General features: G+C 43.5%; 2 protein-coding genes and 1 long non-coding RNA gene across 3 annotated transcripts; 1 reads left to right on the top strand and 2 right to left on the bottom strand.

The window, feature by feature from the left end:
* Positions 1 to 223,708: 223,708 nt before the first annotated feature.
* On the bottom strand, positions 223,709 to 349,821 carry CHCHD3 (coiled-coil-helix-coiled-coil-helix domain containing 3). The gene is made up of 8 exons (XM_044279995.1): positions 349,653 to 349,821; positions 345,880 to 345,997; positions 332,270 to 332,348; positions 317,370 to 317,514; positions 286,694 to 286,777; positions 249,209 to 249,279; positions 227,013 to 227,148; positions 223,709 to 224,091 (listed from the first exon to the last, which is right to left on the bottom strand). Exons 1-8 carry the CDS (start codon positions 349,731 to 349,733, stop codon positions 224,068 to 224,070), a joined length of 738 nt encoding a protein of 245 aa, XP_044135930.1. The 5' UTR covers positions 349,734 to 349,821; the 3' UTR covers positions 223,709 to 224,067.
* Positions 349,822 to 524,350: 174,529 nt separating this feature from the next.
* EXOC4 (exocyst complex component 4) lies at positions 524,351 to 1,023,671 on the top strand. The gene is made up of 18 exons (XM_044279994.1): positions 524,351 to 524,467; positions 539,532 to 539,721; positions 541,942 to 542,136; positions 585,545 to 585,729; positions 596,325 to 596,431; positions 597,073 to 597,316; positions 614,565 to 614,739; positions 656,065 to 656,210; positions 662,341 to 662,429; positions 745,192 to 745,282; positions 848,330 to 848,549; positions 885,822 to 885,958; positions 899,317 to 899,472; positions 924,779 to 924,957; positions 957,664 to 957,805; positions 964,491 to 964,669; positions 974,781 to 974,940; positions 1,023,178 to 1,023,671. Exons 1-18 carry the CDS (start codon positions 524,400 to 524,402, stop codon positions 1,023,413 to 1,023,415), a joined length of 2,901 nt encoding a protein of 966 aa, XP_044135929.1. The 5' UTR covers positions 524,351 to 524,399; the 3' UTR covers positions 1,023,416 to 1,023,671.
* On the bottom strand, positions 634,390 to 634,730 carry LOC122927790. Its single transcript, XR_006387819.1, has 3 exons — positions 634,686 to 634,730; positions 634,537 to 634,603; positions 634,390 to 634,447 (listed from the first exon to the last, which is right to left on the bottom strand). It is a non-coding gene; the product is annotated as an uncharacterized LOC122927790 (long non-coding RNA).
* Positions 1,023,672 to 1,029,359: the final 5,688 nt, after the last annotated feature.

Genomic DNA, 1,029,359 nt, shown 5'->3' with positions numbered 1-1,029,359 from the left:
ATTGTCATGGTCTTACCTTCTTGCTGTTCTCCTTCGTTTGACATGTGCTGGCGGCCATCTTGGTTTCTGGGTTTCTTGTAGCCTCCCACCCTGTGGCTTCTCCTTCCCACTGGGAGGAGCTGGATGCCTAGCTCATATATATAGGAGGTCTGTGGCTTCAGTTCCTTGCTTGGTCCTCCTGTGTGCACATGCTTCTAAGACTGCTGCTGCTTCTGGTTCCTGATCCTGGCCTCGTCTGACTACCCCGCTGGTTCCTGATCCTGGCTTCGTCTGACTACCCTTCTGGTTCCTGATCCTGGCTTCGTCTGACTACCCTTCTGGTTCCTGACCTCTGGCTTCGCAAGACCCTGCTCCGGTTTAGCCATCCGTTTGGACTTTTGCTTACAGCTTGATTTGCAATAAAGCCTTCTTATTTCCACGTATCTCTTGTTGTACGTCTGGTTCATGGTTCCTTGACATTAGGACCAAGCCATGAATTCTGACGGTACAGGGCCATCCTCGCTACCTACGCTGGTTGCCAGACTTGATCAGCAGGATCACCTGTTGGGTCGGTTCGCTGTGGCGTTGCAAACCCTGCTTGAACGCACGGCTCATTTCGCTTCCGTTGCCGATGGGTCGGTTGTCGCTCCTGGGCCCGCTCCTACTGCCGCTCCGGTTGTTGCGCCAGAGTCTACCCCGACACCTGTTGCTGCGCCTGCGGTGTCTCGGGGTATGACCGGTTCTGCCCCCCTTCCACAGCGCTTTGGGGGAGAGCCAACTCAGTGCCGAGGTTTCCTTAACCAGGTGGGCATTTATTTAGAGTTGCTGCCACATGCCTTTCCTACTGAGAGATCAAAGGTGGGCTTCTTGATCTCGCTGCTCTCGGACAAGGCCTTGGCCTGGGCCAGCCCTTTATGGGAGAACAACAATCCGGTGGTTGCCGAGTTTTCCGGTTTTGTTGCTTCTCTTCGGAAGGTATTCGATGTGCCGGCTCGTGCTGCCTCTGCTGCGAAGCTCCTTATGTCCATCAGACAGGGTTCACGATCCGTAGCTGAATACGCCATTGAGTTTCGTACCCTGGCAGCAGAGGTGGGCTGGAATAATGAGGCTCTGGTCGCTGCTTTCTCTTATGGTCTCTCGGATGCCTTGAAGGATGAGGTTGCAGCTAAGGACCTACCAGTGGAGCTCGAGTCTCTTATTTCTTTCCTGATTTTGATTGACACCAGACTCAGGGAGAGACCTTCCTTTAAGGAGAGCCTGCGGAGGTCTTCTAACAGATTGGCGCCTACGTTTGCTGTCCCACCCGTGCCTCCCTCTCCTCCCACGCCTCCTGGGGATGACTTGTCTGGGGGTGAACCCATGCAGCTGGGGTTTGCTCGCCTGTCCGAGGGGGAGAGGGTACTCCGGAGACGCGAGGGCCGATGCATGTACTGTGGTCTCGGTGGGCATTTTCGGTTGGCATGTCCGAACCGTCCGGGAAACGCTCGCACCTGAGATCCTGTCGGGGGCAGATCTTGGGTGGAGTCTCCTCGTCCCCGGTTTCCCGTGTTGACAAACCACTGATCACTGTTGTCCTCTCCTGGGTCGGGGGCTCGGTGACGACCCAGGCGTTGGTGGACTCTGGTGCTGGTGGTTTGTTCATTGATAGTGTGTTCGCTGCCGCCAATTCCATTCCTCTGCAGCCTCGAGGTTCCCCACTGGCTCTTGAGGCGATAGACGGCAGACCCCTTCTGCCGCCACACGTGACTCATGAGACCCTTCCAGTGGGGATAGCCATTGGTGCCGATCACAGAGAGTCGGTCTGTCTCCAGGTTATTTCGTCTCCACACTACTCGGTGGTCTTGGGGTACCCCTGGCTCCAGAAGCATAATCCGACTTTCGATTGGAGATCGGCCGAGATCCTCTCGTGGTCACCGCAGTGTGGGGCTAGTTGCATCCATGGGCCTGTCAAGTTGCTGTGTACTTCCTCGGACTCTCTGTTGCCTCCTGAATACGAAGAGTACCGGGATGTATTCGATAAGGTGCGCGCGGTTGCCCTACCTCCGCACCGCCCATACGATTGTGCCATAGAGTTACAATCTGGTGCCGTTCCTCCTCGTGGCAAGGTCTATCCACTGTCGGTAGCGGAGAATGAGGCCATGGAGGAGTACGTGAGGGAGGCGCTTTCACGCGGACACATCCGCAAATCCTCGTCCCCGGCAGGGGCTGGATTTTTCTTTGTGAAAAAGAAGGGCGGTGAGTTGAGGCCTTGCATCGATTACAGGGGTCTCAATCGCATCACGATCAAGAACGCTTACCCGATACCCTTGATTTCCGAGCTGTTCGATCGCCTCAAAGGGGCCACGGTCTTTACCAAACTCGACCTGAGGGCGGCATATAACCTGGTAAGGATCAAGGCGGGCGATGAGTGGAAGACCGCGTTTAACACCAGGACCGGTCATTATGAATCCTTGGTTATGCCCTTTGGGTTGTGCAATGCGCCCGCAGTCTTCCAGGAATTCATCAACGATGTTTTCCGTGACCTGTTGCAGCAGTGTGTGGTGGTCTATTTGGATGACATCTTGGTATATTCTGAATCCATGGAGGCCCACATTATGGATGTCAGACGAGTGTTGCAACGGTTACGAGAGAACAGGCTGTTCGGTAAGTTTGAGAAATGCGAATTTCACCGATCCCAGGTAACCTTCTTAGGTTACATCATTTCCGCTGAGGGGTTCTCCATGGATCCTGAGAAGGTTTCGGCTGTCTTACAGTGGCCCCAGCCCAGTGGTCTTCGTGCCCTGCAGCGCTTTTTGGGCTTCGCCAATTATTATCGGAAGTTCATCAGGGACTTTTCTATGCTAGCCAAGCCTCTCACGGATCTGACCAGGAAGGGCAGTAATTTCCAGGTCTGGCCGCTCGAGGCCATCCGAGCTTTTGAGGCTCTAAAGTCCGCCTTTGTGTCGGCTCCGATTCTGTTGCATCCCAACCCTGGGTTGCCCTTTGTCCTCGAGGTGGACGCGTCTGAGACGGGAGTAGGCGCCCTTCTGTCTCAGCGTAGAACACCAGAGGGTCCTCTGCTTCCTTGTGGGTTTTACTCCCGGAAACTGTCTTCCGCGGAGTGCAACTATCAGATTGGTGACAGGGAGTTATTGGCCATCGTGCAGGCCCTTAAAGAATGGAGGCACTTGCTCGAGGGTTCGGTGGTTCCGGTTCTCATCCTGACGGACCACAAGAATCTGACCTACCTTTCTGAGGCCAAGAGATTGACACCACGTCAGGCCAGATGGGCTCTGTTCTTGTCACGTTTTAATTACGTGGTCTCCTACCTACCCGGTTCCAAGAACATCAGAGCGGATGCCTTATCACGGCAGTACTCCGAGCTGTCCGGGGAGGAGTCGATTCCGACTTCGGTCATACCTCCGAATCAGATCCTGGCCGCCATTCGCACCAGCCTGACCTCTCCCCTGGGTGAGCAGATTTTGGCGGCTCAATCTGGTGCTCCCTCTGGGAGACCCAACGGCAGATGTTTTGTGCCTGAGGAGTTGCGCACTCGGTTGTTGCGAACCTACCATAACTCCAAGGCCGCGGGGCATCCTGGAAAGAATCAGCTGTCCTGGGCTGTTTCACGTCTGTTCTGGTGGCCTTCTCTACGTTCCGACATCGCCGCATATGTAGCGGCATGCTCCGTTTGTGCCCAGAGTAAGTCCCCTCGGCACCTTCCGTTGGGCCTTTTGCAACCCATAGCCACCGGGGAGCGCCCATGGTCACACCTGGGGATGGATTTCATTGTGGACCTCCCTGCATCCCGAGGCCATACGGTCATTCTCATGATTGTGGATCGGTTTTCCAAAATGTGCCACTGTGTTCCTCTCAAGAAGTTACCCTCTGCACAAGAGTTGGCCACGATTTTCGCCAGGGAGGTCTTCCGGTTGCACGGTTTGCCCAAGGAGATTGTGTCGGATCGGGGGAGTCAGTTTGTGTCCAGGTTCTGGCGCGCCTTTTGCTCCCAGTTGGGGATTCATCTCTCTTTCTCCTCGGCCTACCACCCTCAGTCCAATGGGGCCGCAGAACGATCCAATCAGGCCTTGGAGCAATTCCTTCGTTGCTATGTCTCCGATCACCAAGACAATTGGGTTGACCTCCTGCCTTGGGCTGAGTTTGCCAGGAACACGGCGGTGAACTCTTCCTCTGGGACGTCTCCCTTCATGGCCAATTATGGGTTCCAACCTGCCGTGTTACCGGAGGTATTCTCTCCCCAGGATATTCCGGCTGTGGAGGATCACCTTTCCATCCTACGTGCTTCTTGGGTACAGATCCAGAGGTCCCTTGAGGTCTCTGCGCAGCGCCAGAGACTCCAGGCTGATCGCAGACGAGCGCCCGCTCCTTCCTACCAGGTCGGAGACCGTGTATGGTTGTCCACCCGCAACCTCAACCTTCGAGTGCCCACTCCCAAGCTGGCGCCTCGCTTTGTTGGTCCCTTCCGAGTGCTTCGCAGGGTAAACCCGGTAGCCTATGCCCTTGCGCTTCCTCCTGGCATGCGGATCTCCAACGTGTTTCATGTCTCCCTGTTGAAGCCATTGGTGTGTAATCGTTTCACTTCCTCGGTTCCTCGGCCTCGTCCGGTCCAAGTGGGCAATCGTGAGGAGTATGAGGTGAGCAATATCCTGGACTCACGCCTGGTCCGCGGTCGGTTGCAGTTTTTGGTCCATTGGCGTGGTTATGGTCCAGAGGAGCGTTCCTGGGTTCCCTCCGCAGATGTCCATGCTCCTGCCTTGCTCCGAGCCTTCCACGCACGCTTCCCTCAGAAACCGTTCCTTACTCCGCGGAGGAGGGGCCCTTGAGGGGGAGGTACTGTCATGGTCTTACCTTCTTGCTGTTCTCCTTCGTTTGACATGTGCTGGCGGCCATCTTGGTTTCTGGGTTTCTTGTAGCCTCCCACCCTGTGGCTTCTCCTTCCCACTGGGAGGAGCTGGATGCCTAGCTCATATATATAGGAGGTCTGTGGCTTCAGTTCCTTGCTTGGTCCTCCTGTGTGCACATGCTTCTAAGACTGCTGCTGCTTCTGGTTCCTGATCCTGGCCTCGTCTGACTACCCCGCTGGTTCCTGATCCTGGCTTCGTCTGACTACCCTTCTGGTTCCTGATCCTGGCTTCGTCTGACTACCCTTCTGGTTCCTGACCTCTGGCTTCGCAAGACCCTGCTCCGGTTTAGCCATCCGTTTGGACTTTTGCTTACAGCTTGATTTGCAATAAAGCCTTCTTATTTCCACGTATCTCTTGTTGTACGTCTGGTTCATGGTTCCTTGACAACAATTTGAACAATTTTTGATGTGATAAGCATAGCTCGATCTTTTGCTTTGATTTGGAAGGCATATTTGTCTTGAAGTCACAGACATGTGCCCCTATTGCTTATTCTTGCACTGCATAGCAAGTTATTTTAGTGGTTATTTCACCTTTAATTCCTTGTAATGTAGTTGGTTAGTGGTACCAGATACCTTGCCACATTCCTAAGGTCTGAAGTAACGGTACATGCATACTGCACACTGAAAATTGTTATCCACTGACCGTCTAATATACCTCCAGCCACATAATCACTTGTTCTTTTCTGTCAGGTGAATGCCTAATTCACCTGACAGAAAAGCTACTAGTGATTGACGAACATTGCCCGGGACATTTCTCGAACGTGCGTTTGCGATCTAATGTTCGCAAACCGCGTGTTCATGAACATTTGATCGCTAACGCGCATTCGAGAAATGTTCCGGCCAATGTTCGTCAATCACTAGTAGCTAGATGTTTTCTAGCTTTCTAACCTCTCCTAAAGGTCTTCATTGTGATGTATACACAATGTACACATAAAACTCAGATATAAAAACAGAGTATAATACAGTAGAATACAATTGATATAAGATAGGGAAAGTGGCACAATGGGAGAGTGTTCTCTAAAAGGCAGTAAATGATGGGAAGGGAATCAAATGTTCGCAAACCGCGTGTTTGTGGCGGGCCCTATTCACTTTAATGGCAGGCGAACCTGAAAAACCTTCAGGTCATATTTGCAGCCACCAAATGACAACATGGACAGTAACATACCAGAGGGGGATCAATGGCAAACATTCCCACAAAAAATATGTATTTTAACCAGGGCCATTTTTATGCATGTTAAAGGGAAACTCTCAAAAATGTGCCCTGCTGGAGCCTATAAAAATGTACTTTAGGCAAGGGGAGTACGGGCCCCGAAAATTAGGCATTCATCTGACAGAAAAGAACAAGTGATTATGTGTCTGGAAGTATATTAGACGGTCAGTGCATAACAATTTTACTGTAAGCCCGTGGAGTACGGGCCCCAAAAATAAAGCATTCACCTGACAGAAAAGAACAAGTGATTATGTGGCTGGAGGTATATTAGGCTACTTTCACACCTGCGTTTAGGTGCGGATCCGTCTGGTATCTGCACAGACGGATCCGCACCTATAATGCAAACGCTTAGATCCGTTCAGAACGGATCCGTTTGCATTTTTTTTTTGTTCATGATAGTGCAAACGGATCCGTTTTGACTTTACATTGAAAGTCAATGGGGGACGGATCCGTTTGAAAATTGAGCCATACTGTGTCAACTTCCAACGGATCCGTCCCCATTGACTTACATTGTAAGTCTGGACGGATCCGTTTGCCTCCGCACAGCCAGGCGGACACCCGAACGCTGCAAGCAGCGTTCAGGTGTCCGCCTGCTGAGCGGAGCGGAGGACAAACGCTGCCAGACTGATGCATTCTGAGCGGATCCGCATCCACTCAGAATGCATTAGGGCTGGACGGATCCGTTCGGCGCCGCTTGTGAGAGCCTTCAAACGGAACTCACAAGCAGAGCCCCGAACGCAAGTGTGAAAGTAGCCTTAGACGGTCAGTGGATAACAATTTTACTGTAGGCAAGTGGAGTACAGGCCCCAAAAATTATGCATTCACCTGACAGAAAACAACAAGTGATTATGTGGCTGGAGGTATATTAGGCGGTCAGTGGTTAACTATTTTACTGTAGGCCAGTGGAGTGCAGGCCCCAAAAAGTATGCATTCACCTGACAGAAAAGAACAAGTGATTATGCGGCTGGCGGTATATTATGCATTCTGCCAGCCCTCTGTAATGCTGTTAACATGTCCGCCATTTAGTGTTTGTACCGGGAGTCTAAGTACGTTGCCACCCAGTACTAGTCCTTGCCCTATATGCTTTTTATACGGGGTCCCTCTTCAAACACTGAAGCATGAAGGCCCGCTTTTGCACTAAATTGGAAGCGGTGCAGCGCCCTGGCTCCTGCTCATCGTCCAGGAGAATCTCGTCCTCAGAAAAGATTAAAGCCTGCTCTTCTTGCTCCTCCTCCCCCCAGGCACCATTCTCCTTTGACTCCTCTTCAGACTCCTGCTGACTTGCCTCAGACGGAGAAGCCCCCCCGGGAATTTATTCAGCATTGCGACTTCCTCATCTTCCAGCTCCTGCTTCTCGACGGCTTGAGCAATGATATGATGCAATGCACGCTCCAGAAAGTAGGCGTAAGGTATGAAGTCACTGATAGTGCCCTGGCTGCGACTGACTAGTTTGGTGATCTCGTCAAATGGCCGCAGAAGTCTGCATATGTCGCGCATGAGCAGCCACTGGCACGGTGAAAAGAAATCGAGCTCCCAGAACCTGTCCTGCTGCAGATTTCATACAGGTAGTCGTTAACGGCACGTTGCTGTGGAGCACCCTATCAAGCATATACAAGGTGAAGTTCCAGCGCGTCGGGCTGTTACAAATCAGACGTCTGACGGGCAGGTGGTGTCGCCTCTGAACGTAAGCAAAGCAAGCCATGGCCATGTAAGAACTAAAATGGCAAGAGATTTTCCTTTCCTGCCGCAAGACGTCTTGGACCCGGGGTATTTGGCAATGAATCGCTGCACCACTAAGTGCAGGACGTGTGCCATGCACGGCACGTGTGTCATTGTGCTCTGTTTCAGCGCGCTCAGCAGATTGGCACGATTGTCGCACACCACTTTACCAACTGTCAAATTGAGTGAGGTTAGCCACTGATCGGCCTGTGGCCGCAGAGCTGAAATCAGTGAAGGACCGGTGTGGCTCTTGGCTTCCAGGCACAACAGCCACGGCACAGCATGGCAACGTCTCACCTGGCGCGTCAAATAGGTTCTGGGGAGCTTAGGGGGTGCAGCGGAAGAGGCGGTAGCAGTGGAAAAGGAGGAGTCAGCAGAGAAGGAGACGGAGTAGGAGGAGGAGAAGAAGAGGCAGGCCTGCATGCAATCCGTGGCGGTAACATCAAATCCACACGGGTGCCACGGGTTGCATTCTTGACAGCGATCATAAGGTTCACCCAGAAAAAGTTATGTACCTTCCCTGCCTGTGTTTGCTAGACCATGCTGAACATGGCCATATAGCTCTGGGATGCCCTTCTGGGAGAAATATTTCCATTGCAGTGTGCCAATGGCCATAAATTTTCTAAAGGCCTCCGAGTCCACCAGTTTATATGGCAGTAGTTGGCGGGCTAGCAGTTCTGACAAGCCAGCGCCCAGCCGTTGGGTAAGAGAGTTATCCGACGTCATCAACATTTTACGCCCGAACATTTGAGCCACGGAAGCACAGTGGAAGGTAGAGAGGAGGACAAATTGGAGGAGAGAGGAGAAGAGGCAGGACATGGAGCGCTGGGAGTGTGGCTTTGTGGGTTCTGATGGTTTTGCTCCCACTGGGCTCGGTGATGGGAGGCCAGGTGCCTTCTTACGGTGGTCGTCCCTAGGTGAGTGTTGGGCTTACCGCGACTTATGTTTTGACAGCACAGGCTGCAAATGGCAACACTATTGTCAGCAGCTGACACGTTAAAAAAAGCCCACACTGCTGAGCCATGTGGCGCCCTGGATGGGCAAGATGTGGCCGTGCATGGTTAATGGCTCGTTCCAGATACATTTGCAGTCTGCTTTTTGCCTCCTGTGCACTGCGAGTTCTGCCTGATTCTCCTCCATCTCTTCCCTATCTGCTGCTCCGTCTCAATCAATAAATATTTTGTGGAAGCAGGTATATTGCACCCCTCAATTAGTATTTTGTGGAAGCAGGTATATAGAACCCCTTAATCAGTATTTTGTAGAAGCAGGTATATTGCACCCCTCAATCAGTATTTTGTGGAGACAGGTATATAGAACCACTAAATCAATATTTGGTGGAAGCAATTATATCGCAACTCTCAATCAGTATTTGGTGGAAGCAGGTACATAAAACCCCTTAATCAGTATTTTGTGGAAGCCGATATATCGCAGGCCTCAATCAATATTTGGTGGAAGCAGTTATATCGCACCCCTCAATCAGTATTTTGTGGAAGCAGGTATATAGAACCCCTTAATCAGTATTTTGTAGAAGCAGGTATATCGCACCCCTCAATCAGTATTTTGTTGAAACAGCTATATAGAACCCCTGAATCAATATTTGGTGGAACCAGGTTTATCGCACCCCGTAATAAGTATTTTGAGGAATAATTTTTTGGGGGGGGGCAACAGGTATATCGCACCCGTTGCACATAGTTGTTCCAATAACGCTTGTCCCTCTATATACCTGCGGTATCGCAGCAGAACTGCGCACAACTGCTGCACAATACAAATGCACTATAATATACTTTCTATGTTAGAAAGTATATTATAGGTATATCACACCCCTCAATCAGTTTTTTGGGGGGCAACAGGTATATCACACCAGTTACAATTAGTTGTTCCAATGGCGTTTGTCTCTCTATATAGCTGCGGTATCGCAGCAAAACCGCACACAACTGCTGCACAATAGTGTTGAGCACGAAAATTCGTATTACAAATTTTTATCGCGAATATCGGCACTTCGAGAATTCGTGAATATTTAGAATATAGTGCTATATATTCGTAATGACGAATATTCTTTTTTTCTTTTTCTTTTTACTCAATACACATCAGGTGATCATCCCTACTTTCTTCTAGGTTGTGGACCAATGAGAAGGCTTTGTCACAGCTTAGCAACATCCCTAGCAACCAATAGAAAAGTTGCCTACCCCTTCACTATATAAATTGAGACACTCCCCAGCAGGCATTTTGTGGAGTTTCATGTGTGAGAGAGAAGCTTGAATACTGTGCTGTGCTTTTTCAAATCACATTCCAAATCGCATATAAATATTCCAGATAGCTAGTGTTAGGCTACTTTCACACTAGCGTTCGGGCGGATCCGTTCTGAACGGATCCGCCCATAATAATGCAGACGGAGGCTCCGTTCAGAACGGATCCGTCTGCATTATATTAGCTAAAAAAAGCTAAGTGTGAAAATAGCCTGGGACGGATCCGTCCAGACTTTCAATGTAAAGTCAATGGGGGACGGATCCGCTTGAAGATTGAGCCACATTGTGGCATCTTCAAACGGATCCGTCCCCATTGACTTACATTGTAAGTCTGGACGGATCCGCACGCCTCCGCACGGCCAGGCGGACACCCGAACGCTGCAAGCAGCGTTCAGCTGTCCGCCTGTCCGTGCGGAGGCGAGCGGAGCGGAGGCTGAACGCCGCCAGACTGATGCAGTCTGAGCGGATCCGCCTCCATTCAGACTGCATCAGGGCTGGACGGCTGCGTTCGGGTCCGCTCGTGAGCTCCTTCAAACGGAGCTCACGAACGGAAACCCGAACGCTAGTGTGAAAGCAGCCTTAGATAGTAATAGGGAATTGTGTATCTGAATAGCTGATAGGGTCCAGTGCAGGGTGTAGTGTAGGTTATAGAGACAGTTATATGAAATATATAATCCATATAGTCAGTGGTGTACACACAATCCATGGGCTGCTAGATTGCTGCTAGCACATCCGCAGTATCCATTCCCCATAGCTCTCTGTGCTTTTATTGTGTCCCAAAAACTATTTTATATATATGTCAATTTGGCTACTAATGTTTATGGAGCCCAGCAACAGCCAACGTGAAGGAGCCCAGCACCACCTCGCATCCTCCGAATCTCCTCCTTGCTCCCCGACGTCACAAAGCTAGAGTGTCGTAATCTAGCGATGCGCTAGCTAGCGCATGCGCAGTTTGGGCATAGTGTTTTGTTCCCTGAAGCTGATGCCAGCACAGGGAACGAACTGCGCATGTGCTAGCTCACGCATAGCAATATTACGACGCTCTAGCTTTGTGACGTCGGGGAACCTGGAGGAGATTTGGAGGATGCGGGGCGGTGCTGAGCTCCTTCACAGTGGGCGTGGCTGGGCTCGAAGTCAGAGAACACTGGACTCATCTCTCAAGCATGGAGGAGACAGGACTCATCTAAGGTTCCTTTAGATATCTATAAATAAAAAAATTGACACAATAAAAGTACACACACCCCAATGTATGCTTTTGGTCATTGCTGAAACACTATGTCCCCCTTTTCATACCCATAGTATTTGAGTGTGCAAAGTAACTTGTCTTCTAGGATAATCACATATAGCTTAGAATTGAGATCAGCATCGATCCTGGTCAAGTATCCAATGCCTTTGGCTGCGAAACAATCCCATATCATCAGGCTTCCTCCACCGGACTTGACAGTTCCTTCAATTTCTTAATCCATTAGTCGCCTTTTCCCTTGTTTCTTCCATACCCATTTGCACTCATCAGTGCCCAGTCTATTGACTTTTGTCTCATCACTCCAAATCACACGTTTCCAATCTTCTACTGTCCACTGTTAGTACTGTTTTGCAAACTTGAGCCATTCCAGACATACGAGCCACCTCCACTGCCGCATTTGTAGCGCCAGAACTGATAGATGATAGGTGATGAGCTGACTTGTTGACTCCGAAATTTTGCCTGGACGTCCTACTCTTGGCTTTTGAATGGATAGACGGACTTCATTTTGTATTCTTCCAACTGTCATGGCACACACATAATGGAGTTTAGCAATATTCTCTACCGAGATTTAGCTGTAGATGGGCTGGATGATGCTATTTCTTTTTTCTTGTGAAATCTTCCTTATGGCTGCTCCTGGATTTGAACCAGTGACCTTTCGCTAGGGAATCAACCTAATAACACACTGAGCTATTAAAAAATGCTAGAACAGGTTGAAATTTGTAGTATACAAGTAGAAAATTATGTTTCCACCACCAGGACCAAAACAATAACAATGCAGTTAATTGAAAAGAATCTGCATCACTAATCATATGCTAAATAGTTCCAAGTCCAATGTATGTATGAGATAGCCAAGGTGATTGTGTATAAAATGATGGTAGTCTCACATTCGAAGCTGCAGTGGATGGTGCGATATGAAGTCTGAAAGTAAAAAGTTCAAAGCATTGTTATCCTTTTGCTCGTCAGTGTATAATAATTTTGTAATTCTACATAGTTTAGTCTCTGTTCACATCTGCATTTATGTCAGTTTTACATTGTTTTTAAACAGCAAGAATAATGTAATGTGCAGTTCTCTTATTACCATAAGATAAAGAACAACAGAAACCCAACAGAAATGTGATGGATTCAATTTTAAGTCAATGGGATCCATCAGGAATTCAGTAGAATATAGCAGAAGCCGTGACATTAATATGAACAGAGCTTTACTGGCTCTTAGGTTCCTGAGCAAAAAACGAATTAATAGGCACATATAGCAATGATCATGTAATGCTCCTACAGCTGTGAACATTCTATGGAATGGACTTTGACTGCAACTCTAGTAGTTCTAATGTAGAACTAATAAAAGTGCATTTTTATCATCACAGATTTCTAAAGTAATTTCATAATTGGGTTAAACAGTATCTACAATTGCTTTAATGATATCTAAATCAAGTAAAAAACCCTCCTTATATATAGTTTGTGCCATTTCCCTCATGATGGCATTGTAGAAAGATCAGCTTTAATATTCTTGTCAGGTCTCTACTGAGAGCATCCATATGCTAGAACATAATTTAAAGAACACATTACTCTTTCCAGAATGTGCAGTGCTCCAGCACAGCAAAATATAACTTTGCAAATTAACCCTTTATATGTATGCTATTGGTTGGTAAGGAATGTATTGAGCGGATTCATTGGCTGATCCTGCTCAATCTGTTTAACCCTCAGATTCCACAGTCAATAGCAACCATGACATCTGAATTGTTAGACATCAGGATTGCAGTCCTTCTCTCTTCCAAGCTGCGTTCCAGCAACATGATTGTGCCGATCAGTTGCTATAGCAATCAGGTGGTCTTCTGAAAGCCCCCAGGCCTATCACATAAAAGCTTCTATTTCACCCTGTGAGTAAGGCCGCATGCACATGACCGTGGTGTATTTTGCAGTCTGCAAATCGCGCATCTACAAAACACGGATGGCGTTCGTGCGCGTTTTGCAATTTGCTTAACGGCACGGACAGCCTTCAATATAAATGCCTATTCTTGTCCACATAGCGCGGACAAGAATAGGACAAGTTATTTTTTTTAGTGGGAACACGGAGTGCTGTCTGCATCTTTTGCGGCCCCATTGAAGTGAATGGGTCCGCATCCGAGCCGCCAAAACGGCGGCTCGGATGCGGACCCAATCAACGGCCGTGTGCATGAGGCCTTAATAGAATGCCAGTAACATTTATATTCATAGCAATGCAGAAGTATTGCTGTAAATAGTACAAGTGATTGAATGATCATAGGTTCAACTGTTTTAAGGGGACTAACGCTGGGTTCACACCTGAGCGTTCTGAAAGGAGCACTCTGTATGCGCGATTGTACCGGCGTTTGCAATCGCACATACAGAGACAAGCGAACGCCCATTGTCACGCGTTCCCGAAAGTCTATGTACGGGAACGCGCGACAAGACGCCCCAAATAAGCTCATGTACTTCTTGGGGCGTCGGGCGTTTTACAGCGCGATCGTACGCGCTGTAAAACGCTCAGGTGAGAACCATTCCCATAGGGAATCATTGGTTTCTCCTTGTTGAGCGTTTTACAGCGCGTAGGAACGCGCTGTAAAACGCTCAGGTGTGAACCCAGCCTTAAAGAGAATTTAAAATCAGCTGAATAACATATTTTTTAATTAAAGTGTCAAATTTATAAAAACGAATTTTAAAAAATTTCTATTTCTCATATCTTAAAAATAAAAAACAATAAAAGTAAACCTATTTGTTATTGCCGCAGTAGAAAATATCTCAAATATTAGCATATTAATCAAACGTAGTGAATATCATAAGAAAAAAAAATCCCCAGTGCCCGAATAACTGTTTTTCAGTCCCATGGTATTAATAAAGACTACAGCTTGCCCTGAAAAAAAATAGCTCTTAAACAGCTCCAACAGTAGAAAAATGTTAAAAAAAAGTTATGGTTACCAGAATATGTTGACAACAAAGCATTTTTTCTTAAAAAAATATTTTTTTCAAATCTTTTTAAAATAGTAAAACATATCAAAACCTATATAAATTTAGTAAATCACCATAATCGCATTGAACTAAGAAAAACTGTTTCTCAATACATTATGAAATATAAAGCATTAAATGGTTCCAATAAAAAGTACAATTAACCCTGTAAAAAACAAGCTTTGTTCATTTGTTGAGAAATAAAAGGAGGAGAGGGGAAAAAACAAAAACCGCATCCAAAATTTGCTTGGTCCTTATGGGATTAAAGGATACTCTAACACAGGGATGCTCAACCTGCGGCCCTCCAGATGTTTCAAAACTACAACTCCCAGAATGTCCTAGTAGATGTAGACTACACAGGTATGCTGGGAATTGTAGATTTGCAACAGCTGGAGGGCTGCAGGTTGGGCATCTCTGCTTTAACACAATAAAAATGTTTTCAGGGGTTGCAGAGGTAAAAAAAAAAAAATGAGAACTTCTACTCACCGATCCCCCATCACTGTTGTTCTTATAGTGACAGGGTTCCGCTGTGCTCTTCTTCCTGCTCTTGTCTTGACATTACACAAAATGGCTGCGATTGCCACAAGGTGCTGTATTAATTGTTCACCAAAATCTTGAAAAGCTCCATCCCATGCAGTATTACAGGTAGTATTCTCTTGTAGAAGTGCTACGTCTACAGGGAATATACTGTTACACATAGATGCATGATTGAGCCACAAGAAGCCAAATAGACTACAATTTGGGTTCAAGTGCACGCTAATATACAGATAGAATGCACACTCTAAGGCTCCATTCACACGTCCGTGGTATGTTGCGGACCCGCAAATTGGGGATCCGCAACACACTCACCAGGCACTCCTATAGAAATGCCTATTCTTGTCCGCAAGCTGCGGACAAGAATAGGACATGCTCTATCTTTTGCAGAGCTGCAGACCCGAAGGTCGGGGCCACGCTCCGCAAATGTGGATGCGGACAGCACACTGTGTGCTGTCCACATCCATTCCATCCCCATAGAAAATGAATGGGTCTGCGTAGGTGCTGGGGATCGCCATTAGCAACGGGCCACAAGTGCAGGATTTGCTCCCCTGTATATATGCACGACTGCATGTGGGTTTGAGCACCGCCTGCTAATGCCACCCTGTCTTCTTAGTTTGTATATATAGATTCCTGGAGGTGTATAAACTCCAATTTAAATGTGCCTGTTTTCCATCTACAGGCCACATTTAGGTGCACCTGTGAGGGTGCATATCAGCCAGTCTTGAGTGGGACTCGCAGACTCCTCCCTCCTCCCATTGCAAGCATGGCTACATGCTGGAGGTAACTGGTGAGCTGTTTGTGAGTCGGCCTCATGCTCCTGTAATTTGCCCACTGGCTCCTGGTATCGCCCATACGGCTCAGGTAGGAGAGTGTTAGGTCTCGGGCTACTTGGGAAACCTTGGCGTGGTGCCCGGGCTTAGACATGTTCTACACTGTAGGACATGTTGACTAATCTCTCAATTTTACAATCAGTTTGAGGGTTTAGTGAGACTGCAGAGTGCACCTGTATTTGTTATTGTTTTGTTATATTGTTTATGACATACGCACTTGTTACCTTGTGTGAGATGTCTATTGTGGTACTTGTGGTTCGCCGTGGGCATCCTCCACCGTATGCATTTTGCTGGGGATCGCCATTAGCAACGGGCCACAAGTGCAGGATTTGCTCCCCTGTATATATGCACGACTGCATGTGGGTTTGAGCACCTCCTGCTAATGCCACCCTGTCTTTTTAGTTTGTATATATAGATTCCTGGAGGTGTATAAACTCCAATTTAAATGTGCCTGTTTTCCATCTACAGGCCACATTTAGGTGCACCTGTGAGGCCTGGGCCATATCAGTCAGTCTTGAGTGGGACACGCAGACTCCTCCCTCCTCCCATTGCAAGCATGGTTACATGCTGGAGGTAACTGGTGAGCTGTTTGTGAGTCGGCCTCATGCTCCTGTAATTTGCCTACTGGCTCCTGGTATCGCCCATACGGCTCAGGTAGGAGAGTGTTAGGTCTCGGGCTACTTGAGAAACCTTGACGTGGTGCCCGGGCTTAGACATGTTCTACACCGTAGGACATGTTGACTAATCTCTCAATTTTACAATCAGTTTGAGGGTTTAGTGAGACTGCAGAGTGAACCTGTATTTGTTATTGTTTTGTTACGTGTGAATGGAGCCTAAATGTATATAATTGGTTTAAAGAGCAAAAAAGAAAGAGGAACCTGACTCACAAATCGGATCTTGCCCTGCTATAGAAATAAACTTGGGAAACATGGATTTCTTCAATAAAAGAACAGGTAAAGGGTGCATCGCAAAAACAATATAATATTTAAAAAAAGGTGCACAATTCTGAGTAAAATAGAGGTCACTATGATATGCCATCAATGTTAGATATAAGCCGGACCCAAAGGTGAGACCTAGCTCGAGTACGGGACCCCCAGTGTGAAGAATAGCACACTGCATTTGTGGCATGCCCTACATTCATCGCTACAGGAGTTCCAAAAATATAGTCCCATAGCTGTGAATGGAGAACGCATTGCGCAAGTGTGGCCACCTCTCCATTCGCCTCTATGAGATGGCTGGAAATTGCCAAGCCAATGCTCAGCTATTTTCAGAACTCACATGGCAGTGAACAGAGGGTGGCCATGGATGTTCAGCTGCTCTTTGTTCACATTGTGGGTCCTTTCTGGAGGTACAGTAGGAACAGACCCAGAGGTGCGACCTGTACCCATCTGACATTTATGGCATATCTTGGCATATACCATCAATGCCCCCAGATGGGCCAAGCCCTTAAACAACTACAGAAGCACTGTAGTCTGACAACAATTCAGATGTCATTGAATCGCCATAGGCATGTGACCCCAAATGTGTTCTCTCAGTACTGCACCCTACAATCTATAACATAGTAGTCTCTGAATGAGTCTTTCTCATCCCACAGAAAGTAGGACAGCAGCCGTAGACATATATAAAACAAGATGAAAATAAATGGTGGGCTGTCTCTTATAAGGTGAAAATGATGTCCCACTTGTGTAAAAAGCAAGCCTCCATAGATCATCCTCTTGGCTCCTTCCTGTAGATAATATCTACTTAGTCCTGTGATGTATCAATAGCTGCTAATGGGAGCTGGGAAATTGCAGAACTATTCTATTATTCTGGTTTAGGGATGAGCAGTTTAATATTATGTAGAGATACAGCCAGCCCAGTCAATATGCTCTGCAATATCAAAGATAGTATAACGGATGCAGAACTAAATGAACACTGACATTGTTATTACATCCAAGGAATATCACTCCTTCCCAACACATAGATTTCATGTTTCAAGCTGGAGAGAGATGAAATTGCCCCATGGATAATCCAGTTATGCAGCTGCCTTGGGTCCTAAACTGATCTACATTTGCTAAGTTTGGGTTTCTTTAGCAGAAAACTGTCGAGCTGTGGTTATTTAAGGACTCGGAATCTGGTACCTGGCTTACTTAATGTTAATGATTCTGCAATAACATCATTTTCATGGTGCTTGCACATTATAAAGCATAACCCATTACAGATATGGATTACTTTGTCACTTAAATTCAAACATCGGTGGAGTGATTCACAACAGATTTGAAAGTAAAATTTTAACCCTTCCGGTGTTGGAAATTTTTGATTAAAAAAGCTTGTGTAGAGAGCAATCACGGCATTCACCGGTACTGTAAAACCGCAATCTTTATTGGTTCCATTGGAGGTTTAACAAAATAGTTAAAAAACACATCAGGTGGCCAACGGCTGTTTCTCATGCACATACGCTTTCTCAAGGCCCTGAGAAAGTATCTGTGCAAGTGAAATAGCCTGATGTGTATTTTTAATACTGTGTTAAACCTGCTATGGAACTGGGTGTCTGCTGCTTAAAGCAGCAGACCCCCTACGGCTATGGTGCCCACTGCACGCATCAGCAGGCGCCATTTTTTTATGTCTGGCCGCTAATGTAAATTTACATTAGGCGGTCTGGAAAAGGATAAAGGGAACCTGTCATCAACTTTATGCTGACTGTACTGAGGGCAGTATAATGTAGTGACAGAAATGCTGATCTCAGCAGTGTGTCCCTCATGAGCTAAAAGTAATTGTTTGCCGAGAACCAGCATCTTAATCATTGCAGCCCAGCCCTTGAAAAGAGTCATATCTACCTGAGAAGAGTCCTGGTTATTCATGAATTCCTGCTCTTCCGTCCACCTGCTGATGTCTGACAGTCTTCTACCTAGTTTTCTCTCTTTCTCTCTAGGAGAGAACTGCCAATCATCAGCAGGTGGGCAGGAGAGGAGGAGATTATGAATAACCAGGACTTTTCTCAGGGAGTTTTCACTCTTTTCAAGTCCTGGGCTGCAATGATTATGATGCTGGTTCTCGGCAACCACTTACTATTAGCTGATGTGTGACACACCGCTGAAATCAGCATTTCTGTCACTACTTTATACTGCGCTCAGTGAGGTCAGCATAAAGTGGATGACAGGTTCCCTTTAAAGCAGTTATGAATACATATGACCTTTTTCTGTTAGAGCACTTAAAGCATAACAAATGCTTCAGTTTTTGAAGTTATGCTACCCCCTGTTGGTAGTTTATGTCCCAACTTGAAAGTCCACCTAATGTGGTAAGTGCTGCTGGTCGCACATGTTTAGTAGATTATTCTCATCAGTCAGATCAAAGTGATTATTGCTATTGTGCAGGCCAGAAGAATAAGAATTGGTGCAGTAGAAGCAGCTTCTCACCAAAACTGGACACCTTAGGTGGATGTTCTGAGAGGGATTCAGAAGAACACCATGTGTGAAGTATTATTCGCAGACAAATCTTTAGGGAACATTCATATGAGATGTAAATTGACAGAAAAATTTGCCAAATCTTTTGCAAAACTGGCATTTGGATATTCTCTGTCAGGAACTTACCCAGCCATTTTCCTTGTACGGCTGTTCCAGGAGGATTGCTGTTGACCAGCCAAGCCCCGGAAGGACAAACTATAAGCAAGTTATTCAGGTCTTTTTATCAGCATCCTAATCCCAGAGCTAGGTAGGGGACTTAAGTCTGGCACTTACTGCTTCTGAATGCCTGTGATTCTGTTTCCCTGGCTCCTGTTAGTTCAGTGTTGACCTTAGCTTGTTTCAGGATTAACCTGTTGTCTACTAATTAGGTTTCTACTGATTCTCCTGACTTTGGCTCATTGGTTTGATTTTAGATTAACCTCTTGTATACTGATTAGGTTTCTACTGATTCTCCTGGCTTTGACTCCTCAGCTTGTTTCTGGATAAGATTCTTCTTTTCTTCTGTTTTAGCTTCTACTGCTTCTCCTGGCTTAGACTCATGTTTGTTGTACTCACCTGCTACTCCTTTAGCATCTGAAAGGTCTGTTACCTGTGGTGAGCTTACACCTCTTTTCTGCCACCTTACCCCACAGACATAACCTGAGTCCCAAGGAACAAGCCCAATTGACCAAGCAGTAGGTTCTGGTGAACACCTAGTGGTAGCCTTAGATCTATTAACTGCAGTAGTGAATAAAGATAGGTAGCAAAGTTAGAGTTTGCAGCACAACTGTTTCTTACAATCTCATCCACTTTGCTGGTACTGCAGGTTTTGCGTTCACAAATCCGGACATAAAAATCTAGAGTGTATACATTCAATTTATATCTCAAGTTACACCTAATGCTTTTTTGGGGTATGTACACCAAAGAGTTATATTATTCTCATAAATTTAATTGGCCTATTACTATTTTACTTTATATAGTCATAGAGCTCCTCAGTGACTGCTAATATAACCATCAGGGAGCAACATTATACCATATATTATATCCTTTGAACATATAACCATTTACTTTACCAAGTCAGAAAAAGACCAGTTATAGCAGCAAAAAGCAAATATAAAAATAGGGTGTATGCCTCAGAAGTCTAGGCTCCAAAAGCCTTTGATTCAATGTATTCAAATAAGGAAGCAGCATTCCAAAGGTCTTCTCAAAAAGTGATTTATTTACCCAATGAACAGTGAGGCCTTAGTCCCTCTATGGAACTATTGGAACTATTATTAAGTATGGCTTAAAAATGGTTCTAGGAAGGAATGAAACTTTTGGAGTGCTGATTCCTTATTGGGATACGTAATCACTTACACTTGTTCAGTAACACAATTAGATGACATTTAAAATAATGTGCATATTGTCTATTATTCCTTCACCATTGTTCTCAGTGAAGAAGAATATGGGTATTAATGACAAAAATGAACAGGAATATTAAACTTCAGCAGGAGCAGGAGAAAAACCTCTCAAAGAAATGCATTATAGGGGAACAATTCATTAATTAAATGTCATCCTATTGGAGTCAAAGGGAGCAGTGCTGTAGTAGTGACTGTGAGCCCCCTCCTCTCCAGTGTTGATGGTGCAGTGTAGCTCCAGCACCAACTTCAAGCAGGTCGCTGATCTGCGGGGGTGGGAGCTGCCAGACCCCCACCGATCAGCTAGGGATGGCCTATCCTGTGGATAAGCCATCACTTACTAGAGGCCGGACAACCCTTTTAAAGATAGAAACTGAATCAGGGAACTTTATATTATAAGTACCTATTCAAATCCAACATAAATAGTATGATTACATGTTTATATAAAGCTTTCATTAAAAAAATACTTCAGATGGAACAGCCAATTTATTAGTAAATTAACTAATAATGCCCACAGATACTTTGTATCATGACATTCTGTACAACAGAACACTTATGTTATATTTAATTATATACATTATGTGCATACACTTGGGTTTTCCATCTGCACTAAAGAGTTGTGGAGTCTTTTGTAAGTGGAGTAGAGGGGGGGCATTTTTGGTATTGTATTTCTTTTGTGTTTGTGGTCGTGGCAACCAAGAGAATGCACCGCGTCCCACCTGAGACTATCCTGCCCCTAAGCGGTTAGAGTTATGCTGCAACTGCGCCGTAGTAGGGACACCTGAAAGAGGGCATCCCCTTTAAGAGTAGTGGATAGTAAGGGTGGGTGGGTGGGGAAAACGCTGTAACGACGTACAGAGTGAGAGGGACGCTGGCTGTTGAAGTAGGCAGCCATGCCCCTCCCACAAATACAGGCCAATAAATCGGCCTTACACTTGTGGTCGTGGCAACCAAGAGAATGCACCCCGTCCCACCTGAGACTACCCTGCCCCTAAGCGGTTAGAGTTATGCCGCAACCGCGCCGTAGTAGGGACACCTGAAAGAGGGCAAAAGACATACTGAGTAGCAGGAGTAATTATTACAGCATAGATCACAAAACCAGACTTTGGAAAGCCATTGACATCTTAGTTTTGGGGTAAGGTATATAGCGGCTAAAAACACGAGGGACGCCAACGACCCAACTTCTGGATGGCATGCGCTGGTACCTGATTCTTGTAGGCTGTGGATGCTGCACCTATACGAATAGATGTCCTGAGATCGTAGCTGGGTCGCCGCCCAAACTGGAAACTGAGGAGCGTATGTGAGACATGAACTGGTGAGAAGCGAGCGGTACCACCCCGAATGGCAATAGTGGACTATCTGGCCTGAACCTGCAGCTGATGAAGAACTCTGACAGGGCACCATCGATGAGACATAGGGAACTAGGACGTTGGGACTGGGGGACCTGTCTGCGAGGTCTTGGATGTCCTCAGCAGCAGCACGTAACCCTCGGGATCTGGACCAACTGGCTGACTGTGAGAAACTTGCTACTATCCCCAGGCCTCAAGAAACCATAGAAGGCTAAATAAACAGCGGATTTAAGCACCAGGCTGGGAAAAACCCCGAAAGGTTCCTATCCAGAATGTCAGATAGGTTACGAAAAGCAGTCCAGTAACAGCTTGTATGCGTACTTGGCCTCCTGGTCCATATCTGCTCAAACCCCTCAACGTAGCTTTGACAGCATGCACAGAGAACGCCGATGCCCGTTCAGGATGACTGACAGAGAGGAAATGCTGCACCCCCGACAAGTACGACTTCACCGTGTTGTGGGACAGCTTGAGCTCCGAGTGGCTGTAGCCAATGAAGGCAAGGATGTATTCAACAAAACTGGACTTTTTGGAAGACAAGGAGCGGGGACATGCTGTCCCCTGTACTTTTACGCAATGGCCTCACGGGGAGCTTGCGCTGCTCCATGGCAGAATGCAAGACGTGCGGGCAGCATTATTATCTTTATTTTTTTTAATGAAATCAACCCTTTGCAAATTAAAATAAATCACTTGCATGGACTCATAACACCCTGTATCTAAATAACCCCCTGGGAAACCTTATGTAAGACTGGCAGAAGCAAGGCAGCCACCATCTATAACGTGCTCACCCTGACCAAGCTTAGTTCTCCCACCCCTGAAACCTGCCTAACTAACGGCATGGCGGCCCGTGCCAGACTTTATTGAAAACCAAGCTTGTGACTTCTCTCCTCGCCCCCCCCCCCCCCGACATGTACCCCTAGTACCTTGCTGATAAGCCACAAATCAGGGTGTAGCCGAGACAAGTTAGGACCTAGAAGCAAAACAATCAAGACATTAACCCTGGATTGTGCATTTGTCGTAATAAATGATGCAAACAAGTAAAAATAAAAATAATTTTTTTTCGTTTTTTTCTGGGGGGTTTTGGGATTTTTTTTTTTTTTCCTTTTTTTATTTAAACATTTTTTTTTTTTTTTTTTACCATTAACCCTTGCCAATAAGACTTGCCTAACCTGGGGGGGAAGCTACCACCGCAAGCTGCGCCTACTAAGCCCCTGTACTGGCTTGACACTGAGATGAGTGAACCTCGGCTCCTGACCAGCAAGGATTTACTACGGTGGACCAGGTCTGTAGACCGTGCAGTACTCTGTAACACACCCCTCCCCGGAGACCTAGTACTCACCTGTATGGACTAATTAATCCCCCGTGCCTAAATGACCCTCTTGGCGACCTTGTGTGCAGCCGGCAGAAGGAAGCTAGCCACCGGCTATGACCTGCTCCCCCTGAACGGCCTGGTTCTCTCATCCCTGATCCCTGCCTCACTAACGGCACGGCGGCCCATGCCAGACTTTAACGAAGATAAGGAGCGGGGCCACGGTGTCCCCTGTGTCCCTACATGATAACCGCGTGGGGAGCCGCGCAGCTCCCTGGCAGAGTGCACCAGTGCGGGGGAACCCCCATCAGCCAGGGGCCGACCCACCGCCGGCTGGACACCCGTACCGCGTGGGGAGCCGCACAACTCCCTGGCACCATGAACCGGGCCAGGGGGAGCCCTTTATACACAGTGGCCCCCGCCCCCCATCAGCAAAATTTGTGTGCCGCGTGGGGAGCTCATGCTGCTCCCTGGCAGAGTGCACCAGTGCGGGGGTGACCCCCATCAGCCAGGGGCCGACCCACCACCGGCTGGTCACTTCTGCCGCGTGGGGAGTAGTGCAGCTCCCTGGCATTATGAACCGGGGCAGGGGGAGCCCTACTTCCATCAGGGGCTCAGCCCCCCACCGGTTTTGAAGTCGATGCCGCGTGGGGAGCCACGAAGCTCCCTGGCAGAGTGCACCAGTGCGGGGGTGCCCCTCATCAGCCCACCGCCGGCTGGTCACTCCTGCCGCATGGGGAGCAGCGCAGCTCCCTGGCATTATGAACCCTGGCATTTTAAAGTCGATGCCGCGTGGGGAGCCACGAAGCTCCCTGGCAGAGTGCACCAGTGCGGGGGAGCCCCCATCAGTCAGGGGCCCACCCACCGCCGGCTGGACACCCGTACCGCGTGGGGAGCCGCGCAACTCCCTGGCATTATGCTCCGGTGCGGGGGAGCCCCCCCTCACCTAGGGGAACGAGCCCCCCGCCGGCCGGACCCTAACACTGTGCGCTGCAGAGAAGCAGCTTCTCACCCTCACCGACGTCAGGATATCCAGGTATGCTGAACTCCTCTCACTGGGAAGCCAGGTGTGGCTCATCAAACGCTGTAACGAGGTACAGAGTGAGAGGGACGCTGGCTGTTGAAGTAGGCAGCCATGCCCCTCCCACAAATACAGGCCAATAAATCGGCCTTACACTTGTATTATTTTATACATATAAAAGGTAATAAAAATTATCTAATTAACAATGGGAACTGAGGACTGATTATCAGCAATGTAAAAACTGAACAAAAAAGATCATTGTGCTATCTTAGGGTATGTTCACATTAGCGGCAGGGGAGTCCAGCAGGCTGTTACGGCGTGTGAAGAGACTTATGGATCCCATGAAAAATATCATTGATTTTCAGTAAAAGTTATTTCTCAAACATAGTGGCACATTTATTAAGACCGGCATTTTAGACACGTGTCTTAGGCTACTTTTACGCTGGTGTTTTGGCTTTCCGTTTGTGAGATCCGTTCAGGGCTCCCACAAGCGGTACAAAGCAGATTAGTTTTGTCCTAATGCATTCTGAAAGAAAAAGGATCCGCTCAGAATTCATCAGTTTGCCTCCGTTCCGTCTCCATTCCGCTTTGGAGGCTTGCAGCGTTTTGTTTTCCGTCTGACGAAACAGAGCCAAACTGATCCGTTCTGACACACAGTGTAAGTCAATATGGACGGATCCATTTTCTATGACACAATCTGGCACAATAGAAAACGGATCCGTCCTCTATTGACTTTCAATGGTGCTCAAGACGGATCCATCTTGGCTATGTTTAATATAATACAAAAGGATCCGTTCTGAACGGATGCAGACAGTTGTATTATCTGAAAGGATCCGCACCAAACGCGAGTGTGGAAGTAGCCTTAATAAGCCCCATAGCCGGCATTGGATCTGCAGCAGTTTTACAGAAGTGCCGGCCTCTTCATAACTTCGGCAGGTCTTCTTCCAGTACTAAATGTAAGACAGCTTCCGAGCTGTCTTACATTTATACCTGCTGGCCCGTCCCCTTCCTCGTCCACAATTTTAGACATGTCGTGAGTGAGGAGAAGTCGCAGATTGTGGTGCAACTAGATGTTGAACCGCAATCTGCATCTGAAATACGCATAATATAGGCATATTTCAGCATCATAAATGACCCCCATAGTATCAAAATGCAATGAATGATGAGCTTTGATCTGTACATTACACTTTACATGGTTTACAGTTGAAATTTGATAGAGATCCAAAGCCTAAAAAAGTAGAACTTACATTTTATTTCTGTAACTTTTAGGGCAAGGCATGCTACGAACAACAAACTTTCAAATATTAAAGAATGATATAAATGGACTTATGTTTGTTGGTCAGTTTGAACAATTAGGCAAAATAACAGGTCTAAAGGTGAAACTTGTATTAACCTATTCTGACTCAATTATTAGGCAGTGATTGTTGAGGTTCATGAAACTACAGTTATCTGTATTGACCTGTGGTACTTACTCCTTAATCATCTATCAGACAATATCAACTTCACGGAAATACATGTATGAAGAATATAAATCAGGTTTATTTCCATGCTGAATCCTTGAAATTACACACAAGCGGTAGGGGGGAAATTATATTTTTGCCATAGTTCAACAGTAGATGTTAAAGAGAGCTCCCAACTAGAGAGGTGGACCCGCCTCCACCTAACAAATGTATCTAAGGGGGAATACTTAACCCCATATACATAGCCATCAGGGTAAAAGTTTATAAAAACAACCACTGGAAAAAATAATAAAGCAGACATACAATGCTGCAGATTTTAAACCCATTTGCAGTGATCCACCTGGTCACTGCAGATGTTCTCATCACACAGAGTGTAAGAAAAATCCATCAAAAAGGGCAGTCATGCATGCACGGTTGCTCTCCATTCACAGCCTTGTTCCATTCTCCAGAAGTGGGACCCACACCTATATTGAACTTTAATGTTCTATATGTTTCTAGAAGAAAAAAAGGAGCACAATTAGTTTTAATACATATTTAGTCTAAAATAAGACCTTCATTTTGGTGCAGAATGGAGCCTGTACTTAGGTATAAAGTTTTTATGTATCACTGTGCTAAAATAAGAAATAAAACCAAAATGGCACCATCTTGTTACAAACAAAGCAAGTGCAAAGTAAAGAAATAAGAAATATGGAATGACAATCCCCCCCAATGTTGTCGGTTTGTGATGAGTTGTTTTAGTATAGCAAGATACAAAAAAGCTATATAAGGAAAGAAATTATTTAAAATAATCACATATATATATACAGTACAGACCAAAAGTTTGGACACACCTTCTCATTCAAAGAGTTTTCTTTATTTTCATGACTATGAAAATTGTAGATTCACACTGAAGGCATCAAAACTATGAATTAACACATGTCGAATTATATACATAACAAAAAAGTGTGAAACAACTGAAAATATGTCATATTCTAGGTTCTTCAAAGTAGCCACCTTTTGCTTTGATTACTGCTTTGCACACTCTTGGCATTCTCTTAATGAGCTTCAAGAGGTAGTCCCCTGAATTGGTCTTCCAACAGTCTTGAAGGAGTTCCCAGAGATGCTTAGCACTTGTTGGCCCTTTTGCCTTCACTCTGCGAGTCCAGCTCACCCCAAACCATCTCGATTTGGTTCAGGTTCGGTGACTGTGGAGGCCAGGTCATCTGGCGCAGCACCCCATCACTCTCCTTCATGGTCAAATAGCCCTTACTTTCAAAGTTTTCAAAAATTTTCGGCTGACTCACTGACCTTCATTTCTTAAAGTAATGATGGCCACTCGTTTTTCTTTACTTAGCTGCTTTTTTCTTGCCATAATAAAAATTCTAACAGTCTATTCCGTAGGACTATCAGCTGTGTATCCACCTGACTTTTCCTCAACGCAACTGATGGTCCCAACCCCATTTTATTTTCATGACTATGAAAATTGTAGATTCACACTGAAGGCATCAAAACTATGAATTAACACATGTGGAATTATATACATAACAAAAAAGTGTGAAACAACTGAAAATATGTCATATTCTAGGTTCTTCAAAGTAGCCACCTTTTGCTTTGATTACTGCTTTGCACACTCTTGGCATTCTCTTGATGAACTTCAAGTGGTAGTCACCTGAAATGGTTTTCACTTCACAGGTGTGCCCTGTCAGGTTTAATAAGTGGGATTTCTTGCCTTATAAATGGGGTTGGGACCATCAGTTGCGTTGTGGAGAAGTCAGGTGGATACACAGCTGATAGTCCTACTGAATAGACTGTTAGAATTTGTATTATGGCAAGAAAAAAGCAGCTAAGTAAAGAAAAAACGAGTGGCCATCCTTACTTTAAGAAATGAAGGTCAGCCAGTCCGAAAAATTGGGAAAACTTTGAAAGTGTCCACAAGTGAAGTCACAAAAACCATTAAGCGCTACAAAGAAACTGGCTCACATGCGGACCGCCCCAGGAAAGGAAGACCAAGAGTCACCTCTGCTGCGGAGGATAAGTTCATCCGAGTCACCAGCCTCAGAAATCGTAGGTTAACAGCAGCTCAGATTAGAGACCAGGTCAATGCCACACAGAGTTCTAGCAGCAGACACATCTCTAGAACAACTGTTAAGAGGAGACTGTGTGAATCAGGTCTTCATGGTAGAATATCTGCTAGGAAACCACTGCTAAGGACAGGCAACAAGCAGAAGAGACTTGTTTGGGCTAAAGAACACAAGGAATTGACATTAGACCAGTGGAAATCTGTGCTTTGGTCTGATGAGTTCAAATTTGAGATCTTTGGTTCCAACCACCGTGTCTTTGTGTGACGCAGAAAAGGTGAACGGATGGACTCTACAAAATTCAAAATTGAAGGCATACTGAACCAGCATGGCTACCACAGCATCTTGCAGCGGCATGCTATTCCATCCGGTTTGTGTTTAGTTGGACCATCATTTTTTTTTCAACAGGACAATGACCCCAAACACACCTCCAGGCTGTATAAGGGCTATTTGATCATGAAGAAGAGTGATGGGGTGCAGCGCCAGATGACCTGGCCTCCACAGTCACTGGACCTGAACCCAATCGAGATGGTTTGGAGTGAGCTGGACCGCAGAGTGAAGGCAAAAGGGCCAAGAAGTGCTAAGCATCTTTGGGAACGCCTTCAAGACTGTTGGAAGACCATTTCAGGTGACTACCTCTTGAAGCTCATCAAGAGTGTGCAAAGCAGTAATCAAAGCAAAAGGTGGCTACTTTGAAGAACCTAGAATATTACATATTTTCAGTTGTTTCACACTTTTTTGTTATGTATATAATTCCACATGTGTTAATTCATAGTTTTGATGCCTTCAGTGTGAATCTACAATTTTCATAGTCATGAAAATAAAGAAAACTCTTTGAATGAGAAGGTGTGTCCAAACTTTTGGTCTGTACTGTATATATATATATATATATATATATATATACACACACTCACCTAAAGAATTATTAGGAACACCATACTAATACGGTGTTGGACCCCCTTTTGCCTTCAGAACTGCTTTAATTCTACGTGGCATTGATTCAACAAGGTGCTGATAGCATTCTTTAGAAATGTTGGCCCATATTGATAGGATAGCATCTTGCAGTTGATGGAGATTTAAGGGATGCACATCCAGGGCACGAAGCTCCCGTTCCACCACATCCAAAAGATGCTCTATTGGGTTGAGATCTGGTGACTGTGGGGGCCATTTTAGTACACTGAACTCATTGTCATGTTTAAGAAACCAATTTGAAATGATTCGAGCTTTGTGACATGGTGCATTATCCTGCTGGAAGTAGCCATCAGAGGATGGGTACATGGTGGTCATGAAGTGATGGACATGGTCAGAAACAATGCTCAGGTAGCCCGTGGCATTTAAACGATGGCCAATTGGCACTAAGGGGCCTAAAGTGTGCCCAGAAAACATCCCCCACACCATTACACCACCACCACTAGCCTGCACAGTGGTAACAAGGCATGATGGATACATGGTCTCATTCTGTTTACGCCAAATTCGGACTCTACCATTTGAATGTATCAACAGAAATCGAGACTCATCAGACCAGGCAACATTTTTCCAGTCTTCAACAGTCAAATTTTGGTGAGCTCGTGCAAATTGTAGCCTCTTTTTTCTATTTGTAGTGGAGATGAGTGGTACCCGGTGGGGTCTTCTGCTGTTGTAGACCACCTTTCTTTCCCATTCTGACATTCAGTTTGGAGTTCAGGAGATTGTCTTGACCAGGACCACAACCCTACATGCATTGAAGCAACTGCCATGTGATTGGTTGACTAGATAATCGCATTAATGAGAAATAGAACAGGTGTTCCTAATAATTCTTTAGGTGAGTGTATATTTGCACTGATGCTTTGCTCCTAGTGATCTTTTTCTTTTTTGTCTGGCAACAGGCAAATGAAAAACCCTGCCTCTGTAATTATAAACCCTCACAAACAATAGAAAATCCAATTTGCACATATTTTAACACAATTCTAATTATAGCCAGGCCATTTCCTTTCATTGTAATTAAAGATTATTTATTAGAAATGATCATAGCATATACTATTTTATTTTGAAGTGGATTGCTTTGTCACTGTAATAATTTTTTGCTTTAACTGTAATAATAACTGCTTTGCACCTTCAAAGAACATACTACACAGTGCACACACCATAGTGTGAAAAATAGTCAAAGCTTTATTGAACAACTAATAAAAACAGATATAAAAGGCAGCAATCACAGCCAATGATAGATGAGGGCCTAAATATGTCACTATTTTTTATACATATATACTGTGAAAGATGGATAGATGTACCAAAGTGTACACAACAATTACAATGTCATGATAGTAGGGGAAAACATATGTAAGGCATAATAGTAGTGTCACCAGGTAACATTATTCTATAGGGGCAAAAGCATCAGTGCAATCATATAAAGAGATAATTCACAATGAGCATATTACAACTATCCAGACCAAAGAGGCCCTCACACCTGTCACGAGGGTGTCAAGAGCCACGTCTGACTCCGTTATACCCGGGGTCAGGAAGTCGCAGCGGGTGGCTGCGCGCTCTATGTCTAAAGATCACGGTGTTTCTTAGTGTTTGTTTTCTGTGTTTGCATTGCTATCCTTTTTGTCTCACTCAGGGATCCGTAGCTTCTCCTCCTCAGCTGTTTCTTGTCTGCCACTCCCAAACTCCTTATATTCTCCTCTCACACTTCTCTTGTTGCCAGTTATAGAGCTTCCTGCCTGGACATCTATGCTGACCCACTGGAGCTGAGAATCTGGTTGTTGTTCCAGAGTGCTACCCTCCGGATCCCTGTTGGGCTTTTGTTGTCTCCTGTTGTTGCCCTCCTGGGATTATATGTTTAGTTTGTATTGTCTGTCCTCCCCTTGGTGTTTTCCTTTAGAGCTAGTGGTGCGGACTAGTGTTCCCACCGCCCTGTTCACTATCTAGGGCTCATCCTAGGGAAAGCCAGGGTTTTAGGCACGTGATCGGCGTACGGGTGAGGAACCCGTCTAGGGACGACAGGGCAGCCAGGCGCCAGTCGCAAGGTGAGTCAGGGGTCACCACCTTCCCTCTCACTAGGGCAGGGCCTCCCTCTTTTCCTCCCTCCGTGTCACGTATGTGACAGTTACGCCGATCGTGATATTATAACTGGCCCTTATTTTTTTTTTGAGAAAAAAAAATTTAAAAAAAAATATATACGTTTTTTTTTTTCTCTACTTAGAATCCAATATGGATCCTATTGCTGCTTTGGCAAAACAGCTTCAAGGCCTGTCTTTGGAGGTGGCGGGATTGAAGGCGTCTGTCCTCCAACAGCAGCAGCAAATGCAGCAGACCGTAAGCCCAGCGGTTGCTATGGGTAACCAGGTTGTTACAGAACCCAAGGTTGTTCTTCCTGACAGATTCTCTGGGGGAAGGGACAAATTTGTGTTGTTCCGTGAGGCCTGCAAATTATATTTTAAGCTGCGCCCTTACTCCTCAGGTAATGAAGAACAGCGGGTGGGGATTGTTATTTCCCTGCTTCAGGGGGACCCGCAATCCTGGGCGTTCTCGTTACCCCCTGGTTCCCAGGCTCTCCGGTCAGTGGAGGGATTTTTTGGGGCTTTGGGTCTCATATATGATGACCCTGACCGTGTCGCCCTGGCTGAGTCGAAGTTACGGAGACTCCTACAGGGAGATCGGCCAGCAGAGGAATATTGCTCAGAGTTCCGCAGGTGGGCTACGGATACTCAGTGGAACGACCCGGCTCTCAGGAGTCAGTTCTGCTCTGGGTTATCTGAAAGGGTTAAGGATGCGCTGGCGCTGTATGAGACCCCCCTTTCCCTTGATGTTGTTATGTCCCTCTCTATCAGGATAGATAGACGTCTTAGGGAGAGATCGAAAATTCCTGAGCAATCGGTAACCTCTCCCAAGCAGCAGTTAGTCTGTACTGACTTGGATGAGCCTATGCAGCTAGGAGGAACTTCTCGTCAGGTCCGTCCTCCTGAGGTTCGCCGTAGGTGGGGGGCTTGTTTTTTCTGTGGGGGGAAGGGTCATTTCATTAATGTCTGTCCCTCCTTTTCCCAAAAACAAAAGACCGCCGGAAAACTACTAACCCCAGGCTGTGCGGAGGATGTCAGCCGGGGGGTATACGTTTCCTCCATACGAACATCTCAATTTGTGTTGCCAGCGGTTATTGTTTTTGGTGTTAAGACGGAGTCTATTTCTTTTTTTCTAGACAGTGGTGCAGGGGTAAATTTGATAGATGCCCATTTTGCCCGCACTATGGGTTTGTCTCTCTGTACGCTGCAGAGACCCATTCCCATATTCGCTATTGACTCTGCTCCTCTGTCTCAGAGAAACCTCACTCACGTTGTCCATAACTTACATCTTCGGGTAGGGGACCACCATAAGGAGCGTCTTTCATGTTACGTTCTGGAGGGCCTTCCCTCTCCTGTGGTATTGGGTCTTCCCTGGTTGGTAGCGCACAATCCAGTGGTGGATTGGCAGGCCAGGGAGATATTGGAGTGGAGTGAGCATTGCAGAGAGAATTGCTTAAATAACAATTGCTTAATCGCCTCCATAGCTTCCCTACCTACATTTATTTCAGACTTTGAGGAAGTTTTTTCTGAAAAGGGTTGTCAGAAGCTACCACCTCATCGTCCTTATGATTGCCCGGTTAACCTGATTCCCGGTGCAAAATTACCCAAGTCCAGGTTGTATAATCTTTCGGGTCCCGAGAGACAAGCCATGAAAGATTATATCTCCGAGAGTCTGGCCAAGGGACACATCAGACCCTCTTCTTCACCCGTGGCTGCAGGGTTTTTCTTTGTTAAAAAGAAAGATGGGGGCCTGCGTCCTTGCCTAGATTTCCGTGAGCTAAACCGGATAACCGTCCGAGACCCATACTCTCTTCCTCTCATTCCTGACCTTTTTAATCAGATTGCGGGTGCTAGGTGGTTCTCCAAACTTGATCTTAGGGGGGCCTACAATCTGATTCGTATCAAGGAAGGGGATGAGTGGAAGACAGCTTTTAACACCCCTGAGGGGCATTACGAAAATTTAGTCATGCCTTTCGGTCTGACCAATGCCCCTGCTGTCTTCCAACATTTCGTTAATGATATTTTTAGTCATCTCATCGGCAGGTTTGTAGTCATATACCTAGATGATATCTTAATTTATTCGGCTGATCTGAAAACACATGAAGTACATGTCAGGCAAGTACTGCAGGTCCTACGGACGAATAAATTATATGCGAAAATTGAAAAATGTGTCTTCGCCGTTCAGGAAATACAATTCCTGGGATATCTATTATCTGCTTCAGGTTTCCGTATGGATCCTGGGAAGGTCCAGGCAATTTTAGATTGGGATCTTCCTGAGAACCTTAAAGCTCTACAACGGTTTTTGGGTTTCGCAAATTTCTACAGAAAGTTTATTAAAAATTATTCAGTGATCGTTAAACCCCTTACTGACATGACTAGGAAGGGGACTGATTTTTCTAAATGGTCTGACGCCGCTAAAATTGCATTTTCCTCTCTAAAAGAGAGATTTACCTCGGCACCTGTCCTAATTCAACCTGATGTCTCCCAGCCTTTTATTGTTGAAGTTGATGCGTCGGAGGTGGGAGTGGGGGCTGTATTGTCTCAGGGTCTGTCTCCTGGCAAATGGCGTCCTTGCGCTTTCTTTTCCAAAAAATTATCTGCAGCAGAAAAGAACTATGATATTGGAAATAGGGAACTGTTGGCGATTAAACTGGCGTTTGAAGAGTGGCGTCACTTCTTAGAGGGAGCAATCCACCCCGTCACGGTAATTACGGATCACAAAAACCTTCTGTACCTAGAATCGGCTAAGCGTCTCACCCCTAGACAAGCTAGGTGGTCGCTATTCTTTACCAGATTTAACTTTGTAATCACCTATCGTCCTGGGGCAAAAAATACCAAGGCAGACGCATTGTCTCGTAGTTTCCCTGGAGGGGGTAATGTTAGTGATCCGGTACCTATTTTACAAAGAGGAGTGGTTGTCTCTGCTGTACACTCTGTTCTAGAGGGAAAGGTGTTAGAGGCCCAGGGGGACGCCCCGGCCTCTTGCCCCTCAGAGAAATTGTTTGTACCGTTAAACCTGCGTCTTGAGTTATTGAAGGAACATCATAATTCGGCACTTGCTGGGCACCCGGGTAGTAAAGCAACCTTGGAGCTATTGTCTCGTCGTTTTTGGTGGCCAAGGTTGCGTCAGGATTAGGGATGAGCGAACTCGAACTGTATAGTTCGGGTTCGTACCGAATTTTGGGGTGTCCGTGACACGGACCCGAACCCGGACATTTTCGTAAAAGTCCGGGTTCGGGTTCGGTGTTCGTCGCTTTCTTCGCGCTTTTGTGACGCTTTCTTGGCGCTTTTTGAAAGGCTGCAAAGCAGCCAATCAACAAGCGTCATACTACTTGCCCCAAGAGGCCATCACAGCCATGCCTACTATTGGCATGGCTGTGATTGGCCAGAGCACCATGTGACCCAGCCTCTATTTAAGCTGGAGTCACATAGCGCCGCCCGTCACTCTGCTCTGATTAGCGTAGGGAGAGGTTTCGGCTGCGACAGTAGGGCGAGATTAGGCAGATTAACTCCTCCAAAGGACTTGATTAACTGATCGATCTGCAGCTGTGGATCATTGAGCTGCTGATCCTCAATTGCTCACTGTTTTTAGGCTGCACAGACCGTTTGTCAGTCTCATTTTTCTGGGGTGATCGGCGGCCATTTTGTGTCTTGTGGTGCGCCAGCACAAGCTGCGACCAAGTGCATTTAACCCTCAATGGTGTGGTTGTTTTTTGGCTAAAGCCTACATCAGGGTGAAGCTGTGACACCAAGTGCATTTAACCAGCAATAGTCTGTTCATTTTTTGGCCATATACAAAATCAGGGGCAAGCTGCGCCTGTCACCAAGTGCATTTAACCCTCAATGGTGTGGTTGTTTTTTGGCTAAAGCCTACATCAGGGTGAAGCTGTCACACCAAGTGCATTTAACCAGCAATAGTCTGTTCATTTTTTGGCCATATACAAAATCAGGGGCAAGCTGCGCCTGTCACCAAGTGCATTTAACCCTCAATGGTGTGGTTGTTTTTTGGCTAAAGCCTACATCAGGGTGAAGCTGTCACACCAAGTGCATTTAACCAGCAATAGTCTGTTCATTTTTTGGCCATATACAAAATCAGGGGCAAGCTGCGCCTGTCACCAAGTGCATTTAACCCTCAATGGTGTGGTTGTTTTTTGGCTAAAGCCTACATCAGGGTGAAGCTGTCACACCAAGTGCATTTAACCAGCAATAGTCTGTTCATTTTTTGGCCATATCCCAGTCTAATTCTGTCACTAAATCCATACCGGTCACCCAGCGCCTAAATACTAGGCCTCAAATTTATATCCAGCTAAATCTGTCCCTAGTGCTGTAGCTGGGCGAGTTATTTAGTGTCCGTTCAAGCACATTTCTTGTTCTGGGTTGAAATACAATTCCCAATTTAGCAATTTCATAATTTAGTGGTTCCTGCTATATCAGAGCTCTTTGAAATCTATCCCAAAAAGGGTATATAATATTGAAGGTGCACATAGGGTCATTCAGAGTAACTTCACACACACCCGCTACTGTGTATTTCCAAGTCTAATTCTGTCACTAAATCCATACCGGTGACCCAGCGCCTAAATACTAGGCCTCAAATTTAATTCCCTCTAAATCTCTCGTTACCCACCGCTGTACTGTTGTTGCTGGGCAAGATATTTAGTGTCCGTCAAAGCACATTTTTTGTTCTGGGTTGAAGTACAATTCCCAATTTAGCAATTTCATAATTTAGTGGTTTCTGCTATATCAGAGCTATTTGAAATCTATCCCAAAAAGGGTATATAATATTGAAGGTGCACATAGGGTCATTCAGAATAACTTCACACACACCCGCTACTGTGTATTTCCAAGTCTAATTCTGTCACTAAACCCATACCTGTCACCCAGCGCCTAAATACTAGGCCTCAAATTTAAATCCCTCTAAATCTCTCGTTACCGTTGTCCTGTTGTAGCTGGGAAAGTTATTTAGTGCCCGTCAAAGCACATTTTTTGTTCTGGGTTGAAGTACAATTCCCAATTTAGCAATTTCATAATTTAGTGGTTCCTGCTATATCAGAGCTATTTGAAATCTATCCCTAAAAGGGTATATAATATTGAAGGTGCACATAGGGTCATTCAGAATAACTTCACACACACCCGCTACTGTGTATTTCCAAGTCTAATTCTGTCACTAAACCCATACCTGTCACCCAGCGCCTAAATACTAGGCCTCAAATTTAAATCCCTCTAAATCTCTCGTTACCGTTGTCCTGTTGTAGCTGGGAAAGTTATTTAGTGCCCGTCAAAGCACATTTTTTGTTCTGGGTTGAAGTACAATTCCCAATTTAGCAATTTCATAATTTAGTGGTTCCTGCTATATCAGAGCTATTTGAAATCTATCCCAAAAAGGGTATATAATATTGAAGGTGCACATTGGGTCATTCAGAATAACTTCACACACACGCTTCTGTGCATTTCCAAGTCTAATTCTGTCACTAAATCCATACCGGTGACCCAGCGCCTAAATACTAGGCCTCAAATTTAATTCCCTCTAAATCTCTCGTTACCCACCGCTGTACTGTTGTTGCTGGGCAAGATATTTAGTGTCCGTCAAAGCACATTTTTTGTTCTGGGTTGAAGTACAATTCCCAATTTAGCAATTTCATAATTTAGTGGTTTCTGCTATATCAGAGCTATTTGAAATCTATCCCTAAAAGGGTATATAATATTGAAGGTGCACATAGGGTCATTCAGAATAACTTCACACACACCCGCTACTGTGTATTTCCAAGTCTAATTCTGTCACTAAATCCATACCGGTGACCCAGCGCCTAAATACTAGGCCTCAAATTTAATTCCCTCTAAATCTCTCGTTACCCACCGTTGTACTGTTGTTGCTGGGCAAGATATTTAGTGTCCGTCAAAGCACATTTTTTGTTCTGGGTTGAAGTACAATTCCCAATTTAGCAATTTCATAATTTAGTGGTTTCTGCTATATCAGAGCTATTTGAAATCTATCCCTAAAAGGGTATATAATATTCAAGGTGCACATTGGGTCATTCAGAATAACTTCACACACACACGCTTCTGTGCATTTCCAAGTCTAATTCTGTCACTAAATCCATACCGGTCACCCAGCGCCTAAATACTAGGCCTCAAATTTATATCCCGCTGAATTTGAATACAATACATTGGGCCAAATAATATATTTGTTGTTGTGGTGAACCATAACAATGAGAAAAACATCTAGTAAGGGACGCGGACGTGGACATGGTCGTGGTGGTGTTAGTGGACCCTCTGGTGCTGGGAGAGGACGTGGCCGTTCTGCCACATCCACACGTCCTAGTGTACCAACTACCTCAGGTCCCAGTAGCCGCCAGAATTTACAGCGATATATGGTGGGGCCCAATGCCGTTCTAAGGATGGTAAGGCCTGAGCAGGTACAGGCATTAGTCAATTGGGTGGCCGACAGTGGATCCAGCACGTTCACATTATCTCCCACCCAGTCTTCTGCAGAAAGCGCACAGATGGCGCCTGAAAACCAACCCCATCAGTCTGTCACATCACCCCCATGCATACCAGGGAAACTGTCTCAGCCTCAAGTTATGCAGCAGTCTCTTATGCTGTTTGAAGACTCCGCTGGCAGGGTTTCCCAAGGGCATCCACCTAGCCCTTCCCCAGCGGTGAAAGACATAGAATGCACTGACGCACAACCACTTATGTTTCCTGATGATGAGGACATGGGAATACCACCTCAGCATGTCTCTGATGATGACGAAACACAGGTGCCAACTGCTGCGTCTTTCTGCAGTGTGCAGACTGAACAGGAGGTCAGGGATCAAGACTGGGTGGAAGACGATGCAGGGGACGATGAGGTCCTAGACCCCACATGGAATGAAGGTCGTGCCACTGACTTTCACAGTTCGGAGGAAGAGGCAGTGGTGAGACCGAGCCAACAGCGTAGCAAAAGAGGGAGCAGTGGGCAAAAGCAGAACACCCGCCGCCAAGAGACTCCGCCTGCTACTGACCGCCGCCATCTGGGACCGAGCACCCCAAAGGCAGCTTCAAGGAGTTCCCTGGCATGGCACTTCTTCAAACAATGTGCTGACGACAAGACCCGAGTGGTTTGCACGCTGTGCCATCAGAGCCTGAAGCGAGGCATTAACGTTCTGAACCTGAGCACAACCTGCATGACCAGGCACCTGCATGCAAAGCATGAACTGCAGTGGAGTAAACACCTTAAAACCAAGGAAGTCACTCAGGCTCCCCCTGCTACCTCTTCTGCTGCTGCCGCCTCGGCCTATTCTGCTGCTGCCGCCTCGGCCTCTTCCTCCGCCTCTGGAGGAACGTTGGCACCTGCCGCCCAGCAAACAGGGGATGTACCACCAACACCACCACCACCACCTCCGTCACCAAGCGTCTCAACCATGTCACACGCCAGCGTTCAGCTCTCCATCTCACAAACATTTGATAGAAAGCGTAAATTCCCACCTAGCCACCCTCGATCCCTGGCCCTGAATGCCAGCATTTCTAAACTACTGGCCTATGAAATGCTGTCATTTAGGCTGGTGGACACAGACAGCTTCAAACAGCTCATGTCGCTTGCTGTCCCACAGTATGTTGTTCCCAGCCGGCACTACTTCTCCAAGAGAGCCGTGCCTTCCCTGCACAACCAAGTATCCGATAAAATCAAGTGTGCACTGCGCAACGCCATCTGTAGCAAGGTCCACCTAACCACAGATACGTGGACCAGTAAGCACGGCCAGGGACGCTATATCTCCCTAACTGCACACTGGGTAAATGTAGTGGCAGCTGGGCCCCAGGCGGAGAGCTGTTTGGCGCACGTCCTTCCGACGCCAAGGATCGCAGGGCAACATTCTTTGCCTCCTGTTGCCACCTCCTCCTTCTCGGCTTCCTCCTCCTCTTCTTCCACCTGCTCATCCAGTCAGCCACACACCTTCACCACCAACTTCAGCACAGCCCGGGGTAAACGTCAGCAGGCCATTCTGAAACTCATATGTTTGGGGGACAGGCCCCACACCGCACAGGAGTTGTGGCGGGGTATAGAACAACAGACCGACGAGTGGTTGCTGCCGGTGAGCCTCAAGCCCGGCCTGGTGGTGTGTGATAATGGGCGAAATCTCGTTGCAGCTCTGGGACTAGCCAATTTGACGCACATCCCTTGCTTGGCGCATGTGCTGAATTTGGTGGTGCAGAAGTTCATTCACAACTACCCCGACATGTCAGAGCTGCTGCATAAAGTGCGGGCCGTCTGTTCGCGCTTCCGGCGTTCACATCCTGCTGCTGCTCGCCTGTCTGCGCTACAGCGTAACTTCGGCCTTCCCGCTCACCGCCTCATATGCGACGTGCCCACCAGGTGGAACTCCACCTTGCACATGCTGGACAGACTGTGCGAGCAGCAGCAGGCCATAGTGGAGTTTCAGCTGCAGCACGCACGGGTCAGTCGCACTACAGAACAGCACCACTTCACCACCAATGACTGGGCCTCCATGCGAGACCTGTGTGCCCTGTTGCGCTGTTTCGAGTACTCCACCAACATGGCCAGTGGCGATGACACCGTTATCAGCGTTACAATACCACTTCTATGTCTCCTTGAGAAAACACTTAGGGCGATGATGGAACAGGAGGTGGCCCAGGAGGAGGAGGAGGAGGATGAGGAAGAGGGGTCATTTTTAGCACTTTCAGGCCAGTCTCTTCGAAGTGACTCAGAGGGAGGTTTTTTGCAACAGCAGAGGCCAGGTACAAATGTGGCCAGCCAGGGCCCACTACTGGAGGACGAGGAGGACGAGGATGAGGAGGAGGTGGAGGAGGATGAGGATGAAGCATGGTCACAGCGGGGTGGCACCCAACGCAGCTCGGGTCCATCACTGGTGCGTGGCTGGGGGGAAAGGCAGGACGATGACGATACGCCTCCCACAGAGGACAGCTTGTCCTTACCCCTGGGCAGCCTGGCACACATGAGCGACTACATGCTGCAGTGCCTGCGCAACGACAGCAGAGTTGCCCACATTTTAACCTGTGCGGACTACTGGGTTGCCACCCTGCTGGATCCACGCTACAAAGACAATGTGCCCACCTTACTTCCTGCACTGGAGCGTGATAGGAAGATGCGCGAGTACAAGCGCACGTTGGTAGACGCGCTACTGAGAGCATTCCCAAATGTCACAGGGGAACAAGTGGAAGCCCAAGGCCAAGGCAGAGGAGGAGCAAGAGGTCGCCAAGGCAGCTGTGTCACGGCCAGCTCCTCTGAGGGCAGGGTTAGCATGGCAGAGATGTGGAAAACTTTTGTCAACACGCCACAGCTAACTGCACCACCACCTGATACGCAACGTGTTAGCAGGAGGCAACATTTTACTAACATGGTGGAACAGTACGTGTGCACACCCCTCCACGTACTGACTGATGGTTCGGCCCCATTCAACTTCTGGGTCTCTAAATTGTCCACGTGGCCAGAGCTAGCCTTTTATGCCTTGGAGGTGCTGGCCTGCCCGGCAGCCAGCGTTTTGTCTGAACGTGTATTCAGCACGGCAGGGGGCGTCATTACAGACAAACGCAGCCGCCTGTCTACAGCCAATGTGGACAAGCTGACGTTCATAAAAATGAACCAGGCATGGATCCCACAGGACCTGTCCGTCCCTTGTCCAGATTAGACATTAACTACCTCCCCATAACCATATATTATTGGACTCCAGGGCACTTCCTCATTCAATCCTATTTTTATTTTCATTTTACCATTATATTGCGATGCTACCCAAAGTTGAATGAACCTCTCCTCTGCCTGTGTGCTAGGCCTAAATATATGCCAATGGACTGTTGCAGTGGTGGCTGACATGAAGCCTGATTCTCTGCTATGACATGCAGACTAATTCTCTGCTGACATGAAGCCAGATTGTCTGTTACGGGACCTCTCTCCTCTGCCTGGGTGCTGGGCCTAAATTTATGACAATGGACTGTTGCAGTGGTGGCTGACGTGAAGCCTGATTCTCTGCTATGACATGCAGACTGATTCTCTGCTGTCATGAAGCCAGATTGTCTGTTACGGGACCTTTCTCCTCTACCTGGGTTCTGGGCCTAAATTTATGAAAATTGACTCTTACAGTGGTGGGTGACGTGAAGCCTGATTCTCTGCTATGATATGAAGACTGATTCTCTGCTGACATGAAGCCAGATTGTCTGTTACGGGACCTTTCTCCTCTGCCTGGGTTCTGGGCCTAAATTTATGAAAATTGACTCTTACAGTGGTGGGTGACGTGAAGCCTGATTCTCTGCTATGATATGAAGACTGATTCTCTGCTGACATGAAGCCAGATTGTCTGTTACGGGACCTTTCTCCTCTGCCTGGGTTCTGGGCCTAAATTTATGAAAATTGACTCTTACAGTGGTGGGTGACGTGAAGCCTGATTCTCTGCTATGATATGAAGACTGATTCTCTGCTGACATGAAGCCAGATTGTCTGTTACGGGACCTTTCTCCTCTGCCTGGGTTCTGGGCCTAAATTTATGAAAATTGACTCTTACAGTGGTGGGTGACGTGAAGCCTGATTCTCTGCTATGATATGAAGACTGATTCTCTGCTGACATGAAGCCAGATTGTCTGTTACGGGACCTTTCTCCTCTGCCTGGGTTCTGGGCCTAAATTTATGAAAATTGACTCTTACAGTGGTGGGTGACGTGAAGCCTGATTCTCTGCTATGATATGAAGACTGATTCTCTGCTGACATGAAGCCAGATTGTCTGTTACGGGACCTCTCTCCTCTGCCTGGGTGCTGGGCCTAAATATATGCCAATGGACTGTTGCAGTGGTGGCTGACGTGAAGCCTCATTCTCTGCTATGACATGCAGACTAATTCTCTGCTGACATGAAGACAGATTCTCTGTTACGGGACCTCCCTCCTCTGCCTGGGTGCTGGGCCTAAATATATGCCAATGGACTGTTGCAGTGGTGGCTGACGTGAAGCCTCATTCTCTGCTATGACATGCAGACTAATTCTCTGCTGACATGAAGACAGATTCTCTGTTACGGGACCTCTCTCCTCTGCCTGGGTGCCGGGGCCTAAATATCTGAGAATGGACTGTTCCAGTGGTGGGTGACGGGAAGCCAGATTCTCTGCTATGGAACCTCTCTCCAATTGATTTTGGTTAATTTTTATTTATTTAATTTTTATTTTAATTCATTTCCCTATCCACATTTGTTTGCAGGGGATTTACCTACATGTTGCTGCCTTTTGCAGCCCTCTAGCTCTTTCCTGGGCTGTTTTACAGCCTTTTTAGTGCCGAAAAGTTCGGGTCCCCATTGACTTCAATGGGGTTCGGGTTCGGGACGAAGTTCGGATCGGGTTCGGATCCCGAACCCGAACATTTCCGGGATGTTCGGCCGAACTTCTCGAACCCGAACATCCAGGTGTTCGCTCAACTCTAGTCAGGATGTAATAGATTTCGTGTCTACTTGTTCTACTTGTGCACGCGCGAAAGTCTCTCATACACGTCCAGCAGGGTCTTTATTGCCACTTTTCATCCCCAATAGACCATGGACACATCTATCAATGGATTTCATCACTGACTTACCTTTGTCTGCGGGTAAAACAGTTATCTTGGTAGTAGTAGACAGGTTTAGCAAAATGGTACACTTTATTGCGCTACCCGCACTTCCTAATGCTAAGACTCTTGCTCAGGTGTTTATCAGTGAAATCGTGAAGCTTCACGGGGTCCCTTCCGATGTGGTTTCGGATCGGGGAACCCAGTTTATTTCTAAGTTTTGGAAAGCTTTTTGTACCCGTTTAGGGGTACACTTATCCTTTTCCTCAGCTTTCCATCCTCAGTCGAATGGACAGACTGAGCGTACCAACCAAAACCTAGAAACATATTTAAGGTGTTTTGCGTCTGAAAACCAAGAGGTGTGGTCATCATATTTACCGTTAGCCGAGTTTGCCATAAATAATCGCCGTCAGGAATCCACTGGCAAGTCACCATTTCTTGGTGCATACGGTTTTCATCCCCAATTTTGTACTTTCAAAGAGGGGGGGTCTTCTGGGGTTCCCGAAGAGGAACGGTTTTCTTCATCTCTTTCATCGGTATGGCAGAAGGTGCAAGCTAACTTGAAAAATATGAGTGGTAAATACAAATGCATGGCCGATAAGAAACGGTCGCCAGGTCCGGACCTAGGAGTGAATGACTATGTGTGGTTGTCTACTAGGAATATTAAGTTGAAGGTTCCCTCTTGGAAACTGGGTCCTAGGTTCATTGGTCCTTATAAAATTGTAGCCGTCATTAACCCTGTGGCTTTTCGCCTGGAGCTACCTCAGACTTTTAAGATCCATAACGTCTTCCATAAGTCGCTGCTCAAGAAGTATGTTCCACCTCTAGAACCATCACCGCTGCCACCTCCTCCTGTTGTTGTGGATGGTAATCTGGAGTTTCAAATATCCAGAATTGTTGATTCTCGTCGGGTCCGCCGCTCTCTTCAGTATCTGGTGCATTGGAGGGGTTACGGTCCCGAGGAAAGAATGTGGGTTCCAGCGTCAGAGGTAAACGCCAACAGGTTGATTCAGGCTTTCCATGTCTCTCATCCGGAGAGACCTGGTCCTGAGTGTCCGGAGGCCCCTCGTGAAAGGGGGGGTACTGTCACGAGGGTGTCAAGAGCCACGTCTGACTCCGTTATACCCGGGGTCAGGAAGTCGCAGCGGGTGGCTGCGCGCTCTATGTCTAAAGATCACGGTGTTTCTTAGTGTTTGTTTTCTGTGTTTGCATTGCTATCCTTTTTGTCTCACTCAGGGATCCGTAGCTTCTCCTCCTCAGCTGTTTCTTGTCTGCCACTCCCAAACTCCTTATATTCTCCTCTCACACTTCTCTTGTTGCCAGTTATAGAGCTTCCTGCCTGGACATCTATGCTGACCCACTGGAGCTGAGAATCTGGTTGTTGTTCCAGAGTGCTACCCTCCGGATCCCTGTTGGGCTTTTGTTGTCTCCTGTTGTTGCCCTCCTGGGATTATATGTTTAGTTTGTATTGTCTGTCCTCCCCTTGGTGTTTTCCTTTAGAGCTAGTGGTGCGGACTAGTGTTCCCACCGCCCTGTTCACTATCTAGGGCTCATCCTAGGGAAAGCCAGGGTTTTAGGCACGTGATCGGCGTACGGGTGAGGAACCCGTCTAGGGACGACAGGGCAGCCAGGCGCCAGTCGCAAGGTGAGTCAGGGGTCACCACCTTCCCTCTCACTAGGGCAGGGCCTCCCTCTTTTCCTCCCTCCGTGTCACGTATGTGACAGTTACGCCGATCGTGATAACACCTCAACACATGTTTCCATGTGGCTACTTTCAAGGTTAAACGACAGGGTGCTGACTGATTAATTATACAAATTACACTAATTCTTGCAGCTGTAGAATATCAAACAGGAATAATAGCGGTGGGAAATCATAATAGCTTACATAAGAGATGCCCCCTCCCAATCTTCAGTGCACTTGGAGAGCAGGGAAGGACCAGATGTAGTCATTATACATATATGGGAAGCCTGTGATGCGTTCCACAGTGGAACACAACAAGCACTTGATAAAAGGGTGCAGCGAAGAAGACATTTTAATTTTTCCGAGCTCCGTTGGAAAATAAATGGATCGATTTGATTAGTTGCTAGGGTCAACTAAGTACCGTATTTTTCGGACTATAAGACGCACTGGACTATAAGACGCACCTTGGATTTGGTGTAGGGAAATAAATAAAACATATTATACATCAGAACTCAGAATAAACCCTCATCAGACCCCAAAATCAGATCCCCATTCATCAGCCTCAGTCAGACCCCTCAACCTCGATCAGCCTCAGATCAGAATCCCCAGCCTCCATCAGCCTCCTGTCAGACCCACAGCCTCAATTACCTTCAGATCAGCCTCCCATCAGACCCCTGCAGTCTCCATAAGCCTCAGATCAGACATCTCCAGCCTCCATTAGCCTCAGATCAGCCCCCCATCAGACTCAGATCACACCCCTAATTAGCCTCAGATTGGACCCCTGAGCTCTAATCAGCCCCCATCAGACCCCCAGTCCTCATCAGACTCAAATCAGACCCCCAATCAGACCATATGAGCCTCAGATCAGACCACCTAGCCCACTCAGCCTCAGATCAGAACTCCCCAGTCCGACTCAACCTCGGAGCTGTGCGCGTTCAGGACACCACAGAGGGATCCGGAAGAAGACTAGGGGAGGTGAGTACAGCCAGCGCAGCTCTACCGTCCCTGTGCCTCTCCAATGCTAATGACCGTTTCCATAATAGAAGTGGTTAGTAGAATTCAGACTATTATTTCTCCCATAGTATATAGAAATGAGCAAATTAGTTTGGGTTCAATTTAGGTCTAAATCGATTCTACCTGAATCGAAAGTGCACCAGTTGACCTGAAAATTTCTAAGGCCTCCTTCACACGGGCGTCATGTTTTTTGCCCGGAAAAGATGCGGGTGCGTTGCGGGAAAATGCGCGATTTTTCCGCGCGAGTGCAAAACATTGTAATGCGTTTTGCACACGCATGAGAAAAATCGGCATGTTTGGTACTCAAACCCGAACTTCTTCACAGAAGTTCGGGTTTGGGTTAGGTGCTCTGTAGATTTTATTATTTTCCCTTATAACATGGTTATAAGGGAAAATAATAGCATTCTGAATACAGAATGCATAGTACAATAGGGCTGGAGTGGTTAAAATAAAATAAAAATAAATTTAACTGATCTTAATCCTGAGGGTTATGGAACAAAAAAGTCAAGTGGAAGACCCAAATAAATTTAATCAACCCTGAGCCAGAGGATCCAATTAGCTGTCCGTCAAGACACTGGACGATCCTCGACCCAAATTAAGTCCCTTACTGGTGCTGACTGCAGCCTCATAATCAGGGCCGGTGCAAGGATTTTTGCCAACACAAGCAAAGCTACATTTTGGCCCCCCCCTCGCAGCTCACCTGGCCTTGGTCCTGTCTGCAGCAGCTGGCTTCTCCTCTGAGTGGTCCTGGTATCTTCTCTCTGCTTCAGACAATAGCTGGTTTGAGGACCGGCCCATAAGACGCACCTAAGTTTTAGAGGAGGATAAAAAGAAAAATATATTTTCCATTGCACCTCAGGTCAGACCAGCAATCAGACCCCCAATGTTACTCAGACCTCAGATTAGCCCCCAGTGTCAGCCATCAGTCCCCCAGTGTCAGCCATCAGTCCCCCAGTGTCAGCCATCATGCCCGCCATCAATCATGCCCCCCATGTCAGCCATCAGCGCAAATAAATTAAAAAATAACTTACCTCTCCTGCTCCTGGAGGTCGCTGCTCCTCACCACCAGCGCTCTCTCTCTCTTCTTCCTGGTTCTCGGCTGTCAGCTGTGAAGGCTGCGCACAGTGAGGTCACATGGTGTGCAGCCCTGCACAGCAGACAGCCGAGCGGAGGATCAGGAAGTGGTGAGTACAGATCCTACAACCCTTCCGAGTCCTCCGGTACTAATGAAGCGCTTCCAAAATGGAAGCGCTTCATTAGAATTCCCCCCATAAGAACCAGGGGTGAAAAATACAGGGTATTTAAAAAAATATATGTTTCATTCCTCCACCCCCCCCACCCCCCGTCTCTGCGTCCTAAGGCAGCCGCTTGGTCTGCCTTATTATAGCACCGGCCCTGCCCATAACCATCAGACAGCATCTGAGACTGAAGGGTTTCAAAAACAAAAAACGTCTTCAAAGACCTTGTCTCCTTGAACGCCACAGAACTGCTCGTTTGGACTTTGCAAGAGAGCACCAAACATTGGAAATTCAAAGGTGGAAGAAAGTTTTATTCTCTGATGAGAATTTTTTTTACCTTGATGGTCCTGATGGTTTCCAATGTTACTGGCATGACAAGCAGATCCCACCTGAGATGTTTTCTACGCGCCACAGTGGAGGGGCGCCATAATGGTCTGGGGTGCTTCAGTGGAACAATTGAGCTTCAGGAAGTGCAGGGGTATCAAACGGCCACTGGCTATGTCCAGATGTTGCAGAGAGCATTCCTCATGACTGAGGGCCCTCGTCTGTGTGGTAACGACTGGGTTTTTCAACAGGACAACGCTACAGCACACAATGTCTGCAGGAAGTTTACAAAAATGGACAACAGTTCCAGACAGTAGATGGCCTTCGTGCGGCCGTTTTCACCACTTGGAGAAATGTTCCCACTCACCTCATGGAAACGCTTGTATCAAGCATGCCGAAACTAATTTTTGAAGTGATAAACAATAACGGTGGAGCTACTCATTACTGGGTTCATGTTTGGAAGTTGGATTTCTGTTTTGGGGGGGGGTTTAGTTTTGTTTTTTTGGAGATGTGGTCCTAAACTTTTGATCAGCTGAAAAATAGCCTGTTTCAGTTTATTCGTTGTTTTCATTAAATTGAATGCTCAAAAAATGTTTTGTCTCACTCCCATTTCTTCTTGTTGCATGTTGAAGCTCTACTTGGAACCTTGTTGAGATCCAGCCATGCTAAATATGATTTTTTGCCATTTTTCAAGTGGTCTTAAACTTTTGATCAGGACTGTACCACATTTCAAGACAAAGTATAAGTCTTTTTTCCATTTTGTTTTTCATTACAATGTAAATAGTAAAAAACTTGTATTGTTTTTTATACAGTGTATGATTACCCCATTGTGCAATGGAAGAGGAGAAGAAGAAAAAAAAAGGTTCCCTCATTCCAGGACAGCAGTACAGAGGGGGAGGGATCTGCCAAGGGGTAGGTGTTCCGCAGTCTGGCGCTTTTTTGAGGAAAGTGCGGACGATAAAAGACTTGTCATTTGCAACCTGTGCCGTACCAAAATGAGCAGGGGCGTGAACACTAGCAACCTCACCACCACCAGCATGATCCACCACATGGCATCAAAGCACCCTAATAGGTGGGCCAAACACCTGGGTCCACACTCAGTGTCTGCGAGTCACACCACTGCCTCCTCTTCCCCTGTGTTACGTGCTGGCCAATCCCCTGTCGAAGATGCAGGCCCGGATGCCTACCGCCATGCACCTGGACCTTCGCAAGCACCATCAGCTAGCACATCCACTTCTGTGTCCCAGTGCAGTGTACAAATGTCTATACCCCAGGCCTTTGAACGAAAGCGCAAATACCCAGAGGGTAGTACCCATGGCTTTGGAGCTCATCAAGCTCACACACATACCATGCCTAGCCCACGTGTTCAACCTAGTAGTTCAGCGGTTTCTCAAAACCTACCCCAATTTGCCTGAGCTACTTATGAAGGTGCGCTGTGTATGTGCCCAATTCCACAAGTCATCGACAGCTTCCACTGGTCTGGCAACGCTGCAGCAGCGCTTGCAATTGCCAGCTCACCGACTGTTGTGTGACGTGAGCACCCATTGGCCAGGCTTTGTGAGCAGCAGAGGGCAGTAGTGGAATACCAGCTGCAACATGGTCGTCGCCATTCCAGTCAGCTTCCGCTCTTCACAAGCGACGAGTGGGCAATGATGTCTGACCTCTGTGAGGTTTTAAGCAACTTTGAGGAATCAACACAGATGGTGAATGGCGATAACACTATTATCAGCTTAACCATCCCACTTCTGTGTCTACTCAAATGCTCGCTGCTCACAATAAAGGCGGATGATTTGCATGTGGAAGAGGTGGAAATGGGGGAAGAAAGTACACAGGGTGATAGCCAGTAGTGTTGATCACGAATATTCGAATTTCGAATTTTTATCACGAATATAGGTACTTCGAAAATTTGCGAATATTTCGAATATAGTTATATATATTCGTAATTTAGAATATAAAAAAAAAAATTCCCTTTTTTTTATATATTTTTTTATTAGTACACATGATCCCTCCATGCTTCTAGCTTGTGGGCCAATAAGAAGGCTGCAATATACTTGACTTTAGGAGTAGTAGTGTTTGCGAATTTTGCTCTTTATATTTTTTTTCGAATATTCGCTATATTGCTATATATTCTTGTTTTAGAATATTACGAATATTCGAAATAATGAAGTCATAGCAATATAGCGAATATTCGAAAAAAAAACGAATATAGAGCAATTTAGCTAATACAGTGCTATAATCATTTTTTTATAGTTGTAATTTTTTTCCAATCTGAACTTCAGATGAGAAAAAAATTACAACTATTAGACAAAGAAGATTATAGCACTATATTAGCTAAATTACTCTATATTAGTTTTTTCGAATATTCGCTATATTGCTATATATTCTTGGTTTAGAATATTACGAATATTCGAAAAAACTAAGTTATAGCAATATAGAGAATATTAGAAAAAAATCGAATATAGAGCAATTTAGCTAATATAGTGCTATAATCTTCTTTGTCTAATAGTTGTAAGTTGAAAAATTCGCAATAAAAAATTAGAATTACGAAAATTTGCATATTACACAATCATTACTTTTCCGATTTTTTTAGTAAAAAATAAATCGTGAATTTTCAAATTTGCGAATATTCGACGAATATTCTACAAAATATGACTTTGAATTTGAATATGACCCCTGCCGCTCATCACTAGCCAGACCACCCTCAGTTCGTCTTCTCAGTGCGAATTGGATGATGAGGAGTAGGAGGAGGAGCAGGAGATGGTTGCGTCCACTACAGAGGGTAGTACCCATGGAAGTTTTATTCCATCTGGGCAGAAGAGGAGGAAGAGGATGAGGAGATTGGGAGTCATCCTCCTGATGAGAACAGCGAATTCTTGTCTGTTGGGACTCTGGCACACATGGCTGACATTATGTTAGGCTGCCTTTCCCGTGACCCTCGTGTTGTACACATTATGGCCAACACCGATTACTGGTTGTTCACCCTTCTCAACCCCCCCTACAAAGAGAACTTCTCATCTATCATTCCTGTGGTGGAGAGGACGAGCAAAATGGTGCAATACCAGAAGTTCCTTGTGGAAAAATTGCTTCAAAAATTTCCAGCTGACAACGCTGGCTTCAGAGTACATAGCTCCTTGGCCAACCGAGTAGGGGAGACGAGGGGAACACACAGCAGTTCCAACAGAGGCAGGGCAACACTCTCCAAGGCCTGGGACAGTTGTATGACTCCCCGACAGCACCCTCAACCTGATACGCGGCCTAGTGTCACAAGGAGGGAAACATTTTGGAAGATAGTGAAAAGTACGTAGCAGATCGTGTCAGCGTCCTCAGTGATCCATGTGTGCCTTACAACTATTGGGTGTCCAAGCTGGATACGTGGCACGAACTCCTTGGAGGTGCTGGCCTGCCCCGCCTCCAGCGTTTTGTCAGAGCGTGTATTTAGTGCTCCTGGGGGCATAATAACTGATAAGCGCATCCACCTGTCACCTTAAAATGCTGACCGGTTGACTCTTATAAAAATGAACAAGGCCTTGATTTCCCCTGACTTCTCTACTCCACCAGAGGAAAGCGGCTGAACATAAAGGCACTCTAAATGTGGCTTTTATGGTGAATTGAATACACTGTATTCCCATGCACCCCCTCAACCACTAAAAAGGGTATATGGTTCAATCTCCCTTTTCTCGTCCTCCTCCTCCACCATATCAACATGCTTATTAGGCTGCCTTTGCTCCTAATGTTTTAGAGGGTCACCAGCAGGCCCTCACCCATAATGTTTTTGAGGGTCACTAGCAGGCCCTCAACCATAGTGTTTTAGAGGGTCAGCTCAGCAGCAGGCCCTCGTCCACAAAATGTTTTAGATGGTGAGCTCGGCAGCAGGCCCTCGCCCACAAAATTTTTTAGATGGTCAGCTCAACAGCAGACCCTCGCCCATAATGTTTTAGATGGTCATCTCGGCAGCAGACACTCGCCCACAACATTTTTTAGATGGTCAGCTCGCAGCAGGCCCTCGCCCATAATGTTTTAGATATTCAGCTCGGCAGTAGGCCCTCGCCCACAATATTTTTTTGATGGTCAGCTCGGCAGCAGGCCCTCGTCCACAATTTTTTTTAGATGGTCCGCTCAGCAGCAGACCCTCACCCCTAATGTTTTAGATGATAAGATCAGCAGCAGGCCCTCACCCCTAATGTTTTAGAGGGTCACCAGCAGACCCTTGCTCCTAATGTTTTTGAGGGTCATCAGCAGGCCATCGATCATAATTTTTCAAGGGTGTGTGTGATGCCCTCCTTTATAAGCAATAAAGTTTGTATTGAATTGCCGGTTCCTTGTAATTTTTGGCATCCCTTTCCCTTAGTGCATAGGCTTTATGAGTGTAGGAGTCCTACTACCTGTACAATTGTACCACAATGTGAATTAGGCCCTCCTTTATGTGATATACAGGTTGTATCGGAGTGCCTCTTCCTTGTAATTTTTTGCAGCACTCACACTTTATATACAAGTAAATATACAGGAAAGAATGTTTCCTAACAATTTTTCCACTAAAATTGATTTTATCTTTGATTGGTGCGGTCTTTTTTTCAAGCTATGAGCTAAAACGTTGCGACTAGTGTTGAGTGAACTTGTGTTTCAAGTTCGGCGTTCAAGGTTCAGGTTATGTAAGAATTCCGTTATGGATTCCGCTGCCACCGACCATAAGGGTCCATTCACACATCCGCAGATGTTTTTTTGCGGTCCACTAATTGCGTATCCTAATAACACGGACACCGGCCATGTGCGTTCCACATTTTGCGGACCGCACATGGCCGTCACTTTGATAGAAATGCTTATTCTTGTCCGTGGCTGTGGACAGGAATAGGACATGCTCTATTTTTTGGGAGGGGCCGCGGAACGTAATTGCGGATGCGGCCAGCACATGGTGGAACGCACATGGCCGGTGTTATGAGGATACGCAATTAGCATGGTGCTGTCCTCATCTTTTGCGGCCCCATTGAAAATTAATCGGTCCGCACCCCTCCCGCAAAATTGCAGAACGGATGCGGACCCATTATGCGGACATGTGAATGGACCCTTAGTTATGGTCCGTGGTAGCAGAATCCATAACGGAATTCTTACATATTGGGGCTAATCAGAGGCACTTTAAATGATGGCAGGTGTATGCTGACTCCTATTTAACATGATTTTGAATGTGATTGCTTAATTCTGAACACAGCTACATCCCCAGTTATAAGAGGGTGTGCACACTTATGTAACCACTTTATTTTAGTTGTTTTTGTTTTCTTCCCTCTACCTAAAAGATTTCAGTTTGTTTTTAAATTGAGTGGTACAGTTTATAGGTCACATTAAAGGTGGAAAAAGTTTGGAAATGATTTATCTTTGTCTACGTTTTTTACATCACAGAAACCTGACATTTTACCAGGGGTGTGTAGACTTTTTATATCCACTGTGTGTGTACATATATATATATATATATATATATATATATATACATATACACACACATATATGCACAATAGAAAAAGTAAGGTAGCACCAACCTATAAACAATACTGCGGGTGCAAGCTTAAAAGGGCAAGCTTACCCAAAAATCCAGTCCAAAAAATAGAGCAGCACTCCAGGATAATGTGGAAAATAGTGGTTTATTCACCCATTGGTGACGCAAAGTTTCGGCTCCAACATGAAGCCTTTCTCAAGCAATGTGAACAGGACATTCAAAAGATTATATAGCCAAAGGAAATGACATCACAGTGTCATGTGATCACACATCTCAAGGAAAACATTAACCCTGGCTGTGATAAATTGCAGAATCAATATACACTGTCATTTCCTTTGGCTCTATAATATTTTGAATGTCCTGGTCACATTGCTTGAGAAAGGCTTCATGTTGGAGCCGAAATGTTGCGTCACCAATGGGTGAATAAACCACTATTTTCCACATTATCCTGGAGTGCTGCTCTATTTTTTGGACTATATATATATATATATATATATATATATATTTGTGGTCGAGGCTACGGAAAAAAGGATATGTTAGCTGAGGGGGGGAAGAAGCTTAGTAAGGAAACTAACTGATGGCTGGTGGTGTGCCCTATAAGGGGGCAAAAAAACAAACGTAGGAGAATATATATATATATATATATATATATATCGAAGCCTAGGCTAAGGACCGTACGTGGGAAATGAACTGGGAAAAGGTTAAAGGACCTTTCTTAAAAGGAAGCAGGGGACTGTCGGCCAGAGCGTCGCCCAATACCGTAAGAAGTTTTCTGAGGACTTGGACTGGGCACCAAGCGTTGAGAGTTTTCAAATACTTAATGATCATTGGAGGACCTGTTTGGGAGGTTTTTGAAAATGGGAGACGGAAGATAAAGTGGTTGTGCTTCCATTCTAGCTGGCTCTTTGACGGTCCCCTGTTTCTAGAGGAGGTGCTGGTAAACTCTCCTGGTCTCAGGAAGCCGTAAAAACTTAAATATATGGCGGCTTTGATGATGATGCTACGGTATGGCCCAAAAGGATTCCCGCCTAGTGAGGCGGACAGTTTCCTGAAAAGGTCACCTGATACCAGCTGCCTGATGGGGGCGGTCTCCTTACTAGATTTCTGAATACCCCTGAGGGTAGCTTTAACTGCGTGGGAAGAGAAGATTGACACGCTACCAGGGCACTCGAGCATGGAATAATGCTGTACTCCCGACAGGTACAATCTAATGGTGCTATAGGAAAGCTTGAGTTCCGTGTGACAACAAGCCAGAAATGCCAGAGTGTAGGAGATTTTGTCGGTGTTGTTCCCGGGATAAGAAAGCGAGAATTTGGTGAAAACTTTCCATGCGGTTCTGTAATTTCTGGCTGTATTGGCCAACAGGGATTTGTGGATGAGGGCCTTGGCGGCTGCGAAGTGCATGCTCAGTCAATTGTCAGTGTGTGGAAGGCTGGCAGTGTTGATCCTATTCTGTCTGCTTCTGGCACTACCTGAAAGAAAGAGGGGAAGTTGAATCGTGACAGAGCATTGGCTGCTAGATTCTTGGAACCCTGAATATGTTGGCAGAGGAAATGAAAGTTGTGACACCCGGACTAGTTTGCGTACAAAGGACATAACTCTGGGGGATTTGGACCTACCTTTGGCGAGGATTTCTACTAGGGACTGATTATCTGTCACAAAAACAACTGGGGAATTAGCCCAGCAACTGCCCCAAAGCTGAGCGGCTGCTACTATGGGGTAAATTTCCAAAAGGGGCAAAGATCTAAGGGCTTCCTTGTCTGACAGGATTTCGGACGGCCATGGACCTGCAAACCAATGTTTGTTGAAAATTGCGGCGAAACCGCGGGAGGCTGCGGCGTCCGAAAAGACAGTAGGAAAGGTGGGATTCCATTGTGGCACAAACAGGGAAACACCGTTCCATTGGGACAAGAATTCGCCCCACATGGACAGGTCGGCTAGGGCCTGGGAGTCCAAGTGCACTGGGGAGTCCTGAACTACAGCCATGGGCAATAGCTGAAGCAACCTAGAGATGAAGGCCCTACGTTGGGGCATAACTCATAAGGGCCACAGCCTACCAGAGGCCGGTGCAGGCGGCGCGATGACGTAATTGCGCCGCCTGAGCCGTATAGTACGGGACACAGGTCGGGAGAGGCCTGTATCGCATCACTGCCATGGAGGTAAGTATAAGTGTTTTTTATTTTTTTTACGGGACAATACTTGTGGCATATGATTTGAGGGTGGGGGGCATGGAGAGGCACTTGTTACTGGCACATGATTGGGGGGGAATGGAGAGGTACTTGTTACTGGCACATGATTGGGGGGCATGGAGAGGCACTTGTTACTGGCACATGATGGAGGGGGGCCTAGAGAGGTACTTGTTACTTGCACATGATTGGGGAGCATGGAGAGGCACCTCTTACTGGCACATTATTGGGGAATCTAGGGGGGCACTTCTTACTGGCTTATTATTGAGGGGCATCTATGGGGGCACTTCTTACTGGCACATTATTGGGGGGCACTTATTACTGGTACATTATTAGGGGGCACTATGGGGGCATCTACTGAGGCAATAAAGAAGGGGTATTTTATATGGGGGAAGGGGGGAGAGGAACACTATGGGGGCTTCTACTGAGGCCACAAAGAAGGGGTAATTTATATGGGGGGCTCTGTGTGGTACTAGTATTATCAGGGGGTTTATCGGTTCCTACAGTATAATATTGGGGAGCACAGCAGCACAGTATTCGGAGTAGTAGGATGATTTGTCCAGAAGATGGGAGGATGATGGAAAAGTAGTAAACTAAGATTTTTTTTTGTCAAACTGCAGAGACGAAAAATGGCTGAAAATTGATGGTCTGGTCTGAAGGTCTTAAAGGAGAAGATGAGGAAAAAGAACATCTACATCAAAGAGATGTCACTGGATGTAAGAGGTATGTGGGGCTGCCATTGTGTGCTGGGAAGGCTGTTACTGGAAATGCAGTGGTAGATTAAAAGGAAAATATTACTGATAGCAGCCAAAGGCTGTGTATGATACTGCTGACTGAACCACTGTATCTTAGCTTATCGTGTGCAATACTGATATAAGATAAATGCAACTTACTGAAGTGAGACAACCACTTTTGTGTAAATTATTTTTATTTTTTTACAAAGGTGTCCATATCCTTTAAGCACACTGGGTGTGTCACATTACATAGCAGTGTATTAGTGTTGGGTGCGAATATTCGAATCGCGAATATCGGCACTTCGAGAAATCGTGAATATTTAGAATACAGTGATATATATTCTTAATTTCGAATATTCTAGATTTTTTTCATCAGTGGGCCAATGAGAAGGCTGCAATGTCTTTGTCTGAGCTTAGCAACATCCCTAGCAACCAATAGGAAAGTTGCCTACCCCTTACTATATAGGAAACTCCCCAGCAGCCATTTTCTACAGTTTTTTTTAAAGTTCTGAGAGAGACAGCAGTGTCATTGCTGTGCTCTGTACTTTCCACATTACATTAGATAGATAGTTAGTTAGCTTATATATATAATACAGATAGTTAGTGGGAGATAGTCAGTGTAGGTTATACCCTGATATAGTGTAGCTGATCCAGTGCAGGGTGTTAGGTAGTGTGATTGTCACGGATGGTGTAACAGAAAACAAGAAGTTACAAATAACGATCCGACTGGCTTGATCCAAAACTAAGGAACAAAAGGGTGACCCCTATTTAAGCCCTGAAACTCTCCTTGTCTTCTCAGCCCATGCAAAGATCTCTATGATAGAAAATTGCATGCCCTCGTGCCTCGACTGTATGACACCTGAACACCCTATAATAGTGAGGGGACACAACCACCGGCTCCCTACACGTAATACGGAGGGAATCAGGGTCACCTAGGATCAAGCAAACAGGAAAACACAAATAAATGAACAGACTTATCTGTAGAAGCATCAGTTGTAGCATCCAGCATGTACACACTCCAGGAAGTTGTATAAACCGCAAAGTGATGCAGTATGGGAGAGGATTTAAAGGGATGCAATCAGTGCAACTAGATGACAGCTGAGAGAGGGAAACGAGATGACAAAATGAAAGCAAAACAAAAGAACCTCAAGCAGGAGGTTCTGAAGAACGTCTGTCAGAGCTTCTCAGATGTCTGGCGGTGACAGTGATAGGTTCTGCTGTCCATACATACATGCTACAGACATAGTGCTGTGATGTCACAACAATACTTAGTGCACCAATCAGTAATATGTAGTCAGACCTGCTAAAATGTGAAGTTCCACGTATTGCGCCAAAATATTCGCATCATTAGTGTTGATTAGTGCAAACTGCATATAAAGCCATTTTAAATGTTCTGCCATCCCAACCATTTTCTCAAGTCTCAGGAAACTTCTAGCAGCTTGGAAAATGTAGCAAAAGTGACCCACGCCTGTATTTCGCGCGCATTCCGCGAATATTACATTGCCGATTTTTCGCAATCAAGAAAATAATCGCAAATTTGCGAATATATGATGAATATTCGCCCAAATATTCGTGAAATATTGCGAATTCGAATCTAGCCCCTGTCGCTCATCACTACAGTGTATAATATAACATTACAGTACAGAACATTACCAAACAATTGCAGATACCCCTTTCCACTGGAGTACTGCAAAAATGAGGGAACACAAAAGGAAGCAGAAATTACATGTACGCATCACAGGCTTCAGGTATACCATTAGAAATTACTATGGCACTCATGCATCAGTAAGCTTGCTTTTATTGTACACAATCCAGAGTGGTCCAGAACATTTCATATATTTATAGTATACGGCCACTCATGGAAAAGGACATTTTGGTTGTTTATTGACCATCTCAGCAATACGAAACCAATATTTAGTATGTGCAAGTGCCAGAGCGCAATGTATAGTGAGGTCGCACCCCCTCACCACCCTACACAGATCTGCAAGTGGTTGCACCCAGTCCTGCTCACATTCTAGGACAGGTGGCTGGTGGCCTTTTTAAATCATTCCTGGAGAACCCCTTATATTTGTTTAGTAGAAATTTTGGTTTGGTCATTAACACAAGTAAACTGTCGGAATATAGTGCCCGAAATCGTGTAAGATTAGACAGACTTGGTCTGGATTCTACATATTTTTTTATTTTTTGAAAAGGTGAAAGCTACAAGTTAAACACAATCCACTGGGCTTTTGCCCTGATTGCATTAAGAATTCAAAGAACATCACAGCTATAATCACATAAGGTATTTGCATATCCAAACTGCAGAAAAGCTAGGAACTCAAAAATGTGAATTAGACCTATTGCACACAATGATATATGAAAATCTAGGAAAGCTGGGATCCTCAGCAGAGTAGTTTGCTGGGCTTTTCGGAAGTGATTTATTGGGTTGGATTTTTATATGGAATGGTGGGAGGATTGATGTGGGCCTGTCATTCCCATTCCCTAAAGTACAGGGTTTGTGTAAGGTTCTCATCAAGTGAAGCTGCTGGGCTCATGACTGGGGGCTAAGGCTGGGGCTATACAGTGACATGATCACAATGCTGCATTACACCATGATATCTAATGATTGTCAATGGAGTTCCAACATGCTGCAACTGCAACATGACAAGGAAAATATAACGCCTTGATTTTTGGTTGTAAGTCACATGCAACTTTGCTATTGCAGACCATAGTGTAACTTGCCTGTGACTTTTGTGCAATTTAGGCCTCATGCACACGACCATTCCGTTTTTTGCGATCCGCAAAAAATATAAGCCGACCGTGTTGCCTTCCGCAATTTGAAGAACGGGCGCCGGCAATATAAATGCCTATTTTTGTCCGCAAAGCGCAGACAAGAATAGGACTTGTTATATTTTTTTAGCTGGGCCGCGGAACGAAGCCACGGATGCGGACAGCACACGGAGTGCTGTCTGCATCTTTTGCGGCCCCATTGAAGTGATAACGGCGGCTCGGATGCGGACCCAAACAACGGCCGTGTGCATGAGGCCTTAGTTGTATTTCTCCAGCCAAATCACAGCTCTAATATACCGTATTTCGGGGACTATAAGACATTTTTTAGGAATAAAAAATCTTGCTAAAATGTGCCTGCATCTTATAGTCCGCATTCCGGATGGTCCAGCAGTGCCAGACCCTCTGCAAGGGGTTGTTTCACTTCAGCAAATAGCATTTATCATGTAGAGAAAGGTAATACAAGGCACTTACTAATGCATTGTTATTATCCATTTTGCCGGCATGATTCATTTTTCTATCGCATTATACACTGCTCGTTTCCATGGTTATGACCACCTTGCAATAGTATGCAAGCACAGCCACCACTGCTGGATTGCATTGTGGTCGTAACCATGGAAACAGGAAGTTTATAATGTGATGGAAAAATGTATCCAGCCAGTAAAGGAAGCAATATGGACAATCACAGAACTTTAGTAAGTGGCTTGTATTACCTTTCTCTACATGATGAATACCATTAGCTCAAGTGAGATCATCTCTTTAATGATCTAGCAGATCCGATGGTATATTCTAACCCACAGGTGTTGCCATGGTGACGGGGACGCTTGTCAGGGAGGAGTATGCGAACAACTGTACAGATTTTTTTTTTTAAAGTGAATATTCTAAATAACGAATATATTCGCCATATTGCTATAACTTTATTCTCATATTCTAAAACACGAAGTTATAGCAATATAGCGAATATTCGTGAAATACACATATAGACTGCAATTTAGCTAATATAGTGCTATAGTATTTTTTTTAATAGTGTACTTTTTTTCCAAATCTGAACTTCAGAAGAGACAAAAAAAAAATTAGACTATAAAAAAATACTATAGCACTATATTAGCTAAACACAAAAAAGTATGTTGTAGACAAATAGCTCACCCCTCTGGCAAACCTGGAGTGGGTGCTCTAGTCTTAGTTTAATCACTCAGTCAAACAAAGCAGGTATATAGTATGAGACTGGCACTCCCACGTAGGAGTCTCTGGGTTATTAACAATATTAGCAATATTTATTACATAAGACAGGAAATGTAAGTGATGCTGCAGCAAATATATAAACGATTAAAATATTTAAAAAATTCTATAAAATGTCCAATAAAATGTCCAAAAGATATCCAAAAAAAAGGAGAGGAGGGAAAATAGATCTTTAGATAAAATGGAATACACAATTGTGAGCGAGTCGCCCACACTAAGATGCGATGTTCTCAATCTAGATGTTCCATATATCTATGTCAGTCTCTTAATTGTATAGCAACCTCCTTCCTTTAGTATGAGCAACACATATCCGATATATCTGCTGTATTGATCTCTTGAGCACACTTGTTCCTTTAGTATAAGTGACACGTATCTGGTGTTTCATTACATCAAATGCCACTGAATTATTAAACTTCAGTGAGAATAGAAGAGAAAGGTCCAGTTTTACTTAGTGTCCTTACACCGTCTATGGTTTGGATGTTTCAGCGTCTCACCTCGTTCAAATGCTGCCGCTCTTCCTCGGTCGATGTGTCGTAATCTCGGATCTGATCACGTGACCTTAGCTGGCGCTCGCGAGAGGTGGACTTATGCTCATCCGATCTAAATAGTCGCAAAGGCAGACTTTGTTATTTCTTCAGGAGCGCTCAAAATTCTCACGGTCGAGCAGACGATCCACCCGCTCACTCACACCCAGCAGGTGAAAGTAATTAGTGCTCTCCTTGCCTAGGCTGTCAGTTTAGGTGGGCGGCCATGACTTGGTAGGTTTGTAGTTGTGCCACACTCCTTCCACTTTTAAATGATGGATTGAACAGTGCGCCGTGAGATGTTCAGAGCTTGATTTTTGTATAACCTAACCCTGATTTACACTTTATCCCTGACCTGTATGGTGTGTTCCTTGGTTCTCATGATACTGTTTGATCACAAATTTTGTCCACTTTCATATGAGTGAGTGTCAAGCTCCGGACTCTCAGCACAGCACCCGTCCTGAACTTCCAGCACTGCCGGGTCGCATAACATTATATTGATTTATTCCAGTTCTGGAATGTATTGGATAACACTGACAGTATTATGTCAGTGTTATCCAATACATTTCAGACCTCTAAGGGTTACACAGCATTATCAATCAATATAATGCTATGCAACCCTGGCAGTGCTGGAAGTTCAGGGACGGGGGCTGCGCTGTGAGTTTGGAGTGTTACACTCGCTCGTCTGAAAGCGGCCTTTTTCTAACAACCCTCTGAGGCCTTCACAGCACAGTTCTAGTTATACTGAGAATAAATTACACACAGGTGGACTCTATTTAACAATTAGGTGACTTCTTTGGTCACACTGGATTTTATTTAGGGGTATCAGAGTACATGAGGCTGAATACAAATGCATGCCACACTTGTATTTATTAAGAATTTTGAAAACAATGTATCATTTTCTTTTCACTTCACAAATACGTGCTACTTTGTGTTGGTCTATCACATAAAAATAAAATACAAAATACATTTAAGTTTGTGGGTGTGATAATGAAAAATATGGGAAAGTTCAAGATTAATACTTTTTCAAGGCACTGTATTAGTATATTGTATTATATATAATATTAGGCTACTTCTGCTTCCACTTAGGTTTCTCATTATTTTATCCAGTTTGTTTTGTCTTGTATAAGATGTGATTAGAAAGTCTCTTTCTGTTATGCCAAGCTACCTAATATTTTTAAATTTTTATATCCAATTACTTGCTAACCCTGTTGTTGTTTTCCCCATCTATAGTTGCTTATTTTACCTATGATATATCCTCTATAGACTTCTTTCCCTTATGTATTATCTATCTTTGATATTCATTTTTCTGTCTCTTATTCCAACAGTCTCTCATGAGATTAAGGTCCAGGAGCAACGAAGTGTCCCAGGGTATACAAGCCACATATATTTATTTACATTTACATTTTCCATGTTAGATCTTATGTGAATTCGTCTGCACTAGTAAAACATTTTGTTCACTTGTCATCCAAATTCGAAAAGTTTTGGACTTTTCGTTTGTACTACTGTTGCGCTAAGGTACCCTCTCCAAGCATCTCCCCTACTCAGCCCTTAATGCTGTATTACACAGCTCGATGTGGCTATTCCCTCCTGAGTAGAGGAGACTACTGCTATTACATGTAGTGATCTCCTCTTCAGCATGGGGTGGAGCGATCACTAATGCCATCGCTCGTCCCCATGCTGTACAGCAGATCATTATTAAACACCATGATCTGCCGCCTGCAAACGATATTTTTTTTTAACATGTCAAAATATTTGGATTGCCTGATGATCAAGCGCTTGCTAGTTCATTGGGCAATCGGCAGTAGTATTACACTGCCATATAATCGCTAAAGAGCGTTCATGCAAATGGTCATTAGGGATTATTTGCCGAAAAATGGGGCAGTGTAATACAGGGTTTAAAGTGAATCTGTCACCCCGATTTTGGACCATTATCTGCACTAATAATGCAGATAAGGAGTCCAGATCACTATTTTTTTTATTTTCCTACTGCCTCTCATTCCCCCACTGTCAGTCTCAGCGCTGCACTGAAATACATTGTCAGGACTGCCGTTCATGCGCACAAGAGGCCTCTCTATTATGTTAGAACAGCGCAGCAGTCCGGACTGTGTATTTTAGAGCAGCTTTGATTGCTCACAGCAAGGGATGGGGGGATATGGGAGAGGGGGTTATCTGGACTTCTTATCTTCTGTACTACTCGTGTATTACTGTAGATAATAGTCCAAAAGAGGGTGACAGAATCTCTTTAAAGGGAACCTGTCAGCAGCAAAAACCATCCCAAACTGCAAGCGGTACCTTAAAGTATCCAGCAGTGTGTTTCTAATGATCATTTTCTTCCTGCAGTCAGATGCGGTAAAAGCATGAAAAAACGTTCTTTTATCCCCTGCATCTGCTATTTTCTATTCGCACTTGAAGCCAAGGGGGCAGCGGCCTGCTTGCTTCGAGTCAAGGTAACCGTGCCCCATTCCCTGCCCGTTCGCTGTGACTGACAGCTTTTATGCACAAGAGTTCGGCTGGCTTTGCCAAACACCCTGCTGTCAGTCACAGGTGAAGGGGCAGGGAAGGAGGGGAGGTTACCTTGACTTGAAGCAAGGAGGTCGCTGTCCCCTTGACTTCAAGCACGACTGGAAAATAGCGCGCGCAGGGGATAAAATAACATTTTTTTTGCTTTTACCGCATTTGACTGCAGGAAGAAAATGATCATTAGAAACACACTGCTGGCTACTTTAAAGGGCTTCTGTCACCCCACTAAAGTGTTTTTTTTTTTTTGGGCTAGTGAAATTAGTTATATTGCGATATATGACAATATAATTGTGTTACTTTGATCCAGCAGTTTCTGCAAAAAACGAAGTTTTATAATATGTAAATTCGGTCTCTACCAGCAAGTAGGGTGGCTACTTGCTGGTAGCTGCTGCAGAAATCCGCCCCCTCGTCGTGTTGATTGACAGGGCCAGCCGGGATCTCCTCCTCCGGCCAGCCCTGTCGGCATTTCAAAAATCGCGCGCCTGTGTTGATTCGGCGCAGGCGCTCTGAGATGAGGAGGCTCGTCTCCTCAGAACTCCCTCAGTGCGCCTGCGCCGATGACGTCTTCTATTTCAGTGATGTCATCGGCGCAGGCGCACTGAGGGAGTGCTGAGGAGACGAGCCTCCTCATCTCAGAGAGCCTGCGCCGAATCAACACAGGCGCGCGATTTTTGAAATGCCGACAGGGCTGGCCGGAGGAGGAGATCCCGGCTGGCCCTGTCAATCAACACGACGAGGGGGCAGATTTCTGCAGCAGCTACCAGCAAGTAGCCGCCCTACTTGCTGGTAGAGACCGAATTTACATATTATAAAACTTCGTTTTTTGCAGAAACTGCTGGATCAAAGTAAGGCTACTTTCACACTTGCGCTTGATCGGATCCGTTCTGAACGGATCCGATCATATTAATGCAGACGGAGGCTCCGTTCAGTACGGATCCGTCTGCATTAATAACTTTAAAAAATTTCGCAAGTGCGCAAGTAGCCTGCGCGGATCCGTTCAGACTTTCAATGTAAAGTCAATGGGGGACGGATCCGCTTGAAGATTGAGCCATATGGTGACATCTTTAAGCGGATCCGTTCCCATTGACTTACATTGTAAGTCTGAACGGATCCGCACGCCTCCGCACGGCCAGGCGGACACCCGAACGCTGCAAGCAGCGTTCAGCTGTCCGCCTGTCCATGCGGAGGCGAGCGGAGCGGAGGCTGAACGCCGCCAGACTGATGCAGTCTGAGCGGATCCGCATCCATTCAGACTGCATCAGGGCTGGACGGAGGCGTTCGGGTCCGCTCGTGAGCTCCTTCAAACGGAGCTCACGAGCGGACCGACGAACGCTAGTGTGAAAGTAGCCTTAGTAACACAATTATATTGTCATATATCGCAATATAACAAATTTCACTAGCCCAAAAAAAAAAATCACTTTAGTGGGGTGACAGAAGCCCTTTAAGGTACTGCTTGCGGTTTTGGATGTTTTTTGCCACTGACAGGTTCCCTTTAAGTGTGACATTTACCTACTTATCTAAAACTCTTTGTGACTTGTTGGTGTGTGAAGCGTCACCGTGTAGCCCCAGCCTAAATGGTTTGCAATCTTACAGAACATGTCAGAGGATGCCACATTTGGGTCACTCGTGAATTAGGGTCAAATGTGAAAACTCTAGAATAAGGGCTCACGCACACGACCGTATGTATTTTGCAGTCCGCAAAAAAAAGAATCCACAAAAAATACGGATGACGTCCTTGTGCATTCCATATTTTGCGGAACGGAACAGCTGGTCCCTAATAGAACAGTACTATCCTTGTCTGTAATGCAGACAATGATAGGAAATGTTCTATTTTTTAGGGGAACGGAAATACGGACATATGGAAACGGAATGCACACGGAATAACTTCAGTTTTTTTTTTGCGGACCCATTGAAATGAATAATTCCACATAAGGTCAGCAAAAAAAACAGAACGGACACGGAAAGAAAATACGTTTGTGTGCATGAGCCCTTAGTGCAAGTGTTTTTTGCCACCTGCTTTTTGTGGGGGGGGTTTCTGCACACAGTGTGGCTTACCACTGGCTATGTCTATAGGGGCAAAACACCTGAAAGAATGCCAAACGCTACAGCTTGCTGCATTTTCTGTTTTCCAAAAACACCACTTAATGTCCTGTGTTTTAGAAGGTCTATAGGAAATATATTAACATCTGGAGCTGGTGTTTTTGCAGCAAAGAACGCACCAAAAATGCAGGAGCAAAAAATGCTGCAAAAAAGCTAAAGTGCATAAAAGCTCCTCTAGAAAAGGACATGTGAATGCGCCCTATGTCTGACATAAGTGGACTGACCAAATGGACCATGTTCTTTACTGAATTTATGAGTGAGGTGAGGAAATCTGCGTTTAGTTTTTCCTATTGCTTGTGCGATGTGGTAAAAGTGCTGCACCGCTATGCTGCCACGCTTTATTTTGGGCCTGTAAAGCCTGCAAAGCAACATTCACACAGCCGTTGTGTGCCCGTGGCCGTATTGCGGCCTGCATATGGCAGGTCTGCAATACACGGACACCAGCTTGTGTGCACTCTGCCTCACAGATGCGGACCCGTTCACTTGAATGGGTCCACAATCACTGAGATGCACGGATCGGAACACCACAGAAGCACTACGGAGGGCTTCTGTGGTCTTTCTGTCTGTGTCTCCGCACTGCAAAAAAATAGAACGTGTTCTATTTTTTTGCGGTGCGGACGGATCACCACCCATTCAAGTTGAATGGGTCTGGATCCGACCCAGGCCGCCGCACTGATGTGGCCCGTGCATTGGGGACCGCAAATTGCGGTCCCCAATGCACGGAACGGCCGCACAATGGCCGTGTGAAAAAACCCTTATACGCAGATCCCAACAGTATATATGGAGAAATTTAGCAAGATGTATATCACTTTATACAAGGAATACAAATTGACATCTCCTGTAGTCACTGGTCAGAAATGACCCTCCGACACCCAGCTCAATAATTTTTATGTATTTCCAGTGGTACTATTCTCTTCACAGCCAGTACGCCACTTAGTGTACACGAGCCTTCATGCTAGAAACCTCAAGCCAGCAAATTAATAATACATTTATTTTCATTATAATGTTGGTGGTTATTAATGCAGCCGCAAAGTAATGTTTTAAAACAATTCTTTGTGTTTCAAAATTTGCATCTCACTCTCTATCAGCATTTCATGAAAAGTGCTTGTTAGCATTTCATATCCATCCCCACAGAATGCTGATAAAGTCCAGCTCTTCTGCCAATAGCAGATCCATCTATCTCTGCAAGCCTTTCCTAAGAATGCATGCTTAGTATAATAAATCTACTATAGTACTTTTATTATATAGAACTAAGTTTAGAAGTTTTATTTTCTACATTCATATATAAAAAAAAGTCATTATTGTATTCTTGCTTCCAGTTTCTAATGCATTTCATTGAAAGATCTCTATTTATTCAGAAGTATCAGGCTGGCAACTTAAAGGGGTTGCCCACTTATTCTATGTTAGGGACCTATCCTCAGGATAGAATTAATTAAAAATCACAGCAGATGATCTTCAATTGGAATGCTTTTATTTGCTGAGTACATTAGGTAGACATGTGGCAGTTTGTGTTAACGTTTTCGGCGCGTAGGCCTTCATCAGACATAGAACAACGAAAAAGAAATAACTGTTACATCCTATACAAGACGGGAGTAACATTAAAAAAATAGCCATCTACTTCGGAGCAGGTATTGTCCATCTCATCAACAGTCACATATCATTAAGTTTTCAAAATGATAACATATTCATTTGTGGGTAATAGTTGATATCTCTAGCCAACTACATATCCAGCAGGCTATACTACATCAGACAAAAAAAACACACATGACAGTGAAAAGACACAACTACAAGTTTTGATGCTCAATACATCATATATGGTAAAAAACAGAATGCTGAATATATAGTACATGATTCCAATAAAGTGCTGAGTGCATAATATAGGATACAGAGCGTTGAGTTATACAATAGAATGCTGAGTACATATTGCATGCAAAGGTCAGAACGCTAGGTCCATACTATACTGTAGGACTAAAATATTTTGGTCCTAAATTCAGACTAGAATATATCTGCCGGGGTGTTGCCTGAGTAATTTAAGGTGCCATGACTACATTGACTGTCCGGTGGTCGTCCCATCTACTTTTCAGGTATTTAATCCGCCGTAATGGTGGTAGCTGGATCAATATTCGATGGAAGATCATTAAGGAAGAGGACACTTCTCCTACTTCAATCTTGTATATAGGACAACAGAGACTAACAGTACACCTAAATGTCACTATTAACATAGCCGACAATTGCAGTGGAGTAATCAATAGAGGTCACAGCCAAATTGGATATGGCGTATCCTGTTGTCCCTGTTTGTTAACTTAGAACCTCATATGCAGGCCATGATCCCCATTAGTGAGACTTACCTATGCCGCAGTCGGTAGCCAGGATAGAGAGGGTGTTCACACCTAGTAGAATGGTGCATATAGCACCTGGAAGGAAGAGGTGTACCTGAAGACTGCATTGTACCTGCTTTAAATACTATGGGTAATTATCTATCGCTCAGGTGGTAATGTCTTCCTGAGTGCATGTTGGATGCGATGAACGCGATGAGTTCCACCTACCGGAAGTGAATCGGGCGGTGGAACGAATCAAAACCAGACGTGCGTTCCATACAAACCGGAAGTGCGTTATTTTTTTAATGTTATATCAGTCTTGTATAGGATGTAACAGTTATTTTTTTTTTTCCGTTGTTCTATGTCTTGATTAATTTTGTTCTATTATAATGGCAGTGTCTGATGAAGGCCTACGCGCCGAAAACGTTAACACAAACTGCCACATGTCTACCTAATGTACTCAGCAAATAAAATGTTATTAATTGTAAACTGGGGTGGGAACCCTTTGCACAGCAATACCTGCACAGTGTGCGACAAAGCTCTTATAATCCTATCCTCAGGATAGGTCATCAGATCAGTAGGGGGTCCCGGATCCCAGCTGTATGAAGAGAACACAGCGCTCTTCTCACTTTTTACCTGCTTGCTGTCAACACCGCAGTGGTGAGCACGTGTAATTGCAGCTCCTTCATCCCATTCACTTTGTTTTAATTACACTGCACCACCGCTGAAAAGGAGACGGTATGCAGGTGACCTTTGAAGAGCACATCATATAATGATAACAGCTATGAGCTACAATTTGGAAGAAAATCACAGCATACACTGCAAATAAACCCAAAGCTACAATGCACCCCAATAGACAGATAAGTAATAGGTTCATATGAGTTATGGCTGGGTAATTCTAACCATTCATTTGATGGACATCCATTAGACAGGAATGCAGAACCAATTGCATATGTACTTAATCTGAAAAATGGATGGCCTCTTTTAGGAGAACCTGCTGCTTCACGGATGGCTGTTTTACTAGTTTTTGATGTGTACAACACTATTATATTTGTGTACTTTTTTGTGGGCGGTACTATCTCTCCTTGGGAAGAGAGCACCTTAATCGGCGTGAGGAGACTTATAGGCCATTCATGCTCCTCTGGAATTCTGTGAAGAAAGGGATGCAAATCGCCTTTAACTGTCCTATAAGTCTCCTCACGCTGATTAAGGCGCTCTCTCACCAAGGAGAGATGGTACCCACCAAATCTTGACTTAGGTCTCTCACCCAGTCAAGCCAGTACTCGATGCTCTGCACTGATGAGGGGCAGTCACCCCGAAACAGCTGTCTGCAGATGAGGTGCTGGCTTATTTATTATCCGAGTCATGTATCAAGGCCTATTTAAAGAGCTGAACATTGACTTATAGGATCGCTGCCTTACATCTGGTGGCATTAGAGGTAAAGCTTGTTAAGAGGTCATTTGTATTCATTTGTATTAAGTCTAACAACCTGGTAGCATGATTCAATATATTTTATTTTGTATATTAGAGGGTATACTTCCCTTTTTCCCTTATCTCATTGGTTTTAAAGGGATTTACCTATTACTTATCTGCCTTTTGGGGTGCATTATAGCTTTGAGTTTCTTTATGGTGTATTCTGTGATTTGCTTCCAAAATGCAGCTCATACAGTAGCTGGTATCCATCCTATGAGAGACATGTTGGATCAAATTAAAGAATATTTAATATTTAATATATGTATTATTGTATACAGATTTGGTTCAGTGACATGTAAACTTTGAAGAGGAAACACTGCAACCCATTCAAACGTCTGATTGTTGGGAGTGTCAGGAGTCAGACCCTTGCTGATCTAATTGATTACCTATCCTGAGGACAATTTATTATTACTCCACTGCAAAGTATTACTCCACTGCACAATATTACTCCACTGCACAACCTTTATATATATGGTAATATGTTTATTGAAATACCAGATGACTATGGGGAAAATTGTTAAAGGAGACTATGCCAGCATTCAGCACAGATGCCATATATTTTAAGCCTATGCCAGTTTTTCGACACAAAGAAAATGTTAGCATGTAAACTACATAAGAGAGAATCTTCTACTAATATTTAAACTACAATAAGTAATGCTTGTTGCTGTTGTTCTGCAGCTGCATTGTATTCCCCAACATGCATGCAATTATATCTATATACAGACTTTCATAAGTATCTGCCCCCTTGGTGTTTTTCATATTTTCTTGTATTATAACCTGGAGTTAAAACAGATTTTAATTTGGATTGGCTATAATGGACCTCACAAAACAGTCCAAATTGTTACAATGGAATGAAAAAAAGGCCTTGTTTAATTCCTTAATAACCACCAATACGTATTTTACAGCAGCATAGAATAAGCACTTCAGGGGTCTCCCATGCAGTGGAGAGTAGACGCACAGCTCTCATATGACAGCCGGGCTCCTGCTCTAACAGCATGAATTAGTAGATACACTGACCCGAGCCATTTAACCTCTTAGAAGGCACGCTCAATAGCGACTGTGGCATCTAAGTGTTATACAGGGAGGGGGCTCCTTTTGTCAGGCATCAGCACCCCGCAATTGAGATTGCAGGGTGCCAATGTCTTCACATGGCAGCCAAGGGTCTAATGAACGCCCCTTGGTCTGCCTACAGTGTATGCCTATCAGGCTGTGCCAACAGTGTAATAATGTACTGACAGTATAAAACAAATTAAAAAAAAATAATAATTTATTGTGTAAAAGTAGTAAAACACAAAATAATATATATTCATATTTGTTATTGATGTAATCGTACTGACCCAGAGAAGTTATCATGTTATTTATGCAGCAAAGTAAATGTCACAAAATTTAGCAAAAACTCACTGGAAGTATTGCTGTTTTTTTCCATCCCATCCAGAAAAAGTTAGAGACCCTGTCAAGTTAAACGTGGTATCTGAGCTGCAGGCAGCATGTTGTAGAATAGGAAGAGCTGAGCAGATTGATGTATAACTTGCAAGGAGGCGGTCCTATCAGTGATTGACAGCTACCTCTGTATATACAGCCATAGCGGGAAGGATGTCAGTCACTGATAGGACCGTCTCCTTGTCTTCAAAGCCCAGAATGAGCAGGAATTTAATTGAATAAATATGCTGAATCTTTTCCCATAAAACTATATATCAATCTGCTCAGCTCCTTCGGCTCTACAACATGCTGCCTGTAGCTTATATTGCATTTTCATGGTGACAGGTTCCTTTTAATAAAAGGTAACTAGTAAATTGTAGTAAATATGTACCCCAAAATTTGCCATAAATTTTTTTAACTCAAATGGTTACATCAATGGAAAAATAAAAAGTTGCATTTAGTGGGAAGAGAATAAAAATAAAGGTGTAAATAAAGTATTAAAAGATGTAGGCACATTGTCTACCGAACAAGCTACTACTTTGGAGGCGCCTTTTTCAGAAGGGGAATTAAAGGAGGTGATCGCTTCTCTTCCGGGTGGTAAGAGCCCGGGCCCCGATGGGTTCACCGCTGGCTTCTTTAAATCATTCTCTACCATCCTTGTTCCTTTTCTGGTAAAGGTCTTCAATGCGGTATCTCCCCAAGTCCCCTTTCCCCCCCAGGCCACTATGGCCCACATCGCGGTTATCCCTAAGCCCGACAAAGACCCCCATGTGTGTGCTAGTTACCGTCCCATATCTTTGTTAAACGTAGATTTGAAAATATACGCCAAATTATTAGCTAATAGACTAAACGCTTTTTTGCCCTCCCTAATACACAATGACCAGGTGGGTTTTGTCCCGAGAAGGGAAGCTCGCGACAACACTCTCTGGACTTTGGACATTATACATCATGCAAAAGTTTCCAACACCCCCTTATGATTTTGTCCCTAGATGCGGAGAAAGCCTTCGATCGCATATCTTGGCATTCCCTTCGATCTGTTCTGTCTAAACTGGGTCTTGGCCAAGGCTTTATGGGAAAAATACTTAGTCTTTATCACCTGCCCTCGGCCAGGATTAGAATTAATGGCACCCTTTCTCCACCCTTTCTCATCCGCAACGGCACGCGCCAGGGATGTCCCCTGTCTCCTCTCCTGTACGTTCTGGTAATGGAGCACCTCCTTTCTGCGATCCGTGCCAACCCGGACATCTCAGGGGTCACGATTGGCGATGTGGAACATAAGTGCGCGGCCTTTGCGGATGACCTTTTGCTGTATGTCACCAACCCCCATGTTGCCCTCCCGTCCCTCCTGCGAGAGATTGCACTCTTTGGTAGATGGACAAATTTCAAGATCAATATGTCTAAGTCAGAGGCGCTGAATGTATCCTTACCCCTAACAGTAGCCACATCGCTTAGGTCTACGTTTCCATTTAAGTGGCCATCGGCGGGGATTAAATACCTGGGGGTTAAAATCTCGGCGGAGCTGCCCGCCCTTTTTAAGTTGAATTTTGCCCCACTTTTGCGAGGTTTTCAGAAGGATCTAGATGCTTGGCACCGCCGAGACTTTTCTTGGTTCGGCAGGGTCAGCGTTTTAAAAATGAACCTACTCCCCAAACTGCTTTACCTCTTGCAAACCATACCCATCCGATTACCGCTAAATTTTTGGTCACAACTCAGACGCTGTTTCACGCGTTTTGTGTGGGCCCCGGGTAAGCCGCGGATTAAATGGGAGGTTCTGACCCGGTCTAAAGAACTTGGGGGTGTTGGTTTGCCAGACTGTAAGTTATATCACTTTTCCGCGGTGTACGCTAGACTTTTGGATATGCTACGTTCAGATTCCAGTAAAATGTGGGTCCATATTGCACGCTCCTCTTCCCCGAGTGCGCTCGCGGTCCTTCCCTGGTTAGCCGGCAAATCGGGTTTTAAACTCCCCCCGTTGTCCTTCACGGCCCATCATACTCTCGCGTCCATTGCATCCATTAACCGACGCACACTGTTCATTGATGCGTCGGGGCCCCTAACGCCAATAACTGATAACCCGGCATTTCGCCCCGGCCTATCCTCGAGACCCTTCCTTACTGGTACTAAATTACGCCCCCTTTGGTTTTGCGACGTCCTCACTACCTCGGGATTGAAACATTTAAACCAATTGATGGAGCCCTCTCTATTACGCCCTAGGCACAACTTTGAGTATGTACAACTCCAACACTTTTACTCCTCTATACGTGCCACCCACACCCTACGCAGGAGCCTTACGGTGTTTGAACAAATGTGTCTTGCCCCCTCTGCTGTCTTCAGGGATATTTCCACAATATATAACTTGCTTACTCTCCAGTCCTCTGATCAGCTCCCCTCCTTCTGCCAGGCCTGGAATCGTGACCTGGGGAGTGACCTCACCCCATCTCAATGGAAACTGGCTTTTCTTCTTTCTCATAAAGCGGTAATTTCCACTAAGGCGCAGGAGACGAACTATAAAGTCCTCTCCAGGTGGTATAGAGTGCCGTCTGTGCTTCACAGATGGTTCCCATCGGTTTCGGATCGCTGCTGGAGGTGCGGCACCGACGAAGGCACCCTCCTGCACATTTGGTGGCATTGCACCGTCCTGCGGCCTTACTGGAACTTTGTACATCGCATTGTGCGGGTAGTGTCGGGAATACCCATTCCCAACGTTCCTGAAGCACTTTTGCTGTTTATTTTTGATCTGACTATCCCTGCTTTCAAGGTTTCGCTCCTTAAGTATATGTTACAGGCCGCAAAAACTGTCATCCCTCGCCACTGGAAATCACCTACGCCTCCCTCCCCGGAGGAATGGTTCGAAGAAATTGCCCTACATCAGCGAATGGAGGATCTCATCTGCGTCTCTCCTCAGGACACCACTCGATTCGTTCAGACCTGGGGCCCTTGGGAAACTTTTCGTGGATCAGATGAGTTTCGTAATACCCGTCTATAATCCTGCACTCCCCCATCCTCCCCTTCCCCTATTCCTTTCCTCTTTGTCCGTTACCTGCTGTTTTGTTCCCCCCCTGTCTGTTTTTCTTTTTCTTTTCTCTTATGTCCTGTACATGTTTTACCAGGCTTAGTTTCTTATAGCCTTTTTTGCTTTATGCAAACGCTGTATTCTTATTGTTTACGTGATGCTACATGCTCCTGCTGCCTTTATATGTGGAAAGTTGTACATTGTTACCTCCGTTGTCCGGAGCTTACTCTATAATGTCTACGGCATTGTATGTCATTATGATGTGTTACCTTGCATTCTTATATACTTATTTGAAAATCTCAATAAATTCTTGAATGAGAAAAGATGTAGGCACACATCTATTCACCTCTGTTTTGCTATGAAACCCCTCAATAATGTCAGGTCTAACCAATTAATTTCTGATGTCACATAATTACTTGAATAAGGTCTCATTGTTTGCAATCAAAATGTCACATTATCTGTCACATGATGTGAGTATATATATACCTGCGTCTGCAACACTACTAAGCATGCAACATGAAGACCAAGGTGCTGCAAACAGCTCAGAGACAAAGTTCTGGAGAAGTATAACTCATGGTTGGGTTATAAAAAAAGAATATGAAAAAAACATATACTTATGTGCAAATTAAAACCATAGAAGTGGAGATTTTTTTTTTAAGAACCCTTAAAAGGCTAATGGGCCAAAAATCCAAAAATAAGAGTATGCTAAAAATCTAACTTTTATTAGTGTATAACATAAAAGAGTGAGGCGTGCCTCTATTCAGGAAAACACAAAAATAATTAAAAATACTCTCATAATATATATAGAACCCAATGTGAGTGTTCTATTATTGCAATGTCTATTACTGTGGTGCATTCATGGTATCTGTGGTGCATATGGTTATTCCAGACTTGTATCACAGGCAGGTTTGGGTCTCTTGGTTGACAAAAAGTGAGGATAGCTAGCCCTTTTACACCCTAAGATGACATGTTAGGCGGGCTAAAGAGCCTAACCACAGAGAAACCCAGATAAAAGCCACCCTTTCCGTAGACCTTGCCCTAAAATATGAACCTGTGCCCTATTGTATCCCTAGCTGCTACCGACATTCCATGTTTTTGTCATAACAATTAACGTATCACAGGAACTGGTAGCCAAAGAGTAATAGCAAAGTAAAATATTAGATACAGACAACTTAATACTCAAAAACTACTAAAAAAATGTTAGGTACTATGTAATGGTAAAGTGTGTAGCCAGGTATAATGTAGCCTGGATGCTGCAAGACTTACAGTCAGTGGACCATACCTGCTCCATTTGCTTGCTACTGACCGGCTGCTACAATCTTGCTCGAAGATCTGGCGTGAAATCTTGCGCGGCCTTAGATGATGTCATCGCACACAGGATTTCGGCCAAGATCTTCAAGCAAGATAAGCAGTTAAGTATGTTTTTTGTTTTTTTGCACTATTTCAGGTTAAATCGCTTCTCTACCATGAAGCAAAAGAAAATTCGGCTTTGCTGCAAATTGAATTTTTCCTGAAATTCGGATCAAAGTCCAATTCGCTCAACAGTATTATTAATCAAAGGTTCCACAATAGTACTAACGATAACACTGAGGGAGCACCAAAGATCAACAGCCGAGATGGAAATATCTTTCCATAGGAGCACAATAAGTGCACACTACAGCGGGAGCAGAAAAAAAAGCCACTGCTTAAAGAACAACATAAGAAAACACATTTGAGTTAAGCAAACAGCATGAAGAAGACAATCCAAGTACACATAAGAAGATGTTCTGGTCAAACGGTATTAAAATAGAACCTTTTGATAAGCTATCACACCCCAAGAACACCATTCCCATGGGGAAGCATGGTAGTGGCAGCATCATGCTTTGGAAATGCTTTTCATCAGCAAGTACTGGAAAACTGGACAAAATTTAAGGAAAGATGGGTGGCAGACTGTTTCAAGGTGTAACTATAGGAGAAACAGCGGTAGCAGTTGTGCCCAGCCCTGATGTCTATGGGGGCCCAAATGTCCTTCTGCCACATACAAAGACACAAATATTACATGCTAGATAAAGGCAGTAGGTTGTATACTTATAGAGGCATACTAATGCAAAGGTATGGAAAATAATGTGAACCTGAACCAATGACATTACATAGCTGCTGAATTAGTAGGATAGTAATTGTAGTAGTACTGCTACTTAATTTATAAATCCAGTTTCCCAGTGCCATGGAATGCAGTTTAGGAAGCTCACAACCTTTGTAACCTTGTCACTTATGTCAGCAAAATTAAAGATAGCTCTTAAGGTCCATTCACACATCCATAGTGTATTTCGCATCCACAAATTGCGGATCCGCAATACACCCAGCTGGCACCCCCATAGAACTGCCTATTCTTGCCCCCAATTGCGGCCAAGAATAGAACATGTTCTATTTTTTTCGGGAGCCGCGGACCGGAAGATCGGTGGCCGCTCTACGGAAATGTGGATGCATTTGTCCGCTTCTCTTCCACCCCCATCGAGAATGAATGGGTCCGGATTTGTTCCGCAACGTTGCGGAACGGATCCGGACCCATTCTACTGACGTGTGAATGGACCCTTAATGTGCCTCTTATGAAATTTTCCTCAACGTTTGTCAGCCAAATTCTAAAGAAATTGATCACAAGTGAACTGTTGCCAGACATTATGGCAAATGTGGTTGCTGAAAGGCAACAACCACTTGGGATTGTGCAAGGGTGACTGTAGGGGTTGCTGGAACAGCTGCAATAAGTTCAATGGAGACTTTTTTTATTTCAGTCTACTAGTCAGAAGTTGACTAAACAAAGCAAATCAAATAGATTTGACTGGCTAAGCAGTTTGAAAACTTAACAGAAGAATAGAGATGAATGAGAAACTTCAAATTGTATTGCTATTTAATATGACATATGGGGAGATTTATCAAAACTGGTGTGAAAGGAAAAATGATTTAGTTTCCCATAGCAACCAATCCACCTTATTTGCACCAGTTTTGCTAAATCTCCCCCATAGTATTTGAGTATTATTATTTTTTATAATTTTTTGCATAGTTTTGGTTACTTTTAAAGATTATGGTGCTATAAGAGTATCTGCTAGTGTTCCAAACAACAATTAATATTCTGTATGTTGGATGACTGCCTACAGAACAGATGAGGGATGATTGCATCTTTGATCATGAGCTGAGAGCATGTTTGGGACGTGTTATCTTTACGTTGTTCAGGGTAACATGAGGCAGACAATGTTGGATGCCCTCGGCTGCACGACTGAGCACATAAAGGATTTAGAAGCACCGGAGACTTCAGCCACATGAACAATGGTGCTCCACTTCATCAGATTCATTACATGAAACATTTCCTTTAGGACATTAGAGCTGGGTGACATCAGCTTGGATATGAATCGATGAAACTTTTGAACAGTTCTAAAGTCAAAGATAAAGAAAATGGCAATGAGAAAACAAGCAGCAACTGACTGATGAGTTCATTTCAGCCTGAGTACATAATGCCTGAAAGATTTAGCATTGCCATAAACTTGTTTATTCAATGCCTGAACTAGTTAAATCCTTGAATACGGCCATAAACAAAATATTTATCGTACCAAACGTTCTTTGAGAACATATTTCTTGCATAAAACAAAGCGTATTGCATGTGCTTTTATATGCTTGTATTGCGTTTCATTGCAAAACACTACAAATGCAGATTTTCCAAAAAGTTGCATTAATTTGCCCAACATGATATATACTAAAAAGCCTTTGAATTGATAGCATGATGACACATAGATCTTCATCACCTAACAGATGTCCCTTATTAATGCATGTTTATCAAACAAATGTTTTTTTCTTTTTTTAAGAAATATAATATTACACAATGAAAAGCTGAGTACACTTTTTTAACAATTTTGAATTATTGCTGCATGTACCTTAGGAAATGGCACATCCATCACCCTATTATCACATGGAAATTATACTGTCCCTTCCAGCTTATTAATGTGTTGTAATGACTCAAGTAGCAATGATTCCAACAAAATACTTTCTAAAATGTGCACTTCCTGCTTCATATCAATGTTGAAGAATATTAGGAAGAATGGCCTAGTATTCTATGCAAAAGTGATGTGATTCAGAGACATCAGCCACATGTTGTGCATGAACTGTTTCAGCACCTCTACTAGATTCAAGTGAGGGCTGTGCTGAACCCAATAGTTTGTCTTCAGCCACATTGACCTCCATAGTAGTACACTATGCCTGACCATCGCTCATCGCTTCATTGTTGATCCATGTTTTCAGTATAAGCTGTGCAGATTGTGTTCTGGATTGTCCTTCATAAAAATTCATAAAAAAAATGCTCAGCACTCCTCTCTTTTCTGATGAAGAATTTGTATTTATGCAATCCACATATATAGATGACATTCCAGTCCTGTAATGGACCTTCCTCAGTCAAATTGTGGGAGGTTTAGCAACATAAAGTGAGCATCTACTAAGATGTTTAGTGTTAGCTAATGTAATGTAATCTCTTAAAGGCGTTTTTTCAGGTTCTAGATATGGATCCTTTATCCCCAGAACAGGTCATCAATATTATATCTGTGGTGGCATCCCACCAATTAATTGCTAATGCTGGAAAAAACACAATGGATGGAGCTGGAGCCAGACAGCTCCGTCCACTTTGTAGTGCCCATGCCAGATTACTACAGCGTTAGTTCCATTCTCTGTGTAGTGGTTGTACCAGGTTACTACAGCTCAGCTCCTATTTAGTACCCCAGCATAGCGACTACACAGTGGACAGAGCTTTCTGCTTCTAGCTCCATCTACTTTTTGTGGCTGATGAGAACAGCTGTTCAGTAGGGGTGCAGGGTATCCAATCCCCACTAATCTGATGGTTATCAACATCCAAAACCTGGAAATCCCTTCAAGGCCGTTTAAATGCCATGTATATTTTTACAACATGCTGTTAGATTTTTTTTATCTGATCTTCTAAAAGTGTGCTTCATCAATGGCCAGTGCACCCAATTATTTCAGGTGCAGCCAATATCAGAGGAAATTTGCCTAAAACCAAGGGTTAAAATGAAAATATCTTGTCAAAAGGTAATGACAACGAAGGCAGCATTTCTTATTTGTAGCAAGGAAGCTTTTTTGTAGTAATTTGAAGTCAATTGAATGAAAAGTAATAAATGAGTGGATATTGCAGTTTATGGATGGCTGAGTCAAACCCACAGTCAGTGATTAGAAGCCCTGAGTCCCTTTATACCAAGAGCTAGAAAATGACTCAAATTTGTTCCACTTTGGTTGCAAAGAGAAGGCAAAGTTATAGAGGGCTGCATGTAATTATGCTAGCTGTAATATACAACTGAAAAGAAACACAAGTTTCAGGTATTTCATTTGTAAATGTAAGTAAGCCTGAATGTAAAAAAAATAAAACTAGAGGCTTGGAGAGGCAAGCACACAAAAAGTGGATTTTACCTGCCTTGTGAATAGAGGCCTTCTCACTGCATACATTGTGACCAAGCTGTATTATGTAGAATTATAATATGCACTATATGAGTAATAGTACAAATTACTTTCTTTGTACACTTTTTTGTAAATCCTGGTACTATAAACTGTAGTCTTCAAGAGCAAAGAGGAAAGACATTGTCAATTATTAGCCATATACATTAGTATTAGGCTTATATTTTACAGCCTGCTAATCTCAAACCCCTTTCACATTGAAGTACTTTAACAGCTGGAGCCCTCTGCCTCTAAATGTTTCATAAAACATTACCTGGATTAAAACTCTGGTTGGTTGAGATTTTCTGAAAATGACATTTCTTTTGTCCCTTAATTAGACAACCAGAAAGATAGACAGAAAGACAACAAGACAGACTGATAGAATTTTTACAAAATAGTTTTTGTCAAATGTGGCCCATCCATGCCCAATTGATACCAAGTGAGCTCTTATTGTTACACAATTAGATAAAAGATTAATAAAACATCTTATATATTATCTCATATTTCTACTCTTATTATACATGGTTTTAGTTTGGCAAGTTTCACATTGCAAACATTTTTCTATATTCTTTAACAAAATATACAAGGACAGATGTCTGTCAATTTCTGACATCTGCAGGAAATGAATTTAGTTTTTTACAGTTTTAGGAATCTTCTGCTCCTGCACCGGGATGCATAATAAAGTGTTCTCAAAGCTGGAAGGCCCAGGTCACATCTGTATTTACAGACACTGTATCTATCACATTGGGAAGTAAGCTATAAAATCTATACACTGGAGGCAGACGGAGGTATTTCAGATCTCTAATAATTATCCACTTATCCCCCAAGGTGCTTAATCAAGCCAGTAACTATGATGAAGAGTTGTGTGCAGACACTTTGCCCTGGCGGACCCAGATTGCTTGCTGCTAACATACTCATAATCAGCTCTTATCATCGCATCCATCTGTTTAGCCCTTCTCTGAATTACTCAGCATTTCCCTCTTAAGGTGCCATTTTTTTTAACTAAAATTATTCCTATTTTAAAGCCTGAGTTTACTTAAACACTGGATGAAACATTGTTCTCAGTTCTCCCATGCTAAGGTCATAAACCAGGAGATGCATTTAAAATATCTACAGGAGATGTAGAAGGGCCACAACACGTTGTTGAATACAATGAGCAGAACATGACTATACAGTTCTAGACTGAGGCCAAATGTAGCTCCTGTTGTAGGTGAAAATTTGCTGAAGGAGTGATGAGATAGTCTGTCATTGTTTCACATTAGTGTCTACAATGCTATTGTATCAAAGACACATCCTTAAATGTCAAAATGTTTTCTCCAATGTTTTTTCCATATAAAGGGAATAGTGTGAGAACAAGGTAGCTTCAAATCAGCTAATAATGTAACTAGCATGTGTGTTTTCAACTAAAGTACATACTATATACTGTATATGTGCTTTCTAAATGCACTAAAGTTATCACTGATCAAACATCACAATGTTGTTGCATTGACACCCACTTACTATATTTGTAGGATGCACCAGATTCTGATATGCCTTCTCAAAAATATCTCCAGTTGTTTGGCTAAAGCTAGTAGACATGATAACAAGTTATGATGAGAGGGGTGATAAATCTTTGAAGGGCTAGAAAATAAAAAACCTTCTATTGTTATAGGGAAGTCTAAGCATACATTTACACCAACAGATTTTCTAACCAATCATTGGTCAGATATCTATTTACACACACAGATCTTTTGTTATACACACCAACTAATGGTCTGATTGGACCGAAATTGGTCAAATGATCTGTTGGTGTAAATGTAGATTCCCATTTGTCACAGATAGAATTATATGACTCTCCAAAAAGAGGACCGCTCGAGACAGAACCACAAAATATATCATAGAGAGCCTACATGAGTTTTACACTTCCAGTATAATAACATAAGCAGAGGTGGTGAAGTAGCTCAAGGGTTCTATACAACCTACACAATAGTTTACTAGTGTTTTATAGAAGTGAAATACATCTAGAGAAGCCATGTGAGTAGGTTAGGATACACTTGATATCTGATACTTATTTATCGAGCGCTTGTGCCTGATGGTGCGCGCCGAGGACATCATGGAGACGCCCCATATGTATCGGAAATTGTATGATGCAAATGGAGAGGAAGATATCAACGGGAAGAAACATTATGATCCCTCTATTTATTTCGGCGTGGGTGGTTCCACAGTTATTTGATAAGGAATAGGCTATGATATATGGGCTAGACTATTGGTGAATAAATTTGTGTGGAGTAAAATTGGAATGTGATGTTGTTTCAGAACTTTATGTACATCATTAGGTGATGTTGTGCCCGATCAGGCTGGTACAACCATGACTGATGGTACCCAGTTGTTTTTGGACACACCCTCACCCTTTAATATGAATAGTCAACCTTATGAATATCTATTATTGAGAATTTTGGAATTCCTACTCATTTAGCTAATATTCTCTGCACAGATAGGTTGTTGGGGGGTGTAATATAGTCTGTGCTGGGAGACATCATTGACCAGCACAGCCTTCCTACACAAGTTCACAATGTCCGTTTTGGACAATTAATTATGCACATGATGGGTGTTGGATGATGCTATTGACCAGCACGGTCTCTTTACATTAATTCATAATTTTGGGTCCAGGGTAAATGACTGTGTATATTTTGGGGTGTTGGGGGTGTGGCGATGGGCCTGACTGCACTGAGCCCACTTGGTTAAGGTGGGGTCGGTGACACTCTGGTCCATCGATCATCCCCCGCAATACTTCATAACAATTATAAATGAAAACATTTTATTCTTCCCCCTTCTAAAAATGCGGGTGGAATTTGCTTACGATATGTGTGAATTGAATGGATTACTGGTTTCACTTTGGAAGTATTTAAGCGGTAGTATAATTTCACAGGGCCTATGTAGCCTTATTTTGAACGGGCTAGATAGGACGGGACCTCTACTGGGTAGGTCCCATACCTATATAATCATTGTTGCACGGGTCACTTTTAGTTATTATTTTTTGATAATATGGGTGAGAACATAGCATTGGTATTTGTTCTTCTGAAACACATTGCTCCTTTCTGTACATATACATAATTGATATATATGCATCATGTCTTAGAGGAAATATATATCAATTATTATTCTATACAATCATGTTCATAAAGTCTGCTTATTATAAATTTTTGTAATTATATATGGAATCATGATGTCATGGATATGTAAATTTATTGATAAATCATGATGTCATGGATACGCAAATTTGTTGTTAAAAATCATGGGACCTAATTCATTATAAAAAATTATGCTACTCGTGATATATAAATTTATAAAATTTGTGTGTATCTGTCTTCATAAAATCATGGGGTATAATTCATAAGAAATCATGCTATATTCTATATATTTAACCATGGTGTGAAATTTATGAATATTTGTATAAAAAGATGAAATTATGGAATCATGTTTACAGCATCCTCTGTATTTATCTTCCTCTCTTTATATATTTTTTGTTGATTTATTGTTATTCATTTGTTCTCTCCTCAACTTCTTTTTCACCTTTATTTTTCTTTCCCCCCCCCCCTGTATGTATCCCAATCATCAGCCATGCATACTCAGCGGCCTTATGGCATTTCCGGACTTTATAGACCTTATGCAAATCCCACTAAGGGTTAAGACTGTTCGCCACATGTTCGGACGGGCTCTGGTATTTTCTGAGCCGTTTTGGTAGGCTCGTTGTAGAGGCTGATATAGCGCTTGGCCAGGATGCGCTGCGCGCCGGGTCACGTGGTGACGCGGCTACGTTTCCTTGGGAGGCGGGCTGGAACGCACGTTTGCGTTCCACCCCTCCTCCTGATGAATGCGGCGTCTCCATGATGTCCTCGGCGCGCACCATCAGGCACAAGCGCTCGATAAATAAGTATCAGCTGAAGCATATTAATTGAAGGTGTAGCTGCATGAGGGGTATAAAGGGGGAGCCATGGCCACATTTACATTAACCTCCTGACGAAGCTGAGGCAAAACGCGCGTCGGGGTTCCTTCCAGCCCTGTGTTCGGTGCCTCCACCCTCCATCATGTCTGTGGGTATGTTCACGTCCCCAGTGGATACTTTTTTGTGGGAGTTTGATTGTACAGCCTGATATCTTGGACTTACTATATATGGGCAGACTGCATCTAGATGTATTTGATGGATGTTATGTAACCTTGTGCTCCATTATATTATTATTATTTTTCTGCTGTATTCACACAATAATCTCTCCCTGGGTTGTGCAGCGAGTTGGATATCACAGACACTTGTAGTGGATGTTTACTGACACTCTCTACTGGTGAATCACCTCACTGCACATCACACTGACATGTTGTTCATCTGTTTGGTGGGTGTTTGAGGCACCGACGGGGGGGACTATTGTCTCCAGTCTGTTTTGCTGACTATTCTCCATAGCATATCTGTGTATAAAACATATTTTATGAATTTTTTGTGATCCATTGATGATCTAATAAAGTATTTATATTTCTACTGGGCATTCTATGGTTGTTTTTATAGCAGCATTTATAGGTTTATATGATTGGTTCTCTGGTTGCCCTTACCTACGGTATTATAGTGAGGCCCTTTTTTCTTTTTTCGGTTCTATGTTAATATATTGTCTGTTTTTACAGATAGTGCCTCTAAATATATGGACTTCAGAAAACGAGATAAGACCTGGGCAACACAACTCGGGTCCATCTTTGGAGAATCAGCGGCGGCTGGGGCGGAGTCCAGTAATATAAAGGATTTGAAACTCAAAATTAAAGATCTGTTGCAAAAACGGATTAAAGTCTGGTGGAACAAGGCCTCACTTGAGCAGTACCTCCAGAGAGAAATTATCCCGCGGGGTTTAAGATTACAGCTATTTCCTGCCTTTGAGGTGGAGGACCCATCCTTTGTAGGGAAGTGGGAGGATACACTAACTCGGTGTTCCCGCACCCTAATTGAGCTCCTGATTGGGGCAGATAGAAAAACATTGGAGGTTGTGGAGAGGGAGATTGATAGTTTACGGGAACAGATACAACGGACGGTACCAGCTGAAGCTTGTGCATCATTTGATGGTGAACTGGAGGAAGATCTGGTGAAATGGGAAAAAGAAATCCAGGCCCTTAAAGTGAAAAAATTCCAGAGAGATCTGGTTGATTTTCAGAGTAACAAAGTATATCGGTGGCACATGACAAGAAGCCGTACACGAAATTCATCACTCTCTTTATCCACAACTTCCACTAATAGTCAAGGATGTGGAGAGCATTTTTTAGAGGAGCGCCGGGGATCCGGCGAGGGAGGCGGCGAGGAAAATTGGACCTCCCGTTTAAGAACAGCATCTACAAAGCGAAAGACAAGGCAGAATTATGCCCTGGGGAAACGAGCAAAGAGATATTAAAGGTAATAAATTTGTCAGATACTGTTCTTACACAGCCCCAACTAATTGTCTTGCGGAGGGGTCTGACTTTTTCACCGACGGGAAAATTTGATTTTTTCCTGTCGGTGAAGGACTTGGAACTCTTCGCAAGAAAACTGTGTTTTAAAAAATACTTCAATAGGGGTGGAGACCAATCTGATCTCTCCCCTATTGAGATACAAACTTTGAATGATTTACAATCTTTATTGGAGGAACAGGAACCAGATGTGTCCAAATTTCCCGTGCACCTGCACCGCCGATCACAGCATTGGCCCCCTACAGCCTCTTGTCCAGCAGTTGACATATTTGTTAAATTAGTTAAACAAGATCTTGAAAAACTATGCGATAATAGATCGCATGATAATCTCAACAGAGAGCTACGACAGGCTATGAAGGAGCTTAAAAATATGAAAAATATTGTTATAAAACCTGCGGATAAGGGGGGTAATGTTGTGGTCTGGCCGGTGCGGATGTACGAGAAAGAGGCCTTTAGACAACTGGGGGACACATCCTGTTACCAGAAATTAAAATCTAATCCCATGATACAATATAAAAATGAGTTGGATGGTATCCTGAGACATGCATATGATAAGGGCATTATAGGCATGAAAATGTGGGAAGGTTTGACAACCGAATTTCCGGTACTTCCCACATTTTACTTATTGCCGAAAGTACACAAAGACCCCAAAACACCTCCAGGCAGACCGATAGTGTCTGGGATTGGGAGCCTGTGTGAGACTATCTGCCGCTTTGTGGATTACTACTTACAAAAATGTGTTGAGACCCTACCCTCTTTCGTACGGGACACCACTGATGTCCTTCATAGACTCAGTGGTGTGCATTTGGATAAAAATATGGTTCTGGTCACGTGCGACGTCGAGTCCCTGTATACTTCCATCTGCCATGACCACGGGCTGCGAGCGTCACGATTCTTTCTCAATACAACCAAACTAGACAGCGATCTGATTGACTTAATCATGACGCTGTTGGAGTTTGCATTGAAACACAATGCTTTTACATTTAGGGATCGCTACTACCTACAGCTCCGGGGAACTGCGATGGGGGCGACTTGTGCGCCCTCATACGCAAATCTTTTCCTGGGGCTGTGGGAGAGAGAGATTGTCTTGAATTTGGAAGGTCATGACGCCGTAGTCTCGTGGTCAAGGTACATTGATGATGTGCTGTTCATCTGGCAGGGCTCGACGTCGCACTTGAAGAAGTTTATGGATGATCTTAACTCCAATGACCAAAATATAAAATTAACGTGGGTTTTTAGTGGCGAGCGTGTTGATTTCTTGGATCTTGCTATTACTGTGGAGAACGATGGCCTGTTGGGCTTCGACATACATCGGAAGCCCACGGCCACAAACTCACTACTGTTCTCCTCCTCTTCGCATCATCCACAGGTCGCTCGCGCTATACCCATTGGACAATTTTGTCGAGCTAGGAGAATTTGTTCTAGCGAAGTAAGCTTTGAGCGAGAGGCAGCGGATCTCTCTAGGAGACTCCGAGAGAGAGGGTATAGCCAAAAAGTAATTAAAAAAGGCTATGATAGGGCCAAAAACTCCTCGCGGGACAGTTTACTTAAACAATCCTCACGCAAAAAAGAAAAAGAAAAAGATTTTGGTTTTCCTAGGTTTATCACCAACTTCAATGCCCAATGGAGACAAATACAAGATATTCTCCATAAACACTGGCAGGTTCTTCGCACAGATAGAGATCTGAAAAAAGTCATCTCGGATAGGCCTCTAGTCACTTGGAAGAGAGCTAAAAACTTGAGAGATATTGTGACCAGGAGCCACTATGTGGCCCCCACTACGGGAGGGATATTTGGAGATAGGGGCCCACAGTGGGGTTTCTTCCCCTGTGGTGACTGTACAGCATGCAAATATATGATTCGGTCAGACAAATTTACTAACACCAACAGGGAGAAGGAGTACAAAATTGTGCATCACATCTCCTGTAAAACGGAGGCGGTGATCTATCGTGCTGAGTGCCCCTGTGGCCTGGTCTATATAGGCATGACCACGAGGGCACTCAGAACGAGAGTCCTGGAACACATTCGTGACATTAAGGCTGCCGCCGAGATTACAGAGTGCGAGAAACTTAGAAAGTTGAAACCAGTGGCAAAACATTTTAGGGAGATGCATGGTTGTAATCCCAGGGGTATTCTATTTAAAGGGATAGACCGGGTACGGTTGGGGATTAGAGGGGGCAATATTAAACGCTGCCTCCTCCAAAAGGAGACAAAATGGATGGTTCTGCTCAATACAGTAACTCCTCATGGATTAAATGAGGCTTTGAGTTTCAAATCCTTTATTTAGGGTAGCGTTGTTACTGAATTTTTTCAGTGATTTTAACTGTTTTTTATTCTATTTAGTTCTTGTGTGGACATGGTACGATGAGTGGAGGTGTTCGAGTTGAGGAGCAGTTCCCATATGTATCGGAAATTGTATGATGCAAATGGAGAGGAAGATATCAACGGGAAGAAACATTATGATCCCTCTATTTATTTCGGCGTGGGTGGTTCCACAGTTATTTGATAAGGAATAGGCTATGATATATGGGCTAGACTATTGGTGAATAAATTTGTGTGGAGTAAAATTGGAATGTGATGTTGTTTCAGAACTTTATGTACATCATTAGGTGATGTTGTGCCCGATCAGGCTGGTACAACCATGACTGATGGTACCCAGTTGTTTTTGGACACACCCTCACCCTTTAATATGAATAGTCAACCTTATGAATATCTATTATTGAGAATTTTGGAATTCCTACTCATTTAGCTAATATTCTCTGCACAGATAGGTTGTTGGGGGGTGTAATATAGTCTGTGCTGGGAGACATCATTGACCAGCACAGCCTTCCTACACAAGTTCACAATGTCCGTTTTGGACAATTAATTATGCACATGATGGGTGTTGGATGATGCTATTGACCAGCACGGTCTCTTTACATTAATTCATAATTTTGGGTCCAGGGTAAATGACTGTGTATATTTTGGGGTGTTGGGGGTGTGGCGATGGGCCTGACTGCACTGAGCCCACTTGGTTAAGGTGGGGTCGGTGACACTCTGGTCCATCGATCATCCCCCGCAATACTTCATAACAATTATAAATGAAAACATTTTATTCTTCCCCCTTCTAAAAATGCGGGTGGAATTTGCTTACGATATGTGTGAATTGAATGGATTACTGGTTTCACTTTGGAAGTATTTAAGCGGTAGTATAATTTCACAGGGCCTATGTAGCCTTATTTTGAACGGGCTAGATAGGACGGGACCTCTACTGGGTAGGTCCCATACCTATATAATCATTGTTGCACGGGTCACTTTTAGTTATTATTTTTTGATAATATGGGTGAGAACATAGCATTGGTATTTGTTCTTCTGAAACACATTGCTCCTTTCTGTACATATACATAATTGATATATATGCATCATGTCTTAGAGGAAATATATATCAATTATTATTCTATACAATCATGTTCATAAAGTCTGCTTATTATAAATTTTTGTAATTATATATGGAATCATGATGTCATGGATATGTAAATTTATTGATAAATCATGATGTCATGGATACGCAAATTTGTTGTTAAAAATCATGGGACCTAATTCATTATAAAAAATTATGCTACTCGTGATATATAAATTTATAAAATTTGTGTGTATCTGTCTTCATAAAATCATGGGGTATAATTCATAAGAAATCATGCTATATTCTATATATTTAACCATGGTGTGAAATTTATGAATATTTGTATAAAAAGATGAAATTATGGAATCATGTTTACAGCATCCTCTGTATTTATCTTCCTCTCTTTATATATTTTTTGTTGATTTATTGTTATTCATTTGTTCTCTCCTCAACTTCTTTTTCACCTTTATTTTTCTTTCCCCCCCCCCCCTGTATGTATCCCAATCATCAGCCATGCATACTCAGCGGCCTTATGGCATTTCCGGACTTTATAGACCTTATGCAAATCCCACTAAGGGTTAAGACTGTTCGCCACATGTTCGGACGGGCTCTGGTATTTTCTGAGCCGTTTTGGTAGGCTCGTTGTAGAGGCTGATATAGCGCTTGGCCAGGATGCGCTGCGCGCCGGGTCACGTGGTGACGCGGCTACGTTTCCTTGGGAGGCGGGCTGGAACGCACGTTTGCGTTCCACCCCTCCTCCTGATGAATGCGGCGTCTCCATGATGTCCTCGGCGCGCACCATCAGGCACAAGCGCTCGATAAATAAGTATCAGCTGAAGCATATTAATTGAAGGTGTAGCTGCATGAGGGGTATAAAGGGGGAGCCATGGCCACATTTACATTAACCTCCTGACGAAGCTGAGGCGAAACGCGCGTCGGGGTTCCTTCCAGCCCTGTGTTCGGTGCCTCCACCCTCCATCATGTCTGTGGGTATGTTCACGTCCCCAGTGGATACTTTTTTGTGGGAGTTTGATTGTACAGCCTGATATCTTGGACTTACTATATATGGGCAGACTGCATCTAGATGTATTTGATGGATGTTATGTAACCTTGTGCTCCATTATATTATTATTATTTTTCTGCTGTATTCACACAATAATCTCTCCCTGGGTTGTGCAACGAGTTGGATATCACAGACACTTGTAGTGGATGTTTACTGACACTCTCTACTGGTGAATCACCTCACTGCACATCACACTGACATGTTGTTCATCTGTTTGGTGGGTGTTTGAGGCACCGACGGGGGGGACTATTGTCTCCAGTCTGTTTTGCTGACTATTCTCCATAGCATATCTGTGTATAAAACATATTTTATGAATTTTTTGTGATCCATTGATGATCTAATAAAGTATTTATATTTCTACTGGGCATTCTATGGTTGTTTTTATAGCAGCATTTATAGGTTTATATGATTGGTTCTCTGGTTGCCCTTACCTACGGTATTATAGTGAGGCCCTTTTTTCTTTTTTCGGTTCTATACACTTGATATCTGTCTCAGAAAAAGTTATTTGAAACTCTTATTACAAAGCGAACTATACAGTTCTAGACTATAAAGTTCTAGACTGTACAGTCTAGAACAGACTATACAGTTCTAGAACTATACAGTTCTAGACAGTTCTAGACTTTCAAACTTCCCCTCCCTTCATTCAAGAATCATTGAACAAACTTCTACAGGTTTATTGTCTTGAAGAATTATCTGGGCGTTCTCAACTCCCAGCACCTAGCCACCCAGTCTGCCAAATTACAAATATTTGTGGAGGAATGGTTTGTGCTAATGAGCTCAGTGAATTCAAGCATGGTGCTGTAATAGTATGCTTCCTCCTAGATATTCCAAGACCAACTGTGAGTGTCATTATTGAAAAGTGAAAGCGTTTAGGAACCACAGCAACTCCGCCACGAAAAGGAGAACACATGAAGTTACAGAACAGAGTCACAGAGTGCTGAGGCGCATAGGGCATAAAAGTTGCCAATGGTCTGCTGACTGACTGTAGAGCTCCAAACCTTCTCTGGTGTTAACATCAGCAAAAAACTGTGTGCCAGGAGCTTCATGACATGGGTTTCCATGGCTCAGCAGCTACATACAAGTCATACATCACCAAGCACAATGCCATGCGTCAGCTGGAGTGGTGCAAAGCACGCTGCCACAGGACTTTGGAGTGACAAATCACACTTCTCTATCTGGCAATCTGATGGATGCGTCTGGGTTTGGCAAATACCAGGGGAATATTACCTGTCTGACTGCATTGTGCTAACTGAAGTTTGGTGTTGGAGGGATAATGCTATAGGGTTGTTCTTCAAAGTTTGGCCTTGGCCCCTTAGTTCCAGTGAAGAGAACTCTTAATGCTTCAGTATGCCAAGACATTTTGGACAATTGTATACTTTAAACTTTGTGGGAACAGTTTTGGGATGCCCCTTTTCTGTTCCAAAATGACTGTGACTGAGTGCACAAAGATAAGTCCATGGTTGGATGAGTTTGGTATGGAATACCTTGACTCAACAACCCTGACACGTTCCTTTTACAAAATTTTCACTTTAAAACAGTGGATAAGTTATTTTCATTAAAAAAAAAAGAAAAAAAACTATTACATTTCTCAATGATTCTCAACATGCCAGTATATGTGAATAGCATATACAGTAGACTAATTTATAAGGTCTATTATTTAGAACAAGGCATTGAAGGGATTTAAAAGCCAAGTTCCCCCAGTAGTGTAGATAAAAATGGCTAAACATTGATCCTACATAATAATATTTGATATCTCATTTTGAAAAGAAGTGAAAGCCCTCAAGAAAGTTAGATAAAATATCTTTACCAAAGGAAATATTACAGACGACACTGCAAACTACTGATCATGTTAGAGATATTTGGTGTGGTATCATTGCAAGCAGAGTATAAAGGTTTATAAAGAATCAGATAGAAAGAATGATATTGAGCAGAGTGCTCTGTAGGTGGTGTCTGCTTTATGAGAGTGATAAGTGCAGATAAGAAAAGAGCATATTTATACAATTATTTGTTCTAAAGAGAACAAATGAGCTGAAATATTTCTGACCATTATCTGAGCTGTGGAGAAAAACAAATCTATCCTGCTAATACCAGTATAAAACAACCTCTGGTTTGTCTCTCTTTTAGAAGAAGTGCTTCTGAGGGACTGGATGGAAACTTTTAACAGAATATATATTTTTTCCATTATCAAATTCTAGGTATATCATGAGAATACAAATGTAAAAAATGAATATATGATTGTGATTACTGCATACTATCATAGCATTTAGATTTCCAGATAGATATATACTTACATAGACAGACAGATTGAAGTCCCTAAGAAGATTCTTAGAAGTAGGTTTCAGTCAAAGCTTTGACAACAGGACATGGCAAGACATTGTAAAATAGTGTTAGCATTTCTAGTTTATAATTCCTATCTCTCTGTGGGAATCTTCCCACCTACTAGCTCCAGAGTAGCTCCATACCATTTTTCTACTAGGCTTGACAGATGTCAATAATTTTAGCAATGCTCCCAACACCTCACAGCAGCTAAGGCTACTTTCACACTTGCGTTAGGTGGGGATCTGTCTGGTATCTGCACAGACAGATCCGCACCTATAATGCAAACGATTGTATCCGTTCAGAACTGATCCGTTTGCATTATGAAGAACTAAGTCAAAACGGATCTGTCCTGACTTACACTGAAAGTCAATGCACCATATTGTGTCAGTGAAAACGGATCCGCTCCCATTGACTTACATTGTAAGTCAGGACAGTTCCGTTTGGCTCTGCATCGCCAGGTGAACACCAAAATGCTGCAAGCAGCGTTTTGGTGTCCGCATCCAGAGCAGAATGGTGACTGAACGGAGCCAAACTGATGCATTCTGAACGGATCCTTATCCATTCAGAATGCATTGGGGCTGAACTGATCCATTTTGAACCGTTTGGGAGATCCCTGAAACGGATCTCACAAACGGAATTCAAAACCGCAGTGTGAAAGTAGCCTTAGTCAGAACAGCTGAGATGTTGGGCAGTTCGTCAAAGTGACCATCCTGATTCTCTTTGTCCAATGATGAGCCCCCTCTCAAAGTTTGTCATCTGTATACTAACCAAAAGTAGCAGAGTGGAGACTGAGGCAGAAGTGCAGCTGCAGCAGAGAACACAAGTAAGAAGAAAGATCCAGCTCTCTTCTGGTCCCTACTGATTAGTCTTCAGTCGTCTGCTTCTTCTGCAATTGTCTGTATACACACTGTGCCCCATTCTCTGATGTAATGTCACGGACGTTCCCGTGGCAGGTACCAGGAGATCGGAGAGACTGGCAACTCGTGGGTTAAATTGACAAGTTCACTATGGATATTATTGTGTCTGTGTTTTGGTGAATGCCACACCCCTTGCTTCAGGTGTTGTTTGTTGGTAATTTACTTTTCCTATAAGTAGCTGCTTCTCACTCTTGGAGTTGCGGTTTATAGATTTTCTTCCTGTCTTCTAGATAGCTGGTCGGTTGTACTCTGTGGTGTTACTGGAGTTGCCCGTTTTCTACTTTCAGATAAGTCTTGTCTTTTCTTATTGTTTTGTATTTGTTATATTCCCTGTTGTTTGTATCTGGGCCTGAGACAGAGACTTCCATTCATCCGTCTGGCGAGGTATGGGTTGTCTCTAACCTCATTCCAGGGCCTTATAGGAATATAAGGGCCTAGATATACAGCATATGAATAGTCCTACCTTCAAGGTCTATTCATATTGATAGGTAGTTAGGGCCCGGATTCGGGTTGTTTAGGAGGTGACTTGTTCCTTCCCTAGTTTCCAGGACCAGTCACTGTTCCCCTTCCCTCCTGTGTTCAGTGTGGAGTTTTCCTATCACACTGATCATGACATTATAAACTGCCTAATAACCGTCATTTTGTTGTCTGTATCAGTTCAGCCATGGATGTTATCGCTGCACTGACCGGACAGCTATAGGTGATGTCTCTGGAGGTGGATGACCTCCGCACGACTGTCACACAGATGCAGAGACCACTGTTGGCTGATCCTAGTAGTGGTTACCTGACCTGTCCTGAACCTAAAGTTCCTCTCCCGGATAGATTCTCAGGGGAGGTTTGATAATTTTATTTGTTTCAGGGAACCGTGCAAATGGTACTTTAAGTTGTGTCCACACTCATCTTGGGACGAGAGTGGGTGTGATTATTTTGTTGCTTAAAGGGGACGTCCAGTCTTGGGTTTTTTCTCTGCTGATCGGATCACAGTCTCTCTGATGCATTTTTCTGAGCTTAAGGTCTCATCTATGATGACCTGGACCAAACCTTCCTGGCCGAGACTAAATTACACGGCCTGTGTCAGGGAGAGCATTCAGCGGAGATCTATTGTTCCGAATTTAGGAGGTGAGCTACGGATACTGAGTGGATCGATCCAGCTCTCCGTAGCCAGTTTTGTCAGGGATTATCTGAGAGACTGAAGGACGCTTTAGCCTTTCATGAGAATCCTAAGTCTTTGGAAGCCGCTATGTCTTTGGATGTCTGTATTGATAGACGCCTGATAGAGAGATCTAAGGGCCCACTCTCTCAGGAAGTTCTATTACATAACGCACTGTATTTGACTCTTTGGGTGAAGAGACTCCTGAGCTTATACCTGGGAATGATCCCATGCAATTAGGGGGAGCGGAGTCTGGGATCTGCTTGCAAAAGTAGGAGTCGCAAGCAAGGAGTATGTTTTTTCTGCGGTCAAAGGAGACATTTTGTCAATATATGTCCAAGCATTCAGCGGCAAAAAGAGAAACAAAAAGGGGTGTCTAAATCCCATCTGACTATCAGAGGTGTGAGTGTGGAGTCAGAGAATGTGCATTTGTCCTTTGCTGGTAGTACCCAATTTCTCCTGACTGCCGGGGTGGCGCTAGAGTGTGGGAAATTAAGTATGTATCGACAGGGGGGCTGGGGTGAACCTGATTGATGCCCGCATGCACTGGTAATCACCAAGTACATAAAAAAAGACATGAATTGAAGACGGCTTTTAATACTCCTGAGAGGCACTTTGAGAACCTGGACATGCCTTTCGGGTTGACCAATGCCCCGGCGGTCTTCCAACATTTTGTTAATGACATCTTTCTTCACCCGGTGGGGAGGTTTGTGATTGTGTATTTGGATGACATTCTTATTTATTCTCCTGACATGGAAACACATCAGAATCATGTGAGACAGGTGTTACAGATTCAAAGGGTTAATAAATTGTTCGCAAAATTAGAGAAATGTGTTTTTGCGGTACATGAGGTGCAATTCTTGGGCTGCCTGCTGTCATTTTTGGGTTTTCGAATGAATCCTGAGAAAGTTTGTGCTGTATTGGAATGGGATCGACCCGAAAATCTGAAAGCACTTATGCGGTTTTTGGGATTCACCAACTACTACTGTAAATTCATCTTGAACTATTCAACTGTGGTTAAACCTTTAACAGATATGACTAGGAAGGGGGTTGATTTCTCTGTTTGGTCTGAGGCGGCATTGCAAGCCTTTTCTGCTGTGAAGGAATGTTTTGCTTCAGCCTCTATTCCAGTGCAACCGGACTTGTCTCAGCTATTCATTGTAGAGGTTGACGCATCCGAGGTAGGGGTGGGAGCAGTTTTGTCGCAAGATCCTTAACCTAGTAAATGGCGCCCATGTGCTTTTTATTTTAAAATACTTTTGACTGCCGAAATAAATTATGATGTTGGTAATAGGGAATTGCTGGCCATTAAGTTGGCTTTTGAAGAATGGCACCATTGGTTGAAAGGAGCAATTCATCCTATTACGGTAATTACTGATCACAAAAATCTGGCTTACCTTGAGTCGGCTAAACGACTAAATCCAAGGCAGGCCAGATGGTCGCTGTTTTTCTCCAGATTTAACTTCATTGTCACCTATGGTTAAGAACATCAAGGTGGATGCTTTGTCGCGCACTTTTCCTGGGGGGGGGGGGATTCTAAAGATCCTAGTCCTATTTTGTCTGAAGGAGTAGTCATATCTGCCCTATATCCTGATCTTGAGGCTAAGGTGTTGAAGGCCCAAGAGGATGCTTCGGACGCATTTGTCCATAGACTTTATCATGGATTTACCGAATTCCTCTGGAAAACCTGTGATCCTGGTGCTCCTACTGTCATACACCATACTCAGCTGGTAGTGGTTTTGCCCTCACCTACCCACTCTGTCACTGGGCCACTCTGTGGTCTCCTCACGCTGCTGCCGCCTCACCACTCTGTGGTCTCCACATGTTGCTGCCACCTCACCAAACTGTGGTCTCCTCATGCTACTGCCACATCACTACTCTGTGGTCTCTTCATGCTGTTGCCATCTCAACACTATGTCTTTGAGCCACTCTGTGTACTCCTCATGCTGCTGCCACCTCAACACTGTCTCTGGGCCACTCTGTGGTCTCCTCATGCTGCTGCCACATCACCACTTTGTGGTCTACTCATGCTGCTGCCACATCACCCCTATGTCACTGGGCCACTCTGTGGTTTTTCTCATGCTTCTGCCACATCATCACTATGTCTCTCGGCCACTCTGTGGTCTCCTCATGCTGCTGCCACATCACCACTCTGTGGTCTCCTCATGCTGCTGCCACATCACTACTCTGTGGTCTCCTCATGCTGCTGCCACCTCAACACTATGTTTCTGAGCCACTCTGTGGTCTCCTCATGCTGCTGTCACCTCACCACTATGTCATTGGGCCTCTCTGTGGATTTCTCATGCTGTTCCCACCCTCCCCACTTCATGACTGGGCCACTATTTTGCCTTTTTGGCCTGGTTGTGACCCTTCTTTTGATCGGTCAGAAGGAAGGAAAAATGAGATGCACAATGGATCCTTTTTATGTAGCAGGCCTGTATGGTCTGTATGGTCCCATCAGAATTGGCATATGATTTAGTAGCCAAAAGCAGGAGTGGGTACAAAACACAGAAGACATGAAAATATTCTATTCACGTGTCATCTCTGTTTTGGATCCACTCCTGTTTTTGGGGCTTTAGCAATACTGATGGATTACTGACAAAGTGCTGACCGAGTGAAGGTGGATGCTCGACAGACGGGATCAGTTTTTTTGGGGTTATTGTTCTGACGGATCAGAGGATGGGCAAAATTATTAGTGACGTCAACACAAACTTACTGCTGACACCCTCTCCACTCTGTTGGGGGGCTCTACTTGTATAAGTGTTTAATAGAACAGGTTCTGTAGACATCTATGTGGAATCAGCTGACAACGGTGTAAAAGGAGTGGGCTTCTTCTTGATGCTAACATCAACCTGTAAGGCTGAGTTCACACGAGTTATTTAGTCAGTTTTGGCACCATAACTGCCCAAATAAATTAAGTGTGCAGTGATTCTAAGAGTGACGCCTGTCATGTGTGTGTCATACTGACTCACAGTATTGTTTCACTACCACAGCAGACTCCCTATGCATGTTACTGCAATGCACAGTGTTCTACACCACTATACAGTCTCTCTGCAGCCATGAAATAGCTGTTTAACGCGATTTGCCGCAAATAGATTCGTATTGAATCAAATATTTTTGAAAAATTCGGCTAACCGACCCAATCAAATTTTTGTGGCATTCGGTCATCTCTAATGACCATCCTCATCTTTTTCTGGCTTTACTTGCTAGAAAAGTCAGCAAGATACAGAGAGAAGAGTAGCTTAATGTTCCTGATGAGATATTCTCACTGGTATTAGATGATGTGGAAAAGGAGGAAAAGCAGAAGGGTTCCCACCTGTAGGGCAGGAGAGCGCTGGGGTTGGAGAAGTGGGTATGCCAGCATATTGTGCCCCCATCTAACCAGCCAAACCCAATACCAGCAACAGCCCCTGTTTAAAGGTGCCGCACAGCCATTAACAGTGAAGACTGACTATACAGTGCGGTCTTCATTATTAAATAAAAGGCATCTGCAAGCTAATTGGCCGTGCAGTTATTTACCGCAGCATGGCCGCCCCATGGCCGTACCCTAAGGAGGAGTGGCCTGGGTATACCTGATTTATAGCGATTAGTGACAAATTAATTGATAACAAATCAAATTTCTTGGCAAACTTTGTCAAAGCTGTGAATGTAATTTTTTTATATCTAATTGTGTTGATTAGCTGACTAATGTTTTGAGATACTAATTTACTAATCTGTAAGCCATAATCATCAACACTAAAAGAAATAAATGTTTGAACTAGATCACTCTGTGTATAATGAATCTATATGAGTTTCACTTTTAGAATTGAATTACTGAAATAAATAAACTTTTTGATGATTCAAATTTATTGAGATGCACTTGTGTGTGTGTGTATATGTGTATATATATATATATATATATATATATATATATATATATATATATAGATGTAGCAAAGCTAAAATTGACTCTGAGGAAACCTTTTCTTGTCATTAACCATAAGGCGTTAACCATCAAGTTTAGCTCTGCTGCATCTGTGTGTGTGTATATATATATATATATATATATATATATATACACATACACTGTACACACACATAGGATACAGGCAGGGAACATGAGCCACACCACACATGCACAAACCACACACAAAGGCTATTTGCTGTACAATCCCCACAAGAAGTTTGTGCGATTCCCCCTCCATTCAATTCAAAATATAATAGCATAATATAAAGGTTTTTCCAGATGTTTGGAATATTAATGGGCTATCCTCAGGTTAGGCCAACAATACCAGACCTGTTGAAGTCCAAATCTTGGCAAGTATCTAGTTTTTTAGCAAGCTTATAACATATTGGTAATGTCCCTGAAAATGGGTTACAAAAACGAAGTGAGGAGGCATCACTTGTGTAAAGTAATTTGTGTATTCATAACTGTCTTTATTCCAATGAAGAATAAAGGCTTATTCACAAACCAAATGACATTAACTCAACTTTTTATCTCTACTTACTTCATTTCCACTCTTCCTGACAACTAACACAATGTTTCTTGATACTGACACAGTAAACATGCCATGTCTGTTTTCATGTAATGACGTACACAAAGTTCTTGATTAGAAATTACCCTAATCAGACTCTTGTGAGTATTCGTGAGATGTTTGTGTCACTGACTCCTCTCTGTATCCTAATAGAGGCAAATTACCCCATGTATTTCATTCCGTAAGACTTATCGTCAGAATACAGTGATCATGACACCTGAAAATATACTGGACACAGAAACATCTGAGAATAATCAAACTCTTTAATTGTATGAGTCTTTTCAAACCAAGTCATTTTAGACTTTATGGTCCAAGGGATACTGTCACGGACGTTCCCGTGACAGGTGCCAGGAGATCAGTGAGACTGGCAACACGTGGTTTGATCTGACAGGTTCCTTGTGGATCAATTCGTGTCTGTGTTGTTTCTGGTAATGGCCACACCTCTTGCCTCAGTTGTTGCTTATGTGGTCATCTAACCTTCCCTATTTATTATGGCTTCTCCCACCATGCTGTGTGGTTTATAGCTTCAGTCTTGTTTTGGAGTGCTGGTGTTTGGATCTCAGCGGAGTTCCTGTGCTTCCATAGCCATTTGAAGTTAAGTGTATCCTACCCCTGTTTATTGTTGGGCTTTTCTTGTGTTGTTCTTTTCCCTGCCATTTGTGTTTAGGCCTGAGGGAGACTCCTGTTCGTCTTACCGTTTGGAGGAAAAGGTTGTATCTTGTCCTGACATTAGTACCAGGGTCCTACAGGGTGAGTTAGGACTTTAGGTTTCTGTGTATGAACTCACCTAGCTCTGGGTTCAGTTCATACTTGCAGTCAGTCAGGACTTTGATTAGGGTTTCTCTAGGAGATGACCTGCTCCTTTCCCCAGTTACCAGGCCTTTTACGCTCACCCATTTCCCTCCTACATTTGGTGTGGGTTTCCCTCCCACACCGAAGCGTGACAGATACAAAGAATGGAAAAAAAAACTTAGGGGAGAAGATCTGAGACATGCAATGGTATATTGTGAAGCATGTTGGATTTACGGTTTAAAGGTATAGATGTAACTTTATGTATTATTTTTGCTTGCATAAGAAATGGCCTCATTGCTTCTACAATAGTATTTAATTGTATTCTATCCTAATGTTCTATCTACATTACATTTGTATATTTGTCCAGAGTTAGAGCTCATTCACACTTTCCTATTATTTATCCATATTAATTGTGTATGAATTCTATTATTGGCATTTTGTTTCATAAATATAGAATGTTCTAATGAACCTGTATAGGTAATATTATCATTCTACAGAAGTCAAAGTTAAAAACACATTCCAGAGTTCACATCTGAGTATTTTGTTCCATTTTCTCATTTGCATTCCTAAACATTACAAAAACAGCAAAAAAGCGTATGATTAATGGTTAATTTCTACTAGTGTTGAGTGAAGTGAAGCATTTGAAGCAGAATTCGGTCCGAAGATTAGGTAAATTTTGATTCACAACGATCCAAATTTCCTCGCGCTTCGTGGTAACCAATCAGGTTTTCCTAAAATGGCGGCTGCATGTGTTACAAAGCAAAACTAAGTATAGAAGAGACAAGCCCGGGAACGCAAGATCACCCATAATGCTGTGCTGTCACGTTTCAGGTATGGGAGGTAAACACCACACTGAACATAGGAGGGAAAGGGGTGAGGGAATAAGGCCTGGAAACTAGGGAAAGGAGATGGACACCTCCTAGTAAAACTCTAATCAAAGTCCTGACTAACTACCAGTATAAACAGACCCCTGATGTAGGTGAGTTAATACACCATAATGCCAGGACTGAGACAACCTGTTCCTCCAAAAGGAAGGACGAACAAGAGTCTCCCTCAGGCCTTAATACAAATGACAGGGAAATGCAACACACAAAATAACCCAAACAAAATATACAAGGGAAAGAAAACACTTAACTTCAAGTGGCTATGGCAGCACCAGAAACTCAGCCGAGATCCACACACCAGCTATCCACAACTCTAACAGAAGCTATAAACCACATAGCATAGTGGGAGAAACAACAATAAATAGAGAAGGTTAAATGACCATAATAGCCACACCTGTGGAAAGATGATGTGGCAAGCACCAGAAACAACACATACGTCATTTGATCCAAAGGGAAAACATGTGAGATCAAACCATGTTCCCAAGAAGCGGGTATTGCAGATCTGATTAATATTCTCTGTTTACAGTCAAATAACCTGCAGGAGATTGCAGGCCAGGACAGCAATATTATGTATATTGTGCCCCCACCTAACCAGCCAAAACCCATATTAGCAATAGACCCTGTTTATGGGTGCATTAAAAGTGCCGGACGGCCATTAACAATGAAGAAGAACTATACAGTGTGGTCTTCATTATCAAATGAAAGGCAGCTTCTAATTGGCCTCATGGTTCTTCACCGCAGCATGGCCACAACCCGCCTGTGGCCATGTTGCCATACCCTAAGGCAGAGTGGTATATCTGATTTATAGCAATGTGTGACTAATTCTTTTATAAAGAATCATATTTCTTGGCGAACGTCAGTGAAATTGCTGAATCAAATTTTACAAAAATCTAAACTTCGTTCATCTCGAGTTTTTACTATTAGCAACTCTTAATGACATTTCTTAAAATCCTGGGCAACCCCTTTAATAAATTGGTCATGAATTCTTTCCTGTCTTATATGGTTTCCTGAACTATGAGCAAGTTCCTAGCATTACACCACACTGCATAGTAACAAAATGCCTTCAAAAAGCAGAATTAAGTAGCTAGCCCATGCACTCTCATGAGAAATGTATTGTTCTCATATACCACTGTGGGATGGATTGTCTTAATTGACCATATGTCCCTTCACTAACTGTGTTAGAGAGGCTAAATTGCTGAGCTAGTGGTTTTGAAGTCAATCGGCCTTAGGCAATCCATTAGGAGCCTCACCCAAAGCAATACAGAGATGTTTATTGTTTTATGATTATAGCATTATACACATATCTAGCAATGCGTGGAGTTGCCAAATCCTCTGTACCTGCAGGCTTCCATTAGGGAGACTCGGGAACTCACTGTCCTGCCTTGACCCTGTTTAGGAACCTTATTCCTAAGTTGCCTAGGGTCTGCCACATACAACGTTTTAGCTTCCAACTTGCATACATTTTAGTAGCCACAATTATTAGAAAGATTATACATTCCTTTATCGCTAAAATAACTTGTGGCAATCAGCTATGCTAATATGTGCAAATGAACAGGATTTTCTCCGATTCCAAATGCATCATTTTTATCGAGCAAAAGCACCACATGTTTTTGAACATTTGCTGAAAATATTAAAATATTATTTCAGTTTTTAAATGGTATGTACCTCTTTTGTAATGCTTCAAGCTGTGACCATCAAAGGCAATCTGTTATTGTGATGAAGCAGATCCTCAGATACATGTCATAGATAAAAAGTATGACTGTACAGGGACACACGTTCGTTTTAGCACAGGACAGGAAATATACAGTTGGGCTTTGCATTGTTGTATAGAATAAACTTCCCTGTTAATCACAAACTTTAGAGTTGCAAACTTTTTGTCTACTGCGGATTTCAGCTGCATGATATCAGCATAGATAATTCACCAACATCCGCAGAAACACCATTATGGACTATAGAAAAAAGTCCTGGTGTCTGTGCACTGTCCGGAGCTCTATAATGAATGTCTCCATGATGTCAGAGAGCCAGGTAAATGGGGGAAGGAGGTCAGCTCCAACCATCACAGTGTATTCAGGGCTAATTGAATTACTAGATTAGCTAATGCATGATCCATTAGGAGTGGAATACAGCCATTCTCCCAGGACCATATGTGTTGCCACAAAGGGGATGAAGACCGTATAATGGAAATCCTGGGAATTGTACATTAAACATATCAGAATTATTTCATTTCATAAGAGTATAGCCAGAATAGTATCTCTTCTTATGAAAGCTTTTATGATGAACCATTATTTAAACTCCATTCCACAATACTAATCTTGACTTATAATAATAGCAAAATGGATTCAGAACACTTTACTTTGAAGTCAGTGTTCATCACATTCATGTTACCCATGCTTGTGATTATGTGAATATTCTTTAAGGGTCACATATGAACTTGTGTCTTGCATATATTTTTTTTTACCTGTAAAAACACTAAAATAACTGCTGACATTTTTGTAGCAGTTTTGTTTCGGGTTGTTTATTTTTTTCTTTTTGCCACCTTAGTTTTTGTGATGTTTTTCTGGCATTTTTTGCACATTGTAGGGGAGATTTATCAAAACTGGTGCTACAGTAGAAACCAATTAGATTACATATTTCATTTATCAACGCTCCTCTCTTACCACTAGTGTTTTCTTCATGCCGTTTTTCCCCTATAAAAAGGGAGTTCTACAAAGACAAAAACACCCTCTAAAAAAACACAGCAGAAGCAAAAAAAATTAAAAGGTCGGTGTCCTGTAATTCATATTTCCCACAGACTTTTAGCCAAAAACTGCAGCAAAAAAAAAAACACCAATAAAAATGCAGAAAAACTCCACCAAAAACTTGTGTGTAAGCACCCTATATACACTACTAAAAAAGTTAGTGATATTTGGCTATCAAAAGTTCACACTACAGTCATATTAGATCATGAAAATAGGGCACTTATGCAGAATAATGCAATGGTGATTTCCTCATCTCAAACAATTTATTGAAACAAAAGCCAACAAAAGTGGTGGGTATACCCCCATAAAAATGTCAGTGTCTCAATAACTTGTCATGTGGCCCTTAGCATCAATTAAAGCTTGACAACGACGTCTCATGCTGTTCAAAAGTTGACAGAGTTACAAGCCTCTACACTGTGAATTAGCTGATCCCATAGGTTTTCAATGGGATTCAGGTCTGGAGAAAGTGCAGTCCACTCCATTTGAGGTACCCCAGTCTCCAGAAGCTATTCCCTAATGAGGTCACCTCGATGATGTGGTGCATTGACTTCAGTAAAGATCAAATATGGCCTGTTTTGTTCATGCAGAGGCACAATGACTGGATTAATGACGTTATTCAAGTAGTATGGGCTTGTCACTATACCATTCACAAAGTGTAGGACAGTTCTGTATTGACTAGACACACCTGCCCACACTGTAACACCACCACCACCACCAAAGGCTCGTATGGTGACAACAGTGGCTGATGCATAGCGCTCTCCTTGATGTCTCCAATATTGTTGGTGGCAATCATTTCTGCTCAGTCTGAATCGACTTTCATCATTGAACAGCACTGAGGCCTACTGGTCCCTTGTCCAGCGTAGATACTCCCTGGCCCATGAAAAATTATTGTGTGGCATTCATCATCCGGTTCCGCAGAGCATTGTAAATAATGAAGCGGTCATCATTGTTGTATGTGGTCAAAGAACGTTCACTGTATTGACTAGACACACCTGCCCACACTGTAATACCACCACCACCAAAGACTCGTCTGGTGACAAATTAAGTTCACCTGTAAAGGTTAGAGTGGATTTTCATCCTGACATTTCACCCACAAGCCAAATATCCCTAACTTTCTGTGAGTAGTGTATATCCTGTTGAAATACAATTTCTCCAATCTAAAATCCCCTGCTGCATTTCAACATTTCATCAGCAATTCATGAAAAGGGATTGAATGTTCTGTGTATCTTCTTCATTGAATTTGCAGTGTAGTCCGCTATACTGTATGTGATTGAGAATCCAAAGTTGAAAGACAAGTATTGTTGAGAGTTACTGCACTGGTCAGTATCCATTCTGATCTTTACACAGCAAGTGTATGGCCACACATAACAGACCCATTGTGGACTTTATTTTGCAGTGGCCCCGGGCCCCGAATGCACTGCCTGCCAAGTACATACACAACTGTATTGCAGTCCTCAGGACGGCAATACAATTGCATCTAATGCACTGGAAAAGCTGAAGGACCTGTGATGACATCACAGGTCATGTAACCAGTAAAACAGGCAGTGGTTGAGGACCTGCAATAATGTCACCATCATGTGACCAGTGCAGGAGAGGAGGGCAGTGAAAAGGAGAACTCCTGGGGAAGAAGCAGTGGTGAGGTCTGCTACATGAGGAGAGGTAAGTGCAGGGGTGGATTAAGTGCATTATAGGACCATGGCTGTCTACCCAACTTGGGCCCCTACCTCCATTATAGCTTAGTTTTTTTATGCATGAAGAGGCTGCGGTGCTTCGTGAGCGCCAGTCACTTCCTAGGCCATATGACATCTTCAGACTAAAAAAAATACCCCAAATTACCCCAAATTGGGTCCTAAACTGAAAAATTTGGTCACCAAATTTAAAATACATATAATAATAAAAAAGACATGGAGGAGAATACAGCACAGCATACCTCTTACATCCAGTGACATCTCCTGTCATGTAGACCTTCTCTTTCCCCTTCTCCATTTGACCTAGACCGCCATGGAAAATTGTTTCAGCCACATCTCATCTCTACAGAGTTTGTAACACGGACACGTTAGATTTCTCAATTTTTTCATCAACCTCCCCATCCTGGTGTCCCCACAGTGTCATCCTGCTGCCACTCACAAATACTGTGCACCACAAAAATAATAGAATAAAATACAGATGGAAGCGCTTATTGCTTTTCCCTTTATAAGATGCAGTCTGACTGGGGGGGTCTGGAGGTCTGACTGGGGGGGTCTGGAGGTCTGACTGGGGGGGTCTGGAGGTCTGACGGGGGGGGTCTGGAGGTCTGACTGGAGTAGTCTAATGGGGGGTCTGGAGTAGTGTAATGGGGTCTGGAGTAGTGTAATGGTGGGTCTAGAGGTCTAATGGGGGTCAGATATGGGGGTCTGGAGGTCTAGTTGGAGTCTGGAGATCTGATATGGGGGTCTGGTCTGATATGTGGGTCTGGAGGTCTGATATGGGGGTCTGGAGGTCTGATGGGGTCTTATATGGGGGTCTTAACTGAGGTCTAATATTGGAGGTATAATCGGGGTCTGATCTAAGGTTTAAAACTGGGGTCTTATTAAATGGTAAAACACTGGGTAACACTGACATGGAAAAGGACCTAGGAATTTTAATAAACAGCAAACTAAGCTGCAAAAACCAGTGTCAGGCAGCTGCTGCCAAGACCAATAAGATAATGGGTTGCATCAAAAGGGGCATAGATGCCCGTGATGAGAACATAGTCCTACCACTTTACAAATCATTAGTCAGACCACTCATGGAGTACTGTGTACAGTTCTGGGCTCCAGTGAACAAAGCAGACATAGCAGAGCTGGAGAGGGTCCAGAGGAGGGCAACTAAAGTAATAACTGGAATGGGGCAACTACAGTACCCTGAAAGATTATCAAAATTAGGGTTATTCACTTTAGAAAAAAGACGACTGAGGGGAGATCTAATTAATATGTATAAATATATCAGGGGTCAGTACAGAGATCTATCCCATCATCTATTTATTCCCCGAACTGTGACTGTGACGAGGGGACATCCTCTGCGTCTGGAGGAAAGAAGGTTTGTACACAAGCATAGAAGAGGTTTCTTTACGGTAAGAGCAGTGAGACTATGGAACTCTCTGCCTAAGGAGGTGGTGATGGCGAGTACAATAAAGGAATTCAAGAGGGGCCTGGATGTATTTCTGGAGCGTAATAATATTACAGACTATAGCTACTAGAGAGGGGTCGTTGATCCAGGGAGTTATTCTGATTGCCTGATTGGAGTCGGGAAGGAATTTTTATTCCCCTAAAGGGAGGAAAATTGGCTTCTACCTCACAGGTTTTTTTTTTGCCTTCCTCTGGATCAACTTGCAGGATGACAGGCCGAACTGGATGGACAAATGTCTTTTTTCGGCCTTATGTACTATGTTATATAGGTTTTGACATAGTAGTCTAAAGGGGTTTGGTCTGAGATGGGGGGATCTCATTTAGGGTTTTATATGGGTGTCTGATCTGAAAGGAAGGGGGGTGTATTAGCGCACAATATTAAAGGGTGTTTTTGTACTGACGCACTATTTGTGTGGTACCAGTATTTTCAGGGGGACTGTTTCTGCAGGAAAGTATTGGGGAGCACAGTGGACACAGTATTGGGGGTGGCAGGATGGGGTTTTGAGAACGTGGGAGGATGATGGAAAAGTAGGAAAATAAGATGTCTGTTTGTTAAACTCTGCAGAGACGAGGCGCGACTGAAAGAAGTCACAATGGTGGTCTGGTCTAACAGGAGAAGAAGAGGAAAGAGAATATCTACATCAGAGAAGAGAAGTCACTGGATGTAAGAGGTATGTGTCACAGTATTACCCTGTTTGTTCTGTAGCTCTGTATGTAATGTTTTCCAAGTATGTCTTTAAAGGGGTTGCTTTTTTTTTTTTTGCATGAGCACCGCCTTCTCTGCTCTGTTTACCTGCTCATCGCTGCAAATGCTACAGCGAGTAGGTGAACAGAACAGAGAAAGCAGCTCTCATATGAGTGCTGTCCTCTCTTCAAACAGCTGGGGGCACAGAGGGCATTACTACAATGAAAGAGGCACAGTGGGCATTATTACTGTGAAGGGGGCACAATGGGCATTATTACTGTGAAGGGGCACAATGGGAATTTCTACTATGGAGGGGGCACAGAGGTCATTACTAGCACAGTGGGCATTACTACTATTAAGGGGGCACAATGGGCATTATTACTGTGATGGGGAAAAATGGGCAATATTACTATGCAGGGGCACCAGAGGCGGACCGACCATTCGGGCACTCGGTCATGGACTGAGGGCCTGCGGCCATCAGGGGGCCCAGCAGCGGTGACAGAAGCAAGGAGAGATGAGCGCTTCCATTGTGGAAGCTCTCATGTCTATATTCATCTGTATCGCCGTTCTCTGAAAGGCGATACAGATGAACAGTGGGGGGCAGGGGAGAGGAGTCTCGCCTGTTCCTCTGATAGGCTACAGGTACTGACGTAATCGCGCTGCCTGAGCTGTACAGGGCGGGACACAGGCTGGAAGAGGCCTGCATCGCATCACTGAGAGTGTCATGGAGGTAAGTATGTGTTTATTGTTTAATTATTTTTAGTATAGTATGGCAAGAAGGGAGGTGGGGCCCTATGGAGAAAGGGGGGGAGCACTATGGGCACATCTATTGGGGCCCCTATATACTGGCACATTATGGGGGGCACTATGGGGGAATCTATTGGGGCCCCTATAAACTGGCACATTATGGGGGGCACTATGGAGAAGGGGGAAAGGAGCACTATGGGGGATCTATTGGGGGCTTCTATATACTGACACATTATGGGGGGCACTATGGAGAAGGGGGGAAAGGAGCACTATGGAGGCATCTAATGAAGGCCCTATATAGTGGCACATTATGGGGGGGCACTATGGAGAAGGGGAGGAGCACTATGGGGGCATCTAATGAGGGCCCTATATACTGGCACATTATCGGGGGCACTATGGAGAAGGGGGAGCCCTATGGGGGCATCTATTGGGGGTCCTTATATACTGGCACATTATGGGGGTGCACTATGGAGAAGGGGGAACGAGCACTATGTGGGCATCTATTGGGGGCCCCTATATACTGGCACATTATGGGGGGCACTATGGAGAAGGGGAGAAGAGGACTATGAGGGCATCTAATGAGGGCTCTATATACTGGCACATTATGGGGGGCACAATGGAGAAGGGGGGAAGGATCACAATGGGGTCATCTACTGGGGGCCCTATATATTGGCACACATTATAGGGGGCACTATGGAGAAGTTTTGTGGGAAAGGAGCACTATGGGAGCATCTACTGGGGGCCCTATATACTGGCATGCATTATGGGGGGGGCACTATGGAGAAGTGGGGGAGAAGAGCACTATGGGGCATTATATAGGGGCATTTAATACTGGCACCCATTTTGGTGCCACTATGGGGAAGGGGGAGAGAAGCATTATGGGGGCATCTTCTGGAGGCACTATATAGGAGTATTTTACACTGGCACAAATTATAGGGGGACTATGGGTACCTTAGCTCAACTGGGGGCACTAAGTGTTTTTGGTAGTGGCACACAGTACGGGTCATTTGATCACATGAGGGCACTCTGGTGCATTGGCTTTACTGGGGGCACAAATTTTTTTTTACTGCCACACAACAGGGCATTTTTTGTACTGGCGCACATTATAAGGGGCTTTATTACAACTGAGGGACTATGGGAGCATTATTACTTCTGGGACACAATTACTGTTGGGGGCACTGTAGGAGCACTATTACTACTAAGTCCACTCTGGCACAGAATTATTACTATTGCTGGAATTTTGGGGAGCACTATTACTGTGGGGGCACCCTGGCACAGTTTCAGCTTAGCACAGTTATTTTTGGGGGACATTATGGTTACAGTATTAGTGTCAGGGGCACTATTTGCTGGGCGCAGTTATTTTTTAGAGCATTGTGTTCCAATCATTATTTAATGGGGCGCTATCTGCGTGTAACTAGTATTTTCAGGGGGTTTATCTGTTTCTGCAGTATAGTTTTGGGGGTTACAGAGTCTCAGTATTGGGGTGCATAATGGGTTGTTGGGAAGGTTGGAGAAAAAGTAGAAAACTGAGATGTCTGTCTGTCAAACTGCAGAGATGAGAGATGGCTGAAAAAAATCATCATGGCGGTCTGGTCTGAATGGAGAAGATGAAGAAAGAGAACATCTACATCAGAGGAGACGTCACTGGATGTAAGAGGTATGTGGTGCTGTATTAGGCTGCCTTCACATATGCGTTAGTGATTCTGGCAGGCTGTTCCAGATGCAGACAGAATGCCCGCTGGCCCCATTAACTATAATTAACTTTTATTTTTAACATAGTGAAGATAAATTTTGTACCAAGTGTAGGAAATGTGGGCGGCCCAATATGTGGGTGGGGCTGTGTGCGGGTGTGGCTTGAGGGTGGGTGGGGACACAGGAGCCCCATAATCTCCTATCGCCCCGGGGCCCCATGAGTTGTCAGTCTGCCCCTGGGGGGCACAGTGGGCATTCTTACAATACAGGGGGCACAATGGGGATTATTACTATGAAGGGGACACAATTGGGATTATTACTGTGAAGGGGGCACAGAGAGGGCATAACTACTGTGAGAGGGCACAATGTGGGCATAACTACTGTGAGGAGGCAAACTACTGTGAAGGTTGTACAATGAGGGCAATACTACTGTGAGTATATATTCAAGTTTATGGGACGCTAAAATTGAAAACAAAAATTCTTTATTCAAATCATTAATTATAGGTTAGGAGGAGTTAGACACAACACACACAAAAAGGGAAAAGATGAACCTTAAATCAGTGGTGATGGTGAAAACTGCGGGTAATAGGTAGCAGAACACCCACAGCAAACCATATATAGCACCGGCGTCCCTAATTTCAGGACACGCAACTATCATCACCCATAATGGTTCTAGCTCACTGTAGGGTCTATCTTGTACCCCTCAGCACTTAAAAAGTGCCTTTGATAACCCTGATTCTCTGACTGTATAACCCTCTTCTGGTAATGGGATCCTCAGCCAACAAACACTCCGCTCTTGCTGTGTATTGTAGCAGCTGGTGTGTGGCTGGGATCCATACACATAATCAGTCAGGGGTTAACATAACACTCCCTGCCGCTAACTGCTGGTAGCATCATCAGGAGCACTACAAAGAAACATAGCGTTCTAAGATTGTAGTTCAGAGCAGCAGCGCACAACCCTTACCCCAACCCCAAATGCCCCCCCCCCCCCATACACTTGGAGGCAACGAAACTAAGCCAAACGGATCAATTTTCACTGACACAATCTGGCACAATAAAAAAAATGGATCTGTCCTCCTTTGACTTTCAATGGTGTTCATGACTGATCCGTCTTGGCTATCAGATAATACAAACGGATCCGTTCTGAACGAATGCAGACGGTTGTATTATCTGAACGGATCCGTCTGTGCAGATCGATGACAGGTCCGCACCAAACGTGAGTCTGAAAGTAGCCTTAATGGGCAACATGTATAGGTAGCGAGGGCGTATAGTGACACCTATTCCGGCACCCACATAAACCTAACATGGGTTAACCATGCAGGCTGCATTAGGGTGTTCAAAGTAAAGCAGAGGATGACATCTATTGCGGCCCAAAGATTAAAAAACACGCGCAATGACACCCACATAGCGTAGTAAAATTATACAGCCTGCACCTCCCATGTCCTTCTACCAATACACACTGTTGTAGCAATCATTTTACAGAAAACAAGTAAATGATATATGTTCAATTAGTCCACTGGGACGTGGGGTCTGTAGCCTAAAGATCCATTGTGCTTCCTTCTTCAGCAGATTTCGGTCCAGATCGCCACCTCTAGGGGAAGGTTTAATGACCTCAATGCCTTGAAACTTAATGGATTGCGGGTCACCATTGTGGCATTCGGTAACATGTCTGGCAACTGACGTATCGGCATCATTCCTGACATCAGATGTTCACCTCCTAAATTGTGTCAAAGTTGCTGCTCTGAACTCCAATCTTAGGCTTCATTCACACGTCAGTATTTTTCTATATCCTGAATTTCGGTCTGTTTTTTGCGGATCCGTTGTTCCTGAAAATGTTTCCGTATGTCATCCGTTTTTTGCGGATCTATTGACTTTGTATTGTACCAGGATCCGATTTTGCGGATAATAATAGGACAAGTTTTATATTTTTTCGGACATGCGGAACAGAACAACGGAAACGGACAGCACACATTGTGCTGTCCGATTTTTTTTTTTTCAAGACCCATTGAAAATGAATGGGTACACAACTGGTCCAGATCTGTTCCGCAAAAAACGGAACAGATCAGGAAATAAACAACGGACGTCTATGTTTCTATGTAGGCTCCTGATGATTGCTGCAGAGAACCGCGTAGAGCCAGTACAATAGCAGCATAGTGTAGCACTTAATGCTACCAGCAGTTAGCGGCAGGGAGTGTTATGTTAACCCCTGACTGATTATGTGTATGGATCCCAGCCACACACCAGCTGCTACAATACACAGCAAGAGCGGAGTGTTTGTTGGCTGAGGATCACATTACCAGAAGAGGGTTATACAGTCAGAGAATCAGGGTTATCAAAGGCACTTTTTAAGTGCTGAGGGGTACAAGATAGACCCTACAGTGAGCTAGAACCAATATCGGTGGTGATAGTTGCGTGCACTGAAATTAGGAACGCCGGTGCTATATATGGTTTGCTGTGGGTTTTCTGCTACCTATTACCCGCAGTTTTCACCATCACCACTGATTTAAGGTTCATCTTTTCCCTTTTTGTGTGTGTTGTGTCTAACTCCTCCTAACCTATAATTAATGATTTGAATAAAGATTTTTTGTTTCCAATTTTAGCGTCCCATAAATCTGAATATATAGTTTAAAATAAGGTGACGCAAACTTGAATTGGCTATAACAGCCTCTGCAAGCCTGAATACCACTGTGAGAGGGTACCATTTTTTTTTAAGTATTGGGGGGGTGCCAGAGAAAGGACCTGCCCTGGGCGCCAAACACCCTAGGCACGCCACTGCTTTGAGGAGCACTACTACTATGGGGGGTAGAATTATTTCTTCAAGATAGTATTTGGGGGTATTGGGGGGCACAGCGAGCAGCAGGATAACACTGTGGAGACTCCAGGTTGGGGGATGATGATAGAAAAGTGAGGAAGCTAAGATGTCTATGTGTCACACTCTGCAGAGACAAGGTGCAGTTGAAAGAAGTTGTCTGGAGCAAGTGGAGAAGATGATGACAGAGAAGATCTACATTGGAGGAGACATCACCTGGAGGCACTGGATGTGACAGGTATGTGCTGCTGTATAGCGAGTACAGAAAAATGCAGCGTGCGCTGGGGAGGGTCGACTTAGAGAATTGGGCCATATGCATTGGGGCTTGGGCCGTGGATCTTTTGAGACCCTAGCAACGCCCCTGGCTGGGGCATTGCTGCTGGAATCACAACAACATTGCAAAGGGTGAAATCTGCAGGGGAAAAAACTACACTTCTCTGCAGCACGTGGATAAGATTTCTAAACTCCATCCTCTTTGTTTGTGCTGTAAATGCAGCAGAGAACCAACTGGGAACCCAAGCATATACACCATGTGGGCCCATACCTCAAAAGGTCAGAGTGCCTACCGGATTGCTACAAGGCAGTAGCCAGAGATCAAACAAAAACACCTACATAATACACAACATAGCAATGAACAGAACCATACAGAGCCGGCCCATTGATGTTACAGCAGAATGTGAACACTGAGGACCTCTAAAACATTATAGGGGTAGTTTTCTGTGACTTTTGAAATGTTGTTGCGTCTAAATAAAAAGGGGGCATGACGTGGACGATGCAGTCACAGAGCCCCTAAAAATTGTTTGTCACTGTGCACCTTTCTAGCAATCATCCCCAATAACGCACTGTTACCACAATGCTACCACAAGTGCTTTCATACAGTAACATGAAGAATGCTACCATTAGTGTTGAGCGAATTGAAGTTCACAAACTGGACTTCGATCCGAATTTCAGGAAAAAACTAATTTCCGCGTGCTTCATGGTAACAAATCGATTTTCCTGAAATGGCGGTAAAAAAATAATAAATCATAGTTACCTCATCCATTTAAGCACAAAGAGGCCTCAGTGGCCATCTTGCTTGAAGATCCTGTGCGAAATCTCATGTGTGGTGACGTATGACGTCTCCACTCCGGCCGACATAATGATGTCATCACACGCCGCATGAGATCCGCGCGGGATCTTCAAGCAAGATGGCCGTATTGGCCTCTTTGCACTTACATGGATGGAGAGTATGATTTAAAAAAATGTTTTGTTGATCAACCCCTGAAAGGACTTAATATTCATCTCAGATGCCGCGATCAGCGATGAATGCGGCATCTGAGAGGGTTCAATAATGGGGAGCAGCCCAATCGCCGTTCTCTGTTATTGAACTTGCTATTTACAAAGAAATGTGCTTCATTACGAATTAATTAATGGTCACAAAGCCTATTCTTTGTAAAATTCTGCGAAGCAGACAAATCTAATTTTTAAAAACTTCACTTATCTCTAGCTACCATGATGGTGTCAGCCCCAAGCCCCCCATAACAGTGGCAGGACACAGTTCTGTATGTCCGTTTTACTTCAGCTGTGGGATATCAGTATAAGGAAATTCAACAAAACTGCATCTCACTTATCTCTTATTATTAGGTTTGCTATAAACTGTGATCACGTACAGTGTTCCAGCAGGATCATCAGGAGAAAAGTGCCTGTTGATGGCTTGAAATGTCCATTATATTACCAAGCATGACAATTAATTTATGGATGTAATAGTCACATTTACATTGCATCCACTTGGATCGATGAATTAGGAGCCTGATAATCACATTTAGCTCTCATTCATCAGAAGTATAATTGTTCAGCAGTCTGTCGTATGCTTGGTCTGTGCAGCCTCATGCTAGGACTTTCTATTTTTTGATGGGTTGAACACTTGAACCTTTCTGATGGACCTGATAAATGAACCAGCACAATTACCATTCTGGTAAATCAATTATAAATGAACAAATGAATATATGGAAATGTTGAGTTTGCATTCAATGCAATAGACCTTAAAGGGTTTCTGTCCCCCCCCAAACAGCAATTTTCAGTATTGGACTTAATATTATTGCTAATGTACGCAGAGTCCATATATACCCCTCTTACCTCTGGCTGTGGTTTAAATTCTTTAAAAATAGTACTTTTGTGATATGCAAATTTCTTCACTACCAGCAAGTTGGGCGGTTACTTGCTGGTAGCCGCCCCATCCTCGGTCAAAAAAAAAAGCCCCCTCCTCCACTTGATTGACAGGGCCAGCGAGCGCTCTCCTCCTCTCGCTGGCCCTCTCTGGCCATAAAATCCCACGCCTGCGCCGCACTGATCCTCATTCGGCGCAGGTACTCAGAGAAGGACACTCGCTTGCCCGCTCCTTCCTCAGTGCGCCTGCGCCGATGACATCAGCCTACACCCGGAAAAGAAGCATTGGGTGTAGTACTATTTTTAAAGAATTTAAAGCACAGCCAGAGGTAAGAGGGGCAATATATAGACTCTGCGTACATTAGCAATCATATTAAGTCCAATACTGAAAATTGCTGTTTGGGGAGTGAGAGAAGCCCTTTAACCACTTCAGCCCCCCTAGCTTAAACACCCTTAATGACCAGACCACTTTTTACAATTCTGCACTACACTATTTTCACCGTTTATTGCTCGGTCATGCAACTTACCACCCAAATGAATCTTACCTCATTTTCTTCTCACTAATAGAGCTTTCATTTGGTGGTATTTCATTGCTGCTGACATTTTTTACTTTTCTTGTTATTAATCGAAATTTAACGAAATTTTTGCAAAAAAATGAAATTTTTCACTTTCAGTTGTATTTTTTTTTTTAAAACTATGTCTATATATACATTTTTCTCTAAATTTATTGTTCTACATGTCTTTGATAAAAAAAAAATGTTTGGCTAAAAAAAAGGGTTTGGATAAAAGCTATAGCGTTTACAAACTATGGTACAAAAATTTGAATTTCCGCTTTTTGAAGCAGCTCTGACTTTCTGAGCACCTGTCATGTTTCCTGAGGTTCTACAATGCCCAGACAGTAGAAAACCCCCACAAATAACCCCATTTCAGAAAGTAGACACCCTAAGGCAGTGGTCGGCAAAGTGCGGCTCGCGAGCCACAAGCAGCTCTTTTTATCCTTGAATGCGGCTCTTTGGTGCGGGCTGGCGGGTGGGTGGCCGCGCAGCCATATCGCGCCGCTCAAGCTTGCAAAATGTCCGTCATGCGCCTCCTGCCCGGTCTGTCTGCTCCTTCCACTTTATGAATGAAGCAGGCAGGCGGGGCAGGAGGCGCATGACGGAGGATGTGATGTCACGCTGCGCACAGCAGCAGAAGGGCGGGCAGCCGCGGACTTTCAGCAGAACACCGGCCATGTGAGGAGTGGTGAAGAGGCCGCCGCTCAGGTCCAGGAGGAGCGAAATGTCCTGCAGCAGAAAGGTAGGAGCAGCCCACAGTGTGTGCACAGCGCCGGGCACTGCACCGGCCTCGCCGCAAGTGTGCCTGCCTCCTCCCTTCCCCCCACTAATACATTACTTTACTTACTGGAGGGCACTTATGGGGGATATCTGTGGAGGGCACTTATGGGGGATATCTGTGGAGGGCACTTATATAGCATCTTATGCTATATATGTGTCATCCAAAGAGATCCCCCATAAGTGCCCTCCCCAGATATCCCCCATAGGTGCCCTCCCCAGATATCCCCCATAGGTGCCCTCCCCAGATATCCCCCATAAGTGCCCTCCACAGATATCCCCCATAAGTGCCCTCCACAGATATCCTCCATAGGTACCCTCCACAGATATCCCCCATAGGTGCCCTCCACAGATATCCCCTGTGAGGAATATGGATTAATATTTACTGTCAGCCATGTCCTCACACCCCCCATTTGCTGACAGACAGCAGAGGTAGGGAAATCTACAGGATTTCCCTGCTTCAAAGCCCCCAGCCCTGATTGTAATTTGATGCACTTCTTGGCATGATTCAGTGTACATGCAAAATAAGTTTACACCCCCCATGTGCTGACAGATTGCAGAGGTAAGGAACTCCACAGGAGGGCCCTGCTTCAAGGAAAAGTTCACACCTCCATGCACCAGTTTGAAGCCAGCTGAATCTTGCAGGAAAACCCCCAGCAGGGGGTATCTGCTCTCGCCCGGATCAATGAGATTTCCTAGACATATTGGCACCTACCTCTCATAAGGAATTATGAATCACCTGGCCATCGCAGGCGCAAACCGGATACATATTTGTGTCCCGGTGGCCACGAGGTACGGTCCCACGGTCTTTGTTTACTCGTACCCAGTCGGGGTAGGGAGATACCCATATCTCCCCATAGAAACCACCTACCGGTACCAGGTTTGGGCTCTACTTGTAGCCGGAACCCAGGCAGGTCCATTAGTCCCAGAACCATCTCCCTGTGACCCTCTGGTCTGGAGCTATGAACCCTAAAGGGTTTTGTGGGTCATTCACCGTCAGCCCAGAAGAGGGGGAGTTGACCCCTCCCTGAGGCAGGGAGGGGATGGGCCGGCTACAGGTTAAAAGCCTGGTGCCAGCAAGTAGGCGTGTCTTTCTCTGAAGAGGGGTCACATCCTACACATATGTTTAGAGGGACCCAGGAAATAGCAGGAGATCACAGCCCCTCGTGTGGACTCCAGCTCAGGACATCACAAGGAACTTTCATCATACTTGGTAACTTACTTTTACACTGCTTAACCCAGTTGTACCCATATAATCTGTATCTGTAATCTCAGACCACTGTATATAGTGTCTGTGTATATTGTGTCATATCTAGTGTGCTCTTACAGCGATTAAATCTATAATTTAATCTTGTGCTATCTTGTATCTCGATCACGAATCCCCACGTCCGTGTTTTGGCCTAGTTATAAGCTACCGCGGGTTGGTTTCTGACCCTATATAATCCCGTTAGCGGACCAGGCTTATATCAAACGAGAAACTGGTGGCAGTTACCCGAGCTGAGTGTGGGCTGTTTTAACTGTGGCAGTGAAAAGGCTCTCCCAGCTTGTTGCCTCTCTGTGCCCACGTGGACAGGAGGTGTGTGTAAACTATACCAGCCTGACCTTACGTGCTCCTCTGAAGTTTTTGGTAAACCCTGTGATCATACCGGGTCTCGTGAGCTCGACGTGGTTGACGTCAGCGGGCACGAGGGGTGGTATTCATCACATATTGGTGGCAGCAAAGTGGGATCGAGATACTAGTGTGTGTGAGTGTGAGACCCATACTTCCAGACACTAAAGACGACCAGCAGTAGCTCTTGCTGCTGGAGTCTTAAGATCAGCTCAACACTAGACAGTCTGAGTGCAGATACAAATAAGGTGTGTGTGCATCAGGTTGCAGTGGTGTCAATGACCATCCGTTGCCATGACGGCCAGTATCACAAGGAGCAAATCGAAGGAGATGGCCGATGCTTTAAATGGGGGCGGAGAGGAGGTGGAAGGCGAGGGGGAGCACAGCCAAAGCTCCCCAAGGAGCCAGTCGCCAGAGGTGAGGTCCGCAGCAGGCCTCAATCCACCTGCCCATCCCCCCAGCCAAGTTGGCTCAGCTGCTCTCCTACAAGCTGCCATGGACCGTCTCCAGGCTGGAGACCAGGCAGCCTCTGAGCTCCTACTGGCGGCGGCAGAGCGTCGCAAGCAAGCAGAGGCTGCAAAGCGCCGTGAGCAGGCTGCAGAACGTCGCGAGCAAGCCCAGGCCGAGCGTGAGCACCAGCTACAAATGCTCCAGCTGAAGCTTAAATTCCAGCAACCCTCCCCAGCCCAATGTGAGTCTCCAGAGGTCCGGATTCCCAAACTGCGGGCGGAGGACTTTCCCCTACCGGACAAAGATGGGGACCTGGACACCTTTTTGTTGGCATTTGAGACAGCCTGCCATCAATACCAGCTGCCAGAGGACCAGTGGGTCAGATTCCTCGCGCCACGGCTCAGGGGAAAAGCCCTTGAAATCTTCGGGTACCTGCCCAGCGAGACCATCCTTAGCTATGAGGACATCAAACAGGCTCTGGTCAGGCAGTATAACTTAACCCCTGAGTCGTACCGGAAAAGGCTCAGGAATTTGCACCGGGGTTCTACCCAGAGCTGGGCCGATCACATGCGGGCCTTGCTGAGAGCGGTCGACCAATGGACCACAGGATTGGAGCTCAGCACCGTCCAGCAGCTGAAGGAGCTAATCGCCACAGAACAGTTCTTGTGGAACTGCCCAGAGGATCTCCAGCAGTACCTCCGTGACCGGAAGCCAAAGGGGGCCTCCGCAACAGCAGCCCTGGCCGATGAATACACCAACAACAGGACTTCAGAGGCCCGGAAACCTGTCGGCTGGAGAGGGAGTAAGACGCACGCTGCACCTGCTACCCCTGCCCCTAGGCCCAAGTGGGCACCGGCCCCTGCTGCACTTTCCACGTTGGTGGGGGAACCCCGACTTTGTCACCTGTGTAAGCAGCCAGGACACTTCCAAGCCATGTGTCCCCAGCGCCCGAGGGATCCGTCCCAGTCATCAACCCGGAAACCGTCCACTGTGTTATGTGTGGGTGGGGGTGGTGGGAGGTCCCTTGACAATGTTCAACGGTCACTGTGGGCCAGGCCGTGGCCATGGGACTTAGAGACACCGGCGCTGAAATGACACTGGTACGGCCTGAACTGGTGACCCCCCATGATTTACTGCCCGGGAGATCCCTCACTGTCTCCGGGATTGGAGGAGTGGAACCGGCGCTGCCCATCGCCAAGGTCTATCTGGACTGGGGCGCCGGTCGAGGAGTAAGGGAGGTGGGGGTATCCGCAAATATCCCCACCAGTGTTTTGCTGGGGACGGACCTGGGGCGGCTTGTGTCTAAGTATGTGGCCGCTGACGCCCCAAGATCCGATTCCCCAGAATGTGATGTAATGTCCCCCCCTGATAATACTGTGAATGTACCTATTATGCATGTTGATGGGGATGTGGGGGATGTAATGTGTGCCTCTCCCCTCAGTGGGGAGGGGGTCATTCCTGTCAGCTGGGCTGAAGCCCCAGGGTGTAGCCAGCAAGCATGCTGGGACCTGTTGTCCTCCAGTGTGGTGACTGGGGGGACAAGCAGGGGGCAGACAGCTGCGGGGGAGGAGGATGCAAATGAGGTCAGGGCTGTCCCAGGAGAAGTAGGGCTCCCAGGTAAAGCCTCAGTGCAGTGTTCCTCCACCACTGGGATGTCAGAGGGCCAGGTTAGTCCGTCTGGACTGGCGACTTGGTCGGGAGCTGAGGGGAAGCAGGCACTACCAGCGGTGGCAGCGGCTGTCACGCGCAGTGGGAGTGCTGGGGCCCTAGGGGCCTCTCAGGGGTCTGATGGCTTTCCCCCTTCCGACCAAGTGGCTGCCAAGTCAGATGGAGGCCCAGAGACAGGTCCCAGGGACCTGACAGAGGACGTGGCAGTCTCATCTATTCTGACCACGTCCAGTCAGGGGTTTCAGGTGGCGTTAGTGGCTGACGCCAGCCTGAACGCTCTCAGGGAGCAAGCGGCGCTGCCTCCCTCGGACTCAGACCTCAAGCAGGTGGTCTGGGACCAAGGAAGGCTGTGCCGGGTCACGGTCCAGCAGGGCTCACCGGTGGAGTGGCCTAGGGACCAGCAGTTAGTAGAACTGACAGGGGACGTGGCAGTCTCATCCATTCTGACCACGTCCCACCAGGGGTTTCAGGTGGCGTTAGGGGCTAGCGCCAGCTTGAACGCTCTCACAGCGCATGTGGCACGGCCTCCCTTGGATTCAGACCTCCAGAGGGAGGTCTGGGACCAAGGTCGGTTGTTCCAGGAAACGGTCCAACAGGGCTCACCAGGGGCGTGGCCTAGGGACCGACAATTTGTGGTATCCTATCCGTACAGGGTAGAATTTCTGTGGGCTGTGCATGAGATTCCGGTAACCAGATACCCAGGGGCCGCTAAGGCAGAGGCTTGGAGTGGAGACCTAGCCACCCCTGGGGCATCGGTCATCGAGTGTGTCGTGCGCTTCCAGGAAAAAGCGCCGGCCTTGTCGCGGTTGGTGCACGACAGTATGGGGCAGGCCCAGACCGTCCAGAAGCAGGGGTACGACCAGTTAGCTTGTGAGAGGACCCATCACGTGGGTCCGCAAGCATGGATACTGGTTCCAGTACCTCAGACTAAGCTTCAGGCGGCCTGGGAGGGACCGTACCTCGCGCACCAGCAGCTCAATGCCAGGATGTACCTGGTCACCCTGGACCACGCCCGGGGAAGGCAGAAGGCACGGGAGGCAGGTGCCCTCCCAGAAGGCCACCCCTTCCGTGAAATGTTAGCAAACACGCATGGAAGGACTGCGTCCACCAAGATGCCCTTGGGAAAGAAGTATGCCCCTGCCACTTCTAAGCGGATGGTCAAGCTGCTTAAGGGACTTGAAGGGTACGCGGCTGCGTACCTGGAGGTCATTGCCGTCTTCAGTCCTACATGAGAGGATCCCCGAGAGCATCTGTCGCAGATGCTCGGGCAGATCTTCCAGGCAGGCGTGACCCTTACGCCAGGAAAGTGCCAGCTGGGCATAAGCAAGGGGCCCCGGGCAGGCAGGGAAGCCTCGGAACCAGAACCTGGGAGAGGGGATGCCAGCTCATCCTGGATCACCCTCCGGGACAAGCCCCAGGTGATGTCCTTCCTGGGCTCCGCCGGGTACTATAGGGAGTTCGCACCCCACTATAGTAGCCTGGCAAGGCCCCTGACGGACCGCACCAGGAAGAAGCTGCCCTCCGCAGTCGATTTGACCAACGACTGCGAGACGGCCTTCCAGGCGTGGGAGCATGCCCTTTCTAGCTTCCCGGTACTACAGGCAGCCGACTGCACGCAGCCGTTTATAGTACCGTCTGATGCCAGCCATTGTGGCCTCAGGGTCAGGCTCAATCCAGGTGACTCCCTGGGTCAGGAACGAATGGGAGGTTGGTACGCGGGAGCCTGGCTCTCCGGCCGTACCACTTTGCCATTAGCCACCAGGGAGGGGGCGGATGGGCGCACGGGGGAGCACAGGAATGTGCTGCCCCCTGGCGCCCTCTAAAAGGGGGAGGTGTGAGGAATATGGATTAATATTTACTGTCAGCCATGTCCTCACACCCCCCATTTGCTGACAGACAGCAGAGGTAGGGAAATCTACAGGATTTCCCTGCTTCAAAGCCCCCAGCCCTGATTGTAATTTGATGCACCTCTTGGCATGATTCAGTGTACATGCAAAATAAGTTTACACCCCCCATGTGCTGACAGATTGCAGAGGTAAGGAACTCCACAGGAGGGCCCTGCTTCAAGGAAAAGTTCACACCTCCATGCACCAGTTTGGAGCCAGCTGAATCTTGCAGGAAAACCCCCAGCAGGGGGTATCTGCTCTCGCCCAGATCAATGAGATTTCCTAGACATATTGGCAGCTACCTCTCGTAAGGAATTATGAATCACCTGGCCATCGCAGGCGCAAACCGGATACATATTTGTGTCCCGGTGGCCACGAGGTACGGTCCCACGGTCTTTGTTTACTCGTACCCGGTCGGGGTAGGGAGATACCCATATCTCCCCATAGAAACCACCTACCGGTACCAGGTTTGGGCTCTACTTGTAGCCGGAACCCAGGCAGGTCCATTAGTCCCAGAACCATCTCCCTGTGACCCTCTGGTCTGGAGCTATGAACCCTAAAGGGTTTTGTGGGTCATTCACCATCAGCCCAGAAGAGGGGGAGTTGACCCCTCCCTGAGGCAGGGAGGGGATGGGCCGGCTACAGGTTAAAAGCCTGGTGCCAGCAAGTAGGCGTGTCTTTCTCTGAAGAGGGGTCACATCCTACACATGTGTTTAGAGGGACCCAGGAAATAGCAGGAGATCACAGCCCCTCGTGTGGACTCCAGCTCAGGACATCACAAGAAACTTTCATCATACTTGGTAACTTACTTTTACACTGCTTAACCCAGTTGTACCCATATAATCTGTATCTGTAATCTCAGACCACTGTATATAGTGTCTGTGTATATTGTGTCATATCTAGTGTGCTCTTACAGCGATTAAATCTATAATTTAATCTTGTGCTATCTTGTATCTCGATCACGAATCCCCACGTCCGTGTTTTGGCCTAGTTATAAGCTACCGCAGGTTGGTTTCTGACCCTATATAATCCCGTTAGCGGACCTGGCTTATATCAAACGAGAAACTGGTGGCAGTTACCCGAGCTGAGTGTGGGCTGTTTTCACTGTGGCAGTGAAAAGGCTCTCCCAGCTTGTTGCCTCTCTGTGCCCGCGTGGACAGGAGGTGTGTGTAAACTATACCAGCCTGACCTTACGTGCTCCTCTGGAGGGTGTAACTTCACGTTTTTGGTAAACCCTGTGATCATACCGGGTCTCGTGAGCTCGACGTGGTTGACGTCAGCTGGCACGAGGGGTGGTATTCATCACATCCCCCATAAGTGCGTCATCCACAGATATCCCCCATAAGTGCGTCATCCACATTACATCCCCCATAAGTGCATCATCCACATTACATCCCCCATAAGTGCGTCATCCACATTACATCCCCATAAGTGCGTCATCCACATTACATCCACATCTGCACACAAGTTTAATAAAAGTAAAAAATGATAAAGATAAAATGAAATAATAATAAAGATCCAAATAAAAAAAAGTACATATAAAAGTATGTAAAAACACACTCTGGGCTCATGCCCATGAATGTAAGGGCACCGTGCCTGTGCTGCGGACCGCAAATAGCAGTCCGCAATGCACGGACACAGACCATGGGGCAGCTGCATGAGGATCGCGGACCCATTCACTTGAATGGGGTTCGCAATCCACATCCGACTGCCCGCACCGCAAAAAAGTAGCACATGCTGAAGTGAATGGGTCCATGATGCGGGCTGCATACGGCCGTGTGCAGCCCGCATCATGGACCCATGATCCGGGATATGAGTGCTACAGTGTGCTTCCATGGTGCTTCTGGCTGTGCCTCCGCACCGCAAAAAGGTAGTGCATGCGCTACTTTTTTGCGGTACGGAGGCACAGCCAGAAGCACCACGGAAGCAGTCTGTAGCACTCATATCCCGGATCCTGGACCCATTGAAGTGAATGGGCCCTTGATGCAGGCTGCACACGGCCAGTGCCCGTGTATTGCGGACCCGCCGTATGCAGCCTGCAATATGGCAACGGCAGGCACACGGTTGTGTGCATGAGCCCTAATAGTCCTCACTGGTACTGTTGACGCAATATTTTAGGTTTTAAAAATGTGTCTCTCGAAAGAAATTTCAGTCGTGGTTTTGGCGATATTTGGCTCAGTTGACAAAGTTTGCCCACCACTGCCCTAAGGTATTCGCTGATGGGCATAGTGAGTTCATAGAACTTTTTTATTTTTTGTCACAAGTTAGCGAAAAATAATGAATTTTTATTTTTTATTTTTTTCCTTACAAGGTCTCATATTCCACTAACTTGTGACAAAAAATAAAAACTTCCATGAACTCACTATGCCCATCATGAAATACCTTGGGGTGTCTTCTTTCCAAAATGGGGTCACTTGTGGGGTAGTTATACTGCCCTGGCATTTTAGGGGCCCTAATGCGTGAGAAGTAGTTTGAAATCAAAATCTGTAAAAAATGGCCTGTGAAATCCGAAAGGTGCTCTTTGGAATGTGGGCCCATTTGCCCACCTAGGCTGCAAAAAAGTGTCACACATCTGGTATCGCCGTACTCAGAAGAAGTAGGGCAAAAGACAACTTTCCCTTTTTTTATACAAAGTTGGCATTTGACCAAGATATTTATCTCACCCAGCATGGGTTTATGTAAAATGACACCCCAAAACACATTCCCCAACTTCTCCTGAGTACGGCGATACCACATGTGTGACACTTTTTTGCAGCCTAGGTGGGCAAAGGGGCCCACATTCCAAAGAGCACCTTTCGGATTTCATATGCCATTTTTTGCAGATTTTGATTTCAAACTACTTCTCACGCATTTGGGCCCCTAAAATGCCAGGGCAGTATAACTACCCCACTCACAAGTGACCCCATTTTGGAAAGCAGACACCCCAAGGTATTTCGTGGTGGGCATAGTGAGTTCATGGAAGTTTTTATTTTTTGTCACAAGTTAGTGGAATATGAGACTTTGTAAGAAAAAGAAAATCATAATTTTCCGCTAACTTGTGACAAAATAAAATTCTAGGAACGCGCCATGCCCCTCACAGAATACCTAGGGGTGTCTTCTTTCCAAAATGGGGTCACTTGTAAGGTAGTTATACTGCCCTGGCATTTTAGGGGCCCTAATGCGTGAGAAGTAGTTTGAAATCAAAATCTGTAAAAAATGGCCTGTGAAATCCGAAAGGTGCTCTTTGGAATGTGGGCCCATTTGCCCACCTAGGCTGCAAAAAAGTGTCACACATCTGGTATCGCTGTACTCAGAAGAAGTAGGGCAATGTGTTTTGGGGTGCCATTTTACATATACCCATGCTGGGTGAGAGAAATATCTCGGCAAAAGACAACTTTTCCCATTTTTTTTATACAAAGTTGGCATTTGACCAAGATATTTATCTCACCCAGCATGGGTATATGTAAAATGACACCCCAAAACACATTCCCCAACTTCTCCTGAGTACGGCGATACCAAGTGTGACACTTTTTTGCAGCCTAGGTGGGCAAGGGGGCCCACATTCCAAAGAGCACCTTTCGGATTTCACAGATTTTGATTTCAAACTACTTTGCACGCATTTGGGCCCCTAAAATGCCAGGGCAGTATAACTACCCCACAAGTGACACCATTTTGGAAAGAAGACACCCCAATATATTTCGTGATGGGCATAGTGAGTTAATGGAAGTTTTTCTTTTTTGTCACAAGTTAGTGGAATATGAGACTTTGCAAGGAAAAAAAAAAAAGAAGAAAAAATCATAATTTTCTGCTAACTTGTGACAAAAAATAAAACACATTCCCCAACTTCTCCTGAGTACGGTGATACCACATGTGTGACACTTTTTTGCAGCCTAGATGCGCAAAGGGGCCCAAATTCCTTTTAGGAGGGCATTTTTAGACATTTGGATCCCAGACTTCTATTCACGCTTTAGGGCCCCTAAAATGCTAGGGCAGTATAAATACCCCACATGTGACCCCATTTTGGAAAGAAGACACCCCAAGGTATTCAATGAGGGGCATGGTTAGTTCATAGAATTTTTATTTTTTTGGCACAAGTTAGCGGAAATTGATTTTTTTTTTTTTCTCACAAAGTCTCCCTTTACGCTAACTTGGGACAAAAATGTAAATCTTTCATGGACTCAATATGCCCCTCAGCAAATACCTTGGGGTGTCTTCTTTCCAAAATGGGGTCATTTGTGGGGTGTTTGTACTGCCCTGGCATTTGAGGGTCTCCGCAATCATTACATGTATGGCCAGCATTAGGAGTTTCTGCTATTCTCCTTATATTGAGCATACAGGTAATGAGATTTATTTTTTTCCGTTCAGCCTCTGGGCTGAAAGAAAAGATGAACGGCACAGATTTCTTCATTCGCATCGATCAATGTGGCCAAAAAAAAAGAGGGGAAAGGCGTCTGCCAGGACATAGGAGCTCCACCCAACATCCATACCCACTTAGCTCGTATGCCTGGCAAACCCGATTTCTCCATTCACATCAATCGATGTGGATGAATAAATCATTGCCGGGATTATTATTTTTTTTTATATATACAAAGTGTTTGCCAAAGCATATGAACACCGCCGCCTCCTCAGCTCATATGCCAAACGTATCTTTTACTGCAGAGGAGAAATCTCGTCTTGCAGCGCCGCATACACCGACTTTTGTGTAATCTAACAGCAGCGCAATGCTTCTGTCAGAATGCACATCAGTGCTGCAGCTGGTTGATCGGTTGGTCCACCTAGAAGGTAAAAAAAAAAAAAAATGAAAAAAACAGGCCGCAACGCAATACATTTATTAACTTTATAATAACATTTGAACGGAACATATAAACTTTCTTTAACTTTTTGAACAGAAAGTAAACTTTTTTGCTTACCGGTGATTTTTTATTTTTTTTTACCTTTATAGGACAAACCTCTCCTTCCCCATGGGACAATGTGCAAAGCGCAAATCATCCAAAGATGTGGCAAAGTACATTTGTACCAGGTGAAAGGAGAGGTTTGCAGCAGCTGTGAGTGAAAGGGCCCTAATAGCCCTGTGTGCCTGTCCTGTGAAAAGCAATCCCTATGCTAAGTGTACCTGTGTGTGGTACTTCCGGAAACACTCCCTAAAGCAAAGGGCAGAGTGGTCAGGGCAGTCAGGACAGAAATAGCGGGTGTCACACCTTATTCCACTCCTGCTACAGACACAACATTTTTTTCGGGGTGGCGGTCGGTTTAAGGTACCAGCAACGACACTGGGGAAATGTTGCTCGTGTAGACGGCTCACTACACTGGTGGATGGGGCCACGGAACCTCCTGGATACAGGAGGTTCTCGATGATCTCTTCCTGAAATTTGAGGAAGGATCCTGTTCTCCCAGCCTTACTGTAGAGAACAAAACTATTATATACAGCCAATTGAATCAAATATACAGACACCTTCTTATACCAGCATCTGGTGCGTCAGGAAAGTAAATAAGGAGCCAACATCTGGTCATTGAAGTCCACCCCTCCCATGTGAAGGTTATAGTCATGGACTGAGAGGGGCTTTTCAATGACACTGGTTGATCGTTCAATTTGGATTGTCGTGTCTGCGTGAATGGAGGAGAGCATGTAAATGTCACGCTTGTCTCTCCATTTCGCCGCGAGCAGTTCTTGGTTACACAAGGCAGCCCTCTCCCCCCGTGCAAGACGGGTGGTAACGAGCCGTTGGGGGAAGCCCCGGCGACTAGGTTCTAGGAACAAATGCCTGAAGAGGGGCACACTTGTGTAGAAATTGTCCACATAAAGATGGTACCCCTTGCCAAATAAGGGTGACACCAAGTCCCAGACTGTCTTCCCACTGCTCCCCAGGTAGTCAGGGCAACCGACCGGCTCCAGGGTCTGATATTTACCCTCATAGAACCAAAATTTGTGGGTATAGCCTGTGGCCCTTTCACAGAGCTTATACAATTTGACCCTATACCGGGCGCGCTTGCTTGGAATGTATTGTTTGAAGCCAAGGCGCCCTGTAAAATGTATAAGGGACTTGTCTACGCAGATGTTTTGCTCAGGGGTATACAAATCTGCAAATTTGGTGTTGAAGTGGTCTATGAGGGGCCGAATTTTGTAGAGCCGGTCAAAAGCTGGATGGCCTCTGGGACGAGAGGTGCTGTTGTCGCTAAAGTGCAGGAAACGCAGGATGGTCTCAAATCGTGTCCTGGACATGGCAGCAGAGAACATGGGCATGTGATGAATTGGGTTCGTGGACCAATATGACCGCAATTCATGCTTTTTGGTTAAGCCCATGTTGAGGAGAAGGCCCAGAAAAACTTTAAATTCGGAAACTTGGACGGGTTTCCACCGGAAAGACTGGGCATAAGAGCTATAAATTCAGTGGCATATCGGTTTTTTTTCTGCCACAACTAAGTCCAAGAGCTCCGCAGTCAAGAACAGCTAAAAAAAAACTGTTCCGAACCGATCTGAGCTGTCTCAACCTGAACTCCAGACTGGGCGGTGAAAGGGGGAACTACAGGTGCGGCTGAAGTTGGGGCCTGCCAATCAGGGTTTGCCAGCACCTCAGGGACTCTAGGGGCTCTACGGGCCTGTCTGTGCGGTGGCTGCGACGGGGGAACTAATGCATGCACCACCGTACCAGCTTCAACTGCCCTTCTGGTGCTCGCTACTTCACCATGTTGTACGGCAGTGCTGGTACTAGGTCCAGGATGGGCTGCACTGCTGGTGTATGCCTCACCACGTAATCCGACAGCGCCAGACCCACTCTGCTGCCCTTGAAGCGGATCCTGCGCAACCTGTGGTGTAGCAACACGGTTGGGTACGCCTGGTGGTATCAGGGACCTCAACCTCCTCGTCCGAACTTTGGGTCAGACTGCCACTGCTTTCTACAGGTTCATATTCTGACCCGCTGGATTCGTCAGATGAGGGTTCCCATTCCTCATCCGACTGGGTCAGAAGCCTGTAGGCCTCTTCAGAAGAATACCCCTTGTTTGCCATTTGGTCAACTAAATTTAGGGGTATTCCCTGAGACTACCCAAGAAAAAAAGCAATCCTGTCTTACAAATGGGAGGCTAGCGAAGTACCGGAGGCCGCTGCGATTGATAAAAAATATCAAAACTGATTTTTTTTTTATCGCCGCAGTGCTTGTAAGGTGATTGTGCAGTGATCAAAAAATTAATAATTTTGTCACTGCGGCGGGGCGGGCGTGGGTGAACGCACGTATGGGCGACCGATCAGGCCTGATCGGGCAAACACTGCATTTTGGGTGGAGGGTGAACTAAGGTGACACTAATACTATTATAGATCTGACTGATCAGTTTTGATCACTTACAGATACTATAAAAGTACAAATGCTGATTAGCGATATGCTAATCAGCGAATCAGTGACTGCGGTGCGGTGGGCTGGGCGCCAAACGATCGCTAACTACCTAACCAAGGGGCCTAACCTATCCTAAAACCTAACAGTCAATACCAGTGAAAAAAAAAAGTGACAGTTTACACTGATCACTTTTTTCCCTTTCACTAGGTGATTGACAGAGGCGATCAAGGGGTTAATTGGGGTGATGGAGGGTGATCCGGGGCTAAGTGTGGTGTTGGTGGGTACTCACTGTGATGTGTGCTCCTCTGCTGGGACCAACCGACGAAAAGGACCAGCAGAGGAGCACAGAAGCCATTTAACACATTATATTTATAAATATAAAGTGTTAACTGGCTTCTGATTCGATTTTTTTTTTTAATCATCAGCCTGCCAGTGACGATCATTGGCTGGCTGGCTGATGACGAACTTGTCTTTTAAATTTTGCCGGCCCATTCTTTTTTTTTTTTGCATTGCGGACAGATCATAGACCCATTCAAGTTGAATCCATCTGTGGCAAACGTTCATGTGCATGAGGCCTAACTCTTTCACTATTCAAGATCATCAGTGATACTGACATTAATTCTTCCACTGCCCTAGACCAAATGCGCACAAATGATTTTGATCAAAATATATTTGCAAAGTACATCATATTTATTTTGTATAATGAATTTAGCATCAGTTCATATATTCAGTGTTTGCAGAGCGCTGTTGCATTATGGTTGGTTTTATATTTTCAGACACAGCGACACATATTTGTGTAGTTACTTAATTTTATAAGATGTGCTGACTAGATTTGTTTTGTTTTTTTAGTTTTTTACAGTTTTGCCAGATTTCACAAAGAAATTCACTTCATAATGAGCTACCTAGTCACGAAGTGCGTTTCTTTGCAAATAGCAAGTGCAATGATGGGGAACTGTGACTGCGCAGCTCCCTGTCATTGAACCTCTTAGATGCCGCGTTCATTGCTGATCGCAGTATCTCAGATAAAAAATTAGGGGTTATTTGGTAAAAAAAAAATACCTTATCCATTTGAGCGCAAAGAGGCCGCCACGGTCATCTTGATTGAAGATCCCATGTGAAACTTAGCATGGTGCATAATGACGTCTTATGTCACCATGCACATCTATGCCAGGCTTTAGAGCAGAGCTGGCAAAAGCAGGAGCAGCAATGTGTGCTTCTGCTGTACAGTGCTCACTGCAGCCCCAGTGGAATCCATATACCAGTACATGCTAGCAGTGTGCGAGTGTACAGATTCCAAGGTTCAATAGACACCTGAACTTCGGGGGTTGTCTCACTTCATCAAATAACATTTATTATGTAGAGAAAGTTAATACAAGGCCCTGACTAATGTATTGTGATTGTCCATATTGCCTCCTCTGCTGGCTGGATTCATCTTTTCATTACATTATACACGGCTCGTTTCCAGGGATTACGACCACTGCTGCAGTGCAGATATGAGGCGGCCGGGACGGAAGCTGCTGCACATGTGTGTCTATGTGCCCTCCCATGGCCACAGCCACTAGCGTCCAGCGCTTTTTCCTATAGTGTACAAGCACGGCCACCACTGCTGGATTGCTGGGTGGTCATAACCTCTGGAAACGAACAGTGTATAATATGATGGAACAAGAGTTTTATGAGCTGCATGGTAGACTCGATCACCTGACCAAGTGTTTGCCCTTTTGTTAGATGATCAGTGGCACCTTTACACGTGGCAATTATCAGGAATGAGCGTTTGTAGAAATGCTCATCCGCAATAATTGTCCTGTACAAGTACAAGCAGCAGCCTGTTCGGCACAGGTGACAGAAAATGACACCCACAACAAAACCCATAAAAAATATTCATGATGCCTACAGTCTGAATATTCTTCAATCCATTTATGACCCTTCGATGAATGACTTACCTCTGATGTTGTAAACAGTGGATGCTTTATTCCTTGGATTTGTGCTAAACCCTTGTAATGAGTGTAATTAATGTTGTTAATCTAACATGATTGAATTATTGTGATCAAGCAACGTTCTCGGTAACAAATCCCTTAGTCAATTATTTTGCTGGATCTCCCAGGGTTTAGGAATACCCACCAGGCAAGTCTGCTGCATGTGATGGGCATAAGGTGGATGCAGAAATCCCAGACATTTAGTTTGATGGCAGTGTACCATGAAATGCAATAGTGGTTTCATATACTAGATAGACGCTGGCTGGGGACCTTGCCTGGCCTTCTACATTTAGATTAATGACATTGAAAACACAAGGTCACGGGTGTTTTAGCCATGAGTCGGCTTAGGGAGGAGACACGGGGTAAAAATGAGCTTTCTGTGTTGTAACCAAACAAATGGCAACAATAAAATAATTAATCTACATTTCTTCTTGACAAGACAGCACAAGGCAAGGGAATTTTGAATCTATAAGTCAATACTGCTATACTTAAATGAGAATTATAAATTCATTTGTAGAGCAAAGTACACACAGTGATGAATGCTGGAGAAGTCTGTGCAAAACAAGATTATATTTTAATGAGAACTTCCCTTTGTTTCATTTATTTTTCAAGATATATCTACTGCGCCAGTGTTTGTGCGTGTTTTCAGGTAAATGATTAAACAAAGGGGAACAGATGGCTAACATAGCAGCATAAAACATCACATTATCATGATAATTGCCCTAGTGCCATATTTTTTGTGCCATTGAATGTATAATTTCATGATTAATAAAATGGGGAAAATGTATCAAAATAACACATTCAGTTAAGATGGTTTCAAAAATTCTGCATTTCTTGTTGTTGTTTTTTTTTTTTTTTAGCAAAGATCCTCCATCATGCCCAGATGTTACATGGTGACCAATAGAAACACTGTTTTTCATGGAGGCGTTCTAACACAATTTCCTAGTGTTTTCATTTTTGCCCCTTTGTCTTTTTTTCCAAATCACAGCATGCTCCGAGTGTGGCTTTTACGAGTGTGGCTCGTATCTTGCTTTTTCCCCTTTACATTGCTTTAGGTGGAAAAAAATGTATGAAAAAAATGGAAGCAAAATGTGAGACTAAAAACTGCCGCCACTGACAACACCCCCACCCCACCCCCCCAAAAAATATGTAAAAATGCTTGAATTTGTGTACGAGCCAAAAAATAAAACCAAAGAAAAATGTACTGTGTAGCAGCACCCTGAAACCCTTTTCTAGATTTTTGCAAAACTATCAAAAGAGGTATATAGGGCATTTGGAGAGTCTTCAGACCCTTTCACTTTTTTTCACATTTTAAAAAATCACGTTTTCCCCATCATTTGGCCTTTAACATCCCATAATGAGTAAATTAAAACTGAATGTTCTAAATGTTTTGTAACTTATTGAAAAATAAAAAATAAAATCTTGCATTGACATCAGTATTCAGACCCTTTACTCAAGATCAAGAAGCCAAATCCAGAGAGTTGTAAAATCCCAATTTTCTTTATTTCATCTTTTGTTTAAAATATGTTGTACAGTAGTTCATTCATAACCTACACATTTCAGACTGTTTACAGAGCCCTTGTTCACTGTATATTTGTCTGTGTATGAACTATTTAAACGCAATACTAAACTACATTCCGTGATAAAGCCCTCCCCTTAAGGGTGCATAGAAAAACTGGCTAGGATTCCACATTAATGATAGAGATAAGAGCTTGCATGATGAAAGGTGGCAATGGGGGTGCTAATATAGCTCAATATATATGGAAAATCAATTTTGTAGTTTAATCCTATAGAAAAGACCCTTGTACCACATGAGAAGACACCTGTTTTATAGAAGGTGCATGCTGGTCAAGTTACACCTCTGGCTGGAGGGAAGGGTTAGGTCAAGAATTTGGCATGGTGGGGGGTTCAGTTAAAATTTCTGCCTCAGGCAGCAGGAAGCCAATGTGCTTCCCTGCCCCTGGCCACAAAGCAATGAGGGATGGGGGGGCCCAAGCTAAACTCTTGCACCAGGGCCCATGAGCCTTTAGCTATGCCCCTGGTTCCTATGTACACCTGGCTGTCTCCCTCAGTCTCATTTCTATGAATATAGGGGCTCCGTTTCAGTGCTGTGGACTGCAAATAGCGGTCCGCAATGCATGGGCACTGGCCGTGTTGCACTCCATGCTGCGGATGCAGACCTACTGACTTGAATGGTTCCATCCGCAATTCGCAAGATAAGCACTTTGTAGCCAATCTGCACCGCAAAAGATCGGATATGTTCTATCTTTGGCCGTATCTTGCGGCTCACGGACCCATTTGAGTCAATGGTTTGCAGTCGGCAGTATGGGCACAAAGGCAGGCATGAGTCCTTTGCCTGATCAATCAGGTTATGTTTGAGTCTGTTCTGTTAGACCTTGCAAACACAGTAAGTTTGATTACTGTGTACCAACTTCTGGGCTGTATTTCAGATTTTGGACAAATTTTGCCTGTCCATAACCGCAGCCTATGCCTTGACTATGAGTAGAGCCCGACTCCCTGTGCCTCGCTCTGGTGTCTCTGGCCTTTGGTTCAACAGCCAACCACCATGGTTGGTTGCCACAGTAGATGCACCTCCACAAATTGTAACATTGTCCATGAGGGGAGAGGATTTGGAAGTCAAAATGAATACAAATAATGTTTTTATAAGGTCTCAAAGATTCTTTGGATTGCAACACCATAGTGCAGAAAAAAATACAATCCCAGCAGAACCGAATACCACAGTGCAGCATAGACTACTGCCCCAGTAGAACCAGACTACGCTGAGAGCATCAGATCTTTATGTACCTAGCTGGGGGCCAAGAGGAGGGCTTGGGTGGTCTATGATCAGTCTGCCTATGCCTAAAAATATAGACCCATAAATAAAAACAGGTTCCTCCAAGCACCCTAAACTAATAAAGACCCCCTGTTTAACAGACCCCAGATACTACTGCAGTATAATTTTATATACCACTGCAGTATAGCAGATGTATTTGACTGTATGGCATACACAATTACTGGTATATATTGTAAGTCTTCCTAGTGGATATGCTGTAAGTATACACCAAACAGAGCCTAATCTACATGTGAAACTCCCTCTGCAGCCTTGCAAAATATTCAGATCACTTATGTATGCTAGCTAACGGTCGGGATTCCACTACAAATAGTATACCAGAGAGGCCCTCATATCCTGCACTGTAGGTCTACACATAACCTTCACTTTAAGGATTTCTTTGACAGTGCTGTTATCAGGTCACCTTTTTGTCATTGCTTTCCTGCCTACACCTCAACAATGATGTCTTTTTTTGTTTAAATGACTATCGACTTCCTTTTCTTTATTGACTGTGGGTCAATGCAGGATTTTTCTATTAAGTCCCAACCCAGAAAAGGAAGCCAAATCAGTATGTTGGGAGACTGACATGGGCAGCTGTAATCACTGCTGAGCCATTTGTTATCATTATCACTTGTGAACAGACAAGGACATCATTGATTTCTCATGTCCTATTACTGAGCTTGTTCTCCCTGAAATAAGGGGGCCACTATTAGCACAGCGTATAACGTCTCTTTGAGACACCAGGGCGAGACAGACAGGAGACAGTGGCTGGACCCATAATGTGGTTATTAATTCATTCATTAATAAACTCTTTTACAACACAGTGGAGCATCTTGCTATTGATTTCATATTCATCACAAAGCATTTAGGTCCAACAGCGCATGTGGCATTTCAATTGTTGGCTTGATTTGGCTAAAAAATCTAATAGTAGGGTAGTAATAACAGCAATAGACATGAATGCAGGAAAAATATTCCTTGAAAGTAGCTCTTGAGCGCTTTGAATTTATTTCTATAGCACCACAGAGGATACACAAGACGTAAGCTATGGACTTCAGTTCAATTAAGTTGCATTTCCGACTATTGGGTACACTTAGGTAATCGATTTCAGTTCATAATAGCCTAGAACGTAATATAGTCTAGATATTCATAATGGACAGTGAGGCAGATTTATTTACTGTACAGTGTCATTTATTTCAAATACATCTGAGACATATTTATTAAAAAGTCTCTAATATCACCACTGTTATCAAACAGCCACAAGTTCTCCACCATTTTCTTGTAAGACCAAATTCTGTTTCTAGACAGTGATACATGTGTCTTATGGCTAGAGGCATAAGGAGAAGCTCCTGGATTGCAATAGAAAATCTACCCATGCACCCCTTATAACAGAATGGCCACCCTGCGGCTCTCCAGCTGTTGCAAAACTGCAACTAGTGATGAACATCTGCTGGGACGGTTCGCAAACGCGATCAAATGTTCGCGAACCACAGCGCAGGTCCCATTCATTTTATTGGCAGGCGAACCTGAAAAACCTCCAGGTCATATTTGCAGCCACAAAATACTTACTAGATGTGCACACATCGTCCCACAACATCGACACTGACATACCAGAAGTATTAAGCGAATCTGCGATCTACAAGCATTGTTTTTTTAAATGCGAAATTTCAGCAAAGTATTAATCGCAAGAGCACATGCCTAAGGAAGTCGTGGCCTACAGCAACTGGTTTGCAGCGACAAGAAATTACATGGATGCGATGGTTGGAACCAAGTTTAGAGACGAAGAGGAAGAACTCCTGGTGACTGTAAGTAATCTTACATAAAAAGTAGTGTATTTGATTACATTTCACCTGCATGTCTAAACAATCGCTTTATATGCATAAAGAGTGCTAGAAAAAAATTGCCAGGGCGAATTTCTGCGATTCTAATTTTTCTTAAGTGCACTCAACTTCACATTTTATAAGGTCTCACTAGATATTAGTGATTATTGCACCAAGTTTTCCTGTGACATCACACCCACTATGTTAGTAGTATATGTGTATGGAAAGCAGAGAAATATATTTCACATGCACATTGTACATCCATTGTCATGCCGCACACTATATACCGCACACACACACACAGTTTATAGATTATAATTTGTGTACTATTGGTCAGGACTTAGGAGAAGCTTTCTTTGTCATTTAGAGTTACCGAGGGTGCACCACGGGGAGGCAAACCAGCTGTACACCCCATACCGTACCGTCACTTCACTAGACAGGTACATCTCTGCTTAGCTGGACAATATCTGATAGCTCAGACCCCACCAACATACAGTCGTAATACAATCCCATCTTCTAACCGTAACAGTAAGGCTGCATGCACACGCGCGTGTTTTTAACTACAGACCGTAAAAACCTGGGCTGCTGTCCTGCAGAGTGGACGATCGCACGGCGTCATTGGTTGCTAACTTGCTATGATGCCGTACGCTTCTTGCCGCCACCGCTGTACAGTAATACACTTGTATAGATTATACAAGTGTATCACAGTACAGCGGTGGTGGCCGGAAGCGCACGGCATCATAGCAACTAATGACGCTGTGCGCTCGTCCACTCTGCAGGACGGCAGGCCATGTTTGTACGGTCCGTAGTTATGAAAAAAAAACGCCTGTGTGCAGGCAGCCTAAATCTAATATTTCCACTTCAAAGACTTAAATACTTTTTGCAGTTCACTTGAGTAAATTATTTTCAAAACTATTATTGTTAAAAATTGGGATTATATGCGTGCATTTTTATTTGCAAGGGGTTGTTGGGGCGGGGACACGACCGCAACCGGTCCCACGCCGAGAAGCAGCGGATTGTGCGGGAGCTAGCATTTGAGATCTGGCGCAAAACGGGTCTCAAACACTGATGTCTGGCCATCATTTAAAAATGGTCAGACATGAAGCCCAGACACCCCCGGTTTATAAAAAGAATCCGGGACGAAAAATGCCCAGGTAGATGCGTAAATACCTTTTGTATGTTTTGCCAACACTTAAGCAAATGTATTCACCCCCGACTCTTTTTTTTGTTGTCTCACATCCTGGAATTAACATGGATTGTTTGAGGATTTGCATCATTTAATTTGTAGAACATGCCCACAACTTAGAACTTTTTTTAAAATTGTTTAATTGTAAAGCATACAACAAATAGGACAAAATAACAGAAAAGGTCAATGTGCATAACTATTCACCCCCCTAAAGTCAATACTATGTAGAGCCACCTTTTGCGGCAATCACAGCTCCAAGTCGCTTTGGATAAGTCTCTATGAGCTTTCCACATCCTACCACTGGGATTTTTGCCCATTCCTCCTAGCAAAACTGATCCAGCTCCTTCCAGTTGGATGGTTTGCGCTTGTGAACAGCAATATTTAAGTCTGACCACAGATTTTTTTATTGGATTGAGATCTGGGCTTTGACTAGGCCATTCCAACACATTTACATGTTTACCCTTAAACCACTCAAGTGTTGCTTTGGCAGTGTGTTTGGGGGCATTGTCCTGCTGGAAGGTGAACCTTGTCCTAGCCTCAAATGACACACAGAGTGGGACAGGTTTTGCTCAAGAATATCCCTGTCCATCTTTCCCTCAACTCTGACCAGTTTCCCAGTGCCGGCTTCTGAAAAACATCCCCACAGCATGATGCTGCCACCACCATGTTTTATTGTGGGGATGGTGTTCTTTGAGTGATGTGATGTGTTGGCTTTGTGCCAGACAAGTGATGGACTGAACCATCACTGGGTCGTCAGTAGAAGCTAGAGTAGCCGCAAGATGTCCTGGACCCCGCGGTATTTGGCAACGAATCGCTGCACGACTAAGTTCAGGACGTGTGCCATGCACGTCACGTGTGCCATTTTGCCCTGTTTCAGCGCGCTCAGCAGATTGGCACTGTTGTCGCACACCACTTTACCAATTGTCAAATTGAGCAGGGTTAGCCACTGATCGGCCTGTGAACGCAAAGCTGAAAGGAGTGCAGGACCGGTGTTGCTCTTGGCTTCCAGACACAACAGACGCAGCACAGCATGGCAACGTCTCACCTGGCATGTCGAATAGGTTCTGGGGATCTTAGGGGGCACCGCGGAAGAGATGGTAGCAGCGGAAAAAGAGGAGTCAGCCGAGGAGGAGAGGGAGGATGGAGTAGGAAGAGGAGAAGAAGAGGCAGGCCTGCATGCAATCCGTGACGGTAACACCAAATCTACATGGGTGCCACGGGTTGCATGCTTGATGGCCGCCAGAAGGTTCACCCAGTGGGCAGTAAAAGTTATGTACCTTTCCTGCCCGTGTTTGCTAGGCCACGTGTCTGTGGTCAGATGTATCTTGGCACTGAAACTGTGTGCCAGAGATACATTCACTTGCCGCTGAACATGGCCATATAGCTCTGGGATGCCCTTCTGGGAGAAATATTTCCTTCCTGGAACCTTCCATTGCGGTGTTCCAATGGCCACAAATTTTCTAAAGGTCTCCGAGTCCACCAGTTTATATGGCAGTAGTTTGCGGGCAAGCAGTTCCGACAAGCCAGCGGTCAACCATTGGGAAAGAGGGTTATCCGGCGTCATCATCTTTTTACACTCGAACATTTGGGCCACAGAAGCCTGCCTTTTGCCACATAAACGTGAGGACGGCACGATGGAAGGTGGAGTGGAGGACAATTGGGAGGAGAGAGGAGAAGGAGAAAAGGCTGGACGGTGAGCGCCTGGAGTGTGGCTTTGCGGGTTCTGATGGCATTGCTCCCACTGTGCTCGGTGATGGGAGGCCAGGTGCCTTCTTAAGGCGGTCGTCCTTAGGTGAGTGTTGGGCTTACCGCGACTTATGCGTTGACAGCAAAGGCTGCAGATGGCAACACTATTGTTAGCAGTGGACATGTTAAAAAAAAAAAGCCCACACTGCGGAGCCATGTTCCGGCATCCTGGGAGCACCAGATGTGACCGTGCATGTTAGATGGCTCGCTCCTGATACATTAGCAGTCTGCTTTTTGCCTCCTGTGCAATGTAAGTTCTGCCTGCTTCTCCTTACTATCTGCTGGTCAATCTCTCCCTCTGAACTCCGCTCCTCTTCCTCTCTTGTGGGCATCCATGTGACGTCCATAGACACGTCATCATAGACGTCACCTTCCCCACCACTAACATTAGAGATCTCGGAGTAGGCAGCAACAGCGGGGACCAACCTCCTTGGGCTGATCTGGGTACTGTCGTCAGACTGCTGAGTGGCGGCCGTTGCTACCTCCTCTTTCTGATCCAATGCCAAGAATGGCTGCGCATCGTAAATGTCTTGTAATGGATCGTAAAATAATTCCTGTGACTCAGGCAGAGGGTATATGGTGGTGGTGGTGTTGGTGGTGGTGTCTTTGGGAGTTCACACAGCAGAGAGTGAAGAGAGTGCAGATAGAGAGGATGAGGAGGGTGCAGAAGCGGAAGGCTGAGTGAGCCACTCAACCAAGTCTGGTGCGTCCTTTGACGTAATCACACGCACCTTCTGAAACTTCCCACTTAGGCTTCAGCCTGGTGCTCCTGCCCGACCCCTACCACCCCTGCGGAAGAGCCTGCCTCTTCCCCTGACTGTCATTTTTTAAATGACCCTGTGACAAAAGTCTCAAGAGAAGCGCAGTGTTTGTGGAAGAAGGTATATAACACCCTGCTTCAATCTGTCATTTTGGGGGGCGACTGGTATATCACACCAGTTATAATAATTTTTTCCAGTACCGTTTGTCACTGTGTGTAGCAGAGGGAAGGCAGCAAAACAGCAAACAAATGCTGCTGTACCCAAATACACTATAAAGAAAGTATATTGGTATATAACACCCCGCTTTTTGGGGGCGACTGGTATATCACAACAATTATAATAATTTTTTCTAATTGCATTTGTCACTCTTTGTAGTTGTAGTATCGCTGCAGAACCGCTCACCAGTCACAATGCTGCACTATACAAATCCATTATAATATGCTTTCTATGTTAGAAAGTATATTATAAGTGTATTACATCCCTCTGTACTGCACACCTTTCAATAGTACACCAATACCAGTCCTTAAAAGGACTTTTGTGGACCTATTAGCAAGTGTTTGGTGTCCCTAACAGCCTGTCCCTGCTCCACACAGCAACCTCTCCCTACACTGACAAAAGACAGAATGTAAAATGGATCAGGTCTATTTATAAGGTAGGGGGTATGTCCATGTGCTGAAACTTTTCAATTGGCTGTTCTGTACCACCTGATGGATGTGTTATGGGTCAAAGTTCTTCACAATGTAAAAGAATGTGGCGGGCACGAATATCGCCATATGTTCGCATGTTCGGCGAATCGCAAAGTTCACCGCAAACCGACCGCCGGGTGAACCGCATGGCCATCTCTAACTACAACTTTCAGCATGCCCAGGCTGTCTACAACTATCATACAACCTACTGGAATGTTCCCAAAAAGAACAAAAGAACCATGCCCAAAAATATATCATAAAATTATTATTAATTTATTACACAGATGAGGCCAGATAATAATACACATAGTCTATATAGCCCAGCCAATATCCCATTACATAATCATTCACAGAAGGGATGTCCTATAGTGGATACAGGCTATCAAGTAATCACTCATCTCCAATATTTTCACACACTGGGCTCATCTGTAGACACGATCAGGGGAAGAGAGCTCAAAAATGGCCAGAAAAACGCCTCAACGTGCATTTTGCTCTCCCAACTTTGTCAGGAGGGCAAAGGTGCTTTAACAATGGCGTCATTATATTCCGGACACACCTAAACATAGTAACAGACAAAAACAAATTGGTAGGTGTGGACCAATGGACAGTCAGCTGCGGTGCCCTTAATAGGACAGGTTCAAAGTCCTTAATACAAAGTAAAAAAGGGGTTAACGGGTGCCGCGCTAATTTGTGAAGCAGTATACGGAATCAAGAACCAGAATACAACGTGCCAAATTCGTATGATGCACAAGCGAAAAATTCCAAATCCATAAACAATAATATACAGGCGGATCTCACACTTCCATATATACCATGCGAAGATTTTCAGCAACCTATTACTCAGCTGCACATATATGAAGACGGCTGTCTTACGTCTTCCAGTTCACATGTGAAAGAATGGATGTCCGCCTGCAGTATGCGATGAAATCTCCCTTTGGAGTAACAATCACACGAAAAGCTTGATCCGAAACAGCCCGGATTACCCTAGTAAAGGACAGAAAAAGATTGCGCAATACCCTCGGGATTTAAAAGTAGGAATACTTTAATCTACTTACAAAAGGCAAGTTTTCACAAGCATGTAAAATACATTGTGCATCATACGAATTTGGCACGTTGTATTCTGGTTCTTGATTCCGTATACTGCTTCACAAATTAGCGCGGCACCCGTTAACCCCTTTTTTACACCTAAACATAGATGGTAAGTATATGGCGCGTAATCCCCGGGTGATGCGTGCCACGTCACATCAGCAGCGCTGATAGCATCAGAGGGAGGAGTGGACCGCAAGTCACATAACTATCGGTGATCCAGCCCAGCCTCCAAGGCCAAAACTGGTGCTTCCTCGTGACGCATCCACGTAGTGCACCCTGGTGAAGCGCACAACCAACCTATCAGGCACACAAGATCCAATTGCCACAGAGACAGGTAAACGCAAAATATACAACCCACATGATTTCAGATGTAAATAGAAATGCGAGACCGGAGACTCCAGTCCCTTAATAAAAACAAGACGCTTCTGATCTTACTATAATGAAACAAAACAAAAAAGGGGGAAATACGCTATTTTACATGAAACCATAACCTAAGAATGAATTAAAGTGACAGTTGCATCAATAAATATACAATTTAAAAAAATCACATGATCATTAATACAATTTATATAAAAATACAGATCTTGGTTTTGTCTACAACTATCAGCCTACAGCAGGGCATGGTGGGAATTGTAGTTTTACAACAGCTGGAGAGCCTGCCCTATAGCTAAGGGTGGCATGCAATACCCATCCCCACCATGCCTTTGGAACTGCCTCTTAAGACCAATTTCAAAACAAAAAAAAATCTTTTCAGCAGCTTGATAAATATGAAGGACCTCAACGCTTTGCATGTTGGATGAGTGATCATGAAATGTGTATACAGAGCCTACATATGAGCATACCATAAATTTCCTCCTAGCCTCCAAATGAAGTTCCAGTATTCATGCATTTTATATTATATAGAAAGAGCCTTGGAGAAAAGCAAAGATGACTTGCAAGGTTTTCATCACTCATATGTGACATAAAACACATAGATATCCATGCATTGTACTATAGATAGGAGATTGGACAGATTCATCCAGAAGGAGTATTGCGGTTTTAGGAATAAACATTACATATTGCATAAAGAAAGCTATGTATAGTTTCTGTGCCAGTGCCTCAAGATCTCTGCTTGCAGTTATTTACACATCTATTACAATCTGTCCAGTCCAGTGATGTCATGTGATGGACACAGGGGACAGGGCTCCTTACAAGACATAGCTGTGATAACTGGACTAGAATCAGAATCAGTCCTGCACTGGAATTAAACAATGAAGAATCCTATTGAATGTGAAAACAGTGGGGAACTGAACACACAATGTCATTTTTTATTATACAAAGATTAACATTTAATTGCCAAATTTATAAAACCTCTTTAAATGCAGGACTTTATGTGTCAGATGTTTTAACATATACAACAACGGTCGTGGAAGGGCGTCATGGTCAAGTGTTAGGCTACTTTCACACCAGCATTTTTGCTGGATCCGTCATGGATCAGCAAAAACTCTGTCTGTTCTGTTTTTCTCTTTTTGTGGCTCGTACGCGGAACTATTCACTTCAATTGGGCTGCAAAAACGAAAATGACTCCGTGTGCATTCTGTGTCTGTATGTCCGTTCTGCAAAAAGATAGAACATGTCCTATTATTGTCCGCATTATGAACAAGGATAGGACTGTTCTATTAGGGGCTGGGCGCTCTGTTCCGCAAAATGTAGAATGCATATTGCCAGTATCAGTTTTTTGCGCAGACTCAAGCAAAACCGACTTTGAATATTCCCCCCTGATAAATTCTGATTCATTTTCTTTTGTTTTAGGACAAAACTAAATATGAAACATGTGAAAGGGTCTGAAGACTTTCCAAATGCATTCTACCTTACCAGGGGAGTAGAGTCTTAAATGTTTACTTTGCAAAAATCTATATTACAAGCTAGTATAAGAAACTTTGGGGCACATTTATTAAGACCGGCGTTTTAGATGCCAGTCTTATGAAAGCACTAAGCTGTGAGTGTATCCACCGAAGTTCTAAATGTAAGACAGCTTCCGACAGCTTCACAGGCAACTCGGAATCAGAGATATAGAGGAGCATTAAAAAGTAAAAAATTATGGGGCACGCCAAATTTGTGCTATATTTGTGACCTTAAGGCCCCTTTCTCACGGGCGAGTTTTCCGTGCGGGTGCGATCCGTGCGGCGAACGTATGGCACCCGCACTAAATCCTGACCCAATCATTTCTATGGGGCTGTGCATATGAGCGATGTTTTTAACGCATCACTTGTGCGTTCAGTTGAAATCGCAGCATGCTCTATATTTTCCGATTTTGACGTGACGCAGGCCCCATAGAAGTGAATGGGGTGTGTGAAAATCGGATGGCATCCGCAAGCAAGTACGGATGCCGTGCGATTTGCACGCATGGTTGCTAGGAGACCATCGGGATGGAGACACGATCATTATTATTTTCCCTTATAACATGGTTATAAGGGAAAATAATAGCATTCTGAATACAGAATGCATAGTAAACCAGCGCTAGAGGGGTTTAAAAAAAAAAAAATAATAATTTAACTCACCTTAGTCCACTTGCTCGCGAAGCTGGCATCTCCTTGTGTCTCCGCTGCTGATGAACAGGACCTGGGGTGAGCTACTCCATTAAATAGAGCTTAAGGACCTTCGATGACGTCACTCCGGTTATCACATGATCTTTTACCATGGTGAATCACCATGGTAAAAGATCATGTGACGTACCATGTGATGACCGGAGTGACGTCATCAAAGGTCCTTAACCTCTATTTAATGCTCACCCCAGGTCCTGTTCAGCAGAGGAGACACAAGGAGATGCCGGGCTTCGCGAGCAAGTGGACTAAGGTGAGTTAAATTATTTTTAATTTTTTTTTAACCCCTCTAGCGCTGGTTTACTATGCATTCTGTATTCAGAATGCTATTATTTTCCCTTATAACCATGTTATAAGGGAAAATAATACAATCTTCAGAACATCAATCCCAAGCCCGAACTTCTATGAAGAAGTTCGGGTTTGGGTACCAAACATGCGCGATTTTTCTCACGCGAGTGCAACGCATGACAATGTTTTGCACTTGCGCAGAAAAAATCGCGCATTTTCCCGCAACGCACCCGGCTCTTATCCGGGCAAAAAAACTCACGCCCGTGTGAAAGAGGCCTAAGAGCTGCTTCTTTTGTAAAGGGGCAATAAAAAAGGGCAGGGCTTAGTGGGAGGGATAGGGCCTACGCCACTTACGCCAGAAGTGGCGCAGATTTGAGTTTCTGGCACGCAGAGTACCAGAGATGCACCTCTTAATCAATTAGGCGTGTCGTACTTCAGGGGATCAGGACTGGCGTATAGGAACCCCAGTCTTGAATGTCCCCATGTTCTTCAGAGGGACATACTGCTAAAAATGACCAAGAAGTAATATAATGGTCAGATCTAGTGCTCCTATTACTCATGTATACACACAACAGCTGGTTCTGATGAAGTATCTGACCATGTAGGTACTCTGACAGATTCTGACTACTGGGACCACATACATCCCTTTTGTGAGGGCTTTCTCTAAGATTGAAGACATTTGAAGCCTTGTATATTTGAGATTTAGTAGTAAGATTCAGATTTAACCCCTTCCTGACCACATCACGTAAAAATATAGCAGTATGTAGAAGGCCATTCTGAAAAACTGCCATATATTTCTGATCCATTTCCCCAACAATTGCAGGGTTTCTCAGACAGGGAGAGATCAAGTATGGCTATAACTAACACCCACTCATCCAGGTGCCAACACTGGGCACCAGGACCAGTGGCTCCTATTAACCCCTTCCAGACCACACTATGTAAATAAATGGCTAATGGCATGGTCCATTAACTTCCATTGTGAGTCTGATGACACTACGTGCTCCTGCCATTGGCAGAATGGGCTGTCACTCTTATACTGTGACACGGAACAAAAATAATCAGTTTTGTGTCACAGGAAACCACTCAACGCAGCTGTCATATTGAGTGTTGTGCTCTCAAATGCAGAAAAGCTGCTTCTTCATTCAGCTAGGGAACCTAGTGATCGCCATCTTCTCTGCATGTCTGTCCTATACAGATTGCTGGTGATCTATGGGCTGAGCTGTTACCATTAGTGATCTGTATATGGTGATTGCAGGGAACACATAGATAATGTGTTCCCTACTGACCTGTGTCCCGTAGTAAAAAAATAAATAATAATAATTAATTACATGATAAAGCAAATTCTAAAAATAAATAAAATAAAAAGTTAAGCTAAGGGTGATTCATATAAAGCTAAAATGGAGTTTTGGCGCTATAGCAACATTGTATGTTCCACTATGTACACATATTTGACATGACTATGCACGGGAGAAATAGAGGACTCATTTTTTACGGTATGGAACAAACTATGTTAAATACATAGCATAAAAAAAGATTTTTTTTCTCCTATGTCTGACCTTTTGTCCCATAAATAAGACCTACAAGATTACTTCATTAACAAATAAACAAAAACATTTTGAGATGAACTGAGAAACAAAATAAAAAGTTTTGATTATGAAGCCCCAAATATCCCCAGGTATGAAAGGGTTGAAGACTATGGACACATTTAAATGTTTTAATGATTTTATTATCGCACTGTCCTTATTTTGGATAAACAGCATTTTTCCAATTGATCATTATTACAAATTCTTAGCAATTTGATAAGAGTTCTGCCAAAACAAGTGTTTATGAGTTGTCAGGAGAGACTAGGCTACAGATGGGGCCATCAGAGCGGCTTCCTGACTGATTTCAGTGAGAAGTGTATAGAGCAGTCTGCAGAGATGAGATAACCTGAAACAGCTACAAAAATGAATATAGGCCAATTGGGAAATGCATTTAGCCCCAAATAAGTATGCTGCAATATTAAAAAATATCCCAAAGGTATCCATAGCCTTTAAATAAGTAATTAACAGACAGTGCCAAAGGGAAATTGGGCAGTGTTGTAAATTAATTCTCCTCCTGTCCTGTTTTATAAATATGCAAATTATATTTTGGTGGAATTTACAATAAGATTTAGAACCAGTTTCATCCACCAACCTTCTAATTGTGATTAGATAAGAAGGCTCACACAAGCCTCTTGGTCTTGACCTTTGTTCCATGCTATATACCCATCCCTCAGGGCAAACATCAGCACCACTCATAGAAAATTATTTTCTAACACAGACATCTCAGAAAAGCTGATTGGTCCTCTTCGAAGCCATGGGAGATTCTATGCACCGAGATGAATATTTCTATAAACTATTAATAATCAGATAAATAGAATTCAATGTTATTTCAACTGATCAAGGTGAGACATAGTTCTTCCGATATTACCTTAATCACCAGTCTTTCAGAATTTTCTATTCACTTATAAGAAGTATTTCATTTAACCCTTTTCTGATATCCACTGTGTACATGTACAACAGGTGGCAGGTCTTTAAGGATGGCACCAACTTAGAATCTGAGTAGGTGTCATAGCTGGCAGGTGTCTGCTGACTTACACAGCTTAGGCTACTTTCACACTAGCGTTCGGGTGTCCGCTCGTGAGCTCCGTTTGAAGGGGCTCACGAGCAGACCCGAACGCAGCCGTCCAGCCCTGATGCAGTCTGAATGGAGCGGATCCGCTCAGACTGCATCAGTCTGGCGGCGTTCAGCCTCCGCTCCGCTCGCCTCCGCACGGACAGGCGGACAGCTGAACGCTGCTTGCAGCGTTCGGGTGTCCGCCTGGCCGTGCGGAGGCGTGCGGATCCGTGCGGATCCGTCCAGACTTACAATGTAAGTCAATGGGGACGGATCCGTTTGAAGATGCCACAATGTGGCTCAATCTTCAAGCGGATCCGTCCCCCATTGACTTTACATTGAAAGTCTGGACGGATCCGTCCGAGGCTATTTTCACACTTAGCTTTTTTTTTGCCATTTTAATGCAGACGGATCCGTTCTGAACGGAGCCTCCGTCTGCATTATTATGAGCGGATCCGTTCAGAACGGATCCGCCCGAACGCTAGTGTGAAAGTAGCCTTACACCTGCAGGCACAGAACTTTAATCTCTCAGATACAGCGGTCATAATCTGATCAGTCATTTACTGAGTGGGCTTCTCACTCAGAGTAATTTTACCACAGACTGCAATGGTAAACCATTGCAATCTAAGCTATGAGTAATCTAATGATAGCATGTTGAAAACCCCTATTGGGAGGGGGGCGAGCTTAAAGGGAACCTGTCATGTGGATATTTGATTATAATCTAACTAATTATATACAATCATTGACTACTAAAAAGTACCTTGGATGTATTCACTTACTGGTGTGACAGATGGTTACCTCATAATATACACACAAAGATGCCGCATGCTAAAGAGCTGATTTAAATCCAGCGTGATGTCATTTAGTCCAGCGTATATTTAATTCAGGGCTATAGCCACTCCCCTGCCCACCTGCTGCTGATTCATATGGAAAAAAAACTGTCATTCAGCAGCAGGTGGGCGGGGAGAGTCAGGAGCTCATGAATATTCAGGACTCATCATTATGAGCTGGAGCTTTTCAATACAAGATGTTGGCAGATTGACTGGTTCAATTAAAGAAAGTGACCCAGCATTTTGCTAAGAGAATCAGTCACCTATTTATGTTCCCCTTAGTTAGGACACCATAAAAATGGTGACAGGTTCCCTTTAAAGGCTATACCTTCATAGGCAATTTTTGTTTATGATTCCATTCTTCTCATTTTGGGCTAAAAAATTTCAATTGGCCTATATTAAAAAATATTGAGCAGTTCTGTCACAAAGGGTTAACTGTTTTTCTGACTGTGTGACTGGTACTTTCACTTTTGTGCTGGTCATCTAATAACCCTAAGCTATAAACTACTAAGAGGTCATAAACACTTATTTAAGCCACATTCTTATAAGTAAGATAAGAACTGAGCTATAATGAGTGTTTATAATGTCAGAGAGCAGGGATAGGGAGCCCATTAGCTCCTGAAATGATGGAAAAGACAGAAAACTCACAGACTGTTACTAGAGCATCTCAGCTCTGTACAGAAAGAAGGGCTCCATATTTCTAATAAATACCAATTTAAATTAGTTCAATGCAATGGTAAAAAAAAATGCCGGCGAAGGTTTCCATAGCCTTTAAAAAAAAAAGTAAAAAAAGATAATCAACCGCTTTTCCCAATTTGCAGATAAAAATAAACAATAGAAAATAATATAATTGGTATTGCCACACCGAAAAACGCCCAAACTATTAAAATATAAAAGTATTTATCCAGCATGGTAAATGGCATGGATAAAAAGAAAATCTAAATGGTCAAATCACTATTGTTTGGTCACTTTACCCCCAAAAGAATTGGAACAAAAAGTGATCAAAAGGTCAAACATAGTCTATATGGTATCAATAGCAACTACAGATTGTCCCCCAAAAAAAAACCTTACACAGCTCTGTAGATGGAAATATAAAAAGGTATGGGTTTCAGATTATGGTAATGCAAAGAGAAAAACATTTCAAAGTTGTTCTTATTTTATAAGGGACAATTAAAACAACAGAAAAAATGATGGCTGTGTGAATAGATTCTGCAAAACTTAAGGTAAAAAATGGGAAATTGCTGCATCAGGAAGGGGTTAATACTGGTGGAAGCAGGGGTTGCATAATATGAAATATCGTATATATAAAAGGTGAAAGATCAAATTTTCCGATTATAGAGATCTTTCCACTGTATACAGAAATATTAGTTCAAAAGGTTAGAGATGAATAATGGTGGTGATTTACATGGACAGACTCATTTAGTCACTTAGTACATAAATAATTGATTTCTCAGTTCTAAAAAAAAATATTTCCAGTTCCACAATGGTTTCTGCTAATTACCATTAGTGGCTAATTAGCTCTTACCTTGTACAGTATGTGGCACAGGCTGCTGCCGTACTGACGTTGATGTCAGTGAGACCTTACATGTCATGTTAGTGATTTAGTGTCAGATGTAAAAGCTGTTATTCTACTTTACTATTTTTCTAGAAACCAAACATGTTACATAATTGATAGGGTCTAAAGCTGTAGACTTTGTCTTGGCCAGAGGTGTCTGGACTGGAAGTCTCTCACCCAAGGGAGCAGCCATAGAGGGAGCAGAGGTAGCATTTTCTGTTGTCTCCAGACCCAAAGGCAAAGAAGTCACCAGTATCATAAGGCCCCTTTCACACGGGCGAGTTTTCCGTGCGGGTGCGATGCGTGCGGTGAACGCATTGCACCCGCACTGAATCCTGACCCATTCATTTCTATGGGGCTGTGCACACGAGCGGTGATTTTCACGCATCACTTGTGCGTTGCGTGAAAATCGCAGCATGCTCCTCTTTGTGCGTTTTTCACGTAACGCAGGCCCTATAGAAATGAATGGGGTTGCGTGAAAATCGCATGCATCCGCAAGCAAGTGCGGATGCGGTGCGATTTTCACGCATGGGTTCGAGGTGACAGTCTATTCACTGTATTATTTTCCCTTATAACATGGTTATAAGGGAAAATAATAGCATTCTGACTACAGAATGCATAGTATAATAGTGCTGGAAGGGTTAAAAATAATAAAAAAGTTAACTCACCTTCTCCTCTTGTTAGCGTAGATCCCGGTCTGTTCTTTAGCTGTGGCTAAAGGACCTTTGATGACGTCAGATCACATGCTCCATCACCACGGTGATGGACCATGTGATTGGAGCATGTGATCTGACGTCACCTCAGGTCATTCAGTCCACAGCTAAAGAACAGACCGGGATCTACGCTAACAAGAGGAGAAGGTGAGTTAACTTTTTTATTATTTTTAACCCTTCCAGCACTATTATACTATGCATTCTGTAGTCAGAATGCTATTATTTTCCCTTATAACCATGTTATAAGGGAAAATAATACAATCTACAGAACATCAATCCCAAGCTCGAACTTCTGTGAAGAAGTTCGGGTCTGGGTACCAAACATGCGCGACTTTTCTCACGCGAGTGCAAAACGCATGACAATGTTTTGCACTCGCACGGAAAAATCGTGCATTTTCCCGCAACGCACCCGCCTCTTATCCGGGCAAAAAACATGACGCCCGTGTGAAAGAGGCCTAAGAAGCACATTGTTGACGAGGCCCTGTTACAGATTTTGAATTAGGACCCATGAGCTTTAAAGTGTAAATGTCATATTTTGTTTGCTAGTTTATTAGAGCTAGGCATGTATACCTGAATTAGTCTGTCAATGATTGTCAAAAGGTCTGTAATTAGCCTATAATAACCGCTTTCATTAATGTCCCCTGTCCCTTTCCACTGGTCTCTTAAAAGAACGTTACTAGGGCTTGTCTGTCTTCCTTTTAGTATAAACAGAAGACAGAGGGGCGTTCCTTCACACTGCATGCCTGCATTAGGCTTCAGAGTGAGGAGGCGTGTCTCTAAGTAATCCAATCTGATTGGCTGGCAGGGAGCTGCTGGCTACAGCAAATGTGTATGGGAAGTGAGGGAAGGCAGTTTTGGTCTCAGAGAACTGGCAGGAGTCATCTTGAGTAGACCCTCATATTGTAGAGGTTAAAACAGCCATAACTAAGGGAAAAACTCAAAGAAAACAGTGGTTTGTGAAGAAACTAAAGATTGTTTCATGCATAATGCTTCACCAGCAGTAACATATGCTGCATTTAATTTTTATTTTTTATGAAAACATGACAGTTACACTGTCTAAGTTAACTAATAATGGGTTAAAGGGGATAGCCAGTTTGTAAAAATAATTGCAAATAGGTCATCATCTATTTATTGTGTGACAAACAATAAATTACCCCCGCCACCCTAAGTCTGCATCTGTGTGCTGTACACTCATACCCGTTGTGCCTATAGGGTGCAATATGGCGGCAATGATTTACTTATGTCACTACTGTCTGTACTGCCTGATGGATCCTTCTTTCCTCACCTGCGCATGAGCTGAACAGTAAATGAACCGCAAAAATCCACAGAAAAGGAAAGAGGATTCGTCCTGGGGCAGCACAGAGAGGGGTGACGTGGGTGAATCACTTTATTGCTGCCATATTGTACCCTATAAACACAACAGCAGACAAGTGGTGTTTGTTTACACAGCACTATGCAGACTCAGGGGTCTTGTAATGTGCAGCAGGGGTAATTTCTAGGAGTTTTACAAACTGGCTATCCTCTTTAATGATCTCTTGTTTATCTGCAGTAGATAGTTATCTGGCGTACCTTTCCCTGTTTACATATATGGTACATGCATTATCCCTATTCATATTCATACAATAGTATAAAGAAGAAGCATAATATACTATAGAAATTTAATATATTAAAATAATTTGAGTTAGGATACATTTTTTCTGTATATTTAAAAGACAGCTGTTGATTATCAGCCAATGTGTACGGAGTATGGGCTGTAGACACTTTATGAATGGGGTAGCAGCAGTGCATACAGGCAGAAGAGCATATTGCTGCTCCTGCCCGTGCTCCCTGGATTATTACAAACACCTGGCATAGCACATGGGTACCCTGTACCCATGTACTATGCCAGGTTTAGCTGAGCGGAGCGGGTCCCTGCTTCTGCCTGCTCCCCGAAGCTAGGAGCTGACATCCAGTTCTCTCAGCTTAGCGGAGCAGTCAGAAGCAGCTCTGCTCAGATAATCTTGGCATAGTACATGGGAACAGAGTACCCATGTGCTATGCCATGAGTTAGTAAGCCTCCAGAAGGCACGGGCAGGAAACGAATTGATAAAGTGTCTACAGCCCGTACTCTGTACACTGCTGAGCTGTCAGTGGTGTACAGAAATATCAGTTTAAAGCGCACAGGAAATGGTGCGCTTTAGATAGGGAAAAGACTAATAAAAATAGAAAACCCATTCATAGAGTATATTAGAAAAACTTATTAGGGCTAGAGATGGCCTTGCAGTTCGCCCGGCGGTCGTTTTGCGGCGAACTTTGCGCGTTCGCTATTCGCCGAACATGTGGCGATGTCCACCAGCGCCATATTCTTTTGCATTGCGCCGAACTTTGACCTGGCAGACATTTTACATTCTGTGTTTTGCCAGTGTAGGGAGAGGTTGCTTTGTGGAGCCGGGACAAACTGTTAAGACCCCAAACTCTAGCTAATAGGGCCACAAAAGTCCTTTTAAGGACTGGTATAGGGTGTGCTATCAATAAGTGTGATATACTGAGGGGTGGGATGCTGTGATATACTTATAATATACTTTCAAACATAGAAAGTATATTATAGTGCATTTGTATCGTGCAGCAGTTGTGTGCGGTTCTGCTGCGATAGCGCAGCTATATAGAGGGACAAGCACTATTGAAACAACTATTTGCAACGGGTGTGCTATACCTGTTACCCCCCAAAAAAACTGAGAGGTGTAATATACATGCTTCCACCAAATACTGATTAAGGGGATTGATATACCTGCTTCCACCAAATACTGATTGAGCCCTGCAATACAACTGATTCCACAAAATACTGAGAAAGGGGTTTGATATACCTGCTTCCACCAAATACTGAGAATAGGGTTTTATATATCTGCTTTAATCAAATATTGATTAAGGGGTTTAAAATACCTGCTTCCACCAAATACTGATTAAGGGGTTTGATATACCTGCTTCTACCAAATACTGATTAAGGGGTTTGATATACCTGCTTCCACCAAATACTGATTAAGGGGTTTGATATACCTGCTTCCACCAAATACTGATTAATAGTGATGAGCGGCAGGGGTCATATTCGAATTCGCGATATTTCACGAATATTTTTTAGAATATTTGAAAATTCGAAAATTCACGATTTTTTTTTCTTGAAAAAAAATCGGCAAGGTAATGATTGTGTAATATGCGAATTTTCGGATTCAAATTTTTATTGCGAATTTTTCAACTTACAACTATTAGACAAAGAAGATCATAGCACTATATTCGCTATATTGCTATAACAGTTTTTTCGAATATTCGTAATATATAGCAATATAGCGAATATTCAAAAAAAACGAATATACAGCAATTTAGCTAATATAGCGCTATAATCTCCTTGTCTAAAAGTTTAAAAATTCGCAATAAAAATTAGAATCCGAAAATCTGAATTACGAAAATTTGCATATTACACAATCATTACCTTGCCGATTTTTTCAAGAAAAAAAAATTGCGCATTTTCGAATATGACCCCTGCTGCTTATCACTACTCCTAAAGTATATTGCAGCCTTCTTATTGGCCCACAAGCTAGAAGCAGGAAGGGATCATGTGTACTGATTTAAAAAAATCGGAAGAAAATCGGAAAACAAATCGGAAAAAAATCGAATATTCGAAATTACGAATATATATAACTATATTCAAAATATTCGCGAATTTTCGAAGTACCTATATTCGCGATAAAAATTTGAAATTCGAATAGTCGTGATCAACACTACTGATTAAGGGGTTTGATATACCTGCTTCTACCAAATACTGATTAAGGGGTTTGATATACCTGCTTTCACCAAATACTGATTGAGGCCTGCGATACACCTGCTTCCACAAAATATTAAATAAGAGGATAGATAAACCTGCTTCCACCAAATATTGATTGACGCCTGCGATACACCTGCTATCACAAAATACTGAGTAAGAGGCTTGATATACCTTCTTCTACCAAATACTGATTAAGGGGTTTGATATACCTGCTTCCTTCAAATGCTGATTAAGGGGATTGATATACCTGCTTCCAACAAATGCTAATTAAGGGGTTTGATATACCTGCTTCTACCAAATACTGATTAAGGGGTTTGATATACCTGCTTCCACCAAATGCTGATTAAGGGGTTTGATATACCTGCTTCCACTAAATACTGAGTAAGGGGTTTGATATACCTGCTTCCACTAAATACTGAGTAAGGGGTTTGATATACCTGCTTCAACAAAATACTGATTAAGGGATTTGATATACCAGCTTCCATTAAATACTGATTAAGGGGTTTGATATACCAGCTTCCATTAAATACTGATTAAGGGGTTTGATATACCTGCTTCAACAAAATACTGATAAAGGAGTTTGATATACCTGCTTCTACCGAATACTGATTAAGGGGTTTGATATAACTGCTTTAACCATATATTGACTGAGGCCTGGGATACACCTGCTTCCACAAAATACTGATTAAGGGGATTAATATACCTGCTTCCACCAAATATTAATTAACACCTGCGATACAACTGATTCCACAAAAGAGTGAGTGAGAGGTTTGATATACCTGCTTCCACCAAATTCTGATTAAGGGGTTTTATATACATGCTTCCTCCAAAAACTGATTAAGGGGTTTGATATACCTGCTTCCACCAAATATTGACTGAGGCCTGGGATATACCTGCTTCCACAAAATACTGATTAAGAGTTGTATTAAAAAAATGAGTGATTATATGCTTGCATGTTTATCCTTCAGCGCGTGTTGGAGCCGGGTCCAGGATAAAAAACAGCAGATCGTGAGGGACCTAAGGAAGGAGCTTAGGAGGGAGTATAAGGGAAAGCATAGTGCAATGGCCATCATGAAACATTTGTCAGATTTGAAGAGCTGGCGCATTGGCTGGATCACAGAGACCTGTGACATAAAAAATGCCCAGGTACAATGCTTACATAATCTCGCCTACACTCTGTAATGTATATATACAGTTATGCAAATAAGTATTTCATCCCTGTACAAATGATCACTTAGTACCTGGTGTGACACATAGCAAATCAGCCGTTTACATCATACATCTTTACTTCGCTGTGAGTGTATATATATGTGTATATATATATATATATATATATATATATAATTAGAAAACCATTGGCAGCACCACCAAAAATAGTGGTGTAAAAGGAAAAAATGGGTGCAATGTCCAAGTATGGTAACTGGTGCTTACCCACTTATAGACAGCAAGAAAATCTGACTCTTTAGTAAAACAGTATGTTTTTATTCACCCATATGGTGGCAGTAAGCGACGTTTCGGCTCGTACATGAGCCTTATACAAACAACTAGGTAGAAATGTATGATGTAACCAGCTGATTTTTTACGTTTCACACACACATAAATATATATACGTGTGTGTGTGAGTGTGTGTATATACATAAACTGCGATCATAATTCTGTATTCCAGTAAAAGGCCTTGTCCTTTACATTAGATACAGCCCCCACTTAAAGGGGTTGTCCGGGTTCAGAGCTGAACCCGGACATACCCTTATTTTCACCCCGGCAGCCCCCCTGAGCCTAGCATCGGAGCATCTCATGCTCCGACGCGCTCCAGTGCCCTGCACTAGATCGCGCAGGGCACAGGCTCTTGTGTTTTCAATAACACACTGCCGGGCGGTAACCTCCGCCTAGCGGTGTGTTCGGTGACGTCACCGGCTCTGAGGGGTGGGCTTTAGCTCTGCCCTAGCCGTTTTACTGGCTAGGGCAGAGCCAAATCCCGCCCATCAGTGCCGGTGACGTCACCGGGGCTTCCTGTCAGCCCCATAGAGAGCCCCGGTACGTCACCGGATCTCAGAAAAATGCCTTTGCCCTGTGCAATTTAGCGCAGGGCAAAGGAGAGCATCGGAGCATGAACTGCTCCGCTGCTCATGTCAGGGGGGCTGCCGGGGTGAAAATGGAGGGCTGTCCAGGTTCAGCTCTGAACCTGGACAACCCCTTTAATTTGCATTCGTTATGAGTTCTGAGTGGTTTGTTAAAATAATAAATATTGTGTTATTACAGGGGTTTCCGTTGCCTCAGTCCGACGCAGGCATTCCACGGAGGATTTGGAGGTGGTGGAGGTCTCCGTAGGGGAGGAGGGAGAGCAGATGGGACCCTCCCAGAATGTGGATTCCCTTCCCCCACCTGATGTTGGTGAAGTAGTGGAGGCGGCAGCGGAAGAGACAGGACCCTCCCATCAGCTGGATTTCCGCTCCTAGCTCATGATGAGGAGGATGTCACCAGCCCACGCAAGGAGGGTAAATATGTGCACAGAGCAACATAATTCTGTATACATAACATATTCAGAAACATAAACCCTTTCTACCCCAAGCCAGTTTTCAACTTCCTGCCCAGGCTATTTTTTACAAATCTGACATGTCACTTTATGTGGCAATAACTTTAAAAAGCTTCTACTTATCCAGGCCATTGTGAGATTTTCTCGTCACATATTGTACTTCATAATAGTGGTAAAATTGATTAAATGATTACATTTGTATTCATAAAAAAAAAAAAATACCAAAAATTTACAAATTTTCTCTTCTTTTATAATAGATAGTAATACCTCCAAAAATAGTTATTACTTTACATTCTCACATGCCTAATTCATGTTTGGATCTTTTTGAATTTTTTTTTTGGGGGGGGACGTTAGAAGGCTTAGAAGTTTAGAATCAAATCTTAAAGTTTTTAAGAACTGTTCCAAACCCAATTTTTCTCAGGACCAGTTCAGTTATGAAGTCACTTTCTGGGGCTTACATTGTAGAAACCACCCATAAATCCCCCCATTTTAGAAACTACACCCCTCAAGCTAATCAGAAACTGATTCCACATACTTTATTAACCCTTAAGGTTGCCACACGAGAGTGAAACGACAATGGGAATGAAATTTCAAAAAAATCACTTATTTTAGCAGATTTTAAATTTTAATAGATTTTTCTGAAACACAAGGGTTTGAAACACATGGGAATGAAATTTCAAAAAAATCACTTATTTTAGCAGATTTTAAATTTTAATAGATTTTTCTGAAACACAAGGGTTAACAGCCAAACAAAACTCAAAATCTATTACCCTGAATCTGGAGTTTACAAAAACACTGCATGTGTGCTCAAAAACTGATGTGTGGCTGCACAGCAGGCTTCAGAATGGAAGGAGCACCATATGGCGTTAGGAGAGAGGATTTAGCTTGAATGGTAACCCTGGGTTCACACATGAGCGTTCTGAAACGAGCGCTCTGTATGCGCGATTGTACCGGCGTTTACAATCGCGCATACAGAGACAAGCGAACGCCCATTGTAGCGCGTTCCCGAAAGTTTATGTACGGGAACGCGCAACAAAACGCCCCAAAGAAACTCAAGAACTTTTTTGAGCGTAGGCCGTTTTTCAGCGCGTTCAAACGTGCTGTAAAACGCTCAAGTGTGAACCAGGGCCATAGGGAAGCATTGGTTTTCATGTGTTCAGCGTTTTACAGCGCGTTTGAACGCGCTGTAAAATGCTCAGGTGTGAACCCAGTGGAATTGGAAGATTTGTTGCATGTGAAGACACCCTGAGGTGGCCCCACAGTGGCAAACCCCAAAAAGTGACTCCATTCTGGAAACTACAACCTTCAAGAAATATACTGAGCACTTTTTACCCATCAGGCATTTCACAGAATTAGAAAAAGCTTGGCTGTGAAAAATAGAAATTAAAATTTTTCCAGAAAAAGTTGCTTTACAAAAAGCTTCCCACATTTAGCTCCCCATTTTCCCCCGAATACACCAACAACCCATATGTGCTCAAGAAATGATATATGGGTGCATGGTAGGGCTCTAGAGTAAAACTGCCAAATATGAATTTTGATGACAGGCCTGAATTGGCAGACATGTATTTTAGGTGCCATGTCGCATTAAATAAATTCCTGAGGTCCTTAGAAATGAAAAACCCCAATAAGTGACCCCATTTCAGAAAGAGCACCCCCGTACGAACATTTTAAGGAGTGGAAAGGGCACTTTTGACCTAAGAGCTGTCTCACATGAAAAATTATGTAATCTCGCGCATGCACCCTAAATCCACTGGTCAGGGCCCACGAGCGAAGTGCGCAGACAGCTGGTGCATGCGCACTTCGTTCGCTGAGGCTGCTGCCAGGACAGCCCGCTGGCGCTGACCAGTGGGTTTAGGGCGCATGCGCGAGATTACGGCGCACCATCGGCAATGAGAGTAGTGCATAATTAGCAGTGGGGCGGCGCTGGGCTACGAGATAAGGTGCACGGCTGGGCACAAACGGCCGGAGGGACAGCCCCTTGGGCACGTTAGTAAGGTAATTAGCATATTAATAAAACCGATTTTGGGGGTAAAACTAGTATATTTTTCATGAGATAATGGAGACTGAGAGGATGATATGAACAGCTCCATATCGAAAATCTTGCTGACAGAATCCCTTTAAGCTCTGTGAGGGGAATTTAGCAATCTATTTGCAGAAGTTTTCTAGCATCCAAAAATCCACAATTGCGCAAAATGTGCAATTTTTGGGTTATTTTGCACTTCTTTCCTCACTTTTCAAAAGTGATAAGAAAAGTGAGCCAGTCTCCCACAGACTGGCACATTTATTATCATTTAGTTCAGACATTGGTGTAAATTACAACGCAAACGGCATAAATTATAATGCTAATTTAAAAGTGCTATGGGCAGGAATAGATTTCAATTTCTGCCGCATAGACAGGCAAAGATGAGCCAAATTTGTTAACAGGCATGCACTTCTTAATAAATTTGACATATTTTACTCCAGCATCATTTTAATTAAGACTGGCATGTGAAATGCCTTTCTTAATAAACCTCCCCCTTTGTCTCCAAATAACTGTGCCATATTTGAGAAGTAAATATTTAATAAGACTTGGTTCACACAGGTCATTTTTTTATCCTTCTACAGCAGTGACTAGATTTTTAATATTAGTGATATGGAATGAATACAGTCACATTGTGTATTTTTTCTTCTGTGTATTTTAGTTGTTTTATAGCATGCTACATTTTATTTGACTTTTAGGGGACTGTCTTAAGCTACTTTGGCTTCAGGTATGGTGTGTGGAATTGGTCCTTATTGATAATATTGTGTAGTGATTAGAGATGAGCAAAGTATAAAAAAATTCGATTTGACTGCTTCGTCGAATTTAAAAAATAAATAAAAAATCGCTCCGTGAAGAATTACTTAGGATGGGTTCACACTAGCGTTAGGGATTTCGTTATGGCTTTCCGTGATAACATGGTTATAACGGAAAATAACGGAATCCATAAGACAGAAGGATGGATCCGTTCTTCTGCCCATAGACTTGTATTATGACGGAATGCAAAACGGAAGCCTTTAAAGGCATTCCATTTGCTCTCCGTCCTAATAGAAGTCAATGGGAATCAAAACGGATCCGTCTGGGTCCCGTTATGCAATACGGAAAACAAAGTCCTGTCGACAACGGATCCGTAATGCATACCCATAGACTTCTATTAGGACGGAAAGCAAACGCTCTGCATTCTGTCTGGGCATTCCGTTATTTTCCGTTATAAGCATGTTATAACGGAAAGCCATAACGGAATCCCTAACACTAGTTTGATCCCACCCTTAGTCGCGCATATCTCTTGTAAGTAGTGGGTGCAATGACTGGGAGCAGCAATTGTACCTCCCGCCGTCGTTGTACCCCTCAGATATTGCGTTCAGTGTCGGACTGGGGTGCCTAGGGCCCACCAGTGGAATTGTTTCTGGAGGCCCACCTTACAGCTACCATAAACAGCAATATTACTTGTTCATTTTTCAGGCACATGCACATGAATGTTTGCATTTTAGCACACAATAGAGTGTGCAAAACAGAACGGTATTGTGCACTGCACTATATCAAATTGTTTCTCATTAAGCAGCTCATTGTAAGTGCTCATACACATGAACGTATTTTCTTTCCTTGTCCGTTCCATTTTTTTGCAGACCATATGGGGAATTATTCATTTCAATGGGTCCGCAAAAAAAACTGACGTTACTTCATGTTCATTCCATTTCCGTATGACCGTGTTTCCGTTCCACAAATAAATAGAACATGTCCTATTATTGTCCACATTAGGGACAAGGATAGTACTGATCTATTAGAGACAGCTGTTCCGTTTTGCAAAATACAGAATGCACACGGACGCCATCTGTATTTTTCGCGGACCGCAAAATACATACTGTTGTGTGTATGAGCCCTAATTGATAGCACTTACAATTGCTTGTCCTAGACGACTCACACAGTCCCTTAGCCAGCCTAAACAATACCCAAAGTGAGGCAAATGTTTGCCGGCATATTAAAATGGGAACGTTTATTGGAGTGAATATGGCATACACCACCATGTATCACCACTATAGGGTCTTTCTCAAGTTTATTGAACACTTGAGAAAGACCCTGTATGTGATTGTGAATGGCATATTCACAACAGTAAACTTTTTGGAAGATCCTGGGAAACATTTGCTTCACTTTAATCTGACATTTATTTTTTTCTGTCTTTGCTATCATAGTGGTATCCATAACCAGGGCCGGCTGCAGGTTCATGTGGGCCCTTGGGCGATAAAGTCTCAGTGGGCCCCCTTACACAGTGATAACTCTGCAGTCCTATGTAAAAGCACAGATAACACAGTCATGGCTATCTGAGTACAGAAAAGGTAGTAGTGTTACCTGCAGTCCTATTTAAAACCACAGATAACACTGGTGCTAATAATGTGGTAGTGTTACCTGCAGTCCTTAGTGTGCCTCCCTATGTCTCTGCCACAGACTCCATGCTGGCGGCGCTGCCTCCTCCTTTTCTTCTTGCCCCGTACAGAACGTCCTGATGCAGCTGCGTCAAGAGAAAGGAACACTGTGGGCATGGTGATGATGACACGCACACAGAGGGAGAGACACAGACACACAGGGAGAGACACACACACACAGAGGGAGAGAGACATACACAGAGGGAAAGACACATATACACAAGGACACAGATTGGGACAGTCAAATACACACAGGAACTGATACACATACATACACACACACACACACAGGGACGGACACACACACACACACACAGGGACGGACACACGCACACACACAGGGACAGACACACGCACACACACAGGGACAGACACACGCACACACACAGGGACAGACACACGCACACACACAGGGACAGACACACGCACACACACAGGGACAGACACAGGGACAGACACACGCACACACACAGGGACGGACACACGCACACAAGGACAGACACACACACAGACATACATATGGACAGACACCTGTTCAATCGTCAACCAACTTCTATCTAATGTGTGGCCACCTTTAGGGGACATTAAAAGGGAATTCCACCTTTTGTTACCGTCTAATATGACTCCCACTGATTCCCAGTACTGAGGGGACATGGACTAGGGTTTAAAAGGGAATTATCAACATGTACCAGAAGGTGGTCTAAACTGTAACCCATTAGGCACTGGCTAGACTGTGGGATGGAGTCTAAGCAATGCCTTAGGCCTCATGCACACTGCCGTTATGCATCCGTTCTGTGCATTGGAGACCGCAATTTGTGGTCCCCAATGCATGGGCAATATCCGTGCAGCTGCCGGGACGGATTGGGACCTATTTAACTTCAATGGGTACGTGATCCGTCCCACCCGCAAAAAATAGAACATATTCATATTTTTTTTGCGGTGCAAAGGCACGCCCAGAAACACCAAGGAAGCGCTCCATAGTGCTTCCGCGGGGTTCCGATCCATGCTTTCGTTACGCATATCTGTGATTGCGGACCCATTCAAGTGAATGGGTCCGCATCTGTGATGTAGAGTGCACATGGGCTGTGTGGCTATGGGCACACAATGGCCGTATGCATGAGGCCTAAAACATAAACTCCTATAAGAAAATAATAATCAATAATACACTTTATTGGCAAAAATTCATAAGCGGAAAATTTCCTCTTCTACATTTTTGCCAATAAACTGTATAATTGATTTCATGTGTTCTGGCATTTTCTTATAGGAGTTTATTGTTTTGCAGGCATGTGTGCTGCTGAGCAAGTTGCAATACATGGTAATGTTCATCTATTCAATTATTGGCTTGGCTTGCTCTTTTATTTTTGGGTTTTACACATATTGCCCCACATTACTTTGTAGACTGTAGTTCATCTGACCTGAATTCTAAAAGAACAACTCCAGCTGCTGCTCCAGCCTCCAGGTTTCCTCTTGGGCTCCGCTCGGCTATCGGCTATGCTGTCCTGAATCTTCTTCTGCAGGCTGCAGCTGCGCCTGCTGATCAGCTCCGCCCCCTGTGCCCTCCGAGACGAGTCCTGGCTGGGAAGCTGAGAGTCTGTGCGCTGTAGTGCGGCGTACCCAACTGTACTCACGCGCCGCACAGAAGCTCAGCCTGGAGAGACCGCGAGGGGGCAGCAGCGCTGCACAAGTCAGTATGTTAAAATTTTAAAGGAGCCGCGCCGGGGAAACGAGTGGGCCCCCTAACTTACAGTGGGCCCCGGCACTTGCCCGGGTTTGCCGGGTTCTGACGCCGGCCCTGTCAGGACCATAACAGCAATATAATATATGGTGGCCTTATTTGGTATGATACAGATACAAAATAAAGTTGTGCGCATGAATGTTCGCAAACAAAAGGTATGTTTTTACAGTGTTCGTTATGTGGTAAAAATGGTGCTTATCATGTTTCACTACTTATTTATTTTTTATTGCATTAGCATATTCGAACAGTCATAACTTTTTTATATTTCTATCTACAGGCCTTGAGAGGACTTATTTCAGGGTGAGATGTAGTTTTTATTGGTTTTATTTGGGTAACACACAACTTTTTGTTCATTTATTCATTTTTGGGGGGAGGTAAGGTGGACAAAAATTAATTCTAGAACAGTTTTTTATTTTTATGTTGTTCTCTGTGCAGTATAAATACAAAGTGGACATTCATGCAGGACTTTTCCTCCTAAAAGGGTGGGCTATTTTAGGTCTTAAGGATATACTGGGGATATATGTCTAAACTGGTGTAAAGGAAAACCAATGGCAACCAATCAGATTCCATCTTTCATTTTCCAAAGGAGCTCTGAAAGATAAAAGGTGGAATCTGATTGGTTTCTAATAGCAACTTAAAGGGGTTATCCCATGAATAATGTAAAACATGAAAATCATACACTATACATGGCAATACCTTTGTAATAAAGCTAGAACTAGCCCTGTAGCTCACATGTATCCAGAGATCTCCCTATTCATTGGTCTACTAAATTTATAGCAAGCTGACAGCTCAAGGGGAGAGTCTTTTCTGCTGCAGCTCAGGAGGCGTGTCCATGCTCTCCCTATCACAGCTCAGGAGGCCGCTGAATGGTGAAACTGAGCATGTGCGGCCATCTCGGTGAGCAGGACAAAGAAATATGAAATTAAGTGGCGCTATACGGATACATTTTATTGAATAACTCAGTGGCTATACAACATTTCTAATTACACGCAATTACAAAAGTAATCAGATCCAGGTGCTGGTTTGAAAACTGTAGAATATTTTTCATGGGACAACCCCTTTAAGATAGTTATCCTTTACACCAATGTTTTTAAGAACCATTAACTTGTTACATTCCATGTTGGCAGATGTAGATATAATTTTTTTCCCCACCAGCACCATTACGGAAATACAAGTTATTTATTGATTAACCTTTTCCTCAAAGATTTTAAACATCCAGACAGTCAGCATTGCCTCTGCAAAGACATTTCTGAACAGCCTTGTAGGGATTGTAAATGTACGTTAAGGGCTTGTTCACACGAATGTTGCCCCTCCGTGCCCATGCTGTGTACCGCAAAATGCGGTCCGCAATGCACGGGCACCGACCGTGGGCCAGCCACTTGAATGGGGTCCGCGATCCGCCCATTCCGCAAAAATATAGAGCAATTTTTATCTTTTTGCAGTGCGGAGGCACGGAACAGAACCCCAGGAAGCACTCCGTAGTGCTTCCGTGGGGTTTCATTTAAGTGAATTAGTCCACATCCGTGGTGCGGAATGCACACGGTCGGTGCCCCATGTATTGTGGACCCGCCATATCCGGGCAGCAATACGGCAACGGCTGTGTGAATAAGCCCTAATTGTGCAGTTGCTAAAGCGGGGATCTCACTGTTAGGGCTCATTCACACAGCCCTTCCATTGCCATATTGTGGCCTGCATTCACTTGAGTGGGTCCTCAAATCCGGAGATGCTTCCTGGAGTTCCGTTCCGTGCCTCCGCACGGCAAAAAGATAGAAATTGCTAGGGCTTCCTGCCACTGACATCATGTGTAACTAAGCAAGGGCCCACCAAGGATTTCACCGGCTCCCTGGTGGGCCAGTCCCAGCCTGGTCGCGCTCATACATGATCACGGCATCTGATATACATACCATGGTGTAAATATATATATTTTTTAAATCATACTTACCAGATGCATTTGCTTGATTACATCATCACGCCGGCCGAGATCTTCAAGCAAGATGTCGGCAGTTGGCCCGTCGCAAGCAAATGCAACAGGCAAGTATGATTTTTTTGTTGGTTTTTTTTTGCACTATTTCAGGTTAAATTGATTTGCTACTATGAAGCACGAGGAAATTCAGCTCCACTGCAAATCAAATTTATCCTGAAATTCGGATCGAAGTCCACTTTGTGGACTTAGATTCTCTCAACGCTAGCAGTGATGTGTCGGCCAAGAACAGGAAGCAATTGGTGCCACGGTCAGATTATATCACTACAGATGCCACCTGTTGAAGCACCAGAGGAATGATGGGTAACCTAGACAATAGCAGTGGTAAAATGGTAGAAAACTGTCAAGATAAGTGTCATAACATGAAAGCCTACTATTATGTAGGTCCACTAATGCTACCAAAATAGCTCTATCGAAGAATGGATTTCACAAGACCCCTGTAGGTGTCCTGTGGTAACTTGCATCAAGATGTTAGCAGCAGATCCTGAAAATAGAGAGGTGGGGTCTTCCCTAGGTAAGCACTCACATGCATCCAGCCGTTCACATGATTATAAAGCAAAAGTAATTTGGAAACCAATAAGAACTTCATATCATACAAACAATATACTGGGGATGTAGTCAGACAACACTAAAACCTACAAAGAAATGCTACTATCCCCATACAACATATAACATACACGGTGCATGTAAAAAATATCAATGTTTATTAGGAACATAAGGACAAATAACAGACAGGTGATAATGAGGGGCCAGATGTAAAAACCCCACTATACTGCTGCAGACTAGGAAGCAACCAAGTGGACAATTCAGATCAAAAATGAATTACTGACGCCCATAGCCCTATATAGACACATGGCACGTATATGTTAATGTGAAAAAATGAAATACATACAGGTAGGTAAATACAGTGGTACAAAAGGGCATAAATGCCACTAGAGAGAACAACATGTACTATAATATCTGCAAGAGGTATCATTTGCTCAAAAAGGACCACCATAAATATTAGTTAACGGGGGTGGATCAAAAGTCTAAATGTAAATAAGCACAGCAATGCTAAAAATGCAAAATGTACACACTAGGCCTAAATAAGGCAATAAATCACATGAAAAAATAGTCACCCAAAAAGAACAGACCACATACGTGCCTTAAAGTCATATCACATCATAGGCAAGTATAAAATAACATATGTAAAGAGTGAGAGTGAATCTGGCCCGCACATCCTCAATACTATGCTTTTGATATAACAACTGTTATTCAGCATAATAAAACATTGCTTCTCAGCACACTATTAATAAATATAACCTTATGCTATGCACTAAAAGGAGGCATTGGTGTACAGTTTGATCAAAGATCATAGGCCCACTTACCGCGACAAGGTTGCCTCTTCAAGTGGAGACCTACTCTAACTTTAGCACGGCACTGCGCAGCGACCTCCGCCACCTCCACACTCTGCCAGTAGGCGACGGGACCCAGTAGCCACACAGCACCCTCACTCTGCGGCAAAGCCACCTTGGCCCTGGGTCCCACCGCTCCACCAGCACAGCACAAGAGCAGCAATTGCCACCGCTCAGCACCGCATAATATGAACAGGTGCGAAAGGCTAAGGGCCATTTCACACGAGCGGATGCCGTGCGTGGCATCCGCTCCGTGAAAGAGTGCCAAGACCCGCTGCAGACTGCAGAGGCACGGAGCAGTAACATGACTGTTAATGCTCCGTGCCTCTCTGTGATCTCTTTACTACGAAATCACAGTTGTCACTGTGATTTCGTAGTAAACAGATCACAGAGAGGCACGGAGCATTAACAGTCATGTTACTGCTCCGTGCCTCTGCAGTCTGCAGCGGGTCTTGGCACTCTTTCACGGAGCGGATGCCACGCACGGCATCCGCTCGTGTGAAACGGCCCTAACCTGTTCACAGACTCTCAGGAACTTCAACTGAGAGATGGTAGGAATTTATAGACCCTTAGCAGACTCCTGCCGATTAAAAACACCTGGGCCCAAATGGGGAGGAGTGCTGATCCAGAATAAATATGACTGTGAGGAATATGGATTAATATTTACTGTCAGCCATGTCCTCACACCCCCCATTTGCTGACAGGATTTCCCTGCTTCAAAGCCCCCAGCCCTGATTGTAATTTATGCATCTCTTGGCATGACTCAGGGTACATGCAAAATAAGTTTACACCCCCCATGTGCTGACAGATTGCAGAGGTAAGGAACTCCACAGGAGGGCCCTGCTTCAAGGAAAAGTTCACACCTCCATGCACCAGTTTGGAGCCAGCTGAATCTTGCAGGAAACCCCCCCCAGCAGGGGGTATCTGCTTTTGCCTGGTTCAATGAGATTTCCTAGACATATTGGCACCTACCTCTCATAAGGAATTATGAATCACCTGGCCACCGCAGACGCAAACCGGATACATATTTGTGTCCCGGTGGCCACGAGGTACGGTCCCATGGTCTTTGTTTACTCGTACCCAGTCGGGGTAGGGAGATACCCATATCTCCCCATAGAAGCCACCTACCGGTACCAGGTTTGGGCTCTAATTGTAGCCGGAACCCAGGCAGGTCCATTAGTCCCAGAACCATCTCCCTGTGACCCTCTGGTCTGGAGCTATGACCCCTAAAGGGTTTTGTGGGTCATTCACCGTCAGCCCAGAAGAGGGGGAGTTGACCCCTCCCTGAGGCAGGGAGGGGATGGACCAGCTACAGGTTAAAAGCCTGGTGCCAGCAAGTAGGGGGCGTCTTTTCTCTGAAGAGGGGTCACATGCTACACATGTGTTTAGAGGGACCCAGGAAATAGCAGGAGATCACAGCCCCTCGTGTGGCCTCCGGTTCAGGACATCGCCAAGGAACTTTCATCATACTTGGTAACTTACTTTCACACTGCTTAATCCTATTGTAACCATATACCCTGTAATCTGTAACCTCAGACCACTGTATATATATTGTCTGTGTATAGTGTGTTATATCTAGTGTGCTCTTATAGCGATTAAATCTATAATTTAATCTTGTGCTATCTTGTATCTCGATCACGAATCCCCACGTCCGTGTTTTGGCCTAGTTATAAGCTACCGCGGGTTGGTTTCTGACCCTATATAATCCCGTTAGCGGACCGGGCTTATATCAAACGAGAAACTGGTGGCAGTTACCCGGGCTGAGTGTGGGCTGTTTTCACTGCGGCAGTGAAAAGGCCCTTCCAGCTTGTTGCCTCTCTGTGCCCGCGTGGACAGGAGGTGTGTGTGTAAACTATACCAGCCTGACCTTACGTGCTCCTCTGGAGGGCGTAACTTCACGTTTTTGGTAAACCCCGTGATCATACCAGGTCTCGTGAGCTCGACGTGGTTGACGTCAGCGGACACGAGGGGTGGTATTCATCACATATTGGTGGCAGCAAAGTGGGATCGAGATACTAGTGTGTGTGAGTGTGAGACCCATACTTCCAGACACTAAAGACGACCAGCAGTAGCTCTTGCTGCTGGAGTCTTAAGATCAGTTCAACACTAGACTGTCTGAGGGCAGATACAATAAGGTGTGTGTGCATCAGGTTGCAGTGGTGTCAGTGACCATCCGTTGCAATGACGGCCAGTATCACAAGGAGCAAATCGAAGGAGATGGCCGATGCTTTAAATGGGGGCGGAGAGGAGGTGGAAGGCGAGGGGGAGCACAACCAAAGCTCCCCAAGGAGCCAGTCGCCAGAGGTGAGGTCCGCGGCGGGCCTCGCTCCACCTGCCCCTCCCCCCAGCCAAGCTGGCTCAGCTGCTCTCCTACAAGCTGCCATGGACCGTCTCCAGGCTGGAGACCAGGCAGCCTCTGAGCTCCTACTGGCGGCTGCAGAGCGTCGCGAGCAAGCAGAGGCTGCAGAGCGTCGCGAGCGAGCAGAGGCTGCAGAGCGTCGCGAGCGGGCCGAGCGTGAGCACCAGCTACAAATGCTCCAGCTGAAGCTTCAATTCCAGCAGCCCTCCCCAGCCCAATGTGAGTCTCCAGAGGTCCGGATTCCCAAACTGCGGGCGGAGGACTTTCCCCTACTGGACAAAGATGGGGACCTGGACACCTTTTTGTTGGCATTTGAGACAGCCTGCCATCAATACCAACTGCCAGAGGACCAGTGGGTCAGATTCCTCACGCCACGGCTCAGGGGAAAAGCCCTTGAAATCTTCGGGTACCTGCCCAGCGAGACCATCCTGAGCTATGAGGACATCAAACAGGCTCTGGTCAGGCAGTATAACTTAACCCCTGAGTCGTACCGGAAAAGGCTCAGGAATTTGCACCGGGGTTCTACCCAGAGCTGGGCCGATCACATGCGGGCCTTGCTGAGAGCGGTCGACCAATGGACCACAGGATTGGAGCTCTCCACCGTCCAGCAGCTGAAGGAGCTCATCGCCACAGAACAGTTCTTGTGGAACTGCCCAGAGGATCTCCAGCAGTACCTCCGTGACCGGAAGCCAAAGGGGGCCTCCGCAACAGCAGCCCTGGCCGATGAATACACCAACAACAGGACTTCAGAGGCCCGGAAACCTGTCGGCTGGAGAGGGGGTAAGACGCACGCTGCACCTGCTACCCCTGCCCCTAGGCCCAAGTGGGCACCGGCCCCTGCTGCACTTTCCACGTCGGTGGGGGAACCCCGACTTTGTCACCTGTGTAAGCAGCCAGGACACTTCCAAGCCATGTGTCCCCAGCGCCCGAGGGATCCGTCCCAGTCATCAACCCGGAAACCGTCCACTGTGTTGTGTGTGGGTGGGGGTGGTGGGAGGTCCCTTGACAATGTTCAACCGGTCACCGTGGGCCAGGCCGTGGCCATGGGACTTAGAGACACCGGCGCTGAAATGACACTGGTACGGCCTGAACTGGTGACCCCCCATGATTTACTGCCCGGGAGATCCCTCACTGTCTCCGGGATTGGAGGAGTGGACCCGGCGCTGCCCGTCGCCAAGGTTTATCTGGACTGGGGCGCCGGTCGAGGAGTAAGGGAGGTGGGGGTATCCGCAAATATCCCTGCCAGTGTTTTGCTGGGGACGGACCTGGGGCGGCTTGTGTCTAAGTATGTGGCCGCTGACGCCCCAGGGTCCGATTCCCCAGAATGTGATGCAATGTCCCCCCCTGATAATACTGTGAATGTACCTATTATGCATGTTGATGGGGATGTGGGGGATGTAATGTGTACCTCTCCCCTCAGTGGGGAGGGGGTCATTCCTGTCAGCTGGGCTGAAGCCCCAGGATGTAGCCAGCAAGCATGCTGGGACCTGTTGTCCTCCAGTGTGGTGACTGGGGGGACAAGCAGGGGGCAGACAGCTGCAGGGGGGGAGGATGCAAATGAGGTCAGGGCTGTCCCAGGAGAAGTGGGACTGCCAGGTGAAGCCTCAGTGCAGTGTTCCTCCACCACTGGGATGTCAGAGGGCCAGGTTAGTCCGCCTGGACTGGCGACTTGGTCGGGAGTTGAGGGGAAGCAGGCACTACCAGCGGTGGCAGCGGCTGTCACGCGCAGTGGGAGTGCTGGGGCCCTAGGGGCCCCTCAGGGGTCTGATGGCTTTCCCCCTTCCGACCAAGTGTCTGCCAAGTCAGATGGAGGCCCAGAGACAGGTCCCAGGGACCTGACAGAGGACGTGGCAGTCTCATCTATTCTGACCACGTCCAGTCAGGGGTTTCAGGTGGCGTTAGTGGCTGACGCCAGCCTGAACGCTCTCAGGGAGCAAGCGGCGCTGCCTCCCTCGGACTCAGACCTCAAGCAGGTGGTCTGGGACCAAGGAAGGCTGTGCCGGGTCACGGTCCAGCAGGGCTCACCGGAGGAGTGGCCTAGGGACCAGCAGTTAGTAGAACTGACAGGGGACGTGGCAGTCTCATCCATTCTGACCACGTCCCACCAGGGGTTTCAGGGGGCGTTAGGGGCTAGCGCCAGCTTGAAAGCTCTCACAGAGCATATGGCACGGCCTCCCTTGGATTCAGACCTCCAGAGGGCGGTCTGGGACCAAGGTCGGTTGTGCCAGGAAACGGTCCCACAGGGCTCACCAGGGGCGTGGCCTAGGGACCGACCATTTGTGGTATCCTATCCGTACAGGGCAGAATTTCTGTGGGCTGTGCATGAGACTCCGGTAACCAGATACCCAGGGGCCGCTAAGGCAGAGGCTTGGAGTGGAGACCTAGCCACCCCTGGGGCATCGGTCATCGAGTGTGTCGTGCGCTTCCAGGAAAAAGCGCCGGCCTTGTCGCGGTTGGTGCACGACAGTATGGGGCAGGCCCAGACCGTCCAGAAGCAGGGGTACGACCAGTTAGCTTGTGAGAGGACCCATCACGTGGGTCCGCAAGCATGGATACTGGTTTCGGTACCTCAGACTAAGCTTCAGGCGGCCTGGGAGGGACCGTACCTCGCACACCAGCAGCTCAATGCCAGGATGCACCTGGTCACCCTGGACCACGCCCGGGGAAGGCAGAAGGCACGGGAGGCAGGTGCCCTCCCAGAAGGCCACCCCTTCCGGGAAATGTTAGCAAACAAGCATGGAAGGACTGCGTCCACCAAGATGCCCTTGGGCATGGAGTATGCCCCTGCCACTTCTCAGCGGATGGTCAAGCTGCTTAAGGGACTTGAAGGGTACGCGGCTGCGTACCTGGAGGTCATTGCCGTCTTCGGTCCTACATGGGAGGATCCCCGAGAGCATCTGGCGCAGATGCTCGGGCAGATCTGCCAGGCAGGCTTGACCCTTACGCCAGGAAAGTGCCAGCTGGGCATAAGTGAGGGGCCCCGGGTAGGCAGGGAAGCCTCGGAACCGGAACCTGGGAGAGGGGATGCCAGCTCATCCTGGATCACCCTCCGGGACAAGCACCAGGCGATATCCTTCCTGGGCTCCGCCGGGTACTATAGGGAGTTCGCACCCCACTATAGTAGCCTGGCGAGGCCCCTGACGGACCGCACCAGGAAGAAGCTGCCCTCCGCAGTCGATTTGACCAACGACTGTGAGACGGCCTTCCAGGCGCTGGAGCATGCCCTTTCTAGCTTCCCGGTACTACAGGCAGCCGACTGCACGCGGCCGTTTATGGTACCGTCTGATGCCAGCCATTGTGGCCTCAGGGTCAGGCTCAATCCAGGTGACCACCTGGGTCAGGAACGAATGGGAGGTTGGTACGCAGGAGCCTGGCTCTCCGGCCGTACCACTTTGCCATTAACCACCAGGGAGGGCGCGGATGGGCGCACGGGGGAACACAGGAATGTGCTGCCCCCTGGCGCCCTCTAAAAGGGGGAGGTGTGAGGAATATGGATTAATATTTACTGTCAGCCATGTCCTCACACCCCCCATTTGCTGACAGGATTTCCCTGCTTCAAAGCCCCCAGCCCTGATTGTAATTATGCATCTCTTGGCATGACTCAGGGTACATGCAAAATAAGTTTACACCCCCCATGTGCTGACAGATTGCAGAGGTAAGGAACTCCACAGGAGGGCCCTGCTTCAAGGAAAAGTTCACACCTCCATGCACCAGTTTGGAGCCAGCTGAATCTTGCAGGAAACCCCCCCCAGCAGGGGGTATCTGCTTTTGCCTGGTTCAATGAGATTTCCTAGACATATTGGCACCTACCTCTCATAAGGAATTATGAATCACCTGGCCACCGCAGACGCAAACCGGATACATATTTGTGTCCCGGTGGCCACGAGGTACGGTCCCATGGTCTTTGTTTACTCGTACCCAGTCGGGGTAGGGAGATACCCATATCTCCCCATAGAAGCCACCTACCGGTACCAGGTTTGGGCTCTACTTGTAGCCGGAACCCAGGCAGGTCCATTAGTCCCAGAATCATCTCCCTGTGACCCTCTGGTCTGGAGCTATGACCCCTAAAGGGTTTTGTGGGTCATTCACCGTCAGCCCAGAAGAGGGGGAGTTGACCCCTCCCTGAGGCAGGGAGGGGATGGACCAGCTACAGGTTAAAAGCCTGGTGCCAGCAAGTAGGGGGCGTCTTTTCTCTGAAGAGGGGTCACATTCTACACATGTGTTTAGAGGGACCCAGGAAATAGCAGGAGATCACAGCCCCTCGTGTGGCCTCCGGCTCAGGACATCGCCAAGGAACTTTCATCATACTTGGTAACTTACTTTCACACTGCTTAATCCTATTGTAACCATATACCCTGTAATCTGTAACCTCAGACCACTGTATATATATTGTCTGTGTATAGTGTGTTATATCTAGTGTGCTCTTATAGCGATTAAATCTATAATTTAATCTTGTGCTATCTTGTATCTCGATCACGAATCCCCACGTCCGTGTTTTGGCCTAGTTATAAGCTACCGCGGGTTGGTTTCTGACCCTATATAATCCCGTTAGCGGACCGGGCTTATATCAAACGAGAAACTGGTGGCAGTTACCCGGGCTGAGTGTGGGCTGTTTTCACTGCGGCAGTGAAAAGGCCCTTCCAGCTTGTTGCCTCTCTGTGCCCGCGTGGACAGGAGGTGTGTGTGTAAACTATACCAGCCTGACCTTACGTGCTCCTCTGGAGGGCGTAACTTCACGTTTTTGGTAAACCCCGTGATCATACCAGGTCTCGTGAGCTCGACGTGGTTGACGTCAGCGGACACGAGGGGTGGTATTCATCACAATGACCTTATGCTATGCACTAAAAGGAGGCATTAGTATACAGTTTGATCAAAGAGCATAGGCCCACTTACCACGACAAGGTTGCCTCTTCAAGTGGGCAGTGTCGTGCTAAAGTTAGAGTAGGTCCCCACTTGAAGAGGCAACCTTGTCGCGGTAAGTGGGCCTATGCGCTTTGATCAAACTGTATACCAATGCCTCCTTTTAGTGCATAGCATAAGGTTATATTTATTAATATTGTGCTGAAAAGCCATGTTTTATTATGCTGAAAAACAGTTGTTATATCAAAAGCATAGTATTGAGGATGTGTGGCCAAGATTCACTCTCACTCGTACCAATATATGAATCATTGAATCAAATGTACAGTACAAACGTCCTCAAGCACCAAGTAAAAGAGGTACTAATAGCAGCTAGTAGCAAAAGATGAAAGAAATAAGGGCAGAGTAAACAGATAACAAATAATTACGCATGTTGGGAGCGGTCTGGACCACCTTGGAGAAAAACAAGACCCTCGACGCGCGTTTCACCACTGAGCTGGCTTTATCAGGATGCAGTAGTATGATGCAGTGTGGGGTATTATATAGGGGTTGCCATAAAGCACATGTGTGACCAACAGAGGTTGCCCACCTGAGATGTTACAAGCCGCCGTATCACCACTGCGCTCAGACTTGCCCCCCGGTCACGTGAGGCAAAGCACGTCCCACAGAACGACGCAGCCATGCTGCCAAAAGCACTCATTATGCATCATCACAGTATGATGCTGGATCACAGCGCATGCGCAGGGAACGTCCGGCCATAACTGTGGAGGCATGTCAAAATCCCAAACCAAGGAGAAGAATAAAAAATAATATGCCTGGTGACAAATATAGCAGGGCCACAGTATCTATACCCAGAAAGAACTGTCTATATACCATGGCAGTATCATGGAGTTTTTACATCTGGCCCCTAAATTATCACCTGTCTATTATTTGTCTTTATATTCCTAATAAACATTGATATTTTTACATACACTGTGTATGTTATATTTTGTATGGGGTTAGTAGCATTTCTTTGTAGGTTTTAAGCAAAAGCAATTCACCAGAGCAGGTCACCTTCTCTCATTGCTTCATGCCATTATAACATTGAGTGCGCCCCCCCAGTATAATAAACATTGAGAGCGCCCCCCAGTATAATAAATATTGAGAGCACCCCCCCAGTATAATAAACATTGAGAGCGCCCCCCAGTATAATAAACATTGAGAGCGCCCCCCAGTATAACATTGAGTGCGCCCCCAGTATAATAAATATTGAGAGCGCCCCCCAGTATATCAAACATTGAGAGCGCCCCCCCAGTATATCAAACATTGAGAGCGCCCCCCCAGTATATCAAACATTGAGAGCGCCCCCCCAGTATATCAAACATTAAGAGCGCCCCCCCAGTATAATAAACATTGAAAGCGCCCCCCCAGTATAATAAACATTGAGAGCGCCCCCCAGTATAATAAACATTGAGAGCGCCCCCCAGTATAACATTGAGTGCGCCCCAGTATAATAAACATTGAGTGCGCCCCCAGTATAATAAATATTGAGAGCGCCCCCCCAGTATATCAAACATTGAGAGCGCCCCCCCAGTATATCAAACATTGAGAGCGCCCCCCCAGTATATCAAACATTGAGAGCGCCCCCCCAGTATATCAAACATTGAGAGCGCCCCCCCAGTATAATAAACATTGAAAGCGCCCCCCCGTATATCAAACATTGAGAGCGCCCCCCCCCGTATATCAAACATTGAGAGCGCCCCCCCAGTATAATAAATATTGAGAGCGCCCCCCCAGTATATCAAACATTGAGAGCGCCCCCCCAGTATATCAAACATTGAGAGCGCCCCCCCAGTATATCAAACATTGAGAGCGCCCCCCCAGTATATCAAACATTGAGAGCGCCCCCCAGTATATCAAACATTGAGAGCGCCCCCCAGTATAATAAACATTGAAAGCGCCCCCCCAGTATAATAAACATTAAAAGCGCCCCCCCCCCCAGTATAATAAACATTGGTGGCGCAGTGGGCAGTGCCAATGAGGGTTAAAAAAATAAATAAAAATTAACTCACCTCCTCCAGTTGATCGTGTAGCTGCCGGTCTCCTGTTCTTTCTTCAGGACCTGTCAAAGGACCTGTGGTGACATCACTGTAGTCATCACATGGTACATCATATGATCCATCACCATGGTAATGGACCATGTGATTAGCTCAGTGACATCACCACAGGTCCTGAAGCAAGAACAGGAGACCGGCAGCTGCGCGATCAATTGGTGGAGGTGAGTTAATTTTTTATTTTATTTTTTAACCCTCATTGGCACTTCCCACTGCGCCACCAATGTTTATTATACTGGGAGGGGGGGGTGTGCACTCAATGTTTATTATACTGGGGGGGGGGCGCACTCAATGTTAATACAAATGCAGGAGGCGGGTGCCGGAATGAAATAGCCGGCACCCGACCTCTATGATAGGGGGCTGCGATCAGCGGCAGTTAACCCCTCAGGTGCCGCTCCCTGTCATAGAGGTCGGGTGCCGGCTATTTGATTCCGGCACCCGCCTCCTGTATTTGTATTACAGGTCAGTTTTCTTCATTGGTGGCGCAGTGGCCACAGCCCCTCCCCTCCTCCTCCCATCCCTCTTCTCATTGGCGGAGGCAGCCAGCAGCAGCACAGGGGGAGGGAGAGAGCCCTCCTTGCCTCTATGGAAGCGCCGGCCCTGCCTAAAGTTAGTTAGTCAAGGAGAACTCTGGCGGGTGACACCCCATCAGACTGGTGTCACCCGGTGCGGCCCGCACCCCCCTCGCAACGCCACTGCTTCATGGTCCAGTTCCTATGCTCACACATGCCCACTGTAGGTGCTTTGGGCAGTGGACTGGAGTTTGCATACACACAGTGACCAGTCAATGGGTACACTAATGACTCGCCAACTTCACCTGTTGTCCTTCCCTGGACCACTTTTGGTAGGTACTATCTGCTGCTTACCAGGAATACCCCACAAGACCCACCCTTTTGAAGATTCCCAGACCCAGCTTCAAGAACTGGCTGTTCTCTTGCTATATAAAATATCCTGCCCATTGACACGTGCCATTGTAACAAGATGATCAGTGTTATTCTCTTTTAATGTAATGGCTGGATGGTGAATTTGTTACCGAATGGCAATTGAGAGTAGATATTAGGAACGATCATCCAGTCTGACTGGATGCTGAACATACATTGAAGTCTATACACGTAGCTCATTCTGACAAACTCTGAAGGAGATTTGGCAGAGTAGATAAAACATTATGGGAAAATGTTGTAAAATCAATGACAATGACAGTTACCTGGTGTAATAAGAATTTCCTCTGCTCTTAAACAGTGCTCTGTAACTTCGTTTCATATCATATTCCAAATCTCAAAACCACATGAAGAATGCTCAGGAGTTATAGTTTTTTATTCACACCAGTAATAGGAGACATTGGAAAATAAAGACATATAAACTTCTCATCAATGCAGCAAACAAACTTGTTCACAACTGAAAAATGCAATTCAAAGATTGGTAATGTGATTTCCATTGAACAGGGTGACATTTTTCCCTTCCCTTTGTATTCCAGATTAACAGGCTCACCTGAGTAACCAAGGAGGCATAAGCAGGTGTTGGAGTCTTCTACATCACCAGATTGGTAAAAATGGGCTTTCTGGTAATAATTACTTTTAATTTAATGCCCACCTGTCTTTTGAAACAGAAGATTTATACGTACCTGTTTCCCATTGCTCCAGTCCTCCATGCTGCCTCTACTGTCTCCAGCTCCCGGTCCCCATCCAGCACTGCATGGGAATGGTCACATGCTCCACTGCAGCCAATGACTGGCTTCAGCGGTCCTGGGCTGCTTGTGGCTACGTCACTGCTAAAGCCAGTTATTGGATGCAGCAGAGCATGTGACCATGCCCACACACCGCCTGATGTAAAAACTCTGGGGAATAGAACATGGACACAGCAGAGGCAGTGTGGAGGACTGGAGAGGCAGGGAACAGGTAAGTATGAATATTCTTTTTCTAGAAGCAGGCTGTGGGCATTAGAATCAAAATAATAAAAGTGGTTATCCCAAGAAAAGCTTTTATCACCGATCCCTTTGGTAGGACCGCGGTGGTCCAAAATGTATCACGTATCCTGCAGATAGGGGATAAGCCATCAATACAAAATCTTGGACAGCCTCATTAAGGAAGCTCTGGTGAGAACTGCCGCTGACCGCTGGTGGGATCCTGTTTTCCTGACTGGGATAAGAAAAAGCAGTGACCCTCCCTAGTCGTGAATGCAGCAATATCTTGCATATAGAAACCACGTCAAACTTCCAGTCAAGTGGGCCAGAAGTGGAGATGCAGAAAGCTTAGCACTAGAACTGAAGAGCCACTGACAGGTGAGTCTTTTAAAAATAAAAAATCTGTGAACCATGCCTGGCAATATGAAAAGGGTTCCCGATCTAAGAGCTCCCCTTTAATTATTTCCATACCAGAGCACACAGCATAGAGGGAACATGGCTACACCAATGAAAACAACATTATTTATGAAATAATCCTGTTTCTATGTTATGACAAAATATTTGAGTTTGCGCCAGACCTGTACATGGGCATCTAAACTGCAGCGCCATCAAATATATTAAAATGCATCCATCATAAAGTTGCATCCATTTTTCACCACATCTGATAAATGAGTTACCATTAGATATAGCTCACTGTAAATAATATTTTCATCTCCGTGTCAACCTCATTTCCCCCCCCAGAAAAACATATCTCAAGACTTTTTACAGTAAGATCTAAGAACAGTGATTTATGGAAAATAAAACATTCACTTTTTCTGCTACTTTTGACCCTTTGAAAACATAGGAGAAAAATATCTCTGCCGCTATCTAATTCTAAGCCCTTAGCCAGCAGTCATAATGTGAATTAATGATGTTTGGAAAGAGATGTACAATGTGTATTATATTCATTTTTATATTATTAATGGCTCTATCTGTGCTCCACTAACTGGAAATTCCTTCTTCAAGACCCCACTTATCATAAACAGATCTTATTACTCAAAAGCTTTTTCTCTGTGCATTGATGGTCACTGTTCCCTGCTCCCAGGATTATATTTGTACTAAGTCCATTATGTCAAAAAAAATTCAACAGGCTCCAAACAACTCTGCCCATTAATCACTTTGCTACCTGGATGCCAACACTCTGTCCCCCGTGTATACCACCACTGTCCACTGTGTGTCAATACTCTGCCCCCTGGATGCAAATTGTGCAAAAAATACTATGGACTCTATAAAACTCGTCAGTCATATATTTCATTTTTCATGAAATATTAAAATACATGTGGAAGATCCCAGGGCAGTAGACAGGGACCATGTTCCCAGTGTAGCTTCATAGTTTTTTGGTCCCCCATATATTTTATATTGACTATATCCACACACTGACCTATAGATTGTGATAGACTCCCTACTCATGACTACTTAAAGAAGGAGGCACAAGGCAGCCCACTCTTCACCCGCACCAAGATACACTGTTCCATACCCACCTACTGGAACAATGTAACCTGCTCTACACCCATGCTGGCAGAGTCCACTATTCAATACACTTCTTTCTGTAGCAGAGGAGTAGAAGGACAAGAGGAGTATTAAGTAGTGGACACCTGTCTAAAAGAAACTTGTTTGCAACTAATTATTTCTTAAACTGCTCTGGTAACATGAAAGTTGTATGATGACTGCACAGTGAGTATTGTGTAAAATTTTGGGCACCTGTGGACATAGCAGAGCTGGAGAGAGTTCAAAGGAGGGCAACTAAAGTAATAACTGGAATGGGTGGACTACAGTACCCTGAAAGATTATCAAGATTAGGATTATTCACTTTTAAAAAAAAGATGACTGAGGGGAGATTTAATATGTATAAATATATCAGGGGACAGTACAGAGATCTCTCCCATCATCTATTTATCCCCAGGACTGTGACGAGGGGACATCCTCTGCATCTGGGGGAAAGAAGGTTTGTACACAAACATAGAAAATGATTCTTTACGGTAAGAGCAGTGAGACTATTGAGCTATTGAATGGAGGAGGTTGTGATGGTGAACTAACTAAAGGAGTTTAAAAGAGACCTGGATGTATTTCTGGAGTGTATTGACCCAGGGAGTAATTCTGATTGGATTCGGAAAGTCTTTTTTCCCCCTAAAAATTGGTTACCAACTCATGGGGTTTTTCTGCTTTCTCTCGATCAACTTTTCAGGATAACAGGCTGAACTGGAAGGGCAGATGACTTTTTTCAGCCTTACAAACTATTGGGGTAATTTATCAAACTGGTGTAAAGTAGAACTAGCTTAGTTGCCCATAGCAACCAATCAGATTCCAGCTTTCATTTTCCAAAGGAACTGTCCAAAATGAAAGATGGAATCTGGTTGGTTGCTATGGGCAACTAAGCCAGTTCTATATTACACCAGTTTGATAAATGACCTCATAAAGTAACAGTTTGCAAGGCTGAAAAAACGCCTCTGTCCATTCAGTTCAGCCTGTTATCCTGCAAGTTGATCCAGAGGAATATGTTACTATGATTAGTTGCTATAGACTAAATACAGTTTACATGTGAAACAGCACTATTATTATAAAAGTCCATGCAGGGTGATGAGAGGCAGGCTGAGAAACCGTGCCTCAGCAGTTAAAGTTAGCAATATGTATGTATGCTTCAACCTGCCATTGAGTCGTTTGCAGCCCAACTTGCCTTTTATATACAGGTCCTTCTCAAAAAATTAGCATATTGTGATAAAGTTCATTATTTTCTGTAATGTACTGATAAACATTAGACTTTCATTGATTTTAGATTCGTTACACACCAACTGAAGTAGTTCAAGCCTTTTATTGTTTTAATATTGATGATTTTGGCATACAGCTCATAAAAAATTCCAGATTCCCAAAATTTCTATCTAAAAAAATTAGCATATCATGAAAAGTTTCTCTAAACGAGCTATTAACCTAATCATCTGAATCAACTAATTAACTCTAAACACCTGCAAAAGATTCCTGAGGCTTTTAAAAACTCCCAGCCTGGTTCATTACTCCAAACCGCAATCATGGGTAAGACTGCCGACCTGACTGCTGTCCAGAAGGCCATCATTGACACCCTCAAGCAAGAGGGTAAGACACAGAAAGAAATTTCTGAAGGAATAGGCTGTTCCCAGAGTGCTGTATCAAGGCACCTCAGTGGGAAGTCTGTGGGAAGGAAAAAGTGTGGCAGAAAACGCTGCACAACGAGAAGAGGTGACCGGACCCTGAGGAAGATTGTGGAGAAGGACCGATTCCAGACCTTGGGGGACCTGCGGAAGCAGTGGACTGAGTCTGGAGTAGAATTTTTGCATGTCATTCGGAAATCAAGGTGCCAGAGTCTGGAGGAAGACTGGGGAGAGGGAAATGCCAAAATGCCTGAAGTCCAGTGTCAAGAACCCACAGTCAGTGATGGTCTGGGGTGCCATGTCAGCTGCTGGTGTTGGTCCACTGTGTTTTATCAAGGGCAGGGTCAATGCAGCTAGCTATCAGGAGATTTTGGAGCACTTCATGCTTCCATCTGCTGAAAAGCTTTATGGAGATGAAGATTTCATTTTTCAGCACGACCTGGCACCTGCTCACAGTGCCAAAACCACTGGTAAATGGTTTACTGACCATGGTATTACTGTGCTCAATTGGCCTGCCAACTCTCCTGACCTGAACCCCATAGAGAATCTGTGGGATATTGGGAAGAGAAAGTTGAGAGACGCAAGACCCAACACTCTGGATGAGCTTAAGGCCGCTATCGAAGCATCCTGGGCCTCCATAACACCTCAGCAGTGCCACAGGCTGATTGCCTCCATGCCACGCCGCATTGAAGCAGTCATTTCTGCAAAAGGATTCCCCACCAAGTATTGAGTGCATAACTGAAGATAATTATTTGAAGGTTGACTTTTTTTGTATTAAAAACACTTTTCTTTTATTGGTCAGATGAAATATGCTAATTTTTTGAGATAGGAAATTTGGGTTTTCATGAGCTGTATGCCAAAATCATCAATATTAAAACAATAAAAGGCTTGAACTACTTCAGTTGGTGTGTAATGAATCTAAAATATATGAAAGTCTAATGTTTATCAGTACATTACCGAAAATAATGAACTTTATCACAATATGCTAATTTTTTGAGATAGGAAATTTGGGTTTTCATGAGCTGTATGCCAAAATCATCAATATTTTAACAATAAAAGGCTTGAACTACTTCAGTTGGTGTGTAATGAATCTAAAATATATGAAAGTCTAATGTTTATCAGTACATTACCGAAAATAATGAACTTCATCACAATATGCTAATTTTTTTAGAAGGACCTGTATTAGTATGATGAAAGCAAGTATAGACATTTAAGTTCAAATCCTGAAGATCTGACACTTCTTAGGACATTAAAAGCCAGCAATAACTATATAACTATACTGCTATGAGTAGATAATTGATTCTGGATCGCTACTGAAATAAATATTGCAGATTACTGACATTGCAGAGATGAGTCCATATCTGACAGCCACAAAATATCATCCACATTTGCAGTATAAAGGGTGTCAGTTACTGGGGAGAGGGGGGGGGGGGTGTTTGCTGTTTTTGGAGCTTTCTGTGGTGTTCAAATGGCTCTTTGAACATTTTTTGTGCATCACAGAAAAAAACTATATGAATGCAGATTCCAGATAAAAAATTCCTATTGGAATTAATGGAATGCTTAAAAACCCACACGCCTAAGGCTCCTATCACACTCGCGTTTGGTGCAGATCCATCATGGATCTTCACAGACGGATCCGTTCAGATAATAAAACCGTCTGCATCTGTTCAGAACGGATCTGTTTCTATTTTCTTTAACATAGCCAAACGGATCAGTCTTGAACACCATTGAAAGTCAATGGAGGACAGATCCGTTTTCTATTGTGCCAGATTGTGTCATAGAAAACGGATCCGTCCCCATTGACTTACATTGTGTGCCAGGACAGATCCGTTTGGCTCAGTTTCGTCAGAAGGACACCAAAACGCTGCAAGCAGCGTATTGGTGTCCGCCTCCAAAGCGGAATGGAGACGGAACGGAGGCAAACTGATGCATTCTGAGCAGATCCTTTTCCATTCAGAATGCATTAGGTCAAAACTGATCCGTTTTGGACCGCTTGTGAGAGCCCTGAACGGATCACAAACGGAAATCCAAACCGCGAGTGTGAAAGTAAAGCCTAAAATACATAAGAAAAGCAGCCTAGAAAATGCATCTAATTTTTGATGCGGATTCTATGACTAAATTTTCAGCATGCCAATATGTCTGTGTGAACATACATTAAAGGGGATGAGGAAGTCATGCAATAGACAAAAAAAAATATGCAGCAACTTGCATATACATAAACACAAAGCTGCAAAAACCATTCAGCCAGCCGCCGCATGTGCCAGCCCAGATATACAGTGCAGTAATGCTAAGGGGGCAAATTAAAGAGGTATTCCCATAACTGACATATATCACCTATCCACAAGAATGTGGAGGAGCTTGAACGCAGAGGTGGCCAATAATCCTTTCATTGTCTATGGGACCGCCAAACAGAAGCTGAGTACAGTGGTGGGATCCCTAGTGATAAGACATTTGCCACCTATCCTGTAGATAATAGTGGAATTAAGAGGTATATGGTAAATTGATTTTCAAGGCATGCATAAAACTATGAATGATGGGAGCTAGGTTGATGGTGCAAGGTACTAAGTTTCACAATGTGGTTGCTCACCATATGCCCACTGTTAGCCCAGCGGCCCGTGTCGGCGCCGCTGCCCCTATCCGCAGGCACGGGCGTCGGGCTCCCTCTTTTCCCTCCTGCCACCCAGCTGACAAACACAGGCAGCAACTAACTTAACTCTGCTACTTGTGATCCATACCAGTGTTTCCTTGCTGCTGGAGACTTGCACTGGTGCTTAAGATTGCGTGGGTGTATCTCTCCTTCCTATGTGGCAACACAAACATGCCCTCTGTCTCAGCAGCCAATGGCCGGATTTCAGCAGGTATTTAAAGGCACTTCCTACTACAGGCAGTTGCCTGAGAAACCTCAGTGTCTAGTCCCTGTGCAAAGGTGTTGATCTTGTCTGCCTTACTGTGTACCGAATCCTGCTATTGTACTCCTGGACTTTGCTTTCTGCCGCCTGCCTCTGACCTCGGATCTTGTTTGCTGACTTTGCTTGATTGCCGCCTGTCCTGACCCGTACCTCCTGGCAGTGGCGACACTAGGTCAAAACATCTGGGGCTTGAGCCCCGGATGTTATGCTGCCTGCCTGGTAGCATTCCAGGGCGGCAGCCGGCAGAGCTCTTAATTGATTGGTCCCTAGCCTGGGCAGCCAGTGGCGAATCCTGCAAACAACCTAACCCCCCCTGACCAGTACTGCGGAGCGCCCGCACTTACCTGCAAGCTACTGGCACCGAGCGGAGGTTTACTCATTCAGGACTCAGCAGCGTACAGGCTGGTGGCAGAGTTGAAGACTCGCGTCACGCTGCGTGCCTGGCTGCTGGACCTGGTAGCAAGGTGAGGGCGGGAGAGCGGCATTCTTCAAGAGTGTGTCAGCCAGAGCCATTGGCGGATCCAAGGAGGGGGGGGGAGCAATGGGGCAATTGCCAGCCCCCCCTCCCCCCCCGAGAGTCTCTCCTCCCCCGCCGGGTTTCTTCTTCACTGTACTGTCATGGGAGCCTGTCTGTACTAACTACTCACAACTGACTCGGACTCACTCTCACTCATTCATTTCAGTAGTACTAGCCCAGCAGGCAGGTCTGACTCTGGCCGTTGTTTCTTTCCTGATCTGTTCCGTTTTTTGCTGAACAGATCTGGACCAGATCTGGACCCATTCATTTTCAATGGGTCCTGAAAAAAAATCTGACATTGTGCTGTCCGTTTTTTTTCAGGACCCATTGAAAATGAATGGGTCCAGATCTGGTCCAGATCTGTTCCGCAAAAAACGGAACAGATCAGGAAAGAAACAACGGACGTGTGAATGGAGCCTAAGAGTAACCTACCTACGTCACTCACTTCGTCACGTAAGCACCTCCTGCATTAATAAAGTGTGAGGAGCAGGGAGTGAGTGACGTCACATGCCTGCTACGCGGCAACGGCAGCCAGTCTATACTAGATGATAGATGAGTTGTAGTGACTCGTGAGTCAGTTGAAGTTACTTGAAAGAGTCAGTTCAGACTGTGAGTAGACAGTGACAGTCAGTCAGTAGTATCGGTCCGGCAGTATTAGTAAGTGATGAGTACTATATGTGTGTCAAAATTTTTATAATTAATTATTCAAAAGGGTCAATCTCAAATCAAATGCCTTACTTACCCTTCAGTGGGCACTGCAGTGTGTGACAAATGGCACTGACCATTGCCCGGAAAGGAGTTAGGAGACAGGAGGAGTTGGCAGTATATGGGGGGCTCTTACCACTGGCACATTGGGGGGCTCTTATTACTGGCACGTGATGGGGGGCTCTTGTTACTGGCACATAATGGGGGGCTTTTGTTACTGGCACATGATGGGGGGGCTTTTATTACTGGCACATGATGGGGGGGCTCTTGTTACTGGCAAGTGATGGGGGGGCTCTTGTTACTGGCAAGTGATGGGGGGGCTCTTGTTACTGGCAAGTGATGGGGGGGCTCTTGTTACTGGCAAGTGATGGGGGGGCTCTTGTTACTGGCACGTGATGGGAGGCTTTTATTGGGGGCACTTATTACTGGCACATTATTGGGGGCACTAATTACTGGCACATTATTGGTGGGCACTATAGGGGCATCTACTGAGGCCACAAAGAAGGGGTATTTTATATGGGGGGCTCTGTACAGTAGCATTTTAAACTGGGACACATTATGGTGGGTACTATGCGGAAGGGGGGAGAGGAGTACTATGGGGTCATCTACGGGGGGGCACTATATATGGGGCATTTTATACTTGCATATTATGGGGGCACTATGGGGACATTAGCTCAACTGGGGGCATTACAAGGGGGTATTTTTTGCACTGTCACATTATAAGGAGAATTATTTCTACTGGGCGGGGGCATTATGGTGGGCTTTATTACTCCCCCATTGTATGAACCCCTAGTAGTAGCACCGGCCTCTCCCTGCTCTGCTATCGCTCTGCCCCTTCTCCAAATCCTTTTTTATGAAATCTTTCTCATTAGGATAAAACACAACATCAGCTCCGCCGAGCTCCCGGCCAAAGTGTTGAAGTGGCGTCCGAGATCCCCAAGGGCCAAGCCAAGTAATTGTAAGTTTTCATGTAGAATATGTTTGTTATACACATATAGCATACACTGTGCCACACAATATACAATATACCGCTACACTGTGTAGTCTGTTCTAGAAGCACCATTGTTTTGTGGCGGCGGACAGAAAATAATCAGGACCTGCCCCTCCCGAGACCAAGCTCTGGATCCGCCACTGGCCAAAGCCTGGTCGACTAGTTAGAATACTGTGCAAGAAGAACTGTGCCCTCTCCCTCACTCTGGCCCCAGTGCCCTGCTGAGCCTGTGACTGGAATAAAAAAGTATGTACCTTACCCAGCGGGGGATCTGTGGATGGCACTGTTATGGGGAGGGGGATCTGTGGATGGAACAGTTATGGGGAGGGGGATCTGTGGATGGCATTGTTATGGGGAGGGGGATCTGTGGATGGCATTGTTATGGGGAGGGGGATCTGTGGATGGCACTGTTACGGGGAAGGGGATCTGTGAATGGCACTGTTATGGGGAGGGGGATCTGTGGAAGGCACTGTTATGGAGAGGGGGATCTGTGGGGTTGCCCAGACGGCTAGGCCCTTCACTGTAGTTATTTACCCCATTTAGCAGTCCCCCATTCACTGAATAACTACTGTGAAGGCCCCCCCCCCCCCCCCCCCGTGGTGATGAGGACATGGCTTCATGTGGGCTCGTGCCCCGGATGTCTTCAGACCCTAGCAACGCCCCTGCCTCCTGGTCTCGTAAGTCCCCTTGGTCCCCCCTGGTCAGCTGCCACTGACTTAGCGACTACTCTGGAGTGGCACCTGGCAGCTACCCTATGGCCCAAGCCTATCCCCACCATCAGGGGCTCTAGTGAATACCAGGTAGCTGCTTAGTTATGCCCCTCCAGAGTATACCCAGTCAGTGGCGCAGTGGGTCCACACACGCTTGCTTAACACCCACCATTCTGCATAGCTCTTGGATAATCTGCCATTTTAACAATGTACCATCCAAAAAAGTGAATTGAATTCAATTGCTCTTGAAAAAAAAGTTGGTGTTGCACCTACCTACACCTAACTACTGTACATTGGAATAGTCTGATATTATACCACTTAGGGACATATGATATAAATCAAATGCGAGTATATGCTTTGATATGCCAAATAGAAGATCTATAACCAACGGAGCCGTCAAAATGAGTTTGCAGCTCACTTAGAAAACAAACAAAAAAAGCTTTGGGTTATAGAGTAGCGTATTAAGAGCTCACATGGGTTTTCTGCATACAATCTATTGGATTATCACAGAGGATGGAAAGTGAGATAATTTGTTTAGTAAAGTATTGAGTTAAGAGTGAATGAAATTAAAATTGAATGTTAGTAATGGGCTGGGAGAGTTTACTGTTCACACTAAAATCAAGTGGTGAAGTAGGTAATTTGATAGTGCTGATGTATGTATTTACCCCATACAAATACAAAAAATGTGTTTCAGTGAGAAGCAAAGTATTTTCTGCATCTAGTCACTAAATCATGTTTTTTTCTATTCATTGAAACAACAGAGAGTTCGCTTATGTCAACTGCTGTCTCTTTCAAGACAGCTGACACTCAGCTAAAGTGACAAGGATCGAAGATAACGCCAATGCTAGTAATTTAACATCTCAGATGGCATCTGAATGGTTAGACAGAAGAAGGGGATTCATTCTAAAATTGCAGGGGGCCTTCTGAAAGCTCCCAGGCCTGTCTTTGTAAACTCAGTAGGTAGTCCCCACAATCCCCATCTTCCCTCTAGTGTTAAATCTACAGGTCAGGTGCCGCTTGGGGACACACATCTCACTGCTGCATTGGCAAACGTGACTACCATCTATTCCGCAAGGAGCAGGTAAGTATGCTTCCCTCCACAGGTCTGGTGGGATGGAGGCTGCCCACCCAAAAGTGTTTTAAAGTTGGACAATCACTTTAAGCCATTTTAGGGCTTGTATAAGATTTTTTTATTATTTAAGACAATCCCTTTAATTTTTGTTCTCTTCTCTAATGTTTGTATGTTACTGAGCAAGCAGAGAGCATCACACAGCTACAACGCTTCCTCATGTGGATTTTATTAAGTATTTCATGACTTATAATGTGGTCATAGGTGCAATACTGAGCTTGAACAAAAACACCTAGGTCCCCAATCAAACCAATATTTATCAGTAGTTATATGTCTGCAAATGATTAATGCTGCCCTGTACCTAATGCCATGCTCCCCATTATAAAGTTATTATGTGAAGTAAAGGTTATATAGCTTTCCTGGCCTGAATTGGAAAGACTATTACCAGAATATCCATAAACTACATGGCACAGAACACAATACACAGTATATGATATACACACCGACCAGCCATAACAACTGACAGGTCACATGAATAACATTCATTATCTCATGACAATGTCACCTGTGAAGGGGTGGGATTTATTAGGCAGCAAGTGAATAGTTAGATCCTGTGTCGGAAGAAGGGAAAATGAGCAAGCATGAGCAACTTTGACTAGGGTCAAATTGTGATGGCTAGAGGATTGAGTCAGAGCATCCGCAAACAGTAGCAGGTCTTGTGGGCATGACATTGACTAAGATGGAAAGGTATCAGAAGTGCTTCTCAACTGGATTCTTATTAGACTGTGTCGCTGTGGACCAATCGAAGTATGCATGATGACACCAAACCCCTTATCAAAACTAGTCAATGGAGCCAACTAAAAGAAGTTGGCCTGATTTGATGAATAACATTTTCCTTTACATTATGTGGATCTTGGGAGAGGTGGGTGGCCTTCTGGATGGATACTTTCCAGTTATGACTCTGTATATAGGGTCCCTACTAATTTGACATGCAGTGACATTCATAGACCACCTTATTCATGGTGCTCCAGGAAATTCTTCATCGGTGTACCAATGTACCAGTAACTGTGGAACAGGGAGGGTAATGAGAACAACCCCTTACCAGTGTGATGTGTCAACTGACTTGCAGTTCGCTGCATTTAAACATATTTGTGGTGTCACAAAGAGGGATAGTTGTTATCTTGACTGAAATCCACTTGTGATGTCACAGAAACTTATCAGACATAAACACAGGTGTGATGTCACAATGAGTCCCCATTGTACAAGCACAGCAAGCCATCTGAATGAAATCCACTTGTGATGTCACAGCAACTTGTCAGACAAAATCACTGTTATGATGATGTCACCTTTCCCCCAACACCAGAGATAGACATCAATGACATATTGTTGAGCTATGGCACCAGTGTCTAACTGATGGGGGTCCAACCTCTGCAATAACAGATACAAAAGTCCAAATGATTCCTGAGGTGAAAAAAAGAAACAAAAAAAAGTCCATGAGGCAACGAGGACACTGCAGGTGGAGAGTCTGACATCAACACACACACATCGTAGCTACTGTGTTCTCATTTCCACATGAACTGAACTTTATTGAATTATTTTTCCACCTCGGAAATCATTGGACTTTATTTGGACTACATTGGCATTTATACATATCCATATAAAAAAGAAGCACTTCAAAAATCTTCTCCAATGCACAGCAACATTTTTAGCCCCTCCATGGAACTATTCTCAAAGTTTTTATGCATTTATTCTTGCTATATTGGTGTTATACTAGTTGAAATTTGCATCTGAACAGAAGTGTCCACTTATCGCTATATCTTTGGTCCAACCTCTGTGATCATAGCTGAACTCTAAAAAGAAGTGACAATGGTACTGGAACACCACTGTACCACTTTTTCTCATACTGGATATCCTCTCCTTTCTATGAGGTGACATACTTTAGTCTGCTAATTATAGTCTAGCCAAGTAGAGCCGACAGTAGATGAAGGGGCATTTGGTCCTTTCCTTCTGCAGTTTCCTTTATATTCTGGTGATTATTGAGGGTCACCACTTTTAAGAGCAGAGACATCTACACTATACAAAATGAGAAAGCTGTTATTATTCCATTGTTTTATCATTGCATACTATAACACAGTTTCATATTAGCCATACTAGTTAATAAGGTCAAAGGGCTGCGTTGAAAAAAATAATTCAGAACTAGGTTGTCATGAAAAATGTCCTGTGACCTCAAAACATAAAATAACCAAGATAACTTGAAGCTTGGCAAGCCCCCTCAATGACTGGATCCCCTTGCGTCATAAGACCATTTGTCATGACGTAAGAGGAGCCAGTCACCGCCGAGGCCAGTGGTTGTCTGCAGCCATGTCAAACCAGATGTTTTCAGTGAAGGAGCTTGGCAGAGCATCACAGGCTGGGAGGAGAAGGAGCAGGGAGCCAGTGCCATGAAGCAGGTAAGTAAACTTCCCTTTACAGCTCTGGCCAAGGTTGGGGAAGGGGGGGATTTGCCAAAACCGCTCCATTCTTGCACAACCCCTTTAAGACAGTAAATGCCTCTCATGGGGCCCAATGGCAAAATCTGGAATGGGGTTCCAATTAAATATGCCCACCTCCAGCAGCTACGGGTTTCAGGTGACAATAGTCAATACTGAACTACAACCATCAACCTAATGCCAGGGTGGATAGATTCTTTATGACCTTACGAAGTAGTACTCCCTATGTACCTAGGCGGGAACAGCTACATTCAAACACCTACAGTATGCTAGCTGGGAGGAGTGCTGGTCCAAAATCCTTTGGTGTAGACCACATGGTTTTGTATTTTGCCTTCTTGAATTGACATTTTTTGCAAGACTCTTTGGGAGCTGTGCTCATAAATCTTCCTAAATATATAACGTGAAGAAAAAAACTAAAATTATCTGACTATTGTTTTAAACATGATATAACACTGTTAATTTAAAATTCCTAATAGCTGGACGCTTGGAAGCTAAATATGGTATCTAGAACTTATCAAGGAGGCATTTTAGCACTTGACTGTTTCATTTACCTTTCACTTGCACAAAACACACAAATGGTTCAGGTTAATCTTATCTTCCCTTCTTTATCCTATTGTTAATGTTTCCTGTATCTGCAGCAAGTAATTCAGTTTCCGCAGGTCAAAGGTTTATCCGTCAGCAGAAAGGTACATGTTGAACGCTATTTTTTAAAGGACAGTTTAGGGCACGTTTACGCATATAATAAAGTTTCTCCCTCATTTATTCAAACAATGCCTAAACAAGAATAGACAATGGAGCATTAAATTGTTACTGTCCAAACCCTAAATTACAATTAATATTGATCCATCCATATCTGTTTACTAATCATATTCCTTCAGCTTCAGTGACTGATGCAGCTATATGAACCATGCAAATAAACCAGTGGATTAAAGGAGTTGTCCAGGACTAGAAAAAGATGGTTGCTTTTGAATTACTCAGCTATTTGAAAGTGTAGGGGATGTGGGATGAAGTATAAGTCTTTTTTTCATCCTCTTTCCAAGTCCTGTGAAGGTTAGACCAGTCTGCGGATGAAAGAATTATGGGTCCCAGGGAAGGTGCTTACATCCTTATCAGAACACATTTACAGCATAACTTTTTATATATACCTCTCTTTCTTTTGCTCGGATACCGAATTTGATAAATAGCTTCAATGGCCATTTTCCATCTCTGCCACTACCCTGATCTTCTCCTGTAAATTATGGAGAGGTCAGTGAAAGCGCCAAGACTAGATGACAGTCAAATGCAAACAATACTTATTCTTCGTCCTCTCCTTGTAAATTTACTGTAAGTGAACCAAGCACTTGACTTTTTATCACCAGTACATCATTTTAATAGCCTTTCATAATATCAGTGTGTAGGGAAATTAAAAAGCCATGTACATAATGTAATTTTTAACACTTGATTCCAGTTATAGTAAAGAACAAAAAAGTCCTTAAAGAAAACTAAACTGTGTATTTGTTTGCACATGTAGGACTAAAAGAAGGCTTAGGAGTATAGCAAATTAAGTTATTTTATAAATTTAAAACATTTAAATCAAATTAGGGCAACATAAATTTATTTTAAAAATTACCTAAATTAATAGTAATAAAAACTAAAAATGAAAGCAACATTCATAGGCAAAATTCGTTAGCGATCATCTTGCAGTGTAATACTGCTGCCAATTGTCCAATGAACAAGCAAACGCTCGTTCATCGGGCAATCCAAATCTTTTGACAGGTTAAAAAAATCATTGTTTGCGGGCAGCAGATTGTGGTGTCTAATTACGATCTGCCGCCAGCAAACCACTACACAGCACAGGGACAAGCGTTTGCATAGCGAAAGCTTCTCCACATGCTGGGAGGAAATCGCTGCATGTAATAACAGTGGTCTTCTCCTCTAGCTAGTAGTCGACTGTTCGGAGGGACCGCGTCCCTCTTGACAATGAACAGCCAAGGATTTAAATTGTAAGGTGACACAGCCAGAGACTAGCAGGTGACTTTGCAGTGGGGATATGGACAACAACTCTTTGCAGATATAAGCTTTACATAACATTACATGAGAAGGGGTTGCATGCCTGGAGCATTGCAATACACAGTCGAGTCACATTATTATGATCACCAGCTGATATCCAGAGTAACCTTCATGTGCAGCATGGACAGCAGACAGGGTACCAATGAGCAATAAAACACAAAACCGAAATACTGTTGTACAGCATGAATAGAATGCAAGTGTCAAAAGTGAAAAGCTCCTAAATGGGACAAACCCAGACGCTCAGCATATACAAAAATATATATCCAAAAATATATCTTTATTGAAATCGGTAAAACAAATAATTAGATGCATAAATTGGCAAAGACACACACAACCACATGGAGAGTGCACAAAACACGGACAGGACATCGAGTTAGAACATTGCAAGTAGTGGAAAAGGTGGGATGGAACAACAAGTATAAATAAATACAAAATCAAACCATGTGGCTCCCCCACTTAGATAAAAAAAACATGATTCACAACAAATACAAAATACAGACCCGGCTAGTGGCACCTCTAAGAGAATGCGACACGTGTTTTGCGTCAGCTTCCTCAGGGGGAAACACGCAAAACACGTGTCAGGGTCTCTTTTAGTTGGCACGATCCGGGTCTGTATTGTGTATATGTTGTGGATCATGGTTTTTTATCTAGGTGGGGGAGCCACACGGTTTGATTTGATATTTATTTATACTTTCCATCCCACCTTTTCCACTGCTTGCAATGTTATAACTTGATGTCCCGACGTGTTTTGTGCACTCTCCATGTGGTTGTGTGTGTCTTTGTGAATTTATGCATCTATTTATTTGTTTTATCAATTTTAACTCCTTAAGGAAACAGCCTTATTTCACCTTAAGGACCAGGCCATTTTTTGCAAATCTGACCAGTGTCACTTTAAGAGGTGATAACTTTAAAATGCTTTGACTTATCCAGGCCATTCTGAGATTGTTTTTTCGTCACATATTGTACTATATGACACTGGTGAAATGGAGTAAAAAAAAATCATTTTTATTTATAAAAATATACCAAATTGGCCAAACATTTGGAAAAATTAGCAAATTTCCAAGTTTTAATTTCTCTACTTCTATAATACATAGTAATACCTACAAAAATAGTTATTACTTTACATTCCCCATATGTCTACTTCATGTTAGGATCATTTTGGGAATTACATTTTATTTTTGGGGGATATTACAAGGCTTAGAAGTTTAGAAGAAAATACAACTTTTTAAGGACCAGTTCAGGTCTGAAGTCACGTTGTGAGGCTTACATAATAGAAACCACCCAAAAATGACCCCATTCTAGAAACTACACCCCTCAAGGTATTCAAAACTGATTTTACAAATGGCAGGGCGCAGAAGGAAAGGAATGCCATACGGTTTTTGGAAGGCAGATTTTGCTAGACTGTTTTTTTGACACCATGTCCCATTTGAAGCCCCCCTGATGCACCCCTAGAGTAGAAACTCCAAAAAAGTGACCCCATTTTTGAAACTACAGGATTGGGTTTGAAGTTTTGTTGGTACTCGTTTAGGGTACATATGATTTTTGGTTGCTCTGTTTTGCACTTTTTGTGAGGCAAGGTAACAAGAAATAGCTGTTTTGGCACCGTTTTTTTTATTTACAACATTCATCTGACAGGTTATATCATGTGGTATTTTTATAGGGCAGGTTGTCATGGTCGCGGCGATACCTAATATGTATACAATTTTTTAATTTATGTAAGTTTTACACAATGATTTCATTTTTGAAACCCAAAAAATCATGTTTTAGTGTTTCCATTGTAAGGGATTAGGTAGCGGGGCTGTCGTCTCCTGGGTAGACAGGCACAGTTTAGCAGGCACACCGAAGAAGTTGCAGTCCACACAGCAGGAACTTCGTCTAACTGACCTCAGCCAGTTTTATTGTCAGGTTGAGGTACAGAACATAAAACATAACAAACAAAAATCCTAAGCCTGTCCGGCTCTAACTATACAGCATGAACCCTCCCTGACCAAGTGCCGGCCTAATACCAAGCACCTACACAAAATAGCAAAGTCCATACCTCTTGAAGTGCTCTCACAGGCTCCATGCAGGTAACCTGTTCCCAGGCTGAGATAGCTGTGTCTGCATTCTCAGCCTTATATCAAGCCAGCACACCTGAGGAGTAATTACCTGACAGCCCAAAACCCAGACTGTCCGGATGGAGTGGGGCCCACCCTTCTCTCCCCACTCCAGCAACACAGGCCCTAAGAACAGGTTTTATGCAAACCTGAGTTGCAGAGACCTCTCCTGAACATTTCCCTGGTTGCTTTTAAATGACAGAAGTGAGAAATCTTGGGCACACATAGACCCCATCCACTACTTCTCCAGACACTCTGTCACACCATATTCTGAGAGCCATAGTTTATTCAGTTTTTGGGCGATTATCTTAGCTAGGGTATGATTTTTGCAGGATGAGATGACTGTTTGGCACTATTTTGGGGTGCATATGACTTTTTGATCGCTTGCTATTACACTTTTTGTCATGTAAGGTGACAAAAAATGGTTTATTTAGCACAATTTTTATATTTTATTTTTTACAGTGTTCATCTGAGGGGTTAGGTCATGTGATATTTTTATATAGCTGGTCGATACGGACGTGGCGATACCTAATATGTGTACTTTTTTTATTTATGTAAGTTTTACACAATAACAGCTTTTTTAAAACAAAAAAATGATGTTTTAGTGTCTCCATATTCTGAGCCATAGTTTTTTTTATTTTTTGGGCGATTGTCTGAGGTAGGGGCTCATTTTTTGCGGGATGAGGTGACAGTTAGATTGGTACTATTTTGGTGGGCGTATGCCTTTTTGATCGCTTGCTGTTGTACTTTTTGTGATGTAAGGTGAAAAATAAATGGTTTATTTAGCACAGTTTTTATTTTTTATGGTGATCATCTGAGGGGTTAGGTCATGTGATATGTTTATAGAGCTGGTCAATACGCACGCGGCGATACCTAATATGTCTATTTTTTCCCCCCTATTTTTTACCAATTTTTTTAGCTTTATTTGGGGAAAATTACATTTTTGTTTATTTTTACTTGAAACTTTTTAATTTGGGGGGGGGGGGACTTTATTTTTTTCAATTTTTTTTAACTTTATTTTTTGTCCCACTTTGGGAACTTTTGGGGGTCTGATCCTTTACAATGCATTCCAATACTTCTGTAATGAGTCTATCTCATATATTAGTTTCACCTTATAAGTTGCATTACCGAAATAAATAAACTTTTGCACGATATTCTAATTTTTCGAGCTTCACCTGTATATGCTGAGTGCCTGGGTTTGTCCCATTTAGGAGCTAGGGACAGCAGCTAGTCAAGCTGGGAGCGGCTCAGTAAGGTCCTGGGAAGTTTTAGCCATGTTGACTACAGTATATCACAGCTGCTAGTGGTGGGTGGGGGAGAATTCATATAGTAAACATGATGATTGAGGTGTTCCCACAGATGCTGAAGTTTGGGGTATAAGGGTGCCAGGGTAGTACTCGGAAGTCTTGATCATGATCTTCCAACTTATGTTGGACATCTCTAGGTGTTTGAAATGTCACATTGTCTTCCCCAGGGAAGACAATCAGCATATATGGGTGTACGTGATCTGCAAGGATGGATTCATACCCAAATCGGTTTAGAGTGCCTTCCACATGGATGAGTGGGCCCAGAGAATGTCACGAAAACATTCTCCAGACCATAATGCTGCCACCACCAGCTTCTGTTCTTTCAAAAATGATTGCAGGGTGTTTGTTCTCTGATGTTTCTCGCCTGACATAACATACATCTGTTCAATAAAGCAGAAAACGAGACTGATTGGCAACTCTTTGCTAATCAGTGGAGGTCCAATTCTGATACTGCCATAAAAATTGAAGCCTTTACTTCCGATGCAACTTCAATAGCAGAGGTGCAGTGACCATCCATCTCCTTCAGAGCCTCATATGCAGTAGGGTCCACTGAACAGTTTTTTAGACACACGTCTGGTAGCCCCCCTGCTTCATTTTGGCATTGAGCTGCTTCACTGTAGCATGTTGGTCCAACCTTGTGCACCTTCATAGTTGACGTTCACCTCTTACACCAATGGCACATGGTATTCCACAGTTTCCATGTCACTTAATCACAATGGTGCCATTTGTCCACTCATGATACACTTTCACCACACCAGCATGTGAACAGTTCAGAAACTGCACGGTTTCAGAAACACGGCAAACCTTGGCACGAAAGCCATTAATCATCCCTTACAACAACATACATCATATATACCCACCAAGCCAGCTCTCAACACATGACCTTCTTCATGAGCTACACACTGCCGACATCAAAAGTAGGATATTGTCAAAATAATGTAACTCGAACGTGTAGAATTTCCATTGACACCTGGCCACAAGAAGAGCCTGTGTATCCTGGTGCATAGAATAAAATGTTTGGATGCTGAAAGAGTAGGGCTGTGTACCATGTAGTTTTTATCTGGATAACCGGAGAGAAAGCAGTTTAATAACATCCCTAAGGAAACCATTGTGGAGGTGGTGGTCTCAAGGTGCGTGTTGGGGGGCAGGGGGGGGGGGGGGTAGGGCACACCATATTGAATTCACAACGTGCAACCATGTATTTGAATAAGGACCCCTAACAGCCCAGAAATGGAGATTTAAAGGGGTTGTTTCAGCAAATGGCATTTATTATGTAGACAAAGTTAATACAAGGCACTTGCTAATGTAGTGTGATTCTCCATATTGATTTCTTTGCAGGCTTGATTCATATTTCCATTATACATGGCTGGTATCCAGGGGCTACGACTACCATGCAATCCAGCAGCTTTCACACTATAGGGAAATGCACCAGCCTCTCTGGTGGCTGGGACTGCCTGCCGAATCCTTAAAAACGTATGTAAACTGATGGCATTTGTCAGACGGATCAGGATCCTGATCCGTATGACAAATGCATTGAAATGCCGGATCCGTCTCTCCAGTGTTATCCGGAAAAAACGGATTCAGCATTTATTTATTTTTTCAAATTGTTTGCAGTCTGAGCATGCACAGACCGAAATGCCGGATCAGTTTTGTCAGAACATTCGGGGCGCATTAATGCATTTCAATGGGAAAAAATGACGGCATTCCGGCAAGTGTTCCAGAGTTTTGGACGGAGATAAAACCGCAGCATGCTGCGGTATTATCTACGTCCTGAAAAGCAAAAAGACTAAACTGAAGACATCCTGATGCATCCTGAACGGATTGCTCTCCATTCAGAATGCATTAGGATAAAACTGGTCAGTTCTTTTCCGGTATTGAGCCCCTAGGACGGAACTTAGACCCGTGGTTCAGACAGAGTTGGAGAGTTTCAAATCACATGATCCTTAAAGGAATATTCTGCTTCTAAACAGTTAAAAAAAAAAAATCACTTATCCACTAGATAGGTGATTACTGCTAAATGATGGGAGTCCAAATAATGCACATCACCATTGCAGACTTTGAATGGAGCAGGAGAGCACAACTTGACCATCATTCCATTCAAACATGGGACACAGTAACCTCTGTTCCAGCAGTTTGTGAAGTCCCAACAGATAGATCTCCACCTATCTAGCAATTATCACCTATCCAGTTAAGTGGAAATTAATTATTACTGTTTATAACTGTAATAGCACTTTCCTTTTTGAGAGCTAGAGTTCACGGAAAATAAGCATCTTGATTTCTGTTAAAGTGGTTATCCCATGAAAAGTATTACTAAATAATAAATAGGGCATTTCAAATGAAGTAGTAACAAAAAGTAGTAGTGGATTCTTTAACACCATAATAGATTAAAAAATTATCACACCTTAGGCTACTTTCACACTAGCGTTTCTATTTTCCGGTATTGAGATCAGTCATAGGAATCTCAATACCGAAGAAGAACGCTTCAGTTTTGTCCCCATTCATTGTCAATGGGGACAAAACGTAACTGAACAGAACGGAATGCTCCAAAATGCATTCCGTTCCGTTTGGTTGCATTCCTATACCAGAGAGCAAACCGCAGCAAAGTAAGGTTTTCTTTCCGTCATGTAAGCGTTTTCTCTGGCACAATAGAAAACTGATGCATCCCCCACTGACTTTCAATGGAGTTCATGACGGAACCATCCTTGCTATGTTAAAGATAATACCAGTAATGATTAGTAATGGAAGCGTTTTTGCCGATCCCTGCCGGATCAGGCAAAAACGCAAGTGTGAAAGTAGCCTAAACTGTATGCTCATCGGTAAATATTGCTATAGGAAAAATACAGACTAGAAATGATCACCCCTGAACTGTTTTTGTTGGATCATTAATTTATAAATCTAGCACTTTTGATAAAACCTTAAAGGTTTATCAAATATGCCGGGATTCAGAAGCACAAAAATGCTGCATTCCGGAAACATCCGGCAATGCCGGACCCAGAGAACTCGGCAGGCCATTCTTGCAGATAACTACTAATGGCAGTATAAAACTAGCCTCAGACTACACACAGGTTTTGGAAGCAATCTTTATTAAAGGGGTTTTCCTATGATTAATGTTAAAAATAAAAATCAGACATCATATAGTATATGACTATCTAACAAAGATAGAACCAGCTCCTGTACCTCACATGGGTTCGGAGATATCCACAGTGATTGCTCTGCTAGATTTATATCAAGCCGAGAGCTGAAGGGGAGTGTCCGTTCTGCTGCAGCTCAGGAAGGCGTGTCTTTTCTTCTGGAGCTCTCCCCATCAAAGCTCAGGAGACAGTTGAAGGATGAGCAGGACAAAGAAATTAGGAAAAGAACCAAGAGCAGGTGGTGCTATACAGATTTTATTGAATAACCCAGTGGCTAAATTTTTAATTACATGCAATTACAAAGGTATTTAAATTGGGGTGCTGGTTTGAAAACTGTAAAATATTTTTCATGGGAAAACCCCTTTAAGGCTGCATTGGAGCTGGTTACATAAACAGTAGGCTAATTTAAACTCTTTTAGGAGCATTGGAACAATAAAAACATAAAACACTGCATTTAGGGATGAGAAAATCGAGCTTCGGATCCAAGACCCGAAGTCGATTTGTTCCCCAACTTTGTTTTAATGCTGTACGGAGACCACGCTTCTTACAGCATTAAAATGTACGTGCTTCGCAGAGGCAAAATTCGTTAAGTCCAAAATCGCGTGAGACTTCAGTGAATAACTTCAGTCTTCGATTCTATGACTTTCAAAATATTTTAAAACAGGAATCCGAAGTTGGCTTCGCTACCGGCTGGTACCGAAGTTGGGGAAGGAATTGAGTTCGGATCTTGGATCCAAAGCTCGATTTGCTCACCCCTAATTGCATTAAATGGTTGCAAAAGACACGACTTTCACAATATAAAGAGTTAAGAAGACAAGGATGGTTACACTGGCTGATCTTCATTATCAAGAGTTCGGAAGTAACCAAACAGCAGAGAAACAATTACATAGCGCAATGTTCTTAATGATTAAACGCATGGCTGCATTCTATATTCATAAAACAAAAAAACAAAAAACAGCGGATGCAAACAAATGGCATCTAATTGTAAACTGAATTTCCTTTGTGTAGAGGGTATAAAACCACAAAGAATATAACTCAGTTTTGGACCATTTATCCTAATACCATCAATAAACTATCCAGGAGGCAGTTATTGATTTTGAGGAAAAGATAACAGTATTTTAGTAAGTAAGAACCACAAAATATAATAGAAGAGCTAGAAATGACCAAAGAGCAGGGCCATAAAATAACCACAAAGACAGGCAATAAAGCTTAGCTGTCCTTACCAGAAATGTCAAGAGCAATGCAACACCAGGAAACATTCAAGCAATGTCCTATAATAGAGGCTGCTTTTATGTATTTTATACATTTGGAATGCAGACGATAATACCATCAATAGTTCTTACTAGTAAAATTGGCTCCCTTCCAAGAATGATCCTAGAATACAACTATATTTTTGGATTGGTGAAACCATAAGAATATTTGCTAAACTACTATTTATATAAAATCACCACCATCAGCACATTTAAAGAGGATCAGAAAAATGTACCTGCTTTCTTCCATAATTAAATAATGCAAAGTCAGTTGGCCTATTCTACCCAGTGTAAAAAAAAACAAAAAAACAACCGATTCTATAATAAAATGGGATTAGGCTGTTTTTTTTTGTCCTGGATCCTTAGAGGGCATCTGTCAGTAGATTTGTACCTATGAACCTGGCAGACCTGTTACATGTGCGCTTGGCAGCTGAAAGGCATCTGTGTTATTCCCATGTACATATGTGCCACATTGCTGAGAAAAATTATGTTTTACTATATGCAAATCTAGGAGCAATGGGGGCGTTGTCATTACACCTAGAGGCTCTGCTCTCTCTGCAACTGCAGCATCCTCTGCACTTTGACAGAGCCAGGCAATGTAAACGTGATCATGCCTATATTGATGAACTGTTCTCTACCAGTGACTGCAGCCACTCATCTAAATGGGACTGAGCTGTGCCTAGGCCATGTGATCAATGAATGTGACATCACTGGTCTAGGATGAGGCTGCAGCTTTCAGCGGGGTGCCAGAGACTTTTCAAACAGCAGATAAGTGGGGGTGCCAGGTTTCAGACCCCCACAGATCAGATATTGATGACCTATCCTAATATTGATAAGTCACCAATATTAAAAACCCCAGAAAACTCATTTAAGGCATCCATATATATTAAGGTATTATTGGCCAAACCCACTGAGAATGGCGGGTTTGGCTAACAATATAATTTGTATGGGAAGCTCCCAACTCTCTCCAGACATGTTGGGGGACAGAAAGAATGAACAAACTGAATATTTTTGCACATGTTACATTATCAGTCAACGTCCATTGTGGCCCCGCTATTTCTATTAGGAACATTATTCACTTAACAGCCACTCCCCTCCTCGCTCTGTATTCTGCTCCCTGATTGTTTCAAATGACTGATTAGCTCTTGCTATTTATGCAGTGCCGGCATCTCACTCCTCAGTAATTAAGGTTCCTAGTGTTCTAGCTCCTTGTTAGGCCTCTTTCACACGACCGTATGGCTTTTTTTAGTGTTTTGCGGTCCGTTTTTCACGGATCTGTTTTTCCGCATGGCATATACAGTATACAGTAATTACATAGAAAAAATTGAGCTGGGCATAAAATGTTTAATAGATGGTTCCGCAAAAACGGAATGGATACGGAAGACATACAGATGCATTTCCGTATGTGTTCAGTTTTTTTTGCAGAAACAATGGACTTGAATAGAGCCACAGAACGTGATTTACGGGCAATAATAGGACATGTTCTATCTTTCAACGGAACGGAATTACGGAAACGGAATGCATACGGAGTACATTCCATTTTTTTTTTGCAGAACCATTGAAATGAATGGTTCCGTATACGGAACGCAAAAAACGGCCCATAAATGGGAAAAAACTGTCATGTGAAAGAGGCCTTAAGGTGTTGTTCCCTGTTGTCTGGCCATGTACCAACCTTGCCTGCTTACTGTTGTGACCCACTGCTGCAAGCCCAGACCTCAGGCCAGTTTCACGGATTTGCATGAACTCTGCATGCCCTGATCTCGGTATGTTATTGAGTGTTTTTCCTGTTCCTTCGGTGCCTTGCACTGGTGTTTCTGACCCTGTGGGTCAGCTGTCGACCACACCAGGATTACTCCAGAAGGTAGCAGTCTGGTGGTTCCATGCAGTGTAATCCAGAACCCTGTATAGAGATTAAAGATTGCATAGCAGGGGACCACGAGGATAAAACCCTTAGGTTGGTTGACACAGTGGTTCCACACCTACTACCATGGCAGCCTCCTTTCAGGAGATAAGCCACCAACAGAGGTGTCTTCCTACAGCTTTCTCCTCTGTAGACAATTAACACACATACATGTTTGGATGAACCGAACAAGTATGTGGACTGCAATACTCCCATCTTAGACAAAACTCTTCAATATGATGTTCTGCTACAAGCTAAGTAGACATTGCTTTGCTAAAACTAATGTGCAAGAATACAAGATACTGTAGACTTGTGCACATAACTGTGATGACAAAATGGTTTATCTTGTAATAGTAGATTCATCTGGACTTTCTTGAAAATGTAACATTTCTTGAAAATGTAAACTTCTCAGTGTTAACCTGCTCTCCGTCAACAGAAAGCAGGTGTAATTACAGCTCTGCTGTCCCCTTTCACTTCAATGGAATGGCTCCTTCCTATTCACTTAAGAATAGGTCATCATTTATTCACCTGAGGATAGGTCCTCAATATAACAAAGCAAACAATCCCTTTTAGAATGAGCAAATCCATTTTACCATATTGAGATTAATTTCATATGAACCAGAGAAACACCACCAAAGTAATATTTAACTGAAAGGGAGACAAGAGAACTAGAACATCCCAACCAAGCTTACACTTCTCTCAATAAGACATGCAAGCTAGCTTTCTTTCTAGAAGGACAAGAGAACCAGAATATCTCATGAGAAATTAGCCTTGCTTGGTTGACTCGCCTTGAGGGTGCTTTTTATCATTAGAGACCAAAAAATATGCATGATGAGTATTGTAAACCAAGCAACACTGCTGTTGGTTTCTAGAAAGAATATACGCAAATTCACATATCTTAATTCGGCTTGCATGAGATAAGATTAGAATTCTTTTCTGTTTTGGAAGAAAAGCTAATTTAAATCTATTTCCCAGAAACCCAAAGGGTATGCAAATCAGCTTGCCTGACAAAAACCAAAAGAGGAGATATCCTGTCTACAGCCAGCAGAATAAAGATATGCAAATTTGCATCTATTCTTCCACGAAAGCGAGAGCAGTGCTGCTTGGCGTACAATACTCATCATGAATATTTTCTGTTTCCCTAATGATAAAGAGCACCACAATTTCCCACTAATATTTCCCAAGGCCAGGGATGGGGTAGCTCTGTCTTCTAGACTCATGTTTATTTGGTGTGTGAGTCCAATGGTACATTCAACATCACAGTTTAGCTTTCCGTTCTTCCGATCAGTCAGAAGAACAGAAAATGTATAAGCATCTACTTTTCCTTCCAAAACAACTAGAATATTCCACGCAGAATTACACTTCTCTCAATAAGACACAGTTGAATTAATTTCACTTCTGTTCTGGTATATACGAAGGCATGCTGAGAAATTCCTGGCTTTGCCCCTTCCAGTTGGAATTGAAAAATGTAATTGGTACCATATGAAAGCTTGATATATCAGATGTTTACGATTGTTATAACTATTTTTTTCATGTAGAACCTGAGATGGCAGAGGCACAAGAAACTTTCACGTCTGTGGAGTTACTGGCCGTCATGCAGTTTTTGTTTCTCCAGGGAAAGGACATTCACACTAAAGACACTTCTCCCCTAGTATTTGTGACATCTCATGGTAAATGTCCTTTGCAGAATTTCCCTGGAGAAACAAAAACTTCATGACAGCCCATAACTCCACAGACGTGAAACTTCTTCAGCATCCCCTTTAATATATATATATATATATATGTGTGTGTATATAATATATAAAGCTGAGTGTATGTATGCATGTCTGCTAAAGGAATCTACATCGTCGCATTTAGGGTCTATTCACACGTCAGTATTTTTCCTTTCCAGATTAACATTCAGTTTTTTGCGGATCCTTGTTTACGCAAAAACCTTCCATTTTTTTAAATCAAATGTGCATCCATATCTGTTCCGTGTTTCCACAAAAAAAAACGGAAGGAGTAATATATGGTGCTAGGGTAGCAAAAAAATATATAAGATGTTAAAATAAGGCCTAAGGCCTCTAGCACATGGTCCGCAATGCACGGGCACTGACTGTGGGGCAGCCGTATGCGGATCACAGACCCATTTACTTGAATGGGTTCTACGATCCGCATCCGATGGTCCATTTCGCAAAAAAATTTAATTGATTAAAATTAAAATTTGCTTAGTTTAGTTAGATCCCCTGTTAGTTTAGATTAGGGACTCGCAAGAGAATGAGAACCCTTGACGTGGGCTTGCGGGCTGAGGTATTTTGTAAAATCCCAATTTTTATAATAATTCTGGTGTAAATACCTTCTAATACCTCATTTCTAATTACGTCTTAAAAAAATGATTTAATCATTTTAAACTGTTAGGGACATATGAAGTACCGGTACGGCATGATGTCCCGGTACTTAAGGACACATGACGTATGACGTACCGGTACTTCATGTGTAGTTCCAATAAGTGCGGTGCGTGGAGCGGGAGATAGTGGAGCTCCGGCTTTGCTGCCCCAAAAAAGGTTTTTGTACCATCAGGCACTGTAGTCTGTAGGGACAGGTAGGGATAGGCGATTTCGGCAGGGATAGTAAGGGATAGATAGGGGGGAAAAGTTTTTTTTTTTTTCTAAAGCACTTTTAACACATTGATGAGGTGTCTGAGGTCCACAGAACTTAGCTGTGTGACCCTAGACCCCCCCCCAGGGGTGCTGCCCCGCACTGAATAAAGATTTACACGCACACACACACTCCCCTATGGCCCGCCGGACGTTCTCGGCCGAGGAGGCATACGCCCTGCTTGCCTCCGAGTCCGAGAGCCCTAGTGAGGACGATGAGGACCCAACCTTCCTGTTGTCATGTGCGTCCTCCTCATCTAGCGATGATGAGCCCCCAATGCGGCGGAGACGCCGCCAGGCGGATCAAGGGGACCTCCATGCCAGGGACCCTGTGGCCCACGCTAGTATGACCAGCTCTGGGGCTCGTACTAGTTTTCCGGCCCACCAGATCAGTCCACCTGAGCCCCCTGCCGGTGAACTTGTCTGGTGTACCCCAGAGTATTTTGAGCCTGCGATTCCTGATTTTGAAGGCCAACCAGGAATCCAGATTTCCACAGTGGGCTTCACTGAATACGACTACTTTAGTCTTTTTTTCAGTGACCACTTTGTAAATCTGATGGTGGAGCAAACGAACCTGTACGTCCAACAGCTCAACACCCGGCTCCCTTTTGGCTACGGACGGTGGCTGGACTCCGGTCAGTGCAGCCGAGATGAGGACATTTTGGGGCCTCGTGCTGCACATGGTCGCGGTTGATGAGTCTCTCATTGCTTTCAAGGGGAGACTCATATGTTCCCTCTAAGCGGGCGAGGTATGGTGTGAAGCTGTACAAACTTTGCGATTGTACCTCAGGGTAGACTTACAAGTTTCGTGTGTACGAGGGGCGAGATTCCCGTATTCAACCCCCAGAATGTCCCCCCACTGTAGGTGTTAGCGGGAAACTTGTGTGGGACCTTATGCACCCACTGCTAGATAAGGGTTACCACCTATACGTGGATAACTTTTATATTAGTATCCCCTTGTTCCAGTCCCTCGCCGCTACATCCACGTCCGCTTGTGGGAGAATTCAGCGTGGCCTCCCTACCTACCCCCTCCAGGTACCTGTCCCCAGGGGTGAGACCCGTTCCCTTACCAGTGGAAACCTGCTGCTGGTCAGATATAAGGACAAGAGGGATGTCCTTGTACTGTCCACAATTCACGGAAACAGCATTACCCCTGTCCCTGTGCGAGGTACCGCGGCAACGGTCCTCAAGCCCGATTGTATCGTCGACTACAATCGGTATATGGGAGGAGTTGATCTCTCTGATCAAGTCCTCCAGCCATATAATGCCATGTGCAAAACCCGGCCATGGTACAAAAAAGTTGCGGTCTACTTGGTGCAGGTTGCCTTGTACAACTCTTTTGTACTGTCCCAGAGCGCTGGCAACACAGGGAAATTCCTTCAGTTCTATGAGGCAGTCCTCAAGGCCCTGATCTTTTCTGACCGGGAAAGAGCAGACGGGAGTACCTCAGGAACTGGAGGCGAACAGACCGTCCCTGGCCAACACTTTCCAGGTGTGGTCCCCCATACTGGAAGGAAGGGACGGACCCAAAAAAGGTGCAGTGTGTCACAGGAGGGGGATACAGAAAGGACACCACCATTCAGTGTGACCGATCATCCGGGCCTCTGCATTATTGGTTGCTTCAGTCAGTATCACACTTCCATGGAGTACTAAATTTATAATCCCCTTCCCACATTTAGCCACTGACTATCGAAAAAAAAATTATGGTTCTCAGATATTTAGTAAAACTAAAATAAATAAATAAATAAATAAAAAGACATATTAGGTATCGCCGCATCTGTAAGAATCTCCTCTATAAAAATACCCCATGACCTAACCCCCCAGATTAACACGGTCAAAAACCAACAAAATAAAAAAAAGGTGCAAAAAAAGGTATTTTTGTCACCTTACATAACAAAAAGTGTAATAGCAAGCGATCAAAAAGTCATATAGCCCCCAAAATAGTGCCAATAAAACCGTCCCCTCATCCCGCAAAAAAATGAGCCCCTACCTAAGATAATCGGCTAAAAACGTTTAAAAAAACTGACTCAGTTTATGGAGGTACTAAAATTTAATTTTTTTTGTTTATAAAAGGATAATAGTGTACAACCTAAATAAATGTAAAAAAGTAGACATATTAGGTATCGTCGCGTCCGTAAGAATCTACTCTATAAAAAATACCCCATGACCTAACCCCACAGATTAACACGGTCCAAAAAAATTATATTTAATACAGTGCCAAAACAGCTATTTTCTGCACATTTTCCATTTTAATCAATTTTTTCCAGTAACAAAGCAAGGGTTAACAGCCAAACAAAACGTAATATTTATTACCCTGAGTCTGCAGTTTACAGAAACGCCCCATATGTGGTCGTAAACTGCTGTATGACGTAAACGGGAGGGTGCAAAATGAAAGGAACGACATATGGTTTCTGGAAGGCAGATTTTGATGACCTTTTTTTTTCTGACACCATGTCCCATTTGAAGAACCCCTGATGCACCCCTAGAGTAGAAACTCCATAAAAGTGACCCCATCTAAGAAACTACACCCCTCAAGGTATGCAAAACTGATTTTACAAACTTTATTAACCCTTTAGGTGTTCCTCAACAGTTTATGGCAAATTTCTGAATTTCTGAATTTCTGGATGGAATTTCTGAATTTCTATTTTTGGTAACCTTACCTCACAAAAATGTAATATAGAGCAACTAAAAATCATATGTACCCTTAAAATAGTCCCAACAAAACCACCACCTTATCCCGTAGTTTCCAAAATGGGGTCACTTTTAGGGAGTTTCTACTGTAGGGGTGCATCAGGGGGGCTTCAAATGGGACATGGTAAATTAACCAGTTCATCAAAATCTGCCTTCTAAAAACCACACAGCGCTCCTTTCCCTCTACGCCCTGCTGTGTGGCCATACAGTAGTGTACGACCATATATGGGGTGTTTCTGTAAACCGCAGAATCAGGGCAATAAATATAGGAGTTTAGTTTGGCTGTTAACCCTTGCTTTGTTAGTGGAAAAAATAGATTAAAATGGAAAATTTGGCAAACATTTTTAATTCTGAAATGTCATCTCCATTTGCCAATAACTCTTGTGGAGCACCTAAAGGGTTAATATAGTTTGTAAGATCAGTTTTGAATACCTTTAGCGGTGTAGTTTCCTAAATGGGGTCACTTTTAGGGAGTTTCTACTGTAGGGGGGCTTCAAATGGGACATGGTGTAAATAAACCAGTCCAGCAAAATCTGCCTTCCAAAAACAGTAGTGTACGACCACATATGGGGTGTTTCTATTATGTAAGCCTCACAAAGTGACTTCAGACCTGAACTGGTCCCTAAAAAAATTGGGTTTTTTAAAATTTCTGAAAATTTGCTTCTAAACTTCTAAGCCTTGTAACGTCCCCAAAAACTAAAATGGCATTCCCAAAATGATCCAAACGTGAAGTAGACATATGGGGAATGTAAAGTAATAACTATTTTTGGAGGTATTACTATGTATTATAAAAATAGAGAAATTGAAACTTGGAAATTTGCAAATGTTTCCCAAATTTTGGTAAATTTGGTATTTTTTTTATAAATAAAAATTATTATTTTTTTAACTTCATTTTACCAGTGTCATCGAGTACAATATGTGACCAAAAAAATCTCAGAATGGCCTGGATAAGTAAAAGCGTTTTAAAGTTATCACCACATAAAGTGACACTGGTCAGATTTTCAAAAAATGGCCTGGTCCTTAAGGTGAAATATTGCAGTGTCCTTAAGGGGTTAATGTTAATTAAAATTGGTGTCTGTGTTTACAGCTAAACACAAAGAAGTCCCATTTTTTAAACAAAAAATGGGATATGTCTGGGTTCAGCTTTGAACAAGGACAACACCAGACGTAATCAGGCCCGCAATCCACAAATAATAAACTTCTTTGCAGACAAGGTAAGTATATAACATCAGCATAACCAGCCGTTTTGCGGCAGTTCGGTGCATTGGGGAATGCAATTTGTGGTCCCCAATGCACAGGGAACAGCCATGCGGCAGCTGGGACAGATAGCGACCCATTCAACTTGAATGGGTCCATGATCCGTCTGCACCGTTAAAAAATAGAACTAGTTCAAAATTTTTGCGGTGCGGAGACACTGACAGAAACACCATGAAAGCACTTGTTCCTCTCTCTACTGTGGGGAGCTGGAGGAGATTGATGCAATGTAAATGCACCTGTGATCAGCAGATTTTTGGTAAGGAATGCTACCTTCCCGATCATCTGCTTTGTTTTAAAAATAATATAAATATATATATATATATATATATATATATATATATATAAAATACATTGACATAGAAATATATAACAGTTTACTTTAATTTTTTTATATGAAATAAGAACAATTTACAAATCACATAATTCCCTGGTAAATGGGCCAGGGGAGCTGGGTCTTTGACCAACGGTTTGACTGGGGCCACAATATTCACTGGAATAACGTTGGACAATGGGTGGGTCGTGTGAAGCAAAACGAGTCGGAGGAGGATATGGCACCCAATTTAACATCTGATGTCATGCTCTATCTATACTATGCACAACCTCTTGAGCCTCTTCAGGCCCAGCAAATAAATCAATCAGTGCTGCCACAGTTGATATGCATCTAGCTTGTCGTTCCACAGGCACATGGTGCCAAGCTTTTTAAAGCAGTTTCCTCCCTACTTAAAGCTTGATTTTGATTTAAATATTCGAGCACACGACTATGTGTGTTTGGAAATCTATATCGGAATCTGACGGCAACTCCTTAGTGTGCCTGAAGAACATATCTCTGGTGCAACAGAAACAGGGGCGCACTCAGCAGATCTTTCTGGATGTTCCTCCTCAATTGTCTGCAATCCTATATCCTCCTGGGTCTGATCTGAAGGCTCTTGAGGTTGTGATGCCTCAGAAACTTGCTCCGATATAGGAACTTCTGGATTTTGCGATTTAGTTCTGGTGGTCTTGATTTAGAATCGCCAATTTCTGAGAGATTGTCCAATGAGCTGTAAATACAAATTAAAATATTAAAATGATATATAATATATATGATTATAAAATATTAAAATATTTATCCATACTAATTTTGACTTTTTAGATCTATTTTTATACTATTTTAAATGTAAGATGGGAAAATTTGCAATTACATAATGACTATGAAAATTGTAGAGTAACACTGAAGTTATCAAAAGTATGAATTAACACATGTGGAATTATATACATAACAAAAAAGTGTGAAACAACTGAAAATATGTCATATTCTAGGTTCTTTAAAGTAGCCACCTTTTGCTTTGATAACTGCTTTGCACACTCTTGGCATTCTCTTGATGAGCTTCAATAGGTAGTCACCTGAAATGCTCTTCCAACAGTCTTGAAGGAGTTCCCAGAGATGCTTAGCACTTGTTGGCCCTTTTGCTTTCACTCTGCGGTCCAGCTCACCCCAAACCATCTTGATTGGGTTCAGGTCCGGTGACTGTGGAGGCCAGGTCATCTGGCGCAGCACCCCATCACTCTCCGTCATGGTCAAATAGCCCTTACACAGCCTGGAGGTGTGTTTGGGGTCATTGTCCTGTTGAAAAAAAAATTATCGTCCAACTAAACGCAAACCGGATGGAATAGCATGCTGCTGCAAGATGCTGTGGTAGCCATGCTGGTTCAGTATGTCTTCAATTTTGAATAAATCCCCAACAGTGTCACCAGCAAAGCAGCCCCACACCATCACACCTCCTCCTCCATGCTTCACGGTGGGAACCAGGCATGTAAAGTCCATCCGTTCACCTTTTCTGCGTCGCACAAAGACACGGTGGTTGGAACCAAAGATCTCAAATTTGGACTCATCAGACCAAAGCACAGATTTCTACTGGTCTAATGTCTATTCCTTGTGTTCTTTAGCCCAAACAAGTCTCTTCTGCTTGTTGCCTGTCCTTAGCAGTGGTTTCCTAGAAGATATTCTACCATGAAGGCCTGATTCACACAGTCTCCTCTTAACATTTGTTCTAGAGATTTGTCTGCTGCTAGAACTCTGTGTGGCATTGACCTGGTCTCTAATCTGAGCTGCTGTTAACCTGCGATTTCTGAGGCTGGTGCCTCGGATGAACTTATCCTCCGCAGCAGAGGTGACTCTTGGTCTTCCTTTCCTGGGGCGGTCCGCATGTGAGCCAGTTTCTTTCTAGCGCTTGATGGTTTTTGTGACTGCACTTGGGGACACTTTCAAAGTTTTCCCAATTTTTCGGACTGACTGACCTTCATTTCTTAAAGTAATGATGGCCACTTGTTTTTTTCTTTACTTAGCTGCTTTTTTCTTGCCATAATACAAATTCTAACAGTCTATTCAGTAGGACTATCAGCTGTGTATCCACCTGACTTCTCCACAACGCAACTGATGGTCCCAACCCCATTTATAAGGCAAGAAATCCCACTTATTAAACCTGACAGGGCATACCTGTGAAGTGAAGACCATTTCAGGTGACTACCTCTTGAAGCTCATCAAGAGAATGCCAAGAGTGTGCCAAGCAGTAATCAAAGCAAAAGGTGGCTACTTTGAAGAACCTAGAATATGACATATTTTCAGTTGTTTAACACTTCTTTGTTATGTATATAATTCCACATGTGTTAATTCATAGTTTTGATGCCTTCAGTGTGAATCTACAATTTTCATAGTCATGAAAATAAAGAAAACTCTTTGAATGAGAAGGTGTGTCCAAACTTTTGGTCTGTACTGTATATATATATATATATATATATATATATATATATGTGTATATATATATATACACACACACACACTCACCTAAAGAATTATTAGGAACACCATACTAATACGGTGTTGGACCCCCTTTTGCCTTCAGAACTGCCTTAATTCTACGTGGCATTGATTCAACAAGGTGCTGATAGCATTCTTTAGAAATGTTGGCTTATATTGATAGGATAGCATCTTGCAGTTGATAGAGATTTGAGGGATGCACATCCAGGGCACGAAGCTCCCATTCCACCACGTCCCAAAGATGCTCTATTGTGTTGAGATCTGGTGACTGTGGGGGCCATTTTAGTACAGTGAACTCATTGTCATGTTCAAGAATCCAATTTGAAATGATTCGAGCTTTGTGACATGGTGCATTATCCTGTTGGAAGTAGCCATCAGATGATGGATACATGTTCTCATTCTGTTTATGCCAAATTCAGACTCTACCATTTGAATGTCTCAACAGAAATAGAGACTCATCAGACCAGGCAACATTTTTTCATTCTTCAACAGTCCAATTTTGGTGAGCTTGTGCAAATTGTAGCCTCTTTTTCCTGTTTGTAGTGGGGGTGAGTGGTACCCAGTGGGGTCTTCTTCTGTTGTAGCCCATCCGCCTCACGGTTGTGCGTGTTGTGGCTTCACAAATGCTTTGCTGCATACCTCGGTTGTAACGAGTGGTTATTTCAGTCAACGTCGCTCTTCTATCAGCTTGAATCAGTCGGCCCATTCTCCTCTGACCTATAGCAACAACAAGGCATTTTCGCCCACAGGACTGCCGCATACTGGATGTTTTTCCCTTTTCACACCATTCTTTGTAAACCCTAAAAATGGTTGTGCATGAAAATACCAGTAATTGAGCAGATTGTGAAATACTTAGACCGCCACCGTCTGGCACCAACAACCATGCCACGCTCAAAATTGCTTAAATCACCTTTCTTTCCCATTCTGACATTCAGTTTGGAGTTCAGGAGATTGTCTTGACCAGGACCGAAACCCTATATGCATTGAAGCAACTGCCATGTGATTGGTTGACTAGATAATCGCATTAATGAGAAATAGAACAGGTGTTCCTAATAATTCTTTAGGTGAGAGTATATCTAAGGGGTTAAACGGCCGATATCTGTGCCAGCAACGATATCAGCCGTTTCAAGCAGAGCGCCAGCTGTATGTTACAGCTGACACTCAGCACCGCTCGGCCATCCTCTTGCAGAGGGGGAGTGGAGGGCTGTAGTGGGGAATGCTGCCGCCGCCGGACATCCTGAATAGGAAGGGTGTAGGGGTTAATATATATATTATTATTTTTTACAGTTTACAAGGTTCTGATCACCACTGTCACGAACTTGGCTTAAGGGCTCTTTCACACGAGCAGATGCCGTGCGGGTAATCGGCTGCGTTAAAGAGTGCCAAGACCTGTTCCGGACAGCAGAGACATGGAGCATTAACATGACTGATAATGCTCTTTGCCTCTCTGTGAGTTTTTAACTATAAAATCACGGTGACAACTTTATCTCACTGTGATTTTGTAGTAAAAAGATCACAGAGAGACACGGAGCATTATTAATCATGTTAATGCTCCGTGTCTCTGCTGTCCAGAACAGGGCTTGGCGCTCTTTCACACAGCGGATTACCCGCACGGCATCCGCTCGTGTGAAAGAGCCCTAAGGGGTTTAATATGAATAAAGTATGTTCACCACTCCGTTGTCATTGGTTGAGCTCTCTCCCAAACTAGTCCCAACATGAATACCATCGCTTTTTAATAGCTTTTACTGTAAAAATAAATAAATAATAAATATATATTTACTACATATAAGATTTTGGATATACAAACAGAAATGTACATATAATTTCACAAGAGCATGTCCCTAGTGGGAATAACGCTCCGTGTGAGAGAGGGATAGTGCATTCAGGAATGGGCAGAACAGGATTGATAATGTAAGGTAAAAAGTACATACAGATGCACTGAGCTCCGTTGCTATGCAACAGGTAGCAAAATGCATTGCAGGAAGGGATTCATTTAAAGTACACAATGCAAAAAGTGTATACAGATGCACTGAGCAGTAAATTCTATTATTTGCAAAGAGGGGTTGATTTAAGTTAGGAATAAAGTTAGCATATATTGTGTGCTGTGCACATTGGGCTACCCGCGGTACTTCTACCCTGTACTCATATGATCATATTAGTAAAAAAACAGTAGTACTGCGGATGGTCCAACATGCTCCAGGACATATAGGCCCGCTTACAGTCCATATTTCTTGGGAGGCATACGTGAGGATTTGTGGGTAAAAATATTATTTAAATGTCATTACTCACTGATATTTTCTCTTTTCTTTGAGGCACCTGATGCCCATGCAGTAGGGCACAGCTCCTTCCCAATCTCTCCCCATTACCGATCCTTCTGGACACGGTCCAGGTAACTTTCACTTCTTGTGTCCCATAGGGATGGGCGCTCCTGGATTAAAATGATCAGTTTTTCTACTTCAAAAGACATACTGATGCCTGATTACTGATTCTACTGGTCTTGCAAACACTACTGCTCTCCTGCAAACACTACTTTCCAAGGAGCAGACTCATATGTCACAGGGGGCTAGCCTTAATTTTTTTCTATTTCCTGTAAACGGATCCGCAATTGAGGATGACATATTCATGCATTCCACATGCCATCCGCATTTTTGAGGACCCATTGACAACAATGAGACGACGGACCGCATTTTGCGGACAAAAGTAGGACAAGCTCTATCTTTTTTGCGGATCCGCATAACGGAACGACAGATGTGGAAAGCACACAGAGTGCTTTGCGCATTTTCTGCAGGGCCATTGAAATGATTGAGTCCGCATTCTGTTCCGCAATTTGCGGAACGGATGCGGATTAAAACATCCAGATGTGTGAATGGACCCTATAATCACAAAATTTGGCATACAGGTGTTAAAGACGTGTGAATTTTATTCTATATTTTGTATCTCTAGGACTGTAATGAGTTAACTTCTTCTTCTTCAAGTGCCTCCCACCCCCCTCTTTATTACAAGACTATAGGCGACGATAACCAGATGTTTACATTAGTTCACATTCCAAAGTAGTGCCCAGTGCGCAGAAGCCAGGGTGCTATCTTCTCTCTCTTATCTCTTCTTCCTTTTGAGCCAATGAAATAATGCCTGGGCCTCAGAAAGTACTGCCCTTTTCTGAAGATACATATACCACTTACTCTGTGTAATAAAAGTTAGAGATTGCTTTGACCAACTTCTGTGTCAGTGTCCAGTCTCTCAACCACGCGTTGATATTAACCCCTTGGGGGTACATTGATTTGGAGCACCAGAGTGCATCTCAAATGCTCTAATTTAGGGCTACTTTAACAAATGGCGACCACGAAGGGACCCCAAGGTGAAGGGAGCATCAACAGCCGACACACAAGAGGCCCCAGGACTTGACGAATGGCAGAGAGGAGATGGCCGGCTTAATAGAATGGTAAGAATACTCTTACCCGCCTTTCTGCCATTTAGTTTGTCACTTCATGTTGGCTTAGTCTGCTGTGAGGTGGTACCCATGTAAGTATAGTAGTCAGCTAATATGCTGAAAGCCTGGGGTCCATGGAACCATAATCTGAATTGATAGCTCACTCTGGTGTGTATATGTTTTGCGTGTGTCTGTGATTTATCTGAGGAGTGAGTTGAGCACAGACGGTAAAACCACAGACAAAGGGAGGGGACAGTAACCTACTGGTTTGGAAGGGGGCGCTGTAGCGCCAAGGTGTGGGACAAAGTAAACTCCGGCTGACCTGGCCAGGAAGACGCGTGGACCCGTATGACCCTTAGAAGGGAAGACTGCGGAGATATTCTCCACCTGACCTGACCTCAGGGAGACGCGTTGATCCGTATGAGCCTTAGAAGGGAAGACTGCGGAGATATTCTCCACCTGACCTGACCCCCAGGAAGATGCGTGCGGAGCCCGCCTGACCCCTGGAGAGGGGAAGACGTGCGGGGAGTCCCAGCTGACTAGTCAGATGTGATAGTCAGATTTGAGCCAACCAGAGGGGAGGGTGAATCCTTTGTCTGTGGAGGAAAGGGTTAAAGGTGCCTCTTTACTCCTCTGTTTTGTGTGTGTCAGTCGGAAATACTGCTGTTTAAATGGGTCAGTCCCAGTATTATGAAGAAGGAGAAAATACAGCCCCTAGCTAGTAGCGAGGGAAGAGGGAGATTATAGGATGTGATATTAATGGAGAATTGAAAGTTAAAATGTGAAAAAGAATGTTAGAGAAAGTGTGGCCCCGGACAGAGGTCGCCCGGCTGGCAACAGGGATGAAAATCTGTAAGAACCTGTGAAGTTAGAGCTTACAGACTGTGGGCATCAGAACTCCTGTGATGTTGAGGGGGGGAGTTCTAATGAGTGAGAAAACAGAGCAGTGTCAGGATGTTAATTAACGGCACTAACAAGAAAGAAAGTGCCCCAGTGTCTACAATCAGAAAGGCGCTTGTGTTAAACATTCAGAAATGAACTGGTTAAGTTTTGTTACCCTAATGATATGTGTGTGTTTAAATAGGGAAGATCCTAGCACTAGCATTAGAGATTACAGCAGTAAAAGATGGTCAGTTAATGGATAAGTGTTGTATCTAGTGTGAGCTACAGAGATTCACTTTCCGCTGCCTTCACACAGAAACATTCCTGAGATAAGAGAAATGGGCAAAGAGAAAGGGGGGAGGGAATCATGCAGACAAAGTGATGTGTAATATATTATACAAGACGAAGAATTGGTCAATAATTTTTTTTTTTCTTTCCCAAGCAGTGTAATGTGGGAATCCAGCTTTTAACTAAATAACTGTATGATTATAACATGTATATTGTCTTCTTATATGATTTGATAAATCACAGAAGACATTGAGTGAAGACCAGAAGACATTGGAAAAAACAGCACAACAGAGAACATCAGCAATTCTGGGTGTGGTGTGGTTATCTGTTTTCAGGAAAGCGGTGTTTGTCTGTGCTGCAAGTTTTGGGATGAAACAATGTGGGTTGGGAGACATAAATGATTCAGTGGACTGTGAATGGGTGTGGCTTTGAGTTGTAGTTGAGTCAAAAATGTGTGAAGACTGATGGATGTTTTTAGCAGAGCTGTGAATGCAATTCATATTTTATGTATAAGGGCGTGGTTATGAGCCGTTTGTGAAAATGAGTACATGAAAATGTGAATGCGTATGGTGTACGATATTTGTTTTTAAATAATATGCGCTATGAGAATTTTATTTTATTTTTCTTGGAAGATTTTTGGTTTTTTATTGGTGCCAACAGTGTTGATTGAGCTGTACATTTTTTTTTTTTTTTTATTGAAGTCAATGAAAAGTTTCTTATGGGCCCTTTGTGTGTTCATGTCTGTATTGTCAGATCTGTTTGTTTCAATGTTTGAAGTTACGTGTTACATGTTAAGTGTTGTGCTTCACATCAGAGCTCTGTCAGCTGGCACACTACTGACGGACAAAAGGAGGACCACAGCGTCCGACTGAAAGGGGTGGACTTAGATGACTCAGAGCGGAGGGAGGAGGATAGGGGTGGACGTTACAGACAACGACAGCCCTTGTGACCATCCCCTAGTTTTAAGACACTCCCATGGAAGATGATAAGTCCTGTTTTCCAGTCTATTAATTCCGCGATAGGAAAAGTTGGATACTTCTGTAAGCCAAAATGCAGAGTAACATCAAGCAGCATTGGGTGGTTCAGTGGTGCCAACCATAGATAGTGTTCCTTTGGCATTGCTTCAGCCCTGATGTCAAACGCCTCATTGAAGTGAGGAAAAAGTATGTCTGCCACCCTATGATGGGCCTGCAGAGTCTATGGAACCCAGATCCCAGAAGAGAGAGTGTTGTGCTGTGTTTGGTACTCCTCGTCCACACCACACGAGAGGATTGTATTCTATGTTGACCATGCCTGGATCACTGTCCGTCCCCACAGACACCCATGTTTTTTTGTCATAAGGAGAACACAAAGACAGGTAAGGGGGGGGGGGGGGGGGGTTAGATCAAGATTAGGAAACAGGAAATCCAGTATCGGCTCTACTTTTAAACATTTTTAGCAGATTCAGTCTGGCCCAATGATATCCCTCATTCTGGGTGATAAAAGAAGTAGTCCCGTTATTGATTGATACTGGAGCAGACAAAACAGTTGTGCACAGCAAACACGGCCTCCCCTGATTTACTCTCCAAGGACACCAGTCTTTGGGTAGAAGTGGATGGGAAAGTAGTACGCTCCCCTTTTCAACAGAAACCATCCATATTAGATTTGCCCCTAACCAAGATACGCTTGCCAGTTTGCTGGTCAGTGGTAATGTCCCTTGTTGCCTCCTGGGTGCAGATTTGCTTGCAAAAGTACATGCTAGTATCTCATATCAGGAGGATGGCACTGTGAAGCTTACAGGTGCCCTCAACGACCAGGAACTTTGTTTGTTGGCCATTAGTGATACAAACATGGACCAGGGAATTTTATCAGTACTCCCAGAAGCTGAGAAAAGCAAACCACTCACCATTGAATGGTACATGACCTACATGCCGTTAATGAAGCCACAGGTTCTAACACCCACATCGTGCCCAATACACACACACACACACACACACACACAAACACACACACACACCTTGACGGCTCAGGTTCCCATTCCCCCTACTCACTCCACTGTGATTTGTCCTTTAGTCCCTAACGCCTCACAGATGAGGTGGTAGATGCTTTTTATGCCTAGAACTGGCAATTTTGTGTTCCCCCACACTGAGCCTATCAGATTATTACATTTAGATTGTATTGTTATGAAGTGAGTGGCCATGACAACTGCATGGCCAGCAATAACGCCCGTAGCATATTATTCAGTCAGACTTGATCCCGTGGCCAGAGGTGTCCCTTTCTGCATCAGAGCTGTAGTAGTTGTACTAGCTATGCCTGATGAAAACTCTGAGATAGTTCTGGACCACAAAGTGATGGTGATATTACATCTATCCTCATGAACGTACAATCCAAATGATTGTTTTGTTGCCCGTTATTTGAAAATGCAGTGTTCCATTTTGTTGCCTGACAATGTTGCTCTCCAAAGGTGTAATACTTTGGGCCCAGCCACCCTGTTGCCTCTGGACCAAGTGGGGGAGGGAAGAGTTAGGACATCGCACTTTAAACTTTTCTTCCAGATTCAAAGGAAGAGGCTCCTGACTGTTTGCAGATGATGTCACAAGAGGTAGTGGGATTTGGTAAATCAGCCATTAGGTAATCTAGATCATGTGCTCTTTGTGGATGGATCGAGGTATGGCCAGGATGGCAGGTACTACACAGGTTGGGCAGTGGTGATTAAACATGAACTACCACACATGTCTGCTCAAGAAGTGGAGATAAAAGGCTCTGAAGATGGCTTGCAAATATGCAGATGAAAAAAACAGCCAACATTTACACTGATTCCAGGTGTGCTTTTGGGATAGCCCATGACTATGGGCCCATATGGAAAGCCAGAGACTCCCTGATCGCTTCAGATAAACCCATCGAAAATGGGGAAGCAGTGAGGTCTCTGATGGAAGCCCTCTTGTCACTAACATGAGAGGTGGTGATAGTAACGAAAGGCCACTGTAAACGGATGCAGAAGAGGCAAAGGGGAAAGCCACGGCAGATCAGGCGGCAAAAATGGCTGCCAAATTGCCTAAGTAGACCCCTGTCTTAAAGTGGCCACAGTTCAGGTCCCTGAAATAACTCCTCCTGTCTCCAGAAAGTTCTTAAGACCTTACAGAACCAGATGGGGAAGGAGGAAAGGGACTGGTGGATGGAAAAGGGGGGACCACAAATAAGAAGGGAAACTTCGCCTTCCCAGGTCCCTCTACTCTACGATGGCACAGGCAACCCATGGAGTGATGCACCAGACAAAAACTGCTGTGTGATTTAGTACGTAGCATATGGTACGCCCCAGGGTTCAGCACTGTAACAGTCAGATATACTCAAGGATAAATGATTTGTGCCCAGAACAACGTGGGCAAGGTGGTTAAGGTACCCAAGAAACACGTCTTGCTTTTTGTATCTGTTTCAACGTTTGCAGACTACCTTCAACTACCCAAGGTGGGCATGTATGAGTATGTATTGATATGTGATGACTTGTTTTCAGGATGGCCAAAACCATACCCAAAGAAGTAAAGAAAATTATGGCCGAAGTTGTGTGCAGTTATGGGGTACCTTAGATCATTGAAAGTGACACAGGTGTTCACTTCACAGGTGAAGTGATGCAGGTGATGATGAAGGTTTTGGGTGTAGGACAGGCCGTACATGCTTCGTACCATCCACAAAGCAGCAGTAGATTAGGAAAAAGGAACTGAACGGGACGCTAAGTTAAAGATTCAAAAAGCCTTAATAGAGTGCCTGCTGGTAGCCCTCTTTTAGTAAGGTATCGCCTAACCGTGAGACAGGCCTTTGTTCCTATAAGGTCCTTTTTGGGTCAGCCCCTAGGATAGGATTTTATTTCCCACAGCAGCTTCAGATGCAACATGGTTGTCTGACAGATTATGTGATCAGTTTTGTACAAGCATTTTCGAGCTTTTGCTTCATTCCAGGTTTTGATAAAGTACCAGGAACCCACCCACTTGTGTCTGGAGATTGGGTGGTAGTAAAAGACACGTTAGAAAAGTCCTAAAACCCTGGGTTGATGGTCCATTCCGAGTGTTGTTGACCACAAGCACAGTGAAGCTCAAAGAAAAGCATAATTGGATTGATTTCAAGGAAGTGTTGGGACTGGTTTTCCCTTCTGTGACTGTTGATCATGACTCAAAAGAATATGGTAAAATTGTATGAAAACTTTGATCCAGAAATTCAGGAGCACTGATGACCTCCAGTATCCCCCATATAATGTCAACGCCAGTTAGGGAAAGATCATCTGACTTCCCCATGCTCAAATCCAGTGTCACCGGAGGCTGTTCGCTAGGAATGGCTTGTCGTGGAAGCTGGTGAAGAGGAGGCGGAGCATTGGGACAGATGTTCAGGTTTAGGGAGAGAATTAAAATTCAAGGGGGGACTGTTAAAGATGTGTGAATTTTATTCTATATTTTGTATCTCTCGGACTGTAATAAGTTAACTTCTTCTTCAAGTGCCTCCCACCCCCCTCTTTGTTACAAGACTGGAGAAGAGAGGGGGGGGGGGGGGGGGGGGAGGGGCAAAGGGCTGTGCTGTGAGAAGTGTCTGTTTTCTCATCTTTGTACATTCCAAAGTAGTGCTCAGTGCGCAGAAGCCAGGGTGCTATCTTCTCTCTCTTATCTCTTCTTCCTTTTGAGCCAATGAAATAATGCCTGGGCCTCAGAAAGTACTGCCCTTTTCTGAAGATACATATACCACTTACTCTGTGTAATAAAAGTTAGAGATTGCTTTGACCAACTTCTGTGTCAGTGTCCAGTCTCTCAACCACGCGATATTAACCCTTTGGGGGTACATTGATTTGGAGCACCAGAGTGCATCTCAAATGCTCTAATTTAGGGCTACTTTAACACAGGTACATCAGGTGTCCAGGAAGGTTTTAGACCGTGCCCCAGCTCTCTGGCACGTACCGTTCCTGAGCTATAAAAAAAATAAAATGCAAATATGGGACCATCAGAGGACCTACAAAGCCTGCCGGTCTTTCTCCTCATATCCCAACTGTCATACGCACGGTCACATGACCCTTATCAGCCAATAGAAGCTCGCAGGCCCTTTGTCTCCACATACAAAGTTTTACACCAGGTTCCATAACAACCCAGCCTTTAAAGGGGCAGGGCGCTGTGGATGACACTGTTAAGGGAGCGGAGTGCTGTGGAGGTCACAGTTAAGGGGACGGTCCGCTATGGAGGTCTGTGTTAAGGACAGATTGTTGTAGAGGTCACTCTTAAGGGGACAGTGTGTTGTGGAAATCACTGTTAAGAAGAGAGGGTACTGTGGAGGTCACTAATAAAGGGGTGGCCGCTGTGGAGGTCACTGTTAAAGTAGGCGGGGTGTTGTGGAGATCACATTTTAAGGGAACAGAGCTCTGTGAAGGTCAGTGTTAAGGGGGCGAGGTATTGTGGAAATCGCTGTTAACAAGACGGGGTACTGTGGATGTTACTGTTAAGGAGGCAGGCTGCTGTGGAGGTCACTGATAAAGAGGCGGGCACTGTGGAGGTCACTGATAAAGAGGCGGGCACTGTGGAGGTCACTGATAAAGAGGCGGGCACTGTGGAGGTCACTGATAAAGAGGCGGGCACTGTGGAGGTCACTGATAAAGAGGCAGGCACTGTGGAGGTCACTGTTAAGGGAGGAGGGGACTGTGGAGGCCACTATTAAAGGGGCAGCAGGGTACTGTGAGGTCACTGTTAAGGCAGCGGGTACTATGAGTTCACTGTTAAGGGAGCGGGGTACAGTGGAACTCACTGTTAAATGGGCAGGCTGCTGTGAAGGTCAAAGTTAAAGGGGTGGGCTGCTGTTGAGGTCCCATTTTAAGGAGGCTTGGCACTGTGGGGGGGGGGGGGGGAGGGTCCGCTTAAGGGGTGGGGGCTGTGGAGGTCACTGTTATGAATGTCACTGAATATTTCTAATCAATTAGGTGCATTCATTGGATTCTTATAAATAAGTATATAGACATATATTAGTTTTACAGTTAGCCACTAAGATAATTTAGCTATAATTAATATTTCTGAGACGTATTAGTTATAACTAGTCATACATCTGGAGGGTTCCACATTTTCATCCATTTGTAATACAGTGATGCCTCAAGATACAATGGCCTCAGGATACAATATTTACAACTTACAATGGTCTTTTCTGGGTACTGTATGTTGAAACTAGGCTCAACATACAAGGTCTCAGACTCAGATTCAATTCACTGATAATAACTGGTCTGGGGTATACGTTCCACCTATCGAAAATTATATCACTGTTGTTCGGAACGCTATAAATACTGCTAATACTAATACTTTATTAATTCACAAAAAGGGGAAAGGGGAGGGGGATTACATCTATATAAAATTCTAGGGCACAACCTAACCAACAATGAGTCAGTGTAAGATGACGCATGAGGCCGCAGTTAGCGGTAACACTCCAATGTGGATGGGGTCCCTAGAAGGTCCGCTACTAGTGCGTTACTAGAGGCTGAATCGTTAGGCCATGCGGTCGTATTGGATCCAATCAACCTGAAGTATGCACCATGTTGCGGACAAAGTGCTCTGTACCATTGCCAGCTGATAGTGCCCTAGACTAAAATTAATTGGCTAATCCATTGATAAACATCTGCCCACAGAAGCCGACCTCAATAGAAACCATCCGTTCAATGATGAATCAGATGTCTGAGTGTCGGCCCTGCAGGCACGAATCAAGGGACACTGATCTAAGCTGGATGGAGCAGACAGGCTTGATTGCAATTGCTCATCAACTGCAGAGGGCTGCGAACACACAGACCTCAACTGCAGTGTGGGCGCAATACAAGTCACATGTGGCAAACATACGTTCGTCCCCACTCAACGCTCGCCGCGTTTCACCACTATGTGGCTCGTCAGGAGCATAAGTATGTGGGTATGGGACAAACAGACTAAGCTGCTAAACCTCCGTAACAGAGGCTGCAGCTGTCAGCACGGAGTGGCCGTACGCGGCCGCTCGGACACACGATATATAAGGAGAGTCCTCCTCCCCTATCTGAGTCACGCCTCTAGGGCGGCCAATGAGGAAACAGGAGGCGCGGCACCGCCCCCATTAACCCGCCCCCCTCTGTAAGACGAGCCCAGATGAATGTCACAACATTGATATGCTAAGAATAGAGATGATACAAACGGCGACTATACATAGAGCGGCAGCAAGGTATAACAAACATCGGGATAAGGGGTATAAGATGGTATGGGGTACAGTGTGCTGAGGACAATTTTCAATTACAATTAGGATAACGCGGCAGGATCAAAAAGAGGAGCCCCTGCGACATATCACATAACAGATGGTGTTTATGGCGGCTAGGCGAATGTTAGTAATGGCCCCTTAGTAACTGCAAGGAATAGGGTGTCTGGTTCACTTGTAGTATCACTGGGCGGAGATTTACCATTAGATCATTTGTCAACTGTAAGACTAGAGGGTTGGTATACTTGGCCACCTGTATTTGTGGAAAACAGTATGTGGGTAAAACCACTAGGGAATTCCGCAGAAGAGTAGCAGAACATCTAAATGACATCCGCAAAGGGGCTGATACCCCTATTGCTAGACACATATCCACTTTACATGATGGTGATGCGGATGTGATTACATTTCAGGCTGTCGAGGTGGTGAGAAGATCGCCAAGAGGAGGCGACTTTGATAGGCGACTACTACAAAAAGAGACATAGTGGATCTACCGCTTGTATGCACTCCAACCTCAGGGATTGAATGAGTATAACTCCTTTGCTTGCTTTCTCTAAATTTTACCATATGGAGTGCAACGGGTGGAGTATTAGGGTTGATTATTTATAATTCTCCCCGATCCCTGTGTTTCAATAGTATGGACCAAATGACATCTGTTGTCAATTGGCCATCAGAATTCTGATCCCCCTGGCTTTCTGCTAGGGACATGAAGGGGTGTACTTATCAGTTGTGGCTTGTGTATGCTACTTTATACCAGACACCCTATTCCTTGCACTTACTAAGGGGCCATTACTAACATTCGCCTAGCCGCCATAAACACCATCTGTTATGTGATATGTCGCAGGGGCTCCTCTTTTTGATCCTGCCGCGTTATCCTAATTGTAATTGAAAATTGTCCTCAGCACACTGTACCCCATACCATCTTAGACCCCTTATCCCGATTATTGTTATACCTTGCTGCCGCTCTATGTATAGTTGCCGTTTGTATCATCTCTATTCTTAGCATATGAATGTTGTGACATTCATCTGGGCTCGTCTTACAGAGGGGGCGGGTTAATGGGGGCGGTGCCGCGCCTCCTGTTTCCTCATTGGCCGCCCTAGAGGCGTGACTCAGAGATAGGGGAGGAGGACTCTCCTTATATATCGTGTGTCCGAGCGGCCGCGTACGGCCACTCCATGCTGACAGCTGCAGCCTCTGTTACGGAGGTTTAGCAGCTTAGTCTGTTTGTCCCATACCCACATACTTATGGTCCTGACGAGCCACATAGTGGCGAAACGCGTCGAGTGGGGACGAACGTATGTTTGCCACATGTGACTTGTATTGCGCCCACACTGCAGTTGAGGTCTGTGGGTTCGCAGCCCTCTGCAGTTGATGAGCAATTGCAATCAAGCCTGTCTGCTCCATCCAGCTTAGATCAGTGTCCCTTGATTCGTGCCTGCAGGGCCGACACTCAGACATCTGATTCATCATTGAACGGATGGTTTCTATTGAGGTCGGCTTCTGTGGGCAGATGTTTATCAATGGATTAGCCAATTAATTTTAGTCTAGGGCGCTATCAGCTGGCAATGGTACAGAGCACTTTGTCCGCAACACGGTGCATACTTCAGGTTGATTGGATCCAATACGACCGCATGGCCTAACGATTCAGCCTCTAGTAACGCACTAGTAGCGGACCTTCTAGGGACCCCATCCACATTGGAGTGTTACCGCTAACTGCGGCCTCATGCGTCATCTTACACTGACTCATTGTTGGTTAGGTTGTGCCCTAGAATTTTATATAGATTTAATCCCCCTCCCCTTTCCCCTTTTTGTGAATTAATAAAGTATTAGTTTTAGCAGTATTTATAGCGTTCCGAACAACAGTGATATAATCTCAGACTCAGATTCAACCAATCAGCATGGTCATTTCACTGGTAAAACACTTCTATTGGTTGTCTAGTAGCTCCTCTGTGGACAAATATGTAAAAATATACCCCTGGCATGTATATTTCAGTCTGCAATGTTAGGGGATTTGTAAGATTTTACTGCATAGGGTTATTGCAAAGACAACATGCTGGTATCTAATGGACTATGAGAAAAAATGCCACTTTAAAGCAAAAATGTACACCTTTACTTCTGGACAGTGGGTTAAATACACAAGTGGGGTATCTTCTTAGTCAGCATTGCTTACTGCTTTGGTATTGGTGTGCTTTTTCTCAATAGTTTGCAGTGTGTCTGCTGTTATTTCAGTTACATGAACAGCAACGTAAAAAAAATGCTATTTCTTTTTTTTTTTTTTTTTTTTTTTTTTTTTACATCTTACAACAAAAGGAAGAAATAATGGAATGTGCCACTATTAAAATGTAACCAGCATTGAATACCTTGGGATGTCTATTTTGTATAAAAGTGTACTAACTAACTTTTTTTTTAGACCTTGCGACAGTGGGGAAAATATAGGTGTATTTCAGGTTAATAAATGACCCCCTATAAGTCTTTAAAAAACAATAGTTATGACATGAAATGCAGTTGTAAAGATATTATCATTCAAAAGACAGGAGCATCAACGACCCTTGGTCATGAAAGGGCTGAACTGTAAAGTAAATTGCTGAATGCTTTCATCGCTTTATACACTCACCTAAAGAATTATTAGGAACACCTGTTCTATTTCTCATTAATGCGATTATCTAGTCAACCAATCACATGGCAGTTGCTTCAATGCATGTAGGGTTGTGGTCCTGGTCAAGACAATCTCCTGAACTCCAAACTGAATGTCAGAATGGGAAAGAAAGGTGGGCTACAACAGAAGAAGACCCCACCGGGTACCACTCATCTCCACTACAAATAGGAAAAAGAGGCTACAATTTGCTCGAGTTTACGAAAATTGGACTGTTGAAGACTGGAAAAATGTTGCCTGGTCTGATGAGTCTCGATTTCTGTTGAGACATTCAAATGGTAGAGTCCGAATTTGGCGTAAACAGAATGAGAACATGTATCCATCATGCCTTGTTACCACTGTGCAGGCTGGTGGTGGTGGTGTAATGGTGTGGGGGATGTTTTCTGGGCACACTTTAGGCCCCTTAGTGCCAATTGGCCATCGTTTAAATGCCACGGGCTACCTGAGCATTGTTTCTGACCATGTCCATCCCTTCATGACCACCATGTACCCATCCTCTGATGGCTACTTCCAGCAGGATAATGCACCATGTCACAAAGCGCAAATCATTTAAAATTGGTTTCTTGAACATGACAATGAGTTCACTGTACTAAAATGGCCCCCACAGTCACCAGATCTCAACCCAATAGAGCATCTTTGGGATGTGGTGGAACGGGAGCTTCGTGCCCTGGATGTGCATCCCTCAAATCTCCATCAACTGCAAAATGCTATATCCTATCAATATGGGCCAACATTTCTAAAGAATGCTATCAGCACCTTGTTCGAACACCGTATTAGTATGGTGTTCCTAATAATTCTTTAGGTGAGTGTATATGTCACTTGATCAGTGCACGTATTGAAAACAAGATAAAAGTTCTAAAAACAAACAAAAATATATCTATATGTATAATAAAACATGGATTTCAATGATATGTCATTGTCTGAACACCTTAAAAATGTAGCTTCATTTGTATATAGAACATATGTAAAACAAAAAACAGAAAAAAAAAACTGTCCTACCCATATGGGTAACAATGCGTGTTGCCAGCTATCAGCAGAAGAACGCAGAGCACAGGTGGCTTATGTGCGCTGATTTTTATTTATTAATTTTTAAAAAAATGTAATGTGCAAGTCTAACCCACAAAAAGAATCGTATCAGAACAGGACCTGCAGTGATTTTTTTTCTGATCTGGGACATGGATGTGCGAATTGCCCCAGTGACTTATACGGTCAGTGTGTTATCCGGTTTAAAATGGATAGCACAGTGAAAAAAAAAAAATGTGGTTCAGACTATGGTCTATTACAATAAATGTACCAGATGTGAAAGTGGCAGATGCTTTATGTGGTCGTTGGTGCAGTATAAAGTACAGATTTAGTGCAATCCATAAAACCCATTTCACCAAACACTGTTTCAGATTATATATAAAAAGGTCGGTGTTACAAAACATAACTTGGAAAATATATATACTTTATTAGGAATCTGGACATAAAACAGAGATGAGATGTCAACAGGCGAGTGTCCAGTATAACAAGTGGTGATAATATAGCTGCAATTTATGAAATAAAAGAGGCATCAGAAAAACTATTTAAATAAAGAGGTGAACCAATGTTAACTTGCTCGATCATACTTTTTTTTTTTTTTGAACTGTGGTTTGGGAAAATTATAGAAAATAAAGAAAAGAACAGTGTCCCAAGGCAGAGAATATGTACTGTGGTGGGTGGGACGCTTCTACTCTTCATCTTAGACAGCATTCTGATGCTCTTCCAGCACAAACTGCAGCTGGAGTAGGTTGAAATGCTGAGGCTCTACCCACCTCTTCCAAGCATGCTCTATGCAGGGGGGAAAAACAGAAGAGAGTCAAGAGAAATAACCAGACCAGATGCATTTAATTTTTTTTACTTACATGTAGAAATATTTTGAATATCAATTATCATAATTAAATCAATCTTTATGTTCTACAAAAACATTTCTGACATGTTTCTAATACTGGATGGCTGAATCATCCCATACTCCACTGACTGCAGTCTAGTTGTGCAATAGAGAATCTGATAATTACAGTATATAACCCAATACGTAGGACCCCAGCAAGGACTAAACTAAAAATAATTAAAATGTACCCCAACCTTCCAAAGCCTCTTTTACCCATGCCAGCAATGAGGGATACGTGTACAGTTTATTGCACACCGTATATACCCACCAAGCCAGCTGATAAATTCAAAAGTAAGGAGTGGTCATAATAATGTGACTCGACTATGTAATTAGCTAAATAATGGTGCAATTAGATGCTGCGAAGAGCCACCGATTGTTGCAATTAACTGCCTGTTAAGTGGAGGCGAAGCTCTGCATTTACATGCAGCAATCACCTCCATAGTATCTCCACAGAGGACGAGTAATGGTTGCTGCTATTGCTTGTGCCCATACAAAATCATTTCTGTTTAGACCGCACGATTTGATGCCCGGGAACGATCATTGAGGTATCCATACCTCAGACAATTTCACCGGATACATTGCATGATCTGCGGCACCTAGAGATGGGCAGATTATTGGGAATGAGTGTTTGTTGGAACGTTTATTGCAGACAACTGGCCCAAACACTGGGCCGTGTAAATCCAGTTTAAGAAGAGTTTGTACGCATGTCAAGGTCATCCTTGTGATGTCACACCCAGGCAATCATCATCCATGGGATCTTGCCCTGTACATGTAGGTTTTGTGGTTCAGTATACATTCTATATTTATATATTGCTTCTTTTCTTAACAGCTGCTCATTTTTTAAGAGGAAAATGGACGACAGGAGAAGTATTGAACCAGGGGTGGACTGGTTCTAGACCTTACTGGGAAGATTCCAATTGGGCTAATGCCCAGAGGGCTGAACAAGCCCTACTTCATTGCCAGACAGTAGTGTGCTATTTGAAGTGGACTATAGGTGGCACCACGAAGGCATTAGGGGCATTAATGTTAATATTGTGGGCACTATATTGAGCATTACTGAGGGTATTTATAATAATGTGGATACTATAGGGGCATTTTAATACTTGGGACCCTATAGCAGGCATTACTGTGGCATTCCTAATACTGGGACACTATGGGGGCATTACTAGGGACATTTTTAATACTGGGATCATTATAATGGCCATCACAGGGAGAATTTTTAATATTTGAGATCTTTTAGTGGGCATTATATAGCTTGCAGCATTCTCTAAGTGCAGCATTCTCTAAGTGCAGCATTCTCTAAGTGCAGCATTCTCTAAGTGCATCTGAGATATTCAGGAGACTAACTTAGAGCTTTTCCACTGTAGCAGAACTTCAGCTGTGTTTTTGGTGGCTACTCAGACACTGTGCTTCAAAACAGGTAAGGAATTTGTTAGACAGATTATCACTATTGTCTGATTGCAAATGAGCATAGGGTGATTAAGGTGTTAAATTTGTTGTTGGGGAGGAGCTTTTGTGGGAGTGTGTGGATACAATAAGTAAGATTTGTTTGTTTAAAATCTTTCCCCTCTTTAAAATGGCTTTTAAATGGTTTTATTTCAGGTTCCACTCTTCAGAGGTTTGGATGCTGTCTGATCTGTAGACAGCTCTCCATAATGCAGCAGGAAATCGTATTTTTGAAATCTTAAATTTGTAAATTATCTGTTAAACTCAGGCTGGGAATGTTGCAATGCTACTACCACAGAGGCCCTCTAAAAATGGAAGATGGGTTACTACAGGTTCTGGTAGACTTAGAGTTGTGGATAGAAGACATGTCCCACAGTCTGTGGCTCTCCATAATTCATTTGCAGCACTTTTAGAGCGCAAGAGCAACATGGAAGATGGCTCAGGCACAGTAGGTGAGGAACAATCATCTCCTATTCCTAAAGTATGCAAAACTGCAGCCGTGTGAATTGGAAGTCAACCTGGTGTTCTGGTCCAATGGAGGTGATGAAAGAGAACATCTACACCAGAAGAGATATCGTTGAAAGAATTTGTCGTGGCTTTCTAGTTTGACTGGTGATGAGGAAAATCGCTGGATTTAATAGGTAGGTAGTTCTGTAAGATCCTGTATGTTTGGTAGCATTGAAAGATCAGGCAAGATGCTGAAGGAAGGCCTGGCTCAGTGCTGTGGCCTGCGTCTCACCTCCCCAGCCTCTTCCTCCATATCTTAGAGACAACTGTAGGAGGACAAAAAGTGGCAGGTGGCGGGGGGTAGAGAGGTTCCCTGCTCTGGGAATGCTCTGCTTTCCAGCTTTTCTAAAAACGAGCATCCTATAATCACTACAGAATGAGCGCAGAGTGCAATCTACAGTGTGATACCACTGCTGTGTCACATAGTGCAGAGAGCGGATACGTGTCAGTGCTGGTGTCATCTGTAGTACCAGCTCATCTGAGCTATGGAGCAGCAGGGTGGATTACTTCTACACTTTCTTCCTTGCCCATTTCTGTGTCTATCAATGAATAAAACAGTGTGTCTAGATTTGCAGTCATTAGGATTTCAGTATGTGCAAAACAGCTTATTTACAGTCTTTTTGGAACTCTTTAGGCAAGCGTACACATTATGCATATTCAGAGATTATTTGGGGAAGCAAACAAGTAAATCCAACAAGACCAAACAAAGCTTTAAGATATAAATCCTACAGATGACAGAATACTCACGAACCTAACAGTATATATCACTAAGAAAAACTAAGGAAATGCACTTCCAGCACTGAAAAAAGGTGTTTCATATAGTAATGGAGGCATAGACATAGTATCCAATAAATGCACATGTTCTCACCTGTTTGGCGCTGGTGACGCACTGCAGGTATTGTCTCGCCAAAGTAGAGCAGGTCAGCGTCTGTTGTGGGTTCTGCTGGTAGCATTGGAGAATTTGTGTCTGCAGGTCAGCACATACTGGGTGTGACTCATATCTCCTGGAGAAGGTAAAACCAGTGTTAATATGTGAAGCATATATTTTATAGTTTGGAAATACAAGCAGGAAAGTCAATTTCCCCTGACGACACAAGCCTACTGCCCTTCCACACTGTGTGCTCCTCCGCTAACCTTGTAACGCTTCCTCCCATCTCCCCTGACGTCACAAGCCCTCTGCCCTTCCAAGATGTGTACTACTCCGCTAACCTTGTAACGCTTCTCCCATCAACCCTGACGTCACAAGCCCACTACCCTTCACTGCTGTGTGCTCCTCCGCTAATCTTGCAAAGCTTCCTCCCATCATCCCTGACGTCACAAGCCTGCTGCCCCTCCCTGTTTGCTCCTCCCCTAATATTGCAACGCTTCCTCCCATCTCCCCTGATGTTACAAGCCCACTGCCCTTTCCCGCTGTGTGCTCCTCCGCTAACCTTGTAACGCTTCTCCCATCAAGCCTGACGTCAAAAGCCCACTGCCCTTCCCCGCTGTGTGCTCCTCTGCTAATCTTGTAACGCTTCCTACCATCTCCCCTGACGTCACAAGCCTGCTGCCCTTTCCTGCTGTGTGCTCCTACCCTAACCTTGTAACGGTTCCTCCCATCTCCGCTGACGTCACAAGCCTGGTGCACTTCCCTGCTGTGTGCTCCTCCCCTAACCTTGTAACGCTTCCTCCCATTTCCCCTGACGTCACAAGCCTGCTGCCCTTCCCTGCTGTGTGCTTCTCCCCTAACCTTGTAACGCTTCCTCCCATCTCCCCTGACGTCACAAGCCTGCTGCCCTTCCCTGGTGTGTGCTCCTCCTCTAACCTTGTAACGCTTCCTCCCATCTCCCCTGACGTCACAAGCCTGCTGCCCTTCCCTGGTGTGTGCTCCTCCTCTAACCTTGTAACGCTTCCTCCCATCTCCCTGACGTCATGAGGATTCAGCTTTTCCCCGCTTTGTGGAGGAAGCCTTGGGAGCTTAGCAGAGTAGCACACTGTGGGGAGAGGAGGAAGCGGGCTTGGGAGCAGTTTTTCCATAGGATTTAGGGCCCATGCACACTACCAATTCTGTTTTGCAGTCTGCAGATACGCAAAATATGGATGTTTAGCAAAATAAGGTAAGTTTGGCATTTACCATAAACAGTTACAGTGTTTACAAGGACAAACACATTTTTCTACACCTGCAGTGACCAATAGGGAAAACCCAGGCTCTTATAGCATACTGCTTTATTATGGGGGTCAATGTATACGGCGTATGCAATATGCTGCTAAGTTCTCCCTAATGGAGGTTGCAGCCAGAATTATTTAACACTATGAATATGCAGGGAATGTGGAGCTCATAATCACTTTAGATCCATATGATAACATGTACACTACATATAAAGGAAAAGATTTATCAAGCGCTGAAATTTTAAAGTCAATTTTACAGGAGCCTGTACTGTAATTCGCGCCAAACTTATCTCGCATGATGTTAGATAAATCTGGATCATCTTTAAGTCTTAGACCTAGTTTACAGGTCTGTGTTAGGTCAGTGATCAGCGAGACCAAAACAAGGAGTGGAGCCTACAGAGATAAGGTATCAAGGAAAGATTTGTACCTGTTCTGTATTGTTGACCTGCACCTGGTTTTGGTCACAGTCACTAAAGACATGTGAATTAACTCTTTTTGAGATGTTACTCCACTTTCTACCCTATTCAATTACTGGATAAGATTGCAACAGATTTTGAGGGGAGCACTGTAGTTGGTTGTTTGGCAAATACTTACATTATCTTTCATGGATACCGTGCTACTCCATATTAATAATTCATTACCATACCTAGCTGACACTAGAATTCTACTGTCTCCAGAGGTTATATCTCCCAATACATCTTCATCTATACAGACCATGTTCTGCTAACATCTTTTATGTATTATGTAGTCTTCATACAGGGGAGGGGAATGCGCAAAAGAAAAGAAGATAAAGAAAACCTCCCAGAATGCAGTGTATTGGACTGTGGGGTATCGGGACAGATGTGTTCACCAGACTCGTAGAAGGAGACTCTCCACTCCACATAACACACTTGCACCAGGCCAAAGTTGAATGCAATAGAGGTTTACAAAATTTCTGCTAACTTTTGGTATTGTTCATAGTTACGCGTGGCGGAATTGTTGTTTCACCTCAATATTACCGGTCTACAATAGCAGGATTTTTACAGGGCATCACATACTCCTATATATAGTTCCTCAAGAGTCCTTCAAACATTTTCCCACAACAGAAGTTAGGAATACCGGTCTATAATTACCTGTTGAGGACAGTTAAAAATAAATAAACAGTGTGTAACTGCCGGGGTATAGAGTGTTACCACTGATCTCCCCGTTATAATTTTTTATTTTTTTTAAAAAGACGGTATGGAGTGGCCTAATGGGCAACCTTGGAACAAATCCAATAAACACATAAACAGACCAACACTTCATACTCTGGCAGCGAAGGGTACATTTTCTAGGATATATATGTATAGTATCAATCTGCTCCGCTCTTCCTGCTCTATAACATGCTGCGTGCATAGTATTTCAGGTTCTTTTTAACAATGAACAATGCTAAACTAGCTAAATCTTTCAACTCAAAGGGAAAACCACATATCATCATGTAGTTTACATATTCAGAGTTGTTGTTGTAAACTGCAAAAGGGGCTTACCGGAAACTGGGGTAGTCTATCAAAACTGTCCATCGCATTTGACAAGTGAAACCTGGAATACACTGCTTGATCCTGCTACTGTTCTTCAAATGCTCCCATGTCTGTTGCACATGGAAAGGCTAGTCTATTAATCCCACAAGGTAACAAAGTTCTAGACGCCATGTAAGGCAAGCAGCAGAACATTATTATAAAGAAAGCCAGAGGTGATATTAGCAGAGATCCACACATATCAACACTTTTGACATGTAATAAATCAAATGAGCTTTCTCATTCCACAGTCAATACCCATTTCAGTCCCTTGACATCCCGTCTGCTTATGGCTAGAGCTCATTGTATTTTCATACGCTCTCATATCCACTTCCTATCTCTTTAGGCACTCAAACGTGATATTGATGAGCATCAACAAAAATGGCTCCAGCAACTCTGGCAGAGCCAAAGATTTTTACTGGATTAGCATACAAGGCAGAAGTGGTGGCCTTTTATTGATTCAGGGTATTTGCTATGCTGCTTAATGCACCGTTTACACTTTTGGGAAAACCTTAAATGAGATTACTGTCAGACATCATACAGCCATAAAACACAGGGCAAGACACCACTCCATGCATGCAGAGACGCCCTGCAAGCCTCGTTAGTAATGAATACAGCATTATCTTAAAAAGGGGGGGGGGGAACGTAATAACTCACCCTACGTAAATCATATAGGCATCTTATACATGTCTCTTTTAAAGGTCTGCACCAAGACAAACCTATTCCCAGGTTTCCTACCAATCACATGCATAGTTTATTCATGAGAGGGCATCTCACATGAAGCAGGAAAAGACCCTAAATTATGTCCCGATTCTAACAATGCAATGGTTACTACCTACTGTATACTGTACAACTAATTTTATGGGCAAGCAGGAGGAAAACATTAAAGGGTAATGCCCACCTCTTAACACCATTTTACAATTTACATATACAGTACAATTCTATATAAAATACTATGCAAATGCACTGCATTACTTGTCTTGCATTGTCCCTGGGTTATAGCCAATAAAATAGCACAAGGCAGCAGTCTACATTGTGCTTGCTCTGGAGATTTGCATGTCACGAACGGGATTCTCTGTTTTATAACTGCATACCTAATGATATCACTATTTTCACTGGATGTCTGCAGTCTTTCAGAGATAAAGTTCACGTTCGGCCCTGTGCATATGACAATAAGTATTTTGCAAGAAGCTGCAGAAGTGCAAAATACAGAAGCGGTCCGTGTGCCATCCTCATTTTTTGCAGACCCATTGAGGTTTACATTTTGCAGACAACTATACCGTAGGACATGTTCTCTCTCTTGTGGAACGAACATACGGATGCGGAAAGCATGGGGGCAGCTTCCGTATTTTGCGGATCCAGGAGTTTATGGACCAAAAAAGGATGCCTCTTACAACTACTGAAGAAGAGGGAATGGATTTGAGGACCACATCTATTATTTAAAGCCAACTTCTAGTAACTAATCCATGAAAACACTAGAATGCTGTGTGCCACAGTATATAATAAAACTTCTAAGTTCCTAGGATTTTTACCCTTTAGATGTTGTGATCACACTTGACCACAGCATCTAAAGGCCGTAATGACTGTGATTATCATTATTGCCTGTCAAGGACATTACGCATGGACGCCAAGCTTAAAGGTTGCTCCAGCGCCGTACATGTACAACGCTGGTAGCGCATGGGTTAAACCCAATATACCCCAAAAATAAATTTTTCGAGTTTTGCTTCTTTTTCATTTCGTCAGTAGTATACCATTCATTAAATAGTGTCCTTCTGTAGCAGTCATCAAAGAGAAAAAACTCCATACTCCACTACACAGACAGGTAAACTACTGTCAGTTTTACTGCTGCTGTGAGAGGGAAGCTATTATCTGCAGGTTAATCCTCATCATTAATAGTATTTGTAGAAATATATGACAGCTCTATTGTTCTCTTGATTGGTCTAGATAAATAAAAAAACAGCCACATAAGAGCACTGCTCTAATTGACTTACTCATCCCCTTTCCTCTCTGGTTGCAGTGAATAGTTGGACCTAAGGCCCTTTTACACTTTAGACAGATGAGGCCGATGATTGTAGGGAAGGAAGTGTTCCTTCCTGACAACCCCCTGCTCGTCAGTGGAAGCAAAAGCTGCATTTACATGCAGCGATCTCCTCCTCGGTATGGGGAGGAGCGATCGTTAACATCATCATTCGTCCCTATACAGAATTATTATTGCAGAGTGCTGTTTAGCCAGTATGATCTGCGGCCGGTAAACGATGATTTAGGTCAGTGTTTCCCAACCAGTGTGCCTCCAGCTGTTACAAAACTACAACTCCCAGCATGCCCGCACAGCCAAATGCTCTCCGGGCATGCTGGGAGTTGTAGTTTTGCAACAGCTGGAGGCACACTGGTTGGGAAACACTGATTTAGGTGACCAAACAAACGATCCTATTACAAAATGAACGAGCACTTTGTTTATCAGGTAATCGGCAGCATCTTTACACCTGTAGATTATTGCCAACAGCATTCGTGATGGGCATTTAAGAGTTACACGAGACTGTCTGCAGTGCTAAAAGTCCAAATAAAAAAAAGAGGTTAAAGAGACAGGAAGTAGAATACATGGAGTAACCTAAAATGTATTAATATGGTATGCATCAATAAGACGTTTTCTAAGTCAGATAAAGTATATACCATATATGTTTTGCTCTATAAGATGCACTTTTCCCCCCCAAAAGTTGGGGGGAAAAGTCAGTGTGTCTTAGAGCGAATATACCGACTCTCGATGGCAGCAACAAGGCCAGAACATCACAGGCCGTGCTGGATAGCAGTGGCAGCCATTTGCAGTTCGGCATACAGTGTGTAGCTGCGGGGTGGCTATGTAGAGGAGGAGAGCTGACCTTCTGCAGACGCCAACTGGAGCAGACCAAAAGATGTCGAGAAGCGCAGGAGCACAGCTGGAAGCTTGGGGCTGTCGTGCCTGTAGCTGGAGACAGCAACTGTACACTTGAGTAAGGGTCCAGAAGGAGCAGCCTGAACTGAAGAAGGGGAAAGTGCACAAGGACAGAAGTGTCTCAGCCGAAGTATTACAGAGCGGTGTGGTAAGATTGGACTACAACAAGGTATTTCAGCCTGGTGATTAATGCTGAACCTTCCAGGGCTTGATTAGTCTCTGAAGGATTGAGGCAGCTCTAGTTAACCCTATCTGCAAGATACAAGCTGCGGTGCCACATTTATGCTGTTCTGTTCAGGGGCCGAGTATGGGCCCTAGTACATCTGCAGATGAAGCAGGTGATTGTCAGGAAGGAAGTCTTCCTGCCCAGCAATCGTCTGCTGGCTAGTAGAGGAGACTGCTGCTGAATACTGGTTGTCGGTGGCAGATCATGCTGTCTATTCACAATCTGCTGCCGCCAAACACGGATTTTTATACCTGCTAAAAGATTCCGATTACCTGATAAATGAGCGTTTGTTCTTTTCTTGGGTTATTGGTGGCAAGAACGAACGCTCGTTAGAGATCATCTTTGGGTGTAAAAGAGCATTTAGTAATGCCTGCCTGTTAACTAGCTTTTACTGGCCTCTTGTGTTTAGGGGATGTGACAGAGTGCAGTGCTGCTGTACTGCTCTAAGGATAAAGGAACTAACCCGAATTAACAACAATCAACAAGAACTAAACAGAACCATAAAAGTATTAATAAGTGCTAAAACCCACTGCCAACTAGTGTTGTACTAATCATTAATACCAACTACTTATAATTACTGTCGAACTGTAAGATTGTGAGACTCGCTTATCTGATACATGAATAACTGTGGGCCTGCCTGCTGCTTTCTCATCAGCTACACTAATACATTGGCACCGGATTAACGGATTGCCTAAGTCTTGGACATGCAATGTACCGGTACACACGTGTGTTGTACACTTCCTCCGTCCCCCACTCACCATGCTAGCGAGCATGTCAGAAGCCCCAAAACAGTGTGCCCCCTAACAGCGTGTCCTGCTCAGATCCCCTATTAAAGTGTCAGCAGCAGATCTGACCATTTGCTGACAGTTTATTCATTACTCAATCTTGTTGCAGAAAAATACGTAGTCTTCTGCTGTATATGGACCACTTTTAAGATGACAAAGCAGAAAAGGCTATCCAATAAAATTCCTTTTAAACTGGAGTTGGTAAAATATTTTAGCACACCATTTAATTCAAAATATTTTACTCTAATTTTCCTCCTCCAAATCCTAGGTGCGCCTTATGGTCAGGTAAGTCTTATAGAGTGAAAAAAAAAAAAGGTAATCATTTGATATGAATGCAAACAAAAGTGCTAATTTGAAGACTTACAATCATTGTAAAATGACATTAAAATCCTGGTAAATTTTCCCAGTGAGCAATAGGTGAAGGATACTGACCTATCCTAAATGCCAGGCTTGCCGTGTTCATTTACTGCTACTCTCCAAAGCCTTTTCTTTTGACTGGCAATCGGCAATAGGATCTGTTCCAACAACGTCCTATTACTACAAGCTTCATTGGCAGGAAGCTCTCATTTCTCCTCCATTACAAGTCCAAATGTTGAATAAATGAGGTAACTCGGGATTAATGGTTTCTATGTTGTGACCCTGCATAAAACTCATCCTATAAACTGTCAAATGAACCAACCGTAACCACGGATAATTTCCAGTGCTGTCACGCAAAGGATATTTATATTTTCGGAATGTGGGAACTTACTATAAACTTAATATTTGGGTGACCGATCAAAACAGCAATTTCTTCATAAAGGGAAAACATAACTTTAAGGCCACCTGTACACTTTGCGGACCGCATGCGGTTTTTCTGTGCGGATTCCGGTGCAGACAATATGCATCATATTACAGTACCAGCAAAGTCTACACAAATCTCATGTACACTTTGCTGAATTTTTCCATGCGGAAATTGACCTGCATTATACATTTAAAATTCTGTAGCATTTCAATTTAGTTTGCGGTTTTAGCTGCAGATTTCATCCTTTCAATGGAAGGTTGAGATCTGCGGCAAAAACAGCATCAAATCTGCACCAAAAAAACGCTGTTACACAATATTTTGGTGTGGAATTGCTGCAGAAACGCACATAAATTTATTAGGATCTTATGTGTATTCACCCACACAATGGCCTGAGAATATAATACAATCACGGTCAAAGTCTTCAGTTTAATAGTGACTACTAGGGATGAGCGAATCGACTTCGGATGGAACATCCGAAGTCAATTCGCCTAAAACATTGTTTCAATACTGTACGGAGCTCACTCCATACAGTATTAGAATGCATTGGCTCCGATAAGCTAAAGTTATTACGTCACGAAGTCTAGTGAGACTTCGTATAATAACTTCAGAAATTGATTTATACTGTAAAAAAACATTTCCTAAACTCAGTTCCAAGTGGTACCAGCCAGCAAAGGAGGCAATATGGACAATCACAATACATTAGTAACTGTCTTGTATTAAAGGGGTTGTCCGGTTTCAGAGCTGAACCCGGACAACCCCTTTAACTCTGTCTACATGAAAAATACCATTTGCAGAAAGCGAGACTACCCCTTTAATATCATATTAAACCCTAATATAACCCTATGATTCTTCCTCAAACACAGTTCCATGGTTTGCATGCCTGGTGTCATCAGTAGGAAAACAGGACAGGTTCAAAAAAAACTAAATATGCCGGAGCCAGGATATGGTAATTTCATTATTTCTTTAATGTACGGTGTATTTTTATGTGTTTACTCACAATAATAAATGTATAATGAATGAAAACTTGCTTCAGATCTTTGAGGTATTTTGAGTACAGGGGACACAGCTCCATCAACAGCACAATTACTGATTATTTTGTATTTTTACCTTTTGATCTCTTTTCTATTGTTTTATGTATTACTTTGTTACTGACATTAGCGTTCATGCTCTCTGAAAGTGAAGTAACACTTCACACCTCGTACTGCATTCTCCAAAGGCAGTAACAGGACAGACAACTACTTGCATTGTCATTGATCTTTTAATATAATGCTTTGAAGGAAAGAAAATGAAATGCAGGCTGTTTGGTGCCATCAGAAGAGGAGTGTGCTGATCTTGGAAAATCCCTAAATGTAACAAATAATCCTCTCAAGTAGGAGAATAACAAATATTAACAATTTCTGTGAGGTCAGCGCTCTCCATTCTGCACTGCTACCACTATGACACAGTAAATATTTCTGAAAGGGAACCATCAAGTATACAGGGAGCTTTAGGCTCTGTAATGAGAAGAACTGCTGCTTGCTATTCTTGAAGCTGAGCTGCATACAGCTAATGCCACCTTTGTCTACAGGATGTGATATCTTCTTTTATACTGCAACCTTTTCATAAATCAAAGGAAAAGCCAATACAAAGCCGTCTCCTCCTCCGGTCTGTGTGACAACTGAAGTTAACGGTGAAGCCTGTCTGCGATCAATCTTTCCAAATGTGTCCATGATATGGCATGCCTTCTCCTCCATTACTGTGCCGGTAATGCATGCACGTAAGAGCTCCCTTCGCAGTGACCAAAAGACATTAATTGCAGGAAGTCAGGAGACAGTAAGTGCTTGGCCCTTTTATCATAAAGAGGGTTAAATGAATATGGATCCTAAGATGAAGACAGACCATATATTGACCTAGTTATATGGTGAAGTGTTAGGCAAGAATTGAATAACGAAGTAGACACAATATGTAGGAAAGGTAGAAAATAAGCATAAACAAAAAAAAAAAACTGGTTTCTGAAAATCAGATGGAGAAAAATTGTTGTTGTTGCATTTAAGGAAATATTTCAACATGGCCAAATACTCTAAAACCAAAATGTCCACCTGTTAACACCAGGGGAGAGATTTATGAAGCCTTTTACGTCACTTTTGTGGCATAAAAAGGTCACAAATTACAGTAGAAACCATATATTGGATTTTTTTTTGCACTTCTGCTAGCTATCATAGATCTGACTTTCTGGAGCACGGAGGGCCAGAGATGTACCAATTCATTAACAGGCCTGAGCCTCTTAATAAATAAGGTGTATCTCACTCCAGGACATTGATAACCCCCCATGTCATTTCTAGGTCCAACATCCGATTAATTTCTCAATATACTGTTACATTCTATTTTCTTCTATTTATACTGAATCTATTACTCTGCACAGAACAATAAAAGGATTTTCCCATGAAAACCACAGGATAAGTGATAAATGTCACATCATTGGGGTCTCCATCTCTTAATGGAGAAGTAGTGTGCATGTTGGCGCATTCATTTCTATGGAACTCTGATCCATTCAGAGAGGAGTCAGACCTAAAGCCATCCAATATTTATCACCTATCCTGTCCTAACCGCAGTATCTCAGTCCTAAACTCAGTATCTGAGCAAGGGGATTTAGGGCTTATTATTTCAGAAGACTTAAAGGTAGGCAGACAATGTCATAGAGCAGCAGGAAATGCTAGCAGAATGCTTGGGTGTATAGGGAGAGGCATTACCAGTAGAAAGAGGGAGGTGCTCATGCCGCTCTACAGACCACTAGTGAGACCTCATTTGGAGTATTGTGCTCAGTACTGGAGACCATATCTCCAGAAGGATATTGATACTTTGGAGAGAGTTCAGAGAAGAGCTACTAAACTAGTACATGGATTGCAGGATAAAACTTACCAGGAAAGATTAAAGGACCTTAACATGTATAGCTTGGAAGAAAGACGAGACAGATGGGATATGATAGAAACTTTTAAATACATAAAGGGAATCAACAAGGTAAAAGAGGAGAGAATATTTAAAAGAAGAAAAACTGCTACAAGAGGACATAGTTTTAAATTAGAGGGGCAAAGGTTTAAAAGTAATATCAGGAAGTATTACTTTACTGAGAGAGTAGTGGATGCATGGAATAGCCTTCCTGCAGAAGTGGTAGCGGCAAATACAGTGAAGGAGTTTAAGCATGCATGGGATAGGCATAAGGCCATCCTTCATATAATATAGGGCCAGGGGCTATTCATAGTATTCAGTATATTGGGCAGACTAGATGGGCCAAATGGTTCTTATCTGCCGACACATTCTATGTTTCTGTGCACAGGTCAAACACTTTTTACAAAATAACCTCTTCTAAAGCTTGCCTCAGCCACTATCCTCTGAGTCAGTGGTAGAACTGCTAGCAAACAGCTGTTCTCACCCTAGTGACAAGCAGGAAGGGAGGATCAGGAATGCTAGGAGTGAAGCTTTGGTGCGACGACAGCAACAGTGATACACTCATTGCACCAAACAGCTCATTTACATATTAGGAAAACCTTGATATTGCAGGAACAGAGCTTCAGATCAGAAAGGGGATCAGAAAGAGCAAAGGCTACCTAACAGTGCTCTGTGTTTAAGGGCTCATGCACACAAACTTATTTTTTCTCAGCATCTGATATGCATTTTGCGCAGGTTGGATGTGGACCCATTTACTTCAATGGGGCTGCAAAAGATGCAGACAGCTCAAGTATGTCCGTTCTGTGGCACCCGCAAAAAGATAGAACATGTCCTATACTTGTCTGTTTTACGGACAAGGATAGGACTGTATACAGAGGCCAGGACGTTCCTTTCTGCAAAATGTGAAACACATACGGCCAGTATCCGTGTTTTGCTGACTGCAAAACATGCTACAATCGCATGCAAGAACCCCGATAGGGAGGTCTGTGCTGACAAACTCCCTCTTAAGAGCCTCTGTTAGCATGATCAACCCTACTAAACTTGGCATATTGCCTGGTAGGGTTGTTCATGCTGATTATAACTATGCTTTTCTTTATACCTCTCTGGAGATATGTGGAGTTTCATATTTATGCAAATTAGGCAGTTTGAGCACCACGGGTCCAGCAATGCTTGATTATACTAATGCACTGTGAGTATGTATGTATATATATGTAGGCATTCAGGGTGGCAGTGGAGCCTCTGCAGAGTGAGCGAGCGCTGTGCGGGGAGGATCGAATACTTACTGAACTTTACATCCTCGTAGCTGCTGCGCTCCTCTGCTGCCTGCACCTCCACTTCTGGGTGGACTGAAGTATATAAAGCTTAGGCAGGCTATATATACAAAGAAGATGACACAAAGCTTTTCGTGGTGTGTCACAGCATTGCGCGATACAGTATCTGGGCCTAGTTGACCCAGCGGACATAACAGTCTTCTAATTTAATGGACTGTAATACCAGCCCTAAATAGAGTGCACAACACATGTTAGGGCTACAAGACCTAAACAGGACTCGTAAGTGAGCTAATATACCTATTTTGTAATTCTCCGTCCTTATTTGTGTCATATCCCATTACAGCCAGTAGGTGGCTGTGGAGAGCTTTTTGCAAGTAATTACAGTACATACATTTTTCATAACTAATTCAAAGTAAAATAAATTGATTGATGATGATTAATGATAATTGATGGTAATTACAGCACAAGCACTGCAGTAAGCTGCGCTGAATATTAAATACTGCCTATGTTCCCATATACCTGCACTTACCTTACAGCATCATCCCGCCACACAGAAGAAGGGTCATTTCGGTTTAATTGCATTTGGAACAAATATCTGATAACTGGCTGGGCATTTACATCATTAGGCACGAACATGTGCTTCTGAAAAACTGGATGATTTTAGGGAATTGTTTAATAGATGAGCTATAACATAAGGCTACTGCTACATCTGCGTTTTGCTGTACGGTTTGGAGATCCGTCACAGGATCTCAAAGCTAGGGATCGACCGATTATCGGTTTTACCGATATTATCGGCCGATATTCAGGATTTTGAACGTTATCGGTATCAGCATCTATTTTGCAGATATTCCGATAACGTATTGGGAACACAGATCGCTGTCAGCGCTCTCCGTGTTCCCTCAGCAGCACAGGGGAGAAGGAGCAGTGTCTCCCTCCCCCTGTGCTGCTGCTGCCACCAATGAGAGGAGGGAGGACAAGAGGAGGGGAGGGGCTATGGCCACTGCACCACCAGTGAAGAGAAATCTCTCATTCCTTCATATACAGGAGGCGGGAGCTGCAGAATCACATAGCCGACTCCCAACCTCTATGACAAGTAGCTGCTATCAGCGGTAGTTAACCCCTCAGGTACAGCTATCAGGGTGAATAGGACAAGGGTTCTAGTCCCTAAGGGAAATAATAGTAAGTATAAAAAATAAATATTTAAAAAAAATATAATAATAATAATAATAATAATATTATAATATTAATTACAAGAGGAGGGGAGGGGTTATGGCCACTGCACCACCAGTGAAGAGAAATCTCTCATTCCTTCATATACAGGAGGCGGGAGCTGCAGAATCACATAGCCGACTCCCAACCTCTATGACAAGTAGCTGCTATCAGCGGTAGTTAACCCCTCAGGTACAGCTATCAGGGTGAATAGGACAAGGGTTCTAGTCCCTAAGGGAAATAATAGTAAGTATAAAAAATAAATATTTAAAAAAAATATAATAATAATAATAATAATAATATTATAATATTAATTATAAATGAAAAAGAAAGACTTACAAAAAAAAACAAAAAAAAAAACATGTTAACAATAACCATTAATTTTCAGCAGATTTGTGTAGGAATCAGTTTCAATGGGGACAAAACTAAACAAACTTGAACGGAGGGCATCAGAATGCATTATGTTATGTTTCGTTGCGTTCCAATGCTGCACAAAAATACGTTGCAAGCAGCGCTTTAGTGTACGGCATGGGATACTGAGCAAGACGGATCCAGCGTGAAACACACATGTAAGTCAATGGTGCCGGATCTGTTTTTTCAGACACAATTGTTTTGTTGCCGGATCTATCTTGTTCATTTTGGAGACAATACAACCGGATCTGTTCTGAATGGATGCAGACAGTTGTATTATTGAATGGACTCGTTTTGGCTGATCTCCTGGCGGGATCCACCCAAAATGCAGATATGAAAACAGCCTAAGAGATCGTCTGCTGAAACTGATGGTAACATTTGTATAAAAGCACATACCGCATTTACAGAGGTGTGACAGATCACATAAACGCCAATGTCCTCTTAATTTAACTAAAAATCAAGGGAGTCAGATCTATCCGTATTAAGCAGATTACTTGTTCTGCTTGGGAAAAAAAAACTGCATGTATCGATTTACCAAAAGGTTTCTAGGTCATTAATGACGCCAAGCATGGAATTTCTACAAATTATTCCTAAAGTTACCCTAGTAATAAACATCAGAGAGATTTACAGATATGCACATAACAAGCAGGACACGGTGGACTATTTAGGACAATACAGCCTCTTGCCGAACTAGAATAATATAGAAAAAAAGAGCCCACAGTTTGCAGAAGCCGCCTGGCGACCTCGTGCTAACGCTTCGGAGAGCGGATCTATGATATAATCTCTTTGTTATGGATCTGGGCTGTACAACATCACCAGTGAGAGATGAATCTGCATTTATCTAGCCTAAATGCATGCAATTAATATTTCATGTGCCGGGTTTGTTACACTGCATTCTTAATGGGCTGTATTGATCACAACACAAGAGCTAAATGTCTGGACCGCTGTAGGGTAAAATGAAACTATTTTAGTTTGGAGAGAATTGTGTTGATATTGGCCTTTGCCTCTCGGGATTTTTTATTTTTTTTGCATATCTGAATAAGGCATAAACAAAACTGACAATTAACCCCCCACACACCCGGCTTCTAGAAGATGGATGTGTTTCTTCAAGACTAGATTACAGTGTGTTGTCTGTTTCCACACATATAATACTAGAGACATTTGCTAGAAGCCTTAATCAGGATAGAAGGGATTTCATTATGTCATTTACGTGCAGCTAAAAGTTGGTCTCCATCCGATATAACAGGGACCATGGAGGTGGAAATGCTCATGTCTACCCAAGCCTCTATAGACATGGGGCAGATTTAATAAGACGCGTTGCATATGCCAGTCTTAACCTGAAGATTGTTGGAGTCAAATGCAGCAAATTTATTAAGACACCGTTCTTAAAGGGTTTCTGTCATCAGGAAAATCGTTATGCAGCTGGCTGACATTAGCGATGTGCTAATGTCAGCAGAACGTAACTGTATGGCTTATATCTCCCTGCCTGCCACCGTTCACGCTAAATAATGACTTTTATAATATGCAAATGAGCCTCTAGGTGCTAGTGGGGCGTTGCTGTAGCACCTGTAGGCTCTGTCCTCTCACCGCTTGGCACGCCCTTGTAAAGGTGATTGACATCCTCGGTGCCTCGCAAATTCCACGCCTGCACTGTCCATTTTAGTATTAGGCGCAGGGAGTAAAAGACGCTCGCCTGCTGCCGCCCTTCACTCACTGCGCCTAATACTAAAATGGACGGCGCAGGCGCGGGATTTGCGGGGCACGGATGTCAATCACCTTTAGGGCGTGCCAAACGGCGAGAGGACGGAGCCTCTAGGTGCTGCAGCAACACCCCACTAGCACCTAGAGGCTAATTTGCATATTATTAAAGTCATTATTTAGCGTGAACGGCGGCAGGCAGGGAGATCTAAGTCATACAGTTATGTTCTGCTGACATTAGCACATCGCTAATGTCAGACAGCTACATAACGATTTTTCTGATGACAGAAACCCTTTAATAAATTTGGCACATGTCAGAAAATGAAATCTACACCTGCTGGAATAGACATCAGTGCTGCTGTTAATGGAGGGCATTCCGAGCAGAGACTATTCTTTGCCTGTTTGCCGATGACACAAAAGTGTGCAATCAGGTGGATATTCCTGGAAGGATTTGTAAAATGGGAGTAGATCCAGCTGCTCTAGATAAATGGTCCAACCAATGGAAAATGCACTTAACCAAGTCTCCAAATGTAAAATAATGCACTGGGGGGAGAAGTCCTGTTTCTATCATACTGGCAGTCATTTGTTAGCCTGGACTTCAGAAGAGAAGGATCTAGGGGTCCTGATCTCAGGCAGCTTCCAAATGAGTGCACAGTGTGGGCAGCTGGGAAAGCAAGTAGGATGCATGGATGTATAGCTAGAGGTTAGAGAGGAGTGAAGTCGCTTTGTTCATAACTTCAGATTATTACTGTAGGGAGATCCGTCTCCGTAAAGTATTAGAATGCATGGGCTCAATTATTTGCAAAGTCGCGCGTGACTTTGAATAACTTTGGTTATTGATTTTTAAAGTGGAAAACCAGTTTAAAACTTTAAACGATCTTGGGTTCGTTTCCAACTGGTACCTCGGAACCGAACCAGAGCTCGGTTTCAAGTTTTAAAGAGACCACCACTGCTGGGTGGTCATAACCATGGAAACGAGCAGTATATAATGTAATGAAAAATGAATGAAGTCAGCGAATGAAGCAATATGGATAATCACAGTACATAGAAGCTAGTACAGACAGGAGAACAGAATAGAGATACGGATGGAAGCATACAAAATAGGGGTTAGCACGGCTACTATCTAGCACTGTGGGCCTGACTGATGTGCATGGAGTTTATATATTCTCCCTGTGCTTCTGTGGCATTTCATTCACAACTGGAAAAATACTAATAGGTCAATTGTCTTTCTATAAAATCGGCTCAAGTGTTGTGTGTGAGATAGGAAATGACAGAATAATGTGCATTGCAGAATATCCTGGTGCTATATAGCCACCACATGATGTGGTTATATCTCATTACATGCAAATGACCCTGGAGCCAAAATGGTGGCCAAACGTTGATGGTATCAACATTTTGATAGCCTATTGGCTGTTTAAAGGGTCCTGATGCAAGCTTTGCAGCCTCTTCACTGCAGTCCCATGTAAACAATCAGGAGGCCCCAGCATTCACACCAGTATTGCGGCTCCCTCAAACAGCCGATAGGCGGGGGTGCCAAGAGCCTGACCCCCACCGATCTGATATTGCTGGTCTGTCCTGAGGAAAAAGCCCCTTTAGGTGATGACCACAATATATAATGGGAAGTCCATAAAAAGAGCATTAAATGTCTGCACTCGGTGCCTTTCAGGAAGCAGAAGGCATAATAGCACTAACAAAGAAGCTGCTGGTACTGTATACCTTGTAACTCATCAGCAGCAGAAGACAGAATAAGGCTTGTGAGCTTGCACCCACATTACACAGAAATATTGGGACTTAATGACTTGTATTACAAAAGGGAGAACCACTGTATTCCCGTTAAATCAATTTTAAAATGAGCAAAACAATTTCTCGAGAATTTAAATTTTTATTAAAGCTGAACTAAATTCCTCACGTCTTGGAGGTGGAGGCATTAAATGGCTGGAGTAGAAGATGTATTATTCATCGGGTAGAAGGCTTCATTGCTGTCAGATGAAGGGACAAATATTTAAACATGTACAGGTGTCTGTCTTGGCAAGCACTGAGCGTGTGGCACATTAGACTAATCCGCAATCCAATACAGTTGCACATGAATTAAGAGCTCTTGAAATAGACTTGCCTCATTTTCTCGCACGCCGATTCTTTAACCATCATAATCAATAATGGGTTGAGCTCCGGCGTGGCTAAGAGGAGCAGATGAATGCATGTGCACAGCTGCTGGATACACCACTCTGAAGGGGCCATGACGCTCTCACTGGCGGTATTTCAGCCAGGAGACACAAATGCGCACATTTAGACATTATATATTAGGGTGCCAAAAGAGAATGTGGAAAAGCTAAATCTCCCATTCCATCAAAAGTAATATGATTTTGGGAGAAAAGAAATAGAGGCTGGTCATAGAAACATCAATTCTCATCTAAGCCAATGCTGGCCTTTAAAGGCATTCTCCAGTCCTATAAAAAATGAGCCGAAAATGACAGAGCGCTAGACGTGCTCAAAATGCCTAATGTCACTCCAAGTGCTGGCCTCAGGTCCCATGGCTGCAATATGCATTTACCACTAGCATCTCAAAGGCCCCTTTCACACGGCGCAAGGTGAACGCATTGCACCCGCACTGAATCCGGACCCATTCACTTCAATGGGGCTCTTCATATGAGCGGCGATTTTCACGCATCACTTGTGCGTTGCGTGACAATCGCAGCATGTTCTATATTCAGCGTTTTTCACGCAACGCAGGCCCCATAGAAATGAATAGGTCTGCGTGAAAATCGCAAGCATCCGCAAGCAAGTGCGGATGCGGTGCAATTTTCACGCATGGTTGCTAGGAGATTATGTAAGTAAATTGATTAAAGTAAAGTTACTATATTATTTTCCCTTATAACATGGTTATAAGGGAAAATAGCATTTTTAATATAGAATGCTTACTAAAATGTGGGTTTAGGGGTTAAAAAATTAAATTGTTCGAGCAGCCGGGATCATCTTCTTTCAGGACCTGCAAAAGGACCCTTGACGTAATTGAGCGCGGTATCTTCAAGTGGTGAGCGCGATTACATTATAAAAAGGTCCTTTGGCAGCTCCTGAAAGAAGAAGAAAGACGACGATGCTGGCCAAAGCCACATTTTACTAAGCATTCTGCATTAAAAATGCTATTATTTTCCCTTATAACCATGTTATAAGGGAAAATAATAAAATACACAGAACACCCAACCCGAACGTCAGTGAAGAAGTCTGGGTACCACAGTCAGTTTTTTATCACATGCGTGCAAAACGCATTGCACCCGCGCAACAAAAACTGAACATCGGAACGCAATCGCAGTCAAAACTGACTGCAATTGCGTACCTACTTGCACGATTTTCCCTGATCGCAGACACAACGCATCCAGACACGCTCGTCTGCAAGGGGCCTAAAACTTTCTTCTTAAACTCTTCCTTGGATCTCATTCAGAAGACTAAGGGGGGTAATTTATGAATGGATTTCTGTCACAGATTCGGTCGCAAAGGGGATTTGCGGCCGAATCTGCGACTTCTTTGCAGGCCCATCTCATTTATCCTTTTCTATGCCTGCTTTAGGCATAGAAAATTATCTAAATCTATGCCAGCAAGGGAGCTGGTCTAGATTCGGGCCGGCAGTGGATGCGCCCGAGTTATGTAGAGGGTGGCACCGCTACATAACTTAGGCGCATCAGGTACCAGCAAGGGGTTATTAAGACTTAATAAATGACCTCATAAGTCCCTCACTCTCGAGGAAGGTCACTCTGTTGATTGCATTCATACTACAGCCTTCTATGGAATCTATCAATTGCACTACTTATCTACAGACTACCACCTACATGTGATCTATCTTCCACCCCATGAATCACCAGTCACATCAACTGCTTTGAATACAATTTAAAGGACTCTGATTCAAGCTCTTGGTTATGGTCAATAATTCCCTCTGTCCCCCAATGCAATTACAGGGTGCCTATTGAATAGCCCCAGGCCCCCCCCCCCCCCCCAAAGACTCCCTGTGGGAACTGCAACCACCTATCATAGTGTTGAGCTGAGCGAAAAAGCAGCCAATAGGCAAGAGCTAAATAAGAAATAGCAGGTTATCTTCCTGTGCAGATACTGACTAAGGCCCCTTTACACTGCCGAAATGAGCAATTGAGCAGACGATTATCGGGCAGGAAGCATTCTTTCCTGACAATCGCCTGCTCGTCAGTGGAGGAGACTGGAGCATTTACATGCTGCGATCTCCTTCACAGTATGGGGAGGAGGGATCGCTAATGCCATTGCTCGTCACCATACAGATTCCTTATTTGTCGGCAGCAGAGTCCTGTTTATATGGCACGATAGATGATTTAAAAAAAAAAAGAAAAGAAATGAATCGCACATCCAGCTGCTATGCTCTAATCTCATCCCTGCTACTAATGCAGAAGACAGCACTAAATAGCGCATGAGTACCGCCTCCTATGCTACATGCTAAATGAGGCATTAGTGTAAATATTGATCAAAAGGCATAAGCTCACTCACCACGCCAAGGTTGCCTCTATGAGTGGGTCCTACTCTAAAATTGCACTGCACGGCGACCACCAACGCTGTGGCGCCAATCGAACAGGTGGTGGGACCCAGCAGCCAAACAGCACCCCTGATGCCTGACTATGCCATACCTAGCACTGGGCCCCGCCAGAAAAACAGCACAGTGGCACCCGTGCAGTACTGCACCATGTGCGGTACTGCACTGGGGCCACTTAGCTGTTTTTCTGGCTGGTTGGTGGGGCCCAGTGCTAGGTATGGCATAGTCAGGCAGCAGGGGTGCTAGCAGGATATAAATAATCTGCCCGCCCATCAGGCAGTGTAACTCACTCATCTGCTTTCACACAATCAGTACTTGAGCAGTGATTTCCATCAGTGATTGTGAGCCAAAACCAGGAGTGACGGCTATACAGAGAAGGTATAAAGGAAAGACCCGCACCTAGTTTGGCTCACAAGCACTGATGGAAATCACTGCAGCCTTTATTATCATTTCTGAGAACCTGACTGGACAGTTGCAGTAGTAATATGCCAGGAGGCCATTCAGATGGGAGAGCCCTATTGTGCGGTATTATAGGAAATCATTCACTGCTCCCACTTTATAAATAGCGTATCAATGATACTCTCTAGAAGTTAACAAACTTATTACAGTCCTGCAATTAAAACACAATTCTACTTCATTTTTAACAGGGCAAAGAGCATAAACTAACAAAGCAGGTAAAAAACATTAGGGACACCATATCGGATTCTTAATTACTGTGATTATAGTGGAATAATAAAGCCGTTATACTTTGACTCAGATAGCCATAGGGAATACAATGTTACTGAGGCATCTGCTGTGTTTCCTGCTACCATCCCTTTAATTACAAAGGGGAGGAAAGCTAATACAAATGTAGAAATGTAATTACTTTGCAAAAGCCCAAATCCTAGCCCAAAGCCATGTTCTTCCTGTAATATCACATTCTTCTCTTCTTGTGTAAACTTTTCATTACAAAGAAGACATCTTCATAATCTAATCAAAATGGTTATAATGCAACTCCTGGAAATATTATTCTTGCATTAGAAACAGTCGCATGTTTTAGTAATGTTCTTTTAATGCAATTTGCGCTGTGCAGGAGCCCATTGAACTTGATCATTTAGAATGTGATCAATGTGAATTAGTGCCTCAAAGAGATAAAGCATTTGATCATTGGGAATTTGATCAATGCTTCTTGAGGCCGAGCACAGATAAGGCATTTATCAAGAGTGTGCATAATTGTTAGCTCATTTGCACTAAGAGAAAGAGGTAATAAGCTTCTTTCAATGCATTATGGACAATCCAATCATCTGTTACACACTTGATTCAGGAGGTATTCCGTTATTTTTTGTGGCACCACTGCATTAACGTCTTCGTACCAGTGACAAAGCGTCAGATTGTTACACACTGCACATACATTGTTATGAACCATATAATAGGAATTAGATTGTAGTTTTTGATAAAAAATAAATAAATAATGGTCCCTCTTCTCCAGCTGCTTGCAGCCGCCATTAAGAGGAGTTCCTAGCTACCGCGTTAGCTCCCCCTAGTGGTGACGGGAGGCAGACCTACTTATTTAACAACAGGTCATAGAGAGGACCTGTTTCCTTTTTTGCACATGAAATCCAAGGACATGCTGTATTAGATGGTATTCACCTTTACATTTCACCTTGAAATCAAAAAGGACTACAAAAATAAGCACGTCAATGAAAAACGGGGAGAAGGGGAAAAAACGGTCACATTCGCTTTGGCTTTCATTGAAATTCATGTGCAAATTGTGAATGAGAATAAACCATTGTCTGAGCTAGCTTTGACTATGGATGCCTGTTGATAGTTAACTATACTGGTAAAAATCCCACTAAAAACGCGTACCGTAAAGAATGGGACAACGTCTTTATTGATACACGCATTTACCTTATGTTCACTGTGCTACCACTATAGGTCCCTTTACACACGATTTGACGATTTAGCAGATTTGTGGGAAGGAAGCGTTCCTTCTCGACAATCTGCTGATCGCTAGCTTAAGAAACCAGTGCATTTACATGCACCGAGCTCCTCCAGAGTATGGGGAGGAGCGATCACTAATGAAATCACTCTTCTCCATAGACTCGTTGTTTCCCGGCAGCAGATCGTGTTTACACAGCACGTTCTGCCACTGGGAAGCGATGATCTTTTCTGCTGCACAAAAGATACAATTACCTGATGAATTAGCTTTTTGCTCGTTTATCAGCTAATCAACAATGCTTTTACGCCACCAGATCATTGCTAACCAGCGTTATTAGTAACGCTGGCTAGCCATGATCTGTTCAATTGTTGCCCCGTGTAAAGGACCATTATGTTGAATGAGGGCAGACGGAGGAGCAGGAGTGTGATAACTCAGAAAATAAATTAATAAATAATTCAACGAATTCAGTTCCCCTTTGTATGTCAGGGCAGGTCTGCCAGAACATACGTACCATATATTACACTACTGGCAGATTCCAAGGATTACATCCGAGTCTGCAGAGATAATTTTTATTTGCATGGTTACAGATATGTATGCTTTAGCCTTCCATTGACGCTATTAAATGCACATACAAGTCTTATTCTATCACTTAGAATTTAGCAAAAGAAAAAAAAAGCCTTACTTAAATCTTGCCTCCACAGTATTTGCAGCTGACCGGTACTGTTCAGTGGTGACTTTATAAAACTGAGCACTCTGCAAACAAAACAGATGAGAAGGATTAGTTCACATTTCTGTCTCAAAATGGAAAAAGGGGGCGGTAGAGAGAGGGGATGTGGATGGAAGAGGGAAAGACTAATTGCCTACTTGAATCAGTGCAGATTCTGCTGTAATCTCAGGTCTTCGTAAAAGTGCCCATAATGCACAAAAACAAACAAAATAAATTTCACTATCCATGGTATAGCATGAGAAAACCCCCTCAGAATAAAAAAAAACAATATACAAAAAGAGAGGCTTATTAAAACTGCACATTTTCTAGAATAGCCTAAAAATCAAACACCATGTCAGTAAATTGAAAATGTGTGTACCAAAAATCACAGTGCAGAGAGGGGCACCTGCAGGTAAAACAGAAAATTACATCTACACCCTGTGGCACTACTCATGCTACTGATGAAAATGCTAAAACACAATAACCACCTTTAGGAACTGAAAGAGTAAGCAGGATGTTCTTACCCACCAGGCGTTCTAGTAGTTCAGTCTAGGGTTGTAGCGGGTATCAAATTAGCGATACCAAATTTATACTTTTGTACCGGTATCGATTCGATACCGGGATTTGACATTAACCGATACTAGGCTAACCGATACTAGGCTGCGCCTATAGTCGGCGGCAAAATCACATAGCCGGCACCCGAACTCTATGACAGGGCGCTGCGATCCGCGGCAATTAACCCCTCAGTGGTTAACTGCCGCAGATCGAAGAGCCCTGTCAGAGGTTGGGTGTCGGCTATGTGATTCTGCCGCCGGCACCTGCCTCCTGTATTTGTATTAAAAGGTTACTTATCTTCATTGGTGGCGCATTGGGCCCCCCCTTCCCCCAGTACTAAAAACATTGGTGGCGCAGTGCGTCTCCCCCCCCCCCCCAACTTCCACAGTATTATAATCATTGGTAGCAGTGGCCACAGGGTCCCCTCCCCTCCTCCTCATTGGTGGCAGTGGCAGCTTCTGATCGGAGCCCCAGCAGTGTAATCCTAGGGCTCCGATCGGTTACCATGGCAGCCAGGACGCTACTGAAGCCCTGGCTGCCATGGTAATTTCCCTGCTGCTGTGTGTACTATGCACAGGGCAGCAGGGAGAGTGTGAGATTCTATTCACCCTGATCTATAAGGGTGAATAGGACAAGGGAAGAAAATATCCCAGTAAGTTTAAATCACCCCCTTTACCAATTTTACATATAAAACTATATAAATCAATAAATAAACATATTACATATCGCCACACCCCAAAAAAAAGTGTGAACTATTAAAATATAAAAAAAATATATCTCTCCTATGCGGTGAACGCCGTAACAGAAATAAAATAAAAACCGCACGATTCGCCATTTTTTTTGTCACCTTGTCCCCCTAAAAAATAGGATCGGACTGTTCGATCATGGGCCGGACGCTCCATAAAATGCAGAATGCACGCTGCTTTTTGAGGTTTAAATTTTTTCGCATGGTATTGAGTATCGCAATACTTTTTTATGGTATTGAAATCTAATAAAAATTTTGGCATCGCAAGAACCCTAGTTCAGTCTCTCTGAATGTATTACCTGGCGGCACAATGTCAGCTCTTTAGGGGATGGATAGATAGGGACATGACAGGTCAAATATTAAAACATGTATTGGGGGTAAGGAGTTATTGTGGATATTGGAGGGATCAGGAACACCCTTTGTAGATAATCGCTCACATTTGGTGTGCCTGATGAGGAAGGTTTGGGAGCAGGTCAAGCAGTTGAGGGGTGCAGTTGGAGTCACGGAACTTACACCTTTATGGAACAATCGCAATGTACCTGAATTTTTACATCTCAGAGGATTTATCAAACAATGGCAGTATAGTGGAGTGACCAAATTTGGAGATATAATGGAGAAATGGGTACTCAAAACATTTATTAAACTACAGGAGGAGTACTGTATACCCAAAAACTGCTTTTACTAGTTTTTACAAATAAGGCATGCATTTAATGAGATGTGTAAAAATGACAATATCAAGGTACATAAAGATGCGTCTTTACGTTTAATAGTGGAGAAAGGGGATAAAAAAGGGGTCATTTCAATGATATATCAAATGTTACTAGATAAATATCTGGAAGCGTTTCCCCTGTCCAGAATGAAGGGCTGGGAGAAAGATATAGGGGAAATATCTCAGGAACAGTGGGAAGCTATATTAGAAGCCATACCGACAGTATCATTGAGCGAAGGTGGGAAGTTGTCTCAACTTTTCATCGTACACAGAGTCTACAAAACTCCGGTCTTTTTACACCGCATTGGCATCAGAGCGGATGCAAAGTGTCCACGATGCCAAGCAGAATCGGCGGATTTAGTGCATATGTTGTGGCAATGTTCACAATTAGATGGCTTCTGGTCGGATGTGTTGGCAATGATTCAAAATATCGTTTCACTGCAGATACCTCGGGAACCAAAAGTATGTATCTTGGGATATGTGTCAGATATTAGGAAAGAGGAGACAGATAGGATTGTAGCTAGCAGACTATTATATGTGGCAAGCAGGGTGGATAAAAATCAATGATTTAAAAAAAAAAAAAAGGAATTTTTTTATTTAAATCGGATTTTCTAATATAAAATGCTTTTTGAGGAAAATATATTACCAGCCAAAGGTTATTTCATTATGAAATAAAGATAACTTTTTTAATTAATTATGTAGAATAAAGGCTGTATAGGTTTAATTTTTTGGTAAATTCCATTAATCCATTCACAATGTCATGCTCTTCCAGAGGTTTTTGTAAGATTACTGGGTAGTTTTTATGCCTACAAGATATTATCACAGATTCTTGGTTTAATTTTGGAGTTCTCAAAACTGAATTTATAACATGAAAAGATCTTAATCCTAACTTCTACAAACCTATAAATACAGAATCAACCCCTTCAGTGCTAAGTTTAAAGTTCAGTGAATAGAATATAAACAATATTTTTCTGATTGTTTGGAGTGGAATAGATCTGCACAAGAAGAAAGTGAAACTAAGTGTAAGGAGGAAACGGCAAGCAGACAAGGAGTACTACAAAATGAAAGTGAAACTTTCTGAGCACAGTACTGCACAGCCACAGACAGACAAGTTTTTGGATCTTTTTGTGTGTATGACCTGAGGTTTATCACATTCTTTCCTTGGAGGAAAAAAACTATAATGGCAGCAGGCCGTAAAAGAGACTCAGTTTGGCAATATTTTAATGAAGTTCCTTTACCTATCGGTAAGGCAGGCATGCGTGCAAAATGCAAACACTGCAACAAAGAAATGCAAGGCCTGGTGGCCCGAATGAGGCAACCTCATGAGATGCGCTGTGATGAAGATGACCAAAGAAACACATTTTTCTCCTTCCTAAGTACAACAGAAAAATTGTCCAAATATGAATCTTTATGTAAAAAAAAACTATGATTTAAATCAAGCCTTACTGACTAGTGATTTAAATCATGATTTAAATCGTGATTTAAAATCGGTTTGATTTAAATCAAATCCACCCTGGGGGCAAGGAAGTTGATCGCCCTACATTGGATTCAGTCATGCCCTCCAGTCATTGAAGAATTTAGTAGGAAAGTAAACACGATGTCAGTTTATGAGAAAATAATGTTTAAGAAGAGAGGATGCCCACAAAATATGAAAAATTGTGGGGGTCGCTGGAGGTTTAGTACCGAATAAAAATCAGAGAAGTCCATAAAGTGCTGAAGTGGGAGTTGGGGGGGGTATGTTGCGGTAGTATTATAATTTATATAGATACCTGTTGTATCATACTCACCAGTGGAATTGACTTTGTATATCAAACTATGGGATACAATATGCTTGTATTTGTAATACTGTTTTATCAACGTACACTTTCACAATAACAATAAAAATGATCTGATTTATAAAAAAAAAAAAACGGGTGACCTCTTCTTGACATCATCTGCTTGCAATGTAAATACGTGGCGGTCCAATGTTCAAAATTTCTGATGGATGCAGAGTCGGTACTGTATGGTAAGATGACATCCGTGTGCATTCCGTATTTTTCGGAACGGAACAGCTGGCCCTTCATTGAACAGTACTATCCTTGTCTGTAATGCGAACAATAATAGGACATGTTCTGTTTTTTTGCGGAACGGAAATATGGACATACGGAAACGGAATGCACACGGAGTAACTTCAGTTTTATTGCTGAACCATTGAAGTGAATGGTTCCGCATACGGTCCGCAAAAAAATAAAAATAAAAAAAGGAACGGACAGAAAGAAAATACATTTGTGTGCATGAGCCCCAACCTCAACCTCAGCAGCTACACAGTCGCCCTGATCAGTGTAATTAATGAGACAGAAACATTGCACGTCAGAAGATGCTGGGGGTAACATTGGGAATGGGACCATAACAAGGGTGAGGTTCCAAAAGGGTTGCCCTTGTCAGGGTATTTGCTCTGTGATAAGGCATTTAGGGTTTAATAGCCCCTATACTCTTCATCCCGTAGGGTAAGTTAGGGCTAACAATCTGTCTAAGGCTACTTTCACACAAGCGTTAATATTTTTCGGTATTGAGATCAGTCATAGGGTCTCTATACCGGAAAAAATTGCTTCCGTTTTGTCCCCATTCATTGTCAATGGGGACAAAACGTAACTGAACAGAATGGAATGCTCCAAAATGCATTACGTTCCGTACTCATACCAGAGAGAAAACCGCAGCATGCTGCTGTTTGCTTTCCGTCCTGAGATGCGGAGCAAGACGGATCAGTCATAACCCATAATGCAAGTCAATGGGGACGGATCAGTTTTCTCTGACACAATATAAAACGGATCAGTCTCCCATTGACTTTTAGTGGAGTTCATGACGGATCTGTTTTGGATAAGTTAAAGATAATACAACCGGATCCGTTCATAACGGATGCAGATGGTTATATTTTCTGTAACAAAAGTTTTTTTTTTTTTTTTTGCTGAACCCTGCCGGATCCAGCAAAAACACTAGTATGAAAGTAGTCTTACCACACACGCGTCTCGGCTCTGCATCCATCTTAGATTTTTACCATTGGACCGCCATGGGTTTATATTAAAAGTATGCGATGTCAAGAACAGATGCACCCACCGGGCATAGACATTACATTCAAACAGATTGAACTAGTAGAACGCCTGGTGGGTAAGAACATCCTGCTTACTCCTAAAAGGTAGTTATTAGGTTTTGGTATTTTCATCAGTGGCATGAGTAGCGCCGCAGGGTGTAGACGATATTTTGTGTTTTACCCGCAGGTGCTCCTCACTGCACTGTGATTTTAGTACAGACACATTTTCAATTTACCTACATGGTGTATGTTTGATTTGTAGGCTATATTAGAAAAAGTTTTAATACTCCTAGTTTTTGGGATATTGTGGTAAAAGTACCCATACACAGTCATCTTCTAATAAAGTTGATCAAAAAGGATGAATTCAGCAAACATGAAAAACGCTACAAATTAAACTGGCCATACACATTAGCTAAATTTCTGCTGGCAGGACTGGCCAAACATCTAATGTATATGGGGCCTCCCAACTCTTCTCTGACAGCTGATGTAGGGGAGCTAAGGATGGGTATTGGAATTTCAATAGCTTGATCCTTTTTTGCTTGGGAAGATAAGCAGCTGTCATAGTTGGCTGGCAGTAGCCTTCCCCCAATCCTGAATCGAAAGAGCATGCATATAGATGTATCCTTTAAAAAGCATAGGTAAGCCTGCACAACCCTATTAAACCTGGTAGGGTTGATCATGCTGATGAAAACAATAACTCACTGTGGCCTTATTACAGACAAAACAGCATTTTTATTAATATGCAAAAAACCTAACTGGAGAACAGAGGGTCGGGCCAGAGCCCTCGGAGCACCGGTACGCTACACTCGCTTCATACTGTGCTTTAGAATAGGGCTTGAAAAATCTCAGGAGCCAGTGCGCCTAAAAACTGTCAACGGGCACCACATTTTTTCTTCTATTGTTTTTTTTATTAAGGTTCTTGTAGCTTGGGGTGCATTGAACAGGTTAAAGTCACATAGATACTATACTAATTTTAGGATTCTGAACTGTTTTCTCACCACTGGGGTTCCCAGTCACATCTTTGTATACATGACAGTCATAGTCATGTAGATTGTAAGCCCTCACGGGCAGGGTCCTTTCTCCTTCTGTACCAGTTTTTATTATTATAAATAATAGTAATAATAATAATACCAACATTTTACGAGTAGAGCTGGCAAACACCTCTGACTGCCTGCTGTGGTACGGTCACAATGGATGATACTACAGCTTTTTGTACGTTGACGCATACCAGCAGGGCAGAACTTTTCCTAAAGCTGGTACACTTGCAAAGGGCAGCCTGAAGCAAAAAAAAACTTCTGTTTGAGATGGTGAATGGACATATATCAGCAGACCCTTCTATTAATTTACTTTAATTTAATTTAGCTTTCCTCAAAATGACATCTCTGAAAAAGGTGAATTCATTATTTCTTTTTAATAACCATTTTCATAAAGTTTAAGCTCGATGCCAATATTTAGTCAGGATTCAATTTTAAATTTATAAAACATAGTATGAACCTTCACTCGTTTGTTCCTCTCTTCCACCCACCCCCCTTCCTCACTATTAGGGTCCATTCACACGTCCTGTTTTTTTTCATCCTGAAAAACGGTCCGTTTTTTGCGGATCCGTTGTTCCTGAAAATGTTTCCGTATGTCATCCGTTTTTTGCGGATCCGCAAAAAACGGAAACATGTATACATTTCAATAATCAAATAAAGTTGTTTGGATTTCTTTGAAAAAAAAATTGAAAAAAAAAAAAAAAAAAAAAAAAAAAAAATTTGTTATGTGTTTCCAGGAACGGAATCCGCAAAAAACAGATGACATACGGAATGACATCCGAATGTCATCCGTTTTTTGCGGATCCATTGACTTTGTATTGTACCAGGATCCGATTTTTCAGGACAAGAATAGGACATGTTTTATATTTAAACGGACATGCGGAACGGAACAACGGAAACGGACAGCACACATTGTGCTGTCCGATTTTTTCCAGGACCCATTGAAAATGAATGGGTCCAGATCTGGTCCTGATCTGTTCCTGAAAAAACGGAACAGATCAGGAAAGAAAAAACGGACGTGTGAATGGACCCTTAATTGTAGGTTATCAAAAAGAGGGACAAATGGAAGACAGTAACATTGCCGGATGATGCACTGCAGGATCAGACTACACAGGGTCTATTTGTAGCCTGTGGTCATGGAGACACTTCTGTTTGTATATGGGTTAAATACACCAAAAAAGGTAGACACCCACAAAGATACATTGGAGGAGAAAAAAATTGTTAAAAAATAAATACATAGCCTTTACCTCTGTAATATTAAACCATAAAAGTTATCTTTAGGCTACATTCACACGTCAGTATTTTTCTATAATCCGAATTTCGGTCCGTTTTTTGCGGATCCGTTGTTCCTGAAAATGTTTCCGTATGTCATCCGTTTTTTGCGGATTCGCAAAAAACGGAAACATGTATGCATTCAATAATCAAATAAAGTTGTTTGGATTTCTTTGAAAAAAAAATGAAAAATAAAAATAAAAAAAAATTTGCTATGTGTTTCCAGGAACGGATTCCGCAAAAAAACGGAAGACATACGAAATGACATCCGAATGTCTTCTGTTTTTTGCGGATCCATTGACTTTGTATTGTACCAGGATCCGAATTTTGCGGAAAAGAATAGGACATGTTTTATATTTAAACGGACATGCGGAACGGAACAACGGAAACGGACAACACACATTGTGCTGTCCGATTTTTTCCAGGACCCATTGAAAATGAATGGGTCCAGATCTGGTCCTGATCTGTTTCGCAAAAAACGGAACAGATCAGGAAAGAAAAAACGGATGTGTGAATGGACCCTAAAAGTGCAATTAAAAGTGAAAATCTAAATAGTCTAAATACACTAATTATTTTTTGTCTAGAAGATAAACACACTGAATTTAAGCTTTTTGAAATCCAAGTTTCATAAGCCATGTATTTCATGCTCATCAAGGAAGCAATCAACTACCGGAAAGGTCGTTATTCAGATAATCACAAATTAGCACACCACCGGTAGTGAGAAGCAAGTCCAAATTAAATGGTTTTTGGGTTAAATCCTATTATTTTTATTACCAAAAAGGTACCAAAACCACAATTTCCAAAATGTAAAAATAAGGCTGTTGGCAAAAACGTAGGCACCTGTAACGGTGGTTGTTCACAACACCATAGAACTTCACCTATAGCAGTCACCTTTCCCATGTACTAACAGTCACTCTTGGTACTCAGATACTCCCCAGGACTTACAGCAGGGCTAAACTGCACAACTACTGAAACAACCAGAAATATATATGCAACATTTATCAACACTGGCAGAAAACAAGCTACTGAAATAAGCTCAGGACCTGAATGATGATAGCCACAGACGCAGACACAAGTTCTGCAATGGAGCACATGTGATATGGTAATGACACACAGGAAAGAGAGTGGACGAATGACAGGGTACTGAAATAAAAGATACTCTGAACTGACCCCGGTCTGAAATACAAACCAGCAGGACAGACAAACTTCAATGCTGACAACAATGGATGGACACAGGTCCCAGGAAACACTGAAAAAACACAACATAGTGAAGATACTGAACTTTTAAAAAAGTGCACAGGGCATAGGCTATCCCTGGCAACCAGAGTAGCAAAAGTCCTGGACACATAAAGGCTAAGCAATCAGCAACAACCAGGCCAAGCTACATGATAACCTATCCCAAACACAGATGCAAGACAGTGAATGGGAGCTAACTGCAGTAAGCTGGCACGGCCACTACACTTTGAATGAAACAAGAAGCACTGCTCCATTCAAAGCCCTAGTTTCACCTCCGGAGGTTATAAGAAACAGCTGATCGGGGTACAGGGTGTCAGACACTCACCAATGGCATATTAATGACCTATCTTTAGATTCTGTCAGAAGCCTGGAACAACCCTTTAATGTAAAGAGGGGCCAGGAAGCAGAGACCAGCAAGTACCCAGTAAGTTCTGGAATAGGATCAGCAGATGATTGATGAGGCAAGTATCCATCTTTTAATGAAATTCCTACATAAAAACACACAAAATATTGGCCGCACAAAATCAATAAATAAATTATATAAGCCCTTTTTCCCACTGGAAATAGAAACAATCAGGGGTAAACATAAAACACATCAATCCCTTTGTCAATTACAGAAGGATTAGGTACATCAAACAGCTAAAATATTTATTTTGCAGCAGTATTTAATATTAAAAGATTATAGCATTATTCACATGCCTTGATTGAGCCAGCAATAACTGCAATCCTGAAGTTTAGCTATCCAATTACCCATCGTCAATTGCACATATACTGCCTATATGTAACATTTTTCTAGTGACTTATGCAAGCATAATACATTGACATATTATACATTTCTTACATACATAAAAAAAATTTTTTTATTATTCTGTATGTACACTTACTGTCAAAATAATTAACACAATGTAACCAGATAAAAATGTCAGATTGCTGCAAAACAGAAGGCGTAAAAGTGCTTCCACAACTGTCCTATAAAAAGGCTCTCAGAGGCTACTTTAGACAGTGTGCCTTTTGTTGCTAGACATGGCTCTAAGGCCTTATGCACACGGACATGCCCATAATTTCACCTAGGCAGCTCCCCTGATGTTAGCATCAGAGCATTTCATGCTCCAATGCGCACCCTTGCCCTGCGCTGGATCGCACAGTACAAAGGCTCTTTTATTTACAATAACACACTTCCCGGCGGAGGCTTCCGCCCAGCAGTGTGTTCAGTGACGTCACCGGCTCTGATGGGAGGGCTTCAGCTCTGCCCTAGCAGTTTTACGGGCTACTGCAGTGCTAAAGCCCGCCCACCAGTGCCGGTGACGTCATCAGGCTCACTGCTGGGCGGAAGCCTTCGTCTGGCAGCCCTTAGGACAGCCCGGTTTGTCACTGGAAATCCAGAAAATGCCTCTGCCCTGCACGATTCAGCGCAGGGCAAAGGAGAACTGCTCAGATGCTCAAGTCAGGGGGGCTGCCTGGGTGAAAATGGGGATATGTCCGGGTTCAGCTCTGAACCCGGACAACCCCTTTAAAGACAAAGGTTATCCCATGAAATTGATTAATAAGTCTAAAAAAAGAATCCTCACAGAAAACCAGAAAGATAGTCTTAAAAGCAAAAGTAGAAAACATGATAACTCCAAACATTCACAATTTAGCCTCATAACACAGTATTATATAAAACACACGGAAATAAGGAAAATTGTAATGAAACATTGGATTGTCCTACAGAAAGACCCCATTAGGGTGCATTCACACGTCAGTATTTTTACCTTTCCAGATAAACGTTCCTGTTTTTTGCGGATCCGAAAATCTGGATGACATGAGGATGCTTTTAGCATGTCTTCCAGATTTTCGACGGATCCATTGACTAGAATGGGATGACGGAACGCAAAATCGGACAAATAGTAGGACAGGGTATATTTTTTTTCCAGGATTCGAATAACGGAACCCACGGAACGGAACGGAATCACGGAATCGGAGAGCACCATGAGTGCTGTCCGATTATTTGCTGATTCCATTGAAAATGAATGGATCCACATAACGTTCCGTTTTTAATCGGAACGGATGCGGAACAGCAAAACGGACATGTGAATGGACCCTTACAGGACAAAACATCCCGAAATTCCCTATTCTTACTTTCCGTAAGGCTCAAACCCTCAAAAACATGTTAGTTCCGTCTTGCCCTAAATTTAAAAACGATTTTAACAGTCAGGTGTCCCCCTTCAAGAAAAAGAGTCAAAGTAGAATATGTTCTTTTAGGTGTGGTGTAAGGAGGTATAAATGCTGTGACATTATCACTAATGGCGCAAAAGAAGTGAAATTACCGACATTGAAAGATCCGATTTTATTGAAACATGACTTGAATTGTAACACTTCAAATGTCATTTATTTATTACAATGCCCTTGTAACTTGTTTTGTCAGCCGCACAACCCAAACCCTTCGTGAGCGCATGAACATAGCTCTAATATCAGACGAAAAATAAGCACCCATAGTGTATCCTGCCATTTTGCAACACATCACGAGGGTGATTCCACTGCACTCAAAGTAACCCCCCTAGAATAGATCCCCCAATCTTACCAGACCTTTTGTAGAAAGGAAATGTTCTGGATATACCAACTAAATACCCTGACACCATTTAGATTAAATTAATCAATATATATACACACACACACACACACAGGCGTATATATATATATCGGCGTATAAGACGACTTTCTAACACTATAAATTATTTTCAAAAGTCAGGGGTCGTCTTATACGCCGGGTATAAAGGTATAAACTCAGATCCGATGGTATATTCTAACCCCCCAGGCGTTCACATGCTGACGGGGACGCTTGCCTGGGGGTTAGAATATACCATCGTATCTGAGTTTTCACGGGGACGCTTGCCTGTCCCTCCCCCCCTCTGCCCCCTGTGCTGCCGCGCCCCGAATCCTGGATCCCAGCGCCGCCCCTCTCTTAATTTATTCATTGTAGGGCTGCTACAGCTTCACAGCTCAGCAGTACAATATCTAAAGACTATTCCTTAACCGGCAGTAACTTGAACTTTAAATTAGTGCTGTGATCTTTATTACCTTACAATGAAGCTCCGGTAACAGGCAGCGTGGTCGGCGGCGTAACGTCACTCACTCATCTGACGCGTCCACTTTATGAATGGAGCAGGCGCGTCACGTGAGTGACGTTACGCCGCCGCCCTGCCTGCTACTGGAGCTTCATTGTAAGGTAATAAAGATCATAGCTCTGATTTAAAATGTAAGTTACTGTCGGTTAAGGAATAATCTTTAGATATTATACTGCTGTGAGCGGCGGGGCTGGTGGGGGACACTTATGGGGGAGATCTGTGGATGACACATATAGCATAAGATACTATATAGTGTCATCCACAGATCCCCCTCCCTATAACAGTGCCATCCACAGATCCCATCCATAACAATGCCATCCACAGATCCCCCATGGCAACGGACCCACCATCTTTTCCCAGCCCTTAGTAGTTCCTATGTCGGAAAATGGTAATGTGAAAAGAAAAAGATAGGTTACCATGGCAGCCAGGACGCTACTGAAGCCCTGGCTGCCATGGTCAGCTCACTGGACTGGAGAAGATAGTCTTGGAGACAAGGAGGGCTGGACAGGCAGGGGTAGTCTTAGGCTACTTTCACACTAGCGTTCGGAGCGGGTCCGCCTGATGTTTCATCAGACGGATCCGCTCATATTAATGCAGACGTTTGCATCCGTTCAGAACGGATCCGTCTGCATTATAACTTAGAAAAATTTCTAAGTGTGAAAGTAGCCTGAGCGGATCCGTTCAGACTTTACATTGAAAGTCAATGAGGGAAGGAACCGCTTGAAGATTGAGCCATATGGTGTCATCTTCAAGCGGATCCGTCCCCATTGACTTCCATTATAAGTCGGAACGGATCCGCTCGCCTCCGCACGGCCAGGCGGACACCCGAACGCTGCTTGCAGCGTTCAGGTGTCCGCTCACTGAGGGGAGCGGAGGCTGAGCGCTGGCAGGCGGATGCATTCTCAGTGGATAAGCCTCCACTGAGAATGCATTAGGGCCAGGCGGCTGCGTTCAGGGTCGCTTGTGAGCCCCTTCAAACGGAGCTCACGAGTGGACACCTGAACGCAGGTGTGAAAGGAGCCTTATACGGCGAGTATAGACCAAACCCTATATTTTAAATAGAAAAGTTGGGGGGTCGCCTTATGCACCGGAAAATACGGTATATATATAATATTTTTATTTTTTTGTGGGCCAGTCCAAACCTGATTATCTGCATGTATATGGTAACTAAGAGAGAAGTAAAGTTCGGTGCTTAAAATGTATTCACCTGCCCTTATTATGCTGCTAACCAAAGCAGGTTATTGCAGGCACTTAGTTCCCACAGATTACTGTGAGGTCTTCTATAAAGTAATTAGACGCCAATGGTCTGTCATAATCACATGTTCTTCCTTGATTACAGTGCATTTTCTGGATTAAAACATATTTTATAGCTAAAATGTTTTCATTGAGGTATTTATTGTTTAGTTTTTACATTTATTCCAGATCTTTATTAATAATATATATTTTTACTTTTTTTTTTCCTCCCAATGATCTATTTTCCAGCCAACTCCTTAATGATCCATTTATCCACTTAGGCTACTTTCACACTAGTGTTTTTCTTTTCCGGTGTTGAGTTCCGTCACAGGGGCTCTATACCGGAAAATAACTGATCAGTTTTATTCTAATGCATTCCGAATAGCGAGCAATCCGTTCAGGATGCATCAGTTCAGTCACTCTTACGTTTTTTTGGCCAGAGAAAATACTGCAGCATGCTGCCGTTTTCTCTCCGGCCAAAATGCCTGAACACTTGCCGGAATGCCGGATTCGAAATTCATTTCCACTGAAATGTATTAATGCTGGATCCGGTACTAAGTGTTCTGGAAAACCGGATCCGGTTTCCTGATGCGCGCATGCGCAGACCTTTAAAAATGAGAAAAAAATAAAAATAAATACCGGATCCAGTTTCACAAATGCATCCGTTTGCGTCCGGAACTGCCTGCCGGAATCCTCTGCAGCAAGTGTGAAAGTACCCTTACTCGTCTATAGATATCAACTTATATTCAAATGATGAACTGATCTAGTGATTAATTGATTTATTCATTCACTTACTTATTATCATACGAATACAGTAGTTACTGATGTCTTTATTGTATACCTATTTGTTTTTTTGATTGCTATTTATTTCTACTATATACCATTTTATGGAGATGTTGACATTTTTATCGCATACCATTCATTGACATTATATTTTTGGTGCTTCCCCTACATACCTGTATTTTTAGGAAACTTTAATTTTGATAAACAAATAGCATAGAAGATCGCGCTGCTTTCAAACACCACCACCTTTCTCAGCAATGGGTTACAATGGAAATCACCAGATTTAACACAATAGTATCCCTCCTATGGTCGACACTCCTGTAGATAATTAAACAGGTGCAGCCATAGTGAAGTACTGACTACCACCATATATTCAAAGGGTTTATTGTACTTACAAGCGCAAACTTGTTAAAAGCATAAAAGTTACAGACGTGCCATGCAGAGAAATCACCCCAACCCGGGTTTCGCTTACGCGCTTCTTCAGGAGCGATCCTGAAGAAGAGCGTAATCGAAACCCGGGTCGGGCTATTTCTGTGCAGACTTTTATGCTTTTAACAAGTTTACGCATTAAGCCACATATTATTCTGAATAAAAAGATTGACGAGAAGCCGGTGAGAAGTGTGCTGCCATCAATCTTCGTCATACTACATGCGATCCTGGCCAGGGGGGTTTAAAGTCTCAGGTGTATTGAGTTTATCCTGTAAAGCGAAATGAGTGCATACCTAATATTTTTATTATTTTTTTTACGGATTTATATTGGATCTCTATTACACTGAGCTGGAATACATTATATGTCAATTGAGTGAGGTCTTCACTTTTTAGTTTCATCCAATTGGTACTGGGGACATTTGCTCAATCTACTTTACTCATTCCAATTATTACTCTCTATCCATCTATTTGTACCCATCTACTGAGGGCCACTTACTCTTTTTTCCATCTATCCAATAATAGAAATATTGAAAGTGAAAATCAACACCTTCTGTCTTCCAAGAAAGCCAAGTATATTTATTCCCCTAAAAAATTTACAGGGAGTGGCGCTTTATCCTTGCACTTTTGTGGCCTTTTTTCCAGATAGTCAAATATTATACATCTGGTGTAGTGTCTAATCACTGCACCACCGTTATTTGTCTATTTCCATTTTTCTCTATAATCAGGTGTTTGGTCTCACCAACACTCTACTAAAGCTGCCTTCCTTCTATATTGCACACACTACATACAATAATACAGTCGTGGTCAAAAGTTTTGAGAATTACATAAATATTGGAAATTGGAAAAGTTTTTATAATAGCAATTTGCATATACTCCAGAATGTTATGAAGAGTGATTAGATGAATTGCATAGTCCTTCTTTGCCATGAAAATGATGATTACACTTACCGGTAATCGGATTTTCCTGACCCCACGACAGCACCACTGAGAGATGGCTCCTCCTCCATGGACAGGAAACCTGTAGCATAAAAAGGTGGAGCCACTCTCCCACCTCAGTGGGTTTACAGAGCATGAGAGGCACTCCCCTTTTGATTAATACCATACATATATACACTTTTTTTTTGCATCACCACGTGAATTTTTTCACCCACCACCACCACCTTAGGGAGGGAATTAGACGGGTGCTGTCGTGGGGTCAGGAAAATCCGATTACCGGTAAGTGTAATCATCATTTTTCCCCTCCCCCACGACAGCACCACTGAGAGAGATTACATAGAATTCAAGGGAGGGTGACCACTTCTAACACCTTAGTACCAAAAAGGAGGTCAGAAACAGAGTCGTGTTGAAGCCTATAGTGCTTATAGAAGGTAGAAGGAGAAGCCCATGTGGCTGCCCTGCAGATCTGGTCAATAGAGACATTAGACCTTTCTGCCCAGGAGGTAGACATTGCCCTGGTAGAGTGAGCCTTCAGGGACAGTGGCGGAGAAAGACCAGAACACGAGTAGGCTAGGGAAATAAGTTCTCGTATCCACCTAGCAATAGTACTCTTGGAGGCCGTATTACCTTTTCGAGCCCCAGCGTATAATACAAACAAGGAAGAGGTCTTCCTCCAATCTTTTGATTTCTCCAGATAATGGATCAGGCATCTTTTCACATCCAGTAAGTGCCATCTATCTTCTTCCTCATTTTTAGGGTCTGAAAAAAAGACTGGCAAGACAATCTCCTGCAACCTGTTAGTCTTGGAAGGTACCTTGGGAATGAACTTTGGATCTGGCCTAAGAACCACTCTATCCTCACGTATGGACATAAATGGGGAGTTGATGGACAGTGCCTGAAGCTCGCTAACTCTACGGGCTGACGTTAATGCTATTAGCATGACTAACTTTAAAGTAAGATTTTTAATAGAACTTTCCATCATAGGCTCAAAGGGGGGACTGGTCAAGGCTTTTAAGACTAAGTTCAAATCCCAGGGGGGAAACCTAGGACCCCTGACAGGCGCAACCCTATCAACTGCCTTAAAGAACCTGACTATCCAGGGATCCATAGCCAGACTTCTACCACATAGGCCCGAGAGGGCCGAAACCTGCACCTTCAAAGTGCTCTTGGCCAAACCTAATGACAGACCTCTTTGTAGAAATTCTAAGACCTGTTTTGTGGAAACCTTCTCAGGCCAAACATCAGTGTCCCGACCTGAAAAGGAAAGAAATCTTTTCCATATCCTTGCATAAATGGTATTTGTTACCCTCTTCCTACTACTAAGAATGGTGGAGGTCAAGGCCTCAGAGAAGCCTTTCTTAATCAGGTGCACCCTCTCAATCTCCATGCCGTAAGGTGCAGGGACCTTACCTCTGGATGTATCACTGGGCCCTGCCTCAGGAGATCCGGAATGTCGGGAAGAACCCATGGCTCCGCTATTGACATGGATCTGAGTAGAGAGAACCAGGCTCTCCTTGGCCAAAAGGGGGCGATGACTATTAGGTTCGACCTCTCTTCCCTTATCTTCCTGAGAACTCTGGGTAGGAGCTGAAGGGGGGGGGGGGGGGGAAGCATATCCCAGATGGAATCTCCAATCCAGGAGGAAGGCATCTATCCCATAAGGGGATTCGTAGGGACTGAGGGAGCAAAACCTTTCTACCTGTCTGTTCTCCCTGGTAGCAAATAGATCTATATCTGGTACTCCCCATAGATCCACAATCTTTGCAAATATGGCTGGATTCAGGGACCACTCCCCCTGCTTTAAACGATGACAGCTCAGGAAGTCGGCCTGGACATTCTCTACCCCCCTTATATGTAGGGCAGATATATGGGTTAGTTCCTCCTGAAATTCTGAGAATATCATCCCTGTCTCCCTCATCAAAGATAGGGATATGGTACCTCCCTGGCGGTTCAGATACGAAACTACTGTTCTTTTGTCTGACATTACTCTGACATGTTGGTGCTGGAGTCCTGGCCGAGCTGCTCGTAAAGCCAACAACACCGCCGTTAATTCCTTCCTGTTGGACGAGAACTGTCTCTGTAACGGGGACCAGATTCCCTGCCTCACTTGACCCTGGAAATGAGCCCCCCATCCCCAAGGGCTGGCATCCGTAGTGATCACCACTGGATTGGGGTAACTCCATGGAATACCCTGGTCTAAATTCCGTAACTCCAGCCACCAATTGAGGGAGATCAGAGTCCTCTGGCTGAGACATATCTGGGAGTCTAACGTTATCTCCTTTCGTTTTGTCCAATTCAATATTTCCCATTGCAATATCCTTGAATGAAACTGGGCCCAACGGACTGCTGGAATACAGGCTGTCATTAATCCTAACAAAGACATTGCTTTCCGGACTGACATTTCTGGGTTCTGCCGAGCCCTCCCGGCTTCGTTCTGGATCTTCTCTATCTTCTCTGCTGGAAGAAAAGTCCTTTGCTGCAGAGAATCTAACCGAAGTCCCAGAAATATCTGACTTGTGCTGGGTTCCAACCTGGATTTTTTGGAATTGATCATCCATCCCAGCTGTTCCAGGATCCGAATCATTGTCCGTATTGACTTCTGACATGTCTCCCATGATTCTGCAATGATCAAGAAGTCGTCCAGGTAAGGGAGGAATAAAACATCCTCCTTTCGAATGAAGGACGCTACTTCCGCCATCACCTTGGTAAAGGTTCTCGGGGCCGTACATAGGCCAAAGGGCATGGCCTGGAACTGAAGGTGTCTGATACTGGTACCCTCCGTAACCGCCACTCTCAGGAACTTCTGAAAAAAGGGATGCATCGGGATATGAAGATATGCATCCTTTAGATCTACTACCGCCATAAAACAACCCCGGAAAACTAAATGAATCGCTGATTTTATGGTCTCCATCTTGAACTTTTTTATCTTTAGGTATCTGTTCAAATGTTTCAAATTTATAATTGTTCGGAAGGAACCGTCTGTTTTTTTGACCAAGAACAGCGTGGAGTAGAAACCCACTCCCTGCTCTGCACTTGGTACCGGGGCTAACACCCTTTTCTCCATTAGTAGATCTACCTCTTTTGATAACTGTCTGGACTCTTTTGCTACCACAAACCTCTGTGGACAATGACCCTGAAACTGCAACTTTAAGCCCTCTGTAACAATGTCGTACACCCACCTTCCTGCGACTTCTCTCCAGGCAGAGGGAAAGAACCTTAGTCTTCCCCCTACCTGTAACCTGGCGTCACTTTTTGGAAGATTTATCTTTCTGAGAGGAAGAGGAACCTCCAAACATAAAGCCTCTACCTCCGGAGCCCTTTGGCCTGGGAAACTGATCTCTATCTCCCGGCTGTCTTCTTCCCTGAGATCTAGGGGCGTTCTGAAAGGGACGTCTATAAGGCCTGAACTGCGAAAAGGAAGACTCCTGAGGCATTGTCTTCTTCCTATCAGCCGCCTTCTCTAGAAGAGCATCTAACTCAGGACCGAATAAAAACTGTCCCTGACAGGGAAGGCTACATAAGCGTTGTTTAGAGGCTATATCGCCCCCTCTCCAGTTCTTAAGCCAGAGGGCCCTACGGGCGGAATTAGAGGTGGAAGCTGACCTGGCTGCTAGACGAACTGCCTCTACCGAGGCGTCTGATAGGAAGTCCACAGCTTTCTGTAGGGTCGGAAGTGAATTCAATATCTGGTCTCTAGGGCATTTATCCCTTAACTGACCTTCTAACCTCTCCAGCCATAATGCTAGGGACCTAGCAGTAACGGTTGCTGCAATGTTGGGCCTAAAGGAGGCAGTGGATGCTTCCCAGGTATTCCTCAGGCAAGAATCTATCTTCTTATCCAGCGGATCCTTCAAAAAACCCATGTCGTCAAACGGCAATGAAGATCTTCTGGATACTTTTGAAATGGCTACGTCCAACTTTGGCGCTTTATCCCACGAAGTAGAAGCTTCTTCCTCGAACTGGTATTTTCTTTTAAAATTTTTACTAATAAAGGCCTTCTTATCAGGTTTTTTCCACTCTTTTTCTATCAGTGCGGATACGCTCTTAAGCAAGGGGAAACATCTTCTCTTTTTTTCCCGTAATCCTTCAAAGACTACATCTGCAACCGACCTATCTTCTTTGGCGTCTTCCAGCTCTAATGTCGCTCTAATTGTTTTTAACAATTTTTCAGTATCAGATACTGGGAACAGGAATTTCTTCTCCTGCTCCTCCTCCGCGAATGATGAATCTTCCGATCTGTCATCCCCCTCATTTTCGCTAACCGACTCTGGCTCTGAGTCTGTTTTATCTACCGGCTTTGACTTTTTCGCTGTCTTAAGGGATTCCTTAACCTCTGTTTTAATGAGATTCTTAATGTCCCGCATCAGATTGGGGGATTCCTCCGCCAAGGTTCTTTCAATACAGTCCTGACATAACTTCTTATTATAGGACGTTGACAAAGGGCATCTACACAGAGCACACTCTTTGTTTTTTCTCTTAGATGCGGCTTTTTTAGCTGCCATCTATAACCAACAAGGGGACACAGATCAGTGATTTAACAAAACTCATTGTCTTACCCCATCCAGAGTCCGTCTTATACCGGCTGCTTCTCTGGTTCCGTTTCCTCAGGTCTCTTTTCCTCCTCCATACTTATCCTGGAGGTATAGAGAATACTGAAATCAATATGCTGCAGGGAACAGCACCTCTCCTCCGAGAGTTCCGCATGTTCCCTGGGAGCGCCTTTAAGATGCCGCCAACCTCTCAGTCTGCTGCAGGCAACAAACAACTGGCAGAAGCTCTGGTAATCAGGTGAGAGCACAGCTATCCCTTCCACTCCTCCTCCGTCCTGCTGTGTTCCGATCTGCTGGAACGCATGGGTACTTACATATCCGGCCTGGAACCGGAAGTCGTCAGTGGAACGCACGTCAAAGCTGACGTCACTCCTGCGACTTCCGGTTTGGCGCTCCGACACGCTCCACTGCCCGGCCTTCGCCCGCAGTCCCCGCTGGGTGCGCATCCAGGGAAAACAGCCCTTTGGCTAGTTCCCTCTCGCCGCCTGTCTTGCGGCAGCACTTGGGCCTCTCCTTTGAGGGACCGGTGCCCTCAGCCCCAGGATCAGCAGCCGGCCCGGACCAACTCCCGTCCCTCAGTGAACCACCGGTAAGGGCTGGCGTGACCCATGGCTCTCTAGGCTCTCCTAGGATTTCCAAGCCATGGGTCCCTGAAAAGAAAACACTACAAGTCTCCTGCTCCAGGGACAGGAAACCTCACTGAGGTGGGAGAGTGGCTCCACCTTTTTATGCTACAGGTTTCCTGTCCATGGAGGAGGAGCCATCTCTCAGTGGTGCTGTCGTGGGGGAGGGGAAAAATTAACTTAATCCCAAAAAAACCTTTCCACTGCATTTCATTGCTGTCATTAAAGGACCTGCTGAGATCATTTCAGTAATCGTCTTGTTAACTCAGGTGAGAATGTTGACAAGCACAAGGCTGGAGATCATTATGTCAGGCTGATTGGGTTAAAATGGCAGACTTGACCTGTTAAAAGGAGGGTGATGCTTGAAATCATTGTTCTTCCATTGTTAACCATGGCGACTTGCAAAGAAACGTGTGCAGCCATCATTGTGTTGAATAAAAATGGCTTCACAGGCAAGGATATTGTGGCTACTAAGATTGCACCTCAATCAACAATATATAGGATCATCAAGAACTTCAAGGAAAGAGGTTCAATTCTTGTTAAGAAGGCTTCAGGGCATCCAAGAAAATCCAGCAAGCCTCAGGATCGTCTCCTAAAGAGGATTCAGCTGCGGGATCGGAGTGCCACCAGTGCAGAGCTTGCTCAGGAATGGCAGCAGGCAGGTGTGAGCGCATCTGCATGCACAGTGAGGCGAAGACTTTTGGAAGATGGCCTGGTGTCAAGAAGCCACTTCTCTCCAAAAAAAAACATCAGGGACAGATTGATCTTCTGCAGAAAATATGGTGAATGGACTGCTGAGGACTGGGGCAAAGTCATATTCTCCGATGAAGCCTCTTTCCGATTGTTTGGGGCATCAGGAAAAAGGCTTGTCCGGAGAAGAAAAGGTGAGCGCTACCGTCAGTCCTGTGTCATGCCAACAGTAAAGCATCCTGAGACCATTCATGTGTGGAGTTGCTTCTCATCCAAGGGAGTGGGCTCACTCACAATTTTGCCCAAAAACACAGCCATGAATAAAGAATGGTAAGAAAACACCCTCCAACAGCAACTTCTTCCAACAATCCAACAACAGTTTGGTGAAGAACAATGCATTTTCCAGCACGATGGAGCACCATGCCATAAGGCAAAAGTGATAACTATGTGGCTTGGGGACCAAAACGTTGACATTTTGGGTCCATGGCCTGGAAACTCCCCAGATCTTAATCCCATTGAGAACTTGTGGTCAATCCTCAAGAGGCGGGTGGACAAACAAAAACCCACTAATTCTGACAAACTCCAAGAAGTGATTATGAAAGAATGGGTTGCTATCAGTCAGGAATTGGCCCAGAAGTTGATTGAGAGCATGCCCAGTCGAATTGCAGAGGCCCTGAAAAAGAAGGGCCAACACTGCAAATACTGACTCTTTGCATAAATGTCATGTAATTGTCGATAAAAGCCTTTCAAACGTATGAAGTGCGTGTAATTATATTTCACTACATCACAGAAACAACTGAAACTAAGATCTAAAAGCAGTTTAGCAGCAAACTTTGTGAAAACTAATATTTCTGTCATTCTCAAAACTTTTGGCCACGACTGTACATTGTTTTCTTAACTATTTGACGACCTAGATCTCAGCCACTGTTGGCGTCAACGGTTCTTAATTTTTTCAAGGGATCTGCCATCCCTGGAGACTTTATTAACCTCCTCCTTTTTTTTTTTTATTCCTCAACTGCTCCCACGACATGTGTAGCAGCCAGGATAGCAGAGTAGAGGTGAAAGAAATGAATGTCATCGCTGCGCGAGTTGCAAAAAATCCAGCACTGCTGGATTGGCTTATAATATGTTAAGCAAATTAAAAATGAATAGCACATGTAAAAAACATTTAGAAGAAGGTGAAAGCTCACAAATAAAAGGAAAACTGCAAGATACTTTCTACATGGGAAGTGTAATATTCTTGGTTGCAAATCACCCGGTCAGTTGACAGGTGGAGATATGGCATCTTAAAATTGGCAGGAAATTTTCTAATCTCAAAGAGTCAAGACGGCAACCTCCTCATCAAACTGTCACATTCGGAGAAGTGGAGAAGCAAGCAGATAGATGGAATATCAAACTGCAAATATTTCGGTGATGTCCACAAGACTCGAGATACAAAGAATCACACTCAAGGTTGCAACAAAACATAGCACAAATATATATATACACACACACACACACATTATATATATATATACATACACACACACACACACACACACACACACACACACCATATATACACACTGTACAGTTCTTCAGTTACAACTCAAAGAAAATAGACATGGCATTTATTTGACTGGACACAAAGACAGAAAATCCAAAAGGTGCTTCTAGTGCATGTCAGCTCTGTACAGAAAAAAGGATGCCATATTTTTAATAAAGACCAATTTAAAAAAATATTTTTAGCTCAAAATGAGTACAGTGCAGTAATAAAAACAATGTACTCACAGGTGCATATATAGCCTTTAAATTCCACAGCACACAGTCAAATCCACTCTCTATTACTTCAGATTTCTTTTGCTTTCTGCCTTTTTCTTTAGTAAAAAATACATAATTTTACAGGCATTTCCTTCCATGCTCATAATTTTTTGGCTGCAGGAGGAAATGATAGATTATGGTTAGGTAGGCTACACTGTAAACCCTACACCACATGTGTTCATGTAAGTGATCCTATGTTTCACGGTTTATTAGTGCGTCTTCCAGAACTCACTACTAGTAGTGTTGAGCGAACTTGTGTTTTAAGTTCTGCATCTAAAAGTTCGGGTTATCGAAGAATCGCGTTATGGATTCTAAATTCCGTTATGGTTCGTGGTAGCGGAATCCATAACGCGATTCTTTGATAACCCGAACTTTAGAGGCCGAACTTAAAACACAAGTTCGCTCAACACTACTAGTAGTGAGTTCTGGAAGACGCACTAATAAACCGTGAAACATAGGATCACTTACATGAACACATGTGGTGTAGGGTTTACAGTGTAGCCTACCTAACCATAATCTATCATTTCCTCCTGCAGCCAAAAAATTATGAGCATGGAAGGAAATGCCTGTAAAATTATGTATTTTTTACTAAAGAAAAAGGCAGAAAGCAAAAGAAATCTGGAGTAATAGAGAGTGGATTTGACTGTGTGCTGTGGAATTTAAAGGCTATATATGCACCTGTGAGTACATTGTTTTTATTACTGCACTGTACTCATTTTGAGCTAAAAATATTTTTTTAAATTGGTCTTTATTAAAAATATGGCATCCTTTTTTCTGTACAGAGCTGACATGCACTAGAAGCACCTTTTGGATTTTCTGTCTTTTCCATCACACCAGGGGCAGACAGAGTCCTTGTCTCTGCTCTATGACCTCCTAAACACTCATTACAGCTCAGTTCTTATCTTACTGATAAGGATGTTTCTTAAAGGGGTTGTCTCATCTCAGACAATGGGGGCCTATATGCAGATTATGTCACACGCCATGTGACTTCTTCCCCGCTGGTGTGGGCGGGGAAGGGCCGGCAGGGCTGTCTCATTTATCATTTTCCACTCCTGGTAAAGGCATAGAAAATGTTCTATATGTAAGACAGCAAGTAAGCTGGCTTACATTTAGAATTGGTGCTGGATACAGCCAATTCATAACTCCGGCGGATCTACCTCCAGCACAGGGGCATATTATGACTGGTCATCTTAATAAATATGCCCTTTAATCTTTTCTAATGTGCAGCAAAGCCATGGCAGAAAATGTTATTCTGGAGACGTTAGTCTGTAACTTTAAGGAAACTAGGAAAGAAACCAGTTAGTAAAAAGGATCTGTCAGCACTACTGTCTGTTTCTAGAAGCACTTTCTTTCCCCGTGAATAAAGCTAAAGCACCTTTACTTAGAACTCTGCATTGTCTTGTTCCTCTGTTATTCCACCTCTCTTCACAGTCTGGCACTAGAAAAACTGTCACAATGTGTAGTGATCCGGTGTTGGTGTGTGTACAGACATTCGCAGAGTTTGTCGGGGGACACACCAACTGGTAACACAGAGTTGTCAATTTATTTATACATTTTAGGAGGAATAGCAAAATGCAGAGATCCATGAAATTATGCCTCAGAACTGTACTTTTGTGAAGAATAATGTCACACTCCCTGTGTGCCATGTCGGTTGCCGCAGATCACATCTCTCTCAGTATCTCCTGGTTTGCTATGCAAATATATCTCTGGCTTTCTGGGTCATTCAACTCTAGAGTTCGGTGAGGCTGTCTGTGCTTCCCAACCACACCCAGCTACTGCAACCAAGGCATGTTCTGGGGCTATGCAACACTATGCTACATCCTATGATGATGTCATCTAGATCTGTTATTTATTGACCACTCCCCCATTCCTCCAGTGCATGAGCAATAGGTTCCAACAAGCGCACTGTGAAATGATTTCTCCTGCTGTGTTCCTTAGTATAGAGTTGACTTGTCCTAGCTTTGTACTCATGTCTGCCATACCTTCTGCCCGATTATTGTGTTGCAAGAACAATGCCTGCTCTGAGCAACCACGTTTCTATTTTCCGATTTGGTGCTGTGAACTGGTGTTCAATCCAACCCTAACTGAGACTCCTCAAATGCTGCAACTTAGGGATTCACTGAGGAAAATTCTATACCTATGGACGTTAAGGGTGAAAAATGCATAATCCTTTAGATTGTACTCCCTGGTTTTGCCAAAAGACAAATCCATAGCAACCAGGAGGATCTATCTTTTCCCTTATGTCAAGTACAAGTATTTACTAAAATAGAAATACAGGAGAGCTGACTGGTCTTCTTTAACCTGTAGAATCCCAGCACCGAACATGTAAGAGGGCTGCAAGACGTGATTTAAGTCCCAGAGCCATACATGTGCAGCGCTCTGATAGAGAGGGTTCAGGAGCTGCGCCTCCTCGATCAGCAGTATGGGTCCGGCTATTCCCGACAGCCGAGCCCATAATTTATATGCCAGAATTGGTGCATACACCAAAAGCGGCGTATTAACCCCTAGTAAGCCACGGTCAGCACTGACCATGGCATACACAGGGTTTGCGGAGGGTACGGTCCTTGCGCTGCGGTGACCCGATGCCTTAGGGTGCCTTCACATTGGGCAGATAATTCTGCGACTGAAAATCTGTTCCATTCATTTAAATCGGGCAGTAAAAAATAAAATAAAAATTCCCATAATAAACACAAAGGGTAAAAAAAAAAATATATATTTAAAAAAAGAAAAAACAGTCATATTGGGTATCACTGCATCCATTAAGCTCGGCTCTATACAAATAAAACATGATCCAACCAGTCAGGTGAATGCCGTGTAAAAAAAAGGTCTGACATTTTTTTGGTCACCTTGCCACACTGTGGCTTACAGTCTTGCTTTGTTCACATTGCATTAGTTGTCCTGCTATGCGGTTGTGTGGAAGCTTGGCTGTGAGCTGGATTTCATCACCTTCAGACCTTGTTCACACCAAAAAGAGGTAGCGTAGTGGTAGGACCCCTTGCCATGCTGAGTGACCGTGACGTGGTGCATGATGGGCTCCGCTATCTTCCTGACAGGAATATGTTGGCAAAAGTCTCAGCTGTTAATATCTACTTGTATGACTAGCTAGTATAGTCAGTGATATATCCGTTTGGTGCAATGTTTTTGTGATATTTAAGTTCTAAGTAGCCTGATTACTTACAAGATGGTCAGAGAAAGCCTGATGTTACCAGTTTACTACTGTAAATTTGTTATCCCTATATTATTGGCCATTTATGAAGGAGTCGAGAGTGTGATAAAATGCAGGAGTCAGAGCTTAGGCTTACCGACTCCACAGCCCTGATACTAAAAAGGGCCTTTCATAGAACACTTGTTGAATAGCTATTATCCATACCTGTATGTCACAATTAATTGTAACCGAATAAATGTCCATTTCATAAAAACTAAGGATTAACAAACACGTCATTTAATATCTAATGCCTATTTTTTTTTTAGCTCATTTGTGAATACTTTAAATGTGGATAGACAGAACCTTGGAATAAATGATGGAATTTGGTCTAAAACTTTATTCTAGGTAGATATATGTGCTTTGACTGCTCATCTTATTATGCCCACACACAAAAAAAAGACTTCTGTCTATAAACCTGAATTTTTTATTATATAGTTTCTGCTGTCTAGAGCCCACAGGCTATTATTGAAAAGCGCAGTGACACTTGGCTAAGCCCTGAATAGAGAGAAAGAAGAGATCATTACATTATCATGCCACTGGTACGAGTGTATCCTACCAAACAGATTAGTGTGAAAGAGTTACAGAATAAAGCCGCTCTGCTGTGGAGATGGACATTTAGTGTCTCATAAATTTCATTTTGCGGAAAATCCTGACACATCATAATGGTGAAATCCTATTTACTGCACAAGGCAGGGTTGATAATACTATTTAATACCTGGTGTATGGGGTAGGATGAGCTTTAAATACTTTCTTATAATTCTTCAGGCATAAACAAATGGACTGCATGGTAAAGAGTTTTTCCAGTTTTATGCAAATAAAGCATAATTGCTGCATAATGATACATTCTACAACATGATAGGAAAAGGCGTATAAGAGGAGAGAACTACAGCTCCCAGCATGACCAGACATCATAGGGCATCGGTGGCCATTACATAGAGAGGGGTACAAGTGGAGAGAACTGTAGCTCCCAGCACGTTCAGACTTCTTATGGGCATCAGTAGATATTACATACAACTCCCTGCATGTCCAGACTGTTAGGGCCATTAACACGTCGGCATCCGTTCCGCATTTTTGCAGAACAGGTGCGGACCCATTCATTTTTAATGAGGCCGGAATGTGCTGTTCGCCTCTGCATTTGCGGATCCGCACTTCCACTCCGCAAAAAAATAGAACATGTCCTATTTTTGTCTGCAATTGCGGACAAGAAAAAGCATTTTCTATGAGAGTGCCGGCGATGTGCGGTCCGCAAAATGCAAAACGCACATTGCCGGTGTCCATGTTGTGCGGATCTGCAAAACACATACGGACGTGTATATGGACCCTTATTATGGGGCATCAGTATCCAATACATGGAGAGGGAATTACAATCTGCAGCATTTCTAGGAAGTTATTATGGGCTATAAGAGCATATTATAGGGAGTGGGTATAAGGAAAGAGCTGCAACTCCTAGTATTTGACTCACAGGAGGAAACCCTACCCTATCACATACATAGCAGAGGATCTCCACCCATAGTGTCCCATCATACAGGTCCTTACCGGTACTTCAACACTTCTCTGCACTCCTGAGCTGTTTCAATGGGTAAAAGGGGTAAAGTGAAATTGGCTGTAGTGGAAACAGCAAGCTGAAAAAGGTTGGGAGGCAGATGCTAGGTCTCAGGAGAGTGGTAAAGAAAGTGGCTGTGAGGACCAAGGGCAGGAACTCCTATAGTACTGCAGGCACATTGATCTGGTGGCAGTTTGGTGTAGCTGGTTAAGCACAGCCCCTCTCCTGAACGTCTTGATCAGTGTGTGTGTGATGACATCAGGCACGTTCAGCTAGCCATTCTCTAGTCAAAGATGGACCACAGTGGGGAAAAGAATAAGCTCTTTGTCTCCAAGATCACTCCTAAACTGCTTAGATACAGCGGAAGTGTTCACATTATGATGGTGAAATGTGGGAAAACCATTCCTACTAGTCAATATTGGGGGTGGTATTTAGTAAAGTAATTTTTAAAAAGAAAATTGATGATAGACCGGGTTGCAAGGAATTAATGATCAACAAGCAGAAAGCAGGCCTGTAGTTCAGTAATGAACTCCAGAGTACAGACAGTAACAACGCTCAAGTCTCCTGATGATCTGAGGAAGCTGGATCTTTGGGTGAAGAGAAGGATGTGGATAAAAATAAGGTCATGCACTTGGGTACAGCAAACATTCTACAATTATTACAGTAAAACACTGGTTAAAACTGACACTAAAAGACTTGAAGATATTGGTGGACTGCAAACTCAACCTTCATGACCCAGTGCCAGGCTACTGTCAAAGCAAATAAAATCATGGGATGCATCCAAAGACGTATAGATGTACTATCTTAGCTATGTCTATCCACATGGAATACTGTGCATAATTTTGGGCTGTCATGATTGACTTTGAGTGCGGAGAAGGGCATCAAAGGTAATTAAGGGAATGGGTACCAAGACAGGTTCTCAAACTTCGGGGTTGAGTTTGAAAAAAAAGACTCCTTACAAGAGATCTAATTACAATGTACGATTATATAAATGGACTACAAAGATCTATCTGATATTTTTGTACCTGAAGCTGCAACGATGACAAGAGGACGCCCTCTACATCTAAAAGAAAGAAGGTTTCACAACCATCAAAGATGAGGATTCTTTAGTGGACACACATTGACACTATGGAGCTATCTGCCACACAATGTTGCGCTAACTTTTTACGCACTTTGCTTAACTAAATAGTAGAAGCGGCCATAAGAAATATATCTTATCAGAGTGAACTGTCTAGTTCTCCTGTTATCAGCCATTTACCTCTCTCTACCCATCCAATTCTTACTAAATACTTTTTTTAAATTTGTCTTGAAACCATCCAGCTCACTGAAGTGTACTGGTGTATGCACAGTCGCTGCTCCGGTAGCTGGAGCAGAGCTGCTCTCCTAGCGCAGCTACACGGGGTTGTCAGAGCCAGGTGAGATGTCTGTTCCAGTCAATCAAGCAGCAGGGACAGCCCCTCTTAGGTGAAGAACTCGTGAAGATGAGACAAATCTAGTTATTGGTACTAGATTTCCAAAACTAGGATCGTAATCCAGGGATTTCTTCCGATTTCCATATTTTTTGTTGGAAAGGAATATACCTTCTTATATAGAGTAATTGGCATCCCACTCATAGGGGTTTTTGCCTTACTCAGGATCAAAAGTAGAATTAGGTTGGACTTGATGCACTTCTGCCTTTTTTTCAATGTAGACATTGTTGTTATAAGGTTGCAGAGATGAGAAGGAGGCTCTTCTTTAATACTACTGATTTAAAAAAAAAAAAACATCTTACTCACCTTTAGTAGCCGAGTCTATGTTCCCAAGATGGTTTTAGGCAGCTTCTACACTGGAGCATGGCTCCTACAGTCCCCAACAGATTGTTTAAATATCTGTTTATCTGTGCGATCACTTCCTGCCGCACTGCACTGTGGGTCCCAGTGCAGGGCGGCATCTCCTGGTTTCTACTGTCTAACATTGCGTCCCTGCACCCTCCCCCCTCATACATATTCATGCCTCCTGCACATTGTTCACTCCTCCATCGATCCGCCCCCTTCATACATATTCATCCTCCTGCCTCCATTCATTATAAAGCTCCATGCCGTCACCAAACTGGAGGGGCAGGGCTTAGCGTGATGTCGGCCGGCCTAGTTACCGCCCAGTGACGCCACTGGGCTTCCTGAGCAGCGGAAGAGGAGGCTTTGCTCGCCTGCCAGGGACCCGGCACGTCACTGAAGACAAGAAAACACTCACTTCCGGCCACGAATTGAAAGGAGGAAAACAGAGCTTGAGCAATATGTTATAAAAGGTAGTACATGCATGTTTGTAATGTGTATGTCAGTAGATTACGATTAGACCAATGTCCCCAATCTCAGACAACCCCTTCAATATTGTTGAATTGTCAGCAATCAAATCCAGGAAATAAAGTATCGGACGAAAATTACAAAACATTTATTTTCCAACTGATTCCAAACTTAGAAATGGATTATCTGATTATTTAACAGTCAATAAGAAGTGTGTCAAGACCACTTATCCTTCAGTAAATGTCATGGAAATCTTCACATCATGAGCAAATTAAAAGACGCTTTCTAATACCTTGCCATCCAGCTAGCAATGTGTTCTTGGTGATTGCATCACTAAGTGTCACAGCTCATCTATATGATTAATTGACTTTTTGATTACTTTGGTTTTTCCAATTAGACGCTTCCTATATTGTGCTAAGAAGAGAAAAAGCAGAAGCAATAATAATAAAGGGAGATGACAAGAGAACAGATTAGTGTCAGCTCAGCCAGTTCCTTATGAGAAGAAATTATTATACATGTTCACAGGCAGATGATGGCTGTCACGTTTAAAATATCAAGCAGCCTTCAGTGAAGACATGTCAACCTATCTGGGGAAGAGGAAACAAAAAAATAACACAAGTTGGATGGGGGAGGGGGTGAATAGTGGTCATTGGGGCTGGAGCGGCTGTGATTACAAATTAGAGAGTGGGCTGGATGTACACGCTACGTTCGTGACCGCAGACTGCATATGGCAATAATAACGGTGCCTAAAAGACCAAAGGTGTCATGTTCTACAGGCGATAAGCGTTGTCATTGTAAGTGCAATTTATTTGGCATTAAAAATTTGGCTGAATTGTCGTGATCAACACATGTGAAAAGCAGCCTTTTTCAAATGTCAACATAGAATGATGGCCCCTTAACAATGGCCGATGTTTGGGCAGATTATCGCTAATGCGCACACGCTCATTGATGATAATCTGCCAGTGTAAAAGGGGCGCCAATTACCTGATTAACAAGAAAAACCCTCGTTCATCGGGTAATATGTTGTTGTTTTTTGGAAACCTCAATCATCATTTGACAGCAGCAGGTTGTTCCCTCTATACACTGCTCCCCATGTACATGCAGTGATCTCCTCCACAGACGAGCAGGTGATTGTCAGAAAAGAAGGCTTCCTTCACAAAGATAGTCTACCCCTTCGGGACAGGTAAAGGGGCCTAAAGCCATATACAGACCCTGCAGGATCACACCTAGGGAATTGATTACCAGTTCTGGGGGGCAGCATAAACTGGTAACTGACATCCTGAGCAAATCGCTAGGTCACTTATGCAAACTCACTGAGCCTGTATAGCATCTGCGTTTAACAGCTCCGGTGCGCTGAGCACAAACTGTTAAATACCCAGTGTGGGTCAGAGATTCCTCATATTCATGAGCTCCAACTCTCTCAGCTCCGAGCCCTTTCTGCAATAAGGAAAAAGCTGTCAATTAGTGGCGAGGGGGATGGGGGAGGAGCAGAGGTATATATGAGGACTACCCGACACGCTCTGGGTGAGTTCAACACAGTTAATGCAAATAAGTAACCCTGTGCTTTGCTCTGGGTATCTGGCACACCTTTATGCTGCCCTAGGTTAGGGCATAATAAAACTGGTGACAGATTGCCTGGTAATGATCTATACTAAACTATATTTATGGCCTATGCTGCTTCTGTGAGGCACCATTTCTCCCCTGAAAGCTTAATACCTCGATCATATTAATAATCAGAGGTTTTATACAAGGATTAATACAGCTGTGTTCATGAGGCTGAATGCTTGGATCACAACTAGGATTACTGCAAAATGCAAGACCAGACTAAAGACTCATGGACATTACATCAGCCTTGTGTGGGCTAAAAACTGTAGCCGTTTGGTGAATAAACCTCACTCTATGTTCTAAGAGTGAATGCTACGATTGTTTTCACCATTAGTATTTGAACCTGAACTACTGGATGTGCTGCTGCTCTGTCCCTGTATTCTGTATCTGCATTACACAGGTACTGAAAGCTGTATGCATACTGTATATTGCACCATACTCACCTCTGTAGAATTAGTCCAGTGCCCCAAGCGGGGGATAGGCACACAATGCCTAGTCACGGGGTTCGTGAAACAGTTCGTCTGCCATGATTTCAGATTCACTTTCTATACAGATACATTTTTATACAAATTCTACTGCTCGTCCTTGGAGAAAACAAATGCCTTAGCTCAGCTGTGCTCTCTGGAAACAGGACACTGGTACAATTTTAGCTATAGAGATTATGGAGAGCAAATATGGCATGGTACCTCAGGATCGTAAATTTTAACCCCTATGGTCCGACCATCCATAATAAAAACCTCAGTTTAACAGCTTTAGTTTATCTTAAAAGGTGTATTCCGGTTGTTAAAAGATATCTATTAGATTAGTGGGGATCCTACTGCTGGGAGAACGTATACCCCTTAGAGCATGCAAATGGCAAGCTGCTGCTACATTCATCTGAATGGGAGCTCCAGAGACAGCCGAGTTGACTTCCAATTGTATATTCCACATACAGCTGTTTGAAGAGGCCTCAGCGCTCCACGGGCACTTAGGCATCTTCATACGCCATTGATTGCAATGTTGTAAAAAACTGCAGCACTCCAATGTCGTAGAAAAACGTCACCTTTTATTCACACCGAATTATGCGACGTTTCGACCTTTTGGGTCTTTATCAAGCTCAAACAAACATACTAGTAGTGAACGTATATAATCACAAAATCTCTACAATTGGTCAGTGTTGACTCCACCTTAATTGAATATAAACACCTCCCCCTTCAAATTAAAAATAACTTATCCTTTGTCAGCCTCATCACTGTATAGTCTCATATACAACCATTAAACTAATCCATTACTCCATTTCTTACCCTTGTCACAGGCTATGGGATTCATCCATGGGGGGTGTACTGTGTATTCGATTAACTCACGTCTTTCACACCTCACAAGGTGTGTATGGTGTCCCCATATTCCCTCTGTGCATGCGCTGCTACGTCATCTGTGACATCTATCACATCGGTCAGCTATCGCCATCATAAGCGGTCCTTCTCTGGTTCCACCCTTCTCGGTCACGTGTGTCTTCATATGTTGCTCCACATGACCTAACCACATGACTTTGTCTGTAATTACTTATCACTGAACATTTTCTCTTAATAACGGGCATCCTTCAAGTATTTGATGATTACCACTCTCTCTATATACTATCTGATTAAAGGTATCCCCTTTAAGAGGCGTATATATATATTCTTTTTATATTTGCAGAAAAAAATAGTACCGGTCCCGACATATGCAAATATATACAGTACAGACCAAAAGTTTGGACACACCTTCTCATTCAAAGAGTTTTCTTTATTTTCATGACTATGAAAATTGTAGATTCACACTGAAGGCATCAAAAACTATGACTTAACACATATGGAATTATATACATAACAAAAAGTGTGAAACAACTGAAAATATGTCATATTCTAGGTTCTTCAAAGTAGCCACCTTTTGCTTTGATTACTGCTTTGCACACTCTTGGCATTCTCTTGATGAGCTTCAAGAGGTAGTCACCTGAAATGATTTTCACTTCGCAGGTGTGCCCTGTCAGGTTTAATAAGTGGGATTTCTTGCCTTATAAATGGTGTTGGGACCATCAGTTGTGTTGTGGAGAAGTCAGGTGGATACACAGCTGATAGTCCTACTGAATAGACTGTTAGAATTTGTATTATGGCAAGAAAAAAGCAGCTCAGTAAAGAAAAATGAGTGGCCATCATTACTTTAAGAAATGAAGGCCAGTCAGTCCGAAAAATTGGGAAAACTTTGAAAGTCTCCCCAAGTGCAGTCACAAAAACCATCAAGCACTACAAAGAAACTGGCTCACATGCGGACCACCCCAGGAAAGGAAGACCAAGAGTCACCTCTGCTGCGGAGGATAAGCTCATCCGAGTCACCAGCCTCAGAAATCGCAGGTTAACAGCAGCTCAGATTAGAGACCAGGTCAATGCCACACAGAGTTCTAGCAGCAGACACATCTCTAGAACAACTGTTAAGAGGAGACTGTGTGAATCCGGCCTTCATGGTAGAATATCTGCTAGGAAACCACTGCTAAGGACAGGCAACAAGCAGAAGAGACTGGTTTGGGCTAAAGAACACAAGTAATGGACATTAGACCAGTGGAAATCTGTGCTTTGGTCTGATGAGTCCAAATTTGAGATCTTTGGTTCCAACCACCGTGTCTTTGTGCGACGCAGAAAAGGTGAACGGATGGCCTCTACATGCCTGGTTCCCACCGTGAAGCATGGAGGAGGAGGTGTGATGGTGTGGGGGTGCTTTGCTGGTGACACTGTTGTGGATTTATTCAAAATTGAAGGCATACTGAACCAGCATGGCTACCACAGCATCTTGCAGCGGCATGCTATTCCATCCGGTTTGCGTTTAGTTGGACCATCATTTATTTTTCAACAGGACAATGACCCCAAACACACCTTCAGGCTGTGTAAGGGCTATTTGACCATGAAGGAGAGTGATGGGGTGCTGCGCCAGATGACCTGGCCTCCACAGTCACCGGATCTGAACCCAATCGAGATGGTTTGGGGTGAGCTGGACTGCAGAGTGAAGGCAAAAGGGCCAACAAGTGCTAATCATCTCTGGGAACTCCTTCAAGACTGTTGGAAGACCATTTCAGGTGACTACCTCTTGAAGCTCATCAAGAGAATACCAAGAGTGTGCAAAGCAGTATTCAAAGCAAAAGGTGGCTACTTAGAAGAACCTAGAATATGACATATTTTCAGTTGTTTCACACTTTTTTGTTATGTATATAATTCCACATGTGTCAATTCATAGTTTTTATGCCTTCAGTGTGAATCTACAATTTTCATAGTCATGAAAATAAAGAAAACTCTTTGAATGAGAAGGTGTGTCCAAACTTTTGGTCTGTACTATATATATATATATATATATATATATATATATATATATATATATATATATATATCACATTTTGAGGAATATATATCCCCAACTACCTTCTATGCATTTGCGCGAGGGTAGTTGAGGTATATAGATGATGTGTTTTTGATCTGGAAGGGGTCAATAGCGGACCTACATATTTTTCATGAACAGATTAACCAGATACGCGTTCAGTGGAAATTCACTAAAGTGTTCTCTAGGGAATCCCTACAGTTTCTAGGCACATTAGTGTATGTTTAAAAATTGGAAATTGGAGACAGATCTATTTATAAAATCAACAGATCGCAATAATTTATTACAGTTTGACAGTGCACATCCAAGAAGGATGATAGAGTCATACCATATAGCCAGTTTTTGCGAACTAAACGGATAGCATCAGACAAAGAAATGGTAGACAATCGACTAAAAATTATGGGAAAGAAATTTAGAGATAGAAGATAACCTCAGAAATTAATAGATCGACATCTAACAAAAGCAAAACAGTGTGAATGAGAACAGTTATTGGTGTCAACAAATAAAGAGAAAAGGGTGGAAGTGAAAAGATAACAGGAATATTGAGACAGATTTGGCGAATTCTGTCCCAGTCATTCCCACAATTGGAGGAATTCCAGTTGCCCCCACTGATGTCGTAAAAAAGGGCCAGAAATTGAGTTGATGAATTGGTAAGAACAGATATGAGGGAGAAAGAGAGGCAGGAGGGAAAGAAGGGATGTTACCCATGCTTGGGCTGCTGCAATTGCTACTACTCCTTCAGTCACCCAAGAACAGGAAAGAAATATAGAGAGTGAATGATCATTTCACCTGTAATTCACAACATGTTATCTATGTCTTGCAGTGCCCATGTGGCCTACTTTATGTGGGAAAGACCACACAGAATAATCAACTAGATACACAATCTGGAAATTGTTAGCGAAGAGGCAGGAACAGGAAAATAGGGAGGAGATCCAATTACCAGGTTCAGAACATTTTGTGAGAGATATAGACAATATCTCACAGTTGAGATTTAGAATTATAGATGGTATTCGCCATTAAGGAGAGGAGGAGAGAGAGAGAAATTGTTGAAGAAGAAAGAACCAAGATAGATATTTGAATTGGATACAATGGAACCAAGGGGCTTGAATAGAGAATTTAAAGTGGGTTCTCTCTTTTAACCCTGTAGAGATGTGTGTATTACATTGAAGTATAAGTGCCCGGCAATTATCCGTGTTTGTTTTTAAATTCTTATATTCTTTGTCTTTTATCTACATTACAGGAAACTGTACAGGCTGTGGGAATAACATCCATGGAGGAAGGATTGTGTTCTCTTTATACTGGACGTTATTTGAAGATATGGACAGAGGTAATCATCAAAGATGAGTAATGTTGAAATAGTGGTGGAGTTGGGTACACAAAGATGGGCTAGCTGGATGAGCACACCGCTCATCTCCGATGGGGAGGTTATGTGGACCTTGTGTCATATCCCTGGGCGCACAGTAGATTTAAATAACAGAGGTGGTAAATTGGGGGCATGGCAAGACATTAGATGCCTAATGAGAAAGATGAATGTGAATAGAGTGGAATGAAGTGCGGGCAGTGGAGTCACAAAATCAGAAGGTGACCGAACCCTAAAAGGGAATATGGAATATAAATCCCCTCCTTAGAAAAGGAGGTAGGGGTCACTCAGGTGGAATGGTTTTGACTTAATACATGGGCGGATGCCTATGGCCGGTGGAGAATGACTGGCATAGGGCAACCAGCCTGAATATAACGTGAATAAAGGATTAGAGAAAATAACGGAGCCCGGAGTGAGTGATATGCTTTCTCAATAAAAGAGCCCCGAAGGTTATCAAATTGTGTTTGATACATTCGTATATATGTGTATGTACACGTGGAGGATGGATGAAATGGTGTCTGTCTGTCCCTGGGTGTATGCATATGTGTAGGGGATGGATATATGTACTGATGCGCCCTTGGGTTGGGATGGGTTGTCTGGGTCTCGGCACCGCTGGAGAATGAGGGATGTGCGAGCCTGCGACCCATCGAGGAGATCAAACGGCACCGGCACTATTTTTCATGCAAATATAAAAAGAAAATATATATACGCCTCTTAAAGGGGATACCTTTAATGAGATAGTATATAGAGAGAGTGGTAATCATCAAAAACTTAAAGGATGCCCGTTATTAAGAGAAAATGTTCAGTGATAAGTAATTACAGACAAAGTGCCGCTACGCAGTGAGGTCTATGCCGGTCATGTGGTTAGGTCATGTGGAGCAACATGTGAAGACGCACATGACCGAGAAGGGCGGAACCAGAGAGGGACCGCTCATGATGATGATAATTTTCTGAGGCGTTCCGGAGGCCAGTACTCAACACTGGGGGCATGGCCACAAAACGGAAGAGCTGAAAGGATTCAGTGAGTAGTGCTGTCTTACTCATATTCTTTGAAGTATCCAATGCCAGTGATGTCACCGTACTTTGGTCAGTGCGGCACTGTGCTTGGTGAGCTGTGACGAAAACGCAAAACAATCACTGGAATTCTAGTGAGCACAGAGGCCTCTTCGGCTCCCGGGACCTCGCTAATCCGATATTGATGACCTATCCTGAGGATAGGCCATCCAGATCAAATTCCTTTAACACTACAGAAAATTCTATCTTAGCAAGATGTTATTAGAAGTATATAGCACTTTATAAGTTTATTTCCTTCACATCCACACTTACTCTCTCTTCCAGTCTGGCCAGCTGCTCCTTATAATATTCATCCTGCCTTTTGAGCTCTCTTTCCTTTTCTTCCAGCTTCTTAGCCTAGAATGAAATAAGGATGAGAATGTAAAACAAATCTTGCACACACTTACAAAGATTGTCTCAAGAAAAATACTTTACATTTTTCAAACCAGCACCTGGATCTGAATATTTTTGTAATTACATGTAAATAAAAATTCAGTACAACCACTCAATAAAACTATGTGTATAGCACCACCTGCTGTTTTTTCTTTTCCTCATTTCTCTCTCCTCCTTGCTGAAGTGGTCGCACATGCTCAGTTCCATTCTTCAACTGTCACAAGTCATATATTCTGTTAAAAGCTGTGACTACTACAGACAGAGAAGGACATGCCCCATCAGCTGCCAGTAGGGTGGCCACTGGTTTCATCCAAAAAAGCCAGATCTCACCGACCACACCCCCAAATGGATAAGCCATGCCCCTCATGAAACCACACCCCCATCGCAGGCAGGGAAGAAAACAGGGGGAGGACAGCGAAGATGTTTCCGAGGGGGAAGGTAAGCTGGGGGCAGCCGGGGGTGCTTCTCTCCCCCTCAGTCAGCCACACAGGGAGCCATGTCTACAGGCTCTAGTGAATGACTGGGGGTGAGAGAAGCCTCAGTCAGTTGCTGCAGCTCACACTCAGACAGCGCAGTGCTGCTGTCTGAGCGTGAGCTACTGAAAGGGTGGACAGTCCGCCCAGACCCTGCGCCGGACAGAGGACAGGGAGCCAGAAAACCAGACTGTCCAGACTAAAACCGGATGTCTGGCCACCCTAGCCGTCAGCCTGAATTAAATTCAGCAAAGCGATTGGGGCAATAAAGGGACAGATCTCTGGGTCCAGGGGAGGTACAGGGCTGCCTCTAGCTTTGTTGGAAAGAGCCTGACATGTATTAAGAGGAGGTCTGATTTTTATTTTTTACCTTAATCATGTGATAACCCCTTAAAGAAAAATATAGTAAGATCAAATATCTACCAAATGAAGAGAAAATTAGGACCCCCCCCCCCCCCCCCTCAAAAAAACAAACAAAAAAAAAATGTAAAAGTGCTGAGGCTTCATTCACATCTTTGTAACAGACTACTGAGCTGCACTGTATCCAGATACCGGCAAATCCCCATCCTCTATACACAGTACACTATACCCGGCATGTACCAGTATTTCCCAGGCAGAAAGCCGGCACTTATGCCGGAAAAGACTACTACCATGAACCTAGCCTAGCTGGCACATTACCATTACAAACTAGACACAATTTGGTCTCACAAAATCAAAAAAGGACTAATAAATATCTACTTACTTGACCATTTAGTTCCTTATGCACATGCATGGGAAACAAGAAAATACAGGCAACATGAACAGAAAGACTTTTTATATGTACTTTACATTCTCTTTTGTGAAAAATAAATCAAATCGTGACATTAGGTAAGACATTAACAGAACCATTTTTGTAAGGAAATGCAATTAGATACCAGTTTGATCTTTTGAGAAAATAATGTCGATCAAAAATACATAACTTTTATTAGATATACATAGAGAAGCACCTCTAGGCAAATAATAAAACACATTTGGGTGTGCACAAAGATGTACAGGACACTGACACACCCTTAGCGTCACCCTAACCTTAATATACTTTTTGTTCAAAATTCATAAGCCCACTCATCACATCGCTGTGGCCTCTTTCAAGTGGGTCCCTAAGCTAAATTGGAGCAGCACGACAAGGCGACCAGTCGAAAAAGGTCACCTTGATTTAGTGAGTGGGCTTATGCATTTTGGTCAAAGGGTATACAAAGTGGCTTGTGTACAGTTGATTATTCATGCTGACAGGCAAAAGAGAAACGCATAGCATGTGGCTGTGAGATCCATGCTTTTTCTCAGATTCCTCTCTTTTGACACGTGTGTTTTTATTTAGCAGAAGACTGCATAAGTGTCACGGTGCAGTTCACGGTGACATGTGTTGCCGTGTACGCTGGCTGCAGGTTTCTGTATAGGCTGGTTACTAGGGGCTGCGGTGTCTAGTGTGTACGTGTGTACCCCTTTGACTGTATCTGCATTTCTGTTCCTGTATTCTGGTTCAGTGTTCCTGGTTGCCATAGGCAGCGCTCCGTACTGCAGGGTTCTGTTTCTACCTGACCTGGAAGGGTTAATCTCCCTGTGTTTTTTCCAGGGGTGTGTCCTCCCAGGTGCCCTCATTAGGCAACCTTATATTCCTGTGAGCTGGCTGCTGGGGGGTCAGTGTTTGTGCTTTTGTCTGTAGGTCAGTTCTCTGCTCGGTTCTGTCTGTATTCAGTCTATGTGTTACCCCCTTGCTGCTGATCCTAGGGGTCATTCTCTCCGCGCTTCGGTAAATTTTTGCATTTATGTCGTTTGTCACGTTTTCTGTTACCTGTTCAGTATGTGTAAGCCTAGCAGTGCTTAACTGCATCTGATTCTGTTCTGTTCCGTATCCTGTCTGGCAGTTGTTTTCTGCTTCTGATGTTTTGTTCATGTCAGTACGACAGTTCCTCCGGAAGGGGGTTCCTAGTTTCCCCGGAGGGGGAATTCCTGTGTTTGTGTATGCCCTTTCGCCTTCCGTCTGCAGCTCTGCCTGGGGCCGCTTGCTCCCGTTGCTTGCAGTGCAGGTAACTGCTTCCGTCTCTGCTCTACCTGTTTCTGGTATGTCTCTGGCTCTGCCTGTCTGTCTGTGGAGTCTAGTACTATTGGTACCTTCGTAGGCATCTCCGTGCCCGCCTGTTCCTGCTGCCAATGACTTGGTTTACTCTCTGGAGTAGCCCAAGTATATCCTCATCACCAGAGGCGCTAGTGAAGACCTGGTGTTGCTTAGTTACACCCCTCCAGAGTATTGCCAGTGGCACAGTGGGTTCACACCCGCTGATCCTTGCACTACATTTTGGTTTCCTGGTTCTGTCATTTGCTTTTATTACTTGTGTATTAAAGTCCTGTTTGACCTTGGTCTGTTTCGTCTGTGCCCGTTTTCCAGACAGCCAGGAGGCTTACCCAGGATCCCCGGCACATGACAATAAGAATACATACTTGGTCTCAGTTTACTTTCTGAGACAACATGGTAGGATAAGCTTTTTTTTTAGATCTGTTCACATGGTGCAGTGCAGCATGGCGGCTGTTGCTGCTGTGAGGCTCAATGCCAAAGGGGGCTTAGCCTGACAGCTGGGGTGTTGTTTGGCTGCCGGGTCGCGCCGCCTGCGAATGCAGTTCTGTATTGGCAGCGGCTGCCATGCATTTTGGTCCAAAAGTACACTAAGTGCCTGATGCACAGTTAATTCTGCTGAGAAGCAAAAGATCACTGCATAGTATGTGGATGTGCGATCCAAGGTTTTTTATTGTTTACAATATCTTAAAAACTGACCAGCATCACCGAATAAAGGACAGCAAACAGCACACATACTAGCTTACATTGTGCTATATCCATGCTTTTATTTCTATACAGCCCTAGTAACAGTAATACATGTATTATTCTTCATGATTTCTTGTTGTTTCTTATTAAAAGCCACTTGCAAAGAAAGAAAAAGGTCACGCAACATGAAAAACATACGGACCCTCTGACTGGTACATACAAAAGAGAAGGTCAAGACCATGAAAGGTCAAAAGACGAGCAGCTGTTACATTTGTGACCTTCAACATTGGGACTCAAAAGACACTAATAAAAAGGATACCCATAGGATACCCAGTAAATATTAATACTGTAAGCCAATATTACCAGAAAATTAAAAAATAGTTTCTCATCATAAGCGTATTTTAAGGCAGAAAAACATAGAACACGTGAAAGATAAACAGGATTATCACACAAAAAAAAGAACAATAAAGAATACACTCCCCTGGCAGGAGACTGCACGTTCCTTGAACAGTTGGAAGCAATAGCCTTCAAGCTCTACATATATAAAATTCAATTTAAATTCACAGTTGGACAAACAGGAGGTAAAAGAAAAGAAACATTTGGCCACAATACATACTGCAGGATTATTTTGCTTTCAGTATAAAAGGTTCAACAAGAGTGGTCCAATAGGCGACGGGTAAGGCTACTTTCACACTCACGTTTTGGCTTCCCGTTTGTGAGATCCGTTCAGGGTTCTCACAAGCGGTCCAAAGCGGATCAGTTTTGCCCTAATGCATTCTGAATGGAAAAGGATCCGCTCAGAATGCATCGGTTTGCTTCCGATCAGTCACCATTCCACTCTAGAGGCGGACACCAAAACGCTGCAGACGAAGCTGAGCCAAACAGATCAGTCCTGGCACACAATGCAAGTCAATGGGGATCAGTTTTCTCTGACACAATCTGGCACAATAGAAACTAATCCACCCCCCTATTGACTTTCAATGGTGTTCATGCCGGATCCGTCTTGGCTATAAAATACATAATACAACTGGATCCGTTCATGACGGATGCATGCGGTTGTATTATTGTAACGGAAGTGTTTTTGCAGATCCATGACGGATCCGCAAAAACCGCTAGTGTGAAAGTAGCCTAAAATACTTTATTTTATTTTGCACAATTTCCCATTTTTGAACAGCAGCAGCAAACAGTGGCATAATATTCTTGCATAACATCCACAAAGACTATTTTCAAATACTATCAATAAATTTGCACTTGTTTTAATTGTGTTCTTTAAAAATACTAGAATAACCACACACTTATTTGTGGTCATCTGCATTTTCTGTGGCATCTTTTTGGTACTTTTGGGGAGGGAAAGAGTCTTAGAGGGGGAAAAATACTGTACATACACAACAGGCTGGAGATGACTATGGATATGGAGATGGAATCTATGATACAACAATATCAGTACAATTGAAGCCACAAGTATCATGCCCCTCACCGTCTTGTAGACCACAGGCAACGTCTTCAGCCTATAGAACTTGAATACTATGCACCAGTGCAATGAGGCATTTACATTACATGCCTGTGCCAGGACCCCTAACTATGCAGGCAAGAAGATGCCTTCATGCCCTGATCGAGAGAACACAGTAAGGAGAGTATGAGCTTTATTTTTTAACCTGGGGAAAAAAAATTATACCCGTTTGCGGCACTTTGGTGGCACATAAGGTGTTATTTCTTTTTTAAGAGAGCACTCGTGGCATTATTACTATTTAAAGAGGTACTCAGAAGGTATTCATTTTTAAGAGGAAATTTAGGAGGACATTACTTTTTAAAGGCCACATTACTTTTTAGTGGGCATTCTGAGGACCTTATTACATTCAAAAGGGGCACACGTGGCAGTGTTACTTCGTACAGGGCATACTTAGGGCAATATCGCGTTCTCAGCAAGTATTTATCAGCAAGATGGGAATATTCAATAGGTTGGAAAAAAATAAAATACAGAGGGTGCTAGAACAGCATGTCCCCCAATACTGGCCAAGAAACTCCTCAGGATGGGGGAGGCTGAACTGGAGTGTGAGGAGAATGATGTGCGCTGCAAAAGAGCATCTGCGGGATACCCGGCACAGAAATGAGAGGAGTACAGAGCAGTGAGGAACTGTCGCACAGGCCTTGGCACCGTCTGGGTGGAATCATACTGTGAGGCAGATACTTGCAAGGAGGTTCTGCAGCAGCTGTTTTTCCATTTCTTAGAGGTGTCACATCTGAGCCAGGAAAGGGCAGTATAAACGCTGGCTGTGGCACCTGGCACCAAATAATGCCCAGCTATGGGCTGAATCACCATCATACTGCATAGTGCAAACCTGTTCATGCTGTGCTCTCCTCCACAGACAGGGGCAGATTGGCAAATTACCTTTCTGTTCCCTGTGGCCTGATTGTCTTTTAATGCAGTGGGTCTATGTTCTCGTTTACATCATATCCACTCTAACACAACAAGGTGACCCTGCTATTCTCTTAGAGTCCTATTTCATCGTTGAGGGGTATCCTCAAACTAGGGCTGCAAAGAGTCATACAATATAATCGATGCAAAAAAAATCCTCGAGCAGGGATTTGTTTACTCTCACTCACTGCTCCGTGGCCTCCCGTCCGCACCGCGCTGCCAGGGCCTTACGTGCACACATAGTCAGCGCGCTGGCTGGCGCTGTGTGTGACGTCAGGTCCCGCAAAGTGCATGCCGGGTAGTGGGAAGAAGATGTGGTCCGTCTCCTGCGGACTCCATGTAAGCGCACTGCCAGGAAAGGTAAGTATAAGTTAGCAGGGGCCCGAATCTGCCAGGGGGAAGGGGGTTGGGGGCACCTGTGATTTGAAGGGGCTGATGGTGCTGGGGAACATGGATGGAAATGGCATGGAGGTGCTGATGGCGCTGGGGAACATGGATGGAAATGGCATGGAGGTGCTGATGGCGCTGGGGGACATGGATGGAAATGGCATGGAGGTGCTGATGGCGCTGGGGGACATGGATGGAAGTGGCATGGAGGAGCTGATGGCGCTGGGGGACATGGATGGAAATGGCATGGAGGAGCTGATGGCGCTGGGGGACATGGATGGAAATGGCATGGAGGAGCTGATGGAAATGGCATGGAGGAGCTGATGGCGCTGGGGGACATGGATGGAAATGGCATGGAGGAGCTGATGGCGCTGGGGGACATGGATGGAAATGGCATAGAAGGGCTGATGGCGCTGGGGGACATGGCACGGAAGGGCTGATCTGATGGCACTGGGGGAGGGGGACAGATGGCAATGGAGGCACTGGGGGGGCATGGTAACGGATGGCATGGAGGCACTGGGGGAGGAGGACATGGCAATAGATGACATGAAGGGGCAGATGGCACTGGGGGGGAATGAAGCTGATGGCACGGGGGGGAACTCATGCACTTGGGCTGATCGCACAGCGGAGAATGAAGGGTGTTGGGGACTGATGGCAGGGGTTCTGATGAGTTTTTATAAAGGAAAACAGTCTAATTAATGTATTTTTTTCTTATTAGAGTACTCGATTATTTTAGCAATCGAGTATTCTACTGATTATTTTTACAAATAATCGTTTGCTGCAGCCCTACCCCAAACACATCATTTTGACAGGGTATGGGGATACCCCTGTATACTTAAAATGTTTAGTCTCTACTTTCAATATGTTACGAGGGGGGGGTTGAACTCACAACCTACTGTTTGGGAGACATAACCCTTACCATTGTGCTCCACAGCACAGTACTGTTTACAGAACAAACTTCTCTAAATAAAAAACATTAGTATTTATGAACAATTCACTGGTATCTACAGATACAGCAAAAGCTTAATTCAGTACTCACAAAAATGCAAGTAAGCAAAATAAATTACAATATGCACATTTTAGCTCTCTCTCTAACAAAATTAAAAGGGTTTTCCCATTATATACAATAGGGGCTGTCTGATAGGTGTGGGACCCCTACCTACAACGAGAATGGAGCAGGGAAATTAATGGAGGTTGCACTGCGCCCCTTCATTGATTTCAATGGGACCGCCCAAAAAATAATTCCGTCTGCCCCATAGAAATGAATGGGAGCAGGGGGTGCGCGTGTGCAGTGCACTCCCATTCACTTGTATGGGAGCAGCGGTTGGCGGTGGATGGACCCTGGGAAACCCGGGCTCCTCCAGCCACAGCTATACCTGCTCCATTCTCCTTGTAGGTGCGGGTCCCAGAGGTGGGACCCGCACCTATCAGACAATGGGGGCATATCCTAGCGATATGCCCCCATTGTATGTGATGGGAATACCCCTTTAGATATTTATGTGATAGACCAACACAAAGTAGCAAGTGTGAAGTGAAAAGAAGGTAATACATGGTTTTCAAAATGTTTAATGAATAAAAATCTGAATTATAGCGTGTATTCAGCCCCCTGTACTCTGATGACCCTAAATAAAATCCAGTGTGACCAACTGCCTTCAGAAGTCACCTAATTAATAAATAGAGTCCACCAGTGTGTATTTTATTCGCAGTATAACTACAGTTGTTCTATGAAGGCCTCAGCGGTTTGTTAGAAAACATTACTGACGAAACGAGATCATGAAAACCAAGGAACACACCAGGCAGGTCATGGATAAAGTTATGAAGAAGTGTAAAGCAAGGTTAGTTTATAAAAAAAAAATATCCCAAGCACTGAAGATCTTATGGAGCACTGCCAAATCCATTGTCATCCGATAATGAAGGGAGTATGGCACAACTGCAAACCTACCAAGACATGGCAGTTCACCTAAACTGACAACCTAGGCAAGGAGAGCACCAATTAGAGAATCAGCCAAGAGGCAAATGGTCACTCTGAAGCTACAGAGATCCACAGCTCAGGTGGGAGACTCTGTCCAAATGACAACTATTAGTCATGTACTCCACTAATAGGGGGACTTAAGTGAAAAAGGTTTTAAAACTATATAAAAAAAAAAAACTTTCCCCATATTAATAACAAACATAAACATACCTTCTGCCAGTTTGGCTCCGACTACAACTTATACATTTTTTTCCCAGGGCCACTTTGAGTTCCCAATCTGCCCCTGTACACAGAGGCAGCACTGTACTGTAGTCTGCAGCTGACACCTGAGAGTTGGTCACTGGTCTGCTGCACCTTGCTGATACTGTCAGCACAGTGTACGTGTACGGGATGGCATGACTGGGAACTAATAAACCAGCATTATGGACTGTGGCAGAAAACAGGAACTATTAACCTGCACTGCCGTCCATGGAGTGTGGAGGCATCAGCCAGTGTTTGTTAACTGCAGCACCAATGCAGCCCCCTCAAAGACACTGTAAACTGCCCTGTGATCATGACAAAAGCTGCCCTGGCAGCAAGTACAGCAGCCTGTGATGTGACTTAGGATACTTTCACACTAGCATTTTTCATTTCCGGCATAGAGTTCCGTCACAGGTGCTCTATACCGGAAAATAACTGATCCGGCATATCCCCATGCATTCTGAATGGAGAGTAATCTGTTCAGGATGCATCAGGATGTCTTCAGTTCAGTCATTTTGACTGATCAGGCGAAAGAGAAATCTGTAGCATGCTACGGTTTTATCTCCGGCGAAAAAAAACTGAAGACTTGCCTGAATGACGGATCCGGCTTTTTTTCCATAGGAATGCATTAGTGCCGGATCCGGCATTCAAATTACCGGATCCGTCCTTCCGATCTGCGCATGCGCAGACCTTTAAAAAGGAGAGAAAAAAAATACCTGATCCGTTTTTCCTGATGACACCGGAAAAAACAGATCCGGTATTGCAATGCATTTTTCTGCCAGATCAGGTATTTTTCAGACTGATCAGGATCCTGATCAGTCTGAAAAATGCCTGATCAGTCGGAAAAAATGACATGCGTTTGCATAGAGTTTGCCTGATCTGGCAGGCAGTTCAGGCAACGGAACTGCCTGCCGGAATCAAACAACGCAAGTCTGAAAGTACCCTTAGGGTCCATTCACACGTCCGTTGTTTCTTTCCTGATCTGTTCCGTTTTTTTGCTGAACAGATCTGGACCCATTCATTTTCAATGGGTCCTGAAAAAAAACGGACAGCACAATGTCAATTTTTTTTCCAGGGCCCATTGAAAATGAATGGGTCCAGATCTGTTCAGCAAAAAACAGAACAGATCAGGAAAGAAACAACGGACGTGTGAATGGACCCTAAGACTATGATTTCAAAGTGCTGTCATTATGATACACAGTGTATGATAATGACAGAACAGCAGGGCCAGCGCCCTGCGATGTGTATTAAAGAGAGGGTCCCTCTGGGTGGATTTGATTTAAATCACTAGTCAGTAAGGCTTGATTTAAATCATAGTTTTCTACATAAAGACTAATTCTTGCTGGTATAACTTATAATATCCAAGTAGATGAAGATTTTTAGAACAACAACTTTTCATATTAGTTTGATTCTGTATTCATAGGTTTGTAGAAGTTAGGATTAAGGTCTTTTTCTCAACTCTGTTCATGTTATTACATTGTTGCTGTGAAGAAGAGGCATGTGATCTCTGCTGAGTCAAATTCAGTTTTGAGAACTGCAAAAGTAAACCAAGCATCTGTGATAATATCTTGTAGGCAGAGAAACTGCCCAATAATCTTACAAAAACCTCTGGAAGAGCATGACATTGTGAATGGATTAATGGCATTTATTTACCCCAAAAATTAAACATATACAGCCTTATTCTACATAATTAAAAAACGAATCTTTATTTCATGATGGAATAACCTTTTGATGGTAATATGTTCTCCTCAAAAAGCATTTTATAAAAAAAAACAAATAAATCAGATTTAAAATAAAAAAGATGTTTTTTTTTAATAAAAAAAATTATAAAATTATTGGGGTCCCTGGTAGGTTACAATGCCAATCTGCCCCTGGTAATTACCTATACAGTCTGCAGAGCACCTGTGTAACACTCACATCCACCACTATATGGTCATTGTATGGTGGTGGTGGTGTTATTGATAATACTAGTCTCTTTATAGTATGTGTTCTTCAGCAATAGTATTTTAAAATTGCCCAGTCACTATTTAGTACTGGTGGTGGTCATGTCGTGGCATTACCTGGACTGGAGCCCCATTCAGGCCCCCCTTTTTGAACCCCTTGCTACACACTTCTGAAAGGATGCCAGCATTCTGAACACTGTAAACTGTAAACCTAGGCGGGCCCCTAGGATTGGTAGAAGGGCTGCGGTGGCAAGTCTGTTGAATAGGACATGTCTAATTAAAAATACAAGGGTTTATCTTTGGTAAAATCCTGCAAATTTTTATGTTTCTTAAAAGGATCCTTTTTTTAAAACCAAAAAATAGACTTTTTCTTTGAAGAACTTGGGTGCACCACCGCAAAGGCTCCCATCTTAACATGAAATACCACTATTTTATAAGACTACGCATTTTGCCGTCTACATGTAGATAGTCAATGAAAAATGTTAATTAAAGGAGGTTTATAAGCTTGTCTACTAAGCAGTTGAAGGTTAAAGTGAGTCTGTCACCACATTTTGACATTATAGACCGCTTACATAGCGCTGTAGCATAACTGTAGATGATTCAAATGGTACCTTTGTTGTGTTCTTGTGAAGTTCACCCGAGGCAAAAACAGACTTTAATTTGTATGTAAATGAGGGCTCGCAAGTGCCCAGGGGCGGCGTTCACTTCGTTAGAGCCCAGGCTGCTCTGCCTCTTTTGCTCATATCCCCGCCCTTCTCTTCCCTTGCGTCCTCCTCTCTCCCCCAGCGGGATCCTCACTGGGCCGGGGCATGCGCATGGCGATGCCCACTGTGGGCACAGCATCACTGTAGCTACTGCGCATGCACCGGCCAACACCACAAAACCAGCGGCAAGGAGGCGGACCAGAGGCGTAGTAGCTACAGTGATGCCGTGCCCACAATGGGCATCGCAGTGTGCATGCCCCAGCAAGGGAGAACGCAGGCGCGGGATCTCGCTAGGAGAGAAAGGAGGACGCAAGGGAAGAGAAGGGCGGGGATATGAGCAAAAGAGGCAGAGCAGCCTGGGCTCCAACGAAGTGAACGCCGCCCCTGGGCACTTGCGAGCCCTCATTTACATACAAATTAAAGTCTGTTTTTGCCTCGGGTGAACTTCACAAGAACACAACAAAGGTACCATTTGAATCATCTACAGTTATGCTACAGCGCTATGTAAGCGGTCTATAAAGTCAAAATGCGGTGACAGACTCCCTTTAAGGCTAGGTCTACACGACGACATTTGTCACGCGACAGATAGGGCGCAACAGTTGTCACGCGACATTTTGTTGTACCAATGTCGCGCAACAATTTTTATAATGGCAGTCTATGGTGTCGCACTGCAACATGCGACATGTTGCGACTGCGACGCGACAGTCGCAGAAAAATCCATCTTGAATGGATTTTCTGCGACTGTCGCGTCGCAGTCGCGGCATGTTGCAGTGCGACACCATAGACTGCCATTATAAAAATTGTTGCGCGACATTGGTGCAACAAAATGTCGTCGTGTAGACCTAGCCTAAAGCAACTGACAAATCCAACAGTAACATCACCGAAGTCAGTGGTATAATGTTCTTTGTATTATTAACGCTCTGAAAATTCCCAATGTCTCCACTCATATTAGCGCATGTACATTGTTTTTGTATAACCTTTATGTAATATGTTTGACCGTTATGGTCTTTAGAAACCATAAAAGCTTCATAATAAAAAGCAACATAATAAAAAGCAGGTCTGCACAAAGACATTACACAGCAGATGTTAACATTCAGCTGGAGATCTGTGAATAAAGCCCTCTAGTGACACTACTGCAGAGTGCAAAGAGCAGGTCCCCCGTAAGTTATCTGCGGCAATCAGATTTGCCATGTGCAGAGCCTTACATAAATCAGATTATCGCTTTTGATGTGGGAGGCCCATCTATCAAGATGGCACTCATATAGACACCGAAAGGAATTTGTCTGCTGTTACATTTATCACGTAAAGAGGTGATAAAGTGATTCCCAACTTCAGAAACGGCAGCACAGTTTTACTGAAGAAAAGCTTAGGATTACGGTAACTAGTACATACCAGGGCGGAAAAAAACAACAACAGGAGACACTAAAAAAAAAAAAAAAAAAAAAAAAAAGGCTGTGATGTATCAGCTGGAGGGGGAGGGAGGAGTGGCCGGTGTCATGCAAATGCAGCAGAACCGATGCGGTCACTGTACTCCGGCCCCGCCGCTCACTCACTGCTTTATTGCCTAAACCTTTTATAATAATAACTTTAATTGACGTTCCAATCCCCAGCCCCATCTGTACTACCGTACTTACTAAATGTCCTGTAGCAGGCAGAGCAAGGCGGGCGGCCGTAACTCACTGACGTCACGTGCCTGCGCCGCCTACTTCATTCATAAAGTAGGCGGTGCAGGAAAGTGACGTCAGTGAGTTACGGCCTGCCGCCCTTCTCTGCCTGCTACAGGACATTTAGTAAGTAGTACAGATGGGGCTGGGGATCGGAACTTCAATTAAAGTTATTATTATAAAAGGTTTAGGCAATAAAGCAGTGAGTGAGCGGTGGGGCCGGAGTACAGTGACCGCACCGGCCCCGCCGCATTTGCATGCCACCGGCCCCTCCTCCCTCCCACAGGTTCAGCTCCGGTATATTAGGGCATCTGTGGATGCCACTATTATGGGGTGGGGGATCTGTGGGTGACACATATATAGCAGTGCAATCCAAAGATCCCCTCCACCCCCCCATAACAGTGCCATCCACAGATCGATCCCCCACCCCCCCATAACAGTGCCATCCACAGATCCCCCCCCCCATAAGATCCCCCCACAACAGTGCCATCCACAGATCCCCCCCATAAGATCCCCCACAACAGTGCCATCCACAGATCCCCCCCCCCATAACAGTGCCATCCACAGATCCCCCCCCATAACAGTGCCATCCACACAGTGCCATCCACAGATTTCCCCCCTCCCCCCCCCCCCCATAGTAGTGTCATGCACAGACCATTTTTCTTATTTTCCTCCTCAAAAACCTATACGGCATACTGTGACCTGAAAGGAAACTGAGGCTAGGTCATCACCCTGTCCATCAGCTGCTTAAGGCTACACGCACACGACCGTATGTGTTTTGCGGTATGCAAATTGCGGATCCACAAAAAAAAAATATATATATATATATATATATAAATAACTAACTGATGACATCCGTTTTTTATTTTATTTTTTTGCGGATCCATTGTAACAATGCCTAAAACAAACAAGAATAGGACATGTTATATTTTTTTTTTACGGGGCTATGGAAAGGACATACACACGATGTGCTGTCCATATTTTATTTTTTTGTCATTGAAATGACTGGGTTTGCATCCTATCGCCCCCCCCCCCCCCCCCCCAAAAAAAAACAAAAAAACGGAAAGGACGCTAAAACAAACAATGTTCATGTGCACGTAGCCTAAAGGTGTTGTTCAAAGTCCTATTTTCTTCATAAATAAATGTACTGGTAATTATTAAAACCTGAAACGTCTAACTTTTAATAAATATGGGTAAAAATAACAAAGAAGAGGCCCAAAAATAAATAAAAAGTAAACAACCAAAGTGGTAGTAAAAACCTACAAGGGAGAGGCCAAACAGGGAACAAGGGACTGAGGGATGAGGGGATACTGTTCCCAGTTGCACCTGTAGAGAGACAGAGTTCCTCTTTACATTTTAGAGCAAGCAGTAAGGGAGGAGATCAAATGACCAGGTTCCCATTATGAAAAGCTTCAAAATGTATGGATACAACTGAGCTTACACTGCTAGAATACGGGGGGGTTAGTAATATATGTAAAATTAGAAAAAATAAAAAATTAAAGTGCTTCTATAATGTCAGAAACAGACAGTAACAAGTGAAAGGGAAAAATAAAAGTCTCATGACAATACGCTCAGTTGTTGGAAAAATCCATGTTAAATGCACAAGTCATTACAGAAAGAGACAGTTTGCCTCTCCAACGAGATTTTAAGGTCAAAGGCTAAGTCCCTTCTGACCATTGCTCTGATCTTACACAAATGGTAGGGGCATCAAGTCAAACGCTCTAAATGGCGATCTATCATAACTACATCAGCATACAATATACAGAAGGCAATTGCATCAAGCCATCTTCTGGAGACAAGTACAAAAATGCTGTATCACATTGCATACAAATTAACAAGCAGCATCCACTTTAAGGGGGTATTCCGGTAGGTACAAGGCTATTGGCTACTCTGCTATCTCTGGAACTCCCATAGAAATTAATGGAATGGTCGGCTGCTCCAGTCATTTTAGGGGAGCAGCAAGGGTCCTGCAAGGGGTATAGGGCACCCATTCTCGTGAACTGGGGAGTTCAAGCGGTAGGACCCCCACTGATCTGCTATCCTCTATCCTGTGGAAAGGGGATAACTTGTGCATACTGGAATACTCCTTTTAGAATGAGCATTTCTGATGACTAAAAATTCACTGATACATAATTTTATTGTAAAAAAAAAACAAAAAACAAACAAACACTCATACAGGTAATGAAAGTGAGAGTAGAAAGATGCCTCTGTCCCAAACTTACTGTAGTACCAGAAAATATGTGAATCTTTAGCCCACCCCTCTTACTGGACTGACATTTTCAAGTTTTAGAGTAGCTTGTGCCATTTTATCTGAAAAAAATGCCGGCTCCAGATGTTAGCTAAACATCTATGGGAAATATGACATGTGGGGCACCATAAACATTTTTTGCCTGGTGGCGTTTTCTTCCCATTTGGTGGCATATTTAGTGTTTGGTATTTCTGTGCTTCATCTAAAAAACTAATTTTTAAAAGAAAAAAAAAAAAAAAGGCCATAAAAACATGCAGTACTGAAAAATTGCTGTTTCTATTGCAATTTTTAGGAGGTCAAAAACTCCCAAAAAAATTCTTGTGCACAGGAGCCCTGAGAAAATAACAAAATCACGTGGTCATAAAAAGGCAAAAGATGCTCAAAACCCCATATGCTGTTGCGCATATACACTGAACAAAAATCTAAAAACGCAACACTGGTGCAATACAATGGAAAATGCAATTGACAATATATGGCTAGACCCTCGCACTGATATTAAATTGAGACTTTCAACAATATATTCTTATATCAAGAACATACCAGAGCCCGCGCACCCAGTGCAGCCTGCAAAACATGAGTCAGCGATAGGTGGGACTCAGCCTCCTCCTATTGTATGCGTGATTTCACGCTGGAGGCAACTGGGAGTTGTTGGCTGTGTGTCAGACTCTATGCCCCTATCTGTAATTGCTCATATGGCATAGATACGTTAGTGTTAAGTCCTGTGCCACATTGAGAGAACTTGACGGGGTGCGTGGGCTCCGGTATGTTCTTAATATAAGAATATATTGGCGAAAGTCTCATTTTAATATCAGTGTGAGGGTTTAGCCATATATTGTCAATTGCATTTTCTATTGTAGTGCACCATTTTTATTTTTTTTGTAAATGTTTGCACAGGAGCCCCGAGCCAAATTAATAGCAAATTGTTGATCTATTCCTCTGTTAATCTAGATTTATTTGGTCTTGTTTTTCATATATAGGGTTTCCATACTGTGCAATAAAATAAGCGATTATATATATCTCAATATTGTAGGTCAGCCTTTTTTAAATAAATTGCCACAAAACTGCAAAGAACACACATTATTTGTCTACAGACTTGCATCTAATTAAGGTTACTTTCACATCAGCGTTATGCTGTCCGATTTTGAGATCGGCATAGGGTCTCAAAACAGCAGCACAATGCTTCAGTTTTGTCCCCTTTCATTGTCAATGGGGACAAAACTGAACAAACCAGAACAGAATGCATTCAGTTCCGATTTGCTGCGTTCCCATGCCGGTTTTTCATGTCCGACGCCAATTGATTTACAATGGTTTTAGTGCCTGATCCGGTATCTTCATTTTCAATATAATACAGCCTGATCCATTCTGAACACATGCAGCCAGATGTATTACTATAACAGCTTTTTGCTGTGGTTTTAAGATCCCCTGTCGGATATAAAAAAAAAAAAAAAAAATGGACCGCAAAAACGCAGATGTGAAAGTAGCCTAATGAAACTAAAAACGAAAATCATAAGACATTCCCTTTAAACAGGGTGTCCAGGAGTTTGATGGCTAATCCTCGGAATTGCCTTTCAATATTGGGGGGGTCTGACAATCCATACTCCTGTTGTTCAAATGTAGATCCAGCGCTGAAAGTGAACAGCAACTTCCATTGTTTATAGGCAGAGCTGGTAATCACCCTGTTGCTCCCATTCACATCAATGGTAGTAACACCCCAATTACCAGTGACATCTACTACACAATGGAAGGAGCTGTGCAAGTTTAACCACCAAAGCTATAACTAAACAGCTGATCTGCAGGGTTCTGTGTGTCGGACCCCTGCCAATGTGATACTGATGGCCTATCCTGAGGATAACCCCTTTTAAAAGGTCACATACAATCACAAACAAGTTCAGGTGCCAGTGTCACCTAGACAGAGATCATTAAACGGCTCAACACAACGATTCATAGACTGCTCATTTATTTATTCTATTTCCCTACTCAACTATTTTTCAACACTACCGCAGCCGCAACGCATTTCATAACTCATTTCATAGTGTACGTGTAATGCATTAACAGTCACACAAATGTTAGAAGTTATCAGCCTGTATAATAAATGTGGCGACAGCTGAAACATTGTGATTGAGGCCTGCAGCAAACCTGATGGTTATTTTCCTTCTGGCAATTAGATGCTTTGGTTAATGTAATCCAACATTATTTTACATTCAGCAATCTAGCTAATATATAAAGTCATTCCAGTAATTAATGTAACATTGCTACTGATTAAGCTTTAATATGGCGGGTGGCTGTGATACACTGTCCCACACAATGAAAAAGAATGATCTTTAATTTGTCAAAGGACAAGTCTTACATGGGGCGTACTGCACTGCAGTTAGAATTTAATGCCCTATTAATTTTCTGCAGTTACAGGGAAAGAAAAAAAAACACATTTTAATATACCCACAGAACAGTTACTCAAGCATTCCCTCTAATGTCGGTTCTACCAGCTGTCCATTTTACCCATACCAGCTGACAACCCTGCTGATGACAGTACGGGAGTAAAGGATCACAGCAGCATCACCAGAAATTGAGGAGAAAGCTACAGTCCATAGTGCCGAGATAAAATACAGTGGCATGCAAAAGTTTAGGCACCCCTGATCAAAATCCCCGTTACTGTGAATAGTTAAGCAAGTTGAAGATGAAATGATCTCCAAAGGGCGTAAAGTTAAAGATGAACATACACTTTTCAACATTTAAATAAGTGTATTATTTTGTTTTTGTACAATTTTAGAATAAAAAAAAAAAAAAAAAAAAAAAAAAAAAAAAGGAAAAGAGTAGTGCATGCAAGAGTATGGGAACACAAGGAGATTTAAGCACTCATAACTTTGACCGAGGTCTCAGACCTTAAATAGTTTGTTAGGGCTTGATCACAATTGTTAGTCAAGACCAGGTGATGCAAATTTCAAAGCTTTACAAATACCCAGATTCCTTTAGTCTTGCTACAAAAAATAGTGACCATGGGTTCTTCTAAGAAACACTTTGAAAATGAAAATGGTTGAGGCCCAGAAAGCAGGAGAAGGCTATACGAAGGTAGCAAAACTTATTCAGATTACCATTTCCTCAGTTCCAAATATAATTAAGAAATAGCAGTTAAGAGGAACGTAGAGGGCAAAAGATGTTCTGGAAGACCAAGAAAAATTTCAGAGGCAGCTGCTTGTAGGATTGTTAGAAAGGCAAATTAGAACCCCCACTTTACTGCAAAAGACCTTCAGGAAGATTTAGCAGATTCTACAGTTGTGATACATTGCCCTAGCAACACCTGCACAAATATGGCCTTCATGCAAGTGTTATAAGAAGAAAACCTCTCCTGCATCTTCACTACAAAATTTTGCATCAGAAGTTTGCAAAAGAACATCTAAACAAGCCTGATGCACTTTGTAAACAAGTCCTGTGGACTGATGAGGTTAAAATACATCTCTTTGGCCACAATGAGCAAAGGTATGTTTTGAAAAAAAAAAGGGCACCAAATTTCATGACAAGAACACCACTCCAACCATTAAGCATGGGGATGGATTAGTCATGCTTTAGGGTTGTGTTGCACCCAATGGCACAGGGAACATTTCATTGGTACAGAAAAGAATTAGTTCAATGAAATTCTAGAAAATTCTGGAAGCAAACATAACACCAACTGTAAAATGCAGAAGTTGAAAATATGATGGCTGCCACAATGGTTAATGATCCTAAACACACCTCAAAAGCCACAATAGACAACCTCAAAAGGTGCACGCTGAAGGTTTAACCATGGTCCACACAGTCCCGACCTGAACATCATTGAATCTGTGGATAGATCTCAACAAGAGCAGTGCATGCAAAGCTGTCACGGATTATGTTGCAGATAGCTGGAAGTTATGAATAAACATCCAACTGGCTTGATCCCAAACTAAGGAGCATGTAGATGAGCCCTATAAATCCCTAAGGCCTAGTTCACACTTCAGTGTTTGGTCAGTGATTTCCATCAGTGATTTGTGAGCCAAAACCAGAAGTGGAGCCTCCACAGACATGAGGTAGACGGGAAAGATCTGCTCCCGTTCTGTGTTTAGAGTTGCACCTGGTTTTGGCTCACAAATCACTGATGGAAATCACTGACTAAACACTGAAGTGTGAACGCGGCCTAAGAGCTCTCCCTGACTGCTAAGCACATACAAGGGTCTTGAAGGTAGACGACTGTATGCCCCCGTACCTAGACTGAGTGACACCTGAAAACCCTATAATAGTGAGGGGACACGACCACCAGCTCCCTGCTCTAAATACGGAAGGAGTCAGGGTCACCTAGAATCAAGCCAGCAAGGAAACACAATACCTCTGCCTCCAGCAGACCACTCCAATCCAGGAAGCAGTATAAACCGCAAAGTGATGCAGTATGGGAGGGGATTTAAAGGGATGCAATCAGTGCAACTAGATGACAGCTGAGAGAGGGAAACGAGATGACAAAACGAAAGCAAAACAAAAGAACCTCAAGCAAGAGGTTCTGAAGGACGTCTGTCAGAGCTTCTCAGATATCTGGCAGTGACAAAAGCGTCTCAGGAATCTCACAGAACAGGAAGACTTTTGCAAGGAAGGATGGATGAAAATCAGCCTCTTGGCTGGCTACAAAATGCATTTAAAAGCTGCAATACTTGTCAAAAGGGGTGGTACTATTAACCATGCAGGGAGCCCAAAGTTTTGCTTCTGGCCCTTTTCCTTTTTTGTTATTTTGAAAATGTAAAAGATGAAAATAAAAAAATATTTTTGCTTAAAATACAAAGGGGATCTGTCATCTTTAACTTCAAGCCTTTTGGAGATCATTTCATCTTCAATTTGGTCAACTGTTCACAGTAATTTTGACCAGGAGTGGCTAAATTTTTGCATGCCATTGTACCTGGGGATTTAATAATCTGACTTCCACTTATATTGTACTAAATTCCACTTATACTGTTCCTACTGTGCATAATGCAATTCATGGCTATAATGTAATAAGCCATCAATAATTTTTCATAGGAAAAATATAATTGGAAAAGTCCAGCTTCTCCCAAAGTGATATTCTTTATTCAAATGAAAAATGTGCAGATAAAATCCATACTTTGCATACAGCGTCATGATGCTGTATGGAGAGTATGGATTCTATCTGCACATTTTTCATTTGAATAAAGAATATCACTTTTGGAGAAGCTGGACTTTGCTACTTATATTTTTCCAGTTTTCTTCTACGGAGTTCTTGTTTCCAACTCCAGTCCATGCCTTCCTGGGTGTTTTCTATTCAGGTCAGCACAGCCTAATAACATTTGGATTTGTTGTTAATAAGGTTTCATAGTATTGCACCTTGTGTTACATCCTACCCGAGAAAATCTTCACGAAGCACAAAATCAGTTTAATGGCAAAATTCACATTCATTATAGTTTTATTATGCGCCAATTATGCAAGTGAGGCACTTACAATGTCTTAATGGTACTGCTGTTACCTACCTTCAACTCAAAAATATACTTACATATATAATGGGATCTATACTGCCTTGTTTGTATTCTCTTTTGTTCATATTTATAATAATCACTTTAACCCTTTAACAACAGACCTGTTTATCAAACGCCTATCCACAGGATAGGTCATCAATATCAGACTGGTGGAGGCTCAACACCCAGCTTCCCCACCGATCAACTGGTTTTGGCAGCTTCCAGTGCAGAAAGTAAACTGTGGAAGAAGTCGGAAGCAGAAGCTGTAGTACACTGGGACAGCCACTACACAGTGGACGGGCCATCTGTTTTCAGCTCTGTCAACTGTTTCTGAGCGTGCCAAAATCAGCTGGTGCTGCTGGGTATTGGACGCACACAAGACACTGACACTTATCATATATCTGGAGGAAGGGACATCAATATCAAGAGACTGGAAAACCCCTTTAATAACCAAGAACTACAGTTTGTACTTTCATCATCGCATTCATGGACACAATATTGTTCACTATTTCATCAGTGTAGCGGAATTGTGTGTGTGGACAGGTTAAAGTTTTCAAGGGAACCATTCTATGGTACATATAAGGCTACTTTCACACTAGCGTTCGGGGCTCTCACAAGTGGCCCCGAACGGATCCGTACTGCCCTAATGCATTCTGAGTGGATGCGGATCCGCTCAGAATGCATCAGTCTGGCAGCGTTTGGGCTCCGCTCCGCTCAGCAGGCGGACACCTGAACGCTGCTTGCAGCGTTCGGGTGTCCGCCTGGCCGTGCGGAGGCAAACGGATCCGTCCAGACTTACAATGGAAGTCAATGGGGGCGGATCCGTTTGAATTTGACACAATATGGCTCAATTTTCAAACGGATCCGTCCCCCATTGACTTTCAATGTAAAGTCTGGACGGATCCGTCTGCGGCTACTTTCACACTTAGAATTTATTTTACAATATAATGCAGACGGATCCGTTCTGAACGGATCCATCGTCTGCATTATATGAGCGGATCCGTCTCAGACGGATCCGCTCTGAACGCAAGTGTGAAAGTAGCCTAATTTAAATGGTTAAGACTAGGGCTATGCCTAGACTTTTTATAGTACTTTTAAATTTATGTAAACTATTGAGCTACAGCTGTAGTGAAAATCACTTGTAGTCAATCTTGTGCACTGCAGCTGTCACTCAACAGTTAAAGGGGTTGTCGCACTTCAGTAAGTGGCATTTATCATGTAGAGAAAGTTAATACAAGGCACTTACTAATGTATTGTGTGCAATAACGACCACCACTGATGGATAACAGGGTGGTCTGTAATCATGGAAACGAGCAGTGTATAATGTGACGGAAAAATGAATCCAACCAGCAAAGGAAGCAATATGGATAATGACAATACATCAGTAAGTGGCTTGTATTAACTTTCTCTACATTTTAGATGCCACTTACTGAAGTGAGGCAACCCCTTTAAGCCTATGGACACCTTTGTGGGCATGTTTTATGATTGCATTTCACTCGTTTTAGGCTACAAATATTTTTTTTCTTCAATAGGTGTTTATTAAAAGTGCACAGCTGTTTCTGAGATACAAGAGTTAAAATTCAGTCTGCTTGCAATATGTTACTTTGCGTTTTCTTTGAATCCCATCAACTGAGGGCTCGTGTAGTTCTCATCTCTGATCTCCTGACCCTATAACCACTTATTTAAGCCATGTTCTTATCAGTTTGATAGTGTCTATGAGGTCAGGAGATCAGAGACTGCTTTCACACAGCATTTGATTTCCATCAGTGATTGTGAACTAAGGCCAGATGCAGGTGAAAAACACAGAACAGGTGCAAATATTTCTATTACACCTTACATATGTGTAGGCTTCTTCCACTTCTGGTTTTGGCTCAAAATCACTGAAGGAAATCAATGAAGTGTGAACAAATGCGACACTTTACTTCTGTAGAGATGGAAGAACAGGAACACCAAAGAGGATCTCACACCAGCTCAGCCAAACCCAAATGAAGCTATCAATCGCATAGTCAGAATGGTGGGTCAGTTCTCCTTGAATCCCTCACATCAGTCACCTGCCAGTAAGGTCATCTCCTTTGTTGAGGTGGCACAGTCTAAAGTGAATGGGACGAGCAGTTGTAATCACACTGAGATGCCACTGCGCAGGTAGATTTGAAGAGAAAGCAGCAGATAGCCAAGCACAACTACCTCTTCAAACAGCTGATCGGTGGAGGTACTAAGAGTTGGACACCTGCCAATCTAATATGACATCATAAAAATAGGTCATCAATATTGTAGCACTGCACAACCACTTAAGGTCTTTCCATTTCAAAATAAGGTTGATTATCAAGTTATAATATTGTTCTAGTCATAGACTTAAGCGCACAAATAAAAAAAATTCCAGGTCTTGCAAACAACCTTTGCTTACCAATATGAGCTATTAGGATAGACGCCATTATTCCTCTATGATTAAGTAGCCCCTCATTCATTTATTGATGTACTCTACACATCATGGGTGAAATTATTCTTAAAAGAAACCATAAAAGGTATGCTAATGACTATGAATTGTGACAGATGCTGAGGATTCAGGCCTGTTGGCTCAGGCACAGCACATTAACTATCTATCATAAAGTGCTCTGAACTTGCTCATTTATCACCACCACGCAGCCTACAGGGAAGAAACAGTGAGGGGTGCAAACTCCATAAAGCAATATCATACTGAACTCACTCATCCTAATGTTCAGATCCCCACTGTTTATCTGCATGAAAATCACAGAAAAATTGGCCTATAACTGAGGCTTGATTCAAATGATTTTTTTTTTTTTTTTTTTAGAATATGTCATAATTAGAACAAGCTTATACTTTGTAGAATAATTTATTTTCATGTGCTAATTTCATATTGGAGCCACAGCTTAACCTCTTAGGCCAAACACACAAATGCGATTTCAATGAGAGAAACTCACAGCGCATGTCATTGCGAGTTCCCATTCTGACCCTGAGAGTCCTGCCATCTATTGTACTACACTGACAGAATTATGTCAGTGTAATTCAGTAGATACCACGACGCTAAGGGTTACACAGAATTAGGCTACTTTCACATCTGCGTTTTCAATTCCGCTATTGAGATCCGTCATAGGATCTCAATAGCGGAGGAAAACGCTTCAGTTTTATCCCCATTCATTGTCAATGGGGACAAAACTGAATTGAACAAAACGGAGTGCACCAGAACGTATTTTGTTTCGTTTGGTTGCGCTCCCATTGTGGACAGAATAACACTGCAAGCAGCATTTTACTGTCTGCGGTGTGGTGCAGAGCAATATGGATCTGTCCTGACACACAATGTAAGTCAATGGGAAAGGATCCATTTTCTCTGACACAATAGAAAACTGATCCGTGCCCCATTGACTTTCAATGGTGTTCATGACGGTTCAGTCATGGCTATAGAAGACCTAATACAACCGGATCTGGTTCATGACGGATGCATGCAGTTGTATTGTTGTAACGAAAGCGTTTTTGCAGATCCATGACAGATCTGTAAAAAACACTAGTGTGAAAGTAGCCTTAGCGTTAGCAGGGTCCCGCAGGCTGTTATGGCAGGCGAATAGCTTGCCAGATGCATACTAACGCTAGCCAGTGTGTGCTGCCGGAATTCAGCTCAGACCCCATTCACTATAATAGGGACGGGTCGGAGGTCAGGCCGCAGCGCGGCAAACATGCCGAGAGGCAGCCGGAAAAAAACTTCAGCATGCTGTCGTTTTTTTTTTTTGTCCAGCCACTTCTCAACATGTTTGCCGTGCTGTGGCCGCATCTCCCGCCCATCCCCATTATAGTGAATGGGGCTGAAGCGGACTTCCGGCGGCACACATGGGCTAGCGTTCCCCTGCCATAACAGCCTGCCAGACCCTACTAACGCTAATGTGGAAGTAGCCTTATAAATCAGCATAATGTTGTGTGATCAGAAGAGTGACGTTCAGAACCGGACCCCACACTGACACATTTTGCTAGTTTCTCGCTTTTAACTCAATCCTGTGTCTCCGGCCTTAAGAGTTATGTTTCACTCCTTGCCTTCCCAGAGCCATAACCTTTTTAATTCTTCCATTCACCTAGCCGTGTGTGGGCTTGTTTTTTGAGGGACAAGTTGTATTTTCTAATGGCAATACTTTATATTTCATAAAATGTAGCAGAAAGCTGGATAAAAAAAAATCCAAATGGAAAAAAAAAAAAATGCAATTCAGCCATAGTAGGGTTTCACTTTTACACCGTTCCCTAAGCAGTAAAACTGACCTGTTACCTTTGTTCTGTGGATCAGTAGGATTACACACAATGTTCATAGTTTTTCATCTGTTTAAACTTTGCATCACCATATTTTGACCCCATAACTAACTTTTATACTCCTGTTTTGCAGAGTGATCTGTACACTCAAGAATATTGCTAAGGGGACTCTTTAAATCCTGGGTGGGGAACCTTTTTGCTGCCGAAGGCCATTTGGATATTTGTAACATCGTTCGGGGGTCCATAACAAAATTATCAACTTAAAAATTTGACTGCTTTATTTGATCAAACATATAATTGACTTAGGGGCAAGTTACAGGAATTGTGTTTCTATAAAAAAAAAATAATCCAGGGGGCTGTTTTCTTGAATCACAAAATGGTGTTATGTATAGTACAGGTGCCATTTTGACCAAATATAGCAGTCTAATTTTTAAGTTGAGAATAATATATATTTAGTTCTTTATTTCCTTATTTGCCATTAATGGCAGCCAAACTCATCCCAGGAGTGCAGAGAGGGGTTCACCCAGCTTTCACTATCCCTGCCACTATCCCAGCCTCAGATCAGCCCCCCCAACCACCACTACCTCCCAAGCATACATCAGCCTACGATCACACCTCCATCAGACCCCCAAGCCTCAGATCACAACCCCATCAGACCCTTTCTAGCCTCCATTAACCTCAGATCAGCCCCGTCAGGCCCAAAGTCTCCATCAAACTCAGATCAGACCCCTATCAGACCCTCCCCAACCTACATTAGCTTCAGATCAGCCTCCCATCAGACTGCCCTGCCTACATGAGCCTCAGATCACACCCCCATCAGACCCTCCCTAGCCTCCAATCAGCCCCATCAGACCCTCCCCATCCTCAAATCAGCCTCCCATCTGAGCCCCCCCAGCCTCAGATCAGACCCCCCCCCCCATCAGACCCTCTCCAGCCTTCAATATCCTCAGCTCAGACCCCCCCCCCCCCCCCCATCAGACTCTCCATTAGCCTCACACTAGCCCCCATCAGATCACCCGGCCTCAGACTAGCTCCCCAGCATCCAATCAGACCCCCCAGTCTGCACTTCTTCAGATCGGACCCTCAATCAAACCAGAGATCATACGTTTAAAAATAAATTCCGGGTGGCGATGCCACCCTCCCTGGTCTTCTTCCCGTCGAGCTGTACTATGACCTGACAGCGCACAGCGTCAGGTCATAGTGTGCATCTACGTGCATTACGTCTTGACTCTGTACATGTCAGGACACAGAGCAGTCCCGGAAGAAGACCAGGGAAGGTGAGTATAGCTGGCGCAGTGCTGTTCTCACCTTCCTGTGCCTCCTGCATGCTAATGACCGCTTTTATAATGGAAGTGGTCATTAGCATTTGCAGTATATGCTCTGGCAGGGAGCCGGGGTGACATCAAATCATCCAGCTGGCCGTATGTGGCCCCTGAGCCAGCGGCTCCCCACCCCCGCTTTAAATGCCGATTTCTAGTGAAAATCAGCATATTACAAAAATTATCATCGCTGTCCAGGCACAATGTTCAAAACAAACTGACTAGACAGTTACACTTAATGCTTTATTTACAAAAAACTAGAAACCCTTTAGGGTAAATGCACACGTTGAGGATTTATGTGCGGACAATCCGCACTGAAATCTGCAGGTGTTCGCAGGGAAATCCGAACGGTCAATCCGCATCAATTGGTGCGGATTTGCATGCAGATTCGGTGCACATTTTCCTGTCCCCATTGAAGTGAATGGAGAAAATCTGCAGATGTTAAAAATCAGCACCGTAGGTCAAAATTCGCATGGAAAAAAAAATCTGTATCGTGCGCATGAGAATTTCAAATTCTCATAGAATACAATGTACATGACCTACGGTGTGGATTTTCCGCACGCAAATCCGCGCCAAAAAATCCACACGCAATCCTGATCGTGTGCATTTAGCCTTGAAGTCCGATCAGGGGGAGTCTAACCGCTTTGGTGGCTGGTAACCTGTTATCTGCAAAGAGAAGCCAGTGCATTTTTATCTTCTGATCAGGTTGACAATATGAATAGACAACCCCTTGAACATATGGCTAGCTGATATGAAGTTGTGCAAACTTGAAGGACATCAAATGCAGATATTAGGATTCTGTATATACAGTTCATATTCCCTAATGGGGATCATTTACTTGGCACAGGCACCAATCTAAAGGGCATCCTACCTCAAACACGTTATCTTTAGAATATACACTCTGTGCAGTCACAATAGGCAAACATATACGACGTGAATGACTTAACTACTTAACAATACACACTGCAATACACCAATAGATCAACTTAAAAAAAAAAAATGGTTTAAAATGTCCCCAAGACGGCTGCGAGATAACGGGGTCCTTTCTTGTGTTACAATGAGAGGCTTGTCATGGGAAACATCTTTTAAACCAATGCATACATCTGTCATATGCCATTTACAAGGACAAAACCTGACAACTTTGTGATTCCTCTTTTGTTGTCGCTTGTCATGCACGCTTTGCGTACTTCAAAAGACCAGAAGCAATCAAGAGAGGGAGTGAGCCGAATACTGTATACTTACCCGCTATTGAAAGGAAAATTATTTCAGTTTTTTTTTTTTTTCTAGTCTTTTATGGGCTTAAATATGAATATATTACAGCTATCTTATAAATTATTCAGACCAGAGGGAGAATTTGTAGAAATACGTGCGTGTCAAATCATAATAGAATTTGTCAAATAAAAATAAAATTATATATGTAGTGCAACCAATATATGGTTGGGCCAGCCACACGTTGCAGTTTGAAGGTTAAGTGTTGCTTAACCAAAAACATACAGGGGACAGTTATCAATAATGGTTTAATTTGCCCCCCAAAAATACTAACATTACAAAGCAGAAGTGGTGATTTTCTCTGACCTCATATCAAAAACTTTAATTTTTTATTTTATTTTTTTAAATATGAACTTGATTATCCACCTATTTCTCTAGATTTGTGACATTTTACCACCAATAGCACTGAAATGTGACTTTTGTATACTGAAATGCACCATTTAAGACCCCCTGACAGACCACACTTGCGACTTTTAAAATAAATATATTTGCGACTTTTGAAGCACATTTGTGAGATTTCCACTGGTGAATTGCGACTTTTTTCTCAGACCCGGGACGTTTTAGTTACTGTTTTGTTGAATGTCACTTTACTGACAAAACCCAGTTTTTTTTTATAATATTAGATAAAAATAAATGCAGCCTGTTTTACTATTTATCACTTCTTCCTACCACGAGTTGGTTTTCTTTTCATAAATGTGACTTTTTGACAAAAAGTCGCATCTTTATGCCATAAATGCGACTTCTTACACAAAACACCACCTCATGAGCTGACGTAATTGTCAGCGACAATTTGAGCCATTTTGGCTAATAAGAGGATGATAAATGAGACTTAATATGCTCCAATGTGATAGCCCAGCAAACTTTTCAAAGGGTTGTAACAGAACACAAAATAAGAAGCGATACTCGCCTGGCCGATCCAACACTGCAGCCTTTCCAACAATTCCTGGTCCAGTGCAGGAAACCCCTAATCGCTGGTCACAGCGGCTACCCACCTCAGTCACCGATTGGCTGGGCATCTACAGTATGTGCTATATGTCTTTTGTAACCATTTTTAATCGTTTTACTAACGATCAGAAAAATACCCTTTTAAGTCAGATTTTTGGGTCTGTTCTATACATAAACCAGAATTTGCAAGGTCAGACCCAGCATCAGCAGAGGTTCGGTGGAGTACAGTGGATGGTATTTTCCAGTGATTACAAAACATATTCAACATCAAAATAGTTATATAATCAGGAATAATTCTGTAATATCCCAAACAGGTACAATTCCATTCACTGCGTATTCAGGAGAATTTGAGAGAGTCTTGTGTATGAGGCCTTGACTGCAAACAAAATCCCCCCCACCCCTACCAATGCGATACAGCACCGGTGCTCACAGACTTGAGAATAGTGCTTTTAGGGGGGGCTCCAAAGGGACTGCTTATTGCACCTTTCCCTTCAGGCTCGGGAGTCATCATCTACTAATCTTGTTAGTGCTACTTATTACTGCAGCAGGTTGGTAATTACATAATTGATCCATCATTTCATACTGATAACTATATTACAGAGATTGTCCCCATGCAGGTTTTTAGGAGAAGACTCTACAAAGTGCTGCCTGCACCTGCGGCACTTTCTTGCCAGTTGGAACTGACCCAGATATTTAGATTTATACCTGGGAAGCAGCCTCATACAATCTAATCACGTCTATGTAACAACACTGTAGATTAGGTTATTCACCTTCAACATGGGAAACATTCAATTGTGGGGAAAAATAAACACAGTTTCATGCAGTGTGCCAAGCACTAAGGGCGACAAGGAATTATTTTTTCAATGCAATTTTTAAGGCATATCCGCCACAATATACTATATTTGGTTCCATTCTGTTTCTGTTCAGCAATCCACATTTTTGTTTTTTTTCGGACAAAAAGGTGCCGCACGTAGGACTTTTTTTGTCTGCTCTTTTTGGCGGAAAAAAAACCTAATACCTTCTAAAGCTTCTAATGACACATTGTTGTGGCTGCAGCAATGAGATCTGTATACCACTGGAGCCAATCACTAGCCTCAGCAGTTTATGGCATGAGACCACTGAAGCCAGTGATTGGCTGCAGTATAGTAATACTGGATGTCACCACTGCAGTCACAACAAAAAGAAAGAGCAGCAGCAGCGTTAGATCAGAGGGGATTCGGGAAGGTAAGGAAAGTTTCTCCCACCACTTTAACAGGCAGGTTAAATTTATAACGAAAAAAAAATACCTTTAAAATCAATCAGTAATGTTATCGGTCTCAGTGCAGCACTAGCCTTAAAGGGGACGTTGAACAAGGTGTCAGAGATGCACGCAGCATGCAAGAACAGATAAGCACTCCAAACTTGCTGCAAACACTTAGCAGCGTTTCGGACCAATGGTCCTTCCTGAGGCAAGGCTATGGTGTAAGGAGTATTAGAAAACTAAGTCCGAGGGGGCTCTTATACTGCTAGAAGTGCAGTAAAGATGACGTCCTGGAAGTGAAAGCAGCTTTCTCCTTAAAGCTTCAGTCTTTAGACCGCATATATAATGCTGTGGCATACTCCCAAAGCATTACAGCCCGTCAGTGTCATACTGACAGACAACCTATAAGGATACCCTTCTGGCATGGCTTAAAGGGGTTGTCCGGGATCAAGATATTTTTTTTTTAAAACCAGTTAAATCACTATTAATAGCGGTTTGAAGGTCCGCCCAGATGTTTTTAGGTATTTTTTCACTTCAGCAGGGCTCCTACAGTCCCCCACTGATTGTTTACCTTTCTGTTTATGTGTGCGGTAACTTCCTGCCTCAATGCTTTCTGGGTCCCAGCGCAGCTAAACGCCTCCTTCCTTACTAAGAATGCGCCCAGCTCGGCGAGGGGTGTGGCTTAGCGCTGCTATGGGCGTGGCTTCGCGCCATGAGGGGGCGTGGCTTAGCGCTTCTGTTGCCACATAGTTACTGCCCCTCCATGCGCTTGGAATAATTAGAGGCTGATGGTGACGTCACCGGGCTCCTTGTGAAGCGGAAGGAGAGGCTTCGCTATGCAGAAAGGGACCCGGTACATCACTGACTGTGATAGAAACTGCACTTCCCGCTGAAAATTTGTGAAGTGAAAAAGGGCCATCAGAAAATGTCTGGTAAGGGAAGGACAGGCATGAATGTAATATTTAGGGGACCATTGTACATGTAGACCCATGTCCCCAATCCCGGACAACCCCTTTAATAGTCCAATACCTATGTAGACCAAGGGGACCCTCTGTTGGGCTGTCGATTGCCAGTTTTTGTCAGTAAAGCATAGAAATTTGCAACCAGGGAGTTTGTTGGTATTTCATGCATTCCCTGGTTCATGTACCATAAAGCTCCTGACAGGTTCTCTTTAAAGAAGCCCTGCCTTATAGGAACTGTTAGACTTAAGACACTAAAAGTGAAACACTTACAAAACTTCTTGCCTTCAGCCGTTCTTCCTCAGTGGTAGCTTTCTCACGGAGTACTGCCCTTGTAAGCTGTTCAGTAGAGGACGCTCGTTCCCTCTCCAGAGCTTTTCCGATTTCATCCTGCATTAACAGTTGACTGTGTTCTAGTCTGAAAAAGGCAAATGTAAAACTTCCAATGAGATTCTCACTAATAATTTTGTGATTTCCCTTATAAAGTACAAAGAACAAACATTTAAATCGGTGAAGCTTATTGAAAAATTGTCCTAGTTTCTTGCTCTTAAAACTCATTGGGCACAAGTTCCCAAAGACACACAAGGGAATGAAAGAGATGTTCTACTAGTTTACATTGGTGTGATGGTCACCTGTCCACATACTTGTGGCCATATAGCGTATATGGTGATCGATAGAATCACCTGCCTCAGCCATTTCATTTTTCTGCATGCTGTAGAGAGTACATAAAGCAGAAAGCTACTTTCCCATCTTCCGCAGCTTTTATACATGTGTCCACCAATTTCCATACTCAAGACCATACAACCACTCTGTCTATATTGTGTGGTAGTAAAAGGAGTTATAGTCTAAATCAGTGTTCCTCAAGGTCAGTCCGAGGGGCCACCCGTGGTCGTGTTTTCAGAATTTCCTTAGTATTGAGCAGGTAATATAATTAGTGTCCATGCATCAGGACCTACCACAGGTATTCATTCTGTGGGATATTCTGAAATCATGACCAGTGCTCGGGGCCCAGATGCCGGAGTGGAGGAACACTGGTCTAAATCAAAACGAAAGCCGCTTCCATTGTCTATTATTTTCACGAATTAAAGAACAGTGCACAATGACAAAAAATATTTAAAAAGGGTAATCTTTAATATAGAAACATTAAAAAGGAGTTTAGATGTTATATTTGCGAGGAGGGGACAGTCGTATCAAAGGAAGATATGAGATATAAATCATGGAAAAAAGTGAAGAAAAAATGTTAGTGCTTCTTATAGGGCGAATAGTAATGAGCGCTTCCATTATGGAAGTGCTCATTAGTACAGGAGGACTGGGAAGCTCCCTGGTCTTCTCCTGCAGACTCCTCACGCTGTGCTGTACCTGTGCACAGTGTGATGACATCGGCACTCTGTGCACAGCTTGGCAGGAAGACCAAGAAGAGCGCTGGATGTTAGGAGCGGCGTCTAGGGCAGTTACCTAAGGCTAGTTTCCCACTAGCAGCAGAGGAGTCTGGCAGACTGTTCCGGCGAGTGAACAGCCTGTCAGATCCGTCATGACGCTAGTGACCGTGTGGCCCCAGACTGCGGCTCCGTCCCCATTGACTATAATGAGGGCGGGGCGGAGTTCCGGCTACAGCACAGCAAGAGGCAGCCGGACTAAAACTACAACATGCAGTACTTTTAGTCCGGCTGCCTCTCGCCGTGCGCTGCCGGAGTGGCAGTCCGGTGGCACAAGTGAACTAGCGGCAGGACAGATCGACAGGCTGTTCACCCGCCGGAACAGCCTGCCGGAGTCCCCTGCCGCTAATGTGAAAGTACCCTTACACGTGACACAAGTGTAAGAGTCACCAGTGAGGCCAGGTATTGGCTCCAACGGTCACGATGTTTGAATACTGAAAAAAATAAAAATAAAAAAAGAGAATGGGTAGACCTACAGTTAAAGGCTGCACAGTCCTCTCGCCTTCATTCATCTCTCTAATTTCTTGTAATTAATTCCTGACTGCCCTGGGCCACCAGGAATCCTACCATTAACGCCTTCACTGCCCTAGATCACTAGGGAGACTGAAATTAACCCTCTCACTGCCCTAGACCACCAGGTATGCCAGCATTAATCCCTACACTTCCAAGGATACAGACATTTAATCCTTCATTGCCCTAGGTTAAATGGAATTTAGACATTAACCCCCTTCATTGCAGTACACCAACAGGACCCTTTTAATGCCCGAGACCAGTAGGTATACTGACATTAACTATTTCACTGTCTTCGATTACCAAGGATTCTGAAACTAACACATTTACTGCCAAACAAAACCAAGGATGCTGTTAATAACCTTCAATGCATTAGAATTACAATATTATTTGCTTGGATGCCATATAGCCCTACAAAGCTAATTACTGTATTTCTCGCTCCTTAAGGGTACTTTCACACTAGCGTTAGTGTGATCCGGCAGGCAGTTCCGTCGTCGGAGCTGCCTGCTGGATCCACCGATCAGTGTGACAACTGACAGCATTTGTAGACAGATCCGGGTGCGGATCAGTCTACAAATGCATTGCAAGAACGGATCTGTCTCTCCGCTTGTCATGCGGATAGACGGATCCATCTTGCAGTCTTTTTCACAGTCTTCCCGGTCTGCGCATGCCATATCCGGCACTAATGCAAGTCAATGGGAATTAATTCTGGTATTCCGGCGACTGATCAGGCATTTTGGACAGACATAATACTGCAGCATGCTGTGGCATTATGACCGGCCAAAACGCCTGACAGTGACTGAACGGAAGGCTTACTGATGCAAACTGAACGGATTTCTATCCATTCAGAATGCAGGGGAATATGCCTGATCAGTTCTTTTCCGGGATAGAGCCCTTTTGATGGAACTCTATGCCGGAAAAGAATAACGCTAGTGTGAAAGTACCCTAAGACACATTTTTCCCCCAAGGAAGGAGGGGTTTCAGTGTATCTTATGAAGCAAATACTAGTGAGCGCTTCAAATATGGAAGGGTTCACTACAACATAGTAGGACCGGGAATACTGCTCCCTACATTGTGCTGGCTGTATTCGCCACTGCCACGGTCTTCTTCTGCCACTGCCACATGCCGTGATCAGACATTGCACAAGGTAAACACATACTATGACCAAAAGATGTGCCAAGTCAGGTCTCAGGTGGCAGAAGGCAACCAGGGAGCGGTGAGTGCAGGAAGAGTGCGCAGGATCAGCAAGTGGCAGCACCGTCCAGAGCAGAAGAGGCAAGTTTATTTATTTATTTTATGTCTCATTTCAGGTCTGATGAGGAATGGGAGTCTAATTGGGTGGTCCAATGAGCAATGGGGGTCTGATTTGGGATCTGATAAAGAATGGGGGTCTAATTTGAGGTCCAATTTGAGGTCTGATAAGGAATGGGGGTCTAATCTCTCTCTCTCTCTCTCTAAAACTTAGGTGCGTCTTATAGTCAGGTGCATCTTGTGGTGTGAGGGGAAAAAAGGTATTAGCATGCTGTACGTTAATATTTATCCGATTCCACAAGGCTTAGAGGGAACACTGCTACCAGTATAGTGAACAGAGAACAAACTACCACATCATGGTGAAATCTAAATGCAACCAACTGTGGTCAGCAACTAGTAGTTTTAATTATGCTGTGCAGAAACAAACACTAAACTTGTCACTATTTGAAACAGAAGCTCCCACAGTATTAACATGAATAATTTCGCTCAACGTTAGTTCAACTTCATTATAGTGCCAGCTATTTATCCAGAGCTATCAGACTGTGCCATGAGTGTATGCATATACAAATGGCAATAACTGCAAAGAAGGTAAATCAGTCAATTCAGAAGAAAAGGTATAATGAAGCACGTTCCCACAGGATTCAATTACTTCCACAATCACAAAGAAAGTCAATATTGTAATTAAAAAGTTTAGTCTTCCTATTCTACACCACGGGAAATCAGGAAATTCACCGGCAGACGTCAAGCTGACCACATGTACATAACTGCCATTACAGCTTCAGAAGCTGATGATTAAGCATTGATTATACAGACATTTTACAGTACATTTTCAGCACGGTTCAGTGCGTCTTTGCCCAGAACACAATATAACAATAGCAAAAGTTTCTAGAAAACAAGATGTTTCTATAATGATTCTCTAACAATCAAGGATTGGAGCTCAGTGCCCAGAAAAGAGGTATTGGGGTGAGGAAAGGGGGGGAATGAAAACACAAAATTCTAATCTCATCTCTACCTAGGCAACTTCTACTGTAGAAATGGGTTACTGCAAAATACTAAATTACTAAACCCAAATAGGCATTAAGCCTGCAGCGGAAATGTCTGCTGAATATAGGTTTGGTTTTTGAAGATTTGTTAAAATCTCAAATTTCTGCCACATCAGTAACAACACACCATGCAATGTTTTAGCATTTACTCTACAGGAGAGTTAAAAAAAATTAAAAAAATATAATAATAAAAATGCACATAAAAACATAACTGCATTCTAGGAATCTTTTCATTATATTTGCCAAAAAAAATAAAAAATCATTGACACAGTAGCACCCTTCATATGTGAGAATCTAACAAAATAGAGAAGAAAACTACTCGTCAATGGAAAAACCACATGCACCAACAGGCATAACACATGTTGGCATGGTTGTCAGCCATACTGCAGCTACAGTTTGGCCGAACAGTTGCCTATACAACCATATCTGGCAAGTGTCATGTATTAATGGGAATGTTACTACAAGAAAATTTAGACTAGCACATTCATATACATAGTCATCAAGCAAACATGGTTGATAAAAAAAATGGCTGCACAACTTTACACATACAAACAATAGAGCTGAGAAATGGGGCTCTTTCGAAATTAAAGTGGTATTATACCTAGTATAAATGGAAAAATATAAGCTCTTTCGCCCATTTTTGATCAAACGTGTGTCAGGCCCATCTACGAGGCGTCAAGGTGGCTTCCGCAGACGGATACCCAACAGTAATATACCGCCACCTTGACGCCTGGTAGATGGGCCCGCCACATATTTGATCAAAAATGTGTGCAAAGGAAACCCTATTTTTTGCCAGAAAGACCGTCGCCCTGAGATGGATGGATGACAGGGCGCCTACACTGGGTCAATGGAAGGCGCTGGTCAATCAGGCGGTAGGCATGGAAAAGGTTGTCTATATTCACAGGAAGTGTCCGCAAAAGTTTGACAAAGTGTGGGGTGAATGGTGTGCGTCTCCTTTGACTGTGCACAACGCTTGTATGTTTTCAGCTGCTGATGTGTGATATATTGTTTCTATCTATTGAGGTGCTAGCCTCTTCTATCTCATGGTCTATAAACGTCACCTGACTTGTACGCTTCCTTGCTGTACTGGATCTAATGCAATACCATCTTGTACTACTGTGCTTGTACTGTATCCCCTGCGCGGGATTGAACCTGGATTTGCTACCTCTATGCTTGTGATATTGTAGCATGCCTTTCTTGTTAAACTTCAATAAAACGAGTTTAAAAAAAAAAAAATGTGTGCAAAGAGCTTCTATTTTTCCATTTATAGTAGGTATAATACCACTTTAATTTAGAATGAGCCCCATTTCTCGGCGCTATTGTTTGTATGCAAAATGTTGTGCAGCCATTTTAATGGGAATGTCACCAAAAAATGTTTCTGCCAGTTAAAAATAGATATTGACAAGTGTCAGCTTTTTTTTCCCGATTCAAGATTTATTTATTCTCTTTCCTGAACACGATTATGAGGGCGACCATCTTGTCTGAGGTGTTCTTAACAGCATTTAGGGATACGTTTTACAAAAGCCACCATGGGCCGTGGACACAATGGACGGGCAGAGATTTCACCTGTGCAGAGGGAGTAGATAAGCCTTGAAAATCACTTATTGTGAATCCAGTGTTATGGATACAGAGGTGATACATGTCATTGTAATCCTGCCAGTGGGGATAAGCAGATAACTGCAGTAGAGTGATCATTACAGATAAAAAAGAAGTGGAACCATTAGCTGTGTTTAAAACCTGCTATTTTTAATATAGATATTGACATGGAAAATTGAACATCCTGAAAAATTCTTTAAAAATGTTCAACATAAAAACATGATTTAAACAAAAGGTCATCTCCTGATGGCACATCAATCACATTGGTCTTAAAGAGTTATCTGGGTAGCCTTTTTTCCCTTACCCTGTGCTTCCTCTGCCAGGCCCTGTAACTTACTAAGGTACTTGCACAACTACAAGTTATCATCTACACCCACAACCCAGAGGGTCTGGTTGAAAACAACATAGCGCAGCGGGAGCATGGAGGCTGAAGTGAAGACTCAGGAAAAGTTGACGGGTTCACCATTATGCTCTGTAGGGGACTAGACGAGGTTTACACAATTAAATGACATTTTTTACAATCCCACAAAACCGCTTCAATCTCTCCCCTGCTTGCTTTGGAAGCCCTACAATCTGCATGCAGAAGTTGTGCTGCATTTGTTTCCGGAAGAGTAAAAATCCTCCTCTTACCATTTTTGAGGAGTATTTTTACCCGAGGAGGCGTACAAAAGTTGCAGTAATTTTAAATACATAATACATAGGCCTACACTTGTTCACATCTGTGTTGGAGGCTCTGTTTGGCAGCCCACCCAAACCAGCCAACAGCAAAGTTCACTGCTGTATGGAGCTTTCATATTGGTTATTTCAGGCACATAATAGAAAAAGTGAGGGGCACTCCGTATAAGGGAACAGGAAACGGTAGTAAGGGGTACAAATTTAATATAGCATCAGATCATCATACATAAAAACATTGTATCAGTACAATAAAATATATGACTATGTCGGTCGGGGTGATCTGCATAGCCAGTCTCGCATTGAGGTGGTGTTTGTCAAGCTCTACGGAAATACGCCACAACAACTCCAGCTGATGAGTCACGTGAGACGTCACGTTTAGACTCTATACCACGTGGGACGCCGCTTCAGCTGTGATCGGCTGCTACCTCGATTCTCCATAGTGAGCTGAGTGGAAGCATATGGTAAGAGATCTCTGTTGCTATTTTGCTACTATATCCGAAGAGTGACTCTTTTCATGACTTGACACAAGTGTCGATTCTTCTATCCTGGAGGCTTGAAACTGGACAGTGTTTGGTATCCTTACCTCCATTTGATACACTTGAACCATACACCTTGGGAACATCATTCAGGTCATTCTAACCTGCTGAGACTGAGTCTATAGTGGACAGTGTCTCATGAACCCTGAACTATTATTTTCAACAGGTTTTTTCAGGACCCTGCCTTCATTTATATATTTTATTGTACTGATACAATGTTTTTATGTATGATGATCTGATGCTATATTAAATTTGTACCCCTTACTACCGTTTCCTGTTCCCTTATACGGAGTGCCCCTCACTTTTTCTATTATTACTTTTTACCTACCGTGCGGTCTGGGTGGACCGAGAGGTGAGCACCCTCTCCATTCAGTCTATAGGGTGAGCCGCTGATCTGTTATAATCGTTATTTCAGGCACATGTAGCATCGCTCAGTGCCTGTGCCGTTCACAGCGCGCCCTACGCTGATGAATGATGAATGGCAGGGAAAAGTCTAAGGCCTCATTCACACAGTCAGGGTTTTGGTCAGTGATTTCCATCAGTGATTGTGAGCCGAAACCAGGACTGGAGCCTCCACAGACATGAGGTATAAGGGAAAGATCTGCCCCTGTTCTGTGTTTAGAGACGCACCTGGTTTTGGCTCACAATTACTGATGGAAATCACTGACCAAAACACTGACGTGTGAATGAGGCATAAGGTGTATTGGTACACCCAACTTTTTCAGGGAGCAAAACAGCCTGAACAGGGGTCTATGACACTGATACAGGCGTTACTGCAACCTCTGGATAGATGCCTCTTTATATTTGTGGCCCATCTTTACGGCAAAGTAAAGAATCCTCTTTATGCTGATGGTGAAGCCATCTGTCATCTCAAGACACAATACACCCCTGTGTCCTAGTACAGGTATAAAAAGATCATTAGGAAGATCTCTGTCCATTGTAATTAGATCTCCTCTAGAATGGTATTACACAGGCCGATGCACACTGAATGCGGGAGGGCCGATTGGTTCCTCCCTTATTCAGTTCTATTCATTAGCGACAGCACATCCCTGATTACACATAATCATCGAGCACGTTTCATAAGGATGAAGAATGCCCAATAGCCGATTGACTGCTAGCTTAGGCTACTTTCACACTAGTGTTTTTGTTTTCCGGTTTTGCGTTCCGTCACAGGGGCTTTATACCGGAAAAGAACCGATCAGTTTTATCCTAATGCATTCTGAATAGCGAGCAATCCGTTCAGGATGCATCAGTTCAGTCCCCCTTACGTTTTTTGGATGGAGAAAATACCGCAGCATGCTGGAACTCCGATCGGAACTGCTCACTGCCACCAATGATTGGGGGGGGGGGGGAACCCCTGTGGCCACTGCCACCAATGATTAATACTAAGGGGGGGGGGGGGGGTTGAGTTACCAGAGGGGGCTGGGGGGAGAGGCTGATCAGAGGCTGGGGGGGGGCTGTTTTTTGGACTTTTGGTTGGTCAGTGGTCACAAAATAAATGTGTTATTTTTTTAATTGTTATAATTGGTACTTAAATAAAAGTATCGGTACTCGGTCAAAAAAATAATAATATGGTGTCAGGACTTCCCTACTATAAAGTTTAAACCACTCGTTCTGGTACAGAATTAACCCTGTAATGTTTTTGTTGTTACTAGAAGTCAATTGACTAGTTACAGATACCCGAAATGGTGAAAAATGACATATAAAAGTATAACAATTAACGTCTCCTTGTGGCTGCCCCCATTACAGTGCAACGTCTCCTTGTGGCTGCCCCCATTACAGTGTAACGTCTCCTTGTGGCCCCAAGTGTTTTTTTCTTCTAAATGGGCATTTATCGCGATATATATCGTTATTGCGATAAATTTCTTAATATCGTTATCGTGGGAATATTTTGATATCGTCCAACCCTACATCAAAGATACCCCTCAGCCCATGAATGAGCAAATGACTATGAACCAATTATCAGGAACGAGCATTCCTATGAACGCTTGTTTCTGAAATTTGACCGATTATCAGGCAGTCTAATAGGGGCTTAAGCTGTGTGCTCTAACAACAGTATTACTTAACAAATAGCCCTGGGGTCTTTTTCTGGGTCCCAAGGTCTGACTGCAGTAGGGACCTCCAGTGTCTGATCCTTTGATTGTCTTGGTCCTTCAGCGCGGTATGATCAGGCGACGGGTTTACCAGGGACCTGATCAAAGGGGATGTTGCCTTTGATCATGCCACCCTCACAGACCATGACAATCAAAGGGTTAAACAGCTGGGATTGGAGCTACGTTCAATCATGTAGGTGCCTGCTACATGAAAACCAGCTCGTTCACAAAAAAGAAAAAAATTGCTGTAAACTCTGTACCTGCACCACATGCTGTCAAAAGACAACAAGCTGTTGTTAAGGAGTTAAAGGGGTTGGCCCATCTCACCCTTTGGTGGAATATCGTTAGGATATGCCACCAGCCTCTATGTCTAGAATGGGGTCTCCAAAGTGAAGGGGAGCGAACCACACAAGAGCAGCCACCCCCCATTCATTTCTATGAGGGTGCTGAAAATAGCCGAGCACCAGCTCCATAGAGGTGAATGGAGCGGTGGCAGCACTTGTGCTCCACCTGCTCCGCCCATGTTTGGTTCAAATGCTGAGGCTCCATACAGAGATGCTTCTGGTTCGGGCTGGTACGCCTCTGTGGTCACGTCTCCCTGAGCGGCACATGAGACCCAATCTGGAAGTTTACGCATTGCTGACTGAAGCCGATGCGCTAATTTGGGGCACATTAAGGGGTATAGGTAGTGATAGGTAGTGATTAAAGCTGCCTACTCCCATTCTGTACATAGAGATATATCACCAAACTTGAAAGGGATAAATCTTGCTGAGAAATGCGCTGTTCTTTTTCATTTTTGACCCCCAGCAACCAGTTATGGCTGCACTAAAGAGACACGGTATATGTAATGCACTAAAGAGACACGGTATATGTAATGGTACAATGTGATTTTAGTGACACATCTCTACCTCCTATGACCACTGCAAAAATACGGCTAAAAACACAGATAGGTCTTGCTGCATTTCTATTTTCTCCTCACTCAGTAATACAGACGCCAGCTATAAATGCTCATTTATTGTAACTTCACGCCATACAGACATGAGCTGCAACCGGGAATACCATAGCCAAGCCCAAGTCGGTGTGATAACACAGAATTTAATCTGCTACTCTCTCAAGGCCCGGCCAAGGAAACTAGAATAAACATGTTATTAAAACAGAGATCAATAAGAATAAAGCCTTCGTGTGTACAACCCACAAAAGGTTAGACCCAACTATTGATTTCAATATAACACTTCGCGCTTGGCTTCCCAAAGGGTTCCTTTTTAATATTACTCTTCATTTTTCTTTCACTTTGTATCAGGACTGGGAAATGTGTTATTTTGCGAGGAAAAAAGGGAAACAGACTATTGATAGGAAAAAATAAATAAATGAAATACATCGATAAAACTCAATGGTATGGGAATGTGCAGTAACAAAAGACTGCAATTATTTAGAAAATGTAGTAATAAGCCAAATGAAAGGGGTACTGCCATATGCCATGAAGGCTGGATAGGTGTGGGTCCCAGCTCTAGGCCTAGAAGACGTGTGGAGCTCTCTCTTTACATTTCTATAGCTAAAGAAAGAGTTAAAGTCCCCACCCCCCATACGGCCAAAACTGTGGAGGGAAGAATACTAAGGGCTCATGCACACAAACTTATATTTTTTTTCCCTGTGTCCATTCCATTTTTTTCGCGGTCCGTATGTGGAACCATTCACTTCAATGGGGCCAAAAAAGAAACGACTGTTTCCATTTTTTGCAGACCGCAAAAAATCCAAAAGCCGTGCGCATGAGCCATAAGGGAGAGTTCCCATCACCGTTTGCTTTTCTATTCTTCTGACCCGTCGGATAAACAGAAAATACTTCAGCCATTTCTGTCTGAGATACATTTTTTTTTGACGAAAATATTTTTTTTTATAGTACACACGGGACTTTTTTCCGTTAAAAAAATCTCTGATGGAAACAGCTCAAATAGATGCCAAATGTGCATAACTGATGGACAGGATCCGTTTTTTTTTCTTTATCTTCTGTTTTTCTGGTTTCAGCTTCCCTACCAATTCAGTGCTCGGATTCCAACGTATCAACATACAGTTGGTACGCTGCTGAAGCCAATCACTGGCTTCAGCAGCAACAAATCCCGCAATGATGGCTCACATGACAAGAGAAATGCGTCATCACTGAGGCCACTGATAGGTTGCAGTGGTAGTCAAAATGCATGTCTGGGTCTAAAGGAGCAGGAAACCCAGCAGTGGGAGACAGCCCAGCCATATGGTGGATGGGGAGGGGGCGTCTGGCCAAAACACCCCGAAGATGAAAACTTTTTTAAGCTTGCTTGCACTGTCATTTCCGTAAGTTCTTAAAGGGAGTCCGTCACCTCCATATGGCCATATACAGTGCTTACATGGCTCTGTAGCACACCTATACAGGAGTGTAACGGTACCTTTGTCTTTAGACTTGCACCAGCAGGAAAAACAAAGTTTAATTCATATGCAAATGAGCACCCGCAAGTGCCCAGGGGCGGCGTTCAGTGTGTAGGTGCCCAGGCTGCTCTGCCTTCTTTTCACTTTACTTCTCCCCAGTCTCTGCCTTTGCCCGCCCTCCAAGTCCGGACCTATCGATGAGGCAAGAGACTTGGAGGGCGGGCAAAGCCAGAGACAGGAGAGGAATAAAGTGAAAAGAAGGCAGAGCAGCCTGGGCACCTACACACTGAACACCGCCCCTGGGCACTTGCGGGGATCATTTGCATATGAATTACACTTCGTTTTTCCTGCTGGTGCAAGTAGAAAGAAAAGAACAAAAGGTACCGTTACAATCCTGTATAGGTGTGCTACAGACCCATGTAAGCACTGTATATGGCCATATGGAGGTGACAGACTCCCTTTAACTGCTACAGAAATTATAAAATGCTAAGTAAAAGGCAGTTAATGTATGAAAAAGGTAACCTAAATGGCCATTCTCTCATGCTGTAAATGTCTGATAGGTGCTAGTGCCACACTTGCTCTGCTGCTTCTGCAACTCCCACAGAACCAAAGCCACCTCCTAACTCATTTCTTAAGATACAATGGCTACTGGCTGCCTAAATGTTGTGAAGATAAGTTCAGGATCCAAAGGTGGGACTAATACCAGACATTTATAGTATAACCTGTGGATATACTGACAGTATGTGACACTGCAGACTACGAGAGAGGGGTAGTCCTGCATGTGGCACCTGGGTCAGTGAGCGGCGGATGAGAGGGCATTTTTTTTTAGAACATGTGCTGGGAAAGCAATCTTATTCTTTAATATTAAGAAAAAATACTAAAAGCAAGTAAAAACACTTTAAAAGGGAAACTCCACAGTTTCATGCTGCACTCATACCTGCCTGGGTTGGCTGGATTGACAGGTAGCCATGTTGCTTCTATACAGATAACCTATGGAATTCTATTTCCTACATGTACTGAGACACTGCGCACTTTAAACACAAATTTACAACCCTTCTGTTATAAAAATATATTTCCGCTTCACATAGACATGCACGCCATAGCTGGTTAATCTCTTTTCCAGCAGACGTTAATGGAGCAGCTGAACCCAGCTGACCAGATGTACATTCCCATTCCAAAAGTTCATGATGCATGGCACCATCTGCCTCCGCCAAGTCATTCACTGCATCAACCAAGACACAATTTGCCAATCTTTATGAAGCCATTGGGTGTTAAACCTCTGGCACATCTGGACACTGAACCGTCACTTATGACTAGTACACCATGGACATTAAACCTATAAAATGCCAGAGCATAGCCGCAAAGACTGACTAGAAGGCCTCACGACAGTATGTATTTTGTGGTCCACAAACATTGGTCCTATAAAACATAGATACCAGCCTGGTGCACCCCACAGTTTCCTCGGCCCCTATTATAGGAATGGCTAGTGTTGTCCCCAAACGTGCAAGAATAGGGCATGTTCTATAATCTGCAGACAGCACATGGGTGACATTCATGTGCTGTTGGCATTTATAAGTTTGGTAATATTTTCTATGAATATTTTCTATGAATAGGGGTTGTCAAGTTATTTTTTTATTCTATGTTCCTAACTGGGAAAATGTAACAGCTTTCCAATTCACTCACTTTATCTCCAGTGGCTGGTTTCTCAGATTTCACTGAGGGTCACATGACCTGTGATGTCAGCTTCTCTCTCTGCTCTGATAAAGGTCATTAGTCACTGTGCTGGCCATGTTCCCCTTCACTGTCTACTCTCTGCTAGGATTCTTAACCCCTTCAGCTGCACACACTGGGTATCTGCAGCAGTGACAATTCTGGGCACAGGAGCTGAATGACTAGAGAGCATTGCACAAGAAGGTAGGGGGAAGATCCTGTGTGTATTAGCAGTGTCATTATACAGCTGGGACTTGTAGTCCTACACATACAACATGCTGCTGAGTCTCCCAGCAGGCAGACATGTCACTCAGGGCAGCTCTTGTATTCACTCCCTTAGCAGTGTCATTATACAGCTGGGACTTGTAGTCCTACACATACAACATGCTGCAGAGTCTCCCAGCAGGCAGACATGTCACTCAGGGAAGCTCTTGTACCCACTCCCTTAGCAGTGCAGGAGGAGGGGCAGAGGTTGTTTTTATTGCATGTAAACAAAGGGCCAGAAAAGAACCAGGGAAATGAGGAAATATATATTTTTTATTTTTTTTTGCATAAAACTTGCTTAGCTTTGTTATATATTGCTGCCCATCAGATTTTTAGTGCTATATATATATATATATATATTTTTTTTTTTTTCATAACTCAGACAACCCCTTTAAATCACTTCCTAACTACACCCCTAAATGTCTTCCACCTAAAATAAGAAATCAACTCATGTGCTCCCTGCCACCCAGTGTCGGCACCCAGGCTCCATTCAGAGATCCTTCCAATCCCGTCTGTAAGCTTTCACTCTGGGTCACATGCGCCACTGCAGTCATCACCGGCCTCCAAGAACACTTCTGTCTACAGTTGTTACTCCACTTTCTACGCCCCCACCCCTTTATTGAGCAAGGGCCCTGTGCGGCAGATTGCAAATAGCGGTCCACAATGCACGGGCGTCGAGCACTGGCCATGTGTACTCCGTTTGTCGATGCAGACTCAGACTTGAATGGGTCCGCGATCCTCAACATACGTTCAAAGATAGAACACATTTTTACCCTTTTATGGTGCGGAGGCATGGACCATAAAGCCCACGGAAGCACATCGTAGTGCTTCCATGGGCATTCAATCCGTGCCCCTGCGCAGGTCGTATCTTGAGGATTGCGGATCCATTCATATCAACGGGTCCGCATCCGCACCACGGAATGCACATGGCCAGTCCCCATATAACGCGCACGAGCCCTAAGACTGCAACAATTTTGGGACTTAGAGGACCTTTCACCGGTCCCAAATTTAACATTACAATCTAAATACCTGGCAGTGTAGGGCATATTAATGAGATGTAATACCAGTTTAGTTTGTTTTTCCCGATGGTCTGCTCCGCTCCCCCCCTCTTACACTATTCCATATCATTGGTACAGAGAGGAGGAGATGGCTGTGATTCTCATGGAGAAGGTTAACTTTTTTTCTCTCCTTGGCTGTGACGTGCTCCGCTGCGATTGGCCAGGGAGAAGGAGACATAAAAAACACGTTCCTCTCCTCCTCCCTGTACCGATAGTATGTATTAGCGTATAGGCGGGCAACCAGAACAGGGAGGCACTGCACGGGAACGGAGCAGCCCATCGGAAAAAAAAAATAAGCGATATCACTCAATATGCCCTACACTGCCAGGTACTTATATTGTAATGTCTGGACCTGTGAAAGGTCCTTTAACAAATTTGGCTTAAATCGGCTTGACAGTCTTTCCTTTATACTTGTCCTCCATTTAATTTGTTCCCACCTATGGCTTCATGACCTGCATCAAAAAACCTGAATGTGGAAACCCAGCTGTAGCAGTGTCTGGACTGCTTCTAGTTCTAGGGCTCAGTGCCTGGTATAATCACTCAAGACCCTGCAAAATAAGGCCCACTACCCATCATAGCCATTATAAGTCAAAGGGGAACAAACCTTTGATTCTCGGACTTTCTCCTTGCTTGCTCGAAAGCCAGTTCCTCAGCAATTTTCCTCCTAAGTTCTTCTTCATTAACTAAGAGGAACAAGAGAGTCTAGAATTATACCTGTGTTTTCATGAAAATCATACCAATAAAATATAATGCTAACCGTTCACAAATCCTGGAAAGTTAACATTTAATATGGAACATAATTTGTCATTATGTGTAATCTCTGTATATACCATACATACATACATACCGGTATGCGTACACCATTGTATTGTTAAAATGTAATTTGTCATGTAGAGAAAGTTAATACAAGGCACTTACTAATGTATCGCGATTGTCCATATTGCCTGGCTGGATTCATTGTTTCTTTATATTTTACACGGCTCGTTACGGCCACCACTGCAGCGCAGATATGATGTGGCCAGGACTAAAGCTGCTGCTCATGTGTGTCTATGTGCAGTCCCACAGTCCTGGCCACCAGGGAGTCCAGGAAGCACAACCACCGTGGCTGGATTACAGGGTGGTCGTAGCCATGGAAACTAGAAGTATATAATGTGATTGAAAAAAATTAAGCCAGCCAGCATAGGACCCAATATGGACAATCTCAATACATTAGCAAGTTGCTTGTATTAACTTTCTCTACATGATAAATGCCATAAGCTGAAGTGAGACAACCCTTTAATGCAGTGTTGGCGTTACAAGGCTATTACACTTAATGTACTTCCCCAATATATTGTATTACTATTAGTTCTAAGAGGGATTTCTATGAAGTCTCCAAAAATTAATTCCTGGAGCTGCAGACCTTGGAGAAAATGAGCTGAAAACAGCTAAGCGCATAATCCCATTAATTCTAGCTGCAGAAATTTAACGTTTTCTGTTTGCACAGTAAAATAAAGGCACGTTTCAGCCATTTATCAAGAAAACAGATTCTTCCATTAGATGACAGCCCTGCATGACAGAAGGTTCCCATCACGTTACAAAAGTGCAAACACAAGATTGCATATCTCAGCCTAAATAAACCTTAAAGGCATGGAAACCCTTGATAACCCACACATACAGGTACCAATCCATCAGATCTCTTCCAATGGACAAAAATTTCCTGTTTCAGGTATTCATACAGACCTGAAACTGGAAAACTACTGCATGTATTCAGGCTATTCAGTAGCATCATGTTTATATCATAGTCCCACATGGATATCACCTATCCCCTACTGATCACTAGAGTAGAAGTCCCAAGCTTTCACCCCCCTGGTTCCTCCAGAATGCGCAACAGCAGTGAGAGCTTTGAATGGTGTCTCAATCAAGCATGCCACCTAATGTAAAGACTATGGGACCAACGTAGAGAGCAGAGTACACCATGTGGCGGTTTTCGTCAACCCTGCGGATAATGAATAGAGCAGCAAGGAGCGTGCTCTACTCTCCTCCACAATGCAGTAAGGAGGAACCCCTGTTCTAGTGATTAGTGGGGTTTCCAGCAGCGGACCCCCCCCCCCCCCCCCCCCCCCCCCCGAGTCAGACATTCATCACCTACCCCGTGGACAAGCAATAAACATCCAATGTGGAGAAACCTCTTAGATATCATGCTCACCATTGCTCTGTATGCCTGCTTGAGGTCAGCAAATTTAAAAGGGTTGGCCACTTTTTAGATACAGTTGCCGATGTGTATGTAAGATGACTATGAAGCATTTACTAATATAGTCTTTGTTGATATTCTGTACCATTTTCTATATTTCATGAGGTCTGCCCCTTATCAGCCAAATCTTTTGTGCTGTCCACACAGGGGTCTTGTCTATAAAATGGCTGCTGATGGAGGGTCATGTGACCAGGCAAATCACTCAGCCTCCTCCATTCAATGCTGTCGGTAAAAAGGTGACGCAGATTACCCACTGAACAAGCAAACTGCTGGTTCATCGGGTAACTGAATTGTTTGTGTAGGCACCTAAATCAACATTGGCTGGCAGCAGATCGTGCAATCTAAGCTAGCGGCAAATGAGTCTGTATGGCGACAAGCCATGGCATTAGCGAGCGCTCCTCCTCATACTGTGGAGAAGATCGCTGCATGTAAATGCACTGGTGTCCTTCACTGACAAGCAAGCGATTGCCAGGGAGGAAATCGCATGCAGAATTGTCCCGCATGAAAGATGTGATTACCTGATGAACAAGCGTTTTGCTCGTTCATCGGGTAATAGGTGACACCTTTACACTGCCAGATAACGAACGCTTTTTAGCGATTATCTGACCGAGAATCAGCTCGTGTGAAGCGACATTAACACAAGATGCTAAGGATCTGGCATCATAGCTTTTATTCATAAGTGATGCCAACAAATCCCGATTGATGCTACTAAAGATCCTTTTACATGGACCATTTGTCAGGCAATTATCAAAAAAGAACTAGACATTCCCGATAATTGTCTGCTAGTCTGCACAGATGAGGGATGCATTTACACACAGCGATCACCTCCATTGTATGGGGACAAGCAAATGATACAGCAATCACTTGTCACCATAGAAAATCAGTATTTATGGGCAGCAGACCACTGTTTAGACAGTACAATCTGCAGCACAGGAGCGGCAGAACAATAGGATCACCCGATAGACGAGTGTCTGCGCCTTTTACACAGGCCAATTATTGGGAACAAGCGCTTGTAAAAATGTTCATCCCCAATAATCTGCCAGATTATCGGTCTGTGTAAAAGGAATTTAAGGCCCATTTCAGATGAGCGAGTGTCATGCTCCGGACTCGCATAGCAGCACCCGTTCTGAACTCCGAGCACTGCCTTAGTCGCATAGCATTATATATTGATGTATGATGCTATGTAACCCATAATGCTGTCAGTGTTATCCAATACATTCCAGAACTGTAAGGGTTACATAGCGTCATAAATCAATATACAATGCTATGCGACCAAGTCAGTGCTCGGAGTTCAGGACGGGAGCTGCGTTACGAGTCCGGAGCGTGACACTCGCTTGTCTGAAAGGGGCCTTACTCATAAATGGGGTGTCAAACTTCCATCAGGGTTCTGCACAACAGCACTGCAGACTGTGCTAATGTTGCCATCAAAAGTATTGGAACAACTGTCATAAAGAGCATAGCACAAGTGTGAACAGGGCCTATCTGCAGTGGGTACTGCAATGTACCAACACAAAGGAAATTCATTAAAATACGGATCACATCTGGATGCAACTTTCATGTGTCTATTAGACATTTCACGTTTTTAATAGTAAAAAAAAAAAAAAAAAAAAAAAAGGCTGATTATTTACAGCTGAGATTTGCACTGAATTTATACATTCATGAGGTCCCCAATAAAAGGACGGCGGTCCTAAAGCCTTTTTATGAGCGCACCATCTGCCTGAATACTGTAGCTGGTAGGGCGGCGGCAGCTCTGCAGACATAAAAGTTAATGAAGATGTCAGAAAGAAAACACACTAATAATAATAAATATTAAGTCAGAAAGCAGAGAGTTACAAAGAGTATGGTGACCTGCAGCAAGGCGAGAGTTTATTATCTGCTTTTATTGCTCCTTCAGGATTAATCTGCTTCTTTATTTCATTCCAATTTGAAACGCATAATATGCAAATAATCTTCATTTTATTGCGCGCCACCTAATAAGGACTGCAGGATGTGTCACGCCACATGAAGACAAAGCACATTTATGAATGCCACAACAGTGAAGAGAAATATATGAGCTTTTGGATCTTGATAAGCAATATCAGTGACAGCTATGTCATTCGTCTATTCCAGGAAGACGCAGCCAAACGACAATGCAGAGAAATCAAAATAAAAATGTTCAGTATTAAAATGTACTAAACATACAGGGAACAGCGAACTTTAATAAGTAGCTTTTTGGTGTGCATTTTTTGCCCAAAAAAAGGCTTCCAAAAATGCTTGACTTGTTTTTCAAGTGTTTTTATTTATATAGAAACGTATTTACCCCCTTTTAAGGTCACTTTCTTTGTAGCGTAGTATGAAGAAAAAAAAAAAAACACCATGCTAAAATGCTTCATACATTTGCAAAAAAAAAGAAAACAATGGACATCTATGGCATAGATGCCAGAGCACGCTGCAATTTCAGAAAACACTACTGACCCAAAATATATACTTCATGTCTATGGAGGCTCCAACGCTGGTTTTGGCTTAAGATCACTGATGGAAATCACTGACCAAATAACTGAAGTGTGAATGAGGCTTAAGGCATAAGGGTTTGTGCACATGCCCGGGATGCACAAGTTACAGTGGAAATAGGGCAAAATACCAAAAAAAATCCTCCCAGAGGTCTTTCAATGACCTCTTGAATGACACTTTATGGCAAAAAAAAAAATATAATATTATATTATATATAAAAAAAAAAGTTTAAGTTATGATAAAATGCAAATAAAGTTATCAAATATTTAAACACTAGGTGATGCCGAGAAGTTCCTGGCTTTGCCCCCTTCCAGTTGACGTTTATGATTGTTAATTTCAGGTAGAACCGGAGATGGCAAAGGAAGTCTCACGTCTGGAGGTACGGGCCGTCATGCAGTTTTTCGTCTCTCCAGGACATTCACACTGAGGACACTACCCCCTAGTGTTTGTGACATCTGTGTGAATGTCCCTTGCAGACTTTCCCTGGAGAAACAAAAACTGCATGACTGCCCGTAACTCCACAGACGTGAATCTTCCTTGTGCCTCTGCCATCTTAGCTTCTACATGAAATTAAAAATAGTTATAACAATCGTAAACCTCTAATATTTGCAGTTACATAAGATATCAAGCTTTCATATGGTACCAAACTGATATGGTAAAAAGAGGTATTCCGGTTAGTACAAGTTATATACAAGTTACAGGATAGGGGATAACTTTTTAAGTCCCAGCAGTAAAACCCCCACCGATCACAAGAACGGCCCCATACCGCCTGCAGGCCCCTTACAGCTATCCTGAAATGACTGGAGCAGCCGGGCACACATGTGCACCCCCATTCCATTCACATGGGAGTAGAAATAGAAATGAATGGCGTGGCCTTGTGCATGTGTGACCGGCCACTCCCGTCATTTCAGGTGAGCTTGCAGGGGGCCTGCAGGAAGTACAGGGCCCGCGTTCTTGTGATTGGTGGGGGTCCAAGAGCCAGGACCCCACGATCTTAAAAGGTATCCCCAATCCTGTGGATAGGGGAAAACTTGTACCAACCAGAATACCCCTTATCCACAGGATAGGAGATAAGTGTCTGATCGTTGGGGTCAGACTGCTAGGATCTTCAGTGATCACAAAAATGGAGGTCCACAAATGCCGCTGAACATGTGAATGGAGCGGTAGTGCTCCATTTACTTTTACTGGACTGCCGAATACAGTGCTTGCAGCAGTCCTATAGAAGTGACAGGAGCAGAGCCCCAGTTCAGTGGTACTTGCGGACCATCATCCTGTGGAAAGGGAATAAGTGTTAGTAGTTGCGCAATCCCTTTAAATCCATTGCTCTCACACATACTCTAATATAACACAAAACTGCTAAAATGAATTATTTTTGTAATATACTGGTGATAATAAAGAGAATAAGAAAGAGAAAGCATGCCGATAAGCCATAAACTTTGCCAAAACTGCAAAAGGTCACATTTTCATAAATGCTGTAAATAAAGCTCTACAGAAGGAGATCAAACTAATTACACATTCAGCATGGAAAGTACAGATGCCTCTTGGATATTCTGAGTGCTTGCCTTCTGTGTGGTTACACAGAGGAACATATGGGAAATAAAAAGCAGTGGAAAGCATTACATTGTGTGCCTGATGTGAGAGTCAGTCGAGAAGGCAGCAGCTGCAGAGCCCAAATATTAAGGAGACACTTCTCTGGAACAAGGAGTAGTCCGGCAAACAATTCTTCACAAGGTCCTCCAAATCCCGAGTCTCTGCTCACTTGTGGAAAGCGAGAGGCTATGGCATTCATACACAAAGTAAGCACTTCAGCAGCCTCTCCAATCAGACAGCGCTTCTCGTTTCATGGGCTCACTAATGACATCCATGCCAATTTCATGCATTTAAGCAGACACTTTGTAGAACATGTGGTGCTCAAACCCATAAAAACGTAACCAGGGTAGACATTAAATAGATGTGGCACCATTCACAGGAAAACTGGAGCAGTAGTCAGGAACACAAAATCCGGCCTGATATAGGCCACTACTCCACTACAGTATACACTATATACCAGCATTCTTCATGCACCATCTAGAGAACCTCAGGAGGTGCTTTAGCCCCAGCGAGCAAAACTTGCTCTACAGGCCCAAATCATTCATAATACAGTCTACCCGCAGCAAGAAACTCCAACAGCTCAACAGAACATCCTTTAATACCACCTGCAACTCCCATCATCCCAAGAACAGGGGGTCACATGTAAAGAGAGTAGTTGCTATGGTAGCCCTGCAGTATCTATATCTCCCATAGACTATAACAAGAGAATGAATGTTCATAACCGGCCAATTCTGCAAACAAAGGAAAGCCCTCAGACGGAGTGAAAAGTTGGCTACCATGGATTTATTTGGGAAATTATTATTTGATTTGTGCTCGCTTCCTGCCGTAAAAAAAAAAAAGTTGCAAAAGCTGGCACACATATGTAACACTTTTTGTGTGTTTACACCACGAAACTGTGAGTGACATTGTAACAGTGACTGTACTTTGCAAAAAAATAAAAAAGTAAAAAAAACTTCATATGTCATAGCAACATATCAAACGTTTTGATTGCTGGGGGTTCGAGTGCTGGGACTAGGGCAGCAGCTACCGATTATTTAGGTAATCAAGTAACCTACCGATGAATCCAACGAGAGTACTCTAATAAGAAAAAGCTAACTAAAGGAACGTTTTCTATAAAAACGCATCAGCTCCCCTGTCATCAGCCCCCCCCCTTCCCCAGTGCCATTAGTTCCTCCCCAATGCAATTAGTTCCTCCAACAGTACCATCAGATCCCCCCGGTGACATAGCCGCATAGCCAACACCCCCCCCCCCCCCAAGTTCCATCAGCTCCCCCTTCAATGCCACCAGCTCCGCCCAGTGCGATGAACTCCCCCCAGTGCCACCAGCTGACGCAACTGCCATCAGTTCCCCCACTCCCCCTCCTAGCCATCAGTGCCCAGCCGCAGCGCCAGTGAACTAAAAAAAAAAAAAAAAAAAAAAGCTCAGTGCAGATGATTGTGAGGATGTGGTAGTTCTCTTGGTGTCTACTATGGTTAGTGCTCAAGATGCATTGATTCAATGTAAATTCCTATACAATGCTTGCTACACTCCTGTTAGGCGCTCTGTGCGCTTCTTTCTCGCAATTGGTGGGGTTCCCAGCTAGGGCTGAAACGATTACTCAAATTAAACAGATGAAATCGCCCAAAAAATAAAAATAAAAATAAATCCTCTATGCAAATTTTTGGCATCGATAATTCGTTTGTGTCATGTGACCACAGTGTGAGGGAAGAGCTTGCTATTACTGATGCTCTGTGGTCACCTGCCTGCCCGTACAGCACTGCACTGTATCCTGACACATCGTGACCTGATGCTGTGTGATATCAGGTCCCAGTGCAACGCGTAAGGAGGAGGATGGAAGATCTCTGGAGTGGCGGCAGTGCCCCTACAGGAAAGGCAAGTATTTTAAATCATAAATTTGAATGACTTTTTCTTCCCTTTCTGTGGGTGGACAGCAGCTCATCAAGTACCTGCAAGTCTCAGGATGCATTTCAATTAGCTCTGTTTAACTCCTTCCTCCTCTGCATATTAATAATCATTATTTATTTATTTGAAAGCACAATTATTCCATGGCCCTGTACATCTAAGAGAGGTATACATAGAGAATACAAAAACACAAAACCAATAAACTTGAAACTATTAACAGACTGGCACAGAGAGGGAGAGGACCCTACCGACGAGAGATTACAATCTACAAGGAATGGGGAAAGACACAGTAAGTGCATAGAAAATAGTCCCACACACATATTGTAGTCCCATAGATACATATGGTATTAAATGGCTTCTCCCAAGTTACATGTCTACTGTCTAGTGAGGTATACAGCCCCTTAAACGTTTCCATATTTTTTCACGTTACACCCACAAATTTAAAATGTATTGGGATTTTATATGGTAGACTAACACAAAGTAGCAAGTATGTGTGAAGAAAAAAGAAAATGATATACAGTTTTCTAAATTTTTATAAATACAAATCTGAAAAGTGTGGCATGCATTTGTATTAGGGATCGACCGATATTGATTTTTTAGGGCCGATACCGATAATTTGTGAACTTTCAGGCCGATAGCTTATACCGATATTCTGGGAATTTTCATTTTTGAAAAAAAAATTAAAATTCCCACAAATCTGCTGAAAATTAATGTTTATTGTTAATGTGTATTTTTATTTTTTTGTAAATCTTTCTTTTTCATTTATATTTAATATTTTGGTGTTTATTATTTTTTTGTAACTTTTTTTTTTAACTAACTTTTAGCCCCCTTAGGGACTAGAACCCTTGTCCTATTCACCCTGATAGAGATCTATCAGGGTGAATAGAAGCTCACACTGTCCCTGCTGCTGTGTGCTTTGTGCACACAGCAGCATGGAGCTTATCATGGCAGCCAGGGCTTCAATAGCGTCCTGGCTGTCATGGTAACCGATCGGAGCCCCAGCATTACACTGCTGGGGCCCCGATCGGAGGAGCAAGGGAGAGGGGATCCTGTGGAGGGGCGCACTGCGACTGGGGTGGGGGGGGGCGCACTGCGCCACCACTGCTTAATACTGGGGGGGGAGGGGGGCGCACTGCGCCACCAATGCTTAATACTGGGGGGGCTTGGGGGGGGGAGGCGCACTGTGCCACCAATGTCTGATACTGGGGGGCTTGGGGGGGGCGCACTGCGCCACCAATGAAGCTTAATCTCTAATTTATTCATATACAGGAGGCGGGAGCTGGCTGCAGGATCACATAGCCGGCTCCCGACCTCTATGAGCAGTAGCTGCGATCCGCGGCACCTGAGGAGGTAACTACCGCAGATCGCAGCTACCGCTCATAGAGGCCGGGAGCCGGCTATGTGATTCTGCAGCTCCCGCCTCCTGTATATGAATGAATGATAGATTAATCTTCATTGGTGGAGCAGTGGCCATAGCTCCTCCCTTCCTCCTGTCCCCTGTCCTTACATTGGCGGCAGGAGCAGCACAGGGGGAGGAGACACTGCTCCTTCTCCCCTGTGCTGCTAAGGGGAACACGGAGAGCGCTGTCAGCAGCGCGATCTGTGTTCCCCATACACTATCGGAATATCGGCAAAACAGATGCCGATACCGATAGTGTTCAAAATCCTGAACTATCGGCCGATAATATCGGTAAATCCGATAATCGGTCGATCCCTAATTTGTATTCAGCCTTCTGTACTCGGATTCCCTTAAATTTAATTTAGTGTGACCAATTGCCTTCAAAAGTCACCTAATTAGTAAATAGAGTCCACCCGTGTGTAAATGTATTCTCAGTATAACTAGAGCTGTGCTGCGAAGCCTTCAGAGGTTTGTTAGAAAACATTAGTGATCTAATAGCATGATGAAAACCAAGGAACAGACCAGACAGGTCAGGGATAAAGATGTGGAGAAGTGTAATGTAAGGTTAGGTTATAAAAATAAAAAATTATTGCAAGCTCTGAACATCATCCGAAAATGGAAGGAGTATGGCACAACTGCAAATCAACCAAAACATGGCCGTCCACCTAAACTGACAGCCCAGGCAATGGGAGCACTAATTATTGAAGCAGCCAAGAGGCCCATGTTCATTCTGGAGGAGCTGCAGAGATCCACAGCTCTAGTAGGAGAATCTGTCCACAGGACAACTATTAGTCGTGTAGTCCACAAATGTGGACTTTTTGGAAGAGTGGCAAGAAGAAATCAGTTTTTGAAAAGCCGTAAGAAGTCCCATTTGCAACAAACCATGAAGGGGACACAGCAAACGTGGTAGAAGGGGCTCTGTTTAAATGAGACCAAAAATTTGGAGCCTAAACGCAAATCACTATGTGGGGCGGAAAACTAACACTGCACGTCACCCTGAACACACCATACCGACAGTGAAACATGTTGGTGGCAGCATCAAGCTGTAGGGATGCTTTTCTTCAGCAGGGACAGGGAAGCTGGACAGAGTTGATCGAAAGATGGATGCAGCTAAATACGGGGCAATCCTTGAGGAAAACCTGGTAGAGGCTGCAAAAGACTTGAGACTGGAACGACCCTAAACATACAGCCACAGCTATAATGGAATGGTTTAGATCAAAGCATATTCATGTGTTAGAAAGTCCAGACCTAAATCCCATTGAGAATCTGTTTCAAGACTTGAAAATTGCTGTTCACAGACACTCTCCATCCAATCTGACTGAGCTTGAGTTTTTTGCAAAGAAGAATAGGCAAAAATGTCAGCCTCTAGATGTGCAAAGCTGGTAGAGACATACTCCAAAAGACTTGCAGCTGTAACTGCAGTGAAAGGTGGTCCTACAAAGTATTGACTCTGGGGGGCTAGATACAAATGTACTCCACACTTTCCAGATTTTTAATTCACACACACACTTGTTACTTTGTGTTGGTCTATCACATAAAATACATTTAAAAGGGATTCTGTCATCAGATTTTACCCCTATAACCTAAAGATATCCTCATGTCCGGACTAAGAAGAAGAATCCTAAACTGGCCTTATTAAACCTCACTGAGGCTCTCTTTGTCCAAAAAACAGGTTTTTATAACCTGCCAATCAGTTACTTAAGGTGCCCAAGGGGAGGTCCATTTATACAGGGTGCCCGTCCACACCCCTCGCCGTCCGGTGCCCAGCGCCGCCTTCATTGCCGCCTTCCCTGTCTTCAGTGCCGCATTCTACAGCTCAGCACCGCCTCCGCAATCCTCCCCGTCCCTCTGCCAGATCCCGCGCCTGCGCACTAAGCTCAGACAATCTGCAGGTCTTATTAGGGTTGAGCGAAGTGCGCATCACGCCGTCGCATGCGCACTTCGCTCAATGAAGCCGCTGCCAGGAGTCCGCACGGGCGCATCAGGCCGAGCCTAGTGCACAGGCGCGGGATCTGGCAAAGGGACGGGAGGATTGCAGAGGCGGCGCTATGCTGTAGAAGGTGGCGATGATGACGGAAGGCGGCGCTGGGCACCGGACAGCGAGGGGTGTGGATGGGCACCCTGTATTAACGGACCTCCCCTTGGGCACCTTAAGTAAGTGATTGGCAGGTTATAAAAACCTGTTTTTTGGACAAATAGAGCCTCAGTGAGGTTTAATAAGGCCAGTTTAGGATTCTTCTTCTTAGTCCGGACATGAGGATATCTTTAGGTTATATAGGGGTAAAATCTGATGACAGAATCCCTTTAAGTTTCTGGCCGTAATGTGAAAAAATGTGGAAACAATCAAGGGGTTTGAATACTTTTTCAGGGCACAGTAACTATATTGTACGAGTATAGACGCAGTGATGAATGAATATCTATTAAGACTTCACTGTAGCATTATTGCAATTTATAGGCAATAAAAAAAAAAAAAAAAAATATTGTAACATCAAATTTTCCATGACGCTAATCCTTCTGAATAAGACATGCTCCGTAGCTTCTCTGCTCTCTTCCTCCTCTCAGTGCCAGTAGAGGGGTTTCACAGTAAAGCGGTCCACAGAAACCTTACATTTTTCACCTCTTAAAAGGGGTTGTCCGAGTTATGAAAAAAAAATATATAGCACTATAAATCTGATGGGCAGCAATATATAGCTAAGCTAAGCAAGTTTTAGGCAAAAAATAAATAAATCTATATTTCCTCATTTCCCTGGTTCTCTTCTGGCCCTTTGTTTACCTGTAATAACAGTCTCTGCCCCTCCCCCCTGCTCTGCAAAGGGAGTGAATATAAGTGCTGCCCTGAGTGACAGGTCTGCCTGCTGGGAGACTCAGCAGCATGTTGTATGTGTAGGACTACAAGTCCCATCTGTACAATGACACTGCTGATGCACACAGGATCTTCCCCCTATCTGTTCTTGTGCAATGCTCTGCAGAACTCCTCTGTCAGCTTCTGTGCCCAGCATTTGTCTCCTCACTGCCTGCAGCTACTGAGTAAAGCCTTAAGTCTGTGCAGCTGAAGGGGTTAATGCTTTTCCTCAAGAATCCAGGGAGAGAGCAATAGGCAGCAGCCAGCAGTGCAGGGGGGGCGTGGCCAGCACAGTGACTTCTCTGTACAGACACATATCTGCTCTCAGGCTTGTGCACCAAACATCATCAGAGCAGGGAGAGAAGCTGACATCACAGGCCATGTGACCCTCAGTGAAATCTGAGAAACCAGCCACTGGAGATAAAGTGAGTCAATTGTAAAGTCCTTACATTTGCCTAGTTAGAAACATACAAAGAACAAAAAAATAACTCAGACAACCCCTTTAAGCATGTACCGTTTTGCACTCACAAGTACTCTCTTAGAGGGCAAGAGACTTGTATCTAAACAAAGTCTGATAGCTCCTCATAATAACCGAGCAAAGCACCATAAAGTGATGTGGCTGCACTGATAAACCCATAATTCCAACCACAAAAAGCTGTACTCTTACTGAAAGAGGCTCAGTCACCAGGATCAACCCTATTAAACCAGACATACTGCCTGATAGGGCTCATCATGCTGATTAAAACAATATCTTTGTTTTGTCTGTATTATAAATAGCTACAGAGAAATATTTGTTTTCTTATTCACATGCAAATGAGCAACTGGAGCACTAGGAGGTGGGGTTGAATCATCTGAGCACTGCTTGGTAACACCCCCTGTGCTCTGCACACTGCCCCCTCCTCCTGATTGACAGGGCTACACGTGCGGAGGGCAGAGCTGTGTCCTAGCATCTACATATCATATACTCTATGTCAGTGATGGCAAACCTATGGCACGGGTGCCAGAGGCGGCACTCGGAGCCCTCTTTGTGGGCACCCGCACTCTGGAAAAAGTCTATGGTGTACCAATAAGCCTTAGACTTTTCCTGCCATTCATCAGCGAAGGGCGTGCTATGAACGGCACAGTCAGAGCACTGAATGTAGGCAGTTATTATAGCTAAATGATGGTACATGGAAGATATACTATATTGGTATTTCAGGTTAAATTGCCATGTTGGCACTTTGTGATAAATAAGTGGGTTTAGGTTGCAGTTTGGGCACTCGGTCTCTAAAAGGTTCGCCATCACTGCTCTATGTACTATAGCTGAGATCTGCTCAGAAAGCTAAGGCTACTTTCACACTTGCAGCAGCAGGGTTCGGCAGGCTGTTCTGGCGAGAGGCGGCCGGCATGCTGTAGTTTGCCGCGCTGCGGCCAGACGTCCGGCCTGCCCCCATTATAGTGATAGGGGTCGGAGCAGGCTTCCAGCGGCCCAGTGGGATAGCGTTAGCAAGGATCTGTCAGGCTGTTCCCCCACCGGAACAGCCTGTCGGACCCGGCTGCCGCAAGGGTGAAAGCAGCCTAATATACACATTACTGCTTTATTGTGATAGGCGTTTGCTCCCAAGCATAGAAAAGACATGCATCTGTATGTGGTGATCCTATAGCTTAGCTATGGTATATTTGTTTACCATGCATGTAGAGATCGTAGGTTCAAATCCAGAAGAGATTGAACCCCTCTCAGAGAATTACATTAGCATGGACAATACTAGCGGTATACATACCTGCATAACTACTAGAGATGGGTTGCTCAGCGGGAAGCTTTGGCTGTGCTGGAGGTGGCTGTGGTCTGGAGGAAGGAGAAGCGGGTTCTCTCATACGATTGATAACATTGTCAGACAGCTATTAAAAGAAAAAAAGCAATACATTTAAGTAACATCACATCAAATCATGGCTGACCACAGCTTCACATGTGATCATTCAGAATTTACTAAATCCTGAACAAAATGATGTGATTCCACTTGCAGTGGGCTTTACTAGTGCAGCAGAATACTGGCTGAAAACAGGTTGATTTTGGTAGAGGTTTAGATGAGTTTTTACAGGGGCATTAGAAGAGTATTTGGTTCTCTGCTTCCCCGGTGACTTCTATAAAAAATCTACTTCCGAGAAGTAACATACCGCTTCTCAAGTGTTTTTCAAATCAGCTACTGAAAAAAAAAACTCTAATATTTTACACTCTGTGCACTCAGTCAATGAGAAACCTGTTGGGGGGTTTTGGTTGTGAACGCCTGTTTTTCGCTGCTGAATCAGTGGCAGATTTTAGCCGCAAGGTCCCTGCAATTGAGCGGCCACAACCACATATTCTAGCAATATGCCATGACTTACCAATGATGGCAGACGGCTTTAAAGGGGTTGGCAACTGTATAGTAATTATCTAAAATGCTATGTGTGTATGTTATGCTGTGACACAACAAAAGTAAGTGTCCTTATGCCTTAAAAGGATTCCGTCAGCTCCGAACCCCCCCCCCCCCCCTCCGAAACCAAAGTAATCAGTGGTATGGAGTCTGATGATAACATTTTTATCTCGCTTCCTTTCTGACGCTGTGCTCCCACAAACCAGGAGTAAACTGCACTGAGAGGACACATGATGGAGGAGTCCGCTCAATGCATTTGAGGCTGAGCTCACACTTCAGTTAGTAACATGGTAGAGCAGGAGGAGCTGAGCAGGTTGCTAGATTCTATTATGGGCACAGATTCAGTACACTACTGTGCTTAGGGGAGGAGGGAGACACAGACTTCCTTTACAGGTACTTTATGTCATGACCTCATGGTGACACCACTTCTCTATTTATGGAGGACTTATATTTTGGCATTGATACCGTTTATTATCTCCTGTGTGGCAATTTCTTTGCCTCATGTGTAATTGCACCACCAATGCATTTTCATTGCGTTTTTATATAAATATGTATGAATAAAGATCATTTATTATTTCCTATCCGGACTGGCCGTTTTTGGTGTTCGTAATTGGGGTTATATCCAGATGATATATTGGTGTTTATCTGTGCTTAGGAGTCCAGTGAGAGGTCTCACCCATTGACTGGAAGCCCTTCCATCAGTCCCTGGATAGGACTGCTAAGCATAGAAAGATCAGGTATTTTAATCGTTAAGAGGAAGTCTATTCACCTAGCAGCATATTAAAGAGCAGAAGGAGCTGAGCAGATTGATATTAAAGGGAACCTTTCACCGGGATTTTGGGTATAGAGCTGAGGACATGGGTTGCTAGATGGCCACTAGCACATCCGCAATACCCAGTCCCCATAGCTCTGTGTGCTTTTATTGTGTAAAAAAAATCTATTTGATACATATGCAAATTAACCTGAGATGAGTCAGGGACAGGACTCATCTCAGGTTAATTTGCATATGTATTGAATCAGTTTTTTTACACAATAAAAGCACACAGAGCTATGGGGACTGGATACTGCGGATGTGCTAGCGGCCATCTAGCAACCCATGTCCTCAGCTCTGCACCCAAAATCCAGGTGACAGGTTCCCTTTAAGTTTTACGGGAAAAGATGCAATATAAGGCTTCTTTCACACTAGCGTTAATATTTTCCGGTATTGAGATCCGTCATACGACAAACGGATCCATTCTTGCAATGATCAGTCTTAGGGTCCATTCACACGTCAGTATTTTTCTATATCCCGAATTTTGGTCCGTTTTTTGCGGATCCGTTGTTCCTGAAAATGTTTCCGTATGTCATCCGTTTTTTTCGGATCCATTGACTTTGTATTGTACCAGGAACCGATTTTTGCGGATACTAATAGGACAAGTTTTATATTTTATCGGACATGCGGAACGGAACAACGGAAACGGACAGTACACATTGTGCTGTCCGATTTTTTTTTTCAGGACCCATTGAAAATTAATGGATACGCAACTGGTCTGCATCCGTTCCGCAAAAAACTAAACCAGAACTACACTGTCAGTGCTGCTCCCAGTCACTTCAGTAGGAGCAGGGCAGTGCCAACACTACACAGAACAGCTGATCGGCAGGGTGTCGGACCCCCGAGCACTAGCGAGTGATGGCCTGTCCTGAGAATAGGCAATCACTTAAAGAGGTTGTGTCACTTCAAAAAGTGGCATTTATCATGTAGAGAAAGTTATTACAAGGCACCTTACTAAGGTACTGCGATTGTCCATATTGCCTCCTTTGCTGGATGGATTCATTTTTCCATCACATTATACACTGCTCGTTTCCATGGTTGCGACCACCCTCCAATCTAGCAGCAGTGGTCGTGCTTGCACACTATAGGAGAAAGGGCTGGCCGGGACCATGGTACCACACACGGACTAGTGCTGTTTTCTATAGTGCGCATGCGCGGCCACTGCTGCTGTATTGCAGGGTGGTCTGTAACCATGGAAACGAGAAGTGTATAATGTGATGGAGAAATGAATCAGGCCAGCAAAGGAAGCAATATGGACAATCACAATACATTAGTAAGTGGCTTGTAGTAACTTTCTCTACATGATAAATCCCATTTGCTCAAGTGACACAACCCCTTTAAGAGACTGGAAAACACCTTTAGGGTCCATTCACACGTCCGTAGTGTGTTGCAACACACGCGGCCGGCACCCCCTATAGAAATGCCTATTCTCGTCCGCAGCTGCGGACAAGAATAGGACATGTTCTATCTTTTGCGGAGCCGCAGATTGGAAGCGCAGGGCTGCGCTCTGCAAATGCGAAAGCGGAGAGCACATCCGGGCACAGAGCATGAATAGGTACGCACACCCATTCCGCAAAATTGCGGAACAGGTGCGGACGTGTGAATGGGGCCTAAAAGGGGTTGTCTGGGCTTTTTCTATTGATGACTTATCCTCAGGATAGGTCATCAATATCAGGTTTTGGGATGGTCCGGCCACCTGCGCAGTGCTGTCCCATAGACATACAGCAGAGAACAGAGAGAGAGAAGGGAGACAGCACATGCACACTGCGCACCGTCTCCTCATACAGACTACCCCTTTAACACTGTCAGCCATGGATGTCACTGTCAGTATGACATTTCTAATGCTGCCAGGTGTATAGGGGCGCGGGTCGGATGACCACTGATGCGGACCACCCAGGACCAGCGGCACATGAGAAGGAGCAATTTGGGGGGGAAGGGGGGTTAAAAAGTAGGACAAGGGTGGAAACCCCCTTTAAGCACCATTAAAGGGGTTTTCCAGGAGCACAATCATAATCGCAGTGTAACGCAGAGCGATGGAGGCCATTTGGTGACTCAACCTTGAGAAAGGTCACCTTTGGGAAAGTCACCAGGCACTTCACTTCAGGGACAGCAGGAAGGATGCTCCATTAGACACATACACACACAGGCAGGTAGAAGCAGCGGTTTATTCATGACAGCGACACATGCAGCGCGCCATGTCAATGCCCGGCAGGCACACTGGTGACACTGGCTCACAGGTAAATATGGCTGGGGCAGCCGGTGCCATGTCCTACTATCTACTCAGCCCCCTGCCATGTGGGACGCCCTTGTCACGTCCTCCGCCATCACTCACCCGGATCCCTTTCACCACCGTGATGTTATCGTTCTCGTCCGCCTCGAAGGAGACCCTCCTGGTGCTGCCGCTGCCTCCCATGTCACTCAGTCCGGGGACAGCAGCCAGGTCAAACCGTGCAGGCCGCAGCAAGAGGACACCAGCCGGCAGCGGCTCATCAACTACAGCGCTGCCGATTGGTCACTGGCGGCGAAGCCACGCCCACAAGTGATGATACTGGCCGCTCATTGGTGGGAGGATGGCCGGACAACTCAGAAGCGGAAAGTTTTTCAGGTTGAAAAGTGGATTGAGTGTCATTCCTCAGTTTGCAGTGCTGTGGGCTGTGGAGGGGACTGATTGTGTGCCCAGTGCAGCACTGGCCATCCTGCAGGGAGCTTCATAACCTGGGGTACTCCCCGAGCCCGTCACCCAATGATTGCAATATCTACCATTTAGATATTTTTAGGCGTTACTACTTTTGCACAATCATTTATATAATGTTGCTCAGTTAAAAAGAATTATTTTCTGTCACCCCATTCTAAGAGGGTTACAGAGGACCGGTCCCCTCTCCTGACATGCCAGTTTAGTAACTGCATGCATTCCCCATGTAATATCAGTCCCGGAGCATCCATTCTTGTGCCGTTCTCCTCTTATTCCTGCGAGAAGTTTATGGATAATGGCAGTGGCGTAGCGTGGGTTGACAGCACCCGGGGCAAGCCAAGTATTGCGCTCCCCCCCCCCCCCCCCAACCTGTGAACACGGCCCTTTTTACAAATAATGCAGTACATGTCACCTACAGTCCTATGAAACGCCACAGATAACAAAGTGATAACTGAGTACAGATAATGTAGCAGATGTCACCTGCAGTCCTATGTAATACCACAGATAACACAGTGGTAACTCTGAGTACAGATAATGTAGTAGATGGGTGTGAGGCCCCAGAATTCAGAACACGTACAGTGTGACCTGAAGTCTGGGGGCAGGCTTCGGCAGTGTGGGCCAAATCCTATAGCCTCCCCCCCTAAACAGATATGTGGATGGGCATTACATATAATGGTACACACTATACAGTAGAGTACAGCAGCACATACCTGTTACCTCCAGTGACATCTCCTGTGATGTAGACCTTCCTCAACGTCTTGATTCGGACATAAGACCGCCATGATACCTTCTTTCAGCCGCGACTCTGCAGAGTTTCACAGAAAAATGGTTAGATTTCTCACTTTACTATCATCCTCAGATAACAGACCTCCCCTCCACCCGTAGTGCCCAGAAGTATAATGCCCTCTGTGTAATTATAATATATACTGGCCCCTCTGTGTTATTATTATTCTTAAAGGGAACCTGTCACCAGGATTTTGCGCATAGAGCTGGGGACATGGGCTGCTAGATGGCCGCTAGCACATCCGCAATATCCAGTCCCCACATCTGCAAACCCCAGTCCCCTGACGTCACAGAGCTGGAGCGCCGAAATCGCATGATGCAGGAGCTAGCGCATGCGCAGTGTCGGCATCATGTTCATTCCCTGTACTGGCATCAGCACAGGGAACGAACTACGCATGCGCTAGCCCGCGCATCGCGAGATTTCGGCGCTCCAGCTCTGTGACGTCAGCCAGCAAGGAGGAGATTCGGAGGACGCGGGGCGGTGCTGGGCTCCTTTCCGCTTGACTCATCTCCGGATACAGGACTCATATCCGGTCATTTGCATATGGATCAAAACTGTTTTTTAACACAATAAAAGCGCAGAGAGCTCTGGGGACTGGGTATTGCGGATGTGCTAGCGGCCATCTAGCAACCCATGTCCTCAGCTCTATACACAAAATCCTGGTGACAGGTTCCCTTTAATATTATAATGGCCCCCTCTGTATTAGGCTCCATTCACACGTCCGCAAAATGTGTCTGCATCCATTCCGCAATTGTGTGGAATGGGTGCGGGCCCATGCATTCTCTATGGGGACGGAATGGATGCGGAAAGCACACAGTGTGCTCTTCGCATCCGCATTTCCGGAGTGGCCTGCTGAACTTCCGGTCCGTGGCTCTGGAAAAAAATAGAACATGTGCTATTCTTGTCCGCAGCTGTGGACAAAAATAGGCTGTTCTATGGGGGTGCCGGCCGGGTGTATTGCGGATCCGCAAAACACTACGGACGTGTGAATGGACCCGAATAGTAATAATTATGGCGCTCTTCAGCCCCTCCAGCATACAGTCCCATGTAAAATACATCACTCCTTGCCTTCAGCCCCTCCAACATACAGTCCCATGTAAATAATATCACCCTTCCTCTCTTCGCTGCCTGCCTAGAGCTCCTTCAGCATACAGTCCCATGTAAAATACATCACGCCCCGCCTTCAGCCCCTCCAAAATACAGTCCCATGTAAAATACAAACCTTCCCCGGCCTTCAGCCCTTCCAGCATACAGTCCCCATGTAAAATAATATCACCTCTCCTGCCTTTAGCCTCTCCAGCATACAGTCCCATGTAAATAATATCACTTCACCCCCCTCTCTTCAGACCCCTCTAACAGTCTCCAGTGTACAATGATTATTCCTCCTCCCTTCAGCCCCTACAAAAAGCCCCCCAAGTCCATATAACAGACTCCGACTGGCTCCCGCGCTCCGCACTGTGTTTCCCGCCTGGAAAGTGGGCGGAGCCGGAGGGAGCCAGGCCAGCGGCCAGCCTAATGATTGCCAATGCCACTAGCACTAGGAGAAGGAGGCGGCGAGGAGAAGGAGGCGGCGCCAGCCGCCAATCATGATGTATGTTAATTAGTCTAGCTAGTGAACTGTTCAGTTAACCAGTAGTGCGCCCGCCCGCCGCGACCGCACAAATGAATCATCTGCATCAGGGCCGGGCGGGCGCACGCACTAAACAGCTGAGCTCTTTGCCTCAGACTCTGGCCGGCCGTTGCGCCAGCATGCCGCAACGTGAAAAAAACTTACAATATAAAATCTTTCAGCCGGAGCGCCCCCCTGCAGTTTGGCGCCCGGGGCAACGGCCCCCCTGCCCCCCCCCCCACGCTACGCCCCTGGATAATGGTACACATGGGTGTAACCAGCTGCTGTGTCCCTACACAGTCTGACACTGACAGCACTGATTGGTCGGACTGTGCAGGGACACCCCCCCTTCTGGTAACAGCCATCTGTACCATCATCCATAAGCGTCTTGTAAGAATGATAAAAGAATGGCGCAAGAGTCCTAAGAACAGATTCTCCACAGTTGTAGCAATACGTTTACTAAAGCAGGTATGTCAGGAGTGGTGACAGGTCCTCTGTAAAGCGTCACTAACCTTTCTTCAAACTCTGCATCACCCCTTTCTACCCTGGGTGCTTTTCCATTTTTGCATTTCTGTTTTTTACACCCTTCCCAGTGTCGTAAGCTTTTTTTATTTTCCATTCATATAGCCAAATGAAGGCTTGTTTTTTTGCAGGGCAAGTTGTACTTTGTAATGGCACCATTTACTGTGGCATACAATATATTAGGAAGCTGAAAAAAACCTTCCAAATAGGGTGGAATTGGGAAAAAAAGGTAATTCCACCATAGTTTTTTGCGTTTTGTTTTATGGCATTCCCTATATGGTAAAACTGACCTGTTAAAGGGGTTGTCAGAGTTATGTAAAAAAAAATTATAGCACTGTAAATCTGCTCGTCAGCAATATATAAGTGAGCTAAGCAAGTCCTCGGCAAAAAAATTATATTTCCTCATTACCCTAGTTCTCTTCTGGCCTCTGTTTACCTGCAATAACAACAATCTCAGAGTTTTTTTTTTTCCATTAATTATTTGTGCCCCCCCCCCCCCCTGCTCTGAAAAGGGAGTGAATACAAGTGCTGCCCTGAGTGACTTGTCTGAAAACTCAGCAGCATTTTGTATGTGTAGGACTACAATTCCCAGCTGTACAATAGCACTGCTGATACACACCTGTCCTTGTGCAATGCTCTGCAGAACGCCTCCAGTCTGTCAGCTCCTGTGCCCCGAATTTGTCTCTTTATTGCCTACAGATGCTCTGCAAAGCCTCCAGCCCCTGAGTCTGTGCTGTAGAAGGGGTTAATCTTTCCTGAAGAATCCAGTGGAAGGGAGACAGAGGGCAGAGAGCAGCAGCCGGCAGTGCAGAGGGTGTCTCCAGCATAGTTGGGTCTGGTGTACAGATCTCTCAGGCTTGTGCACGAAACATGATCAGAGCAGGGCCAGGGTGAGAAGCTGACATCACAGGTCAGTGAACTCTGAGTAAGTAGCCACTGCAGACGAAGGATGTAATGTACAGTCGTGGCCAAAAGTTTTGAGAATTACATAAATATTGGAAATTGGAAAAGTTGCTGCTTAAGTTTTTAGAATATCAATTTGCATATACTCCAGAATGTTATGAAGAGTGATCAGATAAATTGCATAGTCCTTCTTTGCCATAAAAATTAACTTAATCCCCAAAAAAACTTTCCACTGTATTTCATTGCTGTCATTAAAGGACCTGATGAGATCATTTGATCATTTCAGTAATCGTCTTGTTAACTCAGGTGAGAATGTTGACGAGCACAAGGCTGGAGATCATTATGTCAGGCTGATTGGGTTAAAATGGCAGATTTGACCTGTTAAAAGGAGGGTGATGCTTGAAATCATTGTTCTTCCATTGTTAACCATGGTGACCTGCAAAGAAACACGTGCAGCCATCATTGCGTTGCATACAAAATGGCTTCACAGGCAAGGATATTGTGGCTACTAAGATTGCACCTCAATCAACAATTTATAGGATCATCAAGAACTTCAAGGAAAGAGGTTCAATTCTTGTTAAGAAGGCTTCAGGGCGTCCAAGAAAGTCCAGCAAGCGCCAGGATAGTCTCCTAAAGAGGATTCAGCTGCGGGATCGGAGTGCCACCAGTGCAGAGCTTGCTCAGGAATGGCAGCAGGCAGGTGTGAGCGCATCTGCACGCACAGTGAGGCGAAGACTTTTGGAAAATGGCCTGGTGTCAAGAAGGGCAGCAAGGAAGCCACTTCTCTCCAAAAAAAACATCAGGGACAGATTGATCTTCTGCAGAAAATATGGTAAATGGACTGCTGAGGACTGGGGCAAAGTCATATTCTCCGATGAAGACTCTTTCCGATTGTTTGGGGCATCAGGAAAAAGGCTTGTCCGGAGAAGAAAAGGTGAGCGCTACCATCAGTCCTGTGTCATGCCAACAGTAAAGCATCCTGAGACCATTCATGTGTGGGGTTGCTTCTCATCCAAGGGAGTGGGCTCACTCACAATTTTGCCCAAAAACACAGCCATGAATAAAGAATGGTACCAAAACACCCTCCAATAGCAACTTCTTCCAACAATCCAACAACAGTTTGGTGAAGAACAATGCATTTTCCAGCACGATGGAGCACCGTGCCATAAGGCAAAAGTGATAACTAGGTGGCTCGGGGACCAAAACGTTGACATTTTGGGTCCATGGCCTGGAAACTCCCCAGATCTTAATCCCATTGAGAACTTGTGGTCAATTCTCAAGAGGCGGGTGGACAAACAAAAACCCACTAATTCTGACAAACTCCAAGAAGTGATTATGAAAGAATGGGTTGCTATCAGTCAGGAATTGGCCCAGAAGTTGATTGAGAGCATGCCCAGTCGAATTGCAGAGGCCCTGAAAAAGAAGGGCCAACACTGCAAATACTGTCTCTTTGCATAAATGTCATGTAATTGTCGATAAAAGCCTTTGAAACGTATGAAGTGTGTGTAATTATATTTCACCACATCACAGAAACAACAGAAAAAAAGATCTAAAAGCAGTTTAGCAGCAAACTTTGTGAAAACTAATATTTGTGTCATTCTCAAAACTTTTGGCCATGACTGTACATATGATTAGTTAGAAACCTACAAAGTACTAAAAAATATGCAGACAACCCCTTTAACTTTATTCTACAGGTCAGAACCATTATGATGATGCCGCATTTGTATAGTTTTTGTTATGTTTTGAAACTTAAAAAAAAAAAAATTGGGGAAATAACAATTTTTTTTTTATTTGCATCACCATAATCTGACCCCCATAACTTTTTTTTATTTTCAAATCTGTAAAAACGGAATACATTTAGTATTACAAAACCCAAGCCAAAACTCATAATCTTAGGTTCACATGGAGTATTTTCAGCAAGGGAAAAAAAAACTTATGCAGACTCCCCATCCGAGTTTTCTTTCCATGTGTTTTGTAACACAGTTTTGGCGAGGATTTTCATTCCTGGCCATTTTCGGTGAAATTCTGGACTTGAATTTTGTGCAGAAACCGCATCAAGAATTTACAGAGCACTTCTTTTTTCCACAGTGGGGTTTGTCTTTATGTTCCATATAACACAGTCTAATCAGTAAGCTGACTGAATTGAAATAACATGTTAATGACAGCCCTGTGTGAGGGCTCATTTTTTTAGGGCAAGTTGTATACAATAATACAATTTTGGGGTGTGTATGACTTTTGATCACTTTTTATTCAATCTTTGGTGGGAGTTGTAGCGATGAAGAAATTGGCATTTTTTTATTTTTTTTTACATTACGCCATATAGGATAAATATTTTTATATTTTAACAGCGTGGGCATTTTAGGAAGCAGTAATTACTATGGTGTTTATTTTTTCTTGGTTATTTTTATTTGGGGGAAAGTTTAAAAAAATTTTTTTTTTCTTTTTACACTTTTTAAAAGTTGCTATGGGAAATAGATTGCAATCAATTAGCTGTGGGTTTATTTTGTGTAAAACTGCACCCATCCATTGGCTATGGTGCCCTCTTCGCTTCCAAGCTGTCACCATGTAGGTGTTAATCAATAGTACAGTGTGTGTACAAGAGGAATAACACTATTTCTGGCCATTATATCACTTGTATCTGGCAGCCAGACATAGTGAGTGGAGACTAGCTGCCATCCACTGCACCGGGAAAGTAAAGGAAAATCTGCTTCCTTAAGTTCTCTTAGGCCCCTTTCACACAAGGGAGTATTCCACTCAGGTGCAATGCGTGATGTGAACGCATTGCGCCCGCACGGAATCCGGACCCATTCATTTCAATGGGTCTGTGTACATGAGCGATGATTTTCACGCATCACTTTTGCGTTGCGTGAAAATCGCAGCATGTTCTATATTCTGCAATTTTCACGCAACGCTGGCCCCATAGATGTCACCGTCTCTCATGTGACTGGTGTCAGGAGATCAGGGAGACTGGCTGAGCATGGAGTAATCTAACAGCCTCCTTGATCTCTCTTGATTCAGTGTTGATAGGGTTAATGACCACTTCCTTTTTCTCAGCTGTTACTGTGGTCATCACTTCTACCCTTTATAGTCTGACCCCACCCTTCTGACTATGCGGTAAATAGCTTCATTTGGGTTTGGCTGAGCTGGTGTGAGGTTGTCTCTTGTGTTCCTGTTCATCCATCTCTACAGAAGTTAAGTGTCGCGTTTGTGTTATATTCCCTGTTATATCTGGGCCTGAGACAGAGACTTCCATTCGTCCATCTGGGCAGGAATCGGTTGTCTCTGGTCCTAACCTTATTCCGGGCCTTATAGGGAAATCAGGGCCTAGGTTTCCTGCATATGAATATTCCTACCTTCAAGGTCTATTCATATTGATAGGTAGTTAGGGCCCAGATTAGGGTTGTCTAGAAGGTGACCTGTTTCTTCCCTAGTTTCCAGGCCCAGTTACTGTTACCCTTCCCTCCTGTGTTCAGTGTGGAGTTTCTCCCCCACACTGATCGTGACAATAGAAATGAATGGGGCTGCGTGAAAATCACATCCGCAAGCAAATGCGGATGCGATTTTCACGGATGGTTGCTAAGAGATGTTGTTTGTAAACATTCAGTTTTTTATCATGTGCGTGCAAAACGCAATAAATCGCATTGCACCCGCAAAATAAAAACTGAACTGAACGCGATAGCAAAAAAAAAACTGAATGTACTTGCTTGCAAAATTGCTAATTTTTAACTGAATCTGCACCTAATCTGCTTACACTTGTCTGCAAGGGGCCTTACTCAACAGCATCCATAGGATCATGGAGGATATTACAGAAAAGTACTCACCTGTATGGTTGTGAGTAACGCACTTGTGCTGAGATACAAGCTTCCTATTTAGCTGCAGCAGTCTTTTTGTGTGTGTGCGTGTCACTCTGCCTTTGCTCAGTCCTCCCCCTTACTCTCTTCATAGACAGGGTTTGCTATGTGTAATACATACACATTAGACAAAAATTGTTTGAAAAGAATGATTTCAACCAACATGAACAACATCGGGTATTGCAAAGCCAATGGACGATAACTTTAAACAACCGGCCCCCCCACCATGGTCATCTGGTACAAAGTTGGCTGTAGGTAATATTTTAGGCTGATAGACGCCTGTGGTTGACTGTGTATGGGGCAAAAGAATATTTAACGCTTGGAAGTTACAATCCCCAGGCGGAGTTAATAATATGATTGCTTAGATATGACCTTTTTTAAATGGAATGGCCATTTTTTGGGTGTTCTAAGCACTGCTCCAATGACTGGCTGCATCGGCAACCCGAACCTCTGCACTGGTGGGCCACCACTGTGATTGTTTACACCAGGGGACCCAAAGTAGCTGGGACACAGGTAAGTATACTTTCCTTTTACAGGTCTGGTCCCGAGAAGGGTTTGCCAAAAACACTCTAAAAGCTGGCCAACCAGCACTACGGAATGCTTTTGTGGGGTTCCGTTCCGCAAAAAGATAGAACTTGTCCTATCTTTTTGTGGAACGGATGGATCGCAGACCCCATTCAAGTGAATGGGGTCACGTCCACATGCAGCTGGCCCATGGTCGGTGCCCGTGCATTGCGGACCATTCGTGTGCAAGAGGCCTAACTGTAGACTTCAGTGATTAACTTCGGGATTTGATTTTTGAACTTGAAAACCATTTTAAAACTTGGCTCAGGAGTCTCCTCGCCGGAGCACATACATTTTAATGTTGTATGGAGACGGACCTCCGTCCAGCATTAAAACAAAGTTTGGAGCAAAGCGACTATGAATCTTGGATCTGAAGCTCGCGTCACTCATCCCTAAACACCATAGAAAGCGATCATCTTTTTTTCCCATACCACATGCATTTTTTTTTTTTTTTTTCGAAACACCTGTGTGAACCACGTTCTAATCCACCTCCCCCAGAACTTAGCTTAGTAACTGAAATTGCCCCGCTTTATACAGCGGTCACATGACCCTTCCAGTGCAGTTTTGGGCTGACTAGCGTGTAAAGCATAGATTGTGAAGCATATGTAAATCTAGTTACTATTCCACGGATGCGATTACACATAGCTAATGACAGGGAGACAGCAGAGGGCCCAGATGCAAGAATAGGATATTGTCTTGTTGATTTGCATCCGCTAATTTGAAGGCAAATACATTATGCTATGTCCAACCCTGAGCTTGAACTAATTGAAACTAGTTGTGATATCATAAGCACATTTATGATACCAGTGCAGATTACCTGACTGAAACCCATCTATGATGTCACAGCAACTCTTTTGGAAGAGAGTTGTTATGTAACAGTTCTTGTCTGAAACCCATTTGTGATACCACAGATACTTACCTGACTGAAACTCTCATTTGATATCATAGTTGATCACCTGACTAAATCTAGCTGTGATGTCACAACATACCTGAGTGATAAACATTTGTAATGCCACAGAATGTTGCCTGTGGTGATGTCACAACTGTTTACCTTTTTTAACACACTTGTGCTGTCACAGAAGCTGACAGCAGTTCTGAATGTAACCCACTTGTGATGTCACAACAGCTTATGGAAATTGGAGATTTATGTCTATCTCTGTTTTACGTCCCTTCTATTCTATTTCTAGACTGTTGCCCTTGTTTCCCATATAACCCGATTATTATGTGTATTATTACACCTCTTCCAGTCCTTCATATACCCCAGGAGTAACATACAGCCCTCGCAGATACTTATTTATAAAAATAGTTTACTGATAACATAGAGATGACAAAGCGATGGCCATTATACATAAAGATAACACAATACATAGAGGACACCACCACACACAGCCACCTCAGTTCCTGTCCACCCTGGATGCTAAGCAAATGTGGCTAATAATTTGTATGTATATAAAATATATTCACAGTCCACCAATATACAGTCTACTGGATCTACAGTACACTTCTACATCCAGTACCTGACCATTAGTACATATAGAGAGAGACTCATGCATAAACAGCATATATAATCTAACTGGTAATACAATTGAACACAAATATCTATATGTACACATATAAAGTCTACTGGGATATTATACTTATATACATACCAACATAAGCACACATATAACTTAGCTTGCTCCTGAAGTGTTGTTGGTCCAGGAAGAGAAGAGAGAGCCTGACTCCCAAGTTTCACCTATATGTTCCTGTGACCACCCAAATATCTTCCCCCATCTCTTGGCCAAGAGAATGTTGTTCAACTGCTTTTACAATGTGCCCTTCCTGCCTTAGATATGCTAACAGGGGACACAATGCTACTAGCCATACTGAATGGGTGAATACCACTTTGTCCAATTATTAGGCATATTTGTGTGGTCATCAGGATGAGTTTCTGGCTGAAAGCCGTATTTCCTGTAACAATAAGACAAGATCCACCATTCACAATAGGCGATTGTCAGAGCTTATCTATTCTTCCCCTGTACAATGACCTCTGCACAGGTCACAGAGCATGCCAAGAAAACTCTCCCATAGAAGTCAGTGAGGTTCCCTTCTGACCATTGTGTCTATGGACCATAGGGCTGCTGTAAAGCAATCTTTTTAATGCTGTGTAAATGCTTTTAAGAACAGTTTAGGCCGCCCCTATAATCATGTTCAGGAAATAGAATTTAAAAAAATCTACAATCAGAAAATAAAAACAGATTAGAAAAAAAGGAGATGTGCCCCTATCTGGTTTATGGTGACACATTTCCTTTAATAAATATGGTGCACTTCCAGGTAGTCCATACGACCCTCCCGCTAAGCCCAGACCACTTTTCTCCCACTTTTAAAAAGTGACAAGACTGGTTTGGAAACATTAGGGCCTTGATCACCACCTCTTGAAAATAAAGGAATGTTCCCATCTGGCCTGTAGATCGAAATAATGTAAGCCTTATGCACTGACATATGTACAATGTGCACCTCCAGCTTTTTGTACACACCACACCTTCAGCATGGGACTGTATGGCTTCAGAACTTGATCTGGAAGATCATCCCGTCCAATGTTCATATTGTACTCATACCTCCCAACTTTTGAAAAGCCCAAAGAGGGACACTATAAACATACCACCCAACTTTTTGGCCAGTCAAAGAGGAAACGTATGGCCCATTGTGTAAAAGATCCAATCACTAGCTAAGACAGGTCATGGCTGCAGCTAGTCATTGTCTAAGCAGTATTCCCAGCCATGTCAAGACAGTAGCAAGAAGTGGAGTGCATCATGGACCCATTACTATCATAAAGGCAGCATTGGAGAATCGATAAGGTGGTATAACTTCTGCAATTTTTTTACAACATGTGCAGCCCCAGTGCTGAAATAACCCCTTAAATAGCAGCAAAACCATCTAATATAAACATTGTAGTATCCAAATTTGCGCAAATAATAAAAATATATATACAGTTCAAAGCAAAAGTATGTGAAACCTTTAGAATGATATGGATTTCTGCACCAATTGGTCATAAAATGTGATCTGATCTTCATCTAAGTCACAACAATAGACAATCACAGTCTGCTTAAACTAATAACACACAAAGAATTAAATGTTGCCATGTGTTTAATGAACACACCATGTAAACATTCACAGTGCAGATGGAAAAAGTATGTGAACCCTTAAATTTAATAACTGGTTGAACCTCCTTTGGCAGCAATAACTTCAACCAAACATTCCCTGTAGTTGCAGATCAGACGTGCACAGCGGTCAGGAGTAATTCTTGACCATTCCTCTTTACAGAACTGTTTCAGTTCAGCAATAGTCTTGGGATGTCTGGTGTGAATCGCTTTCTTGAGGTCATGCCTCAGCATCTCAATCGGGTTGAGGTCAGGACTCTGACTGGGCCACTCCAGAAGGGGTATTTTCTTCTGTTTAAGACATTCTGTTGTTGATTTACTTCTATGCTTTGGGTCGTTGTCCTGTTGCAACACCCATCTTCTGTTGAGCTTCAGCTGGTGGACAGATAGCCTTAAGTTCTCATGCAAAATGTCTTGATAAATTTGGGAATTCATTTTTCCTTTGATGATAGCAATCCGTCTAGGCCCTGACGCAGCAAAGCAGCCCCAAACCATGATGCCCCCACCACCATACTTCACAGTTGGGATGAGGTTTTGATGTTGGTGTGCTGTGCCTCTTTTTCTCCACACATAGTGTTGTGTGTTTCTTCCAAACAACTCAACTTTGGTTTCACCTGTCCATAGAATATTTTGCCAGTACTGCTGTGGAACATCCAGGTGCTCTTGTGCAAACTGTAAACGTGCAGCAATGTTTTTTGGAGAAAGCAGTGGCTTCCTCTGTGGTATCCTCCCATGAAATCCATTCTGTTGTGTTTTACGTATCGTAGATTCGCTAACAGGGATGTTAGCATATGCCAGAGACTTTTGTAAGACTTTAGCTGACACTCTAGGATTCTTCTTCACCTCATTGAGCAGTCTGCGCTGTGCTCTTGCAGTCATCTTTACAGGACAGCCACTCTTAGGGAGAGTAGCAGCAGTGCTGAACTTTCTCCATTTATAGACAGTTTGTATTACCGGGGACTGTTGAACAGCAAGGCTTTTGGAGATACTTTTATAACCCTTTCTAGCTTTATGCAAGTCAACAATTCTTAATCGTAGGTCTTCTGAGAGCTCTTTTGTGCGAGGCATCGTTCACATCAGGCAATGCTTCTTGTGAAAAGCAAACCCAGAACTGGTGTGTGTTTTTTATAGGGCAGGGCAGCTGTAACCAACACCTCCAATCTCATCTCATTGATTGGACTCCAGTTGGCTGACACCTCACTCCAATTAGCTCTTGGAGATGTCATTAGTCTAGGGGTTCACATTCCTTTTCCACCTGCACTGTGAATGTTTACATGGTGTATTCAATACAAACATGGTAACATTTAATTCTTTGTGTGTTATTAGTTTAAGCAGACTGTGATTGTCTATTGTTGTGACTTAGATGAAGATCAGATCACATTTTATGACCAATTTGTGCAGAAATCCGTACAATTCCAAAGGGTTCACATACTTGTTCTTGCAACTGTATATGTTGAGGTGTAATCTAAAGGTAGGAACCAGACAGGTGGTTTCTGGATCAGTTTAGTAAGTTGATTATTGTATATTATTACCTTCCTAGGTAAAAAAAGAGGGACACATGTATCAAGGTTAAAAAGAGGGACACTTGGGAAAAATGTACTCCAGGATGCAATCTGACTTGAGGATAGTGGTAGTAGTACTTCATACAGGGGCAGGTGAGGTGCTATTATCAACTGTGGTCAGTACAAGGACATCCCTCTTGACCTTGTATTTAACCAACATGTTGGAGGACAGCCTAGTTGTCACCCTTTCTGAGTGTTTGCTCAGCTATCTCCAGTACTCCCATCCAATAGAATGGAGCCGTGGCGTGCTTTTCCGACCAGCCTCACCATCCATTTCCAGACAACCAGCCTCACTGTCCACAGGGTACGGGACCCCCATTCTCATGATTGGTGGGTGGTTCCAGTGGTAGTACCCCCACCAATCCGATAGCTATCCCCTACAGTAGATCACAGCGCAGGTGCACCATAATTCCCAGCAGGCCACAGGAGAGGGGCACATAACCTCTCAGCATGCAGTCACCAATTGAATTGGTGGCACGCAGAGAGGCTTTTACTATTCTATATGCTTCTCTTGTTCTACGATTGACTGGTATATACTAATTACCTCAGTCTAAGACCACCTACAGTCCCCTCCCTGGCTTTTACAGTGTGAGAGCTTCGACTGGCTGGTCAGCATTGACCAGCCAATCTCAGCATTGATCGGTCAGCATTGACCAGCCAATGTCAGCATTGACCAGCCAATCTCAGGATTGATCGGTCAGCATTGACCAGCCAATTGCAATGATTATGGTGACAGGGGTTAGTAAGGTATTTAGCTAAGATGGCTGGCTGTCAGGGACAGGGACACCAGCCATCTGAACTTAGTCACCATGTCATTATACATAGTGACCGGCTAACTTTGTACCGTACATGTTTAGCACAATGCGGGAACTCATATCCTACTACACTGTACATCTATGGCAGACATTAAGATGGGGTTAAAGAAGACCTCAATAAAGAACTGATGCAATGTTTGGAAGTGGATTGTTGTATTTATCATGGACTACATGGACATGCATTTAGGGGCCTCATAAACTATGATGCCATAAGGTAATCCAGTGGCTGTTTTTTATGTATTGGTGACTACTTCAATATGGTATCAATAAAAACTACAGCTTGCCCTTACTTAGCTCTGCAGAGAGAAAAAAAAAAGTATGGAATCAGAATATCGCAATGCAAAAAAAAGTAGTTATTTTTTTATTTATTAAAACATTACTGGTATTAAAACATAACTATATAAATCTATTATTGCTGTAATGGTACTGACATGCAGAATAAAAGTAACTTGTCATTTTTGCTGCAAAGTGAATGCCGTAAAAACACAACCCATAAAATCATGGTTCAATTGTTTCTTTATCCAAACTCATCCAATTTTTATATTGTATGGTATATAAGATGTTGCCATTAGAAAGTACTACTTTTCCCATAAAAATACAAGCCCTCATATGTCTATGTGAAGGGAAAAAGAAAAAGGTTACGGCTTTTGAATAGCGGGAAGTAAAAAAATGAAAACACAAGAACAGAAAATGGCTGCAATCGAGAATTAGAGATGGTTTTAGGAATGTAAAGTTTAACATGCTTTGACATTTTATAGACTGTTTTATGGGTAATTTAGCTTTTGTTTTCCTCTAAGATTTTACATTTACTAATTACCCATACTAATTTAACGCCGCAGCATGGCATTTACTGACAGACTGTCATGATGACCAATATAAATAACAATCACAATTTCCCATCATTGTCTTTCTGCCACTGATAACATTTACTTTTTGAGTGCTGTCAGCCAAGGGTTACACAGTGAGCATGTTATTAATGGCAAAAACTGTCTGATACACATCTAATGAGGCAGTGCTCTGTATCTACTAATGCTGCTTAAAAGCTGTGTATTACAGATAAATGGACATCACTAGAATGGATCCACTTACAGTCCAATGTTATTGACGGTCACCTTCTTGGAAGATTTTACCTACTGTCATTTTATAGTGTTTTTGACATTTATATTAAGCAGAATATGCATAATGTAAATGTGAAGACTATGCAGAGATTAACATATCACTTTTCTACCTGTGGGTTATTCTTGACAGTATTCTATATCAGCAATTATTCATTCCCTGTGGATAATTCATTTAGAGATATAGTATTTATTCTCTTATGGTGTAAATTGGAACTATATTGTGTTCAGTGCTTTTAGGGGCTACCAACGCTTCTAACTGTCACTGAAAATAACTACCTAAAAAGTAACTTTTAATGGAATAATCTAAAATACACGATCCCTATCAGAGGGATACACAATAGTGCAAAAACAAATACAACAAGACACAAAACAGACTACACAAAGAAGAGCAGGTCTGGATCAGACGGGCGGCTAAGCGTGAGGAAAAGGGGGGAAAGCATCGGGGCAGCACGTGCCAAATCAGTGTCTGTCCCTGTGATGTCCCTTGTAGAATCCTCAGCCCGGAGATGTGCCTTAATGGTAGGCACACTCCGTCCACATGCACACGACCGTATGTATTTTTCCGCAAAAAATACAGATGACGTCCATGTGCATTCCGTATTTTGCAGAACAGCTGGCCCCTAATAAAACAGTCCTATCCTTGTCCGTAATGCAGTACGGACATACGAACATACAGAAACGGAATGCACAGAATGTAACTTCCATTTTTTTGAGGACCGATTGAAATTAAGGGTCCCGCATATGGTCCGCAAAATAAAACAGAATGGACACGGAAAGAAAATACGTTCGTGTGCATGAGCCCTCATGCTATTTCAAAGGAATGTGTATTAAGAATCAGAAAAAGACCTCATGTTTAAGTCACATTTTTATGTTAAACATTAGGGATGAGCGGATCCTAGATCCGAAGTTCCTTTGCTCAAAACTTTGTATTAATGCTGTATGGAGATGTATGAGCTCTGGAAAATTAGAGACTCCGGTGAATAACTTCGGGATTAGATTTTTTAACTTGAAAGCAATTTTAAAACTTGGTTGCAAAGTCAGCATCGGTACAGAGGTACCAGTCGGTACCGAAACCAACTTCTGATACCTGTTTTAAAATGGTTTTCAAGTTTTATAATCAAATGTTGAAGTTATTCACCGAGCGTATTACGCCTCGCCGGAGCCCATACAATTTAATGCTCTATGGAGACATATTTTTTAAGAATTTTGGTGTTACTTTTAATTTTCCACATCACTAACTAAATCCTGCAGTTTTGCACTGGCCACCAAGCCTAGTAACTGGCTTCACTTCATGATGTGTACAGATCACTTTACTGAAGTTATCTGCTTCTCATTACAGGCAGGATTACAATGACAGATAATTAAGTGTAAAAGCTTATTTACTCCTTCCTGACCTCTGCACAGGTCACAGAGCATGCCTACAAAACTCTCCCACAGAGGTCAGTGAGGTGCCCTCCTGTCCATTGTGTCTATGGCCCATGGGGCTGCCGTAAAGCATATCTCTAAATGCTATTAAGAACAGCTCAGCTGGATGGATGCCTCCATAATCCTTTTCAGGAAACAGAATAAAAAATATGCAAATCAGAAAATAAAAACATTATAGAAAAAAAATAATGTGCCATTATCTGTTTTTTGACTAGCAGAAAAAAATGTTGGTGACACTTTCCCTTTAACATCTTCCTCCTGGTTTCTTTTTGGGCTTTAAAGGGGTTATCCCATCTTAGACAATGGGGGCATATTGCAAGGATATGCCCCCATTGTCTGATAGGTGCGGGTCCCACCGCTGGGACCCGCACCTACAAGGAGAACGGAGCAGAGAAAGTGGAGGAGGGCGCACTGCGCATGCGCAGCCGCCCTCCGTTCATTTCTATGGAGTCGCCGAAAATAGCCGAGCGCTGGCTCGGCTATTTCCGTCAGCCCCATAGAAATTAATGGGAGCGTTGGCCGCGCATGCGCAGTGCGCTCCCATTCACTTCAATACGAGAGGCGGGGAGCTGTGCCTGGTGGTGGTCAGACCCTGGGAAACCCGGGGTCCTCCAGCCACAACTCTCCCCGGCTCCGTTCTCGTTGTAGGTGCGGGTCCCAGAGGTGGGACCCGCACCTATCAGACAATGGGGGCATATCCTTGCGATATGCCCCCATTGTCTAAGATGGGATAACCCCTTTAAAGCCCAGATAACTAGCCCCAAACTTGTGGCAGGGTTTAATTGTGAGTCTTGTTAACTTGCTGCACACATTCTCTGGCAAGTTGTACACTTGCAGAGCACTTGCAGCACAAATTCTAGTTGACACTTTTTCAACTTGCAGCAAATTTGCTTGGCAAGTCTCTAGCAAGAGCATAATAACGAGAACTTGCTGCAAGTTTGCAACATACTTGTGAAGCTTGGCAAGTCTGCAATAGCTTAGCAAGTCATTTTCAAAATTGCAGCACAATGACTTGCTATCTGGGAGGGAACCTGTCACATTAAAAATGCAGTAAAATCTGCAGGCAGCATATCATAGAGCAGGAGGAGCTGGGCAGATTGATATATAGTTTGTGGGAAAAGATTCAGTAAAGTTCCTGCTCATCCTGGGCTTTGAAGACAAGGAGACGGTCCTATCAGTAACTGACATCCTCCCCTCTATGACTGTGTATACAGAGATAGCTGTCAGTCACTGATAGGACCGTCTCCTGGACTTCAAACCCAGAATGAGCAGAGATATAAGTCTATAAAATACAATATATCAATCTGCTCAGCTCCTCCTGCTCTATAACATCCCGCTAGCAGATGAATCTGCATTTTCATGGTGACAGGTTCCCTTTAATGAACCAGCAATTTCATTCTTGCATTCAAAGAATATTTTTCTGTAAACACAGCTATATGGAGAATTTTTTTTTTCATGACAAGTAGTTGTAACTGCACCTTTTCAAGATGCATGTAATATATTGTTTAAAGGGGTTGTCCAGATTTAAAGCTTAAAGGAGTTATCCCACTTTGAGTTTTTATACTTACCTGCTGCCACCGCGCGTTCACTTCCTGGATTCTGGCTGGGATGGGCTTCATCTTGATTGAAGTCTTCTCCCGGCCGGGCCGCGCGCTGGACTGAACGCGCACGCCCCGCGCATGCACCATGGTGACTTTTTTTTGGCCAGTATAGTACAGAGCCGGCGTGCGCATTCGCAGCTCTGTACTATTCTGGCCGGATTTTGGCAGGATTTTGGAGAAGAGCGGTGGTCGTAACCAGGGGAGACCGAGTCACAACAATAAGGTAAGTGGGGATGAATTTTATCCTAATCGGTGGGAATTTGTTAATAAAGTATATTTACAAAAATGATCACTGTCAAATCATTAACAGATTTAACAGTGATCATTATGATGGGATAACCCCTTTAAGGCCTCCTGCACACGACCGTATGGCTTTTTCAGTGTTTTGCAGTCCGTTTTTCACGGATCTGTTGTTCTGGTTTTAGTTTCCATTTCTGTTCCGTTTTTCCATATGGCATATACAGTATACAGTAATTACATAGAAAAAATTGGGCTGGGCATAACATTTTCAATAGATGCTTCCGCAAAAATAGAACGGATATGGAAGACATATGGATTCATTTCCGTATGTGTTCAGTTTTTTTTTGTGGACCCATTGACTTGAATAGAGCCACGGAACGTGATTTGCGGGCAATAATAGGACATGTTCTATCTTTCAACGGAAATACGGAAACGGAATGCATACGGAGTACATTCTGTTTTTTTTTTTGCGGAACCATTAAAATGAATGGTTCCGTATATGGAACGCAAAAAACGGCCCGTAAACAGAAAAAAAAAAACGGTTGTGTGAAAGAGGCCTTACACACGGAGTGTATTTCCCACAATGGAATTGTAGCAATATATTTTATATTACTGTGTTGCTTGCCCTTTAAAAGTATTTTATATAAAAAAATATAAAATGTACTGCATGGAGTTGCTTACACTTTAATTCACACAGATATTACATGCAGCAACAATAAAGTGCCTGTTTTCTTAAAAGTGTAATACCTGTACTAAGGACCAGGCGCAAAAACTGTTAGCACGTCTTGTTAGACCTGCTGCTGTTGGTATAACACGCCCACTATTGACTAGAGCAATAGAAAACAGACATATGTAGTACAATCTTCAACAACAGGGTCCTTTTAAAGAACTTTATCATATCCACATGAGTGTTTTCTGTTGTACTGTATGTACTGTATATCAGTACACAGTAAAAAGCACATGGTAGCCTGCAATCACCCAACGTTTGTTTCCCAGCATCAGCTTCCAGGGTATACCACCAGTTTTCCTGGAAGGGTATACATACGCAAGTCCAATTAAAACATGATTGATATAATTATACAAAAACATTCTGGTAACAATACAAAATCCTAAAACACAAATAAAAATACAAAAATTATCTTTTTTTTTACTAGATAGGCATAAAGTTATCAAATGAAAAAATGAAAAAGCAAGCATGCATAGGAAAAAAACAAATTGCTTTAATTTCATTTTGAAATACGCAAACCATAATCATAAAAATAGCTCCAGTATGTACTATAGGCAATGTTTTCATATTTTTTTTTTTTAAGTATGTATATCTTATATTGGGGATAGATGACATTATAACATTTCTTACAACCACATAACCAGATTGTCCAATCACAGACACATCTAAAAACATATTGCAACCCCTTTAATAAGATAACCCCTTTAAAAATCCAATGCATTTATTTCTTGCTAATATCATTTTTTTTATTGGCTCTTCAACAAGGGATTTACATTAGTTCCTGTCCCCAAAACGGTATATTCTTGGGTGAGGATCCATTGCTTGTTTTCAAAAAGTAAAAAGACTATGAGGGGAAATCATCTTTTGCCTATTTTCCATTGGTCACACCACTTTTCTAAAAAGCAGGTGGGGTCATGGGCAGTTTTGCCCCTCCGTTGCTGTATTGCGGCCCACATACGGCACTTTCGCAATACACGGGGCAACCGTGTGCATTCCGCATCGTGGATGCGGACCCATTCACTTGAATGGGTCTGCAAATCAGATGATGCAGTGCGGAACGGAACAGAAGCACGAACGGAAGCACTACAGAGTGCTTCCGTGGGATTTCTTTCCGTGCCTTCGCACCGCAAAAAGATAGAACTTGCTCTATCTTTTTGCGGAACGGACGAATCGTTACCCGTGTTAGCGGTGTTGGATTTCATTTCTGTGTGATCACCGCTGCTCAGCGATCCTGGCTGTGACCAGTTTTGCCGTGTAGCCCTTGCCTTAGGGATGACCGAACTTGTGTTTTACAAGTTTGGGTTCGGGTTTTAGAAGAATTCCAATATGTATTCCGTTACCACGGGCCATAATGAAATTCTATGACGGAATGCATAATGGAAGGTTTTTAAGAGGCATTCCGTTTTGCATTCCGTCATAATAGAAGTCTGTGGGCCGCATAACAGATCCATCTGGTTTCCGTTATGCATACAAGGCTCTGAAAAAACTAAAGCTGAGCTCTGATTAGTTTCTATGGACAACTCAACTAAGACAGATCTATTACTAGGCAGTTGGATTTGGAGATATTGGAGGCGGGCTACTTTTTCATGGGCCACCCTGTATATAGTAAGGTAATAAAAGTTTACAGTTTCATCTGTAACTTTTGTGGCCTGAGAAAACCTCCACTCACTAAGTAGGAGCTTATATTCCAAAATAAAATAACAGATTAACTGGTAGCTTGCCAGCTGATCTATGGATTACATAGTAAGATTTCTGGGACAGCTTTGTGTTTCACCTTCTGCTCTGTGCTGCTGATTTAATAGTATTGGTATGTTATAAAAAAGATTTATACTATGCAACCCATATTTTTCATCAATTCAGAATTGTTTGAAACGGTTGGCACCCTGTACTGGCCCAGATGACCTGCCGCTTAGGTAACGCATGGAACAACTTGTCTAGTTAGGGGTATAATCATTTCTAACCAGACCCTGTATTGTTGGTTCTATAAAAAGATGTTCTAACCGCAAGTAAAAAAATGAAAATGACATTTTTGCCATTTCAAAACTGAACATTTTTACTTTGGGAATGACTTAGAGAACTAAATGTGTCATGTAAAATTCAGCTTTTAGAGTGTTGCCATCCATGTTCTGTCAGTGGTCTCAATTTAGTTTTTTAGCTAAGGAGTGCACATGGTAAACCGATGACACAAGAAGGGCAAAAAATAGAGACATGGACCCTTAATGGACATTTTTAAGGATGGAAAACTGATATTTTTTTTCTTTCTTTGTCAATGACACCAACTCAGGAATAATGCCTTAAAGGGCATCTGTCAGCAGATTTGTACCTATGACACTGGCTGACCTGTTACATGTACATTTGACAGCTGAAGACATCTATGTTGGTCCCATGTTCGTATGTGTCCGCATTGCTGAGAAAAATGATGTTTTACTATATGCAAATTAGCCTTTAGGAGCAACGGGGGCGTTGTCATTACACCTAGAGGCTCAGCTCTCTCTGCAACTGCAACGCCCTCAGCATTTTGATTGACAGTTATGAGGTTTTCACTGCCTAGCCCTGTTAATTAACCTTTGCAGCCCTGGAGATTTTTTTTCATTTTTGCATTTTCATTTTTCACTCTCTGCCTTTCTGCGGCCATAATATTTTTTATATCTTTTGTTTGTATAGCCATATGAGGGCTTTTGTTTTGTGGGACAAGATGCGCTTTCTAATTCCACCATTTAATATTGCATATTATGTGGTGGGGAGCTGGAAAAACATTTTTGGCATTGAAAATTATCTTTATCTACACCAGCAAGGGAGCTGGCTTAGATTAAAGCATGGCGCACGGCAGGCAGCAGCAATCGCCAATGTTATGTGGAGGCGTCGCTGCAACATAACTTTGGCGCATCCACTGGCAGCGCAAAGGGATTAAGATCATGGATTTTGCTTTTTCAATAAAGAAATTAACACCCAGGATTAGCTGAGTGCCTGCCTGTGCCTGCACCACTCAGCTTTTAGATTAGCTGAGTGCAGTGGGCACAGGCAGTGGCCTGCTCCTCTTAGTTAATCCTGGTATAGCACATTGTTACATGGTACCCATGTGTTATGCCAGCCTTTAGCTCAGCGGGCACAGACAGGAGCAGCGATGTGTGATCCTGCCCATAAACTGTTCGCTGCTACCCCATTGCTACAATGCAGAGTCACCGCTGAGAAATCAGTGATAAGCAAAAATATTGAATTTAAAACACTATAGAAAACAGGACTTTGGGAACAATTTCTTTTTTGAAAAAGCAAAATTCATTCACAAAGTATATTATACAAAATATTTTAGAGCATTTGGAACATTTTTAAATAAAGTTGCATAAAAGTTTATTTACTCTCTAAGTATGTCATGTCAGTGAATCAGGGGTGCGTGCTGTCCATGATCCTATGTCTCCATTCATTTGACTGTGTTTATCCACATGCCCTTTCAATGGAAAAGCACTACTCTGGTCCATGTTGCAGACCAAACACATCCTTTGAAGTCTATGGGTCTGTAAAAAAACACTGACAGAACATGGATGACATCCTTAGGGCTTGTCCACACAACCGTGCCGTTTTTTTTGCGGTCCGCAAATTGCAGATCCGCAAAAAATGGATGCCGCCCGTGTGCCTTCCGCAATTTGCAGAACGGAACAGGAGGCCATTATAGAAATGCCTATTCTTGTCCGCAAAATAATAATTTTTGCGGGTCACGGAACGGAGCAATGGATGCAGACAGCACACAAAGTGCTGTCCGCATCTTTTGCAGACCCATTGAAATTAATGGTTCCGTATACAGAGCGTGCGCGGAATGGAGAAAACGGCCCGTATACCGAACGCAACATGTGAACGAGCCCTTATTCTGTCAGTGGTTTTCACTGACGATTGGTAGGAAATGCTTTAAAAAAAACTTTTTTAAGCTGCAAGTGCACGTGGAATATGGATGATGAAGGACACAAAGCGGAGATATGGACCCGTCACAGACAAAACGGAGATATGGACTAGTCACAGACATCTTCATGAATAGATGAAAAAATGGTCTTTTTCCACAGACATCAGACATGGACATGTGAAAAAAACCTTAACAGGTGGTGCAAGAAAATCATGTTACAGTGACAGTGTAACCCCTGCGGCACCTGAGGGGTTAACTGCCGCTGATCTGCCAATACCCACCTCCTGTATTAAGGGGTAATTATCATTGGTGGCGCAGTGCGCCCCCCCTCAACCCCCCACCCTATTAAAATCATTGGTGCCCCCACGCCCCAGTATTAAAATCATTGGTGGCAGTGGCCACAGGGTCCTCTCCCCTCCCCCTCATTGGTGGTTCAGTGGCAGCTTCTGATCGGAGCCCCAGCAGTGTAAGCCTGGGGCTCTGATCGGTTACCATGGCAGCCAGGACGCTACTGAAGCCTTGGCTGCCATGGTAACATCCTTGATGCTGTGTGCACAGAGCAGCAGAGACAGTGTGAAGTCCTATTCACCCTAATAGAGCTCTATTAGGCTGAATAGGACAAGGGATGAAAAAAAATCCCAGGTTCTAGCCCCTAAAGGGGGAAATAGTTATTAAATCAAAAGTGTAAAAAATTAAAATAAAGGGAAAAAAACCCCACCAGAATATTATCACCCCTTTCCCAATTTCCCATATAAAATGTATAAACAATAAATAAACATATCGCCACGCCAGAAAAGTCCAAATTATTCAAATCTAAAAAAAATCTATGCGGTGAACGGCGGAACAGAAAAAATAGAAATGCGCGATTCGCCATTTTTTAAAATGCGGAATGCACGTGGCTTTTTTGGTTTATTTTTTTTTTGCGTGGTATCGAGTATCGCAATACTTTTTAATGGTATCGAAACCGAATCAAAAATTTGGTATCGCAACAACTCTAGGCAGGAGGATCACATCAGCGCTTAGAAAACAGTGCTGGAGAAGGGGCTTGAGTGTAAGATATTTTGTTTTTGTTTTTTTTACTTTAGGATGCTATTAAAGGGCTTGTCTGAGTTATTCAACTCTCGGACAACCCCTTTAAGGATCATCATCTTCTTTGCTGAAGGTAAGCTTTAAATGTTATGGACACTGTGACATGGAACAAATGATATGTACATATAGTATGTTAGTGATAACATTGAGTTAAAACGTTTCACTAAGTTTCAGCCTGCAGTTCTTATTCCTACATCTATGTCAGATTCAGAAGCACCAGCAGCTAGGAAAAAGACTTACACACACCCTGCAGAAGCAAAGCATTAATTTTATTGTAAATTTGTTTTCCCTTAGTCCTAACAGCAGCACAAGTGGGGAGTTCTCTCCTGTGAAACTGGTAGGACAGGTGGAATTTTTATTGATAAAAATTCACTACCAAGCTAATTAAACAATTAACCCACCCCTATAAAGGGACGCCCACCCTTCTGCCAGTGCTTTATCACCAAGTACACAAACAAAAACTGGGTGGGAAATTTGTGTGCTGCTGTTAGGACTAAGAGGAAACCTAATGCTTAATAAAGGTGCTGTGAGAGCTCCAAGAAGCTGCAGCACAGATTTGTTCTATCTAGCGGAACCAAACTTTTCTCCGCATACGAAGTAGATAATGCCCTTGTAGAGTGGGCAGTGACAAAGGATGGAGGAGCCAACCCCTGAGCTAGAAAGGCTTAATGGATTGCCTCTTTTACCCATCTACTCAAAGAGCGTTTAGAGGCTTTTAGTCCGTTGCTTTTCCCTGAAAAGGACAGCAGGAGGTGTTCGGATCTTCTGAAGTCCGCAGTTCTTTTCAGGTAGATTCTGAGATTTCTTGAAATGTCCAAGGAATGGAGGGAGAGGGACATAAAACCGGTAAGATGATGGTCTGGTTAGTATTCCTGAATGATGGCACCTTGGGGACAAAGGTCGGTAAAAAACTCAACAGGACTCTGTCCTGGAGGAAGAGGGTATAAGGCTCAGCGGCTGCCAAGGCCTGAAGTTTTCCAATCCCCTTGGCCGAAGTTATAGCCAATAGGAATGTGACCTTTAAAGATAAAAATCTAAGGTCTACATTTTCCAAGGGTTCAAAGGGGGGAGAGGATATTCCATTCAGAACAGATAAATCCCATTCAGGAATAGGTCTCAGGAGTCTAGGTTTTAATCTTTCGGCTCCTTTGAGGAACCTCCTGAGTAGGGGGTCTTGAGCTAAAGGTCTGCCTAAAAAGGCAGAAAGAGCACTGGTATGAACTCTGAGCATTGATGGGCTTAGACCCTTGTCCAGGCCGTCCTGCAGAAACTGTAAAATAGCTGAAAGAGAAGGATATGAGGGTACTACCTATTTAACAACACACCACTGGTGGAAGATCTTGTATATCCTAGAGTAGGCTTTGTAGACTCTGCCCTGGAGTGTGAAATGGTTCTCAAGGCCTCCGCAGAAAGTCCTTTTGCTTCTAGTAGGGACCTGTCAATCTCCAGGCTGTCAGATTGAATCTCCTCAGATCTAGGCAGGGACCTGTGTCCTGATACACTAGGTCCTGCGTTAGGGGAAGTCTCCAATATATGACCGGACTCATCTTCATGAGCTGGGTGAACCAAGACCTCTTCGGCCAGAATGGTATTATTGCAATGACCTGGGTCTGGTCTTGTTTGATTTTCGTCAATACCCTTGGTATCATAGAAATTGGAGGGAATATGTAAGCCAGCCTGAACCTCCATGTTATGGACAGAGCGTCTATTGCCAGAGGATTGTCCTACTTGTAGAGGGAGCAGAATCTGTTCACCTTGGCTATCAATCGGGTCGCCATCAAGTCGATCTCTGGAGTACCCCACCGGAGAGTGATTTGGGTGAAGACGTCTCTGTTCAGTGACCATTCGTCTGGAGCTGGCAGACCCTGGCTCAGACGATCTGCAACTATGTTGAGATTCCCTCTGATGTAAACAGCCGAAAGGTGGGATAGACTGGTTTCTGCCCAAGAAAGAATTAGACCAACTTCCTAAGGGGGAGAGGTTGAGATCTTGTGCCTCCCTGTCTGTTGATGTAAGCGACTACGGTCATACTGTCCGAGCGGACTCTCATCGCTTTCCCGCGGATAAGAAGAGCAAAACGATAGAGAGCAAGACGCACTGCTCTCAATTCTCTCAGATTGGATGAGAGAAGCCTCTCCTGCGGACTCCATTTACCTTGTACTGGATTCTCTTCCAGATGGGCTCCCCAACCTAGAAGGGAAGCGTCTGTGGTCAACCTGATCCAACAAGATTGAATCAAGGACCTCCCATCTGATAGGTTCCTCACCATCTGAGGGAGGAACGGACTTCGTCTGACAGGGAGTGAGTCTTGTTCAACCCCTTGGGGTTGCGATTCCAGACTGCTAACCATTTTTCCTGAAGTGGACGTAGATTTCATAGGGCCCAAGGAACTGCTTCCACAGATGCTGACATGTGGCCTAACATCTTCATGAGAGTTCTGATGGACACCCGCCGAGGTACCGTGAGGAACTGCGCAGCTCTTATCACTCGATCCTTCCTCTCTGGAGAGAGAGAGAGAGAGAGAGAGAGAGAGTCATCCGTTCAGAGTCCACAATAAAACCCAGTAACATCCTGGAGGTAGACGGAAGGATCTCTGATTTTTCCCAATTCATGAACCAGCCCAAGCGCTGGAGAGATTGAAAAGCCAGCTAAAGATGAGATAAAAGAACGTCTAGAGTAGTGGCTTTTAGAAGCCAGTCGTCTAGGTATGGCCCGATCTCTAGCCCTTGAACGCTGAGTTTGGCGACAACCGGAGCCACAACCTTGGTGAAGGTGTGGGGAGCAGAAGAAATGCCAAAGGGCAGCACAGCTTACCTGTAATGTTTTACCACCCCTCTTATGGAGACCGCAACTCTTAGAAACCTCCTGTGAGCTGGATGAATGGACATATGAAGGTATGCATCCTTCAGATCTATGGTGATCATTAGATCCCCTGGATTTAGGATACTGATTAGTGATCGCGTGGTCTCCATTCTGAAGCGCTTTGGTCTCCAACCGGAGGAGAACTTAAACTTTGAGCATCGCACAGATGGCCTGGAGGGGATAGGGGAGGGTAAGCGGGAGAGTCATAGGTCCACTTTACGGTCTTTCCCACGACCGCAAAATAGAAAATTTGTGGCACACCAGAATCAATTGATGCTTTTTAATTAGTAAACGTATTACATCATATCATATATCTAGAGTATAGTACATCCGGATTGGAGCATATGAGTTAAAGTCGTATAGTTTGTCCCAACGTTTCAACCAATTGATTGCATAAGTCACAGATCCCTTGAAAAAGGTCAATCAATTGGCTGAAACGTTGGGACAAACTATACGACTTTAACTCATATGCTCCAATCCGGATGTACTATATGCTAGATATATGATATGATGTAATACGTTTACTAATTAAAAAGCATCAATTGATTCTGGTGTGCCACGAATTTTCTATTTTGACACGAGACGACCTAACGTCCTCCGTGAGCACCCAACCCCATAGGGTGTGCAGATCTCATCATCCCTTTACTTTCCCACGACCACGACCCCGTCCGCGTCTGGACGATTCTTGGCATCTCTGGGATCTGGAGGAGCCCTGGGTTCTTAAACTTACGGCCCTACTCCAGCCACGAAAGGATTGTTGCGGGAGGGACTTCCCATTTTGTCTGCAAGGCTCTCTATTAATTTATCCAACTCAGAACCAAAGAGTCTTCCTGGTTCATATGGTAAGCCACAAAGATCAACTTGGAGACGTTATCGGCAACCCAGGGACGCAGCCATAGGGGCCAACGACTGGCAGAAGAGAGAGCCATGCCTTTAGCGGCTAACTTAAGGTGCTGTGTGGAGGCGTCACACAGAAAATCCATTCCCAGGAGTAAAGTTTTGAACTGGTCTAGCACATCAGTTCTGGAAATTCCAGATTCCAGGTCCAACTAGATTCTGAGAATGCGGGACTGAACGAAATCTGCGACCTCTGAGGAAGCAAATGCAACCCAAGCAGAGGCTGCAGCTGCAGAATAGCTGCGTCTCAGAGTACATTCAGCCCTGCGATCTAATGGATTCTGAAGGTTGCTTCCATCATCAGAAGGAACTAAGATCCTTTTAGATAACTTGGAGATCGCCATATCGACCTTCGTAGGAGGTACCCAAAGTTCTGACTGACTTCTGGAGGGGAAACATCAACTTAAATGTCTTAGTGAGGACAGAACCTGTCACGGATTAGAGTGGGGGTAACTCTAATCCGTGTGATGGTACTGTACGTGGAAGCTGCTAGGCCATAAACAATGGCAGAATTAGGGAGCAGGTCACCTCCTAGCGCATCCCTAATCTGACCCTGACTCCTAGCTGCATGAGCCGACCTTGATGGTAGGAGGGCTCATGCTCCGGAACCTCGGATCCCTACTGACCCTCCGCAGGTCCCTGAGCTAGGAGCTGGGTAGACCACCTGTTCCTCCTGGATACGGAGAAACAGGAGTCTAAAGTGGCCAAGCTGCAAGGGGATAGGAACATAAACAGCCTATGGATATGGCAGGAGGGTGAAACGCACTTCCACACCTACCTGCCCCAGACACACTGACTGGATCCTGTGCTCAAGCTGGTGTCCACACCCAAACATAAAAGGACACAGCACACACACATAAAAACACAGGAAGCCAGATCCATAGCCGCAGTAATCGTAAACACCACATAAACATAAAATGACATCACGTAAAAACTTATGACCACAAGGGTGGCCCTCACTGGCAGATGGTAATAACCAGGAGGATGACTCCAGCTTACAAACAAGGCTGGAGTACTCCTCAGACTACAGGTCTTTACTGAGGCTTTATAGCCCAAAGTGGCCACACCCACACACAGATACACCCAGTGTTCACACACAAAGAAGGAAGTTAACCCTTCCTACACCAGGCACTGAAAGACTGCCACTTAAAAGGGGAAATGTCCAAACAAACCTTACACTGCAGCTGTTACCGCAGGCAACGACATGCGTGGCAACTATGTCTTGGGAAACAGCCAGAAGGCCGAGACACTGCCACCACATGTACAACACCACACATTGCCATGGACAGCCACCAGTGAAGGGAAATGACACAGGGCACAGCAAACAAGGCGAGTGCACACAAACACACACACAAAGCCAGAGGCAACCACATGCATACCTGTTGTCCGCGGCAACCGCACTTGAGGCAAACAACTAAGTGCCCCCAGCTGCGGTTGACACAACACCCAGACCGCGGGCAACTGCATTCGGCTCCCAAGGAGTCACGACCATAACCATGGGCGTGACAGAACCCCTTTCAGAATGCTTCCATTCTGTTAGCATTAGTTTCCTTAAGTTTTTGTCCACTTTAAAGGCCCTTGGCCCCCTAGAGGTGGACGGTGGAGCTTCCCCTTGCTCAACATCGTGATACCTTGATCGGATGGAGCATAAAAGTCTTTGCGTCTTCTCGGCAGGAAAAGGTAAGCGGCATCCTCATCCAAAGAGGAGGAACGGTCTTCCACTGAAATGATGTCTTCCGTCATTGGTGCAGGACCTGGCGAGGATACTCTGGCCCTTTTAGAAGAAAGGGCACTTTTGATTTCCATAACGGAATTCCCCATAAATTTCTTTATCCATCCGAACATGTCACCCATCTTACGTTGCGTCTGGGGAGGACGGCATAAAGGATACCTATTATATGCATAGGAGTCCGGCATCAGCATCTCACAGCTGGCACAAGTTAGGTGCTTCTGTTTATGGGAGGATTTCCCATGCTGATCGTCATTCGGAGACGCCATCTGAAAGAAAGAGACTTAAAGTGTGAGCAAGCACAGAACAAGCTAGGTTCTAACTCAAAGCAGGGCAGAGAGGGAGAGACTGGCTTCTGACAGCGCTTTTATAGCTGACAGACCTCGCCTAGCATGGCTTCGCCCCCCCTCGCCGGAAGTGACCAACGGTGACTACCTTATAATTTAATTAAAACTAAAATGGTCTTCCCATATATTCTATACCCGCTAGGTTTAAGAACCTGGAAAAGGGGTACGCGCAGCAGAAGCTATGCCTTTGAATACACCTTGCGCCAATGGGACGGTTAGGTGTAATTACATCTGCTCACCGCTGCAGATGCAACGGCGAGAAGGTAAACAGTGAAGATGAGGCAGCGCTGGCACGGCGCGCTCCTCCGCTTCAAACAGCTGATCAGCGGGGGTGCTGGGTGTCGGACCCCCGCTGATCTGATATTGATGACTTATCCTGAGGATAGGTCATCAATAAATATAACTCGGACAGCCCCTTTAACAGGTGAATAGCAGTTTATTGAGAAGCAGAACATATACAGTATTACAGCCTGCAGCAGCAGCTCATCGTGTCTGTCAGTGTCTCTGTATAGAAGCATATCTGTCATTATTCTCCCTGTATGTGTTGTGCTAGTCATTTTTTTTACAGTTTACTTTATTACCAACATGATATCACCTAGAGACATGCAGCCATTTAAAAATTAATCTGGAAAGGAGCAGCCATGTAAACACACACACACACAGTGAAGCCGTTATAATAGCCACAATGACCACCATTAATCCTATCTATGTAGTTATTCCATGGAAGTGTCCTGTGTGCTGACCCAGCACATACATGTCATGTAACACTGTTGTTTAATGAATGTCAGTGGGGTGTCACATGATTGATGCCATGTTTTAGTTAAGCCATGATAGGGATCAATAACCTGATATAAGAGAGATATGTAAGCAAGAATTTTAATATATATATATATATATATATATATATATAGCACAGAAAATCCGCAGCACTCCATGAAGTAAAAAAATTTGCAATTTATTCACACATGTCAGAAAAGACAACGTTTCGGTTCTCTCACAGAACCTTTTTCAAGTCAGGTCTGACCTGACTTGAAAAAGGTTCTGTGAGAGAACCGAAACGTTGTCTTTTCTGACATGTGTGAATAAATTGCACATTTTTTTACTTCAAGGAGTGCTGCGGTTTTTCTGTGCTATTTACCCTGTCCTGCATCGAGGGACTACTGCGGGCACCTACACAGCTACAGCTGCATATTGAGGAGTGCTGCCTGACCTTTTTCATGGATATATATATATATATACAGTACAGACCAAAAATTTGGACACACCTTCTCATTCAAAGAGTTTTCTTTATTTTCATGACTATGAAAATTGTAGATTCACACTGAAGGCATTAAAACTATGAATTAACACATGTGGAATTATATACATAACAAAAAAGTGTGAAACAAATGAAAATATGTCATATTCTAGGTTCTTCAAAGTAGCCACCTTTTGCTTTGATTACTGCTTTGCACACTCTTGGCATTCTCTTGATGAGCTTCAAGAGGTAGTCACCTGAAATGGTCTTCGAACAGTCTTGAAGGAGTTTCCAGAGATGCTTAGCACTTGTTGGCCCTTTTGCCTTCACTCTGCTGTCCAGCTCACCCCAAACCATCTCGATTGGGTTCAGGTCCGGTGACTGCGGAGACCAGGTCATCTGGCGCAGCACCCCATTACTCTCCTTCATCGTCAAATAGCCCTTACACAGCCTGGAGGTGTGTTTGGGGTCATTGTCCTGTTGAAAAATAAATGATGGTCCAACTAAACGCAAACCGGATGGAATAGCATGCCGCTGCAAGATGCTGTGGTAGCCATGCTGGTTCAGTATGCCTTCAATTTTGAATAAATTCCCAACAGTATCACCAGCAAAGTACCCTTACACCATCACACCTCCTCCTCCGTGCTTCACAGTGGGAACCAGGCATGTAGAGTGCATCCGTTCACCTTTTCTGCATCGCACAAAGACACGGTGGTTGGAACCAAAGATCTCAAATTTGGACTCATCAGACCAAAGCACAGATTTCCACTGGTCTAATGTCCATTCCTTGTGTTCTTTAGCCCAAACAAGTCTCTTCTGCTTGTTACCTGTCCTTAGCAGTGGTTTCCTAGCAGATATTCTACCATGAAGGCCTGATTCACACAGTCTCCTCTTAACAGTTGTTCTAGAGATGTGTCTGCTGCTAGAACTCTGCGTGGCATTGACCTAGTCTCTAATCTGAGCTGCTGTTAAGCTGAGATTTCTGAGGCTGGTGACTCGGATGAACTTATCCTCCGCAGCAGAGGGGACTCTTGGTCTTCCTTTCCTGGGGCGGTCCGCATGTGAGCCAGTTTCTTTGTGCGACACAGAAAAGGTGAACGGATGGACTCTACATGCCTGGTTCCCACCGTGAAGCATGGAGGAGGAGGTGTGATGGTGTGGGGGTGCTTTGCTGGTGACACTGTTGGGGATTTATTCAAAATTGAAGGCATACTGAACCAGCATGGCTACCACAGCATCTTGCAGCGGCATGCTATTCCATCCGGTTTGCGTTTAGTTGGACCATCATTTATTTTTCAACAGGACAATGACCCCAAACACACCTCCAGGCTGTGTAAGGGCTATTTGACCATAAAGGAGAGTGATGGGGTGCTGCGCCAGATGACCTGGCCTCCACAGTCACAGGACCTGAACCCAATCGAGATGGTTTGGGGTGAGCTGGACCGCAGAGTGAAGGCAAAAGTGCCAACGAGTGCTAAGCATTTCTGGGAACTCCTTCAAGACTGTTGGAAGACCATTTCAGGTGACTACCTCTTGAAGCTCATCAAGAGAATGCCAAGAGTGTGCAAAGCAGTAATCAAAGCAAAAGGTGGCTACTTGAAGAACCTAGAATATGACATATTTTCAGTTGTTTCACACTTTTTTTGTTATGTATATAATTCCACATGTGTTAAATCATAGTTTTGATGCCTTCAGTGTGAATCTACAATTTTCATAGTCATGAAAATAAAGAAAACTCTTTGAATGAGAAGGTGTGTCCAAACTTTCTGTCTGTACTGTATATATATTTATTTTTAGAATTTCCTATTATATAACACTTGACACCTGAAGAAATTGTGATCTGGACTCCTTAGGTGCAGCACTACCCACATATTAATGCAGATTATTGTCCAAGTTTGTGGTCACGGATTCCCTTTAAGGCTAGATTCACACAACCGTATGTGTTTTGCGGTCCGTATGGCATCCGTTCTTTTTGTGGATCCATTGTAACAATGTCTGTCCTTGTCCACAAAACGTACAAGAATAGGACATGTTCTATTTTTTTTTTTGCGGGGCTACGAAACAGACATACGGATGCAGTTAGCACACGGTGTGCTGTCAGCATTTTTTGCAGACCCATTGAAATGAAAAGGTCCTCATCCAATCCATAAAAAATGGAACGGACACAAAAAAAAGTTCTGTTAATGTAGCCTAAAACATAGCCTTTTTTTACAGCAGACAAAGTGCAATAAAAACTGTACAGACATGCTAGTATTTATTCTGCTCTGCTAGGGTTATATGTCACACCATCACAATGACAGATATGTAATATTTCTTGTTATGTATATATTACTTACATATTGACCATGCAAGGGACAATACTACATCTCTCTGTACTACTGGAGTTGCAATGCATCATGTTAGCACTGTAGAAGATTTTAGGTCACATGTTTCCACCTGTTGGTCAACAGTAGAACTACACTTTTGTTCCATCTTGTAGCTGCATGACATCCACTTTATTCAGACCGATTGTATATCAGAATGTATATTCATAAACCATCATTATAAAAATGGTAAGATATAAAGCCAATATGAACTTATCAAAATGATAAAATATAAATCCATTGTCAGTGCACAAATGAGCTAGAGGTTCCTGCCGCAACTGGATTTGGGATAACCAGAGCCTGTCTAGAAATAAAACTATCCCTGGCAGGCAAATCACAGCAGGCCACACATACAGTATATTTAACTATATACACTCGCTATGTACAAGCACATACATATATACACTACCTATGAGCTTACAGTGCATTCTATATACACAATAGCAAACTTATATGAGCACAAATATTGTACATCCACGTATTCACTAAGTATTGTACACAAAAATCATTGGGCTCCAACATTTTTAATGTTTTTTTGCTACACCTAGTGCATGCTGCTTTTTTGGAAAAAATAATGACACAAAAATGCACAAAAAGTGAAGAAAAATAACTAAAAAACATTTGTAGTGCATTTAGTTATAGGGACAGCCCACGCCCAGCATCACTACACACTCCTGCCCCCTCTTTTCTGCTGGTCTTCTACTCTTCCTTCTTTACTGGTACTGCCTCTCGCTGCCCATAGGGGGCAGATATGCATAATCTCTCTGGCATTTTCTACGCCTGTTTTAGGTGTAGAAAATGGTCCAAATTTAAGCCAGCAAGGTAGCTGGCTTACATTTAGACCGGCGGAGGATGCGTTGAAGTTATGTAGAGGCCAGCTCCTCTAAATAACTTCAGCAGATCCAGCGCACAGGGTTATTTAGACCAGGGTCTAAAACAACGGTCTTAATAAATGACCTATGTATCTTAAAGGCAACTTAAGAGCAAAAGATACCGGATTAATAATAGAGGTGATCTTATATAAGCCAATAAACGTAGGAGCTAATTTACCAGAAGGAACCCTCAGACAAAATTCATACCATTTCTCCCAGAACAAAATTCGCACCTATGGAATGTTTTGTATTTCCTTGTTCATACTGGATGCTTTCAGCTTTTTCCAGGCTCTTGTGAGCCTGGGCGCAAACTGTGCACAGATTATTCAAGATTGCATCCACCACAGGACAAAATTTAAATCAGACATATAAGAAAACCACGTATTAAACCCATAATTGCAACAGAAAGGTGAAATGCTACTAGAGGAGCTGACATGGTTGTTGACAGCAAACTCTGAAACAAAAACCTTTTCCATTTGTTTTGACAATCAGACATAAAACACCTAAAAAAAAAATGATCCAAAACCTGGTTGACTCTTTCAGTTTCTCCATTGGTCTCAGGATGGAAGGCAGAGGAGAATGACAGTTTAATCCCCAACCTTTTACAAAAATGTTTACAGAATCTTGAGACAAACTGCACTCCTCTATCTGAGACAATGGACTCGGGTAACCCATGTAATTTAAGAATATTGTCTATGAACAAATTGACACATTTTTTAGTCTCAGGGAGTTTCTTTAACGGAATAAGAGAACTCATTAGAAAACCTGTCAATGATCACCCAGAAGACTGTACTCCCCTGGGAGAGAAGAAGGTCAATTATGAAATTCATTGAAATATGGGTACAATGTCTCCTTCGTACCTTGCAAACATCATATGCAGAGACAAAGGCAACCACATCTCGTGACCAAGTAGGCCACCAGTATACTCTGGAAACCGAATGTTTAGTACCAGTAATACCAGGATGACCCGCAAGTACAGAGCAATGTGAATCCTCAGAAACTTTAAGACTCAGATTTGGAGGAACAAACATTTTACCAGGAGGAAGGTTGCAAGGAGCCAAATCCTGACCAGATTGTATTTCAGAAGCCAAATTAGGACCATCGGCGGATATGACAACACCAGGAGGGAGAATGTTAACAGACCAGATGCTCCTTCAAATGGTGAAGCCATCTCAGTGATGGGAAGACCATGACCGAACCTCGATGGCTTCTGTTAACCACCGATGCATCCCAACTAAGTTGAGAACCGCATCTTGACCAAATTCCTGTGCAAAGCACTTGAAGTCCTCAGGGGAACTTAATGTCCTCCGATCTGAGAGAAGTCTTAGCTATTCATCAAGCCCTCTTGTACTTTGCCTCTCTGATCCAAGAGAAAGCAGTTAAGATCAGTCTTGCAAGCACAATGAAAAAGGCAGATTCACAGCCCACCTACTCAAACAGTTCAGAGCTGCACTGACTCCCAGATGCAGTACATCCAACAGTTGCACAGGACAAGTATCCAGTAGCCGTAAGTAGTAGTAAAATCATGTAAGCTTTATTTCTTCAATAGTTTAAATCCAGATGTGCACATCATTAAATATTGATGCATTTCAGACTATAGCAGAGTCCTTAATTGTAGCATATGTGTTGGGGCAGGGAAGAAGTTAGAGAACTGGCAGAATGTTAAACAGAACACAGACATGAGGGAAGTTATATGATTTCACAGCCTGCTGTATGATATATGTTGATTTGCTTCTGTGTTTCATCTAACACCCTGCTGGTTCTCTAACTCCTTCCCTGCTGTGGCATCAGGTGCAATTATGATTATTCAGTATTCCTTGCGTGCTGTCACAGGTGAGGAGTCAAACAAGTGATGTGGTTTACCATTTATCTTATGAGCATTGCCCCAACATATATGCTACGATTAAGGACTGCGCTATAGTCCGAAACGTGTCAGTATTAAACTATGTGCACATCTGGATTTTAACTATTGAAGAGATACTTTGCCAGTGCGACCAATGAATAGAGTTGAGCTGACACCTGGATGTTCAGGTTCGGCCGAACTTCACAAAAAAGTTCAAGTTCAGGACCCAAACTGGACCCCGAACCCCATTGAAGTCAATGGGGACCCGAATTTTTGAGCACCAAAATGGCTCAAAAAAAGTCATGGAAAGGTCTAGAGGGCTTCAAATGGCAGCAAAATGTGGTTAAGAGCATGGCAAGTGCTCTGCAAACAAAGGTGGATAGGGAAATTGCTTCAAATAACAAAATACGTAAAAATAAAAAATAATAATCTTGAGCTAGGAGGACGAGGTCCATATGGAGTAGGAGGTTGAGGAGGCGGTGGATGTGGCAGTGTAGGTGGAAGCGGCGGTGGAGGATGAGGAGGTAGCCTACACTGCTTTTTGGTTTTATTTTTTATTTTATTTTTGTTTAAATTAGGGTACACCCCAAAACATTGGGAAATATAACCTGTGATAACCCCCTCCAGTCATGCTAAACACACGTTCAGACAATTTACTGGCTGCAGGGCAGGCCAGCACCTCCAAGGCGTAAAGGGCAAGCTCAGGCCATGTGCCCAATTTGGAGACCTAGAAGTTGAAGGGGGAAGACTCATCAGTCGGTATGTATAGGCGTGTGCACACATACTGCCCCACCATGTCGCTCGTCCCCGTAATGTTCACGATCCATTTGGATAACTTCTTTATCAACTTTCGATGTTCTTTTCTGCGCCTACCATGTTGATCACAGTTATCGGCGAATCAGGGTTCCACGCCGGAGAGGGAGCATGAGAAAGGGAGACCACATCCAAGGGAGGTTAATTGTTTCACATTAAATATGATAGAGCGGAAATGTAGGACAAACTATTGAAGCGCAAATGTGGGACAACTTGTTAAAGTTTAAACATTGAATGAAAGGAGGTGGCGCGCATCAATTAAAGAAGAATTTTTGAAATGTAATTCCCTTTCACCTAGGCAGAGCATGGGTTTCTATACTTCAAAATTGGTAAAATGTCACCTGACAATGTAACAGAAGAATTTTTGAAATTTATGTCCCTGTCACCTATCCAGAGGTGCCCCCGTGACATCCATCATTCATTTGGATATCTTCTCTATCAACTTTCGAAGTTCTTTTCTGCGCCTACCATGTTGATCACAGTTCTCGCGAATCAGGGTTCCATGCCGGTGAGGGAGCTTGACAAAAGGGAGACCACATCCAAGGGAGGTCAATGGCTGCAATGGGATATAGCGGAAATGTGGGACAAGTTATTGAAGCAGAAGGATCTAATAATATGGCCAACTAAAGACGAATTTTAGAAATTTAAGTCCCTGTCACCTATGCAGAGCAGAGGTTTTTTAACGCCAGAAATGGGTTAATGTCTCCTATGTGGGTATTCGCTCTGGTAGGCAGGGTAAGCGGATTTAATACAGAGGCAAAAACAAAGTTGTAAATCAAAGTTCAGTGTTTATTCACATAGAAAAAATACAAGCCAAAAGTAAGTGTTCAGTTTTGGTGCCTGTTCACACTACACAAAGTCCACAGTGCAAAAAGAATTCACCTGGTCAGCAGATGGTTTTCACCTGCAGTCCGCAGCAGGCTTTAGAGGCCTGTTTCCCCAGCCTGCGGCTCTCACAAATAGATAGCCTCAGTGTCTCCTCAGCTCCTCTGTCATGGAGGATAATCCACACCAGCTGAACGTGCTAGCTATATCCCAGCCCAAAACCCAGCCTGGAACTGTGGGGAACAGCCACTCACCCTGCTCTTTGGCTGCTCCCAATAAGAACCGGCCCGGATCGGCTTTACAGCCATACTAACAGCTGAAGTGTCAGACTTAAAACTGACACTTCATAGAAATATCCGGTTCTTACCTTACCGAGGCCAGGAACCTTGGTGACACGTATCTTCCGTCAATGACGGCCCCTTGTTCCTTCTTAAACCCACCAATGGAACAGATGATTTTTAAAAATTTCGGGCCCTGTTACCAGAGCAGGGGTTTATTCACGGCAAAAATGGTAAAATGTCACCCGAGAATGTAACAGAATTTTTTTTGAAATTTATTAACCTGTCTACTAAGTAGAGCAGGGGTCTATCACAGCCAAAAATGGATGAATGTCACCCAACAAAGTAACAGAAAAATGTGTGAAATTTATTAACCTGTCTACTAGGTAGAGCAGGGGTATATTACAGCCCAAAATTTGTGAATTTCACCCGAATATGTAACAGACAAATTAGTGAAATGACAAAATAAAATACAATACGTAAAAAAAAATATATATATATAATAATATTGATTTATGAGTTGGAGGTCCATATGGAGTAGGAGGTTGAGGAGGCAGTGGACACTACGTGGTGTAGGTGGAAGCGGCGGTGGAGGAGGACGAGGTAGCCAACACTGTTTTTTTTAAAAATTAAGGTACACCCTAAAAGAGTGGGAAATATCAAAAATACAACGAGTAATTGCTCTGTAGTATAACAATGGCTGGGTAAGGCCTGTATACATGTCTATTCTGCACAAGGTACAGACAAGTCTTGTGGGATCCAAGCCTAGTGGGATCCAAGCCCCCTGCCGTGCTAAATACACGCTCAGACTATACATTGGCTGCAGGGCGGGCCAGTACCTCCAAGGCATAAATGGCAAGCTCAGGCCATGTGGTCAATTTGGAGACCCAGAAGTTGAATGGAGCAGAACCATCAGTCAGTACGTGTAGTCGTGTGCACAGGTACTGTTCCACCATGTTGTTCAAATGCTGCCTCCTGCTAAGACGTTCCATATCAGCTGGTGGTGCCGATTGTTGTGGCGAGGTGACAAAGCTTTTCCACATTTCAGCCATGCTAACACTGCCTTCTGAGGTGCTGGCGGTGACCCAGCTGTGTTGGCGACCTCTTCCTCCTCTGCCTTCGCCTTATGCTTCCACTTGTCCCCCGGTGTAAGTTGGGAATGCTCTTAGGAGCGCGTCTACCAGCGTGCGCCTGTAGTCGCGCATCTTCCTATCACGTTCCAGTGAGGGAATTAAGGACGGCACATTGTCTTTGTAACGGGGATCCAGCAGGGTGGCCACCTAGTAGTCTGCACACGTTAAAATGTGGGCAACTCTGCATGTAGTCGCTCATGTGTGCCAGGCTGCACAGAGGTAAGGACAAGCTGTCCTCTGTGGGAGGTTTATCGTCTGTGTTCTCAGTATCCCCCCAGCCATGCTCCAGTAATGGGCACGAGCTGCGATGGGTGCCACCCTGCTGTGAACATGGTTCCTCCTCATCCTCCAGAACTGTGCCATGGCTGGCCAAATGTGTACCTGGCCTCTGCTGGCGGAGGAACTCACCCTCTGAGCCACTTCTAAATGACTGGCCTGAAACCCTTTGAAATGACCCCTCTTCCTCCTGTGCCACATCTTCTTCCATCCTCGCCCTAAGTGTTTTCTCAAGGAGACATAGAAGTGGTATTGTAACGCTGATAACTGCGTCATCGCCACTGGCCATGTTGGTGGATTACTCTAAATAGCGCAACATGGCACACAGGTCTCGCATAGAGGCCCACTCATTGGTGGTGAAGTGGTGCTGTTCCGCAGAGCGACTGACCCATGCGTGCTGCAGCTGAAACTCCACTATCACCTGCTGCTGCTCACACAGCCTCTCTCTAGCATATGCAAGGCGGTGAGCGGGAAGGCGGAAGTTACGCTGCAGTGCAGAAACGCGAGCAGCAGCAGGATGAGAACGCCGAAAGCGTGCACAGACTGCCCATACTTTATGCAGCAGCTCTGACATGTCGGGGTAGTTGTTAATGAATTTCTGCACCACCAAATTCAGCACATGCGCCAGGCAAGGGATGTGCGTCAAACCGGCTAGTCCCAGAGCTGCAACGAGATTTCGCCCATTATCGCACACCACCAGGCCGGGCCTGAGGCTCACTGGCAGCAACCACTCATTGGTCTGTTCTTCTATACCCCTCCACAGCGGGTTTGTCCCCCAAACACATCAGTTTTAGAACCGTCTGCTGACGTTTAACCCTGGCTGTGCTGAAGTTGGTGGTAAAGGTCTTTCGCTGACCGGATGAGGAGGTGGTAGAAGAGGAGGAGGAGGCAAAGAATGCCCTGCGATCCTTGGTGGTGGAAGGACATGCGCCAAACCGCCAGCCGCCACTACATTTACCCAGTATGCAGTTAGGGAGATATAGCATCCCTGCCCGTGCTTACTGGTCCACGTATGTGTGGTTAGGTGGACTTTGCCACAGATGATGGTGCACAGGGCACACTTTATTTATGCGCCACTTGGTTGTGCAGGGAAGGGACGGCTCGCCTGTAGAAGTAGTGGCGGCTGGGAACAACGTACTGTGGACAGCAACCGCCATCAGCTGTCTGAAACAGTCCGTCTCCACCAGACGGAATGACAGCATTTCAAAGGCCAGTAGTTTAGAAATGCTGGCATTCAGGGCCAGGGATCGAGTGTAGGTAGGTGGGTACTTCCGCTTTCTCTCCAGGGTTTGGGAGATGGAGAGCTGAACGCTTCCGTCTGACAGGGTGGAGAGACTTGGTGACGGAGGTGGTGGTGTTGGTGGCACATCCTATGTGGTGGCAGGTGACAATGTTACTCCAGAGGTGGAGGAAGAGGCCGATACAGCAGCAGAAGAGGGAGCAGGAGGGGCCTGAGCCCTTTCTTGGTTTTTAAGGTGCTTACTCGACTGCAGCTTGTGTTTCGCATATAGATGCCTGGTCATGCAGGTTGTGCTCAGGTTCAGAATGTTATTGCCTCACTTCAGGCTCTGATGGCACAGCATGCAAACCGCTCGGGTCTTGTCATCAGCACATTGTGTGAAGAACTGCCATGCCAGGGAACTCCTTAGAGCTGGCTTTGGTGTGCTCGGTCCCTGGGTGCGGTGGGCAGTAGCAGGCATACTGTCTTCAAGACAGCCGCTCTGCTTTTGCACCCTGCTCCCTCTTTTGCTGTGCTGTTGGCTTGGTGTGACCACTGCCTCTTCCGCCGAACTATGAAAGTCACTGGCATGACCTTCCTTCCATGTGGGGTCTAGGATCTCATCGTCCTCCACATCATCTTCCACCCAGTCTTCCCCCCTGCCCTCCTTGTCGGTCTGCACACTGCAGAAAGCTGCAGCAGTTGGCACCTGTGTTTCGTCCTCATCAGAGACGTGCTGCGGTGGTATTCCCATGTCTTCATCCTGAAACATAAGTGGTTGGGCATCAGTGCATTTAATGTCTTCCACTTCTGGGGCAGGGCTATGTGGATGGCCCTGGGAAACCCTGCCAGCAGTCATCAAAAAGCATAAGATACTGCTGCATGACTTGGGGCTCAGACTGCTTGGCTGATTTGCGAGGGGGTGAGGTGAAAGACTGATGGGCATGGGCTGAAGGTGCCAACTTTGAGCTTTCTGCAGAGAACTGGGTGGGAGATAACGTGAAGGAACTTGATCCAATGTCAGCCACCCAATCTACTAGCACCTGTACTTGTTCTGGTCTCCCCATCCATAGAGCGGCATTGGGGCCTAAAAAATAACGCTGCAGGTTCTGGCGCCTACTCGCACCTGAGGAAGGTGTTTCACTTGGACGTGTAGCTGGTGCAGAACGGTTATGTCCAACAGGAGCTCCACTAACACCACCACGACCATGTCCACGTCCCTTATTTGATGCTCTCCTGTCAATTAAACTGCCAATAGTCAACAATAATTCCTTAACAGCAATGCAGTGCCTGTGTCATAAATAGAATACATTTCTTTAGGTCACACAACAGTGTAACAGAGCAATTGAATACAACATAGAAACATAGAAATATAGAATGTGTCGGCAGATAAGAACCATTTGGCCCATCTAGTCTGCGCAATATACTAAATACTATGGATAGCCCCTGGCCCTATCTTATATGAAGGATGGCCTTATGCCTATCCCATGCATGCTTAAACTCCTTCACTGTATTTGCAGCTGCCACTTCTGCAGGAAGGCTATTCCATGCATCCACTACTCTCTCAGTAAAGTAATACTTCCTGATATTACTTTTAAACCTTTGCCCCTCTAATTAAAAACGATGTCCTCTTGTAGCAGTTTTTCTTCTTTTAAATATTCTCTCCTCTTTTACCTTGTTGATTCGCTTTATGTATTTAAAAGTTTCTATCATATCCCCTCTGTCTCATCTTTCTTCCAAGCTATACATGTTAAGTTCCTTTAATCTTTCCTGGTAAGTTTTATCCTGCAATCCATGTACCAGTTTAGTAGCTCTTCTCTGAACTCTCTCCAAAGTATCAATATCCTTCTGGAGATATGGTCTCCAGTACTGAGCACAATACTCCAAATGGGGTCTCACTAGTGCTCTGTAGAGCGGCATGAGCACATCCCTCTTTCTACTGGTAATTCCTCTTGCTATACACCCAAGCATTCTGCTAGCATTTCCTGCTGCTCTGTGACATTGTCTGCCTACCTTTAAGTCTTCTGAAATAATGATCCCTAAATCCCTTTCCTCAGATACTGAGGTTAGGACGGTATCACTGATTTTATATTCTGCTCTTGGGTTTTTACGTCCCAGGTGCATTATCTTGCACTTATCAACATTAAATTTTAGTTGCCAGATTTTTGACCATTCCTCTAGTTTTCCTAAGTCCTTTTCCATTTGGTGTATTCCTCCAGGAACATCAACCCTGTTACAAATCTTTGTATCATCAGCAAAAAGACACACCTTACCATTGAGGCCTTCTGCAATTTTGCTGATAAAGATATTAAACAATATGGGTCCCAGAACAGATCCCTGAGGTACCCCACTGGTAACAAGACCTTGGTCTGAATATACTCCATTGACTACAACCCTCTGTTGTCTGTCCCTCAGCCACTGCCTAATCCATTCAACAATATGGGAGTCCAAGCCCAATGACTGCACTTTATTGATAAGCCTTCTATGTGGGACAGTATCAAAAGCCTTACTAAAGTCTAGATAAGCGATGTCTATTGCACCTCCTCCATCTATTATTTTAGTCACCCAATAAAAAAATAAAAAAAGATTAGTTTGACATGATCTCCCTGAAGTAAACCCATGCTGTTTTTCATCTTTCAATCCATGGGATTTTAGATGGTCCACAATCCTCTCCTTAAGTATGGTTTCCATTAATTTCCCCACTATTGATGTCAGGCTTACTGGCCTATAGTTGCCCGATTCCTCCTTACTACCTTTCTTGTGAATGGGCACAACATTTGCTAATTTCCAATCTTCTGGGACGACTCCTGTTGCCAGTGATTGGTTAAATAAATCTGTTAATGGTTTTGCTAGTTCACTGCTGAGCTCTTTTAATAGCTTTGGGTGTATCCCATCAGGCCCCTGTGAATTTGTATTAATTTTAGACAGTTGACTTAGAACCTCTTCCTCTGTAAAGACACATGCGTTAAAAGATTCATTAGTCTTCTTCTCCTTCATTTTCCTTTGTAAAAACTGAACAGAAGTATTCATTGAGGCAGTCAGCTAGTTCTTTATCTTCTTCCATATACCTTCCTTCTTTAGTTTTTAATTTGGTAATTCCTTGTTTTAGTTTCCTTTTTTCATTTATGTATCTGAAGAATGCCTTATCGCCTTTTTTCCCTGACTGAGCTAATTTCTCTTCTGCCTGTGCTTTAGAAGCTCTTATAACTTGTTTGGCCTCTCTCTGCCTAATCTTATAAATTTGTCTGTCATCCTCATTTTGTTTTTGTTTTTATAATTCCTAAATGCTATCTTTTTGTTTTTAATGATTTTGGCCACTTCTGCTGAGTACCACAGTGGTCTCTTCCTTTTTTTGCTTTTACTGACAAGCCTAATGCAATTTTCTGTTGCCTTCAATAGTGCCACTTTTAAGTAGTCCCATTTCTCCTGGACTCCAATGAAACTGTTCCAGTCTGATAGGGACTCGAGTACCACTAATCTAATTTTAGAAAAGTTAGTTTTTCTAAAATCTAAAGCTTTTGTTTTTGTGTGGTGTGACTCAGTCACTGTACTTATAGTAAACCACACTGACTGGTGATCACTAGATCCCAAGCTTTCCCCTACAGTAATATCAGATACCAAATTCCCATTTGTGAATACTAAATCTAAAATGGCCTCCTTCGGGGTTGGCTCCTCCACTACTTGCTGTAGAGATAATCCCAGTAGGGAATTTAGAATATCTGTACTCCTGGCAGAACTAGCTATTTTGGTTTTCCAGTTTACATCTGGAAGATTGAAGTCTCCCATAATGATAACTTCCCCCTTCAATGTCATTTTAGCTATTTCCTCAACTAGTAGATCATCTAATTCTTTGACTTGGCTAGGTGGTCTATATATCACACCTACACGAGTTACCTTATGATTATCAAGCTGCAAGGTAACCCAAACTGACTCCAAATTGTTCTCGCTAACTTGTATCAAATTAGATTTTATGCTATCTTTCACATACAGGGCCACCACTCCCCCTTCTTGCCTACTCTGTCTTTCCTGTATAGAGAGAACCTTGGTATTGATATATCCCAGTCATTACTCCCCTTGAACCACGTCTCAGTAACAGCTACTACATCTATATTCTCAGATGCCATTATAGCCTCAAGTTCATTGATCTTATTCCCTAGACTGCGAGCATTTTAGACAAGACTCTGAGCTTGTCATTTCTTAACCTTTGTGCTACTGGCCTCTTCTGGCATTGTTCCGGGGGGCAGTCGGACTGCTGGATTATCACTCTTTTGCCCCCCTTTCCCAGTTTAAATGCTTCTTAGCAAATACTTGGAACTGTTCACCGAGGACATTCGTTCCCTTGAGAGAAAGATGCAAACAATCTTTCTTGTACAGTTCTTTTCCATTCCAACAAGAGCTAACATGAGACACAAAGCCAAACCCTTGGTTCAGACACCATTCACCAAGCCATACATTGAATTCCTTAATGCGCATCTTCCTGTCATGCTGAAGGTTCTGCACAGGCAAAACTGCAGAGAATGAAACAGTTGATGCAACCTCCCGTATATCCTTCACTATTACTTCACTATCACCAAAAGTGTGAATTTTCAAACCAATAATTTAACTGCAGAAGATAACGGTTTAAGTTGACTGTCAGAAACGCAGCGTACACCGAAAATTTGCAATCTAGCACAAAACCAGTGTTTATTGCAAACAAATGTAGAAATGCAGTATTTCACAGGTAATTCTAAAATAGCTAATGCTGTGTTGTACGCAAAAATGCTCTGGGGCAATAGTACAGTGTTTTTTTTGCAACCAACTGTGTAAATGCGGAGTTCCACTGGTTACTTCACATGAAAGAAATACAGGGTAGGCCTCACATCAGCTATATGGGCCAAAACCAGTGTTTATTGCAAACAACTGTAGAAATGCAGTTTTTCACTGCTTAATTATCAAATAGGTAATACTGCGTTGTACGCAAAAGTGCTCTGGGGCACTAAAACCCTTTTTATGGCAACCAACTATAGAAATGCAGTATTTCACTGCTTAATTATGAAATAGGTAATACTGCGCTGTACGCAAAAGTGCTATCTAGCACAAAAATTTTGCTTTTTTACAGCAGCAAGGTAACGGTACTAAAATAAAATTTTAAAAAATCGCTTTAGGTCACAAAAATGTCTGACAGTCTGACAGACTAATGTAATGGAATAATTTTCAATGCCAGGTATGCACTGCCGGCTGTAGGTGTACTTGACCTACCAAAAAAGGGACTGTCCTCTCCACTGAGCTACCAGAACAGAAGTAGACTAATGTAGACTAATGTCTCTGGCACACAAGCAGTTAACATGCAGTTTCAAGGTGACTAACCCCTAGGTTAGTTTCAAGGTGGGTTAACAAAATGGCCGCCAACCTCACTAACAGATGGATTAAAAATTATTTTGGAGTATCACTGGGCTCAGGGCTGGGTACAACACCAGAATTCTGCCCTAATCTGTCCCTCACAGCAGCAGCAGCAGCTTTCCATACACTGACAAGAGCAGAGTGACGTGCTGCGCTATGTGACTCCAGCTTATAAAAGGCTGGGTCACATGCTGCACTTGGCCAATCACAGCCATGCCATTAGTAGGTATGGCTGTGATGGCCTCTTAGGGCAAAGTAGTTAAACGCTTGTTGATTGGCTGCCCTGCAGCCTTTCAAAAAGCGCCAAGAGATCACCAAACCCGAACCTTTACGCAAATGTTCGGGTCCGGGTGCCAAAAATCGTAAAGTTCGGTAAGAACTTGAACTTTACAGTTCAGGTTCGCTCAACCCTACTAATGAAGATCAGGTCAGACAACATGACCTCCGTTTTACACATAAACAAACAGAGTCACGCAATATCAATCCCTTCTTACGGAAGTCTGAATGATCTTGTCATGGGAAAAAGAATAAGAGCCTTCCCCACCTTTTTGTAGTCCACAACTGAGGATCTCTCAATGTTGGGCCGAACACCAGAGTCGAGATCCCACAGTCCTGGGAGAATGGTTTATGTGCCCAGAGATCTTCCAGCAGATCACTATATCAGTCAGGAGCACAGTCTGTTGGTAGTGGCTGCTTATTCCATAGAAGTGCAGACTGGCCTATATATTCACTCCTGTTTCCATGATACTGTGAGTATTAATGAAAATCAGGCAAGACCAGACCATCAAACCCTTCAGGCAAGGTAAGAGTCATCAAACCCTTCTGGCCAATGTAAATACTGGAGATTTATTCCAGTGCAGAACCTGGTATCTCGGGGTACCCAGCTCAGCCCAGATCTGAAAGGGGCTCAACTTAACATCACCAGCCCTACTCTAGAGAGCTTTATGAAGCAGTCGTAAGGATATAGGGTCACTCTAGAGATGAATCTACTAAGAGGAGCTATGTAGGAGTGAAGCAGATCTTTATATCCTGATATGCCCAGAAGAAAGTAGACAGCTGTAATTCATATCTATGCAATATTCTGGACTTTATTCGTGACAGCCAAGACAAATGCCTTATTAGACAGACCCTTATCCAGGGCCCTCTTCTCAACAGGTTCCTAACAGAGAACCTGTTACTACAAAATGCAGCATGTTATAGAACAGAAGGAGCTGAGCACATTGATATGTAGTTTTGTGGGGAAAAATTCAGCAAAACTTTTAATTTTATCCATCAAAGCTTTTCCTGTGTTTAGTTGTTCAAGAGGGCTCTCTTATCAGTGACTGACAACTATTTCTATATACACACACACACACACACACACACGTAAAGAATGCTATTAATCATGATAAGATAGTCCAGTGTGCAAATAAGCTCAGAATGATTTTAAAAAAGTGTTTTAAAAGTGATTCTGAATAGTTTCCTGCAAAAATATATATTAATCTTCTCAGCTTCTCCTGCTCTATAACATGCTGCCTGTAGATTGTGCTGTATTTTGTGGTGACGTGATCTTTTAATGGTTGAACTAGATTGAGAACTACTGTCCTCAAGCGAGTTCCTTAAGGAACAGTATGGCTTGTGTGCTCTCTCATTTAAGCTCTTAGAGGAGGTTGACCACAAGTTTATTTCCCTCAAGATACATTTCTTATTAGCTATTACAGGGAAAGGGAACTTCAAGCCCTTTCTGCTTCTGATCCCTTATCCCTATATCACCTTCCAGCATGACAAAGTATTGGTAAAGTCTCTTCCAAACATCTCTCCAACCATTCTATCCTTTTTTAACATTAATCAGGATATCCCTTTTCCTATGTTTTATCCCGCTCCTTCCTTTGAGTAGTAGAAAAAAACTCAATTTCCTTGACCTTTATAGGCAGGCGTTTGAGGATTTATCTGGATAGGACTCTATTATCTGGATTTTCATCAAGGCAGAGAATCTTTTGATTCTCTTTTCAGGCAGGGATAAAGGGTGTTAGGCTTCTAAACCTATTTTGAGTAGATGGATTCAGAAAGCTATTAAGCTTTCCTTTGTGTCCCAGGATTTGGATCCACACATGTTTGTTGAATGGAGTATTCCAGTTTTATTTTATTTTTTATTTGTTTATATAAGAGGAAAACAATTTTCTAATATGCAGGTATAAGAAATGTATGTATGAAGAATTTTAAATATCAGGCAGTTAACCCATATATGGAGTAGAATGGTATGGCCCATGTATCAGTCCTACCATGTAATGTATCTATGATTTAACTGAAAAATGGCCTCTGTCATGTGACACTCTTCATATATAATCATTAATATTCAGTAAGCAAGTTACGGTACATGACATGAAATGTGCTGGGTCAGGACACATTCATGTGATAAGTAAATAGGACTAGTTTGGAATATTGTGACTATATTACTGTTTTTATTTACATGGCTGCCTTTCTGTAGTTGTTTTATTTTTATTTTAATGGCCACCTGAATCTATGTGATGTTGTAAAATGGCTAACTGTATGTAGGTGATGTCATGTTGTCAATAAAGTTTAGTGTTAAAAAAAACAAACACAACACATACAGATCTGTTAATACACAAACACTGACAGACATGTGCTGCTACAAGTAGTAATACTGTATATACTGTATATGTTCTGCTTCTCAATGCACTGCTATTCACCTGTTAGATACCTGGGCAGTTACCAAAAGCCGGGTCACATGACAGCTCATGTCTTAAAGTCTTACCCAGCTCTCCAACAGATGCATTTTACAAGACTAAAATGGGCAGTACCATTTTATTTTTCTTTAATGAGAGGATAATGTATGGATATAGTAAAGGTCTGTAAGCAAAATTTTAAATAGATGTATATTAGAAAATTGTTCAACATCCTATTCTTAAAAAAAAAAATCTCTACCATTCTAGCTAGTCTGTGTCAACCTCCTGGGCAGAGAGGAGTCTAATCCCTCAGATCAGATTTGCAGTGTAGCCTCTTGGAGCTTATGTTTGACAAAGTATGGCCTTCGTGCGGTCCATTCTGAATTCTGTCTTACAAGAGAATCTTCCCCATGTGGATACTTTTTGTTAACTCCCCATTATTGAGCTGCTGGTAGGATGTAAGGAAATCATTTACTTCTAACAATAATCTGCTTTCCCTTAGTCCTAATAGCATCACAAGCTTCCCTTGGTTTCATTTCTTTTTTGTCCTTTATATCACATCAGGGGGTGGAACCTTCAGCCTTTATAGTTAAGTGTTCTAATTGATTTTATTAAGATTTCCATATTTTCTACAGTACAAAAGGGCAGAAATACCCCATTATTCTGCTGCTGTTAGGGTCCATTCACACGTCCGTAGTGTATTGCGTATCCGCAATACACCCGGCCGGCATCCCCCATAGAACTGCCTATTCTTGTCCGCAATTGCGGACAAGAATAGGACATGTTCTATTTTTTTGTGGAGCCGCGGCCCGGAAGTTCGGGGCCACGCTTCGGAAATGCGAATGCGAAGAGCACATAGTGTGCTCTCCGCATCCCGTCCTGCCCTATTGAGAATGAATGGGTCCGCACCCGTTCCCGATATTGCAGAATGGATGCGGACCCATTTGCGGATGTGTGAATGGACCCTTAGGGTCAGAGGAAAAGAGATAAACATAAAAAATTGACCCATTGTTAAAAATTGATCAGGAGACGTCCGGTTCCGGCGCTGCCATGTGAGGACGTCATGAAAAGAGCTCCTCCGCTACACTGATCATATGAGCGACGTTTATATGAGCCTGCATAGCATTCTCTCCCCCGTTACCTGGGTATACAAATGGTAGATCTCGCCCGCTTCACATGGAACGGCACCTGCTGCGCAGTGGCCAGAAATCCATGAGATCACAACGTCCTGATTCCCCCCTCGGTTCACAGCCTACTAAAATGGTGGTGTCCTCACCCCTGCTGCTCCAGGAGGAATGCTCTCAGGATCCTCTGCCTCTAACCGGAGACCCAGACGTACGGGATTACAAGCGCTTAGTCATCGAAGTGGCTTTATGCATAACCCCTAACATCCGAAGTACCCTGAAAGTAGCCATCCAGTCCTCCCTAACCGCATCACAGGAGGAGGTAGGCAAAACTAACCACAAGGTGGGAGAGCTGGAACAAGAGGTACATGACCAAAGTGACTGCCACCATACAAGCCCAGCAGTGGGTCATCGACCAAATGCGCAGTAAGATGGAGGACCTTGAAAATAGGTCCCGTTGAAATAAGCGGCAGGTGGTGGGATTGCCAGAATCGATTCAACCTTCAGAACTGCTGGCTATATGTGAAAAGGAACTGCCAGAGTCTCTAGGCCTAAATTTTCTCTGTCGGGTGGAAAGAGCACACAGAGTGGGTCCGGATACCATGGCGAAACATAACCCACGCTCTGCCCTGATCCCCCCCCCCTCCCTCCATGAGAGACCTTGCCAAGTGATAATGCGTCTGCTAGACTTTAATGATAAAGCGGCCATGATGCGCGCCTTCAGGAGAAGACACTGCCCAATCTCTATCCGAGGATAGACACGCTTTTAGAAGATTTCCCGGCTGAGGTGGCGAAAAAGCGCAAAACTTTCAGTCCCATCTGCACTAAGCTTTTCCACGGAAACATCAAATTTCAGCTCATTTACCCGTCTGTTTTAAAGGTTTTCCATCAGGAAGAGGTTCTTACCTATGAGACCGCTGCAGAAGCAGAGACAGCCCTGGATCTCATCATCTCCAGGTGCGCTTCCACCCCAACATCCTCCCGGCCATGCTCCCACGGGTATCCACAAGGGAAGGTCAATGGCCGACAACGCAGGGGACGATCAGAGAGGCAGGAAGATCAAGGAGCTCCCGACGACTGACCCCAAAGTTGCTGGAGAGGTCGGACAGACGCTGATCATCCAATCCTATGGAAAGAATGCTGAGACCTTAACCCTGCCGAGGCCATGAGAGTAGGACCTTCGCAGATAAGGACTTTCATGTTCCCTCAGTTTACATATTGTGATACTAGCTAGGTTTCTGAAAATTCAGTGAGAGGTAATGAGGGATGAGAAATGCAAAAATGTTTGCAGATTAGAACTATCAATCAATGTGTTGCAGATTAGAACTATCTCTGGCAGAAAAAAAGAGAAGTCTCTAGTTTAACACCTGGGAAGTTCATTTACCATTCTGATTTCCACATACGGTGTAGCATCGGGTTTAACTCAGTTATTACATAAGAGTTGAGTTTGTTGCCTATTGACCTTCTTCTCGCCTTACTCCTCTCTCCCCCCTCTTCCTTTTCCTTCTTTCCATACTTTCTTGACCCTCTCACTTTGATTCGCTAGATGCAGCCAAACCAGATGTCACAACCAGACAGCTGAGAAGCTCTGACAGAAGCCTTTCAGAACCTCCTCCTTGAGTTTTATTTGTTGTGGTATTCAGTTCTTCATCTCGTTAGCCTCTCTCAGCGGTCATGTAGTTGGACTGATTGCAACCCTTTAAATTCCGCCCCATAATGCATTACTGGGCGGCTTATACTACTTCCTGGAGTGTGTGTGCATGCTGATCTTGTTTTCCAGTCTGCTACAAAGTTAAGTGCTGAACATTTATCTGTTATTTTCTGTTTGCTGGATCCCAGGTGACCCTGACTCCCTCCGTGTCTGGTGTAGGGAGCCTGTGGTAGTGTCCCCTCACTATTGTAGGGTGTTCAGGGGTTATATAGTCGAGGTACATGGATATGCAACCATCCACCTCTGGGATCTTTGCATAGGCTGAGCAGCCAGGGAAAGTCTCAGGTCTTGTGCAGGGGTCTCCCTTTTGGTTCCTTAGCTTTGGATCCAGTGACTCTTATATGCATGTTGCTTTGTCTTGTTTCCTGTACACCGTCCGTGACATTATAAGCCTCCCAAAACCGTCTCAAGCATGGATCCGGTTTCACTTTTGGCTGAACGCCTTCAGGGTCTTTCATTGGAGGTAGCTGATCTCCGCAGGACTTTTTCTCCGCTTCAAGTGACCGGTTCAGCTGGTGTTCATGGAGTTTGTTCTGAGTCTAAGATCTCGCTCCCGGATACGTTTTCCAGGGGTAGTGAGAATTTTGTGCGTTTTAGAGAGGCTTGCAAACTCCATTTTCGCCTTCTTCCCCATTCCTCTGGTGATGAGGAACGGAGGGTGGGGATCATTATATCGCTGCTCAGGGGTAACGCTCAGTCCTGGGCCTTTTCGCTGCCGGAGGGGGCACGGCCCCTCCGTTCAGTCGATTAATTCTTTTTAGCCCTGGGTCAGATATATGATGATCCGGATCGTATTGCTCTGGCTGAGTCTAGACTACGTCTATTATGCCAAGGTAAACAATCCGCAGAGATATACTGCTCAGAATTTCGGAGATGGGCAGCTGATACTGGTTGGAATGATGCTGCACTCCGAAGTCAATTTTGCCATGGTCTTTCAGAGGGATTGAAAGATGCATTTTCCTTTCATGAAAGGCCTATTTCCTTGGACTGTGCTATGTCTCAGGCCATTCGTATTGACAGGCGTCTTAGAGAGAGAGGAGAGATCTCTCCTTCCTGTCATACTCAGTCCCAGGACAGTGCAGCGGTCCCATTCTGTGCGCAGGGGTCTCAGTCGCTGTCAGCCCCTTCTGAGCAGGAGCCCATGCAGCTGGGGTTGATTGCTTCTGACAATAGAAGATTCAGCCCGCATGGGAGGGTTTGTTTTTGTTGTGGAGGTATAAATCATTTGGCAAATATTTGTCCCTCTAGGAGATTCAGGCAGTTCTCTGGGAGTAATAAAGAAACAAAGAGGAAAAAATCTTTTAAAAATGTTCCGTCTGTTACTATTGGCAGGGTTGAGGCGGAAATTGAAGGTTTTCCGTTTGCTTGTAGTTCCCGTTTTGTCCTGCCTGCTAGGGTGGCGCTAGAGAGCAAGAGCATTTTTTGTGAGATTTTTGTGGATAGTGGAGCAGCTGTCAATCTCATTGATAATCAATTTGCGATAACTCATGGTTTCCAGGTGCGCACTATGGGAAAGGATATTCCTGTTTTTGCTATTGATTCCGCTCCACTTTCTCAGAAATCATTAAAGGGCATAGTTCACAATATCCATTTAATTGTGAGTGATGCTCATGTTGAGGATGTGTCATGTTTCGTCCTTAGCGGTTTGCCTACTCCTCTAGTGTTGGGGCTACCCTGGCTCACTAAACATAACCCCACCATTGATTGGCAAGCGAGGCAAATAAATGGTTGGAGTGACTTTTGCAGAGAGAATTGCCTCACGACATCTGTTTCTGAGGTTGCTACTAAGACTGTACCATCTTTTCTCTCTGAATTTTCGGATGTCTTCTCTGAGAGTGGAGTTCAGGATTTGCCTCCGCACAGGGAGTATGATTGTCCTATTAATCTCATCCCAGGCGCCAAGCTGCCTAAATCTCGTTTATACAATCTTTCCCAAGCTGAAAGGATTGCTATGCGTGCTTATATCTCTGAGAGTCTGAGAAAGGACACATACGACCCTCGAAGTCACCTGTTGCCGCTGTTTTTTTCTTTATTAAGAAAAAAGATGGTTCTTTAAGACCTTGTCTCGATTTCAGGAGCTGAACAGTATCACTATTCGTGACCCTTATCCGCTTCCTCTGATCCCGGACCTGTTTAACCAGGTTGTTGGGGCTAAAGTCTTTTCCAAATTAGATCTAAGAGGGGCATACAACCTGGTCAGGGTCAGAGAAGGAGACAAATGGAAGATGGCTTTCAATACCCCTGAGGGCCATTTTGAAAATTTGGTTATGCCTTTTGGTTTGATGAATGCCCCAGCCGTTTTTCAGCATTTCGTGAACAGCATTTTTTATCATTTGATGGGAAAATTTGTATTAGTGTATTTGGATGACATTTTGATTTTTTCTCCTGATTTCAAAACTCATAAGGAACATTTACGTCAGGTCTTGCTCATCCTGCGGGAGAATAAATTATATGCGAAACTGGAAAAATGTGTGTTTGCGGTTCCAGAAATTCAATTTCTGGGGTTTCTTCTCTCCGCTTCTGGTTTTCGCATGGACCCCGAGAAGGTCCGCGCTGTGCTTGAGTGGGAGCTTCCTGAGAATCAGAAGGCGCTGATGCGTTTTTTGGGCTTTGCCAATTATTACAGGAAGTTTATTTTGATTTATTCCTCTATTGTTAAACCACTCACTGATATGACCAGAAAGGGGGTAGATTTTTCTTCTTGGTCGGTAGAGGCGCGTAAGGCTTTTTCTAATATCAAGGAGAGTTTTGCTTCCGCTCCCATCTTGGTGCAACCTGATATTTATTTACCCTTCATAGTTGAGGTTGATGCTTCTGAGGTGGGTGTGGGTGTGGTCTTGTCTCAGGGTTCCTCTCCTGCCAAATGGCGACTGTGTGCCTTTTTCTCGAAAAAACTCTCCTCCGCAGAGAGAAATTACGATGTGGGAGATAGGGAATTGTTGGCCATCAAGTTGGCTTTTGAGGAATGGCGCCATTGGCTAGAGGGAGCCAGACACCCTATTACTGTGTTTACTGACCATAAAAATCTGGCCTACTTGGAGTCAGCCAAGCGTCTGAACCCGAGACAGGCCAGATGGTCTTTGTTCTTTTCAAGATTTAATTTTGTTGTCACGTTCCGCCCTGGGGTTAAGAATGTGAAGGCAGATGCCCTGTCACGTTGTTTTCCGGGAGGCGGGAATTTTGAAGACCCGGGTCCCATTTTGGCCGAAGATGTGGTGGTCTCTGCTTTTTTTTCTGAATTGGAGGCAGAGGTGCAGGCAGCCCAGTCAGAGGCTCCTGATCTTTGTCCTCCTGGGAGGTTGTTTGTGCCTCTCGCTTTAAGATTTTTAAGGAACACCACGATACGGTCCTTGCTGGGCACCCGGGGGCAAGAGCCACTCTGGATCTCATCGCTCGGAGATTCGTAAGTCGGTTGAGGGTTTTGTGGCAGCCTGCAAGACTTGCGCTCGTGCCAAAGTCCCTCATTCACGGCCATCAGGTCCTCTCCTTCCCTTACCCATTCCTTCCCGTCCTTGGACACATCTGTCCATGGACTTCATAACGGACCTGCCTCGTTCCTCGGGGAAGACTGTGATTCTGGTGGTGGTGGACCGTTTTAGCAAAATGGTGCATTTCATCCCTTTTCCTGGTTTGCCCAATGCTAAGACGCTGGCGCAGGCATTTATTGATCACATTGTCAAATTGCACGGTATTCCTTCAGACATAGTCTCTGATAGGGGCACGCAGTTTATTTCCAGATTCTGGAAGGCTTTCTGTTCTCGCTTGGGGGTTCGGTTGTCATTCTCTTCTGCTTTCCACCCGCAGTCGAATGGCCAGACGGAGCGCGTCAATCAGAATCTGGACACATATCTGAGCTGTTTTGTGGCGGAGAATCAGGAGGATTGGTGTTCTTTTTTGTCCCTTGCTGAGTTTGCTTTAAATAACCGTCGTCAGGAGTCCTCTGATAAGTCACCATTTTTTGGTGCATATGGGTTTCATCCGCAGTTTGGGACTTTCTCGGGAGAGGGGTCTTCTGGTTTACCTGATGAGGACAGATTCTCCTCGTCTTTGTCATCTATTTGGCAAAAGATTCAGGATAATCTAAAGAGCATGAGTGAGAGATATAAGCGTGTGGCAGATAAGAGACGTGTGCTTGGTCCGGACCTGAATGTTGGTGATCTGGTGTGGTTGTCTACCAAGAATATCAAATTGAAGGTTCCCTCCTGGAAGTTCGGTCCTAGGTTTATTGGGCCTTACAAAATCCTGTCTGTCATCAATCCTGTTGCCTACCGTCTTGGTCTTCCTCAGACTTGGAAGATTCATAATGTTTTTCATAAGTCCTTATTGAAACCTTATGTTCAACCCATTGTACCCTCGCCTTTGCCTCCTCCTCCGATTATGGTTGATGGGAATCTTGAATTTCAGGTCTCTAAGATTGTGGATTCTCGTCTTGTCCGCGGTTCTCTCCAGTACCTTGTTCATTGGGAGGGTTATGGTCCTGAGGAGAGGATGTGGGTCCCAGTGACGGACATTAAGGCCTCTCGTCTCATCAGGGCTTTCCATAGGTCCCATCCTGAGAAGGTGGGCTCTGAGTGTCCGGAGTCCACTCATAGAGGGAGGGGTACTGTCACAACCAGACAGCTGAGAAGCTCTGACAGAAGCCTTTCAGAACCTCCTCCTTGAGTTTTATTTGTTGTGGTATTCAGTTCCTCATCTCGTTAGCCTCTCTCAGCTGTCATGTAGTTGGACTGATTGCATCCCTTTAAATTCCGCCCCATAATGCATTACTGGGCGGCTTTTACTACTTCCTGGAGTGTGTGTGCATGCTGATCTTGTTTTCCAGTCTGCTACAAAGTTAAGTGCTGAACATTTATCTGTTATTTTCTGTTTGCTGGATCCCAGGTGACCCTGACTCCCTCCGTGTCTGGTGTAGGGAGCCGGTGGTTGTGTCCCCTCACTATTGTAGGGTGTTCAGGGGTTATATAGTCGAGGTACGTGGATATGCAACCATCCACCTCTGGGATCTTTGCATAGGCTGAGCAGCCAGGGAAAGTCTCAGGTCTTGTGCAGGGGTCTCCCTTTTGGTTCCTTAGCTTTGGATCCAGTGACTCTTATATGCATGTTGCTTTGTCTTGTTTCCTGTACACCGTCCGTGACACCAGAACAGTGGTGCACATATTTTCCTGGAATGTGAAAGGGCTACGTTCCCCATTAAAGCGCTCTAAAATCCTGCACCATTTGAAGCGCTTACGCCCTGACATCGTCCTCCTCCAGGAAACTCACTTAGCAAAAGATGACTTTTTTCGGATGCAGAAGTTCTGGGTTGGGCGAGTCTATGAACCTCCGGCCATAGGCCGCAAGGCAGGAGTGATGATCCTACTCCACAAAACCTTCCCAGAAGTGGTTCTCTGAGACACACGACAAGGAGGGCAGATGGCTTAGATTAAACCTAGAATTTGAAGGTGTCAAGTATAGCATAATACGCACCCAATGAGGAAAACAAAACCTTTTTTAATGGGTTACTCTCAGATGAAATCCCCAACAAAATTGTAGGAGGGGATTTTAATACGGTTGTTTCGGTGCACGAGGACCGTCTGAGAGCAGATAGGCTAGTACCCCATCCACGTCCCACTGACATGGTTCTACAGCCCTTTATGTCTTCCTCTGGTATTACCGACATATGGAGATCACATCACCCAGATAATAGAGAATACACGCGTTTTTCCCATGCACACAAGGCATGGTCTCGCATTGATTATTTGTTTACTAGCACAAACATGGGAGGCAGAGTCACCAGCACGTAGATCCATGATTTGGTAATTTCACAGCATTCACCTGTCTCTATTTACTTGCAGAATGCGCATCCTAGAGGAACTAACTTCATCTGGCGTTTTTTCTTCCTTCCTGGCCAAAGACGACAACTTCGGCGATATCCTAAAAGGTCGGTGGTTGGAGTTTCAAAATGACAATCCCCCACATGCATCAGATGTCTCGACTCATTGGGAAGCAGCAAAAGCGGTTTTAAGGGGCAGGATAATAGGGTATATCAGTAATCTGCACAAAACGATATCCAAACAATATTTGGTGGCTAGTAAGTCCCTGAGAGAAGCTTATACAACATTCCTACAGACAGCCTCGCTTAAAGATAAAGACAACTGGGTCAAGGCTAGAAGTGACTATGAATGGTGGGTGGATAGGGGAGAGGCAATGTATAGGTCAGTATTTCAAACTGATCTTTTCCGTTTGCCAATGTCAGGACGTATGTTAGCCAACTTAGCTAAGCGCACATTTGCCCCTACAAATATCACGTCCTTGCGGGATGCCAAGGGAATGACACATATAAACCCCAAGACTATAAACAGACTCCTAGGGGAATTTTATGCTAAACTATACAATCACACTCCAGGAGATATTGAGGCAGGCAAAGTCTCCTTGTCATCCATTAGCATGCCGTCCTTAACCCCAGACCAACAGGATAGTCTGTGCTGAAAAATAACAGAGGGAGAAATTCTGGCCACCATTAAGTCGTTACACAATGGGATGGTCCCAGGACCAGACGGATATTCTGGACGGGTTATTTCCCTAGACATACAAATGTAGCTCACATAAAACTTATACTTAAACCTCTGAAGGATCCATTAGACCCTAGCTCCTACCGTCCCATATGTTTGATTAACCAAGACCTGAAAATCCAAACAAAAATATTGGCTGATAGATCGGGGGCCCTGATGCCAGAATTGGTGGGACCTTCCCAGGTAGATTTTATTAAAGGACGATCCGCAGTGGCAAACATTAGGAAGGTACTGGCTACCCTGGACTGGGTCCAGCAACGCTCTTACCCAGGGGAGACCCCCATACTGCTAGCGCTAGATGCGGACAAAGCCTTCGACTCGATTAGATGGGATTGCCTGGAGGTGGTGCTGGACAGGTTTCAGGTCACAGGGCACTTTCGTACCTTCCTAAACGGATTATACACAAATCCATTAGCTAGAATACATTCGGGGGGCTTCCTTTCCCCCACCTTATCTCTACACAAAGGCACACAACAAGGGTGCCCTTTATCCCTGCTATTTTTCGACTTAGCCCTAGAGCCTTTGGCTCGCTTTTTAGAGGGGTCGGGAGTGTACTCTGGCATTAAATTGGCAAGAAGGAAGTCAAATTGGCCTTATATGCGGATGACTGTTCATGTCAAATCCGGCAGAACATATGCACCCTTTGATAGCCTTACTGCAAAAATTTGGCTCCCTTTAGGATACCGTATTAACTCCTCTAAAAGCGAAATTCTTGTACTACAAGCCAAAAATCCTTCTCAACTATGGTAGACAAATGGGTTTGCCCCTACTTTGGTTAAACAGCACATAACATATTTGGGACTGAAGATTGGCAAACTTCCAAGCTCTCTATACCATTTAAACTACCCGCCTCTTATCAACAACATAGTGGCCGACTTGAACAGATGGCATTCACTCCCCCTGTCGTTTATGGGACATTGTCATCTGGTCAAGATGATGAGCTGCTCCAAATTGCTTTACCCTCTCCAAACCCTCCCAATCTTGATGAAACATATGGATGTGAACACCCTCAACAAGGCCTTCACAAAATTCATATGGGCAGGAAAGCACCCCCAATTTCCTTACATAAGTTGATGTTTGTGGAAGCCTGAAGGAGACAAAAAATTCCCAAACATCAGGGGCTACAACATTATTTGCCTTATGAGACATATCTTGGATTGGTTACATGAGACAGATCACTTTTCCAATAGAGATTTAGAACAGAATTCACTAGCTCATTGGGGTCTAATGTCATGTCTTCACTCCAATTTAGCTACTCTACCTCCAGGAGTGAAAATGAAGATTACTCTTACCGGCAATTGGATTTTCCTGAACCCACGACAGCACCACAAGAGAGGATCCGCCCCCAAAGACAGGAAACCTGAAGTACAAAAAGGTGGAGACACCCCTCCAACTTCAGTATGTCCTTTCCAAGGATTTGAGGAACTCCACCCTATATGGTTAGTATCACTTAATTTTTTTTTTTTTTATGCAACACCCATGTGTAATATCTTCCTCCTGAGGAGAAGAAAGTATGCACAGGGAACTTCTTTTTGGCGGCGGGTTTTTCCAATAATTCATCCAATGATAAACCAAACAAGTACTCCCCTTCACAGGGCACTGCGCACAACCTTTTCTTTGACTGAATGTCTCCGCTCCAATTTTTCAACCATAAGGCTCTGCGTGCAGAATTAGTTAGGCCGGAAGAACCTGCTGCTAATTTTATTGAATCTGCTGATGCGTCAGCGAGGAAATCTACAGCTTTTTTAATAGTCGGCAATCCTGCCAACATATCCTCCCTGGGACACTTATTTTTTAACTGGTCTAGTTCTGATAACCATATTATTAGTGATCTAGCTGTGCAAGTTGCAGCAATGGATGGTCTAAAGGAAGAAGTTGAAGCTTCTCAAGCCCCTTTCAGGAAACCCTCTGCTTTCTTATCATCTTTAAAAAAAATTGAGATAAAAACAGTTTTAGGTTTTCGCCATTCTTCCTTAATTAATGCCGATACAGTTTTATGGACAGGAAAATATCTGGTATGTTTAGTCTCTAGACCGCCAAACATAATATCTTGTACCGATTTAAGCTCTTTGGTCTCTTCTATTCCCATAGTCGATTCGACTGCTTTAAGTAATTTATCTACCGCATTTTTCGCCATATAAGACGCACCGCCCCATAAGACGCACCTAGGTTTTTGAGGAGGAAAATAAATAAAAAATGTTTTACCAAAAGGTGTGCTTTTGGTGGGTTTTGAACTAATGGTGGTCTGTGCATGACACTACTATGGGGGATCTGTGGGTGGCACTGTTATGGGGGGGAGGATCTGTAGGTGGCACTGTTATGGGGGGAAGGATCTGTGGGTGGCACTGTTATGGGGGGGAAGGATCTGTAGGTGGCACTGTTATGGGGGGGAAGGATCTGTGGGTGGCACTGTTATGGGGGGAAGGATCTGTGGATGGCACTGTTATGGGGGAAGGATCTGTGGATGGCACTGTTATGGTGGGTTGATCTGTGGATGGCACTGTTATGGGGGGGTTGATCTGTGGATGGCACTGTTATGGGGGGTTGATCTGTGGATGGCACTGTTATGGGGGGTTGATCTGTGGATGGCACTGTTATGGGGGGTTGATCTGTGGATGGCACTGTTATGGGGGGTTGATCTGTGGATGGCACTGTTATGGGGGGTTGATCTGTGGATGGCACTGTTATGGAGGGGGATCTGTGGATGGCACTGTTATGGAGGGGGATCTGTGGATGGCACTGTTATGGAGGGGGATCTGTGGATGGCACTGCTATATATGTGCATATCCATGAAGCGAACATAATTACAAAAAACAAAATGGCTGCACACCGTTATATATACAAACAATAGAGCTAAGAAATGGGGGTCATTCTAGATAAAAGTGGTACAATACCGACTATAAATGAATAATGGAAGCTCTTAGCGCACATACCATACAGGCCAAAAGTTTAGACACACCTTATCATTCAAAGAGTTTTCTTTATTTTCATCACTATAAAAATTGTAGATTCACACTGAAGGTATCAAAAATATGAATTAACACATGTGGAATTATATACATAACAAAAAAGTGTGAAACAACTGAAAATATGTCATATTCTAGGTTCTTCAAAGTAGCCACCTTTTGCTTTGATTACTGCTTTGCACACTCTTGGTATGCTCTTAATGAGCTTCAAGAGGTAGTCACCTGAAATGGTCTTCCAACAGTCTTGAAGGAGTTCCCAGAGATGCTTAGCACTTGTTGGCCCTTTTGCCTTCACTCTGCGGTCCAGCTCACCCCAAACCATCTCAATTGGGTTCAGGTCCGGTGACTGTGGAGGCCAGGTCATCTGGCGCAGCACCCCATCACTCTCCTTCATGATCAAATAGCCCTTACACAGCCTGGAGGTGTGTTTGGGGTCATTGTCCTGTTGAAAAATAAATGATGGTCCAACTAAATGCAAACCGGATGGAATAGCATGCCGCTGCAAGATGCTGTGGTAGCCATTCTGGTTCAGTATGCCTTCAATTTTGAATAAATCCCCAACAGTGTCACCAGCAAAGCACCCCCACACCATCACACCTCCTCCTCCATGCTTCACGGTGGGAACCAGGCATGTAGAGTCCATCCGTTCAGGTTTTCTGCGTCGCACAAAGACACGGTGGTTGGAACCAAAGATCTCAAATTTGGACTCATCAGACCAAAGCACAGATTTCCACTGGTCTAATGTCCATTCCTTGTGTTCTTTAGCCCAAACAAGTCTCTTCTGCTTGTTGCCTGTCCTCAGCAGTGGTTTCCTAGCAGATATTCTACCATGAAGGCCTGATTCACACAGTCTCCTCTTAACAGTTGTTCTAGAGATGTGTCTGCTGCTAGAACTCTGTGTGGCATTGACCTGGTCTCTAATCTGAGCTGCTGTTAACCTGCGATTTCTGAGGCTGGTGACTCGGATGAACTTATCCTCCGCAGCAGAGATGACTCTTGGTCTTCCTTTCCTGGGGCGGTCCGCATGTGAGCCAGTTTCTTTGTAGCGCTTGATGATTTTTGTGACTGCACTTGGGGACACTTTCAAAGTTTTCCCAATTTTTCGGACTGACTGACCTTCATTTCTTAAAGTAATGATGGCCACTCGTTTTTATTTACTTAGCTGCTTTTTTCTTGCCATAAAACAAATTCTAACAGTCTATTCAGTAGGACTATCAGCTGTGTATCCACCTGACTTCTCCACAACGCAACTGATGGTCCCAACCCCATTTATAAGGCAAGAAATCCCACTTATTAAACCTGACAGGGCACACCTGTGAAGTGAAAACCATTTCAGGTGACTGCCTCTTGAAGCTCATCAAGAGAATGCCAAGAGTGTGCAAAACAGTAATCAAAGCAAAAGGTGTCTACTTTGAAGAACCTAGAATATGACATATTTTCAGTTGTTTCACATTTTTTTGTTATGTATATAATTCCACATGTGTTAATTCATAGTTTTGATGCCTTCAGTGTAAATCTAAAAATGAAAATAAAGAAAACTCTTGGAATGAGAAGGTGTGTCCAAACTTTTGGTCTGTACTGTACGTGTCAGGACCATATACCAGGCCGCCTGCCCTGCTCTGCCTGCTACAGGACATTTAGTAAGTAGTACAGATGGGGCTGGGGATCAGAACTTCAAGTAAAGTTATTATTATAAAAGGTTTAGTAAGGGGCCAGAGTACAGTGACCGCACCGGCCCCGCCGCATTTGCATGCCACCGGCCCTTCCTCCCTCCCCCCTCCAGCTGATACATCGCAGTCTGCAATGCTGCAGCATCGCAGACTGCGATGTAAAATGGCAGCATTCGCCCCATAAGATGCAGGGGCATTTTTCGCCCCATTTTTTTTGGGGGGGGGTGCGTCTTATGGAGCGAAAAATACGGTATGTCATCAGTTGGAAAGAAGGGTTTCCCTATTTTGCCTTCTCCATTTTCAGAAGAACAGGAGGACATATCCGAAAGGGGGTTTTCTACCGACTGGACATCCTCCCCCTCTTCTGACTCTGAGGAAACCATTTCACACACCGTATGTTTTCTCTCAATTTTAGGCACACTTTTCCTTGAGGCCAAAGATGAATCAATTTTAGACCTAACCAAAGACTGTAAACTCTTATAAAACGATGGTGATTCCTCCGCCACTGTCCGATCAACACATGTAGGGCTGCAGCTAACGATTATTTGACTAATCGATTAGTTGTTGATAATTTCATTGATTAATTGGAAAAAAAAAAACTAAATGACAAAAAAAAGGGGTTTATATGATTTTACTTGAAAAATTATGTTCAAAGGCCATATTAAAACAAATTGTGGATGGCACTGTTATGGAGGGGATCTGTGGATGGCACTGTTATGGAGGGGATCTGTGGTTGGCACTGTTATGGAGGGGATCTGTGGATGGCACTGTTATGGAGGGGATCTGTAGATGGCACTGTTATGGAGGGGATCTGTAGATGGCACTGTTATGGAGGGGATCTGTGGATGGCACTGTTATTGGGGATCTGTGGATGGCACTGTTATGGGGATCTGTGGCTGGCACTGTTATGGGGGATCTGTAGATGGCACTGTTATGGGAGATCTGTGGATGGCACTGTTATGGGGGATCTGTGGATGGCACTGTTATGGGGGATCTGTGGATGGCACTGTTATGGGGGATCTGTGGATGGCACTGTTATGGGGGAACTGTGGATGGCACTGTTATGGGGGATCTGTGGATGGCACTATTATGGGGGATCTGTGAATGGCACTGTTATGGGGAGGGGGATCTGTGCACTGTTATGGGGAGAGGGATCTGTGGATGACTATGCTATGAGGGGGATCTATGGATGACACTATATAGCATCTTATGCTATATGTGTCATCCACAGATCTCCCCCATAGCAGTATCATCCACAGATCCCCCTCCCCATAAAAGTTCCATACACAGATCCCCTCCATAACAGTCCCATACGCATCTTCTTTTACCTTACAATGAAGCTCCAGTAACAGGCAGAGCGGGCGGCGGCGTAACGTCACTCACGTGATGCGCCTGCTCCGCCTACTTTATGAATGAAGTAGGCGGAGCATGCGCGCCACGTGAGTAAGTGACGTTACGCCACCGTCCACTCTGTTACTGGAGCTTCATTGTAAGGTAATAAAGATGCAGTGATCTAAAGTTCAAGGATCCGCAGACATAGCGCCTGACCGCCGCTCCCGCCCGCATAGCAAAGAATCGGCCGATTATTCGATAACGGGATTAGTTGACAACAAATCCTGTTATCGAATATTATCGATAACGTCGATTAATCGTTGCAGCCCTAAATACATGGCTGACATAAATTTTTCTCATAATCGGAGGCTAAGGCACATCTGCAGATGGCACACTCTTTATGGCGTCTTTTAGTTAGGGCCTTTTGGGGCTTTCCCTGCAAAACATGTACAGTTGCAAGAAAAAGTATGTGAACCCTTTGGAATGATATGGATTTCTGCACAAATTGGTCATAAAATGTGATTTTCTCTTCATCTAAGTCCCAACAATAGACAAACACAATCTGCTTAAACTAATAACACACAAATAATTAAATGTTACCATGTTTTTATTGAACACACCATGTAAATATTCACAGTGCAGGTAGAAAAAGTATGTGAACCCCTAAACTAATGACATCTCCAAGAGCTAATTGGAATGAGGTGTCAGCTCACTGGAGTCCAATCAATGAGATGAGATTGGAGGTGTTGGTTACAGCTGCCCTGCCCCATAAAAAACACACACCAGTTCTGGGTTTGCTTTTCACAAAAAGCATTGCCTGATGTGAATGATGCCTCGCACAAAAGAGCTCTCAGAAGATCTACGATTAAGAAATGTTGACTTACATAAATCTGGAAAGGGTTATAAAAGTATCTCCAAAAGCCTTGCTGTTTATCAGTCCACGGTAAGACAAATGGTCTATAAATAGAGAAAGTTCAGCACTGCTGCTACTCTCCCTAGGAGTGGCCGTCCTGTAAAGATGACTGCAAGAGCACAGCGCAGACTGCTCAATGAGGTGAAGAAGAATCCTAGAGTGTCAGCTAAAGACTTTCAAAAGTCTCTGGCATATGCTAACATCCCTGTTAGCGAATTTACGATACGTAAAACACTAAACAAGAATGGATTTCATGGGAGGATACCACAGAGGAAGCCATTGCTGTCCAAAAAAAACATTGCTGCACGTTTACAGTTTGCACAAGAGCACCTGGATGTTCCACAGCAGTACTGGCAAAATATTCTGTGGACAGATGAAACCAAAGTTGAGTTGTTTGGAAGAAACACACAACACTATGTGTGGAGAAAAAGAGGCACAGCACACCAACATCAAAACCTCATCCCAACTGTGAAGTATGGTGGTGGGGGCATCATGATTTGGGGCTGCTTTGCTGCGTCAGGGCCTTGACGGATTGCTATCATCGAAGGAAAAATGAATTCCCAAGGTTATCAAGACATTTTGCAGGGGAATTTAAGGCCATCTGTCCACCAGCTGAAGCTCAACAGAAGATGGGTGTTGCAACAGGACAACGACCCAAAGCATAGAAGTAAATCAACAAAAGAATGGCTTAAACAGAAGAAAATATGCCTTCTGGAGTGGCCCAGTCAGAGTCCTGACCTCAACCAGATTGAGATGCTGTGGCATGACCTCAAGAAAGCGATTCACACCAGACATCACAAGAATATTGCTGAACTGAAACAGTTCTGTAAAGAGGAATGGTCAAGAATTACTCCTGACCATTGTGCACATCTGATCTGCAACTACAGGAAACGTTTGGTTGACGTTATTGCTGCCAAAAGAGGTTCAACCAGTTATTAAATCCATAGAAACATAGAATGTGTCGGCAGATAAGAACCATTTGGCCCATCTAGTCTGCCCAATATACTAAATACTGTGGATAGCCCCTGGCCCTATCTTATATGAAGGATGGCCTTATGCCTATCCCATGCATGCTTAAACTCCTTCACTGTATTTGCAGCTGCCACTTCTGCAGGAAGGTTATTCCATGCATCCACTACTCTCTCAGTAAAGTAATACTTCCTGATATTACTTTTAAACCTTTGCCCCTCTAATTTAAAACGATGTCCTCTTGTAGCAGTTTTTCTTCTTTTAAATATTCTTTCCTCTTTTACCTTGTTGATTCCCTTTATGTATTTAAAAGTTTCTATCATATCCCCTCTGTCTCATCTTTCTTCCAAGCTATACATGTTAAGTTCCTTTAATCTTTCCTGGTAAGTTTTATCCTGCAATCCATGTACCAGTTTAGTAGCTCTTCTCTGAACTCTCTCCAAAGTATTCATATCCTTCTGGAGATATGGTCTCCAGTACTGAGCACAATACTCCAAATGAGGTCTCACTAGTGCTCTGTAGAGCGGCATGAGCACCTCCCTCTTTCTACTGGTAATTCCTCTTGCTATACACCCAAGCATTCTGCTAGCATTTCCTGCTGCTCTGTGACATTGTCTGCCTACCTTTAAGTCTTCTGAAATAATGATCCCTAAATCCCTTTCCTCAGATACTGAGGGTTCATATACTTTTTCCACCTGCACTGTGAATGTTTACATGGTCTGTTCAATAAAAACATGGTAACATTTAATTCTTTGTGTGTTTTTAGTTTAAGCAGACTGTGATTGTCTATTGTTGTGACTTAGATGAAGAGCAAATCACATTTTATGACCAATTTGTGCAGAAATCCATATCATTCCAAAGGGTTTACATACTTTTTCTTGCAACTGTATATACATACAGTATATACCAGTCAGGAATAAAAATATGTGGCTATAAGCCTCTCACCCCTCCAATATGTACCAAGGCTGGGTTGGACACTGGTTCTTCAGTATTGTCCCTCTTTTCTTTCTCCATAGTGATCACCGGAGCAACCACTTCTGTCTTACAGCAAGCACGTGCAAAGGAGGATGCCGGCAAATCATTTCCGGGTTCCTGTGCATATAAAGAACCTCCCCCGAAGCACGTGATGAGTCGCCGCTCATACGTGCGCTCCAAGCCTCTTTCTGGATTCAGAAAACCATCCAGAGAACAGAGCCTACGATGCTCCCCCCCTCCCCCTCCCCCCCAGCTTCAAACAAGTCTTCCTTCCAGCGTGCAATACTTACTAGTACTTTGAATCGCACTAAAGTATCATGCCCCCAGCGCTCAGGAACACAGCCATCACACCTCTGCCAGTCCACCGCGCACCGCTGTGCCGCAAAAGTTACTGGGACTGCAGGTAACAATAAGAGCCACCATGGGGAGAGAAGGGTGTACCACAGGCTTCCCCTCCAAAGACAGGAAACCATACTGAAGTTGGAGGGGAGTCTCCGCCTTTTTGTACTTCAGGTTTCCTGTCTTTGGGGACGGATCCTCTCTTGTGGTGCTGTCGTGGGTGAGGCAAAAAATGTTGGTGCTAGTAAGGGACAAAGTGATTAGGAAAGCATTTGGGCTCCCTTACTCAATATCCAAATGGATGCCACTTTGGGACCACCCGGAGTTTCCTCAGGGCAGGCATAACGTGTTCTCAGAGAACTGGAAATCGAAAGGGATTATTAGGGCGGAGCATCTGATGCATGTGGGGGAAAGGAGATGAGGGAAAAATTCCAACTGCCAAGTTCCCATTTTCTGCATATCATGCAAGTAACGAGATTCTGTGGATCTAGGATCCGCAACCTCTCTAAAGAAGTCATTAAGCACACATTTGATGACATAGTAGGGAACACCCCACACATGGTTTCACTCTCTGGACTCTACAGAGCCACGTCTGGGATCTTCACGAAGGCTTTTCCATCTAAGCTTTTTCATAAATGGGAAAACATAACGTGTGATACCGACATCAGGGAAAAAATCTTAGATGCCTGGGCTAAAGTTCGCTCCTATTTCATCTATGAAAGATGGTGGGAATCCTATTTTAGGATGATGCATAACGCAATCTATGGCTTCAATTTACCAGCCTCACCTAGCTTCCCTGACCGCATCACCCATTGCCCTAAATGTAAAGAATCTTCTATGGATTTTTGGCATGGAATATAGACCTGTTCGCAGGTGTCAGGATTCTGGAAAGATCTGATAGCAGACTTGTGACGCAGATGAGATGTCAGCTATCAGTGACTATGTCAGAAAGTATTTGATTGTTCTCCTCTTTCCCCTTTTGTTTTCCTTCTGTTCCATATTATTTGAAATTACTTCAATAAAAATATTTTTTTTTAAATGATCAGGAAAGGTTCATTATTGTAGAGACATTTATATCAATCTTCATTAGTTTGGTCAGTTGGTTCCCATTTAAATCATTGAGCTATGGATTCAAAAGCTGATACAAATTGATGACAGGTTCAAAGCAAAGAACATAATGCAAAAAACATGTGAATATGCCCTTACATACACTATTTATTAGTCATAGAAACAGATAACGATCGAAGGATTGTCTGTCTCAAGGCACCACAGGGTGCTCTGCTTCAGAGGATTTTACACACAAGTTTCTTGGAAATGTTTTATTTTACACTTTGTTTCTGTTCCACACACTGAATAACTGTATTATATCAATACCTTAGTGTCACTATGAATTCTCCCTCAGGAAATATTGGCTTTCTGTAAGAAGGCTGCTGGCAATTCAGAATGCAGGATACTCAATAGTCAAACAAATCGCTATTTCACAACAGCATGACTATATGTTCTGAAAGTGTAAAACTGTGGCTTAGGTTATTTTAGCCATGCCTCTGTCATCGGCATAAATACTAATGTGAGCTAATTTAAAAGCTATGGACACCTTTGCATTATCTTATTTACTTTTTATTTGTTTTAATTAAAAAAAAATCGGACAGAGTGTGTAAAACTCCAAGTAGCTGCAGGTGCTACTGAATCTGACCTAAATCAATCAGAGTACTGCTCCTTCCTTTTTAGGCTACTTTCACATTAGCGTTCGGGGCTCCGCTTGTGAGTTCCGTTTGAAGGCTCTCACAGGTGGCCCCGAACGGATCCGTCCAGCCCTAATGCATTCTGAGTGGATCCGCTCAGAATGCATCAGTCTGGCACCGTTTGTCCTCCGCTCCGCTCAGCAGGCGGACAGCTTACAGCGTTCGGGTGTCCGCCTGGCCGTGCGGAGGCAAACAGATCCGTCCAGACTTACAATGTAAGTCAATGGGGACGGATCCGTTTGAAGTTGACACAATATGGCTCAATTTTCAAACGGATCCGTCCCCCATTGACTTTCAATGTAAAGTCTGGACGGATCCGTCTGAGCTACTTTCACACTTAGAATTTTTTCTAAAATATAATGCAGACGGATCCGTTCTGAACGGATCCCATCATCTGCATTATATGAGCGGATCTGTCTGTGCAGACACCAGACGGATCCGCTCCGAACGCAAGTGTGAAAGTAGCCTTACAGTCATAGAGATAGTAGCAGGGAGGAGAAGAAAATTGTACAAGACAGATCAAAGAGTGGAGAGGGGGGAAAGAATCAATGGTACGCAGCTCACAAAGACTGTAGACAAGAAGGAAAATATCCACAAAGCATTTTGCAGGGGTAAGCCATCAACATCCTGGACACATAAACCTCACATCCAGCATATATTATTGGGAGCATGCCCATATGAGAAGAGTCTGAAAGCAGGAGCAGGTTTCATCTGAATATGGTTTCATCTGAGTTTGGAAAATGAATGATATATCTATAGCAAATTTTTGGATTTACAAAAGTATTCATATCCTTTAAGCAAAGTTCCCCCTTTTACAGTTAAGATAAAGATAGAAGTCTGCATAAAAGATTGAAAATAGATTAGGCCAGAAGATTCATCATTAAAATATGCAACTTTTGTGGCGTGGAATAATCGCCAACATCACATTTGCAACTTTTTAAACGCCACTTGCACAAAAATGTTAGGGCAAGTGGCGTTTCTCCACAGGCCTTGCCACTTTCCCAAAAAGGGGCATGATGAAGGCAGGGAGGAGGTGGGGCCAGCGGCCAGTGGCAGGCGTAGATATCAGTATAGGCGCATGGACTACTGGATTCTACGCCTAATTTATGATGAGGCATCCAGCAGTGCGCCTGGTTATCATAGCCCAGTGTATGTAGCCGGGCTATGAGAAAGCTCCCCTATTGTATTGTATTTATTTCAGCTTTTCAAAGATCTCCCATGCCATCGTTTTCACCAATTACCAGCACCCAGTACCTGATTTACAATTCAAGAGCTTGCCTGTCATCTTAGTTCATACCGAAAATATGCCCCGTTTGCAAGCAAACACTTATAAGTAATATCTATTAGTTATAATATTTATATTATATTGTTGAGTACTCACAGTACTCACGTGGGCCCACACAAGTGTGTTACTTAAAAGAAAATAAGGAAATCTAAGGAAAACCGTGAAACTTTAAAGTTTATTAACATATAATCAAATGTTTTAATATTTAATAATATTTAACATGATTGTTATGAATTACATTTCTTTTACCATCTCAGACATTTAAACGGGGGCTGTAATCATAATATGGCCTACGTAACTATATCATGCTGCTGCTGGTTACATAACAGTTAATCACATTTTTTTTTTTAAGTTAAAGTTTCCTCAACGCATAAAAATAAAATAAAAATCACATGCAGGGAGACTCCCTCTCTGCATTTAGCTCATGTCAGGTACAATTTAAAAATGTTATTTCTTGTAAACAACGTTGAGAAGACGCATTGGTTACAATGTTATGTGACCGGCAGCAGCATGTCATTAGTTAGGCAGGCTAAAGGGGAACTCAAACATTATCCACAGGATATGTCATAAATGTCTGATAGAAGTGGGTTTGTACATATTGTAACGGATCGTCTCTTTTCAGGGGGGTCACACTCACAGATATTTTACCAGACAACGGATTTTCATGTCCAAACTGTGCATTTATTTTGACACTCTTCTTATAAAGGATAGTCCAGTTATACATCACTGGGTGGGGTGAGGTTCCCGCACCGCCAACACTTAAAACACAAATAAACTCCTGCCCGTCTAGGCGCTACCTAAACAAAACACGTCCCTATCTCACTCATAGAGCTCAGTTCACACATGGACAACATATGCGGCTTTCCTCAGCCAACATCAATACTGCAGACTCAAGGCTGTGGCAACTCCAGTACCTTTTGGGGAAGTGTGGCCCAGTAGTCCTCCAGACGCTGGGCGTGCAACCCACGTTCTCTAGGTGTCGCTAGGTCCTCCAAACCTCAGGCTATTCAAAGCCTCGTGGCCCCTCAGTCCTCCTGACTGAGACCACACACAGAGCCTCTGCTTCACAAAACAGTCTCGCTCTCCCTCCTCAGACTGACCTACTCTGAGGCGCTTTATGCAAGCCTGATTACAGCAGGCCTCACCTGCGATCACCTCAGGTAGAAAGGAAAACCCGTACTGGAAGGGTGTGGACTGGGAACTCCCTCTACCAAGCCTAGCCAAGTAAAATCCAGCCCAGAAAATGTATACAAAAACATCTCAGCAAACTATGCTTTGCTGAGACTACTGCCACTCTCTGGATTTTATCTGTCTCACATATCTGAGATACCTGAAGTGGGACAACACACCTTCCAGCACTGTTCACATTACCACAATATGCACAGCCACATCTATTATCCTGATCAAGTGGAGCAGGGGTTTGGGAACCCCCATTCTTAACATAGGTACTTGTTCCAGATGTGGAACATGCCTCAGACATTTTTTGCATATGCTATAAAAATCTTATAAGCTCCTTAGTTATTTTCTTTTCCCTGCAGAGTAACCGAGGGGAAAATGAATATTCACATGTTACCAACTTAAATCTATGGAATATGGTTGTAACATGCAGATATTCTGGGTTGCAGAGGCATAATTAATTAATTCATTTTTAGCCACTCTAAAATTCAGCTATTTATTGTCGATCCCATTTATGATGTCATGGCAGCTTACCTGACTGAAACATCCTTTGATGTCACGGCTCCTTCCCTGAATAAAACACTCTTATAAAATCACAGTAGCTTATGTGACTAAAAGTAGTTGTGACGTCTGAGGAACTTACCACAGTGGTACACATTTGTGATGTCAAAATTTGAGATGCCCGCTTACCTGACAGAAATAATTTGTGATGTCACAGCTGAGTATCTAACAAAAAAGTACAGTATATGATTTTACAATAGCTTTTGATACTATAAGGCCCCTTTCACACGGGTGAGTATAATGCGTGAAGTAAACGCATTGCATCCGCACTGAATCCGGACCCATTCATTTCTATGAGGCTGGACACATGAGCGGTGATTTTCACGCATCACTTGTGCGTTGCGTGAAAATCGCAGCATGCTCTATATTGTGCGTTTTTCACGCAACGCAGTCCCCATAGAAGTGAATGGGGCTGCATGAAAATCGCAAGCAAGTGCAGATGCGGTGCAATTTTCACACATGGTTGCTAGGATGAAAGTCTATTCACTGTATTATTTTCCCTTATAACATGGTTGTAAGGGAAAATAATAGCATTCTTTAATACAGAATGCTTAGTAGAAGGTCAATTGAGGGTTAAAAAATAATAAATAAAAATAAACTCACCTCCTCCAATTGATCGCGTAGCTGACGGTCTCCTGTTCTTTCTTCAGAACCTGTCAAAGGACCTGTGGTGATGTCACTGAGCTCATCACATGGTCCATCACTATGGTGATGGATCATGTGATGTATCATGTGATGAGCACAGTGATGTCACCACAGGTCCTTTGACAGGTCCTGAAGAAAGAACAGGAGACCGTCAGCTACGCGATCAATTGGAGGAGGTGAGTGCATTTTTTTATTTATTTTTTTCAACCCTCAATTGACCTTCTACTAAGCATTCTGTATTAAAGAATGCTATTATTTTCCCTTATAAGGACCTGTGGTGACATTACTGTGCTCATCACATGATCCATCAACATGGTGATGGACCATGTGATGAGCTCAGTGACGTCACCACAGGTCCTTTGACAGGTCCTGAAGAAAGAACAGGAGACCGGCAGCTATGCGATCAATTGGAGGAGGTGAGTTTATTTTTTTTATTTTTTTTTAACCCTCAATTGACCTTCTACTAAGCATTCTGTATTAAAGAATGCTATTATTTTCCCTTATAACCATGTTATAAGGGAAAATAATAAAATTTACAGAATACTGAACCCAAACCCTAACTTCTGTGAAGAAGTCCAGGTTCGGGTCTGGGTACCAAACATGCCGATTTTTCTCTTGCGCATGCAAAACGTATTAAAACGCTTTGCCCTCGCGGGGAAAAAATTGTGCATGTTCCCTCAACGCACCCGCATCTTTTCCCGCAACACACCCGCAACTCCCGTGTGAAACCAGCCTAACTAGTTGTAATATTATAGTAACTTACCTGAATGAAACAGTGTTACCTGACTGAAATCTATTTGTGATTTCACAGCAAGTCATCTAACTGAAACCTATGTCCACACCTACAGCTGAGTGAAGGACATTAAGGATTCTTCCATCCAAGTTATAATATTGCATAAGGTCAAAAGCAACCACCCTTTCCCTCATGGCTACTGCTAGTCATGGAAGCACCCCCTTGCCATGATTCTCAAAAAACTGTACAGTACCTGCAACAATGTCAATCTTCTACAAGAGGTGAAAAGGGGACTTAGTTCCAGAAATGCAAAAGCATGCTGGAAGTATGCCCATCTTTATCAAATCAATTATATATTTACCGCCATTGCTATAAAGGAAAGTAAAAACAGAAAACTTCAGTTCCAAAACTATACAAAGCAATAGTATTAAATGCATCCACATGAATTCTGTACTTAATACAAATTAGCTGTCCTTGAAAGGAAAGAAAGCCATCTTAAACTAGCCAACCCAGAGACTCCTCCAAAAGGAGGTGGAACCCATCTGCAAAGAGCTATTTCTAGTTATTTCCTTTCATCAGTACAAAACAAGGTACTTATTGACTTGGTGAGGTACTTTAGATGTTGTGCGATACAGTTATGGTGTGTATATTTGGTGTATGGAGACTTGGTAGTGATGAGGGGCAAGAACCCTGAAACAGATGTCTACAGAGGAGTTCCTCTTCCTTTGGGAAGAGTCTTCAGTTTGGCTGGTATCAGATAGTTTTGTTTCTTTATAAAGGGAGCTAGTTTATATGTTTTTTTTTTTCCATGGAGCATTGCCTAGAAATAAGTTTCCATATAGCAGTTGTGTGTAATGCAGCAGATGTGGACTCACTGTGTCACTGAATAGATTTGGTTTAGGGCTACTTTAGAGTGGCAATGGTCAATGCATCCAGATGGGCTAAAATAGTGTTGAAGTAACATAGAAGTTGCTCCTGGCAATCATGCTGACTAGTCAACTCCTTATAAACTTTGGACAGACCAATCTTGGGTGGACCAGTGGGTTCCATGGCTTGAGAAAACTGTTACAGAAGCGGGTGTGAAACCACTGTCACTTAGGGCTGCTTCTAAGCACCTGTTGAGCAGTATAGTGGTTCAGTGGTGGTTTAGTGGTTAGCACTGGTGCCTTGTACTGCCAGGGTCCTAGGTTCAAATCTAACCAAGTACAGCATCTGCATAGAGTTTGTATGTTCTCCCTGTGTTTGTGTCGGTTTGCTCCAGGTACTCTGGTTTCCTCCCATACTCCAAAGCATACTGATAGGGAACTTAGATTGTGAGCTGCATTGGGGGACAGCATGATGCTAATGTCTGTGAACTGCTGAAAATATGTCAATGCTATATAAGTATGTAAAATAAATAAAGGCATTATCCTGGTAGTCCCCTGGTCTTTACCATTTCATCCCTATACAGCGATCTGGTGTCCACTGACAGATGACCCAGATGGATCAAAAGACACTGGTTTGGGGTACAAAGGTGACAGTCAGAATCAAAGTCAGTGGACAAGCCAAGATCAGGACAGGTAGAGTTTATTCACACTGGTAACCAGGCCAAGGGGCAGGCAGTGCAGGATCAGTACAATAAACATGCAGGGTCAGGGCAGGCAGAACAGGAACAATATTTTAAATGGGCAGAAGTTGGGCACAGAAGATCGGATAGTAACAAACGACTATGCAAGGTCTAGCAAGCTATGGAATTGGATTGCTCAGGCACCCTCCCACAGGGGAAGGAGCCTAATATACCCTGGGAACACTAGCCAGATTAGAACATGCACTCCCAGAGGGGAGCTTATAGGCAGAGAGAGAAGTTGCAGGCAAAAAGAGAGAAGCGGCAGCCCCAGCATGGTGTAGAAAGACCAAACAGTACTATGGAGGATGTGCCTGCCAGGAAGAGGCAGATAGATACCAGCAGGCCTGGACCACTGGAGTTCCCAAAAGGAAGAACTGGTAAGCACTTCATAAATTCTGCCCACCCGGAGGAGTGAGATACCAGCGGTCATTTAACGCCGGAGTTACACTTTGTTACTTCAGTGATATGCAGAACTGCCCTCTGAGCTCCTATAACCCAATAATGTTAGGGGAAGGTACATTTTATTGCTCATTGACAAGAATTTCATAAAACACAGGACTCGAAGAGGAAATGAACATATCACCCTGAATATTAGAGTACAGTTAAAGGGAACCTGTCATCAACTTTATGCTGCCCATACTAAAGGCAGCATAAAGTACAGACAGGTGAGTTGATTTCAGCGGTCTGGCATTTGTAAATTAAAAGTAAGTGGTTGCCGAGAACCAACATCACAATTATTGCAGACTGGGCCTGGAAAAGAGTCCCGGCCTCCTGAGAAGAGTCCTGGTTATTCATGAATTCCTGCTCTCCTGCCCACCTGCTGATGACTGACAGTCTTCTACCTAGTTTTCTCCCTTTCTCTCTAGAAGAGAACTGACAGTCATCAGCAGGTGGGCAGGAGAGCAGGAGATTATGAATAACCAGGACTCTTCTCAAGTAGATTTGAATCTTTTCAAGGCCTGAGCTGTAATGATTATGATGCTGGTTCTCGGCAACCACTTACTATTAGCTCATGAGGGACACACTGCTGAAGTCAGAATTTCTGTCACTACTTTATGCTATCCTCAGCGAGGTCAGCATAAAGTTGATGGCAGGTTCCCTTTAAAGGAGTTGTCTCACCTCAGCAAATAGCATTTACTATGTAGAGGAAGTTAATACAAGCCACTTACTAATGTATTGTTATTATCCATATTGCTTTGCTTTGCTGGCTGGCTGCGAGGACGGCCACCACTGATGGATTGCACGGTGGCCATTACCATGGAAACTAGCAGTGCATAATGTAATGAAAAAATCAAAGAAGCCAGCAAAGGAAGCAATATGGATAATTATAATACATTAGTAAGTGGCTTGTATTAAAGGGATTGTCCGGGCACCCCCGCCAATCAGCTGTATGAGGAAAAGGTGTGTGCAGTGCGCACGTGCGGTCTCCCTTCTCTCTTCCTTGTCACCGCTGCTGTTTATGGCAAAGAAGCAGCGAGCAGGAAGAGGGCACATTCACACTGCGCGCGCCGCGTCCTCACACAGCTGACTGGCGGGGGTGCTGGGTGTCGGACCCCTGACGATCTGATATTGAGGATACAGTAGATCATCAATCTGAAAAGCCCGGACAACCCCTTTAACTTCCTGTACCGAATAAATGCTATTTGCTTATATACAGATAAGTTAAATGCTAGTAAGTGTTTGTGGCATAATGTAATATTTTATGTTCGTTTAGAATGGAATGTCTTCAAAGAGCCTCTAATAGGCTATGCAGAAGCATCTCGGATAAAAGTACAGGCTTGCACTGTGGCTGGATATAGAATTATGTGAGCAAAACAAGACATAACATTTAAATTCAGATTTGCCAGAAGGTTAATGTCTTGAAAGATGGCCATATGGCTATTTCTATAAAACATATGACCATTTTCACGTTCCTGGGGCACAGAAAATTTCACTGCTTTGTGCTTCAACAAATTAATGTACAAATGAGTTAAATATTCATATATGCCCATTAACTAATTCATTAAGTCACACAGTGCTGTAAAGCTATTAGCAGCATAAATAGTGAAATTATGTCTGGCAGCTTTCAGGCATTATGTTTGGCATTATCCAAAGCATATACGGTATAAATATGGGTAGACTGATCAGGGAAAGTGTCTTATGTAAATTGCTGGAGAACTACAAATACTACAAGTATATACATTATAAGTAGTGTAAGGGATCGCTCTCTCTCAGGGGGTCGGAGTCACAGACTTCTTTGCAGACAACCTGATTTAATGTCCAAACTGGTGCTTTAGTGTGGCACTTCAGCACCCACACAAACATAAGCATCAAAATGAAATAAACACCTGCCCGTCTGGGCTCTAACTAATACACAATAGTTTTCCCTGACTCACCTCTAAGCACAGGTTACACCCAGGGTCTCAGGCTCCAACCCTCTCTGTAGGCTCACTTCCTCTCCCCTGTCATACACAGAGGGTTGTCTTATCCCTGGTTGATTATAGCCCACCTGACCTCACCTGTGATCTCCTCAGCTAAAGGGAATACCAGTAGTGGATAAGGGGTGTGGACTGAGAGACTCCCACTACCAACCTGTCTCCGTCGCAATGCTCCCCCAAAAATTTAAAATTCTGCAAGGAGAGAAACCACCCGGACCTGTGCTGTATGGAAAAGTTGCAGTTTTTTAACGACATGACCCACCTGTACAGTGTTCATTTTAGGACATGGTCAGATATCATAGTCAAGTATCAAAATAATGCCAATGTGACACCTGACCCTGACACCTGACTCTGACACCTGACCCTGACACCTGACTCTCACACCTGACTCTGACACCTGACTCTGACGCCTGACCCTGACACCTGACCCTGACACCTGACCCTGACACCTGACCCTGACGCCTGACCCTGACGCCTGACCCCTGACCCTGACGCCTGACCCTTGACCCTGACGCCTGACCCTTGACCCTGACGCCTGACCCTTGACCCTGACGCCTGACCCCTGACCCTGACGCCTGACCCTTGACCCTGTAGTTTTATATGCTACATCACATAGATGAACAAAATTCACAAGCTTATGTAAGGCAAGCTGGTAGCTCAGTGGTAATGCTGCTGCCCCATGTCCAGGCTTTCTGAGTTCAAAGCCCCTTTCAGCCTCTCAGAAATGTTTACATTTTATTATGCCCTAGATAAGAGGCAAATTTAAATGATGTGTGACGCTGATATCTCACGTCCTTCACTTCTCAGTGTCACAAAAGATTTTAGTTTTACTGTGGTTTTGTATGCTACATCACATAGATGAACAAAATTCACAAGCTTATACAAGGCAAGCTGGTATCTCAGTGGTAATGTCATTGCCTTGTGTCCAGGTTTTCTGAGTTCAAAACCCCTTTCAGCCTCTAAAAATATTTTACATTTTATTATGCCCTAGATATGAGGCAAATTTAAATGATGTGTGACGCTGATGTGTGACGCTGATATCTCACGTCCTTCACTTCTCAGTGTCACAAAGGATCTTAGGTTTAATGTGTTTTTTGATATACTACATCTCATAGATCAAAAAAATCACTAGCTTTGGTGTCTAGAGCTATAGCTCAGTGGTAAGACACTTGCTTTGCATGTAGTGTTCATGGGTTCAAAACCCCATTCAGGCTTTTATTAATATTTAAAATTTTATAGAGCTCTATATCAGAGACAAATTCAAGTGCTGTGTGATGTAAGTAGTCCTTTTTTATTTTATTAGCACTATAGTAAAGGGGGCACTAATTTACTGTATCTTCATCTATTTCAAGTTGACAGTTTTTTTTGTTTTGTTTTTTTGTTGTCTTGAAACAGTCACTGTACAATATAATAATGTATATTCTGGAGTAGCTGATGAGGAGACTTGCCAGATTCATTACCTCTTCACAGCAAACCGAATTATCTTACTGTAAGTCTGCTCTCCTCCACTATCTTACATGGCTTATACATTGATTCACCTCTCTCAAGTGTGTATGCAGTTCCATATTAGCTAGAATCACTGTATTTCTGGTATTTTTAAAAACTATCTAGTCATGCTGTTTTTACTGTATAGCTTCCTCTGATTTGTTGTTCAGTTTCAATAATAGGCATTTTATGCATCATATAAGCCACTTTTTTTTTACCACTTAGGAGATATAGCATGCCTACCTACTGTCCCTCTTTTCAACCAAAGTTCCTCTATCACTTTTTGCAACGTAAAAAAGTTGTCCGGATTCAGCTCTGGGCCCCTGTATTCACTCATATACTATAAGTGGAGCATCAGAGCTCCCCCTTGCACTTCACTGCATAGTGCAGGATAAGGGCTTATTCTTTACTACCGGTGACGTACTAACAGTGAGCCCAGTGAGGTCACTGTCACAAATGGGCGATCTTCAGCGCTGCCCTAGGCTGTTTTAGAGCCTAGGGCAGTACTGTAGAATTCCCATTTGTGCCAACGACATCACCGGGCTCACTGCTAGTTGGAAGTCTCTACCTAGCATACTCAAGGGAAGCCCTTTAAAGGTAATCTGTCACCTGCTTTTACCATTTTAAGCTGGCACCATCGCTATGTTGACTAAAGTACCTTATTTCTTTTTACTTTATTTTGTTTTGTAGTCTTGATATATAAGAGCTTTTTATGTTATGCTAATTAGGGTCCAAGGTGCCCAGACAGGAAGAAGGACGGGGCATTTCTATAAGGTAGATTATGACGTGGGGAGGGGGCAGAACCGTTTGCCGGGCTGTGGGAGGTTATTTGATGATCAGGAGGCGTTCTTGGGCACTAGTACGTCACCGGTAGTAAAGAATAAGCCCTTATCCTGCACTATGCAGTGAAGTGCAAGGGGGAGCTCTGATGCTCCACTTATAGTATATGAGTGAATACAGGGGCCCAGAGCTGAATCCGGACAACTTTTTTACGTTGCAAAAAGTGATAGAGGAACTTTGGTCGAAAAGAGGGACAGTAGGTAGGCATGCTATATCTCCTAAGTGGTAAAAAAAAAAAAGTGGCTTATATGATGCATAAAATGCCTATTATTGAAACTGAACAACAAATCAGAGGAAGCTATACAGTAAAAACAGCATGACTACACCGTTTTTAAAAATACCAGAAATACAGTGATTCTAGCTAATATGGAACTGCATACACACTTGAGAGAGGTGAATCAATGTATAAGCCATGTAAGATAGTGGAGGAGAGCAGACTTACAGTAAGATAATTCGGTTTGCTGTGAAGAGGTAATGAATCTGGCAAGTCTCCTCATCAGCTACTCCAGAATATACATTATTATATTGTACAGTGACTGTTTCAAGACAACAAAAAACAAAACAAAAAAAACTGTCAACTTGAAATAGATGAAGATACAGTAAATTAGTGCCCCCTTTACTATAGTGCTAATAAAATAAAAAAGGACTACTTACATCACACAGCACTTGAATTTGTCTCTGATATAGAGCTCTATAAAATTTAAAATATTAATAAAAGCCTGAACGGGGTTTTGAACCGATGAACACTACATGCAAAGCAAGTGTCTTACCACTGAACTATAGCTCTAGACACCAAAGCTAGTGATTTTTTTGATCTATGAGATGTAGTATATCAAAAAACACATTAAACCTAAGATCCTTTGTGACACTGAGAAGTGAAGGACGTGAGATATCAGCGTCACACATCAGCGTCACACATCATTTAAATTTGCCTCATATCTAGGGCATAATAAAATGTAAAATATTTTTTGAGGCTGAAAGGGGTTTTGAACTCAGAAAGCCTGGACACAAGGCAATGACATTACCACTGAGATACCAGCTTGCCTTGTATAAGCTTGTGAATTTTGTTCATCTATGTGATGTAGCATACAAAACCACAGTAAAACTAAAATCTTTTGTGACACTGAGAAGTGAAGGACGTGAGATATCAGCGTCACACATCATTTAAATTTCTGAGAGGCTGAAAGGGGCTTTGAACTCAGAAAGCCTGGACATGGGGCAGCAGCATTACCACTGAGCTACCAGCTTGCCTTATATAAGATTGTGAATTTTGTTCATCTATGTGATGTAGCATATAAAACTACAGTATCAGATGTGAGAGTCAGGGTCAGGCGTCAGGGTCAAGGGTCAGGCATCAGGGTCAAGGGTCAGGCGTCAGGGTCAGGCGTCAGAGTCAGGCGTCAGGGTCAGGCGTCAGGGTCAGGCGTCAGGGTCAGGTGTCAGGGTCAGGTGTCAGGGTCAGGCATCAGAGTCAGGTGTCAGAGTCAGGTGTGAGGGTCAGGTGTCAGAGTCAGGTGTCAGGGTCAGGTGTCAGGGGTCAGAGTCAGGTGTCAGGGTCAGGTGTCACATTGGCATTATTTTGATACTTGACTATGATATCTGACCATGTCCTAAAATGAACACTGTACACCTGGCCACCTTCCTATTTCTCTTTGTTCCTCCACATCCAGTCCAGCAGAACCTGATTTGTCACCACTGTAAACTTTTTACCCCCCAACCAGTATTTTATGGATTCCACTGCCCACTTAATGGCTAAACATTCTTGTTCCGTGACGCTGTACCTTTTTTCTACAGGAGTCAGCCTTCTACTCAGGTACACTGCTCTCAGTCCCTTATCAGACACACCTACCTGTACCCAAAATTCTTTCCTAGAATCTGGGGTCCCAGGCGCTAGCTTACCAATACCACCTGGTTTATTCTCTGTATTAATATGTGTCTTACCAACATTATTGCAAGACATTTGCAAATCACCTACATTTTTATTATGCATTTTAATTACCTTAACATATTCATTCTGCATCTCACCTGCACCATTATTTAAAGGGACAGGTACAGGTTTTGCAGGAGTTTTGTCACTTGCTGCAGAAGTGCCTCCTCTTCCCCACAACTCACAAAAGTCACAGCCCAATATTATATCTAATGGGAAGTCTCTTGTCTACCCCGACATGACAGGTCACAGTTCCAGCCTGAGTCACCAATTGACATGGGCCATGGGGTAAACCTTGGTATCTCCATGAACACACTGCACATTTATATGTTTGTCCATCACCTAGTCCCCCACCACTAATCTTTCATGAACCAAAGTTACCAGACTTACCAGACTTACCAGAGTCCAAAATGGCATTGACGGAATAGTCATTTACCGCCACAGGACGTATCTGCAGCTCAGTCTCTGGCTCTGGTATAGTCGCACAAAAAGATTCTGCAAACAATGACTGTCGCCGACTAGTGTTACACTCCATGGCCTCTGAGGTAAGATGGCAATAAGCAGCCACAAATGCGGGAAGACCTTTCTAGGACCAGATTACCCCTGGGATTCACGATTAGTCTTTTGCCCACGCCCAACCTCCAGAGCCTTGCTCCCTCTTGTATTTTCCCACGCACTTTTACCAGCTAGAACTCTCTTACCCACAGGAGTCACGGATCTGGCACTTCTGGGATTTGTTGGCACAGTAGGAACATCACGGAGGTAATCCTAAGTGGTTAGGAACCTTTCCACCAGGTTGACCAGCTGGTCAGCAGACTTGGGATCTCTATGTCTAACCCAGCGTTGCAGCTCCGCAGGGAGGGCCCTGAAGTAATGGTCGACCACCACCTTCTCTATGATCTCCGTTGGTGTTGATGACTTTGGCTCCAGCCATTTTCTCACCAAATTGACCAGATCAAAACATCTGGGACCTGGTAAGCTTTTCCAGACTGTAGTTCCAGTCATGGACCCTCTGAGCACTTACTGCTGGGGTTACTCTTCGGGGGCGAGCAAGGATCTCCAACTTTAACTGGCTATAGTCCCGGACAGCCTGCTCCCTGAGGTCATAGTAGGCTTCTTGGGGTTCCCTTGTTAAAAATGGCACAATAACCTTTGCCCACTCTACAGCTGGGAGTTTCTCTCTTTCCGCCACTCTCTCAAACACGATGAGGTAGGCCTCAATGTCTTGATCAGGTGTCATATTTTGCAAGGTCCGCTGCACAACCATCCTCCCATTATCAGTGCCTGGGGGGCACCCCTCCGCTCATTGGGTTTGAGTAATAGCAGTCTCTCTAACTGTGGCAATCTGCTCTATCAACAAACAATTAGTTTCCTGCTGCTGTGCCATGGCCTGTTGTTGCTGCGCATTAGCCTGTTGTTGGACACGTAAGGCTTCTTCATCTCTCTTTTTATCCTCTGCATGCAACGTTTTATGCTGCTCCATGGCCTGTTGTTGCTGCACCATGGCCTGTTCATGCCTTAGGTTAGCCTGCACCAGCTGCTTCATCATCTCCTCCATGGCATTTGATGCTCTTTGCATTGTAGTTGTAGCTTTTACCCAGGACTTAAGAGTTACAACCCAAAAGGGAGAAAAAAATTAGCTCTCAATAGTCTCTTTACTTGGGCTTCCGGCTCACTTCCTCTTCCAGTCATACACAGAGGGTTGTCTTATCCCGTCTTGATTATAGCCCACCTGACCTCACTTTTGATCTGTTCAGCTAAAGGGAATACCTGTAGTGGACTAGGGGTGTGGACTGAGAGACTCCCACTACCAACCTGTCTCCCAGTCCAAATAAATCCAGCCCATATAACTTTAAACAAAACAATCTCCAGCAAGCTATGCCTTGCTGAAGCAGCACTATTTCTGGATTTCAGTTATCTCACCCAGCTAAACTGAACCACCAGGTGAAATACACACCCCACCATACCTTTACCGTTCACAGTGAGTTTGATCATTCATTTGGGTGGAAACATTCAAAGAATGACTCCAAAGAAATGCCTTGGATGTATGCAAATATGAGAGAAATCTATCAAAACCAATACACCAGTTTTCTGGAGTACAAAAGTCACACACTTGAGCAAGATGCATTTTGCTAAAAAAAAAATTAAGTGTGGTTTACCAAGAGAGGTTTAGCCCCTCATGGTTCAAAAGATGCACCATAACTCACATTAGGAACTGTTGCAAGCTATAGTGCAAATCTAGATTTGGCTTCTGGTGCACAGACTCCTAGAAGATGTGCCACATTTATTGAGGTGTACAACTATCAATACACTTAGCAAATTTTTCTCCAGCGCATTACTCCATAGCATTTCTTATGCCACTCTTAATACATTTCTCTCTATGTGCCTGTACAGTGAAATGCACCTACAATAAACCCCCAATGTATTAGTGTAGGCAAAATGTTCAGCCTGTTTATCTTAGGGATGGTTCATACATGCATAAAATTTACTATTTTTCTCTCCTGCGCATGCTCAGAAGTAGATGTTTATGACCAGCAGCCTCTAGTGACTTACATGACTGCTCACAGACACAATTGCAGCACTACCTGAGGAAGATAGAGGCTAACTAAATGGTGCAACAAGTTTAAAGTCAGGGTTTCCTGTAGTTTTAGATATCATTTAGGTTCAAAATTGGATTTTTGTGTAACTGTATGTAGTGGGCTACAAGCTTCTTCTTCTTGTGGGCTACAGGTGTGGTTCAACGTCTATATGTGTGCATTTTTGAGATAGTAGAGCGCTGGTGACTTTTAAGGACTATGCCGCATCAGCATGCCCCTGCCCTGTAAATTTACGTGGTCTCCACTTCATGGCTGAATTGCTGCAGTTCCTAAATGCTTCCAGTTTTAAATAATACCACTTCAGACTGCATGGCTAGAGGGTAGCTGTTATACACCTGTGGTAATATCAGACTGCATGGCTACAGGCTGGATGTTATACACCTGTTGTAATTTCAGACTGCATGGATAGAGGCTAGATGTTATACAACTGTGATCATTTCAGACTGCATGGCTAGAGGCTGGATGTTATACACCTGTGATAATTTCAGATTGCATGGCTAGAGCCTGGATGTTATACACCTGTGGTAATTTCAGACTGCATGGATAGATGCTAGATGATATACAACTGTGATAATTTCAGACTGTATGGCTAGAAGCTGGATGTTATACACCTGTGGTAATTTCATTCTAAATGGCTACAGACTGGATGTTATATACTTTTGGTAATTTCAGACTGCATGGCTAGATGCTGGATGTTATACACCTGTGGTAATTTCAGACTGCATGGCTAGGGGCTATGTGTTATACACCTGTGGAAATTTCAGACTGCATGACTGGAGGCTGGATGTTATATACCTGTGGTAATTTCAGACTGCATGGCTAGGGGCTGGGTGTTATACACCTGTGGTAATTTCAGACTGCATGACTAGAGGCTGGATGTTATACACCTGTTGTAATGGCAGACTGCATGGCTAGATGCTGCAGCCTTTTTTTAATATGATTTTCAAAGATGAATTATTTTATGCACAAGACATGCAGGATTTACATTGTATCTACTAGGCAAGTTAGGAAATATTTTTAGATTACAATTAATTGTGCTCATTCAACACCACAAGTCTACCTCTTTTTATTGCGACTTTAATTTATAATAATTACTCATCTTTCCTATTTGATATATCATGGTGGGAAAATATGTTTCCTATGTCATTGTTTATTGGTCATTACACAATGTCAATGATGGAAAAATGGTGGTCCAATGGTGGCCTGGTCCAATTGCTGCTTGTCTTTTCAAATCTTTCCCATCCAAAGTAATTTTTCTTATTTTCTCTCTTCTACATGACATTAAAGAGATTGTGCTGTTAATAACACGTAACCCCTAAATCTAAATGGTGCAGGAGAACTGTTTGAATGCACATTAACACAGACCCTGAAGCATGAGTGAGTGCCCCATGAGAATAGATCATTGGTGTGAATGTGTGTGCAAAGCTTGATTCACTTCTATAAGATTAGTGCAAGCACTATACTCATCATTGCCATATAAGTGAATGGAGCAGTGAGTCCTATTCAAAGTTTACCAGCACTCCATCTCCATTGCACGACTGTTACAAAGATTATTAGTTGCATGTACACTGTCAATTTTGTTTGTTAAAATCTTCGCTTCTGTTTGTTAAAATCTTGTTGTTTGTTGTCGCTAACAATTTTTTTTTTTTTCCTAGCAGAACTATTACTAGCACTCAGGAGCCCCAAGTCCCTCTTGAAATTGTCTAAGAAGAAGATGCCACAGAGGGCACTTCTATCCGTCATGCAACTGCTCAGGACACTGAAGATCCCCTACCCGACATGGATGCATTTTCCTCACGAGCACGTGTATATACAGCAAAATTTCAGGGAGTAATAAGGAGGCATAGATTGGGCAGGAAAAACCAAATGGATTATGAGGATCTTGTAAGAGTCATGCGTGACTGCTTACTGAGCTTAGATGAGAATATGGAGCATTTAAGTCAGGATATGATACGGCAAAAGTAGGGGGTAGTGCTGTTAGGTCACCTTTCAACAGGCCGTAGTTCTTTTCCGGGCACCTCTCGGCATGTTTGCCGTGCTGCCGCCTAAACTACGGCCCGCCCCCATTATAGTCAATGAAGCCAGAGCAGTAGTTCGGGGGCACGCATGCACTAGCAGCAGCACCGATTCGACAGGCTGTTCACCCGCCGGAACAGCCCGCCGGAGTTCCTTGCCGCTAGTGTGAAACTAGCCAAACTCTGCTCCCTTTGGTGCAGAAGATGATGCCTAAGCAGTTTCATAATGCCAAAATAGTACTGAAAAACGCTGTTTGGGAAATACTTTAATCCCAACATCCTAACCTGTTATAACCTTCCACCCCATCCCAGTCCTTTCCACCAACCCATTCCTACACTCCATCGTTCTCCCATTGTACTCATTCTTTTTCTTCAACTCATTTTTCTTCTCTTTATCTATCTGTCCTCACTTCTTTTCCCACACCATTAACACCCTGTATCCATGAATGACCTTCTCTATCAGAATCCTATTCCTTTCACATCTCCACCCTAAATATTCCTGCAGTATTTCCCAGACAAAGGGAGTAGTGATGGACAAACATCGGCCGGGACGATTCACGAATGCGATCAAATGTTCGCGAACCGCAAGTTCGCAGCGGGCCCCATTCACTTTAATAGCAGGCGAACCTGAAAAACCTTCAGTTCATATTTGCAGCCACCAAATACTTACTAGAAGTGCACAAATCGTCCTACAACATGGACAATGACATACCAGAGGGGGATCAATGGCAAAAATTCCCACAAAAAACATGTATTTTAATTAGGGGCCATTTTTATGCATTTTAAAGAGAAACTCTTAAAAATGTGCCATGCTGGAGCCAAGATAAAATTTATTTTAGCCACGGGAGAACAGGCCCCAAACATTAGTCAGTCACCGGGCAGAAAACATCAAGTGATTATGTGGCTTGAGGTATATTAGACGGTCATTGGATATCAATTTTACTGCAGGCCAGTGGAGTACAGGCCCCAAAAATTATTCATTTAATGTACAGAAAAGAACAAGTGATTATGTGGCTGGAGGTATATTAGACAGTTATTAGATGTCAATTTTACTGCAGGCCAGTACAAATACATGTCAAATACATTTGTTTAAAAGAACTCAAAATATAAAATTTGATTAATAACATGGCTAATGAAATCCCCCTCTTGAATTAACCCCAAATGATAATAGGTTGCATTTGATAACACGTGGTCGTCACAGGTGTTGAATTCCTCCGAGGCTCCAACAATTAGGCATTCACCGTACAGAAAAGATCAAATGATTATGTGGCTGGAGGTATATTAGATGGTCAATGGATATCAATTTTACTGCAGGCCAGTGGACTACCGGCCCCAAAAATTATTCATTCACCGTTGAGAAAAGAATAATTGATAATGTGGCTGGATGTACATTAGGCGGTCACCGTATAACAATTTTACTGTTGGCCAGTTAGATTACAGGCCCCAAAAATTATGCATTCACCGTACGTAAAAGATCAAGTTATTATGTGGCTGGAGGTATATTAGGCGGTCAATGGATATCAATTTTAATGCAGGCCAGTGGACTACAGGCCCCAAAAATTATTCATTCACCGTACAGAAAAGAATAATTGATAATGTGTCTGGAGGTAAATTACGCATTCACCGTATAACAATTTTACTGTTGGCCAGTTAGATTACAAGCCCCAAAAATGATGCATTCACCGTACATAAAAGATCAAGTGATTATGTGGCCGGAGGTATATTAGACGGTCATTGGATATCAATTTTACTGCAGGCCAGTACAAATACATGTCAAATACATATGTTTAAAAGAACAAAACAAAAAATTGGATTAAAAACATGGCTAATGAAATCCCCCCTCTTGAAAAAACAAAACAAATGATAATAGTTGAAATTCGATAACACGTGGTTGTCACAAGTGTTGAATTCCTCCGAGGTCCCAAACATTAGGCATTCACTGGACAGAAAAGGCCTTTTATGCCGCTGTATTTACATAAGACAGGGACCATTATTTGTTCTGGGTAGTGGCGGATATGCGTGGGCTGGCATGAGGAAATTCAATTAAACGTGGTCGTCACAGGTGTTAAATTCCTCAGAGATCCATGCCTCATTCATTTTTATAAATGTGAGGTAGTCCACACTGTCGTGACCTAGGCGAATACGCTTATCGGTCACGATCCCCCTCCTGCTGGGCTGAACGTCCTTTCTGACAAGACACTCGATGAGGGGCAAGCCAATAGTTCCATGGCAAATTGTGCCAGCTCTGGCCACAGATCAAACCTGCACACCCAGTAGTCAAGGGGTTCCTCGCTTCTCAGAGCGTCCACATCGGCTATTAACCTGATGTAGTCGGACACCTGTCGGTCTAGGTGTTCCCTGAGGCTGGATCCGGAAGGCGGCTGTTGATGGGTTGTTTGTAAGAATGATCTCATATCCAAATAGACCAACACATCTTCAAACCGCTTTCTTCTTGCATGCACTGTAGGATTGGTACTTGCAACTGTTTCTCTGTGGGTGGAAATTCCTCTGCCAACGCCCGCAACAGCAGAATGCAGCGTCTCTCAAAGCAAGGCCTGGAAATTCTGCATTCTGACAGCCCTCTGTGATGTTGGTAACATGTCCACCATTTTGTGTTTGTACCGGGGGTCTAAATACGTTGCCACCCAGTACTGGTCCTTGCCCTTTATGCTTTTTATATGGGGGTCCCTCTTCAAACACTGGAGCATTAAGGCCCTCATTTGCACTAAATTGGAAGTGGTGGAGCGGCATGGCTCCTGCTCATCGCCCAGGAGAATGTCTTCCTCGGTCTACTCCCCCCATCCATGGACAACACCAGGGATCCCAGCAAAGTTTAAAGCCTGCTTTTCTTGCTCCTCCCCCATCCCTTAGGCACCATCCTCCTCTGACTCCTTTTCAGACTCCTGCTGACTTGTAGCACTCCCCCCCCCCCCTGCCAACCTGATATTGATGACCTATCCTGAGGATAGTGATAAATAGTAGGTAGAAGCAGCACTATGCGGTCTTTCGTCGATTCGTATATTCAATGCAACAGCCTCGCCGTTGGACCTTGATCCATCAGGCCATATGATGAACAAAGAAATAAAGATGGCTCCGGTAGCATCTCACATCATCCAGTATTTTTATTGCGACCTCAAGACAAATATAACAGCAATGTTTCGGCTGAAACTCAGCCTTGACAAAGGCTGAGTTTCAGCCGAAACGTTGCTGTTATATTTGTCTTGAGGTCGCAATAAAAATACTGGATGATGTGAGATGCTGCCGGAGCCATCTTTATTTCTTTGTTCTATCCTGAGGATAGGTCATCAATATTACACACCTGGAAAAACCCTTTTACACCCTAAATGCTATACTATTGTGTCTGGTTCTAGCAAGCACAGGATCCCATGGCTATTCAGACTATTTGCAATTGTATAATATAAAGTACAGTGGCTCTACCAGTCTGAGAAATCGTGGTTTGGTGCTCTCCCCACAACACACCCAATGTCGATTGGAAAAGAGTAAAATAAAATATTTGGGGGGCACTCTACTATTTAGTACTGTATGAAAATGAATACCCTATTACAGTTAAATTGATATAAAACCTATAGTTTATTGTAAACTTCAATACAACATAAAATATTGCTCAAAAATGTGAACATGTGACCATTCAGATTTTTGCACAATATTTTATGTTGTATTGAAGTTTACAATAAACTATAGGTTTTATATTAATTAAATGTAATAAGGTATTCATTTCCATACAGTACTGAATAGCAGAGTGCCCCCCAAATATTTTATTTTATTTGTAATTGTAATGATCAACTTTTCTACTTGAAATAATTTCTAAAGAACCTTGAAGTATCTCCTGCTAAGGCAATGCCCTGTGCCATTGAGAGATTGGATAACTGCTTTATAAACGCAATTATAAGAGCAGTTTGACGTCTGCAGAATCCGGTATAAATAGAGCATAAGCAGCTTTGTAAGATAAATCTTTTGATTTTATCAGTGTAATAAGTTCCATACTTTCTGAACTTGGGAATGATTACACTCAAAGTCACAATGTTTAAAGTTCAAATCAGTAAAATATATATATATAACAACTGAAAATTATAACTTATGTAGGTTTTCAGTATAGGATATCTCTATGAAATGATTCACCAGTAACTTGAGGAGAATGTGATTAAAGCGTGTACAGCCATTTCCATTTCATTTGATCACAGAAAGTAGAAGTTGAATTGTGGAATTAGAAAATAAAATTGTTGCTCCAAATTTAACAATCCTATCTTACTTAGAACGCCAGCCATACACTTGAGATAGTTTGGCTGACAGCCATGGTATTTCCCCTACTCATCATAAACATGCATGGTCAGCTCGCACATGTGTTACTTCAATGGAGAGAGGGGAGTAAGTGGAAGCCCATTTGGCAGCAACTTATCTACCACAGGAACAAAGGAACATGTATGTTCAGATCCAACAAGCTTGAAGGCTTTTTACTCCAACATCTGCTGTTGGTGCACAGTTGGGAGGCCCCATACACATTAGACCACTGCCTGAAATTAGCTAGTGTGATCAACTTTAATCTGACGTGCATAGCTATCTTTAGGTGGGCCAACAATTTTAAGCAGTTGTCCCAGTAATGAGCAGCCTATGTATCTGTGTCAATACATACCCTTTTTCCCCCTGCTGCTCCCTGCACTGTGCTCCGGTTCTCCCCTGCTGCTCCCTGCACTGTGCTCCGGTTCTCCTCTGCTGCTCCCTGCACTGTGCTCTGGTTCTCCCCTTCTTCTTCCTGCACTGTGCTCTGGTTCTCCCTGCTGCTTCCTGCATTATGCCTTAGTTCTCCCCTGCTTCTTCCAGCACTGTGCTCTGGTTCTCCCTGCTGCTTCCTGCACTATGCCTTAGTTCTCCCTGCTGCTTCTTGCACTGTGCTCCGGTTCTCCTCTGCTGCTTCCTGCACTGTGCTCTGGTTCTCCCCTGCTGCTTCCTGTACTGTGCTCCGGTTCTCCCCTGCTGCTTCCTGCACTATGCCCTAGTTCTCCCTGCTGCTTCCTGCACTGTGCTCTGGTTCTCCCCTGCTGCTTCCTGCACTGTGCTCTGGTTCTCTCCTGCTGCTTCCTGCACTATGCCCTAGTTCTCCCTGCTGCTTCCTGCACTATGCTCTAGTTCTCCCTGCTTCTTCCTGCACTGTGCTCTGGTTCTGCATTGCTGCTTTCTGCACTGCGCTTCAGTTCTCCCCTTCTGCTTTCTGCACTGCGCTCCAGTTCTCTCCTGCTGCTTCATGCACTGTGCTTTGCTCCTCACCTACTGCTTTCTGCACTGTGCTCTGGTGCTCCTCTGCTGCTTCCGGCCCTGTGCTCTGGTTCTCCCCTGCTGCTTCCTGCACTGTGCTCTGGTCCTCATCTGCTACTTTCTGCACATTGCTCTGGTTCTCCCCTGCTGCTTTCTGCACTGTGCTCTGGTGCTCCCCTGCTGCTTCCGGCACTGTGCTCTGGTGCTCCCCTGCTGCTTCCGGCACTGTGCTCTGGTTCTCCCCTGCTGCTTCCTGCACTGTGCTCTGGTCCTTACCTGCTGCTTCCTGCACTGTGCTCTGGTCCTCCCCTGCTGATTCCTGCACTGTGCTCTGGTCCTCACCTGCTACTTCCTGCACTGTGCTCTGGTTCTCCCTGCTGCTTCCTGCACTGTGCTCCGGTTCTCCCCTGCTGCTTCTTGCACTGTGCTCTGGTCCTCACCTGCTGCTTCCTGCACTGTGCTCTGGTCCTCACCTGCTGCTTCCTGCACTGTGCTCTGGTTCTCTCCTGCTGCTTCCTGCACTATGCCCTAGTTCTCCCTGCTGCTTCCTGCACTATGCTCTAGTTCTCCCTGCTTCTTCCTGCACTGTGCTCTGGTTCTGCATTGCTGCTTTCTGCACTGCGCTCCAGTTCTCCCCTGCTGCTTCCTGCACTGTGCTCCGGTTCTTCCCTGCTGCTTTCTGCACTGCGCTCCAGTTCTCCCCTGCTGCTTATTGCACTGTGCTCCGTTTCTCCCCTGCTGCTTCCTGCACTGTGCTCTGGTCCTCACCTGCTGCTTCCTGCACTGTGCTCTGGTCCTCACCTGCTGCTTCCTGCACTGTGCTCTGGTTCTCTCCTGCTGCTTCCTGCACTATGCCCTAGTTCTCCCTGCTGCTTCCTGCACTATGCTCTAGTTCTCCCTGCTTCTTCCTGAACTGTGCTCTGGTTCTGCATTGCTGCTTTCTGCACTGCGCTCCAGTTCTCCCCTGCTGCATCCTACATTGTTCTCCGGTTCTCCCCTGCTGCTTCCTGCACTGTGCTCCGGTTTTCCCCTGCTGCTTCATGCACTGTGCTTTGCTCCTCACCTGCTGCTTTCTGCACTGTGCTCCGGTTTTCCCCTGCTGCTTATTGCACTGTGCTCCGTTTCTTCCCTGCTGCTTCCTGCACTGTGCTCTGGTCCTCATCTGCTACTTTCTGCACATTGCTCTGGTTCTCCCCTGCTGCTTTCTGCACTGTGCTCTGGTGCTCCTCTGCTGCTTCCGGCCCTGTGCTCTGGTTCTCCCCTTCTGCTTCCTGCACTGTGCTCTGGTCCTCATCTGCTGCTTTCTGCACATTGCTCTGGTTCTCCCCTGCTGCTTTCTGCACTGTGCTCTGGTGCTCCCCTGCTTCTTCCGGCACTGTACTCTGGTTCTCCCCTGCTGCTTCCTGCACTGTGCTCTGGTCCTTACCTGCTGCTTCCTGCACTGTGCTCTGGTCCTCCCCTGCTGCTTCCTGCACTGTGCTCTGGTCCTCTCCTGCTACTTCCTGCACTGTGCTCTGGTCCTCACCTGCTGCTTCCTGCACTGTGCTCTGGTCCTCACCTGCTGCTTCCTGCACTGTGCTCTGGTCCTCACCTGCTGCTTCCTGCACTGTGCTCTGGTTCTCTCCTGCTGCTTCCTGCACTATGCCCTAGTTCTCCCTGCTGCTTCCTGCACTATGCTCTAGTTCTCCCTGCTTCTTCCTGCACTGTGCTCTGGTTCTGCATTGCTGCTTTCTGCACTGCGCTTTAGTTCTCCCCTGCTGCTTCCTGCACTGTGCTCCGGTTCTTCCCTGCTACTTTCTGCACTGCGCTCCAGTTCTCCCCTGCTGCTTCATGCACTGTGCTTTGCTCCTCACCTACTGCTTTCTGCACTGTGCTCTCGTTCACCCCTGCTGCTTCCTGTAATGTGCTCTGGTTCTCCCTGCTGCTTCCTGCATGGTGCTCTGGTTCTCCCCTGCTGCTTCCTGCACGGTGCTCCTGATCTCCCCTGCTGCTTTCTACACTGCATCCTGCATTGTGCTCCGTTTCTCCCCTGCTGCTTCCTGCAATGTGTTCCGGTTCTCCCCTGCTGCTTAGTGCACTGTGCTCCATTTCTCCCTGTCTGCTTCCTGCACTGTGCTCTGGTCCTCATCTGCTACTTTCTGCACTGTGCTCTGGTTCTACCTTGCTGATTCCTGCACTATGCTCTAGTTCTCCCCTGCTGCTTCCTGTACTGTGCTCTGGTGCTCCCCTGCTGCTTCCTGTACTGTGCTCTGGTTCTCCCCTGCTGCTTCCTGCACTGTGCTCTGGTCCTCACCTGCTGCTTCCTGCACTGTGCTCTGGTCCTCACCTGTTGCTTCCTGCACTGTGCTCTGGTTCTTCCTTCTGCTTCCTGCACTGTGCTGCGGTTGTCCCCTGATGCTTCCTGCACTGTGCTCCGGTTCTCCCCTGCTACTTCCTACACTGCTTCCTGCACTGTGCTCTGGTTCTCCCTGCTGCTTCCTGCACTGTGCTCCGTTTCTCCCCTGCTGATTCCTGCACTGCGCTCTCGTTCTCCCCTGCTGCTTCCTGCACTGTGCTCTGGTCCTCACCTGCTGCTTCCTGCACTGTGCTCTGGTCCTCACCTGCTGCTTCCTGCACTGTGGTTTGGTTCTCCCGTGCTGATTCCTGCACTGTGCTCTGGTTCTCTCCTGCTGCTTCCTGCACTGTGCCCTAGTTCTCCCTGCTGCTTCCTGCACTATGCCCTAGTTCTCCCTGCTGCTTCCTGCACTATGCTCTAGTTCTCCCTGCTGCTTCCTGCACTGTGCTCTGGTCCTTACCTGCTGCTTCCTGCACTGTGCTGTGGTCCTCCCCTGCTGCTTCCTGCACTGTGCTCTGGTCCTCTCCTGCTACCTCCTGCACTGTGCTCTGGTCCTCACCTGCTGCTTCCTGCACTGTGCTCTGGTCCTCACCTGCTGCTTCCTGCACTGTGCTCTGGTCCTCACCTGCTGCTTCCTGCACTGTGCTCTGGTCCTCACCTGCTGCTTCCTGCACTGTGCTCTGGTTCTCTCCTGCTGCTTCCTGCACTATGCCCTAGTTCTCCCTGCTGCTTCCTGCACTATGCTCTAGTTCTCCCTGCTTCTTCCTGCACTGTGCTCTGGTTCTGCATTGCTGCTTTCTGCACTGCGCTCCAGTTCTCCCCTGCTGCTTCCTGCACTGTGCTCCGGTTCTTCCCTGCTACTTTCTGCACTGCGCTCCAGTTCTCCCCTGCTGCTTCATGCACTGTGCTTTGCTCCTCACCTACTGCTTTCTGCACTGTGCTCTCGTTCACCCCTGCTGCTTCCTGTAATGTGCTCTGGTTCTCCCTGCTGCTTCCTGCATGGTGCTCTGGTTCTCCCCTGCTGCTTCCTGCACGGTGCTCCTGATCTCCCCTGCTGCTTTCTACACTGCATCCTGCATTGTGCTCCGTTTCTCCCCTGCTGCTTCCTGCAATGTGTTCCGGTTCTCCCCTGCTGCTTAGTGCACTGTGCTCCATTTCTCCCTGTCTGCTTCCTGCACTGTGCTCTGGTCCTCATCTGCTACTTTCTGCACTGTGCTCTGGTTCTACCTTGCTGATTCCTGCACTATGCTCTAGTTCTCCCCTGCTGCTTCCTGTACTGTGCTCTGGTGCTCCCCTGCTGCTTTCTGTACTGTGCTCTGGTTCTCCCCTGCTGCTTCCTGCACTGTGCTCTGGTCCTCACCTGCTGCTTCCTGCACTGTGCTCTGGTCCTCACCTGTTGCTTCCTGCACTGTGCTCTGGTTCTTCCTGCTGCTTCCTGCACTGTGCTGCGGTTGTCCCCTGATGCTTCCTGCACTGTGCTCCGGTTTTCCCCTGCTACTTCCTACACTGCTTCCTGCACTGTGCTCTGGTTCTCCCTGCTGCTTCCTGCACTGTGCTCCGTTTCTCCCCTGCTGATTCCTGCACTGCGCTCTCGTTCTCCCCTGCTGCTTCCTGCACTGTGCTCTGGTCCTCACCTGCTGCTTCCTGCACTGTGCTCTGGTCCTCACCTGCTGCTTCCTGCACTGTGCTTTGGTTCTCCCGTGCTGATTCCTGCACTGTGCTCTGGTTCTCTCCTGCTGCTTCCTGCACTGTGCCCTAGTTCTCCCTGCTGCTTCCTGCACTATGCCCTAGTTCTCCCTGCTGCTTCCTGCACTATGCTCTAGTTCTCCCTGCTGCTTCCTGCACTGTGCTCTGGTCCTTACCTGCTGCTTCCTGCACTGTGCTGTGGTCCTCCCCTGCTGCTTCCTGCACTGTGCTCTGGTCCTCTCCTGCTACTTCCTGCACTGTGCTCTGGTCCTCACCTGCTGCTTCCTGCACTGTGCTCTGGTCCTCACCTGCTGCTTCCTGCACTGTGCTCTGGTCCTCACCTGCTGCTTCCTGCACTGTGCTCTGGTCCTTACCTGCTGCTTCCTGCACTGTGCTCTGGTCCTCACCTGCTGCTTCCTGCACTGTGCTCTGGTTCTCTCCTGCTGCTTCCTGCACTGTGCCCTAGTTCTCCCTGCTGCTTCCTGCACTATGCTCTAGTTCTCCCTGCTTCTTCCTGCACTGTGCTCTGGTTCTGCATTGCTGCTTTCTGCACTGCGCTCCAGTTCTCCCCTGCTGCTTCCTGCACTGTGCTCCGGTTCTTCCCTGCTACTTTCTGCACTGCGCTCCAGTTCTCCCCTGCTGCTTCATGCACTGTGCTTTGCTCCTCACCTACTGCTTTCTGCACTGTGCTCTCGTTCACCCCTGCTGCTTCCTGTAATGTGCTCTGGTTCTCCCTGCTGCTTCCTGCATGGTGCTCTGGTTCTCCCCTGCTGCTTCCTGCACGGTGCTCCTGATCTCCCCTGCTGCTTTCTACACTGCATCCTGCATTGTGCTCCGTTTCTCCCCTGCTGCTTCCTGCAATGTGTTCCGGTTCTCCCCTGCTGCTTAGTGCACTGTGCTCTATTTCTCCCTGTCTGCTTCCTGCACTGTGCTCTGGTCCTCATCTGCTACTTTCTGCACTGTGCTCTGGTTCTACCTTGCTGATTCCTGCACTATGCTCTAGTTCTCCCCTGCTGCTTCCTGTACTGTGCTCTGGTGCTCCCCTGCTGCTTTCTGTACTGTGCTCTGGTTCTCCCCTGCTGCTTCCTGCACTGTGCTCTGGTCCTCACCTGCTGCTTCCTGCACTGTGCTCTGGTCCTCACCTGTTGCTTCCTGCACTGTGCTCTGGTTCTTCCTGCTGCTTCCTGCACTGTGCTCCGGTTTTCCCCTGCTACTTCCTACACTGCTTCCTGCACTGTGCTCTGGTTCTCCCTGCTGCTTCCTGCACTGTGCTCCGTTTCTCCCCTGCTGATTCCTGCACTGCGCTCTCGTTCTCCCCTGCTGCTTCCTGCACTGTGCTCTGGTCCTCACCTGCTGCTTCCTGCACTGTGCTCTGGTCCTCACCTGCTGCTTCCTGCACTGTGCTCTGGTTCTCCCGTGCTGATTCCTGCACTGTGCTCTGGTTCTCTCCTACTGCTTCCTGCACTGTGCCCTAGTTCTCCCTGCTGCTTCCTGCACTATGCTCTAGTTCTCCCTGCTTCTTCCTGCACTGTGCTCTGGTTCTGCATTGCTGCTTTCTGCACTGCGCTTTAGTTCTCCCCTGCTGCTTCCTGCACTGTGCTCCGGTTCTTCCCTGCTGCTTTCTGCACTGCGCTCCAGTTCTCTCCTGCTGCTTCATGCACTGTGCTTTGCTCCTCACCTACTGCTTTCTGCACTGTGCTTTCGTTCACCCCTGCTGCTTCCTGTAATGTGCTCTGGTTCTCCCTGCTGCTTCCTGCACTGTGCTTCTGATCTCCCCTGCTGCTTTCTACACTGCATCCTGCATTGTGCTCCGTTTCTCCCCTGCTGCTTCCTGCACTGTGTTCCGGTTCTCCCCTGCTGCTTAGTGCACTGTGCTCCATTTCTCCCTGTCTGCTTCCTGCACTGTTCACTGGTCCTCATCTGCTACTTTCTGCACTGTGCTCTGGTTCTACCTTGCTGATTCCTGCACTATGCTCTAGTTCTCCCCTGCTGCTTCCTGTACTGTGCTCGGGTGCTCCTCTGCTGCTTCCTGCACTGTGCTCTGGTTCTCCCCTGCTGCTTCCTGCACTGTGCTCTGGTCATCACCTGCTGCTTCCTGCACTGTGCTCTGGTCCTCACCTGTTGCTTCCTGCACTGTGATCTGGTTCTTCCTGCTGCTTCCTGCACTGTGCTGCGGTTGTCCCCTGATGCTTTCTGCACTGTGCTCCGGTTCTCCCCTGCTACTTCCTACACTGCTTCCTGCACTGTGCTCCGGTTCTCCCTGCTGCTTCCTGCACTGTTCTCCATTTCTCCCCTGCTGATTCCTGCACTGCGCTCTCGTTCTCCCCTGCTGCTTCCTGCACTGTGCTCTGGTCCTCACCTGCTGCTTCCTGCACTGTGCTCTGGTCCTCACCTGCTGCTTCCTGCACTGTGCTCTGGTTCTCTACTGCTGCTTCCTGCACTATGCCCTAGTTCTCCCTGCTGCTTCCTGCACTATGCTCTAGTTCTCCCTGCTTCTTCCTGCACTGTGCTCTGGTTCTGCATTGCTGCTTTCTGCACTGCGCTCCAGTTCTCCCCTGCTGCTTCCTGCACTGTGCTCCGGTTCTTCCCTGCTGCTTTCTGCACTGCGCTCCAGTTCTCCCCTGCTGCTTCATGCACTGTGCTTTGCTCCTCACCTACTGCTTTCTGCACTGTGCTCTCGTTCACCCCTGCTGCTTCCTGTAATGTGCTCTGGTTCTCCCTGCTGCTTCCTGCACGGTGCTCTGGTTCTCCCCTGCTGCTTCCTGCACGGTGCTCCTGATCTCCCCTGCTGCTTTCTACACTGCATCCTGCATTGTGCTCCGTTTCTCCCCTGCTGCTTCCTGCACTGTGTTCCGGTTCTCCCCTGCTGCTTAGTGCACTGTGCTCCATTTCTCCCTGTCTGCTTCTTGCACTGTGCTCTGGTCCTCATCTGCTACTTTCTGCACTGTGCTCTGGTTCTACCTTGCTGATTCCTGCACTATGCTCTAGTTCTCCCCTGCTTCTTCCTGTACTGTGCTCTGGTGCTCCCCTGCTGCTTCCTGCACTGTGCTCTGGTTCTCCCCTGCTGCTTCCTGCACTGTGCTCTGGTCCTCACTTGTTGCTTCCTGCACTGTGCTCTGGTTCTTCCTGCTGCTTCCTGCACTGTGTTGCGGTTGTCCCCTGATGCTTCCTGCACTGTGCTCCGGTTCTCCCCTGCTACTTCCTACACTGCTTCCTGCACTGTGCTCCGGTTCTCCCTGCTGCTTCCTGCACTGTGCTCCGTTTCTCCCCTGCTGATTCCTGCACTGCGCTCTCGTTCTCCCCTGCTGCTTCCTGCACTGTGCTCTGGTCCTCCCCTGCTGCTTCCTGCACTGTGCTCTGGTCCTCACCTGCTGCTTCCTGCACTGTGCTCTGGTTCTCTACTGCTGCTTCCTGCACTATGCCCTAGTTCTCCCTGCTGCTTCCTGCACTATGCTCTAGTTCTCCCTGCTTCTTCCTGCACTGTGCTCTGGTTCTGCATTGCTGCTTTCTGCACTGCGCTCCAGTTCTCCCCTGCTGCTTCCTGCACTGTGCTCCGGTTCTTCCCTGCTGCTTTCTGCACTGCGCTCCAGTTCTCCCCTGCTGCTTCATGCACTGTGCTTTGCTCCTCACCTACTGCTTTCTGCACTGTGCTCTCGTTCACCCCTGCTGCTTCCTGTAATGTGCTCTGGTTCTCCCTGCTGCTTCCTGCACGGTGCTCTGGTTCTCCCCTGCTGCTTCCTGCACGGTGCTCCTGATCTCCCCTGCTGCTTTCTACACTGCATCCTGCATTGTGCTCCGTTTCTCCCCTGCTGCTTCCTGCACTGTGTTCCGGTTCTCCCCTGCTGCTTAGTGCACTGTGCTCCATTTCTCCCTGTCTGCTTCTTGCACTGTGCTCTGGTCCTCATCTGCTACTTTCTGCACTGTGCTCTGGTTCTACCTTGCTGATTCCTGCACTATGCTCTAGTTCTCCCCTGCTTCTTCCTGTACTGTGCTCTGGTGCTCCCCTGCTGCTTCCTGCACTGTGCTCTGGTTCTCCCCTGCTGCTTCCTGCACTGTGCTCTGGTCCTCACTTGTTGCTTCCTGCACTGTGCTCTGGTTCTTCCTGCTGCTTCCTGCACTGTGTTGCGGTTGTCCCCTGATGCTTCCTGCACTGTGCTCCGGTTCTCCCCTGCTACTTCCTACACTGCTTCCTGCACTGTGCTCCGGTTCTCCCTGCTGCTTCCTGCACTGTGCTCCGTTTCTCCCCTGCTGATTCCTGCACTGCGCTCTCGTTCTCCCCTGCTGCTTCCTGCACTGTGCTCTGGTCCTCCCCTGCTGCTTCCTGCACTGTGCTCTGGTCCTCACCTGCTGCTTCCTGCACTGTGCTCTGGTTCTCCCCTGCTGCTTCCTGCACTGTGTTCCGGTTCTCCCCTGCTGCTTAGTGCACTGTGCTCCATTTCTCCCTGTCTCCTTCCTGCACTGTTCTCTGGTCCTCATCTGCTACTTTCTGCACTGTGCTCTGGTTCTACCTTGCTGATTCCTGCACTATGCTCTAGTTCTCCCCTGCTGCTTCCTGTACTGTGCTCTGGTGCTTTCCTGCTGCTTCCTGCACTGTGCTCTGGTTCTCCCATGCTGCTTCCTGCACTGTGCTCTGGTCCTCACCTGTTGCTTCCTGCACTGTGCTCTAGTTCTTCCTGCTGCTTCCTGCACTGTGCTCCGGTTCTCCCCTGCTTCTTCCTACACTGCTTCCTGCACTGTGCTCCGGTTCTCCCTGCTGCTTCCTGCACTGTTCTCCGTTTCTCCCCTGCTGATTCCTGCACTGCGCTCTCGTTCTCCCCTGCTGCTTCCTGCACTGTGCTCTGGTCCTCACCTGCTACTTTATGCACTGTGATCTGGTTCTACCCTACTGCTTCCTGCACTGTGTTCTGGTTCTCTCCTGCTGCTTTCTACACTGCTTCGTGCACTGTGCTCTGGGTTTCCCTTGCTGCTTCCTGCACTGTGCTCTGATACTCACCTGCTACTTTCTGCACTGTACTCCAGTTCTCCCATGTTACTTCCTACGCTGTGCTCTGGTCCTCACTAGCGCAAATTTTCAAATCGTGGATTTTAATCGCGAATATCACCACTTTGAGAATTTGCAAATATTTAGAATATAGTGCCATATATTCGTATTCGTGAATAGTGTTGAATATTCTAATCACGTTTATCGCGAATTTATCGTGAATATATTACATTGCCGATTTTCGCAATCAAGTAAACAATGACTGGAGATCACGAATTCTTGAATTTGCTAATTTATGGTGAATATTCGCCCAAAAATTTACGAAATATCGCGAATTTGAATATTGCCTATGCCGCTCATCACTAATCCTCGCCTGCTGCTTTCTGCTGCTGCTTCATGCACTGTGCTCTGGTTCTCCCCTGCTGCTTCCTGTAACATAGTAACATAGTACATAAGGCCGAAAAAAAGACATTTGTCCATCCACTTCGGCCTGTCATCCTGCAAGTTGATCCAGAGGAAGGCAAAATGAAAACTGTGAGGTAGAAGCCAATTTACCCTACTTTAGGGGAATAAAACATTCCTTCCCGACTCCAATCAGGCAATCAGAATAACTCCCTGGATTAACGACCCCTCTCTAGTAGCTATAGCCTGTAATATTATTACACTCCAGAAATACATCCAGGCCCCTCTTGAATTCCTTTATTGTACTAGCCATCACCACCTCCTCAGGCAGAGAGTTCCATAGTCTCACTGCTCTTACCGTAAAGAATCCTCTTCTATGTTTGTGTACAAACCTTCTTTCCTCCAGATACAGAGGATGTCCCCTCGTCACAGTCACAGTCCTGGGGATATATAGATAATGGGATAGATCTCTGTACTGACCACTGATATATTTATACATAGTAATTATATCTCCTCTCAGTTCTCTTTTTTCTAAAGTGAATAACCCTAATTTTGATAATCTTTCAGGGTACTGTAGTTGCCCCATTCCAGTTATTACTTTAGTTGCCCTCCTCTGGACCCTCTCCAGCTCTGCTATGTCTGCCTTGTTCACAGGAGCCCAGAACTGTACACAGTACTCCATGTGTGGTCTGAATAGCGATTTGTAAAGTGGTAGGACTATGTTCTCATCACGGGCATCTATGCCCCTTTTGATGCAAACATTATCTTATTGGCCTTGGCAGCAGCTGCCTGACACTGGTTTTTGCAGCTTAGTTTGCTGTTTATTAAAATTCCTAGATCCTTTTCCATGTCAGTGTTACCAAGTGTTTTATCATTTAGTATGTATGGGTGACTTGCATTATTCCTTCCCATGTGCATAACTTTACATTTGTCAGTGTTAAACCTCATCTGCCACTTATCTGCCCAAGCCTCCAGTCTATCCAGATCGCTCTGTAGTAGTATACTGTCCTCTTCAGTGTTAATTACTTTACACAGTTTAGTGTCATCTGCTAATTTTTTTATTTTATTATGCAAGCCTTCTACAAGATCATTAATAAATATATTGAAGAGAATAGGGCCCAATACTGACCCCTGGGGTACCCCACTAGTGACAGTGACCCAATCTGAGTGTGTACCATTAATAACCACCCTCTGTTTTTTATCACTGAGCCAGTTACTTACCCACATACAGACATTTTCTCCCAGTCTGAGCATTCTCATTTTATATACTAACCTTTTATGCGGTCCATTGTCAAATGCTTTGGAGAAGTCCAGATATACGACATCCATTGATTCGCCGCTGTCAAGTCTAGAACTTACCTCCTCATAGAAACTGATTAAATTAGTTTGGCATGACCGGTCCCTCATGAAGCCATGCTGATATGGCGTTATTTGCTTATTTCCGTTGAGATGCTCTAAGTTAGCATCTCTCTGAAAACCTTCAAACAGTTTACCCACAACAGATGTTAAACTTACCGGCCTATAGTTTCCAGGCTCTGTTTTTGGACCCTTTTTGAATATTGGCACATTTGCTATGCGCCAATCCTCTGGGACATTCCCTGTCAGTATAGAGTCCGCAAATATCAGAAATAAGGGTCTGGCTATGACATTACTTAATTCCCTTAGTATACGGGGGTGTATGCCATCCGGTCCTGGCGATTTTTAAGTCGCTGTTGTACTTCTTCCTGGGTCAGACAGGACACTTTTAATCGGGAATTTATTTTTACATTCAGCATTTCATCTAACAGTTTATTTTCCTCAGTGAATACATTGGAGAAAAAAATATTTACCAGCTTTGCTTTCTCCTCGTCGCTCTCTGCGACTCCCCCCTCAATACTCTTTAAAGGGCCGACACCTTCAGATTTATACTTTTTAACATTTATATAATTGAAGAACATTTTAGGGTTAGTTTTACTCTCTTTAACAATTAATCTCTCGGTCTCTAGTTTGGCTGCTTTAATTTGTTTTTTACATGTTCTATTTTTTTCCTTATAGTTTTTCAGTGCTTCCGTGCTACCCTCCTGTTTTAGTGATTTATATGCTTTCTTTTTGTCATTTATTGCTTTCTTTACAGTTCTATTTATCCACATTGGTTTCTTTTTGTTCCTTTAACCTTTTATTCCCATACGGTATGTACCTCTCACATTGAGATTTTAGGATGCTTTTAAAGACATCCCATTTTGTGGCTGTATTTTAATTTTTGAGGACTTTGTCCCAGTTAGTTAGGCCTATGGCCTCTCTTAGTTTGCTAAATTTAGCTTTTTTGAAGTTTGGTATTTTTGTTCCTCCCTGTAAAACGCTCTTTAAAATGATAATTGGAAGGTTATTACTTTATGGTCACTATTTCCCAGGTGTCCCCCAACCTGCACAACTGTTGTTCTGTCAGGCCTATTGGTTAATACTAAGTCCAGTATGGCCATCCCTCTAGTCGGGTCCTGAACCAGTTGGTAGAGGTAATTGTCTTTTTTTTTATATTTAAATACTTTTAGTTTATTTTTTCCTTCATCATATATAAAAAGTTCAGAAACAAGACATAACATTAGGCAATAATACAGCAGGGCATAAACAATGCTAATTCCTGTATATACACATACATTTGTTACTCGCTTATCCTTAGACATCAGGAATATGTCCCTGTCCTGTTTCTTTCCTCATATCATGTACAAAACGAGGAAACAAAAGAAAAACAATATAACCCCTCCCCTTCCCCCCCCCCCCCCATGGTTGTCTTGATGGATACCACAGATTTTCATTCTCTCTTCCACATCCTCCATTTATTTATGGGTACCGACATATTCATATCTACATACCCTCCCACATAAGTTCTTCCATGCTTCGATGTTTGGTGGTGTGTCCGCCCCCCACTCCCTAGCCACTACTACCCGCGCCAGCATTAATCCTTTGGCCCATTTCCTTTCTATTTCTATATCGAGACCTATTTTCCTGATATATCCAAGCACCGCTGTAGCGATCTCCATTGGGACTGAGCACCCAGTTGATCTGGTCAGCTCCCGATAAACCTGAGACCAGTAATCCTGCATTAGGGGGCAGTGCCAGATCAAGTGGGTGAAATCCGCATTATCCATCCTGCACTTCCAGCATCTAGCATCCCTTGTTTTATACATCCTACTCAACACCCATGGGGTGATATAGGTACGATGGACAATAAAGAACTGTATCAGTCGGAAATTACTCGATACCGTACTTCTTTTTATACTTTTATAGATACATCTCCAATCTAGCGTGTTGGGGTCAACTTCTAGTGCCCATTTTTGTTCACTAATAAACTTTATCACTCCCCTAAACCCCTTTTAATTATTTTATATATCTGTGATATTGATATTTTGGTCCCCTTATTGAGACAGCAAAATTCTACAAATTCTGAATATTTAGTGGTTAAGTACGATTTATTCTCAGTGCTGTCGAATGCGTGTTTTAACCGAAAATATCTAAAGCGTGTAAGGGTATCTAATTTTATACTAAGTCCTAATTCTTCTAGTGTCCTAAGCTTTCCTTTTATCTCAATCTGTGAAATAAACTTAATACCATTTTTTCCCCAAAATACATAATCCTCTAACTTCTGAAACTCGCCTAAGTTTATATTCCCCCATAGTGGGGTAATCTTTAGTGAGTAATTTATCCCCAATAATTTTTTAACATTCACCCATATCAAGTGCATCATATTACTAATAGGGCACTTCTTACCCTTTATTTTTAATATCCCGGCTTCCAAGATACTAAAAATATTATATTGGAGACCTACAAACTCGCCCACTAGGTACTGGCGTAATCTGTCATCCTCTATCATTAACCATTGTAGCTGGGATGCGTAATAGTAGCCTCTGAAGCAGGGCACGGACAAGCCACCATCTTCTTCATCAAGCCATAAGTATTTTTGTTTGAGCCTGACCCTTTTTTTCCCCCATATAAGATCATTTATCAATCCCTCCAATACATTGAAATGGTGGTCACCTATCCAGACAGGGCATGAGGATATTACATAGAGGACCTGCGGCAACAAAATCATTTTTATAATAGCTATACGGTCTACCTGTCTTATCAGTATTTTTTGCCAAATGCTTATTTTATTTTTAACCCTTTTAAGCAAGGGGCAAGATTCAGTTCTGTATATTCCTGGATCCTCGCACTAATTTTGATTCCAAGGTATTCCAGTGCATCTGTGGGTTTCAATACTTTAACATTAAGATCCGTTCTCCTGGTTTCGTAGCCAATTGGGAGTAACACTGATTTCATCCAATTCACCCTGAAGCCGGAGATTTGACCAAATTGATTTACAGTTCGCATCAGGTATGGGACCGCCGACGCCCCCCCTTTCAAGAAAAACAGGACATCATCCGCGTATAGACACATTTTATCTGAGGCGCCCCTACTCCCAAATCCCCTGATGTTATCATCTGATCGTACCTTGCATGCTAACGGTTCGACAAAGATGGCAAACAGTAATGGTGAAAGGGGGCACCCCTGCCTGGTTCCCCTTTGCAACACCATCGATTCAGATATCTCTCCGTTGATTTTAATCCTTACTTTCGGGTGTTGGTACAGTAGTTGCACCCAGCCAATATAATTGTCCCCCAAATTTAGCTCACGCATTATGTTCCAGAGGTATGCCCACTCCACCCTGTCAAACGCTTTTTCTGCGTCCAATGACAGGAGGGAGTGGGCACCCTCCCCGCCCATCTGGATATTAAGGAGGGCCCGGCGGATATTCATTTGAGCCTGACGTTTCGGTATAAACCCCGATTGATCTGGATGTATTATCTTACCTATCACTTTTTTTAGGCGGTTTGCCAGCAATTTGGCACATATTTTATAGTCCGTGTTGAGAAGAGAGACGGGGCGATACGAATCCACCTTACTCTCGTCTTTCCCCTTTTTCCCTATCAGGGTTATTACAGCCTCTGACAGGGAGGCCGGAAGTTCACCCCCGTCCATAGATTCCTTAAGGACCCGCAGGAGTACTGGGAGGATAACCTCCCCGTATCTTCTATATATCTCGAAGGGGAGACCATCCGGCCAGAGGTAATTGTCTTTGGTTATTGCCAAGAACCTGTTTCCTTTATGAGATATGCAAGTTTCAGTTTCACAGTCTATATCTGGCTAGTTGAAGTCTCCCATAATAACCACCTCATTATCATTTACCGCCTTGTCTATCTGTAGTGTACTCTGGTTCTCCCCTGCTGCTTCCTGCACTGTGCTCTTGTTGTCACCTGCTGCTTTTTGCTCTGTGCTCTGGTTCTACCCTGCTGCTTCCTGTAATGTGCTTCAGTTCTCCCCTGCTGCTTTCTGTAATGTGCTCCAGTTCTCCCCTTCCTACACTGCTTACTGCACTGTGCTCTGGTTCTCCACTGCTGCTTCCTGCACTGTGTTCTTGTTCTTTCCTGCTGCTTCCTGCACTGTACTCCGGTTTTCCCCTGTTACTTCCTGCTCTGTGCTCCGGTTCTCCCTTGCTGCTTTCTGCACTGTGCTCAGGTTCTCCCTTGCTGCTTCCTGCACTGTGGTCTGGATCTCCCTGCTGCTTTCTGCACTGTGCTGTGGTTCTCCCCTGCTTCTTCCTGCACTGTGCTCTGATTCTGCCCTGCTGCTTCCTACACTGTGCTCCGGTTGTCCCTTGCTGCTTCCTGCACTGTGGTCTGGTTCTTCCCTGCTGCTTCATGCACTGTGCTCTGGTTCTCCCCTGCTGCTTCCTGCACTGTGCTCTTGTTGTCACCTGCTGCTTTCTGCACTGTGCTCTGGTTCTACCCTGCTGCTTCCTGGAATGTGCTTCAGTTCTCCCCTGCTGCTTCCTGTAAGGTGCTCCAGTTCTCCGCTGCTGCTTTCTACACTGCTGTCACGACCATGGTTATGGTCGTGACTCCTTGAACCGCATGCAGTTGCCTGCGGTTTTGTTCTTGTTGTCAATCACAGGTGAGGGCTGAAGTAGGTTGCAGTATTGGCAGTATAGCAGCCTGAGCTGTGGCTAGGCAGCTTGCTGTCAAGTGCATGCGGTTGCACCTGCAACGTGTGTTTATATGTGTGCACTTTCTGTTCTGGTGTGCACAGGGTTTATTGTGTGTGTATTCCCCTTTAAGTTGCTGTTTTCCCTTTGTCAGGTTTAAGAAGGGTTAATTCCCTTCTGTGTGTGTGAACAATGGGTGTGTCTGTGTGGGTGTGGCTACTTGGGCCTATATAGCTTCTGTTGTGATTCAGAAGCTGAGGGGTACTCCAGCCTTGTAGTAAGCTGGAGGCACCCTTCTTGTCTCTAATACCATCTGCCAGTGAGGTCCACCCTTGTGGTCATAAATGTTATGTGATGTTAAGTTTATGTCTATGTGGTGTCTGTTATTATTGCAGCTATGGTTCTGGGTTCCTGTGTGTTTATGTGTGCTGTGTCCTTTTATGTCTGTGTGTGGACTTCAGCACTTGTGTCCAGGGAGCCCTCCTACCTTCAAGGTCGGCTCATGCAGCTAGGAGTCAGGGTCTGATTAGGGATGCGTTAGGAGGTGACCTGCTCCCTTATTCTGTTGTCCTGGCCAAGCAGCGACTAACATCTCATGGCATCGCACGGCTGAGGGTATTCCCCATCCTCAGCCGTGACAGTATGACCACAGTAGGCTCCTCACATGGTAACCTTCGGAAGATGGTGCAGCATACATCGCCATACGTTGTTGTGCTTTTTTGTGCGGTGCATGCGCGTTCTCCGGAGGGAGAGCGTTTTGGGGATCACCGTTAACGGCGCAGTTGGTGGCTTATTCCCCGCCACCTTACCGTCCGTGTTGGTGATCTCTCGTTCCTCTCCATGTTCCTATCTCTGGTCGTCTGCTGGCAGAATTCTGTTAGTGTTCCGGCTGTGTGCTGGTGTAGGAGTGTCTACTGGCAGCGACTGGAGTGGGAACGTAAGTGGAGAGTTTTTCTCAGTGTCAGTGCGGTCTCCCCGGGCTGTTTCTTTGCTGGTCTCTGGTTCCTGTGTGTTGCTCCAGAGGCTGGCAGTTGGATCCTGGTTCCTGTGTGTTGCTCCAGGGTCCGGCAGCAGTCCGGGGGTGACTCGCATGTATGATGCTGATTCCCCTACTTTTCCCTTCTCCTATTCCCTTGTTAGGTCCCTCACTAGTTTTCCCTTTTTTTTGGTGGGGGGGCTTTGAGGGGTGGGAGTGTCACGACAGTTGCCTGCGGTCTTGTTCTTGTTGTCAATCACAGGTGAGGGCTGAAGTATGTTGCCTCACCTGTGGTTGCCGCTGGCAACATTATGTATTGGCAGTATAGCAGCCTGGGCTGTGGCTAGGCAGCTTGCTGTCAAGTGCATGCGGTTGCACCTGCAACGTGTGTTTATATGTGTGCACTTTCCGTTCTGGTGTGCACGGGGTTTATTGTGTGTGTATTCCCCTTTAAGTTGCTGTTTTCCCTTTGTCAGGTTTAAGAAGGGTTAATTCCCTTCTGTGTGTGTGTGTGTGAACACTGGGTGTGGGTGTGGCTACTTGGGCCTATATAGCTTCTGTTGTGATTCAAAAGCTGAGGGGTACTCCAGCCTTGTAGTAAGCTGGAGGCACCCTTCTGGTCTCTAATACCATCTGCCAGTGAGGGCCACCCTTGTGGTCATAAATGTTGTTATGTGATGTTAAGTTTATGTCTATGTGGTATCTGTTATTATTGCAGCTATGGTTCTGGGTTCCTGTGTGTTTATGTGTGCTGTGTCCTTTTATGTCTGTGTGTGGACTTCAGCACTTGTGTCCAGGGATCCAGTCAGTGTGTCTGTGGCAGGTAGAGGTGGAAGTCTTTCACTCTCCTGCCATATCCATAGTCTGTTTATATCCCATTGCAGCTCGGCCAGTTTAGACTCCTGTTTCTCCGCATCCAGGAGGAACAGGTGGTCTACCCACTCCTAGTTCAGGGATCGGCGAAGGGTGAGTAGGGATCCGAGGTTCCTGAGCATGAGCCCTTCTACCTTCAAGGTCGGCTCATGCAGCTAGGAGTCAGGGTCGGATTAGGGATGCGTTAGGAGGTGACCTGCTCCCTTATTCTGTTGTCCTGGCTGAGCAGTGACTAACATCTCATGGTATCGCACGGCTGAGGGTATTCCCCATCCTCAGCCGTGACAACTGCTTCCTGCACTGTGCTCTGGTTTTCCCCTGCTTCTTCCTGCACTGTGCTCTCGTTCTCCTCTGCTGTTTTCTGCACTGTACTTTGTTTCTCCCCTGCTTCTGCAGCACGCCAGACCTGCAGGGTATTGCGATAGTGGGGTCACGGTTATGGGCAATCGAGGGTTACTCACTTTTTGTAGGGGAACCCTGGGCAGGCATGCGGCAGTGAAGGAGAGGTCGACACAAGTTCCTCTGGGGCACACTCTTTATGTAGGGACCAGGCCTGATGGTGGATGAGGTGCCCTGGATGTTGCAGGTATTTTGAGTGCCTGGGGCAAGGTCCCTTTAAGGATCATGATGCCAGTGCCTGTAACGGTGGCACACCGATTGATAGCAATAGTAATTGAGGTACACAGATGGTATGGTGAACAAAACGTTGCTTTTACTTGGAAAACAGTCCAACTTTGTACAGACAGTTGATTATGCAGTCCCCTGAATCATATAATTCACAAGCAGGCTTATTTCAATAATGGCAGGTATTAATCTTGCAAGATACTTGTAGGGTAAACAGTTAATGCTTCACAGACTAGGCTGCAATATCCCCACAGCTATTCTGGCTGGCTGGATCCCAAGGCCCGGATGCCTAAATGCTGGCTTTAATCCTTGGTAATAAATCTTCCTCCCGTATTGACCCTTGCTTCTATTTTGTAGTACCTCTGCCCATCAGCTTACTTCTCTGAGCTGGTTGTACTGGCTCTGCTGTGTGGGTAACTGCAGGTCTCTCCAAGGAGGTCCATCCCTACTACTGTGGTTGCTTCTTCTGTGGTTGCTGGATTAATGGTCTCCAGGCAGGCTGTACTCCTTCATTAACCTCCTGGTGGCAACTAGAAGCCTGGACTATCTAGCTGCATGTCAGGAGGAGGCCCTCAGCATATCTCTGGCTGGTGCCTTCTAACTTCTGTCTCCACAGACTCCTGACTATGACCTAACCCCTCCCTGTCTGGACCTGGACATTTATACTAGGGGCTCCCTATCTCCCTCTAGTGTCTGGGATGCCTAACTACACCCAAATAGGCCTGCTGAGCATATAACAGGGGAAACAACACATGTAATAACACATTAAATGCATATATAAATATAACATCACTGTCCCTTGTGAGCAGGAGTACCACGTGACCCAATTGACCCTTTTGTAGTGCCCACTCCTACCTAGTGGGACACTACACTTCTTCCTGCACTGTGCTCTGGTTCTCCCCTGCTGCTTCCTGCACTGAGCTCTATTTCTCCCTGCAGGAGAGAAAGGGGTAAGTGTTGCTTCTTTAGTTATTTTAGCACATATACAGGGCTTAGCAAATTTTTTTTAACTTGGCAAACCTGTTTAATAATCTAAAATATATATGGTTAGCCCATCTATTTTCAAAATGCTTGATGCAATATTGGGAAGTGCTGGGGAGCAATTAAAAAGTTAGAGAGGGAGAAAACCATTATTTTAAAATTATACAGTCAACAATTGTGAGCCTGCCCTGCAACCAGTCACCATTATTCATTAATGGTCAGTAAAAAAATAATGATGTGAGAAAAAAACTATCTGCAGAAAATGCGGACAGTGAAAAACAAAAGGGTAAGTTACAATTGTGGAGGAGCAGTAGTAAAGTGAGGAGCATGGATGGGATAGAATGGAACCAGGTGCAGAAGACAGGCCAGGATTGGATACCAGGTGTAGAACCACAGTAGTCAGGCAAAAAATCTTATGCACAAGACAGGCTGAGGTCAAGAAAATAGTCAGGATCATAGTCAGGAACAGAGTCAATAATAATGTCAGCAAAAAACAAAAACAAGGCAAAGATATACCTTAATCTGCAGGCCAAGGCCTCGTTTAAAAACTGTAAGCCATCTGGGTGATGTCAGAAGGAAGCATAGGTTGTCATTACAGCTAAGTCCTCCTATAATGAAGAGCAGGAGAACAGAGGCTGTGGCTGACAGAACCCAGTGCAACCACTTGCCAGTATACCCTTGCTCAGTCCCCAAAGAAGCCAGTAGAACTACCCTCTCACCACACATCATACAAATGAAGTTGACTTATATCCTGTATGTTGAAGGCCACTGTAGGCTACCAATATGTCACAGCAGTGTACGTCCATCTGTATATACACCAGCAGCAGGGGCAGGGCCGGCCTTTGGGGTGTGCGGGCTGTGCGGCCGCACAGGGCGCCATAGCAACAGGGGCGCCGGGCGGCCGACAGCCCGCAATGTAATATGGGCAGGCGAGGCGGCACTTATGTTTTCCCACGGGGCGGGCGGGCCCCCGCCCCCTCCATCTCCGCCTCCCCTGTATTCAGCAGGGGGCGCACGTTGCGGTTTAAAAAAAAAAAACTTCGGGCGGCGGGCGGCTGGCGGCGCCCCTCATTCTGCGCCGCCTGAGTGGCTGAGCCTGCCTGCGCCTGCTGTGTGCTGTTAGTGTAGCGTGGCCGAGCTCTGTTCGATCCGCGGTACAGGAGCTTTTGTTTCCTGTACCCGGCCGGACTGACAGGAAGTGCTCACTTAGTGTGCACTTCCTGTCAGTCCGGCCGGGTACAGGAAACAAATGCTCCTGTACCGCGGATCGAACAGAGCTCGGCCACGCTACACTAGAGGTGGAAATGAGAGTGATGGGGGGGGGGGAGAAATAATGAGAGAGGGGGGGGGGAGAGAAATAATGAGAGTGATGGGGGGGGGAGAGAAATAATGAGAGTGATGGGGGGGGGGGGAGAGAAATAATGAGAGTGATGGGGGGGGGGAGAGAAATAATGAGAGTGATGGGGGGGGGAGAGAAATAATGAGAGTGATGGGGGGGGGAGAGAAATAATGAGAGTGATGGGGGGGGGAGAGAAATAATGAGAGTGATGGGGGGGGGAGAGAAATAATGAGAGTGATGGGGGGGGGAGAAATAATGAGAGTGATGGGGGGGAGAAATAATGAGAGTGATGGGGGGGGGAGAAATAATGAGAGTGATGGGGGGGGGGAGAAATAATGAGAGTGATGGGGGGGGGGAGAGAAATAATGAGAGTGATGGGGGGGGGGGAGAGAAATAATGAGAGTGATGGGGGGGGGGAGAGAAATAATGAGAGTGATGGGGGGGGGGAGAGAAATAATGAGAGTGATGGGGGGGGGGAGAGAAATAATGAGAGTGATGGGGGGGGGAGAGAAATAATGAGAGTGATGGGGGGGGAGAGAAATAATGAGAGTGATGGGGGGGGAGAAATAATGAGAGTGATGGGGGGGGAGAAATAATGAGAGTGATGGGGGGGGGGAGAAATAATGAGAGTGATGGGGGGGGGGAGAAATAATGAGAGTGATGGGGGGGGGAGAAATAATGAGAGTGATGGGGGGGGGAGAAATAATGAGAGTGATGGGGGGGGGGGGAGAGAAATAATGAGAGTGATGGGGGGGGGAGAGAAATAATGAGAGTGATGGGGGGGGGGAGAAATAATGAGAGTGATGGGGGGGAGAAATAATGAGAGTGAGGGGAGGGAGAATAATGAGAGTGAGGGGGGGGGAGAATAATGAGAGTGAGGGGGGGGGAGAATAATGAGAGTGATGGGGGGGGGAGAATAATGAGAGTGATGGGGGGGGAGAATAATGAGAGTGATGGGGGGGAGAATAATGAGAGTGATGGGGGGGAGAATAATGAGAGTGATGGGGGGGGAGAATAATGAGAGTGATGGGGGGAGAATAATGAGAGTGATGGGGGGGGGAATAATGAGAGTGATGGGGGGGAATAATGAGAGTGAGGGGGGGGGAGAATAATGAGAGTGAGGGGGGGGGGAGAATAATGAGAGTGAGGGGGGGGGGAGAATAATGAGAGTGAGGGGGGGGGGAGAATAATGAGAGTGATGGGGGGGGAGAATAATGAGAGTGATGGGGGGGGAGAATAATGAGAGTGATGGGGGGGAAAATAATGGGGGGAGTGATGGGGGGAGAATAATGAGAGTAATGGGGGGGGGGGGAATAATGAGAGTGACAATGGAGTCCCCAGAGCCAGACTGCAGCCAGAGTCCAGATCATCTTATTGTCCTGGTGGTAAGTAGACAATGCAATATGTTTATTATTTAATTGTTTAGTTATTAATACTACATTGGAAACTAATTTTCTCAGCTGGACACCGGCCGACATGCGCTGGGAGCCTCACCAGCGGTTAGGGTAGGGAAAAAGCACTGGCCCGTACGTAAATTTTTCCCTTCCCTAACCGCTGGTGAGGCTCCCGGTGCATGCGCAGTGTCGGCCGGTGTTCAGCTGAAAACATCCATCCGATCACTGCGCATTGGCCCATAGTTTTTCCCTACCCTAACCGCCGGCGAGGCTCCTGGCGCATGCGCTGCTGTGAAATTTCCCTAACCTGTCGTTGTGCGCCTGCGCGATGCTGCACACCTCCTCACGTCATGTCCGGTGCGACCGGAAGTGACGAGGGTAGGGAAATCTCACGAACTAGGGAAGTATAACATTACACCGGCCTTTGGGGTGTGAGGGCTGGTAACTACTTGGTTGGATAGTCAGCCAGCCTATGCCATGATGCCAGCAACAAGCATTTTATTTTTTTTTATTTTTTGGGGGGGGGGGCGCCACAAGGTTAGCTCGCACAGGGCGCCTGAACACCTAAGGCCGGCCCTGAGCAGGGGTGCACCATCAATGAGGCCAGGTGAGGCAATTGCCTCAGGCAGCACTAAGTAGGGGCAAGAGGGGGGCAGCAGAAGGGCCATGGCCTTAAGGGAAGGGGTTAGGTTAAGAAATTGGCATTGGGGGGGAGGGGCGCTGTTTCAGTCTTTGCCTCACACAGCCGAAAGGCTAGGTGCACCCCTGACCAGCAGTAATACCAGAGTGTAGACCTTCTCACTTCGCTTGCCCAAACCTTCCCTGTCTTTTCTCCTTATTCACCCCCTAATATTCTATCAGTTGAACCTCCTCACAATTCCTGGTCCCTGTCTCTTTGTGATTGAAAGCAGACAGTCTCCACCTCAGGGCTGAGCCGGGACAGTTTGTGCTGGGCACATCATGTATTGGCGCATGTGCCATGCAATGATGCATTTAAAAAAAAAAAGGAATTCTGGCATTTGTAGAGTGTCTATAAATTTACAGACAGTTGCCAAACCTTTACCTGACAGAAATTACAATGGGACATGTTGTCAAGTGAATTGAAACCATGTTAGAGTAGGAATAGATGGTATATATAGTATTTCGTAATTAAGGCCAGAAAGAATAAAAAATAAAAATGACATAAATTTGAAACAGGTCCATTTACTCCCACCTCATCTACACTAGTTTCAGTTTAAATGAAATAATATGGGTTACATGCATTGATTCTCCCTAGGGCACAGATCAATAAGACTGCATAAGCAGTGAATACGGTAGATTGATTAAAGATATGTGCTGCCTGGAAGTCAGATCGTAAAAGCAGCTTGTTTAAGCTTATGAGCTATTAGCTGAATACTAGCAAGATTAAAGGGTCCCAAAGCTTATATTATTATACATACTTGCGTCTCAAGGACATAATAGGGAACATACAGAGAACACAGTGTCTTTGAACAAGTGAGATCTTTCCTGTCTGCTAGATGCCCTTTCTATTTCTAAAGATCTGTTACCTAAATTATAGAAACTATCCACATTTCTTTCCTTTAAAGAGGCTCGGCATAACGCCTCATGCACACGACAGTATTTTTTAGCGGTACGCAAAATGGGGTTCCGTTGTTCCGTTTCCGTTTTTGGTTCAGTTGTGTTTCCGTATGTCTTCCTTTTTTTTGCGGATATGACCCCCCCCCCCCCCCAAAAAAAAGAGCCAATCAATGTCATTTTAATATCCACACCCAGTAATATAGGTATATATCCTGGGCATCTGAGTTTTTGTTTGGTGGCCATTTTCTGTAGTCTCTACAGGGTACAGAGTTTCTGTTGGCTGCTTGGCTTTGCTGTTGTTGTATTCTCCCTTTTTTTCGTCTTGGGCCTCACCATGGCGGATGATTCAGAGTAAGAAGTTGTACTGCACTGGCTTGTTTCTCGTCGCTGGGGCCAGCGTTCCCTTTTGGATGAGGAACTGACTAGAAGGCAGCGTTTTTGGGTCCATCCCATTGTGTCTCAACGCTACCGGAAAGGACACTTCCATAGCTTCGTCTGCATCCTGAGAAGTTCTTTGCGTTCTGTCGGATGTCAGTGGGTACCTTTGATTGTTTGCTGGCGTCTCTACGTACTGTCCTTACCTTCATGGACACCAATATGAGGCACAGCATTACTCCAGAGGAAAGGCTCATCGTCACATTGAGGTAAGCAAGATTTTATTAATGTTGACCACATTTTTAATGTGCAGGACTTTGGTGCTCAGTGAATTTTTTACCTAAATGTATGTTGTAAGATATGTGGCTGTATTATTGGAAGATACCTTTTTTGGGCTTTAATATGTTAGTACCATTCTAAATTCAGTTGGTTATTTGGTATCCAGGACATATAACATGTGAAGTTTATAGCTTTTTTTGTGTCTTCTAATCCGCTTTCATTGCAAATTTGGCCTAATGTCAGCATCATGCAGAGTGTCCCCCATCAGCCTCCCTTTAATATACATAGTGAATGTAAATGGTGTCCACACAGGAGGTGTATCATTTCTTATTGGAGTTGTGGCTACATCACCATTGGTGGCAGTGTTTATAGTATCCACGCTAATGTAATTTTTGTGCTGATATTCGTTCACAATAACCATAGACAGTTTTAACACATGGCATATCAAGCATTAGAGGAGTGTTAGGGAACCTCTGGCTGTTTTTACACTGAAACTCCCAGCATGGATACTTTATGATGCTGTTACCCCCAAAAAAATAAACATGTTGGAAATTGTACTTTCACAGCAGTAAAAGGAACTGTGTTTATGCTGTCCCCTTTCTTGGGCTACGTTAATGATATATTTTTTTTATTTCCCCACAGATTCCTTGCTACAAGGAACTCTTTTGCATCCCTGCATTTTGAGTTTCTTTTGGGAACCTCAACGATTTCTCAGATTGTGCGTCACACTTGCCAGGTCATCTGGCAGCAACTTCAAGAGACGGTGATGCCACAGCCCAAGGTGGACGATTGGTTTCGGATTTCCGAGGGCTTCAATGTTTGCCTGGGGGCAATGGATGGCAAGCACATTCGTGTGAAGAAGCATCCTCACTCTGGGTCCCGATTCTTCAATTATAAGCATTATTTTTCTATAGTGCTGATGGTTGTTGCGGACAGTAACTATAAGTTGATAATGGTTGATATCGGGGCCTATGGAAGCACAGCGGATGCTCGCATCTTTAGTGCTTCTAGAATGGGTGAGCGGCTTCGTGCCACCCAGCTTGCCCTTCACTAGTCCAGAAGACTGCCCGGATCTGATTGTCCGCCGGCTCCATTTGTCTTTGTGGCGGATGAAGGGTTTGCATTGATTCACCATGTTATGTGGCCCTTCCCAAAGCGTGGTTTGGATGTCAGGAGGCGTATTTTAAACTACCGATTGACTCGTGCAAGTGGAGGGTGTTTTTGACAACCATACAAATGGATCTGGAGAATGCTACCCTGGAGATTCAAGCTTGAGTAGTTCTACACAACTTCACCCGGATTCACAAGGCTTCCTCCTCTTCTTCTGTTGACATGGACGAATTTCCTACGTCAACAGTTTTTGGCTTGGATCGGACCCTGCATAGACGATCTGCTACTGCAGGTATTGCAGTTCGGGAACTCTTTGCAGACTACTTTTTGAGCCCAGAGGGGTCCTTGTCATGGCAGAGGGACGCTATTCGTGGCAGTGTTTGATATCTTCTGTTCTCGTTAGTTTATTTTTGTTTTGAGGTAGACTATCTAAGTTTATTGGTTTCCATTGAGTGTAGGGACTCGCAAGAGAATGAGGACCCTTGAAATGGGCTTGCGAGCTGAGGTTTTTGGGACAGAATATCTTTCTAAGTAAATCCAAAGAGCATAAAAATTGATTCACCAATATTGTGTGGTGACTACAATCTCTTTTTTGTGAAGGATATGGTCCCCAAAATCTTCTAATACCTCATGTTCACTGGACTCTAAACACAGAATAATTTCCAAAATAAATTGTTGCCATGTAAGTCATGTGTGTGTCTCTGTTTCTATATGGTGAATGTGTTTTAAATGTAAATGTGTGTGATGGGTGATAAGAACAAGAATAGCAGTCAATGGACACTTTAAGACACAATTTTAGTCAACAAAATCAAACAGAAAATGAACAACTCCACTGAATTTAAACACAAATATCATAAAATAACATAAAAAATTAAGTGGATATGAAAAAAACTAAATTACAGGTCATAAAGCTCACGGGTAAAAGAGCCAGGGCCATATGAACTTGAAGATGGCACATGGCCTGAATCATGTGCCCCGCTTGCAAAAGTGGCCCCATGACTTTGCTGGCCGGGAGGGGGGGTGTGCTCATGGGACCCGTAATACGGTGCTGGATGGTGGAAAGAGGGGCCATGAGTGGGTGGAGAAGCCGGCTGACAGGGTTGAACATGTGTTGCCGGTGGTGGCCTCATGACCCTCCTGCGCATATCATTAATTTCAGACAGTATGTCTCCCTGATAGGAGGAGGCATACATGTCTAAAACCAGTGATATAGCGGCCATACACTGGTTGTATTTCTCCAGGGGAACCCGCCTTAGTAGAAGAGCAAAACCCATCAGCATGGCCTCTTCTTGCCCTTCACTCCTCCTCTGGGCAAGAAACTCAATAACTCGGGAATCTATAATTTCCAGAGTTTGTTGCCCAGAGGAAGAGGGTTGGGCCTGACGCCTCCGCCTGGGCTGAGCTTGGGTCCCCAGTTCTGGCCTGTGCTGGGATGTGATGTCTGCTTCGGGTGGAGCTGGTTGAGACTCCTCTGCACTGCAAGGGTTGTTGCTGGGCTGGTGGCTGGGGAAAAGACAGCCGGTGTCTCGCTGCCCCCGACATCAGAGTCCTCCGGATCATCCAAACTATCCACGGTACTGTATAAAAAAGGAAAAAAACAATACATTACATTCTGAGACTATTCTCCAGGTTATTATATTTTAAAAAAATAAATGGAATCCAGCGGTATGTCTATTACATAAGCAACAGGCCCCACATAATGAATTATCCGGTTCTAATGAATGTTAAAAGTTTGGCTTGAATTAACGCCACAAAAATGCCAGGAAAATACGTTAGGAATTCGTGCCAAATGTCAAATTGACAAACACTTTATAGGAACATTACTTAGTGTTTGGAGCTGTCCAGCACAAAAGTATCTCTACAAATTCAAGGAGCTAACCAAATGCTGATGTTAGATCCGTCATTTCCCAGGGCAGTTTCACAACCAACCAAACATCACACTCCACAAATTCTTTGAGAACAAGAACAGTGTCATTTTTGGTCACACAACAAAACCAGGTAGGAGCCAGCACATGCACATGCCAGGAGAAGTAGTTATTATACAGGGACAGGGTGGAGGCAGGCAATTTGACATTAGGACAAGGAGAAGAAGTAGATTGGAGCACAACATTTAAAGTATGAACATGTACAGTATGCCAAAAAGAAAAAGCTGACTGCTAGAAAGAAAAGAACAAACCATTGGAGAAAACAAGATGCCAGCGGAAAAAAAAAAAAAAGGCCTGGTGCCCACCAACAACAAAAGGGGACCCCTTTAGAAGATTGTTCACCTATTAGCATGATAGGTGACCAAGATGGGATTGTAAGGGGAACAAAACCGTGCACCCCAGAAGATCAACTGTATGAAGAGATGAGACATGCAGGTCAGGCTACTTTCACACTTGCGGCAGTGTGATCCGGCGGGCAGTTCCGTCGTCGGAACTGGCCGCCGGATCCGCCGATCTGCTGCTGCCTGAAAGCATTTGTGAGACGGATCCGGATGCGGATCCGTCTCACAAATGCATTGCAAGGACGGATCCGTCTCTCCGCTTGTCATGCGGACCGACGGATCCGTCTTGTACATTTTTCTCATTTTTACCGATCTGCGCATGCGCATGCCGAAACTACGGATCCGGCATTCCAGTATTCTGAATGCCGGATCCGGCGCTAATACATTCCTATGGGAAGAAAATGCCGGATCCGGCGTTCAGGCATGTCTTCAGTTTTTTGGGCCGGAGAGAAAACCGTAGCATGCTACGGTTTTCTCTTTTGCCTGATCAGTCAAAACGACTGAACTGAAGACATCCTGATGCAAACTGAACGGATTACTCTCCATTCAGAATGCATGGGGATATGCCTGATCAGTTCTTTTCCGGTATAGAGCCCCTGTGACGGAACTCTATGCCGGAAAAGAAAAACGCTAGTGTGAAAGTACCCTCACACGTGTCAGCCACCCGCTCTCTTCCGGCTCTGCTTGTAGATAGCACAGGTCTGTGGCATAGAAGGGAGGGCCCCACATGAAGAGAGAATGTAGCCGGCATATTCGCAAAGCACGCCCCATCACATCAGACAGCTAATCAGATAGCAGGGCCAAACAGCCAAAAAGGCTAAGTTTAGAGTAGGAAATGGACTACATGACATATAACGTGAAATGTGTACGTCAACAAAAGGTGGGGTGGAAGGAGTACTTACGGCCTCAGATCCATGACAGGCCTAAGAAATTGCAGTTGGGCGGTATATATATAGGGCCTCTTCATGGAGCCGCCACTTTGCCCCCGCTCGTTGAGCTCTCGACGAAACTGATCTCGGCAGCTATTCCATCGGGTTTTGGTTTGTTTCACTGTGGAAAAAAACCCACAGAATTTATAAAATACACACCAGAAAAGACGCCAAAAAACCCCCACAAAAATAAGGAATAACCATAAAAACCAAATCTTACAGCCAAACCAACTCTCCACGTTTAAAAAAAAGCAAAAAAAAACTAAAACACTGCATTTTGCATGGTACAGTAGGATAAAGAGTGGCGAGAGGAATGTCCAAGCATGGCAGGAAGAAGGTGAATATTTGAGGAGGCCTGTTTAGAAAACACACACTTTTCACCATAGAGGATGGGGACAACTATTGCATGCACTATTATTACAGGCACACAGATGTCACCTAATTAAACAGCCAATATTCTAGTGGAGACATATATCATATATGCTATATACTCAAAAGGCAGGAACATCCATATTTCGATGTAAATGAGGGTGTATGTTATAAATTTGGGAAAAAACACCCAAAAAAATATAGGCCTGAAGAAAACTACAAGGCGAACAACAAATGAGACAGTAGCATGGCCTACTTGACGTTGGAGATAAAGAAAAGTGACAATACAAGGGCAGGACAGAAAAAATACATAGCTGGCACTTACCTAATTCTGCACGAGATCGTCTGTCGCCTTTCTCCCATTCGGCACGCCGCATGCGATGTGCCACCTGCTCCCAGGCTACCTCCTTGCGAACATGGTCCTGGTAGCCACTACTCCTGCTGTCCCATAGTTCTGGGCGCTCCTGGACCAAGGTAATCAACTTATCCACATTCCACCTTGGCATCCTGACAAAATTTTCTCAGCACACAGACAGACAACTTGCCACACGGTGGAGAGGGATCTGCAATCTATTTGCAAAGCCTGGTGGCTCTCCACTTCCTGACATTTTTTTAAAATATTGCCAAAAGACAGGCTGACAAGTTGCCAACTGCCAGCCAAGGGATCCGCAAAAAATGCAGACGCGAATGACAAACGTATGGGCATCTGCATTTTTTGCGGACCCATTTGACTTGAATGGGGCCGCAAACCATTTTCCGCGAAAATAATAAGACAGGTTATATTTTTTGGACGGACTGGAACCACGGATCACGGACGCGGATGGCAAATGGTGCATTAGCCGAGTTTTAAACGGACCCATTGAAAATCAATGGGTCTGCAGAAAATCACGAAAAATGGCGCAACGGACATGGAATAAAACAACGGTCGTGTGCATGAGGCCTAATGCAGTCACAGAGGTCTACCTTTTTTAAATGTACTTTACATATATATATATATATATATAAAATTTAATTTATGTACATATATAAAGAGAGAGTACATATGATGTATGATGCATTGAAAAATGTTATTCATTTCGTTCTGAATTGTAATTACGCAACTGTTTTTTTTTTTATGGCATTCACTAGTATTCACTAGAGTACAATTATGGTGACAACAAACTGATAGTTTTTTTATATTTTCTACTTTTACACAAAAAAGTGTAAAAAAAAAGTGTTTTTTGTGTTGAAAGCCATAACATTTTTGTATTTTACAATTTTTCCATCAACGGAGCTGTGTCAGTGCTTTTTTCAGTATGAACTGTTTTCATTGTAGCATTTTGGGAAACAGCAATGCTTTTATTTTTTGTTTTTTTATTAATTTCATCCTGTGGGTTAAATAACGTGATCAATTTATGTTGTTACAGACACAGTACCAATACCAATTATTTATTGATTATTTTTATACATAATTTATAATAGGGAAAAAGTGATTTTACTTTTTTCTTCTTTTAATATTTATAATATGTCTTTTCCTTTTTCCTTTAATGTTTTTTTAAATTTCAACTTTTTTCTTCCATGTTTTAGACTTACTAGTGGACTTGACAATGCAATCTCTTCATTACTTCACCACAATGCTTCTGATGCTGACAGGCATTCTGTTAGGACAAGGTTTACTAAAATGTCAGAACTGGTGCAAACAGGGGCAGATTGGCCATAGACCTTACAGGGAAAGTTCCCGGTGGGCCGATGCCCAGGGGGCCGCCTGAGCCCCCCTCACGGCTGGCCAGTGGAAGTTTTTGAGGATGTATTTTGTGCTGCTGACAGTATTTTGTGCTGGACTGTGGTATTTGGCGCTGTTGGGGTGGTATAATGTGCCACAATATGGTATTGCCGGCCGTGTCTTCCATCAATTTGGACCCAACTATAATTTTTTGTATTTTTTCTAGGGCCACTTTAAGTTCCCAGTCCGCCCCTGGGTGCAAGTCAGGAGCAACTCATGTTGCAGGCAGACCTGAAGGGTGCTTGATTTTGTGCCAAGGGAGACCACTATCTTTATCTAACCACTTAGATGTCATAGTCAGTATTGGCTACAGTATCTAAGGGGTTATGGCCTGGACTGGAGCTATCTCCACCAAGGTAATATAATGCTGTAATATTTAGCAGACACTCACTGTTGACAGCACTGACCCAGCTTCTGAGCCCTCAGGATCATAGCACCATACGTTTAAAATAGCTGAATATTACCAAAGAAGGATAACAGGTAGGGACCACATATTAGCTATCAATATATGTTATCAGGATCACAGCAAATAAAAGGCAAGACTCATGAGCATATACATATCTTTTAGAAATAAAATGTGTAGATAGAGCCACAAAGGGGTCATTTATCAAACTGGTGTAAAGTAGAACAGGCTTAGTTGCCCATAGCAGCCAATCAGATTCCACCTTTCATTTTCCAAAGGAGCTGTGAAAAATGAAAGGTGGAATCTGATTGGTTTCTATGGGAATATATACGAATGGCACTTCCAGACATGGTCAGGATGTGTAGTGTAGGAGACAGCCTGAGTCAAGTGATTCCAGAGATGGCAGAGCACAGAGCCTGTCTGCAGAGTGGTGTGGGGGTGGCCTGCAGTGTGAGTGAAGCTGGATCCTACACAGTGTGTTGAGGTATGAAGTTGAGGTATGAGGTTGAGGTGTGAAATGGTACTGTAGGAAGTGTAAGGAGACCCAAGCTAAACTCTTACACCAGGGTCCATGAACCTTTAGCTATGCCCCTGATCTACAGCTTTGTAAACGGTTTATTATTGCGGCAGCAATATGAAAATGTGGATTGAAAATACAAGCTACTACAATGAAATTAATCCAGTGAACAGACGGGTCAGAGGCAGCAATGAGAGGGAATAAACTAAACAAACAGCCAATCAATGTCTTACAGCAATTTCTAGGAAACAAGACCAAGCACAAATCCCTATTCCATGTGGAGCATGGAAACACAAGGCTGGCAATTTATCACTAAATGTTTCATAATATACTGTCAGCCTGTTTTGGAAGGATATAATAATGGGCAGGTGCTAAAAACAAATATTTATCAATGTATTTTAATATAGAAATGAGAAACTAAAAAATAAAATAACAATTTAAAAAAATCCACATAAGTATATAACGGCAGGGCCCGCAGTTTGATAGATGAACTAGTATGTTTTTATGAAATTTCCCCTATTGGGTTTTATATATCTATGTATCTATTCAAATAATATTTTTTATTTTATTTTTTTATTTTTATTTTCTCATTTCAATATTATTAAAAATACATTGGCAAATATTTGTTTTGAACACCTACCCATTATTATATACTAAAAAATTTCTCTGTATCTGTAGGCACCAGATAGGTGCTCAACAATATCGTGCTGATATATTAAAGGGTTTTTCCAGGTTTAGAGCTGATCCCAGACATATCCATAATTTCACCCAGGCAGCCCCCCTGATGTTAGCATCGGAGCATTTCATGGATCGCGCAGGGCAAGGGCTCTTTTATTTACAATAACACACTGCCGAGTGGAGGCTTCCGCCCAGCAGTGTGTTCGGTGACATCACCGGCTCTGATTGATGGGCTTTAGTGCTGCCCTAGCCTTTTTACCGGTACTTCACCGGAGCTCAAGTCAGGGGGGCTGCCTGGGTGAAAATGGGGATATATCTGAGCTAAGAGTGTATTAATTTATTTTATTTTTTTAATCTATATCCATTTATTGATTTAAATGTGCCACCTATTTTTTGTTTGTTTTGGAAGGATGCCAGAGCACAGGGTTGAAGAACTTTTGATGATGTTATGTTTTATTTTTCCATGTCACTATCTATAAAAAATAAAAATTAGCAGTTTTCGCACTGGCCACTATATCTAATAATATCTAACACTTCTGTACAGATCACTTTTCATCATTATCATTACAGGCAGGATTAGAATGACAGATATCACCTATATATAGATAACACAGGATGTACCATTCACAATAGATGATATCTAAGCTTATCTACTCCCTCTTGACCTCTGCACAGGTCACAGAACATGCCTAGAAAACTCACCCACAGAAGTCAATGAGGTCCCCTCCTGTCCATAGTGTCTATGGACCATGGTGTCTGCTGTAAAGCATATCTCTAAATACATTTTCAAATTGTCATGTACATGATGCAGATATTTCTGTGCACAAATTGACCCGTTGTGCGGATCTTCATAAAAGATCTGCCAAAATCTGCATGCTGAAGTTTGGATGTGGATTTTAATGAAAAAAAAAAAAAACTTTTTTCATTAAAAAAAATACAACACAATATACTTTTTATGTTTGGATTCTGGGTTTAGTGGCCCTTGATAGATCCAGAGCCCCTATGAGGCCTCATGCACACAGCCGTTGCCCGACCATGCCTGTATTGCGGGCCGCAAACAGCAGGTCTGCAATATACGGGCCCCGGCTGTTGGTGTACTGCATCACGGATGTGGACCAATTCACTTGAATGGGTCCGCAATTCGGAAGGTGCAGAACAGAGGCATGGAACCCCCCGGCTCTCTGTGCCTCAAGTTGAATGGGTCTGGATCCGTTTGGGGCAACCGCACGGATGGTGCCTGTGCATGAGGCCTAATAGTGATTGATTCATCACTAGCATAACATTATCTGCTCTACTTTTCCACCTTTTCTCCTCTATCAGGCAGACAAGAACATTTTTGGGGATAAGATGAGAAATGTTAAATCATTGTCCTGTCACCTCCCAGGGTGAGGACATATTCAGGTTTCATCCTGCCAATAGTGATGGTCAGCGGTTACTGATTACTATGCCTACCTTCAATCTTTATGAAGAGTGGTCTGATAGCTAATAATAAAGTGGAAAATCCTAATGTTGGTCCTATTTAATAACTTACCTAGAGCATAAAAACAATCTACGGGTGCCTTCACATGAGGCAGATTTTGTTTCAGAAATCTCTGGCCCATAATATGCTGTGTGTGAAGCAGGGGCATAGCTAAACACTCATGGGCCCTGGTGTAAGAGTTTAGCTTGGGCCCCCTTTCCTCTTTTTGGCCAGAAGCAGGAAAGCACATAGCCCTCGTGCTGCCTGAGGTAAAAATTTAAATGGCCCCCACCCCCTCATGCCAAATTCTTGACCTAACTCCTTCCATCCAGCCAGAGGTAGGGGTGCACCTAGCTTTTTTGCTGTCTGAGGCGAAAACTTAAACAACGCCCCCTCCCCAATGCCAATTTCTTAACCTAACCCCTTCTCTTCTGACCATGGCCCTTCGGCTGCCCCTCTATTGCCCCTACCTGGTTCTGCCTAAGGTGATCGCCTCACCTGGCCTCATTGGTGGTGCACCCCTGGCCAGAGGTGTAACTTGACATGCATGCACTTTCTATAGGTGTCTTCCTACTTGGGCCCCCTCAGGTTCCTGGGCCCGGTAGTGACTGCTACCACCTATAGCTACGCCCCTGATGTGAAGGCACCCTAAATAGGAATAACCACCATGTATGTTAGCAGCATTCTTGTTTTTTTAAGTACATACATATATGTTACAGCTGGGATCCACTTAAGGATGCTGTGATAGACCAAGCCGTTGTCCACTATCATGCAGTATGCCAATGATATACTATGGTTCACCCAGGCATTCTAGCTCAAATGCCTACTGAAAATGGATAATATAGGAGTCTAGTAAGTAAAGTGTGTTTTCAGCACCAAATACAGAATCTGTTTTCCTGACGCTGCTTTATTGTACCCGTATAGAACTTGTCTTTACAAGTCAAAGCAGCCGCTGTAAAAATGTGCTTTCAGCAGTTACTTCAGTCTCCGCAAATCAAATTCATTAAAAACACATTTGTTTCCAGCAATGTGAGTTATTTACTGGCATGGCTTTCACTGCCGCCCTGCATTACCTGCCGGGTGGCTGATTGATGGAGCCCAGTGCAGCCCGCTGCTTGCATTACTCTGCACGTGACAAGTGGCAATTACGTTCTTCTGGATAAACAAAATAGATACTGCACTCAATATTATGATAGCACGAAAAAACCACAGGGATACAGTGTAAGCTGATAAAATAGGAAGTATCAATACGTTAGTGATCAGTATTAACATTTTAATTATATTGAGGGGTTTGCCGAGAAGATTATGGTTTTAACAGCTATTGTAATGTGGTTGTTTACCGCATGTGCATCTACCCCATGCTTTTTTTCAATTTGGACTCTCCTGACCTGTGTTTACCATTTAAGCAAATCACTCTGGTCTGCTTCCATCGTGTACGTAGCACTTCCTGCTGTCTCCAACCGAACCCATGACGCACTTCTCCTTTCTCTACCAGAGCCCCCAACAACACCCAGCTACTTTATAGCTCCTCCCACCAGCTAGTTACATAGACACTTCCCTATCACTGCCCCTAACAACACCCAGCTAGTTTATAGCTCCTCCCACCAGCTAGTTACATAGACACTCCCCTATCACTGCCCCTAACATCACCTAGCTAGTTTATAGCTCCTCCCACCAGCTAGTTACATAGACACTCCCCTATCACTGCCCCTAACAACACCCAGCTAGTTTATAGCTCCTCCCACCCAGATGGTTACATAGATACTCACTTGTTACTGCCCCTAAAAACACCCAGCTACTTTATAGCTCCTCCCACCAGCTAGTTACATAGACACTCCCCTATCACTGCCCCTAACATCACCCGGCTAGTTTATAGCTCCTCCCACCCAGATGGTTACATAGATACTCACTTCTTACTTCCCCCTAACAACACCCACCTAGTTTATAGCTCCTCCCACCAGCTAGTTACATAGACACTCCCCTATCACTGCCCCTAATAACACCCAGCTAGTTTATGGCTCCTCCCACCAGCTAGTTACATAGACACTCCCCTATCACTGCCCCTAACATCACCCAGCAAGTTTATAGTGCCTCCCACCCAGATGGTTACATAGACACTCCCCTATTACTGCCCCTAACAACACCCAGCTAGTTTATAGCTCCTCCCACCAGCTAGTTATATAGACACTCCCATAGACATGACATCATAAGAACGATCTGCATGGACACGGTCATGTGACCACAACCCAGAATGGAAGATAGGAGCAATAAAAGTAAAAGAAATACATAACAAAATTACAGCGACCTTCATAGATGATCATTTTAAAGGATGTTGCTGCAAAATGGAAAACCCCTTTGAATGTATGGCATAAGGACAAATACAAATGTTTCAACAAAATAAAGCTCCAAGGCACAACCCTCACTATAGCAATTTACGATTCCAGTAGCAATAAGAAAGCGTTCAAATAATTTAAATATTAAGAGTCACATGAGATGTATACGCAGCAGTGTTGCGCGTGGCAAATCCGCTGTTGCTTATAGTACCAGCAAAGTGAACAAGATTTCTCATCCACACACGGCAAAAAAAAAATCCACAGTGTAAACTGACCTATAGTGCAAATTTTAAAACCACGGCATGACAATTTATGCTGCAGACATTCAGTGTGGATTTCACTCTTTTAAAGCAAATACGCAGCAAAATCAATCACAAAATTTGCAACAGAATTTCTATTGTGGAAAATCCACCCTGTGTGATCATACCCTAAGGGTTAATTGTCAGAAGCTTAAAAATTATGCTGTGAGGTCCTGCTGGGAGAAGAGGCTGACATACCGCATGTGCGGCCGGTTCGGTTGCACAGGCGCTCAGAGTAGGAGGAGGCCCTTTCTTACCGGCGGCAGGGGGAGATGAGCACTTCCATTATAGAAGTGCTCGTTTCTATTCATCTGTATCGCTGTCCTTAGGACGGCGATACAGATGGATGCTGTAGCGGGGCAGGGGAGAGGTGTCTCGCTTCCCCAGTCCTCTCATAGGTTGCAGGCCTAGTGCCTATAGCCTATCAGAGGCCGGCGCAGGCAGCGCAATGACATAATCGTGCTGTCTGAGCCGTACAGCGCAGGACACAGGTCGGAAGAGGCCTGCATCGCATCGCTAAAAGCAGCAAGGAGGTAAGTAATAAGTATACAGCCAGGTCCATAAATATTTGGACATCGACACAATTCTAACATTTTTGGCTCTATACACCACCACAATGGATTTGAAATGAAACAAACAAGATGTGCTTTAACTGCAGACTGTCAGCTTTAATTTGAGGGTATTTACATCCAAATCAGGTGAACGGATAATAATAATAATAATCATAAATCAAACTTTTACTTTTTAATACTTGGTTGCAAATCCTTTGCAGTCAATTACAGTCTGAAGTCTGGAACATATAGACATCACCAGATGCTGGATTTCATCCCTGGAGATGCTCTGCCAGGTCTCTACTGCAACTGTCTTCAGTTTCTGCTTGTTCTTGGGGCATTTTCCCTTCAGTTTTGTCTTCAGCAAGTGAAATGCATGCTCAATCGGATTCAGGTCAGGTGATTGACTTGGCCATTGCATAACATTCCACTTCTTACCCTTAAAAATCTCTTTGGTTGCTTTTGCAGTATGCTTTGAGTCATTGTCCATCTGCACTGTTAAGCGCCGTCCAATGAGTTCTGAAGCAGTTGGATGAATATGAGCAGATAATATTGCCTGAAACACTTCAGAATTAATCCTGCTGCTTTTGTCAGCAGTCACATCATCAATAAATACAAGAAACCCAGTTCCATTGGCAGCCATACATGCCCACGCCATGACACTACCACCACCATGCTTCACTGATGAGGTGGCATGCTTAGGATCATGAGCAGTTCCTTTCCTTCTTCATACTCTTCTCTTCCCATCACTCTGGTACAAGTTGATCTTGGTCTTATCTGTCCATAGGATGTTTTCCAGAACTGTGAAGACTTTTTTAGATGTCGTTTGGCAAACTCTAATCTGGCCTTCCTGTTTTTGAGTCTCACCAATGGCTTACATCTTGTGGTGAACCCTCTGTATTCACTCTGGTGAAGTCTTCTCTTGATTGTTGACTTTGACACACATACACCTACCTCCTGGAGAGTGTTATTGATCTGGCCAACTGTTGTGAAGGGTGTTTTCTTCACCAGGGGAAAAAATCTTCGGTTATCCGCCACAGTTGTTTTCCGTGGTCTTCCGGGTCTTTTGGTGTTGCTGAGCTTCTTTTTAAGAATGTTCCAAACAGTTGTTTTGGCCACGCCTAATGTTTTTGCTATCTCTCTGATGGGTTTGTTTTGTTTTTTCAGCCTAATGATGGCTTGCTTCACTGATAGTGACAGCTCTTTGGATCTCATCTTGAGAGTTGACAGCAACAGATTCCAAATGCAAATAGCACACTTGAAATGAACTCTGGACCTTTTATCTGCTCATTGTATTTGGGATAATGAGGGAATAACACACACCTGGCCATGAAACAGCCGAGAAGCCAATTGTCCCATTACTTTTGGTCCCTTAACAAGTGGGAGGTACATATGCAAACTGTTGTACTTCCTACACCGTTCGCCTGATTTGGATGTAAATACCCTCAAATTAAAGCTGACAGTCTCCAGTTAAAGCACATCTTGTTCGTTTCATTTCCAATCCATTGTGGTGGTGTATAGAGTCAAAATTGTTAGAATTGTGTCAATGTCCCAATATTTATGGACCGGACTGTATGTGTTGTTTTTTTTTTTTATTTACACTTTGCTAGGGGCCCTATCTGGCACTCATGGGGGCATCTACTGAGGCCCTATCTTATGTACTGGCACACATGGGGGACACTATGGAGAAGGAGGAGCACTATGGGGTCCCTATTTTAAATAGTGGCACACATGGGGGGCACCATGGATGGGGAGTACTATTGGGGTCCTATTTTATATACTGGCACACATGGGGGCACTATGGAGGGGAAGGAGCACTATGGAGGTCCCTATCTTAGTTACTGGCACACATGGCACTATGGAGGAGGAGGAGCACTATGGGGAGCCCTATCTCATATACTGGCACAAATGGGGGGACACTATGGAGAGGGATGAACAATATGGGGGCTCTTTCTTATATACTGGCACACATGGGGCACTATGGAGGGCCCTATCTTAGTTACTGGCACACATAAGGGGAACTATGGAGGGGGAGGAGCACTATGGGGAGCCCTATCTTATATACTGGCACACATGGGGGCACTATGGAGGGGGGAGCACTATGGGGGGCCCTGTCTTATATACTGACACAAATGGGGGGCACTATGGAGAGGGAGGAACAATATGGGGGCCCTATCTTATATTTAGGGGCATTATACTGGCACAAATTATGGGAGCATTTTATACTGGCACATTGTCAGTCACCATAGGGACAAGGAGAGGTGCACTTTTGGTGCACGATATAAGAGTATTTTATAATGGCGCAAATTATAGGGCACTATGGGGACATTGGCTCTACACTAAGAGGGCACTAATAGGAGGTATTTTTTATACTGCCACACAACAGGGCACTTTTATGTACTGGTGCAAATTATAAGGGGGCATTTTTCTACTGTTACACAAAGAGTTATAAAGAGAATTGTTACTGTAGGGGTACTATTACTACTATGTGTTGTCCACAGTACTGCTGTGGAACATCCAGGTGCTCTTGTGCAAACTGTAAACGTGCAGCAATGTTTTTTTTGGACAGCAGTGGCTTCCTCTGTGGTATCCTCCCATGAAATCCATTCTTGTTTAGTGTTTTACATATCGTAGATTCGCTAACAGGGATGTTAGCATATGTCAGAGTCTTTTGTAAGTCTTTAGCTGACACGCTAGGATTCTTCTTCACCTCATTGAGCAGTCTGCGCTGTGCTCTTGCAGTCATCTTTACAGGACGGCCACTCCTAGGGAGAGTAGCAGCAGTGCTGAACTTTCTCCATTTATAGACAATTTGTGTTACCGTGGACTGATGAACAGCAAGGCTTTTGGAGATACTTTTATAACCCTTTCCAGCTTTATGCAAGTCAACAATTCTTAATCGTAGGTCTTCTGAAAGCTCTTTTGTGCGAGGCATCATTCACATCAGGCAATGCTTCTTGTGAAAAGCAAACCCAGAACTGGTGTGTGTTTTTTATAGGGCAGGGCAGCTGCAACCAACACCTCCAATCTCATCTCATTGATTAGACTCCAGTTGGCTGACACCTCACTCCAATTAGCTCTTGGAGATGTCATTAGTCTAGGGGTTCACATAATTTTTCCACCTGCACTGTGAATGTTTACATGGTGTGCTCAATAAAAACATGGTAACATTTAATTTTTTGTGTGTTATTAGTTTAAGCAGACTGTGATTGTCTATTGTTGTGACTTAGATGAAGATCAGATCACATTTTATGACCAATTTGTGCAGAAATACATAACATTTCAAAGGGTTCAAATACTTTTTCTTGCAACTGTATTTAGTCTTCAGAAGAAGTGTCTAAAGAGGACATTGTTAATTCATATTAGTTCAAAAAAATATAGTGAAAAGCTGTTCATGTAAACCCACTCAGAAGACAAGAGGCAACTTCCTCCTTCTGGAGAAACCAGAGGTCCGTCTCCAGAGGGGAGACAGCTTCTTCACTATAAGAACTTTGAATCTGTGGAATAGTCTACCTCAGGAGCTGGTCACAGTAGGAACAGATGATGGCTTCAAGATCAGTCTTAGATCATACCTTAGAACATAATAACATTAATTATTATGCAAAATTATCAGCTTGGTTCTGGTGATGTATATATGTACTGAGATCAGTTCAGGTACTATATTTATGTATGACCTTGGTTTAGTAGAATTAAACTTAAATCTGATGCTGTATTTATACTTGAAACTGTTGTGGCTGCCAGTACTGTATGCCAAGCCATGTTCCCTCTAAGCCTTTGTAGCATCTGAGTGGGCCAGTTTGGGATCTGGGCACTGTTACCTCTAAACTGGACAAATAAGAACCACAGCATATAGATATTAAGCTACAGCACCCTAATAACTAGCCATAAAGCAGACAGATATACAGAGGGGTTAATGTCTATATGCTGGGTGGTCTGTATGCTGCCCTAGTGATCTAGGACAGTGAAAGGGTTAATATCAATGTTCATATGGTCTAGAGAAGCAAAATAATAAATAGTCATCTTTATTTATATAGCACCAACTAGGGGTGGGCGATATAGGCGATATGCGATATAAATTTGTGCCACGATATGGATTTTGTGCATATCGCCCATATCGCCGGACCGCGATATGATCATGCTTTCGGCACGCACCATGTTCTTCTGAGCCGGCACAGTGGAGAAGGCGAGAGTCCCTCCCTCCCCACTGTGTGCGGCTGCCGCTGGCCACCAATAGGAACAGAGTAGGAGGAGGAAGGGAGGGACTGTAGCCACTGCGCCACCAATGAATGTACCGGCCATAACCCGGCCCCTATAACTGCACGCTGCGGGGCAGTTCTCTCATGTGGCTCCTTCTCAATCAGCTCCATGGAGATGGTGGCGGGACGTCCACCGAGATATTACAGAGCAAGACCGCCGTGATACCACGATAGATTGAGGCGGAGTCCAGCACAGCGAAGGCCTTCACAACGATGTCTGGCAGTGGGTAGTTCCGATCGGAGTCCCAGCAGTGTAATGCTGGGGCTCCGATCGGTTAACATGGCAGCCAGGAGTCACGCTACTGAAGTCCTGGCTGCCATGGTATGTTAGTGAGCAGCATTATACTCACGTGCACCGTGGCCACCGGTCGCTCCTTCTTCTGTCTGTGCGGCGCACAGACCTATGAGAAGAAGGAGCGTCCCGCAGCCACGGCACACGTGAGTATAATGCTGCTCACTAACATACCATGGCAGCCAGGAATTCAGTAGCGTGACTCCTGGCTGCCATGGTAACCGATCGGAGCCCCAGCATTACACTGCTGGGACTCCGATCGGAACTGCCCAATGCCACCAATGATGGGGGGGGCGAACCTGTGGCCACTGCCACCAATGATTAATACTGGGGAGGAAGGGGTGGGTTTGAGTTACCAGAGGGGGCTGATAAGAGGGAGAGGCTGGGGGGCTGATCAAAGGCTGGGGGGCACATGAGAGGCTGGGGGGCACATGAAAGGCTGGGGGGCACATAAAAAGGCTGGGGGCACATGAAAGGCTGGGGGTCACATGAAAGGCTGGGGGTCACATGAAAGGCTGGGGGCACATGAAAGGCTGGGGGGCACATGAGAGGCTGGGGGGGCACATGAGAGGCTGGGGGCGGATCAGAAGCTGGGGGGCACATGAGAGCCTGGGGGCGGATCAGGGGCTGGGGGGGACATAAGAGGCTGGGGGGCTGATCAGAGGCTGGGGGGCTGATCAGAGACTGGGGGGCACATCAGAGGCTGGAGGGTGGATCAGAGGCTGGGGGGCACATGAGGCTGGGGGGCTGATCAGAGGCTGGGGGGCACATGAGAGGCTGGCTGCCATGGTCAGCTCCCTGCTGTTGTGTGCACAAAGCACAGGGCAGCAGGGAGAGTGTAAAGTCCTATTCACCCTAATAGAGCTCTATTAGGGTGAATATGACAAGGGTTCTATCCCTTAAGGAGGCTAATAGTTATTAAATAAAAAGTAAAACAAAAAAAAGTTTAAAACCCCCCCAATATAGAAAACAATATATTGCGATATATATCGCAATATAGATTTTAGGCTATATCGCCCACCCCTAGCACCAACATATTCTGCAGCGCTTTACAATCGAGAGGTTCATGTACAAACAGTCATAAATAACATAGTAACGGACAAGCCAATAATTAGAATAAGAGGAGTGAGGGCCCTGCTTGCTTACAATCTATGAGGCGAAAGGGGTGACACAAAATGTAAAAGTGCTTGTTACGTCAGTCTCCCTGGAGATCTAGGGCAGTGAAGGAGTTCATATCGGTATAACTGGTGGTCTAGAACAGTGAAGGAGCTAATTTCAGTATCTCTGGTGGTCTTGAAGAGGGAAACGTAAAAAGCCTGTGTGCTCTAGAGCACTGAATATGTTAATTTCAGTATACCTGTTGGTCGAAATCAGTGAGGTGGTTAATTACAGTATCCATGGTGGTGCGAGAGGAAGTGGTTAAAGTAAGAATCCATGGTGGTCTATAGCAGCAAAATGGTTAAATTATTTTTAAAATTCCTGGTGGATAGCAGTGGAGAGGTTAGACCATCAAAATAAAATCAGTAGGGGTTTGATTCTCGGCACCCCACTTAGAAGGGGCTGGGGAGCTCATGAAAGCACTGCAGCCTCTTCGATATTTACTTCCCTTAGCTGACCTTTCTGCAGCCTACTTCACTTCATTGAGACGAAGCTACAAAAACCTGAACTGCTGCTACTATATCTAGGTTAAGATTGAAAAGGCACCACTGACCTGATATGGATGGCCATCTTCCCACTGCCTACTTCACTTCACTTCCGTTTCCTTCCCTGAACTGATCACAGAGATGAGTGCAGAGGGAGATAGAGAGAACTGTGAAGCTGTAACTGTTCTCTCTATGAGCTGCACAGCTTCAGGAGTGGTGCATTTTGTTTTTGAACCAGTGAAATCTTTATGCAGCCACACATTTATTTCTCCAGCAGCTCTCCTGACTAAGGGCTCATGCACATGACCATGTGTATTTGGTGGTCCACAAAACATGAATCCACAAAAAAAATGGATTACATCCGTGTGACGTCCGTGTTGAAACCTTTTTTTTTATGGATCCATTGTAACAATGCCTGTTGCAAAAATAGGACATGTTTTATTTTATTTATTTATTTTGCAGAATAGACATGCGGACATATGGAAACAGAATGCACACAGAGTCATTTCATTTTATTTTTTTTCAAGCCCCATTGAAATAAAAGGTTCCGTGTACAGAACTGTAAAAAAAAAAAAACGGACGGAAATGGAAGAAAAATATGTTTGTGTGCATGAGCCCTAACAGTGAGGGATCTGAAGCAGGGGACCTTTCATGATATCTGTTTGGCCAAATAGGACATATAGAAAGGACATGTCCTGAATGCCCTAAGTGAACATTTCCAAAGACTAGCAAGAATAAGGAACTAACAACAATAAAAGTTGTAATGTAAGATAACTGTCTGCCAAGAAAAGAAATAATCTATCAAGAAGTAGGTAATTAATCAGCCTTGCAACGAATGTCTGTAATGTCTATTGTTTTTTCTTAAGAAATACAAAGGTTATTGATACAATTCTCAATATTAGTCATATCGTTTAAATCATTTGCATCTCCACCTACAATGAACAGGTAGAAAATATTTCATACATAATTCATTTCCAACAATATTTAGCTTATTCACTAACATGTACTGTTATGATTTTCTGAGACAACACAACAGTTAATGTAGTCTGCTGAAAGCTAATCTAAGCATGGGAATGAAATGCCCACTAGCAAATAAATCAAGTGTTGCTACACTGATTATGTTGTTTATGGGGAGATCAGAACACACAATGTAATAAGCATTGAAATTCATCCAGTGCCCTTTTGTACTAGCAATTAAAAGGGCTATGCTTAAAATGTAAATCACATCAACAACACATTTGTTCTGGGGCCTGTGTACAGGAAGTATGAAAATGCCTTCATTTCATTTCCATTATTGTCTTTAGAAGATAAAACACTCCTTGTGCAACTTCTGCCGCAGGAAAAAGACCAAATGTGATTGTTCTGTAACAAAAGCGAGACAGATTACAAACAGAGCGGAATAAGAGGAAAACAAGATTATTACATTCAGGGAAGATGGTATGGAAAATGCTGCCGTTCTGTCACAGACGGAAAAGAATTCTGGTGCTGGGAATAAAGTGTCCAATGTAATGTGCAGTTTATAAAGCATTGGGTGTATTTGTAGTTTTTTTTTTTTATATTTACAGTCTACGGCTTTTGTCTAACTAAAAAGAATATTTAGGTTAGGTTCACATCTCCAGTGTATTTTCCGTTTTCATTCTTCACCTCTAGGAATAGAATCTGCGAGGGAGGCACCTAACAGAACCTTCACTGCAGATGTAAAACTAGTTTTAATTGGGGAAATTAAATTTTTTGCTGTGCAAAAAAAAAAAAGGTGCAAAACTGTCATTTAAAGAGGTCCACCTGCTATTAACCATTGAGAGCTGAGCCAGCCATTGTAAAGTATAAAGTATTCCAAGCCATTCAGATCATCTGCAAGAATCTAGTTACAGGAGGGTCAAATACTGCACCTCCGGTTTTGGACTGGGGTGCCTAGGGCACACTAGTAAAATTAATTCTTGGGGGCCTACTGTAAAGCTACCTTAAATATTAGCTGCCCGCACAGAGGCAGACAGCAGCAAGAATATACAAGATTATTTATGGGGCTCCCTGCAGACAGACAGAAAAGTCTAGAAGTCATCTCAGCCACCCAATAAAGTGGGTAGTTTGTTAAATAATCCACCCAGTGTTTCATATTGACATAAACAACTTACAGCTTCTCAACCAGCCTATCTGTATGTAGTACAGTCACTCTACGGTGCCTTGTGCCACTTGTGCATAGGGTGAGGGACTTGGGCCTACCTTGCTCATGGGCCCACCGGGGGATTCACCTTGGCCATATAAAATCTTAGAAGTGAGGGTTACTTGCAGTCTTTCTTGGTTTAGGGCCACAAACATCGCAAGCAGTTCACCAGGGCTTCTGTGACACGATATTCAACCTTGCCTTTCAGATGACTAATTGTCAGTAAGCATAAATTTTACCGTACAAACCAGAAAAATACGCTGCCTGTCGGAAAAAAAGTCGCCACCAAAAAAAAAAAAAAAGCCTTTAGCTTTGATTACGGCATGCATTCGCTGTGGCATTGTTTCGATAATTGTTAGATTTATTTCCATCCTGTGTTGCATTAATTTTTCACCAAGATCTTGCATTGATGATGGTAGAGTCTGACTGCTGCACAAAGCCTTCTCCAGCACATCCCAAAGATTCTCAATGGGGTTAAGGTCTGGACTCTGTGGTGGCCAATCCATGTGTGAAAATGATGTCTCATGCTCCCTGAATCACTCTTTCACAATTTGAGCCCGATGAATCCTGGCATTGTCATCTTGGAATATGCCTGCGCCATCAGGGAAGAAAAAATCCATTCATGAATAACCTGGTCATTCAGTATGTTCAGGTAGTCAGCTGACCTCATTCTTGGAGCACATACTGTTGCTGAACCTAGACCTGACCAACTGCAGCAACCCCAGATCATATAACTGCCCCCACAGGCTTGTACAGTAGGCACTAGGCATGATGGGTGCATTACTTCATCTGCCTCTCTTCTTACCCTGATGCGCCCATCACTCTAGAACAGGGTTAATCTGGACTCATCAGACCACATGACCTTCTTCCATTGCTCCAGAGTCCAATCTTTATGCTACCTAGCAAATTGAAGCCTTTTTTTTCTGGTTTGCCTCACAGATTAGTGGTTTTCTTACGGCTACACAGCTGTTCAGTCCCAATCCCTTGAGTTCCGTTCGCATTGTGCGTGTGGAAATGCTCTTACTTTCACTATTAAACATAGCCCAGAGTTCTACTGTTGTTTTTCTTCGGTTTAATTTCACCAAACGTTTAAGTGATTGCCGATTCAAGATTTTTTTCCCGCCACATTTCTTCCTTGAATACGATGGGTCCCCACTATCCTTCCAGTTTTTAATAATGCATTGGACAGTTATTAACCCAATTTTAGTAGTTTCTGCAATCTCCTTAGATGTTTTCTCTGCTTGATGCGTGCCAATGATTTGAACCTTCTCAAACAGACTAACATCATTTCCACGACCACGAGATGTGTCTTTCGACATAGTTGTTTAAGAAATGACAAGCAACTCATTGCACCAGTTGGGGTTGAATAACTTGTTGCCAGCTGAAAGATAATCGCCCATGCAGTAATTATCCAATAGGAGGCTCATAACTATTTGCTTAGTTAAATCCAGGTGGCAACTTTTTTTTGGGACAGGCAGTGTATCTTATAATTAACAATAAGGATTACTGTGACTTATATCTTGAAACATCTATAATTCTGCACACAATTGTAGCAACATTTATATTTCCCCAATTACTGGCTCCCTTCAGAAGTAGAAATGTAGAAATGTATTGCCAAAGAGTACCTAGAAATTTCACCTGTGCAGGTCCTGGAGATATACTGGGAAAGCCACTGAAATGTTTGTCAGCATCACCATGCCACCTGAATACATTGTCAAAACCATGCAAATCTATTTGTTAGTGGTTAATACACAGTGAACAGTGGAAAAGGTGTTTTTTTTTGTCTACAGAGCCATTCACCAATATATATATATTTGTATTACAGCAAATAAAAAAGAACAGATTACTTTTTGCTTTTCTGTTTTTATACTCCCTCCCTCTACCTACCTCCTCCCACCCCCTCGTGACTCTTCCCATTTATTCTTCTATATTCTTTTGTCTAAATAAGTCAACCATAATTGATAAAAACACAAATTAGTAAAAAAAGAACACAAATAACCTGCTCAAATGGGTCTTGCTTCTCTCTGCAAACAGAACATACATTAATAATCAAGTAAGGACCTGGAGCGCAGCTGGTGAACCGCCAAAAAAACAGCACACTACTGATTAGTTTAAAGAGTGCCTCTACATTGGTAGTAATAGTCAGCTGTGCAATCAGTATCAGAGCACCTGCTTTACTCCAAAGGAGCGATCTTCTCACCAACAATGCAGGTACTGTCCCCTTACCAATATCCTTATGGCATTCTTGTTGATGTTTCATCATGTAGACTTGTATGGATCACCAAAAGTTGCTGTAGATAGCCCCATTGCAGCCACCTCAAACTTTCAAATCACTATTTGCCAGCTGGAGCTGCGTATCTTGGATCACAATGCTCCAACAGTCTGCATTAATATGAGCGGATCCGTTCAGAACGGATCCGCCCGAACGCTAGTGTGAAAGTAGCCTTAGGCAAGTGACAAAACAGGCAGTCATAATCAAACAAAAAGTCACCTTGCGGTGTTGGTGGTAATTCACACCATGCGACAATTCTGCCTCAAAGAGTCCTTGATCATAGCAACACCAATCTCTTTTCACGCCAAACAGGTAGCAAGCCTTCATCCATACAGAAGGCTCCCAGATCCCAACACAGAGAAATGGCTTCTGAGTCCAGCTGCCTATTTAAAGACAGCCAGGTTCTGCCAAAACCCGCATCGGCATTTAAAATAAGGTCCGATATTTGACCTCACCTGGCTTGTAAATGAGCCCAGCAGCACATGCTGGGAGGAAAATACCTGTTTTCCCAGACGAAACCTCTCACTGTGTCACAATATATACAGGTAACACTTGAAAATTAGAATATTGTGCAAAGTTCATGTATTTCAGTAATGCAACTTAAAAGGTGAAACTAACATATGAGGTAGACTCATTACATGCAAAGCGAGATATTTCAAGCCTTTATTTGTTATAATTTGGATGATTATGGCTTAAAGCTTATGAAACCCCAAAGTCACAATTTTGAGGTACCCTTTGCTCAGGGGGTATGGATTAATTAGCTAGAGTGTGACACTTTGAGTCTAGAATATTGAACCTTTTCACAAAAAATTAATTTTAAGCTGCATTAATGCAATTCCTTGTAATTTGCATTACTGAAATAAATGGACTTTTGCACGATATTAAAATTTTTCGAGTTTCACCTGTATGTGTTTTTTTTTCATGCATACTATGTAAGTATTTATAAGGCAGTTACTTAATCTTCATCTACTCCGGTTGTACTGGAAATGTATACATTGACTTTCTTGTGAGCCTGTGAAGCCAGTTTGAAGATGCAGAGCTATAGCTGGGAGGAAGAGAACAGCAGCTTGAACCATTGGTGGCCTCAGACTACTTTAGACCCCCGATATTTACTGACTCACAAAGTTTGAAAAGTCAGTTTACTTGACAAAATAATATAACAGCACATCTTGGCCTTGAAGTGATGAAATTAAGCAACATATTCTGTGTGTTTGTACATATGATGACACTGGGTGAGTAGCTATTTGGCATACCTTAAATATATATTGATTTAGGCTATACTCTTTTATTACCATATCACTCTAGTTGTTCTGATAGAAGATGCTGAGGTTACCCATCACAAAAAGGTTATTGTGATTGCAAACAAGCCGAGGGCAAGAAACATAATTCAAGAATATAGTACAGTATTACACAACCAAAGAGGCATAAAACCCTGGTGTTCCTTCGAACCTGGTTAAAGAGAACCTGTCACCGGGATTTTGTGTATAGAGCTGAGGACATGGGTTGCTAGATGGCCGCTAGCACACCCGCAATACCCAGTCCCCATAGCTCTGTGTGCTTTTATTGTGTAAAAAAAAAAGATTTGATACATATGCAAATTAACCTGAGATGAGTCCTGTCCCTGACTCATCTCACGTACAGGACTCATCTCAGGTTAATTAGCATATGTATCAAATCGTTTTTTCCCCACAATAAAAGCACACAGAGCTATGGGGACTGGGTATTGCGGATGTGCTAGCGTCCATCTAGCAACCCATGTCCTCAGCTCTATACACAAAATCCGACAGGTTCCCTTTAAGGGTTACCAGGAAGACAAATGGTAAATGGACCCTCTAAGCTGAAATCTAAATTGGGGGGTAGAGTCCAAGGGATTTCCTGGAGTTCCACCCTTAACTCCTATACAGAGATCTGGTTTGCGCTGTTGACAGTTGGCAACAGGTGGTCAGAAGAAGGAGTAAGGGGCAAAAAGAGTAAGCGTAGTCTAGAACTAGTCAAGGTCAAGGCTGTTTAGAACAGCAAGAATAAGGTAGAAGTTCAGAGGGGAACACAAGAGGAACGTCAGTAGTAAGGTAAGTCATGTGTAAACAGTCAGCAAGACAATGAAGAACCTGCTAAGAGAATGCCTATCAACATATGGCATCCAGAGAGAAGATCAAGCAGAACAGAAAGTGGAGAGGTGGGGGCTACAGGTTGCCTGAGATGGCCAGTAGTGAGGACTGTGGGGGGTGGGGGGGGGGGGATTATGGGCTATGTGTTTGTTTCTGTTAGTATATGCTAAAAACACATTATATATTGTTGGAAGGGACACCACATTGAACATCGCTGAATATTTCTCCAGATAACAGGATAACCGATGATTGATTCCTATTGTCCCATGTAACTTGAGATGACATATACCAAGTTACTCATGTTCAATTATTCAGATTTGATACAAAAATGTACAGCACTGTAATCTGTAACCTCAATGGGTGTTCCATGTAAGTCAAAAAGGTTTCGTCAACTATATAACAAGCAAATAGGAGGTTCTCCGCTGAATGTTCAGGCATGACCCTTATTGCTGAAGAGATTAACTCTGACAATGAAAAAATAAGATCGTCAAGTCTGACATCAGGATATGAATTGTGAGAATGCGATTCTGACAAGGCACCTCGATGTCCCGATAAAGTACGTGTTGGCAGGCAGATGGAAAGATAGTTTTTGATTGAAGTAGTTTCTTAACCTCCAAGGTATTCCTGTGTGCTGCATTAAAGGCCCTGAAAGAAAGCTCAATGTTCAAATAGCCTTATAGCATTCAGTAAAAGAAACTTCAAAATTCAAGATTTCTGCTAAAAAAAAGTACGTTTTCTAATATCGAAAGGAACAGTTTTTTTTTTAGTCCTTTGTTTGTCAGAATGATCAGACTACTGGAGAGAAGAAGCGTAATTGTTATGGAGGTTTGACGAAGGAAAGAAAGTGAGTAATACCATGCCTGTCTGCACTGTAATTGAAAGAGCAAACAGCCTCATGTTCTTTAGTTCAGGAACAGATGCCTGTCCACAATGAAATCTTCATACACCTGTATTTATTCTGTTCCACTCGTCTCCAGCTGCCAGTCACTGCCAAGGGCCAATCAGAGCCTGTCAGCTCAATGGCAGGGAGAGAGAAGGAATCTCATCTTCAGAGAGAGAAAACTGACATGAAATACTGATACTTTGTCACAGAGAAATTTAATTTAAACGTATGCATTTCACAAGTGATGAGCGTAAGAATTGAATTATTTTTAACCCCATCAGGAATGGACAAATTTTTTGTTTTCGCTTTTTCCTCCCCCTCCTTCCTAGAGCTATGACTATTTCACAATTCCTTTCACATTTTAAGTATAGTGGCTTGTTTTTTTGCAAGTACCATTTCATTTACCATACCTTGTACTAGACGATGGGGAAAAAAATCTTTGTGGGTTGAAATTGAAAAGAAAAAAACCAATTCTGCCATGATTCTTTGGATTTTATTTTTACAGCATTCAAATTGACATGGCAACCCTTTTATGTGTGTCAGTAGGATTATAGAGATACAAAAATGTTTATATTTTTCATTATGTTTTACTACTTAAAAAATAAAAGCTTTCATCTACGCCTGTAGATGGGCCTGACACAATTTGATCCAAAATGTGCGCAAAGAGCTTCCATTTTTCATGTATAGTAGGTATTGTACCACTTTAATCCAGAATAATCCCTAATCCTTTGTTCTATTTGTAGCTGGCCAGCTAAGACCTGTCCTAGGTTGCTAACATAGCTTGTGTGTTTATACAGCTAGACCTGCCAATAACCTAATACAGGTCCTATGTTTGTGTGTTATATAATGTTCATTATATAATGTAAGGTAAGCTCAATGACACAGCAGAAACAACAGAAAGCATAGAGTTAAACTGTTGTTGCTGGGCAGGAGTCTTGACCAATCACAGCCAGCATCACACACAGCAAGAGTTTTGACCAATCACAGCCAGCCTCACACACAGCCTGTGTGTGAAACTCCCCTAGCAGGAGCTGCTAGAATCATTACACCAGAAGAGAGGAGCTGAAAAGACATTCACTCCACTAAGAGCTGTGTTTTGAACGCCGGAAGATGGGCCCGACACACTTTGATCAAAAATATGTGCAATGACCTTCCATTTCTTAATAAGAGCTGCATAAACCTGCTGCTCTCACTCCCAACCTGACTTCTAAAAGCTATGGGGAAATTTATCATTCCCCACTACGCAATTTTTCTGGGGAAAAAAAGCCACAAACTTTGTAATTGTGACTTTTATTGCCATTGCAGGCTTTTCTATGCTGCTCTTGTCACTTTCCTGAAAAATGGGGTGTGACAATGGAGGGGAGGGGGCAGGGCTAACGGGCCTGGTGAATTTATCTTCTGTTATGCCAGTTTTCTGGCAAAGAAGACTGAAATCTATGGCAGCTTGGTATGGGTGCACGGACTGTTGGAGGTTGCACCTTATTTATGACGAAGTACATGCCTTATCATAAATTAGCCATATTCTCTGTAAGCACAGGGGATATGTTAGACTGGCGTAAAATGACAGTCTATGATAAATCTCCTCCTATATCTGTTTTAATGCAGCTAACACTGCAATGGTCGTACAGCTTAGATTGTCAGCTTTCAAACAAGATGAAGCCCACATCTTTAGTTGCTACAAAGCCAGAGATATTAATGGTTCAAACAGTCCCCCCTTTTGCTGGCTGTGATCTCAGCCAGCATGGAGGAGGTGGAGGGGAATATTGACATGCTGCAGGGGGAGAGAAGAGAAACAGATACTCCTCCTTCGCTGTCTAACCGTACATGACCCCGGGGAAAGGGGGAAGGTAACATAGACTGTGTATGCTATCCCCCCTCTTCCCCATCAATCACAAGACATACTTGCTCCCTGATTGTCGCATATGGTGGTCTTTTTTTCCAGGAATGGTGTAAGAAGATGAGTTCTTGCTCATCTAATCACCCCTCTCCTCCTAATTTATTGCCCCCATGACCCAGATATTTACTAAATGGTATCACATGGATTCAAATATTTCCCCATTAATTGCTCCAATTGTTCTGCTCCATTTACCTCAAGCTGGCAGCTCAGGGGGCATGTCCTTTTTTAGGGTGTGTGTCATTTCTGCTGCAGCTCTCTCCCTGTAACTGTCACAGCTTCTATCAGTAAAGCCTCATTCACACGTCCATGCTCAAATCCATGAGGAGGTGGTAGGCGATGCATCCGTGAAGCTGTCCGTGAAGGATCCGTGTTGGGTCCGTTTGTCTATTTTTAGCTGTCCGTGTTGCATCCATGTTTCACTGACACTGAACAGCTGAAAAATAATTTTCAAAGCATTTCTTCTTCAAGATCCGTGAAACACGGATGCAGCACGGATGGCATCCATGTTGCATCCGTGGTTTTCGCGGACCCATAAACTATAATGGACGTGATGGATCCGTGAACACGGACAAAATAGAGCATGCATCCATGCTAAAAACACTGACCCACGGACCGTGCTAAAACACTGTTGTCTGAATACGCACATTAAAATGAATAGGGACGTGTGCTGTCCGTGGAGAACACATACAGCACACGTCCGTGAAACACTGACGTGTGAATGAGGCTTTAATAGGGCTGGTGGCATTGAAGGATGAAATTGAGCATGTGTACCCAGTATACCCTATTACTCTGAACTTTGTTTTGCCTTTGTTTCAAGTGACTTTTTTCTACCTTCTGCCAGTAAAGATCATCTGTTCCATTACTCTGCCTTTGTTGGACTCTGTACACACTGCTGCAGTTAGCTGCTTTCTGGGTGACTGGTATAAACACCAGGGCTCTGCCTCTGGGAGGCTGCAGTCAGCAATATTGGGCTAATTCCTAGTCCACTATCAACTGACCCACAGGATCCCCATCCTCTGGTCGTGAGATAAGTTCATGTGAATGCCCCCTTATTGATACATTTCTAGGAGCAATAACAGAGGAACACAGTACACAGTGTTCTTAGACAGGATTTAACAGAATTGTTATATTATGGCGAATACAATCATTTACTAAAACAGACATCTAAGGAGAGTGAGGCTCTGTAAAAAAAAAAAAAAAAAAAAAAGGAAAGATCATGGCAACAATCGATGCTGGCACATCACAGAGCAGGGCAAGAGCGATCTTGGTATATCGGAATGGGGAAACAACTAAATTGTATCCATTTATGTGAGGGGGTTGTCATGTTTCACTAATAAAGAAATAGACTGCAATAAAGAACCGATCGGTACTTACCTAGCGGTCCCAGTGCCACCACTCCAGCTCTTCTGGCCGAGTTCTGGTTACCTGGCTGCAGCAGTGACGTCTCGTTGACAACATATGACGGCGGCAGCCTATTCTGTGGTGTTGTCCCATTTCTTACTGAAACCAGACAAACCCTTTAAAAATGTATATATTATACAATAATTCTGTAGCTGCATATACTTGTGATTGTCAGCCCAGGCCAGGGGTGCACTCTCCCTTCAGTCAGAGCAGTGCTCAGAAGTCCACCCCCCCATAATCGGAGATATTATGTTAAGCAAGCTAAAATGTATTATAAATATGTTGGCAAGCAGTGGCGTACATAGAGAAGTAAGGGCCCCATAGCAGGGATCAAACCAGACCCCCCACACAGGACAGAAGGGTTTCTGCCTAAACCCCTTTCAATGACCCTGCCTCATTTGCTTAAAGTTGTTCCTTTAAAAGGTAGAGTCCTGACCAACATTTCACTTCCAGTAGAAGAGAAGATAACCCTAACTGGGCCCCCTTTTGCCCTGGGCCCCATAGCAGTCACATGGTATGGTAGTTACGACCCTGGTAGCAAGCAAGCGTCCCGTGGTGCAGGTTCTGTTTCCTAGAACCCTATACTAAGTACTGGAGTTCTTGCTCTTCAGTTCTTATAGTTACTATTCTCAAAAAGATACATTATTATTTTAGGATCATTTTTGACTCTCTGACCACTCTTCTCCATTGTGCACCAGCCTGACCAGCTGTCATGTTAGCACAAGCAACAATCAAACATTTTAGTTGTATTTTTATATGTAGGACACATTTTATACGTAGAGTATCAGGGCAGAGCCATCATATCACATCTAGAAGGTAACATGTAGCCATGTTTATTTACCAACTATTTTTGTTGTTTGAATGGTCTTTCATTAGATTGTTCAATTTGTGCACTACTTTGGAGAAATGTCTTTCTTTGAAGGTATTATTTGTATCACTGTAGCACAATCTAACCAAGACCATAATGGAAAAACAAGGGCAGCAGGTAAATGACCCAAATAATTCTAAGATGATTTGTTGATCCCAAACTATATTGACCCAATGCAAGTAATTACCAGAGTCAGTGAAGAACATAATTGACCCACACATTTGAGCCCGTATTCATTGTCCAAGGAAGCAGTTGTTAAAAAAGTCACAGTATTAAGGAAGCGATGAGGAGAGGAACAAGTGACCCAGATCAGATTGTGCAGCAAAGATGATGTGATGGATATTGGCTGAAGGCACTTTGTAATTAAATCCTCAGGACAGAAACAGGAAGCAATAGAATGAGCAACCCATAGGATTTCACCAACAAAAAATAATGAAAGGAAAACTTTCAATTCACTTAATCCCTTCCTTGTCGTAGAGATAAAGTATTATTATTAATAAGAGAATGACTGAAAAGCCAGGGGAATTGACTAACTTACCAGTAAAGTAGTGCTGGTGCAGCGACCCGGAGGGGAGGAGGATGGGAGTGGTGTCAGTAATGGTGGTTATTACCATACTGGCTGTCTCGTTGGGCCATACAGGGCTGTTGTTTTCTTCTCTGGGGCACCTAACTGATGGAAGGTTGGGTGCCCTTAGCAGGCCCGGTGCTATAATAAGGCACCACTTAGGGCCTTATGAGCGCCAAGAAGGGGGGGGGAATTTAACTTTTTTTCACTTGCATGCCGCCGGCCTCCTGCGGCTGTTCTCCTCTGTGTGGTGGTCCTCATATCTTCTCTCTGGGCTCCCGAATTCTGACAAGTTGTTTGAAGACCTTTCCCACTCTGCCAATCAGTGGCCGCAGCTGTGTCACGTGTCAGGGCAGTGATTTCTTGCTGAGCCAATCACTGTTCTGACACATGACACAGCTGCAGCCACTGATTGGCTGAGTGGGAAAGGTCCTCAAAGTCTTGTCGGGAGCACAGAGAGAAGATACCAGGACAGAGGAGAAGGGGAGCTGCTGCAGACGGGAACAGAACAGGCCCAGGTGAGGAGCATAATTTTTTACACAACATTAATAGAGGGGGGGAAATGTGCCATTTTTTTGGGGGGGGGGGGGGGGGTGATGTGACATGGGGGGGATAAATGTGCCATGGAGGGGGGGAATGTGACATGGGGGAGAAATGTGACACAAAGGGGGTGATGTGACATGGAGGGGGAGAAATGTGACATTTCTCCCCCTCCATGTCACATCCCCCCCCTATGTCACATTTCTCCCCCTCCATGTCACATCACCCCCCTATGTCACATTTCTCCCCCCTCCATGTCACATTTCAACCCCCTCCATGTCAGATCACGCCCTCCTTTTTACATCACCCCCACCGAGTTGGGGGGGGGGGCACCGAAATGTAGCTTCGCTTGTGTGTGCAAAACCGGCCCTGGCCCTTAGTGTTGGCAATTGAGCGGTGCAAAGACAGGAAACTCATACAAATGTGGAAACAGTTGAACTCAAAGTCTTTACTGAGTTGAATAGTGCAGATCTCTTTCACATGTAAATGGAGGTACACTAAGGCTATTTTCACACTTGCGGCAGTGTGATCCGGCAAGCAGTTCCGTCGTCGGAACTGCCTGCCGGATCCGCCGATCTGGATGTGACTGAAAGCATTTGTGAGAAGCATCCGGATGCGGATCCGTCTCACAAATGCATTGCAAGAACGGATCCGTCTCTCCGCTTGTCATGCGAACAGACGAATCGTCTTGTATCTTTTTTTACATTTTTACCGATCTGCACATGCCCGAACCGGAAGGACGGTATTTTGAATGTCGGATCCGGCACTAATACATTCCTATGGGGAAAAATGCCGGATCCGGCATTCAGGCAAGTCTTCAGTTTTTTTCGCCGGAGATAAAACCGTAGCATGCTACTGTTTTATCTTTTGCCTGATCAGTCAAAATGACTGAACTGAAGACATCCTGATGCATCCTGAACAGATTACTCTCCATTCAGAATGCATGGGGATAAGCCTGATCAGTTATTTTCTGGTATAGAGCACCTGTGACGAAACTCTATGCCGGATATGAAAAACACTAGTGTGAAAGGACCCTAAAGCCTCTTTCACACTAACATATGGCTATTTCAGTGTTTTGCGGTCCGTTTTTCACGGATCCGTTGTTCAGTTTTTTTGTTTCCGTTGAGTTTCTGTTTCCGTTCCGTTTTTCCGTATGGCATATACAATATACAGTAATTACATAGAAAAAATTGGGCTGGGCATAACATTTTCAATAGATGGTTCCGCAAAAACGGAACAAATATGGAAGACATACGGATGCATTTCCGTATGTGTTCCATTTTTTTTCCGCGAACCCATTGACTTGAATGGAACGTGATTTGCGGGCAATAATAGGACATGTTCTATCTTTCAACGGAACGGAAAAACGGAAATACGGAAACAGAAGGCATACAGAGTACATTCATTTTTTTTTTTTTTGGCGGAACCATTGAAATAAATGGTTCCGTATACGGAACGCAAAAAAAGGACCGCAAAACTGAAAGAGGCCAAAGGCTGTATTACACTGGCAGATTTTCTGCCAGATGATCACTAACAAACGTTCGTAGTAACGGTCGTTAGCGATTATCTGGCAGTGTAATACTGACGCCCATTACCCGCTCAACGATGAATCGGGCAAATGTGATCTTTCAGCATGCTGAAAGATCACAATTTGCTGGAGGCAGATCGTGCTGTCTAATCATGATCTGCTGCTGGCAAATAACTAGAATGCAAGTTAGCGATGATTTGGCAGTGTAATACTGCCGCCGATTATCCAAGCTCGTTCATTGGGTAACTGGAATTTTTTACCAGGTTTAAAAATTTGTCGGGGCAGTGTAATCAAATCTGCTGCCCGGCAAAAAGTTTTTTAATATGGGGACGAGTGATGGCGTAATGATCGCTGCTCCCCATGCTGTGGAGGAGATTGCTGCATGTCATAGCAGCGGTCTCCTCCGCTAGCGAGCAGGCAATTGCTGAGAAGGAAAGCTTATTTACCGACAATCGTTGGCAGTATCGGGCTGTCTAATACAACCTTTAGAGAAAACACCGCTCTAACAACGTTCTTGCTGACATATGTCTCCCAGGTACGCATGAGCGACCTTGTGTTTTACAAGTATGAGTTCGGGTTTTATTACAGTTCCGTTATGGATTCTGATACCACGGGCCATAATGGAATTCTATCACGGAATGCATAACAGAATGCCTTTAAGAGCTATTCCGTTTTACATTCCATCATAATAGAAGTCTATGGGCCGCATAACGGATCCGTCTGGTTTCCGTTATGCAGGAGTCCTTTAGACTTCTATTATGATGGAATGCAAAATGGAATGCCTATTGAAGGCATTCCGTTATGGGCCGTGATATGGTAATCCATAATGGAACTGTAATAAAACCCGGAACCCTGAACTCGAAAAACACAAGTTCGCTCATCCCTACTCCCAGGTCCTATGAGGTGTCTCAATATAAACTCATTAAGCAGAAAACTTCTTACAGTTCAATATGAAGGGTGCATCACAAATCCAAGACTTTGTGTTCCCTTTTGCAGAATCGCTCTCAAGGAATCACCAATCATTCACCAACGCACATATAATGTAATGACATTTTATTAATAGAAATAAGTACAACATAAATCAAACATCATATTAAAATATAGCAGCAAATGCATAAAGTGCTATGACAGAAAAGAACTCCCATGCAGGTAACCTAGGTCAGATATCCTGACTCTGCTATGGATATGAATATGCAAAATAAATAACCCAAGCCAAACTTGCCAATAATATTTAATCCACAGCCTACTTCTACAATAATATACAATCTCCTTATTGGATGCCCAAACTTGGTGTAAATAAATCACATGAACAAGGAGGAAAACATATTCCAATCCATAAAGCATCCACTAGTTAGCCACCAGACACACATAGGCAAAACATTAGTGTGTATCCATGTAGAAGGGAGATCAGAAACTCACTAAAATCCTGCAGGGAGCAACCACCTCCACTCACTCTCAAGCAGCAGGGATATAAACTGGGACCAGAAGCCTTTACATCTGGACAAGTGATGCAAATCTGCCTGACTAGGGACCAAGGCCTTGACACATTGACAACTGCTCTGAGGTCTACAGTTAAAGCATTTCTATTAATTACTATACAGTCGTGGCCAAAAGTTTTGAGAATGACACAAATATTAGTTTTCACAAAGTTTGCTGCTAAACTGCTTTTAGATCTTTGTTTCAGTTGTTTCCGTGATGTAGTGAAATATAATTACACGCACTTCATACGTTTCAAAGGCTTTTATCGACAATTACATGACATTTATGCAAAGAGTCAGTATTTGCAGTGTTGGCTCTTCTTTTTCAGGACCTCTGCAATTCGACTGGGCATGCTCTCAATCAACTTCTGGGCCAATTCCTAACTGATAGCAACCCATTCTTTCATAATCACTTCTTGGAGTTTGTCAGAATTAGTGGGTTTTTGTTTGTCCACCCGCCTCTTGAGGATCGACCACAAGTTCTCAATGGGATTAAGATCTGGGGAGTTTCCAGGCCATGGACCCAAAATGTCAACGTTTTGGTCCCCACTTAGTTATCACTTTTGCCTTATGGCATGGTGCTCCATCGTGCTGGAAAATGCATTGTTCTTCACCAAACTGTTGTTGGATTGTTGGAAGAAGTTGCTGTTGGAGGGTGTTTTGGTACCATTCTTTATTCATGGCTGTGTTTTTGGGCAAAATTGTTAGTGAACTTGGAAAGAGTAAACGGATGGCTCACTGTGAGTGATCACGCTAGGTTCTCTGGACGAAAAGAGCCACCCCTTGCTCTGGTTGGGTAAATTGATAAGTGATTTGGACCGGCACTCAAAACACCCAAAATTGTGAGTGAGCCCACTCCCTTGGATGAGAAGCAACCCCACAAATGAATGGTCTTAGGATGCTTTACTGTTGGCATGACACAGGACTGATGGTAGCGCTCACCTTTTCTTCTCCGGACAAGCCTTTTTCCTGATGCCCCAAGCAATCGGAAAGAGGCTTCATCGGAGAATATGACTGATCAATCTGTCCCTGGTGTTTTTTTTGGAGAGGAGTGGCTTCTTTGCTGCCCTTCTTGACACCAGGCTATCTTCCAAAAGTCTTCACCTCACTGTGTGTGCAGATGCGCTCACACCTGCCTGCTGCCATTCCTGAGGAAGCTCTGCACTGGTGGCACTCCGATCCCGCAGCTGAATCCTCTTTAGGAGACGATCCTCGCGCTTTCTGGACTTTCTTGGACACCCTGAAGCCTTCTTAACAAGAATTGAACCTCTTTCCTTGAAGTTCTTGAGGATCCTATAAATTGTTGATTGAGGTGCAATCTTAGTAGCCACAATATCATCTGATCACTCTTCATAACATTCTGGAGTATATGCAAATTGCTATTATAAAAACTTAAGCAGCCACTTTTCCAATTTCCAATATTTATGTAATTCTCAAAACTTTTGGCCACGACTGTAAACTGCTATTGTGTTGGCACCACAATGGCTTGTCGTCCCTATGTATTTAAGGTGCCCTCCTCAGTGAGAGGGTGGCTGAGATTTAGGCTTTGGTCTCTAGTTTACCAGTGAAGGTGTTATCTTCTGTCTGACTGCCCGTGTACCAAACTCTTGCCTGACAACTAATTCTAATTCCCTACCGTCTGTCCTGACCTTTGCTTCTTTCCCATATTGCTCCATTGCCACCTGCCCTGACCTCAGACCATAAGATTTGTTTGAACGCCACATACCCCTTTCTCCTGACACTGTATATATTTCCTGACCCCTTGGAGCTTTGCATCTGTCTCTCTGACCCCACTGAATTGCTACACCACTAGCAGCCTGGTGGCTTCCCCTGCAGCGAAGACCAGAACCCTGTATACGGGTTAAGGAGTGTAAACCGGGGGAGATAACGCCCTTAGAGCCAGCCAAAGCCAAACCGGTTAGTTGGTACATTGCGTCTACACCTACCACCCTTTACAAGTACACCTCTTCCAAAGCTGTATCCTGGTGAAAGGAGTACATTGGAGCCTCCAAGGCTGATTGGACTTACTGGCAGGACTGAGAAACAGGTCTTACTCTATCAACAGTCTGCTCTAAACTGAACCTCTCACTAGAAGGCAAAGCAGGAGAAGGCCTAAGTTGTAGCCCTGTCCTCCTTCAAGGACACTATCAGAGGAACTTGGGAAGTCTAGGCAGTCTAGTAAGTCTAAGCTGCAGTACAACATTATTATACTAGTAATAGCAAAACAGTGTGGAACAAATAGAAAAATTGATCAGCTCCCCTCCCGTAAGGGCCAGAAACCTATGGATCCAGACATCTCACAATTTCTTGCTCCAATTGCTCTGCTAGATTTATTTCAAGCTGGTAGCTCAGGAGAAATGCCCTTTCTTCTGCAGCTAGTGGCAGTTGACAGATGGAACTGAGCATTTGCTTCCATCTCAAGGAGCCGGACAATGAATTTACAAAAAGAACAAACAGCAGGTGGCGATATATAGATGGATTTCAGTGAATAACCCAGTGGCTATACAAAATTTTCAATTACATGCAATTACAAAAGTATTCAGATCCAGGCGCTAATTTGAAAAATGTTAAATGATTTTTGAGGGGCAACAGCTTTAATGCAGTAATCTGAATGAAGGTTATAAGATTTTTTGTAGACAACATACAGTATATGCCGTAATGTTAGGTTCTAAATGAGATAAGGAACAAAAAGATATAACAATATAGTTGTTAGTTTATTACAGCTTTTTGGTCATTTATATTTTAATGCATTTTGCATATTCTGTATTATCCAGGATCATATTTTCAGATCTAACCAAAGTTTTCCCTTTTGTGGATACATTAGGGAAATAAATTGTATGGTCAGTGAACAGAGTCATAAAAACTCCCTGAATGGACACCTTACACTTCCCCTGCCAACCATATAACATAAAACACATAGGCCCGTGACTATGACTAATGACCCAGATATTGTTTGCTACGGCCCATTTATTGCGTGCTCTTTACTGAAGCATATAGGTTACATCTAAAGCTTACTTTTGGGTATAACAGAACATGCTCTGCATTTTTATTTTGCGAATTCCTTACAAATGAAGAGAAAAATAAAGAGCATGCTTTACAAAAGCACCTGCATTGTGTACTTCAAGGGTCCTGAGAGGGACATGCTGAACATGCATCCTCTAATTATAAGAACATTGCTGTCGTCTTTGTTAAATCAAGGTTATTCTGACTTTATATCATATTAGAAAGTGGAATATAAAGCTACTGGATGTTGAAGAAATGCTTTCTTTGTAGAAAAGCTGGATTTTAGTACATTGTCATGTTCTGCTGAATCCTTATTTTATATAGTACATTAATACAACCCCAATAATTATCAATCATTTGTAAAATTACAAACAAAGCAAAAAGAGTATGTGGGCAGCCTGGCAGCACAGGGCCCATTAAGACCAACGATCTTTATAAATGAGCCACCAATGCTTTTTTAATACTGGGGAGGGGGGTCTGGCCCCTGCTGCCTGGCAGCACCCGATCAGGGGGCCGAGATCCGCACAATTAACCCCTCAGGTGCCGCATTGTACTTTATGTTAGTGATACATTTTTAGAAGATCGATTTTGTTTTTATTGATTAAAAATCAAAAATTTTAATGAAAATTGAACATTTTTCCAAATTTGAATTTCTCTGCTTTTAAGATATAACATATTACACCCCTTGAAGTATTCAAAATGGCACTTGGACAGTTTTTCACAAAAAATTTATGCAAAATTGAAGTGAAATTAAAAATGGAATATTTTTTCACATTTTTAATTTAATCCATTGTTTTGGAACACAGCAGGTGATAGAACTAATACTCAAAATCTATTACCCTGATTCTGCTTTTTCCTTTAATATCCCATTTGTGGCCCTTGGCTCAAATACAGGCTTTTTAAGGACCCATTTTGGGTCTGCAGAGGCCTTGAGGTACAAAAACATAAGAAACAAATTCCCCATTTTGGAACTACACTTCTCAAGGACTTAACATAGGGATGCAGTAAGCGTTTTGACCCCACAGATGTTTCACTGAATTTATTAGAATTGGGGAATGAAAATAGGAAATGGCATGTTAACAATGATATTTAGTTTTAGCTCAAATTTTTTCATTTTTACAAGGGTTAAAGGAAATTTGTCACCCCAAAAATTATTTTCTAATTAAAATCAGATACTAATCTGTTTTTATTTTCTGAATGTAAATTTATTTTCTGAGCTGTTCTTAACAGCATTTAGAAAGCATTAAAGAGGACCTTTCACTATTTTAAAAACTAAAAACTAACTATATCTGTGGGCAGAGCGGCGCCCAGGGGTCCCCCTGCACTTACTAGTATGTCTGGGCGCCGCTCCGTTCGCCCGGTATAGGCTCCGGTGTCTGCAGCTCCTTCTTTTGTACTGGGCGGAGTTTTTGTATTAGGGTTGTCCCTTGCTACAGCGCTGTCCAATCGTAACGCACAGCTCATAGCCTCGGAGTAAGAGAAAGGTAGACATTTATTTCTTAAATATAAAAAACTATATAAATTGAAATTACTTCCTTTCCCCAAAATTAAATAAAACAATAACAAAACAATTTAAAAAAATCACACAAAACATCACAGACATCGCCAATTTTGAAAATGCCCATACTATTAAAATATAAAAATTTTCTCATACAGTGAAAGGTGTAATGGAAAAAAGAATAAAAAGAGACAATTGGACTTTTTTTTTATTACTTCACCTCCGCCCTCATAAATGGAATAAAAAGTGATCAAAAAGTCATACACAACACACAATGGTATCAATAAAAACGACAGCTCGTCCTGCAAAATATTAGCTCACACAGCTCCATAGACATATACTGTATCTATAAAAAAGTCAGAATATGGCTATAAAAAGATAAAAAGTATATTTTTTTGTGTTAAAACATAAGAAAAACTATATAAATGTGATATTGTTGTAATCATACTGACCCAGGGAATAACATTAACCTGTTCCGGACACATGACGTACTGGTACGGCATGTTGTCCAGGCACCTTGGCTCAATGCGCTGTGGGGTTCTGTGACCCCCCCCCCCCCATGTCGGCGATCGCAGCAAACTGCAGGTCAATTCAGACCTGCGGTTTTCTGCGTATCCGGGTTATTCGGGTCTCTGGGGACCCGATAACACCGGAACAGGATGGTGATCGGTGGTGTGATAATACACCACCAATCGCCATCCTGCGATCCTGAGAGGTGATAGTGACATCACCTCTCAGGATCGCTCCCATTGGCCGGCTGGTCGGGCGGGTCATTCAAATTACTGCAGCGTTCCTCTCCTCCTCCTTTTGTGTCCGGGAGCCAAGGAGAGAGGAGCGCTGCACGTCGGATTGCCGGAGCTGCACGGATCTCCAGCCAGCACCCCAGCACCCCCATCTGTGCCCCAGCACCCAGGTTATTAGGGAAAGTTTAGGTTAGGCAGAGATATTTTAGGGAAAGTTAGTGAGAAGAAGAAAAAAAACTATTTTTGATTGCATCACCCTAAATCGGGTGTCTGGGGTCCACAGCACAGCTGTGTGACCCTAGATCCCCCAGGGGTGCTGCAGCTTGCCCCCCTGCACCACACAACTTTTTTTGGGCGCAAGCAGTTTATTTTTATTTTTTTGTGCGTACGCTGACTGTGGCCGGCACTGTTAGCGTCTGGCCACTGTTAGCGCATCGCACACCCCACCGCTGATCAACTTCGGACGGTTGATCAGCAATTTGGAATTTTTTAAAAGAAATTTTTCACATTTTTTACCCTTTTTTTAGTTAGTCTTTTTTTTGTCTGTTAGGTTTAGGGTGAGTTTGCGAACACCCGTGCCCCCACACACACGCACACTAAATAAAGTTTTCCACGCACACACACACACACTCCCCTATGGCCCACCGGATGTTCTCGGCCAAGGAGGCATACGCCCAGCTTGCCTCCAAGTCCGAGAGTCCCAGTGAGGACGAGGATGACCCCACTTTCCTTTTGTTATCCGCGTCCACCTCATCATCTAGCCATGATGATGAGCCCCCAAGGCGGAGCAAGGGGACCACCATGCTAGGGACCCTGTGGCCTATCCCAGTACGAGCAGCTCTGGGGCTCGTACTAGTTTTCCGGCCCACCAGTTAAATCCACCGGAGCCCCCTGCCAGTGAACTTGTCTGGTATACCCCAGAGCGTTATGAGCCCGTGATTCCTGATTTTGTAGGCCAACCAGGAATCCAGATTTCCACAGTGGGCTTCACTGAATATGACTATTTTAGTCTTTTTTTCAGTGACCACTTTGTAAATCTGATGGTGGAGCAGACGAACCTGTACTCCCAACAGTTCATTGCTCAACACCCGGGCTCCTTTTTTGCTAGGCCCGGTGGCTGGAATCCGGTCAGTGCAGCCGAGATGAGGACGTTTTGGGGCCTCGTGCTGCACATAAGCCTAGTCAAGAAACCTAGTGTCAGGCATTACTGGAGTGGGGACGTCCTCTACCAGACCCCACTTTACAGTACGGCCATGACACGCTCCCGGTTTGAGGCCATCCGGAAATTCAGATAATGCAGCATGTCCCCCCCAAGGTGATCCTGCCTATGACCGCCTGTACAAAATCAGGCCGGTCATCGATCACTTGTACAGGCCTATGTACCTGGAAGGGAGTCTCTCATTGCTTTCAAGGGGAGACTCCTTTTCCGCCAGTATGTTCCCTCTAAGCGGGCGAGGTATGGCATGAAGCTGTACAAACCTCAGGGTACACTTACAAGTTTTGTGTGTACGAGGAGCAAGATTCCCGTATTCAACCCCCAGAATGTCCCCCCACTCTGGGTGTTAGCAGAAAACTTGTGTGGGACCTTATGCGCCCACTGCTAGATAAGGGTTACCACCTGTACGTGGATAACTTTTATACTAGTATCCCCTTGTTCCAGTCCCTCGCTGCCAGATCCACGTCCGCTTGTGGGACCGTGCGGAAAAATCAACGCGGACTCCCTACCCACCCCCTCCAGGTACCTATCCCCAGGGGTGAGACCCGTGCCCTTATCAGTGAAAACCTGTTGCTGGTCAGATATAAGGACAAGAGGGATGTCCTTGTACTGTCCACAATTTATGGTAACGGCATCACCCCTGTCCCTGTGCGAGGCACCGCGGCAACGGTCCTCAAGCCCGATTGTATCGTCGACTACAATCGGTATATGGGAGGAGTTGATCTATCTGATCAAGTCCTCAAGTCATATAATGCCATGCGCAAAACCTGGCCACGGTACAAAAAAGTTGCGGTCTACTTGGTGCAGGTTGCCTTGTACAACTCTTTTGTGCTGTCCCGGAGTGCTGGCAACACAGGGACATTCCTTCAGTTCTATGAGGCAGTCCTCAAGGACCTGATCTTTTCTGACCGGGAAAGAGCAGGCCGGAGTACCTCGGGAACTGGAGGCGCCCGGATCGTCCCTGGCCAACACTTTCCAGGTGTAGTCCCTCATACTGGAAATAAGGGACGGACCCAAAAAAGGTGCAGTGTGTCACAGGAGGGGGATACGGAAGGACACCACTACTCAGTTTGACACGTGCCCCGATCATCCCGGCCTCTGCATTATTGGGTACTTCAGGGAGTACCACACTTCCATGGAGTACTAAATTTATATCCCAATTTAGCCACTGACAATCGGATAAAAAACTATGGTTCTCAGACTTGAGACACTAAAACAAAAAAAAAAAAATCCGAAAATATTATTTTGTAAAACTAAAATAAATTTAAAAAGTAGACATATTAGATATCGCCGCATCTGTAAGAATCTGCTCTATAAAAATACCCCCCTAACCCCGCAGATGAACACGGTCAAAAAAATTAAATAAAAACGGTGCAAAAGACCTTACATCACAAAAATTGTAATAGCAAGCAATCAAAAAGTCATATGCACCCCCGAAATAGTGCCAATAAAACCATCCTCTCATCGCCCAAAAAATTAGCCCCTACCTAAGATAATCAGCTAAAAACAAAAAAAAATGACTCTTAGAATATGGAGATACTATGGAGATTTTTTTGTTATAAAAAGATAATATAGTGTAAAACATAAATAAATTAGAAAAAAGTAGACATATTAGGTATCGCCACGTCCGTAAGAATCTTCTCTATAAAAATACCCCATGACCTAACCCCTCAGATGAACACAGTCAAAAAAAAAAAAAAAAAAACAGTGCCAAAACAGCAATTTTTGGGCAAATTTTCTATTTTAATCCGTTTTTTTCCCATAACAAAGCAAGGGTTAACAGCCAAACAAAATGCTATATTTATTGCCCCAATTCTGTAGTTTGCAGAAACACCCCATATGTGGCCGTAAACTACTGTACAGGCACACAGTAGGGTGTAGAGGCAAAGGTGCGCCGTGTGGTTTTTGGAAGGCAGATTTTGCTGGACTGGTTTATTTACACCATGTCCCATTTGAAGCCCCCCTGATGCACCCCATAAAAGCGACCCCATCTAAGAAACTACACTCCTTAAGGTATTCAAAACTGATTTTACAAACTTTATTAACCCTTTAGGTGATCCTCAACAGTTTATGGCAAATGGAGATGACATTTCTATTTTTGGTAACCTTGCCTCATAAAAATGTAATATAGATAAAACAAAAATCATATGCACCCTAAAAATAGTCCCAACAAAACTGCCACCTTATCCCGTAGTTTTCAAAATGGGGTCACTTTCATGGAGTTTCCACTCTAAGGGTGCATCAGGGGGGCTTTAACACCTTAACGCCCCAGGATGAGATGGCTCGTCCTCAAACGCCAGCACTTAGCACTTGAGGACGAGTTCTCTCGTCCTGGAGTCGTTCCTCCCCCTGCAGCAGAGATAAAGCCGATGCCGGTGGATTAACCCCTCATATGCCGCGGTCAGCGCTGACCACAGCATATGGGAGGTTTGCGCTCCCTCACCTGATGCATCGGGTCCCCGCTGTGCTGTGGCGGGGACTCGATCGTTGCCATGGCAGCCCCAAGCCATTCCGAGGCTTGGGGCCTGTTATCTACGGAAGGCTAGGAGGCCCAGCCCCCAGGTTGGGTCTCTTAGGCAACTGTTAGCGTCTTACAGTGTAAGACACTAACAGTTCAATACAGCACAATACAGATGTATTGTGCTGTATTGAAACAAGGATCAAACCCTGTCCCATAGTGGGACAAAAAATAAAGTAAAAAAAATAAGTTAACAAAATTAAAGTTTTACAAAAAAAATTAAAGTTTCAAGTAAAAAAAAAAGCGTCATTTTCCAAAAATAAAGTTAAAAAAAAAATAGGGAAAAGACAAATAGACATATTAGGTATCATTGCGTCCGTATCTATTAACATATCACATGACCTAACCCCTCAGATGAACACCGTAAAAAATAAAAAATAAAAACTGTGCTAAATAAACAATTTTTTTGTCACCTTACATCACAAAATATACAACAGCAAGCGATCAAAAAGGCGTACGCCCATCATAATAGTACCAATCTAACCATCACTTCATCCTGCAAAAAATGAGCCCCTACTTGAGACAATTGCCCAAAAAATAAAAAAAACTATGTCTCAGAATATGGAGACACTAAAACCATTTTTTTTTGTTTTAAGAAAGCTGTTATTGTATAAAACTTACATAAATAAAAAAAGTATACATATTAGGTATCGCCACGTCCGTATCGACCGTCTCTATAAAAATATCACATGACCTAACCCCTCAGGTGAACACATAAAAAATAAAAAATAAAAACTGTGCTAAATAAACCATTTTTGGTCACCTTACATCACAAAAAGTGCAATAGCAAGCGATCAAAAAGTCATATGCACCCTGAAGCAGTGCCAATCAAACCATCATCTCATCCCGCAAAAAATGAGACCCTACCTAAGATAATCGCCCAAAAACTGAAAAAACTATGGCTCTCAGAATATGGAGACACTAAAACATGATTTTTTTTTTGTTTCAAAAATGATATTATTGTGTAAAACTTACATAAATAAAAAAAAGTATACATATTCAGGATCGCCGCGTCCGTATCAACCGGCTCTATAAAAATATCACATTACCTAACCCCTCAGATGAACACCGTAAAAAATAAAAAATAAAAACTGTGCTAAATAAACCATTTTTGGTCACCTTACATCACAAAAAGTGTAATAGCAAGCGATCAAATAGTCATATGCACCCCAAAATAGTGTCAATTAAACCATCATCTCATCCCACAAAAATCATACCCTACCCAAGATAATCACCCAAAAACTGAAAAAGCTATGGCTCTTAGACTATGGAAACATTAAAACATGATTTTTTTTGTTTCAAAAATGATATTATTGTGTAAAACTTACAGAAATTTAAAAAAAACGGACATATTAGGTATCGCCGCGTCCGTATCGACCGGCTTTATAAAAATATCACATGACCTAACCCCTCAGATGAACACCATAAAAAATAAAAAATAAAAACTGTAATAAAAGGCATTTTTTGTCATCTTACATCACAAAAAGTGTAATAGCAAGCGATCAAAAAGTCATATGCACCCCAAAATAGTGCCAATCAAACCGTCATCTCATCCCACAAAAAATGAGACCCTACCTTAGATAATTTCCCAAAAACTGAAAAAACTATGGCTCTCAAACATGATTTTTTTGTTTCAAAAATTAAATCATTGTGTAAAACTTACATAAATAAAAAAGTATACATATTAGGTATCGCCGCGTCCGTGACAACCTGCTCTATAAAAATACCACATGATCTAACCTGTCAGATGAATGTTGTAAATAATAAAACAAAAAAAGGTGCCAAAAAAGCGATTTCTTGTTACCTTGCCTCACAAAAAGTGAAATATAGAGCAACCAAAAATCATATGTACCCTAAACTAGTACCAACAAAACTTCCACCTTATCTCGTAGTTTCTAAAATGGGGTCACTTTTTTGGAGTTTCTACTCTGGGGGTGCTTCAAATGGTACATGGTGTCAAAAACAACACTCGTATGTTTACGACCACATATGGGGTGTTTCTGTAAACTACAGAATCAGGGCCATAAATATTGAGTTTTCTTTGACTGTTAACCCTTGCTTTGTTACTGTAAAAAATTGATAAAAATAGAAAATTTGCCCAAAAATTTAAATTCTGAAATGTCATCTCTATTTGCCAATAACTCTTGTGGAACACCTAAAGGGTTAACGATGTTTGTAAAATCAGTTTTGAATACCTTTAGGGGTGTAGTTTCTTAGGTGGGGTCAATTTTATGGAGTTTCTACTCTAGGGGTGCATCAGGGGGGCTTCAAATGGGACATGGTGTAAAAAAAAAACTGTCTAGCAAAATCTGCCTTCCAAAAAACGTATGGCATTCCTTTCCTTCTGCTCCCTGCCGTGTGCCCGTACAGCAGTTTACTACCACATATGGGGTGTTTCTAAAAACTACAGAATCAGGCCCATAAATAATGAGTTTTGTTTGGCTGTTAACCCTTGATTTTTAACTGGAAAAAAATATTAAGATGGAAAATCTGCCAAAAAAGTGAAATTTTGAAATTGAATCTCTATTTTCCATTAATTCTTGTGGGACACCTAAAGGGTTAACGACATTTGTAAAATAAGTTTTGAATACCTTGAGGGGTGTAGTTTCTTAGGGTGTAGTTTCTTAGATGGGGTCACTTTTATGGAGTTTCTACTCTAGGGGTGCATCAGGGGGGCTTCAAATGGGACATGGTGCCCAAAAAAACAGTCTAGCAAAATCTGCCTTCCAAAAACTGTATGGCATTCCTTTCCTTCTGCACCCTGCCGTGTGCCAGTACAGCAGTTTACGACCACATATGGGGTGTTTCTGTAAACTACAGAATCAGGGCCATAAATAGTAAGTTTTGTTTGGCTGTTAACCCTTGTTTTTAACTGGAAAAAAAGTATTAAAATGGGAAATCTACCAAAAAAGTGAAATTTTGAAATTGTATCTCTATTTTCCATTAATTCTTGTGGAACACCTAAAGGGTTAACAATGTTTGGAAAATAAGTTTTAAATACCTTGAGGGGTGTAGTTTCTAGAATGGGGTCATTTTTGGGTGGTTTCTATCATGTAAGCTTCACAAAGTGACTTCAGACCTGAACTGGTCCTTAAAAAGTTGGTTTTTGAAAATTTCTGAGAAATTTCAAGATTTACTTCTAAACTTCTAAGCCTTGCAACATCCGCAAAAAATAAAATATCATTCCAAAAATGATCCAAACATGAAGTAGACATATGGGGAATGTAAAGTAATAACCATTTTTGGAGGTATTACTATGTATTATAGAAGTAGAGAAATTGAAACTTAAAAATTTGCCAATTTTTCAAAAATTTTGGTAAATTTGGCTTTTTTTTATAAATAAAAATGATTTTTTTTTTACTCCATTTTACCAGTGTCATGAAGTACAATATGTGACGAAAAAACAATCTTAGAATGGCCTGGATAAGTCAAAGCATTTTAAAATTATCACCACATAAAATGACACTGGTCAGATTTGCAAAAAAATGGCTTGGTCCTTAGGGTGAAAATGAGCCCGGTCCTTAAGGGGTTAAATGGGACACGGTGTAAATAAACCAGTCCAGCAAAATCTGCCTTTCAAAAACCACACGGCGCACCTTTCCCTCTACACCCTACTGTGTTCCCTTACAGTAGTTTACGGCCACATATGGGGTGTTTCTGCAAACTACAGAATCGGGGCAATAAATATAGCATTTTGTTTGTCTGTTAACCCTTGTTTTGTTACTGGAAAAATGGATTAAAATGAAATTTGAGAATTTAAATTTTTTGTCAAATTTTCCATCTCCATTTGCCACATACATTATAAGGGGGCATTTTTTGTACTGGCACACATTAGAAAGTGGGATCTTTTGTGATTGTGCACATAATAAGGGGTATTTTGTACTGGTGAACACTGTATTGGCACAAATTATAAGGGGGACATTTTTCTAGTGCCACACATTATAAGGAGAATTATTACTACTAGGGGACTACAGGAACCAAATTTATAGTATACGCACTATGGGGGACATTATTACTTTCTGGGTACTGAGGGAACTGTTAACACTGAGTGCACTCTGGCAGATAATTATTTCTCTTGGCGGGAAATTAGGGAGCACTATTACTATGGGGGCACCCTGACACAGTTTCAATTTAGCACAATTATTTTTGGGGGAGTATATGTTTGCACTATTTGTGTCAGGGACACTATTTGCTGGGCACAGTTATTTATAAGGGCACTGTGTGCCAATAATTATTGAAGGGGGCACTATCCAAGTGGTGCTAGTATTTTCAGGGGAAATAACAAATATTGTTCATTTATACTTTAAACTCTCTATTGTGTAGTTCCTTTGTTATTCCTTCTAAAAGTGCATGAAAAATGTATACTTGTTTTTTTATGTTTCTGTTACACTGTTCACAATACAGAATAACTACTTTTATATTTTAATAGTTCTGGCCTTTTTGGATGTGGCAATATTATTTAGTAAATTGGGGGTGATTTGCATTTGTATTTATTTATATTTTTACATTTTAAAAACTTATTAGAAATGTTTAGCCCTGCCCAGGGACCACTTTCAGCATATTTTGTGACTTGTGGGAAATTAAATAAACAATCCACTTGCTCGTTCTTCGTGTCATACTATCGCTGGAGGTGGGCTACTTTTTCATGGGTGTCACGAACCGGCAGGACAGGTAGTGGATCCTCTGGACCAGAGAGGCGATGGCGCGGGTTGTACTAAAGGACCGGTTCTAAGCAGTTACTGGTCTTCACCAGAGCCCGCCGCAAGGCGGGATGGATTTGCTGCGGCGGTAACTACCAGGTCGTGTCCCCTAGTAACAACTCGACCTCTCTGGCAGCTGATAAGGCGTGGTACACAGGGAGAAGGCAAGAGCGTAGTCGGACGTAGCAGAGGTCAGGGCAGGCGGCAAAGGTTCTAAGGCGAGTAGACGGTAGCAACGGGTTCGGCAACAGGCAAGGCAAACAAACACTGTGGAACGCTTTCTCTGAGGCACAAGGCACAAAGATCCGGCAGGAAGCTGTGGGAGGAGAAGGTATAAATGGGCAGTGCACAGGTGCAGCCTAATTAAGTCAGCACTGCCTCTCACAAACCTTAACCCTTAATATCCCTTTTGGACCAGGCACCAATCACTGGTGCACTGGCCCTTTGAATCTAAGAGTCCCGGCGCACGCGCGCCCTAGAGAGCGAGGACGCACACGCCGAGACACTGGAGTGCTGCCTGGGGGCATACGCTGTGAGCGCTCCGCGGCCAGCAGGGGACCCGGAGCGCTCAGCGTAACAATGGGCCAGCCTATAGTTCAGGTCATTATGGACATGTGAAGTTATATTCATTGATTACATTTTTTTTATTATAAAGCAGGAAAGATGTTTTTTATATTTTAACATTCTACTAAACTTTCTTGTACATTGTTTTTAGTCCCACTATGGGACTTGAACAACAGTATTGCAGTGTATTATTGTCCTCCAGCTTTAGTCCTTGTTACGTCCATGTCCTTTGACGTTTGTTAAAAAACAATGAACCAAATTTCCTAAGCCTGTAGATGATGTAGACTAATACTGGCTGCTTAGACCTGCAGCAAATTTATCACAGGGGCTCAAGCTGGATGATAAATGTGGTGCAAGGATACAGGGGGGTAGAGAGGGGGGCAGGAGGGGCATGTGCCCCGGGCGCAGAGGCTGGGGGGGGCAGTTCTTTTCATTGCCAGTCAGTTCATTTTCATAGTGAATCAGGGAGCTGTCCGCTTCGTACTTCACTGTTCTGCCGATGCTCCCCCCTCAGGCCGCACATTGCACTGCTGGCTGTGGGAGGAGAGTGAGAGTCTGGGAATCAGCCTCCGGCACAGCCAGCGGTGCGATGTGTGTGTGGGAGTGCCTCATCAGAGAAGAAGGTAAGTATGTTTTTTTTTCATGTAGCTGCGAGGAGAGGGCAGGACATAACTAGAGTAAGGGGGCACATAATCTGGCATAACTACTGTGAGGGGGTAGCTAATGTGGCATAACTACTGTGAGGGGCACATTTCTGGGCATAACTACAGTGAGGGGTACATATCTGGGCATAACTACAGTGAGGGGGCACAAAAGTGGGCATAACTACAGTGAGGGGATACAAACTGGGCATACATATTGTGAGGTGCACAAAGATGGGCATACCTACTGAGAGGGGCATAAAGATGGGGATAGCTACTATGACGGGCACAAAGGTCGGCATAACTGCTGGGGCGGGCACAAAGGTGGGCAAAACTACAGTAAGGGGCCCCAAGGAGGACATAACTACTGTGAAGGGGCACAAAAGTGAGCCTAACTACTGTGACGGGCACAAAGGTGGGCATAACTACTGTGATGGGCACAAAGGTGGGCATAACTACTGTGATGGGCACAAAGGTGGGCATAACTGAATCCTTGCCCCGGGAAAGCTTAAGTACACCTCTGCAGGGAACAACAATTCTCTGAATCTATACCAACTATTGGTTGGCTTACCTTGAGACAGATTTTTATCCTAGAATTGTTGCACAATATCGAAAGTCTTAGAGATGTGGCAGGGTTAGCACTCCAGCTCTTAACTCAAATTTCTTAACTCATCGTGTTATCTTGAGACAAAAGCCATTGAAAAGCAATTGAAGGTGTTTGCTTAGATTAGATAACACAAGTCAGAAATCTCAGAAAACAGGAGAGTTAACTCTACTCCATCCCCTTTTCCATGAAGCTCTGTCCTTATCTGCTGAGACTAACTCCCTTGTTGAGCAAGTCTTAAAAAAAGTGTAAAAACACTAGTTGCGCCAAACTGTTACTTTTTAGTTAGATTTTTAGGCAACGACAGATCAATGGAGTTCAATAGGTGTGTCTGCTCCTCATCAAGGACCAAAGTAGTGCATGTCTCTGTTGTTTTTCAACTGACCCCTGGTCATTTATATCTATATATTTTTTTTTACAATGGTAGCCTAAAGATGGGTTTACATGGGGTGATGTAGCAGCAGATGTCGGGAAGGAAGCGTTCCTAACAGTTTACTGCTCGTTCAGTGAAGAAGACCGCGCATTTACATGCATGAATCTCCTTCACTGTATGAGGACGAAGGTTGCAATCCCTCGTCCTCATACAGAATGATGGTTTCTGAGCAGCAGATCACAGTTTAGACCACACAATCTGTTGCCCAGAAGGCATGTTCAGTGGTGCCTGCATGAACGACAGGATCACCCGATGAACAAGCGTTTTGCACATTCGGCAGTACATTCAGATGGGCACATTGTCAGGAACAACCATTTGCAGGAACGGACGTTCCCGATAATCTACCCCCGATAATTGGAGCGTCTAAATGCCTAAAGGATGCTATTCTATGCCTATACAGTGGCATCTGCTGAAGATATATGTATGGAATTCCTTTTTGTGAATAAATTACCATTAATTGCACAACTAAATTTGTTGAGCACTGGCTCTGCTTCCTATTGTATAGTGTATCCTCAAAGTCTTCAGACCTTTTCACTTTTTTCCCATTTTGTTATGTTGCAGCCCTGTGCTAGTATAAAAAAAAATCAAGTTTTCCCTGTCACTCAGTACTACCCCACAATGAGAAAGTAAAAGCACAATTTTAAAAATGTTTTTCAAATTTATAAAAAAATAAATAAATCACATGAACATAAGTATTCAGACCTTTTGCTATGACACTTGAAATTTAGCTTTGAGGGTCACTCGTTTCTCTTGATCATCAGATGTTTCTACACCTTGATTGGCGTCCACCTGTGGTAAATTCAGATGATTGGAAACGATGTAGAAATACACACCCCTATATATATATATATATATATAAGTAGGGATGAGCGAACCCGTGGAAGTTCGGGTTCGCCAGGTTCGGCTGAACTTCAGGTCAAAGTTTGGGTTTCGGAACCCAAACTTGACCCCGAACCCGGACCCTATTAAAGTCAATGGGGACCCGAACTTCATTTTATTATTCATGTTATAACGGAAAATAATAGCATTCTTAAGACAGAATGCTAAATAAAATGGCTATTGAGGGGTTAAAAATAATAAAAAAAAACTTTTCTCATCCATTTGATCACGCATCTGGTATTCGCTTCTTTCAGCAGGACCTGCGATGACATCACCGCGCATACCACGATTTAATTTCATCGTCACCTATCGACCTGGGGTTAAGAACGTCAAGGCTGATGCTTTGTCACGTAGCTTTCCTGGGAAGGGGGGGGGGGGGAAGTGATTCGGAAGATCTTGGTCCAATATTGTCTGAAGGGGTAGTTATATCCACCCTATATCTCGACCTGGAGGCAGAGGTGTTGGAGGCCCAGGGTGATGCACCGGAGTACTGTCCTCCGGAGAAGTTGTTTCTTCCTTCTGAATTACGTCACAAGGTGTTCGAAGAACATCACTGTACAGTTCTCACAGGACACCATGGGAGTAGATCCACTGTAGATCTCATCTCTCGTAGATTCTGGTGGCCAGGGTTGCGTAACTGTGTTGAGGACTATGTGTCTGCTTGCAGTACTTGTGCATGTGCTAAGGTGACACATAATCGGCCTTCCGGATCTTTACTTCTGTTGCCCATCCCGTCCCAACCTTGGACTCACTTATCCATGGATTTTATCATAGATTTACCTAATTCTTCAGGAAAAACTGTGATTTTGGTGGTTGTTGATGGTTTCAGTAAGATGGCGCACTTTATAGCATTGCCAGGTCTACCTAATGTTAAAACTCTGGCACAAATGTTTGTCGATAACATTGTGAAATTACTAGTGTTGAGCGCGACTATTCGAATTACGAATATTTATCTCGAATAGCGCAACTTCGAGAATTTGCTAATATTTCGAATATAGTGCTATATATTCGCTATATCGAATATTCGTCATTTTTTTACATCTGAATACATGATTCCTTCCTGCTTCTTGCTTGTGGGCCAATGAGTCATTGGCCCACAAGCAACTTAAGCAGGGAGCAATCATGACTTTAGATGGAAAAAATTACGAATATTCTAAAAAACAAATATATTCGATATAGTGCTATATATTTGTTTTTTTAGAATATTCTAAAACAAAAATTTATAGCAATAAATATTCGAAAAAACGAATGTAGAGCAATTTATCTAATATAGTGCTATAATCTTCTTTGTCTAAGTTCAGATTGGAAAAAAATTTCAACTATTTAAAAAAATGATTATAGCACTATATTAGCTAAATTGCTCTATATTCGTTTTTTTTAATATTCGCTATATTGCTGTATATTCTTGTTTTAGAATATTACGAATATTCTGAAAAACTAATATAGCACTATATCAGCTATATTGCTCTATATTTTTGTTTTTTAGAATATTCGTCATTTTTTTCCATCTGAAGTCATGATTCTTCCCTGCTTAAGTAAAGGAATCATGACTTCAGATGGAAAAAATGACGAATATTCTAAAAAGCGAATATATAGCACTAAATTCTATAGTGTTATATATTCGTTTTTGACCCATGCCTGTATTGATCACGTAATATTTGCATATTAAGCGATCATTACCTTGCCGATTTATCGAGTAAAAAGAAAGTTGAATATAACAAATATTCGAATTTGCGAATATTCGACGAACATTCGACGAAATATTCACGACATATCGCAAATTCGAATATGACCCCTGCCGCTCATCACTAGAAATTACATGGTATTCCTTCTGATGTGGTGTCTGATAGGGGGACTCAGTTTGTTTCCAAATTCTGGAAGGCGTTCTGTACTCATCTGGGGGTACAATTGTCCTTCTCTTTGGCCCTTCATCCTCAGTCGAACGGATAGACTGAACACACTAATCAGAATCTGGAGACTTATTTGAGATGTTTTGTCTCAGAGAACCAGCAGGAGTGGTCTTCATTTTTGTCTTTAGCCACGTTTGCCATAAATAACCGTAGACAGGAGTCCACTGATAAGTCGCAGTTTTTTGGGGCATATGGGATCTGACAGCCTCTTTGTTTTCACTTGTTACAGTGCAGAGCTGTGTGTGTGTAAGGGATACAGTGCAGAGCTGTGTGTGTGTATGGGGTACAGTGCAGAGCTGTGCGTGTGTAAAGGATACGGCGCAGTGCTATGTGTGTGTAAAGGATACGGCGCTGTGCTATGTGTGTGTAAAGGATACAGTACAGAGCTGTGTGTGTGTAAGGGATACAGTGCAGAGCTGTGCGTGTGTAAAGGATACGGCGCAGTGCTATGTGTGTGTAAAGGATACACTACAGAGCTGTGTGTGTAAAGGATACAGTTTCTGTGTTGTTGCTGAGTATGACCACATCTCTTGTCTCAGGTGTGGCTTAAGTGGTCATTCCAACTCCTCTATTTAATCTGGTCTCACCCATCATGCTAAGCAGTTGATAACGCCTTTTGGTTGTGGAAGTGCTGGTGTTGGTTCTCCTCTGAGTTCCTGCTCATCTGCATACTTCAGAGTAAAGTGTCTTTTCTTTATTTCTCGTTGTATTCCCCTATCATTTGGTATTAGACCTGAGGGAGTCTCCTGTTCCTTCAGCTGGGAAGGAACAGGACCTCTTTGTCCTGACACTATCTCCAGGGCCATTTAGGGTCAGATAGGGCTCTAGGTTCCTGCGTATGAACATTTTCTATCATCGAGGTCTGTTCATACTGATAGTAGTCAGGGCTCGGTTTAGGGATTCACTAGGTAGGACCTTTCCCCCTTCCCGCTTCCAGGCCTAGTACCTTTTCCCTTCCTTCTTGTGTTCGTGTGGAGTTTATTACCCAAAATGCGTTGTGACAGTGCGCATTGTAAGAAGGTACAAGGAATCATCGTGGATGATAGGTATGTGTCACCGAGGTTCCTGGCCTCGGTGGAGTAAGAGACATTTTTTATGTGTCAGCAGCAGTTGCTGTTTGACACCTTGGTACGGGACGGCTCTTACTGGGAGTAGTCAAAGTGCTGGGTGGGTGACTACTGCTCACGTTCCAGGCTGGGTTTTGCCAGGAATAAAACCAGCCAGCACTGCCACGTGGAGAGGATTACCTTCGTCTGACAGTGGAGCTCAGGAGGTCTGTGTGCTAGGATCTGAGGCCTGTGCTGGGCTGGATAGCGGAGACCCGTGTGTCAGGGGAACAGGCCGTCTAAAGCCTGTATTTGAACTTTCAGAGGCAGAACTGCCACCAAGGTGACTTTTGTTATATTAACTTGCCATTGGGTGTGAAGTAACACCAACACTGCAAAAGTGACGTTTTGTTTTTGGCATCATGTGTGAATAAACACTGAAGTTTGAATTACGAACTTGTATTTTGCCTCTGTACTGCGCCCGCTTATCCTAACTACCAGAGCGAATCCCCACAGCGTGCAAAGCAAATAGTGCCGGGATCTGATGTGCATAATGTATACCATGAACAACTGTACAGTCGTGGCCAAAAGTTTTGAGAATTACATAAATATTGAAAATTTGAAAAGTTGCTGCTTAAGTTTTTATAATAGCAATTTGCATATACTCCAGAATGTTATGAAGAGTGATCACATGAATTGCATAGTCCTTCTTTGCCATGAAAATTAACTTAATCCCCAAAAAACCTTTCCACTGCATTTCATTACTGTCATTAAAGGACCTGCTGAGATCATTTTAGTAATCGTCTTGTTAACTCAGGTGAGAATTGTGGCGGAACCCGCCTCGCCACTGGGCATTGGAGAGGACTGGCTACCAGCGTCCTACCTGCTGACTATGGCCCCTGGTAAATTTGTACGTTTGAATGCAATTTGGGCATATGGTATTTTATATTGCTGCTACTGGCCCTTTAAGGACCATCTGTGAACATGTGACTTTTGGGAACAATGGCCTTTGAGACTGTGTAGCAGATTGCATTTGGACTGTCTTGAATATTGTGTATGTTGTTATGGGTTCGGTTGGATTGTATTGCGATGTATTGTGGGCTGTCTGTATCTTGCTCTTGCTGTGATGTTAAAGGCATTGCTGTTCTGTGCCTCTTCTCCTCCCCCTTTTCCTGTCCCTCCTCCATCTCCCATCAGCCCTTGCTATTGTCGGGCCCCACCCTTCCTTGTACCATAGACCTCCATGTGCCCCATTGTATGCAAATGAGGCTGTTGGGGGGGTTTAAAGTAGGTGTGCTATGTCTAAATAAAGTCAGTTCCTGTTTTAAACCTCAAGGTGAAGTGTCGTCTCATTCTTGGGGGAGGATTTATTGCATGCTGTCCCAGTTTGACTGCTAGGAGTGAAAACCTATTTGTATGGTTCCTATTCAACTGCCTACAGCATTCATTGCTGGGAGAGGATTTATATGCTGGTTTGGTGATTGTGGTGTCTGCCAGAGTGCTTGGAAGCCTCAGGAAAACGCTAGGCGCATCCGTAAACGGAGGTACTCAGTCGGGGTGCCAGGTGATCCGTTACAAGAATGTTGACGAGCACAAGGCTGGAGATCATTATGTCAGGCTGATTGGGTTAAAATGGCAGACTTAACCTGTTAAAAGGAGGGTGATGCTTGAAATCATTGTTCTTCCATTGTTAACCATGGTGACCTGCAAAGGAACGCGTGCAGCCATCATTGCGTTGCATAAAAATGGCTTCACAAGCAAGGATATTGGGGCTACTAAGATTGCACCTTATAGGATCATCAAGAACTTCAAGGAAAGAGGTTCAATTCTTGTTAAGAAGGCTTCAGGGCTTCCAAGAAAGTCCAGCAAGCGCCAGGATCGTCTCCTAAAGAGGATTCAGCTGCGGGATATGAGTGCCACCAGTGCAGAGCTTGCTCAGGAATGGCAGCAGGCAGGTGTGAGCGCATCTGCACGCACAGTGAGGCGAAGACTTTTGGAAGATGGCCTGGTGTCAAGAAGGGCAGCAAAGAAGCCACTTCTCTCCCAAAAAACCCCATCAGGGACAGATTGATCTTCTGCAGAAAATATGGTGAATGGACTGCTGAGGACTGGGGCAAAGTCATATTCTCAGATGAAGCCTCTTTCCGATTGTTTGGGGCATCAGGAAAAAGGCTTGTCCGGAGAAGAAAAGGTGAGCGCTACCATCAGTCCTGTGTCATGCCAACAGTAAAGCATCCTGAGACCATTCATGTGTGGGGTTGCTTCTCATCCAAGGGAGTGGGCTCACTCACAATTTTGACCAAAAACACAGCCATGAATAAAGAATGGTACCAAAACACCCTCCAACAGCTACTTCTTCCAACAATCCAACAACAGTTTGGTGAAGAACAATGCATTTTCCAGCACGGTGGAGCACCGTGCCATAAGGCAAAAGTGATAACTAAGTGGCTCGGGGACCAAAACGTTGACATTTTGGGTCCATGTCCTGGAAACTCCCCAGATCTTAATCCCATTGAGAACTTGTGGTCAATCCTCAAGAGGCGGGTGGACAAACAAAAACCCACTAATTCTGACAAACTCCAAGAAGTGATTATGAAAGAATGGGTTGCTATCAGTCAGGAATTGGCCCAGAAGTTGATTGAGAGCATGCCCAGTCGAATTGCAGAGGTCCTGAAAAAGAAGGGCCAACACTGCAAATACTGACTCTTTGCATAAATGTCATGTAATTGTCGATAAAAGCCTTTGAAACGTATGAAGTGCGTGTAATTATATTTCACCACATCACAGAAACAACTGAGACAAAGATCTAAAAGCAGTTTAGCAGCAAACTTTGTGAAAACTAATAATATTTGTGTCATTCTCAAAACTTTTGGCCACGACTGTATGTGTGTGTGCAAACGTTACAGTGCAGTGCTGTCTGTGTAAGGGATACAGTGCAGAACGGTGCGTGCAAAGCATATAGTGCAGAGCTGTGCGTGTAAGGGATACTGTGCAGAGCTGCGCCGTATCCTTTACACATGCACAGCTCTGCACTACTGTATATCCCTTACACACACATAGCTCTGCACTGTATCCCTTACACGCACAGCTCTGCACTGTATCCTTTACACACACATAGCACTGTGCCGTATCCTTTACACACACAGCACTGCACTGTATCCCTTACACATAGCTCTGCACTGTATCCTTTACACGCACATCTCTGCACCGTATCCTTTACACACACATAGCACTGCGCTGTTTCCTTTACAAACGCACAGCTCTGCACTGTATCCTTTACACACAGCTATGCTCTGTATCCTTTGCACGCACAGCTCTGCACTGTATCCTTTACACACACAGCTCTGCTCTGTATCCTTTACACACAGCTATGCTCTGTATCCTTTGCACGCACAGCTCTGCACTGTATCCTTTACACACACAGCTCTGCACTGTATCCTTTACACACACAGCTCTGCTCTGTATCCTTTACACACAGCTATGCTCTGTATCCTTTGCACGCACAGCTCTGCACTGTATCCTTTACACACACAGCTCTGCACTGTATCCTTTACACACAGCTATGCTCTGTATCCTTTACACACAGCTATGCTCTGTATCCTTTACACACACAGCTCTGCACTGTATCCTTTACACACAGCTATGCTCTGTATCCCTTACACACACAGCTTTGCACTGAATCCCTTACACACAGTTCTGAACTGTATCCTTTACATGCACAGCTCTGCACTGTATCCTTTACACACAGCTATGCTCTGTATCCTTTACACACACAGCTCTGCACTGTATCCTTTACACACAGCTATGCTCTGTATCCCTTACACACACAGCTTTGCACTGAATCCCTTACACACAGTTCTGAACTGTATCCTTTACATGCACAGCTCTGCACTGTATCCTTTACACACGCACAGCCTGCACTGTATCCCTTACATACACATAGCTCTGCACTGTATCTCTTACACACACAACTCTGCAATGTATTCCTTACACGAACAGCTCTGTACTGTATCCTTTACACATGCACAGCTGTGCACTGTATCCCTTACACACAGCTCTGCACTGTATTCTTTACCCTCCAGTACTAGCTCCTGTGCCCGCCTGATCAGCAACAGGGGTCCGGCAGTTACTGATAGGCGACCCCTGCTGTATGCACCGCCATCAGTAAAAACACAGATGCCGGCGCATTAACCCTAGATATGCCGCAGCGCGCGCAATGTCTGTGGATGGAGGAAGGTGCCATTGGGTCCCCGCACTACTGTGACGGGAACCCGATAGCTTGGATGGCAGCCCGATGGCTTCCTTAGGCATTGTGACTGCCATCAGTACAAAGCTGTGCGTGTAAGGGATACAGTGCAGAGCGTGTAAAGGATACAGTGCAGAGCGTGTAAAGGATACAGTGCAGAGCGTGTAAAGGATACAGTGCAGAGCGTGTAAAGGATACAGTGCAGAGCTGTGTGTAAAGGATACAGTGCAGAGCTGTGTGTGTAAAGGATACAGTGCAGTGATGTGTGTGTAGGGGATACAGTGCAGAGCTGTGTGTTGGTGATGTGTCAGTACAACAGCTGTACAAGCATAGCACACCTCATGCAGCAGTCCGCAGACTCCGCAGCACAGTCTAGAATCTCCTCCCACACACGTGACTGGTCACATGCTCATGACATCATCAAAGGTCCTTGCGCCTGCTAGAGGTTTAGGATGAACACTGATCACGGGGCTGCACGCAGTGTACTCGTCGGCTGACGTAGTTGTTGCGCATGCGCAGTAGTACAGTGTGACTGTTTTGGTGTGAGAGGAGGAAGCAGGAACGTGAAGATGTCCGGATACAGGGGCCAGATGAGCAAAAGCAAAGACCCTTCTGGGTTACTTATCTCTGTCATTAGGTGCGTGATGTGCTTCTGCCCGTCAGTGTGCTGCGCCCGTCATCTGTCATACTGACGGCTGTAGTGTGAATAGTACATAGCGGAAGACGTGTGCTGAATGGGAGAGCGCATCCAGTATATGGTATCGGATACAGCGGGTCTGCGACAAGATACAGGACTGTGTCCCTTCTCTTGGGGTCTTGATGGCTGCTGTGCAGTGTGCCAGACCATGGCTGTGCCAGCTGTGCAGTGTGCCAGACCATGGCTGTGCCAGCTGTGCAGTGTGCCAGACCATGGCTGTGCCAGCTGTGCAGTGTGCCAGACCATGGCTGTGCCAGCTGTGCAGTGTGCCAGACCATGGCTGTGCCAGGCTGTGCAGTGTGCCAGACCATGGCTGTGCCGGCTGTGCAGTGTGCCAGACCATGGCTGTGCCGTGTGCCAGACCATGGCTGTGCCGTGTGCCAGACCATGGCTGTGCCGTGTGCCAGACCATGGCTGTGCCGTGTGCCAGACCATGGCTGGGACTGCTGTGCAGTGTGCCAGGCCAGTGAAGACTGTGCAGTGTACCGGTAATGGCTGTGCAGTGTGGCTGGCTGTGCAGTGCTCCAGTTCGTGCCGGTGGTGGGCTGGTGACGAGTGTGGCGGGCCATGTAGGTGATGGCTGTACAGTGTGATAGGCCGTGGCGGTGATGACTGTGCAGTGTGGCTTGCCGTGCCAGTTATGGCTGTGCAGTGCTCTAGGCCGTGCCTGTGCCAGCTGTGCAGTGTGTCTGTCCAGTGATGGCTTGTCTTCTCCCCTATGATCTGGGCCCGTCGGCCTGGCAGCTCGTTTGTGTTTTGACCATTTGCATGCCATGTTCACAGTGTGCTGCCACCATTCCTGTGTCAGGCTACTTTCACACTTGCGTTTAACTTTTCCGCTATTCAGTTCCTTCATAGGATCTTAATACCGGAGGAAAACGCTTCAGTTTTGTCCCCATTCATTGTCAATAGGGACAAAACTGAACTGAACGGAGTGCTCCAAAATGTATTCCGTTCCGTTTGGCTGCGTTCCCATACCGGAGAGCAAAGTGCAGGAAGCTGCAGTTTTCTTTCCGTCCTTGGATGCGGAGCAAAACAGATCCCCAATGTAAGTCAATGGTGCCGGATCCGTTTTCTCAGACACAATAGAAAACTGTTCCGTCCCCCATTGACTTTAAATGGAGTTAATGACGGATCCGTCTTGGCCATGTTAAAGATAATACAACCGGATCCGTTCATAACGGATGCAGATGGTTGTATTTAGGGATCAACCGATTATCGGTTTTACCGATATTATCGGCTGATATTCAGTATTTTGACCGTTATCGGTATCGGCATGTATTTTGCAGATATTCCGATAACTTATGGGGAACACAGATCGCGCTGCTGTCAGCGCTCTCTGTGTTCCCTCAGCAGCACAGGGGAGAAGGAAGCAGTGACTCCCTCCCCCTGTGCCGCTGCTGCCGCCAATGAGAGGAAGGAGGACAAGAGGAGGGGTGGGGCTATGGCCACTGCTCCACCAATGAAGAGAAATCTCTCATTCATTCATATACAGGAGGCGGGAGCTGCAGAATGACATAGCCGGCTCCCGACCTCTATTAGCGGTAGCTGCGATCTGCGGTAGTTAACCCCTCAGGTGCCGCAGATCGCAGCTACCGCTCATAGAGGTCGGGAGCCGGCTATATGATTCTGCAGCCAGCTCCCGCCTCATGTATATGAATTAATGAGAGATTTATCTTCATTGGTGGCGCAGTGCGCCCCCCCCCCCCAAGCCCTCCAGTATTAATCATTGGTGGCGCAGTGCGCCCCCCACCCCCACCCCAGTATTAAAAACATTGGTGGCGCAGTGTGGCCCCCCCCCCAGTATTAATCATTGGTGGCAGGGGCCACAGGATCCCCTCTCCCCTGCTCCTCCGATCGGAGCCCCAGCAGTGTAATCCTGGGTCTCCGATCGGTTACAATGGCAGCCAGGACGTTACTGAAGCCATGGCTGCCATGATAAGCTCCATGCTGCTGTGTGTACTATGCACAGGGCAGCAGGGACAGTGTGAGCTCCTATTCACTCTGATAGATCTCTATCAGGGTGAATAGGACAAGGGTTCTAGTCCCTAAGGGGGCTAAAAGTTTGTAAAAATAAAACACCAAAATATTAAAGGGGTTCTGCACTTTCAATTAACTGATGATCTATCCTCTGGCGTCACGACTTGTATCAACTACAGTGGGCGCGGCTAAGCTCCGTTCAAGTGAACAGAGCTTAGCTGCGCCCACTGTAGTTGATACAAGTCGTGACGTCAGTGGGCGGGCGGCCTGGCGGTAAACAGTGAGAAGGCCGCGGCGCTGCTGGAGTGCCGCTGCCTTCTCAAACAGCTGATCGGCGGGGGTCCCGGGTGTCGGACCCCCGCCGATCAGAAGCTGATGATCTATCCAGAGGATAGATCATCAGTTAATTGAAAGTGCAGAACCCCTTTAAGTATAAATGAAAAAGAAAGATTTACAAAAAAAATAACTACACGTTAACAATAAACATTAATTTTCAGCAGATTTGTGTAGGAATTTTTTTTTTTTCAAAAATGAAAATTCCCAGAATATCGGTATAAATTATCGGCCTGAAAGTTCACAAATTATCGGCCCTAAAAAAATCATTATCGGTCGATCCCTAGTTGTATTATCAGTAATGGAAGTGTTTTTGCTGAACCCTGCCGGATCCAGTAGAAACACTAGGGTGAGCGTAGCCCCAGCCTCGCCTTGTACTGTCATTTCTCCTTCACTACATGCCGCAGTTCTCCACACATGATAGATTTGTTCAGAAATGTCAGAAATCTCTGACTACTGTTAGCATAAGTCATGCCCATTCACATGTATGGAGCGTATTTTCCATTGTAGACCTTTCTGCCACAAACCTACCCTGTGTGAACATATCCATGGTGAGTCCCATTTGTGAATGTGAGCAGCACCATTCCAGTCCCATTGGCCGATCTCCAGGACATCTACATCTCAACCATGTGATTGGTTGTACCTGGTAGTGCAGCTCATCCCATTCAAGAAGCTGCCACAGCCACTGGTAAGGATGAAGCCCCTGATTGAGCTGATGGACAGGGGTCCTGGTGGCTTACCACCATGATGAAACATTGAAGGCCTGTCGGACCTTCAGTGCTATATTCCTGGAAGAAGGGATTTCCAGAGTCCCCATGGCCTAGCATGGTGCACTGCTTCTGTTTGGCAGTCCCGTAGATTGGACTGGGAGCAATTTGCGGAACGGGCGGCCCATTGTAGAAATCCCTATTCTTGTCTGCCAAACGGACAAGAATAGGACATGCTATATATTTTTAGCGGGGCTACGGAACGGAGCAACGGATGCGGACAGCACACGGAGTGCTGTCTGTATCTTTTGTGGCCCCAATGAAGTGAATGAGTCCGCACCTGAGCCGCAAAAACTGCGGCTTGGATGCGGACCCGAAAAACGGTCGTGAGCATGAGGCCTTAAAGGGATTATCCATTCCTTTTACTATTGAAGGCGTATCTTCAGGATTGACAATCAGTATTGGAGCAGCAGGAGTCTGACACTCCGCACCCCTGCCGGTCAGCTGTTTCGGAGTAGCTCTGGCTTGGTCCATTGTGCACCGAACACAGCTAGTTACTGCAGCACTGCTGCCACTGAAGTGAATGGGAGCAGTGCTGGAGTCACCATCTCCATCCACTGCAAATAGACGGAGCTACTCTGAAACAGCTGATGGGGGGTTGTCAGATATTGTTGTCCTATCCTGAGAATAGGCTATCAGTAGTACAGGGTTGGAGTACTCCTTTAAGGGCTAATGGACATAGCCATGTCACAGCTAGCTTTCAATTACAAGGACTAGTAGTATGGCACAGTAGATATTTTCTTATCTGATTTGTACTTAATCCAACAGAAATATATAGTATAAGGGTATCCCCTAGCATTGCTTCTAGGGGGTGTTCCCTCCATGTTACGGCACCATTCAGATAGAATGTATTTCATTTTGATGATCAGGCTTTGGGTTGCCCACACGTCATGTGACGTACAATTGTCTGCGACTTGGTGACTCTTGGCACTCTGATTTGGCTGATGAAGCTGGGGCCACGTGGTGACTTTGGCCACACCACACATTGCGTGGCCAAAGAGTTCAGCATCGCAACTCATGAAAGTGAACGGGGTCGCGCTGCGACCTGCAGGTTGCCACAATCTGAAAGCCTGCTTCACTAGGTTCTGCGCTGCACAGAGAGCTACTCTCTGGTGTTTGGCCAAAAAATAAAAAAACCACAGGCATATTGCTAGTGAGCTGGAGTCGTACATGTATTACATTGAAGGGGTAGGTCCGTCCCGCACGTTGGTGGTATATCACGACCACGCTCCATTCACTTCTATGGGAGCGCCCAAGATAGCCAAGCACTGGACCCCCATGGAGGTGAATAGAGAGGTGGAACCCACACCTGTCTGACATAACCTAGTGGTATGCCACCAACGTGTGAGATGGGCCAACCACTTTAAGAGCTGTGCCTTCAGTCATGTCTATCAGGTCGTGTCATTAGATGTGATGTTGCCACGTGACTAAAGTTACTGGGGCCCCTTTACTAAAGTCTCCTTTCCTGTCCGGCCGTGTAACACAATTTTGTCACACGCTGGTTTTGCGCCTTGTACGCCAGTTGGGTGTGACAGGGGCTAGGCCTCCAGCCCCGGCATATTTACTTCTATTTATGCCTGGGAACAGGAGCAAATGTAAGCTAAAAACGACACCACCCGGGGGCAGGCGCAAGGACCCCCATAGATGCGCCGAATTTATAACAAGACTCACGCCTCATGATAAGTTAGGCATATCTTACAGCAGCGCAGAGGGGGAATAGTAAATGTAGCCCTGACCCTTATACACTGTACGGATCATGTCAGCCCTGGCCATTTACTGTGTCTGCCATACATTCCTGGCATCCCTCAGGCAGGAAGAGAGGTCTAAATGTCCAGAAGTCACGGGCGACACAGGAAGGAGCTGGATTTTGCCTCTTGTTTTCTGTGAAACGTATAGTGACCGCAGTTCTGACGCGTCCTCGGGGAGAGCTGAACTTTTAAATGGACATTCAGGCCTGGGCCTTTCTTAGCACTGCTGATTGAGTCTTAGAGGGACGTTTGTGACATTTTTACACCACTTTTGTTTCAGCAAAGAGTTGCACATTATGGCGGACATCATAATTTCTGACCTTTCACTTCTCGCGCAACTGGTGAAAGACCTCATTTACGATCATTGCGTCAGAAACTGGCATACATCATAGTTTATCGCTGGTGTAGATTTCAATATCTGGCACACAGACTGTCTGAAGATGTGTCAAATGTATTAAACCTGTCACCGCAAAATGCAGTGCAATCTGCAAACAGGAGGAGCTGAGCAGCTTGAGATATCCCTTTGTGGGAAAAGATTCAGTAAGGCTGGGTTCACACCTGAGCGTATTCGATAAGCACTGTCTACAGGCGTTTTTATCGGGCCTTTTTGAGGCGTATTTTGGGGCGTTTTTGTATTTTGGAAACGCGCGTCATACGCGGGTTCTTGCGATTGACCACAGAGGAGTACAATGAAAAACAGAGGTGTTGCGCGTGACAATACGCCCCAAAGAAGCACATGTACTTCTTGGGGCGTAACGCTCAGGTGAGAACCATGCCCATAGGGAAACATAGTTTTTTTGCCAGTTGAGCGTTACCAGCGCGTAGGAACGCGCTGTAAAGCGCTCAGGTGTGAACCTAGCCTAAGGGTTCATTCACACGTCCGTAGTGTATTGCGGATCCACAATACACCTGGCCAGCACACCCATGGAACTGCCTATTCTTGTCCGCAATTGCCGGAAGATTGGGGCGCATTCCTGAAATGCGGATGCGGACAGTAGGGGTGGGTGATATGGGTGATTGTCAATATATGTGCCACGATATGGATTTTGTGTATATCGCCTATATCGCCGCCCCACGATATGACCACGGAGCTTCTGGCTCACGGCTCCTTGGCCTCCCGCCGCCGCACTGCTCCGTACTGGCCAGGGCCGGAATGCACACAGTGTCAGCCCGCTTTGCTGACGCTGTATTTGATGTCAGTCAGGTCCCGCCCAGTGCTTGAAGAAGACGCCACATCTGCGGACTCAATTAGCCGGCCGCTGCCGAACACCCTGCAGGAAAGGTAAGTATAATAACAGCGACTCTTGTGGGGGGGACGGGGACTCTTGCTGGAGGATCGGGGTTGGGTGGGGGAAGGGGGGGGGAGTGGATAAGGAAAGGACCTTTTTGCAAAGGATGGCCAGAACCTAGTCATCTTCTGATGGCACTGAGACCGGCTACTCTGTCTGAATATATAGCAGGGGGGACACATGGAATCTGATGATGGCAAATGCCACATGGGGCTGATCTGATGGCACTGGGTCACTGCTGGGGGACACATGTCTGATGATGGCAAATGCCATGGGGCGCTGATCTGATCTCACTGGGGGACACATGTCTTATTCAGACATGTGTCCACCCGTGAGCCAGTGCCATCAGATCAGCGCCCCATAGCATTTTCCATTATCAGACAGTCTGATAGATGATGGCAAATGCCATGGGGCTGATGGCACTGGCTCTGGGGGACATGTCCCCAATGCCATGGGGCTGACACTGACTGATGGCAAATAGCATGGGGCTGATGATCTGCTATACCACAGGCACATAAAAATATTGTTTTTAGAAAGCAATTAGCAATACGTTAGTAATAGTTTAAGACTTAAGAGAAGGTTTGTCTTATTAGAGACGAGTACTCGATTGCTGAAATAATCGTTTCCTGCAGGCGCCCTAGATGTCATAAAGCTGTGCCTGTTTTGGTCAACTTCATGGAGGAGCTTACATGTGGGGAGGAAGAGGAGGAGGTGCTCATAAAGAAGACGGGTACGACGTCGGTCATATGGACCTGGTTTAGGTTTAAGGGGTCGGATGTGGAACAGAAAAATATAATCTGCAAACTATGCCGGGCGACAATAATGGCAAAGAGAGGGAATACAACCAATTTGTTTCATCACCTCAAAGTGAAGCAATGTTTTGGAATACGAAGATAGCCAAAAACTGCGCCCTCTAAAAATTTCTTGCAAAGTTTATTAATTTGTATTTTTTTTGTGTACATACAGAAGAAAATAATATATTGCAATATATATCGCATATGCTTTAAATTATATTGCAATAAAGATTTTAGGCCATATCGCCCACCCCTAGCGGACAGCACACTGTGTGCTGTCCGCATCCATTCCTGCCCCATAGAGAATGAATGGTTCCGCAATTTGTTTTAGACTCCTGTGCCCTCATTACAATGTTACCTTTATTTGTTCTGTCCCTCGCTGAGATCTAAAAAAAAAAAAAAAAAATACTTTTTAAACTTATGCTAATGAGGTTCGACAGGTGCCCAGGGGCAGTGTTACTGCAGCAAGTGCCCAGGCCCCTCAATGATGTGCCCAGAAAACCACACCTCTTTCACCCATCTGGCCCGCCCTTGTTTTCTATTATTACCTCCTCCTCTCCCTCCCAGATCTCGAGCCTAGAGAATAGCCAGGATGTCCTCCGCTGATACGTGGTGGAGTGTGCCCACAGAGTCCCTGCAAGACCACCCCCGGCAGGGGCCCCACCTCGCCCCATGTTGGCAAGATTCCTCAACTGCAAAGACAGGGACAAGATCCTGGCTCTAGCTAGAAGGAGGCAAGAAATCAAATTTGATAGTACTAGAATCTCGATCCTTCCGGATTTCTCCATGGAACTGCAGAAACAACGCACCATTTTTATGGATGTCAAGAGACGACTGATAGAGGCCAACATCCCTTACTCCATGGGCTATCCTGCAAGACTCAAGAGTAGTGGACGGAGACAGAGTGGTCTTCTTCAACTCACAGGGAGAGGCCTCTGAGTGGATGAATCTACGACAGAGATCTCCAAGACGCTGAAGAGACCGGCAAATTTCAGGGACTGATCATCTGAGTACTAGACTGGTTTGGCTTAGTTGAAATGTGATAGAATTATCCAGTTGCAGCTTCTTGTTAACGCATAGATTCATTTTAGATATTGATATAAGGGGTTTTAATATTGGCATGAATGCACTAAAATGGCTACATCGTAACTGTGGTCGCGGCCTGCATGGTTCTGCCAACCTTCACCGCAGGCAGAGGCATCCAGGTACAACTGGCCTTTACTCTGGATTAAGACACTGGTCCAGACATATTTTTACAGTTGCCAACACGCAAAGCTAAGATTAGGGCTGCACGATATATCACAAAATTAATTGTATCGCGATAATCGGCAAATGCGATATGGCGATTTGTCCGACCCGAAAATGCTGCGATTACATATGAAGGGGCCCCACGCACATAACTGGCTCTGTGTGTAAAGTATTTTACTAGTGTGTGAAACAATCTCTCTCCTATTGATAACATGGCCAGCCTCTGTACACACTGTCACGATGAATGCACTGCAGTGAGCTGGCCGGCCGGCACTTAGTAACGCTCCTGCTTCCTGACGTGGGAGGAGCGTGACTAAGTGCCCGCTGGCTAGCTCGCTGCAGTGCATTCATCGTGACAGTGAGTACAGAGGCTGGCCATGTTATCAATAGGAGAGAGTTTGTTTTACACACTAGTCAAATACTTTACACACAAAACCAGTTATGGGCGCAGTTTAGGACACATAGGGCCATGAGGGGGACCAGCATAAGATGCTATACAGGGAGTGCAGAATTATTAGGCAAGTTGTATTTTTGAGGATTAATTTTATTATTGAACAACAACCATGTTCTCAATGAACCCAAAAAACTAATTAATATCAAAGCTGAATATTTTTGGAAGTAGTTTTTAGTTTGTTTTTAGTTTTAGCTATTTTAGGGGGATATCTGTGTGTGCAGGTGACTATTACTGTGCATAATTATTAGGCAACGTAACAAAAAACAAATATATACCCATTTCAATTATTTATTTTTACCAGTGAAACCAATATAACATCTCAACATTCACAAATATACATTTCTGACATTCAAAAACAAATCGGTGACCAATATAGCCACCTTTCTTTGCAAGGACACTCAAAAGCCTGCCATCCATGGATTCTGTCAGTGTTTTGATCTGTTCACCATCAACATTGCGTGCAGCAGCAACCACAGCCTCCCAGACACTGTTCAGAGAGGTGTACTGTTTTCCCTCCTTGTAAATCTCACATTTGATGATGGACCACAGGTTCTCAATGGGGTTCAGATCAGGTGAACAAGGAGGCCATGTCATTAGTTTTTCTTCTTTTATACCCTTTCTTGCCAGCCACACTGTGGAGTACTTGGACGCGTGTGATGGAGCATTGTCCTGCATGAAAATCATGTTTTTCTTGAAGGATGCAGACTTCTTCCTGTACCACTGCTTGAAGAAGGTGTCTTCCAGAAACTGGCAGTAGGACTGGGAGTTGAGCTTGACTCCATCCTCAACCCGAAAAGGCCCCACAAGCTCATCTTTGATGATACCAGCCCAAACCAGTATTCCACCTCCACCTTGCTGGCGTCTGAGTCTGACTGGAGCTCTCTGCCCTTTACCAATCCAGCCACAGGCCCATCCATCTGGCCCATCAAGACTCACTCTCATTTCATCAGTCCATAAAACCTTAGAAAAATCAGTCTTGAGATATTTCTTGGCCCAGTCTTGACGTTTCAGCTTGTGTGTCTTGTTCAGTGGTGGTCGTCTTTCAGCCTTTCTTACCTTGGCCATGTCTCTGAGTATTGCACACCTTGTGCTTTTGGGCACTCCAGTGATGTTGCAGCTCTGAAATATGGCCAAACTGGTGGCAAGTGGCATCTTGGCAGCTGCACGCTTGACTTTTCTCAGTTCATGGGCAGTTATTTTGCGCCTTGGTTTTTCCACACGCTTCTTGCGACCCTGTTGACTATTTTGAATGAAACGCTTGATTGTTCGATGATCACGCTTCAGAAGCTTTGCAATTTTAAGAGTGCTGCATCCCTCTGCAAGATATCTCACTATTTTTGACTTTTCTGAGCCTGTCAAGTCCTTCTTTTGACCCATTTTGCCAAAGGAAAGGAAGTTGCCTAATAATTATGCACACCTGATATAGGGTGTTGATGTCATTAGACCACACCCCTTCTCATTACAGAGATGCACATCACCTAATATGCTTAATTGGTAGTAGGCTTTCGAGCCTATACAGCTTGGAGTAAGACAACATGCATAAAGAGGATGATGTGGTCAAAATACTCATTTGCCTAATAATTCTGCACTCCCTGTATGTCTTATGCTGGCCCCCCTCATGGCCCTATAACAGCGTCCTCCACAGATCCCCCCCCCCCCCCCCATAACGGCGTCCTCCACAGATTCCCTCCCCCCCCCCCCCATAACGGCGTCCTCCACAGATTCCCCCCCCCATAACGGCGTCCTCCACAGATCCCCCCCCCCCATGACGGCGTCCTCCACAGATCCCCCCCCCCCCCATGACGGCGTCCTCCACAGATCCCCCCCCCCCCATAGCGGCGTCCTCCACAGATTCCACCCCCCCCCCCCCATAGCGGCGTCTTCCACAGATCCCCCCCCCCACACACGGCATCCTCCACAGATCCCCCACAGCACGGCGTCCTCCACAGATCCCCCACAGCACGGCGTCCTCCACAGATCCCCCACAACAGTGTCATACCCAGCCGTGTCAGCGGCTCATATGGGAAAATCCAAGCAAATAGACCTCTAGCACAATTCCCTTAAAATATTGCATCGCATATTGTTATCGCAATTTTTAGGGCCCTAATCGCAATCGCACAAAATTCCCATCTCGTGCAGCCCTAGTTAAGATAGTTTTATAGGTTTACTAGGTTGGATAACTATTATGATAGCTCCGTTAGCTACAGTTTTTATGTTTCACTACTGTTCTATTATATACCAACTACATCATATTTCACTCCTGAGGCTATATTTACACCCAGGATTCCATGGCTGAATAAAAAAATCTTATCATGGAATGTTAGGGGATTGGGTACACCTCAAAAAAGATCCATGGTTCTAGCTTTTATTAGGAATCACAGCCCACAAATCCTGTGCCTCCAAGAGACGCATCTTACAACCAGCAATCTTTTACAAAGTCTGACCATCTCCTTGTCCAGTTTCAAGGAGAAAATAAAAGTCTAGGAGCCTCTAATAGCCCGGTGGATAAAACTGACCATCATCCTTTGCTATAAAGAAAAGGTTTCTCCTCCCTTGGGGTTGAAGGCCTATTCTACGAGAGCTTTGTCCACCTTTTGGGCTGAAAGAGAGGCTGCCTCTGTGGATCAGATATGTAAGGCAGCCACATGGTTTAACCCCATGACTTTCTTTAGGCATTATAAACTTGATGTTATAGCTAGCCAGGATCTGGAATTTGGTCGTAAAGAAAAATTCTACTCTGAAAATCTCCTATCAGTGCCGGTGTAGAGGCGTTAGGCAAAGATGATAATTACTCTTACCGGTAATATGATTTCCTGTAGCCTCCACAACGGCACTGGGTCCCCCCCCCCTCCTAAAAAACAAAACAAAAAATACATATAGAATATTTGTTTGTTCTAAGTCACAGATTGTATTTGTTCATATGATGTTGGTATGTTTATGAAATATCTTCGGTTCTCTGTTATTAACTGGAGTAGGTAGGAGAAGGTGTCTTATTATTTGGGCTTCCGCTGTTTCCCGTACCTGGGAGGCGGGATCAAGCTCCTATCAGTGCCATTGTGGAGGCTACAGGAAATCAAATTACCGGTAATTGTCATCTTTTTGCGAAGATCTCAGCGGAGGACAGAACAAATAAAGGTACCATTGTGATGATGGCACAGGAGTCTATAACCTGATCTGAGCGGTCTAAAATACCTTCTTTTTCTAAACTCGCTTGTACACAGGGGCAATCTTATCGGTGATAGCATTCACTATTTAAGGCCCCAAGCACATGACCAAATTTTTAATCTGTGTCCGATCCGCCTTTTTTGTGAATTGCACATGGACCCGTTCATCCTTTTATGGGATAAATACTTAACGTATTTTTCGCTTTATAAGATGCAAAAAAGTGGGGGGAAGGGAAGTCAGTGCGTCTTATAAAGTGAAGGTGCCTCAAATCAAGATATCTGGCACTATTGCAGGACAGCAGGAGCTGTTGCTAAGCCTGCTTCTGAGCGTGCTTATTAAGTGATGCTGAATGCCGCCAGCCTGCACGTCCTTACCACAGATCTGCTGTCCGGGTCCGCTCCATACCAGAGGAGAAGAGAGGAGAGCAGTTCTTCAACTCTACATTGGCCCCCGCACGCTGATTAGTGGTGTGTGCTGGTGGGAACTACTGCTGCTCCCCTGTCTCCACCAATCGGCTTACTTCCTCCCATTGCCGTACCACGAGCGCCGCTGTTACAAAGCTCTGTCACTCCTACTGTGATAGAGAAAGCAACAGAGTTTACTGGCCCTCTGTTGCCCTGTGCTATTCCCTGCCCTGTCACCTAAAGTTCTGGGTGAGTGACAGCTCAGGGCATGGCCTAAAAATGAAATGTGTGTTAAATATGACTAGAACTCCCCTCATCTATAGTAATACACTGATGTACTGCAGTACATGGGTGCATTCCTATGGATAAGGGAGGTTCTAGTCATACTTAATATAAACACAGGCCAATAATTCCCCCATAACAGGGCGTCCTCCACAGATTCCCCCATAACAGGGCGTCCTCCACAGATTCCCCCATAACAGGGCGTCCTCCACAGATTCCCCCATAACAGGGCGTCCTCCACAGATTCCCCCATAACAGGGCGTCCTCCACAGATTCCCCCATAACAGGGCGTCCTCCACAGATTCCCCCATAACAGGGCGTCCTCCACAGATTCCCCCATAACAGGGCGTCCTCCACAGATTCCCCCATAACAGGGCGTCCTCCACAGATTCCCCCATAACAAACGGCTCATGTGTTCTCAGCATGGGGGATCTGTTCCACCCCAGTGAGCAGAAAAGACTTCTCAGATGAGCATCTGAGGGCTTAATAGTCTGTGATTGGCATTATCACCGATCACTGACTTTGCCACTGGATGTCTGCTGTGTAAAACAGGCACCTGGCAGCTATGGTACCCACTCCAGTCCTGAGTGGGAGCCATCTTTAAAGACCCAACATCGACTGTACGTGTACGACGGATGTCGTGGCAGGTGCTTCACAGCATGGACATTTTAGTTATCAAGATGACTAGTTAAATTGCAAGAACATAGGGGCAGATTTACCGATTATGACTAACCTCTACATTGTAAGATTAGACCTAGTAGTCTATGTGGCTCGGGCTGGATGATACATCTGGTGCAGGGCTAGACACTCTTGTCTAGCTCTTTACCAACTATTGGTTGCTTTACTTTTACTCCTAAGTTTTGGAGCTATTTTGGCACAAATTGTTAGCTCTTAAGCCGTGTTCCTTGTTAAGTGAGGTGCAGTGCATTATTCTTTTAAAACTTGATGCAAAGTAACATGTCAAACTCTAGATGCAGCCACTAGTAGATGCTGGCCATTGTTCTTGGTAGGAAATCAAGCTGTGATCTGCCTCCAGTATGTGTGATGTTTCCCATCACTCGATTGCTGCTGTTTGAGGCTACTTTCACACTAGCGTTCGGGCGGATCCGTTCTGAACGGATCCGCTCATAATAATGCAGACGGAGGCTCCGTTCAGAACGGATCCGTCTGCATTATTTTTAGCATAGAACAGCTAAGTGTGAAAATAGCCTCGTACGGATCCGTCCAGACTTTCAATGTAAAGTCAATGGGGGACGGATCCGCTTGAAGATTGAGCCACATTGTGGCATCTTCAAACGGATCCGTCCCCATTGACTTGCATTGAAAGTCTGGACAGATCCGCACGCCTCCGCACGGCCAGGCGGACACCCGAACGCTGCAAGCAGCGTTCAGCTGTCCGTCTGTCCGTGCGGAGGCGAGCGGAGCGGATGCTGAACGCCGCCAGACTGATGCAGTCTGAGCGGATCCGCCTCCATTCAGACTGCATCAGGGCTGGACGGCTGCGTTCGGGTCCGCTCGTGAGCTCCTTCAAACGGAGCTCACGAGCGGAAACCCGAACGCTAGTGTGAAAGTAGCCTTAGTTCGTTACATCCCTGCTGCATCAGCAAATAGAGAAAGAAATGGATCACTGGAAAAATTTGTAATTTTATTTAAAAAGTGTACATCTGAAGAGGGTTGTGTATCTGCAAGATCCATGTGCATAAAATGCAATGTAAAAGTGGGCGACAGCCATTCTTCCCAATTCCCTCATACACATTCATGCTCGACACAAATACACATTATTATGACTACTTTCGGTGCTGGCAGCACGTAGTTAAAGAAGGAAGTCACGTGTGGTGAGCTGGCTTGGTGGTACCCACCAGGGGTGATTTATCGTATTTGCAAAAAGAGATGATTATTGACTTTGGGGCCAAGAGTGGCACTATTTCTGAAACTGCGCAGTTTGTGAACTGTTCTTGTGCTGCCGTGATGGAAGTGAATCATGAGTGGACAAATGGCACCATTGCGAATAAGCTTGTGGAAACTGTGGAGCTTCACATGCCATTGGTGTAAACTTCAGCTATGGTGAGCCTAAACGCTACAGCAGAGGAGCTCACCTCCAACATGAACCAGGGGGCTACCAGACGTGTGTCTAAACCAGACGATGGTCACTGCACTTCTGCTAGCAAAGTTTTTTGTGGGAGCGAGTCAGCATGGCTCCAGATACTTGTGACAACCTACCAGGACCTTATTGAGCCACTCTTGTCTATCTGTCTATCTAGCATGGCGGTTACTCTGTATATTAGCTGGTGGTCTTAATTATGTGACTCCAGTGTGTCAATTATCAGGGATGTTCAATTCCAACACGCTGATCCTTCTTTCTCTCAAGATCAGCATTTGAGAGAGGGAGAGATTAGGGTAACCCTCATATACTTTAGACAGTTGGACGTTCCCAACAAGATCTGGTAGTTTGGCCAACTTGCTTGTGTATGTTCACCATGACTTTAAAAATAAATCTATAGTGTTTGTGACCGAGAATGTAATTTTTGTTTTTGTTCCAGGACCCTTTCCAGTAGTGATGATGTGCAAGACAGAGAGACCGAAAGAGGACGTTTGGAGGCAGCTTATGAGAGCTGCGATAAAGACTTGGATAAGAAGATTGAAGAGCACTTTACAGAACTCACTACTGCCATACGCACGTACCAGAACATAACCGAACGTATTACCAACTCCCGCAATAAGATCAAGCAGGTCAGCTAACCTTCTCCTGATTGTGTCTGTCCTCTAGCAAAATGTTTGGTGCTAAAATAACTGTTAACTGCCTATAAAAAGTCCATAATGGCACAATAAGGTTATGTCAAAATCCGCAACACAGATTTATTTTCCCTTATATGCGGATAGGGCCATTGCTTTCTTTAAAGGGGTTATGCAATACTGAAAAGCCTTGACGCCTTTAGCAGAAGTCTAATCAGCACCATGGACAGCCTCTGATCATTACCATGGACAGCTGCACGCCTGTGCAGGCGTCTGGTTGCCATGGTAACCATCACTCGCTGTCACAGCAGAGCAGTGGGTGATGGGGAGGGAGGGGGGCCCCCTCCCTCTCCCTTCGGGGGCTGAAAAGGCACAGCAGCCCCCGATGGGGGAGGGAGGGAGCTCCCTCCCTCTTAACCTTTTCCATACAGCGGTCCCTATGGACCGCGGCATGGAAGGGGTTAAACGCAGTACAGATGTCAGGCGTTTCAAGCAGAGTGTCAGCAATGTGCTGACACTCTGAATACCGTTCGGCTATCCTCCACGCCGTACTCCCCGCATCCCCTTCGCTGCGCCCGCCGGCAGATAACAAAGAGGGCAGCAGGGGGGGTTAAACATTAAAATGAAGGTTAGGCCTCATGCACGCGACCGTTGTTGTGTTCCGTTCCGCAAAATGGGCTTCCGTTGTTCCGTGATCCGTTTCCGTTTTTGTTTCCGTGTATCTTCCTTTATTTTTGGAGGATCACCAGACATAAAGGAAAGTAAAAAAAAATATCTAAGACAGGTTTGCCATGCAAATGATAGGAAAAAAACGGACGCGCGGATGACAATCTGTGTGCCTCCATGTTTTTTAGCGATCTCATTGACGCAAACCGTTTTCCGCTAAAATAATAGGACGGGTTATATTGTTTTGACGGATCACGGACGCGGATGACAAAGGGTGCATTAGCCGAGTTTTCAACGGACCCATTGAAAGTCAATGGGTCCGCAGAAAATCATAAAAAACGGAACAACGGACACGGAATAAAACAACGGTCGTGTGCATGAGGCCTTATTCGAAGTTTCTGATCCCCGCGGTCAAAGACCACGGGGATCAGAAACTTCGAAAACCACTGGTCTGAATTGACCTGTGGTTTGCTGCGATCGACGACATAGAGGGGTCACAGGACCCCCCGGCGCATTTAGCCAAGGTGCCTGCTCAATGATTTGAGCAGGCACCGGGTTCCGATCACCGCCCGCCAGGCGACAGTGATCAGAACTATACATGATGTACTGGTACGTCATGTGTCCTTAAGTTCCAGGACAACATGCCGTACCGGTACGTCATGTGTCCTGAAGACAAAACCCTGATTTCAGTCCTATTGAAGGTTTATGGGCAAAGCTGAAAAGGCAGGTGCGAGAAAAACGACCGACAAACATGGCTCAGTTACACCAGTTTTGTCAAGAGGAATGGGCCCAAATTCCTACCCAATAATTGTGAGAAGCTTATGGAAGGATAGTCAAAATGTTTCACCCAAGTCATACAGTTTAAGGGCAATGGTACCAAATATTAATGAAATGTATGTAAACTTTTGACTTTGCAGAAAGTAATAAAAATGCCTTAAAACATTCTCTCTCTCATTATTTTGGCATTTGGCAAATAATATTAATTATAGTAATCCTAACTGATCAAAAACAGGAAAGGTTTATTCTGATTTCATGTCAGATATTGAGAAACGCATGCATATGTGTCTTTTTATATAGTGTATGTAAACTTCTGGTTTCAACTGTAGATCGCTGTCAGTCACGGATAGCTGTACACAGGGGAGGTGTTATCAGTGATTGATAGTATTCCCTGAGTAAGTGTGTATACAGAGATAGCTGTTGGGCACTGATAGCTGTACACAGGGGAGGTGTTATCAGTGATATTCTCTGTGTAAGTGTGTATACAGAGATAGCTGTTGGGACTGGTAGCTGTACACAGGGGAGGTGTTATCAGTGATATTCTCTGTGTAAGTGTGTATACAGAGATAGCTGTTGGGACTGGTAGCTGTACACAGGGGAGGTGTTATCAGTGATATTCTCTGTGTAAGTGTGTATGCAGAGATAGCTGTTGGGCACTGATAGCTGTACACAGGGGAGGTGTTATCAGTGATTGATAGTATTCTCTGTGTAAATGTGTATACACTATCTGCAGTGGTATTTCTACTTATGGAAATTTTCCTGTTTTCCTGTTAGGTTAAAGAGAACCTTTTGTCCTGTAAGATGCTTCTCCATTGCAAGCGTGATGAGCTAAGAAAGCTGTGGATTGAGGGAATTGAACACAAGCATGTCTTGAACCTATTGGATGAAATAGAGAATATCAAGCAAGTGCCTCAGAAACTGGAGCAATCCATGGCTAGTAAACACTACTTGAATGCCACTGACATGCTGGTAAGGGGATGTGATCCACTAATGCATTTTATCATTACAATGCTGTTCATCTGAGGTTGTTCATATAAGGTGTATTTCTACATAGGGGAAGTTGTTAAAGACCTCAGAGAGTGGCTGACCCGCGGTGGGATTCTTACTTAGCTGGTCCCCACTGCTGGGTTCCTGCTCCACAGCTCCACAATGCTCTGACATTAGCATCCTGTTGAAAGGCGCCAAGTGACCGCTGCAGCCAATCATTGGTTGCAATGATGACCTGTCACACGTATGACACGTGACCTAGTGGCGGCAGCAGTCACGTTGCACCTCTTGGCCACTTTTTGAGGTATTTTTAAGTCTAAATTATATGAAAAGGCATGTCATCATAAGGTGTGAACTTTAAGGGATGGAATAGAGTAGTGAGAGTTATGGCCCCCAAACTTTTTAGTGCATAGTCAGCCAAACCCGTTCAGAACATGGGAAAGCCGTATTGGAAGCTACCAACTCCCCCCAATCAGACGATGTAGAGGAAGAGAAGAATGAGGTGAAATGATTTTTTTTTTCTGGCCCTATTCTGTGTTCTCGCTTGTGGTAACCTACTGTCAGGGGTGTCTGGCAGCAGTTTTTTGCTGACACCTTTTGAATGTGTATGGCTTATTTACAGTTCCGAATGACAGTGATTGTTTAAGTGAGCATTGGGGAATTTTCACCAAGTCACTGATCATAAAACTAAGATGGTTGTTAATTCATAGAGTATTGTAAAGCATGTTTGCATAAATCAGTGGTATATGTGAATTCCCGAACTGTTGTAACATATGTACAATTAGCGGCAGTCACATCTTACCAGTCTACCAGCAGCCTGTGTTCTGTTTACATGGGGTGTCCAGAAACCTCATTTCCCCTGTCCCTCCATTCCATGAAAATCTTTATAGGGCAAAAGAATAAAGAAAAAGATGAGAAGGAATAGTTGGTGCAAAGGTGAGGAGATTATCTGAGAGTGCTGAACATGATAAATGAGTGACTACCCCCACAGCTGACATTTTCAAGAGACTTGTTGAAAGAAGGAAATGGATTCAAAAACACAGGTTACATGCTATTTTTGTAACAATAGCCATCCTACAAAGAAATGCTGGGCTTTACGTAAAGGGCATCTGTCAGCAGATTTGTAGCTATGACACTGGCAGACCTGTTAGATGTGCACTCGGCAGCAGAAGACATCGGTGTTGGTCCCATGTACAAACCGGATTCCAAAAAAGTTGGGACACTATACAAATTGTGAATAAAAACTGAATGCAATGATGTGGAGGTGCCAACTTCTAATATTTTATTCAGAATAGAACATAAATCGCGGAACAAAAGATTAAACCGAGAAAATGTACAATTTTAAGGGAAAAATATGTTGAATCAGAATTTCATGGTGTCAACAAATCCCCAAAAAGTTGGGACAAGGCCATTTTCACCACTGTGTGGCATCTCCCCTTCTTCTTACAACACTCAACAGACGTCTGGGGACCGAGGAGACCAGTTTCTCAAGTTTAGAAATAGGAATGCTCTCCCATTCTTGTCTAATACAGGCCTCTAACTGTTCAATCGTCTTGGGCCTTCTTTGTTGCACCTTCCTCTTTATGATGCGCCAAATGTTCTCTATAGGTGAAAGATCTGGACTGCAGACTGGCCATTTCAGTACCCGGATCCTTCTCCTACGCAGCCATGATGTTGTGATTGATGCAGAATGTGGTCTGGCATTATCTTGTTGAAAAATGCAGGGTCTTCCCTGAAAGAGATGATGTCTGGATGGGAGCATATGTTGTTCTAGAACCTGAATATATTTTTCTGCATTGATGGTGCCTTTCCAGACATGCAAGCTGCCCATGCCACACGCACTCATGCAACCCCATACCATCAGAGATGCAGGCTTCTGAACTGAGCGTTGATAACAACATGGGTTGTCCTTGTCCTCTTTTGTCCGGATGACATGGCGTCCCAGATTTCCAAAAAGAACTTCGAATCGTGACTCGTCTGACCACAGAACAGTCTTCCATTTTGCCACACTCCATTTTAAATGATCCCCGGCCCAGTGAAAACGCCTGAGCTTGTGGATCTTGCTTAGAAATGGCTTCTTCTTTGCACTGTAGAGTTTCAGCTGGCAACGGCGGATGGCACGGTGGATTGTGTTCACTGACAATGGTTTCTGGAAGTATTCCTGAGCCCATTCTGTGATTTCCTTTACAGTAGCATTCCTGTTTGTGGTGCAGTGTTGTTTAAGGGCCCGGAGATCACGGGCATCCAGTATGGTTTTACGGCCTTGACCCTTACGCACAGAGATTGTTCCAGATTCTCTGAATCTTCGGATGATGTTATGCAAAGTTGATGATGATAGATGCAAAGTCTTTGCAATTTTTCGCTGGGTAACACCTTTCTGATATTGCTCCACTATCTTTCTGCGCAACATTGTGGGAATTGGTGATCCTCTACCCATCTTGGCTTCTGAGAGACAATCATGTTGCCAATTGACCTAATTAGTGTTAATTGGTCTTCCAGCTCTTCGTTATGCTCAAATTTACTTTTTCCAGCCTCTTATTGCTACTTGTCCCAACTTTTTGGGGATTTGTTGACACCGTGAAAATTTGATTCAACGTATTTTTCCTTTAAAATGGTACATTTACTCGGATTAAACGTTTGATCTGTCATCTACGTTCTATTGCAAATAAAATATTGACATTTGCCATCTCCACATCATTGCATTCAGTTTTTATTCACGATTTGTTTAGTGTCCCAACTTTTTTGGAATCCGGTTTGTACATATGTGCCTGCATTGCTGAAAAAAACAACAACAAATTTTTTGAATATATGCAAATGAGCCTCTAGGAGCAATAAAGGGCTTGCCCTTACACCTAGACGCTCTGCTGTCTGCCACTGCCACGCCCCCTCCACTTTGATAGGACCAGGCAAAGTAAACATCACCACACCTGGCCCTGTCAATCAAAGGGCCGAGGGCCCGGCAGTTGCAGAGAGAGCAGAGCCTCTAGGTGTAATGGCAATGCCCCCGTTGTTCCTGGATGCTCATTTGCATATAGTAAAACATCATTTTTCTCAGCAATGCGGGCACATATGAACATGGGACCAACACAGATGTCTTCAGCTGCCAAGGGCAAATGTAACAGGTCAGACAGTGTCAATCTGGTGTATTTAAGAAGTGCTGAAATGTGTCTGGGAGTAATATGTAGAGTTTGGGACTTGTGGGAGGTTGTGAGGTATATTTTGGAAGGATACATACATACATACAAAGGTTTTAGAAGTTACTGTCCCAGCATGCTTTACTAATCAAAAGGGAAAATATCAGCACACATCAACTCGGCAGAGTTATTAAGAAGTGGTGGAGTACCAGCCCCTGATATGCTGCTTGCAGGAGACACATTTAATGTAGGATCAGACCCAGCTACTTGAACCTCAATGGGCTAATCATTACTTTCACGCCACTTATTCCACCAATGCGAAGGGGGCTAGCATACTCATCTATAGGAGTGTAGCTTTCCAATATATATCTGATAAGATAGACGATAACGGGTGCTACGTCTGTATATATGGCACAATTCTCAATACACCTTGTCCTATAGTTGGGGTCTATATACCACCACCATACTCGCCATTGACCATTAGGAAAGTGCTGTCATTTCTTGTGGACATACCCGCTTTTCCAGCGGTAATTATGGGGGATTTTAATAATGTGATTAGCGTGGCATTGGACAAAATGGGTACATTCACCCATTTGACGTCAGAGGAGACCTGTTAGATTATTGGAGGCTGAGGAATCCATACACAAAACAATACTCACTTATGTTACTCCAGTAAATACGAATCGTTATCCAGAAAAGATTGAGGATATACAATACTTACCTAGACGACTCTCTGATCACTCCCCAGTTTTAGTGACTGTTAATTTTCTTCTCCCAACATTAAATTATGGAAATTCAATCCGCACTGGCTCTCTATTCTACCTGACCTGTCGGGAGTGGGAGAAAGGCTGAGGGAGTTTTTCCGTTATGATCTACCTACAGCATCTAGGTTAGTAGTGTGGGATACCATGAAGGCATACTTGAGAGGGCTGCTCATAGCAGAAGTTAACGCGAAACGTAATGAAACTAGAGCGACCGTACAGAAACTACTGAAGGGGGTGGAAAATGCAAAGGCAGAGTATGTGGAGCACCCTTCTCTGGAGAACGCAACACTATGGAAGGAAACACCGCAAGCTCTAAATGCTCCGTAACGCGACGAATAAACGCTTTTTTAAAAAGCCGTCTTATTACGAGGAGGGGGACAGAATGGGAAGGTTATTGGCACTCGTATCTAGGGCCCAACTACCATCGGCATACATACCTGCTCTGCGTAATTTAGCTGGGATCTTGTGCACGGCAACAGATCAGATCCTAGAGGTCATGCACGAGTTTTATTCTTTATTATATAAATCAAAAGTGGATGTTGCAGACGCAGAGATTGCAGGCTTCCTAGACAAATCGCAACTCCCTACTCTAAATGAGGAGCAGCGAAACTTCCTGGATGCTTCTATAAATATAAAGGAAATGGAAGATGCCTTGGGGACTATGTCAAATAATAAGTGGTGGAGAAGATATTGTACACTTCAGGACTGTCTTCTATAACCCCCAGTAATCGGCTGTTCTCACCAGAGAAAGCCATGGCCCTCCACATATTTTCTTTCAGGGGAAATGTAGCATTAGATCCTAGCCTTTCTAATGAATGACTGTCCATGTAAATTATGAATGTGGCAGATTTGCAAGAAAATATACGCAGTCTGTCTTTGCAGTTTGAGAAGGCATCGGTGCTCACAGTAGCACCACAGCCTTGTCTCTGCTTTTCTTAGGCCAAGTGGCGACACTTTGGGCTAAGGGACGGCACTGTGCAAGCTGCAAGAAGGCTGTGGTGCTCGCGGGCGTTCCAGTGCCTTCTCAAACAGCTGACTGGCGGGTGTCCCAGGGGTCAGACACCTCCTCCCCCGGTCAGACACTGATTACCTAGGTCAGACGATAGGTCATCAGTATTAAAACCTTGGAAAACCCTTTTAAAGGAAGTCTGCAGATGGGAAACATGTTCAAAATTACATGTGACAATGTTATTATATATTATATTATTCTAGTACATCATAGTAAATAATATGCTGGGGATAATATATATATATAAAAAATATATTTTCATGTTAAGCTGTTTAAAGAGGACCTGTCACCTCTCCTAACATGTCTGTTTTATTAACAACTTGCATCCCTCAAGTAAAAACAATATAAGAGCATAATTTTTTATATCTACCGGTATATGTTGTACCATTCCTCTATTATTATTACTAGATGGCAGCAGTAGATCCAACTGTGTGACACCATCAGATCTGCCATTGGCAGACTACGCACACCCCCAGTTTATAATACCCACTTGGACCTCTACTGCAGACTGTTGGCAAATTATTAATAAACTTCTTGAATATAGGAATAATAAAAGAATGGCACAACACAGAGTGAAAAGAAATGATGATCCACAATAGTTATTTAGTTAAAATACTAAAGCAGAAATGTCAGGAGAGGTTCAGGTCATCTTTAAATGCTGCCAAGACTCCTAGAGAAAGCCTTAAAGGGGTTTGCGGGGAAAGAAAAAATAAATAAAAGAAAATACTGAAAAAACATGTTATTTTAAATAAACTTGTGAATGCCTTTATTTATAATGGATAATTTTCTCTAGGTGGCAATCGGTGAAGGAATTAAAATGGCTCCTGTCACAAGGAATCTGTCCTCCTAATGACCCTGCAGGACGGCCTGTGTGGGAAAGCAGAGCACAGAGCCCTATGTAAACTCTGCTCTCTGCCTGCATCAGCACTGTGAAGCTGTATATTATGTGCAGATGACAGCTGAGATAACTGCTCCGCTGTGTCCGTGTGCTTCGGTACACTTCACAAGCTGAAGAGCAGGAATGAGGACCAGACGCACGCTGCTGTGGGGGAACAATGCCATTACAAAAAACTTCAGCCTGTGTGTTTGAGGTGAGGTGACTTCAGCTCTCTCCCAGACAGATGAGCGCTTCACAGTGCTGAGACCGGCAGACTTTACATAGGGCTCTGTGCTCTGCTTTCTCACACAGGCCGTCCTGCAGTGTCATTAGAAGGATGGATTCCTTGTCCAGGAATCTGACAGGAGCCATTTTAATTCTTCCAGTGGATGAAAGAAGCTATTATAAATAATTAAAGGCATTTAACAGTCTATTTAGAACAAAATGTTTATCAGTATTTTTTATTTTTTTTCCTTTCCCGGAGAACCCTTTTAAGCAGATATAGATCTGTCACTAATATGGAAAGTCACCCAGGTGTCACAGATTCTCCTTCCCTCTCCTTTGTCTGATATATATAGGGACCTGGGCTATAAAAGTAAGAGATAAGTATTTTTCCTATCAGTGTTCTATGACAATAGACATCCCCTCCTGAGGCTTCATATTTTTACTAGCTACAGATATTATTGGCACTTAGGCACATGACCCAGGGGCATAACTGTCATAGCGGCAGACCATGCGACTGCTATGGGGCCAAGGGTGAGAGGGGGCCCAGTCTTAGTTTTCTTAGTTATCTCCTCTTCCACTGGAGGTGAAAACTTGGTCAGGACTTTACCCTCTAAAGCAGGGATGCTCAACCTATGGCCCTCCAGCTGTTGTGAAACTACAACTCCCACCATGCCCTCCTGCAGGCTGATAGCTGTAGACTGTCTGGGAATGCTGGGAGTTGTAGTCTTGCAACAGCTGGAGGGCCGCAGGTTGAGCATACCTGCTCTAAAGGAACAACTTTTAGCAAATGAGGCAGTGGGAAAAATGGCCCACGGGCCATTAAAAAGGGTTTAGGCAGAAATCCTTCTGTCCTGTGTGGGGGCCTGGTTTGATCCTTGCTATGGGGCCCTTGCTTCTCTATGTACGCCACTGACCTGACCAGATGTATTTTGTGGTTTACCGCAGATTCGCAGGAATAGTAGAAATGCCTATTCTTGTCTGCAAAACAGACAAGAATAAGACACGTTCTATAACTTGCGGGACGGACTCGCTTATGTGAACAGCACACAGAGGACATCTGTGTCCTGTCTGGAATTTTTTGAGGTCCCACAAAAATAAACTGGTCCGCATCTGAGCCCCAAAACATGCTGATCTGAGGCGGACCAAAAATACAGTCGCGGCCATGAGGCCTTTTGGAAACGGTGATGCCCATAGAAATGTCAAACTTTTCTTTTTGTATGATTCTGATTATTTTTAATTAGCTCCCAAGTAAATTTAGCTGTGAGTGTTAATAGGGGATTCAAACCAAACAGGACAGACTGGTGACATCATGCCTCCCTGTATTCATGTTAAACATATATTGTATTGATCTCCCTTACGTCCACGTTCCAGCTCGAGGTCGTGGATGCTGGTACTTGACTGTGTATGGGTTAATGGTCGGTTTGCGTAGCAGAAATGAAATCCTTTGGTATAGACTCCCGGCAGCCGCCACTCTGTGGCTTAGCAGCGGGTTCATTAATTGACACAACTCTTAAGTTTGCTGCATCACCTTTGGCGCAGTCATCTCTTTTTATATTCCGTTCACATTAATTGAAGTAATTTTGCCACTGAAGCGTGTTTCAGACCTCTGCATTTAAATTGAAATTTTAATTCCCTTATTGTCTGCGAGAGACGGCTGAAGATGGCTTGTTGCAGGTTTCATTATCACTCGGAACACTCCAGCTGCTGCTTCTAATGTACAATGACTGATTAATGCCAGCAAGAATTACTAAAAGAAGAATGGCAGCCTTTTCCCAGTAGGATGGGGTAAACATCAGGTAGTATTTTGACAGCTTTATGGAGCGGGTTTTACCCTCCGTCTGCTGCTGTTCAGTGGAATTATTGCAGGCGTTCACTTTTATGTGTTTGTGTAGTATTATGAGAGACAGGCAAACGAGGTAAATCTTTTGTCATGACTGCTATTGTCAGGATCCACCACGGTTTGAAGCGTGATAAGTGGCCCCTTTCACATGAGCGAGTTTTCTGCGTGATGTGAACGCATAGCACCCGCACTGAATCCTGACCCATTAATTTCAGTGTGTCTGTGTACACATCAGTTCTGCGTTGCGTGAAAATCGCAGCATGTTCTATATTCTGAGTTTTTTATGCAGCCCTGGCCCCATAGAAGTGAATGGGCTTCAGTGAAAAACGCATTGCATCCGGAAGCAAGTGCGGGTGCGATGCGTTTTTCACTGATGATTGCTAGGAGATGTTGTTTGCAAACCTTCTGTTTTTTATCACGTGCGTGAAAAACGCATCAAAACGCATTGCTCTCGCGCAGAAAAGACTGAACAACTGAACACAATTGCAGACAAAACTGCCTGAACTTGCTTGCAAAATGGTGCGAGTTTCGCTGAACGCATCCGGACGTAATCCGTCACACTCGTGTGAAAGAGGCCTAAAGGGGTTGTTTCACATTGGACATTCATCACCTATCCACATGATGAGTGATAATTGTCTGACCGTTGGGAACCTCTCTGCTGGGACCCTCACCGATCATTAGAATGGGGAGCCAGAGCACCTGGATCATGCTCGCTACAGGACCACAGTGAGGGTTAGCTTGATTGGAGCTGTGGTCAGGCATGTGCCCTGCTGCTCTCTTCAGTGTCTCTTGTGCTGAGTGATGTGCTCGGCTGTGTTCGCCAGTCACATAAACTTTGAATGGAGCAGCTTTGTGTACGGTAGGCCACCGCTTCAGACAAAGGGCCCTTTCCTGTGTGTAGCTTTCTGTTCTTCCGATCCCTCAGAAGAACAGAAATAAAGACCGAGCCGTTATTTTGAGCATCAGTTGTACTCTGTTAGTATCAGTTTGCACCGAAAATAATGATACTTTTTTTGTTGTTTTTTTTAATGAAAACTCTTATTTTTATTATTTTGAAAACTATACAACAATAGAAAATGAGTCAATATGAGTGAAATAAGAGCCAATGTATATTGTTTTTTTTAAAATAAATAATCAGTTATGATCAGTTTGTGTCAGGCTACTTTCACACCAGTTTTTACTGGATCCGTCATGGATCAGCAAAAACGCTTTCGTCATAATAATACAACCGTCTGCATCCGTTCTGAACGTATCCGGTTGTATTATCTCTAAGATAGCCAAGACTGATCCGTCTCTAAAACCAATGTAAGTCAATGGGGGAAGGATACATTTTCTTTCGTGTCTGACAAAACTGATCCGCCACCATGGACTTACGTTGTATGTCATGATGTATCCGTCTTGCTCCACATCGCATCGCGGACAGAAAAACGCTGCTTGCAGATTTATTCTGTCTGCGATGGGGACGCAGCCAAACGGAATGGAATGCATTCTGGTGCATTCTGTTTTGTCCCCATTTATTGTCAATGGGGACAAAACTGAACTAAACAGAAGTGTTTCCCCCCACTATTGAGATCCTATGACGGAAGGCACAGGTGTGAAAGTCGCCTCACTTGGCAGAGATCCGTTATTTTTGGCTGGAGAAGAAATACTGCATGCAAAAAAAAAATCTCCCATTAAAAATAACTGATCTCTGATGGAAGTGATGCAAACTGACCATAACTCATGTTAAAAAAAAAAAAAAAAAAAATGGACCAGTTATGTTGTGTGCAACGGTTTTTGTCCAGCCGAAACTCTGTATTTATGCTGGAAAGTGGGCGGATTACTGCCAGACCTCATTACAGTCAATGGCGATCCGGTGGTGAACTATAGATTCTGGCAGGCTGCTCTCTGCCAAAACAGGCTGCCAGATCAGCTGCTGAAGATGTAAATACAGCCGTATTTTGTATTTCTCTGTTCTCCAGATGGATCAGCTAAATGCTGATGTGAATGCGCTCCTATCCTCACTGCGTTCCTACAGCGAGGAGGAGCTCAGGACGTTCTAGTGATGACCATTAAACATTTAGAGCTAAGCTGCTAGAGTTATATGGCTGTATCTTGAGGTTCAGCGTGTCGGTTTCCAAAACCAACCAGCAGAATTTGGAGCTCTGGATATGAATAAAAGACCTCAGGAAATGGGAACAAAATTAGCTCAAGCCGAGTTACTCAGATGTTCATTTACATTTAAAACATGTTTAAATTACAAGTGGAATTACTTTTAAAGGGACAGTCCGGTGGGATAAATTTTTTTAGAAATGGCCAGAATGGCTTTAAAATAAAATTTGCCTTAGTCACCTCATTGCCGCTGTTCTCCTTCCTGGTCCTGTTTTGGGATACAGTGGTAATCTGCCTCACTGATTGGCTGAGTATGCATTTCCTGTGTGTCAAGACTGGACATGGAAGTGGAGACCATCTGGTACCCCGATAAGCTTTGAAATGGCAGCAGTTGGAGATTTGTGAGAAGAGTATTGCTTCTTTAATTTTTTTATTCACTATTCTACCCCTTTTCTAAAAGGAATTATGTTGCTGGACACCCCCTTTAAGCAACTTTTACCAGTACTCTTTTAAGAGTTGTACTTTAAAATACAACACTTTTACACAATGCTTTTACACAAACATTTGAATTTCTTTTTAGCATACCAAATCTGTTTGCTATACATCTTATTTGACACGTCCTTTTTGACACATAAATATGTAATGCGGATATTAGGCATTTTATGATAACTAGGGATGAGCGAACTTCATATTTTGAAGTTGGGGTATATGTGTTATGGATTTCGTTACTACGGACCATAACGCAATTCCATGACTGAATGCATAACGGAATACCTTTAGAGGCATTCCGTTATTTATTACGTCATACTAGAAGTCTATAGCCTGCATAATACCACAACCCGAACTTTAAAGTTCGCTCATCCCTAATGATAACCCTTGTTTTCCGATAAATTAATGAGCTAAATAGTGAGGGTGTTCAGGTGTTAAAGTGGTTGATCCAGAACTTTGATATTGATATAGTCTGCAGTGCATATTCAAAACAGTACACCCTTGTGCCCCGAGGGTACTAAATGGAATAATTATAACGAAGGGTCCGTTCACACAACAACTTTTGCAGAGAGAATTTGACAAGGAGAATTTCTTTACTGCAGTGTAATACCTGTAAGGGGATGCTGTCCTGGACACAGCATCAGTGTTCTAGATCTGCACCAGATACCGTATAGCTCAACATAATATTGCACAGAACAATGGTGCCATTATTATCCAAGTCAAGTGATCTGACAAGACTGCTGTGAAAATGCTAAAGCATCCCAATCATTTAGCAAAAACCATGTACAGCAGAGTGGGTATGGAGGAGCCAAGCAACTTTAGAGCGTGTGCACATCTATAAATGACAATGCCAATAAACTACATTTTATTAGTTGAGAAATCCTGTAACGCTAGTGGCTAGTTTCACACTAGCTCTTGCTATCTCCGGCAGGCTGTCCCGGCAGGGAGCAGCCTGCTGGAGATGTCTGGATCCGGCACTGCTGGAAGCTACCTGAAAGCGCGCTGGCCTCATTAACTATAATGGGGACTGGCGGAGATCTGGTCGCAACCCCAATCCAGCCGCAATGCCGAGAGTCAACCCAACTAAAACTCTGAGATTCTCTGAGAATTTGCAGGGTTGCAGACGGATCTCCAGAGAATGAACGTAGCAGTCAGTCGGGTATATGTGCGACTACTCCCTTCATTTTTATGGAAATTCCGGAGATAACCGAGTGCTCTACTCGACTACCTCCTGAACTCCCATAGAAATAAAGTGAACGGCCACACACGTCAGACTGACCACTTCGTTGATTTAAGGGGGCTGCTGGGGTTATGGGGCCCCCATTCTTTTGATAGGTGGGCACCCAGTGGTAGGACCGCCATTAGTCTAATTTAGTTATCCCCTATCTCGTGGATTAAGAATAACTTCATGTAACAGATTGAAATTGGTATGATTAGGCAGAAATTGGTCAGATATGTGTACCTGTAGGGTCACGGCCATACGGTTAGGTTTCCTGACGCAGTTTTGGAAGCCAAAATCGGGAGTGGATTCTAAATGGAGATAAAGTGTAAAGGACAGATACGACCCCTCTTTTCTTTCTTTTTTTTTCTTTTCTCAATTTATTCATTTCCGGTTTTGGATTGGAAAACTGCATAAAACGTGCAAGAAACTCGTAATTTATCTAAAAAAACAGTCCACAGAAAAGCATCCGTAGTGTCATACCAAAACCAAATGGGGGCTTGCTCAGGGTGGATTTGATTTAAATAAAACTGATTTAATCACTAGTCAGTCACCTAGTTTTCTTGTAAATTCTTTTTTTATTAAGATTTTTTAAGATTACATAATTTATTTAAGATTACAAACATGAGAGTAAAGTCACCCTCAGTAAATAATACTAATCACATCATTCTGAAAAGAGGGGAAAAAGAAGAAACTAAGGTAAGAGGTGGGACAGTGGAAGGATGGAGAAAGGGAAGTCACCTAGTTTTCTACATAAAGGCTGATTCTTGCTGGTATATAACTTATAATATCCAAGTAGATGAAGATTTTTAGAACAACAACTTTTCATATTAGTTTGATTAGGTTGATTCTGTATTCATAGGTTTGTAGAAGTTAGGATTAAGGTCTTTTTCTCCACTCTGTTCATGTTATTACATTGTTGCTGTGAAGAAGAGGCATGTGATCTCTGCTGAGTCAAATTCAGTTTTGAGAACTGCAAAAGTAAACCAAGCATCTGTGATCATATCTTGTAGGCAGAGAAACTGCCCAATAATCTTACAAAAACCTCTGGAAGAGCCTTACATTGTGAATGGATTAATGGAATTTATTTACCCAAAAAATTAAATATATACAGCCTTATTCTACATAATTAAAAAACTAATCTTTATTTCATGATGGAATAAACTTTGGATGGTAATATGTTTTCCTCAAAAAGCATTTTATATAAAACATTTTTTATTTTTTTTAATTATTATTATTATTTTTTTAATCATTGATTTTTATCCACCCTGGGCTTGCTGCTGTTCTGATTTCAGTTGTTACTTTGGCATTAGTTCATCACAGAGGTGGATGGAGTGTGTGACAAACCACCTGCAATGTTTCTAGAGTCTGAGTGTTCACTTCTATACCAGACTTAATTAGTAAATGGTTCACACTTGAGTTATTTCCGTCAGTTATTGTCAGCCAAAAACAGTAGTGAAACCTACACATCCTGGTCTGTGTTTTTGACACGCACCTGGTATTGGCTCACAATAACTGATGGAAATAACGGACCAAATAACTGAAGTGTGAACTCCGCCTTAAAATGTCACATTACCACATAATTATTCATAAACAAAGGGCAGGCACATGCAGACTTACATTGACCTATAGGGGAAATTTCCCGGTGGACTGATGCCCAGGGGTCTACCTGAGCCCTCTTTATGGCCTCTGGCCAGGTACATAACAGTCTGATGCTCTTAGCATCTATTAATACTAGGAGCATCAGGTACTTATGCACTTGGCCCGTGGCCGCAGTTGCCCTCCTGAACTCCACTGTATCACCGTCCTGCGGTGAGGACAGCAGTATTATGTGCTGCACTGTGATATTTGATTCTGCTGAGGCATCATTTTGTGCTGTACTGTCGTATTTGGTTCTGCAGGGGCGGTATCTTGTGCTGCACTATGGTATTGCTACTCCTACTTTTGTTATCTCTTCCTACTTCTGTTGGCCCGCCCTTCGGTCAGTTTGAACCTTCCTACAACATTGGGGCCACTTATTTTTTATTTTTTCCAGGGCCTATTTAAGTTCCCAGTCCACCCCTGGGCACATGCGAAGAACGTGATCTTAAATACAGATAAAATACAAACACATGTAGAAACACATTTATATCTATATGGACCGCCATACAGCTATTTAATGAGAGCAAGGCGGATGAGGAGGATTTGTCAGGAAAGAAATATAGTGAAACCACTGTAGCACCACATTTTAGGGAGCCATGGAGTTGATGATCTGAAGTGGTGCATTTTGGAGAAGACAGTAGGATCAGATGTTTATTAGGTTCAAGTAAAGCTGAATGGAAAGAGTATACTATGCAGTTTCAGCTCTTTTCTGTATTGCAGTTAAGTAGATCAGGGCCTGTTTGATAGCGTGCCCATTGTTATTGGAGCTTATAATTAATAAACGGGTTTTAAAATAAATGTTTAAAATAAAGGGTAGTGATGGCCTTGCGGTTCGCGGCAAACTTTGCTCGTTCGCGATTTGCCGAACATGCGAACATATGGCGATATTCGTGCCCGCCATATTCTTTTACATTGCGAAGAACTTTGACCATGACACATGCATCGGGTGGTACAGGACAGCCAATTGAGACATTTCAGAACATGGAGATACCCCCTACCCTATAAATAAACCCAATCTGGCCGCCATTTTACATTCTGTTTTATGCCAGTTTAGGGAGAGGTTACTGTGTGGAGCAGGGACAGGCTGTTATGGACACCAAATGCTAGCAAATAGGTCCACAAAAGTCCTTTTAAAGACTGGTATAGGTGTACTATTGATAGGTGTGCCGTACGTAGGGGTGTAATACACTTATAATATATTTTCTAACATAGAAAGCCTATTATAGTGGATTTGTATTGTGAAGCAGTGGTGAGCGGTTCTGCTGCGATACTGCAGCTACACAGAGTGACAAACGCAACTAGAAAAAATAATTATAACTGGTGTGATATACCAGTCACCCCTCAAAAAAACTGATAGAAGCGGGGTGTTATATACCAATAATATACTTTACGTATAGTGCATTTGGGTATAGCAGCATTTGTTTGCGGTTTTGCTGCGTTACCGCATCTACACACAGTGACAAACGGTATTGGAAAAAATAATTATAACTGGTGTGATATAACAGTCGCCCCTCAAAAAAACTGATAGAAGCGGGGTGTTCTATACCAATAATATACTTTCTTTATAGTGCATTTGGGTACAGCAGCATTTCTTTGCGGTTTTGCACCCAGTGACAAACGGTATTGGAAAAAATAATTATAACTGGTGTGCACATGCGCGTACGCAAAAATTATATTGCCGATATTTCGCATTTAAAAAAAATTATGAATGGAGATTGCAAATTCGAATAATACATCTGGTATGTCACTGTCTATGTTGTAGGACTATTTGTGCACTTCTAGTAATTATTTCTTGGCTGCAAATATGAGCTGAAGCTTTTTCACGTTTGCCTGCCTTTAAAATGAATAGGACCCGCCGCGAACTTGCGGTTCGCGAACATTTGATCGCTTCCGCGAATCATCCCGGCAGATGTTCGTCCATCACTAATAAAGGTTATTGTAAAATGTATGTAAAGCATAATACATGTGTTTCTACATTAAATGTATTTTATTTGGTATTAAAAATTGCATTGTTAACATGTTACCGCCCTGTTAATGAATAATTATCTGGTCACGTGACATGTTAACCTTTTACTATTTAAGTTTGGTACAGAGGTAAACACACATGCTTGAGAAAGGGGGTGAAGACTCCTGAAACCACGCAGGTGGCATGTTACATGCTCCATCCACCTCTATTATGAACTAATGCCCAAGTAACTGCTTGTAGGGTAGGGAACCTCTGGCACTCCAGCTGTTGTGAAACTACAACTCCCAGCATGTGTACTTCCTCTGCTCTTCTCAGAACTGTCACAGAAAAGAATGGAGCATGCTGGGAATTGTAGTTTCCCAACAGCTGGAGTGCCCTACATGGACTTGGTATGACACTATGCATCTATCGGTCTATGGATTGTATGAACTTTAAATAACTTTTCAGCTTTTGTGATAATTGCAAGTTCCTTGCACTTTTTATGCAGTTTTTTGGAAGCCAAAACCAGGAAATAAAAAAATAAAAAAGAGGCGCAGTCCTATATGTCCTTTAAGTTGTGTCTGTCCTTTACATTTTATCTCCATTTATAATCCAAACCTGAGTTTGACTTCCAAAAAGGCATCAGGAAACCTGACCGTGTGGCCATACCCTTACATCGGCCCATAAGACGCACATAGGTTTTAGAGGAGGACAATAAGAAAAAAATATTTTTAATCAGACCTCAGGTCAGACTACCAGTCAGACCCCCAATGTTAATCAGACCTCAGATTAGACTCCCAATCAGACCTCAGCTCACACCCCAATGTGACCTCAGACAAGAGCCCATAGCCTCTCATCAGCCCCCATATCAGCCCCCATTGCCATATTTCACCCCCCATAATAGCCCCGGTGGCCATATTTCAGCCCTCATTATCAGGCCCCATGGCCATATTTCAGCCCCTATACAGGTCCTTCTCAAAAAATTAGCATATTGTGATAAAGTTCATTATTTTCTGTAATGTACTGATAAACATTAGACTTTCATATATTTTAGATTCATTACACACCAACTGAAGTAGTTCAAGCCTTTTATTGTTTTAATATTGATGATTTTGGCATACAGCTCATGAAAACCCAAATTTCCTATCTCAAAAAATTAGCATATTTCATCCGACCAATAAAAGAAAAGTGTTTTTAATACAACAAAAGTCAACCGTCAAATAATTATGTTCAGTTATGCACTCAATACTTGGTCGGGAATCCTTTTGCAGAAATTACTGCTTCAATGCGGCGTGGCATGGAGGCAATCAGCCTGTGGCACTGCTGAGGTGTTATGGAGGCCCAGGATGCTTCGATAGCGGCCTAAAGCTCATCCAGAGTGTTGGGTCTTGCGTCTCTCAACTTTCTCTTCCCAATATCCCACAGATTCTCTATGGGGTTCAGGTCAGGAGAGTTGGCAGGCCAATTGAGCACAGTAATACCATGGTCAGTAAACCATTTACCAGTGGTTTTGGCACTGAGAGCAGGTGCCAGCTTGTGCTGAAAAATGAAATCTTCATCTCCATAAAGCTTTTCAGCAGATGGAAGCATGAAGTGCTCCAAAATCTCCTGATAGCTAGCTGCATTGACCCTGCCCTTGATAAAACACAGTGGACCAACACCAGCAGCTGACATGGCACCCCAGACCATCACTGAGTGTGGGTACTTGACACTGGACTTCAGGCATTTTGGCATTTCCCTCTCCCCAGTCTTCCTCCAGACTCTGGCACCTTGATTTCCGAATGACATGCAAAATTTGCTTTCATCCGAAAAAAGTACTTTGGACCACTGAGCAACAGTCCAGTGCTGCTTCTCTGTAGCCCAGGTCAGGCGCTTCTGCCGCTGTTTCTGGTTCAAAAGCAGCTTGACCTGGGGAATGCGGCACCTGTAGCCCATTTCCTGCACACGCCTGTACACGGTGGCTCTGTCCACTGCTTCCGCAGGTCCCCCAAGGTCTGGAATCGGTCCTTCTCCACAATCTTCCTCAGGGTCCGGTCACCTCTTCTCGTTGTGCAGCGTTTTCTGCCACACTTTTTCCTTCCCACAGACTTCCCACTGAGGTGCCTTGATACAGCACTCTGGGAACAGCCTATTCGTTCAGAAATTTCTTTCTGTGTCTTACCCTCCTGCTTGAGGGTGTCAATGATGGCCTTCTGGACAGCAGTCAGGTCGGCAGTCTTACCCATGATTGCGGTTTTGAGTAATGAACCAGGCTGGGAGTTTTTAAAAGCCTCAGGAATCTTTTGCAGGTGTTTAGAGTTAATTAGTTGAGTCAGGTGATTACGTTAATAGCTCGTTTAGAGAACCTTTTCATGATATGCTAATTTTTTTAGATAGGAATTTTGGGTTTTCATGAGCTGTATGCCAAAATCATCAATATTAAAACAATAAAAGGCTTGAACTACTTCAGTTGGTGTGTAATGAATCTAAAATATATGAAAGTCTAATGTTTATCAGTACATTACAGAAAATAATGAACTTTATCACAATATGCTAATTTTTTGAGAAGGACCTGTATAAGCCCCCATGGCCATATTTCAGCCCCCATATCAACCTCCATTGCCATGTTTCAGCCCCCGTTGCCTCTCATCAGTCACAGAACATTAAATAAAAAATAACACTTACCTCTTCTGCTCCCGGACGCTGCCGCTCCTCTCCTCCAGCACGCTCTTCTTCCTCCTGCTGTCAGCTTGGCTGTGAACTGGCGCGCACATCGCGAGGTCACAGAGCGCCCTCACGCTGTGCGCAGCCACTGCACAGCCGACAGCCGAGGACCAGGAAGCGGTGAGTACAGAGCCTTCACGGCTTCCCAGTCCTCCAGTACTAATGAGCGCTTCTATAATGGAAGCGCTCATTAGTGTTCACCCCATAAGACGCAGGGACATTTTTTACCCCACTTTTGGAGGAACGCGTCTTATGGGGCTAAAAAAAAGGTAACTGCTGAAATCATATAATAGTGAGATCCTACATGGACTTGGTATGGATGCTTTATCTGTATGTGGATTTTGTGCATTTTAGGTTAGTGCTACACGACGACAAAAAGGATTCGGATACATTGTGACTTGTTGCGTGACATGTTGTCGTGTGACATTTATTGGAATGATAGTCTATGGCAGTGGTGGCGAACCTATGGCACGGGTGCCAGGGGCGGCACTCAGAGCCCTCTCTGTGGCCACCCGCACCCTGGAAAAAGTCTATGGTGTACCAATATGCCTTAGACTTTTAATGCCATTCATCAGTGCAGGGTGCACTATGAACGGCACAGGCAGCGCACTAAATGTAAGCAGGCTATTATAGCTAAATGATAAAGTACATGGAAGATGTACTATATTGGACTGTAGTGTTTGGGGTAAATTGCCGTGTTGGCACTTTGCGATGAATAAGTGGGTTTTGGGTTGCAGTTTGGTTCACGAAATATCGTTGTTTGTTTTTTGTGGGGATATTGGTCCCATAGGAATGATTGGCAGAATGTTCAAAACTAGAGTGGGAGCTTTCAAAAGCTAAAGTGTGAGCTGAAAAATCAGGACATCATTTCGAAACTGCCTCCACTCCCTCATTTTCAAGCCCACCTACACAAATCTTATATCAAAACGTTCAGCTATCCCTGCTGCCACGGCTAAGCCATAGTCCTGATAGTTTTCACAATATGACCATTTGTTTGCAACTCAATCCGCCCATTGACATTCATTAGAAATTCCACTCTAGGGCAATTTCTAAACTGTGACTGTGCCTTAATTTTTAATATGCATCAAAATGTAGGTCTGGGTCTTGTGATTCTTACAATATAAAGCTCTTCGCTGTAGGATTTATAATTTTTAAACTACAACCGTTTGAAGATGGCAACCGCCAGTGAAGTGAGCAACTTGGAGCAGTTCTTCTCTGCCCTTGCTGTAGAGTGAGTTGTCATAAGAACCCAGGTGTGTGAGCAGCCAGCAGAGTGACAAAAGCTAGAGTGTGAGCTGAAAATCAGGACATGATTTCTAAATTGCCACCACTCCCTCATTTTCAAGCCCACCTACACAAATCGGGTGCTAATGTTTTTTATAAATGTATGTTTTAATGTAACTGTGAAGCACTTTGGGCAATAACATTGCAATTAAATGTGCTATATAAATACATAAAAGTTGAAATGCATTTCTCACTCTATCAAGCTTGCAATGTGCACTTTTTAAATTTGATCAATCAATTGATTAGTGTAATGTTTACTATCTTTACTCTCTCCAAACACTCCACACAGTTACTCTGCCCACTCCATAAAGTTACTCTTCCCAGTCCAACCTTTCCACAGTTACTCCAGCAACTCCAACCACACAACAGTTACTCAAGCCACTCCACCCAGTTACTCAGCCCACTCCAGTTGTAGACTACTGGTGAAGGCAAGAACACTGCACACAATTTCCCGAGAAATTGTAGCTTTTCTAGTTACAATAAAATTATTGTGTAAAAAACAAACAAAAAAAAAGACGATTTGATACATATGAAAATTAACCTGAGATGAGTCCTGTACGTGAGATGAGTCAGGGACAGGACTCATCTCAGGTTAATTTGCATATGTATCAAATCGTTTTTTTTTTTTTTGTTTTTTTTTACACAATAAATGTGACACATTTAGGGTCCATTCACACGTCCGTTGTTTCTTTCCTGATCTGTTCCCTTTTTTGCTGAACAGATCTGGACCAGATCTGTACCCATTCATTTTCAACGGGTCCCGAAAAAAAATCAGACATTGTGCGGTCCGATTTTTTTCAGGACCCATTGAAAATGAATGGGGCCAGATCTGTTCAGCAAAAAACGGAATAGATCAGGAAAGAAACAACGGATGTGTGAATGGACCCTAAGTTGTGTAGCCCTAGCCTTAAAGGGAACCTGTCACTGGGATTTTGTGTATAGAGCTGAGGACATGGGTTGCTAGATGGCCGCTAGCACATCTTCAATACCCAGTCCCCATAGCTCTGTGTGCCTTTGTGTAAAAAAAAACAAAAAAAAAAACAAAACAAAAAAACATTTGATACATATGGAAATTAACCTGAGATAAGTCCTGTGCCGGACACATCTCAGGGACAGGACTCATCTCAGGTTAATTTGCATATGTATCAAATCGTTTTTTTTACACAATAAAAGCACACAGAGCTATGGGGACTGGGTATTGTGGATGTGCTACACAAAATCCCGGTGACAGGTTCCCTTTAAATAAAAAGCTTTTGTGATAATTACAAGTTCTTTGCACTTTTATTCTGTTTTATTGAGAGTGGAGTTATGGGGTCTGCAAGCAACTAAGTGCAGTGGTTATATCGTTGTTGTAGTGTGATGGTATGTATACTTTTATACTGGTTTCCAAAACTGCTTCAGAAACCTGACCATGTTGGCCGTGCCCTAAGGGTACTTTCACACTAGCGTTATTCTTTTCCGGCATAGAGTTCCGTCCTAGGGGCTCAATAACGGGAAAAAAAACTGATCAGTTTTATCCTAATGCATTCTGAATGGAAAGCAATCAGTTGAGGATGCATCAAGATGTCTTTAATTCAGTCCTTTTTATGGAATTTGGACGGAGAAAAAACCGCAGCATGCTGCATTTTTCTCTCTGGCCAAAAATTACACTTGCCAGAATGCCGGATCCGTCATTTTCTTCCATTGGAATGTATTAGTGCCAGATCCAGCATTAAAATTGTTGCATTGACGGATCCGGTCTTCCGGTCAGACCTTTAAAAATGTAAAAAAAATTTAAATACCGGATCCGTTTTTCCGGATGACACCGGAGAGACGGATCTGGTATTGCAATGCATTTGTGTCTACAAATGGTTTCTGTTTGCATACAGATTGCCGGATCCGGCAGCCAGTTCTGGTGACGGAACTGCCTGATGGAATCTAGCAACGCAAGTGTGAAGGTACAGGCAATTCATGGAGGCTCCAAGGATAGGTATCCTTTGTGGGGCAACCCCTTTATTGAATTATTTGAAAGAACTGGAAATGTCTCAGTTATTGCCTTTAACTAATACTAAGACTATGTTTGACAATACAGTGCTTAGTAACCAGTTATGCATGCCATTCTATAATCTCTCGAGAGATAGGAAGTTTGCTGAACTCGCTGCTAATTATGCATATGAGCCCCAGTTTGACACCATTGCCAGAGTATTCTTGTGCCTATATGTGTCTAATTGCAGACCCCTACCCTTTCTCTCACTGTGCATCTTTCAGTTTTCATTATCATTACTGCTTCCCATTACCACTATCTTCTCGAGGTTGCCTTCATTTGCATTCATACATTCTTGACCCCCCAACTCATTCACCCCTTTCCTTATTCGGCAACACGCACAGCATTTCCCTAGAGCGCGATCACCCAAGTGTTAGCTCATCTAATAAAGGATTTTTCATCTGAATGAATACAAATTAATTACAAACCTGTAGTTAGCTATGTCAGAAATCATGGTGGTTCGGGGTATCGTCTCGGTTATGACCCTTTCACCACCAGATGGGTTCTGCAGTAATTGTGGAAGGTTAATACGGTTTGAAACTGAAGTGGTGAGACACGAGCTTTAGTTATTGCCTGGTTTTAATTTGTGCTCCACAGAGTCCTTCTGAGTAATTTAGTAGAACATGAGGGGATCATAAGTTTGCCTTTTATGACTCCTTCTGTAATCAGCAGTAACTTTCTCTGCTGTTGTTAGATTTACTTTTCTATGTTGTTTTGCTCACTTCTTGTCCTTTGCATTACTTGAAAACTTTTATTTTGCACTGTCCACTTGCTATATGTGGAGGTCAAGCATCTCCATAGGCCCCCATTCACATGATGGATGCTTGGTGGCCTTCTGACCTCCATTGGGTTGATGGAATAGCGGCAGAGGGATCCAGTAAGAAAAGTTCATACTGTGTGTGTGTGTGTGTGTGTGTGTGTGTGTATATATGTATGTATGTGTATATATACAGGTCCTTCTAAAAAAATTAGCATATTGTGATAAAGTTCATTATTTTCTGTAATGTACTGATAAACATTAGACTTTCATATATTTTAGATTAGGGCTGCAGCTAACGATTATTTGAATAATCGATTAGTTGCCGATTAATTTCTACGATTAATCTATTAATCGGGAAAAACGACAAAATTACAAAACAGAGAGGTTTATATGATTTTACTTGAAAAATTATGTTCAAAGGCCATATTAAAACAAATTGTGGACGACACTATTTTGGGGGATCTGTGGACGACACTATTATAGGGGATCTGTGGACGACACTATTATGGGGGATCTGTGGACAACACTATTATGGGGGATCTGTGGACGACACTATTATGGGGGATCTGTGGACGACACTATTATGGGGGATCTGTGGACGACACTATTATGGGGGATCTGTGGACGACACTATTATGGGGGATCTGTGGACGGTGCAGTTATGGAGAGGGGGATCTGTGGACAGCGTAGTTATGGAGAGGGGGATCTGTGGACGGCGTAGTTATGGAGAGGGGGATCTGTGGACGGCGTAGTTATGGAGAGGGGGATCTGTGGACGGCGTAGTTATGGAGAGGGGGATCTGTGGACGGCGCAGTTATGGAGAGGGGGATCTGTGGACGGCGCAGTTATGGAGAGGGGGATCTGTGGACGGCGCAGTTATGGAGAGGGGGATCTGTGGACGGCGCAGTTATGGAGAGGGGGATCTGTGGACGGCGCAGTTATGGAGAGGGGGATCTGTGGGTGGCGCAGTTATGTAGAGGGGGATCTGTGGGTGGCGCAGTTATGGAAAGGGGGATCTGTGGGTGGCGCTGTTATGGAGAGGGGGAACTGTGGATGGCGCTGTTATGGAGAGGGGGATCTGTGGGTGGCGCAGTTATGGAGAGGGGGATCTGTGGGTGGCGCTGTTATGGAGGGGGGGATATGTGCACTGTTATGGGCATAACAGTGCACAGATCCCTTTCCTCATAACAGTGCACAGATCCCCCTTCCCATAGCAGTGCCATACACAGACCCCCCCTCCTCCCCATAGCAATGCTATACACAGACCCCCCTCCTCATAGCAGTGCCATAGACAGATCCTCCCCCCTCCCCATAGCAGTGCTATACACAGACCCCCCTCTCCATAGCAGTGCCATAGACAGATCCTCCCCCCTCCCCATAACAGCCCCAGCCCCGATGCTTATAAGTCGGACTAATCACTGCATCTTTATTTTACCTTTTTACAATGACGCTCCTGTAACAGCCAGGCAGAGCGGACGGCGGCGTAACGTCACTCAATCACGTGACGCACCTGCTCCGCCCACTTCATGAATGAAGGAGGCGGAGCAGGCGTGTCACGTGAGTGAGTGACGTTACACCGCCGTCCGCTCTGCCTGGCTGTTACAGGAGCGTCATTGTAAAAAGGTAAAATAAAGATGCAGCTACCGCCCGCCCGCCCGCATAGCAACGAATCGGCAATTATTCGATAACTGGATTCGTCGACAACGAATTCAGTTATCGAATATAATCGATTACATTGATTAATCGTTGCAGCCCTATTTTAGATTCATTACACACCAACTGAAGTAGTTCAAGCCTTTTATTGTTTTAATATTGATGATTTTGGCATACAGCTCATGAAAACCCCAAATTCCTATCTAAAAAAATTAGCATATCATGAAAAGGTTCTCTAAACGAGCTATTAACCTAATCATCTGAATCAACTAATTAACTCTAAACACCTGCAAAAGATTCCTGAGGCTTTTAAAAACTCCCAGCCTGGTTCATTACTCAAAACCGCAATCATGGGTAAGACTGCCGACCTGACTGCTGTCCAGAAGGCCATCATTGACACCCTCAAGCAAGAGGGTAAGACACAGAAAGAAATTTCTGAACGAATAGGCTATTCCCAGAGTGCTGTATCAAGGCACCTCAGTGGGAAGTCTGTGGGAAGGAAAAAGTGTGGCAGAAAACGCTGCACAACGAGAAGAGGTGACCGGACCCTGAGGAAGATTGTGGAGAAGGACCGATTCCAGACCTTGGGGGACCTGCGGAAGCAGTGGACTGAGTCTGGAGTAGAAACATCCAGAGCCACCGTGTACAGGCGTGTGCAGGAAATGGGCTACAGGTGCCGCATTCCCCAGGTCAAGCCACTTTTGAACCAGAAACAGCGGCAGAAGCGCCTGACCTGGGCTACAGAGAAGCAGCACTGGACTGTTGCTCAGTGGTCCAAAGTACTTTTTTCGGATGAAAGCAAATTTTGCATGTCATTCGGAAATCAAGGTGCCAGAGTCTGGAGGAAGACTGGGGAGAGGGAAATGCCAAAATGCCTGAAGTCCAGTGTCAAGTACCCACAGTCAGTGATGGTCTGGGGTGCCATGTCAGCTGCTGGTGTTGGTCCACTGTGTTTTATCAAGGGCAGGGTCAATGCAGCTAGCTATCAGGAGATTTTGGAGCACTTCATGCTTCCATCTGCTGAAAAGCTTTATGGAGATGAAGATTTCATTTTTCAGCACGACCTGGCACCTGCTCACAGTGCCAAAACCACTGGTAAATGGTTTACTGACCATGGTATCACTGTGCTCTATTGGCCTGCCAACTCTCCTGACCTGAACCCCATAGAGAATCTGTGGGATATTGGGAAGAGAAAGTTGAGAGACGCAAGACCCAACACTCTCTGGATGAGCTTAAGGCCGCTATCGAAGCATCCTGGGCCTCCATAACACCTCAGCAGTGCCACAGGCTGATTGCCTCCATGCCACGCGGCATTGAAGCAGTCATTTCTGCAAAAGGATTCCCGACCAAGTATTGAGTGCATAACAACATAATTATTTGAAGGTTGACTTTTTTTGTATTAAAAACACTTTTCTTTTATTGGTCGGATGAAATATGCTATTTTTTTTAGATAGGAAATTTGGGTTTTCATGAGCTGTATGCCAAAATCATCAATATTAAAACAATAAAAGGCTTGAACTACTTCAGTTGGTGTGTAATGAATCTAAAATATATGAAAGTCTAATGTTTATCAGTACATTACAGAAAATAATGAACTTTATCACAATATGCTAATTTTTTTTAGAAGGACCTGTATGTGTGTGTGTATATATATATATATATGTGTGTGTATATAAATATATATATATATATAAATATAATTTTTTTTTTTCTTTCTTTCTTTATTTTTTACTTCGGAATCTATTGTTGATGGATGGTATTATAGCAACCATTAGAGGTATACATCAGGAAATCTTCCCAACTTATAACCTGCAGTTCGGATTTCCAAATCTGCAGCATGTCAATTATGTATGCGGTTTTAGCTGTGGATTTCACCCTTTTCAATAAAAGACTAGAGCTGCGGTAAAAAAACACCTCAAAAACACTGTTAGAAATTGTGGATTTTGGTGCAGATATGCTGCAGCAACACACAGAAATCCCCATGGATCCCTCATGTGGATCTTCTTCACATTGACCTGCACCCTTGTGTAGGTACCTACGGGTTCTTTCAGCAGCATGTGCTTCCCATCAAACCAACCTCACACGGGTGAGCCGAAAAGATTTTCGGTCGCAGAATATGCTCCTGTATATTAGGGCATTATAAAGTCGCCTTTATAATGCTAAATTTGTGGGTAGCTAACACTAGATGGCCTTCCAAACATTTGATAGAGCCGAGGTTGGTCATTTGACACCCTTTCTTGTAAGTCAGAGGGGAAAGAATTATCATGTTTCTACAATGCTAGTAATGCCTCAGAAATATCATTGCTCCTTCCCCAGCTTCATGATTTACGCTCGCAGTTGGTGACTACAACCACAGAATGAATGACTTGCTCATTATATTCCACTTTTCATTTACACTAATTTTGAGGCATACTAGATAAGTGACTGGGTGTTTAATTATTTCATTCTTTATCACCTCTCCCCCCACATGCTTTTTCTTTTTTAGGGTCATTTTACATACCGTAGCCTGAAGGTCCTAACGAGTTCTGATCAACAGTATAACAAGTCAATCGGCACTCGTTTAAAGGACCTTTATGTCCAATGCAAACTGCATGGAAGGGACAAACAATCCATTAGCGCGATCATTCATCCACCATAGGTTTATACAGGGTCATCTGCATCTGACAATGATTTTAGCAGCAGTGCAAAAGATTCGATCGGATCATAAATGAGCATTTGCTTATTTTTCAGCTGATTGCTGGATATTTAGATGAGCCGATGGTCGTCTGAATAAACATTCCTGATCATTGGCCTGTGCAAAAGGGCCTTTAGTGAACAGTCTTTTTCAGGCCAGTAAAACTAATAAAGAAAGGACGTCGTAGCGGTTCTTTTAATTTTATGTGCATAAACAAAGCACACAAGATATTAGCCGTGATTTATTGCCAAAGACTAGCCAATTTTCTGATAATTTATATTAGAAATCGTGCATCTTTCTGTGGATATGATTACTATTTGTAAGTGTATCCAAGGTCAGTACAAGGTATCTGCTCAGCCTAGCATTTACCATGTGCACAAACTGAATGGGATACTTGCATATGCCAACAATAGGAAAAGCTAAAGGATAGTGCTAAAAGAATATGTCCATTAAATCCTCCTCTCTTTACATAGAAGAAACCCCTATCTGCTATATAAAGACTACACTGTACGGTGCTGTGTTTGGTAAGATATGAGGAGGAGCACCGGTGCCTTCTCAAAACAGCTGAGAGGTGGTCTGACACCCGGGACCCCCGCCGGAAACAACCAAAACTCTCATTGTTGCCCTGATTCATTCTAGTCTTTATTACTGTAACTCGTTATTAATTGGTCTCCCCCTCACCTAATCTCTGTCTACCCGTGTTCTGTGCTCTGCATATAAGTTAGGACTAACATCCTCCATAATCCGAACCCTCATTCTCGTCTCCAAGACTTCTCCCGAGTTGCACTAGTTCTCTGGAATTAGGTTAATTCACAACGTCCACAGTTTTAGGCGCTCCCTAAAAACGCATCTTTTTGAGTGGCCTATCACATCTCCTAATCTAACTCTGCTCCATCCACCCCCTCAGCCATGATCCATCATCCATCAGTGTCCAGCACACCCCGTGCATTCAGAAGCACTACAGATATCAGCTGGCGGCTGGGTCATGCACCTTTATATCTACTCCTCTATTGTGTTAAGATGGCCGGACCATTGTACCAAAACTGCACTGGTTACCTTATGTGTCACCCCTATCTCCTCATAGATTGTAAGCTCTTGTGAGCAGGGCCCTCCCTCCTCTTGTCTGCTGCTATGTAATCTATCACTGTTTGTACATGTCCCCCCCCCTGTATTGTAAAGCACTGCGGAATATGTTGGCGCTATATAAATAAAGATCATTATTATTATTGTTCCCTGAATTTATAACATCATAAAAATGATCATTTGTCGACAACACATTCCCTCCTGTACCCGGGATGTTCAGCTGACGCTAATGTAACTGTATGAGAGGCGTTGGGAACAAATGATTGTTAACATGAAATTGAAAGAAGTCAATGCCGGTCACTTGCTTTATAGTCAGTCAGTGCTCTTTACAGGCAGTTTAAAGGAAATGTGTCGTCAGAAAATGACCTATTGTTTAAATCGTGTTATGTATAACATTTTTAAAGGGGTTCTGCAGTTTCTTTAAACTGATGATCTATCCTCTGGCTAGATCGTCAGCATCTGATCGGCGGGGGTCCGATACCCGGGACCCCCGCCGATCAGCTGTTTGAGAAGGCAGCGGCGCTCCAGGAGCGCCCCAGCCTTCTCGCTGTTTACTGCAGACCCACTGATGTCACGACTAGAATCAACTGGCCTGGGAGCGGCTAAGTTCTGTTCACTTGAATGGAGCTTAGCCCCCCGGATGTCGGACCCCGTTGATCAGATGCTGAAGATGTATCCAGAGGATAGATCATCAGTTTAAACAAACTGCAGAACCCCTTTAAATAATTTTTGGTTATGTTGTTTTTGATTTTCCGTACCATAAAATACTGCAGTTTTTGCACTGGCCACTAAAGGGCCCTTTACACAGGACTAAAATCGCATGTAAATACAGCGGTCTCCTCCACCACTTTTTTCCAGGCTATCTGCTGTAATATCGTCCCGGCGCCACTTCCTGATCTGTTCAGATCACTTTACTGCAGTTATCTGCTTATCTATAGACAGAGTTGATATCATTACAGGCAGGATTAGAATGACCTAAGTCAGGTGATTATCAATTCTTATCTATTTGTCCCTTGTACAATGATTTCTAAACAGGTCACAGAGCATGCCTAGAAAGCTCTCACATAGAAGTCAATTGGGTCCCCCCCCCCCCCCCCGACCATTGTGTCTAGGGTCCATGGGGCTGTCGTAAAGCAATTTTCGTACGACTGTGTAAATGTTGAAAAAAAAACTCAAGCAAGATGGCTGCCCCCATAATCATGTTCAGGAAAGTAAAAAAATAAATAATTTGAAATAAAGGATGTGTGTCTGGTTTAACTGGAAGAAAACCTTTTTGGTGACACATTTCCTCTAACTGTCCATGTAAGGCTACTTTCACACTTGCGTTTTTCCTGATCCGTCATGGATCAGCGAAAATGCTTCAGTTTCTGATAATACAACCGTCTGCATCCGTTATGAACCGATCCGGTTGTATTATCTTTAAAATGGAAATTACGGATCCGTCATGAACACGATTGCAAGTCAATGGGGTACGGATCTGTTTTCTATTGTGTCTGAGAAAACGGATGTGGCACCATTGACTTGCATTGTGTTTCAGGACGGATCCGTTTTGTTCTGCATCCCATGACAAACGGGAAACCACAGCTTGCTGTCTGGTATGGGGACGCAACCAAACAGAAGACATTTTAGAACATTACGTTCTGTTCAGTTCAGCTTTGTCTCCATTGACAATAAATGGAGACAAAACAGAAGCATTGAGATCCTCTGCCAGATGTCAGTACCAGAAAACCTAAATGCTAGTGTGAAAGTAGCCTTAAAGGACCTTTACAACTGACCTTTAAGCATCTTAAGGGCTTCTGTCAGCAGATTTGTACCTATGACACTGGCTGACCTGTTACATGTGCACTTGGCAGCTGAAGACATCTGTGTTGGTCCCATGATCATATGTGCCGGCATTGCTGAGAAACATGATGTTTTATTATATGCAGATGAGCTTTTAGGAGCAATGGGGGCGTTGCCATTACACCTGGAAGCTCTGCTCTCTCTGCAACTGTGTCCTCTGTACTTTGACAGATCCAGGCAGTGTAAACATTATAATCAAAGTGCAGAGTAAGCAGCAGTTACTGCTGACAGATGCCCTTAAAGAGGACCTGTCACCTCTCCTGACGTGTCTGTAAAACAATTGTGGAGCAACTATTCTTCTGGCTCTGTGATGTGCCATTCCTATTATTCCTGCTAGAAATTCTGAATGAATTACTGGCAGCTTGCAGTGAAAGTCCAGAAGGGTATTACTAGTTGGAGGTGTCTGACACTGGCAGCGTTGATAATCCAGTGCTTGCTTTGCTGGTACCTTTCCCTTAGGGAGCGAGAACAATGGCTTCTAAAGTGTCAGAGATTTCACATTGAATAGAAGATGAAAACTGCTTGCCAAGTCCTCCATATGAATGAACCAGGATAGACGCTTTCAATTATATTTTCCTCGTAAGTGTCTTTTAATCACGTTACAGCTTTGCTGTTTGTTGGAGGACGCATTAGATTGATTGAGTGTAAATGCAATATTGCAAGTCCATTTTCACTTTGGCAGTGGCACTCTTTTCTATTAGGGCTCATGCACAAGGCCGTAGCCGTGTTTCCGGTTCAGAGTTTGCGAATCCGCAAAACATTGAAACCGACGGTGTACGTTCCACGTTTTGCAAAATGGAACGTCCTGCCCACTTGAGAACTGTCCTATACTTTTCTGCAAAACAGACAAGAATAGGACATATTTAATTTTTTTAATTTTTTTTTGCAAGACCACGGAATGGACATACGGATGCAGACAGCCCACTGTGTGCTGGCCACATGTTTTGTGGCCCCGTTTAAATGAATTGCCGATCGGATGTGGACAAAAACCACGGTCCGCTCCATGAGCCCTAAGATTGTATTATATTATTCACCTCCTTGGTGTGACCAGGGAAAGGTTTGCATTTATACCCTTAATTTTTTTTTTTTTCATGTGTCATACTATTCCTAAAAGCTTTAGTAGAAAAACAATTTTAAACCTAAACCCTCTGCATAGAGGATAATGGTGCGAGTAAATGACCGTATCTAATAAATGCATCGACTGGAACATTTGTTTATGATTTTATGCCAAATGCTCTTTTCCCGCTCACTTTGTCCTGATTGCTTTACAACAATGCCAGAATGTTAATAAAAATAATTACCCTTTTGTCTAAACCATTTCCATATTGACGGAGAATATAAATTATGGATTGAAGCCTTTTCTCTGGTTTGAGGCAGAATGCGTCACTTTCCCATTTTGTTTTCTATTTATACTTGTCTTTACAATTGTTAAAAATGACCATTAAACCTGGAGAAAGATAGATAGATATATATATGAGCAGATATTCCTTGTGGTGGGGGACAGTATTGGTATCTTCCTACTTGCCAGAGAACTAATCCATTATGGGCAGCCATCCATTTTAAATTAAAGGGAACCTGTCACATTGAACATGGTGTCTGAGCTGCAGGCAGCATGTTATAGAGCAGGAGGAGCTGAGCAGATTGATATATAGTTTAATGGGAAAAGATTCTGTATAATTTTATAATTTGTATTTCATTCATGTAGATTCCTGCTCATTCTGGGCTTTGAAGACAAGGAGGCGGTCCTATCAGTGACTGACATCCTCCCCTCTATGACTGTGTATACAGAGCTAGCTGTCAATCACTGATAGGACCGCCTCCTGGACTTCAATACCCAGAATGAGCAGGAATATAAATGAATGATATACAAGTTTTACTGAATCCTTTCCTATAAAACTATATATAAATCAACTCCGCTTCTCCTGCTCTATAACATGCTGCCGGCAGAATGTTTTGCCTTTTAATTATTACTGGTTCCCTTTAAAGTCTTGTACAGGCATTGGATGGGTTAATGAAGTGTTAGAATAAGCGATTATTTAGATGTGGAGACGTGCTGCCAACTAACGATCAATTCATGATAAAAGATGTGATGAGCGACAGATAAAGAGTTCACTGCCTGGGCAACGTTTGTTACGCCTGTTTTCCTTTTTGAAAAGATCTTAACTCCTAAAGGGGCCACATATCTACATGTTCACTGCCGCTCACATCTGCTCCAGATAATTTCATTGCAGGTTGGCAAAAAGTGGTGCAGTGTCACGAATCAAAATCGCAGTTCATAATCCAGTAATAGAATATGCGATACTCGCCCATACATTAAAATAAAAGTACGTTTTTACTTTATGGGTGAGTACCATGAATTTGATTACTATATCCTATTTGAAGCATATAATCTGTACCCTGTATCCCTGAGAGGGAATGTTTAGAGTGCCTTGCAAAAGTAGTCACCCCCCCCCCCCCCTTGACTTTTTTCTTATTTTGGTGCCTCACAACCTGAAATTAACATGGTTTGTTTGAGGATTTAATTTACAGAACATGCCCACAACTTTGAATAGGATAAAATAACAACAGAAAAAGTAAATGTGCATAACTATTCACCCCCCTAAAGTCAATACTTTGTAGAGCGACCTTTTGCTGCAATCACAGCTCCAAGTCGCTTTGGATAAGTCTCTATGTGCTTGCCACATCTTACTACTGGGATTTTTGCCCATTCCTCCTTGCAGAACTGCTTCAGCTCCTGTAAGTTGGATGGTTTGCGCTTGTGAACAGCAAGCTTTAAAGGGAACCTGTCACCTGGATTTGGGTATAGAGCTGAGGACATGGGTTGCTAGATGTCCGCTAGCACATCCGCAATACCCAGTCCCCATAGCGCTGTGTGCTTTTATTGTGTAAAAAAAACTGATTTAATACATATGCAAATTAACCTGAGATGAGTCAGAGCTTGAAAATATGACTCTTCTCTGGTCAGACAAGTAAGATATGACTCTTTTATGTTAATTTTCATAAAAGGCGGGAAGTACAGAAATGCATAATACTTATTAAATTCGTCTGCAAATTAAATTAAAAGTGTAATTTATATGTTTAGGGTAACACAATGAACATTTTAGAAACGCGCTCATTGAGGGTAGCATGGTAGAGGTGACAGGTTCCCTTTAAGTCTCACCACAGATTTTCTATTGTATTGAGATCTGGGCTTTGACTAGGCCATTCCAACACATTTACATGTTTATCCTTAACACGTTAAGGACCTATGACGAGTATACTCGTCATGGAGCACTGCTACTTAGCGCTCCATGACAAGTATACTCGTCATGGCATTAAACTGTCACCATGTCTGCAGACATGGTGACAGCGCTGAGTCCCCGGCTACAAACAGCCAGTTACCCAGGGTCAATGCCGAGGGGGGTCCTGTGACCCCCCCCCCCCCGTATCTGTGATCGCTGCAAACCGCAGGTCAATTCAGACCTGCGGTTTGCAGCGCTTTCTGCAGTTTCTGATCCGCGCGGAAACTTTAAAATGCCCAGAATAAAAGATTTTTTCACCCCCCCTGCACCCTTGAATGATTTTATGTCAGCAGGTGGTGCATGGGAAAGGGGGGTTGCAGGCGGTGCGGGAGGGATCCCCCGCCCGCCTCCTCTTGAATATTCATTGGCGTCCAGTGGGTATATACCAGAGTGTTAGCACATTGCTGACACTTTGGTATAAACGGCTGACATCTGTGCTGCGATGTCAGCCGTTTAACCCTTTCCATGGAAAAGGTTAACAGTCAGGGAGCTCCCTCCCTCTCCCATCGGGGGGCTGCTGTGCCTTTGCAACCCCCAGACAGGATAGGATGACAGAGGGAGGGAGCTCCCCTCCTTCCCCGTCTGCTCAGTTGTGGCAGACGGGGAAGGTTCCCATGGCAACAGGACGCCTTCTCAGGTATCCTGCTGTCCATGGTGCTGAACAGATCTGTGCGAAAGGCATAGATCTGTTCAGACAAAGTGTAAGTAAAATACAGTACAATACACTATAGTGTACTGTACTGTATTATACAGACATCAGACCCACTGGATCTTCAAGAACCAAGTGGGTCTGGGTCAAAAAAAAGTGAAAAAATAAAATAACACATTTATCACTGAACAAAAAAAATTTATAAAAATACACTACACATATTAGGTATTACTGCGTCCGTAACGACCTGATCTATAAAACGGTCATGTTACTTTCCCCGCACGGTGAACGCCATAAAAACTATGAGGAAATTGAAATTCTGCCAACCTTACTTCCCAAAAAAGGTAATAAAAGTGATCAAAAAGGTTGCATTTATGCCAAAATAGTACCAATCAAACCGTCACCTCATCCCGCAAAAAATGAGCCCCTACATGAGACAATGGCCCAAAAAAAACCTATGGGTCTCAGTCTATAAAGACACTATAACATGATTTTTTATTTTTTTTCAAAAATGATATTATTGTGTAAAACTTATATAAATAAAAATATACATATTAGGTATCGCCGCGTCCGTATCGACTGGCTCTATAAAAATACCACATGATCTAACCTGTCAGATGAACACCGTAAAAAATAAAAACTGCGCTAAATAAACTATTTTTTGTCACCTTACATCACAAAAAGTGTAATAGCAAGCGATCAAAAAGTCATATGCACCCCAAAATAATGCCAATCAAACAGTTATCTCATCCCACAAAATATGAGACCCTACCTAAGATAATCGCCCCAAAACTGAAAAAACTATGGCTCTCAGACTATGGAGACACCAAAACATGATTTTTTTTGTTTCAAAAATGAAATCATTGTGTATAACTTACATAAATAAAAAAAATATACATATTAGGTATCGCCGCTTCCGTGACAACCTGCTCTATAAAAATACCACATGATCTAACCTGTCAGGTGAATGTTGTAAATAACAAAAAAAAAAGTTATTTCTTGTTACCTTGCCTCACAAAAAGTGTAATATAGAGCAACCAAAAATCATATGTACCCTGAACTAGTACCAACAAAACTTCCACCCTATCACGTAGTTTCTAAAATGGGGTCACTTTTTTGGAGTTTCTACTCTAGGGGTGCATCAGTGGGGCTTCAAATGGGACATGGTGTCCAAAAAAAACCTTGCTTTGTAAAAGTAAAAAAAATATTAAAATGGAAAATCGGCCAAAAAAAGTGAAATTTTTAAATTGTATCTCTATTTTCCATTCATTCTTGTGGAACACCTAAAGGGTTAACAAAGTTTGTAAAAATCAGTTTTGAATACTTCGAGGGGTGTAGTTTCTTAGATGGGGTCACTTTTATGGAGTTTCTACTCTAGGGGTGCATCAGGGGGGCTTCAAATGGGACATGGTGTCAAAAAAACCAATCCAGCAAAATCTGCCTTCCAAAAACCGTATGGCATTCCTTTCCTTCTGCGCCCTGCCGTGTGCCCGTACAGCAGTTTACGACCACATATGGGGTGTTTCTGTAAACTACAGATTCAGGGCCATAAATAATGTTTTGTTTGGCTGTTAACCCTTGCTTTGTAACTGGAAAAAAATGATTAAAATGGAAAATCTGCCAAAAAGTGGGTTTTTGAAAATTTTTCTTAAGAATTTCTAGATTTGCTTCTAAACTTCTAAGCCTTGTAACATCCCCACAAAATAAAATATCATTCCCAAAATGATCCAAACATGAAGTAGACATATGGGGAATGTAAAGTAATAACAATTTTTGTAGGTATTACTATGTATTATAGAAGTAGAGAAATTGAAACTTGGAAATTTGCAATTTTTTTCAAATTTTGGGTAAATTTGTTGTTTTTTTTATAAATAAAAATGTATTTTTTTTACTTCATTTTACCAGTGTCATGAAGTACAATATGTGCCGAAAAAACAATCTCAGAATGGCCTGGATAAGTCAAAGCGTTTTAAAGTTATCACCACTTAAAGTGACACTGGTCAGATTTGCAAAAAATGGCCTGGTCCTGAAGGTGAAAATGAGCCCGTTCAAGTGTTGCTTTAGCAGTGTGTTTGGGAACATTGTCCTGCTGGAAGGTGAACCTAACCTTGACTTGTACTTCTCAACAACATTGTCCCTTACTTGTTTGGAGTTCCTTGGTCTTCATGGCAGTGTTTGGTTAGTGATGCCTCTTGCTTAGGTGTTGCAGCCTCTGGGGCCTTTCAAAAAAGGTGTGCATATGTAATGACAGATCATGTGACACTTAGATTGCACACAGGTAGACATCATTTCACTAATTATGTGACTTCTGAAGGTAATTGGTTGCTCCGAAGCTGTTTATGGGCTTCCTAACAAAGGGGGGGAATACATACGCACATTTACAATTTTCTGTTTTCTATTTCTAAACAATGGTTTTATTTATATATTTTTCTCATTTCACTTCACCAACTTAGACTATTGTGTTCTGATCCATCACATAAAATTTTGATTAACAAAACATTGAACTTAATGCTGTAATGTAACAAAATATGAAAAAAGTCAAGGGGGGTAAATACTTTTGCAAGGCACTGTGCATAAGCTTCTGCTCCGCTGGTACTATACCCGACAGCGACTGTGTATACCCCAATGTGTCCATGTATTGGAGAGAATGTGGGAACATAGGCTCAGTATACCATATTTTTCCCATTTCACCACCATGACGGCAAAATAGGAGATTGACCCCTGACCTCTGTAGGGGCAGGAAAACAGAGAAAGGTTAAATTGCCCCTGCCCCCACCCTTTTCAGTGTTTTCCTGCCCCCTATAGTGGACGGGTCAGAGAAAGGCCTCTGGTCGTCAGGGAGGTAAAGGTGGATCTAATACCTGGCCAGCGTGGACTCATCGGCGGCAGGAGCCTCCCTTGACTTGGGAATCACTGCGAAGAACTCCCCTGTTTGCTGGCAGTATGATTCCAAAGCTGGGCAGGGGAGAGAATGCGAACCTCGCATCTGTTTTTTGGATGACTGTGTCCGGCGCGGGTTGCGTATTCCGCGCGTATTCCTTTCCCCTGCTGAGGATAAGCAGATGTGAGCCGGAGTCCCCCACTTGATGGCAGCGTCTGTTGTAACTTCCGGTGACGTAATGATGCGAAGGGGCGTTCCGGAAGTGTTTCACCGGCGGCAAATTGAAAAATGCAGAAAGCCATGGTGGATTCTAATCTGAGGTCTGAGGATCATATCCACTGAGATGTCGGCACCTTGGGCACCCTAGAGAGCTGGACACTCCTGACTGATGACAGAAAGTCCCCACATGGTGAAACACAAACTGCATACTAATTATAGTAAAGGAGCTTACATAAGAGAATGTTCTTAAACTATACACACTGTTAAACAGAGGGGTATATTGGCTGATTGTTCCACTCTTCTCAATAGGGTGCTAAGGAGGCTCAAAAAGGACCCAAAAAGAGTGTTAAGTGCATCTCGTGTTTAAAAAAACTTCCTGAGCAGCATTCTAAAAAATTGTGCAAGGAATGTATTTCAGATGTTGAGAGAGGAACAACCATTAATGATGGAGGAACTTAGAACACTAATTCGTGATGAAGTTAAATCCTCCCTGACTTTACTAAAAGATGCCAGTCCGGGTCCCTTCCTCCTCCGAATCCAAGGATGAAATGGACGAAGCCGAGCCTTCAAGGCGGAGGGAGGACGACGACCCCCTTTCTGAAGTGGAGATTGTAGAGGACGCAAAAAAATTCAACTTTTCTTCTGAGGAAATGGCAGACCTACTGAAAGCAGTAAGGGCCACAATGGGCATTGAAGAGGTCCAGAAGCCACACTCAATTCAGGAAGAGGTGTTCTGGGGGTTAAGAACTAAAAGATCAAAGCTCTTCCCCATAAATGAGAATATAAAGGAGATGATTCTAGACAAATGGTCAGAACCAGAAAAACGCCTGGCTATTTCGAAAGAATTTAGAAACAGGCTCCTGTTTGATCCCTCCGAGTCAAATTTGTTTGACGATATTCCTAAGATTGATATGCAGGTAGCGAAGGTAAACAAAAAGACCTCCCTACCATTTGAAGATTCTTCCCAGCTGCGGGACCCAATAGAGAGAAAGGCTGATAGTCTCCTGTGTAAGGCATGGGAAGCAGCTATGTACAGTATCAAGACCAACATTACGGCAACTTTGGTGGCAAGATCTATGTACTTGTGGTTAAACGAGCTAGAAAACCATCTAAAAAATAAAACCCAGAGAGAGGAAATTTTTAATTCTCTGCCCCTTCTAAGATCTGCCACAGCCTTCTTAGCAGATGCCTCGGCTGAGACAGTTAGGTTCGCTGCCAGGGACGCAGCACTTTCTAACTCCGCTAGAAGGGCCTTATGGAGGAAGTCCTGGTCGGGTGACAAGGCTTCAAAAATGAAGCTCTGTTCCATCGCTTTTTCTGGGGAATATGTCTTTGGATCAGTTCTAGACAAAATCCTGGAAAAAGTGACTAATAAGAAAAAAGGGTTTTCTGAAGAGAAATCTCAAAGAATTTTTTTTCCTTTCGTCCATATGGGGGGAGAGACAGACCCTACAGGGGAAAAGGAAAAATGGGGAAGTGGAGCTACCCAAAAGGTGGTCGAGGTAGGGGGTTCCTCTTTAATATACAAAATAAAACCAGCGAAAAACAATGATGCCAGGATTGGGGGAAGACTAAGAGGTTTCCTATCTCAATGGGAAGAAATTGCCTCAAACCCATGAGTTTTAGATATAGTCACAAAAGGATACAAGATAGAGTTTTCCTCTCTTCCCCCAAAGAAATTTATTATAACATCCCCACCATCCATTCTACTAAGAGAAAGATTTTGGAAGGGGGTACTGGAAATGTTAAGTCTGGGAGCCATTACACAAGTTCCCCACTGTCAAGAGAAAGAGAGGGTTTTTACTCCACCCTATTCTTAGTGGCCAAGCCAGACATTCAGGGCAATAATAAATCTAAAGGAACTGAACAAGAACATCCTATACAGAAAATTCTAAATGGAGTCCTTGGCGTCCACAATTCTATTGATAGGTCAGAGTGCGTTAATCTGCACGATAGATCTTAAGGACGCATATTATCATGTACCAATCAGACAGCAGTCTCAAATATTCTTGAGATTCACGCTAAGAGATAGTACAGGGAAGGTTCATCATTTTCAGTTTATGGCTCTCCCTTTCGGTATTTCAGCAGCCTCTTTCACCAAAATAGTAGTAGAAATGGTAGATCACCTAAGCAAACAAAGTCTACTGATAATACCATACTTAGACGATTTCCTATTACTGGCAAACTCCGGGGAAAAGATGGAAAGAGACCTAAAATCCTTCCTATCCCTACTAGAGGATTTGGGATTAATTTGTAAATTTAAAAAAAATCATGTAACAGGGTTGATGTTCCTGGAGGGAAACGCCAAATGGAAAAGGATTTAGGAAAACTAGAAGAATGGTTAGAACTCTGGCAACTGAAATTTAATGTGGATAAGTGCAAGATAATGCACCTGGGGCGTAAAAACCCAAGGGCAGAATATAGAATATTTGACACAGTCCTGACCTCAGTATCTGAGGAAAGGGATTTAGGAGTAATTATTTCAGAAGACTTAAAGGTGGGAAGACAATGTAATAGAGCAGCACGAAATGCCAGCAGAATGCTTGGATGTATAGGGAGAGGTATAAGCAGTAGAAAGAGTGAAGTGCTTATGCCGCTGTACAGAACACTGGTGAGACCTCACTTGGAGTATTGTGCGCAGTACTGGAGGCCATATCTCCAGAAGGATATAGATACTCTAGAGAGAGTTCAGAGAAGAGCTACTAAACTAGTACATGGATTGCAGGATAAAACTTACCAGGAAAGGTTAAAGGACCTTAATATGTATAGCTTGGAAGAAAGAGACAGAGGGGATATGATAGAAACTTTTAAATACATAAAGGGAATCAACTCGGTAAAGGAGGAGAGCATATTTAAAAGAAGAAAAACTACCACAAGAGGACACAGTTTTAAATTAGAGGGGCAAAGGTTTAAAAGTAATATCAGGAAGTATTACTTTACTGAGAGAGTAGTGGATGCATGGAATAGCCTTCCTGCAGAAGTGGTAGCTGCAAATACAGTGAAGGAGTTTAAGCATGCATGGGATAGGCATAAGGCTATCCTTCATATAAGATAGGGCGAGGGACTATTCATAGGATTCAGATATATTGGGCAGACTAGATGGGCCAAATGGTTCTTATCTGCCGACACATTCTATGTTTCTATGTCTTCTTCCCCAAACAAAAATAAAAATTTTAGGAATTCTCCTGGATTCTCAAAAACAATCTTCCTTTCTTCTAGAAGAAAAGACAGTAGATCTAAAAGAAAAGGTCCAAATGTTCCAAAAAAGGAATCTATGCTCCATCAGAGAGGAAATGAGCCTTTTAGGCTCTCCAGCTATGGTTATAGCTCTCCAGCTATGGTTACGGAGATGCTGGGACAAGAAACAGACTTTCTTAGACCAGAAAATAAAAATTTCTTAAAACCTTTTGTTAGACCTTGAATCCCAACTTGGGATCTAAACATAGTACTCAAGGGTCTATCAAAAAGTCCTTTTTAGCTGTTATGGGATGTATGCTCTCTTTCAAAACTGTTTTCCTCATAGCAATAACTGTACATCAGCTAGGGGAATAGGTGAAATTCAAGCCCTCTTTACCAGACATCCATACTTAAAGGGGTTGACCACTTTATGGCTACTTGTGCCCAATGTGTTTGTGAGATGATTATATGGCACTTACTAATATAGTCTTTGACATTCTGCCCCATTTTCTTTATTTCATAAGGTATTCTCCTTTGTTTGCCAAGTCTTTTGTGCTGTTCACACAAGGATCCTGTCCATAAGATGGCTGCTGATAGAGGGTCATGTGACCAGACAAATGACCTCCATGTGATGTCTCCTCCATTCAAATATGCTGCACTTACACTAAACTCTCAACAGAACAAGTGCAGATGGCAGGTGCAGCGTATTTGAACAGAAGAGACATCGCATGGAGGTGATTTGCCTGGTCACATGACCCTCCATCAGCAACCATCTTATGGACAGGACCTCTGTGTGGACAGCACAAAAGATTTGGTAAACAAGGGGGCTATACCTCATGAAATATAGAAAATGGTGCATAATTTCAACAAAGACTATATTAGTAAGTGCCATGTAATAATCATACAAGCACATTGGTCAACAATAACCAGAAGGTGGCCAATCCCTTTAACTATCAGGGATGATAGAGTGATTCTTAAACCAGATTCAGGATTTCTTCCGAAGGTAGTGTCAGACTTCCATAGAAACCAGGAAATAGTGCTGTCATCATTTTGTAATAACCCGAAAAACAAAAAAGAGGAATTCCATTCCTTAGATGTTAAACAAGTTGTGATGAGATATCTGGAAGTAACTAGAGACTTCAGGAAGGTTGATAACCTGTTGGTACAGTTCGGAGGGAAAAATAAAGGGAAAGCTGCCTCTAGGGCCTCCATCGCCAGGTGGATAAAGCAAACTATCCATGACTGTTATAGTCTCCGAAATCTTCCTTGCCCTGTGAAAGTTAGGGCCCATTCCACCAGGGCGGTATCTTCTTCCTATGCAGAAAGAGAGGGTGCTTCATTGGAGAAGATATGTAGGGCCGCGACTTGGTCCAACATTCATACCTTCATAAAACACTACAGACTTGACTTGTCAGGATCTTCAGACCTATCATTTGCTAGGAAGGTCCATCTTAATTGAATAATCTGATAGGTCTCCTATCTTGCTGTCATGGTGGTGAAATGGGAAAAACTGAATTAGACTTACCGATAATTCCTTTTCCATGAATCTACCATGACGGCAACGGAATTCCCACCCCAAAAAAAAAGAAAGAAAAGGGGATAGACATCAGACAGTTATGAGTACCCGGAATTATGCTTCCTGTAAATTATAGAGGAAATACTAAAAAAATAAAAAGTGTGTATATACCTAGGTGAAGGGTTACTATAGTAATCTGGTAAACACTGAAGAGGGTGGGGAGCGGGGGCAATTTAACCTTTCTCTGCTTTCCTGCTCCTACAAAGGTCAGGGATCAATCTCCTATCTTGCCATCATGGTGAATTCATGGAAAAGGAATTGCCAGTAAGGCTACTTTCACACTAGCGTTCGGGCGGATCCGTTCTGAACGGATCCGCTCATAATAATGCAGACGGAGGCTCCGTTCAGAACGGATCCGTCTGCATTATTTTTAGCATAGAACAGCTAAGTGTGAAAATAGCCTAGTACGGATCCGTCCAGACTTTCAATGTAAAGTCAATGGGGGACGGATCCGTTTGAAGATTGAGCCACATTGTGGCATCTTCAAACGGATCCGTCCCCATTGACTTACATTGAAAGTCTGGACGGATCCGCACGCCTCCGCACGGCCAGGCGGACACCCGAACGCTGCAAGCAGCGTTCAGCTGTCCGCCTGTCCGTGCGGAGGCGAGCGGAGCGGAGGCTGAACGCCGCCAGACTGATGCAGTCTGAGTGGATCCGCCTCCATTCAGACTGCATCAGGGCTGGACGGCTGCGTTCGGGTCCGCTCGTGAGCTCCTTCAAACGGAGCTCACGAGCGGAAACCCGAACGCTAGTGTGAAAGTAGCCTAAGTCTAATTCTGTTTTTTTGGTCCTGTATGACGCTGACTCCATTTTGGCATGCAATTACCACCATCCTTCGGCAGCTGACTCCTTCAATGACCCATCTATCCCTTGAGCTGACCCTATTGTTACTGGGTATCGAGACCTTTCCGGTAAATTGTAGCTTGTATGTCACATATTCCACTAATCTAGTCTCTTAATAGCTAGTCATTGGAAGTATCCCTTTAATATCAACATTAGCAGAGATGCAGTCAGGTGCATAGCTATAGTGGAAGCGTCTGCTTTGGAGCCTGGACTAAGAAGGGGCCCACCCAGGAGGAGGACTAAAGAATTTTATTGTCGGGGCCCCCTGAATAGTATTATACAATGACATTATATAAAGGGACAGTATATAAAGTGTACGAATTGGATGGAGAAGCTGCTGGCCTGGTCTGAGAGATCGATCTTGCATAAAAAGAAAGGGGCTGTGAAGAAGTTACTTGGTAAGTTAGGGGGGCCCCATTCAAAAATTTGCTGTGGGGCCCAGTCAATTCTAGTTACGCCACTGGGTGCAATCCATAGTGTCAGACAATTTTATCTTTGAAAAAATATTAACATATCAGAGAGGCAAATAGAAAATCCTTTTACCAGCAATGGTGGACTTCATTGCACCGAGGACTAGCTGTTGCCTGATTAGACTCTTGGTAATTATTAGATTATTAGACCATTAATAACTTCCTTTACACATGGGGTCACTTCATTCTCACGCCATTTACAAAAGGACGTCCCTCACAGTGTGATTAGGAGACTTTACTCTGTGGCTGTGTAATCCATTGCTTGTTAATTTCTTTTGGTTATATTTCTAGTTTTCTTTCTTTTTATTATTCGTTCCTGAGAGAACACGACTTAGAGACTATTACTGTGCGCTGTCCCGTTTTACTTTACACTGATATATTTGAAAACCAAATAACAAAGTGTGTGTATATATATATATATATATATATATAAAGTATAAAAATCTACCGGCAGCACCACCTATGGAAAAATTGGGTGCAGAGTCCAAGGATGGCAACTGGAGCTTACCCACAATAGACAATGGAAAAAATTGGACAGCACTCCAGACGGTATCTTCGGTAAAGCAGATAAAGTTTAATCACCCATGTGGTGGCAGCAAAAAAGCAACGTTTCGGCTCTACATGAGCCTTTCTCAAGGGAGAAAGGCTCATGTAGAGCCGAAACGTTGCTTTTTTGCTGCCACCACATGGGTGATTAAACTTTATCTGCTTTACCGAAGATACCGTCTGGAGTGCTGTCCAATTTTTTCCATTATATATATATATATATATATATATATATATATAGAAAAAAAAGGAAATGTTTAGTACAGGACTTTTATTAAATATTGTGGTGTTTTACTTTTCTGTGTCTTCTATCTCAATTCTTCTAGAATGTGTCTCTTCAGAACCATAGGCGCTCTTTCCTTTCATTCCCACATTCATTGATTGTCACATAAAGTTAGACACAACTTCCATAACATATTATGAAGAGAAACTAATGATCCTAGCGTATTGCACATTTATATAGTTTGCTTCTGTTTGCTTCTGGTCTAGGTGTCAGCAGTGGATTCATTAGAAGGACCTTTACGCCAGGTGGAAGGTCTTAGTGACCTACGTCTTGAACTTCACAGTAAGAAGATGAACATGCACTCGGTTCTGATTGATGAGCTACACCGTCACCTGTATATTAAATCCACCAGTCGTGTGGGGCAGTGGAACCAGGATAAGAATAGAAGCGGGTAAAGTGACTTTTTATAACCTATTTAGAGGGGTGGTCAAAGTTAAATAAAAACTCTGACATCAGTTGTCCGGTCTAAAATAACAAAAGACGTGATACTTATACTTTTCTCCCTTGCTGCGTTCGGCGCTGTGCTTGCAGCAGTGACAGTCTATGCACACCACGTTACTTCTGCAGCCAATCATCCCATACACTTTTGAGGCCAATGATTGGATGCATGGTGATGTCTGTCCACAGAAGGTCACCTCTGCAGCCATAAAGGCGAAAGATTGTTATAGTAGTTGGGGACCTAGGGAAGGTTCCCAGTTTGCCAGCTTCCTACACCTATCAGGCCTGAGACAGGGTGTAGTGAGATGTCTGTTAGCATTACAGTGACAGACTTAATACACTGCAATGCAAAGATTTTGGGGTAATTTATCAAACTGGTGTAAAGTAGAACTGGCTTAGTTGCTCATAGCTAGAGATGAGCGAATTTCTCAATAATCCGGTTTGCTGAATTTTCTGAAAAGACTCGATTTGATCCGAATTTATTTGTGGCGAATCGCGGTAAAAATTGGCTATTGCCTAGCTGCAGAGAGTCTGTATAGTGGTGTAGAACACTGTGCCTTGCAGTAACACATATAGGAGTCTGCTGTGGTAGTGAAATAATACTGTGACGCAGTATGACATGCAGATGACAGGCGTTGCCCTTAGAATCACTGCACTTTTCACTTATTTGGTCAGTTACGAGGCCAAAACTGACTAAATAACTCAAGTGTGAACTCAACATTACAGGTCAATGTTAGCGTCAAGAGGAAGCGCACTCCTTTTACACCGTCGTCAGCTGATTCCACATAGATGTCTACATAACCTGTTCTATTAATTGCTTGTACAAGTAGAGCCCCCCCCCCGATAGAGTGGAGAGGGTGTCAGCAGTAGGTTTGTGTTGACGTCGCTGATTATTTTGCCCTTTCTCTGATCTGTCTGAACAATAACCCCCCAAAAAAAGGATCCTGTCTGTTGAGCATCCACATTTACTCGGTCAGCATTTGGTCAGTAATTTAACAGTATTGCTAAAGCCCAAAAAAAACAGGAGTGGATCCAAAACAGAGATTACACGAGAATGGAATATTTGCATGTCTTCTGTGCTTTGTACCCACTCCTGCTTTTAGCTACCAAATCATAAGCCAATTCTGATGCAAAATAGAGACCATGTCATACAGGCCTTACAGCTGTTACATAGACAGGATCTGTCTCATTTTTCCTTCCTTCTGACAGATCAGAAGAAGGGTCAAATAAATGATGATGTCAACCAGGCCAAAAAGGCAAATTTAGTGGCCCAGTCATGGAGTGGGGAGAAGTCCACAGAGTGGCCCAGTGACATAGTGGTGATTTGGCAGCAGCATGAGGAGGCCACAGAGTGGCAAGGTGACATAGTGTGGAGGTGGCAGTAGCATCATGAGACCACAGAGTGGGGAGGTGAGTGTCAATAACCGTACCCGCTGACGATGGTGGGTGTAAGAAGGAGCACTTGGCATTAGATGTAGGGCATCAGGCGGGTGGCAGCATCAGAATAGTAGCTGAAGCAGGTAGCCAAAGGAAACCAGTCTCTTTTGTCATGGTTTGGGTGAGGCAGCATGGATGATCTAATCTGATGTATCAGGCATTGGTGGGTGGAAATCCTGGCTGATCCACGCCTGATTCATCTTGACAAAGGTCAGTCTTCCCACGATTTGGGTGTATAGGTGAGTTCTCCTTGGGGTAACTATGGCCCCTGCTGCACTAAACACCCGCTCTGATGCCACGCTACTGGCCTGGCAGGACAGCTTTTCCAGGGCAAACTCGGACAGTTGCGGCCACAAATCCAGTTTGGCTGCCCAGTAGTCCAGCGGATCTTCAATGTGGGGTGGCAACGTGCTGTCAAAGTATGCCACCACCTGCTGGTTCAGCTTCTGCTCCTGGTCTAGCTGCTGCTGCTGGTGAGTAGTTTCTTCACTAGGCGGGTTAATAAAGCTGCTCATCATCAACTCTACACTCAAGTTGCTGCTGATGGAGCTGGTACTGCTCCTAGCCCCCACCCCGTCACAGCAGCCATGGCAGTGGAACGAGAGCACATGTTGTCACAGATAGGCAGCGGCCAACTGGCTAATAGTGTGTGTTTGTAGTAGTTCAGTTTGTCCTCCCTCTCAGCGGGTGTAAAAAAGGCCCCTATTTTTGGACTGGTAGCAAGGGTCCAGCAAGGTGGAGAGCCAGAAGTCATCCCTCTGCCGAATGCTGAATTCTGCTGTCACTACCTAAGCAAGTGAGCATGCAGCTGGCCATTTGTGCAAGTGGCTCGGAGGGACTCCCTGCCTCCATCTCCACTGCATACTGCCACGGTGTGCTTGGGTCATCTGCCTCATCTTCCTCATCTCCCTCTTGCTCCTACGGCTGCTCCTGCTCCTCCGCTCCATACACCTGTGTAGAAAAGCCACCCATTTCGCTACAGATTGCTTATGCTCCAATGTCCTCCTCCTCCTCCAGTTCAGCCCCCACAGTGCTCGTGGCCGTGAGAAATTAGGTGCGACGTCTCTAGTCCCCCTGACCAGCCAGATTTACCAGCATCTGTTTTCAGGATATAAGGCAGTGGAATGACGTCGTTCATCCCGTAGTCCTGGTGGCCACAAATAACGTGCCATCCTCAAAGCGCCTGAGCAAACATCAGGTGTCACACATGAGCTGCCATTGAAGTTACACAGGGGAGTACTCCTGTCTGCTTGAATCATCAAGAAATCGTTTATGGCCTTTCTCTGTTCGTATAGTTGGTCCTACATATGGAGGGTGGAATTCCAACTGGTGGAAACATCGCATATCAGCCTATGTTGGGAGACGCCGTTCTGCCGCTACAGCTCAAGGAGGGTGTGTTTGGCGTTGTACGAGTGGCTGAAGTGCATGCAAAGTTTCCTGGCCATTTTTAGGATGTCTTGCAGATGGATGGAAGACTTCAGGAACTGCTTGACAACCAGATTGAACACGTGTGCCATGCAGGGAGCATGACTCAGCCCTCCTTGACGCAGCGTCGACACCATGTTCTTCTTGTTGTCGCAGAGAAAGCCAGAATTAGATTTCTTGATGATGGACACAGAGCAGTTCCTCCTCTGTGTGACTCCATTCGATCAGGCAAACGAGGTGTAGAACAGCGTGACACCGTCGTGCCCTGCACATGTGGTGTGCTGGAGGAGCACTGTGAATTGTCCCTGCAGTGGAGCCTGAGGACACTGTGGTGGCTTTAAAACATATAACTGCACTGCTGAATGGCAAATAAGACCTTTTTTTCCCCCACTAATACACCCCAAGAAAGGCTTTAGAATATATAACTGCACCGCTGAATGGCTAATTAGACTTTTTTTTCCCTACTAATACACCCGAAAAAAGGCAGTAATTTTGTCACTTCACCGCACAACGGCAAATAAGCCCTTTTTTCCCCCAACTAATACACCCTAAAAATGGCTTTAGAACATACAACTGCACAGCTGAACTGCAAATAAGCCCTTTTTTCTCCCACTAATACACCCCAAAAAAGGCTTTAGAACATACTAGGGATCGACCGATTATCGGTTTTACCGATATTATTGGCCGATATTCAGGATTTTCAAAGTTATCAGTATCCGCATCTATTTTGCAGATTTATACCGAATTGGGAACATGTATCGCGCTGCTCTCAGCCCGATCCGTGTTCCCTCAGCAACACAGGGGAGAAGGAAGCAGTCCCTCCCTCCCCCCTGTGCCGCTGCCACCAATGAGAGGAGAAGAGGATGGGCTGTGGTCACTGCGCCACCAATGATGTTAACTCACTCATTCAAATTCAACAGGAGGCGGGAGCTGGCTGCAGAATCATATAGCCGCACCCGACCTCTATGACAAGTAGCTGCAATCCGTGACAGTTAACTCCTGCCGCACCTAAGATGTTAACTGCCGTGGATCACAGCTACCGATCATAGCTTTCGGGTATGGCTATATGATTCTGCAGCTAGCACCCGCCTCCTGTATATGAATTAATGGGCGAATTACCTTCACTGGTGGTGCAGTGTGCCCCATCCCCTCAACCCCAGTATTAAAGACATTGGTGGTGCAGTGTGCCCGCCCCCCCCTCCAAACGCCCCCAGTATTGGTGGCAGTCCCCTCTCCTCATTGGTGGTGCAGTGGCAGCTTCTGATCGTAGCCCCAGCAGTGTAAGCCTGGGGCTCCGATCGGTTACCATGGCAGCCAGGACGCTACTGAAGCCCTGGCTGCCATGGTAATCTCCCTGCTGCTGTATGTACTATGCACAGGGCAGCAGGGAGAGTGTGAGATCCTATTCACCCTAATAGAGATCTATCAGGGTGAATAGGACAAGGGTTCTAACCCCTAAGGGGGATAAAAGTTAGTAAAAAAAAATAAAAAATGAAGTATAAATGAAAGAAAGATTTACAACAAAAAAAATATACACATTAACAATAAACATGTTCATTTTCAGCAGATTTGTGTAGGAATTTTTTTTATTTTTTTATGAAAATGCACATAATATAGGTATAAATATTGGCTATCGGCCTGAAAGTTCACAGATCGGTCATAGGTAGATCCCTAGAACGTACAACTGCATCGCTGAACCACTAATAAGCCCTTTATTTCCAACTAAAACACCGCAAAAAAAGGCTTTAAAACATATAACTGCACCGCACAAGGGCTAATAAGACGTATAAATATTTCCTAGTAATACATCATGCTAGGTTTGCTGGAATTACAGAGGTATCCTCTATTGCAAACTACTGCAATAATAGAAAAGAAAAAAACAACACTAAAAAAAAGTGACACTTTCCGCAAAATGGTACCACTGAAAACGTCAATTTATCTTGAAAAAAAATCAAGGCCTTACACAGCTCCGTTTACAGAAAAAAAGGATCTCAGAAAAAGGTCACACAAAAAGATTTTTTGTAAAAATCATGATTTTTGTTTTTGAAAACGTATATTTTTGGTATGACGTATAATTTGGTATCACTGTAAACATAATAACCCACAGAATAAACTTCACATGTAATTTATACTGCAGTGTGTTTGCTGTGTGAAGGAAACCCAAAAGATAACAGAATTGAGGAATTTTTTATCCCCCCCACTAACCAAATAAAATCATTATAAGTACCCAAAGTAGTCTGCTTCCTTTAGAAGTTTGAAATACTTGGCGGTGTTTCCACCTTGGTTATGGTTTTAGCATACGTTTTACTTTGAATCTAGCCTATCGTTAAGAAATAAATGCGCAGAATTTGAGTAGTATTGTATGAAGGGAGCATGGTTCCATTATGACATTTTTGCGGCTTTTAATTTGAGGGCATTACCCTCTGGAGCTGTATTATCGTATAAGGTCACTAGTCAGCACATACTGAAGTTGTAGAATCTCCTTCATTTTCCAAGGGAAATCAGTCAGCCAGGAAGTGCAGAGAATGCTGATCTAGCCGTTTCCTCAGTGTTGGCTGTACTGCAAATCTAATAGATGTTGGAGGACGTGTACTGCCTGCAGAAGACGAATCACAAATGGGTGCTTCGATTTGCAGATGGTTTGATACTGTGTGCTCATCCATATGTGTTAAGAAGATATAACTAATATATAAAATAGCATTAATCCTTTTAACAGTGGATTTGTACCCATAGAAAACACTAACGAGATAAATGAGCAGCTGATATGAGGGAGCTTAGTTTTACGTATATGTTAAATATCTTAATATTGTATGGAAAGTCGCCACCAAAGGGGTTTTCTGAGATTTTTATACTTATCCTCACGATAGGTCATCAACATCTGATCGGTGGGGTCCAACACCCAGCATCACCGCCGATCAGCTGTTTGAGAAGGCAGCAGCACTTGCAGTAGTGCCACGGCCTTTTCCCAGCTTTTCCTAGGCCGACTGATGACACGTTCATGTGTCAAGTGGTCTAGGAGCAGCTCAGCCCCATTGAAGTGAATGAGGCTGAGCGCGATACCAAGCACAGCCGCTATACAATGTGCTTTATAAGCTGCAATAAGGCAGTGGTGCTGACAGGAGTGCCACTGCCTTCTCAAACAGCTGATTGGCGGGGTCCAAGGAGTTGGACCCCCACTGATCAGATACTGATGACCTATCCAGAGGATCTTGGAAACCCCTTTAACCTCTTCAGGACACATAACGTACCATTACGGCATGTTGTCCTGGTACTTAAGGACACATGACGTACCCATACGTCATGTGTATTTCCGATCACCGCCACCCGGCAGGCCGTTGATCGGAACAAGGTGCCTGCTCAAATCATTGAGCCAATGCATTCCAATACAGAACTATTGGAATGCATTGTAAAGGGATTAGACCTGCAAAAGTTCAAGTCCCAAAGTGGAACAAAATATAAAGTGAAAAAAAAGTTGAAAAAATAAAGTTTCCCCCCCAAAAAAAATTTAGTTTCAAGTAAAAATAAACAAAAACGTAATTTTCCCCAAATAAAGTTTAAAAAAAATTGGGAAAAAATAGGGGGGAAAAAAGTATACATATTAGGTATCGCCGCGTCCGTATCGACCGGCTTTAGAAAAATATTACATGACCTAACCCTTCAGATGAACACCGTAAAAAATAAAAAATAAAACTGTGCTAAATAAAAAAAAAAAATTGTCACCTTACATCACAAAAAGTACAACAGTAAGCGATCAAAAAGGCGTTTGCCTACCAAAATAGTACCGCTCTAACCGTCACCTCATCCCGCAAAAAATGAGCCCCTACCTGAGACAATCGCCCAAAAAAAAAAAATATATGACTCCGAATATGGAGACACTAAAACATCACTAGTGATATCATCAAAGGTTATTTATATTCCTCCTTGCCCGCAGATTGGGTAAAACTTACCCAATATGTATAGTTATTTTTATTTATGTATCACCGCGTCCGTGACAACCTGGTCTATAAAAATACCACATGATCTAACTTGTCAGATGAATGTTGTAAATAAAAAATAAAAACTGTGCCAAAACAGCTATTTCTTGTTACCTTGCCTCACAAAAAGTGTAATATAGAGCAACCAAAAATCATACGTACCCTAAACTAGTACCAACAAAACTTCCGCCCTATCCCGTAGTTTCTAAAATGGGGTCACTTTTTTGGAGTTTCTACTCTAGGGTGCATCAGGGGGCTTCAAAAGGGACATGGTGTCAAAAAAAACTGTCCAGCAAAATCTGCCTTCCAAAAACCGTATGGCATTCCTTTCCTTCTGCGCCCTGCCGTGTGCCCGTACAGCGGTTTACGACCACATATGGGGTATTTCTGTAAACTACAGAATCGGAGCCATAAATATTGAGTTTGGTTTGGCTGTTAACCCTTGCTTTGTAACTGGAAAAAAAATTGTTAAAATGGGAAATCTGCCAAAAAACTGAAATTTTGAAATTGTATCTCTATTTTCCATTACTTCTTGTGGAACACCTAAAGAGTTAACAAAGTTTGTAAAATCAGTTTTGAATACCTTGAGGGGTATAGTTTCTAGAATGGGGTCATTTTGGATGGTTTCTATTATGTAAGCCTTGCAAAGATTTGCTTCTAAACTTCTCCTCAAAAAATAAAATATCATTCCCAAAATGATCCAAACATGAAGTAGACATATGGGGAATGTAAAGTAATAACTATTTTTGGAGGTATTACTATGTATTACAGAAGTAGAGAAATTTAAACTTGGAAATTTGAATTTTTTTTAAAAATGTTGGTAAATTTGTTTTGTTTTTTTTACTTCATTTTACCAGAGTCATAAAGTACAATATGTGACGAAAAAACATTCTCAGAATGGCCTAGATAAGTCAAAGCGTTTTAAAGTTATCACCACTTAGGCTACTTTCACACTAGCGTTCGGGTGTCCGCTCGTGAGCTCCGTTTGAAGGAGCTCACGAGCGGACCCGAACGCAGCCGCCCAGCCCTGATGCAGTCTGAATGGAGCGGATCCGCTCAGACTGCATCAGTCTGGCGGCGTTCAGCCTCCGCTCCGCTCGCCTCCGCACGGACAGGCGGACAGCTGAACGCTGCTTGCAGCGTTCGGGTGTCCGCCTGGCCGTGCGGAGGCGTGCGGATCCGTTCAGACTTACAATGTAAGTCAATGGGAACGGATCCGCTTGAAGATGTCACCAATTGACTCAATCTTCAAGCGGATCCGTCCCCCATTGACTTTACATTGAAAGTCTGAACGGATCCGCGCAGGCTACTTGCGCACTTGCAAATTTTTTTAAAGTTATTAATGCAGACGGATCCGTACTGAACGGAGCCTCCGTCTGCATTAATATGAGCGGATCCGTTCAGAACGCTAGTGTGAAAGTAGCCTTAAAGTGACACTGGTCAGATTTGCAAAAAATGGCCTGGTCCTTAAGGTGAAATAAGGCTGTGTCCTTAAGGGGTTAAATATAAATTTGATGCATGCAACAGTAATGCCCCCAGTACATAATTAAAATGTATCTTTAGGCTGCCAGTCACCCATTGGAGGCCATGTGTCCTTATTACTCCTGTTTAAATAGTCTATGTTGGGTCCGGTGGGAGAGTATTGACTGGACAACCGTTAGAAATGTGAGCCAAAAGGTGGCCATACACATTAGACAGAAGTTGGTTGATGATTGAACATCAGTTGATCAATCATCTGTTTAATGACCATTTTGCAGACACAACCACACAGATCTTAGTTCATTTTGTTCAAACTGGCCGAACATGTTCCTTGAAACCGGGGTGTTGGACGAAAGCTCTTTCTGGGAACGTTCTTTCCGTCTGGGTTCACAAGTGAAACATCCGCTGTGGATTTTGCTGCATTTCGACAGCAAAAACCGCAGCAAAACCGCATATGTATTACATGCTTTTTTTTGCTGCTGAAAATCCAGCGGATTTAACCCTCTCCATTGCAAAAGGTGAAACCTGTATGCTGTGAATTTCAGATCTGCAACACCGCACCTTTTCTGCTGCGTTTTTCTAAGCAACGTGCGGATGAAAATTCGGAAATTCTCACCCACTTTGCTGCTTGAAAATCTGCATCTGCATATCCGCAGCTATTGAGTCACATGTGACCCCGGCCTGAAAGAATTATTATTTTGTCCACGAGCGATCTTTATGTGAACGGAATATCTTTCTTCCCACTATCTAAGGCTACTTTCACACTCGCGTTTTGGCTTTCCGTTTGTGAGATCTGTTCAGGGCTCTCAGAAGCGGTCCAAAACGGATCAGTTTTGCCCTAATGCATTCTGAATGGAAAAGAATCCGCTCAGAATGCATCAGTTTGCCTCCGTTCCGTCTCCATTCCGCTCTGGAGGCTTGCAGCGTTTTGGTGTCCGTCTGATGAAACGGAGCTAAACGGATTCGTTCTGACACACAATGTAAGTCAATGGGGACGTATCAGTTTTCTATGACACAATAGAAAATGGATCCGTCCTCCAATGACTTTCTATGGTGTTCAAGACAGATCCGTCTTGGCTATGTTACAGATAATACAAACGGATCTTTTCTGAACGGATGCAGACGGTTGTATTATCTGAACGGATCTGTCTGTGCAGATCTATGACGGATCCGCACCAAACGCAAGTGTGAAAGTAGCCTAAGTCAAGTCTTGTCTGTCATTACTTGGCTTAAACTTTCAATTGTTGTTAAATTTCACCCGGCGAACAATCATTTTAGTTGAAATCGTACATTTTTATTGACTTTAGGCTAAAGTGTATTCGCCAAGTGCATAAAATTTGTAAGGCCTCATTCACATCGCACTTTATTGTTCATATTTACTGTGTGCACAAGGAAAGCTCCCGATGTACACGCTAGGTGGTATTTGTAGGGGTCCATTTATCAGCAGATGAAGTGTGTCCTTTCGGCCTGTACTATTCCATCCAGCAGAGTCGTATCTGGGTGGAAGGAGCCGGTGAACTCCATTCTAAAGTTGGGACCCGCATCTAGCTGACATTTATGGCAGATCCAGTGGATACATTTGTGAGATGGAAATAAACCTTTAAACTGTTGGCCCAATATATATTTTGTGCATATTGGCACAGATGTCCACTGGGCATATACTTTCTGGACACAGCGTTTCCTCATTGATATTAGCTGATCTCCATTCGAGAAGTGGGACCTGTGGTACTTTATCCCTAATTGCTAAATGTTGTTTTGTCATTAAAGAGGATCTTTCGCCTCTCCGGACATGTCCGTTTTAGTAACTACATGCATTCCCCTTTTAATAACAATTCTGGATCATCTATTCTTATGTCTCTATGTGGTACCATTCCTGTATTAATATTTCTTCTGTTAAGCAGTCTGTAATGATGGTCCTGCTGGGTGTTACCAGTAGGGATGATCTGTCACTGGCAGCACTCATTGGGTAATGGCAGACTGGGCAGGGTCGTACCCCCAACTGTTAACACCCAGATGGGTCTTTATTGCAAACTGCTAGCAATTAATTTATAAATTCTAGAAGGAATAATAAAGGAATGGTACAAGATAAGAATAGATGCTCCAGTATTGGTATGACATGACGAATGCAAGCAGTTGCCAGTAGAGGTGACGGGTCCTCTTTAAAGATGGGGTGGGGATTATTTGAGCATGATTATTTTTTCAGTGATTTACACTTTGTTTTCTTATGATGCAGCTCACTTGCTAAAGATTCTCCATTGCCTCTTCTTGATGTGACAAATCTGTCTACTCCACGCAAGTTCCTAGATAATTCTCAGTTTGGCACTCCCGGCTGTTCCACTGGTATGTAGGCGCTCATTTTCTTATGTTGCATCATCTGAAACATTAAAGGGGAACTCCCATGAATCCAGGTTTTTATGGAATTTACTTATTTGGGAGTCTTTCAGATTGATTTTGCCCGGGACTTCGTGTCTATCTGATTAGTTCTCCTTAGCTCAGGGATGTCCAACTTGAGGCTCTCCAGCTGTTGCAAAACTACAACTCCTAGCATGCCCACACTGCCTACAGCTATCAGCCTACAGCCGGGCATGGTGGGAGTTGTAGTTTTACAACAGCTGGAGAGCCTTACGTTGGCCATCCCTGCCTTAGCTGAACACAGACTGTATACCTACCTACGAGAACAATTGCCAGCACAGCCTCTAGAAGTTTTACAACTTTGGTTGTACATGTAACATATTTTACAATGAAGTATAAAAGGCTGTCTGTTCTCTGCAATGTAAGGGGACTAATGCCCAGGTCCTTTTTTTTTAGAGGGGTTGTAGGTGACCAGCATATACTGGTACTTCAGTGCCCTGCTATTGACTGTCTCCTGTGCACAATTTGGCAGTGTCTGTACCCTTGAATGCGTCATGTTATTTTCTCTCATAGGAAGAACACCATGCCGTTTTGTTTCTTTGTGCTTACTTTGATGGTTATATTTACAGTAAAGGACCTGAGCCTTCAAGACATCAAAGACGATCCCGATTCTGACCCTGAGGAGAACAGCACAGTGTTTATGGGAGTTCTCATTAAAGGTCTGGCAAAGCTGAAAAAGATCCCCGAGACGGTGAAAGCCATAAAGGAGCGCCTAGAACAAGAGCTAAAACAAATTGTAAAGCGCTCTACCACTCAGGTGGCAGACAACGGCTATCAGCGAGGAGAAGCTGTGACCCAGGAAAATCAGCCACAGTAAGATATTTATTGCACGTGAACAATCATATCATTGATGTGCTGAGAATGCGGATTGCCTCCATTTTTGAAGAGTTTCTGTAGTACTGTAGATGTGTCATATTGTGGCATCAGTTGGAGGCAGGAGCTGATGAAACACATCCCCACAGCATTAAACCTGCTAATGATGAGGAACCTGCTAATGATGAGGTTCTGATATAGGAGGCAGAGAGCAGCGAAGGTGCACAGAGAGGCTTGGGCCCGCCCTTGTTGCACTTTACTGCTCATTTGCATTTGGATTAAAGGTAGTTTTTCTCCAGAATGAAGCAACTGATCACAAAGTGGAAAGTTTGAATTACATTCAGCAGAAATAGTCCTACAAGGCACTGTGCCTGTGTTAATAGTGGATTTTCTGGTAACCGATTCTCTTTAATGAGTTTAGAATTTTTGTCTTAGACCTTGTTTTATTGTTAATAGAAACCCATAAAGAATCTTATTTAAAGACTATGGGGGTCATTTATTATTAGATATGCACCAAGTCTTTGGCGTATATCTGTCGCAGATTCGGCTGCAAAGGGGATTTGCGGACAAATCTTGGTACTTTTCCCTGCTCTCACCAGGTCTAAAAAAAAACGGTCGTGACATGGGAAGGGGGTGGGTCTGCCGGCCCATTTCATTTATCATTTTCCACGCCTGTTTTAGATATAGAAAATGATCTAAATCTACTCCAGCAAGGGAGCTGCCGTAGTTTTAGGTCGGCGGTGGATGCGCCCAAGTTATGTAGAGGCCAGCACCTCTACATAGCTTTGGCGCATCATGCTCCAAGCAAGGGGTATTAAGACACCTGTGTTAATAAATGACCCCATATGTCCACCTTTGAATTTTTTTGTCTCAAATCTAAAGTGAAAAACAATGCAACTTTGCAAAATGGCTTCATTACAAAAAAAAAATCTTGTTTCTACGGCTCCGATGCACACTGGGCTTTTCCATGGTAATAGATCGTAAGCAGATTCCGTGTAGTGTAATCCTGCAGTCTCATACTTTATTCCATTTACCCCCTACTTTGTTCTAATCTGCATTTGGTAAGTTAAGGTGGGTTTAGATGGGCCGATGGAGCAGCCGATTGTCAGGATGGAACCGTTCTTTCCTGACACTCGGCAGCTCGCTCAGTGAAGGAGACCGCACATTTACATGCTGGGATCTCCTTCACAGTATGAGGATGAGGGATTGCTATAGCAATCCCTCGTCCCCACACAGAATCATTGTTTCTAGGCAGCAGATTCCTGTTTAGACAGCACAATCGCACAATCTGCTGTCCAGAAATAATGAGAGCTACACGACCGACAAGATCACCCGACGATCACCCCCATCTTTCCTCCCCATACTGGAAGAGATTGCTGCTTTTTCCTCCACTGATGACGAGGCAGTAATCTGGAAGGAATGGTGCCTTCCCAATAATTGCCTGCTAGATTGTGCAGTGTAAATGCAGCATTAGGCCTCATGCACACGACTGTTGTGTGCATCCGTGGCCGTTGTGCCGTTTTCAGTTGTTTTTCGCGGACCCATTGACTTTCAATGGGTTCGTGGAAAAATTGGAAAATGCACCGTTTTGCAGCCGAGACCGTGATCCGTGTATCCTGTCCGTCAAAAAAATATGACCTGTCCTATTTTTTTGACGGACAACGGTTCACGGACCCATTCAAGTCAATGGGTCCGTGAAAGAACACGGATGCACACAAGATTGGCATCCGTGGCCGTAGGTTACTTTCATACAGACGGATCCGAAGATCTGTCTGCATAAAAGCTTTTTCAGAGCTGAGTTTTCACTTCGTGGCTACCAACGAGTTAACTACAGGGGAGGGAGGGGGGGGGCCCACTGGCTACAAATGAGTTAACTACAGGGGAGGGAGGGGGGGGGCTGGCCACCAACGAGTTAACTACAGGGCAGGGAGGGGGGGGGCCCACTGGCTACAAATGAGTTAACTACAGGGGAGGGAGGGGGGGGGGGCTGGCCACCAACGAGTTAACTACAGGGCAGGGAGGGGGGGGGGGGGCTGGCTACCATGTAACTCATATCCGACAGTATATTCTAACATAGAGGCGTTCCCATGGTGATGGGGACGCTTCAAGTTAAAATATACCATCGGATTGGAGAAAACTCTGATCCGATGGTATAAAGGGACTCCTGACTTTACATTAAAAGTCAACGTCAAACGGATCCGTCCCCATTGACTTGCATTGTAATTCAGGACGGATCCGTTTGGCTCCGCACGGCCAGGCGGACACCAAAACGAATTTTTTTTCATGTCCGTGGATCCTCCAAAAATCAAGGAAGACCCACGGTCACGGATCACGGACCTACGGACCCAGTTTTTGCGGACCGTGAAAAAATACTGTCATGTGCATGAGGCCTTAGTCTGCATAGGAGCTGTAGAGAAAAAAAAAAAAAGGAAATCATTAACACCTCTGGCAAAGTTACTTTTTTTTTTTTTTTTTTTAAAGAATAAAAAATTGTTTGTAAGGCTACTTTCAAACTAGTGATTTGCTGGATCCGGCAGGGTTCAGCAAAATGCTTCCGTTACTGATAATACAACCATCTGCATTCGTTATGAACGGATCTGGTTGTATTATCTGTAACATGGCAAAGACGGATCCGTCATGAACTCTATTGAAAGCCAGTGGAGGACGAATCCGTTTTCGATTGTGGCAGAGAAAACTGATCCAACCCCATTTTCTTGCTCCACATCCCAGGACGGAAAGCAAACTACCACATGTTGCGGTATGAGAACGCAACTAAATGGAACAAAATGAATCTCGCGTTCTGTTAAGTTCAGTTTTGTCCCCATTGACAATAAATGGGAAAAAAACTGAAGCGCTTTTTTCTAGTATTGAACCCCTATGACGGATATCAATAACGGAAAACTAAAACGCTAGTGTGAAAGTAGCCTTAGGTGGGCATAGGCATTATAATTAATGCTTCATTTAGACTGGCCAATTGTCGGGCAGATTATCAGAAAAGCTGTCTGAACAGTGATCTGCCCTGAAACAATGAATAGCATTAGCCACCACTCATCCTTAGGCGTCTTGCACGCGAACATTGTGCATCTGTTCCGTGCATTAGGGACCACAATTTGTGGTCCCCAATCACGGGTAACGTCTGTGCGGTGGCCGGAACAGATCGAGACCCATTCAACTTGAATGGGTCCTTGATCCGTCCACACCACAAAAAAATGGAACAGGTTCTATTTTTTTTGCGGTGTGGAGGCACGGACAGAAACACCCACGGAAGCACTGCGTTCCCATCCGTGCTTCCGTTCCGTATCTCCTTGATTGCTGACCTATTCAAGTGAATGGGTGCGCATCCGTGATGCGGAGTGCACACGGGCTGGTGCCCTTGTATTGCGAACCAGCAATATGTGGGCCGCACAACGTTCGAGTGCAAGAGGCCTTATACATGATTGCTACATGTAAATGCAGCTCTACACCTCTACTGATGAGCAGGCAATTGTCGGGAAGGAAGCCATAGTTGTCTGTTCATCAACGCAGCTGTGTAAATTGTAGTCTAGGTAGCCAATACCACAAACTGACGCATGTGAATATGTGTCAGTAATGTAATGACAGATCATGCTGTATTGAGGGATTGTTCTGCCAGTGTAACTCGTAATGTGAAGAGAAAATGAAATAAAAGTAACCCAGATTTAGGTTTATTAATCTAAAACTAAGGCAAGTTGCACACTAGTGCTAAACTGTTTTGGCAGGCCAGTAGATAATAGCGCCGAAAGGTGGTATACGGCTATGCCGGATATGATGAACTCCGGCAGGCTTTTCCTCTACCAGAACAGTTTAGCTCTAGTATGAAACTATCCTTAACTGTTAAATTTAGTTGCACCAAAAAGAAGAAAAAAATAATTATTTTACATTGTGCCGGATTGTGTATTTTCTTCCAGACACTCAGAAGTCACAAATGACCCATCTGTACCACATTTACAGTAGTTGTAGAGAGTTTTGGGGGAATATTCTTTTGGTGATTAGGTTGAAGAATACCAGTCACTTCCAATAAGGTCATTCATTTCAGCAAGCCAAAACGAGAAGAGGGGCCTAAAGGCATCTGTCATTTACAGACTTTTCCATTCCGTTATGGTGCCTATCCTTAAGTCACAATGCCACTGCATCTGTCGGTTTTTCACCAGTCACTTTCTTGTTTTCCTAGTCGTATGATTCTTATTCCTATTGACGGTTTTGCATTGCTGCAAATCTTAGTGGTACATTTGAGGACATTTTTGCTTAGAGTTGACCTCAATGCACAAAGGGGGTCATTTATCATTTGAGGTTGTTTTTGTGTCAGTTTTAAGTCTGGCTTTGCTTTGTGTGCCGGCACCAAGTTTATGAACTGGTGCACCTTAATAATATATCTTGTGTGAGTGTAACATAGTTTACACCTTAGGTGTAAAAGTATACCAGGTGGTTACCTGGTGCAAAAGTCCCACATAGGAACTGTGCCATAAGGGTACTTTCACACTAGCGTTGTGAGGAGACGGCAGGCAGTTCCGGCAAACTGTATGTAAATGGATACCGGTGAAATATCGGATCCTTATCATCCGTAATAACGGATCCGGTGTTTAAATTTTTCGAAGATCAAAAGGGAAAATAGCTCCTGTATGTCCCAGCACATGCGCAGACCTGAAAACCGGATCCATCAGCACGGCAATTTCCGGAACACGTGGTACCGGATTTGGCATTAATACATTTCTGTGGAAATGAATACGGTTGTGTTCAGGGATTTTGTCCAGAAAAAATACTGCAGTGAGCTGCGGTATTTTGTCCGGTCAAATACAGTACAAGGGACGGAACGGAAACATCCTGATGAATACTGAACAGATTGCTTTCCATTCAGAATGCATTAGGACAAAACTGATGCGTTTTTTTCTGGTATTGAGAGCCCTAAACAGATTTCAATACCGGAAAAGAATAATCCAGGTCTAATCTCACTTTTAGCTCTTAAACATAGACCACTGTGAAAAGAGGTGAGCATCAAGAAATGTCATGAAAATGTTGCAGTTTCCAAGACATGCGACTTTGTTACACCACAAAACTGTCATATCTGATTTCCTAAATAAAGAAAAAATAAAATAAATCTAATTGAGGGTACTTTTACACTTGCGTTGTGAGGATCCGGCAGGCAGTTCACTATCGTTTGTAGACTGATCCGGATGCAGATCTGTCTGACAAATGCAGTGAAATACCGGACCTGTCTCTCCGGTGTCATCCGGAAAAACGGATCCGGTATTTATTAATTTCACATTTTTAAAGGTCCGCGAAGACAGGATCCGTCAATGCGGCAATTTTAATGCCTGATCCGTCACTAATACATTTCAATGGGAATTAATGGCACGTGTTCCGGAATTTTGGACGGAGAAAATACCGCAGCATGCTTTTCTCCGACCAAATACAGTAAGAGGGACTGAACTGATGCATACTGAAAGGAATGCTCTCTATTCAGAAGGCATTAGGATTAGGGCTCATGCATACGACCGTATGCCCTTCAAGACATACGGTCCGTGAGCGGCCGTATGTCCCGGAGTGGCATACATGGTGTGCATGGCGGCGCACAGCATCATAGGTTAATTTGAAACTGTGTGCATCGGGCCGCCCGCGGGGCTATCGTCCTGCCCTCATAAGATCATATGAGTGCAGGGCAATAGTCCCGCGGGCAGTCCGATGCACACAGTATCATAGTAACCTATGATTCTGTCTGTTCCCGTGCGCACCATGTATGCCACTCCGGGACATGTGGCCCGCTCACGGACTGTTTGTCTTTGTCGTGTGCATGAGCCCTTACACTGATCAGTTTTTTTCCGGTATTGAGCCCCTAGGACAGAACTCAATACCGGAAAAGAATAACGCTAGTGTGAACGTACCCTTAGAGATCTATTGCTGTGAAAAAGTTTCTATTGCTAGTCACTTTGATGTAATATCACATAATTAATATTCTATATGTAAATATTACATTTCAAAGTCTGTTGTCTTGAATTGTGTCATTGATAGACATGCGTTACACATAAGCTTTACATACACAAAAGATGATTGAATCCTCGAACACATAACAGATCAAATGTACATATCTCAGAGGGAATCCTTTGTTATAACTTATAACGGCATATAATACATAGTAACATAGCTTATAATGCTGAAAAAAAGACATCTGTCCATCCAGTTCGGCCTGTTATCCCGCAAGTTGATCCAGAGGAAGGCAAAAAAAAAAAACTGTGCGGTAGAAACAAATTTTCCTTACTTTAGGGGAAAAAATTCCTTTCAGACTACAATCAGGCAATCAGAATAACTCCCCGGATTAACAACCCATCTGTAGTAACTATAACATGTAATATTACACTCCAGAAATACATCCAGGCTCCTCTGTGAACTCACCATCACCACCTCCTCAGGCAGAGAGTTCCATAGTCTCACTGCTCTTACTGTAAAGAATCCTCTTCTATGTTTGTGTACAAACCTTCTTTCCTCCAGACGCAGAGGATGTCCCCTCGTCACAGTCACAGTCATGGGGATAAATAGATAATGGGAGAGATCTCTGTACTGACCCCTGATATATTTATACATAGTAATTAGATCTCCCCTCAGTCGTCTTTTTTCTAAAGTGAATAACCCTAATTTTGATAATCTTTCATGGTACTGTAGTGCTCCCATTCAATTTATTACTTTAGTTGCCCTCCTCTGTACCCTCTCCAGCTCGGCTATGTCTGCCTTGTTCACAGGAGCCCAGAACTGTACACAGTACTCCATGTGTGGTCTGACTAGCGATTTGTAAAGTGGCAGGCCTATGTTCTCATCACGGGCATCTATGCCCCTTTTGATGCACCCCATTATCTTATTGGCCTTGGCAGCAGCTGCCTGACACTGGTTTCTACAGCTTAGTTTCACTAAAATTCCTAAGTTATTTTCCATGTCAGTGTTACCCAGTGTTTTACAATTTAATATGTACTGGTGACTTGCGTTATTCCTTCCCGTGTGCATAACCTTACATTTGTCAGTGTTAAACCTCATCTGCCAATTCTCTGCCCAAGCCTCCTATCTACCCAGATCCATCTGTAGCAGTATATTGTCCTCTTCAGTGTTAATTACTTTACACAGTTTAGTCTTAATCTGCAAAAATTTATATTTTACTGTGCAAGCCTTGTACAAGATCATTAATAAATATATTGAAGAGAACAGGACCCAAGACTGACTGCTGTGGTACCCCACTAGTGACAGTGGCCCAATCTGAGTGTGCACCATTAATAACCACCCTCTGTTTTATATCACTAAGACAGTTACTTGCCCACATACAGACATAATCTCCCAGTCCAAGCATTCTCATTTTATATACTAACCTTTCATGCAGTACAAATGCTTTGGAGAAGTCAAGATATACGACATCCATTGATTCGCCGCTGTCAAGTCTAGAACTTACCTCCTTATAGAAACTGATTAACTTAGTTTGACATGACTGATCCCTCGTGAAGCCATGCTGATACTGTTTTATACGCTTATTTTCATTGAGGTACTCCAAGATAGCATCTCTTAGAAAACCTTCAAACAGTTTACTCACAACAGATGTTAAACTTGCCGGCCTATAGTTTCCGGGTTCTGTTTTTGGACCTTTTCTGAATATATTTACTACATTTGTTATGCGCCAATCCTGTGGAACACTCTGTCAGTATAGAGTCCTTAAATATCAGAAATATTGTCTGGCTATGACATACTTAATTCTCTTAGGATACGGGGTTGTATGCCATCTGGTCCTGGCGATTTGTCTATTTTAATCTTTTTAAGACACCGCTGTACTTCTTCCTGTGTCAGACAGGGCAATTTGGGAAATGGGAAATGTATTTTACATTTTGCATTTCATCTGTTTATTTTCCTCAGTGAGTACAGTAGAGAAAAAAAATGTAATACCTTTTGCTTTCTCCTCATCGTTATTGGGGAAGGGGGGGGAGGGGTTCATGTTTTTCTTAAAGGGGTTACATAGTTAATACGGTTGAAAAAAGACATAAGTCCATCAAGTTCAAACAAGGGATAGGTGGGGATACGAATCCGAATAGGAAGTGAGTCTCAGATTTCTACACATTTTCATTAGCATTAATGTTTACTTTTAAGAATTCATCTAAATCCTTTTTACAACTGTCCACTGTTCCTGCTGTGACCACGTCCAGAGGTAGTCTATTCCACAGCTTCACTTTTCTTACAGTAAAGAAACTTTGACGCTTCTGGGGACTGAAATTTTTCCTCTCCAATCGGAGGCAGTGCCCCCTTGTCTTTTGAGCGCATTTTACATGAAACAGTTTTTCACCGTATTTTTGTATGGCCCATTTATATATTTGTATAGGTTAATCATGTTCCCCCTTAGACATCTCTTCTCAAGACTAAATAAATTCAATTCTTTTAAGCTTTCTTCATAACTAAGACCCTCCATGCCCCTTATCATTTTAGTCACTCTCCTCTGTACTTTTTCCAGCTGTAGTGCGTCCTTTCTATGGACTGGTGCACAGAACAGAACTACATATTCCAGATGAGGCCGAACCAGCGCTATGTCAAGTGGTAATATTACATCCCTGCCTCACGAGTCCAATGCATGACAATATTCTGGTAGCCTTAGAAACAGCTGATTGACATTGTGTGCTGTTATTTATTCTACCATCTACAAGGACACCCAAATCCTTCTCTAGAAGTGACTCTCCCAGTGTTACATCATCTAGGACATATGAAGCACAGATATTATTACTGCCAAGATGCATAACTTTACATTAATCTGAATATCAGTGTCTCCGCAGCAAGTAATATCACGGAGTAGGTGCTCTTTCCCAGGGCAACACCCCGAGCCTGTAAATATAATGTTATAGAAATCAAATTTAGATGGTTGGAGGGCACTCAGATCTCTGGAGGTTATGAGGAAGTATAATCCAATAATATAAAAAATAAATTTATTCGAAAACCAAATCCAAATATAAAAATACAATTATAAAGAAATATAAAATTTCAAAGCAATACTGTAGAGAATTACAAATAACTGTGATTAATATGAATGTATTGAGTAGAAATATAAATACAATTCTGTGGCTGTTAGAGCAGTGACTGTTGCAGCTGTAGGTACATAAAGTCCTGTGTGTCTCATTAGTAACACAGAATATATTTAAAGTCCTATAGCTATTTTTGATAAGGATCGGTGATTGTATTCCCAGTTGTGCAAGGGTTCATGCACTATTCAGTAGGAGTGTACGCTGTTCTTGACTCCGGTGCAACTGTACATCTAAAGAATCCTGTGTGTCTGATTGATGGCACAGTCAGTTAATGGCTGATAGTGTTGCCAAATACAGTGTCAACTACTCTCCTTATTTAGTCGGAGTGCCGCACTGGCTACTTTACCCAGCCACTGATGCTAGGATCTGTGCTGCGAGTATGTGCGTGTATTGCAGCAACCTCTGGGGGGATGCGTTCTATCCTGCTCGGATGGTTGCGCTTTTTTTCAGCGTACCTCGTGGCGTTCCATGTTGTGTGAGGAAAAGTCGGTTTCTCCTTGGATTTCTCCCCTTGAATATACTTGGGTGGGGGTATTGGTGCAGGGATACTCTGCGTACCCGCTTTCAAATCCCAGAATTAGGTTATATTTCACTGTACAATATGTCACTGGTATACTGTTTTCTCCTCTTTTCACCAACCGCGTTTCGGGACTTACTCTCCCTTCATCAGTGGTCAACAGTATACCATTTGTTCTCTCTTTTTATAGTAGAGGTTTAATTGCAAAAGGGGGTGTGACTCAGATGAGGCGTGACCAGGAGAAGGGAATTGGATGTTCCCAAATATTATTTCCACAGGTCTTAAAGTCGATGGGTATCCTCTCAATTGGATTTTCTCGCCCATTTTCCTTGGGGGACACAGACCTTGGGTATAGCTCAGCTCCCTAGGAGGCGTGACACTAAGTAAAACTGTTAAGCCCCTCCTCCATCAGCTATACCCTCAGCCTGGAGATAGAGGCTACCAGTTTTAGCTTAGTGTCCAAGGAGGCAAGACACTCCCTGCTACTGCAGGGCTGTTTTCTCCTTGATATTTTATTTTTCTAATTTTGTTATTTTACTTTTTCCTAGGGATACCAGAGACGCATGGACCTCTCTGCTCTCCCGGGGTTGAGCTGCGCCAGTGCCAATTTATCTGCACTGCTGCCTCCCCCACAGAAGCAATAGGAGGATCTGGGCAGCAATGGCTCCCCTACATCCCGCCAGCTAGGGGGTCGCCCGCACGCCAAACCCCTCTACCAGCTTCCTGCCACTGCGGTGCCAGTGGCTGAAGGGGCGACCCTGCTGGAAGGAACTGAGGGTGAAGACGTCGTTCGGTGAGATGGCTATTCCAGCCCATACCCCGTCCCTATTTGCAGCACCTACCCCTCTGGGTAAGGGGGGCACCCGTGGTCGCTTATTCTGAGCGCTCAAGCAGACCCTCCCCAGCTCCCCTCAGGTTATCCTCAGCAGGGGGGCCACCTTCCTCCACGCCGTTCCCCCCACGCTGCTTTCTTCAGCCCGGCATTCTCTCTCCCTTCCCGCGCGGCCCGCTCCGTTCCGATCGGGGGGCGGGGCTTATGCCCGACATGGGCAGATCGCGGCGGAGCTTGTTTCTCGGCGAAACAGGGGACTTGGTGGCAGAGGGTCACCCACCTGGGCAAATCGCCGCACTCCAGGGGCCTGCGGGCCCTTTATTTTCTGGCATCTGGCTTCTTCTTAGCCCTGAGAGCATTTTCGGCAGCAGGGGGCGTGGCTTACGCGCGCGTCCTGGAGGGGGCGGAGCAAACGCTGGAGGGGGCGGGGCTTGTTTTCCCCGCGATTCTGCTGAGATTTCCCGCGCTTCCTCACTCCTGACAGGAAGCTGAGACACGGTGGGGGACTCTAAACTCCTGTGTACATCGCTCGGCTTCTGTGGGCGCTATCTGCTGGCTCACTGCTGTTGCTGCTCTCTGCTGCTGCTGATCTGCTCCATCTCTACTCCTGACGTTCTTCTGAGGCACTGGTAGGACAGTTAACCCTCTCCTAACCCTCCTGGTCATAGCTGCTATAACCCTTTGTGGTCTCTGTATTAGAGTACAACCACCTTTCAGCATGTCAGATCCCACGGGTGCCCCCAAACCCTGGTACCATGCCTGTACCGCCTGTAAGGAACTTTTTCCGCGTGGACAATCTGAGCCGCATTGCCTTGCATGTCAGGCCCCGATGCAGGGCCCGCTTCCCGCTGCGACCCCCGGTGCCTCTGAACCCCCTGACTGGGCTAGGTCTCTGTCTCAGGCAGTGGAAAGCCTTACACACGTAGTGGGCCGTCTCGTGGATAGACCGCCTCTCCCGCAGGCTGCCACAATCCCTGTCGCACCCGCTGGGACTACCGTTTCTGCCGCCCCCACTGGTTCCCTGCCTCCCAGCGAATCTTCCAGGGCCCGGCATACTCAGAAACGTTCAAGGGTTGAGCGCACATCTTCTCCAGATGCTTCGCTCTCTCCGCCATGCGTGCGAGCTCAGTCGAGTCTATCCTCTCAAAGGGATACGCTTTCTGAGGGAGAACTGGCGGATTCGGACGTGGACATGGACTCAGAGCTTCCGTCCAAATTGGCGTCCGCGGTGGGGCATCTTATCGCTAGCATCCGTGATACCTTTCAGATACACGATGACCCCCCCAGCTCCGAACAGGCCGGCGTGTCCTTTCTCCGCCCCAGACAGGCCTCCAAGGTTTTTCCCATACACGCTGATTTTTCTTCTGTGGTATCCAAGGCTTGGACCCGGCCTAACGTCCGCTTTATTACACCCAAAAAGCTGGACATTTGCTATCCCTTTCCAGCGGATTCTGTGACCACGTGGACATCCCCGCCTAAGGTTGATCCTCCCGTGGCTCGCCTGTCCAAAAGCACTACTATTCCGGTACAGGACGGATCTTCCCTCCAGTCTGTTGAGGACCGTCGTACGGAATCCCTCTCCAAGGCCATATTTACTGCCTCTGGTTCGGCCCTTAGACCGGTCTTTGCCTCCGCCTGGGTTGGTAAAGCGGTCTCTGAATGGGGTTTGCAACTGGAACGGGAGTTAGGGTCGGACGTCCCTGTTCAGGACCTCCGCTCCTTAGCCCAACTAATTGTTCAGGCCGGAAAATTCGTCTGTGAGGCCTCCCTTGATGCGGGTGCCCTCATTGCCCGTTCCTCTGCCCTGGCAGTTTCTGTCAGGAGGGAACTCTGGCTGAAGGTTTGGGCGGCGGACGCCGCTTCCAAACGCTCTTTGGCCGGCCTACCATTTACGGGTTCCCGCCTGTTTGGGACCCGTCTGGACGAACTTATATCAGAGGCCACGGGTGGGAAGAGTACTCTCCTCCCCCAGTCCAGGCCAAAGGGCGCCCCCCGTGGTCGCGCTGGTTCGTCCCGGTTTCGGTCCTTTCGCAAGACCACCGGGTCTAGACCCGCGGCCAGTTCTTCTTCCTCTGGCCCAGCCCAAGATAGGAGCAAGAAGCCGTTTTTTCGGACGCAACCTACCTGGCGCAAGTCCCAGCCTGCACGGGCTCCCACAGGCCAGCAGCCCTCTGCCTGAAGGTGCGCCCCCACCCACCCGGGTGGGGGGCCGCCTTCTCCTGTTCAGGAACGTATGGCGGGCCCACATCTCAGACGCATGGGCGCTCGAGATTGTATCTTGCGGATACAAGATCGAATTGCGTCCATTCCGCCAGACCGTTTCTTCCGATCCCGTCCTCCGCGGGATCCCGTACGAGCGGCCGCCTTCTTCGCGGCTATTCGCTCTCTAATGGACAAGGGTGTCGTCGCCCCCGTGCCTCCGACGGAAAGGTTCAGGGGGTTCTACTCGAACCTCTTTGTGGTTCCCAAGAAGGAAGGCTCAGTGTGACCGATCTTGGACCTAAAACGCCTGAACCGTTTTCTCCGACTACAGAGATTCCGGATGGAGTCTCTCAGGTCCGCAGTGGCCTCCCTGGAAAGAGGGGATTTCATGGTTTCGATCGACATTCAGGATGCATACCTCCACGTTCCGGTTGCTCCATGTCATCACCGCTTCCTGCGCTTCGCGGTGGGGGACGATCACTTCCAATTCGTCGCCCTTCCCTTTGGTCTGGCGACGGCTCCTCGGGTGTTCACCAAGGTCCCGGCCCCTGTCTTGGCCCTTCTACGTTCAAGAAGTGTTTTTCTTCTCCCATACTTGGACGACATCCTGGTCAAGGCACCCTCCTTCTCTCAGGCATCCGGCAGTGTGGACCTCACCCTGGAGACCCTGACGCGGTTCGGTTGGGTTATCAACCACCCCAAGTCTTCCCTTATCCCCTCCAGACGGCTGATCTTCCTGGGGATGCTCCTGGATACAGAGTTGGCGGAGGTCCGCCTCCCGTCGGACAAGCGTCTGGCCCTTCGCGGGTCGGTTCACAGTCTCCTCCGTCATCGCCGCCCTTCCCTCAGATCCAGCATGCGGTTGTTGGGAAAGATGGTTGCCTGTTTCGAAGCGGTGCCGTTCGCACAATTCCGATCCCGCACCTTTCAGAGGGCAATTCTGTCGGCCTGGGACAAATCACCGGGGAGTTTGGACAGGACCTTTCTTCTGCCTCCCCTGGCTCGGGCTTCCCTCAGCTGGTGGTTGCATTCCCTCTAAGGGGGAAGTCCTTCCTCCCACTGAACTGGCTGGTGATTACCACCGATGCCAGCTTACGGGGGTGGGGGGGGGGTTTTCCCTCCCCGGTCCGTCCAGGGCGTTTGGTCTCTATCGGAGTCCAGACTTCCAATCAATATTCTGGAACTGAGGGCGATTTTTCTGTCCCTCAGACACTGGACCCATCTACTGAAGGGCCACCCTGTTCGGATCCAATCAGACAATGCCACGGCTGTGGCATACATAAACCATCAGGGAGGCACTCGCAGCGATGCAAGAGGTGACCCTCATTCTCCTCTGGGCGGAGACGCACGTGCCGGCCTTATCTGCGATTTACATCCCGGGGGTGGACAACTGGGCGGCGGATTCCTCAGCCGGTCCACCATCGACCCGGGAGAATGGTCCCTGCACCCAGAGGTGTTCGAAGCCCTTTGTCTTCGCTGGGGTCGCCCCGACGTGGACCTCATGGCTTCCAAATTCAACCACAAGGTCCCCCTATACCTGGCCAGGGCACGGGACCCGAAGGCATACGGCGCCGACGCGCTCGTCCTTCCGTGGCGCGAATTCTCCCTTCTGTACGTCTTTCCTCCTTTTCCCCTCCTGCCACAGGTTCTTCGGAGGATCGCGGCAGAGGGCGTTCCCGCGATTTTAATCGCCCCGGATTGGCCCCGCCGGTCTTGGTACGCCGACCTAATGTTGCTGTTGGCAGACGCACCGTGGCCACTGCCCTCCGGGGAAGACCTTCTCTCTCAGGGACCGATCTTCCATGAGCATTTAGGCTCGCTACGTTTGACGGCGTGGCTATTGAGACCGCCGTCTTAACGCGACGGGGTTTCTCCGCGGACGTAATCCGCACCATGATCCGTGCTCGTAAGCCTGTATCCTCTAGGATCTACTATCGGGTTTGGAGGTCCTATCTGGGGTTCTGTGAGTCCCGGAGCATCCCTCCTCTCCGATTCTCCCTTCCCACACTCCTGTCCTTCCTCCAGTCGGGTCTGGACCTGGGGCTGAGCCTCAGTTCTCTGAAGGGACAGATTTCGGCGCTGTCTATTCTTCTCCAGCGTCCCCTGGCCCCTCTAGGGCCCATTAAGACCTTCTTACAAGGGGTGGCTCACTCTGTTCCGCCGTACCGCCCTCCAGTTCCTTCCTGGGACCTGAATGTGGTGCTCTCGGCGCTCCAATCCGCCCCCTTCGAGCCTTTACGGGAAGTCTCCCTTCGTCTTCTGTCCTGCAAGGTCATCTTTCTTGTGGCCATCACGTCTCTCCGACGGGTGTCGGAGTTAGCGGCTCTTTCTTGCTCCGACCCTTTCCTGGTCTTCCACCAGGATAAGGTTGTGCTTCGGCCTGTCCCGACCTTCCTGCCAAAGGTGGTTTCCGCCTTTCACATCAATGAGGACATCGTCCTTCCGTCGCTCTGTCCCTCTCCTTCCCACCCCAGAGAACGGGAACTGCACCGTCTGGATGTGGTCAGGGCGTTGAGGATTTACTTGGAGGTCACCGGATCCTTTCGGCGCACGGACTCCCTGTTTTTGGTTCCGGAGGGTTCGCGCAAGGGTTTGGCGGTCTCCAAGGTGGCTATTGCCCGTTTCATTAAACTGGCGGTGTCTGAGGCTTATCGAGCCAAGGGCAGAGCTCCGCCTTTCGGCATAACTGCTCATTCCACCAGAGCAGTCGGTGCTTCCTGGGCGCAGAGGCATCGGGCCTCGGCTGAACAGTTGTGCAAGGCAGCCACTTGGTCCTCTCTGCACACTTTCACAAAGTTCTATAGAGTGCATACGCATGCATCAGCGGATGCTGCTTTGGGCCGCCTGGTTTTGCAGGCAGCGGTTTCCTGATGCTCTGGTGGTGTTCCGCCTTGGGTTTGTGGTCCCTCCCTTCTTGGACTGCTCTTGAACGTCCCAAGGTCTGTGTCCCCCAAGGAAAATGGGCGAGAAAAGGAGATTTTTGTATAACTTACCAGTTAAATCTCTTTCTCGCTCTTCCTTGGGGGACACAGCACCCACCCTTCTGTGTTTGGTTACAGGGTTATGGTTTGGCGCCCGTTGGGTTGCTGGTTGGTTGTTCCTGTTATTGGTTGTTTTCCTTTCACTACTTGGACACGCAACTGGTAGCCTCTATCTCCAGGCTGAGGGTATAGCTGATGGAGGAGGGGCTTAACAGTTTTACTTAGTGTCACGCCTCCTAGGGAGCTGAGCTATACCCAAGGTCTGTGTCCCCCAAGGAAGAGCGAGAAAGAGATTTAACTGGTAAGTTATACAAAAATCTCCTTTTTTCATTCTATATACTTTCTGCTCCATATCCAAAAAGTTTATATAGTTTCACTAACTAAAGTGTAATCCGCATGTCTTCATAAATCATGGAAAATATTAATAAACAGAACAGCTTATGATAAAAATAACAACGCTATTGCATTATCAAAGTGTCTTTTTATATAAAAAATGCAAGAAAAAATATATGAAAAATTCTAAATAGTAATGGCTGTAGGGGGAAGCTCAAGCTCTGGAAATAGGCATATAGAGGACGAAGCTGGTGGCTGCAGTGCTGCTCTCATTTACTTCATTGGGAGCAGTATCCAGCTCCATCCACTACAGAATGGATAAAACTATTCAGTTCCAGCTCTTACTCCTCTCGATGGTGCTACTGCACAACAGGTACTTGGCTGGGATGAAGAATGGTTGGACCTCTGCCAATCTGATATTGATAACGTATCCTAGGGATATGTTATCAATTGTAAAACGTTACTGCATATGGACAATATGACCACAAATATGTGGATACCTTATTATCACACCCATACAAACTTGTTAGACATATATTTCATACCATGATTGGTTATACAGTTAGGTCTGCTTGTGCTTCTGTTACAGTGTCCACTCTCCTGGGATGGGTTTCCACAAAATGTTGGAGCATATCTGTGGGCATTTGTGCCCATTTGCCCTAAAGAGTGTTTGAGGTCAAGCATTGATGTTGGATGAAAAGTTGTGGCTCGCAATCAGTGTTCCAATAAATTGCAAAGGTGTCTGATGTGGTTGAGGGTTGAGACCAGAGCTATATGCAGGCCACTCGAGTTTCTCCACACCAAACTGGCCAAACCATGACTTTATGGATCGGTTAGTTATCTAGTGAGGGACAAAAGTGATAATGACTCCTCTCTGTAACAGTCACTTAAATAGCGCCAATTGACTTAACACTAGATAATAATTAACACAATAATGTTTTGAGGGAAAGTGATGACAGATCCTCTAAAGCTGGCAATACACCTGAGATTGTGGCTAGCCAAATGCTTATTCTCAGTTGGCTTGCAGCGTTATCTCCTGAAATCTGCACTATAAACCTGCACGCTCTGCTTAGCAGAATGTGCATGTTATGTCAATGTAGCGAGGGGAATAAGCCTCTGCCATATACCTTAGCGGCTTACCTCCCATAAGAGGGAAAAAAAGCCTAGCTTGTTTGCAGATAAAGATTGCCCATAAAATATCTACATATCCAGGAAGAGAAAGAAGAATGTAAAGAATATGCTACAGCTGAGCAACGCGTTTTAATAACTCTCCTATAGATTTGGTTCATATAAAATGCTTCCCATTAACATGTTTACTCTCTTTCTCCTTCAGGCTTCTTCTCGAGCTTCTGGAGCTTTTGTTTGATAAGTTTAACGCAGTGACCTCTGCTCATTCTGTAGTTCTGGGATATCTCCAGGAAACTGTGGCTTCTCCCACAAGTCAAGATGGGGACATTAAACTCTATGACATGGCTGAGGTTTGGGTGAAGATTCAAACAGTAATCCAGGTAATGTTTTATATTAGAGCTCTATAGGAGTTCAATGTTAATATAGCTTTACAAGATTTTTACCAAATTTGTGGGACAGTTTTTTTTGTCTATTCTGATCTTTACATAAAATAAAATAAAAATTCAGGTTAACCATTGAATGAACAGGATATTTCACTAACGATTTCAAATGACTCGTCTGTTAGAAAATTTTCACTCCTAAGGCTGAATTCACACGTCCGTAGAACACACGGTCTGTGAGATACCGGACTGGCATCCTGCTTGGGCTGAATTCACACGTCCGTGGAACACGGTCCGTGAGATACCGGACTGGCATCCTGCTTAGGCTGAATTCACACGTCCGTGGAACACAGTCCGTGAGATACCGGACTGACATCCTGCTGAGTGCAGGAACGCACGGCGTCATTGGTTGCTATGGCGCTGTGCGCTTCATGCCGCTTATGCTGTACAATAACGCACTCGTATAGATCATACAAGTGTATTACTGTACTGCGGCGGCACAAAGCAGACGGCGTCAAAGCAACCAATGACGCCGTGCGTTCCTGCACTCAGCAGGATGTCAGTCCGGTATCTCACGGACTGTGTTCCACGGATGTGTGAATTCAGCCTAAGCAGGATGCCAGTCCGGTATCTCACGGACCGTTTTCCACGGATGTGTGAATTCAGCCTAAGCAGGATGCCAGTCCGGTATCTCACGGACAGTGTTCCACAGATGTGTGAATTCAGCCTAATAGGATTGATTTTCATGAGGAGTTCTCATGTAATTTATTATTTTTTATCTCTGTGTACTTGGATGGAAATCAGCAGAGGGAAACTGCAGGGATCTTTGTTGAGAGTCCAATTCTTTGAAATCTCTTTATTAATGACATTGTGGATTCAAAGTGAAATGCCATTTTTATCTTCAACACTTAAAACTTTGTAGGATACTTAATAGGAATGTGTCATGAGAAAGTGACCCATTGTTTTTTTTATTTTAAACCTATTTAAAATAATTTTTGGTGATGTTTTTAATTTTCCATGTCGATATCTATTCTAAAAAAGCATACAATTTTGCAGTTTTTATCTGACCACTAAACCTAATAATAGGCTCCACGTCTTGGTCTGTACAGAGCATGTTACTGCAGTTATTTGCTTATCATTACAGGTCGGATTAAAATGACCGATATCGCCCATAAATAGATGAGACCAAAACCATCATTCACAGTATGTGATTGTTGGAGCTTCTGACCTCTGCACAGGTCACAGAACATGCCTTGACTCTCCCATAGAAATCAATGAGGTCTCTTCCTGTTTATTGTGTCTATGGCCTATGGTGACTGCTGTAAAGCATATCTCTAAGGGTCAATTCACACATCCGCAAGTGTTTTACGGTCCACAAACTGCGGATCCGCAAAACACAGACACTGGCCATGTGCTTTTACGCATTTTGGAAACCGCACATGGCCGACACTATGATAGAAATGCCTATTCTTATCCAGAATTGTGGACAAGAATAGGACATGCTCTATCTTTTTTTGCGGGGCCGCTTAACAGAAGTGCGGATGCGGACAGCACACTTTGTGCTGTCTGCATCTTTTGCGGGCCCTTTGAAATGAATGGGTCCGAACCCGTAAAATTGCGGAATTGGTGTGGACTCATTCATGCTGACATGTGAATGGACCCTTAATGCTGATAGGAATAGGCTCAGGCAACAAGGCTGCCCCCATAATCATGTTCAGAAAATAGAAAAAAAAAATCTGCAATTACCAAATAAAAACACCCAAAAATATGTGGTGCTATTTAGCTTTAACTGGAAAAAAAAATCGGCTACACATTATCTTTTAGGGTCCATGCACATGTCCGCAAAATGGGTCTGCATCTGTTGCGCAATTTTGCGGAACAGGTGCGGACCCATTCATTTTCAATGGGGCCAGAATGTTCTGTGGATCCGCAAAAAAAAATAGAACATGTCCTATTCTTGTCCGCGGACAAGAAAAGGCATTTTCTCGCCCATTTTCCTTGGGGGACACAGACCTTGGGTATAGCTCAGCTCCCTAGGAGGCGTGACACTAAGTAAAACTGTTAAGCCCCTCCTCCATCAGCTATACCCTCAGCCTGGAGATAGAGGCTACCAGTTTTAGCTTAGTGTCCAAGGAGGCAAGACACTCCCTGCTACTGCAGGGCTGTTTTCTCCTTGATATTTTATTTTTCTACTTTTGATATTTACTTTTTCCTAGGGATACCAGAGACGCATGGACCTCTCTGCTCTCCCGGGGTTGAGCTGCGCCAGTGCCAACTTATCTGCACTGCTGCCTCCCCCACAGAAGCAATAGGAGGATCTGGGCAGCAATGGCTCCCCTACATCCCGCCAGCTAGGGGGTCGCCCGCACGCCAAGCCCCTCTCCCAGCTTCCTGCCACTGCGGTGCCAGTGGCTGAAGGGGCGACCCTGCTGGAAGGAACTGAGGGTGAAGACGTCGTTCGGTGAGATGGCTATTCCAGCCCATATTCCGTCCCTATTTGCAGCGCCAGTTCCCCTCAGGTTATCCTCAGCAGGGGGCCGCCTTCCTCCACGCCGTTCCCCCCACACTGCTTTCTTCAGCCCGGCATTCTCTCTCCCTCTCTCCCTTCCCGCCGCCGCCCGTTCTGTTCCGATCGGGGGGCGGGGCTTATGCCCGACATGGGCAGATCGCGGCGGAGCTCGTTTCTCGGCGGAGCAGGGGACTTGGTGGCAGAAGGTCACCCACCTGGGCAAATCGCCGCACTCTAGGGGCCTGCGGGCCCTTTATTTTCTGGCATCTGGCTTCTTCTTAGCCCTGAGAGCATTTTCGGCAGCAAGGGGCGTGGCTTACGCGCGCGCGCGTCATGTTGGGGGCGGAGCAAGCGCTGGAGGGGGCGGAGCTTGTTTCCCCGCGATTCTGCTGAGATTTCCCGCGCTTCCTCACGGTGGGGGACTCTAAACTCCTGTGTACATCGCTCGGCTTCTGTGGGCGCTATCTGCTGGCTCACTGCTGTTGCTGCTGATCTGCTCCATCTCTACTCCTGACGTTCTTCTGTGGCACTGGTAGGACAGTTAACCCTCTCCTAACCCTCCTGGTCATAGCTGCTATAACCCTTTGTGGTCTCTATATTAGAGTACAACCACCTTTCAGCATGTCAGATCCCACGGGTGCCCCCAAACCCTGGTACCATGCCTGTACCGCCTGTAAGGAACTTTTTCCGCGTGGGCAATCTGAGCCGCATTGCCTTGCATGTCAGGCCCCGGTGCAGGGCCCGCTTCCCGCTGCGACCCCCGGTGCCTCTGAACCCCCTGACTGGGCTAGGTCTCTGTCTCAGGCAGTGGAAAGCCTTACACACGTAGTGGGCCGTCTCGTGGATAGACCGCCTCTCCCGCAGGCTGCCACAATCCCTGTCGCACCCGCTGGGACTACCGTTTCTGCCGCCCCCACTGGTTCCCTGCCTCCCAGCGAATCTTCCAGGGCCCGGCATACTCAGAAACGTTCAAGGGTTGAGCGCACATCTTCTCCAGATGCTTCGCTCTCTCCGCCATGCGTACGAGCTCAGTCAAGTCTATCCTCTCAAAGGGATACGCTTTCTGAGGGTGAACTGGCGGATTCGGAAGTGGACATGGATTCAGAGCTTCCATCCAAATTGGCGTCCGCGGTGGGGCATCTTATCGCTAGCATCCGTGATACCTTTCAGATACACAATGACCCCCCCAGCTCCGAACAGGCCGGCGTGTCCTTTCTCCGCCCCAGACAGGCCTCCAAGGTTTTTCCCATACACGCTGATTTTTCTTCTGTGGTATCCAAGGCTTGGACCCGGCCTAACGTCCGCTTTATTACACCCAAAAAGCTGGACATTTGCTATCCCTTTCCAGCGGATTCTGTGACCACGTGGACATCCCCGCCTAAGGTTGATCCTCCCGTGGCTCGCCTGTCCAAAAGCACTACTATTCCGGTACAGGACGGATCTTCCCTCCAGTCTGTTGAGGACCGTCGTACGGAATCCCTCTCCAAGGCCATATTTACTGCCTCTGGTTCGGCCCTTAGACCGGTCTTTGCCTCCGCCTGGGTTGGTAAAGCGGTCTCTGAATGGGGTTTGCAACTGGAACGGGAGTTAGGGTCGGACGTCCCTGTTCAGGACCTCCGTTCCTTAGCCCAACTAATTGTTCAGGCCGGAAAATTCGTCTGTGAGGCCTCCCTTCATGCGGGTGCCCTCATTGCCCGTTCCTCTGCCCTGGCAGTTTCTGTCAGGAGGGAACTCTGGCTGAAGGTTTGGGCGGCGGTCGCCGCTTCCAAGCGCTCTTTGGCCGGCCTACCATTTACGGGTTCCCGCCTGTTCGGGACCCGTCTGGACGAACTTATATCAGAGGCCACGGGTGGGAAGAGTACTCACCACCCCCAGTCCAGGCCAAAGGGCGCCCCCCGTGGTCGCGCTGGTTCGTCCCTGTTTCGGTCCTTTCGCAAGACCACCGGGTCTAGACCCGCGGCCAGTTCTTCTTCCTCTGGCCCAGCCCAGGATAGACGCAAGAAGCCGTTTTTTCGGACGCAACCTCCCTGGCGCAAGTCCCAGCCTGCACGGGCTCCCACAGGCCAGCAGCCCTCTGCCTGAAGGTGCGCCCCCACCCACCCGGGTGGGGGGCCGCCTTCTCCTGTTCAGGAACGTATGGCGGGCCCACATCTCAGACGCATGGGCGCTCGAGATTGTATCTTGCGGATACAAGATCGAATTTGCGTCCATTCCGCCAGACCGTTTCTTCCGATCCCGTCCTCCGCGGGATCCCGTACGAGCGGCCGCCTTCTTCGCGGCCATTCGCTCTCTAATGGACAAGGGTGTCGTCGCCCCCGTGCCTCCGACGGAAAGGTTCAGGGGGTTCTACTCGAACCTCTTTGTGGTTCCCAAGAAGGAAGGCTCAGTGCGACCGATCTTGGACCTAAAACGCCTGAACCGTTTTCTCCGACTGCAGAGATTCCGGATGGAGTCTCTCAGGTCCGCAGTGGCCTCCCTGGAAAGAGGGGATTTCATGGTTTCGATCGACATTCAGGATGCATACCTCCACGTTCCGGTTGCTCCGTGTCATCACCGCTTCCTGCGCTTCGCGGTGGGGGACGATCACTTCCAATTCGTCGCCCTTCCCTTTGGTCTGGCGACGGCTCCTCGGGTGTTCACCAAGGTCCTGGCCCCTGTCTTGGCCCTTCTACGTTCAAGAAGTGTTTTTCTTCTCCCGTACTTGGACGACATCCTGGTCAAGGCACCCTCCTTTTCTCAGGCATCTGGCAGTGTGGAACTCACCCTGGAGACCCTGACGCGGTTCGGTTGGGTTATCAACCACCCCAAGTCTTCCCTTATCCCCTCCAGACGGCTGATCTTCCTGGGGATGCTCCTGGATACAGAGTTGGCGGAGGTCCGCCTCCCGTCGGACAAGCGTCTGGCCCTTCGCGGGTCGGTTCACAGTCTCCTCCGTCATCGCCGCCCTTCCCTCAGAGCCAGCATGCGGTTGTTGGGAAAGATGGTTGCCTGTTTCGAAGCGGTGCCGTTCGCACAATTCCGATCCCGCACCTTTCAGAGGGCAATTCTGTCGGCCTGGGACAAATCACCGGGGACTCTGGACAGGACCTTTCTTCTGCCTCCCCTGGCTCGGGCTTCCCTCAGCTGGTGGTTGCATATCCCTCTAAGGGGGAAGTCCTTCCTCCCACTGAACTGGCTGGTGATTACCACCGATGCCAGCTTACGGGGGTGGGGGGGGGGGTTCCCTCCCCGGTCCGTCCAGGGCGTTTGGTCTCTATCGGAGTCCAGACTTCCAATCAATATTCTGGAACTGAGGGCGATTCTTCTGTCCCTCAGACACTGGACCCATCTACTGAAGGGCCACCCTGTTCGGATCCAATCGGACAATGCCACGGCTGTGGCATACATAAACCATCAGGGAGGCACTCGCAGCGCTGGAGCTATGCAAGAGGTGACCCTCATTCTCCTCTGGGCGGAGACGCACGTGCCGGCCTTATCCGCGATTTACATCCCGGGGGTGGACAACTGGGCGGCGGATTTCCTCAGCCGGTCCACCATCGACCCGGGAGAATGGTCCCTGCACCCAGAGGTGTTCGAAGCCCTTTGTCTTCGCTGGGGTCGCCCCGACGTGGACCTCATGGCTTCCAAATTCAACCACAAGGTCCCCCTATACCTGGCCAGGGCACGGGACCCGAAGGCTTACGGCGCCGACGCGCTCGTCCTTCCGTGGCGCGAATTCTCCCTTCTGTACGTCTTTCCTCCTTTTCCCCTCCTGCCACGGGTTCTTCGGAGGATCGCGGCAGAAGGCGTTCCCGCGATTTTAATCGCCCCGGATTGGCCCCGCCGGTCTTGGTACGCCGACCTAATGTTGCTGTTGGCAGACGCACCGTGGCCACTGCCCTCCAGGGAAGACCTTCTCTCTCAGGGACCGATCTTCCACGAGCATTTAGACTCGCTACGTTTGACGGCGTGGCTATTGAGACCGCCGTCTTAACGCGACGGGGTTTCTCCGCGGACGTAATCCGCACCATGATCCGTGCTCGTAAGCCCGTATCCTCTAGGATCTACTATCGGGTTTGGAGGTCCTATCTGGGGTTCTGTGAGTCCCGGAGCATCCCTCCTCTCCGATTCTCCCTTCCCACACTCCTGTCCTTCCTCCAGTCGGGTCTGGACCTGGGGCTGGGCCTCAGTTCTCTGAAGGGACAGATTTCGGCGCTGTCTATTCTTCTCCAGCGTCCCCTGGCCCCTCTAGGGCCCATTAAGACCTTCTTACAAGGGGTGGCTCACTCTGTTCCGCCGTACCGCCCTCCAGTTCCTTCCTGGGACCTGAATGTGGTGCTCTCGGCGCTCCAATCCGCCCCCTTCGAGCCTTTACGGGAAGTCTCCCTTCATCTTCTGTCCTGCAAGGTCATCTTTCTTGTGGCCATCACGTCTCTCCGACGGGTGTCGGAGTTAGCGGCTCTTTCTTGCTCCGACCCTTTCCTGGTCTTCCACCAGGATAAGGTTGTGCTTCGGCCTGTCCCAACCTTCCTGCCAAAGGTGGTTTCCGCCTTTCACATCAATGAGGACATCGTCCTTCCGTCGCTCTGTCCCTCTCCTTCCCACCCCAGAGAACGGGAACTGCACCGTCTGGATGTGGTCAGGGCGTCACCGGATCCTTTCGGCGCACGGACTCCCTGTTTTTGGTTCCGGAGGGTTCGCGCAAGGGTTTGGCGGTCTCCAAGGTGGCTATTGCCCGTTTCATTAAACTGGCGGTGTCTGAGGCTTATCAAGCCAAGGGCAGAGCTCCGCCTTTCGGCATCACTGCTCATTCCACCAGAGCAGTCGGTGCTTCCTGGGCGCAGAGGCATCGGGCCTCGGCTGAACAGTTGTGCAAGGCAGCCACTTGGTCCTCTCTGCACACTTTCACAAAGTTCTATAGAGTGCATACGCATGCATCAGCGGATGCTGCTTTGGGCCGCCTGGTTTTGCAGGCAGCGGTTTCCTGATGCTCTGGTGATGTTCCGCCTTGGGTTTGTGGTCCCTCCCTTCTTGGACTGCTCTTGAACGTCCCAAGGTCTGTGTCCCCCAAGGAAAATGGGCGAGAAAAGGAGATTTTTGTATAACTTACCAGTTAAATCTCTTTCTCGCTCTTCCTTGGGGGACACAGCACCCACCCTTCTGTGTTTGGTTACAGGGTTATGGTTTTGCCCCCCGTTGGGTTGCTGGCTGGTTGTTCCTGTTATTGGTTGTTTTCCTTTCACTACTTGGACACGCAACTGGTAGCCTCTATCTCCAGGCTGAGGGTATAGCTGATGGAGGAGGGGCTTAACAGTTTTACTTAGTGTCACGCCTCCTAGGGAGCTGAGCTATACCCAAGGTCTGTGTCCCCCAAGGAAGAGCGAGAAAGAGATTTAACTGGTAAGTTATACAAAAATCTCCTTTTCTATGAGCGTGCCGGTGATGTGCGGTCTGCAAAATGTGGAACACACTTTGCCGGTGTCTGTGTTTTGCAGATCTACAAAACACATACGGACTTGTGAATGGACCCTTAAAGGGGTATTCCCCAGAATAGGCCATCAATATCTGATTGGCGGGGGGGTGGGTAAGTGGGTGGCTGGCTATCGTTTGCAGCCACCAAAATCTTTGTAATTCCAGATTAACATATATTCTTCTTCTTCCTTGCACCAGCTAGTTGTCAGATTTCATTGATTTCAATAGAACAGCATTTTTTTGTCATTTCGATCTGCGGGACTAAATTGCTGTTAGCAGAAATTGCCTCTGTGTTATTAGAGAAAAATCGCTTAGTGTAACACTTTGCTAAGTCGGAAAAATGATCTTCCAGCATGATTTCACTGGGAAACATGGTCAGTAATGTTAATGCATCTCCACTGCAGGAGCGTCCTTTTAATTTGGGACAGGTTAATGCTTTTCACCGGTTTTATCACTACCGTTGCAGCAACGGTTTCCGTAAATGTTTTCCTTTTATAATTAAACCCTAATTTACGTAGAACTGTGTTCTAGTGTTCTTAATTAAAGTGATTACTTTTTTTCCTCAAGTAATGCACCTCGAATACAAATTGCAGGATGTTTTTCAGACATGGCCCAGGTTGTCATTTTTATTACCTGCAGCCTCCTTATTCACTTTCTTTCTGAAGATAATTGGCTTTAATGTACTCATCGCAGCACAAATCAAGCATTCTCTGTTATTTATTGCAGCAGTATTGAAGCTTCTGCTTGCTTTGCTTCCTTCCCTATTTGGAAAGATTGAGTATAAAAATATGCGGCGCCGAAGAATAGTTATGAATCAAAACAGCAGGAACACCTAGGAAACAGATGTCAGATACTCCTCATTCTCTTTAAATTCATCATTGTACTCATGTAATGAAATACAAGAGCCTTTCTACTTGTCTGTGGCTTGGATCTTTCCTTCTAAATTAATAGAAAACCTGCTTTCATCTGGACCCAGATATTTAACTGCTGTCAGAATGAAAGTTTTTTTTTTTTTTTTATCAGCATGTTGACTGATAATATTTAAATAGACTAAGGCTACTTTCACACTAGCGTTCTGCTGTCCGCTCGTGAGTTCCGTTTGAAGGAGCTCACGAGCGGAGCAGAACGCTTCCGTCCAGCCCTGATGCAGTCTGAATGGATGCGGATCCGCTCAGACTGCATCAGTCTGGTGGCGTTCAGCCTCCGCTCCGCTCGCCTCCGCACGGCCAGGCGGACAGCTGAACGCTGCTTGCAGCGTTCAGCTGTCCGCCTGGCCGTGCGGAGGCGTGCGGATCCGTCCAGACCTACAATGTAAGTCAATGGGAACGGATCCGCTTGAAGATGACACCATATGGCTCAATCTTCAAGCGGATCCGTCCCCCATTGACTTTACATTGAAAGTCTGAAAGGATCCGCTCAGGCTACTTTCACACTTAGAATTTTTTCTAAGTTATTAATGCAGACGGATCCATACTGAACGGAGCCTCCGTCTGCATTAATATGATCGGATCCGTTCAGAACGGATCCGATCAAACGCAAGTGTGAAAGTAGCCTTAAAGGCCAAATAGCAAAATTACTCGTTCTAGTAGTTTTCAGTCATGCTTTCAAATGCAGACACATATAAGTACACTTGTTGATGGCCACGTGGGAATGTAAAGTGGCGCATATTGTTTTTGTTGGCAGAGCCTATAGCATTCGCTCGGTTCCGTCAGCACTCTAATGTACATTGACCCTGGTAGACACAGTGATCAGTCTTTTCTTTCCACAAAAAAAAAGAAATTTTTTTTTTCCTTAACTGCCTTATCAGATGACCTCAACCCACTCCTATTGGCCATATTTATTAGCTGAATGTCGTGTAAACCAGCCAATTTCATTGGGACCTGCTGAACATCTAATGTTATCCTTCTCTCGCCTAATGAGAAAAGTTGTTTACTTGTTACATGCTATAACATGTAGTCTGTGTAACCTGTGGGAGAGTTCACAGAGATTTTGGCATGGATTCTGCGGCAAAAAAGCACAGATTGGGTTTCTGCTTCAGTTTGGCGTATTGAATGTGACAGATCCGTTTGTGGCTTAAAGGGCATCTGTCAGCAGATTTGTACCTATGACACTGTCTGACCTGTGTGGCACAGTGAGAGGTTTGGTCTGGAAAAACAGGTATTTCCATTTCGTCCACCATGACGGCTCTACTATGAGATTGACCCTTGACCTCTGTAGGGGCAGGAACACACAGAGTTTAAAAGGCCACCACCCACACTCACCCTCAGTGTTTCCTGTCCCTACGGGGTCAACCACACAGAGAGCCCTCCTGGTGGAGGTGAAGAGAAAAGTTTATTATTTTGTTAAATACCTGAGGATTCCGTCCTCGTCCCCTGCCCTCCTGCGGTCCGGTCCAAAGCTGGGCAGGGGATTCATTTGGAGCGATCTCGCTTCTGTAACAGGAGCCTGTATCCCTCCCCACAGTGCGGTCCCCCTTCCTTATGTAAGGAAGCTGACCGCAGGAAGCAGCATGCTGAACGCCGACTCCGGGAGGCTTCAGCATTACACTCTGCTTCCGGCGCTGGAGGCGGAAGGGGCGGAGCTTGAGTCGGGCGCTCGGCAGTGACGTCAGACGCCGGACATACTTGTGGCGGCAGATTCAAAAAGGGAAGGTTCTACAAGCGCACACCGATCTTCCTCCTGGCACATACAGGTCTGATGTCTGCTCCTGAAGCCCCGGACGCCTCTACAGCCCAGATGGACCCCGAAGCTCCCTCGGCTACTCCAACAGTGAGTTCCCCTGTGGGGAAAGACAAAATGATGTTTCTCTTTTTGACTTACTTGCTGGTTTGTCTATTGATACCTGGCTGCTCCTCTCTTATAGGGAGTTAAAGAGCCCAGGACGAGGTCTAAAGTGCAAAGATGTGCAACTTGTAATAGAAAGCTTCCTGAGAATTATAAAAAGAAGCTCTGCCAGAGTTGCATAAAAGATCTTATAAAAGAGGAACAACCGGCAATTTTGTCTGAGGTCAAAACGCTTATTCAGAACGAAATTAAGTCCTCTTTGGCCTCCCTCAGATCAGCCCCGTCTACACCTCCTGCAAAAAGACCAAGATTATCCGCCCCATCCTCCTCTGTTTCAGAGATTATGGACGAGGGGGCCTCCACCTCGGGACAGAACGTGGACCTTGACGTTCTATCAGAGGGGGAGATAATGGAAGATAGTAAGAAATATTTCTTTTCTTCCGAGGATATGGAGGAGCTATTGGGAGCCGTGAGGGCAACCATGTGGATTGAGGAGGTGAAAAAACCGAGGTCCGTCTTGGACGAGATGTTCGGGGGACTCAGAACAAAAAAGTCAAAAGTTTTCCCAATGAATGAAAATTTAAAGGACATGATCTTAGACGAGTGGACTGACCCCGAGAGAAGACTAGGGGTATCCCGTGAATTCAGAAACCGTTTGTTGTTTGATCCAGCGGACGTCAAATTGTTTAACGAGACCCCCAAAATTGACATCCAAGTGGCAAAAGTAGTTAAGACTTCCCTCCCATTTGAGGACTCTTCACAACTACAGGACCCAATGGAAAGGAAAGCCGACTCTCTCCTAAAAAAATCCTGGGAGGCAGCCATGTTTGGGGTCCAGACCAATATAGCCGCAACATCAGTCGCAAGATCTATGTGTTTCTGGCTTAACGAACTAGAAGAACACATTAAAAACAAGACTCCTAGGGAGGAAATTTTTAGTTCTGTTCCACTCCTCAGATCTGCCACGGCCTGCCTGGCGGACGCCTCGGCGGAGTCTGTGAGGTTTGCCGCTAAGGATGCGGCCCTCACCAATTCCGCAAGGAGAGCTTTGTGGATGAAAGCCTGGGGAGGGGATAGAGCATCAAAAGCAAAACTGTGCTCCATAGCGTTTTCTGAAGAATACGTTTTCGGACCCGTATTAGACTCTATCTTGGAAAAGGCTGCTGATAAAAAAAGGGGTTCCCAGAAGAGACCAAAAAGAAGCCCTTTCGTTCTTCCAACCCCCAGACTAGACCCTATAGGGGCAAGGGAAAGGGGGGTAGATGGAGTTACCAGAAGGGGGGAAAAGGCAGAGGTTTCCTTCTTAACCCCCAAAATAAAGATAAACAATGACGCCAGAGTAGGGGGAAGACTGCGGAATTTTCTGTCCCAGTGGGAGTCCATCACAAAAAATCCATGGGCCCTAAATATAATTCGGGGCGGCTACCGAATAGAATTTTCCTCAGTCCCCCCAAAGAGGTTCAAAATAACCTCTCACAGTCCAAAAATAATAGAAAAAATCTGGCAGGGTATCCTGCAACTTATAGACTCAGGCGTTGTGACAGAAGTCCCAAGTGCAGAAAGGGGAAGGGGCTACTATTCCAGTCTATATTTGGTACAAAAACCGGATGGTTCCTCCCGCACCATTATAAATCTAAAGGGATTAAACGAAGCGGTCGCATACAGAAAATTCAGGATGGAATCTGTAACATCCATCATTCCCCTGATCAAAACAGGAGACTTCATGACGTCCATAGATTTAAAGGACGTGTACTATCACGTCCCCATAAACAGATCATCACAAAAATTCCTCAGGTTCGCCCTAGTGGACAGCTCAGGAGTTGTAAGACACTTCCAGTTCACCGTGTTACCCTTTGGGATCTCATCTGCTCCAAGGGTATTCACAAAACTGGTAGTAGAAATGATATCCCCCCTGAGAGCAGAAGGGATAAAAATCTTCCCATATTTGGACGACTTTCTGGTCCTGGGACCTTCGGAGCAGGAGACGGACAGCATCACCAGAGACCTGATGCACAGGTTTTCAGACCTGGGGTGGGTAATAAACCTGAAAAAGTCAAGCTTAGTCCCCTCAACCAGAATGAAGTTTCTGGGGGTAATACTGGACTCGGTCTCCCAGGTGACATCCCTCCCTCAGGAAAAGGTCACGTCGTTTATGGAAAAAACACAAAAATTCCGAAGTCAATCCCAGTGCTCCATTCGCAGTGCCATGAGCCTCCTAGGCACAATGACCTCCTGCATAACAGCAGTATCCTGGTCTCAGGCCCACACCAGGATTCTCCAATCTTGGATCCTGAGGGTTTGGGACAAGAGACAGTGCTCTCTAGAGAAAAAGATCCCCATCCCGAATCAGGTGAAATAAGATTTAAAATGGTGGACGAAAGAAGAAAACCTGCAAAAGGGCGTACCCTGGGTAAAAGATCCGGAGATTCAAATATACACAGATGCAAGTGGTACCGGATGGGGAGCAAAAATAGGCCCAATAAATTACCAGGGCACTTGGTCAGACGCCATGAAAAAATGTTCCTCAAATCACAGAGAATTGAGGGCAATCTGGGAAGTACTGAAGTCGTCACGGGACAGGGTCTCCGGAAAACACCTAAAGATCCTCTCGGACAACGTAACAGCCGTAGCATACCTAAAACATCAGGGGGGCACACGATCATTAGGCTTAAAGGAGTTGGCAGAAAAAATATTCTCCTGGGCGGAAAAGAACGTTCTATCCATCACTGCTATCCATCTAAAGGGTACAGAAAACATACAGGCAGATTTTCTCAGCAGAGTAACCATAGATCCGGGGGAATGGGCCCTAAACTCAATCGTTTTCGAGCAGATTACCAGGAGATGGGGAACCCCCAGGATAGACCTGTTTGCATCAAAAAAGAACGCAAAGGTCCATCCCTTTTGCTCCCTAAACCCAAGAGACAACCCATGGGCGACAGATGCATTCTCAGTCAGGTGGTCTTGGGACCTAGCCTATGCCTTCCCCCCTTGGCCTTTAATACCCAGGGTGCTGCAGAAGATAAGATCGGACCCAGTAACCGTAATACTAGTTGTCCCGTACTGGACAAAAAGGAATTGGTTCCCAGTGTTAAAAGAACTAGCTCTGGAAGAACCCTGGATAATCCCCCCACAGGAGGACATTATCTCTCAGGGTCCAATTCTTCACCAGAATCCAGGTCTCTTCAGACTTTCGGTCTGGATCCTGAACGCGAGATCCTAAAGAGCAAGGGGATATCAGAGAAGGTCATAAACACCCTTAAGTCCAGTAGAAAAGAGGTTACTTCTGCAATATATCTGAAGATTTGGAAGAAATATTGTAGTTGGTTAGGCCAGACTCCTCCCGTAAACTCTTCCCCCAATATCAAAAAAGTGCTAGACTTCCTCCAACGTGGGTTAGATCTAGGCCTTAGACCAAGCACACTCAAAGTACAGATCTCTGCTTTGGGGGCTTGTTACGATACAGACCTGGCCAGTCACAGGTGGATAAGGAGGTTCATAAAAGCTGCCTCAAGACTGAGACCTTCCTTAACCTCTAGGATGCCTCAATGGGATCTAAACCTGGTCCTAAAAAACCTTACGAATTCACCTTTTTCTCCTACGCAAGAAATGTCTCTCAAACACCTATCCTTTAAAGCAGCCTTCCTAGTGGCAATCACTTCAGCCAGACGTCTGGGTGAAATCCAAGCGCTGTCCTGCAGGGAACCATACCTCACGATCTTCCCGGACAGAATAGTTTTGCGTTTAGACCCTGGTTTTCTCCCTAAAGTAGTGTCGGACTTTCACAGAGACCAAGAGATCATCCTTCCATCTTTTCCCAAGGGCGACCCATCGCAAGATCAATTCCAGCTCCTGGACGTCCGGAATACTATCATACAATACCTGGACTCAACAAAAGAATTTAGGAAAGATGATAACCTTTTCGTTCAGTATGGGGGTCCTAACAAAGGGAAAAAAGCATCCAAAGCCACGATTGGAAGATGGATCAGATCTACTATCATTTGCTGTTACCAGAGGTCGGGTCTAGACAGCCCCACGAATATAAAAGCTCACTCTACAAGAGCTATGGCGTCCTCATGGGCAGAAAGAGGTGGTGTCTCCCTTGACAGGATCTGTAAAGCAGCCACCTGGTCCAATATAAATACTTTTATTAAACATTACCAGATCAATGTGTCAGCTTCTACGGATTTAACCTTCGGTCAGAAGGTTTTACAAGCGGTTACCCACCCTGTTTAATAATCTGGTAGTTCTCATAGTAGAGCCGTCATGGTGGACGAAATGGAAAGACCGTAATTAGACTTACCGGTAATTCTGTTTCCGGGTCAATCTCATAGTAGAGCCGTCATGGTGGACTCAAGGAAACGGAATTACCGGTAAGTCTAATTACGGTCTTTTCCTCCTAGCATGTGCTGCTGGGCTGATTTACAGCCAGGTGAGGTCAAATACCGGACCGGATTTTAAATGCCAGTCCGGGTTTTGGCATCACCTAGCTGTCCTTAAATAGGCAGCTGGGCTCAGAAGCCATGTTTGTGTTGGGATCTGGGAGCCTTGTGTCTGGATGAAGGCTTTCTACCTGTTTGGCGTGAAAACAGGTTGGTGCTTCTATCAGCAAGGACTCTTTGAGTCAGAATTGCCGCATGCTGTGAATTACTGCCAACACCGCAAGGTGACTTTTTGTTTGATTATGACTGCTTGTTTTGTCACTTGCCTAAAGTGTGAATAAAACACTGAACTGTTTGATCCAAAGAACTTGTTGCCTCTATACTGCGTCCGCTAATCCTGTCTACCAGAGCAAGTCCCCACACCTGTTACATATGCACTTGGCAGCTGAAGGGATCTATGTTGGTCACATGTACATATGTGCCCGCATCGCTGAGAAAAATGATGTATTACTATATGCAAATTAGCCTCTAGGAGCAACAGGGGCATTGTCGTTACACCTAGAGGCTTTGCTCTCTACAACTGCCGCACCCTCCACTTTGATTGACTTTAGGAGGTCAGGGACAAGTGTGATCATGTTTACGCTGCCTGGCCCTGTCAATCAAAATTCAGGGGGCGCAGCAGTTGCAGAGAAAGCCGAGCCTCTGGGTGTAAAGACAATGCCGCTGTTGCTCTTAGAGGACCATTTCCATATATTAATACTTGGACACATATGAACATATGACCAGCACAGATGCCTTCACCTGCCAGATGCACATGCAACAGGTCAGCCAGTCTCACTGGCCAGTCCCACTGACTTGTCATTTGACTTGTTGCATCCTAAGTCCAGAGCTGAAACCTTGAAATCACTTTATGTATCGAGTTTCCTGATGTTTGCCGCGAGCTAGCGCACTTGGCATGTTGGCATTAACAGCAGAACACCTTGTGCCAGTTCCTTGCAGGCTGAGAATCATTTAATTGCTCACTGTCTACAGTTACCCTCCTTCTGGATAAACTATGCTTTTCATATGTCTTAACTCCTCATCAGTACGGCTCTCTGTCGTTTTGCTCGTGGCAGCCCGGCTGACAGATTGCAGGTCGGACATGCCCTCTCCTCGGCTTTTACACGCGTGGTGACAGAGCGTTTAATTGTTGCTCGGCTGCAATGAATATTCATGGTTGACAGAACAACACAATTAAGCGCTCAGTTGTCATAACAAAACTCAGCGTGGCCTTTTGGTGAATAAGACCTGCTAGAATTATCAGTGAGTAATTCAACACTAGAGATGTGGGGAAGGACATACTAGGAACGTAGCTTGTACTGGGAATAAAGATGAGACATAAACTGTTTTCATCCTGTACAGCATACGCATGAAACCTGGGCTCTACATCTAGGCATGCAGTCTCCATTAGCTAGGCTGGAACTGGGGGTTTGCTAATGATATAATAAACTGTTTAAGATAAATGGGAATCTTCTGCACACAATTCTGTCTATTGCCAGATCCTTGATATCAGAACATAGTATGGGTGAAGGCCACGTTGCTTAAACCGAAACAATTGGTAAAATTAAAGATGCCACGCCCTACAGCTCTTGTTGGCCTCTTCGGTGTAATGGGACAGTAACTACTGTGGTCAACATCCCTCTCTCTTTCTCGCTGCCGAACATAGCAGGTGCGTATGTCTGCTCTGCAAAAAAATAGAACATGTCCTATTATTGCATTACGGGCAAGGATAGGACTTTTATATTAGGGGCCGGCCTTTCCGGTCCGCAAAATGCAGAATGCACATGGCCGGTATCCGTGTTTTGCAGACCGCTAAACATCCAACAGTCATGTACATGAGACCATATAGTATCAGTTTACCTTTGCAAAAGGTAGTAGGCTCTGAATTGCATTGTATTTTATGGGCCTATTGTCACCCATTTCTTCCTTCAAATGTTTTTTTTTTTTTTTTTTTTTTATCCAATAATTTTTTTTTTTTACATTTTCTAATGTTCAATATAAAAAACAAACAATACTCAAACCAAAAATTACAGGTACAGTATAATTTCTGTACTATGCATGTGCCAGAGATATTTCCCACCCAGGCTCCCATCACAAAATATGCACATCATACCTTAAAAGAGAAAAAAATCTGGTTATTTGTGGAAGGAACAAAAAATGTGAAACAAAATTCAATATCACAATAATTACCTATGACTACTACCACACAATAGAGATACATCAATCCCAGCAGCCGACATTCAAGAATTTCTCTATTGCCCCCCATTTTGTGTACATTGTCTACATAGAAATCAGCCAGTTCACCTTATCTATGAATTCTCTTTATGTTGGAGGGGTCTCCTGCAACTAATATTGAGCAATACATTTTCTGGCCATGTATAACATTCTCACTATGGCTAGCTTAAACGAATGCGAAATGGGCAAATCTTCAACACAGCAAACTAATGGTGACCTCTCAATGCTTAGATACAGAGTTATTGAAATCAACCAGGTTCTTCTACTTTGGGTATTTAGGTGGGCAGAAATTGAGAAAATTATTCATGATGTTACATAATATGTGTTGAAAATTATTGTTGGATTTTTAATAAAATATATTAAATATTGGATACTCCTCAATGCTCTAGATGTGGCGCAGAAAGGGGAACCTTGATTCACATGATATGGAGTTGTCCAGTGATAGCACAGTTTTGGTCAGGAATTCGCAAATTTCTTAATGGGAAATGAGGGTTACCAGCAGTATGCTCCCCAGAGAATAGCTTATTGGGACTAGTGAAGGATCTGATTCAAACTAAGCATGCTAGGATGCTGTATAGACTCTTAATGTTCTACGCCAGGAAGGTCATTTTACTGAACTGGAAACCTCCGGCGGTCCCGTCGCTACAAAAATGGATCCAAATTATAGATGCGGTTTTGCCGAGGTATAAACTCATGTTTATAGCGAGGGCCAACGCGGGGAAATTTGAAAATTTGGGGACTCTGGCTACAAGCGAGGCCAGCGTCTGAAATAGCATGAGTAAAAATATTACCTACAGGAGAGGGGAAATGTGGTGAGCGGTGGGCTTATTATTATTAATATGAAAAGAAGAGTGCAGTCTTATGTTATAAGGACGGGTCTCCTCCGTACTCTTACATAGATGGTGATGGATGTGAAGATACGAGAGGTGCAGCACCTGAAACTGCGGATACTGGAAGCCTGTGCTAGCATTTCTCCTGCGGTGTTGCTATCAGTGTGTGAAGAGTGAGAGAAGAGGGTTGCATTGACAATCCAACACAATGGGCAGCACATTGAACACATTTTATAAGTGGTCAGAAACTTGTAAATAACTCATGAAAGAATAAAGTAACGTTAAAACCAAGCACACCATTGTTTTTCTTGTGAAATACCCAATGAGTTTGACGTGTCACATGACCCTCTTCCTATTGAAAAAACAAAAGTTGAATTCAAAATGTCCGACTTCAAAATGGCCGCCATGGTCACCACCCATCTTGAAAAGTTTCCCCCCTCACATATACTAATGTGCCACAAACAGGAAGTTAATATCACCAACCATTCCCATTTTATTAAGGTGTATCCATATAAATGGCCCACCCTGTAGATTAAAGGGGTTATCCGATGATTAAAGGGGTATTTCGATTACCATAAATATAACTTATGTTTTAGACTAAGTCATTATCAATAATTACCTAATATAAGGTAAATTTCACATATTTACCGTTCAGTAGTTATAAAAGTAGTTTTCTTCCTCTGCTACTCACTGTGTTTCCTTATAAATTACAATGGCATCGACCTTCTCAGCCTTTGTGAGGTCGAGTAGTATCCAGCAGTATTGATCCCCTTAAAACATAACTTTTACTAGTCAGATTATAAAAAAGGTACCACAGTGGTGGTTCACCAGTGCATAAGTGAAAAAGACATACAACAATAATAATAGATGCAAAAATATGTCTGGGAGCTAGTCGTACAGACTCCACTACGAGAGGGATGAGTGAACACAGGGCAGCAAAATGGGAGCAGTGGGTATGCCTATACTCTCCCTAAGCTCACCCTGGCTATAACCTCAGCCCAGGGACGTCCCCTTGTGGTGGAGACTCCCTGTCCTCGTTCCTGGGCTGACTGCCCTGCGTTTACCCTCCTCTTTACAATAAACAAAAGTTGCTCCACAGACCATAAGTAGGTGTGGTCATGTGTCCCTGGTGAAAAAATTCTTACAGGGCCACTGGGATGGATAGGACCAATAAAGACCGATACAGTAAGGGTGAAATAGATCAATATCACCTATACCCTATAGAGCCGAGCCCGGGTGCAACAATCAATGCATTCCCAGGTTGGTTCTAAATGAAGCCCCAACGCGTTTCCCCTATCACTAGGTTCATCAGGGGGCATATGTGGTCAGAGATACAACCATCACAGAAAGAAATGTATGGTCAAAGATACAACCATCACACAAGATAGGTTAGAGATACTTAAGATAAGGTGAGGCAACAGGACCAGAGACGCAGATGATGTTTAGGCATAGGACCAAGGGACCCATTTGATATGTCCCACCTGTAAGAAATAAAAATGCTCTCAGTTCATGTGCTAGACACAGTACAATGCATTTGTGTCCCCTATATCTCCTTCAAATCAGCACTTACTCAATGTCCCGTGCAGTCAGGAGGAAAGAGAGCCCACATGATACGGGCCAATACGTCACTTAGGGATCTGTGAGCAAAAAGTCAAGCATGGTGTGAAACACACTACATGCTACAGTGATGTAAATTTTCAATAGATGGTCCAGACTTACATTTGAGCTGCGTCCTGGTGTCGTCCTGTTCCTCCTCTCATTCACACACACTCCCGTTCCCCTAAGTAGCCACCCACCAGCTGTGTCTGATTCATGCTGATTAGTATGTGTTACTTCCGGCCTGAGAATCGTGTATGCAGATCACGAATCGTCCCTCATGTAGTTAGGGGTACATACCGGAGCATTCTGAGCCGGCCGGATCACGTGGAACGCACTCGGAACTAACATCCGGTTGCGTGGAACGCATAGTTGCGTCACTTCCGGTCCGTACGGCGCCTCATCCAGGTGGAACGCATGGGGCAGTCACATCCTGTTCTATGGAACGCAGACTCACTCCCCATCCGTTCCATCAGGCGAATCGCTTATACTCAGCGCAGATATCGTCACATAAGAGGCAAGGCAGCACGATGCTCACTACATTAAACCAGTCAGTTACATATAGCATAGTGCTTATTATTCTGGCGTTCTATTAGGGAAAGGGGGCGGGGTCTGGGAGCTATTGATGATGCAGTATTGTACTTTTCACTAAAGGTGTATTACTATCATAAATAAAACACCTAAAGCACATTGGATAAGCAATGTGCAACCTGGATACTTTTAAGTAGTATCCTACTTCTTTTATCATGGCTATTGGTAAAATTACTTTTTGGAGATAAAGGGATGGTTTCCAGGACCGAAAATCGCAAGCACTTAGGGTCGCCACCGTGCACATCAATTACATGTGACGCGACGGGTGTGATCTTTTTCTTCACCACGTCGTTCACGTGTTCACAGATTCGACGCCTGACCTCACGGATAGTTTTGCCTATGTAGTCCATGGGGCAAGGGCATTGGCATAGATAGACCGCACCCTTGCTTCTGCAGTTGTAGAAATCTCTGATTTCATAGGCTTGACCAGTTACTGAGCAGATGTTAGATTTAGAGGTGGATATGAACGCACAGGCTTTGCAGGAGCCACATTTAAACATCCCGCAAGGTTTCCGGTCCAGCCAAGTGCCGGCTCCAGTCGGTGCAATGTAATGGCTATGAACCAAGCGGTCTCTTATGCTCCTCCCCCGCCTATAGGTAACGCTCGGTTGCTTAGTCAGTACATCCTTCAGGTCAGGGTCCATGTGGAGAATTGGCCAGTACCTTTTCAGGACTGACATTACTTCCACATTTGCACAGTCGAATACAGATATTAGGCGTATAGGTTGTTGTACACTCTGTACCTTAGGTTTTGGGGCAAGTAATTCGGTACGCTCCCTGCTTGCGGCGTTCCGGAACGCCCCTCCGAGGACTGTTTGAGGATATCCCCTCTCTCTGAATCTCGTCTGTAATTTCCTGGCCTCAGTGTGAAACGCCTTACCCTCGGAGCAGTTTCTCCGGGTCCTCAAATACTGACCCTTTGGTATGCCGCGTTTAAGCGGTAGAGGGTGATGGCTCTCCCAATGCAACAACGAGTTGGTCGCGGTGTCCTTTCTGAATAAATTGGCAGTGAGTTTTTCTCCCTCCCTGGTTATCCGTACATCGAGGAAGGGGATAGAGTGATGGTCAAACTCAAAAGTAAATCGCAGACCAACGTCGTTGTTGTTAAGGGACCCCACAAACTCCTGGAGTTCCTCTGACCCACCCTTCCAAATCACGAAAATGTCGTCTATATATCTTGTCCAGAAGGTGATCTTCTCGGACCACCAAGTCTCCCTATCTGGAAACACGACAGTGTCCTCCCACCAGCCCAGGAAGAGGTTGGCATAAGTGGGGGCACAGGGGCTCCCCATTGCCGTCCCCCTGAGCTGGTGGTAGAACCGCGAATTGAAAAGAAAAAAATTGTGGGTCAGAGTGAACTCCAGGAGCTTGAGCACAAAGGTGTTATGCGCCCTGCAGTGGATGTCCCTAGTCTTCAGGTAGTATTCAGTAGCAGAGATCCCCTTCGTATGTGGGATAGAGCTATAAAGGGACTCGACATCTATACTTGCCAGTATGCAGTCCTTGTCCATATTGATCGCGTCGATCTTGCTGAGGAAGTCCATCGTGTCCCTCGTATATGAGGGTAAAGACACGACGAACTCCCTCAGCACGCGATCGACGTAGATCCCACAATTCTGGGTCAGGGAGTTAACCCCGGATACAATGGGGCGCCCCTTGAGGGGTATAACCCCCTTATGGATTTTAGGTAATCCGTAGAAGGTAGCAATGGTGGAGTGAGCGGGAAGGAGAAAGTTGTACTCAGCCGCCGAAATCAATCTGTCTACTAGAGCGTCAGTCAAGATGATCTTCAAGTCCTCGTAGAAGGGGGTCTGGGGGTTCGTATCCAACACCCTATAACCTTCCCTATCTTTCAGAAGATTCAAACACATAGTCTGATACGTTACATGGTCAAGAATGACCAAATTGCCACCCTTATCAGAGGGTTTGATGATTATAGATTTATCTTTCTCAAGGGCAGTCAGGGCTGACATCTCCATTCGAGACAGATTGAAGTGGCGGGGAGACATTCCCTCAAATCTCTCCAGCTCACTCGTCACCATTTGCATGAATATGTCCACACACTCATATTTTATGGGTGGGGGCATCTTTGTACTTGTTGGTTTAAGATTGGTATATGGTCCCTGACCTGGGCACCGGCTACCTTCCTCTCCCAGTTCACAGAGAGTCTGCAAAGAGGCAAGATCACATTCACTCAGGCCGAGTCTGGCACATGTTTGTCTATCATTATCCCTAAAGAATTTGTGCCACTTAAGGCGTCTAGCAAATAGGCTCAGGTCCTTAATCCAGGTGAATAGACAGAAATTAGTGGTTGGAACAAAAGACAGACCCTTGCTCAATACCCCTAGTTCAAGTGCACTTAGGGACCGTGATGATAGATTCACAACTTGGAGCCCATCCTTCAGGTTCTGTCGGCTTTGTTCCCCCCCCCGAAGATTGTAAGGGATCTGACTTTTCTCTAAAAAAGACGCCGAGGCGCATGCAGGGGAATGTGACGACGGAAAGTTGTTGGAGGCAGCACCAGCTGTTTGAGATGATGAGCCAGAGGGATAGGATGCTGGCCCGGTGGAGTAATTTACCCCCCCCGGACGACCCCTCCCGCTTGTTCCTCCCTTCTGCCATCGTCGTCTACCTCTTCTCCCAGTCTGTGTCGTGCCTCTACCCCTATAGTTCCCACCCGATAATTCGGTGTCGGAGGAGTCCACCTCAGATGTGGACACCTCAGACACCAAAGGTGCGGAGCCAGTGGGTTGTTGTTGATAGGCCCTATTCTCTCTAAATTCCGAGAGGTCGCGGAGGAACTGTCTATGCTTTCTCTCTTTTATGACAGTTTGAAACCTTTCAACTGACACTTGGAGAGAAGCTTCCCGTCTAGGGAAATCTGGGTCGTCTTTATAGGTGAGGGCAATATCAATTTGTTCCTGAAGGCTAGCAGATGTTTTTTCAAACATCAATTTCTCCTCATCAAGGAGGATTTGCATAAGGTTCAGTGAGCTAAGTGTCAGTTGTTCCTCCCACCTGGTTATGACCCACAATTTTTTTCTTTTCAATTCGCGGTTCTACCACCAGCTCAGGGGGACGGCAATGGGGAGCCCCTGTGCCCCCACTTATGCCAACCTCTTCCTGGGCTGGTGGGAGGACACTGTCGTGTTTCCAGATAGGGAGACTTGGTGGTCCGAGAAGATCACCTTCTGGACAAGATATATAGACGACATTTTCGTGATTTGGAAGGGTGGGTCAGAGGAACTCCAGGAGTTTGTGGGGTCCCTTAACAACAACGACGTTGGTCTGCGATTTACTTTTGAGTTTGACCATCACTCTATCCCCTTCCTCGATGTACGGATAACCAGGGAGGGAGAAAAACTCACTGCCAATTTATTCAGAAAGGACACCGCGACCAACTCGTTGTTGCATTGGGAGAGCCATCACCCTCTACCGCTTAAACGCGGCATACCAAAGGGTCAGTATTTGAGGACCCGGAGAAACTGCTCCGAGGGTAAGGCGTTTCACACTGAGGCCAGGAAATTACAGACGAGATTCAGAGAGAGGGGATATCCTCAAACAGTCCTCGGAGGGACGTTCCGGAACGCCGCAAGCAGGGAGCGTACCGAATTACTTGCCCCAAAACCTAAGGTACAGAGTGTACAACAACCTATACGCCTAATATCTGTATTCGACTGTGCAAATGTGGAAGTAATGTCAGTCCTGAAAAGGTACTGGCCAATTCTCCACATGGACCCTGACCTGAAGGATGTACTGACTAAGCAACCGAGCGTTACCTATAGGCGGGGGAGGAGCATAAGAGACCGCTTGGTTCATAGCCATTACATTGCACCGACTGGAGCCGGCACTTGGCTGGACCGGAAACCTTGCGGGATGTTTAAATGTGGCTCCTGCAAAGCCTGTGCGTTCATATCCACCTCTAAATCTAACATCTGCTCAGTAACTGGTCAAGCCTATGAAATCAGAGATTTCTACAACTGCAGAAGCAAGGGTGCGGTCTATCTATGCCAATGCCCTTGCCCCATGGACTACATAGGCAAAACTATCCGTGAGGTCAGGCGTCGAATCTGTGAACACGTGAACGACGTGGTGAAGAAAAAGATCACACCCGTCGCGTCACATGTAATTGATGTGCACGGTGGCGACCCTAAGTGCTTGCGATTTTCGGTCCTGGAAACCATCCCTTTATCTCCAAGGGGTGGCGACTGGGATCGTAAAATCCTCCAAAAAGAATGCATGTGGATTCACCGCTTTAGATCCCAGGCACCATTAGGGATCAATGAGAGACTCACGTTCTCCTGTTTCCTATGATCTACTTCCCCCCCCCTGGGACGTTTATTCATGGGGCCGTACATTTTCCTCTATCCCTCTGTCATAAAGTAGCGTCACTTCGGTAATTTTACCAATAGCCATGATAAAAGAAGTAGGATACTACTTAAAAGTATCCAGGTTGCACATTGCTTATCCAATGTGCTTTAGGTGTTTTATTTATGATAGTAATACACCTTTAGTGAAAAGTACAATACTGCATCATCAATAGCTCCCAGACCCCGCCCCCTTTCCCTAATAGAACACCAGAATAATAAGCACTATGCTATATGTAACTGACTGGTTTAATGGAGTGAGCATCGTGCTGCCTTGCCTCTTATGTGACGATATCTGCGCTGAGTATAAGCGATTCGCCTGATGGAACGGATGGGGAGTGAGTCTGCGTTCCATAGAACAGGATGTGACTGCCCCATGCGTTCCACCTGGATGAGGCGCCGTACGTATTGGCCCGTATCATGTGGGCTCTCTTTCCTCCTGACTGCACGGGACATTGAGTAAGTGCTGATTTGAAGGAGATATAGGGGACACAAATGCATTGTACTGTGTCTAGCACATGAACTGAGAGCATTTTTATTTCTTACAGGTGGGACATATCAAATGGGTCCCTTGGTCCTATGCCTAAACATCATCTGCGTCTCTGGTCCTGTTGCCTCACCTTATCTTAAGTATCTCTAACCTATCTTGTGTGATGGTTGTATCTTTGACCATACATTTCTTTCTGTGATGGTTGTATCTCTGACCACATATGCCCCCTGATGAACCTAGTGATAGGGGAAACGCGTTGGGGCTTCATTTAGAACCAACCTGGGAATGCATTGATTGTTGCACCCGGGCTCGGCTCTATAGGGTATAGGTGATATTGATCTATTTCACCCTTACTGTATCGGTCTTTATTGGTCCTATCCATCCCAGTGGCCCTGTAAGAATTTTTTCACCAGGGACACATGACCACACCTACTTATGGTCTGTGGAGCAACTTTTGTTTATTGTAAAGAGGAGGGTAAACGCAGGGCAGTCAGCCCAGGAACGAGGACAGGGAGTCTCCACCACAAGGGGACGTCCCTGGGCTGAGGTTATAGCCAGGGTGAGCTTAGGGAGAGTATAGGCATACCCACTGCTCCCATTTTGCTGCCCTGTGTTCACTCATCCCTCTCGTAGTGGAGTCTGTACGACTAGCTCCCAGACATATTTTTGCATCTATTATTATTGTTGTATGTCTTTTTCACTTATGCACTGGTGAACCACCACTGTGGTACCTTTTTTATAATCTGACTAGTAAAAGTTATGTTTTAAGGGGATCAATACTGCTGGATACTACACTGTGAATTTCAGATCCTTTTTCATTGATCTATATTGAATAAGCTGGACATTTGTGAGGTCGAGCATGCTCAGTGTGTTGCTAACACATCTCTCGCTAAATGTCTTGTGTTAGTGTGCTGGTGATTACTGAGTAGAGGGGGCGTGACCGGACTGTATATCAGGCAGCCAATCAATAAACAGCAACACTCACAGCAGGAAAGCTAGGGATTGTAGTTTTATGAAGAAAGATCAGGCGCCATGATACTCAGTGTGTTGCAGGCTCACACAGGAGCTAGGCAAATGGATTGCAAGGTAAATTGAAACTCTGGTTATATGTAGAGGTATGGGTTCTGGTTGGGTCACAGCTTGCAGCCTTAATGCAATTTTCTAAAATTAAGTTAGTTTACCGGAATACCCCTGTAATGTTAAAAACTATAGTACATGACAACCTCTTTCTAACAAAGCTAGCACCAGCCCTGTACCTCACATGGATCAAGAGATCTCCACATACATTGTTCTGCTAGATTTATATCAAGCTGACAGCTCAAGGGGAGTGTCTTTTCTGCTGCAGCTCAGGAGGCGTGTCCATGCTCTCCCTATCACAGCTCAGGAGGCGTGTCCATGCTCTCCCTATCACAGCTCAGGAGGCGTGTCCATGCTCTCCCTATCACAGCTCAGGAGGCAGGTGAAGCATGTGCGGCCATCTCAATGAGCAGGACAAAGAAATGAGAAAAAACAAACAGCAGGTGGCGCTGTGCAGGTACATTTTATGAAATAACTCAGTGGCTATCCTGCATTTTTAATTACATGCAATTACAAAAGTTTTCAAATTAAGGCACTGGTTTAAAAACTGTAGAATATTTTTCGTGGGACAACCCCTTTAAGTCCGTCCTTTTATAACCAACAACTATTGTACTTTACACTGTACCTTGTGTATCATAGACACGTGTGTCATAGTAGCTGAATTCCTTTTGTTGGTTCCTACTGAAACCAATCAACTGCAGGCACAACAAAATTAAAAGAATAAATGAAAGTAATTACTAGGGATGCTATACATGTGACAAACAAGACTCAGTGATTACTAGATGCAGTAACACATTAATAAAAAGAACCAGTGTGCACACCCTCTGAATGAACTAGAAATGTATATATTTGATCATATATGTGCTAAAATAACATAATAAAAACTGAAGGCAACAACCAATATAAATAGTGTCCCTCCTTGGCGGCAGACCCATTGTACAGAAAAAAAAAAAGATGTGCTGCCAAGAGATGCACACTGTGGTAGGGGCTTTAATGATCATTCGTCCCCATACTTACGATAATTCCTGAGTTTAAATGGAATTTCATGAGCGTCGATTGGTATGCTGTATCGCCGATCTGCACTTCGATAAAGGACAGAAAATCCACCAGTGTAAAATGAACCTTAGACACTTTGAAGATGAATAGGTCCATCAACTTGTTAGGCAGTCTTACTATCCTAATGAACACCCAAGTCCATAACTGGAAATACCGTGATACAAGGGATGTGTCCCATGTTGGCATAGTATGGGAGACGAGGAAGTGACAAGTCCCTTTTATGAACTGACTGGTGGTGCCCATTTTCACCAATGCAGTTGCTTGTAGAATCCTTTAATAGAAGCGCTCATTAGTATTTACCCCATAAGACGCAGGGGAATTTTCCCCCCACTTGGGGGCGGGGGTGCGTCTTATGTTGCGAAAAATACGGTACATACAGGATCTAAAGACATTCTAGTTGAAACTGTATTTGATAGAATACCTTTAGAAAATGCCAGAACAGTATTATAGAAAATTGCTTGGTTTGTATTATGGTTATAAGAAGCTTAGATTATAAATTTCAGCAAGTACTGGCGAGCTATCCTGTATAAACTTGTATTACTTGTGATATTTGCTTTGTCTGCAGTGTCCTGCCATTCCTTGAAAAAAAAATGAAGTGTCACGCCAGAACTGAATGTATAAATGAATAAAAAAAAACGTTCCGGCTAAGCATTTCAATGCAGTGTCAGTTCTATAATTTAATTTACCAGTTTGCAATATGCCAGACGCAAGGGTTTTCTGAAAGGACGTAAGCCAACAGATAAGAGAATGTGTTAATATGTTGTTACTACCTTCTAATATCCTAGATTTATTTCATCATGTTCTTCAAAGGTATTAGTAAAAATCAACTCACTTGGGTCTCCGCTGTTTATCCCTTCAGAGAAGCTGTTATAGCACAGCTTGTAATGGCATTCTGCCTGATCTCTCCTGTAAAGTATACTGCAGCTATTCTGCCATTCTGACATTAGACCACTTCAAGCACTGACACCTAACAAGATCCCTTTCAAGCTGTAAAGGGGTCCTTCTCATCCATTTTAGTATTATCTCCACTGCTTTGGATACTCTTATGTTTGGTAACAGATATCCAGGTTCTGGTGCATGAAAGGCCCTATAATCACATAAGCCGAGCAGCAGGCTCACCATGGGATTAAGCTTTGCTTCTAGATGCTAAAAAAGTACATCTGATCTTTTCCTCGCAGACTTTGGTATTGCATAGGATGAAATAGTGTTTGAGGCTCCTACTACAATGGCAGGTTACTTGCATCATCATTACATTGAGAATGTTTAGACCAGGAGTTTTGTAATAGCTACAATGCTAACCGAGCGAAAGACAGATAGAAGAATGTTCACTTTAACTGGTTGCTATGTCCTATTTTATATTTATATGATTCATATGTTTCTAGTATTTGTACACTGGACTGCATAGTGTGGACTTTGTAACCTGTTGTACACGATCAGCTGTCATAATTACATAGTTAATATGGTTGAAAAAAAGACATAAGTCCATCAAGGGATAGGTGGGGACACGAATGCCAGAAAGGAAGTGAGACTCAGATTTTTGCACTTTTTTTTTTTAAGAATTCATGTAAACCCTTTTTAAAACTGTCCACTGTTCCTGCTGTGATCATGTCCTGAGGAAGTCTATTACACAGATTCTTACAGTAAAGAAGCTTTGATGCTTCTGGAGACAGAGGCAGTGCCCATCACATTCACCATATTTTTTGTATGGCCCATTTATATATTTGTATAGGTTAATCATATCCCCCCTTAGATGTCTCTTCTGAAGACTAAATAAATTCAATTGTTTTAATCTTTCTTCATAACTAAGACCCTCCATGCCCCTTATCAGTTTAGTCGCTCTCCTCTTTACTTTTTCCAGCTGCAGTGCGTACTTTCTATGGACTGGTGTCCAGAACTGAACTATTCCTGGTGAGGCTGCACCAACTGTTTGTAAAGTGGTAATATTACATCCCTGCCCCGCGAGTCCATGCCTCGTTTAATGCATGACAATATCCCGGTAGCCTTAGAAGCAGCTGATTGACTTTGTATGCTGTTATTTAATCTGCGATCTGCAAGGACACCCAAATCCTTCTCTATAAGTGACTCTCCCAGTGTTACTTCCCCTAGGACATATGATGTATGGAGATTATTACTACCAAGATGCATTTACCGTATTTACATTGAATCTTATTTGCCAAGTTGATGCCCAATCACTCAGTGTGTCCAAGTCAGCTTGTCGTTTTTTGGACCTTCTTCCATGGACTGCACAGTATAACATAGCCTGGTGTAATCTGCAAAAATAGAAACTGTGCTTTTAATTCCTTCCTCGATATCATTAATAAATAAGTTAAATGATAGAGGGCCCAGCACTGAACCTCTGGGTACACCACTGATAACCCGGACCATTCTGAATAGGAATCATTGACCACAACTCTCTGTACACAGTCCTTCAGCCAGTTTTCAATCCAATTACAGACTATACTTTCCAAGCCTATAGACCTTACTTTACCTATTAAACGTCTGAGGGACAGTATTGAATGCATTTGCAAAATCCAGAAACACTACATCCACAGCCGCCCCTCTGTATTTACCAAGGACAAACCATACTGAAGCCCATACAACTTCTCTAGGGTCATTAGGTCACATCCTAATGGTAAATCTACATGCAACAGAAAATAAATTATGAAAATGATTGAAGCTGAGACCTTGCACAGATGAAGTGGAACAAAGCTGTGACACATGGAGCAGCAGTCTATTATACAGTAATGTCCTGTAAGCACTTTAGTGTATATAAGTCCATGTTCCGTTATTGTGCTCAACCAGACATGTAGACACGTAGCTTCTAGGCAGCCTGAACTACTGTAACCTATGGGAATGTACAAAGGGACTTCAGTTTGAGAAATTTGGCTAGGTTCACATCTGCGCTTATCATTTACAATCCTCTGTTCAATCATAGAAACAGATAGTCGAGAATGACGTAGAGCCAGGGACATCATATGACGAACACCAGTAGTGCCTAATGGACCCCATTGACTTCTAATGGAATTTGTTGGGTTTTTGTGATGGTATCTGTCATTTGACCAGAAAGATAGCCCATGTGTACTGTTTTTTTATGGCATTGTTTTATGGAATCTGATGGAGGATCCTAAAATAGACTCCAACGCAGATGTCACCTGGCCCAAACAATTTTTGTATGCAGTTGCCTCTAGTTTATGTATTGTATTTCCTTCATATTAAATAAAACATACTTGTGCATTTTGTGATATCATCATAGGAGCCCTGTGTAGAAATCTGTCCAGTCGAATGTGTTAAGGAGGAAGATGTAATTCTTGAGTGTGTTATAATGGTGTCTGTTAGATCAATGCTGGAAGGCTGTTAATGGTATATTTTACTTTTAGGTGCACAGTGACTTTGTTTGGACTTTGACTTCTTCTTTCTTTAGAGATTTTTATACATGCTCCTATTAAGCTTTTACTTTAGGGAATGGAATCATTAGGTTAGGGCCAACCTTAGCTCATTCCATAAAAATGCGTTTTTAGGCAATTATAGATGGCTTGAGGCTGCTCTTATAGGGTGCCTGCAGCAGAACAGTCAGATATAATGGGTCCCTATATTTCTTATGACTTGAGGGAGGATCAGAGTGAAGATAACTTCAGACTATACCAAGAGTGTCAGAGATGGCGTAGGTGAATGTGTGGAAGAAGAAAGCTTTGCTTGTTATAGAGAAATCTGTCTGCCGCAGAAGCTCTCAAGGTCATGTCTGCCAAAAATGACCTTGGTTTTTTCATCTGTACAAAGTTGGGTATTTTTCTCTCCTCCTTTTACCTTTTTGATGTAGTGCTATTACAATCAGCAGAACTAGTCTGGAAGGACCAAATGGAATCCTGTTTTATTTTCAGTTTAAGTTTTTCCACAGGGATTCGAAATGTACGTGCAAATTATGCTCGTTTTGGGCATCTTACAGTGTGTTAATAATTTTGACTGTATTATGATTTTATTCTTATACGCTTCAAACTTTCCATTGATATGTCTGTAGCATCTTAAAGGCAGTCTGTCAGCTCTAAAGCCCCCAAACTAAAGTAAACCGTGTATAGTCCATCTTCATATTTACTTGGATTCTGACGCTGTGCTATGAGAAACCAGCAGTAAAATGCATTGAGAGGACTCCTTTGAGTCCTCTCCATTATGTGCGTGAGCTCAGGAGTCCTCTCCATTATGTGCGTGAGCTCAGGAGTCCTCTCCATTATGTGTGTGAGCTCAGGAGTCCTCTCAATGCAGTTTACTACTGATTTGTGGGAGCACAGAGTATGAAGATAAAAGTACATAATCGGACTTCCACTATACACCGCGTATTAAGTTTGGAGGTGACAGATTCCATTTAATTATTGCATAAGAGCATCTTCAAAAGGCAGAATTTTGTTGTATATTTCGTGCAAATATCTGTGTGAAATCCACCTACAAGCTGTCTCTAATTGATTTCAGAATCCATGCAGTAGTGCACACTGTCACCTATTGTTTCCAACATGGATTTTAAATCTGTATCGCAGAAAAAAATTGCATAGTATTTCTTGCTGCAGAAACCATGGTGGGTGGACATGCCAAACTGCTAATCACTGCTAAACAGCAGAAATCTACAACGGTCAGCCAGAGATTTCTGCAGCCAAATATTATTTTTTTCCCAAAATGAAAAGTGTCTCCTATGAACCTGCTCCAATCGTAGTGATTAGTAGTGCTACATAATGTATTGATGCTTCTGTAGGACGTTCCTTCTCCGGGGTAAGTCAATCTGGTGCAGCTCAGTTTCTAATCATGTCGGCTTTAAAGGAGTTTTCCATTTTGAATCGACATTCTTTAAGGCCTCTTTCACACGGGCGAGATTTCCACGCGGGTGCAATGCGTGAGGTGAACGCATTGCACCCACACTGAATCCGGACCCATTCATTTCTATGGGGCTGTGCACATGAGCGGTGATTTTCACGCATCACTTGTGCGTTGCGTGAAAATTGCAGCATGCTCTATATTGTGCGTTTTTCATGCAACGCAGGACCCATAGAAGTGAATGGGGCTGCGTGAAAATCGCAAGCATCCACAAGCAAGTGCGGATGCTGTGCGATTTTCACACATGGTTGCTAGGAGACGATCGGGATGGAGACCCGATCATTATTATTTTCCCTTATAACATGGTTATAAGGGAAAATAATAGCATTCCTTATACAGAATGCTTAGTAAAATAGGGCTGGAGGGGTTAAAAAATGAAATAAAAATGATATAACTCACCACTTGTTCGCGCAGCCCGGCTTCTCTTCTGTCTTATTCTTTGCTGTGCAGGAGGAAAAGGACCTGTGGTGACGTCACTGCGCTCATCACATGGTCCATCAGCATGGTGATGGATCATGTGACAGACCATGTGATGAGCACAGTGACGTCACCACAGGTCCTTTTCCTCAAAGAAGAAGAAAGAAGAGAAGCCGGACTGCGCGAACAAGTGGATTAAGGTGAGTTAAATTGTTTTAAATTATTTTTTTAACCCCTTCAGCCCTATTTTTACTGAGCATTCTGTATTAAGAATGCTATTATTTTCCCTTATAACCGTGTTATAAGGGAAAATAAAATCTACACAACACCTAACCCAAACCCGAACTTCTAGTTTGGGTTTGGGTACCAAACATGACGATTTTTCTCACGCGCGTGCAAAACGCATTAAAATGTCATCACGCATTTTCCCGCGACACACCCGCATATTATCCGGCCCAAATCCATGACGCCCGTGTGAAAGAGGCCTAACCCTTTCACTACCAGCACCGTACATGTACGGCTCTGGAGCGATGTTTAAACATGGCGTTCTCTCGCGTTTCAAACAGCAGAGGCCCGCAGCTAATGACTGCGACCGGCAATAATGCTGATCGTGGTCATTACAGTTGTTAGATGCCAACATAGGAAATCATGAATTTATATAATACTATACACCCAGTGGGTGCATAGAAATAATTTATAAAAACAAACTACTGAACATTGTAGTCTCCTAAACTGGCTATAAAAACAAAACAAAAAAATATATAAAAAATGAAAAAAAATTTAAGCATTTAAAATCACCCCCCTTTCCTTAGAATAAAAAAATAAATACATAAATAATGAAAAATATAAACATCATGGGCATCACCACATCTGAAAACGCCCGTACTATTAAAATATTAAAATATGTTTCCAACTCGGCATAATGAAAAAAGGATCAAAATGATTGATTCTCAGTTTTTTCCTCGCTTCTCGTAGCCAAACAAATTTAATAAAATGTGATCAAAAAGTCACACACACTCCAGAATGGCATCAATAAAAACTACAGATTGTTCTGCAAAAAATTAGCCCCCACACAGCTCAGTACACACAACTGTAATATATATGTAAACAATTATTTATTTATTTTTTATTAATTTTTACACTATTTAGACATATAAAACCTATACATATGTGGTGTCGTAATCGTACTGACCCAGAGAATGAAGGGTAGAAGTCAGTTTTGAAACAAAGGGATTGCTGTAGGGACCAAACCCGTAAAACAGTGGAGGAATTGCGTTTTTTTCCCCAATTCCAATATTTTTTTTCCTGTTTCCTACTACATTGTATGCCATATTAAATGGTGGAATTAGAAAATACAACTTGTCCTGCAAAAATCAAGCACTTATATGGATATGTGAACGGAAAAATAAAAAATGGGGAAGAAAATAAATAAATAAAATCTCCGGTATTGAAAGGGTTAAAATAATTTCTGAAAGTAACTGTAATTTTGTAATGTGTTGTTTTTGCTTTTATTGCTCCTATTTTGCATTCTGGGCTGTGGCTCACATGGCCATGCAGATCTTTATTTTTTATGATGCCATGTCATGGGCATTTCAAAGCAGCAACATGACCAGGGGTTGGGGAGTTTCCATGTCACGTGAAGAGTGGGAGGAGCTATAAATTGGCTGGACATTGTTAGGGGCTGTGGCAGGGAAAGGAGTAGTGCATCATGGGTTTGGTTGGATACAACAGGAAGTACTACATGCAGGATGGAAACAGACCAAACTCATATGCTTGCATGGTTAAAACTAGTCAGGAGAGTCACAATAGGAAAAAAAAAAAAAATCACAACACGGGGAAGATGTACATGAGGTTAGCAGATACATGAGCATAGCTGTTAAAGACCATAATCCTGGAAAACACCTTCAAAGGTCTATTAACTTTTTCAGTTTGCTTGCTTTATACTTGCAGGCTTTATATTTTTAGATAGTTTTAAGGCTACAGATTTTGATGGTACAGTATAATTCTTTATGTACCTGAAATGAAAGAAATAATTGTCTGTGTTTTGTGAAATCAGCCGAGTTTCAATTAGCGGAACCTTTAGGCGAGAGCTGGAGCATTTTCTTTCTAGGGGTGTTTCATGGAGCTAATGAGACAGGGTGCCAGAACAAGTCAGTTTAACAAGCTCCCCGATAAACGCTAGAAATGTATTTATTTCTTTGCCTCTCTTCTTCTGAAGCTAATGCGGTGGAATAACGGCCATTACACAGAACAAAGAAGAGGTGCCATTAGAAGTAGTTTGTCAGCAGTGACAGCAACAATTCCATACAAATAGTCTCCTTCTAATAAGACATAACTAGCAACATGGAAACGGAAGACCATAACCGTACAATGAATCATTCCTCTAAAATAATTACACCCAGCCATAAATAGAGCAAGGATTCTATTATTTCTTTTCCTACTGACCATGAAATTCAAATTAGTGCGGTACAGGGTAGTATTTGTCCACTTGTAAGATTCCTGTAGTGTGGAATCCAGTATTAGGGTCCATTCACACGTCCGTTGTTTCTTTCCTGATCTGTTCCGTTTTTTGCGGAACAGATCTGGACCAGATCTGGACCCATTCATTTTCAATGGGTCCTGAAAAAAATCGGACAGCACAATGTCCGATTTTTTTCAGGACCCATTAAAAATGAATGGGTCCAGATCTGGTCTGCAAAAAACGGAACAGATCAGGAAAGAAACAACGGACGTGTGAATGGACCCTTACAGAAATTGTGATCTGGCACTAGTTTCTGATTCAGGACCAGCCAGCTAATTAGAGAGGAATGGTTACAAGAGAGCTGACATAAAATGGCAGTATAATTGTGTCTATTATTTGAGGCTCTCTGTCTTTAGAAGTAAATTTCATATGTTTTCTCTGTGAAAATCAGCAATTCATCATTTAGTGTATATATATCCCCTTCATACACCAAATCCCAAAATGGCTGGTGAACCCCTTTAAAGAGATCCTGTCACCTGTACTATGCTGCCCTCACTGGGGGCAGTATAGTGTAGTGAAAGACCCGCTGATAACAGCAGTCACTTCTGAGCTGGCAGTGATTACTTTTAGAGTACTGCTATACTGAACCCTACGAGGGAGAGGAGTCCAATGAGGCTCGCTGCTCGCACCCTGTCCCGCCTCCGGATGATCAGTCCATTCTGAAAAACAAAGTTTTATGAATTGATTTGAGAAATTATATGCACTCCAAAACTAGAACTCATCCTGCAAGACACAATCGTATGACTACACTAATAGCGATATGTATTTTTTTCTATGAAACATGATTTTATTGTGCAGTATGGTAGTGTGCAAGTTGGTGCTCTTACCTGATGAAAGTCTAATCCACATCCGAGCTGAACTATTATATACACATACATTTATTTATTTTTTGTTTCAAAATATTTTATTTAACATTTTTTAAATACAGGCCAATATAAAAAAAAAAAATCAGTAATCAAAAACATTATTTTATCGCTGGACCCTGCCCAACCCCCACCCCAACCCAGACTGAGAAAGGAGCAAAAAAAATTAAATAAAAACAAATAATAAAAATTTAAACAGTAATAAACCAATTATTCCATATTTCTCTGCACATAATTTACTAAATATTGAACTAAGGAATATGTGAGCGCTACGCCTCTTTCAAAGGGGAACCATGCCAGAAGATCCAATTTTTAAAACGAAGTACATCGATGAATAAAAAATTGAGGCTTGGTAAACAGTCATACGGTTTATCTTTATTTCATGACTTCATCATTGAGGCATCTATCAACTCATAAAAATTAGAATGCCAAGCTGTAACTGTCACTAAAGATCATCAGTATGCAAAAATGTGGCAACATAGTAATGATGTGATGAAAAAAATGGATTCAAATATATATGTGTCTCCATAGTGTAAGATCATCTGAATAGCTGGGAATGATGCGTGGTGTGCTAAATAAAACTCCGCTCCTCTAGTCGCCTCCGATTCCCATTAAATTGGAAACCGAAACTGCCAGTTAGTATTAATTCTGATACGTCGCTAGGTATGATGGCATTTCTTACTCACTATTGCCCTTGCAACATTTTCTATGTCTCTATATGTGTTTTCTATGTGTGTTTGTGGTTAGGTTTTTCTTCTTAAGTGTTGCTAGTTTACTTTTTTTTTTACTTTCTTCTACTTTGCACTTGTTCGTCAGCTGGCAGGAGCAATTCTTGAAAGTATAGCGCTTCCGTATTTGCTGTTGTCAATGTAAAAATTGTGAGTGGCTGTGTTGTCAATCTAAGGGTTAATGATTGAAATAGTCCTATTAAGTGAACATTCAAGAAGTGGAAGCGTGCGTGTGTGCCGGAGGCATTTTTGTAGAGTTTATGGTGCTTAAGCAATTTAATGCCCTCTCCCAGAGTTTGCTGAAGTGCTTCTATCAAGTAAAAGGTTTTAATTTTTGTTTTCACCGAGTTAAGAAACATTAGCAAATCTACATTAATGGTGTTTCTAATTGTACAATTGGCATTGCTAATGGATTTAATTCTGCTGGCAGCTATTTCATTACCTAAATTACCCTTAAAGCTTTTCTGATAATGTTTTGTCCTGTTTTTGTACAGTATCAAGGTAGCTTGTTTAGTTGTTAACTCTAATGTAGGTCCTTTTAGCCCACATGCACATGTAGCGTATCACATGTGGATTTACCAGTGGAACATCCACAGCCTTATAAACCAGCAAAGTAGATGCGATTTTAATAAATCCCATCTACACTCCAGTCTACATAGTTGTTTGCCGCAAGTTTTAAAATCTGCCAAATGTTTGTGGATTTTTTGGCAGATTGGCTTTGGATCCACAGCCACATCTCGCCCGAATACGCAGCAGAAATATCTGCCCCTTAGGGCTAAACTTTATGCATAATGAGATTTATTTTGCCTGTCCATCTGTGATGACCATGCGTATACATATGTTATTGATTTTATTTATATATTTATTTTTTGCACCAAAGTTGAAACTTTTATGAGTGTAAGTGAAAATTTGTGAAATTGACTCCAGATATTTGCAATGTTTCTAACAAGGACTGGGGAAAAAAGGCTGTGATGGCTTTAGGCCATGGGGGTTCTGCTTTTATACCTTATGTAGACTTAAAAATCACAGAAAAAGATGCAAAACACCCTACACAATATGATAACTGAATATGCGGATGTACATGGCAACATTTATAAAAAATAAAAAAATCACGGAAAATAATGCACTCACACAATAGACAACATTATATATGGACTAAGCCCTTATTCTAATATGATAAAATCTGAGACTCTCGGCCAATATATTTTGATTAAAACACATCAGTGCCCGCCTACCAGCGCCAAGCTGGGCTCAGTCAGGCAGGTCCTACTCTAAACGTACCTATGCCGTTGGGCATCTACCTTCAGTAGAGCAGACCCTGCACATACAGTGTGCTGCTACTAGTCACCTCTATGTGCATCCAGCGACCAATGAGAGGAGGAGCACACACCGCTATATGTACCACTTAATCGATGTCACATGTGGGATAGGTGGGGCAAAAACTGCACAAGAATGCTACTCCCCAGATAATGGGAACGTATTCACACGTCAAAGTTCCACTCCTTGCTACCATAAGATATATCAGTGATTTTGCAGTTTGAGTCGCTACAACATTTTATTAGATGTACATGCTTATCACCAGAATAGTCTTCTGTGTGCCTGCCACAACCATTTCAGTTGATGCCTTTATGGTAGACATAACCCAGGTTACAGACACTTTTGAATAGTGTGACTAGATTCCATTACTGGTCATACTGTTTCCTAAAGCCAACTGACAATAGCCCAAGTTCCTGTAGGAAGCTTTTCTTGGTATCAGTCTACTGGTGTAGGCAGAAAAATCAAGTAGTACACGTAAGGACGCTCTTAAAAAAAACACTAAACATCTGATGACACGGTCTTCCTCCATAACCTGTTCTTTCCAGGTTATCACCTTCTTGCTAAGTAAACCAACCTTCTCCCTTCACTGTTTGTACTGCTGCTCTGCTTCTTGACTGCTATATGCTTCATTTCACTAACTTGCCCCTGAAGTCCAAAGTCACTATTAAGGGATTGCTGCATTTTACTTAAGGGGTTGTCCCGCAAAACATATTCTACAGTTTTCAAATCAGCACCTGAATCTGAATACTTTTGTAATTACATGTAATTAGACATTTAGCATAGCCACTGAGTTGTTCAATAAAATGTATCTGTATAGCGCCACCTGCAGTTTGTTCTTTTCCTATTTCTTTGACCTGCTCCCTGAGATGGCTGCACATGCTCAGTTTTATCCTTCAACTGCCTCCTGAGCTGTGATAGGGAGAGCTGAGACACGCCCCCTTAGCTGCAGCAGAAAAGACACTCCCCTTAAGCTGCTAGCTTGATATAAATCTAGCAGAGCAATGAATGGGGAGATCTCTGGATGCATGTGAGGTACAGGGCTGGTTCTAGCTTTGTTAGAAAGAGGTTGTAATTTACTATATGATGTCTGATTTTAATTTTTTACATTAGTCATGGGATAGCCCCTTTAAATTTGAAAGCCGATTCCGACTCTTAGGTCAGAGATTGTTAGCCATGGTTACTCACAGAAATGTGTGTTACATAGTTGTTAAGATTGAAAAAAGACAAAAGTCCATCAAGTCCAACCTGTAATCCTGTCATATTGATCCACAGAACAAATCCCTGGATCAATGTCGATCTTACTTTTAAAAAGGGGTTGGGCCAAAGGGAAAGGGCGTGTAGAACAAGATTTCTATAGATTTTCATAAGCCTCAATGTTATTTTCAAATAAAAAGTCTAACCTTTTTTAAAGCCATCTATTGTATTTGCTGTGACCGACTCCTGCGGCTCTTCCAGAGATTTACAGCTCTTGCGTAAAGAATGCTTCTCTCCTGTTATGACTAAATCTTTTTTTCTCCAGGCTTAAGGAGTGGGCCCTTGTTTTGTCAGAGGGTGTAACACAGAATCACTTTTCTCAATATTTATTGTATGGTCCGTTTATATATTTGTACAGGTTAGGCTACTTTCACACTTGCGTTCGGAGCGGATCCGTCTGGTGTCTGCACAGACGGATCCGCTCCTATAATGCAGACGATGGGATCCGTTCAGAACGGATCCGTCTGCATTATATTTCAGAAAAAATTCTAAGTGTGAAAGTTAGTCAGACGGATCCGTCCAGACTTTACATTGAAAGGCAATGGGGGACGGATCTGTTTGAAATTGAGCCATATTGTGTCAACTTCCGTCCACATTGACTTACATTGTAAGTCTGGACGAATCCGCTTGGCTCCGTCTGCCTGCTGAGCGGAGCGGAGGACAAATGGTGCCAGACTGATACATTCTGAGCAGATCCACATCCACTCAGAATGCATTGGGGCCGTACGGATGCGTTCGGGGCCGCTTGTGAGAGCCTTCAAACGGAACTAACAAGCGGAGCCCCGAACGCTAGTGTGAAAGTAGCCTTAATCATGTCCACCCTTTGACATCTCTTTTCATGGCTAAACAAATTCAGTTCATTTAATCTATGCTTATAACTAAGATCTTCCAGGCCCTTTATGAGTTTTGTTGCTCTCCTTTGCACTTTCTTTAACACCAGTGCATCCTTTTTATGGACTGGTGCCCAGAACTGAACTGCGTATTCCAGGTTAGGTCATACTAATGCTTTGTATAGTGGCAATATTACATCCCTGTCCCGTGCCTCCATACCTCTTTTAATACAAGACACAATTCTGTTGGCCTTAGAGGCAGCTAACTGGCATTACATGCTGTTATTTAGTCTATTATCTACTAATACACCCAGATCCTTCTAAACAAGTGACTCTCCCAGTTTTATTCCCCCTAGGGCATATGCTGCATACAGATTATTATTCCAGTTGCATAACTTTACATTTATCTACTGTATCTTAAACCTCATTTGCCATGTGGAGGCCCAAACAGAAGGCTACTTTCACACTGGCGTTTTGGCTTTCCGTTTGTGAGATCCGTTCAGGGCTGTCACAAGCGGTCCAAAACGGATCAGTTTTGCCCTAATGCATTCTGAATGGAAGAGGATCCGCTCAGAATTCATCAGTTTGCCTCCGTTCTGCCTCTATTCCGCTTTGGAGGCGGATACCAAAATGCAGCTTGCAGTGTTTTGGTGTCTGTCTGTCCATCCTGACACACAATGTAAGTCAATGGGGAAGGATCCATTTTCACTGAAACAATATGGCACAATAGAAAACGGATCCGTCCCCCATTGACTTTCAATGGTGTTCAAGGCTGATCTGTTTTGGCTGTGTTGAAGATAATACAAACGGATCCGTTCTGAACGGATGCATGCGGTTGTATATCTAAACGGATGCGTTTGTGCAGATCCATGACGGATCCGCACCAAACGCGAGTGTGAAAGTAGCCGAGTTTGTCCAAGTCAGTTTGTAACTTATTAAAATCTTCCATAGACTGGACTGTATTACAAAGTTTGGTGTCATCTGCAAAAATAGAAACAGCACTATTAATGTGCGAAAAGTGTTTTGCATGCATCTATTACTACTGTTTATGAATGACCACTGAAATCTTTGAAAAGAGCCTTTCTAATTGTCAGTTTTTTTTGTACATCTTCTAAAGGATTGTGTTTCTTGTAGATACTTCTGACTGAGTATCTGGATATGAAGAACACCAAGACTTCGTCTGAACCATCTGCTCAGCTAAGCTATGCTAGCACTGGACGAGAATTTGCAGCTTTCTTTGCAAAGAAGAAGCCTCAAAGACCTAAAAACACTCTTTTTAAGTATGTAATGGTTTTCTTATTCGCTTTACTTCAGCTTTCAGATCCATATATTTCATTAGGCCTCTTTCACACCATGTTTTTTGATTTTACAATAAACATATTGGTTTTTACTCGGAGACATTAGAAAAATGAATGCAGATACTCAGTCTTCTATAGAAAAAAAACCATTTGCCTGTGTTTTGCCTAGTTTGAGTTTCTGTCTGTTTCTTAACTCGATGCAAAAGCACAGGTGTGCGTACTGTTCTGTCCAACAAAAAAACTTTGTCGCAATTCGGCAGAATAAATCAATTGACAGTAATAGGAAGATTTATTCATTCAGGGGTGAACAAACTGCAGCCCTCAATACCATTCTGTGCGGCTTCCAACCATCTGGTAACAGACATGTGTAGCTATGTCTTGTGGCTGCTCACATGTATTTGCCCATATATTCTCCTATTAAATGGGAGTCCTGAAGTGTTACCAGGCATTTGTTGTATATACTCTATGTTCAATATGCCATGAATACAGTTTTTCAGTTGGTACTAGCCCTTTTAATTTTATTTTCAGCACCTGTGATTGGTTTAGTCTGACAATGTGGCCCCCAACCAGAAAAGGTTTTGCACCCCTGCACTAAATGGATTGCATACAATAATGTCAGTTTTCTCCATTCAATAATTGTCTTTTTATAATGCCTCTCACTGACACCCCTTATCTTCACAATAGCGAAAAAGTCAATCAACCAATCACAGGTCACACAATCCAAACTCCCGCTTCTTATCTATATTTGCCTCATTTCCAGGTAGGATGCTGTTTAAATCACATTTTTGTCTTACATTTACAGAGGAGCGATCACCTCTCCTGTAACTACTTGCATTCCCCATGTAATAACAATTCTGGAGCATCTATTCTTATGACTCTATGTTGTACCATTCTTTTTTTATTCCCTCTAGAAGTTATGAATGTATTGCCAGCGGTCTGCAGTAAAGGTACAGATGGGTGTTGCTAGTTGGGGTGGGGTGTCCTTGCAAGTCTCACACCAGCAGCACTGATTGGACAGAGTCGGCTAAAGTAGCTACTGGTAACACCTAGCAGTACCTTTACTGCAGACTGCTGGTAATTTATTTGTAAATGTCTAGCAGGAATAATACAGGAATGGCACAACGTAGAAGCAGATGCTCCAGAATAGGTATTATATGGGGAATGCAGATAGTTACTAAAACAGACATGTCAAGAGAGGGGACAGGTCGTCTTTAACATATTCACTGAGAGAAAAAAATGGATGCAAAAGTGTAGTACAGTATCCTTTTCCAACCCTGCAGAGTCCAGCAAAAAAAAAAAAAAAAAAAAAAAACTACTTGGCAGCTATTTTTTTTTTCTTTACAATAGAGCGTTATGGTGGCTTTAACGTTTAACACATACATAGTGTTTAGATGTTAAATGTCGGCTAAAACGTGATGTGAACATAGCCTTAAAATGGATCCATCATAAAATTGACATCGTTTTTCATAAGCATCTGAAACAATACAGTTTCTTTAAATAAAAATAAATAAATTGAAAAAAAAAACATGGTGTGATGGCACATTATTGTATCTTCAGTATTGCGTTAAAAAATCTACTCTGCTAATGGCTATGGAACCGGCAAAGGAGGAGAGGGGTCTTCGAGGGAGCTGAGAATCAACTACAGCTCTAGTATAGATGCAACCTATGTCGATTTCTGTTTAATTACTCCATCCTGAGATCTGCACTTGGATGTGGCTTGACAGATTCACAGATCCTTCACAGCCCCCTTTCTTCCTCTGCTCACTTCGTAGCGACTAAGAATGGTAATCTTTTAACTGAGTGTGTGGGCATTTCATGTCATTATGCAGCCAGAGATCCACAAATGTTTTATATAGATATATTTCCTGACTTATGGCATACAGATATGGTAGATGTCAGGTCTTTAAAGATGATGCCCCTTCAGGAGCTGAGCAGACACCATAGCTACAGAGTTTTACACAGCAGACACCCGGGGACAGAGTCCGTGATTGGCAATACACAGATTTATACATAGCCTTTAAAATGAAATCCCTACCCCATTTCCCCCTTAAAAAATAACAATAAAGATCATTAGCATGTGTTTGTGCTAGTAAAATATAAAGGTATTTATCCTATATGGTGAATGGCATAACAGAAAAATAATAAAAATGGGCGATTCCCATTTTTTTTTTTTTTTGCATCTCTATAATTAAAAAGAAAAAAATGTATTTTATAAAAAAAAAAAAATTTTGTGTATAAAAAAAAAGATAAACTATGTACAGTACAGACCAAAAGTTTGGACTCACCTTCTCATTCAAAGAGGTTTCTTTATTTTCATGACTATGAAAATTGTAGATTCACACTGAAGGCATCAAAACTATGAATTAACACATGTGGAATTATATACATAACAAACAAGTGTGAAACAACTGAAAATATGTCATATTCTAGGTTCTTCAAAGTAGCCACCTTTGGCTTTGATTACTGCTTTGCACACTCTTGGCATTCTCTTGATGAGCTTCAAGAGTTAGTCACCTGAAATGGTTTTCACTTCACAGGTGTGCCCTGTCAGGTTTAATAAGTGGGATTTCTTGTCTTATAAATGGGGTAGGGACCATCAGTTGCGTTGTGGAGACGTCAGGGGGATACACAGCTGATAGTCCTACTGAATAGACTGTTAGAATTTGTATTATGGCAAGAAAAAAGCAGCTAAGTAAAGAAAAACGAGTGGCCATCATTACTTTAAGAAATGAAGGTCAGTCAGTCCGAAAAATTGGGAAAACTTTGAAAGTGTCCTCAAGTGCAGTCACAAAAACCATCAAGTGCTACAAAGAAACTGGCTCACATGCGGACCGCCCCAGGAAAGGAAGACCAAGAGTCACCTCTGCTGTGGAGGATAAGTTCATCCAAGTTACCAGCCTCAGAAATCGCAGGTTAACAGCAGCTCAGATAAGAGACCAGGTCAATGCCACACAGAGTTCTAGCAGCAGACACATCTCTAGAACAACTGTTAAGAGGAGACTGTGTGAATCAGGCCTGCATGGTAGAATATCTGCTAGGAAACCACTGCTAAGGACAGGCAACAAGCAGAAGAGACTTGTTTGGGCTAAAGAACACAAGGAATGGACATTAGACCAGTGGAAATCTGTGCTTTGGTCTGATGAGTCCAAATTTGAGATCTTTGGTTCCAACCACCGTGTCTTTGTGCGACGCAGAAAAGGTGAACGGATGGACTCTACATGCCTGGTTCCCACCGTGAAGCATGGAGGAGGAGGTGCGATGGTGTGGGGGTGTTTTGCTGGTTACACTGTTGGGGATTTATTCAAAATTGAAAGCATACTGAACCAGCATGGCTACCACAGCATCTTGCAGCGGCATGCTATTCCATCCGGTTTGCGTTTAGTTGGACCATTATTTATTTTTCAACAGGACAATGACCCCAAACTCACCTCCAGGCTGTGTAAGGGCTATTTGACCATGAAGGAGAGTGATGGGGTGCTCCGCCAGATGACCTGGCCTCCACAGTCAACGGACCTGAACCCAATCGAGATTGTTTGGGGTGAGCTGGACCGCAGAGTGAAGGCATCTCTGGGAACTCCTTCAAGACTGTTGGAAGACCATTTCAGGTGACTACCTCTTGAAGCTCATCAAGAGAATGCCAAGAGTGTGCAAAGCAGTAATCAAAGGCAAAGGTGGCTACTTTGAAGAACCTAGAATATGACATATTTTCAGTTGTTTCACACTTTTTTGTTATGTATCTAATTCCACATGTGTTAATTCATAGTTTTGATGCCTTCAGTGTGAATCTACAATTTTCATAGTCATGAAAATAAAGAAAACTCTTTGAATGAGAAGGTGTGTCCAAACTTTTGGTCTGTACTGTATATAAATGTAGTATCTTATGTACTGAAGTTAAAGGGATTCTGTCACTAAGTTTTGGGCTATAGAGATGCGGACATGCACGGCTAGATCGCCGCTAGCATGTCCGCAATATACCGGTCCTATAGGGCTGTGTGCTTTTATTTTCTTTAAAAATGGATTTTAGAGATATGTAAATGAGTCTTGTAGGTGTCCAAGGAGCTATACGAATCTTCCTGGTGCCCAGCCACGCCCGCCTGTGAAGGAGCCCAGCACCGCCTATGTCCTCCGAATCTCCTCCTTTCATCAACGATAGATTGCTGTAATCTCGCGATGCGCAGTGCCGGTATAGTGTTCCTTCCCTGTGCTGGTATCAGCCTCAGGGAAAGAACTGCGCATGCGCAAGCTCGCGCATTGCGAGATTACAGCAATCTTTTGTTGATGAAAGGAGGAGATTCGGAGGACATAGGCGGTGCTGGGCTCCTTCACAGGCGGGCGTAGCTGGGCACCAGGAAGGTTCGTATAGCCCCTTGGACACCAACAAGACTAATTTACATATCTCTAAAATCCTTTTTTAAAGAAACTAAAGCACACAGCCCTATAGGTCAGGTATATTGCGGACATGCTAGCGGCGATCTAGCCGTGCATGTCCGCATCTCTATAGCCCAAAACTTGGTGACAGAATCCCTTTAAAGGACATAAAGGTCAGAAGATTTGTACCTATGAAATTGTCTGACCTCTTCCATGTGCACTTGGCAGCTGAAGACATCTGTGTTGGTCCCATGTTCATATGTGTTTGCATTAGTGAGAAAAATTTTATTTTTATTTTAAGATAAATATCTTTTTAGTTTCAACTTTATGTATTATAGAAAGAAGTGATTAGTTGCTTTGAGCATTTGAACTTACTATTATAAATCCGCCAGTTAGCACTATGCAGGGGACGTTGCTATGCAGGGGACGTTGCTACTTTGGGGGCTATTATTTAGTGATGGAATAGCTGCCTAAGAGCTAAATTTGCCATCTTGTTAAAGATTTAATGGGGTTCAGTAAATGGCATTTATCATGTGGCGAAAGTTAATACAATACACTTACTAATATATTGTTATTATCCATATTGCTTTCTTTGCTGGCTGGATTCATTTTTCCAAACATTATATGCTTCTCATTTCCATGGTTACGACCACCCTTCAATCCAGCATTGGTGGCCATGCTTGCACTCTATAGGAAGCGATGGCCTATGTGCGCACCTGTGGTCCCGGCCAATGCTGCTGGATTGCAGGGTGGTCGTAACTAGAGATCAGGATTTAACCGGAAATAGTGTTAAAATAAAATAAAATGTGTGTATATATATATATATATATATGTATATGTATATCATACTTATCTCCGGCCACCGCCATCTTGATTGATGATCTCGGCCGAAATCCCATGCGTGGTGATGACGTCATCTCGGGCCGTGTGAGATTTCGTGCAAGATCTTCAAGCAAGATGGTGGCTGGCCCGTCACAAGCAAATGGCAGTAAGTATGATTTAATTTTTTTAATGTTAATTTTAAACTGTATTATTACTCTCAGATGCCGCGATAATGTATGAATGCGGCATCTGAGAGATAGAATGAGGGGGAGCGGCGCTATCGCAGCTCCCTGTCAATGCAGTGTATAATGTGATGGAAAAATGAATCAAAGAAGCAATATGGATAATTACAATACATTAGAAAGTGCCTTGTATTAACTTTCTCCACATGATAAATGCCATTTGCCTAGTGAGACAGCCCTTTAAAACTGAGAATCAATTTTTTAGTTATTTGCTAATTGCGATTCTAGTATTTGTTACTGAAAAGTGCGTTGTTTCAGTTTGCAATGTGCAAATTCCACTTTGGGTTTTTCTAGTAATCTGAAGTTATTCTGTGGATAGGGGATAAATATTAGATCAGTAGAGTTTCCTACTTCTGGACACCCATCGATCGAACCCCCTGAAATGAACAGAGCGGCGGGTTGAGCATGCCTTCTGCAGCTTCATTCATCTCTATGGGACCTGCTGGAAATATCACTGTATTCGTAATGGAGTGGCAGAGTACATGCTTGACCTGCTGTTCTTTTCACCTTGGAGGGCCCTCCACAGTATGGTCCTCCATTCTAATGATCGGTGGGGGTCATAGTTATCCTCTATCCTGTGACTAGAGAAATACTCCTTTGATGCAGAATAAATGTGTATGACCTGTTGAATGTAACTTTGGATCTTGAACTTTTTCTTTTTTGTTTCTTTTTTGTATAAGGTTTGAGTCGTCCTCGCACGCAATAAGTATGAGTGCCTATTTAAGAGAACAAAGGAGAGAATTGTACAGCAAAAGCGGGGAACTTCAAGGTACCCTACTCAATATATGATATGAGAACACCACACACAGGAGTAGTGTCTTTATAACAGACCTTGTGATAAGCCGTTGATGACCACTTGCTAGAATTGTATGGAAGGTGGTTGGTAGTGCCATCAAATACCAGCAATACATACATTTTTTTTATATTGTTTCCACAAAACATCCTTGCTTGAGGTGATGCTTCTTTACAATATTTGCTAATTGGAAGCCCCCCCGTCGCCAAAACATAAAAACATAACATTTTTTATTTATGATCCTGGCCAGATCTTCAAAACCTACCCTTATGACCTATAGACGAACCTAGGTTTTCAAGTGCCTACAGCTAGTCTCCCAAATGATGGCCTTGGCTTGTGTCAGGCATTGAAGGGCATCATTAGGTCCACCTATTACCCATCTAGTGAGCCTAGTGTAAAGTACTAATGATCTCTAGACCGAGGGGAGAAAAGCACCCGCTTAGTGCATTCTCCCTCCTCACTGCAGGACAGGAAGCGAGGTGGACTCAATGAAAAGTCTACTCTATAAGCTGGTCTCTTGCAGCGAGGAGAGAGGGCGTCCTAAGGCAGCACTTCTCTCCCCTCGTTCTAGAGAGAAACTTTTGATATGCCCTTATGACCTATGAAAAGTTTACTGAAAGTACAGTGCCACATTAAACTAAAGCAGCCACTCTATTTCTGTACCAATCTGTACCAGCACTTTATTGTGCCCAGCATGTCCTTTTATTAGTTTCTTCTTCTGTTTGATAACTGGTTTTGTCTCGTTAAGAGACCTGGAGCCAGTGGCCTTTGTGAAATACTTGAAGAAGTGCTACCTCTCTTTTTCTTCCTCTCAGAGCACTGGTTTGTCAGTATCTTGCCTACAGTAGCTATTAATGCAGTCACCTTTTCCAAGCTTTGTAAGGCCATTTATTTCTTTTCCGTGTGTTTTTCTTCTCCCCTACGTGTTGGATTAGCCATAGTCTCTCTACAAAGACTATCCAATCAAGGAGGAGTTATTAAAACCAGGGAGCTTTATGACTGAGAATTAATTAGAGTATTTTCATGCAAAACATCCCATTTTTTGATTAGCAACAGAGCAGGGCTGCAATTAACACTCTGGGAAGCTTATATTTCCAGCTTTTTGATTCTCAGGAAATAAGATTATCAAACAGGGGTCAGGCACTTGACAGCAGAGGGTTTGGACGTGTAAGAAAATAATTTGTTTCTTGATTTTGTTGGTTAGATTTCACTTAGACCACAGCCTGAGGGGGCGAAATTTCCTAGGCTGATTTAGACGCAAACTGTACTGTAATCTGCAGAACCGATGATGATAAAGAATGAATATTGCAGGAATTCAGATGTTATTTTCTTTCTCTTGCAAAGCCGTGTACACCGGTATCACAGTGGTTAATGCTGGATGATAAATCTGGCACGCCTTTACACTGATATGTCTTAAAGAGGACCTTTCATCGATTATGACACTGTGAACTAAGTATACAGACATGTAGAGCGGCGCCCGGGGATCTCGCTGCACTTACTATTATCCCTGGGTGCCGCTCCGTTCTCCTGCTATGCCCTCCGGTATCTCCGCTCACTAAGTTATAGAAGGCGGAGTCTGCCCTTGTTCTTCTGTAGCGCTGACCAATCGCATTGCAGAGCTCACAGCCTGGGAGAAAATAACCTCCCAGGCTGTGAGCTCTGCGCTGCGATTGGCCAGCGCTAGAGCAGAACAAGGGCAGACTCCGCCTACCATAACTTAGTGACTGAAATCTCCGCCTACGATAACTTTTCTCGGGCACAAAAGAAAACTGATCCGGCTCCCATTGACTTACAGTGGTTTTAGTGCTGGATCAGTCATAGGTATTTTAGAGATGATACAATCGGATCAGTTCATAACGGATGCAGACCGTTGTATTATCATGACGGAAGCGTTTTTGCCGACCCATGACGAATCTAGCAAAAACGCAGATGTGTAAGGCTATTACTTTATTCCAAAATTGTGTACCTGAATTTTGATGCAATTTTGGAACATCTAAAGTCATGCCACCTCCCACCACCCCCTTCTCCCACCACCCCCTTCTCCCACCTCCCCCTTCTCCCACCTCCCCCTTCTCCCACCTCCCTTTGTGACGCATAATTATGGTACACAGCCTTTGCAACAGAATTGTGGCGTATTTCCAATAGTAATTTTAGCCCACTGTTCTAAGGCTACTTTCACACTAGAGTTTTTCCTGGCTCCGGCAGGGTTCAGCAAAAACGCTTCCGTTACTGATAATACAACCGTCTGCATTCGTTATGAACGAATCCGGTTGTATTATCTGTAATATTGCCAAGACGGATCCATCATGAACTCCATTGAAAGCCAATGGAGGACGGATCCGTTTTCTATTGTGTCAGAGAAAACTGATCCGTCCCCACTGACTTGCATTGTCGGTCATGACGGATCCATCTTGGTCTGCATCCCATGCTGAGGTTTTCTCTATGGTATGAGAACGCAACCGAATGCATTTTGGAGCGTTCCATTCTGTTCGGTTATGTTTTGTGCCCGTTGACAATGAATGGGGACAAAACAGAAACATTTTTTGCCGGTATTGAGACCTTATGATGGATCTCAATACCGTAAAATATTAATGCTGGTGTGAAAGTAGCTTAAGGCCCCTTACGCATTGCACCCGCACTGAATCCTGACCCATTCATGTCAAATGGTCTGTGTACATGAGCGTTGTTTTTCACCCATCATTTGTGCGTTGTGTGAAAATCGCAGCATGTTCTATATTCTGCGTTTTTCATGCAGCCCTGAACCCATAGAGGTGAATAGGGCTGCGTGAAAAACACATCTCATCCGCAAGCAAGTGAGGATGCAATGCGTTTTTCACTGATGGTTGATAGGAGACAGGACAGACAGCAAACCGCACCATGCTGCGGTTTGCTCTTTGGTATGAGAACGCAACGGAATGCATTTTAGAGCATTCCGTTCTGTTCAGCTACGTTTTGTCCCTATTGAAAATGAATGGGCATAAAACAGAAGCATTTTTTTCGGGTATTGAGACCCTATGACGGATCTCAATACCGGAAAATAGAAACGCTAGTGTGAAAGTAGCCTAATAGACGCCCCAGCTGCTCTGCTGTCTATTAGACAAACATACTTGCCTGTCTCCGTCCGTGTCCATGGCCTGAAAGGTGGCGGCAACTGCTTCCTCTGGCTGCACCTGGGCATTGTGTATTTTGTACACCCACTGAGCAGGAAATTGACGCATCCTGCGCATGCAGAGAAAAAGGCAGCGGAATCCTCCATATCTGTGCATGCGCCAGATTCCTCCATCTGCACTGTCCAGGAAAAAATCTTCTGAGTAAGGCCTCATGCACACGACAGTATTTTTTCACGGTCCGCAAAAACGGGGTCCGTAGGTCCGTGATCCGTGACCGTTTTTTCGTCCGTGGGTCTTCCTTGATTTTTGGAGGATCCACGGACATGAAAAAAAAAAGTCGTTTTGGTGTCCGCCTGGCCATGCGGAGCCAAACGGATCCGTTCTGAATTACAATGCAAGTCAATGGGGACGGATCTGTTTGACGTTGACACAATATGGTGCCATTTCAAACGGATCCGTCCCCATTGACTTTCAATGTAAAGTCTGGAGTTCTTTTATACCATCGGATTGGAGTTTTCTCCAATCCGATGGTATATTTTAACTTGAAGCGTCCCCATCACCATGGGAACGCGTCTATTTTAGAATATACTGTCGGATATGAGCTACATCGTGAAACTCAGAGCCGACAGTATATTCTAACACAGAGGCGTTCCCATGGTGATGGGGACACTTCAGGTTAGAATATACTACAAACTGTGTACATGACTGCCCACTGCTGCCTGGCAGGTGCTGCCAGGCAGCAGGGGGCAGACTTCCCCCCCCCCCCTGTTTTTAACTCATTGGTGGCCAGGGGGCCCCCCCTCCCTCCCCTGTAGTTAACTCGTTGGTGGCCAGTGTGCGCGCGCCCCCCCCCCCCTCCCTCTATTGTAATAATAGCATTGGTGGCAATGTGCGCCCCCGCACCCCCCTCCCTCCCTCTTTTGTAATAATAGCATTGGTGGCAGTGTCCGCCCCCCGCCCCTCTATTGTAATAATAGCATTGGTGGCAGTGGGCGCCCCCGCCCCCCCTCCCTCCCTCTATTGTAATAGCATTGGTGGCAGTGTGCCCCTCCCCCTCCCTCCCTCTATTGTAATAATAGCATTGGTGGCAGTGGGCGCCCCTGCCCCCCCTCCCTCCCTCTATTGTAATAATAGCATTGGTGGCAGTGTGCCCCCCCCCTCCCTCCCTCTATTGTAATAATAGCATTGGTGGCAGTGTGCGCCCCCCCCCCCTCTATTGTAATAATAGCATTGGTGGCAATGTGCGCCCCCGCACCCCCCTCCCTCCCTCTTTTGTAATAATAGCATTGGTGGCAGTGTGCGCCCCCCTGCCCCCCCTCCCTCCCTCTATTGTAATAGCACTGGTGGCAGTGTGCGCCCGCCCCCCCCCCCCCCCCTCCCTCCCTCTATTGTAATAATAGCATTGGTGGCAGTGGGCGCCCCCGCCCCCCTCCCTCCCTCTATTGTAATAGCATTGGTGGCAGTGGGCGCCCCAGCCCCCCCTCCCTCCCTCTATTGTAATAGCATTGGTGGCAGTGTGCGCCCCCCCCTCCCTCCCTCTATTGTAATAATAGCATTGGTGGCAGTGTGCGCCCCCCCCCCCCCTCCGATCATTGGTGGCAGCGGAGTAGAAGCATCATACTTACCTGGCTGCTGGCTGAGCGATCTCTGTGTTCGGCCGGGAGCTCCTCCTACTGGTAAGTCACAGGTCTGTGCGGCGCATTGCTGTCACTTACCAGTAGGAGGAGCTCCCGGCCGGACGCAGACATCGCAGCAGCCAGCAGGTAAGTATAAATCTTCTACTATTGCTAAGGCTAAGTAACCATGGCAACCAGGACTGCAGTAGCGTCCTCGTTGCCATGGTTACCGATCGGAGCCCCAGCGATTAAACTGGGACTCCGATCGGAACTCCGCTGCCACCAATGATCTGGGGGAGGGAGACGGGAGGCCGCACACTGCCACCAATGTATTAAAAGAATAGGGGGAGGAAGGGGGGGGGGGCGCACACTGCCACCAATGTATTAAAACAATAGAGGGAGGAGGGCGGGGGCGCACACTGCTACCAATGTTAATGCAATAGAGGGAGGGGGGGCCGCACACTGTGCCACCAATGCTATTATTACAATAGAAGGGGGGGGGGCGCACACTGTGCCACCAATGTTATTAATACAATAGAGGGAGGGAGGGGGGCGCACTGGCCACCAATGAAATTTAAACTGGGGAGGGAGGGGGGTCTGCCCCCTGCTGCCTGGCAGCCCGGATCTCTTACAGGGGGCTATGATAGCACAATTAACCCCTTCAGGTGCAGCACCTGAGGGGTTAATTGTACGGATCACGGCCCCCTGTAAGAGATCGGGTGCTGCCAGGCAGCAGGGGGCAGTCATGTACACAGTTCGTAGTATAGTCTAACTTGAAGCGTTCCCATCACCATGGGAACGCCTCTGTGTTAGAATATACTGTCGGATCTGAGTTTTCACGAAGTGAAAACTCAGCTATGAAAAAGCTTTTATGCAGACGGATCTTCGGATCCGTCTGTATGAAAGTAACCTACGGCCACAGATCACGGACACGGATGCCAATCTTGTGTGCATCCGTGTTCTTTCACGGACCCATTGACTTGAATGGGTCCGTGAACCGTTGTCCGTCAAAAAAATAGGACAGGTCTTATTTTTTTGACAGACAGGATACACGGATCACGGTCTCGGCTGCAAAACGGAGCTTTTTCCGATTTTTCCACGGACCCATTGAAAGTCAATGGGTCCGCGAAAAAAAACGGAATACGGCACAACGGCCACGGATGCACACAACGGTCGTGTGCATGAGGCCTAAATTGGCCTGTAAATGTCAACCTTTTGCAATGCATAGGGTTATATCCATGATAGATCTGCAACAAAATTTACATGTAACACATAGAGCTTTGCTCTGGACTTGCGGCAAAATCCACTGTGGATAATTTGTCCTATGAGGCTGTATCTTACGATATTTTTTTTTCTTCCTATAACCAGTGTTCATCTTTCATTCTTGCAATAATCTGGGTAGCTGGGCTGAAAGCGTGATATTTTGATACGTAATTTGCTTCTTTTTTTCTGCATAAAAGTTTGAACTTGAATTTTGTAATGAATCCATGGGTAATTGTGGCTAGCTTCATGTTGTCACTTTATGCTGTAGATAAAACATTCTTAGATTTCCATCTTATGTAAGAAAATCAGCCTTTGCTGTAATTGTATAAAGCAATCAAAGACTAGGTTAGGATCATCATATGCTTTGACCACATGCTCATTTTGGCAGTGTCATGCATCCAGAATGTGATTTTTGTCAGGAGACACATGCCATTTCACGTGGGATCATTTGAGTGGGGCAGAATGGCATGTCCATATGCTACATGCAGTTTATAAACGACCCAGCTTATTTTCTTCCATAAAATCTTTATAAATCCGGTTTATCCAGACTGAACGGTCACCTTCACCTTGTTTATGCCATGCTAAAAGTTTTGTGGCCGCTGGCATTTATACGGTTGCTTTCAGAACTTTCTCCCATTCCTTTCTCATCATGCCCATTCTGTATTTGGAACATTGATATTTAGTATATTTATACAGAAGTTTACTACAGTTGCACAGAATCGTTATTACAAGTCTCATTTGTTCTTGCTTTTAGTTTGCAGATACCCTACCACCTTTAATGTACAGCTATCCGTAATGAGATCCATCACTGCTGTGTTTTGTGTTGAACTGTATTTGTCCCTTTTATTTATTTATTTATTTATTTATTTATTATTTTTTTTTTTTCTTTAACAAACTCCCTTAGTTTGGTCAAATCATAAATGTAATCCATTTCTGTGTAACAAGTATGAAGGCGTTCCTACAGAGATTCTGCCTCTTTCTTGAATCATATTATTAAGCACAGGAGACATTGTATGCATGTGTATATGTGTGTACATACCTCTGAGCCGTGCTATGACCCAGAATTTTCAACCTCCAAACAGGTTTTGTTCAAACAGAAAAGGCAGTGCTGTTTAAGATGTCGGTCTTAATAAAGCCCTAAGCCGGCGATGGATCCGCCGAAGTTATGAAGAGGCGCTGGCCTGTCCATAACTTTGGCGCAACCAGCTCCGGTTCTATATGTAAGACCGCTTCCTTGCTGTCTTACATTTAAACCATTTTATACGCTTAAAACAGGCAACGGTAAATGAGACGGGCCTGCCCAGCCCACGCCCAATCTCACCTGTTTCAGGGGAAGTCCTGCTGTGAATGGCGCAGGCACACATTAGACAGACCTGAACGTCTTTTTGTGGGAACACATCGTTACATCAATTTGCAGCAAGGGGTTAAACACATGAAGTGTCTTTTCTAACCGAGCCACCACATGCACAGCCACTCCCGGTATGTGTGTGTTATCCCAGTAGAAAATGCTCATTCGTGTACTATAGAAAGCACAATTTGGCCGCTTTTCCTCTAGATGTCTCATTGGGATATTTAAAATTAATTCTTAAGAATTTGGAGAACTGCCATGGGGAAAATAACAAGGAGTTAAATTGAGGTTTTTTTTTCTTGAAGCTCTAGCAAAAGATACCATGCTGTGTCTGTCATTGATGTACTCTTGTATCTTGTTAACTTTGTGCGGCTACTGTTGAATGGTTCGAATTTCAATTCTCTACGGAGACAGTAGGATATATTTCTCATATTAATTGTAGTTATTGGCCAGGGAGAGTTGGTGGAGGCTGGGAGAAAGCCAGACTCGGTAAGAAGTAGCCTTATTCTCTCTGATTAGAATACATTAAAAATCAACTTTCATTTTATTTCTTAGTCTGCTTTCACATCATGGTATTGTATTATGTTTAACTTATACAAAAAAAATTCATACAGTGACATCCGTTTCATCATAAAAAAAACCTATACGTTAACGAGGATGGAAAAAGCTTGGTGTTCTATACTTTTACTTCCTTTTTTCCCCAATGTATATGTTAAACGTAAGTGAAAAAACATGATGGCAGAAAACTTTTCCATTTTGCCTCTGTCCATTTTAAATGAGCTGTGGCCTAGAGAAGACAGCAGTGTTTCTGGATCATCTTGAGCTATGGCTTCTACTGCACAGCGAACTGTGTTCACAAACAGTGATTTCAGGAAGGGCTGCTGAGCCCATGCAGTGATTTCCAGTACAGAATCATTACTGTCTTTAGATTGGACCTGTTACCGCTCCTGACATGCCTGTTTTAATAGTTTCTTGCGTCCCCCATGTAATAACAGTTCTGGAGCATCTATTCTTATGGCTCTATGATGTGTCATTCCTTTATTATATCTAGACTGGATGGAACCGGCACTCAAAACAATCAGATTGCTGATGATATTGGCCAGATATTGGGCAGATTGCCCAGATATTGGGCGTATTACCTGTGAAAGAACTATCGCAGCGGTACATGGCCATGTACTAAAAGTTCATCCACTTACTCACGTAAGACCAAGAAGCGCTGTGAAATTCACGTAAGTGAAACAGCTGACATAGGTCTCCCACGAGAGTACAGACGGGATCCAAACAGATAACCGGACCCGACACTAATACAGCGGGGAGAGACTGATGCGTGGGACGCCACGACAGAAAACCTCCCGCAGACCTAACCGAGTGAATTCACACGGGAAACAGTGAGTAACATTAACTCAAGTGGAACCATACTGAACCGCTGTACGCAAGGCGGCATATGCACGGTGACATCAGACGTGCTGGACTAGTGACTTTCTCACCTCTAGTTTATTCAGAAATTGAGACCACTATAGGTGATGGATAATTGAACTCAGTTCACCTTTAAACACCTTTTCTCTACCCTATACGGTGGCACAAGATTTTATTTACATGCATTTAAGCTTATGTGAAATTTATATGTGAATAATACCTGCGACTATTTCAAGCACAATATTCAATCAGCTCTGTGTAGCTCCGTCACGGACGACTGTGATCCAATAGCCTACCCAATTGGGGGGACACGGATGCAGCCCTCTGTGCGTAGCACTTCAGACCTCTGTGCCCTAAGAAAACTCCACTCGCTTGGCTAACACTGAGATATATGCTTTTTATTATATATTTTTATATTTTTATATATTTTATATGAATTTACCTTGGTGCATCTAGTATATAGTGTTGATTGTTTAATAAATTTTTATTCAACTTCCACGTGCAATCTGATTGTTTTGAGTGCCGGTTCCATCCAGTCTATATTACATTGATCAGAATCAGGGGGTTCTTCTTTGAACCTGTGCACCTGTCGTGTCGAATCACAGTGAGCCACCTGCACAGCACCCTTTATTATATCTACTAGAAGTTATGAATGAATTGCTAGTAGACTGCAGTAAGGGTACAGAGGGGTGGTAACAAGTTGGGGGTGTGTACCTGCACAGACTCACTCTATCCAATCAGTGCTGCCATTTTCAGACTATGCAGGTATACACCCCCAACTGGTTACCTCCCCTCTGTGCCCTTACTGCAGACTGCTAGCAATTCAGTCATAACTTATAGTGCAAATAATAAAGGAATGGCACAACATAGAGCCTTAAGAATAGATGCCTTAGAACTGTTATTACATGGGGAATGCATGTAGCTATTATTACAGGCATGTCAGGAGCGGTGAACGGTCCTCTAATGCAGAGCCACCTGAGGACTCATAGGTAACAAGCATCCGGTATTGACTGTCAGCCTTGTCCATTGCACACATGGATTTTTCCAGTTCCACTAATTTTAGACAGTTTTTGCAGGTTGGGGAGCCTCTGCCCATATTTGCTTCTGAGAGACTGCCTCCCTTACGTTCCCTTTTTATACCCATTTTATTTTTATTTTTTTCCTTTTTATACCCAGTCACATGACTTGGTAGCAAATTACTCCTCTGGCTGTTTTTTATTAGTAGTGCTTAGTTTCCCAGCCTTTTGTTGCCCTGTCCCAACCTTTTTGAGATGCATTGCTGCCATTGAGTTCTACGTTTTTTTCATGTGATATGTGTTATGTGATCCATTTTGAATAAAATATGGCTCTATGAGGTTTGCAAATCTTTGAATTCTATGTTTATTTACACAGCGTCCCAACTTTTTGGGAATGGGCTTTGTAATTATTTTTTTCATTTTGAGGGGACCTACAATAGCTGGACATTTATAGTCAATGTTTTGTGATTTTTTTTAAATATTTTTTCTTTTTAACAGCACTTTTATCTCTTTTTGTGTATTTTTCTTTACATCCTGTGTACATATATTTTGCCTGATGCACAGGCTTCTGTTAGGACATACACTTGGTAGACAACCATGCGGATCCTTATCTTGCCCTAGCGAGTGACACTAGTTTCAATGTCGAGGGCACGTGGCTGGCATTCCAGGCTACAAGGGGCGTCTGATCTGGTTTGATCTAGGCACTGTGAGATTTAGCTGGTGGGATCAGAGTTTGCTTCAGCCATCCTCATGCCAGTGATTGCATGGGGACAGTGGCAGTTCCTACGTAATCACCATGAAGTAATAGTACCTGAGTCCTTTGAATACTATTACATCATAATAATATGCAAGTCAGGTAATGGATGCCGGTTATTTAACTTATGCACTGCTCTCAATGCATAAAATCCCTTTAGGGCAGAGTTCTGATCTGTGACTACAGCTTAGCTCCTGTGCCTACAGGGAGTCTGAGGTAGTTTGAGACTCACCTCCTGCCTCATCATTGGCTGCGCTCTGCCTCCTCAGATTGTCTCCTATGTGTAAGCACAAGCCCTTCACAGGGTCTCCAGGAAGTCAGTGCATGAAAAGCTGATTTCTATTCAAAGGACTACATGATTATAAACTACCAGTGGGAAAAAGATTATCAGCTCGTCGGCACACACACGAGCCTTCAGAGTCCTTTTAATGCTGAAGTAAAGCTAACTCTGGTTATTAGATCATTATTGGCTGGATCCACCGTTTCTTTGGTGATCTTGGATTTTTGCGATGTGCAGGGACATACATTTGGACAGGTGAGATTGTTTTAATCCACTGTTTAAATCACAGATGCCAGAAATATCTGCCATCTCGTCGCCCCTCCTTCGTCCGTAGAGAATAGTATAACTACAATGTTAATGACTATGGAGAGATTTGTGTAGATAGTTGCCAGACAAAATATTTCAGCCTTTTTCATGTCTGTGTGTAGCTTAAGGCAAATGAATGGCATCATCTTATGATTACGGTAAAGCTTCCACTGACACTATTTGAACATTGTCAGAGAACTTAGTGAATGTTTTCGAGATTGATTTATAGAGCTGGATGTAGAAAACACAGGTACATCAAGGCTTCATGAAATCCATGAAAAATATCTCTTATAATAAGGCTGCATGGGCCACTTACCGGTCATTAAACAGACATTAGTACAATACTGGCACATGCAGCACTCGTATAGTATATAGTGAGATAACGTACTTCATTTTATCTGGAGGAAAGGAAGAATATATTTTACAGATTCATAATGCTTGCTAATATAGGGCTTTTACGACTTTGTTTGCGCAAAGTTTAAGAGATTGTGCAAGATTTTGCAACTGTTTTGCACTCTCTTGCGCAAAATTTTGTGACTTTTTGCATTCTTACATCACTCACTCCAGTTTTGTAATGTGGGTGGAAAAGTAGGTGTGGTTAGCTAGGTTAACCACTTCACATCTTCCCCTAGGATATAAACATCCTATCGGTGGATGTTTATCTCTGAATGGACATTCTGGAACGTCCATTCAGAGATGGGAGCTGCACGCTAATCGTGCAGCTGCTCAATGAGCGCTGTGTATACAGATCTGGAAGTGCTATGTGCTTCCTGTCCCGACCCGGTGGTCATGTGACCACTGGGGCAGGGGGAGTGCAGGAGCTGTCGGATCTTCTACAGACCTCGATCAGCCCTGCACCGAGGCTGTACAGCGTTGTATTCTGCTGTACAGCCTCCCTGGGGGCTGTATTTCCTCTGTAACTGGGGCTACTATGTCAGCCCCAGTTACAGGTGAAATCAATATAAAAAAATAAAAAATAAAGTGAAGTTAAATGTTCTCCAGAGGTCTTGTATGACCTTATAGGGGACGCAAAGTGTAAAATAAAAAATACAAACATGAAGTGTTTTAAAAATAAAAAAATTCACATTAAAAAAAAAATCCCCAATAAAGTAATAAAAAAAAGTTAAAAATAGAAAATAAATAAATAAAATAGACATATTTGGTATTGCTGCGTCCGTAACGACTGGCTCTATAAATATATCACATGATCCACCCGTCCGATAAACACCTTAAGAAATAAAATAAAAACTGTGTCAAAAAAATTAATTTTTGTCACCTTACATCACAAAAAGCGCAACTCCAAGTGTCCCACAAACTGGTACCAATAAAACAGTCATCCCACAAAAAATTTGCCCCTACATTAGAAAATTGCTCAAAAAATAAAAAATACTATAGCTCTCAGAACATGGAGACATTAAAACATTTATTTTTTAACTAACTATTAGCTATTATTGTGTTAAAGTGAAATAGCTAAAACAAAGTAGACATATTAGGTATCGCCGCATCCGTAACAACCAGCTCTATAAAAATATCACATGACCTAACCCCTCAGGTGAACACTGTAAAAAAAATAAAAATATATGAAAAAAGTGCCAAAAAAGCCTTTTTTTTTTTGTCACCTAACATCACATAAAGTGCATCACCAAGCGATTAAAAAGGTGTATGCCCCCCCCCCCCCCAAAATAGTACCAATCAAACCGTCACCTCATCCTGCAAAAAATGAGACTCGAACTAAGACAATCGGTCAAAAAATAAAAAAGCTATGGCTCTCAGACTATGGAGACACTTAAACATTTTTTTTTTTGTTTAAAAAATGCTATTATTGTGTAAAACTTAAATAAGAAAAAGTATACATATTGGGTATTGCCACATCCGTAACAATCTGCTCTATAAAAATGTCACATAACCTAACCCCTCAGGTGAACGCTGTAAAAAGAAATAAATAAAAACTGTACTAAAACCATCAATTTTTTGGCTAACCTTCCCCATAAAGTGGAATAATGAATGATCAAAAAATCATATGTACCCAAAAATGGTACCAATAAAAACGTCAACTCTTTCTGCAAAAAATGAGCCCCTGCACAAGAAGATCGGCAGAAAAAGAAAAAAAAATATGGCGTTCAGAAAATGGAGACACAAAAACATAATATTTTTTCCAAAAATGCATTATTATGTAAAACTAAAACAAACAAAGAAAGTAGACATATTTGATATCATTGTGTCCGTAACAACCTGCTCTATAAAAATAGCATATGATCTACCCTGTCAGATAAATGTTGTAAAAAATAAAAAGTGTGACATTTTTTTGGTTACCTTGCCTCACAAAAAACATAATATAGAGCAAATAAAAATCATATGTACCCCAAAATAGTACCAAAGAAAACTCGCACCTTATCCACTAGTTTCCAAAATGGGGTCACTTTTGGGGAGTTTCTACTGTAAGGGTGCATTAGGGGGCCTTCAAATGGGACATGGCATCTAAAAACCAGTTCAGCAATATCTGCCTTCCAAAAACCATACGGTGCTCCTTTTCTTCTGCGCCCTGCCGTATTATCTTACATAAGTTTACGACCACATTTGGGGTGTTTCTGTAAACAGCAGAATCGGGGTAATAAATATTGAGTTTTGTTTGGCTGCTAACCCTCGATGTGTTAAAGAAAAAAATTGATTAAAATGGAAAATCTGCCAAAAAAGTGAATTTTAGAAATGCCATCTCCATTTTCCTTTTAATTCTTGTGGAACATCTAAAGGGTTAACAAAGTTTGTAAAATCTGTTTTGAGTAACTTGAGGGGTGTAGTTTCTACAATGGGGTCATTTATGGGGATATCCACTATGTAAACCCCACAAAGTGACTTCTGACCTGAACTGATCCTTAAAAAGTGGGTTTTGGAAATGTTCTAAAAATTTTTAAGAATTGCTTCTAAAATTCTAAGCCTTGTAACATCCTAAAAAATTAAATGACATTTCAAAAATTATCCAAACATGACATATGTGGAATGTAAGTAATAAATATTTTATGAGTTATCACTTTCTGTTTTAAAAGCAGAGAAATTGAAATTGAGAAAATTGCGAATTTTCACAATTTTTACTAAATTTTTGATTATTTTCTAAATAAAGAATGAAATATATCGACTCAAATTCACCACTGTCATGAAGTACAATGTGTCGCGAGAAAACAGTCTCTGAATGGCTTGTATAAGTAAAAGTGTTCCAAAGTTATTACCGCATAAAGTGACACGTCAGATTTGCAAAATTAGGCCTGATCCGGAAGGCGGTAAATGGCCCGGATGTGAAGTGGTTAATGAGTTTCACTCAAGATTTATCATTGAGACTTTTTGAAAACGTTGCAATCTCACTCCAGGAGAAGAGTGGAGTAGGAAAACTGGAGTAGCTTCTCTAGACAAAAGTGTTGGGTCTAACGATAAAACAAATTTATCAAGTAACACGAGACATTTGATAAATGTGGTATACAGTACTCCAATGCAGACTCAAGCAAAACTGACTTCAGATTTTCCCCTCATGATACGTTCCCCCTTATGTAGTGGCCATGCTGGGGTACTGCAGCTCAGCTCTCAAGTGAATGTGCTTTAAGTGAATGTGAAGCTGCTCTACAGTACAACGGTGCTGGAAGCTATGCAATAGATGAAACTGATTGTGGGGGTCAGATATCTAATATTCATAGGTCATTATTATCTTAGTACTAGAACACCCCCTTTAAATACTTTTTCTTAGAATGTGGCCATGGAAGTATGCCAGTCCTGAGAATATGGTAGTAGAGACTCATTAAAATAATAATTTACTGCAAGAGAAAGATTTTTTTATATCTCTCCTTAGATCTTTCAGAGAGTCTAGAAACATCCATTATTGATAAGCTTATTCTTAGGGTTGGGTAGATTATTGTTGTCATCCTATATGAATGTTGAGGGTTGTCAGTTAACAGCTACAATACCCCTACTTGAGCTACATACACAGATCTTATAAGCCCCATTAAAAAACATAATATCCCCCCCTTCCCATTGCCCCATTCATTTCTCAGAACATGTGCATCAAACCCACCCAGGCAATGTAGAACTCAAACCCACCCAGACAAATTTATGTTTTTTTTTTTTTTTTAAGAGAAAGATGTTAAATGTTTAATATATAAAAAATTGTAATAAAAAACATTGCCCTCCACCTCACCCGCTGTACACCACTTCAAAAGAAGTGAAACAGGTGCTTCAAAATATGCCTTTTCTGAGCTCCATATTTCTTAATGATTACACAAGACAACTAGCATAAATAGATGGATAAATCCCCCCCCCAATACAGCTCTAAAGCCTTGTTCCCCTTTACATAGTGTTACAAAACTGTCTGCCTGCAGCCAATGCTAGGGGAAGCCCAGTGCATAGGAAGTTATACATCTTCTATTGAACTTAATGGAAGCTGCAAACTCTCTCATGGAACTTCCCCTAGTGGTGGCTGCTGGAAAATGCAGTGAATCAATGTCCTCAACAGGAGAAGCACGCCAGGCCTTCTCTCCTCCTGTGTCCCATAGCAGTTGAATGGCCTGCCTCCATTGTAGGTACCCCACTGTATCTACCACTGAATGGCAGTGGGCAGTAGAAACTACAACATTGTGTGACCCAATAGTGTAAGGGCTCTTTCACACTTGCGTTGTCCGGATCCGTCGTGTACTCCACTTGCCGGAATTACACGCCGGATCCGGAAAAACGCAAGTAAACTGAAAGCATTTGAAGACGGATCCATCTTCAAAATGCGTTCAGTGTTACTATGGCAGCCAGGACGCTATTAAAGTCCTGGTTGCCATAGTAGTAGTGGGGAGCGGGGGAGCGGCATACTTACAGTCCGTGCGGCTCCCCGGGCGCTCCAGAATGACGTCAGAGCGCCCCATGCGCAGGTATGACGTGCCATGCGATCACGGCATCCATGCGCGAGGGCCGCCTTGACGTCACTCTGGAGCGCCCCGGGAGCCGCACGGACGGTAAGTATACTGCTCCCCCGCTCCCCACTACACTTTACCATGGCTGCCAGGACTTTAGCGTCCCGGCAGCCATGGTAACCATTCAGAAAAAGCTCCGGTCCTGAACTGAAGACATCCTGATGCATCCTGAACGGATTTCTCTCCATTCAGAATGCATTAGGATAAAACTGATCAGGATTCTTCCGGCATAGAGCCCCGACGACAGAACTCTATGCTGGAAGAAAAGAACGCAAGTGTGAAAGAGCCCTAACTGAGATATTTTATTGAATCTTCATTTGTAATAATCTTCTGTTTTCCGTGTTAATGCCATTCCCTAATTATCAACAAAGAAAATGAACATTTACACAGAAAACATTTTAATGGATATTAGAACGTTCTGGTGTATGCATATTCCCTTCAGTAGGAGCCATTATCGTGTTTCATATCTCGTTCTCATAAAGCATTTATAGGACTATTGGAAAACCTTGGTTGCTTTGAAATTACACACTGTCTTCTGAATAGAAAGGCAATTATTTGAATTGACAATGTTGTAATTGTTTGGGTGTAATCATCTGTGCTTTGATGTGTTGGGTAGGCTATGCATGTCTCATAAAGATTCCATACAACCAGAATCACTCAGTGATCCTCTGCCCATGGAAAAAAGTTATTCACACATGTAAAATCAGATTAAACCATTGTATTGGCAAGTTGTTGTTTTTTTAAACGTCTGCTCGTTTCCCCAATGTTTTAACCCTTTCAAGACCAATGCTGTCATATGCCCGAATGCCCACAGCAAGATTTCTCCTTTTGGAATGAAATTGTAATGGGCAGAGAGTGTGGAACCACTGTGCCAACTAGCCACTTTCACTTTGGGCTATCCTTAAGAGCGTTATCCTGGCAGTCCCCTAATTTTCACCCCTAATCCCTTGTCTTTGCTACAAGGGAGCTATCAGCCTGCTACTTCTTGGAATAGTCCCAATGAAGTTAGCAGCTGACCCAAGAGGGTCAGAGTCACCAGTATGACGCACCAAGGGGTCAGGCAATATTTGTAGTCAGGCCACAGGCAGAAGTCAGGGCAGGCTAAATTTGAGCGTAACTGAGAGACTAGGGCAGGCAGCAATGGATCAATATAGAAACATAGAATGTGTCGGCAGATAAGAACCATTTGGCCCATCTAGTCTGCCCAATATACTGAATACTATGAATAGCCCTTGTCCCTATCTTATATGGAGGATGGCCTTATGCCTATCCCATGCATGCCTAAACTCCTTCACTGTATTTGCAGCTACCACTTCTGCAGGAAGGCTATTCCATGCATCCACTACACTCTCAGTAAAGTAATATTTCCTGATATTACTTTTAAACCTTTGCCCCTCTAATTTGAAACTATGTCCTCTTGTAGCAGTTTTTCTTCTTTTAAATATTCTCTCCTCTTTTACCTTGTTGATTCCATTTATGTATTTAAAAGTTTCTATCATATCCCCTCTGTCTCGTCTTTCCTGGTAAGTTTTATCCTGCAATCCATGTACCAGTTTAGTAGCTCTTCTCTGAACTCTCTCCAAAGTATCAATATCCTTCTGGAGATAGGGTCTCCAGTTCTGCGCACAATACTCCAAATGAGGTCTCACTAGTGGTCTGTAGAGCGGCGTGAGCACCTCCCTCTTTCTACTGGTAATGCCTCTCCCTATACACCCAAGCATTCTGCTAGCATTTCCTGCTGCTCTATGACATTGTCTGCCTACCTTTAAGTCTTCTGAAATAATGACCCCTAAATCCCTTTCCTCAGATACTGAGGTTAGGACTGTAGCACAGATTTTATATTCTGCTCTTGGGTTTTTACGCCCCAGGTGCATTATCTTGCACTTATCAACATTACATTTTAGTTGCCAGGTTTCTGACCATTCCTCTAGTTTTCCTAAATACTTTTCCATTTGGTGTATCCCTCCAGGAACATCAACCCTGTTACAAATCTTTGTGTCACCAGCAAAAAGACACACCTTACCATCGAGGTCTTCTGCAATTTCACTGATAAATATATTCAACAATATGGGTCCCAGAACAGATCCCTGAGGTACCCCACTGGTAACAAGACCATGGTCTGAATATACTCCATTGACTACAACCCTCTGTTGTCTGTCCCTCAGCCACTGCCTAATTCATTCAACAATATGGGAGTCCAAGCCCAAAAACTCTAATTTATTGATAAGCCTTCTATGTGGGACAGTATCAAAAGCCTTAATAAAGTCTAGATAAGCGATGTCTACTGCACCTCCGCCATCTATTATTTTAGTCACCCAATCAAAAAAATCTATAAGATTAGTTTGACATGATCTCCCTGAAGTAAACCCATGCTGTTTTCCATCTTTTAATCCATGGGATTTTAGATGTTCCACAATCCTTTCCTTGAGTATGGTTTCCATTAATTTCCCCACTATTGATGTCAGGCTTACTTATTGAGGCAGTCAGCTAGTTCTTTATCTTCTTCCATATACCTTCCTTCTTTTGTTTTTAATTTGGTAATTCCTTGTTTTAGTTTCCTTTTTTCATTTATGTATCTGAAGAATGTCTTATCGCCTTATTTCACTGACTGAGCTAATTTCTCTTCTGCCTGCGCTTTAGAAGCTCTTATAACTTGTTTGGCCTCTCTCTGCCTAATCTTAGAAATTTGCCTGTCATCCTCGTTTTTTTTTAAATATAATTCCTAAATGCTATCTTTTTGTTTTTAATGATTTTGGCCACTTCTGCTGAGTACCACAGTGGTCTCTTCCTTTATTTTACTTTTACTGACAAGCCTAATGCAATTTTCTGTTGCCTTCAATAGTGCCACTTTTAAGTAGTCCCATTTCTCCTGGACTCCAATGAAACTGTTCCAATCTGATAGGGACTCGTATTCCACTAATCTAATTTTAGAAAAGTCTGTTTTCCTAAAATCTAAAACTTTTGTTTTTGTGCGGTGTGAATCAGTCACTGTACTTATAGTAAACCACATTGATTGGTGATCACTAGATCCCAAGCTTTCCCCTACATTAATATCAGATACCAGATTCCCATTTGTAAATACTAAATCTAAAATGGCCTCCTTCCGGGTTGGCTCCTCAAATATGGAAGGCAGGCTAAGATCAAGACAGGCAGTGAAGATTCAGATTTAGGTTCTAGTACATGGACAAACAGTCAGATTAGCACACTGGTAACTGGTGACCTAGGATTGCTACAGCACCTTTCTCTAGGGAAAGGTGTCTTAAAGGGGTTATCCGACCCCTGAAATGCTCCCCCATATGACTGTGACGAGCCTCCCTAACATCACGGGTGAAAAATTACCAAATATAAAAATACTTATTTTCTTTTCTTTTACTTTTAGATTTTAATATAATTACTTCAACCAATATGTTTTAGAGTAAAGTATAATCTCTCTCAGCATAGTGAAGATATGCTTACTTTACTCAACATTCATCGTTTTTATAACGCCTGAGATCCCATAGTATGTACAGTGCTTACAGTGAGTAGTATGTACAGTGTACAGTGAGTACTGCGTTTAGCATTTCTACTGACATTGAGCAATTCATTTTAAAGCCTCATGCACACGTCTGTGAAACACGGACCGTGTGATACTGGCCGGGATTTCTTCTGAGTGCAGGAGCGCACGGCGTCATTGGTTGCTATGACGCCGTGCGCGTCTAAATCTAAATCCTGCTGCCGCCGCAATACAGTGATACACTGGTATAGATCGTACCAGTGAATTACTGTACGGTGGCAGCAGGAAGCGCACGACATCATAGCAACCAATGACGTCGTGCGCTCCTGCACTCAGAAGAAATCCAGGCCGGTATCACACGGTCCGTGTTTCACAGACGTGTGCATGAGGCTTAACTGTCTGTAATCTCAGGAGAGGCATTGGCACATTGTGTCAGCCCGATCTCTAACAGCAGCAGGCTGTGGAGCGCAGTCTGCCCTTAAAGTATACCTAAACTTATTGGAAATTTGCAGAAAATTATATTTTTAGTATAATTTTTTTTTTCTTTTTTTCTCTCCCTATTGACATACTGCAGTACAGCGCTGTGTACGGGAGTATGGGCTCGCTCTGCTCAGCTCTGCTAATAGCCTGTATGCTAAGGACTTAGATCTATAGGACGTAAATCTAAATTGGAGGCGAAAAAGGGTTAAAGTTCGGAATTTAAGACCTGAAGAATGATGAAGGCTGGAGAATTGTATACAGTACATAGTTAAGCGAGAACATGTTATAAAATATTAATATACAGTGTGTATTTTAAACTTTGATTCATTTTTAAGTGTAATGCTAGGGCTACAAAATATAATATCATCATAAAACACATAAAATCAAGGGTTGTTTGAGCCTGATTTGATATAGCTAGGGCTAGCAGCCGAGTTATTTTATTGTTGATTTCAAATAAATTATTTATTTTATTTTGAACATCCTTTCAGCAAGGATATAAATTTGATGCAGAGAATATCAGGATATGCTTTAGTTAGGGAGTTATTGTGAGTACCTTACTTATGACTAGTTGTCGGTAGCACCCTTCGAAAATAATTCTGACCCCTCTGAAATTCAAAGACGTCACATACAAATCCTAACTTCATTTCTTTCTGGTCGTAGGTTCTTATGAATCATCATAACATTGCTGTCACCTAGTGGTGATCTGATATAGCTGACCGTTTTACAATGCTCCCTTTAGAGCTTTCCACCAGGTTGATCTTTATCTGCCATGTAGACCTTGGGTTTCCTGAAACATGATCCACATGTTATGTAGCAATACACATGATATTTGACTTTATCAGCTCTCTTCTAGCTTTACGTCTCCCCAGACTAATGTAATACTTTAGAAATGTCATCTTTTATGTTTTTCTTAGCATTGATCAAATCTGTGTGCTGAACCTTGTCATTACAGGTCAGAAAAATTTCACAGGAAGCAAAAAAGAAATCTTTTTGAATGGTTTCACACCACACAAAAACTTGGTAAATTATGCTGCTATGATAATTTATGATGCAGTCAGTCCATCTCTGATCAGGGATCTCTTGTATTGTACTCACATCATCATATGAGTACAGTACAATAGATCAGCGATCACATGTGAACTAACTGTAAAAAACAACACTATGATACAGTTAGTTCAGGTCATGGGAGCCACATGGCCACACAAGGACTGTGTTTCCGTTACAGTTCATGGTTGTTATAATCAGCCCTTAATGTGGTAGCATCCTTAGGCTAGTTTCACACTAGCGTTCGGCTGTCCGCTCGTGAGCTCCGTTTGAAGGGGGCGGACACCTGAACGCTGCTTGCAGCGTTCGGGTGTCCGCCTGGCCGTGCGGAGGCGTGCGGATCCGTCCAGACTTACAATGGAAGTCAATGGGGACGGATCCGTTTGAAGATGCCACAATATGGCTCAATCTTCAAGCGGATCCGTCCCCCATTGACTTTCAATGTAAAAGTCTGGACGGATCCGCTCAGGCTAATTTCACACTTAGCTTTTTTTTTTGCCAATATAATGCAGACGGATCCGTTCTGAACGGAGCCTCCATCTGCATTAATATGATCAGATCCGTTCAGAACGGATCCGATCGAACGCTAGTATGAAAGTAGCCTTAATAAGATAGCTGTTGGCTATCTTCCATGTACCATGAACATTCAGCTTGGCTAAACATGCATATTAATGTATATATGGATGAGACGTAGTAGATACCTCAGGAGCCACTTCTTTCAAAGGGGGAAACAGGTAAAATACAGGTATAACACTGTTGATTCACTACAGCCTCTCCCTTTCACCTGAAGAGTGGAATAGTAAAATCTACAGTTATGTTTTTGATAGATCCTGACAAAAAAATAAGGGCCACAATGATTTTAACCTCCATATTTTGAGATTAGTGCTGTTGAGTTCCCACTGGCCTACAATAACTATTGCGATTGCACCTAGAATGTGGTATAAAATGCTTCCAAATTTTGCGCATTTCTGGCACGCATTTTTGTGAAGCCAATACACGGAAATACACTAATGCTGTGGGGAAGGGTATATAGCTTATTAAAAAGAGGCCTGGCTTAAAGGGGTTTTCCCCATCTCAGACAATGGGGTCATATTGCTAGGATATGCCCCCATTGTCTAATAGGTGCGGGTCCCACCACTAGGACCCGCACCTACAATGAGAACGGAGCGGGGAAATGAATGAAGGGCGCACTACGCATGCGCAGTTGCCCTCCATTTCTATGGGGATGCCGAAAATAGACGAGCACTAGCTCGGCTATTTCCGTCTGCCCCATAGAAATGAATGGGAGCAGAGGCCACGAGTGCGCGGTGCGCTCCCTTTCACTTCTATGGGAGCAGTGCTTGGTGGTGGACGGACCCCGGAAAATCCAGTGGTCCTCCAGCCACAGCTCCCCCTGCTCCGTTCTCGTTGTAGGTGCGGGTCACAGCGCTGGGACCTGTAACTATTAGACATTGGGGGCCTATCCTAGCGATATGCCCCCATTGTATGTTATGGGAATACCCCTTTAATATGTACCATTTTGCACCAAAATTGTGGCACAAAAGTCAGCAAGGTAAGCCACCCATGAAGTCTGACAGTGCACCACCAGATGTATTATCCAGCATGAGCTGTAGTGATAAATTTGGTGCCTCTCTGTTTTCTTTTATCAAGACCTCAAATGGAATTAGTATTTATTTGTATTTTTTTTTACATAGTTGAAGTTTTCTCATAGCTATCGTTACTGTCCCAGAGATTGTATGAAGTATCTTTTTAGAAGGGCTGTAAGCTGAAGATAGTGGGCAGATTTATCCAAGCCTTTATTCTACTTTCTTGGTATAAAAAGTAAAAAAATAATGCACTTGAAAATACTACATGTGAAAGCAGACTTGGATCTGAATGTCTGTTGTTCAGACCTCCAGATTTGTCAAATTTATTAAAGGACATATGGCTTTTAATAAGTGTATCTTGCGTCAACGGTCTTAGTAAATCTGCCCCACACCTACCAATAGTCTTATGTACAATCAGAAGCGATTTCTGCTTCCTGTATATAGTGATTTTGCAACCTGAATATGGACTCCTTGAGGCTCTTCTCCTTTCTCACTGTTATGGTACAGCCTCACAAAGTTTTTTGGCTGAGGTTTTGAGTCCAATCTGCCTGCAGGATTTTCAGCCAAAGCCAGAAGTGAATCCACCAGGAAAGAGAGCTATAGATCATTCCTTTATATTTCCGATTCCTTTTAAATCCGCTTCTAACATTGGCTAAAAATCCTGCAGGCAGATCTGCCTCAAAACTATGTCTAAAAAACTCTGTGTGGCCGTTCCCTTATAGTGGGAATTTACCATGTTCTCCGCATCTGGAGCTTTACTTGCATACGTTCACACTTTCATCTGGACTGCGGTGCCTTTCTTTTCTGCTATTTTAGTATTATGATTAATGAACATTGTAGCAGAGATTAAAATGTTCGAATTTATCAACCTCCGAAACGTGTATTCACTTGTCCACATGCAGTATTAGCTGCTGTCCTCCGCCGGCTTTAGTTAATCCTTCCTTGTTGTGCATTTCAAAAATATTTCTTGCAAATTAATTAAGAAGCTGATTTATCCATGAAAGCGGAAGGACGTGCTTTTAGAACAACCTATAACTTAAGACCTTCAGCTGCTTTTTAACGGCTGCTGATCCAGCAGTGAAGAGGTGTCTGCTATCTAGTCACGGATAAGCTTTCTAGTAATTGCTCTTGTTTTCTTGGTATCATAGTCACCTCTGTTTTGCAGTGTGGATGTTCAGTGCTCTCATTGGGCCACTGTTGAAGATCTCTCAGGTTTTAATCAGCCCAGAGCTGTCATTTCTCGGCAGTCACCGCCGCATTAGCAACTAATCGCCACTTGCTGATTAGTAAAGTGGATGGAAATCACCTCTCTGTGTGCGTCCAAATAAGATGCTCATCAGCTGCATCTGTGATGGACCCAGCTAGCGCGTGTAAACTTTAATCAAGGACAGACAATGTCACCTTAAGAGGATTTGTTCCAAACTTTGTAGTCTTTGTTTTATACGTACTTCAAGGAATCAAGGCCTATTTATTAACATTGCAGCCTTTCGGTAGCTTTCATTCTGAATACTTGATGGAATGTTTTCGCTCAAAATCTCTTTAGTGTCCCCAAAATTTGGTGCCACATGCAGTGGCATATTGGGTGCCTATGGTTTGGTAGTACTGAGCCTTCAGGCCTCTGGATATCTCTTTACTGGGTCTGTGACAACAAACTTTTTTTTATAATATAAAGAGGACCTTTCACCACTACTTACATGCCTGTTTTGATATCCTAATCCATTCCACATGTGATAACATTTCTGGAGCATCTATTCGTATGGCTCTGTGTTGTGCCATTCTTTTATTATTTTTAATAAAAGTTATGAATTAATTACTAGCAGTCTGCAGCAAGGGTACAGTTGGGGGTGTAACTGCACAGACTCTCTCTATCCAATCAATGCTGCTATTTTCAGCCTGTGTAGGTACACCCCCCCCCCCCAACTGGGGTTACCTCTTCTCTATACCCTTACTGCAGACTGCTAGCAATTCATTCATAACTTCTAGTGCAAATAATAAAGGAATGGCACAACACAGAGACCCAAGAATAGATGCTCCAGAATTGTTATTACATGGGGAATAGATGAAGCTATTAAAACAGGCAGGTCAGGGGCGATGACAGGTCCGCTTTAAAGGAGCAATGAATTTCGGTCCAACTACTCTAACCTCCAATGATCAGTATCAACTATGAATCGGATAAATCATTACTTGTATGGAACTCTGTTCCAATGGTTGGAAAATATGGCAGATATTTGTAAAAATATATCTTTATTAACCCTGCTCACATAGTAGCAGGACAAAATTCTCTAGGCAGAAATGCCAAATCGAGCACTACCAGAAAAATCATGGCCAATTATGAACAGTTTGTGAACTGTTGATGGAGATAGATAGATTAGAGGCAAAGCTGTTAAAACATATTTTAGTGGGAAAAGTTTTCTAGTGCCTTTACTGCCAAGATAACAAGGGCAGTTCCTCAATGTGTAATGTCCGGAGCTCATTGCACTGAAGGTTCCACAAGCCCTTACCTGTCCTATAAGTTATAGCTTCACAGGTAGAGCTATCACTCTGAACAGAGGGGACAAGATAGAATTCCTTCTGTCTATCTGTCTAACTAACTTCCATTCTTCTACCCATCATCTTCTGTATATGCAGAACACTTAAAATGTTAAAACATTTTAGAAATAGTTTTTGGGCACTATAGCCTAGTAGTGTGTGTTATATTAAAATATATATATATATATATATATATATATATATATACAGTACAGACCAAAAGTTTGGACACACCTTCTCATTCAAAGAGTTTTCTTTATTTTCATGACTATGAAAATTGTAGATTCACACTGAAGGCATCAAAACTATGAATTAACACATGTGGAATTATATACATAACAAAAAAGTGTGAAACAACTGAAAATATGTCATATTCCAGGTTCTTCAAAGTAGCCACCTTTTGCTTTGATTACTGCTTTGCACACTCTTGGCATTCTCTTGATGAGCTTCAAGAGGTAGTCACCTGAAATGGTTTTCACTTCACAGGTGTGCCCTGTCAGGTTTAATAAGTGGGATCTCTTGCCTTATAAATGGGGTTGGGACCATCAGTTGCGTTGTGGAGAAGTCAGGTGGATACACAGCTGATAGTCCTACTGAATAGACTGTTAGAATCTGTATTATGGCAAGAAAAAAGCAGCTAAGTAAAGAAAAACGAGTGGCCATCATTACTTTAAGAAATGAAGGTCAGTCAGTCCGAAAAATTTGGAAAACTTTGAAAGTGTCCCCAAGTGCAGTCACAAAAACCATCAAGCGCTACAAAGAAACTGGCTCACATGCGGACCGCCCCAGGAAAGGAAGACCAAGAGTCACCTCTGCTGCGGAGGATAAGTTCATCCGAGTCACCAGCCTCAGAAATCGCAGGTTAACAGCAGCTCAGATTAGAGACCAGGTCAATGCCACACAGAGTTCTAGCAGCAGACACATCTCTAGAACAACTGTTAAGAGGAGACTGTCTGAATCAGGCCTTCATGGTAGAATATCTGCTAGGAAACCACTGCTAAGGGCAGGCAGCAAGCAGAAGAGACTTGTTTGGGCTAAAGAACACAAGGAATGGACATTAGACCAGTGGAAATCTGTGCTTTGGTCTGATGAGTCCAAATTTGAGATCTTTGGTTCCAACCACCATGTCTTTGTGCGACGCAGAAAAGGTGAACGGATGGCCTCTACATGCCTGGTTCCCACCGTGAAGCATGGAGGAGGAGGTGTGATGGTGCTTTGCTGGTGACACTGTTGGGGATTCATTCAAAATTGAAGGCATACTGAACCAGCATGGCTACCACAGCATCTTGCAGCGGCATGCTATTCCATCCGGTTTGCGTTTAGTTGGACCATCATTTATTTTTCAACAGGACAATGACCCCAAACACACCTCCAGGCTGTGTAAGGGCTATTTGACCATGAAGGAGAATGATGGGGTACAGTCACCGGACCTGAACCCAATCGAGATGGTTTGGGGTTAAATGGACCTCAGAGTGAAGGCAAAAGGGCCAACAAGTGCTAAGCATCTCTGGCAACTCCTTCAAGACTGTTGGAAGACCATTTCAGATGACTACCTCTTGAAGCTCATCTAGCGAATGCCAAGAGTGTGCAAAGCATTAATCAAAGCAAAAGGTGGCTACTTTGAAGAACCTAGAATATGACATATTTTCAGTTGTCTCACACTTTTTTGTTATGTATATAATTCCACATGTGTTAATTCATAGTTTAGATGCTTTCAGTGTGAATCTACAATTTTCATAGTCATGAAAATAAAGAAAACTCTTTGAATGAGAAGGTATGTCCAAACTTTTGGTCTGTACTGTGTGTGTGTGTGTGTGTGTGTGTGTGTGTATATATATATATATATATATATATATATATATATACACATACATACATACACACACATACATACATACACATTTTTTGAACACGTGCATTCCCTTTTCTGAGCAAGTGCTAAAGTTATTGGGGGAGAATTATCAAAGCTGGTGTAAAGGAGAACTGGCTTACTTGCCCATAGCAACCAATCAGCTCAGAAAAATGAAAGTTGGAATTTGATTATTTGCTCTGGGCAACTAAGACTTTGCAGCTATGGTCCTCGAGCTCAGAGCTTCAATATTCAAAATGATTGTCCAGGATTAAAAATAGGACCACCCCTGAACATGGGTTCTGTGTCTGGTTTTGCAGCTTGGCTCCATTGGAGCTGTAATACCACACAAAACCTGTTGATAGGTGTGGAGGTGTTTTTGGAAGAAAGCAGTAATGTTTTTCTAATCCAGGAAAAACACTTTAACTAATAGGAAAAAGTTCTGATTGGAGGACAATCCAACCAATCAGAATACTGTGATTGTGCTTATAACAGTGAGCTATGTTAAGCAGTTAAGGCTTTGAAGTGATATTCACGGCTAAGTATATAAGAACCATGTTTACTATGGTTGTTGCATCTGGTAAGCTATGTACCAAAATTCTTGTGCCATATTTTTTATTTATTTTTTAAACTAATGTTTACTAACTCCTTTTTTTCACCCGGAAGAATTACTGTGTGTACAATGCTAAACAGTTTGTTTTTTTCAGTTGGGAAGTAGGGATGACTAAGTGGTGTCATAATTTGCCCAAAATATATTACTGTCATGCTTCAGTTTTTGGTGCAAAATAATTGTCTAAGTCAACCAAGTTGGCATTAGTAAAGAAAACATTTAACTTGTAGCCAGATGCATCAAATCTGTTGTACAGTGTGAGCCTCTGTGATAAATTTGCCTTATATTCAGACTGATTTTATGTCTGCTAGACAGTATTAGTAAATGTGCTCCTATGTATCACCATATATATACGATTTACGTTTATTTTTATCAGCCATCTGCTTCCTCCAAGAAAAAAAAAAGTCATACAGGGCAGTTCTTAACGTGTATTGTACTTGGCAAAAGTTTTTCATTATATCTTAAAGGGGTTGGCCACTTTTATAAGATTTTATGTTTTCTCACTATATTTGCTTTAATTTTTCCATTGTACAAATTACCTTTCTTCTTGATCCCTGCTTTGCTGCTGGTTTGTGGTCACATCCTCTTCTGTAAACAGTGACTGTTCTGTTGCTGGTACACGTTCATATGACATCATCCAGTGGCGGGCTCGCTTCACACACCTATCCAGTAGGCAGTGAACACTCCTGACTTTAATTTTACTGTGCATTCTCTCTGGACTTGTCCTGTGCAGACTCTGTGTCATCCACCTCCGCTTGCTCCTGTCCCTTCAAGCGTCATCACTTGTACTGTGCAGATACAGTGGAAGCGTTCTGTGCATGCCTGGTCTTCTGCTCTGCTTCTTCATATATACAGGCTCTGGTCCTAGTTTTCGCTGCATCAATGCCCTATAGAGTATAGAGTTGTTGCGATACCAACATTTTGATTCGATTTCGATACCATAAAAAAGTATTGCAATACTCTATGCCATTTGATAACATGTGAAAAAAATAAAACACCAAAAAACATTGTGCATTCCCCATTTTATGGAACATCCGGCCCATAATTGAACAGTCCGATCCTATTTTTGGGGGGACAAGGTGACTAACAAATGGCGAATAGTGTGTTTTTAATTTTATTTTTTTCTGTTAGGAGATTTTTTTTTATATTTTAATAATTCACACTTTTTTGGGAGTGGCGATATGTAATATGTTTATTTATTGTTTACATATTTTATTTGTAAAATTGGGAAAGGGGGTGATTTAAACTTAATATTTTTTATTTATTTTTTACTTTTTATTTAATAACTATTATCCCCCTTAGGGGCTAGAACCTGGGATCTTTTGATCCCTTGTCCTATTCATCCTAATAGATCTCTATTAGGGTGAATAGGATCTCACTGCATAGTACACACAGCAGCAGGGAGATTACCATGGCAGCCAGTGCTTCAGTAGCGTCCTGGCTGCCATGATAAATTACACTGCTGGGACTCCGATCAGAAGTTGCCACTGTACCACCAATGAGGAGGAGAGAAGGGGACCCCTGTGGCCACTGCCACCAATGATTATAATACTGGGGGAGTTTGGGGGCGCACTGCGCCTCCAATGTTTTTAGTACTGGGGGGGGGGGGGGTGCACTGCACCACCAATGAAGATAAGTAACCTTTTTTTTTTTTATCAGATATCTCTTTATTATCAGTTTTCAGTCTTTTTAACATCATTATGTCATGCTTGTAGACAAAAAGAATATCCATTGTCAGATATATACAATAAATATAGTACAAAACATATGGCTACATAGTCAAGTCATATATCCAAGCATATAGTCTTACAATATAGACACTTTTAAAGTGATCAGTAAAACCACCCCTTAACAAGTAACCCCCTTATCCCCCTCTCCTCCCCTAAACCTACAAGAGCAGGACACATTTATAACAATCTCCCTTCATCTCCTCCCCTGGGGTATAAGTAACGTTTTAATACAAATACAGGAGGCTGGTGCTGGCGGCAGAATAACATAGCCGGCACCCGACCTCTATGGCAAGCCGCTGCGATCCACAGCAGTTAACCCCTCAGGTGCGGCACCTGAGAAGTTAACTGCCGCGGATCGCAGTGCCCCATCATAGAGGTCGGGTGCCGGCTATGTCATTCTGCCACCGGCACCCGCCTCCTGTATTTGTAATAATGGTTTAGTAATCATCATTGGTGGCGCAGTGGCCAAAGCCCCTTCTCTCCTCTGCCCCTCTCTTCTCATTTGTGGCAGCGGCACAGTGGGGAGGACAAGAGAGAGACTCCTTCTCCCCTGTGCTGCTGAGGAGAACATGGAATGCGCTGAGAGCATGTTCTGTGATACTGGACTGCGCAGTAGCACAGCCTAGTATCGGTAAATGTCAAATTCCTGTATCGTATCGATACCGGTACAAAAGTATCGATAATTCGATACCCGCAACAACCCTAATGGAGTTATTAGTGAATGTGCTGTCTAAACTCCATCTTGCTGCCAGCCTAGTCTGTGTTATTATTTTGTATCTGTGTTTACAAACCGGATTCCAAAAAAGTTAGGACACTAAACAAATTGTGAATAAAAACTGAATGCAATGATGTGGAGATGGCAAATGTCAATATTTTATTTGTGATAGAATGTAGATGACAGATCAAACGTTTAATCCGAGTAAATGTATCATTTTAAAGGAAAAATACGTTGATTCAAATTTTCACGGTGTCAACAAATCCCAAAAGAGTTGGGACAAGTAGCAATAAGAGGCTGGAAAAAGTAAATTTGAGCATAACGAAGAGCTGGAAGACCAATTAACACTAATTAGGTCAATTGGCAACATGATTGGGTATAAAAAGAGCTTCTCAGAGTGGCAGTGTCTCTCAGAAGCCAAGATGGTTAGAGGATCACCAATTCCCACAATGTTGCACAGAAAGATAGCGGAGCAATATCAGAAAGGTGTTACCCAGCGAAAAATTGCAAAGACTTTGCATCTGATATCATCAACTTTGCATAACCTCATCCAAAGATTCAGAGAATCTGGAACAATCTCTGTGCGTAAGGGTCAAGGCCGTAAAACCACACTGGATGCCCGTGATCTCCGGGCCCTTAAACGACACTGCACCACAAACAGGAATGCTACTGTAAAGGAAATCACAGAATGGGCTCAGGAATACTTCCAGAAACCATTGTCAGTGAACACAATCCACCGTGCCATCCGCCGTTGCCAGCTGAAACTCTACAGTGCAAAGAAGAAGCCATTTCTAAGCAAGATCCACAAGCTCAGGCGTTTTCACTGGGCCAGGGATCATTTAAAATGGAGTGTGGCAAAATGGAAGACTGTTCTGTGGTCAGACGAGTCACGATTCAAAGTTCTTTTTGGAAATCTGGGACGCCATGTCATCCGGACCAAAGAGGACAAGGACAACCCAAGTTGTTATCAACGCTCAGTTCAGAAGCCTGCATCTCTGATGGTATGGGGTTGCATGAGTGTGTGTGGCATGGGCAGCTTGCATGTCTGGAAAGGCACCATCAATGCAGAAAAATATATTCAGGTTCTAGAACAACATATGCTCCCATCCAGACGTCATCTCTTTCAGGGAAGACCCTGCATTTTTCAACAAGATAATGCCAGACCACATTCTGCATCAATCACAACATCATGGCTGCGTAGGAGAAGGATCCGGGTACTGAAATGGCCAGTATGCAGTCCAGATCTTTCACCTATAGAGAACATTTGGCGCATCATAAAGAGGAAGGTGCAACAAAGAAGGCCCAAGACGACTGAACAGTTAGAGGCCTGTATTAGACAAGAATGGGAGAGCATTCCTATTTCTAAACTTGAGAAACTGGTCTCCTCGGTCCCCAGACGTCTGTTGAGTGTTGTAAGAAGAAGGGGAGATGCCACACAGTGGTGAAAATGGCCTTGTCCCAACTTTTTGGGGATTTGTTGACACCATGAAATTCTGATTCAACATATTTTTCCCTTAAAATGGTACATTTTCTCAGTTTAAACTTTTGTTCCGTGATTTATGTTCTATTCTGAATAAAATATTAGAAGTTGGCACCTCCACATCATTGCATTCAGTTTTTATTCACGATTTGTATAGTGTCCCAACTTTTTTGGAATCCGGTTTGTACTTGGCTGGAGGCAGGACGGCATTTAGACAGCTTATGTGGCAAACGCTTCATAGGGAGTTGACGCAGTGAAACCTTGGATTGGTGCCTGAATATATCAAGAAGTGGAGCAGGAGAACATTGAGCATGCGCAAAACATCTCTTCCTGCGTCTGTGCAGTGCAAGTAATGACGCTTGATGGCACAGGAGCAAGCGGAGGTGGATGACACTGAGTCTGCACAGTAAAATGAAGGCTGGGAGAGTGCACTGCTGAATGGATGGGTGGGTGAAGCGAGCCCTCCACTGGAGGATGTCATATAAATGTGCCACAAACAGTACAGTCACTGTTTACAGCAGAGGATGCAGCCAACAGCAAAGCAGAGATCAGGAAGAAAGGTTATTTATACAATGGAAACATTAAAGAGAATCTATAATGTGAATGTAAAACATTTGAGAATAAATATGCTTATGCAGACTAAGTGAATAAATATATTTACTAAGTGTGATTAAATATAGGATAACGCAGACAAATCACTTACAGAATAATAAAAGTAAATCAACGTTACTATCCTTGAAGTGTGGATCTGGTTGGCCATGCTATAACTCATGGCTGTCTACCACATTATAACACATAGCCGACACCATAGGGTGTACAAGAGATCGGGCATATCAATACTTATGTTCTACCTAGGATGAAGTTCCAAGTGGAGTCCCCCTAATTGTCGGTGCAGACCACAGTTATTCCCATCAACCCCTCCTCCATTGTGCATCACACATGTCCCTGAGATCACTCAGGAATGTGATCTTATTAGCACAATGGGGGATGGGTACTACATTACAAGAAATTGCAAGGAATATCCTTACACAAAATACTAAAAGTAATATAAATGAGACAAAATTAAAGGGGAGAGAACCAATCAGTACTTAAAAATACCCTTACAATACAGCATTGAGTAAGGAAACACAAAATGCTATAAAAGTAGTCAACCTCTTTAAGAAAGTAAGTGGATATTTTTTTAGTTGTTTAGTTAAAAGTATTATTAGCTTCACTTATACATATTTAAAATTACATGGCACAAAATGTTCACTTTAAAAAGTTCTCTTGCAATCTGTATGATTATTATTTTTTGTACATTGCTAGATCATGACTGATTTGAAAGGATGCTTTCACAAATCTAACTTGCTGTCCTCTACAACTATAATTGCTGAGCCTGCAGCCTGACAGCTTAATCATCATATTTTTCGAGCTGCATGGACTCTTTCTTGTATGTACTTGGCTGTCTTTAGAATAGAGAGTATGTTGATAAAAGGAAAGTTTCATAGACTTTTTTTTAGACATATGCACGCTAATACACAAGCCTTCTAAGAGGGGAAAAAAAGGCTTCTTTTAATAGGCATAAGGTCTCTGTAGCTGAGTAAAAGATTGAAAATGTTTCACCCACCACAAAAAGAAAAAGAAAGCTGCATTACTATGTGTCAGAATTATTCTGAAGGAGGTTTGTGTCCAACACAAGAATGTTTTCAGCATATTCTTGTGTGGTGTTAGTGGTTGTGCCACAGTAGACCTAAATGGTTGATTCCTTTGGGCCCCACTGCTGGAACTCCCCCTGCCAAGATTACTAGAGTAGGGGTCCTAAGCAATCCCGCTGCTGTCCTAGGTATAGTTGATAAATTGTGACACAACCTATCTTTTTTTTCATGCAGTTCAGCCATACATTTTTTTTTTTTTTTTTTACACGATCAGTAGGAAAAAGAGGTTCATATGTAACAGTGCCAAGCACAAGCTAGTGTTCATCTCTGTTTTAAGACATATATATTAGAGTTAGAACTGAAGTGAAAAGAGAAAAATCCACACCTAGAATGTACAAAGTCTGATAAAGTGGACTTATATGGTCTCTGTCGTTTCACATAGTTTTGTACACACCAATAGTGTAAGGAAATATAAGAAAATTTATACTATGTCTTAACAGAGATTTCAAGTTATCAGCTTTTTTCTCCCTCCCCGTTCCTCAAATAACTTTCTCTCTGAAATTTGTGATAAATCCATCTTGTTAAAACGAGGATGGGCTGGCTGCTCAATGAAGGATCATTTAATATCATCCCATAGAGGTCTATGTAGATGGGAGGAGGTAGGAGGAGAAATGAACTGCAGTGAGAGAGAAGACATGGACAGACACAACACTGGCAACATTCAGCATACTGAGCAGCCAATAGTAAGATGTATCTCTCATGCTAAATGCTTTATTTACATCTTAGTTGCTCAGTACTCCTCTACAATGTCCTATGTGGTTCTCCTGTGTGATTCCGAGTAAGAGAGAGTTAGAAAGCAGAGTCAGTTGTCTCTAATGTGTACTCTATGCGGAGACATGATACCAGCTAACCTCCACCCACTAGCTTAGAGACAACTGAGAATCAGGAGATCTAGTTTGCAGGAGGAAAAACTGCAGAAAATTCTAGATATTTCAGATACAAGCCATATTATGGTCACTCATATATATACACACTGCAGTTTATTCTGAGAAGATAACTGAAACGAAAGGTACACTTCAAATTTCTGAAAGAATTACATACTTTTTCCTCACTTGACCGATTAAACTTCATTCCCATCTCGGACAATGGGGGCATATCGCTAGCATATTGTCACTGCCTTGGTTATGGTCGTGACTCCTTAACCGCATGCTGTTGCCTGCGGTTTGTTTTTGGTTGTTCAACCACAGGTGAGGGCTGCTAGTGTTTTGCCTCACTTGTGGTTGCCGCGGGCAACAAGTGGTTGGAGATTGTCGCAGATAGCAGCCTGAGCTGGTGCTAGGCAGCTTGCGGCATCTTCATGCGGTTACACCTAGCTACCTCTTTGTTAGGTGTGTGTGTATGTGTGCACTAGGTTTTATGTTATTGTGTGCACTTCCCCTTTTAGTGGTGTTTTCCCTTCCCTGGTGATGGAAGGGTTAACTCCCTTTCTGTGTCTGTGAGACACTGGGTGTGTCTGTGTGGGTGTGGCCTCTTAGGCCTATAAAGCCTCTGTTTTTGGCATGGCTCAGTGGGTTGCTTCAGCCATGCTTAGCTGGAGCAGCCTCCTGTGAATACCATCTTCCTGTAAGGGCCACCCTTCCGGTCATACTGTCACGGCTGAGGATGGGGAATACCCTCAGCCATGCGATGCTTAGAAATGTCCGGTCGCTACTCGGTCAGAGCAAAAGAATTAGGGAGCAGGTCACCTCCTATTGCGTCCCTAACACTCACCCTGTCTCCTGTCCGTATGAGCCGACCCTGGTGGTAGGAGGGCTCATACTCTGGAACCTAATAGTCCCTACAAGCCCTCAGGATGGCCCTGAACTAAGGAGCATAGTAAGACAACCTACTCCTCCTAGGTACGGAGGAGCAGGAGGAGTAGGTTGTCTTACTCTGCTCTTTAGTTCAGGGCCATCCTGAGGGCTTGTAGGGACTATTAGGTTCCAGAGTATGAGCCCTCCTACCACCAGGGTCGGCTCATACGGACAGGAGACAGGGTCAGTGTTAGGGACGCAATAGGAGGTGACCTGCTCCCTAATTCTGTTGCTCTGACCGAGTAGCGACCGGACATTTCTAAGCATCGCACGGCTGAGGGTATTCCCCATCCTCAGCCGTGACAGTATGACCAGAAGGGTGGCCCTTACAGGAAGATGGTATTCACAGGAGGCTGCTCCAGCTAAGCATTGCTGAAGCAACCCACTGAGCCATGCCAAAAACAGAGGCTTTATAGGCCTAAGAGGCCACACCCACACAGACACACCCAGTGTCTCACAGACACAGAAAGGGAGTTAACCCTTCCATCACCAGGGAAGGGAAAACACCACTAAAAGGGGAAGTGCACACAATAACATAAAACCTAGTGCACACATACACACACACCTAACAAAGAGGTAGCTAGGTGTAACCGCATGAAGATGCCGCAAGCTGCCTAGCACCAGCTCAGGCTGCTATCTGCGACAATCTCCAACCACTTGTTGCCCGCGGCAACCACAAGTGAGGCAACACACTAGCAGCCCTCACCTGTGGTTGAACAACCAAAAACAAACCTCAGGCAACAGCCTGCGGTTAAGGAGTCACGACCATAACCAAGGCCGTGACACATATGCCCCTGTTGTCTGATGGTTGTGGGTCCCACCCCTGGGACTCACGCCTATCTTGTAAACAGACCATTGAAAGTCACGGAGGGTGCAGCTGTCCTCCATTCATTTTTATGGGGCTGTTGAAAATAGCAGAGCACTGGCTCAGCTATTTCTGTCACCCCATGGAAATGAATGGGAGCGCACTGCACTTATCTCGTAAAGGGAGTCACATAAGTCTCATTGATTTTTATGGGGTTGACAGAAATGGCTGAGCCTTCTCTTGGGCATTTTCGACAACCCCATAGAAATTAACGGAGGATGGCCGCGCATGCACTGTGCGCACTCTGTGACTTACAATGCTCCGTTTACGAGATAGGTGAACGTTTTACCTCTGGGACCAGCATCTTTCAGACAATGGGGGCTTATCCTAGCGATATTCCCCATTTGTCTGAGATGATGCAATCCCTTTAACACCGCACACATTGTAAATGTAGCCCGAATCAGATGCAAAGGTAACTTGATGTATCTATGTAATTACTTACATGAAAAATTTATAAAATGTATAAGTTCATCTTGATGCTGAAATAATAAAAAAGTTTAACGTGATGTAAATACTGACATGTATGTACTGTAGTATGTAACCTTGTTAGAAGTATAGAATCGTGAATGTTAAGAGGTTAGAGAGTTATTGATCTGGAGGAGAAGATGAGTTTATTGGATTTAATGTCAATTAGATTACTGAAATGTCAAATTCAAGTAAAAAAATATATAAAAGTAACATTGCAAAACATTAGTTACTTTAGTTTTTTTGTATTAGGCACACAGATGCTGGGCTAGTTTTATCTGATTTTGCTGCCTTCTACTTAGAGCCCCAGTTCTGTCTTTAAAAGGATGGCCATTATGTTGTTATATAAATTAAATCATGCTCTTGAGGTCTTGCTCACTAAACTATAAAATATTCAACCCTTTTGCTTAGATGAGATGTCAAATGGTTTTAAAGATTTTTGGTTTAAACCTAATTTTGTTTTTAAGCGTGTTATTCCATTTTATTCCCCTCCTTAAACTGAGCTTTTATTAGATTATGGAAGGCACTTAAATCATTGTCAGAAAAAATGGCCCCATCAGATGCACTTATTTTTGCTCACTGAGCTATAACATATAACAAGGCTCCAGCGCTATCTGTGAAGCAAGATTGTTTTATGCAGTTCGCTGTAAAATTTGACACTCTCAGCTTAAATAACGTTCAGCATAACGGTAAAAGCGGCTGTTCTGTGCTGTTGCAGGGTCATGATTCATGCTCCTTGTATGTTTAATTTTGCTTAGCTCCTGAGACGTACGGAGCAACTTTAAGAATGTACAGAAGTTTCTTTATCAGGAACTTGTTCCTGTATATAAGGAGAAATGTAGATAACATGCAGCAAATATTTCATAGAAAAGTCTCCAGACCTTTTCACTGTTTTCACATTTTGTTATGTTGCCGCCTTGACCTAAAATGAAATGAAAAAAAAAAAATATATATACTTTTTCCCCCATCATTCTGCACTCAGTAGCTCATAATGAAAATCTTTGCTATTTTATTGAAAAGGAAAAATGGAACTATTGCATTGATATAAGCATTCAGACCCTTTACTCAGTACTTAGTTGAAGCAACTTTGGCAGTAATTACGGCAGTCTCCAGTCTTCTTTGGCATGATGCCACAAGGTTTTAAGTTGCACATCTGGATTTGGGGATTTTCTGCTATTCTTCCGCAAGGGTTTCTCAGGCTTCCTCAAGTTGGAAGGGGCCCATTGGTGGACCGCCATTTTCAGGTCTCTCCTGAGATGGTCAATCTGTTCAAGTCAGGGCTCTGAATTACAACAGAATTATCCCTAAGTCACTCTTGTGTTGTCTTGTGGCTGTGTGCTTAGGATCATTGTCTTGTTGGAAGGTGAACCTTCGGTCCAGTCTAAAGTCCAGAGCACTCTGGATAAGGTTTAACTTAGACTATCTCTGTACATTGCTCCATTAGGCTTTCCCCCAACCCTGACCAGTCGCCCTGTCCCAACCACTGAAAAACATCCCCACAGCGTGATGCTGCCACCACCATGCTTTACTGTAGGGATGGTATTGGGCAGGTGATGAGCAGTGCCTGGTTTCCTCCAGACATGATACTTAGAATTGAGGCCAAAAAGTTCAATCTTGGGTTAATCAGACTGGAGAATCATTTTTTTTTTTTTTTTCCAGTCTGCAAACCAGTCATATGTCTTTTACTGAAGAGAGGCTTATTACTGACCTCTCTGCCATAAAGCCAAGGTTGGTAGAGTGCTGCTGTGATGGTTGACCTTCTGGAATTTTCTCTCATGTGCACACAGGATCTTTGGATATCAGGCAGAGTGACCATTGGTTTCTTTGTCTCCTCTCTTACCAAGACCAAAACTTTTGGTCAGGACTATATATAGAAACTTTTAAATACATAAAGGGAATCCACAAGATAAAAGAGGAGAGAATATTTAAAAGAAGAAAAACTGCTACAAGAGGACATAGTTTTAAATTAGAGGGGCAAAGGTTTAAAAGTAATATCAGGAAGTATTACTTTACTGAGAGAGTAGTGGATGCATGGAATAGCCTTCCTGCAGAAGTGGTAGCTGCAAATACAGTGAAGGAGTTTAAGCATGCATGGGATAGGCATAAGGCCATCCTTCATATAAGATGGGGCCAGGGGCTATTCATAGTATTCAGTATATTGGGCAGACTATATAGGCCAAATGGTTCTTATCTGCCGACACATTCTAGGTTTCTATATGACTTTTTTTTTTATTCTGTATTTTACATCTGCGTGGGGCAGTTGGGAGAAATATTTAATTGCTATTTTATGTATTTGGCCACCTTTTATATTTGCTGTTGATATTTTCTCATCTTGCCATAAATGTCCTGCTTGGACTATTCTGACTTATCCTTTTATAGTAGAGTTGAAAGGTCTCTTGGTTCTTGGATTTTATAATTAATGACCAAGCCAGATATCCATTTGTTCCCGTTGCTGATGAGGAGAAGATATCAATACACAGTGAAATCTGTATTCTGAAATTATTTAACTGTGACACTTGGTTTTGCAAACTAGGTAGTTGAATGTAAAATATTAATTTGTTTCCTTTTTTAGGGGGTTTGGTGGGTCTCCAAACACTCATTAGCAGCAGTTCTAGACCTGTCAGGTAGAAAAAAATGATTGGACTGAAATGAAAAATTGATTACGTACGTCTTGGATTTGTATAGAAGAAGAGCAGAAGTCAAGAAGAAAGTTGGCTCCTAACGCATGTTCAATCACCATTTAATTGTGCCTCTTACCCAATGGGTGCAATTAAAAGTATTAAAACATAATTACCTGTCAGTGTCAAAGGTTTGTCTTGACACCTACCTGCTCACTTTCCTACATATCTTCCCTGGTGGCTCTGCTATTGCTCTGCTATTACGTCTTTAATAACATTTCCAGTCATTGCCCATTATTAACATGTTAAGGACCCAGGACGAGACCGGTACTTAGTGCCCCAGGACGAGCATTCTCGTCCTGCGGGCCTTGCTCACCCCCCCCACCTCGCCCTGCTCATCCACCAGCATCGGTCATAACGCAGATGCTGGTGGATTAACCCCTCGCTGACCGCGGCAAATGGGAGGTTTGCGCTCCCTCCCCTCATCCGTTGGGTCCCTGCGCTGCTGTGGCGGGAACTCGATGGTTGGTTAAAAGGACAGTGTTTTGATGTTTTTCTTCAATGAAAGCATCACCTGGAGTAAATTATACATTTTATACCAGTATGACAATTTTTATTTCAACTCTGAAACATGAGCATCTATTATTTTATACCCTATCAAGTACCGGACTTCCATCAGCTATGCTTGGTATTACTAAGGAGATACTAGGTTAGTCCATGGTAATTGACAAACCACCCTGGTGTCTCCCAAATAAAGGTGAGCTCAACAGATGAGAGATCAACGTGCTGAGGTTTTATCAGAAACATGCCTTACTGTTTTTACTTAAAGAAGCAATCCCACATAAATATTTATTCTCACCTGTTAGAAAGGTGCATGATGTAAACGGTAGTGAAAGTAATCACTAGGAGGGGGGGGGGGGGAAATCATTTAAAGGGTATTCTGGCAAAACCTGAAACAAGACTTCAGGGACATAACCCACCGAGCAGCAGTACTACACTATTTAAATTCTAAAGCTTTTTAATCACATTAGTGCATTGCTAACCTCTGTCCCAGACTCTCTTTCTCCTCTGTATTCCTCTGGCTGCTGAAGAGCAGGTCTCACCCATTTCCTGCATTTCATATTGTGCTCCCTCACTGCAGAGCATCTTTTATTAGTTCCCAATTATAGACTCCTGGAACTCCTAGTGCTGGAACTGAGAGTGTGACCAACAAGCTGAATTATAGGTTGTAACAATTTAATTCTCATATATAGAAGATTTTACTTTGCGTTGCATAAATTCAATAGGAATCACATTTTGTATACTGGAATGCCAGTTTAGTTAACTCTCCCCCACTGAATAGGTAGGTTATCAAGACTGGCGTTTCCTTCGGTAGTCTTGCTTCTCTGTGCAGTGGAGTGAGATGCAACTAATTTAAAAAGGCTGGCTTTGCTGTATGAGGTTCAGTCCCCTTCTGATAAGCTCTGCCCCTTTTCACGCAGGTGAGAAGCTCAAAAAGTCTCAAATTATGGAACAAAATATGTGTAAGCAATAATTTGCAATTTTATAATGCCACTTTTGTGGCGTAAAAGACTTAAAAGGGTTTTTTTGGGGATTTTAATACTAATTACCTATTCTCAGGGTAGGTCATCAGTATCTGATCAGTGGGCGCCTGACACCTGAGACCCCCGCCGATCAGCCGTTTGAGGAGCAGCTTTCTCGCAGCTTACCAAGCACAGAGCCATACATGGTACAGCGGCTGTGCTTGGTATCATGCTCAGCCCCACTCACTTCTGCGCCTCGGCCACGTGACTAATGAACGTGTCGGCACTGGCCTAGGGAAAGATGAAAGAAGGCCCATGGTGCTACTGCAAGCACTGCTAACTTCTTGAACAGATGATCGGGGGGGGGGGGCGCCCTCAGGTTACTGGTGATTTCCAGAGGATAGGTTATAACTTTCAAATCTTAGAAAAACCCTTTAATCTACTTGAATATATTCATCCAAAAGTGGAAGATACAGTGAAATGATCCCCTTGGCTAGGAGACCAAAGAGACCCTTGTAGACTGCTGAACATGTGTTTTCTTTCTGTCTTTTAAAAAATAAATTTCTAGTCTTTCGTTCCCTTTAAGATGGTAATTTTGAATTTCATGTAATGGCTGTAAGACTGTATTGTGATTTGACATGGAACACCAATTGCATTTTATTTCTCCTTTATCAGTGAGACCTTGATGTGCGTGCAACCTTTGAATTTGCAGGTCATGTTGACCTCAGTATAGGGCAATTTCTCTCACAATTTCTATATACACTAACAAGACCTCCAGTATGCAGCTGATGCCAGCATTTTGAGACTCTGGGAAGCAATGAAATAGTTTTTAAGTGATTAGCGCATATTATGGATACTCCCTGATCAAATGAAATCATAAAACACCTGTTTACGGTAGAGATTTCGCCATATTATTGGGTTACTCTCCATGGATGCAAAGTGTTCTTTCCCTTTTTTGTGTATTTTTCTCTCCCCACAAAGGTATTTTTTTAATCAGGTTCAGCATGATTTTGACATAGTGACTTTTGTGAAATTGGTTTTTATTAAAGCCTGCAGGATGCTCTCTCGCCGGCAACGACTTTGATTAAGCACTGTATTAGGGTCATCTCCTGGAATAACAGCAATTCCAAATCCCTGGCTGTGTTTGAAAAGAAATGTGATTAAAGTCTTGGCTGTTTTCCTGAAACTACTAATGTCTGTCGAGGGTTGAGTTACCATTTTAGTGGCTGGCATTTGTGTATCTATCCCACTCTTCTCCTCCGTGCTGTCTCGTGGTAATATGGCCAGCTTTCCTTTTGTGAGCAATTGTGACTTAGGTATGTAAACTACTGGAAATTAGATGGTAAACTCTTGTGGATAGTGTGACACAGTTCGGGGTTTTGTCTGGGAAGCCAGGTATTTTCCTCCCAGCATCTGCTGCTGGGCTGATTTACAGCCAGGTGAGGTCAAATACCGGACCAGAGTTTAAGTGCCGGTCCGGGTTTTGGCAGCACCTGGCTGTCCTTAAATAGGCAGCTGGGCTCAGCCGCTGAGTCTCTGTGTTGAGATCTGAGGTTTTGTGCCGGACTGGAGGGCTGAGAGCCATGTGCACGGGGAACGGGCCCCCTTAAGCCTGCTGTGGACTACTGGAGGCAAAACTGCCAACAAGGTGACTTGTGCAACATGAACTTTCCATTGTGTGTGAATTAACACCAAAGACTGCAAAGTGACATGTTGTTCTGTTCAAATTGAATTTTCCATTTGTGTGTGAATTAACACCAAAGACTGCAAAGTGACGTGTTTTGTGCAACTGCCACAAGTGTGAATAAACACTGAAGTTTGAGTTAAGAACTTGTATTTTGCCTCTGTACTGCGTCCGCTTACCCTATCTACCAGAGCGAAGCCCCACAATAGCTATAGAGGTAGTAGTTTTCGTTTTATGAAATATTAGCTCATTTGCTATATGTGAGCTACTGAATTATTTCTTTTATCCATGATTAAAATTAAATATGTTGTTTTATGGGCCTCATAATGTTGTTTATTATTATGATTTTTTTTTTATTGACTACTGATGACAAATGTACTTCCTGCCTGACAACCCTGTATATTTAAAGGGTATTTAACGGCTACAGACCACCCTGCAATCCTTCAATGGTGGTCGTGCTTGCACAATATAGGAAAAAGCACTAGCCTATGTGCGCTCCCATGGTCCCGGCCACCAGAGAGGCTGACACTTTTTCCTATAGTGTGCAAACACGACCACCACTGATGGATTGCATGGTGGTCTGTAACCATGGAAACGAGCAGTGTATAAGGAATCCAGCCAGCAAAGGAAGCAATGTGGACAATAACAATATATTAGTAAGTGATTTTTATTAACATCCTCTACATAATAAATGCTACTTACTGAAGTGAGACAACCCCTTTAAGAGGATCTGTCTGGTCATCTGACAGGCTGATAGATGTAAGATAGTCCGGTCCCACCAAAATCGACAGATTCAGCTGTACACATCAGAGAATCTCTCAGATCTCCTGAAACCCCCAGACATAAGCTAGTCACCTGGTCCCGGCTAGATCATTTGGCTTAGCTATACACATAACGGTACATGCACATAGCAGTGTCCTTTTAGCAGATTTTCATGCAGTTTTCTCGGCATATCCGCACTAAATTCTCATGTACATGCTGATTTTCACATGGATTTGCCACAGATCTCAATGCATTGAATTGACTTTGAACATTATAGATGCTGTCAGGGTCATTTATTATACTAAAATACTGTACACCTAAATTAGGCGTATTTTAGGCGCAGATGGCGGTGCAACGGTTAGTTGCGCCTTTGTCTGCGACTTCGCCCCAATCACGCCTGCACCTCTTCATAACTTTGGCGGATCCACCGCCAGGTATGCGGCTAAAACGCTGTTCTTAATAAGTGTGCCCCTGTTTACATATACCATAAGAAGACCCATCAGCTCTCCCAATATCCCCATTCACATTAGACAACCAAAATCTGCAGGTCCAGCCATATGCATGAGAGGACCTGTCGCCTGTCCTGACTCCCCCATAGACATAAGATAGTCATCAGGTTGTGCCAAAATTTGGCAGCTTTGACCATACACATAAAAGAACCCGTTTTCCCTCCTGACGCACCTGTACTCATAAAATAGTTGGAAAACCCTGCTAAGTTTGACGGGTTGGCCAGCTTTGCTCTTATACGTATGGGTGGCTTTACATTACAATTTCCTTGTGGTAATTGCTGTAGGGAAACTGTGTGGTCAGGAGAGATGACAGAGGGAAAACAAATATAACAAATGTACTGCACATACAAGTTGAGAACGATGGAATAACCTGTCAATTTGTGACATATTTTTGTAAAGTGGCACATGCTTTTTTAAAGGGAACCTGTCATCAACTTTATGCTGCCCAAACTAAGGCCTCTTTCACACTTGCGTTGTCCGGATCCGACGTGTACTCCACTTGCCGGAATTACACGCCGGATCCGGAAAAACGCAAGTGAACTGAAAGCATTTGAAGATGGATCCGTCTTCAAAATGCGTTCAGTGTTACTATGGCAGCCAGGACGCTATTAAAGTCCTGGTTGCCAAAGTAGGAGCTGGGGGAGCGGTATACTTACAGTCCGTGCGGCTCCCGGGGAGCTCCAGAATGACGTCAGAGCGCCCCATGCGCATGGATGATGTGCCATGTGATCACGTCATCCATGCGCGTGGGGCGCCCTGACGTCACTCTGAAGCGCCCCGGGAGCCGCACGGACGGTAAGTATACTGCTCCCCCGCTCCCCACTACACTTTACCATGGCTGACAGGACTTTAGCGTCCCGGCAGCCATGGTAACCATTCAGAAAAAGCTAAATGTCGGATTCGGCAATGCGCCGAAACGACGTTTAGCTTAAGGCCGGATCCGGATCAATGCCTTTTAAGGGGCATTTATTCCGGATCCGGCCTTGCGGCAAGTGTTCAGGATTTCTGGCCGGAGCAAAAAGCGCAGCCAAAAAACGTTCAGGTCCTGAACTGAAGACATCCTGATGCATCCTGAACGGATTTCTCTCCATTCAGAATGCATAGAGCCCCGACGACGGAACTCTATGTCGGAAGAAAAGAACGCAGGTGTGAAAGAGCCCTTAAGGCAGTATAAAGTATAGACAGGTAAGTTGATTTCTGCGGTCTTGTCATGGTCTTACCTTCTTGCTGCTCTCCTTCGTTTGACATGTGCTGGCGGCCATCTTGGTTTCTGGGTTTCTTGTAGCCTCCCACCCTGCGGCTTCTCCTTCCCACTGGGAGGAGCTGGATGCCTAGCTCATATATATAGGAGGTCTGTGGCTTCAGTTCCTTGCTTGGTCCTCCTGTGTTCACATGCTTCTAAGACTGCTGCTGCTTCTGGTTCCTGATCCTGGCTTCGTCTGACTACCCTGCTGGTTCCTGATCCTGGCTTCGTCTGACTACCCTTCTGGTTCCTGACCTCTGGCTTCGCAAGACCCTGCTTCGGTTTAGCCATCCGTTTGGACTTTTGCCTGACAGCTTGATTTTCAATAAAGCCTTCTTATTTCCACTTATCTCTTGTTGTACGTCTGGTTCATGGTTCCATGACATTAGGACCAAGCCATGAATTCTGACGGTACAGGGCCATCCTCGCTACCTACGCTGGTTGCCAGACTTGATCAGCAGGATCACCTGTTGGGTCGGTTCGCTGTGGCGTTGCAAACCCTGCTTGAACGCACGGCTCATTTAGCTTCCGTTGCCGATGGGTCGGTTGTCGCTCCTGGGCCCGCTCCTACTGCCGCTCCGGTTGTTGCGCCAGAGTCTACCCCGACACCTGTTGCTGCGCCTGCGGTGTTTCGGGGTATGACCGGTTCTGCCCCCCTTCCACAGCGCTTTGGGGGAGAGCCAACTCAGTGCCGAGGTTTCCTTAACCAGGTGGGCATTTATTTCGAGTTGCTGCCACATGCCTTTCCTACTGAGAGATCAAAGGTGGGCTTCTTGATCTCGCTGCTCTCGGACAAGGCCTTGGCCTGGGCCAGCCCTTTATGGGAGAACAACAATCCGGTGGTTGCCGAGTTTTCCGGTTTTGTTGCTTCTCTTCGGAAGGTATTCGATGTGCCGGCTCGTGCTGCCTCTGCTGCGAAGCTCCTTATGTCCATCAGACAGGGTTCACGATCCGTAGCTGAATACGCCATTGAGTTTCGTACCCTGGCAGCAGAGGTGGGCTGGAATAATGAGGCTCTGGTCGCTGCTTTCTCTCATGGTCTCTCGGATGCCTTGAAGGATGAGGTTGCAGCTAAGGACCTACCAGTGGAGCTCGAGTCTCTTATTTCTTTCCTGATTTTGATTGACACCAGACTCAGGGAGAGACCTTCCTTTAAGGAGAGCCTGCGGAGGTCTTCTAACAGATTGGCGCCTACGTTTGCTGTCCCACCCGTGCCTCCCTCTCCTCCCACGCCTCCTGGGGATGACTTGTCTGGGGGTGAACCCATGCAGCTGGGGTTTGCTCGCCTGTCCGAGGGGGAGAGGGTACTCCGGAGACGCGAGGGCCGATGCATGTACTGTGGTCTCGGTGGGCATTTTCGGTTGGCATGCCCGAACCGTCCGGGAAACGCTCGCACCTGAGATCCTGTCGGGGGCAGATCTTGGGTGGAGTCTCCTCGTCCCCGGTTTCCCGTGTTGACAAACCACTGATTACTGTTGTCCTCTCCTGGGTCGGGGGCTCGGTGACGACCCAGGCGTTGGTGGACTCTGGTGCTGGTGGTTTGTTCATTGATAGTGTGTTCGCTGCCGCCAATTCCATTCCTCTGCAGCCTCGAGGTTCCCCACTGGCTCTTGAGGCGATAGACGGCAGACCCCTTCTGCCGCCACACGTGACTCATGAGACCCTTCCAGTGGGGATGGCCATTGGTGCCGTTCACAGAGAGTCGGTCTGTCTCCAGGTTATTTCGTCTCCACACTACTCGGTGGTCTTGGGGTACCCCTGGCTCCAGAAGCATAATCCGACTTTCGATTGGAGATCGGCCGAGATCCTCTCGTGGTCACCGCAGTGTGGGGCTAGTTGCATCCATGGGTCTGTCAAGTTGCTGTGTACTTCCTCGGACTCTCTGTTGCCTCCTGAATACGAGGAGTACCGGGATGTATTCGATAAGGTGCGTGCGGTTGCCCTACCTCCGCACCGCCCATACGATTGTGCCATAGAGTTACAATCTGGTGCCGTTCCTCCTCGTGGCAAGGTCTATCCACTGTCGGTAGCGGAGAATGAGGCCATGGAGGAGTACGTGAGGGAGGCACTTTCACGCGGACACATTCGCAAATCCTCGTCCCCGGCAGGGGCTGGATTTTTCTTTGTTAAAAAGAAGGGCGGTGAGTTGAGGCCTTGCATCGATTACAGGGGTCTCAATCGCATCACGATCAAGAACGCTTACCCGATACCCTTGATTTCCGAGCTGTTCGATCGCCTCAAAGGGGCCACGGTCTTTACCAAACTCGACCTGAGGGCGGCATATAACCTGGTAAGGATCAAGGCGGGCGACGAGTGGAAGACCGCGTTTAACACCAGGACCGGTCATTATGAATCCTTGGTTATGCCCTTTGGGTTGTGCAATGCGCCCGCAGTCTTCCAGGAATTCATCAACGATGTTTTCCGTGACCTGTTGCAGCAGTGTGTGGTGGTCTATTTGGATGACATCTTGGTATATTCTGAATCCATGGAGGCCCACATTCTGGATGTCAGACGAGTGTTGCAACGGTTACGAGAGAACAAGCTGTTCGGTAAGCTTGAGAAATGCGAATTTCACCGATCCCAGGTAACCTTCTTAGGTTACATCATTTCCGCTGAGGGGTTCTCCATGGATCCTGAGAAGGTTTCGGCTGTCTTACAGTGGCCCCAGCCCAGTGGTCTTCGTGCCCTGCAGCGCTTTTTGGGCTTCGCCAATTATTATCGGAAGTTCATCAGGGACTTTTCCATGCTAGCCAAGCCTCTCACGGATCTGACCAGGAAGGGCAGTAATCCCCAGGTCTGGCCGCTCGAGGCCATCCGAGCTTTTGAGGCTCTAAAGTCCGCCTTTGTGTCGGCTCCGATTCTGTCGCATCCCAACCCTGGGTTGCCTTTTGTCCTCGAGGTGGACGCGTCTGAGACGGGAGTAGGCGCCCTTCTGTCTCAGCGTAGAACACCAGAGGGTCCTCTGCTTCCTTGTGGGTTTTACTCCCGGAAACTGTCTTCCGCGGAGTGCAACTATCAGATTGGTGACAGGGAGTTATTGGCCATCGTGCAGGCCCTTAAAGAATGGAGGCACTTGCTCGAGGGCTCGGTGGTTCCGGTTCTCATCCTGACGGACCACAAGAATCTGACCTACCTCTCTGAGGCCAAGAGATTGACACCACGTCAGGCCAGATGGGCTCTGTTCTGGTCACGTTTTAATTACGTGGTCTCCTACCTACCCGGTTCCAAGAACATCAGAGCGGATGCCTTATCACGGCAGTACTCCGAGCTGTCCGGGGAGGAGTCGATTCCGACTTCGGTCATACCTCCGAATCAGATCCTGGCCGCCATTCGCACCAGCCTGACCTCCCCCCTGGGTGAGCAGATTTTGGCGGCTCAATCTGGTGCTCCCTCTGGGAGACCCAACGGCAGATGTTTTGTGCCTGAGGAGTTGCGCACTCGGTTGTTGCGAACCTACCATAACTCCAAGGCCGCGGGGCATCCTGGAAAGAATCAGCTGTCCTGGGCTGTTTCACGTCTGTTCTGGTGGCCTTCTCTACGTTCCGACATCGCCGCATATGTAGCGGCATGCTCCGTTTGTGCCCAGAGTAAGTCCCCTCGGCACCTTCCGTTGGGTCTTTTGCAACCCATAGCCACCGGGGAGCGTCCATGGTCACACCTGGGGATGGATTTCATTGTGGACCTCCCTGCATCCCGAGGCCATACGGTCATTCTCATGATTGTGGATCGGTTTTCCAAAATGTGCCACTGTGTTCCTCTCAAGAAGTTACCCTCTGCACAAGAGTTGGCCACGATTTTTGCCAGGGAGGTCTTCCGGTTGCACGGTTTGCCCAAGGAGATTGTGTCGGATCGGGGGAGTCAGTTTGTGTCCAGGTTCTGGCGCACCTTTTGCTCCCAGTTGGGGATTCATCTCTCTTTCTCCTCGGCCTACCACCCTCAGTCCAATGGGGCCGCAGAACGATCCAATCATTCCTTGGAGCAATTCCTTCGTTGCTATGTCTCCGATCACCAAGACAATTGGGTTGACCTCCTGCCTTGGGCTGAGTTTGCCAGGAACACGGCGGTGAACTCTTCCTCTGGGACGTCTCCCTTCATGGCCAATTATGGGTTCCAACCTGCCGTGTTACCGGAGGTATTCTCTCCCCAGGATATTCCGGCTGTGGAGGATCACCTTTCCGTCCTACGTGCTTCTTGGGTACAGATCCAGAGGTCCCTTGAGGTCTCTGCGCGGCGCTCGCTCCTTCCTACCAGGTCGGAGACCGCGTATGGTTGTCCACCCGCAACCTCAACCTTCGAGTGCCCACTCCCAAGCTGGCGCCTCGCTTTGTTGGTCCCTTCCGAGTGCTTCGCAGGGTAAACCCGGTAGCCTATGCCCTTGCGCTTCCTCCTGGCATGCGGATCTCCAACGTGTTTCATGTCTCCCTGTTGAAGCCACTGGTGTGTAATCGTTTCACTTCCTCGGTTCCTCGGCCTCGTCCGGTCCAAGTGGGCAATCGTGAGGAGTATGAGGTGAGCAATATCCTGGACTCACGCCTGGTCCGCGGTCGGGTGCAGTTTTTGGTCCATTGGCGTGGTTATGGTCCAGAGGAGCGTTCCTGGGTTCCCTCCGCAGATGTCCATGCTCCTGCCTTGCTCCGAGCCTTCCGCGCACGCTTCCCTCAGAAACCGTTCTTTACTCCGCGGAGGAGGGGCCCTTGAGGAGGAGGTACTGTCATGGTCTTACCTTCTTGCTGCTCTCCTTCGTTTGACATGTGCTGGCGGCCATCTTAGTTTCTGGGTTTCTTGTAGCCTCCCACCCTGCGGCTTCTCCTTCCCACTGGGAGGAGCTGGATGCCTAGCTCATATATATAGGAGGTCTGTGGCTTCAGTTCCTTGCTTGGTCCTCCTGTGTTCACATGCTTCTAAGACTGCTGCTGCTTCTGGTTCCTGATCCTGGCTTCGTCTGACTACCCTGCTGGTTCCTGATCCTGGCTTCGTCTGACTACCCTTCTGGTTCCTGACCTCTGGCTTCGCAAGACCCTGCTTCGGTTTAGCCATCCGTTTGGACTTTTGCCTGACAGCTTGATTTTCAATAAAGCCTTCTTATTTCCACTTATCTCTTGTTGTACGTCTGGTTCATGGTTCCATGACAGGTCTGTTGTTTTGAAAGTTAAAAGTAAGTGGTTGCCGAGAACCAACATCACAATTATTGCAGACTGGGCCTGGAAAAGAGAGGGGCAGTAACGTATTAAAACCTAAAGTTTATTTGGACTGTTTTAAGAAAAAGCCCCTACCAGACAAACCGGACAAACAACAAGCAACAATATGGGACCCACGTGGGTGAGTCGCCAACGGTCAAGTCCGCTAACAATTGTACAAAGAAGCGGAACTGATCGACAAATAAACACTAAATGCAGTCTTTTGGCAAGACGCCACAGACTAATGGTAATGCCATAAGGCAAATAAAAGGGTGGATCTTACCGGTGGTGCTAGTCAGGACCTTGTAGTCCAAAACCCTGGAGGTGGAGTGGCTTCTCGAATCCGAAAAACACGTCCTCTATTCAATTTCACCTGGTGCCAGGGGCTGCAGGGAGAAGCTGTCCCTGTTAATGCCCTACTTGGCCTGTGAATCCCTAGGTGCCTCCTAACACGGGGTTCTTTCCCCGCAAGGGGTGGCCTCGTCCGGAACCTGACCCTAATAAATGAACCCTAAATGGCCCTATAGGGACAAAGGGATTGGCCCCATGGGTGATGGTCGCTAATAGGGTGAGAATAAACTAGTATGGTGGATATATTCGAAAGCCCTACGCGTTTCGTTTATTAGAGAATATATCAAAACTATAGAGGATACCTCCACTTCACAAAAACAGGGTGGGGAACCCCTAACTCTTCAAGGGACAGGGGTCGTGAGTGGAGGAGAATGTCTCTGCCCTTAACCCACTGTGGTGATTATACGACTAAGGGGAGCAATGGGAAAGGGAAAGCCATAAAGGTTGCGCAGACCTGACTAGACCAGTGTGGTCCAAATCAGCCCGGATACCTGTGGATAGTGAAATAACAGAACAAAACCCATTCAGATATTGAACCTAACAGCAGCTAATACACTTATGGCATATGGATGAATGGTTTACTTACTATTGAGATCATGGAACGCGTGTGGCCAGTACCATGGGAGGTGGCAGTGTAGTTTGACTAGCCGCCTATTGTATCGGCGTCTGTCAGCGCTGCTATGGGCGCCAATCAGTTTAAATGGACGGGGCTGACTGGTAGTGCGCCTGCGTGAGGAGTGTGGCCGCCGTTATGTGACTATACATGTGTCAGCTGACGCGGCGATCCGCCTCCTTCCCAGCGCATGCGCACATATCCAGTATGCAGCCCGGCTACCACGCAGCTGTTGTGACATAGTGATGGGCGTCACAGCTAGGGAGCATCCTATGAACCTAGGCGCGGCGTCGGCTGTGTAATAGAGATAGCAAAGGTGGGAGGAGTCGCTGGATAGGTACAGGCAACTCCTGCTACTTCACCTATGCATGTGTTGGTGGTGATTGGGGATATCACCCTCAACATGGGACCTAGGGGGGAGGCATTAAATGACAGGCGATCCCCCCTGGACCCAGACAGGGCATAGTGGCCACACGAAGACATAAAGACAATTTGAACTGAGATGAATAAAACCGTAAAGGGTGTTATCATCTGGATGGTGTGGTCGACCAGGGTGTAGTGATCACATTAGGACAAGTGAGCAACTACACACTCTAAATGAATTGGACCATTGGAGGACATTATGGTCTTGGTGGCACGGTCGGGTGTTCAATGCGTGAATACTGCGGTCAAAAGACCGTCAGACATTCAATACATAAGTAATACGGTCGGAAGACCAAAAAGCTCCTGCTGTTGGGAGACAAGAGCAGAGAGACCCGACCGGGCGGACCACAGACACGGCAAGGCAATCAGCAAAGGTGGTGTCACCTCAGAGGCACGCATACGAATAGCATACACACACGCTTACATGTACACATGTATGTAGGAGACTGGAGACGGTCACAAAAAGCAACCAAATTGTAGCTGGTCATTCAATCCATTGGGGTTGGTGGCCTTCAGCCTGAATATCCACAAACACTCCCTCTGGAGAATCTTCTTGTCCCAGTCCCCTCCACGTGGTGGCTTCCTAATCGCTTCCAACGCTACAAATGTGACGCCTGACGACCGCCCGTCATGTACAGAGTGGATGTGTCTTGCTACTGGGGTGTCCCTATTGTTGCGGATGTCACCCAGGTGCTCACCTATGCGTACCCGTAGCTCCCTACGGGTTTTGCCGACATACCTAATGCCGCATTCACAGATGAGGAGGTAAACCACTCCTGTGGTGCGGCAATTGATGAAATCCTGTATACGGTGGTCGGGATCAGTAGGGCCAACCGCAAATGTTTTTCCCTGGGTGACATACTTACAAAAACTGCACCGCCCACATTTGAAACATCCATTTATGGGTTTGTCCAGCCACGTCCTCTTTTTAGGGGGGTTGTAGTGGCTGTGCACAAATTGGTCCCTCAAGTTGGCTCCTCTCCTAAAGGTCACTGATGGATAGGGACCTACAACATCTGTCAGGTCCAGATCCATCAGGAGGGTGTCCCAGTTGCGTGCTAAGATCTCCTTGATCTGTCTAGCCGCCTAATCAAATGTGGCAATGATCCGTAACTTTTTTTGTTGTTGTGGATCGGTTTTCGGACCCCCAGTGGGATGTAGTAGTGTGGTACGTGTCTCCTGTCTGGCCCTTTGATAGGCCTTTCTCAGCGTATTGTCCGGGTAACCTCGTGCGCCGAAGCGCTGTCTTGGCTCATTTGCCCGTCGTGTAAATTCACGTGGTTCCGAACAGTTGCGTTTGAGTCTAAGATATTGGCCCACCGGAATACCACGCTTTAATGGGACGGGATGGCAGCTGTCCCACCGAAGGAGTGAGTTGGTGGATGTCTCCTTGCGAAAAATTGTGGTCTGTAGGCCCCCCTTGGTATCTCTCGAGATGCAGATATCTAGGAAGGGTAAATTATTGTGTACAATCTCTGACGTGAATCTGAGATTTATGGTATTCGTGTTGAGTTCATCCACCAACCTCTTGAACTCGTCCTCTGGCCCGCTCCACAAGATGAATATATCATCTATGTAGCGGTCCCAGAGGACGATGTACTCCGTATACCAATTGGGTATGTCGCCAAATACCAGGGTCTCCTCCCACCAGCCCAGGAGCAAGTTTGCGTAAGATGGTGCGCAAGAACTGCCCATCGCGGTGCCCCTGAGCTGGTGGTATATACGGCCGTCAAAGAGGAAACAGTTGGTCGTTAGAACAAAATTCAAGAGTTGCAGAACTAGTTCGTTATGAGCCGCGAACTGGAGGCCCCTCGCTTACAAAAAGTGTGCTGCGGCTGCGAGGCCTTTATCATGGGGAATTGAGGAATACAATGCCTTGACATCAATCGATGCCAGAAGCCAATTGGATTCGAGGTTGATTTTTTCCAATTTAGAGAGGAGGTCCCCCGTATCTCTCACATAAGATGGGAGAGATTGTACAAATGGACCTAGTATACGATCGACATATACCCCGCTGTTCTGTAGCAAACTGCCTACCCCTGATACAATTGGCCGGCCCTTGAGGGTCACCGTGCCCTTGTGGACCTTGGGTAGGCAGTAGAAGGTTGCCATAACCGGGTGTGTTGGAAGAAGGAACTCCAACTCATTACTGCTGATGAGGCCATCCGTTTTGGCTTTGGTCAAGATGTCAGTCAGTTCTTGCTGGAATCTCGCTGTAGGGTCAGATGATAGTGTCTCATAACTTTGTTTATCATCTAGTAATGTGAGGCACATGGCACGATACACTGAGCTGTCCATGATGACCACATTACCTCCCTTGTTGAAGGGCTTGATCGTAATGCTAGCATCTATCGATAGTCCCCTTATTGCCTGTCTCTCTCTACTATTGCAATTAGACCTGGTTGAGATTGGAGTCATCTTAGCGAGTTCAGACGTGGTCTGTTTAAGAAAGACGTTGATACACAAGATATCTCCTACCAGGGTCCCCACCCTGTTTTTGTGAAGTGGAGGTATCCTCTATAGTTTTGATATATTCTCTAATAAATGAAACGCGTAGGGACTTCGAATATATCCACCATACTAGTTTATTTTCACCCTATTAGCGACCATCACCCATGGGGCCAATCCCTTTGTCCCTATAGGGCCATTTAGGGTTCATTTATTAGGGTCAGGTTCCGGACGAGGCCACCCCTTGCGGGGAAAGGACCCCATGTTAGGAGGCACCTAGGGATTCACAGGCCAAGTAGGGCATTAACAGGGACAGCTTCTCCCTGCAGCCCCTGGCACCAGGTGAAATTGAATAGAGGACGTGTTTTTCGGATCCGAGAAGCCCCTCCACCTCCAGGGTTTTGGACTACAAGGTCCTGACTGGCACCACCGGTAAGATCCACCCTTTTATTTGCCTTATGGCATTACCATTAGTCTGTGGCGTCTTGCCAAAAGACTGCATTTAGTGTTTGTCGATCAGTTCCGCTTCTTTGTACAATTGTTAGCGGACTTGACCGTTGGCGACTCACCCACGTGGGTCCCATATTGTTGCTTGTTGTTTGTCCGGTTTGTCTGGTAGGGGCTTTTTCTTAAAACAGTCCAAATAAACCTTAGGTTTTAATACGTTACTGCCCCTCACTTTTTCTACATATCCTTTGTCACAGATCAGTACACCTTGGGAGAGTGCTCACGCACTATCTCCCTTTAGGGACCACCTTTTTGTTCTCTTTGGGCCTGGAAAAGAGTCACATCCACCTGAGAAGAGTCCTGGTTCTTCATAGTCTTCTACCTAGTTTTCTCTCTTTCTCTCTAGAAGAGAACTGCCAATCATCAGCAGATGGGTGAGAGAGCAGGAGATTATGTATAACCAGGACTCTTCTCAGGTAGATTTGACTCTTTTCAAGGCCTGGGCTGCAATGATTATGATGCTGGTTCTCAGCAACCACTTACTATTAGCTCATGAGTGACACACTGCTGAGATCGGAAGTATGAAGCACGGACAACTCTAAATTTCCCTCGGAAACAAGGGAAAAAAGAGAAAAAAGAGCGCACAATAGGGTAGTATGTTCAAAGCACCAAATAGGGATATCAGGGTGAGAAATATCCAAACTCACCTTATAGGGTTGTGCTCCGGCAGGCACAACACTACTGTATACTTGATAGAAATAAGACCATTTGAACCAGGGTTGCAGCCGCAGATTTTTGGGATCTTTTGGCTGGGATGTCCAGTCCCTCCAAAAGAATTCGTAGGTAAAGAGAAGAAGAAGTTCTGCATCGGCGCAAATCCACCAGTGTGACCAGTCTTAATAGATTTTAGTTTTTAATTGGAAACAACGCGTTTCGGGGATGAAACACTCCCCTTCATCAGGTTACATATATACATAGCAAGTATTACATTATTTATAGGTGAATAACTCCAGAAAAACCGCCAAAAACGATGTACCTGGGTGACGCCCCTTGTGGGAGGAGTTATCACCAGGTATCATCTGCATTTACAATATTTTCGAATACCATAAAATAAGTGTGACTATAAACAGTTTATATATAAAGATCGCATGGGTTTTATCTAAAAATTCTTTGTAGATCATATTTTCTTTCTGCAAGTCAAACACATTTAGTATCGCTCCCGGTCATGTGATCACTGGTATTAGTGTCACATGACTCGGGAGTCCGGAAGTCTGTGCTGGCATGGTGCCGCTGCTAGCATAGGGCGGAAGTGGAGAGGCCCCGGTCGCTTCAGACTGCGCATGTCTGCGCTGGCCGGCGGCTTGGATCTCTCACAGGATGGTGGCCGCACTATGCTTGCTCAAGCTGCGCATGCCCGTCCTGGCCTGCAGCTAGGATGTCACATGATCGTATCTTTGCGATCATGTGACCTACCCCACTTGTCGTTCTGGTCTAGGGGATACTGTGGATCGGTTTATAGAGCTAGATCGAGCTCATTTAGAAAAGTGTATGAGACACATAAATAGGTCAAATGAAAATGTTTAACCCCTTAAGGACACATGACGTACCGGTACGGCATGTTTCCCGAGTCCTTAAGGACACATGACGTACCGGTACGTCATGGCTTTAAATAGCGATGCCGGCGCCGCGGGGGTTAATCGGAACGGGATGCCGGCTGAAATCATTCAGCCGGCATCCTGTAACAATGCAGGGGGGGGTCATTTGACCCCCCCGCATCGACGATCGCAGAAAACCGCAGGTCAATTCAGACCTGCGGTTTTCTGCGTTTCCGGTCCATTCGGGTGTCCTGTGACCCGATGAACCGGAAAAAGACTGCGATCGGTGGCGTAATTTTACACCACCAATCGCAGTCCGAGGATTTGCAGAGGCGGAGCTGGCCCTGGTGCTGAACGCCGCTGTCCAGGGTGCTGATTGGTGCAGGGGAGAGAGGCGCGAGATTCAAACTTCCTGCGCTCCTCTCTCCCCTCCTCTTCCTGTTCTGCACGAGCACCCGGCAGCATCGTCCAGCACCAGCTCCTGTGTCCCCCTAATCGCCATCCATCACCCTCCTGCACCCATCGCCACCCAGGTAGGTTAGGGTCAGTGAGGGAGAGGCACCTTTAGGCAGGGATAGAAGGGAAAAGTTAGAAAAAAAAATAAAAAAATCACATTTATTCCAAACTTTTTTTTTTCAGCTACCAGACCCCAGACCCCCCTGCCACTTGCCCCCCCCCGCATCCCCCCCACCACCAGCCCCCCCCTCACCACCAGCCCCCCCCCCCCCACCAGACCCCCCCACCACCACTTTTTTTTTTCTGCGTGCGCTGACTGGCCGGCACTTTTTAGCGTCCGTCCACTGTTAGCGCATCGCCCGCCCCACCACCCCACCGACCGCTGATCAGCGTTGAACCGCTGATCAGCAAGTTTGAACTTTTTTTTTTTTTTTTTCTAACACTTGCCCATTTTTTTTGCCTGGACTTTTAGTACGTGAACACCCGTGCCCCCACACACACGCACATAGAATAAAGGTTTACACGCACGCACATACACACGCACACACACACACCCATGGCCCGCCGGGTGTTCTCGGCCGAGGAGGCATATGCCCAGATTGCCTCCGACTCTGAGAGCCCCAGTGAGGATGAGGATGACCCCACGTTCCTTTTGTCATCCGCATCCTCCTCATCATCATCGGATGACGATGAGCCACCAAGGCAGCGGAGACGCCGCCAGGCGGAGCCAGGGGCCACACATGCTAGGGATCCTGTGGCCCACCCTAGTACGAGCCGCCCTGGGGTTCGTACTGGTTTCCCGGCCCACCAAATAAGTTCACCGGAGCCCCCTGCCGATGAACTTAGCTGGTGTCCCCCAGTGGACTTTGAGCCTGAGATTCCGGATTTCGCTGGCAATCCTGGAATCCAGATTCCCACAGTGGGGTTTACTGAAATAGACTTTTTTAGTTTTTTTTTCAGTAACCCACTGGTGAATCTGATGGTGGAGCAGACGAATCTGTACGCCCAACAGTTCGTCGCTCAAAACCCGGGCTCATTTTTGGCTAGACCCGGTGGCTGGACGCCGGTCAGTGCAGCCGAGATGAGGACATTTTGGGGCCTCGTGCTGCATATGGGTCTAGTGCAAAAACCCAGTGTCAGGCTGTACTGGAGTGGGGACGTCCTATACCAGACCCCACTGTACAGTACGGCCATGACACGCTCCCGGTTTGAGGCCATCCGGAAATGTCTGCATTATTCCGATAATGCAGCATGTCCCCCCCGAAGTGATCCTGCCTATGACCGGCTGTACAAGATACGGCCGGTCATCGATCACTTTGGGGCCACATTTCAGCAGGCCTACGTACCTGGAAGGGAGGTCGCGGTTGATGAGTCTCTCGTTGCGTTCAAGGGGAGACTCAGTTTCCGCCAATACATTCCCACAAAGCGGGCGAGGTATGGCGTGAAGCTATACAAAATTTGTGAGAGTACCTCAGGGTACACTTTCAAATTTCGTGTGTACGAGGGGCGAGATTCCCGGATTCAACCACCAGAATGTCCCCCCACTCTGGGTGTTACCAGGAAACTCGTGTGGGACCTTATGTACCCACTGCTGGATAAGGGTTACCACTTGTACGTGGACAACTTTTATACCAGCATTCCCTTGTTCAGGTCCCTTGCCGCCAGATCCACGTTCGCTTGTGGGACCGTGCGGAAAAATCAACGCGGCCTCCCTGCCCACCCCCTCCAGGTACCTATCCCCAGGGGTGAGACCCGTGCACTTACCAGTGGAAACCTGTTGCTGGTCAGGTATAAGGACAAGAGGGATGTCCTTATGCTGTCCACAATCCACGGTAACAGCACCACCCCAGTCTCTGTGCGAGGTACCACGGCAACGGTCCTCAAGCCCGATTGTATCGTCGCCTACAATCGGTATATGGGAGGAGTTGATCTCTCTGATCAAGTCCTCAAGCCATATAATGCCATGCGCAAAACCCGGGCATGGTACAAAAAAGTTGCGGTCTACATGGTGCAGGTTGCCATGTACAACTCTTTTGTACTATCCCGAAGCGCTGGCAGCACAGGGACATTCCTCCAATTCTATGAGGCAGTCCTCAAAGACCTGATCTTTTCGGACCAGGAAAGAGCAGGCCGGAGTACCTCGGGAACTGGAGGCGCCCGGATCGTCCCTGGCCAACACTTTCCAGGTGTGGTCCCCCATACTGGAAAGAAGGGACGAACCCAAAAAAGATGCAGAGTGTGTCACAAGAGGGGGATACGGAAGGACACCACTACTCAGTGTGACACTTGCCCCGATCATCCGGGCCTCTGCATTATCGATTGCTTCAGGGAGTATCACACTTCCATGGAGTACTAAATTTTTATAATCTCCAACAGTCCCCTAGAGAACATAAAACACTATGGCTCTCAGACTTTGGAGACACAGAAACAATTTTTTTTCCCCAAAAAAATATTAGTTTTAGTGCAGGCATCCTCAAACTGCGGCCCTCCAGATGTTGTAAAACTATAACTCCCAGCATGCCCAGACAACCTACAGCCATCAGCAGGGCATGGTGGGAATTGTAGTTTTACAACATCTGGAGGGCCGCAGTTTTAGGATGCCTGCTTAGTGTCTCCAAAGTCTGAGAGCCATACATATTGGGCATCGTCGCGTGCGTAAAAGTCGTCGCTATAAAAATAACATTTGACCAAACCCCTCGGATGAACGGTGTTAAAAATATAAAATAAAAACGGTGCCAAAACACCCATTTTTGGGCAAAATTTCCATTTGAATCCTTTTTTTCCAGTAATAAAGCAAGGGTTAACAGCCAAAAAAAACTCAATATTTATGGCCCTGATTCTGTAGTTTGCAGAAACACCCCATATGTGGTCGTAAATGGCTATATAGCCGCACGGCAGGGCATAGAACGAAGGGAACTCCATATGGTTTCTGGAAGGCAGATTTTGATGGACAGTTTTTTTTTTTGACACCATGTCCCATTAGAAGCCCCCCCTGATGTAGCCTAGACTAGAAACTCCAAAAAAGTGACCCCATCTAAGAAACTACACCCCTCAAGGTATTCAAAAGTTACTTTATAAACTTTGTTAACCCTTTAGGTGTTCCACAAAACTAAATAGCAAATGTAGAAAAATTTTAGAATTTAATTTTTTTGTTACCTTGCCTCAAAAAAGTGTAATATAGAGCAACCAAAAATCATATTTACCCCTAAAATAGTACCAAATCAACAACCACCTTATCCCGTAGTTTCCTAGATGGGGTCACTTTTATGGAGTTTCTACTCTAGGGGTGCATCAGGGGGCTTGAAAGGGTACATGGTGTAAATAAACCAGTCCAGCAAAATCTGCCTTCCAAAAACCGTATGGCGTTCCCCTTCTTCTATGTCCTGCCGTTTAGCCAAATAGTAGTTTACGACCACATTTGGGGTGTTTCTGCAAACTACAGAATCAGGGCAACCCATTTTGAGTTTTGTTTGGCTGTTAACCCATTTTTTTCAGTAATAAAGTAAGGGTTAAAATGGAAAATTTTCCAAAAAATAGAAATTTCTAAATTGTTTCTCCATCTGCCATTAACTCTTGTGGAACACCTAAAGGGTTAACAAAGTTTGTAAACCCAGTTTTGAATACCTTGAGGGGTGTACTTTCTTAGATGGAGTCACTTTTTTGAAATTTCTATTCTAGGGGTGCAACAGGGGGCTTCAAATGGGACATGGTATAAACAAAACCAGTCCTGCAAAATCTGCCTTCCAAAACCCATATGGCGTTCCCCTCTTTCTACGTGCTCCCGTTTGGCCAAACAGTAGTTTACGACCACATATGGGGTGTTTTTGCAAACTACAGAATCAGGGCAACCCATATTGAGTTTTGTTTGGCTGTTAACCCTTACTTTATTGCTGGAAAAAATGGGTTAAAATGGAAAATTTTCCAAAAAATAGAAATTTCTAAATTGTTTCTCCATCTGCCATTAACTCTTGTGGAACACCTAAAGGGTTAACAAAGTTTGTAAACCCAGTTTTGAATACCTTGAGGGGTGTACTTTCTTAGATGGAGTCACTTTTTTGAAATTTTTATTCTAGGGGTACAACAGGGGGCTTCAAATGGGACATGGTATAAACAAAACCAGTCCTGCAAAATCTGCCTTCCAAAACCCATATGGTGTTCCCCTCCTTCTATGTCCTCCCGTTCGGCCAAACAGTAGTTTACGACCACATATGGGGTGTTTTTGCAAACTACAGAATCAGGGCAAACCATTTTGAGTTTTGTTTGGCAGTTAACCCTTGTTTTACTCCTGGAAAAAATTGATTATATTGGAAAATTTTCCAAAAAATAGAAATTTCTAAATTGTTTCTCCATCTGCCAATAACTCTTGTGGAACACCTAAAGGGTTAACAAAGTTTGTAAACCCAGTTTTGAATACCTTGAGGGGTGTACTTTCTTAGATGGAGTCACTTTTTTGAAATTTCTATTCTAGGGGTGCAACAGGGGGCTTCAAATGGGACATGGTATAAACAAAACCAGTCCTGCCAAATCTGCCTTCCAAAACCCATATGGTGTTCCCCTCCTTCTATGTCCTCCCGTTCGGCCAAACAGTAGTTTACGACCACATATGGGGTGTTTCTGCAAACTACAGAATCAGGGCAACCCATTTTGAGTTTTGTTTGGCAGTTAACCCTTGTTTTTTTCCAGGAAAAAATTGATTATATTGGAAAATTTTCCAAAAAATCTAAATTCTAAAAATGTATGTCCATTTGCCATGAAGTGTTGTGGAAGACCTAAAGGGTTAACAAAGTTTGTAAAAACAGTTTTGAATACCTTGAGGGGTGTAGTTTCTAGAATGGGGTCATTTTTGGGTGGTTTCTATTATGTAAGCCTCACAAAGTGACTTCAAACCTGAACTGGTCCATAAAAAGTGGGATTTTGAAGATTTCCGAAAATTTCAAAATTTGCTTCTAAACTTCTAAGGCTACTTTCACACTAGCGTTCGGGGCTCCGCTTGTGAGTTCCGTTTGAAGGCTCTCACAAGCGGCCCCGAACGGATCCGTACAGCCCCAATGCATTCTGAGTGGATGCGGATCCGCTCAGAATGCATCAGTTTGGCACCGTTTGGCCTCCGCTCCGCTCAGCAGGCGGACACCTGAACGCTGCTTGCAGCGTTTTCGTGTCCGCCTGGCCGTGCGGAGCCAAACGGATCCGTCCAGACTTACAATGCAAGTCAATGGGGACGGATCCGTTTGACGTTGACACAATATGGTGCAATTTCAAACGGATCCGTCCCCCATTGACTTTCAATGCAAAGTCAGGAGTCCCCATCAGATCGGAGTTTTCTCCGATCCGATGGTATATTTTAACTTGAAGCGTCCCCATCACCATGGGAACGCCTCTATGTTAGAATATACCATCGGATTTGAGTTACATCGTAAACCTCAGATCCGACAGTATATTCTAACACAGAGGCGTTCCCATGGTGATGGGGACGCTTCATGTTAGAATATACTGAGAACTGTGTACAGACCCCCCCCTCCTCCTGTAATTAACTTATTGGTGGCCAGTGCGGGCCCCCCTCCCTCCCCAGTATTAAATATTACCAGTGCGGCGGCCTCCCCCTCCCTCCCTCCCCAGTATTAAATATGACCAGTGCGGCCTCCCCCTCCCTCCCCAGTATTAAATATTACCAGTGCGGCGGCCTCCCCCTCCCTCCCCAGTATTAAATATGACCAGTGCGGCCTCCCCCTCCCTCCCTCCCCAGTATTAAATATTACCAGTGCGGCCCCCTCCCTCTATATTTATTGGTGGCCGGGCCAGTGCGGATTCCAAGTATTGTGAGCAGTGCGGCCTCCCCTCTCCCCCCCTAATTAAAATCACCCCCCCCCCCCCATCATTGGTGGCAGCGGAGAGTACCGATCGGAGTCCCAGTTTAAATCGCTGGGGCTCCGATCGGTTACCATGGCAACCAAGACGCTATTGCAGTCTTGGCTGCCATGGTTACTTGGCAATAAATACAAGCATTATACTTACCTGAAGAGCTGCGATGTCTGACCGGCCGGGCGCTCCTCCTACTGGTAAGTGACAGGTCTGTGCTATAGGCAATGCGCCGCACAGACCTTTCACTTACCAGTAGGAGGAGCTCCCGGCCGGTCAGACATCGCAGCTCTTCAGGTAAGTATAATGCTTGTATTTATTGCCAAGTAACCATGGCAGCCAAGACTGCAATAGCGTCTAGGTTGCCATGGTAACCGATCGGAGCCCCAGCGATTTAAACTGGGACTCCGATCGGTACTCTCCGCTGCCACCAATGATGGGGGGGGGGGGGTGATTTTAATTAGGGGGGGAGAGGGGAGGCCGCACTGCTCACAATACTTGGAATCCGCACTGGCCCGGCCACCAATAAATATAGAGGGAGGGGGCCGCACTGGTCATATTTAATACTGGGGAGGGAGGGAGGGGGAGGCCGCACTGGTCATATTTAATACTGGGGAGGGAGGGGGGGCCGCACTGGCCACCAATAAGTTAAATACAGGAGGGGGGGGGGGGGTCTGCCCCCTGCTGCCTGGCAGCATCTGCCAGGCAGCAGGGGGCAGTCGTGTACACAGTTCTCAGTATATTCTAACATGAAGCGTCCCCATCACCATGGGAACGCTTCTGTGTTTAGAATATACTGTCGGATCTGAGTTTTCCGAAGTGAAAAATCAGATCTGAAATAAACAGTTATGCAAACGGATCCGTTCTGAACGGATGCAAGCGTTTGCATTATAGGAGCGGATCCGTCTGTGCAGACACCAGACGGATCCGCTCCTAACGCAAGTGTGAAAGTAGCCTTAGCCTTGTAACATCCCCAAAAAATAAAATATCATTCCCAAAATGCTACAAACATGAAGTAGACATATGGGGAATGTAAAGTCATCACAATTTTTGGGGGTATTACTATGTATTACAGAAGTAGAGAAACTGAAACTTTGAAATTTGCAAATTTTTTCAAAATTTTGGGTAAATATGGTATTTTTTTATGCAAAAAAATTAACTTTTTTGACCCAATTTTAGCAGTGTCATGAAGTACAATATGCGACGAAAAAACAATCTCAGAACGGCCTGGGTAAGTCAAAGCGTTTTAAAGTTATCAGCACTTAAAGTGACAGTGGTCAGATTTGCAAAAAATGGCCTGGTCCTTAAGGTGAAATAGGGCTGTGTCCTTAAGGGGTTAAATAACCATTAGGGGTAGTGATAAGAAAGAAATGATAGATTTCTGTATGTCTCCAATAAAGGGAATTGTATACAGCAGATATATCAGTATAAGTAAGAATGCATCTATAGAAATATATATATATTATGATAATAAAAATAGATCTTTATATATATTTAATAAATAAAGCATGAATTAAATATGTATATAAAAATGTATAAAAAATTCTTATCAAATATAAAATTCCATGAAAAATTCCATAAAAAAATTCCATAAAAAAATGTGAAATCACATAAAAGACTATAGGAAAAAAAAAAAAAAAAAAATATATATATATATATATATATATATATATATATATATATATATAAAAATATATAAAAAAAATATATATAAAAAAAATAAAAAATAAAAATAAAATAAAAATAAATAAAAAACATATATATATAAATAATTAAAAAAAAATTATTTAAATTTTATTAAAAAAAAAAAAAAAAAAGTGTATATATGTATATAAAGGTAGGAATAGATAGGTAGATAAATCAATAAATAAATATCCTCATTATAAATTAATTTCAAACGCCTCATTCAGACCATACGGGTTCAAACTATTGATTTTAAAAATCCAATACATCTCTCGACGTCTGATGTACTGGGTGTCTGTTTGGAGATGTAATGGAATATGTTCAATAGGTGTTATAGTGAACCCCGCTGGGTTCCCTTCATGGTGTTCTGCTGCATGTCTGGACACACTGTGTTTCATATACTTTTTTCGGATTTTTGAACGGTGTGTGTTGAAACGTTTGCGTAGAGTTTGTATTGTACGGCCCACATATTGTAGGTGGCAGGGGCACTCCAATAGATAAATAACATGATTCGAGTTGCAGGTCAAGTGGGATTGAATTTCGAATGATTCCCCAGTGCTCTTACTATTAAAAGCTGAACGTTGATAGATATTGGTGCAACAGAGACATCTCGAATGGCCACATTTAAAACTCCCTTTCGGAGCATCACCCTCTTTTTCATCGTTGGGGTAATGTGTTGTAGATTTCATTTTGCTGGGGGCCAGTATATTTTTAAGGGTTTTGGCTCTTCTGTACGTAAATTTCGGATTTTCCGGAATGATTTGACTCAGTATTGGATCTCTTTTGAGGATATGCCAGTATTTCCCCAGAGTTGTCTTGATGACATTGTGGTTTTGGTTGTATGTTGTTATAAAGTTAAAACAGTATGAATGGGTATCATCTTTGTTGTCGTTCTTTTTGTCATCGCTTTTTCTGGAGGGGGCTAGACTTTCAAGTTGAGTTAGTTTGTTCACTTTTTCTCTGGCTCCTGAAATGATGTTGCTAGGATACCCTTTTTGATTGAAGCGAGATGTCAAAATATTGCATTGTGAACTGTAATCTGAGTCTAGTGTGCAATTCCTGCGGATCCGTTTGAACTGGCTAAAGGGGACATTTGTCTTCCACTTTCTAAAATGTGTACTACTAAAATCCAGATAGCTATTGCTATCCACCTTTTTAAAGAAGGTTCGTGTTTGGATTTTATTGTTTTGGATGAAGAGCTCTAGATCTAAAAATTCTGTTTTTGTTCTATCGTATGTGCCTGTAAATTTAATACCCCAATTGTTGGTGTTTAGGTGAGACATAAATTCTTCTATAGTTGATTGTTCACCGTCCCAAATGAAGATCAAATCATCGATATATCTTTTGAAGTAAATAATGTTTTTCTGCCAGAACTTGGTTTGGTATACAAAAAGTTCTTCAAATCTACCCATAAACAGATTCGCGAAGCTTGGCGCGAAACGCGTCCCCATAGCGGTGCCTCGTATCTGTTTATAGGTCTGCTCCTAGTTAGCCAATGGTAATTTTCTTGCCACTTGATATCTTTTAAGGATGTTATTAATGATGTTGAATCTTTAAGATGTGATTTTAGATTTTGGACATATTTTTGGAGGTGTACATCAATGTAATGGGAAAGGTTTCTAGTCAGAGAGGACACTCCGGAGATTATAGGTCTACCAGGAGGATGTACACCTCCAAAAATATGTCCAAAATCTAAAATCACATCTTAAAGATTCAACATCATTAATAACATCCTTAAAAGATATCAAGTGGCAAGAAAATTACCATTGGCTAACTTTGGACATATCAGCCCTATACACAAATATTCCCCATAACCTAGGACTCGATTGTACTACTGTCTTCCTAAACAATGATTTCGAAATGCCTCCAGAACAAAAAACCTTTATCACTAAAGGCATGGAATTCATTCTCACCCACAACGTTTTTTCCTTTCAGGAGCAGACCTATAAACAGATACGAGGCACCGTTATGGGGACGCGTTTCGCGCCAAGCTTCGCGAATCTGTTTATGGGTAGATTTGAAGAACTTTTTGTATACCAAACCAAGTTCTGGCAGAAAAACATTATTTACTTCAAAAGATATATCGATGATTTGATCTTCATTTGGGACGGTGAACAATCAACTATAGAAGAATTTATGTCTCACCTAAACACCAACAATTGGGGTATTAAATTTACAGGCACATACGATAGAACAAAAACAGAATTTTTAGATCTAGAGCTCTTCATCCAAAACAATAAAATCCAAACACGAACCTTCTTTAAAAAGGTGGATAGCAATAGCTATCTGGATTTTAGTAGTACACATTTTAGAAAGTGGAAGACAAATGTCCCCTTTAGCCAGTTCAAACGGATCCGCAGGAATTGCACACTAGACTCAGATTACAGTTCACAATGCAATATTTTGACATCTCGCTTCAATCAAAAAGGGTATCCTAGCAACATCATTTCAGGAGCCAGAGAAAAAGTGAACAAACTAACTCAACTTGAAAGTCTAGCCCCCTCCAGAAAAAGCGATGACAAAAAGAACGACAACAAAGATGATACCCATTCATACTGTTTTAACTTTATAACAACATACAACCAAAACCACAATGTCATCAAGACAACTCTGGGGAAATACTGGCATATCCTCAAAAGAGATCCAATACTGAGTCAAATCATTCCGGAAAATCCGAAATTTACGTACAGAAGAGCCAAAACCCTTAAAAATATACTGGCCCCCAGCAAAATGAGATCTACAACACATTACCCCAACGATGAAAAAGAGGGTGATGCTCCGAAAGGGAGTTTTAAATGTGGCCATTCGAGATGTCTCTGTTGCACCAATATCTATCAACGTTCAGCTTTTAATAGTAAGAGCACTGGGGAATCATTCGAAATTCAATCCCACTTGACCTGCAACTCGAATCATGTTATTTATCTATTGGAGTGCCCCTGCCACCTACAATATGTGGGCCGTACAATACAAACTCTACGCAAACGTTTCAACACACACCGTTCAAAAATCCGAAAAAAGTATATGAAACACAGTGTGTCCAGACATGCAGCAGAACACCATGAAGGGAACCCAGCGGGGTTCACTATAACACCTATTGAACATATTCCATTACATCTCCAAACAGACACCCAGTACATCAGACGTCGAGAGATGTATTGGATTTTTAAAATCAATAGTTTGAACCCGTATGGTCTGAATGAGGCGTTTGAAATTAATTTATAATGAGGATATTTATTTATTGATTTATCTACCTATCTATTCCTACCTTTATATACATATATACACTTTTTTTTTTTTTTTTATAAAATTTAAATAATTTTTTTTAATTATTTATATATATTTTTTATTTTTATTTTATTTTTATTTTTTTTATTTTTTTATATATATATATTTTTTTTATATATTTTTATATATATATATATATATATATATATATATATATATATATTATATATTTTTTATTTATTTTTTCCTATAGTCTTTTATGTGATTTCACATTTTTTAATGGAATTTTTCATGGAATTTTATATTTGATAAGAATTTTTTATACATTTTTATATACATATTTAATTCATGCTTTATTTATTAAATATATATAAAGATCTATTTTTATTATCATAATATATATATATTTCTATAGATGCATTCTTACTTATACTGATATATCTGCTGTATACAATTCCCTTTATTGGAGACATACAGAAATCTATCATTTCTTTCTTATCACTACCCCTAATGGTTATTTAAACATTTTCATTTGACCTATTTATGTGTCTCATACACTTTTCTAAATGAGCTCGATCTAGCTCTATAAACCGATCCACAGTATCCCCTAGACCAGAACGACAAGTGGGGTAGGTCACATGATCGCAAAGATACGATCATGTGACATCCTAGCTGCAGGCCAGGACGGGCGTGCGCAGCTTGAGCAAGCATAGTGCGGCCACCATCCTGTGAGAGATCCAAGCCGCCGGCCAGCGCAGACATGCGCAGTCTGAAGCGACCGGGGCCTCTCCACTTCCGCCCTATGCTAGCAGCGGCACCATGCCAGCACAGACTTCCGGACTCCCGAGTCATGTGACACTAATACCAGTGATCACATGACCGGGAGCGATACTAAATGTGTTTGACTTGCAGAAAGAAAATATGATCTACAAAGAATTTTTAGATAAAACCCATGCGATCTTTATATATAAACTGTTTACAGTCACACTTATTTTATGGTATTCGAAAATATTGTAAATGCAGATGATACCTGGTGATAACTCCTCCCACAAGGGGCGTCACCCAGGTACATCGTTTTTGGCGGTTTTTCTGGAGTTATTCACCTATAAATAATGTAATACTTGCTATGTATATATGTAACCTGATGAAGGGGAGTGTTTCATCCCCGAAACGCGTTGTTTCCAATTAAAAACTAAAATAATCTATTAAGACTGGTCACACTGGTGGATTTGCGCCGATGCAGAACTTCTTCTTCTCTTTACACTGCTGAGATCAGCATTCCTGTCACTACTTTATACTGCCCTCAGTGAGGTTAGCAGAAAGTTGATGACAGGTTCCCTTTAAAGGGATGGAAAATGTGACAAGCTGTGGTCATGAAACATTTAAGTCTCATGTTTGCATTACTGCTACAAATAAGTGTGCCTATAAAATTATTAATGGAGGTTGATATTTATCTCCTGAAGCATTTCTGTTTTCTGGACAAGGACAAGGATGTACCCTTTACCGAGTGCAGAATATCAAGCAGTCAGATGGTGTTACTGTGACAAAATGTTGCATTTGGAGACAGTTACGAAATATCAGTGGTAAAGTAAGGTTAGCTAGTGCGGTTCTGTCCAGTCTGTTGGTTTTGATCTTTTGCCTATGTCTGAGAGAACACAGACTACTTTTTAAACTGTAGAGCGCACAGTTCTCAGAAGGGATATAGAAAGACTTTAAAGAGCATCATGCTCTGGTTCTCTGATCCTGAATTGAAATCAAAGCAGCAGCCATTATAAAGCAGTAGATTGCTTTGAGATGAAGATAGTCTTCATGGAGGGTCAAACACCAACCATGGTTGCATGTTCTGAACCAGCTTCAAAGTAAAGCGTCTTTGATGCTCCTGCGATGGCTTGTTGAGCTTGTATAAGTTTAGCAGTGTTGTGTTTCACAGAGAGAGAAATTTAATGAGGACATTTGTGTATGCCTCTGTAATTTGCCCTTGATCTATCCTGCATTGCCGGGCTTTCTGCAGGTTCACAATCGGCTATGAACTATTCTTCTAGACCTGCATGTGAGGAGGCAGAGTGAAGCTTTTCTGTTTAGTCATACTTGTTAATGGCATGGAATGCATCACTGTACGTAGTTGGAGTTAGCCTACCTGCTACCTGTGCGGGTATATTTCTGTGCATTTCCGTGTAAAATCAACATCAAAATCCGAATGACTTACTTGCGGCTATTGTTGCAAGTTTGGTGCAGTTTTGCCACAGAATTTACTGTTCCAGTGAAAAGGGTAAAAACCTCACCAATATCAAAGAATTGACATGCTGCGGATTTCAAAATCCACATGGCAGGTCAGTTTCCGCATGGAAGAACAAAAGCCAGTGTACGTGAGATTTGTCTGTTCTCATACACTTTGCTGGTACTGTATTACTCTACGGTTTTTCCACATGGAAACACTGTGCGTAATCCGCAACATGTTCAGGTTCCCTTAGGGTTCTTTCACACGAGCGGATGCCGTGCGGGTAATCCACTGCGTGAAAGAGTGCCAAACCCCGTTCTGGACAGCAGAGACACGGAGCAGTAACATGATTGATAATGCTCTGTGCCTCTCTGTGAGCTTTTTACTACAAATTTACGGTGACAACTTTATCTCGCTTCTTTTTTTTTTGAATCAAATCGTTTTTATTGAAACAATAGCCGTAGGACATCATAAAAACAATACAGCCTTTCCGCATCATATCCACCACGTGGAATCAATATACAACAGTATCCATATAAATACCAACATATGATTATACCAGGTATCAGTATATAGCATGTATACTCGTAGACTCAGGTAATGAGACAAAAATTTGTACCTGTCCTAACTAGCCCCAAGACCCCTCCCAAATACCCAACCCCCCCCCCCCACCCCTTCCCTAACCCCTCCCCACCCTACTAACTGGTCATGAGCCATCCAATGTCTATATAACCACATGAGTATGAGATAGCCATTCACTCCACAATTTATCAAATTTCTGAGAACACCCTCTCTTCACATACACCCCTTTTTCCAATATCAACATGTCATGCACCTTCCGTTCAAACTCTTCTAATGTGGGCTGACTTCCCTGGATCCACCTCATGGCCACCAACTTCCTAGCCACATACAACAACCTCCCCACAGCCACCTTAACCGATTCAGTCCCTCCAATCTCAGACACATACCCCAACACACACACCTTAGGGTCCTTTTGAATTTGCAAAGACATTTTACTGTTAATCATATTCCTGACAGCATCCCAATAAGCACCAATAACTGGGCAAGACCACAGCATATGCAACAAATCCGCCCCATCTTCCATACACTTAGGACACTTATCATCACTTCTTACTCCAACCTTTTTTAGGAACACCGGTGTTTTGTATACTCTATGTATGATAAATAGTTGGGACAACTTGCCCTGTTCACTCAAGGACACCCTGGGGACTCCTTCCAGTATATCCTCCCATTTATCCTTAGACATACCTCCCAAGTCAGCCTCCCATTTCTTCATTCTTAAGAGCGGGAACTCCTCTAAGAACTTATCGAGTAAAAGAGCGTACACTTGTGATATCAGCCCTCTTTTCCCCCCTCCTGTCGAGAGAACAAGCTTATGAACCGTCTCCATTTGTGCTATCACACACCCTTTCCGCAGCGTGACCTCAAGGGCATGCCTCAATTGAAGATATTTATAGAACCATCCCCTAGGGATATTAAATTCCTGCTGCAGGTTCTGAAACGACTTGCATAGCTTGTCCTCCATCAATTGGCCAATTCTCATCACTCCATGAGTTTCCCAATTCCGAAGTTATCTCGCTTCTTAATGATATTCACAGTTTCTTTTTGGTACATTTTAGTGAATGTCTACCCGGGACATATGTGGTGTAAAAATCTGCTGCAGAATCCTCAACTTACTTGCAGATGTGTGAAATCTACAGCAAAAGGCTGCATCTTTCACACGGCCATGTACGTTTTGCAGTCCGCAAAGGGCGGATCTGCAGAATGCAAATACTGGTTATGTGCATCCAGGACTTTCCGTGGGCCTCATTGTCAAAATGCCTATTCTTGTCCAAAAAACTAACAAGAGTAGTACATGTTCTATAATTTCCAGCATGGCCACACAGATGCGAACAGCACATGTATGACATCTGTGTACTGTCTTCATTTTTTGCAGCCCCATGGAAATGAATGGGTCTGTGTGTGGTCTGCAAAAAGTGTGGATGAGATGCGAATAAAAGAAAAACTGTTGTGTGAACGAGGCCTAAATTGACATGCTACAATGTACGCTTTGTATATTTACTGCAGCGCGTGGATGGGATTTCTTAGTGTGAGGCAGTGACAGGCCTCATATTTGAAGGAAGATATGTGTCTCCTAGATTGGTGAAGAAAACCTATTAGAGGAGATGCATATCATGGTTTGCTGTGGTTCACCTGAGATGTGTCACCAAGGGGTGCCTGGCCTTGGTGGAGTAAAAGCCGCTAGCTTGTGTGTCCACTAGAATAGATAGTGGACACTGTTCGTACCTAGTATAGCTGGTATCAGCTAATCCGGGCCTGTCTTTCATTGGGAATAAGCAAAGAGCTGGGTGGATGCTTATTCCCTATGATCCACTCTGGGTTTAACAGGTGGACCATGTCCAGCATGAAGCAAGGTGTGTCTGCATGAGTGAGAGGCTACAGATCACAGAGTGCAAGGTGTGTGTGACGCAACACTGGCCTGAGGACAGTTCTAAGAGTGAGACCCAAGCCGGTATCACTCTGTTCTTGTGTTATGGACGGACTACCTGACCCGGCTGCGATCCGGCTGTACTGCACTGTAAGTTGGCTGGAACTATCAATAAATTGTATTGAAGTGAAATTGTTGAATCCCTGCCTTTCTTCAACATAGTGTTGTGTGTTTCTTGCAAACAAGTCAACTTTGGTTTCATCTGTCCACAGAATATTTTACCAGTACTGCTGTGGAACATCCAGGTGCTCTTGTGCAAACTGTAAACGTGCAGCAATGTTTTTTTCTGACAGCAGTGGCTTCCTCTGTGGTATCCTCCAATGAAATGCTTTCTTACTTGGTGTTTTATGTATCATAGATTTGCTTACAGGGATGTTAGCATATGCCAGAGACTTTTGTAAGTCTTTAGCTGACACTCTAGGATTCTCCTTCACCTCATTGAGCAGTCTGCGCTATGCTCTTGCAGTCATCTTTACAGGACGGCCACTCCTAGGAAGAGTAGCAGCAGTGCTGAACTTTCTCCATTTATAGACAATTACCATGGACTGATGAACAGCAAGGGTTTTGGAGATACTTTTATAACCCTTTCCAGCTTTATGCAAGTCAACAATTCTTAATCGTAGGTCTTCTGAGAGCTCTTTTGTGCGAGGCATCATTCACATCAAGCAGTGCTTCTTGTGAAAAGCAAACCCAGAACTGGTGTGTGTGTTTTTATAGGGCAGGGCAGCTGTAACCAACACCTCCAATCTCATCTCATTGATTGGACTCCAGTTGGCTGACACCTCACTCCAATTAGCTCTTGGAGATGTCATTAGTCTAGGGGTTAACATACTTTTTCCACCTGCACTGTGAATGTTTACATGGTGTGTTTAATAAAAACATGGTAACATTTAATTATTTGTGTGTTATTCGTTTAAGCAGACTGTGATTGTCTATTGTTGTGACTTAGATGAAGATCAGATCACATTTTATTACCAATTTGTGCAGAAATCAATATCATTCCAAAGGGTTCACATACTTTTTCTTGAAACAGGAGCTACCACGGGGTAACCTTCAATACCGTGTGACCATAAGTTAAAGGGGAATTCTCATCTAATGTTTCTGTGGATTTACAATAAAAGTGTGACAGATGCTGACTCCTATGGCAGTGTATGGAGAGGTGGCTCAACATGTGTGGCTCCTTCCATTTACTTCTATGGGACAATTGGACCTGTGGTATCTGAATCTATTGGACTTCTGTGGATATTCCATAAAAGTTTTATCTGCAGTCCTATGTAACACTGCAAATAATCCAGTGATAACTCTGAGTACAGATAATGTAGTAAATGTCACACGTAGTCCTATGTAACACTACAGATAACACAGTGATAGCTATCTGAGTACAGATAATGTAGTAGATGGTCATAGCTTTCAATTGTTAAAAAGCCCAAGGAAAGCCATGATCAGCAGTAGCCATGCCTCTAACCCAGCTTAATGTCTATCTATACATGTCCCAATTCCATCCAGTCCCCTTTGGGGCCAACAAAACGGAATTCCCACTTAAAGTAGAATGCCTCCTTTAGTGGCCCCTCACAGTAGTGCCGGCCCTGAATTGTTAATAAAATAAAAAATAAAACTCATCCTGTTCCCCTGGTGAATAGAGCACATATGACAGCACCATTGCACTCAACTGTCTCTGCATCCAAAAAATGCAGAGACAGGTAAGAGAAAGACATGCCAGGACAGCCACCAAACTCAGAGACTGTCCTGCCAGTTTTGGGGAGGTACAAGTACAGATAATGTTGTTGATATAATTTGCAGTCCTATGTAACAGCACTGTTAACACAGTGATGGCTCGCTGATTACCGAAAATGTAGTAGTGTTACCTGCAGTCCTATGTAAAACCACGGATAACACTAGTCTAGATCATGTGGTAGTGTTACCTTCGTCCTTAGTCTGCCTCCCTATGCCTCTCCCACGGACTCCATGCTGGTGGCGCTGCCTCCTCTTTCTTCTAATTCTTGCCCCGCACAGAACGTCCTGATGCAGCTGCGTCAAGTTATAGGAACACTGTGGGCATGGTGATGGTGACACACGCAGGGAGAGACACACACACACAGTGATGGCCAAATACATACAGGGACAGACATACACAGGGACAGACGCACGCACTCAGGGAGAGACACACGCACACACAGGGACAGACATACGCACGCACGCTGGGATGGACACACGCACACTGGGACAGACGCACACAGGAACAGACACACAATTTCTCCACCACTTGGTGGGGAAAAAAAAGTGCATCTTATAGGAGGAAAATACAATAAATATGATTTTCCTCAAAAAAAAATTGGATATATATATATGTAGAGAGTGAGACAAATACATGTAAATGCAATAGGTACTTACACGTAAAGACACACATTTTACATATATACACACACACAGGCATATATATATATATATATATATATATATACATACATAGATATATATATATATATATATATACATACACATACATTCATACAGATACATACACGCATGCATAGATAAATATATATATATATATATGCGGCTCATCATTGGCTCAGCGTGCTGACGTGTAATGCTGCAGCCCTGCAGTCCTCCTGAGCCTGCACTCCTGAGTTAGTCCAGACAGATATGCAAATAGACAGCTTTCTTCATGGGGCTGACACGGGTGGCCCACTGTGCGATCTAGCCAGATAGTGCAGGCCAGAAAATACCAGCAATTATTATCGCCGGCACAAAAAATAATGCAAATACCGGTAACCAGGGTGAGCGGTGCGCTGAGTGGACATTATAAACTTGTGTGCGGGAGCACAATAATTGCTGCGGGTCGTGCACCCGCGCAGCTTAGAGGGAACACTGCCCTAGTCAGCTCTCTATATTCTTTTAATCATTTGGCAAGTGTAAATTGTAAAAATCTGTACATACGTTACTTACTTTTTGCAATAATAAAATGATTTAGCATGAAAATTTAGAATATAAAGGTACGGCGCAATAAAAATATGCTCTTGCTTTAAATGTGCATTTTTTTTTAAGAACACTACACTTGAAATATGTATGTTTCCAAAATATTAATTTTCTGTGATGCATGTAGAAAAATTGAAAATTGCCATCACCTTGGGAGCAAAGTACAGATTTTGTTTGAGCATTTCACTCCTCATTTACATTTAAATTATCCAGTTGGAATGTGCGCAAAGTTTGAAGATGCCTAATAACTGTATGAGCCTCAGCAGCAATAATTACTTGGGGGCAATGGATTCCAGCCGACGAGCAGTCAATATACTAATATTTGGGCTGGAGTCATTTTTTTTCTGTCTGTCATATGCAATCAATTCTGTAAATTGTGTCTCATAACTTATCTCTTCCCGCTTCATTTGGGATTAGATAAAATATGTGCTTGGCAGTGTTGGTCTCATGGAATATTAGAGCCATGGCGAGAACTATGAATAGTCCATAGTCCAGCCATAGCTTTTGGATGCTTTCTTTAGGCATTTTAGCAAATCACTTGGTTGTAGTTGTAGTACACATTTATGTTCTTAGATGCAGTTTCTTAGGCCAAAACCAGGAGTGGGTTGCAAAAAAGAAGGGACGTTATAGTTGCCCTTTCTGTGTTCTCTTCTCTCCCTTTATGATCCATACCTGGTTTGGGCTTCAAACACTGCTTGTAAAACTTGAATGTATAAACCTAGCCCTAGTAATAGATATTTCTTATTGGAAGTACACTAAAATCTTAATCTTAATGAACAATTCCACTTCAACCCTAATCATCTTTCTCTAAAACTGAATAATATGTTTCAACACTTTCACTTGGGTGCCCATCTTTAGTCATAACCTAAAGGCTGTCCCTTGTCAGTTTTGTTGATGCATCTAAAAAGCCTTGAGTTATTTCAAGTAGTAGTATTCACATCAAACTGCCCTCATCCTATGGCCACATACATACTGTGTTGCTTTACATTTCGTTTTCCACTGTGGTGCCTGTAAAGAATCGTGGTTCAAATAGTACCCTTTTCTTGTAATTGTCCATATCCTGGAATCCTTGGTTCAAAACTGAAGGGGGTACATCTAAATGTAGTTTGGATATTGTCCTTCTTTTTCTTGGCTTTCCTCTGATTACTTCATTTTTCTTCTTCACTCCAAAAACATGACATTGGTCTTGTATGTATGTTGTGCATTAGTGATATTAATATAATGTGGTGGAACCTGCTGGAGACAGCTTCTCCTACAAGTAATTACAATCTTAACACCAGATATACATTTGATAATGCAAAAGTGAAGAGAGGAAAAAAATCTTTGCTGCTTTGCATAGTGAAGTGGTGATTTACTGGACCTTTTCTTATCATTTTTTTCCCATAAGTATAATTTAATTTTCAGAAACTGACATGTTTTATAGCATCTGAATTTCCAAAAAGTCCTTTTTTAAGTCACTTAACATCCACGTTAATTTACCATGTGGAAGGGATGTCTACTATGATGAAATGTGTCTACTTTATCTGTCTTTCGGGATTTCTTTGAATATTCATCTGGCAGATTATAACCCAGATTAAACATTTACTCACTAATTAAACTAAATTGAAGAACTCTATTTCCCCAGCAGCTGCCATGCAGATCTTCCAGGGCAGGAGCATGATGATTCTCTTAGAAGTTTCTTGACAAGTATGTTTTGCTGACCAAATCATAAATTGGTTTTTAAAGTACTGCCAATTACTTAATATAATACAGTACTGCAGAAGTTTTTATATGGGAGTCCTAGAGGTTTTACATGTGTAATTAATATAAAGAGAGTGGTATTATAACTATACTTATAGAGAATGTTATTGGCCTGAAACCTACAGCAATAAACGAATTATATGAAACTGTATATGAAGATTACAATATGCTGTGTATCTTAATTGTGTAATGTTTGGTTTCCACGGTGTTGTCACATACGTAGTACTGTAGTACCTTAAGTCCTAAGTTAAAGGGGTTCTTCTGAAAATATTTAATATGGTAGTCAGCAACCTGTCATAGAATGTCAACAGAACTGTTTGCTTTCACTTGCAGAGCTGCCTAGGAGTGTGGCAGAACGTTCCTTACTATACACTATACTGTGGCACTTGCATGTACCACATATTGGCGAGTTTCTTGTCAGGCTGCTCAGCCATGATGGCACATTGTATGCAGGATCACATAATTACCATCTATTGTAGAGTAGTGTAGTATTTAGTGAGTCCTTGCCTTCTCACACCCCTAGGCAACTCTGCAAGTGATGGTAACTAGTGATGAGCGAAGCGAGCTTCGGATGCTTGGGTATGATGTACTAATGTTTGCACACCTGGATCTGGATATTTTCTGTTATTCTTCTCCTCAGATCCTCTCAAGGTCTGTAATGTTGGATGGAGACCACTGGTTGAGAGTCATGTTAAGGTCTTTCCAGAGATATTTTATTGGGTTCAAGTTAGGGCTCTGGCTAGGCCACTCAGGGACATTTACAGAGGTGACCCTAAGCCAATCTCTTGTTGTCTTTACTGTGTGCTAAGGTAGGGTCATTGTCTTGTTGAAAGGAAAACCTTCAGCCCAGTCTGAAGTCCAGAGCATTCTGGATGAGGCTTTTTATTAAGAATATCGCTGTACTTTGCTTAATTAAGCTTTCTGTCAACCCTGACCAGTCTTCCTGTCTCAGTCGCTGAAAAACACCTCCTCAGCAGGGTGCGGCCACGATTATGCTTTACTGTAGGGATGTTATTGGGAAATTGAGGAACAGTACCTGACATGACACTCATGACATCTCCCAGTCTGAGAGTGCTTTTTTTTTCCCGAACTCCAAGTGGGCTTTCATGTGTATTTTACTGAGGAGAGGCTTCTTTCTAGTCACTCTGGCATAAAGCCAAGATTGGTGGAGTGCTGCAGTCATGGTTGAGCTTCTTAGAAGTTTCTCTGCACACGGGATCTTTGGAGGTCAGCCAGAGTCACTGTTGGGTTCTTGGTCACCTCTTTTACCAAAGTTCTTGCATTGGATTACTTAGTTTGGTGGAGTGGCCAGCTCTAGGAAGAGTCCTGGTTGTTTTAAATGTCTATCATTTAAGAATTATGTAGGTCATTATGCTCTGTCTCTAAGCTCTACAGGCAGTTCTTTCTCCTTATGGAGTGGTTTTTGGTCTGATATGCATTGTCAGCTATGAGACCTTATATAGATAGGGGTATGTCTTTCCTAATCATGTCCAGTCAACTGAATTAACCTTTTAGTCAAAGTAAAGAAACATCTCAAACATGATAAAGAGAAATTAGAGGCTCCTAGAGCTAAATTTCATGTGTCATACCAAGGAATATGAATACTTATGACCATGTGAAATTTTAGTTATTACTTTTAATAAATTTGTAAAGATTTCTAAACTTCTGTTTTCACTTTCTTATTATGCTAAATGTTATGGGAAAACCTGATTATTATTATTTTTCTTATTTTAGCACAAGGTCGCAACATAAAATATGAAAAAAGTGGAAGGGCCTAATACTTTCTCAATGCATTGTATATTTAGCATTGGCAGAATACACCTCAAGCTTGGGATAACATGAAGGGGCAGATTTAGGATTGTAACACTGAGATTGGAAGGAATGGAAAAATAAAAATTTTCTTTAAGTGCGATAAAATAATAATTGATCAGTTACTCACCACTTAATCCCTTACTGTTAACAGTGCTGTAGCTTTGGTCCTTACCTCCCTTCTGTATTTATAGGCTGTGGTGGCGATGTAGCTGTGTACAACACGACTGATGCAGCCAATCACTGCCAGTGATTTGCTGCAGTGGTCATACGCTGTATACAACTCTCATGCCATATCTGTCTAAATACTTCTCTTCAACAATAATAAACAGGTGCCATGATACACAGTAGAGCCATCACAACATGCATAATATGCAGTATGTACAGTAACATTTGTAATATAAAGGTCTCATAATTACAAACATAAAACAAAGAAACATTACGACATGTATAATATATGTACAGTAATGTGTAAAATATCGTACATCAGGCATCACTACATGTATAATATATTTATAGTAACATTGTATATGTAATACACTGCTGGAAAGTAAAAGAAAAAAAAAATCACCTGAAAAATTGTATGTGATTGAGCAGAGATTGAAGGAGTTTAAGCAGCTAATGGTGGAGTCAAACAAGGTGGGGCGCCTTTGGTTCTGCAGCCAGGGTATATGTTAGGGCGTACTCACATGCAGCCATCGTTAGTACAAAGACAGAACCTGCTTTCATTATTGAACACTATTGTTTGCCACTTGAGAGTCCACAGTCTCGCTGGAGAGAATCTGCTGCCATCATGCATTGTGTGGTGACACACAGGGCCAACATCAGGTGTCATGGTGTATGTGCCATTAGCTACCATGGCCATTCCTATATGGTATTCGTGGAAAGAACATTAACCAGCAGGTCCTTTCTCTGGCACCCCCCACCAATACTTTTTTTTATTTTTTATTGTACCTCCTTACAGTAGTATTGCTCTCATTGTACAACCTTCACAGTAGTTTTGTCCAGATATGTGCCCTCTCACGGTAGGTATGCCCATTTATGCCTTCACTGTACAACGTTCACAGTAGTTATGCCCACATTGTGCCCACCTCACAGTAGTAATGCCTTATCTATGCCCCCTTCACAGTTGTAATGCCCTCTTTGTGCCTCCCTCACAGTAGTTATGCCCTTTCTGTGCCCATTTCAAAGTATTAATGCTTTATCTGTGCCCCTTCACAGTTGTAATGCCCTCTCTGTGCCCCTTCAGAGTAGTTATGCCCTTACTGTGCCCCCATAGCAGTAATACCCTCTTTGCCCCTTCATAGTAATAATGCCCACTCAGTGCCCCATAACAGTTATGCCTACCCACTTTACAAGAGTAATGTCATCTGTGCCCCCTTAACAGTAGTAATGCCATCTGTGCCCCCTTCATAGTAGTAATACCCATTGTGCCCCCTTAAAAGTACTAATGCCCATTGTGCCCCCTTCATAGTAATAATACACATTGTGCCTCCTTCACAGTAGTAATGCGCATTGTGCCCATTTATAGTAGTAATGCCCATTGTGCCCCCTCCATAGTACAAACCGGATTCCCAAAAAGTTGGGACACTAAACAAATTGTGAATAAAAACTGAATGCAATGATGTGGAGATGGCAAATGTCAATATTTTATTTGTAATAGAACGTAGATGACAGATCAAACGTTTAATCCGAGTAAATGTATCATTTTAAAGGAAAAATACGTTGATTCAAATTTTCACGGTGTCAACAAATCCCCAAAAAGTTGGGACAAGTAGCAATAAGAGGCTGGAAAAAGTAAATTTGAGCATAACGAAGAGCTGGAAGACCAATTAACACTAATTAGGTCAATTGGCAACATGATTGGGTATAAAAAGAGCTTCTCAGAGTGGCAGTGTCTCTCAAAAGCCAAGATGGGTAGAGGATCACCAATTCCCACAATGTTGCGCAGAAAGATAGCGGAGCAATATCAGAAAGGTGTTACCCAGCGAAAAATTGCAAAGACTTTGCATCTATCATCATCAACTGTGCATAACATCATCCGAAGATTCAGAGAATCTGGAGCAATCTCTGTGCATAAGGGTCAAGGCCCTTAAACGACACTGCACCACAATCAGGAAAGCTACTGTAAAGGAAATCACAGAATGGGCTCAGGAATACTTCCAGAAACCATTGTCAGTGAACACAATCCACCGTGCCATCCGCCGTTGCCAGCTGAAACTCTACAGTGCAAAGAAGAAGCCATTTCTAAGCAAGATCCACAAGCTCAGGCGTTTTCACTGGGCCAGGGATCATTTAAAATGGAGTGTGGCAAAATGGAAGACTGTTCTGTGGTCAGACGAGTCACGATTCAAAGTTCTTTTTGGAAATCTGGGACGCCATGTCATCCGGACCATAGAGGACAAGGACAACCCAAGTTGTTATCAACGCTCCGTTCAGAAGCCTGCATCTCTGATGGTATGGGGTTGCATGAGTGCGTGTGGCATGGGCAGCTTGCATGTCTGGAAAGGCACCATCAATGCAGAAAAACATATGCTCCCATCCAGACGTCATCTCTTTCAGGGAAGACCCTGCATTTTTCAACAAGATAATGCCAGACCACATTCTGCATCAATCACAACATCATGGCTGCGTAGGAGAAGGATCGGGTACTGAAATGGCCAGTCTGCAGTCCAGATCTTTCACCTATAGAGAACATTTGACGCATCATAAAGAGGAAGGTGCAACAAAGAAGGCCCAAGACGATTGAACAGTTAGAGGCCTGTATTAGACAAGAATGGGAGAGCATTCCTATTTCTAAACTTGAGAAACTGGTCTCCTCGGTCCCCAGACGTCTGTTGGGTGTTGTAAGAAGAAGGGGAGATGCCACACAGTGGTGAAAATGGCCTTGTCCCAACTTTTTGGGGATTTGTTGACACCATGAAATTCTGATTCAACATATTTTTCCCATAAAATGGTACATTTTCTCAGTTTAAACTTTTGTTCCGTGATTTATGCTCTATTCTAAATAAAATATTAGAAGTTGGCACCTCCATCATTGCATTCAGTTTTTATTCACGATTTGTATAGTGTCCCAACTTTTTTGGAATCCGGTTTGTAGTAATGCCCATTGTGCCCCCTAATAATAGTAATGCCCTTTGTGGTAGTAATGTCCTCTGTGCCCCCTTTGTAATAATTTTGCCCTCTGTTCCCCCACCACGGTAGAAATGCCCTCCGTGCCCCCACCATGGTAGAAATGCCCTCCGTGCCCCCTCTGTTAAATAAAAAAATAAAAAAACTGTGCCTACTCACCTTGTCCTGTTCCTGAAGCTCACTGTCCTCTCTCCCCTGCAGATACCGATTGCTCTGCAGCATTTTGTGGGCAGAGCTTATGCAGATTACCGGGCTGCAGGCTCCTCCCACACAGGTTGGCAGCGCGATCTGTGCCTGCAGACTGAATGGTGGAGCAGGGAGAATTCTTCCTGCTTCACGATTCAGTGCAGGAGAGACACATTGCAGGAGCTGAGTGACAGGACCACAGCTCCTTGTGCTCCAGCAATGAGCGCTTTCATCTGTATTGATGGAAGCGCTCATTGCTTCTAGGCTCTGGCACCCCCTGAGAGCAGCACCCATGGCGGACCCCCTCCCCTCTCCCCAGCACGCCTCTGGTTCCAACAAGATAATGCCTATACACATGCTGGTTGAATTACACAACATGCTCTTCAGGGTACCCAGCAGCTCCCTGACCAGCTTGATCCTTTTCCCAGCGAGATTGTCTGGGAGTGGGCGGGATCTTCCATGTCCAGCAGCCAGCAACCACACTGGCTGAGGTAAGGGTCTAAGCTGAAAGGGCTTGAAATTACATACCACAGGAGGATATCCAGCATCTGTATGACCGTTACCATGCCAGAGTGATGGCCTGTATCACAGAAAGGGGAGATGCCACTGAATATTATTTTGACCCTACCCCAACATTTACGGAGCTGCAGAACCACCTTGGTTGTATGATCATTGACCAAGCACCATTAGCAGTTTATACATTGTCAGTCTTAGCTGATGCATATTAAGTTCTTTTTCCATTATCCAATAGTATATAAAGATCTTACTGAATGTTTTTCTTCTTGCTTGTGGTCCCCATGATGGAAGTACTTCAGGGTTGTTTATGCACTACTGCCCCAGCACTGAGTCTGTATCCCAATCTAGAATTAGACAGATACTGGTCTTCGCACTACCAATGCACCTGTATCCCATTCTAGAATGTGGCCGATGCTGGTCTCCACCTCAGCACACATCCTAGCCTGCAGGTCTACCAGCACCTGTGTCCTGTGTCTCACGTATTGGAGCTGCTCATTGTGGCTCGAGTTATGCTATTGATCCCCTGAGTGCAAAGAAGTAATATTACTCTTATGCTCTTCTTTCTTCTTCATGGTAGTAGTGAATAAATCACATTTATTATAGCATTTTGCTTAAGTTTCACTTTACTTAGAATTATTTTCTTCTGTTACATAGGTGGCCATGACAATTTAATTGGCGGAGGATCAAGGTTTGTCTGCAAACCCGGAGCCAGGAACATTACCATCATATTCCACCCTTTGCTCAAGTAAGTTTGCACTGAATGTGATTATTACATAGTATTTCATTTATTTTTTTTGCTCAAGAAAAATGCTTTGGCCTTTATTTTTCATTTATGTTGAGGTGCCCTGCCTTCACGATGCTCAATTTTCAAAAACCTGGTGGTGTCCGTATTAAAAGGCCAGTTGTGACTTAAAAAGCTACAGTGGCATTTTAAAAAATCATAAAGCCAGCTTTTGGACTTTTTAACTCCAGAAAACTGGTGTGGGGGGGAATGATCAATACCCCCCTGTATATTACAGTTCACTGGAACTACTCAGAGGAGATACATATACCTGTGAGTGATGTCATGAAAAAAAAATATAAGTTTTATGGGATCACACGGTGGGACTCATTTATAAAATATATATCAAAAAAGAATCCCATTGCGTGATGATATTTTGCTCTATATAGATATATATGTAAATATATCTCCTAATAGGGCCTATGGCCAGGGGCTGTCTTTAGAAAACAATCACATTTGAGAAGAATAACTTTCAAACTCTGTTGGTCATTACAGATAAATAAATGAAAGGATTTAAAAAATAGAATTAATTATGTATTTGCAACTATCATGCTGGTGACCCATTTATCCCACTATGTACTGTACTGTGAGTTTCTTACATTGATCGGAACAACACATTTTCAGTGGACAATTTATCTGAAGCATGCTGCTGGTGCTTTTGAGGTCAACACAGAGAGGGATAGAGAGACCAAAAGAGAGAGAGAAATGATTAAGCTTCTATTTTGATCTGATAGAGTTGGAGCCCGGTCAGAGGTTGAGCTGAAAAGGTGAAATTAAATTTAATCTCTCCTGATTTTGAACAGTGTGACTGTCACCAACTCGTAGTGAGTAGTTGAGAGCTGCTGACAGTAGGTCAGTCATTACAAAGTTTTGCCAAAGTTCTTGATGATTTTTTCTTGGGTAAACATTGATGAGCTCCTAAAATTTTCAGATTGGATTTATTACACAAAACACAAACAATCAGTTTTAAGTATTGTCTCTATCAGTGTGTAACATGCAGGTGTCCACTGCTTTTACAGAAGTAGAATTATTACCTTTGCCTGTGTCTTGTATAAAAGGAAGGTTTTTAAAGCTAGGTTCCTGCTTCAGTCTGCGTGAGTTGTTTGCTTTTAGCTGACCCAAATCAGCACTGCAGCAAGGCATTACAGCATTATAATGTCTCTGGGTACAAGACTGAACAAACCGGAACAGAGTACACTAGAAAGCATTGCGTTCAAGTTTGTTATGTTCCCATGCCGGACACAAAACCACTACAAACATTTTTCGGACACGAAAAAAAAATATTTGGCTCCCATTGACTTTCAATGGTTTTAGTCCCGGATGCAATATGTTCATTTTCTGAACAGATGCAGCCAGTTGTATTATTCAAACGGATGCGTGACCGCAAAAACGCATGTGTGCAAGTAGCCTTAATTTGGTGGGGGCAGGGATAAATAATAAAAGCATGACATGTAGCTACTAGCCCCACCTGTGGTGACCATAACACATACATCCGCTGTATCAAATTGAGTATTTTGGAAAAGGGGCATAAGCTAAAAATAAATCTTGCATTAATGGTCTATCCCAGGGATCAGCAACCTCCGGCGCTCCAGCTGTTTGGAAACTACAACTCCTAGACACTCCTTTTTTCAGTCCTGGCACAGTGAAGAGTAAGTGTCCATGCTGGGAGTTGCAGCTTGAGTGCCGATCAAGGTTGCTGATCCTTGGTCTATCCTAAAAATAAGCCATTACTGTCAAAGAATCAGCAAGTGTCTTAAAGGCTTTAGGGCAATTTTTTTTATGATTGCATTTTACTTATTTTGGCCTAAAAATCATTTTTGAAATTGGTCTTTATTAAAAATCTTCAGCCATTTTTTAAGATACAAAAATGGCTGAAAGTATCACTAGGTACTAATGGACCGTTCTCGAAATCACTGCAGTTATTGTTTGATAGTGTCTCCTGGATACTATACTTTTGTATTACAAATATCCGCTTACTTTGCTAGTGGTTTTGCCTTGCAGTAAAACATTCGGGTAATATGGGTGTGAAGTACAGGTCTGTTATGCATTGATACTATTCATGACCCAGAAGCACTTGGCTCTGGAGGCCAGTAATGATCAAACATATGTTTTACGGAGCGTTCAGTTACAGATGTCTGCAGGACTGCGCCAGGGGAGTGCTGTGTGCTGGGCACTGGTTAAGAATGGCAGTTAGGCTAACAGGCTCTGAATAGACGTTGTTTAGCATTGGGAAGATGTCTGTACAAATATAAGCCACATCTTATTACAATCAATTAATAATTAGCAGTAAGGAAATATAGCCTGGAAGAATGAGTCAGTCCCTTGTAATCTAAAGTGATTCTATTCGTATTACAGGGGATAGGGATATGACAAAGGAAGGAGCACATTGTAATGTGTGCACTTTAAAGACATCCTAAAGTGTTTTGGCATTGAAGAGACAGAAAATATATTCTTGATGCACGGGTTTCTTGTAAACTGAACTGCACAGTAGTGCACATTATTGAAGACCCAAGGCACTCTGTGTGAAGCTGTACGGTGCCTCTAGGAGGCCTCATATTTTATCCTACAAGCGATGCTATAATGCAGTGTTCCCATAAGATCCATGTAAACCCAAAGATATATTGTAAGACCATAAATTTTGTTTGCAGCTGTATTCGAGATCCATGTTACAATAGTGTCCGTCTATTAAATACCCCTCTCTGAGATGATTGATGAATCTAGATACTGTACAGGCATATTCTGTAATGATAAGCTATACGTCATGCTGAGAGATCAGTTTTTTTTTATGAGCACCAGACTAAACAGAATTGCTTGAGACCGAATGTTGATTAATGGCTGCTAAATCAGTATACCACAGTGGTGTGGTATGTTAAGAATTAGGGTTGTTGCGATACCAAAATAGCCGAATCGCGCAGTATTTGATTTGATTTATTTTCTGATTGGACGTGGCAATATGTGATATGTTTATTGTTTATATATTTTATATCTAAAATTGGGAAAGGGCGTGATTTTTACCTTTTTATTTAATAACTATTAGCCCCCTTAGGGGCTAGAACCTTGGATATTTAAATTCCTTGTCCTTTTAACCCTAATAGAGCTCTATTAGGGTTAATAGGACTTCAAACTTTCCCTGCTGCCCTGTGCACAGTGTACACAGCAGCAGGGAGATTACTATGTCAGCCAGGGCTTCGGTAGCGTCCTGGCTGCCATGGTAACCGATCAGAACCCCAGGATTACACTGCTGGGGCTCCGATCAGAAGCTGCCACTGCCACCATTGAGAAGGGGAGGGGACACTGTGGCCACTGCCACCAATGATTTGGATATGACGGGGGGCGCAAGGCGCCACCAATGTTTTTAATACTGGGGAGAGGGGTCGCACTGCGCCACCAATGATTTTAATACAGGAGGCGGGTGCCGGCAGCAGATCAGCGGCTGTTAACACCTCAAGTGCTGCGCCTGAGGGGTTTACTGCCGCTGATCGCAGCTCCCTGTCAGAGTCAGGGTGCCGGCTGTGTGATTCTGCTGCCGGCACCTGCCTCCTGTATTAAAGAGAAAGAAGAAACGACCCCAGATGACCCCCAACCTGAATAGCAAGGACAATGCCTACATTTTTATCAAGTGAATGTTAGGGGGTACCTAAAAGAGGGTAACTCGGTACAAGCTCCGAGTATAATGGCAGAAAACAGAAGAAAGAAGCTTAGAGTACCAAACTAATAATTAGAAAAATACACGTTTTTATTGAATTCATAATAAAAAGCACACATATAATGGATGCCAAAGACAGGGTAAGGGAACAGGGAAGAGAGAACAAGCGCCACCCTGGACGAACACACTGATCACAAAATATAAATAGAATAATCTATCAATGATATTACTGTAGACATGGGAGAACACAGTTGTGTGTGGTACAATGACCAACTCATGAATACAGTATATAGTAAATTGATTTGTGTAAAGGGTGAGTAAAGATCAATGGAGGAAACCCACCATGGCTGTAGTGCATAAAATTCAGTACAGGAGACATTGGCCGTACAGAAATGCACAGACAGTATACCAATGAATAGGCAGTTGTAAGCCAAGTGAGAAGTCTCAGCATTGGCAGCACATAGCCATGGCGGGGAAACTATGATCTGAAACTCACCAGAAGAGGACCAGGTGTGAACGGAAAACCAGGATGGCGCTACCCCAACACTTTAATTCTTTATTCACGTTCTCATTATTGGGTATTGAAAGCAGATTGATGGGGGGAAAACGCAATTTTTTTTATTTTACCACAGGGCTACAACATAACAAAAGGTGAAAAAGTAAAATGGTCTGAAGACTTTCTGAATGTATTGTGTTTACTTTAGCAACTATTTTTATTCATGGTTGCTTGTGTTGCACAGTGGTGGCAAGCATTACCTGAGAATTAATACATACACAGTTGCAGCAATCTTGACTTTTTCAGTGGCTTTTGTTGTATGTTGTGTTTAAAGTTTGCTGCATCTGTATTTAACACGTTAAGAGGGTTGTCCGGGTTCATTGCTGAACCCGGACAAACCTCTATTTTTACCTAGGCAGCCCCCCTGACTTGAGCATCAGAGCAATTCATGCTCCGATGCTCTCCTTTGCGCTGCGCTAGATGGCACAGGGCAAAGGCTCTTTTGTTTACAATAGCGCACTTCCCTGGCGGAGGCTTCCGCCGAGCAGTGTGTTTGGTGAGGTCACCAGCTCTGATGGGCGGGCTTTAGCGCTGCCCTAGCCATTTTACTGGCTAGAGCAGCGCTAAAGCCCGCCCGTCAGTGCCGGTGACGTCACCGGGTTCCCTAATCAGCCGAAAGAAGAGGCTTCAGCGCTCCTGCAAGGGACCCGGTACGTCCCAGAGTCTAAGAAAAGTTCACTTCCGGCGAAGAATTTCCTAGAAGAAAACGGGGCTTCAGAAACATGTGGAAAAGGTAGGTCATGGATGTATGTTATATGTATGTCTGTCTCGTAGTAATGGAACAAAGTCCTCAATCCCGGACAACTCCTTTAAGTGTGGTGTTTGCTAGATCTGTATGCATTGTGTGTGTGTGTACACAGTATGTACCATAAATTCTAAAATAAAATAAAAAACCTGACTATATATTTCATAAAGTGAATTATGTCTATAATGGAATGAAGCTCTTTTGTTTTCATTGTGATTGAGTGATCATACAATAAAGGTCACTTTCTCCTTGTGGTTGACCAGATCAATAAAAGAATGGTTTGTTTGTATCCATTTATGAGACATTTACTAATCACTCACCTTTTTCTGTCACCTCTAAGGACTATATTATTAACCTCGGTAAAGGCAAACTTATTTGGCTGAGAAATATTATAGGTTTTCTAGTTACACTTTACTGATGAGTCGTCTGCGACCCCTTCTCAGTGAAGACATATATTGTCTTTGATAATCTACAATTTATCATTCAAAAGGGCATGAGGCAGTGGTTGGTTAGTCTCTTTCTGATCTTCATTCATCTTCCTTTAAAATAAATGGAATTTTTGTCAATAAATCAATTTTTATTCTATTAAGTTCTCAGAATTTAATCACCCCTCCTGTAGTAAAGTCTCACATATGTGGAACTTCACAGGATGGAGTTGTAAGTAGGGTCATGAGCTGTTTACAGGGATATGGCTAATGAAAATGGTTGGTCATGTCTTTAGTTGGGTGGTTTCAGGAGCTTCAATTTAAAATTGGAGCTTAGGTACTTTCACACCTCGGTGGACATTTCCTTGAAGGGCTTCTGAAAATTAAGTGCTCAGCGGAGTACTAAAATTGCTAACACTTTGTTTTATATGCAAGTTTAGTTCCAAATCTAAGAGCTCGGGGACCATTGTAAAGACATGGAAGGGCATATTTATCAGTGAATTGTAGACTGAACAGCATATTCATCAAGCACTGCATCTTGTTTCTGACTATTATGAAGTGTTGGGGTTAAAGCCAAGGTAATGTTATGCAGTGCAACTTATTCCATGGGGAATTGTGGAGGTGAATGACAGGTAAGGACCTAATAATTACTCCAGTACAAATAGCCCCTTTCTCATAATATCTACCTGGATCAGTCAGACATAAGTCAAATAGCAAACCTATAATGACTGGCACTACTACTAATTGTAATATAAATGTCATCTTATTAAATACCTATGATTAAAAATCAGTGGCCAAACTCACAACGTAACACAGGAAGGAACGGTAGGCAATATTCGATAGATGGTGATCTTTATATCACCGTCTGGTCCCACATACCATCCAAAATAAAGTGCAAGTGCATTTACAAGCATAATATACTCAATTAGACACCTACACAAAGCACATATAAGGCGATACAGCGCCTAATGCATCTTACCCTTGCAAGACAGGTAAGGACCTGCTGCACATATAGTTATATAAAAATGCCAGAAGTCTCTCCCTTTGTGAGTGTGTGTCGTGCCCTAGGTTTCATCCTTTCCCAAAAGTCAAATTGTGAAATTTCAGATCTGCTCAATTGAATTGTGAGATAACCATAGCTGAGCCATTGTGCAAATTCACAGAGTAGGACCTTCAAGCATGCTTGGAGGCCTACTTAAGCATGTGGCAAGTAAAACAATGTCTGTCCTTTGCGTTACCCACTGCAAAGGTTTAGGCTGCCTCTTGAAGTGACATCAGCTCAACCACTGTGTGTCCACTGCTTCATGAAATGGGTTTCCGTTGTAAAATGCACTATGCCAAGCATCATGGAGTCATGTAAAGCATACTGCCATTGGATTCTGGAGCAGTGGAAATATCTATGTACTGTAATAAATTATGTTCCTGTATCTTGCATGCTGATGAGTAAATCCAGAGTTAGGCTCCATTCACACGTCCGCAAGTGTTGTCTGCATCCGTTCCGCAATTGTGCGGAACGGGTGCCGACCCATTCATTCTCTATGGGGACTGAATGGATGCAGAGAGCACACTATGTGCTCTCCGCATCCACATTTCCGAAGCACGGCCCCGATATTCCGGTCCGCAGCTCCGGAAAAAAATAAAGCATGTCCTATTCTTGTCCGCAATTGCCCTTAGTGGATGCACAGAGAGCGATGTCTACCCAAATGTGTATTACCTAATGTAACATTTGGGGGAAGATGGATAATGTTTTTAGGGTTTAGGCTAGACCGCATGTACTGTATCCAGTAAAGGTTTATTTTAATCCTACACATGTAAGTACGTTTCAGACCATTGTATCCTTCCAGTTTTTGGGAAAGACCTCTCCTGTTCCAGCATGACTGTGATTGTGTGCAGAAGTCCATAAAGACTTAGTTTTGAGTTTCATATGGAGCCCAGATCTCACTAATGGTCTTTTTGGTGAATGGTCACAAATTTCCACCTTTCAACATTTTGTGGATGGTCTTACCAGGCAACTGTAGGCTATTTTACCCGCAGAAGGAGCCCAACTTTATAATATGCCCATGGTTCTCAAATGAGATGTCGACCTAGCTCATAGGGCACTGCCACACTACGTGTTTTTCTTGCAGTCTTTTTAACTTGTATAAACAGTGTTTCTTGGGGGTTGAGTTTTTTTTTTTTATCCCGCATCATATTTTTTCTCTGTAGAGTTGAATATCTGACACTCAGACTGGCAGAAAATGCCTCAATTTTATTAAGAGGCCGGTGCCAATCTTAATACAGTATATCTGCCGCACTGTATAAAACCTCCTTTTACAGTTTCCAAATGCCCACAGATGCACTCTAAATCTTGTAGAAAGCCTTCCCAGAAAACTGGAGGCTTTTATACCTGCAGAAGGGGTGCCTCTATATTTTAAAAAATGGTTGTTTTGGGATGGATTGGAATGGTGTGATGGTCAAATGGCCACATACAGTATGATCCATAGGCTCATTACTATTAAAAAAAACTAAGACTTGTTGGGGTCTTGAAGCATGTTGGTCAAGGCCTTGTTCACATAGTAGACTAACAACATTCCAAGGGGATGGTACTGAATGAGCTCATCAAGCAGGCATGGGTAGTGATTATGCAATATAGCATTGAGGTATTATTAGGGATTAGCTAGGCATTTACAACATCTGGCCTTTAACACAAAGCAACATTACGATTATAATGTCCGTCCTGATATTGGCTACAGAATAAGCTTTACCCACAGCTGCATGCAAACAGTGTGCATATTTGAGTATTGGGGATACCATATCTCCTTATGGAAGAGCACCTAATCGGCATGAGGTGATTTTATAGGCCAGGCAATGCTCCTCTGGGATTCTGGGAAGAGGGTTTGCAAATCAGCTCTTGGCAACATCTGCCTTTGATGCCATCAGATGTAAGGTAGCTATCTGTTTGATCTTTTAAACAGGCCTTCTGACATGACTTGGATAAGTTAAATTGGTTTAGGCTGCGTAACATCACCATTATTTTTCCTTTCTTCTAATCCGTCAACTGAAACTGATCCTGTAAAAAATAAAAAATAAAATGATAAACTGATCCTGAGCATCAGTTATGCACATTTAAAATCCATTTGAGCCATTTCCGTCTGTTATTTTAGACTATCTGTTATTTTAGATAGTATAAAAAAGTCCTACATGCATGATGGACCAGAATAACGGAAAAATAACGGTGATGTCACCTCAGCCTTAGTTGTTGTCCAAGTCTAAAAGGTTGGCTTGCTAAGAGGCAGAGCAGAGCTGATTTGCATACCCTACCCTCTTCCCAGATTTCAGTAGGCAACTTTGAGCCATGGACAATGACTCAATGCTTACTTGCAACCAATAGGTACTATAAAATGCTGGTAGTTCATGGAATGGCCATCACCCTAAGCACCTTGGTAGTTTGTGGAAGAGGTCTGAAATACCTGGAGGAAATACTCATATATGGGAAGTACTTCATGTAAATGTCCTGGACTGGTTGGGTTTGATTCTAGGTACCCAATGATGCAAGGCTACAAATCAAACAATAGAAAAACAGTGCTGCCCACTTCAAGGATACTTAACACCTTCGGTACCAAGCCACTTTTTTAACCTTAAAGGGATTCTGTCACCTCTCATAACACAAATTCTGATTTTAAACCAGTCATGCTCCACAGATTACCTTGAATCGGCTTTGCTGTTCTATACTGTAATCCGTCCAGTAGTTTTGCTGAAAAACTACTTTTATAATTATGCTAATTAATCCTGAAGGTGCCCAGACGGGCGTTATGTTCCACTTTGTGTGCTCAGTAACGCCCCCCTGCAGTGCCCAAAACGCCTTCCTCCTGAATCCCTAACCGCCCACAGCGTCTCATCCCTCTTCTCCCCCTCCCTGACGGCCGAGCGAAGTCTCGCGCAGACGCAGTACCCACTGAGGGCTGCGCCAGTGCGATTTGCTGGAGACTGAGGGAAGAGCGAGCATCGGACGTCACTGGGCTTGGCTTAAATCCCAGGCAGATTTTTGCTAATCTGACATGTCATTTTATGTGGTAATAACTCTGGAATGCTTTTACGTATCTAAGCCATTCTGAGATTGTTTTCTCATGACACAGTGTACTTCATTTTAGTGGTAAATTTGAGTCAATATATGTTACCTTTATTCATTAAAAAAAAATCAAAAACTTACTAATAATTTTAATTTCTCTGTTTTTAAGGCAGATAGTGATACCTCATAAAATAGTTATAACTTTACATTCCCAGTATGTCTACTTTGTTTGCATCAGTTTGTAAATTACATTTTTATTTTTTTAAGACATTCAAAGGCTTAGAGTTTTAGACACAATTCTTAAAATTTTTAAGAAAATTTCCAAAACTCTCTTTTTTAAGGACCAGTTCAGTTATGAAGTCATTTTGTGGGGCTTAAATGGTAGAAACCACCTATAAATGACCCAATTTTAGAAAGTAAAATCAAAACTGATTTTACAAACATTATTAACTTTAGGTGTGTCACAAAAAATAACGGAAAATGGAGGTGAAATCTCAAATTTTAATCCATTTTCCTGCAACACAGCACAGGTTAAGAGCCAAACAAAGCTTAATATTGTTACCCTGATTCTGCAGTTTGCAGAAACTTGATTTTCTTGTTTCTTATTTTTTTTTACACTTTTATATGTCTTTATTAGTGTTTAGCAAATCGAAGCATCCGAAGTGGAATTCTATCTGAAAAATTAGATTCAATCCAAATTTCCTTGCCCTTTGTGATAACATATATATATATTTTTTTCTAAAAATGCTGGCTTTATGTGTTACATAGTGAAAATAAGCAGCCTGGGAACGCAAGATCACCCATAATGCTGTGCAGACAGCCTGTGCGCAGCTAGCCAGCTCCTGTGATGTCACAGCCCTTTAAAAGCCTCATCCCACGCAGTCTCCGCCTTTTCACTGTGATTTGAGCATAGGGAGAGATGTGACAAGCGCTAGGGACAGTGTTGCTAAAAGCTTTTAATTGTGGAATGTTGGATAGGGAAAGTGCAATGACAGTCAAGGGATAGTGTAGGGAGATTGTAGTGACTGTTTTTACACAGTGTAAGGAGAGCATAAGGAGAGTGCAGGGACTGTAATCTTTAGCTGAAGGGATCCATAGGAGACAGCGCAGTTTGCATCAATCCCTGTGTAGGGCACAGAGCTATCTAACTGAACGGTGTCCTCATTGTTCAATAGATAAGCAATTCTATTAGGCCTTGATTCTTAAATTGGGGCGTCCAACCTGTGTAATTTTACTGTTATTGAGGTGTCTACCTCGTTTAATAGATAAGCAATTCTATCATGCCTTCATTCTCAAATTGGGGTGAATGAGCTGTCTAGTTCCACAGTTATTGGGGTGTCCACCTTGTTTACTAGAGAAGCAATTCCATTATGCCTTTATTCTCAAATTGGGGTGATTAAGCTTTCTAATTTTACTGTTATTTTGGTGTCCACCTTGTTTACTAGAGAAGCAATTCTGTTAGGCCTTGATTCTCAAATTGGGGTGATTTAAGCTTTCTAATTTTACTGTTATTTTGGTGTCCACCTTGTTTACTAGAGAAGCAATTCTAATAGGCCTTGATTCTCAAATTGGGGTGAATACGCTTTCTAATTTTACTTTATTGGGGTGTCCACCTTGTTTAGCCCCTTTCCGCATTATCACGTACATGTACGTGAGCGAATGTGGCTCCTTGCTGCATCCTCACGTGCATGTACGTGATGGGATCAGGCACGTGCAGGAGCTGCACCTGCCTGATCCGCAGCACGGGCCTGGCTGTTACTGGCCTTACTCAGGCATCGGAGCTGCCAGCCTATGGAAGCCCAGGAGATCCAGCCTGAGCGCTGGGTCTCCTAGGCAACTGTCAGTGTGTCAATGTGTGAGACGCTGACAGTTCAATTCAGTACAATACAGAATATATTGTACTGAATTGAAACAGGGATCAAATCCTGAAAAGATAAAAAAGTAAAATAAAGTGAAAAAAATGCAAGTTTCAAATAAAAAAAAAAAAGCGTCCTTTTTACAAAAATAAAATTGCTAAAAATAGGGGAAACGAAAGAAAATTCTGTATCGCCGCATCCTGATAGAACGGCTCTATAAAAATATCACATGATCTAATCCCTCAGGTGAACACTGTCAAAAAAGTTAAATAAAAACTGTGCTAAAAAAAACATTTTTTTTGTCACCTTACATTACTAAAAGTGCAACACCAAGCGATCAAAAAGGCGTATGCCCCCCAAAATCATACCAACCAAACCGTCATCTCATACCGCAAAAAATTAGACCCTACCTAAGACAATCACCCAAAAAATAAATAAACTATGGCTCTCAGAATATGGAGACACTAAAAACTATATATATTTTTTTTAAATGCTTTATTTATTTTTTTGTCATATTTGGTATTTTTGCGTCCGTAACAACCTGCTCAATAGCACATGATCTAACCTGTCAGATGAACGTTGTAAATAACAGAAAATTAAAATGGTGCCAAAACAGCTATTTTAATGTTACCTTGCCTCACAAAAAGTGTAATATAGAGCAACCAAAAATCATATGTACCCTTAAATAGTACCAACAAAACTGCCACCTTATGCGATAGTTTCCATAATGGGGTCATTTTTTGGAGTTTCTACTCTAGGGGTGCATCAGCGGTTCTTCAAATGTGACATGGCCCTCCAAAAACCATATGGCATTCCTTTCCTTCTGCGCCCTGCCGTGTGCCCGCACAAATGGGGTGTTTCTGTAATCTATAAAAAATATTGAGTTTTGTATTGGCTGTTAACCCTTGCTTTGTTACTGAAAAAATTGATTAAAATGGAAAATCTGCCAAAAAAGTGAGATCCTGAAATTTCATCTAAATTTTCCTTTAATTCTTGTGGAAAACCTAAAGGGTTAACAAAGTTTGTAAAATCAGTTTTGAATACCTTGAGGGGTGTAGTTTCTAAAATGGGGTCATTTTTGGGTGGTTTCTATTATGTCTATTATGCCTCACAAAGTGACTTCAGACTTGAACTGGTCCTTAAAAAGTGGGTTTTGGACATTTTCTGAAAAATTTCAAGATATTTGCTTCTAAACTTCTAAGCCTTCTAACGTCCCCATAAATCAAAATGGCATTCACAAAATGATCCAAACATGAAGTAGACATATGGGGAATGTAAAGTAATTTTTGGAGGTATTACGGTCTATTATAAAAGTAGAGAAATTGAAATTTGGAAATTTGCAAATTTTTCCAAATTTTGGGTACATTTTTTATTTTTTTATACATAAAAATGAATTTTTTTTACTCAATTTTACCACTGTCATGAAGTACAATGTGTGACGAGAAAACTATCTCAGAATGGCCTGGATAAGTATAAGCGTTTTTAAGTTATTACCATATAAAGTGACATGTAAAATTTGTTAAAAATGGCCTGGTCCTGAAGGTAAAAACTAGCTTGGTCTTGTAGGGGTTAATAGATGAGCAATTTTATTAGGCTTTGATTCTCAAATTGGGGTGGTATACCTGTCTTGTTCTACTGTTATTGGGGTGTCCCCCTGCCTGTCAGAGTAACTGTTTAACTACCAGAAAGGACTAGCTTTGCATGTTGCTGCGATGCACAGTGATGTACACCGAGATACACTCTCCCTGCAGGCCAAGATATAGCTGATTTAACGTGCTTTGTGATGAACTAATTTGGAATGAAGTGTCCAAATAAAAAATGTAAAAATTTTTTTTTACTTGATACTTTCTTATTTTTTATTATGAAAACTTTTTTTTTGTAATTTATATTTTTTTTTTAACACTTTTAATTTTTGTCCCACTGTGTGACTAACTTTTGGGGGTCTGATCCACTGTGCAATGCATTACGATGCATGTATATGTACATGTATACAATACATGTATATATATTTATGAGACCCAGTCAGGGGGCTGGCTCTCAATGGCTTCCATAGGAGGCAAGCCCCTATGCCTGTGTAAGGCATCAGGCTGCCTTTCCAGCCATTGGGTCCGCCTCACCAGAGCGTGGGGACCCGATGGGGACAGGGAGGGAGCCTGTACCCTCCGCAATCCCTATGCATGCCATGTTCATCGCTGTATGCACCCGTGCCAGCATGTACTGCAGGGGGCTCGGCTGTAAGTAATAGCCGGACCCCTGCTGCTGATCGAGCGAGCGCAGCTCCTGCTCCCGCCCTATCAGAGCACCTTACATTTACTGCGCTGGGATCCTATGGGTTAAAGGGGTATTTCAGTTGTTTGAATTTATTTCCTATCCACAGTATGGGGGACAACTATTAAATTGGTGGGGGTCCTCCTGCCAATGATCATGAGAGCAGGGACCCTCTACCCTGTGGATCCGTCCTGAACGGAACAGCGGGTCGCACATGCATGTGGCGCTCCACTATCTCCAGACTTACCATGGAAATGAATGGAGTGGCCGTACGCACTGATCTAACAGTTATTCCTTATCTTTAAACAACCAAAATGCCCCATTAAATAATTGAATAGTGTTTTCTTTAATATTAGTATTTTTCCCATTAATAATGACTTGGAAATCTAAAAATGTTGAATTTATACATGTACTTTGGTGCCGTTTTGTGAACCCCATGCAGGGACGGTGTCTGTCACAGCTCATCAGTGATCTCCATTATGTGGCACAATTCTGGCTTTCAGCTGCTTTGGAAGACCTGCTTGCTTATTTCCTGGAGTGTGCTCTCATGTCCAAGGCACGGCTTGCTACCCGAATTCTTCTTTCAAGCCTGAAAGCGGTCCCCCCCTGCAGTGCTGAGAGGAGAAACAAGATGTCAGATCACACTTGCCATGTCACTGTCATTTGTAACATTCAGAAGGATAGCGTTGCCTCTAACAGCCTTTAACAACCTTCCTGAAGCTTATCTTCTCAGTACTGCAGGACACAATAGAATGTGACAGCGTTTTCTGGGTATGTCGGGTGTCCCAGGGCAAGCTCTTTTCACAGCTTTGTTAGCCACCTTACTGGGTCACGTAAAGGATGATTGACAGGCTGCCTGCAAAACTCATCACTCTCATTTTCTTTGTGTATATCACTGTGCACACGCAATGCGGATCTAGCAAATCCTCCTTGACGTGCAATTACGAAGGCTATTTTTAACCCCTCAACGCAGTTGGTTAGTTTTTGTCTGTGTTAATGAGATTCATAATCTGTGTGTCAACCTACTGTTCAGTAATCCCATATTGATTGTCGTTCAGGTCTATAGATATTACACTGTAATGATAGCTACATCTGAGCTGTGCTGTGATATAAGGAAAGTATGCAAAGAAGGCGTACCTAGAAGGAAAATCTATTGTATATGTGCGACTAGGAAACTGTATTATTTTATATATATTGTATATGTACAACTAGGAAACTGTATTATTTTATATATATATTGTATATGTACAACTAGGAAACAGTATTTTTTTTATCTTGTTTTAAGCTACTTTCACACTGGCGTTTTGGCTTTCCGTTTGTGAGATCTGTTCAGTGCTCCCACAAGCGGTCCAAAACGGATCAGTTTTGCCCTAATGCATTCTGAATGGAAAAGGATCCGCTCAGAATGCATCAGTTTGCCTCCGTTCCGTCTCCATTACGCTTTGGAGGCTTGCAGCGTTTTGGTGTCCGCCCAATGAGACTGAGCCAAACGGATCCGTCCTGGCACACAATGTAAGTCAATGGGGACGTATCAGTTTTCTATGACACAATAGAAAATGGATCCGTCCTCCATTGACTTTTAATGGTGTTCAAGACGGATCCGTCTTGGCTATCTTAAAGATAAAACAAATGGATCCGTTCTGAACGGATGCAGACGTTTGTATTATCTGAACGGATCCGTCTGTGCAGATCCATGACGGATCCGCACCAAACGCGAGTGTGAAAGTAGCCTAATATATAATGTATATGTACAACTAGGAAACAGTATTTTATATATTATATATGAAGGACTAGGAAACTTTATAAACACACACACACACACACACACACACACACACACAAAACTAGGAAACTTATTTTATATGTGCGACTAGGAAACTGTATTATTTATATATATTTTATAAATATATACGGAAACTGTATTACTATATACATTATGTATTAGTGTGTGTGTGTGTGTATATATATATATATATATATATATATATATATATATTTTGTAAGAGGTTGTCCGATTTTCATTTATTTATAGAATAGTTTTTGAAGGGGTTTTCTGGGATTAATATATGAGGATAGGTCATCAATATCTGATAGTTGCGGGTCCGACACCTGGCACCCTCGCCTATCAGCTGTTGAAGAGACCTTGGCACTCCGGCCTCTTCCTAGGCTAATAACGTCATCAAGCACAGCCACGATACAACATAGGGTGCTGTGCTTTGTATGCTGTGAGAAGGCTGCAGCGCTCACTGGAACATTGTGGCCTCTTCAAACTGGGGATCGACTGATTATCGGATTTACCGTTGTTATTGGCCGATATTCATGATTTTCTAAGGTATCGGTATCAGCATCTAACTCCCCCCTCCTCGAGTATTAAAATCATTGGTGGCAGTGGCCACAGAGTCCTTTTCCCTCCCCTTCTCATTGGTGGCAGTGGCAGCTTCTGATTGGAGCCCCAGCAGTGTAAGGCTACTTTCACACCTGCGTTTAGGTGCGGATCCGTCTGGTGTCTGCACAGACGGATCCGCACCTATAATGCAAACGCTTAGATCCGTTCAGAACGGATCCGTTTGCATTACCATGAACAATGATAATGCAAACGGATCTGTCCAGACTTTACATTGAAAGTTAATGGGGGGCGGATCCGTTTGAAAAATGCACCATATTGTGTCACCTTTGAACGGATCCGCCCCTATTGACTTCCATTGTAAGTCTGGACGGATCCGTTTGCCTCTGCACGGCCAGGCGGACACCTGAACGCTGCAAGTAGCGTTCAGGTGTCCGCCTGCTGAGCCCAAACGCTGCCAGACCGATGCATTCTGAGTGGATCCGCATCCACTCAGAATGCATTAGGGCAGTACGGATCCGTTCGGGGCCGCTTTTTGAGAGCCTTTAAACGGAACTCACATGCGGAGCCCCGAACGCAAATGTGAAAGTAGCCTAATCCTGGGGCTTCGATCCGTTACCATGGGAGCCAGGACGACTGACACCCTGGCTGACATTGTAATCTACCTGCTGCTGTGTGCACAGGGCAGCAGGGAGAGTGTGAAGTCCTATTCATCCTAATAGAGCTCTATTAAGGTGAATAGGACAAGGGATCAAAAGATCCCAGATTCTAGCCCCTAAGGGGGCTAATAGTTATTAAATAAAAAGTAAAACAAACTAAATAAAGTTACAAAAAAACACCAAAATATTAAGTATAAATCTCCCCTTTCCCAATTTTTCATATAAAATATATAAACAATAAATAAACATTTCACATATTGCCATGTCCGAAAAGTCCAAACTATTAAAATATATTTTAAAAAAATCTCCTATGTGGTGAACGCCGTAACAGAATTTTTTATTTTTTTTCAAAAGTGAAAATGCACCTAATATCAGTATAAGCTATTGGCCTGAAAATTTACAGGTTATCGGTATCTGCTCTAAAAAATATCAATATCGGTCGATCCCTACTTCAAACAACTGATCGGCAGGGGTGTCAGTTGGCGGAACCCCACCGATGAAATATTCATGACCTATCCTGAGGACAGGTCATCAATTTTGTACTAGAAAACCCCTTTTAAAGAGGACCTTTCATCAGCCCAAACATTTTAAGATAACTTTCAGGCTGTGTAGAGCTGCGCCCCGGGATCTCACTGCACTTACTGTTATTCCGAGGCGCCGCTCCGCGGGGGTTATACTAGGAGGAGCCTGCCCTTTTTCTCCTGGGCGTCCTATTTTTTTCTAGTTTGCGGACAAGGATAGGCATTATTACAATGGATCCGCAAAAAAAACGGATGCCATACGGAACGTCATCCTTTTTTTGCCGATCCGCAATTTGCGGACCGCAAAACACATACGGTCATGTGCATGAGGCCTTACTGAATCTTTTCCCTTTTCTGCTCAGCTCCCCCTGCTCTATATCATGCTGCTCCTAGATTATTTTGCATGGTTCCCTTTAATCCTTTATTATATCAGTGCATATGACTCCCTGTAGAACCCAGTGGCATGTATAAATCAGAGGGCTGAGTCAGACTGCTCTTATGGCATTTCTGTCAAATGCAGACTGATTGACGTGCATAGTGGGCTGCCCAGTTATGTTCACACTTCGCGGTTTCGACAAGTTTTGGAAAAATGTTAACAAAACAGCAACATTTTGCTGTTAAGACTCCTGACATGTCTGTTTAAAAATGACGGTATCTATTTGCATGTGCATTGGAAGCTTCGTCAGTGACACATTTTATCATATTTGCTGGATAAATTCAGCACAGCATGCAGTGCCATTTTTTCTAGAAAAATGACAGACACTGTGATGGAGCCTAACGTAGCCTATTATGTCAATGCCTTCTGTCAGGCTCTGTTGGTACCCATCTTGTGAAAGATCATTTTCTTTTTTTTCTGTACTTTTGACAGAGCAGTAAAATAGAAATCACAGTTCTGATGTGATCAGAGCCTAATTTAAAAACTTGTCCCCTTCATTATCAGACTGATGGTGTCAGAGTATGTAGGAGATACCCTGTGGACTGGGGTAATGATACCACCCAGTTGTCGATTCCAAGAGGAATAACCGAGTTAGTGCCCTGTTCTAAGCACTGGTGTTATTACACTGGGAACACAAGTATTTGCTAAACAGACATCTCAGGAGAGGTTACAGGCCCTCGTTAAAGGGAATGTGTCATCAGAAAATTACATGCTGTTTAAATCACATTTTTATGTTTAACATATATTTAAAAACTTTTTGATGTTGTTTTTAATTTTCCATATCATCTTTTTATATTTACACTAAAACAAAAAATCCTGCAGTTTTTGCACTGGCCACTAATCCTAATAATTATCATTTGGGACATACCCTGGGTAAGGTTTATCAAATATTATTTTTACAGAGGCCTATACAGGCGTTGAACCTATCTTGCCCCAGGTATAAACGAATACTTCACTTTTAATGTAATTTGCGTTTAAAATGTACCTAATACCTTTATTTTAATTTTACTTAATGAACAAAAAAAAAAAGGAAAGTTAAAAATACAGTCACCACTCCCCTGAAGTAGCCAGTAATCTGGTGAACCATGTTGGGGGGGCAGAATTAGTTTTTAAACTCAGTATTCCACTCCACTGGCCTACTTATCAGTGCTAGATCATCTTAGCAGTTAGACAAGGTATCTAAATCGTGACCGTATCGACCGGAGTGCTCACTATTAATAGGATAGATGCTGAATTGATAGCACATCGGACACGTTATGTGTAGCGTTCACAGTGGGTTGACGGCTCCCCGCTCCCACAACTTAGTTGAGTTGTTAGTGACAGTGCAAGCGATACGATGGCAGTAATTTGCCTGTAAAGTGACAGGGGTGAGAGTTATTGCACTTGCTCTCCCTCTGGATCCACTGACCAAATTTTGACATTACAGTGGAGTGGTGATTGTATTTTTAACTTTTCTTTTTTTTGGTTCATTAAGTAAAATTAAAATAAAGGTATTAGGTACATTTTTAACGCAAGTTACATTAAAAGGGAAGTATTAGTTTATACCTGGGGCAAGATAGGTTCAACGCCTGTATAGGCATCTGTAAATAAAATAATCCTAATAATTGGCGCCACTTCTTGGTCTGTACAGATGACTTTAGTGCAGTTAACTCATTCTAATCCTGCCTGTAATAATACCACTTCTGTATAGATAAGACAGGATCCACCATTCACAATAGGTCATTGTCACAGCTTATCTCATCTTTCCTTGTACAATGACCTCTGCAGGACATGCCTAAAAAACTTCCATAGAAGTCAATGAGGTCCCCTCCTGATCATTGTGTCTATGGCCCATGGGCCTGCCGTAAAGCAATTTCTTTTTATGCTGTGTAAATGCTGTTAAGAACAGCTCTGACAAGATGGCCGCCCCCATAATTCTATTCAGGAAATGAAATAAAAAATAATATAATAATTAAAAAAATCTACAATTAGAAAATAAAAACAGATTTTAAAAAAAGTGACATATTTCCTTTAAAGCACATTTACAGTAATAACCTAAGAGTAGTCCATTGACAAAGAATCAGTAAAAATCCCTAAAACATTTTTTTACACTATAAATATTGTCTTCTCACTGTAGATCAAAGTGTGGTGTTATATATATATATATATATATATATATATATTTATTTCATGTGACTACAAGACCAGATTCAATAAATAAAAAGTTATAATTAATGGCTTTAGAAGCTGCAGATTTAGAACATTTATAAAGCTTACTAGCAGAATTACCCAGCTTTGCACTGGTCTATTTCGTTAAAAGATATCCACAGTGGCCCCCATAACACTGATGTCGACAGTGGCCGCCATAACAGTAACATCCACAGAGCTCTCCATAATAGTGACATCAACAGCACCCCCATAACAGTAACATCCACAGAGCTCTCCATAAGAGTGACATCTACAGCACCCCATAACAGTAACATCCACAGAGCTCTCCATAACAGTGACATCTACAGCACCCCATAACAGTAACATGCACAGAGCTCTCCATAACAGTGACATCCACAGCGCCCCCATAACAGTGACATCCACAGCGCCCCCATAACAGTGACATCCACAGCGCCCCCATAACAGTGACATCCACAGCGCCCCCATAACAGTGACATCCACAGCGCCCCCATAACAGTGACATCCACAGCGCCCCCATAACAGTGACATCCACAGCGCCCCCATAACAGTGACATCCACAGCGCCCCCATAACAGTGACATCCACAGCACCCCCATAACAGTAACATCCACAGAGCTCTCCATAAGAGTGACATCTACAGCACCCCATAACAGTAACATCCACAGAGCTCTCCATAACAGTAACATCAACAGAGCTCCCCATAACAGTAACATCCACAGAGCTCTCCATAATAGTGACATCTACAGCACCCCCATAACAATAACATGCACAGAGCTCTCCATAACAGTGACATCCACAGCGCCCCCATAACAGTGACATCCACAGAGCTCTCCATAAGAGTGACATCCACAGTGCCCCCATAACAGTAACATCCACAGAGCTCTCTATAACAGTGACATCTACAGCGCCCCCATAACAGTAACATCCACAGAGCTCTCCATAAGAGTGCCATCTACAGCGCCCCCTTAACAGTAACATCCACAGAGCTCTCCATAAGAGTGACATCCACAGTGCCCCCATAACAGTGACATCCACAGAGCTCTCCATAATAGTGACATCAACAGCGCCCCCATAACAGTAACATCCACAGAGCTCTCCATAATAGTGACATCTACAGCGCCCCCATAACAGTAACATCCACAGAGCTCTCCATAACAGTGACATCTACAGCACCCCCATAACAGTGACATCCACAGAGCTCTCCATAACAGTGACATCTACTGCGCCCCCATAACAGTGACATCCACAGAGCTCTCCATAAGAGTGCCATCTACAGCGCCCCCTTAACAGTAACATCCACAGAGCTCTCCATAACAGTAACATCCACAAAGCTCTCCATAATAGTGACATCTACAGTGCCCCCATAACCGTAACATCAGCAGAGCTCTCCATAACAGTGACATCTACAGCTCCCCCGTAACAGTAACATCCACAGAGCTCTCCATAAGAGTGACATCTACAGCGCCCCCATAACAGTAACATGCACAGAGTTCTCCATAACAGTGACATCTACAGCCCCCCCATAACAGTTACATCCACAGAGCTCTTCATAACAGTGACATCTACAGCGCTCCCATAACAGTAACATCCACAGAGCTCTCCATAAGAGTGACACCTACAGTGGCCTTGTAACAGTAACATTCACAGAGCTGTCCATAACAGTGACATCCACAGCACCCCCATAACAGTGACATCCACAGCACCCCCATAACAGTGACATCCACAGCACCCCCATAACAGTGACATCCACAGCACCCCCATAACAGTGACATCCACAGCACCCCCATAACAGTGACATCCACAGCACCCCCATAACAGTGACATCCACAGCACCCCCATAACAGTGACATCCACAGCACCCCCATAACAGTGACATCCACAGCACCCCCATAACAGTGACATCCACAGAGCTCTCCATAACAGTAACATCCACAGAGCTCTCCATAAGAGTGACTTCCACAGTGGCCCACATAACAGTAACATCTACATCGCCCCCAGAACTAGGGATCGACCGATTACCGGTTTTACCGATATTATCGGCTGATATTCAGGATTTTGACCGCTATTGGTATCGGCATCTATTTTGCCGATATTCTGCTGACAGCGCTCTCTGTGTTCCCTCAGCAGCACAGGGGAGAAGGAAGCAGTGTCTCCCTCCCCCTGTGCCGCTGCTGCCGCCAATGAGAGGAAGGAGGACAAGAGGAAGGGAGGGGCTATGGCCACTGCGCCACCAATGAAGAGAAATCTCTAATTTATTCATATACAGGAGGCGGAAGCTGGCTGCAGAATGACATAGCCGGCTCCCAACCTCCATGAGCAATAGCTGCGATCTGCGGTAGTTAACCCGTCAGGTGCCCCGGATCGCAGCTACAGCTCATAGAGGTCGGGAGCCGGCTATGTCATTCTGCAGCCAGCTCCCGCCTCCTGTATATGAGTAAATGAGAGATTTATCTTCATTGGTGGCACAGTGCGCCCCCCCAAGCCCCCCCAGTATTAATCATTGGTGGCGCAGTGTGCCCCCCCCCAGTATTAATCATTAGTGGCAGTGGCCACAGGATCCCCTCTCCCCTGCTCCTCCGATCAGAGCCCCAGCAGTGTAATCCTGGGCCTCCGATCGGTTACCATGGCAGCCTGGACACTACTGAAGCCCTGGCTGCCATGGTAAGCTCCATGCTGCTGTGTGCACAAAGCACAGAGCAGCAGGGACAGTGTGAGCTCCTATTCACCCCGATAGAGATCTATCAGGATGAATACAACAAGGGTTCTAGTCTCTAAGGGGGCTAAACGTTAGTAAGAAAAAACAAACAAAAAAACGCCTAAATATTAAGTATAAATGAAAAAGAAAGATTTACAAAAAAAAACTACACATTAACAATAAACATTAATTTTCAGCAGATTTGTGTAGGAATTTTATTTTATTTTTAAAAAAATTAAAATTCTCAGAATATCGGTATAAATTATTGGCTATCGGCCTGAAAGTTCACAAATTATCGGTATCAGTATCGGCCCTAAAAAATCTATATTGGTCGATCCCTACCCAGAACAGTGACATCTACAGTGCCCCATAACGGTGAATAAAATGACTGGGTAGTTATGGAAAGCTAGTGTATATTGGTATTTGAAGCACATTCATACTGTACTTTTCTGCACACGCTTCTTCACGATGTCTCTAGGGCAGGTGGATGTTCTTACTTGGTCTGGCTTAACATATCTTTCTACAAGTTTATCAATAGGGATTTTCTGGCCATACTTGTCGCACATTTTTTCATGAACTTAAACCCAGGCAAATACAGACTGTTAGAATTTCCAGCCGATCGGTGCCTCTTAGTCAATGTATTCACAGCACTCTCAGTGGACTTTAGAACAAACCATATTTTCTTCACTGTAAAACTTTGTCTGTAGTTTGTTGGCAATATTCATTGTCTGCTGTGGCATTGGCGCCTTTATTCCTCTGGGCACATAGGGACAGTGCATAAAGTCTCCTGTGTATCTTTTCCTCATTAAGCCTTTCATTGTCTGTTTGTAGAGCTGGCATCGCCTCAGGGGAAGAGGTGCTCCCTTTCATCTTCCTCTGGGTTATAGGGATAATGCATAAGGTCTTCTTTGTATTTGTTCACTAAAACTTTGTATGTCTGTTAGGACTCTGAATTCGAATAATTGTGGGATCCTTTTATTATTATTTTTTTTTTTTTCTTCATTCTTTCAGCGCGTTGAGACAATCCAGGTTGTCTCATTTATACACCTTTGATGTGCTTCATGGGGTGGGAAGAAGTTAAAGAGATTGTCTCACCTTAGAAAGAAAATTATTACAAGCCACCTACTAATGTATTGTTATTATCCATCACATTATGCACTGCTCGTTTCCATTGTTACGACCACCGTGCAGTCCAGCAGTGGTGGCCGTGCTTGCACACTATAGGAAAAAGCACTAGCCTATGTGTGCTTCCACAATCCCGGCCATTAGAGTGGCCGTCACTTTTTCACGACCACTACTGCTGGACTGCAGGGGGGTCTGTAACCATGGAAACGAGCAGTGTATAATGTGATGGAAAAATGAATCAAGCCAGCAAAGGAAGCAATATGAACAATCACAATACATTAGTAAGTGCCCTTGTATTAAAGGGGTTATCCAAAGTCTAAAATATTCCCTCCAATGCCCGAGACGCTACGTGTCCCCTAGCTGCTAGGGAGGCTCGTCCCCGTCACGGCCTGCTATTGGCTGTTAACCCCCCCCCCCCCCCCCCCCCATTGCCGGATGTTTTGTTCCGTGCGATGGAGAGATGCTGCGGCATTGGGGGGGGGGGGGGGGATATTTTAAACTTTGGATAACCCCTTTATCTTTCTCTACACGATTGGTGCCACTTGCTGAAGTGAGACAACCCATTTACCACCTCCCTTGTTAGGATGGAACTGTGTGGTTCTATCTGTGTGTTTGGGCGATTTGTGTGCCAGGACTGCTTTGTGTTCCCAGTCCAGGCCTAGAAGAGCAAGATGATAGGAACTTTACATAATTCCCCTACTTGTGCTATATTGAGGGAAGAGTCATATGCTGAGTCTTCCAGTAGGTTCATAGGTTTAACCCAAGCTCTCCCTACTTTGCGGTGAATTCAGGGATAGCGATTCTTTTACATATACTATTAGAGAACACATACAGACACTGCATTATAGCTGATTATTTTTATTGTTCATAACGGTAAAACTTATTTCTTTTTAAGGGATTGTCTACAGCTTTGGTGCTAAAGATTTATCATATGGTGCTGTAAAAAAAATATCAGTAGTTTCCACATAAATGAATCATTAAGCACCCATCCACTTAATGACATGAGGCATCTCGATCATTCATTATGAATTAATAAAACCTTAAGCCTATGAGTTTTTTAGGGGATTTAATTTGTCAAACGTTGCTCCAGTCAGTGTGCATGTCTGTGACCAGTGACTCAGATTCTACAGCAGAGTCTTGCCTGGTATTTCGGAGTCCATTAGGCACATCTATTAAAAACAACAGGACAGCAAACACAATAGTTTCTTTTATTAGGCTGCCCTCAGCAGGACTCCTGCTCCGAGACAATAGGAGGCAAGACGCCTGTGCACAGTGGGCATAAAAGAGACAGGAGTGATTCACAGGCAAAATAGATGTTGTTGTTCTTGTCAAAATGAGCGAACAGTGGGAAAAAGTACTTTTCAATTTGTAGTTTTTGTCTTACATTTATTACATGGTAATTAATAAAACAGAGAAAAAGGCTTCATTCTGTAATAATGTACATGGAGGATAATTTTGTAGAGTCTGGTCTAAATTGGAGGTTTTTCAGGGTAAGGCCTTATTGATGCGACTGCAAAAACTTGGATCATTTTGCTTCTGCATGGTTTATGCGTTTTTGTTTCTTCAAAAAAACACAATTTTTTACAAACTTTTTAGCACGTTTCCATTACATGGATCAGTGACAAATGGATGACATCCGTGTATGGTCTGTGGTTTTCACTGACCTATTCAATAGAATGGAAGCGGTCCGCCAATTGGGAGGGCAGCCATTGATATAACTGCCTATTCTTGTCCGCAAAACGGACAAGAATGGGACAGGTTATATTTTTCTTGCGGGCCACAGAACGGCGCAACGGACAGCACACGGAGTGCTTGTTCAAAGATGTCGGGCGTCACGATGTGGGTGCTCGGTCAGCGGGTGTCATCCCAAGTAGACCAGCGAAGAGAAAAATCGGCACTCCAATAAATTGCTAAGTGATTCTTTTATTGGTCACTGCACGTTTCACTGCATTTATGAGTGACTAATAAAAGAATCACGTAGCAATTTATTGGAGTGCCGGTTTTTCTTTTCGCTAGCACACGGAGTGCTGTCCGCATCTTTTGCAGCCCCATTGAAGTGAATGGGTCCGCATCCAAGCTGCAAAAACGGCAGCTCGGATGCAGACCAAAACAACAGTCGTGTGCATGAGGCCTTAGAATAGTAAAATTAAAGAGGACCTTTCATGTTTTTTTAATCAATTGAGATAAATACCTTTACTTGCAGGGTACCCACCCCGCCGCCTTGCTGATGCTGCCACCCAGCCTGATTTTTTTAAAACATTGCCCCGCTGTGCCCCCCTGCAGTTTTCCCGCTCAGTATGCTAATACCGATCATCGGTACAGGAAGGAGGAGACGCCAGGGTTTCACAATGGGCGTTTCCTTCTCCCTGGCTGTGCCGCGATCCAGTCACAGCGGAGAGCGTCACAGCCAGGGAGAAAAAAAAAGGAAGCTCACCTCCCTGGCTCTCATGCTTTCCACTGTGATTTGATCACAGAGAATGGAGCGAGGAAACGTGGTGGATGGCTCACTGCGCATGTGCAGCCGCCCTCCATTCATTTCTATGGGGCTGCCGAAAATACCCGAGTGCTAGCTCGGCTATTTCTGTTTGCCCCATAGAAATGAATGGGAGCTGTGACCGCGCAAGTGCGGAGAGCACTCTTCCCGCTCCCTTCTCGGCGTAGGTGCGGGTCCCAGAGGTGGGACCCGCACCTATCAGACAATAGGGGCATATCCTAGCGATATGCCCCCATTATCTGTGATGGGAATACCCCTTTAAGAGAAATATACCATTTATTAAAGCTCAATTTTATCAGACCCTATGAATTCCAAATGTTCAGAAACTCCATATTCGCACTTCACTGGAAAGTGGGCCAAATTTGGACCCATCTGGATATGCATATACAATTCAATGGCTCCGTATGCTATCTGTGATGAAGAAGGACATGAGTCACAGATGTGTGAATAAGACCTAATTTGTAACCGTGACATTTTTTACATTGTAATTGCGTATTTAAAGCAGCGCAACCAGCTATTCTCGCAGTTATCTGAGATCATACAAAATTTGGGTAAAGGCAGGCAATGTGATCAAATAGCAAAAGAGACAATACTCACCTTTAAGATTCCTCTGGTGCTCTCTGCCAGTCGTTTCTTGGCTGCAGCGATGATATGCCAGTTACACTTTTGACCATTTTAGGCTACTTTCACACCTGCGTTAGGTGCGGATCCGTCTTGTATCTACACAGACGGATCCGCACCTATAATGCAAACGCTTGTATCTGCACAGACGGATCCGTTTGCATTATTCATTTTTTTTTTTTTTTTTTTTTTTTTAAGTCTAAGGCCTCTTTTACACGGGCGTCATGTTTTTTGCCCGGATGCGGGTGCGTTGCGGAGAAATGCGTGATTTGTCAGCGCGAGTGCAAAACATTGTAATGCAAAACTTCTGTGAAGAAGTTTGGGTTTGGGTTTGGTATTCTGTAGATTGTATTATTTTCCCTTATAACATGGTTATAAGGGAAAATAATAGTATTCTTAATACAGAATGCATAGTACAATAAGGCTGGAGGGGTTAAAAAAAAATAAAAAAATATTTAACTCACCTTAATCCACTTAATCGCGCAGCCCAGCTTCTCTTCTGTCTTCTTCTTTGCTGTGCACAGGAATAGGACCTTTGATGATGTCACTGGGCTCATCACATGGTCCAATCACCTGGTTCATCACCATGGTGAGGGACTATGTGATTGGACCATGAAATGTGACGTCACCACAGGTCCTTAGCCGGCAGCTCAACATTACAGAAGAAGATAGAGATCCGCAACTACGCGGTCAAGTGTACTCGGTGAGTTAATTTTTATTTTTAACCCCTCTATCACTATTTTACTTTGCATTCTGTATTCAGAATGCTGTTATTTCCCCTTATAACCATGTTATAAGGGAAAATAATACAGATCGGGTCCCCAGCCCGATCGTCACCTAGCAACCATGCGTGAAAATCGCACCACATCCGCACTTGCTTGCGGATGCTTGCTATTTTCACGCAGCCCCATTCACTTCTATGAATATAGAGCATGAATATAGAGCATGCTGCGATTTTCACGCAACGCACAAGTGATGCGTGAAAATCACAGCTCATGTGCACAGCCGCATAGAAATGAATGGATCTGGATTCAGTGCGGGTGCAATGCGTTCATATCACGTATTGCACCCGCGCGGAATACTCGTCTGTGTGAAAGGGGACTAAGTCAAAACGGATCCGTCCTGACTTACATTGAAAATCAATGGGGGATGGATCCGTTTCAATTGCACCATATTGTGTCAGTGAAAACGGATCCGTCCCCATTGACTTACATTGTAAGTCAGGACGGATCCGTTTGGCTCCACATTGGCAGGCGGTCACCTAAACTTTCGTGTCCGCATCGAGAGCGAAATGGAGGCGGAACGGAGCCAAACTGATGCACTCTCAACGGATCCTTATCCGTTCAGACTGCGTTTGGGCTGAACTGATCCGTTTTGAACCGTTTGTGAGAGCCCTGAAACGGATCTCACAAACTGAATTCAAAACACCAGTGTGAAAGTAGCCAGTTAATCCTTCGGTCTCAAGGTGTACATCCCTGGGGGCAGTGATTGGCGTCAGTGGTCACATGTGTAATCAATCCCTGCACTTAGCGGTCTCAAGGTGTACATCCCTGAAACCAGTGATTGGCTTCAGTGGTCACATGTGTAGTCAATCCCTGCTTTTAGTAGTCTCGAAGTGTAAATCCATGAGGCTAGTGTTTGGCTTCAGTGCTCACATTGCAGCCAAGTAAACAGAGAGCACTGACAACCCTGTAACGACGGGGGATTTAACAGGAATTATTGCTTCTTTTGCTATTTATTTGTCCACAATTGTTAAGATGTTAGACATCTTCTAAATTAGTAGACCTTGAGTATATAATCATTTGAACAAGACATAACCTAAAGCTCCTGAGCCCCAGTACAAAATCAGTAACTGCTCCATATCCACCATAAGGCATTTATAAAACTGGTGTTATCTTATGTGACTAAGAGACATTTGGGTTGCCATAGGCCCCAGGACTCAGGGCAGCTTCTACCTTTCTTCCATTTTATACTTTTTTAATAATTTTATTATTGTTTTTCTATTTTTATTTAACCACCAGTGCAAAACATTTCATAACTTCTTTGTATGTATTGCCCGAAGCCTAGAATTAATTGGCATGTAACATTACAGTAAAAAGAACGATTTTTCTTTGTATTTTTTGAGCTACCTAAAGGTTTGAGGGTGGCTCTCCGTAATTGACATTTCTTAAGGTACTATCCCGACCTTTTGCAGATTGTATTAACAAATTTGTTTTGGTGTGCTATGATGATAAAAGTATTGCTAGGTTCCATACACTCCTGACAGCCCCCTCTTGCAAGTCAAAAAAGGAGTTTTTATTGTTAGACATGCTTTATTTATTACAAATGATTGCTTTAAAGGGTGACTTATAATGAAGTGGCAATCCATGTTTTCCGTAGATCTCTGTTAAAAATCAAATGTTCTATTTCACCTGTTGTAAAGATATATTTTTTTTAAAGCTATATGTCAATGTGTATATACCGTAATTTCAAAGTAAGAATGCAGAGAAATGCAAGATGCAAACTTAAGTAATAGACCTGGGTAAAACTGTGACTGTAAAAAACTTAAGGCTATTGGTGAATAGTAAGCTTAAAGGCTATGTACAGCTTTGGAGTCAATTTTCTTTTTTAATGATTGCATTTAACTTATTTTTGGCTAAAAATCATATTTTCAATTGGCCTTTATTAAAAATATTAAGCTGTTTAGTCACAAAGGCTCAACTGTTTTTCTAACTGTGTGACTGGTACTTTCACTTTCTCTTTGTACTGGTCATCTAATACGCCTTATCTGTAAACTACTGAGAGGTCATAAACATTTATTTAAGCCACATTCTTATCAGTAAGATAAGGATTGAGCTATAATGAGTGTTTATGATGTGAGAGAGCAGAGATAAGGAGTCTGTCTGCTTCTCAGATGACGGAAAGGGCAACAAATCCACAGGCAGCTAGAATAGCATCTCAGCTCTGTATAGAAAAAAGGATTCCATATTGTAAAGACCAATTGAAAAAATGATTTTCAGCTCAAAATAAGTATAATGCAATAATAAATAAAGTGCCCCCAAAGGTGTACATAGCCTTTAAAGGGGTTGTCCACTTTTTTACTATTGATTTTACCTATCCGATTCATGGCACCTCCACTGATCAGCTGTTTGAAGAAAAGTCAGTGCTTGTACGAGGGCTGCCTTCTTAGCTCTGTTTACCTGCTTGCTGCTGCAATTGCTATGGCGCCCTGTTCACTTCTATGGGACGGCTCTGAAGTATTTATTTGAACAGACAGAGCTGTCCCATAGAAGTGAACAGAGACACCATACTTGTAATTACACCTGCTCACCACTGCAGTTGCTACGGCGAGCAGATAAACAAAGCAGAGAAGGCAGCGCTCGTGCAAGAGCTTCCTTCTCTTCAAACAGCTGATAGGCGGGGGTGCCAGGAGTCAGACATCTGCCAATCTTATATTGATGACCTATACTGAGGATAGATCATCAATAGTAAAAAGCGGACAACCCCTTTAAAGGGGTTGTCCAGGTTCAGAGCTGAACCTGGACATATCCCCATTTTCAGCCCGGCAGCCCCCCTGACATGAGCATCGGAGCAGTTCATGCTCCGATGCTCTCCTTTGCCCTGCGCTAAATCGCGCAGGGCAAAGGCATTTTTCTGAGTTCCGGTGACATACCGGGCTCTCTATGGGGCTGACAGGCAGCCCGGTGACGTCACCGGCACTGATGGGCGGGATTTGGCTCTGCCCTAGCCGTTTTACTGGCTAAAGCCCGCCCCTCAGAGCCGGTGACGTCACCGAACACACACTGCTGGGCGGAAGTTACCGCCCGGCAGTGTGTTATTGAAAACACAAGAGCCCGTGCCCTGCGCGATCTAGCGCAGGGCACGGGAGCGCATCGGAGCATGAGATGCCCCGATGCCAGGCTCAGGAGGGCTGACGGGGTGAAAATAAGGGTATGTCCGGGTTCAGCTCTGAACCCGGACAACCCCTTTAACTTCTGCAACCAGTGCCAAGCAGCTGCTGCCAAAGCAAATAAACTCATGGATGCATCAAAAGAGGAACAGATGCTTGCAAGAACTTTGTTTTGCCTCTATACGAATCACTTATCAGTCCTCATATGGAATATTATGTACAGATCTGGACACCTATGTATAAGACGGACATAGCTGAACTGGATGAGATGTAGAGGAGCGTGGTGACCAAAGTAATTAAGGGAATGGGTGGTTTGCCGTACCGAGACAGGTTAGCAGGTCAATGCAGTTTGGACAATTGCAACATAGATGGAGATTCATTATCTAAAATATTAAAATGCAATATACTGTCTTCAGTAAATGATTCCATTGACCACATATAGCAATGCCATTGCTAAACTACAAGAGGAAATATAAGAAACCTACACATAATAAAAGTTATCTCGTAATGTACTTTTGGAAACCCCTGTACACCTGCATAATTTTAAGATGCACTATACATACATCTGTGATTCTGTTCCCCTGGTGTTCCGCACCACTACATTCACATGGACACCAAATGTCTTTTTGTCCTCATTACTCTCAGCTCCTTCATGTCCTCTTCTGTGCACTGCTGGTGTGTTCCACACCTACACCCTTTGTGGAAACCAGAGCATCATTCACAGCAGTGATTACTGATTCCACGAGATCATCTTCAGTGCATGCTCAGCTAGGACTGTAGTGTACTCTCAGAACTCTCCTTCTTTTGCTTTTTTATTTAGTGCAGGGGTGCACAATTTTTTCTGGTTGGGGGCCACATTGTCAGACTGAACCAATCACGAGGGCCGAAAATAAAATTTAAAGGGGTATTAGGAACTGAAATATTGTATTTATGGTGTATTGTACATACTGTATATACTATAATGTCAGGTTACACCTCCAAGACTCCCATCAATGGGAGAATACATGAAAAATACATGTGAGCAGCCACGAGACGTAGATATACAGGTCCTTCTAAAAAAATTTGCATATTGTGATAAAGTTCATTATTTTCTGTAATGTACTGATAAACATTAGACTTTCATATATTTTAGATTCATTACACACCAACTGAAGTAGTTCAAGCCTTTTATTGTTTTAATATTGATGATTTTGGCATACAGCTCATGAAAACCCAAATTTCCTATCTCAAAAAATTAGCATATCATGAAAAGGTTCTCTAAATGAGCTATTAACCTAATCATCTGAATCAACTAATTAACTCTAAACACCTGCAAAAGATTCCTGAGGCTTTTAAAAACTCCCAGCCTGGTTCATTACTCAAAACCGCAATCATGGGTAAGACTGCCGACCTGACTGCTGTCCAGAAGGCCATCATTGACACCCTCAAGTAAGAGGGTAAGACACAGAAAGAAATTTCTGAACGAATAGGCTGTTCCCAGAGTGCTGTATCAAGGCACCTCAGTGGGAAGTCTGTGGGAAGGAAAAAGTATGGCAGAAAACGCTGCACAACGAGAAGAGGTGACCGGACCCTGAGGAAGATTGTGGAGAAGGACCGATTCCAGACCTTGGGGGACCTGCGGAAGCAGTGGACTGAGTCTGGAGTAGAAACATCCACAGGCGTGTGCAGGAAATGGGCTACAGGTGCCGCATACCCCAGGTCAAGCCACTTTTGAACCAGAAACAGCGGCAGAAGCGCCTGACCTGGGCTACAGAGAAGTAGCACTGGACTGTTGCTCAGTGGTCCAAAGTACTTTTTTCGGATGAAAGCAAATTTTGCATGTCATTCGGAAATCAAGGTGCCAGAGTCTGGAGGAAGACTGGGGAGAGGGAAATGCCAAAATGCCTCAAGTCCAGTGTCAAGTACCCACAGTCAGTGATGGTCTGGGGTGCCATGTCAGCTGCTGGTGTTGGTCCACTGTGTTTTATCAAGGGCAGGGTAAATGCAGCTAGCTATCAGGAGATTTTGGAGCACTTCATGCTTCCATCTGCTGAAAAGCTTTATGGAGATGAAGATTTCATTTTTCAGCACAACCTGGCACCTGCTCACAGTGCCAAAACCACTAGTAAATGGTTTACTGACCATGGTATCACTGTGCTCTATTGGCCTGCCAACTCTCCTGACCGGAACCCCATAGAGAATCTGTGGGATATTGGGAAGAGAAAGTTGAGAGACGCAAGACCCAACACTCTCTGGATGAGCTTAAGGCCGCTATCGAAGCATCCTGGGCCTCCATAACACCTCAGCAGCGCCACAGGCTGATTGCCTCCATGCCACGCCGCATTGAAGCAGTCATTTCTGCAAAAGGATTCCCGACCAAGTATTGAGTGCATAACTGAACATAATTATTTGAAGGTTGACTTTTTTGTATTAAAAACACTTTTCTTTTATTGGTCGGATGAAATATGCTAATTTTTTTAGATAGGAAATTTGGGTTTTCATGAGCTGTATGCCAAAATCATCAATATTAAAACAATAAAAGGCTTGAACTACTTCAGTTGGTGCGTGATGAATCTAAAATATATGAAAGTCTAATGTTTATCAGTACATTACAGAAAATAATGAACTTTATCACAATATGCTAATTATTTGAGAAGGACCTGTAGATGTCTGTTACCAGATGGTTTGGTGCGGCACAGAATGGTATCAAGGGCCACATGTGGCGCACCCCTGATTTAGTACATACAGACAGTAAACTACATGTTTTGGCACAACTGGAGCCTTTTTTCAACTGTTCTACATACAGATCAAAACGAGTAGTTTAACCACTTCAGCCCCGCTAGGTGAAACCCCCTTCATGACCAGAGCACTTTTTACACTTCGGCACTACACTCCTTTCACCGTTTATCGCTCGGTCATGCAACTTACCACCCAAATGAATTTTACCTCCTTTTCTTCTCACTAATAGAGCTTTCATTTGGTGGTATTTTATTGCTGCTGACATTTTTACTTTTTTTGTTATTAATCAAAATGTAACGATTTTTTTGCAAAAAAATGACATTTTTCACTTTCAGCTGTAAAATTTTGCAAAAAAAACGACATCCATATATAAATTTTTCGCCAAATTTATTGTTCTACGTGTCTTTGATAAAAAAAAAATGTTTGGGCAAAAAAAAAAAATGGTTTGGGTAAAAGTTATAGCATTTACAAACTATGGTACAAAAATGTGAATTTCCGCTTTTTGAAGCAGCTCTGACTTTCTGAGCACCTGTCATGATTCCTGAGGTTCTACAATGCCCAAACAGTAGAAAACCCCCACAAATGACCCCATTTCGGAAAGTAGACACCCTAAGGTATTCGCTGATGGGCATAGTGAGTTCATAGAACTTTTTATTTTTTGTCACAAGTTAGCGGAAAATGATGATGATTTTATTTTTTTTATTTTTTCTTACAAAGTCTCATATTCCACTAACTTGCGACAAAAAATAAAAAATTCTAGGAACTCACCATGCCCCTCACAGAATACCTTGGGGTGTCTTCTTTCCAAAATGGGGTCACTTGTGGGGTAGTTATACTGCCCTGGCAATTTAGGGGCCCAAATGTGTGAGAAGAACTTTGCAATCAAAATGTGTAAAAAATGACCGGTGAAATCCAAAAGGTGCACTTTGGAATATGTGCCCCTTTGCCCACCTTGGCAGCAAAAAAGTGTGACACATCTGGTATCGCCATACTCAGGAGAAGTTGGGGAATGTGTTTTGGGGTGTCATTTTACATATACCCATGCTGGGTGAGAGAAATATCTTGGCAAAAGACAACTTTTCCCATTTTTTTATACAAAGTTGGCATTTGACCAAGATATTTTTCTCACCCAGCATGGGTATATGTAAAATGACACCCCAAAACACATTGCCCAACTTCTCCTGAGTACGGCGATACCAGATGTCACACTTTTTTGCTGCCAAGGTGGGCAAAGGGGCACATATTCCAAAGTGCACCTTTCGGATTTTGCAGGGCATTTTTTACACTTTTTGATTGCAAAGTTCTTCTCACACATTTGGGCCCCTAAATTGCCAGGGCAGTATAACTACGCCACAAGTGACCCCATTTTGGAAAGAAGACACCCCAAGGTATTCCGTGAGGGGCATGGCGAGTTCCTAGAATTTTTTATTTTTTGTCGCAAGTTAGTGGAATATGAGACTTTGTAAGGAAAAAAGAAAAAAAAAGAAAAATCATCATTTTCCGCTAACTTGTGACAAAAAATAAAAAATTCTAGGAACTCGCCGTGCCCCTCACAGAATACCTTGGGGTGTCTTCTTTCCAAAATGGGGTCACATGTGGCGTAGTTATACTGCCCTGACAATTTAGGGGCCCAAATGTGTAAGAAGTACCTTGCAATCAAAATGTGTAAAAAATGGCCTGCGAAATCCGAAAGGTGCACTTTGGAATATGTGCCCCTTTGCCCACCTTGGCTGCAAAAAAGTGTCACACATGTGGTATCGCCGTACTCAGGAGAAGTTGGGCAATGTGTTTTGGGGGGTCATTTTACATATACCCATGCTGGGTGAGAGAAATATCTTGGCAAAAGACAACTTTTCCCATTTTTTTATACAAAGTTGGCATTTGACCAAGATATTTTTCTCACCCAGCATGGGTATATGTAAAATGACACCCCAAAACACATTCCCCAACTTCTCCTGAGTACGGCGATACCACATGTGTGACACTTTTTTGCAGCCTAGATGCGCAAACGGGCCCAAATTCCTTTTAGGAGGGCATTTTTAGACATTTGGATCCCAGACTTCTTCTCACACTTTCGGGCCCCTAAAAAGCCAGAGCAGTATAAATACCCCACATGTGACCCCACTTTGGAAAGAAGACACCCCAAGGTATTCAATGAGGGGCATAGCGAGTTCCTAGAATTTTTATTTTTTTTTGCATAAGTTAGCGGATATTGATTTTTTTTTGTTTTTTTCTCACAAAGTCTCACTTTCCGCTAACTTAGGACAAAAATTTCAATCTTTCATGGACTCAATATGCCCCTCACGGAATACCTTGGGGTGTCTTCTTTCCGAAATGGGGTCACATGTGGGGTATTTATACTGCCCTGGCTTTTTAGGGGCCCTAAAGCGTGAGAAGAAGTCTGGAATATAAATGTCTAAAAATGTTTACGCATTTGGATTCCGTGAGGGGTATGGTGCGTCCATGTGAGATTTTATTTTTTGACACAAGTTAGTAGAATATGAGACTTTGTAAGAAAAAACAAAAACAAACAAAAAATTTCCGCTAACTTGTGCCAAAAAAAATGTCTGAATGGAGCCTTACCAGGGGGGGTGATCAATGACAGGGGGGTGATCAATGACAGGGGGGTGATCACCCATATAGACTCCCTGATCACCCCCCTGTCATTGATCACCCCCCTGTAAGGCTCCATTCAGACATCCGCATGATTTTTTACGGATCCATGGATACATGGATCGGATCCACAAAACACATGCGCACGTCTGAATGGAGCCTTACAGGGGGGTTATCAATGACAGGGGGTGATCAGGGTGATCACCCCCCTGTCAATGATCACCCCCCCTGTAAGGCTCTATTCAGACATCCGCATGATTTTTTACGGATCCATGGATACATGGATCGGATCCACAAAACACATGCGGACGTCTGAATGGAGCCTTACAGGGGGGTTATCAATGACAGGGGGTGATCAGGGTGATCACCCCCCTGTCAATGATCACCCCCCCTGTAAGGCTCCATTCAGACATCCGCATGATTTTTTACGGATCCATGGATACATGGATCGGATCCACAAAACACATGCGGACGTCTGAATGGAGCCTTACAGGGGGGTGATCAATGACAGTGGGGTGATCAGGGAGTGTATATGGGTGATCACCCGCCTGTCATTGATCACCCCCTGTAAGGCTCCATTCAGACGTCCACATGTGTTTTGCGGATCCGATCCATGTATCCATGGATCCGTAAAAATCATGCGGACGTCTGAATGGAGCCTTACAGGGGGGTGATCAATGACAGGGGGGTGATCAATGACAGGGGGTGATCAGGGAGTGTATATGGGTGATCACCCGCCTGTCATTGATCACCCCCCTGTAAGGCTCCATTCAGACGTCCGCATGATTTTTACGGATCCATGGATACATGGATCAGAACCACAAAACACATGCGGACGTCTGAATGGAGCCTTACAGGGGGGTTATCAATGACAGGGGGGTGATCAGGGAGTGTATATGGGTGATCACCCGCCTGTCATTGATCACCCCCTGTAAGGCTCCATTCAGACGTCCGCATGTGTTTTGCGGATCCGATCCATGTATCCATGTATCCGTAAAAATCATGCGGACGTCTGAATGGAGCCTTACAGGGGGGTGATCAATGACAGGGGGGTGATCAATGACAGGGGGTGATCAGGGAGTGTATATGGGTGATCACCCGCCTGTCATTGATCACCCCCCTGTAAGGCTCCATTCAGACGTCCGTATGCTTTTTGCGGATCCGATCCATGTATCCGTGGATCCGTAAAAATCATACGGACATCTGAACGGAGCCTAACAGGGGGGTGATCAATGACAGGGCGGTGATCAATGACAGGGCGGTGATCAATGACAGGGGGGTGATCAGGGAGTTTATATGGGGTGATCATGGGTGATCAGGGGTTTATAAGGGGTTAATAAGTGACGGGGGGGGGGGTGTAGTGTAGTGTGGTGTTTGGTGCGACTGTACTGAGCTACCTGAGTCCTCTGGTGGTCGATCCTAACAAAAGGGACCACCAGAGGACCAGGTAGGAGGTATATTAGACGCTGTTATGAAAACAGCGTCTAATATACCTGTTAGGGGTTAAAAAATTTGGATCTCCAGCCTGCCAGCGAGCGATCGCCGCTGGCAGGCTGGAGATCCACTCGCTTACCTTCCGTTCCTGTGAGCGCGCGCGCCTGTGTGCGCGCGTTCACAGGAAATCCCGGCCCTCGCGAGATGACGCGTATATGCGTCGTCGTGCGCAGGGCTGCCACCTCCGGACCGCACATCTGCGTTAGGCGGTCCGGAGGTGGTTAAAGGGGTTGTCCAAGTTAAAGGGAACCTGTCACCAGGATTTTGGGTATAGAGCTGAGTACATGGGTTGCTAGATGGCCGCTAGCACATCCGCAATACCCAGTCCCCATAGCTCTGTGTGCTTTTATTGTGTATAAAAAAACCATTTGATACATATGCAAATTAACCTGAGATGACTCAGAGCTTGAAAATATGACTCTTCTCTGGTCACACAAGTAAGATATGACTCTTTTATGTTAATTTGCATATATATCAAATCGTTTTTTTTTACACAATAAAAGCACAGAGAGCTATGGGGACTGGGTATTGTGGATGTGCTAGTGGCCATCTAGCAACCCATGTCCTCAGCTCTATACCCCGGGATGGTGACAGGTTCCCTTTAAATTTATTGATAACCTATCCTCAGGATAGGTCATCAATATCAGATCAGCAGGGGTCCGGCACCCGCACCCCCGCCGATTAGCTGTTTGAAGAGAAGGCGCGCCGTGCCAGTGCTGCCTCCTCTTCACTGTTTACCTTCTAACCATTGCATCTGCAGCGGTGAGCAAGTGTAATTACACCCAAGCCTTCTCATTCATTTCAAAGGGACTGATCGCTCCTATACTAGTGTATAGGAGCGATCTGTACCATTGAAATGAATGGACCACTTGGGTTTAATTACACCTGCTCACTGCTGCAGATGCAACAGCGAGAAGGTAAACAGTGAAGAGGAGGCAGCGCTGGCACGGCGCGCGCCTTCTCTTCAAACAGCTGATCGGCGGGGGTGCCGGGTGCTGAGGATAGGTCATCAATAAATATAACTTGGGCAACCCCTTTAACTCTCGTAGTGAAATGACGTCTGGTGATGTCTTGAAACACTGTCTGCTGGGTAACCATACAAAGCAATACATGTAGTGTAAACACTGTAGATCTTCTGCAGCGGAATTGCATGCAGAAAATCTGTAGCAGTGAAGTGGATGACATTTTCACAAATCTGTCTACACCTGAAACGGCACATAACTGGACATACAGTGTGGAATTTAAATCTGCAGCATTTCAATGTATGTTGCAGTTATAATCTACAGATGTCACCCCTTGCAGTTCAGAGGGTGCACTCTTTGGCAAATCTACAGCATTTCCATTTGGTGCAGAGTTTGCTACGGCAGAATTCCGGTACCCGCTGTGTGTAGCAGTATTTTTATTGTCGTGTAGTTTCCCAAAGAATCACTGGTTCTGTCTGTAACAAAAATAAGGCTTGAAAAAATCTCCACCTGGGAGCTGAAATGTTGCGCTATGGTTTTTCATCTGTATAGAAGTGCTGTGATGCTTTCCTCTTTTATTTTGCTGACCCAGGATCAAGGTCTGGACTGCTGTTTTTTTGTTTAGAGATTATATATATATACAGGTCCTTCTAAAAAAATTAGCATATTGTGATAAAGTTCATTATTTTCTGTAATGTACTGATAAACATTAGACTTTCATATATTTTAGATTCATTACACACCAACTGAAGTAGTTCAAGCTTTTTATTGTTTTAATATTGATGATTTTGGCATACAGCTCATGAAAACCCAAAATTCCTATCTAAAAAAATTAGCATATTTCATCCGACCAATAAAAGAAAAGTGTTTTTAATACAAAAAAAGTCAACCTTCAAATAATTATGTTCAGTTATGCACTCAATACTTGGTGGGGAATCCTTTTGCAGAAATGACTGCTTCAATGCGGCGTGGCATGGAAGCAATCAGCCTGTGGCACTGCTGAGGTGTTATGGAGGCCCAGGATGCTTCCATAGCGGCCTTAAGCTCATCCAGAGTGTTGGGTCTTGCGTCTCTCAACTTTCTCTTCCCAATATCCCACAGATTCTCTATGGGGTTCAGGTCAGGAGAGTTGGCAGGCCAATTGAGCACAGTAATACCATGGTCAGTAAACCATTTACCAGTGGTTTTGGCACTGTGAGCAGGTGCCAGGTCGTGCTGAAAAATTAAATCTTCATCTCCATAAAGCTTTTCAGCAGATGGAAGCATGAAGTGCTCCAAAATCTCCTGATAGCTAGCTGCATTGACCCTGCCCTTGATAAAACACAGTGGACCAACACCAGCAGCTGACATGGCACCCCAGACCATCACTGACTGTGGGTACTTGACACTGGACTTCAGGCATTTTGGCATTTCCCTCTCCCCAGTCTTCCTCCAGATTCTGGCACCTTGATTTCCGAATGACATGCAACAGTCCAGTGCTGCTTCTCTGTAGCCCAGGTCAGGCGCTTCTGCCGCTGTTTCTGGATCAAAAGTGGCTTGATCTGGGGAATGCGGCACCTGTAGCCCATTTCCTGCACACGCCTGTGGATGTTTCTACTCCAGACTCAGTCCACTGCTTCCGCAGGTCCCCCAAGGTCTGGAATCGGTCCTTCTCCACAATCTTCCTCAGGGTCCGGTCACCTCTTCTCGTTGTGCAGCGTTTTCTGCCATACTTTTTCCTTCCCACAGATTTCCCACTGAGGTGCCTTGATACAGCACTCTGGGAACAGCCTATTCGTTCAGAAATTTCTTTCTGTGTCTTACCCTCTTGCTTGAGGGTGTCAATGATGGCCTTCTGGACAGCAGTCAGGTCGGCAGTCTTACCCATGATTGCGGTTTTGAGTAATGAACCAGGCTGGGAGTTTTTAAAAGCATCAGGAATCTTTTGCAGGTGTTTAGAGTTAATTAGTTGATTCAGATGATTAGGTTAATAGCTTGTTTAGAGAACCTTTTCATGATATGCTAATTTTTTTAGATAGGAAATTTGGGTTTTCATGAGCTGTATGCCAAAATCATCAATATTAAAACAATAAAAGGCTTGAACTACTTCAGTTGGTGTGTAATGAATCTAAAATATATGAAAGTCTAATGTTTATCAGTACATTACAGAAAATAATGAACTTTATCACAATATGCAAATTTTTTTAGAAGGACCTGTATATATATAATCATCTGTCAACAGATTTGTAGCTTTAAAACTGGCTGACCTGTTACAGTGCATCAAGCTGCTTCGCAGAGAGAGGAGCACATGCGCGCCCAGTGTGCACATCAGGCCAGCGTCGGTGGAGACGGAGGGAGGGAATCCCTTCCATGATGCGTCCGCCACAAAGCCCAGTACAATGAGCGGGCTCTGAGGCGCTGCACCACTGCCACCAATGAATGTGTGTCTAATATTGAAGCAGGAGGAGGGACGGGGTAGGGTTTACCTCCTCCTGATTCTTGTATTCTCCAGTCATTAGTGCTCTGAAAAGCGCAGGTACCCACAAACTGTCCTTCACACTGCAAGATTATTAGCCTGCCTCAAAATAAAGGCAGCCATCAAGATTTATTAACCGCAGTGTTGCCAGTAGCAATAATTTGAGAAGATGGGGTCACCTATTATTAATCTGAGGTAGATGGTGCTATTACATTAGTACCCCCATGTACCTCACATTAAAAGTAAGTGGCCACAAGCACCTCATCAAATAATGGGCAACATTGGGTTAATCAATAATGTGAGGTACACATGATAAGGTTACTTACTATTAATGTGAGGCACATGCAGGTCCAAATTGATAAAACAATGTGCCTCATATAAAGAGCAAATTACTCCAGCATGTACCTGACGCTATTAACCCCATCGTTATTTAGTGTTTTATATTTTATTATGCACCTTGTGTTTTGTTATGTGTCAACACTAATAACATAGTATCCCATCTGGTAACACTCATGGACCTTCATTGCAAATTGTAGTAAGTCATTCATAACATCTGGCAGGAATAATACAGGAATAGCATATCATAGAGTCATAACAATAGATGTTCCAGAATTGTTATTACAACGGAGGTGCAAATACAGACATGTCAGGAGAGCTTACAGGTCTTCGTAAGGAATGATTTAAAATGTCTGCCAGCAACCTGTCCTAGAATGTGAGCAGGAGTGGTGGCGATCACTTGCAGTGCTGCCTAGGAAGGCTTAAGGGAACAGGTCCTCACTACACCTTACGCTCTGGCATTTGCATATATTACATATTGGTGAGCGTTCCTGTCAGGCTGCTCAGCCACGATGACATATCATAGACAGTATCGCATCATTACCATCTACTGTAGAGCAGTGTAGTGTATAGTGAGGCCTCTCCATCTCATGCCCCTAGGCAGCTCCACTAGTGGAGCAACCAGTCCTACTCAACTTGTAGGACAGGTTGCTGGTGGCCATTTACAATGATTCCCAGAGAGCCCCTGTTCTCTGCAGCTTCAGTCTTGATCGATTGTTATTGTTTGTCATCTACAGGTTGCTCATCGCCATAAAGAGTGTTGTGTCCTAGTTTAAAAGCCATATTTGTTTTCAACTATATGACTTTATACTGCTGTGATTTTTACTAATCCTGCAATAGGTACATGATTGCTAAGTAAAGATGCCTACTTGGATGTCATTTTTTCATTCTCACGAACTGGTTATTTGCAGCCCTACTTTGTCTGGGAAGGGTTAAATCTGCAATTCACCTGGCCTTATAAAATACAGTTTAATGAATCTTGGCCCCCGCAAAGCACACAGGGAAGAAGTCTGGTGATTATCTTCTCTGCAGGAAGACTAGCACAACTTAAACCAAGAAATAATGATCAAAATTCTCATGGCTCCCTTGGTCACCGTTTATATAGCTGAGCCTAATAAAGAAAGAATTACAATTCCTAATGTGGATCTGAGCAGAGTGATGCGTGTGGTCTGCGCAGGAAGGAAATCTCAATTTTCCGGTTAAATCGCATTATACCTTTTTACAAGCCCCATTGTTTACACTCGGGCACGATAGGCCCCATAAATTATTACAGATAAGCCTTCCCCTGGAAATGGATCAATCCGGCTCATGTGTTCTTAAAAAAAAACCTATATAAATTAGGCTTCTATGGGGAACTAAGTTTGGATCAGAAGAGCTATGGGGGACATCTGGGTCTTTATGACGTAATATCAACATTAAAATGCAGCGGACGATAGTAAGCCATCTGAACAAAACTCAGCGTCGTCATACATGTCAAGCAAATTAGCAGTGCATTATGTCATTGTATCAGATGTATATTTGGTAACTTGTCCTTATGAATTATTAGCAGATTTTTTTTCTTACAAAAACACAATTCAACTGTTTCCAAATCTCCACATTTGATCGATTACACGTACAGTTAAATGATCAAAGATCATTAGGCCTCCTTTAGGCAGATGCTTAGAAGGTTGTCCATGTTTCACTTAGTGAATAAAGAGCAACTTTCACATGGAGCATGTGTTGCCCATTTTTCCTGCAGAGTCTTTCATTTGAGTCTTGTAAGGAAAACTGACAAGAGTAGAACATGCTGCAGGTTTCTCGGCACAGACCAAAGCTCCTCGCAGACAATTGCTCATGTGAAGATACCTTTCCAATAAAATGGGCCAGTGTTCAGTCCGGGTGCTGTCAGTTGTAAACTCGGACAGCACGCCAACAGGAAAAATACCGGTATAAATTAGAGAACGTTCACTTGTACTCTACAGCAGAAACCACCATAGTTGTTCACTTTGAATGTGGCGGATCTGCTCGCAGCTTAGGACCTGGCAGGATTTTCAGGCAAGGAACGATCTGCTGGAACTCTCTGCATTCTGGCATTGCCGCAAGCTTGAAAGTCTCCACCCAGCCTCATTAACTATAATGGGGACCAGCAGTGATCCAGCCGGTACCTGGCAAATATGTCAAGAATCGACCAAAAGACCACCACTGCCCCGAAACAGCCTAGCGGTAGTGTGACACTAGCCTTAGCTCCATTGAATGGGGCTGAACCGCAAGCAGACACCTGCCGTGGCTTGAAGCAGGCTCCATCCGGACACTGCCAAGAAGCGCACGCCCCTCCAAGGCTCGTTTTCAGCTTTAAACCTCTGGCCCACAAACTGCAGCTCTGCCTACCATTGAAAACAGTGGGATGAAGACAACGTGCGGATGCCACACCAAAATTCCGATAGCAAATTCCACAGTGTGAAAGCAACCTAATAGTACAGTATATGCAGAAAGCCTTGCAGTTTATGCAAATTTTCATCTGGTCTTCCCTGCGTTTCCACAACAAAATCTGCATGTGTTACTTACAGATTTTGTGGTGGATATGCCCCGTTTCTCACTTTCTGCAAAGGGTGAAATCTGCACTGAAAAGTCCGCACAGCATAGCAGTGTCATTTTGTTGTAATCACTGCGCTAAATGCAGTTGACTGTGACTTGTGAATGCACCCTTATTCCACCCGTTGCCTTTCTTCCACTGTCCTGCTGGATAAATTAAAATCCTACATTAATGACTGTAAGCAACTTTTAGATGGGAAAAATGATTTGTACATAAAGGCTAGGTACACATACATCAGTGGTCTCCAGCCAGTTTCTTTTTATTTCTTTTTAAAAAAATTATATTTTTGTGGAGCTTTCACACTTGTGTTGCTGAAACTGCCTACCTGTATGCAAGCGGATACCATTTGTAGACTGATCGGGATGCGGATCCGTCTCACAAATGCATTGCAATACCGGATCTGTCTCTCCTGTGTCATGAGGAATCCGTCTGCAGCAATTTTAATGCCGGATCTGGCACTAATACATTCCAATGGAAAAAAATGCCATATCCGGCAAGTGTTCAGGATTTTTTTGGCCGGAGAGAAAAATGCAGCATGCTGTATTTTTCCCCCCGTCCAAATAACGTAAAAGGACTGAACTGAAGAAATCCTAATGCCTCCTGAACGGATTACATTCCTATCAGAATGCATGGGGATAAAACTGGACGGAATTCAATACCGGAAAACTTTGACGCAAGTGCTATAGTACCTTAATATATGTATACTTCTGGCGTCTGTAGATTGATAGCGCCAGACAGAAAAACATAGCATGCAGCGCTAATTTATATCCAGAAACACATCTGATGCACTGATTTGAATATGAACAATCCCATAGAAAACTATGGAATCCTATCCATCTTCACTTTCCCTCCAGCATTTTCTGCACCACATCGGAGGGAAACTGAACTGGGTCGCCAGGTGTCTGTGAAGCGGGCCTCAGAGGGTACCTTGAGTAAAAAAACAAACTTCACTTTATTTTAGTCTGCAATCCTCAATCTTTATTCTTTTTCAGACACCCTGCTCCTAGTTTCAAACTTTTTCTTTCCTGTAGGTATGTCCGTCCTTGTAAGGCCACCTGCACACGTTACGGAATATGTGCTGTTTTTTAGCTCAGATTCCCGTGCAGAAAAACCACACTGTAGTACAGTACCAGCAAAGTGTATGAGATGACATAAATCTCATGTACACTTTGCAGATTTCCAAATCTGCAGCATGTTAATTATTTTTGCGGTTTTACCTGTGGATTTCACCCTTTTCCAGTGAAGTGTTAAATCTGCGGCAAAACCCTATCTAAACTGCAGATATGTTGCAGAAATGCTAAGAAATCTGCATGGATCTTATGTGCATTCACCCACACTCGTGTGCAGGTGGCCTATAACATGCTGGATGGGAGGTCTGAGTGTCCAGGGTGCTGTGGTCTTCAGTAGCTCGAATGCACGATCACACCTTCATTCCTGTACTATTTACCCTTTTAATACAACCCACAGGGGCGGATTGGCCATAGAACCTGCAGGGAAATTTCCCAATGCCCGATGACTAGGAGGGCCACCCTAGCCTTACTCACGGCCGCCAACCAGATTCTCTCTTATGCTTCTGGTCAGCAGGCACAGGTGCCCTCCTGAATTTAACTGTATCAATATCCTCAGGGCAGCAATACAGTTGAGTCCTCTGGCGCAGGTGGCGGTGTCTCCGGCTGCACTGTGATATTTAGTTCAGTTGGGCCAGTATATTGCCCTGCACTAATGTATTGCTGGCCCTGCCTACTTCTGTTGCCAATTTGGACCCTCCTACAACATGGGACCACTTTTACCTTTTTTTCCAGGGTGACACTTAGTTCTCAGTCTGCCCCTGACAACCCCTATATTGGAGGGGTAACTAAAACTGTGCGAGGAAAGCCTGAAGAAGTTAAAGTGAAAATTATACTATTTTATTATATTGTTACTATATTTATTATATTGTTGCTATATTTATTATATTGTTAATATAATTGTGTGCAATACTGCAGTTTTGTTTGTAATTCAAGGCATAGCCCCTTTAAGCGTACACAGTCTTACTATTTACCGACTACATAATTTTATCCTTGCTCCATTTAGTTTTATGTGATATGTTTTTTATTCGCTGATGCAATTTTATTCGCTGATGCAACTGACTGTATGGCGTATTCATCTTTGTACATGAAAATAGAAAAATCTAGATCTGATCCACACAGGAATCATACCAGAAAATAAAGTCGCTGTAGCTATTGTAAATGTGTTACCCAGCGGGATGTCCAAACAGAGCAGCAGAAGACAGGACAACCGAATCGCAAGAAGTCAACTCTCCGCTTTGTATTATTCTAGGCACATATCGTAACATGTAATCCCTTGTGGGATTCTTCAGCCAAGTTCCCTGTAATGTTTGTATAGTGGTGTGAAATTAGCTGAGTGGTCTCCAGTCAGGCACTTGTAAACTGGTTTATTGGCTTCTGCAAGAGAACATACTGGTATGTAACTATTATTGAACACAAACCGTAATGGAAGTCATAAATTAGAGACTACTTCTCGGGCAAGAATTACTGCAACCTTAATGTTCCCCTGTGGGGAGAAAAGTCGCCCGGCAATCGCAAGAATTCTGACGTGATCAAGATTGCCGAAATCATTTGTTACTTTTTCCCTTATAGGGAACATTCATGGGTCTTGAAAATAGCAGGTGAATTTGTATGAGGTATGCCTGAAATATAAATGTAACCATCGTACATTTGCATAGTGAGGCGAGAAAGGGGTTATCCAAGATGCGCCCCAATCCCAACCCTGTACATTGGGCATCCCAGCCTGGGGTTGGAACCCACAGAGCATGTATGAGTCTGAATCGCTCTCAAGCGCTTTGGCGAGAGAGTCAGTCTCGCCCTTGTTCTGTAGGTTGTATTCCTAGGCTGGGACCACGTGCCCAATGTATGGCAAGTCATCCTTGAAATGCTGCTGCACGGGATTGCAGCACATCTCAGATAACCCCTTTAAATCAAATAAGTGGGATTGACATTTTGTGTCTAGTGTACTGCATGATGCTGTGCTTAGAAGCTGGAACCTTTGCACACATGGGAACATAGGTGTGATGAAGATAGGGCTTTAGGCAATAATCTCCCAATGTAGGCCTCATGCACACTACCATATGTATTTTGCAGTCCGCATCCGCAGATCCACAAAATAAAGATATCCGCCGTGTGCATTCCTCAGTTTTTCCCGGTCCTATTGTCAAAATGCCTATTCCTGTTTGCAGAATGGACAAGAATAGGATAATGAGATGGGCTTCTGGCCCTCCCTCTTGCCTGCCCATGCTCCGCCCCCCCCCTTTTTTTTTTAGACTTGGCGTGAGCAGTGAAAAGTCACAGATTGCGGTGCAAATAACCTTTACTCCAGAATCCGCGACAGATATAGGCCAGAAAATTGGCGTATATCTGATAGTAAATGACCCGCTTAGTCTTTTTTTTTTTTTTAAGCTGACCTATTCATCAATTATTCCTCATGCAGTGCCAAATTAATTACTGGTATAACCCTCAATGCCATTTGCTATTAGATAAGCATTTAGGGGGTCATTTATTAAGTTTGGCGTTTTAGACACCGTGTTTAATAAGCCCTGTGCTGGCAATGGATCCGCCGAGGTTATGTAGAGGCGCCGGTGTCTGCATAACTTCGGTGCATCCACCGCCAGTCTAAATCTCAGCTTCCTTGCTGGTGTAGAGTTAGAACATTTTCTGTGCCTAAAAGAGCTGTAGAAAATGATAATGAGATGGGCTTCTGGCCCTCCCTCTACCCCGCTTGCTTCACCCCCTTTTATTTAGACCTAGCGTGAGCAGGGAAAATTCACACAAATAACCTTTATGCCGGAATCTGCGACAGATATACGCCAGAAAACTGGCATATATCTGATAGTAAATGACCCGCTTAGTCTTTTTTTTTTTTTTTTTTTTTTTTTTTTTTTAAAGCTAACCTAGTATATGCCATTCCTAGGTTTGACTACTCTCACTGTAAAGAAAGAAGAACATAGCAAATCCAGCACTACGGACAAGTGTAATAAAATATTACATTTATTGTATCCTATAACATTATTCCAAAATATGATACATCACATCCGAGTACAGAGGTAGCACACCACCAGATGCAGCAAAGCAGCCCCTGCTCACACCAGGTGTAAAAAAGAAAGGGGGTGTGGTGGGGAAGGGAACGGGCGGCCTGTCTCATTTATCATATTCTACACCTGTTTTAGACTTAGAAAATGGTCTAAATTTAAGCCAGCAAGCAAGCTGTCATGTAGAGGCCGGCGCCAGTCTTAATAACTGACCCCCAGTGTTCTCTTCTCTGTATTCTTCATTGTTGCGTCTCTTAACATAGAGCTGATGTGTCACCTGTCCAAAGAACATTCTCATAGAAGCTTTGTGGCTTGTCAATATGCACTTTGACAAATTCTAGTCTTGCCTTTTTATTATCTGCTTTCAACAGTGATTTCCTTCTCTGTGGTCTGCCATTAAGTCCACTTTGGCTAAGACTGTGACGGATGATGCTATCTAACACTGGCGTACCTTGACCTTGGAGTTCACCGCTAATTTATTTGGAATTAGTTTTGGGCTCCGTCCAGGGAGGTTGGTTACAGTCTTGTAGACCTTAACCTTCTGAATAATAAGTGCAACTGTAGCAACAGGAACATCAGGCTGTCTATAAGTTTCTTTAGCTTAGATAACTCTCTCCTTAGCTTTCTCCGGTCTATGTTCAGTGTGGTACATACCATAATACGAAACAGTATAGTGACTACTTTTCACCCTTTTACGTAGGCAGACTGACTGATTGCAAGTGAAGACACCTGTTATGCTAATTACAGGACACAACTTAGGGCTCTTTCACACCTACGTTCTTTTCTTCCGGCATAGAGTTCCGTCGTCGGGGCTCTATGCCGGAAGAATCCTGATCAGTTTTATCCTAATGCATTCTGAATGGAGAGAAATCTGTTCAGGATGCATCAGGATGTCTTCAGTTCAGGACCGGAACGTTTTTTGGCCGGAGAAAATACCGCAGCATGCTGCGCTTTTTGCTCCGGCCAAAAATCCTGAACACTTGCCGCAAGGCCGGATCCGGAATTAATGCCCATTGAAAGGCATTAATCCGGATCCGGCCTTAAGCTAAACGTTGTTTCGGCGCATTGCCGGATCTGACGTTTAGCTTTTTCTGAATGGTTACCATGGCTGCCGGGACGCTAAAGTCCTGGCAGCCATGGTAAAGTGTAGTGGGGAGCAGTATACTTACCATCCGTGCGGCTCCCGGGGCGCTTCAGAGTGACGTCAGGGCGCCCCACGCGCATGGATGACGTGATCGCATGCGCATGGGGCGCTCTGACGTCATTCTGGAGCGCCCCGGGAGCTGCACGGACGGTAAGTATACTGTTCCCCCGCTCCCCACTACTACTATGGCAACCAGGACTTTAATAGCGTCCTGGCTGCCATAGTAACACTGAACGCATTTAGAAGACGGATCCGTCTTCAAATGCTTTCAGTTCACTTGCATTTTTCCGGATCCGGCGTGTAATTCCGGCAAATGGAGTACACGCCGGATCTGGACAACGCAAGTGTGAAAGAGCCCTTAGTTTAACATGTCCCTATGGTCAAATTATTTTCAATCTTTTCTAGGGGTGCCAAATTTTTTGTCCTGGCCAGTTTTATTGTTTTTATTATTGTTATTTTGTATTATTCTGTTGAACCACAATTCAAAAGCAATGTCTAATTTTCATTAGCAGATTTTCAGTTAATTTTTATTATTACTTTTGTCAGTTTCAAGTTATTTCAGTGACCATTGTGGGATTTTTCTTCCTTTAACCGAAGGGTACCAACAATTTTGTCCTCCTGTGTACTGCATCTACTGTAATCGGATACAATTCTTTACTCATGTATATGTATTGCCCCTCCAGTCTCTAGATCTGTATTTCAGCATACAGTACTTTTCCAAAATCTATATACTGTATATGTCACATCAGCAATTGTTTGCATCACAGATTTATTTATTTTTTTCAGGAAGGATGGGAGGCGTTGAGTTGTGTATTAGAGAAAGTTAATCTTCTCCTTGAAAGATTAACCATTTTCAATCACTTTGTATTTTTTCTGTTTCTTCTTTCTCAGTTCTACATTGGTACAGGGCCAACATTGTTTGTGCAGCTGACTTTTTAGTAGATAAAAAGGAGTGAAATCACTAGTCTGCCCTAATTCTTCCAGGTCACCCCCTTCATTTCTAATAATACCCAATGATGTGTGAACCGATGAGCGCCAAACGTTGTAGTGAAGGTTTATAGTTTAGAATGTGCTACAATTTATTTGTAAGGATTAACGTAAAATCTAGAAAAAGCTGCACAATTACATAATATTCAGAGTTTTTCTATAAACATTCTATATGTAGGTAATTGTATTAGATCTTTGTACAGAGCTATTATTGAGGTCTGTATGTTGTTGACCTTATACTACAAATGAATACCTTTTTATTTTAAATGATTTGGCCCAGGAAGATGAGTGATGGAAACCGCTGATTGACCGCAATTGTAGACAAAAGCGTTAGGTTTAAGATGCAACAATTTGCCACATTTAATCAATTTGGTGTAAAGAACATCAGCACAGCAAAACTGACTTCAAATATTACACTTATGATAAATTTCCCCCCATTCTCTTCACCTAGCCCAAAAATGGGTGTGTGGGGTCTACTGAAAAAGGGACATGGCTTTGTGGGAAAAAAGGGTGTGCCCTAAAGAGGTTTTTGGGTTTGCATCAACATCCTATAAAATAATAATTTATAGTAACTATAATTGTATAATGTATTTCTTTTACCTTTATTGCTCCTGTCTTCCATTCTGAACTGTAGTCACATGATCATGTCCATACAGCACTTTCTTATTTCCTGTGATGTTACGTCCATGGGCGTGGCAAAGCAGCAACAGGCGCAGTGATAGGGTGTGTCCATGTAACTAGCTGGGTGGGAGGAGCTATAAAGTAGCTGGTAGTTAGGGGCGGTGCTGGAGCTTTCAAAGAGAAAGGAGAAGGGGGTCATGAGTTTGGTTGGATACAGCAACAGTGTGCTACCTTTAGGATGGAAACAAAGCAGAGTGATTTGTTTATGTGGTGAAAAGGGTTCAGAGTCTAAAGATAAAAAAAAGAAAATCTGGAATTGTACAACCCCCAGTTCCAAAAAAAAGTTGGGCTGCTGTGTAAAATGTCATTAAAAACAAATCTCATTGCAAAGTTCATAGACCCGTATTTACTTCACAGTATATCATAGAACACAAATTAGATGCTAAAAGTGAGGCATTTTACCATCTCATTAAAAAAAAATTACAAATTTTAAAATTTGGTGGCAACAACATTTCTAAAAAGATTTTGGACAAAGGGCCATGTCTACGATTGTGTAGCATCCCCTCTTCTTTTAACAACTGGTGAGGAGACCAAATGCTGTAGTTTTGAGAGAGGAATGTTGTCCCATTCTTGTCTGATGTAGGATTCTAGCTGCTCAAGGGAGCAATCATCCACTGAGAGATACTAAAAGAGGAGTACGTCCATGTAGAACCTCTAGGAGGAACCAAGATGTGCGCTCAAAGTGTGAGATAAGTTCATTAATAAAGACCGTTTTTCAAACAATAGTTTGGTCAATTTGTCTTTGTCATTTAAAGTATATTCAGTGTATTTCTGGGAGGCATCCGCAAAGGAATGGATAGAGTAATTATAATCCAGAAGGTCGAGAATCCAAATACATCCCTGAGTTGCTAGAGTACGATAGACAACTGTCGGGAACTATGTGGACTGTCTAAATTATACAGTTTCCGAACCTTATGCCATGCTTGAATTGTGTTCAACAAGATTGGAAAGTCTTGAAAGTCTCAATTCAACATTTGCAAAATGAGATTTGCCAGGCAGTTAGTCAAGAACGTATCTAAAATTAGTGGCCAGGTTATGCAAAGAAATGTCAGGAAAGTTTAAACCTCCCAATGCCCTGGATCGCTGCAAATTAAATAAACTAATAAGACTTCTCTAGGTATTACCCCATATAAATCTACGAAAAGTTCTCTGAAGAAGTCAAATGTCAGACTATGGCCTCATGCACACGACCGTTGTTGTGTTCTGTTCCGCAAAATGGGGTTCCGTTGTTCTGTGATCAGTTTCCGTTTTTGTTTCCGTGTGTCTTCCTTTATTTTTGGAGGACCACCAGACATAAAGGAAAGTAAAAAAAAGTCTAAGACAGGTTTGCCATTCAAATGATAGGAAAAAAACGGACGCTGACGCGGATGACAATCTTGTGTGCGTTTTTTGGCGGTCCCATTGACTTGAATGCGTCCGTGAACCGTTTTCCGCAAAAATAATAGGACAGGTTATATTTTTATGACGGACTGGAACCACGGATCACGGACACGGGTGGCAAACGGTGCATTAGCTGAGTTTTCAACGGACCCATTGAAAATCAATGGGTCCGCAGAAAATCACGAAAAAAGGGCACAACGGACACGGAATAAAACAGCGGTCGTGTGCATGAGGCCTTACATATCAATAGAGGGAGAGTCTGAAGTAAATAATCATTTAGGGAAAGCCACCATTTTAATAAGGTGGTCTAATGGATTTTTTGATTCATGATGGCACCAAATGTTTTCTTTTGGTGAAAGTTCTGGATTGCAGACAGGCCAGTTCAGCACCTGGACTATTCTTCTGTGAAGCCATGCTGTTGTGATAGATGCAGTACGTGGTTTAACAATGTCTTGCTCGAATATGCAAGGCTTCCTTGAAAGAGACATTGTCTACATAAGCTAATAACAGGCTGTGCGGTCCTTCTCCTCTTGAGTCCGCAGAACTCTGTGTCTGTGAAATTCTTCCTGGAAACCAAATTTTCATTCGTCTGACCACAGAACAGTTTTCCATTTTAAATGAGAGTTGGCCGATGCCAATTTTACATTGATGAACATTTTTCAGATTTTATTTTTTGTTACCCCCTTCCCAACTTTTTTGAGATGTGTTGCTGCCATCCAGTTCTAAATTAGTAAATTTTTTCGTGAAATGGTAAAATGTCTCAGCATCTGATACGTGTTTTATGTTCTCTTCTGTATAAAATATGAGATTGCATTCTGTTTTCATTTTACACAGCGTCCCAACTTTTTGGGAATTGAGGTTGTACATGAGGTAAACATCTACATGAACACGTCTTTTAAAAACCATAGTAATCCTGGAAAACCCATTTAACATGTAACATTTTGTGCCACAATTCTGGTTTAAAATTAGGTTACAAGGGGGGCGTGGCCTGCGCTTGAAGGAGATGGCCGCTTGAGCTCACAGCTCTCTCCAGCCATAACGAAACTAGCGACTAAACCCCAGCAAACGGTGCCTTAATTTATCATCTTGGTCCGTGATTCAAGAGCTAAGATGCCTAAGAGAAGGAAGACTATCGCAGGACCGAAGAAAATATCGGACTTTTACTTCTCACAGCAGCATGAATCGGCGCGGGAAGGAGCGATCTCACCTGCTTCTTCTTTTACATCTGAACCTGCGCCAGGCATAGAAGCTGAGGAGACCTCTACCAGGAGAAGAAGTGGATCGGAGCCTCGGTCCCTTCCTGCACCAACAGGTAATCAGAGACGGTCTCCAGCACACTCGGGGGGGCACGATGCAGTACAGGGCGGCAGCCATTTTGATGGCACTAACGGGCCGCGATCACCAGCCCTGCATACTACCTCGGGGCAGCGAGAGGCAACAGAAGGAGAGGTCACAGCTCTCCTAGCTCCACAACCCGGCTGCGTATTTGAGGATATGCCTGCCTCGGAGCAGGCGGTTACTGAAGTCTCACTTAAGAACATGCTTCAGGCGTTTAAACATTCTCTACATTCCTCTATGAGAGACATTGTTCAACCGCTTAAATCAGCTATATCTGAAGTGGAGAACAGAGTTGAGCATATTGAGACTAAAACGGGAGAACTAGTCTCATCACATAACGAGCTCATTGATGCACATTACAGTCTAGAGGAAGAGGTCAAAATGATGCAATCCAAAATGGCCGATCTGGAGGATAGATCGCGCCGCAACAATCTTAAACTCAGAGGAGTTCCTGAAACAATTCCTCCAGCAGATTTACCATCATATCTGCAAGAGCTCATTAAAATCCTCCTGCCTCAGTCTTTGCCATCGGATCTTATCATAGATAGGATACACAGAATTGCAAAACCTGCTTTTCTGGCTGAATCAGTGCCAAGGGATGTGCTTGCACGTGTGCATTTCTTTCATGTGAAAGAACGTCTACTTCAAGCTGCCAGAAATCAGGTCCCATTGCCTGAGCCTTATAGCAAAGTTACTCTCTACTCAGATTTATCCGCGGCAACCCTGCGGCAACGCAGAGAATTTCTACCAATCACTACGGCCCTGAAAGAGAATAATATTCTTTATAGATGGGGCTTTCCTACACGCCTAATTATCAGGTATAACAAAGATCTGCATGTGATCAAGACTCTTACCGAAGGTACTAAACTTCTCCAGGATCTCCGGATCAAAGCATCGGCGGAAATAAAGAGAAGACCTTCTCCGCGGCATGCAGTACAAGATTGGCGCCGTGCACCAGATTGATGGAGTGCACACTTCAGCACGCCTACATATTCAAGTTATTGGTTGGGGGGAACCTGTTATGAGTTCAAGTTGAACTTTCCCCTTACCTTTTGGGATGGAAAATGAGGACATTGTCTCAACCCATCCTTATTACCAGATAAGTGTTAATGCAGATCTTCCTCTGCAATGTAAGCGTTTTGTCAAGATACGGAAACGCAACGGCAGAGACTTTGCTTTTTCTTTTGCTTTTTTTGTTGCTATTTGTTCAACATGTTTTACCTTTTTGTCTGTTCTAGCAGTGGGTAAGAGATCAGTGAAATTTAGTATGAGACTGCAGTATATGTGGATAGTCATTGCTGTGGGTTTGGAATCTCCGGACATCCTCTGGTATCAATTAACCCTTAGGTATTAAAATGGTGCTGCACGTAACAGCTCTTAATGTAAATGGGCTGAATAGCCCATATAAACGGAAACAAATGTGGACTGAGGCAATAAACCAGAAAAGCGATATTTTTTGCGCAGTTGAAACACACATTCTGCTTAAAGACGCACACCGCATACGGAACAGGGGATTTCCGGAAGTGTTCCAATCCCACTACTCTACTAAATCTAGGGGGGTCTTGATTGCAGTCCGTAATACTGTAGCATTTAAATTGATAGACCAGTGCACGGATGATCAAGGTAGATTTGTAATTATAATATGCTCCCTTAACAATGTTATTTACACAATAGCTGCGATATATGCGCCAAATAAATATCCGACACGCTTTTATACGAAAATTATGACCCGTATAAATAAGTTGAAGCAAGGTAAACTTCTTGTTCTAGGAGACTTTAATTGTATAATAAACCCCCAGCTAGACACGACGACACCCTCTAGATATACTTCCACTAACTCACTAAGGTCGCTGATATGGCAGGAAGGTTTATATGATGTATGGAGGGCACTACATGAGTCGGAAAGGGACTACTCGTTTCACTCGGCATCACATAACAGCTACTCTAGAATTGATATCATATTAGCTGACAAGGAAGTGCTCCTCCAGACCGTCCAAGCTTCTATTGGCATAATATCATGGTCAGACCATGCCCCAATTAGCATTATATTGGAGGAAAGTTATAGGACCGCGCCAGCTTCAGTATGGCGGTGTAATTCTTTCCTCTTGAATGACCCATCGTCAAAAAAAGTTATTGAACAGGATATTAAAACATATTTTGAACTTAACCATAATTCAGTCAGTGACCCGTTTTGTCTCTGGAACGCGCACAAAGCGGTTATCAGAGGGTCCTTTATCAAATTGAATTACTCAGTGAAGAAACTGAGATCCCAAAAACTGAAGTTATTGACCCAAGAAATACAAAAACTTGAATCTCAGAATAAAGCCCTTCAAACGACAGCTCTTCAGATGCAATTACATACTCTTCGGTTGCAACTGAGAGATCACTTATTGGCGGACTACAATAAACAATTATTCTATACTAAAGCGCGTTATTATTCACAAAATAATAAGGCTGGGAAGTTATTAGCTAATAGGCTTAAACAACAGATTCAAAAATCCCGAATCCCTTATTTAATAGACCAACATACGAAAGCAAAAATATCACATCCTACAAAAATTGCAGAGCAATTTAGACGTTATTATGAATCCTTATATAACTTGAAAGAGGATCCACTTACTATGCAGCCTTCTCCAGCGGACATCCAATCCTTTTTACAAAAAGCTAATCTCCCATCCCTCACTAATGAACAATTAGTCACTTTAAATGAAGCAATCTCAGTGACCGAGGTAACTTCAGCCATACGTAACCTACCAGCAGGTAAATCGCCAGGGCCAGATGGACTAACAGGAGAATACTACAAATCGTTTACCCACCTACTGGCGGAACATCTCCAGGTGATTTACCAGCGAGCTATGGATACGGGCTCATTTCCGCGAGAAAACCAGGAAGCTTTAATAGTTACTTTGCCCAAACCAGGTAAAGAACCTGATAAACCTCAGAACTTCAGGCCTATATCTTTACTGAATATAGACCTGAAGGTATATGCCAAGATCTTGTCTGTGAGAATGGCTCCCTTATTACTGAACCTTATACATGAGGATCAAGTGGGTTTTGTTAAGACTAGACAGGCATTCGATAACACCAGGAGAGTGCTAAATGTATTGCATTATGTCACATCTTCCAAAATTCCATCTTTGATGGTATCCTTGGACGCCGAGAAGGCGTTTGACCGTATTGGATGGTCGTACGCCTTCTCGGTACTATCTTGCTTTGGGTTTAAGGATGGAATACTGCAAGCTATTAGAGCGTTATATTCGGCACCTTCAGCTAGAGTACTAACTAATGGCACACTATCGAATAAATTTGATATCACAAACGGTACACGCCAAGGCTGTCCGCTCTCACCATTAATATTTGTTCTTTGCATGGAACCGTTGGCTACTATCCTGAGGTCCGACCCAGATGTCAAAGGGATAAATATCCGAGACCGGGAACACACTATCTCCCTTTATGCTGACGATGTAATTTTGACCTTAGCAGACCCTGAAATATCGCTGGCCAAGTCCCTGGAATGGATCAAACAATTCGGGCACATATCATTATATAAACTTAATACTTCAAAATCTCAAGCTATGCCGTTAGGTCTCACATCCCCTCTTATAGAACGGTTAAAATCCCAGTTCTATCTAGATTGGCAAACTGAAACCATTGGTTATCTAGGTACAAAAATTACCTCCACGTTCAAACAACTATATAAATATAACTATCTGCCTATGCTATCCAATATCAAAGACGAGTCAGCCCGTTTATCTAAATGTGAGATTTCGTGGACCGGAAGAATAGCGGCCTTTAAAATGCTGCTGTTGCCAAAGCTGTTATACCTGTTTCGTACGGTACCTATTAAAGTACCGACAAAATTTTTCACGGATCTTCAAAAATGCATATCCCGGTTTATATGGGCAGATCGCAAACCTAGGATTAAGTATTCTTTATTAACTAAACATAAATTATATGGTGGATTGGGTGTCCCTAATATGAGGGCATATTACATAGCTTCGCAAGTGGAAATGATTGCCAAATGGAAAAGCGAGGGGGTTACAAATTGGACACATATAGAGAATAGCCTTGTATTTCCGATGACATTACACGCCCTTACTTTTGTGGACAGGGACATAACGCCCGAATTCCCACTAATTTCTCCTCTGACACGAACCACATTGCAGTGTTGGAGGGAATTCCACAGAACTGTGGATGGGAAGGACCATGTTTCTTGGGAGTCAGTGCCACTGCAGTATTTGAATATACACATCAGAGACTTGGATCTTTCCAATTGGATAGGGGGAGGTATATTATGTGTATCTCAGCTGTATGATACTGAAATATTGCAAACTTTTGAACAGCTAGTGCGGAAATACCATATTCCTAATGCTGACTTTTTTAAATACTTACGAATACGGCATTTCCTCAGCACTCATCCCAAAGGAATTAACATTGGGGATACAAAGGTAACGTCTATCCATAAGTTTAAATCTAAAATTATGAGATATGCCTATGGCTTAATAGACTCCCAATTTTGCTTTCAGAAATCTCAACCGTTTTTACGGTGGGAAGATGATATTGGATGTACCTTTGAAACTAAACAATGGGAATCTGCTCTCAAATTAGTTCAATTGGCTTGCAAATGCAGTACACATTACGAGGCTGCTATGAAAACATACTTACGGTGGTATATGACACCTGACAGGTTGCACAAAATTTACCCTACAACATCACAGTTGTGTTGGAGACATTGTGGCCAAAAGGGCTCCTTACTACACACTTTATGGGACTGTCCTGTTATTCGGAAATATTGGGAGGAGATATTTCGTATCCTGTCTTCCACTGTGGGAGTGACAATTCCTAATAAGGCTTATATTGCACTACTATATTTGGACCTAGAGAAACTGCTTCTAAGCAGTAGAATACTGGCATGCAAGATCCTAGTTTTGGCCAAATTGGTCATCGCCAGACACTGGAAAGATACGGTGGCTCCTGCAGTGGAGGAGACGATATCAGCCATAAATAATACCTGGAAGTATGAAAGAGCGTTAACCCCTTCTATTTTCTCAACAAAATATTTCGATACAACTTGGCATTTATGGTCTATTAGTACATTTAGTACATTTACTATGTAACCCTACATTTGGAGATACACAGCTTTGACTGGAAGTTGATAGAGATGTCTCATGCTCACGACACATATATAATACACTGTACACAATAGCTCACTGATCTCATTGCTGTTGTTTTAGTTGACCTTTCTTTTCCCCCTTCTGTGTTTTGTTTTTCCTTTTTCTTTTACCTCTTTGTTTGTGTTTATGATTTTCCTTCAAAACTATACCGAAAGCTATTCGCACCAGGGTGCCATAGAGTACGCTTACCAGAGGTATTGTAAGAGTTATATTTTATATGCCAAGGTGTTTCATTATTGTCAAAGTGTTACCTAGGTCACACGTCAGTGGCCGCAAACACTTGTATGGGAGGATGCCAGGTTGTTTGCATCCTAATGGATGCCCTGGATTCTAGCTATATTGTGAACAATATGCCTTGCTCTGATATTTGCAGTCTATTAACGCGATACTGGTGTTCCTGTTGATTTTGCAATGAAAGCGGCTGTGCCCGCTACTTTTGCTGTATTCATGTTTAAAAAACTAATAAAAACTATTGGATTTAAAATTAGGTTACAAAGTAAGCCAACCAAGTTCACTCCATCTATAGAATTAGTAAATCTGCACCAATCTATGGAAATTTGTGGTGCTGGTTGTAGAAGAGATCTGCCATAGTTCTGTTATCATGGACAACCCTTTTAATATATTATTCATTTATCCTTCATAGGCAGGGTTGGTTATAATAATTTGGCTGACACTTCAGTAATAATTCATCTGCTACTACTCACAAATATTTGTTGCTGATGTAACGCTACCTTTACTTGATCTGATGTATTTTTAGATGCACTTTTCATGTGAATTCTTTTGCATCTAATGGAAAGTTGTGAATGTAGGATCCTATCAGTAGATGAAAATACTTATGCTGTAATTACAATGAAATCTGTTGTTGCTTTGGAAGATGTAGAGAAGAAGGTGAAAGGCCCTTTGTCAGTAGGAAAAGGTGTATTCTGTATGTGCTAGTAGGTATTGTCTCTCGCTGTCGCACCGTTTAACGACTGGTGAGTGATTAATGGCTCAGTCAAATGACTTCATTTCTCAGAAGTCTTCATGAATAAGAATGAATTCAAAATGAAAAGATATTGAACTGTAAGAGTGTTAATTTATACATTTAACAGACTGATGATAACATAAAGGTAAGTGGTAAAAAATTAAGATCCATTTTCCTTTTCTGCTAGTACTTTGATGTGATATATATATCCTTTATGATTCTCTTCTCCATGCACAGTGGTCAGAGGTTATTTCTATTGAAAATGACGTCTGATAGGTGACTAGCAATGTCAAAACTTATCTTTTGCTTCTGAAAGCAAGTATGAGTAGAATGATTATCCTTCTCTGTAATGGCCCATTCACACGATTGTATGAATAGGTCCACTTCCATTCCGCAATCTTGCGGAATGGGTGCGGACCCTTTAATTTTAATGGGGCCGCAGAAGATGTTTAATGGGGCCACAGAATGCTGTCTGCATCCATTGTTCCCTTCTGCGGCCCCACAAAAAAGATAGAGCATGTCCTATTCTTGTCCTCAATTGCGGATCAGAATAGGTATTTCTGTTATAGTGCCGGCCATGTGCTGTCCACATATTTCAGAACACACAGGCCGGTATCCGTGTTTTGCGAATCCGCAGTTTGTGTACCGCAAAACACTACACTTGTCTGAACGAGTCCTTATGCACATAGGCATCAACTGATTATAGTTTATTTATTATCTAGGCACATCTTTTCATCAAATTCAAATAAAAATGCAGGATACTCTGCTAGTTTATTAGGTAAAACAGTCCAGGACTGTGACGTTTCATTAAAGATAACACAACACACAGTATCTCACAAAAGTGAATACACCCCTCACATTTTTATAAATATTTTTTCTATCTTTTCATGGGAGAACCCTGAAGATATGACACTTTTATACAATGTAAGGGTGCATTCACATGACCTTAAGTGTTTTGCGGATCCGCAAAACACAGATACCGGCCGTGTGCGTTCCACATTTTGCGGACCGCACATGGCCGGCGCTATATAGAGAATGCCTATTCTTGTCCGCGGACAAAAATAGGACATACTCTATATTTTTTGCAGGGCTGCGGAATGGAACATCTTTTGCGGCCCTATTGAAATGAATGGGTCCCCACCCGTTCCGCAAAATTACGGGCAGTAAGCAGGGCAGTATTGCAACATGATAACGACCCCAAACACAGCTCCTGTCCACCTTCTAAGTACCAAAATATAAAGTTATATAACCTGCTTGTCCGGTCACCAATCTGCCCAAGGGGCGGCGTTTCATCACAAAATGCGCCCAGCCAGCCGCTCCCAACTGCCAGTCTGAAGCGCCGCCCAGCTCATCAATATTCACTTAGCTGGGCGGCGGCTACAACTCTCCGGACTCAAGTGCTGCAGCCTCTGCTTTATGCGCATGCGCCAGGCACTTGAGTCAGGAGAGTTGTAGCCGCCGCCCGGCTAAGTGACTATTGATGAGCTGGGCGGGCTTCAGAACGGCAGTTAGGAGCGGCTGGCTGGGCGCATTTTGTGATGAAACGCCGCCCCTTGGGCAGATTGGTGACCGGACAAGCAGGTTATATAACTTTATATTTTGGTACTTATAAGGTGGACAGGGGGGATACTTAGATCATTTTAATAGACTTTATAAGACCTGTGCTCACGTATATATACCTAAATATGCTAATTGGGGCTGTCAGTGTCCCGTTAAGTAGTCATTCCACAGCTTGTATAACAGTGTAAATTGGATGTGCCCTCAAAATAACTCAACACACAGCCATTAATGTCTAAACCGCTGGCAACAAAAGTGAGTACACCCCTAAGTGGAAATGGCCAAATTGTGCCCAAAGTGCCATTATTTTCCAGCACTGCCTAAACTCTCTTGGGCATGGAGTTCACTAGAACTTCACAGGTTGCCACTGGAATCCTCTTCCACTCCTTCATGACAACATCACGGAGCTGGTTGATGTTAGAAACCTTGCGCTCCTCCACCTTCCATTTAAGGATGCCCCACAAATGCTCAATAGGGTTTAGGTCTGGAGACATGCTTGGCCAGTCCAGCACCTTTTCCCTCAGTTTCTTTAGCAAGGCAGTGGTCATCTTGGAGCTGTGTTTGGGGTCGTTATCATGTTGCAATACTGCCCTGCTTTAGTATGTCACAGTACATGTTGGCATTCATGGTTCCCTTAACAAACTATGCTGCCTGCTACATGGCACATGTGCAAGTTCTGAAGTTGAAATGCATTTCAGTCACCTGAGTTGTATGCCAACTGTATTTACTTCAGACATGAAATCAAAATGTACCGTTAAAAAGTGACAATTTTGGGAGGGTGGTAGGTTGTTTTGGGTATCTGGAGCCGTGCTGACAGCAGTGCATCCCACATCAGCTGAAAGGTGCATGAGGAGGATTCATGGAGCAAACATAACAATCAAGGTGGTCCCACAGAGGCTCAATTGGGTTCAAGTCTGAGGGCTCAGAGAATGCCATGAAAACTTTCCCTAAACCATAACGCTGCCGCTAGCAACCTATGTTCTTCCAGCAATGGTTGCAGGCTGTTGTTCTCTGATGTTTCTCGCCTGACACACTAATGTCCATCCGTTTGATGAAGCAGAAAATGCGACTCGTCAGAGAAGGCAACCCTTTGTCAGTCAGTGAAGATCTAATTCCTATAATACTGTGAGCGAAACCTGAAGCTTTTTCTGCCTCTGTTGATGCAACTTTGTTAGCAGAGGTGCAGTGACCATCCTTTTGCTTGGGAGCCCCATACGTAGTAGCGTTCTCTGAACTATTGTTTTAGACACACGTTTGGTAGTCTCCTGGTTCGTTTTGGCGATGAGCCCTTGTGCATCTCTTACGCCAATGGCAGTGGTACTCCACAGTTTCCACATTGCTTATTGTCAGTGGTGCTATTTTTCCACTCATGATTCACTTTCACCACAGTAGCACACGGACAGTTTACAAACTGCATAGTTTCAGAAATACTGCCACCTTTGAGAGGCATCTGCTGGCAATACTTATTGAGACACTAGTCTTAGTCTGTGTAGATGTGGGGTCGCTCTGATGGAACTGTTAAAGTAGGTCCTTTAGCTATTTATGTGGATGTTTTCCTGTACTTTGGATGTGTTTTTTTATTTTCTTTTTTTTTAAACCCTCACCTCATCCACGCAGCGATCTATGTGTCGAAATCCATACTTGCCTGCTCCTTGACACTTGATTCTAGCTCTCAGACTGTATTCACTGGACTTCTGATCCACATCTGTCAATTTCCTGCATGGATAGGGTCATCTGTGCCACTGCAGCCAGCTACTAGCCTTGGTGCTGACAGGTCCCCAGTTGGGGGTAAGATCAGAACAATTGTCACAAAATATTTTTACAATGAAATAATAGTTCAGGCTTGGAACAAACTCCCATCAGATGTAGTTAGGAAATCTATAGCCTGGAATAAACACATGTCTATGCTAAGATAAATAGAGATAATATAAGGGCTGACTAGATGGACCATGGAGTCTTTTTCCATCAATCATTGGTGTTTTTATGTAAATCAACAGAGAAATACAGGGGAGCAGGTAGATATGGATTTCTTCAAAAGTATGGCTGGGTGGGTAAGGCTACATGCACACGTCAGTGCTGTTTTTTTGCAAAAATCGGAAGCCGCCCGTGTGCCTTTCGCAATTTGCGGAACGGAACAGGAGGCCCATGGTAGACATGCCTATTCTTGTCCGCAAAACGGACAAGAATAGGACATGCTATATTTTTTTTTTGCGGGACCACGGAAAGGTGCAACGGATGCGGGGTCTGCATCCGAGCCACAAAACCGGCGGCTCGGATGTGGACCAAAACAACGGTCGTGTGCATGAGGTCTATGGGAAATAAAAAAATAATAATCTTGGGCAACCCTATCTGAGGGCAGCAGAAACTAGTGACAGATGTCCTGATTGTTACTCTTGGTAACTAATCTTTTTTGTTTAGTTTTTTTGGCCCAGTACCTTTCTCGAAATCTGTATCGATTAGATTTTGAGAACCGAGCATTGCATTCTGCTCAATGCATAGCACAAGCTTTTTTTAATCCTCTAATTCATGAGTTCCTGGCTCTACCTGGCACCCAACTCTCCTTTGTGAAGTACATTTTTTTCTGGTTTTAGATGTATAGGGAGGAACAGGCTAAGTAGCATTACATGCCGTGTAATTGTCTACACAGGGCTTTCTTTGGTGATTATGGGCAATATAGTATTGTAGGAGCTCCGCTATGGATTGATTGCAGTAATGTCAAAACTGCAAAAGCAGTGTAGAAAACGTCCATATATTACTCTATTTGTTAATGTTAAAGGGGGATTCTGCGCACAGTTTCCTAGCTCATCTTCGAGCTGTAGTTTAAGATAATTTCAGCTATAAGACGTGGAGTCTGCCTCTTAACAGACATGGATGTGTTGCCTATATCGGAAATGAGAAAGGCGTGCAGGCATCTTCATAAACTCTTTAAGTCTTTCTTTATACTGTATGTGTCTTACAGTCGGCCTGAATCATCCTATTTAGGCGACTGGCTGTGGCCCCCACTTAGTGAGTTAATTGTCACATAGCTATGGTCTGCCACATTGTACTGCGGTGCAGAAAATGGCGACGAAATATAAATGATAATGGGCACAATGCTTAATGTCCAACATCTGTTTCTGAAATCCTTGTAATTAAGGAAAGGATGACAGTAAGAATTTGCATGCGGATTCTTTTAATCAGAGCGCTTTAATAGTAGCCAGCTGAAGACTTTGTCACACACACACAAAAGATAAAACACACAATTGCAAGGTGCTCGATAATGAACGCCTGGCTTTCATCACTTCCTCATTTTACTTGTCAGCTTTTGACAAAGCCTTTTGTCATTTCTTTGTGGTAATCCTTCATTGCTAAGTTTTCATACTTTGACAAGGGACCGGTCTTTATCTTCCAATCCGCTCAAAGGATTCGATAATAAATTACACACTGAAAGAGTCCCCAAGCTGTCCACCTTTTTTTCTGTAGTTTTATTGAAAGACGTCTTGCAAAGAGGTCAGCACTTTAAATGGCGCTATAAAGCAGTTTTTCATTAGGCTTCACTTCTGGGAATGGATTAAATTGTTCTTTAACTCAGAAAGCTTTTATGACATGAGCCGTTTGTAAAATGAGCATACATGGGGTTATGTTAGTGATGAGCTAATTCTATGGAAAATACTGTACAGGAAACTATTGTCAATCATGGAAGCATGCCAAGTGCTTAGTTGTTAGGTACCTGCCGCTCTCTAGGGACAGAGATGGAAAGATGTTAATAAAGAGCTATGATGGATAGATTCTCATAAGCCTAAGAGAACCCATCGCCACCCTTGACATGTCTGTTGTAGTAAATTCTGTTTATTTTGTATTTTTCGTGAAATAATTCTGGTACATGTTTTCTAAGAACTGTGCCGTATCCTTGTTTTTTCTCTTGGATATATATGAATACATAGACCACAGGGCTTTAGTAGTTCGGGGTTTGTTCTTCTTTAACCTGGGGAATGGTAACACCCAGTTGTCCAATTCAATTCATAAATATTCAAGAGGAATGGAATTATATAGTAAATCTAGAAAAAATGCTCCATAATTTCATGAATAATGAAGGAATTCACTAAAACAGGCATGCAAAGAGTGGTGAGTGGTACTCCTTAGGAGGACAGGATAGATGGAATCAAAATCTGTTCTGAACTGAAACCAGATGGCTAATGTGCAAGCAAAGGTCTGTTGGTTCAAAGGGCGGAAACCTGACTTAAGGAATGGCTGCAAATAGTTTTGATCAATGATTCATACTAAATGCTCTGGTGTTACCAGTGATGTACCTGACGATAAGTGCAGGGATCATTAGTGTTCAGCTTTCCTATAAATGATGCAGGTTAACAGATGATGAGGCCAAACTATGCAGTGAACAGTAATACAGTCCATGGAACTTATTTACAAGCTGAACTGGACACCTTGCCGTGGTTATCTATCAAGAGGCAAATAATAGAGTGCTTAGATGTCCTAGAAAGTTGTCCTTCATTCAAGCCAACTGTCCAAAGCTCCCTATTTTCTCTGGAGGATTTTTTCAACAATTTATTAAATGCATTGCTGTTAAAGGAACACTTAACCCTGGAAAACAAGAAAAATACATCATTACCTGCTCAGGAAAGTTTTGCCTTTTAGTTTGGACATCTGCAAATTGCTGCAGAAATCAGTTAAACAGATACCCTGTAGTTAGCGAAGTGCTTCATTCCTCCCTGCGTCTCCATCTTTGGCAAGAGAACGACTCTGTGCACTAGCATGAGCTCACAGGCAGACAAGAAGTCCCGGAATGAGGCAGTGATTAACACTGCATTCACTTCAATAGACTGTCAGACACTGTGAAAGAGCTGGAAGCTGTAAAACTTCAGTAGCTTCTTACATAACCTTTCCTTGTATGTCAACAGGGATAGTAAACATTCCCAGGGCAATGGCATTCTAGAAAGTGCTATCCAGCTTTCCCAAGTGCCTGAATGTGAAGTTTGCCTATATAGCTAGGAGGAATTTCTCATTACTGGTCTAGGCAAACTTGACATTCATCAGTGTTGGAGACCTGGATTATAAGTCTTGTGGAGCTATCTACACTGACCATATAATATTACACTTACACTTACATTCTGCAAATAAAACAGCTGTGTGTTATATGGCTGGTACTGTTAACAAATCTATTTTGTGCTATTACTAACTAGGAGATTCATTACAACAAAATGTTCATGCTCACTGTGTAGACAAAATGATCCAGTCTAAACCCAGCTCCCTCCTCCTAAACTTCCTGGATCATGTGCACTAGCATTAAGAGCAAATAGCAAAGAACCATAAGATTATGTTATGTTTTGGTTGGTTGGTTGTTTGTTTTTTATTGTCAGTTTAAAAGCCCTTTAAATTTGGTAGGAGCTGTCCTGTACTCAGATCATCTCACAATGACAAACACATAAGGCTTTCCCAGTGGTATAACATTTTTAACCTTTTGCTTCCTTCTCTGTGTTACATTTATATATAGTGGAAAGGGTCACTGCAGTTACGCCCCTTTTTCATTCCTCCGTGTAACGTAACGTGAATTCACAGGCTAAGTGAATAAATAGATTTACTAAATGTGATTAAGGCCTCATGCACACGACCATTGTTTCATTCCGTGTCCGTTGTTCAGTTTTTCGTGATTTTCTGCGGACCCATTGACTTTCAATGGGTCCGTTGTAAACTCGGCTAATGCACCGTTTTTTTATCCGTGTCCGTGATCCGTGGTTCCAGTCCGTCAAAAAATATAACCTGTCCTATTTTTTTCACGGAAAGCGTTTTTTTCCTATCATTTACATGGCAAACTTGACTTTTTTTTTTTTACTTTCCTTCATGTCTGGTGATCCCCCAAAAATAAAGGGAGACGCACGGAAACAAAAACGGATCACGGAACAACGGAAGCACATTTTGCGGAACGGAACACAACAACAGGTCGTGTGCATGAGGCCTAAGTGTGATTAAATGTAGGATAACACAAACAAATCACACACTGAATAATAAAAAGTAAATACATCAGTAGCCTAAATGGGATGGAGACTCCGTCAGTCACGCTATAACACATGGCTATCTACCACATTATAACACATGACCGACACCACAGGGTGTATAAGAGATAAGGCAAATCATACTTACATCCTACCTAGGAGTAGATTTCTTCAATGGAGACTCCTGAAATGTATGTGTGCCACAGAGTTTAAACCTTTTAGCCCCTCCTCCAGTATGCAGCACGCATGTCTCTGAGATCACTCGAGAATGTGGTCTTATCAGCACAATGGGGGATTATTACTAGATTTGCAAGGCATATCATTACACAGAATAGTAATAATAATAGGGAATAGAATTAAAGGGACAGAATCAATCAATATTTAAAAAAATTCCCTTACAATGCACTCATTATTTTTGGCTATATGGTATACAATTTAAATAAACTGATCACTTTTTATTCCCAAAGTTGTATCTTTCATTCTGTGTTCTCAGTATGTATGCCATATGCATTGAGCTCATATGTTAACTTTATACCATTGGAGACCAAAAGTGTTCTCTTGGCCTCTGTGGTATATGGCACATTGCACTGTTCCATACAGAATCATCCAATTAAGCATTGCTATAATGCATGGGGTCCTATGAAATAAAGGAAAAACCCTCACTGACCTTTTAAATATCCCGCCACCCTCAATTCCCCGCTGGCCTGCAGTGATCACAGACATTCGTTGTTCATGTGGCTTCTGCTGGCAGACACAGATGAGCGAGTTCAATACAAGAAACTCTGCGTGTGGCCGTGTGACTTCTCATTCTGACAGGATTGCACAGTGTTATAAGGCTGTGTGTCCCTGCAAGACCTGGAATCTATTGAATTATACTTTTTTTTAAATGTGGGCATATCATTATTTTAGTCCTGCATTCAGTATCTAATTTATGTTCTTTTTGGCCACATACAGTGTAAAATGTCTTTCAGCTACAAAAAACACTTGGTGTTGGACAAAATATATCAAGTTATGCTGTCATCGAAGCAGCACCAATTATTAGTAGTTTGCCTTTCTTTTTTTTCCTTCCATTGGGGCACTTTTATGAAACGTAGCGTGCCAGTCTCACTGTACTGTATTACACATCGGCTGCAAAATGCGATTTTCCCATTTTAAAGAAAAAAAAATTGACTGTAGGTAAAATGTTATATTTGCCTTGATGTATGTCCGCTTGAGGCTAAGGTTGTGTTTATCAGATTTTCAGATTTTTGTCTCATGCTTAATGCATACTTTGGGAAAAACAAGATGGAAAAGTGTAGTACCTTTTTTTCACAATGTGATCCTATGGTGACGATTGTCACTGTACGGCGTAACTCTGAGCCATCCAATTAACATATATGTCCTACGTATACATTAAATGATGGACAAAATCGTGGTGTGAACACAGCCTAAAATGTGTAGTGCCCTAGTAATCTCGAGCTTGCTGCTGTGTATTTGCTGGACCTCTTTACAAAGTGTGACAAATGATATGGCTTGCCTAAATTGCTTTGTAATTTGTCTGCCATGGTAACGGTCTTTGATATCATTGCAAGATGCTCTTGGATCTACTGTCGTGATATTGACAGCTTAAAAGAAAAGGCCTAGCACAGACAACAAGCAATAACAATATGTTAAATTACCCAACGCTGTAATAATTTTAAAGGCAGCACAATTGGCACGCTTAAAGGAGTGTTTCTTAAGAAACAGAATAATTACCTAGCCACATCCCGGCAGGATAAACTGAACATGTACGAGTAAAGGAGTGGGAAAGACGGGGGGTGGAGTAAAAGATACGGCATGTCTAAATTGCTCACAAAACCGACAGAAAATGAACTGCATTATTGCTCACTGACTTGTTCTGCTGGTGATTGAGGCGTTCGGCAGAACAAGCAGAAAAATGATAGGTTGTTCTCACACTGCTAGAAGTTTAACAAATGCTCACCCATTCTCCCTTCATCATCCCTGTCATTGCTGAGAGGTTCACTGTATTATATTGATGCCTCGGTTCACACTTATTGCCGTATTCTTTTCAGATTCAATCTATCTGCAATGGGCCACTAAACATTCCAATTTGCAACCTGTGGAGCTGGGTTGAGGCTGACGTAGTGATACACTATGTTCTATGTGTGTGTATTTATGGATATAGACTTTATATAATAGAAATGTAAAACTTGGGCTTGAAAGAAAAATACATTTAATATGAGTAAAGAAAGTACTAGGCGTTGTTTGGTTTAGAATACTCATTCTCAAAAAAACTGTATTAGGAGATTCAGTGTTAATAGATCGGGGCCTAATTCTAAATCCTCATCTGAGGTGAGAATACCTACAAAGATGATTTGTCCCTCTGGAGGACCCAGCACATTTTTTGTATCACATAAAAAGTTTGTCCATTTCATTGGACACTGTATGCTTAAAGGGGTTATTCGGGAATTCATAAAATTAAGATTACTTAAAATACTTAATTACTTTATCATAAATATATTCCCAAATATCTTTAATTAGGGAGATAAAATGGCCACTGTTTTATTAGTTACACACAGAACCTGTCCTTATCACACGCCAGGGACAAGGTACTTCAGAGCATTGAACTATAGAACTGCCTCATCCTCCTCTCTGCTTGTTAGGGATTATGATCCTAAGTACAGTTGATAAGATCTTCATATGAATCTCTGTAGGAATAGAGTTCCTCAACTAGTAACACCCATCTGGACCTTCATTGCAAACTGTTAGTAAGTCATAACTTCTTGCAGGAATAATAAAGCATGACACAACATGAAGTCATAAGAATAGATGTGCCAGAATTCTTATTAAATGAGGAATGCAAGTACTTACTAAAACAGATATATTAGTAAAAGTGGCAGGTTTTCCTTAATTTCCCATACTTTAGGGCAATTGAACATTGATTCCACCACAGATTACATTTGATTCCTGGGGTCCCCCAAAAAGGGGTTTTCCAAGGTTAGAAGGACAAGCCTGTTTTCTTCCAAAAATGTCTCCTTACCTGCTCATAGGTTTGTATAGATCGGACAGAGCTGTGACACAACACACAACCGGTGTCTAGATGTGCAATTTTTATTTTATTATTATTTTTGTTTAAACAAGAAGACATGGAAACCTCATTTAATTATTAAGGGACATTTTCAAACGAAAAGGCTTCACTCAATACGATCAGGTTTGTTCTTCTCTAATATGCTTTACGTACTGACATTTACCAAACTGTTCTTTGTATATTGGCGAGTAATTCTTTGCTACTAGGCAATCTGTTACTGGCAAAGAAACAGGCTCCAGGGCTGTGTCTGCACAGTCGAATACCCAGGTAGCCCTCACACTTCCTACAATCTGACCCTTTTACATCAGAAGAATGTCAAGCAGGTTTCAACAGCAAAGCTTACCACTTCTAGTTGAGAAACGGACAAGGATTACAATCAAGCCCTAGTACCCACACAGACTTTGTTAGCGAGAAGCAGCCCATGCGCACACACATTTTGTGTCCGGATGGAAGAAATACTTCAGTTATGTTTAGTAATACAGTGTTCCCCCAAGATACAATGGCCTCAGGATACAATATATTCAACATGCAACATGGTCTTTTATGACCCATCGTAAGTTGAAACTAGACTCAACATACAAAGCCTCAGACTTAGATCCAACCAATCAAGGTCACTTCTCTGGTAAAATAACGGTATTAGTTGCTAGTTATCAGCTGTTCCTGACTGTTCTATGTAAGGACTTGTTTTATCTGTCTTAGTTATCTGCTTATTCTTCTTAAATCTTATCTTGAATGACATTTTGGGGCTTTGGAACCGATTACTCAAGTTGCAATGGTTTCAACATACAGTGGTCATCCTGGAGCCAATTAATATTGTAACTTGAGGGACCACTATAGTATCATTTCCTGTGATAGTGTAAGGATTTTCCCCAGTAATATGCCTCTATGTAAATTGTAGGTTACTTTACTGATTATCTCTCTGACCTCTACCTCTCAACCTAAGTTTGGGTTTATAAGAAGTGTGTAATGTGTCCCATTTAGAAAGCTTAACCCCCACCTCATTTTCATAGTCCCATAGAATTGTGGTGTTGATGGCCAGCACTGGACAATTTTCATATATGAACTGTTGTTAGACCGCTCGTTTGGTCAATTTGCATAGTTCTTTTATCGTCCTGGTATCTGTGGCATGCCCTTCTGGCACTGCTTGGTGCCCTTGTTTGCTCCACCAGCGGAGATTCTGACTAACCGGTGAAAACCGTCTCAATTAACTTGATTAAACAGAGCAGCTTCTTGGTAATGTGTCACAAAATCTCCTGACAGCTATAATGAATTAGGTTAGTTATAGGAAATAGAATACAAGGGGAGAAGGAAGATAATGAAACATGATGCTATTATCGTAGTATAACAGAGTGCATCCAGACTTCATTCTTCTCATGGCTGATATTATACTATTAACTCACGGCTGCATTCAGCTTCCCATCCACGTGGCTTATTTTCATGCGTGCACTGCAGAGATTTGGAAATGCTACCATCTATAGCCTGACGCTGGCAGACAAATGACGGGAGGCACAAAGTCGGATAATATTAAGCTGTTGTTTTGTTGTTTAATTAGGTTTTTTCTTCCTGCTTGTTATTCATTTCTGTTTTTGTTGGTTATGCAGCCATGCATGGACATATATTACTCTTCTATTTCTTCATTACACAGTTTTACTAAGCAACAGCATTTAGCATAATATGTGATTTACAATCGGGTGTTGTGAAGAATTCATGATAAAATGCTCCCTCTACTCATGTGAGCAACCCTATTGTTTCTCAGTATGGTACACCTGTAGGGGCCTTTACTGTTCCTCCGTATTAGGGTTTAGCGTTCTGCCCGAACCTGTACTCGGTCAGTGAGGTGAGTATAAGATCCTTTATTGTTTTTAACCATTGGCAGGCCATTGAGTATGTTGATGACTTCCAAGTTCTTTCTTTTTTTTGCACCATCTGGAAGCTGCAGTAAAGACCCATACGTCTCACGTTGCAGTCCTTGCCTGCATTTCTTTATACTTTCACATGGCTGTAGTTTTGTATCTGTGTTCTTCCAAAGCAGCAGGTACACAAATGACCTTTTCAACATGCTCCCTATGTGTTTTATCACTATCTATTATACAAATACGAAGCACCATGAATGCCTTGGATATCCTAGTTATATTTCAGATCCATCATTTTGCAATGTGGGGCTTTCAAGAGAAAATCTATTCACCTGCATATTAATTATGAAATAGTTCTAAAGCCACCATTGTGACAATCTGCTGATGAACAATATCCACCGGCAGACACATTGTATGACTCTCCCCCGAGGATCCAAGAAGACTTTGTAAGTACATGTATAGTGACCAGGCAGAAGGTTAAGATTAGCTTAAATAATGAATGTGACAGTGAGTATCAGACAGATCTGTAGTCGTATTCCCCAGATATTACTCCGACATAGAAAGATATTTCACTCACAAAGACAGGGTGAGTAAGGCAAAGTAGTTCCAGGCTACAGAAAACCTTTTTTTCTGCTCTGACGTGATGCATTTTTGGCATTTCAACAGAACGATTGAACAAATAAATTCCTAATGCACGCCACATTGAAGCACTGATCTCATGAAGCGCACGTTTAGTCATCTTAAAATGATTTCTGCCTTTTCCTATGTCGCTGGAGGTGTGAGCGGCTTCCTAACGGCCCACAGCTTTTATTATGTTTTGTAATGAAAAAGGTCCCAAGGAATCGCCAGATTCAGATGAAAAGATACAGCCTATCATTTCTGCCCAATGGGGGCCACTGAGGATTTTCGCAGCAGATTTCACACTTTGCAATGCATCGGGTGAAATCTGGGGTAGCTATGCAACAAAATCCCTGACAAAAGCTACAATTTTCAGTCCCGCGTAGATTTTCCCTTACTGTTCTGTGCAGTTTCATCCTATTGGTGCATAATAGCTGTAGTTCTCATGTTAAATGCATTATCCCATTTTTTCGATTCTCCACCAACTTTATGTTTAAGATGTCATGTGTAATAAAAATCTGATTGCATTTGTGTAATTAATTAGCATTATCTGTTTGGGGCTCATATGTAAAGGGTAGGAGCACCTTACTGGTATCTGCCTCAAAGTGGACCTATCATCATGAAATGCTGAGCAATCTGCCTGCAGCATTTTATAGGGCAGGAGCAGCTGAGCAGACTGATATATACAGTAGTTTTATGGGAAAAGATTGAGAATAGTGATGAGCGAGCTTGTATTTTACAAGTTCGAGTCCGGGTTTTATTACAATTCTGAGTTACCATGGGCCATAATGGAATTCTGTGACGTAATGCCTTTAAGAGGCATTATGTTTTATATTCCTTCATAATAGAAGTCTATGGGCCGCATAACTGATCCGTCTGGTTTTCGTTACGCAGAAAAGGACTACTGCATAACGGAAACCAGACGGATCCATTATGCGGCCCATAGACTTCTATTATAATGGAATGCCTCAATTCCGTTATGCATTCCGTCATAGAATTCAGTTATGGCCAATGGAAACGGAATCCATATTGGAATTGTAATAAAACCCGAACGACAAACTCGAACTTGTAAAACACAAGTTCGCTCATCCCTAATTGAGAATAAGAGCAAGTTCACATTTGCGTTGGAGGCTCTGTTTGGGGCCTCCGTCGAAGATTCTGTTAAAAAAACAGAAGCAAAAAAGAAGACGAAAAAGTCCTGCGTGCAGGACTTTTTTGTCCGTAAAAAAATAAATAAATACAGGATCCTGAATGGATTCCATTGTAGTCGATGGTCTGTTATGTGCCCCCTCCAGCACTTCCATTATATCCATTGTTCTGCTCCTGTAATGGAGCAGAACAACTGAAAAAAATGGCGGTTATGTGAACCACCCTAACTTTTTTATTAACAGGGTTGTTGAGAATTAATAAAGCATGCCTGCTTTCTTATAAAAACCCTACCATACCTGTCAATTTGTTGTATGTGGTATTGTAGTTACAGGGGTACAGGTGAATCCCCGGTGGGCCCCTGAGCAAGGTGGGTCTCTAGTCTCCCACCCCCTGCACAAGTGGCACATAACACGGTAGACTTACTGCACTACATACATATATTCAAAAAAATACAGCACCTCCACCAGCCTGTGTTATATAAAAACTTGATAAATTATTAAAGAAACTTCCCAGTTTATTATTATAGACACGATCAGCGCTGAGATGACTTCTAGGTATAGAGGAAAGCCACCAGTGTCCTCTTCTGCCCAGGACCTACCTTCTCAAAGTTGCAGCAGCGACCCCCATATTCAATCATCTGGTAGCATCTTGCTGCTGTGTGATCAGGTAATATTTGTATCCGTACGGTGGGCCCCCAAAATAAATTGTACTGGTGGGCCCTAGGCACCACAGTCCGACACTGTCTATAGTACCAGTCACAACCAGTGGACAGGTGTAGCACCGTTTATAGAAGATGGCAGCTATTTATTTATTTTTTTTTTTTATTTATTTATTTTTTATCCTGGACAACCCTTTTAAAATCTCTGCACTTTCTGAGCTCAGTAAGATGTCTCATCAGTGATTGACAGCTATCTCTGTATAAATTTGTATACTGAGATAGGTGCCATTCAGTGACCGCTATCGGCTCTCCTGATCCTGACAAGTATGCCAAGTTTAGTAGGTGCTTATATTCCCTATGATATGCCACTTCTGGGAATCACCTTTGAGAAATTTACTCCAAAGTGTCGGTTCCAACATATGTTTGAAATTTGAGTAAGGGATGTCTTTTGCCCATTGTGAGTACCGGATGGCCCATGTATGGGCTACCGGTGGAGACTAGGGAGGAGCCAAAATAGTAGAAGGTGCAGCGTACCTGACCAGACAGTGTATCGGTGTGATAGTAAAGAAGTCTGGTGGTGCTAATAAAATGTAACTCGTATCCACTACTGCCAGTGAGATGCTAACTGACCCCCTTTGTTTCTACAGTTTGATGTCTTCATGTATTCTAAAAGTAATGTGTCACTGAATATTAGGAAGAGTAGAAACGCTGCCACTTGATTTTTAATTCCTTAACACTGTAACTTTCATAAAGATTACAGCTAAAGCTGCCATCACCTACTATTCTCTGCTGGGAAACGGGTACATTCTTCTTGATATTGTTTTGATTGGAATTTCAGCCGCCCTCCTTCAGGCTACATGTTAATATTATATATATATTTTTTGATAACATTGAGTTTTCCAGGACTTTAGAACAATTATTACCGCAGGCTGACAGAACCAGCAGCCATTCCTTTATTAACAAACTTGGCAAGTTTATGAGAGATTTTTCAGTCCACATAGAATGAGGGGGCTGAGAAGGAAAGAAAAAAGAATATCGCCATTTTCTCAAGACTCAATTTCAGTCTATGTGCTTCTTGCCCACATCTGTGAAAAGTAATTAAACTAGCTAGAGCATTGGGCTAGATGAGAGGAGTTCTGGGAAATTCAGTACAGGAGTCAGTGAGCGCTGCTCTGCACTTGGCTACTGGCAGTTTAAAACAAGTTATTGAAACTTTCATCTTGCAGAAAATTATAGTGAAATTATTTGCAGCAGAAAATGGTAATCGGATGTGTGTGTATTTATTTCATTTACTTCCCATAGTTTCCACACTTAAAAGCCTGTTTCTAACTCCCAGCCACATTCAGATGTCAAGGATCACTGAGAAAGTGTGCACGGTGTGGATTTTATATGCAGAAAATCCGCATTAAAACAGCGTAAAAAACACACGTAGATCTGGAATTTTTATTTTCAGTGTATTTATTTTCAGTGTATTTTAACAAGCCCATTGATAATACACCAGCCACGGATCCGCACAACCAATTGATATACGGTGGATTTTTAAGTCTCCACAGCAGGTCAGTGTCTGCACATACAAAATGCACACCGTGCACCATGATTTAGTAAATGTCATTTACTTTGCTGGTTCTGTATTAGGCCGAATGCACACGGCCGTTGTTCACGGTATAGCTCATACCAGTGTATTACTGTACTGTGGCGGCAGCAGGGAGCGCACGGCGTCATAGCAACCCATGACGCCGTGCGCTCCTGCACTCAGCAGGAATCCAGGCCGCGGTTCCACGGACCGCTCACGGCCGTGAACAACGGCCGTGTGTATTCGGCCTTACGCTGTGGATTTTCTGTACAAAAATCTGCATGAAAAAAGTGTACGTAATCCGATACGTTTGCAGGTATCTTTATGTTTCCTCAATCCCCGGTGATTCTGATGACATCTCTGGGACACTAATCATGCCTCACTGGACGTGATGGCAGCGAGGACTGTGTGACTGTTGAGGTCCACGGCTCCACCCAGATGACTATTGTTAGTTAAAGCTGTTATCCAGGTTCACAGATGAACCTGGACATATCATTTTTTTCTCCCAGGTAGTGCCTCTGAGTATGAAATGCTCTGATGCTCTACCTTGCCCTGCGTTGAGCAGGGCAAAGGCTTTTTGTTTATATTTTTTACACTGCTAGGCGGAGGCTTCCACCTAGCAGTGTTGCCGGTGACATCACCGTCACTAATGGGCACGCTTTAGCTCTGCCCTTGCCTGTAAAACAGGCTAGGGCAGTGCTAAAGCCCGCCCATTAGTGCCAGTGACGTAACCGGGCTCACTGCTAGGCAGAAGCCTCCGCCTAGCAGAGACCCAGAACGTCATTGGATCTAATGAAAAAGCCCTTGTCCTGCACGATTCAGCACAGGACAAGAGAGAGCATCAGAGCATGACATGCTTCGATGCTCATATCAGAGGGGCTGCCTGGGTGAAAAAATGGATTTGTCCGGGTTCAACCTTCAATACTCTATGGTAATAACCTCTGTAAGAGCTGACATTGCATGGCCAGACTTTTGGAAGCAGCTGCTGCTTTACAATCTGTCTCTGGCAGTGAATGGGACTACGCAAAGAGTAGTCACAGCAAAAGTCATTGAAACAGCGTAGCTCCCATTCACTGCTATGGGAGTCCCGACTGCTCATCCATTTCTGTTACTCTTTCTACCCCTGGCCAGCCTTTACTCAGGTTATTTCCATCTCATCCATGGAAAACTGAGATGGTAATAACCCTTTCTTTTCAAAGTGTATTTCCATCTCAAAAATATTTGGCACAAAATATTCCATAAATGTCTGATAGATGAGAGTCCCATTTGAGTCTGCCGCCGAAGTGGGGCCCCACCTATCAGACACATATGGTATATCATGTGGATATGATGTAAATGTCCCAGGTGAGAATACACCTTTAATCCTGAGGTCTGCATTAAGGGGATTCTATCTGCTCCCAAACATTCCCAAACTAGAGTTAGCGGTGTATAAAGTGACACTGAGTCCAGTTATGTCATTTTTATTTACCTACATTGCTCCCACAAAATAGCAGTAAAATGCATAGAGCGGACTCCTCTTTGAGTCCTCTCTATTATGTGCCTGAGCTCAGGAGTCCTCTTCATCATGTGCACTTTACTGCTGGTTTGTGGGAGCACAGCATCAGACTGGAAGTGAGTGTGAAGATAAAAATGACATAACCGGACTCATCGTCACGTACACTATACATCGCTTACTCTAATTTGAGGGTGTTTCAGAGCTGACAGATTCCCTTTTTGAGGACTGAAGTCTGTCTTATTAAATATTGGAAGGCTGGTGAACACAACCATGTGGCTTATTTAATGGCATTTAACACATATCCATAAACATTTTGGTTTGTCCTTGATTTTTGGTTTAGTTTGCAAAAAAATAAAATGAAGGTTGGCAACCTATTCCACATTTTTGGAAGGTGTTAGACAAATTTGTAAGACCTCCAAGAAAGAAACCTCCATGGTATGATATGGTATGGCGGGGACCAGAGCGAAGAGGTGCTGGAATGGCGGGACATTTTGAAGATGAATAGGATTTATGTAGCCCCCTGCTCTGTGCAAAACAAGTTCTGGGTTATCACATGCCGTTTTATTGAACGATACAGAAGTAATATGAAGTGTCAAGATATTGAAGGTTTCACAGGAGCCCAATCTGTAAACAAAATGGCCAAATTGCTATCCGCCTATAGAAACCTAGATGGGTATCCCTGTGGCACATGCAATCATTTTGTGCTCTAATTTTATTATAGGAAGCTTCTTGACGTAGGAAAGGAAAAGCATCTACGCGTTAAAGGTATCCCCTGCAGCAGCTGCACTGACGCAGAGGAAAATATAATTGGCAAATCTGATCTTCTAACCTCCCCTGGAAGCTCTAATGTAATAATAATACTGATGCACTCTCTCCTCTCCATGAAAAGACGGCTGCAGATCGTGGGTAGCCTGCTGGCTAATTATCCTAATGAGCATTGTTGGAAAAGCCATTAAATCTGACAATTAGTCGTAGTGATGAAGGTTCACAATAGTTCATTGAAATCTTTCAGAACTGTTGCATAGCTGATCTATTTTGTCAGAGAAACATAAAATCTATATGCAGAAAGAATATAAAGATAATCAAATAGAGTAATTTAAAAAGCAGATATCTAAAAGCAAACTAAGTCCCATTATTTAACCCCTTCCAGGCCGTAACTTTTCATCTTCCTGACAGAGCCTATTTTTGCAAATCTAACATGTCACTTTATGTGGTAGTAACTACTCCCAACTGATTCTGAGTCTGTTTTCCCATGACACATTGTACTTCATGCTATTGGTAAATGTGGGTCGATATGTTTTACCTTTATTTAAAAGTAACTCAAATTTACAGAAAATTTGGAAATATTTGCTATTTTGTAAAATTTTATTTCTTTGCTTTTTGATAATTCATAAAATAGGTATTAATTAACCTTCACCATATGTCTAATTTAGGTTGGCATCATTTTGTAAATTCTCGTTTTATGTCTTTAGGACATTAGAAAGGCCTAAACTTTCTGAAGCAATTTTTAGATTTTCAACAAAATTTCCAAAACTGACGAATTCCGTTACGAAGTCACTACCCATAGTTAGCCCTATTTTAGAAAATACACACCTCAAATAATGTAAAGCTACTTTTAGAAACTGTTAACTCTTTAGGTGTTTAAACATTTTTTTTAGAACTTCTATTTTAATCCATTTTCTTTTACAGTAGAGGTAAATGGCAAAACAAAGCTCAATATTTATTACCCTGCTATTTACAGAAACAACCCATATGTGGTTGTAAAGTGCTATATGGGCAGACCACAGGGCTCAGAAGGGAAGGAGTGGCATATGGTTTTTGGATGGCAAATTTGGGGGTTTTGGGTGTCATGTCACATTTTTATAGACTCTGAAGTACCCCTACAGTGGAAACTCCTCAAAACTAACACCACTTAAGGACATTTTTGAGGTGTGTACTGAGCACTTTGACACTACAGGCATTTTATAGGATTAGGGTTAGAACCGGATAATCTTGGTTCTTCATTTAAGATTGTGTTTTAAACTTATCCCAAAATATGGCTGTGTGCATACCCTATATTGAAGTTACGATATGGGTCAGTTTTTTTCCTTTGACTTGTATGGAGAGAATACAGCCATTATAAGTAATAATCCAGTGAAAAAATGTTTAAATAGGGATGTATGAACAGCTTCATAGAATAACATTGATATTCAAGACCTATTTTATGTGGAAAGAATATAGAGCCTGAATATTGCAGAAAAACTCCAGTTTTATTACCAGGCCTAAATTCATTCATATGGATGTTGTGCACTTTAGAAAAAAAAAATCTAGTAATTTATTTAGACCTAATATAATATTTGAGGTAAAGTGGGACCTCACGTGTACAAATAAAATCATCACAATGTTTTGAAAGTGTGATCTCTTTCTTTGTGACTTGCAGCCCTTCTGTAATTGCTTACATGTAGACATCTCCAGTCTTTCACCATCCAACACAATAGCATTTATTTGCATTTCTATGGTTTGTTATTTCCAATTACTCCTCTGTTCTATCTGCCCAAACCATATAATTAAATCTTTTCAGCTCATAGTTCCAGTGCAGCTGCATCAGTTTATAAGTCCAGCACTTATGCTCCTAATATGCACTTGTTCACAGCATAACTCTGTGTCTATACCGTATGTAGTAAATACTTTAGGACAAAGGATTTTGAACTGAGATGTTTCTATAGTAGGTAAATGCAATGCTTGCCTTGACTGTACACATTTTTCACGGCCACACGGCTGGATGGCATTTATGATGCTATGTAGCCCTTACAGTTCTGGAATGTATTGAATAACAATGGCATAATGCTGTCAGTGTTATACAATAAATTCCAGAACTCTAAGGGTTACATAGCATCATAAATCACTATAATGCTATGCAAACCTATCGGTGCTACATAGGTCAGGAAGGGAGCTCTCACAGACACACGTTGCGAGTTCAACGCATTGAACTCACTCATGTGAAACCAGCCTACTGTGTACGGGGTCTTTATACTCGTATATTAGCCCATCTGTGCATGCGTTGTGCCATTCCACTGTTATTCTAGTTTCTCAGCATACTTTCTCGGAATGGACATTTATTCTTTTGGCCAGTTTCAGACAAGCGATTTGTCTGCTGGAAACATTCTCCATGTGGAAGCATTATTTCCTGTCTTGGACTCTGCTTATGTAATGGGACCTCACAGCATTATAGTGATTTATAATGCTGTGTGTCCCTGCCCGACATCATCTATAATGAATTGTGCAGGCATAATGCCATCAGTACAGTTCAGTAGGTCCGAGCTCTGGCAGGAACACAGCATTGTAAATCATTATAAAGCCGAGAGGTCCTGTTACAAGAGCAGAGCTCAGGACAGAAACTCATGCTCCCACATGGAGCGTGTTTCTCGTAGACAGCTCGCTTGTCTGAAATTGGCCTTTGTAAGAGAGCGATGTAGGGTGGAAATAAGAAATGAGACCTGCTGTCAACATAAACCTGGTGTGTAATTGTAGAAAGAGGAAGGAGATAATAAGAATACATTCTTTCCTTCATAGCAAAAGATGTGCATGTGGCAACTAGTTATTTTCTTAGACCGCATCTCATTAGAAAAAAGTTGCGGCACAGGTTTGTGTGGTGCCTCCTCATTACATTCTCTGTGCAACACCATCAAAACCTCTCTTATTTTCTTCCTGCTCATTTCATTGTTTTATTGACAAATGCAAAAAAAATTTGAGGAAAAACAAACCGTAGCTACTGAAGCAGCCAAAATGCTTGTCCTTTTGTACTTGGGCTTTCAAGCACAGCTTTTAAATGATGGTCTTTGTTCTGTCATCGCACAATTTCTTTCCTTTGTATGTCTTTATGTTCCTAGAATGTGTTATATTGTACAATTGCAACAAATTATAGGGTTTATGCATGATAAATCGTATTAGATTAATATGCAATAAGGTAAACAAAACTACGACTCTTAGTGGATATGTTTCCTTAAAGAGGTTGTGCAGTGCTACAATATTGATTTACCTATCCTTAGATCATCAATTTCAGATTGGCAGGGTTCCGAATCCTTGCACCCCTGCCAGTCAGCTGCTTCAAGAGGTAGCGGTGAACACTGCTTCCTCTTCAACATTACTTGTTACTTACTCTATCTCTTTTGCAGCGGCGACATTACTAGGATGCCTGCTCCTTTCTTCCTGTCACTGCCAACATAGTGATCTCATAGAGAAGTGGCCTAAACACCTCTATATCTGTCTCCAGGGCTTGACAGTTGCATAGAGAGCAGAGCCTCTAGGTGTAATGGCAGCACCCCTCTTGCTCCTAGAGGCTGATTTGCACATATTAGAACATAGTTTTTCTAAGCTACGAGGGCACATATGAGACCAACATAGATATCTTCAGCTGCCAAGTGCACATGTAACAGGTCAGCCAGTTTTTATAGGTACAAATCTACTGACAGATGCCCTTTAAAGGGTTTATCTGATTTATTTATTTATTTATTTCAAATTTCCCCCTTTAGTCACAACTTTTTCATTGGTACTTATTAAAAGTTGCTTACCTGGCCATTGCTGCCTTCCTGGTCTAGTCATATGTTCCTGGCATATCCAGGATCATGTGTCGTACATTGTGCATGCAGTCCTAGCCTGGTTTGAACCCACAGCGCACGCGTGAGAATGAATCTCTTGCTAGCGCTCTGATGAGAGGTTCATACTCATGCATGTGCTGTGAGTTATAACCAGGCTAGAATCACATTCACAATGTTACATGTATTACAATAAACATGTAATCCTGTGCCAGAGCATATAACTAGACTAGGAGTGCAGCACTGGCCAATTAAAGGGGTTGGCCACTATATAAGTACTTTCCACTATATAGTGGGAGGTAGGGTAAAAAAGAGTTTCCTAATGTACTTTATTTAAAAAATCTGAATGGTTTTATAATGAGCCCTGACGCGCTCTTACTTTTCTCCCCTCTCCGAACTCTGACAGGAATAAGACGGTTGTAGAGACAGAGTTGGAGCAGGGAGCGCGCCAGTGGCAGGGGCAGACTGGGTATGCGCTGCTCTTATTAGGAAAAGCAGCGCATGTGCAGTTAGAATAAAGCAATGGACGCGCTTTCTCTAAAGCTCCTCCATGTCGTGTGCAGCCATGGACAAACTGGCTGCACGCAGAGCGGGGCTGAGGGGACGGGGCTCATTATAAAACCATTACCATTTGGATTTTTTAAATAAAGTATATTAGGAAACTCTTTTTTTTTTACCCTACCTCCCACTATCTAGTGGAAAGTACTTAGTGTACTTAGTATAGTGGCCAACCTCTTTAAGCAACTTTTAAAAACTAACAATGAAAAAGTTGTTACACTAATCAAGTGGGGAACATGAAGTAAAAAATAACATGCTCACCTCCTTTTCATAATCCCATGAGCTGAAAAACTTTGAACTGGATGGAATCCTGAATCCTAGTGTAGCATTATATATGAATTTAGCTTAAAGTGGGTTTCTATTCTTTTAAAATGCAAACCCTGGTAGAATAAAATCAACTGAGCTGCACAAAGCTTGGAGAGATTAAGAAAATTAAAACTAATTGCTTCTGAGCTATGGTGGCATAATCTGGTGAACTTCCTTAGAGATGAATGGCGAGGCTGTGCACATGCTTGACTGGCCACTCTGTTTATTTTGGGGGCTCCATTTGGTATTGGGTCCCTCTTTTCATGATCAGTGGGGGTTCCAGCGGTAGGACTCCCACCGATCTGATAGTTATCCTCTGTCCTGTGGATAGGAGATAACCTTACACAACCAGAATACCCCTTTAAATATGTTTTTTGAGAGTTGGATAGCTTAGTTTGATTGCTTTAGGCTCTGTTCACTCTTCTGCCAAGTTTTTGTTTTTGTCTGTTTCAGCAAAAAAACTAACATAACTGTGCCAGTTTTGTCCTATGATGAACACCAACAAGGCTCGATGACCCCGTTGATTTATAGTAACATAGTTTGTTAGCTATTATCCTACAAAGTTCATCCACAGGAAATTAAAAACAAAACACGAGATAGACCTCTGGCAGAGAGTTCCATAGTTTCACTCTCTAAAGGTGCAGAGGATGTCCCCTTGTCACAGTCCTGGGTAGAAATAGATGATAGGAGAGATCCCTGATGTAATACATAGTTATTAGGTCTCCCCTCAGTCGTCATTTTATCTAAACTGTTATATTACTTAATTCTCTTAGTATACAGGGATATATGACATCTGGACCAGGTGATTTATCTATTTTAATCTTTTTACAACAACACTGCACTTCTTTCTGGGTCAGACAGACCACTTTTAATGGAGAGTTTACTTTTAATGGAGAGCTACTATTAATTTCAATTTCCTCATTGAATACAGTCAAGAAAAAATATTTAATAAATTCACGTTCTTCTCATCACCTTCTACAACTCCACCCTCCTCGCTTTTTAAAGGACCAACACTTTTTAGGTTTAACCCTTTTACCATTTGTATAATTGAAGAACATTTTAGGGTAAGTTTGACTGCTTTTATTTGTCTTTTACATATTCAATATTTTCCCTTATAGTTTCTTAGGGCTTCTTCATTACTTTCCTGTTTTAGTAATGTAAATGCTTTTTATTTATTTATTGCTCCTTTTACATTTTTATTAGATATTCCATTTAGTGTCTGTACTCTTAGTTTTGAGAACATTTCTCAGTTACTGAGTTTAAGGCCCTCTCTAAACTGATCATTTTCACGTTCCCGAAGTTCAGCCTTTTTTGCCTCACCGACAAAACACCCTTTTAAATGACAAGTGGAAATCTATTATATTATGGTCACAATTTCTCTGGTGTCCCCCATCCTGCACCTCTGTGGTTTTGTCATCTATTGATTAATATTAAAGGGAGTCTGTCAGGTGATTTTTACCAATATAAAAGCATTGCCACACAGAAGATTGCAAACGCATTGTAAACATACCTGTGTGTACTCTCTGTCTTTATTCCATGTCCAAAAAGCATGTTTATTCTGCTGGAAAAAAGCTCCCAAGTGCACAGCTGGGCAGTCTTTGCCTTGGGCACATGGAACAGCAAAGCCTGCCATGTACCCTAAACAAAACCTCCCTAGCTGGGCACCTGCTAACCATTTTTCAGCAGAATAAAGTGCTTTTCCTGGACTTGGAATAAAGACACAAGTACACACAGGTATGTTTAGACTGGGTTTGCAATCTTCTGAGGGGTAATGCTGTTAGTTATATTGGTAAAAATGACCTGACAGACTCCCTTTAAGTCTATAAAGGCCGCCTCTCTAGTCAGATCCGGTACCAGTTGGGAGAGGTAATTGTCTTTAGTTATTGACAAGAACCTGTTTCCTTTATGAGATAGGGTAAGAGAAAAAAGAGAGACGGTGCGCAGTGCGATTCCAGGGGTTTCCTGGAAGCACCGAGGGGGCTCCGCAAAGCAAGAGAATATGGGAGGTTCTAAGTATAATATGAGTTTATATATATCAAATTATATAAGAAAGGATATATAAAACAATAAAAACAGTTGAAAAAGCGATGCTTCCAGGAAACCCCTGCAATAGCATTGCTCACCGTCTCTCATTGTTCTCTTACCCCATCAAATCAACAGTCCACTGGTGTGTACTGACTCATACGGTTTGGGGAGCTGCCTCACGTGTCGTCCACCACTATTCACTACGTCCATCCTTTGGTGACATCCTTTGGCGCCTCTTACCCTTTCCCCCCCTCCCACATTACTCTATCCTCGTCCGTCCACCTAACTCCTTTTTGATTTTCCTTTGAGATGTACAGGTTTGAGATTCTCAGTCTGTATCTGAATAGTTGAAGTCCCCCATAATAACGACCTCATTATTATTGGTTCTGCCACTATATATTTCTACCCACAGTGACTCCACATGTTCATGTCCCTCACTTACAGTCAGGGCCGGTGCAAGGATTTTTGCCAACACAAGCGAAGCTACACACGCTTCTCCTCTCTGTGGTCCTGGTATCTTCTCTCTGCTTCAGACAATGGCTGTTTTAAGGACCATATTTCTCGCCCTGTAAGACACACCTAGGTTTTAGAGGAGGATAATAAGAAAAAAATATTTTCCATTACACCTCAGGTCAGATCAGCAATAAGACCCCAATGTTAATCAGACCTCAGCTCACAGCCCCAATCAGACCCCAAATGTTAATCAGACCTCAGATCAGAACCCCATGTCAGACATCATCCCCCAGCCAACAGCCCCCAATGTCAGTCATCAGACCCCATGTCACATTTCTCCCCCTCCATGTCACATTTTTCCGCCCTCCCCAGGGTGCGCCCTAAGGCAGCCGCTTGGTCTGCCTTATGGTAGCACCGGCCCTGCTTACAGTACAGACCAAAAGTCTGGACACACCTTCTCGTTCAAAGAGTTTTCTTTATTTTCATGACTATGAAAATTGTAGATTTACATTGAAGGCATCAAAACGATGAATTAACACATGTGGAATTATATACATAACAAAAAAGTGTGAAACAACTGAAAATATGTCATATTCTAGGTTCTTCAAAGTAGCCACCTTTTGCTTTGATTACTGCTTGGCATTCTCTTGATGAGCTTCAAGAGGTAGTCACCTGAAATGGTCTTCCAACAGTCTTGAAGGAGTTCCCAGAGATGCTTAGCACTTGTTGGCCCTTTTGCCTTCACTCTGCGGTCCAGCTCACCCCAAACCATCTCGATTGGGTTCAGGTACAGTGACTGTGGAGGCCAGGTCACCCCATCACTCTCCTTCATGGTCAAATAGCCCTTACACAGCCTGGAGGTGTGTTTGGGGTCATTGTCCTGTTGAAAAATAAATGATGGTCCAACTAAACGCAAACGGATGGAATAGCATGCCGCTGCAAGATACTGTGGTAGCCATGCTGGTTCAGTATACCTTCAATTTTGAATAAATCCCCAACAGTGTCACCAGCAAAGCGCCCCCACACCATCACACCTCCTCCTCCATGCTTCATGGTGGTAACCAGGTATGTAGAGTCCATCCGTTCACCTTTTCTGCGTCGCACAAAGACACGGTGGTTGGAACCAAAGATCTCAAATTTAGACTCATCAGACCAAAGCACAGATTTCCACTGGTCTAATGTCTATTCCTTGTGTTCTTTAGCCCAAACAAGTCTCTTCTGCTTGTTGCCTGTCCTTAGCAGTGGTTTCCTAGCAGATATTCTACCATGAAGGCCTGATTCACACAGTCTCCTCTTAACAGTTGTTCTAGAGATGTGTCTGCAGCTAGAACTCTGTGTGGCATTGACCTGGTCTCTAATCTGAGCTGCTGTTAACCTGCGATTTCTGAGGCTGGTGACTCGGATGAACTTATCCTCCGCAGCAGAGGTGACTCTTGGTCTTTCTTTCCTGGGGCGGTCCGCATGTGAGCCAGTTTCTTTGTAGCGCTTGATGGTTTTTGTGACTGCACTTGGGGACACTTTCAAAGTTTTCCCAATATTTCGGGCTGACTGACCTTCATTTCTTAAAGTAATGATGGCCACTTCTTTTTCTTTACTTAGCTGCTTTTTTCTTGCCATAATACAAATTATAACAGTTTATTCAGTAGGACTATCAGCTGTGTATCCACCTGACTTCTCCACAACGCAACTGATGGTCCCAACCCCATTTATAAGGCAAGAAATCCCACTTATTAAACCGGACAGGGCACACCTGTGAAGTGAAGACCATTTCAGGTGACTACCTCTTGAAGCTCATCAAGAGAATGCCAAGAGTGTGCAAAGCAGTAATCAAAGCAAAAGGTGGCTACTTTGAAGAACCTAGAATATGACAAATTTTCAGTTGTTTCACACTTTTTTGTTAGGTATATAATTCCACATGGGTTAATTCATAGTTGTGATGCCTTCAGTGTGAATCTACAATTTTCATAGTCATGAAAATAAAGAAAACTCCTTGAACGAGAAGGTGTGTCCAAACTTTTGGTCTGTACTGTATATCTTCCCGGAGTGTGGGCTTTAGACAGGACTTTACATAAAGGAGAACCCCTCCCCCTATACAGTTTTGACGATCCTTTCTAAACCGACTGTAACCCTGTAAGTTAAAGGAGTTATCCCATGATTAACATATGAATATTAGACATCATATATTACATGGCAATATCTTTCTAATAAAGCTAGAACCAGCCCTGTACCTCACATGGATCCAGAGATATCCCTGTTCATTGCTCCGCTAGATTTATATCAAGCTGGCAGCTCAAGAGGAGTGTCTTTTCTGCTGCAGCTAAGGGGGCGTGTCCCAGCTCTCCCTATCACAGCTCAGGAGGTGTGTCTCAGCTCTCCCTATCACAATTCACGAGGCAGATGGAAGGATGAAACTGAGCATGTGCGGCTTTCTCAGTGAGCAGGACAAAGAAATAAGAAAAAGTACAAACAGCAGGTGGCGCTATACAGATACATTTTATTGAATAACTCAGTGGCTATGCTAAATGTTTAATTACATGCAATTACAAAAATATTCAGATCCAGGTGCTGGTTTGAAAACTGTAGAATATTTTTCATGTGAAAACCCCTTAAACCTCCCAGTCATAGCTATCATTCCAGCCATATCTCAGTTATTCCCACTATGTCATAGTCCTCCTCATACATTACTAATTACAGTTCACCAATTTTATTGGTCAGGCTTCTGGCATTAGTGTACATACCAGTTGCATTACTTAGACCCAGGTACCTATCTGCACTTTCATCCTCTTGCCCCCCCCCCCCCCAAAACCTAGTTTGTGCACTCCGCCAACCTCCTTGTCCTCTTCTCTCCCAAAACAGCTGTGCCTTCCCATTGAGATGCAGTCCATTCGTACGCTAGAATCTGTAGCCAATAGAGGTCAGCCCAGTTCTCAGGAACCAAAACCCCTCCTTCCTACACCAGTTCTTGAGCCACTTGTTTACATTTCTAATCTCCCGCTGCCTCTCTAGTGTGGCTCGTGGTACCAGTAGTATTTCAGTAAATAGTATATTTGAGGTCCCTGGCCTGAGCCTTCGACCTAAGTCTCTGAAATCATTTTTAATGACCTTCCACCTACCTCTAACTTTGCCATTGGTGCTTATGTTCACCTTGACCACTGAGTTTCACCAGCACCTCCCTGTAATCTATTACCTCGATCCCTATATGTTGAATAAGCCTTTACGAAGTGATGGCATGCCGCTTTGTAAGTCTTGTAGTGGAGGGAGCATGTTAGTACAAGCTCTGTCAATCAGCTAGAAATGGCCTTTCTTGAGACTGGACAACCCCTTTAATTTCCTGTGAAATAACAGATAGGCCTTGCAATTCCAGGAGATGTAATAGTTTACTTATGAAATGAAAAATTTCCTGTGTGTTTAGCGGTTTGTGAATGCCAGTTAACATCTCCCCACTATTTCTGCAGGCTATAACGTAATTGCACAGCTATAATTCCTGAACATTGTCCCTGATTAAGCCCTAATACATTGACTGCTCTGTCAAATCCAAACTTAAATGAAGGGCCAAGGGTGTTATGCTGTTCCTGTAGCCTTTTTACTGTAAGCTGTTAATCACATTTCACGCATGAGGCCTCATTTCATGTTTCTCGTCTCCCCTCTTCTGATAATGTGTTAACTTGTTTTTTTGGCATACTTATATCAGGAAATGACCATTACTGTGTTAAGGAGATTTATATGAACAGATTATCAAAGAAACCAAATGAATCCTTCTTCATAATTCGATAACTGCAAGTAATTCCCTCCCACACAGCTCTAAAATCTCTATGTTTTCCCTATCAGATCATGTATCGTGTGTGGCGAAACTACATGATCAGCTGGAGGCGAGTCTTTACTAGGCAACTGAACGTCACGTGCTTAATTGCTAGGAACAGACCGCTATAGAGCTGTGCCATAGATTATAAATTGTCGCTGCGCTTAGAATGTACAGTATCTTGAGGGTTAGTGTTTATTACATTCATTCCTGTGATGCCGGCCTCTCCTCTCTCCCGGCAGGCACGGCTACTGGCGTACTGGCCCTTGGGGTCCATTCACATGTCCGCAATTCTATTCCGCATTTTGCGGAACGGAATTGCGGACCCATTCATTTCAATAGGGCCGCACGATGTGCTGCCCGGATCCGGAATTGCGGATCCGCACTTCCGGGTCCGCAATTCCGTTCCTAAAAAAAATAGAACATGTCCTATTCTTGTCCGCAATTGTGGACAAGAAAATACATTTTCTATTTAGTGCCGGCGATGTGCGGTCCGCACATTGCCGGTGTCCGTGTTTTGCGGATCCGTGGATCTGTACTTTGCTGTTTTCTGTTACAGGCCATTTTCACCTGCTTCCTGCTGCTAGGGCCCATTCACACATCTGTGTGTGTTTTGCAGATCCGCAAAACACGGACACCAGCAATGTGCGTTCCGCATTTTGCAAACCGCAGATCGCCGGCACTTAATATAAAATGCCTAATCTTGTCCTCAATTGCGGACAACAATAGGACATGTTATATTTTTTTCAGGAACAGAATTGCGTACCCGGAAGTGCGGATCCACAATTCCAGATACAGGCAGCACCTCTTGCGGCCCCATAGAAGTGAATGGGTCCGCAATTCCGTTCCACAAAATGCGGAACAGAATTGCGGATGTGTGAATGGACCCTTAGGGTGTGCACTTTCCCCAGCATGCAGACTAATATGTCCCCCTCCAATGCCAGCATTTCCTGAGGTATATAGGGCACCTTACTCTATGGGAAGGTGCCTGAGCTATAGGTTCACAGCTTGTCTAGTCCTGCAAAGGTGCACTATTATATTGTTCTGGCATCCCATGCCCTACATCTGCCAGTTTACTGAATTGACCCTGTGCTGCCTTTCCTGACACCTGCCTGATCTCCATATTGACCCTGTGCCACCTGCCCTGACATAATTGTATGACCACTGTACAAAAATCTGCTTTATCTGACCTGACCACTGACTTGCCTTTCCCCCTTGGTGCTATTCACTGGTGTCTGAACAGACCCTACTCCTAGAGGAAGTGGCTTGGTGGCACCTGTAGTGAAAGAGTGGTCCACCTTGACAAGACCCTCAGAAGTAACCCTAAGTAGAATCCATTTAGCAGCACAGTAGGTCCATACCTACTGCATAACAATTTATTTAGGTGATAGTGTGAAATAATGCCAATGTCAAGTAATCAATTTTTTCCTGATGGGGATATATAATTACAAGTTTATTGTGCCATGTAGGTGTTGTGTTTTTCCTGCTCACCCTCCTATGTAAAATGGCTGTTTCTAAACTTATGAGCTACTTTGTCTCCTTGCACCTGGCTCCTGCCAGGCACCCTTAATTCACTGATGAAACTCGTCTTGAGAGATGGTTTGGGTTTTCAGCTGACTGCATGACAAGGTTATGTGCCCATAAACGTGTGTAGATAGGGAGGTGGGGAAAAGGAGGAATGACCCCTTAAAGTGGTATTCCCATCACAGACAATGGGGGTATATTGCTAGGATATGCCCCTATTGTCTGATAGGTGCTGGTCCCACCTCTGGGACCTGCACCTACACCGAGAACGGACAGGGGAGAATGGTGGCTGAAGGATCCCAGGTTTCTGGCCACCAAAGAGCGCTCTCCCCATACCAGTGAATGTGAGCACACCGCTCTTGCGCAGCCACCACTCCCATTAATTTCTTTGAGGCTGATGGAAATAGTCGAGCCATTGCTTGGCTATTTTCAGCGGCCCCATAGAAATAAATGGAGAGCCGCTGCACATAAACAGTGTGCCCTCCACCACCTTTCCCTGCTCCGTTCTCAGTGTAGGTGCGGGTCCCAGAGGTGGGACCCGCACCTATCAGACAATGGGAGCATATCCTAGCGATATGCCCCCATTGTCTGTGATGGAAATACCCCTTTAACAGAGAGCAGAAACAAACACTGCTGCTGGCGCTAGCAAGTTTTCACACAAGTTCTGGTACTGCTGTGGGATACAGAAAGATAGCGAAGCAGGATCTTTTCTTTTATGTTCTGTATATAGGAGACTTCATAGCATCTAGTCTTCTCCCACTATCTCAGGGAAAATGGACAGAGATTGAGCCCGCAGAGGGAAACCCAACAACTTAATCTGAAAAGTCACTTGAAACAATGGGTGCACTTAAAGTGGGAATAAAGTGGTGCAGAAGCCTTCTCTGAGACATAGCTAGGCTTTCATTCAACCTAAGCAAAGTTTCTGTTTGTTGCATTATCCCTATAATCTTCGCTTGTTGACCCCCAGGGGGAATTAAACTGGGACACACATTAGGCTCATAAACAATGTAAATCTGCCATTTTGCGTGGACATAATATATGAATTGTTTTATTGTAAATCCAAGGATATCCTAAACGTGTTTCTCCGGCTACTCCAGTACTTTTGACTTTCTCTTCTCGAGTACTTTTGACTTTTGTCACCATTTCTTACTAATTGATATGGTTGTGGTGCAGAATAAACATCCACTATAAATTGGAAATAAGTAGCCGATGGGTGAAAGAATGTGAAGAATTTCACTTCCATGTAAACTGAATACATTAGTTTTAATTAGCGCTTCAGGGTTATTAGGCTTGTACACTATTGATAAATGAAAGGTGAGTCTTTCCTGAGACAGCTCTGATAGATCACTGCTACAGAATGCTTACAGTGAGGGAACAGAGTAAAAGTACCCCGAGGTGTGACCTGCTACAAAACGGTCATGGCTTAACCCCTTAAGGACTCAGCCCTATTTCACCTTAAGGACTTGCCCATTTTTTGCAAATCTGACCAGTGTCACTTTAAGTGCTCATAACTTTAAAACGCTTTGACTTACCCAGGTCGTTATGAGATTGTTTTTTCGTCACATATTGTACTTCATGACACTGCTAAAATTGGGTCAAAACAGTTAATTTTTTTGCATAAAAAAATACAATTTTTGCCAAAAATTTTGAAAAATTAGCAAATTTCAAAGTTTCAGTTTCTCTACTTCTGTAATACATAGTAATACCCCCGAAAATTGTGATGACTTTACATTCCCCATATGTCTACTTCATGTTTGTAGCATTTTGGGAATTATATTTTATTTTTTGGGAATGTTACAAGGCTTAGAAGTTTAAAAGCAAATTTTGAAATTTTTCAGAAATCTTTAAAATCCCACTTTTTATGGACCAGTTCAGTTTTGAAGTCATATTGTGAGGCTTAGATAATAGAAACCTCCCAAAAATGACCCCATTCTAGAAACTACACCCCTCAAGGTATTCAAAACTGTTTTTTCAAACTTTATTAACCCTTTAAGTCTTCCACAAGAGTTAATGGCAGATGGAGAAACAAATTCGAAATTTCTATTTTTTTGAAAATTTTCCAAAATAATCAGTTTTTTCCAGGAGTAAAACAAGGATTAACTGCCAAACAAAACTCAATATGGGTTGCCCTGATTCTGTAGTTTGCAAAAACACCCCATATATGGTCGTAAACTACTGTTTGGCCAAACGGGAGCACATAGAAGGAGGGGAACACCATATGGGTTTTGGAAGGCAGATTTTGCAGGACTGGTTTTGTTTATACCATGTCCCATTTGAAGCCCCCTGTTGCACCCCTAGAATATAAATTTCAAAAAAGTGACTCCATCTAAGAAAGTACACCCCTCAAGGTATTCAAAACTGGGTTTACAAACTTTGTTAACCCTTTAGGTGTTCCACAAGAGTTAATAGCAGATGGAGAAACAATTTCGAAATTTCTATATTTTTTTTAATTTTCCATTTGAACCCTTACTTTATTACTGGAAAAAATGGGTTAACAGCCAAACAAAACGGGTTGCCCTTATTCTATAGTTTGCAGAAACACCCCATATGTGGTCGTAAACTACTATTTGGCTAAACGGCAGGACATAGAAGAAGGGGAACGTCATATGGTTTTTGGAAGGCAGATTTTTCTGGACTGGTTTATTTAAACCATGTACCCTTTCAAGCACCCTGATGCACCCCTAGAGTAGAAACTCCATAAAAGTGACACCATCTAGGAAACTACGGGATAAGGTGGTTGTTGTTTTGGGACTATTTTAGGGGTAAATATGATTTTTGGTTGCTCTATATTACTCTTTTTTGAGGCAATGTAACAAAAAAATTAAATTCTAAAATTGTTTCTACATTCGCTATTTAGTTTTGTGGAACACCTAAAGGGTTAACATAGTTTGTAAAGTAACTTTTGAATACCTTGAGGGGTGTAGTTTGTTAGATGGGGTCACTTTTTTGGAGTTTCTAGTCTAGGCTACATCAGGGGGGGCTTCTAATGGGACATGGTGTAAAAAAAAAAATAATGTCCATCAAAATCTGCCTTCCATAAACCGTATGGAGTTCCCTTCGTTCTATGCCCTGCCGTGTGGCTATATAGCCATTTTAAGACCACATATGGGGTGTTTCTGAAAACTACAGAATCAGGGCCATAAATATTGAGTTTTGTTTGGCTGTTAACCCTTGCTTTATTACCGGCAAAAAGGATTAAAATGGAAATTTTGCCCAAAAATGGGTGTTTTGGCACCGGTTTTATTTTATATTTTTAACACCGTTCATCCGAGGCGTTTGGTCAAAAGTTATTTTTCTAGCGACCACTTTTACGCACGCGACGATGCCCAATATGTATGGCTCTCAGACTTTGGAGACACTAAGCAGGCATCCTAAAAACTGCGGCCCTCCAGATGTTGTAAAACTACAATTCCCACCATGCCCTGCTGATGGCTGTAGGTTGTCTGGGCATGCTGGGAGTTATAGTTTTACAACATCTGGAGGGCCGCAGTTTGAGGATGCCTGCTCTAAAACGAATTATTTTTTTGGGGGGGGGGGGGAGAAAATAATTGTTTCCGTGTCTCCAAAGTCTGAGAGCCATAGTTTTTTATGTTCTCTAGTAGACTGTTGGGGATTATAAAAATTTTGTACTCCATGGAAGTGTGATACTGGGGGCACGTGTCGCACTGAGTGGTGGTGTCCTTCCGTATTCCCCTTTTGTGACACACTCTGCATCTTTTTTGGGTTCGTCCCTTCTTTCCAGTATGGGGGACCACACCTGGAAAGTGTTGGCCAGGGACGATCTGGGCAACTCCAGTTCCCGAGGTACTCCGGGCTGCTCTTTCCCGGTCCGAAAAAGATCAGGTCTTTGAGGACTGCCTCATAGAACTGGAGGAATGTCCCTGTGCTGCCAGCGCTTCGGGATAGTACAAAAGAGTTGTACATGGCAACCTGTACCAAGTAGACCGCAACTTTTTTTGTACCATGCCCGGGTTTTGCGCATGGAATTTTATGGCTTGAGGACTTGATCAACTCCTCCCATATACCGATTGTAGTCGACGAAGTGGCAGGTGGGGGTCTGGGGTCTGATAGATGGATCAAAGAAAGTTTAGTGTAAAAGTTATTTTATTATTATTATTTTTTTTCCTAACTAACTTTTCCCTTCCTAATGGTGCCTCTCCCTCACTGACCCTAACCTACCTGGGTGGCGATGGGTGCACGAGGGTGATGGATAACGATTAGGGGGACGCAGGAGCTGGTGCTGAACGGTGCTGCACGCTGAGGGTGCTGGACAGGAAGAGGAGGGAAGAGAGGAGCGCAGGAAGTTTGAATCTCGCGCCTCTCTCCCCTGCACCAATCAGCACCCTGGACAGCAGTGTTCAGCACCAGGGCCAGCACTGCCTCTTCAAATCTTCGTACTGCGATTGACCTGCGGTTTTCTGCAATTGTCGATACGGGGGGGGGGGGGGTCAGATGACCCCCCTGCGTTGTTACGGAATGCCGGCTGACCCCGGTATCGCGAATTAAAGCCATGACGTACCGGAATGTTATGGGTCCTTAAGGATTCGGGATCCATGCCGTACCCGTACGTCATGGGTCCCTAAGGGGTTAAAGGGAACCTGGCGCCTCAAAAATGCATCTAAAACCATCAGCAGTACCTCGTAGTGGACCACGTGATTCGAGCATGTGATGAGACTTCACCACAGGTCCTTTAGCCGGCAGCTCATGATTAAAGAAGTAAGGAGAGATCGGCAACTACGCGATCAAGAGGAGAAGGTTTAAGAGTTTAATTTTATTTTATTTTTTTAACCCTCAATTGACCTTCTACTAAGCATTCTGTATTAAAGAATGCTATTATTTTCCCTTATAACATGTTATAAGGGAAAATAATACAGTGAATAGACTTTCATCTTAGCAACCATGTGTGAAAATCGCCCCGCATCCGCACTTGCTTGCGGATGCTTGCGATTTTCACGCAGCCCCATTTACTTCTATGGGGCCTGCGTTGCGTAAAAAATGCACAGTATAGAGCATGCTGCGATTTTCTTGCAACGCACAAGTGATGCTTGAAAATCACTGCTCATCTGCACAGCCCCATAGAAGTGAATGGGTCTGGATTCAGTGCGGGTGCAATGCATTCACCTCACGCATTGCACCCACGCGGAAAACTCGCCCGTGTGAACCCAGCCTTACAGTGACTTAACAAATGGCTTGATGATTAGTCTGAATTTCTGAAGAATATTCCTTATACCGCTAATGATAAATGCAAAACGGTAAGCCCTGTAATAGGTGCTTTGGGTATTGCTGTAAATGAGATTAATAAGCCACCTATGTTGTATTTGAACTCAAAGGTGACAGCGCAGCCAATGATTAAGGGGGTTGTCTCTTGAAAAATATTTTACATTTTTCAAACTAACACCTGGATCTAAATATTTTTGTAATTGCGTGTAAAAAACTCCATCTGTATAGCGCCACCTGCTGTTTGCTCTTTTTCTAACGCCTCTATCCAGCTCACTGAGTTTGACATACATGCTCGGTTCCATCCTTCAGCACCATCACCTGCGGCAGAAAGAACAGACCCCTAAAGAGGTGCAAGCCCCCTGAGCTACCAGCTTGAAATAAATCTAGCAGAGAAATGAATGTGGAGATCTCTGGATCCATGTGAGGTACAGGGCTGGTTCTAAGTTTGTTAGAAAGAGATTGCCATGTTCTATATGGTATCTGATTTGCATTTTTTATATTACTCATGGGATTATCCCTTTATATAGAGTTTATTGCACAATAGCTTCTTAAATGAGTTGCCTTGTCACAAAGATTCATTCCCTGTCCACATAGGCTGTTCTCAGAACTCCATAGAAATGAATAGAGCATGCTGGGAGTCGTAGTTTCACCACAGCTGGAGTGCTGGAGGTTAGCTATTACTGGGATAGGGAATAAGTGTTTGATCAGCAAGCTTGGCTATCTCCACAGTCCCATAGACATAGGGCCAGATTTATCATTAGCTCGAGTCAAAATAATGGAGTGAAAAAGTTGCAAATTTTTGCGGAAGTGCTAAAACTGCGCAAAAATTTGCAACTTTTATTGGCTCTGCGCTATGCTCGCCAGTTTTCTGAAAGTGGGCATGTTTTCTTATGTAAATGAATCTCTAGACAGATTTACTATTGCAACAATTTAAAAAGCCGCAAAAAATTTAGCTATTTCACTCCAGTGAGGACCATGCTTATTTTATGCGACTTTTTAATAGAGCATGCAACTTTTTCGTAAAGACGTGCAACTTTTGTGAAGCCGCTTACTGAAGGATAACCTGCCACCGTCAAACCACATTTATCACAGTATTAAAAGACTATTAATAATTCTGACTTAGTGACTTTAGACATATGTAAAAGTGGAGTAATATGTCAGTGTAATGATAAATCTGGCCCATAGAGTTGAATTGAGCATTAGGACTGATGCACACGAACGTGTGCAGCCTGTGTGCGCTCCATTTCACCACTGTCTGCAAGATACAGACTAAACTTTTTATTTTGTTGCAGTGCGGACTGAATCTTGCAGATCACGGACTCATTCAAGTGAATGGGTCCGCATCTGCAAACAGCCTACGCATGGCCAGTGCCCTGCATTACGGACAACTATTTGTGTTCCTCAGCACGGGCGCACACTTTCATGTGCATGAGCCCTTAGTGCTCCATTCATACAGGGGAACACAAGGCTCCCCTTCCTCATGACTGTTGGGTTTCTCATGGTCAGACCCCTGTTGACCTCTTATCCCCTCTACTCATGAGATAGACCCTTTAAGCAAGCCACTAAGGGGTGTCTGACATCACAGCATTGACTGTTTCCAAGTCAAAACCTTAGAATTCTGAAATTTTGATGACCTTAATCTTTATGATTTATTGTAATTTAAAGTGTAACTGTTGTTTCAGTTTAAAGAGTTTTTTTTAGCAAAGATCAGCACATCGCCAAAGAGTCTGTCTTCAGTTTTTAGCCTTTTGCGCTAAAGACACCTGTGTGTAACACTACAGAGTGGCAGGATGATTGGCATTGATAGTTGACACATGTACCTGAAAAATGGTTCTAATTATCAATGAAGACATATATGCCAACTGCTGTACATTTCTTTTTGGCACACGGATTGCTAGAGGATACTAATTTATGAAGACCACACTTTCCAAGAAGAATTTTTGGGTTTAAAGGCTGATGATTTATGCTGTTTAATAGTTGCTTGTATGAAGACAACCATACCTAAAGATTTAGTTTTACTCACACTTACAAACAACCTTATAACCTCTGATAAGTGAGAAGGTTGAATGAGTATTGTTATTATTGTATTGTTATTCTCTCTTAGTTCTACTTGTCTTGTACAGTCCTGATCAAAAGTTTAAGACCACTTGAGAAATGGCAAAAAATCATATTTTACATTGTTATATTTTTAACAAGGTACTAAGTAGAGCTTCAACATGCAACCAGAAGAAATGAGAGTGAGACAAAACATTTTTTGAGCATTCAATTAATTGAAAATAACTATTAAACTGAAACAGGCTGTTTTTCAGCTGATCCAAATTTTAGGACCACATTCATTGTCATTTTCCGTCAGGTAGTCACATGTTGTGATGGCAAAGGCAAAAAAAACTCTCCCTTTTTGAACGTGGTCCGGTTGTTGAACTGCATAAGCAGGGTCTCTCACAGCGCGCCATCGTTGCTGAGGTGGGACGCAGTAAGACAGTCATTTGGAATTTCTTAAATGATCCTGAGGGTTATGGAACAAAAAAGTAAAGTGGAAGACCCCAAAAATGTCATCAGCACTGAGCCGGAGGATCCAGTTGGCTGTCCGTCATGACACTGGACGATCCTTGGCCCAAATTAAGGCCCTTACTGGTGCTGACTGCAGCCCCATAACCATCAGACGGCATCTGAGACTGAAGGGCTTCAAAAACAAAAAACATCTTCAAAGACCTCGTCACCTTGAACGCCACAGAACTGCTCGTTTGGACTTTGCAAGAGAGCACCAAACATGGGACATTCAAAGGTGGAAGAAAGTTTTATTCTATGATGAGAATTTTTTTACCTTGATGGCCCTGATGGTTTCCAACGTTACTGGCATGACAAGCAGATCCCACATGAGATGTTTTCTACGCGCCACAGTGGAGTGGGCGCCATAATGGTCTGGGGTGCTTTTTCCTTCAGTGGAACAATGGAGCTTCAGGAAGTGCGTCAAACGGCCGCTGGCTATGTCCAGATGTTGCAGAGAGCATTCCTCATGACTGAAGGCCCTCGTCTGTGTGGTAACGACTGGGTTTTTCAACAGGACAACGCTACAGTACACAATGCCCGCAGGACAAAGGGACTTCTTTCAGGAGAATAACATCACTCTTTTGGCCCATCCTGCGTGTTCCCTGGATCTAAATCCAATTGAGAACCTTTGGGGATGGATGGCAAGGGAAGTTTACAAAAATGGACAACAGTTCCAGACAGTAGATGGCCTTTGTGCGGCCGTCTTCACCACTTGGAGAAATGTTCCCACTCACCTCATGGAAACGCTTGCATCAAGCAGGCCGAAACAAATTTTTGAAGTGATAAACAATAACGGCGGAGCTACTCTTTACTGAGTTCATGTTTGGAAGTTGGCTTTCTGTTTTGGGGGGGGGGGGTTCAGTTATTTTTCTTTGGAGGCTTGGTCCTAAAATTTTCATCAGCTGAAAAACAGCCTGTTTCAGTTTATTCGTTGTTTTTATTAAATTGAATGCTCAAAAAATGTTTCGTCTCACTCCCATTTCTTCTTGTTGCATGTTGAAGCTCTACTTGGAACCTTGTTAAGATCCAGCCAAATACGATTTTTTGCCATTTTTCAAGTGGTCTTGAACTTTTGGTCAGGACTGTATATCTGTTTTATCGCATTTTTTTTTTTTTTTCCCTCTCTGTACCGGGAGGTGGCAAACTTTGATTCCACTGATAAGCATGCTCACCGTAGAAGCTAATTATACAATCGGATGGTAATAATAAAGCCTGACATGTGTCTGTGAGTTTTAATAGAATGTCGGCACATTCAATGTAGGAAGTAATTGGATTGACAGACACAAAGCCAGTTATTATACCGATATTATCTGATTGAAATAAGCCTGCAGAAGCGCAGGCAACTGTAGCATAACTAATCTGATAATAATGAAGTCCACACTCCCAGAAGCTTGTGTTGCTTATATGGGAATTGAAAGCCGATAAGTAGCACTCAGCCCACCCAGATTTCACGATCTTCCAATGCTCTGCACTGACATGTAGACCACAAAGTGCAGTCCTCATTTTTATATAACTGTGTATGCCTGCAGTATTTCTACTGCCTCACATAACTACTGGAAAATTCATTGTAAGAAAAGAAAAACTTGTGTTGTTGTCGCAAAAAATAAAAATGTACGTAAATAATTAGTCAGTATATTGTGCTTGTTTGTTGTAAGAGTGATTTGTACCAGCCATTTTGTGCTTTCTACTTTTTGCCATTTTATCTGTTGGTTGTATACATGAATAAGTGCTCATATGGTTTGTCCTAGGACTAACCCCCCCCCCCCCTCCCCAAGTCATTGTATTATAATGTCCTTTGTTACTAGGGATCAGTTGTTGTCCCGTCATATGTGTTTGGGCTTGGTTCACACCATACAGTTGAGAAATATGTTGTTTAGTTCTCTCTTTACATCATGTTTAAGCCTTCCACTTTCATTTGCACCTTTTTCATATGTACAACACCATGGAATGAATGGCCCTTTAATAATTATAATAGTAATATACCACAGATGAAAGGCCCTGGTATATGACGCTTTATAGCCATTCTGGAAAACATTTAGAGGCTATATACACCTTTGGGGACAATTTTTGTATTATTATTGCATTGTACTCATTTTGAGCAATTTATTTTACAATTGGGATTCCTTTTTTTTTTCCTGTACAGAGCTGACATGCACTAGTAGCACCCTTTGGATTTTCTGTTAGACCAGGAGCAGGCGGACTCCTTATGTCTGCTACATAACCTTCTAAACACTCATTATAGCTCAAGTCTTATCTTACTGATAACAATGTGGCTTAAATAAGTGTTTATGACCTCTTAGTAGTTTAGACAGAAGGGTTATTAGATGACCAGCACAAAGTGAAAGTACCAGTAACACAGTTAGAAAAACAGTTAACCCTTTGTGACAGAACAGCTCAATATTTTTAATAAAGGCCAATTGAAAAAATAAGGAATTATCTGACCTATCGGTAAACCCCTTCAGAAGCAGCCACGTTCTCTAGCACTCTTGTCCCGTTATCCTAATGATCTTCGTTTGCTGATCTTGACTTCAGCGATCAACCACTGGCCATGTCATTCATGTGCTTCCGCCACCTCATCGTTCTCTCCTCTCCCCATTCTATCTATTGCTCTTCTTTTTAGTTTATAGTACTCACGCCTGTAAAGTAAATTTGTAAGCCTGTACATCTTTGTAATGGGTTCTAGAACTTTGTGTTACAAATCTTTTTCTGTTCATGGTATGCAGCGCTGCCAAACTTTTCCTTTTAATGCAAGGAAAGACCACAGGGAGAAATAACTTGTCGATGGGAATAATAAAGGCAGCTGCTGAGAAACAGAGCACTGATGTAGCAAGACGAGAAGCTGTGCGTCTACTGTGGATTGCTGCATTTATGTACAAACAGCAGGGATTTCACTGGAGGAGAGCTATTCCCAGCTCTAACCCAGCATGCGCCAACTAGCATCGCAAGTGTAATTCATCCTAAATACCCCTAACCCCACCTCCCGGCTATCTCACAACTGCTTTAAAATGTGTACAATAACCATATGTTCATGTAACCAAGCGTCACCTGTTTAACTGTTCTTAGACGCTGCTTCTGAGAGCATATTATAGTGTACAGTATTTATAATGTGCTGTTCTTTTTACTTTTTGTTGCCTTGCTCTACTGCCCATGGCCCAGGCTGGATGATAAATCTGGATCAGGGATATACATATTTGTCTGCCTCTATACCAACTATCAGTTGTCTGACTTTGAAACAGAATTTAGCACCAAAATTTGGGCACAATTTTGCATCTTAGGCTACACCCCTTTCAACTAGCCCCATCCCCTTTTCGAGTAAGTTGGGAAGAAAATGTAGAAACCCAAATTGTGCCAATTTGTGCCACTTTTTAGACAGGGGCCGCAGTCTTAATTAAATATAATATTTATTTTCCTTTTTTCGTGGCTCTGATTTTCCTTTTTTCTTTATAACATTTACAGTGTAGTAGCTGAAGGCTGATATTTTTTCCTAAGCTTTGAAGTTTTTCATGTTAAAGGGGTTGTGCAGCCAGTACATATTTATGGCCTATCCTCAGGATAGGTCATCAATGTCTGATTGGTTGGCATCCAATCCCCTGCACTCCCACTAATCATCTGTTTGAAGAGGAGGCGGCACTTCCTCTTCAAGATTACACTCCATGTCACCCCCTCCTTGCAGCGGAGGCGCACTGTAATTACAAGCGCTCATCCCATTCAAAGCACTGGAACAAGCACTTGCAATTACACTGCGCTGCCAATAGTTCCGAGATGATGCACAGTGCAATTCCAAAGCGGAAGTGCCACCCACTCTTAAAACAGCTGATTGGCAGAGGTGTTGGAAGTTGGACCCCCACTGATCAGATATTGATGACCAGTCCTGAGGATAGGTCATCAATATGTACTGGCTGCACAGCCCCCTTAAAATGCTGTTTTCCAAAAATATCAGGACATCTTCTTTGTAGGCAGATTTAACTATTTGAAATAGTGGGGGCATTTTGTGTTTAAACCTGGATATGACATTAAGCTTCTGTGAAGGACCACACCATTTACACATCAAAGGCACATTTAAACCACAGCTGGCAGAATCCGTTTCTGATGACCCTAGGTACAGGTGCATTTATACATGTGCAGGACTCGTGGGATATAAACACATCTATCATTACTGCATGAAGACTGGAAATGATTGAGATGGATTTAAGTGATTAGCATCAATTATTCTTAAATTATATTCTGCTTCATATGAAATGCTGAATATGCAGTTTGGATTTCACCTTAAACATTAAGAGTAAATAAGTAATTTGGTCCTTCGTGGACATTGGGTTATGTCTTCTGTGGAGGAGTTGGACATGAGGTTTTTGTTGAGTGTAAGGGCTCATTCACATAGGCAGACAATAAGGACAATCATTGGTAATTGTTAGCTGATCCAATCATATATGCAGTACTAAAATGCATTGTTTGTCAGTAGGGATGTGCTACCGACAAACAATGAAACTTTATGGAGGAGCAAATGATTGTAGTAACTATCGTTCATCAGCTAAACAAGTTGTCATTGATTATTCAATTGTTGAGTGTATTGTAAATGGCAGAACCAGTGCAGTATATTAGTTATAATGGAAACAATGACCCGTTTCTCTTTTTGCTGTATCGTTTCAGATTTATTCAAGAGATTGAGCATGCCATTGGATTTGGACCAACAAAACAATGTCCCTTGCGAGAGTTTCTCACTATGTACATCAAGAACATCTTCCTAAATCAGGTATTAGCGGAGATCAACAAGGAAATCGAAGGCGTCACCAAGGTGTCAGATCCGTTGAAGCTGTTGGCTAATGCCGATACAATGAAAATTTTGGGAGTCCAACGGCCACTGTTACAGGTATATAAGAATGCTTTTCTAGTTAACAGTAAGGTAAGCAATCAGTGTGTGTGGATCAGCTCACCTGGTCCTCTTTAGACCCCATCCACACGTCTGTAACGTGTTTTACGGATCCGCAAAACACGGACACTGGCAATGTGTGTTCCGCATTTTGCGGACCGCACATTGCCGACACTAATAGAATATGCCTATTCTTGTCCGCAATTGCGGACAAGAATAGGACATGTTTCATTTTTTTCGCGAACGGAATTGCGGACCAGGAAGTGCGGGTCCGCAATTCCGTATCCGGGCAGCACATCGTTCTGCCCTATAGAAATTAATGGGTCCGCAATTCGGAACAAAATTGCAGACGTGTGAATGGGGCCTTAGGGTGAGAGAAAAAAAGCCTCCTAGTGCACGGACAAGCAGTTTGGCACCCAAACACGACAGTAGAGAACACTCTGAGAAGCATTTCTGCATGATCATGGTTTCACCAAAGGTTTAGGTCCCCTTTAACCTCTTAAGGACATAGGGCGTACAGGTACGCCCTTGTGCCCTGGTACTTAAGGACACAGGGCGTACATGTACGCCCTGTGTATTTCTGATCACTGCCGTGCGGCTGGCAGTGATCGGAACCCGGTGCCTGCTCAAATCATTGAGCAGGCACCTAGGCTAAATGCGCGGGGGGGTCCCGTGACCCCCCCATGTCGGCGATCGCGGCAAACCGCAGGTCAATTCAGACCTGCGGTTTGCTGCGATTTCTGCAGTTTCTGATCCCCGCGGTCCCTGACCGCGGGGATCAGAAACTTTAGGATTCCAAAAATGTTCCTGCATCCCTCCCCCCTGCACCCCTAAGTTATTTGAGCACGGTGGGAGGTGCAGGGGGAGGGGTGCGGGAGGCGGGCGGTGCGGTAGGCGGGATCGCGATCCCCCGCCCGCCTCCCCTTGAATAATCGTTGGTTTCTAGTGGGTATACCAGGGTGCCAGCACATTGCTGGCACCCTGGTATAAACGGCTGACATCTGTGCTGCGATGTCAGCCGTTTAACCCTTTCCATACCGCGGTCCGTACGGACCGCTGTATGGAAAAGGTTAACAGCGCAGGGAGCTCCCTCCCTCTCCCATCGGGGGGCTGCTGTGCCTTTGCAGCCCCCCGAATGGAGAGGGAGAGAGCTCCCAGGCAGCCCCCCCAGAGCCCCGTCCTTACCCTTCCCCGTCTGCGCAGTTCTGACCATAACTGAGCAGACGGGGAAGGTTCCCATGGCAACAGGACGCCTCTCAGGCGTCCTGCTGTCCATGGTGCTGAACAGATCTGTGCTGAAAGGCATAGATCTGTTCAGACAAAGTGTAAAATACAGTAAAGTACTATATATTGTACTGTACTGTATTATACAGACATCAGACCCACTGGATCTTCAAGAACCAAGTGGGTCTGGGTCAAAAAGAAAGTGAAAAAAAGTGAAAATAAAGTAAAAATCAAAAAACACATTTATCACTGATTAAAAATAAAAAAAATTAAATTCCCTACACATGTTTGGTATCGCCGCGTCCGTAACGACCTGATCTATAAAACGGTCATGTTACTTTACCCAAACGGTGAACGCCATAAAAATAAAAAATTAAAAACTATGATGAAATTGAAATTTTGCCCACCTTACTTCCCAAAAAAGTTAATAAAAGTGATCAAAAAAGTTGTATGTACTCCAAAATTGTAACAATCAAACCGTCATCTCATCCCGCAAAAATCATACCCTACCCAAGATAATCGCCCCAAAACTGAAAAAACTATGGCTCTTAGACTATGGAAACACTAAAACATGATTTTTTTTGTTTCAAAAATGAAATCATTGTGTAAAACTTACATAAATAAAAAAAGTATACATATTAGGTATCGCCGCGTCCGTATCGACCGGCTCTATAAAAATATCACATGATCTAACCCCTCAGGTGACCACCGTAAAAAAAAAAAAAAAAAACGGTGTAAAAAAAGCAATTTTTTGTCATCTTACTTCACAAAAAGTGTAACAGCAAGCGATCAAAAAGTCATATGCACCCCAAAATAGTGCCAATAAAACCGTAATCTCATCCCGCAAAAAATGAGACCCTACTTGAGATAATCGCCCAAAAACTGAAAAAACTATGGCTCTTAGACTATGGAGACACTAAAACTTTTTTTTGTTTTAAAAATTAATTCATTGTGTAAAACTTACATAAATAAAAAAATTTGTATACATATTAGGTATCGCCGCATCCGTGACAACCTGCTCTATAAAATTACCACATGATCTAACCGGTCAGATGAATGTTGTAAATAACAAAAAAAAAAAACGGTGCCAAAAAAGCTATTTCTTGTTACCTTGCCGCACAAAAAGTGTAATATAGAGCAACCAAAAATCATATGTACCCTAAACTAGTACCAACAAAACTGCCACCTTATTCCGTAGTTTCTAAAATGGGGTCACTTTTTTGGAGTTTCTACTCTAGGGGTGCATCAGGGGGGCTTCAAATGGGACATGGTGTCAATAAAACCAGTCCAGCAAAATCTGCCTTCCAAAAAACGTATGGCATTCCTTTCCTTCTGCGCCCTGCCGTGTGCCCGTACAGCAGTTTATGACCACATATGGGGTGTTTCTGTAAACTACAGAATCAGGGCCATAAATAATGAGTTTTGTTTTGCTGTTAACCCTTGCTTTGTAACTGGAAAAAAAATATTAAAATGGAAAATCTGCCAAAAAAGTGAAATTTTGAAATTGTATCTCTATTTTCCATTAAATCTTGTGCAACACCTAAAGGGTTAACAAACTTTGTAAAATCAGTTTTGAATACCTTGAGGGGTGTAGTTTCTTAGATGGGGTCACTTTTATGGAGTTTCTACTCTAGGGTTGCATCAGGGGGCTTCAAATGGGACATGGTGTAAAAAAAACAGTCCAGCAAAATCTGCCTTCCAAAAACCGTATGGCATTCCTTTCCTTCTGCGCCCTGCCGTGTGCCCGTACAGCAGTTTACGACCACATATGGGGTGTTTCTGTAAACTACAGAATCAGGGCCATAAATAATGAGTTTTGTTTTGCTGTTAACCCTTGCTTTGTAACTGGAAAAAAAATATTAAAATGGAAAATCTGCCAAAAAAGTGAAATTTTGAAATTGTATCTCTATTTTCCATTAAATCTTGTGCAACACCTAAAGGGTTAACAAACTTTGTAAAATCAGTTTTGAATACCTTGAGGGGTGTAGTTTCTTAGATGGGGGTCACTTTTATGGAGTTTCTACTCTAGGGTTGCATCAGGGGGGCTTCAAATGGGACATGGTGTCAAAAAAACAGTCCAGCAAAACCTGCCTTCCAAAAACCATATGGCGCACCTTTCACTCTACGCCCCGCTGTGTGGCCGTACAGTAGTTTACGGCCACATATAGGGTGTTTCTGTAAACGGCAGAGTCAGGGCAATAAAGATACAGTCTTGTTTGGCTGTTAACCCTTGCTTTGTTAGTGGAAAAAATGGGTTAAAATGGAAAATTAGCCAAAAAATGAAATTCTCAAATTTCATCCCCATTTGCCAATAACTCTTGTGCAACACCTAAAGGGTTAACGAAGTTTGTAAAATCAGTTTTGAATACCTTGAGGGGTGTAGTTTATAGAATGGGGGCATTTTTGGGTGGTTTCTATTATGTAAGCCTCGCAAAGTGACTTCAGAGCTGTAGTGGTCCCTAAAAATTTGGTTTTTGTAAATTTCCGAAAAATTTCAAGATTTGCTTCTAAACTTCTAAGCCTTGTAACATCCCCAAAAAATAAAATATCATTCCCAAAATAATTCAAACATGAAGTAGACATATGGGGAATGTAAAGGCATCACAATTTTTAGGGGTATTACTATGTATTACAAAAGTAGAGAAACTGAAACTTTGAAATTTACAAATTTTTCCAAATTTTTGTTAAATTAGGTATTTTTTGGTGCAAAAAAAATATTTTTTTTTACTTCATTTTACCAGTGTCATGAAGTACAATATGTGACAAAAAAACAATCTCAGAACGGCCTGGATAAGTCAAAGCGTTTTAAAGTTATCAGCACTTAAAGTGACTCTGGTCAGATTTGCAAAAAATGGCCTGGTCCTAAGGTGTAAAAAGGCTGTGTCCTTAAGGGGTTAAAGGGGTTATACGGGAATTTAATATTGATGGCATATGCTCCAGATAGCTCATCAGCATACAATCAGTGGGTGTCCAACTCCCCTGCCGATCAGCTGTTTGAAAAGGCCACTTCTCTAACCAGACCTCCGGTGAGCAATGCAGTCTCTTCATTGATTTGCAGGCACAGCATTCTACATTGTACAGCGGCTGTCCTCGGTATTGGAGCTCAGCCCCATTCACTTGAATAGGACTGAGCTGCGCCTAGGCCATGTAACCGATGTGTGATGATGACACTGGCCTAGGAATAGGCTTAAGTGCTCACAGAACACTACAGCCCCTTTCCGAATGCTAATAGACAAGGTTGCCGGGAGCTGGACCCCCGCAGATGTGATATTGATGAACTAACCTGAGAACAGAATCCAGGCTTTATGTGTGGGGACATTGTCAGTTTTCTAGAATTATATATATGTAAAACAATCCCTTCAGGCAAAAACTAAAAATGAATCCCTTGACCAAAGTCATGGAGCTGTACATGCTCCCAAAGTGTATTCACTTGAGTGGTGCCATTCCAGAGATTCCTTGCTTTGCTCTACTAGGCCGTAGCTGAAGCCTATGCTGCCTTAACTTCAGAGCAGTGCTTTCCTGAGCCACTTCAGTGTAAGAACTATACCCAGATATTATCACATAAGGCTACAATGATGACTACTCCCCTGCAGGATACTAACAGGACACCAGTGATGATGAGGCTGGTAGAAAGTGAGGATGTAAAATGACCTCAGGTTTATGTTTCTCAGGTTCCATGACACATCATTCACACTTGTTTCACATTTTCTCTTCTGAGGGGCTTAGCTATGTGCACCACCTACTGACATGTATGTACTGAGGGGTAATTGCTGTACAGCAGACTTCCTTTATTGGCTTTGGTGTCATGGAGCCACTAGATGCTACAATGTGGAAAATCAGTAGTAGCAGGAAATAAAAGGGAGCAGAAAGTAAGGTGATGGCTGATTTTATTTTATTTTTTTGTATTTTTGACCAGTGATCCTTTAAAGTTTACCTTCACAGGAACTAAGGAGCCGACACTAGTTAAAACCATAATTTAAACACCATTATTCCTGGTTTTACACTTTTGTGCAGAAAGCATTTTCAAGGCATTCTCCAGACCAAGATTTAGCTGCCAAACTGCTGGATGGTGAAACATTCATCACTCTTTAAAAAGCTAATCCATGAAGTTCTGAATTCAGTTTTCGTGCTGAAGTTTTAGGTGCTATAGCACTATTAACTGCCACACTGCATGTGTAGTTCTGCTGAGACTGACCTAGGAACGCTAAATAAGATCTTGATTCTGTACCCCCCCTTTTCCCCTGATGTGCCACCTAATACAGGTATAATGAGCTTGATGAGTGTGCGCTCATAATGGAGCAGACCTTCGTGCCAATGGATTCCAGTCAAGCTTTGAGATGTACCAGTGGTGGTTATAAGTTTTTGGAGTGTGAGGGTGAGCCAGAATACCCAGACAAAACCCATGCAAACCCAAGGAGAGCATACAATCTCAATTTAGATATGTTACCTTTGGTAGGATTCAAACCAAGAGGCCCAGCACTGCAAGGCAACAGTGGTAGCCACTGCACTGCCTCTTCAGTATAATTACCACTGTGGGATATATTTTGTATGTATATCATATAGGTATTTGTACAAATTCTTCTGCTAACAAGGGATTTTAGCTGAAGTGATCACTAGAAGAAATGTCCACATACTTTTGGCCATATGAATTATTTTCCCTGATTATAAATAATAATGCTAGATTTCTTGTACTTGCATTCCGAGCAATTTAGCAAATTGATAAAAAATATTTTATTGAGATTACCTCTGAACCAACCGGATGTAACTTTTAACCAACCTACTAGAAAATGAATGATTTACTCATATTGCAACACTCAAGATGACACTACCTTAATTTGTATATACATGAAATTATGTATTGTCATTTTGGCTTTTTATTGACATGGGGGAATTCATTCTTCATCCATCTGGATTGGGACTGCTGGTTGTCTACCTGTTCACCATATGAGATTTTCTGCCTCGAATGGTTGCCCATATACTATATTTGTCAGCTAATGCAGCCACAATGTATTAAGATCTTCCCAGTCAGGTGAAGAAGACAATGTTTTCATAATGCTATGGTGTTCAGCAAAACAACGCTGAACGATCTTCTGTCTGATATATTTTGATGTCTCTTTTTTTAAGCATTAAATTGCAATATTTCAAGGGTTTTTCGCACACATTTCTTCCCAGCTGCAGTTCAAACTCGCTCTGTGTCGGGTTAAAATTGTGCACTTGCCCTTCTCCATTGCCCCATGAAATGAGCACCATTCAGTGACAGCTTGGACAGTACACTCAACATGGTGTTTCCACTGTAGAACATTTCCCTGGCAGTAACCCACGTTCCCCTCTGATCGACAGACTATGCCCGCATTTCTTCCTAGGCTGACACATTGATTTTCTTGTCTCGGTGTAAACCCGCGTGAGTTCTCATTTCTGCACATTCAAGCACTAATGTTGGAGCAGGTTGTCAGCTGAAGTAGTGATCAATAGTTTCCCTCAGAAAAGTTTTGGCTATAAAAGGTACTTGTTCTTAACCTTTGCTCCACTGATCTACTCATGATATAAAAATGTAATTTTCTTTCACTCACACAGTACAGCTTACATAATTTATGAGAAAATCCTTTAAAAGGTCTTTGACACATGGTGTACTATGGACCTGCACAGAGGATCTTTTACTCGGTTTCAACAATGATATATAACATGTTCTCATACAGTTTTGTTGTACAGAATGCAAGAAAATGTAGAAGTAAATCCGACCATTATTTGTGAGGGATTATGTCATTTGTGACCATTGTAGCGGGAAGAGTTAATATTTGAGACCTAGTTAAAATCAACTTAGTTACTGTCACCTAAATTCCTAGTAAACAGACAATTGGGCACGGTGATTAAAAGAGGCTTCTGCTGCCATGTGTTTCTTATGGTGCCTTTTTTAAATAAATACCGGTAACTGTGTGAACCCTTTTTTTTTTTTCTGGGATTTTATTCCCTATGGAGAAGGACATGTCAAAATACCCGTGGAAAAAAGAAAACCAAACACAAAAAGTATTTAGTATGCTGCATAATTAAACAAATGATAGACAGCCCCAAAAATGCCATCTATTTAAGAAAAACACTAACAAAAAATGCTTGTGTGTCCCGTGTTTCATATTTCCCATAGACTTTTAACTATAATCTCAAGCTAGCATTTTTACTAAAAAAAAGCATAAAAAACCACGGATGAAAAAAAAAAAAAAAACACCACTAAAACCTCCAAAAGTTCACAAAAACACCACTAAATACCTACGTGTGAGCCCACCCTTTGGTCCTTTGCTCACCTCTCTGGGTCATTTGGCTCCAGTCTGCTTTGGTGTGAATTTGCTTTTTACATTTATGAATCTGTGTTTGTTTTTCTCGTTCTCTTTTCTGATGCCATCATAACATCTGCCTGTACTTCGCACTAACTAATGTCTCGCTGCCTCAGTGTTTGCTTTCTCTCTGAGGCTGACTATTCTGGCCTGCTGATGTGGCACTGTAATCTGAAACTCCTGCGTGTGCTTGCGTCTACTGTTGCTAATGCAGAATACTCCAGGTGTAGAAACCTGGTAACTGTCTTTGTGGAAGTCCATTCCTTCTTTCGGGGTTAAGGATGAAGAACACACTTTTCCCTAGACTCCGATCCCTGGTCTAGCCCTAATACAAAACTGATATTTTGGGTCTTCAGCCTACATTTTTGACAAAAATAGAGATCTGGCAGGGAACACGGCAGGGCTGTGGGTCACAGTTTCATTTCTGTTCTCCAAAACCCCTGCAGATAGACATATATTTAAAGCATAACATTCTGGCTTAGTCAACTTCCATGGTTTGATGTTTGCTTTCTTTTGTTCATTTTTCATGTCACTATATTTACAAAAAAATCCGAAAGTCCTGTAGTTTTTTCACTGGCCACTAAGACTAATAATAGACTGATCTATTCTATGAAGATCCCTTATCAGCATTCATGTCATGACAGGCAGGTTTACCTGTATATAGATACCACCGGATCCACCATTCACAGTAGTAGGTGATTGTCAAAGCTCATCTCTTCTTTCCTTGTACATTGACCTCTGTACAGGTCACAGAGCATGGCTAGAAGACTCTCCCATAGAAGTCACTGATGTCACCTCCTGACTATTGTGTCTATGGGCCATGTGGTTGCTGTTAACAGCAGCTTTGGTAAGATGGCTGCCTCCATAGTCATGTACATAACATAAAATAAAAACAATCAGCAATCAGAAAATAAAGCCAGTTTATATAGTGGACGGTATTGAAGTAATATGCGAGAAGGAACTTATGATTTTCCATGATTTGCATCTACAATAAAGAAGAAGCAAATTACAAGGCTCCAAATGTTTTTGTCCATGTGAGCAGATGGAATTAAAGTAATTACATTTAGATTGCAGTATATGACCCATATTAATGGAATTATCAAGGTGCTGCTAGTAGAATATTGCATGCTGTTTTCTGAACACTCCTTAGGGTATTGGTGGGCTGCTGACATGGAAATGTCAACTCATTGACCTGCTGCCAGTCATCGTTCTGGGACCTGAGCTACATTTGATCTTTTTTTTGTAATAAGCTCTCTTACAATAGAGATCCAGCTGTCATTCAAATGCAACTCGGATAGAGAGGAGCACAGAATGTGTCGCTCACATCTCCCATCTCCATTCGCTCTAATCTTAGATACGCAGCTGAGAGAAAGGGCGTCTCCTTTAAATGAAGCCTGACATCGCAACTGACCAGAGTTGATGAAACTGCAGTTGAAAAAGGCAATCTAAAACCAGGAAAATTTGATTTATTTTACACCTGCATCCGGAGAAATATTTGTAGGAAGAAAATGAAGCTTCGTCTTGAACAATGTGTTGACCTAAGATGAGAAAATTGATTTGAGGAGTGTTTGTAACTCTGCGGAGTGAGGAGGGTGCAAACCGTTCAGTGTAGCTTTGGCCAATCGGTCTTTTAACCCACGGCTATTAAATGCAAGCAAGTATGCCCCATCATATCATGCGCTGTGTACTAACACATATAATATTCATCTACCAGTGTAGAGATTTAGTTTAAAATATTAAGCTTATATCCATATTCAGATTTTAAAACTCTGGACTTGTGAATAACCAATATGAGCAACTTTATATAGAAAAACTATCTATTCGAGGGCAACGCTACTGTTTCAGAACCCAAATTTCTTAGTTAAACCAGTGTTTTGTTCAAAATCATAAAATTTTTGCTGACTATACCTAATTTTCTTATTCTGACATCAGAAAGCAGCAATAATATTGAACTGTCCCGACACTCTGGCTTGTATAAGTGGAGTGTCTATACCTTTTATAACTTAGAGAAGTGGAGCCCTTCTTCTGATGTAGTCCTGGATAGTTCTGGCTCCTGACAAAGGTCACTTACTCTCCTCTTAAAAACCCATCCACCCGAGTGCCAATGCTCTAATGGTCCTCCATCGTTCTTGGTTTACATCACAGCACCACATGCCATACATTCTGGCACTCCCATTGTGGCCAGTGATTGGCTACAGCAGTGACATGCTGGTACAGCAGAGGACCATAGGACCATCTGTGCTGGAGCGGCATTTAACCACTTCAACCCCGCTAGCTGAAACCCCCTTAATGACCAGGCCACTTTTTACACTTCTGCACTACACTACTTTCACCGTTTATTGCTCGGTCATGCAACTTAACACCCAAAGGAATTTTACCTCCTTTTCTTCTCACTAATAGAGCTTTCATTTGGTGGTATTTCATTGCTGCTGACATTTTTACTTTTTTTGTTATTAATCGAAATTTAACGATTTTTTTGCAAAAAAATGACATTTTTCACTTTAAGTTGTAAAATTTTGCAAAAAAAAAAACGACATCCATATATACATTTTTCGATAAATTTATTGTTCTACATGTCTTTGATAAAAAAAATAGTTTGGGTAAAAAAAAAATGGTTTGGGTAAAAGTTATAGCGTTTACAAACTATGGTACAAAAATGTGAATTTCCGCTTTTTGAAGCAGCTCTGACTTTCTGAGCACCTGTCATGTTTCCTGAGGTTCTACAATGCCCAGACAGTACAAACACCCCACAAATGACCCCATTTCGGAAAGTAGACACCCTAAGGTATTCACTGATGGGCATAGTGAGTTCATAGAACTTTTTATTTTTTGTCACAAGTTAGCGGAAAATGATTATTTTTTTTTTCTTACAAAGTCTCATATTCCACTAACTTGTGACAAAAAATAAAAACTTCCATGAACTCACTATGCCCATCACAAAATACCTTGGGGTGTCTTCTTTCCAAAATGGGGTCACTTATGGGGTAGTTATACTGCCCTGGCATTTTAGGGGCCCATATACGTGAGAAGAAGTTTGAAATCAAAATCTGTAAAAAATGACCGGTGAAATCTGAAAGGTGCTCTTTGGAATGTGTGCCCCTTTGCCCACCTAGGCTGCAAAAAAGTGTCACACATCTGGTATCGCCGTACTCAGGAGAAGTTGGGGGATGTGATTTGGGGTGTCATTTTACATATACCCATGCTGGGTGAGAGAAATATCTTGGCAAAAGACAACATTTTTTTATACAAAGTTGGCATTTGACCAAGATATTTATCTCACCCAGCATGGGTATATGTGAAATAAGACACCCCAAAACACATTGCCCAACTTCTCCTGAGTACGGCGATACCACATGTGTGACACTTTTTTGCAGCCTAGGTGGGCAAAGGGGCACACATTCCAAAGAGCACCTTTAGGATTTCACCGGCCATTTTTTACAGATTTTGATTTCGAACTACTTCGCACACATTAGGGCCCCTAAATTGCCATGGCAGTATAACTACGCCACAAGTGACCCCATTTTGGAAAGAAGACACCCCAAGGTATTCCGTGAGGGGCATGGCGAGTTCCTAGAATTTTTTATTTTTTGTCACAAGTTAGTGGAATATGAGACTTTGTAAGGAAAAAAAAAAAATCATAATTTTCCGCTAACTTGTGACAAAAAATAAAAAATTCTAGGAACTTGCCATGCCCCTCACGGAATACCTTGGGGTGTCTTCTTTCCAAAATGGGGTCACTTATGGGGTAGTTATACTGCCCTGGCATTTTAGGGGCCCATATACGTGAGAAGAAGTTTGAAATCAAAATCTGTAAAAAAATGACCGGTGAAATCTGAAAGGTGCTCTTTGGAATGTGTGCCCCTTTGCCCACCTAGGCTGCAAAAAAGTGTCACACATCTGGTATCGCCGTACTCAGGAGAAGTTGGGGGATGTGATTTGGGGTGTCATTTTACATATACCCATGCTGGGTGAGAGAAATATCTTGGCAAAAGACAAAAAATTTTTATACAAAGTTGGCATTTGACCAAGATATTTATCTCACCCAGCATGGGTATATGTGAAATAAGACACCCCAAAACACATTGCCCAACTTCTCCTGAGTACGGCGATACCACATGTGTGACACTTTTTTGCAGCCTAGGTGGGCAAAGGGGCACACATTCCAAAGAGCACCTTTAGGATTTCACCGGCCATTTTTTACAGATTTTGATTTCGAACTACTTCGCACACATTAGGGCCCCTAAATTGCCATGGCAGTATAACTACGCCACAAGTGACCCCATTTTGGAAAGAAGACACCCCAAGGTATTCCGTGAGGGGCATGGCGAGTTCCTAGAATTTTTTATTTTTTGTCACAAGTTAGTGGAATATGAGACTTTGTAAGGAAAAAAAAAAATCATAATTTTCCGCTAACTTGTGACAAAAAATAAAAAATTCTAGGAACTTGCCATGCCCCTCACGGAATACCTTGGGGTGTCTTCTTTCCAAAATGGGGTCACTTGTGGGGTAGTTATACTGCCCTGGCATTCTAGGGGCCCTAATGTGTGGTAAGTAGTTTGAAATCAAAATGTGTAAAAAATGACCTGTGAAATCCGAAGGTGCTCTTTGGAATGTGTGCCCCTTTGCCCACCTAGGCGGCAAAAAGGTGTCACACATGTGGTATCGCCGTACTCAGGACAAGTTGGGGAATGTGTTTTGGGGTGTCATTTTACATATACCCATGCTGGGTGAGAGAAATATCTTGGCAAAAGACAACTTTTCCCATTTTTTTATACAAAGTTGGCATTTGACCAAGATATTTATCTTGCCCAGCATGGGTATATGTAAAATAACACCCCAAAACACATTCCTCAACTTTTCCTGAGTACGGCGATACCACATGTGTGACACTTTTTTGCAGCCTAGATGCGCAAAGCGGCACAAATTCCTTTTAGGAGGGCATTTTTAGACATTTGGATCCCAGACTTCTTCTCACGCTTTCGGGCCCCTAAAATGCCAGGGCAGTATAAATACCCCACATGTGACCCCATTTTGGAAAGAAGACACCCCAAGGTATTCAATGAGGGGCATGGCGAGTTCATAGAAATATTTTTTTTTTGGCACAAGTTAGCGGAAATTGTTTTTTTTTTTTGTTTGTATTTTCTCACAAAGTCTCCCTTTCCGCTAACTTGGGACAAAAATGTAAATCTTTCACAGACTCAATATGCCCCTCACGGAATACCTTGGGGTGTCTTCTTTCTGAAATGGGGTCACATGTGGGGTATTTATACTGCCCTGGCATTTTAGGGGCCCTAAAGCGTGAGAAGAAGTCTGGAATATAAATGTCTAAAAAATTTTACGCATTTGGATTCCGTGAGGGGTATGGTGAGTTCATGTGAGATTTTATTTTTTGACACAAGTTAGTGGAATATGAGACTTTGTAAGAAAAAAAAAAATATATTTCCGCTAACTTGGGCCAAAAAAATGTCTGAATGGAGCCTTACAGGGGGGTGATCAATGACAGGGGGGTGATCACCCATATAGACTCCCTGATCACCCCCCTGTCATTGATCACCCCCCTGTAAGGCTCCATTCAGACGTCCGTATGATTTTTACGGGTCCACGGATACATGGATCGGATCCGCAAAACACATGCAGACGTCTGAATAGAGCCTTACAGGGGGGTGATCAATGACAAGGGGGTGATCACCCATATAGACTCCCTGATCACCCCCCTGTCATTGATCACCCCCCTGTAAGGCTCCATTCAGACGTCTGTATGTGTTTTGCGGATCCGATCCATGTATCCGTGGATCCGTAAAAATCATATGGACATCTGAATGGAGCCTTACAGGGGGGTAATCAATGACAGGAAGGTGATCAATGACAGGGGGTGATCAGGGAGTCTATATGGGTGATCACCCCCTTGTCATTGATCACCCCCCTGTAAGGCTCCATTCAGACGTCCGTATGATTTTTACGGATCCACGGATACATGGATCGGATCCGCATGGAGCCTTACAGGGGGGTAATCAATGACAGGGGGGTGATCAATAACAGGGGGTGACCAGGGAGTGTATATGAGGTGATCACCCCCCTGTCATTGATCACCCCCCTGTAAGGCTCCATTCAGACGTCCGTACGTGTTTTGCGGATCCGATCCATGTATCCGTGGATCCGTAAAAATCATACGGACGTCTGAATGGAGCCTTACAGGGGGTTGATCAATGACAGGGGGTGACCAGGGAGTGTATATGAGGTGATCACCCCCCTGTCATTGATCACCCCCCTGTAAGGCTCCATTCAGACGTCCGTACGTGTTTTGCGGATCCGATCCATGTATCCGTGGATCCGTAAAAATCATACGGACGTCTGAATGGAGCCTTACAGGGGGGTGATCAATGACAGGGGGGTGATCAGGGAGTCTATATGGGGTGATCAGTGGTTCATAAGGGGTTAATAAGTTACAGGGGGGGGGGGTGTAGTGTAGTGGTGTTTGGTGCTACTTTACACAGCTACCTGTGTCCTCTGGTGGTCGATCCAAACAAAAGGGACCACCAGAGGACCAGGTAGCAGGTATATTAGACGCTGTTATCAAAACAGCGTCTAATATACCTGTTAGGGGTTAAAAAAATCGTATCTCCAGCCTGCCAGCGAACGATCGCCGCTGGCAGGCTGGAGATCCACTCGCTTACCTTCCGATCCTGTGAACGCGCGTGCGTGCGTTCACAGGAAATCTCGGCTCGCGCGAGATGACGCATATATGCGTGACTCTGCGCAGGGCTGCCACCTCCGGAACGCGAATCTGCGTTAGGCGGTCCAGAGGCGGTTTAAAGAGGTTGACCACTTTCTGGCTACTGTTGACCACTGTGTTTGTAAGATGATTATATGGCACTTACTAATGTAGCATTTGTTGACATTCTGCACCTTTAATACATTTCATAAATGTCCCCTTGTTGGCCAAGTCTTTTGCATTCTCCATATGGAGGTCCCGTCCATAAAATGGCTGTTGATGTGGGAGTCATGTGAATAGGCAGATAAAATCTCCACAATTCAATTTTTTTTGCATCTGTCATCGGCAGTGTTAGAAGCTTAGTGCAGCTGCAGTGTGTTAAAATGGAGGCGGCTGAGTGATCTGCTTGATCATATAACCCTCCATAAGCAGCCATCATATGGACACAGGACCTCAATGCGGACATCACAGAAGAAAGTGCCATATCATATTGTCAATATAGGTACACACTTGTCAACCGTAGCCCAAAAGTGGACAACCCTTTTAATTGTTGAGCTTGGGATCTTGTATTTAACACATATACAGATGATTTTTTAAATTCATTATACAGCTATGGTTATATCTGTTATTGTCTGACTTAAAACCTGAACTAGTCTAGTTTTCTGCCATATCATGGGTTGAAAATAGTTGTGCTTATGAGTGGGCTTACATGTAAAGCAATAGGCCTCTGCAGACCTATAGTATCTCTGTAGTATACCTAGTATATCTCTAAGTAGAGAGACAGACACATTGGCTGAGATTTACTAAGCCTGTAGATGGTGTAAGCTTAGACCATCTGTCTAAACCTGCACCAGTGGCCAGGGGTGGACCGGAAACCTAAAGTGGCCCTGAAAACAAATACTAAAAGTGGCCCATTTTGTAGTCGGGTCCAAACTGATGGAAGGCAGGGCCAACACAAGTAGGCGAGCCAAGTAGCACAGTCCATCACAAAATACTGCCAGAAGCACAAAATACATCCCCAAAAACTTCTACTGGCCGGCCGTGAGGAGTGCTCAGGCATCCCCCCTGGGCATCTGCCCACCTAGGAAATTTCCCTGTAAGGTCTATGGCCAATTTGCCCCTGACAGTGGCTCAGGAGTAAGGGATAGACACTTTTCTCTAACTCTATACCAACTATTGGTTGGCTAAGGCAACCTTCACATCTGCGACCGGCTGTTGGAGCAGAGAATGCCAGGAATTTGCAGACAAAAACCGCTGCATGCAACGGTTTTTGTCCGGACAATTTTTTGCATATTTGCCGGGTGGCAGCTGGTTCTCAGCCAGACCCCATTATTGTTAATGGGGTCCAGCGGGCAGGCGGCAGTATCCGGCAAAGCTGGTTCTGGCAGAGAAGAGCCTGCCAGAGAGCTCTGCCACAGATTTTTATGCCAGAATTTTGAAGTAAAATTGCTCATCTGAAGCCCCACCCCATTAAGCACCACCTATTTACCAAACATGCCAGAAAAAAAAGTGTAGAAACCCTAGATGCGCCAATTTGCACCACTTTTATAGACAAATGTTTGGTGCAGATACATTAGTAAATTTGGGACATTTACATTTTTCTTCCCACTTTGCCGTATAATGATGTGACATCTTCCTCTGTGATATTGTGTTATTGTTTCTGATGTACGTTCAATTATGTTGGTTCCTTTTGGCTATAAAATTGTAGTAATAAGAATATCAGCAATTTTTTTTTTCTTTTTTATATATTTTTATTTTTTTTATGGAAGTTTGACGAGTGTGTTCATCAGAGAAATGTCTAATACTTTTTTTTTTTTTTTTTTTATTGGATAATCTCCTGGGACTATGAACTTCTTGGGGGCAGACAAGTTCATTTAATTTATTCAGTTATAGCAGCATTATAAAATCAGAGATGTCGTAAACTTTAATTAAATATGTTGTAGTTGGGAGAAAATGTCCAATGATTGATTTGTTGGATGTGTTAGGTTTCAGACACAATGGTGGCTGGCAGAGTTTGCAGTGTATTATTGAGCTGCGCAGAGAAGGTGTGAACAGCTCCAGTCTCTGCTGTCTGCCAGCCACACTGCAGAGATCTACAGAGCCAGCTACAACACTATCGCAATGCAGCTTTTCACAGCAGCTTATGTCCGCTGAATGGCAGGGGGCCGAGAGATTGTGTATGGCTGATGAGAGCGGCTTAATGATCAGCAAATCACCATTTAATGCATTTTGCCATCAAAATCATAAACTGAGCAATGGGAGTGAAGAGAGATTTCTGCAGTGAGGATTATACTCCTCCACCAAAACTGCTTAATCTGTTTTCTGCAGTCTGGAGTATACAAGAAAAATGGAAAATATACTGTGCAAGATAGAATTTCTTAAGCAAATGAGCTCTCTTTCGAAAAAGAGAAGAAAGCTGTGCCTCTAGTGCCACCAGATGTAAGGTAGCTCTACTATAAATCAGTGTTCAACTTTTTAAAACAAACCTTAATATATACAATAATTTAGGAGTATAGCTAAGCTAGTACCTCATCTGCAGGCAGCTGTTTCAGAGTGATAGCCCCTCAGCTGTGCAGAGCAGAGAGAACGGGTTCAAGAGAGAGAGGTCTTTGTCAGGATCCCCAGTGGTAGGGTGGGGTGAAGGGGATACTATTTCTCCTTATTTATTTTTATTTATTTTACTTAAATGGCACCAACATATACTGCAGCGCTTTACAGACGTTATCATAACTCACTTGTCCTTGGTTGTACTTGAACCTAGGACCCAGTGCTAACAATTGAGCCACTGTGCTGGCCTGATTGAGAGTGCCTAATGGATGTAAGGAATCTTATAGGCTAGGCCAGTGATGGCTAACATTGGCACTCCAGCTGTGGTGAAACTACGACTCCCAGCATGCTCCATTTATTTCTATAGAGTTTTGAGAGCAGCCAAGCAAGGGGGGCATCTTGGGAGTTGTAGATTTACCACAGCTGGAGTGCCAAGGTTAGCCATCACTGGGCTAGGCAATGCTTCTCTGTGAAAAAATATGCAAATTAGCTCTCCTTGCAAAATGAAATGAAAGCAGACCTTATAATACCCTCTGATGCAAGGTAGCTATCCTGTAAGTCAATGTTCGACCTTTTTATCAGGTCTTGAAATGTAATTTAGGATTATAGGTAAGCCAGCATCTCATCTGCAGACAGCTGTTTCAGGGTGATTGCCCCTCATTAGTGCAGAGCAGAGAGAACTAGTTTAGCTGGGTGAGAGGCCTTTGTCAGGATGCGGAGGGTATTATTTCTCCTTGTGGATAGTGCCTAGTAGGTCTAAGTATTATAGGCCAAGCAAAAGTGTATGCAAATTAGCTCTCTTTCCAAAAAGAAAATATGCTTCTAGTGCCGCAAGTTGTAAGGTAACTATCCTAAAAGTCAGTTTTCTTTAATGAGGCCGGGGCACACTTTCTGTAGCATGTTTTGTTACATCTACAACTTACAGAGAGACATTAGCAGAATGGTTGTTACTATAGAGAGTCAATAATCAAAAATTCCCTTACTGGTATCTACCAGTCCCCCTTATAATCAATTCACATATACAAACCGGATTCCAAAAAAGTTGGGACACTATACAAATCGTGAATAAAAACTGAATGCAATGATGTGGAGGTGCCAACTTCTAATATTTTATTCAGAATAGAACATAAATCACGGAACAAAAGTTTAAACTGAGAAAATGTACCATTTTAAGGGAAAAATATGTTGAATCAGAATTTTATGGTGTCAACAAATCCCCAAAAAGTTGGGACAAGGCCATTTTCACCACTGTGTGGCATCTCCCCTTCTTCTTACAACACTCAACAGACGTCTGGGGACCCAGGAGACCAGTTTCTCAAGTTTAGAAATAGGAATGCTTTCCCATTCTTGTCTAATACAGGCCTCTAACTGTTCAATCGTCTTGGGCCTTCTTTGTTGCACCTTCCTCTTTATGATGCGCCAAATGTTCTCTATAGGTGAAAGATCTGGACTGCAGACTGCCCATTTCAGTACCCGGATCCTTCTCCTACGCAGCCATGATGTTGTGATTGATGCAGAATGTGGTCTGGCATTATCTTGTTGAAAAATGCAGGGTCTTCCCTGAAAGAGATGACGTCTGGATGGGAGCATATGTTGTTCTAGAACCTGAATATATTTTTCTGCATTGATGGTGCCTTTCCAGACATGCAAGCTGCCCATGCCACATGCACTCATGTAACCCCATACCATCAGAGTTGCAGGCTTCTGAACTGAGCGTTGATAATAACTTGGGTTGTCCTTGTCCTCTTTGGTCCGGATGACATGGCGTCCCAGATTTCCAAGAACTTTGAATCGTGACTCGTCTGACCACAGAACAGTCTTCCATTTTGCCACACTCCATTTTAAATGATCCCTGGCCCAGTGAAAACGCCTGAGCTTGTGGATCTTGCTTAGAAATGGCTTCTTCTTTGCACTGTAGAGTTTCAGCTGGCAACGGCGGATGGCACGGTGGATTGTGTTCACTGACAATGGTTTCTGGAAGTATTCCTGAGCCCATTCTGTGATTTCCTTTACAGTAGCATTCCTGTTTGTGGTGCAGTGTCGTTTAAGGGCCTGGAGATCACGGGCATCCAGTATGGTTTTACGGCCTTGACCCTTACGCACAGAGATTGTTCCAGATTCTCTGAATCTTCAGATGATGTTATGCACAGTTGATGATGATAGATGCAAAGTCTTTGCAATTTTTCGCTGGGTAACACCTTTCTGATATTGCTCGACTATCTTTCTGCGCAACATTGTGGGAATTGGTGATCCTTTACCCATCTTGGCTTCTGAGAGACACTGCCACTCTGAGAAGCTCTTTTTATACCCAATCATGTTGCCAATTGACCTAATTAGTGTTAATTGGTCTTCCAGCTCTTCGTTATGCTCAAATTTACTTTTTCCAGCCTCTTATTGCTACTTGTCCCAACTTTTTGGGGATTTGTTGACACCGTGAAAATTTGAATCAACGTATTTTTCCTTTAAAATGATACATTTACTCGGATTAAACGTTTGATCTGTCATCTACGTTCTATTACAAATAAAATATTGACATTTGCCATCTCCACATCATTGCATTCAGTTTTTATTCACAATTTGTTTAGTGTCCCAACTTTTTGGGAATCCGGTTTGTAAATGTTTTTGTTCCTATGCGAAACTTCTTGTATTAGATCATTCAAATGACGTCCCACAATCCAACAATCAAGATGGTTGATATACTGTGTGTGTGTGTGTGTGTGTGTATATATATATATATATATATATATATATATATATATATACAGTACAGACCAAAAGTTTTCTTGATTTTCATGACTATGAAAATTGTAGATTCACACTGAAGGCATCAAAACTATGAATTAACACATGTGGAATTATATACATAACAAAAAAGTGTGAAACAACTGAAAATGTTATATTCTATGTTCTTCAAAGTAGCCACCTTTGGCTTTGATTACTGCTTTGCACACTCTTGGCATTCTCTTGATGAGCTTCAAGAGGTAGTCACCTGAAATGGTTTTCACTTCACAGGTGTGCCCTGTCTGGTTTAATAAGTGGGATTTCTTGCCTTATAAATGGGGTTGGGACCATCAGTTGCGTTGTGGAGAAGTCAGGTGGATACACAGCTGATAGTCCTAATGAATAGACTGTTAGAATTTGTATTATGGCAAGAAAAAAGCAGCTAAGTAAAGAAAAACGAGTGGCCATCATTACTTTAAGAAATGAAGGTCAGTCAGTCTGAAAAATTGGGAAAACTTTGAAAGTGTCCCCAAGCGCAGTCACAAAAACCATCAAGCGCTACAAAGAAACTGGCTCACATGCGGACCGCCCCAGGAAAGAAAGACCAAGAGTCACCTCTGCTGCGGAGGATAAGTTCATCCGAGTCACCAGCCTCAGAAATCGCAGGTTAACAGCAGCTCAGATTAGAGACCAGATCAATGCCACACAGAGTTCTAGCAGCAGACACATCTCTAGAACAACTGTTAAGAGGAGAATGTGTGAATCAGGCCTTCATGGTAGAATATCTGCTAGGAAACCACTGCTAAGGACAGGCAACAAGCAGAAGAGACTTGTTTGGGCTAAAGAACACAAGGAATGGACATTAGACCAGTGGAAATCTGTGCTTTGGTCTGATGAGTCCAAATTTGAGATCTTTGGTTCCAACCACCGTGTCTTTGTGCGACGCAGAAAAGGTGAACGGATGGACTCTACGTGCCTGGTTCCCACCGTGAAGCATGGAGGAGGAGGTGTGATGGTGTTGGGGGTGCTTTGCTGGTGACACTGTTGGGGATGTATTCAAAATTGAATCAGCATGGCTACCACAGCATCTTGCAGTGGCATGCTATTCCATCCGGTTTGCATTTAGTTGTACCATCATTTATTTTTCAACAGGACAATGACCCCAAACACACCTCCAGGCTGTGTAAGGGCTATTTGACCATGAAGGAGAATGATTGGGTGCTGCGCCAGAAGACCTGGCCTCCACAGTCACCGGACCTGAACCCAATCGAGATGGTTTCTGGGTGAGCTGGACCGCAGAGTGAAGGCAAAAGGGCCAACAAGTGCTAAGCATCTCTGGGAACTCCTTCAAGACATTTGGAAAACCATTTCAGGTGACTACCTCTTGAAGCTCATCAAGAGAATGCCAAGAGTGTGCAAAGCAGTAATCAAAGCAAAAGGTGGCTACTTTAAAGAACCTAGAATATGACATATTTTCAGTTGTTTCACACTTTTTTGTTATGTATATAATTCCACATGTGTTAATTCATAGTTTTGATGCCTTCAGTGTGAATCTACAATTTTCATAGTCATGAAAATAAAGAAAATTCTTTGAATGAGAAGGTGTGTCCAAATTTTTGGTCTGTACTGTATTGTAACGGACCGTTTCAGCAGACAAGGGGTTAAAATCCGTTTAGGCGATATGCCCCTTTCTGAGATACAGGCACAGCTACTGCAGAACACCAACCTCCCGAACTGGATACAAAATAGCACTCCAAACTGGAACCTCGCGAATAGCTGCTGGCAGACGAACAGGAAAAGCATGCAATCGGCTTACACTCCTGGAAATCAGTCTCTAACAGCATACAGGGAATCCCCCCAATAACGAGACAAGGCTCTGTGTTGAGGGTCAGCAGTGGTCTGACTGTACTTCAGATACAGCCTCTTTTATTCATAAAAAACAAACATAGTACTGCCCACAGGGTTTTGAAATCCAACCAATCAATATCTTACAACACACACAATGCCAGTACAGCAACCAATCGTTCACGCCCCCTAGAGGACCAGAAGGGAGACTGCAACACATCCCCACAATGCATCATGGTTTCCTCCTCTCTGTCCCAGAGACAACCAAGGGCAATCCAATTATCTCTCAGGACAAAGGGGAGATCGCCAATACACATGTGGAGACAACAGGACAGACATCACCATTTAAACACACAATGGGACAATAGAACCACACCCAGCATATTCCTCCCAAGCTGACAAGTTACACTTATTATAAATTGTTACAACTTTGTGAGGTTACATTGTCCATACATATAACTTACATCAATTTAAACAGTATAACTTGGGGACAAACCTATCCAAAATTCACTTGAATAGGTTCAGGGGTTTAAAAGTTAGCAAAAGTATCTCAAAGGGCCGTAATCCTGGGGCAGGAGGCTGGCAATCAGCCCCCTCCAAAACACTGTGGCAAGGTTGGTTTCGCCACACATCTCCCCCCCCCCCCCCCCAGGGAAGACTAACCAGATACCTGACCTTACGCCAGTCGGTTCCTGAGTTAGTCTGGCAGCCCACCCACACCCCAATACTGGACCTGTTGAATTTTGGGGCCTGGCTCTGTTCTGTAGGTCCCCAGCTGTTGAGTGGGCATCTGCTACTCCTTGCTTTGTGGTTCTCCAGCTTGAAGCTGTAGGTACTTGGTGGGCAGAGGCCGACTGCGCTCTGCCCAGATGCCAGCTCTTCCGCTGGGATGAGGGGGGTACAAGCCAGTCCTGTAACAAGGGGGTCGGTGGAGAAGAGGCTAGCGGCTCTCTGCCCTGATGCCAGCTCTTACGCTGGGAAGGGATCAGTGGGTATTGCAGGCTCATCCCCTGCCCCCAGAACTCGGTTGGGAAGTAGCTGGGAAGGGGAGGGCTCGCTTACCTCCTCCTCCTGGTATCCCTGCGGAGATGGCTGGAGATCTGGTTGTTTGAGGGGGAGACTGACTGTCTCCTCTTTGGCTAAACAGCCCTGTTGCTGGGGGACAGGACCAACTGTCCCTACCCCCTGTGCTGTAAGTGCAGAGACCACGGTCCCATCTGCACAGTTGTGGGGCTTACTGTCTCCCCCTGGTGCGTTAAGCTGCCGCTGGGGAATGGAGACTAGGCTCCCAGTTCCCAACAAATCATGCTGCTGCTGGGGGGCAGGAACAACTACCTCTGCCCCCTGTAACTCAGCCTGCCGCTGGGGAGGGAGGATGTTGCTCTCCTCTCCCTGCATTTCACACTGCCTTCCCGGCATATCACTCTGCTGCTGGGGGGCAGGAACAACTACCTCTGCCCCCTGTAACTCAGCCTGCCGCTGGGGAGGGAGGCCGCTGCTCTCCTCTCCCTGCACTTCACACTGCCGCTGGGGAATGGAGACTGGGCTCCCTCTGTCCCGCAACCGTAACTTCCGATGGAGGTCCACCCAACGTGGCAGCTGACCGTCACCTTCTGCCCGGTATAGTAGGGTCTTGAACACTAGACTCCTCACGAACTTCACGTATTTCTCAGCTGGATTGGGTCCGAAGAAGTTCAGCCGCAACCACATCATACGGTCAAATTCCTCCACAGAGTATCTGTACTCTACTGCTGGTTCCATCCTGGTGCTTTTAGGGTCGCTGTACTGAGACATGCGTTGCCCTTAAGTTGTAAAATCCAAAGAAATGATGTCTCCTGTAGCTGACCTTCTGGCTGTAGGAACGATCCTACTGCTGCCACCAATGTAACGGACCTGTTTCAGCAGACAAGGGGTTAAGATCCATTTAGGCGATATGCCCCTTTCTGAGAGACAGGCACAGCTACTGCAGAGCACCAAACTCCCGAACTGGATACAAAATAGCACTCCTAACTGGAACCTCGCAAATAGCTGCCAGCAGACGAACAGGAAAAGCATACAGTCAGCTTACACTCCTGGCAATCAGTCTCCAACAGCATACAGGGAATCCCCCCAATAACGCGACAAGGCTCCGTGTTGAGGGTCAGCAGTGGTCTGACTGTACTTCAGATACAGCCTTTTTTATTCATAAAAACAAACATAGTACTGCCCACAGGGTTTTGAAATCCAACCAATCAATATCTTACAACACACACAATGCCAGTACAGCAACCAATCGTTCACGCCCCCTAGAGGACCAGAAGGGAGACTGCGACACAGAACAGATACAACACATCCCCACAATGCATCATGGTTTCCTCCTCTCTGTCCCAGAGACAACCGAGGGCAATCCAATTATCTCTCAGGACAAAGGGGAGATCGCCAATACACATGTGGAGACAACAGGACAGACATCACCATTTAAACACACAATGGGACAATAGAACCACACCCAGCATATTCCTCCCAAGCTGACAAGTTACACTTATTATAAATTGTTACAACTTTGTGAGGTTACATTGTCCATACATATAACTTACATCAATTTAAACAGTATAACTTGGGGACAAACCTATCCAAAATTCACTTGAATAGGTTCAGGGGTTTAAAAGTTAGCAAAAGTATCTCAAAGGGCCGTAATCCTGGGGCAGGAGACTGGCAATCAGCCCCCTCCAAAACACTGTGGCAAGGTTGGTTTCGCCACATGTATGTATATACAATCCGGATTCCCAAAAAGTTGGGACACTAAACAAATTGTGAATACAAACTGAATGCAATGATGTGGAGATGGCAAATGTCAATATTTTATTTGTAATAGAATGTAGATGACAGATCAAACGTTTAATCCGAGTAAATGTATCATATTAAAGGAAAAATACGTTGATTCAAATTTTCACTGTGTCAACAAATCCCAAAAAAGTTGGGACAAGTAGCAATAAGAGGCTGGAAAAAGTAAATTTGAGCATAACGAAGAACTGGAAGTCCAATTAACATTAATTAGGTCAATTGGCAACATGATTGGGTATAAAAAGAGCTTCTCAGAGTGGCAGTGTCTCTCAGAAGCCAAGATGGGTAGAGGAACACCAATTCCCACAATGTTGCGCAGAAAGATAGTGGAGCAATATCAGAAAGGTGTTACCCAGCGAAAAATTGCAAAGACTTTGCATCTATCATCATCATCTGTGCATAACATCATCCGAAGATTCAGAGAATCTGGAACAATCTCTTTGCGTAAGGGTCAAGGCCGTAAAACCATACTGGATGCCCGTGATCTCCGGGCCCTTAAACGACACTGCACCACAAACAGGAATGCTACTGTAAAGGAAATCACAGAATGGGCTCAAGAATACTTCCAGAAACCGTTGTCAGTGAACACAATCCACCGTGCCATCCGCCGTTGCCAGCTGAAACTCTACAGTGCAAAGAAGAAGCCATTTCTAAGCAAGATCCACAAGCTCAGGCGTTTTCACTGGGCCAGGGATCATTTAAAATGGAGTGTGGCAAAATGGAAGACTGTTCTGTGGTCAGACGAGTCACGATTCGAAGTTCTTTTTGGAAATCTGGGACGCCATGTCATCCGGACCAAAGAGGACAAGGACAACCCAAGTTGTTATCAACGCTCAGTTCAGAAGCCTGCATCTCTGATGGTATGGGGTTGCATGAGTGCGTGTGACATGGGCAGCTTGCATGTCTGGAAAGGCACCATCAATGCAGAAAAATATATTCAGGTTCTAGAACAACATATGCTCCCATCCAGACGTCATCTCTTTCAGGGAAGACCCTGCATTTTTCAACAAGATAATGCCAGACCACATTCTGCATCAATCACAACATCATGGCTGCGTAGGAGAAGGATCCGGGTACTGAAATGGGCAGTCTGCAGTCCAGATCTTTCACCTATAGAGAACATTTGGCGCATCATAAAGAGGAAGGTGCAACAAAGAAGGCCCAAGACGATTGAACAGTTAGAGGCCTGTATTAGACAAGAATGGGAGAGCATTCCTATTTCTAAACTTGAGAAACTGGTCTCCTCGGTCCCCAGACGTCTGTTGAGTGTTGTAAGAAGAAGGGGAGATGCCACACAGTAGTGAAAATGGCCTTGTCCCAACTTTTTGGGGATTTGTTGACACCATGAAATTCTGATTCAACATATTTTTCCCTTAAAATGGTACATTTTCTCAGTTTAAACTTTTGTTCCGTGATTTATGTTCTATTCTGAATAAAATATTAGAAGTTGGCACCTCCACATCATTGCATTCAGTTGTTATTCACGATTTGTATAGTGTCCCAACTTTTTGGAATCCGGTTTGTGTGTATATATATATATATATATATATATATATATATTTATTTATATAATAATTCTGGCAGACCTGTATTTATAGCTGGTGCCATGTTAGGCACCAAGTCTGAATACTTCCTCTCAGGGCCAGGATGAGGGGAGTAGTAGATCGAGTAGTGGCTGTCTGGGGCACCACTGAAGAGAGGGGTGGGCACAGTTGCAGACTGGAAATTCAAAGAGTCTTCATGTTGTAGGTGGGCCCAAACTGACAAAAGGTGGGGCGAACACAAGTAAGATGGGTTTAACATACACAGATAGGGCCAGCAATACCTTAGGGGCAGTATATTGTGCTGCACATTGGTATTTGGCTCTGCGGCACGTGCGTGATCCTGCCGGGTGACATCGGGTCGCTGCGCTGCTGGGACGGGGACTGGATGGCAGGGAAGACAGCCCGATACCTTCCTTAGGCATCGTGGCTGACGTCCGTGACAGCCTGTGATATCCAGACCCCTGGATCTCACAGGCAAGCAGACTGAAGTGTATTAAAGTGTGTAATACACTTACAGCCAATACATCACAATACAGAAGTATTGTGATGCATTGTAAAGGGGATCAGACCCCCAAAAGTCCCACAGTGGGGAAAAAAAGTGAAAACTTTAATGTAAAAAATAATAATAAAAATAAAGTTAAAAAAAATTGTCAAAAATAGGGAAAAAAAGGAAAGTAGACATTTTAGGTATCTCTGCGTCCGTATCGACCGGCTCTATAAAAATGTCACATGACCAAACCCTTCAGGTGAACATCGTCAAAAAATAAAGTAAAACTGTGCTTAAAAAAACATTTTTTTGTCACCTTACATCACTAAAAGTGCAACACCAAGCGATCAACAAGGAGTATGCCCCCCAAAATAGTACCTAACTGTCACCTCATCGCACAAAAAATGCGCCCCTACCTAAGACAATTATGTAAAACTGAAACAGACAACCCAAAAAAGTAGTCCTATTTGGTATTGTCACGTCTGTAACAACCTGCTCTGTAAAAATACCACATGATCTAACCTGTCAGATGAACATTTTAAATAGCAAATAAATAAAAACGGTGCCAAAACAGCAATTCTTTTTGTTACCTTGCCTCACAAAAAGTGTAATATAGAGCAACCAAAAATCATATGTACCCTAAAATAGTGCCAACAAAACTGCCACCTCATCCCGTAGTTTGCAAAATGGGGTCATTTTTTGGTAGTTTCTACTCTAGGGGTGCATCTGCCCTCCAAAAACCATATGGCATTCCTTTCCTTCTGCGCCCGTACAGCAGTTTATGACCACATATGGGGTGTTTCTGTCAACTACAGAATCAGGGCAATAAATATAGAGTTTGTTTAGCTGTTAATCCTTGCTTTGTTACTGGAAAAAATTGATTAAAATGAAAAATCTGCCAAAAAGTGAAATTCGTAAATTTCATCTACATTTTCCTTTAATTCTTGTGGAACACCTAAAGATTTACCAAAGTTTGTAAAATCAGTTTTGATTACCTTAAGGGGTGTAGTTTCCAAAAATGGGTAATTTTTGGGAGTTTCTACTCTAGGGGTGCATCAGGGGGTCTTCAAATGGGACATGGCAACTTAAAATCATCTCATTGAAATCTGCCTTCCAAAAACCACATGGTGTTCCTTTTCTTCTGTGCCCTGCTGTGTGCCCGTACAGCAGTTTATGACCACATATGGGGTGTTTCTGTAAACTGCAGAATCAGGGCAATAAATATAGAGTTTGTTTGGCTGTTAACCCTTGCTTTGTTACTGGAAAAAATAGATTAAAATGGAAAAATCTGCCAAAAAAGGGAAATTCTGAAATTTCATCTACATATTCCTTTAATTCTTGTGGACCACCTAAAGGGTTAAGAAAGTTTGTAAAATCAGTTTTGAATACGTTGATGGGTGTAGTTTCTAAAATTGATCTATTTATGGGTGGTTTCTATTATGTAAGCCTCACAAAGTGACTTCAGACCTAAACTGGTCCTTTAAATGTCGGTTTTGGAAATTTTCTGAAAAATTTCAAGATTTGCTTCTAAGCCTTCTAACATCCCAATAAAATTAAATGTCATTTACAAAATTATTCAAACATGAAGTAAACATATGGGAAATGTAAAGTAATAACTATTTTAGGAGCTATCACTATCTGTTTTAAAAGAAGAGAAATTAGAATTTTGAAAATTGTGAATTTTTCCAAATTTTTGATAAATGTATTTTTAAAAATGAAATATTTTGAAGTACAGTATGTGACAAGAAAACTGTCTCAGAATGGCTTGGATAAGTTAAAGCGTTTTAAAGTTATTACCACATAAAGTGACACATGTAAGATTTGCAAAAAATGGCCTGGTCCTTAAAGTGAAAAATGGCCCAGTCCTGAAGGGGTTAAAAGGGTTTAAATATGACAATCGTGTTTTGTTTTTTTGGGGTTTTTTATTTAAAAAAAGTGGTGGTTGGCTTTCTGGATTTATTTTTGAAATAACTCCATGTATTTTATTTCCTGTCCTGCCTCTGTAACTTCTTATTTGTTTGGATTTTTAGTAGAACAAAGAGGTTTGCTTGACTTTCTCAAGGAGTTTTATCTCTCTGTGCTGACTGCTACAGAAAAATAGTAGTGTATTTACTGGTAAAGAAATAAAAATAAAATTCTGTCACTGTTGAGTGTCCCTTTTAAAGCGAAATGTATAATATAATAACTTTTATAATAAGCCCCTGTGGTGGTAGTAATGACATGCTAATGTCTTCTTTTATGGAATTGCTTTACTGTAATCTTCGTAGGGGTTTTGGTTCTTTTAATATACCCACATGGGTTATCTGGCTTGGATGCATAGTTCCCATGCCTTGCACTGGTGATGTCTCTACATGTAACCTGGAAGAGTTGGTTTTAATACTCTAAACTGCACTATGCACCCAAAGCCAGTGACCCATGGAATCAGATTATACCTGCCTCCCCAGACAATGGGCATCAGTAGGGATATTCATGGGCATAAACTGACCCCAGGAGCAAATAACAGTGTATTCACTAAGCTAGGTGCCCTATTTTTAAGTTTTGCTATATTCAGTCTTCCATTGGTTCTTTTGTGTCTGTTTTCTTTACACTCAGTATAACCTAGGCATACTGCCCTAGGGGAATATGATGCCATGATTCATTACTAAGTGGATCTGATCACACATGTTCCATCATGACTCCTATAAAAAATGCAAGCCATGACAGCAATGTAGTGGATTCTACAGGGTATCAGATGTACAGTATACATTAGTGTAAGGCTAGTTTCACACTTGCTTTAAAACCTCTACTGGAACAGCCTGCTGGAGTTCATTGTATCCAGCATAGCCGGATACGGGTGGAGCACCGCCAGGCCCCAAATCTTGTAATTATGTACCAACCAGTTACATTCTGTCGATTCTAGCCCTCCCTCACAGATTTACACCCCCATAAAACTCCTTACACAGATCTGCATCCTCATGGCCCCAGAGTGCGCCACATGCCCCCTCCCCTCACAGCAATGAGTCCCCCCCCCCCCCCCCTTATAAAAAGCTACAGCAATTGAGAGGGTCATCATACAGCATGTAGCCCAGGTCTGCACTGCAACCACTAGACCTTCCCTTACATGGCTGCTTGCAGGCATATACAACCCCTTTCTCTCAACGTACCTCTACGAGCTCCAGCAGTCCGTGCAGAAAGAAAGCTCTGTCCTATATACATTTGTTCATATGGTAATTACCCCAAATCCGTCTTTAACCACTTCCTGACCGCCCATTGACTATAAACGTCCTTGGTCGGTCGGTTTATCTCTGAATAGACGTTCTGGAACTTTCATTCAGAGATCGCAGCTGCACGCTAATCGTGCTGGTGCCAGCGATCGTTCCTGAGTGTCACTGTATATACAGCGCTGAACGAGCACTGTGTATACAGATCAGGAAGCACTATGCCGCTTCCTGTCCCGACCCAGTGGTCATGTGATCACCGGGCTGGGTGTATTATGCTGTACAGCCTCTCTGGGGGGGGGGGGGGGGGGGGGTGTATTTTCCCTGTAACTGGGGCTACTATGTGGCAGAATTTTTTTCCCCCCAATTCCATCCTTATTGTTAATAGTGGCATTAGAAAGTACAACCTGTCCTGCCTGCTGTTAGGGTTACCACCTTTTCCAATAAAAAATAAAAATACTGGTCAAGTTTACACATGGATCAGCAAAAATGCTTCCGTCATGATAATACAACCATCTGCATCCGTTCTGAACGGATCCGGTTGTCTTATCTCTAAAATGGCCAAGACTGATCCGTCTCAAAAACCATTGTATATCATTGGGGACGGATCAGTTTTCTTTTGTGTCAGAGAAAACAGATTAGTCTCCATTGACTTACATTGTGAGTCATGACGGATCCGTCTTGCTCCGCATCCCAGGACGCACTCAAAAACGCTGTTTGCAGCGCTTTTGTGTGCGTCATGGGAATGCAATGAAACAGAATGCATTCTGGTGGACTCTGTTCCCTTCAGTTCAGTTTTGTCCCCATTGACAATTAATGGGGACAAAACTGAAGCGTTTTCCCCCGCTATTGCGATCCTATGACTGATCTCAATAGTGGAAAGGGAAAGCACATATGTGGAAGTAGCCTTAGTCTACTTTCACACTCGTGTTTTGGCTTTCCGTTTTGTGAGATCCATTCAGGGCTCTCACAAGCGGTCCAAAACGGATCAGTATGCATTCTGAATGGAAAAGGATCCTCACAGAATGCATCAGTTCAGTCTCCATTCCGCTTTGGAAACGGATACCAAAACGCTGCTTGTTCGTCTGATAAAACTGAGCCAAACGGATCCGTTCTGGCACACAATGTAAGTAAATGGGACGGATCCGTTTTCACTGACCCAATCTGGCACAATAGAAAACGGATCCGTCCTCCATTGACTTTCAGTGGTGTTCAAGATGGATCAGTTTTTGCTATGTTAAAGATAATACAAACGGATCCGTTCTGAACGGATGCAGACGGTTGTATTATCTGAACGGATCCGTCCATGACACAAAACGCGAGTGTGAAAGTAGCCTTAACACAGGTGTTATTTGATCATATTTAACGTTTTGCTCTTTGATTTTATTGGGGTGAAAAAAAAAAAAACTTTTTAATGTTGGGAACACCCTGTGTAAAGTTTTATTTAGCCATTATTTTTTAAATGTTTCTGCTCGAATTTGAACTCACCACCATCTAAATTAAAGGCGAGAGCTTTAACCACTGAGCTATAGACCTCAATGTTAAACTATTATACATATATTATGGCTAAAATCCTCAGTAGTTTCCCATGTATTTTGTATTCATATATATATATATATATCAGAAGTATCATTTTATATTTTTTTTGTAATTACATATTTATTTTGTGCTGTACATTATTTTTTTTATTTTTTTTGACAATGAAAATTTTTTTTTTATAAAATGATACTAAAGCCGTATATGAATACCTAATACATGAGAAACTACTATGAGGTTTCTCTACAGCACTTTAACATTGAGCTCTATAGCTCAGTGGTTAAGGTTCTTGCTTACAATGCTTCGGTGGTTACCCCCTTCATCTTCATAACACTGACTCCGTATATGGACACAGCCATATATGGAGTTAGAGCAGGGACTCCCAAAAGCACTGACTTCATATATAGACATACAGCATGGACTCCCAAACCATATATGGAGCAGGGACTAAGCCAGAAGAGGAACACTGCCTTTCACCAGTCTGCGTCCACTCCGACAAAGCAGGGTGCCCCTTTGGTAGATGGGGGCTCTGGGCAATTGCCCAGTTTGCCCCCCCCCCCCCCCCTTCCTTCCCCTAACGCCGACCCTGGTCCCATTATAGTCAATGGGCTCCTGTGTGAAAAGGCAGTATCTGGCTAGCTAATATATAAAGCTGAGCGTATGTTTGTATGTATGTATGTGTGTGTGTATGTATGTATTTCCGCTAAAGGAATATGCACCGTCGCATTTCCAATCACGAAATTTGGCACACAGGTACATCAAGGGTGTCCGGAAAGGTTTTAGACCAGCTCTCTAGCATGTACCGTTCCTGAGATATTACCAAAAAATTCATTAGCCAATAGAAGTCTGGTCACATGACCTTTATCAGCCAATAGAAGCTCGCAGGCCCTTAGTCTCCATATACACACAGTTTTACACCCAGCCATTTTTCTTCACTGCTGTAGGTCAGCTTTAAAGCGACAGGGCGCTGTGGATGACACTGTTAATGGAGCAGAGTGCTGTAGAGATCAGAGTTCAGGGGCAGGTAGGATGGCCATTCATGCCACCCTCAAAAGACGGACTCCACCCCCTGGTCCCGCTAAGCCATGCCCCGACCCGGTTAGGCTGTCACAGCCTATTTGTCACGGCCTATATTGTGTGCGCCGTGACACGGTTGCCACACATGTAGTTGCCTGCGGCAACGAGTTGTTTTTGTAGTATGCGCGGGCAGTGTCACAGCCTATGTTGTGTGCGTCGTGACACAGTTGCCATGCAAGCTGTTGCCTGCTGCAGCGTGTTGTTGTTGCATGTGTGTGCTTTCCCTTTAAGGCTTTTCCTTCCCTCCTGGTGTGCACAGGGTTAAGGTGTGAGCTTGGGTGTGCCTGGTGTGGTCTCTTGTCTCTATATACACTCACCTAAAGAATTATTAGGAACACCATACTAATGGTGCCTTCAGAACTGCCTTAGTTCTACGTGGCATTGATTCAATAAGGTGCTGATAGCATTCTTTAGAAATGTTGTCCCATATGGATAGCATCTTGCAGTTGATGGAGATTTGAGAGATGCACATCCAGGGCACGAAGCTCCCATTTTACCACATCCCAAAGATGCTCTATTGGGTTGAGATCTGATGACTGTGGGGGCCATTTTAGTACAGTGAACTCATTGTCATGTTCAAGAAACCATTTTTCCAGTCTTCAACAGTCCAATTTTGGTGAGCTCGTGCAAATTGTAGCCTCTTTTTCCTATTTGTAGTGGAGATGAGTGGTACCCGGTGGGATCTTCTGCTGTTGTAGCCCATCCACCTCAAGGTTGTGGCTTCACAAATGCTTTGCTGCATACCTCTGTTGTAACGAGTGTTTTTTTAATCAACGTTGCTCTTCTATCAGCTTGAATCAGTCGGCCCATTCTCCTCTGACCTCTAGCATCAACAAGGCATTTTCGCCCACAGGACTGCCGCATACTGGATGTTTTTCCCTTTTCACACCATTCTTTGTAAACCCTAGAAATGGTTGTGCGTGAAAATCCCAATAGCTGAGCAGATTGTGAAATACTCAGACCGGCCCGTCTGGCACCAACAACCATGCCACGCTCAAAATTGCTTAAATCACCTTTCTTTCCCATTCTGACATTCAGTTTGGAGTTCAGGAGATTGTCTTGACCAGGACCACAACCCTACATGCATTGAAGCAACTGCCATGTGATTGGTTGACTAGATAATCGCATTAATGAGAAATAGAACAGGTGTTCCTAATAATTCTTTAGGTGAGTGTATATCGTTGCAGTGAGACTGAGATCAGTTGGGTGCCTACCTTTATTGGAGTATGAGCTTGCTCCGATCTCTTTTTCAACTGATGTCCATCCTAGTTATCATCAATGTCATCCCAGTTTCTCCTTCCCTTCCTATCCCTATTTGTCTGTAGTGGGTTATGTTCAGAGTGTTTGTTTGGTGTTACATGTCTGGGGGTGTTTGGAGTCCAGCATGTTTGCTAGACATTCCCCTGTCTTATGTTGTATCCTCCGTAAGGGGGGGTCTCTGGTTCCCCGGAGGGGGGGGGGGGACGACCATGTGTCCGTACGACATGTGTGTCCTGGTTACCTGTGTGGTTGTTGTATGTGCTGTGTCCTTAATATGTGTGGACATCAGCACTTGTGCACGGGTTCCAGACGTTGTGCCTGTGGCAGGTCAGTGTGTTGTATTTGTCGCTTACCAGCTGTATACGGTCTCCTTTCTTTGCAGCTTGGCCGGTGGAGACTCCTGTTCGTCCATGTTTTGGAGGAACAGGTTGTCTTTACTCTTCTCCTAGTGCAGGGATTTCTTGAGGGTTTGTAGGGCCCCGAGGTTCCGGAGTATGAGCCCTCCTACCATTTGGGTTGGCTCATACGGTTAGGAGTCAGGGCCAGAATTAGGGACGCTGTAGGAGGTGACCTGCTCCCTCATTCCTCCTCCTGGCCTTGTTGCTTCCCAATTGCCTCCTCATTGTACGGTGGGGAGTTTCCCCCACTCCCCACTGTGACATAGGCCATGCCCCCTCCCATTGCACAGCCGACTGGGACTGAAAAATTGAAGGTAAAAATCAACTTCTGTCAACTGCAGGGGTGGGAGGGAGGGTGACTTTCTCCCTGCAGCTCACGCTTAGACAGCACAGTGCTGCTGTCTGGGAGTGAGATGTTCAAAAGGACATCCCTGTGTCCGTCCATGCGCTGCCCCGGACAGAGGACAGGGAGTCTGAAAGCCAGACTGTCCGGCCTAAAACAAACCTCTGGCCATCCTAGGGGCAGGCTGCTGTGGAGATCACAGTTAAGGGGACGGTCCTCTATGGAGGTCAGTGTTAAGGGGCAGGTTGCTATAGAGGCCACTGTTAAGGGGACGGGGTGTTGTGGAAATCACTTAAGGAGATGGGGTACTGCGGAGGTCACTAATAAAAAGATGGCCGCTGTGGAGGTCACTGTTATAGTGGATACTGTCGATATTTTTTTAACAACACACACAAACATAAATGAAATATACCTGTACGAAGCCGGGTCCTTCTGCTAGTGCCTGATACAATTAACTTCGGCAGGCTTTTCCTCTGCCAAAACAGGCTGCCGGATGGTTTTAACACTAGTGTGAAACTAGCCTAACAATGTTCTAGTATACTTTAAAATGGCTGAATTACAATAAAGCTTTTTAAAAAAGCCAATTTTCTAAATGACCCAAGCATTTTTTCATAGTTTTTCTACGCTCATCTAAATGATACATGACATAGCCTTGATTTCTCTATTTCCCGATTGAAGGCATACATTCTGGTGTGCAGGCTTCATTTTAGTCATCATTTCTGACTAGCCATGGATGTTTTCCAATAAGTTTCTAGCAATGTAGAGCAGAGTTATCAAGATTCTATCAGCTGAATCAGACATCTCCCAGTGTGCTAGAAGGAGGACAGTGGGAGCTGAGTCAGCAAAAGGTGTCAGTGTATAATGGATGATCAGCTGCAGCCCTTCCCCAATGACAGGTAAAGCTGCATGGAGCAGAACGTCTCAGCCCTTCCAGGCTGCCACCAGCGGCAGGCTCTGGAGATGCTGACATTTTGATTTATAGATGAGCATCTCTTCCCTAATGAGAGCTGCCACCTCGGGTCACTGGAGCCCCCTGCCGAAGAGACCCCGTCACTGACAACAGTGGGAATGACTAATGTTCGAAAATCTCTCCGCGGGAATTTAATGCTTCTCAGAGACTGGTATGCAGCTTAAGAATGAAACAAAGATGAGACAAGTGTATTGATAGATTTCAATTCACTTTTAATTAGATGCAAATTGTATCTTGACATTTTACAAGTTTAGATAATTTAACTGTCTAACTTCTTTTCTTGTTATATAGTGATCTAATCTTTAACTTTATTTCAAACTTCTAACCAAGAAATGTCTGTAAAGTGCACCCTGTCCTGGGAGCAGAGAGGGAGAGAAGCTGAGCTCTGTGATAAATAGTTTTATATGATTTGGAGCGGCCTTTCTGAGTAAAAAGCTGATTAAATCCTTACAGGACTCCTAGGAGAAACAGTAAGAGTCCGGATTACCCTCACTGATTCTCCCAAGAGTCTTGTCAGAATTTACTCTGGTTTTTCCTCAGAAATCCTTCTCAAAATCATATAAACTTCTATATCACAGATCAACTTCTCTCCCTTTATCATATCAAATCACTTCACTGGTTCACTTTAAGTATTGGCCATCACATTTGTTGCACCTAGTGTTTACTATATACAGTGCATACATATACTGCATTAGGTGCCGGTGTGATGGTTATTACAGTAATAATACGAAGAACATCCCTCATCTCTAAAGTGCTAGTTGTCATGATAGGGGTTCCCTACTGGGAGGCCATGTCCACCTATCAGCTGTTCAGGAATAGCTCCAGACTTTGTCGTGGATGGAGATGTCACTGAGCACTGCTCCCGATCTCTTCAATGGATCCTCAATTGCTGAATCCTGAAGAAAACTTTGAGACAGCCTGGTTACAAAAAGCCACTTGGTTGACACTATGACCAAGAAAAAAAACTGTGGCCCAGATTTGCTAATGTTTCTGCACCAAAAATCTGTCTAGGGAGCAGTGCGAGAGGTAGCCGGCTACACAATGGATGGAGCTTTGTTTTGGCATCAGAGCTAATCTGGAAAAATTGTGTTCCCTGCCAATTATTATTGGCCTATCCTGAAGATATAAAAATCCTGTAAAAAAATAAAATAATTTTCATTGTTTCATTCTTAAACCTGTCAGCTGCAATATGCTCCCCTCACTGAGACAGGTTCCCTTTAAAAGGGTTATCCAGTACTAACACAGACCACCCAGTGTGGCCGACCTGCTGTGGTGATCAAACTTACCTGGTCCTTGCAGCTCCCGTGTCGGCTCTTCCTCTCCCTGCTCCCTCTCAACAGGGGGTGGCATCTGAGCACTGCAGCCAGTCACAGGTTGCAGCAGTGACCTGCTCCTCTTGCATTATAACCACTGCAGTCTGTGATTGGCTGCAGCGGTCATGTGTCGGACTTCCCCGGCATCAACGGAGGATGATTTAAGAGCTGCAGAAAAAGGAAGAGTCGGCCCGGGGGCTACAGAGACCAAACCCAACTGCAGGATCCAGCCGAGTATGATCACCACATGAAGTCTAGCAACAGCCACTGATGTGGTGTAAATTCAGTGCTGCTGAGCATGTGTCCTGAATGGAGAGAGGGCAGATTTATTAGCAGGGCATGCGCCAACGTAGATGAATCTGTTCCTAGCTCCGGTGGGAGTGAGATTGGTGCAGTGTTCGTATGGTGTTACGGCATTGACAAATCTTCTCTACTGTGGCTTCTTGAAGACTACAGATCTTGAGATTAATAGCGTATGTCAACAGCGCTGTTTATCAGTGTGTCATACATGTATCCGGGCACTCGGAAACAACAGTCAATGACAAACATTTGCAATGCACTTTTCTCACAGATAGTAGTATGGCTAGAGCGGTTCCCTGAGAAGTGGCTAGGATGGAGGAGATATAATACAGTGCAGTAATCCTGTTATTAAGCCATCTCATACTTACTGTACTCGGCCATATTTGCAGTTTTTTCTTCTGCATGTATTTTATTTTTATTTTTTTTGCTAAAGAAGGGCTAGATACAAGCAGAGCGAAGTATAACTGCAAATGCAGGAGTTCTGCACATACTTCAGTGGAAGGAACAAGATTTGAGCCTTCGTAGATACTCTGCAATCTCTTGGCTAATAACTTTATCTATTGTAATAGATTTAGATAGTCATGAGCATTGCCTGTGAGCAGTAGTAACACAGTACCCTTGTTCCTAATGTGCTGTATTGTTATTGCAGAGCACCGTCATTGTGGAGAAGAGTATTCAGGACCTGATGAATTTGATGCGTGACTTAAGTGCTTACTCAGATCAGTTTCTGAATATGGTGTGTGTGAAACTCCAGGAGTATAAGGACACCTGCAGCACAGCATTCAGGTAATATGTCTTCTTTTTGTCCTGATCTAGCCACTTCCACAACATTGGACTACATTTCCATGAAAGGCCTCATGCACACAATCGCAGTTTCGGTCCGAATTGTATTCACATTTTTTGCAGGTCTGATGCGGACCCATTCATTTCAATGGGGCCGCAAAAGTTGCTGACAGCATCCGTATGTCCGTTCTGCAGCCCCTCCAAAAAAATAGAGCTTGTCCTGTTCTTGTCCATTTTGTGGACAAGAATAGGCATTTGTCCGTGTTTTGCAGATCCGCAAAATTTGATGCGGTCGTATGCAGGAGGCTTTACACTGATACTGAACACATCGATGCATTTCTAATCCTTATAACATACAAGAGGGAGAAAAAGAAGTGTCTTCATATCTGCTCATTGCAGCGAGGTTGACATGTAAGGATGGTTTTGTGCTCCGCTGTCACTGGTGAGATCAGTAACCTTAGAGGCATCTACAGTTTGGTGACTAGTACCTGCCACTTCTCATTAACCTCTTTTTCCAAAAATTCATAATGTTAAAAGACAACACAATAACTTCCTACAGGACTAAATGTATAATTTGTCCTTCTTTTATGTGCGTGACGTCTGCTCATGCAGCTCTTAATCATTGACGTGTAAAAATCCGGGGGGTGAATACTTTCTACAGGATACCAAGACACCGTTATACTGCAAATGGATACAGTGCCTTTTAAGTTAGCCCTCACAGGCTGTGGATTTTGTTTCAGAATTTTCTGCAACTGAAAATCAGTTCCATTCAGTGTGGGCATGGCATCGCTTTAACTACTGCGCATGCGCCGGCGAACGGCGTAAAACCATCAGCAATGGGGCTTTCGTCAGCGCATGCGCAGTAGTTAAGGCAATGCTGTACCCACAGTGCGCATGCCCCGGCGAAGCAGTGCGCAGGTGCGGAATCTCGACCGGACCGAAGGATAACGCAAGGGAGTAGGAGGGAGGACATAAGCAGAGGCTGGGGCTGGGAAACAATGAAAGAAGGCAAAGCAGCCTGGGCTCCAACACAGTGAATGCCGCCCCTGGGTACTTGCGCGTGCTCATTTGCCTATGAATTAGGGCTGTTTCACACGAGCGAGTCCATTGCGGGAATCGCGCTCCGTGTGTGAGTGTGATCCTCTGCTCTGGACTTGCAGGAGCGCAGAGCATTATCATGATTTATAATGCTGTGTGTCTCTGCATGGCCTTTTTTCCACAGAATCATAGTGACATAAATCTGTCAGTATGATTCTGTAGAAATAAGGTCAAGCAGAGGCACATAGCATTATAAGTCTGCAAGTCCAGAGCAGAGGATCACACTCACACACGGAGCGCGATTCCCGCAATGGACTCGCTCGTGTGAAACAGCCCTTACACTTCGTTTTTCCAGCTTCTGCAAGTGTAAAGAAAAAGACAAAGTGCACTTTTTCATTACGCAGGTGCAATATTTTTATACTAATAAGGAGGGAGGTCTGTCCCCAATTGATTAGGTATATAAGGATTAGTATTGGTTTAGATAGACATGCCCCCAGAAGAAGCGCGGCGAAACGTACGCTAAAGGGGTTTCTCAAGCCCCCTCCAGCTCTGTATTGGTATGTGTTTAATTGTTCTGTGCTTTTCCTTTTGGACCAGATCAAATAGGGCTGATCCCCTCTTATACTAAACCTATTATTCTGATGTCTGAGTCTGATCAATTGTCCATATTACATTGATTTCTTTGTCTTATTATTTTTGATGGCGGATGGTTGGCCTCTGACATCAATTATTTTGGGTAAATATTACAGAGGACATATCTAGGGATTCAGTTCGGTTGATTTAGTACTATCAATTCTGCACAAGTGTTATACAACAATATCACATATGTAGATTTGGAGTCTGGTGGGGTATATAATCCATCATAGCACCTACCGGCAATGTTTTTATGATCGTCTTTGATATCATTAGTGTGTGTCTAACTGTGGACACTCAATAAAGATCCTTTCATTGGCCAACTATTATCAAAGTTTGCTAGTTTCCTGGCATTCTTAACAATAATTTGCCGGTGAATGTAAAGATCAATTATAAAACAGCTGTTTAATGTTGATCTATGAAGAGTTTAGGGGGAATTTATCAAAGACCGATGTTTTATGCCGATCTTTGATATCCCCTGCTCTGCCGGAAAATGCTCTTAATTTATGATGAGGCATGCTTAAACTGAAACCCACAGCAGCTCAGAGCTGCCATAGACTTCTGTCTTCTTGTATGCCAGAAAACTGGTGTAAAAGTAGATAAGTGTCAGGCCCACTGGTCCTGCCCCCTTTACACCCTAGACATGCCCCTTCGGAAAGTGTCCAGGGTGGTGTAGCAATGCCACTTGCACAATTTAAAAAGTTGCAATCATTGGGGGTTTTGACTTTTTACGCCAGATAACTGGCATAGGTGGAATGATAAATTCTCCTCTTTGTCTCTGTAAAAATGAGCACAGTTGGCAGAATGATCTGTAAATGTGATTGCTGCCAAGAGCCTTGAGAATGTTATTAAGAAGGGCTGTAGATGCAGATGCTGCCATCTGATTGACTTTATTTTGCTGAGTTGCAGTGCCTGGCAAGGCCACTTGATATTGGGGTAGATTTACTAAAGACTAGTTTGGTACACCAGTCTTAGGGCTCATGCAAACAGCTGTGCCCATATTTTGGCCCGCAAACAGCGGGTCAGCAATATACGGGCAACGTTGGCATTTTTTCTGCACTTTTCCCTATTTCGAGATGTTCCTTGCACCTGCATTCAGGGTGCATTCACACGACCGTATAAATGGATCCGCATCCATTCCGCAATTTTGCGGAACGGGTGCAGACACATTCATTTCAATGGGGCCGCAAAAGATGCGGACAGCACATTGTGTGCGGTCTGAATTCGTTGTTCCGTTCCGCGGCTCTGCAAAAAACATGGCGCATGTCCTATTGTCCGCGGTTGCGGACAAGAATAGGCATTCTCTATATAGCGCCAGTCATGTGCGGTCCGCAAAATGCGGAAAGCACATGGCCGGTATCCATGTTTTGTGGATCTGCAATTTGCAGACCACAAAACACTTACGGCCGTGTGAATGCACCCTTATTTTCAGTAAAAATGCAAGCTCCAGATGTTAGCTGTAGGTCTATGGTAAATATGAAATGCAGGCCATGCGTGTGTTTTGCTACGGTTGTTTTTGTTCATTAGGTGGCGTTTTTTGTCTTTCTGCCTTCTTTTAAATAATGCTGCATTCTGTAGCTCTTTTCCTTTTTGCAGGCATTTTGACATCTGCTTCATAGGGGAAAAACACCATTTAAAAACAGTAGTGGTAAGATACATTGGCAGGGATTTATAAAAACTGGTGGCCATAGCAACACATCGGATTGGTCCTTTTATTTTCCAAAGGAGCACTAACAAATGAAGGGTGGCATCTAATCGGTTGGTATGAGCAACTAAACCAGCTTTCCTCTGCACCAGTTATAATAAATCTCCCCTACACCATACAAATGCCAGAAAAAAAAAAAAAAAGTCATAATTTGCAGAAACAGCATGCAGTCATTATGGCATTTTAGTAGAAAAAAAATTCTAGACAAAATTTATGTATATAGGGACCCTAACGGCTCTTACACACGACCGTATGTATTTTGTAGTTTGCAAAACATGGATCCGCAAAAAATACAGATGACATCTGTGTTAATTCTGTATTTTGCAGAACAGAGCAGCTGGCCCCTAATAGAACAGTCCCTTCCCTGTTCTATTTGTTTTGCTGAAAGGACACGTGGACATAAGGAAACAGAATGCACATAAAGTATCTTCCGGTTTTTTTTTTGCCCATTGAAGTGAATGGTTCCGCATACGGTCTGCAAAAAAAAATGGAATGGGCAGGGAAAGAAAATACGTTTGTGTGCATGAGCCCTAAAAGGGGCATAAAGCCTTTAATAAATCTGCCCCATTGTGCCCTTGTAGACATTGAGTGGGACAGCAATGAAACATAGATAGCCTATGCCAAGGATAAGCTATCAATGTTCTAGCCCTTTAATAAAGGTACATTTAACCATGCTGTTTGGAAATTATGATTTTAGTGTATACTTACAAATTATCACTAATTGCTGTAATTGCAGTGGCTTTGGTTCAAATTGCAAGTACAAGCGGAGCATGGCAATTAGCAGTGATCCACGTGCCGTTACCACAACTTGTTCGTAACATGGTTGAGCACCCTATATATATCCTATCTATTGGCCCATACATCCATTGTAGTGTATGGTATGAGCCATGGGTTAACGAAGAACTTCATAACTCATCAATGATCATGTTGTTACAGGCCAGTATAATGTAACAACCTCAGTATAATAAGTAAATCTGGCAATCTTTAAACGGATTGTGTGTTTAGTGTATCACTGGGGACCTGCAGGACTTAATTAGTTTTGCATGCTGGATACTGGGAGAAAGCAATTACACATACACCCATGCCATGAACAATCTATACTTGGTAGTTAATGTTCTAGATGAACAGCAGTATGGCTGTCCTGTAGTCAGGAGAGCTTTGTCTGTGATACCCTCCGGCTCTCGGAGGGCTTAGAGTGAAATTGCATGTTAGTTACCTTAGTGCATTTGCAAATGGGAAATAAGAAATCAAATTATTGGTGATGGCTTTGATGATTGGATTAGCAGAGGACATTGCCAGGCACGGTTCTAATAGAAATCTAGAGGGCTAACATCCTGCAGCACGACGCGATCACACGTGCTAATCCCCTCATGTGGAAAATGAAATTGCTCAGTGTTATCACTCACATTAGTTTTTACATGGCTCACATCATGTGTTTATTTTTCTACAGAGCAAAAAATATTGTCTGTCTTTGTTAAATGGTTTTTAAAGCGTACTGGCAAATACAGAGCATCAGAGGCGTAGCCAGGCTTTCACCTGGGGCCGAGATTCAGATCTGAGCGCTCCTGCAGTACCCCCAGGGTACATTCCCTCTACTTGCCCCCACAGCTTGGTTTCAGAAAGCATGGTTATTAAGCATTGCACTTTTTAATCACAGACTGGTTTTCTATTAAATAATGTCACCTACGAGAACCGCCCTGTCACGTGACTTCCAAGTGTCCATCTATTTCACGCACTCAATCTCTCAAGCCCGTACACACCGGCCTCATATTGAACATGGATCACACCCCCGACATTTCATGCACCCCAACACGCTGTCCCCATCTATGACATTTAAATGAATGCACCAATTAATTAGGGGATCATAGAAAACCCCACACTGCCCCACTCGCAAGCAGGCTCTTAGTAGCACAGGCCGCACTTCTAGCAAATACGCGGTAACTGCACTCATACACTTAAAACATGGATGTTACTGGGCTTGTTCAGGGTACAAGGCAAAACCATTAAAGGGGTTCTGCACTTTGTTTAAACTGATGATCTATCCTCTGGATAGATCATTAGCATCTGATCGGCTGGGGTCCGACACCCGGGACCCCCGCCGATCAGCTGTTTGAGAAGGCAGCGGCACTCCAGCAGCACTGCGGTCCGCCACGACTAGTATCAACTAGCGTGGGTGGGGCTAAGCTCCATTCAAGTGAACAGAGCTTAGCCCCGCACAGGCCGGTTGATACTAGTCGTGACGTCACTGAGCCAGTGGTAAACAGTGAGAGGGCTGCGGCGCTGCTGGAGCGTGGCTGCCTTCTTAAACAGCTGATCGGTGGTGGTCCGGGGTGTCTCACCCCCGCCGATCAGATGATGATGATCTATCCAGAAGATAGATCATCAGTTAAAACAAAGTGCAGAACCCCTTTAAGGATGTGCTTTAATGTACTAAAAAGGTACAGTCCTTACCGTAGTTACAAAAGTTTAAAGAAATAAGAGACATACATAAATGTGCACAAAACGGTTATAAAAATAAAAGGATGAAAACAGAAAGGTTCTTACTACTTAACAAACAGTGTGATTAGAGTGGAACACAACCCAATGTTGATCGGATCACAAAATTATGTTAATCAATGGTTCCACATCCCTCATTTACATCCCCATTTGGCTGGTGGGAGTCGCAATAACATCTTACTATGGTATGGCTTTATTGATGATGTATTCATCTTATGGACGGGCACCCGAACAGAGTTTGATTCCTTTTTGGGCTAGATAAACGGCAATGAGCTGGGCCTCTATTTTACAAGTGAGTTTCAAGAACAGAGAATGTCCTTTTTGGGTGTGCTAGTTGAAAGGCGCCCTCAGGGAGAAATTCTGATTTCTGAGATTTATAGAAAAAATACCTCTACTAATAGAGCTCACATCCTTATTCCCTCAACAAAAAAAAAAGATATAGCCAAGGGCAAATATGTCAGATTTAGAAGAAACTGCTCCAGGTTGGGGATTTTCAAAAAACTTGAGGACATAAGGTCCCGCTTTAGGACCAGGGGCTGACCGTTTTTTAAAGGAAGCCTTTAAAGGTGCAGTACACTGTAAATGCGCTGATCTATTACAATAGATTACAAAAAAACTGAAATAGTGCGTGTTATAGGCACTTGTGATGCGGCACACAGCGACGTCTGTGAAATCCTCAAAAGATATTGGGGGATCTTGTGGACAGATTCAGACCTATGTGTGGTACTAACCAGTGAACCCCAAATCACATATAGGCGAGGAAGAAATTTCCCAGACTATTTGGTCCAGAGCCACTTCACTCCAACACCAAAGATGGATATGTAGCTTAACAGGAAACCTAAGGGGACATTTTGATGTGGCTCGTGTATTGCCTGCAAAAATATTACACAGGCAAAAACATTCAATAGCACAGTGACTGGCCAAACTTTCACTATATCCGACTTCATCAATTTTAGATCCACCGGAGTGTTTTACCTTTTGAAATGTTCTTGCCCACTTGATTATGTGGGCCAAGACTAAACGTGAGTTCCAGAAGAAAATCTGGGAACACGTAGGTGACATCACAAATAAAAGGGACATTCTTCTCCAGTCTCATGGTATTTAAGGCACGTTCCCCAGTGAGGGAGGGTGTGTGAGATTTAGGTATCCTCATAAAGGTATGCGTTTCTGCTTATCTGCCTCTGTACCAAACACTGCCTGTTTACTGACTCTAACCTTCTACTGCTTGCCATGACTTCCGGCAGTTTACTGTTTTGACCCTCTGTTGCCTGCCCCTGTTACAGATACACACAAACTCTGCCTGTCTTGACCTCAGCTTGTTTTATGACTACAAGTACCGCCTGTTTCGTTGGTGCTTCGCATCGGTGTCTGTGACCCCTGTGGGTCAGCGGCCCACTACAGTAAACAAAAATATAAACGCAACACTTTCGGTTTTGCTCCCATTTTGCATGAGCTGAACCCAAAGATCTGAAACATTTTCTACATACACAAAAGACCCATTACTCTCAAATATTGTTCACAAATCTGTCTAAATCTGTGTTAGTGAGCTCTTCTCCTTTGCCAACATAATCTATCCCACCTCACAGGTGTGGCACATCAAGGTGCTGATTGCAGACTGCCCACAATAAAAGGGCACTCTGAAATGTGCAGTTTGATCACACATCACAATGCCACAGATGTCGCAACGTTTGAGGGAGCGTGCAATTGGCATGCTGACTGCAGGAATATCTACCAGACCTGTTGCCCGTGCAATGAATGTTCATTTCTCTACCATAAGCCGTTTCAGAGAATTTGGCAGTACATCCAACCGGCCTCACAACCGCAGACCACGTGTAACCACACCAGCCCAGGACCTCGACATCCAGCATGTTCACCTCCATGATAGTCTGAGACCAGACAGCTGCAGCAACGGAAAAAAAATGAAAAAACTGTCAGAAGCCGTCTCAGTGAAGCTCATCTGCATGCTCGTCGCCCTCATCGGGGTTTGGACCTGACTGCAGTTCGTCGTCGTGACCGACTTGAGTGGGCAAATGCTGGCAGTACATCCAACTGGCCTCACAACCGCAGACCACGTATAACCACACCAGCCCAGGACCTCGACATCCAGCATGTTCACCTCCATGATAGTCTGAGACCAGACAGCTGCAGCAACGGAAAAAAATGAAAAAACAGTCAGAAGCCGTCTCAGTGAAGCTCATCTGCATGCTCGTCGCCCTCATCGGGGTTTGGACCTGACTGCAGTTCGTCGTCGTGACCGACTTGAGTGGGCAAATGCTCACATTCAATGGCGTCTGGCAGGTTGGAGAGGCGTTCTGTTCACGGATGAGTCCAGGTTTTCACTGTTCAGGGCAGATGGCAGACAGCGCCTGGGGCGTCATGTGGGTGAGCGGTTTGCTGACTTCAACGTTGTGGATCAAGTGGCCCATGGTGGCAGTGAGGTTATGGTATGGGCAGGCGTATGTTATGGACAACTAACACAGGTGCATTTTATTAATGGCATTTTGAATGCACAGAGATACCGTGACGAGATCCTGAGGCCCATTGTTGTGCCATTCATCCACGACCATCACCTCATCTTGCAGCATGATAATGCACGGCCCCATATTGCAAGGATCTATACACAATTCCTGGAAGCTGAAAACATCCCAGTTCTTGCATGGGCAGCATACTCACCAGATATGTCACCCATTGAGCATGTTTTGGGATGCTCTGGATCGGCATATACGACCGCGTGTTCCAGTTCCTGCCAATATTCAGCAACTTCCCGCAGCTATTGAAGGTAAATGGTGGCCACACCAGATGCTGACTGGTTTTCTGAACCCCCTGTAAGGAAAAGCTGTGCACATTTCGGAGTGGCCTTTTATTGTGGGCAGTCTAAGGCACACCTGTGCAATATTCATGCTGTCTAATCAGCACCTTGATATGCCACACCTGTGAGGTGGGATGGATTATCTCTGCAAAGGAGAAGTGCTCACTAACGCAGATTTAGACAGATTTGTAATGGGTCTTTTGTGTATGTAGACCCATTACAAATAGAGTAATGGGTCTTTTGTGTATGTAGAAAAATTTTCAAGTCTTTGAGTTCAGCTCATGCAAAATGGGAGCAGAACCAAAAGTGTTGCGTTTATATTTTTGTTCGATGTACATTGGGAATATTGCAAAAGGTAGCTGCCTCGTGACTCTCCAGCAGCAAAGGCCAGATTCCCTGTATTGGGGTTTAAGGCTAAAAACCAGGGAACGCAATGATAATGCTTTTATGTCTAGACCTAATTGAAACCGGTTAGATGGCACAGTGGTTCCACACCCACAGTTCATTACATAGTTTATAAGGCCGAAAAAAGACATCTGTCCATCCAGTTCAGCCTGTTATCCTGCAAGTTGATCCAGAGGAAGGCAAAAAACCCTGTGAGGTAGAAGCCAATTTTTTTCACTTTAGAGGAAAAAATTCCTTCCCGACTCCAATCAGGCAATCAGAATAACTCCCTGGATCAACGACCCCTCTCTAGTAGCTATAGCCTGTAATATTATTGCACTCCAGAAATACATCCAGGCCCCTCTTGAACTCTTTTAGTGAACTTAACATCACCACCTACTGAAGAGTTCCATAGTCTCACTGCTCTTACGGTAAAGAAACCTCTTCTATGTTTGTGTACAAACCTTCTTTCCTCCAGACGCAGAGGATGTCCCCTCGTCACAGTCACAGTCCTGGGGATAAATAGATGATGGGAGAGATCTCTGTGCTGACCCCTGATATATTTATACATAGTTATTAAATCTCCCCTCGGTCGTCTTTTTTTATAACGTGAATAACCCTAATTTTGATAATCTTTCAGGGTACTGTAGTTGCCCCATTCCAGTTATTACTTTAGTTGCCCTCCTCTGAACCCTCTCCAGCACTGCTATGTCTTCCATGTTCACAGGAGCCCAGAACTGTACACAGTGCTCTATGTGTGGTCTGACTAGTGATTTGTAAAGTGGCAGGACTATGTTTTTTCATCACGGGCATCTATGCCCCTTTTGATTCAACATGTTGAAGTTTTATTCCACCGCCTCTCGGCATGTTTACCGTGCTGCCGCCGGAACTCCAGCCCGCCCCCATTAAAGTCAATTGGGCCGGAGCGGTAGTCCGGGGGCATGCGTGCACTAGCGGCAGCACAGATCCGACAGGCTGTTCACCCGCCAGAGTTCCTTGCCGCTAGTGTGAAAGTACCCTAAGTTGACTACATTTTGCTTTTTTGAAGCTTGGTATTTTTGTTCCTCCCTGAAGAAAAACTATTTTTAATGACAATTGGAAGGTTATTACTTTATGGTCACTATTTCCCAGGTATCCCCCAACCTGCACGTCTGTTATTCTGTCAGGTCTATTGGTTAATACTAAGTCCAGTGTGGCCGCCTCTCTTGTCGGATCCTGTACCAGTTGGGAAAGGTAATTGTCTTTGGTTATTGCCAAGAACCTGTTTCCTTTATGAGATGTACGGGTTTCATTTTCCCAGTCGATATCTGGGTAGTTGAAGTCCCCCATAATGACGACCTCATTATGATTTGCCGCCTCGTCTATTTCATTTTTCAATTTGTAAATGATAAAGAATGGAAACAAAAATAATTCGAAACATCTAGATTTATTCAGTATCGAGTAGGAACACTTCATTCCAGATTATTGTCCCAATATTCGGGCCATATAAATCCTCCTTTAGTGTTTATGAAGTCAGGAGATCAGAGACCTCCATGAACCGTCAGATGACGAGATTCAAAGAAAACAGAAAGTCACAGTTTGCAAACAGACAGATTTTTTTTTTTAACCCTTGTATTTCAGAATCAGCTGAACATTTTTAATAAACACTAATTAAAAGGGGTTTTTTTAGCCCAAAATTAGTAAAATGCAATCCTTTTAAATAATGCCCTCAAAGAAATCCATAGCCTTTAATAATAGGAAGCTTGGTTTTTAGCGTTTATCACTTACAACTGAGAACATTTTTGAAGACTGAATGATGAGTCTTCTGACCAGCTGAGCAGATTTCCATCCGTCTGAAGTTGTCTCACTGTAGACTAAGGTTTATCGTTAGCAACTGCAAAATCATTTGCATCTCTGACAATTTCTATAGCTGATTTTACTTACTGTATTTTGCAGACATTGAATATTATTGACTCAAAGTTTAACCCGTTTTCTTTCTGCTTAGGATGTTACAGAAGGGCTTTCCTTTGTTGTAGAGATCTGTGAAACTAATAAGCTGATAGATTGTGGATGTACCAATTAACCTAATTATACTTGCTAAGCTCCATTCTACAAGTATCTTTTTTTTCGGTCAGATGGTCTGTGTAATTAATATTGGGTTTTAGTTATAAAAGTGTTTTCTCGTGGCATTGCTTTTGAGAGAAGCTTTACTTTATCATCCTTGGTAGCATTCACCCGATAATGATTATATATTAAGCCATAGCTGTATATTGCTGGTATTGTTTACTGCTAATTGGACTATTCACTAAACTATGAGGTCAAATTCTGTCACTAATGATTGCTATTAATGTTATTCTTAATGATTGCTAATGACCAAGCTATCCATTTTCCAAGCATTGCTTTTCTTAGACCACTTACATGGCGTAGTCTGCCACACTATCTTTTCCAGGTCCCAATAGGCCCTTTTCTACTGCATGAAACTGGCACAACTGTACTCGATAATGTTTTTCCAGTAGGCTAAAGTTGCATGGTACCAGTTCTACCCTGCTCTCCTCGCCTTAAAGGAAACATGTCTTCACTTTCTAAGCCTATTTATCCACTCACCTTTCTATAAATACTTTTTAATACATTAACAAATATTAAAATCAATTCTGAACAAACTATTAGTTCAGAGAAAAACCTAAAATAAATGTTCCCGTCATATATGTAAATGCACTTAGATGAGTCCTGTGTCCTCCATGCTTCAGAGATGAGTCCGTGTTCTCTGACTCTTGGAGTGCAGCCACGCCCACAAACAAGACACACCCTCAACGGTTGCTCAACTCCACCCCTTCCCTTCAAAGTCTCGCAGCTGCGCAGTATACATTATATGATCAGTGTGAGATGAGGAGTAGCGTTGATGGCGAATATTCTAATCGCTAATTTTTATCGTGAATCTCGGCACTTCGAGAATTCGCAAAGATCTAGAATATAGTGCTATATCTTTGTAATCGCAAACATCCTAGATTCTTTTTTTATCAGTGAGTGAGGTGACTGGTTCTGCACATGCGTGGGATTTGGAACGTGAGTTCGGGAGGAGAGTAGGATCTTTAGGTTCTGTAACTCTTATAACGGGAGGTGGGGTTAGGAATGGGAAGTGATGAGTTAAGCATTTACTTTACATAACTTGAAAAAAGCAAAAGTGGACTGTAAGAGAAGTACTTGGGGGTGTTAAAAAAAAAAAATAATACACTAGGATGATTAAGGTGGGGGAGAACTATCTCAGGATGCCGATGATTCTTATGGTTAAAAAACGGTGACAGGTTCTCTTTAATTTTGGTACCAGGTAGTTTGTTTTCCACTGTTTACATGACACACCCTCATTTACATACCACTTTAGTGGCTATTCTGTAAAACCAATCTGTATTCAACAGTGTGGTCACGTGACCTTCATGGTTCAGGCTTGGCCCTCTTGGGTCCTCTTTAGATGTGGTACCAAAAAAGTACCACATCTGAGGAAGCCAAAGTGTGATTAAACCAAGGTCCAATAAAATTGAATTAATTGAAATAGAATTAATAAATTCTTCACCTAGTGATATATCCACCCATACTGCAAAAATAGTCACTGGGGAGATGTAACATAATTTTTTGCAAACCAATGAGAGGTGGAATCTTTTGCACCAATTTAGTTGCTCTTCCCCTGTTACTTTGGTTTCAAGAGCACCTTCAGCTGAGCAAATAATTGACAAAGCAATTTATCTTGTTAGATAGGATATGGGTTACATTTCTTGGATACTTTTTGTTGAGCTTCTTAAATTCATCAGAATGATTGATTGTATTTTGCATAAAAGTTAAAGGGATTTTCCCATCTAAATATTTGTGGCAGATCCACAGAATTTACCATAAATGTTGAACATATCTGTGGGACGTGGCCCATCTCGAGAATAGGGGCCCACCTTGTGTCCACACATCGGCTTCTCTTCAATTTTTGGCTATTTCACTAACTCCCTGAGAAGTGAATGTAGAGGGCCGCACATGTATGGCCTCCTCTCCATTCACAGTGGCTGCAAGATGTAGCCACATTTTCGAGATATTGTAGGTGTGGGTCCAGATATCAGTCCTATGCCTATTGGACATTTAGGGCATATCCTGTGAATATACCATAAGTGTTGATATGGGAATAACTTTTTCAGACGGAAAGGAAATTTATGGCAACCAAGCTCAGTACTTCTTTTTTTTTTTTTTTTTTTTTGACATCATTATCATTATATGTACATTGCTCCACTTTGAGAAACGTGACATATCAGTAGTATTAAAAACTTTTATTTTCCCTCCTAGGAGTATTGTCCAGTCTGATGAGAAATTGGTGATCAGTGCTTCCTGGGCCAAGGATGATGATATTACACGGCTTTTAAAGTCGCTTCCCAACTGGTTGAACATGACTCAGCCTAAGCAGTTAAGACCGAAAAGAGAAGATGAGGAGGATTTTATACGGTAACTTAAACTCCAATCCTTACGTTTCTGTATATAGGCTTACACATTTGGAGGAACTAAATTGTACCTGTACTTCAGCAAAAATTTTGATATGTCATAGTGAGATTTGAAAGGTTTTGATCTGTGGGGTCTGAATGCTGAGACCCCAGCTGATCACTAAAATGACAATACAGAAGCATTCACACAGAGTGCCCTCTCTTCTTGCTGCTGAAGATGGGCTCAGTAAAAAGTCTATGAAGCCATCTTCAGTCCGTCTCTTGCAACGAGGAGAAACGGGGGTCTGTGTAAGCACCTCTATCTTTAATACCATCTTCCTGAATGCAGTGTACTCCAAATTCATTTCATCAAGAGGATGACTCTGGGGTTGTCTACAAATAATGTCAGGTCTTACAAGACATAAGTGTTCATAAAGTATTTGCACTTGAAAAAACCCTGATTACACTCCCTCTGTTACTGAAATATTTTATATAGGTCTCAAAAATGATGCAGGTGCTTCATAAATATAGTGTTCAACCTGATCACCACATATTTTCAAAAAAAATGTAGTTCATACATTGATCAAACAATCCATTATTCTGATTTAAAAAAATGTGTTATTATTTCAATTTTTCTACTTTAGTATGTCTTGCAAATAATGACAAGGCCCTGATTTATGAATACCGAGTGTGCTATGCTGTTTTTGGTATCCTCTGCGCCGCCCGAGGATTCATTTAGTTTATGGTGAGCCATAAATTAAATGCCTCCTCCAGCAGTCTTTGCGCTTGATTGAACTCTCATAGCTGGCATCGATTTAATTTATGCTAGGAAATGGTGATAAATGTTCTGGGGCCAATGGTCCGCCCACACACCCCTGATTGATTTGCCTGTACTTGCTCCTCCCTACCCTGTTTCCCCGAAAATAAGACAGTGTCTTATATTAATTTTTGCTCCCAAAGATTCGCTAGGTCTTATTTTCAGGGATGTCTTATTTTTCCATGAAGAAAAATACGGTACACATTTATTGTTGAACAAAAAAAATCAGGGTGGGGAGGGGGATCACTTAAAATGGCACAGGGGTATCAGGGTGGGGAGGGGATCACTTAAAATGACACAGGGGGATCAAGGGGGGGTCAAAATGGCACAGGAGAATCAGAGGGGGGGGATTACCGTGCCATTTTAGTACCCCCTTCTGATCCTCCTGTGTCATTTTGATCCCCCCCCCGATCCCCCTGTGTCATTTTAAATGATCCCCCTACCCACCCTGATACCCCTGTGCCATTTTAAGTGATCCCCCTCCCCACCCTGATACCCATGTGCCATTTTAAGTGATCCCCCTGTGTCATTTTAAATGATCCCCCTCCCCTGTGCCAGGTATTTAGTCCCCCCCTTCACCAGACATCCCCCACCTTCTATCAGATATTCCCTCCCCTTACCTGTCACCCCTGTGTGTCTGTGCCAGCCAAGTTGTCAGTCAGCCAGACTCCGTCATGGCAGAGCGAGCAGCGGGCGGAAGAAGGCGGCGGCTTGTCCTGGCAACGGCGCGGTCTCTCTGATTTAAAGAGACCTCGCACCTGCTGCGCTGCAGCCAATCAGTGAGCTGCGTGGCGGCGCCCGTAGGGTCCAGAGGAGTCAGACGCCTTACGGTACCGTAGCTTCGGGGGCCTTATACTGGGGTGGCTTTATTATCGGGGAGGCCTTATTTTCGGGGGGATGTCTTATTATCGGGGAGGCCTTATTTTCGGGGGGGATGCCTTATATCACAGCGCAAGGCAAAACTAGAAGTAGGTCTTATTTTTCGGGGGATGTCTTATTTTCGGGGAAACACGGTAGTAGCCACATTTTTTTGCTTGTAAAGGGAGCAACTCTGTTAAAGGGATTGTCCGAGTTATTTTTTTGTTCTTTGTATGTTTCTAACTAGGCAAAGGTAAGGACTTTACAATTCACTTACTTTATCTCCAGTTGCTGGTTTCTCAGATTTCACTGAGGGTCACATGACCTGTGATGTCAGCTTCTCTCCCTGCTATGATGATGTTTGGTGCACAAGCCTGAGAGCAGATATGTGTCTGTACAGAGAAGTCACTGTGCTGGCCACGCCCCCCCCCCTGCTCTGCCGTCTGCTGCTCTCTGCCCTATGTCTCCCTCCCACTGGATACTTCAGGAAAGAATAACCCCTTCAGGAGCACAGACTCAGGGCTGAAGGCTTTACTGAGTCGCTGCAGGCAGTGAGGAGACAAATGCTGGGCACAGGAGCTCACAGACTAGAGGAGTTCTGCACAAGAACAGGTAGGGAGAAGATCCTGTGTGTATCAGCAGTGTCATTGTACAGCTGCGGCTTGTAGTCCTACACATACAACATGCTGCTGAGTCTCCCAGCAGGCAGACATGTCACTCAGGGCAGCACTTATATTCACTACCTTTGAAGAGCAGTGGGGAGGGGCAGAGATTGACAAAGGGACAGAAGAGAACCAGGGTAATAAGGAAATATAATTTGTTTTGCCTAAAACAAGCTTAGCTTAGTTATATATTGCTGACAATCAGATTTACAGTGCTATATATTCTTTTTTTTTTCATAACTCGGACAACCCCTTTAATATATATATGTTAGCCACTTTTTCACATGTAGCCTATTAAAAATAGGAAGTGTCCTTTTTCATGGCCATTTTAAACTATTTTTGCATCTATTTTCTGACCACCTGTCTGTTGTTAACAGCTCTATTTACAGGCTGTTAAAAAAAAAAAAAAAAAAAAAAAACGTGAATAGCCACATTGACTTAATTCTAAAAATGCCAGTATGACCGCTAGTTAAACGGCTATTACGCAACCATTTTTTCTGTCCTTGTAAATGTAGAAATGTAGCCTTAGGCAATTCATATAAAAAAAAAATCCTTGTAAATACATTATACACAAAAGCTAAATATTCAGTAATTCTATGTATGTATCAAATAGGACAAAGAGGAATATAGAGTATAGAAGTATACAGTTTAACTGTGCATGGGTTCACACTAGCACTAGTAGGTTCTTTTCATGACACCACTTTTGCACTGGACAAAAAAATCTGGGATGCAGAACTTTTTTGGCAGAATCTGGAGCAAAACCCCCCCTAATAGAACCTCTAATGTGAATACAGCCTAAAATGTTAAATAAAATAAAAAACAATCCTGAAACATTGAAAAGGGGGTATACTGTAAAATTGCTCTTAGATATATAAATATACAGTGGGAAAAATAAGCATTTGATACACTGGCGATTTTGCAAGTTTTCCCACCTACAAAGAATGCAGAGGTCTGTAATTCCACAAAATCATATTGTATAATTTTTTAATAATTAATTTGCATTTTATTGCATGAAATAAGTATTTGATCACCTACCAACCGGCCAGAATTCTGGCTCTCACAGACCTGTAAGTTTTTCTTTAAGAAGCCCTCCTACTCTGCACTCATTGCCTGTATTAATTGCATCTGTTTGAACTCGTTACCTGTATAAAAGACACCTGTCAATCACAATCCAACCTCTCCACTGTGGCCAAGACCAAAGAGCTTTCTAAGGACACCTGGGACAAAACTGTAGACCTGCACAAAGCTAGGAGGGGCTACAGGACAATAGGCAAGCAGCTTAGTGAGAAGGCAACAACTGTTAGCACCATTATTAGAAAAAGGAAGAAACACAAGATGACTGTAAGTCTTCCTTGGTCTGGGGCTCCATGCAAGATCTTGCCTCGTGGGGTAAGGATGATTCTTAGAAAGGTCAGGAATCAGTCCCGAACTACACGGGAGAACCTAGTCAATGACCTGAAGAGAGCTAGGACCACAGTCTCAAAGATTACTATTAGTAACACACTATGTCATCATTAATTAAAATCCTGCAGGGCACGCAATATCCCCCTGCTCACGCCTCCACATGTCCAGGCCCGTTTGAAGTTCGCCAATGACCATCTGGATGATCCAGAGGAAGCATGGGACAAGCTCATGTGGTCAGATGACACCAAAATAGAACTTTTTGGTATCAACTCCACTCGCCATGTTTGGAGGAAGAAGGAGGATGAGTACAACCCCAAGAACACTGTCCCAACCGAGAAGCATGGGGGTGGAAACATACTTTGGGGGTGGTTTTCTGCAAAGGGGACAAGACAACTGCACCGTATTGAAGGAAGGATGGATGGGGCCATGTATCGCAAGAGCATTGAAGATGGGTCGTGGCTGGCTCTTACAGCATGACAAGGACCCGAAAAACACAGCCAGGGCAACTAAGGAGTGGCTCCATTAGAAGCCAGTCTCCAGACCTGAACCCAATCGAAAATCTTTGGAGGTAACTGAAACTCAAGAACTACAGGAAACGTCTGAACTCTGTAATTGCAAACAAAGGTTTCTTTACAAAATATTAAGTTCTGTTTTTCTACTGTATCAAATACTTATTTCATGCAATAAAATGCAAATTAATCATTTAAAAATCATACAAAGTGATTGTCTGGATGTTTTTTTTCCTGTCTCTCACAGTGTATATATTATAAAAATTATACACCTCTCCATTCTTTGTAGGTGGCAAAACTTGCAAAATCTCCAGTGTATTAAATACTTATTTTCCCCACTGTACGTTGAGCTAAAAATTCTTAACAAGCCATTTCATACAAGACTTATTGGGTTTATAAGAGTACTGAGTCTTGGTATTTGCCATCACACCACAGGCATTTTTGTTCTGTTTGATAGATGGTTTTCCTGCAGTGTGATTCTGTCTGTGAATGTGCATTGTATCATTTATGCTTTATGAATCATTCTCATCTACATATATTTTCAATGAAACTCCACTTTAATGGAGACTGGTGTTCTGTTACTCTTCATTCAATGGTCTTTTCTATTCTGCTGCTTGCTGCTGTCATTGTGGATGGGGTTTTTAATCTTGATAGACCTATGGCACATACTGACAGTTTGTGTGCATATCCATAAACAGTTTTCGGATTCATACATTGTGTAAACTAGGCCTTTTGGGCAAAAGTTTCATATTTGCTTAAAGAAACACTCCCACGTTTTTTTTTTTTTCTTTTTCTGACCTGTTAGAAAGATACATGATGTAAACTGTAGTGAAGGTCATTTTTGTAGTAGTAACTATATTTGTGAGTTATAACCTCCCTTCTGGTCCTCAATGTCAGTCTTCTAGAATGATAGAGAAACTGAGTTCCTGTCATGAGGCAGTTGGAGATCAGACTCTTGGTCACATGACACAGCTAAGGAACAGAAGGGAGAGTATATCTCACAAATATAGTCACCAGTAAGAAGATTACCTTCACTATCACTATCATGTACCTTTCTAATGAGCCAGAGAATAAAGATTTTTGTAGGAGTGCTTCTTTAAAGGGATTGATTGTTTAGGGGTGTTCATTTGTTTATATATATATATATATGGCTTATAGAGGGTTAAAAAACAAAAACTAGAGCTGGTAGTCTGCCCCAGCCAGTGATTGGATAAGTGAGTCTTTCCTGGCATTTCCAGTGTGTCATCCCTGGACCAGGAAGTGGAAAGAAGCAAGAACCAGAGCAGCATTGGAACAGCACTGGGCGAGGTGGTGAAAAAGAGAGTGGCTTTTTTTTTTTTTTTTTCTTTTTACTCCTGTGAGCCATATATAAAAAGTTAATCCTGCTGGACAATCTCTTTAAGGCTACATGCACACGACAGTATGTGTTTTGCGGTCCGTATGCAATCCTTTTTTTTTTTTTATGAACCATTGTAACAATGCCTAAAATGGACAAGAATAGGACATATAGGATGAACATACTGATGCGGACTCATTGAAATGAATGGGTCCGCATCCTATCCGCAAAACAACGTAACGGACACGAAAACAAACAACGTTCGTGTGCATGTAGCCTAATGCTTATATTTCTACAGTGTTGCGTGTCGTCTAATCTGCTTTTGCACCCCCTGAATTTGATGGATGCTCAGTGTGAACAGATTAGACTTCACTTCTCTTCTTGTAGTATGGTTCAGTGACGATGAGAGGAAATGTCACAATTGCTATCCCTCTGTCCCAAAGGAAGATGTGTGATAGTGGAGTTGTGCCAGTGAACTAAATACTTCACCCAGTGTTTTGGCGACACATCGTCTCCTTGCTTAGCTATTGAGGCGTGTGATTAAATGGACAGTGATACTTTTATCTTGTAAATCAGCAATTCATATGTAGGTCCTTGCCTGTCTATAGCACTATATAGGTTGTTGGTCTGATATGTTTTATACCTTATTCTGAGTAAATTGTTCTTCTGCTTGTATTTATTTTTCTTAATGTGCAGGGCTGATTACAAAGCTGTATAAGCCTCATACATTGTATTCTGAACTTTCACAGCACGTTCCTGCTCTAGCATTGAATACTGACTTTCTCCCTCTCGCTGCTGTACATAGCATATTTGATGTACCAGTCATTTTAAATAAGACTATTAATCTTTTGTGATTAATATTGCTTGCATGTTGTTGCATAATCACATACTGATTGCTTATTTTAGTGTTTCTGATTGATGATGGCCACATACGTATGTAGAAATTATCGTCCTAGCTTTTATTTTTTTCTCAGATCCAGATCAAAGCCAAATTTACTGAAGCAATTTTTGTCTGATTGCGGACCTGTAGGTTGTTGTAAATTGTAGTAAACAGAGAATAGTTCTCTGCTTTAATCTCTTGTGATAATCACCCTGGATTACAACACTTCACAATCAAGCGTCTGGAAAAGTCGCAATCAAGCAACATGGCAACCAGAGAAACCATTCACTAAATCTAATTGTATTTTGATTCAGATGTTGAATCATTGTTTTTGACTTAGTACAAAGTCTTCCAAATATTAATGTCGACCTCCTATATGTAAAACCAATTTTCCAGTTTTCTACATACGGTATGTAATGTAGCAACCACTTGATAACAGAGTGTGTTCTCCTTCATTCAGCAGAAAACAGCTGATTGGCATAGGTTCGGAAAACTGGTATTATTAGGGAAGGTGCGTCTGTAGGGGAGTACACAGATTTCATATGGCCCCATAGCAAAACCTCCACTGCCCCACCTAGCTTCCCAGTACACCCGTCAAAAACTCCCAGACATGTAATACAAAGCACAATTTTAGATTTACAATTTTTATGTGGAAGAATTTGTTATGAAAACAAAAAAGTGGAGCTGGTGCAAATATTGCTCTCAGTCTCAACACCGTATTCTCAATGTATTTACACCAGACAACTGTCAGAAATACATTGATAAATCTCCCCCATACAATTCAAAATCACTGCTTCACTTTACATAATATATTACAGAACTAACTGCCTGTAGCCGCCACTAGAGGGAGCTCCATGCATAGGAATTTATACAGTTGTCTGCAATGGAAGCTGTAATAAGCTCTGATTTCCTGCTAATGGTGGTAGCTGCAGGGAATCAGTTTTGTAAAATGGACGTTATGCTACTGCATGTCTGACTACACATTTCCAAAGCATTACTTGAACACCATTCAGATGCTTGGCTGACCATATTATGAATAGAATATTCCCTGTGTACCATAATGGGATCCACCTTTATAGAGTAGCCCTTCCTGACTGTTTATAGGGGTGTATAGGGACCCCTACCCCGGTGTCGATATGCATTAATATGAATTGTGAGCAAACAGCTCCTATAATTTTCTGAGAGTGGGCAAAGTCATGGAGATTCTTTTTAGCTTATCGATGTAAAATAGCTGGGAAAACATACTGGTCATTCATTTTTGTACACAGAACCACCTTTGCTTAGCTCAGATGCCATGTAAAATTCTAGAATGTGGTTGTTTCATGCAAGATATGGAAACATTGCTCTGATTTGCATTGCTCTGTTGACCTGAATTGAGGAATAACTTCCTTATTATTTGGATTATAAAGTTAAACCTAAAAATACCATTGGCACTGCATGTGGAAATCTAAAAATAAAGTCACCAAACTTATTAATAATGAGTGCCAATCAGCAAGTATATTGGTACTTAAAGGCCTTTAAATGGTTTTCAGGTAATAAAGCCTGTGTGGTAGCCGCATCTTCTGAACCAACAGCTGGCTCATCTGACCTGACCTCACATGATTGTAGTCTGTGGTGCTGTCAGTCTGTCTGACCACGGATGTGCTGTATTGTACACACATGATAATCAGTGATGAGTGACAGGGGCAATATTCGAATTTGCAATATTTTTTTTTAGACAAATATTCGGCATATATTCGAGAATTCGTGATCTCCAGTCATTATTTTCTTGATTGCGGAAATCGGCAATCAGAAAATTTGCGATCAACACTACTCCTAAAGTCAAAGCTATTACTGCCTTCTCATTGGCCCACAAGCAAGAAGCAGTGAGAGATCATGGGTACTGATGATGAAAAAAAATCTTGAATATTCGCGATTACAAAGATCTAGCACTATATTCTAGATATTTGCGAATTCTCGAAGTGCGAATATTCACAATAAAAATTTGCGGTTAGAATATTCGCGATCAACACTAATGATAATGTAAGTACAGTACAGCAAACCCAGAGTCAGGCAGGAACTGTCAGTATCGTAATTCACTATGATGCTGTGAGTTCGGATCAGATGACCCATGATTGTTCCGAGAAATGCAGCCAACATATGGACCGTTGTTCCAGGACAACACATAGCCGTGTGGCAATAATCTTATGTTGGATAACTGCTTGAATGTGGCCATTTCTTTACGTTATTGCCGGCAGCACATTTCCAGTTAACAAAAGTGCTGCTGACAAACAAGCATGTCTATGCCCGCATGATAAATCTAATCAGTGAAATAAAAAATACCGGATTTTTAGCCCCATAAGACACCATTTTCTTTCCCCCAAAGGGAATATCACTGTGTCTTATGAGGTGAATACCAATGAGCTTCCATTATGGAAGTGCTCATTAGTACTGGAGGACCAGGAAGCGGTGAATGCAGCACTCCCCGGGCTCTGTACCCGCCTCTTCCTGGTCCTCTGCCTTCAGTTGTGCTGTGGCTGTGCACAGAGTCAGGGTGCTCTGTGATCTTGCGTCGGGTCACAGTGCAGCCGCGGCAGGAAGAAGAGGAGAGCTGGATCCTGCGGCGTCCAGAACAGGAGAGAGGTAAGTTGATTTTTTTATTTTATGTGATCTGAGGCATGGGGGTCTGATCTAAGTCATGGGTGTCTCATCTGAGATCTGAATGTACAGTCGTGGCCAAAAGTTTTGAGAATGACACAAATATTAGTTTTCACAAAGTCTGCTGCTAAACTGCTTTTAGATCTTTGTTTCAGTTGTTTCTGTGATGTAGTGAAATATAATTACACGCACTTCATACGTTTCAAAGGCTTTTATCGACAATTACATGACATTTATGCAAAGAGTCAGCATTTGCAGTGTTGGCCCTTCTTTTTCAGGACCTCTGCAATTCGACTGGGCATGCTCTCAATCAACTTCTGGGCCAATTCCTGACTGATAGCAACCCATTCTTTCATAATCACTTCTTGGAGTTTGTCAGAATTAGTGGGTTTTTGTTTGTCCACCCGCCTCTTGAGGATTGACCACAAGTTCTCAATGGGATTAAGATCTGGGGAGTTTCCAGGCCATGGACCCAAAATGTCAACGTTTTGGTCCCAAGCCACTTAGTTATCACTTTTGCCTTATGGCACGATTCTCCATCGTGCTGGAAAATGCATTGTTCTTCACCAAACTGTTGTTGGATTGTTGGAAGAAGTTGCTGTTGGAGGGTGTTTTGGTACCATTCTTTATTCATGGCTGTGTTTTGGGGCAAAATTGTGAGTGAGCCCACTCCCTTGGATGAGAAGCAACCCCACACATGAATGGTCTCAGGATGCTTTACTGTTGGCATGACACAGGACTGATGGTAGCGCTCACCTTTTCTTCTCTGGACAAGCCTTTTTCCTGATGCCCCAAACAATTGGAAAGAGGCTTCATCGGAGAATATGACTTTGCCCCAGTCCTCAGCAGTCCATTCACCATATTTTCTGCAGAAGATCAATCTGTCCCTGATGGTTTTTTTTGCAGAGAAGTGGCTTCTTTGCTGCCCTTCTTGACACCAGGCCATCTTCCAAAAGTCTTTGTCTCACTGTGCGTGCAGATGCGCTCACACCTGCCTGCTGCCATTCCTGAGCAAGCTCTGCACTGGTGGTACTCCGATCCCGCAGCTGAATCCTCTTTAGGAGACGATCCTGGCGCTTGCTGGACTTTCTTGGACGCCCTGAAGCCTTCTTAACAAGAATTGAACCTCTTTCCTTGAAGTTCTTGATGATCCTATAAATTGTTGATTGAGGTGCAATCTTAGTAGCCACAATATTCTTGCCTGTGAAGCCATTTTTATGCAACGCAATGATGGCTCCAGGTGTTTCTTTGCAGGTCACCATGGTTAGCAATGGAAGAACAATGATTTCAAGCACCACCCTCCTTTTAACAGGTCAAGTCTGCCATTTTAACCCAATCAGCCTGACATAATGATCTCCAGCCTTGTGCTCGTCAACATTCTCACCTGAGTTAACAAGACGATTACTGAAATGATCTCAGCAGGTCCTTTAATGACAGCAATGAAATTCAGTGGAAAGGTTTTTTGGGGATTAAGTTAATTTTCATGGCAAAGAAGGACTATGCAATTCATCTGATAACTCTTCATACCATTCTGGAGTATATGCAAATTGCTATTCTAAAAACTTAAGCAGCAACTTTTCCAATTTCCAATATTTATGTAATTCTCAAAACTTTTGTCCACGACTGTATATTCGGGCTCTTATCTGAGGTCTGTCTGATTGGGGGTCATTCACATTGGGGTCTGAGCTGAGGTCTGATTGAGGGTCTTATTAACATTGGGGTTGTGATTGGGGCTGTGAGATGAGGTCTGATTAACATTGAGGGTCTGTTTCTGGTCTAATGAAAAATATTTGTTTCTTATTGTCCTACTCTAAAACTTAGGGGCGTCTTATTGGCAGGTGCACCTTATATGGCGAAAAATACGATATTTGCTCATTTATCAGCAGAATGGGGGAATGTTTGTGCAAATGACACTGAGCCAGTCTGCTGAGCTTCAATATATTTGTACAGTTTGTCTTTGCCTGGCAGTTGCCTGGTCAGAGGCTAAGCCTAAAGCTAAGGGAGGAGACGCACATAAAACTAAAATTCAGTCTTTGTTTTTGACATTATAGTGACATTGTACGTTACACAATGTGCATGTATTTGACAAAGTTATGTTTGGAAGAATTAGAGGATTCATTTTGGTGGTAAGAATTATTGATTGAACAAACCACCTTAAAGGGGTTTTTAACCTTTGTGATGTTTTTTACAGATGGCACAGCGTGGCCAGACTAACCTGATCCCTGCTGCTGGTTTCCAGCTCCATCACTGCCCTGCCCTCTGTGCAGGTCCTAGGTCTTTCCGTGAATTGGGGCACATGACCCAGTGACGTGCTGCATGCGGTCAGTGATTGGCTGCAGCAGTCACACACCTAGTGTCAAATTGGATGTTAATATGGGGAGACCTGACATCTGCAAAATGTGAACCCAGTGGCGAAGATCGGGTAAGTATGATCACCACCATGGGTCTGGCAATGCTGTTGGACCGGTAAAAGAAAAAAAAAAAAACCATCAGGTGGACAACGCCTTCACGTATTTGGACATAACTGCATTTGGACTTAGTCATGTGCTTACCGGGGCTGTGACACTATAAAGTGTTAGCCCCCGAGTCTCTGCTCTCCCCTAGAGTAGAGACACAGTGGAAGCCGGCAAGGGACCAATCCGAGTGGTCCCTTTCCGGCAAGCTTTCTGATTGGCTAGTCTCTGCAGCCTAACCAATCAGAACGCTTCATTGAGAAATGCTGGAGATCACGGACTGAAATCAGGCATAACTGTTACTCTGCTCTTGCCCATGATAATTATTAGCCCCCCATATGCCGCCATTGTTCCCTTTGATTGGTACATCCTGATGCCCCCTGCAGCTTCTTCCGTTCTTTGCTGGCTATGACACTCTAACTTACATTTGACACTCTGCTGCTACGGCCGAAATTGGTGCTGGCACAGATCTCGGCTGTTTAACCCCCATAGATGCCACCGTCTCTCTTCCATCGGGCCACTGCTGCTGCAATGACAGCAACAAGATGGTTACCATAACAACCAGGCGCCTTACAAAGCCATCCGGGCTGCCATGTACCTAAGGCTGATCATAAAGTATGATGTGTCACAAGAAAACAATCTCAGAATGGCTTGGAAAAAGTGTTCCAAAGTTATTAGCAGATAAACGGACATATGTCCGATTTGAAAAATGGGGCTCCGGCATTTGGTCCAAATTGGCTGTTGCTTGAATGGGTTAAAACAGAATTTTTCTGACCATACATTATTACCATTTTAAATAAGACTTACTAAATGATTCTCTCAGCAACAATGGTAAATAATAAGAAAGCCTTTAGCCTAAAAAAAAATCTGAAACATTGGGCTTTAACTAAGGCTACTTTCACACTGGCGTTTCTGGGTCCGCTTGTGAGATCCGTTTCAGGGCTCTCACAAGCAGCCCAAAACGGATCAGTTCAGCCCCAATGCATTCTGAATGGATAAGGATCTTTGGCTGAGTTTGGGCTCCGTTATGTTTTTTAGACGGTCACTAAAACGCAGCTTGCAGCGTTTTGGTGACCGTCTGACTATGCGGAGCCTAACGGATCACTGACACAATATAGTGCAATTGAAAACTGATCCGTCCCCCATTGGCTTTCAATGTAAGTCAAGACGGATCCGTCTGTGCAGATACAAGACAGATCCGCACAAAACACGAGTGTGAAAGTAGCCTAAGAAATGGTTTAAAAAAAAAAAAAATCACTTATAAAATACAGCATTCAAAAAAGAGAAATTTTGCTATGGCAAAAATTAATCAGTAGGTAAGATGAAAAAAATCTAAATAAAAGAAGCTATCAAAAGACATTATACATTATGTTGGCATCCAGTTAATGAGATGTTTTCCAGTGGCTCCTGTTTCGATCTTTACCGAGTGGTCCCTCTCGGCATAGAAAGGTGACTGCCCAGCTAAACACTGGCTTATAGTGGATCACCTCTGCAACCGGTGATTGGCTGAGTGATCACATTTCTGTGTTGAGGGATACCAGGATATACAGAGACTGGTGGGAACAGCGGAGAATCAGTGAGGTATTGTCTTTTTTATATTGCTTTAAAGCATTTTGTTTTATATATTTACTGTTCTGACCCCTTTAAAATTGACACCTCTCAGGTATTCCAGTAACTGCCTGAAACCTAGCAAAATAGTTTATAATTAATTGAAGAACATGTACTTGAAAGTTGGCAGGAATCTTCATGTGATTTGGATCAGACATGGCACAGACTTTAATGAATGTCTTGTTCATAGGTGGAATTGGTAACACTTTTATTTTATTTTTTTCCCCTCTCGAGTTTGGCTCCACGATAAGCACATGTGTTTTCAGATAAGCCTGTGTGCAGCTGCAGATGTCAGAGCTTGATGGCAGAAACAACCTTTTCAGATTTTAAAAAAAGCGTCAGCCTTGGGATTAGAATTCCAGAACTTAGTTAACAGGCAACTTTTTCTGCTTCATGGTCAGTATGTAAAATAACGGCATTGCTACCTAAGGCAAGAGATAATGCAGAATTGAATAAACCTAGCCTGTCCTCAATTCCCACTGACAAGTAATACATTATTCAAAGCTGATGTAAGGTCCTGAAATTTATGTATTCGCTTACAGAACTTTACACTCATCAGTCTCCTACAAGGTACAAAGATGATATCGGTGTTCACGGCCACAACAGACCCCCAATGTTAATCAGACCTCAGTTCACAGCCAAATTCAGATACAGGAGAATGTCAAGTACAGGCCTCATACACACAAACATATTTTCATTCCGTGTACATTCCCCTTTTTTTTTTTCAGACCATATATGCAACCATTCATTTAAATGGCTCCGCAAAAAAAACGGAAGGTACTCCGTGTGCATGCCATTTCCACATGTCTGTATTTCCGTTACGCAAAAAAATAGAACATGTCCTATTATTGTCCACATTACGGACAAGGATAGGACTGTTCTATTAGGGGCTGCAAAGAAAAATTGGGGTTCAGTCAGCACATCCAGTGCACAGGTGCATGTTGCCATGGCTGAAAGCACAAAGGCAAAAAAATATACAATGCAACAGCACTCTGCAAACCAAATAAAGTACAATAATGCCAAAATAATAGAAAGTATTCTGGTGCAAATGCTACGCTAATAAATTTTAAATGCTTGGCAAATCATTTTGTACAAAATTATTTGGGCCCGTCTGCCAAACGTCAAGGCGATCTCAGTAATACGGGAACATAACACTAAATACCACATTAACTGGTGCCAACCTGTCTGCCCTATAGGCTGATTTTAATTAGTATAGCTATAAAGCTGTAGCCTACTCTTCCTGTATGTATTGTAGGCCATTTGGCACCAGGTATGGTGGAATACAGAGTGGGCTCAGCATGCTAGTGGAACCTGCATTCCTTGAACAAAATGGAGGCCAGCACCAAAGAGGTATTATATAATGTGGGCTCTGCATGCAGGTGGAACCTGCATTCCTTGAAAGTAACGGATACCAGTATGCCACCAGCTAATGTGGTATTTAGTGTTGGGTTCCCGTATTACTGAGATCACCTTGACGTTTGGCAGACGGGCCCAAATAATTTTGTACAAAATGATTTGCCAAGCATTTAACATTTATTAGCGTAGCATTTGCTCTAGAATAATGTCACGGATGGTGTAGCAGAAAACAAGAAGTTACAAAAAAGGATCAGACTGGCTTGATCCGAAACTAAGGAACAAAAGGGTGACCCCTATTTAAGCCCTGAAACTCTCCCTGTCTTCTCAGCCCATGCAAAGATCTCTATGATAGAAAATTGCATGCCCTCGTACCTCGACTGTATGACACCTGAACACCCTATAATAGTGAGGGGACACGACCACCGGCTCCCTACACTTAATACGGAGGGAGTCAGGGTCACCTAGGATCAAGCAAACAGGAGAACACAAATCAATGAACAGACTTATCTGTAGAAGCATTATTTGTAGCATCCAGCATGTACACACTCCAGGAAGTTGTATAAACCGCAAAGTGATGCAGTATGGGAGCGGATTTAAAGGGATGCAATCAGTGCAACTAGATGACAGCTGAGAGAGGGAAACGAGATGACAAAACAAAAGAACCTCAAGCAGGAGGTTCTGAAGAATGTCTGTCAGAGCTTCTCAGATGTCTGGCGGTGATGTCTGACAGTGTGGTTGGAAAAATTCAGCTGGGTCCTTATTGTACTTCATTATTGGCTGGTCTACATACTTTCACGTATTCAAAATAATTGTTTATATGTATACTGTATGTGTATATATGTGAAGCAGACTGGTGTGAACCTCTGATTACTCCATGTTTAATACGCCTGCTGATATTAATATTGTTTGTTTATGGAACTGTCAAAGGGAGTTGGATTCACCATTTGGTCACTTAAAGCAGAGGAACATTTATATATATATATATATATATATATATATATATATATATATATAGCAGTGCTGGTGGGTTTAATTTATTTATACTGAAAATACTGCCACTTGGATTTTAATGTCTTATTTTTATTTGAAATTTGTTTGATATTTTATTGGTTTTATGAAGTGTTGCCATTGTTTAGAACAGGGAACGGCAACCTCTGGCACTCCAGGTGTTGTGAAACTACATCTCCCATCATGCACACTTGTTTAGCTGTTCTCCGTACTTCCACAGAAGTGAAAGGAGCATGCTGGGAGTTTGTTTCACAACAGCTGGAGTGCCGAAGGTTGCTGATGCCTGGTCTAGATTAGAAGATACACCGACAAGCAAAAGGGTAACAGGGTTTTTAACTTTCGACTTTTAGACTCCATATCTCACCATCCACTGCAGCTTCGAACGTGAAACTACCATCATTTTCTAGATAATCATCTTGGCTATCTCATACATAAATTGGACTTGGCAACTATTTAGCATATGATTAGTTATGCAGATTTTTGTCATGTTACTGCATTGTTACTATTTTGCTCCTAAAATTCTAAATTGTAATTTTTATTATTTTGTAAGTATTTAGTAAATTCACCTTTGTCTTTCAACACTGCCTGAATCCTTCTGGACATGCTGTCAATCAGATTCAAGCATGTCTCAACCAAAATCTGTTCCTAGGTATGTTTTACATGTTCCCAATGTTGGTGCATACTGGTCGACTCACTTGGGTACGAATACAGCATTTTCTTCAACTTCTACCCACAAGTGTTCGATCAGGTTGAGGTCTGGAGACTGTGGGGGACCAATCCAGCACCTCTACTTCATTGTCATTGAAAAATGTATTCGCCAATTTCAACGTATGCTTTGGGTCATTGTCAGGCTGGAACACTATGTTGTCCTTTTCATACCCATAGTACTCGAGTGTACGAATAACTTGTCTTGTAGGATACTCACATATAGCTCAGCATTGAGACTACCATCGATCCTGGACAAGTATCCAACGCCTTTGGCTATGAAACAACCCCAAATCATCAGGCTTCCTCCACCGAACTTGACAGTTCCTTCAATTTCTCGATCCTTTAGCCCTCTTATCCATTGTTTCTTCCCCACCCATTTGCACCCATCAGTGCCCAGTCTATTGACTTTCATCTCATCACTCCATATCACCCATTTCCAATCTTCTACTGTCCATTGTTCGTACTTTTTTGTAAACTCAAGCTTACGCTTCTTATGACAATATTGAAATCAAGGTCCTCTTCACCTTTTTTCAGGCCACCATTTCAGACTAATGTAATGCGTGTCGTACAGTGCTTGTATGGACATCTGTGATCTCACTATTCTGAAGCATACAAACCGCCTACGCTGCTCTATTTGTCGTGCCAGAACTGATAGACCTTGTGATGAGCTGACTTGTTCGTTCCGATATTTTGCCTGGACGTCCATCTCTTGGCTTTGAAATGGATGTACGGACTTCATTTCATATTCTTCCACCTGTCATGGCACCCACATGATGGAGTTTGGCAATTTTCTTGGCCGAGATGCCGCTATGGATGAGCTGGATGATACTGTTTCTTTTTTCTTGGGAAATCATCTTCATGGGTGCTCCTGGATTCTAACCAGTGGGAATCAACCTAATAACACACTGAGCTATTAGGGAATGTGGGAACAGGTTGTAATTTGTAGTATACAAGAAGATAAATATGTTTCCACCACCAGGACCAAAACAGTAACAATGCAGTTACATGACAAAAATCTGCATAACTAATCATATGCTAAATAACTGCAAGTCCAATGTATGTATGAGATAGCCAAGATGATTGTGTATAAAATGATGGTAGTCTCACGTTCGAAGCTGCAGTGGATGGTGAGATATGAAGCCTGAAAGTCAAAAGTTCAAAACATTGTTACCCTTTTGCTCGTCAGTGTATAATAAATTCCTGTCTCATCATATCCGGTGTGGTTAATGCCTGGAAAGCCTACATTTGCTTCACATTTTCTTTAAAGGGCATCTGTCAGCAGACTTGTACCTATGAAACTGGCTGACCTGTTACATGTGCCCTTGACAGCTGAAGACATTTGTGTTGGTCCCATGATCATGAACATGTGCCCGCATTGCTAAGAAAAATGATGTTTTGATATATGTAAATGATCCCTTAGGAGCAACGGGGGCGTTGTCATTACACCTAGAGGCTCTGCTCTCTCTGCAACTGCCACAACCTCTGCATTTTCACTGGCGGGGACAGGCGTTGAGATGTTTACACTGCCTGGCCCTGTCGATCAAACAGGCCAGGGACTTTCGCAGGTACAAATCTGCTGACAGATGACATTTAACCCCTCAGGTGCAAGCAATAGCAGTATGATCGACATAAACCAGCCAGTTGTATTTTGGTGATTTACCTGTTGTATATGTGTATATATGCATGATTGTTTCTCGGGATTCAGATTTTTGTATTCCTTTTTGAGAGGTACTTCACGTCTTTAAAAACGCATCCATGATATGCTTACTATTTTAGACTCATCTAATATACTGTTGGTACACAGTAGCATGCCTTCTTTCCTGTATCATTATTTTATTACGCACATGCTATAATAATCTATAAAGCCCCCTTCACCTATATCTGGATCAGCAACCCTTGTGGTGCAGAAGACGCCGGAGGAAAACTGAAGCTAGAACTGATCCAATAGTTTTCTGTAGGATTGTTCTTATTCATCTGGTGCTTCAGTTGTGATGCGGAAAAAACCTGCATGCTTAGTTTTTCTGTTTGGTGCTATAGACACAGACCCAGTGCATTAAGTCCACATACACATATATAATTGTGTTCGGCTGATATACTATATTTGCACCAAGCCTAACAGAGGCTCCACCTACCGTGTGCCATTTATAATAGTGATGTCCTCTTTTGGTCCCCCGTCTCAGGAATGAGCACCTGGTGTGACTGCAGTTTCTGCACCCCCTTCCCCCCCCAGCTACACCTTGGTGGCATAGGCATTCTCCGCAGTAGTCCGCATATAGCTGATCGCTCCAGCATTCACTGCTTGGAGTTTCAGGCTGTGCAGTGCATGAGTCAACAGCCTTCATCCAGGCGAGGTAAGCAGTCACGGTTTCGGCATATTAAGCGCATTCTGCTCACCAGGGCAAAGGAAGAAATAATGGACGGATTCTCCTTGTATAATTAGTTTCCTAAGCCCTTAGGATTGTTTGGCACTTGGTGTCCTTCAAGTCATATAAAGGTTACCTCTCATTTCATTAACAGAACAGAAATTTCAGCCCTAGAAGTACATTTATTATTAGCAGGCTTGACTTTGATGTGAGAGAACAGAAGACGAGGAGACGTAGGAGGCATAACAAATCATTATAGCTGTCCCCTGCACAGCCATAGTCAAAAGGCATATTCAGGCCGCCACCGTGCTATCGGTAAATGACGGCTGACTCGCTGTTATCTCTGTTAATGTATGTTATGCAGATTAAACACAGCTACATTTAAATATTGCCTGGAATGTAGGAGCAAATATTAGCGGAGGGAGATGTGCCCATACTATAGGTGCTTCATCAGTACAATCCAAACAGCCAGAGAAATGAACTGCTCCTACAAGGACACTATGAACAGTTCTCCTGCTTTTACACCCCAGGCCTTTTCCCCCTTCTTTTTTATTTAAAACATGGCTCATGCTTTTATTTTATTTTTTTAATTTTATTTTTGCAGGGAATCAGTAGCTAAAATAAATAAAATAAAAACCTGTCTTTTAAATGAATTGCCAGTATGAGAGAGTACCGGTATGTCTTGAAATTCAGAAATATTGATGCAATTGCTTCCAGAGAATCACATTTTTAGATTTAATACTTTTAATAAAGATGTGGTTGTAGGCAGTCTTCAACCGCACTGGTAAATTCGGTGAACTGAGGCTACTTCGTATAGGACAGCACATTACTCTGCATGTTTAATACAGTGCTAGTGAACTTCATCTTTGAAGAGGACCTCTCAGCTATCCTGACTTCTCTGTTTTAGTAACTCTCTATTCTTAGGTTACTTTTGCACTTACAGTAAGTAATCCAACAGAAGAACAGCCTGTCGGAGTTCTCCGGATCTGGCACAGCCATTCACCTCCGGAGCCCATTGACTATAATAGGAAACAACGGGGATCAGGACAAATCCTGACATTTGTGCCTGCGAACAGACTGATTCCCACCAGATCCCATTATAGTCTATGGCAGTGATAGTGTACCTATGGCACGGGTGCCAGAGGCGGCACCCAGAGCCCTCTCTGTGGGCACCTGCACCCTGGGAAAAGTCTACAGTGTACCAATATGCCTTAGACTTTTCCTGCCATTAATCAGCGCAGGGCGCACTGTGAACGGCACAGGCAGCGCACTGAATGTCGGCAGGCTATTATAGCTAAATGATAAAGTACATGGAAGATATACTATATTAGACTGTAGTGTTCAGGGTAAATTGCCGTGTTGGCACTTTGCAATAAATAAGTGGGTTTTGGGATGCAATTTGGGCACTCGGCCTCTAAAAGGTTCACCGTCACTGATTTATGGGGTACAGTAGGCACACAACACTATCCGGCTGTACTGAATCCAGATTGCTTGAGCACTACTGTGAAGCTAGCCTTGGACCTCTACATTGTGCTGTTCCTCTCCTATGCTCCCTAGAAATGTATAAACCAGATGACAAGTGGGTGTAACCATTCCTCTTGTAATATGTACATATTTCTTACACAGTCTTTTACTAGCTGCGCTGATTGGGCATGTCAAACTGTCTAGATGCACCTCCCCAGCCAGTAGCACCCAGTTGGTAATTTACTTTTGTAGAATTCTATTAGGAATTACTTAGTAACAGCACCATTCTAAGAAACAATGCCCCAGTTTTAGCTAAAACAGACATGTCAGGAATGGCGGCTGAACTGCTTTAAAAATGATTTTATTAGCAAAGTTTGGTGCGTTTTAAAGAACGTGGGGCCAGGGTCATATCACTAGTTACTGATCCTGATGCCAGTTCTTGGATTCATACTGAGATCTACCAACAGGTACTTAAAAATAGGGATGCAGAGGCTGCAGTTGCTTCAAAGCTTTACGTGGCTCTCTAGAATATACCAGCCTTATACGTGGCAATTTGGGGGATCATGTTACAGATTTTGTATATGGTCTTGTAAGAGGCCTGAGCATTCACGGATTGCCGCGGCCACTTCGTACAGTTGATCGGCTGTGGTTCCATTGCTTTTACAGCTGCCGTGACCTCTCGACTTTGATTGACAGGGCCAGACGTGATGACCTTTACACATTGCTTGGCCCTTTCAGTCAATGTGGAGAGGACACGCCAGTTGCAGGGAGAGCTGAGCCTCTAGGTGTAATGGTAACGCCCCCATTGCTCCTAGAGGCTCATTTGCATATAGTAAAACTTCATTTTTCTCAGCATCGCCAGTACATATGAACATGGGACCAACACAGATGTCTTCAGCTGCCAAGCGCACATGTAACAGGTCAGACAGTTTCATAGGTACAAATCTGCTGACAGATGTCCTTTAATGTCCAGACTCGCAGTAAAAAAGATTTAAAAAAAAAGCTATATGCAACTTTGCAAACAATTATTTGTTTAATCTCTCAATGCATATAATATATAAAATGAAACATCTTTGCAATGTGTTAATATACCATTTCCTACTGTTTTGTTTCCATGGTAACAGACAGCAAACACATGTCTGACCCTACAGTAATATTCCCTTCTCTCTGTCCTCTACTTCTGGCTAAGGCTACTTTCACACTAGCGTTAAAGGTTTCCGTCCTAGGGGCTCAATACCGGAAAAAAAAGCATCAGTTTTGTCCTAATGCATTCTGAATGGAAAGCATTCTGTTCAGTGTGCATCAGGATGTCTTCCGTTCCGTCCCTATTACGGTATTTGGCCTGAAAAAATACTGCAGCATGTTGCTGTATTTTCTCTGGCCAAAGTTCCGGAACACTTGACGGATTGCCGGATCCGGCATTAATTTCCATTGAAATGTATTAATGCCGGATCCGGTACCAAGTGTTCATGAAATTGTTGCATCAACGGATCCGGTTTTACGGTCTGCGCATGCACAGACCTTTTAAAAATGTGAAAAAAATAAATACCGGATCCGTTCTTCCGGATGACACCAGAGAGACGGATCCGGTATTTCAATGCAAGAGACGGATCCGGATTCGGAAACAAATGATATCCGTTTGCATACGGATTTCCGGATCCGTAGGCAGTCCCGGCAACGGAACTGCCTGCCGGATTCTTCTAACGCTAGTGTGAAAGTACCCTAACCCACCAAATATATGTTAGCACAAAGTAGGGACAGTTTGAGAAAAGTATGAAACTTTCAGACTACACAGAATGTGTTTGCCATAGAGGCACTAGAAGCTGTAATAAACAGTATGATAGGGCATTTTTTCAAAATTAATCTATCTATTGGAAGTTGCTTCAATTTACATTTTCAGTTTATTGGAGCAATAAAATAAATTGGGTGTAAAGGTTGGACTTAGCCCTTAAAGTGTATGATGTTGCTGTAAAAACTTCCCAATTATAGAAATCAATAAGAACAGCGCATGTAAAACTGATGTGTGTGAAGGACTTTTAGTGTGATGCCATGGTTTGCTTTCAGGCTCGTCTCCTTGTTTAGGAACGTTTTAAAGCCTCTTTTTATGCAGTATTTGGTTTTGAAATGACAAGAGACTTTACTATTGATAGCAAGACACAGATCCGTCCATAGTTTTCAGTGCATCTAGTTGGGTCATTAAATGCAAGCGTTTTCTGCGCATTTCAGGTGATCTAGGCGTATTTGCGTACCTTCTTTTAGTGTCTTGTTTTCTGGTGTCATAAGCATCCTACTGTGAGTTAACAGACAGTCCTATTATCCTGCTTGTCAACCACTATAATGGATTTGAGGAGGTAAAGTTTAAATGCGGACATTTTCATATTTTCCCTAGGATTACCACCCTGCTCATTGCCAATTTAGTGATCTTCAGCAGCCTGATGATGGATGTTGACTGAGTGCGATAAAGCCCATTTATTTCTCCTGTCATTTCCTTTTTAGCTATTTACCTGGCTCATACTGGTCTAATATATAGTTTAATAGAGTCAAGGTAACCTAAATCTATCTCTGCTATTGTTTGTCATTCTCACCATCATGTAGTCCATTGGTTAAGCTCTGCTATGAGCAGGAGGAGTATTTTTTTATCGAAAGTGTCTGAATTATTCTTATTGTGTTACATAGGGTGAAAGAATGAAATGGGATTAAAACTGCAACATAATACTGAAAAATACCATACTAACATAAAGGCTGCATTCACACCACGTTATGATCCTTCCATCAGAGGTATACGCCACGAGGATTCCCCACGTATACCTATGACTGAAGGCTGCATCATATCGCACAGTATAAGCATAAAGTGGGATTTGTTGCTGATATGTCCCTACGTCACTATGTCACTCTCCCTGCTTTGTCAGTTAACCCTTTCCCCAGGCAGTTATACAGCTCACAAGTCCCCACCCAGTCCTGCAAACCCAGTGGAACATGAGGATTTATATCTCCTCTGTCCTCCTCTGTCGCAGCAGTAGGACAGATCAGCCTCCTGCATAGCCCTGCCACCAGGTAATAGCAGTAGGCTCCTCTCCTTGCTGGCAGTGCTGTACAGCGCTCATTTTGCTCTCTGACAACTCTCCATGTATGGGCAGTGATGTCATAGGATCTCACTGTGGCATCAGTTTAATGGAGGCCAGTGACAGATGCCGTATACAGAGGCATCCGTCACCCATAGGCTATTATGACCTCATTAAATGGATCCTTTTTTTTTTACAGGATACTGCAGGATGCAATAGAGCAGTCTACTACGCTATTCCATGCAGTTTTGTTTGCAGTTCTGACGTATACCAGCCAGATGGAGGGCAAAAGCATACTCTTTTGTCCTCCGTCTGACTAATGAAACCCTATGGACACGTTAGCGTGTATGTCTGGAGATTCCCTGATGTACATGCTAAATGTAAATTAAATACGCAATGTGAACCCGTCCAAAGATAGGTTAAAATACAGGGTGTAACCAGCTGGACACATCCAGGTGATATGCCTTCAATGCCAATAGTGATATAAAACTTCAAGATACCAAAATAGCAATATAGGTGGCCACTAGGGATGAAAGTTGATTTGCATAAAACTTATTTCTAATGCTGTATGGAGCTGGAGCTCTGTACAGTATTAGAATGTATTGGCTCAGATCAGCCGAAGTTATTGCTTCGCGAAGTCTCGCGAGACTTCGCGCAATAACTTCATAAATTAATTTGTACTGTAAAAAGCCATTTCCCGAACTCTGGTTCGGTTCCAAGCAATAACTTTGGCTTATCGGAGCCAATACATTCTAATACTGTACGGAGATCCTGCTTAGAATGAAGTTTTATACCCTCCTAGGGTACCTGCAGATTTGTGTGCAGCAAATCCACAGCATTTTACAGTACCAGCAATGTAGATAAAAATGTATAAATCTCATTCACATACTGCAAAAAAAAAAAGTTGCAGCAAAAAATTGACCTGTGATATGGATACTGTGGATTTGACCCTTTGCAACGCATAGGGTAAAATCCACAAGAAATCCCCAGTGGAAATATGGCAAAATAGTCAGTGGCGTTTCTACTACAGAAAATCTGCCCCATGTACCAGTGTTCTTCCCTCAGAATTGTACATTGTCCAATAGAGTGACCCTGATTAAAAGTGCTGGAGGAGGATGGGACATGAAGACCAGGAGAGACTTCTTAAAGAAACACTGTGCAAAACGGATACTCTGGGGGAGGATTTGGCAACTAAATGCTCCAGAATTGGAGTTTTATTTGCGGAACTAAAGAGACATACATGCTTTGCTTTTTACGCCTCTCTCTGCAAGGGGGCAAGGCTTAAGATGCGCCATTGTTTACCAAAATTTTGGCTCAAAGTAAGCCAACCAATAAGGGATTTAAATTTAGAGGTATCTAAAGATACACCAAATTTATCACGCAGCATCAGTCACTGTGATAAGTTTGACACAACTTTAGGTTTACTAAAGGTATGTTCACGAGCAAGAAAGCTGGGGCTGAGCCTTTCAAACGCTGACCGAAGCACCTGCTGCCTTTTTTCTGCACCCCATTTCCTATATTTTTTTTATGCATAGTTGAGTTGCCTGGCCTTGTTTCCACATTGAATGTATGGCTTTATGGCTGCAATTCTTCCATGAAGATAACTTCTGGCCAGACTATTACAAACAGTATATTCTGAGCTCTTGGCACTGCTGGATATCTGTTTTCAAAGGGAAGTAAGAATGATGTCTCTTTCACCTGTTGCAGAGTTTTCAGCAAATGGAATTGGGGATTTGTTCAGAATCAATGGTGTCCTCAATGCTGAGAAATACAGGCAGATTCTTTCCATCGTGCTATATGATCAGGGAGGGGTCTGAGTGGCACCAAATTTATTCTGCAGCAGGCCAATGACCCCAAACATGCAGCAAATGTTATTAAGAACTATCTTCTGGGTAAAGAATAACAAGAAGTCCAGGAAATGATGATATGGCCATCCCAGAGTCCTAATCTCAAGGATTTGAGTCTGTCTGGGACTACATGAAGAGACAGGAGGGTTGGAGCAAGCCTACACCACAGAAAATATGTAGTTAGTGTGAAAAAAAAGGGTGGTCACATGATCAAATATCGAATTGATTTAGATTTCTCGTGTTCATTCCCTTTGCATTTTGTTAATTAATACATTTCTTCCACACCTGCCTAAATGTTTTGCACAGATACCTGCAACAATTCTGCTGACCTCTCTGCTGTCGTTCTTTCTGAATTTTAGGGCTGCATTTGCTAAAGAGTCGGAAGTTCTTATTGGAAACCTTGGAGATAAACTAATTCCACAGAATGAGATCATGACTGATGTCAGTGACTTGAAAGCCCTTGCCAATCTGCATGAGAGTCTGGAGTGGCTTGCAGGAAGACTGAAATTTGCCATTTCAAATCTACCGAGTGCTCAGAGTAAGTATTAGTAATTCAAAGCCCCTTTATATGGTATTATTTTATCACATCTTAATATAGCTATTATAGCTGATATGTCTATGTTGGCAAATCCTTCCATTTCTTTATAAAAACAATTCTGGAACATCAGAACTCCACATTGTGCCTTCACTCCCATAAATGTATGAATAAATTGGTGGTATATCTCTACACAGTCTCATGGTAGCCAGTCAGAATGCCAGTGTCAGATTGTGTAGGGACACACTCCAAGTAATTGTATCACCCAGTCGTCAAATTATTAAAACGTTTCTATGAGAAATAATAATAGAGGAACTGCACTGACACTGCAGAATTATTTTTTCATGGAAAAGTGGTGACAGGTCCTCTTAAAAGCAAACATTGATGATGACCACTATAACAATTTGTTATATGTTCCCTCATCTTTAACCTCTTTGAGACATATGACGTACCGGTACGTCATGATGTCCTGGTACTTAACCTCTTCCTGACTGCCATGCGCCTATATACGTGCTAATTACATATGCCCTGTGCCGACAACACGTGTATAGACGTCAGGCAGCTCCTTAATCCAAGCGCTGCAAAGCGCTTGGATTAAAGCTTCTGCCCCTGCACTGCTGCTGTCACGGACAGCATACAGTCCAGCAATGCCGACAAGGGACCAATCGGAGTGGTCCCTTGCCGGCATTCGATCCGATTGGTTAGTCTGTGCAGACTAACCAATCGGATCGCGGCAGTGAAAAAGTGCCTGTTCCAGGCTCTGATCTGCGCTCTGCAGATCAGAGCCTGAAATCAGGTAATGTGTCCTGAAGCCCCCCGATCTGTACCCCCTTCCTGTGCGCCTCCAACCCCTCCTGTGAGCCCTGCATCCGCCTTCCCCTGATGCCGTCCACGCCCCCCCATCCATGTATCATACCCCTGATGCGGTCCCCCCCCTCACCCCCATACATGCATCCTGCCCCCTCCATGCTGGCCGTGCCCCCCCCCCTTTACAGCACTGCCCCCATCTGTGCCCCCTGCCCGCGATGCAGTTCCGCTGCTTTATTTGATGTCGGCGGCTCCATTCCTGAGCCGCCAACATCAGCAGCGAGTGTCAGCTGTATGCTGACACTCTGCTGTAACCCAATAGATGCCGCGGCAGCGGCATCCATGGGGTTAATAGAGGGAAGGGGCTCCCTCTCTCAACCATCAGGGCTGCCGCGCTGTGGAGACACTAAAACATCATTTTTTTGGTTTAAAAATTTTTATTATTGTGTAAAACTTAAATAAATAAGAAAAAGTAGACATATTAGGTATCACCACGTCCGTAAGGATCTGCTCCTCAGATGAACGCTGTAAAAATAAATAAATAATTATTTTTTTCCAAAACAGCCAATTTTTTGGGTCATAAAGTGTAAAAATTAATGATCAAAAAATCCTATATACCCAAAAATGGTACCAATAAAAACCTCAACTCTTTCTGCAAAAAACGTGCCCCTGCACAAGACGATCGGCATAAAATAAAATATGGCGTTCAGAAAATGGACACACAAAAACATAATTTCTTTTTCAAAAATGCTTTATTATGTAAAACGGAAACAAACAAAGAAAGTAGACATATTTAAAATCATTCCGTCCGTAACAACCTGCTCTATAAAAATAGCACATGATCTACCCTGTCAGATGAATCTTGTAAAATATTAAAAATAACAAAACGTTGCAAAAATAGCCATTTTTTGGTTACCTTGCCTCACAAAAAACTTAATATAGAGCAATTAAAAATCATATGTACCCCAAAATAGTACCAATAAATCTGGCACGTTATCCCCTAGTTTCCAAAATAGGGTCACTTTTTGGGAGTTTCTACTGTAGGGTGCATCAGGGGGCTTTAAATGAGACATGGCATCTAAAAACCAGCACTCCTTTTCTTCTGCGTCCTGCCGTGCGCCCTTACATTGGTTTATGACCACATGTGGGGTGTTTCTGTAATTCTCAGAATCAGGGTAATAAATATTGAGTTTTGTTTGGCTATTTACCCTCAATGTGTTAAAGAAAAAAATTGAATAGAATTGAAAATCTGCCGAAAAAGTAAAATTTTTGAAATTTCATCTCCATTTTCCTTTAATTCTTGTGGAACACCTAAAGGGTTAACAAAGTTTTTAAAATCAGTTTTGAGTAACTTGAGGGGTGTAGTTTCTACAATGGGGTCATTTATGGGGGTATTCACTTTGGACCTGAACTGGTACTTAAAAAGTGGGTTTTGGAAATTTTCTTAAAAATTTTAAGAATTGCTTCTAAATTCTAAGCCTTCTAATGTCCTAAAAAATTAAATGACATTTCTAAAATGATGCCAAGATAAAGTATACTTATGGGGAATGTTAAGTAAGAGGCCTAAGGGTTGGAGTGTTGGGCCCTGTTTCATCACCAGGGAACACATTGAAGTTTGTCTTCACATTTATCTGTTTGTGTAAAGGTAACGGTCCATGCACCAAATTTATGAAAGTGCGGCACAGCAGTTGTTGAATCTAGCACAGGCAAACTATCGCATTCTGACGTTTTCATCGGCTACAGCAGGTCAGAAGTGGAGTGCAGTTGACAATTTTTCTAGGCTTTCCCTATGATAAATAAGGCCAAAAACACTGTGCTCCATAGGAACCCCCAAAAAACTGCTGGATTTCTGAAACTGACTCTGCAGTAGCACAAAAAAAATAAGATTGGCCTGTCACAGACTATTAATAAATGTGTCTTAAAATGAAAACATCCAAAAAGTTGCAATTTACTCCAAAGGAAAGGTAAAACCAGTTGAATAACTCAGAACTTATGTACAAATTGCACAGTGGCAAACGGACCCTCTACAATTGGTAGTCTCTGTTTAACCTGCACCCAAATAAAGGGGTATTAGTGTGTTGTGACTGATGCTGCAGAAGGCCTTAAGAATACTTGGAACCAATAACAGGCAAGGATTATTTTCTCAAGAGCTACTGGTACATACTTTTTTCAGGTACTATAGAAACAGGTACAAGCCCCCACCCCAAATTGTTATTACAAAGGCCACTGACGCATTTCTTTGGCGCTCTAAAAACTGTATTATTCAGTGTTGCAAATATGAAATATCAGGGAATCTTAATCCTTGCCACCACACTGTATACTGTGTTTTTTGGACACACCAGACGATAAGACACCCCCACAATTAGAAGCATAAAAATAGAAAATGCATCTTTTACTGTATATACACTATGGGTGATACTGTGTACAGTTGATATGGTACATACACAGTACAAAAGATAATGCCTCATCACATTGCCACCCACAATGCCTTATCACATTGCCAACCACAGTGTTGCCTGCCTATGCCAGCCACAATACCTCATCACATTAGCAGCCATAATGCCCCTGACAATGCCAGCCACAGTGCCCCATCACATTGCCACACTACCCACTGACTATGCCAGCCGCAGTGTTTCACCATATTAGTAGCCATAATGGCTCCTGACTATGCCAGTTAGTGCCCCTTGACTATGCCAGCCACAGTGCACTATCATTATTAGGGACAGCCTTGCTGCCTAAGCTTACCCAGTCAGAAGCAGTAGCAGGGGTCTGGGTCCACACGACTGGTAGATCACAATGCCAGCAATACAATGGAGATGTCAGTTTTCTAAGCAACTTGTCTTTAATGGTTGATCTGTGACATGTGTCAATCTGGCAACAGCATAAGTTAACTAGTCTCCTAGTGCCACACGACTCTATACTTTGTGGCAGTAGGGCAGTGGCGTTGCGTGGGTTTCCAGTACCCGGGGCAAGCCAAGTATTCTCCCCACCACCACCAACCTGTGGCCTCGCCCCTTTTTACAGATAATGTAGCAATGTGACCTGAAGTCTGGGGCCAGGCTGCTCCAGTGTGGGCCAAATTCTATGTCCACCCTCCCATCACTACAGAACATACAGGGTAATACAGCGGCCCATACCTCTTACGTCCAGTGACGTTTCCTTTGATGTAGATGTTCTCTTTCCTCATAATAGTAACATAGTACATAAGGCCGAAAAAAGACATTTGTCGATCCAGTTCAGCCTGTCATCCTGCATCTTCTCCTTTCAGACCTTCAGTCCAGAGCACCATTTTTTAGCCATTTCTCGTCTCTGCAGATTGACAAAAAAAAATATCTTAGTTCACTACTTCTCCATCATCCTCCCATCTTCTGGACAAATCATCCTACCATCCCCAATACTGTGTCGCTGTGCTCCCCAATACTATACTGCAGAAACAGATAAACCCCCCTGAAAATACTAGTGCCACACAGATAACTGCGCCCAGCAAATAGTGCCCCTGACACTAATAGTGTAAACATACTGTCCCCCAAAAGTAATTGTGGTAAGCTGATACAGTGCCAAGGTGCTCCCACATTAAAAGTGCTCCCAAAAGTCCCACCAATAGGAATAATTCTCTGCTAGAGCACACATGGTAGTAATAGTGTTCCTACAGACCCCCCAACATGTCCCCACTGTGCCCCAGAAGTAATAATGCTTCCATAGTGCCCATACTAGTAATCATGTTCCCCCTAGACCCCCAGTAGTAATAAAACCCACCATAATGCCCCCTAGTAGTAATAATTCTCCTTATAATGTGACAAAAAATAACCCCCTTTTAATTCCCCCAATTGAGCTAATGTCCCCATAGTGCCCCCATAATGTGCCAGTATAAAATACCCCCATAGTGCTCCTCTCGCCCCTTCCTCCTAGTGCCCCCCATAAAATGCCCCTATACAGAGCCCCCCATATAAAATACTCCTTCTTTGTGGCCTCAGTAGATGCCCCCAATAATGTGCCAGTAAAAAGTGCCCCCAATAATGTGCCAGTAAGATGTGCCCCCAATAATGTGCCAGTAAGATGTGCCCCCATAGATGCCCACAATCATGTGCCAGTGAGAAGTGCCCCCCATAGATGGCCTCCCAATCGTGTGCGAGTGACAAGTGCCCCCATAGATGGCCTCCCAATCATGTGCCAGTAGCCAGTATTGTACCATATAAAAAAAATAAAGACTTATACTTACATCCATGGCAGCGATGCGATGCAGGCCTCTTCCGGCCTGTGTCCCGCGCTGTACGGCTCAGGCGGTGCGATGACATCATCACGGCGCCTGCATCGGCCTCTGATAGGCTGCAGGCCTAGTGCCTGCAGCCTATCAGAGGAACTGGGAAGGGAGACATCTCCCCCTCCCCTGCCCCCGCAGCATCCATCTGTATGGCTGTCCTGAGGACGGCGATACAGATGATTATGGGGATGAGTGCTTCCACAATGGAAGCGCTCATCTCCCTGTGACCAGCCGCCGCCCCCCACTCTTTGCCTAATTGGCGGTGCGGCCCTGCTGGCGCCCCCTAAAATTTTGCTCCCTGGGCAAAGCCCCCCCCCCCCCCAATGCTACGCCACTGCAGTAGGGTGATCATTGTGAGCCGCTGTACATATACACTGTATAGCGGCTGCTTTAATTTTCTGCCAGTGCAGGGTGATCTTGCAGATATGCTGCCTCTGCAGTCACAGGGGAGTCTCTACAGCACCACTGTTCAATGAACCGCCTAAATGCCATAGTCAATAGTGATAGCAGCATTGTGGTGTTTGAACAGAGGGAAAGGGCTCCTTCTGTCACCCATTGCTGCCCTCCACCTACAAACGGGATCATAGGGTGGCAATTATTGTCATGGCAGCAGGGAACTACAGGTTACGTGCTTGTAAGGTCACCTCAAAAGTGGTTTTATTTTACAAAAGTATAACAAAAAAACACATATATAGTATTACTGCAGTCGCCACAATCCATAAATTAACACGTTATTTAAAGTGTATGGGGAACAACTTTTTCCCCCACAAAAAAGTACAATCAGAAATCAGGAAATTTTTGCCATGGCAGGTCTTTAGTTAATAGATGTATTACCACAGTAGATCTGCCTCAAGTTTGCCTACCCCTGCTTTAACCCAGTGTTTCCCAACCAGTGTGCCTCCAGCTGTTGCAAAACTACAACTCCCAGCATGCCTTGACAGCCTTTGGCTGTGCGGGCATGCTGGGAGTTGTAGCTTTGCAACAGCTGGAGGCACACTGGTTGGAAAACACTGCTTTAACCAATGTAATAACAGTCAGATTTTCTCTCATTCTGAACTTATCTCCACCAATATTAATTAGAGATGAGCGAATCAAAGTCGATTTGCTCCGAATTTCCTCATGCTTCGTAGTAACGAATCGCATTTTTTCCTAAAATGGATGCTACACATGTTAGGACATGGAGCAAGGAACTCTGGGAACGAGGGATCACCCACAATGCCATGCATGCAGCCAATCAGCAGCCAGCCAGCCCTGTGATGTCACAGCCCTATAAATATCCCCAGCCATCTTGGATTCTGCCATTTTCCAGTGTACTTAGTGCAGTAAGGGACATCAGCAGGCGCTAGGGACAGTGGTAGAAAAGACTTTAAAGCTTTTATTTTGCTGTATAGAAGTTCAGGGAAAGGATAGGGAGGAATCATTCCACAGTATTGAAGCAGAACAGGGTTCAGTAGGGGAGGTTACAGCCTGGGTAATGGGAACAATCCCATTACACCTTGCTGCACTGACTGCAGATCCAAATTGCCATTATACAGCTCTGTAATTCTAGCAAACCATTCTTGTTATTGGGGTGCTAGTGCTGTTTGATACAGCCATTAACAGGGTTTATTACAAGGAAATATTTCTATGTCTTATTTGCCCTTGTGCGGTACAGTTATATATTCTAAAGCATTTTTTAGCTTGTATTAGTGGGAAAAAAGGGGCTTATTAGTCGTTGTGTGGTGAAGTGAGAAAATTACTGCCCTTTTTGGCTTGTGTTGGTGGAAAAAATATATATATTTTTTGCTGTTCAGCGGTGCAGTTATATGTTCTAAAGCACTTTTTGGCCTGTATTAGTGGCAAAATAATATATATTATTTGCCGTTCAGCAGAGCAGTTATATGTTCTAAAGCCTTTTTTGGCGTGTATTAGTGGCAAAAATATATTATTTGCCGTTCAATGGTGCAGTTGTATAGTTCTAAAGCCCTTTTAGGCTGTATTAGTGACACAAAAAAAGTATTTGCCGTTGTGTGGTGAAGTGAGAAAATGACAGCCTTTTTTAGCATGTATTAGTGGAAAAAAATATATATTTGCCGTTCAGCGGTGCAGTTATATGTTCTAAAGCTCTTTTTGGCATGTATTAGTGTAAAAAAGTAAGGGCCTATTTGCCGTTCAGTGGTGCAGTTATATGTTCTAAAGCCTTCTTTGACGTGTATTAGTGTGGGGGGGGGCTTATTAGCCGTTGTGTGGTGAAATGAGAAAATTACAAACTTTTTGGGGGTGTTTTAATATCCTTTTTATTTATTTGATCTAATAGTATGTCAGACAGAGAAGTGCCAGGCCCTGCACAGGGGAGTGGCAGAGGTCTAAATGGCAGCAGGAGTCGCAGTGAGAGTCCTGAACTCCTGGTGTCATCTAGCGGTCATGTCTTGACCAGCAACCCAGCAGTTCTTGAATGGTTGACTCGGTCATCCACTTCATCCAAAGTGACATCAGACACCCCCAGCCAAGAGTCGGGGGGTTCGTCACACGCAACCCCCTAGTTGGCATGGCCCGGGAGCAGACCCTCTGCCCTCACCTGTCCTCAACCTGCCTCTGTCCTTTTCTGTTTCCTCAGCCAGACAAGTATTATATGCTGTGGGCTCAGAGACTGTTGAGGAGGACATCAGTGACGTGCAGACAGTACTCGACATATGCAGCGCCACCATTAAGTGGCCTGGGAGAACCGTGGCTCCGTTGTAGTGGTCCAGCCTGCCGCAGCAACCGCTGCATCGCCTAGTGGGACGCACCCGATTTCAAGCAGTCAAGGCTTCACCACCTCAGCCGAAGGGAGCTGTCTGTCTTTCCCATCATCTGCTGATCCTGATGCTCCTGCTCCTCCTCCTACACCTTATCCGTCATTCCATCAGCAATCGATCACCGAAGCGATTGCCAAGAGACAACAGTATTCATGCACTCATCCAACGGCGCAGAAGCTGAATGTGCTCCTGGTCCCAAGCCGTCATTTCTTTGCCAAAAAGGCAGTACCAGCCTTGCACACATATGTAGAACAGAAGGTGGGCCAGTCCTTGAGCCTGTCTGTGTCTGCTAAAGTGCATGGCAGCGCCAACGTGTTGAGCTCTAACTACGGTCAGGAACAATACATGTCCTTTGCGGCCCACTGGGTGAATGTGGTTCCTGCACAGCCACACTAGCAACTTGGCCAGGTGACGCCGCTTCTGCCTCCATGTTGCCACTCCTGCGACAATGTCCACCTCTGCCTCCTCATCCTCCACCGTGTCCTCAGCTTCCACTGCAGGGACAATTCGCAGTGCCCCTCCAGCATGCAACATGTGCAGGGCACAGTGGTGTCATGCTGTTTTGCACCTCGTTTGCCTGGGCGAAAGGAATCACACAGTGGAGGAACTGGTCCGTGTCCTTCATCAAGAAATCGAATCTTGGCTTTCTCCACGACAACTCAAAATCAGAACCATGGTGACCGACGAAAGGAAGAATATGGTGTTGGCACTGCGTCAGGGAGGGCTGAGCCATGCGCCCTGCATGACACCCGTGTTCAATCAGGTTGTCAAGCGGTTTCTGAAGTCTTCCACCCATCTGCAGCCACTCGTACACAGCAAAGCACACCCTCCTTGAGCTGCAGCGGCAGAACAGCATCCCCGAACATAGACTGATATGCAACATTTCCACCCGTTGGAATTCCACCCTCCATATGTTGAGACCGACTATTCAAACAGAGAAAGGCCATAAACGATTTCTTGATGATCCAAGCGGACAAGAGTACTCCCCTGTGTAACTTCGATGTCAGCCAGTGGCAGCTCATGCGTGACACCTGTCGTTTGCTCAGTCCCTTTGAGTAGGACACAATATTTGTCATTCGCCAGGACTACAGGACGAACAACATCATTCTACTGCTTCATGTCCTTTAACAGGTGCTGGTAAATCTGTCTGGTCAAGGGGCTGGACACGTGGAGCCTAGATCTCTCGGCCACATGAGCCCTGTGGGGGCAGAACTGGAGGAGAAAGAGGACATTGGAGCACAAGCAATGTGTAGCGAAATGGGTGGTTTTTCTACACAGGTGACAGAAGAGGAGGAGCAGGAGGAGCTACAGGGTGATGAGGGAAAAGAGGCAGAGGACCCAGAAACACTGTGGCAGTATGCAATGGAGATGGAGGCAGGGAGATCCTCCAAGTCATTTGCACAAATGGCCTAATGCATGCTCACTTGCTTGCGTAGTGACAACCGAATTGTCTGCATTCCGCAGAGGGATGACTTCTGGCTGTCCACCTTGTTTTTTACACCCGCTGAGAGGCAGGACAAACTGAACTACTATAGAGACATCCTATGTAGTCAGTTGGTCGCTGCCCATCTGCACCATCGTCCATCCTCTATCCTCTCGCAGGAGTGACTGGGGGGCCATCTGTGACCACGGGTCACTCTGTGGTCTCGTGATGCTGCTGCCACCTCACCACTCAGGTCTCCTGGTGCTGCTGCTGCCACCTCCACACTGTCATTTTTCGATTCTGTGACCTCCTCCTGATGAAGCTGCTGCCGCCACCTCCACCCTCTGTCATTCTGCCACTCTGTGGCCTCCTGATGCTGCTGCCTCCACACTGTCATTATGCCACCCTGTGGCCTCCTCCTGGTGCTGCTGCTGCCGCCTCCTCCATATTCTGTCATTGTGCCACTCTGTGGCCTCCTGATGCTGCTGCTGCCACCTCCACACTGTCATTAGGCCACTCTGTGGTCTCCTTATGCTGCTTCTACCTCACCACTGTGTCATAGGGCGCCCTGTGGACTTCTCATGCTGTTCCCACCCTCCCCAGTTCATGACTGCGCCATTATTTTGCCTTTCGGCCTGGCTGGCATCATCATTTCAGAAGGAAGGAAACATGAGACGCACAACAGATCCTCTCTATGTAACAGCTGTAAGGCCTGCATGATATTGTCCCTATTTTGCATTAGAATTGGCTTATGATTTGGTAGCCAAATGCTGGAGTGGGTACAAAACACAGAAGACATGCAAATATGCCACTGTTTTGGCTTTAGCAATACTGATGGATTACTGACCAAATGCTGACCGAGTGAAAGCTGATGTTCCACAGACAGGATCAATTTTTTGGGGGTTATTGTTCTGATGGATCAGAGGAAGGGCAAAATAATCAGTGACGTCAACACAAACTGACTGCTGACACCCACTCCACTCTGTCGGGGGGCTCTACTTGTATAAGCATTTAATAGAACAAGTTCTGTAGAAATCGATGTGGAATCAGTGAATTAACATTGACTAACATTGACCTGTAACGTTGAATTCACACTTGAGTTATTTGGTCCGTTTTGGCCCCGTAACTGCCCAAATAAGTGAAGTGTGCAGTGATTCTAAGAGCGACGCCTGTCATCTACATGTCATACTGACTCACAGTGTTATTTCACTACCACAGCAGACTCCCTATGCGTGTTAGTGCAAGACACTGTGTTCTACACTACTATAAAGGCTCTTTGCAGCCAGGAAATAGCAATTTTTAACGCGATTCGCCATGAATAAATTCGGATCAAAGCAAATTTTTTCGGATAATTCGTTGAACTGGTCGAATCAAATTTTTTAGAAATTTGCTCATCTCTAATATTAATGTTTGAATGTACTCAATTGTACTAAATTGAGCATTGCAATTCAGTCTAAATCAGTAATTTTGAAACCTCGACTATTTCTGCATCGGATTGTGCAGAGAACTTCATTGTATTCTTGGAGGGAATCCTTTAATATGATATCCAGTAATCCAGAATTTCAAGGTAGTGTATTTAGAGCAGGCATCTCAAACTGCGGCCCTCCAGCTGTTGCAAAACTACAACTCCCAGCATGCCCGGACAGCCTACAGCAGGGCATTGTGGGAGTTGTAGTTTTACAGCAGCTGGAGAGCCGCAGTTTGAGATGCCTGATTTAGAGGCTTCATATAGGATTGACACTGCTTGACACTGACTTTGCTGATATTTAATTTCAGCTAGAAATATTTGCTACTTTTTTTTCTAAAGAAAGGAAAGGTGACAGTGTCCAAGCCTTAAATAATTTTTAAATCCTTAATTACTCATCAGGGGTCAGGCAAATGGAATATGTAATGAAGTGCAATGAATCATTCAAGACCTGTCCAGATGAATACTGCAGCTCTATTCACCTATGCAGACTTAAGGTGATGAGAAAAATTATACATATCTTATAATAATATATAACATATTCTCATCAGTTAAGAGCTGTAGCTAGGCTTTCCATTAATCTTTCAGTGTCATGCCCTCTTGGCCACAACTTACACACGCACACTTAGAACTTAACTGAATTTGTGACTCACAAATTGTGCAAAAGAACCATCAGACCCAAGGACTTCACTCCTGAAACGTAACATCATCGCTGGTTGGGAAGATATTATGAAATTATTTAGGGATACCATTCAGGCATAACATCAAAACCATTGAGAGATAAAGTGAATATCATTGATTACCCTGTAACAATGGCAACTGTCAAGGGGTGGGATATTAGAGTGGCCATGCTGACCGTGGTCAATCGGTGATAACTTCACTGTGGAGCATTGGAAGAAGGGGGCCTGGTCTGATGAATTGGGATTTATTTTACGTCATGTGGATTGCAGGGTGTGTTTATAGCAGTCACTAGTATGCACCGTCGGAAGAAGGCAAGCCAGTAGAGGCAGTACTATTCTCTTTTCAATGTTTTGCTGAGAGACCTTGAGTTCTGGCATTCATGTGGATGTTACTTTGACACATACTATTTATCAAAAAATTTGTTGTAGAGAAAGTACTCCCTTCATTACAGCGGTATTTCCTAATGGTAGGGGCCTCTATCGGCGCCCTGTCAAACTTCAAAAATTGTCTAGAAATGGTTTGAGGAATATGACAGAGTGTGAGGTGTTTACTTGGCCTTCAAGTTTCACAAATCTCATTGAGCATCTGTGAGATGTGTTGGAAAACAAGTCAAACCTCTCAGCTTACGGGACTTAAAGGATCTGCTGTTAACATCTTGGCGCAAGATACCAACTTCAAAGACTTGTTGAGTTGATAAATCGATGGGTCAGAGCTATTTTAGCAGGACAAGGTGAGTGGTTTCCAGTAGTAAGGCAGATTGGCATATAAGCTAAAGCATTGTCTCGACTGAACATCTTGCAAGGTTGAAATATTGAAACACCATGTAATAGTTACTATGTAAGGAATATAAATGTAAACCCAGAGAGGTGGCCATCTAGATGAATTGGCATTAGTAAGGGTTATGGGGAGTATTATGAGTAGGCATGAGCTAATCGACTTTGGATGAGCGAGTGCTCCGTACAGTATTAGAATGTATTGGTTCCGATGAGCTGAAGTTATTACTTTGCAAAGTCTCACAAGACTTCGGGTAATAACTACAGAAATTAATTTGTACTGTAAAAAAAAACATTTCCTAAACTCAGGTTCGGTTCCAAGGTACCACTTGGAACTGAACCAGAGTTTGGGAAATGTTTTTTACAGTAGAAATAAATTTATTAAGTTATGATGAGAAGTCTCTCGAGACTTCACAAAGTAATAACTTCAGCTCATCGGAACCAATACATTCTAATACTGTACGGAGCGCTCGCTCCATACAGTAATCAAACAAAGTATTATGCAAATCGACTTTGGATATTTCATCTGAAGTCGATTCACTCATCCCTAACTATGAGCACAGCATTTATATTACTGTAAGTCCTACTTTATATTTTTTATTATTTTTTTGCCTTCATTTTCCATGTAAAAACTTAAAAGGGTTGTCGGGGTTCAGAGCTGTTACCTGAACATAAGCTCCCCTTCACTCAAGGGCCTTTTATTTACTACCGGTGATGTATTAGGCTTCACATGGGTATGCTAGGCGAAGACTTCTGCCTAGCAGTGAGCTCAGTAACATCATCGGCACAAATGGGCGTTTTTTAGTTTTTAATCAGGTCATGTTTATTAAGTTTTTCAATAATAGAACATACACCATTACAAACAATGGCAGAGCAGTACATTACAATTTGTACCACTCAGCATACAATGAACAACCTAAACCCCTCCCCTTTCCCCCAGTTCCTCCCCCCTCCCCCCCATGTGGCTTCCAACCTCTACCCCAAAGACACATCAAGCATGAAAAAAAAAAAAGTATGAAGATCTCTTCCACTGTTCGGCTGCCGCTAAGTAACATGCCAGTCCAAATACGCAACAATCTCTGTGATGCCACACCATGGCACTCCACTGCTTTTCGAATTTCCCCAGAGAACCCCTTTTAATATATATACCACTTTCCATGGTTATCATATGGTTAGCCATATTTGTCCCTTCGGCTATTGTTGGAGGGGACAGTTGTATCCAATATTTAGCTATAGATTTGCATGCTATGTACAATAATTTTGCGATAGCCAGCTTATATTCCGCACAAGTAGGTAAGTCCTCCACATACCTCATAAACCCAATTAATGGGGTCCGTAATAGGCTCCCTCTATACACTCCCTCTAACAGCTTATAAATGTCTGCCCAAAATCCCTCCAACTCCTTACAAGCCCAAAACATGTAAATCAGGTCTGCATTCGGTGCGGTACTGTCACGACCCTTGGATATGGTCGTGACTCTTAGAGCCACATGCGGTTGCCAGCGGCCAGGTTGGTTGTTTACCACAGGTGAGGGCTGTTAGTTGGTAGTCTCACGTGCGGTTGCTGCTGGCAACGTGGTGTTGTTGGCAGTGTTGCAGCCTGAGCTTGTTGCTAGGCGGCTCACTGTCAATGCATGTGGTTGCCTCTGGCAACGTGTTTATATGTGTGCACATTCCCTGTTTGGTGTCCACAGGGTTTGAGTTGTATGCACTTCCCCGCAGCACAAAAACAATGTTATCTACTCTTACCTGCCGCAGCCAAGATGGAAAGAGGCTCCGGGCTGGGAAACCCACGGTCTTGCCTTCGCTTACCCGGAGGGGTTAAGCCCAGGAGCAGAGCTCCACACCAAGCTGAGCCAAATCCAAACTGAACCTTCAGACTCCAACACACCAACATATAAGGAGGCCTGAGACACACCCAATGTTCACACACACAGAAGGGAATTAACCCTTCCAACACCAGTGGAAGGGAAGACCGCAACTAAAAGGGGAAGTGCATACAACTCAAACCCTGTGGACACCAAACAGGGAATGTGCACACATATAAACACGTTGCCAGAGGCAACCACATGCATTGACAGTGAGCCGCCTAGCAACAAGCTCAGGCTGCAACACTGCCAATCAACACCACGTTGCCATCGGCAACCGCACGTGAGACTACCAACTAACAGCCCTCACCTGTGGTAAACAACCAACCTGGCCGCTGGCAACCGCATGTGGCTCTAAGAGTCACGACCATATCCAAGGGTCGTGACAGCTACACTGTGGGCACAGGGAGACTGCACGCAGACCCATTCTGTACATAAGCTGTGGTTTTTTAATAAACGTGGTGTATCAGAAACAGTTGTGAGCGGCGCTGGCCCACAATTATCGACAATGTGGGTACTGCCCCCAGAACAGCATGCCGTTGTTCATCCGAAAGCGACCCGACATCCATTTCCCATTTTCCTTTGAGCCTTGCAAGAGGATCTTTCAGACACTTATCAAGCAAAATATCATAAGCAGTAGATATCAATGTACGTGAGGACTCCCTCCTCTTTGTTTGACAGGGCTTGACATCTCGTCTAGCCTGGTCTAATGGTGCCTGCGCTGGTGTTATGGTGTAAAAACAGTCAATGGTGTCAGTGTGTTTTAGTAAAATCATGTGCATGCCGGCAGTGGAACCTCCGGAGAAGGTACAATACGGAGAAAGAAAATGACCAACCTTTCCATGCTCCGAGCAGCTGTGCACCCCACAGACAGCTGCTGGGACAATCAAAAGGTCAGTAGTCTCCAACCAGAGCTCTCTGATTTCTCCAGAGTCTCCACTGCCACCTTCATATGGGCCACAGCACACTAGTAAAACCATGCATTCCTAATGCAATACATTTTAAGGTTGAATTCGCTCAAAAATAGCAGCAGCGCCCAATCGATTACATGATGGTGCCCAGCAGACCCCATCGACTATAATGGGGTCCAGCAAGCATTTTACCGACAGAACATTTTTTTCTCATACTGTCCTATTTTCTTCTCCATTTTTGACCAAATCTGCATGGGAGCCTCTAATGCTGTTGTGAACAAAGCCTTAGCATTGCTTTGTTATTCTGTGTAATATCTGTATTTTGCAGCCAGCTGATTCCGGTGAACTGAGCACATATCTAAAATACCAAGGAGTGAAAACCGCTCTGTTGCTGTCACAGATTACTTTATGTGCTGCTTTAGGTTGTGCTGTTAATGCGTTAATTGGTATAGTGTTTGCAGAACCGTTCCCCACAGTGGCAATTGCAAAGGACACACACTGCGTATAATGCTGCACACTGGGGACATCTTTGCCTCATGGTCAGCTTGTCAAGACGCCAGACTAGAGATAAAAATTCAATCACTTTCCACTGCTGTGGTGCCACAATTATCACTCATTTAAAACCAGCGTATCTAATGGAGTGTTTTATCATGGCAGACACTGGCAGACCTGTTCATTACTTAGTGTTTGCTGATGTGATGGCCCTTCCACTTCTCTCCTCTTATCTCCCCTCACTCACAATTGGATTTTGTATTACCGGAGCAGTCAGGTGCGACAAGTCATTTTCTTCCCTCTAGTGTTTTAAAGCAATACAAGCTCACCTTCCTCCTGTAACAGTTACATTTAGGGATTATGGGCACACTGGTGAATTAGAAAGTGTAACTGTTTCTGATGCTTCCAAATATTATATACAAAGGGGAGAAGTAACACAGTAACATAGTATATAAGGCCGAAAAAATACATTTGTCCATGCAGTTCGGCCTGTTATCCTGCAAGTCGATCCAGAGGAAGGCAAAAAAAAAACTGAGGTAGAAGCCAATTTTCCCCACTTAAGGGGAAAAAATTCCTTCCTGACTCCAATCAGGCAATCAGAATAAGGCCTCTTGCACACGACCATATGTCTTTTTCAGTATTTTGCGGTCCGCAAAAAATATGGATGACATCCGTGTGCATTCCGTTTTTTGCGGAACTGAACATCTGGCCCCTAATAGAACAGTACTATCCTTGTCCGTTATGCAGACAATAATAGGACATGTTCTATCTTTGAACGGAAATACGGAAACTTAAGGCATACGGAGTACCTTCCTTTTTTTTGCGGATCCATTGAAATGAACAGTTCCGTATATGGAACGCAAAAAACGGAACATAAACGGTAAAAAAAACAAAAACGTTCGTTTGCAAGAGGCCTAACTCCCTGGATCAACGACCCCTCTCTAGTAGCTATAGCCTGTAATATTATTACGGTCCAGAAATACGTCCAGGCCCCTCTTGAATTCCTTTATTGTACTCCCCATCACCACCTCCTCAGGCAGAGAGTTCCATAGTCTCACTGCTCTTACCGTAAAGAATCCTCTTCTATGTTTGTGTACAAACCTTCTTTCCTCCAGACGCAGAGGATGTCCCCTCGTCACAGTCACAGTCCTGGGGATAAATAGATGAAGGGAGAGATCTCTGTACTGACCCCTGATATATTTATACATAGTTATTACATATCCCCTTAGTTGTCTTTTTTCTAAAGTTAATAACCTTAATTTTGATAATCTTTCAGGGTACTGTAGTCCCCCTATTCCAGTTATTACTTTAGTTGCCCTCCTCTGGACCCTCTCCAGCTCTGCTATGTCTGCTTTGTTCACTGGAGCCCAGAACTGTACACAGTACTTCATGTGTGGTCTGACTAGTGATTTGTAAAGTGGTAGGACTATGTTCTCATCACGGGCATCTATGCCCCTTTTGATGCAACCCATTATCTTATTGGCCTTGGCAGCAGCTGCCTGACGCTGGTTTTTACTGCTTAGTTTGCTGTTTATTAAAATTCCTAGATCCTTTTCCATGTCAGTGTTACCCAGTGTTTTACCATTTAGTATGTACGGGTGATTTGCATTATTCCTTCCTATGTGCATAACCTTACATTTGTCAGTGTTAAACCTCATCTGCCACTTCTCTGCCCAAGCCTCCAATCTATCCAGATCCATCTGTAGCAGTATACTGTCCTACTCAGTGTTATTTACTTTACACCAGGCATCTCAAACTCGCGACCCACCAGCTGTTGCAAAACTACAACTCCCAGCATGCCCGGACAGCCTACAGGTATCAGCCTACAGCAGGGCATTGTGGGAGTTGTAGTTTTACAACAGCTGGAGGGCCGCGAGTTTGAGATGCCTGTTTACACAGTTTAGTGTCATCTGCTAAAATTGATATTTTACTGTGCAATCCTTTTACAAAATCATTAATAAATAGATCGAAGTGAATAGGGCCCAATACTGACCCCTGAGGTACACCACTAATGACACTGACCCAATCTGAGTGTGTACCGTTAATAACCACCCTTTGTTTTCTATCACTGAGCCAGTTACTTACCCACATACAGACATTTTCTCCCAGTCCAAGCAATTTCATTTTATATACTAACCTTTTATGTGGTACAGTGTCAAATGCTTTTGGAGAAGTCCAGATATACGACATCCATTTAGTCGCCGCTGTTAAGTCTAGAAGTTACCTCCTCATAGAAACTGATTAAATTAGTTTGACATGACCGATCCCTCATGAAGCCATACTTATATGGCGTTATTTGCTTATTGTCATTGAGGTACTCCAAGATAGCATCTCTTAGAAAACCTTCAGTTTACCCACGACAGATGTTAAACTTACCGGCCTATAGTTTCCCAGCACCAATCCTATGGAACACTCCCAGTATAGAGTCCTTAAATATCAGAAATAATGGTTTTGCTATGACATTACCTAATTCTCTTAGGATACGGGGGGTGTATGCCATATGGTCCTGGCAATTTGTCTATTTTAATCTTTTTAAGACGCCGCTGTACTTCTTCCTGGGTCAGACAGGGCACTTTTAATGGGGAATTAACTTTTACATTCTGCATTTCATTTCACATGTCTGTGAAGGTTCTCATTTATCCAGGTCATGGTATATATCTGTAAAGAATAAATCAAGGCAACTGGACGTACTGTAGATTTCTTGAAAACGTTTCGTTTTCGTTGGAAGAACGAGTGAAACGTTTTCAAGAAATCTACAGTACGTCCAGTTGCCTTGATTTATTCTTTACAGATATTTCATCTGACAGTTTATTTTCTTCAGTAAATACAGTGGAGAAAAAAATATTTAATAGCTTTGCTTTCTCCTCATCGCTCTCTGCAACTCCCCCTTATTACTCTGTAGAGTAAAAGATTTATACTTTTTACCATTTTATATAATTGAAGAACATTTTAGGGTTACTTTTGCTCTCTTTGGCAATTAATCTCTTGGTCTCTAGTTTGGCTGCTTTTATTTGTTTTTTACATATTCAATTTTTTTCCTTTATAGTTCCAGTTCTTCTTCTTCCTCTTGTGTTTTAGTGATTTAAATACTTTCTTTTGGTCATTTATTGCTTTCTTTACAGTTCTATTTATCCACATTGGGTTCTTCTTGTTCCTTAACCTTTTATTCCCATAAGGTATGTACCTCTCACAATTAGATTTTAGGATTCTTTTAAAAATATCCCATTTTGTGGCTGTATTTTTTATTTTTGAGGACTTTGTCCCAGTTAGTTAGGCCTATGACCTCTCTTAGTTGGCTAAATTTAGCTTTTTTGAAGTTTGATATTTTTGTTCCTCCCTGTAGAAACGCTCTTGAAAGGTTATTACTTTATGGTCACTATTTCCCAGGTGTCCCCAACCTGCACATCTGTTGTTCTGTCAGGTCTATTAGTTAATACTAAGTCCAGTATGGCTGTCCCTCTAGTCGGGTCCTGAACCAGTTGGAAAAGGTAATTAATTGTCTGTGGTTATTGCCAAGAACCTGTTTCCTTTATGAGATGTACAGGTTTCAGTTTCCCAGTCTATATCTGGGTAGTTGAAGTCCCCCATAATAACCACCTCATTATGATTTGCTGCCTCGTCTATCTCGTTTAGTAGTAGATTTTCTGTGGACTCTGGTGTATGAGGTAGTTTATAATAAACTCCTAATAATAATAATTTATTATTGTTTTTGCCTCCATGTATTTCTACCCACAGTGACTCCACATGTTCATGTCCCTCACTTATATTTTCCCGGAGTGTGGGCTTTAGACAAGACTTTACATAAAGGCAGACCCCTCTCCGAGTTTGGTGATCTTTTATAAACAGACTGTAACCCTGTACATGAACTGCCCAGTCATAGCTGTCATCCAGCCATGTCTCAGTAATTCCCACTATGTCATAGTCCTCCTCACACATCACTAATTCCAGTTCCCCAGTTTTATTATTCAGGCTTATGCATTAGTATACATACATTTAAGAGGTGTATGTATATTTTTTACATTACACTTTTCCTTCTGAACTGTTCTAGTCCCTTCTTCCATTCCTCCCCAATCCCGTTACCTCGCCCCTGGTCTCTATCTGTACTATCTTCCCATCCTATAACGTAGTTACCCTCCCCCCAGTCCCTAGTTTAAACACTCCTCCAACCTTCTAGCCATCTTCTTGCCCTACACAGCGGCCCCTTCCCCATTAAGGTGCAGATTATCCCTACGATAGAGCCTGTAGCCGACAGAGAAGTAGGCCCAGTTCTCCAGGAACTCAAACTCCTCCTTCCTACACCAGTTCTTAAGCCACTTGTTAACCTCCCTAATCTCCCGCTGCCTTTCTTGTGTGGCTCGTGGTTCCGGTAGTATTTAGGAAAATACTACCTGTCAGGTCCTTGCCCTAAGCTTTTGACCTAAATCCCTAAAATCATTTTCAAGGACGCTCCACCTACCTCTAACTTTGTCATTGGTTCCTCCAGCCCCTCCCAGTAATCTGTTAACCCAGGCGTGCTCAACCTGCGGCCCTCCAGCTGTTGTAAAACTACAACTCCCACAATGCCCTGCTGTAGGCTGTTAGCTGTAGGCTGTTCGGGCATGCTGGGAGTTGTAGTTTTGCAACAGCTGGAGGGCCGCAGGTTGAGCATGCCTGTGTTAACCCGATCCGTGATGTGTCGAACTTGAGTGCCAGGAAGACATTTGACTGCTCGACGGTCCTGGTCTTTGTGACATATTGCCCTATCTGTACCCCTAATAATTGAGTCTCCTACTACCAGCACCTGTCTGGCCTACTCTGCTCTCCTGATCCCCTGCTTACTGGAGCTGACATTCCCCTGACTGGCAGAGGAAGTGTCCGGCAGCAGCAGTGCCATCCCTGAATTGACATCCCCCTCATCTGCCAACCGTGCAAACTTGTTGGGATGTGTCAGATTAGGGCTAGCCTCCCTGGCACTCTTCCCTCTACCCCGCTTTCTAACTGTTACCCAGCTAGCTATGTCACTTTCCTGAGCCTCCTCGCTACCACCCTCCCCCACATCTACCCCATAGAGTGCCTGCTCTGTGAGCAGCAAACTCTTTTCCAAATTGTCAACGCTTCTCGGTGTTGAAATTCACCTAGTTAGATACTCTATGTGCAATTCCAAACAGGCACTTTGCTCACATTTTGAACAAAGATATGCACCCTTAAACGGCTGTTCCAGGACTGCATACAGTAGACAAGATGTGCACTGGACTGCGCTGTCAATAATGGAAGACATACGAAATCGGGATTACACAAGAAAAGAGAAAAATACAATATTGTGCAGTGATAAGAATCTAACTTGCTGTAGTCCCCTCCTAAAGTCCCTCAATTTGAACTCACGTAATCTAAAGTCACACACTTAATACAAACACAAACTTAAAAAACCAAACTCGCATTATTTGCCTGCTTGTATAAATGCAGATTTCAAACCATCCTGCTTTTTTTTTTTTTTTTACTCTGGATTGAAAGCACAGGTCAATAAATGTGAAAAATATAACCAGAAACATTTCATGGACACTGTTAATTATTGGAGCAAGCATCCTTTCTGGAAATGAGATGTTAAGAGTACCTCTCACTATGCAGAAGTAAACGCCTAATTTGTAATGGGAGGGTAAAACGCATAATGTCACCATTGTCATTTGACAGTGTTGTGACCCATGTGGTCATTTAGAGCCAGTTCAGAGCCTTGGGTCAACGTCTTTGCCGTGAGCATACCCCTCGAAGTATAGTAAGTGGACATGCGATGACACCCTAGATCCTGACGTAATTGTTTTGTACAGCACCTGAAATAAAAATGTAATATTGTATTGATATTCAGAGATTTTTATCACTCTGTTCTGTTCCCACTCCCTTCTCATAGTCTAAATACCTAATTAAGCTAAGAGCACATCCACGACACAATTTCAGGATTCCGAAACAGAATACCGGAACAGCCAGAGTCGGCATATGCCAGGCACTGACGGCAACCGATGCATCCCCTTCTTCATAATGGCGTTTTGACTGATAAAATACCACTGTATTTTGTCCCTTTTTGCCGCAATCTACAGCGGAGGCTTCTGCCGGAACCTGTGCGACAAATATGGTTAACCCACACAACCACGGGGAGAAGATACAATCTGCATACACATGTTGCCATTGGTAAGATTGAAAATCAGGGCCCCAGCACAGCAAAGAAACAGTGCTAACCACTGAGCCACCGTGCCACTTGACATTTTATAATGGTTTTGTTGCGTGAGCTGTGTTGACCCTTCTCATTTCCTTTATTTCAAATGGCATTTGGTCAGATCTTAAGAATTTTCTTCTCCCTTTAAGAACAGGAAAGATGTAAAAGAAAGATAGATAAATGCTGCCGCATATACATGTTCTAGTCAGACCTACCAGTATTTAAAGGGCATCTGCCTGACCTGTTACATGTGCACTTGGCAGCTGAAGACATCTGTGTTGGTCCCGTGTTCATATGTGCCGGCGTTGCTGAGAAAAATGATGTTTTACTATATGCAGATGAGCCTTTATGAGCAACGGGCTCAGCACTCTCTGCAATGGCAACACCCTCATTATTCCTAGAGGCTTAATTACATATAGTAAGACATCATTTTTCTCAGCGATACAGGCACATATGAACATGGGACCAACACTGATGCCTTCAGCTGCCAAGTGCACATGTAACAGGTCGGCCAGTTTCATAGGTTCCATATCTTCTGACAGATGCCCTTTAAAGATATACTTTGCTCCTTCTTCTCGACATTACAGGCAGCTGTCTATATCTTCTGACCCATTTTAACCACACTGATACATTGTTGCAGTTTTCTGTTGAGAATACTGGGTAGAATACAAATGATGAGGGTTATTATTCTGTGTTTTCAGCTCCTGGATGTAAAGGATGACTGGATTCTTGTTTCGTGTAAAGTTATGGAAAAGCCTTATTAATTTATCTCTAAAATGTTTACTGTGTATGTAAATTGTGCTTGAGAAAAGTAGCTTGAAAACGCCATTACCATTACCCAAGTACAATGCAAGTCAGTGCAAGGGTTAAATAAATGTAATCTTTTCCGTGTAATTAATGAGATCCTCTCTATAAACTGATGCGCTATAAGTCACAGATCATTACACGCTTGGTGGTATTATATTTCTTTGTTACAATTACCATTTTCAAACTACAAAACACATTAATAATGAATGGCCCATTGGTTACTTTTGTCTCTTTACATTTTATTTCTCCAAAAATGCAGTTATTAAATTACATAGCACAAAAAGGAATAAGGAAGAAGTGAGGTGAAATATTAGGTTCCATTCCATTCTGCCTTATGTAATGGATAACACTCCTAAGATTTGGCTTTTTTCAGTGTGGTCAGCAAATCGAGCAGGAATACACAACTTATTTTGCCTGTGCCTGTATTTTTGCTTGTTCTTGTTGGAATGTGAGAGATGCCGGAGGAAACCCATAGAAATATGGCAACAAGATACAAACTCAATGCAGATGTTCGGCCGCTTTCAGACGATTGAGTGTCATGCTGTGGACTCGCAGCACAGCTGCAACCAGAATCGCTAAGTAGCGGTGATCCCATAGAAATAAATGGAATTGCTGCGACAGTCGCAAGAAATCCAACATGGCTAGCCTAAAGGGAGTCTGTCACGTATTTTTCACTATCGTAACTATCAGCAATAGCCATTAGAATGGTGTATAAACATTGTAATGATACTTTTATGTCTTTTCTGTGTTATTTCAATCCCGAGGGCCCAGCTGGAAATCTTTCCTTTTCAATGTGCTCAGAACCGCCAGTCTTCCCTGCTTTCCGCTCCTCCGCTAAGATCCCAAAGGCTTCCTTCACTCTCCCTTGCAGTGATTCCAATGCAGATTCAAATTGTGCGCCTGCCAGTACGTTCCATTCTGTGGGCGAGCACATGTGCGCATGTGCTGCGCCCTACGCTTGTTGAAATCAGGGGAAGCAGAGTGAAATCAGGGGGGAGGGAGCCTTGGGGAGGTTAGGAGAGGAGCAGAAAGTGGAGAAGGCTGGCGGTTCTGGGCACTTGGAAAAGGAAAGCCCACCCAGCTGGGCACTTGGAACCGTTTTCCAAAGGAATAACCTCTCCATCCGTTTCAGCGGGCCTCCTCTGGATACAGGATCGGTGGAAGTCCCAGTGGTAGGACTTCCACCGATCTGATAGTTATCCCTTAACGAGTTATATCCGAATACCCCATTAAAGGTGTTGTGAAGTGCAAAAATATTGATGACCTATAATAGGATGGACTGGATGGTGATATATCTTTTTTCAGACTTTCAAACTATGATAGGTCATCAGTACCAGATCAGTGGGGAGCCGACTCCAGGCACCCCCAGACGATCAGCAGAGAAGCTTTTGTGCACCTCCTTTGTAGAGGCAGCTCAGCGTACTGGAACAAGCAGTTGTAATTATGCTGCGCAGCCGCTGTAAATGAGATGATGAACAGGTAATTTTAAAGCAGAAGCATCACTTGCCTGAGCGCTGCTACCCCTTCAAACAGATAATCCGTCGGGGTGCCGAAGTCAGACGCCCGCTGATCTGATATTGATGACCTATGAGGATAGGCCATCGGTATCTTTGCACTGCACAAATCCTTTCTTTTACAAGGCGCACAATGAACTTTTTGCTTCTCTGGCCTATATTACCAGCCTATGGAATTTTGTTTTTTTACCAAACCATGATTCCTATTTGATCATAATTGAGTGTTTTTTGGGACTTCTCCAAAACTGTGCTGCAGTACTAAGGAGATTTATAGATTTCAGTGATAAGACCCTTAGAGTATGAGCTTTGAAATATCGGTACTATGTGGTGCATAACTTTGCTAGAAATATGAAGAAGAGGATGGAAGCTGTACTTGAATAGGAATGATACTAGTGAAACTATATTTAAATGAAGCCATCTCCTTGATGGCACATTATGTAGATCTAGGACTAATAGTTTTCAAAACCCCTTCCACTGTAGTTTTTACTGATAATCCAGTTGGTCCCAAGGCTGCACAAATGCTGAAGAATAAAACCTTTTTTCCAGAGGAGTTATGTCCTCTTTACGATGGCTCATTTCTTGTCTGAATTTATGCCTTGAAGTGCAGGCAGCCCAACAGCACCGCAGGCATCTTTAACGAGACAATTCATTAAGCACCCGGCACACACGGCCCGTAAAGAACATTAATTCAGCAAATGAAAAACTAATAGAGTGTTTAGTGGGCTCTTTATCATGGGTGACAGTCTGAACTCTCTCCATCATCGCTGTTTACTGAAGTGATGGTGGGTGCTGCTTATCGCTGCTCTTATTGAATTGAACATCTCATGCACCACATGTCACTTAGCTTCCATATTTCATGATATTTTAGACCCTCTGTAATAGTATGTTAAGCATGTAAGTCATTTGCAAGTCTTTTAGTTAAGACCAGGCGTTGACCGGATCTAGTAAATAACATTTAACAATCAGCTATCAAGGTGAACCACTTAAACTGTAGGGTTGCTTTTAACCCCTTAAGAACCATGTCTGTTTTGGCAGTGACAATTATGTTTTTACTCCACACTTTTAAGAGCCATAAGTTGTTGTTGTTGTTTTTCTTGTTTTTTTTCACTGACATAGCTGTATGAGGGCTTGTTTTTTGCAGGATGTTTTGTATTCTGTAATAGTATAATTTAGTTTTGGTAGTGTGCACTGTGCGGTTTAGGCTACTTTCACACTCTCGTTTTGGCTTTCCGTTTCTGAGATCCGTCATGGGCTCTCACAAGCAGTCCAAAACGGATCAGTTTTGCCCTAATGCATTCTGAATGGAAAAGGATCCGCTCAGAATGCATCAGTTTGCCTCCGATCAGTCACCATTCTGCTCTGGAGGCGGACACCAAAACCCTGCCTGCAGCGTTTTTCTGTCTGCCTGACGAAGCGGAGCCAAACGGATCCGTCCTGACACACATTGTAAGGCTACTTTCACATTAGCGTTCGGGGCCCTGCTTGTGAGTTCCGTTTTGAAGGCTCTCACAAGTGGCCCCGAACGGATCCGTCCAGCCCTAATGCATTCTGAGTGGATGCGGATCCACTCAGAATGCCTCAGTCTGGCACCGTCTGCCCTCCGCTCCGCTCAGCAGGCGGACACCTGAATGCTGCTTGCAGCGTTCGGGTGTTCGCCTGGCCATGCGGAGGCAAACGGATCCGTCCAGAGTTACAATGGAAGTCAATAGGGGGGATCCGTTCGAAGGTGACACAATATGGTGCATTTTTCAAACTGATCCGCCCCCCATTGACTTTCAATGTAAAGTCTGGACGGATCTGTCTGTCTGAATACAAATTGTACTTAGACTTTTCTAGTGAACGGATACCATCGTTTGCATTATAGGAACTGATCTGTCTGTACAAATACCAGACGGATCCGCTCCGAACGCAAGTGTGAAAGTAGCAGAGTACCGTTACAGAGATAGCATATTTTTTTTACTATAAAATGCACCAGACTGTAAGACACACCTAGGATTTAGAGGAGGAAAATAAGGAAAGTAATTTCTCAGACTCCCATTTTTCATCAGACCTCAAAATCAGGCCCCCAAGCACCATCAGACCTCAGATCAGATCCCCCCCAAACTTCCATCAGCCTGAGATCAGATCCCCCCAGCCTCAGATCAGACCCCCATCAGACCTCAGATCGGACATTAAAAAAAAAAAATTAAAAAAAACTTACCTCACTTGCTACAGACGGAACTTCCACTCTGCAGATCCACTCACAGCTCCCTGGTCTTCTTCTGGACCACGTTGCACTGTGACCTGATTTTGCGCAGTGTCAGGTCATAGTGCGCACCTACATCCAAATGCTGTATACTGTCAGGACACAGTGCATAGTGGAGCCCAGAAGAAGACCAGGGAGGGTGAGTACAGCCGTTCAGAGCTTCCCTTACCTTCCCGCGCCTCCTGCATGCTGATGACTGCTTCCATAATGGAAGCTCTCATTAGTATCAGGACTATAAGACGCACCGACATTTCCCCCCACTTTTGGGAGAAAAAAGTGCGTCTTATAATATGAAAAGTACGGTTTATATGTTTGACTAGTTTTAAAAAAATGCAAATTTTTTTTTTTTTTTTTTTTTTTTTTAAATAGCTTTGTGTTGCCATATTCTACTTTTATGGGTACCATTTTAGGGTACATAGGTTTTCCTGATCATTTATTTTTTATTTTTTGTGAGGCATTTCTGGCACCAGGAATTTGTTTTATATCTTGTGCGTCATTCACTGTGTGAGAAATATAACTTGATATTTGAATAGTTTGGACTTTTTTGAACACAGCAGTGCCATGTTATGTTAATTTTTTTATAATAGGGAAAATCATTTTTTAATTTAATTTTTTTTTTTTTACGGTATCTATATATTTAAAAAGAAAAACTTTTTTTAGTTTCCTTAGGAGACACTTCAGTATTGCAGTGTATTCTCATTTTACTATTATTCAATTAAGTCCTACCTCTAGTAGGGATTAATACAAGCTCTATGATTCCATGTCTGGATGCCTTTACTAGGCCACTGGCTGCCATTACAACCTCGCAATCACATCACAAAGAGGGTGGCATCTAACCGCGTAGATGCCACAGTTGCTATTAACAATGGCATCTAAGGGTCAAACAGTAGGGATCAGAGTTATCGACAATTCCAACTGTTGCAGGTGGGTGTCAGCTCTTTAGCACTTGCCATGTGTAGAGCGGGCTCAGACCTACATCGGTTAGAGAAGAAGTTTAACAATATAAATAGAGCTGGACAGTTTGCAGTGTTCGCCCCGGAGGCTGTTCTCAGAACTGCCTGCTCCCGGAGACCGCATTTCATTTCAGACCAGCTCGCGCACAGGCACAGGTAAGGACTTACCTGTGCCCCGCCGGACTTGTCAGTTAAGATGGCAGATTGCATGTGTTCGCGGGTGAACACTGCGAACTGGCCATCACTGAATATAAACATACTTGTATTAAAGGGAGTCCATTCATAACCATGGGCAGAGTGGTAATGACCTGTACATTGTGAATTAGCTTTTTCTTCCCACAAAGTTGATAATTTTTTTAATGTAACAGAACATTATTCGTACAAATTATAATCCTGGACATCCCCTTTATATGTAATCTAAAAACCTACATTGCAGTGGCTGTTTGAATGTGCCCCAAAAAAGTAAAACATTTCTAAATAAATGCATGTATATTCTATTTTTATTTGTCATGTTTTTGCAGCAGTTGTGGTTTTATAAAAGACACAGATCTAATCAGCCATGTTTTCTCCACTTAAAGGGTGGCCCGGTTTCATAATGATTTGTTTTTCATGTCAGCATTTACCTTGCCCTTTTCTCTGCATTCTCAGCAATTTACAGTTGTAAAAAAATAGAAAAAAATAGACATATTAGGTAATACCTCATCCGTAACAACTGACTCTATAAAATTATTACATGAACTACTCTGTAAAGTGAACGCCCTAGAAAAAAAGAAAACAAAAAGCTAAAAACTATGCCAGAACAGCCATTTTCTGGTCACCTGGCCCCCCCCCCCAAAAAAAAATTATTACATCAAGTGATCAAAATGTCATATGTACCCTAAAATGGTACCAATGTAAACATCACCTCATCCCGCAAACAATGAGCCATCACACAAGACCATCACCAAAGAAATACGGATTTCAGAAAATGTTTTAAAAAATTATTTTATTGTGTAAAACTGAATAACAATTTTACAATTTACATATTTTGTATCTCTGTGTCCGTAACGACCCGTTCTATTAAATTATCATGTGATCCACCCCTTCAGGTGAAAAATGTAAAAAATAAAATAAAAACTATTCCAGCCATTTTTGGTCACCTTACCGTGCAAAAAATATCATGTACCCCAAAATTGTACCAATGAAAAAGTCAACTTATCCCTCCAAAAACAAGTCCTTACAGAAGACAATCGCCAGAAAATTAAAACAAATATGGTGCTCAGAAAATGGCGACTTTTTTTAAATGCTATAATTTTGTGAAAGTATCAAAAAAAAATATACATATAAAATTGATATGCCATGATCTTACTGACCAGCAGAATAATGTTAACATGTTTTTTTCCCACGCAGTGCACGCAGCAATAACAAAACCTAAAAGGCGATGCCAGAGTTGCTGCCTTTTCCTTAGGCCTCCTGCACCCAGTGGCCGTGCTGTGGCCTGCAAATTGTGGGCCGCAATGCATGAACACCGACCGTGGGACAGCCGCAGCGGATCGCGGACCCATTCACTTTAATGGGTCCGCGATCCGCCCGTTCCGCAAAAAGATAGGACATGTTCCTTCTTTTTGCAGAACAGAAGTACAGGATGAAACCCGTAGGGTTCCGTTCCGTGCTTCCGTTCCGCACCATTCCGCATCTCCAGATTTGCGGACCCATTGAAGGGAATCCCTGATGTAGAATGCCCACAGAATGGCATCCGTGAATTGCGGATCCGCAAATTTGGTCCGCAATACGGCAACAGGCAGCACACGTTCATGTGCAGGAGGCCTTATCCTGTTTCCTAAAAATCAGAATGCAAAGCAATCAAGAAGTCACATGTACCCCAAAATAGGACCAATGATAATGGCAATTCACCCCACAAAAAATGAGCCCTCACACAGTTCTGTGAAAAGAGAGAAAAATAAAAAATGTATGGTTGTTAGAAAATAGCGATACTGGTACCTCAGTGGCGGTACCTCAGTGGCTGTTTGCAAGCAACATGGCTCCTGTAAACTTTCAAAATCAGCGCTGCAAAATCCAAAAGGCGATACTTCCCTTCTGAACCCTGCAGCATACCCACATAGCAGTTTACATCCACATTTATGGCATTTCACTTTCCAGTAGAACCCGTCTGACAATTTAAGAGATGTGGTGTGTCTCAGATGGCACTAGTTGGGCACAGCATATTGTGGAAAACTTGCAATTTCTGCAAAATACCTATGGTGTCAAAATGCTCGCTCTATCTCTTGATAAATAACATGAGAGGTGTAGTTTCCAAAATGGAGTCACTTATTGGGAGTTTTCACCTCATGGTACCTCTATTGAGGATTGAAATGCCATGTGTGTGTAAAAAGTGCAATTTTCATTTTGCACGGTCCGCTGTGCATTATGCCCACAACATCCCTTGGTAAATTCTATGAGGGGTGTGGTTTTCAAAATGGGGTCACATGCGAGTTTCTTTTCTTTTTTTTTTTTTTTTATTTCACCTTGGTGCCTCTGAAGTTGTCAGCCAAATAACAAGGTACTTTTTCTCTTCTAAACCCTGCAATGTGTCAAAACAGCAGCTTATGACCACATAGGGGGCATTGTTGAGGCTAAAACGACATATAATTGAAATACAATGTAATTTTTAATCTTATGTCCTAATCTTAAATCTAATTCTATGAAACACCTGTGGGGTCAAGCTAATCAGTATAACCCCATGTGAATTCATTGAAGGGTTTAGTTTTTGGGGTTTCACACTGTCCTGTAACCTCAGGGGCTGTGCAAATGTGACATGGCACCCAAGAGGTATTCCAGGGAAATCTGCCCTCCAAAACCCAAATGGGGCTCCATCACTTCTTAGCCCTGCGGTGTGCCCATACAGCAGTTCATAACCACATGTAGGGCGTTGCCATATACAGGAAAAAATGAGTAACCAATTTTGGGGGGTGTTTTCTCCTGTTAAAGGGGTTGTCCGGGTTCAGAGCTGAACCCGGACATACCCTTATTTTCACCCCGGCAGCCCTCCTGAGAGCAAAGGAGAGCATCGGAGCACGAACTGCTCCGATGCTCATGTCAGGGGGGCTGCCGGGGTGAAAATGGAGGGATGTCCAGGTTCAGCTCTGAACCTGGACAACCCCTTTAACCCTTATCCTGTGGGGTTAAAACACTCACTACACCCCTTAATAAATTCCTTGAAGGGTGTAGTTTCCAATATGAGGTAATTTTTGTGCGGTTTCCTTCCTATGGGTACCTCAGGGTCCCCTCAAAGGTGACATGGAACCCCAAACCCTGCAAAATCTGCCCTCCAAAAGGCAAAGGATGCTACTTCCCTTCTCAGCCCTGCAGTGTGCCCATACAGCAGTTTATGACCACAAATGGTCTGTTGCCATATTCAGGAAAAAAAATGCTTAAAAAATTGTGACTCGTATTACAATTTTGCTTGGTCCTTTAAAGTGGTTGTCTCATTGTGGACAACGAGGGCATATCGCTAGGATACTAGGATATGCCTCCATTGTCTTAAAGGTGTGGGTCCCAACGCTGGAACCCGCACCTATATCGAGAGCTGAGCCCTGCAAGGTAGTGGCTGGAGGACTCTGGTGAGGACTCTGGTCTGGCCACCACCAAGCCAGCTCTCCATAGAAGTGAATGGGAGCGTACCGCACATGCGCGGCCCCCGCTTCCATTAATTTCTATGGGGATGACGGAAATAACCGAGCCAGCGCTCAGCTATTTTCGCCGGCTCCATAGAAAATGAATGGAGGGCGGCTGCGCATGCACAGTGCACCCTCCTTCACTTGCGGGGCTCCATTTTCGACATAGGTGCAGGTCCCAGCGGTGGGACCCGCACCTATAAGACAATGGGGGCATTCCCTAGCGATATGCCCCCCTTGTCCATGATGAGACAACCCCTTTAAAGTGCAAACTGTCTGTGTCCATTAGGGGTTAAAGCTCTGCATCTTTTCTTTTGGAATGTTTTTCCTTTTGTCCTTAAGTTTGTGACAGTGAGTAAAAAAAAAAAAAAAAAGCCCAAATCAAACAGTTGAGGTTTACTTTTCCCAATCTAGAATTGTGAGAGCTGACACATGGAGTGCCCGTGGCTTTTGTCTGTACTTGCAATTAATCGTTTCTAACAAACCTGCAGTAATTATTACTAAAACATGATAAATGAATTATAAATCACATACTGCTTGAAATCTGAAAATGGTTCTGAGTGAAGTTTGCCTCAAACACAGCTATAATTAAAAACAAACATTTGCTTCTTCCACACATTTGACAATGGTTTACTTTTGGTTCTCATTTAAACTTTTTTTTTTCTTTTGCGCTTCTAAACCAGAGACCCATTTTGTTCTCCTACAGTTTGTCATTTCCTGTACTGTACCACTAGCCGATTACAGAACACTTTTTCTAGTGTAAATGCTACAGCAGGACTTATTCACATGTGGGGGACTGTCCTAGAAATGCAGAGGCGCCTGCGCAGAGGCTGCTCTGAAGCCCCAGTAGAGCTTCTTCCCGTGTTCTGCGAATCAGAGCGGCAGCACAAGGCCAGGCTAAATGTCCAGCCCTGTCAATCTAGTGGCAGGTGGGCACTTTTTCACCTGCAGGGACACCCACTAGAGGTGAAGAAGCCCAGCTGATGAGACGAATTGATTTGTTAGAATTGATTCACTCATCTCTAATCAGGATTTATGATATAAATATATATTACACTGTTGAGGGTATATTTTAATTACTAAATTGTACATTTCTATTAGAAAAATAGCTCTGAAGTGGCCCATATTGTGACTTGCTGCCCTCACTGCCTTTGTCCACATTTATATATATATATATATATATATATATATATATATATTCTATTGTCAAATGGGTGTGGTGCTGTCAGCACTAATTGGAAAATGTTAGAGAGCATAGAGGCACACCCCCAACTTTTAATACTAAGTTGCCAATTTATTCAAATATTTGTATGAGGAATAACACAAGAATGATGCAAACCATGCTCCAGAATTGTTGTATGAAAAGTCTAGAAACAGACATGTTAGTGGTGGTGTCAGGTCCTCTTTAAAGGCTCCTTCACACATAAATTTGCTCTGGGTTTTTTCAACCCATTAAAAACACATCAGAAGCCACTTGCGGGTTTTTTCCATGCCACAAACATTTTTTATGCTGTTTTTTAATAGTGTTTTTATTTCAAAAGAAATATGTGGATGGTGTCTTTTTCAGGTATTTTTCCTATGAAACTGGAAAACCAAAAAAGCAACATAAGTTTCAACCTGTTATGTCTTAAAAAAAACACTACAATAAACACCACCTAATTGAAAAAAATTACATATACCTCACAGACTATTTGCCAAAATCTGTCGCTCAGGGGAAAAAAAACACAACAAAAAGCTTTTTAATATACAGTAAGTATTACATAAGCATTTTGTTTTCAAATCATGGCTTTTAGTAAAATCAAAACCCGTTGTTAGAGTGTTATAATCAAGTAATATTATAATACTTGAATAATACACAAACTAATATAAGTTTTTCTTTCTTTTCTTTTTTTATAGCAATGTCCCCTGGCGCCGATAGTCTCAACAGTGTGGACATTCCTGCTGTGTCTGAGATCATTTTGCAGACTCTCAATGAGCTGGCTAATTCTTTCCAAGACATGTCTGACCGCTGTCTGCTTGTTTTACATTTGGAAGTCAGGTAGGTTTCATCATCTGCCTTCAGGTGGTACTTAAATAAGTAATGGCCATAATGTACATTTGTGACACATGCATGATGGTACCAACTAAAGTCGAGCGAAGTATTCAAATATCCAGTTCGGCAGCTTCACCGAAGTCCGACAAGAAATTCAATTAGGTCCAAATTAATTCATCACGAATGGCTATAAATCAGGTATCGGACGTGCTGTGGTGAGGAACTGCGCGGCCAATTAGCCTGCATCTGCCTCTCATTTAATAATGAAGACCGCACTGTATAGTCATTTTTCATTGTGGGACCTTTAATGCACCTTTAAACAGGGGCTGTACCACTTCTCCAACCCCAGCGCTCTGCTGCCCTACAGGTGGGAGCCCTTCTTCTGCCATCTGCTTTTCCTCCTTTTCCACTTCATCTAATAGCGATGAGAATATGTCATCAGGAATATCCAGCTCCTCCTCTATCTGCTTCTTGCTAACTTTTTTGGAAAATGAAGACTTTGAAGGATGATTTGAAGAAGTAAAGCCAGCAAAAGATGAGCATGGTCATCATTAAGTCCCCCCTAAGGGGTGCAGACTGGATGGTATTGGTTGGCACGCTGGCAGTGGAATAGTAAAGGCTATTTATTGGTATTGAATTACATATCTTAGTTTGCGGTTGATGTAGGAATAAATAAAACAAACTCAGAATGAGTCTTCCTGCACTCTCCCTACAGTCTCCCTGCACTCTCCCTCTCCAATATTCTTCTCTGAATCGTTTTCAGCAGCACTGTCCCTAGCACATGAGCACTTGCTGTGTCTCTCCCTATGCCCAGCTCACAGGACAATGGCGGAGACCGCCCAGGATGAGGGTTTTATAGGGCTGTGACATCACAGAGAATGGCTATCTGAGGATTGGCTGGCTGCACAGGCTTATGGGTGATCTTCTGTTCCTGGGCTTGTCTCCTCTACACTTAGTTTCGCTTTGTAACACGTGCAGCTGAAAATTTAGGAAAACCTGATTCGTTACCACGAAATGCGAGATTCGTGGAAAATCTAAGTTTTCCTAACCTTTAGACCAAATTCCGCATCTAATGTGTTACTCAACACTACCACCAACTATGGTTGCACCGGGTATCAAATTATTGATACGCAATCAATACTTTTGTATTGGTATCGATTCGATACCAGGATTTGCCATTTACCTAATGCACAGCCTAATATCAGAGAACATGGAGCGCGCTGGTCTCGGCGTGCACCATGTTCTCCTCAGCTGTGGCCACTGCGCCACCAATGAAGATAAGTAATCCATTAATACAGATACAGGAGGAGGGTGCTGGCTGCAGAATCACATAGCCAGCACTCGACCTCTATTGGAGCTGCGATCAGCGACACCCGCCTCCTGTATTTGTATTATTGGTTTTAAAACATTGGTGGCGCAGTGTGCTTCCCCCCCCCCCCCCCAGTATTAACAGGGTTACCTCCCACCTCTTCATTGGTGGTGCAGTGGTAGTTGTAGTGACTTGTATGTCCGCTAAAGGAATTCTCACCGTCGGATTTACAATCACGAAATTTGGCACACAGGTACATCAGGTGTCCGGGAAGGTTTTAGACCGGGTCTCAGCTCTCTAGCACGTACTGTTCCTGAGATATTCCCCCAAAAAATGCAAATATAGCACATCACATGACCTATATTAGCCAATTAAAGCCTGCAGGTCTTTCTCTTCATATCCAAACTGCTATACACACGGTCACATGTCCCTTATCAGCCTATAGAAGCTCGCAGGTCCTTAGTCTCCACATACACACAAGGTTTCCATAACAACCCAGCCATTTTTCTTCACTGCTGCAGGTCAGCTTTAAAGGGGCAGGGCTCTGTGGGTGACATTGTTAATGGAGCAGAGTGCTGTCCAGGTCACAGTTCGGGGGCAGGTAGGGTGGCTAATTAGGCCACCCTCAAAAGACGGAATTAAAAACTTGGCCCAAGGTCCCGCTAAGCCATGCCCCAATTCGGTTAGGCCATGCCGTTCCCACTCCGCAGCCGTCAGGGATTGAAAAAATAAAGGTAAAAATCAACTTCTGTCAGCTGCAGGGGTGGGAGGGATGGTGACTTTCTCCCTGCAGCTCACGCTTAGACAGCACAGTGCTGCTGTCTGAGAGTGAGCTGTTCAAAAGGACATCCCTGCGTGAGATATTCGCAAAAATGCATTCGCCAATAGAAGCCTGGTCACATGACCCTTATCAGCCAATAGAAGCTCGCAGGCCCTTAGTCTCCACATGCACACAGTTTTACACCATGTTTCCATAACAACCCAGCCATTTTTCTTCACTGCTGTAGGTCAGCTTTAAAGGGGCAGGGCGCTGTGGATGATACTGTTAAGGGAGCGGAGTGCTGTAGAGGTGACAGTTCAGGGGGCAGGTAGGTTGGCCATTCCGGCCACCCTCGAAAGACAGACTTAAAAACCCCGCCCCCAGGTCCTTCTAAGCCACATCCCCGCCCTCCTCCACAACCGACGGGGATTGAAAAAATGAAGGTAAAAACTACTTCTGTCAGCTTCAGGGGTGGGAGGGAAGGTGACTTTCTCCCTGCAGATCACGCTCAGACATCACAGTGCTGCTGTCTGAGAGTGGGCTGTTCAAAAGAACATCCCTGTGTCCGTCCAGGCCCTGCGCCGGATAGAGGACAGGGAGTCTGTAAGCCAGACTGTCCGGCCTAAAACCGGACCTCTGGCCACCTTAGGGGCAGGCTGCTGTTGAGGTTACAGTTAAGGGGACGGTCCGCTATGGAGGATAGTGATAAGGGGCAGATTGCTGCAGAGGCCACTGTTAAGGGGACGGGGTGTTGTGGAAATCATTGTTAAGGAGATGGGGTTCTGTGGAGGTCACTAATAAAGGGGCAGCCGCTGTGGAGGTCACTGTTAAAGGGGCGGGCTGCTGTGGTGGTCACTGATGAGGGGGTGGGATGCTGTGGAGGTCACTGTTAAAAGGGCGGGCGCTGTTGAGGTCACAATTAAGGGGATAGTCCGCTATGGAGGTCAGTGTTAAGGGCGGGTGCTGTAGAGGTCACAGTTAAGGGAGCAGGTTATTGTGGAAATCACTGTTAACGAGACAGGGTACTGTGGCGGTCTCTAATAAAGGGGCAGACGCTATGGAGGTCACTGTTAAAGGGGCGGGGTACTGTAGATGTCACTGTTATAGTGGATACTGTCGATATCTTTTAACGACACACACAAACATTAAATGAAATAGATAAAATATACCTGTATAAAACCGGGTCCTTCTGCTAGTATATTAATATTCATCAATACTGTCACAGTCCCTTGTTGTGAACTACTGTATATGCAAAGCTCTCGCATATAGGACTAATATATTTCAACTGATAATGGCTATATAGTTATGCAGAGTCACATTATGTGAATGTTGTTAATTGCAATCAGTTTGTACTTGACTTTGCGGTCATTAGCAATGTCCATATGGATCTACAGTGCTATTATATTGTCTATTGCCACTAATAGAAAATGTGTGCCAAGGATTTAACCAATAACTTCAGTTGATTTGCGCACTAGCGCTTCTCACCCTTGCTTGCCGTTTCTGACCTCTAGTTTCGGTATCGGGAGTTGAGTGCGAGAACAAGCGCTGAAGAAACGGCAGTCAGATCACACATCTCACCACTTGACTTTACCTCCTCACTGCGCTGTGCTTGGGAATGTTTGCTGGCTCGTAACTCTTTACGCATACACTCTTGGTCACTGAGTGCCGAATTTGTCTCAGTATAACAGATTCAGTGGCATCAAAAATCTCTGCTTGGGTGTTCTTTGAGCTGTTTGTACCAATGTCCCAAAGAAAAGGTGGATACTATGCTACTGACAGCGCTATAAACCACCCATCTGTGCCAGTGACATCACCGGGCTCACTGCTAGGCAGAAGTCTCTGCTTAGCATAGTGATGTGAAGCCCGGTACGTGACTGGCACACAACAAACAGATCCTCGCGATGCAGCATGGCAAGGGGAGAATCGGAGCAAGGAAATGCTCTGATGCTCCACTCATGTACTCAAAGTATAAAGAATCCCTGAACACAGAGAACCCCTTTAACAGCACCATACAGCTGAATAACTAATCAGCCCAGTTACTCAGTGATAAATCCTTTTGCCTTTCAGCAGCTTTGAAAAGCTGGGTAGCATGTGGAGGTATGCTGGAGATCAGGGTTGTCCTGATTTTATAATTGGGATCTATGTGATAGATCCATTCATATAGCTAGACCAGCTTGCTGTTTGGGGTCCCGGAGAAGCTGGGTGACAGCACTGTGCAGCTGGATTGGTGACAGCTGATTATGTTGCTCTGGCACCATGTGATAGAAGCCCACATCATCAGGGTGGCATTGTGTATATTTTATATAACCAATACGCCCCGTCACCACTGCACAGAGGTTGTTACCCAGCTTTCGCAGACTGCAGAATGCCAGCTCCGTCTGTGTATGAATTGCTAAATCCTAAGTATTGTAGAATAAATAGCTGGACTTGTAAGCCAGGGGCCAGGAAAAGCTAAGTAAGAATCCCAGTGACAAATCCTCATTACTGTGGCATAGCTAGATAGATTTGTCATTCGGGGTCCAGAGAAAGCTAGGTAACTTGATGCGCTACAGAATATGTTGGCACAAAGGAGTAAAATAAATAAATTATATGAATCTGATAAGAACTGGTAAATAACAAGTCTACCAATATAAATTATTCCCCTTGCTCCCAAATAGTGCCGTAGCTAAACAGGTTTGCCTTTCAGGGTCCTAGTAAACCTGGGTTACAACCATGTGGAGCTGCAATAGACTAAAGAATACTAAATCTACCAAAATGAATACTCCTCTTCACTCCTAAATATTGCCATAGCCAGACAGATTTACCTGTCAGGGCCATAGGAAAGCTGGGCTACACTCATATGGAACTGTATTAGACTGCAGAATACTAAATCTACCAAAATAAATCCCTCTTGTCACTTCTATATACCATATTTTTCGCCCTATAAGACGCACCTAGGACTTATAAGAAAATACTTTTTTTTTTTTTTTATCAATTAGACCTCAGATCAGACCTCCATATGAATGACCCCCAATCAGACCTCCATAAGTCACCCAATCAGACCTCAGACCAGATCTCTATGTAATTGACCCCCATGTTCACACGCCGCTGCTCCTAGGATCCAGCACCCTACTTCTTTTTCCTGCCGCACGCTATACTGTGACCTGACTTGCACAGTGTGAGGTCACAGCATGGCGAGCTGCCAAGAACCAGAAAGCTGTGAGTACAGAGCCTGGGGATCGCTGCATTCATCGCTTCCCGGCTCTCCTGTACTAACGAGCACTTCCACAATAGAAGCACACATTATTTTCACCCCATAAGATGCACTGACATTTCCCCCCCACTTTGGGGGAGTTGCGTCTTATAGGGTGAAAAATATGGTAGCGCCATATTTAGGCAGTTTTGCCTTTCAGGGTCTTGGGAAAGCTGGGTTGGAACTGTAATGGACAGCTCGATACCAAATCTACCGAGATAAGGCCGCTCCTTGCTCATAAATAGTGGCATAGCTGGGCAGATTTACCTTTCAGGCTCTTGGGAAAGCTTGGTTACTTGCACTATGAATGGGTAACATTATAGTCTTATGGACAACTCCACGAGACTTGTAATCCTATGATGAATGTCATATTTGCCTAGACAGGCAGGGAGATATCCCTTCTGGCTATATAGTCAAACTTGACATTCAGGCACCTGGAAAAGCTGGATAGCACTTTCTGTAGTGTCCAGTATCCTGCACACACAGAGGGGAGGTTTTGTAAAAAGCCATAGAAGTTTTGCAGCTTCCACCTCTTTTACACTATTCTGGATGTCTATTGAAGTGAATGTAGTGTTAAGCTACGCCCATTCCTGAATTTCCTGTCTGCCTGTGAGCTCATGCACAGAGCCGATCTCCAGCCAAAGATGGAGAGGCAGGAGGAAGAAGGCACTTCTCTGACTGCAGTATTTCTGTTTATGTGCTTTCTGCAGCATTTTGCAGATGTCCATGAAGGACTGCAGGCAAACGTTCTTGAGCAGATAATGTTATTTTTTTTTTCTTGTTTTTCAAGGTTTAGTGGCTAAAGGTTGCAGTCAGAGGAACTTATGCTCCTGTATGCTGCAATCTTGTCTAAAACATTTCTAATACAAGTTTCTCTATAATAGGGAGGTCTCTGAAAAGTTCACAGAGGGAAGCGTCTGCAAGTTTACGTGTAACGTGCCAGACTGAAAGGCATTTGACATTTTGTGTGTGACCCAAGGGGTCAGCCTTTCATAAGAGAGTTTTCGTTCTCGGTGCTAGGAATTAAGAGTGTACTGTGAAGGCATCAATCACAAGGTTTATTTTCCAGGTGATCTTTGAGAAACTCCATGCAGGTAAATTAAAATCTGTCCCAGTGACATGGCTGAGGTTATAGAAAATGTGACCTACGGCACTGTGTCCTTAAAGGCACCGAGAAATGAAATTTTCCTTAAGCTCCACATTATCTGACCCTAATACACCGTTTATTTTGGTGCTCACACCACATTTTTAACATTTAACCATAAACGTTTTCATGTTTTCATTTTCAAAATGACATTTGAAAGATAACATAAAATGTGGCGAATATGTCAGTCGTCACGATATATAAAAATGCATTGATGTTTTTATTTTATTTTTATTTTTTATTCAGAGTTCACTGCTTCCATTATCTTATTCCCTTGGCCAAGCAAGGAAACTACGCAATTGTAGCTAATGCAGAAAGCATGGATTATGACCCTCTTATTGTGAGACTGAACAAGGACGTAAGTGGAATAGAAGAGGCAATGGGTGCCAGTCTCCAGCAGCACAAGTTCCAGTACATCTTTGAAGGTATCATTTTACATGTGTTTGTGTTATTTTGCTCTCCTTATTATATTATCATTTTCTTAACTTCTTAATAACTGTCCGTCTCTTCCTTGTACTGAATCTAAAGTAACATCTTTTGGCGTCTCTAAAGAAGAACATAGTGAGCGCTTCCCTGAGAGCTCCTGCGCTAAGAACAGGCTGTTACTAACAGTTCCTGTTCTTACAGCAGACTCCTGACTACAGGAAACGCCAATCTCAAGTGTTTAACCATTTGATCACAATGGTCCATGACTATGGCATAATCAAAGTTGACTTCCCTCCTCGGTTGGGTCACCAGGTTTCCTGAGTGCCGTCTACAGGAGTATGCTCATACATTATAATATAAAAGTTGTAAAATAGCAATAAAGGCTACTTTCACACTTGCGTTCAGAGCGGATCCGTCTGGTGTCTGCACAGACGGATCCGCTCATATAATGCAGACAATGGGATCTGTTCAGAACGGATCCGTCTGCATTATATTTTTAAACTATGTCACCAATTCTTCGTACGCTAATATTTCGAATGCAGCTAGACATTTCATTTCGTTACATGATTGGAGCTTACGAACATTTTCCGCTTTTGGAATTGAGCGAGTTTTGCCTGCTATTCGAGGGGACAATTTGCAAAAGCGTTTAATACAGAGGGAAGCCTTCTGGATTCTTCGAATAAAAACAAGACATCCGAATGGCTTGAATCTGAAAAAAAAGAACTTATGTATTTGTATTAGGATTGAGTCCATTCCTGGTGTACTTATTTTTTTATTTGTTTATTCCACTCAGAGGATAATCACAGGGTACTACCTGCCTTAAAACATAGCCTTTATTATATCGTACATATAAAATAACTAACTCCCATTATAACAAACACACAAAGAAAAGAAAAACAAAAACAAAAATCGACACTTTATGACTGGACATGCAGTTGGTGCTCTGAAAATATTGTTTCTGTTGTATAATGAGATCCCTGGAGAACACTCGATTATAGGAGGGATGACAGCTTCTGAATTGGGGACAAGCCTGGTCCTATGGCGGCGATACATCGATGATATTATTTTCATTTGGAATGGGACACAAGAAAACTTGGATAAATTCATTATCAAAATTAATGATAATATAAATAATCTTAAGTTCACCTCCAATATTGGAGAAGAGAGGATAGAATTTTTAGACATTCAAATTACACGAAAAAATAATAAATACGTTTGCAATACATTTCAAAAACCCACGGCCAAAAATGGTTATATTCCCTTCTCAAGTTGCCACCTACCAAGATGGCTGATAAATGTACCCTTTGGACAGTTTCGCAGACTCAAGCGAAACTGTACCGAGGATGAGAAATTTGAGGAGGAGGCCAACTTAGTGAACAACCAATTCAGAGAAAAGAAGTACCCTGAACCAATTATTAACGAGGCCCTAATCAGGGTGAGGGACCTAGATCGGAAGAAGTTTTTTGAACAGACACTGAAACCCAAACAGGTAGATAACCCAGAGTTTAGAATTATTCTCCCATACGATACTCAGGCAAAACAGATAGAATCTATCATAAAATCTCATTGGCATCACCTACATAACGACAAGACAATAGGGATGCTTTTGCCTCCAATCCCTAAAATTACTTATTCAAGGGCTCCAAATTTGGGGATTCAAATAGCCCCATCGGTGAAAGAGAAAAGTAAGGGAGGCCCGGCATCTAACTGGCTTCAATTAAAAGGCTTTTTTGGATGCGGCAAGTGTCTGGGCTGTTGAAAAACCAAATTCCCTAGAAAAACCACTACGGTTACTTCAACACAAAATTCTCACTCCATGACCATCAAACATTTCCTCACCTGCGATTCCACTAATGTTATCTACCTAATCCAGTGTCCATGTTCTAGACAGTATATAGGAAGAACTAAACGAACCTTGAAAGTCAGGATAGCAGAACATCTAAATAACATAGCAAAAGGTTATGAAAAACATTTGCTATCCAGACATTTCAAGGAGATACATAATCAAGCGCTGGAGAGGGTAGAGAAGCATTGGCGGGGAGGAAACCAGATTGAGAGATTGTCAAGAGTGGAGTCCAGAAAAATATATGAAATTGGCAGTCTTCTACCAAAGGGACTTAATGCAGAATTGGAAATATTTGGTTTCATTTAGGGTGGTACGTTTGGGTGTCGATGCAGAGTTGCATGTCGGGCTGTTTTTCAGCACTGCAACTCTCCCTCTACCCCACACGTGCCCCCCACTCCCCTCTTCCCTATTCCACCATCTAACATCGGAGAAATATCTTCAAGAATATGTGAATAAAAGTTCCCCAAAGAATAAAAGACCTATAACATGTACAAGAAGTATTAGGCATTAAAATATAAATTAATTCTACCATTCCATTTTAAAGACATCCATATCTAATCTTATAAAAATGGTTAGGTAGATGTGAGATATGAGGACAAAATGCAGCTACATGGGATATAGCGATGGAAGTGTTTAATCACTAGGAAGATCCATAGTAGTGTGCTTTGATGTCATATTCGGCCTGCACGTTATTTATTTATATTTTTTATACAGGGCATTTATTTCATATATGCCTTTTTAATATATTTGTGGTTTTATACATTGAGATCACACATGTTATTATTGGCGCATGGATATGCGACTAAATAGAAATGTGAATGGTATCCTCATAAGGTATATAAATGTAAAGTCTAAAATTAATAAGATGTAGCTTGTTGTTTTATGTACATAAGATCACAGACATAAAACAAAAAAACGCATCACAATGTGAAAAACCGCATTATAACTGCAAGGAAACCACAATGAAAAAACAAAAGTAAAAAATATGCACTGTTGGGATCAGGACCAGGTCTTTGATGTAACTAGGATCCAGAACGGACTTTCAAGAATACCAATGGCAACTATAAAATGCACAGATAATGGAATCGGGGTAGTGCCACTGAGGAAGGGGACAGCGTCTCCCCGAAACGCGTTTGGTGAAAAATCCTGGCAATAATCCTGGACTAGATACCCCGAATCGTATTTGGAGTAAAGTGCACTTTTCCATGAAGAGAAGGATTTCCTTTAATACCTACCAGAAAGGATCTAATACGTCATCCCGCTAGCGCTCGGAAGTAACGTAGCCGCATACCTCACACAGGAACATCACATGAGAAGCAGCGGTGATTAACACGAGGAATACCAATACCGCAGCCGGGACGCCGGCATATAGAGCGGAAAGAAAGACTAAATTATCAGTTCCACCAAATAGAGCGCAGGCGGAGGTAAGCCCACACCTGTGGGGAAATATACAAGAAGTACAATATCCTATGAAAAAGCTAACCTATCTACAGGGAGTGCAGAATTATTAGGCAAATGAGTATTTTGACCACATCATCCTCTTTATGCATGTTGTCTTACTCCAAGCTGTATAGGCTCGAAAGCCTACTACCAATTAAGCATATTAGGTGATGTGCATCTCTGTAATGAGAAGGGGTGTGGTCTAATGACATCAACACCCTATATCAGGTGTGCATAATTATTTGACAACTTCCTTTCCTTTGGCAAAATGGGTCAAAAGAAGGACTTGACAGGCTCAGAAAAGTCAAAAATAGTGAGATATCTTGCAGAGGGATGCAGCACTCTTAAAATTGCAAAGCTTCTGAAGCGTGATCATCGAACAATCAAGCGTTTCATTCAAAATAGTCAACAGGGTCGCAAGAAGCGTGTGGAAAAACCAAGGTGCAAAATAACTGCCCATGAACTGAGAAAAGTCAAGCGTGCAGCTGCCAAGATGCCACTTGCCACCAGTTTGGCCATATTTCAGAGCTGCAACATCACTGGAGTGCCCAAAAGCACAAGGTGTGCAATACTCAGAGACATGGCCAAGGTAAGAAAGGCTGAAAGACGACAACCCCTGAACAAGACACACAAGCTGAAACGTCAAGACTGGGCCAAGAAATATCTCAAGACTGATTTTTCTAAGGTTTTATGGACTGATGAAATGAGAGTGAGTCTTGATGGGCCAGATGGATGGGCCCGTGGCTGGATTGGTAAAGGGCAGAGAGCTCCAGTCCGACTCAGACGCCAGCAAGGTGGAGGTGGAGTACTGGTTTGGGCTGGTATCATCAAAGATGAGCTTGTGGGGCCTTTTCGGGTTGAGGATGGAGTCAAGCTCAACTCCCAGTCCTACTGCCAGTTTCTGGAAGACACCTTCTTCAAGCAGTGGTACAGGAAGAAGTCTGCATCCTTCAAGAAAAACATGATTTTCATGCAGGACTATGCTCCATCACACGCGTCCAAGTACTCCACAGCGTGGCTGGCAAGAAAGGGTATAAAAGAAGAAAATCTAATGACATGGCCTCCTTGTTCACCTGATCTGAACCCCATTGAGAACCTGTGGTCCATCATCAAATGTGAGATTTACAAGGAGGGAAAACAGTACACCTCTCTGAACAGTGTCTGGGAGGCTGTGGTTGCTGCTGCACGCAATGTTGATGGTGAACAGATCAAAACACTGACAAAATCCATGGATGGCAGGCTTTTGAGTGTCCTTGCAAAGAAAGGTGGCTATATTGGTCACTGATTTGTTTTTGTTTTGTTCTTGAATGTCAGAAATTTATATTTGTGAATGTTGAGATGTTATATTGGTTTCACTGGTAAAAATAAATAATTGAAATGGGTATATATTTGTTTTTTGTTAAGTTGCCTAATAATTATGCACAGTAATAGTCACCTGCACACACAGATATCCCCCTAAAATAGCTAAAACTAAAAACAAACTAAAAACTACTTCCAAAAATATTCAGCTTTGATATTAATGAGTTTTTTGGGTTCATTGAGAACATGGTTGTTGTTCAATAATAAAATTAATCCTCAAAAATACAACTTGCCTAATAATTCTGCACTCCCTGTAATAATCAGCATTACAAACGACAGCGTACTTGCGTGTAATACTATACAGCGATCGTACTGTCACCCTTTTCAGTAAGGACTTATTCCGCTGGCTATTACAGACAGTAGATTATCTGTTTGCAACAGTGAAAAGTCATTGCGGACAGACATTTTGCCTCACTGAAAGTGGATTATTTGGCTATTTGTTTGCAACAGCTGTTGCGGAGATAGATACATTGTTTTAAAGAGAGCACTGATTACCCGGCCATTCTGGAGTCCGTGGATACGGGACATTTGACACACAGAAACCCACGGGGTTTAATCAGTTGCTGTCTGTGGGACGATACATGGTTATTTTGAGAGGAATACCATTTTAGGGTGGTGGAAACCGACTGCACTTTTGTCAGTCCAAGACAAGATTCATACAGGTTGAGCAGAGTGCCATCGGCTCCTACACCATTTACTATCCTAGGAGTTTTTATATCTGATTGTGTTTGATTGTATTTTAATGAGACTGCACATTGACAGGCTGAATTTTATTTCTATTTTTATTTCTTGTATTCTCAATAAATCATGGTCTTATTCCATATGAGTGCCAGTCCTTTATACTATATTAATTCAACTTAGCTTTGAGGGGTGTCTCAATTTTGGACTTGAGCACCTACCCTGAGGGGACAGTGGTGAGCGGATCCCTTTCTTCTTCTTCTGCTTCTGAATTGGGCCTGTACCTAGGTATGGCCCTAAGATATTTAGTCCTGCCTAAAAAACTGAATAGCCGCACGATAAGGGCGATCCCGTGTTCAGGAACCTCCTGTATTGCCCTAGTTTGCCCCTGTTCGATGACAATTGGACTGGGTCTGACCACGGTCTCCTAAGTGATGACCTGATCTAAATACAGAAAACAATAGAGATGTATTCACAAATTGTTGCACCATATAAGTATATGCTAGATCCACTGTGTCGTTAGAGTAAGAGAAAAGAGGTATTCTATGATACACATTCAAGGTGGCTGTTTAATGCTCACAATGGTGCACTCTTACAGCGCAGCCGTACATTACGATGCCAAATGCACTATTGGTATAAATATGTAGTCCCTACGTGTTTCACCCATACCAATGACCTGGGCTCATCAGGGGATATACAGTTCAATAACCTAACAGGCATCAGTATTAACATGAATAGGACACAATCTTCCTCATCATGGATGACATTACAATGAGATTATCACCAGTGTCAGGCTGTCAGTCATTGCAGCAGGGGCGTTGCTAGGGTCTCAAAAGATCCGGGGCACAAGCCCCAATAAATATGTCCCCCCCCCCCCCCCCCCGCACTATGCTGTACTTGCTATACAGCAGCACTTACCTGTCACCTCCAGGTGACGTGACGTCTCCTCTCTGTCATCATCTTCACTCGGTCTGGACATCTTCTCTCAGCTGCCTCGTCTCTGCAGAGTGTGACACACATCTTAGCTTCCTCACATTCTATCATTATCCCCCAACTGGAGTCCCCACATCCTGCTGCTTGCTGTGCCAAAACCTCAACCCCCCCCCCCCCATACCCCCAAATACTATTCTAAAGAAACATTACTGCCCCCCCATAGTAATAGTGCTCCTCATAGTCCCACCAATAGTAATTCCCTTCTAGAATGCCATTAGTAACACTGCCCCAACCGTGATAATGCTCCTCAACAATGCCCCCATTATTAGAAGAGCCCTCCCATATTAATAATACCCTCACAGAGTCCCCAGTAGAAATAAGACACCCTATTGTTCCCCCAGTGGTAATAAAGCTCCCTACAGACCCCTCAGTAGTAATAAGGGCCCCATAGTGCGCTTAGTAGAAATAAGGCGGATCTAAAAGGTCCTCCTATAGAGCCCCAAGTAGTAATAAGACCGCCTATAATGTCCCCTGGATCTGCAGTGCCCCCTGCAGTTATAATCCTCCCTCCACCATACAGTCCCATGTAAATAACATCACCTCCTCCCCAGCTGCCTCCAACGCACAATCCCATGTAAACCTCACCCCCTAAGGCTACTTTCACACTTGCGTTCGTGCGTATCTGTCCTGTACTTGTACAGGACGTATCCGCACCGATAATACAAACCAATGCATCCGTTCAGGACCGATCCGTTTGTATTAGATTTGAATTTCTAAGTTCCAATACGTCGTGACTTACATTAAAAGTCAATGGGGGACGGATCCGTTTACAATTGCACCATTTTGTGTCAATGCAAAGAGATCCGTCCCTATTGACTTACATTGTAAGTCAGGACGGATCAGTTTGGCTCCGCAAGGCCATGCGGACACAAACGCTGCTTGCAGCATTTTGGGGTCCGCCTCCAAAATGGAACGGGGGACCGCATGGAGCCGAACGAATGCATTCTGAATGGATCCGCATCCATTCAGAACGCACTGGGGTTAAACTGATGCATTTGGGGCTGCTTGTGAGAGCCTTGAAACGGATCTCACAAGCGGATCCCCAAGTGTGAACGTAGCCTAAACATTAAGTCCCATGTACATAAACATCATTCCCCCCCCCACCATCCACTTTCAACATACAGTCCCATGTAAATAACATCACTCCCTCCCCCAGCCACCTCAAAGCACACAGTTCCATGTCAATAACATCCCTCCCTTCAGCCCTAACATACATCCCAGTTAAATAACTACAACTCCCAGCATTGCTCTGCCTCTCCCTTCACTTACCTCTCCTGTACAGACATCACCATTAGGCTCCTTCTCCTCTTCACTCCGGTGTCCAATCCTGCACTGGTCACATGATGGTGACATCATCCAGGTCATCCTATCACACCCTGTTTTGCTGATCACATGACCTGTGATGTCACCAAAGGTCCTTCGCCTCTTCCCAGTGTAAGATTCAATTGTATTGCCGTTCTGTGTACGGCAATACAGTTGTATCTAGCAGGCAGACAGGACATTCGGGCATGAGACAAAACATCCGGGGCCCAGACCCCGAATGTTTTAAACTAGCGATGCCCCTGCATTGCAGCCATACACTACCAATCAATACTCTGGGTAATACAGTCAGAAAAAACAACAATAGACAGGGTCAAAGCCCTATATAGATTTAGGGGATAGATATAATCCCTTTGTAGACATAGACACTGCACCATATCCATTTATACACTAATAAAGTGCCTGCCAATCATATACAGCAGTCTTCACACTAATTCGTTTGTGTGCACAATAACATGAATGATAATTATGGTACTTATGGTACTTGCATGTCCAGGGTGACTACAAGGGGGTGGTTGCAGGCGTCCAAATGAAGATCTGGGGGGCAAGCTGGTGGCAATGAGGGGGCAAGCTGGCAGCACTGGAGGGGGAGCCTGATGGCACTGAGGGGGCAGCTGATGGCACAGGGGAAGGGGACACGCCTCTCCCTCCCCTGCACCGCTGCAGCACAGGCAGATGGTTATGGAGATGAGTGCAATGGAAGCGCTCATCTCCCTGTGCCCGACTGCGGCGGCTCACTTGGGGGGGCACAGCGTGATGTAGGGGGGCCGTGGCCCCCTCTGCCCCCCCCCCCCTGGCAATGCTGACATAGTAGCCCCAGTTACAGGAGAAATACACCCCCCCCCCCCTCCCCCAGAGAGGCTGTAAAGCCTCAGTGCAGGGCTGATCGAGGTCTCTGAAAGACCTCACACAGCTCCTGCACTCTCCGGAACAGGAAGCGCATGTGTATGCAGCGATCCAGAAGGCAGGGACACCTGGGCACTGTCCCTGCCTTCTCTCTGGGTTGCCCTGCTGTCACTGACAGCGGGCAACCCGATCAGCAGCTGCACGATTAGCGTGCAGCTGCAGTTTCTGAATGGACGTTCTGGAACGTCCATTCAGAAATAGAGAACCACCTCCCGGACGTTTATACTCTATGGGCGGACGGGAGGTGGTTAAAGTACTCGATTATTGCTGGATTAATCGATAGAATACTTGATTACAAAAATAGCCAATATCTGCAGCCCTAGTTTCAACTGATGGGTCCATTAATGCAATATTTCCTAATGTCCTTTAAAGCTCACAGGCTTTTGAATATAGCTTAAATGGCCACACAACTTTGCATAAATCAGTAGTATAAGCGACCATAAGAAACTTTGCAATATAAATCGTATCAGAAAGAAATGTTTAGTTCTCATGTTAACAGCTGTTAAATGCTTTTCTCTTTGAAATTTGCTTTGAATCCATCTAGCTCACTGAAGGATCAGATTACCTATGTCAATAACAAACTATGGAGAGGGGTAGAAATCAGAGACATACACAGCAAAAGAAACTGCTGCAGTATAATAGCTTAATAGTTTATATCTCAGTTTTGCAGTGGATGGTGCTAATTTTTACCCACCAGGTTAGGTCTGAGATAACTGCTGACATTCAGCATGCATAGGGGAAAACTAATTTAAAACAAATGCCAAATACAAGTCTTATAATGGCCACTCTGCTATTCTTAATGCAAAGTTTGTTGAAAGGTTAGGAATACACCTTTAGTGTTTTGAAATCTGTTATAGCGACTGTCCAACCAAATGACTGGACAATGTTTTGGGGCAACCACAAAGTAAACTGAGCACCACTGGGGGCAGAAAAATAAAAATAGTTTGTTTCCTTTTGTTCCTTTTCTAATGCTCAGGTTGAGAAGGGAGCAGACAGCCAGATGTCGGTGAGTGATGTCAACAGCTGAATTGGTAGGCCTCAGCACTGTGTAATAAGCGTCTCAGGCAGTGACTTTGAGCCTCTTCATATATCTTTAGATTTCACTAGATTATAGGCTGTTTTCTGCAGACTATTATGGGAGAATTGATAGTTTGCTGCACACCGGGCTACAATCATACTAACTGTATTACATTTGTATTATGCCAGAGTTCACTATGCAAGGGCATAGTCATTGGCAGCTTTGCAAAAGTGACCACTGGATCAGACTCCATATTCACTTCTTACAAAGCCACGGTTGATAAGAAGCCAATTTAACGTGACTATTGATATAATGGTGCTTTCTCTTGACAGTTTGGCAAAACCTGCATCCACAACTGAGTACATAAATGTCAGCACTTGCCTATTGCAATCGCTATGCCAAGATATGGCCATTATGATCATTATGCCAAACCACCATATGATTGTAATGTCCATTTAATGTATAGTAATAATATCATATACTTTTTCTAGATTTTTGTGTTCTAATGTATTGTTAACCTTTTATGCTGAATAATCATTCTTTTCCATAGGTCTAGGCCATTTAATTTCCTGCATTCTCATTAATGGCTCCCAGTATTTCAAGCGCATCAGTGAATCTGGCATCAAAAAGATGTGTAGAAATATATTTGTCCTCCAGCAGAACCTCACCAACATCACTATGTCCCGTGAAGCTGATCTGGATTTTGCAAGGTAATATAGCAAATGCTCCTTGTTTCCTTTACCAAATGCTGACTTCATCATTGTCAGAAGGTTAAAGAGTAATTACACTTTCAAAAAAAACTTTTGACACGTTATAGTGACATATCAGAAGTTTTGATTGTAAAGGTCCAGGTGTGGAGACCCTCACGATCGCTAAAACAAAAGGCCAAAAGCACTCAGCTAAGCGCTGGGCCCATCAGCTGTGATTGTCTTCTTTAAACTCAAGCTCATAGGGGTCGATGAGACCATCTTAAGCTAATCCCACCTCTCTGGAGAGCCAACCAGTGCCAAAGGAGCACAGCACTTAGGTGAGTGCTTCTGCTCTTTGTGTCAGTGGGCTTTTTTTTATATTACTACTACATACCTTTACAAAAAAAAATCTATTTGTATGATAAAAACTTTGTAGCTACTGAAAAAGATCTAATATATTAATCCACATATGTGGACTAGAATTTTAGCTGAGTATTTATTTAGCATTTTAGAAATTCAGAAAATTTGCTAAGCGGCCATGCTAAATATTTTTATAAAACACATCTCAGTGGGATTGTGCATGAATGGGTTGTTTTGCTTGTTTTTTTTGCAAACCCCCCTACTTGGCCGGACCTTGAAAGAGAAGCTTACTTATCTGCTTCCTGATGGCGCTCCGCTCCATCTCCTCCGGGCCTGTGATGCTCCTCTGTGCTCCCTCCGCTGAAAACATTTGGTTTGATGCCGCCTGCAACTAATCACTGGCAATGGCGGTGACCACATCCTCTTGTGTCATGTGACCATTTATCACAGGCATCCTCAAACTGTGGCCCTCCAGCTGTTGCAAAACTACAACTCCCAGCATGCCCGAACAGCCTACAGGTGTCAGCCTACAGCAGGGCATTGTGGGAGTTGTAGTTTTACAACAGCTGGAGGGCCGCAGTTTGAGGATGCCTGATTTATCATGATGTAAGTGGAGCTGGTCATCACTACGGCCAGAGACTGGCTGCAAACGGCGTCAAACTGAATGTTATCAGTGATGGAGCCCAGTGGAGCATCACAGGCTGAGAAGAGAAGGAGCCACCGCCGGGATACAGATAAGTAAGCTTTCTTTTACAGGTCCAGCCAAGTGAGGGAGTTACCAAAACCCCTCCATACTTGCACTTTACCTTTTAAGGAAAATCATCAAAGTTGCTGTGTTTCTAGAGGTTCTGTGCAGGTACGTACCTCCTGATGGCCAACCTACACTACACTCTGCATGGTCTTATGGTGCACAGATGTTTAACTCATTTAGGATTGGGCACTGACATAGCTGCATCAAGTTTTTTTTTTTTTTTTAGGGATAAAATGTATTCTTCATTGGCAAGATTTTGAAGTAAATTTAAATTCTTGATTAACTTTCAGGGTTGAGAGTATTAGAAAACATTAATTTGCCATTCTTTTATGCATTTTAAATTTTGCACCATTCACCCTGTGGCATAAATAATGTGTTTCCTCTATTTTATGGTTCGGTACAATTTATTACAGTACCAAATGTGGGCAATTGAAAAAAAAACGTATTTACCTTGTTCACTTTGCAGTTTATATAATAGGTTATTTTATTATCAAGCCATTATAAAATTGTTTGTCCCACTAGAGGACTTCACAATGTGATCTTCAGACTTCTCACTATACCAAAGTATTATTGCATATTGTTAGTAGTAAACTGAAAGGCATTCCATGAGATGGATCACATTTGTGGGCCACAGAGCCCACTCCTACTCTCCAACCACCTAGATGCCACAATGACTTTGGCATACTGCATGTGTGGTTAATTGACCTGAAGCTTCCAAATACAGGAAAGGGTTAACAGTCAACTGTACCTCTTTACTAGACACTTAAAAGTTCCCAAAAAGTTTTGGAACATAAACATTTAAGAAACGTTTCTATATAAGTACTGGTCTTTTCTCACATACACCTGATCTGTGTATAGTGTTATTCTGCACATCCCATAACATTTTCAGGTATGCAGAAAGTTATCTATCTAACTGTGGAAGACTGGCCGATCCATTCTTTCCGTTAGGCAGAAGGAACCTTCTTTCTTTGAGCGGTGGCCTGTTTTTTGCTTTGTACTTTTCGCTGACACTGCAGATAGGCATAGCTTTGCTGAGAAAATGGGTTAACAGTACTCTGGAAGCTGGGATGTGATTATGTGTATACAGCAAAATAGCTTTTCCATGAATCAATGCACATAAGCAGAAGTGGTGGTCACTTTCTTTTCACATTGTAGCAAGGCATGTTTTATCACTTGAGAGAAAATATAGGCCTTTAGAATCAGAATTTATTGAAATGCTTGATGACTTGCTGAAATGCAAAACTGCGATGTATTTTTTCCCTAACTTTCAGAAACTGTTTCCCAAAGGAAACTTCAATACAGGAACAGGTCAATGATTTGAATGGATGACTGTAATGCTTCATTTGTCCTGTAGTGGCACTGCAGGGAAATTGAACACTTACTGCCAGATTTCTCCACAGTTTGCAGCTGATCATTGTGATCAGCTTATTGTCATGAAACCCTTAAACCTAGTAGGTACTGTATTCTCAAAATCAGAGAACCCCTATGACAACTTAGGAGGTAATGGCTTTCATTATGAAGACTTGGTGGCACTGCTCCATGGGAAAATAGTATGCAAAGGGGTATATTCTAAAGAAAGAGAACAGTCTTGCTGGTGCCACCTTTTGGAAGTTGCTTTCTAAGTCAAAGTCCAATAAGCCTTGTAACATGATAAAACAACCATTAATCTGAGTGAGAAACAGTTACTGTGGAGTGTGAAGATAGCTAGCATAGAAGAAGAAGCGGAGAGGACTCTGGTGGATAGAGGACATTAATATGGTGGATTTTCTTTGTCTGGTGAATCCTTCCCCATTATGAAAAACTGATCAAAAGTCTGTGTATGGACATTGTTTAGAGTTTAAATATAACCCATTAGTCATCTTTTATTAAAGATTTTACATGATGGTGTAAAAAAGTTGTAAATTATGGCACATGCAATATTTGCACCAATACTTGTGACTTTTCACTTCTACTTTCAAAGGTGGAGAGAAAAGTGGAAGGGGTATTGCCTCCCATGGACCAACAGACTTACTGTTACTTTAGCCTAAATGATAGTTGAATCTATACCAGCTCTTAGTTCTTGTAGATTTCAGCTACTGGCACGTAGATTGCCTGGAAATGCACCAAATTTATTAAGTGGCTGCGCCATATATTTGTAACTCCAGCTGTCGGGCAGATTATTGGGAACAAACGTTTGTACGAATGCTCATTCCCAATAATCTGCTGGTGTAAAGGTGCCGCAGATCACCTGATGAATGAGCAAAACCCTCGTTCATCGGGTGAAATGATTGTGCGAACACCTCAATCATCATTTCTGGGCAGCAGATCATGCTGTATAAACAGTGATCTACTACCCAGAAACAATGAATTTCTATTATGGCAGTAGCCATCACTCATCATCTTACAGTGGAGGTTAATCGAAATTCAGCTCTTATCCTTCACTGATGAGCAGGCAGTTTTCGGGAAGAAACACAGCAGGTCAGCGAAGTGTGAATGCACCTTTCGTATATTGGCCCCATTGTTATCCAACTTGAGCTTCGAGGCAAATAACATTGTAGGTCAACTTTTTAGCAAGCCTTAGAACATGACAAGGGAAAATAACCAAGCCAGATATCCATCTGCAGACAGCTGTTTATGGATGTTTGGCCCTCATCAGTATGGAGTAGGATTCTGTCTGGCTGTGCAAGATCTCTTGGATACATCTTAGGGGGTTATTGGCAATACTCCATGGGAAAATAACATGCAAAGAGGTATCTCCCAGAGAAACTGTCACGGCGCTGTGTGGGTAGTAAACTCCACAATGAACACGAGGGAAGGGAAAAGGTACAAGGCCTGGAAACTAGGGAAAGGGGAAAGGTCACCACCTAGTGAATCCCTAAACCGAGCCCTGACTACTATCAGTATGAACAGACCTCGATGGTAGGAATGTTTATAAGCAGGAACCTAGAGCCCTATCTGACCCTAAAGGGCCCTGGAAATAATGTCAGGACAAAGTCCTGTTCCTTCCCAGCTGAAGGAACAGGAGACTCCCTCAGGCCCAAAGATGGGGGAATAAAACATACAAGAAATAAGGAAAAAACACTTAAAGCGAACCTTTCACCTGCATTTCACTTAATAAACTATCAAAAGTACCTTATAGATCATCCTCATTGTGTTATCATACAGTCTTGTCCCGCTTTTCTGCCATGTATATGCATGAAAAAATCGCCTTATAAAGTACTCTTCTCCAGCTCCACAAGTCATGATAGAAGTCAAGGGGGTAGCCCTTCCCTCACGCCAGGCTGTAACTCCCCTGCCCTAACCCCGCCTCTATGCAGTCTAATTGACACCCGGCTCAGTCGCCGGGACCGCGCTTTTACAGGCGGCGCATGCGCCGCCGGCCTCAGTAGCAGCGGGATCCCGTCTATCGCGCGGACTCACTGAATTACAGGATCGTGCTGGAGTCCGCGCGATAGACGGAATCGCGCTGCTACTGAGGCTGACGGCACAAGTAGCCGGGTGTCAAGTAGACTGCATAGAGGCAGGGTTAGGGCAGGGGAGTTACAGCCTGGAGTGAGGGAAGGGCTACCCCCTTGTCTCCCTATTTTCCAATAGATGGCTAAGCCAAAAATACATCCAGCTTTTTCAGGGTGTTTGCCACTGGGTGTTCTCTTTTTTTTTGAGAGATACAGGTTTGCATACATTTTAGCTAGCCGTAACTGTCATGTGAGCTCTTACAGTACACCAACAGTAACGGAAAAGAAAACATCATGCTATAAAGGTGTAAAAGCTAAGTCTTCTAAATGATATAAGATAAAGATGGTGCTTAAAACCCAGTGATGGATTACATAAATCATTTGCATAAAATACGTTTTTTTTTTTATAATTCAGTGTTGCTGCATTGCTTATATGTAAATTATGGGTGGCAAAAATAATAATATATCAGGTGGCAAGTTTTGATGTATTGTGTTTTGGGGTGGTGGTACACTTTAATATAGTGCATGCCTTCTTAAATGTAATTTTTTTCCCAGACCTCCTATCACTTTACATGATAACATTTGGGCCAGTGGTGTCAATGGAGAATGTGAAAGCAGTCATAACTTTTCCTTTTTTGCCCTTTTCGGGCATCCGTTTAGCTATTGTAAATGGACTAGTGAAGCACAAAGCTTCCTCTCTTCGTCTTCTAAAAGACAGAAATTCAGCCCCTGTGTGTTTTGTGATACCAGCCAAACGGCAACATTCTTCAATGAATATTCAAAGCTAAGTGTGTTGCACTTGGATGCATTGAACGTCTCTATTGTAATAACAGACAGTAGTCCCCTGACCTTCTTATTTCATGTAGTGTGGTGGGAGCCAGAGCTGGGTGCAGCTGCCAAATCTTGTAAAAGGGGGGGGGTGCTAATTGCTGGCGTTTGTCATGTTATCCGTCAGTGACAATGTGTCAGGAGTCATATGTACAACAGGAAATGAATTATCCATGGCATATAAGCCTCTGGAAGGGATCCCCTGCTGCTCGTGTTAATGAAAGTTGTCCTACGCATGTTCCTAGCCTGACTGTGTTCCAGCTTTCCTCATCCTGCTGAATGCCTCTACTTCCCATCGCCGTGCCCTCGTCACTTGTTAATACTAATAGCAGCTCCTAGACTGTTCTAAATCTATACGGGTTATATGTATGTATATAGATACTAATGCTACATATAAAGAAATTCCAGAAATTAGATTTTTTTTATTCTACAACTGCTTCACTTTACAATCGGCCGGCAGGCAGTCATCTGGTACTGGCTTAAAGAAGGACTACTGCAAAAAAAAAAGTATTCTCTGACCTGCTAGAAAGGTACATGATGTAAAGTGTAGTGAATGTAATCTTCTTACTTGATGCATGATGTAAACTGTAGTCAATGTCCTTTTCTTACCAGTAACTGTATTAGTGAGTTATACCTCCCTTTTGCTTCTCAGCTGTGTCATGTGACCAGCAATCAGACTCACCAACTGACACAGCATCTTATGTGTGGACAGGAAGTCAGTTTCTCTATGTATTCCTATGGGAGCCTCAATGTCCGTTTCATAGGAATTAATAGACAAATAACTGACTTCCTGTCCTGTGTCAGCTGAAGAGCAGAGAGTTGGTCACATGACACAGCTGAGTATCAGAAGAGAGGTTATAACTCACAAATACAGACACTGGTAAGAAGATTACCTTCACTACAGATTACATCATGTAACCTTCTAACAGGTCAGAGAATAAAACATTTTTCAGGAATTTTTCTTTAATGGTGGACCTGGTGTTTCAGTGTTAAACCCCCTGTATCAACTGGCTATTGACCGATAATGAGTCTCACTGCTCTGTTTGCAGAGCATGGATGATGGATCTCACTTAAAAGTCAACAGTATTAATTTGGGAGCAGGACCAATTTGCTGAGATTATCAAAAAGTCCAAGTAGATTGTTTAAAATTGCTTTATACAGTAAATTGTTGCTATTTACCCACATTTATTCCTTGAGTATGCTTAGGATAGATCTTCAAAATAGGAAACTGGACCACCCCTTGAAGGTAGCTGCTGTAATCTAGTTTTATTGGGCAATGCCTTGCTTGAAAAACTATGAGTACTATTTTCAATTGTATTTCTCTCCACTTTTTCAAAGTGTGTGGCTTTTCTTACATTGTTTAACCCCTTTAATAATTTATTTCTGATCTTTCCTTAGACAAATCGGTTCCATTAACATATCCTCTTGATCAGGAGCATAACAATAGGGGAAGCCACTGCTTTGGGGCCCAAACTCAGAAAGGGCCCACCCAGGAGGAGAAGTAAAAAATTTTATTGTCAGGGCCCCTCAACAGTATTATAACATTATATACAGAGAAAATGTAGGGAACAGACGAAGTGTCTGTGAGAGTGATCTTGACCAGCCACAGGAGTGGGCATTGCATGGGAGGAGGGGGTTGCAAAAAATGTACTGTGTGGCCCAGTCATTTCTAGTTACGTCAGTGCTCTTGATCTTGCTAAATTGCTGTGCATGGTAAAGGAGTTGGCATTTAGGCAGATTGTACTTATTTACTATTGGTTATAATCTTGCCCCCAGTTATTCATGATCCTTGCTGGCAAAACTTATTTGCTTAGAGTGATCTTTAAACTCTAAGAGGGGGGATTATCCAGCCCTGCACTCCAGAATTGTGGCTTTAAAAAAAATTGCAAAAAAGGGCTTTTTTGAAAAGTGGATGTGGCTATGTAAATGATGTGTAGGACAGATTTAAGAGATTAAAACGTCACCCAAATGTTGCTAGTTTAAACCATTTGGATAATTGTCTCTGGGTAATAAGCAGAGCTTTTGATGATTGGTAGATGGCTTTCACCATATCTAAGAATTAAGTTTGTAGTGGCTCTCCTTCCTTTTCAAACTTGGTGAGGGTGCTCTGTATTATGTGACTCACCCCGTCACAAAAATAATTGTTAATAGAGAAAAGGAATAAGACAGGCACTCACCATCTGGGACTAATTAAAATACTAATTTATTTAATATGAATAGTTAAAAACTGTTAAAACTACCTACAATTGTCTGTAATAGATGCAGGTGGTACTATGAGAGGAGTGTATAACTCATTATCTCACAAATAGTGCGTGCATATATTGAAATATAAAATGAATAAATAGTGCATACATATATTGAATATAAATAATATGAATAACTAAAAAGTAAAATGGCTTGAAAATAAAAAAGTAAGATAGTAAAATAGTGTAAAAAGAAGTGTCTCTTGATTTCACCGACAATTCCAGGAATTGTATATTAGAATTCTTGTGCAAATTGTGTTACCCCATGTGGTCACTTAGGGTTAGTGGACCAAGTTAAAGTTAATATAAATCTTGAGCAAAAGTCAGTTGTAGATGTAGTATCCTGTATTTTCATTCAGGGTTAGTGAAAAAGCTTAATGAAAAAGGTCAAAGTTGGAGTATAAATCTTGAGCATAAGTCAATTATTACTTGTATCCTCCTGATAAGAGTTACAATTGATGGATAGAATAGCAAAATAGTTGTTATGTTGAACGTATTGATATCGAACGTCTCTACTCACAAGAGTCGGGGGCGTCCCACCCGCTACACAGCCACTCACCCGTCCTGACGTGGCTGCGCCGGCTCTGTGTCTTTCCGTCTGGTAGTTTCGTGTAGCAGGCCTCGCTACACTGACTGCGTCTCACGTGATTTCGGGTCGCTCACATGATAGCACGAAAAGTCACATGTTACTCCTTATTTGCGAGATGCCGATTTTCTATTATACTTGCAATGGAGTATTATTCAAATTGTTTGCGAATTACACAGTCTCCTACTTTGATAGGTGAAATGGGCACATAGTATTATCGCTAGATGCAGATTTTCTGTAATACTTGCAACGGAGTGTTATTCAAATTATTGGCGAATTACACAGTCTCCGAATTTAAGGATAGGTGGAATGGGCACGTAGTATTATCAAAAAAGAGGGTCCCATCCAATACCGCCAGACGCGTTTCGAGGTGTACCACCTCTTCCTCAGTGGCCTTGAATAGGACTCGAGTCTTTCCTGCTTTTATATGCCCATGTTCTGGATTTGCCATAAGATGTGGGATGGAATGAATGTAAAATGTGGGATGGATTAAGTAAAAAAACAATTGCCATACAAAGTAGTGATTAATATCTTGTATTCCCATTAATAATCTTTCTTTGTCTTATATTTAAGAAATAAAAAGCATTTTCAAGAAAAAACCTTAAGACACTATAAAATATTGTAAAATATTGCATGCGTTTGTCTTACGTTTTTGATGCGTTTTTTTCAATGTGATGCGTTTTGTTGCTATTGTTTTCTAAATAGTCTGAAAAGTATTCTAGATAGAAAAGAATTTGTTATTGAAGCCCTCATCCTTGTTTAATCCCATTTTTCTTTAAATCTTTCAAAGTAAAAAGCATTGCTATGCTGATGAATAAACACTCTTGTTCTAACTTGTATTCATAGTTTTCTTAAGGTTCTAATGCAATCTGTTTTGATGGAAATTGCTACAATTTGGTATGTAATATTCGTATGTAGTAAAAGGGCCGTGGGTCTTACTCCGAGGGGAAATCGTGGTGCCAAGAAATCGGCCAGACACACGATGTCCCATCAGTGAAAGACCCACAACCCAAATTTACAGGAAACCGAAGATCTCAAAATCTGAGTTGAGGCCTCCAGGCATTAAAGTTTCAAAATCATAGATACGTCTAGGCTCCTGTCTTGACATTTTAGAAATATGATTTCCGCCTCTCCACTGTACTTTCACTTTCTCAAAAGCTGTAAATATCATTCCACTTGGGTCTTTATTATGGTGTTGTTTGAAGTGAAGGGATAATGCATGTTTTTCCTTTTAGTTCTTTCCACATATTGTTACTTGCATGGGCATTCTATTATGTATATTACATTTGTGGAGTTGCAAGATAGGAATTCTCTTATTTCCCATGAGTAAGAGTTATTAGTAGAGCATACTAACTTTTTCTAGGGAATTTAGTAATTTTACAGTTTTGGCACCTACCACATTTGTAGAACCCTTTTAAATTGAACCATCCATGTGGGATTAGGTCTTTAGATTTTTTTATTGGTTTTATTGTAGGTGCTATTTTACTGGATAAATTTGGTGCTTTTGTATATGTTATGCAAGGAACATCTGTAATTAGGGGACCCATTATCTTGTCTTTCAATACATGGTGCCAATTTGTTTTGATTATATTGTGTGTTATATGGTAGTATAATCCTAATTTTTTCTTCTTGTTTTTGGCTTTGATTAGTGACGTTTCCTTTTGGCTCGAAAAAAGTTTTTCGATCCATTTCTCTAATCTTATTTAATGAATCTTCTAATAGTTGTATCGGGTAATTTTTCACTAAAAATTGTTCTTTCATTATTGAGGCTTCTTTTTCAAAATCTTCCCCATCTTGTGCGTCAGGTCCCAGATTGTGAGTGCCTGTCTTATTCCTTTTCTCTATATCTAAGAATTTACCTTCAAACGCCAATGACCTTGGACAGCCTTGACCATTCCAAGATAAAGACAATGGCATTCAACTCGATAGAGACGATGGCATTCCCTTACGCTGCTCTGGATGGCCCATCAAGCCTTGTCTAACACTCGTCTAATATTTCTTACCCTTGTTCTTTCTGTTATGAATCCTGTTCAGGGCCGTCTTTAATATTGATTGGACCCTGGGCAAAAATTTACTTGGGCCCCCTGGATCCCACCTTCCCACACCTTAGCAGGAAATCACGCCATCCACCACAACACACACACACAAAAATCCACACATCTGGTAGAGTACAGTGAATGACTGTAAATACTTCCAGTTCTGAAGACTCCAGCGGCTCAGGATCAGTGTTCTGGGCAGCTGGGCTCAGGCTGGAAGTGGGCACCGCTCTGCTGGAAGGAGACAAGGGCTCGGCTCACCCTAGTGTTTCAGTGCACCCCAGCACCCCACAGTATGCAGTATAGCACCCCACACTATACAGTACCCCACAGTATATAGTAGAGCAGTATAGCACCCCACAGTATACAGCACCCCACAGTATACAACACCTCACTGTATACAGCACCCCAAACTATACACTATACAGCCCCCTACACTATACAGTACAGCAGTATAGCACTCCACACTATACCGCACCCACAGTATACAGACCCCCACAGTATACAGTACAGCAGTATAGCACTCCACAATATACAGGCCCCCCACACTATACAGGCCCCCCCGCACTATACAGGCCCCCCCACACTATACAGGCCCCCCCACACTATACAGGCCCCCCCACAGTATACAGCCCCCCACAGTTTACAGGCCCCCACACAGTATACAGCCCACCACAGTATACAGCCCCCCCACACAGTATACAGCCCCCCCACACAGTATACAGCCCCCCCACACAGTATACAGCCCACCACACAGTATACAGCCTACCACACAGTATACAGGCCCCCACACAGTATACAGCCTCCCACACAGTATACAGACCCCCCACACAGTATACAGCCCACCACACAGTATACAGCCCACCACACAGTATACAGGCCCCCACACAGTATACAGCCCACCACACAGTATACAGCCCACCACACAGTATACAGCCCCCACAGTATACAGGCCCCCCACAGTATACAGCCCAACACAGTATACAGCCCACCACACAGTATACAGCCCCACACAGTTTACAGTTCACCACACAGTATACAGCCCACCACAGTATACAGGCCCCCACACAATATACAGCACCCCACTATACAGTATATTAACATAACAGCCCCTGTCACCTTTTTCTGAGGTAATCTTCACACAAAAAGCTCCACAGTTAACTACTGCAACACTCCTGATAGGACCTGTGATGACCTCATAGCCATGTGACCAGTAATTGCTAGGTGATGATGTCATTAAGGACCTAGATCACAACGTTAAAGTACACAGACAGCTTGACACCCGGGGCAGTAGCTAGCAGGGCTCAAGAGGCAGCTGCCTTGGGCCCCCCAGGAGCAACTGGGCCCGGGGCAGCTGCCCCTTTTGCCCCTTGGTAAAGACGGCCCTGATCCTGTTTGTGGTGGGGATATCAAATGGGGTGCCACTTCTGCCAGTGTTTTAGCTAAGATTTTTGTTAAATACTAGAATTGAATGTCTTGACTAATCAAAGCTAATGACCTGTATACGGCTAGTGATAATGTATCCTTTACTTTTTTAATAACCTTTTTAAAAAGGGCTGTTCCTTCTGTAGGTTAGACAGAGTTAGCGGTTGTCATATGGCCATACATCAAGTGTGGGCAGGGCAGCAGTTCCTCCAATATTATTTTATATATTATTCTATGTTGTCACAGCTAAGGCAATAACCTGCCAGAAGTTAAAATTCACAGAAACGGTGTCCCAACAAACAGTTATTCACAGAATGCCACTATTACAACATAGCCTTTATTCTAGTCACATTTAAAATCAAAATAACCCTCTAAATACGAAAAAAGGTGATTGGGAAAACAAAAAATCTCCCCAAAAATAAAGAAAATAACGGGTTATTTAGCATGGATGTAGACTGATTCTCTTCTGGGACCTAGGTCTCGCCCTATTCTTGATGCTCTGCCTACAAGACGGAATAGCTGCCCCGATAGGGGCGATCCCGTATCAGGAACCTCCTATATACCCCTGGGTGGCCCTAATAATGGGATAAAGAACCTCCTAATGTAAACTGGTTGATGGACTACCATAAGCACCAAAAATATCAAACAAATCAAGTATAGAACCACCATATATATATATATATATATATATATATATTAGGGCTGAAACGATTATTCGAATAACTCGATTAAATCGAGTCAAAAAATTAATCGATGCAGTTTCCCTGCATCGAGGAATCGTTTACTTCACGGAGCGGGAGTGAAATTAAGCGTCTCACTCACCGCTTCCGTGTCCTCCGGAGGCCAGAGAGGCAGGTCTGAGCCGGCCGGCACAGCGGAGGGAGGAGGGGGGAGTCTCTCCCTCCCCACTGTGCGCGGCTGCCGCTGAAGACCAATGAGGACAGAGTAGGAGGAGGAGGGGAGGGACTGTGGCCACTGCGCCACCAATGAATGTGCCGGCCATATCCCACAGGGTCCCCCTCCTCCCCCCCATCATTGGTGGCAGTGTCAGTTCCGATCGGAGCCCCAGCAGCGCATTATACTCACGTGCGCTGTGGCCGCCGGTCGCTCCTTCTTCTGTCTGTGCGGCGGATTGCTAATGCTTACAGCATTAGCAATGCGCCGCACAGACCTATGAGAAGGAGCGACCGCCGGCCACATCGCACGTGAGTATAATGCGCTGCTCTCTGCTCACTAACATACCATGGCAGCCAGGACTTCAGTAGCGTGACTCCTGGCTGCCATGGTAACCGATCGGAGCCCCAGCATTACACTGCTGGGGCTCCGATCGGAACTGACACTGCCACCAATGATGGGGGGGAGGAGGGGGACCCTGTGGCCACTGCCACCAGTGATTAATACTGGGGAGGGAGGGGGGGGGGGTTGCGTTACCAGAGGGGGCAGGCAGATCAGAGGCTGGGGGGAGGGGGGGGAGGCAGATCAGAGGGTGGGAGGCAGATCAGAGGCTGGGGGCAGGCAGATCAGAGGCTGGGGGCAGGCAGATCAGAGGCTGGGGGCAGGCAGATCAGAGGCTGGGGGAGAGGCAGATCAGAGGCTGGGGGGGAGGCAGATCAGAGGCTGGGGGGGAGGCAGATCAGAGGCTGGGGGGGAGGCAGATCAGAGGCTGGGGGGGAGGCAGATCAGAGGCTGGGGGGGAGGCAGATCAGAGGCTGGGGGGGAGGCAGATCAGAGGCTGGGGGGGAGGCAGATCAGAGGCTGGGGGGGAGGCAGATCAGAGGCTGGGGGGGAGGCAGACCAGAGGCTGGGGGGAGGCAGATCAGAGGCTGGGGGAGGCAGATGGAGAGAGAGTGGTTAATGGAGGCTGCAAGCACCACCTTGGCATGTATAAAGTTATTGGTTTAGAGAGGGGTTAATGAAGGCACCTCCAAGGTGCTTTCATTAACCTCTTCAAACCAATAACTTTATACGTGCCTAATGCCAAGGTGCTTCCATTAACCCCTCCAAACCCAATGGGCATGTATAAAGTTATTGGTTTGGAGGGGTTAATGGAAGCACCTTGGCATTAGGCATGTATAAAGTTATTAACCCCTTCAAACCAATAACTTTATACATACCTAATTACGTACGTTATTTTAAGTAGCTTTTTCTTATTAGATTACTCGATGAATCGAGAAATATAATCGATAGAATACTCGATTACAAAAATATTCGTTTACTGCAGCCCTAATATATATATATATATATATATATATATATATATATCAACCACCACTAATTAAGTCAAATCACCATAAAGATAAAGTCAGTCACAATTTGAGTAACAACTCCTTAGATAGTATTTCAAGAGTCACTTGAATATTGCCCCATATTAGTTTTAAATCTTTTCGGCGTAATGGTAACTCCTGATAATTTAGTCCCTGATGATTCTGTTCCAACGCGTTTCGCCCCTTCAATCATAGGGCTCCTCAGGGGACATATATTAATTAATATGGGAGATGAATAATGTCATCACTTAAAACAACAACCATGGAGTTGGAAGAATCCATAAATTAATCAAATAACTGCAGAGATTATATTTAACTGAGGCAAAATAGTAAAATCATCATCCACATTTAAATCAAATATCTGAGTTATGTGGTTTTCTCCCCTACCCCCTAGTTTTATATATTTGGCAGGTATCTTTGCAGAGAGTAATGTGTACCTAACATATCTTATTCAGTGCCTAGTGTTCAGATAAATAAATCACATGTTAGATCAATAAGAACACTTGTACTCGCATGCCCAGTGTTTATAGTAAGCTCGGTCTCCCACAATGAGATAGCAGTAGTTGCCTCACTAAATGAAGGGGCCGAGACGGGCCTGGCATCCGAGGTGATGTCACACTTTCGGGTCAGCAGGAAGGAGGGAGCTGTGGTAGGCTTGGCGTCCGTGGTGGTTTCACAATCTTTCTATATCTCTGTCTGATATAAAGTATATAAGCTTTTTTACACTTCTCAACAATGAAATTATAACAAGAAGGAAAAGTCATAAAATTATGGAAATTACAGTATAAATAGACATGTTAATGCTATGTACAGTACAGACCAAAAGTTTGGACACACCTTCTCATTCAAAGAGTTTTCTTTATTTTCATGACTATGAAAATTGTAGATTCACACTGAAGGCATCAAAACTATGAATTAACACATGTGGAATTATATACATAACAAAAAAGTGTGAAACAACTGAAAATATGTCACAGATTTCCACTGGTCTAATGTCCATTCCTTGTGTTCTTTAGCCCAAACAAGTCTCTTCTGCTTGTTGCCTGTCCTTAGCAGTGGTTTCCTAGCAGATATTCTACCATGAAGGCCTGATTCACACAGTCTCCTCTTAACAGTTGTTCTAGAGATGTGTCTGCTGCTAGAACTCTGTGTGGCATTGACCTCGTCTCTAAGGCTGCTTTCACACTAGCGTTCGGGTGTCCGCTCGTGAGCTCCGTTTGAAGGGGCTCACGAGCGGACCCGAACGCAGCCGTCCAGCCCTGATGCAGTCTGAATGGAGCGGATCCGCTCAGACTGCATCAGTCTGGCGGCGTTCAGCCTCCGCTCCGCTCGCCTCCGCACGGACAGGCGGACAGCTGAACGCTGCTTGCAGCGTTCGGGTGTCCGCCTGGCCGTGCGGAGGCCTGCGGATCCGTCCAGACTTACAATGTAAGTCAATGGGGACGGATCCGTTTGAAGATGCCACAATGTGGCTCAATCTTCAAGCGGATCCGTCCCCCATTGACTTTACATTGAAAGTCTGGACGGATCCGTCCCAGGCTATTTTCACACTTAGCTTTTTTTTGCTAATATAATGCAGACGGATCCGTTCTGAACGGAGCCTCCGTCTGCATTATTATGAGCGGATCCGTTCAGAACGGATCCGCCCGAACGCTAGTGTGAAAGTAGCCTAATCTGAGCTGCTGTTAACCTGCAATTTCTGAGGCTGGTGACTCGGATGAACTTATCCTCCGCAGCAGAGGTGACTCTTGGTCTTCCTTTCCTGGGGCGGTCCGCAGGTGAGCCAGTTTCTTTGTAGCGCTTGATGGTTTTTGTGACTGCACTTAGGGACACTTTCAACGTTTTTCCAATTTTTCGGACTGACTGACCTTCATTTCTTAAAGTAATGATGGCCACTCGTTTTTCTTTACTTAGCTGCTTTTTTCTTGCCATAATGCAAATTCTAACAGTCTATTCAGTAGGACTATCGGCTGTGTATCCACCTGACTTCTCCACAACGCAACTGATGGTCCCAACCCCATTTATAAGGCAAGAAATCCCACTTATTAAACCTGACAGGGCACACCTGTGAAGTGAAAACCATTTCAGGTGACTACCTCTTGAAGCTCATCAAGAGAATGCCAAGAGTGTGCAAAGCAGTAATCAAAGCAAAAGGTGGCTACTTTGAAGAACCTAGAATGACATATTTTCAGTTGTTTCACACTTTTTTGTTATGTATATAATTCCACATGTGTTAATTCATAGTTTTGATGCCGTCAGTGTGACTCTACAATTTTCATAGTCATGAAAATAAAGAAAACTCTTTGAATGAGAAGGTGTGTCCAAACTTTTGGTCTGTACTGTAAATGATAAAAAAAAATCTAAACAAAATATTCAAAACTTCTCGATTTATTCAGTATCCAGTATGAGCGCCACCAGTAAATATACAAGTACTTACCTCCCTTGTTATTCTATCAGTATTAATGGTTGTCTAAAGAATGTTCTGCAATGCTGAATGCGCTTGGGCACCTAAATCATCAAGATACCCTGCTGGCAGCTTCCTTTGCAATGATTTCACAAATGTGATAGATGGTAGACAAGTCCGGAGACGCTGCGCGCCATGGTAGTACGTTTAGGCCACGCAGGCTGCTCACAGTAGCACAAGCAATATGTAGTCTGGCATTGTCCTGTTAAAAAATAGCTCCTGGGGCACTTTGGAGAAATGGTCGTGCCACTGGTTCTGCAACCAAATCAATATAACACCAATTAAGACTAGAGGGATCCGGCTGTCGTACATTATGCCACCCCACACCATAGTCCCAGGAGTAGGATCGGTGTGACGTTCTCTTGAGAAGCCCTTTCATGGCATTGCCTGCATGGTCTCCAGACCAATCTCCAGCTATCATTGTGTCCAAAATAAAGGCATCCTTGACACTTTTAAACATAGCTTCTTCAAGAATACGTGTTAAAAATGGTATAATTTCTCTTGCCAGTCTCTTTAATTTTCAGGCAGGCATCCCTATTTGATAGTCTAAAAAGTCATCCTCTTCTGAGCCATCTTATTGAGAGGATGTTCTCCTTCTTACCAAGTCCCCAATCTGCTATACGAGACTCAGATAGTTCCACAGAGGAACAGGTGAATCCCCTGGTGGGCCCCTAGTTCCCCACCCTCTACACAAATGGCATATGGCTCTGACTGCACAACATATAGATAAGCAGTGTACAGCATCTCAACCAGTTTATGTCCGTATTAAAAAATCGGGTAGATTATTTAACAAAGTACCTAGTTTATTATTAGGAGGAATCCTCTCTATGATTTACATTTGCCCAAATAGAGGATATGAGCAGATTTACTCTTGCTTCATTGGTGCAGAATTATATAGTCAAAGGCAGATCATTAATATTGACTTTATGTTGGCATTGATGTAGTTACATAATATTAACAGTATATATATATATATATATATATATATATATATATATATATATATACATATAGCAATTGTGACAGTGAGGGGTTGAGTCTGGCAAGGCAGGTATTTTCCTCCCAGCGTGTGTTGCTGGGCTGGTTTCCAGCCAGGTGAGGTCAAATACCGGAGCGGTATAAGTGCCGGTCTGGGTTTTGGCAGCACCTGGCTGTCCTTAAATAGGCAGCTGGGCTCAGCAGAGAGGTCTCTGTTTTTTGGGATCTGAGGCTTTGTGCAGTGCTGGAGGGCTGAGAGACGCATGCTGGGGGAACAGGCCCCCTAAAGCCTGCTGTGGACTACTGGAGGCAGAACTGCCAGCAAGGGGACTTGTGTTATATGAACTTTTCATTGTGTGTGAATTAACCCCAAGACTGCAAAGTTATGTGCTGTTTTTGTGCACTTGCCTCAAGTGTGAATAAACACTGACATTTTGAGTTAAGAACTTGTATTTTGCCTCTGTACTGCGCCCGCTTACCCTATCTACCAGAGCGAAACCCCACAATATATAATAGCAGTATTTCCAGCCAGCATTGTCACACTTTTTATTGGTTGATGCCCTGCTTGGAGCTGATTTCACAAGAAGAACATCAAACACTGTGCTGTGATATTGTCAAAATAATTTGGTCCAGCTATGATGTTTGAGTTTTTCTTTAGCCCAGGAAAACAACAGATGGCTTCACAAACTGTAAAGTTATTTCTGTTCCTGCAAAGTTATTATAGATGGCCCAAAACAGCCACAGGGCACTCTCCATGTCCACTGGCTGCTGAGAAGAATTCCTTGGCTAATGCTGCCATCTAGTGCCAGTTTTTGGTAAATGTGACATAGTAACATCTCAGATTTCTCATTTGCTGCAGTTAAATATTTCTCTTATTTGCATACTTTAGTTAAATTGTGAAAGACACCAACACACATCAGAAATAGTATGCACATAAGGGTCACGTAATGAAATCATTAGGTAATAAGCTTGTATGTGTGGGCTGTTTCATTAGTGATATGCCTAGTATTACTCTACTTAAAAGTACAGTTGTTTGCATTTTTTATTATTGGATGTGTAAATAGTATTTTCATATACACTTGCTGGGGAATCTCTGCAAAAATGTTGGCAGGAGAGTCACAGGATTTTGCAATGTGCTGCCAACATTGAAATCTATCAGAGAGCTTGACTAAAAACTCTATCTCCAGTCCTTTTTAGGCTACTTTCACACTAGCGTTTTTCTTTTCCGGCATAGAGTTCCGTCACAGGGACTCTATACCGGAAAAGAACTGATCCGGCATATCCCCATGCATTCTGAATGGAGAGCAATCGGTTCAGGATGCATCAGGATGTCTTCAGTTCAGTCATTTTGACTGATCAGGCAAAAGAGAAAACCGCAGCATGCTACGGTTTTATCTCCAGCGAAAAAAACTGAAGACTTGCCTGAATGCCGGATCCAAATTTTTTTTCCATAGGAATGTATTAGTGCCGGATCCGGCATTCAAAATACCAGAATGCCGGATCCGCCCTTCTGGTCTGCGCATGCGCAGACCTTTAAAAATGAGAAAAAGATAAATAAATAGCGGATCCGTTTTGCCTGATGACACCGGAAAAACGGATCCGGTATTGCAATGCATTTTTCTGACTGATTAGGCATTTTTCAGACTGATCAGGATCCTGATCAGTCTGAAAAATGCCTGATCAGTCTGAAAAAATTACATTTGTTTGCATACAACGGAACTGCCTCCCGGAATCAAACAACACAAGTGTGAAAGTACCCTTACTCCTCTCCTGAAGGGTCTTCTTAGCTACTTTATATTCAAATCAAAGTTGAACTTTGATTTGGGAGAGAAGGCTGTAACCTCTTATAGATTATGCTAAGGGGAGCAAGAACATCATGGTACATACATATCCTTGTAACTTTGCAAGTGCTAGAAAGAAATTATAATAGTGATTAAGAGGGCAACATAAGGGTTATTAAATGTGTCAACAAGTGTTAAGTCCCATTTACACAGACTTAGCGGGCAATTATCGGGAATGAACCATATGTTCCAGATAATTGAATGCTCTTCAGAGGAGGTGAGATGTGCATTTACCTACAGCAACCATCTCCTCCGTATAGGGAGAGGCAATTGCTACTGTGATAGCGCTTCACCATAGAGAATACTTGTTTCTAAGCATCAGATCCCTGTTTACACAGCACAATCTGCTACTGAGATTGATTTTTGGTTTCCGCATCAACAATGCTTTCGCCCACTGAACAAGCATTTGCTCATTCATCAGGTGACTGACTGCACCTTTACACTGGGCAATTATCGGGAACGATCAGTAGTCCACGTGAAGGGTTCTTTACACATACAAAATATCACAGGGTCTTAATGCTGCACCTTCAGTAATGTTGTGTACCCGATGCAGCAAATGCCCAGCTAAATAATGGGAGTCATTTATTATGCCTCCTTCACCAGAAACTTGTGTAAAAAGTTGTGCAGATCCGTCATGGACGGAGCTGCACAACGCTTGCAGCGTTCTGGTGTCTATCTCCAAAGCGGAATGGAGATGTAACGGAGGCAAACTGATGCGTTCTGTGCGGATCCTATTCCATTCAGAATGCATTGTGAGAGCTCTGAACGGATCTCGCAAACAGAAAGCCAAAACGCGAGTGTCTTCAAAGAAAGATAAAAATGTAAAAAAGCATTGCAAATAATTGGGGATGTCTCACAACCAGAGCATCCAGTTTTTTGTCATGTTCCTGATGGGGATGTAGTGAAGTTACTATCTTAACTTAAGGTGCTGATAGATGTCACTGACGGCTCTCTCTCCCAGCATTTCAGCGGAGAGAGGGGAGACCATTGGCAGCTTATCACCAGAGGGGAGAAAAAAGCTGCTTCTGCCGAAAATGGCAGTTTCAGTTGACAATAGTTTAATATGTTTGATGACCTTTATTAAGATATGTTTGTGTATTCTGCTTGATCTGTGTAAAACAATATTGCTATAACCTGATGAATGTAGCGCATCATATCTGTCAAATTTGTGTCTCTGTGAAATGTATAGTTAGCGTAAAAGACTGTTCTGACTTAATTGTCTAAATGTCCTTCCAAAACCCATGTAGCAGTTTCACATTAAAGTAACTATTGGCACTACTTTGTAGATCCCAAGCCTACGGGCCTCCAGGATCATCACGTGCTGGATTCACACTATTTTCAAAAACTCTTTTTGAGTTTTGCTACAAAAATGAAGGATGAAGTTTTGTAATACATTTGCTGTGACACTTTTTGATGCATGGATTCCATTGTCTGTTTAGTACTATGTCTGTTAAGGTATGGTTAGCCATTAATCAAATAAAACGCATAATACCTGTACGAAAGTCAGAGTCTAACAAATGAGAGATGAGTTGCATGGCAGGCATCTATAACAAATTGATCAGGCACATAATGGAGAGGAATCCTGAGCTCAGGCCATAATGGAGAGGACTCCTGAGCTCAGGTACATAATGGAGAGGACTCCTGAGCTCACACACAAATGGAGAGGACTCCTGAGCTCACCCACATAATGGAGAGGACTCCTGAGCTCACCCACATAATGGAGAGGACTCCTGAGCTCACCCACATAATGGAGAGGACTCCTGAGCTCACCCACATAATGGAGAGGACTCCTGAGCTCACGCACATAATGGAGTGGACTCCTGAGCTCAGGCACATAATGGAGTGGACTCCTGAGCTCACCCACATAATGGAGAGGACTCCTGAGCTCACCCACATAATGGAGAGGACTCCTGAGCTCACCCACATAATGGAGAGGACTCCTGAGCTCACCCACATAATGGAGAGGACTCCTGAGCTCACCCACATAATGGAGAGGACTCCTGAGCTCACACACATAATGGAGAATACTCCTGAGCTCAGTCACATGATGGAGAGGACTCCTGAGCTCAGGCACATAAGGGAGAGGACTCAGAGTCTGCTTGTTTGTGAGAGCACAGAGTATGAAGATAAAAATAACATAACCGGACTCCGCATCACTTACACTATACACCTCTAACTCAAGTTTGCGGGTGTTTTGGAGCTGACAGATTCTGTTTAAGATAGGCCATCAATATCTGATCTTGGAGGTCCGACACCTCGCACCCTTGCCAATCAGTTGTTACTTTTTAGCTCAGACACCAGCTGACAGCTCTGTCCATTGCGTAGTGGACAGAGATGGTAATTGCAGCGCTGCTCCCATTCACTTCAGTGGGAGCAGTGCTTCAGTAAAAAAAGTTTTGTAGTTTCAGTGACTGTTTCAGGCACTGGAGCTACTTGGGAACAGGTGATCTGTGGTGGTGGTGGTGGTGCGGGAAACTCTTTAACTCTTCCTGGATTTCATTCTTTTTATGTGCCATTAAAATGGCAGATCGTTAGGCTATTTTCCGGTATTTTTGCATTGGGGAAATGTCTCACTTATTGTAAGAATTTGGCAAGAATGTAAGCCACCCATTACTGTTTTATTCAATACCAGGCTTCTCTAGCTATTTTTTCCATAATTTTTTTTATTTAGTACAACATAAATACCAGGACAGCGGAGTGATGACATAATATCAGATATTAGATACAGGATCAGTATCTATAATATATGCCATGCACATGCTCTTAAATGTCCGACTGCATATAATGCAATCTCAGTGTATCAAATCTGTCAACAGACATAAGCAGAACAAAATGAGTAACAACTTCTGTGTTGTCCCATCCTCTAACCATATTCTTTGCAGAGGTTATCTACTATTTTTATTAATTTCACTTAAGCTTTTTCTAATGGGCAATATGTCCATGGCAGAATTTAGAAAAGAATATTAGGGCACATTTATTAAGACCGGCGTTTTAGATGCCGGTCTTAATAAGCCCTGCGCAGGCGGTGCAGACCTCTTCATAACTTTTGGCATATCCACCGCTGATTGTAAATGTAAGACTGCTTCCTCACTGTCTTACATTTAGACCATTTTCTAGACTTAATCCAGGAGTAGAAAATGATGAATGAGACGGACCCCCTGTTGTAGACCTGTCATGAGCAGGGAAGAAGTCACAGATTCTGCCGCACCATGTTGTGCGTCAGAATCTGCACCAGATATACGCCACAAGTTTATCTGTTCGGAAATTACACCCATTGAGTTCTAGTGATCTGCATCAATTACAAACCAATTATAAAAAAATGTTACACATATTAAAACCTCAAGTGATTTGTATTCATATTTAAAACTTCCCCTCCACATGCACCCTACAGTTCCAGCTGTTTCTTCGTTGTAGCTAGGAGGCATCACAGGTTCGTTGTGGGTGCTACCCTGTGTCAAAGTTTGTTTGAGGGGTGTTTGTCAGTGACCAATGTTGGCATCTTCTTCAGATATTGCTGTAGGAGAATGACTTGTGCCGTCTGTGTCACAGGCAATCAAGCATATGATCAGTCCTGTCATACTACTTCCCAAGGGGTGCCTCATCATTAACCGAGGCAAGCCTCACAGTAGTGCAGAAACCTTAAAAAGTTCTGTACAAATATGGTTTCAAGCTGTGTATTGTGCAGACCTAGGACACCATGAATCCCACCTAGTTCAAGATCCAATTTTCTACATCAAACAGTACTGCCATTCATATGTTGTAGTATTTTATGTTCAGGTTTACAGCCATTTTCACCTTAATCTGTGTTTTAAACTTAAAGGGCTTCTGTCACCCTCCAAACAGCAATTTTCAGTATTGGACTTAATATAATTGCTAATGTACGCAGAGTCCATATATACCCCTCTTACCTCTGGCTGTGCTTTCAATTCTTTGAAAATAGTACTTTTGTGATATGCAAATCTCTTAACTACCAGCAAGTTGGGCGGTTACTTGCTGGTAGCCGCCGCATCCTCGGTCTAGAAAAAACACCCCCTCCTCTACTTGATTGACAGGGCCAGCAAGCACTCTCCTCCTTCAGCTGGCCCTGTCTGCAGCTGAAATCCCGCTTCTGCGCCGTACCGTTCCACATTCGGCGCAGGCGCTTTAAGAGAAGGACGCTCGCTTGGCTGCTACTTCCTCAGTGCGCCGATGACGTCAGCCCTACACCCGGAAGAGAAGACGCCGGCATCGCTAGTAAGGAGGCGGAGAGTCCGGTGATGTCACTGGATGCTTGATTCAAGTAAGAATTTGCCTAATAAGCATGCAGCCACTACAACCACCAACGAAATAGGGTGCCATTATTTTACAAAAAGTATATTTAGACACACTATACCACCAACGCGTATAAATAATATACCCATAATTAATAAATATATGTATATAATTAATAAATATATGTGATATATACATATATTTATTTATGTGTGATATATATATATATATATATATATGGTATATATCACAAAAATAAATATATATATATATATATATATATACAGTATATATATCACACATATATAAATATATGTATATATATATATCACATATATTTATTAATTATATATATATTTATTAATTATGGGTATATTATTTATAAGCGTTTGTAAAATAATGGCACCCCATTTTGTTGGTGGTTGTAGTGGCTGCATGCTTATTAGGCAAATACTTACCTGAATCAAGCATCCAGCGACATCACCGGACTCTCCCCCTCCTTACTAGCGATGTCGGCGTCTTCTCTTCTGGGTGTAGGCCTGACGTCATTGGCGCAGGCGCACCGAGGAAGGAGCAGCCAAGCGAGCGTCCTTCTCTCAGAGCACCTGTGCCGGATGAGAACCGGTACGGTGCAGGCGCAGGATTTCCACTGCAGACAGGGCCAGCGGAAGGAGGAGAGTGCTCACTGGCTCTGTCAATCAAGTGGAGGAGGGGGTGTTTTTTTAGACCGAGGATGCACCGGCTACCAGCAAGTAACCGCCCAACTTGCTGGTAGTGAAGAAATTTGCATATCACAAAAGTACTATTTTTAAAGAATTTAAAGCACAGCCAGAGGTAAGAGGGGTATATATAGACTCTGCGTACATTAGCTATTATATTAAGTCCAATACTGAAAATTGCTGTTTGGGGGGTGACAGAAGCCCTTTAACTAGAGTTGAGCGAACACCTGGATGTTCGGGTTCGAGAAGTTCGGCCGAACATCCCGGAAATGTTCGGGTTCGGGATCCGAACCCGATCCGAACTTCGTCCCGAACCCGAACCCCATTGAAGTCAATGGGGACCCGAACTTTTCGGCACTAAAAAGGCTGTAAAACAGCCCAGGAAAGAGCTAGAGGGCTGCAAAAGGCAGCAACATGTAGGTAAATCCCCTGCAAACAAATGTGGATAGGGAAATGAATTAAAATAAAAATTAAATAAATAAAAATTAACCAAAATCAATTGGAGAGAGGTTCCATAGCAGAGAATCTGGCTTCCCGTCACCCACCACTGGAACAGTCCATTCTCAGATATTTAGGCCCCGGCACCCAGGCAGAGGAGAGAGGTCCCGTAACAGAGAATCTGTCTTCATGTCAGCAGAGAATTAGTCTGCATGTCATAGCAGAGAATGAGGCTTCACGTCAGCCACCACTGCAACAGTCCATTGGCATATATTTAGGCCCAGCACACACACAGGCAGAGGAGAGAGGTCCCGTAACAGACAATCTGGCTTCATGTCAGCAGAGAATCAGTCTGCATGTCATAGCAGAGAATCAGGCTTCACGTCAGCCACCACTGCAACAGTCCATTGGCATATATTTAGGCCCAGCACACACACAGGCAGAGGAGAGAGGTCCCGTAACAGAGAATCTGGCTTCATGTCAGCAGAGAATCAGTCTGCATGTCATAGCAGAGAATGAGGCTTCACGTCACCCACCACTGCAACAGTCCATTGGCATATATTTAGGCCTAGCACACAGGCAGAGCAGAGAGGTCCCGTAACAGACAATCTGGCTTCATGTCAGCAGAGAATCAGTCTGCATGTCATAGCAGAGAATGAGGCTTCACGTCAGCCACCACTGCAACAGTCCATTGGCATATATTTAGGCCTAGCACACAGGCAGAGCAGAGAGGTCCCGTAACAGACAATCTGGCTTCATGTCAGCAGAGAATCAGTCTGCATGTCATAGCAGAGAATCAGGCTTCACGTCAGCCACCACTGCAACAGTCCATTGTCATAAATTTAGGCCCAGCACCCAGGCAGAGGAGAGAGGTCCCGTAACAGACAATCTGGCTTCATGTCAGCAGAGAATTAGTCTGCATGTCATAGCAGAGAATCAGGCTTCATGTCAGCCACCACTGCAACAGTCCATTGGCATATATTTAGGCCCAGCACCCAGGCAGAGGAGGGAGGTCCCGTAACAGAGAATCTGTCTTCATGTCAGCAGAGAATCAGTCTGCATGTCATAGCAGAGAATGAGGCTTCACGTCACCCACCACTGCAACAGTCCATTGGCATATATTTAGGCCTAGCACACAGGCAGAGCAGAGAGGTCCCGTAACAGACAATCTGGCTTCATGTCAGCAGAGAATCAGTCTGCATGTCATAGCAGAGAATCAGGCTTCACGTCAGCCACCACTGCAACAGTCCATTGGCATATATTTAGGCCTAGCACACAGGCAGAGCAGAGAGGTCCCGTAACAGACAATCTGGCTTCATGTCAGCAGAGAATCAGTCTGCATGTCATAGCAGAGAATGAGGCTTCACGTCAGCCACCACTGCAACAGTCCATTGGCATATATTTAGGCCTAGCACACAGGCAGAGCAGAGAGGTCCCGTAACAGACAATCTGGCTTCATGTCAGCAGAGAATCAGTCTGCATGTCATAGCAGAGAATCAGGCTTCACGTCAGCCACCACTGCAACAGTCCATTGTCATAAATTTAGGCCCAGCACCCAGGCAGAGGAGAGAGGTCCCGTAACAGACAATCTGGCTTCATGTCAGCAGAGAATTAGTCTGCATGTCATAGCAGAGAATCAGGCTTCATGTCAGCCACCACTGCAACAGTCCATTGGCATATATTTAGGCCCAGCACCCAGGCAGAGGAGGGAGGTCCCGTAACAGAGAATCTGTCTTCATGTCAGCAGAGAATCAGTCTGCATGTCATAGCAGAGAATGAGGCTTCACGTCACCCACCACTGCAACAGTCCATTGGCATATATTTAGGCCTAGCACACAGGCAGAGCAGAGAGGTCCCGTAACAGACAATCTGGCTTCATGTCAGCAGAGAATCAGTCTGCATGTCATAGCAGAGAATCAGGCTTCACGTCAGCCACCACTGCAACAGTCCATTGGCATATATTTAGGCCTAGCACACAGGCAGAGCAGAGAGGTCCCGTAACAGACAATCTGGCTTCATGTCAGCAGTGAATCAGTCTGCATGTCATAGCAGAGAATGAGGCTTCACGTCAGCCACCACTGCAACAGTCCATTGGCATATATTTAGGCCTAGCACACAGGCAGAGCAGAGAGGTCCCGTAACAGACAATCTGGCTTCATGTCAGCAGAGAATCAGTCTGCATGTCATAGCAGAGAATCAGGCTTCACGTCAGCCACCACTGCAACAGTCCATTGTCATAAATTTAGGCCCAGCACCCAGGCAGAGGAGAGAGGTCCCGTAACAGACAATCTGGCTTCATGTCAGCAGAGAATTAGTCTGCATGTCATAGCAGAGAATCAGGCTTCATGTCAGCCACCACTGCAACAGTCCATTGGCATATATTTAGGCCCAGCACCCAGGCAGAGGAGGGAGGTCCCGTAACAGAGAATCTGTCTTCATGTCAGCAGAGAATCAGTCTGCATGTCATAGCAGAGAATGAGGCTTCACGTCAGCCACCACTGCAACAGTCCATTGGCATATATTTAGGCCTAGCACACAGGCAGAGGAGAGGTTCATTCAACTTTGGGTAGCCTCGCAATATAATGGTAAAATGAAAATAAAAATAGGATTGAATGAGGAAGTGCCCTGGAGTCCAATAATATATGGTTATGGGGAGGTAGTTAATGTCTAATCTGGACAAGGGACGGACAGGTCCTGTGGGATCCATGCCTGGTTCATTTTTATGAACGTCAGCTTGTCCACATTGGCTGTAGACAGGCGGCTGCGTTTGTCTGTAATGACGCCCCCTGCCGTGCTGAATACACGTTCAGACAAAACGCTGGCTGCCGGGCAGGCCAGCACCTCCAAGGCATAAAAGGCTAGCTCTGGCCACGTGGACAATTTAGAGACCCAGAAGTTGAATGGGGCCGAACCATCAGTCAGTACGTGGAGGGGTGTGCACACGTACTGTTCCACCATGTTAGTGAAATGTTGCCTCCTGCTAACACGTTGCGTATCAGGTGGTGGTGCAGTTAGCTGTGGCGTGTTGACAAAAGTTTTCCACATCTCTGCCATGCTAACCCTGCCCTCAGAGGAGCTGGCCGTGACACAGCTGCCTTGGCGACCTCTTGCTCCTCCTCTGCCTTGGCCTTGGGCTTCCACTTGTTCCCCTGTGACATTTGGGAATGCTCTCAGTAGCGCGTCTACCAACGTGCGCTTGTACTCGCGCATCTTCCTATCACGCTCCAGTGCAGGAAGTAAGGTGGGCACATTGTCTTTGTAGCGTGGATCCAGCAGGGTGGCAACCCAGTAGTCCGCACAGGTTAAAATGTGGGCAACTCTGCTGTCGTTGCGCAGGCACTGCAGCATGTAGTCGCTCATGTGTGCCAGGCTGCCCAGGGGTAAGGACAAGCTGTCCTCTGTGGGAGGCGTATCGTCATCGTCCTGCCTTTCCCCCCAGCCACGCACCAGTGATGGACCCGAGCTGCGTTGGGTGCCACCCCGCTGTGACCATGCTTCATCCTCATCCTCCTCCACCTCCTCCTCATCCTCGTCCTCCTCGTCCTCCAGTAGTGGGCCCTGGCTGGCCACATTTGTACCTGGCCTCTGCTGTTGCCAAAAACCTCCCTCTGAGTCACTTCGAAGAGACTGGCCTGAAAGTGCTAAAAATGACCCCTCTTCCTCCTCCTCCTCCTCCTCCTCCTGGGCCACCTCCTCTTCCATCATCGCCCTAAGTGTTTTCTCAAGGAGACATAGAAGTGGTATTGTAACGCTGATAACGGTGTCATCGCCACTGGCCATGTTGGTGGAGTACTCGAAACAGCGCAACAGGGCACACAGGTCTCGCATGGAGGCCCAGTCATTGGTGGTGAAGTGGTGCTGTTCTGTAGTGCGACTGACCCGTGCGTGCTGCAGCTGAAACTCCACTATGGCCTGCTGCTGCTCGCACAGTCTGTCCAGCATGTGCAAGGTGGAGTTCCACCTGGTGGGCACGTCGCATATGAGGCGGTGAGCGGGAAGGCCGAAGTTACGCTGTAGCGCAGACAGGCGAGCAGCAGCAGGATGTGAACGCCGGAAGCGCGAACAGACGGCCCGCACTTTATGCAGCAGCTCTGACATGTCGGGGTAGTTGTGAATGAACTTCTGCACCACCAAATTCAGCACATGCGCCAAGCAAGGGATGTGCGTCAAATTGGCTAGTCCCAGAGCTGCAACGAGATTTCGCCCATTATCACACACCACCAGGCCGGGCTTGAGGCTCACCGGCAGCAACCACTCGTCGGTCTGTTGTTCTATACCCCGCCACAACTCCTGTGCGGTGTGGGGCCTGTCCCCCAAACATATGAGTTTCAGAATGGCCTGCTGACGTTTACCCCGGGCTGTGCTGAAGTTGGTGGTGAAGGTGTGTGGCTGACTGGATGAGCAGGTGGAAGAAGAGGAGGAGGAAGCCGAGAAGGAGGAGGTGGCAACAGGAGGCAAAGAATGTTGCCCTGCGATCCTTGGCGGCGGAAGGACGTGCGCCAAACAGCTCTCCGCCTGGGGCCCAGCTGCCACTACATTTACCCAGTGTGCAGTTAGGGAGATATAGCGTCCCTGGCCGTGCTTACTGGTCCACGTATCTGTGGTTAGGTGGACCTTGCCACAGATGGCGTTGCGCAGTGCACACTTGATTTTATCGGATACTTGGTTGTGCAGGGAAGGCACGGCTCTCTTGGAGAAGTAGTGCCGGCTGGGAACAACATACTGTGGGACAGCAAGCGACATGAGCTGTTTGAAGCTGTCTGTGTCCACCAGCCTAAATGACAGCATTTCATAGGCCAGTAGTTTAGAAATGCTGGCATTCAGGGCCAGGGATCGAGGGTGGCTAGGTGGGAATTTACGCTTTCTATCAAATGTTTGTGAGATGGAGAGCTGAACGCTGGCGTGTGACATGGTTGAGACGCTTGGTGACGGAGGTGGTGGTGGTGGTGTTGGTGGTACATCCCCTGTTTGCTGGGCGGCAGGTGCCAACGTTCCTCCAGAGGCGGAGGAAGAGGCCGAGGCGGCAGCAGCAGAATAGGCCGAGGCGGCAGCAGCAGAAGAGGTAGCAGGGGGAGCCTGAGTGACTTCCTTGGTTTTAAGGTGTTTACTCCACTGCAGTTCATGCTTTGCATGCAGGTGCCTGGTCATGCAGGTTGTGCTCAGGTTCAGAACGTTAATGCCTCGCTTCAGGCTCTGATGGCACAGCGTGCAAACCACTCGGGTCTTGTCGTCAGCACATTGTTTGAAGAAGTGCCATGCCAGGGAACTCCTTGAAGCTGCCTTTGGGGTGCTCGGTCCCAGATGGCGGCGGTCAGTAGCAGGCGGAGTCTCTTGGCGGCGGGTGTTCTGCTTTTGCCCACTGCTCCCTCTTTTGCTACGCTGTTGGCTCGGTCTCACCACTGCCTCTTCCTCCGAACTGTGAAAGTCAGTGGCACGACCTTCATTCCATGTGGGGTCTAGGACCTCATCGTCCCCTGCATCGTCTTCCACCCAGTCTTGATCCCTGACCTCCTGTTCAGTCTGCACACTGCAGAAAGACGCAGCAGTTGGCACCTGTGTTTCGTCATCATCAGAGACATGCTGAGGTGGTATTCCCATGTCCTCATCATCAGGAAACATAAGTGGTTGTGCGTCAGTGCATTCTATGTCTTTCACCGCTGGGGAAGGGCTAGGTGGATGCCCTTGGGAAACCCTGCCAGCGGAGTCTTCAAACAGCATAAGAGACTGCTGCATAACTTGAGGCTGAGACAGTTTCCCTGGTATGCATGGGGGTGATGTGACAGACTGATGGGGTTGGTTTTCAGGCGCCATCTGTGCGCTTTCTGCAGAAGACTGGGTGGGAGATAATGTGAACGTGCTGGATCCACTGTCGGCCACCCAATTGACTAATGCCTGTACCTGCTCAGGCCTTACCATCCTTAGAACGGCATTGGGCCCCACCATATATCGCTGTAAATTCTGGCGGCTACTGGGACCTGAGGTAGTTGGTACACTAGGACGTGTGGATGTGGCAGAACGGCCACGTCCTCTCCCAGCACCAGAGGGTCCACTAACACCACCACGACCATGTCCACGTCCGCGTCCCTTACTAGATGTTTTTCTCATTGTTATGGTTCACCACAACAACAAATATATTATTTGGCCCAATGTATTGTATTCAAATTCAGCGGGATATAAATTTGAGGCCTAGTATTTAGGCGCTGGGTGACCGGTATGGATTTAGTGACAGAATTAGACTTGGAAATGCACAGAAGCGTGTGTGTGAAGTTATTCTGAATGACCCTATGTGCACCTTCAATATGATCTACCCTTTTAGGGATAGATTTCAAATAGCTCTGATATAGCAGAAACGACTAAATTATGAAATTGCTAAATTGGGAATTGTATTTCAACCCAGAACAAAAAATGTGCTTTGACGGACACTAAATAACTTTCCCAGCCACAACAGGACAGCGGTAACGAGAGATTTAGCGGGATATAAATTTGAGGCCTAGTATTTAGGCGCTGGGTGACAGGTATGGGTTTAGTGACAGAATTAGATTTGGAAATGCACAGTAGCGGGTGTGTGAAGTTATTCTGAATGACCCTATGTGCACCTTGAATATTATATACCCTTTTAGGGATAGATTTCAAATAGCTCTGATATAGCAGAAACCACTAAATTATGAAATTGCTAAATTGGGAATTGTATTTCAACCCAGAACAAGAAATGTGCTTGAACGGACACTAAATAACTCGCCCAGCTACAGCACTAAGGACAGATTTAGCGGGATATAAATTTGAGGCCTAGTATTTAGGCGCTGGGTGACAGGTATGGGTTTAGTGCCAGAATTAGACTTGGAAATACACAGTAGCGGGTGTGTGTGAAGTTATTCTGAATGACCCAATGTGCACCTTGAATATTATATACCCTTTTAGGGATAGATTTCAAATAGCTCTGATATAGCAGAAACCACTAAATTATGAAATTGCTAAATTGGGAATTGTATTTCAACCTAGAACAAGAAATGTGCTTGAACGGACACTAAATAACTCGCCCAGCTACAGCACTAAGGACAGATTTAGCGGGATATAAATTTGAGGCCTAGTATTTAGGCGCTGGGTGACAGGTATGGGTTTAGTGCCAGAATTAGACTTGGAAATACACAGTAGCGGGTGTGTGTGAAGTTATTCTGAATGACCAATGTGCACCTTGAATATTATATACCCTTTTAGGGATAGATTTCAAATAGCTCTGATATAGCAGAAACCACTAAATTATGAAATTGCTAAATTGGGAATTGTATTTCAACCCAGAACAAGAAATGTGCTTGAACGGACACTAAATAACTCGCCCAGCTACAGCACTAAGGACAGATTTAGCGGGATATAAATTTGAGGCCTAGTATTTAGGCGCTGGGTGACAGGTATGGGTTTAGTGCCAGAATTAGACTTGGAAATACACAGTAGCGGGTGTGTGTGAAGTTATTCTGAATGACCCAATGTGCACCTTGAATATTATATACCCTTTTAGGGATAGATTTCAAATAGCTCTGATATAGCAGAAACCACTAAATTATGAAATTGCTAAATTGGGAATTGTATTTCAACCCAGAACAAGAAATGTGCTTGAACGGACACTAAATAACTCGCCCAGCTACAGCACTAAGGACAGATTTAGCGGGATATAAATTTGAGGCCTAGTATTTAGGCGCTGGGTGACAGGTATGGGTTTAGTGCCAGAATTAGACTTGGAAATACACAGTAGCGGGTGTGTGTGAAGTTATTCTGAATGACCCAATGTGCACCTTGAATATTATATACCCTTTTAGGGATAGATTTCAAATAGCTCTGATATAGCAGAAACCACTAAATTATGAAATTGCTAAATTGGGAATTGTATTTCAACCCAGAACAAGAAATGTGCTTGAACGGACACTAAATAACTCGCCCAGCTACAGCACTAAGGACAGATTTAGCGGGATATAAATTTGAGGCCTAGTATTTAGGCGCTGGGTGACAGGTATGGGTTTAGTGCCAGAATTAGACTTGGAAATACACAGTAGCGGGTGTGTGTGAAGTTATTCTGAATGACCCAATGTGCACCTTGAATATTATATACCCTTTTAGGGATAGATTTCAAATAGCTCTGATATAGCAGAAACCACTAAATTATGAAATTGCTAAATTGGGAATTGTATTTCAACCCAGAACAAGAAATGTGCTTGAACGGACACTAAATAACTCGCCCAGCTACAGCACTAGGGACAGATTTAGCTGGATATAAATTTGAGGCCTAGTATTTAGGCGCTGGGTGACAGGTATGGGTTTAGTGCCAGAATTAGACTTGGAAATACACAGTAGCGGGTGTGTGTGAAGTTATTCTGAATGACCCAATGTGCACCTTGAATATTATATACCCTTTTAGGGATAGATTTCAAATAGCTCTGATATAGCAGAAACCACTAAATTATGAAATTGCTAAATTGGGAATTGTATTTCAACCCAGAACAAGAAATGTGCTTGAACGGACACTAAATAACTCGCCCAGCTACAGCACTAAGGACAGATTTAGCGGGATATAAATTTGAGGCCTAGTATTTAGGCGCTGGGTGACAGGTATGGGTTTAGTGCCAGAATTAGACTTGGAAATACACAGTAGCGGGTGTGTGTGAAGTTATTCTGAATGACCCAATGTGCACCTTGAATATTATATACCCTTTTAGGGATAGATTTCAAATAGCTCTGATATAGCAGAAACCACTAAATTATGAAATTGCTAAATTGGGAATTGTATTTCAACCCAGAACAAGAAATGTGCTTGAACGGACACTAAATAACTCGCCCAGCTACAGCACTAAGGACAGATTTAGCGGGATATAAATTTGAGGCCTAGTATTTAGGCGCTGGGTGACAGGTATGGGTTTAGTGCCAGAATTAGACTTGGAAATACACAGTAGCGGGTGTGTGTGAAGTTATTCTGAATGACCCAATGTGCACCTTGAATATTATATACCCTTTTAGGGATAGATTTCAAATAGCTCTGATATAGCAGAAACCACTAAATTATGAAATTGCTAAATTGGGAATTGTATTTCAACCCAGAACAAGAAATGTGCTTGAACGGACACTAAATAACTCGCCCAGCTACAGCACTAAGGACAGATTTAGCGGGATATAAATTTGAGGCCTAGTATTTAGGCGCTGGGTGACAGGTATGGGTTTAGTGCCAGAATTAGACTTGGAAATACACAGTAGCGGGTGTGTGTGAAGTTATTCTGAATGACCCAATGTGCACCTTGAATATTATATACCCTTTTAGGGATAGATTTCAAATAGCTCTGATATAGCAGAAACCACTAAATTATGAAATTGCTAAATTGGGAATTGTATTTCAACCCAGAACAAGAAATGTGCTTGAACGGACACTAAATAACTCGCCCAGCTACAGCACTAGGGACAGATTTAGCTGGATATAAATTTGAGGCCTAGTATTTAGGCGCTGGGTGACAGGTATGGGTTTAGTGCCAGAATTAGACTTGGAAATACACAGTAGCGGGTGTGTGTGAAGTTATTCTGAATGACCCAATGTGCACCTTGAATATTATATACCCTTTTAGGGATAGATTTCAAATAGCTCTGATATAGCAGAAACCACTAAATTATGAAATTGCTAAATTGGGAATTGTATTTCAACCCAGAACAAGAAATGTGCTTGAACGGACACTAAATAACTCGCCCAGCTACAGCACTAAGGACAGATTTAGCGGGATATAAATTTGAGGCCTAGTATTTAGGCGCTGGGTGACCGGTATGGATTTAGTGACAGAATTAGACTGGGATATGGCCAAAAAATAAACAGACTATTGCTGGTTAAATGCACTTGGTGTGACAGCTTCACCCTGATGTAGGCTTTAGCCAAAAAACAACCACACCATTGAGGGTTAAATGCACTTGGTGACAGGCGCAGCTTGCCCCTGATTTAGTATATGGCCAAAAAATGAACAGACTATTGCTGGTTAAATGCACTTGGTGTGACAGCTTCACCCTGATGTAGGCTTTAGCCAAAAAACAACCACACCATTGAGGGTTAAATGCACTTGGTGACAGGCGCAGCTTGCCCCTGATTTTGTATATGGCCAAAAAATGAACAGACTATTGCTGGTTAAATGCACTTGGTGTGACAGCTTCACCCTGATGTAGGCTTTAGCCAAAAAACAACCACACCATTGAGGGTTAAATGCACTTGGTCGCAGCTTGTGCTGGCGCACCACAAGACACAAAATGGCCGCCGATCACCCCAGAAAAATGTGACTGACAAACGGTCTGGGCAGCCTAAAAACAGTGAGCAATTGAGGATCAGCAGCTCAATGATCCACAGCTGCAGATCGATCAGTTAATCAAGTCCTTTGGAGGAGTTAATCTGCCTAATCTCGCCCTACTGTCGCAGCCGCAACCTCTCCCTACGCTAATCAGAGCAGAGTGACGGGCGGCGCTATGTGACTCCAGCTTAAATAGAGGCTGGGTCACATGGTGCTCTGGCCAATCACAGCCATGCCAATAGTAGGCATGGCTGTGATGGCCTCTTGGGGCAAGTAGTATGACGCTTGTTGATTGGCTGCTTTGCAGCCTTTCAAAAAGCGCCAAGAAAGCGTCACAAAAGCGCGAAGAAAGCGACGAACACCGAACCCGAACCCGGACTTTTACGAAAATGTCCGGGTTCGGGTCCGTGTCACGGACACCCCCAAAATTCGGTACGAACCCGAACTATACAGTTCGAGTTCGCTCATCCCTACCTTTAACCAATAATGACAGACCTGTATTTAACCACTTCCAGACCAGGTCACTTGCCCCCTTCCTGACCAGGCCTAATTTAGAGAATCTGACATGTCACTTATCCAGGCCCAAAAAATATGTTTTACCTTTTTATTTTTAAAAAAAATCCAAAATTGTAAAATAATTTGGAAAAAGTCACTATTTTCTAAATTTGAATCTCTCTGCTTTTAAGACAGATAGTGATACCTCATAAATTATTTATTAATTAACATTCAACATTTGTCTTTTATGTTGTCGTCATTTTGGTAATTGATAATTTTTTTAGGACGTTAGAAGGTTTAGAATTTTAGAAGGAATTTTTGAAATGTTCAAGAAAATTTTCAAATATTACTTTTTTATATACCAACTTAGTTATGAAGTCACTTTGAAGGGCTTACATAATAGAAACGACCCATGAATTACCCCATTTTAGAAACTACACCCCTCAAACTATTTCAAACTGATTTTAGAAATGTTGTTATTCCATTAAGTATTCCACAGGAATTAAAGCAAAATCGGTGACATTTCAAAATTTCTTTTTTTTGGTGGATCTTCCATTTGAATCCATATTTGCCTGTAACACAGCAAGGGTTAACAACAAAACAAACCTCAATATTTATTACTCTGATTGTGCAGTTTACATAAACACCCTGTATGTGGTCGTATACAGATCTATGGGCATACAGCAGGGCTCAGAAGGAGCACCATATGGTTTTTGGAGGGAAGATTTTGCTGGAATGGTCTTTGAAGAGTCCCTGAGGTACCCCCATAATGAAAACCCCACAAAAGTGACCACATTTTGGAAACTACACCACCCAATAAATTTTTAAGAAGTGTAGCGAGCACGTTGACCCAACAGGCGTTTCACAGAATTTATAAAACTTTGCTGTGAAAATGAAATTTTTTTACAAGAAAATGGTGCTTTAGACCCTAACTTTCTTTTTCACAAGGGATAACAGGAGAATATCACCCCACAATTTTCTGCCTATTTTCTCTTGAAGTACAGAAGGTACCCGATTTCTGGTCGTAAACTGCTGTTTGTGGATACGCTCGGGCTCAGAAGGGAAGGAGTGGCATCTGGATTTTCTAACATGGAATTTGCTGAAATGGTTTTTAAGGGCCGTAGCTTTATTTATTTTTTGTTGATTTTGCTGTGTGAGAGCTCATTTTTTGTCGGACAAGCTGTAAATTTTTAATGCCATAATTTTGGGCTACATTTGGCTTTCTGATCGTTTTTATTTTTATTATGAGATTCACCTGCGCTATATATGATATGATAACTTTATTCTTCAGGCTAATACGATTATGGCTATACCAAATTGACAATTTTTTTGTGTGCTTTTCTACTTTTGCACAATAAAATCCCTTTTTATGAAAAATCTTATATTTTGCATCGCCATATACTACTATCCATAACTTATTTATTTTTCTGCCAACGTAGATGTCCAAAGTTTTTCCTTTTGCAGGACAGGCTATACTTTTTATCAATAACATATTCGGATATATAAAACTTTTTGATGACTGTAATTTTAATTATTTTTTTTTACAGAGTTCACTTGATGGTGTAGATCATGTTATATTTTTATTGAGCCAGTCTGTATGGATGCGGCAATACCAAATATGTCTATTTTTTATAGTTTTACACGAGAAGAGCATTTTTAGAAAAAAAAAATCATGTTTTTGTGCTGCCATATACATTTTTTTCATTGCTTAGCTGTGGTCTTGTGTGGGGGCTCGTTTTTTGTGGGATGAGGTGACGTTTTTATTGGTACCATTTTGGGGTACATATGACTTTTTTATAGCTTAATGGGTAGGTTACAAAAAAATGGATGCCACCTGCCATGTTTTGGCATAATTTATTATTATTTTTTACACTGTTCACCTGATGGGATAGATCAAGTGATATTTGTATAATCATTATAGATGCAACGATACTAAATATGTCTTTTTTCCTATTTTTTTTAAACAATTTTTAAAATAATGTAAAAATTTTTTATATATAAAACACTTATTTTTTATTTTACACTTTACAGTTTTTACAAGACAATTTTTATTTTTTCTATTCATTTTTCCTATAACTGGGGCTGACATAGTAGCCCCATTTATAGGGGGAATACAGCCCCCAGAATGGCTGTACAGCCTCACTGCAGGGCTGACCGTGGTCTCAGGATGACCCGACAGCTTCTGTAGTCTCCTGGCTGTGGCGGTCACATTACCGCTGGACTGGAACAGGAAGTGGCATATTGCTTCCTTGCTGTATACACAGCACTCGTTCAGTGCCTTGTATACAGTGATCTAGAAGACAGACACAGAGGAACAGTCCCTGCCTTCTCTATGTGGTGCCCTGCCCTGACAGCGGGCCCCCCGCTCAGCAGCTGCACAATTAGCATGCAGCTGCACTCTCTGAATGGATTTGTTAAAATGCCCATTCAGAGATAAATCCCGACCCCAGGACGTTTATAGTCAATGGGCGGTCGGGAAGTGGATAAAGTATTGCTTAAAGGGGTTGTTTCTCTTCACTAAGTGGCATTTATCATGTAAAGAAAGTTAATACAAGGCACTTACTAATATATTGTTAATATCCATATCGCTTCCTTTGCTGGCTGGATTCATTTTTCCATCACATTATTTACTGCTCGTTTCCATGGTAACATATCACCCTGCAATCCATCAGTGGTGGTCGTGCTTGCACAATATAGGAAAAAGCACTAGCCTATGGTCCCGGCCACCAGAGAGGCTGACGCTTTTTCCTACAGTGTGCAAGCACAATCACCATTGATGGATTTGAGGGTTGCATGTAACCATGGAAACAAGCAATGTATTATGTGATGGAAAAATGAATCCAGCCAGCAAAGGAAGCAATATGGACAGTCATAATACATTAGTAAGTGCCTTGTTTTAACTTTCTCTACAAGAGAAATGCCACTTACTGAAGTGAGATAACCCCTTTAAGGCTGTATAAGGATTTAACAGGCGATTGTCGTGAAGGAAGCGTACCTACCCGGCAATCGCCTGCTCACTAACGGAGGAGACCGTTGCAATTACATGCAGCGATCTCCTACTCGGGATAGGGAGGAGTGATCGTTATGCCATCGCTCTTCCTTATACTGAATCAATGTTTGCCACCTGCAAACAATGGATTTTTAACTTGTCAAAAGGTTTGGATTGCCAGCTACTATGAATGCTCGTTAGCCATCATCAAATCGGCAAGTGTAATACAGGCTTTGCATACAACTTTGCATAAGTCAATAGTACAAGTGATTTAATATATCTATACCTTATCTGTGAGAAATATCTAGTTCTCATGTTATGTGCTGTTTACCACAATCCACCCCCATTCCTAACTGCTCTTCATTTTGAAACATGGTTAAAAATTGACCAGGACAGACCACCTTTGCTGAAGTGTCATATTACATAAGTCAATACAAGTCTATGGAGAGGGGAGGGGGAGTAACATAGTATTTAGGGCCAAAAAAATACATCTGTCCATCCAGTTCGGCCTGTTATCCTGCAAGTTGATCCAGAGAAAGGCAAAAAAAAAATGTGAGGTAGAAGCCAATTTTCCCCACTTAAGGGGAAAAAGTTCCTTCCCGACTCCAATCAGGCAATCAGATAACTCCCTGGATCAACGGCCCCTCTCTAGTAGCTATAGCCTGTAATATTATTACACTCCAGAAATACATCCAGGCCCCTCTTGAATTCCTTTTTTGTACTCACCATCACCACCTCCTTAGGCAGAGAGTTCCATAGTCTCATTGCTCTTACCGTAAAGAATCCTCTTCTATGTGTACAAACCTTCTTTCCTCCAGACACAGAGGATGTCCCCTCGTCACAGTCACAGTTCTGGGGATAAATAGATAATGGGATAGATCTCTGATATATTTATACATAGTTATTAGATCTCCCCTCAGTCATCTTTTTTCTAAAGTAAATAACCCTAATGTTGATAATCTTTCAGGGTACTGTAGTTGCCCCATTCCAGTTATTACTTTAGTTGCCCTCCTCTGTACCCTCCCCTGTACCCTCCCCAGCTCTGCTATGTCTGCCTTGTTCACAGGAGCCCAGAACTGTACACAGCACTTCATGTGTGGTCTGACTAGCGATTTGTAAAGTGGTAGGACTGTTCTTATCACGGGCATCTATGCCCCTTTTGATGCAACCCATTATCTTATTGGCCTTGGCAGCAGCTGCCTGACACTGTTTTTTACAGCTTAGTTTGCTGTTCACTAAAATTCCTAGGTCCTTTTCCATGTCAGTGTTACCCAGTGTTTTACCATTTAGTATGTACGGGTGATATTGCATTATTCCTTCCCATGTGCATAACCTTACATTTGTCAGTTTTAAACCTCATCTGCCAGTTCTCTGCCCAAGCCTCCAATCTATCCAGATCCCTCTGTAGTAGTATACTGTTCTCTTCCATGTTAATTACTTTACACAGTTTAGTGCAATCTGCAAAAATTTTTATTTTACTGTGCAAGCCTTCTACAAGATCATTAATAAATATATTGAAGAGGACAGGGCCCAATACTGACCCCTGAGGTACCCCACTAGTGACAGTTACCAATCTGAGTGTGTACCGTTAATAACCACCCTCTGTTTTCTATCACTGAGCCAGTTACTTACCCACATACAGATGTTTTCTCTCAGTCCGAGCATTCTCATTTTATATACTAACCTTTTATGTGTCAAATGCTTTGGAGAAGTCCAGATATACGACATCCATTGATTCGCCGCTGTGAAGTCTAGAACTTACCTCCTTATAGAAACTGATTAACTTAGTTTGACATGACCGATCCCTCATGAAGCCATGCTGATATGGCGTTATTTGCTTATTTTCATTGAGGTACTCCAAGATAGCATCTCTTAGAAAACCTTCAAACAGTTTACCCACGACAGATGTTAAACTTACCGGCCTATAGTTTCCAGGCTCTGTTTTTGAACCCTTTTTAAATATTGGCACCACATTTGCTATGCACCAAGCCTGTGGGACATTCCTCGTCAGTATAGAGTCCGCAAATATCAGAAATAAGGGTCTGGCTATGACATTACTTAATTCTCTTAGGATACGGGGGTGTATGCCATCCGATCCTGTTTATTTTAATCTTTTTAAGATGCCGCTGTACTTCTTCCTGGGTCAGACAGGACACTTTTAATGGGGAATTAACTTTTACATTCTGCATTTCACCTGACAGTAGTAGTGAGCAGCAGCAGGAGTAAGACAGAGGCGAAAGGCACAGACAAAGAGCTGAATAGGAAATTTATATCTAAGTCCAAGTCCTTTATTCACAATCATACAGGTCAGTGTTTCTCTGTAATATTCTCCATGATCCGGAGACTGGTTCTGAGTGAGTAAGGGAAGATTAGGAAGCAAATTCTCCTCTACTGTATGTGTGTAGTGGATAGGGGTGGCTAATCTCCACCCACCATCTGTGGAATAACTGCAAAGTAGACATTCAGCATGCACAAGTCAAAACTTCTAAAATATGCCAGATATAAGTCATATAGTGGCCATAAATAGTGCTATTCCTCATTCAATGCAGAGCTTGTTGAAAGTTTACACTTTAAAAAGGGCTATGACCATTACTGCCCCACCACTATTACCACTCCCATATGAAAGGTGGCGATGGCTATTAGTATCCGAGGGAAGTCGCTGTCTTCCCTTCCAGAAATAGATTTTGTGAAAGCCATGGCTCCTATGAATGAGTTATATGAGAAGAAAGTTTTGATTGTCATACAGGGGAGAGAGAAAGTGACAAGATCCATGTTAGCATCAAGATTGCATATTCATGTGAAGCTGTAAAAATGTAGCGTGTGACTCTGCCAGCCCCTTGGGATAATGTGATGGATTTATGCATGTGACAGAAATGTCTCTTAGACAGAAACCTTTCAGCATTTACAAGAAGATGTTATAAGGATTAAATACCATTTTAGAGCAAGCAGGCATCTAAGCAGTAAAAGAACTGATGCCTTAGATCTGCTTTCATAGTTGCAGCTAAGAGCTAAGGGAAAATACTGTACATATCACTCTATTTTCGAGCCTGCTAGACAAGAAAAATATTGAGCTCCTTTTTATTTTTAATGTTTCACTTATTGTGCACAGAATACAGATATATAGAAATATTTTGGCACTTTTCTTATATTATACACAGATCCACCATAACATTAAAAGCCCCTCCCTAATACTGCGTAGGGTCCCCTTTGTGCCACCAAAACAGCTCTGACCTATCGAGGCATCAACGCCAGTAGACCTCGAAATTTGTCCTGTGATATCTGGCATGAAGACATTAGACCCTTATAGCCCTGGGATGCTAAATTCTGTTACTAAAACCTTTGGGCACACCTAATCACATTATATGTTTTATGGGTATGAATGTTTTGCACACATGGTCATATTACATCTGATATTCCAAAGTTTAAATGACCCTAATTAAGAAACATATGGTAGATTGAAAACTGACTTAGAGGTTGTCCGGGCTTTTTAATATTGATGGCCTATCCTCGGGATCGGTTATCAATATCAAATCGGCGGGGGTTCTACACCCAACACCCCTGCCGATCAGCTGTCCCATAGACATACAGCAGCAGACAGGAAGAGAGAAGGGAGACGGTACGTGTGCACTGCACGTACCGTCTCCCCTTACAGCTGATCGGCGTGGGTGCCCGGTGTCGGACCCCCGCCGATCTGATATTGATGACCTATCCTGAGGATAGGTCATCAATATTGAAACGCCTGGATAATACCTTTAAAAAGTTTTTAATAGTCTGAGCAAAATTTTGAGTTTTGAGATCCTTCCAGCATTCACCAAGTATTATCTGTCATGGTAGCATTATACTAGAGATCCACTGCAGGGAACCACTTATTTACTGTTCCTTCAGCATGGCTAGTCCTACCCCAGGTGCTGTGATAGTTAATATATCACCTCCTGCATCTCTGGATTGAAACCACTATGCCAAGCACCACTTCTAGTGTTATGAGTTTTCTAGGAATACGTCATGAGGCAACCCCTTTAGGTATTTCTGAAGAGCTTCATACTCCTTTCTTGCTGTCTCATCTTAGGCATGTTGACGTACACTAATGCATAGAGATCTGAGTAGAGTATTATTTTCATTGGTCTCTGAAGGACTGAGGGAAATAGTCGCATGAACCATCAATCCATCTTCTCTCCCTGTGGGGCCCTTGATGCTCTAGCATCATAAACCACTTTAGCCCATCAGTATCAGATATTTCCCGCATTAGACTGCATCTTCACTGTGGTGCCGAAGCCTATTAACAGTCATAATCTGTTATGTTATCTCATAATTAGCTTGGCAGTTTAATTCTAATGGCACATTCATTAATATGGATTTTATAGGCAGTTTTTTATTTAGACTTTAAAATAATCATCAAATGCCTTGAAACAGACTATGTCCAAACCACATGGGACAAATGTAAAGAAGGGGCCACCAGGGAGAAGAATCACAGAGACATCACACTGTCTAACTCTGACTGCTCACTGGTTAAAGAGAATGGCGGGTTAATCCGGATTCCCCAGGGATGGCTTCAGCCATGTTCATTTTATGCTGAGGAAAGCTGGCATTAAGAACGCCTTATGGCAAATTGCTGACTCCTCCTTGGCTTCCTCTGCTTACCAGTGCCCCCCTTATTAATGTATGCAGAAGAAAGGGAAGGGCTGAGGAAACTGTAACAAAGTGGCATATGGTAGAGATAATTTCAGTTCTTTATGCAGTAAATATGCAAATGTCGCATCCTATTTAGAAGGGGTTCCATTAATAACCCAGGCTTGAGATGGACAGCTGGACTACTTTTCAGGAAAGATTACCTGCCCAGCCTGTGATTTCCATATTCCTAGCCTATTAACACACAACACGTAAATTGAATTAAAATTTAGTGATATAAAATTGCACTTATCATCCCAAACCATTAAATTTATTATCAGGGCTAGGTTTTCCAGCTCAGTCGGTTATAATTTCTAGAGCTCTTTATCTATATAAATTTAATTAGCCTTGATATCATCACTATATTATAGAACTAATTAAAGATTTAGATAAGTGCTGAGAGAGCTTATTTAATACACCATAAAGTTCAATGTGGAAAATGAAAAAGGCCGTACTTCAGACGGTTGTGAAGTTTATGAAACCCAGTGTCTGTATCAGTGGATTTAAAAAAAAAAAAAAAAAAAAACGAAATCTGATTTAATTGCACTTAATGGGCTTCTTAATGTTGAAAATATCACTCAATTCTTGTTGCTGTTTCATCTTTGTGAACAGAAGCTTTTTGTAGTGTATATAATGAACGACAGACTGTGTTATGAAATGTATTCAGTTTGCTGTATCAGTACATAGCATCAGAAATGCATTGCAGTATGGTGGGCTGCCCGTGCTCATCCACAGCGACAGACCTGCTCCCTGTGCGGTGTAATATAGAATATCACATGTCCATGTGGGAGTACTCATCGCGTTCCAATTATGGCAGACAGTGTCAGAAGCCGGCTCCAGCAACCGCCCCGCTGACAATGCATGGCCTCAGTAGAAGGAGCCAAAACAAGTGGCACTGATTGCTCAGGAACGGGGACATGCACAGGACTGTATTACAACTCCGTATAGTACCCGCATGTACACCTAGTGTCAAAAATATGGTATCATAAAGAAGATTACAAGTGCAGTTGGCACATCCAACCAGTCATCCTTAGCGAGATGGGGCCCCCGTGTCCTGTTGTTTGGGTGCTCTAGTCGTGGGGTCCCCAACCCTGTAACATAAATCATAGAAAATAGACTTGGGCACTACTTAGGATATGTTTGAAATATTGTGCTTGTTTGTATTTGGTTTTCAGATGCAAGGCAACTTTCATGTGTACATGTGACGTTTCGGTCCACACGGACCTTCTTCAAACACGAAATGACAAAACAATCATAAACATTACAAATAATTAATAGAAAACAACTCATATATATCAAAATACAGATATCCAGTCCATAATGTAATACTAGTAAGCCAGGATGGAGCCCAAGATGAAAATTACGTCAGAAAAATGGTCTCTGGAGTATGTAGAAATGCGTAAGGAAGGATAGAGTAGCTACGATGGACAGAGCTTATTTCAAGCTTATGGATAACTGCTTCATATCAACATTACAGTGAATATTACACAATACAGATAAAGATGTTTGCAACGCAACAGAAAATCAGGTCTAGAGCGAGTGTTTCAAGTAAGCGGGTTTAGATGCGTCTTAGGCTACTTTCACACTTGCGTTTGGTGCGGATCCGTCATAGATCCGTTCAGATAATACAACCATCTGCATCCGTTCAGAACGGATCCATTTCTATGATCTGTTACATAGCCAAGATGGATCCGTCTTGAACACCATTGAAAGTCAATTGGGGACGGATCAGTTTTCTATTGTGCCATATTGTGTGATAGAAAATCCGTTTGGCTCAGTTTCATCAGACGGACACCAAAACGTTGCAGGCAGTGTCCGCCTCCAAAGCGGAATGGAGATGGAACGGAGGCAAACTGATGCATTCTGAGTGGATCCTTTCCATGCAGAATGCATTAGGGCAAAACTGATCCGTTTTGGACCGCTTGTGAGAGCCCTGAACGGATCTCGCCAACGGAAAGCCAAAACGCCAGTGTGAAAGTAGCCTTATATGGGTATTTGTTTCCTAAGTCGTAACATCAATTTAGGGTTTAGACGATCCTCCATATAGGGAACAAGATGTTCGATGTAAACCGGAGTTAAGGACAGACATACAGAATAATAAGTTATATTATACCGGGTCCCCTAGATGGTAGAGGGGATAAGACTCGCCTAGTTGCCATGAAGAGAGAGGATGTAAATAGTAGCAGTGTGGAAAGGCGTGTTCACACCATATGGAATGCTAATTTGAGTTTAAATGGTTTGGATACAGGAAGTGTAACTTCTGGAATGTAAAACAGATAGTCCCAAAAGTATATAAAGAATGAGGGAGGGGTTGTAGGAGAGGGTCCTAGGTGAACAGCAGGCACTAACTAGTATAGGGATGCAAACACCACTTCGTTGATTATAGGTTAGGGATAACAGAAGTTAGAAATTACAGCAAGTAAAATGGTGATGTGTTCCACACCATTAATGAATTATGGAGCCAAGATTTGAAATAAGCTCTGTCCATCATAGATACTCTATCCTTACGCATTTCTACATACTCCGGAGACCATTTTTCAGACATAATTCTCATCTTGGGCTCTATCCTGGCTTACTAGTATTACATTATGGACTGAATATCAGTATTTTGATATATTTGAGTTGTTTTGTATTAATCATTTGTAATGTTTAATTGTTTTGTCATTAAGTGTTTGAAGAAGGTCCGTGTGGACCGAAACGTCACATGTACACATGAAAGTTGCCTTGCATATTAAAAAAAACTAATAAAAACCAGCACAATATTTCAAACAAATCCTAAGGAGTGCCTAAATCTTCTTTTCTCCTATCCAACCAGTCATCTGCATGGATCCGAAATTCACATTCACACAACCGTATTTACAGTCTGCGCCAATCCGCATTTTTTGCAGATCGGATGCGGACCCATTGCTTTCGATGTGGACAGCGCACTGGGTGCTGTTGACATCCGTATATGTCAGTGTAGAACGTGTCCTATTCTGATGTGTTTGGCGGACAGGAATAGGCATCTGTAACATTGTGCGGAAACCACAGAATGCATATGGCCGATACCCGTGTTTTGCAGACTGATACGCTGATTTTAGAACAAGTATTTGCCCAGTAGGGGCAAGTGCCTATCATCATAGTCGGGAAACGGCTACAAAAAGCTTTACTGTGATATCAGCAAGGTCTGGCATTTCTTCTCTATCTAGTCTGTAAGTAAGGGGTTAATATCCACAGTTCTAATTTAATAATGAATAATTCTGCCGACTAGTAAACCATTCAGGATTTGTCAAGTGACACTTCAGATTTTGGAAGACTGACTCTTTGCATGTCACCCGCCAGGTGCACGGTAACTGGGGCCACCAACGTTTAATTCATTCTTGCCGTGGCGTAAGAAAATGATGTATCAGGACACGCCATGAGCGCTCAGGTCATTCTGTGGAGCAGAGATTGAATATCTCAGAGAAATGAGGATTTCATTGTGAATTCTCTGGGTCTTTCTTAAAGCCCTCCTCCCACTGTGCTAGGTGAGAGGTGAGAATTAGCATTTAAATAGAGAGGTATTAATAGCACATGTGAGCTCCTGCAGCTCCAGAGATCATCCTACCACCTTCTGTATCGGATGCATCTATTGTTTCTTTTCCATTACCCCTTCTCTGAGTCTCCAATCTCATTTTCTTACCTATTTGCTTCATAGCTGCAATCTTTTAACAAAATACTCTGTTTTCGTGCCGTGCTGAGCCTTGAGCCTATAATGTGCATATATTTACAGTATTGGAAGCATAGATTTACTAACTGGGCTAAATAGCTTTTTGCATCTGTGTTTTTTGGTGCATGTTTTTGTGGTAAAAACACCAGCTCCAGATGTTAGCTAAAATATAAAACGCAGGACACACAAGCATTCTTTGGGTCCTGAAGGTTTTGTTAATTAGGTGGCATTTTTTGGTCTTTTTTGTTTTTTCAAAAACGCAACATGCTGTAGGTTTTGCTGTTTTTCCAAAATGCTGTGAAGAAGATACTAGTAGTAAGACACACTGAGGGTCACTTATCAAAGACTGACATTTCAGTCAGTCAAAAAAAAGTTTCAGCTGCTCAAGCAACCATTTTCAAGCATGTTCTTCAATGCCAGTCTTAATATCCCCGCTCCTCCAGAGTATGTTCTTAATTTTTGAGGCGGTGCACGCCTTCTTATAAGGACATTTTCCTCCAGTCAAAGCGTCTAGATTGAAATCTACTCTAGTTCATAGCTGGAGTAGATTTCAATCATCATTGATGCCAGCACCCTGGATGGCCGATGGCAACATCCACATCACACCCTGCCATGAAAAGTGGCCCGCGAGGAGTAGAAACTCCACTTGCAACTGCAAATTTAAGAAGTCATAAACCTGCAATTATTTCCAGTTTTTGGTATACAGGGGCATAGTAAATGAGAAAAAAACGCAAGCATGAAAACAAATGCAAGCACTGATTCTGGAGTTTTTTGCAGTAGAAAGTCCGCCAGAGGCAAATTCATGTGTGTAAGGACCCTTACAGTTTATTTTTCAGAAGCAGCAGACAGGAGGACAATGCTCAGACTGTAATGAGTTACTGTGAATCATCTACTTTCAGTACATCATACACATCAGCACACAATCCAAAACACACAAGTTGACTAAAGATGGAAGACACAAGTGAGATGTGAAGGAATCATACATTATAAAATATCTATGATATATTTCTACAACACGAGGGCTATGTTGGGCCCTAGTACAGATAATAATATAGACTTCTGTAATAAAATGGCCCACCTAGTACAACAGTTTACTAAATGAACGTGCCATCAGGAAATTATTAGGCTGGGGCCACACACCAACATGTGTCGTGTGACAAAAGTGATTTGGGTATAAAAGTACCGTCAAGTAGCAGAAAAGACACTTGCATGGTGGTCTATGATGGTTAAGTTGTCTGCGACCTGGAATCCAGCAGTGTTGGATTATTTTGCAGGTGTTGTCACACTGTAACTCATTAGATGCAGTGTCACCATGTAGCCCCAGCCTTTCTGCACAGATCCTAACTAGTCAATTTTGTTGGGATTTTAATGTGTCAAGGATTTAATGGCAGTTCCAACAACTTTTTGTCATTTTGAAACCTGCATCATAGTCATTTTGTTCTTTTAGTAAGCTGCATAAAGGGACCCTATAACTTAACTTGGTTTGTCTTGTCATTTTGCAGGCAGTACTATGAGATGATGTACAACACTGCGGATGAGCTGTTAAATCTGGTGGTGGACCAAGGGGTGAAATACACAGAATTGGAGTACATCAATGCCCTCAGCCTTCTTCATCGCAGTCAGACAGGTGTAGGTGACCAGACTACCCAAAATATGAGGCTGCAACGACTCAAGGAGATCATCTGTGAGCAGGCTGCCATCAAGCAGGCCACCAAGGACAAGAAGATAACCACTGTGTGAACAGTAACAGAAGTAGCAAGGTTTTGTTCACACACACTACCATGTCAGACAAGTCTGAGACTCTTCATTTAACAAAAATCATTATCTAGTATCAACAAGAGCTGGTCACCATCTTATTGAATACTGTCCTTTCTTAATATTTCTCTAAATCTGCATGTTCTGTATTTTAATCTCATATTGTCTGCTTTTTCAATCTATGGGTAACAGTGTACTGTGTTACCAGGTATAGAACCAATATATTCACCATGGCACTACTTAATTTTGTACGTGTGGTCTTTCATAACTGTTCTTAAAATTAGTTATTAGTAAATATTCTAGTTAATTTATCGTAATGTCCCAAGTGACATAGAGAAGTATAATAATGGTGTGCTAGGATATCACAATTGTAAATATTCTCTATGACCACTTTCACATGGTCAGTATTTGTAAGCCAAAACCTGGAGTAGAAGCTACAGAGAAAAAAGTATGTGTGCCTCTTCTGGGTTTTAAAGCTGCTCCTGGTTTTGGTATACAAATACTGATGAAAAATACTAACCAAATACGTGGGAAAGTGGCCTATAAGTAAGAGGGTGGGGTGGGGAGGGGAATAACCTGCTGAAAAATGCTAGTTGGATGCCCTGCCATGAGGCACCACAGGTGGCTGCAGGATGTCCTGCACATACCACTGAACTGCTAGTGTCCCTCGTATCACTAGTAGAGGTGACCGACCTGTATGTGATACCTCGCCAGATCATCACACCAGCAGTTGGGGCAGAGTGTTGCTCAGCAGCCAAGGCGGGATTGAAGTGCTCACCACAATGCCTCCATACTCTAACCCAACTGCCATAGGATTTGTCGCTAAAGACAGTATCATTCCAGTTCATAGGAATTTTTTTAATTTATTGATTGGGCACTGGATCATGACTTTTAGGAAAAATGATCAGCAATGCCCAGAAATTTGGAAACACAAAATCTGTAAAGATGCCATTCTTGTGGAATGTGGAAAGGGATTTTCATGCTGAAAAGGGGTTACTTTGGCATCAAGGACATGGGACTTTTTCAAGCCCCATTCAGATTAATGGAATAGTTGACAAAATATTTGGAACATATCTGCTGTGTTAATATACCCTTAAAGTATTGTTATTTCTTGAAGACCATAACATTATCTGCTCCTATATATATGTGAAAAAGTAAGGACACCTGTTTAGGTTATGTTCACATGAATAAAATCTACCACCGACTCAGCAGCAGAAAATGGATGTTCTCTGGTGCATAAACCACATTCAAAATGAAAACTGCTTCCCTTTCACGTCAGTGTAAAAAAATAAATAAAAATCAAGCATGTCGATGGTAACGGGTGCAATTTGTTTTCATCAGTAGATTTGAAAAACCCATAAGTACCAGCTTTATTTTTTCATGGTTGTTTTTCCATAGACGTCAAGTGGTAAAGGGGTAAAATACACTGATGAGTAGGAGTTGTAGCTGGAGTGTATTTGGTGGCGTTTTCAGCAGAGGATTCTGTGACTGATCTATCGCTGATTTTTCTGCTGCTAGTTTTGTTATGTGTACATAGCCGAATTTTTATTTTTTTATTTGTATGTCTAATAGCTGGTGTTGCCCTTTGGAAGAAACTACTTCCAGGGTGTCCCAGTTTGTCATGGTTTTCCTCCTGCAATGACTAGAATGTATTCTTGCTTGGCCGGTGATCCTGTCAGCAAGGACTGTACAGGTGGAGTCCATCTGGATACTGGGAAAACACCCCAGGTTTGTTAGTGCTGATAGCAATGAAATGCATTAAGACGCATAGAAAAACATCTTTTAACATCTACGTTTTCAAGAAAAGTTTTCCGAAAGTGGAGTTTTACTTTAAAAGCTTACCATATGCAATGCAGTGTGTTTACTTTAAACTTTACAGATAGAAACCAGAAGAAAAAAAAGACGTATTTCTCTGCATTCTGAAAGCCCATCGGCAGTTTTCTGTTCCCATTTTCCTCTCCAATAGTCTGTGTTATGAGCTATCCACTAATATACTGCATGTTAGCTGTAGTAATGGTTTAATGATCCCAGAAGGGACTGCAGGAGAGGAACTTAGTTCTCTTGAACACTATAACATTCATACGCACCATTCTATGCAAAATGATATACAGAATACAAAACATGAATACAAGGGGGGCAGTGGTGTGAATGCTTAAACACACTGGCCCAGATTTAGTGATGTATCGGTGTGAAGAATCTGTCTAAAAGCGCTTTTAGGATTTGTTCGACATGCTCATGAAAGGGACGGAACTTAATGGAAAAAGGCGGGCCTAATTTGCAGTCAAAATTTTGGCACAATTCTGACATAAAAATGTGTCTCAAAAGTAAGTCAACCAACAGTTGGTATATAGTCAGAGAAAGTGTCTGTTCCTGCACCACATGTATGATCCAGCCTGAGCCCCTGTGATAAATCTGGTGTTTACGCCATCTACAGGCTTAGTAAAGCAGGGTCATGGTATGAACCAGTTAAAATGCACACACGTTTAGCTCCGTCAGAGTACTGTTGCTTCACATACCTTATTTGACATAATAGTAATGTCAGGATGTGGGTAGTGGTGCGATTTACCATTAATTGCCAGGCCATACCTGGGCATTCAGCCTGAAATCAAGGAAAGTCTAGGTGCAGCCAGCAATTAGTGGTAAATTACAAATACTACCGGCAACTGCACATGTAATAATGCTTACAGAGAGCTGAGGTTTCACCATCTACCATATGTGATCACAACCCTGTACTGAAGATGAAACCTGTGGAGCATAGATTGATAGGAGGGAGTCACATTTTTTTCTGGCAACACAGTATATCAAAGGTCATCTCCATGCAAAATCATTTAAGGCTCTGTTTGCGTTGCATTGTAGCCGTCTGTCGTATACAATATAAAAAAAAACATTATACCAGTATATACCAGCCCAACAGATGCCAAAAAGACACTCTTTTGGCCTCCGTTGACCTATATGTGAATATTCTAGGTCCTATCCAGAGTCTTTAATTTGGCACAGCAGAGTGTCTTACTGTGAAAATGATTTATTCCCTATCCACAGGATAGGTGATAAGTACTGAATCACTGGTGTCTGACTGCTAGGACAACCGCAATCCTGAGAACAAAAGGTCCCCCCAATGCTGGTCCACCACTCAATTAATTTCTATGTGAGTCCCATCGAAAATACTGGAGTGGTGGACCAAGCTGTACACTTCCACCCCATTCAGAGGGGAGACTTAAGGACCCCTTGTTAATGGGATTGCAGAGGGTCCCAGTGGTAGGACCCCGAACAATCTGATATTTAACACTGTCCTATCCTATGGACAGGGAGAGAGTACACCTCCCCTATGCTATCCCAGTTGTGTGGCTGGTCAGGGCTTATATGTTATTGTTATCTGCCAGTCATTTCAGTGCTCCCCCTACTATTGCAATGAGGATTAGGCCTCTTGCACACGACCGTATGGATTTTTCTGTATTTTGCGGTCCGCAAAAAACAGATCCCCAAAAAATACAGATGACGTCTGCGTGCCTCCCGTTTTTTGCGGAACGGAACAGCTGGCCCCTGATAGAACAGTACTATCTTTGTCCATTATGCGGACAATAATAGGGCATTCAATATGGAAGAGAGAATCTGGATCGCACATCCTCATTACTATGCTTTTGATATAACAACTGTTTAAAATTTAAGCATGATAAAACATGGCTATACAGCACTATTATCAATCTATTGCTATGCACTATTAGGAGGCATTAGTATACAGTTCGATCAAAGAGCATAGGTCCCACTTACCACAACAAGGTTTCCTCCTCAAGTGGGGACCTACTCTAACTTTGGCGCGGCACTGTGCGGCGACTATCGTGCCCCCACACTGCTCCAGCAGGTAACGGGACCCAACAGCCACACAGCGACCTCTCTGTGCAGCGAAGCCACCTAGGCCCTGGGTCTCACCGCTCCACCAGCACAGCACAAAAGCAGCGACGGACACCATCCAGCACCGCATAATGTGAACAGGTGCAAAGAGCTCATCTGTTCACCTCTCAGGAACACCAACCGAGAGGTGGTAGGAATTTATAAACCCTATGCAGACTTCTGCTAATTAAAAGCACCTGAGCCGAATGGGGAGGAGTGCTGATCCAGAGGGGGGAAAAAGAGGGAAAAAAAAAAAAGAAAAGTCTATACAAATGTTACATTACTATGCTTTTGATATAACAACTGTTTAAAATTTAAGCATGATAAAACATGGCTATAATAGGGCATGTTCTATCTTCGAACGGAAATACGGAAACGGAAGGTATACGGAGTACCTTCGGGTTTTTTTGCGGATCCATTGAAATGAATGGTTCCGTATACGGAATGCAAAAACGTAAACGGAAAAAAAAAAAGTTTGTGTGCAAGAGGCCTTAACTTGCATATAAGTCCTTCTCTGTGCAGCCATTAAACCGGGATTAGGCTTCCTCTGAGAACTTTTATTTCTCTGTGATACTACTACAGAAAGAGAATATTTGTAGTGGCATAATACTGACAAAATTAAAACAAGAAAAAGGCAAAAATTTGTAAAAAAAAATAATAATTTTATGAATATTGAATAAAAAAAATACAGTAGCTCTTTCTGATGAAAGTGTCCTTTTAAGATTATCTTGTATTTTTCTGAGAATGTTTCCACTATGTTCCTGCACTGATGAAAGTTTTTCTCAATCCAACCTTTCTTAGTAGCCATGTAATCTTACCATTCCGATCTCTTCTTGTTTTATCTCTGATCGTTCTGTTCTCGTTCTGCCTGGTGAGCTCCCTCTCCTCGCCCCCACAGTGCTCCCTCATCTTGGAATATCTGTGAAAAGTCTAAAGGGAAAAAAAACCTTGAGATTGTTCTATACAGTACACGTCTTCTGTAGGGAAGGGTTTTTCTATTGTACCTGAAGATGTTCTTTCATTTTTATTCCTTAGACACCCTCAGAGGTGGTAAAAGCTTTCATCCCAGTAGACATGTATAATTCCAGCACCAATATCTGAACTGAGAGCACAGCAGCACAGGCGACAAGCCGTGCGCCTTATATATTTACAACCGTCACATGGACAGGAAGCTTGGTTTGCGTGAAGCACATAAAAGTCAATGATCTGAAGTAAAGACTGGGGTCACATAGGGTAAACTACGCCACTATTGCACTGGAGCAGCAAAAATCACATGCTATATTAGCACTATTTTTAAAGAAACAATCCCCAGAACATTTTTATTTCATGACATATGGGTCTTAAAAACCACCTAAAAACAATACAATCTGTGAAGGGGGAGGAATAAATCCTCACTGAATAACATTACATATCTGGTATGGTACAGTAAACTACAGGCAATGCTACTTTGTAATGTAGCCTAAAGGAGGTCATAACTATGCAAGGCAAAAATAAAGACCAGGATATATAACTACTGATCATGACGGTAAGTAGACCAATACCTGAGAGTACAGTATGATTTATGAGATATTAATGATGTATCATTCTAATCTGCAAACTGAATAAAGCATAGTAGTGGAAGTCTTACTTATAGCGATCTATTTAGTGTGTGTGCAATGTACATTTTGTAATCCCAACATATATGCTGAGCATATACACTCACCTAAAGAATTATTAGGAACACCTGTTCTATTTCTCATTAATGCGATTATCTAGTCAACCAATCACATGGCAGTTGCTTCAATGCATGTAGGGTTGTGGTCCTGGTCAAGACAATCTCCTGAACTCCAAACTCAATGTCAGAATGGGAAAGAAAGGTGATTTAAGCAATTTTGGGCGTGGCATGGTTGTTGGTGCCAGACGGGCCGGTCTGAGTATTTCACAATCTGCTCAGTTACTGGGATTTTCACGCACAACCATTTCTAGGGTTTACAAAGAATGGTGTGAAAAGGGAAAAACATCCAGTATGCGACAGTCCTGTGGGCGAAAATGCTTTGTTGAT

Source organism: Bufo gargarizans, chromosome 2 (genome assembly GCF_014858855.1).
Source record: "Bufo gargarizans isolate SCDJY-AF-19 chromosome 2, ASM1485885v1, whole genome shotgun sequence".
NCBI classification, from domain to species: domain Eukaryota; kingdom Metazoa; phylum Chordata; class Amphibia; order Anura; family Bufonidae; genus Bufo; species Bufo gargarizans.
This window is presented reverse-complemented; position numbering and strand designations above follow the sequence as displayed.

Excerpts from the sequence above, each read along its gene's own strand:
- CHCHD3 (XM_044279995.1), bottom strand. The coding sequence starts at position 349,733 with ATGGGAGGCAGCGGCAGCACCAGGAGGGTCTCCTTCGAGGCGGACGAG. Across the intron at positions 332,349-345,879 it reads CATCTCTAGTAGTTATGCAG|TTAATGAAGAAGAACTTAGG; the intron begins GTATGTATACCG and ends TGTTCCTCTTAG. Across the intron at positions 286,778-317,369 it reads GGCTGAAGGCAAGAAGTTTT|GCTAAGAAGCTGGAAGAAAA; the intron begins GTAAGTGTTTCA and ends ATTTCATTCTAG.
- EXOC4 (XM_044279994.1), top strand. The coding sequence starts at position 524,400 with ATGTCCGGATACAGGGGCCAGATGAGCAAAAGCAAAGACCCTTCTGGG. Across the intron at positions 596,432-597,072 it reads CACTCCCGGCTGTTCCACTG|TAAAGGACCTGAGCCTTCAA; the intron begins GTATGTAGGCGC and ends TTATATTTACAG. Across the intron at positions 899,473-924,778 it reads GATGAGGAGGATTTTATACG|GGCTGCATTTGCTAAAGAGT; the intron begins GTAACTTAAACT and ends TCTGAATTTTAG.